The 984891-nt window shown below is 37.9% G+C and overlaps 35 protein-coding genes and 5 long non-coding RNA genes across 102 annotated transcripts; 21 read left to right on the top strand and 19 right to left on the bottom strand.

Moving 5' to 3' along the window:
• Positions 1-10146: 10146 nt before the first annotated feature.
• LOC100868187 (RNA-binding Fox protein 1) lies at positions 10147-315952 on the top strand. Of its 13 annotated transcripts, XM_012493722.3 has the most exons (15): positions 10147-10839; positions 68708-68752; positions 120855-120897; positions 215731-216018; positions 223241-223504; positions 224090-224143; positions 240248-240340; positions 257157-257211; positions 268010-268030; positions 293081-293234; positions 296849-296912; positions 298160-298186; positions 306621-306787; positions 307525-307588; positions 308140-315952. In XM_012493722.3, the coding sequence occupies exons 4-15, from the start codon at positions 215734-215736 to the stop codon at positions 308182-308184; spliced, it is 1293 nt and encodes a 430-aa protein (XP_012349176.3). In that variant the 5' UTR covers positions 10147-10839; positions 68708-68752; positions 120855-120897; positions 215731-215733; the 3' UTR covers positions 308185-315952. The 13 variants fall into 13 exon arrangements, with proteins under 13 accessions (XP_012349176.3, XP_086765656.1, XP_086765654.1 ...); XM_086909530.1 differs by lacking the exons at positions 10147-10839; positions 68708-68752; positions 120855-120897; positions 298160-298186 and adding exons at positions 140346-140952; positions 299612-299632; XM_086909528.1 differs by lacking the exons at positions 10147-10839; positions 68708-68752; positions 120855-120897 and adding an exon at positions 140346-140952.
• On the bottom strand, positions 38724-128315 carry LOC105736924 (uncharacterized). Its single transcript, XM_086909690.1, has 5 exons — positions 128288-128315; positions 127659-127687; positions 127047-127090; positions 43542-43649; positions 38724-39421 (listed from the first exon to the last, which is right to left on the bottom strand). Exons 1-5 carry the CDS (start codon positions 128313-128315, stop codon positions 39181-39183), a joined length of 450 nt encoding a protein of 149 aa, XP_086765816.1. The 3' UTR covers positions 38724-39180.
• On the bottom strand, positions 290007-295242 carry LOC147657453 (uncharacterized). Its single transcript, XR_015292404.1, has 3 exons — positions 294368-295242; positions 293012-294274; positions 290007-292532 (listed from the first exon to the last, which is right to left on the bottom strand). It is a non-coding gene; the product is annotated as an uncharacterized LOC147657453 (long non-coding RNA).
• A 1652-nt stretch (positions 315953-317604) lies between the features above and the next one.
• On the top strand, positions 317605-332779 carry Sur (Sulfonylurea receptor). The gene is given in 33 exon segments (XM_086909520.1): positions 317605-317736; positions 319055-319301; positions 320838-321087; positions 323661-323921; positions 324006-324108; positions 325235-325462; positions 325613-325798; positions 325883-326029; positions 326095-326295; positions 326361-326498; positions 326578-326740; positions 326829-327007; positions 327081-327212; positions 327272-327509; positions 327583-327688; positions 327824-328085; positions 328149-328286; positions 328358-328556; positions 328559-328596; positions 328681-328919; positions 328984-329049; positions 329122-329229; positions 329301-329395; positions 329498-329715; positions 329791-330012; positions 330089-330270; positions 330439-330610; positions 330687-330918; positions 331005-331195; positions 331197-331399; positions 331462-331565; positions 331908-332104; positions 332204-332779. Coding segments are annotated over 31 exon segments (5322 nt in total). The 5' UTR covers positions 317605-317736; positions 319055-319301; positions 320838-320872; the 3' UTR covers positions 332363-332779.
• Positions 321891-330179, bottom strand: LOC105736925 (uncharacterized). Of its 2 annotated transcripts, XR_015292402.1 has the most exons (8): positions 330069-330179; positions 327436-327706; positions 324766-324857; positions 323604-324702; positions 323345-323487; positions 322963-323229; positions 322477-322584; positions 321891-322394 (listed from the first exon to the last, which is right to left on the bottom strand). It is a non-coding gene; the product is annotated as an uncharacterized LOC105736925 (long non-coding RNA). The 2 variants fall into 2 exon arrangements; XR_015292403.1 differs by lacking the exon at positions 330069-330179 and having other exon boundaries at positions 323610-324702; positions 327436-327621.
• Positions 332780-333342: 563 nt separating the features above from the next.
• Positions 333343-344182, top strand: LOC105736922 (cGMP-dependent protein kinase, isozyme 1). 6 transcript variants are annotated; one of them, XM_086909525.1, is made up of 14 exons: positions 333343-333821; positions 340194-340330; positions 340442-340513; positions 340739-340968; positions 341040-341182; positions 341267-341404; positions 341482-341660; positions 341747-341994; positions 342089-342412; positions 342506-342737; positions 342853-342959; positions 343054-343293; positions 343395-343461; positions 343566-344182. In XM_086909525.1, exons 2-14 carry the CDS (start codon positions 340241-340243, stop codon positions 343659-343661), a joined length of 2166 nt encoding a protein of 721 aa, XP_086765651.1. In that variant the 5' UTR covers positions 333343-333821; positions 340194-340240; the 3' UTR covers positions 343662-344182. The 6 variants fall into 6 exon arrangements, with proteins under 6 accessions (XP_086765651.1, XP_086765647.1, XP_086765650.1 ...); XM_086909521.1 differs by having other exon boundaries at positions 340194-340336; XM_086909524.1 differs by lacking the exon at positions 333343-333821 and adding an exon at positions 334341-334358 and having other exon boundaries at positions 340194-340336.
• A 310-nt stretch (positions 344183-344492) lies between these two features.
• LOC100871166 (cGMP-dependent protein kinase, isozyme 1) lies at positions 344493-347524 on the top strand. The gene is made up of 11 exons (XM_086909505.1): positions 344493-344679; positions 344761-344903; positions 344966-345103; positions 345190-345359; positions 345428-345672; positions 345744-346055; positions 346226-346457; positions 346526-346632; positions 346743-346982; positions 347044-347110; positions 347187-347524. Exons 1-11 carry the CDS (start codon positions 344513-344515, stop codon positions 347280-347282), a joined length of 1917 nt encoding a protein of 638 aa, XP_086765631.1. The 5' UTR covers positions 344493-344512; the 3' UTR covers positions 347283-347524.
• A 534-nt stretch (positions 347525-348058) lies between these two features.
• LOC100871283 (uncharacterized) lies at positions 348059-351571 on the top strand. The gene has a single exon (XM_012493832.3). The coding sequence runs from the start codon at positions 348193-348195 to the stop codon at positions 350995-350997; it is 2805 nt and encodes a 934-aa protein (XP_012349286.1). The 5' UTR covers positions 348059-348192; the 3' UTR covers positions 350998-351571.
• Rpp25 (ribonuclease P protein subunit Rpp25) lies at positions 351502-367296 on the top strand. 3 transcript variants are annotated; one of them, XM_086909513.1, is made up of 5 exons: positions 351502-351817; positions 366265-366375; positions 366452-366630; positions 366699-366809; positions 366906-367296. In XM_086909513.1, the coding sequence occupies exons 2-5, from the start codon at positions 366265-366267 to the stop codon at positions 367123-367125; spliced, it is 621 nt and encodes a 206-aa protein (XP_086765639.1). In that variant the 5' UTR covers positions 351502-351817; the 3' UTR covers positions 367126-367296. The 3 variants fall into 3 exon arrangements, with proteins under 3 accessions (XP_086765639.1, XP_086765640.1, XP_031775946.2); XM_086909514.1 differs by lacking the exon at positions 351502-351817 and adding an exon at positions 365192-365330; XM_031920086.2 differs by lacking the exon at positions 351502-351817 and adding an exon at positions 366040-366184.
• Positions 351839-353010, top strand: LOC100869408 (peptidyl-prolyl cis-trans isomerase H). Its single transcript, XM_012493838.2, has one exon. It carries the CDS (start codon positions 352373-352375, stop codon positions 352925-352927), a length of 555 nt encoding a protein of 184 aa, XP_012349292.1. The 5' UTR covers positions 351839-352372; the 3' UTR covers positions 352928-353010.
• On the bottom strand, positions 354274-356548 carry LOC100868783 (tyrosine decarboxylase). 2 transcript variants are annotated; one of them, XM_031920085.2, is made up of 3 exons: positions 356206-356548; positions 354465-355921; positions 354274-354367 (listed from the first exon to the last, which is right to left on the bottom strand). In XM_031920085.2, the coding sequence occupies exons 1-3, from the start codon at positions 356404-356406 to the stop codon at positions 354361-354363; spliced, it is 1665 nt and encodes a 554-aa protein (XP_031775945.2). In that variant the 5' UTR covers positions 356407-356548; the 3' UTR covers positions 354274-354360. The 2 variants fall into 2 exon arrangements, with proteins under 2 accessions (XP_031775945.2, XP_086765634.1); XM_086909508.1 differs by having other exon boundaries at positions 354359-355921.
• LOC100868557 (aromatic-L-amino-acid decarboxylase) lies at positions 359170-363349 on the bottom strand. 5 transcript variants are annotated; one of them, XM_012493834.3, is made up of 14 exons: positions 363213-363349; positions 362601-362813; positions 362365-362478; positions 362125-362176; positions 361963-362033; positions 361639-361881; positions 361364-361489; positions 361036-361274; positions 360789-360963; positions 360535-360700; positions 360406-360458; positions 360113-360309; positions 359957-360034; positions 359170-359839 (listed from the first exon to the last, which is right to left on the bottom strand). In XM_012493834.3, the coding sequence occupies exons 2-14, from the start codon at positions 362799-362801 to the stop codon at positions 359701-359703; spliced, it is 1854 nt and encodes a 617-aa protein (XP_012349288.1). In that variant the 5' UTR covers positions 362802-362813; positions 363213-363349; the 3' UTR covers positions 359170-359700. The 5 variants fall into 5 exon arrangements, with proteins under 5 accessions (XP_012349288.1, XP_086765632.1, XP_086765633.1 ...); XM_086909506.1 differs by having other exon boundaries at positions 359568-359839; positions 359957-360049; XM_086909507.1 differs by having other exon boundaries at positions 359568-359839; positions 359957-360049; positions 362601-362918; positions 363213-363321.
• Mob4 (MOB kinase activator 4) lies at positions 367293-370523 on the bottom strand. Of its 2 annotated transcripts, none has more exons than XM_003698745.4 (4): positions 370383-370523; positions 369550-369923; positions 369328-369462; positions 367293-369213 (listed from the first exon to the last, which is right to left on the bottom strand). In XM_003698745.4, exons 1-4 carry the CDS (start codon positions 370440-370442, stop codon positions 369117-369119), a joined length of 666 nt encoding a protein of 221 aa, XP_003698793.1. In that variant the 5' UTR covers positions 370443-370523; the 3' UTR covers positions 367293-369116. The 2 variants fall into 2 exon arrangements, with proteins under 2 accessions (XP_003698793.1, XP_012349290.1); XM_012493836.3 differs by having other exon boundaries at positions 369550-369940; positions 370383-370509.
• Positions 370524-370684: 161 nt separating this feature from the next.
• Positions 370685-372636, bottom strand: ND-ACP (NADH dehydrogenase (ubiquinone) acyl carrier protein). 3 transcript variants are annotated; one of them, XM_003698749.4, is made up of 3 exons: positions 372000-372636; positions 371299-371415; positions 370685-370996 (listed from the first exon to the last, which is right to left on the bottom strand). In XM_003698749.4, the coding sequence occupies exons 1-3, from the start codon at positions 372156-372158 to the stop codon at positions 370817-370819; spliced, it is 456 nt and encodes a 151-aa protein (XP_003698797.1). In that variant the 5' UTR covers positions 372159-372636; the 3' UTR covers positions 370685-370816. The 3 variants fall into 3 exon arrangements, with proteins under 3 accessions (XP_003698797.1, XP_086765642.1, XP_086765643.1); XM_086909516.1 differs by lacking the exon at positions 371299-371415 and adding an exon at positions 371457-371564 and having other exon boundaries at positions 372000-372605; XM_086909517.1 differs by having other exon boundaries at positions 371299-371564; positions 372000-372404.
• On the top strand, positions 372407-378798 carry Tbc1d8-9 (TBC1 domain family member 8/9). 3 transcript variants are annotated; one of them, XM_086909503.1, is made up of 19 exons: positions 372407-372803; positions 373614-373780; positions 373901-374074; positions 374149-374245; positions 374323-374512; positions 374607-374683; positions 374784-374840; positions 374952-375120; positions 375197-375402; positions 375497-375786; positions 375857-376060; positions 376128-376459; positions 376616-376771; positions 376869-377054; positions 377128-377316; positions 377498-377660; positions 377727-378062; positions 378153-378274; positions 378347-378798. In XM_086909503.1, the coding sequence occupies exons 1-19, from the start codon at positions 372760-372762 to the stop codon at positions 378563-378565; spliced, it is 3378 nt and encodes a 1125-aa protein (XP_086765629.1). In that variant the 5' UTR covers positions 372407-372759; the 3' UTR covers positions 378566-378798. The 3 variants fall into 3 exon arrangements, with proteins under 3 accessions (XP_086765629.1, XP_003698790.1, XP_086765628.1); XM_003698742.4 differs by having other exon boundaries at positions 374916-375120; XM_086909502.1 differs by having other exon boundaries at positions 374916-375120; positions 378153-378798.
• A 1043-nt stretch (positions 378799-379841) lies between these two features.
• RpS21 (ribosomal protein S21) lies at positions 379842-382948 on the bottom strand. Of its 3 annotated transcripts, none has more exons than XM_086909518.1 (4): positions 382542-382948; positions 380287-380344; positions 380012-380147; positions 379842-379951 (listed from the first exon to the last, which is right to left on the bottom strand). In XM_086909518.1, exons 2-4 carry the CDS (start codon positions 380334-380336, stop codon positions 379886-379888), a joined length of 252 nt encoding a protein of 83 aa, XP_086765644.1. In that variant the 5' UTR covers positions 380337-380344; positions 382542-382948; the 3' UTR covers positions 379842-379885. The 3 variants fall into 3 exon arrangements, with proteins under 3 accessions (XP_086765644.1, XP_031775817.1, XP_012348957.2); XM_031919957.2 differs by lacking the exon at positions 382542-382948 and adding an exon at positions 380436-380562; XM_012493503.3 differs by lacking the exon at positions 382542-382948 and adding an exon at positions 380440-380527.
• Positions 381057-390553, top strand: LOC100868671 (uncharacterized). Its single transcript, XM_012493876.3, has 8 exons — positions 381057-381409; positions 382532-382642; positions 383467-383565; positions 388430-388528; positions 388607-388705; positions 388821-389018; positions 389105-389200; positions 389484-390553. Exons 1-8 carry the CDS (start codon positions 381398-381400, stop codon positions 389679-389681), a joined length of 912 nt encoding a protein of 303 aa, XP_012349330.1. The 5' UTR covers positions 381057-381397; the 3' UTR covers positions 389682-390553.
• A 478-nt stretch (positions 390554-391031) lies between these two features.
• LOC100871714 (syntaxin-1A) lies at positions 391032-397910 on the top strand. The gene is made up of 9 exons (XM_031919856.2): positions 391032-391378; positions 391602-391697; positions 391823-391916; positions 391976-392050; positions 396797-396994; positions 397064-397137; positions 397208-397345; positions 397432-397542; positions 397606-397910. Exons 1-9 carry the CDS (start codon positions 391346-391348, stop codon positions 397678-397680), a joined length of 894 nt encoding a protein of 297 aa, XP_031775716.1. The 5' UTR covers positions 391032-391345; the 3' UTR covers positions 397681-397910.
• On the bottom strand, positions 391982-396197 carry LOC100869609 (condensin-2 complex subunit D3). 3 transcript variants are annotated; one of them, XM_086909501.1, is made up of 3 exons: positions 395996-396150; positions 392641-395574; positions 391982-392577 (listed from the first exon to the last, which is right to left on the bottom strand). In XM_086909501.1, the coding sequence occupies exons 2-3, from the start codon at positions 395562-395564 to the stop codon at positions 392130-392132; spliced, it is 3372 nt and encodes a 1123-aa protein (XP_086765627.1). In that variant the 5' UTR covers positions 395565-395574; positions 395996-396150; the 3' UTR covers positions 391982-392129. The 3 variants fall into 3 exon arrangements, with proteins under 3 accessions (XP_086765627.1, XP_086765626.1, XP_003698800.3); XM_086909500.1 differs by having other exon boundaries at positions 392004-392577; positions 392641-395037; positions 395134-396197; XM_003698752.4 differs by having other exon boundaries at positions 392004-392577; positions 392641-396197.
• LOC100869725 (lymphokine-activated killer T-cell-originated protein kinase) lies at positions 396173-399540 on the bottom strand. 3 transcript variants are annotated; one of them, XM_086909510.1, is made up of 5 exons: positions 399097-399333; positions 398790-399026; positions 398412-398705; positions 398108-398332; positions 396173-396623 (listed from the first exon to the last, which is right to left on the bottom strand). In XM_086909510.1, the coding sequence occupies exons 1-5, from the start codon at positions 399218-399220 to the stop codon at positions 396601-396603; spliced, it is 903 nt and encodes a 300-aa protein (XP_086765636.1). In that variant the 5' UTR covers positions 399221-399333; the 3' UTR covers positions 396173-396600. The 3 variants fall into 3 exon arrangements, with proteins under 3 accessions (XP_086765636.1, XP_086765635.1, XP_086765637.1); XM_086909509.1 differs by lacking the exon at positions 396173-396623 and adding an exon at positions 397398-398031 and having other exon boundaries at positions 399097-399540; XM_086909511.1 differs by lacking the exon at positions 396173-396623 and adding an exon at positions 397398-398031 and having other exon boundaries at positions 398790-399010; positions 399097-399326.
• Positions 399541-403400: 3860 nt separating this feature from the next.
• Positions 403401-405549, top strand: LOC100871835 (putative G protein-coupled receptor B0563.6). The gene is made up of 6 exons (XM_003698558.4): positions 403401-403542; positions 403777-404036; positions 404121-404347; positions 404436-404737; positions 404887-405121; positions 405221-405549. Exons 1-6 carry the CDS (start codon positions 403520-403522, stop codon positions 405416-405418), a joined length of 1245 nt encoding a protein of 414 aa, XP_003698606.2. The 5' UTR covers positions 403401-403519; the 3' UTR covers positions 405419-405549.
• A 404-nt stretch (positions 405550-405953) lies between these two features.
• gry (trafficking protein particle complex subunit 11 gry) lies at positions 405954-411518 on the top strand. 2 transcript variants are annotated; one of them, XM_012493606.3, is made up of 21 exons: positions 405954-406258; positions 406389-406590; positions 406667-406836; positions 406920-407108; positions 407168-407353; positions 407417-407584; positions 407676-407880; positions 407955-408128; positions 408255-408333; positions 408403-408457; positions 408624-408831; positions 408924-409129; positions 409218-409523; positions 409599-409801; positions 409867-410003; positions 410081-410293; positions 410384-410544; positions 410637-410859; positions 410948-411056; positions 411139-411212; positions 411280-411518. In XM_012493606.3, exons 2-21 carry the CDS (start codon positions 406402-406404, stop codon positions 411304-411306), a joined length of 3282 nt encoding a protein of 1093 aa, XP_012349060.1. In that variant the 5' UTR covers positions 405954-406258; positions 406389-406401; the 3' UTR covers positions 411307-411518. The 2 variants fall into 2 exon arrangements, with proteins under 2 accessions (XP_012349060.1, XP_012349058.1); XM_012493604.3 differs by having other exon boundaries at positions 409596-409801.
• Positions 411362-412447, top strand: LOC147657452 (uncharacterized). The gene is made up of 2 exons (XM_086909498.1): positions 411362-411879; positions 412078-412447. Exons 1-2 carry the CDS (start codon positions 411754-411756, stop codon positions 412189-412191), a joined length of 240 nt encoding a protein of 79 aa, XP_086765624.1. The 5' UTR covers positions 411362-411753; the 3' UTR covers positions 412192-412447.
• Positions 412448-413319: 872 nt separating this feature from the next.
• Positions 413320-417211, bottom strand: LOC100872525 (putative serine hydrolase). Of its 3 annotated transcripts, none has more exons than XM_086909495.1 (7): positions 416889-417207; positions 416633-416779; positions 416507-416551; positions 416149-416384; positions 414751-415098; positions 414168-414452; positions 413320-413712 (listed from the first exon to the last, which is right to left on the bottom strand). In XM_086909495.1, exons 2-6 carry the CDS (start codon positions 416691-416693, stop codon positions 414201-414203), a joined length of 942 nt encoding a protein of 313 aa, XP_086765621.1. In that variant the 5' UTR covers positions 416694-416779; positions 416889-417207; the 3' UTR covers positions 413320-413712; positions 414168-414200. The 3 variants fall into 3 exon arrangements, with proteins under 3 accessions (XP_086765621.1, XP_086765623.1, XP_086765622.1); XM_086909497.1 differs by lacking the exon at positions 416149-416384 and adding an exon at positions 415404-415639; XM_086909496.1 differs by lacking the exon at positions 416149-416384 and adding an exon at positions 415404-415639 and having other exon boundaries at positions 413320-414452; positions 416889-417211.
• LOC116414225 (AH receptor-interacting protein-like) lies at positions 415506-419318 on the top strand. Of its 16 annotated transcripts, none has more exons than XM_086909482.1 (7): positions 415518-415645; positions 417608-417726; positions 417820-417999; positions 418072-418237; positions 418357-418543; positions 418635-418777; positions 418887-419318. In XM_086909482.1, exons 2-7 carry the CDS (start codon positions 417649-417651, stop codon positions 419087-419089), a joined length of 957 nt encoding a protein of 318 aa, XP_086765608.1. In that variant the 5' UTR covers positions 415518-415645; positions 417608-417648; the 3' UTR covers positions 419090-419318. The 16 variants fall into 16 exon arrangements, with proteins under 16 accessions (XP_086765620.1, XP_086765619.1, XP_086765608.1 ...); XM_086909479.1 differs by lacking the exon at positions 415518-415645 and adding an exon at positions 417239-417400; XM_086909481.1 differs by lacking the exon at positions 415518-415645 and adding an exon at positions 417261-417421.
• Positions 419319-419948: 630 nt separating this feature from the next.
• On the top strand, positions 419949-422553 carry pelo (pelota mRNA surveillance and ribosome rescue factor). The gene is made up of 10 exons (XM_012493610.3): positions 419949-420301; positions 420575-420643; positions 420717-420809; positions 420912-421062; positions 421154-421267; positions 421337-421477; positions 421582-421804; positions 421870-422062; positions 422134-422240; positions 422351-422553. Exons 2-10 carry the CDS (start codon positions 420603-420605, stop codon positions 422449-422451), a joined length of 1164 nt encoding a protein of 387 aa, XP_012349064.1. The 5' UTR covers positions 419949-420301; positions 420575-420602; the 3' UTR covers positions 422452-422553.
• Positions 422554-422875: 322 nt separating this feature from the next.
• Positions 422876-426120, top strand: LOC100870169 (pescadillo homolog). Of its 2 annotated transcripts, none has more exons than XM_012493607.3 (8): positions 422876-423279; positions 423451-423684; positions 423788-424295; positions 424390-424529; positions 424595-424854; positions 424944-425131; positions 425216-425391; positions 425465-426120. In XM_012493607.3, the coding sequence occupies exons 1-8, from the start codon at positions 423256-423258 to the stop codon at positions 425720-425722; spliced, it is 1788 nt and encodes a 595-aa protein (XP_012349061.2). In that variant the 5' UTR covers positions 422876-423255; the 3' UTR covers positions 425723-426120. The 2 variants fall into 2 exon arrangements, with proteins under 2 accessions (XP_012349061.2, XP_012349062.2); XM_012493608.3 differs by having other exon boundaries at positions 423100-423279; positions 425219-425391.
• A 6626-nt stretch (positions 426121-432746) lies between these two features.
• On the top strand, positions 432747-542250 carry dpy (fibrillin-like protein dumpy). Its single transcript, XM_086909689.1, has 175 exons — positions 432747-433035; positions 454967-455022; positions 455343-455538; positions 456095-456199; positions 456496-456612; positions 456690-456937; positions 457188-457437; positions 457881-458126; positions 458312-458431; positions 458703-458836; positions 458904-459141; positions 459223-459345; positions 459425-459559; positions 459637-459870; positions 459967-460482; positions 460650-460835; positions 460906-461157; positions 461285-461713; positions 461815-462108; positions 462195-462443; positions 462549-464309; positions 464386-464574; positions 464651-465032; positions 465137-465552; positions 465655-465805; positions 465888-466137; positions 466253-466517; positions 466625-467088; positions 467174-467429; positions 467681-467875; positions 467938-468120; positions 468429-469073; positions 469178-469379; positions 469459-469634; positions 469723-469991; positions 470080-470482; positions 470574-470816; positions 471068-471202; positions 472535-473436; positions 474154-478771; positions 479660-479803; positions 480078-480155; positions 480592-480774; positions 481071-481391; positions 481548-481928; positions 482077-482400; positions 482488-482793; positions 482875-483186; positions 483308-483622; positions 483709-484017; positions 484089-484421; positions 484522-485493; positions 485581-485913; positions 485993-486292; positions 486374-486700; positions 486802-487110; positions 487195-487509; positions 487623-487943; positions 488026-488655; positions 488740-489054; positions 489134-489445; positions 489519-489824; positions 490185-490502; positions 491670-491993; positions 492412-492720; positions 493128-493838; positions 494414-494719; positions 494792-495109; positions 495320-495640; positions 495809-496123; positions 496210-496539; positions 496604-496906; positions 496981-497286; positions 497371-497685; positions 497989-498318; positions 498564-498872; positions 499217-499540; positions 499677-499982; positions 500065-500373; positions 500450-500767; positions 500853-501176; positions 501273-501581; positions 501665-501982; positions 502132-502443; positions 502511-502810; positions 503153-503470; positions 503549-503878; positions 503968-504273; positions 504374-504700; positions 504774-505076; positions 505141-505446; positions 505523-505843; positions 505920-506234; positions 506515-506829; positions 506909-507232; positions 507314-507619; positions 507696-508001; positions 508089-508406; positions 508487-508807; positions 508871-509185; positions 509264-509599; positions 509881-510183; positions 510267-510572; positions 510646-510963; positions 511098-511418; positions 511672-511983; positions 512076-512408; positions 512485-512787; positions 512869-513174; positions 513247-513564; positions 513810-514133; positions 514205-514519; positions 514641-514970; positions 515068-515370; positions 515455-515760; positions 515849-516166; positions 516365-516688; positions 516764-517078; positions 517162-517485; positions 517562-517867; positions 517986-518288; positions 518529-518840; positions 518927-519238; positions 519451-519762; positions 519928-520257; positions 520344-520652; positions 520789-521094; positions 521204-521920; positions 522005-522319; positions 522396-522725; positions 522817-523116; positions 523205-523510; positions 523609-523923; positions 524003-524332; positions 524403-524708; positions 524816-525151; positions 525223-525528; positions 525625-525930; positions 526006-526323; positions 526394-526717; positions 526784-527095; positions 527181-527507; positions 527579-527881; positions 527974-528279; positions 528360-528677; positions 528766-529092; positions 529168-529479; positions 529571-529897; positions 529979-530284; positions 530374-530673; positions 530917-531240; positions 531717-532043; positions 532264-532584; positions 532704-532973; positions 533064-533252; positions 533378-533731; positions 533804-534016; positions 534106-534303; positions 534398-534592; positions 534724-535092; positions 535216-535428; positions 535506-535697; positions 535792-535998; positions 536087-536269; positions 536345-536929; positions 537098-538045; positions 538184-538552; positions 538645-538845; positions 538935-539183; positions 539258-539446; positions 540158-540396; positions 540507-540777; positions 540872-541110; positions 541186-541372; positions 541461-542250. The coding sequence occupies exons 1-175, from the start codon at positions 433026-433028 to the stop codon at positions 541697-541699; spliced, it is 59478 nt and encodes a 19825-aa protein (XP_086765815.1). The 5' UTR covers positions 432747-433025; the 3' UTR covers positions 541700-542250.
• A 324-nt stretch (positions 542251-542574) lies between these two features.
• RtcB (RtcB RNA ligase) lies at positions 542575-545136 on the bottom strand. Its single transcript, XM_003698757.4, has 8 exons — positions 544657-545136; positions 544225-544551; positions 544032-544158; positions 543838-543944; positions 543591-543750; positions 543219-543529; positions 542996-543160; positions 542575-542928 (listed from the first exon to the last, which is right to left on the bottom strand). The coding sequence occupies exons 1-8, from the start codon at positions 544750-544752 to the stop codon at positions 542701-542703; spliced, it is 1521 nt and encodes a 506-aa protein (XP_003698805.2). The 5' UTR covers positions 544753-545136; the 3' UTR covers positions 542575-542700.
• A 348-nt stretch (positions 545137-545484) lies between these two features.
• On the top strand, positions 545485-546742 carry ND-B14 (NADH dehydrogenase (ubiquinone) B14 subunit). Its single transcript, XM_003698758.3, has 3 exons — positions 545485-546016; positions 546312-546427; positions 546492-546742. The coding sequence occupies exons 1-3, from the start codon at positions 545893-545895 to the stop codon at positions 546618-546620; spliced, it is 369 nt and encodes a 122-aa protein (XP_003698806.1). The 5' UTR covers positions 545485-545892; the 3' UTR covers positions 546621-546742.
• LOC100872200 (receptor-type guanylate cyclase Gyc76C) lies at positions 546738-613980 on the bottom strand. Its single transcript, XM_086909475.1, has 20 exons — positions 613848-613980; positions 604600-604719; positions 585860-586265; positions 579815-580012; positions 553995-554301; positions 552887-553033; positions 552171-552364; positions 551937-552096; positions 551485-551639; positions 551015-551302; positions 550591-550851; positions 550435-550506; positions 550173-550341; positions 549928-550077; positions 549470-549809; positions 549269-549392; positions 549082-549180; positions 548867-549011; positions 548518-548774; positions 546738-548439 (listed from the first exon to the last, which is right to left on the bottom strand). Exons 3-20 carry the CDS (start codon positions 586220-586222, stop codon positions 547528-547530), a joined length of 4341 nt encoding a protein of 1446 aa, XP_086765601.1. The 5' UTR covers positions 586223-586265; positions 604600-604719; positions 613848-613980; the 3' UTR covers positions 546738-547527.
• On the top strand, positions 562215-566283 carry LOC147657451 (uncharacterized). Its single transcript, XR_015292475.1, has 3 exons — positions 562215-562537; positions 564881-565077; positions 565250-566283. It is a non-coding gene; the product is annotated as an uncharacterized LOC147657451 (long non-coding RNA).
• A 5946-nt stretch (positions 613981-619926) lies between the features above and the next one.
• LOC100872440 (guanylate cyclase 32E) lies at positions 619927-643524 on the bottom strand. 4 transcript variants are annotated; one of them, XM_086909697.1, is made up of 23 exons: positions 642806-643524; positions 635233-635436; positions 634761-634958; positions 631081-631203; positions 630387-630582; positions 629822-629899; positions 629280-629524; positions 628701-628846; positions 627364-627502; positions 627187-627277; positions 626059-626264; positions 625112-625294; positions 624925-625029; positions 624696-624767; positions 623959-624124; positions 623252-623459; positions 623012-623146; positions 622576-622688; positions 622342-622493; positions 622142-622240; positions 621823-621967; positions 621639-621737; positions 619927-621516 (listed from the first exon to the last, which is right to left on the bottom strand). In XM_086909697.1, exons 2-23 carry the CDS (start codon positions 635419-635421, stop codon positions 620744-620746), a joined length of 3861 nt encoding a protein of 1286 aa, XP_086765823.1. In that variant the 5' UTR covers positions 635422-635436; positions 642806-643524; the 3' UTR covers positions 619927-620743. The 4 variants fall into 4 exon arrangements, with proteins under 4 accessions (XP_086765823.1, XP_086765824.1, XP_086765825.1 ...); XM_086909698.1 differs by lacking the exon at positions 642806-643524 and adding an exon at positions 635685-636102; XM_086909699.1 differs by lacking the exon at positions 635233-635436.
• Positions 643525-673761: 30237 nt separating this feature from the next.
• LOC100872556 (somatostatin receptor type 2) lies at positions 673762-675223 on the bottom strand. Its single transcript, XM_003698562.3, has one exon. The coding sequence runs from the start codon at positions 675095-675097 to the stop codon at positions 673820-673822; it is 1278 nt and encodes a 425-aa protein (XP_003698610.1). The 5' UTR covers positions 675098-675223; the 3' UTR covers positions 673762-673819.
• A 20317-nt stretch (positions 675224-695540) lies between these two features.
• LOC147657450 (uncharacterized) lies at positions 695541-699436 on the top strand. 2 transcript variants are annotated; one of them, XR_015292400.1, is made up of 3 exons: positions 695541-696123; positions 696904-697099; positions 699310-699436. It is a non-coding gene; the product is annotated as an uncharacterized LOC147657450 (long non-coding RNA). The 2 variants fall into 2 exon arrangements; XR_015292401.1 differs by lacking the exon at positions 699310-699436 and having other exon boundaries at positions 695552-696123; positions 696904-697266.
• A 48241-nt stretch (positions 699437-747677) lies between these two features.
• On the bottom strand, positions 747678-749597 carry LOC100872673 (uncharacterized). Of its 3 annotated transcripts, none has more exons than XM_086909477.1 (5): positions 749508-749597; positions 748801-748985; positions 748246-748739; positions 748079-748184; positions 747678-747986 (listed from the first exon to the last, which is right to left on the bottom strand). In XM_086909477.1, the coding sequence occupies exons 1-5, from the start codon at positions 749519-749521 to the stop codon at positions 747733-747735; spliced, it is 1053 nt and encodes a 350-aa protein (XP_086765603.1). In that variant the 5' UTR covers positions 749522-749597; the 3' UTR covers positions 747678-747732. The 3 variants fall into 3 exon arrangements, with proteins under 3 accessions (XP_086765603.1, XP_012349401.1, XP_086765602.1); XM_012493947.3 differs by lacking the exon at positions 749508-749597 and adding an exon at positions 749051-749403; XM_086909476.1 differs by lacking the exon at positions 749508-749597 and adding an exon at positions 749051-749403 and having other exon boundaries at positions 748246-748736.
• A 748-nt stretch (positions 749598-750345) lies between these two features.
• LOC100870640 (ras-related protein Rap-1) lies at positions 750346-783588 on the bottom strand. The gene is made up of 4 exons (XM_003698760.4): positions 783233-783588; positions 755540-755650; positions 753908-754331; positions 750346-752917 (listed from the first exon to the last, which is right to left on the bottom strand). The coding sequence occupies exons 2-4, from the start codon at positions 755632-755634 to the stop codon at positions 752618-752620; spliced, it is 819 nt and encodes a 272-aa protein (XP_003698808.1). The 5' UTR covers positions 755635-755650; positions 783233-783588; the 3' UTR covers positions 750346-752617.
• Positions 783589-805860: 22272 nt separating this feature from the next.
• On the bottom strand, positions 805861-814947 carry LOC100870764 (uncharacterized). Of its 2 annotated transcripts, none has more exons than XM_012493971.3 (3): positions 814065-814947; positions 810994-811176; positions 805861-807517 (listed from the first exon to the last, which is right to left on the bottom strand). In XM_012493971.3, the coding sequence occupies exons 1-3, from the start codon at positions 814137-814139 to the stop codon at positions 807326-807328; spliced, it is 450 nt and encodes a 149-aa protein (XP_012349425.1). In that variant the 5' UTR covers positions 814140-814947; the 3' UTR covers positions 805861-807325. The 2 variants fall into 2 exon arrangements, with proteins under 2 accessions (XP_012349425.1, XP_003698809.2); XM_003698761.4 differs by having other exon boundaries at positions 807184-807517; positions 814612-814777.
• A 4752-nt stretch (positions 814948-819699) lies between these two features.
• On the bottom strand, positions 819700-820302 carry LOC147657449 (uncharacterized). The gene is made up of 2 exons (XR_015292470.1): positions 820125-820302; positions 819700-819831 (listed from the first exon to the last, which is right to left on the bottom strand). It is a non-coding gene; the product is annotated as an uncharacterized LOC147657449 (long non-coding RNA).
• A 19873-nt stretch (positions 820303-840175) lies between these two features.
• Positions 840176-984688, top strand: mthl1 (adhesion G-protein coupled receptor methuselah-like 1). The gene is made up of 7 exons (XM_003698762.4): positions 840176-841255; positions 843319-843591; positions 846338-846573; positions 899333-899411; positions 958618-958802; positions 976458-976596; positions 984040-984688. The coding sequence occupies exons 1-7, from the start codon at positions 840735-840737 to the stop codon at positions 984371-984373; spliced, it is 1767 nt and encodes a 588-aa protein (XP_003698810.2). The 5' UTR covers positions 840176-840734; the 3' UTR covers positions 984374-984688.
• Positions 984689-984891: the final 203 nt, after the last annotated feature.

The raw sequence follows: 984891 nt of genomic DNA, 5'->3' as shown, positions 1-984891 counted from the left end.
GATACGTATTATTTCTATCTCAAAGACGGTTCTCGTTACGACCTTTGTAACAGTGTCGTGCTTTAGAGTACGGCTTTTGAGTACGGAAGACGTTTCGGGATATTACTGTGAGATCCTTTATTACGTATGAAATGAATTCGTGTCTTGAATTAATCGTCGTTCATTATTATTATCGTAAAGTATTATTATTATTTTATACTGTCGATACCATTCCTGGCAAAAATTTTTTGGTTAAAATTATATGAAATTGATTAAAAGAAAATGATAATTTTTAAGATGTAATGTGTAATTATACAAATATCAAATGCATTGAAATATTTTTCTTCAGTAACAATTATTTTTTCTGGCCAAATAATTTTTTTTCAACTATCATTTTGTTTTTTTTTTACAAGACACTGTGTTCAAATTATTCTTCATATATTTCGTAATATAAACAACTAACATTTTACGTTTAAAAAATTACAATATTTTTAATGAATTTTTCTAACGTATTTTGACCGAAAATCTTTTTCCAGCGTTAATATTGTTTCACTGGAGTTTTATGCGTTTTTAATAGAGATGGGAAATCAGTTTGATCAGGGAAGAGAGAGAGAGAGAGAGATAAATGAGGTTGAATGCGGGAATTGAATAACTGGGTTCGTACTTGGAGGATTAGATAATTATAAACGGAACGTAACACGCGAGACGAGAGCTGTAATTTCCTCGAATCGCAATTATGTTTCGCGTTGCAGACTATTTCTGAGAGGAATTCCATGGACAATTATGTCGAGAGCCTTTCGTTCCTGTGTTAATCTTTCGTTTGAACCCGATTTTAAAATCGTCTCGAATATCAGCATGAATTTTTATACGGTTAAAATTTCTCGTAAATCATTCATAATTTTTAAAGTATTTAAAGTATTAAATATCGTATAAACGTAGAACGAGGAATTCTTACGTTAATAACGTTTACGAGTTAATTACGAGTTAATAATTCTCAATTTTTCACTTTTATTCATATTGACGGTAATAACCTAGGATTTAAATTTAATTAAATTTATCGAAGTAGTTTTAAATTCATCTTTTATATTTATAAATTTCTTTCTCGGAAAAATTTTGATTGATTGTGCGATTAATGATCGATAATTATAATGACGACTATCCATTTTTATTAATTAAGTCAATAATTTTAATCAGAATTCTTTTATTCAAAATATTTTCCATTAAAATTATTTGTTATTTGCGAACGTATAACATAAAATATCCAAATAATTCGTACTTCAATTGTATATATTTACATATTATCTGATTAAAATACTAAAATAAAAAATAACATAATTTTTCCTGAGATTGGTAAAATGATATTCTCCGATGCGAACGAATATTCCCAAAAATTTTTACTAAATTCCCAATTTCTTAAATTATCTCATCAAATGGAACATCACAATAGTCAAATAATATTGAAATATTACGATTACAATTAAGATTCTCCCGAATCGAAATCGAAATATCTTTCAACCCAGAACACTCGACAACAATGATTTCTTTCCAAATTCTCTTCGATAGAAAATTCGGAACAATTACAAGTAAAATATCGAACAACAAATTAATCGAAACAAAGATTCTCCCCAAGATATTCCTATCGAAACATTTTCCAATGTTCGGAAAGTTTCGTACAATTTCCAACTACAAACGAAGCGGAGGATTTTGGCTGGAAGGAAGGATGAGTCTTGCCCTCGCGGGCACACGACGGGAAATATCTGTTTTAGATGCGGGGGACGGGTGGCGTGTCGGGGCGCCGTTTGTCAAACGTTTGGCACGCTGCCGAATCCAGAATCCGTGTGCACCTGACCCCAAGTGCAACAAGTACAATTAGGGAAAGCAGAACTTACGTGAACTGACCTGCGCAACGTCGACTCCCTGTGAATCGATATAGGACGGACATGTCGGTGAAATTTGACCGACTATTCCGAAGGAAATCCTTCCTTTCTGCCTTCGATGGGCCCATAATTTTCCTCGATTTCATCGTTAAACGTAGGATTCAAGAGGTTATGATTAATTTCGTCGATCTGGATTCTAAGATAGGCGTGTGGTCTGAAGGTTTATTTCGTTTCTGAATTTGGAGATGATGGTAGGAATTTGATAATTAGAGATGATTTAGTTTACTCTTTATATATTATTCACTTCTTTATATAGTTCAGTCAGTCTTCTTTTATACATTTTTAAAAATATTAGATAATATTCTTATGAATATGCACATGCGAATTATCAACTCTGGAACATGTAATAATAATCGTAGCATAATACATAAAAGAGAATTAAGGAAATTTTGCTTTAAATAAAGACCTAGTTATTCGATAAAAATTAAAATTCCCATATTATTTACATTAATTATTTCAGAAAATGTTTCGTTATTCGTCGAAAAGATCTTCAACAGCCACGATTAAATTTTTATCGTTAAAATTAACATACTATAACATATTAATTAATTAATTAAACGATAAATATATTCATTTTCCACAAAACGGGCTTTTAATTTTCATACAGTAATATCCTCTTATATAAAAATAATATTTTTCCATCATTAAAAATTCGCAAAAAAAAAAAAAAAATGTTTTCCCCACGAATTGAAAAATATTATAAATAAATATAATCGAAATACGTACACGTGCCATCCTTCAAAATGAAACGCATCTCGCAATTATCATAAATTTTCAATCAATTTTCGCCTCTATCTTATTCCCTCGATCGGAAATCGATCATTTCCTCCTTTCACGTTCAAGAAATTTAAACTCCTCCGAGATCCCTCTCTCTCACGAACGAATATTTCGAATATTTTCGCGATTCTTTCCTCTTTTCCCTTGCGCTTTGTTTATTATTTTAATAGGACGATCTCGTAAACGCGCCGGTTTGCATAAATAACGGGGGACGTGGGAGGCCAGGAGGCGCAATTTCACACTGTCGCGATTCACGCGTGTCAGAATTTGTTCTCGGCCTCACCGTTTGCAAAAGTGTTAAATCACGTTCCCTTTTTCTCTTTTTTTTTCCCTCCTCGCGCGAATATTTCGTGGATTCGCGCGATGCCTCATTTCGCCCGCTTAAATCCCACGCTTAAATTCATTTCGCAGCAAATATTTTTCACGAATAAATCCCAGCCTGGCGAATCGAGTTAGAATGGGAGAAGAGAAGCAGTTCGCCTGTCGGATTATGTTTTTCGATTCGCGCGATGGGGATGATGATTAAATTTGGCGAACGAGCGAGTACGCGAAGCGCTACTTATCATTTTCATAACTTTCTTTCTTTGTTGTCATTTTCATTTATTACCTTTTCTTCCAAATTATTTTCATCCCCAAACTCTAATTATATCTTTATTTTATCAATAATTTTATTAATAATAAATGACTGATTTTTTTTCTGAAAGAAAAAGAGAGAAAGATGGATGGGGATAGAAGAGTGTGCGACAAATCAGTAAAGCTTATGGAACAGAATTTCGCGAACTTTTATGAACCGAGATCCACTTTCGAGAAGGATCATTTTTCACGATCCACTCCCATGCATGTTTTAAAAGGAGCGGAAGTTTAAAAAATATCGCTTTGTCATTTAAAATACTTCGCTCATATTTGATTATTATCGGATGTGTAACGATGTAGGTGCGATTTTTTTTCAATTTTTCCCAATTTTTTTAATATTTAACACGTCGACCAATAGAAGGGTTGATCATCATCTTCGATCATTCTTCTCGATTTACTCATGCACATTTTAAATAAGAAATATTCCCATTCACACGATAATTAAATGCATAAATTTGCCAATCATCACGGATCTTCTCAATTTTCGCCATCGAGGGGATAAAGAGAAGAGGAAGGGATCGATTTTCCATTCGCGTGCAACAAATAAATTTAACAAATAAATTTTTTTCCTCCCTCCTCCTCCATATTTCGTCGACAATCTTAACATTTGGACGGGATCGTCGATTGAAAATCTGTAAACTGACCAAAGGGAGGAGGAGCGTTTCCTCGCCGCATTTCCTCAGTTAGCGAATCTCATTACCGAGACGCATCAGGCGGCGGGTTGGCGAGCGTCATATAAATTTACAACACAATATCGCTTTATCATCGGGCCGACACTCGCTGAGTTATGGGGATGGGCGAGGGTAGAGGAGGAGGAGGAGGAGGGGGTCGTCACCGTTCAAAGTGATATTCCATGGGATCGGTTTCTGCGAGCGCCCAGCGGAATTGCGATTCGTCGCGCGTGTATACAACCAAACCGCCTGACATTTTGTTATTCTCCTCGGGGAGACGGTATTTTCTTGAATAAGCTCGGCCCGGGCGAAAGTGATGCACGACCAGTGTGACGGTTGAATATCAATCGCGCGAGATGGCTTAGAAGCGGAGTTAGAGGGAGGAGGAGGAGGCTCAGGTGGGTGTTTCAAGGTGGCTTGGAAAAGGAATTCTAAGATTTGGAATAATTTCTTTTCGTTCGATTCGAGGTGAGATTGAAATTAAGTCAAACCGAGCACATTGATCCTGGAATTATTGGGATGAAGAATAATTTTATAGCGAATCTTTGGACGAATTTCGATTTTTAATCTCTTAACTCATCGTTATTATTGTTTTAATTATAAATCTCAATTGTAAATATGATTAGATTTTTATGACGAGAATAAATGTCTTATAAAGAGATTGTACAATAGCAGGTAAAGGATATAAAGCTTTAATCCGGTTTTTCACTTTCTCCCGAGTTTTGAGTCGAGTTAGATTGGGTGTTGGCCCGAGTCGTCGAACAAGTCGATCTGTAAATAGCAGTTGGTTCGGTTTGGAACGGTCTACCTGGACGATGGAACTGGTTACGCCGCCGGTTTCACGAATCGAAGATGCAGATTCGAGTTTTTGTAGGTTCTTCTCGAAAGTGAGAATTTTATTGTCAATTTATTAGTATCAGCTTTTTCTTCAATGACTTTATATTCCCAATATAATCTTCTTACCTCCCAAGTAATTTCAAATTACATCATACCGTAAAGATTTTTTTTTTTTTTACATATTTTCCATCGATCAAGCGTCCACCATCCACGTTGTCTCTCAAAATTTCGATTCCTCAACTCCGAAATAAAATCGATTTCTCTGATAGAAAATTTCAAATTCACAAAGTATTCATCGAACGCCGTCTTACGAACGAGCAACGATTGAACGTCGCAGACGTTCGATATCGGTATCCGCGATCTGTTTGAAAGATCGGCTGCATAAGGAGCGTTGCGTTGCGAAGAAAGAAAAGGCGGTTGTAGAATGTGAAAGGGGTACAATGTGTATGATGTGGACGATGTAGAAGTTATAAAATACGTGACGGAAAATCGTGTCAGTCGTATAGACTCGCCACTGCTCAACTTTCTCGCACGGTTACAGCAGCTTTTTTTCCCAGAGTCCTTCGTCAGAGAGAGAGAAAAAGAGGGAGAGAGGGGGAGGGAGAGGGAGAGCCTTTCACCGGCCACGTTCGTTTCTATCGATCCGCCATACTGTTCTGTCGAGGAAGTTGGATGTCCTCCATCGAATCCTTCTTTCACCAAGTTTTTCGATTCTGGATACGATTTTGATCTGAGCGAACGTAAGATCATAAAAATCGGTGGAAGGAAATTTGTTTGATCTTATTTGTCGATCGATAGGATATTCAGAGATTAAGGTTAAATTTTCTCAGAAATTTGAAATTAATAAAAAGTAAGGAGATTTAAGTAAAATTGTTGCGAATAATTAGAGAATAATTGAGTATGATTGGTGCATGTATAATCTTTATCATCATTAATTAGGCTAATTCTAAAATTTTATTGGATAAATTGCATTGCTTTATTGTATTATATTGTTACATGACTTAGACTTTTAATTTTGCTATGCAAATTTGTAAACTTCGATGAAATTTACAGACGCATTAAGAATGTGATAAAAATTGGTGATTGTATACAAATGAAAATAATATAATTTCAATAATTATTGGTCATAAGACAATCTATAATGAGTATCATGCATGAACACGATAAAAAAATTAAGAAAATTGTGCAAAGAAAAATTTACAGAATATACTTGAATAATTATGAATCTAATAAGGTGTTCTTCAGTTGTAGTGAGTTTAATCTAAATGTTTCTTACAAATGTTCTCTCTCTTGTTCGAGGGTGGTACGAGCACTGTTACGTAGTGGCGAAATATTGGCCAAGTAGGCGCACCCAGAAAAGCTCTGTCGTTGTGTTTGAAATTTCAAGGCTTCTTAAAAAGAATACGCCATGCTTTTACTCCGTTCTTCAACTTCTCAGCCCCGAACAAATACATGGAAAAATTCAAAATCCGGTCTAATTTTAACAAGGAAATCTAAGAGAAAAGGATCTCAATTCTCTTATTTTCACGTTCTAATTTCTTGCCTTTAAATTTATCTATTTTTAAAATTTGTCGAAGATCCCTTTTAAGTTAAAAAAAAACGTAGAAATCTTATTTCCTCGAAAATTCTATTCAACTCCTCGTCTCTTGATAAATTTTTTCAATTCGCTAAATTTGTATAAAAATAACTTTCGTTCAACTCTAACAATTTCATTTACAGCCAATTTTTCCCACGATCTTGTTCCAATTTCTTTCAAACCTATACTGCTAAAAAACTATACACGTCGTTTCGACGGAATAATGGCTATAATTAAAAGAAAGAAAAAAAAAGGAGAAAAGGGAGGGGGGGAATCAAAAGAAACGGAGAAGAAAAAACGATAAACGCGAAAGCTGAGATTTTTTCTTCTCTCCCGCAATGGCTTTTGTTCGAAAAACTTTTTCCGTTCGACGATGGTTCGCATTGGAAATGAATCGTGTTTGTGCATGCATCGGAAATGAATAATCCAACTTTTCGAGCGAGCTCCTATTACAGAGTCGGTTTTCACTTTGAAACTTTTATCGGCGTGGATCTCTTCTCGCCTGTTGTTCCACGATTACGCGCCGTTAACCAGCAACAAAATTTATTTCGAGAATACGAAAATACGCGGTTGTTGATGGATGACGATGATTCGATGAAGAATTCAATATTGGATAAATTTTTCACTTTGGAAAATTATCCTCTTTTATTTCTTTCTTTTATTAAGCGATTAAATGAATTCAAATTGATTTGGAGGGAGCAATGCGAACCACTTATACGCTTCACTTAGTTCGAAACGTTGTTTCAAGCGTTAAGTAAAGTTGGAATCCTTTCAATTTTCTTGAAAGAAAAAAGTTGTAATCGTGTATAATTAATATCTTGAGATAGACATGCCGTGTAAAAGATTTTTCGACGATGTTTCGATAGGCATCTATACTGTTTTCAACTTGAGTTAATTCAAGTTGCTTGAATATTCTCGTACAGTGTATTCTTTTTTTTCTTTTTTTTTTACTCAAAATATCAAGAACATAAGCGAACATATTTTATAATTATATCTTGTTCCGCGTGATTTTCGGGCGAATTTATTTTAAATGTCGCGAAAAAAAGGAAGAGAGTGAAGAACGATGAAACGCAGGTAAATATGTAAATATCATCCAGCAAGGCGCATGGTTCTAGAAAATAAATTAAAAATAAAGCAATAAAGTAATCACTGGTTGAAATATCTTTCTCACTTCTTCAGTTATGTAACGTGCCTCGCGTTTATTACTTATCTCTCTTAATTTCTTTCTTGTTTTTCGAAAATTCCTATCTCTCACTCTTTCAAAAACGTAAAAAAAATCGAGGGTTCACGTTACAAAAAGAAAGAAAATAATATTCAATATTTTACTGGTCGAATATATCGATAATGCATCAAACAAATATAGAAATACACGTGCATTTTCTGTCTTCATGATTTTATCCCAGAATTTATTATCCGTCAGACATATTTTCTCTGTTGCTATTAATTTCCATGTAAAACGCAAATTTAAAAATACCTATTTTACGATTCAGAACGTTGCAATTTATACAGTTACTCGCAAAAATTATACATTTTAATTCATTGATCGAGATTATCATCAAAATCAATCCTGTTTTCTAATGAAACGTTGGAAATATATGAAACACAAAGGGTTGTATAAAAGAAATAATTTATTAATAATGGAAAATAAGTAAATGAAATCAACTCTCAATGTTTCAATCTCTTTCTTCATTCTCAAAATACAATTTTGCAATAACAATAAAAAAAAGCAAAACTTAACATACAACATATAATAACATATTCAGAGATTCAATACATTATTCTCTTTTAAAAAAATTTCCCAAACAAAATTGCATTCGATACATGTAAAACATCTGAATGATTCTCTTTCAATTATACAAACAAATTTTCATTGAAATCAGAATTTTCAGAATTTTCTTATACGAAGAATTTTGCGACCGATTGTATATCGAGCGAAAATTTTCACTTGAGGATAGAAGTTTAGGTATATATACGATATCAAGTATCGTGCCAGACACTCGCACAATACACCCACGACACGCGAAACTCCTTTCACGATGGCCAAGGGTGTTGATGAGGGTTGCTCGAGTCGATACTCGTTTATTATAGATTTTAACGTGAACGCTCGACCCGGCTAATTCCATTTGTACAGTCCTGGCGCGCATCTGTGTGTCGCTGACAATTATACATGTCGAGCTCTTATTACGGATGTCGTTGAAGACAATATCGGTCCCGTTGTAATCCAGTTTTCCTAACAATACGCGTAAACGAATGCAGCGCGGCCCAACTGAAACGACTGGCCAAGTGAATTTTCCACGATCGACACAGGACTGGTTCATTCTCATTCTCGTTCTCTCTCTCTCTCTCTCTCTCTCTCTCTCTTGTGCAAAATAACATGGAGGGATTCGAAAGTTTGATATTTTCTATTTTTTTTTTTCCTTCCTTTTTTTTTTAGGGGGAGGGAAAAAATTGAAGCGTCGATTTGAACGATTGGAATTCCGGATTTCGCGTTGTGAATTTTTATTTCGAATTTTATTTTTTACTTTCATAGACCTCGATTGTTATTTGGTGTTACGGGAAAATAGCAATATTTTTGATTTTGAGATTTGGTTGAACGATGATGAGAATATTTGAGGAATAACTTATAGATTTAAGTGTATGGAAGTTTATGATTTTTTTCGAAAGTTTTGAGTGAAATTTTCGTTTCTTTTTTTTTTTTTTTTTTTTTGACGCAGGTGAACTTCGAATCGCAGGAATTTTTTAATTTTCAAATTTTTAAAATTTTTTCCTTTTTTTTTTTTCCGTGACTTGAATATTCCCATTTTGTTTGGGAATGTTTTTTACAAAAAGTGATGAGGTACTAAAGCTTGAATATTCTATTTATTTCAAATTTCGCTTCATCATTACAAAGGTAAATTAAAAAAAAAAAAAAAATATGAAATTTTACGAATTGATTTTACCTTTTAAACGATAACATTCAAGAAGAATCATCTCGCATTACATCCTAGAAACTCTCCACTCGTTTTATCAACAATTTCGATAAAATAACTCGGAAGTAAAATATCAACGATATCTCCAACCATCAAACCCGCGACGACCATTCCCAAGATCACCCTTCTGTCCAAAAAAAAAAAAAGAAAACAAAATTCTCTCCCTAGAACAACCCGACCACCACTAAACACCACCAAAAACCTCCAAAAAAATCCTCTCCAAAAACCTGTAGCAACCCGGTTCGATTCGCAGCCACGTATCGACCCCCCCTCCCCCGTTCGAAACATCATCCCCGCAACACAACCTACCTCTCCATCCACCCTCCCCTCTCGTGCGCGTATCGAATCGGCAAAAACAAGCCCCAAAGCCTAGTAGAGAAAGAGAGAGCCTCTCTCTCTCTCTCTCCCCCCTGCCCACCGATCGGGGCGAAAAAAGCCCCGCGCTCCTGCCGCGATTCCACCCCTTCCCCCCTCTCTCCCCACTTCTTCTACCTTCAAAAGCGGCAAAAGCGCGGCATCAAAACAACCCTGGCGCTCCCTCCTCCGCGAGGGGGGAGGAGGAGGAGAGGGAAGGAAGGGGGCAGGCGAACGATTCCGGCGGAAAGGGCGGCGAGGGTGGAAAAGGCGAGGAAAAGCAGAATGTTTGGGCAGCGATAAGGGGGCACACGGTGTGTGCGGTGTTCGAGAGCGAGCGGGAGCGGCGTTTGCGCGCGTCGCGGCGCGGCGCTTGCGGCCGGCCTTTAAGGTCGGTGGAAGCGAGCGACGGCAGAATCGCGCGAGCCACAGTGCCATTCGGACACGCGGACAGTTTCTCGTCTCGTCGCGGCGGCCAAACGATCGGTCGCGCCGTGCACAACCGGGTACCCTCTTTCTCTCGTATATACGTCGTATATATATATATATCGTGTATATCTCCCCTCCCTTCCCTCCCCCCGTCCGTGTTAATAACGTTTCCACGATCGACCGTGTTTTATTTGCCTCTCTCTCTTTCTCCTTCGTCGTCGTCGTCGTCTCGTGTGTTTGTGCGTGGTGGTGCGTGGAGAAGGAAGGACATTGACGAATCGAACATCCTCGATTTCGGGGGGCAACACTGAAAATTCCGCCACGTTTCGACAACACATCGCCCGGCCTCCTGCCGCTCGTGGCCTTGTTTGTTGTTTGTTGTTCATCGTTTGTTGGTGGAGAAGAGTGTAGAGGAGGAGGACTGTTGCATTTATCGGTTGTTCGCGCCCATTGATTCGTTTTCTTCTGTCGCGTTTTTTGTTCTTTTTTTTTTTTTTTTTCCGTTGCTCGGTCCCCGAGCGAGTGAACCGAAGTGAGACGAACAAGGAGCAAAGGGAACGAGAAAGAAAGGAGGGAAGAAAGGTGTGATCTGTTGTGATCCGATCGAGGACGAACGAGGAGACGCTGGACTCGAGTGTCGGATCTTGGGGTGTCTTGTGCGGTGGGGAGCTTCTTCGGTGAGTAGATGTTATTTATTTTCGTGATGTATGTGCGTCGTTACGCGTGCGTTCGGTGGTGAATCGAAGAAGAAGAAAAGCGATGCGATGAGTTAATTTTTTGAAAACGTAAATTTCATTGAAGCAACACCGATATATTGTGCTGTATTATATCTATACAAGTAAAAATATCGCGTGAATTCAATCGTTGCTCCGAATCGTACTAATCTGAATTTCTGTTTTATTTTTCACACGAATCCTGCTACTTTTCACAAAAGTTTTTAAACGGGGGATCTTGTATTTCCTTTTGCTTATTTTTAAAAATACGAAATCGTAGAAACTACATACCGGATCAGATTCGCGGAAATCTTTCGTAAAAGTCAAACAAATCTTTCAACAAATCAATTTTTTCCTTTTTTTTTTCCTCACGATACAAGTTCACAATGCGGTTGCGTATTTTACACGCTCCTTTCCTACACACATACACACGTACGCTCTCTCGTACATTTTCAAAACAAAGACGTACTTTTCCCATCAATCCTCTCAATCGAATTCAATTACAGTAAACATCCGAAGAAACGTACTGTTCTCCACGAAAGAAAGAAAGACAAAAAGAAAGAGAAGAAAATAATAAAACAATTGCAAAAGCGTACGTGTCAAGGCAGCACGACCGACAATTGTTTTTAATAAGCCGCAATCGAGAAGACGATCCCTCTCTCTCTCTCTCTCTCTCTCTCTCTCTCTTTCTCTCTCCTTCTCGTATCATTCCCGATCTCGACCGAGATCATCTCGACGAAATCTCGGACGAAGCATCTCCTCGAAAAGGAACAAGACAAGATTTCGACACGAGGAATACTTCATTCGTATTCGAGCACAGTGTCGCGAGTGTGCGGATGCATGAATAAATGGTCGCCTCGATTTTTTTTTTTTTTTTTTTTTTTTCTCTCTCGAGGAAGACCTTGGCACGATGAGATGGTGGACCGATCGTTGGCCCCGTGACCTCCTCCTTTCCACAATCCTCTCCATCTTGGCGCGACACTTGCATAACGTTCCTGGAAACCTGTGGCGCCTCGTGGAACCAGATCGGCTTTAATAAACCGCATCGAAGAGCTTCGCCGGTCATCGACGTTCCTTTGTTCCTATAGAACAACGGCGTTCCTCGTTGCGTGTGTTTATTAAAAACTTGTCTCGGCCGAGAGGCAAGTTATTCAACAAACCTCGTGTTTCTTCCCCCCCTTCTCTCTTCCTTCGAATATCGGGGAAAAGTCGATCGAAGGGGAATCGCGTTACGCTTATTTCTTTTGGATAATTGCGATTTTCCCGGCAATCGATCCGATTGTCGATGATTCAATTAAGGAGGAGTAGTTTTACGAGATAATTTATCGAGATTGGAAAATACAAGAAAAGATGGTGAAATCGTATGAACGTGGTTGTGAGGTTGTTCCCCGTCACGCGAGGGGAAAAGAATGGAAGGGACGATTGCATGCGATCCATCGATATATTCTACTAGTTTTTGAAATAGCATCGTAAACGTTGAGCAAACTCATCTTGACATACGGTGGCTCGTAAAGTGCGGAGAACGCTCTCCGTGTAAATAAAGTAGTGAATAGTTGGGGTCGGTTTCTAACGAACTGTTTTGTCAAGTGGGAAAGTAACGACTTTGGTTAAATACTTTTTTTGTTTTTTAGATAATTTCTTTAATAGCTAATTTGTCAAAGAAATTGGTAAAAATATGAATTAAATTCGTGAAGTAAAGATTAACGACGAGAGATGGGTAACGAGAGATTAAACTTTTAAGGGAATTTTTAGAGATGTAATACTTTGTCCAACTACGAAGGAAAGGTTGGTGCAAGAAAAAGATTGGCGAGATAGTTCTCTTTATATATCTAATTTGCCAAAGGAATGAATAAAACGCAATTATTATTCAAACAAGAAGATCACGTTATAAAGTATCGTTTCTGGGTAAAATTAATGGGTAAAGCCATCAAATATTTATATCGACTTGTCGTAAACTTGTGTTTTTCAATAACATGAGATGATTGGGCAATATCGTAATTACTCGTGAGACACGATCATGTGTGCAAATACTTAGAAGGTAAAACAAACCCTTGAACTTTATTAACGTTTCTTTCATTTTTTTTTTTCTAAATATAACTTTGCAATCTCGTATAAAACAAAATAAACATATAAACACGTGAAATGTTCGAATTGATTGATTTCATATCTTTTGTTTTTTGCAACCTATTAAAAATACACGACTCTTGCTGGAAAAATCAATATTAATTTTCTTCTTTCGGATAGAAAGTTAGTAATTACGTATGTCCAATTATCCTAATAATATTTTATTTTCATTTGAATAAAAATACAATTTGTTGCATTAAGAAATATTTTCAAGCAAAATTCCATTCGAAACAAACGTTAAAGGATTAACTTTCCTCGATTAATATTTTCTTCACCGAAGAAATAATCCTCCTCCATATATAAAAATCCATTATATTCCGCGCGAACTTCCTATCGAAATAAAAATTTTCCTAATAAGATAATGTTCGAATACTTTCGTGAGTCACACCGGCAATACTCATTACAACCGATCACCGCGAATAATAAATACGAATCCGCGTGTTTTCTTGCATTGATTAGCGCCTATTATTATCTGTCGCGTTTTATCTCGAGATTAACGCGCGGCTGGCTTCATCGACACGAAAAAAAAAAAAAAAAAAGAAAAATACTGCGCATCGTCAGCGCGTAACATTGATAACCTAATATTAGGAGGGGAGGAGGAAATTAAATGGTTAATGAACGGTTAACGAAGAGAGAGAGAGAGAGAGGAAGATACTCGCGTAAAATGTAGTCGAAAAATTCCATTTGTCTGTCTGGAAAGAAGTATTTACAACTACGGTATTTTTTTGTAATGTAAACTATGGAATTAATAATAGATTAACATTTTTCGAGGGAATTTATGGAATATATATCGTATATTCTTTAGAAGAAATTAGAAAGAAATATGGATGGAGATTTTTTTTTTTTTTTACGCACTCCATGTGAGTAAGTTTCTAGGATTTTTTCATTTCGTATAGTGTATATTCGTGCTGAAGATTTGACAGTAAAGATATTGTAAATTCGAATAATTAAGTATAAAGTATATTAATCACACTGTCGAATAATTAAAAAGTCGAAACGAGTAACGAGAATACGTGTATTTGTAATTGAACAGGCATAATTTTGCATACAGTGCAGACGAAGATTTAATCATTATATAACAAATTATTATATTCGTGAAAATATATTTCAATTTATTTTCTCGAATCCAAGTTTTACGCGGATATCGTTACACATTTCACAAAATGTGTAAAATCGAAGTAAGAAAAATACGTATATTCCATATCTCCTTCTTCTATTTCTCAAAAATTAAAAATCTCCTTCCTCTGCATAATTTTAATTCGCAGAAAAGTAGAGAGACGAAATAATTCTCCTTTTCTCTCCGTTTCATTGACAAAATTCCATTCTCTCCATTTTCTCTGGAACAAAAAAAGAAAAAATCTTTCATTTTCCATCTTCGCACAATGATGAGTAACGAGTTAACGAATCCTGAACTTCTTTTTGAAACGAAAAGATTACAACGATACGTCAAAAACGTTTCAACGTCAAAGAATCCAGTGATTAACTGGAGAGAAGGGAGAGAGAGGGAGAGAGAGAGAGAGAAATTTCCGCCCATATTCTCAATTTCCAGCTCGCTCGCAACTTTCGTAATCAAAAGATACATTAACGCGTTCCCCATTAATAAACGACAGCCTCATTATCAGCTGTCGAACTCAAGCCGCTTCAAATCTAACAACATTTGCCGAACAACGAGCAAAAAGACTTGGAAGCACGAGTTAACTCTTAATAAATTAACTCTTCCTCGACTCAACTATGTAATGCAAAATGGCGACAACGCGGCTCGAAGATAACTCTCTTCGCCTCTTCGAGATGTCGCGAGCGGAAAAAATATCCTTTCTCTCTCTCTTTCTCTTTTCTTTTTCTCGACAAGAGAAGAGAACCGTTTCGGTGGTAAACGTGGAACCGGTATTCCCAGAAGATCTTTGAGTCGACAGTCTCGATCGTCGTCGACGATCAACAAGAAATCGAGCGACCGCTCCTCTTTTGTCCACGTTCCAGATCACGTCCGACCGGATTTCTGAAGGACTTGCAAGCTAAATTATCGAGGGCTTGGTCGTGATATCGATTATCTATGCATCGGTTTATCGATCGACTAGATTGCGATTGTATTTTGGTATCGGTCTTATCGTCGGGAGAAAAGATATTGTTTTGACGGAGGAGGAGGGGGTGTATTCGTAGGTTTCCGTGTCTATAGGTGTAGCACGATTCTCTGTAATGCCAGTGTCCGTGAAATTTGCGACGATACGCCCACGAGAGACGATTTGATATCTCTGAATTACGTAGCGGGCAGACGTTTGTTCGATATGATTGTTCGAGTTTAGTTGTTGAAGTAATTCAGTAGTTTCTACCATTTTTTGACGATTTTGTCGGTCGATTAAAAATTGAAGATGTCAACGCGTAATTTGATAGATCTTTGTATACTATGTTTTGGTTAAATTTGGTGAATTTTTGATCGATCAGTAATATGTAGTACGTAATTTTGAAGAGTAAGTTTAGTTTGAGACGAATTGAATTAAACGAAGATATTTTTTCCATCTTACAACTGTAGATATGACGTATGTACGTGTAACAAGATAAAATGAAATGAATGCGAACGTTTTAACGTGCTAGACTATTATTGATCTCTTAATTATATGTTATTAATCTGTTATGTACGTATATATAAAACAGATATATGTAATTAATTTCTCAGTAGGACTTTAAACTTCGTTACGGAATTTTTTTTATTATTTCTTTTTCCTCCCCCCAAGCCAAGAACGATTACGCGAAACGGCATAATTGAGATATGAAAATTCCATTCTATTTGCATTCTTTTAAATTTAAAATTTAAAATTACCACGTAATCTTATTTACACTTATAAATAATATACTCGATCGAACGATATCCAACTTCTTTATCTTCTCCAAAATTTAATCGATTCACATCGATTCGAACGAAAGCTGAAAAGCTCAAACTAAATTCGAAAAGGAAAAATATTTTCAACGTCGATTTTCGACTCGAAATCCAATCGTTCCGCGTCCTTGCCCGCGAAGGAGAGTCGTTGAACGGGGAAAGATCTCCATCATCAATTTGCCTCTCGTCCAAAGAGGGAAATAATAACAGTAATGCCGGTCACGGTGCGCAAGGAATCGCAATCAAAGTAACCTGCATTTTTCATGGGAAGCATCGAGAGCGTGCCTCTTCCCTCTCCTCTCCCACCCGTGGTTTCGAGTCTCTGTGTCAACCCAGTAATCAGGCCAGCCTCTGTCTCCCCGACGAAATGAAATTACCCGAAATTACGGCGCGCCTACGTACACACGCCATCGCGTAATCGTGAAACGCATCTCTTGTCTCTTTGCCGCGTCCAAAGGTGAAATAATAACGATGTTAAATAACAAGTGGAGTTGGGGACAGTGCGCATTGGCGGTTATCTATGCAAATAGCGACGCGGTTACGTTGTTTGATCACGTTCGCGGAATCTCAAAGGGGGAAAAATTGTGCCACAACGTTTGTTAATAACAATTTAATGAGAGGAATGGGACGATAATCCGGACTGTTTTATAAAATACTCGAATACTCTATTGCAATGAATTACAATAGAGCGATATTTTATCAAACTCATTTTCGAATTTCGCGACGATAATTAAATTTATCGACGATTAATTGAACAACAGTGTTTCTACCGAATGATTTTGGATCAAGACTCACCGCGTGATAATACGTTAAACAATACAAACAACACCAAACTCGATATCTCGAATCACACAGCTTCACACACACACGTGCAAAAACGTTCAAAACAAAGAATGACTAAACCCGAGCGTTTATTTACCTTCAAAAATGTTGCGCATCTCCTGATCTTCGTCGCGATGTGTTTATTCAAATTGGCGGTCGTATTTCGCGTGGTGTAAAGATTACGAGGCGAAGAACGCGAAATCTCAGGGATATCTCGTTTCCTCGATTCTTCTTCGCGATTTCAGGGCGAGCTCCCGCACTTTTTTCGCGCGAGAGGTCAGCGGGCAAGAGGGGGTCGACTGTGGAAAACTGGCGAAGAGGAATCCTTCCGCGTAAATCCATCTTTTTCGCGGAAACCTCGTTTCGAGAAGCTGGTTTAAGCGGCGCGAAGCTGCCAGCCTGGCGAGAAAGCACGTTCTTACACGCCTGCTCTCTTGGCTCCTCTTGGTTCTTCACTCGCGTGGAGGATATTGTGCTCGTTGTGAATGGTTTTTACGAGCGCGGTTTCTACTCGTTTCCAACGCGTGAGATCGCGAGATTGTGTGTGCATCGTTTCCTTTTAGCTTCGTGTTTGAGAAGGTTTTCTCTTCTTCTTTTTTCTTTCTTTCTTTTTTTTTTTTTTTTTTCGAAATCGATGAGATCCGAGGGATGGTCGAAGGCGCAGAGATGGGTTATAAAGGTGGATGGACAAGAAGGAGAATGATGGTTGGGAAGGAAAGGTCTTTGAGTGACCAGACTTGCTGCTCTGACTAATGGAGCTATCCGGGTCAATTAGCTGTCCATTTATCTTGTCCACCCCTTTAAATCTCCATTTAAAGGAAGTTACTTCATTTCAGCTACATCTTTTGCCAAACGTTCGAGCCTTTCATCCTGATCTCGTAACAAATCTCACAAATCCGTTCTTTCGCGTGTTGCATCACAGCGTTTGGGTCACAGTGTATAATAATTTATGTTCAGTGTTTCTTAAATTTTTTGAGCAAAGTTTTAGGGAACCTCTCTTAAAGATTTAGAAACGATAATCTGTTTATTCCAACAAGAAAGATATAAAGAAAGTAAATGAATGAAACTTCGATTCTTTCATATGATAGAATACATTATCATGTTATTCTAATATCGTTAACATTCTAAAATGAGATTAAAAGAGATGTAACGAAATTTCATATTTTCGAAACGTAATTACTCGTTGGAAAATAATTTCGAGTGTTATCGATCGGTCTAATAAGCGCGTTATAACGAGTCGCGGACGTGCAAGCTGTTGCATCCTGGTGCATCGAGCGTCGATGCAACTGGCTGGCGCGCTGATGGAATCGTGAAAGCTATAGCTCTCGCGAGACATACGAGTCAATGTCGGCTACGTAATCGGTTCATAATTCACGCCCGTTTCCCCGTGTGTCGAGATTAAAATTAGCGGTTTTCCAACTCGTTAAACTTCGCTCCGCGCAATCAGAAACCCGCTTCTTTTATCCTCATAAACGGACGATAAAAAAAACCTGGAGAAAATCGTTCGGCTCTGATGATCCCCCCTTTTTTTTATCGATCCTGTGTTGCTCCTCCGAACGAATTTTTTTGATCGTCCAATCTTTTAGGGGGAATTTAATTTTTGGAAGAAAGCTTTTCAGAAAAGAATTCTGCCACGTTGCAATCTCATCAAATGCAATCCCAGAGCGGAAATTTAATTTTTGGAGAGAAAGATTGTTTAGGAATATCGAAGGAATTTTATATGGTGTATGTGTTATCGATTATTCCACGATTCTCATCGAATGCGATCTTCGCAGATGAAAATTATTGGAAATAGTGGGAGAATAGTTTTGTAAAATATATATATATATTTTTTTAACTTTCTATTAAAATAGAACGAGAGACGACATCGTAGATAAAACATCGATGCGATTCCTTTTTCATTTATTTAACAGTTTATTCTACGCAGCTTCTCGTTTCAAAAGTACCCCACCTCATAAATATCTGACCCCCATTACGCCACGTCTTCACAGTCTTATTACTCTTGCCTTATCGTTAATGAATAAAGCAGCTGCCACGTCGATTACAAAACTTCATAGACCGTTCGTGTATATAATAATTGACAATAAATAGTACTCGTGGCCCTGATCCGCTCGATTGTCCACCGTTCCGCGCTTCGTTGCCTCGATACTTCGCAACTTCCCGCTTAACTTTCTATAGAATTTTTCGACTCGAGTTCGTCGAGCACAAGTTTTACTTTTCGTGAAAATTCTTCTCCTTATCTTTCGGTCGTTAAATGCATCGCGCACAAGATGCTATACCTTATATAAACATCTTGCAGAAGATGGTTGAAATATTATCTTCCGAATGAAACTCGTCGAACAACTGTTACACACTCGTCCAAGGAGTTAAAAGTTTCTTTCTCTTTCTCTCGAGAGAAGAAATTAAGGAAAGGGAAATCACATCGATGATTAATAATAACCTTTCCAATTTGATCGTTCGTAATAAAGATTTCCCGACGACCTACGAATTGTTACATCTATTAAATTCAATCAGTTAGAAAATACGTTCGAACTTTTCCATTTTCCACAAATTTCTTCTCTTTCTACACTTTCCTTTCCTTCTTCTTTCTTTTCTCCTTTAATCCTTTTCCTTTTTCTTCTTCTCTATACAACATGTCCCCCTTGTTTCCTTTTCCTCTGGAAAGCAGGTTCGTAAAATAGGAATTCTTTTTCTCTTTTCTGTGCACACACGTGCAGACAGCCCCAGTGTAGGCGGTTTAACAGGAGTTTCGAAACTCGATGGAACTTGTCAGCTGCGGAAATGGCAGACTCAGGTGACCGTGGCGATACTTGATTTTACGAGCAATTCGCATAACATTAACGATCGCGTTTACATGGCTGCTTTCGCCAAACCGGGCTTGATCTCTTCTTGCTCTCTCTCTCTCTCTCTCCTCCCTTCCTCTGTCTTCTTCTTCCGTTCGACGCGATATGCGCATTCGTGCATCGCAACGAGTATTTATGGGAGCTCACGCTTGCCCTCCTCGCTTCGATTATTAAGTTTAATTGCCAGCGAGCAATGACACCGTAATGGCGGCTCAGCTCTTTTAGCCATGAAACTCGGGCGGTGGAGGGAGGTTGGAAGGTTACCACGACGCACCAGGAATTTGTTAATGTCGATTTAGAAAATATTTAATATTTATAGTATTTGATCAAGATCGAAACTTTTCACTTATTTCGAAATTTAAAAGTTGGAAGGAATTGACGAGGATTAAGTTAAATAAGTGACGTTTAAATTTCAAATTTTTCTATTCTTTTCGTCCTATATTTGGATAGTACAATTAAATGTTCGAAAGGATTTTAATTAACTTGGAAAGGAGAATTTTCCAATAATTAAATGTCAATCTTACGTGAAATATTGAATTTCACACAAGTCTAATCGTCTCTTATCCCAATGTAACTAATAGCCGCGATTATATCTGTTATCCATTGATACAATGAAATATCCTTGGAATCTGCAATTGTACATATTTTGCACTTCGTCCCCAATTAATTCGCATCAAAACTTCCTATCCCTGAAAACGAGCTATTTCCTATTAAAAGAAACGAATAGTTTCTCTTTCAAGGACTTCATTCGTATAATCGTCATTATTCCTCTCATTGTAACAGATAAAGTGTTACAGAAAATCAGCAAACATTTTTCCAAATTCGATCGATCGATTGGAATTAATTCACGAGCAACAGTTCCTTTCTTTCTCAAGTACCATCGTCCAAATAAAATATTCCGACCGCCTTTTTTCACAAATCAATAATTAATCCAGTCGTTCCACGTTTCGTCCCTCTATTTTCCACGTCTTCATTTCCCATCAGAGGAGAGTAGAAAAGGTCAAAGAAGGTTTTTCTATTTCCTCGTTCGTTTCGAAAAGAGAGCATTAGAGATATATTTCGATGAAAAGGCTAATATCGGGCAGATTTTCAATTCGAGCCGGTTCTCTCTCTCTCTCTTTCCAATATAAAACCTATACCTCGTTCGACACGAGCATCGTGCATCAACACGTGGGTGCTTATCTTGGGAGATGAAGTCGCTGGTCTCATAAACGCCGGCCAAATGTAATTCCCGTTATTGCGCCGCATCTACAAGAAAGATTCTCGAGATTCCCACTGACCTGTGCCTCCACTTCCGCCGATTCTTATCGTTAACCGCCATCACCAGCTTTCTGAGTATTTCTTGAACGTTTTTGAATAGGTCTCTGAACGTTGATAAAGTTCAATGGCTTCTGACGTTACTTTGCACACATCCTCGATTGCTATGAAGAAGACGTATCGTATTTTTATTAAGTTGTTAAATTTCATCGTTTATTTTCTCGAAAGAATGTCCATTTCTGAATCTCCTTTTCCGAAGAGATTTTTGTAACAAGTATATTTTAAACGACAAATATATATTGTAGAACAGCTCTAATAAGTGTTCGAGAATTTATCGCGTATTTATTTACGTAACAGCGGCAATTTTTCTTCGAGTTTATTGTTCGATCGACTTCCTTTCACATCGACAAACGTCGCTCGATGGAAAATTTGATCAGGTTCTGAATGGATTTGTGAAATCGGCCATTTCATGCGCGCAACAACAATCTAACAGCCTCGTTATTTTCTTATTACATCGCGTACAGAGCGGAATGTAACGAGACGAATACGAGAGATCACAGAGAAACAGTTAATGGCGGAGGAAGCAAGGAAAGGAGGGCTCGAGAGAAACTCGATCTTTTGAACTTTTGCTACGCTCAAAGCTACAGAGCGCAGAGGGAGAAACTTTTACCCAGTCAACACAGTGTTGCGATCTCGGTGCATTATCGATTCGATTGAACTTCCACCACGGTGTAGTAAGTAAGGCAACATTCAATGGTATAGGATTTTCTTGAATGGGAGCCAGAGTGGATAAGGATGTCCTAGATTAACGCTGAATAATGTTCCACGTCAATTTTCAATCGACCCCGCTTTCTAAGCAAATTTCTGCTATTCAACTTGGCGGGACGTCTTTCGAATATTGGGAAAAGATTTCGCAAGAATCTTTCGGGGTCCAACCAAGATCACCGCAATAAGAAATAATCAATAATTTTGATAAAGAGAACGTTCGTTCAAATATCGAGATAACAAGAATGCTGATGAACATGAAGCAACATTTTCATCGATGTTATCGGTGAAACTTGATCGAACAATATTCGAACAATGAAAGTGTTATTTGCATAATGCAAACAATAGTTGTATAAATAGAGTAATATTTTAATTTTAAAAACTTTTTTCCGTGGCAAATAATAAATAAAATATTTGCTACAATTTTACAAATTATTCCTCGAGCTAAAAGAATAATAATCTTAACCAAAAAAAAAAAAGAAAAACTCCATTTTCGTGCTTCAGACTTATATCTTTCGATATACGTATATCTGGCAGAAATTCAGTCTCTTCCCTTTATTCCCCTTCGTACAATGGAAAAAAACACAATTTTCAATACACTCGAACAACAAATTCACCGTACCAGCTTCCTTCCCTTCTTTAAAAAAAAAATCTTCGTTTTAAATCGTCCATATATTTTCCATTCTTTTCCACCAATTATTCCGTTTTATCGCGGTTTAAATGGGAAACCGATAGTCTCGGTAAGAGGGGCGAGGAGAGAAGGAGAAAAAAAAAAAAGAAAAAGAGGGCGGGTACGTATCGAAACGGAGAGTGAAACGATGTACATTCAAGTTCTGTTCATTCTCGTTCGAAAAGACCGAGTACGGAAAAGAGAAATGTAGGACAAAGCGGTAAAATAAATCATCGCATCGAGCAAGAGGAAGAGACCGAGGAGATAAAACGGTCGAAACTGGGGTGGAAGATTGTCGATATATATTATCCCGCGATTTTTCTTCTTTTCATCCCATCCCACGCGTACATCCCTCTCTGGAAGATGGGTAAACTCAATGAAAAATCTATAAATCGAGGAGGATTATTTTAGAAGTGAAAGAGAGGAAGATAATTGCATAGGTTTCGTTGGCTGCTCCAGTTCCCTATGGTGTCAAGGTTATCGAGAGGGGAGGGGACCATACACCGAAAGAAGAGCGTACACTCTCTCTGTCTGTCGACTGATCGATACTCGTTTGCATCGCGAGAAAGGATGGACCGAAACCTTGTTTCAGAAATTTATTTATGGACGAGCAATATTCGAATAGAGAACAGAGATATACAAGTATATTGTATATTTTGTAAAATTTCTTCGAATTTTATTATTGTTGTTACGTCACGCATTACAACATCGAGAAAAATTCGAGTCTCTCCGAAGAATCTGTGGTGGGATGTTGCGAAAAATACGAGACTCTACTTGGCAATACACGTATGCCGCCGCTCTCTATCGATTACTCGCTCGTGTGCCCGGCAATAACGTAATTTGCGGTTCCTGAGAGTGCATCGTGCCACTTGACGTGAACACGGCCCTTCACTCTTGATGCACTTCCTTCGACGTTGCGCCGCGTACGTATATATACGTATATGGGACACGGATGGATCTTACTCCTTTGGTGACGTGCCCTATTAGAAAAGACGCGTAATGACTTTAAATAATCGAAATTGGTGGATGCATTAAGGTGTAAATATAATCGGAAGGTAATTTTGTTTTTGAAGGATATTTGAGGATTTTTTAATCGAACACAAAGCGATCATTATAAAAGCGGTGGATGTAAATTTTTAAAAATTATTTTGAAGGATGTGATATATTAGAAATAGACGCGTAATGTCTAGTTTGAATTACAATAATTGGTGGATGCATTAAGGTATAAATATAACGGAATTGGTAATTTTGTTGATGGAGGTTAATTTTAATCGACAAAACGAGTATTACGCAGTGGATATAAATTTTTAAGGATTATTTTATTTTTTAAGGGAGACGTGATTTGTTGGAAAAGATGCGTAACGACGTGTTTGAATAATCGTTGGATGCATTAGATATGAATTGATGGAGGATTTTATTAATTTTTAAGAATATTCTTGATTTTTTTTCTAATAATATTGTTTATTAGAGGGAATTGAACGTATATAGAAATTATCTTCTTCTCATTTAGGAATAACATGACTTCGATTAACTATTTTCGAATATGATACGCTGTATAGAACAAAAGTAATTATACCCGTTCTATATAATTTCAAAAGCTGAACTAATTAACATGTTTTAACATTTAAAATTTTGTGTAGTATAATTATAAGTTATATAACATTACAAAGGAATAATTTTAGAAAACGGTACAGAGAATTTCACTTGATAGAATATTTTTGAATTAAATCTTTTTGCGTATGTTTCACGCATAATTATTTAAATTATATATAAATTTTCAACAAAATATGAAAAGTTATCAAGTATCAAAGTATCGTAAGATTAATAATAATAATAAAAATAACGAAAAACAAGATTATTTTGAAATTATTGTTTGCATGAAGCGTGAAATATGTTCTTTATTTGCTGCAATAGTATAATAATAAACTTAAGAGAAAAATCTCTTGAATATTATTCATCATTCCAAACAACTTTATCCTCGAACCGATCTCGATAATTATATAAAAATAAACTCTGAAAATCACCAATCTGTAATAAGTATCTAATTATTTTACACACAAATGACTTTAATCACTAGAATGATTAAATCGAATTGACTACCATTCAAACCGATATTTTCATAACTTTGACATCAATCATACATTGTAATATTTCTAATAATTCTACCGTTACAAACACGATATCCTTGCTTCTATCAAAAACATTTTCACATCTTCTGCAAAAGAAAAAAAATTTTTTAAACCCTTACATTCTTCTTTCAACACCTCCAATCTTAATTTCTCGAGCCTCCACAAGAAAAAGAAGAAAAATATCAATCGCTATCCACGAGAAGGAGTCTGTGCATCGACGGGGGGAGAAGGCGAAGTCACGATCGTCCAGGAAGTCGAGATTCGCGCGCGCACAGTGCGTCTTATCAGCGTGATGCACACACGTGTCTACACGTGTGCCGGTCGGTTGATAAGCGCGGACAAAACGTCACTGTTCGAGCGTGAAGCGAGAGAGAAGCGAGGTCGGTTCGTCGTCTAAATCACACCGAGCGAGGAGTGTCTCTCCGCATCCTTCGTGCCGGCGTGTTCTTGACACCGAAGGTGCTCGTCTCTCGTGGATGTAACACGAGAGTTTACGCGATCAAGTCCGCCGTCCCGGCGTTGTTGATCGAGTAACACAGTGCGCGTGTGCCGTGTATGCGTGTACAAACCTGTTCTAGTAAGTGTCTAGCCACATATATCTGTGATAACGCGTGCAAGTGATAATTGATTCGAGTTTAAACGAGCGTACACCGAATATACGTTTATACAGTCGAATATTTTATTATAATAATATAAACAAGAGATATCGTGTCGAGTGATGCAAGAGTAATTACAACAATTTAAAAAATGGAGGATTTATCGATAATCTTGCCAATGTCTTAAACGATGTCTTCGTTAGAAAGAGGACAATAAAATCTTGGCATTACTTTTTTTTTTCTCAATCTAGAAATGATAATCAAGTGATACAATGGGGGATTTATCGATAATTTTGTCAATGTTTTATTAAAATCTTGGCATGTCTATAATCTGAGATTCCTATTCCATTCTTTTTTCTTTTTTTTTTCTTTATTTAGAGAATAATTTAGAGATTAAATATTCTTAAATTTTTTTGAAAAATTCCAAATTGACGGCAAAAGAAAGGGAGACGAGTACAAGGAGACGAGTCGTTTCCCTATTCCGGACAACAAATAACGATGAAATTTATATATATACTCGGTGGGTCTAGTAATCCTCGAAGCGTATTGGTATACACGGTCGACGACACTTGTGTCGTCTCTGCGGTTGGCCGAAGTTATTCGCGACTACGATTTTAATCCTCGTAAACGTAGAAGCTGGCGACAACGAGAAGTTGAGCAATTTCATTTCCATAAATTTCCATTAATTAATAGGAGCACAAGTGCAAACAGAGCACGCTGCGCGCCCGTTGCCACTGTTCGTCATTATATGTTTCATATACGTAATCGTGTGTGGGACAACGTCGTGTTATGCACATTCGTGATAAAACGAGGAAGACCACCATTTTCCTATTTGGATCGCGTATCGCCCATAAATACTGCGACACGATGTTGTCTAAATATTTATTCTGCCCGCGTAGAGGATTCAATTAACCTGACAAACTTGAATATGGAAAATTATATTATTAACTGTACGTATCGATTCTATTTGCATTGTAAAATTCTCTACTTGTGTTGCATTCTCGTTCACGAAGTGAAACGTAGAATCGTATTTCTCTCTCTTATCGATTCATTCCTTTTCGTTATTCCTCTCAGTATTTTTTTTTTTTTTTTTTTATTATCAAAGTTTTATCGATCCACGGAATTCGAATCTTCGAAAAGAAGCAACGAGGTATCAAAAACCTTTTCATTCGTTCGCGTCACAAATTTCTCAATACGCCAAAATAATACAAGCAAATCTGATTTCCCGAGAAGTAGTTTAAAAAAGACAATCGTTTCAAGAAAGAAAGCAAGGACGATGAAGCGAGCGAAATACGCATTATTCAAATCCACGGCATACGCGAAAATTCGTATGTCAAAGAAATCGAAGCTCGGGAAAAGCTGAGAAAAATACCTCCTCGAGGAAAAGCCAAGCATACGTAGATTCATCTGTCGAGCAGGAATCGTAGAGTCGCGTAGAGTTTGTTTTTATAGAAACAGCTCTCCCAACCCATGATCAAACAGGATACCGTGGCAACCGACTCACTTTCTCGATAACGGATGCTTTGCCTATCTATCGATCGTCCAACTCTTTCTCGAGAATTTCGCTTCAACGCCCAACTACACTCCTCTCCCCCTATCGATTCGCGACTAGACGGCTATTCTTCGAATCGAGTGGGCGCGGAGCAGAGAGGACACGAGAGAAATAGAGAGAGAGAGAGAGAGAGAGAGAGAGAGGAGTTATCGAGCAGCCACTAAAACTTTCATTTGCCGATCCGAATTTCGTGGTATCGATGCAAATACCACGAGAACTTTTCGCTCTCCCCATTATCGGGCGAAAGGAACGAGATATCGGCCGTCTTGGGCCGAACTTGAACGACGTGGAGATCGATGGATGCACCAAGTGGAAGATGTTTGCTCGATCGTGTTCGCTCCGCAGAGAAGGCAATTAATCACGACGTATGCGATCTATATATTTTAATTTCGTGGTTATTGAGTGGAGAGAATTTTTCCTTTTTTTCTCTTTTTCCGCGCCTCGTTTAGAAAGAAAAATATTTTTCTATTCAGTTTCGAGAGTTTAGAGATGTACTGAAAAAAAAAAAAAAAAAAGAAAGAAAGAGAAAGGATTACTTTGTTGAAACTATTCGTCTTGGAATTCATAGTTACGGAACTCGTAATTATGGACAAGGTATAGGAGGAGGCATGGAAAGGGAACGAGCAACAGGAAACGCTACCTACCCGGATTATAGAGAAATTAACTTGTACTCCCACGCAATCTACATTTCGCGAATAACAGGAACGTTTCGCGGATCAACTTTGCGTAGGCATCGATAATTCAACGCGGCAACATTCCTTTATGCCGATTAATTATTTCCATTGTTTCCTATTGTTATTTTGAAGTAATAATTAACAACGTAGACACGACCAATGATTAGTTTTATTTAAAAAAAATAAAGAAAGAAGGATAATTTTTCCAAATGTATTTCCAAACACATACGATCGTCGTAAATACGATCGAATCGATCATTGAGCGGATTCATGGGCAGGCGTGTTTTATCAGCAGAAAGGTATTCACCGTCCATTTACGCCTACAACAAAGTACTTGCACTACGTGAAATGAACGAGCGTGGCAAATCGTATATCTTGGATACACGTGGGTAAAGTGAAACCGAGAGGAATTAAAAGGATATTTTAAAAGGATCATCATCGACTCAATTTCAAAAAGATACAGATTCCTTTGAATACTGGATTTTAATAATAAATTTCGAAAGAAATTTTCGCGTGCATGGACGAACGAAGAACAAAAAATTCCAATTTCTTACCGATACAAACTCGACTCCAACTCGAATCCTCTTTCTTCAACCATCCATTATCGATCTTAATCGGAAGTGATCGCGTCCCAAGAGACCCTTCCCAAGAAATTCTTCCCTCCGTCGAATTTAAACACACATTCTGGAGCCACGCGTTATATCGCCAAGAGCGGGACAAGAGCGTTCGCCGCTTGTAATAAAACTTTCGTTCGGTTTTCGAAGAAGCGGCGAGCAAACGGAAACTTTCGACACGAGAGGACGGCCGCGAGAACTTTCGAGATCCCGTTACTCCTCCTGGATTTCACTCCTTCACTTACGCAATTTCTTCACTTCGCAATTTCCTCGCCTCGTCGTAATCCCGCAAATGGACAGGAATTTTAAGCAAATCGTTTGTCGATCGATCGATGGAGAAAAAAATCGACGCGGCTGACACATTCCACTTCCGCTTGCGAATCGCGAAACACGCTTCTCAAATGAATCATCGCGAGACTTGAAACTCTACGTGCAATCGTATACGTATATACAAGGATTTTAGAATTACAAATTTTACACGCGTATGACGATGGTCGACGCAAGGTCGAGATTAATTCGGCAAGTAGCATTAGTAGGCAGCCAAAAGATAAATGATGAATGATAAATTAAATTGAAATTGGGAACTGAGAATAATCTGTTGAATTATACGCCTATAATTCCTAGACTTAAATACACGGTTCACCCCGATATCGGTCAATTTTACAATCGTTGATTATAAGCTTAATATTATCAAAGGGGAAATTAAGTTTATACGTTAAAATGTATAAATAATTCGTAAAAGTGGAACGTCAGGTTGAAGATACAGAATTTCTTCAGATAACGAACGAAGTTCTGCAAGAATACAAAATTTTGTTATTCTATCATTCTATTATATTGATTACGTGTTCCACAATTTATTCGATAATTATTTTTCGAAAAAGTAATATAAAGATTTTGAATGTTAGTTTGTATAGCAGTGATTCTATCAATTTGTCAGACAATTTACACACAGAGGATCAGTCTGGAACTGGTAATATTTTCTTAATCGTTTCGATCATCATTCCAAGAGAAGTAACATCTATTATACACGGATCTCTATACAAAATCTCTGCATTTTATTAAAAATGTATCAAATCAAAACAAACAGAAACATAGGCTCAACTTTGAACAGGCTTAAATTCTTCCAATTTTAAAACACGAATTCCTACAATATTCCCTATATTTCGCTATAAAACAATCGAATCAAATCTTCGTTTCCCTCCGTTTAACTCGAGAGACCAATTCACCGACCACCAATTCACGCTCTATCAAACAACAAACCTACGCTCGCACCTTAATCCCCGACCCAAAACTTCATCAATTGCGTCGGTATCATCCAAGGGATATATCCGGTGGCTCGAGCCACCAGAATTAATTGAAATCAACCGAAATTTCGAAACTCTCTCGTTCGACAAATCCAGACCCACCTCTTCTTTCTCGCCCACTCGCTTTCGAAATCCGGTCGGTTCACCGATAACAAACGCTTCGACCACGAGAGAGTCGATTAAAAAAAAAAAAAACGTGGATCGAGAGATTCGATTCGATTCGAGGCGGAAAATGGCGGCGCGCTCGAAAACAGTCTTTTTCGCGGAGAGGTGGCGGATCGCGTGCGGATGATTTCATCCGTTTTACGTGAGTTTGCATACTCTCAAGGCCGGCAGGGATATCCGCGGGCTGGTGGACGTGTACTCGTGTGCAAACTTTTACGGTAATAATACGGTCTCTCTTGTGTTTTACGCTCCGTATTAAGCTCCGGGATAAGCGTGCACGTACGTGGTTTCGTTCGAAATTGCGTGTGCGAGGGAGGGATTGAAACGAGATTGAAGATTGTGTCGGGATGTTAAGGTCGCGGCGTGTTTGGCCAAGAAATTGTTCTGGACCAAGAGGTTTGATCCGACTCGACGTGGTGGAATTTGTATTCCGCACGGTATTTTTTCTTATTAGAATTCTGTATCTCTTAAATTGTCTCAGGATTATCTCCGATTTTAAATTGGATTTTCCTTCCTTTTTTTTTTAATTCGATTGAAAATTAAAATTTTCAGAAATCATCATTTTGAATTAAGGAACTGTTGGAATTGTTGTTTATTCCCTGATATAGGCCAATTCGTGTCGCGTGTAATTAGTAAAATATTCTTAAGGCAATAGGATGAAGATTCCAATTAAGGGATGTTTTACATTCCATCTGAGGTCAATTGGCTCGTCCCTTCTTAATTATCTATTGTTCCGTTGTTACAACGGAAGTTGCACGAGTAGCATAATGCGAGTCTCTCATTTGTTCATCACTTGGTCTGGTCGTGGTTTAAAACATTTTAAATTTATTAATTTTTGTACGATGAAAATTCCGTTTTTAAATCTGCTCATCTTAAAATTCCACTTTAATTCCAGAGACTGATTCTTTTCGACGAGAAAATTTTCAAAATATTTAGAAGAATCATCGAAATATTAGCTCGCTTTATCCCCTACACAATTCCTTCTCAAAGTTATTCGAAGATTTAGAATTCCATTCGACGTAAGTTTATCCATCCCGCCCGCACTAAACGTTGCACAGTCATACAAGGATTGCTCCAAATTCCTGGCAACCACGTACACAAATGCAAAGTCGATTAACAAGCACGGAACAGCGGTTCAGGTCCAAGAATGGGGCAAGAGTAGCGTGACGCAGAACGAACGATTTAATAAATTTCATCGAGGATTGCGAAACGCTCGTCTTCCCACGGTTAATTGCTCTCGATCGACTATTCGAAAGAATCGTTCGTTTTCATGCTAAATGAAAAATTTGACGAGTATACTTGGCGATTTGAACGACAGGCAACAACAGAAGGACTCGTTTTGCTCGATCGATACTTTTCCAACTCGAGCGTCAAAGAGGGCGCGAAACTCAAGGTCGAACGATCCTTGGACTTTTATTTCAGCGCGTCGTCCAAATGAATCCGATTCCGATTCGAAGTTAAAACGAATAATCCGGTTGGAACAATTTGTCGCTCCAATTTAGCGATATCACGAAGCGGGATTAATTTTCTCGTGGCGAGCAAGCGGGCTGAGAAAGAGACAAAATGGTGGACAATGTAATTTATGGGGTGGATAAATTGATAAGAGAATGGAAGTTGGTTAGATCCCTTGTTAAGGGATTTTGAAATGCCGGTATTTTTTATATTATATCTTTAATGCTCGTCGTTAATAAATTAAATTTTATGAAATACGTTAAAGAGATGGTTTCGACATTTTACGAGTAAATGAAGAATTTTGATTGCCGAGCGAAGTGAAGGAGTTAATAAAATGCGGATATATATATATATTTGCTGCAAACAGGTACAAATAAGGTAAAAATAAACTCTTTCAAACGACACGGAATTACATTAACGATAATCGAGGATACGCTTTAACGTGACGTAAAACTTAACGTTGGCCAATCTATTAATATATTAGTGCATCAATTTTATCGATCGTTAATGAAAAACCGTGACCAGTAAGGGCCGGTTGCAAAAGCGGCGATACGACGGCAATACGATATTTTTAATGGTTTGATGCACGCGAGCGTGCAAACCGGCTATTAGAAAATACAAAGTTGACGAACACCGTCACTGTTGTAGAATCGAATAACGATCAAGTCGCATCGTTCGCAATCATCAAGCATGGAATATTCGTTGTTGCAATGATGGACGTGTTTCTGCATGATCACACGATCGGAGCGGTGATCGTGGATTCGAAAATATAACCGTATATCCCGCGATATTAAAATGATAATCGTCTCTGGAAGCCGAGAAAGTGAATGTCCAAGGAAACTAGTCAACACCGGGTATCCTTGATGAGATAAATAAAGTGAGTGAGTTCATATAAAGATGGTCACAAGTGTGTGACGCGACGTAGTAAGATGTATCGCGATTAATTTATTCCCCTTTATTTTTTAACATCTTCACGAGATGTTTGTTACACAAGAAAAATTCAATTTTTAATTTTTAATCTTCAGTTAAATTTAAATCGAACAGTTGAGACAAATGAAACGGAAATAGGGATCCGATATATACATATTTTAATCAAACCTGATGATAATTGATCTCCATTTATCGTAAGACACGTTTCCTCGTCATAAACTTGGATTATGCGAGCAATTTATATACACAACGATTGGGGGAAAAGATTTCGTCGAATAATACATCGTTAATCGTATTATAAATGTATCGTATAAAATAATATATCCCTTCGTTCTGTTTCCCCTCGGTATAATACTCATTATTAACAATGAGAAATCCTTTGAAATGACAGAGGAGCAAGGATCATCCTCTCGTTATCACCATCATATTATATATATTTAATTTTATTTGTTTTACCGATAATCTAATCTTTTTACGATTATAATACCTTATAAGAAACGATTATATCAATTCTTTCCAGGAACGCTTAACACTTGATAACAATTCTAATATTTCAAAAGTGATCTTCGTTCCTAAATAATTTCAAAGCCCAAACATTATCGTATTATTCTCCCTCCTCAAATATTCTTCTCGATTTATATCGCCTATTTATAAAGCCTGGAAAAAATCACGAAAAATTACTTAATCTAAAATCGAACAAACTTTGTCATATTGCTTCGAAAATATTTGACGAAACATTGAAAACATTCGCTCGAATTAATACGCACGCATCAACTATGACAGACTGGCATGAACTAACGCCAGAGACTCTTCCATTATACCCCGGGTATCATCCCCGGGGAGCCAAAGCAGCCAAGCCCCGGAATCGACTGGCCGCGGCCGCGTTGAATATAAAACAGCGTGGCCGGTGTTCCGTGTAAACAAATTCGAAACAAATCTGCGAGTAATCGGCTTCATTTGCATTCTCCCGCCCGTTCAACGTCCGTTTTAATCGCCCATTCCGCTCACGTGCGCGCGTATAATCTCCTCCACCTCGATCTTCTCCCCCTTCTTTCTTTCTCTCTTCATAATTTCACCCACCACCGTTTTCCTTATTTACAATCTCCTCCCTCCCCTCGTTGTAAAACCACGAAACAGAGGGAAAATCGTCGTGGAAGCGTCGTGATCGTCGTCGAGTTGACCGCTTCCTTCCTTCCTTCCTTCCTGTCGTCGGTTGCAATCCATCATCGATTGGGTTAATAATAACGGTGTAAGCGCATGGGTGAGGAGGGTGGAAGGTCCATTAGCAAATTGAATCAGGACATCAAATTTTGTTTCTCAATTCTTTTTCTTCCCTTGATCGTTATTATATTTTTCGTTTCTCCAATTTAACGAACGCATTTTTGAATTTATTATCTCTGAAGAAAGTATCTCTGTTATTGCAGGATTGTTATTCTGTTTTCAGAGAGAGAGAGGGGGAGAGAGAACAAGGATAACGATACGATCTTCTTTCGTAGAACGAAATCATAGAATCATACGTGGAAGTATCATCGTATTGTTATTGTTAAACAAATCCTTCGTTAATTGGATTAAAATGATGGTACAATTATAATATGAAATTTTATATCGATTTTAGTAAATTACAAATAATTGAGATTTATATAGGGGATGTATTATTCGACAAAGACCGATATTAACTCCAATTCGATTATGGTTATATATACTTATTGGAATATCGAGTAACAGGGCCGTTAATACGTATCTCTCGTGTGTAATGCGTTAGTCAACCCTCATATGGTAATAGGGCGCAGTGGAGGCTTTAGTGTCCCTAAGCTTCGAAGCTTAGCTTGGACAGCGGTGGTTTAGATGGTCAAAGGAAAGGGATTATTGTACTACTTGTTGGCGTTAGTGGAGTTGAAAGGCGTTTCTAGTTTAACTCGAGTATGAATTGAAATCGCCACTTTGTTTGCCTATTGTATTCCCTTTGAGCAATTTGGCGAATTTTCATAATGAATTTCCATATTTGAATCACTTTTACCATCAAATGTAAAGTATTAATAAATACTTTACTGTTAATTCTATCCTACTTCTTAGCCAAAAAATATATAATTATCGATGATTTCTATTCGATCTGCTTATTACTTACCACAATCGATTTTAAATGTTGCCGTGATTAAAATTTCTATCTCTATCCTCTTCTATTCATTGATATTACAGTAGAATAATTATTATCGATATATAGAAGGATGATAATTTTCACACGAGAAAAGAAAATACAAAGTGAAAGAGTTTCATTTCTGTGAACACATAAATTTCCATAAAAATCCCCCGATCATTGAACAGAAGGAACAATAAATGCAAAGGATCATCATCATCGATCGATCGATCGATCGATCGATCATCACCAAGGCTGAAAGAGTAGCTAAGTCACACTCAACACCGATAACTCGTGGAATATTCATACGATCGATCCTGGTCGTATTCGAAAATATCCAGAAGTGGTTGTAAATTCGAGCGAAATTTGCATTTGTTTCATCCTCCTCCTCCTCGACCACTCCTCTCCCGATCGTGGCCCGTATTTTCCACCGAATTATTTAGACGTAAACGAGGAAACTCGAACGAGAAATTCGAACTAGCTTCCACGATTTCATCGATGGAAAGTGTAATATCAAATATTCGTTAAACAAGCTGGCCATTTTTCATTCCGTGGCGTCGATCCGCGATCGAGGCCAATGGCTGCTGCTCCTCCTTGGCGAGGGGATGGTGGTGGTGGAGATATCGAAACGGTGAAAATTCACGCCAACGGCCGGCCTGCATGCATTAATGCACCCGTTGACCGCATATGCAGTTTGGCGAATGCTATTCGACCCATTAGCCAACGACACACACACACACTGGCTGGAAATTCGTACGCCTCGCGGTGTTATCGTATCGATAACAAATTATTTCTGAACGAACGGGGAAGGAAAACGTGCGGTGTGTGCGGAGGACGGCGATATAATCGGGGATTTGATCCTCGTCGGGCAACTAATTTCGAAAAGATATATCATCGGGTTTTTAATTTGAGAGATTTTGACAAAATGTAGTAATTGTAAGATGATATATTTTTTTTATATACATAATCACTGGAATTAAGTTCTTCGACGAGATGCATTAAATTGTATCGATTGTACTCTATTAGTTTCTCTTACACAACTTATTCTTTAAAAATTTAGAGTTTCGTTTTTCTTTAGGGTAATTTTAATTTTGAAAACTTAACGTCCTGTGCTTCCTAAGTTTTTTTTTTATAGAAATCATAAGGATAAAAGCGTAGGAGAAACAGACTTTGGATTGTCTCAAAGTTCAAGGGGATGCCTGTTTTGTCATCCAGTTCGTGTTAGGATAATGGGTTGTGTGTTCTTCAATCACATTTTCTCGTCTCACGATTAATGAGATTTTTACCTGATTTGACTAAATACTAGCGTAAAAGTCGCAGCAAGAACGTATAACATAAAAGTCCCATCACTAATTACAAGATTAGTTATCGAAAACTCGATCGAAAACTCAGAAGAAATTCCAATTCCGATTATCAAATCATTCTCTCCCTTCCTCGAGAGCTTCTCATCATAATACATCCTTAATATAATTCTTTTCAAAAACATCGAAATCATCCCAACCGACAAGATAACAAACAAAGTACAATTAAATCTTCCAACCGCTTTCTCGTTTTCCCTTTTCTCAACTCTAAACCCTTAACGCGACAAATATCCAAATCGACTGAGAACCACTGAAAACTCGGGCCAACATTCAACAAAACCCTAACCAAATTTTCCATCCTCCCTCTTCTCCATTTCCTCCACTCGAAATCCCTCAAACTCCCCCACCCCTTACGATATCCTTTCTACAAGACCTTTGCACAATTCTCAAAATTGAAACGGACAGGGCGCCATCGTGCGGGAGGAAAAAGGAAGCAAAAGAAAAGAAAAAAAAAACGGCAAGTTTCGGTTGAATTTTGCAACGACGAGTGGCTGGCTGGCGAACTGCGTGTTAATGCACGGCACGAAAGGGGGATGGACACGCACACACAAAGGCAGAGAGAGAGAGAAAGAGGGGAGGCCGTATTACCCGCGGCATATTACCCACAATGCAGTTAGAATCTATACCGTGGACCGCGATGACCACAATGGGTCAGTGACGTCGTCTACGTGCCACGGCGCCCCGGGCCTGTGAACCCGGGGAAACGAGCAATTACCGCGTCCGCGGACAGGGTTGCGGAGAATTTATGGGCCGATCCCTTGAGCAACCCTTCGAAACCGTTATCCACCCTTGCTGGGAAATTACCTGGCGCAGGTAAACGCGCCGACGTCCTTCCTTATGATATATCGACACGGCTTGCCTTCAACCGCCTCCCTCTTCGTCTTTATTGGCTCATGCAAATTGCGCGCCTCGATAATTCTATCGCTCGAACGAGGAAGGGGTTTGGTTTAGCTGGTTCAGAGGAAAGAGGGGTGGTGGTTTTTGTTTTTTGACGGCTTATTGGCGGAGGAGGTGAATGTTTTGTTTTGCGAAAGTTATTAAGTTATTCGCGAGGGGAATTTTCGTTCGTTAAACGTCTCTCATTGATGAATATTATAATTGTAAATTGTTTGGGATGACGACGAATGTCGCCTGTAAATTTTAAGCAGGTATTACACAATTTTGTGTGTAACGAAATTGTTTAGTTGGATCACGTAAGATTCATTAGTGGATCTCTCTCTAATATTGGAATTATTATTTGTCGAGTAAATATTTCTTAAATAAATTGTGTGCTTTTTTTCGTTGGAAGAGATTCATTTCGTTTCAAACTTTTCAAAAACTTTCGGATCCAGCTGCTCAAATAAATTAGTCGCGGATTAAAGTTTGGATTTGGAATTGTTATGAACAAGAATAACTTGTTCATAATCTACTTCTAACCGTACTAGCCAAGCGGGTACTAATTGTGACGAGGATAACCTCTAATTGGTTTAGCCTTACTCCTTCAAATATATATATATACACACGTATAATAAGGTATGAATACACCATAAGTTCGAGTTTGGTTCAGTTTAGTCCGATTGTTAGTCGAGTTTAGAGGAGGATAACTGGAACTTGGAACAAAATAAATCATTTCCGCGGAATATATACGGAGTGTCGGAGGCCACGTCGAACGATAATAAGGTGATAAATTGTCGAAATATTTCCCGTTAAAGGCACGAGGAAGAAAAGCAACAGGATCGCATCGCCGCAGGGAAATGCGAGCAATTTCTGCTATTTCCACACACTTATCAAGATCGTCTTTATTATCGTATAACTACGCCAACACGCCACGGATTACAAAATTAGATTAATTTATTACGCGACACGTGTAAATGTATACATTTCGAGGTCCTGTAATTGATTTTGCCAAAACTATCCGCAATTTTCGCTTCTACGATTCGTAAGAATTAAAAAAAAGAAAAAAAGAAGAGACAAAATTATATACTTAGCCAAATCCAAACATTAAGAAATTGAGTAAATTTTTGTTTAACATCTAAATCAAACAAAAGCTCGTTTACCTAACTTCAATCAAAACACATTTTTTTTAATTAATTTTTTAACGACTACCAGAATTCACAGCTTCGACAGCGCATTAAATGATCAAGATCGAAGAATCTTTTTATATTATCTCTTTTTGATAAATAATTACCAAAAATTCTGCCCTAATTTTTACTCTTCCAGAGAACAAATTATCCACAAATTAGTGAAGTAAAATTTCGCGAGAATCGATCCCTCCTCTGAAACGGATTTTTCCTTTTCCCTCCTCTTTTTTTTTTTTTTTTACTTTTCATCCCTCGACGCGCATCGTTCGACGGCACGCATTGTGCCGGCCGCGCATGAAAACGGATACGGAAAAAGCGCATCGGTGGGCGGAGGCGCGGCGTTAACAGATATTTCGGATTGCCTTTGTTGCCCGCCAGTTTTGTTAAACAAGGCCCGCGCAAACATTGCCTGCGTGCAACTCGCGGCTCGCGTGTGCTTGGCAAATTGTGAATATAACGGGTGCCCTGCCGCGATTATGGCGCGAAAACACGCGTGCCGATCGATTTTCTTCTTCGCAGAGAGGAATTCATTCGCTCTTTTCGATGAGGGATACGGGAAAGTTGTCAGTTTTAAAAGAGAATGCACGAAAGTTGTTGAATATTTGAATAATACGCGTTGGAGGAAGAAATTTTAAGTGAGTTTCTTCGATGAGAATTTTTCTCGTAAAATTATAGCTTTATATACAAATAACTGTATTTGTTGAATTAACAACGATTCTCGTGCAATTTTTTCATCGATCGGTAATTACATCTGAATTACGACAATTCAGAAACTAAATAATTTACGAATAATTGATCAAGTTGAAATTAAACATCTTATATATATATATAAATATGGAGAGAGAAAGGTTGATGGGTTTTAAGAGTTATCGTCGTTTTATACTTGATCGCAGCAACGACAAAACGGAAATTACGAGCATCTGGAAAACACTGGAAATTCGTGAAAACGGAATAGGAATTTGGAATGCGAGCACATGGAGAGAGGGTTAATTTGTTGCCATTTCCCCCCCTCTCAATTAATGGGAGAGCGAATTGGGTCCTTTTGAATCGCCCCGTAGCGCTTTGAAATTAGCGCAGATTATGGGAAATTTGAATTGTAAATTTAGCAGGATATCTTCCGTGTGATCTTACCTCGAGTAACTCGCTTTGGGTTAATCTACTGTAATTTTTTATTTTTAGTAGTGGAACGATGACGTGCGATTGAATTAATTATTGTTACACACATTCTCGCAATTTTCTTCGACGAGATTCACAAATTCGTTTCAATTTTTCCCTCTAGAAAAATAATTTAATATATCTCTAACTTTCGTTCATCAGGCTAATTAAGCTCTATTATTAAACCGCCTTGCCTCGATACGAATTTCTCTGCTTTAAAAAATATGTCAAACGTAACTGGAAACACTATTGTAACATGAATTTTGTCGTCGTTCGTGCGTGTCTTCGCGCTCGTCACGCAGACTTCTCGAGAACTTCAAAAAACACACACGCAAAGAACTTTAATAAATCCAGTGAGTCAATCAATTCTTTACCTCTTGTATCAAACTTTACTTACGTAGATTCCAAATATAAAATTTTCTTTCGAAAGATTTTTCAAGATCATTCATTACATATTGAAAATTACAGTATCAGGCCTTCGTGTAAAATTAATTACTAACGTTATCAATGAATTTTTAAAATTACAAATAATAATAATTAACAGTGTTAACATTTGATTTACGATAAAACAAATGAAATTTTATTTTCGTTCTATTTAACCTTAAATTAAAAACCAAGAATTAATATCTTTTCAATTCACCTTCTTAAAGGTATCAAGATTTCGTGCTTCGACACAAATAGATCAAAAACACGTGTACTGAAAAAAAAAAAAAAGAAACACAACACAATCGTAACAATAAACGAGTTATTTAATCAGAGAATTAATTACTCACTGCCCTCCTTCACCATCGTTAAGAAAATAAATCGCGGGCAAATAACGAGGAGGTTATATTTCACGGGATTCGTGGGAATCCCGTATCGAAGCGCATCGATAATCGCATCGGCAAAAATGACGTTTCGCGAACCAGCCCCGGGCCCGGTAGTCGTTGATGAAAAGGAAGTGCCATTTATTAGACTTGCCGTGCTTTTCTCCTAATTGGCAGACCGGCTCGTTAGTCGTTTTGCTCCGCTCGTTATTACCCGCCTTCGTTTCGGAATATGATTTATCGACACCATCGGTCCTCCTCCTGAAAAAAGAAGAGAACTTCGTTACCCAGCTTTTAGCTCGCGCTACTCCTCTCCTCTAACCCAATATGTCGGCTCGATTGCCAGCCGATTCCATCTATAATCATACCGTATCCGAAAGTTTGGAGTAAACAATTGTTTTGGAAATATTATTAAATTCCACGATGTTGCTTTTACTGTCACGCGTGTAATCGATACGTTCACGGGATATAGAAAGTCTAGAGGCTTTATCTTCATCATCGAGTTTTTAAAATCGATTCTTCAAGGATGAATGTATTAACGTCCGATTTTTTTAAAAATTTAACAAGCGTCTCGTCGTTGTCTTAAATGAGGGTTAAGAGAATTATATTGAGAATAAAACGGTGAGAATGACGAGAAGATTTTTCCAACGTGAAAAGAAGAAAGTTTCTGAAAGATACTTTTACAGGATTGGTTATTTTTATGAATTTACTTTTGAAACGTTTCCACGTTTTGAAACGGTGCATTTTTACTTGGCTCGAGTTTCTCCTTTCCTGTTTAACCTTTCCACGTTCTAATCGCCATTTTCATCGTTCCACATTAGACGCTTTCGAACGTGGCGCGCTACAATTGAAACATCGAGTAATTACTCGATCGATAATCCCGCACGATTTTCTTCTTTCTTTCTCCAAGGGAAAAAATCGCGATTTCGGCATGTTTGTATGAAATACTATTATAAATACTATTATATTAGGTAATATTAGGTAAGACCGATTTGATTAAATTTGCATTTATATTCTACTTAATTATAAAAGAAGGAACGCGAAACAATGGATATACATAATTTCTCGAATCAAGAATTTCGGTAGAAAAATTTAAGAATAATAAACGTTTTATTAACTCAAAAGCAACTACCTACTTACTCGTTTCAATCAAAGGCGCAGACTTCCACGGTCGTAAAACAATTTATAGGTCTCGATTTCTGACTTATTTTTTTACTGTTAAAAACATGAAACGACGAACTGCAAATCTTCGAAAAAAAAAAAAAATAATAATATCGAGTGTATGTCGAAGCGACTTTATTACACGTAGGTATGCGATACAGCAAGATTCTGAAAATATCTTCACGAACCGGTTATACACTCATTCCTCGACGAGACACTCGCTATGTTTACGATGCCGACAATTCGTTCGGTTCAGCGCCGCGGAAGTTACGTCCCCCACTTTCGACGATGAATTTCGGTTTACGCGCGCGACACATATTTCACTTGGCCTACTGGCAAAAACACGCTAACCTGGGAGCGCGAGTTCATCTCGAGATACCTTTGTTCGTCGCGCGTTCAAATTGAAACGTGCGTCGAAGTTTGAAAATGAAATCGTGCGAGAGGATGAGAGTATGAATATAGTAACAAGTAGATATTAAAATCTACTGTACGAGAACGTAATTTGTGTACGTGGGTAGAAAAAAGTAGATCAAAGTAGGATCTGTAATTGGATTTTTTTCTTTTTTTTCTATAGAACTTTCTTATTAATTTTAACGTTGAAATTAATTTTTGCAACGAAAGAGGATTCCTCGATCGCAACTTTTAACGCATAAAATAAGAAAGATCATTTCGTGGCATTATTCTGAAACAAATTTGTTCCGCGTAGCAACGTATGCTTAAAATAAAGTAAACGAGGGTTTACTTTCCATTGCTATTTTTCATGACACTCGAAACGATTTTTCAGAGTTCGTGAGCGGTCGTTGCTTGGACCGTGTTTACGAGACGCTTTCTCCTCCTCTGATGTAAAAGCGTGTGTGAGCGCGAGAGTTGCTTGTGAGAGGAATAGATAGTAGAAATGATGGGTCAGAGGATAATGGAGAATGTGTGCCCTTTATCACTCGAATAATGCCACGCTGTTGGAAAGACTGAGGGACTGGTGAAGAAAATAGATTCTTACGGTATATGATATTACTAAATCGTTAGATTATTCGAGTAAATATTTACAAAAAAAAAAAAAAAAAGAAAAAAGTAATCATTTTTATATTATACGCGTAAATCAAGTTTCAAGATTCAAGAGATCAAGCTGATTTGAAGATTTGATAAAAAGGCGTAGAATCACATCGTCAATTGTAGATTTTGACACGTAGAATTGTGCCAGCTGCGACTAATTGACGGAGTCTGAATAAAACGTGAAAAGCAATTTACAGTTAATTTTAGAATCGCAAACGAAAAGAATTATTTATCCGCCGATAAATTTAATCAACCGTATCTTTATCCGTCCGTCGATCAAATATTTACAGAGAAACTTCGTGCAAACTCTTTCGAAATGGAGCAGAATTCCGTAAGAGAAGAATAATTGTCACGAGATGTTTATGGTAAAAACCGCATAGTCAGCACGGAGCAATTTGTCGAGGAGGCAGTCCCTCGAAGGAAGAATTCTATATCTCGAGCTGACCGAACGTCTTCGCTTCGATCAACCGCCAGGATCAATCGAATCGGCCATATTGGAGCGGCAACCAACTCTTGTCTCTCGTTTGACCCCGGCAACCCCGAGATTGGCTTCGTTAAGGAAAGGCATGGCACTTGTCGATGGTTGAACGCAAAAACCGCCAACGTTCGTGTACGTACACGATGTATTTAATTAAAGTGGTCGTTGAATTCGTGCGCGCGCGCCAAGAGTGCATTAATCCGAGAGTCTCTGGGCGAAACGAGAATACACTGCGTTGTCAACGTTGAGACAATTGAGAGAAACGAAACTCTAAGGGGGAATATAATCGAGAGATTTTTTTTTTTCACGAAGAAGAAACGAGAAAGTTGGAAATTAAAATAAATCGAAGCGCTGTTTTTTTTTTTTTTTAAACATCTTTTTGAAGAATCTTGAAGATTAAATCGTAAAAATAATTCTTTGGAATTTATAAGATGATAAATTATAGAGATGGAAGATGGTGTTATTGTTGGTGTCAAGCCGAAGCGGACGATTCGTAAGGCGACTGTGTTCTTGAATATGAATCTTTGAAATTTACGCACAACCTTCCCCTCCCCGCTCCACTTCCTGTTTGGAACTCCGGCCCAGATTTACGGCAAGCTATGCAATAATATAAAGTTTCTCCATGTGCCATCGTGCAGCGAGTCATAAATCTTGTTAAAACGCGTCGAATCGTAACAATATCGCTTCGCAAACTCGACTTAACTTGTTGTAAAAATACAACCGCCACTGCTTTTAAACTTTCAACCGTTGTATACAAAATTAACAATAGCAAGCGAAGAAGTAGACAGGAATAAAAAAAGAAAACCGATATCGAATGCAATATAAATACATTTAAAGTTTTTGATCGAAAGTTAGGTTAGAATTCCTCATAACCTCAAAAAGATCCCTTCTTTTTTCTTATCGATCGTAGGTAAATTAAAATTAGCGTCGATACAATAATTTTGCTCGACTCAAAAGTTAAAGAGAAAATTAGCCACGATCGGAGATGTAATTCCAAATTTTTGGCCGACAAATGTTGTTTACACGCTCGAACAAATTCTTTCTAACCGTAGAAAGAACACACACAGTAGATTAAACCTCGGTATCTCGAATTCGCATATGGTGGATTTTCGCCGAGAATTCCGGAATCATGGTCGCGCGTTCTGCATCAGGGAGCGGGTTGCAACAACATGGCGGCGGGATTTTGAAGAGAATTCCAAGCGCACAATAGCCGCGTACCGCGTCGAATATCTCGCAAGAGGCATACACTGGTAATTGTTATCGCTTTGAAACTGGTCCGGATTCTCTATTATTAACCCGTTCGTTCGTCTTTAGCCCAGTGATGTTTCCCATTTTACGTTTTGATATAAAGGAATACACGGCCGGACAGGAATCCATAAAGCTTCGCAAACCCTCGACTAGATCACGCTTCCAAAAACGTTCTGGCGGCCATCCAACGGTTTCCTAGATTTTTGCGACTCGCCTTGCAGATCGCCAAAAATGGCCGAGTGATATTAAAAAAAAAAAGAAAAAAAAAAAAATTGAAATTTCCATTCACGAAATTCATTGAATTCATCGTATAAGATATTTTGTTCGTTTTCCTTTCTAAATGTTGAACAAATTTTATTCCGAATTGCTGGGATACGACGAAACAGATAAATAATTTGAATAACTCGATTCGATGAAAATAACTTATCAACGAAAAATTCTTACCTATAAAATTTTTCAAAACATATATAATTAATTGCCCGTCCGTCTATTTTCAACCTTGTCCTTTTTTTTTCAATTTGACGAATCCAGGAATTCCGAAGACGCGCCAATCTAAAATATTAAAATTTACCCGTTAAAAACATTGGATCGCGGAGAGGATGTTGTCGAGATCAACTCGTCGGGCCGTAAAAACCGAGGTCACCGGTTCTCATGAATAAGTAATTTCTACTCGATTCTCATCAATTCGAGAGTACGTCTCGGGAGGCACACGTCGAGCCGCAATAAAAATTCCCTTGCAGAAAAAAGAGGAGAGGGAAGGGGGAGGGGAGGAGGAGGAGGAGGAGGGAAGACCATCGCCGTCCCTGAATGAAAATTGCCATCGACATAGGGCATCCCGTAATTGAAAAACCTAATAATTTTTTCAACGGACGCGCAATATTTCTGCAGGCTGGCAGAATACAGGCCGGGGTATTTCCTCGGCCGCCGGATCGAAGCCAATATCGCCGATATATCTCGAGCAATAGAAATATTGCCACGGCATTCTGCCCGATATCCCAGGAGCGCCGGATGGAAAAACTGTTCATATTCCACGTGGTACGAACGAAGGAACATCCTGAATACCCCCCTGACAACTTACATCCTTCCAACATCATTCGATATCAGTACCCTTTTTATCGGCGGCGATCGTTCGAAATTACGAGCAAATCGGATTATCCATTAACCGAACTCACGATTTTCTTTTTTTTTTTTTTTTTCCATTATTTCGTTCGTTAAATTGATGGAAGTCGGAGAAGAGGTTCGAAATGATCCTCGAGAAACGCGAATGAAAAAATTTTTAACGTAGAAAAATGAAATTATAGAAGTGGTATTGAAGTTAATAATTTAATCATACTAATGTTAATAATCGAAACGCATTCGATGTAACCAAAATATGCCTACCACAAAACTCTCAAAATTTTACATCATCCAGCGTTTAATCCTCCTTTACATCACGCTGGCCACTCAGATTACGAATAACCCAGTTATTCACTCCAACCGATCTTCCATTAATTAAATCGCTGTCTTGCAAAGGATGAACCTCGAGGAATCGCAATTTCGAATCAAAGCGCCAACTTCTCGCGATGCAATTAATTTCCTCCGAGTTTACACCGACTCGAAGATTCGCCAGTGTGTATGTGTGTTACTACATCGTTTCTCCTTTTATCCCCCCGCGTCGACATCCCAAACTTTTCTTCGATTCTCGAGAGAGAGAGAAAAGGACCCATCCCTCTTTCGATTTACTTCGCTTCACGATGATCGATACGAATCGCCAGATCTCTTATATAGAACGAGAAACTAGCTTCTCCAACGTCGAAGTTTTCGCAGCGGGAAAGAAGGAATCGTGTTACATCACGACGATTTTTATCCAACCTTTGAAATGGTTCCATCACCTCTCCACCCCTCCTCTTCACACCCCTTTTTCCATGTCCTTCGATTACGAACTTCGCCTCTGATCACTTTTGCCCACCCAAGATTCGCCCTCTTATATAACAAGTTCAAGCAACCCTCCTCTCATCGAAGAGGAGTTGCACCACTCTTTAGAGATCGCTTTAATTCACTACTCTGATACAAGATGATACTCGAGGATGTTTCTTATTCACGCGACGATATCAGATCCCTTCGAATCTGTTGCTCGATTTAATTGCACGACGATCGAGTGAAATTATATTTTTCGTTGATAAATAGTTCTGTTGTCATTTGTGTTGTTATTACGGGATGTTATTATGTTATTTGTGTAATTTGCGAGGATTGGGAAAAGACGACAGCGAGGCGCGCGAGTTTAAACAGAACTTTGCTTTTAGTACATATCTTCGGAATGTAGGATAAAGCGATGTATTATGGTTCATTTTCCAACCCCCTCCCCCTAAGTTTACGTGTATCATGTCACTCACGGGAGAAGTTTGCCTCGTTACTAAAATCTGAAATTCATAGAGAAGTTCTATGAATTTTGGAAGACTTGCTTGACACTTACGGCCAACGCGATTTCTTAATTTAAGTTCGTTAAGCTAAATTAATTTCTTCCGTAAATACAGGCTATTGTGATATGGAAAAATATACAAGTATCTTTTTTTTTTTCATTCGATTAAATTGAGAAAGAAAAAAAAAATTGTTCGAATAAAGATAATATTATATTTTAATAATCAATAAACATGCATTAAACAATTGGAAGTTTGATTATGAAATATTCTACAAAGCTCAAGCTCAAGATATTCAATATAATTCTCTATTTAAATTTTCGAAATCAATTTTTCTCTTTATTTCTCTTTGAAACGCGAGAAATTTACTTCTAGCTTAAAAATTTATCACAATCCAGACGCGCACGATGTCGCATCTTCGTTTCGTTTATTCCCCAGCACCGAATATTTTCTCAAGACTTTCATCGAGCGCCATCAATTTTTCTTCAACTCTCTTTGAGGCTGATCCTAAGTTGAAAACCTCGAGAGTTTTCTAAACTTTCTCTATCACGCAATGTGTTACGTGTATTACAACGGGAGAGCAGACAGAATTTTTCATACGGATTTTTCCAAATCCAACGCCATATCTAAGAATTTTCTTTTCGAGTTCGATCGATTTTTCCCTTTTCCAAAGAGAGTCTTGGAACTGTAATGCTGTAAGAGGATTGAGAGACTCGCGTATATATTCGTCTCTGTCTCTCTCTCTCTCTCTCTCTCTCTCTCTCTCCTTCACGAGCAAATTAATATTCCAACAGTTTCTCAAACCTTACCGGGACCTATTTACCCCGGCGTAATACAGTTTCCACTTTCTTGTGCTCGATTTTCCACTCGACAGATATCAGTTATCGTCTCTCTTCGTCCAGACGGTTAACCCCATATTGTTGTTCAGTGAGAAAAATAACGCATAATAATATTCCCCTTTGATAGAATTCATTTTGTCATTCTCGAGCAAGAAAATAGAAACTTGTAAAAGATTAAATAAATTTTAATCTTTATATATTTAAATCACAATGGTGGATCGTCGCGCAATGACACTTGAGATTTTTTTCACGTAAAATGCACGGGAAGAAAATAAAAATTTGGTCATCAAAACCGAGTCAGAAAATAGAGGGAAACATGCCGTTCAAGTTGCTTTTTGTTTTATCCTGATATCTCGATCGGTTGCCGAGTTATAAGGGTTCAAAGCGTCTATAATATTAAGAAGAGATTATGAATGGATCCGCGACCTAGTGACCTATATTTCTTCCTGGAAATGCGTACTACGTTTTTCCAAGAATCGCGTCTGTCGCTCGTCTGCAGTTTGGGATAGGTCAGCGAGACTAGGCGCGAGCGAGAGATCCGAGTAAGCGATAAGGATGGAGATATTAAACGATCAAAAAATTACCCTTTCCTTTACACGACGATATCTCGGGAACCGGAAGTCGTATCGAGATAAATAAAAATGCGTTTTAAAGGGGAAGATTCTGCGCTTCCAACGATCGTTCATTCGTCGATTAAAAATTATTATCTTCGAAGTTACAGCCGGTCAAAGTTTTCCTAATTTTAATAGGGTTTAAGGTAAACGATCTCATCGTCTTTTCTTTACACGATGATATCTCGGGAACCGGAAGTCGTATCGAGATGAACCAAAGAATATTTTAAAGGGTAAGATTACGCGTTTCTAATGATCCTTCGTCCTTTGAACAATCGGAGTTATCTTTAGAGTTATAGCGATTCAAAGTTTTCCTAATTTCAATACGGTTTAATCGGTGTTACACTTACTTATAGCTATTTTATTACGTTGAAGATTATACATTTTTCTTCGACGTAACCACCGCATGTTTCCAACCGTAGAAATGAAATATCTTCGATCGGTTGAAAGGGTTTTTAATCCCGTGTTATCGCGACCGATAAGATCTACGTTACAGGAAATGACTGATCGCCACATCGTCCTCGACGGCTCGTTTTCGGCCTAGTAATCTTTTGATTAATTTCAGCCTTAAACTTCTTATTGATCGTGCTTCCTCGACTCAAGAACTATTCGGCGCACGATTTTTTTTTTTTTTTTTTTTTAAGACAACCAAAATACATTTCTTCCATCTTGCCCGTTATTCATCTTCGGAATAATAAATTTTATAGGCAACGTCTTCGAATCGCGCAGCTCGCTTTTTTTTATCTATCGATCGTTTGTTTTATGTGGTGACAGTAGAGTTCAACCGATGTCCGCGAAGAAGCGATTTAATGATTATGGCTAGCCGTTAACGGACAGATCCGAGAGAGATTTTCGATTTTCACGCGCTGTAAATCTCTTTCCCCGCTGAATTTATGTCCCGAAAAGTGGGAAATTGCAGTCGTCGTAATAAAAACGTGCATGTCAAGGATTAATGCGGTTCTGTCGAATTTATACCCGTCTTATCTCGATTGAATTTACAAAAAAGAAAAAAGAAAAAAAGCTAATACCACGAGCTAAAGTAAAGTAAGTTCGTACCATAAATTACTTATTAGACGTGCATAAAAAGAATTTCAACAAAACCTTCCTCTTTTAGGATTATGATTAGAGGATGACGAAGATTCTCGAAAAAAGGGAGGGAAAAAAAAGTCCACCTCTCGAAGGTTCCTCTTCTTTTCGAGGAGACATCGACCCGATATTATTCCTTTTTAGAAAGGACACCTCCTTTCACAGCCGGCCCGAGAATATTCACCAACTCCTCAGCAAATTTTTCCTCCCAAGCTGTGTCATATAGTCGCCACAAGATACGCGGAATAAAGAGGCGGGGTGTGGGGGGAAGAGAGAAGTCGAAAGCGGCGCCCAGAGGTCGTATAGCCCGATTCATACGGTCCTGGCCAGTCTATACGCATCGCGTGCACCGAGCATAATGCAGCTTGACGATGTCTGAGAGCACAGAGCACGCCTCTATTCCCTCTCGACAGAAATAGCTTTGTGCACTCCCTTAACCACCCCCGCCGTCTTCCGTTTTCGCTCCATCTCTCTCTCTCTCTTTCTCTCTCCGTCGACCATCGTCTGAGCTGAAACTTGTGTCAGCGTCCGCCTCGCGCGCTGAAACAGCGCGGCCTGATTCGCCTGTTAATTCACTCGAGAGGTTAATATCGAGCCGGTGGCGAAACTGGCGAAGTGCGTTTCGGTGTACGCGGATCAGAACGGCCGCTGCTTTTTGCAACCCCTTTTCCTTTTCCGTTCCACGATTTTTTTCTTTTTTTTCGAGCAATTCTCAGCAACGTTGGGGAGCAACGAGGAGAGGGATTGGAAGAAGTGAAGGCTCGCGTCACGATGAGAAATTTTGTTTAAATCGTCAGGTTCTTCGATTGATAAAAATTGTGCATGTGAAAAAAATTACTTCTGAAAGTTGATGATAGAAATTAACTTTTGTATTGTTAAACATTATAAAGGACTTATCTCCATTCTTTTTTTTGAATCGAGAGTTTTGTTGTGATCTTGTCTTAAATCGATCTACGTAATTTCGTGTTGTTTTGAGAAATGATGGCTTCGTTTCGATATTTTATCCATCTATTTTTGAGCGTGCCCTGTATGTAAGCAGAAAATCGATCGGAATTGTCGGAATTATCGTTTCGAAATCAGACACGTTATTATATGACATACATTTTCGTGGACCAATTGATATTAAAGAGGATTAAACGATGATATATTATTCACGATCGATGAACCGACAAAAAGCTAAATTCCTCACAAATCCTCTTTTCGATAAATCTGTACATCATTTGAACTTTTAAAGTGCTTTTAACGTTGTTCGTGCTCTAAAAGATTTTTGATAAAAAAAAAAAAAAAATTATATTACACATTTTCAATAGCCCCATTTTTTTTTTTTTTTTTTTTTTTTTACTATTAATGGATAAAATTCCTTGTCAAATTTTCATTCCTTCACCCCGTAATAATAAGTTAAATCAACAACATGGGGGAAAAGAAAAGAATCACACAGATAAATATAAAGTACAGTATGCCTTGAAAGTGTCATCTAGTATCGCCAAATCCACTCAAATTCGAGATCTTTTCAATCAAATCAAAAAAAAGTGTGTAAATTCCCCTTTAGAAGAAGAAGATTGATACTAACATTAACCGAATATAAAATAGTTCAGAACACGTTTTACTTCAATCAATTCAAATGCTCAATAATACACATTTTACATTTACATTAATTCCTATTGATCTTATTATTATCGAAAACCAAGTTGCACGAGAATAATAATCCATTCTACTTTGGGAAGAAACACCTTGGTGCAGGACAAGGAGGAGCAGAAAAACGGATACAAAACTGTTACAACATTTCGGTCAGTCTAATTAATCTAACGGGAAAATTAGTGGCGGAGAGAAGAGAGAGGGAGGGGGGGAAAAAAAAAGCGAGAGAACGAAAACGAAAAGTCGAGAGGGGAAAAGTTTCGTTTACGTGTGCACGCGTGGGTGGGCATCTTTTCTGGTCGCGAGGGGTCGAGCGAGGGTGTGCAAAAACGAGACGTTAAAATGGGGAAAACTTTCGGGTTGCCGGAAAATCGTGATTATTTTTCGTTGCTTCCGACTCCCGCGGAAAGCAAATTTTCCCCTTTTCTCCATTACTGAAATCAACAACAATGCGCCGAATCACCGTACAAGATTAATTGTAATTAACGGTAGACCTCGTTTTCCCTCCCCTCCAAAAAAAATTCACGACAATGCGATTTTTATAAAATCGGGTATTAAGAGGAAACCCTGTTATCTCCCTTTCCTTTCGAGATTTATTAAAATTTAATACAATGGAATACAGAATTCAAGTTGGTTAAGTGGAAAAAAGTACTTTCCATCTTTCCATCTAATCTTGTCAGAAATTGAAAAAACTTACAATGAATCAGTATGCGAAAGTTCTGACTTTTACGTAAAAATTATTAACGCGAGACATTAATTAATAATCAAAATTGTAGGAAAAAATAAATGTTGAATACATTAAGTTTAATATAATAAATTAGTAACGGTTCTAACGTCAAAAAATTTCCAAATATCTCAAAATTACACGATTCAAAAGTTTCGATAAAATTTCTTCGATAAAACTCTTTCGATCTTCTCAAATTCCACACACGGATTCTCAATTCCTCGTTCCACAACAATTTCTACGCATTTTCAGAACGCGAGCGGATACACGCAGATTTCGCGTGATCGATATAATCGTATCAACGTCTAAGTAGTCCATTACAAGCGCCACAATTTGCGTCACCGGTGTCTCGGTGAAGATTTTACGTTCACTTCGAAACGATCCTGCTGACCCAATTAATCGAGCTGAAATGCCGTCACCGGTGAAATTTCACCGAACTGTCAAGTGGTGAACGCGTATACGCCCGTCCCTGATTCTCTCTACGTTTGTGACTGGCAGCAGCGTACGGGGATATACCTCGAAATTCGTGTACCGAGATTCTGGGTTTAATATTTTTTTCAACGAATCGAGCAACCTTAACCTTTTCACACCGCGATAAATATTTTACGTACCCGCCACGTAATGAAACTTTGAAACTGAAACGATCGTGTCGAGCTAAGATTAAGTTAAGACTAAGTCGAGTAAATGTTTTCGATCGAATTTGGAATCGTAGCATTGGTTTTCGATAAATATTTTGCACAGATACGCGGTGAAACTTTAACTTTTTGAAACTCGTGAAATTTAGATAAGGAATGATTTGTAACAATTTTGTGTCGATGATAATCATCAGATGTTTTATGAAAATTTGAACAGAAGAAAATTTATAAAACGCTACTCGTTTTCGAAGAGAATAGAATCTGAAAAATAGAATTTAACGAACAGAAAAGTTTCTCTCCCTCTTTCCTACCCTTTCTATCTCGATCCTTTGAAGTTTAATTTTTTTCAACTGCGCCGAAGCAAAAATTCCTTCCTTTTCTTCTTATCTCTTTTCGATGGAACTAGCTAGAACGAAATTTACACTCGATATCTACACGAGCCATTTCGAGAACACTTTGCCCGATATCAAACGTTCGTACGCCTCGAGTTACAATGGCGAACGAATTGATCCATTCGCGATTCGGTGTGTCGTGCGAAACTCGACGCAATCGTATTTAACGTCGTCGAGGTGCACGTGTTACGCCTTGTATATCCCTCCTCGGCTTTGAATATTTGATAGCTCGAAATGCACAGCTTTAAGGGGACATTGCTTTAGATTTTTTCCAGCCGCTATCGCAAAAAAGGTCTTCGTAAAATTGTAACCCGCTCCCGAGAATTTTAATCTTTCAACGGGTAGAGTTTCGTGATTTCGTTTTTTACATCCTCGCTCTCCTCGTTTCTCCGTGTTTGGAATTTCGTACGATTATCCTCTCTTTTTCGAAACTTCTTTTCGCGCCTCTCGTCGAAAGAATTGACGAGACTATTTAAATAATTAACTTGGAATTTCGTTTTTTTTTTTTTTTTTTTTTTTTTAGAAGTTTGACGCATTGTTTTCAAGGCATTGTGAAAATTATTAATGTTTCTCAATGTTCGTGATAATTAACGACGAAGAGAAAAGGAAAATGGAGAATTAAATTACAGAGAATGATTTAATTTTCTTTATCGATTTCTAAGTTCACTTATTTCTTCCAATTAATTAAATTAAAATCTTAAAGTGCAATAATAACGAGAAACTTTTTCTTCCCTCTTATTGTTACATACTTGGAATTATAGAAATGATTAATTTACCTATAACGAAATAACGTACACGCTCAAGCAAATATTTGGATTTCATCTTGATTTCAAAACAGCTTGTTGTTCCCAGCAACAAGTACACGGTCGAAGAAACATTTGCTTTTGTAACTTTTATTACGGGCTAAGAGAAACTGGAAAGAACTTGGAGAAACGTGTAGTAATAACTTACAAGTAACTTTTTCAAGAGAGACGCGAGACAACATCAAAAAAATCTTTCCTCGTCGAAGAGAATATATATAAGTTCAACGATCTAATTTCCTAATCAAAAATACAAAATCATTCGGATAACTAAATTCTTAATTAAGAAAATGTAGAAAAAAGTATAAAATATACTAAAGAAACTCTTATAATCTTTGCATTAACAGTATTCCACTAGCAGTAACAACTTATAAACAACTTTTTCAAGAAATATGAAACAACGTCGAAGAGAGTTTCGTTTACTTAACCAGCATCAAAAAGTACAAAATCTCGTCTTTCCTCTTCAAGACAATGACCACTGCACCAAGAAAATATTTATTCTTTCCATTACCAAAAAAATCTGAAGAGAAAAAGCAACGAGAAAATGCTTTATCTTCCATTAACCAGCATCGAAAATCCTCGTTTCTCTCGAGGACATTGACTGCGCCAAGAAGTGAATATTTTGGCCCAAAGAAATATTTATTCTTGTAATTTCTTCAGTAACTTTTTCGAGAAAAAGCTTCATTTCTCGCTAACCAGCATCGAAAATACAAAATCGTCCAAATTTAATCGATATATAATCTCCTCGTTCCTCTTTCGAAGGCATTGATTGCAGCAAGAAACGGATATCTTGCAACAAAGAAATATTTATTCTTGTAATTTCTCCAAAAAAAGCTTTATTCCTCATTAAGAAGTCATATCTCGTACCAAAAAGTAATATTTATTCTTGTAACTTCCATTACCAAATAATCTTAAAAGAACATGGAAAAGCAACGAGAAAAAGCTTCATCTACTGCTGCTAATCAGAATCGAAAATACAAAATTCTCCAGACTTAATCAATATAGAATTTCCTCGTTTCTCTTGAGGACACTGAATCAAGAATAAAGAAATGTTTATTTTTGTAACCTTTTTCCAGAAAAAGCTTCATTTCTCGCTAACCAGCATCGAAAATCCTCCAGACTTAATATAGAATCTTTTCTCGAGGACATTCACTTATTCTTGTAAGTTTCATCTCTTGCCAACAGCATCGAAAATACGAAAATCGTGCACACTTGAAAATACATGTGATCTCATTGTTCCTTTTCAGAATGTATCGATACCAATTCTTCTCTTCCAAACCGTTCGTTGCTTCGTCGCGTTTACAATCTGCGACGATCTTTCACGCTAATTCCCCTCGCTATCTTTTTATCAGATGCGCCATAAAGCTTCGTCCGGCTTCGTTGTAAATTAGCCAACGCGACATCTGCGAATTTTTATTTCGCGCCTCTTAATCGGATTTCCAAAGCGTTACGCGTGCTTCAACCACCTGATCCAGCGGAGAAAAAATTCCTCACGAGCCCCCTAACTAATTATCTTTGGATAATTAGAACGGATGGAACTCGACGCGATCGTGTCGACGTTTTCGTCACCGAGTTTCTTCGCCGAGCGAAACCTTGGCCGAGCTTGTTTCTTTCTTTCTTTTTTTTTTTTTTTGGAAAAAAAATGGATGTTTCATTCGCAGAGGGATTTAAAAGAGATCGATGAGCTCGTACTGTGGATTATATCGTATAATTAATACTCGTGGAGGCTAATTAGAGGAAAAGATTTACGTTTGATGTTCTTAAACAAGCTGTTTAATCCTCTTATCGGGGAGATTTGTTTTCTCCGTTTCGGATATAAGCTTGTCTTGCTGCCTGGATTCACAATTTATGCTGTTGATGTTTATGCGATTTATATAATTAATTTATAATTAATTTGTGCGATTTGTTCGCCTCGAGTGAGTAAATTTTTAAAACGACTTAATCGCGCCAAGTGAAAAAAAGAAATTATCGAAGAGCGTTACTTTTCCTTTCTGCTCCGTTTTATATATATCTATACAAGTTAATGAATAGGTTTTTCTTTTTTAAACGTTACGCGAGATCATGAAAGTATGAGATAATTATGGCTCATAAATCTCGCGTCCATTATAATTTATTCTCCTCGACGTTATTTTCTGTATTTTCCTTGTATCATTCACCGAATGCAATAACTCGTAGAGAGGACATTCAAGTATGTCCACAATCTCGAGCGGCTATGAATCCTTCGTCCACGCTATAATCTCGGTCCACGCGTGAGTGGCTATGCATCTTTCATATCTTTAATACACGTGGACCAAGGGACATTTATCTTTACTCCATCGGCGAAAACTTAATCTTTACTCTTTCAGGAAACGACTTATTTATTCCAACGCGGATAATGGAAAAGAAAGAAACATCAAAGATCAAACATCGTGATGATACATCCGTACGAAATATTCCCGATTTGCTGCGACAGATATTTTTAATATTAATCAGTTTCAGAAATATTCTCACCATTCCTGAAAATATTTTATTTGCTTAAAACTGCGTCTAATTTTTAGCGATTACAATTTAAATAATACAAAAAAATTTGATAAACTTATCCTGCCTTATATGTTATTGTAAAAGATGCTTTTATATAATTTTCACAATCAGATGTATAAAATCAACGAGGTTATTCTTCCAGTCGAACCCGATCGAATTTATTATTAGTTAAATGATCGATCGAGTCGTCGATTTGTAACAAATGCCAATTTTTTAACAAAATTTTGCAAATTAGAGATTTCACTGTGCGTGAATAACGGGCAAGTTTTCCAAAATCGGTAAGGATTTGTCATCGTTGTCGGCGATTAGAATCGGTCGAGTATTCGATTCCCAAAAGGGAAGGGAACGATTGGAATCTCGAGGTCGAAACTCGAGGATTAACGACGGCCCCCTTTTCTGCAAACGTTCCTCCTTCTTCCTCCACTTTTTCTTCTTCTTCCCGGAGATTCGATTTGGCCCGTGGCATTGTTCTCCTATCGGATCCCCAAGAACAAAAGGGGATGATGCGCGTTTGCTTTAAACGCTCGAAAACACGAACATCGATGCATCGATGCACCTTCGATTCGTCGAGGATAATTCGTTCCATGGAGAATTTTTATCAAAGAGGGGAAATGGATCGGGCCGAGGATTCCGAGAAGATAATCCGAGGAGATTTTTAGAGAAGGAAAGAAGCGGAAGTTGAAATATCGGCACACCGTTGATCGAGAAGTGGAAATCCTTGTAACGGAAAGATAAAACGGGAGACGAGAAATTTATCCTCCATCGTGATAAATTACCGCGTTTAAGCCAAAAATATAAGTACTCCTTTATCATTTCGGATTTATATTTCGTTCTAATAATTGGATCATACTCTTAACCCTCGAATCTCGAAGATTTAATTTCACTTATCATAATATTTTCATCGTTTCAAACACGTGGCTGTATAACATATTGACACAAATAACAGAAAAAGAAAGAACTCATAATTTAATTCCAATACAAATTTTTCTCAAAACCATGAAATAAATAAACTTAAACTTCCACGTAGCTGTACAACGAATTTATCACCTTTCGATTTATCACTTTTTAATTTTTCCCCGACTCTTAACTTCCGAATCTCGAAGATTTAATCTCACTTATCATAATATTTTCATCAAACACATAGCTGTACAACATATTGACAGAAAGAACAGAAAAAAAAAAAAATTATAATTTACTTCCAATAAAAATTTTTCTCAAAACCATGAAATAAATCCTTAAACTTCGAACGGATCAACAAATCCGGATCGCCTTCCCTCCACCACCAATCCCAACCCACTCTTCTGAAAATTTCCGTGGCAATCACCCCGAGAAAGAGAGAGAGAGAGAGAGAGAGAGACTCGTTAATTTCTCGTGGACCAAGTTTAAACATAATCACGGGCCTCGGATTTTCCGCGGAGGATCCACCCTCCCTTTGATCTTCGGGGGTAGGAGGCTTCTCGTACGAATCTCGCCCGAGGACGACGAGATCGTGGAAGGAAAAATCCGCGAAACCGTTACCAAAGACGTCCTCTCTGAAGGGGGGGCTCCATTAACCTTGTGCAAGGGCTAAACGGAGGGGGAGAATAAACAGACACGGAAGGGAGGGGAGAGGAAGAGGGTTGAAAAGGGCGGAACGATGCGAGAGGGCCGGTTGTCGAGCGAATGGCGCGTCTGGATATCGATCCTGGCTTCCGGAACGTTGCTGCACCATCGTGTACACCCAAGCTTTCTAACCCTTTGCCCGCACGCGGCTGGGCGTACGTGTGTCTGAAAGGTGCTCTCAGGTGAACGAGCAGGAGGAAGTACGTGTCGTGGCAGGTGCGTGCGTGCGATTTGAAACGTTTTCGACGACGCGTGGAAAAAGGTCGTGGATTTTTGAGTGAAGAGTATGGATGTGGAGGGTATGGAAAAAGGATTTGGAGAGAGAGAGAGAGAGAGAGAGAGAGAGAGAGAGAGAGAGAGAGAGAGAGAGAGAGAGAAAGAAGTCAAAGGATTTTGAGAATAATGGTTGCCGATGTTGTAAGATGTAAGCGTAGATTTTGGGAGGATAGAAAAAATAATTTTACGAGTGTATAATTTTATATTTTGTTGATAAGGGGTATGGATAATGTAGGCGCAAAAATATGAGAAAAGGTATTGCGGAGAAAATGTGGTAATTTCTGAACGATGATAAAACTTTACGAGAAGTCGCAAGTTTCGCGAGAGAATTCGTGGCAACAATTGAAGAGCGCGAATTCCTTTCGGCAGCAAAAACGAAAGTTAAATCTTCTGACGCGAAATATTCGTCCAAAGACTTCGCGTCGAAAAACTCTGACGAGGAGGGATTAAAAAAAAAAAGAAAAAAGAGAATAATCACAATTCTTTCCGCTTCTTTCAACCTGTAAAAAATGCACAAGTACTTGTGTCCCCTGAAATCCTAATCTTGATGCGGGACCATTTCAACAGGATCAAAGATCAGGTTGTAATTAACCGTGGTGGAGTGCAAAGGTGCAGTATTCTCACGCGAGAGGGTTGAATTTCAGGAGCGGAACGCGGAGAAGGGTTGCGTGGTACGCGTAATTAAACCTCGAGGAAACTCGATTCAACTTGGCAACTGTGAAAAACGAAAAACAAAAAACAACAAAAAAAAAAAAAAAAGAAAGAGAGAAAAAAGGAAAAACCGAAAACAGAAATAAATTTTAAATAGAATTTTCAGCCCAGTTCTGGAGTGGAAGCGAGTTGCGAACGCGTGTTCACCCACGAATATACACTGATTGCAAACTCGTCGTGTTTCACAGAAACAATATGCACGCGCGCAAAAACGCGACCAGTTGGGAATGCAGAATAAACAGAATCACGTAGGATTATCCTGGAAAGCGGCTGTGATAACAGGTGGAATTATTGCTTTGATTCGTTTCGCGTTTATTCTTTGAGAATATATATATATTTAAAATAGAATAAAAAAGTTCGAATATAGCTTGGAAAAATATTCCAAACATTTGCAAGAAGGAAATCTTCTATTAGATATACGTATTTCTTTCTAAAAGTCAATCGTCGACTGTATACACCGTATTATTAACGCAAACATGTTCTAAATTATTATTACTCCAATCTATGTCTAATTTCATTCCTTTCCTATCCACGCCCTTACCGTTTAAAAAACTATTTTTAATAAATGTTGACTAGATGTTATAAAAGTTTCGAAGCTGAAAACTTCATTCATTATTTTACGAGAAAAAAGGGGGAGAAGTTTCCAGTAGTCTCTTCTTCTTCCCCTCTCGGACTCGAAGAATAATGAAGTTTAGAAGAAAACTCGTCGACTGTCTCGATAAAGGGGATCAGGCCGGGATTAAAATTTATCAAAAAGTCAAACGATCCTTACTCTTGAAGAAAAAAATAAAAAGAAGAAAAAAAATTGAACACATCACTCACGACGCGATAAAGTTTCGAATTTAAACAGGCACGATTCGAATTTTCTTATTCGAAACACGATTTCGAAGTTAAGCCCCGTTCCTCTTCGGGATAGATAGAGAGCTTGGAAAATTCACGACGATGGCACGCCGCGAAAATCAACGCCCGCCATCTCACCAGTCGTCGACCGTGTCCTCCGAAAAAGAAATCGCGGCAGACGATTCCCCTTCGAGGTCTTCATCCGAGGGTTGGACCTTGGCCAAAAGGAATCCGCTTTAATATCGCGTGACACGTGATATTATATTACGTAGGCAACCGTGTTCTACTCGAGGAGAAATTCGACGGGGAGAAAAGGGGGTAAGTTTTCGTTTCGACAGGAAGGGGTTGAAATATTACGTAGCTTCCGTGTTGCAATCTGTCCTCGCTTATCTCTCCATCTTACGCTCGATAAACCTCTTCTTCGATCATATTCCACTATGATCGTGTTTTATGCGTGATCTTATATCCTCTCGGAGATGCATCAATGTATTGAAATTTGAAGCGCGTTTGCAGGGAAGCATCGTCCAAGGATTGATCGTTCTTCGCTTCTTAATCGATACGGATCGCAACAAGTGGCAACAAACCGGGAAGATGGAGATTAATTTCGAAAAAGTTGGCACACAACTTTTCTTTCCAACTTTTCTCTACATTCTGACACGCTACTATTAATAATTACGATTAAAGAGAGCATTTTTCATATATTTCATCGCGTGGCTGTTGCTTCTATCTACGCGTCAATCCGGTTTCGATGAAATTTCTCGAGAGAATCGAGTTTTGATCGAAAATTGTATTCGTTCATTTTTGTTTCGAACTTGAAATTCATCGATATAACGCGCACGCGTTCAAACACAAACGCCGTGACAAATGGACCATTGATAATGTTAATGGTATCAACGTATGTATATACATATGTATATATATAGGAGGGGAGAGAGAGAGAGAGAGAGAGAAAAAAGAAAGTTAATATCGTTATTTTTCGATGGTCAAAAGCGGTGGAACATCCGATGATTGTTTTTCGGTCGGCTAAATCTTATGCAATATGCATTCGACGCGCATAATATGGAAATATGCCTGCCTCTCTCCACCGTCAACTCGATTTAATGAAACGTTAACAAACGGTCAACGGGCTGTCGAAAACACCGGAATCCGTTTTAATTGTTTTTTTAACGCGGAACGCATTCGATAAAATCGGATCCCCTTTCCCCCCTGTATAGTAATGAGCCAACGTTCGTTTAATGTACCATGTTGTTTAATGTTATCGTTGAAAGAACGATTTTCACGAATCCATTTAAACGTTCCTATCTAAAAATCGAGATAAATATTTACAAATTCATCCATCGATTCTTTCTTCGTGCAAAAAAAAAAAAAAAAAAAAAAATAGCCTCCCGTATCTGCCTCATTCTCAAAATAATCGATGCCATTTATTTACCAATTAGATCGCACGCTCGATCACGATTCGCGATTTTCTTACCAACTTTTTACTCGGCCACTTCCTTCCGTGCAACTTTTCTAATGAAAGTCGACGCGGAGTGAAACTAGCCGAGTCTCGTCAAGTTTTTCTCTTCCTACATATATATATATATATATATATATATATATATATATATATATATATATATATATCCTCGTGTATTTATATTAGATAGATTTAATTGCATGCTAAGAGGCTCAACGATATTCGACAATATTTCTTTTCTCTTCTTTTCCCTGAGATAGAGAATCATCATACCTGTCAAGTATTTTGTAATTTTATTCGGCGAGTCGGACCGAAGTGGAGATCATAACGCGATCGCTTTCTAAATGAACGAGCATAAACTTTCTATGCTACACGCTTCAACGTGAACATTCGTCCGATATCGAAGTTTCTTCCTCCGTCTCGAACACCCTACGCTTTCCAAAACTGTTAAAAATCTGAACGAACACGATCCCCAACCATTCTTCCTACCCATTTCATCCCCTTGCTTCATCAACGAGCACAAGTAGACAAGTTGCCTTAACCCTCTTCTCCCCCCTCCCTCCCTTTCTCTCGAGAGAACAGCTCGCCTCGTTCGTTCTTGGCGAGGTTTCGGGACGTTGTTGGCGGGTTGTTCGCCGGAAGTGAGTCAATCGTCGCGAGGCGGAGGATCGAAAGGGCTCGAAATTAATTCCCTCGTTATCCCAATAACGTATGCGACTCGATCCCTGTTCGCAACAACATCGTATACACACAACCGATCCTTGTCGGTTGCTGGTTCATTATCGAGCCCTCCCCCTCCTTCTCCCCCCTCCCCCCGAATAATGCGCCGTTACCTGAAACTGGCTGCTGGCAATTAGGAGATTTACCTCCGCCCCGATGCCCGTCAATGCTCGGGTCGAACTTTGAGTTTGAACACGTTGAATCCTGTGCACCGGTGAATCCTGTTCCAACCGGGAGAGATAAGTCGAAGTTGTTCCTGGGAGAGGGGGAGGGGGGGGGGGGGGCTAAGGTTTGATCACGCCTCCATTGTAAAATTGTCTAAACGAAACGGGAATTTTGCAATTGAAATATTCAACGATGGATATATATTTAATGAACTTCGATCAATTTTGAATTTTTATTTGAATTTTTAGATTAAATTTTTAGGGAAAATTACGGAGTATAATATTTGCGAGTCAAGATTCTTTTGTATTCGAGATCTTTCGTTGGGAGATGAAATGGAAAATGCGTGTATTATTTTGAGAATCCTTTGCGTCCGTGTTTTGTGATAATACTTTTTTTTTATCTAATCTTATAATTGGTGTACGTTCTTTCTTTGTAGGTTCTTGATATGTATATATATAGATTCATTATTTTGAATATTTTCGATATTTATTTAGGTTTATCTCTTAAATCTTGAATTATTTTATCCCCAACTTCTCAAATGGAAAATGGAAATGGAAAATGCGTGTATTACTTTGAGAATCCTTTGTGATTTTTCCTTGAAGTATTTTTTATCTAATCTTATAATTGGTGTACGTTCTTGTAGGTTCTTGATATGTATATATAGGTTCATTTTCTTGAGTACTTTCGATATTTATTTCATCTCTTAAATCTTGAATTATTTTATCCCCAACTTCTCAAATGGAAAATGGAAATGGGAAATGCGTGTATTACTTTAAGAATCCTTTTCTGATTTTTCCTTGAAGCACTTTTTATCTAACCTTATAATTGGTATACATTCTTTCCTTATGGTTTCTTGATATGTATATATATATATAAGTTCATTTTCTTCAGTACTTTCTGTAGTCACTTCTCATAGAAATTTAGAGTAATCAGAAAGTATATGGAACAATAATCCAACAATGAATTATTCCAATTATTATTTATTTTGGTTGTGAGTAGAAATAGGCATCAATTTTTTATCTTATCCTTCTCACAGAAATTTGGACTCTAAGTAATCAGAAAGTGTATGGAACAATAATTATTATTTATTTCGGTTGTGGGTAGAAATAAACATGGAATGGCCAAGAGGCCTGTTATCAAGAAGTTTCTCAGCCGCTAATCCCGAATGCACTTGGGGGCCTCTCGATCGCTTTTCAATTTTCCTACCGCCGCAGCCTCGATACTCGAGCTGCCGCTTTCCCCTTCAGTCAACCGTGCCGATTAATCGAAAAGATCCAAATAAACCAAGTCTGGCGAGAAAACAGAGGCTGGCTCGTCTCCAAGAATCTTCCACGTCCATTCACAATTCCATCTACTACCTTCCATACTACGATCCTCAATGACTCTTTAATATCTCGAGAAGAGGCTGGAGGGGGAAAATGCTCGTTTCAGGCTTTGTTGTGTGTACACGAATTTCGTAACGGAGGATAGAATTATACGAAAACAGGAGCGTCTTTGAAAAGTTATAATTTCTGTCGCCTTGTTTTGCGTTCATGCAAAATTAACGATCGTTATATCGCCTCTGTGGACAATCGAATCGTTGAATTTATTTTTGCACTCCTCGAACAATGAATTTTTTTTTTTTTCAATACTTGGAATAATTGGAAGATAAGATTAACAAGTTTCTTGGGAATTTTTCATATTGCAATTTGTAGCATAATGAATTAATTTTTGGAATCTTTCGTTCAATTCTGCTTTGATATTGAAATGAATTCGATTCGAAAATTGTCTAATATTATTTTTGAAAATATTTAAAAAAAAAAAAAAAAAAGAAATCAATGGCGATATGTGGATGATTAAGGTTATTGTAGATGGTAGGAAGAATATTACAGTCGTGAATAAATAGCGATTAAATAATCGTAAGATTGAAAAGAAAATTACCGTTTTTATTTATCGATATTTATTTTACGAAAGAAAACACTTAGGAGAGCACTTGCTTGTCATCGAGAACGAGAGAATAATGAATCGTTTCATCGCGAAAACGATACATTTGACGAGAAATAGGACGCGACGAAATGATGAATTGATAGAATCTACATGGAGCTCTCATTCTCTTTCTTTCTTTCTTTTTTCCACAGAGAAAACAAGGATTCGAAACAAGGATGGGCTCGGTTGAATTATAGAGACAAGCTTCTATGCAACTCGAACCATTCATCACGCTAATTGCATCTCCTGTGGAGACCGCCAAGTGATTTCTAAGAAGCGAATTAATCTGTTGGAGTTGCAATTGGTTGGAAGTTTCATCATCGTTTTTTTTCTCCAGAATTTTTTAACATTTTTTATCTCATCGCTCGATGAGATCGAAATTAAGTTGATGATTTCCATTTCGTAGATCGAGAGACAGTTTCAAAAACGAATGAATTTAATACGTGAAATTAGCTTTGGATCGAAATTTGAAATGTTTATTCATGTTTGTCGATATTCGACTATAATTATCATGTCGTTTAATAAAAAAAAAAATATATATATATATATAAACGAAACATTTGCGCATGGATTTTTGAAGGCTCGAAGCGCAAACACGAGCATGAGAAATACGCAAACATGCTTGTGTGAATAACTCTCGTTACAGTGTATAGACAAAGATCGAGCTGGAAATTACACGAAATTGCTATCGACTCGTTCGGCTCGTTCATCATTTGACGGATATAATGACGGTAATTTAACGGCGAGACTGACAAACGCGAAAATTTGAAGAGTCAACGTTTTCATTCGATTCTCAACCGTGCCAAATGTATTATTTGTATTATTGGACGAGCTCTGTATTGCTCTGGATTTAGTTTATACCAATTGTTGCTTTCTGTATTACCAATCGTGTATATTAATATGAATTTCTTTAAATCGTACGTATGTATCCCTCGAAATGTCGAATTTCCCGTTGTATCGAAATTGGAAACAAGCGTAAAGCGAATGCATGATCGTGTGAAGACAGCAGAAATATCTGGAATTCTTGTGCGCGAGGAAACCATTTAAATTACCATTTAAATCGCACGATTTCAAATTCTGTGTTAAAATTCAATGATAAAGAGATATTAGATTTATATTTCGAGGGCAAGTCTCTAGATTTATTTATTTATTAAATCGCACAGACAAGACGATTTTGCACGAAAAATCACGAATGACAGTTCAATTTTTAAAGAAAAGAGAAGATAAAAATTTGGAAACCCATTGAAAGAATCGAGGATGCCATTGAACCCGGTTTCTCTTTTATCTCAATCGATTGCCGAGATTCAAACTATAAGACGGAGATTACGAGTTCTCCCAAAAATCTGACACTTGTCTGGACTTTGAGACAGGTCGGTGAAATAGATGAGAGACTTGAGTAAACGATAAGGATGAAACGATAAAATATTACCCTTTCTTTTACACGAGGATATCTCGAGAAATCGTATCGAGATGAATCGAGGAATATTTCAAAGAGGAAGATTCTGCGCTTCCAATGCGCTTTCATTCGTTGATTAAAAAATGATTATCTTAGTAGAGGCACGTTAAATTTTTTCTAATTTTAATATAGTTTGAGATAAGTGATTAATTATCTTTTCTCTATACGATTATATCTCAGGAACCGAAAGTCGTGTCGAGATAAATCAAGGAAATTATTTCAAAGGATAAGGTTTTGTGTTTCATTTATTGATCAGAAGTCAATTATCTTTCAAGTTATATAGATATATATATCTTAACCGAGTTCCAAGATAAAAAATAAATAATAGATGTATCTATTTCTGGGAAAATATTACTTGTAGCGATGTTTAATTAATGATACGCGATAATTGAAGATAATCTAAATTGATTTAAAATTTATATTTAGTCTTTGAAATGAGTTGGATTTTTATTCAATCAATCTCATGCGAGTTTAATATTAATTAATTGATTTTTACGTGTGTTTCTTCTTCTTCTTTTTTTATATGAAATAAATTACTGTCCATGTATCTTCGGTATAATAAAATTGAAAATGAACTGGTTAACATTTGCCGAAGTTATAAAATATTCATGATACGAAACAGGCTCGTAAAAGTATCAAAATGGCGTTAATTATACATACGTTATTCTACATTAATATTGGGTTATCCGGAAATTAATTACGGCAGTATAATATAATATGGAAATGAACTTAAAATAAACTCGCTCGATAAAACGAAAAAAGAAGAAAAAAAAAAAAAAAAAAAGAACCATCGTAACTTTTCAAAGATTTTTAAACTCGTCTTATTCTCTTAATAACCCAATTTCCAATGAATTTTAACGATTATACGATACACGAATGATTAATTCATAAAATTCGAAGCTTAAAAATTCACGATTACCGGATATATTCGCGTTTAATTCGACCCCCTTGTGCCACCACCAAGGTCTCTTCTCCAAGCCACGAGAATCAAGCCTTCGAGTCGAACACCCTCCTCGACCTTTGCCTCGACCGGAGGGTCGAAATTCTCGTGTCTTAATTTTTGCCACCCGATTTACCTCTCGCGAGCCGATCGCGGGGGTTCAATTTCACGGCGTGGCGAGCCGTGCAACACGGCGAAACGGCGCGTGACCCAGTTAACCCGTTCGTTTCCCGGCGCATCGACCCGAGCAAGCGTTTATTAAGGGTGGCAAAAGGGCGCGAGAGTCGCAGAGTGGATGGGAGGGGCCGGCCGTCGCAAGGGTAAACGTCCCTTAATTAAGTTGTCTAGCACGCCAGACCAATTCATCGAAGCTTCTTTATCCAGAGAGAGGGAGAGAGAGAGAGAGAAGGAAGGATCGGTTGCTGATGCGAAATCGATGTCACGATGCCTCGAGAGAGAGGACATCGCGTGTTTCCCTCTCTCTCCCTCCTCGTTTCTTGTTCTTACTTCTTTCTCTCTTTTTCCTTCCTTCCTTCCTCTATTTTTCCGTCTTCCCTTCTCGAGGGAGATGTTCAATAAAAATTCCTCGAGAGCCTCGACCGGCAGGAAATGTCGTCGGTGGTGCGCACGTCGAGTCCTCTCGCGGAATCGAAGCGGAATTCCGTTCGAAAACGAGGATTGGGGAGGGGGGGGTGACCAGACGACGACGGGACGCCTTTTTAAATTCCCCGCATAGCGGACATAGAGGGAGAAGGACGATCCCGGTTGTTCCGTTCGAGGGAGGGTTGGAACGAGTGGAGTGGAACACGGAAAAGTACGTTTGCCCGTGCAAATATCGTTTATCGAATGATAATTATGCGGCTAGTAAATAAGCAGAGGGTCGAGAGGGAGAATTTCGCGTCGAATTTGTTTGGCGATGCGTTGCGATGATTATATAAATTCCATTGGATTTGAATTACGAAGAATGTTTTTAAAAATCGTTTACACGGATGTTGAATTAATCTTGGGAAGTACTTGGTTGGAAATTAATGGCAATATGAATGTTATTCGTTGGGAAACAGACGAATTCTTGAGGATGAAATAAGATACTATATATAAAGAATCTTTCTAGCCTTTAATCTAGGGATCCCTAGAATTTCTAGGTTCGATAACCTGCAACCTGTTAAGTTTAAAATGTTTAGGATGGTGGGAAAAATGAGTAACTGTAAAGGATTTGAGAGGATGTATAGGAGGGTAGAGCCGACGCTGTAAATAACATCGTCGAAACGAGTCGGGACGATTTATCGCGTCAATTTTTCGCCGTAAGGAAAGGCATTCGGTTTATTTCGGTAATAATGGTGACTGGAGATTCCTTGGACAATAAAAGAAGACCTCCTATTTTCTAAGGGAAAATATATCGCGTTTATTTTGACCGAATTGATCGTATCAATTGTAACAATGCGAAAATAGAGAAATCTCTCTTACCGAGATCGTAACGTTACAATTCTTCCAATTCTTCTAATTTTCGAAAAATGACACGAACGACAATAAACATTTACGCGAGTATCAAGTACAATAATTAATATCCTCAAATAATCTCGAATAGAGTCAAAAATATCTCGAACTTAAATCAACATATGACACGATTTCGATCGAACACCAATAAAATTATTACACAACAAAATGAAAAAAGAATCCTACCACGCGAATTAATTTCGATCGATTCCTATTTAAATTCTCTATTTAAAATTTACACGCTTTGAAGCCCGAATGACGCGCTCGTTGAACTCGATCGACGCATACCTTGGCGTTGGACCGTGCGAGATCCTTGAACGCCGGCGTCCAAGGAATTTCCATCGAAGGCTCTTTGCCGAGGTGTCGCGAATTACTTCCATCGCGGAATTTTCATCTCGGCCCCCGCCGAGTCAGCTGCCAGTCCGCATAATTTCCATTCCTCCGTTTGTTTAATTACGCCTCGCCACCTCGAGAGCTCGCGTTATCGAGCAGGGCCAGGATGATCACCGCGGAAAGAACTCTTCTTCTCTCCCGGATGCGAGAAAGAGAGAGAGAGAGAGAGAGAGTAAAGTCCTCGTCAAAGGCGTCTTTGACAATTCCAAACCCGTTCCACCAAGATATTGCGGAGAGAAGTTGGGGCGGGGATCGGTAATGGAATTGGAACTAGCCCCCTCGAGGATCGATCGCAATTTCGCGAGGTTTTGAATCCGAGGACGATTCGGAAGCGCACGTTGAACTCGATCGAGTATTTTGTATAGTTGATTAATATACAAATCTCTGAGGAATCTTTGCTGATTACGATAATCACGATTATTAAGTTTGAACGACGATTAAGACACCGAATTTCGACCGAATGTTTTATTTGATCCAAGAATTAAGTAGAAGCGAAAAAAAGTACATACAGTTCGTTTAATTAATAATTCGTTTCCCTATTTATCTTTTCTAACAACTCGTAACAAAGATATGCCCGGTTAATTAGATAAAAGGGGGAGGAAATTCGCTTTAATTAAATTCCGAAATTTAAAATCTACGAGAGAAATCTGAAGTTAAACATTTAATAAATGTATATACGCGAAATGAATTTTAATGCACGATTTAGAATTTTTCAAATGAAATATTTTTCTACGAATTAAATTGTAGATTCGATATTATCAAGCGTATTAATAACTTTTTCAATAGAAAGAAAAGACTTCTCGTCTCTGTTTCATCGTACAAAAATTCACAAATATTCGGAAATAATATATAAATGATGAATGCACACGTATAACAAACACTAACTTTACGCAAATATCACAGCGAATCGAAATCATCGTACGAATTACACGCAAAAACGAAGACAAAGGGGGAGTTTCGTTTGGAGGGAAAAGATCACGAGGGGGGGACAGATCGTGGTTTAAGCCGGTTTTCATGACAGAGGACGCGCATTAGCGGGTGTTAATGTTACGCAACGGGAAGTGGAACTCGATGTATCGCCCGAGGGAGAGGCGAGGTTTAAAACTAAACGCAGTTAAATCGAGTGTGCGTGTTGCACACTGTCGCTATTAACGTATTGTTCCACGCTTCCCAACTCTAATCCTTTCGTTGTTCGAGAAGACAGATTATCTCTGGTGGAAAGGAATGAGACGATTGATGATGGACGATTCTTAACTTTAGAATCGAAACCAGAATCGATTCGATTTTCGTCCAAATCGTTGGACGAGATATTACGAAGTTCTGGCGAAAAGAAGAGACATCGCGAGAAATCTCATTCATCTCCAGCCAACATTGATTGATCTCGTTTCTGAGAAGGATGAAGAGAACCGTTGCGATCTACGTTGCTTTTTCGTTCGTGAAAAAATTATTCCGGTTTTTAATCGGTGCTTCTTCTGCTTTGATGCTTTGCAGTTCGACGATGAAAGAAATTTTTTAAATATTTTCAAATCACGATGTACGAATATTTAATTTTAAAAGTAGAAAATTAATATTGAGATTCGCGAATGAAATTTTTCTTTTTCCCCAAAAATTGTAAATATTTAGAAAGTTGATTTGTATCCCGCAAAATCGATAGAGATGTAATTTAAAGGAGGAATTCATTGCAATATTCCTGGAAAATTACTTATCCGACAAACTTCTTCGAATCACAAACATTTCCAATCTCTCTTTCATCTTCATGAAACGAACAATGCCCAAAGATCCTTTATCCTCCAACTTTCGGATGAATTTCGACTTGATTAAATTCACCTCCATATCTTTCCTCGAGATTTAGCCACGAATTTCAAGGCATGGATTTCTTGGAAAATTGAACAGAATCATTACTCGAAACCAACCGATTCATAACGTGACATAATTCCCTCTTGTGTTGTTACAGATTTCTGCCAACCTCGTCCCGTCCACCTCTACTTCCTGTAGCCAGGTGAGTGACGTTAATCACCGATGAAAACATATACATTGCACCTCGTAGAAAATTATCTTCCTCGTGTAAACAATTTTTAAAACGAGCTATAATCAAGTTAAAATATCTCTTTCGCAAACACGTGTCAAGATATGAACACTGTTGACACAATTGCAACGTTTCATTGTTGTCATCATTTACGTGTATTTAAGAAGAAAAATAATAAACAGAGGATAATAATTATTATCCTCGATCGAACGAAGATACATCTGCTGTTTCGAATGCGAAAGACGAAAGAAAAAAAAAAAATAAAATTGTACTTTCGCGAGAGAGAAATTGAACAGACGATAGTCGAAGGCAATTAGACAGCTGTCAAACACGAGCTAAAATTTCTACGCGAATGGAAAGCGGTCCAACTGCTGGGAACTGCGTAAACTCGGAATATTATTTACTCGACAAACTGCTTTCGGTAGCTTTCGCCCCTCGTGCAGTTCCGCGCAAACACGACTTCTTAATATTCCGTTTGTCTTCGTCCATCGGCCAACTTTGCAGGCTTCGTTTTTTATTCGATATTAGTTTCCAATGATAATATTAACCATTTTTACTCTCGATAAAAGATGAGAAGATTTTTCAAAGAATTTGAAACGAAAAGTTTCAAAAGAGAAATGCACAAAACAAAGTATTTCAATCCGTTCTTGAACAAAAGAAGTAAATAGGAGAACGACTTAATATTTTTCAAAGAATTTGAAATCAAAAGTTTCGAAAGAGAAATGCATGGAACGTCTAAACACATTATTTCAACCCCTTTCTTAAAAGTGTAACGAAAGAAGTATACATAGGAAAACGACGTGTAATATTTTTTATCGTGCAATTAATGCAAATGAAAATTTTTCTCTTACCTCGTCTATCATAATTATATGCATCCCGAAAAATTAAATAAAACAAAAGCGTAAATAACGCGTTGCACATCGATACATAAAAATTGAAATACGACGATTAGACAGAGAGTGGAAGTCCGCGATGATCTCGTACGAGAAATGGTGGGAAAACAACGTCAAAGGGTCGAGCAAGAGACAAGAGTTGCACAGGAGGAGGAAAATGCGCCAACGTATGTCACGTTTCGTCGAAAAGGATGACACGACACGTCTCGCGCCACGTATGAGGGGGAACGAGAAAGAACGAGCGAGATGATTGCGTCTGAAATTGGTAGGGAGTCGAGTCGGGGACAGTTGGAGAAATACCAGGGGAAAGCAATTTTTAACGATGCGTCTCCTCCCTTCTTCTCCTCCTCGAAACACGACCCTTGCCGCAATAACTCCACGCCTGATGCAAAAATTGCTATATCGAGCAAGAGACGTTTCCCTCCTTCGATCGTGGATTAAATTTGTCGCAAAGTCGTACATCGAAATACAGTTACTCTAATTATTATCACGAAGAAAGATTAAGAGATGTTGAATTTTAATTCTGCTTGCTTACAAGAAGAGCCACTGATCGATTCAAATTTAGAGTAAAAAGAAAGAAAAAGGAATCCAGTGGCCTAGTTCCTTCCTTTGGTTTCTACTTTCTTCAAAACTTTTTTCCATAGAGAGAAAATTCAAAAAATAATTCCTACGATGCACCACCCCTCGATTCAAAAGTATGGAATCGCGCATTGCATTCTCGCGGAAAAATTCACTTTGCCATTTGTCCCTCAACGAATCACTTTTCCCTCCTATTTTTCTTCCATCTCGCCCCAATCTCCTTTCAGCTTTCTTTCCAGCCTTCACATCCCATCTCTAGCATGGATGAAATAACACGGGAAATAAAACGGCGGTCGAAGGAACAACGGCCACGTGTCGCAATAAAAGTGGACGTGACGGTCGAACGATGCGACTTCCTCGAGGTAGCAGCGTTCGTTCGAACGAAAACGTTGAGGGCGTCGAGGGCTCGTTTCTTTCTATCGTTTAAAATGCGAGGTTAGAACGGTAAGCGATGCGAGAGAGAATGATTGGGATCAAAAGGTGTTTCATATAAAAGTGTATACAGAATCTTGGAAAATTGTCACAGAAAGAAATCCATCGAATTTCCATATTCGCCAATAATACTCCTCGAAAATCGTAAGATCGTGTCTTTTCTTTTTTAGAATTGATTTTCAACAAATTTTAAATTATTCGCCTCTAATTTTACCCCTCAACGCGAGGTTAAATTTAGAGAGAGAGAGAGAGAGAGAGAGAGAGAGAGAGAGAGAGAGAGACGCTCGAAGATCATTAATTAGAGGGATGCAACGGGAGAAATGGGTGGTGAAAAGGGAGGAAGTTGGGATAAACCAACTACTCCATTTCCGGTTCAAAAGGGACAGGGCGGTCTAAAGGAGCGCGTTAAAAACTCGGGCGGGAAGAAAAGGGTGAAGAGGGGAAAAGCGGCGGGGGGAATACGCGGAAAGGAAAGGCAGCGGCATCTCTAGAGAGTGGAACGAAGGAGGGAGGAGCAGGGTGGAGAAAAGCGAGTGAAAGAAAAGCGAGAGAGGGGGTGAGGGCACGCAAAAAGGGGCGGGGAGGGGATGAAAAGCGAGAGGAGAGTCTGCATCACCTTGCATTCCACTTGACGGCACTTCTGCGTCGTCGCCTGCTGCTTCTTTCCGCTCCTCTATTTTCCGTGTTGCAACGAGCGATCCGATCCGGGGGAAAGTTTCGAATCGAGTCTGGTTTAAGCAGCCGCATCGACGATCACGAAAAGATGATCTTGCGACGAGTTTTCTCGCGCTGTCGCCCTCCCAACGAGTCGGCCACGCGGTTCTTAATGCGTCTCCTTTCGTCAACCCGAGGCTTCGTCGTCAAATGATCATCCCGCTTTCTCTCGTGAAAATGTAATGAAATGCGACGATCGTAGATGTTAAGAAATGGTCGTTTGGAGAGTTATCCATTGAAATAGGATTGAAACAGGATTCGAATATTTTATCTTGAAGATTTGCTTTTTAATTCTTCATCTATTCGCGTAGTAAACTAATTAAAATGTTCATATACAAAAAAAACAAAAATCCATCAAATTAAATTAAATAATAAAATGTTATCGTGAAACCAAAAATTTTCATTTATTTTTATTCAATCAATTTTTATATTGATACATATACATGTATGTATTCAATCAAACAAAAAGAGAAACACTTGATATATTAAAAAAAATATCAAAAAAAAAAAAAAAAAAAAAAAAATACGTATCAAAAAGCAATCATTGAATTCGATAAATTACAAATTTCAAATTTATTATTAAAAATCGAAAAATCCCCTTTCATTTATACCTCGATGAAAGAAAAAAAAAATATCAATCTACCAAACTATTCATTATCTATTTATCTATTTTCCATTCGATTCGTTGAATGCAACGAAAATGATCGAGACAAGCACGATCCAATCTCTTCTCGTAAAAAGAAATCACGAAACGATTCTCTCCTCTCCACATCCAAGAATCATCGTGCTTACGAATTTTTTTATTCTTCATCCTTTAACTTCCCCCCCTTAAAAAAAAAAAAGAATGCCCTGCGAGTAATCGAGAAATCGAGCAACCGACGACGCAACCCGACCATTCACCGCTCTTTGTTTCACGCGAGAGGAAGCAGGGGGGGAGGGAGGAGGAACACGTCATCGAGCAGTCGGTCACGAGCAGCAGCTCGACGATCCCCGGGGGTGCGGTTGAACCGGCGTGCAACGAAAACAAACCCGTGCTCGCCCGGGTTTTAACGCTGGATCCCGTCTCTCTTCGATCCACGAAATTAAAGACGTTTCGTTATCAGCCGCGAGCTGAACGAGTTTATATCGTCGCCGGGGGTCCAGGAAATCCGCAATGCGGAGACATCCGAGCTGGACCCGCTTAAAAATTACGAGCCGCAGCCGGGCTCGAAACGACGAAACTTCCCACGTCCATTTCCGAAATGTAAATCTCGAACGTGAATGGAAACCGTGCTCGTCGAGCTTAAAGTTACACACGAACGTCGCGAAAGGAAGAAGAAAGGTTTTGGGAGTGGGAAAAAGATTTTGGGTAAGAAGGAGGAGGATTTATAATCGATGAAGATCGGTAGTTTTGATCAAGGAATTTGTATAAAATTGTTCGTACGTGGTATTGCAGTTTGGTCGGAAATTTTTTTCCATCTTTAGCTATTCTGAAATATCAAGTAAATATCGATGAGCCTGATATTTTTGCGGATGTATATAATATCGTATGTAATAATCACGGGGTGTAAAATTGGGGAGACAATTTATTGTAACAGTGATAGATAGGGTAGAAGATTTAAGACTGGATGGAAGAATGTAAGAATTTTGGAAAATATTTCAAAGCGTATGTGGGAATTGTTTACAATTAAAAAACACCCGAGTTATAACAAGGTTGAGATGAAAGATTTATAAAGGTCAGGGTGAAAGATCACTAAGCTCGGGAACATTGGATAGAAAAGTTGGTGTGGCGAAAAGTCAAGGTGATAAAACTCGTCGTGAGAAGATCGAGGGCGCGAGTTCGAGATTAAGAAACTTTGATCTCGGTAAACTTTAACTTGACAGGTCGCAAAATTCACGAGTTTAAAATTTCTGGTAAACGTGCTGCTTTTGAAATTTTTCAAGATAAAGGAAAAAAACCTTTAAACCTCTTTTTTTTTTTTTTCATATCGAAAACTATCTCTCCTTTGAAATCTTAGAATCTAAAAATCTTCGCCCTTGAGAAGCAAAGTCTTCGATCTTAGAAGCCGAAGAGAGACACTATCTCGTCTTAAAAAATTAAACCAGGAGGAAATTCCAACGACCTTGAGCCATGAAACCTCTGGAAAATATTTGCACTCGATAACACCCACGCTTTGAGAAAGAATAAAAAAGATATAATATTTATGGTGAGATAATTTGTTAGTTGTTTCCTTATTGTTAACAGTTCTGTTATTTTTCTACTGGCTCTCATCAAATTCAAATGTTTTGTTTTATTTATACAAATGATTCCTCGAAACTGATAAATGATTCACTCAAAAATTATAATATACTTAAGTTGCCAATTTTCGATCATCTTTCTTTTAAATTTTCAACTTTTCGATTTTCAGTCCGTAAATATATCGCTTTGTTTCTAACATAATCGAGATTCAACAATATTCCTGTGCTCTCCATTGTTCCTTTTTACGAGCAATCATGTGCACACGCCTGGAGAAATTTCACGCCGCGTCCTCATTGTGCGATTTGTATATCTCGAGACAAACAGTTTGCATAATAATTCGATGCACGAGTTGGGCGCGATCGAAGGGAACGAACGATGTCTTTAAGAAGCGTTCTTGAAGGATTGGCGCCAACAAGAAGAGAGGAAACTTTACGAGAGAATTTTTCATTTCAAAAAAGAGGAGATTTGGTGTTGGGATTTGCATGGAAATTACGTGTAAAACCGTCTCTCCATATTTGTGAAATTTCCAAGTAATTCTTTATAGAAAAATTATTCCAGAAATTGGATCACATCTATGGCTCGTTGTATTTTATTCGAAGCGGGATAAAAATATTTTGTTTTCTTTTTTTTTTTTTTTAATAATCATGGCATTTTATGTTGTTTCAAAGAGCTTTTTTAACAACATTGAACAATTTTCACCGTGTGTGCAAAAGAGCGTAATCGAATAAAGCTTTATTTGAATTTCAATAAAACAGAGAGACGGAGTTTATTTGCTTTGTTACTTTGCATTTCTGTGTTTCGTGCCTTCGGGGATACGTGTCTGCTTTAAATTTAATCTACTATTAATACGAACCTCTACACGTATAAAATATTAGATTACGTATTATAAGCTAGGTAAACATTTCCACATTCTATAGCTAACTCTCACTAAATAGTGGAAAATTAAATCGCTTATAACTTGGAGAGTAAAATCATCCAATCATTTTTCCTGCCTAACCTTACACCCAAGCCTACCTAACATTTTACCAAACCAACATGCAAAATAAGAAAGAAAATTTCTTATGGGTGAAATAAAAATTTGTATCTAAACAAATTCCTTTCTCACAAGAACAAGATCCCAATTTTATCCCAAAGTTTATCATATCTTCTTAATCTCGTCCAAACGTACATTCACTCGTCGTGTAGACAAATAATCAAAAGCATAGATTTCCAAAAAAAAAAAAAAAAATTCAAGAAAGTTAACAAACTCGTTACTCGACAAAAGCTTCAAGATTAATCGAACAAAGGAGAAATTTGTCGAGAGATATCGAGTTACCATCGCAAATGAAGCGACTTCTTCTGAAAGTACAAAATCGTGCTACTCTTTTTTTTTTTCCTCTCTTACCTCGACTTCCTCGTTCGGTCACGCATTAGCGTAATAAGATTCGCCGACGAGCTGCCGCCGCCGCATTCTTCCGGATGAAATTCCTTCCGTCCTTTGGAATCGTGGACACAAGTGCACAAGCCTCGTAACGATCCACCCCCTCGCTCGGCCGGTAACTCTTCGAGTTTTAAAAGTCGATAACAAGTTCGTTGCAACCGGGAGAGTGGCTCGGATCGTTCCACTCTCCCTCCTCCGCCCACCAAAGTTTCAAAGTTAATCGTCCTTTTCGGAATGCAACGAGAGGACTCGGAGCAAGATAATCTCGAAACGAATAATAGGAACGGATGATTAAGGGCGTAATAATTGGTAAATGTAAGAGTGTTGCAAATGTAGAAGATTTTCTGAAGAAAATTCTAAGGACAAAGTATCCAGAATTGAAAATTTTGGAACATTTCATTTTGAACGATGTACGAGTGAATTTTAGAGGAATCGCGAGGAATCTTTTAAGAGGACGTGTTCTAAATGTAGAAAGTTCGAGAATATTCTGTTTGCTCTGCTCGTTGTAAAGTAATAAAAATAACACGAATATAGAATGGAAGAAGAGAATGGAATTCATAAAAGAAACACAAAAAATATTCTGGACGTATCTCGATAAATAGATCCTTGACGAGATCAATTTTAAAAAGCAAAGCAAAATAAAAAAAAAATATTCCAAACTATAAGACGTTATAAAACTAGAATAAAAAAAAGATAGAATCCTTTGATATAAAAAGAAGATACAACCAATAAAATATTCGAGACGTGAAACAGCCAAAGTATATCCCGAATGTAAGGTATTCGAAGAAGTATTCTGTAGGATATTGTAAAACTGGAGCATTCAAAAGCGGTATCATCGAATATTCCAAGCGTATAGAATCGTCCAAGACACAAAATATTCCAGAGATGTATTCCCTCTAACACACGCACATGCTGAACCGCCATCTTAATCCGCATAATATCAATTCCACCTTTATAAACTGCATCAAAATGTCGAGCAACTATCATCGTAACGTTCATCCATAATAATTTTAAGCGGATCGCTCATTTCTCATTTATCATCCACGACATGTATCGTTACTCTTCCGAATTCAGGAACACGGTTGAGCAACGGTCATCGCAGCGAAAAATACTTGGAGGACATTCAATGGGATCGTGGGTCGAATACAGAATGGCGAGATCTGGCCATGTACGCCCATCGGGATTAAAATCGAAACGTCAGCATTTGTTATTAATTTCGGCCAATTCCAAACTGTTTCCGCGGGGCTTTAGGCCGATTATGCGACGGATTCGAATTAATTAGGGCGAAACTTTGTCCAGCTTCCGATACACCGAATAGGCCGCTTTCAAAGTCGAGTATAATTCGGTTTAAATCCTTGGAAATTGGTATTAGAATTGAAAGGAGATTCTCACTTATTTATTTCTGGCTAAATGTTCAATTATTTTATCTTGATTCACAGATACTTTTGTGGAAATTTTCATTAACAGGGCTATTCTTAATCAGAATAATATAAAGGGATAACAATCACAGTTTTGAAGGATCGATGTTAGATAAAACGTTAATCAAAAAATCTCTAGTTAGATTTACTTACCTAATTTTAATTCAAAACTTCTGTGGACAACCAGCCATTCGTCAACACCGAAACTTGAAACGCTCGATTAAAATACTTAATTCGAGCGACTCGAAATTTTTGTAACACGTCGACTTTCTTTATTTCATTATTCCTCGTTCCAAATTTCCAAAATCGTCCACCACCATCCATAGCAGCGCATAATTTTGCACAGGTCTCGCTGACAATTACACTGCGCTATCATATTAACGACCGTGTGTCGCCTGTAATCGCGGGGGAAGAGAGGGGGATGAACGCTTGTTTACTAAAACCGACCTCCCCAAACTGCCATCATAATTTCTCCTCTCGTGCGGAGATGTTAAAACGTTCCACGGATTAAACAACGCTCGTCGGCCATCATTACTCTCCCCTCCGCCCCGTTTCATCATCGAACAGAACGAACAGAAACTGGAACGAAGTCGATCGTGACTTCAACGGTAAATATTTCGCCGGATGGACAAATAACCAAAAGGATAGCCTCGACCTCGATGGAAGACCACCCTGCCCCCCTGTTTCCTGTGCTCCCTCTTCCGCGACAGGAAGAAGAAACGGGCGGTTTCGAGATAATGGAAAGGTGGCTCGAGGTAAACGAAAGGTTTACTTATTCTTGGAAGGATGCTTTTCGCTGGGATTCTCGTTGTAGACCTTGTAATATCGCGCCAGACCAGTTTGGAGAAATGATGGTGTGTGTGTGTGTAATCTGGGAATAGAGGGAGAGAGAGAGAGAGAGAGAGAATATTTTCATTCTCCGGGTTATTTAAAAATGAGAATGATTCAGGAGAGGAGGTTGTTTATTTTCTCTTTTTATTCTGTATTTTTATTTTTATATGAATTATTTTGTATATCGATGCACAATTGGAATTTGTGTGTGAAAATATGTATAAATATTCGTTCATTGGACGATGTGAAATACATTTCATGGTATATTCAAGAACGAGAATAATGTAATCGAAATTTGAGAATGGAATCAATTTATCAAAACTGCGTAGTTTTGAAAAAGGTATTACACACGACTTATTAAGAATTTATTTATGAGGATTTGTTTATCCTTTATGATTCCTGAGTGAAATGGATTTTTAGAATTTGTAAATTCTACAACGTCTCTTCAATTAACCAAGGAAGAAGAAAAAGAAAAGAAATAAAATAAGAAAGAGCAAAATCGAGGGCATCACAATATTTTCATCTGTTCACAAGAAATCCCCCGACGAGATCACCGCCGATCATCAATTTTCGAAATAAATAAAGTCGGGTTGTGAAACTCGAAGGATCGAGATTATTTGTCCGTAATCTCCCAATTCGAAACCGCGACCAACCTCTCGTTCGGCACAATGGTTTTATCGGCGATTATTAAGAGAAAACTGAGGGAGAAAGGGAATTCTCCGCGGTCTGGAAATTGTCCGGGCGCAATTATCCGGGGATACCGGTTAAAACCGTCGTTTTAACATCCACTGCTGATTATTTGTCCACCGTTTTATTTCGATCCACGTATTAAACGAATCCACACCAAAAGCGGCTCCTCCTCGATATCCAAATCGAGCAAGCGTTTAAATACCGATATTCATCCCGTAAACACATAGATCTTCCTCGAGTTTAGAATCAATTTTATCGGATCGTAGGATTAATCGATCCAATGCGAGTGTAACAAATATACATTTCGTGGAATTCGAAGATTATTTATCCACGATTCGATTAATTTCCGTTTTGAAAAAGAACATAGAATGAAATCGTTTCCAATGTAAAGTGAAGCGAATTTCATTTTATTCACCCATTTAATTCAAACTTAGAAACTAGCCAAATTTACTTGTGCTCGAGAAAAAGAAAAAGAACTAACAGAAAAATATTCTAACTCTTTCGTGAATATCCCCTGCTCGCGTGCGCCATCTATTCTCATTCCACATCGAGTAATCCGAGAATGAAGCGCTGGTTACATCAAGTTCTTTTCGAAAATTTGGTTGGCAGAGTTTGTCGACACGATCATCTTCGGATGAGAAATGACGCGCGTCGAACAGGGTAATGAGGGGGCAATAAGGACCGAGGGGGATAAGGGTGGAGTGTTTGAGGAAGAAGCTTGCGCAAGATCGAGATAGGCGGCAAGGTAGCAAAGCTTTCGTTTTTCATCCGAGGGGGGGGGAAGGGAAATCGTTTGTAGAGCGGGTGCTGTCCATATTTGTTCACTCGTACGTACTCCTACGCAATTTTACTCTACGCTTGTTTGTGTTTCGTTCTATCCTCGAACGTTCGAGACTCTCTCGAGCGAGTCACCCTCCTTCCTTCGTCGTCGTGTGGGGTAAACAACGGTAGAATCGAATTAAAAGGAAAAAAGTGGTTCACACGCCTCTCTTTTAACTTTGTTTACGCTCCCTACGGCGCACGAAATTACTTTTTACTATCTCGATTAGAGGGCCATGTCGATCGACAACAATAAACAACCCGTTTCGAGAGGATAAAAGATACCAAAAATGCTATTTCCATTTCTCAAGCTTCTCTCTCCTTCCTTAAATCCCTAATCGCACACCTTTATAAATTCCACTACAAGTGATGACAAACGTATTCCACCTCTCCCCCTCCTCTCTTCAATATTCGCGATAGCAATATATCTATTGGAACGATACCCGGGCTAAGAAGCTTTGTACACGGCGGCGCAAATAATCGTGGAGGGATCCACATCGAGATAGAGGGTGGAGAGGCGGAGAGCACAGGCGTTTCTACGCATACATACGCGGGGAGGAGGTGTGTGTGTGCATGCGTGCAGCTGCTTCCTTTGATCCTGGACCCAAGGCAAGGTTTCTGGAGGCAGGCGCGCGTCGTGTCCTCAACAATTGCGCGATTGCAAAGCCGCAGAAAGCAATTTCGGTTGTTAAGTTCTTCAATTAAGCCAAAACGCAACGGCCACGGGATTGAATCGGTTTTCTGCCAAGGAAATTGCCGACGCATACGCGGAAAGATCGCGTGCGATGTCTGTTTCCATCCTGTCAAAGGGATGGAAATTGGGAAGAGGGGGAGGGAGGGAGATTGCGGGATATCGATATTGCGATGTCGGTGATTGGTATATATTGACAGCGATTGTGGTGTATCGATTGCTTGCACGTCGATGATTCGGCTCAGTTTGGCAGAGGATAATCGCTTCGCTTCTTCGAGACGTTTGAAGGATCGGTGAACTCGAGGGGCGTTGAGCAGGCGTTGTTATATTTTCTGATATTGGTATGCACGTTTCGGGGATTTGTTACACTTAACTTTGAGGTTATAGTGGTTTTCTTCTCCTTTAATCGATGTTCGGAACGAGAATTTAGAATCTTAGGATTCAAGTTCGGTCGGAAGATGGATAAATTTGGAAGAAAAATCGTTGTTTATTTTGTTCCAAATTTTGTTCCATCTTTTGTTCCACGATGCGTCGAAATCTTTTACCGATTATATTGAGTCGATAAAGCTTTTTACTTCAAGTGGCGAAGCAACAATACGGCAAACCCGCATCACGGTTCCGATTTAGATCGTATCCTCGTAGAGTAGACGTAGACACGGCAGGCTTTGACTAAAGGCAGAAGGTGATTGAATTAGCGAACAGTGGCAAACCGTGTGTTCAGCAGGAACGCAGGCCTGCCATTAACTTAATCAAACATCCAACTACAAGCTAGGTTATAACGTGGACGAGAAATGAGATATTCTTCTCCCCGCTTCCAGCACACGCTGGAGCTACTCCGAATTTCGTGTTTGTTATTATCCTGTCTCGATCAAATTTTCGTTATTAACGTTATAAATGAAATTTTTCTTGAACGATGAATATTTTATTAACAAGGTGTACGTGTGCAAGAATAGTTATTAAATCTACGCGCGATCAAGTGTAATTCTCGTTCACGAAAATATCAGAGAATTTCTTTCTACTAGTCCTACGCTTTATAACTTTATAACAAGATGTAAAGAAGAAATTCTACCACCTTGTCATATGTAATTCTCAAGAATCGAAAGTTAGAGTGAAATTGAACAGGAAAAGAATAACCCGTTTAAAAGGGTTACAATTTCTTTCTGATCCTTCTCACCTACGAGAATAGTTATTAAATCGCACGAGCGAGTATCGAGCGAGTAATTTTCCAAAAAAATTTAAGAATCGAAAAGATAATCATCGTCAAAATACAGGCGTAGCGTCAATTAAGACGACGACCACGTATCCATCCACGTTCACTTCCACCTCCAACGCGCCCCGATTATCCTCGATTTAACGCGTCGTCGTTGCATCAATCGAAGCCTCGTATCACAGGTGCACGCGGTAATATACCCGGAAATTACCCAGTCAGCCTCTAAGACGCGAATCCTTGTGCCCGATAAGCGCGACTTAACTGAAAACGCGATCGAATTAGCGTGGCTAAAGCAACGGCTCGCTAATAACGTTACACGAAGACCGGTAATGCAATCAAAGACAGAGACGTAGCCGCGATATTGCCAACCAATTATGAGAGTCTCCGCCTCGCGAATTGCTTCTGCTGTGTCGCGCGAATCGATATCATCGATCCCATTTCGAATGGGGTATCACGATATCTCGGTCAAAGGAGGCTCGATGAAATTCTAGCACGCTCGCCATTAAGGATTTATCGACAAAGGAAATTCGATATCGATGAAATTTCTTTAATATGTTTATCGAGTTTGGTATTCGAAAAAGGGGGAGTTATTTCAGATTTTTTTCGCTTTAACGAATATTTTCAATTTTCCTTTGAATATATATTTAACACGTATTACGCTCGTGGTCGAATGATTTTTAAAAAGTTTGATTCTACAAAATTCTTTGTTATTGCTTAATTTTTACCGATTTTTCAGTTTTTTTTTTAATCGTTGGTTAATTTATATCTATCCAATAATCTATAAAATAGGTACGGTATTGTTAAAGTTTTAATTACTTTTTCAACCAAGACAACAAAAATTGTCGAGGATTGCTGTTCCGGCGAATCGATCGATAACAATTTCGATAAGGAAATAACAAAAAAAAAAAGAAAAGATATTTGAAATTCGATCAAAGTCCATCGTCGCGTTTTAAATGATACATCTATCACCATGATTCCGCTCGCTCGAAGCTTACGTCAGTCGTGAGTCACCTCGTGGCCATCTCCATCTGCGCAACTGCCAATTTACAGCCAATTCCAGCGATCAATGTTGCAACGATTAAACGCAAAAACGATTGCACAAGAGAACGCTGCTGCTGCCCCCCCCCCTCCTCCCTCTCTTCTTTTAGATCGTCGCGAGAAGTATCCTTCTCGCCTCCATTTTTTCCCCGCACGATTTTCGCAACGAAAATTGCCACCGTTTAACCGTGTAAAATTGGTCCCATGTTTTCGCGAAAGGGGATACGGAAATTCCGTGCAAGACGGTGAAAGAGAGCTACTAAAGTTTGCACGTGTACGTGGAGAAGTTAGATTGTGAAAAGGAGAATAAAATTTGTTTCGTTCGAGGCGAGGAATTCTTCGAATGAATCGAGCTCGCGAATTATGTGAAAATGAACGAAGAATAAAATTTCTTCGTTCGTTTACACTGCATGGATAAAGTGATTAAACATTTCGTTCGAAAGAGAGAAAACGAGTGTATAAATTCGAGTATATATATATATATTGAATTTGAAAATGATCGATAGGATATATTCAATTAATAACTTGGTTCGCATTAAGAGTAAATCAGATACGTTTATGTTGTGTTTGAAAAAATCTTTTCCTTTCTCTTTTTTCTTTTTCAGTTTGCAGAATCCGTTGAGACACCCTGTGTGCATTGTATGTACGTGCGCGCATCGAATGCAGGCCAAGGCGCCTCGAATCGAACTAAGCAAACGAGTTCCTTGAAATTTTCATGCTCGGTGCCTGAGGACCGCCGCATTACCCTTGCATCTCGAGGCGGCCACCGAGTTTGTGCACGCCTTGGAAATAATTTCCTTCGAGAATTGCCGCACCTGTACGAATTGTTCTTCCCTTTCGCGCAAACTCGCGACAGAATCGAGACGGTTGCTTCTTCGAAATCTTTGGAAAAGAATTTGACTCGACCAAAGCAGTGAAACGTACGATGGAGGATGAAGGAAAATTATAAATTCATCATATCTCGGAAACAAACGGTTATATATATATATATATATTTTTTCTTTTAAACGATATAAAAATAATCGAAAACTGATTCGTTCGATAATTTCCAAAAAATTATCGGCTGGAAAAAATCGAAGAAGCGAAGAATCAATCCGACAGATTAATTCCCACTCGAGATTGAATAAATTCATCCAGACGAAGAAACTGAATTCTCTAAGATTCTCAAGAAAACGTAGAACTAGAATTTGCCTCGACTCACCATCCCAGCTAAGATTGCGATCATGGCCGGTTAATGGAAGATCGTTATATTTCGGTGAAGCGTGGCGAAACAGGGTGGCCTTCCCGCTCTGTCCAGCCTTCAGCAACGCCATCGCTGAAGCATTTTCCGGGCAACTGTTGGGAAACAGGACAAGGGCCATTATATCGCTGCCTCGCTTCCATCTGTCGCTCCCCTGTCAGCTTTGTTCCTTCCTTTTTCGCCCGACCCCTCGGGCGCCGAGGATTCACGGTGTCACGTTGCCTCCGCTCGTGACGCCTCGCTCTCACTTCGAGAAGCAACATGTGAGATTTACTCGACTAACGACTCTTAATTAACCCCGATTATGAATTAAATTCACGCAACTGAGAAGAGAGAGAGAGAGAGAAATTAATCCATCGATTTTATTAATCAACTCGGTGAGCAGGGGGATAACGTTGAATGGAATGAAAGCAAATAATTCGAAGGTGTACGAAGTTTGAGGAAGAAAGTTTTTTAAAAAAAAAAAAATCGATCTTAAGCGTTTGAAATAATTTTAAAACGAGAACAGTGTAGCTTTGTGTAACAGAAATGCTTTTTTATTTCAAGGAGAGAGAGAGAGAGAGAGAAAAAAGGAGAGAGGAAAAGAAAGGATTTAAAATTAAACTGTAACTCGTGGAGGGTGTCGTACGACTTCGCTCGTCGTGTTATGGGAGGACGAGAAATTTTCTCTAAATATAGAAAAACATGCGCGAGTTAAAGCGAGCAATTATTATTGTGGAAAAGAAGCGACTTGCACGAGTGGTTGGTGTAATTTCTGGTACGTTTGTCGTCACCCCACCGTTATATTTCTCGGCTTCATTTGCTTCGATCGCCTAGAATAAACCCCGGATCCGCTCGATAGATGGTTTTTTTTATTTAAAGAGGAGGATGACGAAAAAGAAGGACTTTAAGTTGCTAGAAATTTATTATTTCGTTCACTTTAAATGAATCTTGTATTGTTAAATTAATCTGTATAAGAAAAGAATCTTATCAAATTTTCATTTTCAAACTAAATCCAGAGAATGAAGATTGCTATGAATTTCGAATTGCCAAGGTTTTTCAAGAAGAATCGAAATTTCATCGGGAAATATAATTTAATTCGTTGAAAATTCAAATTCGAACGAAATGTTTCCCTTTATTTTAAGAATAATTCTCATATCGAGGAATGTAATAACTCGTTGAAAATTCGAAAGAGGAAATTCAGTTTTCATTATCAAGCAAACAAATTTCTATTTATACCGATTCCTTCGATCGAGTCAAGGCGCAAGAGCAAGGTCTTTGTCTTTAAAGTTTTTGTCAGAATGCAAAATATTGCTCGGCGAGATTTCGTTTGTGATAAGAAAGGAATCGTTACTGTAACGCGAAGAGTTAGTGTTTCTTTGATAAAAATTATAGCTCTTTCCCCCTCGACATCCTGTACAAATCTCTTTAATGAACATTATCAACATTGTCCTCCACTTTTCCGTGCTTATCATCCTTCTCTCGATCTTGCTCTATTAACTTTCATTAATATTTCCAAGTTTAAGCAACTCCTACCTTTGCTTTGGATCAATATTTTAATAACAAAAGTTATAACACCTCTAGAATCGTGAAATAATACTCGAGAGGCGAAAAATTAATTTAGAACAATATAGCAAAATTTTCGAGATAATTTTTTAGATCGGATCGAAGTATTCGGAATTTCATAGGATTATGTTCAAAATAGTTTTTGTAATATCGATTAAAGCTAAAGAAAATAAGTAATCATAAATATCTTTTCAGTTTAAATTTTTCACTTAAAAAATTCCCTTCTCTTGAATCTGTTTGAAACTTTCCCTCCAACACTCTTCTTCGCCAAACTTCTTAAAAGTTCTGCAGTCTAAACATTCCTTAGAAATTCTCTTTCTTAACATGCATTACGCGAATACAACGTTCTGACACTCGCATTTATAAAATATGGAACAAACGTGGAAGAAATGAATTAGTTAAAATACAGCTCGTCCCTCGACCCATTTTATTTGAAACGATTGAAATCATCCAGAGAGAAATTAAAGTATGCAACCATTCGTGACGAATGAAATCCGATCACATTCGACTTGACGTCAATTCTTCGTCTTTCAGATTCGTCGTTTGATTCCACTTTTACCAAAAAATTTTACTATTCGAATTAAAATCATGCTTTATCTTCTCTCAGTCTCTATTTTCGTTGCACGAATTTGCAACGAAATCGCGATAAAACACAATATATCTTCTTCATCATTATGATAATCGGATATCGGATAATCACTCTCAATGATGGACCTAAAATCCTATTCCCCTCATTTCGTTATATTAAAAGCACTCGATAAATAGCTAAGTTTTGATCGCATAACTTGTTTTAATTAAATTTTGATTAAACCTGCGAGAAAATTCCGAAAGAAAAAAAAAAAAAAAAGTCACACTCGTTAATCTGTCTCACGGGCGAGAAAAGGAGGGAGAAACGTGAAGGAAGAGAGCTCGTTCGAGGGCGTCGTTAAAGATCGGCGCGAGCGCATCGAATTTACAGTAGGTGTCGCCAATTATCAAGGGTTCACGAGGTTCAAAATCCCTAGAATCCCTAACGACCGCGGCCGTTAATATCGCGAGTTCGTGCAAACTCGTGAACAACCACAGGGCTGCATTGTCACATCGACTAATTGGACGCGGAAGAGCGAGCGTCCACGGATGCGTCCGCAAATACTGAAAGTTGTCCAGTAATGACGAAAACGTACGTTTCCTCTCGTCACGTATGAATCATCGTTTTTGACGGCTGTTCTCATCCGTTCATGATTCTTAATCCTTACTGAACCGGTGAAAATTTGGCGATATTTTGAAATTGCTTTCGTCGAGAATTCGAGGATTTTGGAAACTTGGAGAAATTTAGCGGAAAGATACGAAGATATTTATTTGTTGAAGATGAGTGAAATTTTTTAAAGAATAAGATAAGAGATCGATCGATTTTGTGAAAATGTGTTGAAAATTTTGAAGGTAAAAGTACGTATGACGTATTAGTCGAAAGAAAACAGAATAAGGTTAGAATCTAGGGAAGAATTGGATCAATCCTTCGTAGATTGATAAAACGTCTTGAGCACATAGCATTAGAAAATTATGCCATGCGTTGGTATTTATTACCAAAATTATTGAATCCGTCTTAGATTAGGACACGACTTAAGAAACAAGTAAACAGGATAACATCGTATCATCGAATTCCGATAACCGATGAAACCGCTCTACTTTTATCCCCAAGCGCAAGAATACAATCTCACCCCTCGCTATCGATACCGCAAAAAGAGAAGCTTCGTTATTCCTCCAATCTCTCCCCCTCCTCCTCCTCCTTTTTTACGCCCAACAACAAATTAAAGCCAATTAACCATCCTCGCGATACCAAAATATCGAAATCTGCCCACGAAGAATAATACGAAGAAGAATTTTAATTGGTATTTATATCTAAGAAGTTTACCAATCAAATAACAAGAGTCCCTAGAACGTAATTATATTATATCTAATTTTATTTTTTTTTTGTATTCGTATTTATATTTAAAAAGGTTAAATTATATTATTTATATTACATTAATAAATATACGTATAATAATAAAATGTAATAGGCTGGCGACTATACGACGAAGAGAGAATTAAAGAGAAGGTTACCAATCAAGTAACAAAAATCCCTAGAATGTATAATTATATTATACATATATTTTTTAATCTGTCCACGAAGAATACGAAGAAGAATTTAAACCCTTTTCACTCGTATTTATATTTAAAAAGGTTACATTATATTATTTACACTACATTAATAAATATACGTATAATAATAAAATGTAATAGGCTGGCGACTATACGACGAAGAGGGAATTAAAGAGAAGGTTACCAATCAAGTAACAAGAATCCCTAGAATGTAATTATATATTATATCTAATTTTATTTTATTTTTTTTTTCTGCACTTGTATTTATATTTAAAAAATTACATTATATTATTTGCATTAATAAACGTAATAATAAAAATATAATAGGCTGGCGACTATACGACGAAGAGGGAATTAAAGAGAGGGTTACCAATCAAGTAACAAGAGTCCTTAGAATGTAATTATATTATATCTAATTTTATTTATTTATTTTTTTTTGCACTCTTATTTATATTCAAAAAGGTTGCATTATATTATTTACGTTACATTAACAAATATAATGATAAAATGTAATAGGATAGCGATTACACGACGAAGAGGGAATTAAAGAATTTGATCGAGGTTGAGGCAGATCGATAATCGATCCGATGGTGGTGGACGCGTCGCGTCAATCGCGATTCGGCGAAGGAGGGCGCGGTGAGAAATTCCATCGGGCAGAGATTTATGGGTAACGAAAATTGAAGGAAGCGGGCGCGTGTCGGTGACGCGGCCGCGTGATTTTTCAAGCGAAACCGCGAAATGAGACGGGGGGCCGATGCTTTACGACAGCTCGAAACCGCGATCGTGCGCGTGACGTGTTCGCGATTTAACGCCGCCCCCCCCCTCCCTCCTTAATGAGAATTGATAGCGTTTACGCGCGATTTAGGGGAACGCGATTTAACCGATAAACGCGTATGACTCGTTTAACTCGAACGCGCCGCGCTCATTTAGCCAGTTATCGCCCTTTGCGAGCAACGATCGATTTGTTTGTCCTGCTCCTTTTGTTTTATTCTATTATTATTATTATTATTATTATTATTTTAATTGGAGGGACGAGGCTGCTTGTTACGTTTCTACAAAGTCTCGAAAATTAAACGAAAGCTTGCCCAAGTAAATGGATGAAATTTCGGAACAAGCGAACAAGCAATACTCGCGGTAATTGCTAATTTATTCTGATTCTTGCTCTAATTTTTTTTTTTTTTTTCGTTCTAATTAATAGAGAAGAATTTTTTCCCAGGAACATTTTAATTTGAAACTCTGAAAACTTGTTCGAGTTAGAGTCGAAACGAACGAGTTAAAATAAAAATAATCGAACCGTGCTTCCTCCTCGCGATGGAATGATCGATCGACGAGTTGTTGAATGGACACGCTTTGAAACGTCCCCTCTGCCCAGCAGACATTTCCAACGGATCGAAATAATTAGAAAAACTCGTCAAGACACCGAATAAGAAATTCAATTGGAAACGAGTTCGATTTTCTCGAATCAGGTGGTGGAACCCGGTGGAAAAAGGAGTGGAGTGGAGTGGCGCGAAAGGTCGACCACGATGAAAAGATGCGGAGCAGAGATGGGGAGAGAAAATGAAAGGCGGGTTTCGAACGAGAACTTTTCGAGTCGATCCCTCCCCCCCCGTCTTGCCAATTGCTATCCAAGAAGCAAACGTGTATTTTCCTTTCCCCCACCCCCCCCCTCCCCCCTCGATTCGCCAAATAACTGGAGACCAACTTTGAGAAACGTTGACTGACACTCGGTTGCGGAGGGAAGAGGGGAAAAATGTGAAATTGTTGGGATAGAAGTTGCAGGTTTCCTGTCGAGGAAAAATAGGTTGCGCACGTTACGGGGCTTGAGAAGAATTTTTTTTTTCCTTTTTTTTTTTTTTGAGAATGAAACGCTCGCGAAGCTGGAAGGGAAACTTTTTAATTCAAGCATGCACGAGTTGGCCTTCGTTTGGTTGTTATGTCTTGGAATATTTTATAATGGAACGTTGATTACGCTGCTTAATGGATGCGAAACATTTATTATTCGAAACATCGTTTTGAATTATACTTGAATTATATTATGAATTAAAATTATTGAAATTTTGAAATGAATCGATTAAAGAAAGCAAAAACGTGTCGTTAAACAAATTGCGGTGTTCGATCGTTTAAAATTTAGTATTTTGTGTAATGCAAATGAATTGAAATTCATATTTATCGTATCGATAAATTTAAATCGGCACGACAGTAAATGTATTAAATCGATAAAAATTCAATAGATGTTCTACTGTTTCAATTTAACTTTTAATTTTAAACATATTAAAAATCTATAGCAAAATTCTTGTAAAAATTTTACGATCAATTTTAAGATGAGTTTCAATCACACACAAGCGATTAATCTTCAATCAAATACGAGATCAAATCTATGTTTAAATTCTTCCTAGAAAGTATGTTTACGTTTTCAGTCAATCGCTCGACTCGAACGATATACGATTCGTATCAAGTTCAAACCACGATACGACAAATTAATTGCCCTCGACAATCGAAAGGCGACACGCGAGCTAAGAGCATCGAGCCAAGGATTTGTTCTCCGCCATCCTGTTTCTTTTCCCTTCGTTAATTTTCCACCGTCTCGATGTCATCCCCGATCGATAATGGACGAACGAGGTGGCGTTCACGTTCGGCAAATATTGTTCGTAAAGTCTCGTCCTTACAGACAAGAGTTTCTCTCCCCGAGAGAGAGAATAAACCCGAATAAATCTCCTGTTTTCCTCCACTCGATACGAAAAATCGATGTATTGAGAATTACTTCTCTAAAAATATACAATAATATTATATTTTTCAAGCGAGAGAAAGAATCGATCGAGAAGTTAGCTAGTTCTTGGGAAAAATTTTAATACGTGCGTTAATAATAATGGAGAAAGGGACACGAGAAAATTACTTGAAAATTACCAACGATTAAAGGAAGAGGGATATTATATTGAATCCCTGCGAGTCTTTATCTATCTTTATATATAACGAAAAAAATTCCACACTCTTCAACTAAAAGACGAGCACCCTTTCCAAAGTTTTTTTCCAAGATGAAATTTAAAACACGAATCTTCCGCCAATTTGTGATAGAAACTTTTTTCGCTCGCTTAACCCTCTCGCTGAAAAAAAAAAAAAAAAGAAAAAGAAAAAAGAAAAACAAAAAATCTTTTATCATTTCGGTGATCTGAGAAGGGGGATCGAGAAAAACCGGCTGGGTAAATTTAATAAAACCGCTCACCGATGAGGGATGAAAAATTCAGACCCGCTTATTAACCCGCCACGTTTTTCCACGCGCCAACAGCGAGAGAATTTTCAGCTTCAGAGGAAAACTTCAAATTAAATCCCTTTTAATCCTGTTTCCCCGATTGCGACAATCTTCCCCCCGCAGGGAGGAAAGGGAAGGGAGGAGGAAGAAAGAGAGAAGAACACGAGAGAGAAGAGAGAAAAGAAAAAAGGGAGAAAAGGGAGTGGTCTATTTAAAGCCTGCCTGGCTTTAATACGTTTCAATAAACCTATCCGGTACAAGAATCCGCCGTTTACTCGATTTACCGGCACGAGTGGCCTCTTTCTGCTCTCTCTCTCTCTCTCTCTCTCTCGTCCTCGCCATCACGGTGTGATTGACGCGAAAATTTCTGTGAAAATAACCCAAGTGGGAGGAGAAATGATTAATGAAGTTAGCGATTTCCTCGATTCGCGCAGTGGTTATACTCGAGGTTTCAATAACTTCGTTATTCGTGTGAACGCTGTGGTGGTTGGGAACAATTATCGTGCGTCTATGTAAAATTGTTTCGTGCGGATTAATCGATTGGAAGGGAAAGAGAGAGAGAGGTTGGCAATTTGGGGAGAGACTGTTGCTCCGTGACTGTGAATATCGGGATTGTTTTCGGAATAAAACACTAGTTAAAATGTTAGTTCTACGTTCATCAAGCTCGAAGCGTTGCGAACGGTATTTTACAGAATACGAATATATCTTCGTTTCAGTGTTCGTTTCAATTTTTCACATTTGTTGTGACAAGAAATGTAATTATTATAAATTACACGGGATGGAGAATTTGGAGAAGGAAAAATGATGGAATGGAGGGAAGAGGAAATATTCTGCGCTTGATTACTTGTACGCAAAGGGAATGAGATCCGTGTTTAAATTCTAATTGATGAAAAATTCTATATCGATTTTAAAATCATTCCCTTTATATAATCCATACATTACAATAGGAGGATACTTTCAACCATCAATTGGCCAATTACAACACGAGACTTCAATCAGGTCAATAAGAGATATTATAGGAAAGCATTGTGTCATTGTGGAAACGAATCGATGGAAACAAAGGGAAATAACGAGAAAGAAAGAGTCTTTTTACTTTCGTTCTGTCAATTCGAACTCATTGGCGAAACCATTTAAGGCAGATTCATGCCCCAAAATGGAGGTCAGCGGAGAATAAATTTAGATGAAAAATAAAGTTTCTATAAATTTTAAATAATTGTCGTATTATCAGCTGAGGCCAAGAAGCTTCTCTTACTGTCCATGGAATAAAACTATCCCAATTTCTAGAACAGTTCTCCAAAATCGTCCTCCAGCTTCTAAAACCCATCTAATCTCCATAATTTCGAACAGATCGAAATTACGATACCATTCGAAAAGAGAAAGATCTTGCATCTCAATCAGGACAGTTCGAAAATCGTTCTCCAGCTACTAGAACCCATCCAATCTTCATAATTTCGAGCAGATCGATGAAAATACGATACTATTCGAAAAGAGAGAGATCATCTTGCATCTCAATCAAAAATACTACGCGAGGCCATAAAACAAAAAGCTTCCCTTACTTTGGATGGAACAAAACAATTCCAAAATCGTTCTCCAGCTTCTAGAACCCATCCAATCTCCATAATTTCGAGCAGATCGAAATACTATTCGAAAAGAGAGAGATCTCAATCAGAAATAATTTGTCAATTGTTACATGAAACAAGAGATTTCTCTTACTTTCGATGGAACAGAACAGTTCGTCTCATCTAATCTCCATAATTTCGAGCATAAAAACATAAGAGGAGGATAGAAAAAGCGAGAGAGATCATTCGATCCGTAGATTAATACAAGGATGAGCGTTTAATTAAGCGCGGGGTTGCGGTTCGCGCGATCCTCTCGCGAGGAAGGGGCGCAATTAGCGATGTATCTGGCGCGGCGCAAACAGAATTTTCGATTTCTTTGTTTGACTTTCCGGTAATCGGTCCGCGGCGTACAAACAGCGCCGCGGATTTTTCAATTAGCGGCCCTTAATAGACCGGTTGTTTGAACGTCCAACCCTCTCCCCTCCCCTCCGCCTGGGCGTAATTAACGAGCAATCGCGCGATTCGCATCTGGAAAATGCGCCGCCGCCGCCGCTCAAATTCGCCAACGATCGCGGAACGTACGTGTGTTTGAATATTAGCAGGATTGGTTTCGCGCTGTAACATAATATCCGGGAATAGAAAATGAACGTCGAATTCAATCGCGAGATGAATTCGGGATCCAATGGGATTCGCCTATATTAAATGGAGCGATATCGAAAGAGCGAACGTTCGATTAGAGGAATTTCTAAAATAAATATCAACGTCTGCTCGTTTTCAGAATCTTATAAATAAACTATAAATATTCAAAGAAGAATAGACATTCTGGTTGATGGTATACAGTAACGAGGATATAAATGTATATATTGAAACAGTGTTCAAAAAGATTTCAAAATGTATTTTGAAAAATCTAGAAGAAATCGTAGCCAATGATAAATAAATCTTGGACAAAAATATTCAAATTTTTAATTATCCATTCCTTTATCATCATCATCATCATCATCATCATTCAGAAATACGATCAAAAAAAAAAAGAGAGAACATTTACACGCAACAACAAGTGAACGACAAGCAGCAGCGATCAGAAGGCCATGACGGGAAACATTTCCACGCTATTGGCCACTTATGGCTGTCGCTACACCGCCGCCACTATCGACGGCAATCCATTTATCGGTCGGCCACTATTAATGGTCCATGCGTACACAGATTAACGTCCACGATCGTCGAGCACACCCACCACCATGGAATTGCGGAGTTTTTGGCCGTGGCCACGTAATATTCTCTCGGCCAGGCCACCGGTGGGTAAACTGGTTTCGGGATCGCGCCACCAGGCCGAACATCGCATTAAATCTGATGGATCACCACCGCCTCCTTCTGCGGTGCGACGCAGATTTTTCCAAATGTCGAGCCTTTTCTCTCCAAAAATTGCGTGTGTTGCGTTACGTCGATCGATATGCCATTTTGTAGCCGATATTGGCTTTCGATTTGTGTCAAAAAAGTCGCGATTCGAGTCGTGGAATCTGGAATATCGTTGTGATTGGTATCGGTTCATAAGGTTGGATGTCGATCACGATTCTCCGGTGTTCGATTCCGGCCATTTCTACCCCTTTGATTTATCGGGGCTTTTTGATGGGATCGGTGGTTGACAAAAGGATCCTGATGGTGAAATTTTACTCGATATTTAACGAGTTCTAACGAGAATGGAAGAATTCCCGCGAGTGTTCGCATGGAATATCAAGATTCTTTTCGTTCTTGGGGGATTCGTGCATGCATGGAGGAGACAAAAGGCGAAGCGGAATCATCTCGAGGGTGAGTTATTATTGAGAAGGAAGCCTGGCTGCCACCGCTTCGATTCCGTTAAATCGCCTTTGCTCTCGATATAGTCCCGAAATCCGCCTATTTCCGCCCACGCAAATACAGGCTGAGTTATATAACGTGGATCTTCTCTCGTTCATTGCCATTCGAGCGCCGAATTCGAGAATGATTTTCCCATAGAAAAAGAAAATAAAGATTTCGAAAAAATCGAAAGAATTTCACGGCGAATAAAAATTGCCATCTTTACGTGTCCATTACTCCCTAAAGCGATCTGGTAATCCTCGTCATCCCTCCGAAAATTCAACGGAAATACGATTACTCAAGGAAGAGGAGGGGGAAGAGAGATAGAGAAAAAAGCCGGGCAATTCACGACCGGCTAAATCGATCCTCAAGACTACGGACGAGCGTCAAGGGCGAGCAAGCAAGTGGTAACGTCAGGCTTATGTCAGCCGTGGTACACACCCAAAGCATTCTCGGGCCAAATATTTGTCGTCCCCTATCCATCTACCCCCCACCGACCGAATTAACCTTTTCACCCTCTTTCCTCCTCCATTTATTACACCATCTAAAAGGATCTGTTCTCTCGCCTCTCCCCCATCGAACCATCTCTCTCGAGATTCTTCCATCCGGAGAGAAGGTCAAAAAAAAAAAGAGATGGAGAGGAAGGAAAAAAGAAAAAAAAAAAAAAGAAGAGCTTTTGATTCACGAATGGAAATTAGGAGGAGAAAAAAGGAGGACAACGAGAAGATAAAACTTCGCTTTCCCGAAAGAGGAACAGAGACAAGAACAGAGGAGAGAGAGCAGAGGGAGCGAAAAGAGAAGAGGAAGAAGAAGGTCGAGCGAGAGAAAGGGACAAAGGGGGTGGCGAGGGAGGAGGCAAAGCTTTGTCCACAGGCGTACTGTTCATTTGCCTCCGACAGAACGGATTAAAGGGATTCGTTCGTTTCGTGGACTGAACGTCCCCCTCTTCCCCCCTTCCCCAACAGCCGCGCCCTTCCCCCTCCCCTCCCCTCCCCTCCCTCCTCTCCTCTATTTTCCAGGGGGGGGGGCGTGGATTTTGTTTGCGGGCATCGAAGATAGACACTCGCGTGACGAAACGCGGACACGTTGAAGAGCGCGGTCGGGTAAAATGGAACGAGCTTTTAAGCCACGATATGCTTCCCCCTCCATCCTCTCAACGACGATTTCGCTCGATTCATTTCCTTCCCCAATCGCCTCTGTAATCAAACGTCGTACGCGAGAATTAACCTCGTTAACGAAGCAGGAGGAGGAGGAGGAGGAGGAGGAGGATTTAACGTTCGAAGATGGTGGCGATCGAGGGTGGATAAGGTGATTAGGATATCGCGTTTTGCGGACGATTACGAAGGCTTCTTGCTTCCGTGTCTGTCTGCCAGATCCTCGATAAACTGTCGGCTAATCTTGGTGGAATACGTGCGCTCCAGGATTTATGGAAGATTTATGCGCAGACTGCGTCGGAAAGACGATTAGCCGCAGACTCTGTTTTCGCTTCATCCTTGTTCCCGTGCTAGCCAGCCACTCCTCCTACGAGCGATCGTCTTACGAGACTTGTTCGTCGTCGTCTTACGAGAACGTCTTACGGCGACGGACTTGTTTTTGTTCGCTGTTGCGGACATTCGGAATCGAGGGGATCGTTGCCGGATTCGTTCCAACGATGGAATTGCGGAGCGAAGAATCGTGATCGCGCTTAAAGGGGATGGGAAATTTATTGTTATGCGAATAGTAAGCCGATCTTGACATCTAAGATGTTTCTAAGACGAGGAAAATTATAAAGAATTCGTTGTATGGAAATTTTGTCAACATCGAGGCTTAAAATATTGTTATCGTTCAATTGGAAAGTATTTCAATAATTTGATCTAGGCGAAGAGACTGGTTAAACTGGGTTAAACTGATTAATCAGTCAAAATAACGATTATGTCTTTTGCGCGAGAGATTGATCGTTAAACGCTTCTATTTATAGAAATGTGAATCACTTCGTTCACAAGTTGCGCTATATCTCGTAGCATCGAAGTCAGCAACAAAGGATGTGCTTCACCGATAGTACGTCGAGCGGCTTAACTCGCTTCTCCCTTTGAAAATTTCACCATCGAACCCAACTTGAAAAAAAGCCTTCCTATTACTTTATCTCTTTCCGTCTATATCCACTTGCTCTGTTTCAAGAATACGCGAGATCACGAATCGTCTCGCTGCATCAGCTCAACTTTTCTTCAAACCTCCTTCAAACTTTCACGATCCAAAATATAAAAATTCTTTGCAATTCCCTCAAGCCTTTCAAAATCAAAAATCCATCATTTTCTATAATTCCACTCCATCTGGCGACGCAAAAGCTACAGAAAAATCATCTATTGTCTTCTATTCCAAAATTGTATACACCCAACAACTCTAATCCTCTTCGTTCCAAAAATCCTGGACCCAAAAAGGGAGGAGAGAAAAGGCGAAGAAAATTGAATCCTCCTCCTGTAACCACAGACGAGGATGAAGAACAAACTCATTTCCATCCAGCCGGTCGTTCAACCGTCGAACCGCAACGGGTCCTAAGTCCAACTCGACCAACTCGGTCAAGATAATTTCGCGTTACGAGGGAAAAGAAGCTAGTTAACGTTAGCCCGGATATTATCAAGACCGGCTCCTGACACTTCCATTTCCCGAACCAGTCCTCCACGCTCGTTCGTTCGCCCCTTGCCTAATCCTCTTCCGCCTTCGGGAACAAAAGGGAGAAGAGGGAATTGCCGATCGCGCAACTTGGAAAAAGAGCGAAAAGGGGGAGGGGATTGGGATTGGAGGATCCTGAGGATTTGGCCAACGTGCAGAACAAATGGACCGGCCACTGTCCAGAGATATATATATATATATATATCGGTCGGTTCGCGAAAGGCAATGGCCTTTTCCTTTAAACGGCACGTTTAATAGAAGTTGCTATCGTAAATCCGGTCGAATCTTTCGAATCCAATTCGAAGCTGCTTCCTCCGCCGGTGTTCCAGGCGAGGCTGCTGCCTTTCTAAAAGCCTTTAGGGTGGACGATATTAGGTAATTAGAGCAGTTGAAAAGAAGTTTTATTTTTAATCGGGTTAATTTTAAAGTGTTGCCACAAAAAGGAAAAATTATTGAAACAAGCTAGTAATAATTCAGATTATTTTTTGAAAGAATAACTATCGTTTTAATATCGTTTCGCTATCATCGTTTCGAATCGAGAATTAAATTTCAACAACAAGTTTTAAAATGGCCATATCGAGAAGTGGCCATTATCTGTTAAAGATTAAAGAAAGGGACGATATTCGACGACGAAAAGGCTATCGAAATTTCTATCGTCCTTTCGAGATTGTGTTCTAATTTCCATCGAGAGTTTTCCACGAGAAAAAAGAAGGGATTCGGGCAAAATATCTTTGTCCCCTCTGTTGCCTTTTCGAAGAGGGGCAAGATTGATATTGGAAAGCTGTTAGAAACTCGCAGCGCTGCGAGTTTCGTTTCGCTTGGAAAACGAATTTATCGGACACGGTTGCATAGTTTGCGTAAAGCCAGCAGCTCTCTCTTTCTCTCTCTCTCTCTCTCTCTTCGTTTTGGCGAGGCATCGCGACGCCAGAGGAACGTGGCTCGTTACGACGTGAACTTTGCAAAGTGCTCATCCGCTTCGGGGTTGCACAGGTTTCCGTGCAGAGATAGCTTCGATTAATTGCTTCCCAATTTCCTTATCTATTTGTTATTTCACGTAAGAACGTTGTAGATTACACCTTGATTGATAATCCCTCGAGATTCTAACATTTCTTTCGAAATTTTGAAACGCATTGTCAGGATACATTTAAGTTTCTCCACGCGGGAATTAAAAGTTTATAAAAAAAGAAAAAAAAAAAGAAGAAGAAAAGAAGCGTTAGGTGGGATAAAATTTTGTAATGGAAAAATATAAATTTAACAACTTGCGGTACGTATATGTTTATTTCATTGGACTTCATTTATCATTCGTTACTTCTGTATTAATTTTTGTTTAACGTGCCAATTCCTTTGTATAAAATCCATATTACACGAATGTAAATATAAATGCAAAGAGAGTTCTTTTTTCTACATTTTACAAGCACGCGATTGCAAACAACGCGATATTCAAATAATAATCCTTTCGCGTATGGAGAGGGAAATTCGCACAGATATAAATAAAATTCTAAATATCACCTCGAGCACAATTTCGCGCGAAGTAACATTTCATTTTATTTCAAACAGATCATTTTTCTCGTCCCGTTTCATTCCATGCTTGATTCAACGATTTCAATACCAAAGGGATCTTTTTTTTTTTTTTTTTTTTCGATCCTCCTTGCGATAAACGATAGAAACTAAACCCGGATAATCGATTCAACGATTCAGCCTCGAACAATAAGCGAGTAAAGGGGCGAAAACGAGCGTCTCGTTTTGAGAGAACGTCTCAAGTAGTTTTTCTCTCGTCGCTTTCCAACATGCGCGAGACATTTTTCTATCGAGGAACCTTCTTCTGTCGAACAAGGACGCAGGAGGAGGAAGAGGAAGAGGAAGAATCCGCGAACGAGGACAAAGGCGAAGACGAGGCGCACGAGAAACGAGGCGGAGGGATGATGAAAACACTACCATCCTCCCCCCTCTGATCCCTTCTCGACGGAGACGATTCGCGGGACAATGAGCCGAGCCTTCTACGTGTTCCACAGCTGTCTGGAAATAAAATGTCTTCGAAGACGCCGTTCATTCTTCGAGGATTCCTGTGGCGTCGTTTAATTAACGAGGCGTCCGCAATTAGCGGATGTTGAAGTTCTCTTGTCGAGAAGTTTCGTCGATTGGTCAGCCATGTTGCTCCTCACATTCATCGGACGAGTTTTCGTAGAAAACTTGAATCGTGATCCGAGCTTAGCTCCTTGGAGTCTTGCTTCGTACTCAGAATTGCTTTATAATCCGAGTTTTTGCTTGGAACGTTGATATTAATATTAGTCTGATGAAATTTAAATAACTGGCTTTTTTTTTTATAACAATGTAATAGATTTGTTTCTTTGTTGTTATCAATTTTTATTAGATAATTAAACGAAAGTTGGAAGTATTATAAAACAACGGAAGCATACGTATATATACAGAAATTATACCAGAGAAAGGAATAATACCGAGAAATCAAGGGGATACCTTTGTGAAGGGAATAAAGTCGGTTCCGGTCGGAGGTTTCTCATTTTTCCTCCTCCTTTACATTAATACAATGAAAAGTCGAGCGGGAAAGTGGTGGAGATAAATTTTTTCGAAAAATGAAACGAGCATAGGAAACGATAATATATCGCAAGATCCACCCCAATCTACCCACGAATTAAACCACGATTTATCAATTGAAAAAAAATCCTTACCGTCGAATATCTTTCACGAGCGCTAAAAATTACACGTGATACAATAACAATAAAAAAAAAAGGTGAAATACAATAATAACACCCACACATAAGCCACGAACGAATCCACATTAAAACTGCTTTCACGATTCCACCAAAAAAAAATCGCAACGCAACAACTGAAGGCCCATCTCCAACGTTCAGATAAGCATTGTCACGAAACACTATCAACTTGGTGCAATCACGATACTAACGATTATACGGAGACGCGTCGTTCCGTAATTTATTCGGATAGATTAGGACAAGTCGGTTAAGTAGAATCAGGCTGTTGCAGTCAACCAGTGGGCCGAGCCCGTTGGGAACGGGCCAATGTTGTTGGAACGCGCGATGTCGTGCACGATACGCCGCTCGAACAAGACCGCAGACATGGCCCTGTACACAACGCCTGTCGTCGCTATCCTACAATCATGGTTACAACGATTACGCACGCGTCTTGTTATCGAGGAGGACGAAAAAGCCTCCGAGCTTGCGTCCATCTGTCGCGTATCCGGAAATACGAGAGGGAGTTTTTTCTTTCTATTTCAGTTTTGTGTTATACGAGGATTTGGGAGAGGTTTGATTATTATGGGAGTGGAAAATAATGGAAATTAAGAGGCATGGATTCTTTTTGCATTCTGAACAAGGACGAACGTTTTTCTTTTTCTTTTTTTTTTTTTTTCCTTTCTTTATTTTTCTTAACTTCAGGGAAGAAGTATAAATTGGAAAACGTTGATTTCGATAAATGTAAACGATGATAATTTTGAAATATAAATTCTGTATACAAAGTCGACACGAGGAAATTAAAATTTAGCATCATAGAACGTTCTTTAATAGAACGCTCGTTCGAAACATCCTGTTCGTATTCCGTGACGATATTCGGTTTATGGTGGAGAAGGAAACGAATTGGTGTGGGTTAATGAAAAATCGATTCCACGAGAAACGTAAAACGTCGTAAAGTAGTTATAAGAAAGATTATTAAAAAAGGGGGGGAGGGGCTGTTTATGTCGTACGAATCGAAATGAATTTCTACGAGTGGATTTCACTCGTAACACGATCGATAAAACGTTCGGCAAGATTTCCAATTGGAAGAACGAAAAAAAATTGATCCATTTGCCAGACGAATATACACCGTAATGGTAACAGACGTATTTCCAATAATAACGCGCGCCGATTACCGTTACATTTCTCCTATACACCTCTATGACTGATGCCACCAATATCCATTCGACCAGCAAACTTTTTCCTCCATCTTCCCTTTTCCACCCTTATTCTCGCAAACCTTCCAACACTTCCTGGATCGCACCCACAAAGGAATTCAACTTTCTGGGAGCGCGAAACGAGACGGCGATTTTTCCATTCGTTCGTTTCAAAAGAAGAAAAAGAAGGAAGAAGGAAACGAAGAACAGTTCATCTTGAATTCCAAGAAGAGGGAAAGAAAAGAGGGAGGAAAGAAACAGCGATACCCGTCTTCGACCGGAAAGCTGATCGCGTGGCTCTCTCTCACTCTCTCTCTTTCTCTCTCTATCTGTTTTAACGAGCTGAACACGCGAGGAGGGCGCACAAATGACACAGGCATCGTGAGAAAAATTGGATCTTCCGGTTGGCCGGGTGCGTTACGGTTCGTACCGAAACTACGTCGGTATATTTGCACGGCTATGAATAATCAATAAACCAGCCGCACAGGAAAACGGTAAACAGATGTATCTCCGTTGACCTGGAGCGGGACAAAAGGGAGGAGGAGATGGAAAATGGGAAAAACAAAAAAAAAAAAAAAAGAAAAGGACGAGAGACGAGATCGACGACAAGCGGGAAACACACGCTCGGCCATTTCTAGATTAGATCGGTTCGATTTTTCTGCTCGTTCGTGGGTATGGTTCGCGACAAAGAGAAGAGTGTATGCGCTATCGGCTATCGATTCGACCACCGTTTCCGTCCAGATATATATATATGAAAGTCCGTGGAACTCGAACGAGCTCGCTCCTCTGTCACGTGAAATTTTTAGCGGAATCAATTTTTAAGTTTTGCATAAAATATAAAAGAAAATCCTATCTCGGTATTACATATATATATATAACACAAAATTTTGGAGAATAACAGAGTAACGAGACACGGAGGAAATAGAATCGTCTCGATAATTTTGAAAAAATTTTTTCATTTTCTTCTTCTCCGTTATTTCATCCTTCGTTCTTTGTTCGCAAGCGAAACCCTTTTTCGAACAACTCGGAGCAATTACTACGGTCGTTTCGCGTAGGAAAGAACGCAGTTACACCTCCATTCCTGTGAATGTAGGTCAGGAAGAAGGGGTGAACGGGGGGAGGTTGGAGCCATTACCACGTCGAACGTAAAACCGTTTATCACTCGCACCCCCTTTGCATGCCTAACGACGCTGCCTGCCTTCGATCTACCCTTTCTCCTTATCCCTTTCGACTATCGTATATTTTTTTTTCTTCGTTTTTATTTTATATATATATATAAGTTTCGTTACGAAATTCGTATCACATTTTTCTTATGTTTTCTTTTTATTTAATTAAATTCCTTTTATCTTATAATTTAAATATTTTTTCCGACTTCCTCGTTCTCTATTATTGAATTCGCCTATTTTTCTTTTTAGAAATTGAAGAGAAAATAAATGTCACGATCGTTGATAGTTTTATATGCGTTAACTCTTTGTCGGAAAATGATAAAATGTACACACAGACGTGTAGTGGAGGAGGATTTAATAGCGCTTGCTGACTATGGAAAAAAGGGGGAATTGAAATTTAAATAACTTCGGTTCAAGCTTCTTCGGATTGAGAAGGCGATCGATTCGGCGATTGCAACGCTAGATGTAGAAATGTCAGAGAGAGATTTATTGTCTGCGGAATCGAACCAAGGAACCTCGTAATTGTTGCAAGACACGCTATCGTCACTACCATCGAAACCTTTCATCTTCCTTACGATGCTATTTTTGTGTCTCTCTCTAATGTACAAATTTATTACCGATCCGTGTCATAATTCTGATTTATAGAGACCGATAAAATCCATCCCTCTTAAAGATTTTCTCAGGCGGCATTTTTAAAAATCTATTCCAGATCTATTGTGGAAAAGACAAGTCACACGACTATGAATCCAATATATTTAATACCGATGATATCTTAAATTTTCAACTTTAAAATTTATTTTCGAGATTCGTAAATATATCATTACATTTTTCTTTCTATTTACAATTTTTCAGATAAATCGATACGCCTTCAAAATTATTATTTTTACCCGATTCGCGCTCGCTCTCTTCTCTCTCACCCCCAAACCACTTTCTATCGATCAAAGTAAAACGAAACTTCGGAAGCTAGAAAGAATATTAGGTCACCGTATAATGAAGATTTAAAGTTTCGTAACCTAGATACGATTGAATGCATCAAACGAGAAAAAACACCGATGAAATTTTCAAAATATATTCACGGGAAGGGGTGGAAGAAAGGATTGGAAAACGAGCGTTTCTTCCCTCGTCTCATCGTTATCGAGATTCGCAATAAAATTGGATAATAAGCATTCTTTGGTTAGAACGCGTGCAGATCAAATTTCAAATTACGATTCCGCGATCGGAATTCTCGATTCGCCGAGGGCTTTATTCGATGGCTAGCCACAGGATCGATCTATCGATCTATCGAAGCTTTCTAGAAAATTGGTGACACGGAATGCGGGAACATCGAAGCGTTGGCAAAAACTTTTATGCTTTGCAGATGTTTGTCCTACAAACGGTACATTTTTATTTTTCGTTTTGTAGTTTCGAAAAGATAAGCTACGTATCTTTCACAAAACAAAACTTCTTTAATTCAAAAAAAATTTTCCTTCCCTCTGGTAACAGTAACTTTTCATAACTGTTATATTATTATTCAAATGTTATTGTATTAACTTTTCAAAAATGAATCATTAAATCCTTCTTCCAAGATAATTAATCATCACTCCTCGACAATTGGATTTTTACAAAACACACGAATTTAAATACATTTCTCGCTAAACTCCATTACCAAGACAAACCGTTCCACCTCTTCTCACAATACGCCAACAATTTTCCTCGCATTAAGCTCCCGACGAGGACGTCATTTTCACGTTCTCCGCGCGGCTTTTTTACGCGGCGACAGAAGTCGTCAAGCCTCGTCCACTTCCTCCTCCTCCTTCTCCTCCTTGTTTCCTCGTTAAATCCACGAAACGAAACGAAGCGGCTCGGGCTCCTCGTCGTTGAAATATATTTCTCAAACGTGCTCGATGAATTTCACGGGGATGGCTTCGATTCGTCGAGCCCTCGAAACTCGAATTATTCTTTAAATGGAATCCAAACCTTTGTCTTCGGGGTGGGCTGAGACTTCGTTCGTTGATTTTCTCCTCGCGTGTAAACCCTCTTTCTCTTTCCCTTTTCTTTTTCTTCCACCCCCAGAGGAACAGTTTCTTCTCGAAAGAGTTGGATGTTCCCTTTGTGCCTTTTCTCTCTGCTTCTTTTGTCGAGAATGTTTTATTCCTTATTCCTCCTTTTTTTTTTTTTTTTTGGAAATAGGAAACTTTGTCGTCGGTTCGAAAAAAAATACAACGAAACGAGTATATATAAAATAACGAGATGAGATTACCGCGAAATTCATTAACGTTGAGTTTAGACATAGAGAGAGATCTCGCATACACACGGATCTTTTAAAGGAGATGGATCGGTGAAACGTGATGCGTCAGTCTGGTTGGAAAGAGAGAGAACTTACTCACTCGTTCTCGTAAGTTATTCCGCCTCGAAGCCGCCGCCGCCGCTCGCCCGTTCTTCTTGCTCCTGACACAATTTCCGATTACTCGCCTCTATGAATTATAAATTGGCTCGAGGAGTCGAGGAGAGTCGAGTGTAGATATATGTTTTTTAAGCACGTATGGAAAAAAAAGTGGATACGTGTTCGCCGAGTGGGGGCCGAGGATGCGAGGAAGCGTGTCATCAATTATTAATGACCCTTGGACTTTTTCCCCTTGATCTTCTTTCTCCTCGCGAGATTCTACGGGGGAAGGAGAGATTTTTTTCTTTTTTTTTTTTTTACCCGGCCAGTTTCTAATTTCACGATTATCGTGGAAAATCGCTCGAAACTCGTTTCAATGGAAAATTAAAATTTCTCCTCGGATGCGCTTCTCAGACGCTTAACGGTCTCTCTCTCTCTCTCACTCTCTCTCGCCTCTCTCGCTTCTAATTATTATTATCATTATTACGTTTAAAAAATTCTTAGAAATTCTCGTGGCGTAAATAAAGTTAAACTCCCGGCGATGGAAAATACACTCTTAATAATTACTTTAAATCTCTCTCCCCCGTGAGAGGGGCGTCGCGAGATTATTACTCTCGGGCGTGGCCGAGTAAACAACAAGCGGGCAGGAATTCTTATCTGTCAACTTTCTAATTGCAATTATCTTCAGAAAATTCTTTAAAAAGAATTTCGTCAAAGTGAAATTAAACTTTGCAGAGTGGAAAACTTGCCCTCCCCATCCGTCCGTTCATTCATTCTTTCAACTTGTCAAATCGTATCGAATTTCCCCTGTTAGTAGATTATACGCGAAAACAAAATTTCTCGAAGGCTTTGTTCTTTCTCGTCGCTCGTGATCAATCTGCCCCGTCTCTGGTTTTCAATCTCATCTATTTAAAAAAAAAAAATGAACCTATATAACGAAACAATGGAGAGGAGAAGGGGACTGGCCTGCCACACCTAAACACTATTCGACTATTTCAAAATCAACATTCGACGGAATATCAATATACACGCTTTCGGCCGATCGAGCAAGAAAACAAAACACGTTCCCACACATCGGTGCCAGGCTTTAAATGGAACGTCGGACACACGAGAACGTACGCGAGTTTTCGAGCCCTCGAGGCGGGGAGTGGAACAGCAGGGCGGGATTTTAATGGAATGAAAAGCCACGATTTTCGACTGTGCAGGAGCGCGAGGAGAGATTGGAGAAAGCGATTACTTTTAATTAAGCGAAGCCTCGTTAATTGAGAACTGTCTGAAATTGCCACTGCTAATTACAATTACGAGCGTCACAACACTCGGCCAACGAGTTTCGAGTTTCGAATTCGATCTCGATATCCAAAACGATTGATTTCGCGTGAAACGCAAGGAGATCGTTCGATAGTTGTCGAATGCTATTGGAAACTGTCACAATTGATTGCGTGCAGATTCGCATTAGTTTGCTCTTCTCTTTTAAAGGGAAATGTTAATTACGTTAATTTTAATAAGGAGTGAATAAATACGGTTATAATCCGTTTGTAAAATACGGACACGAATCTCTGTTAAATACAAACAAATTTCGTGGAGATTAATAAATCACGAAGCGTCTTGAATTTTTGGCGAATTTTTAGAGTTTAATAATCCCTCGAAATGACTTCCAATGGTTAAGAGAACGAAATAAAACGATTGAAGAATGAATTGTAGTTTCATTCTAACTAAAATTTTTCAATTCGGTTACTGTAAAGTTAGGTTAAGCTATCAATCGTTTAACTGAGCTATAACGAATTAAATGGAAACATCGAAAATTTGCTTATTCCGATATGCGTTATTTTATATCAGGTTTCAAATCATTTATCACCGTGACGTTATTGCGTGCAGTATTATTTGGGATATTTTCATAATTCACGCGTAGGAAGAATTGGAAGATTACTTCGATCAATCAGGATCTATTTCCAAACACTTTTATTAATTCTTCCGTGACGATAAAACACGATAGATCGGAATAAACAAGTTTCTGATATTTCCATCATCTCCATAATTACAAGTCATTTGCAGTCAGTTGTTATCAAAACTCTTCGATACTTAACTTGACGATATATTAAAAAATTTTAACTTACAATAAAACCGAAATCGTTTCCACATCCCTTTAAACAAGACGTGTTAACACATTCGCCATATTATTAACAAAATATACAATTCACGAGACGAATCCTTTCACGAGCAATTGACAATTCGTAAACGACCCCGTTCAGTTTGGTTCCTCGGCCAATGGACCGTCATAGTTTGTATTTGTACGGCTTCTCCCTCATTATTGTCCAGCCAGAGGGGGTTGCAACGGGGATAAGCCAACAGAGAGAGGGAGGGGGGTAAAAACGACACGAAGCAATCGCACCCTGTGGCGTCGTTTTCCGTCGCAGCGTCCTTTATTGCCCCCGATAAATGTGTTTCCAACGGGCGTTTCGTGGCTGTCCTTTGTCCCCCCCCCCCCCCGCGTTTGCACACCCCCAAGCTGGAACGGATTCGGAAATCGCGGTGGAATCGAAACCGAAGTCCAGGGAGAGGGATGGGGGCGGGCATAGAGATAGCCGGGGACCTCTTATTTTCGGCGGATATCGGCGGGGGCTTCCTGAAACGGCGGATTTGAAGAAGAAGGGGGCGAGAACCGTGGCGGATGACGAGGCGTTGAAAGGATCGTTCTCGTTCCGAGACGATTTGTGGATTTAGATGGGAATCGAGAGGATCGAGAGGAGGGTATCGGCGGTATTGCGTGGAAATTGAATATCGTGACTCGTGATAATTTGAGAATCGATCATCTCTTCCTGGCGAAAATGTAACGATCGATGATCCGGTTTGGAAATAATCGCGATTCTAAGAAGGGTGGACGCTTTTGTTGTATTGGGATGCACGCAAATGTTGTATTAATCAAGTGTAATAGTTTCTCATCTATTAATGAGATTAATAGAATTGATAGAATTGATAAATTTAATTCGAAGATAGGGAAAATGAAGATTTCTGTATCGAGGAAATCATTTTCAACTGCTTAAATCTTCGATCAAGATTTATTTTCACAGATGAAAATCGAGAGAAAGATCGTAAAGGAGTCCACAAGATCAAAGGTGTCCAATCGAGTTTATTAAACTTCTGCGTGATATCATATAGAAAGGAAGCGATACGTGAAATGAACCACACGAATGCTCTTAAATATCGGACAATTGCAAGCTATCTCGATCTCGTCTCACTCAATTCTCAAAAACTTCGACACATCTGAGAAGCATCGAGCATCTCTAAAATTATTTCATTTTCCGCGGTATTAACACGGGGAGATCATAAAAGATCACGCGACGTGACAAATATTTAATTAAAGGGATTTCAAGGCTTTGAAATTTAGATGGAAATCCTCGAGCTCCGACGCGACTGACCCAGAAACATCGGATATTCTTTCAACCTCTCCTCCCCCCTGCCACCCCTCTTCTCTTTATCCACGTAGTCGCGCTGTTTCCCGACTGAAACGACGCCAAGTTCCATCGTCGAGCCTCTCCTCTGTGCAACTCATGCATTTATTCAGCCTAATTACAGACACCGATCAGAAATTCTTCATCCCTTCCCGCGACGAACGGAGCAATTTCTTATTCCCTCGTTTTCCAACCAAATGTAAGATGCAAGCCTATCAATTTGGACGAGGATGAAGGAAAACGCGACGCGGGGGGAAAGAGCAACTATTCATAGGTTCAAAGGATGTACAGAGTGGCTTACGTAATTCGTACGAATAGATTTAGAGAGATTGGCACGAGTGAAAATTAAAAATTTTATAATATGTATAATTTTTAATACAGGATATTAAGCAGAATTTGGTTGAATTTTCAATTGGACACGAATGAATATTGAAATTGAATATTGAGATATGAGAATATTTCATGAACACATCGTAAAAATCGTAAAAATTCTACATTTTTATCATACATGGAATAACTCTTCCTCGATCGTTCAATTATACTCTGACGCATTCTCGAGTCAAACGCGTACTCCTCGAAAATATTCTTGATTCCCGTCTTATTTCGAGCTATATAAATCTCTCTGACCTCGTTCGAATTACGAGACACCCTATACATCATTCGATCGGCGCCTCTCGTTTTTTGCCAATCGTCTTCGTTGTGAAAAGCGGTTTCGCGTTTCAAAAGTGAAAAAGTAGTTTGACATGGCGGGGTTAGGTTTGCCGGTAAAAGGGCAAATCTGAATTGTGATTCAGGCATTCTTCTCCGGAGGAAGGCTGTAACATTATAATTTAGCGACATCCGCATTTATCTCGTTGTGAAAGGATGCAGCGTGTTTCCGGCCTCTCTTTTCCTCCCAACCATCCATTTTTTCCCTTCTTTTCATTTATTTCCTTTCCTTCTCTCTCTCTCTCTCCGTTTCGTTCTTCTTTCTCTTTCTTTCTTTTTAACGCGGTAAACGTTAAAAAGATGACGTACAAACGACGTGGCTATATTACTGTCGTACTAACGCGAGATAAACCGACCCATATTGGGTCGTGCATGCATTGAGTCATGGGTTTACAACAACGGGATCGTTGAAAAATGGTCGTCGACTCGAGTTCACCCCTTTCATTAGCGCTACCTTCGTGACGATGGAAACGGGGGTTGAAATATGGATCCCGTGCCCGATAGTGATGTAACAATCAGCGAGTGTTTATGCAACTTTCCTTATGTGGAATTAAATATATGTGTGTGTGTATATACACGTGAATTACGTGATAATTATAGGGGAAAAGTAGCAGAGAGTGTAGATATGACACAGATAGGATCGAATCATTTCCACGATAATTGTACCGCTTCTGCTAGTTGAAGAAAGTATTTTTTAAACGAAAATCGATATTATAAAGAGAAGAGATTTTGATTTTTTTTTTTTTTCATTCTTAGAATAAATTGAAAATTCAAGAATAACTGTAATCCGTTAATTGATCGTTCGTGCATATCGTTTATCATTGAATTGCACATCGTAAACGATACAAAATACAATTATTTTGCTAATCAATATATAAGAATATGAAATTTTATTTTATCTTTGTTTTAACGTACAATATTATTTATTCATTATAAAATGGTACGAATAAGTTTGATAATGTTTTTCGTAAAGTATGTAGAATATACGTGAAGGATAAACAAACTTATCACAGAATTTATTTAACGAAAAGAGGAAACAAATACAGATGAAAGTGCTCATTACACACAATGGATACAGGTAGAAGCAATTTCACGTAAGATTCTACGCTGCGACAAATTACCGATAGTTATTATTAATTCCGCTTTTCTCTGAAACCTTTCCACCCTTTCACGCGGAAATATGTATTTCCACCCTCGTGTGCATCCTCGTTAACAATTTACAAATGGTAATCCATTAAGATGTTCCATAAAGGGAACGATTTCCATTCGACTAACTTTCGTAGAATAAAAATTTCTATCCGCTGAAATCTCGTCCCTCCATTTTCCACTCCTTCCCTCTTCCCTCGTCCATCTTTTTTCTTCCTTCTCTTTGGCAGAAAACTCTTCTTTTCTCGATAGCACTCCTCCAACGTCGAATAAATTCGTCGGATAAATGAAATTTTTTCTCGACTGTTTGCACTAATCTCCTCTCGAGAATCGTCTTCGTCGAAAACGGCCAAGAAAAGAAAATCTCTTCCTCCGATCGTGGATCAATTTTAACGCTATTTTAACGTTTAATTGTTTCCATTCTTCTCTGAAGAAAGTATTCGTAAACGACAATATCGTTGAAAATTCGAGGATAATAATATCGTCGTGGCGACTAATATCATTTTGATAGCAATTAGCATCAATAAATTTAATTATTTCCATGCTTCGTACAAAGAAGTATCGATTCGTAAAATAAGAAGCTTGGAAAGCGTTCAAACCCTGCTTCACCATTATATTCCAATATATGTTCGAACATGCGTATGTGACTGAATATTCGCAAACCCAATCGAGTTGGTTAATTAATATCAAAACTCGTTTTAAAATTTCGTTTGCAATATTCACACATCCATTTCGATCTTTCTCTCTTCGTATCCCGCTTCAAACTTTCATCTCGTCGAAGCAGTCGACGATACAAAGTAACGCCAAGTCGATAAATCGAATCAATAATCATTCCACCAACTTTTCCATTCGTCCGTCCATCCGTCCCAACTTGGAGCAGAAAGATCAACAACAGGCAGAAAAAAATGAGAAAATTCCCGCGAGAGGAATAAGTCTTTCTTGGCGGGAAAAATCTCGAGAGAATCGCGGCCAGTTTCCAGGTTGGTGATTATCGAAGGGAAAATTTCTCGCGTGGAAATTCGATTCGTTGAACCCGAGTAGAATTCTCTTGATCGAGGAAAAGAAAGTTGGAAACACGCGAAACTCGTCGTGCTAGAATATCGCTGATTGCGATACCAACAACTGGCTATCGTTCATCAGATACGAAATGGATCGGTACTCTTATTAGTACTCTGACTATCGCGTGCAGATAAATGAATTATTTACTGCCGTTAGACTGACAGCGTAAAAGTTGGCTTCTCATCATCAGCGTTTATGGTTTCTTTTTTTTTTTTTTTTTTAATATTAGGAACATTGCATTAACAAAGTTGTATCTTTGATAAATACTAATGGCGTTTTTCATACGCAGAAGGGAGAAGATTGTATCGAATTTTTCACCGTGGTCTAATGACAAGTTAAATTATATTCTGTTTCACGTGTTATACCAGTTTAATTCACGAACAAGTGTTAAATAATTTATAGGAGAGAGATTGTAAAATCGCTCGATCAAAATATGGTTCAAGTTTCCACCCTCGATTTCTTGTATCGCGGCCAAGTTTCCGTTAAAGTTTCATTCTCAAAAGTCCTAGCAAATGATTTATCCACGATTCTTTCCCGATTCGAGCTATATTATTTACGAGGGGGTGAATGGTGGAATCTTGCGAAAGTTTGGCAAAGTCTCCGAATTTGTCTTTCTTCCCTGTGAAATTTCCCTTTGAAATTCGATTCACCGCCGCCCAGAGTATCGAGAATAAACAAACTTCTAGTTTCCGATCGATATATCCTTTCCCCTCCTCCGTTATATCGCGCAACCTTACACACAACAACCCCTTTCACCCCATTATGAATTATTAAATCCTGCTGGATGCATCATTCAGAAGGGATTACGATAAATTCGACACGATATCACGATTTTGCTGCAATAATAAAACAAGATTTTATTATTTATAACCCCGTCTTCTCGGCGTAGATTTATTAAAATCCTCGACGGATTTACACCCGAAAAAAATACAATCCGCGATATTTCGAGCCGAGAATCCCCCGATATCGCGAAATACAATTATTTATCCCATCGAGGATGGGATCTCGAGCTAGGTATAAAATAAAAAGAGGAAAAATGTCGAAATATCGAGGGAAAGAGGAAGGAAGATCGATTATCGGTTGACAAAACTATCGGTTTCTTCGTCGAGGGTTGGGTCTTCAAATCGAAGTGGATGGGTCTCAAATTGAAGGCGGTTAAAATCGACCCAGATTCGTAAATAACCGGCGGCTGAATAACCTAGTTACGGGACAGGTTTCACGGTTCTTCGCGATCCTTCCTTCCACGGAACAACTTTCCACCGGACGATCGCGAAACCTGTTCACGTAGACGAAGGTGGATTATGAGGGGGGAAACAAGAAGCATCGATAAACCTGTTGGAATCGTTCGTGAAGACGATATGAGTGTTATGAGTGATATTCGACAATTTGGAAAGAAAGGGATCGAATGATATATGTTAATACGAGAGACATTCTATAAAGAGTACCTGTTATTGTAGGATGAAAATTATCTCAATTTTGGAGCTAAAATTTCTTGGGTTAAAAACTTGATGACAGGTGTGTACAAATTTGAGATCTTGTAAAATTATTTTTACAATCCATACACGCGTTTATATAATTTAAAAAATTCGATATTCATCAAAATAAAATCGCAATCTCGTAAGAAAAATAATCCTCGCAACAACAAGTTAAAATAAGGCAGTCGCGAAGGAAGAAAGATAATCGACTATTTCAACGAGATAGAAACGAACAGTCCCCCCCTTTAACTTAAACGGGTGATTTTCACGGTGGTGCAAGGTCGAGCGAGGCTACCCTAATTAGGGACAACACAGTAGATTCGACGGTGCGCAAAAGACACGCGAGCATTCTGCACGCGAGAAGAAAGCGTAATTGGCAGCTGTTGGATGCAACAACGGGCGGGTGCCGTTGGATACCACCCCTGGAATTTGCATGCTTCCTTCGAAACGGGAGAAGTGGAAAGGCCGATGACTATTACAGCGTATTATTATAGCGATCTCCCCGATTTTAATCCTTTCGCTATTATAGTCGTTCTGCACAAAATTCTACTGAGATACTACTATATATGATTATAGTCGCTCTGCGTAAGATGATACCATTGAGACGACTATAGTTGTTCTGCATAAAATGATATCAATGAGCTACTACGAGTGATTATAGTCGCTCTGCATAAGATATCACTGAGATATTACGGGTGACTATAGTTGCTCTGCATAAGATGATATCAGTGAAGTACTACGGGCGACTATAGTCGCTCTGCATAAAATGATGTCAGTGAGATACTACGAGCGATTATAGTTGCTCTGCATAAAATGATATCAATGAGATATTACGAGCGATTATAGTTGCTCTGCATAAAATGATATCAATGAGATACTACGAGCGATTATAGTTGCTCTGCATAAGATGATGTCAGTGAGATACTACAAGCGACTATAGTTGCTCTGCATAAAATGATATCAATGAGATACTACAGGCGATTATAGTCGCTCTTCACAAGATGCCACTGAGATACTACGGGAGAGTATAGTCGCTTTGTAACAAAATACCATTGAGATACTACAGACAACTATAATCGCTCTGCATAAGATGATGTCAGTGAGATACTACGAGCGATTATAGTTGCTCTGCATAAGATGATATCAGTGAGATACTACAAACGACTATAGTTGCTCTGCATAAAATGATATCAATGAGCTACTACGGGCGATTACAGTCGCTCTTCACAAGATGCTGCTGAGATACTACGGGAGAGTATAGTCGCTCTGCACAAGATGCTATTGAGATACTACGGGAGAGTATAGTCGCTCTGCATAAGATGATATCAGAGAGATACTACGGGCGACTATAGTCGTTTTGCACGAGATGTCATTGAAGTACTACGGGTAACTATAGTCGCTCTGCACAAGATGTTACATCATATATGACGAGCGATTGGAGTTATTGCGCATCGAGTATCTTTCTCTGTAGCGTCGATATTTTATTTTGATCATCAATTTTGTTTTTTCAATAAATATCGTGAAAGCAACTCGGATTTCTCGAACACATTTTTGGAGCCGCTCGTAACGAAAAGGTTAAACTCGACTCGACAATATATACGACGAGTCATCCTGTGCACGACTCGGAACGACTTTTGTCGCGGAAGAGAGGGAATGAATAGGGGAGGGGGTTTCAAATGAAGATTTAACGATAGAATGGATTACGTTGTTTGGTATTACGTTAAGCGTTAAGATATCGGCGAGTAAAACTTGTAACGTAGGGAAAATATTGAAAAAGTTTGGGGGAGGGAGGAAGAGGAGGAAGAGATAGAAGCTAGAGAAGTGGAAATAGCACGGGAAAGTTTTCTTGAGCGGTATTGAGGGGGGAATTTTTTATGTTGAGCGTTTTTATCGTCGAGAGTTAGTATAATACGAATTATTTGATTTTTTTTTTTTCTTTTTTCGTTCATTTTGTGTAAAGCGACTTATTAAGATTTTTGAATTTCTCCTAATCCGTACGAAGAAATGCGAAATGTTTATTATTCAGAAATATAACCAAGCTAAATAATAATTCCAAATTATCCTTGAGAAATTCAAGATAATTCTTATCAATTATTAAGTTTTGGAATTATATTCGATATAATTTTCTTGGATATTTCGTTTCGAAAAATAAATTGCGAAAGTATACGAAAGTAAAATTAGCGTGTGTCAGAGGAACGCGATTACAATTGTGATTCTTTAATCATCAAACGAGGTCGGTGAATTAAACAAGCAACGCGTTATCTCACACCTTGTTAGCTGGCTACTGTATTATTTATCGTCTCGTCTTCGTCACGTGAAATTAGATGCGTCTCCGTTTATTATTCCCTTTGGTGCGTACCAATCAGCGCGAAATTTCGCGCGACAGGAATTCCATTTCGAAATTCCGGTGAGGAGGCCGCATAGATGGCTGCCTCTCTGTGAATAACTGAACCACTTTGCGCATCGATATACTCGAATTCCGAAGTTGGGCGAATAATTTTCCACAAGTGTGTCGATGGAAAAAAATTTACGATAAATAACGTATGAAAGGAACGACATTTGATTAATATTGTTGCCATTGTTTTTTTACGATTCTATCGCGAGTATATTTAAGTCGAACAACGTGGTTGAACGAGAATAATACATCATTGCATACGGATACGGATACGGATAGGGTTTTTGAAAAGGGATCTGATCTGATTTTTATATAGATATAGATTTCTCTGGAAAATTGAATTTAGGGATTAGAGGGATTTTTAAAGATTCGAGGGCTTGGATTTTTATTCAGATTGGATGGTGATCGACTTTCCAGGGGAAAAGTATCGATTTCGAAGCAATAAAATTGAAAAGCGCCGTATTTCAAAAAAGCTAGATGGTGTTAATTCTTTAAACCACTATCGAAATGAAATAATTTCTAACTTCGATCAGATATTGACAACTAGAATTGAAAAATAATCAACTAAAAAAAAAGAAAAAAATAAAGAGTAAGTTAAATCGAAAGAATAAAGAGATATAGAAAAATCAAAATGAATCATTCAACGAATTCTTCGATTCTCGAATAATTTGTGTCACGGTTCAGAGCGCTCTTTAACGATTAATCGATGGCCACCACGCGACAACAAGGGTTATCACAAAGCACCTTCAAACCTTATCGTCGATACTTTCCACTTTATTCCAGCCTCGATCAGCGAAATATCGATAGGCTGTAATACGCGATCGAGCGGAAGTGATAACGATATGCACGCCCTGTTCACCCCCTAATCGTTCGAGAGGTTTCATTATTATTGCATCCGCCTCTCAACCTCAAAGATATCGAGATTAGCTTCGTCGTTTTGTCTCAACGATCTAGAAAAAAAAGAAAAAAAATAAAAGAAGAAAATCGAACACCAACGAGGATTCACTTCGTTTCAGACGAGATTCTTCGAAGGATCTACGAGAGAGAGATTATTCGGGACACAAGGATTTCCTCGAGATCACCATTTGCCGCGTTTCTGCACCGTTGGACTCTGATTGGCTTTCACGCCGCAATGAGAGATCGTAATTGCGACTTTGCATCGGTTAATCTCTATCGATTGCGAAATAAGTTAAATCCGATTGATTAATCCGTTGAACGATTCTTTGGAAATATCGTTTGGAGTGTCGAAGTATAATAAGATTATCAGAATATTTTGTTCTATTTAAACAACTTCAAAATAGATCTTCACAAAAGGATTCGTCACGATTCAAATTTCTCAATTCGAAATATTATTTACAATCAAATTAAATTCTAAACACATGGATTTCATAATTTCACGATTGAAATTTCCATCAAAGTTAATTTTTGAAATAATGAACGATCAGCCACAACTTTATTTAACCTCGATCGAAAACAATGTTGCGATCTACAATTTCAATTTCAAACTTCCCGCGAAAACTAACCTAAATTTCTGAAATTACTAACGCATTACGAGCAACTTTGCGAAATGAAAATTACAAGCACGTGATTATGAATAGTAGATGGAATTGCGTTATATCTCGAATTTCTTTTTTTCTTTCTTTTTTTTTTCTCTCTCTCTCTCTCTCATGATACGACACAATGACCAAATGGCCATTGCACGATAATCCGCGCCGCCATTAACCAGGACATTTACGGGACGCGTATCCATTAACCACGTACACGAACGTCTGCACGAACATAACAACGGACTTGGATCCCGTACCAATGAGTACAGAGTTAAACAGAATCGTTGGAAAGCCAATTTACGATGGAGTGATGTTCCTTTTTCTCTATCCCCACCCCCCCCCCTCTCTCTATCCCATATTTTTTTTTTTTTTTTGCAACGTGGCATCAAATTTTCGATATTTGATTCGAGTTCAAATATTTGATTCGTCAGCGGGAAACCGAAGCACATGGAATGATGGGAAATGGAACAATTCGGTTGATTGTTATACGCGATAGATACGCGAGATACAAATATAGACTGGTTTGCGAAAAAATGGTTCTAGTGTTTGGACAAATTAATGATTGATGGTATCGGTTGCAACGATATTGATTGCCTAACAAAACTGTAATTTCATACATGAAAATTCTGATTGTAACGAACGTGCACGACCACGTAACGTGCGTTAACTATTTCGATTCTATTTTCATTCTTTCTTTCTTTTCTAGATTCTCAGAAGAATCTTCACAACGTTAATTTCTTTTCGCGTTATCATTTCAATTACATTAATACATAATCGTTCAATTTAATTCATACCTAAATATAAAATATAAGGAACGATTATAATAGCGAAAATGATGAAAATGATGATCTATGATTTCGAACCATCCCTTAATCATTCGAATCTCATTCATGAAAAAAAAAAAAAAAAAAAATCTAAGAGTCCACGTGCTCCCTTTCAACGATACCTTCGAGAAACAAACTCCGCGGAAGGCTCTGTCCCGTGAAAGACTGTTCCGGAGGAGCACGATCTTCGTTGCACCCTCTGAAATGAAAACGTGAATGCCTCGGTCGTATAATAATCCGTCACGAGCGATGAATTATTATTCCCGCGCAACGTTTCCGATTCCGCGGATGAATTTTTCAGCGCGACGCGACCGCAGACTTTATCCGCCGCGTATCGCCACGTTCTCTCCAAGCCCCGTCGTACACGCGACGCCATTATCCGGGACAAGTATGTGGCCCGTGTACGTATCCATTACCGCATAAATACACGGCCGTCCCCACGGTTCACCACGATGTAATTACAGACGCAGCGGGTCGCATCTGTGAGAGAGAGAAATTTTTTATCCAGCATATTATTTTATCCATTCCAACTTCTCCAACGATTTCTTGCCGAAAGAATTTTCTAAACATCTTTAAAAACATCGTACGATCGAATTTGAAGTGTGTAATTGGAAAATTCTTTCTCTCTCTCTCTCTCTTCAATCGTAAGTATCGTGCGATTACTTGCTCGAGAAAAATCAGTTCTGATGATGTCTAATGGGTTTTTTTTTTTGTTTGTCTATTATTTTTAATTAAAGCAGGAAATGATCGGTGCAAAATTGTACGAGATCATCGATTCAAAGATGTTCATCAATATCTGCAAGTATCGAAGTAATTAGCGCAGAAGATTGAAGGAGATACGCGGGGGTAATAATGGAACCACGTTGAGCTTGTCGCGGCGTAATGGCGTCCGGTCGAAACTTCGCAAAACGACAACGCGGTTAACAACTTGAATGGAAGGAGAAATCGTAGTAAACTTACGATGGTGTCCCGTTCCAGTGAAAAATGTTAAACGGCTCGATTAACTAGTCTCGTGTTCGTTCTCGAGATATCAAACTATCGATCGAAACTTAAAGTTTCCTTCCTCCCAATAGTTTCAAAATTAAATTCCACGAGAGGATAAAGATATTTCCTAAACAATTCCAATTCTTTCTCGAATTGGATGCTGGACCTGATCCAACCCGCAGATATAATAATAAAAATAAATTCTCGAATTTCCTGCGCACGAGCAACACGTTTCACGTGTCCATTGTCACGTTGCACGACGTGATCGATACACTATCCCGAAGGAACGCAGCCCTGGCGGATATTAGTTCCGGATTTTATTATCGGTCGGAAGTAGCCGGCTCGAGCCGCGTCGGGAATTCGATAAGACGGAAGGCGGTTGGTAAGCGATACAGAAATACGAGGGGGACGTGAGACACCTCGTAGGTGAACGGGTATGCGCGACGACACAGGTCACGTAGTGGCCGCCAGCTAAGCAATCGATTACGAAACGGAGTTAAAAGTAATTGCTTTACGGTTCTTCAGAGCTCGGCCGGAAATCGCCCTTTTCATCCCCGAGCGGAATCGTTCGGTCTTCTTCTTGCGTCGATCTTACGAGATCTTGATCTTTTAGGGGGCGATGATGATTATTATTATTATATTATATTATATACATTCTGAATTAATCGTTCGAATTTTATTCTACGTATAATGTTTTTTATAATTTTTTCTAGCTATTTAAAATGATTTTAAGAAGAAGAATTGGATGATCTTCGGAAACTTTTTTGTATAAATGAGTGAGAATTAGAAGATTTTAAATTTTACAAGCGACCATTTGAACAAATTTTTATGTACAAATAATTTGGAATAATGAAATTAGAAAAATTGCAAGGGAATTTTTTCTAGCTGTTTAAAATGATTTTAAAAAGAAGAATTGGATGATCTTTGGAAACTTTTTCGTATAAATCGTGAAAATTAGAAGAATTTAAATTTTACAAGCGGCCATTTGTATGTATAAATAATTTGGGATAATGAAATTAGAAAAATTGCATAGAATTACGAGGAGGAAAATTGCAGGGGAAATTGAATTATTCAATTTGAATTCAAGGAGGAAATTGGTTGATTAGAAGTTCTAAGAGGATGATTACGGGAGGGGTGAGTTTTCTTCATTCTTTCACGGATCTTTCCTTCAAGAATTTTAATGAAAGTTAGTCTCACAACGATGGAAGATTATTCCCTTTTGATGTTCCACCATTGAATTTTATTCCCCTGATTAAAAATCTCCCGTTTTCCCAAGCCTGATGTAAAATGCAACGCTCTATGTTTCTCTCGTCATCGATCCATCATTCGATCCTCTCTCCCTTCCCTCCAAAGAAAGAGTTCCTTCCTTCCCGAGAAGAAACTCGATTAATAAAACTGAGAATGAAACAAGAGGAACGAGTATCCGCGACTTGTAAGCGATCAGATTCATCAACCGGTTTAGTAATTCGAACCATGTTTGCAGAAACGTGGATTTTTACACAACGCTTTCTTCCCAAAACGGGCGCACACTCCAACTCGAAAAAGGATACGTACGCGGACGATTCATTATTCGACTGTCCTCGATCTCCGCCATTTTTCACTATTCGTCTTTTTCTGCCCGGTATCGATCGACTTTTTTCTCGATTTTTCTTTCCTTCTCTCTTTTTCTCTTGAATTTTTCAGAGAGGACACATTCCTCCGTCGATTCGATTTAACGCCTGTTCAATCGAGCTCGTTAATCGTATTGCAAGTATAATATATGTATATGTAGCGTTAATAGAATGGATGTAATTTGTTTGAGCGCGATGGATCCGATTAACGTCGTAGTAACTCGATTTCCCAACCCCTTTTTTGCCGTTTGTTTAAGTTTTCACGATGTTACCTCGCCATCGGTGAAATTGAATTTCACGCCTGTTCTTTTCACCTTGTCTTTTGTGCAGACAAGCATGGAAATGTCATTTCCTTCTCTTGCTACGTGCTCTTTCAACAAGAAGAAGAAATTCCGGATTGTCCGATGAATTGGATAAGAGGAAGATGATTTGTAGGTAGACTATGTTATTTTTAAAAACATAATAATGGAAATCTTAAGAGGATTTCGTTATTATTAGTATCCTTGAAATTATTTTTTTCGTTTCTCGAACGATTCTTTCCAAAAAAATCTACATTTCGTCGTCCTCCAAATGTGCCACGTATATCCTCAACCCCTAACAAGATTTCTTCATAGAGAACGGTCTCAGAAAAGACCATGATACAATTTTTTATTTTCTCAAAGAAACCTAAGAATAATTCTAAAATCCTTTCGACCTCCTAAGTAAAAACTTCCTGAAGATAATTTTCTTTTGTCGAATCGGATTCAGTTGCAAAATGCATTCTTTTTCTTCGATTAATTTTTCTGCTCCCCCCCTCGTTCCAAAACATCTTCACAATTTCATTCGTATACACGAAAATTCGAATCTCTCTCATACAACCTCGTTCAAACACGCTCGAAACAAAAAGCCGATCGATCAAATCGACACTTTTCGAGACCTTCTTCCAAAAAGATCCAAATCACAATTAGAACGAAGCGAAGCTTTGAAAAAACACGAGAAATGGAGGCGCGAGAAATTCAAAGAGCGAGTCGAAAAAAGGCGAAACCAAATCCGCCAACGGTGGACAATCAATCGTGGTCCCTTGTTCGATAACCCCTTTAAATATCGATCAGCGTCGAAACAACGTTTTGCCCGCCGATTCTCGAAATTGCCTCGAAATCCTCTCCTCCCCCTCCTCGCCTCGTAATTTACGCCCGGGCATCGTTTATTTTCGCCGAGGCTCGCGCCCCGCCGATCTCCATTTCCATTTTAAATCGAAACCCGCCCTTCAAATTTCGAGAGCGAGACGACCCGCTCGCTCGTCCACTCACCCTGCAACATTTTCGAAACGCGCGACCAGAATGAAAATGGATCCCGTGAGAATCTTTTTCTTCTTCTTCTTCCTCCTTCTCCTTTTCCTTCGAGAGATCTTCGACCGTTTGGTTTTTGAATAGGATTATTATCGAGGGTGATGACACGTTTGAAATCGAATCTAGATAAAACGTGGCGATAGATCTTTGTCTTAAAATGCATACAGGTTAAAATGCATTATTGTGAAAGAATTATTCGAATAATTAAATTTCGAATTAGGTTTCGATTATGTGCCGTGATCGCAGATTGTATGGTGGAAGTTGTTTCTTTTTTGAACGAATAAAAATTGATGAACGATCGACTTCGTTCGAATTTTGGAATTGCAATCTGTGAGAAGAATCTTCGTTATTTGTTGGGACAATTATATTGCGTGTGCTTCTTTAAGAAGAGAAATAGGTGACACATTCAAAAGGTTGGTGCGTGAAGAAGTATGAAACGGTATTATATATTTCCCTTAAATATGAAAATATATTCGTATATACCGAGAAGAAGATTTCGAGAAGAGGAAAATATATAAGAAGGAGAACGTAACGAGGAGGTATGTTCCGTTTGAGTATACTTTCGAGGTATGGTAGCTTCAGGCTACACGGGTATTTACTTGCTCTTAAAGAGCGTGTTAAAAGATAGGGAGGTATCGTGGAACAAGCGAAAGACACAATTTCGTAACTTTTAACGAGTCCAAGAATATTCATAATTAACATCAAAGAACGATCCTTCAAACGAGCGAAGATGTACAAGATGATTAATTAAATGTAAACTTCGCCCCTTCTCCAAGGTGAAACTTATTCGCTGCTTGTCGGAAGAGAAACGGAATAACATCAATGACTGAAATAACGAATACCCCGGCTCTACCCCTTCTTAAGAAAACAATTCAGAAAAACGAATTATATATGAAAAAAAAAAATAAATAAATAAATAAACTAACCATCAACGAAAAATCTCCAACTAACGAAACACGTTCCGTTTCTCGTTTCAGGTTGACCTACCACGCCAACACGCCACACCGCATACCCCACATTGTGAGTACACAGGTTGAGAATCGTAACGTTTAATTAACTGAAACCAGCCTCCCGTTGCACGAGCGTAAAATAGTTCCCGGCGTGGAGAATTCGACGGAAGAAGTTTTCATCTTGCAACGGGTGTGCAACACTTTCCTAATTTTTAATCTCCATCCGTTTAATCCGCCTGGTCCCTCGAAACCTGCTCAAAGATTGCCTCCTCTCTCTCTCTCTCTCTCTCTCTCTCTCTCTCTCTCTCTCTCTCTCTCTCATATCGAGCTTCCACGATATTAATCTAATCCCTTTTGAGCAAGGTTGAACAAAAGGAGGCTCGTCTTTGACACGCGGAAACCGCGAGAAGCGTTTGCTTCCCAAGAATGATTAATATATCAAGATCGAAAGGAGAGAGGGAGGGGAGGAGAGAGGGGACTTTTAATTTCGAACCGTTCTTCGATCGTTTCCAAGTTACCCTTTCGGGATTAATCACGCGAAAAGTTTTCTAATTCGGTTCGAATGCGCAGGCGGTGGTGGATGGTAATAGCGAACTATGAGGACGGATGTAATTTTCCTTCCCGAGAAACTCTTTTCCGATACGCGGCTATTTGTTCCCTTGTTCCAATCGTCTCTCACCGCCAACAATAACGGAATTTGATTTACTTGGGAATTTTAGGTGCAATTTTACTTTGCGATTTGAGACGCACGCGGTATTTCGATTTGCTCCATTATTTTGTGCAACGTGTTTTAACATTAATTACGATGCTATTTGATACGATTAACTTTCTATCTAGTGATTGAAATGAATGAAATAAAAGAAAATAGTGCGGTGGTGTGAAATGTCGAATAAGGTTTACAATTAGTTCTCTATGTGTCCTCATTCTCTTACGAAATATTTGTTCGATTGGCTGGAAGATTTCTCATGTTCTACAAATTACAATTTTTATCCCATCACTCGAGTTTCCCTCCAAAATTAAATAATAAAATAGCCTCGTTTTAAACATCCTCGCAACCCTTCGTTCCGAAAAATGTTAAAAGAAACGAAGACCCTCTCTTCGATCGAGCAAAAAGCAAATAAAATTCGCTTTGACTAAAAATATTATATTCGGAAAGTAATTCGGGAGTAAATAAATCCTTCGTTAATTTCGTCGAGGATAATTCCCCGCGAAATGGCAGGGAGAGGAGCAAAAATGGCGAACAAGCAGCATCTGTGCAACGTGGCAAATCCTCCGGCAAGAAAACTGGCTTAATCCTCTTACGTCCACCGGTCTGTCGCGGAAAAATGGCTGACCTTAAACCCGACAGAAACACGAGGCGGTTCCTCAACGGAAGGAAATCACACTTGCCCGTGCTGAAAAAGTCTCTGTCTGGCTATCATCGTTAAGAGGATTTTTCTCGGGGAAACGGAATTGAAGTTCGTTCATTCGGCCACCGATCTCTCGATGAATTAAACGCTCGTGACGAACCGAAAGTGGAAGCCTTTATCGTTTTCCTTCCCTCTTTCGAACAGCAAATTATCGAAATTTCTGATTCGATTGCAAGATGAATTTGTTAGATAATCGAGGATCTTGTTGCTCGGTATGGGAATTTCGGTATGGAATTTTAGGAGACACGTTTCGATAATACGCAATCAGCGAATTATTTAACGAGTTGGTAAGCGACGATGGAATGTTAATTGGTCGACTAAATAATTAAGAAACATGGAGGAGAGATCTCTAGATTGGATTTAATTGACAGCCTGAGACATCGTTCACATTGTGATATCTTTCCATTATGCATGTTTATGAAGCCTCACAGAGAAGATAAAAAGAAAAAAAGATGTTGCTTAATTTCATTGAGAAATCCATTAGCAAAATACCTAATCTTCCTTTCTCTCTTTTTTTTCTTTTTCTTCCTCATTTTTCGCAATCCCATTTCGCACACAAAACTACAAAAAACTGCAGAAGGAAAAACCTAATTTGTTCAACTCCTAATTTGTCCACTCCACCAATTTGTAACATCATCGAATTTACCAAAAAACACGATCTCCGCTTCGATCTCGATGATCTAACTGCTATCGAGCAACCGCAAAAAATAACTCTTTTAATTAAAATGAAAGAAAAAAAAAAACGAAATCCAATCAGAAGCCAATTCCATACGGAATGTTTAAACCGAAAGACACCGTTCGAATTACTTGGATCTTACTTGGACGTGGCCAACGATCGTTCCTCGAGATTAAGATACGTGCGACGAAACTCAAACCTGCACCCTGCCATTTACGCGATCGTCCTTCCCCTCGATTCCAAGTCGCCACGAAACCGTCGAAATTCGTTCGACGATCTGGTTAACTGCCTCTACAGGACTCTTATAATTAAGGGATGGCTGATGGAAAAGGGGGACAGGTAAGAAAATAATTGCCATCAGCTCTCGCCGATCCTTCTAAGGAGCGTCTATTCAAGGGGAGAAGGGATTCTCCTGGCGGTGCTTCTTCCAGGGAGAAGGATCAACGTCACAAAGGCGGCCGATGGGATGCGTTCGACGAAGGGGGGGGGATAAAATTAGCACGAGACACCAACCCCCTGAAGAGCATCGCAGCACGGCATCGTTCCTCCTCCTCTGAGACGTAATTTCGACGTGACGCTCGTTAATTACACCGTCGACAAGCGCGAAATACGGACCTGCAATTTTCCGCCTTCCTCCGCCATCCTCGCGGCTACCGGCTTGCGCCTGCTCTGAATTTCTGCCACTTGCACTTCGTTACGCCCGCTTCTTGTTCGCTCCGTGTCGTATACGAGTCGAGAGGGGCTTGGGAGGAGAGACTCGGGGTCGCAATGTCGCCTTTGGACAATGAGAATTCTGAGGGTATTCTTTGGAATTGGAAACATTTTCTCGGTTGTACAATTCAGTCACGTGTATTTAGGGAGGAGGGGGGAGGAGGGAGCGTGTTTTGCTCGTGGTGTATAGTTTAATCCTATCCCAGGACGAATTTGTTCGTAAAACGAGGAATTTTTATGATGTTCTAACAGTAGAGTAATTACTCGAGTTGACGTTTAACGAGATATTGGTATATGCAAGCAGAAAGTAAGAGAATATTCGTCAAGTTGATTATTCTGCGTTGTAAAAATTAATCGAGCACGTTCGAGCTCGAATGACGTATAATCTTCGTTATTCTCACTTGGATAAATTTTTCACGAAAAATCGAACGGAGGAATTTTCTATATTTAAAATTTTTCTCGAAATAATAAGCTGGTTGAGAATCATATTCTGAGGCACGCTCATGAATACCGATCGCGTAGAAAATAAACATCCGCATTGTAACAACAAGATGAAATAACAAAAGGTTCACTTCGTTCCCTTGGAATAATCATCTGTTCCTTGCAAAATTATTGTACCACGAAGCTGATATCTTTTCACGCTTTCCCACACTTACGAAACTTCGTAAAAACGTCGAATCCACTTCCTTCCCGCCAAACTTTCCTCCCCTTGAACACATCCCCACCGAGAAGCGTTCCAATCACGAGCAGAATTTCATCCCCTTACTTTCATCCCCTCTCGAAACCCCACAATATTCCAGTAAAACTTCCACTTTACAACCCTCGACTTTCTCCTGACTCGGCGAACAATCCTTCCCTCCCCCATTCTGACCCGTGCTTCCTCTTTCACCCCCAAGAAAATATGAATATACGCATACACCCCGCGGAATTTCGCGAATCATTCGTCCCGAATAATCGTTTCAAAGCGTTTCTATGGAAAAAAAGATCGGACAAGGATTTATACGAGCCTCTACGGATTTTTTTCGCCTCCCCCGATGACATTGGAGGGTGAAAACTCGCGGGGGGATGGGATGGGAGAGTTCTCGAGGAGAATCGCGGTGATTGAATTAGAATCGAAAGCGCGGGGGAGGAGAGAAAGGGAGAGAAACCTGTGGGAAATGCGGGAAAAGTGCTCGTCGACGGGGGTCTCGAGTGACGGGGCGGATTAATAACGGAGAATGTTTTAATAATCTCGGCGGACGCCCGTATCGGGATGGGAGAACCGCAGGAGCAATCTAATCTGCGGATTGGATAAATTCCAGCGCACACGCCTGTTTAGTTAAAAAATTCAATCGGACGATTCGGATCCATCATTCGATGCACGATCGTCGTTTTACGTTTTGGTCGTAATTTTGTTTAATGAAGATAGAATTCATTTTCACATGATTTTTTCATTAGCTTGGTTAACTAACGTTACAAACGTTACAAATGTGAAAAATATATTTAATAGGGAAAAGGATGGAAAATAATTTAAAAGAAAATTTGGAATATGTTTTTTCCATAAACGGCAAAATTATTCATGGAAATAATTAATATTCTCCTTTAATTATTATACGACATGAAAAATGAATAAAAAAAAGAACGTAATTGAATTTTTGAAATTTTTCTCTTGTTTTCACATAAATGAAATAAATCAGAAATTAGAACGAAGATAATTAGACTCGAGGTTAATCCTGTTCCCATTTCGAAGACTTATCTTAACTATTCTACGATTAGCCTCCGATTTGATAAACCTAACATCGATATAACCGAATCTAGATTAGTTTTCGATTCCGATTTGAATATAGAACCATTTTATCCAATTTAATATAATTCGAAATCTCATAGTAACTTTAAATACAATGTAACACCAAGTAATTCCAATTAACGTTTAAACCTCTTAACGATAAATACAGAAATTATATTCAGAACCCGAATAACATTCAAACTATCGATATTCGTAACAGCCCGAAATGAACAAGCCCGAATCTCAATGAACTGTATCATATCCTATCATATCCCAATCCCAAAAACGGTCCGTGCGAATCGAGAGAAAGAGGAGCGTAACCGAAAAGGAAATGTAAAAGCAGACACGCATACAAACGGTGCAAATTAATCCTCGATTAAAAGGAGCCGCCTTTACGCGCCGGCTAATTAAATCCGGGAAATTAGCTCTGTCTTGAAGGGAGATGGAACGTCAACTGCAGGAAACGCATAATGGCACGGCTGTTTCCGCAACGTCACAGAGCAACAACAAACAGAGAGAGAGAAAGAGAAAGAGAGAATCAGACCATAAACGAGGAAGAGTGAGATTTAAATCTGTTCCGGTCCGAAGTCTGGTCCAGCAATTCTCTTCTTTCTCTCCTTTCCCTCTTCTCTACAGTGGATAATTTTCCATGGCGAAAAATAATTCGCAGGGAACGTTTTAATATGAATTTCACGGTTTTAAAACCGAAGAGACTCATTGGACGTGGAATCGTGAAGCACGAAGCGCTAATAATAGCGGCGGTTCCAAGTTCTCGAAATTATTTTTCGACTGTTTTCGCGCGACTTTCCAGACGTTTGAAGGGAATGGAGAGGGTATTGCATTGATAAAAAGGAATCAACAGAACCGCGACGAAAGCCTTTTACTCTATGGATTTCCATTATGCCGGTCCCGAAGGCATTCGGATTATGAATAATTCGGGAGTATTTGCTTTTCCGCCTCCGCTTTAGAATTAATAAGAAGTAATCCGAAAGCAGCGCGCCAGACGAGTGGACTTTATTACTGAGCAACGATTGCGAACGGATAGCTTATTTCTCGTGGAAGTACGAAATCTTTTCAAGATACCAATATGAATTTTATACCCTCAAAGATTGAATGGTAAAGTCTCTCTTTTTTAAATGAGAATCCGAGGACTGATCTTTGCAAAGATATTTGAATTCATTGAGTAGATAGGATTCATTCCTTGAACGAATTCTTTGAAAATTGAAGAATGAAGATAAAATGTTTAAGGAATTTTGGAAAAAGTAAAATCACATTCTTCACAATCATATATATTGATGATTTACATTCCAAACATCATAGAAATATCTGATAATTTTGTGCGAATATATTGAAGACATTTTTTTTAATATATTGTATTATAAATCAAGATATCTCAAAAAAGAAGTTAGTATTCAGATTGTATAATGTTCACACTTAAAAGAAAAGATTCATATATTGTCTAAGATAATATTTTGTGGAATTTAGTTTCTAATAAGTTAATATGATAAAAAATTCATAAAGAGATAAAATATAATATTGGTATCAAGATACAATATATACATTTATATGTACAATATCTATTTCATATCAATTCATAATATTGAAGAATAAGAAAAGTACAAACAATACAAAGAATAAAATGAATAGAAAAGAGTTACCTTATGATGATAGATGATTGTTTTATTTTCTTGATGCACTGACTCTAATATGTACCGAAAATGAATATTAAAAAAAATAAATAAATAAATAAAAAAACTATTGATATTACTGTTGAAATTATTATAGGCGAACAAACACTGATTCTAATTTCGCGAATGATTATTATAATTAAAATAAATAAGAAGTTTTATACACTGAAATATATTGAAAATACTATTGCGCAACAAACACTGACTCTATTGACCACATTGCGCTTGGTCGTAATAAAAAAAAATGTTCTGAAAATGAAGTTGCATTAATACAAGAAGAGAAAGATGATTAAAAAAAAAGAAACAATATTTGTTTTCATATTTATGTTCTATTACTTATCGCGTATTCATTATTTTTTGATAGTTATTAAATAATTATTATTTCACAAATAACAAATTAAATAAAAAGTGTGGTTAACCTTTTATCGTTGTCGAATATTTCGAAATTATTAAATTATATATAAATTACGTATTGAATTATGTATTATTGAATTGTATATTGAATATCGAATATTATTGAAAAAATATACGATTCAACCGCATATATACGTTTATATAATCTTAAAATAAATTATACATTACCAAATCTTCTTGAAAAATTAATACGTTGACTGTTTGACGTAATCAATATGGCGTATCATGGTGTTTTATATTCCCATATGCTGCATCCTGCAATCAACTAATAGTAATCTGGAAAAAAATTAACAGATTTAAAGAAATAGAACTTGCAATGTATAAAATTAAAAGAAAGTACATATATCAAACAATAATTGAATTTAAATTCAATTTTAAAGATTGATATAACAAACTATAATCCTAACAGATACAGATACGATCGGAGAAAAAATACATTCGAGAAATTAGTTAATTTTCTTATTAGAAATATTCAATGGATTGTTAAATAAAAGGAACTAACAATATTCTATAAAAATCAATTGAATAAAAATAAAAATACATACTGCGTAGTTAATATTATACAGGTTAATCCAGCAACACGTCACGTCACGAAGATTTTCGACAGAACAATGATGCTACGCATTATAGGATTGCCTAAGGACTTTCTAATTGGCTGAAACGACATTTCCCCTTCCACTAAAATTACGCGCCAAATCGAAGATATAATCTTTCCTGGAACGAAGTAAGAAATATTATGATTAGATAGTTATAAGAAATATTCAATGTTTTGTTTTGCAAAATATATACATAGGTACCAATAACATATTTCGTGGAAGTCAACATTTTCGGAAATATTTTCGTAAATATACAAATGTGTCGTTTATAATTCAATCGTATGACGAAGTAAAATTTTATATTGTAGATATAGTAATCATAGTGCAATTTTAATAGCAATCATAGTAATTTTATAGTGATTAATATCGTAAAAAAATTAAAAAACTCTCTAATTTCTATCATAAAAAAATCATTATTAAAATGCTTATTTCGGTATTTTCTTTATAATAGAATATAAAAGAATCTTAAATTTAATTTTTGAATTTATATGCAGTAGCGCTCTATGTTATCGACTCTTACTAGTCTAATACAGAAAATGGCCACAAGGTGGCGATAACGAACAAACTGAGAAGCGCGCGCAAATAATTTTCGAATAGTTTTGCAATATTGTTCGACGCCATGCGTGCACCAAAGAAACATGTTTCGTTTTCTGTGGAAAGAACAGTGCAAGATGTAATTAGAAACATTAGACTACGTAACATTAGGATGAGAATAATCCTGAACCAAGAGTGGGAGCAATTGGACTGGGAAATTTGGGTATGTCACTATAAAAATATTACTTTTTAAATTTATCACATACACAGTTATCTTTTCTAACAAGACATGTCTCTTGCCTATAATGTTATTCGAGCATGTCCAATACAATTATTTTATTTTGCGTTATTTTGTTTGCTCGTTTTTCATATTTTTCTTTTATAACTGATATAACTGAACTTAATTAACAAATATTTTGGCTAATTCATTAACAATTGCTATTGCATTAAAATTGCATATTTTCGTTCGATAATCAATTTCATTACGTACGAGAAAGTCGTTAATCATTTGCTTATTTAAAAGATTTAGAACGATATGAGGAAAATGTTAGTAGGTTATTATCTTATAGAAAACATTTTCTAAACGATCATTCTTTTTATCGTGATTTTTTCGAGATTTGAATCACAACCTGAAATCGATTAAAAGTTAAACACTAGATGGCGTCAGATAGCAAGACATGTGTCGCCACCACCTACAAACAAGATCCTGAAATAGTTCTTTACGAGGAGCGCTGCTATTGGTCCCTCATTGATAAAACAGTTTCCTAACTTCGCATCAATGACATTGTCCCGATTTTGAATAATAACTTTAAATACATATATACAATTAATATTATACATAATTTCAATTTAATAAAATAATTAAAAATTAATACTTATATCTCTAGTATTTTTTGTTGCGAAGAAAACAAAATCATATTTTTCAAATTAATAATTCAATATTTCAAATATTTTATACACATATTATTGATTGTCTATAATATTTATGCAAAATTAATAAGATTCTTGATTATATTTTCAAATAATTCCTTGGTGTTCATAGACACCATCCTTATCAACGATACGTAAACGCACTTGTGTCCTGTTTTTATTAATTAATTTTTTCTAATTGCACAATTACATAATATACGATAATAAAAGCAATATATAAAGCGTGTGTAATTTGTTTATCAAATTCATATAATTTTTATACGCACAATGTACGATATCGATGACCGCAATAAAGTAAACTGAGATATTTTTCATAATTTATGCGAGCCAACAAATTTTTATCGATCAGTATCATTATCTTGATGAGATTAATATCTTTATATAATACTTTTACATAACAACCTATTGATCGCATGATGCAATATCAATTATTAATTACAGATCGCAATGAAAACTAAACTTAGTTTATTATTATACCAAAGTATACACGAAATATTTTTAACTTATACTTCGCCTTTAACTTTCGTTTATCTCCACTTTTATCGCATTCTTCACCAAAAATTATTCCAAATGTCGAATCATATTTTTCTCCATTTTATCATATATTCTCGATTTTCAATGCCTCCTACTCCCCAATTGCTTTCAATCGAAATTCCACTGTGCTTTTGTAACACTTCAACATGAACGCTAATACAAGTCTGAAACAAGCAATTCGCCAAATATACATCGCCGGTATATTTAGCTGGAAAATTGAACCGGTGCCAGGATACGGCCCTGTAATTCGATCCAGCTGGTCAGGGGGATGTTTTCGGGTCCCGCAGGATCACCGTCCCGAAATAATCGTTCCGCAAGAATTCCATCTGGCCTCTGATCGCCATTTTAATCGCGGCCAACCCCTTCGAAAGAGAAGCAGGCTCGCGTGTCGCGAAAATATTCACGAGGAAATACGATACACGATAACAGAAAGGGGAGAAGATTATAGATTTCCTGCTCCACTTTACCGAGTTTCCTTTTTTTTTTCCATTATTCGAACGCGATGGATATTGCCATGCATCGCTTTCCGTTCGATTATTTAACATATTCTTGGAGTTTAGATCCTTCGGTATATATATTTTTAGAAATTACAATCTTCGAGAGTGTTGCTCGTTAATTCTTTATTCTGGCCTTGGCATCGTTTTATCCGCTTTAAATCTTTCTAAACTTTTTAAAATAGGATCTTAGAAATTAAGATACATTTGAGAAAGATTATTTTTATCTTCTTTACATTTTTATTTTATTTTATTCCAGTTTTAAGTTTTTAGATCGTTAAAAAGTTTCTTCAATAACAATCTAAATTTTTCTCGCGAATAAATATACGTTGAAACAGCGTACAGAAGATAAATAACATCTAATAAAAATAATCCTTCAGAATAAATCAATACAATTTTCTTCTATCAAAACTATCCAAAACTAGGGAGAAATTCCACTGCAGACATAAAATGAATCGGATCGTAACTCTCGTTAAACAAGAAACCATTCCAGACATTCCATTTTTAACACTCGAACATTTATCTCAAACTTCCCCAATAATCGCATCTCTCCCTTCACGCTCATTAAAAATATTATTCTAAAAGAATCTATCAACTTTTCCAATTTTCCTCGTCATCAAAACTATTTGTACAAACATGTTGCATATACCCAGCGTCAGTTTCTGAAACAATTTCAACGAAACCTTCACCTTTCTCTCCATTTGCTCGTCCATCCCCTCGAGCGTTTCATCGTAGAACTCGTATCTCAACCCTCGTTTCTTATTCCCAAAAGGGAGATGGTCGAAATGGTTCTCGGAATCATGGTGTCTGAGATCCCTTTCACGGTCCCTGATCCGTTTCAACCGTGTGTTTACACGGTCGCGGAAGGTTCGTCCAACGGCTACTGTGCCTCGTGGAAGAGAAACATACAGCCTCGTGTTTGTTAGTGACGGGAAGCAGAAACACGTGGCGTCACGTAATATTTCTGCACGAAGAAGAGCTGGAATCGATGGAATGGTTTAAAAAGAAAACTCCTCGGCGCATCGCGTGTCCGCCCAACTCGCGTCGTTGCGATCCGATCAAACGAGATATTTCTGGAAGGAAGGAGCATGCAGGCTATGACGCTGTATTGTGAAAATTCGGGCGAGGTTGTTGCGAATTTTCAGGATGGTAATAAAAGTTTCAGGGGAAGGATTAAAAATTCTGGTTAAATTTTAAACTTCGTAGTCAAGTTTTATTTTGATAATTTGAAACACGGGATTGTGCTCTATATATACATATATATTTCTGTTCACTCGTCATATTTTACGTGTAGGGAGGAATAAAAATAAACGTAGACAAGCTTAAGAATTTTGGAAAGAAGAGACGGGACGAAAGCGTGCGACACAGCCTTCTTTTAACGGCAAATAAAACTAGAGGCTCGGTTAAATATCACGAGGATCGAGTTCAAACGCGAAATATATCAGTTTAAGCTCTCGTTAAACTAGAATACTCCATTATTCCCATTATTTAACGTATAAATAGGGTATCACTTACTCGAAAACAATCCTCCATTCTCCATTCGCCAAAATTTCGGAAAACTTCTTTCTCTTCAATGTATGTGTGTGTGTATACAGAATGGTAATAGGAGAAAGGGAGAAAGCGCGGGCAGAATTTAGCGGCCGGTTAATTTTAGTCGAGGTTTCTTATTTTCGTATCGGTCCGCGGCTGCAGACCGCCGGGAATTCGCCGCGGCTCTTTTTATCTCCACTCTGCTAGATTTTATTTCGACGCAGGGCCGAAACGCCAGGCCCTGACCTTAGGGAGCCGATTCTCCGCGTTCATTCACTTTTCGAGTGAAGACAATCCCCCCCTCTCTAGATCCCTCCGTTTCCAGAACCGACGTCAACCCTTCTCCTCCTCGCAGTGTCTTCATTAATTCAACGCCGTCTACGCGACTTTTTCCTCCTCTCTCTCTCTCGTTTCGCCTCGGCTTTCAAGCGGAACCAACATTTCGCGACATTTCTGCACCGAGAGCGGGTTGTTCGACACTTTGGACGAGGTGGTTTTTAAAGAAATACGGATGTAATGGCAAATTTCCTTCGTTTCGTTAACGAGAATATTGTCGAATGAGTCGAGGATTTCGACGGAGGGTTTCTTTTCTTTTCAATGGATGTAATTGTAATTTTCCAAACGATGTTCGGGGATGTTTCAGTCGTTTGACATGTAACAACGGTACTTTAATTTTAGTCGTTAAACGATTTTTAAGAAAAATTAACATAAATATATATGGTTTTTCTATTCTATCATATTCTATGGTTATTCTCAAGCTTAATCTTTCTGTTCGAATTTCATCGAACAGAGAACAATTGAAGAGGAAATTGATTCTTGAAATAAGATTCAATATCGTTCAAATTCGTCCGGCCTTATTTGCCAGTAAGTTTCATAAAAATGTAGCAAGGTCGTAATGAAGAGAGGTTCTTTATCTAGAAGTTGTCCCCGAGGCGGGGATAAGATATTTGCCGCATTTATTGACAATTTCGGGGCTGGTTGGGGGGATTTGCGCCAACACAATCTTAAAATTGAAGCGATAAACTGTTTGCCAACCTAACCTAAAAACCTGGGGGGGAGGAGGGGATACACAGCGATCGTAATATCTGGCCGCATATTAAAGCGACGCTCATTAAGGCGGCCGCTGCATTTTCGACGAATTTGCTTAAGTGCACTTTGGGTCGAAGCTTGAAAATTTGCACTTACTATCGCCGGGGGGGGGATGGAATTATTTTTGGTCGTAAGTCAGAGACGCCATTAAGCCCGGGGTTGAACAACTTTCGCAACTTCTCCGGGATAGTTGGGAAATAAATAGGCGCGAGGGTGAAATTTCAGAATTTTAAATGGGACGTCGGTAGATACATTCGTTGATCGATATATCTTTTTTTTTGTAGGTGTCCAAATTTTATTACAAAAAAGGGCAAGTAATGACTTCTTCTTGAAAGATTACAAAAATGATTAAAAAAGATTAATGGTTGAAATAATTAACCAAGTTTTTTCATTTCTCATATAAAGTACATTTTATATCCCATTAGATATCATTTTCAAATTTTTCTCTCTTCCGCAATTAGAATATTAAAATTATTAAACGAAAAATCAATCGCGCAAAATTATCTTAAAAAAATGTGAAAAAAATCTGTGTTAATCTATGTCCTATAATTTCAAATATTACGAGAAAAGATAGACAGAGAGAGAGAGAGAGAGAGAGAGAGAGAGAGAGAGAGAGAGAGAGAGAGAGTAGGCGTCTATAATATTCTCCAAGTTCCGGGACAATATCAAGGGTGCAAAAATTTCGCGATTTGAATATTTCAGGGTCTTTATTGGACGCGCGTGTGCGTGAACATTTGGCGGAGAGGAGAGGCTCGGGTTGGGCCGAGCATCGGCACAATTCTCTCTCGTAGTCGTCATGGAAACCCCTCTTCGGTGTGCTCCCTTGTCGAGAGTAGGCAGTTTCCAGAGGTTTAGGGTGTAACCTCGAGGGCGAACAACGTCGATCAAGGCTAACCTATTCCAACGATGATAAATCTAAACACTTCATCTTGTCTTTTGCTTCCTATACTATCTATACACGCGCTAGTCCGGGGATAAAAAATTTATCCCCGATGAATAATTTCGACAATCCTTTCTTTCCCTTCCTTTCTTTTTCTCGTCCGAGAAAATGTAAATTTCACTCCCCCGTGTCAACCTTTTTCTTTTTCAACTCCGACCGAGATAAGTAGACAAGAAATTCGTGCAAATATGAAAAATTAAAGCTTCCTCCAAGTAGTTTTCCAAGTTTTATACTTTTTTTTTTTTTTCCTTAACTCCCACGTGACTTTTTCTCCTCGCGAAAGATCTCTTTCTTTCCTTTGAGGAAAAAATTTCGACGAATCGTCGTCGATCTGTTTAAATCTCATCTCAGTCACGACAAGCTGGCAGCGTCGAGTAAAATCCAAAGGATCGACCCGATTCTTCGACAGTCCCTCGTTTTATCAAAATTACCTCTGTATCCTGCTTTATCTCACCCTCCTGCCTAGATTCCAGCTTGTAGATTCGATCTGTTTGCGAGGGTATAAATTGTAAAAAGAAGAAAAAAAGAAGAAAAACACGTAGATTCGGAGGACGACCTATAAACCGAGATGTCATCGACGACCGGCCAGAGATTACCGCCCTCCTTTCCAGGGAAAATATTGCCGTAGATATCGAATGGCCGGTATTTATGCCGAAACTTCCTCGAAAATTAGATTAAAAGTAGGACTCAGAAGTTGGATCGGCGACTAAATGTAATTTGCCGATTTATTATAAAAGACGATTTAAGAAATTTTCATTCTTTCGTTCTTGAGAAAAATTTATTTTCTTCTTTTATCAAATTATCAAATTATTCTTATAAAAAGTGCTTTCTCTTTTCGTCGTCGTTTCTCTTTCTCACATTCATCTCTTACAATCCTCATTATAAACGGACGTTTTCTTAAGAAAAATTTCTTCTTTCCCTTGGTTAAATGCTTTTTGGCGGAGAAATAAATTCGCATCGATTCAAATTTAGAAAATAAATCAAGCAACGCAACATTTTGTTCTTCGTTACTCTCATTCATTCCTTAAATAAGAAAATCAACAGTAATAGTCACTTAATAACATCCATCCCCATTATCCTCCTAACGAATAACTCGCTTATTTATATATTCTCCGCTCGTCGCGGTCGAGATAAAAAAAAAGCTCATCTCCCATCGATTTGTTTTTGCCACAAACAAACTCTGGAATTTCACGGAGGCGGCTCCAGGGGTTGACGGTCCTGGGGTCCAATAAATTTGTCCCCTTCTTGTTACTTCTTATTCGTCCCACCGTGAGGTCAAACCCTTAAAACATTTATAGCGTGACGAGGATGTTACACGAGTCAAGTCGAAGCGGAGAAAAGATCTTGCGCTCTCCAGCTGCGTGTGCACACCAGCTTCTAAAAATACGCGGCCACCCCGAGTGCACTTGAAATCGCGTCGAGAGAGGGAGAGAGAGAGCTCGTCGATAAGCAATTTCACGGAGACACAAGGCGAGGCATCCCTTGCGCTCTTCTTAGGGATCTTGCGGCATCCACTTATAATTCGAAGCGTGTTTCGTTCGTTCTTGATGAGATTAGAGAGAGTTGTGCGTCTGTGGACTCGTTCGAAATCGAGGAATTTCTATCTGTTCCAAGGTCGCTGATATATCCTATCAAAACGAATTTGTGTCGGAATTCGAAGCGTGTTTCGTTTATTTTTCGTGCGATTGGAAATCGATTACGTCGAGGAATTTTTATCAGTTCTAATCTTAGAAGTAGAAAGATTATCAAAACGACGAATCTTTAATTTTTTATCTCGATAGAAAATGACGATGCATAGATCGTGCGTGATATTAGGAAATATTCAATATTCAATTAATCGGGGATAGCAATATCAGGGGATACGTATGCTTTGGATTATACTTTCCTCTTGCTTTTTTTTTTTTTTTTGATTAAAAATATAAAAGGTCTGGGGAAATGGTAAAAAAGTTTCAAACGATGGAGAGTGTGATTACACGTTGGGTCGATTGCGCTTCTGTAACTTTGTCGCTGTTTAAGCTTTTTTTATCTAGGGAAGGGAAAGAGATACGAGCTGTCCCAGTTGTACAATTCAACCGTTATTGTAACACCACATGGTTGATGGTTTAAAGTGGACACCGAACACTTACGCCTTATTTTCAAGATAGAAAATGGCCTTTGTACTCTATCCTATGTCTTGGACGGGAAAATAAAATCGCAAATATAAATACTTTCCACGTTGATTCGTTCAAAAATTCATTGCATATCGCCAACTTTCATCCGTTGAAAAAAAAAAAAAAAAAAGAATGACGTTCCGATCGAGAAATGAATACGGCCAAATGAAGGGAAATAGGTTGGCGAACAATTGGTTTGCGAACAAAGGACGATATATTCGAAATAGAGAATAGAGTTCTTGCCGAATTAATTTAAACCGCGCGACAATGGAAATCGTAGATTCGTGTCATGAATTTGTCTCGATTGTTACGAGAGCGCATCGTTACACCGTGTCTTGGTTTGTTACCGGTTGATAATACCGTGGAGGATCCATTTCCATCTAGAACGCGTCTGCCCGCGTTATTCTAAGCACCCGTGGCTTTTGCACCCTCTCCCCCACTTCCCTTCGTTTCTATGGTGACTCGAACAGGGGTGGGTATCCCCCTGCAGATCGAGCGAGCGTCGCAGGTTGATTGTAGGTACCCGTGTAGTCCTCTCGAGCAAACACAGGATCATCTATCGGATAGAGAGTTGCCTCTCTTTCTCTCTCTCTCTCTCTCTCAATCATTTCGCTAGTGATTATCGAAGTAACGCTGAAACATTTTCCTAAAGAGGATATTGAGATATGACGCTGTGCGAGGGGAGGGGAGTTTTAAGGGTGAGAATGAAGGGTTATCATTGTTTCAGAATATCACGTTTCATCACTGTATCGGACTCGCTGACGAGATAGATATTTATAAATTTCAAAGAAATTTAAAAAAACCTGTAAGATATCTTCTTCTTATTAATCGTAACATCCCATATCCACTTAATTTTAACATAATCGAAGCTAAAATTATTGATCCATAATATGGAGCTTCAACGTGAGCTTTTAATAATCAACCATGAAATATATATAATGGAATCTTAACCAAAAAAGATATTAATAAATAAATAAATAAATAACAATTCATATAATTCAAAATTAATAAATTCTATTATTAAAAATATTAAACTACATTCAATTCAATGCATATGATAAATAATATATAATATGGGTAAAGAAAAAAACTATAGTATAAAATATTAAATATTAAATGAATTACTTTTTTTTGAACGACGGATAGATATTGAAGATTGTTGTATAATTTTGGTTAATTTTAACCAAGCCAATAAAAATAGATCGTTGTGACCACGATTTTAATTCTAATGATCGGGACGATTTTATCTCAATCTCGGGTATCGTTTTATATATATATGACGAAGAAGATTATGGCACTCATTCCGATACGAAGGCGAAGAAAGCAAGGTTAACGCGAAGTGACTTGGAGTTTACCTACGTCTACTCGTCACTTCCTCCTCAACGTGTATTTACACGGCTTCTAAACGTCCGCTCCACTTGTTTAGTGAGATCACATTCGCGCTGTGAACCGAAAATACAGCTGCACCTTCTCTCGTTCACTTCGGCGAAGTGAGCACGTTTCTCGGAGCTACACGCAATTTCACGTTTTCTTTCTCTCCTGTGATGTGACTTTAATCGCTTTGGAACGTGTTTTATGCGCCCACGGGACAAACTTACGCATTAACATCTTCCCGCGCGTTTCCTCGAAACATCGCCGCGATGATTACATCTCGGAAAAAGAAAAAAAAAAAGGGAGAACCGATTTTCAAGAAATTGCGTTTCTTTACTCCCTATTTTTGAACACGCCCAATGTTCTTTGAACACCCGCCATGTTAAGTATCGGCGTTGATCAAAGAAACGGAAAATCACGCCTCGTTTGGTCATAAATTTATTTGTAGAACGATTTTTATAGCTTTCTTCTTCCGATTATCTTACACGTTTTCTTTCAAACGTGTTAATCTTATCGTAGTCCGCGATGTTCTCGTTTAACCGGCGCTAATCACGTAATATATAAAAATTATTCAAGTTCGAGATGCTTGTGCGACATAATTTGCCACGAGTGAATACATTTGTTATAAAATTATACTTAGATGGCTACTTTTGAAAGAAATGAATTTATCAAAGCGCAAGAATTTCAATAAATATCCATCATCATATCGCGATATCGATTTCTCTTATTAATATAATAAATACGAAATATCGTTTAAAATACGATCAATACCAATAACATTTCCCGATCCGCAATGAATCAACGTTCCTCTCGATCGAACGGAACGAGATCGCGATACAACAATTCAACCCTCCGATCTCCACAGACAGCGTAGACTCTCGCGGTCTCTCGTTTGACATTTTTCGTTGCACCCGATGCGGCGGACAGACGGATCCTGGCAGAATTCCAGGGGTATAAATTGTCGGGATCTCCTCGTGTCTCCGATACTTTGCTCCAGAACTTTTCTGCCCTCCCCCTCGGCCTGTTCACGGTGGTGGTTCAGCTCCACGCGAAATGGGATTTCGTAACGAAATCCATCTTCGATCGAAGCTGCGTATTCGATCGTACAGCACCGCGTCCGTGTTTTGCTTCCAGCCGGGATATTGCGCAACGATAGGGAAAGGAATACACAGAGGCGTAATGGAAGATGTGAAAGTTTGGTGCAACAACGGTTGCGTGTTTTGAAACGTGTTTCTCGATAATCAAAGGTTAGAGGTGGGAGGGATTTGTGATTCACGCGGTTGTGAACATCTGGATACGCACGTGCATCGTGAAAATATTTGTTGGAACGGCGGGTATTCGAGTGAAGATCGAGAAGATATCTTTCGTGTTGCGAGAGGGAATATAGGGATAATCGAATTTAGATTTTGAAGAATTTTTAAGCGGGGAGAAATTTGTGAGAATAATTTTACAGTATAAATAGATGTAGATGGTAATGTATTCGTTGTATTATTTCAAAATTTCAATAATGGAAAGAAGAGCGTAACGCTCGCCTCACGGACGAGATATTTTTGCAAAGGGTCAGCGGGTAATCTCGTGTAAACGCGAACTTTCCACCGGGATCGGAATCCGTTCTCTATTGTTCGATAATGGTTTCATTTCCTTGTATCTCTCCGCTGCATACTAATATATGCGTAATAACTGGGCGCCGTGGGCGCAATAACGAACTTTCGATATTATATGTACGTGGATATATGGCGAGGATTCGTTTTGGATTGGATAAGTCTTTGGTCAATTTTCGTAGCGAATTGTTGAAACTCCGTTAAATTACGAAAAGGAAGAAAGATGAATGTAAAATAGGGAACGTAAAGAAAGATACGATAATCGATTGTATAAAGAACCAATAATGAAAATCGTATGAGTACGTTTTAATTGAAGTTGTTCGACAAAGTAGAGCTTAGAGAAAAAGCAATTGGCATTATTTTCCATAATTGAGATGGATTTGTCATTTGTCAAAGAGAAATAGTGTATCTAGAGATGCTTGCGTTCTCAGACCAATTAAAGAGAGGAGTATAATTGATTTATTTATTTTATAAGTATAAAAGTCAAGCAACATCTGCAGTCTGCGAGATTCTAGATATTTCGCAAGCGTTAACGGAAAAGGCGACGAAATGGAGATAACGATGCTAAGGGTTAGATGACGAGAAGGTATAAAAATGGAAAATATTCCTAACAGATATTGTATCATTGTACAAAGATATACCGAGCGTTATGAAAAGCTTTATAAAAGCTTGATACCAAGATAACGAAGGAAAAGCTAGAAGATAATGAAAAAAGTTATAAATAATTACACATAAATTCGACTTAATTTCCATTTAATGATCGCATCTTTTACAAGAACCACTGTAATTGTGCGGGAATAAAATGGGGAAAAGTAAATCGGTGATATAAATCTTACGTCGCATCGTAAGAACCACGATGCAATGGCAACGTAGCATGGTAGTAAATGTAACGAACGTTTGCGGTAAATGAAACGTTTTATATTTCCATAAATTTCGCGTTCGATGTAGGGAGCTACCCGATCAAAGCGGAGGCATTTTGTGCGCCTCGATAGAGTTTGATCGCGTAGTGCGAAAGATGGCCGATGCGCGGCGCTGGATGCGCAATGACGCTGCGCGCCGATGGCGCCGGCTAGGAGCGGGACCGTCAGTCGCAGAGGGACCACGCACGGTGGCGGTCGTGAGTTGTCGTAATAGAAAGAGAACGTGCAATAGGACGAAAGGAGCTAAAGAAAGACAGAAAGATAGAGAAGTTTAGAGAAAAAAGAAGTAAGAGAGGAAACAAAAAAGTCAAACGTAGCGTTCGCGTACGTTCGTAGTCGTCTAGTTCGCGGGTCCCGCTCGATCGTGTGCGCGTGAAAGAGTTTTAACCTCCGTCGTTCGATTATCGTGCGTCGTCTCGGTTCGCTCTGGTGCGTGTGGGTCGGCGCGCGCGCGCCTGTGTCCGTGTGTGCGTGAAAAACACCGCACCGTCTTTCGTTACGTTCGTTTGTGTGTTACATCGGTAGTATATATACAAATATACGTGCGTCGGAAAGAGAGTAGCGCCGGGTCGCATACAGTGTGCACGAAAGTAAGAGAGAAAGAGATAGAGTGGGAAGGGACAACCGGAGCCGAGGAGGAGGAGAGGCGGGCGAGGAGGGGGAGGAGGTACGGAGTGTTGGATTTGTTTTCTCGCACAACGGTGGAGCAAAACGGCCTCAAACTGTGGGGCTCTGGGGCGTTTTTTCTTCCTCCGCAAGGGATGTACTACCCCGTAAGTGATTATTTCATTTTTTATAAATATCGTGCGTTCACCGGGAAGCTAGAACGATTAAGCAAAGAGAGGGAGGCGTCTCTCTGTCTCCCTCACTCTCTACCCTCTCTTTACTGGAAATGTTCGAAGGCGTCGGTTCGATATGAGGCATCAGGTTGTGGAATTGTGCTTTGTTTCTATTTTAGACTTCTGCGAATCATTCGATATTACATTCGACGCGATCAGAAATGCATATTTGATTCTTGTCGTACGGAAAATAGTAGAATACACGCGCACAGTGTTACGCTCCATAATGTATTGTTTTGTTTTTTCTCCTATAAGTCTAATCAATTTCTGTTCGTTCGTATAAATACGTTGCTCGCTGTAGTATCGCTGTAAATAGAACGAAATCATTTTCAATTGTCGTATCGTCATCGCGAATATTTCGTTCAATACGAATTGGAGGTTATGTTCGTCTCCGCCGGGAGGTTAAAAACGAGGACAGAAATTCGGAGTGAGAAAAGAGTGAATAAAACGATTGTTTTGATTATTTCTGGCAGAGAAAATTACCTTGACCGTCGTGCTTGACGTCGGCGGGCGTCGTATTTCTAGGAATTTGCTTATTTACTGCGTTACGATAGACTTCTGCGAAAGAGAGGTTAGAATACTCGGTGAGAAAGATACAGAAGGCACTCCGAAGTGAAAGTAAATATATTGCTGCTAGCTATTTTCACTCTATGTGCCATTAGTTTCTCAAATATTACAAAGCTCTCCATAATGAGTCAATTTTAAATAATCCCGATTAACGTACTGCTATAATCTAAACATAAGATCTTTATTTTTTAAACAAATATAATTATGTACATAATGTGCATAACTATTAATCAAAATTTTATTTTCTCATCCATATTATGTAGTAATAAATGTTATATTTCAATAAATAAAGAAAGAAAAAAGCTTTTTTCGCTTACATATTCGAAAACCGAGTTTCAAGTTTTTTTTTTTTTTTCGTATTTACTTAGCCAGGTAGACTGTAAAATGCAGAGATAGGGCTTTCCCGAATCGAATCGTATCCCAAAGTTCCTTTCTTCTCAGGTAGACACTGGCGGATTGAATTTCGCATACAATATACCTGACCTGTTTCTTTCATTTCCTTATATACCTTGGAGCACAACGCTCGCTTTTACACAACGAATCAAAATCGAGACTGCTTTCACATAATTTATATAGTATCCCTTATTGTTACAACTATCAGCTGTGCAATTCGAACGAGGGAACTATTCGAGGTTTCGATCGAGACATCGAATTACATTACACGAACTCAAATGTGACGTGTGTGCGTTTCATAGGCGACGCACGTGTGTCGCGGCGCGAAACGTTCTCGTCTTGGTCTTTTCTGGCACGACACGACTAATGTGAAGAGGACGTGCCATTTTTTGCGCGGGTTTGAAACATTCATGCTGCTACCCGATTCGTTGCGAATGCGTCGCGTAATTAATATTGATATGCGTATCGCGTTACTTGCCATTTGCGTTGCAATTTTTGTCTTTCGTTGATGAACGAAATTATGACATTATCTTCAATACGTTTCTTGTATCAGCATGAATGTTTGTATATTTTGAATATTCTATTTTTTCCATTTTAAATTTCTAAATTTAAAAATCGAAAAATAGAAACAATAATGATTATGAATGAGGAAAAATGATAAAATGATAACGAGATTTTTAATTCGTGAAAACCGTTGATGATTGAAACTTTATTAAACTCTCATAGAGAAATTTTTGTCTTTCTTCAAAGAAATTACAAAGATTTGGAGAATATTCAAATTAAAGATAATTAAATATTCTGCAAATTTTATAATGATGATATTTTATTAATTGATTCAATTTCAAAACTTCAAAATTATTATCAAGATCTTATATAATTGAACTGTTGAATTATAAATGAAATTAATTAAGTTTCAATTGTATAATAATGAAATTAGTAATAATTATAAATTCTATTGTGCGTGACGATACATCTTTGGTAATGAAATAGATAAATTTTTACTAATTGGCAAACTATTATATAAGCAAATTTATGTAGTTGGAGAAAAAGATCTCTAAATCATTTTCCAATATTCATAAGATTGTTTTAACCGTTCAAGTAAGAAAAAAAAATTATATAAAAACAATCTTGTATTAATCGTAATTTATAATTTATGCCGTGACTATTATTAGCAAACGTTCATATTTATAATTCTTCCTTGAAAAGAAAATTTCTCAGAGACAGAACTAGTTTGATTTTATACATATTTAAACGGTACAAAAATAAAGAAACGCGACTATCGATACACACATACACACATATATCGGCGAAAAAAACGAATGGAATGTAAACATAAAAATGATATAACGGTATTCCAATTCAAATTCAAAGTTCACCGCATAGATTCACGAGCAATAACTCAATTCACCGGCGATATAAAGCCGAGTATACGAACTCGAAGGAATTGCAACGTCATCGGTAAACTCCGCCATCGTAAACATGACATGCATTAACAAATAATCTGTTTCCGACTTCCTCGTTCTCCTCGCGAAAAAATAGTACTACACGATTTTCTGCTTACACGCTAGAAAATGAAAAAGAAAAAAGGGGAAGGGGGAAGAAGAAAAAAGAAAAAAAAGCAAATTACACATTAAGCGTGAGAGGGAAGGTCGATTTTCTTTTTTTCTTTTCTTACCGTTATCATCGTGTTGTTGTTCGGAACAACGTCGACCGGAATCGCGATCGATTTCGCCGCGATTTTTCACTCTTCTTCGTTTTTCACGTTCAAGATACCTTCGTGAAGGAGAATCGGTTAATTTTCGCGCCCGAATTTCTTCCGACGCGTTCCAACTTTTTCTTTCCCTTCCGTATATACGTAATTCGTTAGGAAAAAAGGGGGAGGGGCGAAGCTTGTTCACGGCGAGGTGGACGAAAAATTTCAAAGCAGATTACAGCGTCACGAGCTCGCGGCATTATCCGTCGACATTAATCCGCTGGCATTACCACTGCCAATTCGGCGGGAATAAATAAAAGAGAGGGAGAAGGAGGGAGGGTGAAGGATAGGGGTGGAAGGGAAGAGAGTGGAAGCTAGTGGGGGAAAAACGTCGGTACGGTCACGTTCCGTCGGCTTTTTAGGAAAAGAGTCGGTTTTTGGGTCAAGCGTCCGAGCAACCCCCCGCGTATCGGGCCACCCCTTTTTAATATTATTTCCCGAGGAAGCCTTCGACCAATGAGGCATGAACAGGCCGAAGTGGACGGGTGAACGTCATTCTCGAGATACTCGTGTTGATTCTGCTAATTTTCCCTCCTTTTTTTTTCCTCTCCTTCCCTCTCCCCCCCTTCTTCTTCCTTCTTCTTTTTCGCCATTCTCTTTCTCCGTGTGTTCCTCTCGCTTCTCCTCTCCTCGGCGAAGAGGTTCTTTCTCTCGCTCCATCGCAAAGTGTATTTTGAAATATAGGGCAGGGTGGGCTATTTCCAGCCCCCTGTGTGTATCGGTACTTTATTTCGAGGCGAGTAGATCGATCGTTATTCCCATCGGTTGGCCCTTAAGCCACTCCAAGCCGTCTTCTGCCCCCGATCCTAATTTCTTTTCTCTCTCGTTTGGATCGTTGTGGTTCTATGAATGTTCCCCCTTCCTTTTTTTTTTTTTTTTCGAAGGGATAAGGGACGGGGTCGTGGAATTTCGCGCACGATTTTTATTTCGCGCCACGAGGGATTTTCGAAGGAAACTCGTTTAGATAGAGCACGTGTTAAAATTGTCATTATTATGGAGGTAAATACGTTATGTTTATATTTCGATCGTAAAATTAAAGATTTGTTGCGACTTACGAAAGGGTTTATTGTCGTAGAAAATTTTTATGAATATGCCCGTTGTAAAGAAAAGTTGTTAAAAGAGTATAAAGTTTGAAAGGAATCCGATTGTGTGCGTGTCGTAAAATTTAGTTTTTTAGTTAGAAGTGTTTGAACTGATAGAAATTAGTGAAAGACTATATAATTGATTCTAACAACTAATTTCGATTCCCCAAATAAATTTCGCGAGTTTCGTTTTTCGCTTGTCGAGGGAAAATATTCGAGCATTTTCTTTTCATCGCTTTTCGAAATTACGAAATATTAGAAATTTGTGTACAAATCTTCTTCTTCTTCTTCCTTTTTTTTTTTTCTTTTTTTCCCAGAAAGAACGTTGTGAATATCAATCCGTTTTATGTATTCAGTCGTCGCCTGTAGAACGACGTAATTCATTAAGTAGTTGCATAAATTCTTGCCTTATTGCGCATAATTTACCTTCCGTCCGAGGGCCAGCATCTTGGCGGGGAAAATGGGGGGGGGGGGGGGCGGTGGGCAAAAAAATTGGAGCGCAAGAAAAGCACGGCGTGTAATATAAATTGCTCAGGGCGAAAAATGAAACGGTCCCTTCGAATTCGTGGAATTTACGCCTGTCCGCCCAAGCAACGTCCATTATTCCTTGTCTCATCCCATCTGATAATTGTTCCTCAAGCTCTCAAACCTCCGTTCCACGAGAAATTACTCGTTATCTGGGAGAGTGGAAGTTTCAGTACGGATTAATTTCTTTGGATTAATCTGTCCGCCCGACAAGTCGCAGTACCCTTGGTAAAGTGTCACCTTGACATCGATATTCTCGTCGCGTGTTCGATTAATCGGCGCATTTTTCTATGGCTAACCGCATCTTCGAACGTCTCGGCTTGTTGGATCCCTTCCTCTATTTTCCGACCCTCCTTGCGTTTCCTTTTGTAATCTTGAGTTTCATCGTAACAGAAAATCGCGATGTAACACTCTCTCTCTCTCTCTCTCTCTCTCTCTCTCTCTCTCTCTCTCTCTCTCTCTCTCTCGTGTGTATTTATTTATTTCTGATAGAACGCGATCCAAAGAATATATTTAAGTATAATTGATTCTGGAAAACGACGATCGAAATATTTTTATTTTCTATTTCGAGTGTAAATCTGTCAATGGCGTGCGAAGGAACTCGTTTGCAATTAGGTTTCGACGACAATTTTGTATTCGACGATAAAACGCATTAAGGGATTGACTTATACGATATCCACGATAATCCATCATTTAAACTAACAATTTAGAAACGGAACGAATCGTATCTTGTTCTTCACGATACGTGTTAAAGCGTGTTAAAAGATCCTTTCTAAGAGACAGAATACAATGTTATCATCGTGTAATAATTATTCGATCGAAAGGTTTATTTCAGACACAATTGGGATTATTCGAGAAACAAATACAAAACTTGTCCACAGGCAAAAACTCGAATTAATTTCTGAATGATTTACAGAGCAGGAATTGCTGTGTCCATTTTGCTCGAACATTGGCTATTTCTGCTCTCGATTCAAACACAGGGGCAAGGGTCATGCCCCGCGGAAGCACGCGAAATAGGCCATGCACGATCGCGTGTTAACACGAGCTTTAAAGATCACACGTTTTGACCAACCTCTTGGTTTCATGCCGTTTCCTTGCACGTGCAATTCGATCGTAAGTAACGGCGGATTCTTCGTTTCGATTTTATCGAATTTAGGGGATTAATTATGGAAATTTCTCGAGGGTATCGCAGTTTCGAAACGGGGGAAGGAAATGCTCTCCCTTTCTCTCTCTCTCTCTCTCTCTCTCCATGGCGCGATTTTTATACGCGTTTGTTGAGAATTTTGGAATGCAATTTGATCGAGTTGATTAAGTTAGAAACGGAGAGAAAGCGAGGAAATGTTTGTTTTAGCTAAAAGTGAAATGGAATGTATATTTACGAGTACGTTTATATACGGAGAAGGATAGGAGATTGTACAAATATTTATGGAAAAATTGAATAATTTTATTCAAAGTTTCATTTCTTCGTCGAGTAGACTTGTCGATAGCAAATCGAATTAAAAATTTACACAGCTTTTTGTAAAAAGTGTTTAATTAATAAAATATTTTCAAAATTATTTTATTTATGCACGAAACCAACAGAGTTGTTCAATTATTCGAGGAGTAAGACATTTGGATGAAATTTCGTACGTCCTTTTGAATTTTCCGCTGAGAAAAGGCGCGACAAGTTTCTTCTCGGATCCAGAATCCAGAAATTTTCCACAACGTGGAGCAGAAGCGGAAGCGAAAAATAAAAAAAATTGTGGATAAACGATTCTAAAATTAAACGCAGCCGATTTAAGTGCGGGAAGTAGGAGTGTCGCGGAAAGAGTAAAATTCTGTAAAGCGCGGACAAATTGCATCCACTTTCGTGATACTCGAGAAAGAAATATTTCGGGTATTTCGAGGTGGATGCGGCTCCGTGAATTAATTAGACGGGCCGTGTTCCGATGTATTAAGAAATATTTCACGTGTCGCGCGCAATTCGTACAAAAGAAGGAAGGAAGGATCACTTTAAGCTCGAACCGCCTTCACGAACGCGTGGTTAATTCACGTCGTGAATACGTGTCAAGGCTTTTTTTACTCTGTTCGCTCATTGTTTCCCACCTCTTTTTCCCGCGTTTGGAAATTATCACTTACGAACAGCGCGAACACTTGATGGAATCGCTTCGAAGTATTTCTTCTCCCCCCATATTTTCTTTCTGAAAGGAAATTCTTGTTCTTTCATAAATTTGACCTCAAGCCTTAAGAGGGGAGCCAATAATAGGGAGAACTTGTGATTTCTTTTGCGATGGAAATAACGCGAAGGGAACGAGAGGAGGATGTTGAAGAGTGTGGAATTATCGAGTCAAGAGTTGGAGAATTTTGGAGGCGCAATTAGGGAAATATGTCGGCTGGCTTCTCGTTGAAATCGATGGATACCAGCTGGCAAACTGTGCAAATGTTTGATTTCGACTAGGTTGCTTTATCGAGAAACTCGATCTCTCGAGAGTAGAGAATCTTGAACTGATCGAAACATTTCTCCTCGATTAAAAAAAAATCTCTGTCAACTCCTACCAAAAACTCTTTCCAATAACCCGAAATTAACGACAATCGAAAACTCGTGGCCGACTCGTGGAAAACGCCTGTCGACGCCTAAAATCGCAAACCTCGTCCACAATGGGCGAATTCCAAGCTGAATAATTGCCGGTGTTCCATTTCTCAAGAGATTCGACGAAATCGCCTCGACCCGTCCGGTGCCAGCCTCGTGTCCGCACGCTGATACGGGAATTAACTTCTAACGCTTGCACGCGGATTAAGATTGATGATTAAATAGCGCTGCGTCGGCCATTGTTACGCCTTGCGAAGTGGAGGCGACACGGGTCCCCCATTATTCACGATCAACGCTACTTCGAAGACGAGTAGTATCATCCCATCGCGTCGTTCGCGTCATACTTGCTCGACATTTGACACTTGCGACCGGTCGGTTAATTTTGGACGGGTCAACGCGTGGTTATTCGGGGACGGAAATGGACGGAAGGAGGATCGGTTCGATCGGTTCGCTCACTTTATTTAGAACCGTCGAATTGGGACGGTTGTCGGAGCCCGTTTTTTTTATTAACGCCGCCCTATTTGTCCGGTCGCAACATAATGGCGATTTATTTCGATCTTCTCGTGCGTTTATTTATTTATTTTTTTTTTTTCTTTGATTCGTTTCTTTCTCTCCCTCGTCGATTTTAGACGATGGATAAAGATGGAAGGGATCTTTGTTCGATGTGTATTGGTTTTGGAAGAATGGAGAAAGTTATATTGACTCGAAATTTTAACAGATGCTTTTATTAAAGCTTGTCCAATCGAATCTCTGAACAATAATCGAAAGTGATAGAATGGTGTTACGAAACGGGAGAGGCGATAATTTATTAGTGGAGATATTCGAGGATGTGTAAATATCCGAATTGAAACAGTATGTTGTATACGTTTTCTTCTAAATATGAAATATTAAAATTTCAGAGATAGATGAAGGCACGATAGATCGGAGTAGAATAAAATTCATACAGCAAATGCACTTTAAATCGTAAATAATTAATATCATAGATTTTTCACTGGACGTGCATACATTCATACAGCGCACGAGGAACGAACGTATAACTCATTTTTATTGCCACGCTATTCCAAGCGGTTTAATAAAGAAGATTAAAAACATCCTCAATAACGTGTACAGGGATCACGGTCTACGTTAGAGCAGCATAGTACAATAATAAAATCGAAATATTGAATCTTCCCTTTGACCGTTGCAAAAGTAGAATTTCCTCCTTAATCCATTACAATTTTTATTCTCTCTCTTTTGTAAGCTTCGGTTCAAAGAGTTTTTTTTTACACCCCCCCTTCGGGTTTTTCTTTTTTCATACGCACACATCTCGATTAGTTTCGTCGCCAACGACGACGAAAATCCGGTCAAAATTCTGTTATCCACAACGCAAAAAAAAAAAAAAAAAAGGAAAAAAAATTTGACCAATTTAATAACAAAGGTATATCCTTCACTGTAAACATTGTTAACCACGACTCAATTTGGACGAAACGTCAAGTACTCTGTAAACCGCAAGAGTTTAATTAACCGAACGTTTCAATTCAAACCTTCCTCCCAACCATCTCTATACTACGTGCTCTTCCACCGTCACGCGCAATGCATATTAATCCTCCCCCTGTATACTTACTTGCGCATATTGGAATAAGCAAAACCGTCGAATGGCGTCATTTCCTCGCCACGTTGAATCTCTTTGCATTCCCTTCCCATCCAAAAAAAAAGAAAAAATAAGTAAATAAATAAATAGTCACGAATCAAACCGCGATCTCGCCAGTTTTAATGGATTTAATCCCATCCGGCCACGGGATAATCGAGTTAACAAACCCGAGTGCACACCATTTGCGATCGTCGCTTGCTCCTCGTCCAAACAATCACACGTTTTTCACCTTCCCTCTCGTGAAAAACGAATTTCTTATCCCGTGCCGAGATGGATCTATTTATCACGCGATAGCATCCAACTCTTTGACACTGCTTTTTCATCCGCAGTATTAATTTGTGAGTGGAGGTGTGTCTTCCTCAAGCGCAAATTGCTTTGGATGTAACTCGTGTGTCAGGCTGACGTAATTGGAAAAATTCTGGAAGGATCGGTTTTTTTCTTTAAATTAAAGTAAGCGTAATTTAATTGATTGTTGGATTATAATTTTGATTCAATTGTTGCAAATTGGAGTAATATTGAAACTAATATGGTGGGCTTTTTTTATTTTGGAATTATTTTGAAATTTGATTCGAAGAGAAAGCGAAGATTTGATGTTGCAAGAAGCAACAATTTCCATTAACCCAAATATAATTCTAATCTTTAGAAAAGAGTGATTACAAGTTAAATTGTATTTCGAGGAAAGAAAAATTTTAAATTCCTTTCTTTTTTTTTTTTTTTTGTACGACGAAAATTCGATACGTAATTTCAGTAAGGATTGATATATAGTACATCTCTTCGCTTCATCATCTTGTTAACCGTTGTTATCTACGTTATCGTTTAACGGAACGGTTCATATGCATAACAAAAAAATTGCAACGTCAACGTTCGTTTTATCTCTTTATTATCCGAGACGGAATTCTTGGTATACGGCTCTTGCTCCCTTTTCTTCGCTAGCCAAATTCAATTCCAATTAGCAGCCCGTGTTTCTTCCTCTCGGCGTGTCACACACAATTCTGTACTTTTTATCGAAATACGACGCGAGCATTGTTCCATTTCGACTAATAAAAGGAAGGGGGAGGAGGGGAGGGGTGGGAGGAGAGAGCAATATATTACACATGTATGCTTTAGCATAACATATCATAGCTTCGATCCATAAATGTCAATGGGTATATATCTAACGAGTGTATTGGCTGTGAAATTGAACGTTTCGTCGTGGCCATATATATGTGTCGTGAACGTGACCGTTAAAGGGTTAAACATACTTTCTTACTTTCTCGGCCACCACGATATAAATCACGGTGGATAAACATAACGATATTTTTTTTCACGCCCGATGGAAAAATTCAGTCGTCCCTTCCAAAAAAAAAAAAAAAAAAAAAGAAAGAAAAAAGCTGGAGAAAAATTTTCGAAACTTTGAAAAATATTTGAACATCGTGTTTCAATCTTTCGATCAAATTTCTTCTTCGTAAGAAATTTTGGATCGTCAACGATCCAGTTTGCGGAGGGTTAAGGCATTCGAAACACTTGGAACTTTCTAATCTAATTAGCGGCAAGTTTAGTGGAATTAAAGAACATTATAGTTACATTAGCAATTGTGGTGCTGTAGTATAATAGTATGGTAAGTAAAAGTTGAGAATTGAATAGAATTCTGCACACAATTTATTGTTCGATTCGCAATCGATGTTGATTCGGAAAAAGATGGAATTATTTTTTTTTTTTCCCATAAAGTAGATTCAATTTTACAACGTGAGGATATATTTTTCGTGAAAAGGATTTGCTAAAATCGATAATATATCGTTGATGGAAAAACAATAATTATTTCGCGTTTTCATTTTCAATTCAATTGATACTTTTCTCTGATTTGATAAAAACTTGTGGAAAGCTTGTAAAAACGATTAAAATAATAATAATAAAAAAATAAAATTTCAAAAAAAAGCTCTTTAAACATATATCATACATCATTCCCTACTATTTTACCAAAAAGTCCAGTTTCCTCCATCTCAACCTCTGAACATTTTCATCGTGTATGGAGTTTTGAGACTATTTCATAATGACCAGTTCCAAGCTTGTACCGTTCTTCAACTCGTGAAATTGATACGTTTAAACTACATATAAATCATGCTTGATACCAATCAGTTCAACACAAACTAATTCTCTCTTCATCCTGTCATTCCTCAAACTTTTTCTTCCGAAACCCTCATCACCTCTTATTGTACGAATCGAAGAATATCTCTCTCTATTCACTTATCCAAACGTTGCACCCTTCGTCTTGCGAAGCTTAAACGAATAGCAGTTTCCCGAAAGCGAAGGTTCAAAAGCCTTTGACTCGTGGACAAAGGCCCGTAAACGAGACGTTAATAGCGATGAACGCGTCGATGAGAAGGTTGGAACGTCTGGGTGTTTGAAGTTGGCATTCGTCGCGATCCGTAATTCACATTCGAAAAGGCGGCGTCTGTGCGTCGTCGTGGCCGTTAGTCGTCGCGGTTTCGTGGCAGGGTCGAGGCTGCCCTCCCCCCGAGAAGGTTGCTGGCCTGCCCGGTTGCATTCGTTGCGGTTAATAATATTCACCCGTGGATTATCGTCGGTCAGAGCACCGGAGAATCGATCGTTCCTTCCTCCCCTCCTCCTTTGCCACCGTTCTCTCTTTCTCCCACCATTTATCACGTATTCGCGCGACAATTTCGAATGTTTAACTTCTTGCCCTCCCTCTCGAAGAGAAAAAGTTTCCAAGTTTTTTCTTTTTTCCTCGAGAAAGAACGACGTTGATAGCCGATCCGTGTCCAATTTTCGAGATAATGGAATTTTCTATTTTTTTTTTTTTTTTGACGGTGGTATGTTTGCACGCGATGCCTTTACGAGGAAAATTGTAATAATAGTAAAATTTATTCTGGCGCGTGTTCTTCTCTGTCTTTGTCAGTGGTGGCGGAAAAATTGTGACAATTTTTAACACTAAACCTATCGACATTTCACGTATACCTAATCCTACCATGACCGCTGTAAAAAAACATTTGTATCTTAATATAGAAAGAGATTTTAGCTGATTGGATTCGTAAAGATACAGAAAGTTGTGAATATTGAAAAATGGGTTGTATCTACATTATAGAAAAAGTGAATAAGTTATATGGCGATACAGTATAACTTTGTATAACAAGAAATTCTAAACGAAATTTCAAAAACGGTCATTTGACCGGGCGTGGTAGGTTTAGTGTTAAAAAATTTTGATTGTTGAAAGAATTAACTAAGAAAGGCGTGTTTGTTACATGCGTCTCTATCTTTGCTCTTGCGGGCATTTGTTATCCAGTCTCGGGTCTCGAGTCGGTGAACCTCGATCGACGAACGGTTCTCAGATAAATAAAATCACGTGGAAAATGCGAGATTACGTGTTTTGTATAATTTATCGAAGCGAGAGGCGAGCGTTATTATTGCACGTGGCGATAGATGAACGTCGTCCAACTTGTTTCGAAGAGAGGATGACTTGCCAACAACGATCGAGAAAATTCCTAGTATACGAAAGTATGCGTTGAGGAGGGGTTTGTTTGCTGGTGGAGTTGGTTTGCTATTTGATGTAAAGTGCGTATTCCGTTTGTGGGGAAATTGGAAACGTATATCGAGCGTGCGATGTATTTATCTCGGTTTTGCTTGCGTGGTGAGGTAACATTTGAAACGAGGATCGTGACACGGATAGATAGACACGGATAAGCTATGCTAAAAGTAAGTAAAGCAGAAAAGATCAATTGGATGATTTCGATTTTTGACAAGTGAAAAATGGAAAATTAAAAATGACGAAATTGTGAAGTGGGGGAAACAGTATAGTCGAGAAAATATTAATTGATCCAAGTATTTTCGTTCGAGGCGAATTGATTAAAAATTTATTGTATAAAAATAAGGTGATTTATATCAATCTAATTTCAATCTTCTCGCGATTATTAATCTACGAAAATAGATTTGATTTTCGCGTGAAAAATTATCGAAACGAGCAGAGGGATCCGTAATCGAGAAAAATTAAATCAATCCACACGGTCTCTTCGTGAAAATGAAATACGTTCGATTTCGATCGCATAAACAATTACGAAAAAAAAAAAAAAAAGAAACGAACGAAAATAACTTTTATTATAACGCTCGTTTTATCCCTCGATAAAAGCGAATAATAAAATGAGAATAGTGGCGAGTTTTATCGTATGAAAATTACAAAAGAACGAGCCCTAAAACTAATGAAAACTTTATCATTCCGCCTATTATATTTCATCTCTGTTTAACTCTCAAGTTATATCCCACGCCTCGTCTTTATTCACCCCCGTCCTCCCTTAATTCCCGAGTTAATAAATTAATTCAAGGGATGATAAACGTCTTTCTAAGAGCGTCGCCAAACCCTTTCAGACCTCAGGATCCTTAATCTTTCCCCCACCAAAGCATCGACTTATCCAACGAGATAGCCAGAACACGGTGGAAATACGGGTGCAATTGATCCCACGACCGGTCGATAAACTTCGAAAAATACCGATGCGGGTACCGGTATCGTTGGGCGAAACAACAAAGAGGCAAAAAAAAAAAAAAAAAAGGAAAGAAACAAAAATTGGAATTAAATTTTCCCGATGATTCGCGAAAAATTGTTCGGTTAAATACGGATAACGAAATTTTTTTATCAATCGGGCGCAGAGAGTCGTATTCCAAAATTCATGCGATAAAAAAGGTGAAATATTCGGTGATACAAAAATTGATGGGCGAGGGTGGGGAATTCTTGGAAAATTGTCATGGAATCGTGGAACGTCGCCTTTATCCTCGTTGGCGCGTGTTTTGCCGGGTAAAAGGATCCTGCGATTTTAGCGGTTCAGTTTGAACAGTGGAAGCTCGACGAGCCGTGGAATCAACCGGCTCTTTTTTATCCTCTTTGCTGCTTTATGAAATTTTTGTTTTCTTTTTCCTTTTTTTTTTTTTTTGAACACGTAGATTCAATCTCTGCTTCCTACTTTTTCGCTTCCTTTGCAATATCCCCGGATATTGTAACGATTCTCGGGGTTGAACTACGGTATAATTAAAATCTCGTGATATTTTGGCTCTGCAATCGGTTCATTTATTTTTTCTTAAGTGATTTCCTGCGTGAAATATTTTTACAATCGTTTTGAAAATTTCATTTCCATTCCTTTCGTTAGAGAAATTAATGTGAGATAAATTTTGTTAAATTAGGAAATAATTTAAAGATTCCAAAGATTCCATGCGATGCGATGTTTATTAAAAAAATGAATCTTTTAATTCTTTCTCTCAAATACACGAACGAGCGTAGCAGTCCCTTCCTCGCGAATTCTCTCTTCAGAATCGTCGCAGTAACCGTAAAAAAAAACGCGCGAAACACACGCCTCGAGTTTGAGCACAGAGAATCGGGAAATCCCCGACGATCCTCTGGATACTTAAAACGTGGTCGCGCTTTCCGTTTGGCTGCGTTCCAACGAAATTTCGCGTCGACTGCAGGCACAAAAGCGCTGCGCCTTTCGTCTCGCGCAAGAAAATTTATTTTTTCATTTATTTATTTTCGAAACGACCGCCTCGAAATATTTCTTCGCGTATCTCTTTACGAATCGGCGAGCATCTTCTAAGATGAGTCTGGTGCTTTTGTTGAAAGCAGAAAGAGGAGACGGGGTTTCTCGCAGACGTTGAATTATCACTCGTGAAAAGAAAATCGTATCGCCAGATCAATAATGAACGATTTATCGAAAATCTTGGACCAGGACTTCAATTATTGTTTCGTTTCGTGACGTGAACGGAGGCTACTAGATCGATAAACCGCGTGTTTTATTGTCCGTTGCGAAAGTAAGCGTATCGTGTTTGGCGCAAACTTTGCACCGATCGAGAATTTTGATCGCGACTTATCGCAGGTTTCGCGCGACACGGAATGGAGAATAATATTATTCTTTGATATTTTACGAAAAGCTCCGATCTCTCGCTTCGATTAACGAAATAAATCATCAATGAATTACGCGTTTTGTCGCTCGTTGTCGATTCTTCGTTTCGGGATAATCGCGCGTTTATTCATCGCAAACAAAATTTTCAAATTTGAAAAATTCGTCGAATTATCTATATACATTCTTATTATTTGAATTAACAATTTCATAAAAAGATCCTTTTATAGTAATTCCACGCGAAATTAGACAAAGATCCCTCCTCTCCCCAATCGGTGTGACGGTGGGGATTTTTCGCGCGGATTTTTCGTGTCGATGAAATATTTCCACGAGTGGCTCGTTAACGAGCTCGCGCCGTCCGCCGGGAATTTCGAGAACGCGAGATTTTCAGCCCCGCCCCGCCCCGCTCATTATATATAACACCGTTCGTCATCCGATGATTCACGTTTCGAATACCGGCCGACACCGTTTTTAGATCCGCGGTTGCTCCATCTGCGAAATCGAGAAAATTGGCCGTGAATCAGAGGAGGGAACAAAGGACAAGCGGGGTGGCTTTAAGGGATAATAATAATAATAATAATGGGGAGGATATGAGATGGGAGCAATGGTGGAGGGGGAGTATATGGTGGAGAGGGGGACCTCCTGTGAAAAATTTGAAGGAACGAAGGAAAGTAATACGAACGTTTGTTGCGGGATTGTTACCAAAATAATGTTTCCTCGAGTGGAAGCTTCAATGATTTGTCGAGAGGGAAGGAATAGAGCGGGGGAGGGTTATTATATAATTTTAAAGAAATCGAAAATAGAAAATGTCACCTCTGTGAATATTTTTTCGTTTTTATCGAATCGGTTTCTTTGAGACGAAGTGAAAAATAGCGGCAAGAGAGGAAAAGTTACTTGGAAGCGTCTCTCTCGAACAACGGTTCAAACGTTTAAAATACGATTCAACGTTTAAAATACGATATAAATAGATGGAGAACAAAATTACAAATGAAATATGGCGTCCTACGTGTCGTTGTTTCTCAATAAATAAAGCGTGAGGTGTAGCGCGTTATACATATAGGAACGGATATTTCTTTTCTGATCGATTGAGAATCGAAAAAGAGATGTTGATCGATATTGCAAATTAGACAACAAAATGCTCAACGTTCGATGATTAAACACGAGGATTATCGCGCTTATTCGCGATAATTAAAGCAACGATTAAACACACCGTGCCGTTCTCCTCCAATAATAATTCTAACCGTTTACGTCCCGCTGTAACTCGTTGCACAAAGGAATTATTTAAAAAGATTATTCTCCTTCCCCTCCTACCCATAACGTAATATCGTTTTAACGATAACTTTCGTATTTTCCACTCGTCGATAATCGCGATTACAAGCGCAGGCAGTGCTTTCCACCTGACCTTATCGTTCAGACCTTTCAATTGCGCCGATTAATTAATTTTAATTACTTTGCACGATGCCGCGCGTCAGTTGTGTGAAATAGAATTAATCGTGTTTTATCACGGTGGAGGCCGCGGTAATCGAACCTGATTCGCGAGCAATATTCAAATCGTGAGGGATTAATCAAGGTATTCCGATATTCGATCTTTCCTACCCAACCCGCTCGATATCCCCATTTTTGTGCAACGTCGGCATGGATATTGTTTGTATTCCCAATTCCCCCCCCCCCCCCTCTTTTCAACGTGGAAAGTTCGAGTTTGATTAAGCGGGGGCTGATTTTTCTTTTTTTTTTTTTTTTTTTTGGATCGATAATTTTATCGTTGTTTGTCTCAATTATCTTTGGAAATTTTGATTTCGATTCATGATGAATTCGTTTTTTTCTCAAGAGACGACATCTCGAAATAAAATTCGCATTTTTCCTCAAATGGGTCACGCGTTAAAAATATTTGTGAAAGTCGAATAATACATAAGAAGTATTCTCGAAAGTTTTCGACCCCGAAATATATTCCAACTTGATCTTATTCCATTTCTACTTGAACTTGTTCTTCAATTTCGATTAGAAAATTTCTAGTAACTTTTTTTAAAGAAAACGAGGAGGACGAATAAAAGAATAGTTACCGTCTAAATATATCCTGGATCGCAGTTGCTCTCCGCGCGATTTAGGTGGCGCCAGGGAAAAATGGTAAATCCCCGCAAGCCGTTTATTGATCATAAACGAACGTTGGTGTAACAATTTTATACGCCTCGCTCTATCAAAGACGTTATTAAAACTTGTTGAAAAATTCTCGATCGGTGGTGCTGACAATAAAAAAAAAAGGGAAAAGGCAGTCGTAGTTTTTCTTTTATACGACGTAGCATCGTATTAGAGCATCGATTAGAATCTCTCTTTCGTTCCTATCCATATCGTTGCATACGTTTGTTTACATTAATTTATCGTATTTTATATTCGATATTATAAAAATTGTTCAAACAGTAAAATTTTAAGAGAAAAACGTACGAATAATGCACTTCAAAATTCGTTTAATCTTTATCCACTTTATCTTCAATAAACGAGAAATATATATTGAGGTTATAAGGACAACGTAATAACAATTGGATCGATCGAGAAAATGGGGAAAGGCGGAGTGAAGCGCATCTCTCCCTAATCGAGCAACGAAAACAAGGCGCACGAAGCAAGAGTTCCTTGCCGCATTCGCGCCAGTTTAACTTTAGTTCGCCTTCGCCCACCAGCTGAGTTATAGCCGATGAACTCGGCTGAAATGTCTGCGAAAAACTTCTCTGACCGCTACTTTGCGCTTCGAGGTGACTTGGAAATTTCTCCTCCCGCCCACGAGAAAAATTTGTCGGCGGCGAGTTTCGGCAGAAAACTCGACTTCTCCTCCATTCACCAGCCATCTTTCACAATTTACGAGAGTTTCTGTGCATTCTTGGATTAAAAGGGTCGAATCGGATCATTTTAAGGAATAATTTTCTTTACGTGTCGTTATGTTACGTTGATTCCCAAAATTCCATTCAATTCTTTTTTTTTTTTTTTTGATAATAAAATTTTAAATACGAGATGCAATAACGAAAAAAGTCGATAAGTTTTAAACAAATTTAAAGAGTTATTATGGATATTTAGATGTTGGATTTTTATATTTTCTAGCGCAACAAACATTTGATGGAACGTTTAAAATTTTACACCAGATATCGTTTCCCCCCCCTCTTTTTTTCACCTTCCGTTTCGCGCGTAAAAAATTACGCCGCGTAAATTCGTCTATGGGAAAAAAAGAGGAGGAGGAGAGAGAGCGAGAGAGAGAAGTGCAAGCCAAAATATCAGTCATAATTAAACAGAGGGGAAAAAAAAAAAACATGCAGACCTTGCACTTTAAAAAAAATTCAACCCTTCTCTCTCGCTCCCCACGGATCGATGCTGCTCACGATATACTCCCACAGTCTCCATTAGACCGTCCCACGATGGGCGTGAAAAATTCACAAAATTTCTCTTGCGCTTACGTTCCCAGACAAGAAAGAAAAAAAAAAAAAAAAAAAAAAAGAAACAAGAAAGAAAAACAGAAAAAAATAAAAAATCCAAAAAAAAGATAAAGAAGCGGTCGACTTAATATCCCGAGAGTACAAGGAATTCTTTGTTGGCTCGAACTTAATCTCCGGACGCATACACCAAGGGAGAGGAGAGGGAACATACACGCACAGACGTGTATATAAACGAAAGAGAGAGAGAGAGAGAGAGAGAGAAAGGAAATAAAAGGTTCTCTATCGCCAGGACGAATCATACCTCGTGTTCCCACGGGACGACGTCGTTCGTATCGTTCCATGCTCGGTAAGAGGGATTCCAGACGGGAAAAGCTCGACGACGTGTCGTCGCGGTGGCAATGTCGGTGCGGAGATATCGATCGGTCCAGGGGCTAGTCGCAGCTTCTCTTTAAGTCATCCGGGGCCCAGCACCACCCACGCGTCCGCCCCTGACGCTCCACCGCCCTCCCTCTCTCGCCACCACCCGCACAACCCCCAGTTTCCATCGCACCCTCGTCGCCTCTCTCTCTATCCGTCTGCGCCTGTCTTTCTCCCTCGTGCAACCAACCCTCTTCTCTCGCTTCGTTTCGCGTCGTCTTCGCATTTTCGCTGTCGCTGCCTCTCCTCAAGGTTCCGTCGTATCGACGAGGATACCATCCTTTCGCGTATTTCCGTGCTTTCGATCTTTGCATCCTCGTGTCTCGAGAGAGAGAGAGAGAGAGAGAGATATTTCGGTCGATTTTTCTCTATTATCACGGGCGTGGGTGTGATTGATCGACGGTGTGAAATTAATGGGAAAAAACGTCGTAATTCGAATAATTTGCGAGTAATTTGTATGTACGTTTAAGAGTTAGAGCTGGGTTGAGAATGAAAATATTAAAAATTCGAAATGAATAGATATATATATATATCGTTTTTGTTATATTCGTTTGATAAAATCGGATCTACATCTGAAACTTTGAGATCCATCCCTTGCGACGGTCAGCAAGAAGCGTGTCACCTCGTAATTGGATTCATTGAATCCGTGTCTTCCGGATTTAGCATAACCCAATCAATCTCACTCTATTTCAGTTTCAGAATTCGAGAACACGATAATATAATCTCGTCCCATTGAATCTTGACGATCCATCGATCAATCGCGCACAAAAATGTGAAAATGATCGGGGAGGATAAAATTTCTCCGATTTTTCTTGAGAGAAAAAAAAAAAAAAGGGAGAAAGAAAATCCGATCAATGAACCTGTACCCGCGATTGTGCTCTTCGTTCCTTCGATCCTCGAATAAAATAGGGGCTCCCTATCGTCGGATCTCTTTGTTAATCTCTCAGGTCGACGTCTCGAGACGATCTGTTATTCATATCGACCCTCTCGCTCCGCCCACGCAGCCAGCCGGTCCTGTTTTCTCTTGGTTGAATCATCATCCCGGTCTTTCGAACCGCGGTTCCCACCTCTCTGGGAACTGTCCTCGCGCGCCTAGAACCCGCTTTGTCCCTTTCGAGCGGCAAGAAGTGCCACTTGTCGCGAGTATTTTCGATGTTCACCCGCCAACTTGACACCGTTTGCACGCGTCCTCGCGAATTTTCCTTGCCCGCCTCTCCGTCCGCTGCCTCTTCCAATTGCTTTATTCCTCGCCCGTCGTTGAAAATCGTTCGCTCGCCGGGACGAAGAAAGGGAAATTTTTCTCAAATCGTTCGAACATCGTTCCGTTTCATTCGTGATCTCGATCGCCAATTATTTGATTTCAATTGATGTCAGTTCGATAAAGTTACAGCGGTGATATAACGGATTAATGACATCCGGAACGATTCATCTTTGAATTACGATTAAACTTGATCAAACGAGGCTTAAAAACGTGACTGATGGAACAAGCTCTTGCTGAATTTCTATCCAATTATTTCGCCTTGGATTATCCATCGAAAGGAGCGTGACTTGTCCACGTAGCCCGTCCCTAAGCGGTCCAATTTCATCTCTTTGATTCCAAATATAAAATCGAATCGACCGTGATTGTTCTCTACACGATTCTCTCGCAACTTCTTTCTTCCGCCGCATACTCTTCGAGTCTACCTAACCCAGATTCGTACCCTCTTTTTCCTTTTCCTTTTCTTTTTTTATACGTATTCACGAGAAGGAACACTCGAGCAAATTTCAATATATCAATTCTTCATCCACGAGTGCATCGTACACAATTGCCATTATGCTCTTTATCCAAGTCCAATTTGCAAAGCGGAGTCTCAATATTAGAAATTCCGTTTTGGACAGAGTTTGTTTTTTAAATTGAAGAAGCACTCGTAAAGAAGTATCGGAGAAATAACAATGGGTAATTTGCAAGAAGGAAAATTGGAACGGGATAACTTGCGAACATTCACAATTTCGATATTATCTTGGACAATAATTCGACGATCATCACCCCAAATTTGCAACATCTGAAAAAATAAGAAAGGAAGAATCAAGCAGGGTCAGCCTTGCTCGGCACATTTCCACATTTCCACAGAAGCTTTTCCCACACGCCCGTGTTTCTCGCAGGAAGCCACGAGTATCGATCTCTCAGCCTCGTATACGAAATCTCCCTCTCCTCACCCGCTACACGTCTCGTTCATTATACTTGTTCCAAGGTGGTTGGATGGAGGAAAGGACGTGAGTGAGGAAGGTATGGAAGAGTTGGAGAAGTCCGTAAACGCGGTCGAAGATAACAGATCCGCTCGAATTTACCAAATCATCGCCTTTTTCCCGCGATGCTTCGAGAAAAGTTTATTATAAGATTGTGAACTCGGTCGAGTCTTAATTGATGGAACGAGTGGAGGAGGAATGGCGCGGATTGAGAATTTTTTTGAGAGCAAGAGGATAATCGTCCATCTTGTCGTATTTATATCTTGATTAATTGCTCTCGTGGAATTATTTTTCGAAATTTGATAACGTGAAAATGAAAGATTAATCACTGTGCACATCGTGATACGACGATTCAACAATTCGTCATTAACCGTTTCGAAATATTTCATATTTAATTCGAGTTTGAAGACAAGAAGAAGATAATGAATATTCACAGATAGTTAAAGTCCTTATATAAATACAAATATTAATCTTCAAACAAAGCAGATCAAGTTCTTCCGCTATATCTATCTATAATGTGAACGGCACGTATGATGACTGGTTCATTGATTCACGACGAAAAGATATTGCAAAAATTGGCAAATCAGCCGGGATACGGGTCCCACGGGATATCGTGCTTTTTTTTACATCCTCGTTCGATTTGTCGCCGATAAAAGGCCGGAACGGTCACGGACCATCTGCGAAGCCTCTCCCCAAGATCGATGGAATAATAACATATCCGAAGAGTGGTCGTAAATATCGAACGATAAAACGTCGCCGTTACTCAAAAACTTGCGGCGAATTAAGCCTCTTGAACCATAATGCAATCCCTTGATGCGGGGCATCTTATTGAAAAAAAAAAAAAAAAGATAATTCACCTTCTCTATGAATTCCTAGAATATTTATTTGCCAGGAGGAAGAAATGAGAGGAATTATGAAAGGGCAAGGTAATTTAACGCGTAACGTTTCTTCTTCGTGAAACTCGATCTCGTTCGAAAAGCGAAGTTTCGCGAAGACAAAAATCGTTTTTTATATAAGACTTGGTTTTCTCTTTCCGCCCACGCTCTGCCGTGAATAGACCCTTTCATGGCTGTATTGCCGTTCGAGGGAAAGAGTATTTATCATTAGAGTTATTAAAATTGATAAGGAAGCAGTACTTAGTTAGTTTCTCGCGCAATCAATAGATTGGAAAAGAAAAATGTTTGAAATGAATAAAATTTAGTATAACCAAACGCGTCAGAATTTGATTCGGATTTCATTTTTATCGGTAATTTTGAAAAAAAAAAAAAAAGAAGGTAAATTCATTCACACACAATTTCGTTCGTTTCGATTTCCATTCCATCGCTTTAAAATATACCCCGTGTCCATAAATAAGCTACAGTCTCGAGCTACACTAGTGTCTCGAAACGAAAGAATTTTAGAGATAGGCTAGCGTCTCGTTTTAATTTCCTTCGCGGAAATGACGGAAAAATTCATCGAGCCCTTTAAAACTCGGTCGATACGGTCCGATATTCGAAAGGGATGCAACCCCTTAACGTGGGCCGGCCGAGCTTTAGTAGAATTTATAGCTGTGCCGATATTAAAACGCAAATGTAATTTACGAGCGTGCAGCTGTTGTCGACGTGGAGGCGCGCGTGCGCCGTATCAATCGGTGAAAAAGGATGAAACGAAATGGCCGATTCCCACGTGGATGACCGAAACGAAAATCCCGCCGGCGGGTAACGAAGTTACCGTGCCTGTCCGTCGACGTGACGAGCTTTCGCTCGGTGAAACTCGACCGTGGATTTCTTTTTTTTTCCTTTTTTCTTTTTTTCCCTTTCGTTCCTGGCGAAATCGATACCATTTTCTTTTCTCCTCTTTCTCTTTGCTCTTCTCTCGCTTCCTTTTCCCTCTTTTGTAGACTTTTCCTTTTGTTTTTTTTTTTTTTTTTTTTTTTTGCTCTTCCCATTTCCTTTCTCTTCTCTTTTTCTTCGTTATTTTTGATTTGTTCTCCGTGTGGGCATTTTTTTTTTTTTAAATGGTGAATAACCATGAGATTTAAGAGATTTTTTTTTTTTTTTTTTTTTTCTTAATGCGTTTTGTGAGATAGTTTTTATAAGTATGTGGGTAAGATAGTTTTACAATTCGATGAATTTTAGCATTATGAATTTAGAACAATGTGTAAGTAATTGGCAAAGAAGTATGAGAGTTTAGAAGTTTAAACTTTGAAATTGAACATAATTATGATAGTAGGCGAGTAGATTTGGATAGATTGTCTCTTATAAAGTATAATTTTTTTTTTTAAACGAATTAGATTAAAAATTATTCACATATTAAATTACTAAATAATAAAGAATTATTTTTCCGAGAATATTGTTGCTCGAGTTTCAAGTACAAAAAATTGAACCATTCCGAAATTTTATCACAATTTTCCACCATTGTTTACGAGAATACGCGAGTTTATTTAGGTCAAAATCGAAATTAACTTCGAAATCACTATGAAATATAGTTCGAATCGAATATCATATTTTTCCATTAAAATCAAACAACTTTTTTCCCCTATTCCCGATAATTTGAAAAATGTTTCCCCGCGCTTGAAACTATGCGCATTTGAAATACACGTCATTTCAAAATATATTAAACTCCGTATCAATTACTATAATATAAAACCACGTATCCATTTCAATGCCATATCTGATCGACGCACCGATACAAATCACAATGTGATTAAATTAATTAAAGAAAAAGACGAGTCAAAGAATTCAATTATCGAAATTTCCAATGAATGCCGGCAAAATCTTGTTAAAAAAAACACACATATATATACACACACATACACACGAGAAGAATTAACGAACCCAACTATCGAGTACTTTTGTAGAAAAACATTTGAATGAATTTCGCTCGGGCAACTACCCTTCAAAGAACGATCGTCTCGATTTTCTCGATTAACTTGGTCGAGGCAAGGCGAAACGAACGAAGAACGAATTAAAGTTTTTATCGCGTGATATTGTCGCGTACCTCGACGATTTTATTTTTTATTTTCATTTTTTTTCTTTTTTTTTTTTTTTTTAATAACGACTCGATGAAGTTTTTATTAACGTTCGTTCGCTGTGGCTGGTGAAACTTTTTTAATGGAGGAGAGGGGGGAGGGGGGGGAGAGGAGGAGGAATAATCGCGGGACCGATGAAATTTATATTTCTCTGCAACGATATCGATACGCACAGTGTCAGTGTCGCCGCCGCCATTTACGATATCATCGAACGCGTGTTTCCACGTATGGAAACGCGCGAAAGTGTGTTGGAGTCCGCGGCGTGGAGGATCGACGCGTCCATTATTCATTTCTATTACGATATTCACAAACGTTAATATTTTATCATCCAGTTTAATTCCGATCGTTCGACGTGAATGGCTCGTTCAAATTTTTCCTCCAAAGTGTGGTTAACCTTCGCTACCTGATCGTGAATGCTTAGTTTACTTATTTCTTTAATTTATTTAATTCCGCTATTTTGTTGCTCGTATCCTCGGTTATCGTGGCGAATTTAGCGCGTTGAAATTATAAAAATTTACGATTACGATCTGTACACGTGAAGAACAATATCCTTTAAGTAAGTAAAGAATCATCTTTATTCTAATTGGTGTAAAGAAAGGAGAAAAGAAAAATTGAAAATTCCGATTTGTTAAAGATGATTCTTCTTGAGTTTACTTTCACATTTACCTCGAACGAATCCTCCTCCCTATCTGAACAAAATTATTTTCCCTACCCAAAAGTTTCAAACATTTCCAAAAATATGCATCTCTACTTTCACGGTATTCTTTTTTCTCAGTATCAATCGTAGGACCTCGTCGATCAATCTAAGAAATAAAAAAAAAAAAAAAGACCCTGCAATAAATACCTCTTAATCTCGCCTCTGATTATATCGATCGACATCGATCGAGCATCGGTGTGTCCAACATGATTCCACGAGGTCGAATCGCGTGATCGTGGCGCAATTTCGCGAGCACGTGTGTACATCGAGGCGAGAAAGAGAAGAAAAAGGTGGCAAAAAGGGCGAAATGAAAGAGAGAGATGGAGAGAGAGAGAGAGAAAGGGAGTATCGATATCGATTTTCTACGCGGGTGGAAAACCGGCCTCGCGTGCCTCCACGAATCTAATTTCCATGCGACGGATTTGACCGGTGTCTGTCCTATTATGTTTGCGAATTATCTGCCGCGAGATTAGGGCGAGATAATTTTCGAGTCGCCGTGGGAAGCGAATATATCGTGCCCAACCTAAACCACACAGTTATCTCTGTATTTGTCTCGAGCCTTAATTTATCTCTAATTCCGGTGCCCTTCTTTCCCTTCTGCCAATTAACTTGATCTCGACCCCCTTCTCTCCCCCCTCACACTCTCCATTACAGTTTGTCTCACGTTTTAACTAATCTCCTCTCCGTGTGTTTCAGGTAAGTGTCCAGTAAGAGTGTTTCTGATATTAAGTAAAGGGTAACGTGGCGGCCTATGTACGTGTACCGACCGTGAGTCACGCCACTCTTGTAAAATTTATCGAGGAGAATTTTTTCTTTTTTCTCCTTCTTCTTCTTCTTCTTTTTTTTTTTTTTTTTTTCGATTCCATATCTTCACACGGTGGTTACAATTTGTACGGGTTGTTTCGATAAAGGGAAGGGGATGTTCAATCTTTCTTTCGTTTGTAGATTCGCTAATGCTTTTTTTTTTTTTTTTTTCTTGCTTTAACAACTATGAAACGCCTTCGTTCGCGAGTATTATCGATAGTATTTGGTTTAATATCGATGTTATTAATAGGGAGAAAGATGTATATGTGATAATTTAACGATGATAATAGATACGATCGTGCACGGATAATTTATTAATTATAAACAGGAGAATTAATTACAAATTTCAATACGCATTAATGTTACGAGGTAAATTGCAAACGTCGAATATATCGTTTTATACGCGTTTTAGTTTAGTTTAGTTTTTTTTTTTTTTTTTAATCGAAAATAATTAACTAGGAGACAGATCGAGATAAAATAACGGATATCTGTCGCGAACCGCAAAGATTTAAGCGTGCTGTATCATTTGTCTTGTAGACAAGTCTGTCCAGAAATCGAATATACTCCGCAATCCAATGTGTCACGTTACGTCGTCTGGCCTTTGAGTCGCTCGCGAGTTTCTTCGCGGGTCAATGAGTTATCGGCGAATTTCACGATAAAATTTGGGTCAAAGTATCTTCGAGGATTCTAGAAATTAATTTTAATAAAAAAACACGAGCATTCTATGATTGTTGCTAATGAAGAAAAAAAATATATAACGTATATAACTCTTAATATCGAATAATTACACACACACTCGTACACGTTGTTAAAAATTCGACGATTCCATTGTTATTATTAGGAACGATGATCGTTGTATATAGATGAGAGCAACGCGCATAGATCCGCGTGCATCGTGAATTTCAAGGTGAACGAAAGCAAGAATATCGAGTGTCTAATATCAACCTTCGAGATCTTCTATCGCGAAAGTTCGTTAGACGAACCCCCCCCCCCCATTTTTCTTCCCCTCTTCTTTAATAAACTCGTTTAAAAGTTGATTCCTTGCCTCGATCGACTGGACTGTCCCGATCCTCGACTTGGGTCGATTCATTCTTTTCTTTTCCTCTCCAACGATTGATTTTCCAACGATTTTTTCTGTTTTTTTTTCTTGACGAAAAGTAAACTTGGCTCGAGGATTCGGGTTAGGGACGAAAGATTGAATAATTCAAAGGAGGGGGGGAGGGAAGATGGTTGAAAGGAAGTAACGAGGATGAACGAGTTTATCTATGATAACTTGTATAATGGTGAACTTTGTTGCCTCTTTAACTCGTCGCATTTTCTTCTTTGAGATAATTTGAAATTGAAATTCCCCCCTTCCCCCCCCCCTCAAAGGCGCACGGATGGACGTGCATATATATCTGGTGGGAAACGATAGAACGCTTAGAAACGATTAAAACTTTGAAAACTTTGGAATAATTGAATTTAAAATTTTAGAATTTTACCTAGGAACCGAGCGGAAAAGAGAAATCATAAATCTCTAATTTCAATTCGTTCTCTATCGTTTTAAAGATGCACGATCGCTCCGGATCCCGAGGGAAAAAATTTAAATTGACAAAATTAAAAATCGATATCCATAGTAGAATTTTTTTTTTTTAAATAATACATTTCTTGTATCTTGTTACTACAAATTGGCGCACATTTGTATATACTGATACAATATTTATCGATGTTTACGCATATAGATATAGAAGCGTAGATATAGAATCAGTGCAAAATAAAATACCAGTTAATCTTTCTATAATCCATCCTACGATCAGCAAACACATTATACTTGACCTAATAATTGAATACCGCGATTAATTACATTGTAAACAATAAAAAAAGAAACTATCCATCATATCTCATTTCCATAAATCAATATACATAACGTAAAGAGACAATATCTCTTATAATTTAGAAAGGAAATTCGGATCGTTTCCTCTTCAGGAATCGAGATCAAATAAATTAGGCCAACATTGGAAAAGAAAAAAAAAGTTGAGCAATAAAACGTTGCCCTGAATTACTCGCTAATCATCGAAATGAAATATATATATATAATATCGAGTATTTACAAATTACAATGTAATTAAGGGTGTGATTCTACTCGCCTTCTTTGACCCCCGCCGATTAATAATTACGGAAGGTGCATCGATATTAAATTGCGAACCGAATAGGATTTCAAAGACGAGCACTCGCTCTCGCAATATCAAATAGAAACACTTAGGGACGAGCACAAAGCTCTCTATCCTTCGTCGTTGCCACGCTCCACTAGGAATGTCAATTATTCTCGAATGGAATTCCCGCCCTCCACGGGTACCCCTTCCGTTGTTGATTGCTCGAATACTTGTACCGTGAAGGATCTGTTAAATTCGTTGCGCTTCGTATACACGTTGCCCTTTTGTCGCCCTCTTTCTTCGATCCCTTTTTTCGGGATCGTTCGTCTCCATCTTCGAGGTCCAATGGAGTTGGATTAAAAAAAAAAAAAAAATGTAAATGGATCGCGATTAGCTGTTTTCGTAGCTTTGTTTTACGATTTTCAGAAACCAAGCCGTTATTATTATTAGAGTAAAGAAACTCGGTTCTCCCCCAGAAGAAACTGGAGCGAAGCAAGTTGTGAAATTACTTCGCGTCTCTCGCTTAGTTTTAATAAAAATACTTAAAAACTGTGTCTTATTTCTTATTTGCTACGATAAGAGATTCCATTTGCGTAGTTAATGCAACACCGATTTCCGGATTTCGTGATATAATTCGCGAGTGAGAGAAACTTAAAATTTCCCCAGAGTCGCCTCGTGGAAAGCGTGGAAATTTTTGCCAAGCCGAGTTTCGATTAATAGGAAATAGTGGTCGATATTTACGCGATTTTCCTTATCATCGATAACAGCGTGCAATTTTAATTGACCCGATCATACACGTATCGCTCGCGAACAAAACGATCTCTCCCCATCGATTTTTAATTATTCCCTCGCAATTATCTCGAGGAAGAGAGCGATTCTTTGGCGAGGGGGAAAAGTGAAATGTTCGACGCGGAAATTAAAAATCCATTGTAATTGTTACGAGGCGATAAACAGGATAACGCGATATTTGTTGTTTCGGTGTTGAGCGAAATGAAAAGGAGGAAAAGATTGTTGGAGAGAGATTATTCAAGATTGTTCTTTCGATACTTATAATAATTCCACGTTGAGGAATAGGATATTTCGTGGTTTTCTTTTTCTTTTTTTTTTGTCGAGTGTAAAATTGTCAAATATTTATTATCTTATCATATCTTATTATTCGAAAAGAGATCGGTTTATTATCAAAATTTTCGAGCAGATTTCAAGCACGTCTTCCACCGTGATTCCATTAAACGTGTTCCACGTGTATATCTATAAAGGGTCATTTCGCAATTAAGGGGCAACGATTGAGGCCGATTCTCATTCAAGTGGTGACAATGAAACAATAACTCGGATGTAACTTCCCCGTCGTAATCGTTACGAGCATCCATCCATTGTCGTTATCGCGACGGTTCTGCCCGTGCCAGCCCGCGATCCCACGTGAGATTCATTATCCAATCTGGCGCGGCACAGTTCCTCCACAGTTTCTCGAGAGTCTCGGTGTGTTACGCGATGACGCTTCCGGTATTGTGGTCGTTGCCCGCTTTCCAGAAATTCTAATGGCTCGGATAATCTTAGGATTCGTACAATTTCTTTTGATTGTTAGAAAGGTATCTTATTTCGTTCGTTCAGAATAATAACGAGTATCGAATTGATCAGCTATTTTCCAGAATTAAGTACTTCGTTTCATCCAAACCTTGTTATTGTGTATCGTCGATAATATAAAATGTGTGTAACAAGTCAATCAACTTATATATACTTCAATCGTATATTTCGAATTATTCGAATATTTCAAACCGTTTTTCTATTTCTCCACGCCGTCGTCATTGTTGCCGTTCCTTTGTGTTTCCTTCTACTTCTCCGGCTACCTCTAGCAATATCTTTTCGGCAGGCGAAAACCTTTTGCTTGCCAATATGGCGGCTCGCTGCGAAATCTGACCTGAAGTTGCCTGACGTAGGATCCAGGTATCGTGACCCTGGAATTAAGCGGTTCCACGCTAAGAAACCCGTTCATCAGAGCGTCCCTTTGGGCTGGGTCTCTTTCTCTCTCTCTCTCTCTCTTTCTCTCTTTCTCTCTCTGAGAGAATCTGGTCGGTCGGCTCTGGAATAGAGAGCCTCGAAATTCTTCGACTGTGAAACCATTGCTCGTAAAAATCATGGATATTGTATTATCCTCCTTCAGAGAATCATTTTTCTTCTCCTCCCGGATTCTTGGAAAGGAAAATTGGGATCGGTGCGCGTGTGGAAAGAGGCAAGAGTTTGGAAATTGATATCAATTAAATTAATTAGCATCTGGTTGGAAATTGTATCGTGCGTTTTAAATAAATAGCAATATGGAGCAATAGATGATCGTTTTGTGGATGGAATAACGTGGGAAGATTCGTTTGTTGCCGATCGTGATTGTTCCGTAATAATTATTGGGATTGGAACAGCATCTCTGAATTGGAATTAAATTTATTAGCGGTGTAGAACGCGATTTTTCTTCCTCGTATACGAATTATTTTTACCCTCATTACGTTAATATCTCTCTCTGTTGCGAGTAAAAAATTTATTATTCTCTAAGGGAAAAGATTTTTATTTTATTTTACGTGCTCATTCATCATGCAAGGATTAAAAATAATCGATTTTGGAATAATAATAAAAAAGGATGTGTATAGGCAGATATCCAGGAAATTCGTCTCGATTCGGCTCGATCTCTTGTTCCGTTTGTATTATTTATTCGTTTCTCCTGCGAACGAGAAATAATTTATTTCGGCTAGCCTGGCATCCCCTCGCAAACGTTACTTTCCACGAGGCGACGTCGCTCGATGCGCGTTATTGTGCTCCTGTTTTAGCCTCGGTGCAGCTGCAGCTGCATCGACTGTCTCTCCCTTATCTCGCTTATATTGTTCCCGTTCCTCGGGATCTCTTGATGTTCGATTGCAGATAGCCCTTGTTATACACATTCGATGGTGAACTAGCACGAAACTCCTTCCTTCCTCTATTAAACGAATCTTTATTATTAATAATATGAAATTTCTTTATTATTAGAAATATTAAATAAAAAGAAAAAACTTTCGATCGTTCGTTCATGCTCGATAAATTGTATCGAATTAAATTAATTCGAAAGCGACAATAATTTATTGTTCAAAAGATTGGGAATGTTATGATAATATAATTCAATTTGGTAATAAATAACACCGAATTAATTGAACTTGAAAATATCATTGAATAAAATATACACAGAATATACGCGTATAAATAATAAATCTAATAAATTTCAGATTCGATTTAATCTTTAAAACTTTTTTCTTAAAAAAATCCATCTTCTTTCTTTCCTTTCTAGTAAAGCCGAAGATCGTTCGAATATCGATCTTCGGAGAAACAAGGATCTATGCCATATAGACTCCAGCGATATTTTTTTTTTTTTTTCGTTTCTCCTTAATTCGACCTACTATTATCCAGGCCCGAAAATAGCTAGACAGAGCCGGTAATAAATGGTATTCGTTCGAGAGCGAACCGCAAAACTTCGAGACGCGACTCGACGCGTCCGCTCCGCTCTGAAAATAATACACGTCTCGGCGTGTTCTCTGTGTGTCGTGTTCCGGCCTGTGGAAACGTTTGGACCGTTAGCCGTTACGGTGTCGAGCTAAATTGTTGGAGCAATCCGTTGCTTGTTTTCTGCGATTTCGCGGTAATTAATCACAGCTGGAAAAAGAAAGGAGGAAAAAACTTAACTCGCGATACAGAGCGGTGCGATTTTGAAGATTTTTTTTTTTCTTTTTTTTTCCTTTCTTTCTTTAGATTTAAATCGGTCGGATCTCTGGTGGCGCAACGCTCGTGAGATCCGCTCCGTTACAATATGTCCTCTCCGTGCGACACGGTGTCACCGTTGCGAAAATATTACGACGATATCGCGTCCGTGTTTTTTAATCTAAGTTTTTATGCTGAGCCAAGTTATTTTAACCTAGCTCGGGCTAAACAGTTGGACACAGTAGAGTGAATCGTAAATTTTGCTTCCCTTTTATATTCTTCGATATATTCTTTCTTTCTCGTTTCTTTAATCGAAACGTGGAAAATCTCTCGCGTTGTTGTTTTAATCCTTCGTTTTTCATTTTGACGATACGCATCCTTTTCGTTATTTCTTTTATTTATATTTGCATCGATTGTTCGTCGAAAAGAAATTGAAAAAAAAAAAAAAAAAAAAATAGAAGCTACATGGCCATGCACATTTTGCTTCCTCCCCTGCGGATCACATGTTACGAACCTCTAATCTCCACAAAAAAAAAAAAAAAAAACGTACACGTACGTTATCTGCAAATCACACCGCTAATCCATCAAAGTCGGTTCTAATGAAAAATGATCGACTTAAGAGAAACATTCCTCTCGATACGCAAGGTCCATTAGGTAGTTAAAAAAAAAAAAAAAAAAAATGCCTCGTTCTCTCGATAATCGATTTTCCCCTCGTACGAGGAGGGATCAATTCTTTCACCACCTCGCATCTGCCAGTCGGAACGTGTTTCTATATAAAAAAAAAAAAAAAAAATAAAGAAAGAGTAATTCTATGTCTTTCGAAAGAGGGATCCAGCTAGCTGCTATGGTTTGGAAGCTCCCTCTGTTGTCTCTACTTTCGAAATACGATACATATTTCTGTTCAGTTTCTGAACAAGTACAGTGTCGTCATTCGCGTTTTATAAACGCGTTTCCGATTGTTCGCCGTTTTAATGGAGCTGGCTGTAAAGTATATCTGGGTGCGTGTGCTTCTTTGGATCATTTCCAGCTGATGCTTTGTTTCAACCAAATTTTCTTACGTGATTTAAAAAGTGAAACTCGAGATTATTTCGCTGTGAAACGATACAATTGAGAGTGGTTGAAATTACTCTTATTTCGAGAAGAAATACGGAATTTCCATCGATCCTTCCAAATATTAAATAGCCCACCCGTTGTATAATTTATCTTATTTTGTCCACAATCAGGTGGACAAAACTCGTGTTGTTCATCGCGTACGAGGCAATTAGCTTTCGGGAAATGATTGAGATCCGTGTGCACGAGAAAATGTAAATTGAGAATGATTAATAATGAATCCAGATGCAGATTATTTATTGTGATCGTTCCGACGATTATTGTTGCGTAACAGCGAATTAAAGGCTCGGGTTCCCGTCCATAAAACAGGGGAGGGGAGGGGGAATTTTCGATTAGACAATTAAGCGACACACCGGGAAAGGAAGGTGCAATTTTATCGAGGAAAGAAATATCACGGCGATGAAAAAGGCAGAGGTTACTTTACCAACGTCGTTTAATTACGAACATTTCATTAGATGGTGTTTTACGAAACAAGAGAGAGAGAGAGAAAGAGACGAAGAGATTCGTAATTTGCGATAATTACTTGGCAATTTGAAGCAATTGGCTCTCACGGAAGATGGCGAATGTCGAGGTGAAAGATTCAATCAAATTGCGGAGAAAAAATACAAAAGGATTAATTTTATAAAATATTAGTTAATGAAGAAAAGGATATTTTAAAGAAATGTCGCGCGTCTTTTATCCCTTTCGTTTCTTTCTCCATTTCTTTCTTTCAAAACTCGAACTTTTCGCATTGCATTCTTTGCCCTCGTCGCTTTTAATTTTTATCAAGCATACTGAATATCGCTTAACAATATAACCAATCATTTCCAAACGAAACTTTCGATTCACATTCTTCCTCTCGCGCAAACATTTTTCCAAAAACGTATCCGCCTCGATCCAAATTTTTGGCAACATTTGCACGCGCAAATGATAACAAGCTTGTGAAAAATATACTAAAATTCGTGGCCACGTTTTCGAACGGTGGAATTTAGCCGAGATGGTGTCAAAGGTTCATTGATAAAAGTGTCGGTGTGTTTCGTCGTTTCCTCTTATCTCCTCTCGGTCGAGGAGAGGAGGAGAGAGAGGTGGAGGCGCGGTCACGGACGAGCGAGAACGTGGAATTGAAAATCGAGTCCTCTCCCCGATAAGGACGGCGATGGCTCCGCGCCAAAAACGTATCTCGCGGCGGAACACCTCGATCGAGGATGGTCCTTGCAAATGAATTTACCGATTCGATTCGAAATTTCTAGCTAGAACGATAATTATTTTTGGCCGAACAACTTTACAAATTGCGATACATTTGCACGTCGAGATTCCAAAGTGTAGAACAGCACGTTTCGTCCTTCACAGAATTCTTTATATTTCTCGGCCTTCTAACTCGAGCCTGTCCTTACGAGAATTCCGTACGTGCGATTCTAATTACTTTGTACACTTTCCAGACCGCGTACGTTCCAGAAAAATTCCGCATTTCTCGAATTCACCGTTTCTATCCGATTCCATCGCGTGAATTTTTTAAAATCTAATTTAATTTTTTTTAAATTTTCGAAGCGAAAAGTTTTGTTCCATCGTTGCTCACCATCGTTCGAGTCGAAACGATCCGTTTCTCATCCGTGTGTCTCGATTAAAAATAACATCCATTCGCACCACGGTGAATGGAATATTCTCTCGAATGAAAAATGAGGCGAATTTCGTGAAAAAAGGCGGACATTTCGTGAAATCCTATTATAAAAACGGTTGATCGTGCGTTAGAAATCCATCGGCGACTCGTAATTCAGATGGCCCTAATCCTAATCCCGGCAATCGGCTCGTCAAATTTAAGGTTTAAGTGTGTATATACGTATACGTGTATACATCTGCGGAAAATCCGATTTTAACCGGGAGAATTTTCGAATTAACCAGTTTTTTAACCCAAAGCTTTAACAAACGTGGCCATAAAAATTCAACCGCGTGCTTATGGGCGTTTTTCTCGGAGCGAACCGATACGTTATTTGGCCGGACGCCAACGTGAGAACTGAGCGTGGAACGCTATGGTGTGGACGTGCGGTTCGTGGTCGATCGTACATTTGCCGTGAAAATTCTCGATTTCAGCGGGGATATTGTGAAACGTTCGACGAGGTAAATTTAGAAATATGCTTCTTTAATACGAACATGATTTTGACGCTATTGAATTTTTAATATATCGCTGAATTATAATAAATTTTGTAATATAATCGGGAAATAATGCGATGATTGTATCGATATACTTGGGGAAATAGGGTAAAGATTTTTTCTTTTTCAATATTCTTTTAATTTTCACGTAGAACAAAGCTGTAACTCGAGTTGTAATAAAATTGTCTCGTGCATGTAAAATAGATATTCGAATTTTGGAATATTGAAATAAGAGAAAAAAGCTTGTATAATTCAATTATCATTTATTAATCATTTAATAATCACGTAGTTTAAGATAAGATGGAGGGTCATGGTTAAATGTTATTAGCTGAAAAGTTATTTCGGTTTGAACTTTCCTCCCAATAGTCGATTTTCCCCTCTTATCCATATCGCATTTCGAGCAAGAAGAAGCTTCAAGAATTTGAGTTTTCTCAGCAAACTCGGCCTATTCGTGTTGTATTTGCAACGAGAGGACAGGGAACGAAGACATTTCGAACGTCTTATTATTTTTGCCTCTAACTGTTTGAAGCAAGACGCGACAGAGGCGAACCTCGACATGATAGATTTTAATAAATCTGTTGATCCATTATTACCATCCTTTCTCCTTTCCATTCATCTTTAATCTTCTTTCCCTCGTCCCACGAACGATGAAACTCATATATAATGGAGATATATAATCAAACTTTCAAAGAATGAAACAACGGATCGATTACTTTTTTTCGTCGAATATTTTAAGAATCTTCTTACCCGGAGAAAATATAAAACGAAATTTCCATTAAAATAGCTCGAGGAGTTATCGCTGTGTTAATATTTGAAAATTTTCAAAAACTCTAATCGCAGAAGAAGAAGAGGAAGAAAATGAAAAAGAAGAGATAAAAATTTCGTTGCGATAAGGGATTCGATTTGGATGATAAACGCTCGTGTTTACGACACGAGAAAGTCGCCCCCCCATCGAGCGAGAAGCCGCAACATGTTGTCAAGGATGGAAGGAATTTCGGTTTCTTCGTACAGCTTAAATTTCAACACCATTTAACCCGTTCGTGTGTAACGAATAAAAACCCACGTTCCTACATTTGACGCGGGCTTAATTACAACCGATTATTAGCAACATCTGCCAATACTCATTACGCACCTATTATGCCACTATGCACACCTCACATTCCCGTCTCACTATTACACATTTTCATATATCTACCATGATTCATATTGGCCACCATCGCTTTCCATTTGTACCATCTGCCACAACCACCATCACGGCAAGAGCATAACTATATAATTCTATATATTTAATGCATATACTTGGCACACCTATTACACACGTTTACTTCTCTCTTTCATTTCTGTATGTACATCCGTATATCTCTTTTGTCCCCAACGAAATGTGCATACACAAACAAACACGAGGCTCTCAAACTCGCTCTCCAATCTCTTATCGATCGCTCCGATAAATCTCCTTCGTTGGACAGCCTACCTACCGGTTTATCGAGCACGCTTGTTTACCGGCCGACAAGGCAAGCAGAAGCGTGTTTTCGCCGCTTTTTGCCGTTTTCCTGCTCGATAACATTCCGCGTAAAACCGATCGGCCGCGGCGTAAACACGGGGAGGGGAAGAGAAATGTCACCCGCGAGAAGAGGCGGGTTTCGCGGGTCAAAAATAACCTCGGCTATTCCCGACAGAGAGGACTCGTTTCGCCTCCCGGAGGAGTCGTCGTTGGAATCGGGCCAAATTGAGTTTTCCAGCGGTCGAGGCGAGTACGTCTGAGTACATCTGCTCGTGTGTGTGTGTGTGGGGGCACCATGGGTCATTAAGATGGCGATAATTAAGGTTATCAGCCAAGACTCGGTTATTCACTCGACCGTCTGTCCTTTCGTTTCTTACATTCTGCGTGTGTATTCGCGTACACATATATTTCTTCGTCTTTTGAAGCGAGAAAGTTCTCTAGTGGGGATATGAGAAATAGAAGGAAGATTGTCTGGGGGGGAGGGGGCACGATCGTGGAGGAATTCGAACGTGTTTCGAAGATGGCCGGGGTATTATTTGGAGCAGTGTCTACGCTGAAAGGAGGGAGGAATACGCGAAGGTCTCGTGGAATCGATAGAATGGGAATGGGTTGAGCGGTCTGAATTACTGGGAGCATCCGGCCGGGAAGAAGCGAGAATACTTGGAAAAGAAGATAAAAATCGGCCGCTTCGATCTCTCGTGTTTCCTTCCTTGAAATATTTTTATAAACGAGTCTTTTGTATTTGTTTTCTCGATGGATATTATCCTGTACAAGTATTATAGTGTGGTCATAAGGGATAAAGTTCAAAAGGGTTGTAAATCTTGTTATTCATCGAGACGAGGAATTGTTATTTTCGATTATAAAAAAAAAAAAGGAGCGTATAAATTTTATTCGAATCGTTCGATGGAGAAAAAGAAAAGGTATCTATGAAAATAGTTTTGAAAACGTTACAGTGGATCAATCTTCACGGGAGGGTACGAAAACAATTGTCGGAACATGTGGCGGACAGTTCAAGTTTTCGGGCAGCTGTGCACGTCCGCCTCTTCGAGCTGTCCCACGAAGGGACGCGTTAACTTTTTATCTTCCCCTCCGCTCCATGCAGCTACGTAACATCTGGCTCAGACGTGTACCAATTTCGAAGTTTCCCGCCAGACCGGCGTCTTCTTTCACTTGAGATATTGTTTTCCAGTCGAGATATCCAAGCCTCTGGATTTTTATTCCCGAGCGAATCTCTCTATCTCTCTCTCTCTCTCTCTCTCTGTGCTCGTAAAAAATTTGCGAGTCCCAATTTTGCTTCAATCCCATACCTTTCCAATCGAATTTTGAAAGAGTTGTAATCGTTTAAAATAAGAAAAAGTAAAAAAAAAAAAAAAAAAAAGGAGAGAGAAAACGTTAAAGAATCGAGAATACTTCAAATATCACGTTTCCTGTAATAAATATAAAAATATAAAAAAGATGAGCTTTACGAAGAGAAGATATCTTTATGTCGAAAGGAGAGCATCGCAATTGCAAGTTGGCCAATATTCCGTCCAAAGGATATATCAAATCCGGGGATTGGATCGAGAGGGAAGGGAAGGAAGAATTTTGATCGCGGCGTAAACCGACAATTTGTACACTCGCCGCGCGATTATTTCCTCGCCGTCGACTACCACTAACGCACCACCCTCTTTTTGTCTCTCGTGCACGCTCGTTCCGTCACGCCACGTGCACGCCATAAGCGTACCTTATTAGCCCGACTGCCAGCACGCATGCGCGATGAGCTCCTCGGCTGTGGAGCGCAGCCAATCGGAAGCCTTCGTGTCCGTGGATGAATTATTCAAACTCGCGGCTGCTTCCCCGACGAACAAAACGGGCAGGAAAAACCGAGAAGCCACTGGATCATACGGAAATCGATATCCAGGATGATATGTTCTTGGCTATCTTTCCTTCTCTCTCTTTTTTTTTTTTTTTTTTGGTTTGGAGGATCGAAGAAGACAGTATTGTCGTTGAATCGAGGCTTAGCCTCTTTGCTTTTTTATTTATAGTTGTATTTTAACTTAATAAAAAGTGATCCTTTTTCTCTCTCTTTCTGAAACTAAAGATTAAAGAGTTGCACGCGATTCTGTGAAACTGCCGATAATAAAAGTACGTAAATAGAATATAGCGTGTCAAATGTCAACACATTTCTCTTTCGAGTGATACATGCAGACTATAATTAGCGGTTAATCTATCAGCAAAGAATAAACGTTCGATAGAAGTTTAAGATGATATTTGATAAATTTATAAAGTTTGTGTAGAGAGGAATGTATTGATGGCGCGAAGCGGAAAGTTGGTGGAAATGTGGGGCGGTTAACGTTCAAAATCTAGATTTCAGGGTGGAAGGAATTTCCAGCCGGGTTCTAGATTATAATTTCATAGGCGATTTTGTAGATCGTGACGGTGATTTGGTGGGTGAAAAAAAATGGGCGCGAGGAGGGTTCGTGAACGAAAAGCGAGGGCACACGCGAAGGCTTCCTTCTCTTCTCTTCCTCTTTTTTTTTTGTCCGATTTTTGCCAGAAACGAACATCTTGGACTTGATTCGTGCGTGGCTCGTCTCGTTTCGAACGAGATTGACCCGATACCGACCTCCTTCTCATTGAACTTGTCCACAGTTCGCTCCTCTCGAGAAAGCTATCTCTCAATTTTATATCGGTGTTTTAAAATTTAAACGCTTGTGCGAAACGAGTCCTTTGGATCGTTCGTATTGAAATTGTTGATATTTGTTCTTTGAATTATACTATGAGAAATATCTAAAAACACAATTCAACGTAATTCAAGTTTAATACGAATTATTTATCGCGTGGGAATGAAAAACAGTCTGAAGAAAATATAGAAAACGATAGATAAACGTTCTGTGTAGTAGCGATAGATTAGAATTAATTAGCGACTCGACTTATCAAAATTATATCGCAACGTTAGAAAATCATTTTGTGAAAATACGAATTCGATTAATTAACTTGGCACATCTTTTCGGAATCTAAGATTTTTCTTTTTAATTCGATGTTAATTCACGCAGGAAACATTAAAAGTCTTTCTTTGTTCTTGATCGATCCTTGAATTTTATTTTCCAACAATCAAGCTACTAATAATTCGCTACATTGTTCCCCCATCGAAAAATTTGTCCGTTTATCCTTAATCACGCATCCAACGAGTTAACAGATGATCACTGTAAACTATTTTACCGCTACTCTAATTAACACGGAATAAATGAAGATCGCAGGAAGATCTTGGACGCTCCTCTATCCTCGGCATAATGAACGAACGGCTTAATTACTTGTTCGTGCAGTTTCATGCTACCTTGACCAGTTCTGAGCAAGCCATCCTCGCAATTAACCTTGCCGAGTTAATTATTATTATTCGTGTATTCGATCGAATTTCCACGATTTCTCTTTTCGAAAAATATTCAACGGCGTCGAGGATGATCGCAGGTTTTTCCAACGGGCCTCGAACGGGCTTCGCTCGTGCGCTAGCCTCTCAAGGCCGTTAATGAAGCTAATTGGGTGTAACGACATTCCGTCGTAAGCTGTGATGGTCTACAGCCATCTTTGAATAAGCCACACACGAGTCTCTCCCACGCGAAATTTTTTTTCCTTTCCCCCCCATTTTTCCTTTCTTATTCGTCGCGCTCGAGCTCCATCTTTTCGCTTATGCGAAATATAATATCGAGAAAAGCGTAGAGTTATAATATTCTACAGTCCACGGGTCGTTTTAATAATCTTTTTTTTTTTTTTTTTTTAAGAAAATCCAGTTCCAGCAGGTAAAGGATTTATGTAAAACATTTGTATCGAACATTTTTTCGTGATGGAGTTGCTTGTTTCGTAGGGAATTTTTTTTTTTTTTTCGAGCAGATAACACGCCACTTTGATAAACAAACGACCATAATACATTAGCATAATTGCACGAGAGTTATCTGTTGTTGCAACGTTCGGCTGCGCACAGATAAAAATAGGTGGAACGAATCGACATTGTATATTTTTCCGATCCGATATCACTGAATTACAACTTGCTCCGTCTTTTAAATGGCAGGGTATATTTGAAAATGAGGAAAGAATCAATGTCGAGGCAGTGTTTCGGGAAAGAAGTGAGAAAGACTCGCAACTTGAGAGACGAAAGACACGCGATATCGAAAATAAATATCATCACACGAGTATTACTATTGTTATTACGAAATCAATTCGCATTTCCTTTTCCCAACATTTATTTATTTATTTACGAGTCGAAAATTTCCATAATTACGTAGCGTGATTCCGCGATTTCACCGATGAATTTCGAGCCGGCCGGCCTGTTATTAAATATCTTGGAAACTCCATTACCTCCCATTATTCGTTAAATTTAATTTAAAATTAATTCGAACACTCGACGCGATAAAGATTATCCATTTTGTCCATCGCGGGAAACAAGATTCGCCTGGAAAAATCGTTCCCAATCGCCTCGATATTTATTTATTTCCCATCGATCGATTGTTAAAACGTTCAATTATTGTTTCGGAGAATCGTTTTCAATTTCGCCTTTCGGTGCAATTTTAACACGATGTCCGAGATGCGCTCCATCCATCGGCCGGAAGTTGCCTCGTTACGCCCTGTTGCCCATTTCGGTAGTCTGAGCCTCATAATTTGCCCCCTATTTCGCCCCGGGGAAACGTGTGCACAACGTTTCTTCTCCTGGCAACAGCACGAAAATCCAACAGGATTTCCTAGGAAACGAACGAGCCTATATCCGTCCGTCTATCCAGATCGTCGCGTTTCCAATCCTGAATTGTCGAACTCGAACTTGGCGTTTCTTTACTTCTCAATCTGGAGATACAAATTGCTCACGTTGTATCGAATTTCTCGAACGTTAAATCCATTTCTCAAGGATTTAGAACGGCGAGCAATCATCAACCGCGATGTTTACGAGCTCTAATTACCGGATTTCGCGCAAACTCGGAACTAGAGGAGCGCAGATATGCTCGAGATTTATTTATCTCGCGAAAAATATCGTTGCTTGTTTGCATGTATTCATTAGGGATCGTAAAAAAATTCTCCTCTTAATTAAGATTTTTATTTTCTTCGACAATCGCGTGTTTTAATAACGTGCTCGAATCAACGGCCTGTTATTTCCACCCGAGTGCAGGGGTAGAAATGTATAATTTGTAGATTCGGTAACTATCGAATTTAATTTATTCGATTCGACGAAAATAAATAGTTGGGAAAATTTATGTAGAAAATAACGGCGGTAAGAAAATTAAAGATACGAGTTTCGAACGAACGCGCGCACATCCTTTCGGTGACGTGACAAAATACACTTTCAAATCTACTCACGCGCCGTCCGTTAGCGCACACAATCGCAACTGTCATCGTGGCAATCCTCCATGATTACGTTAAGAGGAGAAAGTTAGGTGGAGCACGCATTAGCCGCCTAACGTTCGTGCTCGCTCAATTTCTGATCCGTGAAGAGATCCATCCGTTTCCAGCCGATGACATAATCACGTTTCTCGGCTAATAATCGGGCCACATCCTCGATCGTGTCGAGAGAGAGAGAGAGAGGAGTCGAGCCTCTCGTTTCGCGTGTTTGTCGCAATTAAAGGGGACGGCCGTTTCGTGTGAACGTTGAAAACGTTGCTCGAGCGAGCGAGTCGACGTGGTAGATCGCGTTGATGGTTTTTGATTGGGCGGAAGTGACGTCACGGCCAGCCGCGTTAATCCTCGCCGCGTCTTCGCGGCGGGCATTGTGCGGCCTCACGTGCGTTTACTTTCATCGTCTCTACACTTGGAGAATCGTGGAGCCTCGCTTTTGATCGCGGCCAATTGCGTCTAATCTCGCGACTCGATGCGCCACGCAGCTTGGATCAAAGGTATTTTGCAACGCGTGCCACGCGGTGCTTGTTGGTACCCGGATGATAATCATTTCACGAGGTTGTTCAACCTTGCTTCACGCTTCGATTCAGACTCGTCGAAGATCTATCGTTGAAATTTGGATATTCGATCGAGTGACATTTTCTACTCTGATGTAACGTCATTGAAACTTGAGTTTTTAGGTTCGAGGCAAGTATCTTCTTTAACTTTTGAATATACGTAGATGGATTGATCGTTGAAAATGGGAGAAAAATGTAGGACGATCGATTTTGGAATTTTTTTACGAACAGATATGAATGATACCGGCTAACGTGATATCACGTAAACGTTGATACTTCGTTGTATCGCGTAGTGGTGTTATTATATCTCATGGCTCGAGACCGGGATCGTAATTGGCATTGCTGGCGTTGATACCATTATTAAAGCTTCGATAATACCGTGATGTTTTTAAACGAGAGGGATTTCATTTCGATTATTAACGGTTCCTTGTAAACTTAAAATCACGATATAAATAATCTGTAAACCACAGATTCGTATAATAAAAATCCATTCAAGTTTCCTTCACCAACTTGCAATTTTCCTTTAATACGAGTTCACGATCGTACAAATGGATTCTATTAGAAAGTTATCCTCACATAATAGAATGTTTCAAAAATTTATTTATTTTTCTTTCCTCGCAAAAATACCAGCCTAATCTATCGCAAATGAAAACCACTACTCACGTCGACATGATTTTTTCGAAACTAATTTCGTATGGATCCTCGTACCGCACACAAAATCATCTCAATCAATTTCTATTGGATATTATCCTCTCCTCTTCGCGAAAGAGAAAAAAAGCTAACCCGATCCATTTCCAAATATAACACGACACGATACGATCGTGTCGTCTCAAGATCGATCATCGTAAAATCATACCTAGAGTTTCTATAAAACAAAAACGGAGGCGACTGTGGGGGTCGTAAACGGGATTAAAAAAAAAAAAAAAGAAAAAAGGAGAAAGAAAAGCTCATACTTCAACCGGACGATGAGAGAAGAGAGAAGAACGTTTACGAGGTGCGAAATAATACGGTCCCCATCCACGAGCTAAGTAACGAGCGTTTCGTGCGAGTTACGGCGTAAAAAGCGCGGGCGGAAGGGACATAAAATCAGCGAAGAAACCCGCCCCTACGCTACGTTTCCTGTCATAATTTATAGACCACGTCCTTCGATTCCGTCCCCCCTCCACCACCTCCCCGTGCCATCGATTCCCCCGCTGATCACGAATTGGCGACATTTCTACCCTATCTAATCGATAGGGTGTATTACACGGGTTGGGCGGTGCACCGCCACGGATCGGCGTAATTTTAGGAAATATCTTTTCGTGATCCTCTCCATACCTCGTTTTGCGAAATTACAAGGACGATAACGTGGGGCAGGGAAACGAGGAGGTGTTGATGGCGAATTGTGTATGTATATCTGTCCAGCGTAGGTCAGGGATATTCGTTCCGATATTTCTGTTCTCCCTCTCTGTTGATTATATTTCTTTCGGTTCAAGAGATGAGTTCACGCTTTGTTCTTCGTATTTTTTTTTCTCGTGAAAGGCAAAAGTTTAATAATAATAAATGTTCGATTCTTGGTGGATCGGATTGGTAAAAGATTGATGTGTAGAAAATTGAAGGAGAATTCAGATCGTCAGAATGAATTTCTGTGTTAGTGGACACGCAGTAGTTTCCTTCTGTTTCAGGTAAAAAACATTTTCACGATCTTTCTGTTCCAACATTTGTCCAACCCCAGATTTTAATCCTGGTCTCGTACCAAGGGTCTCGTCCAGATCTGTCGCCTTTCTATCCACACAGTTGTACACAATGTTCCATCGTTGTAACGGCGGGTCTTTTTCGAAATTCCATCCGGAATACAAATACATTTCAGATTACAAGATTCTACGTCCGCTCTTTGTCTCACGGATTTAATCACGGTGTTATTTTTAGACGCAAAATATTTTCGGATCGTCGATAATCGCGCACTCATCAACTGTCTTGTAAACGAAAAATTGAAGCGACAAGATGATAATAAGATTGCTCGACTCCTTCTCTTCGATGCTTCTTCCCCTTGAATTTATTTCAAGAATTCACGAGTTATTTATAAAGATATTTTTCCTCAATTTTAATCGGGTCGTCTCTCGATCCTAAGAAGAACACGATTCTGAAAAACTAATATTCTCAATTCTTCGTCCTTTTTTAATTCCAACAATTCCAATAATTCGCTCATAGGCGAAGCGAAGAAGAGAGTTAATGCTTGGACGGATGAGATCGGTAGTCGATGATTCGAGATGGATCCTGTGTCAAAGGGCTGGCCGCGATTTCGATAGGAGGGTGATAGAGTAGGCGCAGAGGCCTCGTAAATCTATCTGTCCTTTGTCGGGAAGAGGCCTCCCTTTAATGATGCAGTCGAGTGCGACCCCGTAAATTGGCCGAGCAATCGCGCGATCCGATGTTAATTAAATTCCCAGGAACGTGGAACGCCTTTTTCCATGGCGCCGTGAAGTGGAGAATTTGTTGGGGAAGAAACTGGTTGTTGGCTTGCTCTTGGATCTTGCTTCGACTTCGCCTTCACTTGTAAGGAAATACACTCGATTTTCTCGAGAATGTAGAGAATGATTAAATTTTTCTTTCTTTTCTTTTTTTCTTTTTTTTTTTAGAAATTATTAGTTTGAAATGGAGTTTGGAGGAGGAATTGATTTATTATCGTTGCAAGAGTTTTCTTTCGAGATATAAATCTTTCGAGAGTAGAATGGGATTTTTAATAAAAAATGAAAATAAAAAATTGGAAGAGACATGCCAAATTTTGGAATTTTTGGCGATACTGAAGTTTCCTTGTAGAAATTATTGCGGTCGATCGTGGCGTATCGTATGTAAATCTTGATGGCATTTCGACACAGTGTTCGATATGTTTCTCGAAACAAATTTTACAACATTTCGATGACGTTCAAAGATATCTTTTGACGTAATGAAAGAGCGGAATATTGTCGTTAATCGTTACATTTTATGCATCCTCTCTCTGTATTTGAAATAATTTTCGAGATAATAATATAACGGAGATGGAACGCAGTTTAATCGCCTATTATATTAAACGTAATTCATTCTACGTTAGATATAGAAGGAACAATTCACGAGCATTAAATTTTAAAACTAAGTAGCCGGAAAATCTGTCGGATCTGTTTAGAACTTAACGAAAACTACATAACCACATTTAATGTGTGCACTCGTGCACTCAGTCGTGTTAAATCAGAAATAAATTGACGAGGCTGGCAAATGATCAGTGACACTATCGTGAAGTAAAATTTAATAACAATAATAATTTATTTTGACCGTGTTCCGAGAATATTTGAAGAGGAGATGCATGCACATTCAAATAATAATAACGAATTGTTACATTATCGAGAATTTTATCGACGATTCGAATGATAACAGCCTAGAAGAGATAGAATTGAATTCTAGAACAAACTTTCGTAACGTAACTTTTTCATGGTACGGAGATCCGCGTCAGAGATGATAAGCCGCCCGTATCATACACACACACACGCACACACGCACAAAAAGTCCAAAGCAGATACGAAAAGTTCACGGTCCAAAAATAAAATTTTCGAATTATTGAAACGATCTTATTCATACACATATCTCTCGTTAGTTAATTAACTTCCTACTGATTCATCCTATATTAATTTTCTATCGCAATTTTCTATCGTATCGTACAAAAAAATCGAATTCGTCAAAAATTTTCACAAGCATCGAACGTTTCCCCTTCCACAACTCGTTAAACCCTCTCCCTTCGCCCTACTGTCGACTGGCTGGAGAAGCACGGGCCAGGGTCGCATTTGAATCCGCAATCGCGAGGTTCGAAAATCGCATTGCCGTCGAAATCGAAAAATCGGGGCACGCACGCGCCAACCGCGTCCAAAAAGGTTGGTGCTCGTGCAACCTCGATGCCCGGACATTTTTCTCGGTTCTCTCTCTGTGAGGGGGAGGGGGGGGATATCCAGACCGATTTGGAGGTTAGGGTCGACCTATAAGGTTGGAGGGAGGCTGGGAAGCATCAAGGCAGGAGCGCCTGCCTTTGGAACCTCTCCGGAACACACACAGTAGCTCCACGCTCGAGAGAGCAGGCCTTTGTAGCGTGCATGGCACCGTGCCAAAATCTCTCCTCTCTCTCTCTCTCTCCCTCTTTCACTCTCTCGCCTCTGTCCACGCGTATCTTTCGCCTCCTCGCTCCTTCGTCTTCTTCCCCCTCCCCCTCGTAGAAACGGCGGATCCCTTCTACTAGCGGACCTGCGAAAACCAGCCCCGAGACCCACGTTCCATTTATTGTCCGCGTAGAAAACGTAGGACGCCAACCATCGCCGAAATAATCGAAGGACACGGTGCCATCGCGGAAAGGTCACGGATGCTCCTTCTTTTCCTCTCTCTACGAAGAAAACGAGGGGAGATGGCTCTCGAATGATGCTCGTCGAGGGGATATGATGGAAAGTTTAAAGAGGAAGGCGTGCGTTTGTACGTGTTTTTCGTGTTGAGATCGAATCGAATTCACGATCTAAGGGATTCTCTTGCTTGAGCCGAGTTTTCATTCCCGAATTTCGAATTTTTGAAAGGGAAGGGATAATTGAGATCGGTAATTGCGTGCATGCGTGCCGAGCGGAGAAAGTGGATTGGATGGAAATTTGGACGATGTTTAAACGATCTTTATTTAATCAATTTTGAATTAAAATTGAAGGGAATATTATCGTCGTATTTTTGATTCCCTCGTTGATATACAGGAATCATTAAAGTGACATTAACGTGATCAATTTGGCCTTGGAAGTGGGTCACCCCTTTCAAAGAGACGAATCTTTCCTTTCGCTTCCCCCGAAGCGAAGCTTAATGATCGCGCATATGGCAGGAAATTCTTGGACGCTCCTTGCAAAGAGAATTAACAGGGGAGCCTCTTTTTCTCTCTCTTTCTTCCTCTTCCTCTCTTTTCCACGGAATGCAATTGTTCGTTCCAGAAGAAGAAAAGAGAGGATATATGAATTTCGTGCGGTGAATTTCGTATGAGTGAAGGGGGAAATTCCTTTGTTATTTTTTGATTTCTAGCCGACTGTATATCGGGAATATTAACGGGATATTAATGCTTTCGTTGGGTCACGCTTTTCGGGCCGATAAACTCTCGCATTCCCCTCCTACTAGAATCGCGTTAACGAGTCTTAATTTCCTCGATTCCGCGATGAAAGACTATTAAACGATAATTAACGAAGCTATCCTCGAAAATTCTTTTTCCTTTAAGAGGTGTATCATTGCATTTATTGTTATCTTTTTAAATTGACGAAACGAAATATTATTGCTTTGAACTTTTAATCGGTTGTTTAATTCGTCCAATAATATATAATACGTACGAAGAGAAAGAAAGGACAAAGTTAAGATGTCGTTAATGAACAAGTTTTGCGTTTTATTTAAATATATTGTTCTTATCGTGTGAATTTTATCCAAATGTTCAACAAATACGTGTAAAATCGACATGAAACGAGATCGTTTCAACCGAATTTCCAAATTTCCTTTCCTCGCTCGTTCCTCAATCTCCTCCATTACACGGAAATCAACAATAAAATCGGATAGAATTCAAATGTGAGAACCGTTTGGTTAACCATCGTTAAATCAGATGGATTTGCAATGCTGAGGAGCGCGTCTGCCCTCTGAGCGAGGCCGATGTTCAACCTCTCTTTCGTATTACTTTGTAAACCTCGTCGTCGAAGGGACGAAGAGAGCGATGTGTTCCCCGACGAGATACGATATCGATACGAGTGGGACACTTGAAATATTTAAGAGAGAGAAAAAATGGAGGGAAAGGTCGTGGTCGCTTAAAAAGATCGGCCAATGATAGATTCGTAGAACAATGGAGCGCAGTTGTTTCCAACTCGCTCCCAACAATCAAACGTGACAAATGTGTAGAATCTTGCGATTCTGCCTGTACTTCGCCCTACGATTGCACGTTCTGTTAACACAGTGCTCTTAATAACTGTTAACGCTCGCAAGTCGTTACACTAACGGAACACTCACACACAGAGGGTTTTGAACACCTGCTGACACACATCTGGCCTTCTCTTTCTCGCCTCGTTTTTCTTTGTTCGGATTCTGTTTCGGGTCCGGGCTTGTTTCGAATCTCCTCTGGACGATCGAGGCAGATCTTTTTGTATGCAAAGTGACAGTAGCCAACATTGTCAGCTTTTGACAATTTATTATAATCGTTTTCCTTTCTTTTTCTTTCAGACTATTATTATCATTATCGCGCGAAAAATTTTCAAAATGCGAATAATTGTTTGTTATTTGTATATCATCGAGCTTTTTGCGATGCTCCATTACGATACAACATTTGCAGTAAGCTTGGCACCAACTAAAAACAGGTGAAAAATAAATTTTTTAACTCGAATTTTTTTTGTCAATCGTCAATCTCTAATTGGATCGCAAGATCCGGAAAGATCACTAATTACGACGATTCATCATAGTCGTTTCATTTCCAAAAGAATCTCGCAACTTAGCGACGCTTTGCGTCCAATCCAATTAACCAGATCGGGTCTCCGGCCAATTACCTCGGATTAAAGAAGTTCAGGGGACGCGTTCGCTCGCAATGATTTCGCGTCGCGTACTTCGAGCATTGATCATTGCGTTAAGCCGCTTGAACCTCGCGGATTTTCGTGTTAAACCGCTCTACGCTCGAATCTTTTACAATCGTGAAATGTTATTTCTTTCTTTTTTTTTTTTTTTTTTTTTTTCTTTTAAACGAGACATTTTGTCGTGATGATTTTCAATTAAAAATATATCTGCTATGTAAAATTTTAATCTAACAACGTTCCACTACGGGAAGAGTTAAATTAGATCGAGATAGAAACGAAGAAACGAGGAATTGAAATTATCTTTCCCTCGACACATCTGCTTTACCCTCGAGACGATATTTATTACGAATTATAAGTTTTTTTTTTTTTCTTTTTAAGATTAATTTGTAGAATCGTAATCGCTATTGTTTCCTCGATGTGAAATTCGTGGCGGAAGCATTTCGACAAGTTCAACCTTTCTCACCGAACAGCCATTCCATTGTTCTCTGTCTGTGAATGGAGATCGGATATCGCCTTCTTTCCCGACTCGATATGGATTTCGAACCCGTTCCACCAAATTCACTTTCGATAACAGTCGAAAACCTTCGCCCGCGGAAAACTCTGGTCGAACGTTTAACCACGTTTAACTTCTCGACTGTACGTTTGTCGACGATGAATCACGATGGTTTGTCGTGTTATTGCTCTTCGAAACGTTCGGTGCAAAGTTCGAATTCATGAAAAATTGGCCGATAAGTCGTCGTCTAATCGCTTCGAGACCGATTCAGGAATTCTTAGAATCGATCGAACAATATCGTGAATCGACTCGAGTTTGCACTCGTTTCTCAATGCTAACTTCGCTTTCTCCAAAATTACAATTCTAAATTGCGAGTAAATATCGCGAATTAATTATCAAGGAATTATTACTCCAATTAATTCGAAAGATCAAATGTTCGAAATTAACAAATTCATCATATGGATCATCATCATCATATAATTGCTACTATAAAATATAATTAGAAATACTATCGTGGATGGAATAATTCCCTCCAACATTCGAATCTAAACTAAACTCAAACTCCGTCCACCAGATGCAATGATTCAAAAATCGAAATTCCTCGAGAAAACCCCGCTCTTAATCGACTTAAAAATAATTTCTAAGAAAAGAAATTTTTCTTTCTCTCTCTCTCTCGCTCTCCCCCTCCTTTTTCCACTCGATAAATCGAATTCCCGCACGAGAACGGCGCGCGTCCGATCGACGAAATTAGATCAGGATCGTCGTCACCGAAATTCTTTTCGCAACCAATTTTTTTTCTTTTTATTCGAAAATTGCAAGTATAATAACCGATATTTCATCCGAGAGGGGAAACGAAAGAAGAGTAGCAACGGATGGTTGGCGGGATCTTGTTTGTTGTCTCGATTTATGAATTTTCAAGCAACGATAATTCCTCCCCGGAGGGGGGAGAGAACAACGACCTCCTTTTTTTTTTCTCCGCTTCTTACGAGAGAAGTAAGCGATTCGTGAGGAGAGGAGGCACAATTGAGAAGCTGAATCTGGAGAGGAGAGAGGATTTTAAGGATTTCCTTTGGTCTTCCTCTGTTTGAGAAGAGACCTTCCGATGAAAATTGAAACGTAGTAGCTGCGTAAAAATGCCCAGGAACATTTTGTTCCTTCCTTTTGTTTTCGTTGAAAAACTTGTGTCTTGGCGTTTTTTCCCTCCCCCCCCTCTCTCTTTCTCACTCTTCACGCCGATAAGAAGATGTAAATACCACGGCACGGAGATTACCGCTTATTGTTTCCCTTGTTCCCAGAGTGAAATGGAAAATATTTGTCTCGATATACCGAGAACACAGTTTTCTCTTCGCTAGTGTTAGTCTTGCTGTAGGTAAGAAGGTAGCGCGTTTAACGAAATCTAAACATATATCTTTGCAAAAAAAAATATTACATTACGATCTTTTTTTCTTTCAATTGCATAATTCGTGCGACCATTTTTCAAAATTTCTTTTATAAAATAAAAGAACGTAATCTTTTCAAATAAGAGGTATTGTTCAAAGTATTTTGTTGGAAATAAAATTGGGCAATTTTTAAATTCCACATAAATTAAAAGTTAATAGCTTGGAGAAAGAACAGCCAAATTAATAAGCAATACGTTGTACCTTGCAAAGTTTAACGGTATTGGCTGAATTGTGATTCTCGGGAGGATTCGAAGTCATCACTTTTTTTAAACGGATTAGAAAGAAACAGGGGAAGAAAGGTGAACTGGTTACACACGTGTTTTCTCTGGCGAATTTCTATTCGCGTGATCGTCTCACAGGGCAAATTGGAGAGTCGATAGCTCGTCACGTGGAACGATATAACGACAGGATTATGTTGTGGAGGGAGGCTCCCTCGAGTGTTTCTCCGCTTCGAGCGACAGAGATTTTCTGGTGGCGGCCTGAATTTCTGCCCGTTGTTCCAGTTTTCGATTTCACATTTCGAGAACGATCCGTCCGATGAATGGAACTCTCCTCGCATCCTGATGATTTGATACTGATTCGACAGAATCGGTCGGTTTTTAGAATGGGCCTTGCGATAACAAATGTGAACTGATTGCACGTGCATATTTTGTGAAAAATTTGAGAAATTTATTTTCGCATTCTATTTCTTATACAAGTACTTGAAAACGAGAAGAATAGAATTGGAAAAATTCTCGTATTACTCGCGCAAATCTAAAATTCTATCTATATTTTTCACGCAGAAAAAAAAGAAAATTGGAAAAATTTGAAAATCAGAAAATTGAAATATTTAAACAATATTTCGTCTCGTTTTAATCCTCGTTGGAATATGGACAATAAGCGACGCAGTAACATTTATTTACCGCTTTACTTTCGACGCAGTGAATCTTTGCCGTTGATGCAGCGTGGTCGAGCTGCATCCATATGCTACGCTCGACAAAACGGTACCCCACACTGGTACCCGGAGCAAGGGGAGGATTCGAGTAGGGTCCATTTTCAGGAGGGGAGGGGCAGGCAGGCGCCTTTACACGCGAACGATAATGTATTCAACCGTGCAGTGGTTGTCATTCTCCGTCTTCGAGTCGATTTCTTTTCGCCTCGTTAAACATTTATCGCGTAACGTAATCGAAAAGTCGAGATTAGATTAAAGAATCGCGAATACCTGACTTCGAGAAAATCAAATAATCAAAGTACTCGAGATCGCTTCTTTAACCAAACCTTAAAAAAAAAAATACATTTACAATTAATCCGGCGGTAATATATATTCCTTTTTACAAATTAATTTTCAAACTTCGATCGATATTTACCATTAACCGATAAACACATCCGTAAACAGTTTCCAATTCCCTCGACGCAGCCACTGCAATCGCGACACGAAAGTCAACGAGACCACCACCGAAAAGCCCTGGTAATTACATCCCCCCTTCCCAAAGTCGAACCACACTCGAGACAACAACCGCACCGATTCTCCTCCTCCTCCTCCTCCTCCTCGTGCTACAATTTTCCCCCGGATCGAATAATCGTACGGAAGAGACCGCTTCGAAGGCTTGCGTAAATCTTTTCGTTAATGGAATGCGACGACTCTTCATTGCGCGCGCGCACATATGAGAGGACAGAAAGAGAGGGGAGGGAGCAGAGAGAGAGAGAGAGAGAGAGAGAGGAGGAAGTTTAGAGGGCTCGAACCCTCGGCTCGTTAGCTAAGCCTCTTGTTATGGTAAAAGAGGGTCGTGAGCGTTCCCCGGGATGTCATGGGGATTGTATTGTCCCTTCTGCTCCGAGCTTTTTATTTTCCTCGCGGCTACCGAGTCGCGAGAACCTTCCATTCTCGCGTCGAATCGACTCCTCTGGTTTCTCGAACGTGAACAAAAAAAAAAGGAGAAAAAGAAAGGAAGAAAGAAAGAGGGAGGGAGGGAGAGAGAGAGGAAGGAAGGAAAAAGAAAGGGAAGGTAACGAGGTGGTTTGAAAATCGTTTGGAGGCGAGCAAGGAAAGGGGGAGGGGGTTGAACGACGCCTTAATTAAGAGTTTTCTCCTTTGACAGCCATTTCTTTCTCCCTGTGTGTGTCCGCTTTTTAAGTTTTGGAAGAATTACGCGAGAGAGAAAGAGAGATATTTTTGAGAAACGAGAAACTGTTGGAATTAATTATCGGTGGGAATGGCTCTTTTTTTGTTTCATCCTTCCAGTTTGCGAGGAGGAATGAATTGAGGTGGGGTGATTAAGAAAACTCGAGGGTGTAATTCGCGGAGGAGGGGGATAAATGGCGAGGATAAATTAGAGGTTTGAGCTGAGATGGCTCGATCATGGTTGAGAGGAGCCAGATTTTATTCGAGGTCGATGACGAGATGTTGATGAGAAACGGTGTTTCTTCTTCTGCGATTCGAAATAATCGTTTTATCTCTTTCACCTCGACTGTGGTGATTTTGGTCTCCTCGAGCGGAGCTTCGATGAAACGAGAAATCTCCTGGCAAGGGTTGTGTGAACGAGCCAACGGAATCGTTCTTGCGTTACGGTCATTGATATTTATAAATGATCTTTGCATTTCCATCCAAGATTATGACAAAGCGTTTCAACGTTATGAAATCTTCTTGTGGAATTAAAATGGAAAATAAGAAATGACCCGTAAACATCTTCATCTGGTAACGTGACGTCAAATCAATATATATATGTATATAATGTATACACGACTGATCGAATCATTCGAAATCTGTGGAATCGTTTCCATTTGTTTGTTGGATCTTTATAAATTTCCAAAATTATATAGATTCGATACGATAATATCTCGCAATGAAGATGCAAGCGAATAAAAAAATTGAAATATAATTATGATATATGAATAATAATGAAACACGGAAGCAACATCAAACGAATTAATGAACGTTGATGGTTAAGAAAGGAGAGGGGTTAATTGCGCGCGACGAAACAGTGGGCGTCATCTTTCGAGAAAAACGAAAGTTTCGAAGACGATGCCTATGAGAGATTGGGGGGGATGGCTCCACTGAAAAAGTTAATAATTGCAGATACGAGTCCTGGAGATTTTATTTTCCGTGACAAAAACGATTTCACGGGCTACTCGCTGTGCCAATTAACGCACACCGTTACTAACTCGTCACTCGATCGCTTTTGATAGCTTTCTCATTTCTCATTTTTCATTTTGTTCCAATGAAGTTTCGAGAATATCGAATAAAATGAAACTAATTCTTTTACATGTATAAGAATACAGATAGAAAAATTTCTGGTAAAAGTAAGAATGGTACAAAAATGAAATAGCAAACCTTTCATTTCGAAGAAGGAGGAGCACAAAAGTGACGGAAAAATAAAATAACGTAGGGAAATCAGTAAAACAAAGTAAAACTTGTATACTTTTTCATCGTTCTTTATCCTACACTTTTATTATCCAAAATCCACGAACGTACGAAACGTTTCCTCGTGATAAGATAAAAATACTCGTCGTCGAAACTTTTCACGATTTTATTGTTAAGATTAAGTAAAAAGTTAGGATAGGAGGAACGAAATTGAAATCGAAGAATTTTCCCGCGCAAAAGCAGCTTTTTTCTCGAGGCGATCCGCACGCATCGTTTCTTCCTGTTCTTCCAATCGCATGTTCCCCAGGAATTAACACGCGTACCAAGGGTTGCTGTATACCGGGTGTCGTGCGGCACGCGATGCATCGTTTAGCGATCCCAATCGAACCGAACGTTTCTCGCGAGATACAGGCGGCCATTTTCCTTGAATCATACTGTACCGTATGTTCTTTACTTTTTTCTTTTCTTTTTCTTTCCTTTTTTCCTTTTTTTTTTTTTTTTTTTCAAGTAAATTACACAGTTCGTAAATGTTAAAACCCATGCAGATATCTTGTTTCAAGATTTTTATTATAGAAATAACCGGGTATTATTGATTCTTTAATCACTGTAATTTTTATATTTAGTTTAGCAATATTTAGCTTTTTGTGCAACACAGTTATCCGAAACAAAACGGGAATATTACGTACTCGTTGTTCGAGGATCGTAATTTTATCTTTCCTATTTTTTTTTTTTTTTAACAATTTAATCAACGTAACCAAGCGTAGGAAACACCGATCGAGAAGACGATATGCCGCTGCTCATCTGAGAAATTGATAGTAGCAGGATAATTGGGTTGAAAATTGGCAAAATGAAAGAAATCTAGCGAGGCAATTATCGAGGCGCGCGCGCGTGTAGAACGAGACCTGCTTCCACTTCCATTAAGTCGCGAATAATAATAATTAATAATTAATAGGAATGTTAAAGAACATTGATCCTCTCGTTCGTGATACGATATAAAAATAAATATAGAAATCTCTAGAGGCCGATATATTACCTGGAATCAAATGCATAATTTTCCTCGACGAGATCGTGTCTCGAGATAAAATGTTTCATTCATACGCGAACGGAATCTAAAAATAGTATCGAAAATCGTCGGCTCGATCCGGTGGAAGCGTTCTTTATTATCATCACCACGGTGCCAGCTCCGTTGCACTTTCCCAAGCAATCAGGTTTCCACCTCCCCGTTATCGGTTATTCCTTTTTCCACGCTTCTATACGCGCACCAGACACGCGAATTAACATCGCCGGGTAACATGCGGGCCTATTAATCGAGGAGCAACATCGTGAGAAGGAGGGAAGCCATCGTGATCTCGTATTTCAAGAAATCGTTCCCCGCTCGGTTTAAACCAAACTGATTAAATCGCGAAATTGAAACGAAATATAAATTATCCATCCTTCATCGATCGCTCTGCCTGAAATTTATATATATATATATTGTGTGTATTGGGTGAATAAATACGAAGCAGATAATTCGTTTGAAGAAGCATGCATTTTATGCGCATATTATTGTAGAGAATTTTCTTGTTATACTTGGACTGTGTTATATAATTTCGAATGATTTTTTTTTTTTTTTTGTGACAATTTGATAATAAGCGAGGTTATCTGTAATAAATACATACTCGTTTAAGATACGTACTCGATAGTCCAGTGTGAAAATTGCTGTTCCAACGTCTTACTCTTTTCTTATTTTACTGAATACTGAAAGCTCGGCCAGCTGTGAACAAAATCATTAAAAGTTGAATTATTCAGCTGGAACATCTCAAACTATCTTCTCTCATTCGATTTCTTCGGGGATGTGTTTCGATTCGAAAGAGTGGTGGCAGATGTGAGGCTGATCCCGGATGAAACGGAGGAATTTACGAGGAGCTGACTTCATGGTTGCACCGCGGTAAAACTAATAATTCTTCGGGTTGCGTGGAAATTCGCCTAACTAGGAATCATTGTCGGTGATTTTCAAGTTTTACTCCAACCAAAGATTATCTTTCCTTTTGTGGAAATTTTGTCTTTTGGCCCATCCATTGAATTCCATGTTTTGGAAAAATTGCACCTAATTTTAATGATCTATTCACGGTGGTTTCGTCGTGGATCTCGAGAATAAGGAAAATAGAGGTTCTAAGAGAACGATCGTTAAATTTCAAATTCTAATTATTTACTTAGATTGTAGATTTCGGAAGTTGGTGATGAAACAGGTTTTCTGAAGCTAAATCGATCGATCCGTTCTATCGTTTTATCGTTAATTTTCAAAATAAATTCTCTGCAATAAATTGATTCGAATTCTAAATTCTCGTCGTTCGTTTGTAAATTAATTTCACAGAATCGTTAACCGTTTCGATTCATCGCTCTCTGCCCCATCGTTAAAAATTTTCCTTTTTAATTCAATTCGTCAATAACATCCACGGTTCTCGGAAATCTGCCGATCGCATTAGCCTGAAACGCGCTATTCAAAGCGCGCGATTCGAATCTCTCGAGGCGCGTTCGAATAATTTTTTTCATCCCCCTTTTTCGAGGGAGGTAGAGGAGAGAAATGAAAGTGTAAGAGGATCGATAATAATTCATTCGATGCACGTCGCTCCGCGTTTCTACCGTATCCTTCGAAATTTCATTTTTCAACCTTTTCCAACCCCGAGAAATCTTCGATCGATAACGTTTCAATTTTACGAACAGGCTCGTAAAAACTGTTTCAACGAGTTTGAAAAACTCGCATTAAAGTCTCGAAAATCCTGATTTTTTTTTTTTCTCTTATTATTATTTTACACACGTGAAATAACATCTCCTCGAACATTCTCAAAGTTTTCTTTCGCTTTCGTCGATTTCGCTGGTGAAAGAAATATTCCTTTTAACCGAGAAATTTAGAAACAATCCAATTCTTCTCGAAATGATCAAAATGCAATGCTCGTGTAGTAATAGTAGTTATTGCATTCAAAGCTTAACACTTGTAATTATTTATCACGAGGAATTTTATTTTCTTTCCACATTTTCATCAGCCAATGTTTTAAAAGTTTTCGAGAATGGCCGCGTGTTTATTGTACTCCGCTTCCGTTCAAGTTTTCTCATTAACCATTCCCCCGGAAGTGGAGGAAGATTCGGAAGTGGAGGGTGAAAAGTGAAAAGAACGGGGGCATGGATGAAAGAGCGGGGATGAAAATTGCACGACTTGGACTTGCTGGTTCGTTCGATCTGACGCGCATCGCCCGGATAACGTAAACAAGTAATTAAAAGTTTCGGGTGGACGTTTAATTCGGAGTGGAGGCGGTTGCCTCGCTGATCGAATCCGTTCTCCGATGAAAATCGAACAAGGATCTTTCTCTCGCTTTTGAATTTGTTTTTACCGCGTTTCTCTCTTTTTTTTTTTTTGCAGTCGCAGATATATTGGATCCGTGTTTCTTCTTCTCTCGTTATATGAATCGTTCGATATTTGGGATTACGAAGGATCGAAAATGTTTTTCGATTTCTGAAATTTTTTAAATAAAATGTCGAAGTGTTTGTATTTTTGATTTTTGATCGATGATATTTTAATTGGCATCAAGGAAAAGGAAATTTCTTTTAATTAATGATTGTTGCTATGCTTCCTTCCAACGAAAATAATGAAAAAACAATCGTATTTTAATGTGAGTTACGAAAGGAAATATGACTCTTGTCTGTCTCTTGCTCGGCTAACGATATAGAAAAGTTGCGACGATTCGATTCGATTCCTCTTCTTTTCGATGCGAAATTTCTATTTTTCGTCTCTTTGGCATCGGAAGAAGACGCAAACGGTTAAGAAATCTTCGCGATTGACTTTTGGAAAAATGGAAATTTCTCGAAAAATCAATCGCTGGAAACCACTCAGAGACGTCGTAGTAACTGCGAACATAAACTTGTTGAACGAGTTGCAAGACGTTCGAAACTTATCTCTGATTCATCGTAATTCTGATTCATTGACACAAGTTAAATTCTCCGAGCAAACAACCGAGGACGATATCCGATATAAAATAATTTGCGAATAAAAAAAATTATAATCCAAATCTTTATCTTAAAGAAATCTAGAAAGATTGTTTTTGTTTTTCTTCGATCTCTGACAAAGATTTACCGCAATAAAAGTTGAATAAAAGAATAAAAAGAAATTGGGATTATGATATGATAATCGTGTTCGTTCGTGTTGTTTACGAAAATTCTTATTCATTGCACGGATAAATCATCGGATGAAAAATATTGACAATCCGAGCGACGAGTTGATTTACTCCAATTAACAGATCAACGAATCGGTATCAACTAGACTGCGTGAAATTGAAATTGAATATTTTATATTTATCATATAAATCATTGCAAATTTGTTCGATACGATTTTCATTCGATGTATATATATATATATTTATCCACGTAATTCACCAATAATCGCTGCAATTCGAAATATATAACATTTGAATAACGATGACATCGTTATTTCCTTTCGTACAATTGTTCCAATATCCAGATATCGATTAATTTTTCAGATTCTCGAAAACACGAACAAAAAAAAAAAAAAAAAAAGAAAGAAAAACATCCCCATTCCTGAAAGCTAAATACAACGTCTCTCGATATTACATCATAGCACGTCACGAGAAGTACTCTGGTAAAAATGTCTTATTATATGTACGAGTCCATCCGGTTTCCAAGACTGTTCAAGTCGCTTTAATATAATTGAATGGGAGAGGCAGCATCATCGACCAACATAGCGCGTTAAACCGATCCAATTAAAGGAGCCAAGAGTCGAGCGACTGTTTCTGCGCGAAAACGCGGTCGAAATTTCTTTAATCTCGTTCCCGCTGCACGGAACAAACGTCATTTCCGCGATTTTCATTCGCGCGAATCGATATCGCGAGATGCGTTAACGATCGTGGGAACAGAGCCTCGAGAAAGGTTGGGAATCGGGGGAGAGGAAGATGGACGACGAAGAGGAAACGGTGGAAGGGAGAGGAGTTAATGAACGAAGTTGGAGTGGGACGCGTTGGGAAAGGAAGGAGAATGGAAGAAGGAGGGAAGAAGAAAAGAGGGTCAGTGGAAAGTACGTAGGAATTGTGAATTTCTATTTGGAATGGAATATTTTTCGAGTAGAGTACACGCATTTTTTAACTCTCGATGATGGCAGCTTTCTTTCTTTCTTCTAAGATGGCGAAAGTTATTCTCTCGAAATTTGAAGGAGAGCAACTTATTCTCGGATGAAATTCAATGCTCTGATTGATCTCTTGTTTATTTAAGATAATGATTAGAGAAAATTATGCCTCTTTCGTTATAGAATAAGGTACAATTATCCTATCCTCGCTTTTGTCATATTTAAAAAAGCTTGAATTAAAACTTCCGAGTCAATTTACGTCTTATAGATATTATGATATATGTACAAAGTGAGAAAATTGTTCGAGTTCTTGGTCTTTTATAATCTTCTCTCTTTAAGGAGAAGTGGGGGAGGGTATGGAAAATTGTGCAACTGATTCGCAAGAATGAGGGGAAACGTGGATTTCGATAGGGAAACAGTTGTTAGAAAATTTCTGCTTCTTGCTTATATATAAAAGGAAGGAGGCGAAATAATTTCAGCCCCAGGATTACGGCGACACTGTTTCATTCTCTTTCCCTTGTTTCGAGAACAAGAATAGATGGAAAATGTCACCGTTACAACCTTGATACAGGTGTCTGGGGGTGGATGTCTTGTTAGTGTAAAAGGAATGGCGACTGGTTGCGTCACAATGAATCGTCCTCGTTTTTAGACGTGAAAAATCTAACAAGCTCGGGCTATAATACTGGTAGAAAAATTCTCTTCTTTCTTTTTTTTTTTCTTTCGAATGGAGAAAGGAAGCGTAGAAAACAGTTTTGTATTTTGGAAGATGTATCGTTTACTTTTAGAAAAATATTTAATATATTTTCGTTTCGAAAATTGATGTATGTAAGGAAAAAATCTGATAGATGTAAATGTCTTTTCCATTTTTATTCTCAGTTTTCAGAAATAGTTTCCTGAACAAATTTTCCAATCGTTAACTTTTAAATGCGGTACAATTCCATTTACATAAAGCTGGCAATGAATAAGCAGATTATCATATATTTATTACTACACGTAATCGAGGTAATTTTAAACTCGTTACATAACTGATAAACTAAATTACCCAGATAAATTACTTTTAAGAAAAATAGTAGTTAAAAGTTATTGCATTTTAATTGCTAATAATAATAATAATACTTAATTAACTTTTAAAAGTTCTTCGTCTACTTAACAATTTGAAACAAGAAAGGGGAAAAAAATTGTTGTGCAAAAAATTCACGCTTTATCCACCTCTCCAACGTAACGTGCCTCTCTTCCGAAGAATAAACGAAATCTCGCTACACCCTCGGAAAAATCGCGTTAAGATCGATTCGTTTATTCAGATTTCCTCTTCCATTATGCTCAAGAAAGAGAGAGACTCGCTCTGCTCCATCTAATCTCCGGAGATTAGAATGATAGTTTCCCGAAGGATACGCAAATTGTCTTCTCGATCGAAAATTTTTTTCCCTTTTCGAAAAGAGAAGACATTCTACTTTCACACCTCGGCTGCCATCGCACCCTTCTAAGCACGTTTCTTCATAAATCCTTCCACCGATACTGCATTGTCCCTATTTTCGACGAAACTCGAATGCCTTTGGGCGCGAAAATAAGACGAGCCTCTTCTCCCCTTTCTCTCTCTCTCTCTCGCAAGGGAGGGCGTAAGACAAATACGAGGGTCCATGTCGTGGCCAGGAAGAAACCTCTCTCTCACCCTCCGTGAAACATGTAAGAATGATTAATGCGAGTTATTTCGAGCGCTGTCGCGAGGAAAACGAACGCGAGTCGGGGATGGATATGTGGCCTCATAAATATACGATACGCGTTTCATTGACGGATACGCGGCCTCCGAAGAAACCGTATCCCGTTGAAAATACTCTTTCGCCTGTGGTGTCCTCGCGGCGAAAAGGTGGACGAGAAGATGACGAATACGAAAAAGAATACTCGTCGAAGCTATAATTGAATATAATTTGTCCTTTGTAACTCGAAACTTGCAAGTTTCGCGAGCCGACTGATGATTCCACGAACGAAATCTCGAATCCTCTTTTCCATCTGGATTAAATCGAAATTCCCACAATCTTTTCGCAAGAAGGAACGATAAGTTAAAGTTCCTTCCGAAAACGCGAGTCGATAAGAAGAAGAAGAAGAAGAAGAGAAATAGAGGTCGGTCGAATCGGGATGACGATCACGACTCGCTGTGTGGGTTAGAGGAGGGGGAGGAGGAGGGCGGGCCTCCCCTCGCCAGAAATAAAGTCACGTTCCAGCGAGGAAAAACATATACGAGGCCGAATTCACTCGCTCATGCTGGATATGCCCACGCGTTATAGGCGAAGCCAGTGCGCGGCGTTCCAGTTCCGCGCGATGGCCGCGCGAGCAAATGGCGGAAAAGGGGCTAAATGGACGGAAGATTGCAAAATTGGCCGGCCAATTGCTCGCCGTTTCGCGAAACGTCCTTTCAATGAAACCGCTCCCGTCCTAAACGCTACGTTGGAACGCGCTTATACGAGAAAATTTAACACTAAACCTATCACGTCAAATGAAATTTGAAATTTTGAAATTTCGTTTAGAATTTCTTGTATACAAACTTACTGTATCGCCATATGACTTATTGACTTTTTCCATAATGTAGATACACTTTTCAATATTCACAATTTTCTGTATCGTATTTACTTCACGAATCCAATCAGCTAATATCTCTTTCTATTGTATTAGGATACAAATGTTTTTTTTGCAGCGGTCATGGTAGTATTAGGTATACATGAAATGGTTAGGGGTTAGGTTTAGTGTTAACGCTCGTCTCGAAATGGGAGGTTTCGTTACTTGCGGAGGAAAAGGATGGGCAAGATGATTCTTACGGGATGTTTGATTGGGACGCTTGATGGAAGCGTTTTAATTGGCTGTGTCCTGTGCTCGGAACGGTTTTAGAATACCGGCTGGTAATTTCGATTCGAGTTTAAACGAGGGGGCTGCATGGATTAATTAGAGGCCGGATCTAATGGCGACAGATGTTCTCCGGATCTCCAATTCCTTCCAATTTGATTTATCGTTATTGCGATGATCGCGACTGATAGAAGATCTTTTTCTCGTGCCAAAAATTGTCATCGCTCTCTTCCCACCAAGAAAATTTCTTAATAATTATTTTTCGACAACCGAGTCGACCACCATTCCTCGCCAATGAGTTGCCATTCATCGAAGGAAAAATTCTTCGAAAAGAAGGAGAAAAAAGAAAGGGAAATCAAAAGTTCGCCCAACCCATTCCGATGGATCCAATTGTCCGACGACCTCGAAATTGGAGTTCTCGGCGTTTGCGGTCACGGGTGTCCCCTTTCCATCCCCCCTCCCCCGTTTCATCCTGTTCCAGAATTATCGATCACGGGGATGGCTCTCCGCCGTTAAATACAATTTTCTGGAGTCCCTGGAGACGGTTGGTGAGGCGGAGGGAGGGGTTGAAACACGATTCCGGTTGGAAGGGCATTCGCGTTAAATCGAGGATATCTCCCCTATGAGAGCGGGGGAGGGGGAAGGCCCCCGATCCCAGGGACGGCCACGTCGATGGTTTAAAGTCTGTTCAATTGGTGTGAACGTACTCTGTGAACGTGCGTCCATTCTGGCCGGAGGCCCTCTCTGGGAAGAGAGAGAGAGCCCCCCTTTAGAACCGTTCCACTGGCAGCGCGCCATCCATTAATACGAATTAGAGTATTTAACTTGGCGAGGCGGGTGGAGGGAGGGTGAGGAGGAAACGAGGGATAAAGGGGTGGGGAGGACGGAGAATGGAAACGGTCGAATCGGTGCGCCCCGCGGAAACAAATTGGCCGAATTGCCCTGCTCTACGACCAGAGTAAATTCCTCCTCTTTTTTCTCTCTCCCTCCCTCGAAGGTGTTACTCCGTACTTTCAACGGATTTCGATTCGATATTGGATCGAATAAAGTTAAGTTTATATAAGTACGTGGTTTTTTTTTCTTCGAAGGGATCGCAGAATTTCTGTTCTGAATGTAAAATGTTTGGGATTGGAGATTAACGAGATGAACATTTCGTTCGTGTGATATTTTGAGTTTATTCTTTTGGAGAGAAGGGAAGTGAATATAATCGGATAAAGAGAGATGTTTGTGCGCTGTTTTCGAGACAATATATATATATATATCTCGATCGAAGAAACGTGGTGGTCGTTGTTGTTGGATATTCGGTTCGAAATTGTGTGTAAAATTTTTCTAATACAAGTGATGATGATATTAAACGCGTGGATGGAATGTGTGATGGAATTTTCGTTTCCGTTGTGAAGCCCACGTTTCTTCTGTTCTAGATCTTATTATAAATCTATTTTAACGAACGTTTAAAATTAGTAAGCGGGGTTAGTGGCGGGGATATATGGATGGGAGTGTTTGGTAGCTAGATTAATGTTTTACATCGTTGACAGAACGTTTTCAATTTCTATAATAAAACTGGATTCTCGTGTCTCCTTCTCCAAGAAACAGATTTTTATCGTTTAGAGGGGAGTTACGTTCTTCGAATATTCTTTTTTTTTTAACGAGACGACAACGAGAAGGATCATCAAATAGTGGTGGCATCCGGTATTCCTCTATACAAAGATACAATCCCCTTCTTCTCTCGTATCCAATAGCCAATCGATATTAAACCTTTGTTGTGAACGTGATCTCTTTTTTTTTTTTTTCCTTTTTCCTCTTCTTTTTTTAAACGAATCGACACGATCGATGAAAAAGAGAGTGGAAGTTTCTAATCCTGTCAAATTATTTTTAGAAACGATGTATATTCTTCTCCCTCTTTCTCTTCCCTCTTTATTTTTATTACAAGATCTTGAAATCTTCATTGACGCGAGATAAAATTTCAATGGTGAAACAATTCTCACCGATCGATCAACTTTTCCCAATCATCGAAATTTTCTCAACGCATGTGCATACATATAAATCCAATCCACTTTTCCTCTTATCGTGAAATATATTCTCATTGCGCGTAAACGACATCTTCGTCGTAAATTTTCAAGCTTTCGATCATAAAGATTTAACAGGCTATATATCGCGTATGAACGCCCATTCAACGAGACATTGCAACAACACAAAACTTCCACGAAACTTATACTTCCCTAGTATACACTTCTGTACGAGCGTCTCGTTAAATAACAATTCTCGGAGCGCGGGGGAGGGTCGATTCTCACAATGAAACGAGAGCGAGAAACGTCGAGGCAAATTCGAGAACGGTAAACGGCCGTTCCTATTGAGTAATATGACGGAATTGCAGCTCGTTGCAATCATTAAGCCGCCACGAATCGGCGGCAGTAATTTATTTCTCCGTTCCAATAAAAGCGGCGGGGAGGAATCCTCGATCGCGCGAGAAAGAATCGCGCGTATCCTTCCTTTTCTTCTCCCACGATATCGCGATCACCGATGTCCATCGATGGAGGACAACGCCTTGACGCAATGACTCTTTCCGTATGCAAATTATATTCAACATTTCGAACGTATTGCGAATATTTGGTTTTCTAACTTTCTAATCAATCTCGAGATCACGTGTCGGATAAATAATACAATTATTTCGTAACGTTTCGTAACATCGAAGGAGATGATAAAATTAACGTAATCGTAATTATCAAAACGAATGTAGAAAATATGTTAAAGAAATTACGAAATTAGATTATGAAAATCTATAATAATCCGTTTGAATCGAAAGAAATCGTAGACAGTGTCAGAAAAATCAACAACTCTTCATCTTATTTTACAGCTGGATATAAATGAGAGAGAAAGCTTAATAACATTACCTGTTTTACAAAATTTAATACTTTCTTAAACAATTTCCTTCTTAAAGAAATTACGAAATTAGATTATGAAAATCTATAATAATCCGTTTGAATCGAAAGAAATCGTAGACGGTATCAGAAAAATCAACAACTCTCCATCTTATTTCAGAAACTGAATATAAATGAGAGGAAAAGTTTAATAACGTTACCTGTTTTACAAAATTTAATATTTTCTTCAAAAAAAAAAAAAAAGAAAAAGAAAGAACAATTTCCATTGGAACTCCATTATTCCTAAAATCAACATTTACGACAACACTTGCGGGAGGATGGATGCAGAAATCCAAACTTAACCCGAATCCCTTCGTTCCGTCAAAGATTTCGAAAACGCCCCGGTACCAATATTCAGTCACTTCGATTCCAAACTGCTGCGAATACCAAAGCTGTTCCGTGATTGATACAGCATTCCGTATGTATACATGGATAGATAGATAGATAGATAGATAGTCAGGGACCTGGACCACCTATGTATCGCGATATGATACGAACGCTTACACGGTGTTCATCCATTAACTCGTAGCTCGTAGATCGAAATGGCATTTCGAACACGTACGCGCTCGTTACTTGGAATCTCCAAGGTGTTCGGAATATGGACGAATGCTCAGGTGTCCTTGGAATGTCCAGGTGTTTTGGATATCGTGGTCGAATTTAGAGTTCGAATCGAACAGGTAGCAATGAACATGGTGATGATCCAAATACAAAGGATTTCTTGGCCAACGGAGCACGCATTCGGACACCCCGCAATTTAGATTAGAAACCTAGCCTCGATGATAACTAACTAAGAAATCCTTGACTTTGGAGCCTCGTAAATCTCGGGAACAAGTTCCTCCGAGCGAGTATCTAATTGAAATTCTAAGATGGTATCATCGAGGTCCAATTATCCAGTCACGGAAACGTATGGACAAATAATTTCAATCACGGGTGACTGATCGTGGAATCGCATTAGGTGTGTCTAAAAAGAGACCGATTTAAAATAAAATAAAATTTCTACGATATCTTGTGTAGTGACAAACAATTTGACAAATTTGTGTAAATTTATACTCGATCAATTTAAACGTTTCGATCGATTATTTTTCATTAGAAATTAGAATTATAACTGTTTGTGCATACTTTCTCGAAAGAAAAAGAAAACGAAGGTATATTTTTCACGAGGGAAAATATTAGCAACGGCTTAACGGATTAAAACCTGTCGCGAAATTCGCTTGAACGTTTCGTAACTCGGTCTTCGAAAGACGTTCGAAGCTTTCACCGTACGACGAGGCACGGCCACTTGTCCCTTGCTTATCGTGCACTTTCTGTATCCCGTATTGCGCTTATAATCGCGCGCTCGTTTTCGTGCATGGATTAAGCGGCTCAGACAATAAGCGGTTTAGGTATCTCGCTGTGATGCGCGTTTCTATCCCTTCCTCGCGTCTCTTTCTGTCCCTTTTGCTCTTCCACCCCCTGTCGGCTCGTCCGCTATTGATTCCAGGTTTATTCTTGGCGTCCCGCTCGCTTTGCTGGCGTCAAAACATCGAAAGCAAGGGTACCGAGACGCTTAACGCCGTTGGATCGCTTCCTACTACTAGCGTTTAGGGGTTTAAGGGTTTAAGGGTGGTACTCCTAATTTTTCCTAATTTCGGTTTTAACTTGATCTTGAAGATCCGAGATCGAATCTCGGAGGGGTCGAGAGAAAGATATCGATCGATGATTGGTCGAAATCTCTAATTTTTTTTCGAACGAATCTATCTTGAATTTGAAATCGAGGAAGAAGAGGACGATGGCGCGTTTCAAATTTAAGTAAAAACCAGTCGTACAAAGTTGGCAACGAGCCAATGATCGGTAATCGATGAAGAGAAGAAAAATCAGAGAGGAAGGGATCGATCTTGCAATAATTATCGCGTGTTGCGTAAAATTTCATCGATGAAGAATTGTAGTGGAAGTGTTATCGAAGCACGATGTGAAACTCGAGCATCGATTTCGAGCGCACGATATACATTTCAACCGGAATCACGATCTTCGTGGACGAGTTATCGATGCTCGTGTTATTGGAAACGCAGGATCGCCGTTCCTCCTCGCCATCTTCTCGGGTCGCGCGCGAATCGGTGAATTTGCATGTTTGTTGGACGATAGCCGAAGGTCCCCGCTGAATAAATTTCCCTTTCCGCGTAAGCCGGCCGTACACCGAGCCGGCATTAATAAATTAGCATTACAAGCACGCTGAATTTCCATCTAACGAGCCGTTTAACGAGAGCCGGCCAACTTGTAAGTTACACTCTGTTTCAACAATTAAACAGCGGCCGTGATAAAAGCATTCGATGCCGTTCGAATTCATTCGAGATACGCGGTGACATTTGTTGCGTTTCTTTTAATGTGCCTGGAATGTGTATACTTCCCAAGTATACACACACACACTTGTTATGCCCGTGTAACGTGCACACGAGTTGTTCCAAAGTTTCTTTTTACATCGCGCGAAAGGTATTCGTGTTGGGATTTTAAACATTTTACACATTAATTTTCCGCATCGAATAAGATATAAGAACATAAAACGAGAGACACTTTATTAATGTTTGTCAAGGGGAGTGGAACGTATATATCGATATTTCATTCTACTTTTACGAAGTTGTACGAATTGGAAATATTGTACGAATTATATCGTGTTTGAACGAAACGGAGACGAATTTGTGTCTTGGAATCTCGATATATTCGTTATATTTTCGAAATTGTGCAAGTTAATTAATTGATTCTAAATCGAGCGAAAGAGGATAGGGTATGTGTGTGTGTGTGTGAATTATTACGCTTTTCCCTGGCCTTTCCTTCCTTTTCCAGAGTACGCGTCTCCTTTTTAATCCTAAGATAACGGATAATTTAATGCCTCTTGCCTCGAAGTTTTTAAATAGATCCCGATAATTGCAAATTAAAATGCCGATTACTCGTCTATTAGCGTTATCTATGTAGAACGATAAATTGAACTATACTCGCGAGGATATATGTATATCAATTCGAATGATACGTTAATAATAACCTGATACAAAAATTCATGCACGTAATTCAGGCTAAAAAGAAATACGCACGCAGACATATATATATATATTTTCAAATAAAATAATTTAATCGAAATGATTCGTACTAATATTCAAGCTTCGAGCATTCATCGAAATTTCAGAATTTTACGAAATTTAATAATGCCTTTAACGTATACATTTTTCTCAAGATAAAAGTATTCTTTTTTTTTTTTTTCCTTTTACAAATATCATTATTACATTCGTTTCCACATACACGTTTATGGCAATACTTAAGAAAATAATAAGTGAATCAAAAATAAAAGGAAAACCGTGATCATAATCAAACGAGATTTCCCGGATGGCGGCCAACCTTTCGAAAATTTCATTGAATTCGTTCGGGGATTGGCTACAATGGCCGCCTATTTTCCTCCCGGTTGTCCGACTCGTCCGTTATTCAATTCGTATCCCGTAAGTGTCCCGAGAGTGTCGAGGATACGACGAGATTGGAGCGCGTGAATGGCGGCTGCGGATGCGGAACCGTTTCATTATGAACGAGCGGTGGAGATGGTATAACGCATTGCCTCGCCATGTATACGTTCCTCGTGTGAAACTATGAAGAGGATACATAGAGACGATATTTGGAACTTGCGTTAGAGTTAATAGTTTTAGATAATATTGGGATGGGCTAAATGTTCAAGGCACGATTGTTTAAACTAAACGTGTTTAGGGATTTTGTACTTGGTCAACTGGTTATTATAGTGTGTTCAGATGAATGGATACTTAGAAATTCGCAAAATTTATCGATTTGAAAGTATCGAGAGTGATTCAATATATATATATATATATGTATCTAATCTTTATCTAGCCTTAATTAATTAGGACAGGAATAATTCTGATACAAGTGTTTAAAAATGGTTTGGAATGTTTTAAAGAGAGAGCGTTGAAAAAACTGAAAACGAATTATTTGAAAATCTGTATAGAAAATCGAGTATTTCGAATTCTTAAACGATCCTCGTTAACATTATGCATTATTCTGTGTACACACAGAAGAAAAACTTTGAGTCGCGTTTTAATGAAGCAGTTGAACATCTAGATTTTAGATATGCTTTGAGTGATTAGACGTAGAAAAAGAAAAGAGAGAGAAAAAAAAAACTAAACGACTTAACAGTGCAAAGCCTTTGATCGTTCGTGCTCGTTTGTGATTACTGTGTAGCAGGTACAAGTTCACGAGGAAACGAATACGGAAAAAAGGCGTGTCTCCACGCGAGCGGATAAATACCGCGACGGAACGTTTGCCTGTGTTTGCTTGTCAATGAAAAACGCGGCGTAAAAATGTTTCATTATCTGTTGTTGATGCAGTGCAATTAAAAGTAATCTTTCCAACTGCATAATATCACTACGATTGTCGAGCTGTTTATTCAGCCTTGACACAGAGGTTGCATATTTTTCACGGTTTTTCGCTCGAAACGACACAATGGAATGGAACGGAAATGCACTTGAGATATTCAAAACGACAATGTTACGTCATCGTGGCTTGGTATCGGGCTTGGGATATTGCGTCACAATGGCGTCAGCAATACGTCAATACCGTGCCCGTGTGTGCTTGTCCGTTTTCCATAGCGATGCAATTGCGAATCGCCTTAACGTTAACCACTCCCATCTGCATTCATCTCCTATACTCTGTTAAGCTCGGCCAGCCTCGATCGGTCAAAGCCTTTCCTACTTTATCCGCACCCCGACCGATAATTTCCCCTTTGCGCGATAAATCGATAACAAAAAAATCAATTTTTCCTTCTTTTCCTACGAATTATTACGAATATTCCATAAAAATCAATTTTACATTACATTGAAATTCGAAAGTTACAACAGGATTGAAAAGTCCTCGAGTCGAAGATCGAAGTCTAAGAAGGATTGCAGAAATTTAGAAATTTTCAGAGGATCGAAATTTTTCCACGTTTTGCAAACGCGTTGCCTCTACGATGTTAAATTTTTAATCCGTACAAATTGAATTTCGAAAGGATCACAAAGGATCGAAAGTTCTCGAGTTTGCACCGCGACAGTTTTCTCGCAGTTTCCAAAACTTTGAAAGTCCAAAACTCCTCGTAACCTTGCCTCGTAATTCTGACCTTCCAAAATTCTCGAACTCCGCAACGTTGAATTTCTAATCCTTCTCCTCCCTCCCATCTCATCCCACGATAAAGGTATTCCAAACACAGCCCTCTATTCGAGCGTCAAAGAGCTTCAAACAACGAAGTCACTTTCATCAAAGGGAACGTTACCACGCTAAATCCTTTCACAGAAGAACCACTTTCTCACCTGGCTTTTTACCTAATTACGCGAATCACGGCCGTCCACGGATTCCACGATTCTCCTCCTCCTCCTCTTTCGCGCGCGATAAACCGCAACACCGACTCGACACAGCCGCGGTCCACTGCCCCCGAAAGGGGACTCTGAATGGTCCCCCTTGTGCCATCACCAGTTTCGACCCAGCTTCTCGCAAAAAAAAAAAAAAAAAAAAAAAGAAAACGGAACAACGAGCAACGAAAGGGAACAATCGAAGGGTTTGTTCGAGAACATCGCGATTTTTCTGCCGAGGGGAAAGGTGGAGCACGTTGAATTCCCGCGAAACTGGCCACACAGGAGGGGAGGGATGATGAGTGGATCGACGAGCGCTCAACGGATCCTCTTCGAAGAAAAATCTGCGGTGATAAAAAAAAAAAAAAAAAGAATCGTTAAAGACGCAGGGACGATGATAAAAAGTTTGCTTGTTTTATCGTCGCTGCTGGATGGTGTAATTAAATTCTCAAGCGTTAAGTTGTGAAAATGGAACGGTTGAGGACGGCGTCCATTTATTCTCGAGCAAGATTCACGTGGGATTCGATCGGATGAAAGATGGAAAAAAAGAGTGAAGAAGAAATAGGAGTGGATAATTGTGCGAATTTTATTTTTTTTTTTTTTTATTTTGATCCGATCGCCTTTCTTTTTGTCGTCTCTTTGTAAACAACGAGTTTCAATATTTCGTTACAATTTCTTTTTTGTGGAAGAGTGGAATGTTGTTACGAAAGGGATAGATGGATAGATGGTTTATTAATGAGCGAGCATCGTGAATATTTCGATTTGAGAAACTCGTGTATGTAAGCGGTGCTAGCTTGATCGATTCCTTCCGTCGGGGCGCAGAATGAAAAATATATCCGTTTCTTTGAAGAGATAATATATTAGCATATTCGGCGGAGAAAGGGGAAGAAAGAGTAAAAAGGAGAACTGCTCCTTGCAAAGAGTTCAAAAGAGTTCGTATTAATGGATGTTTTTTTACATCCTAGTCGAATGATTATTCTCCTTGCGTAAATAGAAATCCGGAAATGGATTTATAACCTCACGATCCAATATACCTTAAAATATTTTACCAATTCTGATAATATACGAATTTTCTCAAGAGTTTTCTCGTGTTCATTCCCTCTTCGAAAATCGAACTTTCACAATTGCGATAAACAATTTCAAATGTTTAATAAAATAAATAATAAAGATCGCATTCATATTTTTTTAAAAATATAAAAACCATATAAAATATCTTTTATTATCAAATTTCATCGATTAAATTGCGTTCCCCCTTTTTCTTCCACGAGAAAGCCCGTAACGAAGCATACAATCGGAGAGAAATTAATTTCTAAACCGAAAGTTTCTTCGTGGAAATGGGAAATTCTGTTCTTCTTCTCTCCAGCTCCATCGCTATCCGCGGACTTTGATTGATTCTGCGAGGCTTTCCGACGTATCGACGGCTTGTTTATCGAAGCCAGAAGAAATAAATTGGCTGGCCAAGTTCGTACAGAACGTTTCACGGAAGGGAAGCTTGGCTTTGTATCATCACCAGGTTCGATTTAATCGGCTCGCACAGCTGCTCGCTCGACTTTTGAGGGAGCCGCCGCGCCCTGATTTCGCCAGCTTCGATTCGAAGCACGCGGCTCTGACTTTGGAATAATTTCTGGAATAGTCTTTGATTCGATTCGTTTTTTTTTTTATATTAATATCTTGATATCATCTTTTACTTAGCCAGAGAGTTAGTGAAACGTTTCAGAGAAATTAAAAAAAAAAAAAAAAAAGTAAAAAAGATGTGAAACGTTTTAATCCAATTTTTGTGGTTTAATGAGCTGTGTATTGAAATTTATACGATTATCATTTCGTATGCAATTTTCGAAACAGGGTTGTTAATTGAAGTTTATACGTGTTCGATTTTAATTAAACCTTGCAATTGATTTAACAAATATGCTAGAATGGTTGATTGTTAAGTGCAGTAGATTTTATTTGCAATAAATATAAATAAAAAACGAGGCAGGATTGGCGTAGATTTTATTTCGAAATGGAACGAATTATTTCAATCACCTTTTTTTATTTTTAAAAATAACTGCAGCAGCGATTTATATCGGATAATTATCGAAAGATAACGGATCATTAAGACGTTAATTTTGCTTCTCACTTCTGATATTAAACTTTTCGCGTCGATATCTCGCACTCTCCATCAACTCTCACGGAAACGGAGCATTCATCTCTGATTCCAATTCCAAAAAATTCCAAGAATATCATGGATAACCGATCTCTTTTTTCCAAATAACTCCTCCTGTGAAATTCAAGCAAAACTTTTATTACGAACCGACCCTCCCACCATCGACCCCTAAATAACAAATGACCATCACGAATAGCCTCGACCCCCTGGAATGGATCTTGGAGAAAAATGGATCTTGAAGGGCGAACAAATGGCGGCGTGGAACTTGGTTGGCCACGTGTTTCGAGAAATAATCTCGAAAGACGAGCACGCGAAACATCTGTAAACTGTCTCTTACGAGATATATATCGATATATATCGATTCCCATCGTAATCTTGCTTTAAGGATTGTACAATTTTTCTGTCAATATTTTTACTTTTTTGGACAGAGGGATCCATCTTACGATGACACACGTCTTGTATGGAAAATGGAGGATCGCGTAATTGCGAGGAAGCGTAAAGAAAGAGAAGTTGGAAACTGAAGTGGCAAAGAGATCGTTTTCCAATTGCAGGGAATTGCAGAACGAAGGATTCTCTTTATAAGATTGTTAAGAAAACTTATTTGGTTCGTTAATTATTAAAAGGTATATACAGGTATTTGAAAGAAACACGGGTTTTCGCGACATGTTTTAAAAATTAGGAAATATCCTCGTTCCTGACGATAGAATAATCCAAGAATATCCCCAGGTGGTTTAAAATTTTTCCGAATTTTCGAAAATTCTCCCTTACAAGGTCTCGTGACACTTAATTACAAAAATAATACTCGTCCACAACTGTGACATTTACATTTAACGTACATACGTACGTATTTAAATAGTCTGAGAATATCTAGGCCAAAGATAAGGATGAAAAGAAGGAAAGAAGGAAGGTGAAGAAAAATAAAACGATAAAACAACTCGAGCCGATATCGAAATTAATCGACAACCGATTTACTCGAATCCGCGGCAAATCTCTCTATAAACACGCATCTCAATTAATCTCAGACGATAATGCTCTCGATCGAGCGTCGCATCGTTTCACGCAGGATTCCATTTAGTCGATAATAATTAATTTCGCGGACCCGTATAACCCATCTGCATACCGCCGATACTACGAGCCGATGTTACAACAATAGACTCGTGAATGAGTATATCGGTGCAACCGATATACGAGCGCAAATATTGCCCCCCCCCCCTCTCTCTTTCCTTTCCTTTTCGCGAAATCCTGAGAGGCGAATGGAGGAAAAAACGAGGGATTACATTTATGTAGCATGTAGCTAATCGGCGCGCGTGCAACACGCGAAATGATTTGCGGCGTCTACTTTTAATAGCCGTTATCGAGTGTATTTATTGTCGTATACACGCTGAAAAATTCATAGCGCAAGGCACAAATCATCGCCTCGTTTCCCCCACTGCGTTTCAAATCCCGCGTTTTCATTTTCAATGATAAAATACGAGATTTCGAGGTTTCGAGCTTGCACTCGCGATCAAATTGAATTTCGATTAGTATGAAACTTGATTCGTATTCGTTTTACAAGTTAGCTTCCCAAGAATTTGTGGAATTACGTGTCTTTCGGGAGAATCGAATCGTAATCTTTTTTAATTATCGCGATGATCAAAAGAAAATATGCTCGACTCGAGTACGCTTACGAATATCCCACGCTCGCGAATCAATGTTGACACTTTTGTTGTACGAGCAATGTTTATTTCGACGAAACACCTCTTATCGTCGACACTGTTTTCTTTTTTTTCGAAACGCTCGAAGAGTGATTCTAGTTGGGAATCGACGGTGTTTATTCGTCAGTTACGATCGACGCGCGAAACCAGTTTGGAGCGGTAACACGATGGAGTACGCCTCGACGAGAGAAAGAAGGGAGGGAGGATCGTCCGAGAGGGAAGGTGTTCAGTGAACAGTTGTGCGGTGAACCGCGACACTATGGTGGAGTTGTGCCAGAATATTACGTTATTTATAACCGCGGTTGGATATCTAGTATTCTAAGAATCTTCATTAGTAGGGATTTCTGGAGGTATGCTGCGATATTTAGGAATTTCGCTTGTGTTGGAAGTTTTGTGCGGCGATGTGCAAATATTTCGATATGCCGGATAGAGAGGATAATATCTAACTATTCTGCAGGTTAAACGTTGCGTTAAACGGGCTGATTCCGAAGTGGTTTCGTATCTAAATGATAGCCTAAAGTATTTTGATGTTTGGTTTCGTAGTTTGGTATTTTAGAAATTTTTCATTCACTGAATAATAAACTGTAGAATGGTATTAGAATGGCGATAGATAGATTGCGCAACTAGAGATTCAGATGCAATTATTTATTTGGATAAATTTTAATTTAAATTTATTTTAATTTAAAAATTTGTGGATCAAGCTGATAAAATTCACGTTAGATTTACAAATTTCAAAGCAATAGAGAGATTCTATTTACGTAATCTATCCATCTTACTAATGTAATGTTAAAGGATGTTGCCAAAAAGTCAATAGGAGACTTTGAAACTGCGTGTCAAACGGAGGGAATGGAATACCCTTGTACTAGTCATCTTCTCACCTCTGTATGACAGGGTGAGATACGATAAGAGTTCACGATTCCTTTTAATATCTATCACAAAAGTGATAACGCTATCACTTCTCGCATTGTGACGAATTGAAAAACGAATTGAATCGAGATTCGAGTGTGTGCGTTATATCAATTTTTTAATTTAATTTAATCACTAAAAAACAAGTCGAGTAGTGATTTTAACAATTTGTTTTTTCGCCTGTCCATCGAATTTTCACTTATTTACACCGACAAGACGAATTTATCAACCTTATCCTCCAAAGGTATATATTTCTATTCCAAAAAATATATTAATCAACACCTTCTCCCTATCCTTCATTCAACCTCAAACATTATTTCCTCGAAATTCAACTCAACTAAACAAATTCTACGACATTTGTCTCTTTATCCAGAAGCGTAATTAAAGACAGGACTCGGACAATTAAATTAAATCTCTCGTCTATGATCTATTTGCTTTTAAAAAAGAATAACATATGATATTTCTTATTCGCAGCACATGGTGCAGACAGGAATGGCTGCGCCCTACGGTGGGGGTGTCTTCCCCCCGCCGGTGAACGGCGTAGCGGGCGTCGTGGGGGCGGCAGGGGCTGCCGGTGAGGTGAAACCACCACCCCCGGTGCCGGTGAAGGAGGACAACAGCGGCGCACCCCAACAGCCACCACCCAGCGGCCCTCAGGTTCCACCGCCGGCTGGTGCCCCACATCCAACCGCCCCCGGTGCCCCGACCGCGGCCAGCTTCAGCCCGCCCCCGCCTCCAAACGGCGTCGATCAACAGGCTATTGTGAGTATAGCGCTCGTATTTTTTTTTTTTTTTTTTATATACGCTTCCATTCGTCACTTTGCTTTTCGTTCATTCGAGATCGGTCGACAATTACAATTGTATCGTAATTGTAAAATTTTTGGAAAGGTTTGTCTTGTATAATTGACTCGTTAATTTGCACGCAGTGAGGAGGATAAATGAATTTTTCATTTTTCGCAGTAAAAGTTGGCGTTGATGATCTTTTTTTTTTTTTACGAGTGTGGATAACGCGTGTTAAGACCTACTTGTGATTGCTATAAACGTCTGGTTTCGAGCGATAAGTTATTTTGTTATCGTTATTTATTAATCGATTAAGATTTACCAGCCCAATGTACCAACAATCCATCCTCGCTTGGATATTAATTTATTAGAAATTAATTACGATCGATTTAATCGAAATTACTGGTGTTGCAATTAATTAATAATTCGGCACGATAGCTATAAAATAATGTGAATAGAATAGAAAATAGATTAATTATAATCAAATTATATTATAATCAAAAATATTTATGCATCCTTATATATTATACGTATAAAAAGGAAGATTTCTTTCTTCAAAAACCATATTAATTTTCTATTCTTCCCATGAAAAGCTAAATATAAACTAAAAAAAAAAAAAAAAAAAAAATTATCGTTATTATGAAGACGTATTGCTCTTCTCTTCATTTCCACGAAGAACGAAACAAACGTGCAAAAAAAAAAAAAAAAGAGAAAATATGGTAATATCCTACACGAAAAGCATCGTCCGATTTATCAAACCGTTTCGTGTTCTCCCGCTCGTTGACATTCCCGCTGCGTTTCGCACTGGAGGAGGGGAACACTCACTTCCGGCGGATACGGCCGGTAGAACGCCGAGGTCGCATCGATAGACCGCGCTTTTAACACCGGCCCAAGTAGCTCTTGGATCCAGATTCTCCTTGTTTCATCAGGACCTTTGCCGTTCACCGACAAAAGTTCACGTAATCGACGCCACGTCACGTCTACGATGAGCCTCGATGATTCAAGGCACGTACGAACGAGAGTAGAAGAGGAACAGGGGTTCCGTAGAAAGTTCCATAGAATCGAGGAGGGATATTCGCAGGGTATTTGCGAAAGTTTCGAAAATTTCGTGGAATTAAGGGAACGACGAAGGGATGGGATTTGATTTGATTAAATCTCTACTGAGAATTAGAAATTCTTAATATATTTTTCTTCGTAATTTATACCTCGTTGGAATTTTAAACTAGTGAAAATTCTTGCCAATTTTTTTTCAACTTTTAATAAATTTCAAATTTGAAATTCGCACGATATAATATACAGCCAGCAGTTTAACCAGCACGAGACGACACGTATGCAAGGGGTTGAAATTGCAAGATCCGTAGTTTCGAGAAAGAAGACGAAAATGAAGGATGAAGGCTGGGCTCGAGCCACCCCTCGATTTAAACCCTACTCGTCGAAGAAATTACCCAGAGAGGGCAGAACAACTGTTCCTTCCGCATGATTTTTATCGACACGATCAAACACGTGAATACCCCCCGCTCGCTCTTTCCATCCTTCTCGGCCCTCGAACGCCATTGTAAACGCGATCGAAATTTATTTGAGCGCGCGATAACAACTCGTCGTCGTCGTCGGGTGGCGTGCGCGCCTGGCAATTAACGCGACTCATAAAGCGGCCTAATTAGCCGCGCTAATTAAAGTAAATCCGTTCGTTAATTCGATTTACTAGACGGCTGACTGGATTCTGGCGACGGGAGGGAGGGGGTAATTCTTTGCCACCACGTTAGTTAGACACGGCCGACAACAGCTTTTAATTAAAAGGCCCGGTAAATCTTTGCCAATCTCGTCTGGTTCGGTTTGAATCGCAAGAGAGTTGTTTGAATCGGTGGAAAAAAAATGGAGGGATTAGAATGAAAGATTTCAGGGGAGGGATATTTCGCCTAATATCGAAATTGATTTCTCTTTTTTCTTCCCGAGAATACGATTATCCCTGACGATAGTAAAGCGCATAATTTAATTTCCTTTGTAAAAGGAAACAAAAAAATGGACGATCCTTCGATGAAAAATTGGAATTCTTTCCGTAAACCAAAACATTTAAACCAACCAACAATTTCCACGCGAATCGGGGACAAGTGTTTAATCAATTTTCCAATTGATCACATCGTCGAAACATAACACGATTGGCTATGTAAACGTTCGCAACGATCCTCCCCTCCTTCGATTGCCATTTCAATTCCGCGGTTTCCATTCAATCTCGAATTGCAAATTCCACCGCTCGATAATTTGCACGCATGCAGAGAGACGAGGGCTTTCCTATCCTTCCTTGACTTGAGCAGGGACTCACGAATTATCGGGACAAGAATCGGGACGTACGATTCGGAGGACAGTTTGTCGGACGGTCGTATCTAATTAACCCAGGCGCACGGCGGGCACGCGGACCATTTTGGACACGGTTGAGCCAAGCGTGAAGAGTTTCGAACAATGTCGTGGTTCCGGACGACGTGGCCGCTTTGTCCGTCCCTCAATTATCCGGCCCCGGTTAGTCACCGACTCGTAAAGCCGCGTTTCGTTCCTCTTCGACCATTTTGCGATCCCCTGGTTCAACGTTTTCAACAGAATCTTGTTGAATTGTTGAAGAGTTTGGGGAGGAACGAGAAGCTCTAATTTTCGTGTATACATTTTTGTTTTGTTTGAAGTTCGAACAAGGTTTGACTCGATTGATAAAAAGTTGGGAAAAGTTGAGAGGTAGGTTTTTCTTGTCGTTTAAAAAAAATAAATAAATAAAATTATTTGGCGTAAGAAAAGAAGGAGATGTTCGATAATTGTTGTGGTTTTGCAACGTGCAATTGAAAGGCTAATAGATAGATAGAAAGAGTTTTTGTTTCGTGAAAATTAGAAGTGGTAGAATTTTATGTTTCTAAAAATTTGTAATCTCTATCTTGGAAACGAGAAAGATGATGTTTTGAAAATAGCTTTAGAGATGCTTGATTCGATCGAAAGCACCTAAGGAGTAATCGTATCTCTAAGGGATTTTGATTTGGAAGATTGGAGACGTACTTTGAGAGCTGGTCCCACGAAATTCACTGCATCCAAAGATCTATTTAAGGATTAGGTGATTTTGGAGATGGACTTTTGAAGTCGAAGAACCTTGAACATCTGTCCATTGAAGGAAGAAGGCACTTGGGGATCTGGTTTTTCAAGGAGAGATATCTATCTATGGGATTTCAGTTGCTGTGGACGTGAAATTCAAGAAATATTTCAGGAATCTTTGTCCTTTTAAAAAAATTTCCTTTATTAAAAATCAAAAAGGAAAAAAAAAATCTACTCTCGATTCGGAAAAAATACAGAATCACTTCGTGCTATCACATTGAATTACATCCAATTTCGTTAACATATGTTTGCTTTTTGCTGCATTTCAAAGATACGTAATTTCATTCGTGTCTTGCTTAAGAGGAAATTAACGTGATGCAGCTTGAACGTTAAAATTAATTCCATATCTTGCATAATACTCAAATGCATTCGAAATGGTCTCTCTATGCACAATCGTTCTATAGAAAGCGTTTAATTCCGGGCTATTTATAGAACCAGAGTTCTACAATTTATCTACACCTCATACTGGACCTGGAACGGGACAAACAAATTATACACAGTTGATACACCGTGATAGAAATTCTCTGATTCTCTATAATTCGAATAATCGAGTCTGTGTGCGTATAGATACATTAATACGAATTCGTTTAGCAATTAATCGAATGGTGGCCAAAGTTTCGCTCCAATAAATCTATTATACAGTTCCAATCCAGATTATCGACCTCTTTCTTTCGTAACCAAACGGATTTTAATTCACAATTAGAATTTTGTCTAAACAGATGAGTTTTACGAAGTTTTCGAATAAAAGGAAAGAGCGATTCAAATGCAATTTCATTCGATAGTCCGTCTCTATATCTTAAAACTTATTCTAAAGATTCTTCTCTCTCTTCATTCTACGATATTCCTATAATTTTCTAACCTCTTCCATTAACCAACTGTGGTACATTCAATAAATTCGAAAAGACGAAACGAAACGAAAAAAAAAACCTGTGCCTCGCCTCGTTCAAGGAGAGCATTATCACACTGGGCGAGACACAGGAGCGCAGTTTTGCCTCACAATGCCAAAAGTCGAGCGCCCATTGAAATCGGTGGTTGGCGCAAATTAAAAGTTCCTTTTCAACGAGCACGGTGAATGGGCTCCCATGGACGTCGTTTCTCCTTTCACGCGAAGAGGAGCCCAGACGAATCCAGTTTTCATCCGAGCAAAGTTTTCGGATTGCCGATGTCTCGAAAATTTTTCGATTCGCAACCTTGTTCTCCGATACCGACGTCTCGAGGATAGTTCGAGTGTTTCGCGGATTTTCCATCGCGGAATTATCCACCCTCTCTTACCCCTTGGACGAAGGGTTCTCGCGAGAGTTTCGCGAGTGTTCTCGAGTTGAGACTGTTTCTGAAAGATGTAGGGAGAAGAGGAGAAGAAGGTTCGAAGGATTTTGGATTGGAATAATTTTGTTTCGAATTTAATTAGGGATTCGTGTTTACGATCTGTTTCCGTTTCGGTAATTTTCTAATAAGAAATTTAAATTAATATCGGGTGCATGAAATGTGCTAGGGATATTAATATTAATTAGGATTAATAAGTTTTGTGTCGAAATTTAGGAGGAAAGGAATTAACGAGGAGAATCTTTGGAGAAACTTTGAAGATATATCGTTACAGAGGCAAATAGAAAATTTCATCGTTAAATTGAATAGAATTTTAATTAAAATTATTATTAAGTTTAAAAGTCATATTATAAGTTTATTATTAGTTTGTTATGCACACAGATATGTGTACATTTCGTATATATTTTAATATAAGTCGATAAACTATAACGTTTGAGAAATTTTAACGAGATTACGTCTTCGTAAACAATAAAATGGTAACCCAAAAAGACACTTGCAGATACCTCGAGTGCAAGAGGAAAACACATAAATCTCTGTTTCGGGGAGGGGAAGGAAGGGAAAACTTTTTCGAATAAAAGATTGTTCAGATTGTTCCTCCTCCATCGCGAATTCATAAATTTAACACGAAATTGGTTGGTCTAACTGAGACTGGGAAGACTGATGACGTTTGTTCTTTGGTTCTAAGGTCTTGCCCCTTGTGTCGGATCCCAGTGTATTTTTGCGGCTACTCCTTTAAAAGGAATTGAGAAGGAAACAAATGACCCGCAGTTTTCGGGAACGATAAATTCCTGCCAGGGTGGAGAGAAATCCCTATTATTTATGTCAGCTGGAGGACCTTCGCCTGGAAAATCTACGAAACGTTTCTCCTCAGGGTTAATGGTACTCGATCGTGAAATCCCTTGCGGTCGAAAAATACACCTTTCCCACTTCCAGACTCTTCTTATATTTTCAAAGAGGGATCACTCTCGTTTCTCCTATTTATACTTTATAATTTGTATAAAAAGAATCCGGAAAATTCTAAATATATTTTAGATTTCGTCGAAATCTGTTTGGAAATATTTCATATTTCTTTGCTTTCTATTTATCTAAATAGAAAAGAAAAGCGTTAATATCTGTATTCAAGAAATAATTTTCAAGGGAAAAGAGTGCAGTATCGTGTGTAATTCGTCGAATTGAAACGTCACTCATAAAATTGTATGAATGGAAAGTATTAAGAAAACAAGCTGAAATGTTGTATATATCGTTCGATTAAACGTGGTTGCGGAGAATTCATCTATGATTCTTTTTATTATTATTATTTCGATATAAAATTTTTATCATTTCAAGAATCGAATCTTTAAACAAGAAAGAAAGTAAATATGCAATATTTACAGAAAATATTACAGAAAAAATCCTCAATGAAGAGAGATCCGATCGGACGAACATTGAAAGAATAAGTAACAAAATTTCCATTCCCAGATCTACAGAATTTTTTCTAGAAAGAGGTTGTAAAAGACAAAGTTCTTCTAATCCACCACGAAACAAGCTACCTGGGTCGCACAACACGTCTGCAAGCATATTGAAATCCTTCCTCTTCGTCTCCCTTAATCTCTGCTAGGATCGGTGGATAGTGGACAGTGTCGAAGCTCGATGAATAATTCGTGAGTTTCCCACGGTGAGAAAAGGAGGCAAGGCTCTCCCGCCCCATCTAAATTTCATCGAGCATCTATCACGTTCTTGGACGCTCAGATTAATTCCTTTCTCGATGAGACGTTTGAGCACCACTCCATTTGTTATTCCCGAGGAAATTAATTGCTCCCCTTAAAAGGAAAAAGTATTTTCGACTCATTCTAAAACAGCCGGAACGACTAAAACTAATCATCGATGTGTGTGCTGATTTCGACGAAAATTTGCAATCCAAGAGATCCTCAAATTGTTATTTATAATAGTGAAGATAAAATAATAATCGTATCCCATGGCTGCATCGTCCATGATTTTGAACGTGGTGAATGGTTGAAACTTGTCGTTCTAAGGCTAAGCGTTTATTAAGAGTCGGTCCCCGTGGTCGAAATCGCTTTAGTTCCAATGGATAGTTGGCAGTGTAGGGTAGCGACAGACGTGATAAAGTTGAAGGTGGTATTCAGTAGCGAGGGTAGAAATTCCACGCAGCGGCAGCTGCGTCTGACTATACGCGGCGTGCGTTCACTTAGCCTCGTTAGTGGCGCAAGCGAGATAAGGTCGGGCATGCGGCTGACCACTTACAGCCGTCTCTACTTGCGGCTTCTAGTATCAGGACATCTGGAATGCTAACGATCTCTCTTCCTTTCGTTCTCCCATCTCGTTCTTTTCCTTTTTTCTTCTTTTGCGAAAATTCGTCCAACCCAATCATTTGGAGAATTCAATTGCAACCTGAACGGCCAAGAAAAATATTCAAGTATTCATTATCAACTTTATAGATTGTACTAATTTTAGATATTTTTAGGATTACTAATTTAAATTAAAAGAAAAACAGCTTTGAACACATTCGATGCAGCGCGAAAAGATCGAAAAAGATCTTTAACGATTTCTCGACAAGTACGAAAACCAATTAATCCCCAAGAAAATGTTACTTTGAATTCCTTTTGAAAAGCATCGCGAGAATATTCGGGTTTCCAATAGACGTAGAATAAAGGAATAAAAATTCGATCGAGAAAGATCGAGTTTTTTTATCATCGACCAATCTCGAACACACGAGTTGCTTTTTAATGCTGACACGATGCTTGATCTTCGACGACAGTCGGAGGTGTTTCAGGCAGCAGTTGCGGCCGCGGCAGCAGCGGCTGCGGGCGGCGGTGGCCAGCAACCCGCCCCCACACCCGCCGGCAACGAGAGCAACCCCGAGGGCGCCGTCGAGGGCAGCGCCCTGGTACCTGTCACTTCAGGTGCAACCACACCTGCCACCGCAACACAGGGTACAGACTTGAAAGGTCAACCGAAACGCCTTCACGTCAGCAATATACCTTTCCGCTTCCGAGACCCTGATCTCAGGGCAATGTTTGGGGTAAGTGTTTCAATTTTCAATTATTTATCTTCACTTTGCAAAAAGTTTAACGAGTGATCGTGTTGTATTACCGTGGGAGGGAGTGAATTAATTATTCGTTCGTATAATGGTATGGAAGTGATAGTTTTGAAAGTTTTGATAATCGTATCCCTTATTATTCATTTTTATATTAACTCATTAAGGACCAATGTTACGTTAATATCTTTCGACGGATCCTACAATTCTATATAACTTTTGAAGAAATTAAATTGTTTAACGTGTTAACAATATATTATTGATTGTATTTCTTTCTTTTTCTTTTTTTTTTTTTTTTTTTTTTTTTCTAAACTATGGAAATTTATTCCTCTATCTTCGATTTGTGCAAAATATTTATAAAGTTTCTATAAAGTTTGTATCGAATGACAAAGTATCTTTCTTAAACTTTCGCTAACAAATATGTTTCGTTTTTTTTGTACATTGTTTTTTAAAAATATATAACGTCACATTCGAATAAGTTCATTAATCATTATTTCCCCTTGTTGGTCCTTAATGGGTTGAACACGAAGATGACACGTTCTCGAGACAACGTTGCTTTCTGTTTTCCAGCAATTCGGGCCGATCCTCGACGTGGAAATCATATTTAACGAAAGAGGAAGCAAGGTAAGCTCACGTCGCCCTTAGGCTGCGAGCCACCCCTGTCAACCCACCCCTGAGAATTACAGTTAGACTTAAGCCACACACACACGCACACGCACACGCACACACACGCATACACACACACACACACATACACAGCCGCGTCCCAGGGCCACGAAATCCTCGTCGCCAGGATGGATTCGCGCTCGAAATCTCTCACCGATCCTCTCCCCCCCGCCGTTAATCCAACCGCCACCATCCCCTCCCTGAAACCCCTCTCCCATCCCTCGATTCAACGCCACCACGAGTTTCTCGCTCGAACAATCCCCGAGAGTTCGTTCGAAGGCTACACGAGGAACACCAGAACTGATCCACCGGAGTTTCTCGTCGCTCGAACAACCTTTTTATCCGCCTAACTTTCGCAATCTTCTCACCTCCGTGCCCTCTTTCATTCCTTCGATTCCTCCCTTATTCCCTCCTGCAGCCGCAATCATCGCGCGGACGTGACCGGTCTCTCTCTCCATTTTCCAGTGGAAAAACTTTTTCGAAAAAAGAAAATAAAGAAAGAGAGAATGAAAGAAAGAAAACTCGGACGCGAGGACAAACCTGGTCACGAGGACGCTCACTGGGACCCGTAATCTTTCGTTCCAGGGGATGCAGCGTCACAATGGAGGAAGGGGAGGATTGTTCCATCTTCCTTCTGGAAACTTTTTCTTGTTCGAGGAGAAAGGAGGGGGAAGGAATGGTTCAGGTGTTTTTTTTTTTTTTTTTTTTTTCTTTTAGAAAAAAAAGAAAGAAAGGAAAGTGAAAACTGAGTCGTGACGCTGCGTCTCCTCGAAACGTGCGTTCTTTTGCAGCGCGATGGCGACGCTCACGCGTCGTCCAGCTTCGAGATATCGGTCCCAGAAGTGGTGTAAAACGACACGGTGCCATTGTCGACCCGTTCTTCCGTGCCAAGAATCTTCGATTGATCTCCGTGTAATCCCAAAACGAGAGAGAGAGAGAGAGAGATCTGCTCGAGACGGGCTTCTTCGAGGATTAAAGGGTGGAAGGCCTTGGTTTTGAAAATCGGGGGATGAAATATCAAGGGAATCTTGGGGAGATGAGACGTTGAGATTGCTTCTTCCCGCGTGGTTGGACGATTCTCGTTAGTCAAGATTGTCCAGAAAACGTTTCTCGAGGAGAGTTCGTGAGGAGGAGGGGTGGTAGTTAGAAGGCGATATTTCGATCTCAAAGATTATTTCTTCGACCCTGGTTCTTTCTTTCGTTTGCGTCGTTCGATTTTTCTCGTGGAAAAGATAGAGAGAGGGAAGGAAGCGTTCGAAATTCGAAATTTCACGATGTATTTGTCTTTCGTCTACGATGATGGATGGAATTTTTTTCCACGAGAAAATCAGAATTATCGATCGAATAATTCCGTTTAAAATTTTTTCGATTTTTTCGATTCAGTTTGTTGTGTAATACTTTTTCTTAAGAATTATTTTATATCTTCTGAAGTTTCAGTTCAGATTCGATGATTTTTCGCTCTCCAAATATCCGAACTTTCCAATGTTCTTCATAGATCTAGATCAAGGAATAACAAGCAAATCCTCCTAATTATTTAGATAATCTCGCGAGATGATCAAACAATTCTTTCTTGAATCATCGAGATAACCTTGCAAGATAATCGAACTCGAAGTTGTTGTTATATCGATATCCAACGATTCTAATTTAATCCCCCTCGAGCATCCTCGAGATCGCCCTTCCAAGAAATGAAATGAAATCAAAAGTTGCACGAAAGGTTGCAGGTTTAATCGTCGTTCGTTCGTTCGTGCATGAGAAAATCTAAATCTTGCAGAGGAGAAGGAAAGGAGGAAGGAAAAAATAAAATTTAAAACGAATGTAAGAAGGGAGAGGATTTGAAGTGCGCGAAGGAGAAGTTTGAAATGCAAATAGGTTTCAATATGGATGACAGTGGTCTGGATAAGATCCGCAGTAATACATCGTGCCGACAGCCGGCATCCGGCGAGCTTGCATATTCAGCGTCTTTGCGTCAAGTACACTCAAGTGCACTTCATCAAGCTCCCGCGGTACCACTAACCCAATAGCATCGGCTGCTGACGATGTCACGCACGCCTGTCTATTGTCCATCGAATGATCGGGCACCCATCTTCTTGCGAAAACAAATTTTGTTGCTTTCGATGACCATATTTGTCCATAACACCAACCAATCCAACTTTCGATAATATTGCCGTTTGTTATCCTCGATAATTCCACCTTTTTATACGATTTTTTGAATCGTAGAGAATTTTAATTTTTTATCTATCCGTCGATCTTTAAATCGTGTCGCCGTGTAAAAATTGTCGATTTAAAATCTTAACTCTGTCCGCGTGGATCGACTCGAACGAGACGATGTAGATATTTTTTTTTTTTTTTTTTTTTTTTTATTAAAAATTCCAACGTCTCTGTGATTTTTAAATTACAAACGATAACAACGGAAACTTTTACCTCCAATTTTTTAAATATTTTTCCACCCTATGAATTAACTATACGACGAATGAGAAATTTCCCTTTATACTGCAAATACTTTTACACTCGTTCGATATCGGATGCGACGTTACTCTCTGAAATTTTCTTTCCCCTCTTTCGAACAATATTATTCTCAACCCCCAGAGACTTCCACTCCATTTCGATTCTTTTTCATCCACCCCCTCCTCTGCTCGCTCGTTCAAACGTCGTAATTAACTCCAATCCACCGTGGAAACTTTGATATCGGTCGAGTATAGAAAAGGAAACGAAATCTCCGTTACTCGAAATTACCCCATTCACTGGAGCCACATTAATCAAAATATTCATCAACGGGGAAACAATGCGCAAGCTTCAAACGTTTCCAAGAAATATCAAAAGTGTGACATTCGAGTCGAACTCCGTCTCGAAACGGAGTTAATTGGAGTTGGGAAAGGATAAAATCTCGTCTTGTTCCCCGCCCCATAAAACTTGGACAAAACTTGGCCGAGATTATGAAATCGCGCGGAAAGTTTCTCGCGTAGCAATAACGAGAGGCGAAAGAAAGAGGATTCTCAACTCTCTGGCCGTCGTCCCTCCCTAAGTAATTAGATCAGAAATCCATTATTTTGAACGACCTCGAATAACGATTGCTCGAAGACGGGCTGCTCTACGGTTCCCTTGCTGAAGCTTCCGCCACTCGAGGATGGAGTTCTCGAGGCACGATGATCGTGGAAGTTGGCGCGATGGATAGAGCTTCTCCATATTCAAGCGGTTCTCGCCGAGTACTTCTCCTGAATTTCATTGTCACTACACTCGAATCAAATCAGAATCCCCCATCTCGATGTTTTCGTACCGATGTTTCGAGACGATCCTTTTGCTTTCGCGAAGATTGCTGGAGGAAGGAGATGGTATATATTTGGAAGATTTGATTTTGACGATTTTCTGCATTGATAGATTTTTTTTTTTTTTTTTTCTTAGATTCGGATAAAGTTAAAATTTCTCTAAGTTCTTCTCCACGATCGTGTTAAATCGTGCTACCAGTTTTTGCTCTCGTGCTTGTTTTATTTCTTAAACGAACGAATAGATGAAATTAGAACGAACTTTTATATTCTCGCACGAAAAATTAGATCCATACAGAGCCTTGAGAAAATTCCCTCTCAACCATTCATCTTTGTTACTGAATTTAAATGTTCGATCGAATTATTCTTATTTCACTGTTTAAAAATCAAATCCTTACGAGATTCGCAAAGTAATTAAAATCTTGGGAGCGTAAAACGTTGCCTCGATCAAAGATCCCTAAGACTCTCATCAAGCTAATAGCCACTCGAACGGACGAGCAATCAATCAGAGCCTCTAATTGAATGAAGGAGGGCGACAATCGGTAATGCTCGCCTATTAGGTCACGGTGGAGAGGTCTATTTCGATCAGGGAATCCTGACAGGAAGCGCGGCTCGCATCCGTCATTGGAACAACCGATCCCAGGAGGAATAATAAGCGTGTTCCAGTTACAGCGGAGAGGCTGAAAGAGGATTAATTAAACTCGTTCGCGGTGGTTATCCCCGCACGTGTCTTTTCTTTCTTTCTCTCTCTCTCTCTCTCTCTCTCACTCTTCTTTTCTTTCCTCTTCCGCCCTTAGGGTGGTCGTGATTGGTTTCACGGTATTCCGGATAAAGTGATAAAGGATCACGCTCCAGTTTGTACGCGAACTGGATCAATCGATGCAATTGTTGTTCTTCTTCGTGACAGAGAGAGAGAGAGAGAAGAATTTTTTCGACGTCGATCGCGTACGAGTTCGTCAGAGTTATTCGTCAGATTCGTATAAAAGTGTTGGAACGATGTCTCGAGGAATGTGATTTGATAAACTTGGAAATTTTAAGTATTGATTCTTATCTTTATTGGGAATTTTTTTTATTAGGATATTAAATTTTGAATATTTTCTTTTTTTAATTTAAAAATTTGCTTCGTTCTTGCAGTATAAATAAAGTTATACTTTGAAAAAAGGAAAAGAAGTTTGAACGTTGATTTCATTAAAAATTGTTCGTTAATATTCTATATGGAAATTAAAAGATAAAAGATACGCAAGTAATTTCTTGTAATTTATTTTGAAAGATTTTTTGCGATTTATTTAATTGAGATTTTCACGAGAATCCGATTCGTCTCTACATTCGTTCTTCTATATTTCTTTTATCCATAAAATTCTTCTCAACTTAATAAACGATCGATCTACATCGCAATTTACATATCAACGAAATTCCAAAAGAATTACACTTCGAATATTTAGAATATTCCAAACGAGATCAACGACGAAATCGAAGAAAATTTCCCAGAATACGTGGTGCATTCTGCAAAAACCTTGGAGAAAGCTTAAGGAAGGAGAAAGTCGTTCGATAGGGAACCGTGATAAATCGTGGAAAAGCGGCCCCCCTGCCGTATAATTCGAAGTACAAGTCGGCATTCATCACGCGTCAGAGATCCCAACAACTCGACAATGGCACCGAGGACGTCACCTTTTGCATTGCAAATTCAATGGAACCCGACCGCGGTGTTCCCCTTGGAAATATGCGCCAACACCCGCGTTGCCATCGCTTTTTAGCATTTAAGCGATCGCGAGGACGTGACGGGGTTCTCTCCGCGCCGTGGAATCCACACGCAATTACCAGGAGCGGAAAGAAAAAGAGGAAATGAAAGAGACTTGTTGTCGGAAGAGAGATGAAGTTATATTATTACAGGAGAATTGCGAATTCGAAAATTCGTGATTCGAAATCACGAAGAGATTTGCTTGTTTTGCGACCCCGTCACGAAGTTATCCGCGTATCCTGGAAAATCGTTCGACACGGTCACGGTGTTCGATTTCCTCGTGAAACGACGATCGTCGATCGTTGTTTCGAAATGGAAACGTGGACGGTGGCGCACGATTTTCGGCGACGCGACAATTTAGATTTAAGGCGAGAGATGTGTGGTGCGTTGTGGGTGTGCGAATCTGTGAGAGAGACCTTTTCTCGAAAGCTTCGTCAATGTAAATGGAATGTGGCATCCCTAATGAAGTGCAGCATTTTGGAGAAGAGATACTTTGAGACCGGTGCGGAGGAGGGCGCTTATCGACTTGTCACTTTTAATTAACTTTTCTGCAACTATGGATTCGTATTTTTTTGTTTCGTTTCTTTTTTCTTTTTTTTCTTTTTTTTTTTTTTTTCTTCTTCTTCTTAAATCTTGTTGTAGAATTCGACTCGAGAAAAGATAATTCAATCTCGTTGAATTTTGAAAAGAAGAGAGTCGATTCGTTGGAGGGGCAAGTCGGTGAGCGCACTTGTCTCGCGCTGAGTATGTGCCAGTGACACGTACATACATACCATAATATAACCAATGGTGTTAGTTCTCGTAGTTGTTAGACGAGCTATTGCATTTTTACTAGCTAGCATTCCGCATTTTATCATTATTTAGCTCCCATTGGTTATAAGGCAGCTCGGTGCACCTTGCGTAACTGTGTTCGCAGCTGCTTTTGACGAACTGTGGTACCTAAAGTAACTAAAAAAAGAAAAAAAAAAAAAAGATACCATCATCCCTTTTTATCACATCCTCCCCCCCTTTCGAGAAACACCTTCGAAATACCTTCTCCCAAGACGAACTACGATTTCTCTTTATATTATATCGATCCTTTTCATTCGATCTTCTCATCGCCTTTTTTACAGTTCAATCGAAACCGTAATATTTACAGAAGAAGAAGGGAAAAAAGAGAAACGAAAAACAAGAAACAAAAAATAATAATAATAATAATAATAATTCATGGCAGCTAAATACATAAAATGCTTCATAAAAGATCTTCCATCACGATTCTTTTGCGTCGTTTCGAATAATTATATATAATTTCTAAAAATATCGTCCATCTCTCAAAATAATCGTTCAATAATAATATAATAACATATATAATAGAATTTTAAAGTAAGATCGATAAAATTGATGAAAAAAAGAAAAGAAAGTAGTTGATAAAAATTAGATCGTTTCGAGACGGACGCAGCAGCGGACACACGGTGCACCCACGGTGGGCCGGCTGCCGCCACTTCCGGTCGCGGAGGAGACCCTCGGGAGATGCTGCCCATTTGATTTGATGAAACTTTGTCACACCTCGTTTTTTCCTAAAGCTACATCTAACCAATCTCCATTCTTATCCTTCTCTCTCTCTCTCTCTCTTCTCTATTTCTCTCTTTTTCTCACTCTCTCTCTCTCTCTCTCTCTCTCTCTCTCTCTCTTTCTCTCTCTCTTTCTCTCTTTGACAAGTTTCCCAAGGCGTTTCAAGGCCGGTATACATATACATATATATACACATGTCACACTTAATTACACGCAGAGAGAAAGAAACGTATACATCGGGAGGAAGAAGACACGTTAGCTTGTTCATAACACGATTAGAGACACGATTATAAAAAGAGGCGTAAGCAGGAGACGATTATAATAAAATAGTTGAGAGTCAACCAACGAATTGCTGCCTGTTCGAGTTGATCTTTCTCAAGAACACCGCGTTCGAAACTTTTCTCGAGAGAGAAAACACACCTTTTGTTAATTTATATCTGTATCTCGCTACACGCCCTTATTGTGGTTCCACAGACAACGCCGCGAGTATATTACTAATCCACCTGCAAGTGTTGGATTGCGACAAATCGAATGACGGATTTCTTCGTATGTTAAAAATTTTAAAAAAAGCAAGAAGAAAAGAAAAATAAAAATTTCTTTATTATCGATTCAAGAAAGAGTATATTGGATCATAATCAAAAATCAACATTTACATGTCACAATCCAACGCAAACAGCATGACGTCGTACATATATTTATTACCATTGCATCTTCCGAAGTTTCATAAGTATCTCTCTCTCTCTCTCTCTCTTATATATATATATATATATCTATATATATCTCAATCAATATATACGTACATATATGTATATTGACACACGAGCACAGAGAACACACACGTTACATACACACACATCTTTACATGTACGTACGTACCTCTATCTATGATTGTTATATCATTATTATATATGTAAATAGTAGTCGCACGCTTTTGTCTAGGCGAAGTCGAAGGTATTAATGAAACGGCCCATGCTTCTACCTCTTTTATTACTCACGTATGTGTTTTAGGATAGAGAAATGCTGCTTTCGATCTCACCAACAGTTTTTTGTCCGGCGTTCAAGTATCACGTGTCGTTTGGCTCTTCTCGTTGCGATTTACACTCTACTGTCCCTCTCTCGCTCTCTTTTTCGCTCTCTCTCATTCTTTCTCTCTCTCTCTCTCTCTCTCTCTCTCTCTCTCTCTTCCTCGTCGATCGATCCATTTCCTCTCCAAGAATTCCTAATTCTACTTATTCGAAATAATTTTTTTAGAATTATCGATATCGCCTTGAAAAATTTCTTTTTCTTTTCTTTTTTTTTTTTTTTTTTTTTTGTAATTCTATCTCTCTCTTCGAACTGCTCGAAATTGGATTATTCGTTTCGTTTCGATCGATTCGGAACTCGTGGAAAAAATTCGAAAATTTTACCGAGCCTTGAAACTCCTGCAATTTTTTCGAACGATAATCAATCAATGAACACAATTTATCTTCGCACAATCAATAAAGTCGGTGAATAAAAATCGAATAGCGAATATTTTTCCAATATTTTCCTATCCCAGAGAAAGAAAGACAAAGAGAGAAGCGAGGAAGAAGCGAGTCGTGAGCGAGCGAGTGGATTGAAACGAGAGAGAGAAACGTAGGGAGCAAACTTGTAGACAGACGAGGAAAAAGATCTCTCACTGCCATTTTTTTCGTCGAGAAAAAAGAAAAGAAAGAAAGACACACAAGAATCACACACTTTTATACGAAGAAAACACTTGAAGCCACACACTTATATACTCCTATTGTCTCTTAACTCCTCCCCCCTCTCTCTCTCTCTCTCTCTCTCTCTCTCTCTTTCTCTCTCTATTTATTAAACGTATTTATTAAATATATATACATATATGTATCTATATATATATATATATATATAATGTTGAATCTCGTATTGTTTTTTGTGCGCTTTTATATCGCTGTTTGCCAGCTTCGGTCACAAATTTCAATTTATTCTTCGAGTTCCTTTCTCTCTCTCTCTTTCTCTCTGTCTCTCTCTGTCTCTCTTTATCTCTTTCTCTTTTCTCGTCCAACCTTTCCCTCCACCATCCTCTAATTACCATTCGTGAACACACTTTGTACACGCACGTCTAGCCACACGAACACCATCGTCATCGTGCACACACCGATTATCCGCTTAATTATCGTGTTATCGGTTCACGCGTTATCGTTCAGAGGCGAATATGCACATTTTACCCTTTGATCATTTGCTGATTTGTTTCTGGTACACGAGCTGATAGGCTCACTCGAATCACCTCCTGCTCCTTTATTTTCTTTTTTTTTTTTTTTTTCTTTTCAATCTTGGTCTTTCTAATTTTTCACGTAGGAAAAATATTTAACCTGTGTTTCCGAACGATGTGAATGGAGCTTGATGTTGAATATATTTGCGAGAGCGGAAGATGGATCTGAAAGGAAGAGAGAATCCTTCGTGAAATTTTCGATGAATTCGTTGTGTGTTCGCGGATTGTGAAACTGTAAAAAAAAAAAAAAAAAAAAAACGATTCTTTCGATGATACACTCGGATCTTATATCTTTCAAATGCACGAGTTTCCAAAAAAAAAAAAAATGAGATTTCATATCCATCCTCCTTTTTCTCCATCAATCTTCGTTACAATTTACAATTTAAATATTCAGCCTCTGTATGTGCAATTACAACGGAAGATTTGAAAAAATTCCTGAACACTCGAAGCGGCAATCTGTACGAACGATCTAAAAAAAAAAAAAAAAAAAACTCATCAATCAGAAAAAATTCCTCGAGGATAATTCCTCGAGATAATGATCATCGTTGCAATTTTCTTAAGGAAAGAATAATTAATCAACACCGGCCTGTTTTCGTTGGCCTCTCTCGAAAAATATTGTTCAACTTTTCGCGTTTTACCTGTCGCATGATTAACATTCTTATCTGAGATAACCTTTGTATCTTCCAAAGCACGCGCTCACACCTGGAAATTAACGTTAATTTCGCTCTCGTGTCTGGCATCCACCTGTTAACTAATCTATAGTTTAGATACAGAGATCGTCTCGTTGTCGAACAAGATCGACAATGTTGGCGAGAAAGAAATCGAAGGATCGAAAGGCGCTCGAGGATTTTTTCGCCGGCAATTAATCACCCGCCACAGGCCAATCATCAGTCATCCGAAGATCGCATCTATTCCTGGCTGGATGGATACGTCTTATTTACGTTGCACGCTATCGATTCTAACTTGGATCCTGAACCTTAGAAGAGTTTAATTCGTCCCGTTTCTCGTAAATTTAGAGTTGCATTCGAGAGACGAGAGTGTGGAATGGAAATGTGTCGTCCAGATTTAATTTTCGATTCGTATTTTATAAGATCGGTTCGAAGTTTTGAGAAGTTCGCAAGAATAGAATCGTGATATTGGATGTCGAAAAGCACGAAATAATTCACCCCGTTCCATCATTTTTAATGGGAAGGAAATTAATGGTGTCTTCTAATCAACTTGAGATAAATTTGCATACAGGAAGCGGATCATCCGGTATTTCGTTCCAGTATTTTTGGAAAGAAAATTAATGGATACTATCTTCGTTTACAGAGAACGTAGATCAATATGGATTCTTTTAAATTTCCTCGGTGAAAAACTACGGATGATATCCTGACTTTTGAAATTTATTCAGAAAACACGTGTACAAAAAAACGCGTTGTGTTTCCTTCAAAAGGAAATTTAATCCAACCTTTGAGACTACTTTTAACTCGCTTCTTCTCGTTTACATTCATTACTTTCTTTCTTCATCCGCTACGATCATGAATTGAGACTTAAAGTTGAGAATTAACGAGAAAAGAATCGATGAATTTATCCTATTTTTATTAAATTTCAACCGAGCCACTATTTTATTTCCATCCGTCTTCGCATTTTCTCCTTTTTTGTTTCTCGATAGTTTGTAAATCGTTTTCGCGGTATAATACGCAGATGTAAGCTCGAAACAGTTCCGGTTCGTGTCAAAGGGAAGCTCGATTTTCAATTGCAGGCGGGAAGATAAATTGCCCGATAAGGTAGAGCATGATTTCGTTCGTGACAAAGAGCCTGTTTTATCGGGCGAGCATGCTGGTTGTTTTTCTAATATCTCCCTTCCTGTTCCGGGATCCAACGTGGAAGATCCGCGAGAGGAAGGGGACGATCGCGATAATCATTAATCGTGTAATTACGTTTTTTTTCAACGGCGTAATCGCCCTTAAAGGGTTGAAAAATAACAATGGAGATTTAAAATATGATTTCCGGCCTTGCTTAAATTCCAAGTTTCCGGTTTTCGACACTTGCTAAAAAGTTTTACGAAACTTTCCACTCTCTTCCATGGTAATATTAAATTTTCACCCGGAGGAGGAGGTCGTGTGCGATTTTTCATCGACTTTTTGAAATTAAGTAATTCCATGCTTCGATGAATTTTTTTTTTTTTTTTTTTTTTTGTTCTCTGAAATATCGACGTTGAAAATTTGCAATTATTATTCGGTTTAATAGAGGTATATAATTAGTTTTACATGTATATTGATGCATCTAGAAGTTTAAAAGAACGTGTAAAATAAAAAAATCGAATATCCTATTCGTTATCGTTCTCGAGCTTTATCCTCCCTTCAAAATCCCTAGAAGTTGATTGGACAAATGTGAAGAAAGTGTAGGGGATTTCACGGTGTTCGAACTTGATTCCTTGGAATATATCCAGAGATGGATTCCGGAGAGAGAAACGAAGGGGCGTGATCGTGATTTCGTTTTAACTGGATTAACGTGAAAGATTTCTCGCAAGAGTCTGAGCGTGGATTAATTTCCTGAGAGAGGAGAAAGCGGCAGGCGCGGTGATTCCGTGGCCGGTCGCGCATTGCACGCCAACCTTAATTTTCCGAAAGCCGATAAGGCTTTAAGGAGGTTTTCGCCAAGATCGCGATCTCGCTCTCTGTCACGAGAACTGCCTCGCTTCGGGACGAGAACGCCCCCCTTTTTCGTTATCCTGGAGAAAAATCGCTGGGCGAAAAATAAGATCGATTCGTTGCAGTTTAAATTTTTATTTCAATCATCATCTTTCCCGAAGGGAATTTCGAAAATTCGTTCAGTTTGTCGTTTCCAACGTGAATTTTTTTTTTAAAAATGATCGAATTGGTGTTGGTGTAATTTTAATTTTCCGAATATTATTGTAAGAAAAATCAATTGTGGAATAGGAAATATTCGATGAATATATACATCTCGTAATTCTTTCGGAAAAATCGCTGGGAGAAATATATTTAGTTCGAGCAATATTTTACATTTTGTAAGTTTTGAAAGTAAATTTAATATCTTGACGTCACGTTTTTCCTATTTTTTTTTTTTTTTTTTTTTTCTAAATTTCAATAACTCCAACAGCTCAAGATGTTAAATTTATGTCGTTTATGTCACGTTTAAAATTAAAAATTCGTAAAGAATCGTTTCACCAAAAATTTTTCACAAAATAACACAAGATTTTTCAAACGTGAAACGTTATTACCGCACAATATCCAATATATCGTGGATCAAAATAACCCCCTGCCTCGTACTTCCATGTTATTTTACAACTAGCTAAAAATACGCTTGAACTTATGAACTGACCTCATACCAAGGGATCAAAAATAGTGAATGGCGTCGAGCAACGCTCGTTCGATTTCCCTCCTTCCTGCAAAATTTATTTCTCTTTCCTCCTCCTCCTCCTCCCCCTCCCCCTCCCCACCCTTCCGGTTCGTGATATTTCACCACTCGAAGCCTTCAATTTCGAAACAATGACGACAGAGAAAGTTCCCGCAGAAAACCATGTGGCGAGATTCGAAATAGGGCGAGAGCCTGCCTCTATTCGCGATGCAAATCGATTTGTCGATTATTCGATTCCTCCCCCTCACCACCCGCGTTCTCGAGACCGAGGCATTGTCACTACGGCCCTGCCTTATCGACATTATGCTGATTTCCCAAGTGGATCGCGTCGAAGCGACTCGTCGTAAGAAATTCGATGAAAAATAAGGGACAAACGACGCTTTTCCACCCACCCCTGAAATCTCGCTTACGGACGATCGTTGTTCTTTCAACGCGTATATACGCTCTTCCTCCTTCGTTTTTTTTTTCTTTTTTTATTATCTCTTTACTATGGCTTCTCCAAGGGAAATTTAATTTTTTTTTTTTTTCCAAAACCAAATGAAGTAATGCGAGTAATCGTAAATACCAAGACGGTGATAATAGGATAAATTTGAAAGTTTGTCGGAAAATTACTCGAAAACTTTGTGAATGTGAGAAGAGTTAAAGAAAGGTATATTCTATATTTGGAAAAAATCTTACAACTTTATATCATGCATCGTGATTATGGATTATATAGTTTTGCTCGAAAAATTTTGATCGATTACATTTTGCATGCACGCATAGTTCATCTATTTTTAATGAATTTCTGTGTCGAGTCGATAAATTTTGCGATTTAACATCTGTTTTTTTCTTCAAATAATCCGTCATTTTGAAATGACGAATTGATTTCCGCCCGGTGAACGTGAATCGAGAGAGATTGGGAAGGGCTTTGCTCCTGTCGAACGAAACGAGTCATCTGGAGAATTATCCGCGCAGAAATATTGTTTAATAACGTTCAGCGATACGGTTTATTGTTTACCATGACGCGTATATCCAATTCTATCGGTCTATTTATTCTCGTCGAATTTTCTTTCCGCGTTGATTGCGCGAATATGGAGGAGGAGAGTAAAAGTATCGTTAAAGTAAAAGTAATTTTTATATCGCTTCGGGGTAAGGATTTTGTTTCAGATTTTTTAACGAGAAGAAGGAATGGAGAGAGAAGAAAAGGGTCGAAGAATAAAAATTTCAGGGGGAAAGTAGGAAGGAAGCGAGAGATTAAAATATTCAAAAGTTCAAAATGCAAGTTTCTAAAAATTCCATTGCATAATTTATAAAGTTCCAGGAAAACTTCTAGGACTCGAATATTCTGGTCGAATGACTTTCTTGTCCCAACAATTTCCCGCCAAACAAATTCCCATTTTTCCATCCAGATTTTTAATGTATAAAAATTTTTATACCAATTCTCATTAATACTCGAAAGTATTGAATATCTTTCGCGTAACTACTGGTTATCCAATATTCAATCAACTTCCCTTAATATTTTTACTATCATTAAACTTGAACTATCCCAAAATTTCCATCGTCGAGGATCCGAATTTGGAAATCTTTCGCAAATCTCACTCACCCCCTCCCCCCCCCAATTTTCGATTAACCAAACAACAACTCCTTCCCCTAACCACCTCTCGATTAATTAATGAGAAATGGTGGCTCTCGATTATTCGAGAGGAATTCTCCACAGGGCAATTCAATTTCCTTCCATCGATTCGATTATGGTGGAACGAGTTACGATGTTTCTTGAGAGAAAGAGAGGGATGAAGACAGAGGAAACAAGCTCCTCGGTCTACCCTCCCTTCCCCCCTGTATTACGCGGGGAACACGATAACTTTGCACTTTACTACCCCCTTTCGCGTTTCTTCGAGAGCAGAGGCCGTATTTGATTTGACTTTAATACGATTTCTCAGCGATGGCGACAGTCTGGATGCACGTAACCGCTCCTGGCAGAAACGAAAGGGGACCGAGATGAGAGGAAGTTGATTATCCATCCACGTCTCTCTCTCTCTCTCTCTCTCTCTGTCTCTCTCTTTCTCTCTCCTCTTCTCTTCTCTTCTCTCTCTGCCTGAAATTAATTTCCTCGAATGAGAAATATGAGTTTCGTTTTCGAATCGAAGCACAGATTCAATTTATTTGTTTTTCGAAAATTATTGAGATTTCGAATTCGAAAGAATTAAATATATATATAATTATAGTTGAAATTTAGTTTAGTCGAGTCTTGTAAAATTTGTGTTGGTTCATATGTAGGACAGGTTCTAAGTCTCTCTCGCTGTGAAAGGCTGTGAAATGAGTTATGGTTCAGGGAAATTAAAGGTTCAGGAATTAAGCATGTATCAAGATTCAAGGATATTGTATTTCACGAAGGTGTGAGCGTGTCGCATCATATATTTTACATTAATATCACGGGGGGACACAACAAGAGTAGGAATTCTCCCTCCAAGATTCATGGCACCTTTTGATGCTTTTCCAATTTTTTTTTTCGTCACCTTCTTCTTTTTTCCTCTTATCGAACGTATTCAAAACGATTGCACACGACGTATGGCAGCCACACACATACACACACACATCACACACACACACACACACCTCGACCTGATACCGTCTCGAATTCGTCCCTTCATCCAACATCCCAGTGTTTCTAACACTTTCCTTTAATTTTCTTTTTCTCGTACACGCACCTCTCGGTACAAAGCAAGAGTCTTTAATGATATGACGATGACCATGATGACATGACACGATATGATATGATATGATAATGAGATGATTAATGTGACCATGACCATGATTTCTTACCATGATTTTATATTTACTTATTTGTTGCACGTTGTTTGGTGCGTCTCCGTAAGCAGTATGACGCGCTCGCAGACTCTCTGGCAAACCGACATTTCGGCAAATATATCGTGCTTCTTTTATCCGTATCGATCCATATTTATTAAACGAGTGCTTCGCCGGTCCTTCGCCGCCCTTCTCTCCCTCTTCGTGATAACCATTTGCGAGTGTAACGTTTAAAATTTAGAATCTTAATCGGTTTGAAAATTTTTTTCAAAATTTAAATTTAGGAAAAAGGAAAGGTGATAATATTTTTCAAATATTGAGAAATTTTGCTCACCGAATGAAACTCATCCGGTTTCACACGAATTTCAACGGTCCGTGAAGAACGGTCGGGACGCGTTCTGGCGCCGCCATGATGGGACGAAAGAAATCCAGCAAAACTTTTCGTTTCGCCCCTCGAGGCGAGCGTCTCGAGAGAGGATCTCGAGAATTAATTAGCGGCAGACGGCCATTGTGCGTTGCATTCGAGAAATAAACGGAAGAATAGGTTTAGAAGAGTTAAAAAAGACGGCCTCGAGGATCGAAAGATGGAAGAGGGCGAGGGGGCCAGGCGAAAAGGAAGAATCTCTCTCTTCGTATCGTTTTGAATGAAAACGTTTCGGTCGAATCGGCACGAATTCGATTTACGATACGCGTGGAAAGCGCGCGAGTTGCACGCGCTGCACTCCCCCACGAAAAATGCACTCGTTGGCCTCTCGAAGGCCGTTTCAAAAAAATGGCGATCGCCTTTTCCTCTCACCTTTTCTCTCTTTCTTTCTTTCGACTTCTTATCCTCCTTAATACTATTATTATTATTATTATTATTATTTTCTATCTCTCGTTCTTTTAACACACTTCACTTTCACTTTTATTTCACTCTTTTTTTTCTCTTCCCCTTTGTCTCAATTATTTTTTTTTTTTTTATATTCGTATTAACAGACACGAATGAAAATTGTTATTACAAAAATGCGTTACGGAAAAAGCACGAAATGTCGGGCCTGCCAGTCGGCTGTTTGCCGAGCGCTGGCAGTCTGTAAGTTGAGTTTAATGCATGTTGTTTTGTCTGTCCTTGCATGCAGGGATTCGGTTTTGTAACATTCGCAAATAGTGCTGACGCGGACCGGGCACGTGAGAGGCTACACGGCACCGTGGTTGAGGGCAGAAAGATTGAGGTGTGCATGAACATTCTTATACTTATATATATATATACATACATATATATATGTATACATTCGCCATTAATTCATTTATATACACGTGTTGTACTTATTTTTGCAGGTGCACAGCGGGAAGCGCGGACGAGCGAGTCTCCGCTCCTCGTCCGCGCTACTCGCTCATACAATTACCGTTATTTCGAATTTAATTCAACGGGCGACCAGCGATCGCTTCTATCGATCTTCTTTATTTATTTATTTATTTATTTATTTATTTATTCATTCATTTATTTTTCTCCCCCCTTTCTTTCTCGTAGCTAACAATACTACTACAACGTCGAACGCTGCTTCTAATTGAATTTCTAAAAACGTTGGTCGCCTATTCGAGATATCTGTGAATCTTAGATTACTTAAGCATATCGCGGGGATCGTGCTCGTAAATGATATCCCTCTTTTTTCTAATTTAATTCCATCCGTCGTTTGGAAATTTTTGCAAAAAATGTGTATAAACGAGATTTTACACCAGGTCATTTACGCAGCACGAGCTACGCGACTTTAATTTTAAGCAAGAAAACAAAAGGCTCGCTTGCGCTTTCGAAACACTGCTCGAAACACGGCGAGTTTTCGAATTTTCACGGAGCCACGGAGTCCCTGTTTCCGAGTATTTTATCGGCTATTTTATCGCGGTGGTTAATCGAGGGATAATTGCGGGGACAGGGAAGGATAGGTGGATGGATAGATAGTTGGGGAGCGCATTCTGGGTCAATCCAGATCGAGCACTCGAGCACTCGAGTGCCATCGATCGATTGGTGCTTGGAGCGTGTCGAGAGATTCGCGATCCTGACTCCTGTCGAGTGACTCGGACACTCCATTTTTGGGGGCAGGAGTCTCTAAATGTACAGTGCGATCCATAGATCTTATCGAAAATAGGTATAGATCAAATCTTGTATCAATCTTACGTTTGAAATTTAAATTCCAATCCCTTTTTGACCATCGATCAGTGGAGAAATTTGAAATTCATTGCACCATATTTTCTTCCAAAAAAGAGAAAAAAAATTACAAATTCTTGTGGACGAGTGGCTTCGTGAAAAGTAAAAGTGGCGAGGATCCCGTTGGCAATGGCGCGATTCAAGGATCGCGTGATCAATTGAAACTCGAAGGGAAGGAACGAGTCGAAGTTCGATCGATCGACGATCCCCCCTCCCTCAGTTAATCGGTTCTGATCGAGCGTGATGTCTGGCACAATGTCGATATCCGGCAATAGCAACTTAATCTGATTGGATAATGCGATTAATCGAGCGAACGAAATGTTGCTTCGAACACGTTTGGCACACCGGCGTGGCCAGAATCACTGTTGCGTCACCGTTCCTTTACGAGCCAACTTATTTATAGACGAATCAACTTTTGTGTGTAAATCGATTTGTAGAAATTCGCGTACAGAAATTCGAATTATGACGGGCGATTCGTTGTTTCTTTTTACGATACGATACGATTTTTTGTATTTTTTTTTTTCCTTTTTTTGTTTCTAAACGAAACTATTCAAACAATTGGATTGGATTTTGTTTGATCCAGACCGTGATTGATCGGTTGAGTTAATGCGCGGTGCAATCAAGTCTTTTCAGAAAATTTTGCACGAGTCACGCAAGTTTAAAAAGGTTGAACTTCAATTAAAGTCGACTTTAATCGTCATCGATCGAAGTTTTACTTGTGCAAGATTTTCAATTTGTAATTTATAATTGCATATTAAAAAATCGATACACCGAAATTTTCTTAGAAATTCGTCAATAATCAATAATTCATTGATTTGTAACGACTCGTCTGGACCAACGAAAAATCTTTCCCATCAGATTCACGAATTTGTATTCTGTCTCGCCATTGCCACGACGTGGAACCGTCACGACGCAAGTTTCGAAGGTGCAAGCACGGAGACCGAAAAGCGTGGGCCGTGCCACGAACGCGGACGGACAGCCTCGATTTTATCAATCTCGTCGAACATCTCATAAAATGAATTCAAATTCAAACTCGATCGACACGCGTCCGCGTGGGTGGTACGGGCACATGCACAAGCGACGAAGTTGAAGGGGTGGACGCGCTCGGGACAACTCCGTAAAAATTACATTTCAACGAAAAAGAAAAAAGAAAGAAATTGTAACGAGGGACACGTAGTACGTGCGTACGCGCACGTTCGAGTGTGCGTGTAAATGTAAACAGAGACAGAAAGAGAGTAAAAGTTGGCCAGTGAATAGGAGGATATGTATATACACAAGTATACTCTCCGTCTGGCAACAACGAATTAAATACGAAAGAAATATAAATATCTGATGTCTCTTTGTTGTCCCCTATATAGAGTCGTTCTACGCGCGACACAGCGACAGACGAGAGTCGAGGCGCGTGCGGGAAACATATAGTAGAGATCGGATAGGACGGTGTAGAACCGGAAAAAAAAAATATATATATATATGGAAGGCTAGTAAAACGAGATGCCGATACGATGGTTAACGGACGGAATATTGAGAGAGCGAGCAAACGAGATACGAAAAAAAAAAAAAAAAAAAAAAGAAACGAGAAAGAAATGAGAAAGAGAGTATGAGAGAAAATTGTTGAAAGAAAATTTTGAGGGCAAATAACGGCGGGCGAGTGGGACACTGAAGATGCCGGTCGAAAAAACGATCCCAGAAGTGTCCGAAAAGGTAAGGAAACCAGAAACCATAACCATCGAGAAAAAGCGAAATAATAGTCGAAAAAACTGTTGACGAGAGCGACGAGAGATGTCGCCTCGCACTGCCCGCTCTCTCACCCCGATCAAATACACACGGGATTCGCACGAACGAATTTTTTTCATCGCACGCGTACAAATTATATCGGCGATTAACGTGGTAACCACGTTATGTCCGTTTATTGGCGGATGATATTCGCGTGGAATGGGGGTGGGAGGGGGATTTTTTTTTTTCTGCGGATTTCGTGCTCGAGCTTCTCGCGATTTTTGCGAACGATTATGCGCTATGGAGTGTTTATCGTAATGGCCGCCAGATGGCGGCCGATGGCCACTCACCTCGGATAATCTGATTAAAAATTTTTTGGGAAAAAAGTTAGTTAGCGGCGAATTGGCAACACGTTGCAGTAATAAAAAGTGGCAAAAAGCTTTTAGCTTCGTTAAAAGATCAAATCGTGTAATTGCATAAAAATCAATGGTGAAATCAATGGTAAACTGTATCCGAGGTAGCCATATTGGAACAAAACGTGGAATAGAAACGTGTAGAGCGGGTAATATGATCAAATTTAAAATTGAGAAGGGAAATGAAACGAAATTAAATTCTGTATCCTTCAACAAACGAGTTGTAAATTATCTAATATTATATTAACTGTCGATTCGTTGGTCGATTGTTGTTGAAGAGGGCACGATGGATTAAATTTCCAATTGTTCGTTTTTACTTCGACCGGATATCAGATTGTTACGAATGTTTCTCGATACGTTCTCTCGTTTTTTTTTTTTTTTTTTTTTTTTTTTTTTTAACGAATCACGTGGAAAATAGATCCGAGAAAATAAAAGGGATTACGTTCGAACGGAGAAATTCGTCATTAAATTTACCTGTCGGGAAGCAAGCCAGAATCTAGCGTAACGAAAAACTCGGAACGACTATTTAATCTCCATTTTCCTCTCTTTCATTCGATTCTGCTCTTTTCCTATCCTCTTTCTCTCAAAAAAAAAAAAAAAGAAAAAAAGAAAAAAGAAACGAATTTCCAACGAACCGTTCGAACGTCGTCTGATAAATCGTCCGACAGCCAAAAAATTTGGCAACGTTCGCAAAACTCTCGTAGCTCTGGCACGACAAACATTTGCACGAATTTTTTTTTTGCTGCGTATCCTCGTAACTACCCCTCCATGTTCCACGCTCGTACGATCAATTTTCGAAATATTCAAAGAAAAAAGAAAAGAAAAAAAAGAACACTACTTTTTCTTTTCTTTTTTGTTGCTGTTTTTTTTTTCGTTTTGTTTTTTTTTTTTTAATCAATTTACTTCCCATGCGACACTACGGATTTTTAATCTTTAAGCTAGACAAATTATGACGGACGTTCGCACGAGTACTTTCGAAGCTGGTGAAATTATTCGAAACGAAATATATATATATATATTTATATTCACGCGAATTTAAAGCGTGAATTTTAATCATTAATTTAACGATATTTAGATATTTAATTTCAGGAAATTTTCGCGATAGGAAACATGACGGATTCGTAAGTGGCACGAAATGAGAGAGGCAAAATTTTGACGCGCCGCCGCGACTAATGGTGTCGAAGAAAATGGCGGGGAGAAAATCAGTGGATGAAAATGTCGGAGCGGGATAGAGCGCGTCAAATTAAACTTAACAAGTTTTAATGCCCAATTACGGAGTTACACCTACCTGGCCGGCTCTTATTTCTGTTGGCGTAATAAGCCACGGTAATTGAAATTTACGGGCGTGTTTTACGCGAGCCGGTTCGTAAACAGGGAAAAAGCGGTGTCCAGCCAGCGTTTGAGACGCGCTAATTCGACGAAGTAAGACGAATGAATTTTAAATTTTCTCGTAACGCTCGTGGATATATTCTGCCACCTATGCATTTAACTTTTCTATTATTTTTCGATTTCGACAAATTCTTGATAACGAAAATTATTCACTTTAGATTCACTCTTTGTGATGCGAGTAAAATCAAACCAAAAATATTACATGCGTGTTTTTTTTTTTAAATATTTTAATTAAATAGTTAATCAAGTATTTTAATTAAGACGGGTGATAAATTTGTTTTAGCAATTTGATTCAATTCAATGGCAAAAAGGTACGTTTAGCATTTCGAGCCTGCTGTTTATATCGCATTTTATTTTCAGAAAAATTTAATTGATAGAAAAGTATTGACAACAAAATGTGAATTTTTCGTTCCCCCTTAGAACCGCTCGTTCAATTTTTTCCAATTGAAAATAATACGATTGAAAAAGATTTTGCTTTATTTTGCGTATCATCGTTAAAAGCATTAAACGATATCCTTCGACCAAACGGCAAAGAGATAAATAAATAATCGTGGGAGGGGAGGGAAAAAAATTCGAAACTCTGAAATTTCACCCGATTCCACGAAAAGGTACAACTTCATTTAAAAAAAAAAAAAAAAAAAAAGGAGAAAGACCTGCACGTATCCCCATCGAGCAAATATAAACCCAGTCGAGTAATTTCAACTTTTCCGGCAAATTAAAAACCTCCATTAACAAAATCACGAGATGTCCGCCGCCAAACGAGGGTCAAATTCCAACCCCTTGCGCATTACATTCGCTCCAGGGATCCGGCAAAGCTTCGACGTGGAGTCTAACGAGAAGTTAAAGACCGAAATGGCCGAGGGTTAAAGGGAGGCCGAGCTCGACTCGTCGCATTGAAAAGGCGAGAGTCCAACGATGATCCCTTTTTTTTTTTCCCCCTTCTTCGCCAGCGCGAGCTTTTTAATTACCGGAAGGATTAAGGGAGATTTCAAATTAGAACCGAGTTTTTTTTTGTCTTGCAAAAAAAAAAAAAGAAAAGAACAGAAGGAAAAAGAAGAAGAAGAAGAAGGAGGAGGAGGAAGAGGAGGAAGGGGTAGTAAAATGTTAATCCGCAAGCTCGAGAACCTCGCGATTCGTCGAAAGTTTATCATCCGTCCAACTCTTTCAAAAGAGAACACGTGTCCTCTCTGTAATTACGTCGCCGGAGAAAGAGAAAGATATATGGTGGGGGGTCTCTGTCAAACCTCCTCCTCCCCCAAAAAAAAAAGAGAAAAATCGTTGCAACGCATCGATATCGAGCGAATATCGCCCCCGTTTTATTGGCCTGCTGCTTGCCAACCGGAGATTATATCGGTTTCCGGAAAAAGAGGTTTTGTTTCGGGCTGTTCGATTGTGACTTCGATGATTAAAGTTGGAAACGGTGGACGATTATTCGGATGAAAGAATAATGGAGAAAATGGAATGGATGGAGTTTTATGGTTTTTAAAGAATTGAAAGAATTTGGAGAACTGTTTGGCAATATTGTTCGAGGCTTTTTTTTTTTTTTTTTTTTTTTAGAAAAATGTTGAAGTAATTTAAATAGATTGAAAGTGACAAGCTTCACCAGCTTAAATTACAGCACTTTTCGAATTAACGATTTTAAGATTGTTTCGAATTATTACGAGGATATATTTCTCTCGCGTCCAAATTTAAAATTTGGAACAGTGGGAAATAAATCAAAAGTTAGGAGAGATTAATGTCGAGGAGTCGTTTGTTTCCCCCAAAAAATTAATAACGATAAACCAAACGAAACAATCGTTTCGAGGAATCCAAGACGCGTCTCGAACACCCTCGAATCGCTTGCCACGATTAAAATAAACCGCGAGAGATTAAGCGAGCAATTTGCGACTTTCTAGTCGCAGCTCGTGATTCAATCATCGAATTACACCGCGAGCCGTCCCGGAGCCATACTTTTACATATTTTATCCTCCAACAACAACGTTTTCCAGCAGGGGAACATTTTAGGTCAAATATTTTGCCTGCTCCGCAAACATTATCTTTTCGTATTTACCCGTTGATCCCTCCGACCAGTCTTCCGCCCACAAGAGAGAGAGAGAGAGAGAGAGAGAGAGAGAGAGAGAGAGAGAGAGAGAGAATCAACCGACATGGGAGCGTAATAACGCCGCTTTAATTACCCTCGAACCAGGCCAAGAGGAATTTCCTGGGAGACCCGTGCTCCATGTTAAATCGTATATCTTCGATCCTAATCGAAGAAATTACACGTTACACGCCAAGGATTGGGGATATCGAATCAATTTCTAATGCAAACGTTTCCCAACTTGCTTCGTCCCAATCTCTAATTGCATCCAACTTGTCGGGATGGAAGGATCGATACGATTCGAAAGAATCCTCCGATGACGGATCTCCCCATCTTGGAAGTTTTCTCGCACGTGTTGAAGGAGAAGAATCAACCAAACGTTTATTATTTTTATTCGATTCGAAGGAGGAGTAAGTTGGACAGGATTCAAGAATTCTTTTTAAAACTATGTGGATTTGAAAGTGGGTGAGACCACGAACATTTGGAAAAGTTTTTTGGAATTTCTTTTGGAGAAGTATCAAACCGAAGCACGAATAGAAGAATTATCTTATCTTTTTCGATGATTGAAGCATCCTTCTTGGAAAGAGTCGATCTTGTTATTCAATAAATATATACTTGATAAACCGTGACAAAGTTCCACCTTTCTCCACGACGGAATCTACGATCTTTCTTCGAACGATGCTCGATAGATGCCAGAAGGTGACCAAGAACAGAACGAGAACCCTATCTTTTTTCACTCTCCTTACGACACACTTATACTCGCAAAAATCTTTTCTTCGAACTCGATAGATCCTTTCAAGAGAATCGGATCCTATCTTTTCACCGAAGAAATATCGCGAAAGAAAAAAAAAAGGGGGGAGGGATCTCTCCTTGAAACGACGCTCGATAAAAGTTTCGGGCAGAACTGGGAAGTTCGATCTTTGCTCACCTTGGTAACGAGTGAAAACACAATGCTCGATGACTACAAAGGCCGTTCGTTAAGATAATGGGCCAGTGAATGGAGGGGAGGGGAGGTGTCGCGAGGCCGCGCTCGCGTTTCAACCCCCTCCTCCTTCCACCACCTCATTCGTTCAAAGCTCCATTCATGGGGGGGAGGGGAGGAGGAGTTCAAACTGGTTTAAGCACCGGCAGTAGTTAGCGAGCGGCCCGATACTCTTCGATTATCGAAGGTCTTTCGGCCTCGTTAGCGGGCTTCAATTTTGCACGCTCCCGCTGCAAGCATTGTTGATCGCCCCTCTGCAACGAAAGGGTTTGTTTGGGGAGATCGAAGGGTCTCTCCCTTTTTCTTTTCTTTTCTTTTCTTCTTTCTTTTTTTTTTTTTTTTTCGATAAATTCTAGGATTTTTTCGTCGTCATTTCGAATCGAAGAAGGGGTTCTTTCTCGAGGGAAATGTCCATGTTTTTGGAAAGTTTTCGATATTTAGAAACGGTTCGTTCATTCTCGATGGACGTTCGAGAAATTGGGTTATTCGTGCGAAACTCTGGTGCGAACTTTTGGATATAATCTGCGATATTGATTTTCGGCAACTTTTGCGCCGAATTTCAAATTCAATGCTTTCGCAAGGATCAACATTTGTCTTTCGTTACTTTCGTACTTGCACTGTGAAATTTCCAATTGAAAATAATATTACCAGTGAAGATCGAAATCGATCTTCGAGTAATTTTGAAGGAAGCCGAGGACATTTCGTCGCAAAACATCCGAAATCGATTTCACGTTGCGAATAAACGATTTCGAGAATTAACGAGCAAGAAACCATGCGACGATTTCGGGTCATCGTCGATAAGAGTAACATCGAAAAGGTTGAAGAACGAGAGAAACGGATAATTATTTTATACGGACAAATTAATCCTCAAATAATCTTCAAGAAAGATCGATATATAAGATCCCCACTTCGTGGTTCATTAACACCACTGAAGAAAAATATGAATCAAAAAATATAAAGGGGATAGTAGAATCGTGGTAAAGAAGGAAAACAGCAATATTTTTATCCCTAAACTTTTAAAATCGGCATTTAAAATCGAAGAAGATATTGATTTATCGATGAATACAAAAAGTATTCGTGAAACGTTAAAGGATGTAACGAAATTCAAAAACTATTGTATATATATATATACAAATGGAAAGCTGGCTATCTGAAAACTCTTTTACGTTTCTTGATAGAAAATCCATAACGTTACTATCCATCCTATCCACAGGATGGAAAATCCTCATGACGCGTGCATTCACGTCACTCGCGTTGGGATACGTTAAATACGAATAAATGACAAATAACGTCACGTAGCAAAAAGAAGACGCATTTACACATCCCCTATAGAAGCGCCACATCCAACCGCAAACACCTGGTTCGTTATTCCAACGAGTTCTCCAAACGCTTCGATTCCACCCTTCAAACTTCGACACCCGAAAAGCCACCACCACCACCGTTGGTGGAAACTCGCCCATCCCCCCTCGAATCAATACCACCAGCCAGCCAAACCGTGGCAAGAAGACCAGGTGAAAAGGGTAGCAGGCCACGACGAGGGTCATATCACACACCACGAAGGTGAGCAAGAACGAAAACAAACTCTCTCGTTCCGCCGGAACCGTGGCATTCCGGAAAGCAGGAAGCACGACCTAGTGGTGTCGTCGTAGCTCATGCACGTTGGCATAACGACAGGTGGCTCGAATTTTCGGGCTTAGCAAGTCAAATTTATGCAGATACGGGGGAACAAGGTTGCCCGATATGTGCCCGAAGCTGTGTGACGTTCGTCCGGCCAACATCTTGTACCATCACGCGACCATCATCGATACCGATATTTACGGTAGTCAGAATTTTCGAGGATGACGGCCATCAATTCGTTCGAGCGCGAACGTGTCTCTTCTATCTGTTTCTTCTTTATGGCCTTCGATGATGAATCGAGACTTGGATTCCTCTCCTCTTTCGGCGATATTTCTTTTGCACGAAGTACAGAACGCTTGCGAGAAAGAAAGAGGTCGCGAGACATCTGGCGGTAATCGGTCCAACTACTCGAATATATTAGACCTGGGATTAAAGGTATTTGTCAAAGGTGTCTGTTCGATCTGCGAGATATTCTTAATACGGACGTTCCCTCACGTTCCGGCTCTTTTAAATCTGAGAAAGAGAAAGGTGTTTAAATTAAAATCGTCGGGTCGATCGAGTCTCGACCGAGGGAGAAAAAGTCGTGTTTCCAACAGGAGAATAACGTGAACAAGCGTTATAAATTACAGGCGAGGACAACAAGGCTTAGTTAATGAAAATGCCTATCGATCAACCGATCCGACCTATACCCTTTTACACGTTTTCGATTAAAATGTAGATGCCGTATCCAATATCGATCAGACCTCGAAATACCTCTTAAGTAAGCGTTTCATACCCTCTTACTCCAATATGCTCTCGAATCAAAATTTCTATTCAGCCCTCCCCTCGTCCCCATCGAGAAAAAGGAGGGGATGTGTGTCATTCGGTGGAAAGGGGAGGCGCGTAGATCGAAAAATCGATGGTCGAGGCTGCGTTCCAGGCCAAATCTTAACGAGCCACAATTTACAATGGGCCAAGATTTACTTACTTCCTGCATTTCAATTCAGATCGCGGTGATAGAGCGAGGCCCGGATCGGCCGGAAATCGTGGATCGTTCGTGTCAGCCAGCGTCACGAAACTTCGTGTGTGTACCGTCTATTATCCCCTCTCTCCCTCTTTCTCATTTACCAGACGTCGAGACGACACGTTATCTTTTTCCTTTCTTTCTCTTCTTTATTTCGCAATTATAATCGAGAGACGATCGTCCAGAGCCGACAGACCAGACGCTGGCTTCGATGTCAATCGAGGATCCCCGATTACAATGGTTCCCTTAATCGGATCGATATCGTCGCCCAACGACCGGCTCTGTCCACGAAATTGAATCGAGAATCTGCCCGAGTTAATAGCGGATAAAGGCTTGACTATCCGGGTTGATAGTTGGGTGGGATAGTCTTTGCGGAGGGTGTGGTGGGAGGGGGGTCGATGATCGAGGACGGCTCTTGGAGTCTAGGCTCTGACCCTGGTCGACGTCGTTTTATCTGTCGGCAAACGAGGCGCTGATGGATTTATTGGTGTTTGCACGCGCAAATAGAGGTAAGCCTGGCCCGACGATAGAGATAATATTGTAACAACCGCGGAACAGGTTCTGGATCTGATAGGGGAAAATCGGCGGCGATAGATGAATGGATGGCGCTTCGATCGGTAGATTTCTGTCGAGATTTCAACAGGCTCGTTGCCTGTAGGAATTCGATTACGCGTAAAGATCGTTTGAAAGGATTAAGGAGAGAGGGGAAAAAGAATTTCGATTTTTATCCCCCCTTTATGTAACGCGTTCCAAGGATTTTTCTTTCTTCGTTTCCTGTTAAAAGGATATCGAAAGGATATTGGTTAAAAATTAGAGGTTTTTCATCCCCTCCTCGGAAGTGAATGTGCGATTAAGCCGGTTCGAGTTGAGGATCGAAGCGTTGTTTATAAAAGGAAGGATATCTAAGGGATATGTAAATTTTATTGCCACGATTAGCTCTGTTCATTAGATCCCAGGTTGCAACAAGGAATTCGCAAGACTCTAATATTTTCACGTGTTTGACGAGATAAGTCTATGTTATAGGGAATTAAAGTAAGATCTAATAATAAACAAGGAAACTTGGATCACGTACACACGCGAGGAATAAAGTAAGATTGCACCTTCTTCCGTAGCAAATCTGGACCACGATAAATCACGTTACGTTAAGTCCGCTGCCAGGAGAGATCTAAGCTGCAGTATACCAGGCTCTGCTCTAACTTATGGCAGATCGGGTAACTTGGTTCCACGGAAAATTCGATTCACGGTAAATCGAATTAAACTGTCGATAAAAGTGAAATGGAAAAGAAATCGTGCCAGACAATTTTCGAATGCTCGACAATACATGCTAGAAACGATCATTTCTTAAATTTTGTTTCAACAATAACTTTTTGGAAAGGATTTTTTTTTAAATATTTCGTTCCTTGCGGCACGAAAAAAAAATATAATTTCTATACTTTGAAAAATTATATTTATTATCCTTTAATAAATTGTAATAAATAAAATGATATTACACGATATTCGAATAAATTGAAAAATATTATTCGGAAACGCGTCAAACTGTTTAAATTATTGGACGAAATGAATGGTGGTAATATCGAATATAAAAAAATATTTCCCTTTTGATAAAATACTTGAAACGTATAATATTAAAAATTTAACGTCCCTCCTTTTGTTTATTTTAATATTGTTTTCGAAACCGGTTATATTATAAAATGAATAAATCGTTATCGATTAAAAAAAAATATCTTTCCTTCGCGCGTACTATGCAATACATAAAATACAATACAAATTTACAGCATACCCTCTCTCTCTCTAAATATATATATATATATATATTAATACCAGTAATTACATACGCGATTGGATCGAAGAACAATGCCCAAATACACTTGTCCCAATTTCTAAACCGAAGTGGTTCTCCAAAATTGATCCACTGCCAGAAAATCGCGAGAATTCAAATGAACTCACTCGAGTTTTCAACATCAAAGTTCAAGGGCCCATTTCGATGGAAATTTTCGATAAGCTTGACGACGAGAAAATTCCACGCTCGCCTTCCCTCCCACCACCAATTTTAACCATCCAACGGCCGTCTCTTTTCTCCCTCCTCCCTCTCTCTCTCTCTCCTCTGTTTCTCTTAATTTCAATCTCGATCGTGGAGATAACGAGGGAACGATAATAAAATCAGTTGGAACAACAAGGAACAATCGGGAGCCGTACGCGTGGACGGTCTAATTTGCAAAACAATCGGATTTACAGAAGGTACGCAGGCCGGGTGTTGGACACGATACACGTATGGCAAACAAAGATTTCGAGGTTCATCCGTGCTCGCATTGTTTGTCGTCCAACAAGGCGGGCACGGCCATCGATTCTGACAACGTAGATGCCCGGTTTGTTTGCTCGTTTGTTGCGTATACCGCTCGTTCAATTTTACCTAACAATAAGATCCGACAGGTTAGTGTTTGCCTTTCATTTACTCGCGATGAATATTTGTCGGCGGGTGTGTGGCTCCTCGAGAGATTCGATTTATCCGATGAATTCTCCCGTTTATGGCCGCGATATTAAGGATCGTGGGGGTTGTCGATAATTTAACGATTGAGGACGGGTGCAAAAGTTTCGGCGGATTTCTGTAATCGCGACGGCGGTCGTTGCATTAATAGATCGTAGTTCGTGCGTGGAAAACTTTCACCCCAATATTTGAAACTTTAGTGGAAATTTTAAATTTGAATTTCGTAGACGAGGAACAGGACAATGGGGAAATTATTTATTGTGAAAAGGAGGAGGAATCTTCACAATTGGTCGATTTAAATATTCTGAATTAGCGATCTGTAAATATTTCATTTTATACGATTATTTTCGAGAAAGATGTACACTTGTTGCGCATTTTTTGCTTTTAAAGTAAAGAAAAAAATCTCCGTTAATTGGATTAAATTCCACGAGGTCGATGCTTTGTGAATAATAATTGTAGCGCTCTTCTCTTTTCTTTTTTTTTTTTTTTTTTGGAATCTAAAAAATAAAATTGAAATTGAAATTTTTAATCTTTGCGCAGGTTACAAAATTTTTTGCAGCCATTTCAATATTTAACGCGTACGAAATAATAACGTGGCGAAATTTTCGTCGCATAACGGTTGATGCTCACCGATATTTAATATTCACCGGTGAATAAAAGATTATGACACGAGCCGCGAAACTTTGTCGCAGAATATAAAGGATCTTGCCCCTGACGGGCAACATTTCATACTTGCTAAACGTTCCACGTCGATATTTAATATTCATGAGCGTATGAAACACGTATAACTCTAAAAACGTCGAAACTTCTCCGTGAAACGAGACGTTGATACCAACGATACCAAAATCGGATCGTTGATCAATATTCATAAGCAGCGAGCAAGCGATGCTTTCTAATATAAATTGCGAGAACCTAATATAAATTTTGTATAAAATTTCATGCCAAACATTGGAAATAACAGTAGTTGAATATAGATAAAAAGTTTTCTCCTTGATATAGTTCTAGACTTTCCCAAATTTTATTTCTACAAAAAAATTCAAGAAAAAAACTTCTCCAAAGAAGCGAGAGAATCGAATAATAAATATTTCGAAATCTCCAAAGAGAAGCTGCTTGTCGACCTACCCTCTAATTAACCAGTTTATCATGGGCATCCAGAGAGACGTAACTTCTGATTGGTTGAATTGAACACGATTGCTCGTTACGTGAAGGCGACGTTCGTTTAATCCGATCATAACTATATAACGCGGCGAACAAACCCCTCGATCGATTGGAACACGTTCGTAAAATGCAAATCGGTCGATAACGTAGATCGGGATTGGCCTGGCCGACCGTATCCTCTCGCGACAAACAAATACCGGGTGGCGTAGATAAACCGCGGATAGGATGCTGATTGTTGGATATCGAGAATGGCGAAAAATACGGGGATATCGTTTTATGTTTGAAAGATTTTGCTTTAGCTAACAATTTAAAAGTTGGACGAGAGTTATTGGAAATTGGTGAATCGGGGCGAATTGGATCGAAAACGGTAATCGAAGACAGTGGAAGTGTTTAGATATTTTTCGAAATTATTGAAATAAATGTGTGTAGGGTTGATATGAAGACGAATTCCTTTTCTGTTTTTAAGTTTTATGGATTCTGAAATTCTGAAAAAAAGAAGTTAGATTAAAATTGTGGATTGTGGAGCTGCGTAATTGAATTACAAAATTCGGTAACACGAAGATAATGGGGATATGGGTGATAAGCGTAAGCGTGGCAGAAATACAGAAATATTGAAAAATCAGAGAATAAAATATGCAAATAAAAGGTGAACGATGAATCGGCTACGGCCTGGATAAGAATCACGGCCGATTAAAATGGTAAATCGTTATCCATAAAGTTGGCCCGAATTGAACCAATAAATCGGAGATTATAAAATTACCATGTAAATTAATGTAGGAAATTAAAGATCGAGAACTCGAATGAATGAATGAATGAATGAATGAATGAATTTAAAATTTCGAGAGAGAGAGGAAAACAAGAAAAAAAAAAAGAAATCGCTCATCTCGATACGAGTCGATGCAAATCTAACCTAACTAAAATAGAAAAATAAAATAATATTACGTGCACAAGAGTCAACGAACGATGAACAAAATCTCCGTTTAATCGGGGATGGAGATCTCGTTTTCCGTGAGAACGAAATACGAGAGGAAAACGGAAGGAGGGGGGAGGGGGAAGAAAGACGGGGAGAGACGGAAGGCAAAGCAGCGGAAATGGGGGAAAAATCCGAGGAACGGTAAAAGCGCACGGTAAGAGGGATCCAGCTGATAAAGAGAAACGCCGAACCGACGAGAATTTAGCTTCTTCTAGTTACTACTTTTTTTTTCTCTTCTTTTTAATTTTACCCACCAGCGACGAAAGTACTTGTGCGAGAGATCGAGATAATCGGAAATCGACAGCGACGGTCTCTTGATTTCTTTTTATAACCATCTTTTTTTTTTTTTTTTTTTTTTTTCCGATCGTCCGGAAAAGTGGAGCGTTTAACGACCAAAAGAAGAAGGAGAAAAAGAAGAAAAGAAAAAAGAAAAAGAAAGAAAAATTGTTTCTTTTCGCGCCTCTCGCGATTGTTCGTCATCTTCTTTTCATTTTTTTTTTTTTTTTTTTTTTTTACGGGAGAAAGTTTCGAGATTGATTTTCTTTTTTTGCTTATTTACCTACACTTTGCCGGATTTTCGCATCGAAAATCGTGTCGATCGATCGCTTTTCACGTATGGATTAATGGTAAACTAAACGTTTTCTTTTTTTTTTTTTTTTAAGATTGTAAGCTTTAAACGTAAGAGTTTTTCTACTTTTCGTATCGATGCAATGTAAAAGAAAAAAGAAAAAATTTAGGAAAAAAGTGAATAGAGTGATTGAAAATCGTAGGCGTGGAAACGATCGATCAGATATTTTTCATTCTTGGCCTCGAAGATGGAAAATTCTTATTGTTAAAAAAGTATCGTTTCGTTCTTGTTTTTTTTCAATATATATATATATTCTTTTGAAATTGTGAACGTCATTTCTTCGAAATTTTATAAAATTTCCGATATTTAAATTTACGCGTCGTTATCATCGTGGCCAAGGATTCAATTTGGCGGGATTTTCAAAAGGTTTCAAAAAAAAGGAGAATTCTTTTGAAGAGCCCGCATCTTTTTTTTCTCGACAGACAACGTCCAACTCATTCCTTGAATTTAGATAAGATTTCAGAAGGGAAAGAGAATCGAATCAATTTCTAAATTTGGCGAACAATAGTTTGCCTTGAGATTGTGTAAAAATTTGCAAAATAATATTTTTAACGTTAGTTTCTCCATCGCCAAATTGACGAATTGAGGATTACTCGAGAAAGAAAACGGAATATAATTGCAAGTAGCTGTACATCGTTAAATTTATATAGATTTATTTCATATTCCAAGTTTCCATAGTTTTTTCGTGAAACGTTTATTCGAAACTTGAAGACAACTAAGAAAAAGAAAGAACAAAAAGGAAGAAAGGTAATAAATTAACGATGCACAGCTGCAGTAATTTTCTCATTTGGCCGTTGATCGATGCGCAGAACATCCTCTCTCCGGTTTATCGGGGTCCTTTTTGCGCCAAATTTCGTCGAAAATGAAAATTGAGAGGCTGATACCGCGAGAAATTGCATTTACCAGTCTGATTGCGCATCCATCAATGTCCTCGATCGCGAGATTCGTGCACGAGCCGCGAAATTGGCGTTGTTGGGTCTTTAACCCATTCGAGTCCATTTGTTTCCTTGCTCGTCAAAAGCAAAAAAAAAAAAAAAAAAAAAGAAAAATAAAATAAAATATTTTCCTTCGATTTAGAAATTTAAATCTCACATATCCTTGCGCATATCTTTCCTTCTAATCTTCTAATAAACATCTTCTCGAATAAATTTTCTTTCAACTCTCAAGTAAATTTTTTTCGTTCTAAATTTTTAAACGAGATTTACGATTTGAAATTTTTTCGAAACGACGAAGCAAAGTTTTCGTTTCTTCGAAACGAAACAAATGGACGAGATGGAATTTTTATATTTTTACTCGATACGAAAAGAGGCGGCAGCGCGAATCTCGCGATCGATCGAGAGGAATAAAATCGGCACGGTAGTGAGATGTAATCGAGAGATTGTTAATATTCCATTATTTATTTGACAGGTGAACAACGCGACAGCGAGGGTGCAGACGAAAAAACCACCGACGGTACCCAACGGTAGGTCTCCAATCATATTTCTTTTTTTTATTTATAAATCTTCCTCGACACAAACGATATTCAAATAGCTTGGATATTTATCTATATACGTATGCGTATCGATTTTCTCTCTCTTTCTCCTAAAGCTAAAGCTCTCCTCTCTATCCTCCATTTTCTTTTCTATTTTATTTATTTATTTTTTTTTTTTTGTTTTTCTTTTTTCCTTTTTTTTTTTTTTGCTCCCCTTTACACAAGAATCGATGTTGAACAAGGTTACGGCATTTTCGTTGCTCGCACGCTCTCTTTAGTTTCTCCTCTCCTCCTATTTTCCGGGGAAAGGTAAATATGCTGCGGGTGCTTCGCTTGGTTCAACGTTTATTCTAACTTAATTAATTAGCACGGGAATTCAACTCCTTCAAACGCGTGAAATTTTGATGTCGAACTACATTGGGGAAACACTCGAGGCATTTGTCCCGTTTTCTCCACGGAATTTCGTCCAGATCGAAAGAAAATACGTGTTCGGGATCAATTGTTTATCCCTCCGTTTCGATTCGGATCGAGTGCAATTTTTTATATCCTTTCTCGATATGTTTTTTTTTTTTTTTTTTTAATAGCTATTTTTCGTTCTAGTTTATTTCATTCTTAATCGTTAATATTTTTAGATCTTCGTTTTTGGCAAGATTTTAAATATTCAGCCAATTTGTTTAACCTTTCATATCATATTGCAATGTAAACGGTATCGAACTGTTCTCGTTTATAGAAATTATTGGTTCCCTACTTTTAGATTATTGAGAATTATAAAACGAATCGATATTTCTTTTTTTTTTTTCCAATCTGCATTAATAATAATTAAATCGAGGAGAGATGGAAAATTGACGAAAAGAGCGATTTGTCGAAGAGGAATAATGCAATATTCAGAGCTCGAAGCGATTGCCACCTAATCTAATCGCGATTCTATCGAGCCTATTCAAATCACGATTTAATCCGGATCAACGGAAACGAGCAGTTGTGCGAGCGAGGTCTGGTCTGGTCATATTTAGAGAAAATTAACGAGGTTCTTAGATTTCTTCGTCGAGCGTTAAATAGTCAAGTCGAATTGAAAAGTTAAAATGAAAACTTGGCGAAATTGGATCGATTATGATCAATAGGATTTATGGAACCGTGGCAACAAGCGTCAAATTAATTAACGAAACGGAAACATTCGGAAAACACGAATGGAAAGGTAATTATTTCGTATTCAAAGCTCGAAAGCTTTGCAAATTTGCGACGTGTCCTCCAGTTTCATCTTTGGAGAAACTCGTTAGAGTTTGATTATAAGACCATTATACGTAGGAAGTTTCGGCTTCAGAGAGGGTTAAATTAAAGTTTAAATTTGACAGATTTGAGATTTTATTTTTCTCGTACGATGAAACGCGTTACAACGTTCGTTAGGCAATATTATTGATCCATCGAGATATCGCTTCATAAGTTACAGTTATAAATAATTGACACTCGAAACAACAATAACCATCGTTCCGTTTGCCAACTATTTCTCAATGTGGAAACTAGATTCGAGCGACCAGATTCGAATAACAGATGACGAGAACGCCTCTAATTATAGTCAATCTCGTTAATCCGTAATGGGGAGGGGACGATTTTACTGTGCGTTCGAGATTCGTTCACGTCCACCTGCGCGTGAACATCACGTTTAGAAACCGTTGCTTCTTGCCTTCTTCCGAGAAAATTGCATTTGCGAAATTCGCTGTATGCGTGCGCGCATTTCTTGGAATCGTGCAATATCTATCGATTCACGCAGCACGTGTATTGTTTTCGCTGCATCAATCTTAGAAACGAGATTGTGATCGGGAGGGAAAAATAGAAAGGAAAATCGTAGAAAATCGTATACGTAGAAAGAGGAGAAGTTCGATAAAGGAAAAATAAGAAATATAAATTGGAGAAAATGTATCGAAATTAATGATCGATGGATGAAAAAGATCGCGGATGGAGTGATTAAAAGTAAGAATAGTTTAAAAAAAATAGACATAGAGAGATAGTGATTAAATGGAAAAGAATGTCAAATTCTTTTTCTTCGATCTTAACTTCCGTTTAAAAAGTATGAATACACTTTCGAGAATAAAATTGGTACATAATTGCTCTCAACGGGGAATGCGAAAAGATTTTACGACGCACCTGTCATTTTACTCGACGACGATCGCTCGAGCCAATTCCTTATCAAACCGCATCCTCGAACGAAATTCACTGCAGTCCATCGCGCAATTAGCCGCAAATCGAAGCCACGCTTGTCACCATATACTGCAACATTCAAGGTCAAAACACACACAGGCCGTGTTTCACGCATGTTTGGTATGCATCAACCTGACGCAGATGTGTCTCTTAACAACCGCCTCGACCGCCGTCCCCGCAAATTCGCGTTGCCGATATATACATAGATGCAAACCCTGTCCGAATTTCTCGGCCGATAAAGTCGATTCATTCCATTAACCCGTTTCTAAAGCTTATCGAACGATATTCGGGGCCTGGCGCCGATTAATAATCCGCTTGTCGACGAGCGCGGCCGCTCGCTGATAAAACCGAGCGGCGCCCGATGAAAGCGCGACGACGTTTTATCATTTCGACGTGACGTGGAAACCGGGGGTCGATCGAACCGCGAAATTGCGGAGAAATTTCGCGGGTCCACCGCGCTCTGCGCCATTTAACTTGGACAATTCTCGGCGCGCGTGAGGATCCAGGTGGTCATCGTTGCGTAATTTATTAACAGAAATTGTGCGGGGATTTTGGATTTCGAAACTCGCGGCGAAAGGATGAAAATGCAGGATGAATCATCGCGGCGAATTTACGTTTCATTAGGGATACATCATCGTGTTCATAAAGTTGGAGTAAAAATTATTTCCACGAAATTCGATATTGTATATACAGTTGTGTTTGATTGTGTCGAAATAAGTTAAGTTCGATTCTCTTCAGAGCTGTGAAATTGTCACGATATTTTGTTAGAGGAAAGCTGTTTGGTGTCGTCAAAATGTTGGCGCTGAAAATCAAGTGAAAAGTGAACTTTGATGAATCTTGTTTATTCCAATCTTTTAATCTTCCTGAAAAACATAGCCGTTTTATAATTATTTTTGCGAAATTTCTCCTCCCTGCACATCGACACGCTACTCTTTGACCGCAAGAACCTCGTTACGAGTATAATTTTTAAAGGAAAAATCCGCACAGAGATGAAAATCTCTCAACGATCTTACGTTACGAGGCGATTTTCCTATGGTATCTATGATTTTAATTTCAGAAAGAAACAGAAGAAACGGATGTAATTCTCCACGTTTGACGACTAATCCTTGTCGAAACGCGCAATTGTCCTTTCCTTCTGTCCACACCTTTTCCTTTGTTCATAGCGGAAACGCGTATTCAGTAAGCGGACAACAGAGAAGCGACAGAGTGAATATTGAAGCGGTCTCGTTCGACGTACGCACGTATCATCCAAGGGAAAGCCTTTCCGTGTCTTGAAAATTTCATTCTATTCTCGCCCTCTTCTCGTTTGTATTTCGCGCCATTTTCTCGCGCCATCGACATGGCTCTCGAGCGCGTAAAATCTCATTTCGAAAACGACGACGAGGAACTCGGTTGAAAGCACTCTTTCTCGGCTTACGTGTGTAAAATAGACAATGATTATGCGCGTTATGAAAAAGATTGGGCTTGAAGAAAGTAGAAAATTCATGGAAATTGATGGAGGATCTTGAAATTTTCATCGAGAAATAAAAAAAAAAAAAAAAAACGTAAATAAAGCGTAAATCCGTTGATATGGAAATTGCTGTTGCGAGATAATACCGATGAAATTGCGGCCGTGACGTTATCTGTTATTGCGGAGAAATTAGATGACGCCCAAATTAATTAAATTCTCTGTTCCCCGAGGGAGGGGGTAGGATTTATGTTTCGCGGTCTGCGAATTGTCGACTCGATAAGACTCGATTTAATATCGCATTTGTGGATTGATTGGTATTACGTTTCGTTTTTTTTTTTTTCCTTTACGTTTTCATCGCTAATTCTCTATTCTTAAACTCGAGTTATAAGCGAGTGAGTAATTTGATTTTTATTTCCTTTATATTTATGCTTGGTTCAAACATCATTTTTCTTTTTTTCACGTTATCAAAGTAATTTTACAAGTTTGATAATAAATAAAAATAATTATTATAAGAGACTGTAAAAACTGTAAAAACGATAGAAGAAAAGTTTATAAAAATCAATAATATAATCTGCAATTTTTTCTAATATTTCAGACAATATAATCCTACGGGCGTCAATTTCTTCCCCATCCTCGAATTTCTTCCTCGTCCTTGCAACGTCATCGATCCCAGGTATCGTGGCGTAACTACTTTTCCCTAGGCATCGGTGCTCGATAACTTTTAATTTTCCTCCGGCGATGGGTTACCAGAGTAACGGACCTCTCGACGTCACGTTTTTCCTCACGCTTTTTTATGGAGCACGTTTCCCTCGAGGGGCGCGTGGACTCCTTTGCCCTTCACAGTTGCCCACCAACGTTTCAAAGAGAATATTTCTGGCTGACAAGCGAATCATCATCCGCCAAAGACTCTTCCCGAAATCGAAAGGGCCGCCTATATCTCGAGGACACGTTCCGTTTTCACAATCTTCTTCGCCATAAGACAACCCTCTCTCTCTCTCTCTCTCTCTCTCTCTCTCTCTGATCAACTTTCGTTCATCGATATTTAAGCGAATAATTCGAATGGAAAGAATAATTTCCTTCCACGCTTCTGATGGATTTCGTTTCGATTTCATCGTCGAGGAAAATAGGACGCGAGACGAGCTAATCCTATTTATTGAAAATAGTGTTGCATAGATAGGAGTGAATGTTTACGTTTGGTATAGAAATATCGTCCTAGAAATCTAGTTCTCGTTTCCGCGTTCCTCTTACAAATCGTTCCACGACTCTGTATTTCGTGTACCATTTGCCGGCGAGGAAATTCGATTTCTTGGTCCACGAGTTCCTCGACTCGCGGATCCGAGTTGTTCCTCGATTCGTTTTATTTCGATATTCGAATCTTGAACTCGTGGATCACCGCTCCGAGTATGTTATTCGGTATGAAACGGGAGAGTTGACGGAAAACAATTTTGCAAATGGAGACGAGAAAGATCTCCCGACGGAAGTTGGCGCGCCAGTTGGAGGATCGGATGAATTCGGTGAAAGGTTTCGCGAGAAATTCGGCTCCTCGAATATTCCCTGGACAAGTTTCAGCTCATGAAGAAGAAGCATAGATTCTTCCGTGGCATCGATTTCGTCGAATGCACCTTTCAACTTTTATTCCTTCGTCGACGTGTTGTACGGTGTTATGTATGTCATAGTGTGCTCCTTCGCACTGACATTGTATCGAATACTCTCGCGTTTCGAATTTTTCTAATATTCTGAGTGCGTATACTCTCGCGTGTGTGTGTGTGTGTGTGTGTGTGTGATTCTAGATACATTTTTGAAATTTTGACAATAGATAGACAGGGAAATGTTATGAATAAAATTTGATGGCGAGCGAGTCAAACGATATTCAGTTCATTGTTTTTCATTGTTACTTTTTTTTGCAAATGCAAATAATACGAGGCTTCTCTTGGAGCCTTGAACAAGATTTACAATTTATAGGTATATTAAATTTTAAAATCTTCGGCAAATCGAACTTCGCTTAATGTCACGTTAAAGTTTATAGCTCATTATCGTTGTAATTTTATGTCATTTTATATTTCCAACGAGTTATATATTTTATGAATAGTAGAAACTTGTTTCTCGAGAGTGCTTGAACCCGGGGATAAAACTAAATTCTATTAAATTGTTAATTCTTTTTTTTTTTTTCATATTAAAAAAGTAATACAGTGCTCTCGCGCCTCTCGAAAACTATTATCCATATAATTGCATAATAAAATAATACTTCATAAAACCGGCTATATTCCAAATAATTTACACACAGTTTAAGAAATCTAATTTACCTCGAGAGACTCCAAACACGAGCCAAAAGAAAAAAAAAAAAGAAATCTCAACTTTCGCATCGTCGTGTCTCTCCAAAAAACGAAATTCAACAAAAAATTTAACAATTTGAAGCAATGTGAAAATTTTAATCGAAGCATTACTATTTGATCAACGCAGACAGAAGGTGCTTCGCATCGACGTGAAAAATTTACGCAGAGAGACCGCACGTTTTGTTGGGGGGAAAAAAAAAAAAAAAAACGGATCCTTTTCCTTTTTTTTCCTTCCCTCTTTTCTTTCTATACCCACCGCGCGCCGTTTTCCTCCAACGTTTTCGTCGACGGCCGCAACGTTTCCTGCCGGCCAAGAGAAATTTACGATGAAACGGAATCCTCTCGCGAAAACACACCACGTAACGCCACTTTCCCGTTCGTGTATGTACTACGTCGCCCGTTGTTTCCGTAATATGTTTGCACGGCCTCTGTTCCTCGTGTAATTTTAAAGGAAACGGGCTGTTCCGTGTCGCTTCAGAGGAAACGAGACTCTCTCACTCCCAGGATCGAGATCGAAATGGGCACGTGCGACGGAGGATACGTTATGTTGGGGTGAAATACACGTATAGGATAGGAATTAGAATTTCGAGCGAAATGGAAGTATTTCTATTTTATTATCGATGGCGGTATCTTTGAATATGAGTCGAATCGAGAGAGAAGAGAAATTTTGATATTTTTTCTTTTTGTTGGTTGCAAGTGGAGAAGTTTAACGTGGTTGAGTAAATATTTCGAATATGGCGCAGGAATAATGTATATATATATATATAGAATAGAATTGGAATTATGAGAGGAAACAGGGCGTATTGTCTTGCTCGAGTTAAAATATTCCTGATGTATTTAATTAATTAATTAGTCGTGGTGTTCAATTTGAACAACGATTTATTTGAAAATTTCGGATGAAACGAAACAAAAAGAGAAAGGATGCTATCAAGTAAATTTTTTTGAAAAGAGAAATGCCTGGTTGTTCTCAAAGCTTTCCGGTCGTTTTATTATTGCTATTATTATTATTTAGAAAATGGTTGGAAAGGAATCCTCTCAGGGAGGAGCGTGCATTCTGCTGATTATAGAGGAGCCGAAAAATATTGCTCGATTGAAAATATTCGTCTCAATAGGGGCGAGGTAGTATTTCGGCTATCCGCTTCCTTTTTCGAATCGAGCTTGCTTTAAAGAGAAACGTGGCTTTCTTAGAAGCGATGAAACGAAACGAATCGAGCGCGGAAACGGATCGTGCAAACTGTGCCAAGAGTATCGGTCTCGATCCGACTACTACTAGAGAGTTTAACATTGAATACTTATGGCCCTATTGCAGAATACAAAATAGGAACGAAGACACTTGGAATTTGTATTCCAAAGTCATTTGCATTTAGTCGAGTCGGATAAAAGAAAAAAAAAAGAAAAAAAAAAAAAAAGGAAATATAATCAAACTGTATTACCTTTTCAAATTATGCTCATCAGAGATTCTTCTTTCTATGTAATCTTATCGAGCGATTGTTCGACAAGGATAGAGTTAAATGGTATAACTCACTTTCTCCAATCTAATTTACATACGTCTAAGAAATTTTATACTTCCCTTTTTTATACCTCGAATAATAACCTTTTCTTTTACTACTTTTAAGCGAAATTTAAATAAAATTTGGATGGAAACTGTACTGAAAGAATGTACTTTCCTTTATAATTTTTAATTGTACCTAGTAGTCAAAAATTCCTTTAAAATGGAACCAGATAAGGCTAAAAATTGTGAAACGAATTGAAAAGTAATATGAAACCTTTTGAAAAATTTATTATTAAAAAAGGAAATAGAATGGATAAAATGAAAATTTTGATTCAATCTGCTAATAGCCAAAAGATAATTGAGATGGGTGTTACGTGATCCATCCAGTACGTCAAAGATGATGGCCTTCGGTGTCTATTAGTCGCGTGCGAAGCCACGTAACAGGTAGAACACGACACAACAGTTGTTTATCGAGCAGGAGAAGAATTGAGATTCAAATTAGACGAAGATATGCAGGTGATTCTTTGTGCTACTGTGATAGTTTGAATAGCGTGTCGGTTCGTAGGTCATCCGTGGTTGAAACCTAGCCCCTTTTCAGACACAGGTTAAGGACGAATAATTCGCCATCTTCCGTTTCGTTCCCTCTATCTAAAGATACAGCCGTCTTGCACGCGATTCCACGATTCATTCTTCCTGAGAGACAGTTAGCTCGTCAATGATGGTCATCTTGTGTTCGAAATCGCGACTTGTTAACTAACATTATCGTTGTTTAATAAGCTTATCGATAAGCTTTTCTCGTGTAATTTCGAGAGAGAACCGACTTTAGAATAGCGTTTGATAATTATTTTCCGAAGAATGGAGAGAGACGTTCGTGCATACAAAAATTATAATAATCCATGTTTTATTAATTTGATCTTTCCTTTTTCCATCGAATCAGTCGAGGATTCGTAAAAAAAAAAAAAAAAGAAAAAAGAAAAATTCGCTTGTGTGATTTCAATCGAGAGAGAACCGGTTGAATAGCGGTTTGTTTCGCGATGATTCGCTTTTCGAAAATTGAAAATTATTTTTTGAAAAGAATGGAAGGAGACGTTCGTGCGTACAAAAATTATAATAATCCATGTTTTATTGATTTAATCTTCTTCCATCGAAAATTCGTAAAAAAAAAAAAAAAAAAAAAAAAAGAAGAAGAAGAAAAATTCGCTCGTGTCAAATTGTCAAAATTTCGACCCTTTTTCCGCGCAAAATATTATTCCCCCCACGCGCGAATTAAAATCGGAAACAATTCTCCGCCAATTTTTGCGCCATTCGAATCCATATCGGGATTTTTGATGGATTTTTACTGGGTCGGATGAAAAATCCTCGAATAAACGTTATCCCTCCCTTCATGTAAGCAATGCGAAGGGAGGCCATTCGTTTTTATTTGAAATTCCATTATCGGCCTGTTGAAGGGCCGATGCAATCCGAATTACAAATGCCGATCGAAATTGGTACGGTGTTTCGCGTAATTTATCCCCCGGCCCTTCTGTTCCCAAAGCAACGATAAATCCATGCTCGTTCCAATTTTCGTGAAAAAAAAAAAAAAAAAAAAAAAACTAATGCGTACACACGGTGATATCTGTTTTGTAACTTTGAAGAAAGAAATAGTAGTTGCTACGTTAGAAAAATATGAAACGAATTTTTTCGTAATTTTAAAATTAATTGTTAATACCTTGCTTGAGAATATTTTGCTCGAAAAATAATAATAATAAAAAAGAAGGATTGGCAATTAAATGGTATTGTTCTTTAAAATTTTAGAAAGAACGTTTAAAAAATTTCCTGTGAATTCGACACGAATTTACGATCATATATTAATTTCACATTTGGATAATACCATCATCCACTTTCCATCTGGAAAAAGGCGACAATCAATTCGATTATTGTTTATTCGTGTACTATACGTATGATGTTTGCTGGACCGTGTTGTTTCGAATTATTATATTATTCGGAATTGATGTTTCCAGTTTTGGTGGTGAAATTAATTGGATCACCATTACTTGATCTCTCCGTCGATTTTTTCGTTTGTAATTTTGGAATTAGTTTGGAAATTTAGCTCGATTAATAAACTCGCTAAGCGCATACGTTTAATTAAATTAGCCGTATATTGCATCGATATATCAATCGTCGATTTTCTAAATAATCCTGCACGATCTTGGGGGCAAAGTGATCAGCCTTATCAAATGTTAATGTTACGATATCGCAGCATATTACTTGGAGTTATAAAAAAAAAAAAATAAAAATTTTTAAAAATAAAATAGAGACGTCTCGACTCGTTAAATTTTATCGAATCTTTCGAAGAGGGGGAGAAGCAATTCGATTTTTCTTTTCTCGAAAAAGAGAGAAGAAGAAGATAAGGATAACAACAAATTCTTTGATGGAGAAGACGAATGTGTCGACCAGCGGTGCAATTCATCGAAATACCTCGCGCTGATATCGACACTCGGATAATTTATAGCGTGGGACGATCCTTCTCCCCCCCTCAAACGATTCCCGAAGAAGGATTTACTTTCGTGAGAAAACGCACTTGCTCGCCGCTTACCGGCATCCTTTCCCAGTTTCGTTGAAATAGGAGGCAATCGATCAGAATCTCAACGGGAACGAACGTTCCTCTTTGTATCTTGTCCCGTTCTCGACGCGATCCAGCAGAGATTTTGCGCAAGAAGATTTCTCCGAACAAATTCAATTTCTCAGATATTTGACCCGTCAAACTTACGTGCCACTGAATTTAACAGTTTCGTTTCATTTCATCAATTCCATTTCTGATTCAATCACGATTTCTTAATCTAACTGATCTAAAAAAAGGGAACTGATAATTGCTATAATCAAGATTGATATAAATATATATATATATACCGATGATGATAGTTCCATTCAAATAATAATGATAGACAAGAAGAAAATGAGAGTTATAGAATTTAAACATTCTAACACTTTGATAGAAATTTTCAACTTTTTTTACTTAATTAATATTGCGATTGAAATAATTTTTAAATCTGCGAACAGTTTTTAAAATCAATCCTCTCTTGCTTACAATTCGATCCAATTTCGTTCCACATATTATTGCAACAGAGATTATCAATGCTTGCTTAATCGTGTGTAACGATATTGCATCGAAAAATATTCTAAAAGGGGTGTTTCTCCATATTCTTCGTAAAATTGAGAGCAAAATCGGGGGTATATATATATATCCCCTCCATCTCGAACGTTACGGGGAAAAAAAACAACCCGAGGCTGCGATGTATCCCGAAATTTAACCCGTGTGTGTGCGTGTGCTTTGTGTTTCAGTATGCGTACAATGGCCAGAGGGTAGGTGCTTCCACGACGTGCCGGAATCGGCACTGCTGAATCTCTACTTCGAGATCCGTGAGAATTGCCACGGGTTCTCCTGAAGGCGATGCCAAGAAAAAGGCGGCGACAGTGATGACGGCCGAGAGAATGAGAGAGACGATCAACGAAACTCATCGGCCGAGCCGGCGACCGTGTGCTCGGAGTAATCGCGACAGACAGTGAAAAACCAAAAAAGAAAAGAAAAGAAAAGAAAAGTTTCACATTTTCGTTTGTTTCTTCCCAACAGCCGCCAACACACCACGACCAAGCCAACATAAAAAAAAAAAAAAAAAAAAACCGAAAGAAAAGACAGCCACTAGGGAGAGACTCGGGGTCCTCCTCTCAAGGGAGGGACAATATCTGTATCTCCACGATTCACGACATTGCTCTTATACTGCTGCTACTGTATTTTTTTTTTTTCTTATTTTTTTTTTCTTTTTTTTTTTTTTTTTCGATCGCTATTTTTCTCCCATCAACTTCGCTGACTTCGCTAGCCAGCGAGCGTTGCCTCTTTAGAGAAAATGATTCTCTGCGTGTCGTAGTCAAGTCGAGTCTGTAGAATGGAAGAGAGGAAAGAGTTGGTGGAATGTTTCGCAGAGTTTCGAAAAGGAAATTTAAATGTTGCTCGACTCGACTCGAAGACACGATTTTCCACACATTTTTGTGATGAAAAAATGTTACTTGCTTTTGTCGTGTCGTTTTCACGGGTTACCACAGGTCTAGCACTGACCCTTAGATGGTCCTCGCGAAAAAGGCTCCGTTCTTGACCTCCCCCTCCCCCCACGCTCTGCCCGACCCTCTTTTTTTTTTTTTAGGGTTCTCGATGATTCCAGCAGAACCAAGGTGGGTGTACAGACTTTATTTACCTACAACTAATTGCTCGTCGTTCAACCAGCTCGCGAACCACTGTCTTATTCTACTTGTTGAAGTATTTATTCTCATATATATATTGTATTTTTTCTTCTTCTTTTTTTTTTTTTTTTTTTCTTTTTTTTTCTCTCAAACTCTTCTGCTCACTCGTCTTCCCTTGACCCCTTGTGTACGAGGGAGAGCTCGTGCTCACACACCAGACCCTGATCCCACGTCTTTCTCTCTTACACATACACATACATATGTATATGTATATATACACACAGGCAAGCACGAAAGTGTTTGCTGCATCGTGAAAAGGAGCAATTCGTGGTTTCTCGCCGAGATAGAGGCGGAAAAGAAGCGGCGGAAATCGTTGGAAAAAGAAAAAAAAATTCTGTTCTCCCGGTGAACATGATCGTCTCGAAATTTAAATTACTCTGTCGGAGATATTTTTTCTTTTTTTTTTTTTTTTTTTTTGAATGTTTTTTCGAAAATTTTCTTTTCATTGATGTTACTATTAGCTTGGTGCATATGAAATTAATTAGAATTAATCGTGTATCTATTATCAGAAGATATATTACGTTTGAATAAATATTTCGAAGAAAGTTTATATCAAAGAAGAAAATGTGCGACGACATTTTAAGATTAATGAAACTTAGAAGATAGATATCTAGATATCCATAGAGAATATAATTTATATATTCCGATATAACTCAGCCAATTTAAAAAAGAAAAAGAAAAATTTCCTATGCATCAATCGAATGAAATATTCGGTATACGAGATAAGACATGTTGAAAATCGTGAATTAAAATAACAGAAAAAAAAAAAAAAAAAAAAAAGAAAGAAAAAGGCCACGTGGGTAGCGTCTATCGGTCAGTGGTAGGTCGACCCGAGACAGAGCGAGCCTCTGCCCTTCCATAATCATTCCTCGTTCGCTGAAGAACGATTCTCCATCGCGAAAGAAACTTCAGCGTGGGCGAGATACAAGTTATTAAATGGTTCCGTTTAACCAACGATCGGTAAAGAAGACATCGAACGATCGATCTTGGAACGATCGAGGTTGAGAAACGACGTCCTTGGCGTCTCATTTTTGCTCTCGCTGACGTTTCCACGCGATCGCCTTCGCGAATTCGATTAGAATTGTAAGGTTAGCTTTAGTCACGGAACTTACAGGGTATTGGAAAGTATTTTTACGACATTCCACGTTTTCTCGTTTTAGCATTAACATTTGTACTTTGACGTATTTGTATTATTATATGTATTATTATTACGTTTTATATGGTTTTACTTAGAAATGAGTCGATGCAGGGTATTATTTCTAGTGATCGTAAGAGAGTTACCTTTTATAGTGTACATGGACATTTGACACGTGTCTTTTTTTTTTTTTTAAGGAGAACTCGCTTGTTTTAATTAATAATAAATGTTATACACGTTCCTTGAATCGGGTGTGATTATGACCGCCAACGTGCCGAGGTATGTACGCCGAGGAAGTTTGTATCGAGTTTAAGGGAAAAAGAATTCGTCGGCGATCTGGATGGCCTTAATGAGTTCCTAAGTGTTTTAACGAAGTATCGATTAATCTCTCCACGTTGTTATACGTTATAACAAGAGAAAATTATGGTGACGGTGTGCCAACGATAAAGGAAAAGAAAAAGAGTCGGAGTAAAGTTTTTTAATTTAAGCAAGATATAAGTTTTAAACTTTAAACGTATATACATGTATATACGTACACGAATATAAATCTTGTTTAACATCTATTTTTATTCAACTCGAGTATTCATCAATTTTATAGATATCCTGATCTTGACAATTTTGACAAAAAATTCAGGAATAAATCAGAAATTTAAATAATTATTACAGAATTTTTTAAGAAATAAAATTTGATCAAGAAGAATAGAAAACTTGAAACCAGAAACGAGAATCTTTGTTAAACGATTATTGGCAAAAACGAAGCAACACAAGCATCAATTGCGCTATGCGAAATACAATTCTCGAGTGTATAATCCACCAGATGAATCGACCAATTCTCTTTCATCATTCTGTGCACGTTGGCCCGCGTTCGTGACTCCTAGATGTCGCGTTCCCTAGAAGGAACGAGTACGAGAGTATTACTGTCGGGATGACAGATTTTCAAACAGCTTGAATCGAACGAGCGCGTAACACGTAAGAATGGAATGGCGAAGTGGTGCATCGTTTCCTCTTTTGACACTGTTCTCCTGTATCCTCGTTTTTCTCTGTCGAGAAGCGTGCACCGCTTCGCGTTTCCGAAATGTGTCGATTCGCGGGTTGAAATGTTAAAATCGGGGGAAGAATGGAAGCTCGAGAACGATCGAGAAAACGATGATACGAGCTATATAAGAGGGAAGAAGATGGCTGGAAATGGGTGGAAAGATGAGATAAGTGACAATGGAGAGAGCACGCAACGGAGAGAGAGAGGGAGAGAGAGAGGAAGATGGATGAAGAGAGAAGCGACACAATAAGAAAGAATGTTGTAAAAGGGGAAACAGGGAATTAAACGAATCGATCGAGTTTTTAACTTGAGTTGAATCGGTAGCCTTGGCAGAGCGGAAATTTGATCCGTGCGAGTTTCGAGTGTTTCGAAGAAGATGGAATTTAGTTTTGCGAGAAATTTTGGAAATTATTCCTTGACGATAAGAAGATTCACAAAGGATAAAAGTTGAATACAAATTTGGGATGTCTTCGAGTTTTTTTCAGAAATTCGAAATTTTCGAACGAATCTCTGTCTGTCTGGATGATTTTTTTTATCGTCAAGAAATTCGAGAAACAGTATTCGCGGGGTATTTGAAGAAAAGAACATGTTCATTTCGAAAGAATGCCAAGACGATTTAATATGTTTTCCAGCCAGGCAATAAAGAAGAACTTTTTCTACTTTATCAAAAGAACACGAAGAATTCTCACTGTCCATTTTTCGAGATACGATTACGTGGCATGCATCGCTCGTTCCTTCTCCTAAACTTTTTATCTTTCTTCTTTTATCCCCTTATCTTTCGTTTCTCTCGATCCAATCTCGTTATTGGAACTTTGTACTCTTTGTCCTTTCGTTTCATTTACCTTCTTAAGCAGAACACACCTCCGATTGAATAATTATTTTTACAAATTTTTCTTCCTGATTTCTTCTGCGTTATTCAAATCAAACCTTTATTTAAAAAATAGGAGAGAAAGATCATGATTTCTTAATCACGAACGCGAGAAATTATATTTAACACGTTTCCTTCCTTGTTTAAAGTTTCTTAAAATTCTTATTTATTTATTTATTTATTTATTTATGTATGTATGTATTTTTTTCCGAAGGATCAACCGATAAAAATCGATAAAAATTCCGAGTCGAGCATATATATGCGTATAATCCTCTATTCTCCGTTGTAGAAATTAATTTAATCAGGTCACGTGAAAGAGCATAGATTTCGAAGGAATGCATGCAGTAGGCTTTTTTTGGTCTTGATTTAGTGGCGTTTAGCTTTCAGTGAATAACACTGCGACAAAAAAGAAACCCGAACTCGATTGTGACCCGGTAGATATTTGGGATCTTGTCGAGCGATAAATCGTCAACAAAAGTTTCCGATTCTTTAAAAAAAAAAGTATTAAAAACGAAAATGGATATATTTGGAAGCAATGATAGTGGAATAACAACGTTGTATCGTTCGACGAGGGTCCCCCAAAGCTTGTTCGACACGCTCGACAATCGTATACCAGAAGCCCCGTTCACCGTTTGCATGCCACGTGTATACCACCTTTCTTCGCACACGTAACGCATTTTTAAAATCGTTGCAAAAAAGAAAAGACAGAAAAAAAAAAAAAAGAATCGCGTCTTTCTTCCGTGTTCTCACGTTCTCTCTGTATCGTTTCCTGCTCTCTATCGACTCTTACGATTCACTGCTGCTACAAGCCACGATCGTTGTTTGCTGTGCATCGTCGATGTGCACGTACCCATCCAGGAACACGTATAGACAACACCCGTGTGGAAGAAACGGGGAGGAGGGAGTCCTCCAGAAGCTGTCTCCCGTACGAGTGGTAGCTTCGTGCATTCGAGGAATCGCGAGATTTTACGTGTTGCTCGCAACCGTCGTTGAATACTGTTCGAAATTTTCGAGATATCGAGATGCCACGAGAATGTAAAAGTATTCGTATAGAACGCTCGTGGTGATCAAAAAAAGAAAAGAAAAGAAATAATAATAGCCTCGTTGCAATTTATCATGAACGAAGTCGTGAGTCTTCTTCCAAAATTCTGCGAAAATTTGTCGAGGTTTTTTCCTCGAGTTCTCTTGTGAAAAGGGGGGAGGATGAAACGCGATATCGAACGCACGAAGCTATTCTCGAGGGAAGGATGGCTCGTTCGCACGGCAAAAGGTCAAGAGCGGTGGAAAGTGGCTGAGAGGTTCGAAAGAAGAGCGCAAGGAGGACTCGTGGAAAATGGAAGATGGTTATCGAAGGGCGAAAATTGTCAAGAATCCGGAAGCTGGACGTCTTTCCTACATACCAGAAGCGGTATCGAGCGTGAAGGTACGATTCTCTAAAAAAAAAAAAAAAAAAAAAAAGCAAAATGACGAAAAAAAAAGACACGAGAAAGCAAGGATTGGAGGGAAGAATAATTTAAAGAAAGGGTTCAACGTTGACGACACGTAAAAAAAAAATGCCACAATATAACATTACCTACATTAGAAAATCGATAATAAGAGACGCAAGATAGTGAAACTCTGAAAGTGAAAGTAGAGAAGGAGGAGAAGGATAGGAAAAAAAAAAAAAAACGATAAGAAACTTCATAGCGACGATCGACGCAACTGTGATCGCGATCCTCTTTTTCTCCAAGGCCGCCATCTTGAGTATTCCCCTTTGGCAGGAAACGGGGGAACGGATACGAGTGGATAGTCGAAGGGCAGCGGACGCCATTACGCGGAGAAAAAGAAGGAGAAAGGTCGGGATTATTTCTTAGTGTCGAATGCAAAACAAATTTTTTAAACAGAAACAATTATATATATATTATACGAGTCTCGCCTGTGCTAGCTTTTAGTCTCTAGGGTTTCCTCTGTCCGGTGGTAAAAGCATGAGGTATTCTCGTACGTAATAATTCGTATGATTTGATTAATTTTTAGCGTAACGATTACTACATTAACCCATCGCTCTGTGCCTACCTTATATATCCTCGTATACTTTTTGTACCCATTGTCACATCGATCTCTCTTTTTTCTCTCTTTCTATCTCTCTCTCTCTCTCTCTCTCTTTCTCTTTCTCTTTTTCTCTCTCCATTCTCATTCCATCTCTCGTTCCAACCCTTGGCTGTCTAATTCCTAATTTTTTTTGTACTCGATTAATCGATTAATCCGGCCGAATCAGTGGCTCACAAATACTGCTCGCAAACACCACCAGTCTCTAAAAAAAAAAAGCACTCTGTCTCATTCTTTTCTTTTTTTTTTTTTATTTCACACGTGTCATACATGATCTTTTTTTTTTTCGTTTTTTTTCTTCTTTTTCTTTTTTTTTTTTCTTTTTTTTTTTTTTTTTAATGAATAATGCCAAGCAAGTTCTCGAGTTCATTCTCAGTGACACTTGCGACGACGCGTCTGGCGCATCAGTGCTGGTCTTTTGTGTGGAAACAGTGGATGATTTGGACACTCTGGTTTGTCGCCGTAGTGGATTGTGCCAAGTAGTCTCAGTGGGGATTTTTCAAGGGTGGAATTGTAAGGGGGAATGACAAGTTTTTAGCAATTAGAAAATTTTTGGGGATGATTAATGCACAGCATCCGAACATACGTTCTTGTTTTTTTTTCTAATCTACTTGTTGTTGTTGTTGTTATTGTTGTTGATAACGTACATTTTTTTTCAAAATGGTAGTGTATATATAGTATATATAGTTTGAACAATCTTAGTAGCTTTTTCTTTTATATTTAACGTGGCATGCGGATAAATTAACCCATCTCAGTGGAATATTCGAAAGTAGAAAGAAATTTAGGAGAGGCTAAAAAACTTTTAAACTTCGCTCTGTCACAGATAATAATTTCTAGATTAACTTTTTTTTTAACTTTTAATTCCAAATCATCGAGTGTCCAAAACACGTTCATCGAACGAAATAATGGCATTTTTTTTTTTTATCACGAAGAAAGAAATTAAAAATATCTCGTTAAATCGATCATCCATCAGCCAGCACCGATCCGTCATTACGGTTTTCAAGATCAAACTACTCGCGATTTTTAACAGAATTGCCACGAATTAATATCGACCATATTGTCAAACACAATAGTCGCATTAAACGATCACCCATTGACGGTGCTCGTCTCACTGACTCCTATTATACACGTAATAATCGTTTCTCCTTAATTGATCCTTTCTTTTCCATCTATTTCCTTTTCTTGCCCAAATCCATCCATCAGAAACCACATTGAATTAACCCATCTTTCGTATTTCATTCGTATATATATATATATATATATGTATATATATATATATATATATACATTACATATATATATATATAGATTTTTCAAATTGTTACTATATTACATATATATAATAATCACGGTAATGCGCCACATATTCACTGGTTGATGACTGTCTCGTTGACAAAGGCCCGTACCTTGCCTGTGGTTGTGCTTGGTTGTGGTTGGAAAGCGGTTTTGGGAGAGAATTTTTTACTTGCTTCTTTTTTTAATAATTATTACCTTTTTTAATTTGCACGTCTCATGTCGTGGCCTTGGCTTGCCTTCATATGAGATTCACCTGTGTGAATATATTATATATATATATTATTATATATATATACCGTACATATATCTATATTGAATATACGTAACGATAATTCGTATGTATTCGTATGCACGTCATTGTTAAAAATTCTTAAAGAAAAAAGGAATATCAATTTCTTCTTTTATTTAAATTGTTAATATTATTTTTCTTACGTAAAATTGTAATATCTATGATGCGTGTACCGATACATACGATATACTATACCTTATTATTATATTATAATTTCACGTGTTATGGTACGTCCGTCCTGGCAGTCGTACAGATTACTATTACATATTATATATTTTGCACCTACGTACACGTACGAGAGCTGAGTAGTATGGATTGCGGAAACGATCTTGCGTTTCCTAGTGTATCTTACACGTACGTTCTCTTTCTTTTTCTCTTTTTTTTTTTTTTTTTTTAATTCAATCATTTTCTTTTAATTTTCTTTTAATTCACTCTATCTTATTTAATATATATATATATATATATATATTTTTTTTTTCTTAAAAAAAGTTCCCCTTTAGTTTTTGGTCTTGTTTGTTCTCTTCGTTGTTCCTCGCCTTTCTCTCTTTCTACTTCAGCTTGTTATTCATCCGTCTTTCGTGTTCTAACAATGTCTCTCGTTCAACCGATCTTTCCCGTAGAACGGATAGAGATAAAAAAAAAAGAAAGAAAGAAAGAAAGAAAAGAAAAGAAAATAACGAAAGGAAAGGGATCGAGAGAAAGAGAGAGAGGCGGAATCGATAATGCAAGTTGTACTGGCTAATTGCTCGCGTTTTTTAAAGGCATCCGCGAGAAAGAATGTAACGAGGGGGAAGAGAGAAGCATGCCGTCTACCAGAGAACCGCTTCATTTTATTCGTTCCTGTTATTACTTTCGTTGATTTTATTCTCCCTCCAATTTTTTTTTCTTCTTCTTCTTCTTTTAATTTTATCCCTTATCTCTTATATATCAGAGAACACAAGGTTATCTTCTTTTCAATTAAGGTTCTCTCCCTCTCTGTGTTCTCGCTCTTTTCTCTTGTAACAGTAACGTTCTCTCGAATTCTGACGCTCGTTTTATTTTATTATTATTTTCTTTCCTTTTTATTCTTTTTTTTTTTTTCCTTTTTTTCATTTCGAGACAAGCTGCCATGGCGGCGCGATTTAATATCTTTCGTTCGTTTAATTTTTATTTCTTCTCCTTTCCCCCCCCCCTTTTTTTTTTCTTTCAAGTCTCTCCATTTTTATTTTTATTTTAATTACTTCTTTTCTCAAGTCATTCCTGTCGATTTAATATTCTATCTCGTTCACGATATATGTACTTCTGTCTCGCTATTTTTTCGTTCTTCCATATATTTTTCTTCAGATTTTTTTATTATTGATATTTTCACTTTTTCTTTTTCTTTTTTCCTTCTTCTTCTTTTTCCTTTTTTTTTTTTTTTTTTTTTTCTTTTGGAACTGTTGTCATTGATTAATGTTATTGGATCGTGGCACGGTGTGTTAGTTGGCGAGAGACATGACAGTAATTTTTTGGCCGGGCGAAGGTTGCTGCATGCTCGACAAGTGCCGCCTTTGATTTAGTGGTAACTAATTAATTCTCGTATATCGCATCGTTCGGACGCCGATCGCCTCGGTCACGTCGCTCGCTACTCGTTTTTCCTCTTTGACAAAGCTGAATTTTTCAAAATACCATCTATGAGAAAAAAAAAAAAAAAAGAAACGATTTCATCGATCTTTCGCAAAAATTACGACATTTTCAATAGCTTCCAAATTTTTCCAATACAAGATGCAAGATAAATTCAAATTAAAAATTTCGATATTGGATTCTTCCGTTTAAATATTGGAAAAAATTTAACTTTTTCTCATAATCAATATTTTAGAAGATCCAGCTCTCTCGTTCCTTATATTCCAAAATTTAAAAAAATACATCTATACAAATGTATATATATATATCTCGAAACTTTTTTCAAAACTTTTCGGAAGACCAAACGCGCGAGCTTCGTCGCCGTCCGCGGTGTCTTTTCTTCTTCTTTTTTTTTCTTTTTTTTTTTTTTTTTTTTTTTTGTTTCCAGCAGACACGAGATACATCTATACGTATACATATATATATATATATATAACGTTCACCTTACTTACTGGTTGTTTAGCCTGGCATTCACTAATTAGTCTCAGTGCGTAGCCTTAATTAGTTACCGCTGAGCGTGCAAGCACCGCCAGCAATTAGTAGTCATCCCCCTCGAAGGGGGTGCGCTTTTTTGAAAGCTCGACAGATAATCCTTTCTCTTTGGAAAACAGACAGAAAAGGGAAAAGAAACGACGTGTATTTTCTTCTTTCATAGCTGTCTTAATTTTTCTCTCTTTTTTTTTTCTTTTTTTGTTTCTCTCTCTCTCTCTCTCTCTCTCTCTCTCTCTCTCTCTCTCTCTCTCTCTCTCTTTTTTATTATTATTTAAACGTTACGATTACGTATGAATCAAGTCTTCGAGAAGAGGAAACACGTTGATTCCTTGTCGTTTTTTCCTTTTTTTTTTTTTTTTTTTTTTTTTGTTTCTATTTTCACGGTTTCGTTACGTTGAACGGAAGACATTCGGATAAACGGATCTTAAGGGGGGGAGGGGGGAGGGGACGGATTATTGCTCGCAAGGGTGATTCTCGAGGATGGTGTTTTTCTTTCTCGATCGATCGGGACGATTGTGTTTGGTCTGGGAACCGTGAGAACTCGCGAGCTATCGAACTCGGAATAAGTGGTGGGATATAAGTAAAATAATCGTGGAGTGGATAAAGTTATTCTTTGATTAAAGGGGAAGTAGGGAAAATGAAAAAGTGGGATCGATACTATTCGAGGAAAGAGAAATTTGAAATTTCGCGATAACACGATATTAAGTCCATGCTCGTTTATTACATTAGAATTTCATTATATTTATCTGTAAAGTTTATCAATAAGAATATTCACAGTGATGAAAATGTTTGATTACCAAAAGTTGTTTTTCCAAAAATTCTAAATTTATTATAAATTAATTAATATAATAAATGTTCTAAATCTTTCTTTAATAATTTCACATTTTAAAAAATTATTGAAATTATCAGAAATCAGAACTAGTGTAATCGTGATTGTAAATGGGGAAAAAGAAATAGGGAAACAATATTCTTATCGTCTTTATATAATCGTAAACGAGCAAGAATACACGTATATACACGAGGTCAAAACACAAATAGACATTTAATCGCGATCGATCGAATTAAACGCAAGAACGTATATGTTTTTTCTTTTTCTTTTTTTTTTTTTTTTTTTTTTTGTTGATCTCGATCTATGTTAATCTTTCAATCTTTCTAATTTCGTTTGTTTATTTCTTAATCGTTCTTTTCGAGGGACACATCATGTAGAAGCTCACAGTTTTTTAATACTAACTCTCTGCATCTATCTTTTCTTCTTCTTCTTTTTTTTTTTTTTTTTTACTTATATTCACGTTGCTAGGAGTATATCTTCTGTCTATCTTACGTTTCATTCTCCTTTTTTTTTTATTTCTTTTTCTATTTTCTTTTTCCTCTTTTGTTGAATGGTTTTCGTACGATCGTTATATTATTATTATTATCATCATCGTCATTATGATTATGATTGTTATTTCTGGAACGGATCGTTTCTTAGTGCATGGATTATGATCGATGAACAAGCTGTGACGAGGCCCAGTTCAGTTTTTTGGAAGTTGCGAGTTTTTCGATCTATCTGTGTAGCGAGAACGTTGTATACTAATTGTTATTATATCCAGCAGAGAATGCATTTTGTTACCGCTTCAGGAACACGTTGGTTGCTCGTCGACGGCAACGAACTTCCGGTTATCGCACCTTGGAATAATTAATAGAGTCATCCTTCTGTTAATTGAATTTGAAACTATCGTGTTTGAAAGACGTGACGAAAGATTCCGAGTTCTATTCTTCGTGAAACGACGAGTGTAATGACAAAAAAAAAAAAAAACAATCGATGAATTTTTCTGAATCAAGTTTTTTTATTAATAATAAATAAATTCGAAGAATCTTTTTTTCTTTTCATGACTTTGAAAAACTTCGATTTTGCGATTTCTAAATATATGGTTTGAAAAATTATTGTCATAGTGAAATTTTTAAGTTATTGGAATACTTGGCAAATTGTAGAATTTCAGAAATTGTTCGAATATTTGCTTAACAATATATTAATATTTTACGAGTCGAGGAGAATGAAAATACCCGACATTGTATATACGTATATATGAAAAAATAGCCGAAATTCCGTCGCTTTATTTCACATAGAAAAGAATTATTCAAACATTTATTCGCATACCGAATATTTTTGAAAATACCATAATTTTCTTTACGTATCAAAAATCGTGCAACAGATAATGGTTTCTCCAAAATTTTTCTCCAAAAAAAAAATAAATAAATAAATAAAAATTTAAATTCTTAATCGCTCGTTCGATCTTTCGACGGATACAAAAAATTCCTACAAATTATTAAAACCCATCTAGAGAATGGAGAAAAGAAGATACTCGGAATCTTTCGCATGAATCCAGCCAGCATCGATCCCTCTCGAACAACCCCGTACGTCCTTCGAATCCCTTCGAAGTTGAAGAGGATCGGCCCGAGTGTTTTCTCCTCGTCGAGGACGTGGAGTTGGTCGAGCCTTGCAACCCCCCCCCCCCCCTCGACGAGGGGATAGATCAAAATTACCAAACCGTCCGACGATTACCATTTAGCCTGTCCCGTTGAACGTTGATGTTACCACGCGTAATTGGCAAAGAGGAGTAGCGAGTAATCTACACACACCTAATCACTGTTGCTTTACTCGTGGCTCATGCGACTGTGGTTCTCTAGTGCATTTGACTTTTCGCCCCTCGGGCTGTGTTTCACGTCTGTCTCGATGTGTGTGCTCTGTTTTAGCTCTACTTCTCTTGCCACCAACCCCCCCCCCCTCTACCCAAACCCGCCTACCATCCCCTCCTATGCCACCCTCTGTAAATCGTTGCCACGAATAGCAGGTGAATTTTTTTTTTTTTTGGTTGGTAGCTAGATTTTTAGTTATTAAACGAAGAAAAGAAGAACAGGTTCGAGAATTAGAAATCAGTTGTGGGATTTATCTAGATGCGTGTATATAGGGGAAATTTGGAAATTTTTTTTGTTTCGTTGTATTAGGATCTGATGATGATGTCCGATTTTTTTTTTCTTGAGATTGTAAATAAGAATTACAATTTGTCAAGTAGAATTTACGAACGAAGTGTATTTATGTCTGGGACAGACGAGAGAGAATTTTTAGAAATATAGAGAATAAATATCAAATTAGGAGAGCGTGATAATTGATTCGATGGGACGAAACGAAATCAATGTGAAATTGTGAATGTAATAAATTTCATGTTTTATCATAGTCAGGCTGTAATGACAGGAACAATGAACATTTTGAAATGAGATATTAATATCTAGCGATTATATTGATTGCCAGTCTATATTCTCGTATTATAATAACTATTACCAATTTTGTGTATGTTATTACAGTATTTTCAAAATTTATTTGAAAAAAAAAAATGGAACATACATATATACATATTTATTAAATATTTGAACACGTAGTTTCATAAAATTTCGCAATAGTGAACGCGAAAAAGATGGATTTTTTTTACTTTTCAAATTGGACAAAGATACAACACTTCTACTGTTGTAAATCGATTTAACGATATTTAATTTTTCTTTTCCACTTCAACATTCCTGTCTTTTAAATTGATTTCTCGAAAGTGAATCAATAATATCATGGAATTTTTCCAGAATTTTCGGTAAAATTCTGTTCAATTTTTTGAAAAAAATCACTGGATTCCGTCTCACGTTTTAAAAAGCCTCCATCTCGCTGCACCAAGAATCCTTCACACGATTCCACGGCAAAAGGCGAATTGTTTCTTTTCACCGTGAGAATTTTTCGTGGATGGTTCACGGTGGCTTTCGAGAAGAAATTCGAGACGGGTTGAACCGCGTTGTATCGACTTATTGCCTTCCTCTGTGTGTGGAAACTCTCGAGGGATGTGTAAAGGGTTGATGGAAAGAATCGAAGGACAAAGAGGTGAATCACTCGCGGCGGCAAAGAAAAGCAGATGCTGGAAAGTAAACTGGAGGGTGGAGATAAAATAATATTTGGCTATATAGAGTGGAAGTATTAAGAGATTAAAGAATGTTAGCCGCAAGTTGAAAGAGAGAAATCAAGGAGGAGGAGAATTTATGAATGAAAATGAGGGAGTAGGATGGAAAAAATGACTTGAGAACGTCGTTGCGTAGAATTCAACAAAGACAAGAAAAAGGAATTAATTTCGTGTAGAATTACAAATCATATAATAAAATAGCGTGCTACAAAGCTCGAAGTGAAAATTCCCAAGGGCGGAACGAAAGAGAGGGAAAGTGTAGCCGGGAGCGGTATTCGAGACAACCTTGGGGGATCTCGAAAATCGAGAGGTTCCGGGAAGAATCGACAGGAAAAATCGAGAGTGAAATTCCTTGGATTCGAACCGATAAAGAAGGGAGGACAATCTTAAAGGAGGAGTCTGAGAAAGCGTTCAGAACGCGTGGAATCGATCGAGAGGAAAACCAGAGAAATCAAGTTCGACGAAGACAGAGGGAAAATAATCCCCTTGAGACTGTTCTGATAAAGAAAAGAAAAGAGGAGGAAAAAAAAACGATCGAAAAGGAAACGAATTGGTGGATTGAAACGAATTCCAGACAGAGAGAGAAAGAGAGAGAGAGAGACGACGAACTTTCTTGAGAGAAGGCACGTGTGAGGAAAAAAAGATCTCGAGAGGATAAGGGGAGGAAAGAAGAGGGTGGAATGAAAAAAGTAAAGAAAAAAGTACCGTGAGGAGAAAAGACAGAAAAATATATATAGAGAGAGAGAGAGAGAAAGAGAGGGAGAGGGAGAGGGAGAGGAAGAGAAAAGACGTGGATCCAGGGGTGGATGCTGGCAGCAGCGTTTATTGATCGCTCGCAGCAACCCTGCCAGCAGAGCCACCCCCTGCACCCTTCGCGACCCCATCGTCGGGCGGCCAGCCTCTCTCACCCTCCACACAGGCTTCTGCAACGCGCGCGAAAGCCTCAAAGCTGGTGCATCAGCCGGTAGAATAGAATTCAATCGTATTAATTACTCACAGCCTCGTGGATCGACGATGACTTTCGACGTACGCAAACTCTGGTGCATCAAGCCTGCTGACTCGCCAAGCTTGATGGATGGCTTTTCATCGACTCAAGGTTACGTCAGTCTCGCCTATATACTATGGGCGTGTTTAATGATTTTCCATCATAACGTTGTCAGATCCCCCCTTTTTTCGATGGGAAATTTCCTGAAAAAAGTTTCGCGATACCTGGTATCTCGACACAGGGGTTGTTGTGTCGAGGAACGAAAGAAGAATAAGAGTATAAATATATATATAACAGTTTTGTGCACCAAGAGTGGAATAATATTGGAAAAAGATGTTCGAATTGAAATTTCTTCTTGAAGCTACGAAGTTTGATCTTAAATTACCTTTTAATGGATCTGTGCCAGCTGCCCCTATTTGGAACATTTTTTAATTATTTCAATTTCTTGGAAGAGTTATGACCATAAGTCTAATTTCGATGATTTATGAGACGGATAATAATTCAGATCATTATTTTTGTTGCGCCTTTAGAACTTTAACTTATACTCCATCGGATTAATTATTAAATAAAGAACAATTTCACGACACGGTTATAATAGATCATTCGTGTCAAAAGTAATTGGAATTATTGTTCCAATTCAAAGATTCGTTCTTCATTCGTTCGAAGACGTGAGACGTGCACAATCTTTTATTTTCGAGCGTTGATTTTGGAATTTTGAATTTTCTTTGTAATTTATCGCGGATTTCCGTGCACGCGGGGGGGGGGGGGGGGGAATTCGTTGTCGCTTGCCTCGTTAATCGTCGTTGGTTTCGTCCAAACGAATCTAATAACAAATCGAACCAGGTATTTGCATAATTAATTACGATTCAATTTGGTTGGATGTTAATTATTTAACGTAATCGGGTAGGGCGCGCGTGGTTGCCAACCAACGAATAGAAATTTCATTGATTCCCGTCTGGCCGCGCTTCATTTGTCCGCTTAATAATTCAAAGAAAACGCTTCTGCGTCTCGTGTCGCGTTCGTGGTTTGGCAAAAAAAAAAAAAAAAAGAAAAAAAATACTAGAGAGAGAAGTTTAAAGGGGATACATCGACGAAAAACGTGACATTTTTCGAAATATAAAAATTTCAGATTTTTGAACGAACATCTACGATATTTATTTTTTGCAATAGAATAATTCATCGATCGTTGCGATTTATTGTATTTGGCGTGGAAAATTTTTTTTTTTAAACTTTTTGAAAAATTGATCGCTAATTAAAATTGAATTACATATATTCGTTAAATTTTAACCCGGTTCAAATTATTAATTCCATCGGGTTGGCCTCGAATTTTGAATATTCCCCTTAATTATATTAATCGAATCGGATATCCGATTCAATTTTTCGGACAAACATTATTTCTCAAAAATTTCTGGAAAATTCGAAACTGTGCGCGTATTAAAAGATTGTGCGTGAAAATAAATATAGTTTCGACTCGAGAGAGGAGAAAAAAGGAATCCGTGTTTCAACTTGTTGTATTGTGAAAGAATTACGCTACGAACTTGGCCGATTCACCCCGTCGAATCAACGATTCAATCACATTAATTACCGCATTGCCACTCGAGGCGTGGCTGCAGGAAGCCCACTTGACGAGCGCGTTACCCCCTCCCGCGGAATTTATAGAGACGAGCCGGAAACGAGAATTGGAAATTTCATTGAAGATTCTACGACGCGTATAAACCCCGTCACAATGGGGTGAAACAGCCTCGAGCTCCCTCATCGAATCTTACTTCTCGCTGAAGATCGACTCATTGATTAAACTTGGAACAATTTCAATTCGAATCTACAGACAACTCGATGATAAAAATTCTCATTTGTACAAATTTACGTGACAAAGGACGTGCATGCACATGTAAAATATTCCATTTATAGTCGTTTCGTCCGTTCGTGCCTATTTCGAAGGAATTTTAATTTGATTTCGCGAAAAAAAAGAAAAGAAAGGAAGAAACGAGAGGCGAAGGAATTTCCGGAATCACGGAGGACGTGTAATTACGTTGATAGATAGGAAACGTTGATCGAGAACTCTGGATGAAAAAGAAAAAAAGAAAAGAAAAGGAAAAACAACAATCGAACCGACTTTCATCACGAATCCGTGTCACTTGTGAGGATTGACGACGATTCGATAAATAAACGCGCTTCTAATTAGCAGTTGAGTCGTATTCGCGGGTAAATAGACGGAGTATTGTCGCGCGAATAAATCAACGTAGAGGAGGAGGCCGAGTTAATTAATAATACATTGTCTTGGTTCGTCGAACGATGATCGTTATGGGGGTGGCGGAATTTTAATTAAAAAACTCTGGCTCTCGTGCAACTTCGCCTCTCTCGAAAGAGAGAGAGAGAGAAAGAGGGAAAGGATGAAGAGGGGCAGCGATATAATTCGTATATAAAATTATCGAGGAGTCGCGTCTCGATATATTACTTGTGATCGATGGAGGAAACTTTGCGATTCGTTGAGAGTTCCAATCGGGGAAAATCGATGGAAATATGTAAATATAGGAAGTTTCGAGCGTGGTAAAATAAAAGTAGAGAGAGAATTTCTATATAAAAATTGAATAGCTCGTTCTTCTTTCTTACGATATTTCTTATAATAGATTCTGGTTTTTTTTTTTTTTTTTTTTACATCGTCCTTGTTTCAATAGAGGAAGAATATTCCGACAAACGTGAGATGGAATTATTAAAATATAATATAATCTATGAAATTATAATCTTGAAATTTTCCCAGTAATTATATTTCGGTTTATTAAAGAAGATTAATTTGATTTATTGCATTGGAAATTTCAAAACAAAAGTTTCGTTTGCCCAGTTATTCTTATCATATTTAAATATTCGTTCTTTACTTCGTTATTTCTTCCATTCCTTTCCACACTCGGATTAAAATCACTATCCAATACTAAAGGAATCATAGAACAAATAATATTTATCCTCGAATAAATTTGTTTATCATCTTACTCGGTATAATCGCTCGATATATATTTTCATTTCAAATAAAGATTGCTCGATCCTCGGGGAGGATTTCATTTATGAATCGAATCGAGGGAGAAGGATACACGGAGAAGGATGGCAATGCGATGAAGGGAAAATTCGTAATTAAACGGGAATACCGGAATTTAATAAATCCATATTCGTTGTTCCCTAACGAACCGGAACTTTCCCCCGTTGCGGAACGCGGACCATCGGCAGATCTGCATGAAATTTGAATATACGCGATTTCCACGATGGCGTTAATCTGTTTCGATATTCGGTTACTACGTTTCTCCCGTTACCCCATGCTGTTGTAATTCACCTGGTCGAATCTGTAGGGACCGGGTATTGAATTCCTTTTGTACGTGAAACCCCTTTCTCGCGGCCATTCCGCAATTCGGCGATAACGATATCGTATTTGGTCACTGTTCTGCGTGATTATTAGTTCCATTCAATCCTTACTGTCGGATATATCAACTTGTGTCAGCTATTTCTGTTCGAATATCAGGGAGGAACGATTCGTGTAGGTGTCGATAAACGTTTTTACTTTTAGAAATTTTGTATATTATTTTTTAGCAAATGATGGGGCGGAATAAAATTTTCCTTTTTCTCGAGTATCGAGAACAATAACAGTTTTACGCGAAAATTTCATTAAAGGGAAATTGCTTGAAGAGTATCTGTCAATTTTTTCGAATCGATGTAATTTTCTAGAATTATGATTGAATATTTTATTAGAAGAGGAGGATTCTAGGCACTCGATTGGTTTGAATAAGGATGCAAGAATAGGATTGGACAGGATCGATGATTGAATTATTTTTGTAAAGGAAGGGAGGAAACTAAGAGAGAACAAACTAGACCAAAAAATTATATCCATGAAAAGATAACTCGCTAACTGACACCGAAAATGCCATAATCAGCGAACTGCCATTACTATTCGATTAATAATTCACGATCCTTTCGTTTATTGTCCGTGGCTTCGATATAAACGTATATCGATCATCCGGCCAAAATCATTTGCAAAATGATATTTCCGTGTCACGGGCAATGAACACGTATCCTGAAACAGATACTTTAACGACAAACTGCCATTTTCAACCCCTAATCGTCACTGTGGATCAGCCAACTTTCTATTCACCCGTATCAAACGCAATAATAATAGTTTATCTAAAATATCAATCCGAATGATCAGAATATCATGAAAATCAGAAACTCTGGTACAATCGGCACGGATATAATTCGACCCGATAACTAATCAGACGTATTAAATTGTTCCGGGAAACCCTACCAATCAATATATACATATTATCTCCGACACCCAATTACTATATTTCCCCTTCTCCTTCGCAACAAATCACGCACGCATCCAATAATCCATTCGCAAGATTATCAAAATTCAATACCCAATTACTATAATTCCCTCTCTCCTCTTCCTTCGATAACAAAATACATATATATCGCAATAATCGAAATAATCAAAATTCAACATCTGATTGTTAAAACCCCCCCTCTTCTTCGTAATCCGTTCACAAAACTGTCAAAATTGGATTATTCGATGGGACGAATGGAAACGAAATGCGATGCGAACGATCCACAGCGTCGAATAGGGGTTGGCTCGGACGTGATGCGAGCGACAATAATAATCGTAAGAAGGATATATAGCACGTGCAATGGAACTAACAGTTTCTGACAAAAACAGGATACAGGTTGCCGGCCATGCCGTGGAGCTGGCTGGGGGCGGCGGCGCCATCGGCAGCTGCAGCTGCAGCGGTCGCCGCAGCCGCGGTCACCCCATCCCCTGCAGCTGCACCGCTCGTCCTTGCACCCAGGGCGGCGGCGAGACGAAGGTACAGAGAGAGACGCTTTCTAAATAATCCAGGCCGGAAGCGTGACGCGAGATCGAATCTCCATCACAGCACGTCTCCTTATTGACTCTCCCCCCTTCTTTTTTCTTCCTCTTCGCCCCTCTAACCTGGTTTCTTTTGGGCGACTTTTCACAAAGAGTCACGAGGCCGTCAAAGGTGAAAACGAGTGTCTCTTTTGTCGTCTGATCGATACCGTGTAATCGAAAGTTCGAGGGTTATTATTAGGTCGGCAAGATCCGGGTGGGTGGAAGCAAGATTGACGGATCTGGAACGTCGTGTAATTTTCGTGGAACTATTGTGAAAGGGACGGGACGATAGATTTAACTTGACAGTGGGACTCTTTCTTTTTGTATCTATTTTTGAATTTGATCAGATATAGGATTGATCAGAATTGAGACACTTTTTTTCGCGAAATTGCGAGTGAGAGATTGCTCTTTTTTTTTTTTTTTTTCTCTTCCAAAGAATCCCTCTTCAAAATTTATTAAGAAACAAGGATCTCGAGAATGGATCGCTTTCCATTTGAACAATTATTTAATTAGCAATGACGATCGACAAGAGATAATCAACAAGACAGTTGAAACGAATTAATTAAAAAGGATTATCTTTTTAATTATACCCTACTGCAAATAATTGATCTCTCTTGATTTCCACAAAATTTCCACTCTTGTCTTCTTTCTCATCGTTTATTTAAACGATTTGAATCTCACGATTCGAAAGAATATTTGACAGAAGTTATCGAATTAAGAGGCAATCTCTCTCGAAAAGATTCATCGTGATTCGTACATCCCCTCCACCTCCTGTTCATATTTCCCGTCCCAATCTTTCTCTTCCTTCGACGTGTCGCCCTCTCCCTCATTGTGCAACGCAGAAACAGACAATAACGAAGATGCGTTTTATCCGAAAGGGGGAAAAAAAAGAAAACGCGAGATACACGGCGTCGAGGGGATCTTCGAGTTCGAAACAACGAGACACGTCGAATATACCGGAAGCGGCGGTGCTGTTCCATCCTCGTCACGACTGCTCGTCGAGCACCACCGTTTCTTTCTTTCTTTCTTTCTTTCTTTCCTTCTCCTTTTCTTTTTTTTTTTTGTTCTCCTCTTGCTCTCTCTGGAGCACGCATCATATCGATGTTCCTTTCACGTAATTAGCGAATCGCCGTTTAGGGCGATTTTGCAAGCGCGACGATTATCGATCTGTGGTCGAGCGTGGATTTTTTCTTCCCTTTTTTATTTTCCTTTTTATACTTTCGTCCCCTTTTCACACACGTTTCGTCAAAAATCCCTTTGGAATTTTAATAAGGCAAATCTCAATAAGATATTCGATAAACGTGCACAATGAATCTTTTTTTTTCTTTTTCTTTTTTTGGGAGAGTTTTTTTTTTATTTTTATTTATATATTTGCGCGCAAAACGAGGGAATATAATTTTCGCGAAAATTGGATTCTTTCTTGAAATTTTTTTTTTCACGTTCCGTTATTGAATATCAAACTTGTCACGGCCCGTGTTCATCAGCACGAACCTCCGGCCAGCATCCGGTCGTTAGCCGATTAATTAATTATCGTTAATTGGAAACGTGCGCGTCACGGTGAAATCCGATGAAGATATAGGCCGGCGGATTTTGAATTTTCGCCCGAAATTCCTTCCCCGAAATTCTACCCGAGCAATATAATCTTGGAATGATGATTTCGACGAGATTAAAGAGAACGAAGAACGATTTAAGAAACAAGTTCCGAAGATGCGAAGCACATCCTAATGATGAAGATGAAATTGTTTAAGGTAAAAAGTATCATTGTGCACACGATTGCTTATTAACCAAATAGAAATCTTAATTGGTATCAACTGGTAGATAGAGTTTTCAGACCAGAATTTTCGAGTTTTTGAAAACCTGAATCCCTGTTGATCACAATTGTTGAAATGTTTCTCTGTTTTTCGATAATTTTCCTTTTTTTTTTTTTTCTGTGTCCATATTTTCTTTATTTCTAACCTTTCCAGAAAATATACGGATATTATTGGAAATACAAAAACAGGTTAATAAACGTGAACATCGACGACACTCTGACTACCAATTGAACACTAAGATCCGAAGATCCAATCTCTTTGATCGCTTAAGTTAATATAAATTCGAAAAATTCCAACAACAAGTAACCCGTTCGAGAAATTATCACTAAGAACATTAGTTTCGACCACAGATCGTGTCGTGTGTCACGCCGATTTTCGATTTTCTTGTTTAACTCCCACAAACTCCCAAACCAATGTGTTTTTGGAATGTGCCTGCTGTAAATGCATCACGCTCTAGTCTTGTTTTTCTTGACGCACCCAAGTTTGTAACCACAAAATAGCGCCGGATCCGGCTATAATTGTAACCATCCAATCTCGAAATCGGTCTCGGTTTTTTTATAACTTCCGTTTATTAAATCGCGCTAACCACACGTGCGACACTTGCACGGTAGTTGATTGTTTAATAATTATTCCGTTGTTGTTGTTGATTGTTATTGTTGTTTACTTGTTGCTCGTTGTATCAAGTTTATATTAGCCTGTAACCAGCTGCGCCACTTTTTCTCTCATTTTTTGTAACTAATCGCCACGGGGGACTCTGTCCCTTGAAGAGATTTGGAGCGTTCGAAAGTGTCGGGTGATGAATATTTAAATTTTGCAAAAAAAAAAAAAAAAAAAAATTAAATCGAATTAAAAATTCTACTATCATTGTTATTATTATTTTTTATTAGACTGCAGATGTTTATGCATATCGACGTTTCGATTGATTCGTTAATTTTTCCAATTTTAATTAATAAAAATGCAAATGCTTTTTAAAGCAAAATATCGAAAATTCTCTCTTAAAGGAATAACGTAATTACACGCGTTCTCTCCCTACGGTATCATAATCGTGTATCAAATTGTACAAAAAAAAAAAAATGTATAAAATACTGTATATAATCCACGAAGGATATTTTTGCATAAACACGGGTCTAATCGATATTAAAATCGAAAAAAAGAGAAGAGGGAGAGAAAAAGCTTTCTCGAAGAAGAAAATGAAAAAAAGGGGTCACACCGGTGACAACGAACTTAGATTACATTAACTAAAAAGCGCTAACCGAGAAACATTTCGCTTTGCAACTCGCTTCTACTCTCTCTCTCTCTTTCTCTCTCGTAAACGACACGATAAAGAAAGGGTCGTCGCATAAAAGGAACAATAGACGCGATTCACGCGAGCGCTCCTTGATCTCTTCGAGGCGGAAGTTGAACGTGGACCACGCGGAAGCGTTAAAGGCACGGAGTTAGAGTTGAGGGATACGCACACACGGTGACGGCGCGGACAAAAGGTAGGCAGAAACATCAGTTTTTATTGCTCCACTGTTTGGATCAAAGGGACGAGACAGAGAGAGAGAGAGTTTGTGTGGCGATCAATCGAGGGCCGGATACGCGGACGATGCAGCCATTTCCGGGCGCCGAAAGAGGCGTCGTCTTCGAAGTGGAAAAGTTCCATCAGCGGAACGAGCTCGCCGATTTCTTCCTAATTGTCGCTCGAACAATCGACCAAATTTCTCGTCCGTGGTCGTTAAACACTGAAAGCTACCTGTGCTTTAGGTATCTTTTCACCAAAAGATCGTCGGATTCGAGGGACTTTGTTCCACGATACCTGGCTGATCAGCCGGATTTTATTTCTTCTCATCCTCGAGGGTTCCATTTCTCGACGAGATTCGACGTATTTCTTTGAATTGTTTTGTCAAAGATTCGAATTCGATTCTTGTTTTTTTTTTTACTTTGGAGAATTAGAATCTTTATGTTGGGAATTTTATTTACCATCTCATAAGAAATCTTAGATTATTTTTGTTTTTTTCTGAGATCTTCCTAGAAATTGTGTAAATCGTTAAAAATTGTAAATCGAGAGAGACTTCAAGGCTCGTATAATCTTTTTATATATTTTCTCGATAATGATATTTGGTTACATTAAATTGCTGCTCCGCGTGTTTGCAAGTATCGTCAGATGTTATAAATAGCTTCATGGTAGAAGAAGTATGGTAACCATCTGTCTCAACGCTGGTCAAATACAATTTTACGGAAATATCCGTGCAAGCATCTCGTTCGAGGATATCATTTGTCTAGAAAACAGATTCTTGTCTGTTAATCCATTTCTTCGTATTCTTCAATTCCATTATCCTTATTTACATTGTTTTAATTCCATTTCGTTCGAAATATACTTTCATCTTCATTTATTATTGATTATTGATTTGTTTTGTTTCGCGTGCACCTTGAAGTAAATACTTCTGTATACGTTTTCTTGTCGAATAAGTTATGTTCAGATATGCGAACAAAATTATCACGGCACAAGGTAACAAGGTGCAAATTATAATATTTGTGATTAGGACGCACGTAGGTGATTTGTAAAGTTGTTTTATTTTGTCCCACCAATTTTCTATTCTTTCCATTTTCTTTTTTCTTTTTCTTTTTTTTTGTCTCGATTCCGTTAATTGAGATAATTCAAATTTAACTCATCTCGACTCGTTCTCTTTCCAATTTCATTTTTCAAGATCGATTTCGTGTACAGTTGTTTCTGATTTGATCGATTGTAAGTGAACGTTGTTGTTGGTTTCTCACTTTTCTCACGAATCTTCTAATCTCGACTTTTTCTCGACGGGCCAACCAATTTTCTAATACAAACCTCTTGTTATTTTTCGCAGAAAACATGAGGATCCCATGCTTTCATTCTTGTTCCGTTATTGTGTCCACTCGCAATCTTCTTTTCTTCGAATCCTTTCGAAACGCAGATAAGAGATTAAATAAAATCAGTGCAACAATTATCGTTGCGAGGGTGTAAAAGATGCAAACGTCTCCTCCAACGTGTTGAGAACTCTCCAACCCTTCCAAATCCAAGTCGTTGAAAGATCCTTCTTTTCGCGCCCGTTCGACATCCTGAAATTCAACGTCTCAACGTGAAAAACATTGTCTCAAAACGTAAAACTCCTCGGCAAAAGAGAAAAGAATAGGGATATTCTCGCCTTCTCTTTTTCGAAAATTCATCCTCTTTCGAGAAGAAATTACAGACGGAAGAAGGGAAACTTGTCTCTCGTCTTCTCTTCCTTTCGAAACCTCGACCCTTTCCGCGAAATAGAGAAGAAAAACGAATATATATACGAGTAAATACGAGAAAAAAAATTGGTCGAATTTCGTCCTCGGCGTCCTCTCTTCCCTTCAAAATTCGAAAACCCCGCGAAATGGGAAGAAAAGCCATAATTTCTTCGAGAAGGAGACCTCGTCTCGTCGTCGTCGTCGCCCCCTCTTCCTTTCTGGAAAGCCCCCCCTCCCCCACGAAATCTCGCGAAATAGAAAGGCGAGGAAGGAAGGAGAGCAGCGAAGCGGCGATGGCCGGCAAGGAGGAGGAGGAAACTCACCGACGGCGTGAGAACGGTGTTGAAAAGGTAGGCGAGCATTAGCATGTGCCTTTGTGCGTGTTGTTGCAGCCGCGGCGCTGAGAGGAGTCGCCATCCAAAGGGGACGAGTGGGCGCTGCGAGGGCGGCTTTCCCGACTAGTGCAGCGGCATTGGCCCTCGCGAGGAACCCGGGGCCACTCGCAGCTGCGGCTGCGGCTACGGCCCTGCATCCCTTCGCACCTGCGTAAGTAGACCTCGACCCGGTGCCGTATGCCTGCCACGCACCGTGCTCGATGGAAATTTCTCTTGATACTTCTTTTTTTCTCTCCCCTTTCTTTCACACGTCGCAACGAATCCCTTGATCTTTGATTTTCCCCTTTCGTTGCTCGATGTTGCGATCTGTCATGGCGGAATTTCGAGCTTTTCTTTCTCTATTTTTTAAATGAAAGGAGCGTCTTAAGGTAACCCTTTGTAACAGGATTATTTTTACGTTTGCGCGTATCGATATTCTCGTTCTTGAGTTAAGAGCGAGGAATAGCTTGTTTGTAAAATTCTGGTTATAGAGGGTTGAATTAGGACGGATTAGTATATCGAATGTCAATTTATTATTTTGGAGATTTAATTCATTCTTGTTTCGAAATTATTATTTTGAACAGGATCCAAAATGGTGGAATACTTCGTTCACGCGTATATCGCCTATTTCGTATTAGATTATTACCCGGATTCGTGAATAACGATTCTTAACTCTCTATTCCCCTTTCGTGAAACTTTCCATTGTTCCAACTTCTCCTCACGGTACAACCGCATTATACTCGTGTTAAATAGATGACCTAATATGTTTAGTCCCAGAAAATTATTGAATATAGATGATTCGCGTTAAAGAGGGAGGCAAAGTTCTGGGACACGAGCTCGCGGCTCTGTTGCAAAGTAGGAAAGTTGTGGCTCGGGTTCGAAGGAAGTCTGGCGAAAGGTTTAATTGGAGCCGGGAAAGTTTGGAAGTTGAAACAGTTGCGTGACAAAGTTTAAGAGATACACGGTGTAAGCCCGTGAACGAGAGGAGACTATATACTTCACCGAGTGTTCAGAGAATCAGAAGAAGTCGTTCAAGTGTTTGTCCAAGCACAAAGGATGGGAATAATAACGTTCGTAGCCAAGCTCGAGTTCTAGCAAATTGTAGCTCTAACTTCATTTCTCAGAATGTTGTTCTGAGAATATAGTTGCCGTGTATCGTCTTGTATCACTTCAACAATGTCAACATTCCGTTACAACGAATCTCTTATATCTCTGAAATGAATAGAAAGAAATGAAAAATCGAATCAAAAAAATATATATTCACATAAAAATCTTCAATTTAAATTTGAAAAATTTCTTACTTACATTTCGCTCACATTTTCTCTTCACATCCATAGAAAATGTACAAAAACGATTTACAACTTCTTCCTCCTTAAAGCTTCGATAAAATTCTTAACAAATATTCATACGAAACTAATAAAAACTACTTTGCAACAGATCTGTACGAGATATTATTATACACGAGATCAGATCCCTCTACCTTCTTGGCTAAAATATTTTTTAACAATGGGAGGTCCGATAATATCCAAATCACTGATCCGAATTCCTCTATATATATATATATACACATATATCACGTCCTACCGATTCTTTTCAACGCAGTATTCAACCACGCCGCGATTCCGCGTGGAAATTCACACTTCGTTCAACAGCTGATTCAGTTTTTTCGTTTGGCCGGGCCGATCGCCGAACCGCGAGAAATTCCGCCAATTTGTCCGCCGTGGATCATCGAGTGTCATCGAAAGCAAACACGCTTCCAGTTGCGAGCAGCATGCGCGTGCAAGCCTGCTTTTCACAAATCACCAGCATGAAACGATATAATAACCTTTCCCTCCCACGAGCCAACCACGAATTTATTTTTTCCAGGGATCCTTCGAATATTTGGTCTGTCTGTCGATCGATGATCTTCTTTTTTAAAGACGTGGCGTGATGATCGGTGGTCAATGAGAGAGGATTTACGAAAAATCTCGTTCGTAAAAGGGGAAAAGTCGTGAGAGAAGGTTATGGGAGGAACATGAAAACTGGATGGATCGTTGAAAATTGACGTGATGTTGTTCGAGCTTGATCGAGATTTTCGAATTTCTTTTTTTTCGAGATTCAGTTTGTTCTCGATCCTTTCGAGATTAATTTATTTAAGGAATTGATTTGTAATTATGAAATACAAATATACTACTTTTTTTTTGTGATAGAGACTTGATATGCTCCTCGAATGATTCAAGATTAAACTAAAGTGCCAAAGATACAGCTGTTATATATTAATCATATATCGTACAATCGTGTATAATAAATTATATCGTCGTACAAAATATCACACTTGAAATAATAATTCGTTCATAATTGTTCAGTAAGAGTTGAAAAAGAAATCGTTCGATAATACTCTTCAAACTCGTTGTCCCGACATTGTCTTGAAAGGATTAAGAATTAAATGATTTTTCAAGTATTTTATTTAAACCAGCCAATCATAACACCGATGGTTTCCAGATTTTTTTAGTTGACACCGGAATTCCCGCCACCAGTTTTTTCGTCCGTGCGGAAACTCGCTCGGTCGCGCATCGATAAATAGCTGTATACATGCATTGCCGTTAATTAAACAATTCGACAGGACCAGGCGCGCACCAGATGAAAACCGGCGATGGAAAATTGCGGGGACCGCGGATATTTCCGCGTCGCGGCCATATTTTCCCGTCGATCAATCGCCACCAACCAGTTTTATTACTCATAAATAAGGGTTTGAACGCGTTGAAATCGTTCGTTACATATCGGTTTCTTCCTTTCCTGATTCACCGATCATCGGGCGATACGTTTTCACGCGTGATTTATGAATTTTCGTCGAACGACGAAATGGCGAGAAGTAGTGATAACCGGCGACGAATAAACTCGACGGGCGGTGAGAATGATGGACGAGGGAACGATTTTATCTCGCGATTCTTTTTTTGTCGATCCACTTGCGAATATTCTCGTTCGATTTAAAAAAAAAAAAAGAAGAAAAGAAGAAGATGTATTTTCAAAACTTCAAAATGGAGGACGATCCTTGTCGCGTAGAGAGATTTGGAAAGATCGTTGAAAAGAGTGAAACATGGGGAAATATCGAATCGGGAATCTCGATACAATCGGTGGAACGAGATACAATCGATGAATAAATATGTCAGATATAAAAGATGGCCTCGACGGGTAGAAGCACGCGGTTTCGGTTTCGTTTCGAAATTTGATCGAAACGCGATACTTTGATCGGGTGGAAGTGGGTGGAAATTCATCGGGTCGCGGAAACTGTGGAACTATTTCTCCCTTCCTCAAATGATGAAACGAAAAAAGTCAAATCGATCCTTTCGGCGCTGTTATTCGTCGGTCATCGAACTCGAAGAATAATCTCGTATCTCGCGAGAACGATACTCACTTTCTTACTTTTTCGCGAATTGTTTTACTTGCAGATGAGAGCGACCAGTTTCTTTTTGGCGGAAGAACGAAGACGCGTCATTTTTGTCAAAGACAGCTCGGTATTAAATATTACCAATGTTACGATTATCGAAATCCTCTCGAGAAGAAGAGAGCAATGTTCGTTTTAGAAGAGATGAAAAATTTAAATTTTCTTGAATTGTCGAGTAATCGTGAGAAAAATAATTCCACCGCGATAATTAAAACGAGAACGAAGAGCAAAAATGTACGAACAAAGAAAACGTGTTGAAAGAAAAATACGAGCAGGAACTGTCGAAAAGATACTGGTTGGCGTAGAGGTGGAAGTGGAAAAAGTAACTGAGAACTAACATTCGTGATTTTTATTTTTTCCAGCGTTTATTACGACCCGTTCCTAGCAGCACACGCGGCGACACAGGATCCCAACTACAGGCTACAGGTGAGACACGAGATTTTCACTGATTTTCCGCCGGAAATTGTCGCCGGTGCTCTGTTTCCGGGGGGCTCGAAGCGGCGACGAATGAGTTTTTAATTAAATCGAGCAATGCCCTTCCCCCGCCCGGATTGAAACATCAGCGCGCTTAATCGATCACCTTTCAGACGTTGCCGGCAGATTATCGGGGATTAATTGATAAACGAACGAACGAACGAACGAACGAACGGTTGATCGTTGTTTGCGCGAATATTCTTCCACGATTCGAGCAGGCGAGGAGAAAATTGAAGAAATTTCAGGGTCGCGAGCGACGAGGTGAAAAATCGAAATTATCGATCATTTTCCACGCTTGGGATATTTTAACGTAGTTAATGTTCGGTTCGATCGAATTTTTGGAATAGTGATTTAACGTGTGACTGCCACGGATGGAAATCGATGACCTACATTTAACAGTGTCGCGCCGTTGCAAAATGGCCAGTGATGTTTTGAAATTTAATAAAGAATATTATGTTCTTTCTATGATACAATAATAATTTAAACTATTCGAAGATGCTAATTATATTTTTTCGATAAAATTATCCAATTATTATTTCCGTTAATGTTCTATGAGCAAAATTTTATTTCTTTTCTTTTTTTTTTTTTGTTTATTTGTTTATTAAGTTATTTATTTGTTTAGTATTTTTTATTTTCCTTGTTATTCTTTTTTTAATGTTTTTGCTACGTTTATAAAATTAATAGTCTACGTATTGACAATAATACAAAATTTTCAAATTTAAAATTATCGTCAAAGACAATGATCCCAGCATTCCACTATAAAAAGCATTCCACTATAGACTTTGTGCTCGGCGAAACGGTTTCAAACAGGAAAACGATGTTTCCACGTGATACAATGGAAAACCGTCGGACGTTCTTACCCCTCTAAGAGGGTTCATTGTTGCCTCTAAAAAAGCTGTCGTTCGATCGATTCCCACCCACTCGAAACGTCGTCCATCGCGTCCCGGAAACAGAGCACACGATAGATATCTTGGAAAAAAGAAAAAAGGGAAAAAAAAATAGAAAAGGTTGAAACAAACAGCATGAACAAAGTAAAACAAAACTAAACTAAACGCAATAATAATAATAATAATAATAATAATAATAACGATAAAAAGAAGGGGAAAAAAGATTTAGAAAAAAGAAAGAGAAGTAGAACAAAGAGAAAAGAAGGCAGAGAAATATTGACTAAAGTCTGCAACTGTTCCGGACCCGTTTAGCTGGAATGGCCTCAAGCAACAGCTGACGTTAGTTGACACGTTTTGCCAGGCTTGCACACACGTGAAACGCAGAGAGCCCGATAACAATTACGCCATCCCTATCTCGTTTCTACGTTCTTTCATCTGCTGTCACTCTCGTCCGTTCTTTTTTTTTCTTTCTTTCTTTCTTTTTTTTTTCTCTCGTCGCTCGCCTGTTCGTCCATTTCTCCTCCTCTTTCTCTCTTTTTCTCTCCCTCCTTTTCACCCTCTCTCGTTTCTCTTTCGAGCTTTCCTCCACCGTACCGCGAAAAATTCACGACGATTCCCGCGTTCGGACGAGACAAAGAGAAAAGAGGAGAAATTATGAAACAGAGGAGAGAGGAATTGCAAAAGAGCAGACGCAGGAAACGGGTAACGACAGATATCGCTTTCACCCCCTTCTCGACAATTCCCCGATTCGCCATCGAGCAAAATGAAAATTAATTTCGAACACCGCGCCAACTGTCATTTCTCCAACTGTCCTCTTATTTCGTTACAAAAATCCGAGCGCGGTAATATGTGGATATAGGAAATTCGAAACGAGAGAAGGTTCGTATTTTTTTCTCTCTCTTCTTTTTTTTTTTTTTTTTTTTTTTTGGAATTATTCGATACGTTCGATTTGAAAACAGGAAAGGATGGGGTGAGATCGTTGCTCTTTTGCGATTTTGGAAAACATTTTGTACCTCGAAAATTCGATGATACTTCGACACGTTCTGGCCAATTTCGCTTAAAAATTCGATGGTTTTAATATTTCGGATAGAAACGATCAAAATATGTGGTAAAGTTTGACTAATGTTTGAAATATCAGAGATTCGAATTTCGGTCGAACGTGTTATTATCTTCGATCACGAAAATGTGAAATTTATCTCTCTGAAAAAATTCTACTATCCCGTGATTGTTTTATCTTTACCGAGAATAGAAAGAAACGTAAAATGAAAAATTAATATTCGCGTATTATATATACTTTATACGCGAGAGAAAAAAATTTTTTTCGAAATATAAAAAAATATAACATTAAATTTATCTATTACTATTTCAAAATCAAACAGATTCGCGAGAAAATGTCTCTTCCTATCCGGCAATTGCATCTCATCGAGTCGTGCGGCATCTTGTTGCATTTTGTCGCCTCATTTCTCCACTACTCATCTTTCGCCTCTTTCTTTTTTTACATTCGCTCAATTTCATTTACCAGAAATAAACCGTGAACACGAAATCGATTTTGCCCCCACCGAGAAAAAGAAAGTTAAACACAAACGAACATGCGGATAGATTCGTTTCTAGGTAATGTAACACGAACAAATTAATTATAACAATGTAAAAATAATCAACCAACGATTCCAACGTTCCTCGTTTTTTCGCGACGTCATATAAAATCCCATTTCCTCCCCCCCATCTGGCCGGAATTTCTTTTCAGGTTTGCCGTTTGTGTTTCAGGCTAAAGCACCCGCCCTGGAGGTAGGAATTTTAAGGGTCCGCCCTGACTGAACTTTCTTCGCCCGTTGTTTGTCTATTTTTTTTTTCTTTTGTTTCTTTCTTCTTCCCCCCCCCTTTTTTTTTAATTATTTGTTATTATTATTTTTGAGTAACATTTGTCCCCTTTTCTATTTTCCTCTCCTGTCTTTTTCTTTTTTTTTTTTTTTTTTGGAGATTTTTCTCGTTTGGACCTGGTCGACCAGGAGTGCTCACCGATCGTCGTACCGCCATCTTGTGTATCCGTATATCACACTTTTACTTTCTGTTATTCTCTGTTAGAATGTCGAATTTCCCCTTCCCCCTTTTTCCTTTTATTCTTTCCACTCCTTTTCTTTATCTCTTAAGAGTAATTAAATCTATTCTTTACGCTTTCTCCTCTGTTCTGCGCATCACCCTCGAATGTTTAATATTTCCCTTTTTATCTCTTGTTTTGAATCAATGTAATGCATGCGATTGGTAGTTTTTGTTTCTAATTTTTTTCTTCTTATTATTATTATTATTATTATCATCGTTTCTCTCTTTTTTTTCTTTCCTCCTCTCCCTTTTATTCATTAGATTTTTTAATATTCTATCTTGGATTTGTTGATACGCTTTCACGTAGACATACGCGATTTATCGTACTATGAAAATATCTAGAGTACATAGGAAGTAATGTGTATATTATATATATATATATATTCATCGAAGAAAAAAAAAAGTTCCTCGCCGACGGCTGCAATTTTCCAGAATTCAAAAATCTCGAGTCGTTGTCAATCAATACTCGACGATATTTTACTTCCGAAAATGATGCAGAAACATCGAAAAGACGCACTATTTCCTTTTCATTCTCTTTATTCTTCTCCTTCCACGCTACTACACTATTACATCCATAAAATTAAAAAATTTTCCTTCTCAAATTGATCGAAGTGTTGAAATTCAAATTCGTAACAACAATATTAAAATTGCATTACGACACAAGCGTTAACACCTTGTTACACTTTAACCATTAATTTTAAAATTATCAAGAAAATTGTTGGAAAATTCGAAAAAGATCTCCCCTGTTTCTGCATCCTGCACCCCCCACTAACACGAAGATCCAACGCTGCAACGGCCGCTGCAATCGGTGAGCACTCCGCAGAGCCGGCGAGTATCTTAGAAAGAGTTGTTTAGCTAGTTTAGAATTGCTACCAAGTTCAACCCAACCGCCCCACATCACACCCCACGGCAGACAGATTCACCCTCCCTTGAAATTAGTTTCTCCACCGGCGACTTAATCGAGAACATGTTAGCCACCTCCCGAGTTTGCCTCTCGAAGGGGAGGGGGTGGTTCTCGAGCTTTTGACGAGAACCGGCGCGGATGTAGCGATTGTTGAAATTCCAGATGCTCGATGACATCTCGAGTGTCCCCTCGAATAAACTCTCATCCTCGTGGATTCGATTCTCGAAACGTCGAGCCGCTCAACCTTCGAGAAATTCCGTATACATTTAATCTTTAAAATTTCGTTGTCTCTGCAAGTTTTTCTTTCTTTTTTTTTTTTTTTTTTTTGGAATTTATTGGAAGTTAGTTTCGATCGGTTTTGCATAATCGATTCGTTAATAATTGTTTCGAGCATATCGATGACCACAGAGGGAAAGTTTTCCATGTTAGAAACATTCCACCACCCACTTAGTTCACCTCTCACGTGTATATACGTACACACACATACGTAGAATTTATAAAGTTTCGAAAGGATTATCAGATTCTTCTTAGTAATTTTAATTTTTGTTTTGTGTAGTGAACGTGTTTTTTTTTATTTTTTGTTACGTGTACATAGGAGGCATGCCTCTTTTCTTTATGAATAGATACGCGGTTATTGGAGAATTTTTAGTGAGCGTAGAATGTTATTGGATCTTTGAAATTAATAAGGAGAGAAATTTCAAGTATTCGGATATTATTTAGTTTTTTACCTTTAGTTTCTTAAAAATTAATGTTTTTATCATTATCGTAACACGTGCACGTGTTTAAACCTCAGTTATACTTATTCGAATTATATTTATTTACGTTAAACGATACGAACGATATGAAACGATATTATTGAAATTACGTTTCTCGTAACTCTCGAAGGAGAGCTCTGTATATATATAAATACACACAGAATATATATTTATACTATATCTTTGTTTCCTTTCGAAACATTCGTCGATCGAACGCCGGCACGTATAGGCGTCTCTCGAGGGGATCGAACTTAACCAATTCCGATTCAATTCTAAAAAAAAAACGCAAGTTAAAAAAAAAAACAAACACTGTCTACGATTAACGTCAACAGCTTGGACTAAACAAAAAAAATTCTCACATCAAACGAACTTGCTAGCGTGTTAAGAAGAACGCACACACACACACACACACACACACATGTACACGCAAAAAGAAAGAAATATAAAATTTGAAGATGACGCGTAGATGAAAAACGAGCAGGATGATGGTGGTTTTAGAAAAATCGTCGTAAATTTTCCAAAGGCCGCATAATTTCCCGTTGCTCGTTCCAACGATTTCGACTTCCCATTTCCGGCGGGGGACCAGAAGCTCGCCTTGGGCACGGATCCTGGCCGCAGGGAATCCTGGTTGTCGGCCAGGATTTACGAGCTCCACGGGAAGAGAGGCAGTGGTCCGCGTGGAAGCCTCGTTCTTCTCTCCATAAATCAACGTCGCGTCATTTCGCGCGTCCGACAACTTCATTCCGGGTATTTTGCCGGGCTTCCGTCTTCCGCGCCCTCGTTAAGCGCGATAATTATTATTAGGAGAAGGAGGGAGGGAGGGGGGGGTGAAAAGATGTTGGGAATTTAAAAGTCTGTTTGGTGGTGAATGAGGGATTTAGGTGGAATCATTGGACGGGTCGTATCAACGACAGGTTTTAAATCGGTATTAAACTGGTTTGCGTGTATTTTTAATGAAAGAATAATTTAGAGAAATGTAAAGTTTTTAGCACTTTTGGTTGATCGTCCTTTCTTAAAACGGACAAATTTAGACGATCTCTTGGAAAATTTGCATGAGCTTTGTAACTTTGATTTCGATTAAGAATATACAATGAATAGTGCACAAATAATTTTTCAATAATCATACTTTACTATCTCACAATAGAGGCACGCGCTAGTTTCCAATTATCACATAACGATCTGTAAATACAAATTTTCCCTCGAATAATAATCATTGGTGTAGCATAACCGCGAAAATGCTCGTGAAATCGCCATTCAAAATTCCGTGTCGTCGCACGAATTCTTCCAACCAATTACCAACGCCCATCGGCTTCCAATTTTCAAGCGGGTTCGTACGTGAAGTAAGCAGCGTCTCCGGTGGATGGCCGGGGAGAAGGAGAGCAATTATCAAGGCGCGTTCCTCGTGGCTAGCGGTGAAACGTTGCGCATCGGAGAAAAGGGGAGATCGTTAACGTAACATCTGACCCGTGAACCGACGTAAACCGTGAGATTTCTGTTGCGGTTTCGTAGTTTCGAAAAAAAAAAAGGATCGGCGGAAAAGTATGCGACGGACGCGTTGTAACGGGTGGCCTCCACCCCCTCGAAAATAACCGAGGGTTAATTGAGCGGGATGCACTTTTTCATCGCGTGGAAATTAAGTATCAACCCGCTGCGGCATCATCGAGAAAAATTTTAGAAAGCGTCTCGTTAAACATATTTTCCATTCCGCGTGAATGGAAACGTGAAAAAAGTTCGAAGCTTTATAAAGTTAATAAGCGCTCCCGGGTTCTGTAAATATTGAAACTTTATTACTTCGTTTAACTTTCTGGAGTGTCTATGATTTTCCATCGAGTGAAGTGGATAAATCTTACATTGGTCGGACAGATTGTCGGAGAGAGATGCGGATAGATTTTTGTATTGGTCAGATACATCCTGAATTCTATCGGACAAAGTGATAGAATAATATAATTGGAACAAATTAGTTTTAAATTCGTTCAAATCTGACCTAACCAACAAGACAAGAAGCTTTTATGCTTCAATTGTCGAGATTCTTACAAAGTTTTTTTGCCAACAAAAAGGATACAAAAAAGTAAGATCAAGTAAAAATGCAATATTTCCAAAGATCGGAAAAAGAAGCGAACAAATAACGCGAGAGAACCACTTTCAAAGAACCAGCCGGTACGATACTCGTGGCGAGATCGGCCACGGGCGCTACTGTACCCCAATAACGATATCAAACAAACCCCCGGGCTCCATAAAGCAACGTAACGAGGCTCGTTCCACGTCAGACCCGCCATTTTCCAATCTCAGCACAGGCATGTGGGAAGGCGGTCGAGTAATAAGTTGCAGGATTTCAAGGAACGTTAAATAATTTCGACGGCTAAACACCCGGTGGAGAACCAGGCTGGACCGACGAGTGTCACTTGACCCACATACCGCGAAATATCTCGGCCGAAAATCAAGCAACGTAGAACGTGTCTCGCGTTTGAAAATCAACCCAGTGTGACCCAGAAACTTTTCCCTCTCCCCCCACTTTATTTTTTTCCCCCATTTCCACGTCGTCGGCCATGGATACACGCCTCTTTTCGCGCCTACGAGATTCCGAGATTTCTTCTATCGAAACCGTATTTTTTCACTTTCATCGTTAATTCGTCGTTGAAAGAGAATATTGAGAATTGATAATTGATGTATCGAAAGATTGCAAGGAGAGAGTTTGGAGCGATTTTGATGATGAAATGATTTTATAAAATCGATTCATTGATTAATCAGAGAGTTTGATAATTTCGATTTGGTTCTTAATTCTAAAGAAATGATAGGTTGGTTGGAAGTGAATGTATCGTGATTGCGAATTTTGCGAAAGAATTTCTAAAATTCTCTTATTAAAAAATTTCGAAATATCTGTTCTCGTGCGTTTGAACGAGATGATTGATTCTTTTTTATTTTTTTCTCTAAAATAGTCGATGTATCAAGCACAATAATTGCGCGAAAGTTTATGATTTATGAGAAGTTTGCCGAATACACGCATCGCGAAAGAAAACAACTCAGTTGGGATGTAGTCATTAATCATCGCGACGTGAAAAACTTTCCCTCATTTCGGAAGTAAACGTTCTATCGCTGAAGGTGCACTCTCAACTTTTCCTTTATGCGACGGGAGCTCTTTGCGCGTCGATCCTGAAAGCATCGATTATTCGCAAAAGATTAAATTGCTTCTAATTGGAACGAGATTCTGCAAAATTTTCATCCAAAAAATTCATGCAAAAAATTTTTTCATTTAAAAAAAAAAAGAAAAGAAAGAAAGAAAAATCGAATCGCGCTTCTGAGAAGACTCGATTCCCTTCAGATCCCTGAAACTCGTGGATCAAAAGATTTCTAATCTGTCGACCTTCACGTTTCATCAGCGAGAGAACCAAGCGAATCGTCCAGCTTCCGGTCAATGCTAACGATTCCATTTCAGGAATAGTTGGATTTTCTTTGACGGATAATATGATTTCGGAATTAGAAACGGAGAAGAAGTTTAATAAAATGGGGCAGAACTGAGGGGCGGGATTTAATTTCAGTTGCACTTAAATCGCTCTTCGAAAGACGATGATGGAATAAGACCGGTTTCATTCCGTCGAATGGATAATTCCATGATAATCAAGAGGAATGGATATATATACACTTCAATATATACGATGCAAAGAAGTATTCGATCTTCTATCCATCTTCCTCTTAATAGCGATTAATTAAAATTCGATTTCTACTTACATTTCTTTTTTTTTATTGAAAAAAATGTGATTGGAAATTTTATACATTTTTATGTATAAAGAAAAAGAAAATGTTTAATCCAATTTATATGATGTCTTGAAAAAATTCGAGTGTCGATGACACAAAACAATAAAATAACGTTTTGAAATGTCGTGATAGAGGGATATTTTTAGAAGAGATACACTTGCACTTTAGATGCATGCATGTAGATTTCGCGTTTCCACGATAATAAATGGCACACTCGGAGGATATGTCTTAATCTCGAGGTGAATATCGATACTCGGAAGCCATGTTCGGAAGTTATCTGGGACGATGATTGTCTCGTTACCAAAAACAAATTTTTTCTCTCCATTTTACGCAAATTTTTGCGTATCATTCGCATTCTAAAATTTACTCGAAAACCCTTCAGCTAATGTTCAATATTATGACATTATTTATTGCAGAAATCGATTTCGACGAGTAAAAAAAAAAAAAAAAATACATACGATCATTCTCGCATCATTCTCTGTACATAAGTCACGCCTCCTTGAGCTTTTGATCGACAGAAAGCAGTAGCTTCGAGAACCACATTTAGCTGAGTGCTCGAAACTTTTTACTATCTGCACCGTGGTGTATGGATGAAACAGTTCTCGTTGTTCAAACAACGCTCCAAATAAAAGTTCCCGACTGTGTAAACAAGGGTAGCGAAAAAATATATCGCAGATGAAACGATGAACGACAATCCGGCTGTCTCATCCATACGTTTTATAAACGCATCCGTAAAAATCCTTGCACGCGATGAGCTAAAAAAGAGTGCGTTTTCCAAACGCTCTTGGAATTTCCTGAATGATACAAAGAATTGAAAATATCCTTCCGTTATGCCTCCCCCTCCAAGCTTTGTTACGAAAAAGTTTCCATTTCATTTTTCAAAGATCAAAAAATTGAAGGATTCGTAACGGACAATTTTTATCCTCTTCCAGGAAAATAAAAAATTCTCTCTAATATCTTTACAAAATAATACGCAATTAAAAAATTTGAAAAAACTTTTTTCCAAATGATTCATCAAAATTCAAATGCTTATCGATTTATTCGAAATTCGCTTCTTCCCTCAAAAACTGTAATCCTAATCTGAACGATGAAACGCTCTCCCGTGAAATTGTGGACGAATATCGGCGAAGCGTGCAAGGATGTTTACGTATAGCGAGAAAAAGGACGCGTTAGTACCGTTTCTCCGCTAGAAGGAAATTCCTGTCTGGTCTCTGTCTTGGAGCTTGCTTGAGCCTTGCATGGCGGGTCATGGTTCCTGTTTCAGGCCGCGGCAGCAGCAGCTGCAGCGTCACCATTGCTGAAGACGCCCCTCTCGACGGCGCAGCAGGCCACCTACGCAGCTGCAGCGACCTACACGGCAGTGGCTGCGCGCGCATACAGCGCAGCTGCAGCTGCGGCACAACCGGTCGCAGGATATGCCGCAGTCGCGGGGTAAGCACACCACTATACTCCCTTCATACGTACCTTCTCTGCCGTTATCCCTCGGGCTCTCACTCTTTCCCGTCTCTTCATCTCTCCTTTCTTTCCCTTACGGTCTTCCTTACGCTCTACGATTCTAGTTCTTTTTCTCCTCTTTCCTTTCGGGCGCAATTTTCAAAGCGCAACCGATCGATGGAGAGGTTAGGTTTCGAACGAGATTGATGATACACGCGGCATATAAAATATTTGAAGATCGTATCGATATTTGGGATTGTATTGTAACGTGAAATTTGAAATTTCTTCGTTCTTTCGGATATTTTTATCTTGGGTTATAAATAAATTCGAGGTAAACTTTTTCCCGTTGCAAAATAATTCATATTGGACCGTAAGGGATGAAGAATATAATTAATAAATGTGTAAATGTCCTATGATCATGTTGTTTGAATCCAACTTCAGACCGTCTGAAAAAGAAGTGTATGAGGAGTCCGTTCCTTCCGGTCGGACCCGTCGTCGTGGCCGAGCTCTTAGGAGTCGCAGACACCTCGAAAGTCATCGTCCCGATGATGAAACTCCTGTCAAAAAACCTGATAGTTCCACTGAAAATCCTTAGACAAATCCTAAGTTTGTATAATCCTTTTATTTGTTTAATTTTGTTTAACACCTTATCGACTTTGCATTATTCATAAACGTGAACACGTTGAATAAGTGATAAGGCGGATGTTTAACACGCTTCCGCATTAATGTTACAGTTATGGGCGTGAATACGCTGATCCCTATCTTGGACACGGTATTGGACCAGTAGCCGGATACGGGGTAAATGCAATTTTAATTTCTCAAAGGAAAACGATTCTACACACTTTACTTCTCTTCAACTTTTGAATTGATAAGTTACAAATAATCGGTTACAACTGTACTTTTCACACTCAGAATGTAAACTTAATGATCGACAATTTACAAGAAGAAGAACTTCGATATCAAAGTTCCACAACTCCCCTTAAATGATACGAAGTAGAAATTAATTCAATTGTTCCTTTCGAGTAGCTTTGTCAAATCAAAGTTGTAAACAATTGTCGAGATTTCGAAGTTCACTTTTCAAGAAATTCTTCAGTCCACGAGACGTTGCGTCAGACGCCTATGCTTCGATTCCATCCACGAAACAAGCATCGAAGACGTTTCATGCACGAGTGCCTTGATCTCACTTTGCCCATTGCACGAGACTGTATACATATATATACTTGAAGCGCGATTTTGGTGGCATACGCGTCTCTCCAACACGATGCTTCGTGGACATGCCGCGTTTTAAGTTAATAAATCGAATTTGAATTTCTAACTTCGGCTAATCGAGCAATCAACTTTTTTCACAGGCGACCGTGTACAGGGGCGGTTACAACAGGTTCACGCCATATTAAAGATGGTCAAATATCGAAGCGCGAGCCTTCCAAATACACCGTCGTTGTACTCAGTTGAATATGACCAGAACAAACAGAAATCGACACAATCATCATCGTCATCCGCCATCGATCACCCCACGAAGCGATGCCTGGATCCTCCGCGCATGCTGACGCTAGCCTTCTTCTTAGCACCGATACGAGATCGTCGACTTTCATCGACGAGAAGCAAAATTTTCCTAAAAGAAACATCCGGCCACCGTTGGACGAAGTTCCAACGAAGTCACCAAGTTACCAAGTCGACTATCGCGAAGATACCATTCAGAAACAATGAAAAATTGGAAGAAGGAAATGGACATAGGCCGCGCACGGTTCCAGGATCTTCGAGAGGAAGAGAAGAAATATTGGCGAATTATTGCGGATGAGAGTAATCGAATAGATAGACGACTGATAGAGAAAAAGGGCAAAGGTTAAAGATAAGAACGAAAGATGATGGAACGGTTTTGAATTTAGATGTAAAGTTACTCCTCGATTAGGGTTGCGAAACGGTCGACCAGACGACAAAGGTCCACCGCCGAAGCGTCGTCGAACTTTCGAACCCTGATCGATAATCGGCGTAGAGAAGAGAGGGATGGTAGAGACGGGGGAAATTGGTAAACTGAATTAGCAGACAAAGAGGAACCGGTTTAAATTGAGTTTCGCTCGAAACATGCTAAACATTGGAACAGGTTCGAATCGATCGTTTTAAAAAAAGAGGGGGGAAAAAAAAAAAAAAATGGTAAACGTGATGCTGGATCAGAGTTGTAAGAGTTTATAGTTACGAGGAACATTCTTTCGAAACATTCTAGAGTTGTTTAGTCGAAATTCACGTGAGGGAACCGTGTAAAGGCATCGCGTCGTTAAATTTATCCATTCGTATATACGAGTTCGGACCCGGCAGCCATTTCGACTTATACGATAGTTGAACGACGACAGAGGGGGGGAATGTGTCGAATATTGCCGGTGTACGTGTATATATATTTGTGTATATACATATATAAATATATATATATATATATATAAGTAGATAGATATATAGATAATTGATCTCTCTAGAAATCAATTGTAATTATGCAATTCGTTGCTCGTGCACGTTTCTATAATCGTTGGGGGAAGACTTTTAAAACGCGTTCCGGGCAAGGATTTTTATCACGAAATGAAAACGGGGGTAATTTTAATCGCATTACACGTTACTCATCATTATTGTACGATAATTTCACGCGAAATCCGAAAGAGAAGGAAGAAGGGAAATGTTGGACACGCATACACACACAAGGAATTTTGTACATAATTCATAATTGATTTCGTGGTTGGGGAAGCGGAATGCACGCGACGCGAGAGAATTCAATTCAACACAGAGAGAGAGAATTTTGAATCAAAGAAGCAAGAGCGATCGATCGATTTGCTTCTCTCATATTTTTCTTTTTTATTCCGTTTCTTTTTTTTTTTTCTCTCTCTCCTTTTCCCCTTTGTCTCTATATTACAGAGGAATCGTTTTTTCTTTCTTTTTTAATCAAATAAATTGGAATCGAAGCGAAGGATTCTCGCGGCGATCTTTTCTAATTAAGAAAATCGGGGAACACACCGATCGTGGAACACGCGATGATAAGACGAAAGGAGGGAAACTCGCGCTAATGGCTGCCGGAAAGGAACTCTTCGCTTCGTGTCGGCGAGGTGAACGCGACTTCCGGTGACAAACGTCAGTCGACATTGCTCGGTGATCAGCGAGGATACGCGAGACCCTTCTTAGGTAGTTAGCCGAGGGAAAGGTTAAGGAGGAGAGAGAGAGGGAGAGAGAGAGAGAGAGCGACGAAGCAGTTACGCGTGACCGGTAGGGTTTCTATGCCAAATATAATGTGTGTGTGTCTATGTTGCGCTTGTGGGCGCGCGTGTGTGTGCGTAGATTCGCGGCTATAGAGACTATAGAGAGTAGAATATAGTTAATATGGCGGAGGGGAGAGAGAATCCTTTGGACGAACTCTGAGAAAGCAAGATTCTGGGAAACAGGATCTAGTCAAATCAGTCTCTACCGGTTCCTAATCGAGATTACGTCAATGTAACGCAGCTTTTTTTTTTTTTTCTGAATACTCAAAGCTTCGTCGATGCTCCGATTCCGATGGGAAAGATGGAACGTGGCAGCATTTTCTTTTTTTTTTTTTTTTTTTTTAGATATTCTTTTGTTCTGTCTTTTTTTCTTATAATCATTATTATTATCTTACTTAAGGAATGGTAATTTTTTCGGAGGATAACGGAGCTTGTCGATCGAGGTTTCTACGCTCTCTTATTTTCTAGCTACTTTTTGGTGGAGGAATTGGAATAGAAGTTAATTTTTTCTTTGTAAGTTCTTTATCTATAGTTGTATAATTATAAATAACGATTTCGAATATTTTTCTACGTAATTTCATCCGTAATCTGGAATTATCATTCTACTCGCGAAATTGTTTTATCGATTAACATCGATTGATAGAGAGGGAGCGAAGTTCCAATTCCTCGAAGTGTCGTCTGCACGCGAGCAACATATTCTCGTCAAAGATGTGCGACAAAATGTTGGAAAACATTCAAAAATTAGATGCAAAGAAATTGTAACGAGGCTCGGGATAAGTCGAGTGATCGAGAACGTTGAAATTAATAGACTGATCCTTCGAAACAATCTTTAAAAGAGCCTCCCGCAGGATACTCTGAACTTGTGATATTTCAAATATTGTTTGTCACCTAATAATTAACACCTACTCCACCGAAGATATATATTTTACACTCGTATAAACTCACTTACACGCATATACATTATATTTTCATTATATTTGTCTTCAAGTTCCTCGAGTTTCCACCGCGTTCTCGATCACGTCTGAATCTGATAATATAATATAATTCGCTGTCTAATCCGCTTTTCGATCGATCCAAGAGAAATTAGCTGTATTTGTTTTGTTCTTTTTTTTTTTTTTTTTTTTTTTTCTTTAAACATAATCATGAAAACAAATGAGAGAAAGTGGAAGAGATGGAAACGAGAGAAAAAGTGAGAGAAAAGAGAGAGAGAGAGAGAGAGAGAGAGACTCACACACAAACACAGACACACATCAATCCAAAATACTCTAAGGCAGAGTATTTTGTAAAAAAAAAAAAAAAAAAAAAAAACGAAAAAAAAAATGAAACGCGAAAGGGAAATGGTACGCACATTGAGCCGAGTGAGTGATAATCCCTGTTAAAACAAAAAAAAGTTCTAGTTAAGTGGAGATTTATCGTAATAAATATATACATAAATAAATATATATATATATATAAATATAAATAAATATATAATAGGTAAGTCGTGTTGCGTGACTCAACGTGGAGTGTAAGTGAGGAGGAATGCGAGTGGCCACGAGTGAATGAAGTTGAGAATGAAAGGAAGAAATGGGAAAGGAACGCAGATGAGAAAAGGAAAAGAGAGACACAAAACGCGAGAAACAAACAAAAGTGAAAGACACACGCGACGGTTATACGAAAAGGGGGGAAAGGAAAAAAAAAAAAATAGAATATAACACAAAGGATCGTGTGAAATAGCCAAATATGACAAATATGTTCTTTTCTTTTTTTTCTTTTTTTTCTTTTTTTTTAAATTTTACTCCTTCTAATCTTCTTTAATATTCTTTATTATTATTATTATTTTTTTTTCTACGTAGATAGCGCGACAGGAATTAGTTACTGTCGCTGGATTACTACTTTTTACTACTCTAAATCTATCGTTAGGATAGGTCACTAGGCTAGGGAAAAAAAGAGGCAAACCGGCCATAGAATTAGTTTTCTATGGTTCACCAACCGGGAACCATGAATGGCCGCTATGCGACAAAATCGTATATCCTGATTTTTCAATTTTGCGTGTGCGTGCGCCAGTACATGTAAATAATATTATTATAACTATTATATATACGATTAGGGAATCGACTCTTGTAATCGATTTCGTCGAGCACAAAAAAAAAAAAAAAGAAAGGATTGGAAACGGGATCCCGTTCCCGTTTTTTTTTTTTTTTTTCCTTTTTCAATAATTTAAGGAGCTAAACCGAACAACTCAGAGCATACTCATTGATTCTTGTAACGTTATAAATTATAAAACGAGCGAGTAGATTTTAAAGGAGAAGCTGTAATACAAATAATAACGAGATAATGAAACGGCGGGGAGGGATAACAGAAGGACGATGAGGAGGGGAAAAAAAAAAAAAAAAAAAAAAGAAAAAACACAAGATATGCTAGTGAAGTACAGAAATGAAAATATTCGAAAATGATATCCCCGGGAAGAGCGAGTGAGAGAACGGAAGATCGAAAGGAGAAGAATTCTCGCGCGAGAAACGTTCCTCAACGTGACGAGGGGAGAATTCCATTTTTCTTTTTTTTCTCTTCGAACTTCTTGTCTTTGTTGCGCGACAAACGTTCCTCTTCGAACGAGTTCATTTTTCATACACACACACGCGCGTCCACAAACATACACAAGGCTCCCTGAGTGAGAACCTGATATTATTATGCGTGTGTCGAGAATGATACACGATTGATGATCGATATCGTTATTAGGAAAGATTAGTGATTCGTTCGCAGAGGAACGCCGCGCTCAGAGGAAACGGAAAGCGAGGAAGCAAGGATCTATTATCCGTGTATATTGTACACTGTAATTACAATTTATACTTACTCGTAATCGATTACCTTTATCGGTAGGCTATTACAACTAGTGGCTAGCGTAAGTCAAGCTCAAAAAATAGGCGAGACCCGCGCGTCTCCGCGTCTTATTCTTCGTCACGAGTGCACAACTCCTCTCCCGCCCCCGCCTCCCCCCCCCATATTTCCTCCTCTTGTTCCGAACTTTTGTTTGAAGCGTGTTCTCCGATTGCGTACGCAGGCCTATCGTACATATTTACGTATATTATCCTCGATGGATCCGCAAATAATCGTCGACATCGAGTTATTTTTCATTTTTATTCCCTCCACCCTCCCCCCCTCCTTTTTTTTATGCTTGAGAATATAAATTTCATCGACGAGATCATGGATAAAAAAAAAAAAAAGAAAGAAATATTCTTACAAATATTGGTAACGCGTACGAGTGATCGATGAATCGTGTAAATTGTAAAAGAAACTTGATTCGATAATCTTAGTTTTACGTTAATTTACGTTGCCCAAGGTCTGTTTGCAGATATTCCTTGATGAACGTGAACGTGTATGGATTGTTGAACGTGGGGATTCGAATTCAACGGGCGGAAGCGATTCGAAAAATTCGTGATACGATTTTTAGAGGAATATTGTACGCAACGAGAAACATATGTCGTAATTTAAATTATCGATTATTACGAGTTTCTTTGAGGAAACTCGAAAGTATGATGATGTAAATATAGTTATGACGATCTTTAAAGAAACGCTCGCTTTTATCGCTTCCGTTCATTGAGATTAAACTCTTTTTTGGATCTTCTAGTTCACGTGTCACGGAATATCTTGTGTATTTATCCGGAGGTTAAAGGGGATATAAGTAGATCGAAGAATATATAAATGAATTGCTGTACAAAAGAAAATAAGGAAATTAGAGGTAGCCAAGAATAGATTAGAAATAGTGTCTGTTTTCCAAAGTTTCTCTTAGAAAGAAAATCGAGAATTCGAATCTCGAAGATAGAAACACGGATACCAAAATACTCTTCTTCATACTTCATACTAGAGAGATGCTAATTTATTATAAATATATATATATTTATATATATATATTTATATATATTCGTGAAAAAAGAGGAAAGAAAAAAAAAAGGAAGTGCTTCGCGACTTTAGCAGAATCCTTTCTCCTTGCGAATTGTACAAAAAAAAGTAATCCACGTAATAATTATATAATCACGCGAAACACGCACGATTCGATCGTCGATCACTTTCCTACGTGTTTCTCCCGCGTAACAAAAATTCGATCGATAATCAAAATTCGTAACGAAGGCTAAAAAAGCGAAGCGAGATGGATGGAGAAATTCCAATTTAAATCGTCTAAATAATCAACGTCGTGTCCCCTTTTTTCGTTTATCACGTATTACTCCTATTATTTCTTTCTCAACCGCGTACGTTGTCGAGTAAAGGTAGCGGGTAATGTGGAAAATCGCATTGTAAAATAAATCCAATACGATCGATACGCACCGATTATACATAAAAATAATATAAATAATATTGATTCTACTCTTAATTAATTAATTAATTAAAAGAATGCAGTGAGAGAGAGAGAGAGAGACGGGATTTTTAAAGAGGTGAATCTAGATAACTAACAATGACTTTACGTAAACGACACATCTTTACGAGCAACATATCCTAGGCGTAACGTGGCCCCGTTCCGCTCCTAATCCTCTCGTATCTCAAATAGAGAAAATGTTGCGCCCGTGGCGAACGCACATTTTTCCCTCCCCTCTCTTTTACTTTACTCGGTGATGATTCCTCTCCTCTTTCTCCGAAAGGGAGGAGAGAAGGAATATTCTTGATTAATTTGAACGAGACAATTGGGCGCACCATTATTACCGAATAATACCACGCGGCAAGCGACCGAGGAGGATTTCGAGCGCGACACGCGGCCATCTTCTTTTTTTCGAATTATCGCGAGGCAAATAGAGAGAGAGAGAGAGTGAGAGAGTGAGAGAGAGAGAGAGAGAGAGAGAGAAAGAAAGATGGACAAGCGAGGAAAAGGAGAGAAAAGGGGATGAAGATTAACATATAAATAAGGGATGTTCCATGACATTAGGGCGTTATTAACGATAATAAGTCTATAATTTAGAGAGAGTGCGTGGGTGATATTAGCGGAGAGAACCGGTGTGTTGAATGAGCCGTGTGATGATGATTTTGATGAGCCCTCGTCGAATCGGCGCGAAGAATTAGAAATAAGTTTTTGGATCCATTGGACGTAAAGAAAAAAAGGGAAGAAAGTGAGAAATTGGGCGCGCGATTCGATGGTCGAAATGATAATACAAAAATTGGAGGGTGATTAGTAATAACGTTTCGATAAACGAGGGAAAAGAAGGAGGAGAAAATGTGAAGAATGGTACATGTAAAAACGGAAAAAAAGAAAAAAACGGAAATTAATTACGAGATAGAGAACATGGTAAGATAAAAAAAAAAAAAAAAAAAAAAAAAAAAACTGCTAAATGCCACCTGTTTTTCGCTTCTCTCGCAGTGTAAACGGATTCGCAACGGGGGACGCGTGCGAACAGCCATCGGTTCCTCGTTGCGGATCCAACGAGTCTGAGGAAAAGAATTAAAGAAGAAATAATATGCTAACGTAGGCGTAAGAGAGTTTTGCGCCGAGAAAACGCAGGAAAGTTGAGAATCACGAATATACTCAAACATCCGCGCAAAAAAACACAATTTACACGCGATGGAAAAAATTCGAGAAGTATATGCGATGAATCTGCAGGAAAAGAAAGCAAAAAAGTAAAAAAAAAAAATAAATAAATAAATAAATAAGTAAATAAATAAAAAGTAAATAAATAAGAATTAAATATAACGAAAAAAAAACGTCAGGTTAAAGAATACAAAAAGAAAAAAAAAAAAAAAAAGAATCGAGAGAACAAGGATACGATCAACTCGAAACTTTAGTTGCAAAATACTGATAGGAGTACACGGGGTGTCGTTCGGAACACCTTTATCATTGTCTGATTTGATGATATTTTGTAAGTCTGGACCAGTTGTTAGGTTCTTATTACTCCCATAGCGACTTCTTATGGCGTATTTTCTCTGTATATTGTCAATGTTTATTATTAAATATTTTTCAAATAAACGAGTGTCTTCCATCTCCATTATTTCCATCCTCGAATTGCTACATTTTTTAAAAATAAAAAAGAAAATTTAAATAATTATAAAAATATTAAGAAGAACAAATGCAAATTATTAAAGATCGTGATTTTGAATGAGTATCTATTTTTTTTTTTTTTTTTTCAATATTTAAAAATTAAGATATAGCAGCAATTTTAAAAGAGAAATGGAACGCACGTAAAAAAAGATAGAAATAGATTGAAAAGGTACTCTTAGCGCCATCTCTCGAATACATTTAGAAATATTTTTGGTATTTAGATAAGAGATGGCGCTGATCAATTCTTATTCTATCTCTATCCTTCTCTTAGTATATGTTCTCCTTATCTATTTAGTTTCATTTGCGGCACTCTTAAGATGGCGCTGAATCTCATATTTCTTAAAATTGACTGTTGGCGCCATCTCTTTAATACTTTAAGAAACATATTTTTCGTATTCGGATGAGAGATGGCGCTAGTCTTCAATTCTTATTCTACCTTATCCTATCTTTAATTAAAGTAATGTTTTTTGCATTCGACAGATGGCGCTAATGATCGATTCTTGTTCTATCTCTATCCTTTTCCAACTATTTTCTCTCCTTATCTATTTAGTTTCATTTGCGGCACTCTTAAGATGGCGCTGAATCTCATATTTCTTAAAATTGACTGTTGGCGCCATCTCTTTAATACTTTAAGAAACACATTTTTCGTATTCGGATGAGAGATGGCGCTAGTCTTCAATTCTTATTCTACCTTATCCTATCTTTAATTAAAGTAATGTTTTTTGCATTCGACAGATGGCGCTAATGATCGATTCTTGTTCTATCTCTATCCTTTTCCAACTATTTTCTCTCCTTATTTATTTAGTTTCATTTGCGGCACTCTGAAGATGGCGCTGATTCCCATATTTTTATCCTGTTTCTGTCCTTCTTCCACTATTTGCTCTCCTTGTCTATAGTAGTACAAGATTTACGAGTCGAAGAAATAGCTTCGATATCTAATAAATTAATTTTATCATTTCTAATAAATATCATTCTATCAAATGAAAATATATAAAATATATTAAAACATATAAAAATAATATGCGTGTATTAGAAATTAGATTTAATTAAAATTCAATTTTATTTATTATATATATATATATATATATATAAGTTTTTAAATATATATGAAACAGGAATCTATATATAGAATCTATATAGAAATTGCGATACTCGATCTTATCTTAATTCTTTTTGAAAAAAAAAAAAAAAAAAAGAATACATAAACTCACCTTATTTTAAATAAACGGAAAATATAAAACGAGTTACTATTTTCAAAAATGGATCACGTCTTTGCAACTTATATTCAATTGTCAACTTTGCTCTTCAACTTCTTCAACAGTTTCGCCGTAGTTAAATTCCACGCGACGTGTCACGAGATGGAAAAAGAGGCTGACAATGAGATGCCAAGACGGCAGTCCAAAGGAATCCGCTTTTCTAGGACGGGTGAGCTTGCGTTTCCGGTGAAAGAAGAGTTTGCTGCCAGCAGGGCCCAAATCTTTTTTTCACCAGTGACTCATCGTGTACATGGAATTACGATTCGCTCGTGTTCGACATTCGGCTCTCTGATCTGTCAGTAAGCCGCGAACCATCAACCGGAGAGCACGCATGTTTCTCTCTAAAAGCGATGGCCGCGCACGTGCGTGACCAAGAATACCGATTCGAAACCGACAAGTGGTTCCTGAACCCTTCAGAAGTCGAGTATCCGATGAATAATCGCGTTTCGAGTGAAGGTGTATCTTTTAATCCCTTTTGAAACACGCTTGAGATTTTTGCATTTATCTTCTTTCTTTACGCTTACACAGTTCTACAATTTGTACATATCAGATATTCGAAAGATTTGAAAGATTTTTCTTTTATCGTCATTTACGAATAATCGCGTTTCAAACGAAAATAACGCTTCTTTTTAAATCTTTTTTCTAATTCTTTTCTAAACCCGATTTTTTAGATTTCTTTTTCTTTTGTAGTGTTTAAATTTGCAAAGTATTTTTAGATATATTTGGAAAGTCTTTTCTTTTCTTCTTTGTTCTTTTCCTTCGTTATTCTCAGTTGTAAAATTTTTTAAGTCGATGATACTTCTTTAATTATTTAAGAGAACGGCCGTTTAAATGATATGGAATTTTTTTAGAGTTTAATATTTACAATAAATGACTAATTCTTTAATATTTAAACACGATCATTAAAATTCAAGCAAACACTTTTATTACAAATGTACTTTATGCAATAGCGTTTCTATTTTAGAAAATGAATACGAAACGATGTATACAAACTTAATCAAGGAGTAACATATTAAAATATAAATATAAAATATAAATATAATTTCATTCATTTTGAAAAAAAATTTATTGGAAGAATCTTGTTTCTAACGTGCATCAGAATTAAGATTTAATATTATTTAAATATCAATCAATTATTTTCCTTATTGATATTTCTGTTCTTGCATTAAATGTAATAATATGCATAGAAAATTATAAACTTCGATTCTATTTAATTTATTGCATAAATAATTTTTACGTAAAATTCATATTGGTTCTTTTGGGCAAAAAAATTATTATTTAATTCAATATTATTTCATATAATAACTTTGGGACGAACATTTTTTAATACTTTTCTCATAATCTACATTAACAAATGAAACGAAAAAATATCATTCTCTTATAAATCATCTATTCGTATCTGTAAACAAAAAAGATGTCAATTATTCAGTGGATAACATATTACTTATCATTATACTTTATACACTCTTAAGCCGAAGACGAGATAGTTTTTAATTAATCGAAATTATTTATTAATAACACATGTGTATTTATCATATATATATATATATATGTCTTTTTTACGTAGTATGGAAAAATTAAATATTAATAAATAATTGAGTTATATAATGTTATTTATTAATATTTAATTTTTCCATACTACATAAAAAAGAAAGCTACTATAAAGAAGTTTCTATCAGAAAATTTATCAACAACACTTACTTATCTTAGTCTTCAATTACTTCAATATAAAAGTCGATTCGACAAAAATTCAACCTCAAAATGAATCCCTCAGCGCTTCATTAAAAGCATCATCGACATAATACGAGTGTCTACAAGTTAAAACTGCAACATCGAGAATTTTAAAGAAACGAACTCGTGAATCGAGAGACGAAAAAAGTGAAGTTGCAAGTTCAGAAGCAAACTGTCTCACGAGGAAACGGCGAATAAATCATCTGTGACATAACAGAAACGCGATGGCAATAGAGCCACCGTATAAATTATGGTAACGAGCCGCGTCGAGGAATTCCAACTGGGAGCACGTAAGTGTTGTTACTTAAAAAGTTAGCGTATCGTTGACTGGCATCCGTGAATTTTAATTAATCGTTTATTCAACGAGCTAACCCGATAAGAGCATATTACCATGTTAACGCGAATCTATTTAATTTACGTAGCATATTTTTTTTCTTTTTCTTTTTTTTTTCCTTTCTTTACGCAAAAAGCAGACCGACGACATGTGCGTTCCACGATCATTGAATTAGAGGAACGATCGATATTTATATTTTTGTTTTGTCACGCGAATGATACCGATGGCTACGAGCCTTTCATCTATGTCGCCTTGAGATTAATGGACACTTTGCGCGGATTTGTCGTTGTACGAAACGCGCCACGGAAGCTCGAAGTATTAATTTAAACCGTTAAAGGGTGAGCCTTTTTCGTGAGGCCACTGTTAAACGCTATTCAATTCATCCTCTTTTTTCATTACGGCTGTGAAATTCTAATTTCTTTTCATTTCTAATCTCTCTTTGTTGAGATGGGATTCTGTTCAAATCTCCTTTGTGTCGGCGAATTTGTTTAACGAATATGATGAATAGAAAAAATTAGTTCAAATAAAATAAAAAAGTGGGTTGATTTGAAACTGAAAAGAAAAAGATGAATAAGTAAGTGTGCGATTATTTCGAGTGATAATGAAAAATAAAAAATATAACGTATATAATAGAGAAATTAGAAGAGATTAGATCAACAAATGCTGAAGAAACTGAAGAAAAGAGACAATAAATAAAATAAAAATTTTATTTGAATGATTATTTGAATTTTTTCCATGATATCCATTCATCCTTTTTTTTTTGTTTTTTTTTTTTATTTAAATCGTTTTACGATAAAAACAAAGTCCACAATTTTTGCCAATTCTTTCATTTGCCACAAAAGCACGTGTGAAAACATAAATTTAAGTCGATTTCACGTTCGATTCGAACATATTTTTATCAAACATATTCGAAAACTATTTGTGCATACGATATTTTTTTGTGTACGTAAAGCACACAGTCAAAATACTAGTATTTTTTGACCGAAAATTAGATCGTGCTTCCTGCAAAACAATTTATCGTTACGGATGAAAATAATGGAATACATTATTCTCGTCAATTGCAAAATATAATGCATCTTTCATTGAAGATAGAATTATTTATTTGCAAATATCCAAAAGAGAAATCAACAGACATAAAAGTTGTTACATAAAAGTTGTATTAACCTGTTTCTTAAAAAAGAATGTCAAATTAATAATCATACATCTGCCATCAAAGAAGATACGCGAACATGAATTGCACACTTATCGTTTATATATATATATAAAAACTAGTCATGCTTTCAATGTAACATGCACAATCATCATCAAATGCAAAAGGAGCATCTATCAGAAATTTTACAAAGATACATTGATTGATTGCATTAATCATAAATAATTTCTTATTAGTGTCTAAAAAAGACTAAGAAAGTAGACAGTCGAAAGAAAATTGATTTTCAAGATTATAAGATCCGTAGAAAATTGTCGAAAAGTTAAAGGAAATTGATATTTTTAGATAAATGATAAAAGATTCACAGAATTTTGTTGGAAATGGATTTCTGCACGAGATACAAATTTCTGCGGATTTTACCCACGAGACGTGTCGTGTGGTCCTGGAAAACGGAAAACGGTACGAGCATCCGGTTCACCGAGAAGGAGACCATCGAAGAATGCCTCGTGGAACTCGTCAACATCTGGATTTCGACGATCGCGATTCTTACTGCGTTGTTCATCGTTCTGAAGTATAAATACAGTAAAGAACAGAAGTAAGTTCAGAAGAGAAAAAATAAAAATTCAATCGAGATTTCAATTTCTACGATAGATCTTCGATAAATAGAGAGATTTATCACGATCGATATAATATAATTAGGAGTTGTGTACGTGATAAGATATGTTTTCGAAAGTAACTTTCTAAAATAATATCTGTTTTCTTGAATATTTGAATATATATTATATATTACGTCGTATTATATATACATACATACATATATATATATATAATGTAATATAATATAATCGTAATATATATATATATAGTTTTACAAAATAAATAAAATAATTAATTTATTAAAAATTTCGTGTTAAAATTAACATGAGAAACTTATATGAAGTTTTAATTTCAAGATGCAAGCTTGAAAGTGTGGAAATTTTTAGTGGAAAACGAGTAATTAATTAATTTTCAACATTACGTTTTCGAAAATGGTGGGTAGTATTAGGAGCCATATAACCAAAGTTAGTGGCACATCTTTTCTATCCTTCTCGCACAATGTTGCTCTCCTTATCTGTGACGTCACGAATACCTCCTTGCATATCCTGCTTTGCTAGTAAAGAGTCGAAGCTTCGAGAATCCAAACGCGAGATGGCTCTGATCCCCAAAATTTTTCGATTTATATTTTAAGTAATGGACAAGATATATTTTATCGACAGTTTATAAAAAAAACACACACGAACAATTCTTTGATGTTTAGAAATGTTGAGAAATATCGTAAAATATTTTATGTATATCAATATTTTAAATAAAAAAATTTATAAAAGTATTAGGATAGGTAGAAAAAGGCGAAAAACATCGTTGAATCAAGAAAAAGTAATCTTTTTATTTGACACAAATTTGATGAAAAATTTGTACATTATTTAACAATCTGATATTACTTGATAATAGTATATATATCGAAATATTGATACCATATTCTCGAAAATTAGTTTTAAAACGATAAGATTTGGCTATTCGTAATAATAATGATATTTGCTTTGCTTGTCACAATGCATACTGTTGATTTGAGGAAAACGTGCGATGAATGTTTAATTTGTATTTAAGAGGCTAGAACTTCGAGTTCAGCTAACACCAATTGAAGCAACCTTCAATTAAACGAAACGTTTCACATTTGGGATGTCCCATGATTCATATGGGACTACTATGTTCCATTCGAACAATTCGTTTCAATTAATGTGATAAAAATTTCTCAAGCCTGTTAATTTCTTCGCCTTCATTTGACCCTTTTTATGTGGAATTATATTACAATTTATTTCTTAAGTGATGATTGATTGTAATTAAAAATCTTCAATAAGAAGAGATCTGTAAAAAAAATTTAAAACGAATTAATTATTTAACCAGAAAATGAGTAATATTCTCTTTGGAAATTTTATTGATTATTTACCTATGTCAAACGTCTGTAACACTTTTCCATTCCTGGAAACAAGGCTGGATCTACAAAACTTTTATCTATTTTCTATACCAAACTCGTTTCTTTTGTTTCTTCCTCGTTCTACAAATAAAAAATATCATAGACATACAAAGATCTGGAAATATTTTTCATTTATTACTATACTTAAAGCATTATTAATGATTTACTTTCCAAACAAAAGATTTGAAGAATATCTTGACTCATTATTAAAGCTAAATAACTTAACAAAATCAAATATGAATTAAAATTTTGAGTCCTATTCTATGTACAGTCATAAATACTATCAAAAAAGCATATTAAAAAAAATAGAAAAAAAAATAGGAAAGCAAAATAAAAATTCAAGTCATAATCACAAATGAAAATATAAATATTGTTGTTAATCGCGTAGAGTAATAAGATGCATGAATTAAATATGCATGAATAAATATAATGCATAACTAAAAGGCTTGAATTAATTACCAGAATAATTTATAACATGTGTTCATGAAGGGTGATCATACACATATACACATTTTCCCGATTTGCGTCACGTTGCGCGTTCGAAGAATCTTAATAAAATTAAATCAGATGGCTGCTCGATTATTTTCTTTCTCCTTCGCTGGAAAGTCAATAAAGATTTCTCGTAATCCCCTTAAATTTGACCAGTTCTTCTTAAGAAATTGTTCAATCCGGAAAATATTTTCTTAAAATTCTAAGAAAACAAGCGAAAATTCGAAAGGGCGGAAGCTGAAAAACAAGTTTAAGAGAGTAATTTATTAGACGTGTTTATAAGTAAACCGATCAATTTCTAAAAGATTATGTAAAAATAATTGGACTGCCATTCGTCCAAGGTTATAATTACCTGATAATAGTTGGTTGATATTATATTGGCACTTGAGTTAATTTAGATCATTTTCATAAAGGATGTTGGATTTGTTTATTTCTTTGTTGTAACAAGGGATAATTTCCGTAATTGAAGGTTTGTCGAAGATCGATCGATTGGATCTAAATATATATATAAAAGATCGTAGATTAGTCGAGAGGATAATAACTATGAATTACATGTCTATTAAAAATAATCTCTCTTATTATCGTCACGTAAAAAGTGATGAAATTGAAACCTCCACTGATATTTTATAAAGAATCCATGTTTTTAATATTCTTCCTTTTTAACTTAGAGAATGCAGAAAACTTCTTCCATTTCACACAACTAGAACGTTGTTATGTATGACGGTGTTAGCGGTACTTTTCTTGGAATTATGCGAGTCTTTTCTAACATGGATTTCTTGCTCTTCGATCATTACGATAGTAGCTATCCTTTACTGCTGGATCCTGCATCGAAACACCGAAGTCAAGGATGGTCTTGGCGTTGCTTACACTACTGGAATTTTCGCCGCGATTGGTTTATCACGAGCATGGAAATTCACGTATCTTTATAGGTAGATTTCATGCTTGAAAAGTTTTTTTTCTATTATTGTTAATAACTTTCTAATAACATGAAACAAATTTCTGAAAATTTCCAGATATGGTCTATCCATTTTACACGTTCGATACACAACCACAGCGATCACTGCTATTTTCTGCGGTCTCTTTGCTATTTTGGATTCTTACACGTTGTATCTTATAGTAAGTTAATTAATGATTTAATTTTAAAGCTAATTCGAGGTAGTTATCTCCTGAAATGTTACATGTAATTAATACGTAAATACATTTTAATTTCAATTTAATTTGATTAGACTATCAGATACTTAATTTAAATCAACTACTTCTTATGGTAAGTATCGCGAATTAACAACATAACATTGCAACCTTATCGAGAAGAACCAGTTACTCCCGGCCGAATGCAAACATTTGTTTTACATTTACTCAGTTTGTTTGAACAATAATGTTTATTATCGTGACCTGGAGAGGCAGAAGAGCTTATCGAATGGTAACAAAGAACTTTTCTTCCTTGATACTGCAAACTAAATCGCAAATATAGCTCCGTTCCATCGATATTCTCTGGTTAGTTTCTAGGAAACCAAATAAATTCTTCGTAGAAAGTGTATTTTGATGCTTGATGCACATGTTTTATAACATCCAAGAATAGTCATCAGTTTAAAATTAATAACTGTTACAATGTCATAAAGACAAACGTCATCAGCGTTTCATGAAACGAATTCCCTCTCTAATAAAATATAGAATGACGAAATGAAGAATTACACTTCTTAAATTAATCTCCTGAAAAATAAAATGATGAAATAACAAAATGGAAAAGTTTCACTTGTTGCAGTATAAAATTACCTTCGAGTCACTTTAGCTCTGTTTTCTATAAAATTATCAGTCATCTCAATTCTATTTATGGTAATATAATCATCCATTATTTTATATTATATCTGCACAAAGAAACAAAGTATATAAATAAAATAAAAAAATGACAAAATTAAATAAATAAATATAAGTAAATTACACTCTCAGAAGAATAAAATTCTTCTAATCACTTCAATTTTTAATATTACAATTATCCATCATTAAATTTCCATCTTATATGCTATAATATATCAATCCTTTCCTCAATAAGATTGAAAATTATAGCTGTGTGAAGAGTATGTCCAATTAAGTAATCTTTCGATAATACGAACACTCTATCGTTATTCTAAATATATTTCATGTGTGCACATTGGCTCCTTGACCCAGTAAAAACAAGCAGGCTGGAGCATACAAATAGCCCACATTTTACTCGGTGAATAATCACGATTTTCACCCTGTCTAGACAAGAAGGAGAAGAAGATACTTGATCGAACGAGAGATACGAGGAAAAACCGTGTATAAACACACGAAGGCACCATTTTTCAATAAAATCACTTTTCAATGGATGATAGCTTTGCTGTCCAAAGGATACAATAGATATCTAGACATTCACGATCTTGGTCAACTTCCGGAGGAAGAGAGTACTAGGAAACAATTTGGAAAATTTCAAAAAGTATACGAGAAACATAGGGTAATTCTGGAAAATGAAAAATAAACTTTATTAATAAATTTTAATTTAAAAATGTATACTTTCAACTAATCATGACGATATAACATCAACGAATAAATAAGAATTTTTACTGAATTTAGACGATTTAGAGTGTTCTGGTATTCTTTGTAGGAAAGGAACAAAAAATTATGTCTTTGGAAATGTTTTTGGAAGAAGATATGGCATCCCTTTGCCATTGGAGGGTTGTTAAAGTTATTGGGAGATGCTGCAACCCTTGTGGGACCATTATCTATTTCTAAAATCCTGAACTATGTTTCTGCCTCTCAAAATACGACAATAACTTCTCAATACTCTATGGTATTTGTATCTAATACTACGCGATAATTTTTCTTTTTGTAAAATTAAATAAAAAAAAAAAAGAAATTTTATACTATATTTTAGGTTGTCATGACATTTCCAGAAATCTTAGAAAATGGCTATTTTTTGGGCTTATTGGTATTATTCTTTTCTTTATTACAAGGGACTCTGAGCCAAGCTTCCACTCATATTCTCTGCGTTGAAGGAATTCGCTTGAAAACTGCTCTTCAGGTACTCTCAAAAATCGAAAATAGAAACCATCGAAAATCATCACCATAGTCAAATTAAAATTGCAGGCGCTGTTATACGATAAAGCTCTGCGTTTGTGCTCTTGGAGCATCGACGAAGAAGATAACTTGCCAGATAAGGAGAAAGAGCAGAATAAACTCCAGCAATCAGCTGACATTGGAACTTTGACTAATCTGATATCAGAAGATGTCTACAATGTGATGAGTTTTTTATGGATTGGACATTATACATGGGCCATTCCATTAAAGGTGGAAAAATAAATACAATACATTTTTATTTTATATAATTTTCTACAGCTACATATTATTTTTAGATTACTGTTATTATTTTTCTTCTTTACACAAAATTGGGAATCAGTGCAATCATTGGAGCAGTTTGTTGCATATTAATAGTGACACCCTTACAATTGATACTTGGGAAAAAGATGTCGGAAAATTCTAAATTGATTGCTGTAGGTTGATATTTCCAATTTTTCTTTTTAATTTTTAATAATAATAATTGAAAAATCTTTGCAATATTTTTATCTTTAGAAAAACAGTGATATTAGATTACGTTTAATCAATGAAATCTTCCAAGGAATGAAATTAGTGAAACTTAGAGCTTGGGAAAATATTTTTGAAGAAAAAATAAGGAAAACGAGAGACGATGAGCTGAAGATGTTGGACAAAGACTCTTTCTACTGGACTCTTATTAGTAAACTTAATTTTTCGAACAGATAGATAAAATTGAAAAAAATATAATAATGTAATAAAATGTAATAAACATTATTCTTTCCTAATAGACTTTCTCATCCATGCTTCTTCGGTTCTGATGACACTTTTCACTTTTGCCGCTTACTTCTGGCTGGAAGATCAAACTCTTGATGCAGGAAAGGTTTTTGCAAGCTTAGCATTATTCTCACAGCTGACTGTTCCTCTTCTCATCTTTCCAGTGATGATCCCTATCATTATCAACGCTATGGTAAACAAAATTTCTAATAATAAAAGAAATTTCTATTGTATTTTTTCTTAATACTTATTCAAAGATTTTTCAGACTTCCACGAAAAGAATGGAGGAATTTCTTGAACTTCCAGAAATTGACAATGTCTTGCCCGATTTTGTTGATAGAAAGTCAGAAATTGCTGAGAGTATACCGTCACAAACTAATTCCGTCGACGAATCCATTGTAAATACTTTAAAATAAGAATGTAATTTCATTTAAATCAAATTTTATGGTTTCTTCAGGTGGAAACAATGAAGACGCTCAATACTCCTACATTTGGATCATTGGATAACATCAAAGAAGATGAGGAGAATAGGCAATCGTGTGGTTTGAAAGATTACGAATTGAACATAAATTCTTCTATAGATACAGTTTTTGAAAAAGATCCGGAAATGCCGGTACTTACAATGAAAGGCTGCAAATTTTCCTGGGGTACAGAGGAAAGTTTATTGTCCATCGATGATCTTAGCTTTCCATGTGGTAATTTTAGCTCAATTGCAATGATTAATAAATCATTTAAATTTGTACAAATGTTAACTTCTCTAATTTTCAGGTCAGTTAACTTTAATCGTTGGTAAAACGGGAAGTGGAAAAACTTCTTTGCTGCTAGGAATGTTGGGAGAAATCCAAAAGACAGCAGGATCCATTGAATGGGCTAAGTGAGTTAAAAATTCCTCCTAAAAAAATATTTAAATTCCTTTTTAATCATTGATATAAAATAAAAAATACTTACAAATATATTTTAACACTACAATTGTATCGTTATTAATTGAAAATGAAATATTATAAAACAGAGACTCCAAAGTCGCATATGTAGCACAGAAACCCTGGCTTCAAAACGCAACTTTGAGAGACAACATTCTTTTTGGATCGCCGTACAAAATGAAAAAATATAAAAACGTGTTGAAGGCTTGTGCTCTTCAACCGGACGTCGACATACTTCCTGGCCATGATTTCACGCGAATTGGTGAAAAAGGGATAAACTTAAGTGGAGGCCAAAAACAGAGAGTGACTATAGCCAGAGCGTTTTACAGCGATGCAGATATTATTATAATGGTTAGTTAATTAGATCAAAGGAACAAATTTGCTTCAAAATTAAAAAAATATATATATTTCTAGGATGATCCATTATCTGCACTAGATCATCAAGTTGGACAACAGATCTTCGATCAAGGAATTCGAAAACTATTACTCAGAAGCGGGCGCACTGTGATCATGGTTACTCATCGATTGGAATTGTTATCCATTGCTCATCAAGTATGTTAATCTCTGCAACACAATAAGTAGATCTTTGAAATAGATAGTAAATTATCATGGGCACGATTAAGGTTGTCGTCATGGATGGATGTCGGATCCGAACAATAGGAACGAAATCAGCGATCGAGGATTTTGATCCAGAATTAGCAATCGAGTGGAGGAAAACAGAAACGAAAGAAGAGGATGGATATCGTGTTCATAGAACTACAAAAGATAGATGGTCTTTAATTAAATTGATATCCAGAATCGGTAACAATGCGAAGAATAAATCTGGGAAAAATCATGGATCACTGATCAAGATGCTCACGTGGTACATACGATTAATAATCGTATTAATTAAAATTATTTGTAATTTTATTTTTCCAATTTATTTTCAATTTTTTGGATTTGTTAGAACTCAGGATTCGTACCACTAAGAATGCGAAGAACTACTCTTTCCGGATCGAGATACTTGGCTCATGATTTGACAGATCTTCCAGTATCTACAGAAGAATGGAGTGTCGAGAAAAAGCGATTCAAATCACACCGACATGCTGTTAGATCGACCAGTCTCCAACCTGAAAGACAGCCACCTCCTGTTCTACGACAAAACAGCACTCCGACAATTCTTGAGAGTCAATATATTGTACCCAGGTATGTAAAAAGAATTTTATTAATTTTGTTTTTAATCAATTTTTGAAAATAAATTCTTTCTCAGGAAAAGAAATAATACCTTTGACAATGGACAACGTAACAATGTTTTCAGGCAAATATTTTCTAGTGGGTAAGTTAGATACAAATCTTAATTAATTTGAAAAAAAAATGATTCTTTTATTGATATGTATTTAATTTATAGAATAATTAGTCCACATCCTAATGAAATAACATTGAACAGAGACAAAAGCGTTCTACGAAAATTGATACCATCTAATTCTAACAGACAAATGCAATATAATGTCAAAAAGTATGAAAAATTTGTTTTTTTTTATTATAAAATGTATAAATATATCTCCATTCATTTATTTTTTCACTTAGAACTTGTCATGATCAAGAAAATGAACATTTTCCTGTGAAACGATTGTTATCAATAGAATCAAAAGGAACTAAAGAATCTATTGACATTGAAGAAAGTTAGTATAATTTTAAAAGTATAAAAGAAATGTTGAAAAAAATAAAACACAACAATTCATTCCTTTTTATCTTTTTTTTTTTTTTTTTTTTTTTTGTTTTAGAAGACTATGATACAAAGCAATTAGAAGAACAGTTTCAGTGCCAGAAAGATAGCAGAACAATCACTAGAACAATCTTTTATGATTATATAAAGGCTGGAAGTTGGATACCAAGTCTAATTTACATAACAATAGCGATTTTCTGTCAGATTCTTCGTGTTTTCATCGACTTCTGGTTAAGCCAATGGACAGACGAAGATTTCACTCAAGAAAATCATGATGTAATTATATACATTTTAATGATTTAGAATTAATAAAAATTGCAATAGATAAAATATCTTTCATATTTATTTCAGGCAGTCTTCTATTTTAAAGTTTACATTATTCTTTCCATTATTTTTATATTATTTTCTATCATATGCAATGCAACTGGTCAATGGACAGGTGCAAGAGCAAGAAGAAAGTTGCACGAGGAAACCGTATCCAGACTTCTAAGAGTGCCAATGTCATTTTTCGATTCCAATCCCGTAGGAAAAATTTTAAACAGATTTAGCACCGATATAGGCGTCATTGATAAGGTTGATATTCAATAAAAAAATCAAATAATCAATGATCTACAAGACAGTAAATTTACCTTTCGATTTTTTATTAAAGAAAATATCCATGTCGATCCAACGACTGATGTTCTTCGTTCTTCTCTGCGGTTCAGCGATGATTGTAAATGTTATTATCTCACCATGGTTCCTTATTTTCGCTGTACCCGTGTGCACAGTTTACTATCTGGTTCAAAAATTTTACAGACGTAGTGCCAAACATTTACAAAGATTAGACGGCAGGTATGATTGTCTTTGATCAATCTTTTAATCAATTATTTCTTCAAATTTTTTAAAACATTTTTTATCAAATTTTCTATGAGATTTGTTACGAATCTTTCCAATGTTTCAATAATTATTTTTAATTAATTTAAATTCTCCCGATTTAAAACATCAATTACTCATTTCCAGTACCAGATGGCCGATCACTACTCACTTTTCCGAAACACTTTACGGATTAGCAACGATAAGAGCTTCGAAGCAAGAAAATCGCTTCATGGAGGAGGCTATAAAATGTCTAGATATCAATACAAACGCTTTTCTCCTTCTAAATTCCAGCAGTCGATGGTTAGGTATCGTTCTGGTAAGAGAATTTTTAAAACTTTTTACAAAAAGTTTTCCATTCTGCCCGATCTATCTTCACCATGAACACTTTTCAGGATTATCTAGGTGCTATAATAGTGAGCTCTGCGATATTTATAATGTTAATTTCCGCTAAATTATATCCACATATCACTCCTGCTCTGGTCGGACTGGCGATTAATTACACCCTACTGGTGCCAATTTATTTAAATTGGGTGGTGAAATTTATCGCGGAGACAGAGATATATTTTGGTAGCGTTGCTCGGATCTCCACTTACAGATATGCCCCTGTGGAAAATTATCAAGATGGTACTACCTTGTCTCTGAAATATAAATTTTAAGTTGAAAAACAAGATAAAAATGATAAATTATTTGATTTATATAATATTTTCCAGGCTTTCATATATCTAAAAATTGGCCGAACAAAGGTGAAATTATTTTTGAAAATGTTTCTCTGAGATACGCTTCTCAAAATCAATCGGTGATCTCGAATTTTTCTCTCAAGATTCCAGCCGGTCAAAAAGTAAGAATTCATAAAAAAAAAAAAAAAAAAAATAAGAAAATTCTATTCTATTTTGATACGTGTATATGTATACATACAGATTGGAATTTGCGGGAGAACCGGAAGCGGAAAATCCTCCACAGTGATGGCGCTGTTTCGATTGCTAGATATCACTCAAGGTCGTTTATTAATCGATGGAATAGACGTCCGACGAATTCCTTTGAAAATCCTTCGCTCGAGACTTTCAGTAATTCCTCAGGATGTAATCATGTTTAGTGGAACCATTAGGTAATCATTGTTTATGAAAAAAAATCGATTGAAAACAATGATAAAATTCCAATGATTTCCAGAGAAAATTTGGATCCTCTATCGGAATACGAAGATCGAGAACTATGGAACGTGTTGGAAGTAGCACAGATCAAAGATGTTGTAGCTTCACATCCTGAAGGTCTTAGTAAGTAATAATAAATTCAATTCTAATTGAATTCTTTCAATTCGATTAATTAATTTCATTATTTCTAGAAACATCTTTTTAAGTTTATACTCGTATGAAAAAATTATACGATTATTCATAACAATTCAAATTCTAATATTTTTATTATGCATTTTGTTGTTTATATCAAATTCTTTTATTTGTTTAACAGATAAATATTGATAATAAGACAAAATTTAATGGATGATTTTTATTAATCCATCAAACTTGTTACATTTTGTTCCAAATTTTTTTAATAAAATAAAAATCCTATATATAATTTCTTAATAGAATTTGTCCTTTTTTTAAAAAAAAAAAAAACAGATTTCGAGGTAAAAGAAGGAGGCGAGAATTTCTCTTCCGGTCAATTGCAGCTGCTCTGTATGGCGCGAGCGATACTCCGGAAGTCCTCGATCGTCGTCCTCGATGAAGCAACCAGTGCGCTCGACGCCTCCACGGAAAAGAGCCTCTTGAAAGCAATTTCAACCGATTTCGAGAACAAAACAGTGATCGTTATCGCGGTAAATTCGACACTCAAAAATTTCTTATCTCCGTGAAAGAAAGATGCGGGTATAATGACATCATTTTTCATTAATCATCTTTATCTATTTACTTTTCAGCATCGTGTGTCCGCGTTACTCGATTGCGATCGAGTAATCGTGCTCCACGATGGAAAGATCGTCGAAGATGGATCACCGATAGATCTGACACGACGACAAGATGGTTTCTTCGCGAATATGTTAAAATCCAACGAAGAGAATGAAACGAACGATTGTTGAGAGAAGACAGATGAATAAAAGAAAAAAAGATAATAAGATGGATTCGATTAAAAAGCTGCAACACAAGAGTGTATCTAATGTGCTCGATGATCACATAGTATTTATTTTTGATATGGACGATAAATTAGGAAATAGGAATTCCTGAAATGTATTTTTGTAAATACATTAAAGATGCATTAAAATGATCGTTGATCGATCTGACACACTTCGTTTATACGATGATCACGTTGCATAGACCATGAAATTACGTTGAATATTAAAACCTCTTATAGATAATACGAATTGAGAACTTTTCTCTTTTAATCCATGTGACAAGAAAATTATACGAATTTTGTACTTAAAAATCAGACTATAATCCAAGTCTATTCTTTTTTAAATAAAAAAATCATTCACTTTATAAATTAGAAAGAAGAAAAATTTAATGACAAGCGTTTCCAGAATCCCGGCTTACAAACTTTTATTTCATATTTAAACTGATCCAATTTTTTCGTAATTATTAAACAAATAATTCACAATATTTTGCACACTTCTTTTATGCGAGCGATGACCCATTCTTTTTCAAACAAATGAGACAAAAGAATTTTGATCACTTACTCTGATTATTATACTCTTAACTTGCTTTTAAAGTAATCCCCATTCTTTAAATATTCCTATCGCCAAAAAAAGTTCGTCATACGTACGTAATAAACGGATTTGTCAAAGATCAAAAAAAAGAACCTATCAAAGCCAAAGCCAACCAATCAAAAAAAACTCAAGCTACATACCATTCCTCTATCAAACATCTATCTTGTAATCAGATCGAACGAATCTAATGGAAATGTACCTTCCAAAAGAATTTTCATATCGATCTATTCCACGTGTAATCGAATACATAATCATCGATACTGGCGGCGTATATCATGGATAAGGTGCCAAACGATAATAATTATATACCATGCCCCCCACTGTTAGCCAACGATTGAAAACGAGCGCGTGTTTTTCAGCTGGTGGCATTGAGGCCAGTAGTCTGTCGATAACAACGTGAGTCCGCGAGCGAAAGTCCAAAGCGAATTCGCTCGACTCCTCTTCCTCGATCGCTCTCTCGATCTTTAACACGATCTTGTCACCCGAATCTCTTTAAGTCACCATGCCGAAAGAAATTCAAACGTACGAATATCTCGTTAAAAATCTTCAAATTCAATGACAATACACAGTTTTTTCCTCGATTTCGAGAATTTTCCTCGTGAAATTTATATCTTAGCAAAAATAGATTCACGTGAAAAATGAAGGCGCATGATCGTAAGTGAATTTTATTCCTGGAGAAGAAGAGGAAATCTAATTATCGTGAATAATCGATCCATGTGGTTGTAATAACGGACAATGAATCTCGAAAGTCTTTATGAAACTTGACTTCTATGCGAGTTTGTGAATTGAACGAGTTTGGAAGAAGTTGTGCCAAGAGGGGGATCAAATGTTTTGAGTGAGTATATCTTAATCACTTTCTTCTAGAAATGTATTAAAAAAAAAAAATTTAATTTGAAGTGAAAAAACGGCTACTGTCTCTGCTCTGAATTCAAATCTGAATTTGAAGAATTTTAAAAATTAAAATTTATTGATCACCTTAGTTCTTGATAAAGTAAGGACTCGTTATAAAAAAAAAAAAAAAAAGGAAAAAAGAGAGAAAACTATCTAAGTATCGTGAAACTAAGTATCGTGAGTTTCGAAAGTTTAAAAAAGATTAAATCCTTTCTATTTTCTTATGTGTTTATGTTCTCTCTGTTTATGCGTTCGTCGATTGTGCAACTCTTTTTTACCATCGATTTTAACAGAGATTAGATCGAAGATTCGAACCACGTTTTCCTTGTTCACATAAGGCGCGAAATTCGTACATGTAATCATGTTGAGTTGCACGATATACCGAGTGATATCGTTTTCGCATAATGTTTATTGTTTTATATCGAACTCGAAATAGAGCAATTGATTTACCTAGTCGATGATTCATCGTGGACAAGTTATCGTAAATTTTTTCGTTGATTTTACAAGCTTTGATAATTTATGACACGAAATGACTGAAAATCGTAAGTTCTTACGAGCGATGATAGTTTTTTGTTCGAAGTGAATACATTGCTACATTGAGAGCTGCTACAAGAGCAATTTTAATTTGAAAAAAAAAAAAGAGGAACAAAGGGGAAAAGAGGAGTGTTGAACGTGGATGAAAGATGATAAATGCATTCGGGACTATACGATACGAGGCTATAGTTTCGATGATAATAGATGTATAAAAAAATTGGTTCCTGTTTTCGGAATGAGGTCCTGCAAAATTGCATAAGAAACAATGATAATCAAGAAACAATATATTGAAGATATATCTTTGTAATAAGTAATTAACTTTTTCTGTTCATTAATGAATTCATATTACCGTGAAGAATTAAATATTCAAGGAATATTTAAAATTAATGAAACGAAATTGTACGAGGTCATCGTTTCGAGGTTAATTTTTTTGCGGAAACTGCGGGAAAACAAGAATGTATTAAATACGTGAAAATATCTAAAAAGTTTGTTCTTTTAATAGAATTTCAGATTAAAAAATTTTGACTTTTTCATAGCAATTCCAGGAAAATACGAAAACACTAATCGTACTAATCTATCAGAAATAACTTTCTTTCCTTCTTTCCTTTACGATCGCAACATATCAAGAAATGAAAGTAGATAAAAATTTTCATTAATATTTCAAAAAGTACAATAAATGGAAAGATACAATTTTTCATGTTCGCGACAGGTTCAAAAATTGACGCAAAGAAATATTAGAAAATGTTGCTATAACTTTAGAAAGAAGATCCTAAAAATTCTAATTACAAAACTGCAACTAGGAAATATTAATTTCCCTTTCCTCCCGCAAAAAGAAGAAGAAAACGGGCCGACCTTATTAATGAAAAGAGAATAGAATTCATTAGATAAGATTCATAGCTGTGTGTGTACCTGTTGACATTGTGTCTCTTTGTTATCGGCTAGATAAGATTTCTGCGTCTTTGTCGAACTTGAGACATCAGTTTTATGCGCGAATTCGCGGAGTGCACCTCATCGTTCCTCTGAGGAATTAGAGAATTATACATACAACACATAACCCATTCGTTCGATCCATATCAAAGTAATAATTAGATTTCTTTTCCCTCCCGTGGCAAATTCTTTTTCTTCGATCACGTCTTCCACGTTAAAAAATCTGAAAGGTGAGTCTGGGCGATCAAGAGTCCGAGTCCAGGAATACACGTACGTGTCTCGTACGAGAGGCGAATCGTGAAGAAACTATTTTCTCGAAAAGGATAAACCCCTCTATTCCGTCTTCTATTTCGATCTTATCCTTATCTTTATCTTACCATCTAATCGATCAGCGAAAAAAATGTAATTGAACGTTTGTCACGATATTGTCACGATTATGTCGCGATAATGTTTCACAGTTTAATTGTAATGAGAGCAACACATCGGCCCACAGATAAGATTTCCGCATTTCTGTCGCGCATAAGAAATCGCGAAGAAACAAATATTGCACGCGGTTAAGTAATTTCGTTGCGCAATCAAGCTTAATTATTAAACAGGTTCGGATTAATTAAACTGAAATAATCGCGATCCGTTAATAGCGGAAGAGCGGAAGGTTTCGTCTCGTGTTGTTGCGCTTGCGGTTTCCGTCGATTTTTTGATAAATAATAAAGCGATTAAGTGACGAGGGTAAACAGGGTGATTAAAGAAAAATCAAACACGATAACGGGACGAAAATATTGGCCGAGCGTAAAAATAACCGGCGAATGTTTAACGAGTGAGAGACGAAATCGAGAATCACGGTTTGAGAAAGGGGCACGTGTGTGATTTAATTATGCTCGTCGGTATAATTGACTAAAAATTTGATATAATATAAAATTGATGTCGTTTGAACGATGTTTCCGGTTTAAGTTTTCACGCGGATTTATTGTTCATGAAATATCGGTGAACGTGTGTTTAATAATTATTAATTCATGTGACTGATGCAAGAATAGTTTCTTTTCGACGAAAGAAGAAAAGATATAAGGTAGAAAAAAAGATATGTGTATATTATATTGACGTGTATGAAATTTAAGTTCCTTTTTTTGGGATTTTAATTTAATGGAAAGATCATTAAATTAAATTGTTAAATTTTTATTAAATTTGTTGAATTTGTTAAATTTTGTTAGTTATATTAAAAAAAAATTGTAATAAATATTGTAATAAATAGATATATTTAACAAAATATTAGAATAATCAGAATATATATCACATATCTTTCATATCGGTTCAGCTAGAAAAAATTATAAAAGAAAGTTACTTAAAAATATACATATATATATATATATATATATATATATATATATATATATATATTTATCACTTCAAAAGATTATATCTTTTAGATTATATCACTTAACATTTTAATCAAAAAATTATTTTAGAAAAAAATTTTAGAATTGCACTGTAAGATTTTTATTTAGAAAGACGATATTTTATATACTTATTAATTTAATATTTTCAATATATTTTTATGAAAACATGGTCTGAAATATTATTAATAGAATTATTTTTATTGATCTTGCCAAATGGAATGTTCAAAAAATCGTCCTGGTCAAAATATTTGTCATCTGTACACAAACCGAGAGAGACAATTTTGTGTTTCACAAGTGTTTTGTTCAGATTTCTGTCTGAATATTCAAAAGAGAAAAATATTCCATTCTCAAATTTATTCAAGAGAATTTTGTCTGCATCTCTTAGATGTCAGGATATTATTCTATCAATGGAAAAATCCTTCAGTATAATAAAAAAATAATATAATTAATTCAAAATGGAAAAAAATAAACAGGGATATTAAGAGGATATTAATACAAACGAATTTATAAGCCTTTTAAATATTTTGAATATTTCCAATGATATGAAATCTTTTATTGTTAACACTTCTCGTTCTACTATTATTTACTCATTTCTATCAATATTGGCATCAGCTATTCTGACACCGTCTGCTAATACGTACAGTCAAATAAATCATTTATCATTTATCATCCAATATAACATCAAACATGAGTAAATCTAAAAACTTCACATACCGATTAAGGAAAAATTACGAGGAAAAGGTCCAATTAAAGCTTTATTTTCAAAAATTTGCATCAAACGTGGAAAATCTTTATAGCGGATATTTTCCTTTTTGATTAAAATATTTTATCTTTTTCATTTTTCAAAATATTTCAAAATATATAATATTTCACATCTTCTTTTATAATTAATCCTCAAAAACTTCTATTCGTGCTTCAAATGAAAATTCACTTATAAGAATACTGAAACACCAAAATACGTTGTGAAACGTTTGAAGAAGGACAGACATTTTCCTTCCTAACGTTAAATAATAATAATAAAGTTAAAAGCTCTTACTCGAACAGGAATTTAATTTTAATTTTATAATACAGTCTTATTTACTTGTCTTGATAAGAACAAACGAAAATCATAAAACTTTAGGTTCCTCGAATGTTTTGAAATTCTAAGATACATTTTAGAAGAGAGAAAAAAATAAGAAATATCTTGAATCGTTTCACTTATCGTTAGATCGCGATCATCGATCGCATACTTCCCATTCCTCGTGTTTAACGAGGAATATTGTAACAAGAATTCGAACGTTGTGCAAGGAAAATTACGAAACGTAGGCGTACTTGCAGTGAAACGTCCTCGCGATTACGTAAAGAGGAAAAAGAAATACATAAAGAGGCAGAGAAGCGAGAAAAAAAAAAGCAAAAGGAGCAGCTTCGATCGTTCTTTATTAATAGCTTGATCTTTAACGAAACAGGAAACGATTAAGAAATATAGCGCAGTTACATAAAATTCGCGATGGAAACGATTTTTTAAATTTGATTTTTTCGCTATTTTGATAAAGCGCTTCGTTTCCAAGAATTACGTGCACTCGCGTGAACAATTTTCGATGATAATCTCTTTTGTTTCGCTTTGTTTCCTGTCTTCCTAAACCGATTTCTTCGAATTCTTCGTCAATCTCTTGAGATAATCTCGCGTTAATTTATGACACGAAAAATCAAATAGATGAATAGAAGAAATTAAAATCGTTCCGACAATCAATGCCGATATCTGAATTTCGAATAATGAATCAAATTTTGAATCGTTGATATCAATTAATTTTTATTTTTACTCCTTCTTAAGATTGATTTGGAGAATCAAATGCCATTGTTGGGCAATTTAGATGATTCAAGATGTGACAAATTCGTATGTAATCACATACTCGATAAACACGTTATAAATAATATTTGGGTAGATCTTCGTATGACTAATCAAACATTCTTATCGTATCTCTTAATAAAATATAAAGCCATACATAAAGCAAAAAATTGAAATTGCGAGATATTATTTCTTCAACGATCAATTTTATACCGTCATCGTTGATTAATTAATTGTCAGACGAAGATTTCAAATGTGGAAAGTTTAAGTTAATTTGCATCGAATCATCGAAAAATTCCCACGTGACAAAATTGAAGAACAATCGCTTTTTCCTATATTTACGAGAACCATTTTAAAAAATTAATCAAATTTAATTATATTTATTATTATATATTTACATTTCGCAGATGGATAACGTGTTATTGAGAGAAATTATTCTATAATACAAATTATTCTATAATACGTGAAATATATCAAAATATGAATAGTGAATCCATAATGAATATTGAAATATTATTATTATTTATTAAATTTATTTGTGTATAATTATTCAGTAGATATTATATCACAATCAGAAATTAATAGATAAGTAGAGTAATTCTTTTCTAACTATCAATATATTGATAATTTTATTATTCCTCATTGTTAGCTTTATTTTTCTTGCATCTATCTTATTATAGACAAATATAATCTAATGAATAGAATCCAATGAAAAGAAAAACTTATTTTCAAGATAAGAATTTAACTTTGCAATTGCATCTTGATGATACTTTAATATCAATAATTTAGAATCATTTATTATAACGTATATTCTTTTTCTTCTACAATCTGTACAAATTTGATATTGACTAAGCAATTGACAAACGATGAGTAAAGATAACTATGATAACATCGATTCATTGGAGTTCGATCTCTAATAGAGATCTAGACTACGGCGATTCATTCAAAAATAATCAAACTTGATTGATCAAAGAAATTTCCCAAACTATTGACACAAAAATTCAAAAATAAAACTCGATAAAACTCTCTTCGATCATCGTCTTCGCAATGACAATCAGATCGATGCGCAAGTTTTCCAGTAACGAGAAACTTCCGAAAGGATCGTGCCGTGAAACGAGAATATCCACACATTATGAGAACGTGCTAATTTATCATGACGTCAGCGCACAATCGCATCGAACATCATTAGCATAAGCATGTGACCAGCTGAGGCCACGTGCTCGAATTTGTCTCGTGCGTAAGAACTTTTTGTCTGACAGTAGTTAAGAAAGGCTTTTGCGACGATTTTGACAACAGATCGGTCGAATAAGAAATAACAAATCGTAACAGTGAGAAGTGGTTAAGATCGTAAGTTGGATATTGATCGATGATTTATTAAAAAAAAGTCAAAGATATCGTCGAATAATTATTTCTGTACGTTTCCAGGAATTTTTATAATTTTCATAATTTAGAACGCAATAAAGCGGATCTTCTTGATTTTCTCAAAGAAAAAAAAGAAAAAAAAAAAGATAAGTTACGTTATCAGCGTGGAATTCGAACCAGATAAAATAATTCATTCGATTAAAATGTCGATCGACAAGTTATTGATTTATACATGAATAAATTTACAATAATTATTAGGATTATTTTTCTGTCTCAGGAGTCAAGAGAGTGTGCTTTCGACATGCTTTGGATGAAGAAAGTATAATGAAATTCTCGTGCTTTCCAACGCCAAGTATCCTGGGACAGAGGGGTAGTATCAATCTAATTTCTCTGTCCAGGAATGACGAATCGAATGTGAGTGTAAGTGTAATAAGAAAAGTTTGTTTAAAGAATAAAGAATAAAGATATTGTAGCTTTATATGAAAGAAACAATTAATAGATCGTTATATATTTATTTATTCATAGAACGGAAATGTGAAGAGCCCAGTGGTAACGAGCTATAGGCAATCAGGTGAACCAGATCTGAGTCATGGTGTGGTGAGTAAAAATAATCAAAATATCTTCTAATATAATTAGAATTATATTATTATCAATAATATGTGATAAAATATATATATATATATAATAAAATCTTTAATAATATTTCTTTAAAATTTAAATAAAAATTTAAAGATTTGTCGATGTATTTCAAATCATAAACGTCAAAACGAGGAGATAACAAGTTGAACATAATTTTATAAAATATTTTTAACTTTGATTCAGATACGTTCCTTACCTGGTGTTACAATATTTAATGGAACTGGACCTCCTGTACATACCAAAGGCAAAGCGCCATCGCCACCACGACAGAATCATAGTCTCCTTTCCATAAAGCAAGAGCAGGAAAATGCCAGAATTTCGGATGTTCAACCTGCAAATCCCAGAGGCGGTATTATCGGCAGAACTCCGACACCACCCTCTGCACCGAGTCCTGTTTACGAAAAAGATGAAAAGTAATATTTTGAAAAAAAAGAACAAAATTAAATTAATTAATGAATTAATAAAAATATTTTTTGTCTTGTAGGAGTAGACAACAAATTACAAAAGCTATTTTGGAGAATGAATTTCTTGGTAATCTTGAAGAAAAGCAGGTGGAAGCGTTAGTTTCCGCAATGTATTCGAAACAGATACCACCAAATACTTTAGTGATTCAAGAAGGAGACATTGGTAAAGACTTTTTTATTATGTTATTATATTATTTTGATATTTAATTTTTATCTTTGTTTTTTATTTTTTTAATCAATATTTCAGGATCGCATCTTTACGTCTCGGCAGAAGGAGAATTTGATATCTATGAGGGCAACAAGTTTCAAAGAACTTTTGGACCTGGCGTCGCATTTGGGGAGATTGCCTTATTGTACAACACTATGAGACTTCGATCCATCAAGGGTAAATACTGATTATATTGTATAACAATTAACAAAACATAATAATTGGAAATGATAACATGTTCGTTTAATTTTCAGTAAAGAAGGGTGGAAAAGTATGGGTACTCGATCGATCCGTGTTCCTCACGGTAATGATGAAATCAGCCCAGGAGAGGCTGGAAGGAAATATTCGATTTCTTCAACGAGTTTCCGTTCTCCAAAAATTACCCGAGCCTAAAGATCACGTCCTGGCTAAAATTTCCGATCTCATTCGTGTGGTAAATATTTCTCATTTTTCTGTATCTATATAATCATCTCGATATTAAGTTTAATTTTGAAAGAAAATTATGTATCTTTTTGGTAGGAATTCTTCCCTTCTGATACAAAAATAGTTCGGCAAGGAGAGAAGGGTGAAAAGTTTTACATAATCAGCGGTGGAAACGTCAGAATAACAAAAGATATCGAAAATGGGGTAGAAAAAGAGTTGGTGGTCCTTGGAAAAGGTCAATACTTCGGAGAATTAGCTATTTACGATGATGCTGGTGAAAATCGACGACATGCCAATGCTATTGCACTGGCTCCTGGTGTCGAATGTTTAACATTGGACCGAAAGTGAGCTTTCATAGTTTGAAAATGATAAATATTTTCGCGCATACCCAGAAAATATTGTTCTTCTTCGATTGATTGAAATTGAATTAAATTTCAGTTCCTTTCTGAATTATTTGGGCGGTCTCGACGAAATACGCAATAAGGACTGGGTAGCAGAATATGAGAAACAGAAACGATCATTGACGTTTAAAAAATGGTCTCACGAATACTCAAACATCACTTTGGCTGATTTAGAAACTAAAGGTACCTTGGGAGTCGGTGGATTTGGTCGAGTCGATTTAGTCACCTTAAAATCCGATTCTGAAAAAAGTTTTGCGCTGAAGAAACTGAAGAAAAAAGTGATGGTCGAGCAACAACAGCAGGAACATGTTTTGAATGAGAAACATATTATGCAGGCCTGTGATTCTCCGTTCATATGCAAGTTAGTACCTAAAAAGAATTTTAATATTAATTTCTCGTGCGATAATTGAAAAAAAATTATTTTTATGTTTCTTCCGACTTATCTTTCATCCAGACTCTATCAAACATATAAGGATAGCAAATACGTATACTTCCTGATGGAAGTTTGTCTAGGTGGAGACGTATGGACAACTCTCCAAAGAAGACGATTCTTCGATGATGCGACTGCACAATTCATGGTAGGATGCGTGGTAGAAGCTCTTGATCATCTTCATTCGATGAACATTGTTTATCGAGATTTAAAACCGGAGAATCTTATGCTTGATATTCATGGATATTTGAAATTGGTAAGTTTAATATATCTTAATATATATATTAAGAATAACTTAAAGAAACTTGCTGTTTTTTTTTCTTTTTTTTTTTATAATATAAATAAAATGAAATCTTGTAAATTTTTTTCAGGTTGACTTTGGATTCAGTAAAAAAATTGGACCATCCAAAACATGGACATTTGCTGGTACACCTGAATATGTAGCGCCAGAGATTATTTTGAATAGAGGCCACGATAGGTGAATAATTAAAAAATAATAACTTAATCTAATAAAAAAAATATGAAGAAAGAAATTAAAGATGATAATAAAATAAATCACATTTATTTTGAAGAGCGGTGGATTATTGGGCTCTGGGAATTCTAATTCACGAATTATTGATCGGTAAGCCACCCTTCCGAGGCTCTGATCACATGACCATTTATAACAAAATTGTAAAAGGTATCGAAGTAGTCGGAATACCAAATACTATTAATAAAAATGCGAACAATTTAATTAAGAAACTCCTCCGTCTAAATCCTTCTGAACGTCTTGGATACCAAAGAAATGGTATCCAAGACATTCGAGATCACAAGTAAGTTTTTTTGCAATATACATAATATTATTTATAGAATAGATATTAAATTAAATTAAAATAAAATATAAATATTTTAAAAAAATAATTTGTTTCTTTAGATGGTTTCATGGATTTAATTGGAATGCCTTGCAAAAATTGTCTTTACCGGCGCCAATCGTTCCAACGGTATAAAAAATTTATTCTCAATACATTTCTGTTTTTTATGCAATTTTTTTTAAATTTTCAATCCTTCAATTAAACTTACGTTCTTCTGTTTTATAAAATTCTAGGTGCGAAATCGAATCGACACGAGAAATTTCGAAAGATATCCTCCAGATCGTAATATTCCACCAGATGAGTTCTCCGGATGGGACGAGAATTTCTAAAAGAAAAAGAATTCATGCAATAATCAGTTGAACACAATCTGTTAATTGAATGAATAATAAGAATAGCGAAATTGAAAAAAAAATATATGAAACTTACATTGAAATTTAAAAAATTATATCATTATATGTATCTGATCGATTTAGATACATCTCTAAATTAATAATTTCCTATTTATATCTATTAATCTATTCGAAATATACTATATATCTTCTAATTATTTTAATTTTTTAAAATGTAATTAATTACCATATAGTATGAATATTCAAAGCTTGTAAGAGTATTAGAAAATGAACAAAATAATACTCTGATTGACAATAATATAATCATAATAATTTTAATGTTATTAATTAATAATAAATTTATACATAAGTTGATAAGTTGTTATATCTATTAATTTTATATCTATTTTTACATCTATTCTCAATTTGTTTCTCAATTTTTTAAATTTCAGTATGTACAATATGTATGAATATTATCTTGAATTAATAAAAATGGAATAGTATACGATATTATCAAATAATCGAATGATTTTAAAAGATAAATACCCCTTGGAAAAAAGTATATATTGATTTGATAAATCTTCGATAACATTATATTTATGAAACATATCTGTTAAGGATATTACTGATGGATTAAGATTGCATTCATGAAAGATAAGATCAATCAATTTAATCATTTCTGCTATTTTCTCAATCAGTTATTTTACTGAATCAGTCTGTTATTTAGTCGATTTAGTCTTTATTCTCGAAAATTTAATATAAATATTTTCTTTAAAACTAAAGTCTATTTCAAAAGATATTTAGATTATATTAAAAAGTTTCATTGAACGTGAATTTAAAGAAATTTAACAATGCATTTTCTATGCTTAGGGTGTAGTAAACGCAATTTCATCGAAGTAAATCGACGCGATTCTAATGCATATTATCGACAATTGTCCTATGAAAGAAAACATGGTGTAATTGGTGAAGTGAACGTGTCCTCCGACATGCCGATCAAAGTTTTCGAGAAAGATGAAAAGTGATCTAAGAATTTTAAACTATTCAACAATCATTTCTGATTTCGCAAATATATTCACATTTGATATTTTATAACTTTTAGAACGAAGAACCTGATCAAAAACGCGATTTCAAGCAACGAATTCCTCAAAAACTTCAATGAATCGCGGATAGAAACATTGATTTCAGTAATGTATCCAAGAAAGGTGAAAGCTAATACACGAATTATTCACGAAGGTGAAACTGGTGAGTAATTATTTTTAGTAAATGCCGAAATATCAATCATTGCAAATTAATCAATGTAATAGGATCCCATTTGTACGTTTCGGAAGAGGGAACATTTGAAATTTACGTGAACGATACATATTACGGAAATTTTGGGTCTGGTGTCGCTTTCGGGGAATTGGCCTTATTATACAATACGAAAAGATTGTCTTCCATCGATGGTATTGGAATAATTCGAAATTTCTTATATTAAATTCACGAAAGTATCTATTATAATTGATAAAGATGCTTTCGTTTGTTCCTTCAGCACGTACGGATGGAAAACTTTGGGTGATGAATAGGCAAATATTTCAAACAATAATGTTAAAAAATAACGAAGAAACCATGGAGCATAATTTGAACATTGTTCGTCGGATTGAAATATTCAAGGATTTGTCAGACGAAGTTCTTCTGAAAATATGTGACTTGATAATGGTGGTGCGTGTAAAATTCAAATTACGATAACTTGAAATTATTAAAAACACTGTTTTGTTGTGTTGCTTAAGGAATTTTATCCTGCAAATTCATACATAATTCGAGAAGGAGATCAAGGGAATAAATTTTATATTATACAAGCTGGCCATGTAAAAATTACGAAAAATAAATCAAATGATAAGGAAGAGGAATTGATGATTCTCGAGAAGGGTGATTATTTCGGTGAAAAAGCGTTATATGACAATAGTAAATCTTTTCGACAAGCGAATGCTATTGCAATGTCTCCTGGAGTAGAGTGTTATACTATCGAGAAAGCGTAAATTTATTATGCGATTAATTTAAAAATTTGTACTTTTCTATTTATGTAAAGTTTACGTTTGATTTTAGAGCATTTCTAAATTACCTCGGCGGAATGGAATCAATCAAAAATAAGAAATGGCAAGCATATGAGAAATTGATTGTGCCAGATAAATGGAATAATGAATTTGCGAATTTAACTTTGTCCGATTTGGAATCTGAAGGAACAATTGGAGTTGGTGGCTACGGCAGAGTAGAATTGGTCGTTATAAAATCGATGCCTTATCTTAGCTTCGCTAGAAAAAAAGTGAAAAAACATATGATCACACAAGGTGGCTTTCAGACAATGATTTATAATGAAAAGAATAATTTGAAAATATGTGATTCACCATTTATCTGCAAGTAAATTAATGATTTTCCTTTAAAACAAATTTTTTTTCAAAATATATAAAATAGAAAATTTAGAACCAAAAAGGTCTAATGATTCTTTAATTTAATACAGAATTTAAAAAAATTTACCTTCAAATTATATATTATATATTAAATAAAATATAATACTAAATTCTTTGTAGACTATACAGGACCTTTAAAGACAATAAATATCTTTACTTCTTAATGGAAGTGGGCTTAGGCGGAGATTTAAGGACAGCTTTATACAGACATGGTCAATATAATAATTTAACGAGTCGATTTATTATCGCTTGCATTGTAGAAGGCCTTGATTATCTCCATTCATTGGGTATCGTTTATAGAGATTTAAAACCTGAAAATATTGTAATTAACAGTCTAGGTTATATTAAACTCGTACGTTCTTCTATTTTAATTTAATTTAATATTAATAAATTCATCCAATAATTCAATATCCTTTACAGATTGACTTTGGAGCTACTAAAAAAATAGGCTCTTATAAAACAAAGACTTTTATAGGTACATTAGAATATTTAGCTCCAGAAATCATTCAAAGTAAACATTATAATCAGTATGTATTCTTATAGTCAATTAAATTTTTATTATATATATCTGAATATATATATATATATATATATATAAATCTGGAATAAATTCAAATAATTTTTTTTAACGATAAAGAGCTATCGATTATTGGGCACTTGGAATTGTTACATATGAAATATTAGTGAATAAAACACCTTTTCAAGATATAAATGATTTGGAAATATGTAACAACATTCTTCGTGGTTTTGACGATAAATATTTTCCATCTATTATAAAAAATTCAGGAAAGAATTTTATTAAATCTTTATTGCAAAATAATCCACTTAACAGACTTGGTTGTCTGCAAAATGGTGTTGCCGATATTCGTAATCATAAGTATGTATTTATCAATTTGTATATATTTATTTTTATTCATTTATTGCATTTTTAATTGCAGATGGTTTTATTACTTTAATTGGCAAGATTTACAAAATCAAAAAATGCCTTCTCCTATTATACCAACGGTAAGAATTTATCAGAATTTTATGTATTTTTAAAATAGTCTCATTATCTTAACCTCATTATCTAATTCATTCATAGATAAAAAGTCATCTCGACACAAGAAATTTTGATAAATATCCTCTTGATCACACAGCAGTACTAAACGATTTTTCCGATTGGGATACGAATTTCTAAAAAATTTTATTATTAATTTATTTTATTATTATATTAAACAATTAATTGTAAATTACTATTCATTATAAGATACATATTATATATTATCGTTTACTTTTTATTTTATACTGATATTAAAAATATATTTCTATATTATTAATATTTTAAATCGAAAATGTAAACATATATATATCTTATAAAGATTTTTTTAATGTATAATATATTTTTATGAAATATAAAAAAGGTATCTTGTACATCCGAAACAGATTCTAAATCAATCAAATATAAACAATACAAGAAATATTATGTATAGATTAAATTTATCAAATAAAACTATACTTATTTTTATAAAGTTCGATTAATAATATAATCATCTCATAGGTAGTAAATAATATTCAAAATAAATACTTAAATCGTAAATACAGTTCATCGGTCTCTCAAATATAAAAATTTTAACTTGGTATTGCGCAAAGAACGCCGTCAACTTCAGGTGGCGCACGATTGGCTGCTGCACTCCTGTGCAAATAACCTTGTTACACCATCATTCGAATGGTGAATTTACAAATTTACATAATAAATAAATCAAGAGTGATAGAATATATTATTAGATATGCTGTTACACGAATAATTTACATACCATAAAATTACAATAAATATAATTTCATTTGTAATCAATAAATATAAGATTCGACAATACGTGGTACTGAATTAAAGTGCGAAAGAGAAAAACATACATTATATTTTTTTAATAATAATGTATGCAAATAATCAACAATGTAATGTGAATAATTGTTTGTAATGTATTTATATATGTTTATAAGTACCGCTTGGTTATTAATGGTGACAGGACCTAACTTAACATGAGGTGAAACTAGGTCCATAAAAATTTCATCTGATATTACTTATCAGTAATTTATAAAAATAATACATAATGGAAGCTCATGAGAATGAGCAATATGTTACATTTCCCCTTTCAGGGGTTCATGATGATATGCAAGATAATATTATATCTCATGAAGAAATATGCGAACCAGTTGACGAATGTGTTCTTCAAGAGGGACTCACTGAAGTATCTGTCACAGATGTTAATTCTGGTATTACAGAAGCACAAGTTGCAGTTGAGATTTTAGCAGAACATTCTGATGAGGAAGATGAAAATCGTGTAGTATATCCTATATATATTAAACAAGAAGAGCAACAACAATATACATCTGGAGATGATGAATCAATGGCTGTGGAAGCTCTTCGGCAACTTGGAGGCATGTATCCTTGTTTTGAAGACAAAAAAATATGTTGTGCAAATTGTGGAAATCTTTTTACACAAGATGAAATGACAAAACATCATACTACTTGTTCTGCTAATAAATTATCATGTATTACTTGTGGAGAAAGATTTGAAAGAAAAATAGATTTGAACAATCATATAGTTTGTCATCAAGTAGATCGTCCACATGCTTGTAGAACTTGTGGAAATTTGTTCCGTTCGAAAAACAGTTTAAGATGTCATATGTTACAAGTACATCAAGTAGAAAGACCTCACAAGTGCACTATATGTGGAGCAGATTTTCAGAGGCCTTCTAGTTTATCTAATCATATGAAAATTCATACATATGTTGCTGGCCGTGCTATTATGCAATCACAGGGTAATAATATGTCACAATCAGAAGAAACATTTAGGAAGTGGCCTGAAAATGTGACAGAATCCCAAAACAATCAAGTACCATCTTCATCTGTACAAACTATACAAAACTATGATACAGTTCAATGGTCAGTTCCATCTTATAATTTTCAAAATGATCAAACTGTTAATACAATATCTAATCCTGAAGAAAAAATAGATACTTTACATGAATTTACTGTACTGCCAAATGGAGAAGTCACACAATTTGAATATACACAACAAAATAATATAAATAATCAAGTTAATCAGCAATATAATATTTCAATAAATTCATTTAATAATTCTGATACAATGATAAAAGTTGAAACTTTATCATATAATAGTGAAAATAGAAAGAATTATATAGAAGTTGAAACAAATGGTACAAAACAGCATATTTGTAGACATTGTGGAATTAGTTTCTCTCGTGCAACAGCACTAGTATCTCATGAAAAAATTCATGCATCTAAAAATTGGAATATGCCAATTGAATGTGAATATTGTGATAAACAATTTCAAGATGGTAATCATTTAGCAACTCATCAAACAACTTGTGCAAAAAAATTGATGCAAAATAATATAGAACAAGGTACACATAATAATAAATGGGGTAAACATGCATGTTCTGAATGTGGCAAAAAATTTACTACTAAACAAAAAATGTTCAGACACCAGTGGATTCATAGAAAAAAAACACATTCTTGTGAAGTATGTGGATCTCAATTTGAAAAACAAAATGAGTTAGATGAACACAGATTATCAGCACATCCCGGTGACTCTCCATTTACTTGTACTGAATGTGGTAAAAGTTTTGTATCACGTCAAGGATTATGGGAACATGGTAGAACACATGCTGGGAGTCCTGCACATTTTCATTGTGATACATGTTCCAAAACATTTTCATCAAGGCAAGGATATTTGATACATCATAGAACTCATACTGGGGAAAGACCATATGGTTGTAAATTTTGTTGGAAAGCTTTTAGAGATGGTGGAACATTAAGAAAACATGAACGTATTCACACAGGAGAAAGACCTCATGTTTGTCCTTTATGTTCAAGAGCATTTAATCAAAAAGTTGTTTTGAGAGAACATGTTCGATGGGTTCATGCAGCAGGAAAAAATGAAACTGAAGTAACTGGACCTCCTTTCTCATGTCCTATATGTGGTGCAGTAAATCAAGATCGAGATGAATTATGTGCACATATTGTCAAACATTCTGATCAAATGATAGCAGAAGCAAAAGCTAAAACAAATAATAATGCTCCAAAAGTTAAGCCAGTTAAAAAAAAATCAAAAGTATCTGCTGGTACAAGTTTACAAAGAAAACAAGGATCTGGAAATTGTATAATTCCTAAGTCAGAAGAAAATGAAGCACTTTTGTCTATTACAAAGACAGATAAATCAGATGAACAAATTTTAAATAAAAAACAAAATAATGCTTTTCTCGTAGTTACTACAGAAAAACGCAATGAAAATTATATTGCAATATCTGAACTTAAATCTGAAAGTGTGCAATTATTAGTTGATGAAAAACAAGATGAAAATATACATATTTCACAATCTGATCATAGTCATAGAAAATCTTTAAATATAATTGCTATGGATAAGCAAAACAATACAACCCATATAGCTTCTACAGAGCAAAAAAGAAGTGCACTTCATCCTGCAAGCAGTCATGATGAGATAACTGCAATGCATTTAATACAAACTTCAAAGCAAACTAATACTTTACATTTAATCTCAAAACAAAATGAATCATTGCCTGTTCTAACATTAGCAAATCCTGAAAGTCATGAAAATTTTTCCAGTCAAATTGCACAAATAAGTAATAATGATTTACCTATGAATATGGTAACTCATCATTCAACTAGACAAAATCAAGATATCAAAAATCATAATGAAGTTGGGCAAGAATCATTAATACAAGAGGGAACATCTCAAACAGCGGTAATACAGGTTGTACAATATCATCAACAAGATAGTGACGATGGAGAGGAGTTAGTTTGTGGTATATGTGGAGAAGATTTTAATGATAAAAATGTGTTGATGGAACATGTAAAAATTCACATATAATAATTGTTACTTTATTATCCAAGTTTGTGATATTCTTATGCTATTAATGTGGCTATGTAGAAAATAACAAATTCAAACATTTCTTCTGTTCTTAAAAGAAAAGAAATGTTAAATATTATATAACTATTTAAATATTGTTTCCAATAGTAGTAGTAACGCACCAATTTTCTATGTGTCTTACAAATGCACTGTATGAAAAAAAAAAAACAGGGAATTTCAATGATATTTATATATTTTTAATTAATTTGTTTTTGTTTCACTGAAATGCTTTTACACATTTAGGTCATACATTATATATGTGGTGAAATAATGTACATCTTTTAAAATAAAATATAGATAAAGATTTATGTATTAAGTGAAGCACATTACTGATGAATTTTTTCTTAAAAATATAAAATTATAAAATTCTTTATAAAAAAATAATCTTAGAATTATATAAATCTGCTTTTAATAATTATTCAATCTTGAATTCATGTATCATTTTACAATACATAAATTTTAATTGGATAAAATGATATTTAAAATGTAGAATGTGAAGTGCAATGAGAAAATAAAGTATATTTTATTTTCTAAATTTATTTTATATTAAAATAATTTTCTTTAATATCAATTTTTTCCTTCATTTTTCATGTTTATGTTACTGCATGCTTTGTTAATATAGTTAAAGATTAAGTTTGTCACGTGTTGTTGCCGGAACGAAATACGAGTGCGCGTTACTTTATGAAATAAACAATCGTAATTTACAATTATATTTTGTATCATTATGTAATGTGTGTTATGTGATTTCAATAATTCTACATTAAATTTTAAAGACAAAAAAGTAAGTATTAATATGTTTAAAAAAACTAAGAAAAAATTTTATTATATGTTAAATTTTATTTTATATACATAATTTTATTTATTAGAAAATAAATAGTACTATTAATAGTACTATTTCTATAAAGATTTTTATTACATATCAATAAATCAAGTTTGAAACACATTAATAAAATTCATAATATTTTTTAAAACTTTCTTATTCGATATTAACCTATACTTCAGAATCTTTCTCCCGCGTTTATAATCGATTGAAGGAAACGTTTAGAAAATATTTATTACTAAAGTATTTTATATATAATATAAAAGAATATGTGATAAAAATATATTATAATTGTATAAAAATAAATTAATTTAAACATCTTTACATAAAATTAAAATAGAATTTATTTCAGAAACAAAATTTTTAACTCTAAATATTACAATATCGATATTTGTGAATCAAAGAGGTTATGTTGTTGCTGTATGTTGTATCATTTTTATAAACTAGATAGATATAAAGAATATTAGAATAAAATAAAAAAAAATTTTTTAAATTTCGTAATCAAAATATACAAATATGCCCACTTGGAATCAAATTCAAGCTCAACTTCGAAATCCAAATAATCCGGTAGTATTTTTCGATGTATCCGTGGGTACTACAGAAATCGGACGAATGATTTTTGAACTTTTCGAAGATGTTTGTCCAAAAACATCGGAAAATTTTCGACAATTTTGCACCGGAGAATATAGAAAGGACGGTGTACCTTTAGGTTTTAAAGGTGCCATATTTCATAGAGTCATTAAGGACTTCATGATCCAGGGTGGTGATTTTGTAAATGGTGACGGTACTGGAGTTATAAGCATCTATGGTGGTGGAACTTTTCCTGATGAAAATTTCACATTAAAACATGACTCACCTGGATTATTATCCATGGCCAATAGTGGTAAAGATACTAATGGTTGTCAATTTTTCATCACATGTGCCAAGTGTAATTTCTTGGATGGTAAGCATGTTGTTTTTGGAAGAGTTATCGATGGACTTCTAGTTATGAGGAAGGTAGAGAATGTTCCCACAGGGCCAAACAATAAACCAAAAATTCCTGTGACAATATCTCAATGTGGACAAATGTAATAGTTTAAATAATTGTAATTTATATTTTTTTATGTAAGTTAGAGATAAAATATGCTTATATAAACGTTTCATAATTCTTAAAAGTGAAACTATTATTTTCATCAAATACCTCTCTTTTTCCAATATTTTTTAATAAATTTTTTCAGTAGATTATAGTTATAGTTTAAATTAATAATCATATATTTTTTAATAAATTTTTTCAGTATATATATTAGTATTATAATTATAGTTTAAATTAATAATCATGACTGTAATTATTTACTTCAGGGCTATCTTAATTATCTTCAAGTATTTTATAATATCCTATTAATAGAGATTGGCTATTAAAACTTGCTTATTAATACTTAAAAGCTAAGCATCTTAATCAACAAATCAATAATTTTAATGAACTATTAGGTATGATCAAAAAATTCAGATAAAATAAATATGAAATAGAATTGAAAAATTGTTATTTTAGGACTTTTCATTCTTATTATGTTAAATTTACATACCAAATAAATAATTTACTATATAATCTACATTGTATTTTAATGGATAAAAATCTAAACACATCTGAAATATTAATGCAACTTACAACTCAAATTGCAAAACATTCAAAATAACATGTAATATGCGTGTATATGTGTGATATATGTGTATATGATCTAATATTATAATCATGCCAATTAATATAATTCCAACCGTAAATATTAGGTCTTTATTTCGTATCTAATTTATAGTAATCTAAGCAAAAACTATTTTTTATATTCGTATATAATTCGTTCATGAAATGATTTAATATTATAACTATTGATAATCTAAGAGATAATCGATGTACTTAACAATGAATCTTATTTTATAGCTTACATATTAATTTTTCTTTTTTTTTTCTCTCTCTTTTTAATATGAATTGTTACACAAGAATCGATAAATTATTTATATTACATACAATTATTTCTCTTCTATTTATGTGGCACTTATTATACCATTTCTCATTTGCAAAACTAATACTATGTATTTTTACGTACACATATACGAATAATTATTTTCGTCAGCACATAATTTTTTGCATTGATTCATTACAGAATACATATGAAAATAAATTGCAATAAATTGCATTTACATTGCATAAAATCGTATGTAAAAAGAAAAATCCTCAAACGATTTGTCAACTCTTATTAATTTTTAAAATCTATTATCGTTTTAAACGATAAGCCAATATAAATCTAATTTTATATCAAAAACATCTCCGAATATTCTTCATTCTCAATATTCGAAATTTATTTTATCGAATAAAATTTCCCTATCGACATAGCTCGAAAAAAAAACTTATTTTTGAATTGTTTTCTAAAAAGCAACGAAATATTCAGGTTGTGATTTCCAAACAGGAACGGCCGATTTTCAGAGGCATATCGCATAAATCATGAATCATCTGGATATCATCATCGGGATCGTCACGACCTGAAACACATTACACCGATCATCATCGTCAGCAGCTCACGGTAACGATAGCAGTTGGTCCCTCCTCTTGGGTACCGTGAGCTGAGGTGCGGTCTACCTGCTGTTGCAAAAAACATCTTCCTCAATGGTATCGACTTGCGAATTATCATCGACGACCATAATGGGTGTAGCACCATCGTGAAGACTCGACTTCGAGATGGATCTTTTGTAAACATCCCTCGTCACGCTCCTGGTGAAACTGAATTTTCGTACCAACTTTTTATCCAAAGCAGCAGGACTCTTTGGTCCTTTCGCTTTGAACTCGTCTTCCGTTCCTTCATAATGAGCGAGCATCACTTCTGTCGCATGTTGCTCGATCACATCCATAGCATAATCGATATCATCGTCAGTAGCATTCTCTTTGACTACGCAGAATCTCAAAATATATTTGCCCATCACTCTAGCCGGAATCATGTGAAGTCTGCCGGATGCATTGATATTTGCCAATAATTCCTGATTTATCTCGTCGCTTTCCTTCAATCTGAAGCAGACCAAACCTACTCTCACATCATTGGTTATCTCGAATCGCTTGTCCCTCTTCATTAGAGTCTCGAATCGTCTTGCCAGCCTAATATGATTTCTTATGTATTTTTGTAATCCTGTGATTCCATACGATCTCATCACAAACCATAATTTGAGCGCTCTGAATCGTCTGCTCAAAGGTATTCCCCAATGGCGGTAATCGATAGATTCACCGGATCTAGCGTGCTGAAGATACAATGGATTGACGACAAGTGCCGACGTGAGTTTCACTCGGTCACGCACCCAAAGGCAAGAGCAATCAAAATTGACTAGCAACCACTTGTTGGGATTAGTATTGAACGAGTCCGCATGCTCGATGCCGGACATAAATGCCCTCATTTCCGGACATATGAACGCATTACCAGCGTAAGCACCATCCACGTGGAGCCAAATATTAGGATAGAGTTTGCACACAGGTCCGATTTCGACTAAATTATCGAACGCACAGGATCCGGTAGTGCCAAGAGTGGTCGAGACGAAGAATGGCACTAAACCGCTTGCCACGTCTTCTCGAATTGCGGATTCCAGTCGCTTACCACGCAGAGAACCTTTCTCGTCCGGTTCCAAGACTCGTAGCTTCACCAAACTGATCATCGCCGCCTTCTCTACGCAAGAATGCGCCTCCGTTGAACAATAAGCGACCAATCGTGGCAGAAAGGCGGAATCTTCGGTGTTCGGATCTTGCTCCTTTAAAGTTCGAATAGCTTGCGTTCGTGCCGCAAGCATGGTGACCAGAATACACTCGGAAGCGGACCCTTGTATCACTCCACCGCCTTTCGAACTTTTGTGCTCGGCTAGAAATTCCGGTGGAAGGTCTAACGCTTTTGCGTACCAATCCAGAACAATAGTTTCCAGCTCCGTGCAGGCCGGGCTCGCGGCCCAAGAGAAACCTATGCACCCGATTGCGTCGGACAGCATGTCCCCGAGGATCGAGGGAAACGAATTGCCCGCCGGAAAGTAGGCGTGAAAACGTGGATGCTGCCAGTGCGTGATCTGTAAAGCATTGGCGTTCTCTCAATGTTCTGAAGTTTGATTATTCGGTATTGAATTCAGTTTTAAAAAAATTGTTGACGTTATACAGATTTTAATATTATCATAAAAGATATAATATAGGAGATAATATAAAATAATAATGGATAAAAATACGTGTATCCATTGTCACGATCATGGGTTTTTTTTCTTCTATTTTTTTCGTATTCGCGAATATTATTAACATCGAAAGAGGTCGGAATCAACAAAGGGGGATCGATAATCGAGTCCACATAGTCGACACTCACCCCGGGCATTATTTTCCTGTCGACGTCCCTTATTATAGCATCCCATGATTCCCCTTTCGCTGGTGCTTCTTTGGGAAGTAGGGGCCTTAAGTATCCTGGGTCCACGTTCGCCGTCACCCTCTTTCCTTCCAACGTGCGGAGATATTCGCAAATGTACTCGATCATCTCCTTGCCGCGTACTTGAAACTCATCGATGTTCATGATAATTGCTGACTGGAATGCAATTCGAAGGCGAGACTAGTACGTGCCAATGAAACTCATGTTTGATTAAGCACGTTCTCGGTTAAAACTTGATCGTGACATTTTTCAGCGCCATTTATCGATATTACAGATGAAATAAACGTCATTCGCAAGTAAAGAAATACATGGGACGAAATACCTTTTCTATCTTTTCGTTTATTTTCGTTTGTTTTTTTTTTTTTTTTTTTACTTTTCTATTTTTATTTTTCTTTCTTTTTTTATCTCTTTATTTTTCTTTATTTCTTTCCTTTTATTAAATAATACAGAGTTCTCTTTTCTTCACAATTATTTCACAACTCCAATTTGTTTTCTCATTTTTTTTTTTTTCAATTATCAAGGGAAAAATCAAATCTAGTTGAATGTTCGAATACACTTTTCTATGTATTTTCTATTAGGAAATTGTTGTTCAAACTTTTTCAAAACACTTCCACTTCGAAGGAAACGCGTAACAGGTTTGTCCCGCGTTTAAACTGAGACTGGTGGCACCTGCCATAGCGCCGTCAGTTTTATGCGCGTCTCCTCTTCGTACATCCCTGCCTCACGCAGATAAAATTAAGGCGGAGCTTCGGTGATCGTAAAAAATAATAATTTACCTGTTTCGTTATAGATTACGACACTATAATTTCGTATCGTACTGTTTGTTACGTAAACGCTTGTTCGAAAAAAAAATCACACCCCCTTCGAAACTTTTCACAAACCCTTGAAATTCGTCATACTTCCGATGAACTAACTAAATTTAGTAACACTTTTTTCCACCCCCTGTATGACGTGATAATTCATTCTTTTTCTTAATCACATACACACGCATATATTATATTTATATCTTTTTGATACAAAAATGATTCTTTAAAAAAAAAAAAAAAAAGCAATTTAAAAAATTCTTTAAAAAAAATTATTTAGTTACAAAATACAATTTCGTATATTTATATGAGAAAATTAGAAAAAAATTTGATATAGCGTTTTTTTCATTGGAATCTTCGTTTTCGAGAAAATTAATATAAAAAGTTACTTAATAACAGAAATAAATAAAATTACATACAATTTAATCATATTTATGTATTATATTTACCAAAACTGTGTTTATAGGTAGTAACAGTTAATCGAAAACATTTTTATAAATTTTTTAATTTTTGTTATCGATTGTTTCTATTTAAATAGATGTTTATATAATACTAATACGATTAAAACTACTGTAGTCATTTAAATCACTATAATCACTATAATTTTTTAAATTTTTTGCAAATTTTTTGCTTCAAAGATAGCGTATTTGAATTTTTAAGTCAATTTTTAGACGAAAAGATTACTATTAGTAATTTCTTCATTATTATTATACATTGTCTTAATATCATACTTTAATATCTCGTTAAATAAAAAAAGAATCTTTCATTTTCATCGATCACTCCAAGAAAAATTACTTCGAAAATGAAAATATGAATTCTCGTTCCGGCAAAGGATCATCGCGAGATCGATTCCGAAAATCTGAACGAAAATTCGCAAGAAGGGTGGTCGACATCAATGATGATATATCGAGGGGGTCGCTGCTTGAATAAGCCAGCGTGTTGTCGATGATGCACGGGGAGTAAACTCTCCCCCTCCCCCGTTTATAAATAGACGTTTACTCTTCACCTACATTTACAATATCCCGTAGAAGCGGTGACAGGTCACCGCTCAATCTTTGTAACACACACACACATGCAGACACATGGCGAACACCATTTTCTCTTTTGCCGCCACCTTCACGCATGGTCTGCTCACGTCCGACGTTTTCGAATTGGATTTCTCGATCGAGGGTGTCGGAAACGATTGCCATCCACTACGAATTAATTAATCCCACCAACGATCTCCTTTTCTCCGCCGAGCATTGCACATTTCCTCGTTGACTCACATAAACTTGGGACGAGTTATCGATACGAAAGACGTCGTGTACGAAACTATTAGAAACGATTATTTCTGGATAATTTCTGGCACGATCGAGTCAATAGAGGATGAAATTATTTCTTCGAAATTTTTCTTCTCGAAACTCTTAAAAATCGAAGTTTTTTCCTCTTTACCATTAAAAAAAGGAAATTTTGGAATTGTGATATTCATTAGTCACGCTTTATTTTCCAATATTCGATCAATATTCATCTTGGAAATCTCTCTATTAATTTGCAACATTGGATGTAAGGGATGAAATTTATCAAGTGTATTTTAATTACCAATATTCTGGCAATGATCGACATTATCGATTATTTCCCCTTCTCTTCTCACGCATTTCTACCTGACTTGGATTTTTTCTTCTTTTTTTTTTTTTTTTTTTTTTGAGAGAGAGGGAACGGCCGATCACGTATTCGATTAGAATCATATATTCAACGCTTCTGCTTCCGGAACGAGACATCGTCGTTTGCGCAAACGAGCTTTACCAAAACGGAATCGAAACGAAATTGAATAAATGTCATCGGATATTTAGCCGGAGGAAGAGAGAGGGAGAGAAAGGAAAAAACGATATTCAAGCAAACTGGGCGGTCCAGGTGCATCGCTCACCCTCGGTGACCCCAACCTTTTCGATCGAACAACGAACAGCTTTTTATGACTTTTTTTCGATATTCCCGAGGCACGAGCTTCCGTCTCATATTTTTTTATTCCAACTCCTTCCCCTACTCGGCCCAATTTACGGATTATATCTCCGTACGACAGAAAACGATTGCATTTCGAGATGATGGTGAATAATTGGGACGTTGATCATTTTATTTCTGAAATTTTTTTTTTCTTTTTTTTTTTTTTTTTTCTTTCTTTTACTATGTCGATGTATGCACGCTTTATATATCATATATAATGTAAGTACATTTTAGTAGAGTAATATGTTACACATGTAGCGTGTTCCGCATGGTGGTAACGCGTCTCTGTCGCGATCCAAAGAGAGCAGACTTATATAAACAGATCGATAAGCAAGTAAAGAAGATGTACTTATATTTATCGAGCGCTTCCTTCAGTCGAGAATCTTGCAACTGCTGCGCGCAAAATTCCGAAAAAAATGACTGAAACAAAACAGGTGGCGATGGGATTACAATCTAACCGGATCGATTTCGAGCGTGTCTTCGGTTCGTTTGCTGAGCAATTTTAAGAGAACTTTTAGATGAGTCGTCTACCATTCTTCGTTTCATTCATTTTTTAAATTCCTTTTTTGTCGGCGGTATCCGTTCATCGTTTTTTAATTCTCGTTTCTATCGATACACCTTTAGGGGAAACTTTAGAAAAAGACGATTGCGAGGTATTTTACGCCCTCCCGTTCGGCGATCTTCCGCGGGACGGCGAGGCGGATGGCGATGGATCCGGGCTGCACCCGTTGCTGCTACCGCGACGACTTCCGGTACCGCTTGCTTTCAAGCGGACCATAGTGTCCAGATGACGAAATCTGAAATTATTTTCCAATATATCGAATCATCAACGTCCTATCTCCTAATTGAGCAAAAGATTTTGTTAAACGTATAATCTCTTTTATCGAGAATATTTAAAAAAGGCAAGGCAATACCTAAGTGATAATTCACTGGTATCAGCAGCATCTTTCGCCTGCATCAAATACGCGAGGGGCCAGGATATCCACGAACGTCTGGCATCAAACATGCTAAATCAGTGATTTTGCAAGATTTCTGTAACCCATTGGTATGGATCTATATTCATTTCTTACGTTGTGGATTGAGGATTCGAGCCGATACCACCGATCGTCGCTTGGGTATCCAATTTCGCCCCTGTCCTGTTCGGTGTCTTCGTGAATCCTGGCTGAATCGCAGGATCAGACACCATTCGAACGAAGAACGATCTTCTTTGCTCCAAAGTGGCTTTCCTTTTCTTCTCGCGAATATCTGCCAATTCGTCCATAACATCCTACGATTCGACGAAAGAAAGATAAACGTATGAATAATACTTAAGAGCATAGTAGTTAATTGAAATAAAATTCCAATTGAGAAATTTTCGGATTACCTTGGACTCTAATAATTCGGCAAGATAATCCGTTATAATACTCCACGCCGTGTCTATAATATAAAAATAAAAAAATTGAGGAATGAAGACGTGCAAAAGGTACCATTATCAGTGGAGATATCGGCTCACCAACGTCAGAAGCAGTGGCATTCGGCGCGGCAAGCGCGAAACGAATCGTGAACCGTTGATTCACTCTTGCTGGAACCATGTGCAACTTTCCGGAATCATTGATGGTGCTCAGCAGTTTCTGATTCAGTTTGTCGGAACCTTTTGCACGGAAACAGACCAATCCTAACTGAAACGGTTTAATACAATTTAAAAACTTGCCAACTTCTCTGAGAGAGGTCTCCCTCTCTTATCTGTATCTGATTACTGACACTCACCACAACTTCGTTACAAAGTTCGAATCTCGTATCCTTCCTAACCAAAGCCTCGAATCTCTTAGCTAGTTGCACGTGATTCCGAATGTAGGTCTGTAAACCGGATATCCCGTAACTTCTCATCACGAACCACAGTTTCAAGGATCGAAATCGTCGGCTAAGAGGTATGCTCCAATGCCTGTAGAAACGAGCTGCGTGAATTCATCGCCTTTTCTTTGATTTCCTTGGTTTAAACATCGATGAATAATACCTGTAATCGATAGCCGTGTCCGCGTGAGTGTGCTGAAGATAAAGAGGATCGACGACCAGCGCGCTGGTCAATTTGAATCTATCCCGGACCCATAGACAGGAACAATCGAAGTTCGTCAATAGGAATTTATTCGTATTGGTGTTGAAAGAATCCGCATATTCGATACCAGCCATCAGGTACTTCAATTCCGGGCAGATGAAAGAATTGCCCGCGTAAGCTGCATCGACGTGCAACCACACCTGAAAAAAAAAAAAAAGAGCGATAACAGAAAAATTTTAACAGATAAAATCGAGGATATTGTTGGAGGAAAATTCGTCGATCAGCTTACGCCTGGATATTTTTTACAAACTGGACCGATTTCTTTGAGATTGTCAAAGGAGCAACAAGCGGTCGTGCCTAAAGTGGTGGAAACGAAGAAGGGGATGTATCCTTCGGCTGTGTCAGCCTCGATTGCCTGATAGAAAAGAAATCGATGATCGAGTATAAAATTGTTTTAATCGAAGTAAAAATAAGATATTAACGCGAAACGAATTAAAAAAAAAAAAAAACATTTTTTTCAACGAAATGAAATAATATGAGAAGAAGAAGAAAAAAAAGTTATACCTGACGCAAAGTTTCGCCACGTAAAACACTTTTATCGTCAGGTTCTAAAATTCTCAGTTTCACGAAACAAATCATTGCATCCTTTTCGACGGAGCTGTGACTTTCACGACTGCAGTAAGCCATCAATTTTCCAAGAAGGGCAGTTTCGTCCAAGTGTGAATGTGCAGCTGATTCTTTCAACCTAGCAATTGCTTGCGCCCTCGCTGCTAGCATACATACCAAAATACACTCCGAGGCTGATCCCTAAGATTCATTTATCGATGATTAAATTTATAGAAGATATTTATATTGAATAAAATTTTTAATCATAAATAGAAATATTACTTGTATCACGCCGCCTCCTTTGCTACCAGGGCTGAAATAAAGGAAGTCCGTCGGTAAACCAATAGCTTTCCCTGAAATTTATTTAGATAAACTCGTTGATAGCTCATCTTCTGATATTTAATATATATTGAAACAACATTTAATGAGTTAATATCGAATTACCGAACCAATCGCAGACTATCGTCTCGAGCTCAGTGCAGGCTGGACTGGCAGCCTAGAACAAATAAGATATCGAAAAATAATGAGATGATTGAACAAACACTTGATCAATCTGTCAAATCTGTAACCTCGTGTTTCTACTCTACTTCTTTGCAAGAAGATTGAATTTGATGAAAATAATTTCAATATCTTCTGAAAATTATTTTTTAATTTTTTTTAAAAAAAAGAAATTTTTGAACTTACCCATGAAAATCCAATACAACCTATTGCGTCCGATAACATGTCACCAAGAATCGATGGAAAGGAATTTCCGGCTGGGAAATACGCGTGAAATCTCGGATGTTGCCAATGGGTAATCTGTAAATATATATACATATATTTTTTTCTTTTTTATCCAATTTATTACATTTTATCCTCTTTTTTTTTTTATTATTTAATAGAATTAAAGGAGAAAGATGTAATTTTTCTTTTTCACTTACACCAGGCATAATCTTCGATTCGACATCCCTCATAATGTCCTCCCAAGGTTCAGGTTGTTGCGGTGCTTCCGGTGGTAGGAGGGGTCTCAAATATCCGGGACCAACGTCCGGTGTTACTCTCCGATTGTGAATATTGCTCATGAACTCGCAGATGTATTCCACCATCTCCTTACCACGTATACGAAACTCTTGAATATCCATGGTGATCCGTTTCTATTCTCGAAAAAACCTTCGGGTTAAACGCGATGATTTATCTTTCACAATTATCACAAGTCTCTTCTACTTTCTATCTCCCTCGAGATATCTTTCTTAATTAATCTAATAACATCAAATCACAAATTTCTATATTCTATTAATATTTCTCCGTTCGTATAACTATACTCGTCGTCGAACGCAAACACGATGAACAAAAATGATTAATTCATCGATAAAATCGGTAAATAAAGTTAATAAATCCATAATCGTATTCGATTTGTTTTTCGCTCGCACAGGCACTATGTTAGAAATTTAAAAATTACCCCAATTACCGTAGGAAAAGTCGTGTAAATTTCACTTTTTCTCACAACAACGGGGTGACTTTGACGAAATTTCGTGGTATCCCACGCGCCCTACCTGTTGCTACAACTATGGAAGAAATCGAAGAGTCCAACCGGTGCACGTTGAATGAGCCACGACCGAACAATCCCGAGTTTCGCTTACCACCTCGGATATATCGAGGATCCAGAGAGCGAGGATTCTTCGACTCCTGCGCAAACGCGCGTCTTTCCCTAAGATCTTCTTCGCGGATCCTCGAAAAAAAAAACGAACAAGAGAGATGGATGGATCTATATAAAATTCGAGACACAATTTCCGGAATAAGGAAACGATCGAAATAATTACGTCAGAATACCGAAATTGCTTCGTTCAAGTTGTAAACTCGTCTCTTTGCTGTTTGTTGCTTGATCGACTTTTTCGTTGATTGATTTTAACCAACGATGATAATTTTATGACTTTCTTTTTGAGTATTTTTTTATAAATTTTTCATCAATGGCGATTTCAACGCAACGTTTACAGTTGTTGTTAAATTAAGTATTCGAAATTCGAACGAAATAGAAGTAAGACAAAAAGAAATCAATGTCTAAAACCGGATATCCCCGTATGATGATAAACTTTTCAGAAATTGATGTTGCAGTGTAATGATACTTCATAATTTACTATCGCATCTATAATTTTCGAATGAATAGTTTATGTAATATGTATATTATCTATGTGAAAAACGATAAGTTCTAAGGTATAGACATTGTTGAAGAATGCATCGTTTGCAAGTTGGTCGAATTCGTAAAAGGTCAAACAATAAGAAAAGGGCGAAACTTTTCATGATGACAAACTTGATTCCAGGTCGATCGAATTGGAAATATTCATAAAATAGTCGGGGAAAACGGATGGAATAGAATTCTGTACGTCAGAAGGAGGAAAACTTCTCGAAACGTGGTTCGCCCCGTTCATTCCCTGTGAAAACGTCGAGCGTCTTTGCCATAGAAGGGTTGGCCACTCGAATAAATTGGAAGCCAGGCTCCTAGCACGTGATGGTTTATTACGATGGAAAAAGAGCGCGTAGGCATCGTTAAAAAGATGTCAGACGCAGAATATCGTCCCTCTGGAAATCGAGCTCCGATGGTGCACCAAAAGTGGTCCGAACTCCTTGACCTTTCCTTCGCCAAGCTTTTTGCAATATTCTCACGACACATTAAGAATCTCGATGATGAATCCTATCGGATCGAAATTAAATTCTTTTGTTGATCAAACAAAACGAATCAGATCGAATTGGAAACAGTATATATACATATATACTCCGAGAAGAAACAACATTCGAAACTGATCCACCAACATTGTAAATCGAACATTTGTTTCTATTTCCTTCTACTTCTATTTCTTTCTTTTACATTGTGTGACACGAACGTGAAATCGTAATTTAACGACTCAAATGCGACATCCGTGACTATCTGTCTGCGACTACCGACGTAAACGAGCGGTATAATAGGTAACACTAGTTCCATAACCGATATAGAGCAAATAACAATTTCTGACGTAGAGAATAGAGAACTAGAGATACTTTCAAGGAATCCAGTTAAATGTTTAATCAAAATCGATTAGGCGAAGTGTTACTATTTACTTAACAAATTCCAAACACGATTCATGCGTGTACAATTTTCATATAGAATGAACTAGGTACGCGTAAATGAAGGGGAGGATCATAGGGGAGGATGTTCGTATGAAATTGCGAAACGAATTGATTAGTAGCCAGTGATGGAAGCCACCGGTTTCGCTTGAAATAGGCAAAACGACGACCTTTTGGGGATAAAAACGTTCATAATGCTGGAATGCAGGGGGGAGAGAGTGACAGGGGTGCTTAATAATGCAATATGGCGTCGGGGCGTCGCGGCGCTATGCCGGCTATGCCGCATACCACCACCATATACGCCTACGCCTGCGACCCCCTTACACCCTCCGTGGCTGCCCCCGAGTACGAACAACCGAGAGAAGGGGGGGATAGGGATGGTACCGTGCAATCGAATGCTGATTGGAAAATATTGATGGGACTTTCCATACGGGGATCATCCCTTAGACCGCTGCTTTTTCCAAGTTTGCTTCGGAATTCCAGAAATTATATTCTCTTATAATCGAACGGGAACTTTCGATGAACGCCCCACTTTTATATCCGAAGAGAAATTGATATTAATCGACGATCTGGTATGGTCGATTAGTTTTGTTATAGAGTGACAATTGTTATAGAGTGAAAATTGTTAATTATGAATATGAATGTGCGATCTGTTGCAAATTATGTTGCAATATCTTTGATGAATAATTTTGATATCTTAAAATGTTGAAATGTTTTTTTATTCGTATTATATTGTACAGTGTTTTTTTTTTTTTTTTTTTAATGTAACTATGCAGCGAAGTTGTTTAAAGTTGTTTCTAACTTTAATCACTGAAATAATAAGAATATCAATTAATAAATATATTGATTAAAATTAAAATTTCTATTTTAAAACAAATGAGATACTTAAAATTATCATGAAAATGATCAATACTCAACTTGTTTGTTTCGTATCGTTATTATATTAAAGTTGAAATTAAAATTTAACAATATCAATAATGTATCGATAAGCTTAAAAATATTTCTTTGCAATAATGACATTCATTTTTTGTTTGAAATATAAATAATATTTTATAAAAGTTTTCGTTGAAAGAATAAAATTTAATTGTTCAATAATTAATCTCGCTTTGTATATATTTTATGAAGAATAAATATGCTTTTACAGAGATAATTTAGAGAGATTAATTATTATATATTAAATAATACACATATAGACATTTTATTTTTATATGACAGAAAGTAAAACTGAATGATGATAGTGGGTAAAGGTTTATGTACAAGACTGTACTTACTCATCCATTCCAAAGTTCCATGAATGGTTCCGAATGTGGCACACCAAAGAAGTGATGCCTCCGAACTCATGACCTACTGGCAGAGAGATATGATCTCCTTCTTTTTTTATGATTTAATTTTCGTAATAATTATCTTTAAAATCATAAAAATCATTGTAAAATTATAATTGCATTTTAGAAATTTTTTTAATTAAATATATCTATTCAATAATTAATAGAAAAATTTTTCTTCTAGATGGGTAAATCAAAATCGAAGAAGAAGAAATGGGTCAAAAATTTAGAATCTGAATCTACAGAATCAGAGATTCCTATACCAAATTTGCCAGAAAAAATCCTTTTAATGCGAGTAAATTTCAAAACGTTTACTAAGATTAACATTCATGTTATTTTTGTATATTCTTTATTCAATTAGAATTTTCCAGGTAAAAAGTGGTACAAAAATCAGAAATGTTCTTGGATATGCGTTAAAAGAATTCGCAAATTATAATTGTATTGTTTGGACCGCAACAGGTCATGGTATTGGAAAAGCTATTTCTTGTGCAGAACTTTTCAAAAAGAAGCAAGAAGGTCTTCATCAAATCACTAGATTACGCTATGTAGAGTAAGTTATAATAATATATAAAATGTATAATAGAATTCATTATTTCTTCATTAATTAAAATATTGAAGATCACAGAAATCAAAAGAGGAAAATAAAACTAATGTAAATGTAGAAACTCGTCATGCACCAGAAATACATATTTTTCTCGGAAAAGAAGTAAAAGATATATCCGTACCTGGGTAATAAACTTTCATTTTCAATTTTATTATATACGTTATTATATATGTTATTATATATTATATTATTTTTATTTTATTTCTTATATTGAAATCAAGTTATCAAGCACCTGGTGATAATGGACAATTCATAAATAATGAAGATATGAAAAATGGAGGAAAAGAGAAGAAAGAAGAAATTGGTAATAATTTGAGTTGTATTGATGCCGAAGAATTTGCAGCTATGGGTTTGAGAACTGGTCAAAAAAGATCAAAGAAAGAGCATCAAACAGAAGCACCACCAAAAAAAAATAAAAAGAGAGAAAATGATGATCGATAAAATTACATTTTATATAAAATTCGATCAGAAACAAATATAATCCAAATATAAGTATAAAAATTTATTTCGGTAAATTTTATTTCTTCAAATCTTTTTAAATTTTATAAGAATTATAATTTTTATTTTATCATATTTATTTAATATATAATAAAAAGATGATATAAATATTTATATTGAGTAAAAAGTTTATTCCTTGTCAGTACATGCATATTTGTATAGAAATAATCACGATATATTTCTGTTTTCTCGATTATTTTCTCAACTGATCGTATCTATTGAATTTTTTATTTACAAATTATATATACAATGTTACAATAGGCATACATGCACATTGCAGACTTATAACACATACTATGAAAATTACAGTGCCTTCTACAGAAATTCAGTTGTAAGATATTTTTTTGTTTTAGAAAAAACTGCAATAAACGATTGGCAAAAATCATATTTCACCAATAAATGAAATTTTAAAAAAGTTTATTTTGCATGATTATGTTTTATGTTTCATTATTAGTGAAAATAAAAGAGAAACAATTCTTTCTTTGCTCTTTTGTATAAGCAAAATATTTTCTTTACTTTTTGTAAAAACATATATTCTTGGTATCAAATTTATATAAGCTTACAAAAAATTTCTTTGAATAAATCATGATCGATATATTAATAAACTAAAAGGCAATAGATTCCAAAGTATGTTCAATTTTCTTTTCTTAAATTTTATATCAGTTACTAATATAAAGTACTTTTTGGAGTTTATGTACTCGGCAGTAATATGGATAATTCTCCGGCACTGATATTGCTTTTCTTATTAAGAAAACTAGAGAACATTTTCAACTTTTTCATTAATTAAATTATTAATTTTTAAAAAATGAATATAGATTAAAAAAAACAAATATAAAAAATAATGTTTACTTATATTCTCTAGTCTTATTTTTGAAGATTAAGTGCCATAATAATGTGAGAGTTATATATCATTTTTCTTATGTTTAATATTTTACAGAGAATAAAAATGTAACATTTTTAATCGGATCATATGACAGTTAAGTTATATCGATTAATGGAGAAGAAAGCTCAACATTTCAATCCCACATAAGATAAATATGATATAAATAAGAACACTACAACATTTATTATCATTACTAATAATGCATATAAGTGTTTGTTTAATTTGGTTATTTTACGATGATTATAATTACGTCATATTGATGACTTTTGTTACAGTATATTTTTTTATGATAAATTATTCAAATATAAAATAATTATTTTACTTAATTTTACATTCAAAATTATACTATAAAAGAACTTTTTAAAATTTTTATATGCAATTTCAATAAAATTAAATATTTGTATATAAATTTATAATACTAAGAAGGAAGAAATATAAAATATTATGTAATATAACGTTACGCAAAAAATTGAATGTTTTTACTCTAAACTTGAATTTCTTGTTACATTATTTAATGAAACAGTATTTAGAAATGAATTTCCAAAAAAAATTTTTTTATAATTTTGTTACTTTAAAAATAATACATAAATACATATAAAATTCAATAATATACAATCATTTTTATATAATAAATTGTAGAAGATATAAAACATTTATTTAAAAAGATTCATCTTTATAAAGGTTTAATAATGGCTAGTTCATTGTAATTATATCTTCTACATTTTATACATTTTATAATAATAAATAAATACTGCAAATATAGCTTATTAAGTATAACAAATTGTTTCATACAACGAATTTTTATAAAAAAAAAAAAAAAAAAAAAAAAAAAAAAAATTGTATCAAAAAATTTTTATCTTAATTCAATTAATAACAAGAAATTCTAGTAATAAATTTCTACACAAATTACCAAAAATTGTCAATCTCTTGTAACACTCTTGTTACTTTTGTAACACTTGGAACTACAAGAGATATTTCAATAATATATCATTACTTATGATTTCATATTACATTTAACGAATTTCAGGTAAATATGAATATTCAAGTTCTATTATGCTTCACTTTCTGTTGTTCCTTCTTCTTCCATAATTGGTACTATTAAACTTTCCTTTGACATTAAATTATATTTTGTTACAAATGCTGTAAATCTAAAACAAAAATCAATATAAAAGACAAAATAAATGAATTAATAATTTTATATATTATATTTTATAGTCATATAATTATAATATTATAATCATATTTTTAATTAATCATTTTACCTGCGACATAAAAAAGTCTCATTTTCAAATTCATCAAATATTGTTCTATGATGATAATATGCATGAGAGAAAATTCTATAAACTCTTCTACTAACAGATCCAAGTTTGGCTACTGAAGATTCTTTAATACTAACTCTGAAATTAAATATGAAAAAATAAAAAAAAAAAATATTGTATTTGTATATTTACTGTAATTATTTTTTGATATGATATTATGTATACCTGCTAGGAAAGTATTTGTTACTATTAAGCAAACAAGCTGCACCATCAAGTGTATGTCGTGTATAATCAATAGCTGGACATTCTTTAGGTGTCTTATGTGCAGCACATAGAAATATCCATTGTTCAGTAGCTGTCATTTGAGTACAAGTTTCTGGATGACATTCAGCCTGTAGTCTTACTGTTAAACCATTCAGTTCCATACAAAATTGTCTTAAATGTTCATACTTCCATACTGCTTCATCTTGCGCTTCTGGCATTTTTAATATTAAATCAACATTAGATGGATCTCTTCTAATCATTTGCTGAATATATTGTTGCACGGCCAGCGTGCTGTCCATTTCTTCAAACGGTTCATCAGGCCACCTACAGAAATTCTAACCAAAGAAGGTTCCTAAATTAAGAATTTTTAATAAGAAATGAGAAATTAGTATTATTTATATGACTCATTTATTACATGAACATTTTATCATTATAATTATTATACTATATTATTATTACTGAAAATATCTGTATCTTTATCGTAATAATGTAATGTAAAATATATTTATATAAATGAATAATTTAAAAAAGTATAACATTAACAAAATTAAATTAAAGATATAATTAATAAGAATAAATTAAAGATATATAAAAATAAAATGATATAAATATCATGAATCATTAATTTGTAAACAACAGTTTTTTGTAGCGCGTTAATTAATTTTAGAAAGATACGTTAAAGACGCTTTCAGATATCTCTGTAAGTACATCATATGTAACTGAACTATCATTGAACGGTAGTGTATAAGACATGAAAACAATAAATTCTTAAGAAAATTAAAAATTTTATTAACCTTTGCTGTAGTTCCAGGTCTATTTCTTCTAAAGAATACACATCCGTCCGCCATCTTCATTTTTTCAGTTGTTGCACTCGATTAGCATGCACGTTCGATTGAATCAAATAAAAAGATTTGAGATGTCGTAATGTCGGCCTGAGAAAGTAGCGACACCATATTATTGTTATATAGTGGATTTTATATTTTATTTAAAAATATCTTGATTTTTATATCGACATAAAGTAAAAGTAAATCACAAAAATATATTGTATTTTTTTTAATATTATAAATAAATACATATAGGAGAATGTAATTTACGATTTAATCTAACGATCCACTTTATTTTTACAATTTATATTATATACAGAAGAAATAAAATTTAATTTTTTTTTAAACAATGTTTTAAAAATAAAAAAGCTTGACTAATGAAATGATTTATATTGTATAAATATTTATTCGTAAACATCTTCTCTATCGGCAACGTAACGTACTATATCCGCAGGTCGTAGAAGCTTCTGTGCATCCATATCTGGTATTTCAAAACCAAATTCATCTTCTATAGCCATTATAATTTCTACATGATCCAAAGAATCCAAACCCAGATCTTGCATAAAATGAGAGTTCAAAGATAACTGCACAAGATATCAAATTTTTAATGATAATATATACAAAAAGTGAATAAATAATTAAATTTATAATATATTAATTTAGAGACATCACGATTCAAGCGAAGTGTTAATCAATCATACTTTTTCTGAGAAGCTATCTATCAAGTGTTTTATAAATATAAAATATCATTAATAAGCTTTAAAGATTTTTTTCATTGAAAATTATTAAAAATATTTGTGAAAATGTTTTTCAAATATGATTCTATGTATTTGCAAAACACATTCACAAGTATTCTTTAATGTTGTATTATCTTGTGAAAAGATACCTTCTGAACATCAACTTTATCATAGAGATTGAGTACTAAAAGTACACGCTGGCGAATAAGGTCAAGTGATAATGGTGCCTTATGGCCATACTGACGCACCTGCTTGACTCGTGTGCCCTGTAAAATAATAGTTTGTAAAAAATATATAACTTTATAACCTTCTCAGCAGTTATTTTATCATAAGCTTGGACCACATTTAAAACACGTTCTTCTAGTTCTTGAGTTTTAGGTTTTGAAGTGGATGTACGAATATTTTGTATATTTACCTATTTACAATATTATATATATTATTCATATAATTAAATAGAATATGTAATTAATATAATTATAATTTTTATATTAAAACATACAATTATAATTTAAAAAGAGTAATATTAATATTAAATTTACAATTATAATTAAAAAGTGTTAATTTCTTATATAAGCATGACAACAAATATAATTAAATATAATATCATTAATAAAATAAAATCTGAATGTTCTGTAAGAGAGGACTTTACTTACTAGTTTATGTATATTTAATTTAATTAAAACATGACATACTAAATCGATAGAATATTCTGAATCCTATATTTTACATTCTCTTTTATTAATTGTTTTACTTAAAACAGAATTATTTTGATTACATAATGAGTAATTTAAAATAGGATATATGAACTGTCGAAAAGAATTCATGAAAATCACAGAAAAGTAATGTTTACCTGAGGTATAACTGTGAAGATACTTTGTCTTTTACAGTGAAATAATCTTTCGTTTAATTGAAATTGCGTAATGGTACTTCGTAAACACGTTCGAGTGATCAAATTTCTAAAAGCACCGGTATTTCTTATTAAAATACGAACTCCCGCGAGAGACGCCATTTTCTCTGCAATGAAAAATCTCGCGAAAGGACGTAACCTAATCGTACACTAACTTTACTTGTGTATTGCAATTATCTCATACAGGAGTTTACATGAATTAGAAATTGTAGCGACATCTACTTTATAACAATATATTTACTATAAAATAAAAATTATAATTTATTATATTTTATCAAGTGCTTTTAAAAGTTTTATGTATATGTATATAATATAGTATCATTTTATAGTTCCAGAGAATATTATTTTGAGAATATTAAAATTTATTATTTTTAAACTTCATACATATTTCCGTATAACATACAATATAACATATTTATTTACAATTTTATTTAATTTATATTTTATTACAAAATATTTTTTAAAAAAATGAAACATTCCAAGGCAAGAATATTAAATTCTTAGTAACATTTTGAATCGGGAATATGGCGAAATTGCAAAAATTGACGCAGCTGACGTGATTTGTAGTAGAGTTCGTGTTAGTGTTTATCTTTGGCAAGTATTTTTTCTATTACTCAGGCAACGAATTTTGCTAGTGTCTTGGATAAAGTGTGTTTGAATTTGTATCGTTAGTACCATATGTGCTGGAACAATAGTGATCAATATGTGGGTGAAGCCACAAGAAGTTCTACTGGCAAATGCTTTTTGGTAAATTAATACGTGTATACAATGTTCTATGTTCTGTTATAATTACTGTTTACATCGTATGTCAAAGACAGCTGACAGACAAATACTTAGGAAATTTAATAATTTTCGAGCAATTAATATATTCAAAATACTATTAATTTATATATACAAATAATTATCATTTTAATTAATTTGTAAATTTTTTAAAATTATTTATACTTCATAACTATAATGATATTAAACTTAATATTCGTTAAAAGAATTTATTAATTATATTTTTAAATATCTTGAAATGTTTAAAGTTCTAATATGTCAAGAATTTTAAATTATTGCTATATTTTTCTATATATTATCATTTAGTATAAAAATATAAATTACAATATATTATACATACGAGATACGGTTTATTAACGATAAGAAATATTCGCGCTATTAAAATCATTTTGCTAATTATCTACGAGATTAATTTCCCCTTCAATAATATTTATGAATAAAGTATAAATGAAAAGTGAAAAATTCCATTGATATGAATATTTCTGTAATTATAATATTCTATAAGTATAATATTATATACGAAATTATTGTTTTGTAACATTATAATGCAGAAATAAAAATATAGTTTTTATTAACTGAAGTTTGTTTTTTATATCTTTATTATGTTTTTTTTATTTTTATTTTTTTTTATTTTATATTGAAAAATTTGATTATAAGTTTTATATAATAGAAATATAAGTAGTATATTATGTAATTATAATTATTGTGTTTTACAATAAGTGAATTTTATCTTTTCTCAAAGAAAAATGACTTTATTTTGTTATTTTTATTATATAGGATAACAGAACAAGCAACTGTATATTTTGTTTTACAACGTCGTAAAGGACATGGAAAAACAAAAGGTCTTACTTCTATATTGGTAGGAACATTAGATAGTGTTTTTGACACTAAACCTCCACCATTTAGAATATTACATCAAACACCATCATCAGAAGTTTATTGGGGTAAGATATCTCAACAAAGAAAATTTAGATAAATATTTATATTTTTTTATAATTTACTTATAAAATTATTTATAATTACTTATTTTACTTATAAATATATTGATTTATTTTTTAATATAGCAGTTGCATGCTCTTTGACACATGAAGAAATTTTACAAGATTGGGAATGGCTTCATTCTAATTTAATGGATACTTTAACATCATTTGATACTGAAGAAGAAATTACTGAATTTGTTTGTTGTAAAATACAATCTATTATTGCAAACAATGTACCAGATTGTCAATTTGCAGATGGTAAATTATTTATTATGAAATTGATTAAAAAATAAAATTTGTACATAATTATTAAAACTTACATTATTTCACAGAAGAAGATCCAGAATCATTTAAAACTGTATCTTTTAAATTTCATCAACTTTTTAATATACCAAAAGAAGATAAATTAGTCAATTATTATTCATGCAGGTATTTGTATAGTTAATCTAAAAATATATAAAACTTTAGCAAAACTTATAAATTTTATATATATTGTATTTTTTTAGTTACTGGAAATCTCGTTTACCTAGACAAGGATGGCTATATTTATCAATAAATCATATGTGTTTTTATGCCTATATTTTGGCAAGAGAAACAAAATTAATTATAAGATGGGCTGATATTACTGAATTAAGTAAAACTAATTCCATCTTGTTTCCTGATAGTATACGAGTTGTAACAAGAGAAAATAAAGAGGTAAATAAAATATTGTACTGTTTATTGTTTAAGATTTTATTTTTTTATTTTATAATTTTTTATGATAAATAATTTTTTTTTATTTTTCTCGTAGCATTATTTTTCAATGTTTCTTCATAAATCTGAAACATATTCATTAATGGAACAACTTACAAATATTGCTATGAAAAGGTAATATTATTTATATCAAATACATATACAATAATCAACTACATCAAAATAAAAATGAAAAAATATATTTAATAAATTAATGTTATTTTATTTTTATTAGACTTATAGATGAAAAAAGTGGTTTTAATGAAGATAGAGAATTATTAAGCAAATTAAGGTATTTCATGATTTGAAAATTTCAAATAAAATTTATATATATTAATATAATGGTAATTATACATGGTATTTACAGCAAAAATGTACCTAAAAAACCATCTTTCTTAAAAAGGGATCTTGATGCACGAGCACATTCTGAAGCTTATAGGTTACAATTCAGATTGCCAGGCATTGAAAAATTGGATGGTAGTATTGATGCAACATTATGGACACCATATAATAAGAGATATGTGTGGGGAAAAATATTTCTTTCCCAAAATTATCTTTGTTTTGAAAGCAGGGTAAATATAATTAAATATAAAAATTTAATTAAATTTATTATATAAAAATTTATATTTAATATTCTTATCAATTTAGGTAAGAGGATTAGTAAGTTTAGTTATACCATTAAGAGAAGTAAGACTTATAGAACCTGCTGAAAATCAATCATCCAGTACAGGAATAGATAAATCTATCCTAGTGACAACTGCTCGATCTTCATTTTTATTTGCTCAGATTCATGATCGTGATTTTGTTGTGCAAAAAATATCTGAATTATTAGCAAGATCTAAATTATCAAATTTGTAAGTTTTTATATAATATTATTAATTTTACATTTTTACATTACAATTTAATAATATATTTATATTTTAATTAATATATTTTATTTTGATATAGGAATATTGATCATGTTTTTTCTCAAAATATTATACAACATAATGATAGCAATTGCAAAGAAATTAAATCAGTTAATGATTGGAAACCACAACCACCATTAATGACTTTATTTAAAGCTCCATTAACTAATGAAGCAGCACTAAAACAAGAAGCTAAAGAAAAACAATGGGAACTTCATTTTGCAGAATATGGTAGAGGAATTACAATGTACAGAACGACAGAGACAGCAAAACTTATAATTCAGGGTGTACCACAGTCTCTCAGAGGAGAAGTTTGGCTTACTTTTTCTGGTAATATAATAAATGAAATCCTATTCTCACATAATTATATTAATGTATTTTAATTTCGATTTATTTGTAGGTGCTTTAAATGAAATGGTAATGAATCCAGGGCTATATAAATCACTAGTTGATCAATCTTTAGGTAAATCATGTCAAGCAAATGAGGAAATAGAACGAGATTTACATCGATCTTTACCTGAACATCCAGCATTTCAATCTGACACTGGTATCAGTGCTTTAAGAAGAGTTCTTTCTGCATATGCTTGGAAAAATCCACAAATTGGTAAAAATTTTGTTTGCAGTTATCATTATAAAAATTTCAAAAAATTATTTTAATTGTTTTGAAACAGGTTATTGTCAAGCCATGAATATAGTAGCTTCAGTACTATTAATTTATTGCTCAGAAGAATCTGCATTTTGGCAATTATGTAATGTATGTGAATCATTATTACCCGATTATTATGATAGAAGAGTAGTCGGTGCTCTTGTTGATCAAGGTCTTTTAGAAGAATTAGCAGCTGAACATTTACCAACTTTACATGCTAGATTACAAGAACTTGGTCTTATTAAAGTTATATCGCTTTCATGGTTCTTAACTATATTTTTAAGTGTTATGCCAACAAGTAGTGCAGTAAATATAATGGATTGTTTTTTCTATGATGGAGCAAAAGTAATTTTCCAGGTATAACACATTTTATGTATATTTTATTTATATTAGCTCCTTAATTATTTTTTATTAGTCAAAATATTGAATTTTATTGACATTCTTTCTAATAAATACAGAATAAATTACGTACAGAAGAAATTTGAAGTAAACAGGTCTTTCTTCCTGTGTCAGATAGCATTGACAGTACTGGAGTGGAACCAAGATAAATTATTAAATTGCCGTGACGATGGTGAAGCAATGCAGTTATTAACAGATTATCTTGGAGGTGTATACAATGATGAGGGACTTATACTTCCTAGACCAGTTGATAGTGCTACTCCTAATAGAGTAAGGATATTTTTATGCATGAATTTTTGTATATTTTGAGTATTTATAAGCATTAAAAATTCTATCTATTTACATTTATATATACTCATCAATTTAGAGTATATCTGTTCAAACTTTAATATATGAAGCATATTCAAGATATGGATCCTTGACAATTGGTGGAATAGAAAGACTTCGTTTAAAACATAGATTGAGAGTAGTTCAAAGTTTGGAAGATGGAATTGAAAAAAATGTAATTAGGAGTGTCATTGTTGATAAATATATGACAATGGAAGAATTGCAGGTATTATACATATTTAAAAATATATATATATAACTGTTTAAAAAATAATTTATAAAAAAATATTATTATTTAGGATCTGTTAAATTTAGTGAGAGAAGAATTAATGAGTCAACGAAAATCTGAACCTGATCGTTATGATCCAACACAACCCCCTTATGAAGCATATAAAATAGATTTTGAATTATTTAGAATATTATTTGGTGGTTTATCCCCATGGGGAAAATGTAGTCAAGCTGAATCTCTCGCTGCCCGATTATTCCGTGTAAGTTAATTAAGTTTAAAAAGTAATTTTTTTTTTTAAGTATAGTTACCTGTATCTGAAAAAAGAAAATTATAATAATTGATAAAAAATATTAGAGAATTAACACCTATGTATATCTTAATTCTATTGAATAAGATCAAGCAAATACAGAAAATGTTCATAAGTACTATTGTACTATCAGTTAATGGATCGTAATCGTGATGGTCTACTGAACTTTCGGGAATTAGTACAAGCAATTGGTATGACAGCAACTGCAGATTTAACACAAAGATTAAAACTTTTATACACTCTACACTTACCACCACTACTTACACCAGCTGATTTTGAATCACCAACACATTCTGGTAAATATTATTTTATATTTAGAAATATTGTAAAAAAAGAATATTTATTTGGATAATTAATATCAGATGGTGCTGAAGTAGCAGCTGAAGCTACAGATTTTTTTGATAGTATGGAACAAAGCGTTGCTTCTTTGGAAATGCCAGTTAGTTTAGCGGAAGAACCTAGTATTGGTACTTTATCTCGCTCAACAAGTTTGACCAGTCAACAAGGAGATCAATCATGGGAAGTTCAAAGCATGGGTAGTTTACGTTCTATGATAGCATCCAAAGATAGTCCACTGGATCTTAAAACTGTGCCAAAAATGTCACAAGGACATTTCATTGCATTATGGAAAACTCTTTATGACATGTTTCCTGCACAACCAGAAGAACAAGAAACTTATCATTGTATAGCTTCAATAGGTAAATTATATGTATTACAAGTATAAAAATATTATTATTATTTAAGGCCATATCATATAAATAATAAAAAAAAAAATATTCTTAATATAGGTACACTTTTACTTCAATTAGGCGATGTTGGCAAAAAGTTTTATGTTGGTCGAGATGAATCTGAAGATAGTTTACTTCTAGCCGCTATTGCTGTGCAACAAACATCTTCAATTATGGAACGGGTAACACATTATTTATATTACATAAGTCATCTCGTAGTATATTATAAATTATATATAAATAATAATTTTCAGTCACATGATCGTAATGGAAACCCATCAAACATAGTTGCATCTACTGGTCCAGATTGGACAATAAGTGTTGAACAGTTTTTGGCATCTGCCTTAACAGGTCAAGCAATAGTTGATTTTTTTAGTAAAAGAGCAGATCTTGCAGAAGCGATTGCAAGTCTAAAAAATCGTAGATTCAATCGCGTTCATTCCTTATCAGATACTCCTGTGTTAAATGTTTGATACACAGGCTTAACTGTGTATAAAAAATAGTGTAAGATATATATGAAATTTATAAAATCATAGATTGCCTTGAATAATTGACCAGTAATTTTATTTTCTAAGGAAATTTCTGCATTCATTGCAATTAGATGTATAAATTTTAGTTAAAAAAAATAGATTTGTAGTGCTCAAGACATTTTGTAACAAAATAGTAGTTACAAAAAAGATTAAAATATAATGTTTCATTAAACTAATCCAAGTAATATTTAAATTTTATATGATATTACTATTATATTTTTTATTGATTCCAAAAATATTGATAAGTACCAAAAAAATTTAATTCTTTATGCTTATATTCTTTTTTTAGTGATATCTAGTAATATATTATATTAGTTTTAAAATTTTGCATATGTGATTGAGAATTAATCTTTCAAAATATTAATCTGTATGTAATTTATTGGCCTAATCATGAATACAATAATCATACTGATCAAAAACAAAAACATAGCATCAATATGCTCAGGGTAATATTTTAAATCTAAAATATTAGTTCCAAGTCAGTTCCATCCTTTTTAATAATATTTATGCTTAAAAATCAAGTTCCCAGTAAATAATATTAATAGAAGTTTTTGGAACTAAAGTATATTGAATAATTACAAATTTCCATATTTTCCCAATCGTAATATATGCACAAGATTATGAAATATTTTTATTATCAATTAATAAATATTGCTTAGTTTTATAACTTAAATTTCAATATATTTAAAAACATGAAAAAAACTATAACTTTTGATTGCTACTGATTACAATAATAATTATGTCCAATAATTAAGAGACTATACTTATATTATATATATATATATATCCTTAAGAAATATGAGATAATTCTTCAAAATATTTAAAAATTTGTACTAATTCTTATTATTCAACATATTATATATATAATATAAAATTTAAAATGGATATATATTTTAACATGTTTATAAATTTTTGTTAAATGCAATTGAATCATATTTTTTTGACATATGCAACTATATTTTTTAAAATAATTTTTATTTTTATATAATTATTGCAAAAAAAATTTTGAAATAGAATTAACCAAAAAAATTGTTCCATCAAAAAAAATATTAAATATTAAAAAATTTATCTTTCTATATGTGTATATAATGATCCATTTCACATATAAAGCTCTGTGTACAAAAATCATATAATAAATTATATATATAAAAAAAGCCTTTGTAAGTTAATAAATATAATTTAAATCAATAGTAAATAGTTAATATAATAATACACATTATTTAAATTTTTATATTTTTATTGAAAGAATAAAAGAATTATATATTAAAAATTTTTTGGTAATATACCATCATTTTTTGCAAGTCTTACCAAACAATCATCAGATTCACCCTAAAAAATAAATAATTAATAACAAAAAATTAAAAATTAAATAAAATTTAAAAAACATACCATTCGGCGTATAGCTCCACAAATTGCATACATTTTTTGTGAATCACTCATGCGTCCAGTTTCAGGATCAACATCAGCAATACTTAATTGAATAGATGCATGATCTTTAGCATGTATAATACGATTACTTGATGAGCTATAAAATACGTGATTTATTATAATCTATTTAAATTTTTAATTCTTTTCAATTATATTTACAATTTTTATTTAAAAAAATATTTTTTATTATTTCTATATCATAAAAAATAGCAATCCACGTGTTATTTATTACTTACCACTTTCTTGGGATGTATAAGTCAACAAGTACTCCGTTATCGTTCTCCATTTTTATATCTACAATAAAATTTATAATATGAAATTACATTTTTATGCATAAAAATATAATACTAGGAAATTATAAATTAAAATATATTCTTATTTTTACCTACTAAAAGAGTACTGTAAAATGGCTTCGTATGAAAAAGAACTCTTACGATATAGTGTGAATATCATAAAACAAAATCAAGTTCACCAACATAGAACCAATAAATCTCTATATATTTAAATATATTATTAATAGATATTAATTTTATAACTTCGAATAAATTTTAATTTGAGATATTAAAACTTTTGAATTTTTTCATAGATTTTGAAATTAACTATCAAAATTCCTTTATTCAAAAATTTTATGCATATTAAATTATGTGTTTTTAGGGTTTTTACGAATTATGTGACGTAATATTGAATTTTTACCTAATCTGATTGGACAATAAAAGCACTAGCGCGCGCCAAATCAAATTTTTTTCTATAAAATTATTAATAACACATTATAATTATAAATTCAATAATAATCTATTTTTTTTATAATAAAGTTTATTTTTTATTATTACATATTGTTAATCATATTTTGAAATTTTCTTCATCATATATATATATAGAAATTTATGAGACTTTATAAATACATATATATATATATATATATATATATTGTGACGATATAGTGTCCGTTACAATTTTATGACAAGTAACACCACCAAGCGGATATTAAAAGAAACATTTCCTGCCTATATTACTGTCAAACAGTTCCATCGGACATTCGGTGACTTGAAGTCATCCGGTAAATCATGATGCTCTTATGATGTGCCTTTGTATTTCGTAAACATGAGAAGTGTGTTAATGTTCTCTTACGCGTTTAAATAAACTGTGATACGAAAGTGTGTCCAATGTTAAAACATGTTTTATTTATTACATGTATATTAGAAGTAAAATTAATATATAATATGTAATCGAAAGTATACTTGATGCATTACGATGCAATTACAATATTAATGTTAAGTGCACTTATTCGTTTTTTGTTAAAAACAGTAAAATATTAATCGCACGTTCCTGTTACACGTGCCCATCGACATGTCTATGAAGGTAAGTTTTTTTTTTTTTTTTTTCATTAAAATTCCATTATACAATATAACATATACATTTCAATTTGGATATGTTTTGAATGAAATATTGTATGCCACATTTTAAAATGTAAATAAAGAACGTTTTTAACGGACTTCAACTTAATTTTTAAAATATTATTTGATTTTGTTAATAACTTATATAATAAATTTTTGTTTTATTTCAAAAAATAAATAAATAAGATTAATTATAATTTAAACTTAATTTTAATTTAATATTGAATTTTAAAATTTATATTTATAAAATATTCTCAGAAAAACAATGTAAAAAATGTAAAAAAATATAATTTCTCTCTTTATAAGCATTCTTATGATTATTTATATATTCATTTATTATTAAAATATGCATACAATAATAGACAGAGAACAACTTTGATCATAGTCTTTTATATAATATGTATACATTTAGAAACATAAAACTAGATGAGATCAGAATAAATTTACGGAGAACTGATGTCATTTCTTGACAGTGCAATAAGTTACACTGTTTTGTTGATTATATGCATGATTACAGCTATTATCATCTTTATCTTTCAATTTATTTTAATATTATATATATATGAATAAGTAATTTTAAATATTTATGACTATAGTAATCGATTGAAATCGTAGAAAATGCATTGATATATTTAATGCGAAAAAACATAAATTATTTGAAGAAAACATAATATTGCATTTTGACAAGTTTTCATTCATACTAAATTACAATGTTATATTAAAAGTGTTGATTAAAACAATATTTGAAATATTTATATGTTATAAAAATATTAAAAAATTTCATGTGAAAAGCAGAGAAATTGTGAAAGACTGCAGTTTCGTATAATACGATTTCAGTTACAGTCGAATAAATTCATAGTTCATTTACCTCTCTTGGTTATGATTATTTAATCGATTGTATTACTGAAGATCGATATATATATAAGTATTGATATATATCGATATCATTATATTTTTGCAATCTGCAAAAATTATTAAGAAAAAAATATAAAATAAATAGATTATCAAAAAAATTAAGAAAACAAATGAATATTTCGTTGAAATTGAATTGTTTTAATTTTGAAATTTGAATTTCTCTATTATATAGAAAGAATCACCTTGGGATGTGGAATTACATCTGGCAGCAGCACGTGGAGATGCAAAGCGTCTTCGAGTTCTCCTAGATTCTGGTCGTGTTCATGTAGATTGTAAAGATAAGGTAAATTGAAAAAAATTATTCGTTTGGCGTATCGCACGATAGACTAGATCAAATAAGAAATCAGTTACTATTATCAGGCTATCTATTGTTGGGTCAATCGGTTCAAGAATGCAAATCACCACATGTCATTGAAAGAGTAAATAGTAACGTTATTTCATCTAATTTACTAGATCACGTATAGATATTCGTTCTACTTTGGCATACGATCAAATTTATCTTCACTATATAGAATTTGGAATGTAGTCAAAATAGATATAGTTCACATTAACCTTCTTTTAAATGTCATGGCAAGTCGTGCTATCGTTTTTTTTTTTTTTTTTTTTTTTTTTTTTACTAATTTGCAAACGATCACTTAAATTAAACATATCATTAAAGTCTGGACTATTTAATTGGTCGTTACATCAATTGAGAAACAACAATTGTCGTTATTGTAGTAAATTATCAATTAATGATACGTGATTCAATAATACAGGAATATAATAGAAAGTAGAAACAGTATCAAATGTCAAGCATAAGTGATTGAAATTACACGATAAATTTATGAATCTTAATTGTCTGTTTAATGATGTGTATCTGTTTATTGATTTGTATGAGTTTTATCGCAAGATCCGTTTAAATCAATTAGAAAATAATTCAGGGGAATTCTCATTATTGAGATCATATTGAAATAATGGCATGGTCGCGTGCCAATCAATTTATAATCAATTAAATAAAATTTGTTGAAACTTTTTAATAAAAAATTTGATAAAAATTGAAAAAAATATTTTTCATTGATTTTTTATCATCTTTACTAGCAAATCATTGATCATTTTATCCATTTTTAGGATGGTACGACGCCTTTAATATTAGCCGCCGCCGGAGGCCATATCGAAGCGGTCACCGAATTGCTACAACAAGGGGCGGATCCTAATGCTAGACGGCTGGTAAGTCCTGAGCACACGTAGCCGGCTCATGAATGAACTAAGAATGAATGAAATCCGTTGAATGTGCGCGTCCTAGCAACCCCGTTACCCATTGAAGGGGAATACTTTTTATAATAGCTAAAAATTAGTCTTTTGTTGTATATTTTTTTTAATATAATTATAATTTTCTTATGATTTTAAGGAAATATACATATTATTTTGTTGAAATATTCTGAAGGATGTTTTTACAAATATACCATTATATTTATCATATAAACAGTTCCACAATAATACTTGAATAAACTCAACAAAAGGTAAAGATATCATTCTTTGATAATATTTCTATTTTTAACTTGATGATCTATATCGCACTGATGATATTGTGCTCTATTTGCATCCAATAATGAATCTTTATATTCTTGTTGATTATGAACTTACGTTACGAAGAAAAAATGATACTTATAGTTCTTTTGCTAAGTTTTCCAAAATAGAAATAGAAAACATAATTTTTGATCTATTCTTAGGGTTCGAAAAGTCTGTGCGACATAAAAAGTTTGTTGCTTCTATACATGTAACATGAGGCACCAGGAAGCAGTCGAGTGGCTTTTTTTAAGTGGCTCGTAACGATTTATCGCTGAGTTCATGTATACTCTCAGGTACCATTAAGAATCTCTGTATTGTATGCAAATTCGATAAAATATGAGGCCATGTTGCGATTTTCGGTTATAAAATATCTGCTTAGCTTTCAATTAAAAAAAACTGATATGTTTAATTAATTGATTAATTAATTAAAGATAATTTTAGACAAGCGATCTTTATATGATATTTTTATTTATGATTTATGATTTTTATTTATAATTTTCTCTTTTAATATATTAATGTTTAAATTATATTCATTATTATTTTTTTTTAGGTGTAAAATATTGATGAATAAATAAAGATATAATAATATCAAAATAAAAAAAAATGAAAAAATTTGTTTCTGAATATTTGAAATTAAATAATGATATTGTAGAGAAAAAATTACGCAAATGCATATTAAGTCAGCTAAATACGCTAAATTGATACAATCATCAATCACAATTCGATTTTCAAAATTACTTTTATTAATAGCAATTTGAATTTTATTAATAATCATTTTTGAAACTATTATCGCTTTATTCACGATCTAAATGAATTTTTAATTAATTCTAATTATTGAAAGAAGAAAGAGAAATTAAAAAAAAGTAGAATATAAATGCAAGAAAAATGCAATTAATCATCAACTGTTTTGCTTATTTCTGCAATCGTAAGTAGTTCGATTATGTAGCCGATAGGCGAGTTTCTAATTCATATTAAGAGATTAGAAAACGTATCCTTCTTTCAAATTCAACATCGTGATTTTGTCTTCTATGTTAAAAAATAATATTATTTTTTAATTAAATGATTCGTGAAAAGTATTCTTTTTAATCGTGCTGATGCATTTTAAAATGAATAGTATACCAAAAATGCGATGATAAATGGATGACAATCATATGAAATACAATTTTCGAATAAATCGAATGATTTCTTCTCATAGTTTTTAATAAACAATTAACAATGCGAATCTAAGAAATAAAAATAATATAGTAAGAATCAGCAAAAGTAAATACTGGAATCGAAACAACGAGAAAATTTCTATTTGCATCGAAAGCCTAAACATGAATTCATTAACGTTGTCAATTAGATATACTTATTTTATAGTTTCTAAAAAGTGCGACCTGAATACGACGAGGTTGAATATTTTGTCTCTTAAATACTCTCATTGGCACATAAAATACCTGTATAAAATATGTGTTTATAACGTTTTAAATATGTATATTTGTCGGTAAGTATATCCAAGGTTGCTGAAGCGAAGCATGTTAGGTTGTATCGCAGTATACGCAGGTTCGCGTGTTTCTAATGCATTTTAACAGCGATATCTGCTATAATATGGAACCGACCACGTAGAACTCACGTGGAGCGCAAACCATCTAAACGCGGTTTCTGCACAAATTGCTGGTATCAGCTTGAAAATCGTGCGTGGGCGTTCGTGACACACTAATCCCTTAAATTTGGCCTCGTTTAAGAAACAGACTTTCGACCGATTGAAACAAATCTTTTCGTAATTATTAATACTGTCTTGTTATTCAAATATCGTTGATTCTTTATTAAATCTTCTGCATATTTTTATTTTTAAATAATAATTTAATTAGATTCATTAATTTCATTTGCAGTTTTTAAATATTTTTTTCTTAATTTAAGTTTCAGCTTAAGAACATTCTTCGAAAGTAAAATCTTGTATCTGACTTATCGAAATCTTATCTTATTTGTATTACTTTAAATGTCTATGTCATGCTTGAGTCATAAATAGTAACATTAAAATGGTATATTATGTTTTTATCGTTTAAGAAACTGGCAAATTTTTATAAAAAGAAAAAAAAATAGAAAATATTCAATTCCAGGTAATTATTTACATATATAGTTACGGTAAAAATAAAATATTAATAAGAGAACAATATGTTTTACTTTGCAAAAAAACAGTTTCAGGATTTCATAGTATTGACTTGATAGAAATTTTCCAAACTTTATTAGCATTTCATAAGAATTTCAAATAAACGATTTTCATAGCACGCGAAAGCGTGTTATATCGCATAAAACGTTAAAATAGCGTATGCTGGAAAGCAGATTACTCACAGGAAGTAACAAGTTCATTATAAATCGACGATGGTCGTCATCCATCCAAGCATCCTCTCCGTTTTGAACGGTAAGCATTAATTGATCATTTAATGGGGACCAGAGTGCAACAGCGCAGGTACTATGCACCATTTGTCTCTAATTATCACGTTGATCCAACAAATTAATTAAACTAAGAGAAGAGGGTTCAAACTGAAAATAACTTTAACCTTTTATGTCGTTCCACTTCATAACCGCGACATACATCACAGAATTTGTTTCATAAAATTACCGTCTCTGATTTTTGTCGTATTTCTTGCAAATCATTGATTCTTATCGAATTATATTTAAATATATATATTAAAAATTTTTTAAATTAATATATGATAATTAATTGCATTTAAAATTGTTTTTTTAGTTTTCTAAATATTTATCAATAGATTGTTATTATAAGAATTTTCGATTCAGCCATTATAAATTATTGAGAATTGAAAGAGTCTTTTATACCGTATGATTCTGAAGACGATATAAATTGGAAAAAAATGAAAAAAAAATGGAAAAAAATATATTCGATCACGATGGCAACTATTATTGTGACTAGATAGACAGGTTGATCGTCATTATAGAATTTCTGTGGTTTGTAATGGATAGGTATTGTATCTCCCAGCTTGATATGGTTGAAGAAACATCGGAACTCCACCAAACATATATGTACTAGAGAACACTCTAGTAATTTCTATCGATAATAAATAAACTATATATTTCATAAAAAAAGCACAGTTCGATTTAAATGAATTGGGATAATATTTTTTTTTTTAAACTGATCATCAATGGTTTGAAACAAATATCAGTGAAAGTACATACAGTTGATACTTGAACAGGTTTGACTTGCATTGGCCTGGACATACGTTGTTCCTTTGGATATTCGAAACACACACCAGTACTTTCTCTCCTTTACCGATGGATAGATATTCAATTCGAAATCGCTCTTTTTCAATTACTTGGAACCCGCTTCATTATTCAAAAAAATTTAACAAAAGACTAATATTGAATGTTATTTATACTTAAATCAATCAATTGTTTAGAATATATTGAACTTGTACAATTAGAATCATAACGTTAGAACTAATAATATCCTATCGATAATATTTTACATTTATAATTGATGTATTCATTTATACTTCACTCATTATAAACTATTACGGTATTGGAATTTTACATCACAATAATCGAAATATTCTATCATAATGAGGAAAGAGTTCAAATGATAATACATCAATTCTTTCTCAAGACATTAAGTAAACTACATATAAAGTATTGATTCTTCACAGACACAAAAAGATATCTCTGACATATTATAATAGGTACTATGTCGCGACAAAGGCGACAGGATGTCGTTCTTACTGTCAATTATCTGCAAGATGTTATAGAACAAATTTTCTTCGATAATTGCAATTCAATTTGAATTTTATACAGGTTGAAATATTTGACACTAGAATTATAAAATTTTAAATTCATAAAACATTCAAGTAATTGATTATACATAGAATTTAAGAAGAATGTGATATTTAAATAGATGAATTAATTATTCGACAATATTTAAATATTCGATATTTAAAATAATCATCTTAAATCTTTCTTTTTTATACGAATAAAATGATAGTTTAAATTTTTTAATATATTAATATTCATCTCAAATTTATATAATTCTACTATTTTCGAAACAAAACATTCGAATCGAACAAATTGTTTTATTATTTCTTTTATAATTTCAATCTTTTGCTTTCTCTTTGTTTTTCAATAATTAATATCTTTATATTTATCTATATATATTATTTATAATATTATTTATAATTTTTTGAGAAATTATCATTCTCTTTTTAATCGATATTTTAAACATTTATATTAAAATTATTATATTTTAAAAATTAAAAGCAATATTATTTCCTCTAGAGAAAGAAATTAAATTTATATTTTATATCTTCTTCTTTTATGATTTCTTAGCCAATTTTTTTATTTTTAATTATATATATAATTAAAATTATATATTTATGAAAATAATATAATAATTTCTTAGGAGATAATCATTCGTTTTTTTTTACACGTCGTAAAATCCAAAAAATTTTCTGGTACTTTCATAGTATTGACATTCATAGTATAATTTTTTTGTTCCATTAAAAATTTTTTACACTTTATTACTTTTTATTTCTAGACAGGTACTACGGCATTATTTTTCGCCGCTCAAGGTGGTTATATGGATATCGCCAGTCTTCTATTGGAACAAGGCGCTATCGTCGATTCTTGTAGCATAGTAAGTTGGAATAAAATAAAAAGTATCGTATAACCAGGTGAAATTGAAACGATCGACAATTTCTGGTTGCGATTGCAGGATGGCGGTACCCCACTTTTCGTCGCGTGCCAGTGCGGTCACCTAGATGTTGTAGAAGGTTTGATTGAAAGAGGCGCTAATCCGAATGCTTATATGAAGGTGAGATAATTCAAATTTTATACTGATAAATATTATACTCCCTTAATAATTTAGAAAAATTATTCTTAACATGTGATTAAAAAATATTAAATTAAAAGTAGTAAAAACTTTATAGGATGGTGCCACGGCGTTATTTATTGCTGCTCAAAATGGTCACGTGCGTATCTTAGAAGTTCTTCTGGAGCACGGAGCAAAAACGGATGCAGCGAGAACCGATGGTGCCACGCCTTTATGGATAGGAGCGCAAATGGGACACGATCATGTCGTGAGGAGGCTTTTGAAAGCTGGTGCGAAGGTCGATGCCACCAGACACGTAAGTCGAGAATAATCGTACAAAGAGAGGAAGTTAGGATCGACTTTTGAAAAGAATAGCTAGTCTGAGTGTTTTTTCTTTTATAGGATGGTGCGACTCCACTATTTAAGGCGGCTCATAAAGGCCATGCCGCTGTTGTAGGTGAGCTACTCAAGTACCGTCCGTCTCTTGGTATTCTTCCAGTAAGTAAAAGTATTTTTCTTAAATTAAAACTTTAAATTCTAAAGAAACATAAAAACAATTTAGTAACTAATGAGAATCATTATAAAATTATTATTAATAAGGAATATTATAATTAAGAAATTATTTAAATATTATTTCAACAGTTTACAAACAAGTATAAAAAATATATTTATAATAAATCAATTCTATATTAAATATGACGTATATGATAATATTTGAAATATTTTCTGTAATTTATTTTTTCATAATTTTCATTTAAAATAACACAAAAATTTTTTTCAGAATGGTGAAAGTGCATTGCATGCGGCAGCATTAACGGGACAAATGACAGTTACAAGACAACTGGTAGGTGCAGGAGCAGATCCTTTACTCGTAAATCAAGAAGGTATCGCACCTCTTCAATTAGCTATTAGACATTCACAAACACAAGTGGCCAATTATCTAAAAGATAAAATTAGAACACGCACAGGAACGTCTTAGCAAAATCCATGTTTATTATTTACTCTAATAAAAATTAAAATGAAAAAGTAAAAAGAAAATAATGTAGACCAGTGAAAGAGATCAGTATTTCTAAAAAAAAAAATAGATAAATAAATGTATATATATATAAAAAAATATATATATATTTATTAATTTGTATACTTTAGAAACAGTTTATATACGAAATAATCAAGTATAAATGAATAATGAATAAACGAATTTTTATCGTATATCGCGTAGCGATGAACAAGACTAAAAAGTAAATGAGATGTTGATTTATATTAAAATCACAGGATTGTGACTTAAAACTCCGTCATTTTTTTTAAAACTATTTGTTATTTTTAATGTATGTATATTTAGATATGTATAAAGCATATCCCATAGTATCTAAATTTAGATGAAATATATTTTAACGTATTCTTTTGTTGTGTAAATATATTACAATGTCGAAACTTTTAAAAACATCTTTTAATGTAAACGATATACATCTCAGAGATCAACAAAGTTGATTTTGCATTAGACATATTAGAAATATATATCTTGTTAATACTGAACTCGTTATATAAATGTAATATAAATGTACCTTCAAATTATATGATTATTTTGTTCTAATTAACAGTTAAGACTGATTGATTTGTTTTGAAAAAGAGTAAAATTTAATAATTTTTTAGTAATCTATTTTTTTTTGTTGATTTATTTATATATTATATTAATGTTAATGCGACACGCACAGGAAAAAGAAAGAAATATATTTTATGTTCTCTATGGTGATATTAAAATATTTTATTTATGAATAAATAATATAACGAAATATATTTATAATTGCTGTTTAATGTTACTTTATAATAAATACATTTATTGTTTTCCCAAAATGTTATATTTATTTATAAAAATTTATTGAAAAACTAAACACACAAAAATAATGTAATATGGAAATTGTAAATAACATACAAAATTTGCCACAATTACTAACTTTATTCTTATAACATACTAATATGATGTCATATGAATATTAAATTTTTTTTATTTATTTAGTATCACAGAATTTCAACTTCGTCTATATTTTACTTATTTTGTTATTACCAAATCATAATTAAATATAAAACATTTATTTGCAATATATTTTTAGGTAATAAATCTTATTAATCAATAATAACCGGTTATATTATTAAATGTTATTAAATGTTTGTTATATTATTAAATGAAATAATTTTTTTTAAATTTAAACAAAAATATTTTTTATATTGAAAAAGTTGGAAAAAAAATAAAATAGTTTAAAAAAATGAGATGTTATTAAAATTATTGTTATCATTGTTACAAATATAAAAAAAATGTATGAAAGAACAAGTCAAAGGTTTGCAATTCATTTCAAAGCTGTCCTTGTATCCAGATGTTAAGTGCTTATTTCCTATTTCATTTCAAATGCAAAATATCTTTCAAGTATTACAGTATAACTGTGAAGTGAGTCAAATCATTTAAAGAATAAGACAATATACAAATATTTTTAACTATTTTTATAAATTATACACAACTGATTATAAGTAATAATGCCAACGTTATAATGAATTTTATCTCTACTGATAAGATAGATAACAGAAAATAAATTTTATATATTGGATTCACGAAATTATCAGTTATACGCTGATTTTCAAGCAATAACTATCATGGTTCGCGATCGAATGCCGGAATTACGTGCTGTTAGTATTTAATCATTATTCATTATTCAATAAATTCAAATTATCACTTACATCATGTCATTACAGTAAATAAAATACACATGAAATATATCATGTATAAAACCTATTATAGTAAATATTTAAAAATAATTCTATTTCATATGAACTCAATTTGAATATTACTATTTTTCTGTTGAAAAAATTATATATAATGTAATGTTTTTTCCCTTTCTTATATTTTTAGTATCAAAATAGTAGCACTACATTTGGTAAAGGATTTTTACAAGATGTACATATCCAAATTTACCAAAATAAAAAATTGAAAGAAGTATTAGATAAAGTATGTATGTAAATATATATATATATATATATATATATATATATATATATATTGAATATTTAAATCATCATCTAAATATCACAGACTTTTATATTAGCAATAGATATAAAATAATATTAATGTAGGTTGAAGGAATTCGAGATTTAATTCAACTTATTGCTGAAAATACTGCTATTGTAAGGGATTTGCATAATAATGTTTTGTCATATACCAATAAAGGTAAGATCAAAATACCAAATGTTGTGCTTATCTGATGATTAATAATTTACATATTTTAGATATACAAAAAGAATTGGAAAATCGAATGTATACTATTTCACAAACATCATTTTGCATTCAACAAAAATTAAGAGGTAGGTATATTCTTTCTTATATTTCTATATCTGCAATATAAATAAAAATAAAAAACGAAAATAACTTGTTTTACGTATTCTAATCAGACTCACTATCATCTTGAATTTGAAAAATATTTCTTTTTTTCATTTTATGATCAATATTAGTTAATACATTTTCATTCTGAAAAAAACTAGAAAGTCTTCTAATTTTTGAGGCATGATTATCTGTATCAAAATCAGAATGTTTAAATGATTTGGGTGTGCTTGTACTAGGACCAGGTTGAGAAGGTGAATATAAAATTGGATTTGAACATATTGGAGAATTATAACCATTTGAAATACTAATTGGTGAAAAAGAATTTACCGATGTACTTCTAGAATTTAACAATTCAGAAAGTGAAAGACGTTGCAATACAACTTTAGGATATAAATTACTTCTTATTAAATTTAAATTCTTGTTAGACGCATTCTGATTATTTATTTCTGATGGAGAAATCTCTTCTTCAGTAAAATTGTCATCATCAAATCTAACATCTTCTACTTGTCTGAAATATATTTATTTAATGAATAATAATAATATATACATTATTAAACAAATTTGTACATACTTTTTAAATTGTTCCACTTCTTTTTCCAACTTAGGATATTCACTTAATATATTTGCTAGTTGTTCTTTGTTATATTCAGAATATGTTTTAATTAAAATCTTTTTTACATCATTTTCTAATGGTGATTTTAGAATAGACAATTTCAGTCTAAGCTTTATTAAGATAGGTAATAGAACTTCTAAGCCATGTTTTTTTATTCCTTCAATAATAATGCTAATTGCATTAGAAGTTGAAGTAATTGTTTGAACTGTATATTCTTCATTTTCACCTTGATCATCATCATTTTGTTTGTTAAATGATGATGGACGTAAATGATTGTTGCTAATTATATACAATGCATCTTTTAAAACACATGCTCCTTCTTCTTTTTTAATGTCAATTAAATCAACACAAGTTCCACCAAGTATTTGACTAGTTACTTTTACAAGTAATTTTATCTTTCCAGGAGGATCTAAATGATCCAACATAAAATCATAAATTGCTTTTCGTTTTTTTTCATTTTTTCTTCCAGGAAGTGTTAAAACTTTTTTTTCTTTTTCACAAAGTTTAAGATGATAAACTTTATGCTGAGATTGATAATTATTATAATGATATATACTTTGTAAAAATTGTTGTGATATTAAAGATTTATTTTTTGTTAAAAGACGTTCTTCTATAAGAAAAATGGTTAATTCACGTATCATTTCATCAGAATCTGATAACATTGTTAATATATGAAAAAAAAAAGGACCCTTAATTTTTATATAATCTTCCAAAAGTAATTGAATGAATATTACCATGATAGCTTCACGTACTTGTGGATTTGAATCCTTCATACTTACACACATATCTGGTAAATATGGTTCAACTAAAGCAGTGAATCTAATACAAATATCAGCTAAAGCTTTTGCAGCATTTATTCTCACAGGAATTTGGACAAGTGAATTTAAATTTGTTTCTTGTCTCATTAATTTACCAAATATTGGGACTACTTCCTTTGCAATTTCACGATCTCTCATTGATTGTTGCCCTAGAATAATAACTGCTGAAGCTTGCAATTGTTTTATTTTTTTTATTATTTCTGGTAATATATCCCATTCTAGTAATATTCCTTGCAAAATTCGTAATGTCAATGGTGAAATTTTGCAGCTACATAAAATTGCTGCATGTCCTAATGTAAACATAGCTTTTAAATAATTAGGTGCTGCCTCAATAGCTTGACTTTCACTTTCAAAAATTTTTGCAATTTCTATTTCTGAAAGTTTTATGAGATTCAGCATATTTGTTTTTAGCAAATTATTATTTTTGTCAGGATTTAAATAGTGAATTATATTATGTATAATGTCTAAACAAATGCTAATTAATCCAAAATTAATTTTAAATTGTTGTAAGCGTTCGTATAAATAAATGTGAAGATGTTTTAAAATTTCACAGTTTAATGATTTCCAAGAATATCTTAAAGCTTGTAGAACTAAACTTGTGCAAAAATTATTTTCTGCAAAAATTTCTTGATAATTTGAAAAATATTTGTTCATATTTGGTAAATTAGTATTTTCAGCCAATGCAACTAAGAAGACCCAAGCTTCTATGTTATTATTTGTTCCAATATGAGATTGTATATTGTTTATTATAGAATTGGTAACAACACCATTCTTAATCCATAGATTACAAGCTTTTGATAAATGTTTTCTCATTTTCATTTTAATTATAGTATTTAAAATTTTCCATGGCAAATTATTAACTATGTTATCAATACTTATAGAAGTATTTTGTATTTTATTTAATAATAGATTTTGTAAATATTCTAGCACTTTTTCTTGTACCTTAATTTCAATGTCAAATATCTGTGGCATAACAGTTCGTACCCATTCATTTAAAAGTTGAGAATTATCTGGAAATTCTTGTAAAAGTTGAGATAAAACTTGTACAGCAAATCGTCGTACTATTAACACTGGATCTCTACATCTAAGACTTATTACAGATAAAACTTCATGTATCAAAGATGGAAACATTAAAATTAAATTTCTCAGAATTTGCAATGAGCTTCGTCGTACCATTGCTCTTTCATCTTCTAATCTTTCTATGAACATAATTATTAAGATATTTGAACTTGGTAATAAATTAATATCCTTAAATAGAGAATCTTTTATGTCGTGAAATGAAAGTAATTGTTTATTTGTATTAGATTTTTTAAATATAGTTTGAAATATTTCTTTATCTATTTCATTATCAGATTCTGTAAATTCAGCAATTATTGCCATAGCTTTTGCTCTTACCATACATGAACAATCCATACATCTATTCAATATAATTGCAAAGAATATTTTTCTTATTTTGATTTTTAAGCTATCAATTATATTACAATTTATTGAAAAAGGTTCAAGTAACAATTTCCCAATTATTTCTTGTGCAAATAATCTAAAAGGTATTTTTGAATGATGTGATAATAGTATTAAATCCTTAAAAACTTCTAATGCAATATTCTGTTTACATATTCCAAAAAGTTTTACTAACACATTAGCTTGTCTTTGTCTAGCTTCAAGTCGATCTGGACATGTTAACATTACATGTTGTATTAATGTTAAAATTGCAGTTTTAGCTTCTTCTTCAAATTCGTGTAATAAATTTTTTAAAAAATTTATGGTATGTTCACGTACATTTGTAATAAATTTTATTTGTGCATCCATATGACTACATAATAAACGTGGTAATATATATTTTGCTATAAATGTTATAGTTATTTCAATAGGTCCATGTTTATTATTACATAATTCTTTTAATGCCATATAAGCATTTTGTGGCAATGAAACATTCAAAGTACCTACTTGTTTATCAAAACATTGGATGACTGTATAATCATCTTCTATCTTTGTAATTTCAACTAATCCATGAATAGTAATATCTAATGATTGCATATGATCTTTAAACCAAAATGATTTTATCATTACAATAAAGCTGCAAATAATAATATTTAAATTTTTTATAAGAATTTCTTTTTCATGAGGTGAAAGAATATTGATTTCATTTACTAATTCATCAGTAGCATTTAAATCATTTAGATATATTTTTTTATTACGTTTCTTAATAGAAGGTTGTAATTGTTCTGAACACATTTTAAGTGTCTCTATAGCTTGTTGATACAAATTAGAATGAAATATATTAAATGCACTACTACCAGGAATGGTTAGAAGCACAAAATATAAATTAGTTGCATATAGACATGATTGTCTTATTTCTTCATTGGTTTCTTTGTTTTGACCAGTTTTTATTATATAACCCAATACAGCTAATAAAGCATGCACTTTTATATTCATAGTAATTAATGTGTTCCACGATATTTCAGAACAATAATTTTCAGAATTATTCTGATTTTTACCTTCTTCTAGCCAAGTTTGTATTATAATACAAGATTCATGTAAAAGTAATCTCATGTCTTCACTCTCTAAAAACATGAGGTACTCATCAGGTGGTTCATTGTAAATCATAAATTCTCCATTCCACACAGATTGAATCCAGTCTTCATTTAAATCACTAAATTTAAAATTATCGAATATTTTTAAAGATTCCATGGTAACAATTGTATTAAGTTTAAATTATTTTAAACGAAACTACAATTATTATCACATTTCCTTAGCTTACAAATATAAACATAACCTTAACTTATCACTTGATAAAGAAAAATTACAGCCTCAGGTTATCATTTTTTGAATACGTATCGATAACGATTTTAATGTTTCATTACGATATAAACCAACAAAAAACTTTATTGACAGTTTATCATAAAACATCTCGTAAGAGCTGTAAAAAATTGTATAAGAGATTTTGGCGTCCATTCGAAAGCGGGAAACTGACTGACCAATTGCATTCATTGAGAAATGCAACGTAAAATATTACACTTCCAAACAAAAATATCAGACTCTAATGTTATAAGAATCTATTGATATTGATATTATATGCTTGAGAATATTGTCATGAATTTTTTCAAGCTATCTTTGGATTTTTTACTGAAAAAATCATCCTATATTAAGTTATGATATACAAAATGTAATTTATAAGAAATTAAAATAAATATAATATATAAAAATTAATTAATTATGATAAAAATTAAATAATAGTATATATTTAGTTCTATTTTATTTTGATTTTTATAAATTATTCAAATATTTTAATTTTATAGAAATGAGTAAAGAAGTTGTCCCCATTGATGATTTAACCATAACTAGTGCAAGAGAAGGACCAATACACATACGAGTTAAAGTATTACAATATACAACAATGTTAAAATTATTTTCTCAAATTATGGAAGAATATAACAATTCTATGTTGAGATATAATGAAAAATGTCGTTTACTTTTATATCAACAAAAATTGTTAAGTACGTTTTTTCTAAAAATTGAAAAATATATATTTAATTACTTTCATATTATTTTTACTCATTTTCTAGTCAGAAAACACATTACAAGTGAAGAGTTGGAAAAGTTACTTGATATTCAAGAAAATAATATATTTGTTGATAATGTAAGAATCAAAAATTTATCCCTTTATAATATTAATTTTTCTAAAATTAAAATAAATTTTATATAAATAGATTTTAGAAGATAGTAAAATTGCAAAGCAACAATTATCTGATATTCAAAATAGACATAATGAAATAATAAAAATAGAAAAATCTCTTGCAGAAGTTAGAGATATGTTTACAGAAATGGCATTTCTTATTGAAAAACAAGTAAGTGTAAATAATAAAAAAATATTATATAATTATAAAAACGAATCTTAAATATAGGTATATAATAATTTTTATTTTATTTATAGGGAGAACAAATAAACAGTGTGGAATATTTTGCTGGAAAAACAGCAGATAATATTGATTCTGGTCGTACTGATCTTAAAAAAGCAGAAAAAAAGAATCAAAGATATAGAAAGGTATATAGCAATATTTGTAGCAATAATACTGTATCATTTAATAAACAATTATCTTTTTTTTAGAGAAAAATTAAACTTGGTATAATAATTAGTATAATAATAATAATTATTTTCTTGATAATCATAATTTTTTTATAGAAAAAGAAACAAAACTTTAATTTTAAATTTTAAAAGAGAGACAATAAAAAATTTAACATTTAAAATATTTATTATCTAAATAATAAAAAATAAAAACTTAGATAAAAAAATTATTATATATAATTAATGTTTATCATGTCAAATTAAAAATTATAAAACTTCTTATATAAAAAGTATTAAAAATAGAAATGTATTACTTTTTACTGTTAAATACATAATTTTCAAAGTAATTAACAAGACCTTTTGCACTAGGCCTAACTTTATAATCTGTAGTAGTGCATGCAAAAAATACTTCAAGTACTTTTTCATATTCTTTTCCTAGATTAATAGCAGGTAATGAAGGACGAGTACCTGTGATTATTAAGGTATTATATCTAATATACTAATTTTTAAAAATTACTTCATTTATTATTATTCAAACACTTACCATATTTTGTATTGACTATTTTATTAAGAAAACTATTGCTGTCATCCATATTGGTATCACATTCATTTGTTATATTGTTTTTCATTTTCATTTCTAACATTGAATCATCTAGATAAGAATCTTCCATTTCTGAGGATTCTATATGAGGTGCTGATAAAGCTATCATCTCCCAAACTACAAGACCACATGCCCAAATGTCTGCTTTATTTGTAACAGGACCATCTTCTAAAATATCAAAGTTGCAATTAATTATATTATAAACTTTATATAATAATATTATGATAGATATAAGATATTAATCAACCAAATATTATTTCTGGAGCACTCCAACATTCGGTTCCTATATAGTTGAAATTTCCATTTGAAGTATCTACTTCTAAAGTTTCTGTGAGTGGTAAAGATACTCCAAAATCACATAGTTTAACTATTTTATAATCTGAAGAAATTAATATATTATAACTTTTTATATCACCATGTAAAATATGAGCAATATGATGTAAATATTCTAATCCTTTTGTAATTTCATACATTATTTTTAAAATATCATTAGCAGGAAATGGATCATCATCAATATCAAGTTTTTGTTCTATTCTGTCACCTGATAAAATTATATTAACATAAGAATTGATAAATTTTTTTATGCAATTTATTGTAATTATTTATTACTAGATATTTTTCTTACCTAAAGAAGCATCCAATTTTTCCATTGCCAAATATGGTTCACCATTTGGAAGTTTACTAAAAGCTCGAAAACCAATAATATTTGGATGATTTAATTTACGAAGTATTTTCGCTTCAAATTGAATACGTTCATTATATTTTTTATCTTCTACAATTTTGGAGTTACGTTTTTTTATCGCCCATGGTGAACGAATAAAACCAACTTTTGGTGATCGTTCCAAACTAAATACAGTAACTCCTATTAACATATATTAAAACAATATTAATACTCAATAATAATAATTTTAAATATTTATATGTTTCTTTACCACATCCATAACCTATTTGTTGTAAAAACGGTGAGGCTGGTATTTTAATAGGTGTTTGCAATTCTGGATTATCTTCTATTCTAGTCTTACATCTTTTTATTGTTGGTGTTTTAAATTCAGCCATATTATTAATGTTATATAAGAAAATTATTTAAGTTCAACAAAATTTGTTTTTTCTAATTTGTCCGTTGAGTTTTAAATTTTCTTGACACTGACGTTTAAATAATACCAACTTTATATACATTAAAATATTAAAATAGAAAGAAAAATAGTGATATACATCAAGTTATTTTTCATAATTGGATTCTATTTTTTAATATTTTTTATATTATTTTTGATATTTACGAATTATTTAAAAAAACAGTAATTCAAGATCATTTATAATATTTCATATTTATATATTAAATTATTGTCATTGGTAACCATGAAAGAAACATCTTAAACAAAGGTAACAAGTATTTATTTATTTTAAATATATAATTAGATATAATTACAAAAAAATAACAAAAAAAATACAAATAACATTTTAAGATATCATGAATAATAATAATCATATTATATATATTTTTTTATATATTAAAAAATAATATACTACATGTCAACCATGAGTATTATATATTTTATGAATTTGTATTCTATGAGAAATCACATATTATATTGATATAAAAAGTACATGTATATATAAAAATAACAAAATAGTTTAGATGTTATAAGCAGAATACTAATATTATAAATTATTATGTATTTTTCTAAAAAAGCAATAAATATTATGTAAAAATAACTAAATATTGAATTATATTTTTTTAGTGTTTATCTGTCTCCTTACGATTCAATGAAATTATTACGGAATATATATCCAACAAAAAAAAATAGAAAATTCATTATATAATTCATTATTTGTTTATGTCATTATTTACTGAAAATTATAGTGAGATAGTAAAATTAAATTCTGTCTTGTTTTGTCATGTACACGCATTATATATGTTTCGATAACAGTTGTTTAATACATGTGCCAAATATAAATCATATTTACAAGAATATAAAAATTTTATGCAGAAATATAATTATTTTGAAATAACTTTATAGACAACTTTATGGACGATATTTATTAGTAAACTATAGAAAGAAACACACAATTGTTAAATAAAATCGATAATGTATTAATTGATTTTAAATAATATAATTAATTTTATTAAATTACAAAGAAGAAAGCAGAAGTACAGAGTGTCATTCCAGCATTGGATTAATATTTAATTAAAGTTATTTCTATATGGAAAGAATAATAAATATAATATGCATGTTATTTCTTTTTAATAAATTTTATTTTTAATGCTTATATAAAATTAAAATTCTATAATAAATATAAAATACTCTTTTAACACAGTTATATCTAAATTTAGTAAATATATTATATGTTTATTAAAATGTATAAATAATACAATTTTTTTTTAGTCTTATATATTTTGGCATTCTTGTTACATTGTTTAAATTTTTTTCAATTTGCCATTATTAATAAAATTTAAAACTAAAAATTACAACTTATATAAGAAATACTACATTTTTGAATATGATAAAAAATTCAATGATAATAAACAAATTTTATAAATAATTCATTGTAATTCTTTTGCTCTGTTACAATAATTGTTATTAAATTTCTTTCAAGTCTCACTATTATTAAATCTGAATGTTTTTTTTAAAAACTGAAAAAATTAAAAATAATAAATTAAGAATAATATTTGCTATTAACAAATAATTAAAATCAAAAATGTAAACGACAAAGAATGTAAAATCACATGTATTTATAATTATAAAAATAGTTTATAAAAATATTGGTCAAAATATATTTATTAATAATTTCTTTTTTCTGTTGCAGTAATTGCTTCAAAATTTCTTTTAATAATAAATCATACTTTTCTTGTCAAGTATGATTTACAGCAATTCATTTGAATTTAATGTTATTGCGCCATGTTGTAAATATCAAATATCAGTAATGGCAATAACAACGCATGCGCATCAATTCAGTCGCATCTCATAGTAGCAAAAAAGTGAAAAGCATTTTATTCCATCGGATTTACAGATAAATCTTCGAGTATTAATAAAATTGAATAAAACAACAAAATTAGTAATTGAACAGAATTGATAACTGAAACTTATTTATGAAAAAAATTTAATTTTAAAAAAATTTGCATTTCAAATATATACACTGATTGAAATATTTTTAAGTGTTCTTAATGGAACGAAACAAAAAATTGAATTAAATCATATTTTTAGAATGAAGTTCAGTAATGTAACGTACTTTTTCTGTAATAAATATTCTCTTTAAAGTACTTTCAAAATTTTTCGAAATATATATATACATTCGAGAATAGAATAAAGTATCGAGAATAAAGAACTTCAATCTTAATAATATCAAGAATTTTTCGATACATATAAATATTTATATATGTATACATATGTAATTTTTCAATATATATGTATGTACATATCTTTTTATTTAATTTTTTGAAGTTAGTATTCTTAATTACTATATTATATTTAAAAATAAAGACTATAACTGAAAAAAATATATTTTTATCAAAAAATTTTCTATGAATAAATTGTTTTTGATACTTTAAAATATTAATAGCAAAATGATTTATAAGTTATAATGAGGAATTTTTTCTTTTATATAGTTATATAGGAATTTTTTCTTTTATTAATTTTTCTCAATCAATGAAATCAATTTATTTTGCATTTTAATTCTAGAAGTATTTTTATATAAATCCTATTTTTCTTTTCAATATCTTTCGAATATTTTGATTTTTAATTAAAAATATTTCTAAGTTTTAAAATTAAAAATATCTCTATTAAATTAACAATCTTTCTTCAATTTGATCTTATCTTATTCATAAATTTTTAGATATAAATTATAGAAAGAACTAAAAAATTTCTAATAACTTTTATTCATTATTAGATTTTGAAAATATATAATTTTAAACAATACATTTTATATTCTTAAGATATCTTCCGGGTATGATAAAAATTAGTATCCATATATAATACTTTATCAAGTTTAATTCCATGGTTTTGCATTTTCGTTAGTCGCACGAATAGATACTCTATCGACTGTAAGGAATGCTTCTAATGGTGCTTTCTGCTTGAAATAATTGCTCATTTTTTTAGAAATACTTTGAAATATCGATAAAAATTTAAAACTCATAATAAAATGATAATTTTTATCTAAGATTGTGTTTAAAAATATAAATTTTTCTTTTTTTATTATTTAATTATTGATTTTTATATGTCATTTTAAACTTTCATGTGTCACTTATATGAGATTTCTTATTTTATGTACTATATTAATTTTTCAATCGAATATATTTTTCAATTTGTTAAGGAATTCTTTTATGAAACAATACTTGAAAATCCATCATAGTATACAAATTTTATCAAAATTATTGAGTATATTATATTAAAAATTTATTTTTATAAGATAACATTCGAATTTGAATGCTTAAGAATTATTTAAATATTTGAAAAAAAAAACAGAAAAAAATTATCCGCTATCAGAATCTTCAGTATAATGATAGAAAATGTGTAATATGTTAAATAAAAATAATCGATTAATTTTGAGTTTTGCAGCTAAAAATAAATTTGTGTGATACTGAGTTTTATATATTATCAAAAATCTATATTGTATAAACTTCAAGCATGAGAACATTGTATGAAATTCATTCATAGTAAAATTTTGTTTGAAAATTAAAAGAAATAGAAGATAAATTTTATTTAAAATTTGTTTTCATTTAACATTAATATAAAACTTATTTAGTAAATTGATAGAATTCTATTTTAGCTAAGTATTTTTATTTTTAGAAAATAGAATAAAGTAAAGATAATATTAAAATATCTTTAAAATTTTAATTATTATTATATTATAATGTTATAATCTCTTGAATAATTTTTTAATTAATTATTTATATTATCGATATGATGTATTTTATTATTTTAATTTAATAGATTTATAATTAAAAATATATATATAATTTAATAAATTTAATAGAAATAAAATTATTGAATGAGAAGTATATTTTTATCGCATCTTTAATCAAATTAATTCATAGAAAGACACTGAAATATAATTATAATATACAAGTAAATATACTTTGATTACAATAATAAGTCAACCTTTGCAAGAGCATGCGCAATATTGACTTTTTATAGAAAATATAGTAGCAAATTTATTAGGGATGAATCTCGTAGAACTTGTGTATCCGTTGCGTTTTACTCAAGTGTTCATTAATAAAACTAATATAATTACATGTATGTATATAAGTGAGATAAAAAAGTCCTTAATATATAATAGATATTAGTAAATTTTAATTTACTATATACACAATATAATTTTTAAATTGTGCTTTTTACTAATTTTATTAAAATATCTATTATGTTAACGGGAATACTTAAAGGGTATGTTATAAAAGACAATAGACTTATTTTATAAATAAATATAATAATAATGATAAAATATTGAAAATTTTCATAAATTTAAAATATTTATCAATTTTTTAAAATTTATATTTTATTCAAATTCATATTTTCAATATAGTATATTATTTTGCTATATATTATAAATATACTATATTATTTTTTAAATACATTTATATATTATATTTTATTTATATATTATATTATATTTTATAGAACACTTTTATGTTGTGACAATGAAAATTTTACCTGGAATAATGTAATTAACATAAACAGACATGTTTTTAATGAGACTACGTCTTTATTATATGTCGTTTATAGAATAATAATCCCTGCAATTATAATTAGCGGCATTTTTGGTAACATTTTAATATTTCTGGTGTTATCCACTCCGATGTTTCGAGGAATTGCATACTTATATCTCCGAGGATTAACATCAGCACACATCGGCGTTCTTTTATCTTGGATACCTATATGTATGTATCATGATAGAAATATTAAAAAATATGTAAAATATAAAAAAATTCTAAATTAATTCCAATAAAAGTATATGATTTCAGTTATTAGATTAGGATTCGGAATGAAAAATAATTACCCATCTGCTTTTTATCATGCTCATTTGGAACTGGTTGCTGTAAACACCTTTGCTATAGCCAGCATTTTAATTATGACCAGCGTAATCGTCGATCGATATATCTTTATTTTTTTCCCGACTCGTATTCGTAGCAGGAATGCACGCAAGAATATTCATTCTTTCATTCTATGTTCTTTCATTCTTGGATTTGCGGTATTAAAATAATATTTTTTATTTTTTCTTGGAAAAAATAATCATTGTATATATCAAAAATCCAATTTTATTTAAAATCATTTTATAGGTAAGCGCTCCCTTAACAGGAATGAGAACAGTATATGAGCAACAAGAGGATATTGGGACAGTTTTTACATTACGTGAAAATATATCCATTACACGAAGTGTTTTGTGGAATGTATATATTTGGATGATGGAAATTATATTACGATTTTTTCCAACTATAATTCTTTTTTTGTTAAACAGTTTTGTAATCAAGAGATTTTTACAACTTAATGCTAAAAAAAGAGAATTTCAATCAGTTTCGGAAAAATTTCGCAATCCAAATATTCCTGAAACCTCTTTATTAACTCGCAATCGAGGATACAGGTAGTGTAAAAATTAGGACAAAAATAAAAAAAAAATGTAGAGATTTTCATAAAGACTATTTTGAAATATCATGCAAAATTTTTTTTTTATTTAAAAAAAAATTCTACTAAAATGTGTAATATTTATAGAATACTTATATTTTTTTTTAGAGAAGAACAACATTTAGCAACATTAATGGCAATAATGGCAATATGTTTTATAATAACAATGATTCCTTCAATATTGCTTGAATTTTTACATCATGATTACGAAAATATAAATGATGATTGCCTTTTATTTCGATCATTTGCTGCTGTTACAGAACTTTGTAATTTTGCTGTCCATATTATCATATATTTTTCATGTAGTAAAGAATTTCGAAAAGAATTTCTCAAAATTATTCAGGTAGATAAAAGTTTTAAAATGTATACTTATAATTAATACTTATAATTAAACGAAGATATTTTAAATCGAATTTTCTAATTCTAAAAATTTAAAATAAAGAATAGATGCAGAAAAAGTGTTATAGAAGAAGATTTTGATCGACCAATAGGGGAAATTGAAGATTATAGTCGGCATGGTACAACAGTTCGATTAACACCTGAACAAACAAAATTAAATTCTCCAGTTTCTATGAATAAATTGAATCCAATGGAAGAAGATAAAGAGTCAGAAATATTAAATGCCGCTGATGTCGTCTAAGAATTATATTATTATATTTTTATTTATTTTTATATATTTATATATATTTTATATATATACTACATAATGTATTCATTTATTTAAATTATAATATATATTATAATGAAAAATATATGATAAACATAATGAAATATTTTATTTTGCAAAAATCATTATATAATAAAAATTATATTTCATGAAAATATGGAAACTAATATTTATCTCAAAAATATTAATTAATTTTAATTATTAAAAATAAAGATTATATTTTTTTATTTCTTATTGGATAATAGTATCCTAGACAAAAAATATAGATCTATTTTTGTACTTTAAGTATTAGGGATTTTAGAGTTTCTCAAAGTTTAAAAAAAAATAAATTTTAATTAATTAAATATAATAAAAGTTAAATATAATTTCTATAATTATGTCTAATATAAATTGCAAAGAATATAAGAAACAATCTTATTTTATTTTTAAGATCAGTTTTTTCAAAATATTTTAGAATATATGAAATCATGAGAAATCATGAAATCATAAATGTCACGTCTATTCTGTATTTTATCTGTGCTTGTATACTATTTATATGTATAAGTACATAAATATTATGTCTATGGTATGATAGCGGTAAAATATTTGTGATGCAATTATTTAAATATATTTGTATCAAATTTACCAATCATTACGATAATGATACTAGATGGCACTAGTAATCACGAACATACAAATTATCAAAAAATAATACATAACCTAAACTGTCAAATTATACATAGATTACGTCGAATAATATTATAAGTATTTTTTACACAAAGTTTTAACTCAATAGTTTTTTTCTTCGATGTAGTTCATTGTGTAAATAGTTAGGTATGCTTAAACATGTATAAGCATTTATATCATAAAATATAATTTAATATAATTTATATTTTTTCATATAAAATTCTAATATTTATAAAATTGATTAAATAATTATTATATTTTTGTTTTTTTTTTACAGTTAGTCCTTAATTATGTGTGAATTACCACCAGAATTAATTATTAAACCATTAGCTCTTATTGGCTTAAGTGGTTTAGATATTGCCAATCCTATACATCGGTCAATTTGGGATGCATTCAGTAATAATCGAAGATTAGAAAGTTCTGCCATACAATTTAAATTACTTACTCCTACTCATGAATTTCCTACAGTAAAACCTAAGGTTTTTTATTGTAATCATAAAATATAACTTGTGTATATTATTATTGAATTATTAAATTATTATTGATATATTTTAGAGAAATTCATATGAATATTATAAACCCAAAGGAATATTAAAACGTAATTGGATGAATAAATATCTTAATGAAATTCCAGCTGTAGTTGTTGTATTTTATAATTTAGATTGGAATGATCCACAATGGAATGAGAAAAAAATGGAATGTGCTTCTAAAGTACAATCTCTTAGGTATTTCTTATATCATATATTATTATTATAAATATTATTTATTAAAAAATGTAACTAATGTTTTTAATTATTTATTCATTTAGAAATGCTTTGGATGGAAGAACTACAAAAATAGCTGTAGTACTTATACAGCAATGTACACAACCTCCACCAGGTTCTGAAAATGCTATTGCAACTGAACGTGCTACAGCTGTATGTGGAGCATGTGAACTATCTCCAAAGTTATTATATATTTTGCCACATGGAAATCATTTATTAGGATACATATCTAGGTATATTAATAAATTGTAAATTCTTGATTATATTATGATTATATTTATATATATTATAGATTGGAAAGTGCTTTATATGATCTAGCACAAAACTTTTATCATCATGAATATCGTATTGTCAAAGGACATAGAGATCAACTTAATAAAACTGTGCAAAAAAATACATATAAACATTTATTTGTACGCCATCAATTTAAAATGGCATTTTTAAATGAATTAAAACAAGATCAAAATTTAGCTCAGAAGTAAGTATAATAAAATTAAAAAAAATTTGAGCACAAATAAAATATATAAAATTTATTTTATAGGCATTATACTCAAGCATATAATCACTTATTAGAAATACAAATAACAGACACAAATGTAATGGAAATTACAACTATTGCTTCTTTTATAAATTACAAATTATGTAAAATAATGTTCAACTTAAATGTTCCTAAAGATGCTATATCACAATTTAGACTTCATACTGACAGGTCAGAAATATTCATAATAAGTTTATTAAAATAAGTATGTAATAATTATAATATTAAAATTATTTACAATAACATTAAATTGGTAGTGCAGATTCAAATTATGGACTGGTCCAAAGGAACTTATATTTGAACATCATGCTTGGATGTGTAGTCAATTTTCCACATTTGCAGAATTATTTGATGATGCTATTCGACAAGGACTTCCTGCTGTTCAAACTCAGCATCCTGGATATTATTTTCAATCAGCAGCTCATCATGCAGGTTTAAGACAAGCAGCTTGTAAAGAACTTTGTCAGGTATACATAGATTGGAATATTTAATAAATAATATTTTTATACAAAATTTTTATTATAAATGTATGTAATTTTAGAATGTAAATAGCTATCCAGAGCCTGATCCATTAGCAGGAGAAGAAAAACTTGAATTCTATGGACAGCGACCATGGCGTCCTGGAAAATTAAGTGCAGAACCTGCAGATTCTATGAAAGAAGTATTTGCTATACAGGCTTTACAGTATAAAGAAAAATATACAGTTAATCATTCAGTAAGGATAAGTTTACTTAAGATTTTTTTATTTAAAAATTTTCACTCATTTTTATCAATTTCATATAAAAAATTACTATAAAATTACTATATTTTCTGATATATAATTATTATACTATATTTTCAGAATATAATCATTGGTTTATTGGGCAATGCAATTTCACAATTTAAAGTATATAGATGTCCACGCATGAGAAGAGTATTAGGTAAAATATATTTAATTAAAAGAAATAATATAAATATTTATTTGATAATATACATAATAATTGTTTTAGTTGTACAAATGGCTGAAGAATATTATAATTGTAAGGATTATGGAAAAGTTCTAACGTAAGTCAAAAGAATATTAATATATATGTACACAAATTTATTGTAAAACAAAAATAATACAAAAAAATTTTGTACTATTCATTAGTCCAAAGTTTGACTCTAACATTATTTTTATCTAGACATATTTCATTACTTAACATCAAAATCATAAAATTTGATTGGCCAGATTATTGATGCACATGTTGTGGGAATATCACGGTGAACGGTGGCCTGTCTTAATCACAAATATCTTAAAAAATGCTTTGCGTGCGGCATATCTTTCCACGAATATTCAAGATTACATCACCTTGGCATTTGAAGCTTTGGGACCTTCTACTACATTTTCGGAGGATTATAAAATTGTTATCTATAATAATATCATTAATATTCTTCATGTGAGTTTTTATACAATTTTATACAATATCATCTTAATTTTATATAATTAAATATTTGTAATTAATTAATTATACAAAATATGAAATTATAGAAAAAACCACCAACTCCGGATTATGATTTACCCGATGATGTGAAATATCCCGCAATAGAAAAATGGGTAATCGAACTTAATCAATCAGAACCAATTGTTTTTACAATTGATGATAATAATATGAGTTCGTTTATAGAAGTTAAAGCAAGGTTTTTACAACCAAAATATGCAGTCAATTCTACGGTTAGTGTGGAAGTCATTATTAGGTAATTTTATAAGCTTACATTATTTTTATATATATATATATATATATAAAAAAAAGACAACTTCTAATAAAATTTATATTTTGTTTAGAAATTCATATATTAATACTATTGAATTTTCTAAAATATCAATAACAATTAATAATCCAGGATATAATGAAGAATTTATTATTAATGATACCAAACATAGCAATCTTATTTTTCATGGAAAAGAAATGAAAAAATTTCTTCATCAATTTCAAGCTCCACAAAAAAATGATAGTAATGAAATGCGCATTACTACAATTTCATTGTATATGGGTAATGATGAAAGTTGCTGTATTATTTTGAGATTTTCTGCTCTAGGGAGAGAAACAAATTTTTTAAGCCGATTATATCCTGAAATACAACAACTTCGGTATGTTTACAGTAAAATATTTTTATTGCATATTTTTATGCAAAAAACTTATTCATTTTATATTTATAATAGTAGAGGAGAATTCGAAACAATACAACCATTAATCAGTGCCGAAATAAAACAGGAAGAATCTAGTCTGAGTATAAGTGCAGAATCAAATAATCCGGCGCTTTTAGGAGAATGGCTCCCTATTAATATATCTGTTACTACTAATGAAGAAATATCATCAGCATTTTTAAATGTATTACTTGTATCTGATGGAACAAATGAACAATCAAGTATGTATGTAATTATTAAAAAAATATTTACCATGTTTGTTGATTATAATTTCATTAAATTATAGCGGAATTGAGCTTAACAATGAATAATAAACAATCGGTAATATCGGTATCTATTAATAATTTGGGAAAGAATTGCGTAACTCGTCAAACTGTATATTTAAGGGCTCACAAAGTTGGTGATCGAGATATACATATAAAGGTATATATTATTTTAATAAATCTCTTTAATTTTTATGTAATAAAGTAATGCATACATATATAATTTTATTGTAACAGGTAGAATATTCAAGATCTAAACAAATTAAAGGATTTAAAGAATTAATATATTCATTGTCAGTTACAAAACCATTTGAAATATCAACATTATTTTATACATCACTTTTTGAACCATTAACAAAAGGTTTTATTTATGAACCATTTATAATTATGCCCCATATTTCTTGTATCTCTCCATGGCCTATATATATTATAAATACTTCTATAGAATTGGTAAATAATATTTTTATTGATTTTTATTATTTTTTATTTTATATTATTTTTTATTCATGATATAATTATATAATTATTTATTATTTATAGGGAGATTCAATAGAAAGAGAAAGTGAAGATCAACCAATATCTGTTTTGGCTGGTATTACATTATCTGAAAATGAAACGGGTACAGATGCATATTATTTGATACCAAAAGTGAGTGGTGAACAACCTATTAGTACAGGTGTTTATACCATTAGATGGAAACGGTAAACAAAATTATATTATTTTTATTATTAAAATTATTAAAATGATTAAATATTAATATTCTAATATTTAATATTAATATTCTTTATTTTAGTGCAAATGATGATAATGCATTAGAAACTAGCAGTAGTGTTACTTTAGCTCCGTTAGGAATTGAAGATGCAGTAATTGGTTTAGAAGCTAAATTACCTGCTCATGGTTGGGTTCGTACACCGTTACTAATATCGTATTTCATAAAAAATCACTCCGACCATATGATTACGTTACGATTGACTATGGAAGCCAGTGATGCCTTTATGTTTGCTGGACAAAAACAAGTAAATATTTATCTTAAATTGTAAAAGTTTATAATATAATAATAAACTTCACTAATTTAATTTATATTTTTTAATTTTTCAATTTTAGATTGATATTTATATACTTCCAAAAAATGAAAGAAAAGTTGAATGGATTTTACGACCATTAGTGGCAGGTTTTGTACAACTCCCAACATTATCATTAACAATTCCTGATGGTAATAATTTTATTAATTAATGTATTTTTAATAATTACATGTTAATCAAGTTTAATTACATTCATACATAACATTCATATAGATGAATACAAATTAAGTAAAACGCGACTTTTGGAAGTGGTAGAGAGATCAATACCAAGTCATATATACATTCTTGTAAGTATTATAATTTTATTGAAATTTACATATACAAAGTTAAAATTTGCATATTTTTTTTTTATAGCCAACTTCACAAACTATAGAAGAATAAACAAAATATTAAATGTAGTAAGGAGATAGATAATAGAGAAAAAAGAAATTTTGTTTTTTTATCATAATACATTATTAAATTACAGATACATTCTCTATACATTCTTAAATATAAAAAAATTTTCGTATTTAAAATTATAAATACTAATTTGTTAAATATAATTTATTTAAGTTACTTTAAAGTGTAATAAACAAAAGTTCCTTATCCTTAAATATACATTTAATTTAATCAACATAGATATTTATTGATGCGGGCGGCGGATATCGATTATATTACCATACCTATATTTCTATAGAAACCACATTTATACAACCAAATGTGGACAGTGTGAAGTACATTTTTGATAATTCATAATAAATGAAAACATTTTAAAATTAAAAATTATAATAAATTTGAAGAAAATAATGAATTGTGAATATAAAGATTATAAATAATAACATATTGATAATGTCCGATAATAATCATGTTTCTTTGGAAAAATCACAAAATAAAAAGCATTTGCAAGAATTCTTAACACCTATTTTTCGTATAAATTCAGAGGAATCTTTGATTCGTAATAGAAAATTTTTAAAGGTACGCTATTATTGCTGAATTCATATATAATTTATATATAATTTATATATTAATTCATATATAATCTTAAACATTAAGTTTTTTTATAAATATTTTGCAAATTAAATGTTAAATAGATATTTTTATATTTTATTACATAATTAATATTTAGTATAATGAGAAATTATGTATGCAAAATTAAAAAAAATTTTAAATTAGGATCTAGAACTGGCAAAAGCACGTTTACGAACTTACGCTGCATATACACCAACTGATCGAGAATTACAACAACGTGCAATGGAATATCGCAAACATCTTCAGAAATATATATGAAATTTTGCTTCATAACAAGTTGATTTCATGTTGCAAATGAAGTACATCCATTCAGTTTGATAACTCGAGCCGAACGAACAAACTTTCAAGTGAAAAGTTTGTTGATCGTTAGGATCGATGCACCAAACTGATAATTCAACCGATTATATTAGACTAATAAAATAAAAAATATAAACTAAATTTTATTATAAAAATTTATAATACTATTATAAGAATTTAAAATAATATATTAGAATAAAATATTTTAACTTTATAATTATTTAATTTTACTTAAAAAAAAGAAAATATATACTTACATTGCAAGATGATCTATTACTATGAATTCTACAATATAGACAAATAGTTCTTATATAAAAAAATGTAAAAAGAGAACGTGCGGACAAGTACGAATACTATTCACCTGCAAAAATGAAATATTCACGTTCATTTTTTACGTGTGACGGTATTATCATCGCTCGTAATTACTGACACGTAGAACGTATATGTACGATAGGATAAGTTCGTTTCAGAAGTTACCTGATAACGACCTAAACCAATAATTCGACAAAAAGCTATATAATACTTCCACATTATATTTCATTTGTAAGTATTTTTACAAAAATATTAAAATATGTCATTATCATATATAAATTTTTTTCATAACTTAAAATAAAACATTTACAATGATTTCTTTGAAATACATCTTATTTAAAATCATAATTAATAAGATGTATTTCATGAAGATATATATATATCATAATATTAATAAGATGATTTTAAAGCATTAATATTTTAAATCTTACTTACCTGTTTATTGATAACACAAACATTTTTTATTATTCTATTTTTTAATCGTTCTATATCGAACAAAAATTTAACTAGAACTGATATAAAGCAGCTGTATCCAATAAAGTCTTAATATATAATTATATATTTCTACATGACTATATTATTTAACCATTTGAGTAAACAAATTGACATTGAAATTTTTTGATTTAAATATTGTAGATAGTCTAAACATCTGTATCAATAGCATTTTTATCTCTTATATAGCATCTTCCTTTTGTAATTTTATCTTCATGATAATGCAATTTTTAATAATTCGAAAAATATAATTAGGTTTGATTTAAAGAAAAATGAAATAGAAAGTTTTATGAGACATTTTTAATTGCAACTATTTATTACAATAAATAAACATACAAACATAAACAATTAGATTTTCTTTAAATAAATTATATTTGAATTTAATACCAATCGTTTTTTTAGTAAAACTATAAAAAGAAGTTAATACAAGTAGTACGAAATGATAGCATGTATCGCTTTGAAGTCATTTATCGCCGAGTTATGCATAAAATACACATTGATATAACTGTGTTGCATTAGTAAAACATTAATGCATTATCGTTGTTGGTTACCAAATGTAATATCCATTAAAATAATATGTACCATTAAATTTTATAAAAACATCGTTCATTGGCCTTGTAAGTAATATCATTTATTACTTTTAAGATATTTTTAAGTTATGACTCATTTTTAAACAAACTGAAAAAGGAAAAATCGTAATTTTATCTATAGTTAGTAGAATACTGTAGTGACACTATATCTTTGGAATGGTTTTTTTCAAAATTGTGATATGTAATCATTTCTTAATATTATTTTGTAAAAATATGAAAAAATTATAATATAAATATAAATGAAAAAATTTGATTAAATTAAAAAAATATATTATTTTTCAATTATTTTAAAAAAATAATGATTTTTAATAAATTATAGTTCATAATATAATTAATAAATTAAATTCAATAATTTGAAGCACAAGTATTGTGGAAGTACATAAGATAATGTAATATTGTAATACATTTTCATTGTTTGTACATAACACATACAGAATGTATAGATGTACTAAAATAATTATATGTTTAAATTAAATATTTTTATATACATTTAATGTGGCTTGCAAAAAACTAATTTTTCTAATTTAACACTTGCTATCTTACCCCTATCAGTTTACATCTAAACTTTGCTTATCATTAAGTACTTATAAAACTGTTAATTATAGGTGCAATTTTTTCAGGATAATTTAAATGTACATGATGAGTTCCCTCTACTTTATGATATTCAAATCTTTTAGCACCTATTTTTATTTGATCTAAAACTTTATCATAAGATTCAGGATAATCAAGTTTCAATCCAGGTATAGCACGAATATTAAGGTAAGCACACTTTATCCGAGTTGCATATACAAGTACCATATCTAAAGATATTGTACCCAGTGCAGAAACCTAAATTAAATTATATATGAAATATCTTATATTATTATAAAATATCAATATTAATTAATATTAATCTATAGTTGTTATTTTTAGATCACAATTTATGGAATTGTAGGTTATCAGTTGGGTCATATTCTAATTGCAGATTATTAGTGACCTAACGATACAAACTATAGATTAATATTATATAATATAATAAATTCATATGTATATAATTTATATATATATATATATATAAATATTATATATATATATATATATATTGTATATATATATAAATTATATATCATAACGAATAAAATGTTACCTTTAATCGCGGATCACGTGAAAAATAATATCGTTCGGATTCATTGGCAGGTCGCAAACCACGTTTCATTAATATTATGGCACTTTCTCTGGTTATGGAACCTTTATAAGCATCTTCAACAATGCTAAGCACTTCATCATAACTATAAGATGGAATACTGTCAGATTGTAGCAATTCATATTTTAAAAATTTGTCAATACTATCACTGAGTATAGCAACATTTTTTGCCACATCTTTTACACTAGGACTTGCAATATCTAAACTTATCATGAATTCCACTTCATCAGGATAAAATGCAGCATATAAAAATGATATTGCCCCTCCTAAGGAATGTCCAAGTAATTTGACCTATGATAATCATATTTAATTATATATTAAAATATGTAAAAATATGTAAAAAAATAGAAAATTATTATTTATGAATATTAATTCAAAATGAATAATTATGAATATAAAATAATGTATGGATATAAATTTATTTTATAAAATATACTTTTTATATCATGCAAAATTGGAACAAACACTTTCAAGGCTGACTGTTATATAACAATAATGATGAAACAATATTTTTCGTTTAATAGATTTTATGATTCATTGATATGATAGTTATTTAAACTACAAATTGAGTGGTAATAATTAATCCACTCGCTAACCTTCTTCCATTTGAAATATTTTACAATTCTACGAAGTAGAATAATACCATCCCAGTAAACATAATAGTATTGACTTTTTGGATAATGGGAAGATAAACCATGACCAGGCATATCCAAACAAAGTACTGAAATCTCATCACATAATAAAGGAATCAAAGTGTCAAAACTGCCAGCATTATCTTGACGTCCATGCAGAGCCACTATTGGTTGGATCCCTTTAGGACCCCACCATTTGCCTGCAGGTAAGTGATTATTGAAAAAATTTAAAATAATTTTTAGATTTAATTACTTTAAATATATAGAAATATATTAAAATTTATATTTCCTAAAAAAAAACATTTTTAGATAAAAATTTTAATATGAAACAAAGTTGTAGCTGAACAATAAAAATTTATTGTGATTTTGAAAATATATATATGACCTATAGTTATACAACGATAGTACATGACTTACAATGCATTGTATATATGAATACATATAATGATTAATTATGTAAAATTTTAATTAAGTTTATAACAGTCAACCTTGTTCCAAGTAAATTTTATATCAATTTAGTCACTATAGAGGTAATTATATATAATATATGTAATATAACAATTTTTCTATTATAAATAAGTCCAAAATGATATCAATATAAATATTTATGTATATTATCAAAAAATTAAGTATGAAAATAAAAAATTTTTATGTGAAAAAAATTAAAATTAATAAATGATCGTTGTATAACTTGTATTTGCTAGCTAACCTTGTTCCAGTTATAATATTTAACAAGTCTACGTAGTATAACAAGCCCATCCCAAAATACATAATAAAATTGTCCAGTAGGAAGATGGGAAGATAGACCATGACCTGGCAAATCTATAGCTAGAATGGCTACATTTGATGGTAATAATGGAATTAATTTATCAAATGTTCCAGCATTATCTTGCCAGCCATGTATTGCTACTATGGGCTGTTGATCCATTGGTCCCCACCATTTGCCTAAATTTATTATCATTATACTTTGATATTTTGTAAATATTATTAGAATATTATTAATAAAAGAAAATTTTTCATATATATATTTATAACTGCAATTAAAATGAATTACAATATTTACTGACCGCTTAAGTAACCCCATGGTACAGGTATTTGAATTTCTTCCACATCTGAAAATTATTAATATTTTACAATAATTAATTAAAAAACTGTAATATAAAAATATATCAGTAAATAAAATAGTAACTTACTATGTACTTTATGTCCATTTATACTTTCAGTAGAATCACTAGCTTTATCAACTGTATTCATTTGGCTGATAATAAAATACTAATAATGTTTAAAATTTATAAAGAATTATTTCTCTTATATATATATATATATATTTAACAATTTTCCTGAAAAAAGTTCATGAAATAAAAATATCAATTATTCTCTATATTAAAAATGAATTAAGTATGTGTATAGTTATTTTAAGTCATAACTTATATATAATATAATTATTACCTTTTTTGAAATTAAAAATGATACGTTATATATTTTTATTATATTTTTAATTTATTTATGTATTTTATGAGAAATTTGTTAATAATTTATTTTATTATCAAATAAACGTTTGAAAACTTATTTGAAGAAATCTTTAATATTATATAATTCTTACAAATATTATATTTCGAATTTTGATGAAATTATTTAAAACTTAATGTAATACTTTACTGTGCGTTTCCCAAATATATTAGGTATCAAAGGATTACACAGCACTTTTATCTAAGATAAGTCTACTTTTTTAACATATAACACATTGGAAGACATACTTACGTATTATATATATATATACATATATGATGTATGTATATATCTTATGTATATTATAGATATATATATAGTAGTATATATATAAATCTCTTTTATGTCGTCTTTCACTTATGATATGATGTGTTCATAATTTTATATTTTTACGTCAATTTATTGACTCAGCAAAAAGCAGAGAATTATAAAAAGAAATATATGAAATTAATGTAATAAATAATTTAATAATGGTTCGATTAAAACAAAATTTTGCAGTTAAAAAGTTTTAAATGTATAGTGAAAATAATATATAAAAATAGTTTATGGTTATTAAAATTTATATACTGATTTTATTGAAAAATCATATAACTTGTAACATTATTGCAATTATAATGCATTTTTTAATAATACTGAAGTTATAATGTAAATTATTTTAGGTTATTTCTTTTTTGTTTTGTTGTCAACTGTTACTGTTAAAATGGAAAATAAGGAATATATAGTGAAAACTATAATTCATGCAGGTACAAAAATAATTAATTTTGTACCTGGAACTAAAGTATGCATATATCTTAAATTAATTCTGTTTAAATTAAGTATAAATTTTAACTTATATTAAAAATTATAAATAGAATTATATTTTAATCTTTAGGTATTTTTTCATTTTAAAACAACAAAATGTGATCCACAGAGAACAATAATAGATGACAGTAAAGTAATGGGAAATCCAATGGAACTTGTTTTAGGAAAAAAATTTAAACTTGAAGTATGGGAAGTTATTGTACAAAAAATGGCATTAAATGAAGTGGCTTGTTTTAGAATTGACAAAAGTGTATGTTTATGATACTTTAAAAGAATATTATAGTATTTAAAATTAATGTTTTAATAGTATTTATTGTTTTAGCTAGTCACAGCATATCCATTTGTGTCTAAAACTTTGAGAGAAGTTGGAAAACCAGAATCAAAAAAACGTAGTCATTGTTGTGGTGTAACTTTGCAAAATGAAGGAATTGGATATGATGATTTAAACGAACTTATCAAATATCCTCAAGATTTAGAATTTACAATTGGTATAATTATCAATTCAATTAAATAAATAACTAATTTTTAATTTAATTTAATAAATTATAATTTTAAGTTGCTAATTTCTTATTTATTAAATATATAAAAATTATATTAATTTTTTTAGAGCTTATCAAAATCATTTTACCTGATGAATATGAAAAAGAAGTATGGCAAATGACAGAAGATGAGAAATTAAAAAGCATTCCAGATATAAAAGAAAAAGGAAATATATTATTTAAAGAAAAAAATTATAATGCTGCATGTGAAATGTATGCAAAAGGTATTGGCATATTAGAACAACTTATGCTTGGGTTAGTATATGATATATGCACATATTGTTATTATATTTATTGATTATTAATTTTTTCTTTTATATATATTTTATTTACATATAATTTATAGAGAAAAACCAAATGAAGAAGAATGGTTAGCTTTAAATCAATTGAAAACTCCATTACTTTTAAATTATGCACAATGTAAATTAATTCAAGAAGAATATTATGCAGTTATTGAACATTGTACAACAGTTCTTAAACATAATCCAGGTTTATTATTTTATATTTTTTTTATTTATTTATTTATTTTTTTTACATTATTTACATTGTATATATTATATATTATATTATAGACAATATATATATTTATCATTCTTAGATAATGTAAAAGCATTATACAAGAGAGGTAAAGCATACATAGGTGTTTGGAATGAAGAAGAAGCAATTAAAGATCTAACAAGAGTTGTTGAATTGGATTCCACATTACAACATATAATTGAAAAGGAATTACGAGCATTTTCTGCAGCAATCAAAGAAAAAAATCAATTAGAAAAAAAGAAATTATTAAAACTCTTTAAATAAATGTATAAATATTGTATAATTTATATAGATTTTATATATATAGCATGCAATATATTTATAAAATTATAAAATTTCTCTTCTCTCTTTTTCAGTAAAGCGACTTAGAAGATAAATATTTTTTTGTCACAATTATTATATAAGAGAGTTGTACAAATTGTTCATAGTATAATTTCAATATTGTAAAATCTTAATTTATCCGAAATTAAATATAAATATTTTTCAATATAAAGTTTTCATAATTTTTATTATTTAAAAAATATTTATAAAATTATATTATTATTAATCATATTATATTAATTATAAAATTATTTATAAAATACTTATCTTATAATATTACTATTTATTATTATTTATATTTAAAAATTCTACACATTTTAAGAATAATACATCATGAAATCACTTATAATTATTGAATTTTTTTTGAGTATTTTACCACATTGATAGTTATATATTAAGCTGAATTTGAAATTTTTAATTTTTACATTTTAAATAAAATAATTTTTAAATAAATAATATATAATTTTTGGTTTGATATCATTTAAGGAATATTTTTTGAAAATTGTATTGAATATTTAAATGAAAAATAAATTCGAATTTGTGAAATTCGTTATATATAATATAATAATATAATAATTGAGATATTTTTTTTTTGTATAAAATTATATTATTTCTCTTTTATTTTAAAATAAATTTAAAAATTTAAAAATTAATTATATTAAAATTGTTTGTAATTTAAAATAAAAATCTTACATTTTTATAATTTTACTAAAAGTTATCAAATATGTTATAATAATTTGCGAAATATATTATTTTTCATTATTTATGTAACTATTGAATAAAACATATTATTATATTATATTATATAATTTATAAATTATTTTTTATTCATGTTAGATTTTTATCGAAAATATATTTTAATTCTCACAAATAAATCAAATTAGTTAAATTAAACATCAGAAGTAATTTTCAACTAATAATATTTTTTATGTTATCTTTTAGAATTTTATTTTTATACTATTTATAAATTTTCTTTTAAATCTAGTTTTGAAACGAAATCTAAATTAGTTAATCAAGTCATGAGTGTGACTGTTGATCGACAGAAAAGTATCATGTTTAATTTATGGCATAATTTATTTTATGTTATTCTAATTAAGCTTAAAATATGGAATGTTTGATTTTCTTAAATATAAATCTGTATTAATTATTCTTAAGGTAATTACGTAAATTAGTTGCATATGAAACTGTTATGATATAATCTAACCTAAATAGCATTTTGATTTTAATATGTAAAATGATTTATAAAAATAATTTGTAAATAAAAATATTTTAGTATCTTGTATTCCTTTTTTTTGTTTTTAATTATATAACATTTTGTGTAAATCAATGTAAGAATTATATCAAATTTATTCAAAATGATTTTAATATTTATTTAAATAAGTTATTTAAAACTGATAGAATAAAATATTTAACATTAAAAATTTTTAGATTTAATAAATACGAAAATCTGTATAAAATGAAACTTGTGTCTAAAAATGTTGATAAAGATGGAGAAGGGTAAGTAATTTGTTATTTTGAATAAATTATAATGAAAAAAAATAGTAAAATTAAAAAAAATATATATTATTAGGAGTGTGTCTCTTGTCCCTGAAAATACAGAAGATATGTGGCATGCGTATAATCTTATTGGTGAAGGAGATTTTGTTACTTGTTCTACTATTAGGTAATTAATTTTAATATCAATTTTAATTATACATTAATATAATAAATTATAACATTTTACTTAATACTATTATAATTAATATTATCAATATTATTTTTTTAGAAAAGTGCAAATGGAATCTGCAACTGGTAGTTCTAACAGTTATAGAGTTAGAACTACTTTGACTATATGTGTAGAAGGTATTGACTTTGATACCCAAGCATGTGTTTTAAGACTGAAAGGTAGAAATGTAGAAGAGAATAAATATGTTAAGGTAATTTTTTAATTTAAATTGATTAAAAATATATCTTACTTAAATTATATTATAATATATAATATATTATAATAATAACAACTCTTCATAGACAGGAGCATATCATACACTGGATGTAGAACAAAATAGAAAATTTACAATTACAAAAACTAAATGGGATTCTATTTCTTTGGAAAGAGTTGACACTGCTTGTGATCCTACACAGGTAAAATTTAAAATAAAAATAATAACAATTAATTAATAAAATTTAATGAAATAGAATACTTTATTTTAGAATGCAGATGTTGCTGCTGTTGTAATGCAAGAAGGTATAGCACATATTTGCTTAATAACTTCCAATATGACAATAGTTCGAGCAAAAATAGATCAAGTTATTCCTAGAAAAAGAAAAGGAAATGTTTCACAGCATGAAAAGGTTGTTTTAAAAATTTATTAAATTATCTTAAATATTATAAATTATTATAAATTAATTTTAAATAATATTTTATATTTTAATTTCATATTTTAATAAATTTTTAGGGTTTAACAAGGTTTTATGATAACATAATGCAAGGAATTTTGAGACACATCAATTTTGATATTGTGAAATGTATTATTCTTGCAAGTCCTGGATTTGTTAAGGATCAATTTATGGATTATATGATTCAACAGGCCATTAAATTAGATAATAAAGTAATATTAGAAAATAAAGGAAAATTTTTACTTGTGCATTCTAGTTCAGGTTTCAAACACTCTTTGAAAGGTATATTATTTTTTCAAATTAAATAAATACAATATATTTTTTGTAATATATTTTTTTTACAACAGAGATTTTAGCTGAACCAACAGTAATATCGCGAATTTCGGAAACGAAAGCATCAGGTGAAGTAAAAGCACTAGAAACATTTTATACAATATTACAGACTGATTCTTCTAGAGCTTTTTATGGAAAGAAACACATTGAGAAAGCTAATGGATCTCAAGCTATTGAAACACTACTTATTTCAGATAAATTATTTAGGTAATAATAATATATTATTTTTATATGATAGATTAAAATCATATATTTATGATTATAATAATTGTATGCAGATGTCAAGATATTAATTTAAGAAAGGAATATGTTGAATTAGTTGAAAGTATAAAAGACTCTGGTGGAGATGTAAAAATATTTTCAAGTTTGCATGTCTCAGGTGAACGTAAGTTGAATCAATTATTCAAGTTTCAGATGTTGTAAGACATATCTATATTAATAATAATTTTCTAATAATAATTATTAATAATAATTTTCTAATAATATTGTATATAGAATTAGATCAACTTACTGGAATAGCAGCTATATTACGTTTTCCTATGCCAGAATTAGAGGACGAAAGTGATGACGAAAGCGATTCAGATGAAGAGGATTAAATAAGCTAAAATAATATGCTAATGTATAACTTTGTATCTGTTTGTGCTGTGCGCAATCAAAAATACAACAAAATAAAATATAAAATATATTAATAAAAAAAATTAATATTTTCCTCGTTTTTAAACATTTAATTATTTTTTATTTTTCAATATTTAATCATAAATTGAAAACTTCATAATCATACTTCGTAAATATTCTAGAATTACTTTATAATAAATACATAGTATTATAGATATGATATAAAATAGAATTAACATTTGATAAAATTAAATATAAAATTACAAATATGAAATTTATAATATAAAGTCAAGAAAATAATATATTTTTTATATTAAAAATTAAGTAGTAAGTTTTCAAAAATATAAATATATTCAATTGATATTCTCTATTTCTTGTATTTCATATTATGCGCCAAAAATAACTATAGATAAGAAAAACAAATAATGGGGAGGATGAGAATCAGTATATATATATTTTATATGTATATTACATTCTTATGTATCCATAAATATGAATAAATTTATATAATATTTTTAAGTTTTTTAAACTGAGATTAAAATTTATTTAAATATATTATTATTGTATTGTTTTGTGAGAAATAATATGCTTTTTAAATTCGATTTACGATTTATGAATTTGAAAATAAAGGTTAAGAATTCTTATCGAATTTGCTATGAGATGGCGCTATGTTTTTAATAAATAACTTGTTTTCTATTATTTTCTGCACGTGGATTTACATATTGTAATTTATTTTATACTTTATTGTAATTACTTTATATTTTATTGTAAAAACGTGATGTAAAATGGTTGTAATAGGAAAGAAAAAGGTATTTATTAAAATTACTTATACTATTTTAAAATCATTTATATTTATAGCTATAATTGAGGTTATTTTATGTAATAAAATAGAGATTTGAATTATATATATTATTTATATTTTATAATATATATGATGTCATTTTAAATACTATTGTAAAAATTTTTTTTTAATTTTCTAGTATCAGTCTGGGGAAGGAGCACAGTTTATGACAAGAAAAGCTGCTCTAAAAAAATTGCAGCTCACTTTAACTGATTTTCGTAAATTATGTATATTGAAAGGAATATATCCAAGAGAACCACGTAATCGTAAACGGGCGCAAAAAGGAGATCCTAGTATCAAAATATTATATCATAAAAAAGATATTCAATTTTTGATGCATGAACCAATAATATGGAAACTAAGAGAATTTAAGGTATATTAAATTAATTTTTAATATATAAATTTAAATTATTTTTAATATATAAATATTATGTACATTAAAAACTATAAATATTATAAAAATTATGTTTTTTCAGATATTTAATAAAAAAGTTGGAAGAGCAAGAGCTTTGAAAGAATTTTCAGATATGAAAAGATATTTAGATAATCATCCTACTTTAAAACTAGATCACATTGTTAAAGAACGTTATCCAACATTCATTGATGCACTTAGGGATCTAGATGATTGTTTGACTTTATGTTTCTTATTTAGTACATTTCCATCCCTTAATCATATACCAAGAGATCAGTCGTTGTTATGTAGAAGATTGACAGTTGAATTCTTACATGCTATAATTGCTGCTAAAGCTTTACGTAAAGTATTTGTATCTATTAAAGGATATTATTATCAAGCAGAAATTAAAGGACAAATAATAACTTGGATTGTACCTCATCACTTCAGTTTTGAGCCTCAAGCAAAGAATGATGTAGACTTCAAAATTATGTCTATATTTGTAGAATTCTATATAGTAATGTTAGGTTTTGTTAATTATAGGCTTTATCACAGTCTTAATTTATATTATCCTCCAAAACTTACTACTAATGGTAAGATAATTTTTCTCAAAAATAATAGGTATATAAATTTTTAATAATTTTATATTAATATAATAGAAATGTTTTATATTAATATAATATGTAGATAATAGTGAAAAAATACTTGTTGATGAAGAGGTATATGTATCAGAAAGAATAGCAGCATTAAATGTACCTTTAGTAAATCTGGATCCTACATTACAAAATATAGAAGATGAAGAATTGGAGATAGATAAATTTGCAAATGTACGAATTAATTAAATCAATCTTTTATTATTTTTGACATAAATATTAGTTTATATTCATTTTAGGAAGGTGATGCTACAAATATGGAAGAGATTAGAATAGAAGCAGAAAAAGTTAAAAAATTAAAAACACTTTTTAAAGGTTTAAAATTTTTCTTGAATAGAGAAGTACCAAGAGAACCTTTAGTTTTTATTTTACGTTGTTTTGGAGCTGAAGTATCTTGGGATAAATTACTCTTTGTTGGTGCAACATTTGATGAAAATGATGAAACAATAACACATCATATAGTGGACAGACCTAATATGACTAAACAATATATTTCTAGGTAATATTTTTTTTACAAAATATTTTTTCTTTATCTTATTACATTTTTATTGGTATTTAATTATTTGATATTTTTATATTTTTTTCTAGATATTATGTACAGCCACAGTGGATTTTTGATTCGGTAAATGCTAAAGAATTGTTACCTGTAGAAAAATATTTAATAGGTTGTATACTTCCACCACATCTTTCACCATTTTCAAATAGTCAGCATGATCAGACGTATATTCCACCAGAGGAGCGTGCTCTTATGGATCCTGAATTTAAACTTAATAATGGTGTGCAATCATAATTAAAGTATAATAATTATTAATGGATTAAAAAGAAATTAATTTTTGTTTTATTGTTTTTTTATTTATTAGAAGAAGATGAATCTGAAGAAGAAGTAGAAGAAAATAAAAAAGAAAATAATGAAAATGAAGTGCAGAAAAGAAATTTAACAAAAAATTCAGAGGAGAAACTTGAAGCGAAAGAATCTTCGGATGATTTGGAAACGACAATCGATGAGAAAGAACAGCAACGAAATCGATTAAAAAATGTTAATTATTTTTAAATATATATAATATTATAATTTTATAATTTTTCGATTATTTACATATTTTTAATTGCAGAAAATGAAAGTTAAAACTGGAGAAGTAATAAAGGAAGATCCATGGGAGAAGAAACGACAGGAAAGACAAGAGTATCGATTAAGAGAACGTATGATTAAAAAGAAACATCGAAATTTGTACAGGAGTATGATGGAAGGTCGTAAGGAAAGAGCCAAAGAAATATGGCTTCTTCGTAAGAAGAGGCGGCTACATGATACCGCTGAGAAGCAAAAACGCAAAGAAGAACGCAAACAGAAAAAAGTTAAAGTTACTGAATAAGAATAAATAAAAAAAAAAGCAACTAATACAAATTTAATATTTAATTTACTTTTATTCCACATACATCATTTTTGTAAATGAATTATATTAAGAATTATATCCAATCTCACTTTTCACATTAATCTTCTTATCTTTTATATATTAGTATCGAATATAAAGTCATGAAGATTTGACAGCAGAATATGATAACTTTCTCAATAATCATAAGTACAGTTACGCGAATAGAGAGATGCCTTTTTATCCAGTCCTCCCACTTACCGGAAGCCCACGCATGCGATGATTCTGGTTTCTACTTTTCCCCCGAAGGACTTTGAAGGCCAGACTACCTACATATATTAACCTACGCAATCGTGAGTGTTATTTATCTGTATATAATAAAAGTTATTCATTGCGATGGACTTTCGATTTGATTTTTTTGCACAAAAAATTTTGCATAATAAAAAACTACTCAAAAGATTGTGCATTGATCTCGAATAAAGAACAAATTCATTTCAATCATTCGATCTTTGACTACTTCCGTGACTTTCGCTAGACGAATTATCATTGAAGGACAAATTCATTTAGTGATGGATAAATTACCGTCGATACATCCGGTACTTGCGTATATTATGTTAGCAAGTTACCTTGAATCGATCATTGAAATCGGATTCGAAAATAAAATATCCATGGTCAAGCTATGTATTTGCAATTTTTATTATTTTGAAAATTTATGATTTTTGTGAATTTCTTTTTTAAAATGGAAGCAATAACAAGAAAAATTTGAAGGATCTATAGACGATATTTGAATTTTACTTAAAAATTCTTCTCTAATTAATAATCGCGATCATAAAAATAAAAATATGTAACATCTCAATGAAAATAAATACCCGCCGTGCTATCAGATTTCTACATCATCATGATTTTAAACTTAATTTTTATGTAAGATACGAATTGATTTGCTGCATGATCGAAACTAAGAAAAAGGAAAAAATGAAGAATTAAGCGGAAAGGAAATAAAACAATTTAACTATTTCAGCATAAATGAATTTAAGTAATTTTTAACTTATTTCCACTCCAAACGATCGTCATATCTTGTGTAAAAAAATGCTAAATAGATTTCTTGATAAAATCGACGATTGACTAACGTCTATTTGTGAAAATCTAGTATTAACATTTCTCATTTGTTTGACACAGGTTTTTCGCGAATATTCTCGGTTCTGGAACAGCTTCTCATCGATTTCTTTAGTTATTTGCAGTGGTGACTGAACCGATGTGTCGCGACACTGGCGTCGGTGAAGTCACCAATACCTAACCCGATTCAGGTGTGCGAGCTGTGTGCAGATTGGGTGCTTACGTCACCCTTGCTATTCCTGTTCCAGCCCATCTCCATTCCGAGTCTCCTTAAAACGAGCATCCCTAGAATCTGCAACGCTATATAACGTTCTAATCTCTTCGATTTGCATATGATCATGAATATTATTTCCTTATAACGTCAAATTTCACGATATATATATATATATATGTATATTTCAGCGTCAAAAATAATAATGATCGTTTCATGTTTAATTCAAGAAAAATCTTGAGAGATTTAATTAGTAAATGAAATTCGAGTGAAATTAATGTCAAATGTAATCACAATGGATTTAAATTATTATTTCATCAATGAAGATTTTTTTTTTTAGTACGAGTGGATTTTTAATCTTCATCTTTCTGAATATCCATTATCCTACATGTTCACATTTGTTTTATATTCTGCGAATTTTAATGTATTCTCTTTTAAACGCAGAAATTTATAAAGGAAGGAAATGAGATAGGATGATTTCATAGGATGGAATTTTCTTGCGAATAAAATTTTACGCCGGTGTCTTTTTTTCGATGCTCAATTTCGTGAACGAAACACGGAGGTGAATGCGTGGGATGCGCGTGCAAGAACATCGGGACAACCTACACAATTGATGGTAACGTATCTGATTGTGAAATATCAAGATTTTCGAAAATTTTTTTCCTTCGTTCGAGCTCGAAAAGAACTGTTCTTATGAAATTCAAACGTTATATCTGAAAATCGTCTTCATAGCGATTCGTTAATGAATAAGTCGCAATATTTCAAACGGTTGCATTGCATGTAATTGATCAAAGATGTAAAATATGAAACGCCAAGAGTGGATGAGTATACACGATTATTACTGATTATTTTATATTGACACGTAAGTCGATTCAAGAAGAAGAATGGCCTTGAATTTCATCAGTACCCCGTGTATAATTGCAGTGTATTGTTTCGCGAGGGATCATTAATGAAGAAGAGACGAGTTCCGTTTTCGCGAGGCGAGCACAGCGGATTGGTTGGAAGAAAAACTGTAATAAATGGCAAAAAGGATACGCCTCTCATACGAGGCGAATAATTATATAATCAAGGTTATTACAATATTAGATAATCGATGCATCACTGATATAAAGACGCCGTTGCATTTAATTGAAACACATCAAGGAACGACCTTCGAAAATTTCTCGTGGATCAGACTTAAGAAAGATAGTCATAAAAGCTTGCATTATGCGAGAGATGTTCGAGCTGAATGCACTTTCACGCGTTTAATTATTCCTTCAGTCGGTTGTTCGTTTCAGAGCGACGATTAACTTCGGTGATTTCAATGTCGGCAAAGGCGATGCGTTCGCTCGACTTTGGGCTCTACTTTTTCATCCACACTGATGTTACCGTAAAGAAATCTTCGATCACGTTTAATAAACTTGCAACGGATGAAAAAGTCTCTTTAATTATGTTTAAAATCGCGTGACGTGGCGCTCCAATTTTTAATGAAACGAATCTCTCTTGTCAGAGTCGAGAAAAAGTTTTGTTTATGGAAATTTATTTTTTTTTCCAAAATGAATGTAATTAAATGATTTAAATTTGGCATTCAATTTAATGAATTTGTCTTTTATATCTTGAGAAATAACTTGAAATGAATAAGGAAATTTTATGTTTATTTGAAAAAATACTTGGCTTACATTTCATTCAAAAGTGTTTAATATGGAATACGTATCGATTTTCTATAAACTACAAAATAAATATGTTCCAACAGATATGCTTAGATGCAAGGAAAATTATCATCGAGAAAATATTAATCGAATTTATGTTACACTATTGATATATTCTTGACATTTAAAGCAAATGTCTTAGACGCAGAACCAAGCAATATCACTGCCTCTATCATCATCATTATTTTCTAACGAGATTAACACGAGGGAAAGAATAATAATCGACGATTCACCAATCACTTCGTATTTCATTAATGAACGAATCAACTACGACACGAATGGCTACTTCATTTCAATCTCTGATCGCGGATTATAGCTCTATAAATCAGCCGCAACGGTTTTACGCGACGGCCGGTCGCGAAAACGGGAAACTCGTCGATTACTCGTCGATTACTCGTCGATCCTCGATGCCCGATCGAAGAATTTCTCCAATCGCGAATTATCGCGGAAAAACGTTATCGAGCTGTCGCTCGTCGAAGCGTGCGCGATTGCATTGTGACGTAACAACGGCCGATGATTCAATGGAACGGCGATCATTCACGTCGCATGTCGACGCGTGCCTGGCTCGTTTGCAAATTGGTCAATTACCATCCACCACCTGACTATATATATGTATATATATATATATATATATATATATATATATATATTTGGCCGGTATTTTAATCGAATACTCTCATCCGCCTGGCGTCTCTCTCACGCGCAACCTGAGCGGAGGGATGAATGCCGCGCAACCTGTAGGACAGGTATTCCGCGTTTTTCCATCAAATCGAAATATGCGGATAGATTTTTTCCTTTCTTGCGAATATGATTGGCCATTACTGTGCGTTAACGTCCGTTTCGCTGAAAGAACCAATAACAAAGCGTGAAATCGTGGCTAATCCACGCGATGGAAGGGAATGTTGATTGATCCACGTCGATACGACGAGATTGAGAAGAATAATTTATTTCGACGTGTTATTTTTATGAGCGAAAGAGGGAAGGAAGAGGAAGGTAAATCGCTGGTGGAGTCGTTTAACCAGAAGAAGAAGCGAAGAGGAGATGTTAAGGGGGACTTGAGGTATTTATTACGGGAAGAGGATAAAGTCTTGGAACGGTGTCACCGTTCATTCTCGTCATCCCGGGGTGCCGTGAGCGTGTCCGTAAAAATGTGCACGAGATATTCAAGGAGAGGGAGGGGGGACTAATTACAAGGTGGTTTGCTCGGTGGACGGTCGAAGCTTTTGAAATTTGATCGAGCAACCGATCAGTTCTCCGGCCCAAGTTATCCACAGTTGGCCAGGCGGATGATGGCATCGTCGAAAAGAATACGAAATGAACGCGTGCCCCCACGAACCCGTTACACTACGCCCCGATGAACTCGAGATCCCCCGATATCTACCATGCCCTCCGAGAACAATTTCCTAAATTTCCAAAAATTTATCCCCTTTTTTGTTCCAACAAAATTTTCCATCCGAATAATTTTAATTTGCAAAATAGATCTTCGGATCGTTCGATTAAAAAGAAGAAAGAAAAGGAGAATCGCGAGCTCTGCAACGGATCTTCGGTGTCCAGCAGGCAAATCGGGGTTTTAACGTAATCGCTTGACCTTGCGCAACGCTGTTTCGAGGCAAGCATGAACAATGCGAATTCCCTGCCAGGGGAAAGTAAATCCTTTTATCGTTTTTTTTAATCAGGGAAAGGATCGTTCGCCGATATCGTGCAAAGGATCGCGTAGGCTGGATTCACGGAAGCCGGAGATCTCCCTCGTGGTCGGATCTCATGGATCGTTGCCCGATGCTTTAAAAGATTGCATCGTGGCTCACGGATCGTTGCTCCGATCCGCGGAAGGAAAAATTCATGGGATCTTGCCGGGAAACGTTGTGCGTCTGCCAGGTTCGTGGAGCAACAGTTAATACAACCTGTATTATACGGATATAGGCGGCGTATCGCCGGAGGAGGCAGGAAGGATTAAAAAACCGGGGATTGAATCGCTTCAAGGATATCGACGAGGAGAAAAATCTCATCTGGCGATATTTCGTCGGATGGCGAACGGTTCGCTAATATTTGCCGAGTAATTATTGGTGGAGCGGACCGACCCGTGCTTCCAAGTTTATTTTACCTTCCCACTTTTCTGACTGCTCGATCCTTTTTTCTATCGAACGTCGACGCGTTTCGACGTGCTATGTGAAATTCACGTGTAATCACATCGGGGAACATTCTTCGAATTACAAAATTAATCTCCGTAATCGATCGAAGTTTCAATCCGATAATTATTTTTTCAATTGGAAAATACAAATCGAAAGAGAAGCAAAAGAAATAGATATATAAAAAGCCTTTTAAATACGCGCAGAAATGAAAATCTTACGTATCATTTCCTCATCGTTGCTGATCGATTAAAAATTCAAACGACGTTGAGAGAAGACGTCGTATATTTTTCTTCAAATATACATTAAATCACGTTTCCTCTTCTTCCAAGCATCATTCTCCTAGAGGATAAATTAAATCCGGTGTGTGCGTTTTTATCCTCGTTAAGAGAGACTTTTTCTCGCGTTTCCGTGCTGGCCGTTCGCGGCCCGTTCCGTGAAATCACGTGCAGTGTCGTCGAACGAGGCCGAGACGACGAAGCCTGGTTACACATCGCGTTTCGCGCCACGTCTAATGACATCGTGTACCCCGGCTAGAGAGCGTACACCGGTGTCGGTGAACCCCGCCGCCTCGAGGCATTTCGCACAGGCGGAGGCCACGGAGAAGAAGAAGAAGAAGAAGGAGGAAGAATCCACGGACGTGCGCCTCCTATACTTTGCACCATTACGCTTAATCTACGGCCTGCCGTGTCGATTCATAGAGGGATGCCGGCTTAGAAACGAGCGTCATTGGTACACGTCTCCTCGTAAGTGTCGTCGCCCCTCCCCTCCCTCCCCCCCTCCTCCCCTTGATTCGCGATTCCGCGACCGGAAGATGAACCGGTGGACGCGCGGGATCTCGTCCCCTTTCTCGGAAGAAGGAATACCTCGAATCTCGTGCAAATTCCGGGGAAAAATACGCGGCTCGCCCGCCGCGCCGCTTTCACGCCTTCTCCCGATGAATTATGCATCGGTGAAACGGTTCACTCGGGGCAGCTCAGCCCGAGGCGGCCATCGCGAATCGGCCAACGTCGTCAAGGTTGTTCGAACCGCGACTATTTTAAGGCGAAGGTGTTTGCTCCACGTTTTTCGAGATGCCACCTCGAGATTCCATGCGTATCGATTCTTCTGTTTCTGGATACGAAATGTACGCAGAGGATGTATACATATATCTATCGTGGGCGAACATCGTCGTAGATATCCATCGAGGATTATTATTTAATCACAGAGAAGATTCCGTCGCGTTATCGTTCATTCCTCCTTTCGTGTAGTACCTTTCCTCCATGCATCGCGATCAATCGTTGAAGGAACGTAACCGTCGTGTTCGTTTCCCCCCGCGAAATTTCTACGTGTTTCGGTGTTTTCCCTCCCTGATCGAGTTCAAGCTCAAAAGAGGATCATCATCATCATCATCATTATCATCATCATCCCGTTCAGATCAACCTCTCTCTCTCTCTCTCTCTCTCTCTCTCTCTATACACATTGTAGAGGGTTTCGAAGAGAGCGCGCTAGAGAGATCGGTCGGAGACGACGCGGAGCTCTTCGAGTTCGCGCGTCGACCAGAGCTAGCTCTACGTAAACTTCTATATTAGTTGTGTCGGCAGTCTTCTCGAGACTGTGTAAGTGGTTTGGAACAGGTAAGAACGATCGGGTTGATCCGGGTGAGGGACAGAGAGAAGAGGAAGGGCGCGCGGGTGAGGGGCGGGGGAGGGGGCAGGGGCGAGGTAGAACAAGGTGGAGGAGGGAGGGAGAGAGGAGTTCGTAGAAGGAAAAGGAGAGGAGGGAGGCTCGTGAAAAGAGAGAGGCCGGCCGAGCGAAGAGAAGGACCGTCGGCCAATGAGACACCAGCCCGGTGATGACGTCGTCGTTGTCTCACGTCGAAGTCTCACCAAAAGTCTTCGCCAGCCGCTAGTTCGTCCGCGGTCTCCCGGCTGGACGAGGAGTTCGTCCTTTTCGCGAAATTTGATCACCGACAGGTGGTTTCCTATTTATTTATTTTTTTATCGTCTGTTGTTATCTCATCGTTACTTTCCTTTTTTTTTTTTTTTAATCACTATTATCATCATTATCATCATCATCATTATTATTATTATTATCTCGTAATCGTGGATCGGCCAAGTGAAACAAGCCAACATTGGACATTCACGGATACGCGGAAGGATCGTGGCTGAAGGAGGCTGCTGTCAGCCATGGGGACGGGTAAGTTGTTGTTGCACGACGGTCCACGCGTCGGGGTAACCGTCCGCCTCGAGGATTCTCGTTCGGATCTCAACCTTCCTTTCGATCCTTCGTTCGAATTCAACGATTCCACCTGGATCACTCTGCCCGTTCTCGTTTCAACGCCGCCGTTACAACTCTCACGGATCGCGATCGCTTTTTCCTTCTCTTTTCGATCTTGGCGAACATAAGGAGATCGCCATCACATTGCCCTCGTTGGACATTATACCGATATCCGGCTACAGTTTCTCCTCTCCTCCCTTCACTCCCTCCCGATCCCTTTATTATCCCACCAAGGTTTTTTTCTTTCTTTTTTTCCTTTCCCGGGGAAATGGAAAGTAATTTTACAAGTTGATAAAGTAGGGAGCAATAGTTGCAACGCGTATCACCGGGATAAGATAGATCGTAGCTCTCCGGAGATCCTTTGTCCTCTTCTAAAGTCAAGGTTATCCTCGAGTGTGGAATATTCGCGAGTGTCTGTCCAGGCCAGTTCGACAGTGTCGGTGCGCTTTGTTCGAAAGACGGTTCGAAGAACGAAGATATAATTAACGTTCGAAGGTTCTCGCTGTTCTCCAAAATGGACGATCTTTTGCTGCGAGTTCGCTTCGATGCGAAACGATAGCGATATCCTTCACGGTTTCGAGATTCATCGATCCGTCGTTTCCCATCTTGATCTTGAGCTCGCCGACTTTCCACACCACGGCCTTGAATCAATTATCCGATCCTTGGGAGAAGGACGCTGAAAATGCTTCTCGATCTTCCGCGTAAAAGTGTAAACGCTGCATCGCTTTCATCTCGATTTCTTTCTCCTTCGATTTCAAGAATTCGATACATTTACATCGGTGAAATCGAGACACGATCTTCGGATCGATCTCTCGTTACACTTCGCTCGAACACTTGACACCTTTTACGAAATTTACGAAAATTATAATATTTGAGAGAGAGAGAGAGAGAGAGAGAGAGAGAGAGAGAGAGAGAGAGAGAGAGAGAGAGAGAGAGAGAGAGAGAGAGAAGAATAAAAAAAAATAATAAAAAAGAATGGAAAACCTTTTCTATTCGTTCTATCGGATGCAGTTATGTCAGAGCGCACGATAGTTTCGACCTTTAGCACATCCTTTAGGCAGATGGTGTCAAGGATGATGCGCGAGGTGTGCGCGCCAACCGATCAGAAATTATGCGATTACCTGGGCGTAACGCGTTGTTTCTTTTCTTTTTTTTTTTTTTTTACACGCATTGAAATAAATTCTAAATAAATTCTAACACTTTTTCGTTTGCTTCTCGGTTGGTCACGTCATCGTCAACACTTCGCCCATCGCACTTTCTTCGCCCACTCCACGTTCTGCGTACGTATTTGGCGATCGTTGGGCGCATCCTCGCCGATCGTTTTACTTTTCATATCACGGTTGAACCACGGCCACTTCCGGTTTCGCCATTGCACCGAGTTTCGAAAGTGCACGTGGGTAAAAGTCGACAACGACCGAACCAGGGTATCGTTGCACATTTTTCTTTTCCCTCGACTCGTTTCTCATTCGATTATTCGGCGTCGATTATCGATATATATCCTCTACTCGAAATCGATTTTGGGGATCGAATTGATGATCGAATCGAATCGTTCCTTACCTTATCGTCCAACCTGAGCTCCTCCTCTACTGACCTTGAATCTCTTCCGCCAATAATCGGTTGCAAACGAAGAAATCCCCGGATCCTCTTCTGCGTGTACAAGTTCTCCTTCGCCTCGAGAGGAAGACGGAAGAAATTATTTGGATTCGACGGGTATATCTATATAAACGTAAGGAAGGAGGAAATTATCGAGGGGCGGTAATTCGTGTTCCAAGATGGGTATAGATCGGTTATCGATCGCCCCTAGGCGAGTTGGAGCGTAATGGTCAAGCGTATATATACCCCAGGGTGCAGTGAATTCGAGCAAGACACTTTCTGTGACAAGTATATATAAGAGAAGTTACGTTGGATCCGGTTTTGCGTCGCGGAGTGCGTGCTTTCACCGCAACGACGACGAAGACGACGACAACGACGACCACGACATCGAGAATCGACGAGATGTGCAAAAAAGGATCCTAGGACGATGATGATGATTAAGCGGCGAAAACGGGTCGCGAGTGATGGCTGGGACGATGTGAGTGAGTGAGCAGTTTTGGAAAACGCGGTGGAGAGAGAGAATGAGAGAAAGAAAGAGAGAGAGAGAGAGAGAGAGAGAGAGAGAGAGAGAGAGAGAGGATAAAAGAAAGGATACAAGTTGTGGTTATCGGGGAGCGGATGGTGGTCCTTTGGTGGTGCCAACTCGTCGCCGTCATCGCCTCTCGAACGAGTAACGCAAGTATCTATTTTTATCAACGAATCGACCATTTGCTGACATCACATTGCGTAAATTCATTCTATCGGGATTACCTGTGAATATGGGCAATTGAAATTATTAATCGGCAAAATGTAACATCGTCACGGGTCTGGAAGAACGATCGAGCGATTCGCATTATTTTTATTTTTCTTTTCTTGGAACCGTTATATTTTTTTAAGATCGTTTTTTTTAAAGATGGATTATTAATGATTTTTCTTTGATAAATGTAACGAGACATTCGATCCTTCGTAAAGATTGCTTAAACGATTTTAAACAAAAAAATTTCCTACATCTTTTACGAAAAATGAAGAAATAAGATAAAAAAAAATAATAACTTCGACGTTTCATCGTATAAAATATCAGTTCATAAAAAAAAAAAAAAAAAAAAAAAAAAAGAAAAAAAGAAAAATCTCTTCTCAAAAGAGATAACTTGCATAGCATCGCAGAAAAGAAGATCCATGGACGGGAGAAAAAGAATAAACATATCACTTTTTCCCTCGATTCGGATCTCGATCATCGCAAAAAAAAGAAAAAAAAAAAAAATCACCGAAACAACTTTCCCTCCTCGTGGCTTCCCGACAAAATCGTCGATTCAAGCGTTACTCGGAACGTCACTCGGTACGAACAGAAGAAGGATGACGCGTAAACCGTGGATTCACCTGTCGGAGTGTCGATGATTGGACAAACCATTCGTTCCCTTCCACTGGAATGGAATTCACCCTCTTTTTCGAACGGCGCAAGAACCTTATTTTCATGGATGGCCGACCGATCTCGGTTGGCGTTCCAATTCCATCCAATTCCATCTCATCTTGCAAATCCGCCACGAATACATTACGCGATCGTCTCGCTTTTTGGCCCGTTTTGCTCGTTAAAAACTATGGCCGGTCAAAAAAAAAAAAAAAAAGAAAAAAGAAAATCGATTACCGCGTACATTTGCTGGAACTCATCACGCTTGGAGCGAATTGAGAATCGAGTTTCGCGAAAGATGCGCGATGAAGCCATATTCGCGGGATAAAACCGGTGTTTTACCGCTCTGAATGCCGATTCGCGAACGTGACCGTGCAAATGCGGACAACAACAACTGTTCTGCTCGTTCATCGTATTATCTCTCGTCTCAGGGGAAAAAAAGAAAAAGAAAGAGGCGAAAGAAAAGAGTTCGATAAAATTTTCGAAAGCGAGAGTACGAGATTCACCGATTTACGAGACACTGGTTCACGCTTATTGAGCTTGTTTCGAAGCTGTGACTGTGTTACGTGATTAACGTTCACCGTGAAATTCTGCGATAACGTGTTGCGTTAATGCTTGGATTTCCCCATTTGTCTTTGCGTATCTGTGTGAACCCCGGGGCCAGGGGTCCCACTCCCGAGTCCGGTCTTTCTTCTCGGTCATTTCATCGGCTAGGAACGGCTATTGAAAAACCGCGGTGATCGTACATTTTCAACTGTTGTAACATTTATAACAGCGAATCTTATTCTCGTTACTTGACGTCTTCGTTCTTCGAATTTTCGAAAAAAAGAAACGGAAGAGGTTTTCTTTTTTCTTTTTTTTTTTTTTTTTTAAGGAGGAAACAGAATTATTGCCATTAACTCGACGAGAAGAGAAGATTAGACTCGCACAGTCTGGTGACACTGTCATTTTTCAACGATGACGACCATCCATTTCCCTGCACATTTTATTACCTCAGAGACAATGGGCGGAGCGCAGTCAGGATTACTTTCCACTCGGTTTTCTTATGTCACCGATCGAACTGCCGCGCCACGTCCGATCGATGGCGAAAGGCATTGTCGAGGTCACGGTGCTCTGTCATTTTTCCCGGTCGAAACCCGGTAGAAATTGGAGCGAATGCGTGGGTATTTACGTGTGGGATCGATCGTTACTCAATCGCCTTGCGATCTACGCGTGTTCTAAATAAAACTGGAGCAAAAAAACACGACGGAGGAGTGCATCGATCTCCATCGATCCGATTATCCCAGATGCAACCTTCCCGGAGCGAGGTGATTTCAAACTCGATTAACCGAGTAATTGTATCGCTCGATCTCGAACGGATTGATCCATAGATCTTGGAAGATCGCAGCAGGGAAATAGATAATACTTTTAGGTGACGCGTTTCCATCCTGGAGATTCTTACATCCGATAAGATCGTAGGAAAGAATCTTGAAGGAACTCGAAGAGAATTTCGCATTTGAAATTATGATTTCCACGAGGTTTGTACAGACACATGTTCTCGATGATGAGAATGCCTGGAATCGTTGCGCGTGATCCACGTTCGAGGAATCTTCGTTAAGGAATCGTGCTCGAGATACGAAATGCCTGTAAACGAGGGATCTCTCTCCGAGTTGTATTTAATTCATTTTGAAGAGATTTTTTCTTTTCTTTTTTTTTTTTTTTTGTGAATCACAGTGAAATCACTCGTAAAAACTTTCCTTCGCGACTCGTGTTCAAATTATGGAAATCGAAACGAATCGTGAATCGTGCATGACAGGAAAGGAGAATAATACGCGTGGAATTTTTCGTGCATTAACTGTGACCCCGTTTGAACTCGTTGACAGCCGATTCTGTTGCGCAATCGGGAATGTGTAACGCACGCGAAGACGTCCTATTTCCAGCTGATGTATCTGCTGGAAATAATTAATAAGCGCGACGAGGAGCCATCCTTGGCAGCGTTTAATTATTCGTAAACTCGTTCACGTACGAATGTTTGAATCAAAATTCAAATATAAAAGCAAGTTCAAATCTCGTGATCCCATTTTGCAATAAGGAAATAATCTCTCTTCTTCCCAACTGTTACGTACAAAGATACGTTAAAAATATTTAGAGAAATTTTGTAAAAAAAAGAAAAAGAAAAATTGTATGAATTATTCGATTATGGAGGATCCAAGTTATTCCATTAATATAAAGGAGAGAGTTCGAAATAAATTAATACGTACGAATAGAGTGAATAGTTTAATCAGTATCGTAGTAAATCATTTTTAAGCCAAATCGTAAAAAAATCGAAACTATCGAATCAGATTTTAATACATACTTGACCCCATCGCAATCAGATAATCCTCGTGATATTCGAATATTGGCCTCGAGGAGTTGCATTATACGATACGAAAAAGGAAAAAGGAAACGGGTATAATTGATGTTGAATAAACGATACGCTTGATAAAACGGATATTCCTCATATCGAATCGCAATTATTTAAACGAGGACGTTTCTTCTCGCAATTCCACGAGCGAGAATAAATAAAAGGAGGGGGAAAAAGGATAAATTTATATACACGTGTAGATACTCGTTCGTGTGAAATTTCTCGATAATTAAGGAAGTGCAATTAAGCCCTCTTCTCTGTTCTCGGTTCACCTGCTAATTTTCTGTCGCATGACACCGAGCCGTTATTACATACCTACCCGGAATCGTTTTCAAACGTCTTTCCAACGTCTCTCTTCTCTTTTCTCATCCCCGTCTCTTTTACGTAACAAGAAATCCAAGCCAAACCACGAAAACCAAAGTGTTCAACTTTGGTTCCACCGATTGTTCCCGCGTTGTTTCGCTCGCATTCCACCGTGCACAAGTTAAGGTCGTTTCAGGTATATTAAATCGTTCGGTGCTTTTTTTCTTGTTTTTCCAACGAACGAGAGATTTAATTCAATCGTAGACGTTTCACGGAGGGGAGAAAAAGGAAAAAGGAAAAATGAAGCTCCCAGGCCGGGACGTAATGAGGTGAAACGGCGGAGATGCCTTTTTGCCATCGTGCGTTTCGAAGATGAGAAAAGTCATGAAAACGTTCGAGGCGAGGCACGGCCTCCTCTATAATCTCTCTGCGTATTTATGAGTTTCGCGAGTAATATTTAGCATGGGCTTCATTCAATTATGCACCCCGCCAGGCAGTTTCCTCGGCCCAATTGCATCTTTGCTACGCTTCTCTATTGCGAATGCGCGCGGCCATGCGTTCGAGATCGCCGGTTGCGGAGAACGATCGGCTGCGCCGTCTTCCGCAGCGAAATCAATTTTTCCCACCGCTAGAGAAAAATTAATGCACACATTTCTCATTCGTTTGAATACAAATTCGAAATTATATCAATTTCAATTTCGTTTCTGCGCTGGATGTTGGAAATCGAAATCATCCGAAGATCTAATATAATCGAAGATATAAATATTGGAAATATCGATCGTTTCACAAAGATTACATACTTATTAGAAACTGATATATAAAGAGCGTTCCAGAACTGGAATTTAAGCCATATCTAAATCACCATCTTCTGGAGGAAGGATATCTTGTGAGAAGTTAAAAAAAAGGAACAGAGAGATAAATTTCAAGTTTCTTTCTATTTTTGAAACAAAAAATTGCTGAAATGAAAAATCCAAATGAAATTACTCCATACGCACACACGCATATATATGATACCTCAAGTTCAATCATTGTACAAAGACGTTCACTTGGATTAATTAAATCACGGGGAGGGGCCGGGCTACACCGAATTAAATCGCCCGAAATCCGGCTACCGTATAATAAATATAGGAGGGGCATGCGAACACGATAGAACACCACCGGTTGAAACGACGATGATTAACCGGTCGATCGGTTAGACCGGTATCCACGTCAAGCAACGCGAAAGTGGCGAGGTGCGGTCGTCCATTGCCGATTATAGGCATCGTTCGTTTCTGAGACGCCACTCGTTCCTTCTCCCTTTTTCTTCATTCGAGCTTGTCTACGAGAGAGAAAGGAAAAGAGAGTGCGTGGTGTATCCGTTATGGCCAGTCCTGGGACGAACGTTACGAGCTCGTGGTTCGCCAGCGTGAATTCGTATTCGTGTATGCGTATGCGTGTTGTCGGATCGAGATTTTTTTCTCTCTTTCTCTCTCTCTCCTTCTCTTTATCATTTTTCTGACCACGAAATGAGCACATCTTCGAGACTTTCTGCCTCGAACGCCCGCAGGTATCGTTTCATGGGGGAGGAGAGAAAGAGAGAGAGAGAGAGAGAGAGAGAGAGAGACGTCGTACGTTAGATTGCATCCTCCGGATCGAATCGTTAATTCTCAAACGATTCACCTTGCAATTTATGGCACCTTCCTCGTGGACACCTCGCGAATATCCTCGTGAGAAATTTATAAATGGCCAATTTCCAAACGGATGAGAAATTAGGATTAGGGCTTGGCTCTTTCCAATTTTAATAATATGCAAATCTAAATCTGGTCTCCCTCTGCGTCTATAAATTTTGAAAGTGTATTCGTATCGGAACGAAAAGAAATCCTCTCGTTTTCTTCAATATTAATCTTTGAATAAGAATAAATTTTGCAGAAACAAACGAATCGTGGTGCACAATCGATGAGATCACGCCGAATCAACAATAATAATATCGAAATCGGTTTTAATACGAGGAAAACACGAAGCGCAGAAATATGTACAATTTCTCTACCGTTTAATTAACCGAGAAAAGCCGTGAGAGAAGAAGAGGAGAAACGTGGAAGCATGTCACACATATTTTTGGATTTTCTTCGCCGTTCTCATTTTCTCCTGCATCCACCTTTCTCCCTTTCTCTTTACATCTTTGCCGGTCTTGCTCTTTCCCTCCTGTTAGCTCGCGTATATCGCGTTCCTCGGAAGCAAAATATTCTCTTCGACCTTTCGCGGCCACCGAGTGTAGGCGCCATTACTCGGATCTCCCTTCTTCTTCCACCTACTTCTTCCTCCTCCTCCTCCTTCTTTTCCGTGCTCATCTTTCGTGCTCTTCTTCCCCCTTCTTCTTGCTCTTCTTCTACTTCTACAACTACTACTCTCTTCTCCCCCTTCTCCTTCTCCTCCTCTTCCTCCTTCTTCTTATCTCGTCGGTCTCTACGAGTCAAGGACCGTTCTCAAGGAGGTCGCTCCTTTTAACCGGGCGTGTAGTGTGTTTCCTTTGTCTCTCGGAATCGGCTTGGTATCGCGGCTATTACGTCGCTCGACATTTCCCTCCCTTTCTTCCTCCCTCGTTTGCTTTTTCGCTCCAGACCAACTTTTCCTCCGGATGCATATCCGCCGAAAAATGGATGAGAAATTTAGAAAGGGATTCTTTTTGTTTCCTTCTTTCTTTTTTTTTTTTCACTTTGGTAACTTTCGACTCGAAACGTTTCTTCTTTCTTGTTTGACCGTTTTGTTTTCTTGAATTTTTCCTTCCATTTCCAGAGATATTTTTCAGAGATACTTCCAGAGATATTCCACTTGCCACTGGGACCACTTTTTAGTATGCGCACAACGAGGGAAGACATTTAACGATCGCGCAATGTTCACTTCCCTCGAATAAATCTCTTTACTCGATCGCTCGTTATTTTGCTTGGTTATGCAAAGTGGTGAACGATAAATATACGGATTTAGCTGAATGGATATATTTTGGTTATACGTGAGTGCACGTGTCGGGCTATAGAGCAACAACTGAATTATAGATAAAATTTCAATGAACTTTATACCCTATAACAGTTCGTGATTCGCTTTATTCCCGGAAAATAAAAAGACAGAGGAGCGAAGTCAACTTTGAGGAGCGATTTTAATCGGCTCCAACCTACGATAATATTATTTTATCATTCTTTCGAACCCTCGGGGTCAGGATGTCACGGCCATTGGCTTTCACGAGATATCATCGCGTAGCTTCGAGCAAAGCGTACAACACCTGTAAGGGAACGATACACGGCCAAGTTAATGGACCGAGTAAATTTAATCATACCTCGAGTCCCTCTCCCTTCGTTATCACAGCCAGATACAACGATCGCGAGAGATGATTAAAAGCAAGTGTCACTTTTCCTTTTCTCAGCGGATCTGAAAAGTCTAGTTCGTCGCGTTTCTTACGAGCGGACACTCGCCGATCTGGATTATCGCGATCGTTATTATTCCTTATCCCTCGAGATCCTTCCTTTATCCTTCGCGCATTAGATTCAACTTACGCCTCTTCTCCGAAGAAATTATTGCGGACGTGATCGGCAATTTCGATTCAACTCGATATCTCGGCAATTTGCTCGCCGAGCAAACTTGAATGAATACAAGTTTACAAACGGTCTCGAAATACGGTTCTTTTAATTGCACTTGCTTACAAAAAAAGAAAAAAGAAAAAGAAGAAAAATGCAACGATCAGCTGTCGTTTAAACGTACGCGTCCAATTTGCATACAAATAATAGGTTTCTAGACGAGGGTAATCTCTAGCTGGATGTTTGCCTAACTGTAAAAAAACAGTGTCACGTCTGTTTACGAATTCGCGGCAGAGAGTTATTCGAAAGCTCGTCGACAGGACGATGCAAATGAGCGGTCGAGGAGAGAGGAGGGAAAGAGAGAAAAAAGAGTTACGGGATCGATCTCCCGCTCAAAGCGTGAATCGATTTGTATCGGTTGTAATGAAATTACGAACGAAGCGTGCAAAGAAAGAAACGCGTCTGGTGGAGGACGTGTTACGTAAATTATATTGATAGCGCAAACGCGGAGGTATCGCGAAACGGGGACACGGCTCGACGGAATCTTCCTTTTTTCTTTTTTCGACCGTCGTAACGGAGAGGTTCGATGCATGTCGGCAAATAGAAGCAATAAGACGCAGGCTTTAATTAAACCTTCAATTTCTGATTCTGTACGGCCGCTTCTTTCATCCTGGATAAATCTCAAGGATGTTTTATATCCTCTTGTCGGAAATATTTCTCCGGGACGCGACTCGTTATTCGATTTACATATCAAATTGTACCTCGATCATTTGTCAATCGAGATGTATTCGACGCGAAGTTTTTACGTATCCTTCTAATCGTCACTTTTAAAATTCTAATTTACCAATTTGAGACCAGGCATTCGAACGTCGAAATTGGCACGATCTCGAATATAACTTAACCTTAGCTCGAGGTTAAATTCGTACCCGAGAAAAATCAATTACACACGCGTAACCAACCTCGTACGTGTTCACCTCGATAAAAATAACGCGATGAATAATAAATACGAATTCAATTTCCTCCGTCGGCATCATCGCTCAACATCATCGCGGGAAAAAAAAGAGAAGAAGAAAGAGAATAACGAGATTTAATCCGTGGCCAATCCCTCTCTCTCGTATCTAATAAAATTCCTGGATCGATCGGTTGCCGGAAGCTTACGTTACCAGAAGTCTCAATCATTGTCACGGATTGTCTCGGCACCGTTCATCCTACGATCATCATCGTACCGCTTGTTTATCCCTCGATTGATTGTTTGGAATAAGCGGCAATACGATGAATGTCCAGAAGGGAGAGAGAGAGAGAGAGAGAGACTGCTCCGCCACAATTTCTTACTAATAATAATTCTGTGAACGTCGTCGTTCATGCAGAATCGACCTTCCACCCTTTAACGGTTACGATGCAATTATTCGAGCTTCGAGATGGCGATGTCAGAGGTCGCGGCGTAAATTACTTTTCATGCCTCTTGCATGGTTCCGTTACGCGAATACTTTGCACGCGCTCATTACGCGACGATGATTTTATTATTTCATCGAGCGACTCGAACGAGACTCCTTTCGTTTCGTCCATCGATCTCTTCTTCCACGTCTACGACCTTGCGGTTTCCTACCGCGTCTCGTTCCTTCACTCATCCGGATGGAATTCGAAGAGGGTAATTTTAAAATCGCGGGGAAGATGATATATATATATTATACGTATATATGAATATATGAAAAGGATAGATGTTTATGATTCTTAAGACGGTTGGAATGGTGCGTGGCCGATGAATATGGTAATGTTAGGGTGTGAGAAACGAGACTAACAGGGCAATAAAGATCTCGTGCGGTGTCTACAGGGTGTCTCGTGACAAGTGGGGATAGGTGATTTAGCACGGCAGGTAAAAAAAAAAAAAAGAGGTTCGCGCATTACGTGTATTATTTGAACTGGTTACGTTACGGGTAAGTGTAATGAGTTTTAACGATTTGTCATTTTGTTTTTCGAGGAAGATAATTTAAACGATTGCACTTTCAATGTAATTCGAACTGTGGTATGATATAAATAAATCTTGTTCATTCCGAACAACGAATGAAAGGAATCGTAAGGAATATTAATCGACGAAAGCGAAAAATTCAGAAAAATTGATTCATCGAATCTTGATTATATGAAAATTCGAAGAATCGAGGCTCGAATCAATCCTGGGAAACGCTTTGCATGCATTAAAACCTCGTTCATTCGATATTGAAGGAAACAAATGGATCGGAAGATGGGCAGCGGATAATTCTCATTTATCCGGTAATCTGTTTCCCGTTTCGACGAGGCGCAGTTTTACAGTGGAAAAAAATAGCCAGCGGCGCGAGAAACGTTAGAACGGTGAATTTTCGCAACGATCAATTTGTCCGGTTAACAATCGGCAACACGTGTTAGACGGCGATCAGGAAAATTGCAGTAATTTTACCGTTTTGCGGTAGTCATCCAGGCGTACGAGCATATACATATATATATATATATTGTAGTCGAAACCGATAATAATAACGCCACCACGCTGTTTCTCCTCGAATTTGTGCGCATCCTTAAACGACACGAGCTTATTATTCCACGATTCGCGTTTCGTTGAGGTTGTTGAGGGGGAGGGGAGCGTGTCCTCTTCTGCCAATATTAATTCGCGATCACGGTCGAACAGGGGACGTGTCCACAAAGGGAATAATGGATATATTCTTGGAATAACAATATTTGCGCGTTCAATATTTGCTCTTCAAAACCCTCCATCTTTGTTCTCGGAATCGATCGAGAAAGTTTCGCGGAAAATCAAGGAAAAACGTAGAGAATCAAATGAATCGCGGAGAATAAAATTAGCCGAGAATATTTCGTCATTCGTCGAAGGATGGAGTGATTCTCGCGTTATTGAAACTGTTGAACGTGTTAACAATCATTGACGCGTTTGCGTGCGCCTTAAGCGGGCGGAGAGTTCAATGCTTGCATCAGACGGCTCGATTACAACCGCCGCGCCGTGTCACCAGTCTTCCCATATTTAGGGAAAACATCCGTTAAGTTATTGCGTGATCGCCGCGATCCTGGAAATTTTATTCTCTCTCGAGTTTAACACGCGTTACGAAAATTCTCGTTAACGATCGACAGTTATAACGAGTCGAGAGTTATCGGATCGAAGCTTCGCGGTTGCTTTTTCTTCTTTTTTTTTCGCCAACTTTTTGCCAAGGATATATTCTCACGGATCGAACAAGCAGAACGTCTTACCGTTAAGCGGTAAGGCACGCTCTCGTGGGAAAAAAAATACCACGATTCACGCGAGAAAATCGTTAACACTGTATACGTGTTCTGGTGGCACGTTCGTGGATGTTGATTAAGGTAAAGGTAAGGTGAAGATTAGAGGGAGAATAATCGCTTTTACGATATAATCCGACGGTCACCCGTGACATCTCCATCCGTTGGACGGAAAATTTTTATCGCGGGGATAGTTAAAATTGCTTACGACTCCGATAATTGATATTTTACGCCGCTTCGGTAATTAACGTTCCACAACTAGTTATCGTTAAACGGCTTTTATACTTGATAAGCTTGAGGATTACGCGTCGGTGGATACGTTGGTCGGCCCCTCGCACGCACGCACGCACTCACCAAGTTTCGTTCGAACGCAGCTTCGTTCGGATAAAACGGGGAAGCGAGCGAATATTTTGTGCATTATTCGGTTGCATGGCGGCGAGTCGACTTTGCAATCGAGGAAATTACTGCTTATCTCTTATATCAGATACAGATCTTACTATGAGTGGAATCAGAGTGTGAAGCCTTCTCCCCTCCCTTCATGAATTAACATCGTTATGGGATGCGTTATTAGCTGCACCGTGAAATCTCGAAACCGTAGTATAATTATCACATTATCATTTGGAAACAAATTGTGATCCCTTAACGATCGTTTCATTCAATCCGATTATTATTACTCTCCTTATAATCCTCAGCAATCATTTCTTTTTCCAGGCAGTGAATAATCTGTTCATTGTCGTTCTTGGATTCTGAAAGAAATTACGAAATCTTGAAACCGTCGTCTAATTATCACAAATTGTGATCCCTTAACGATCTTTTTGTTCAATCGGATTACTATTCTTCGCGAGCAATCACTTTTTTTCCAGGCAGTGAACAATCTGTTCATTGTCGTTCTTGGATTCTGAAAAAAAATTACGAAATATTCTCTTCCCACGAATACCCTTCGATAAAATCCTTCGAATCGGTTACGAAGCAATTAAAGCATTTTTAGATAATAATTGGAAGACGATCGCCAAACCAGATGACTTCTTTCCCCGCCGATCGAATCGAGGCCACAGGCACGAAACCTTGGCTCCCATTCGCGCGTCTTCGCGCGACAGGTATCCACCATCTGGTTTTTCCCCCGCTTTTCTCACGTCCCACTCACGCGTTCCTCTCGATCGCCGCGCAACGAATTCATTCCATCGATCCCTCGTCATCGTCCCTGCCAAAAATGGTAACTCCTCCTCCTCCGCATTGTCGTCTCATTCACGTTTCACCTGACCCTCTGATGACGCGAGGTCCGTTAATTTATTTACGTCAGCACACGAATCATTCTTTGGCGGGTAATCCTTTGAAAGCGAGTTGAACGCACCGTGAAGAATTTCGAACCGTCCCGGGATATCGAACTCGAAAGATGCTCGAGTTACGACCAACTTTTACTGTTAGACACCAAGCTTTACGACGCTTGGTGTCTCTTACACCATGCCGGATCGTAATCCAGCGCGGATTCCGTGGAAAAACGTAACGGTATTGGAAACGCGCCGCGAATCTACGCTCCGCGAGCCAACCTTTATTTATATTCACCCGTTATTACCGAGCTGTGACGTGAGGATCGTTATTTCGATTCGAGATAAGCGGCGGTTACGTTGAAATTTTTCCCTCCAGTCGTTCTCTCGTTCCTCTTATTGGAGCAACAATTTTTCGCGAATTCCGTGATCCTTGTTTTCATCCCTCTTTTTATCGCGGGTATTTCTTCTGCGTTGTTACGGGTAACAAAACTCTTGTCGATTTTGCAAAGATTTTTCTCCGTTCGAAGCTTGTTTCTCTAAAGTTGTTTCCACGTCCTCGATGAAGTAATAAGAAGAATTTATTTATTCGTGTTGCAGGTATTTCTTAAAAAAATAATTTACTGGCAGTTGTAAAATTTCCACGCTAGGAAATGAAAATTATTATTTATCATCGGTCTTATCGTTAAAAATCGTATAAATATTAGAAGGAAAAACAGGCGTTAACGCGTAACAATGGAATAGTTTTCTTCATTATTGGCTTATAACGGATTACAATGCAAAATCCTCGAGGCTGACGAACGAAATATTTAAATATTCATTGCCTCGAGTACAAGATATTATTATTATTTTTTTTTCTTCTTTACAATTTTCGAATCGAGCAACAAAAAAGTTTCGAAAAAAAAAAAAAATCACACGATTTAAGTACAGATAATTGCACGATTTTCCACGCGTGGTGGCTCAAGGTTGCCGATGGCGATTTAATTTGTTGGAAACAACAAAGAGATAAACGTTTCATTAGCATTCCCCCGATGACGCAAGCCACGCGTTGAACAATGGCCGCGCGAGTTTCAGCCCGTTTTCCACGTTCCGGTGTCGGGGTTTCGCGGATGGCGAAAACGGACACTCGCGTTCCTCGTGCATTTACCTCTGCCTCTTCAGCTGTTGGACAGAATCGTTCGTTGCCTCTGCCACTTCCTGAGTCCTCGCTCGCATACGAATGAACGCGCGCCTCGTGGCGTGGAGTCGACGACAAAAAAAAGAAGAAGAAGAAGAAGAAGAAGAAGAATAACGATTGATCGGACGCTTCCTTTGTGCGAAGCTATAATTTGCGGCAAACAAAAGTGTTTGTGAAAATACGAGAAATTTAAGAAACCACGCACGGCTGAAATCGCGAATCGTGGCGGAGACGAAGATTTAGAAAGGAGAGAGAAAAAAATATTAAATTTATTACGATTCTCGAATTTCTTTTTTCCATCGATATTCTTTCGACGACTTTTAACAAGGATTTTTAAAGGGAAGAATCGATCGAGAAAGATTTATCATTTAAATTGAAACGATTCCTTGATTATTACAAATCGATGAATTGGTGAACTCATTATTTACACGGCTCGTTACGAAGGGGGCGTGGAGAGGTGAGAAAGGGTATCGGTAGCCAGGAGGTGGCCGAGTAAAAATATTTGGGAATAGGTTGTGTGAGAACGAGAGGGGCCCACGCGGTTTGTACTCGAAACGAGGAACTTTCACTTGGAATAATTCTGTCTCGCCTCGTCCGACCGCTCTCTCGTCCGCTGGCTACGACGAGGCGGGCGTAAGTTTTAGGATCGCTCGCCGACTTTTATACTTTGTTGATTCATGCCGGATGTTGCCACAGGCGAGCCACGATAGATGCCAGAATCGTGTTCGGAATAGGAATTTCCTAACGCGGCTGCAGCAACTCGCCCCGACGAGTTGGTTCGCGCGCGCATCGCCTCGCCGTTTCCTCCTCTCCTCTTAAAGATAGAAAATATCCTCTCGCCGATGATCGATGATTCGTCGTTTGCGAACAAAAAAATACGGCTGAATCAAACGTATGGGATAAAAATAGCGAAACGAGGAAACGAGTAAAGTAATGGAATGATTATTTTTTGATATATTCGAGAACGATTTCTAATAAAGAAAATTAAATGAAACGAAGAAGTGTTAAGGGAAATAATAACGTGATAAATTACGTAATCACGTAGAAACAGTTAGACAGAATGATATATTCCTCGGATATTTTAGTCTGATTCGAGAAATACGAAATGATGTCTCTATTTAAAATAATGAAGTTTATCTTCTAAGTAGAGTTTTTGCCCGATCGATCGAGCGAAAATTTCATTATGGAATAATAACGGGATCCAGAGTCTGGGGATTGAATTTTAGCAACGATATTTCAATAGGTGGTTAATCGATTCGAAGGAAGACTCGTTCGCGAAGAGGAAAAATGCTGTAATCGATCATCAGAGAGCAAGTTCGTCCAAAGGATATTGACCCGTAATGATTCCACTCTGTTCGAGAAAACGATGTTAATTGACGATACAAGGAATGGAAATAATATTCTGTGATGAGTTTATAATAGAAGTCTGGATTATTGTTTTAATTAATGTTAACGATTATTTATCGTTAAGAGAGTATTAAGAGAATTCGAGAAATTAAGGGAGAATTATCTACTTAGAAATTCTTTGATTTAATCTCACTGATCTGGGTGAAATTGAAATTATTACATTATCGCACGCATAATCGTATCTTGGCGGTCAATAATCTTTATTTCGTTAAAGATTATGCGGATTATTAATGGATCGTTTACGACGAGATATTAATTGATATAAAAAAAAAAAAAATATTTAGAATTCGTAATACTAATTAATCCAAGATATATACATTTCGTATTATTTAATAATACTTTTGATTATTGGAATTTGATTCGATGAAATTTTGATGAAAATTTTGATAAAAAGAATTTGAAGAATTCAATTAGAGAAAGGTGTGATAAATGTGCTCTCTCTCTCTCTCTCTCTCTCTCTTCCACGAAATGGAAAAATTTAATTCAAATTTATGAATTCATTTATCCGCTCAATTCGGCGAATTCTAGAATTCTAGACACGAAGATCTGTTTTCACGGTTCACCGTTACCTCGTTTCGAATCGGTGTCGGCCGACAAGATTTCGCTTGCATTTCTTCTTTCCACGCGCGGACCGATCGAATCGATTTTGCAACAAATACGCGTGACCAAGGCGAGAGAGAGCCGCTGTGTCACTTTTTCACCATTAAATGGCACACCGATCGATAAATATCCATTCTCGCTCACTATGCGCACTTGAATAAACAATAATAAATAAACAAATAATAACATAATATAATAAAGTTTTGATCCGAAGCTCAGAATCCGATTGAACGAATATTAAAGCATTTCTGTTCAAGCTTTACAAAAATACTATTTTTCAAAAATATTTACGCCTGCCTGAGAAAATCATGTTTTTTAAATACACGGGAAGCTAATTTATATTTTAATCTCCGTGAATTATTCATTATAGTCGAACGTTTATTAACTAAGCATATAACAATTTAACGCGTAATAAAAAACAAAAAAAAAAAAAAAAGAAAAAGAAAAAAAACATTCGTTAAAACGAAACACGTTCTTATAATGTCTGTATAAGAGATAAAAGAAATTCAAGAAGAAATTTCTCTTCAACGAGCGCTATTCGAGGCGTAGGTCGATCTCCATATCCAGGGGAAAAAAGATAAAAAGGAGAAAAAAATAGTACAAGCTGTCTGAGACTACACACACTGCACACGTATTGTGTCGTATCTAAAAACACTTTCACGACTCGGTTCGAGCGAAATGGGAACGAAACGTGGGCGATTCGTCTATGAAAAAAAAAAAAAAAAAGAATTCATCGCACGATCATCCGTACACAAACAGATTCGACGCACGATAATTAAATCAATTTATCAAATCATCGAGAAGGATCTATGCAGAGAATATTTTGAATCAATTTGCTTGGATCATCAGGATTATATATGCAAATGAAAAATGGATATCGTAATATAGAATTTCGAGGTTCTTTCAGGATCTCGTCGTTTGTTATTAAGGACGTTGGAAATTGGAAGTGGGTCGTTCGTGGAAAAAAAAAAAAAAAAAAAGAAGACTTGTTCGAATTCTGCATTAACTCGTTCTTTCTTCTTTGCCGGTGTCGCAACGCACGTGCGTGGGTATTATCGAGAGATGCAAAATACAATGCGCGAAAGCTTGTCGTCGCGTGTGTATGCGTGTCGCCGATTAATTGATAGGTTTTGTCATCGTTTCCTTCTGCCTACCGCGCGATATCATTGACACGCTAACACATTTCACCGCGATACCCTTACCAAGCGTCGCGACAAAGTTGCGCACGGTGGGTCTATTTGCATAAACGTGAACGCGTGTGAGAGTGATGCATGCCATTCGATTCGCCCGTGCCATTCAACCGAGAGAAGTTATTCTCTATCTTAACCGAAACGTCTTGATTTCACGACCCATACGCACGTACGTACATACTTCCTGCTTTGAAAGAAAGACGATTCGGTTCGAATTGTAATAATCGGAGTAATCCGTTGTCTTATTCGGATTAAATTAAAAATTCTAAATGGCGATTACGAATGCGATTTACAACGTAATGTATTCCCGCTTTATTACATCACGCTGTTTGAATTCGTCCGCTTCCGCGAACGAAACAAAATTGCGGAATCGACGCATCTACGATTCGTGGCGAGAAGGGTGGCCAATTTCCGTGACGAAAATTAAGCGTCGAGATAGTCGTCCAGTGAGCCAGGTGTGTTAAAGCGAGTCGGTCAGTTGGAGCTGAAAAGGCAAGACGGTATTATGGTAGGTGCAAGCAAAAGGGGCAGAAGAGTTACAGGTGCGCGTCGTGCGTCCCTTCCCTAGGCGTTTTCTTCTGTTTTCTATCTACGTTATTTATATACGTATTGATATATACCTAAATTCTTCTCTTTTATGAGATAACGAGGAATTTAAATCTAACGAAATAAAAGTTTTTAACTGTTATCGCAATAACTAATTTCAAGAAAATATATATATAAACGTCTTCATAATCCTCGATTGTAACCGAGCCTCGTGTTTATAAGTTCAGGTTTAAACATTTTTATTAAGCCTCATCAGAGGCTTGGAGCAAGGAGTAAATATACGTCCCTCCGTTTCGTCGTATTTATAGTTAAAAAAGGACTAAGTAGCAGGATTAAAGATAAGCATGATTCTTCGATTTTTGCATCTTTTTCACGAAATCTTTCTAGTTCGTGCGATTCATGGTGAATCATTACCAAGATCAAGACTAAATCGTTGGAGGAAAAAAAAAACTCGCAAGACGAGGAATCAAATGGCCATCTCCTCTCTCTCTTTTTCCTCTTCATCCTTCGCTCTTCGCTAGTTCCTTCGTTCTTGTCCACCTAGTGATCACCATCCTCTCTCTCTCTCTCTCTCTCTCTCTCTCTCTCTCTCTCTCTATCAACTCGTTCTTTCTCGTTTTCCCTCGCGATCTTCTTCCTTTTTCCCGCCACCCGGTTTCCTTCTGCTGCTCGTTTTTCCTGGCCATCATCCTTCTACGTTCCTCCTCCTTCTCGTTCCCTTAATTGTCCCTCTCTTTTTCGCTCGAGACGTTCCACGACGGCTCTCTCTCTCTTTCTCTCTCTCTCTTTCTCTCGACGGTTCCTCTCCCGCCTCCCCTCACCCCCTCGTGGTGAATCCTTCTCCTTGCACGTACAGTCGTTAACATTTCGCCGCGCGGTTGATCGCCAACCCTGACTTATTGTGCGACGTGGCGAGCAGTACGCTCGCGTACGATGCGTCCGCTCTGCGCGTTCGCCATAAGCCGAGCCGCACGTAAAGGACGTCTTCCGCGAATCGCGTGCACCGCCGTCCTCTGAAAACTTTGCGCTTCCGGTGAGGCCGCACCGCAATCAAATCTTTATTATCCGCTTCGACGATAGGAGATTTCTGAAACTTGAACTCTTTATTGATGTTTTGCGAACGATCGAGGAAGGTTTCAGAGATTTTTGAAATTTGAAATCTTTATTGACGTTATTTGGAAATGATCGAGGAAGGTTTCAGAGATTTTTGAAATTTGAAATCTTTATTGACGTTATTTGGAAACGATCGAGGAAGGTTTCAGAGATTTTTGAAATCTTTATTGATGTTTTGGAAATGATCGAGGAAGGTTTCAGAGATTTTTGAAATTTGAAATCTTTATTGACGTTATTTGGAAACGATTAAGAAAGGTTTTAGAGATTTTTGAAACTTTATCAATGTTTTGGAAACGATCGAGGAAGGTTTCAGAGATTTTTGAAATCTTTATCGATGTTTTGGAAATGATCGAGGAAGGTTTCAGAGATTTTTGAAATCTTTATTGATGTTATTTGGAAACGACCGAGGAAGGTTTCAGAGATTTTTGAAACTTTATCGATGTTTTGGAAACGATCGAGGAAGGTTTCAGAGATTTTTGAAACTTTATCGATGTTTTGGAAACGATCGAGGAAGGTTTCAGAGATTTTTGAAACTTTATCGATGTTTTGGAAACGATCGAGAAAGATTTCTTGAATCGTTTTTGAATGTACACTGAAAACTTCACTTTCAATGCATTTTAAATCTTTTGGCTCTTCGACAATGATCGAAGAAGATTTCTGAAATATTTATTAGCCTCTTTTGGAACGATCGAGGAATTTCAGAGATTTTTGAAAAGTAAAAATATTGCTTAAATTTGGAAATATTTCGAAGATTTCTTAATCGTTCTTAAATATTCAATTTTACCTGAAAAATTCGTTTCGTACAGTATTGTATCGCAATAAAATCTTTATTATCTTACACAAAACTATCTTAACTATCTTAAGTATCCAAGGATAATGATCCAAGGTTAATACTACGCTTTAAACTTGTATCTCTCTCATTTCTGAACATCGATGATGGGATATATATTCAAAGGTGTTTAATGGTTAAATTTCGTCCTTGGTAGCTTAAAGACGAGATGCGGATGCTCGAAGGGAGGTTAAATTTCCTTTGCATGTCTATAATCAGACACGCACCGAAACCTGACGATCTTTAGTCACGAAGAAAACCAATTAACCTAAAATTACTTACTCTATTACTCGCGTTCCATATTCTAAATATACATATATATATATATCTGCGCTAATCAATCACGTTAAACTTCTTTGCCATATTAGACAATTGATGCGATGTATTGTATAATCTCTTCGCGAGCATCGTGAGCGGAATTTAAAACGAACGATTCTCAATAATATAAAAGTAACGATAGAATCTTTCATTGTATCTCAGTTTGAATCGTTCGAAACCATACAATACATTTCAATTATCCTTATAAAAATATAAAGATTCTTCTCTTCCTTTTATGAAATATGAAAAAAAATATATATTCCGATTATTCCTTTCTTATTAATCCTCGCCCCTGGTGAAAGAAAAAAAGGAAAAACATTTTAGTCGTGTTTTACTTATTCCTTTATTCTTGTATTTCGTTGTCGCGTATTGCATAACGGGTTGCTCCGAGTTATCCTCGTGCTCGACAGCTCAGGAACGGCTTCTTAAATTTCAAAACACCACGTAACCAGGAAATTAGGTTGTCAGGGCTAACGTAAGTTGATACAGTTAGGTTCGGGTTTATTCGTGAGGGGGTCGCGAATGCCGACACACACGGCTGGAAACAGGTGTTCCATGTATCGGCTCCCTCGTGTTACCTGTGAGAACGATCGGGTAGTTTCTTCCCGTTCCATCTAAATTTTTCGATTTATCGTAAAAAAAAAAAAAAAAAAAAAAAAAGAAAAAATATATAAATTTTTCATCGTCTCGTTTCTCAAATCAAAATTTCGCGTCAAAAATTTTTAACTCATCCTCGCGCAGAAGATGATGTTCGTCGTGTGACGCTTGGATGATGTAATTGAATGAACGTAATCCAGGAAATCGTTGAAAAAGCATGCGGGTGTGTTTGACCTGATCGCGAACGACGATCGAATTCTATTGTGCCGTATTATTGCGCCAAGCAGAAAGCTACCGCGTTGACAGATGTCGATCGACTGATCTCCCGATCATTTTCTGTTCCAGCCAAGATGAAACACCTTTGGCCGTTTGTGGCGTGGACGCTTCTGTTCCTGTGTCCGGTAAGAATGGTTAAAACGAGTAGATATAATGTCGTTGAAAATATTTTTAATTAAAACCAACCTCGCTCTCCATGGAATTTTAATTGGTTTCTCGCTTTATTACTTTTTTAATAGTTTTTAAAATAGTGGCAAGCGTTCAATACGCGTTGCCTTGTTTTTTTAGTACGTGTGATCGACACAGCATTGCATCGAAACGAGTAATCGCCAATTCAAAGATGATTTTTCGAAGAAGCGTTGTCACAATAACGCCATGTCACGTGTCTTCGAGTAACTAAACTAAACTAAACTAAAAATAAAACAAAATAAATTACATTGGTCAGGTCGAATCTCTGAGAGGACTCGGCCACGGACCAAGAAGAGAAGTGTTCTTCCTGAACCTGGAGGACGGCTACTTCGGGTGCCAGGTGAACGAGTCGACGGAAGTGCTGCAGCTCCTCGAATTGTCCAAGCTGTGCGACGACCACGTCGACTGTTACCAAGGCACGGACGAGCAACGCGACAGATTAAAGTGTACAGGTAAACTCTCGTTCCTCTCTCACGAATGGAAATTCCCGTACGGGCGGAGAGAGAATAGAACTCGCGCGAGAAAACATTTCCCCTTCGAGGCGGGGGGAAAAGAATGGAAACTCTGACTTCTTCCCGCGTCCCTCGCCTTCCTCTCGACGCCGATCACGCCGATCCCCGCGTGAAACCGCAAGCGCGATCGCCTCGTCGCCTCGTCACGGCAATTACGAGGAGAACCGGCCAGCCTGTCGTCGCGTTTCTCCACCACGCTCTTCCGCCGCCGATTAATCGACATTGATTTTTATTATTATGCGAGCCGCGTTGGAGACCGCGCCGTTTCGCCTCAAGATGATGTTACGCGTTACGTAAGCCGAGAAGGGGGACCGATTACTCATCGTAATCGGCGATTTTTTTTTTTTTTTTTTACCACGATGTTCTTCAACCGCGACATTTCGTTCTCGCGAAGGAGATGACTAAGGAGACTTTCGATGTTGATCAAGTGTTGAATCGTTAATTGATTTTTTTCTATTCTCCTTTCTTCCCCCTCTTTATTCTCTTTCTCTCTCAGACGATTGCACGAAGGAGGACGGGACCAGGTGTCTGAACGGCGTGTGCCTTGGCTCCGTGTGCCACTGTAACGACGGTTTCGGTGGTTGTAATTGTCAGGTACCGGGTAAGTGAAACTCTCCAAACCTGTTCTTCTTTAATTTAACGTATTTATATAAATAGAGTATGAAAATATTAGAGAGATATGCAAATTTCTCGAGACACGAAGTAATTACGAGTAATTAGAAAAATGATAGATGAATTTTTTTTTCTTTTTTTTTTTTTTTTCGATTAAAAAGTAGATGCTTGGCAAGACTATAAGGTTATAAATAGCATTTCAGGATCGTCGATAGAACGATTTTCTTTTTTATCCGTCATTGATCCGATTTCTTTCTACAACTCATGGAAATGCAAACGTTTCAGACGAGAACGAGTGCAAATACCGGCCCTGCGATATATTCGCGCATTGCACGAACACTCTCGGCAGCTTCCAATGTTCCTGTTTCCCCGGCTACCAAGGCGACGGTTTCCATTGCGAAGGTACGTGCGTATCATTCCTCCCCCACGTTGTATCGGATGCTTTTATTCCTTTTTATTCTGTTCACACGTGTCCGCAGACATCAACGAGTGCGATAACCCGGCATTCGCCGCGAGATGCGTCGAGAACGCCGAGTGCTGCAACCTTCCCTCCAACTTCCTATGCAAATGCAAACCCGGCTACATCGGCGACGGCGAGGTGCATTGCGAGGATGTGAACGAGTGCGTGATACCTGGCGCGTGCGGCGACAACACCGTGTGCAACAATATCCCGGGGAATTACACCTGCGCCTGCCAACCTGGCTTCACGGGAGACCCGTACGAATCTGTGAGTAATTTTCGACATAAAGTATGTTTTTCCAGGGGGGTTGTGAAACGACGAACCGAATGGAACTGTTTTAAACAATTTTGATTGGTATAATGAAACGAAAAATACAGTATCTGTCTTTTCGTCGAGATCCAAATAAATTCTGGAAAGTTAGGACGCGTATACGATTCAATCGAGTTATTTTTTTATCAAAAGAAATTTCACTTTGCGTTCGAAGGCAGGAGGTTGTGAGTATATCGATTTTTCACAGTGTATCGATATCAACGAGTGCAATTACGTGGGTGCCTGCGGAAGGGGTGCGCTGTGCATCAACTTGGCGGGTGGGCACAAATGCGAGTGTCCCGAGGGTTATAACGGCAACCCCGAGGAGGAATGCGTGGACGTAGACGAGTGCCTGCGCACTCCTTGCGGCCGTTCGGCCCAGTGCACCAACCTGGACGGCGGTTTCCGCTGCGCTTGTCCGGAAGGAACGAGCGGCGATCCTTGGATAGGCTGTCACGGTGGGTAACTCGATTTCTTATTATCCGAAACGTTTTCTTGCCGCGTTTCGACCGGAGTTCGATGTATTCGACCGATTTCTTTGTACATACAATTTGAAGAATGGTAAATTAGAAAGATCAATCTTGACGCTTAAGGTTTCTAACGTCCAAGCGAGCTCTTGATCTCGATGATCCAAAAGTTCAAAATATTTTACGGTGAAAATCTAATTTCAAGTTGAAGAAGGAAAGCATCGTCCGTTATTATAATACGTTCGAACGTTTTATATCGTAAAAAAAAAAAAAAAAAAAAAAAAAAGAAGGAGATGAAAAAACGAAAGATTCGATCGTGGAGATCAAGCGCTTTGCACATTCGTTGGATATTCAAGCTTTTATTAGCGATGTTAACATAGAATCTTTTAACGTTAGAGAGCGGAAAGTAAAGATCGACTAACCATGACTAACAGATATAAACGAATGCGAGGAGGGCGCACCATGTGGCACGGATGCGGTGTGCGTGAACACGGAGGGTAGTTTCGAGTGCAGGTGTCGGGCAGGCTATCAGATGGACCCGACGCACGGTTGCATCGACGTGAACGAGTGTGGTCGAACGGATGCATGCGCGGAGAACGCGAGATGCATCAACGTGCCCGGATCGTACAAGTGTATCTGCCCCCAGGGTTTCATCGGTCAAGGACTAACACTGTGCGAAAGTCAGTCATCATCTAACTTGTTAAAAAAAAAAAAAAAGAGGAAGCAATCATTTTTAAAATCTTTATCACTTCATTATAATAATCCTGAAGTATATATAATGATTCTTTAATAGCCCATAATTTCAAGTAACAATTCGATAGGTTAGATTAATGGCCATTGCACGATTAACCGTGTTTATTAACAGACGTGAACGAATGTGAGACAAACCCTTGCGGCGAGAACGCTGAATGCAGCGACACGATTGGCAGCTTCGTGTGCAGTTGCAAGACGGACTACACTGGGGATCCTTTTAAGGGATGCAGCGGTTAGCACACCGATATTATACAATTTCTCTTTTCTTTTTCTTTCATACGTTCGTTCGGAAAAATGGGTTTAGAAGAATTGTATATAATTTACAGCCGATCCCTTGTCTTATATATTTTTTTTTTTATGGAAATGTATATAGAACGAAGTTTGATCGATTTTATTACCTTCATCTTTCTTCTGTAAGACAAAATACCGTGCTTGTATATTTTTCTTCATCGGTCAATTTTCATTAATTAATTGTCATTAATCAGAAATATATTGTTTCTCAGACATCGACGAGTGCACAGCGTTAGAGAGCCCTTGCGGGAGAAACGCGATTTGCAAGAACAAGGATCCTGGTTACAATTGCGTCTGTCCACCGGGATACAGTGCCAATCCGAATCCGACGATCGCTTGCGAACAGGTAATTGATTTATTCTTTAATCAATTTTATCGTCCTCTCCTCTTTTTAAATTTTATTACACCTTTAGACCGACGTGACCACGCTCTGCAAATCGAATTTCGATTGCGTGAACAACGCCGAGTGCATCGAAGAGCAATGCTTCTGCAAGAACGGATTCAAAGCTGTTGGAGCCGAGTGCGTGGACGTTGACGAGTGTCTTTCGAACCCGTGTGGACCTGCATCGATTTGCACCAACACGAGGGGTAGTTATCACTGCGAATGCGAGTCTGGTTTCGTTGGAACCCCGCCCCATACACCGTGTAAAGGTAAAATGGATAAATTTGATGAAAGGATATGACAATAGATCGAATAACGTAATTTCTTTTTTTTTTTTTTTTTTTCGTTAGCACCGTGCGACGAAGTAACTTGTGGCGATCACGCGTATTGCAAAGCGGACGGCCACGAAGCTTATTGCATCTGCGAAGACGGATGGACTTTCAATCCGAACGACATCGCGGCTGGATGCGTTGGTAAGTGTTTGGTTGTACGAACGAATCGATCTCACGAATGGATTGGACGAATGATATTTTTAATTTCCCTTCGAACCAGATATAAACGAATGCGACGCGATAAACGGCCCTTCGGGACGTTGTGGCAAAAATGCGATCTGTACGAATACTTTGGGCGGATTCAGTTGTCAGTGCAAGCCAGGATTCTCGGGGAATGCTTTCAAACAATGCATGGGTACGTTTCGAATTGAAGATACGCGAGTTTAAACAAATTGAAATCGAAGACGATGATTAACGATAAATTTGAGACAGATGTGGACGAATGTACGAGATCAGATACTTGCGGTCATGGGGCCACCTGCACGAATACCGAGGGTTCGTACTCGTGCACTTGTCCAGAGGGAACTATTCCGGATCCTGATCCTTACATCAAGTGTGTCGGCATAGTTACGTGCGACGTTGATGGCGATTGCCCTGGAAATGCCATTTGCGATCCGCAAAAGCGTTGCCTGTGTCCCGAGCCTAACGTTGGAAACGACTGCAGACGTGAGTATCTCTTCGTTCTTCGTAAAAATAAAATTTTCGAAAAAATTTTGTCGAGTAATTTTCTTTCTAATAAAAAAATACGTACGATTAAATTAGATCCGTGCGAGGATTTGACCTGCGGGCCGAATGCCCATTGCATGCTGTCCAACGACGTGGCCACATGTCTCTGCCGCAGTGGTTACACGGGCAAGCCTGGGGTGAAGGGCGGTTGCAGGGATATCGACGAGTGCGCCATCAATCCATGCCCACAAGGCGCCATCTGCAACAACGAGCCAGGATCGTTCTCTTGCCAGTGTCCGAGCGGTACCACGGGTGATCCGTACAGCGGTGGTTGTCAGGAATCGAAGGCCCCTCACGTTTGCGGACCGAGCACACCGTGCCCTGCCGGGGAACAGTGCATCAAGGATGAATTCATTGGAAGCAGCGTTTGCATCTGTCAGAGAGGATACACCAGGGATCACGAGAGTGGAAAGTGTAGGGATATTAACGAATGTATGGAGCTCAGAGATAAGCCCGCTTGCGGCGTTAACGCCATCTGTAAAAATTTACCCGGAAGTTACGAGTGCCAGTGTCCACCTGGATTTAACGGAAATCCTTTCTCGCTTTGTGAAGGTGATTTTGAATTTCTTTCTTTCTTTCTTTTCTTAAAATCCACTTTACTATCGTGACTCGTGGATAATTAAATTAATTACGATTCATTTTATGGATAATAATAATGGAATAGATATCGATGGTGCAGTAAATTGTTGACATTTAAATTCGAACGATAATAATCGCAGAGTGCAACAGTATCGAGTGCCAATGTCAGCCTCCGTACAAGATCGTCAATGGGAAATGCATGTTGGCTGGATGTTCCAAAGGCGAGAAGTGTCCAAGCGGCGCGGAATGTATCACAATCGCGGGTGGAGTGAGCTACTGCGCTTGTCCCAAAGGATATACGACCAAGAGTGACGGTTCTTGCGAGGGTATCGAAAATTTCTTCCTTTCCACGTCGAATTTCGTCCGTTTTTCTCTAAATCGAAATTACTTTCGTAGATATAAACGAGTGTATCGTCGGACATCAAGTATGCGGTTACGGGGCAGAGTGCATGAACCTTCCAGGATCGCATCAGTGCGTTTGCCCGCACGGTTACGGTGGCGATCCGTACAACGGTCTTTGTTCCCCAGCTCAGAAGAGGTGTACGAGCGACAACGAGTGCAAAGCCAACGAGAAATGCGTCCAGCCTGGCGAATGCGTTTGTCCGCCACCGTTTTACACCGATCCCCTCGACGGAAACCTTTGCAAAAGTAAGTTTCTTCGCGGAAAAAAAAAAAACACAGAATTGTTGCCAAAAAAACAAGATCGAATTTCAACGATATTCGAATCCAATTTTAACGAGTGATTATTTTAACATTATTTCAAATATTTTTTCAGATCCTTGCGACAGATTTCCATGCGGCATAAACGCGAAATGCACGCCAAGCGATCCACCGAGGTGCATGTGCGAGGCTGGTTACGAGGGGGATCCTCAACACGGTTGCGTGGATGTGAATGAGTGCGCGAATAATCCTTGCGGACACGGTGCCTATTGCATCAACACGAAAGGCGATCACATTTGCGAATGTCCGAAGGGGACAGTGGGCGATCCTTATGGAGGTGGTTGTACCGGAGCCGTGGCCAAGAACGAGTGTACCTCGAACGACGATTGCGACAATCTGTTCGCCTGCGTCAACGGCAGGTGCGCGAACCCTTGCGACAATATACCTTGCGGGCCAAACGCTTATTGCGAGCCGGACAAGCATGCCGCGTGGTGTCGATGCGTGATCGGATTCGTGGAGGGCAAGAACAACGAATGCGTTTCTCGTAAGTCGTATACAATCCTTAAATGCTCTTTTTTTTTTACTCCTTAAATATTTCATCGTTTAATCCCAAAATTGTCAAAATTATTATATACATATATATAGAATGCGATGGGTTCGTCTGTGGTTCCGGGGCACAGTGCATCGTGAGTTATAGCGGGCCAACGTGCAAGTGCATCGAAGGTTTCATGGGCAATCCGTTCCCTGGGGGCCAGTGCCAACCGGATATTTGCTCCCCGGAAGTCCCTTGCGTGGAGCCAAGCGTGTGCATAAGCGGAAGGTGCAAACGTCGATGTGAGGGCGTGGTCTGTGGTATCGGCGCCTCCTGCGACCCAGCTACCAGCAAATGCGTGTGCAATCCGTATTTCATTGGGAATCCGGATCTCCTTTGCATGCCGCGTAAGCGTCGCCCTGTTCAACAACCATTCGAACCAATAATTTCACTTCGTCGCGCACTTTGTCGAATCGAATTCTCTGTTCCTTAGCGATTCTACCACCCGCCTGCGATCCTGCTTGCGGCTCGAACGCCCATTGCGAGTACACGTTGCAAGAGTCGAAGTGTGTGTGCAATCCTGGCACGACTGGGAACCCGTATCACGGTTGTGGAGTGCAACAGAAATCCGATTGTTCCACCGCGCTGTGCGGAAAGGACGCCCATTGCAACGCTGGGCCAAACGCTGTCGAATGCTTGTGCCCTCCCGGTTACGCTGGAAATCCTTATATTCAGTGCCACGGTTCGTGTTCCAAAAATTATCTTCCATCATTTTCAAATGTAAACATATATATATCGTGTCGATAGATCACCTCTCCACCGAAAAATTTTGACAACTTCTTTTCAGATATCAACGAGTGCAATGCGAACGCTTGCGGGAACAACGCGGTGTGCATCAACACGATCGGTAGTTACGACTGTCGCTGCAAGGAGAACTTCTTCGGCAATCCTTTCATCGGTTGCCAGCAAGTCCAAGTCGGCCCCTGCACCGATCCCTCGACCTGTAGTTGCAGCGACTCGATCCCCTGTCCGCTCGACTACAGTTGCACGGGCGGCAAGTGCATAAATCGTTGCAGCGACGTGAAATGCGGACCCAGATCGGTCTGTCAGGAGGGGGCCTGCGTCTGCCCGCTCGGTTACACGGGCAACCCCAACGATCTTGCCAAAGGGTGTCGCCTTCACGGCCACTGCTCCAACGACCTCGATTGCGAGCCCCAACAGATCTGCTTCCAAGTCGGAAAAGGAGTTAGAAAATGCGTGGACGCGTGCAGCAAGTTGCAGTGCGGTCCAAACGCGTTGTGCGTCACCCAGAATCACGCGTCCTCGTGCTTGTGCGTCGACGGATACGTGGGGAATCCCAGCAACTTGGTGGAGGGTTGCCAACCGTCGAAATCGGTTATAACGCCCGGTTGCCGCAACGACGCCGACTGCGCCAAGGACTCGTTCTGCGTCCCGCTCGACGACGGCGTCCGCGAGTGCGTGAACCCGTGCAGCAAGGTGGTGTGCGGCGCCCACCAAAAGTGCGAGCCGGACATAATCCCCGGCCACGCGACTTGCAAGTGCCAGGACGGGTACGAGTGGAATCCTATATTGTCGTCTTGCGAGAAGCCATCGGTCCCCGATTGCATATCCGACGACGATTGCCACGCGACGGAGGGCTGCAGGCCCGATCCTCTCGGCGTGTTGAAGTGCGCCTCGGTGTGTGAAAGCTTCACATGCGCCCCCAACTCTCGATGCGTGGCGGAGAAGCATCGCGGCCGTTGCGAGTGTCTGCCCGGTTTCGTGGGGAATCCCAACGATCGTCACGGTTGCCAGACGCGTAGGAAGGATCGGTGCTCCACGGACACCGAGTGCCCCGAGGATGAGACGTGCAGGAGCGGGAAGGAGGGGCTTCTCGCGTGTCAGCCGGTGTGCAATTTCGTCTCGTGCGGGCCGAACGCGTTGTGCGTGGTTCACAATCACGTGGCAAACTGCGAGTGCCCGCCCGGCCTCTACGCTGGCGATCCCAACGACGCGGTCGAGGGATGCAAACCTGTCCCCTGCGTCTACAACCTCGACTGCCCGCCCACGCAGCTTTGCAACAGGCTGACCCACACTTGTTACGACGCCTGCGGCGAGGATGCTTGCGGGGTGAACGCCGTTTGCATAGCGGACGACCACAGAGCGATCTGCCAGTGTCCACCCGGGTTGAAACCGAATCCGGTCGCCGACGTCGAGTGCGTGGCGATCGAGGCCTGCCATCCGAATCCCTGCCACGAGACGGCCGTCTGCGTCCCGGGCCCATCCAACAATCCCGTGTGCCAGTGCCCGGCAAACTTCGTCGGGGATCCTTACGCGAAAGGCTGCCAACCGGAGGGTTACTGCGCCACAGCCAAGGATTGCCCCGTGCACTCGATCTGCCACAACCATCGTTGCGCCAACCCGTGCGAAAATGCTTGCGGACCGAATTCCATTTGCGACGTTATCAACGGGCGACCGAGTTGCAAGTGCATCCATAAATTCGTACCGTCTTCGAAGGAGCCGCAGGATGGTTGCGTCCGCGCAACCAATTACTGCAACGTCGATGCCGATTGCGAGGAGAGCGTGTGCCTCGAGGGACAGTGCATAGGTAAGCGGATAGGTTTCTTTTTGATTCACGGATTTAGATGCGTGTGGTTTCATCGAGAAAATTATCTTGGTTGTAGCTGTTTGCAGAACGGCTGCTGATTGCTCGGCGGGTGAAAAGTGCGCTAACAATAAGTGCGTGGTTCCCTGTGTCACCCATTCGCAGTGTCAGACCGATCAGACTTGCGTCAACGGAGCGTGCATCTTGGGATGTCGAAGCAACAAGAATTGCCCGTCGACGGAGTCTTGCATTAACAACAAGTGTCAAGGTATTATTAAGAAAGGAAAAAGAAGAAGAAGAAGAAGAAAATTGTTTGAAATCAACGTTCTGTTCTTCCGTTTCAGATCCGTGTAAAAAGAAAGATGTTTGCGGTCCGAATGCGATCTGTAGCATCACGAATCACGCGACCCTGTGTACCTGTCCTCTCGGCTTTCACGGGAATCCTACGCCCCAACAGGGCTGCGTCAGAGTGCCGAACATATGCGAGGGTCCCCAGGATTGCCCCAGCCAGCACGTGTGCGTGTCTGGATTCTGCCAATGCCAATGCAGCGAACCGAGCAACTGCGCCGAGGGTGAACGTTGCAAGAATGGTATATGCATGAAGGTGTGCTACAGTGACAGTAATTGTCTGCCGGGCGAATTGTGCATCGACGGAGTGTGCGAGGTAGGCTGCACCTCCGACGTTGGCTGCAACGACAACGAGGTGTGCATCAACAACAAGTGCAAGTACGTATTCGTATACTTAATTTCTCTCAAACAAGGCAAACAAGATTAATTGATTTAAATTCGGATTCACGGGTAGATAAATCTAAAATTCGTTTGCCATCCAGATGCAGCCACGGATTCATAGCTGGGCCGGAACACTGTTTGGACATCAACGAATGCGATGATCATCCCTGTCACTCGAGCGCGGATTGTGTCAATCTTCGTGGATCTTATCGCTGCGTCTGCCCGCAAGGGACGGCCGGTGATCCCGTGGGAACCGGTTGCGCGATTTCTCATCAATGCATATTGGACGCTGATTGTCCTGACTCGCAGGCTTGCATCCAACACAATTGCACCGATCCTTGCTCTCTGGTCGACTGCGGCCTCAACACAATTTGCTCCGTTTTCGACCACGCTGCCGCGTGCCAATGCCAGCCTGGTTACATAGGTGATTCCTCGGGATGTTTCAAAGTGGAGTGTCTCTCCAATAACGACTGCCCCACCGACAAGTATTGCAATCAGGACGCTAACAAATGCAGCAGTGAGTGATCAAAGCAAACGTTTCATTCATAATTTCGATTCAGAATCGTAGATTGATCGTGGATTTCGTTTAATCTTCTTCTAACGAAACGATTCACCCAAGGTCCTTGCAATCAAATGAATTGTGGATACGGGAACTGCGTGGCGTCCGACCACACTGGAATATGCCAATGTTATCCCGGTTTCGAGCTGGCAGGCGATATTTGCGAAGATGTGGACGAGTGTTTGGAAAATCCTTGTCACTCTTCCGCGGTGTACGTTTAATTACAATTTGTTTGCTTCTCACATAAAGTTAATGTTTATAATTTTAATGACGAGAATGCGTTTATTTTACAGTTGTCAAAACACGGAGGGCTCTTACACCTGCATTTGTCCTCACGGATTGGTCGGAGATCCGTTCAAGTCGGGTTGCAAACAGCCAGGCGACTGCTTCACCGATTTCGACTGCCCCAATTCTGCTTGCATCGACAACAGATGCACGAATCCTTGCGACGTGTCCGCCGTTTGCGGAAGAAACGCCGAGTGTTTCGTCCGTGACCACGTTCCATTTTGCAGATGTCCTGGCCAGACTACCGGCAATCCAGCGGTGAGCCTATCCTCGAACGATCTTCTTTCAATCAATTAAAATTAAAATCTAAAAATTAATTTTCCTTTCGATCGTTCGCTTGCTTGTTTCTTTATTTTTTAAACTCTTCCCCCAGTCGGAGTGCGTCCATTTGGAATGCAATTACCACAGCGACTGCGGTCCTTCCGACGCCTGTTTCAATCACAAATGCGTCGATCCTTGCTCTCTTTCCAACGTATGCGGCCAAGGAGCGGACTGCTCTTCTCTGAACCATAGCGCGGTGTGCACGTGTCAACCCGGTGGCACAGGTGACCCCAATCTGGGCTGCACACCTGTCCAATACTGCAAATCGGATTCCCAATGCGCCACAGGCTCGGCTTGCAAGGGAGGAATATGCACCGGTACAAATAAATAGAAACAGAAACTCGACGATTCGATTCAACCTTTGAATCAATCGTTCGATTTAAAAATTTTCTCACTTCATCTTCGATCTATATTCACGTTACAGCGTTGTGCGGTAGCACGAGGGATTGCATAGGCGACCAGCTCTGCATCAACGGCCTCTGTCAACCGACTTGCAAGACCAACTCCAGTTGCCCCGAATACCAATACTGTCACAACAACATTTGCGTGCAGGAACTGCGTTGCACGTCGAATGGCGATTGCTCCTACGACGAAAGATGCGTGAAGAACAACATTGGCCAGGCGGAGTGTCGCAAAGCGTGCGACTTGGTCCTCTGCGGGCGGAACGCGGAATGCAAGGCGGATAAACACGTCGCGGTTTGCTCCTGCAAATCTGGATTCTTTGGAAATCCCAAGGACGATAAGATCGGTTGCCAGCCTATCGAGTGCGAGGCGAACGAGGATTGCACCGGGGAGAAGATTTGCGACACCCACAAATGTAGAATCGCTTGTCTCGCCCATAATCCTTGCGGGGTTAACGCCATTTGCACGGCGGAGAAGCACGTTCAGGTTGATCGATCGAATTAATTATTATACGTCGAATCGTCGTGGAAAATTAGTAAAAAGGTGTAGTAAAGTATATCGTCTTTTCTAGATATGCACGTGCCAGCCAGGTTATACGGGAGAGCCTACCCACGGATGCCAATTGATCGATTATTGTCTGAACGAACCGTGCGCTCCTGGCGCTCTGTGCGAAAATTCCAGAGGCTCTTACAAATGTCATTGTCAACAGGGAATGGTTGGAGATCCGTACAACAGTGGTTGTCAACCACCGGTAGAGTGTCTACAGGACGAGGATTGCCCACTCACCGCCAAGTGTATTAACGTCAACAATGTGCCCAAATGTTTCGGTACGTAAAACATCGTTCGCGATTGATTTTTAAAACGGAATTTCGACATACACGGAGAATCACGTTCTCGAAATTTCATTTGGAAAAATTTATCGAGAATTTAAAGATTAATCAAAGAAAATTTTCAAATCGTAATAATTTTATCTTACTTATTATAATCTTCCTCCAGCAAATTGTGTTGTTCGTAGAGTTTTAACGACAAATCTTAGATTTCGTCTTGACTGACTTTGTCGATGATCCCGATATTCCAGATGTTTGCTCGCGCACGCAGTGCGGGCCGAACGCGGATTGCGCGGCCGCTAATCACGCGGGGGCCTGTCAGTGTCGGCCCGATTACGAGGGCGATCCGAACAATCTAAGTATAGGCTGTCGGCCTAAACCGGTTATTTGTTCGTCAGCCGCGGACTGCTCGCCCAACACCTACTGTTACGAAGGCATTTGTCGACGTGAGTATTGTCTAACAAGCTCTTCTCGATCGTGGATCGTGAACGATTTGAAATTCTTTCAGCGTCCTGCCAATCGGACGAGGAATGCAACTTGTCAGACCTGTGCTTGAACGGACAATGCCTGGATCCTTGCAACGTGAGAGCCGCGTGTGGAATAAATGCGGAATGCGACGTGAGGAGTCACATTAAACAGTGCAGCTGCCCACCTGGCTTCACCGGCAACTCGGAAGTGGAATGCGTGAGATGTGAGAATTTTATTTCGAAACTTTCACATTTTTCCCTCTCCCATTGGTTGAATTTTTCTAAAGCTTATAGAAGATAAAAATTTCTTATCTAAAAGTTTACCGTCCCACATTTTTGAATTACAACTATTTAAGGAAGAATTATTTTGTTATTAATTTCAAGAAAATTTTTATGAAACGTTTTTTCTCTCGACCTTTAACTTTATCAAAAAATTCTTAAGATTTAAATTCTCTGAATCAAAAGATTTTCGTATCTTGGTAAAATAGCTTGGTAAAATAAATAAATTTCGTTCCGCATTCGATTCTCTCAGTGCCAGTGTCCTGCAGAGACACGAACGACTGCAACGACGGGAATACCTGCCGCGACAACGTGTGCCTTCCAATCTGCTCCAGCGACAACGAGTGCGCGTTCAACGAGAAATGCGTTCGGGGAAACTGTTTGCTCACCTGCAGGTTGGACAACGACTGTTTTCTGGGCCACATATGCTTGCACAACATGTGCACGTTCGGTTGTCGGGCGGACGAGGACTGCAACGCCAACGAAGCGTGCATCACGAACAAATGCATCAATCCTTGCGAGGCGACCCCTTGCGGGCCGAACGCCAAGTGCACGGTGTTCAATCAACGCGCCACCTGTTCGTGCCCAGCCGGCTTCATACCGAATCCAACCGCGAAGGTTGCCTGCCTGAGATCGCCTGGGCCCGTCTGCCAGGCGAACAGGGACTGCGCCACGGGGACAGCTTGCATAGGAAACATTTGCACCCCCGTCTGCTCCACGGATTTGAATTGTCTGAGCAACGAGCGCTGCGATCCCTCGGGGATTTGTAAATCGTTGTGCAGAAGGGACGAGGATTGCAGAAGCGGAGAAATATGCGAGGGATTGGTGTGCGTGATCGGATGCCGCGCTGATGTCGAGTGTCAAGAGAATTTCGCTTGTCTGAATAACCAGTGTCGAGGTAAGAAGTTTCGACGGTAATTATCGATCGATGCAAAATGATATATAAAGTAATGTGATGCATAATTTGCTTTGGACTCGAAATTTTCGTTTCTCGTCTCGCAGATCCTTGCTCTCTTCCTGACGTGTGCGGAGCGAACGCCAAGTGCACGGTCGCGGCTCATCAGAAAGTGTGCTCGTGCCCGACACCGTTGGTAGGGGATCCTCTGATCGGCTGCAAACAGGCGTTCTTGCCTTGCAACGCGGAACAGGAATGCGCGACCGGTCAGACTTGTTACGGAAGATCTTGTTACGCAACGTGTAGAAGGCAAGGCTTATTAAGTTTATCGAAGATTGCTTCTCCTCGGGGAGAAGATTTAAGTAAGATGGTGTAAATTATTTTGCAGTGACGCTAATTGCTTGAGCGACGAACGATGCGACGGGGGGATATGCAAGGCTATATGCAACAGCGACGATCACTGCGTGGCTAATCAGATTTGTCAGAACAGATTATGCGATATTGGATGTCGCAGCGACAACACTTGCCCCAATGACGAGTCTTGCATAAATAACAAATGTAAAAGTAAGTGAGACGATGCTTATATAACACTATTGGAGAATAATTCTTTTCAATTTAATTTTACGTCCATTCTTTTTCTTTTTTTTTACAGATCCTTGCGAGGGTGGCAAGGCTTGCGGCGAGTGCGCGGGTTGCCGCGTGGCGAATCACGTGGCGCAATGCAGTTGTCCGGCCAATTATTATGGGAATGCATTAATCAGTTGCTCGAAATCCATGATCCCCTGCGACGGCGCTTGCGAATGCGACGAGATCGGTTTCTGCACGAAGAGTTGCCACAGCCAGGATCAATGCTCGTGCGGTGAAACGTGCCATTCGGGGAAATGTCGCATCAAGTGTGACGTTAACAACTATTGTCCAAAGGTTGTACCAAGTTCTTTTCAAGTTTACAAGAATTAAAAAAAAAACACAGAAAGAGTTGTCTTTTTTTAAAATATTATCGTATATACAGGGATACGTTTGTGACGAGGGGCTGTGTCTGATCGGATGCCGCACACATTCCGATTGTCCATCCGCCCTATCCTGCGTCAATGGCCAATGCGAGGATCCGTGTTCCGCAAATGGATCGCCCTGCGGAATCAATGCTCTGTGCCGCGTGTCGAATCACAGAGCGGTGTGTCTGTGCCCAGAAGGGTTCCAAGGGGAGCCCAGCCAAGAGTGCTATCAACTGGAGTGCCATCGAGACGAGGACTGCGAGGCCAACAAACGGTGCAGCGAGGACGGTGTGTGCACGAATCCCTGCCTCCAACACGGTGTGTGCGGCTTCAACGCGCAATGCAGGGTGGTTAATAGGAAGGCGCAGTGCTCTTGTCCTCCTGGACACTATGGAAATCCTCAGATCAACTGCAAGAAAGGTACCTGACTAAGAGTAGATGCGTAGATCTTATTTGAATTTTCTTAAAATTCTTAAAATTGAAAGTTATATTAATAATTTAAAACTCGAAGGCGGGGACGAGTGTTTGAGAAGACCTTGTGGCGTGAACGCGAAGTGTAGAGAAACATTGAACGGATTCGAGTGCACCTGCGACCCCGGATGCCACGGCGATCCTCACCAAGCCTGCATCTGCGACGGAGGGGAACCGTGCAAGGATATGCGTTGCGGCGTGAACGCTGCTTGCAGGATTTACAAGAATCAACCGCAATGCTACTGCCCATCCAATTTTCCTTCCGGGGATCCGATGCACGCTTGTGAGTATCCGTCGGTCGGACAATTATTTTTTAATACCAACGCTATTTAAAATTTAAAATTAAAACCAAAGTTATGTTCAAAGTTGTAAAAGAATGCATTTCTTTTTCTCTCGAATGATCATATACGATGGATGAGTTTTTTTCGTGATATTTGCAAAAAAAGAAAAAGAAAAGAAAGGAAAAAGGAAAAGACAGATTTCGATCGATTTTTACTTCGTTTCACCGATAAATTTTCTCGATCGCGAGCACAGGTAGCGCGGAAAAGAGCTTCGATTGTCGCACGAACGGATGCGGTAAGGGAGCCGAGTGCATACGGGACGGTGCGATATTCGTGTGCAGGTGTCCACCAGGTACCAGTGGATCGCCGGATGTCGAGTGCACGACAGGTAAGAGACGGCCTACTAACTGTTTAACCGGGCATATCGATTAATTTTATGTACAGCATTTGTGACTAGCGAGCAATTAATGACGAAACATGAGGAACATGGTCGTAGAATAACCATGTATTATCGTCTTTAGTAGGAATTGACAGTAATACCATTAGAATGTATTAATCCAGTGAATCGTTTAACAATCGAAGAGACAGATGTGATTGGACCAGTCTTTTAGACGATTCTTATACATATATATATATATATACATATTGTACAAAAAAAAAAACGATACAAAAATACGACACTGGATTTTACCCACAAATGGTCGCGTGAAAACATATATACCTGTACATATATATCTATCTACAGTTAGGCAATACTGTACATAATGTGTCCAGGAAATGAGGAACACGTTTCACACATGTCTCACACGTAATTTATTCATATGTAGAATGTTTATTTCAGTATCCAATCTGTCTTGTGGAAACAAAAATGATCTAAGACAAAAATGATCTAAACAGATAAAAAAAAAAAATATATGTATATATACGTGAAAAAAGAAAAGATAACGAAAAGATAAAAAAAAAATATATAATAAGTGAAAAAGTAGAGACAGAGAGAGACTGCATATATATTTCGATTGCAGCGACATAGAAAAAAAAAAAAAAAAGGTACACATTTTTTACAGTGAATGAAAGAGAAGACCGATGATCCATTCTTTTTTTTAGACCTAGGACTAATAATACAGATTGGGAACTGCGAAAGGGACATTCTCATATACCCATGCTTGTTATTTTTTTGCTGGATTTATCCACTTATTTATTTTACATTATTTTTTCCCTCTTATTTTCTTTTGAATTCTGTGGGGGCTTGTGTTGTAAATATCGCTGCTTGCCAATTTACGTATATACGTATATATATACACACTCTGTATGTATATATATGAATTCATCTCTCTGGACGACGAGGGAGCATCTCTACTTTCTCGTACGGTCCACGTAAAATGAGTGTAAAAGTTCGATTCTCTATTATTTATACTTCTTCATTCACGAAAGCTACCCTACTTATTTCCGTATTACGAATACAAAGCATGTGGTTTATGTTATTTGTGAGAAAGTTTCTTTTCACAGTTCTTATATATGCTTTTTTCTTTTTTTTTCCTCTCCCGTCACCACCACCACCACCACCACCACCACCACCACTACCACAACCACCATCACCTACCATCACCTCCACCGACTCTGCTACGAGTCTACACTGAAAAAAAAAAAAAAAACAACAACCAACAACAAAAAAAAAAACAAAATCAACCATTCGAAACGGATGGATGTTTCGGTGATCCAGAGCGCGAATGCACCAGCGATCTCGAGTGCCCGAACGAAAAGGCCTGCATAAATCTGCAATGCGTGGACCCGTGCGGTCTCCGTGGCGCCTGCGGGATCAACGCCCTGTGCCGTGTGGTTCTGCACAAACCGCGATGCTCCTGCCCCCAGTGTTATATCGGTATGCCTCACACGGCCTGCCATCCAGACCCGAAATGCGAAACGTTGAATCCGCGACCGACGCCGAACATCGGTTGCTCGTCGGACCGCGACTGCCCGGAGAGCTTGTCGTGCCACACTCGCACCGGCGAGTGCCGTGACCCGTGCCTCAGCTCCCGATACACCTGCGAGGTGAACAAGAGGTGCCAGGTGCGGAACCACAGGCCCATGTGCGTGTGCAAATACGGTTTCGTCGTGAACGAGGTCGGCGAGCTGACGTGCGCCCCGGACACGTTGACGTGCACCAGGGACTTCGACTGCCCGTCGAACGCCGCGTGCGTGAACGGGAAATGCCAGAACCCGTGTAACGTGAGAAAGAAAAAGCCGTGCCCGGCTGACAAAACCTGCGACGTCCTGGACCACCGTCCCGTCTGCATATGCACACAAAACTGCAATCCCTCCCTCTCCATTTGCCTGCGAGACAGTGGCTGCTCTCCAGACTTGGCGTGCCGCAACTATCGCTGCGTGGACCCATGCAGAAACTCCACCTGTCCGGCTGATGCCCCCTGTTACGTGGAGGAGCACAAGCCTATCTGCAAGTTCTGTCCCCCCGGCTTTGTGCCAGATATTAAATACGGATGCATGAAAGGTAAACACCATTTCTCACCACCTATCTCACTCTCTCTCTCTATTCTCTCGCTCTCACTCGCACTCTCGTTCTTCTACCATAGATCTGTCTCGCTCCACCTTTTTTTTTATGATTTTTTATATGTATATCTTATATGTATATACATATATATATACATATAGTTCTTTGACACTTACTTCTTTTTTTTTTTCTCTCTCTCTCCTAATGTTCACCAAATCTGGTTCACGATTCTTGTCTATACTGTGATTATACTATACTATACTATACTATACACCAAACATACCAATTGCTACTTTTCAGGTTTCTCAGAAACCGTTCAGACAGCGGGATATTATCGGATATATTGGAAAAAATAATTTTTGATCGATGTTGATTTTTTTTTTTCTTTTTTCTTCTTTCAAACGAAACTGCTCGTCATTTTATTCCGTTGTCTGAATGGAAAATATATATGAAAAACGTTTCAGGTTTCAAAAAGTTTCACAGATACAACTGTTCGTCATTCCGATTACCTATTACTCTCCTGTGTCCTCACTGTTCAACGATTATTTTTTTTTTTTCCCGTTACATCTGTCTCTGTAAAGACTTAATCGATTATATATATATATATTTCTGACCGATAGCTTGTCTATTTATTGCGCGAGCATGCTTAACTTAATCTTAACTTAATTCGTAGATTTTTTTTTTTTTTACTTGGAATAAACCAGTAAACGATGGATCGTAGTCATTAGCGTAATCGAGAGAGAATGAAAATGCTTGAAAACGTTTCAGCCGCCTCTGACTCGACTTCTCTTGGCCTTGAAGTTCACCTTGTTTATATTTTATTGTATCCGCAGCATTACTCCATCACACGATCAAACATTTCTACGAGCCCGATGACGAGTGCAGCAAAACAGAAGCCTGTGTCGAAGGATCTTGCACTGATCCTTGCGTCGATCGCTGTCCTTCAGACGGTTCGATGCCTAGTTAAAGCACACAGGCCTGTTTGTGGCTGCGACGAACACGATTACACTTGTACAGACACCACAACTATGCGAACAACCTCTGTTTTAGATCATACGACATCAGGAACCGTAACCGTAAATACTTCGACTGTTTCTTCAAGCGAAGAAAGTACAACAATTTCGTATTCGAGTAGCGAACCCACGACTCAAGTAGTCGCTGAAACTTCCGTTGTCGAAGAAAGTACTCCTACATTCGTGACAAGTGAATCCACTCTGCCCACGACAGTAGCATATGATCGTGGAATCATCACGACGACAAGTGTTGAAAGTATGGAGAGTACAACTAATAGTTTTTCAGAAATACCCACTGTTCAAGATATTTTTGAAACGACTACCACCGAAGTTGTTCCGACTGTAGGTGGTATCGAGATGGGTGATGAGACTACTTCTGTATCTTATACTTATGGTACGGAATACATTTCGACCAATGAAATGACGTCTACCACGGAATTGAGTAGATTACCGGAAACGACTATAAGCAGTAATGTAACTGAACCAAGTAAGGTTCATATAGTCACCCCCGTCACGTACGTTTATCCTTCGAAAAACGCCACTATAACAAAATCGGGAAAAGTCTTTACAGTTACTCCGATATACGTAAATGAATATACTACGGAATTTGCTAATATAACTAGTGAAAGTAGTTTTACTCAGAATGTTACGTTTGAAGAAGCTAGTACTGAGATGGTTACCGAGAATTTAGAGACGACAGAAAGCGTAACATTGATTACCGTGACGGCACAGTATCCTTTGAAACATAAAACAACGATTACGCAGTTCCCGGAGTTGCCTCAAATGACGGAACAATATACTACAAAATCATTCTCACCAATGGGACAATTCACTACAGAGAAAATGGGAACAACTATACAATATTCTATGGAACAACCCTCAGAAACTGAACGATCTACTGAAAAATCTGTAACAGAATTTTTGACGGAAAAATATTCAACAACGCAAGAATATTTTACTGAACAATCAACAACACAGCACTCAACAGAGAAAATTTCGACAACTATACAATATTCATCACAACAACCTTCAACAATTGTATATTCTACAGAAATGGTTCCAACAACTGAAATACATTTCACAGAACAGCCACAAACCACACAATATTTAACAGAAGTTCCTTCAACAACTATACAATATACGACGGAACAATATTTAATGACTAAATACACTACGGAATTACCTTCAACAACTGAGCAATATATTACAGAACAATCACCAACAACAGCACAACAGTCAACAGAAATGAGTTCAAGAACTACACAAAAATCCTCAACAACTGAATTTTCTACGTATCTTCCTCCAATAACTGAACAATATTCCACAGAACAACCACTAACAACACAATATACAACACAATATTCAACAGAAATGCCTGTAACAACTATACAACATACTACGCACCAATTTTTAATGCCTGAATACTCTACGGAACAACTTTTAACAACAGAATATTCTACAGAATTTCCTCCAACAAGTAAATACTTTACAAAATTGCCTCCAATTGAACTGAATTTTACTGAACTGCCTACAACAACTGAATATTCTACTGAATTGCCGTCAACAACTAAATATCCTACAATATTGTCTTCAACAACTGAATATGCTATAGAACTGCCTTCAACAATTAAATATTCTACAGAACTGACTCCAACAATTGAATATTCTACTGAAATTCCTTCAATATCTCAAGAATATTCCACAGAAGAACCTCGAACAACAACAGAATATCCAAAAGAAATACCTTTAACAACTACACAACATATTATTCAACAGCCCTCGACAACTGAACTTTCTATTCACATTTTTTCGACAACTGAGAAATATTCTACGGAACAACCACCGACCATAATACCATATTCAACGGAAAAATCAACAACCATACAGTATTCAACAAAGCAACTTCCAACGACTGAATACATTACCAAACAACCTACTACTGAACAATATTCCATAGAATATCCACAAACCACATTACAATATTCTACGGAACAATCTACAATTAGCAAGCATTTCACTGAACAACCACCGACAACAATACCATATTCAACGGAAAAATCAACAACCATACAGTATTCAACAGAACAACTTCCAACGACTGAATATATTACCGAACAACCTACAACTGAACAATATTCCATGCAATATCCACAAACCACATTACAATATTCTACGGAACAATCTACAATTAGCAAGCATTTCACTGAACAACCACCGACAGCAATACCATATTCAACAGAAAAATCAACAACCATACAGTATTCAACAGAACAACTTCCAACGACTGAATATATTACCGAACAACCTACAACTGAACAATATTCCATGCAATATCCACAAACCACATTACAATATTCTACGGAACAATCTACAATTAGCAAGCATTTCACTGAACAACCACCGACAGCAATACCATATTCAACAGAAAAATCAACAACCATACAGTATTCAACAGAACAACTTCCAACGACTGAATATATTACCGAACAACCTACAACTGAACAATATTCCATGCAATATCCACAAACCACATTACAATATTCTACGGAACAATCTACAATTAGCAAGCATTTCACTGAACAACCACCGACAACAATACCATATTCAACAGAAAAATCAACAACCATACAGTATTCAACAGAACAACTTCCAACGACTGAATATATTACCGAACAACCTACAACTGAACAATATTCCATGCAATATCCACAAACCACATTACAATATTCTACGGAACAATCTACAATTAGCAAGCATTTCACTGAACAACCACCGACAGCAATACCATATTCAACAGAAAAATCAACAACCATACAGTATTCAACAGAACAACTTCCAACGACTGAATATATTACCGAACAATCTACAACTGAACAATATTCCATGGAATATCCACAAACAACACTACAATATTCTACGGAACAATCTACGATTAGCGAGTACTTCACTGAACAACCACCGACAACAATACCATATTCAACAGAAAAATCAACAACCATACAATATTCAACAGAGCAACTTTCAACGACTGAATACATTACTAAACAGCCTACAACTGAACAATATTCCATGGAATATCCACAAACAACACTACAATATTCTACGGAACAATCTACAATTAGCAAGCATTTCACTGAACAACCACCGACAGCAATACCATATTCAACAGAAAAATCAACAACCATACAGTATTCAACAGAACAACTTCCAACGACTGAATATATTACCGAACAACCTACAACTGAACAATATTCCATGCAATATCCACAAACCACATTACAATATTCTACGGAACAATCTACAATTAGCAAGCATTTCACTGAACAACCACCGACAACAATACCATATTCAACAGAAAAATCAACAACCATACAGTATTCAACAGAACAACTTCCAACGACTGAATATATTACCGAACAACCTACAACTGAACAATATTCCATGCAATATCCACAAACCACATTACAATATTCTACGGAACAATCTACAATTAGCAAGCATTTCACTGAACAACCACCGACAGCAATACCATATTCAACAGAAAAATCAACAACCATACAGTATTCAACAGAACAACTTCCAACGACTGAATATATTACCGAACAATCTACAACTGAACAATATTCCATGGAATATCCACAAACAACACTACAATATTCTACGGAACAATCTACGATTAGCGAGTACTTCACTGAACAACCACCGACAACAATACCATATTCAACAGAAAAATCAACAACCATACAATATTCAACAGAGCAACTTTCAACGACTGAATACATTACTAAACAGCCTACAACTGAACAATATTCCATGGAATATCCACAAACAACACTACAATATTCTACGGAACAATCTACAATTAGCAAGCATTTCACTGAACAACCACCGACAGCAATACCATATTCAACAGAAAAATCAACAACCATACAGTATTCAACAGAACAATTTCCAACAACTGAATACATTACTGAACAATCTACAACTGAACAATATTCCTTGGAATATCCACAAACAACACTACAATATTCTACGAAACAATCTACGATTAGCGAGTACTTCACTGAACAACCACCGACAACAATACCATATTCAACAGAAAAATCAACAACGATACAGTATTCAACAGAGCAACTTTCAACGACTGAATATATTACTAAACCGCCTACAACTGAACAATATTCCACGGAATATCCACAAACAACACTACAATATTCCACGGAACAACTTTCAACAACAGAACTATACATTACAGAGTTAGAACCATTCACCACCGAATCATACACTACTCTAACAATACCTACAATAACTCCAGGACTTTGCAATCAAACTGTCGTCAACGGTTCCGAATGTAAAATCTGTTTGAACGGCACGTGTCACCGGCTCGTGTGCTTCAATCTAAGGAACCAGAGTACGCCTTATTGTTGCATACTCCCAGGTAAAAGATCTTTCTCGTCGGGAGACGTCATAGTAAATGTGTTGTTCTCGTGTTCTATATGTTTCGACAAACATTCTCCAATGTGATATCATCCAGGTGAAAGTATATATCCAGATAAAAATTGGGCACAACCAATTCTGGAGAATCTTTCTTCATTTTTGTGATCGATAGATCGTATGTAAATTTACGATCATGATATATACTCATTGAACAATTTTTCATAGGAACGTTAAATAAAACGTTTGTTAAATATATACGTAATACATATAAGTAATGATTACAATTCAATGCTGCGATCCAAACCAGACATGGACCTGCTGCATTTTGTAGCTCTTCTGCATGTTGTACATTATTGTGTATTTGCGCCTCTGCACGTTTTCTTCTTGCTTATCTATATATGTAGCAATTAATTGTAACTTTTTTTTGTAGAGTCCAAGGAATTTTAAAGGAAACTGTTGAGACAATTTTCTTTATGATTTACATTTATTTTAAAACGATATTTTTTTTTTTATTATAGAAATAATTTGTAAATGTTTAACAAAACGTTTCCTTTAAAAGTAGTAAAACTAACGACTATTTCTGGGCTTTACACATATAACACAAGAACCATTATATGTTTTAGAAATTAAAGGATATTATGTATACCTATGTATTTTTTTCCATGTTTATTATTGTGTATTAGTTTATATTGTTTTATTAGTTTTTTTGTTTAGATATATGTGTATAATTTTTTTTCCACGAGTCATTTAAAAATTTCATTCAGAGAAATCATCGAGTCATACGATCAATGAATAAATTTTAACAGTTTTTACTGAAAAGTTAAATTTGAAATGTATTACTCACGTGAACGAGTTATTTTGAGCTTCTAATATACATTCGTTTCATCAGATACCAAATGCAAAACGCATGACGACTGTCTCTCTCAATTGGCCTGCATAAACGATCAATGTCTGAATCCGTGCACTGTTCACAATCCATGTGATTTTGTGGAAGTCTGCCATGTTCAAGATCATAGACCTGTTTGCGTGAAAGGTAGAATATTCAAAATTAAATCAGATACACAAAATTTAAAGAAGAAAAAAAAATTGGATGCAATAGAGAATGTGCAAAGAAAACGATAGAAATCAATTCATAGAAATTACCGATCAATTTTTCAAAAATTTAATCTCTGTAGAATTAAATTTTTATTATGCTCATATGATGCTCATATCTGCAAAAATTTAATAAAAATCATTTGCATCCTCTTTTTATTATTTCAAAGATAATTTTTCACAAAATAAATCATTTTTTTTTTCAATTTTCTCAGAGATGACAAACGAAACAAACTGTCCTTATTGTCCACCAGGAATGGAGTGCGATCCAGCGACGTATACTTGCGTGAAAGGTTCGTACAAGATCGAGCATCTAATTTCGATCTTCCATTTTTTATCTATTTTTTACAGCGTTCATTTAACTCGTCCTGTAAATATGTATGTATTTGTACATATTGTATATTGCGCGTTTCACGACGTGCAATTTTAATTTCACTTCATTCTTCACACGAATATTTCCACGATTCTCAATTATATCTTTCATTCAATATCCAAATCTTTAATCTTTTCTAAACTTATATAAAAAACAATTCTTCAACACGATTCTTTGACATCGATATCGATCTTCGCACACCCGATACATAAAAGATAAAGTACACCGTGTTTCATAAAATGACTGATTCACTTGAGCAATTACACTCGACACAGGGAGCCACTTACCACCCTTATTTTTATACTAGTGCACTCTTTCTCGGGGCTATACGGGCTTTTTTCTCAATCTTTCCTTAGCGGGTTGCACTATCCACAAAGATTGCCCGCTGACAGAGGCGTGCATTGAGGGCACTTGTCAGGAACCGTGCCTCGTTTGGAATCCTTGCGCCCAAAACGCGATCTGCGTTAACACAAATCACCGTGCGGATTGCAGCTGCGAGGATGGTTATCATGGGAATGGATTCAATTACTGTGAACCAGGTAATTTTATGATAATACTGTTACTCCTTAATTTCGTTCTTTCATTTAGTTTTAATATACTTATGAATTTATGTTATAAATATTTGTTCATCAAATTAATAAATTAAATTGTACAGATTTTTTTTTTAAAAACGATAGAGCAAAGTGATCAACATTATTTGAGCGAAGATAGTATTAATGAAATATTTGCATTTTAATATTTAATAGTATAAATATAAAATCGTGAAAAGGAATAATAATTTCTGATTTTTAATAAATAATAATAATACCAAAGATAAAAATTTCATTCATTCCAGAGGAAGAAGGTAGAAACGTATGTCAGTATAATGAGGATTGTCCACCATATAAATATTGCGACCGTCTCAACCGGAAGTGCATCGACCCTTGCCTGAAGACGGATTGCGGTCTGAATGCGAGCTGTTATCCGGAGAATCATCAAGCACAATGCAAATGTTTGGTCGGATTTCAAGGAAAACCTTACGTTGGTTGCACGCCAGTGACCACGGATCCATGTGTTCCAAACCCTTGCGGTTTGGACGCGATGTGCGAGAACGATAATGGCAATCCAATATGCTTCTGTCCTAAGGGATTGACTGGAAATCCTTTCGAGCAATGCAGTAAGATTTTCGAATATATTTTTTTCTTTCTTAAAACGATTAATCGTTTCGTTCGAAACATGAATTATCTCATGCAAGCAAAAAATGATTGTATAAATTAAAATTGAAAATGATAATTCAAGTTTTTAATGGAAAATTTAAAAATTTCTTATACAGTACCAGAGGGCGATCAATGCCGAGAAAATCTGTGTGGTGTCAATTCTGGTTGTCGCGTGATATCAGGGGAAGTGAGATGCTTCTGTTTACCAGGATACGAAGGAAATCCTCCTGATTCTCCTTGCACACTCCCCAACAATCCTTGCGAACCATCTCCCTGTGGACCTAATACTCAGTGCACGATATTGAACAACGGTTTAGCGAAGTGCACTTGCCTGCCAGGATATATCGAGAGTCCAAATACAATCAGAGGATGTGTACCTAAATCTGATCAATGTAATCCTAATATTTGTGGTCTGGGTGCTGCGTGCAATTCGAGTAGAGTGCCTCCTTGTTATTGTCCGGAGCACACTGTTGGAAATCCTTACCAGAGCTGTGCAGGTGAGCATTTAAAATTAAAAAAAAAAAAATAACGTAAAAATTAAAATGAATTAACCAATTGGACTAGTTGTCTAACCATTAAGTTATTCAAAATAGAACGTTTATAATAAAGAAATTTCTTTAAAAAAAATTTATTATCCATTTCCAGTACCTCCAAGTGATGTATTCGAGCCTTGTTTATTGATGCCATGTGGAAAGAATGCTATTTGTGTCGAGGAACACGGTATTCCCAAATGCAAATGTGTTCCACCATTTATTGGGAATCCGTACATTGATGGTTGTGAAGCGGAATGCGTTGTGAATCAAGATTGCGACAATCATCTCGCCTGTTTCAATCAGCATTGCAGGGATCCTTGTCCAGGTGTCTGTGGTTCCAATGCAAAATGTGAAGTAATCGATCATGTGCCGGTTTGCTCTTGTTTGCCTGGCTATACTGGGGATCCATTTAATTCTTGTAAAGCCGAGAAAGCTGGTCAGTCCTAGTAATTATTATTGAATCAGATGAGTTTCAATTATTAGTAGAATTTATCTAAAATTAAAATTTAATCGAATTTTGCAGTACTTCCAGCTCAGAATCCTTGCATGCCGTCACCTTGCGGGCCACACAGCATTTGTCGCATGATGAACGATCGTGCAGTTTGTTCGTGCAGTCCAGGATACCATGGATCACCGCCATCTTGTCGTCCAGAATGTTTAGTCAGCTCAGAATGTGCTGCACATTTGGCGTGCATCGGCCAGAAATGTGGAGATCCTTGCCCTGGCCTTTGTGGACAGAACGCTTTGTGTCAAGTCGTGAATCATAATCCTATTTGCAGTTGTCCTCCAGAATATCTCGGTGATCCTTTTTCACATTGTGTTAAAGAAGGTAATTTTTTTTCTTTTATTTTAATCAGATTTCTTTGTTAAATTGTTCTGTGTAACAAAATGTATTCTTTTTCTCCGTTAGATATACCACTGCCAAGTCCAAAGAATCCTTGTCTGCCATCACCCTGTGGCCCGAACGCCGAATGTCGCGTGCAGGAAAATCACCCTGTTTGCACGTGTGTTAGCGGAATGTTTGGCGCACCACCGAATTGCAGACCCGAGTGTCTGATACATCAAGACTGTCCAAATTACCTCGCTTGTGTTCAGAAAAAATGCGTGGATCCTTGCATTGGTTCTTGTGGTTTCAATACGAATTGCACCGTGCATAATCATCGTCCCATGTGCCAATGTTATGAGAGTTACGAGGGGGATCCATTCTCTGGATGTAGAAAAGGTAAAAAAGTTTTTTAATTAATTTTTGGTTCTTACTGCTATGTTGTATTAATAATTAATATACAAAGAATTTTGAAATATAGAAATATACATGTATCGATTGATTATTTTTTGTTTTACAGTTACATTCCCAGTACCACTGCCATGCGATCCATCTCCCTGCGGCGCAAATGCAGTTTGCAAAGAACGAAACGGAGCTGGCTCGTGTACTTGTTTACCTGACTACACTGGAGATCCTTATGAAGGATGTAGACCAGAATGTGTTCAAAATTCAGATTGTGTTCACACGAAAGCCTGTATAAACAACAAATGCAAGGATCCATGCGTGGGTGCTTGTGGTATAAATGCTCAATGCCAAGTGATCAATCATCAACCCTCGTGCAGTTGTCTCTCTGGTTACACTGGAGATCCTTTGAAATCTTGCCACGTACCACCTGGTAAGTTGATATTAATCGTTAGAAATAAAATATGTACATTGTAATCCTTAGTATTTTTTCATAAACATTACTTTAATCAATTGCAGTAACACCACTGCCTGGTAACCCATGCCAACCATCTCCATGTGGTCCGTATAGCAATTGTCGCGTGATTGATAATCATGCAGTTTGTTCCTGTCAACCGAATTATGTTGGTAATCCTCCACAATGTAGACCAGAATGTGTTGTTAGCACAGATTGCACTCAGAACACGGCTTGCATCGATCAAAAATGTAGAGATCCATGCCCAGGCACTTGTGGCCAAAATGCTGACTGTCAGGTCATCAATCACAATCCGGTGTGCAGTTGCACATCTGGATACACTGGAGATCCGTTCTTTGGATGTGTTAAAGAACGTAAGATTTTTATTTTCGTGTTGTTTATCTTAAATGATATATTTTTTTTCTAATTAAAATATTTTTTAAAGCGGAAGGAAAGCAACCTGGACCGGAACCGAGTGGCAATCCATGCATTCCATCACCATGTGGACCGAATTCTCAGTGTCGCGTGATCGATGGTTTCCCAGCATGTTCTTGTCTACCGAATTATGTGGGCAGAGCACCGAATTGTCGACCGGAATGTGTTATCAACGAAGCATGTCCTGGAAATCTTGCCTGTCAGAACGAACAGTGTGTGGATCCTTGTCCAGGCTCTTGTGGAGTAAACACTTATTGTAACGTCGTGAAACATAATCCTGTTTGTATTTGCAACACCGGATACACTGGCAATCCATTTACCGAATGCGTACCTATAATAGAAGGTATGAAACTATTTTAAATGTGTTATAGCATCGTTTCATAATTAAGATTTATTCTATAAATTAAAAAAATTTTCAAATTTTGCAATTTTTAAATTTTCAGAACCCACTACAACCGAGCAACCTCGTACACCATGCAATCCATCCCCATGTGGAGCGAACGCGATCTGCAACGAGCGAAACGGTGTCGGATCTTGTACTTGTCTTCCAGAGTATATCGGCGACCCATACACAGGATGCAGGCCAGAATGTGTCATAAATACAGACTGCGATCGCAGCAAGGCTTGTTTGAACAACAAATGCGTGAATCCTTGCCCTGGCACTTGTGGACAAGGAGCAACATGTCGAGTGATCAATCATGCTCCTTCCTGCATCTGTTTACCTGGTTTCACTGGAGATCCTTTCAACGCTTGCACTGGAATAGAAGTGACACCTGAACCATTACCGCTCAATCCTTGTGAACCATCGCCTTGTGGACCGAATAGCAACTGTCGCGTGCACAATGGACATGCAGTGTGTCTTTGTCAACCAGGATTCGTCGGTGTCCCTCCTACATGTCGACCAGAATGTATAGTGAGCTCTGAGTGTCCTCAGAACAAGGCTTGCATCGAGAACAAGTGTGCGGATCCTTGTCCAGGTTCCTGTGGATTAAACACGAAATGTCTGACGGTGAATCATAATCCCATTTGCACTTGTACGAATGGATACACTGGAGATCCACTTGTTCAGTGTACTAAATCCAACGCGACACAACCACCGTTCAAGGATCTTGGAAATCCATGCTCACCTAATCCTTGCGGACCTAATTCTCAATGCAGAGTGATTGGTTCTCAGCCTGCGTGCTCCTGCCTGTTAAACTTCATCGGTCGTCCTCCGAATTGTAGACCAGAATGTGTTGATAACTCGGATTGCTTCCATTCGGCTGCTTGTATAAAACAGAGATGCAAAAATCCTTGTATTGGAGCTTGTGGAGAAATGGCCAGATGCTCGGTTCAGAATCATATTCCTATTTGTACTTGTCCTGAGGGATACGAGGGAGATGCTAGTGTTCGTTGTGTCTTGGCACCTCCACCAAGTAAGACTTCTTCTATTTGATATTAGATCACTTTTCATATTATAATATAGTTTGTTTAATCTTAAATCTTTACTGTATTGTATTTAGCAACGGATATAAGCGTAGCAAATCCATGTTCCCCGAATCCATGTGGTCCAAATGCTCAGTGTCGCGAAAGAAACGGTGCTGGAGCTTGTGCATGTCCACCAGATCTTATTGGAGATCCCTATGATAACGAAAAGGGATGTCACAGAGAGTGCGAATCGAACAACGACTGTGCACCGCAATTGGCTTGCGTTGGTTTCAAGTGTACCGATCCTTGTCCAAACACTTGTGGCACATTATCCATCTGTAACGTCCAGCAACACGTTCCAATATGCACTTGTCCTCCAGAATACACTGGAGATCCATACTTTGCATGCGAAATAAGAGAAACGACAAGTAAGTTCCATTATATATTTAATATTTATATTGGATATAATTTGAACAAAAGATTACTCATTTGATTATTCATTTTTAGGAATTCCATTAGATCCATGCTCACCATCACCATGTGGACCGAACAGTAAATGTCGCGAAGTGAATGGTCAGGCTGTTTGCACGTGTCTTCCGGAATACAGAGGAATTCCACCTAATTGCAGACCAGAATGTGTGGTAAACGCTGAATGTCCATTTCATTTGGCTTGTTTGAACAAGAAATGCACTGATCCATGCCCGAATACTTGTGGAGTGAGAGCACTTTGCACCACCAAGAATCACAATCCTATTTGTACCTGTCCTGTTGGATTTACTGGAGATCCATTTTTCCAGTGCTCGCCTAGTGAGAATAATTCTACTAGAATATTTTGAATTATTTTATTAAAAAGATAGAAGAATTTAATATAAAATATCCATTTTACAGTTCCAGATATTCCATCGACTGAACGACCACCATCTTGCAGTCCATCGCCATGTGGTCCGAATTCTCTCTGTCAAATCATATCCGGAAATCCAGCATGCTCTTGCTTACCAGATTACATCGGTGTTCCTCCAGAATGTAGACCAGAATGCATTTTGAGCTCTGAATGCAAGAGTCATCTTGCTTGTGTGAATCAGAAATGTAAAGATCCTTGTCCAGGTTCATGCGGTGTAAATGCACAATGTCATGTGGTTAATCATATACCTGTTTGCACGTGTATGGACGGTTTCACTGGTGATCCATTCGCACAATGCAGAGTGATTCCTCCAAGTAATGTTACATTTTTTATTCATATTAATTCTGTATTAAATCATGAAGAAGAAAGTTTATAGATCAATGTATCTAAATAAATAAATTAATTCTTCTTTTAGCAACTATGCCAACTGTCAGCGACCCATGTAACCCGTCACCATGTGGACCAAACGCAATTTGCAAAAATGGCGACTGCGAATGTCTACCAGAATACATTGGCAATCCATACGAAGCTTGTCGACCAGAATGCATCTTAAATTCAGAATGTCCACGCGACAAGACTTGTCTGAGAAACAAATGCAAAGATCCTTGTCCTGGAACTTGTGGACAAAACGCAATTTGCGATGTTGTAAATCATATTCCTGTATGCTCTTGCCTAGTTGGATACATTGGAGATCCATTCGTCAGTTGTCGTGAACAGCCACATGGTAATTATTTTAGAAAAAAAATTCAATTTTTATATAATGTATTCTGTGTCTATATTATGTAATATATGATAAAATTTATTTTAGTTCCAGAATCTTCAAAGGATCCATGCTTACCTGTTTCACCATGCGGGCCAAACAGCCAGTGTCGCAACATTGAGAATCATGCAGTATGTTCTTGTCTTCAAGGATATCTTGGATCTCCACCATCTTGCAGACCAGAGTGCGTGATCAGTTCAGAATGTCCACCCACTCGTGCTTGCGTGAATAACAAGTGCACAGATCCTTGCTTAGGTTCTTGTGGTTTGAACGCCAGGTGCGAAGTAATCAATCACTCGCCGATCTGCAGTTGTCTTCCTGGTCAAACTGGAGATCCATTCAAGAGTTGCTACGATATTCCACGTGAGAAACTTTGATGATTTGATTAGACATTCTGTCAATTCTATTTTCAATTTTAATTTTTAATCGATATTATTTAAAGAATTCTAAATTTCGTTATTTATATTTTTTTACAGTACCACCAGAGCCCAAAGACACAGGAGATCCTTGCAATCCTTCACCCTGTGGCCCAAATGCTCAGTGTCAAAATATAAATGGCTATCCATCCTGTTCTTGTCTCCCTACTTACATTGGAACTCCGCCATCTTGTCGCCCAGAGTGTTTGATAAATCCTGATTGTCCTTCAGACAAGGCTTGCATAAACTCAAAGTGCACAGACCCTTGTCCAGGATCTTGTGGAGAAAATGCTAGATGTCTGGTTGTCAATCACGCTGTCACTTGCTCATGCCAAGTTGATTATACAGGAAATCCTTTTGTCCAGTGCATCGAGTTGGAAAGTAAGTTCATATCACTATAAATAAATCATAAATCGATTGTCTTCATATTTTTACTCGACCTACTTCATATTGTAAATTACAGAAGAACCGATCAATCCATGCGAACCTTCACCTTGCGGTTCAAACGCAATTTGCCAACAACGTGACAACGTAGGTGCATGCATCTGCATCGACGATTATCATGGAAATCCTTATGAAGGCTGCCAACCAGAATGTATTCTCAGTTCAGACTGTCCAACCAACAAGGCCTGTGTTCGCAACAAGTGCGAAGATCCTTGTCCAGGAGTATGCGGTATCCAGGCTCAGTGTTCTGTCATTAATCATATTCCAACTTGCACTTGTCAACCTGGCTACGTGGGAGATCCCTTCAACATTTGCAGTTTACCAATCAGTCGAGAAACAGAGCCTACTGTCATCGATCCTTGCAATCCATCCCCTTGTGGACCTAACAGTTTGTGCAGAACAGTGAAGGATCAGGCTGTATGCACCTGTCAAGAGTCTTTCGTCGGTTTGCCACCTAATTGCAAGCCTGAGTGTGTCGTGAACTCGGAATGTCCTCAGAATAAAGCTTGTTACAAATACAAGTGTACCGATCCTTGTCCTGGAACATGTGGAGTGGGTGCTAATTGCCGAGTGATCAATCATAATCCGTTATGCAGTTGTCCACAAGGAACTACAGGAGATCCTTTCTCTAGATGTTATCTTCAGCCAAGTAATTATTTCAGATAATCTTTGTTATAAAATTATTTTTATTTTATGGAAAGAAAAAATATTAAAAATCGTGCAATTCTTTTAGTTGCGTCACCACCACCAGTGGATCCTTGCACCCCAAATCCGTGTGGTCTTTATGCAGAGTGCAGAGTAATTGGTGATCAAGCTGCTTGCTCTTGTTTGAAAAACTATATAGGTCTTCCACCAAATTGTCGTCCAGAGTGTGTCGTTAACACAGATTGCGCTTCGAATCAAGCTTGCATCTCAGAAAAATGCAGAGATCCTTGTATCGGATCATGTGGAGAAAATGCAAATTGTAGAGTGCAAAATCATATTCCTGTATGTCTGTGTCAACCAGGATTCACTGGTGATCCTTTCTCATTATGCTCTCCAATAATAGGTGATTATTGAATTCTTTTATTTTTATTTATCTATAAAAAAAAATTTAATTCATATATGAATTCAAATTTGCTTTGCAGAACAACCAAAACCATCCGAAGATCTGTGCAATCCATCGCCCTGTGGACCAAACGCAGAATGCAACGAGGGTATTTGCACGTGTCTTTCAAATTATTTCGGCGATCCATACTCATACTGTCGTCCAGAATGCACTATGAACTCGGATTGTTCTCGAGTGAAGGCATGTGTCAATCATTATTGCGTGGATCCATGCGAGGGCACCTGTGGAACCAGTGCAAAATGTGACGTGGTTAATCATATTCCCATGTGCAGCTGCCTTCCTGGTACCAGTGGAGATCCTTTCACACTCTGTCGACCACATGTAATCGAAGGTGAATCTTTTTATATTTATTTACGTCGACGAATACTTTTAACAATGATATTAATCGAATATTAATCCATCAGAGCCAAGGATACAACCATGCACACCGTCTCCTTGCGGTCCAAACAGCATCTGCAGAGTGGTGAACGATCATGCAGTTTGTTCTTGCCAAAATGGTTTCATGGGCAGTCCTCCAACCTGTAGACCAGAATGCGTAGTGAGTGCCGAGTGTCCATTGACACAGGCGTGTCTTGGTAATAAATGTCAAGATCCTTGTCCAGGCACTTGTGGCCAAAATACTAAGTGTCAAGTGGTCAATCACAATCCTATATGCAGCTGTTCAGAAGGACATACTGGTGATCCATTCTCCAGATGTTACCCGATGCCCAGTAAGTTTTTTTATACATTTACTTATTTAAATTATTAGTTTACATTATTATATTATCACATCACTTTTTCCCTTTTTACCTTTTATCTTCTACATAATATAGGAAGAAAATCACAATAAATTCAATTATTTTTTATTAAATTCATTATTTATTACGGATAATTCAATATTTAAATTTTTTATTTACTTACGAATTTTTTTTTTTATCACAGTTCTTTTTTTTTACCTTTTATCTTTTACATGATGTAAGAAGAAAATCACAATAAATTCAATTATTTTTTATTATATTCATTATTTATTACGGATAATCCAATATTTAAATTTTTTATTTACTTACGAATTCGTTTTTTTTTTATCACAGAGAAACCACCAGCGCCAACCAATCCATGTCAACCATCGCCATGTGGACCGAACGCGGAGTGTCAAGTGCGAGGTGACAGTCCAGCCTGTTCGTGTATAGCGAATTACATCGGTGTTCCGCCTAATTGTAGGCCCGAGTGTACGATAAATCCGGAGTGTCCGCCGCATTTAGCGTGTATGCAAAAGAAGTGTCGCGATCCGTGTATCGGTTTGTGCGGTTCAAATGCTCAGTGTTCGGTAGTGAATCATCATGCGGTGTGCGCTTGCGCGGAAGGTTACACTGGAAATCCGTTCAGCACTTGCGAGCCGGTCGTCAAGGGTGAGTACGCATACAAAGAGAAAGAATTTTTCGTTTCTTTTCTCTCTTTTTTCTTCTCGTTGCGAACATCGCCAGTTGCATGCGGGCGAAAAACAGGTAAGTGCTTTCTCGAATCTTTGTTAACATTATCGTTTCATATCCTAACAAATGTATCCATGTATTTTCTTCGATGAGAATAAAGAAAAAAAGAAAAAAGAAAATAAAAAAAGGAAAGGCCCTTAAACAACAAATTCAAAATGACAAAATCAGTGACAAAATCAGTCACGATGGTGGCGGGGCCTTGCGTATCATTATCAACATGCACGTTGAAAAGATAATTGATAATTGCATCCCTCTGCGATTAACGACCCTATATAAAGAAGAGCACGCCTTCGAAAACCCCACACTTATGAGAGAATAACCACGAACGAAATGTATGTGTTAGGATGGTGGCGGGGCCTATGGAGTATATATAGGCTCTAATTGCACTCATTTTAAATGATATTCGATAACTAATTCATCCTCGAATGGAAAGAATTTTGCACGCATTGATCATTCCCGATCCAATTATATAACGCTTTGAAATTGATACCTCAAAGACCGCCCTAGATGACAATATTCTTTATTTTGTCGCTTCCTTGAATATTTCTGCGATGGAAAAAACGTTAAAACCCTATGCGTTTCCTGTATGAAAAGCACCCTCGTTACCCTGGACACGGAAATATTAATCCCTAAAAAATGATAGCGAGCTTACATCCCTGACTAAGTGATTGAGACTGACCCTGGAGATACGCTTATTAAGAGGTATATATAAGAAAAAGTAATTAATTAATAAAATTAATACCCTTTAATAAAATCCAAACGCTAATAAATGTTTAGAAGACAATAGGCCACAGAAACACGCACCTCACGACCCAAAAAACACCCAATAACATCCAACGCTAAAGCGAAAATATCAATTTCAATCGACGATCGAAAACGTTGAAATCTTGCTATTGAACAATTACCCATTCGCAAGCGTTCGAATGCTTGCTGTTTATAAAAGCTTCTGCTTATCCTCGATCATTCATTCGCGAAAAGAAAGAGGTTAGATTCAACGAATATTCATGCCACTGCACAAGCTTTGACCAACCATCATTGCATGACCTATTTAAACATAAGTGAAAGTATTTCTCTTTCCCCTATCAGATACACCCCTAGACATTAGGAAACCATGCGAGCCTTCCCCATGTGGTACCAACGCGATTTGTCGCGAGAACAATGGCGTCGGTTCCTGTTCCTGTCTTCAAGACTACATTGGTGACCCATACGAAGGATGCAGACCCGAATGTACGCAAAATTCCGATTGCTCCAAGACGATGGCCTGCATGGGCCTCAAATGCAGAGATCCCTGCCCAGGAACTTGCGGATTGCAAGCCCATTGCGAAACGATCAATCACGTTCCAGCGTGTTCTTGCAACCCTGGATACACGGGCAATCCGTTCAACTATTGTACCCCGGTTTCTGTGTCCCGTAAGATTTCATTTTGCCTCATGTTTTGCAATGTGATCGTTTAGATTATTGATAGAAGATTGATAAATCTTTTTAGAATTGTCGCACAAGTAGCTTAACGAGCACCATGTTTAATACAGTAGTAATGTGTAATACAGATTTGAAAATTGGAGATGCGATGGTTTTGTGAAAATTAATTCTTTTTGTTAAACGTTTTACGTAGTATAAATCAAGGATATATCATGGCTTAAGATAGCCGTGTTTCTATAAATATAACATCGGCAAGAATGTTTGAAAAATTTTGCTTGATAAATCTCTTTATAGAGTTTTCAACTCTGAAGAATTAATTTTTACACAAATACATACATTCGCAATCTCGTATTACAGACACAATTTTACGCATATTTAGACATGTTTAATCTGACTTTCCCCCGAACAGCTACAAAAGAGTCAGATCCTTGTAATCCATCCCCATGCGGACCAAATAGTCAATGTCGAACCGTGAACGAGCACGCTGTGTGCACCTGCTTGGCAAATTTCATTGGAACCCCGCCAAACTGTCGACCTGAGTGCGTAGTGAATAGCGAGTGCTCAAGAGAACTTGCCTGCATCGATAAAAGATGCAAGTCCCCTTGTATGAACTCATGCGGTATCAACACACAGTGCAAGGTGATCAACCACAGCCCTATATGCATCTGCAATATTGGATATACCGGTGACCCGTTCGTCAAATGTTTCCCCGCTCCACGTAAGAATATTTCTGTTGATATTCGCTTCATCATCGACCATCAAATTCTTCAAACCTTTAATTGCGAGTTCTAATTCATTGGATTCAAACGAATCCATATGAATCATCATAAATTAGATTATAAACATTCATTGCTTCAATTATGAACACATTGGCTACATATCGTTTCATCAAGATTCATAATTCCAAAATGACAGTTATGACAGTTCCACTCATGAAAAATTGATCACTTCTCATCCTGCATACATTCAAGCTTTATCAAGAGTATTATTCAGCTTAATAAATTTACATGAATTGCTTCAATCATCATTTAGAATCGCCTAAGATTGATTATGTTCTAGCAAACCCATATAAATCGCCTCAATCATATCGCTTCATCATACAATAATGTTACCAATAAATTTTAGAATCGCCCAAGAATGACTTTGACTTGGCTCCCAAAGATCCGTGCATACCATCCCCGTGTGGTATGTACGCGGAATGCAAAAATATTGATGGCACACCTTCTTGTTCCTGTTTACCAAGATACATTGGATCTCCACCGATCTGTCGACCAGAATGTCGTGTCAACTCCGACTGTCCCATGAATCTTGCTTGCACGAAGGAGAAATGCAGAGATCCTTGTCAAGGATCTTGTAGCGTTACGTCCTTATGCACGGTTTACAATCACGTGCCAGTATGCACTTGTCCCGAACAATACACTGGTGATCCTTTCAGCAATTGTTATCCTGCTCCTAGTCCAAGTAAGAAATTTAAAAAAAAGTTGAAAACATGTAAGAGATTTGTGAAGAATCATACATTTATTCGTTTCACAGCTGAACCAACTGTCGTTGATCCTTGTGCATCATCACCTTGTGGTCCAAATACGCAGTGCAACGATGGTGTTTGTACATGTTTGGTGGAATATCAGGGTGATCCTTATGTAGGTTGTCGACCAGAGTGTGTATTGAACACAGATTGCCCCCAGAATCGAGCTTGCGTGAGAAACAAGTGTGTCAATCCTTGTCCTGGTATCTGTGGTCGAAATGCAGAGTGTTTGATGTATAATCATATACCTATGTGCACTTGTCCTAGTGGTATGATTGGAAATGCATTTGTTCAATGCATTGTTCTTCAAGGTATTATTTTTCACATAAAAAATATGAACAGAAACTAAAAATTTTCTTATCTATATTCATTCAAAAAATAGAGGAATATTGAAAACACTTTTTGTTTTATCCCGATATTTTAATCAGTTGTCAAAATATAAGGATTTGAAATGTGCAACTTAAGACGGTCTAGAAATTATGAATAAGCACATGATCTATATTTTTTCCTGGAAATACGTACATACATTTTTTCAGGAATCGTGCCTTTCACTTGTCTGGAGTTTAAGATAGTCAGATAAGATAAGATACCGAATAAGCAACAAAATAGTAAAAATTACCTTTCTCTTTTCACGTTGATATCTTAGAAATCGGAAGTGGTATCGAGATAAATCAAAAAGCATTTTAAAGAGCAAAATTCTGTGCTTCTAATGATTTTTTTTTTCATTGACAAAAGATCATTATTATCAAAGTTATAACAGTTCAAAGTTTTCCTAATTTTATATAATTTTTAATCGAATTTTAAAGTAAATTAACAGATATTTTTTATTTCTATATATGTTTAAAATACTTATACATTTCTCTGAACGTCTATCATATTGTGACAGATACCATACCAAGAAACCCTTGTTCACCTTCACCCTGTGGACCAAACAGTGTCTGTCGACTAATCAATCAACAACCAGTATGTTCCTGCGTAGCAGGATATCTCGGTGCACCACCTGCTTGTCGACCAGAGTGCACAGTTAGCTCTGACTGTTCTTTATCAGAAGCTTGTAGTAATCAGAAATGTGTAAATCCTTGTCCTGGTTCTTGCGGATTTAATACAATTTGCAACGTTATCAATCATAATCCCATATGCAGTTGTTTGCCCGGATTTACAGGAGATCCTTTCGTTCGATGTATTCTACAACGTAAGATCTGTTTCTTTAACTTTCCACAAAAATTTTCTTTAAGTAAAAATATAATTCATAATATACTTTTAGCACCAGAGCCTATAATACCACAAAATCCATGTGAACCCTCTCCATGCGGGCCCAATTCTCAATGTAGAGTCGTCAACAATTCACCCTCTTGTTCCTGTTCATCAGAATTCATAGGCATTCCTCCTAATTGTAGACCAGAATGTGTCAGTAATAGCGAATGCCCCAGTGATTTGGCCTGCATGAATCAGAAATGCAAAGATCCTTGTCTTGGATCTTGTGGAGTCAATGCTGAATGTCGTGTTGTCAGCCATACACCTATGTGTGTCTGCCCCAATGATTATACTGGCGATCCTTTCACTCAATGTATACTTAGACCATGTAAGACCATTCAAGATATATTTTTGTTTTTTTTTTCAATTTTTCTATTATAATTATCAAAGATTTTCGTTTCTCCTTATCGTTCAAATTTCGTTCAAATTTCGATTTAAAAAGTGATGTTGAGTAATTAAAATCTTTGATTATAGTTACAAGGCAGTTTAATAATTTTTTTCATTCAATAATTTTATTATTTGTTTTGCAACTTTCTAGCTATCTCTGAAAATCTTTCTCCATGTACCCCATCTCCATGCGGATTCAATGCGATATGCAAAGAACAAAATGGTGTAGGTTCATGCTCCTGTTTGCCCGATTATATTGGAAATCCCTACGAAGGCTGTCGACCTGAGTGTATCATTGATACGGATTGTCCATCCATATTGAGTTGCATTTGTTCCAAATGTCAAGATCCTTGTCTAGGCACTTGTGGCATGAATACAGAGTGTAAAGTTATCAATCATCGTCCTGCATGTACGTGCATTCAAGGTTACAGTGGAAATCCTTTCCACTATTGTATCTTGACTCGTGAAATAGGTACGAACAAAGATATTAATAAATATAGTGAAAAATTTTTTTGCATTTGAAATAAATTTTGATTAATTTAAAAAGTTAATTTTTCATGATATATTGTTTACAAAGAACTTAAAGATTAAAATTTCAAAAATTTCAACTTATTAATAAAAATAAAAATTACTCCTATAGAAGATGAAACGAAATTTAAAGATCCATGCAATCCATCACCCTGTGGACCAAATAGTCAATGTCGCGTGGTAAATGGCCAAGGTGTTTGCTCTTGTTTGCCAGAATACACAGGCACACCTCCTATGTGTCGTCCAGAGTGTGTTCTGAACTCAGAATGTTCTCAAGACCGCGCATGTGTCAATCAGAAATGTGTGAATCCTTGTCCTGCTTCTTGTGGCACATTTGCCACCTGTGTGATCAGGAATCACAGTCCAATCTGTGCTTGCAGAGAATCATACACAGGAGATCCATTCACCATGTGTTTCCCTATTCCACGTAAGATATTTCGACACATCTAAAAATTTTACGATTACCAATCGATTCAATTCTGAATCAAACAAATTCCTGATTTTACCTTTCAGAAGCCTTACCTGTATCAGTCGAAGTTACACAACCATGTCTGCCTTCTCCTTGTGGTCCAAACTCCGAATGTCGTGTAGTTAATAGTGGTCCATCCTGTCAATGTCTAGCTACTTACATTGGAAGTCCTCCAAACTGTAGACCAGAATGTATCATCAACTCTGACTGTCCTAGTAATAGGGCTTGCATCAGACAGAAATGTACAGATCCTTGTCTAGGATCTTGTGGAGTTGGCACTCAGTGTAGCGTGATTAATCACGTACCTATGTGTACCTGTCTTCAAGAATACACTGGAGATCCCTTTACAAATTGCTATCCAATGCCACCACAATGTAAGACTTCTTTTATTCAGAAATCGATTAATTGATGATTTCTATATTTAAAAAATTCTTGCAGTGCCACCCTCTGAATCAGACCCTTGCAATCCATCACCCTGTGGACCAAACGCTCAATGCAATGCAGGAATATGCACATGTTTACCGAATTATCAAGGTGATCCGTACACTAGCTGTCGTCCTGAATGTGTTCTCAACAATGACTGTCCTTTGAATAGAGCTTGTGTTCGAAACAAGTGTGTGGACCCGTGTCCAGGCACTTGTGGTAGGAACGCAATTTGCAATGTCCTGAATCATATACCCATGTGTTCTTGTCCAGCAGGAATGGCTGGTAATGCTTTCATTTCCTGTGAAAGAGTCGAAGGTATGATTAATAAAAAAAAGTTATTTTTACAGAAAAATTTGAGAATAAAAAAAATCACATTGCTCCTAATTTAGAACAAGTACAGGTAAATCCCTGTAATCCATCTCCTTGTGGACCTAACAGTAAGTGCAGAGCTATAAATAGTCAAGCAGTGTGTTCCTGTGTGTCAGGATTTCTTGGCAATCCGCCTAATTGCAGACCAGAATGTGTGATTAGTTCAGATTGTCCTAGGAATCAAGCTTGCAATAATCAGAAGTGCATCGATCCTTGCTCTGGTACTTGCGGGTGGAAGGCATTGTGCCAGGTTGTCAATCACAATCCTGTGTGCAGTTGTCCTTCCGGTTTCACTGGAGATCCTTTCTTTAGATGTGAATTTATCAGTAAGAACCATTATCTTTCCTTTTGTTTTCGAAAAAAATTAGTAACAAATTCCTAATATACATTACATTTATTTATTTCGATAGCTGTGAGACCATCACAGGAAGACACATGCGCTTCTTGTCAATGTGGTCCCAATTCCATATTCCAAACGATCAACGACAAATCGTCTTGTGCCTGTTTGCCCGATTTTATCGGTTCCCCGCCAAATTGTAGACCAGAGTGCGTGAGCAATAGCGAATGCTCGAGTAATTTGGCTTGCATCAATCGCAAGTGTAAAGATCCTTGTCCAGGCTCGTGTGGTTCCAACACGGAGTGTCGAGTAGTCAGTCATACACCGATGTGTGCCTGTTTAACTGGTTTTACAGGCGATCCCTTTGCGCAGTGCATACCGAAACGACGTAAGATTTATTATACTTTACAAAATCTTAAAAAATCCATGGTCAAAGCTTTTAAAATAGGCAGTCTATTTTCAAGGAAAAACAAAATAAATTGGACACAATATAGAAACACAAACAATAGAACAACAAAATACTCTGAACATGAAATTTTACAATCTCTAATGTTCTCCAATTGTTAACTTTACCTGAATTTAGTACATATGGTAGTTACTATAATTAACACCTGGGTAGCTACAAGTTGATGCTATAACCGTATTAACACCCAAATCAAACGTTAAACTCGTTCTGTGACTCGTTTTGTAGCCGAGATCGAGCTCACGCCACAATCCCCATGCATCCCATCGCCCTGTGGCCCGAACGCCATATGCAAAGAACAAAATGGAGCCGGCTCGTGCACTTGTGCTCCAGATTATATAGGCAACCCGTACGAAGGATGTCGACCCGAATGCACAGTAAATTCTGACTGTCCTTCGAACTTGGCATGTATTAGATCTAAATGTCAGAACCCCTGTCCCGGTACCTGTGGATCAAATGCTGATTGCACGGTGATCAATCACCTGCCCAGCTGCACTTGTCTGGCTGGATTCACGGGAGATCCTTTTGTGAACTGTTACGTTCAACCGGCAGTTCTCCGTAAGTTTGAATTAAAGTAAATTTGATTATTCATCATCGTCATTGATCACAAGCGACTTAGAAAGATTTAACGAAGATTTAACGTTAGAAATGCTTCCTCATCACTTTCATCTTAATACGCCAAATGGCGAATGCGAATGATTAATCCACTAATGTATGATTTAGGATTTAATATTTTGAAGAAAATTTCATAAAGATGTAATATAAAAAAGAAATAATCAATCTTGATTATACGTTACTTGCAGCTGATCTACAAAAAAATCCTTGTAACCCCTCGCCCTGTGGACCCAATAGTTTGTGCCGCGTGAATAATGACCAAGCTGTGTGCTCTTGCCTATCTGACTACGTAGGCAGTCCCCCTGGATGTCGACCGGAATGCGTAGTTAGCTCAGAATGTCCTTTGAACAAAGCTTGCGTCAATCAGAAATGTACAGACCCTTGTCCTAATCGCTGTGGTACTAATGCGGATTGCAGAATCGTGAACCACAGCCCTATTTGCGCTTGCAAACTGGATTTCACCGGAGATCCCTTCACCAGATGTTTCCCCACGCCAAGTAAGACGAATTTTCGTGATTAAGAAATTATTAGAGAGACTGCTTTTATTATTAACGTATGGATCGATAGACTGATTCAGATAACTAAAACTGTCTATCTTCATTAAATGAAAATGAAAGCAATATTAATTTTCATTTAAAGAAGAAATAGTTTCAGATTTCAGAATCTTTATTTTATCTGCTTAACTTATCTGATTAACCTCATCCATATCTTAAATGAAAGATATATAACCAGATTAAAACTACCCCAAATTAATTGCTCAAGTAGAAGATTCTCTAATACTTAACAGGGGATGAAAAAGTGATTACTAAACCAAAAGAAACATAAGAAAAATTCTTTTCAGAACCATCACCAACCTTAATTGAAAACCCTTGTGTACCATCCCCTTGTGGCCCGAATTCAGAGTGCCGTGATATCGGAGGTTCTCCTTCTTGTTCCTGTTTGCCAAATTACATGGGCAGTCCGCCGAATTGTAGACCAGAGTGCACCATAAATCCCGATTGTCCTAGCAATCGAGCATGCATGAACGAAAAATGCAGTGATCCATGTCTTGGCTCTTGCGGATTCGGCGCTATTTGCAACGTAATCCATCATACCCCTGCGTGCTCTTGTCCCGAAGATTTCACCGGTGATCCATTTAACAGCTGTCAACCATTACCACCTGAACGTAAGATTTTTCTTTCACAATTCAGAGAACGTATTTTCATATATTTTTTTCTATTTATTTTTTGATATTTTAATTTATCTGGAAATTGAATAATTTTTTCGAATTAATTCGATAGATTATTGCAATGATTTTACAGCGATAAAAGATGTTCCGTCAGATCTTTGCAATCCTTCACCTTGTGGCCCGAACGCAGAATGCAATAATGGTATCTGCACTTGCCTTCCCGAGTATCGTGGAAACCCGTACGAACTCTGTCGCCCTGAATGCGTGTTAAATAACGATTGTCCTCAGAATAGAGCTTGTGTTCGCAACAAATGTATCGATCCTTGTGTAGGCACTTGTGGACAAAATGCAATTTGCAATGTATACAACCATGTTCCTATGTGCAGTTGTCCTAGTGGAATGTCTGGAAATGCTTTCGTCCTATGTATCGTTTTGAAAGGTGCATATCCCAATACATTCTATTTTACTTAATTTCATTTTAATCCTTTTTTCGATTTATATAATTCGATACTTCTTCTTAGAACCACTTGGAGCAGTAGATCTTTGTAGACCATCTCCTTGCGGACCCAATAGTCAGTGTCGTGTTGTGAATCAACAAGCGATTTGTTCTTGCGTTCAGGGATATCTGGGAGCTCCGCCATCTTGCAGACCAGAGTGCGTGGTCAGTTCAGATTGTCCACGAAATCTGGCTTGTAATAATCAGAAATGTATCGACCCTTGTACTGGTACTTGTGGTTTGAGAACCCAATGTCAGGTGGTGAATCATAATCCTATTTGTAGCTGTCTTCCAAGGTACTCTGGAGATCCTTTTACCAGATGTGATCCTATAAGTAAGGAATATTCACGATGAATTAATCTTTTTGTTGAATATTAGTCTAGTCTTAAATTGAAAATTTTATTTATTAGTTGAAACACCTCCTGAGTCCGTCAACCCTTGTCAACCATCTCCTTGTGGACCAAACGCTCAATGTCGCGTGGTGAACGATTCACCTTCTTGCACGTGTTTGCCAGAATTTATTGGATCACCACCGAATTGTAAACCTGAATGTGTTAGTAACAGCGAGTGTGCTTCCCACCTTGCTTGCATGAAACAAAAATGTCGAGATCCATGTCCTGGTGCTTGTGGATCGAACACAGACTGTCGTGTTGTTAGCCACACTCCTATGTGTGTCTGCTTGAATGGATATACCGGAGATCCTTTCACTCAGTGTGTGATTCAAAAACGTAAGCATTTATTGTTCATCATATACGGTTAAAAATACTATTTAAATTATTAGAATCAATGTGAATGCAACGCATATTATCGTAGCCATTCTTATCGAAAACGAGTCACCCTGTACACCGTCACCCTGTGGAGCAAACGCGATATGCAAAGAGCAATCCGGAGCAGGTTCTTGTACATGTTTATCAGACTATATCGGAAATCCTTACGAAGGATGTCGTCCAGAGTGTACTGTCAACTCTGATTGTGTCTCGAATATGGCTTGCATACGTTCTAAATGCCAAGATCCTTGTCCAGGAACTTGTGGTCAAAATGCAATTTGTCAAGTGATCAATCATTCACCAGCATGTACTTGTATACCTGGATTCACTGGTGATCCTTTTAGATATTGCAATCCCATTGTTCAAACGGGTAATTACAAATTTTCATATCACATATCAATTCAAATATAAACATTCAAATTAAAAAAAAGAAATTAAATCTTGTCTTCGAATCTTTTGAAATTAGAACTAATTCTAAGAGAGCCTTGCAATCCATCCCCCTGTGGACCAAACAGTCAGTGTCGCGCCATGAACAATCAACCTGTCTGTACTTGTCTACCAGAATACATTGGAAGTCCTCCAGGATGTCGACCAGAATGTGTAATGAGTTCAGAATGTCCATTGAACAGAGCTTGCATGAACAATAAATGTATAAATCCTTGCCCTCAGCCTTGTGGATCGAATACTAATTGTATGGTACTCAATCATAGTCCCATATGTAGTTGCAAGCAAGGATTCACTGGAGATCCTTTCAGTAGATGTTTCCCTGTGCCACGTAAGACAAATGAATAACTCTATTTTTATTTTTTTATACGTGTGATAATTCGTGTTTTAGCTTTTAATATGAAATTCTTTTAGAACTTGCACCTGGTCCGGTTGTTCAAAATCCCTGTGTACCTTCACCCTGTGGACCATACGCAGAATGTCGCGATATTGGTGGTGCGCCATCCTGTTCTTGTCTTAAATCCTATATCGGTAGTCCACCAAATTGTAGACCCGAATGTACTATCAATTCTGAATGTGCTAGTAATCAGGCTTGCATAAACGAGAAATGTAGAGATCCTTGTCCAGGTTCCTGTGGATTATCAGCTATCTGTAACGTGATTAATCATACACCAGCTTGCACATGTCCGGAAGAATTCACGGGAGATCCTTTCAATAATTGTTATCTTAAACGTAAGAAATTTTCTGAAAAATTTAATTGACTTTTCAATTTTCTTTTTCATATTTATAATCAAGATTATACAATTTTCCTCCCTTTCTTTATATTATTAAATTCGTATTTGTCATTAGAATTTCTTTAAAAATATTTTTTAATAATTTAGCGATGGAAGAACCATCAAGACCTGTAGATCCTTGCAACCCCTCCCCTTGCGGTCCAAACGCGATATGCACAGATGGTAGCTGCACTTGTCTCTCAGACTACCAAGGAGATCCTTATATAGGTTGTCGACCAGAATGCATCCTTAACAACGATTGTCCTTTATCTCGAGCTTGCATTCGCAATAAATGCGTAGATCCATGTCCCGGAACTTGTGGTGAAAATGCACAGTGCAACGTATACAATCATATTCCTATGTGCAGCTGCTTGCCTGGAATGACAGGAAACGCTTTTCTTTCTTGTCGTCCAAGTAGAGGTATGTGTCGATTCGTTAATTATATTAGAATTCAAGGATTCTTTTTTTTCAATATCATCAATTTTAGGCCCCGAAGATCCCTGTAATCCTTCACCCTGTGGATCCAACAGTATCTGTCGCGTGATAAACGAGCAAGCAGTATGTTCTTGTGTGCCCAGTTTTATAGGAACACCTCCTTCCTGTAGACCAGAGTGCACCGTGAGTTCAGATTGTCCAAAAAATCAGGCGTGCAGCAATCAAAAATGTATAAATCCTTGCGCTGGTTCATGCGGTGTCATGGCTAAGTGTCAAGTGATTAATCATAATCCAATTTGTAATTGTCCAGCCGGTTTCACAGGCGATCCTTTTGTGAGATGCGAACCTAAAAGTGAGCATAATTTGATCATCGATAAGTTAACACATTCAATATAGTACTAAAAATCGAAGAAAATTTTTGGTGATAAATAGATTTTGATTTTTTCAAATGTACAAAAAATTGTATATATAAACAATCAGTAAACGAAATATTAAATATAATTAAAAAACTAGCAAATTGAATACATGCAAATTTTTTTGCACTTCTTACATTTCTTACAAACAAAAATCCATTATGTGAATGTCATGTCATCCATTATATGTAAATAGGAAAATATTCATGATATCAATCATATTGAATGTGTTAATTTTAATCATATAGGTTCTCGTAATGAAAAATTCGTCTTCGTTTCAGTTGAAAGGCCAGAATTACCTATTAATCCGTGTCAACCATCACCATGCGGACCCAATGCGATCTGTCAGACAATAAACGATTCACCTTCCTGCTCTTGTATGCCTGAATTTGTCGGATCACCACCTAATTGTAAACCAGAATGTATTAGTAACAATGAATGCGCTAGCAACTTAGCGTGTGTGAACAACAAATGTAAAGATCCTTGTGCTGAATCCTGTGGATCTAATACTGAGTGTCGCGTAGTAAGCCATACTGCCATGTGCGTGTGTTTGATCGGTTATGAAGGCGATCCATTTATTCAGTGTACTTTGAAAAAGAGTAAGACATTCTATAGATATTTTGAAGATAAATTGATTTTAGTTTTGAATAGTAAAATTTATTTCTTTCGAATTTTAGCTGACATACAATCGACTGTTTCTACTCCATGCACTCCATCACCCTGTGGTTCAAATGCTGTTTGCAAAGAACAAAGTGGAGTTGGTTCATGTTCTTGTTTACCCGATTATATAGGCAATCCTTATGAAGGTTGTCGACCAGAATGTATCATGAATTCTGATTGCGTATCTACTCGCGCTTGTATTCGTTCTAAGTGTCAGGATCCTTGTCCTGGTGCTTGTGACATGAATGCCGAGTGCCAGGTTGTCAATCATTTACCACAATGTAATTGTTTCCCCGGTTACACTGGTCAGCCTTATCAATTCTGTCAATTGATTACAACACAATTTGGTAAACAGATTCTTCGTTTAATTTTCTTTTGATTTATTTTTTTAATTTAATATTCAAAATTTTCATAAGTCCTATTCTTTTAATAATAGAAGATAAGAAAGATCCATGTTCTCCATCGCCCTGTGGACCGAATAGTAAATGCCAAGTAATTAATGATCAGGCAGTTTGTTCTTGTCTACCAGAATTTACTGGTTCACCTCCTGGATGTCGACCAGAATGTGTAGTCAGTGCAGAATGCCCATCGAATTTAGCCTGTATTAATCAGAAATGCATAAACCCTTGTCCTGGACCATGCGGCACCAACGCAGAATGCAATGTTATTCACCATAGTCCTATCTGTGCCTGTAGACAAAAATATACCGGTGACCCATTCAGTCGTTGTTTCCCTATGCCAGGTGAGAGAAATTTTTTTGAATATCTTAAAACTTTTAATCTTATTATTCATTTAAACAAAAGATTCTAATTTCTTTGGGATATTTTGTCTATTATTTTTAGAATCTCTACCAGTTCCGGTACCATTTAATCCATGCATTCCATCGCCTTGTGGTCCAAACGCAGAATGTCGCGATAGCAATGGCATATCTTCTTGTTCCTGTTTACCAAACTTTATAGGAAGCCCTCCAAATTGTCGTCCAGAATGTACAGTGAACTCTGATTGTTCTCTTAATCAAGCCTGTATGAGAGAGAAATGCAAAGATCCTTGTCCTGGTTCTTGTGGTACTTTTGCTCAGTGTACCGTAATGAATCATGTACCAGTTTGTAGTTGCATCGAAGGTTATACTGGAGATCCATTTACAAACTGTTATCCTAAACCACTACCACGTGAGGCATTAATCTTTCACATCCAATTTTATAAAATATTTCATATCAGTCATTTTATATTTCTAACTTTTAGAACCAACAATTTCTGAAGATCCTTGCAATCCATCACCCTGTGGACCAAATACAGAGTGTAACAATGGCATTTGTACTTGTTTAGCTGAATATAGAGGAGATCCCTATAGAGGATGTAGACCCGAGTGTGTTCTCAATACGGATTGTCCCACGAATCAAGCTTGTGTTCATAATAAATGCACTGATCCTTGTGTCAACACTTGTGGACAAAATGCCATATGCAATGTCTTCAATCATATTCCTATGTGCAGTTGTCCTTCAAGCATGAGTGGCAATGCTTTCATACTCTGTTCCCCAATTCAAGGTAGATAAAATCGAGTAAGGATCAAAATTCTATCAAAACAATATTTATTACCAATATTCTTTAGATGTAGCTCCAACAACGCCCTGTAATCCATCCCCATGTGGTCAGAATAGTCAATGTCGTTCGATAAATGGCCAAGCAGTCTGCTCTTGCGTATCTGGTTACATAGGAAGTCCTCCATCTTGTAGACCAGAATGCGTAGTTAGCTCAGATTGCTCCAGAAATGAAGCATGTAGTAATCTAAAATGTGTAAATCCATGTGTGGGAACCTGTGGCATCCAAGCACAGTGTCAGGTCATTAATCATAATCCCATATGCAGTTGTCCTGCAGGATTTTCCGGAGATCCGTTCCTCAGGTGCAATCCTATCAGTAAGGATTTTTTTTTAAATTTTCAAATAGAATCACCTCACATATTCATCAATCTAATCGAATTATAAAATTTTAGTGGAAACCAAACCAGAAATTATAAACGTATGCAAGCCATCACCATGTGGTCCTAACGCTCTGTGCCAAGTAATAAATGATTCGCCATCTTGCACCTGTTTACCAGGATTTATTAACTCTCCACCAAATTGTCGTCCGGAATGTGTCAGTAATAGCGAATGTTTGACACATCACGCTTGTATAAATCAAAAATGCAAAGATCCATGCCCTGGTTCCTGCGGAGAGAATGCAGACTGTCGTGTAGTCAGTCACACACCCATGTGTGTTTGTTCCATTGGATATACGGGTGACCCGTTCACGCAATGCGTTTCATTCCAAGAATGTAAGAGATCTAAACGCTTATTTAATTTTGATTCGTAGATTGATTTGTTTTACATCTATTTTATTTTATCGTGTAGCGATACCAACTTCCCCTTGCACACCATCGCCCTGCGGTTCGAACGCTATTTGCAAAGAACAAAATAGAGTGGGATCTTGTGCCTGTTTGCCTGAATATATTGGCAATCCATACGAAGGATGTCGACCAGAGTGCACTGTTAGTTCAGACTGTCCCTCGAATCTTGCCTGCATAAGAAACAAGTGTCAAAATCCTTGTCCTGGAACGTGTGGACAGGATGCTATTTGTCAAGTGATTAATCATTCGCCAACTTGCACTTGTGTACCTGGTTTCACGGGTGATCCGTTTAGATATTGTCAACTTATGAGAGAACCTGGTAATGTATATATAATACAAGTGAAGTAAATATTATATATTTTGATCCTTAGAAAGCAAACAGGGTCCATTATCCCGCCATGAAATTTTCTCAAATTCTATACCAAGATTAATATTGAACTTTATTAAATATTTTCTAACGTTAAAATAATTTAATTGAAGGAAATGTTTATCAAAATTATTAAACTTATGGAAGACCCAAGTTACCCAATTTGAAACACTAAGGATTAAAATTATTATATAATCGCAATATTTCAATTTAAATCATTCATATTTCTCAGACAAATCCGAAGATGAGACAAACCCGTGTATTCCATCGCCCTGCGGGCCGAATAGTCAATGCCGCGTGGTTTCCGGTAACGCGGTATGTTCTTGCCTACCAGAGTACACTGGAAATCCTCCCTCGTGCCGTCCAGAATGTGTCGTGAGCTCAGATTGCCCCTCGAATAGAGCCTGCATGAATCAGAAATGTGTGAATCCTTGTCCACGACCTTGTGGACAAAACACTAACTGTCTAGTCGTAAATCACAGTCCAATTTGTACCTGCAAAGAAGGAAACACTGGAAATCCGTTCACTAGATGTTTCTCTCTTCCAAGTGAGTCTCTCTCTCTCTCTTTTTTTCGATATTTCTTTTTCTCTAGAAAATATTCATTTAACAATTGTTAATTGCATAGCTCAACCAATGTTACCTGATCTACCTCAGAATCCCTGTGTACCATCCCCCTGCGGACCATATTCTGAATGTCGAGATATCGGTGGCGCCCCTTCTTGTTCCTGTTTAGCTAATTATTTCGGTAGTCCACCGAATTGTAGGCCAGAATGTACCGTAAACTCGGATTGTCCAAGTGATAGAGCGTGCATCAGACAGAAATGCACTGATCCTTGTCCTGGATCTTGTGGTTTATCCTCACAATGTACGGTTTTCAATCATGTTCCGGTTTGTACATGTCTGGAGGGATTCACTGGTGATCCTTTCAGCAACTGTTCTCCTGCTCCACGTAAGAATTGTTTTAATAAACATCATGATAAAAATATTCTCTTGATTAGATAGTTAATTAAATTTTAATGATAATTGTTAGCCGTTGAAACAGTTCCTGAAGATCCGTGCAATCCATCACCTTGTGGTCCAAATGCGCAGTGCAATAATGGTGTTTGTACGTGTTTGGCAAAATATCAGGGCGATCCTTATTTAGGTTGTCGACCAGAATGTGTTCTTAATACAGATTGTCCTTTGACTCAAACTTGTCTACGTAACAAATGTGTTGATCCTTGTATCGGTACTTGTGGCCAAAATGCAGTTTGCAACGTGTACAATCACGTACCAATGTGTAGTTGTCCTGCTGGAATGACAGGCAATGCATTTGTTTTCTGTAATCCATTCAGAGGTATAATAATCATAAGAAAATTAAAATCATAAAAAAATCTACAAGGATTAATCGATTCTTCTTTTCTATCAATCAGATCCTCTTGTGACGAATCCATGTAACCCATCACCTTGCGGACCGAATAGTCAGTGTAGAGAAGTGAACGAGCAAGCTGTGTGCACTTGCATTCCTGGTTTCGTTGGTATTCCACCGACTTGTAGACCAGAATGTGTAGTGAGCACAGATTGTGGACCCACAGAAGCTTGTATAAATCAAAAATGCAATAATCCGTGTATCGGATCATGTGGAATCAGAGCAATTTGTCAAGTAGTCAATCATAATCCGATTTGCAGTTGCTCTGTTACAATGACTGGTGATCCATTTGTCAAGTGTATTGAGAAACGTGAGAATATTTAAAAAATTGATTACTTACAGTCAAATATCAATGAATATCTTAAAAAGCATTATTAAAATTGAATTTTTATTTTAGCATTAGAAGTACCACCGCAACAGAATCCTTGTGAACCATCTCCTTGTGGTCCAAATGCGCAATGTCAAGTTATCAATAATTCTCCATCGTGTTCTTGTTTGCCAGAATTCACTGGTTCATCACCTAATTGTAGACCAGAATGCATAAGTAATAACGAGTGTCCAAGTAACTTAGCATGCATCAACCAGAAATGTAGGGACCCTTGTCCAGGTTCCTGTGGTGAAAATGCTATATGCAACACAGTATCTCACACACCAATGTGCACATGTTCCTCAGGATACACTGGAGATCCATTCACTCAGTGTGTCTTGCAACAACGTAAGAATTTCGTTCTCTTTTCCATATCTTTTTTTTCAAAACGATATTCAAATTAATAAATTAATTATCAAACTTTTTAGTTATTCCAATGTACATTCCTCAACCCTGTGTACCATCTCCTTGTGGAGCAAATGCAATCTGTAAGGAACGAAACGGAGCAGGATCATGCTCTTGTTTGCCAAGCTATATAGGTAATCCCTATGAAGGCTGTCGGCCGGAATGTGTGTTAAATTCAGATTGTGTACCAAGCAAGAATTGTGTTCAATTTAAATGCGAGGATCCTTGTCCCGGTACATGTGGTCAGAATGCAGTTTGTCAAGTGATTAATCATGTGGCTACTTGTAATTGCTTGCCTAGATTTACCGGAGATCCTTTCAGATTTTGTAGAGAAGAAGAGATAGGTACGTGAAGAAAAAATATCTCTTACAGACAAAGATTTTATGAAAACTTTTTGTTCAAAACAGTCACTTCACCGACTGTGAAAAATCCTTGTCAACCATCACCTTGTGGAGCAAACAGTGTCTGTAAAGAGAACAATGGACAGGCAGTGTGCTCGTGCTTGCCTGAATTCCGTGATTCTCCACCAGGATGTAGGCCAGAATGCGTGGCTAGCGCAGAATGTTCTTTTGATCGAGTTTGCGTAAATCAGAAGTGCATCGATCCTTGTCCTGATCCTTGTGGAAGAAACGCGGTTTGCAGAGTTATCAATCGTAATCCTATCTGTTCTTGCCAACAAGGATTTACCGGAGATGCTTTCACTATCTGTTTTCCTGTTCCACGTTCGTATTATCGTTTTGGATTTATTTTAAAAAAAAATTTTTATAACTTTATCTAATTATTTTTCTTGAATTCTGTAGGTCCACCACCAGAGTCTTTAATACCTGTGCAACAAGATCCTTGTCTTCCATCTCCTTGTGGTCCATACTCACAGTGTCGAAATATTGGAGGAAATCCCTCTTGTTCTTGTTCGCCATCTTATATCGGTGTTCCACCAAATTGCAGACCAGAGTGTACTATAAACGCAGAATGTTTGTCTGCACTCGCTTGTATTCGCGAAAAGTGCTCTGATCCTTGTCCAGGATCATGTGGTGTTGGTGCACAATGCACTGTTGTTAATCATGTCCCGATTTGTTCTTGTCTTGAAGGATATACTGGAGATCCATTTAGCAGCTGTATTCCGAAACCATTTATATGTAAGAATTCTTTTTTGAATTTGAAATTGGCTATTCATAGAATGATTTCAGAATAAAATTTAAATTTGAGTAATTTTACTTTACAATTTTTTAAAATAATCAAAAATTATTACATTCTGATTATATTCTTTCCATTTCTTATTCAAAAATTCAAAAATATCTGAAATCATCAAGAATATGCTTTTAAACTTTTATATAACTATTCTTATATAATATATATCTATCTTATATAATATATCTATCTTATATAACTATTATTAACAACTTCAACTTACACATAGCCGAAGAACCAGTGTTAGATCCTTGCAATCCTTCACCATGTGGAGCAAATGCGCTTTGTCGCGATGGTTCTTGCACGTGTCTTCCGGAATTCCAAGGTGATCCTTATAGTGGTTGTCGACCAGAATGTGTGATGAATACTGACTGTGCTCGTGACAGAGCATGTATAAGAAACAAATGCATAGATCCATGTATAGGAACTTGTGGACAGAACGCACAATGCCAGACGATTAATCACATTCCCATGTGTAACTGTCCTATTGGCATGTCCGGAAACGCTTTTGTTTCCTGTTCTCCAGTTCAGGGTACAATATGTTAAATCTTCCTTCATTAATTTCCATAAAATTTAAAATTGAAGATATTAAATTTACATTCTTCTTTTCATTAGAAGATACAATACAAAACCCTTGCACTCCATCACCTTGTGGACCGAATAGTCATTGTCAAGAAGTAAATGGAATCGCAGTTTGCAAATGTATAGAAGGTTTCATGGGCAATCCACCTACTTGTCGACCAGAATGTGTCGTTAGTTCAGATTGCGAGCTTTCCAAAGCTTGTGTCAATCAGAAATGCAGAGATCCTTGTCCCGGAAGTTGTGGTGTAAGAGCAGAATGCTCCGTGGTCAATCATAATCCCATTTGCAGGTGTCCTCAAGGTTTGAGTGGTGATCCTTTCGCTGCTTGTACTGTTATAGGTAAGATATTAGTCATTAAACAAAATATCGTTTAAAGTCTTTTTTTATTATTTTTACTGAATTCGTTTCACAGTCGAAACATCTCCAGAACCGATCAATCCGTGTTACCCATCACCTTGCGGTCCAAATGCTCAATGTCAAATTATGAATCAAGCACCCTCATGCTCGTGTTTGCCAGAATTCACGGGATCCCCGCCAAATTGTAGACCAGAATGTGTTAGCAATAGCGAGTGTTCAACTCGACAAGCTTGTATTAATCAGAAATGCAAAGATCCATGTCCTGATTTATGCGGAGCTAATGCTGAGTGCAGCGTGTTCAGTCATACTCCGATTTGCTCTTGTCGTACAGGATTCACTGGAGATCCTTTTGTTCAATGCAGTCCCCTTCAAAGTAAGTTTGTCCCATTCGATTTTATTTTTAATACTAGAAGTAGAATTTTTTATGATTTTTAATTCACAAGATCTTTAAGTTTTTGTTTTTATAAATTTTTTTTTTCAATTTTATTTGATTTTATACATTTATAGTTGTTGAAGAAAGACCTTCACCTTGTATACCAACACCATGTGGCGCGAACGCGATTTGTAAAGAATCAGGAAATGCAGGTGCTTGCTCTTGCTTGCCTGATTACATAGGAAACCCTTACGAGGGTTGCAGACCAGAATGCGTCGTGAATTCAGATTGTACAGCGAATCTTGCATGCATAAGATCCAAATGCCAGGATCCTTGTCCAGGCACTTGTGGTCCGAATGCCATGTGCAATGTTGTGAATCATTTGCCAGTATGCATTTGTATACAGGGATATACGGGAGACCCATTTAGATATTGCAATTTGAGTCCAATGAAACGTAAGGATTGATTATATTTATTTTTTTGAGAAATTCAAATGATGTAGATATTAAAGAAAAATCAAAGAATATTTTATTTGATTTCATTGAATATCATGTAAAATCTATTATTCTCTGAAATTTTTAAAAATGTATCTTCTATGTCATCTGAATATTCTATATATTTTTAAATACTTTAACTATCATACTCATTTAAAAATCTACATCACTTAATTTCATTTTCCAAATCTATCATTCTCCTATTATATTCTAGAAGAAGATGTGATAGTGAATCCTTGCAATCCTTCACCTTGTGGGCCAAATAGCGAATGTCGCGTAAACAATAATCAAGCAGTCTGTTCTTGTAAATCATCTTACCTTGGCAGTCCACCTAATTGCAGACCAGAATGTGTAGTTAGCACTGAATGCTCTCTGACACGAGCCTGCGTTAATCAGAAATGCATAGATCCATGTCCCAATTCGTGTGGCGTGAATGCCAATTGTAGGATTATTAATCATAGTCCTATTTGTTTCTGCAACAATGGATACACTGGAGATCCTTTCACTGCCTGTTTCCGTGCTCCTGGTACGAAATAAATATTTCTATATTATTAGAAAAAATTAGTATATTATTCTATAATAAGTATTTTTTAAATTCATTGGTTATATTTTTAAAAGTTCCTCCAGAAACTGCACTAACAGTGCAAAGAGACCCGTGTTTGCCATCACCATGTGGACCTAATGCAATTTGCCAGAATGTAGGTCAAACTCCAGCTTGCACTTGTTTGTTAAACTATCGTGGCAGTCCACCAAATTGCAGACCAGAATGTACGATCAATTCTGAGTGTCCTAGTAACCAAGCATGTATCCGAGAAAGATGTAAAGATCCCTGTCCAGGTTCATGTGGTTTTAATGCTCTGTGTACTGTATTCAATCACGTTCCTATGTGTTCATGTATCGAAGGGTACACTGGCGATCCTTTTAATCAATGTAGTCAACAAGTGAAACCTCGTAAGTATTCATTTTCTAAAAAAATTTCTTCAGTTGATATGGATCAATTAGATTGAAATTAAATTCTTTATATTAGCTGAACCAGTAGAGACAGATTTATGTAATCCATCTCCCTGTGGACCTAACACTCAATGCGACAATGGAATTTGTTCTTGTCTGCCCAATTATTACGAAGATTCGACTATTGGTTGTCGACCAGAATGTGTACTTAACAATGATTGCCCTAGAGACAAAGCTTGCATGAGAAATAAATGCGAGGATCCTTGCATTGGAACGTGTGCCAATGATGCAATTTGTAATGTAGTTAATCATGTACCAATGTGCAGCTGTCCACCTGGTTTCGAAGGAAATGCATTTGCATTCTGTCGTCCTGCTATAGGTATTTTATCATAATTTTCTGTTAAATTTGATGAAAAAAATTAATTGATCAAACTTTTCACAAATTGTTATATTTCGATAGCCAATGTTCCATCCAATCCGTGCAGTCCGTCACCTTGCGGACCTAACAGTCAATGTCGATCGAATAATGGCCAAGCAATTTGCAGTTGCGTGTCAGGTTATTTAGGAAATCCACCGAATTGTCGTCCAGAGTGTATAATTAGCTCTGAATGTCCACCAAATGAAATTTGCACAAATCAGAAGTGTAGAAATCCTTGCATCGGTTCGTGTGGTTTGGAAGCTCGTTGCACAGTTGCAAATCGTAATCCTATTTGTCATTGTCCTGAAGGATTCACGGGTGATCCATTCGTTAGATGTTTTTTACTTCGTAAGTTTTCTTTTAATTATCATACGAATACTCTAAAAAGATTCAGTTTCAATATTTTAATGAAATTTGTAGCATCAGTTCCACCAGAACCGATAAACGTTTGCCAACCTTCACCTTGTGGACCCAATGCTCAGTGTCAAATATCAGAAAATTCATCTTCCTGCATATGTTTACCTGATTTTATCGGTTCTCCACCGAATTGCAGACCTGAGTGTATCAGCAATAGCGAGTGTCCGAGTTATCAAGCTTGTGTGAACCAAAAATGTAAAGATCCTTGTATTGGTTCATGTGGAGAGAATGCACAATGTCGTACTGTCAGTCACACGCCTATGTGCTATTGCGAAACCGGTTATACCGGTGATCCATTCATGCAATGCTTTATTAAGCCCAGTAAGCTTTCCAAATTTACTTGAAATTTTTATTAATATTATTAGATTATTGCAAAAAAATATAAAATATATTTAAAATAAAGTCATCATCAATTAAATGTTATTATTTCAATCAAAATATAATATTTAAAAAATTTTAGAAAATTTTTTTGCAGCCATCTAATAATTTATTATCTAAAAATTTAAATTAACAGTTGGAAATTTCTATTAAAGAGAATTAATTGACAACATTCATTACAATTTTAGTCGAGGATACATCGATAAAAGTAAATCCATGCTTACCCTCTCCTTGCGGGCCTAATGCGAGATGCACCGAAAGAAACAACGTAGGCTCTTGCGCGTGTCTCTCGGGCTACATAGGAAATCCGTACGAAGGGTGCAGGCCAGAATGTATTCTAGACTCCGATTGTTCACCCACTCGTGCCTGTATTAATTCAAAATGTGTCGATCCGTGTCCAGGAACGTGTGGAACCAATGCAGAATGCCGCGTAATCAATCATCGAGGTTCTTGCACCTGTTTCTCTGGTTATACCGGTGATCCCTATCAATATTGTTCTATCCAACCTATTGGTAAGTCCAGGTTGCTCTTAACTTTCTATCAATCATCGCAGAAAAAAATTATTCAATGCGAAATTCTTCAGTTTCTGATGTCCCTGTAAGCGATCCCTGTGGAAGTAGCCAATGCGGTCCTAATAGTCAATGCAGGGTGATTAATCAAGTGGTTGTTTGCTCATGCATGCCGAATTATATTGGTACTCCTCCAGCTTGTAGACCGGAATGTGTTACCAGCTCGGAATGTACTATTGACAAAGCGTGTGTAAATCAAAAATGCGTAAATCCGTGCCCTACCTCTTGTGGAAAGAACTCCGATTGCAGAGTGATCAATCATGCGCCTTTGTGTAATTGCATGAGAGGATATACTGGTGATCCGTTCTCTATCTGTTTTCCTATTCCATGTAAGTAGAGAGTACCGTGTTTTCTATATTTTTCTTGAATCAATTGATAGTGAATTATTAAACAGTGATTGTCAAATATAATTACGATAGAATTAAATTTATTATACTTTTATATTTCTAGTGACACCACCTGTTCAATTTGATCTTGTACCGAAAGATCCTTGTATTCCATCTCCTTGTGGTGCTTATTCAGAATGTCGAAACATTGGTAATATACCATCCTGTTCCTGTTTGGCCACATATATCGGAAACCCACCGAATTGTCGACCAGAATGTACTATAAATTCAGATTGTCGTCCAAGTCAGGCTTGCATGCAACAAAAATGCAGGGATCCTTGTCCTGGATCTTGTGCTCCTTTAGCTCAATGTTCCGTTGTCAATCATATACCAACTTGTTCTTGTCTGCCTGGTTACACTGGAGATCCTTTCACCAATTGTTTTGTTCAACCAAGTAAGGAATTAGATGTAAATTTTAAATCGTTTGAAACTTCTGTAAGATTTTTTCCTTCATTACCATGATATTAAATTATTGTAAATTATTTCATTAGCACTACCTATTGAAACTGATCCATGTGCATCTTCACCTTGTGGGTCAAATGCACGCTGTGATAATGGCATTTGCTCTTGTTTGCCCGAATATTCTGGTGATCCATACGCAGGTTGCAGACCGGAATGTGTTCTAAGTAACGAATGTCCAATTAACAGAGCTTGCGTTAGAAATAAATGTATCGATCCTTGTGTTGGTATTTGTGGACAGAATGCATTGTGCAATGTGTTCAATCATGCACCTATGTGCAGTTGTCTTCCGGGAATGTCAGGAAACGCTTTCGTGCTCTGTTCACCTCTTCAAGGTATGTCACACACGTGAATAGAATTTTTTGACCTGTGTATTAGATGAAAGAATCGTTATAATATAATTTTTGAAATAATTTTAGCAACCGAAGTCAGTGATCCTTGCAATCCATCACCCTGTGGTCCTAACAGTCGATGCAGACAAAATAATATGCAAGCTACATGCTCTTGCATAAGTGGATATATAGGAGCACCTCCTACTTGTAGACCAGAATGTGTGATTAGTTCTGATTGCTCATTAAATGAAGCTTGTATTAATCAAAGATGTAGAAATCCTTGTGAAGGAGGCTGTGGATTAAATGCAATTTGTAATGTCGTGAACCACAATCCTATATGCTCATGTAGAGAAAAGATGACTGGTGATCCTTTCCTCAGATGTTATCCAATACGTAAGCATTACGAAAATCATAGTAAAATAGATCTGATTTTTTATTTTTTAATTGAGATTAATTGAGTTTTTTTTTATAAATATTAAAGCTGAAAGACTTCCAATTCCGATCAATCCTTGTCAACCATCTCCTTGTGGACCAAACGCGGAGTGTCAAGTGCTCAATGATCAACCATCCTGCTCGTGTCTTCTAGAATTTATAGGATCACCACCTAACTGTCGCCCAGAGTGTGTTAGCAATAGCGAATGTCCTAATCGATTAGCATGCATCAAACAAAAATGTCAAGACCCTTGTATAAATTCTTGTGGAGTGAATGCGATTTGTAACGTTGTTAGTCACACTCCAATGTGTGCTTGCATTGATGGTTATAGTGGAGATCCATTTACACAATGTATTCCACAGCAATGTAAGAATTGATGTTCATTTGATGTCTTCTATACAGAGTTTGGTACAGTCAAGCAGAAAGCTTTTCAAAATTAATGTAAATCATGTAAAATGATTGGATAGAAAAATTTTCTTTACATCTTCTGCCTGATTATGCCTCTTCTGCATAGGTATTTTTAAAGCCAAAATATGATCATGAAATTTTTCCCATTCTTTTTAGTCGACGATGAAACTAATAGACCAGATCCTTGCACTCCATCTCCATGTGGATCAAATGCAATCTGTCGAGTTCAACAAAATACAGCTTCCTGTTCCTGTCAAGATGATTATATTGGAAATCCTTACGAAGGATGTAGACCCGAATGTACCCTAAGTTCAGATTGTCCATCCAATCAAGCTTGCTTTAGATCTAAATGTAGAGATCCTTGTCCTGGAACTTGTGGTCCAAATGCTCAGTGTTATGTTATTAATCACGCAGCCGTTTGTAATTGTCTTGAACGATATACTGGTGATCCTTTCAATTATTGCAATCTTATCACAGAACGTAAGATAAATTTAAAAATTTAATTTGAGAGAAAAATATCTTGAAGATGAGAAATGACATTGTATCCTCTTGCAGAACCTAAACCTAATCTCGCTAATCCTTGCGAGCCAACACCTTGCGGACCTTATAGTCAATGCAGAGAAACTAATGGTCAAGCCACGTGTTCTTGTCTTCCAACTTATATAGGTGTACCTCCTAATTGTAAACCAGAATGTACAGTTAGTTCTGATTGCTCGTTAAATCTGGCTTGTAAAAATAACAAATGTATTGATCCATGTCCTGATTCTTGTGGTCAACAAAGCACTTGCAGAGTCGTGAACCATAGTCCTATTTGCAGTTGCAAACCAGGCTTCACTGGTGATCCTTTTACATATTGTTTCTTCAATCCACGTAAGCTTTAAATAATTTTTTTCAGAATATCGTTTCAATATTTATAATCAAAGAAATTTCATAATAATTATATGGAATTTTAGCTCCATCCGTTATTGAGACACCTATAGATCCATGTATCAATTCACCTTGCGGGCCCAATTCTGTGTGTCGCAATGTCAATGGTTCTCCTTCGTGCTCTTGCATGCTTAATTATATTGGTGCGCCACCAAATTGTCGTCCAGAATGTATCATCAACACGGATTGTCCCAGAAATCAGGCTTGTATTCGCGAAAAATGCCAAGATCCTTGTCCAGGATCTTGTGGAATTAACAGTATTTGTACCGTATATAATCATGTTCCTATTTGTACATGTTTGGAAGGATACATGGGAGATCCTTTCAATAGTTGTCAACTCAAACCAATAAGTAAGTTACATTAAACACCTAGAATTGATAAAATTTAAACATTGAGATAACCCATAAATATGTGATGTCGAAACAGAAGTAGAAGAACCTGTGATAGATCCATGCAACAAATCTCCTTGTGGTCCCAATGCTCAATGTGATAATGGTATTTGCACTTGCTTGCCAGAATACTTCGGCAATCCATATATCAGTTGTCGACCAGAATGCGTGTTAAGTACAGATTGTTCAAATGATAAAGCGTGTATAAAGAATAAATGTATGGATCCTTGTCCTGGAGCTTGTGGTCAGAATGCTCAATGCAATGTTATTAATCATGTACCCATGTGTAGTTGTCCCTCTAATACTGGAGGAAATGCTTTAATAGTATGTTCACCTGTGCAAGGTATATATTCATTCAGATAATTATTATTTATATACTATATAATTACTATTATCCAGTTAATTATTATTTATAACGAAAGATCAGATGATTTATAACAATATTAATTATTGAATCGTAGCTTCTACAAAAACAAAACCATGTAATCCATCCCCATGCGGACCAAACAGTATATGTAGAGAGGTGAACGATCAAGCTGTATGTACTTGTGCTCCAGAATATCTTGGAACTCCACCTTTATGCAGACCAGAATGCTTGATTAGTTCAGACTGTGCTCAGAATCAGGCTTGCTTGAATCAAAAATGTAGAGATCCATGTATTGGAACATGTGGTACTCAGGCAATCTGCTTAGTGGTGAATCATAATCCTGTTTGCTCTTGTCCAGAAAGATATACAGGAAATCCGTTCATCAGATGCGAGATCAGTAAGAAGATGAATAAAATCTTTAAAAATTCTACAGATCAATACAGTTGTACAAAAATTTGATTTTTTTATACAACTAAAGATTTATTAAGCAAACAAAGAATTCTTAAAAATATTAAATAATTCCTAAAGCGTTCTAAGGAATTTCATTTGTAAACAAAATTTGCTTAAAATTTTTAATCTAATAATCAGTAATAGGATTTTAAAATAAAATTACATAATAAAAATTCCCTATTTATAGAAAAAATAGTAGCGCCTACGAACCCTTGTCAACCGTCACCCTGCGGTCCATATTCCCAATGTCAGGTGATCAACGACACCCCATCCTGCAGCTGTCTGACTGAATATATAGGTGCTCCACCAAATTGCAAACCCGAGTGCATATCAAACTCCGAGTGCCCCAGCCACCAAACCTGTATTCGACAAAAGTGCGGAGATCCTTGTCCAAATCTCTGTGGAGAGAGTGCAGAATGCCACGTAACTTATCACGTACCAAACTGTGTTTGTCCTATTGGTTTTACCGGAGACCCTTATACACGTTGCACGATAATAAGTAAGAAATGAACTCCTTAATAAGGAAAGACGAAATTATCGAGTTATTACCTAGATGAAACTAATCCTGATTTTTAACTGTTCTAGCTCGCGAACCGGAACTTTCACCCTGCGCTGAAGGCACTTGTGGCACAAATGCTTTGTGCAGAGAACGAGACGGTGTCGGCATTTGTTATTGCCCCCCTGAATATGTTGGCAACCCATACGTAGGCTGTAGACCCGAATGCGTGATTAACCCTGATTGTCCATCCAACAAAATGTGCGTGCGAAACAAATGCCAAGACCCTTGCCCTGGAGCCTGCGGCTGGAAAGCCGAGTGCTCGGTGGTTAACCATCTGCCTTTCTGCAATTGCCCGCCAGGATTCACTGGCGACCCGCTTATCGCATGCAGTGTGGCTCGTAAGTGGAATCCAACCCTATTTCACAGATATTTTATTTATATTCTTTTAAATTTTTTTCTGCATGTTCCATTTATATCGGAAAAAAATTTTTCCTTTCGTCTAACTTATATTTTTATATTATATATGACCTATCATATATTTTGGAATTAAAAACTTCGATTGTGTTTTACATTGAAAAATATAACTGAATTCAACTTGTTTCCTCAATAGTAGTGTCGCAAGATGTGGATATGTGCAGCCCATCACCTTGCGGACCAAATAGTCAGTGCAAAGAGATATCCGGTCAGGCTGTGTGTTCATGCCTGCCAACTTATGTAGGCACCCCTCCTGGATGCAGACCAGAATGCGTAGCTAGTTCCGAATGTCCTACGCAGCTCGCGTGCAAGGACTACAAATGCACAAACCCGTGTCCGAGTCCTTGCGGCTTGAACACCAAATGCATAGTCGTGAACCATAGTCCCATCTGTAGTTGCATGCCCGGATACAGTGGAGATCCATTCACCACTTGCACACCGATTCCACGTAAGAGTAAAATCCATAACTATCTAAAAAAATTCACGAGCATAAAAAAAGTGAAAAATTTATCATCCTTTACTTTATTCTACTTCTTTTATTTCCTGTTTTTAAAATTTTATGATAGAGATTTTAAGATAATAAAATATATAAAATAATAATCCTCACTTTTAGCTGTCACAATCCCTGGCCCAATGGAGAAAGACCCCTGTGTACCATCCCCATGTGGTAGTTTCGCCCAATGCAGAAACATTCGCAATTCTGCAGCATGCAGTTGTTTAGAAGGTTATACCGGTCAGCCACCGAATTGCAGACCCGAATGCACGATCAATTCCGAATGTCAAAGCGACATGTCCTGTGTCAATATGAAGTGCAGAGATCCTTGTCCCGGTTCCTGTGGCCTTGCTGCTGTTTGTACAGTAGTTAACCACATTCCCATATGTAATTGTCCCGAAGGTTTCACTGGAAATCCATTCACTCTCTGTCAATTGCTACCAGCTACACGTAAGAAATCTATCCAACATTCATTTTAAAATCATTTGCATCCGAAGAATATCTTTAGCCTCATTTCAATTCGTTTCATCTTACAGCCATTGTATCTACACCAGTAGAGGATGAATGTTCTTTGTCACCCTGTGGACCTAATACAGAATGTTTAAAAGGTGTTTGCACATGCCTGTCAGAATTCCAAGGAAACCCATATTTAGGATGTCGACCCGAGTGCGTGTTAAACACCGACTGCCCTCGCGATAGAGCTTGTTTGCGCAACAAATGTATGGATCCTTGTCCCGGAACCTGTGGTCTGAACGCCATTTGCGCGGTTATCAATCACGTGCCTATGTGCAGCTGCCCTGGAAACATGACTGGCAATGCGTTTAGTCAATGTACTTCTTTGCAAGGTAGTCAACGATCGTAATATTGTTACGAAAGAGAAATTTTTGGCTTTGTAATCCGTGTAATTTTGAAAGATATAGTTCGAAGTGATTGAATAATATATATGGACCCCTAATCAAATTTTCTTTTTGCTTCTATCAGATGTGATACCCATCAATCTATGTAGCCCAACACCTTGTGGGCCGAATAGCGAATGCAGAATCGTAAACGGTCAAGCAGTTTGCTCGTGCATCAAAGGATTTTTAGGAAGCCCACCTACCTGTAGACCCGAGTGCATTGTAAGCACTGATTGCCCGCAAAACGAAGCCTGTAATAATCAGAGATGCACAAATCCATGTCCAGGAGCATGTGGAATCGGAGCCAAGTGCAACGTCATCAACCATAATCCCATATGCAGTTGCCCATTGCGTTTCACAGGCGATCCATTCGTACAGTGCATACCTTTCTGTAAGAATTCATTTTCTCCCTGATTATTCTAATTAATTCTCATTTTACTTGTTCATTATCAAGATTATTTATGACCTACATTTTTTTATATCTTGCATTTTTATTTTAGTGGAAGAACCTGCGATAGATCCATGTAAGCCATCTCCTTGCGGTCCAAATTCTCAATGTCAGGTGATCAACGATTCTCCCTCTTGTTCATGTTTGCCAGAATTCTCTGGTAGTCCACCCAATTGTCGTCCAGAGTGCATTAGCAACAGTGAATGCCCTAGTCAATTTGCTTGTATTAATCAGAAATGTAAAAATCCTTGTATTGGATCTTGTGGATCTGGTGCTGATTGCTATGTCGTCAGTCACACTCCCATGTGTACTTGTTTGAGCGGATACACAGGCGATCCGTTCTCACAGTGCATTTTTAAAGAATGTAAGAATTATTTCTCAAGAGAAAATTTGTCTATTTATAATTTTGAGCATATCATTAATGTCGTATCCAATTTTACAGCAATTATTCCATTGCCCATGCCCATTGATCTCTGTAACCCGTCTCCTTGTGGTTCAAATGCTATTTGTAAAGAATTAAATGGAGCTGGTTCGTGTACCTGTATTTCTAATTATATCGGAAATCCATACGAGGGATGTCGACCGGAATGTTTGTTAAATTCCGATTGCTCTGCTAATCAAGCTTGCATGAATAGCAAATGCCAAGATCCTTGTCCAGGAATCTGTGGTCGTAATGCAGAGTGTCATGTTATCAATCACTTACCAGTGTGCGAATGTTATCCTGGTCACACTGGTAATGCATTTGTCCTGTGTTCACTTATGCTGCCAGGTATATTCTATAAAACAATATTGTGGAAAAAGAATATTGTGAAAAAAGATTTTTAAAAAAAGATTATTAAATATTCCCTTACAGAAGTCGATCAAACGATTAGTCGACCTTGTAATCCATCTCCCTGTGGACCCAACAGCCAATGCAGATCAATCAATGGACAATCTGTATGTTCGTGTTTGCCCGACTTCATAGGAAGTCCACCATCCTGTAGACCAGAGTGCACGATTAGTACAGAATGTGCGCCAAATTTAGCCTGTATCAATAAAAAATGCGGTGATCCTTGTCCAGGATCGTGTGGTTCGAATACCAGATGTGAGACCATTAATCACAAAGCAATTTGTGCTTGTCAACCTAGTTTCACTGGTGACCCACTCGTTGCTTGTTTCGAAATGATGAGTAAGTTTCTCAAAATTCACAAATGCATTTATAAAAAATAACTATTCGATCGATTTCATTGCAATATTTATTTCAGTGGAAAGACCATCTCCCTTACCACCAATATATGAGAATCCTTGTGTACCATCCCCTTGTGGACCATATTCAGAATGTCGTAATATAAATGGTCAGGCTTCTTGCGCTTGTTTATCAGAATATATGGGTACACCGCCTAATTGTAGACCAGAATGTATAAGGAATTCAGAATGTCCTAGCAATCAGGCTTGCATTCAGAAAAAATGTCGTTATCCTTGTGAAGGAGTTTGTGGTGTAGGCGCCCAATGTACTGTAACTGATCACATACCCATTTGTACATGTCCCAAAGGATTATCTGGTGATCCTTTCGTCAAGTGTTCGTTTACTCCAGGTACAAATTATTTAATTATATCGAGATTTTTTATTAACATTATTATTTGATATTTAATTTGGTTTATTATTTAATAAATTTAAATGATTAGTGATACAGGAAAAACCTGCGGATTCTTGTGTCAATTGTGGTACAAATACGCAATGTATCAATAGAACTTGTATCTGTCTACCAGAATATCAGGGAGATCCATATTTAGGTTGTCGTCCAGAATGTGTTTTGAACTCAGATTGTCCCAGAGATAAAGCTTGTATTAAAAGCAAATGCAACGATCCATGTGCAGGCATTTGTGGTCAAAATGCATTATGTTCTGTCGTAAATCATATTCCAATTTGCACTTGTCCACCTGGAACTTCAGGAAATGCATTTGTAGTCTGTTCTATCATTCAAGGTTATTATTAATTAATTGATTCAATAATTATTCAATTTTTCCAGAATGATTGCATATTTTATTGAAATTATTTTTGATATTTAAATAGTGCAAACACCGAAAGATCCATGCAATCCATCACCCTGTGGACCCAACAGCCAATGTAGAAAGATAAATGATCAAGCAATTTGCTCTTGCATCCCTGGTTATCTAGATACGCCACCGAATTGTAGACCAGAATGTATTCTTAGTTCAGATTGTCCGTCCAATATGGCTTGTAATAATCAAAAATGCATTGATCCTTGTCCAGGAACTTGTGGAATAAGAGCTGAATGTGTGGTCGTGAATCATAATCCGATTTGTAGTTGCCCACCCGATTTGGTAGGCGATCCTTTCAGAATGTGTCTCAGGAAACGTGAGTATATTTTTTTAATCGCAAGAAACAATTGATTTTTTTTAGAATTTTTTAAACAAAAAAGATTATTTATTTATATTAAATATTTCCTTCGATAGCCGAAGAACCTCAAGTCTTGAATCTATGCGTTCCATCACCTTGCGGTCCAAACAGTCGATGTCAAGTCATAAACGAATCACCTTCGTGTTCTTGTTTGCCTGAATTCCTCGGTTCTCCACCAAATTGCAAGCCAGAATGCATTAGTAATAGCGAATGTTCCACCCATTTAGCTTGTATAAATCAAAAGTGTCGCGATCCTTGTCCTGGTTCCTGTGGTCCCAATTCTGAATGCAGAGTGATTAGTCACACACCCATGTGTGTATGCTCGTATGGTTTCGTTGGTGATCCTTTCATACAGTGTGTTCCAAAACCAGGTAAAAACTATCAAATTGCTATTAGTTATTGTAATCTTTTTAGCAAATGATACAAGAAAAATTATTTAAAATTTAATAGTTTTTGAAGATACCATAGAAAAACCTACCCCATGTGTACCGTCGCCCTGTGGCTCTAACGCAGTATGTAATGAGCTAAACGGTGCAGCATCCTGCAAATGTCTTTCTGATTACATTGGCAATCCCTACGAAGGCTGTCGACCAGAATGTATCATTAATTCCGATTGTACAGCTGATCTGGCTTGTGTTAAATCTAAATGTCAAAATCCTTGTCCAGGATTCTGTGGATATAACGCTATTTGTCAGGTTGTTAATCATGCACCTCTATGCACTTGCCAACCTGGATATACAGGAGATCCATTCGTTCAGTGTAATGTTATTCAAGAGCCACGTAAGTTTAATAATTTAGAAATAAATAGGAAATCAGAAATTTAAATTCTATGACGTAAATATTTTTATAGCAAAACCAGCTGATCCTTGTAGTCCATCTCCTTGCGGTTTAAACAGTCAATGTCGCGTATCTAATGAACAAGCTATTTGTTCTTGTTTGCCTACTTTCATGGGAATTCCACCAATGTGCAGACCAGAATGTACAATTAGTTCCGATTGTGCGACGAATCGTGCTTGCAAGAATCGCAAATGCATAGATCCTTGTCCAGGAATTTGTGGTATTAATGCTAGATGCGAGGCTATCAATCATAGTCCGATTTGCAGTTGTAACATGGGATATACTGGTGATGCTTTTGTCAGATGTTTCAAAGTTCCAAGTGAGTAAATTGCTCTCGATTTTAGCAATAACTTTTAAACAGTTTTTTAAATCTATAAGAATAATTTTTAATTGCAACAAGAACTTTGCTATTTTATTTTTTTTTAGCTATTCAAATTAGTAGTTCAGACAAACCAATCAATCCTTGCGTACCTTCGCCATGTGGTCCATTCTCTGTCTGTCATATTGTTGGAAATGCGGATTTACCAAGTTGTACTTGTATGGAGAATTATATAGGAACTCCACCGAATTGTCGACCAGAATGCACTATTGATTCAGAATGTGCCAGTAACAGGGCTTGTCTCAGACAAAAATGTACAGATCCTTGTCCAGGTTCCTGTGGTACAGGAGCTCAATGTTTGGTAGTGAATCATATGGCTGTGTGTACTTGTCCTAAGGGTTATACAGGAGATCCATTTGTCAATTGCTTCCTTCAACCTCCTCGTAAGCATTTTGCAAGATGAAATAGAAAAAAATTATTTTGAGACAAGATTTAATCATATTTTTTCTGATAGCTTCATCACCGGTTCTTCAAGATGCTTGTAATCCTTCACCATGCGGATCAAACGCAATGTGTCGCGATGGTGTATGCACCTGTTTACCAGAATATCATGGTGATCCATATTACGGATGTCGTCCAGAATGTGTTCAGAATCCAGATTGTCCTCTAGATAAGGCTTGCAATCGTAACAAATGTTTCGATCCTTGTACCGGCATTTGTGGTCAGAACGCCGAGTGTGTCGTGATAAATCACACTCCTATGTGCAGTTGTCCCGATGGCATGTCAGGAAATGCGTTTATGGCGTGTTATCCGGTGAAAGGTAAAATTCTCTAATTATTAAAGGAGCTACTAATTATATTAAATTTTTCGAAATAGTTCCTTTTGAATGGATTAAAAAATATCCTTTGTATTGCAGACCCAGTTATAGTACAACCTTGTAATCCATCACCCTGTGGTCCTAACAGTAGATGTCAAGATATTAATGGACAGGCAGTTTGTTTCTGTGCCCCTGGTTACATAGGAAACCCACCAGCTTGTCGACCAGAATGTATAGTTAATAGTGATTGTTCGTTAAATGAAGCTTGCGTGAATCTGAAGTGTAGAGATCCATGTCCTGGATCCTGTGGAGTATCAGCTCGATGTCAAGTGGTCAATCATAATCCCATTTGCAGTTGTCCTTCAGCATTTATTGGCGATCCCTTTATTCGTTGCTTACCTAGACGTAAGTGTTCTTTATGTTTGATTCAAGATATTCTTCTTAAACAATAAAAATTTGATTGTTATATTTCTTTAAAAGCCGAAGAACCTGTGTTGTCAACTAATCCATGTCAGTCATCACCATGCGGTCCAAACGCAATCTGTCAAGTCATAAATAATTCTCCATCCTGTTCGTGCAAACCAGAATTCATTGGTACTCCACCAAATTGCAAACCAGAGTGTATTAGTAATACCGAATGTGCTAGTCATATGGCGTGCATCAATCGCAAATGCAGAGATCCTTGCCCTGGTTCCTGTGGTCCTAATGCGGAATGTCACGTGGTGAATCACATTGCGTCATGCATATGTGCCAAGGATTACACTGGAGATCCATTCGTTCAGTGTGTTGCCAAGCAACGTAAGTGCTCGCTGTCAATTTATAATAGAGAACGAAAAATCGAGTTGAGTTAATTTCATTGTTTTTTTAGCGGATACAAGTATAGCACCTAGACCCTGTGAACCTTCCCCATGCGGAACTAATGCCATTTGCCGAGACCAGAATAGCCTTAGCTCTTGCACTTGTTTGCCCGAATATATCGGCAATCCTTACGAAGGATGCCGACCAGAATGCATTCGTTCGTCAGATTGTCCCTCTCATTTGGCTTGCATTAGATCTAAGTGTCAGAATCCTTGTCCCGGTTCTTGCGGAGCCAATACCAATTGTCAGGTGGTAAATAATTTACCTATATGTACTTGCATTCCGCAATATACTGGTGATCCATACGTGAACTGTGTATACAAGATTTCACCAAGTGAGTAAATTTAATAAGTTAAAATTGTTTATTTTCAAATGCACATTAAATATAAATATTTTGCAGCCGAAGAAGAAGAACGAGATGTTTGTCAACCATCTCCTTGCGGTCCGAATAGTCAATGTCAAAATATAAATGGTCAAGCAGTATGTTCCTGCTTACCTCAATATATAGGAACTCCACCAAACTGTAGACCAGAATGTATCGTAAATTCGGAATGTAATTCGAATCTCGCGTGTATCAATCAGAAATGCAAAGATCCTTGTCCTGGTACATGTGGGATGAATGCACAATGCAAAGTACTTCATCATAGTCCCATTTGTAGTTGTGGAAGTGATTTTACAGGAGATCCTTTTGTTCATTGCTTTCCTGTTCCATGTAAGCTAAGATTAAATTTTATTTATATATAACTTTTATAAAAAGATATTCGTTGCGTTCGATTGCAATGATATTTACTTCACAGTGCTAAAGCCGGAAGAATCATATCCGAAAGATCCATGTGTTCCATCACCTTGTGGTCGAAATGCGATGTGCAAAGCCATAGGAGAAACTCCAGTCTGTACTTGCATGAACAATTATATAGGAGTTCCACCGAATTGCCGACCAGAATGCTCGATCAATTCAGATTGCATAGCAGATAAAGCATGCATTCAAGAAAAATGTAGAGATCCTTGTCCAGGATCTTGTGGCTTGAATGCACGTTGCACAGTTATAAACCATACACCAGCTTGTACTTGTCCTGAAGGATATTCCGGCGATCCATTCATCAATTGTTCGCCAATTACATTTAGTAAGGATTGAAACAATCGATGGATTCTTTTAAAGTTCACGTTCAAAATTTATTATATATTGATTTTTCAGTTTCAGAACCTCCATCAAATCCATGCAATCCATCACCATGTGGACCAAATGCACAGTGCAATAATGGTGTTTGTACTTGTATACCTGGCTATCTAGGTGACCCATACACTATATGTCGACCTGAATGTGTAATCAACACAGATTGTTCCCGAAACGAAGCTTGTATATTACACAAATGCAGAAATCCTTGTGTAGGAACTTGTGGAGTAAATGCAGAGTGTAATGTAGTCAATCATTTACCGATATGCAACTGTCCTAGGAATATGACGGGCAATGCATTCGTTTCGTGTATTCCTCTTCAAGGTTGGTCCTTTAATCTGTTCCCATTATTTTATATTTTTGATGATTCTTATTGCCATGTTAAATTAATATTTAAAAATTTATGGTTATGGTAGAACCTACCATAATTGATCCATGTAGTCCATCTCCTTGCGGCCCGAACAGTCATTGTCGATCCTCCAATGGCCAAGCTATTTGTAGTTGTGTTACTGGATTTAAGGGATCCCCACCATCTTGTAGACCAGAGTGTATTGTTAGTACTGATTGTCCGCGTAACAGAGCTTGCAGTAATCAGAAATGCATTGATCCTTGTCTTGGTACTTGTGGATTATCTGCCCAATGTTCTGTGATCAATCATAATCCTGTATGCAGCTGTTTCGAGCAATATACCGGAAATCCATTCGTACAATGCATTCCGCAAAGTAAGATTTTTTTATTCTTCCAGAAAATTTTTTTAACGATATTGGTGAAAAATCCTTTTAATATTGGAATTTATTTTTAGCAAAACAACCGGATATTCCAGTGAATCCTTGTCAGCCATCACCTTGCGGTCCCAATGCTCGATGTCAGATGATTAATAATGCACCCTCGTGTTCTTGTCTCCCTGAATTTATAGGAACTCCACCAAACTGCAGACCTGAATGCGTGAGCAATTCAGAATGCCCAACGCAACAGGCTTGCATTAACCAAAAATGCAAAGATCCTTGTCCTGGTTCCTGTGGCACGAACACCGAGTGCAGAACTATTAGTCACACTCCTATGTGTACTTGTGCTAATAACTTCACCGGAAATCCGTTTATTCAATGTACACCTCAACCAAGTAAGATTTTCCCTTTAATTATTGATTTATAAGTTTAAATCAAAAGATCGGTCTCATTTTTTTTATTCTTTTATTTTTTTATTCGTAGTCGAAGACATAGCACAAAGAATCAATCCATGTCAACCATCCCCTTGTGGTCCAAATGCTGTTTGTCGCGAATCTTATGGTTCACCTCAATGCACTTGTTTGCCCGATTTCTATGGAAATCCGTATGAAAATTGTAGACCGGAATGTATTATCAATACCGATTGTCCATCCAATCGTGTCTGTATAAGAAACAAGTGTCAAGATCCTTGTCCAGGAACTTGTAGTTTTAATGCCGACTGCAATATAATCAATCATATTCCAATATGCAGTTGTAAACTGGGTTACACTGGTGATCCATTTAGATATTGCAGCGTATTCGAACAACCTCGTGAGTTTTTTCACAAATTATAACAAACACTAATCAATGCATTAGACACAATCTGATGATAATATAATTTATCAGCCACACTAAGTCCTATAAATCCATGCGATCCATCACCGTGCGGACCCAATAGTCGATGTCGCAATGTGAACGGTCAGTCTAGTTGCTCTTGTCTTCCCAATTTCAAGGGAATTCCTCCATTATGTAGACCAGAATGCGTAGTTAGCACGGAATGTGCTAGCAATAGAGCTTGCATAAACCAAAAATGTGTAAACCCATGTTCCGGAGTTTGTGGAATAAATGCGAAGTGCGAAGTCTTCCATCATAGTCCTATTTGTAGCTGCGACGCTTCTCAAACCGGAGATCCATTTGTAAAATGTTTTGATATGACCAGTAAGTGAATTATTTGAAAGAATCTCACTTCTAATCACTTGTTTGGAATCATTTTCACGAATATATTTTTCAATTTGCATACGTTTTTTAGCACCCGCACCACTTTTACCCATAAACCCTTGCGTTCCATCGCCTTGCGGCCCGTTTTCGCAATGTCAAGATATAGGAGGTATATCATCTTGTTCTTGTTTGCCCAATTATGTTGGTTCAGCTCCCAATTGTCGACCAGAATGTTCCATTAACTCGGATTGTACGAGTAATAAGGCTTGTGTAAGAGAAAAATGTAAAGATCCGTGTCCAGGATCTTGTGCAACGAATGCACTATGCAGTGTCATTAATCACACACCTGTTTGCACTTGTCCCAGAGATTATACAGGAGATCCTTTCACTAATTGCCAACCAATCTTCACACTCACACGTAAGAATATTTCCGATATAATTTATTAATTATTGAATTTTAATATCAATAATTGATTTGATTTGGCTATATAAATAACAGCTATCGTCCCAGTTCAATCAGACCCATGCCATCCATCACCTTGTGGTCCAAACGCCATCTGTCGAAACGCTGTGTGCAGTTGTATAAATGAGTATCATGGCGACCCTTATCTAGGTTGTCGACCAGAATGCGTACAGAATTCGGACTGTACTTATGATAAAGCTTGTTCCAACAATAAATGCGTGAATCCTTGTACCAAAGTCTGCGGTCAGAACGCAGAATGCACTGTGATCAATCATATCCCTACTTGCAGTTGCTTGGAAAATTATGAAGGAGATCCATTTAACCTCTGCAAACCTGTCCGAAGTAAGTGGAACTATCTATATTGATCCTAAAGAAAAATTATAAATTTCAAATATTCATTGATTGATGCTCTATGTATCACTTTACGATAGAACGTACGAAACCTTGCGAACCCTCACCCTGTGGACCCAACAGCATTTGTCGCGAGTTTAGTGAGCAAGCTTCTTGCACTTGCCTACCTGGATATTTCGGAATTCCACCCAGCTGTAGACCCGAATGCTTGGTAAACTCTGATTGTGAGCAGAATAAAGCTTGCGTGAATCAGAGATGCCAAAATCCGTGCGACAACGCTTGCGGACAAAGCGCGTTATGTATCGTACGAAACCACAATCCTATTTGCAGTTGTCCCGCACAGTATTCCGGTGACCCATTTGTTAGCTGTTTCCCTATGAGTAAGTAATGCATGCTTGGATCGGTGCTGTCTATGAATTTCTTTCTTTCTCGAACTTTGTGAACGTTCTTATTATAATAGAGAATATCTTTGAATTTTGATTGTTTTTTTTTAAATTTGACTATATTTGATTCCCACGAATAGCTCAATTCTTATGCTCAGACAGCGCTAATTTATATCTCGAAGTTTCTAACAAAAATAGATTACAATGTTTAACCTATAATAAACTTTTGTCAACGAGCAGCACCACAATACGAAGAGGCTAGTCAGAATCCGTGCAAACCCTCGCCATGTGGATCAAATTCTCAATGCACAGTAACACCAGACAATAAAGCCTCTTGTGCCTGTATGCCCGAGTTTATAGGCTCACCTCCCAACTGTAGACCTGAATGTCTCGTGAACAGCGAATGTCCTAGCAACGAGGCGTGCGTTAAACAGAAGTGTACCGATCCTTGTACCGGACTCTGCGGCTTTAATGCCCTGTGTCAAGTTACCCAGCATTACGTCCACTGTATGTGTTCCGAGGGATACACCGGGGACCCGTTTGCTATTTGTACCATGATCAAGAGTAAGAAATAATCCCATGAGAATAATCGAAAAAATATAATAAATAACTGAAAAAAAAAAAATATTAACGAGCAACCAAGAATAAGAGATGAACTTTCGCAATTTTTCATTTTTTTTTTTTTTAATGAAGATACTAATGAATTTTTAATTGAATTTTTTTAATAGATACAAATTTTAATTTTGTACATATTGTACATAGAGAATTGTATAATATATTATAGAAAAAAATTGCATGTTGATTATAAATAGTTGAAGCAACCTTCTTCATACACATTCGTCATTCTCTCGTATACTTTTCACGATTTCTTTATCAAATCATTTCTATTCGCGTTCTTGTACAATTCTTAATATTCTTTTATTTTTTTGTAAATTAATTCTTGCAACTTTTCACGATAACGCAATTTTTTTAACGTAAATCACTAAACGAATTTCATTTCTAGAATAAAATATTAATATTTTTGGATTTTTATTTTATAGCTCCAGAAAAACCATCTACGTCACTGAGACCTTGCAGTCCTTCACCGTGTGGAATCAACGCTTATTGCAGGGAAAGACAAAATACAGCGTATTGCGAATGTTTGCCAGATTTCCGTGGAAATCCTTATGAAGGCTGTCAACCTGAGTGTTTAACCAACACTGATTGTCTGAAATCGCAAGCTTGCGTTAGGACTAAATGTCAGGATCCTTGTCCTGGTACCTGTGGCGTTGGTGCGATCTGTACCGTCTCTAATCACATTCCTATTTGTTCTTGTCCTCTGCCTACTATCGGCGATGCGTTTACGATCTGTCAAGCCATTCCTGAAGGTATTTTAATTTTATATAAATATTAAATTTTATATGATTGCCTTTTTAAAGATTCCTTGAAAGCAAAATTAATATTATAATTATCATAAGTTACAATCATTTATCATAAATCATAAATTACAATCATAATCATTACACAATTAAGAAAATTTTTATAGAAAAATTAAAAAAATTTTCATTTTTCATTTTAATTATGATAAAAATATCGTATTTATACTAGCTCCAAAAGAGAGAGACCCTTGTTCTCCATCACTATGCGGTCCCAATACCATTTGTGAAAAAATCGGCGATACAGCTGTCTGCAAATGTTTACCTGGTCTCCAAGGAATTCCTTCTAGTATAACAGGTTGTCATCCAGAATGTGTGATTAGTTCAGATTGTCCGGGAGATAAAGCTTGCATCGGTAACAAATGCGTGAATCCTTGCACGCAAAATGTGTGCGGTATCAAGGCCACATGCAAAGCCATCAATCACAGTCCTCTATGCAGCTGTCCACCTCCTTTAATTGGCAATCCATTCGACGAATGTATCATTCAAATTGGTAATTACATGATATTCATATTCGTTATTTTGGTATTTAATTTCTTACGAATCTTTATGCTATCATTATTTCCTTGCAATCTAAATTTTTTTTATATTAATTTAGTTTATTTGTTTCAGAAACTGATCCTTGTAGTCCATCTCCATGCACTTATAATGGCGAATGTAAAGTTCGAAATGGCATCGCAATATGCATATATCCAGAATGTGTTATTAATTCTGATTGTCCACGAGATAAGGCTTGTTTCAACCAGAAATGTAAAGATCCTTGCATCGGTGCTTGTGGTATCAATTCATTATGTCAAACAGTAAATCACAAGCCTGTTTGTTCATGTCCAATTGGATTCACTGGAAATGCTCGCATACAGTGTACTATTCCAACGATCGAAGGTGATTTATTTGAGTCCAAAATTTTTAACAAAAAAAAAAAAAAAATGCTTTAATAAATTTAATTAAAATATCGAATTTGAACACATGCAGAACCAGTTCCAGAATGTATTCAAAATTCCGAATGTCCGAACGATAAGACTTGCTACAACCAGAAATGCATCGATCCTTGCACACTCGATTCTTGTGGTTTCAACAGCCGTTGTCACGTACAATTGCATCGAGTTGTATGCGTATGTAACGAAGGGTTCACTGGCAATCCTCAACAATATTGTGGTGAAAGTAAGTTTCTTTAAATTTCGCTTTTCAAATTCATATCATGAAAATAAGAATTTTGTCGAATGAATTGAAAATATCTAGTATTATATACTATATAATAGTATTAATATTTTAAATTTTCTTTATAGTTGGTTGTCGTGGTGATAGTGATTGTCCATTAACACAATCCTGTGTTAACAACGAATGTATAGATACTTGTTCTGTGACCCAATGCGGAATTAATGCATTTTGTAAATCGGATGGATATCATAAACCAAGATGTTACTGTCCTGATGGATATTTAGGAAATCCATATCAAGCATGCGAAAGATCAGAATGCGTAACTGATAATGATTGTCCATCTTCTTTATCATGTCGCGATTCAAAATGTATAAATCCTTGTGATTGTCCACCATCTGCACAATGCCACGTGATTAATCATCGACCAATCTGTCGTTGTCCTCCTGGTTATGTAGGCAATCCTTACACCTCGTGTCTGATCGGTGATTATAATTATTTTCTATGAATATAATTTAGATTACAATAAATTATAAATGATTAACTATTTGTTATAGAACCGATTGAACAACAGCCTCAATGTCAAGTAGATGGAGACTGTCCAAGTAAATTGGGCTGTTTCAGTGGTGTTTGCAAAGATCCATGTATTGAAAGTAAACCTTGCATCGCTGGAGCAAAATGTTCTGTTGTAAACACTTTGCCAATGAGGACTATGATTTGCGAGTGTTTACCAAACTTTGCTGGCGATGCAACTGTCGCTTGCATTCCTGGTAAATGTTGAAATTTTTTGTTTAATTTTAGTTTTTCATTTAATTTTATTTTCAAATAAAATAAAATTTTTATTTTTATTTTTTTTTAGTGGATAAACAAATCGAAGCTATCTGTAAAGCCAACTCTCAATGTGCTTCAAATATGTCGTGTCTGAACGAAAGATGTATCGATCCATGCATTATCAATCCATGTGCTTCGAATGCGGAATGTTTAGTCCAAAATCATTATCGTCAATGTCATTGTTCGCGTGGCACTGCCGGTGATCCATTTGTAAATTGTTACAGAGGTACTTGTTAAAAATATAACACTTGCAAAATGAAAAATGAATAATGAGCAAACAATATATGATTATGTTTTTTAACAAAATTTTCATGTTGCAGATACTGATTCATTTCCAGAATGTACATCGAATCTTGATTGCGCACCTAATGAAGCTTGTATTAATGAATTATGTCAAAATCCATGTGTCAGTACGCAATGTGGTTTGAACGCGGAGTGTCTCACTGTCAATCATTATCCAACCTGTCATTGTAAGCAAAACTTCGCGGGAGATCCACAAGTACAATGTTTTAGACGTAAGTTGAGACGAGCTATTTATATGAGAGGATGACAATATAATTCATAATGACAATTTTATTCAAAAAATATAATATTCAATATAATATTTTATTTTATTATTATGACTTATTAAAATATTTCTTTGTAGCCGAATGCAAATCAGATAGCGATTGTCCTTACGATAAAACTTGTCAAAACAATAATTGCATCACACCTTGCTTAATCGGAGATATTGCCTGTGGTCGTGGCGCAGAATGCATCGCTGTCTCCCACAGGGCGCAATGCGTATGTCCACGGGGCACTCAAGGTGATCCACGGATTGCGTGCATCTCCACGATATGTCATTACAATGAAGATTGTGCAGATCACGAAGCTTGTGACAGATTGAACAGAGTATGTCGACCTGTTTGCGAGGATGATATTTGCGCAGAAACTGCAAAATGTATTGCGAGAGACCATCAACCTAAATGCGTCTGCCCTCTTGGTACCACTGGAAATCCATATATTGATTGTACTGGTAATTAATTAATTAATTAATTTTGGGTTTGATATGGATTAATGAATTTTGATTCATTTTTTATTTTGATACAAATCAAATAAGAATAAGAACGAAGAATAATTTTTTCTTTTTTTCTCTAAGGTATTTCCATCGAACCAGAATGCAAATCAGATAGCGAATGTCCATCATACTTCGCATGTATCAACACTAAATGCCAAGATCCTTGTCTATCCTCCAATATGTGTTCTGCAGATCAAGAATGCAAAGTACTAAACACAGTTCCTCTTCGTACAATGATATGCAGTTGCCCACCAAATACCATCACTGATATAAATGGATCATGCAAAAAGATTGGTAAATATTATTTCTAATATTTTTTGTCAATCTTGTTTTTATAAAATGCATTATACACAATGAAAATTTTATTAAAGTGCAAGAGGATGTGCAATGTCATCAAGATCAAGATTGCATTGATTCTGATAAATGCGTGGAAGGAACTTGCATCGAAGCTTGTCTCACAACCGAATGTGGATTGAATGCACAATGCAAGGCGATATCACACACCGGAATTTGTTACTGTGCACCTGAATTCACTGGCAATGCTTATATCGAGTGCATCAGAGGTATATTTTAAACATTTTTAACACCAATTTAATTTTTATTATTTATTAAGAAATGATTTTAGAAATCATATATTCAAAATTAAAAATTTTCCAGTACCAATAATAATACCACCACGTCCAGAATGTTATTCTAACAACGATTGTTTCAATGACAAACAGTGCATAAATTCTTTCTGCGTGAATCCTTGCGTTGTTGGGAATCCATGTGGTAGAAATGCATTGTGTTATGCAAATAATCATAGTCCAGTTTGCAGATGTCCTGCCAATTACATCGGTGATTCAAAAATCAATTGTGAACCACGTAAGTTTTGAATAAAAAAATAAATATGTTATATTTTAATAATAAAATCGATATATTATTCTATTCAAAAATTTACAATTTTTTGCAGCGGAAATAGTAGCCGAGTGTATATCCAATAATGATTGCGCAGGCAACACTGCCTGTGTAAACAATTTATGCATTAATCCTTGCAATTGTGGTGCAAATGCCAAATGCAATGTCGTAGATCATTATCCATCTTGTATCTGTTCACCTGGATACTCTGGAAATCCTCAATTGGGTTGTTTTAAACGTAAGCCAGATTTCCTTCTTTAAAGAATAAAACATCAATTAAATTTCACAATTTTATAAAATTGTTCTATTCTAGTGGATTGTGAATCAGATAGCGAGTGCAACAATGCAGCTACATGTTATAATGGACAATGTGTAAATCCTTGTATTCTGGAGAATAAATGTGCAATAAATGCAGAATGTTATGGTCAGAATCATCGTGCCATTTGTCGTTGTGGTCCAGGCTACTTGGGCAATCCAGAAATACATTGCGAAAGAGTGGAATGTACATCTAACTACGATTGTCCTCGAAATCTAGCTTGTTACAGTGGACGTTGTGTTAGTCCTTGTATAGAAGATTTACCGTGTGCTCAAAATGCTATTTGCTATGTCCAAGATCACGTGGCCACTTGTCGCTGCCCAGAAAATATTCCTGCTGGAAATCCATATTCCTATTGTACGCATCCGAAAAAGAAACCTGATGAACCAGAATGCAGAATCGATATTGAGTGTGCTGACAAATTAGTGTGCATTAAGAATAAATGTATCGATCCGTGCCCGGTGATCAAACCATGCTTACAGAATGCTCGGTGCAATGTTTTGGATACTGTTCCAGTGAGGACCATGACGTGCACATGTCCTGAAGGTTGGACCACTGATATCGATGGCGTTTGTAGACCAAGTAAGTATTCTTGAGATTTTTGATATTAAAAAAATTCACAGAAAAAAGATTACTATAAAATATTTAATAATGGAATATCAAAATCAATCTATTTTTTCTTCATTTCAATTTTAGTAATATAATAATATAGATCAAGCATTCATTATATTAAAATACGTTTCTTTTCAGTTCAAATAACAATAATTGGCACTTGTACAACAAATAATGAATGCAGTGACGGAGAAGCCTGCATTAATAGACAATGCAGAAATCCATGCAATTGCGGTATAAATGCCGCTTGTTACGTGCGAAACCATAAACCGATCTGTTCTTGTGAGGAAGGATACCAGGGTAATCCAGATATCGCCTGTTATTCTGTAGAATGTACACGCGATAGTGAGTGTGCTCTGGATAAGAGTTGTGTGAACAACAATTGCGTGAATCCTTGTCTGGTCTCCGATAATTGTGGAGTAAACGCCGAATGTTATCCTAATAATCATAAAGCAGACTGTAGATGTCGTCAAGGATATCATGGAAACTCTCTAGATCGTTGCAGAGTGATCGGTTGTTATAGTAATGGAGACTGTCCTGGAGATCATTCTTGCATCAACATGCAGTGCATCAATCCTTGTGTGCACAGTAATCCTTGCTCGTCTCTAGCTGAGTGTAGAGTATTTAATCATCTACCTATTTGTCGTTGCCCAATTTATTACATTGGCAATCCTTATATTGCTTGCAAACCAGAAGAACGACCAGAATGTAAAGAGGATAGTGATTGTCCTAATTTGTTGGCCTGCTTTGATAATAAATGTCAGAATCCATGTTCTGTGGTGCAACCCTGCAGCGAGCCATCGGAGTGTAGAGTACTTCCAACATCTCCGGTTCGCACGATGGTTTGCGTATGTCCCAGTGGATATGTAAGTAGCGGCAGTGGAACTTGTCGACCTACCAAACCAATTTTGAAGATTGAATGTGCAAGGGATAGCGATTGTCCTTCGGATAAATCTTGCGTGAATGCGATATGCAAGAATCCTTGCGCTTGCGGTCCTAATGCAGATTGTAGCGTTGTTAATCACAAACCAATATGCTCCTGCATACTAGGGTATGATGGAAATCCTGACGTGGTGTGTACCAAAGGTGAGAATTGTTAAGAAAATTAGATTCAATCTATTCTTTTTTTTATTTCTTGTATTTTATTCGTTACCAAAAATCATTTCAGAAAAATTAAATGATTTATTGATCTTTTCCTTATTTAATTTGATATGTAATTTTTAGTTGCTGGATGTCGCACGAATAGTGAATGCAGCGGATCACATGCATGCGTGCAACATAATTGTGTTCCTGTTTGCTCACCATCATTAACCACTTGCGGAAAAAATGCCGAATGTCATGGTATCAATCACAAAGCCATCTGCGAATGTCCACCAGGATTCGGTGGCAATCCGAGAGTCTCTTGTATCCTTCTCGGTTGTAAGAGCAATTCTGATTGTCCTACTAACAAAGCTTGCATCAACAATCGCTGTGAGAATCCTTGCGCGAAAAATCCTTGTACCGGAAACATGGATTGTAACGTTTATAATCATGTAATCGAATGTGCTTGTCCTCCTGGCTACATTGGAGATACCAAAGCAGGATGTGTCAAATGTAAGAATCAATTAATCGATATTTTTAATAATCGATTTTATTTGACATCATTAAATAATTGGACTATTTCTCATTTATTCTTTATTCTTTAGTGACAGAAAAATGTAAAGCAGATAATGAATGTCCATCCCAAACTGCCTGTTTCAATGGTGAATGTATCAATCCTTGCGTGAAGATTGAACCTTGTGGAATAAACGCGGATTGTAAAGTACTCGATACATCTCCTGTGAGAACCATGATATGTGAATGCATTCCTGGATATAGAGGAAATGCGGTCGTCCGCTGTGATAAAAGTAATATCTCATTCTTAATCAAATAATTTGTAATCAATAATGATTCAAGATTATAGGAAAATTTTTAAATAATTTATTTCACTTTACAGCGAATGTATGTGCAGTAGAAAAAAGTGAGATTCTAGATGAATATGGTAATTGCGTCTGTCCACCTGGTTCAGCTAAGGATGAGAAAGAAGTGTGTATACCATGTCGTAAACAGTCTGGAATGATAATCAATGAAGAAGGATATTGTGTGTGCGCTCTGGAGAACGGCATGATCATCGACGAGTATGGTCGTTGCGTATGTCCAACTCATCATGGATATAGACTAGATACAAATGGATATTGCAAACCTGGTAAGTGAAAAATATTTTTTTATTTGGTTAATTTTTTGTTTGCATAAATTTTATTTATTTAATTAATTTTGTAGCCGACATAATCGAGTGCAAACACGATGATGATTGCGCCGATAACAGATTCTGCGATAAAACCAGTCAGACTTGCGAAGATCCTTGTTCGATTCAATTATGTGGTCTTTATGCACTTTGCAATGCTACTCGTCATCAAGCTATTTGCATATGCATCAATGGCTACATTGGAAATGCTTACACTCAATGCTGTAAGATATTTTTGTTATAGGAGACTCTACTGGTGTTCTTCTTGAATATTGTACTTCATTTGAATTTGTCAATTCTAGTTGTCTTACAATTATTGTCTGTAATTATTTTATCTGTAGTACTCTATCTGTTTCTATCATATCTTAGATTCGTATAATATTAACGCAGTATATCTATTATTATAATAATTATTATTATACGGCTTTAAACTTAGTGCTTTAAATTCTTAACTTTCTATTTATCTTTTAAACTTTTTTATGTAATTTTAATCTGTGTCTTAAAGATGTTTGATTCGACTTTAAACTTGACTATATAAAATCTTTATTATGAATTCTTTTTTGAGATCTTCTGTCTGCTTTGAAATTCTTATTATCTATTTTATCTATAGCGTTCTGAAATTTTTGCTGTCCGTTTTGAAAATCTTTCTGTCTGATTTGGAATTTTTGCTAGTTAATTTAGAACTTTTGCTGTTTAGTTTGAAACTGTTGTTGCTTTAAAATTCTGTTTTTTCCTGTTATTCAATATTCTTAATGACTTGTCCTTCATGATTTCTTTTCATTATATCTTTAAAATTCTCACTGAGAAAAATAGACATTCGTATAGTAAAAACTCTAAATATTATCTCTCAAAAATATTTTTCTTTCAATTATTTTTGATTGTATTTTATAAATCTTTCATAATCGTGAACTCTAACAAAATGATTTCTTTGATAGATGACAAGAATCGATGGCGCACTGATTTCCCCAGGCCAGAAATGGTTGTCAGTTGTTTATCTGATGGAGTGCAAGTCGAGATACATCTCCACGATCAGGAATTTGATGGCGTTCTATATGTCAAAGGTCACAGTAAGGACGAACAATGCAGAAGAGTTGTCTCCATTCCAGCAGAAACTATGCACAAAACTGAAATATTTAAAGTAGCGTTCGGAAATTGCGGACTTATTCACGTAAACGTAAGTTTTTTTTATAATATGGAAATCAAAATTTATTAGCTTTATCGAAATCTGCTCACATTCTTTCTATCTATTTCAATTATTATTAATAAAAATATTATTTTTAACAGGGACAAGCCAGTTTTGTATTGGTCATACAAAAGCATCCAAAATTAATGACATATAAAACTCAAGCTTATCATATCAAATGCATATATCAAACCGGAGAACAAAATGTTACTCTTGGCTTTAATGTTTCAATGTTAACTACTGCCGGTACAATTGCTAATACTGGTCCTCCACCAGTCTGCTTAATGAAGATTGTCACTCAAAATGGAAATGAAATAAATTCAGCCGAAATTGGAGACAATTTGATGTTGCAAGTCGAAGTTCAACCTTCCAGTGAGTATATTATTTATACTATAAGTTAATGAATTTTTTTCTTATATTAATTAATTGTAACTGATTTTAACATTTTAACATTTTAATGTTTTAGCTATTTACGGTGGATTTGCTCGAAATTGCGTGGCTAAAACGATGGAAGATAAATTGGAAAATGAATATATCGTAACAGACGAGAATGGTTGTGCAACAGATCCAACAATATTCGGAGAATGGGAGCAGAATCCTGAGACACAGACATTGATGGCCAGCTTTAATGCTTTTAAATTCCCAAGCAGTGATAACATTCGATTTCAGTGCAATATCCGTGTATGCTTTGGACGTTGTCAACCTGTAAGTATTGCTTTAATTTTGCAATACATAATGTGTATTTTAAAATATGAAAATATAATTATCATTTTCTCGCAGGTTAATTGTCGAGGATACAACGCGTTTGGTCGTCGTCGTCGAGACGTGAATTCTGAGATAAATGACACGTCTTTAAGTATTACAGATAGCTACGAAGGACAACTTCGAGAAGAAATAACAATCCAGTCGAATTTGATATTCACTTTGGAGAGGCGAGAAGAAAGATTGACAGCAGATCCAGCTGAAAGTAAGATTATATTTTCTTTAATATCAATGAGAAAATTTTTAAAATACTTAATTATTACAATTTTTTTTTTTTTTTTTTTTTGTTTCAGTTCCTGCAGCTCAAAGAGTGGAAGACATTTGCGTTTCTATGGTTGGCTTTGTAATAGCATTAGTAATTACAGCACTTTTGGCATTAGTCGCTGTAGCTATTGCTGTTTCGTGCTGGTTAATGGCGTATCGTCGCCAGCCAAAGACTGCTGGACCACTGCCACACCCACCAGAGTTCCCAAATCCATTGTTCACTACCGAATCTGTAGCTGAACCGTCTCCTGATTATCATCTATCTTAAGTGTTCTAGGATAATTATTATTTTTTAACGTAATTTTATAATTCTTATTGAAATGCAATACAGACCACAATTTTGTTTTTCTTCCTGGTCGGTCTTGTATTTCTATCAACGACTCTTCCAGTGACTAAATTTCTGTTACTTTCTTCTGGAGGGTTCACATACAACGTGTTGTACGTCGTTCATTGTTATATATGAGTACCCCAAATTAAGATATATATATAGATATACATATAAATGGATAAATAAAAATTGCGCGCGCGTATGTGTGTGTGAGAGAGAAAGAAAGAGAGAAAGAGAGAGAAATATTTGCTATTTATGGTGATGGTTTGCTTCCATTATCTACAACACAATAGAACTTGTCTTCCGATATACTATTTTCCACTTCTTCTTTTCATTTTCTTCTTCTTCAGTCATTGGAAGATTTGTTAAGCGTAACAGCGAATTTAATTCCCGTGTAAAGTCAAACGAATTAGTCTAATATAGCTTTCTTATGTCGTGCGTAGGTAACTGTACATTTTCTCTAATAAAATACTAATGTAATATTTTTAAAATTGTTTATTATATTATACTACCTTAATATTTATTTGTTTAAAAAAAAAAGATAAAATAAAAAGAAACATATTAAAACATGTAAGTATCAAGTCGAAAAAAATTATATTTTATTATAAATTATAAATTAATAATAAAATAAATAAATTAAATATTTACTTCTGTTCCATTTTTACATAAAAAACTGAGTACTCAATATTAGAATAGAATGAAAAAAGAATGCAATAAATGCACTCAAGATATCTGTTGAACATGACTGAATGTATTTTAGAAATATCTATATAACGCTAATTTGTAACGTTATAATAATGTGTATATTTGAAAAATATTTTCAATATATTTATTTATAATTTTATTTGCGTATAAAATTGTCTTGCAATTCCATCTTTTCTATTAGAATTGGAAATAGACAAAATTCCGACACAAATAATTCCTATACATAATATGATTAATTATCCTTTGATAACTGCAATCGGTCTTAATTTTATACATTTCCGCGAAATGCCTGCAGCATGACATGTATTTACAACATCCGTTACATTTTTATAAGATTCTGGCGCTTCTTCCATTACTAACTTAGGCGAAGCGACTCGAATCGATATACCTTGCCGTTCTAATTTTTCTAATACATCCGTATAATCCAAGTTTCTACGTGACTTTGCTCTAGATAAAGCTCGTCCCTGAATAAAATTTATATTCAAATTTATATATAATTTTATAAGAAACAAATTTCTCACAAATACTTACTGCTCCATGACAAGTAGATCCAAATGTTTCTTTCATAGCTTGATCAGTTCCTGTGAGAACATAACTACAAGTTCCCATAGTACCTCCAATTAAAACAGGTTGACCTGTTAATTGATAGTCTACAGGGATCAAAGGATGATGAGGTGGAAATGCTCTTGTTGATCCCTATCAAGAAATAATTATATATAATAATTGAATATAATAATTCATTATTTTTACTTACTTTTCTATGTACTAGAAGTGTTTTCTGTTTTCCATCAACTATGTGTTCTTCTATTTTTGCAATATTATGAGAGACATCATATATAACATGCATATCTAAATCATCAGGAGATAACCGAAATTGCTTGGCAAATGCTTGTCGACTAAGAAACGTCATAGAGCTTCTATTAACCCAAGCAAAATTGGCAGCTGCGGCCATTGATTTTAGATAATCTTGTCCTTCTTGAGATTTGATATGAGCACATGCTAATTGTCTATCATTAGTTTCAATATTGTCTCGTTTCATAGCTTTTTCCATTTGTACAAGAGCATCTATAATAATAAAAATTAATATATACTATTTTTTGAAAAAATTTTATCAGATATTCATTACCAGTTGCAACTTGATGTCCAAATCCTCTGCTACCAGAATGAATCATAACACAAATTTGACCTTTTTCTTCAATTCCCATTTTGCATGCAGCCCATTTGTCATAAATTTCATCTACAACTTGAATCTCAGCATAATGATTTCCTGCTCCTAATGTTCCTAACTATAAAAAAAATTTACTTGAGAATTTAAAATTTTTAATATATATGTATATAATATATATGCATGTAAAATTATATATTTTCAGTACCTGTGGAAGCCCACGTTTTTTTGCTCTCATTGATACCTTTGAAGAATCTGCATTAAGCATTCTACCATATTCTTCACAATGTTCTTTATCTTCTGCCCAAATATAACCTGTAAAAAGTTGAAAAATAAACTTATTATTAATAATAAAGATTAATTGATTATGCTGTCTAGAATATCTGGATACTGTAAAAATACCTTCTCTGAGAGACCAATCCATTCCCATTTCTAAAGCTTCTTCTAAATCACGTGCATTCATAGGAATAATTCCTTTTGAACCAACACCAACAGGAATGTGATCAAACATACTTTGGGCAAGTTGTTCCTAAAAATAATCACTGATTTATTTTTATTTCTGTGATATAATATTAATTACTAAAAAAGAAATTACCTTTACAGGTTGAACATCTTCTTCAAAAAGATTAGTTCTTAATAATCGTACTCCACAATTTATATCAAATCCTACTCCACCAGGTGATACTATAGATTTTGGATCATTCATATCAAATGCTGCCATATTACCAATAGCAAAACCATATCCAGAATGTACATCAGGCAATCCAACAGATCTCCAAACAATTCCAGGAAGGGCAGCAACATTAGCAATTTGTTTCATGCCTGGAAGAAAGCCACCTACTGCTCCTGGTCTACATGCATTTTTCAATTCATCAAACATTAAACGTTCCAATGTATTATTTACATAAAAAACACCTTCAACCTAAATCAAAAAAAATATTAGAATATGTCTAAATATGTGTAAGATAAAGTATCATTATAATCATTATAATTGATAAATAATTAATTAAAATTATAATTGATTTACCTTCATATTAGGTTGAAAACCCTTTTTTATTTTCCAGCATGTATCAGTTATTTTTTCTAAGAATTTTAATTCTTCTTGATATTGCCGAACTACCATTTTTTATAATAAATTCTCTCCTTCGTTTAAAGATATATTAACAGTTAAATCCAAAATATATTAACTAAATTCCAAACTACAGATTATATTTTAAAATCAAATGTAGTTTCTTATAAATTTTTAAATATAATCTTTTTTTTAATTATTATTATAAAAAATTAAACTACGAAATATTGTTTTTTTTATTTATTAACATAAAACATTAATTTTTTAATAGCAATGATATAGTCAACCTTTTTGATTGCACTTTGTATACACTTTATTCCATGTCGCAAATATTATATAGAGTAATTGTCAGGAAAAAGCAAGAACAAATATAGACAAGAATAAATAGAGGAAGAAGGACAGAGATAGAATAAAAATTCGAGAATCAGCGCCATCTCTAGAGTGCCGCAAATCAAACACATAAAGAAAGGACAGAAAACAATAAGACAAGGATAGAGATAAAATACGAATTGACTGACAGCGTCATCTTTTGACTTTCAAAGATATTTCTTTAATAAATTTTTCTAAAAGTTCTCAAGAGATGGCGTTAATCTTTAATTCTTAATCTACTTTATCCTATTTTTAAAAAAATACTTTTGGCAATCGAGAGATGGCGCTGACAGTCAGTTCTTACAATATCTCTATCCTTTTCTCATTATTTTCTATCCTTTCATTATGTGTTTCATTTGCGGCACTCTACAGATGGCGCTGATTTCAATATTTTCATTCTATTTCTATCCTTCTTCCACTATTTAGTATCTTTAATACTACATAGATGGCGGTAATAGTACGATTTTAGCGTATCTCTATTCTTCTTTTATTATTTATTCTGCAAAATTTATACGCTTAAGAAATGATTATTTAAATGAGAACGTATAATAGTATAAATAAAGAGAAAAAAAAATAAAAAAGATATATTTTCAAAGAAATAAATGTATCAAAAATAATTGATTATCATTACATTTCATTTTCTTTCGTACCTATAGCGTTCTTATCTTATTCCTTTCTAAATCAATAATGTAAAATGAGAATAGTAATTAGGATTAAGTAGTGTCCGAACTATGTAATGCTAAAATGCATTAGATCAAAAGTCTATCATATATTTAATTCATGATATAACTAAGCAATGCAGAGTATTATATATGAAGTGCAAAAATGGCTACTCCTGCAAAAGCAGCTGTGAAACATGTAAAACCAATTTTATCGTTGACTCCTATAGAAGCTCGAAGAAGAGTAATATCATTATATAAAACATGGTACCGACAAATTCCATTTATTTGTAAGTTTATTCGTTATATATCTCTCTCTTGATAATTAATGAAATATATTGTTATCTAACCTATTCGTGTTTAAAATAGTATATACTATAAATATTGATATAAAGATATCGTAAATTTATCTTCTTTGTATAAAATGATATAATTTCTCTTATAATTTTGGTAAAAATAATTAACAATTAATAATTAAATATTTTAAATTTTTGTAACAGTTTTCTATTGCTTCAGCTTGTCAGCTTGTTACTATTTTTATAGCAGAATCATGAAATATATATGTATGGACAATTTATTTTGTAGTGTCCAATTATGATATCCCAAGGACAAAGGAAGAATGTAGGCAAAAATTAAGGGAGGAATTTAAACGTAATGCTCATATAAATGACTTAAGAGTAATTGATTTGTTACTTATTAAGGTAAAGAAAATGCTTTTTATTTAATAGTGCAATATATATGATATTAATAATGATGTTGTATTAGGGACAAATGGAACTTCAAGAAATTTGTGCTCAATGGAAACCACCTGGAACATTGTTGAATTATTGGAAGGAAACACACGAACCAAAGCCAAAAGATTTTATGTCAAAGTTTTTATCAGGTCAAGATTAAATTTTATGATTGTATAATATATTTGTATAAGTTATGTAGTATAATTGAATATGTAAAATTTATAAATTATATTAAAAGAATATACAGTTGTCTGAAAAGTAAATATGGAAAAAAGAAGAAAATGTACTTTTTTTTATTAAAAAATCGAATTATACAACATTTGAAAAGATGAAATTTTAATCAGCTCTTACAGAAGATAATATTTCTTTTAATTTACATTTTATCTTTACATCTATATATTATTATTCAGTTATATACATTTGACAAGATGATATATTACTAAGCACCTTAGGTACAATCTAGTTCACTTTTCACAGCCATACGGATAATTTGCTTTCCTTCAGTGAACAAGTATCGAAATTATACATACATACATATATATACATACATACATACATATGTTTGAAACAAGTATATTCGAACTTGCATAAATGTACATTTGCACGTTTTTTCTTCTTTTTTTCTTTTTTTTTTTTTTTTATTTTTTTTTTATTACAATGGGAGTCGTTTGTGCTATCTTGTGATAGACTTTTTTTTACATGATTTCTGTACTTGTATATACTTTGGTTAGAATCATTTTTATAAAAGTCATTCTAGTTTTATTATATCCTCAAATTAAAAATTTTAACAGATAAATCTCGCACTATGTAAAAAAAAAAAAAATGTTCGCCGCCAATATAAAGCGCACTTTAATACAAACCATAAAAATATCTAGGTATTAAAAATATACACAATCGGTAACTTTTATACCCATACATTTCACATATCTATACGCTAAAAAATGGCAACAATACATCATACTTATGACTCATAAATGTAATAATGTTTTTGTGCATTCGTCTTTTACAAGAGATTTTGTGTTCGAATTCCCTTCACTTCTTTTCTTAACTATACAAATAATTTTGCATCAAACTATACTTTCACGTTCCGACTGCATATCGTAACCTGCTATTACACCCCTTCTTAACGAAACATCGCTATTGCGTAATCCATTGCCACTGAACAGATTTACCAGCCAACTTCTAATCGAATTTCTTGCGGAAGATTTTTTGTCAGGCACACTGTCTGTACTAGGAACGGATACCACTTGATCGAGGGAACGCCAACGTTTAACAGGCACAACTTCTCCCATACAACCACTCTCGTCTCCTAGCAATGGTGTCTCTACTTCATTCGGTGATTCATCGGTATGGGGTAATATTATCACATTACCATTCGGATAATTGTTATTCAACACTTTCTCAGAAATATTTGTCTTTGAGTTAGTCCGTGTACACTTTTCACAATTTTCTAAAGATCGAAAACTTTTCTTCGGTTCTTTCCAAGAGAAATTTGGCGACTCGAACCTTTTATTATAAAGCTCCAATGGGAATGGGTCTAAGGAACGAGATTCTCGTATTATCGTTTGGAACGGATAATCACTCGTAGAAGATGATGAAGCAATGGTCGATAGAACTCTTGCATTTTTTCTAAATTTTAGCCTTGTGTCGATAAAAAAATCATCAAGTGCCATTTTAATGTTAGCCGCCCGATTCTCAACTTCTTCTTGTAATGCGATATTATCTAACGTTGTTTTTGATACACTATCGGTCAAGTACAGAGGAGAATGTTCTACTTTTCGAGAGTTAAGAGATTTAGGCACTGGACTGGATCCTCCGCATTGAGATGATGAATCATCCGGTGTCGGTCTTGGAACATTCGACTGTCTGCGACTACCTGCTCCTAAACCACCTAACAACGAAGCTTGGCGAGAATCTGAATTTAATTTCGGACTTCTCCTCGGTCTACAAAAAAGTGGTGGAAGATCACCGACATCGACCTAGTAACATAAAAATAAATATTAAAAATAAATATTAAAGTATACGTAACATGTTATCATATTTCTTTTCGTACAAACCTCTCGTTTTTGAATAGCTTTTTCAGTGGCTCCAGTGAGCCAATAAGTTTTCACTTCTCCTTTTCCTTTCATATAAACCAATCCACGTTCTTCAATAATATAGCCGCCAACCTTATCCAAAGCATCTTTGCATTGCTCGCTTATGTGAATACGTAATGGTTCGCCATTTGATTCCATGCGCGAAGCTGTATTTACGGTATCTCCGAATAAACAATATCTAGGCATCGTTAAACCAACAACACCTGCTACCACAGGGCCTGTAATATTTGTTAATACAAATAAAAATTGTGAATAATTGTAATTTATATATTTTTTTTGTTTGATATTCTCCATACTCTAGACACAATACCTGTGTGAATTCCAATACGCAATTTAAGAGTGTCTTGAGGTCTGTGAGTTATGGTGTGATGTTTCACAGCGTTAAGCAATTCTAGGGACATTGACGCAATTTCTCCAGCGTGTCTATTTCCATTTTTTATCGGCAAACCAGAAACCTGATAAAAAACACGATTATAAAATTATGTAAAATAAGAAAATATATAATCTTGCAAAAAATTTACATACCACCATATAGGCATCACCGATTGTTTCTACCTTATATACGTCATATCCTTTGATTATACGGTCGAACAAAGTGTATAAATCATTTAAGAAGTTTACTACCTGAAAAATAAAAGAAGAAATATGTTGATTGTATCCGTAGGAAGTTGCATATTATGTTTCTTCGATGATTAGTTTGCGAAAAATATACTTGGAAAGGTGTGCTTTCCGCTGACATTGCAGTAAAACCAACGATATCGCTGAAATATATAGTAACTAAATCGAAAGCTTCAGGTTCCACACCGATTCCATTCGTCAAACAATTTGCAACGGGTCTGTAAAAAATAAATAATATTATTAAATAATATTCTATTATATATATAATAAAATTTTTTATATAAATACAACTTACTCAGGCAACATTCTATGAAGTAAATCTTCGGTTTTTTGCTTTTCCTCGAAAAGAAGGCGTGTACGTTCACTGACTAGATCTTCGAGGTTGTTCGCATATTTCTCCATCATGTCCATCATTTGGTCCATGATATTGCGATGCCTTCCCGCTTTCATTTTCTTTAATCTCGTCCTTATCATTTTGAAGTCAGGCCTAAGTTCTGGACTTTCCGCCCAACAGTCGGTAATCGTACTAACTATATACTCTGCACAATCCGCTTCAGACTCGGACAGTATGTCTATGTTAGGTCTAAACGGTGGTTCACCATCTTCTGGGAACCTTTTCACTCGGTCAATGATTTCTGTCAATTTGTTAACGTTCATATTTATATTTCTGCAGCTATACCTTTTGGCAAATGCCGATTAACGAATGACAATCGCTAACGCTTACACTATCTCTTATTTTACACGAACATTTACCTTTGGGTTCTAGATTCACGCCACCATATGGACCCTTCCGCCCGATTATCTCGAACAATATAATCGCAAACGAGTAAATATCTCCTTCCTGGGTCCCTCTGATCGGAGCATTGGGATTTCTTAATAATTCAGGTGCCTTCCAGAATAAGTCTGTATAGAATATTTAATTTTTCTTTTTCTTTTTTTTTTTTTTTTTTTCAAATCAATAATCGTAAAATAAATATTACAACATTCTCCTTTCTTACTTCGATAATACTGATGTTCACCAATGCTGTCGGATTCGGCGCAGTGTCGCATATCGTGCAGGCCAAAATCAGAGACTTGGAGTACCCATCGCGATGTCACCACGCAATTGGAAGACTTCAGATTACCATGACAGACTAGTACAGATGACTCGTGAATGTACAGCATACCCTAAATAAAAGAAAGGAAATATATATTTTTTACAACGATTTCACAATCAAAATTCTATCATTTCTTGAAAGTACATATGTAAAATATACTTGCTTTGATGAGATCGTGAACTAATGAAGCGATGAACATATCATCCAACTTGATATCTTCGTTCTCGATAATATCCTGAAACACGCACGCAATGTGATCATTCGTTGAAAACACGAGCAGACCAGATTACACGTTCATTCGTGTATTAAGGTGACGTACATAAAGACTTCCTTTGGCGCAATAGTCCGTAATTAACAATATCCTCATTGGCTCGACGCACGCTCCGATGAAAGAGTTCAGGTTACCGTGTCTGATCTCGCGAAGGATACGCATCTCCTTCATCACGTCCCTCGATATATCCTTCTTCTTCGAGAACTTTAACTCCTTTATCCTAACCACCACCCCGTGGTAATGCCCAGTTTGCGCGAACACCTGGCCCCCGCATCTTGACTCGTAGGACATTGCACTAACTAAGCTTAACTGTAAACAAAGGCCAATAATAAATAACAAATGCAAAAATTTTATCCGACATCAAGAAAACATTTACAATAAAAGCAAATCTCTTTCAATTTCTGAAAATCCCTTCTCTCTTGATTCATTCATTGCATACCTGAAGAGAAGATGAGAAATCGTGCGAGCTCACCTTACTAGGGGAGGACATCATGTTGTCAAGATGAGGATAGCCGTGTATCTCGTTCGGATCGATTTTCCACAGCAATCCCTCGATTTCCTGTTCTATCTTCCATCTTCGATATATGCTCATAGTGATTACCGCGGCGCAGAATAACAAAACGGCCAACACACCGGCAGCAACGATACTTCGCAAATGCGTGTCGTCTTTGGGACAGTGTTCGTTGAGGAAACCGCATCCCGGTTCCGCTTCCGGCTTATTCTTACCCGGCCAGTCCATCGCCTCCGACGGCCTGTACACCTGGACAACACACGATTATTACACGTATTATTATTTATCACTCGATATACATTTTAATCACGATCGAGTAAATTAGCATTCTTCTTGACCGGGGATACACGAATTTGTAGGAATTTGTTGTGCAAGGCCGTGAACATGGAAATGAAATGCTGCTGCAAGAATGCTGTAAACAACTCACTCACTAGAGTTTCACCCTGTTGAAATTGGCCTACAGGCTTCATTTGAAAGTCGCACGAGAAGTTGTTGAAACGGAACGGATCCTTCTTCAGGGCGAGCACCGAGAAATTCCCCTCCGAGTCGCCGAACTTGTCGAACTTGATGGTCGCTCCGCTGACACCTGTTCCCGGAGGAAACGCAATTTCGTTATTCTCACAGAGGAGGCATTCTGTCATCTTTCATAATCTTTCTTTCGCTATCTTTCGTAATCTAAAATGGCCTTATCGAATATCTACGATATTGTATACCCTATACGGGTAGCGCGTCTCCAACGTCTCGCGAAGGATATACGTGGATAAACGATACGTGTTCGTGAACACCTACTCGCTCGATTAAACCAGATCAAGCCTTATCGAGAGAAATCGAACGTCAGACACACTCGATCGAACAATATTCGAATTATATTTGCATTACTCACTCTGATACGTGTGATTTCTGATAATCGTCTCGATGATCTGGGTGCCATTGTTCGCGATCTCCTCGAGCGTGTGCTCCGGCTGATCCCTAAGCAGTTGATCCAGGGCTCTCGCGTACAATTTCACGGAATCGTAAAGATAGGCGGCGTGAATCGACACGTACTGGAACGAGAAAAATTAACAAATCTATCTGCACGTCTCAGAAGAGGTTCAACAGCTAGGAGATGATATTCTACCTTCTCGTATTTTCTCAGCAATTCAGGTATGACAAAGTTGAACGGCTCCTTGCTGCTGTACTCTCTGACCTTCTTGGTGAACTCCTCGTAATTCTGCGTAGGCGGGGTCGACACGACCACCATCAGGGACCGTGCCCTCTTGAGGAAGTCCTTCGGCTCCAGGCAATTCCTCAGATTGTCGAAGTGTTCCGGTTCTGAAAAAGAGTCGATCGCGCGCAAAGTCGAGGTCAGAGAGGTGTTTACCCTTTCTTTTTTTTTTTTTTTTTTTTTTTTTCTTTTCATAGAGGGAAACGGAAATATCTGATTCGAGAGGCAACAACACGGGGACGACGACTCTAGAGGAACGTCCATTAAAATCGGATCACGTGTTTGAAACCGGGTCACGAGCGAGCCATGCCTGACCCATGACGCTTCGGTTAATCTCGGATTAGATACGGGAATGATGAGGTAACGAGTTTTGTCAAGGAACAACCGGACGACCGTGAAGGAGACCGAAATCGAATGATATTTAAATATGTAACAGAGGACAAGTTTTTCAGTGATCAGCCTTAATTTTCTCGCGAAGAATAATTGTTACTATTAAATTCTTTCGACAATGATCCTTGAAATTGTAATCGCATAATCAAGATTTTAGACAAATTGACCGTCGAATTTTGAAACGCGTCGAGTTTTAGAGAGTTTCCCTTATGAAGAATACTTATTTCACGCATACTCACTCCATAAGTACTTTTGCGCCTCTCGCGGCGAGTACGTCATCATGTCCACGTGTATCACCATGTACTCCCCGTTATCGAGCAATCGTTGATTCTGCATAGAGTTCATCATGTCGATCAGCGACATCGCTGTTCCCAGGAATATGTAAACTGTCGACAGATTTACGCCTTCCGTTAGAAGCCCCCGGCCTCCGGGAATGGAACGCTCCATCGACGACGACCGACCGATTTCCAGAACGGAACTGACTTTCACGCTTCATTTTCCTATGCGGAGGGAAAAGCTGCTCCGCGATTATCGTGGTGAGATCACACAACTATGCAAGTACAATACCCCACCGTGTACCAATTCCCACGGAGGAAACATTTCTCGTGAAATTATCGACGATATTAGACGCGATGGAAATTCCTTTGTCGGTGAAATTTGAAGTTTCAGAGAGAGAGAGAGAGAGAGAGAGAGAGAGAGAGAGAGAGAGAGAGAGAGAGAGAGAGAGAGAGAGAGAGAATAGAGAAGAATTTTTTCTAAGTTTTATTTTCGATGTGTGGTTCTCGGGTTAACTAGGCTAGCTAGTTAACATTTCATTCGTGATTAAAGATCAATTTGTATTCTTTCGTTGACGATTCCAGTATTTTGGAATATCCGCTAAAAATTCAACTGTAACATAAAGCCGAACGGTCCCTCTAACAACGTGTTTACGTCAGAAATCAGGGTTATAATTCGCCGGAAACAAGACCGTAACACGTTTTTGAGAAACGAAAAATAAAAAAAAAGGCAGGAGTTTGTTTGAGCGATAAAGCTTCTCTCAACGAAAGAATTACAAATGTTTAAAAATCGTGATACGTTGTTTCCGAAAACGATATCACGTTTGAAATTCAAAAATAGAATCCCTTCTTCCCGACCCGAAGATCAAGATCCTCTAAAAATAGATTACAATCGGTCGAAACTTCTTTCGAATAGAAACGGAAAGTGGCGGTTTCTTGATTAACGGAGACCCCCCCCCCCCCTCCTTCGAGAGGCAATAAACAGATGGAAAATGGATGGATGAATCGTTACAGTCGTCCCGACGACGCGTCCCGCGAGATATATCGAGATATAAAGTAAACTTGGACTGACTCCTGGTCATATTTTTGGTCTCCTGTATAAGTTGGAACCATACGCTGACTTGACAGCACGGCAGCCTTTCCTCGCAGCACGTGTGTCGGTCCTCCACGGTCTTGTAGTGGTTCACGGTGAGGTTGTTCTTGGTGGCCTGCTCCTCCAGCGATTTGGCCACCGTCGACCACGCGCTCTCCGTGATGATGGTGAATTTGTTCCACCCGTAATGGAGCAGCAACGCGATCACCGACTTCGTCACCTGCGTGTCCGGCGGCTCGGTCCTGGCGAACGTGTTCACCTTCGACGCTTTGTAGTCCGAACATTTCTGCAATTCATATAATTAGAAATTTCCAAAAATTGCGTTTATCAGCAACAGTTGTGTCAAATGCACGATCGTTGGATAAATGAACTTTGTGACTTGAATTAGATGTGTTTTAAGGGAAGGAGTGAAGGGGTTGTATAATAATTAAGAGCACATTTTCTTGAAAAATCAAGTTTTGGTTTAATTGTAATTAAACCTATGTGAAGATCAATCAATCCCAATCATTTCATCATTCGATTAAAATTAGAAGAATTTTCCAAAATCGTTTGAATCGAATAATTCATAATAAAAGTTCTGTAAATTTCATCGACAATATCCCTTCAATTATCCAGTTACCTATCAAATTGGCCTTGACCAAAATCCTCGAAAAGGCATAATAACCGTGTAAACAACTAAAATTTAAACAAGTCCGAACAAAGTCCATCAAACAACTATCCAAAAAAAAAAAAAAAAAAAAAAAAAAAAAAGAAACAACCAAACGGATGAAAAACAGCAGCGAAAGGCGACTGCGAAAAATTGAAAGGATCAACGAAGAGCCCCCTAAAAGGAGCCAAAAAGAAAAAGGAAGGAAAAAGTTGAATAGAAATCAAAAGAGACTAAAGCAAGAAAAGAGAAGAAAAGGAAAGAGTAGGTGGGGCAAACAAGAAGAAGAAGAAGAAGAAGAAGAAGAAGAAGAATGGTAAGAGAGCAGAAGGCAAGGAGAGTAACGCGGCAAAGTGGGCTGCGCCTGGTGTCATGGTGTGTGGCGCGCGGTTAAATATAAACCTGTGGCAGGCTGTGCGAAGGAGGGCAGAAGGAGAGTGGAATGAACGGGGCAACTCTCTTCTCCCTGTGGTGTGGCACTCGCGAGAGGAGAAGTGCACGGGACGGTTGTGCTCCGTACCGTTGAAATGTGACATGCGCTCATTAACATATAAATTAAACGTGACAACTGGGGGTCAGTTCTACTTTAACCGTGGCGACCACCGCCAGGCCACGATCCACTTTCCGCCGTTTTTTCTCTCCACCGCCGTCCCCTCCCTCCTCCTTTGCTCCGGTTTCTTCTTTTTTTTTCCCCCTCCCTCCCCGCTCTTCCCTCCACTCTCTCTCTGCTTATGCCGGCCCGACTCTCTCCGATTCTCACTCGGAGATCGAATCGCGACGATCGGAGAGCGACCACGAAAATTCACGTATCGATCATCCATTCGTTCGCCGCTCTTTCCTTTTGTTGCATCCATTTGTTTATGGGGTTTTTTTTTTGTTGCGGGATTTGCGGTTTACGGAAAGCGTTGTCTCGTAAGCGCGTGTCATAAATTCACGCTGTGAGGGGGGGAGGGGGGGATCGGCGAAAAACGAGAAACGAGATTCGTTCTTGGCTCCTTTCTTTCTCAGGATGTTATCCCTTCGATGTTCGTAGTAGTATCAGGTGATAATTTATCGTTGAAAAAATGAACACGAAGGCACCAATAATAATATCTTATTGGATAATTCCAATAAAATGATCTCGTTGAAAAAAAGGAATTTCAAAAGGAAGGTAGTTTGTTCGATTAACGAGCATCCCGGCCACAATTTTTCGCGTGCGAAAATTGTGAACACTTTCTCTTTCCAGTGTTCTCCGCTCATCCTCCCACGATTCCAGGAAGTGGAGATCGTCAGAGGCAATTTACCCACCTGGCCGGAATCCTTCCTTTTTCTTTCTTATCCGAGTTGTGCGCGAGATCGTAAAGCCGGCCGCCGGCTTTTTGCGCGGAATTTCGACTGGAAATGCTAAATTGGAAGAAGGAAGGACGAAGAAAACACGAGACGAAAAGAAAGGAAATCATCCTCTCCTCTCCCAAAGATTCTTCTTCCCTTCCCCCTCTTCGAAGACCGGACGTCGAGCGTATGATACCCGTTTGTGAATTCGCCGAAAGGAAGTTGACTATGCGCCGCGTATGATAGCGGCATTTATCGTAATCATCGTGTAAGGATAAAAAAAGGAAAAAATAATAAAAGAAAGAGAAAAAAATATATATATAAAATTCCACGGCGGGAGGAAGTTGGCTGGGCCGCATCGGAATGACGAAATTACGATTGTTCATCTCGCTCGAGTCTCCCCGTTTCTTTAAAACAGCCTATCATCCGATTGTGACTGGTGTAAACTTTGTACAAGTGTGTGCGACCTTGTAAAAATTAATTCGATTAATTCAATCGCTAATCTTTTTTACCACGGATGTTTATGCACAGAATAAAATTTATAAATGAACGTGAGTAAGAGAATGGATTTGCCTTGAAGATTTGCTTTGTTCTTCGAACATGTGTAACTATACATTGAATATTTTGATCCTTTTTTTTTTTCTTGCATACCATGGCATTCCATAGATTTTCGTATATTTTGTTCATCTTTCTCTCGTATTTACGCGAATACGATCGCAATCTGACGATGTTGCACCGATGACGAAAAACTTCAACAACTTTTTAAGTTAGAGAAAAAAAAAAAAAAGAAAGAAAGAAAGAAAGAAAAAAGAAAAAAAGGAAGTATTCTCGGTTGCTTGATATACATGAATAGTTTTACATACATGAACGATCAACGTAGATAGCAATTAATTTATAAAGCATTTAACCTTTAGTAAGCCACTATAAATAATTCAACCTTTTAACCATTTCAATCAATCTCGCTATGATTCCTCAAAGCGATTCAAGTGAAAATAACATCATGGAATAAAGATCCAATTATCCAAACGAATTATCACAAATAAAATTACCAGGGAACAGAGATATCATCGTCCCAACGATATCGATACCGTAACCCCGATCGAAAAGATTTAAAGAAGCCAAAGTACCAAAGGCTACGTAAACGATAGTCCCCTGATTTTGCATAAAACCAGAGCCTCGGGTGATCGATGATCCGGTAGACGAAACTGGTCCGGATTCAGAGAAGAACCAGTCCCCGAATTCGAAGCAACAGCGGGGCCAACAAACAAAGAGGACGCTAACGTTTAAAAGAATCGTAGAAGAGTATTGTTTTAAAGGCAGGTCCTCCTCCTCCTCCTCCTCCTCCTCCTCCTCCTCCTCCTCCTCTTCCAAGAGGAGACCTAGGTCCGGAGGAACGAGTCTGGAGGGCCGGTAGACAAAACTGACCGACCTGGTTGGTCGGTTATCCCGCCGCTGCTGCCTCTGGCTCGGTTGTCGGTGAACGAGTTGGGCTTTGGTCATTGCCGGCTCGCGACGTGCTGTTATTCTGGGCTCCACTCGGCTATATTTAGACGAGACCACCTTGAGGGAGCTCGAGAGAGCTCGAGTGCTCTCCGTGGACTGCAACCGCAAGAGAGGCTTTCCTCTATTGGCCGAACGTATGCGTTAGTTGTGCAACGCAAGCGTTCACGATCCTTTGGAAACGCGACCGAGGAATTCCTGCCCACGCTCCTTCTCCTCCCCTTCCTCTTTTTCGTCGTCATCGCACGTTAGGAGAGTTAACGAGGTTCTCACAGTGGTTTTGGAAATTTTTCAAGTTGTACTTGCGATGAAGATTCGCTTTTCGTTCGAAACGGGGGAAATCGGTGATCGTTTGTCTTCGAAGAATGGACCTCATTGTCTCTTAGACTAGATTTTATAACACAACTAACGCAAAAATAAATATTTACGATGCCGATAAGCGATACAATAGCAAAAGTAAGACTCTTTAAAAGTAAGATTTCGTTACTTCCATTAACGAAATTAGACTGGATCGTAAATTTGGCGCGTCGTTATATAAAAAAAAAAAAAAAATAAAAAGTAATTTAGACCTGGTCGTCGAGTTTTCCATATATTTTTATACCTTCGAAGTTTATACCTTTCTCTTCCTTATGGTGTTCGTATAAAGTAGCCGAATGTTACAAAACGTTTCCCAGCACTAAATCACGAGCGACGGTCGCATCAACCGTCTCGATCGTGCCTCGACAATCGTCGCTATAAACTGGTAGCCTGCAACTTAGCGTGCATTTCGGATGTCCCCTGTCTCATCGCGAATTCTTCCCAGCACTTTTTTCAAATTTATACCCTACTGTTTTATAATTGTTCGCCGCATCCATAAAACATGAACCGCGGATATTTCATCTTTCCGCCAGGCCACGATCCACGTCGTTCCTCAAAATTATGCCTCTAAACTCGTGTTCGCGTCGCGATGGAACGCGCACTCCGTCTGCGCATCGCGGACGGCCGCCGCGCCCTCTGAATAACAATCGGCCGATCGCCGCATACAGATCTCGCACTGGATTAATCGCGCGAAACGCGATCCCTCGCGATATCCATCGTTCCCGATCGAGCAACGAACCGAAACTATCCCGTGCCCGTTTTCGCCCCTCGAATCCGCTCTTCCTGTTTGCGCGGGAAGACGGAAGTCACACCTGGAGGAGGAAAGGAAGTTAAGAACGTGTCGGAATATTAATTTCTGTTTAATTTCTGTCTAAGGACGCCGACACGTGTCGTTGCCGATGAGCGAACAATCAACGTCCATCGAAAGGATCGATCCAGAGCCGTGGCGCCATTTTTGCCCCGCAAACTTGCTCCCAATGAATCACGGTAAGTCGGGCTATCTCGAGTGTATCGAGATAAATATAGATGTATATAGCAAATACGATATTTTTCTTCCCCTTATCTCGCACGCTCCTTTTACGGTTAATAAACCGGGACAGTGATCGCGTTTTTCTTCTCTCTCTCTGGAAATTACCCACACGATTTTCAAGCCCGGCACAATAAGAGCGCTATCTTGTTGCGAGCCGAGGTTTATAAATAGAAAGATCGTTTCGAGAGATAGGTCGTACGAAGAAGTCATTACTAAAGAAGTGGTTACGGGTAATTCCACGAGGCCTGCAAAAACCTCACAAATTTCTCGACCACTTTCCCACTCGCGTTATAAATTACTCGGATGCCGATTCGTTTCCTCTCGTACAACCTCCCACCATTCGGGATTGAACAAATTTTGCGAAATTCGGGTCTCGTGGGTCCGAGAACACGATCGAGTTTTTTTCTTTCTCTTTCTTTTTCTTTTTTTTTTTTTTTTTTTTTCCTTTTCGATGTGAAAGCGATGAATCGCTGGCGAGGAAGGTGACAACGCAAGGTAAGGTAAGGTTGCGCCAGAAATAAGTGCCATTTCTTACCGATACGACACGAGGCTAGCGCGGGTTACAGAACGGAAAGATCGCTTCCCGGAATTCGCGAGCGTGCGAACGGATCACGTCCTGGCCCGTTAATGGTGGCTATTAGTGTTCTTGAGGGAGACCGTTTACGTGCACCAAGATCTTGCCAAACGACACGCTCCGTGTCGCAGATAAATTCGTTGCTCTCCGAGTTCACGGTTTCGTGAAACGTAGCGGGGCCTTCTTTATCTTGAATATCAATCGATAATCCGCTGGCTTGTTAATCCTTGTTTGCCTCTTTGCCTCTTCTTCACGCGCCTCTAGCTTGGCGGACGAGAGAGCCAACCACGATGAAAAGTACCATTTTCTTTCACCTAGACGCGGCCACGCGTGAAAACGCCATGTTAATAGCTAGTGATGGGATCAAGTTCCAAACGTGCGGCCACACGGATGGAAAAATTTGGAATCACTTTTACAGTTAAATAACTTCTTCTTTAATTTTGATCGAAGCTACCGATATCAATAGTAGATAACTTTACATTCCCGATATCCTTGAAATACGTTGTTAAAGTTATGAATAATTTATATAATTTATATTTCACGAAAGAAATCTTTTTTGAAACTCGAAATTTTAATACGTTATACCTTATTCATAAAAACATTGGAAGAAAAAAAGAAATATCTTTTTGCATCGATAAAATAGAAAAAAAAAAAAAAAAGAAAAAAAGAAGTCTTGAACAGGTTCTAATTCTAATGCAATCATAAATATTATTAATATCCATATCGTGCATAACTTACAAATACTACTTTCCTTATATCAAATATAGAGGAAGATTTATTTCCGTTGTAACGATAGATTTAAGCATTTTACAAATTGCCCGCTCAAACGTGGTTGATCCCATCGCTATCGGCGATACCTCAAACACGATCAAAAAGAGGCAAAGAGAAGGGAAAGAGGAGAAAGAGAATGAGCGAGCAAATTCTTTCCATGGAATTAGAAAGCAGCCGGTCTCGGTGAGAAGCTACGCCGCGGTCACCATTAGATAATTGAACTTGAAGCCGCGAGACGTTTCCTTAACGCCAATTAAACGTTTCTGCCCGCTTTCAGATTATCCTCTGTCTGCGTGGCGGAGAGATCCCCTTTGGACGCGTTCCCCGTCCTTTCATTGGCATAACTTCCTAAATTATCCCGTTAATGCGCGCTGCTATTCTGGATTCCACCGTGATGATCTCGGTCGAAGATCAATTTGTTCGATAAGGGTGCTCGTTGTATGGGGGTAACGATGGCTCTCGTTTCGCTCACCCTTCCCTTTCTTTTCCGTTTCTTGAGCGATCGTTGCCGAGTTTTATCATGCGACAGGAATTCGCGCGGTACCGCATTCACCGAAGTCTCCCGCCAATTAAACGGATCGCCAAAGAATAATTAAGGGACACTAGGTGGACAAGACGGCCGAAATAACGTGTCGTTTCCTCGCTCTTACGCAATCGTTATGGTTGGTAGCGGGATCGAAATTCAATTCAATTTATTCACGAAATCAAGACAAATTTAACACGAAAGATTCACTTCGTGGAAATTGATTCGTAAAAAAATATACATAGGTATTTTGACATTTGAAAGAATGGAATCTTGTAAAGATTCTTGTAAAAATAGTAAAGTGATTGAAACATGAAGGTGATTACGATTTCATTGGAATTAGTATTTCTTAATTGTTAAGATTGATAAAAGTGATTGTAAAATAACCGTAGAATTAATTAAACGAATTATTTGTTTTTATTTTTCATCGAGAAGATAATCGCACAATTGTGTAAAATAAATAATTTTCTTTATCTATTTTAGGAAATTTAATCTATTCGTAATATTATTTGATCGATTATGTTCGATATATTCGATCGTTAGTTATGTTTAAAAGGAGGATAAACATAATGAATAGCGAGAAGATAAAGATGTTAACGTTTCATCAGCTTCTTACAGCGCATTAACTTGTTATGAAATAGACCGCGGAATATGCAGTTGAGATATACTGCAACATAGTTGATACTTGTTTCTAGATTCTATCGGATTACGATCAATATGTAAACATCATAAATTCATAGAAATTCATATTCTTCAACGTATCGCTAAGACAAGTTTGTTTCTTCTTTAAACACAAGGTTTTATATTCGCGCAACGAATCAACTAGAAATTGGATTTCGCAGCGTTCGCTTATCGACTTACGAAATGATATCTCATATGAATGTTTGCTTCACATTCCATTGAAACGAGCGATCGAACGAATTTTATTAGTCAAGATCAAAGATGATATTTAGATCGAGAGTGTTTATATTTAGCCACGCGCGTACTACTGAGTTCCTATATAAACATAACAGAGCTTATTTACCAACTCATGCCTGATTATACATTCTAATTTGAGGAGTTGGAAACGGAATGTTGTAACTAGCGGTTTTATGGCAGGCCAGCAGGCAGACCAAGGGCATTCCTGTTTCCAGTCGTAATCCAGAGACGCGCAAATGGAAAATTTTCGATCCGAGTTCAGCGCTTTCGAAAATACAAACGCGTTGACACGTTGAAAAATATGTGAAATCAGTCGGATCGAAAGAATTATCAAAATACACAGATACGGTACTTTCGATTCACCGAAGAAGATTTATCATCCGAGAAAGGTGTTCAAATTGTGTCCAACAAACGGTACTCGATTCTAAAAATACATTTCTAAACCGAAGAATCATCGCGGCGGCCCTGTTCACGAGGAACGCGTGTAGCGGCCGCGTTAGCGGTAGGGATACACAATTCTTTACGCACGAGCGCATGCGTACGGGCGCGAATCATGCGGACGCAAGCGCAGACGCGGCGCGCGCCAAGGTGGGGATAACGCGCACACAGAAACAGGGCGGTGCTTTCATTTATTCATAAATCAACAGCGTCTATTTATAGCTTCGACGGACAAATAGCGATAGTTGTGTGTTCGCGCGGTCGCGCGAGCACGCGGGCGACGTTGTATCCTTGAATGGCGAACAATCGAATGGAAATTAATGCGGCTCGATGAAAAATCAAACGGATCTCGACACCCGTCTCACGCTTTACACCTCTTCCCTTCAGCATTGGATAACTTTTAGTACGACTACACATTTCCTTCGATCAGGGTCGTAGATTCATCGACTCCGCGGTAATTAACCTTAATTTTACATTAACGTATTTCTTTTTATGGAAAGTTTTTCTCCCTAATTATGCCGCTATTAATAGGCTTCGATGTCGCATCGATTTAGAAACGAATAAATATTTTTCCTGATATTACGTTTTACATTTCGTTGCTAAATAATGTTTTAATAACCTATCCAATCTTTCTTCAATACATACTTAACCTTTTAACACACGCGAGAACTATCAATGCTACTGCGGAAAAATATAAACTCCGTGCATAAAAACAACAGCATCTCGTCGGAATGGCGCAACGAAATTCGTTCGATTCACTCGCAGATCGGTTCTCTAGTTGGTGTCGATGGCCGACACGATGCAACTCCGACTCAAGAAGTCTCAAGAAGAGCGTGCATGAGGACCGGAGGTGTAGGCCTGTAGTATACGGGGCACGAGAGAGAGAAATACACACCGAGATGGGAAGTTGGCCGGACCGCTGATGGTGTCGGTCGGTTGTATAGCTGGTTCGTTCAGGCTGTCGCTTGGTAAAGCAATAGCCCGGTCTAAATATAGCCTGGCGATAAACATAGGCAGTTAGTGGAGCCATGGTGTATAGCGGAGTCGGTATCCTTGGTTATACTCGAATGACGCCGGATACACGAGTTTCTCTACGTAATGCCGTGGGATTTCGGCTCTACCTGACAAGCCATTCAAGAATTCCGATCTGGTCGGCTGCATAGCAGTGAACGGGCAGGCAAGCACGCGTTGCTGGTGGCGACTGGGAATCGAGCATGGTGGTGCGATCGAGGAAATTGGAAATCGATGGCATGTAATTAACGTTTTCGATCTGCTAGCAGTCTAGCATAGCCAAAGTTAACGCTCGTTTTATGGTAATGGTTAATTAATATTGCATGACGCGTGTCCAACCTGTTGAACTTTCCACGTGGAATTCATCGACGCGATTTCGTGTCTGTTCTGGTCTGGAATGTGATCCGGAACATTAATGTAAACTACGTACGTTCGTTTCCACAGCATAGTTTTCTTTTTCTTTTTTTTTTTTTTTCCTTTCTTTTTCTTTCTGGATCGATATGTACGGTATGTTAGAAGAACGAGCTCGATTAAAGAATCGTGCGATTTCACGATTTTCTCTGGATGATGACGAAAGTCAACGGGAATGAAGAGCATTCTCGCTCCTTCCTTGATTCGATTCGCGTTCCTCGACAAAGCAATAGCCGATTCTAAATATAGTCGACCCGATAAGCACAGACACTTGGACATATGCTCGACTGATAACGGATAGTCGTTGTAACACGATTGCTGTAATATCGTTCACACCGGCGTAATACTACATGATTTACGCTGTTTTCGCGCCGGGATTAGCGGTAAATATTGACAGACACTGATACGGATCCACGGCCGGTTCAAATCTTCGCGAATTTAAGGAGAGCCCATAAGCCAGCCGCATACTGAGAGAGATAACACGAAACATTCGTGCAAAGTGTACGTATATATATATATATATATATATATATTTTTTTTTTACCAACTGAGAGTCAGAGAGAAGGAAAGAGATAGATTTTTCAAGACTCGTCTCTTAGCAGATAACACGTTTCCTCGCTCGAAGCTGAATCGCGGCTCGGATCCAGAGCAATTATAAAACAGAAATAAAGCGAATTCCTGCACGATCACGTAAACGCGCGACACGCTCTCGGCTTAAAAATACAATATTTTTCCGACAATATAAATTGCATTGTGCCGCTCTTTTTCATCGAATTCCTGTCGATTACCTTCAAAATTGATATTAAAACAATAGATAGAAAAATATTACGCAAAGAGAAAAGAAGAAGCAAATGAAAAAATAAAGGGGAAATAATCGTTTTCGTTTTTTTTGGAACAGTTTCGAATAAAAAAAAAAAAAAAAAAAAAAACGCGGACTGTTTCGCAAATATTATCGGTTCTAAATTGGAAATTATACATTTGGTATCGCGGCATTTACGTTTAATGCGACGATAGCCGACGAGCTTAGCCGACGACAAATTAAGGCGATTGGGACGGAGCCGTCGCAGCTCGTTAAAATCGCACGCACTTCGCGTATCGCGGGCCCTAGCACTTGAAAGCGCCGCTTGTAATACAACCTCCATGCTCCGCGCAAGATTTCACCAGGATCTCATCCGTAATTCGAACGGTTACGCCTCGTCTCGGATATATAAAACCGTGGATACTACGATCTCTATCGTGTGCATTTCTCGCTGTCCAACTCCTGCACGATCGATCAAATACAACAAGAGGCCACCATACGTTCGAACATCGTTTGTTCTTCCTATAAAAAAAAAAAAAAAAAAAAAAAAGAAAAAAAAGAATAATTGGTTTCCAGTGTCCATCGTTTACGATCTTTTACTTCTACTCTTTCTTCGTGGATCGATGATGGTGGTGGATTGCGTGCTCCGTTTCGAAAAAGAACGGGAAGAAATGGACGAAAACGAAAAGTGACACGATTATTCGAGCAACACGCAAGGGAGCTAGGAAGAGGAAGCTCGACGATCTCGTTATCGCGGGAAAGATGATGTACAGGTAGTAAAACTTGACCTTAACTTTAATTCCTGCGCGCGGCATAAGTTAATTTAGAAGAGAAACGTTATTCCGATCACGTGTCCCGACAAATCGTATCTCGATCGACACTAACGTAACTCTGACTCGATGCAGTTTTTCTTTCTCAGTTTATCCTCCAGTTGTTGTTACCTAGGTTGGAGAAGGGTAGAGAGAAGAGAGCCTCGTAAAAAGAAAAAAGAAGAAGGAGAAAAGAAAAAAGAAGAAAAGCTGTACGGAAACGGAACACGTGTTCGGTTTGAGTTTACAACGAGTTAGATAAATAGAGCACGAGTCTCGAGGCGCGAACTTTCCACGCGACAAGATGGCCAAACGTGGCGATCACGTGCTCGAATCTCCACGGATAAGCTGGCGGCGAGACACGACGAAGAAATTCGTTTATCTGAGCGGCGGAGGCAGGGAACGACGTAGTCGTAAAACGAGGGAAGAAACAACGCCGGCCGACCATACATTCTTGTTGACCGAATGAATACGCGTCGGTACGCCGGGCCCATAATTGGTGCCGGCCAATTAAGGGTTAATTGAGTGTATTTTAGCCTGAAACCAGCCGCGTCGTCGTTACTTAAGGCGGCACCCACATTAAACTCCAACGCTTCGGTTTGTTGCCGCGCCACCACCGCCAGAGTCGAAATGCACGCTCCTTCTTCTATACGTGCACGAACGCTACTTTGTGTACTTCCATCCCCTTTGGCCGCCGTGGCGCGACCAACGCGATTATCCGGCCATCGATTTATTCGCTGTACGTTAACCTTTTTATGGGTGTCAACCGGGCTGTGCGTGTAATACGGAAAAAAGGTGGAGAATGTCGGCTTTTACAGCGCGCTGACACGTGCTTCCAGCGTGTCGTTAAACGATTCTTCCGTTCTTTTTTTTTCTTTTTTCCTTTTTTTCTTTTTTTGGTCAACGTTGTTGTCGCTCGCTATCGGGGAACGACGGTTGGTTACAGGCAAATCTTGTTGGGGGATGTGGGGATGTTCGCTGTAAATTTGTAAAAGTGAAAGAAAGTTTCTTTTTTTTTTTTTTTTTTTAGAGACGATACATAATAACACAATTGTGCGAAATTTATTCGGAAGATTTTATTCGCGTTGTTAGATAAAAAAGAAAAGCTTCTTATGTTTTTATTCAATATCGGTAATCAAACGAATCAAATAAAATTTCGTTTCAATAATATTGGATCGATTGGATATGCGAGAAGGGGTTGGTGAAAAAGCTCGGTTTTCGGATAATTTACTCGATCGATCTTAATTTTTCTTTTTAAACAGATATTTAATTAAACAATCGCAAACAATTGTCAAAACAGTTGTAAACGACAATTTATCTTGCTTACTTTATGCCGAGACCGAGCTAATATAAGCACGCTCAATTTAATCAAATCCACATTCTTCCAGGAAACTTCTCAACTCTGCATAATGTTACATCCACACATATACGATGTATACGGTACATGCATACCGTGGAGAACGAAAAACAATTCGCCCGGAGATTTAATTTTAAATTGGACTAGCGAATTGACGGGCGCTATTTTCCAGAGCTAATATTAGACCACGAATCGGTCCAAATCGGTTCTCGCGACACTCTGGTGGTGGCTAATTCGAACAGCCGCATCCTTGAACGCTGACAGCCAAGTTGGAGCCAAGGTTAAAAAACACGTTAGTCACGTTCGATCGGAGCGTGCACGCGTGAATCATACGCGATACACAATCGGGGAAAATCTAGAATCCCCTTAGGTGGGATTCGAGATCGCGTACCATCGCGATGGAAGGACATCCCAGGCCATAATCGACGTCGATTGTATTACACAGTTATCGCACGTTTCGCAGAATAATATTCGTTAGAAATTAAATACGAGACGGATGGATGAATGAATGAACTCGCTTCACGAATCGATAATTAAATTCCACACCTTGCCTCCCTCTCCCCCCCCCCCTCCTTCCCCCTCCTCCCTCGCTCTGCTCGATCGGGAATTCAAATTTCAAAACAGCGTCTCTCTATAAAAAGATTTCCGAGATCGAAATAGAGATTAGAAATCGAACCAGTTTCCGCCACGGTCCGTTGAGGAAACGGCGCAATTACGAGCGGCTCACAAGAGTATTCAAACAGCAGCGTTCAGCAGCAGCAAATTTAACTCGCGAAAAATCTTTTCATTTTAAAGTTTGTACGTATACAGAGCGTGATGGATATACGCAAAGCAATATTTTATTGCGGCAGAAAATCCGTTTTTTCCGAGGGATTGATGAAATCTATTAGTGGATCACCTTTTTTCGATTCTATATAATAGAAAAACATAGTATTAATCCGATCTAAACTACAAGCTTGTCGTTTATAACTTAATAAAGAAGCCGATTTTTCTTTCGTCTCTACGAACACTCTTACAATCTCGATCTCGATACGATAAAAACAGCAACAATTTGCTACGCCCGTGTCTTTATCCTTTCTCAACTTTGCTCGTAGGATATTCTCATTGTGCTCGAACAACAAATTTCGTGTTTATAGCGAGCGAATTGTTGTAGTTTCGCGAGCCACTTCTACGAAGGGATTTCTGCGTAAATATTTAATTAATCCTGTTGGCGCGATATTACGTTACTACAGCTCGCTCTTTCTTCCCGGCTGTTCGAGAGCGGACACGAGCCGCCAATGACGGAGCAAACGAGCGACTCGAGCCAGCCAGCCACCGGCGTGCCTGCGAAACCAGTATTCTCACACTCTATTCATTCTTTTATTCCCCGGCTGCTAAAAATAGAGCCTACTCCAGTAAAAACGTCCGCGTTGTGTGTTTCTCTTCTTCTCTGCCGTGATGAATGGATCGTTCTCCCCGATCGAGCCGTTTCCTCCCGCGCCCCTCGAAATTGCGTCTCTTTTTAATCCACGCATTATTCCTCGATCTCAACTCGATGGACTTTGGGCCTCCACCGCAGCGTGCGTTATGTAAAAACCAATTGACCCATTTATCGGAAAAACTGCGCTCGTCGGACGAGTTATTGGTCCGAGTACCCTTGCCAGACGTTACATCGACAATTAAGTCGATGTACAAGAAGTTAAACTCGTTGTTGTTGTTGTTGTTGTTGTTGTTGCTGGTCAACGAAGTTGATCCAAGTTTGAAAAAAGTTGGCACGATTAATCGTATTATAAAACTTTGATCGTATCGTTCTCAGAATTAATAATTGAGAAGCGTTTTGATAAAGCGAACAATTTTTGCGGAGCAATTGCGGACGGAACGGTTAAAATAAAATATCGCGAGACATATTTAAGTCCGGAGAGTTCTATCTTTTCGAGAGGGAATTTATCCATTAGTCTTTCTTAAAAGCTCGACAGGGTATCGTGAACTTGACACCGTAAATTAGAGGCTGTCTTCGCGAAGGGTGAGCTCTCGGTTTCGTTGCAAAAACCTCCTTCTGTCGTTTATTAAATTTTTTTAATATAAAAATTCGATGAAAAAAACGTATTCTCCACGAGTTGCCACGAATATCTAACATCCATCTCCGTATTCGTCATCGAGATGAACATCGTTCATTCTCCATTATCGACTGAAATCCCTCGATACTCTCCCCATAATAAATCCTCCTAATAACAGAGAAATAATCATAATCATCACAATAAATACCAATCTCAACCGGCGCGTTAAAAATAAGATACTCGTCAAACAGTTTCTTCCATCAACCGTATGTATATATATATATATCCGATTGACCGGCTGTCGCATCGTGCAACAGTTGGCGATAGATTAAACATTATCGATGAATTTCTCAACGTTATGTCATCCGTGTTAAGCGTGTTGCGTAACATGCAGTGACCGCGCGGGTGGCTAATACAGACGCGTGCACGTATATTTCCTCGATAAAATAAAATAAAAAAAAGAAAAAAATGTACAACCAGTACAAATATATACACACACACACACACACACACATACACGGTAGCATGCCACGGTGCGCCAACCACCAGGTTAATTTTACGTAATATCAAGAGAGCGAGTTTATATTCTCGCGGGCCGATCGGCTCTCGTTCGGCCAGTGGCGCGTCCGGTTGCCTCGTAAATTCCTCACGCTATCGCGATATATTTAACTCGGCGATAATGTAGCAAACAAATCGTATCGTTTCAACCGGAACCGGTATTCTCACGCTCTGCTCGTCCGCGTTTATTCCCCTGCTAAAGATAGCGCGTATTTAATCCGCCTTCTGCACGAGGAGGGAGAGAAGGGGGAATCGGACGCGATTCCAAGTGAAAATCAAGCGAGACACGATCGAGGGGTGGGGGTGGGGGGAGGGGAGGGGGAGGGCCGTTTGCCACCATTTTCGCTCCGTTTTATCCAAGCGATATTGCGGTATTTATCCGTTATAAGCTTGCAGCAGCTCGAGAGCGTGTTATATCTGCAAGGAGCGCGAAACTCGAGCCTTATTTCATTTTGCCAGCTACGACGATCGTGGGGAATGATAGCCGGCGAAAGACGAGGAGGAGGAGGGAGGAGGAGGAGGAGGAGGAGAAGAGTAGTTCGAGAGGAAATTTGCGGTAAAACTTGTTGGACACGCAATCCGGAATGATTTACGACGAAAAATGTTTATTAATTATTTCCATCCACATTATTGGATGGAAGTAAAAAAGATTCCCCCCCGTGTTGAAGTTACGTACGGTTAATTTAATTTAACGCTTTCGGCACATTTTCTCTCTTCCAACGAGCAACTTCTTTCCCCCCTTTTCTTTTTCTCTCTCTTACGGCCAACAAGATACAAAGGGAACTTCGATCAAAGCCATATCGGGATTAAATTTCGATTTCACTCTACTCCATAAATGACCGGGTTCCAGTCCCGATTTTCGAGTAGTGGTAGCGCCAGTAGCGGTATACACTGGTAGTAATACTTATCCAACCTTTCATACGAAACCGTGTACATTGTTTCGATCGTTAATATCACTCGCTTGACCTGGTCCCCCATTACCGAATTCCAGAACGCGTGTACACACAGAAGAAACGAGCGCGTGCACGTACAGTTAACGGAAAAAAAGAAAAAAAAAAAAAAAAAAGATATATTACATCGCCGACAATGACGTTGCTTTACACACACGGCCGAACAGAGAGAGAGAGAGAGAGAGAGAGAGAGAGAGAGAGAGAGAGAGAGAGAGAGAGAGAGAGGCCGGCGACAATCTCGCGACACGAGAAATCGTCGATCATCGTCGGTCGGATTGGCGCGTTGGCTAAAGATAGGCCGGCGATTACTTCATCGTGGAAATCACGTAACGTCACTTCGAAAGAGGAGAGATATCCATAATGTGGGTCGGTGTCGACGGTGGAATGGAGACGAGGAAATGGCGGTGTAATCGGCCTAACATAATCGTTCCTCGCGCGCCTCGATGGGACACGATTGGTGCACGCGTATCACCACGACGTTTCTATTAGCTTCTTATTTCCTACTTCTGCGTCCACTTTTCCTTCCTCCCCCTCGTCCCCCCCCCTCGTTCAGAGCAAGGAGGGAGGGGCGGCGGATCGATCAAGTTTTTACCGATGCGTGCGCGAGTGACTCGTGGCGCGATTCGATAAATAATGCATGCAACAACACCGGCAAAGAAGTGCATCGTTCGCTGTTACCGGCCCGATAGCTTACCGCAGAAGCGCTATTATTACGTCGTTATTGCACAAGATGAAAGTATCGCAATGCTATTTCACGCCCACGCGGGCAGGGGGGCTCGAGACGATTCTTTCGGATGGATTGTCAGACTGCATGGCCAAAATCGTGGGAGAGAATTTGCGCGTTTGGGAACGCGCGTATAAACTTTTGAAGGAGGAAAGTTTATGTATTCGTAAGTGGCGAGTCTACGGAGACTAAACTCGGATAAAAATTGGAACGATTTTGTTAAATTTGACGAAATCGTAAGATGAAGTATATATTTGAATATCGTCTTGGTCAATTTAACGAATGATATTAAAACGTTAGAGAAAAAAAATTTGATAAGTCAGATTTTCTGAATTCTTTTTTCTTTTCTTCCCAAGACAATGGTTCAAATTCATAATTGAATCACAATTATCTATAATTGAGATGGAAATTTTGAAATCAAAATTAAGTTTTTGCTCTTGTGACTTATTAAACTACTGTCTTTTAGCTATTAGACTAGAAAAAAAAAAAAGGAAAACAAAAAATTAACAAAAATTTATCAAATTCTTCTTCGATCAATAGTAAGTTTTCTATTAGATGAGATTTACGCAAGCAAAGGAAGGAATTTCGAAATGAAGTATAAATTGCAAATTTTTCACTCTATTAAAATTAAAATACAACTTGAAATCACCTCTCGTTTACGATGACAGATTCCTGGACCACTCTTCCAATTAATTTTACACGGGACTTGGGATGCATGGATCACTCGATAAGCTCATGTATTTAAGATCACAATATTATTTCGCGATTGGACCGGCGCCAAAGTTTTATATATCGTTGCTTTACATTGCTCGCCAATATTAATATTGCTTTTCTAACAAAGTATTCAATAAAGCTGACGTATACAGAAATATCTGTATATCCGTCAAACTTGAAAACAACATACCGAACGAAACTATTCAGAAAATCCATAATTTCGCCTTCTCAAAGTGTGTCACTCGATTTCTCAATATTATATGTACAGAGGCACGTATAAATAAATACAAGTGCAATTTAATAACATACGTTATTAATTCCCTACACGTTAAATCATCGCAATACACGTTCAAAGTTTAAAATTAAAACCATCATCGTCATAATCTGTTCAGAATTCTCTTGATGCAAAATTTTAAATTCCTCCATGGAAAACGAATACTTCGTTTCAACGAAGTTAGCAACGTACATCTTCCTACGCGATAAATCATATCCAAACTTTAAAATTAAAACCATCATCTTCATAATCTGTTCAGAATTCTCTTGATGCAAAATTTTAAATTCCTCCATGGAAAACGAATACTTCGTTTCAACGAACGACTTGCAAGTTAACAACATACGCGTTAAATCGTGGCAATTACACGTTCAAAATTAAAACCACCATCGTCACAATCTGTTCAGAATTCTGTTGATGCAAAAATTTTAAATTCCACTCCATGGAAAACAAAGAAAAATTCGTTTCAACGAACGACTTGGAGGATGGTGTAACAGGGGGATGCACGATACGACGTAGACCAAGTGTCGGTCGAAAAGCGATTACCAAGCCATTCAAAGTAGCCACCTTAGACTCGTGTCAGTCCGCGAAGGCAGGACACGAGAGAGAGAGAGAGAGCCGGACCAGGTAAGCGTTCGTTCGAGTGCGTGGGGCATCAACAGGCTCGGCTATAAATAGACCGCGAAGGTCAGGGGAATCGGCAGTTTTCATGCAAATGCGGCATCGATGGAATAATATTGCTCCTTTCGCGGCGTCACACCTATCACGCGAGTTACAACACCCGCAGCGGATCCCCATTTAATCCGTTTTTCAGATTCCCTCCATTAGCGTCGCGGATAGGACCCCCACGATACGCTTTTATTCGTGTTATTACATTTTACAGAGATGTAAAATAAGAATATAGGGTAGTTCTCTAGAATGGTTTGATTCATTCTTTACAGAGCAGAATCTTGTTTGTTGCATTGTTAAAACTGTGGAGAAACGTGGAAATGGGTCGTACGATTAGTTATCTTTTTCGTTCGCACGTATCTCGATTTTTATAGAAGTGTTTCGTGCAAGCGATGTTCCACTGTATTTGTACTGTAATTTCCGAAAGAAAAAAATAAATGGGAAACGTATTCGCGTGCTGTCGCATTCCTGACCGTATGTATTGATTTATTTCAGAGATAAGCAAAGTGTTAACAATTAAAATTAAAATTACATTTACTTCTAAAGTCCTCGTATAACCGTAGGGAATGAATTGTTAATCGAGCATTTTGAATAAAGTCATCGCTGTGAACTAACTTTACTCGAAATTTTAACCACGACACGAAAATTATACTCCTCTAATTTTTCTTTATCCTTTTTTCAGCCCTATCTCTGAATCGATCGATTATTTTCCAAGTGAAAAAAAAAAAAAAAAAGAAAAAGAAAATAATAATAATCGAAAGTCGACTCAATCGACGCGTGCCTGACCGAATGTAATCGTTACCTTTCTCGCGAATTCTTCTTCCTCACCTCACCTCACCTCGAGGAACGAGAAATGTTGGAATTTATATCTGTAATTCACGTTGTTTACCTGGTGGCTTCGCACGACACTTTATCATCACGGTGAACGCGCGATTTGAATTGGAGATTTCGCGTGGAGGTGAGTCGAAAGCGAGAGACGGAGGAGGATACGGAGGGATTGGTTAGAGACGAGATCGATGCGGTTTCACGCGCGGTAATGGACTTCACGGCGGTTTCTCGATCGCCTGTAGCAACATTGTCACCAGCCTCTACGGCCTCTCGGGTTTCACAGAGTTCTCTCTCTCTCTCTCTCTCTCCTCGACGCTGAGCGTACGCTCGCGAATCGAGTTACGCAAGGTCTCAAAGGGTAATTCGAAGTTTACGCGTATCCTCGAGGAATATCGAGGAAAATTGCGGCCAATCTTGGTCGCGGATTCCCCACCGGCCTCGCGATAACTTGATACGATTCTGGTTTACGTTTTGATTCGATGTATCTTTAACGCGTAACGATACTCCGCGTGTGTTCACCGCGCGCACGCATTAAACGAAATGAAAAAAAGAGCTCACGAAGATGATAAAATGATCTGTTCGAGAAGAGATGTATCGAAGAGAGAAATTTATTATTTAAAGAAAAGAAAAGGTCGAAAACATTCGATATTATTAATAGCGCGTTATATCATTAACATATATGCCATGAAATTTACCAATATAATTAATTCTGAAAATTAAAACGCGACGGTTTAGGAAAATCCTCGAAACGTAAATTTCAAAAAAAAAAAATCCAAATTACCAAGTTACTCCAATCCGATTACTTTTAATGATAACCTATTCGTGTTATTAAAAGTATAAAAAAAAAAAAAAAAAAAAAAAAAATGACGAAACAACAACCCACGTTGTTTTGTATCAAGGCGAACCCACATTGCGCCGGACAGTTTTCCGATCCGCGGAGACGTCATCGACTCGGCGGCCGGTGCAATCAACAGGTGGTTGCACCAACCGCGATGCAGTGACCCGCGTATATGTACATATATAGCACACACACATATATAGCGCATACGTGCGTGGAGTAACGCGTGGAGCGAAAGAAGGAAAGAGAGAGAGAGAGAGAGAGAGAGAGACTCGCTTATCGAAAGTTCTCACTGGATCGTGATACTCGCATATACACGCGGTGGTTACGAGAGAACGTTAGCATAGGCGGGTTGGTGCTCAGCCTCTCTGTGGTCCACCTACGGCTGTTCACCTAAACGGGTAGCTACGTAGTACCCACCAGCGTGGTCCACGCAACCGAGTCCACCTCTCCTTCTCCCATTCTCTCCCCTCGCCCTTCTCTCTCTCTCTCTCTCTCTCTCTCTCACTGTCTCGAGCTTTTCCTTTTCGACGAACAGACGTGAAGGAGTTTCAGCGATTCGTATTTTCTTCCATTGTGCGCAACGGTGCTGCTTTGTATGCAGGAATGCACGCTCGAGCAGAGTTCAAACTCTGAGGGGATTCTCGAATTAGCCGGCGTTAGATCGGTTTTCTTCTTCTGTTCTGGCGGGAAACCGAAACTGCGCGGTATGTGCGATCTTTAAAATTCATCCATGTTATGTGGCGACGGGGGAAACGATGATGGACGTCGAATAGACGAGCGTCGTTGGATAAGTCGGTCAATGTTCTCACGATACGAACACGTGGACGGTTCGGATCGGTTGATTCGGGAAAAGAAGGATAGATAATGGATCGATTAGTCGATTGCTCGTGTATATATTTAACGGAGGGAGGGGATGGGAGGAATGCCGATCTTCAATTACGGTGGAACCACGCTGATCCGGCTGAACGATCGTTAAATAAGAAACTTTCTATCGATAGCTCCTCCTTTTAAACGCGCTCATTCGCTTCGACAAATTTGTGAGTTTATACAAACGGATAAGATTTTTTTTTTTTTTTTTTTTTCAATGTTTACCAATCATTTCCTTTTCACATAAACACGGAATATCTGGAATAAGCGATCTAACTATCGTTTTTAAATATCGAGATACTACGTATATAAAAAAAAATTAGTTATTTATAGGCGAAAGAATGTTTTTGACGTCATCCGACTTGCCGATACCTAGAACTTAATTAACCGATAATCTCCTGTTTCTAATAAATCGCTCATAATATCAAATGCAAATTGTTGTTATTTGCGTTTTATTTGCGCAAGAAATTTTATCGAAATCGATCTTTCGAATTTTCTAATTATCGCGAGTTTGCAAAATAAATCTTACGAAATTGAACACCCCCTGTTACCATCCTCGAGGGGGATAAAAATAATTCGAAACCCCTCGATTGCTTTTCATCTTCCCTCTGATCCGCTCGGAAAAAAAAGCGGCGGCCTTTTTTTCAGCCCGCCGAAAAACCGAAATGCGCCCGCCGCCGCCGCCGCCGACGAGCTCGAATCGTGGCGTGGGAGCGGCGCGTTTTTCGCGTTGGTCGTCGTGGCCCGAAATAGCAGCGCGACGCGGCGGATACTTGGCCGACGGGCAGAAAATAAATCGGCGGAAGCGCAGCGCGCGCGAGCGCCGGTAAACATCCGGCGGAAGGAAAAAACGAAACGGTGAGATGGCGATGGTGGTTGCTCGAGAAAGAAAGAGAGAGAGAGGCGCTATTCGATCTCGCCATCGATTCGATTCGCCAACGAGTGAAACTAGGTGAAAGTAAAGGAGAGGCGCGATTCTTCTTCTTCTTGTACGTGTATCCCTGGGCAGGGATTTGGAGAGAAGGGCGAATCCGAGGAGGTTTCGCGAAAACGGGCACGAGGAGAATCGAGACTTCCTTCTCGATCCCTTTTCCCCGGCTCGCCTTCCTCGTTTCATTTTCTTACGACCTCCGATTAACATAAATTAGTCTGGAGGCCTTTTTATCTCTTCGTGCCACTTTCTCGTTACCACTCGAATCGGTGTGGAATCGAGACAGTCCTCGAACGTGTCCTTACGATTTCCATTCAAGAAACCTTGTCCTTTTTTTCCTCTCTTTCCTCTCTCTCTCTCTCTCCCTCTCCCTTCCTCCCCCCTCCTCCCCGTTCGTCCGCGTTCCATTTCTCTTTGACTCGATCGCGGTTATATTAACGGAATCGCGATTATCCGTGATGTCGATTGATTTTTCAACCACGCGTTACTTTTTCCCCCTTTTTTCAGCATTACGTAAAATAAATCTCTAAATTTAAATCCGTATATACGATTGCTTTTAACGGTGTCTTATAACTTTGTATTTAGCAAGAGAGTTCGTTTCAAGAGTTCGAAACGAAAACACTTGTTATCGTTCCAAACTTTGAAATCGTTAGAAAAATGATTATGAAATGTATCGTGAATACGAAATATATTCGTGAAATCGTTCGTCCAATGGATTATTCGAGTCAAATCGAAGAGGAGAGTTTCGCGAAAATTCGAGACAACTCATCCCAACTTTTGGATAAGAAGATAAAGAAAAAAAAAAAAAAAAAGATGTCATCGACGGAGAAGTTTCTTTTTGCTTTTGCAACGGTGAACGTGTTTCGATGGGGAATATTAGCCGAGGGAAGGTGGGACAGGCACGAAGAAACGAGCCGACACAGTCGTGCCACTTTCGAACCGGCGAATTCCACGGAAACGAGCGATGGTCCGAGGATGATTCGAGACGATTAACGAGGCGTACAAGCAGACGGGTTAAACGATCAACCGGTTAAAAATAGAAGCGGATCCGTGACATGTGTTTTTATATTAAATCGGTATACACGCAAGGAATCGTTTCCTCGTCGCATCTTTCATAAATAACGATCCTCGATCCTTCGAGGTTTTCGAAGTTTGGCCCGGAAATTGAGAAAGTGTCCATCCATCACGGATCGTGGCGCCACCGTGACGGCGATGAATCTCGATTTTCCTGTTTCCCCGTCGCTTTGAAATAATCGACTACTAAAAATATTTCATTCATAATCGAAGAATTTATAATGTAGCTTATTTGTAATTATAATTTGATTTTTATCCGCTTTAAAAAGGGGAATAAAAATGTGCAGAAATTATCTCTATTAATTTTTATCTCTTTTTAAAGAGGGATAAAATCTGTAATTTAATGTAATTATTTATCAGTGGAAGAATCATATTTATCTGATGAGAACTCGTGGAATTAAAAAAGATTACTTTTTTTGTGCGCGGCGAGTTATCTACGTATCTATATATTTGAATGTTTCCATTGCAAAAATAAATTACGAAACGAGCCGCTTTGTCCGTTTTGATATCCGATATCGTTCGAGTTCCGGCACAGAATATATTTCTGACAGAGATTTGTCCACGATTGCGCAAATCCTCGCCTAATCCTGTTGCGGATACTTCGATCAACTCGAATCGAAAGGGAGGAGGGGGGGAAAAACCGAAAGAAATACACGAATATCGGTATCATCCGATACAACTCTGCATAACATCGCGAACAGATACTCGCGTTGTCAACAATGTCGTTAATGCAGTTAGATTCGTGTCATCGAGATAAGTTAGATTCGTTCGTGGCGAATAAAGGAGCGCGACGAAAATAGAAAGAGTTAATCAAGAGTTTCATGAAACATGCATTTCGTGAAACGTAGTTTTAACCCTAAACGGACAACAATAGATATCTTGACATTCACCCATCGGAATATGTATGAACCTAATACTATTTTTAGATCAACGTGACGTAGTTTGCATTAAATTATACTGGAATTAAAACTTACGCGGCACATCTACTCATTTTCACGTACACGTTCTTTGGAAACGTGTTGCGTTGCTATTTTACTATCAGACAAAAAAAAAAAAAAAAAAGAAGAAGAAAAGTTTCGACCTTTGTCTTCTGCAATACGAGTACCACGTCTTCGTAATTGAATCTTTCATCTTCCAAACGGTTAACCCTTTGCACTTTGTATACGGCGACATACGAGTGCAAAGGGTTATTCTTATCGAAGTCTCGGCCACTCGTCGAGATTAAAGGTATATCCACATCTCTAGCTATATAGACGATTTAAGGAGGGTCGTCGAAAACCGTGAACGAGGCTATGATGAATTCGAAGATTAGAAGATCCTTCTGGTCCTCTGAGAATCGAACGCGTCCACCCTGATCGCGCGTATAACCGGTTCGATTCGGCTCGTGATCGATGCGTTTCTAGATCCTGTTCGAGGCTCGGACCTAGGTTAATCTACGATTTAAGATATCTCGGCCTCGTGATAAAAACGTTCGACCCAAGATAGCTCGATCACGGTTCAAGGCTTGACCCAACGAGCATTCTCAAGTCGCTCGGCCGACTTACGAAGGGCTGGTTCGTTCGAAACCCGAGAGTATAATATTCCTAACAGGCAGGCAAATTTAATACGATTTAATAATTGGACGGATCGATCTCGCTTCACCGTTCCTATCTCATTACATAAGTTCAATCTTTAATCTTCTTTATTTAATTTCCTATGAACCAACTCTTACTTTTGAATTAAACAACAGATTCGCACGAATTCCATTTCATCTCCGCTCATCCCTAAAAGCTTTCCTCCAAATATTTACAATTTTTTCTTTCCAGATTGAACAAGAAACAAGACGGGTCCTCCCTGCGAATTCAAGGATTCCTCAAATTACCACTTCGATTCGATTTAACTGGCGTCCAACGACGTCGTCCAATTTCCTTTCCACTTCTGATTCTTTTTTTTTAAACGAATCCGCCCGAGAGAACGAGAAACGGAAGAGAAATGGCGGAAGGTCGAAGAGGGTGGCGGCAGGATGCTAATTTTTCAACCGGCCGATCGAAGAAGCCCCGAAGCGCAGGTATCGCGTGTTCCCTTCACGGACGAAAGCCTCGCACACACACGTCCGCGCGGAAGCAGCCCGTAATTATATTGTCACGCCGCGGGTGTTCAATTTGTCGACCAACATCCGCCTCCCCCGCGTCCTCGTCGACCACCTCCACCTCCTCGACAACTTGGAAACTCGCTCGCTTCCCTCCCTCACGCCGTTCTCACGCCTTTCGGCCCAGCCTTGCGAATCGTGGCGCTGATCATCGGGGGAGGAAAAAATCGACACGAGGATGCGATTCCTCGAGACGAACGCGAGACGTTATTCTCGTTCGACGGTTATTTCGGTATCCCAGGGAATATTTTCATTCAGAAATGTAGGGGGATCGGTAATTCTAAAGACGAATGACGCTATTCTCGACACGGTTATTTTTGAAGAAATCTTTTTATAGAGTATATAGGGGAGGATTGATATTCGACGTTCATATTGAGTGAAATGAATTTTTGGATCTCGAGTCTTCCTTCTGTATCCAGGGATATACGCTCTGATAAATAGATTCGGAAAACATCGATATTGAAATTGGCTTGGATCGGTCAAATTTCATTATTATTTTTTTTTTTTTTACCACGAAAATTCTAAATATATATCGTGAATTGGTTACTAATTTGTTTATCAAAGTTGAGAAAAAAAGGTATTAGGTTAATTTCGCGTTTAAATATTCATTAAATATTCGTAAAAGCAGCCGAGCTGTTATCTGCGAGATCTATCCCAACAGCTATCGGATATCGGGCTAATAAATCATTGAATCCAGTTTCGTGAATACAGGCGGGGTAAGCAGGTGTCTCGAACAGTGTTAAAACTACTTACGTAACTAATCATGGGTATGTTGCGGGATTGAGCGACTATGGCTTCAACGTAGCACGAGCCTTCCGGTCCAAAGAAAGCTGCAACCCCCTCGCAGATCATATCGATCATTGCCTTGGTGGCTTCCACCGTTTCTCCCCTCGTGTCGCTCCATCGCATCACCAGCTTCACGTTCGGCAATATATTCGGGTCGCTGTTGATCTGAAACGGTCGAATTAATTAAAATTAAAAAACTTGTAAAAAGTTCCGTCTTATCATTTAAAAGAACTCACTCGGTCAAATTTTCATCTCGTTTCCCAATTTCCATCCCCATCCAGACAGAGACGCGCAAATTTATTTTATAAACCGTGCATTACGCAACTGTGACTCACATTATGAAACCTATATTTCGTCATACGATATTAAATTACAATAATTGAACGGTGCCACGAGACGCGGTTCTCGTTGAATCGTGAGTTAGCATACTTTATATCCGGCTTAATTGTTTCCAATAATGGCTCGATCGATTTAACGGGCCAATCCAATGGGTTACCATAATTCTCCTAATAATCGTGAATGTTCGCTCCCGTAATATGAATGGCCGCGATACATATCGAATCGAGCAACGAATCAACACAGATATGATGATCGTTCGACGATGATCATTTCACACATCTCGACACATCTCGCGCGTGTACACGTGTGCACCTAGTACAGAAGAGAGAGAAGGAGGAAAAGAGGTAGGCAATAAGTCATAATAATGGGTCGCGACGTTCCTTTTTCCAACTCGGCGTATATGAGTGCGCAAGGAGTGCACGAAATCGATTTTCCACGGTTTCTGTTCCATTCGAATAAATTTCTACCTCCTCTCCCCTCAGGAACGTCGATTAAAGTTCAATTCGTTAATGTTATCCCGATTCCTCTTCTCCTTGTATTCCTTCTCTGCGGCGTATGAATTCGAACGAGCAATACTTTTCCAACCAAGTCGTTGGAATCCTGATCGAGCTAACGCAGCAGAGAACGATCGAATTATTACTTTTTAGTGGAAATCGAGTGGAATTCTCTATGTTTGGTTTGGATTTTTGCGCCACCAAATAACTTTGATTCAAGATCGTTTCTTAAAAGTGGGATACTTCGAACGTGAGAGAGAGAGAGAGAGAGAGAGAGAGAGAGAAATATACCGATTAATCTGAAATTCTGAGAAAGCTTGATTATATCGCGCGAGGTATGGATTTAATATATATAAGCCGGTTCGAGTATAAAAACGTTACTCTTTTATGAATTTTATATACAGATATTCACGAGCTCGCGCGTTTCTCGATTCTTATTTCACCGTGTTTTAAGCGTAGCGTAAAATTAGCGTATCTCGCGGTTCATAAATTATTAATAGAATGATTGAAAACGTAATTTATGAAGACTACATAAATTCATTTAAATTCAATTACTATTACACGGTATAAATTTGCACAGACTCGCATTACTTAAATTAAATGTTTATTATATTGATCACTCTTTCTAGCCTCTAAATTTAAACTTTGAAGAATCTAAAAAAAAAAAAAAAAAGAAAAGAAAAAAAAAAAGATTCTGAGATATTTACCCAAGTCTCTAATTCAACGTGCAAACAATCGTCAAATGGAATGTTTAAAATTTTTTTAAAAGATAAAAACCCGTTTCCGAGAAAAACAAAGGAACTTCCTCTCTCAATCGCGAGAAAGACCAACAAGCAAGATCAAAAATATCGATCCTCGTAATTTTTCCACGTTTCGATTGTTACAAACACGGTAATTAAGTTTATTCCTGTTCCGTCGATTCTAATTTTAATCATGACCGAGGAAGAACCGACTTCCGTCGAGCGGACGAATAATTACTCGTTTCCACACCAGATCGGGACGTGACTCGTGCGGAGGAGAGTAGCACAAGTCGATGGCTCAATTATGGCGGGTATTGTTCTCGGAATGAGCAACAAACGATCAATTATAGGTGTACTCTCGTTACGTAAAACGACGTTGTACGCGATGAGATCGGAAATAATCGTCGAATTACGAGTTCTCGGGCCGGCGAAATTTTTTTCGTTAGGCTTCACTTGGAAGGAACCGTTAAAGCGGTTTCGAGGCGGCGCTATAAAAAATCATTGCTCTTCCCGTTGGATGGTTCGCATTCCTCGCTTTGCACCTGCCTTCGAACGACCGCCGAATTCGTACGATGGAATGCGTACAATAATGCTCGTCCACCTCTCTTCTCCTTCTTCTTTTCCTTCCACGGCTTTTTTAACGTCCGCGGGTGAAAGTTGAAGTCGCTCGCCCCTTCGACGATCAACGCGTCTCTTTTAACTTTAAGGAAAGAGAAAAAAATGTAAATGTGTTACGCGAGGAGGAGACATTTTTATCGCTCACCATCGAACAATGACGAAAATGAAACGAATTATTTCTACGGAAGAGAGAATTTTGGTGGAAGGCTCGAACGAAGAGTAGAATGGTCCAAGTTATGATTCGAATACTTGGACGTTTCGAATCGCTTGTATTTTCGTCCCGAAGAAAATATTTAATAATAAGAAAAAGAGAAAAACAACTCGTATTGCACAATCTATCTCACGAATTAAAAAGTTATCTTACGATGTTACGCAGGTTATATATACGTTTACGTGTATTAAATATCGTAAGTATATACGGTGTTTCATTCGTATAATTAAATTTCGAAACGGTATAAAACCTTCGATATTATACGATGTTATTCCGATGTTATTTCTCAAGATTCGAAAAGAAGAAGAAGAAGAAGAAGAAGAAGAAGAAGAAAATATCGGACAACAACTGTTCCAATTCCGTTGAGAAACATAAGCGAGAGATCCCTCGGAGAGAGAGTTGTCTGACACGAGCGTGAAACAATGTCCACAGACACCGTCCACTTACGATGTTGCCACTGGCAGGGTTTCGCCAATCAGCTTATTTTCGAGTAATTGAAGGGCGTCCGGTCGCTGGAAGGCTGTGCACGACCGAATGCCACAACAATCTTCAGGGTCGATGAGAACACGCGTTCGATTCGTTCATCCACGAGGAAAAACGAGAGCGAGGGGGGAGGGAGGGGGGGGAAGAAGAAAAATAAAGAAAATCGAGATCCCGCCTAACGACGACGATATTACGCCCAGTTGCAAATGTTGCCTGCCCCCGTATAATTCGAATATAACTCGTAAAAGTCGGCGAATTCGGCCAAACGAGGCCTCCTCGTTCTCGTCGTAAAAAAAAAAAAAAAAAAAAAAAGAAAAAAAAAGAAAAAAATATCCTCGCGCGCTTTTACGAAATCTCAATTCAAAATAAGCTTTAAACCACCGTTGGATCGGTGAAATCGTATCCGATGATTCATGATTGCGATGTGCAACAGCTGTCACGAGCGATCGCCTTAATCGCTCTTAAAAGCCTCGTGAATAATGATCGAGCACTAAGCAAATTTCGTATCCCGTTCCCTATTTGTACAGATATTGAAACTAGTTTATCGCATCGTGGGAGTGCGTCACACCGAATTCTACAACTTCTTTTTTTGTTTTTAGCAGACGATCGGGTAAAATGCACGAGCAGAGTCAAAGAGTTTGAGCGAAGAACGATTTTTCGATTCTTCGAGAGACGAAAACGTTAATGAAAAACGTTGGTTTATTAATCGATGGCCTCGATTCGAATCGCTTGCTTCGAATAGACAAAGCTAATGGAGTTTCGCCGCTGTTAAGTACAATAATTAATTCATCAAGGTTAAGGGAAGATGATGGTGACGATGGAAGTTTTATGCGAGAGACGATTAGGTGGTATTGACCTTTGCTCAGCCAGTGTCAAGGCTGGGTCATTTTGACCCGTATCAGGTTCTCTCTGCCACCGAGAAGTTAATCGTTAATTCCACGGAAAGTGAAGTTAATCAATTTGAACGGAGAGGCTTTCGACAAAATTTATGTTCATCGTTGCCGTTTAATTTAATTCCAACCATTTATAGTTACAAGTTGGAAGACACTGTAGATTACAAGCAGATAGATCTTAACCAACGAAACAACAAACCGATAATAAAATTCGAAATGATAAATCGCGAAATTCATTCATCATCCCCCGAAAGTCTTGAAATGAACTCTCTCATTACGAATTATTACGAGTCCAACGTAATTCTCCAATATTCTTTGGCAAGTTTTACCACACGATCGAAACGATATTAGAAACGAGCGTAATTACTTTGCATACCGACTATGCAAACGCCCAAACGAAGAAAAACTTTCACCGTGCCTCGGCTAAAAATAGATTTATTTCCTCGTTGCAAAGCGGTCTCGCTTGAAGCTACGAGAAGTAAAAATGTCCGACGAGGAGCGCACGAAAATAACCTAAAAATCCTCGCTCATCACCGTGGCTTTCTTTCTCTCTTTCTTTCTTTCTTTTTTTTTCTCTCTCTCTTTGATATAAAAATACGAATCTACTACGCAGCATCGACTTTCGACAACCTTTGGTCCCAAAGTTGCAACGAGCAAGGCCGACCATTTGCGATCGCCGTGCTTTTACTCCAGCGAGGCCCAAGTTAACGCACATAAAATCGCGAATCTCCTAGTTTCGTTCAATTTCAGGTATTGCCCCGATACTTTCTTTCTCATACGTCGAAAATGCCGGCAACTTGAACATACACGATCGAAAGTCGAACAAGGCCGTTTTGTCCATTATTGCTTGACAAATATAAAAATGGAGAAAATGAATTAATCAATCGAGAACATCCCCTGGAAAATCCTCTTTCGACGAGGAAGAAAAAGAAAAATCCTATCCGTAGGGACAGGAAATCCTCCCAGTGACGCATACGTAGAGAAAAAGTGGCGATGGGAGAAAGAGAGAAGAGAAACGAATGCCGATCGATGCGGTGAGATACCAGAAATATAGGCGAATAATTATCGGCGCAAGCCGCAATCCATCTTTGACGTAACTTGTTATTTCCAAGTAGAACCGGATACGCTGCTGGGTCCCCCGCGATACCATCGGCCGCCGGTCGGTTATTTCGACGATTCCCACAGGTTTCTCGGGGGCCCTTTCCTTACGCGCTCACCACGGTTGCAGGTTGCGAAAGAGCGCGTGTATACGCCGCGGCTGGTTTCGTGGTATAAAAAGGGAGAAGGAACGCGAACACGTTCGAGCGATGAGGAGCAGCGAGGAGCGATGAGGGGCGAAGAGCGAAAGATGAGAAGAGAGATGAGGAAGAGAGAGAGAGAGAGAGAGGGAGATAAAAAAGAAAGGGAGAAGGGGGTGATACACCGGTGGAAGGCGAGGGGAGACGGAGGGGTTTCTCGATCGCGAGCGAATTCTTCTCACGGTTGCGAGAGCGGAGAGTTTGGACGCGTGGGCGGACCGGCGAATAATGCCGGTCTTGTATTTTTAAACCCTCGCACGAATCGGCATCTCTCCGGGGAGAGAGATGGCGGGTCACTCGGCGCGTTGCACAGCTCCCGCTGCAGCCGCGCGCACCTTTCTCTTTTTCCTCTCTTTTATTCGGCCGAGGAGGCCTCCGAAAACGATCTCACGGTCCCTGGAGCGCGCGCGAGCGGGCGCCCCGCGACCGCGCACGCCGATCCTCTCCAATGAATTATCGACCCTTCCAGACCGTGGAACGCGAGCCTGCCGCTGACCGCCCGCAGGAAAAAACGGCCGAGACAGGGGCCCGCGATATTGGGGCCTTACTTTTCGGCCGGCCTACGTGGGAACTTTGGGGCTACCGTAATTAGGGGACTCCTCTCTCTCTCTCTCTCTCAACCGATTTCCACGTGACGGGAATTACGTGGAAACTAAGGACGACCCGTATTTCGATTGTAAATGGATTGGGACCTTCTTCTCTGTTGGGAAAGAAAGGAAGGGTCGATGCTCGATCCGTCGCGTGTTTCATTGACGGTGTGTAATAACTGGGATGAGCGGTGAATTAAGGCGAGGCGAGTTATATTTAGCTTGGAATGGAATGTAGGTTTAGATAAACGTTCGTGCTACCTCTGGGATGGGATTTTTGTAGCGGTCGAAACGCGTGGGATTTATTACAAAATAGAGAAAGAGAAAGAGGGGAGGAAAGAAAACTCACCTCGTCAAGGGCCATGGAGAAGGCGCCCGAGATGGCGAGGCCCTGACGATCTTTCAGGCCACCCTTGATGGCCGTGAGATATCCAATGGTAAGATTCTGTTGTTTCCTCGGTTGGATAGCCCTGGTTACGGTCGATTTGGGGTAAGCTTGCCTGGAGAGTGCCTGCTGCCACTCGGCCCCGGGCAACCCTGGCGGTTCGGCCAGGCCCAGGACCAGAGGGCTGCTGGCCAGCAGCAGCAACACCAGCAGGGCCCGTGACCGCAGCGGTTGATCCAGCCGGTGCCGTCGATTGCGTTCCTGAGGGACTTCCTGGCGACGGGGAGGCCTGCGGCGGCTCGGCTGTACTGGCGGGCCGGGGCGCATGGCCGCCGCCGCCACCGGTCAGCACCGCCTCCCTCCCGCTCACCTGCAATCCCAAATTTCACAAATCATCCATCTTTCCAATTCGGAACAGAACCACTCGATCGATTATCGTTAGATATCGGCGAGGAGAAGGAAGAAAGGAAGAAAGATTCTTCTGAATTTAATGGCCCGATTGAAACAACTGCGCGGCTCGGAAATGTTTTATTATGAGGATTATGAGAAATAATATCGAGAGATCTATATATCGTTCGTTACGATACGTTTCATTTATATTCTCGCAATAATCTCGTTCGATTGAACGCGTGTATCGAAAAATTGAAAAGATACCGCACTACTAGTCTAAATCCTATCTTCGTAATCTTCTAAATACACCGAGAACGGATAGATATGTCGAGACAATAATCGTACACCACTCGTGCGATACATATTTTTATCCACTTATCTTGCGAGCGGCACGAAAAATTCGACTGAACCACGCAATTAGATATAAGTGCCCGTACTTAGAAGTGTCATTTCGACGCTATCTTCCCCGCTACTTATCATTCGTCTCCACTTATTCCACTGAGTCATTGCGTGTGCCGTGAGCTAATAATAATAATAAAAATAATATTAACTAACTGATATCCCTTCCTTCAATTTTTCTTTACGCTAGTTTTATTACGCCTTCGTCCACTCCGTTCCTCACGCTAATTCTCCTTCTTAAGATAAAAATCTGAAGAATCGTGTACGTGTCATCCGACATTAATCATCCGCCCCTCCCTCCGTTTATATATTCCGCGACCTTGCTCCCAGATTCCAGGCTAAAAAAATGAGTCAGACATGGAACGAGCGACATGGAAGAATCCGATCGCGTTATCTTCCCGATCGGATATCAACGATCTCCAGGAAATCTTACGTCAGAAACGACACGTCGAAGGACTCGAAGGACGGTGAAACAGCGATCCATGAATGATTCCTGTTTATTATTATATCGCCACGAGCGTGTAATCACGTTCACGCGCGTTCTTCTAACAGAGAGAAGAAGCTCCGGGGCATGCGGAATCAAGCTGTGCCATTGTTTCATGGAAACGTTTCTCGGAAAAACGGTTTCGAGGAAGGCCGCTTTCCAAGACCGCTTTATTCCGTTCCGTTAACCAGAAAAATCTATACCGTCCCTCTCCCCTCCCCCCCCCCCCTAACTTTAGATACAAGTCGGCAAAGAAAATATCGTTCTAATGCGATTATCTTATTAATGCATCCAACGAATCGATTCGAGATAGGAAAAACAGTTAGTTACGCGTCGAGAGAGTAGACCGCTTTCACTATCGACGAGAGCAAAGGAGAGTTCACTTGTTCTCCAACGGTTCACAAATTGAAATCGAAGTTGCACGCGTGTACCGGCCAACGCGATTTGTCATCGTGACGCGCTACCTACTATTGTTCCCACCACGCGAGGCCGTTAACAGAGATCGAAACAACAACAACAACAACAACAAACCAAGAATTTCGATCGATTCGAGCAGAAGGTGAAAAAAAAGGGGAAAGAAAAAATACACGCAATCGTCCCAGCGGAACGAAGCGAGGGAACGGCCGTGGAAAACACGTGGCCGGGCATCGAGAGGGACACACCTGTTGCAATTACGTAACGCGACGAACGAGCGGCTCTCTCTCTCTCTCTCTTTCGTAGGCGAGAGAGCGTGCCGCCGTTGCTACACGCCAGCCCACTACTCTAGAAGCCCTCGCGCGCCACGACAATAAAGACGTCTTCTTCTTCTTCTTCTTCTTCTTCTTTTTCTTCTTCTTCTTCTTCTTCTTCTTCTTCTTCTTCCCTTGGTTGATGCATGGTGTCATTCACCAACCGAGCTGTGGGCCGCGGTGTATATAGGCTCTCGTTTCTAAGTCGGATTTAATTATGGCCGACCGGTGAAAGTGACCGGTTGCTGCAGCGCGGATTTATATTTAACGGGCGGGAAACGGGAAAAGGGACGGCCAAGTCACCTTGGCGAGCCACCGATTCACGAACACGATGCGCCATTAAGAGATCGTCCAAGATAGGATTCTGTCGATCGGCGTTGAATTCTATTCGCGTTATTACGTATATGGATTTCGTGTTCACTTTTAACACGACGGTGGTAATAAAATTGTTCTAACCCTTTGCAATCGTGTGTCGCCGTATAGTCGCCATCCTACTAATGTAAATATATGTATAATGTAATTACATTCTAGGGACTCTCTTGTTGTACTTGATTGATACAATCTTCTTAAATACCGGTGCAAAGGGTTAAAATTGTTTTCACAATACCCGTATTTGGCTTATTTGTCCGTGTATCTTTTTATATCCAATTATAGAAAGCATCATATTAGAATTAGAAATTTCTCGATTTTACTTTCTTCTGAATATTATGAAACGCGAATCGCTATCGTTGGCTACCGTCGGAGAAGTTGTTTTTCTTTTTTTAATTTTCACGAAAGAATTTTCCAAGGTAACAGAATTCTAGTTAAATAAATATCTTTCCTCGCGCTCTTTCGAATTTCACGGAACGCGTCATTATGCTTTTTTTTTTTCTTCTTCTTCTTCTTCTTTGCCTGCAACGAACGTTTGTATCAGCTTTCGTCGATGCATCATTCGCGAGACGTATCACGCGCTTTCTCCCCAAAGATTTTTATCGTGCGAGGACAGGATGGAAAAGCGTGGACAGGATCGTGACCCCGTCGAGGCTTTTTCAATTAACGAATACGCTGACGCACGTATAAAACGTGTAGCCGCGATGCTCGACCATGTACAAGCTGGATGTGGACAGTTTCCACGAGCGACGCGTCAGCGCGGTGCTATTTATTTTCAGGTGTTGTTGGAGGATCTGATTAGCTCGTTTAACACGCGTGGATGGGTTCGTAACGTGGCCCACCACGTTTCGTGAAATTTTCCAAATTTTCAACTCGCTAATTGGTGACGCTTCGGTCCTCGTTCAAATCGAACATTTTTAAAATTTGTGGTATTTCAATATTTTTTTTTACGTTTACGTTTGCTCGAATATTATGTTAATTTGTCGGATATCTTTTAACACGCGATTAGTAACAGGAGATTAAATATCTAGGAGAATAATTGAAATGGTATAATCGTCGTTGTACAAAATAGTCTTAGTATTTTTTAAATTGCGCGTGTCGGGGAGGGGGGGGGGAGGGGAAGAGATAGACGAGTTTTTAATAAATAAGTTTTGATGAAATATCGTCGAATACACAAGCAGATTGACAAGAATTTAAAGAAATTGATCCGTAAAAAGTAATTATCCGTTAGATCGATAGAAAGATCGATGGAAATATTGCGATAAAAAGTTTTCAAAGCACGAATTACAAAAGAAAGAAAGGCGTATTATCTTCACGAGTAAAAATTACCAAGTAATATAATTTTCTATTTCTATTCAAAAACTTTCGAATCAAATTTTCTTAACAGTTCGATCCTTTTTGCCGAAAATCGTCTTACCGATGCTTGGTTCGAACGAAATTGAAATTAATCGAGCGTCCTCGTAGGCAAAATTTTTTCTTTTTCTCGAACGCAGAAACGATTACGTACGTTTCTGTAAAAAAAAAAAAAAAAAGTGGATCGAAAAATCCTTGCCACGCGAGCAGCACACTCGTTCCAGTCGAATTTATTTTCGCCTCGAGACCGTTACACTCCCATGGGCCGAGAAAGCAAACAGGATCTTTTTAACACGGGCCTGATACGTAAAGTAAATTCGGCCCGATAAAGTTCTAAGAATAGCAAGCGTCCATGGAAGAGCATACGTTATTTGTCAATGACGTCGCTTATGGTTACCTGAGATAAGTAACTTCACCGATAACTCGATACGTATTCGAAACGTTCGGTGAAATTATCTTTTCTGTCCTCGTTTTATCGTACAATATTATTACCACTAGAGAATTTTAAATTTTTAACTTTTCCTTTAAATTCGTAAAATTGGAAATTGGATCGTTCCTTCCAAAATTTCTACTTTTCTTCTTACTCAATTTTTCATTCCTTCGTAAATACACGAATTTAACGATCTTCCAATCTTCCTTTGCTTCGCGATTTTGTTACCTTAAAAAAAATTTCCAAAGTTTCCAAGGAACAACGACGAAACATCGACGAAAAAGGATAAAAAAAGGGGGGGGAAGGGGGTCGATCAGCTGATCGATTTACACGCGATTCTTAGCGATAAAGTGGTCGCGAGAGATGAATAGCAAGCAAAGTGTATAGGGCACGAGCGCTCCAAACGAGAGTTATCACTGTTTATCTAAACGATATGCACCGCGAGTGTTGACCCTGCCATTGCGTAAACGCATGCCTCGCGCATACCAGCCGATTCGCTGCTTCCTGCACCCGATTCCGCCCGTTTCGCGAGCCGTAACCGGGTTCAACTTTGCGAAAAAGGTAGTGGAAACCGGGCTGGAAAAGAGGACCAGTCCGATTCCGAGATTCCATTAACGAGTCCGCGGGAACGAGATCACGACGGAAATAGAATGGATCCTTGTTGCCCGATGTCTCTCGAAGGATATCGGGGCTGAAACACGTCCAGTCTAGTTTTCTTCAATTGGATCGCGGATAATTGTTACCACGAGATATACGGTGACACGAAAAATCTGATCGAGTGTATACTTTGCCTACAAATCGATAGATAAATCGATCGAGATATATTTGTATGAATTATTTCTCGAATATTTTGAATTTGTTTATTCTTTTGCTTTTCTTTTTCTAATTCGATCTATTTCATCGAGTCGAAATAATATTTATAGATTGTATTGAAAATTTCCAACGGAACGGAATTGAAAGGTAATTTTTGGTGCGCGATTTTTAAATTGTAAATGTATTTATCGAGGATAAATTATACGATAATCAGATTAGATTGAATAAATGGGCGAGAAATGAATAAATTTTGAAAAAAAAAAAATAAATAAATAAAAATTCTGATTTCATAACGATCGTTAAAAAATATTTTCTTTAATTTAAATTACCTGTAAATTACGGTTCCCTTGAATTTTCTAGATATCGCCGCTGTCATTTTCAGTTAATGATCTTTACCACTTATTTACTTCAATATAATTACATTATCATATTCTACAAGGATATCTGAGTGACCCTCTTGTTAATTAACTCAAAAACAGTATCGTTAGTCACATTGCACGTTGTAACCACATTCGTTTTTTTTTTTTTTTTTTTTTCCATTTTCTTCGCTTCATACGCGTGCAAAGACGCGTAGCTAATTTGAATATTGCAAAGGGGGCTCGCAAAAAAAAAGAAAAAAAAAAAAAAAAGAAACTGGATAACACAAATCCAACTACATCACAGCACAGTGAAATTATGTCAACTTTTTAAATCTTCCTCCCTGTTTTATGCGTGTAACTAATTTGAATTAGGGAAGAGAAAAAAAAAGAAAAAGAAAAAGAAAAGAACAAATCGAAATTCGTTCGCAAATATCGAGCCAAATTTCAACCATCATCCCGGGATGGAAACTCGGATGGAAACGGAACACTGGAACATCTTCTCTTTACTTCACCTCGTCAAAAGAGAAGAGGCCTCTCTGCTCGATCGAGACACGCTCGCCGCCTGTATAACAGTTTGTTTTCTACACGTGATACGTGTAATACGGGTTCTAAAGCGCCTCGTCTGTACCTAGTGTATCGTGTTACAAGGGGTAATTGAAGAACGATATGCATATACGTTGTACGAGATGTGCACGCGTGGGCATTGTCATTATCGCAGCTACACAGTACATTAGAGTGTTTCGTGTCGATATAATATATCACATTACTACTGTAAACTGTTCAGGGGTGTGGCTCCAATGGTCACCACAGGATATGCACGCGAGAGTATATCGTTTACTACGATTCCCAATCTCTCTCCATATCCGTCACAATTGTCTATCGATGGACGATCGAACGGAGGTGTAGAACAGTTAATAGTCTTGGACTCGGTTTCGACCATCCACTCGCGCGACGAAACTTGGCCTAGCCTGGTATGATTCCATCTCGTGATGTTTTCTCGATCTTCTCCTTTGCCAAATAAATTTTTCCAACCAAAGTTCCCAAAAAAGAAAAAAGAAAAAAAAATGGGAAAATTCTAGTTTACTTTGCAACAACTAGTTTACTTTAAAATTTGAAATCGGTTAACGATCTCTATTCCCGGGTCAGCAATTGTCGATTGATCGATCGGCTCATTGCGCTCGCAACAAACTATCCTCGCAATAATTTCTGGGAAAGAAAACGCACGTACATTCCACTCTATGTTTAGAAAGGAAAAGAGAAAAGCTCGTCACTTGTTCGAAGGAATAGTGATAAATCGTTTCGAACAGCGTTCACACGTCTGGACACGTTACTTCAAACTGCAAGTATCGCGTATTCCCATTATCTTCGCTTCGGCACAGGTGTAAATTACTCGAATCTCGTAACTTTGCTCGGCCGCTTAGTCGGTTTAATTAGTGCTTCATTGCGGAATATTAAATAAAGCGGTGTTCAACATTTATCCGTGGCCGACACTAATTGACGAGTATTTCCGTTTCGTGTTAACGTTAATCTCGTTAAGCTCGACACATTCTTGCCGCGCGAGTCGCGATAAGCCGGGCGGCTGTCGTCGCCGCTCGTTGCAAATTCGACGGATACCGAAACGGAACGGCCTGCGAAACGAGAAGAGAAAACGATTATCGCGAGACCGAATCGACCGCGGTCTTCCCCATCCGTCTCCTCGTGCTGCAAAGCGCAGGATGGAGGTGTCTGCGCGGATTAAAACAAGGATATTAATGGTTGTTCGAACGAGGTTTGAAAAAGGAAAGAGGGAGAAGGGAGGGGAAATAAGAAGATCTCTAATTGCCGAGGCCTTCTCTTCTCGTCGCTCTGTTTAATTCGCTCGATTAATTATGCAATCGCGATGGAAAAACGGATGTAACGAATTACAACGAGAATCGCGAAATAAATTAATCGGCGGTGCATGTCGCCGCGATAAGCGTTGGCTAAATGTTGCAACGCTTGACGCTCGAAAAAAATTATTTTCAATTCTCAATCCCTTCCCCTTCAAATGTTAAATTTGTATTAAAAGTGAACTCTCGAAATGAGTCGATTGAATAAATTTACACGCGAAATATCGGATCGTTGGTCGATCAAAGATTGGAAGGGAGATTGGCGAGAAACAAAGGAATCGCGGATTTCTCACGCACGATAATCGCGATACGATACGAGCGCGTGCTCTTTGCATATATGAAACGCAAGCAAGAAGTATATTTGTATTGTTATTAATAGAACCTATTAATAGAAGCGATTGAAATAAAAAAAAAAAAAAGTTTCCTCGGGTGGGAAGAAAAAACGAATAGGATAACACAAAGGAGGAGGGGAAGGGAGAGAGAGAGAGAGAAGATTGATCGAATTACGATCGTTCCAAACGAGCGTGTTATCATTTTTCCAACCGGGATAAATATTATTACGCGCGTGGTTTTTTTATTTAACGGCCTGTGTAACCGCAAATAAATTGCCAGGAAAGTCCGACACCGAGCCCGACGATAACGAATGGAAGTAGTGTCACGTGAGCTTCAACGAATGCTAAAAATAGACGCCGTTATTTTTACGCACAACGTGATGCGCGACAAAAAAAGGAAAGAAATGTCGTTGCATCACACGATACGACACGCGTCGAATTAACGGGCGCGATTGATGCACCATTCGATCCGTTTCACGCTCGACGAATCGACGTGTCTTCTTCGCGGAAGAGGATTCCTTCGATAATCGAGATGGGAACGAGAGAGCGGATTACAGCGGGTTAACAACTTGGCAACCACGGAGCTGGAGGCGAGCAGGATGCGGGACGAGCGTGGCAGCGACGTGTAGAGAAGACAGAGTAGAAATTTTTGTTTCGCCGTTAGCATAAACGATCGGTTTAATAAACCGGCCTATCGCCCCACCTTGCACGCCCAGGGACGAGCAAATAGAAAATTTCAGCATCAAAAATTTATGCAACGTTTATGCTAACGGCCATTATACGAGCGTGTCCAAAAAGACACGGGTCTAAAAATCTGATCTGCAAAACAAATTGGACGATGCTCGTCCGGCTTATCGTTCAACGACCTCGCGGACTACTGGAATTGATTTATAATTTACCATGAAATTTATGCCTTCTATTGTGACAGCTATTAACGGGATCACGTTCATCGCGTGTAACGAACTCGCGGGTTCAAAAATTTGAATACGAAACTCGCCACTCTGAGGTTCGGAGGAGACGTGTGTGGAAAATCCGGCGCACAATTTATATTATGCGTTAGTAAAAGTTGTCGATGGGATCGCGTACGACGACGCGCAATTACTCGTCGCAATTCAAAAATTTGAGAACAAATCGTCCCTGTAAAAAATTAATTTCCGCGACATTCTCTCCGCGAAGAAATATAAAATTTAAAATATAAAACGTAGGAAACTTGAAAGTCGACTAAAAAGAAACCTGGTTTATGCGACCAGCAGCTATTAATAGAATCACGTTCAGCGTATAGTAATTATTTGCGATTCCAAAAATGTAACGTTTTTAGCTGGCCTGCGTCGAGGCGATCCGTTCGATCTCGTTCAGATATTAACAAAGTGGAGTTAAAATTCAGCAGAAAATTTATATCATCGGCTAAGAGCTATTGATAGGATCACGTTCAGTATGTAATTACTCATGAATCGAAAAGTCCGGCGCAAAAAGTCCGCCTCACCGGTCTATCGAGCTTGGCCAGCCACGACCGAGACGAAAAAAATCCACATGTGGCACAAAATTTATGCTACACTTACCAACAACTAGCGATGGGATCGAGTCCACTATGTAATTACTGACGAGTTCAATTAAAATCCAATGCAAAAAATTTACTTTATGGGATTCGATTACTACTCGTCCAGAGTTTCGTCCCGTGTTTCACTTTTTTCTTTCTGCATAGTATATAAAGTACAATCTGGTTTCGCGATTTTAAGAATAGAGTAGTTGTCAACCTGTTCGAGGATGTGGACAATTTTCGTCCTTTTAACATTGATATATATATATATATATACGATCCATTCCCTTTCAACAAATTAATCACGCAAGAAAACAGGAAACTAATCAAAATTTATCGACCTCTCCTCTCCTGTAATCTTCGCTTAAAGAGTATCGTTTTATTTAAAGTGTTTACTCGCGTTATCAAAGTATTTGTAAACAGTTCGAATCGGTCTCGTCCGGATTCGAGCCGTGCCTTAAAAATATTATCTCGCGTCTGAGTAGGAACATTTTTTTCTTTTTCTTTCTTCTATAATTTTTAAAGAAGCGTTTTTAAATCGCAATTTCATCCCATCGCTAGCTCGACCATCAACTTTTCCCCGAAAGGAATCAACGCGTTTGGAACCAAGCGTTGCCGCGATCCTGGACGATCTGGAAAATCGCGAGGTGTGAAAAATTGCGTGGAATATTTTCTTCTGTTCGACGAGTATAATCGTTAAAAATAGTCACAAATGACTTTCAGTGAGGATTAACGATTGGCTTTCGTCCGACACGTGAACTTTGCTCGATGGAAAGTACAGTCGCTGCAAAGATCGCGAATTGATCAGTATCAATTCTGTACAAAAATGGGAGGAGGGAGAGAAAAAAAAAAAAAAAAAAATGTTAAATCGATTCGTTTATGATATTTAATAGAATAATTCGATGAATGAATGAGCATATATGAATAACATATATGATCATGTTGAAGTTGTAATAAGTGCGAAGTCATAAAGATGCGAATTAATTTTCTCATCGTATAATAATATTGTTCCTTTCGGAATATAAAGCGTTCGTTATATTAATAGAAGTTGATTTATTCTTTCTATCATTCACATTTCTTATTTTTAAATAGTGTCACATGATTCTAATGTGAACATATCGTAAACGCTATTTCAATATGTTTACGATATTATCTCCAAGAAATTTTATGATTATTTGATTTATGTACGATCATTGTCTCGCTGGAAAACATCTATTTTGTAATCTTGCTGTTTATGCAGAACTAAACAGATTAGTTCTTAAATATTTTCAATACATTCAATGGCTATTTATAACGATAAACTGAACGTTTAACGATCGCCTTTCTAACTCGTCTCCTTTTAAAAATTCTTCTCAATTCTTTTCTCCAAAAATTTTATATTGAACCGATTATTCCTAAAAAAAAAAAAAAAAAAAAAAAAAAAAAAAAATTCCTGAAACATCTTTCGAGAAACTCGCGATCGATTTTTTCAAAAAAAAAAAAAAAAATGTTTCTCCCTATATATTTTCCCCCCCCCCCCCCCAACGCGAGATTAACGCTTATTCCTCGACTCGACTGTCGAGTTACAAGCATCGAATTGCACGTGGCGATCATGCGCCGATCAACGTGTTGTTCCCGATGCAGAAAGCGGATGGAGATCGTTTTAGAAATTCGGTCTCGTCCGAGCCTCTCGAATGAAATTCGGTTTGCACGATGCTCGTGTCACTTCCGAGACAAAGGAACGATTCGATTCGGGTATATACGCGTGGATCGGGAATGGTTTGGCTCCCCGCCAAAACAACCAACAATCGTGAGGGAGAACGGTGTTTCGATTCTCTCTGGCGTTATGCGTTAACGCCATTGTGCCGTGCATCCACCACGCGGGTATCAATTTATTTACAGCGGCTGGGGAGACATTGGACGGGGAGGGGGGACGATTGTCTTCGGTTCGAGAGTCAGACTAAACATTGAGCTTCTTCCGCGCTTCTTGAAGGAACGAACGAATAATCCATCGAGTAAGACCGGTAGGTGGACGGTTTATCGGTTTCGATGATTACGCGAATTGTCTTCGATGACTCAGTTTTTATAAAAAAAAATTATTGTTTGCAAGTTGGAAAAAAAATTACGTTCGGTTATGAAACGGACGATTTATTGTATCGTTAACCATTGAAAGTGAATGCTTGTAGTCGGCTAATGTTGAAGGTCGAAGTCGCAAAAAAGTCGCCGAGGAAAAACTATAAAAAATAGCTCGGTACGGATAGCAATTAATTTGTAATTTGATTGATCGAGTTTTTATTCCCTTTCTCAATGTAAAAGAAAAAAAAGAAAAAAAAAAAAGAAGCTCGATCGAGAAACCAAAAAGAATAGAAGTTCGAAAAGATTATGGGCGAAAGAAAATTTGAACAAAAACAATGCAATACGTTTTCTCCAAATATTCAGAACGCGTAACGAATATCGTAAGATAATGCAACCTCGTTTCCTTCAATAATACCGAAATATTAAAATAAAAAATACGATTATGATACACGCAATACACGCCACTATATATACGGATCTATTTACGATCTAATTTCTTCCAAAAAAAAAAAAAAAAAAACAAAAATCCTCGAACGATATTTCCACCAGATTTCTCTCTCTCTAAAAAAAGAAAAAAAAAAAAATAAATCATCCACCCTGAAGAGCGCGTAAACGACAAATTCATCCGTGTAACATATGCTCGGCCGAGCCAAATGGTATAAATTTATCATCCGATCCTCGCCGTTCGTCTCCCAATCCAATCTCCCCTCGCCAAACTTCGCCCAAACGTAAATATCATAACTTTCTTCGCCGCCGAATATCCATAACTCTCGCCGCCGATCGATCCGTTGAAACCGGATCGTGATCGTTTTTCGAATCGAGTCAAAGTAAAATTCGATTTCGCACGAATGGAAAATCGAATGTTGCGAGGTGATTTGGGCTGTGAACGGAAGCGGGCGTCGTACAACATTTCGCGCGAGATAGTTGGCCCGCGGCCATGCACGATCACCCCTCCTCCTTGTATTTTCTTTAATTTCACCCAGGATACATCGGCTGTAACGACCTACTTGCGCGGATGTTGCGCGGAATCGCTCGCACGCACGCACGCACGCGGACGTTTTCGTTTTTGGCCGCGCACCGCTTGGCTGGCGCGCATCCAAACTCGCACAGCTCCGTAAATTCCCCGCGATTCAACCGGCGACCCGGAATCGCTCGAGTCGAGGTTTTAGAGGATGGAGGCGTAATAATAATAATAAGAGGCGGCACGTCACGGAGAGACGAAAGTTGGCGAGGAGAACCTTTGTTCTATCTCTCGGTTGATTCCGTAAAGATTCGACGGGAGAGAATGAAACTGGTTGGAACCAATTTGATTGGGTTTGCTTCACTTCGTAGCGTAATAATATATATTTAAAGTGATTCATAGATATTGAATCGATGATGGAAGGAATGGATGGGTTGTAGGGAGATTGTTTATTGTTTGTTTTAAGAACATTTTCGAGTTGTTTATCGATATCTGTAAAAATCCGACCGAAATGCAACACAAGAATTAGTCTGTTTTGTAGAATTTCGTTTGAAATAAATATTTCATAATTCGTTGGATATAAATGATGCGGAGATTGTTCGCGAAAGGTGAAAGGAAAGACATTTTGTTTCGTATCGTAAATTTGAAAGAAAAAGAAAGGAAAAAAAAGTAATTAAACGAAATTGATTTTCTTCATCTCCTGAAAGATGGCTCTGTACGCGGTGTACTTACTTTTTTCAGGCCGGCAATATCGTGTTTCGCTATCAATGAAACTTCTGATAAACTTGAAATCCTTTTTTTTTTTTTTTTTTTTTTTTAATACAAAGTGTATAGACGAAGTTTCGTGTTCGTTAATCTCCGCAGACGAAATAACAACCGAAGATAATAAAAACTTTTTCTATCGGGAGTAAAAAGTATCGGGTCAAGCCGTAAATAATAATACTATTATAAAAGCTATTATTATTTTCATATTGAAACTGAACTTCTAAAACGACATTACGTACATATTTATGAGATGATGTAATATTTATAAGAGAATTGCGGATGCTTATGCAAAATCAATTCTTTTTTTTTTTCTTTTTCTTTTAAAAAGAGACTACTGATAAACATGAAAATCTTGAATAAAAATATTCTCGTCTTATCTACCAAATATGTTGTAACATGTATTTTACTTTCGATATTCGTTCTTATTTCTGCACAATTCTGTCCATCCTTGTCCACTTTTGCATATTTAAAACACTCGCTCAGTTTGCATTTCGACTTATCAACCAGCGCCTGGAGAACGAGGTATTAAATTAATCGAAACATCGTTGTTTCAAATAAAATTCTAATCATATCCGTGAAGTTTCTGTGAAACGCGATTCAACGTGCTTCTCCAATACGAAATATCTAACGACAATTTTCTTTATACCACTCTAGATTTATAAAAATTATATTTAATTATATTTAAAAAAAAAAAAAATCTTCCAATTCGATTTCTTCCACTTGGTATCCAAATTTCTTTTAGTTATAACTAGATCTACTAAATCTATATTTTCAAAAACTTTTATTATTAATATCACGATTTAATAACCTGGAGAGGAGACGAAATATCACACATTTCGATCCGTGTATACGTAAAAATAATAGGAAACGTTGGTAGAAAACAAGAAACGAAAATCATGGAATGCACAAACAATTCCGCGTAGCGAGGAAACTACGATCTAAATACGTCATTTTCTCAAACGGATCGGATAACAGCGGAAGCGAGTTAACAGTGTCTTGTAATTGGATTAAAACACGTGTAGGCAAGTAAGTGTGGGAGCCAGATTGACGAATAACGATTAAACACGGGCACGATGATTGTGAGCACGATGACGTGGCAATCGGGTCGAATACTTTTTTCCTGATTAATTACCAGCTGATTTCATCGAATGGAGAGGCCGACAGATAGATCGCGGGCTCTAACGTCGAATTGATCGACAGCACGAGAGATAACACGGTACCTACTCGGAATCGCGATAGATGGAAAAATCTATTAATAGAGCTTCGATAACCGCTCTCCTCTTCCTTCGAATCTCCAATCCGTCAGAGACGTACCTGCATCGTACAACTGTAAGATGCTAGAAGCTCCAACGAGAAGAGTAGAGAGGAAATTTGTTGGAGAATCATCCGTTTAATTTTTACTTAAGATTACGAACAATTTTTGAAGAGCAACGTAAGATGAGTTTTCAACTTTAGGCTAAGTTATTCTGTTCTGGAAAATTTCGAGTCGAGCATGTGTACTATCTAGCTCGTCGTATCATATCGATCGAAACAGGTGGAAATAGAATATGCCGTGAGCATGTATTCCATAGAAAACGAGAGAGAGTTCAAATTGACAGCAAGTTTTGCGAAGAGTGAAGAAATGTTATAGATTGAAATTAAAATTTCTACATTTATCTAAAAAAAGAAAAAATAAATACACGTATCTTTACCAAAGATATAAATCAAAGTGGAGAATCGCAAAAGGTCAGATAATTAAAAAACAGTTAAGAATTATTTCCGCCTGGGACCACGTATCCATAGGTTAAAGGATAAGAGAAAGTAGATATTTCGCGAAAACTGTTCACTCGAAGTGAAATTCGTGCTGAAGACGAGCACGAATGAATCGGTGAAGATTTCCATTCATCCGATTGTTCGCAATGGAATAGAAGACGTGAGACGCGTTCACGATTTCGTTTCGCGGTTATAATTTATAGCGATTTACAAGGATTTTCCAGCGCTAAGAATAAGCATCCGTGCATTCAGAAATACGATATAATCACCGCAAGCATCGGATCTCAATCTTATCGAGCCGCGAGCGGGATGAATTTCACTTAGAAATTAGAGAATCAAACTCTGAAAGCGAGAGAAGGAAAAAGAAAAAGAAAAGGAAAAAAAAAAAAATCACCTTGAAATCTCAAACACGAATGGAGAAATCCAATTCTTTTCCTCTACGCACACTACTCACTCCAACGTGTACGTGTATAATATTATAAAACTCGTGTACACGAAATGATCGATTGGTCGTTATCAATGGAATGTAAACGCAGGCTGAACAAGTTCTCGTGTATCGCTCCACGTGTTTAAAAATAGGCCATCGTATCAGAAATCCACGAGATCAAAGAACAAAGAGAGAGAGAGAGAGAGAGAGAAAAGAAGGAGAACGAATAAAAGAAGAAACGGAAAGGCACAAAGACGGAGATTTTACGAGATGAGGTGGTTGAACAGCGGTCGATAGAGAGAAACGATAGCGGGACTCGTAGATGCAATTTTATTTATCATCGAGCGTAGAACGGTGACGTAGAACGGTGGCGACCCAATGCCGTTTTCACCGCTGCCGCATTATTTTTTTCCTCGAGCCACCCCTCCCCACCTCTTAAGTAAGATCTCTAACTACTGTTCCTCGTACCGATGCAGTGTATCGCGTTACCGCGATCGGCCTGTGTAACTTTATAACACGGCGAGAGACTATTTCCCTCTTCCAGTCATAGACCGCAATGTTATTACTACCGAGCAAACACGTTATTTCGCAGTTTCCACGCCGGATTTACGGTGATGGGCGTACGTCGATAGGCAGATGTTTATTTCTTTTTTTTTTTTTTTTTCTTTTCAATTTAAATAATTCCATCGATCGAAGGTGCATCGAGGAAACAATTCTATTTCATCGTGTTAAAGAGTTTTAACCGGTGTGCAGTGTGGATGGATAGAGAGATTTTTTTAAAATTATTTTCCGTTGGAAATCGTAAATTATTTGCATCAGAATTTTAAACTTGTCCAGATACGTTGTTGCCATGAATGTTCGATCCAGGGACTACAATCTCGACTGTTTAGAATAATCATATTCATATCGAGCATTGGCAAGACTATTATCATTTTTTTGTTTTCCCTCCCTCTTTCAAGTTTTTCTTAATATCACCGGCGAAGCTCACGTGGCTGGGAACGTGATAAAAAAAAAGAAAAAAAAAAAGAGTCGAATGTTAGACTCGTTATGTCGTTACGACAATCGCGAAACGCATTCGTGACCACGCCAATTACGCCATGAAAGGTGAAAGATTAGGATCAAACGAAATCTAAGACGATCGAACTCTTTCGAATATTTCTGCGATCGATCGAAAATCCTATGAAACGCAATTACATTGTTGCGCGATTGTTACGACAGAAAAAGAGGATGATCCAACGGACGATCGAAATACGGACCTCGATTCCTGCAAACGTATACAAGCATAAAAAATAAAAGTAAAGTTAAATATAGATATGTTTTAACTACTGTAAAAATAAAAGAATGAGCTGCCATTGTAGTTAAACCACCAATAATACCACGTACTTGCACTGGATACACCTATCATTATCCAAGGAGTAACAAGAAAACCAAGCGTGCAAGTCCAATAGTGTATGAAAATATACATAAAACAGGTATCCAAGTAGCAATAAATCAAAGATTATTCGCAGTCCAATAGCTTTTCAACCGCATGCATCCATCCTAATCCTACCATAGAAAGTCCACAGCCGACAGACGAAGCCGTTGTGAGAGGTCTTCGTCCACTCTTTCTAAACGTATAAAACGATTAAACTAGAAGGTGATCCAAGGAACTCTTCCAATCGATCCAAATCTCGATTCCATCCAGCGGAAAAGCGCGAAATAAATGGGGAAACGCGCGTTCTCGCGAACGACTGCTCGTGCTCCGCGCGACGAGGGCGGCGAAGGGCCGGCGATAAAACCAGTCACGAGGAACATTGTGAACGCGGGGAAAACATACGACAGCTACTTCTGCAGAATTCTGTCGCGCGTGTGCGTGCATTACGCGGAAGCGTGGAACAATGCGGTGCCATTCATGGCAAAAGAAGAGAAGCGGTTGAATCACCCGCCGCCCGCTCCTATTCTACAGGTTTATTCAAACGAGAAGGTTTATTACACACGACGATATTATATCGGGGGGGGGATCGATTCGTTTTCTTTCCGGTTTATCTCCGCCGCGGGGCCGAGGCGCGATAAATTCTCTGTTTCGCCTGCTCGAACCGTCCCGCTCGAAGATTAGATAGTTCCGTTTCACGGATGCTACGAGCATGTTAGAAGATTAGTAGGTTTCCAGGCGCATAATTGCAGCCACGGAGAAGGCGTTAACCCTTGTGGAATCGTAACCGATACCGAATACGAATTTATAGGAACGTCAGCTTGTAATTACGCCTCGGTGAACGTGCGGCTCGGAGAGGGGTGAAGAGAGAAAGGGAGAAAGGAATTTTATCGAATTATAACGATTTATATCCGTGACACGAGCGCAAATATTACACGTTATTGCCAATAACGTATTTACACACCTGTATCCTTCCATATTCATATTCATAAAATTTATTCCATAGTTGATCTCGTACGTTTTCACCGACTTTTTCTAATCGAGTCGAGTTTTTTTTTCAATACGATATGTATATATACACCGATCGAGAGTAATTCTCGAGAATTTCATTCTCGAATGCATTCGCAGATCGTCATTATCGTACCACCTTTTCCTCCCAACCGATCAAATTCCCTCTTCGAGTCTCAAAATTTTACTTTCTCGCCATCCTACGATTCCAGGGAGAGAGAGAGAGAGAGAGAGAGAGAGAAAGGAAGAAGAAGAAGGAATGGTTTTAACTACAAGATAAACAAAATTCGCGGCGATTAACTGCAATAACATGCGGCTTCCGTCGCATGCCTCCACCCCTGTTCGCATCTGAATATCAGCCTCGCTCGTTCTCTGCGCCAGGGATCGTCTGTTGCACTCGCTTGTTGCACCAATACATATATATATATATATATATACATGTATGTACGATCCCGCGATTTACCGAGCGTTGAAGTGCGCTCGTCTCAAAGCGAGCACGCGGAGAGAGCGAACGGGCGTGTTTGCGGTTCCATGGCGGACGTGGACCGAGATAACACGTTAAAATAGTACGCCAACAAACGATAACACGCATTTAGAATATCTGCCGCAGTGTCGTTCCTCGCCGCGATATTGAATCGCGCGCCTCTCTATATAATTGCAACGATTCAAACGGCTAACACCATTCTTCGTCCTCATCCTCGTCGCTGTCGTCGACACGTTTTAGATACCGAGGGATACGAAAAGGGAGAGTAAAAAAAAAAAAGGAAAGGAAAAAAAAAAAAAAAAAAAAGACCGTACGTCTCTATCGCGTTGCCACGATAACGATGAACTACGAGTTCTCATTCTGTGTTTCGGTTTCCAGCTTGTGTTTACACAGATTGATTGGAAAACCCTTTTTTAACCCTTTGCATTACGTTCTATCGTATTCGACATTATCGATATACGAATGAAGATCGTGATAAAGAATTTTTTTTGATATATATATGTCATTCGGTAAAAATTTTTCACGAATAACGATGAATCGTGCGAGGAATTTTCAAGCGATGCATATTTTTCTCGTGATATTCACCGGTTTAAGGGTTAAGGCTTACAACACTTCCTGAAGCTCAACAAGATTACTTATTTGTATTCCAAGATATTTGCAAATATGAAGTTTTCACGAGTGTGTTTACATGTGGTTTAAACACGAGAAAAATCGCATGATATACCAGAAAAAAGTCGAGTATTTCGAAAGATGTTATAACGTTACATAATCGATCTTACCTAAGCAACATGGCAGAGTAACTTTAGGGAGAAGATCGTTGATGCTTGAACGCTATATTGCGAGCATGCTGCTGCCAATCGGTACTCTTCGCACTTTCAGCCTGAACTTCTGACAGCCACCTGGAAAAATATTAACGTGTTACATCACGTGATTCCTTACTCTTTTCGTGAGCTTTTCGTGAAACTGAAGAATGCGAAGAAAAGAATCGAGTGCGAACTTTGTGAAGTAAATTTTTCGATTTAAATTTAAATTCTTCCTTTTTATAAAATGAATAAACGATACATTTTTTTTTCTTCCTTTTTTTCTTTTTTTTTTTTTTTTTGAAGCGAACGACTCACACGAAGCTAAGTTACGAAAGAAATATATTTAACTATGTTACAAAACGAGGAAATTGAATAATTACGTTGCGTGTACTGAATAATCCACGGAAGGAGGATCGAGTGTACGATCAAGAAACTCGTCACAGACTGTCATAAGAACTGTGCTACTCAAGTAAGCGGAACACGCAACGAAGTTTACAGCCGATATGATAATTTCTTAATTATCGAATACCATTCTTAATTATCTCCACCATTCTCCAACGCCACGCAAACGTTACTCCTCGTTAAAAGTAGACGAATCCAATTCAGCTTCGTCCCTCCCTGTCTACGCACGATAAACAAATGGTTCTCTCGCATAGGTATCCAAGAAAAAGCGAATTCCGATCGAATTCCTGGTCACGTACTTATCTCTAATACAGCTATATAAGAAGCAATATCGTTCGAGTAAGAGCATTAGCTATTCATCCATAACTTCGACCTACAAATTCCTCTAACTATTCCACGAATTGTCGATCAACAAAGCGCAAAAAGCACGTAGCCACGATCCGGAACTCTGCCTCGAACGTGTGGAACGCGCAATTCTGCTCGCGCGTTCTAGATGGAAAACACACACCTGCCTGGCACGTGTCACGTTCATTTAAGAACGGTCATGTTGACGAGTTGCTCGTAAATGTAATCACGTCAATTAAAGCAACACTCACGGATTTCTAATCGGCCGATCCATGCGTGCCGGATTATGTCACCTGTTGGCACGCGGACGATTTTAATCGATTGATTCACGCAAACGCGGCCACCTCGCGTCTCAGTTTTTTCATTCCATTTTTATCCCTCCACCTCTCCCTTTTTTCCTTCTTCCCACCCCCTCTTTCTCCCGCACGAGATATTTATGTAACACCGCGAATGAGGATCGTGTATTAATTACAGCCGGCAGCGGCCATGAGAAAAAGTTGCATTCGAATGCATCTTCGATTTACACGTGGATCAAACGGAGTGTTGCCTCGGATTCACGGAATTCACGGGTATCGTGATAACGTACTTCGTTTTCTTTGAAAAATAGGAAGTGGAGGATTAGATTAAATAACAAATAGATACCATACAATTGATGTAAATATCTTCTAATTATAGCTAAGGCAAAAGGAAAAACCTTAGATGCGAGTCTAAAAGTTATTCAGAAAATGATAAATCAAGATTCGATAGAGAGTATTCTTTTGAATCTCTGCCTACGTGTACGAATAATACGAATTCAAGCGAATTCAAGCGTTTCTTAGTATCAGAATGCTATTCTGCACGTTCCCAATTCACGAAATACAAAAATTGGAACGCGTGCTTCAAAGAAGAGGTTCAAAGAAGCGGTCGAGGAGGGACTCTCCGAACCGAGCGCTTTGATCCCGAAAGAAATCGAATTTCAAGTCGCGACGAGGGGGAAACACCTACATGGGAAAGGATGTATAGAACGTAGATGATTTCGTTATTCTGGCACACGATGCGGTGCATCGAATAAGAAAGACGAGGCAGAGAGAGTCCAGATATAGACCTGCTGTAGGTAATAGTTCGGTAGGTGGTGGTGGTAGCGCGAGCAGTAGGACCGGTAGGTTTGGTTTACTTCAAGTTCGTTGCGGGCAGCCGGTTCGCCACTTTTCTTCTTCGTCTCTTTTTTCCCTCTCTTTCTTCGTTATATTTTTCTCTTCTTTTTTCCTCTCCTTCCTTTCTTCTGCCATTTCCTTCTCGTTCATGATCTCCTACCGACTTTATCGTCCGCCCTTTCCCTTTTCCTTTTGCTTTCCACCTGGCATTCCATTTTATTCCGCCTCTTTGTGAAGGTGTTTAAAATCAGTTCCTTGGATATCGTACACGCGATAATATCGACAAGCTGGCTTCCGTGAAATATTGGACGTGTTTCGCCGTTATTGGTAGCCTCTCTTTCTTCTTCGTTTCACGAACGCGGGATGGGACGAGGGAGGAAGAGACAGAGGGGTAGAGTCGCTCGTCAGGCGCAGAATGATGGGAACGGAAAGAAAATCTCGAAGAACCTCTTTGTAGATACCGACGACTTTGATAGAGGCGTGTCCACGTCGACAACCTACCATTAGGATGAATAAGCATATCTTTATGAGATCTGAACAAACCGCAAGTCCCTTCTCGTATTGATTACGTTCTTACCTCTTAAATAATCTATAAATGTTGTAAACTCTGTGTCCCGGGAAGAGATTAGAATTTGTCCGATTTACTGACAAGTGTCACCGACAATGTGACAAATAAAGTGCAAATCTGAATTTATAAGTTTTGTTGGCACATTCTTCTGATATTAAATAATACAAATTAAGTTAAGATTGCGTATGTTAATGCACTTTGAAGTGCATGAGACATTTCACCTTTGGAATGACAGACAATATTCAGGACTGTCAGGATGTCTCGACAGCTAGAATTAACTAGAAGCGTACGTTGCATAATGCGCAATAAAAATATACGCTATTATTACCTTAGTTAATTGCCGCATTATCGTACTACCTTGTAACATTAATTTCCATTTTTAGTACGCTCACTTTTGTTGCCCAATTATTACCAAACACCGTAATCATCAGCATTTCATTATCCCAGTAAAAAGTAAACTGGTTCCAAGGCATGTCTCAAAAATAGACGTGTGCGCATGCTCCTGCGCAAGTGCAGAAAAAGTGATCGCAGAAATCAAAGAATATGGAGACCGACACACGTTTCTGGTCGAGTATCAATTGTAACCGTGTTTCACCGAAGTAATAAGAAACTCTATCTGTTGGAATCTCCATTGCCGGGACAATATCCATTATTATATTACATCATTGCGTAATCGACGTTTACGGTTTTATGGGACTGGCCTCGCGCGCACACTGCCCGCGCGCGTCCAGCAAACTCGAGGAATCGGAATCGTTCGGTTAGTTCCGTGAACGTTCGGATTCCGCCGATCGCACTGGCAGACATGCTGGCAGCATCTGGATTTCCCGGTATTCGTGCAAGTTAAATGGTATATACGTGAAAGGGAAGAAAAGTATGTTTAACGCGCGTAGCCAATCATCACGGATTATCTCTGTCATGGTTATATTTTTATATTTCACTTTTTGTATCGTGATATTCGATGTACGGTAATTCAATTCTAAAAGTGACTTGATCTTTCTCTTTTTTAGGTTATATTTTATTTCAATGTATTCGATTACTTGCTATCTGAATTATTGTTACTAGATTTTAACGAAATTATTCGATGTTTTAATGGCCGTATTCATTTGTAAAAGTCGAAAAGATAGAAAAGATTCAAAATAACGAATTATCGAAATTTCTTTCGCAAGTTTCTTTCCAAGATTGATAGGAAAACCCCCGATGGGAAGGGAAGTATGGACACGGGGTTAAGCCCGTTTCGCATGGAACTGGTTCTAACGGAGTTTTATGTGGCTCGCGGTGGACCAGTTTTGCGGCCGTCAATGAAGTGCACTGTACACGAGTCGCGAGCGCACTTGAACGGTGAGGAGGGACGGTGCTGATGGTGCTGCTGCTGCTGCTGCTGCACGCAGTGCACATTGCCCAGTACTGAGAGAACCAGTCATTGGCCGATCGGCCAATCGCGTCACGGACCAAAAGAAGACGACCGCCGGTCGCTCGTTTCGAATGGTTCGCCATGAGTCGATTCGTGCGACGATCTATCTTCTCTCCTCTCTCACTCTCGTCATTCTTCCTCGTCTTTCCTTATCGTGTATGAACTCACACACACACACACACACACACATATCACATATACGTGTGCGATTCTCCGCTCTCTGTCTCCACTACTCCCTCTCCCCTTCTATCATTTCCCTCTTTCTTTCTCTTCTTTTTCTCCGATCATATGTCTCTGTTTCTTTCTCTCTCTCTCTCCTCTTCCTTCTCGTCGAGCTAACTTGCTTCTTTGTCTTTCTCAATCGTACATTGCATGATCGCTCTTCTCTTTCCATTGGTCTCTCCTCATTGCAAAGTGCCGTAATATTCTCCTGCCGGAGTTATTTTCGTCGCGCTCACCCAACCAGCTCTCCCGAGGCGGCATTGCACGGGTTGTTCTCTGCGCATTGTCTCGAGGCCCCTGCTGGAGTAACTGGATTTCCAGGCTAGCAAGGCGATCGCCGCCGATACCACCGATCTTTTCACTTTGCTTTTGTCTCTCTCCTCCGGTTCTTCCCCTCTAAGCTCAACATACACCTTCACGAGAAGTTTTCTTATCCAAATAATATCCCAATAATATCTTTCGTCCGTTACGATTATTCGAACGACAAATATTATCAAATTTGTAGAAAAATCGTAACGTTTAATTTTTTATAATCCAATTATTTCTATTTCAGTTTTAATTTCTGATTTTATCCCAAATAGACCACGAGCTGAGTAAACGATTAAAATTCACGATAAATCGGGAATCTCGTATTTTTATCAACGTTCCGAAAAACTAGGCTCGTTCGATCGGCGAAAAGAAACACTCGAGAGATCGAAGCAGTGGAGAGCAGGTCGGTAAACCACAGTACCGCTTTTAGACTCGTTAAATACATCTGCAGATCGTTAATCGGAGCCTGAATGAAAGGAACATCATGATCAACCGAGACAACCGTGCTCGTAATCTCTCGTGTACACACTCCGGCCCGTACACCGTTCTCGCCAGTGTGTGCCTGCCGCACGTGCACGTGTGAGTGGCACTCGTTACTTAATGCTTACTTATGTCGGCGCATTACTCGTTAGTCATTACTCAACCACCCTTGCCGTACACAGCAGCGCTTTTGATATTCCCCGGATCACGCAAGCCGCTGAACTGAAAATTAAAGAGACCGCGCGTCGTTATAACATTGAAAAGTAACCGTGCTCGCGAAGTAACCCAAGATATTTATTAACCACAGCAGCCCTCCATGAAATTTTAGCGTTACGTTTCCAACAATATCCAGGTATTATTTTGTCGGCTATTTTGCATGACGACTTAATTAGAGGGAGCACAAGCATCGAAGGAATTTTCACTCGGACAAAATTGCTAAACCGATGCAATTTTTCTTTCGTTTCTACGATAATCCTACGTATATACTTTGCATAAATCTCGTTGAAACAAATTTTTCTTCGGATATACAATTTTTCTTTTTCAATCCAGTTTGTACAAGGGAAACGACGCGTCGCGATCTCGAAATTACTCGTAGTGAATTTCGTTCGCGTACCTACGTTACGCACACAATCAGTATGAACGAAACATGCGAATATTAAGCGACTATACTGTTGCATAACTCTGTTACGAGTTCGGGTTTGATAACGATAAAATATTGTTATCACGAGGTGCATGGGACGATTTTTGTGATCGATACGTTTCGTGTCGTAAATGTGATAATTGGGCGATAGATAAATCGAGTAACCGATTCCACTTCGAAAGAACATGAATCTTATCCATCGGATCGGATAAGGGTTATGAGAAAAATGTTCGTATGCCCGCAATAAACTCGCTACTTCGAAAGATTCGCAAAAACCGTGCAATCATGATTGCTTAGGTCATCCTACGTTTTATTAATTTCCCCTGAACAGGCTGGCACAGGTCAATCGCGCAATTTCAGTGCTAGCGCGAAGCATGTAGGGCTAATTACGGCCATTAAGCACGGCGAATACTTAGCTTAACTGATTAATTAGAAAGCACGTTTTTTTCCACGCTCGAATCATGTCCGTGAGCGCGTGCGCGCGGGCTCGAGTCACGTAAAACAAGATTTCAGACGAACGAGAGATATAGGATTAATTCCTTTGCGTTTTCACCGAGATACGAATAATCTATCTTAATTTTCCGCATTAACCGATCTTGATTTTAAGAAAATTCCATCTCTTCTTATTTTACCGCGTGAAGTTTTCAATTAAAAATTTTTCAAATGTAAATCTGCGATGGAACACAATATAGATACAAGTTTATAAAATAATACCGATGAAATTACTATTCCATAAATAAATAATGGTATTAAATTGTTCGCATTAATTACAATTAGATATATTAGAGATCTGCAATCGTCTTACTATCTCGTCTATCTATCTATCTATCGAGAGAGAGAGAGAGAGAGAGAGAGAGAGTGGGAAGAAGAAAGAAAACGACAGAAGTGTAGCGGTTTCCAACGAGATTTATTGCCGGTGCGCGCAATTTACACGCGTGTATCCTGAACTGAAATTATGCAAAACAGTCGCGGTCTAACAAGTGGCACTTTTATCGGAAGACCCATTATAAAATATCGAGGAGATATGCAGAACGCACTATAACGCACATAGTGACGACTCGTATATACTCGCGTTACGAGCCAGATGTTATTCCACGTTTTCGCGTGTACTAAATCGTTCTTTCGTATTGTAGGATGGACATTGGCAAACAAAACAATCGAGAGGCTGAGCTGCTTTAATAAAGTTGTAAATAGTCTTTTTACAGGTGTCCCTCTGGCTTTAATCCTTCTTAAGCACAATTGTTTTTCTTCTGAATGTATTCCGGTCTCTGGTCTCCAATGATACAATGTCCTATTTTTCTTTCTATCCTCTAGTTTGTTCTTTTTTCAATTTTGTTTCAAGTATATGCAAATATATAGTATATGTATACATGCAAAGATAAAAAATAATTTGTGTAAAAATGGTTACACGTAAATGTAATAAATGTAAATTCGGGGATATTAATCAAGGTAACGGTATCGGGACACTTAATAAGGAAAATATCGATCTGTTTCAAGGTTCGGTTTCTTTTCTCTAACCGCATAATTACATTAAGAAAAAATCCAATTTGTTCGATGTGGAAATGCGTGTGTAGCAATGAGTTGACGTTGAACTGGCAGGGCCACCTGTTTGGAAGTACTAACAATGTTGCAGTTTAACAGTGGTATAGCGGTCAACAAAGAGGTTAAGCATCGACGTTCGGAATAATTAAGTTCATTAAACGTCTCTGCTAGTACGGTCGTTCCACCGAGTTGCTTTTGAACAGCGTACGATGAAAAGCTATTGTTTGACCGCCGACAACAGCGAGCATCTCTCCTGGACAATATTTATCGTGGCAACCTTTGCTCCGTAGCTCCGAAGCGAATTTTATTTTCTCGAATTACGAGCATCCACGATGCTGCTCGAACGCGAGAAAACACGACACCGCGTTCTCATTTTCGATTATCACGAATCGAACACGAATCTATTTGATTTTCTATACGTCGACTAACGTTCGTTTTTCTAACCACATCCATCTCCTAGTGAGAAAACGTTGAACTAATCGACAAAAAGTTGGCAACCAATCTATTTTATAATTTATATTTTATGGTATCAATAATGCACGTATTTGTAAAAATTTATCAAGACCAATACACTTCGAGACGCTTCTGATTTCGGATCGTATAACATACACATTTTTCTTAACTCTTCATAATCGTCTAAAAGCGAACACAAACAGTGATAATCAAACGAACAAAATTTTTTGACGCTCGAAAGTGTATCGACGATGACTCAGCTACTTAGTTCGTCGTAGCGACGCATACTGTCGCGCCACGTGTAAAATTAAAAAAAAAAAAAAAAAAAAATTTTCCTGGAATTCTCTTCAACGAGAAACAAACGATAAACAAATCAATGACACTTGCGGTATATAAAAACGAACGAACTACTTCGAATTCGAAAGTAGAAATATAAATATACGATATAAATATACGCGAAGAAACGAACGAGTTGAAACGAGGAAAGCCTCGATGGAAATTTTCCTTTACGTTCTGTCTTATCTACTCGTTAAGTAAACTGTTAACGGTTAGAATACAGTGGACCCTGGGATGCGATACATCAGACGTTGTCACTCTAATATAATTTCTCGGATTCCGTGGCCTCGTCACAGCCACAGTTTGACTTCGTTTGCTTTTATACGTCAGAGATTCGTGTATCAGAGCCAAGCGACGAAAATATGTTGCTTCGATACGCTGATTACAGAGAGCAAATATTACACCGGACTCTTCTCGCCTTCCATCGAGCACGCGTGTATATTGAAATATTTTTCCTCTTAAGTTTTTACCGCTACACAATTAATCACTGTTATATATATATATATATATATATATATATATATCCTAACATACGCGTCATCAACATACACGTATATGACGAAATAAAAATAATACTAATAATGTTTAACGTAGTCATAGAATGTTTGCTACCTCATTTCCTGAACGTATAAGACGTAGAATAAGACGTAGCATCAACACGAATGTATACACGTTCCGGAAATATTACATGGCGGGCCCGGCAGCACAAAGAAATTTGAGATTTCCATCACAAGGCGAGTGTCAACCGACACAAAAATTCGTTGTCGCGTTAAATGTCATGATGCACTTTATTCGCGTCGGGATCGTCAGATTCTTGCACTTTATCTACTATATGTTTATGAATAAGAGATTTAACACGCGCCCTTTTCATAAACAAAGAATCGACTAAAGTGAGAAATAGATACAAATAGATTATGTATATGTATATACATATAAATATATAAAATTTTAATTCAAACACCATGTCGCTGCACGCGTTAATACAGATGGAATGATACACGAAAATTTTTGTCAAAGAATTTCCTCCGAGCAGCTGGCGTTCATCCAATCGTTTACTCTAGCGAATGTTTGCTAGAAACCGTCCTATTCGCTCATGTGTATCTCACTACTATTCCCGCCGGTTCTCTCTCGCGGTAGAAAGAGAAAGAAAGAGAAAGCAACGTGTATACCGATCGACAACGACGCTTAGTACAAGAGAGAAAGGGAAAAAAGGGGAAAAAGAAAGAGAGAGAGAGAGAGAGAGAGAGAACACGAAGAAGGAGAAAAGAGAGAAAAGAGAAACGAGAGAGAGAGAGAAGAGAAGAAAGTAAAGAAAGAAGAGGAAAGGAGAAAGAAGAAGCAAGTGGGAAGTCTTCACACGGGGCGCACACGGTTCTCTGTTACCTGCGACTCGTGGCCGTGTCCAGCATGGTAATCTAATCCTTCGGATGGGGGGCTACCTCGTCATCCCTGCGGGTCTCTCGTTGACCGATTGAAAAGTAGAAGAACTTCACTTAACAGCTATTTTCGTTCTTCGTCGGGCACTGCTTGTTGGAAATAAAATCACTCCACTCGCACGATTGGCCACGGTTCGTGTATGTACGAGAGAACGCGGAAGGACGCCTTTACTGGCGCGAAGACGACGCACTTCTATCCGCCAAGTTTTTTCCGTCTTTCTCCCTTGTTTCCACGGAACGAATACACTGTCCACGAGAAATGAAACGTTGATCACCACACGTTATATTAATAATACGCGCGACGCACGATCGGAAACGAATCACGAATTCGTTTTACGAAGACGGAACGCGCCACCGAGATAACCAATCGTCATACTTTTACAAACGACCGTTCACAAGCAGAGGCCGCAATATACTGAACACATGATTCCAACGGGGGCTAGTGTCGCCGTATAGCGTGAAGGTGGCGCCACCGAAGCGGCGCTTCGATCGAGATCGGCCACACACGGAATCTTCGAAAAGGTCGAGACAATTTTCGCTCTTCTCGTGGAAATTACCGTGAAATCGGAGTGAATGTGAGTGCACAAATACACGATACGTGTCCCGGAATTTCGTAACCTTCGAACAGAAATCAATGATACTTCAACACCAGACTTCTGATGTCAAGTAACTATCAAGGCTGCCACATATCTTGATTGAATGCAGATTAACGTGAGTAGTTAGCTATTATAATTTATACAAATTTGGAAGTCGATTAACTGCAGTTTATAAATTAAACACAAATTCGAAGGATTCTAATGTGTTTTAAAATTTTATGTTAGATATAAATTTCATTATAACAGTATACTTTAGAATAATGAAATTTCTCTAGTTATGGCGGGAAAAAATGTTACTGCTTAAATAGATGTCTCTTACCCTAACGAAACATGAATTGTTATGCGCATGTAGGGGGCGCTGCAATTGCTATTGAATTTGTTTCGATTAATCGAAAGTAAAACGTAAAATTTGATATTTCACTTATTTTATATTATTTCTTTTACTAAAAAAATTTTGACATACATATTTACGATACGTTTCTGTAAAATTATATATATATATAATTATATATCATTAGAAAGTAAAATAAACTTTTTCCTCCATTAAAAATTATAAATACCGTGATTGATACCGCGCGTAAAAATCGAACGCCATGTTTCATCAACGATATTCAGTTCGTAAATAAAATACCGGGTCAAATAAATTATATCATAGGCTGCTTTGGATGACGACACGAAATATACAGAAAAATATTTCGTCACCAGTGTGCAGCGAGGACAAGTTAAAGATATTTATAGAAAGCCAAAAGTTTGCTCTTATCGCGACCACGCGGTTATCATATTCGTCTTGCTATTCTGCACTTTTATACATTTATACAAATCTTTCTTTTTCTTTTAGTCGTAAAATAAAATACGAATAAAATAAATGTGATAAATGAAAGATCACACAAGGGAAGGGTAGAATTTTACGACATACCGTTCTCGTTACAAAAATAATTCTTTTGTTCGAGCGGGACAATTTACGTTATCGGTAAATTAGCATTTTTTTAATTATGACTAATAATATTTCGTCAAAATTGCCAGCAATACAGCCGTGAAATTTCACTTTGTGGTATGCAACTGGTTGTGAGAAATACTCTTCGAAACATGTCGTTTACACTCTAATTGTTTGCAAATCTGTAGGCTGCTGAATGTAATCTTGTTTACAAAGTTAAGAGGCCTAGTAGTATTTACTTATTTCCACCGACACTTTGGTTTCTTGTTACATGCAGTAACAGCGATTGTTAGTGAAAGCCACGTGTTTTATCAACGCGAAATGCATACAATATATATCTCGTCCATACAATTATGTACGATATTTTCTTACGTGTGCAATCATTTATATACGTTCATACGAATTTTCCTTTCTCTCTCCTTTTTTTTCTTGCGTTTCTTCCCCTTCCCCTTCCCCTCCCCCCTGCTAAACAGACTAAAGAACGTCAATGTCTCTCGTTTTTATCGTTACATATCGGGGCACGCGAAATTTCATTTGAGCGAGTGCACACCGGCCAGTGTACAATTGTTCATGTAGTTAATGTAGGATGTAATAGCGTACGGCGTACGAATACACGAATGCGAATACCTTTGTTACGCGTGCGCGCTATTAATGCACGTGCTCTCCGATGCGCGCGGATAAATACGAATACGATAATAACAGGAGTTACGTTCGAGAGAAAGTGGCGGGCCGATAAACAGGGAAATTCAAGAATTTCAACGGATACCTTCTCATCTCCGATTTAATACGTAATCTCTCTCTCTCTCTCTCTCTCCACCTCTCTGAATAAATCGGATTCCTTCTCCCTCTGATTAAAAATTCTCAACTTCTCGAATGGGGATTAACGTCATTGTTAACTCGAATTTCTATCTTTTCTTCGTGAATTATATTCGCGGTAATTAAAAATTACCGGCTCGCGGAACATTGTGTTTATCTAATTAACGAGGGAAAATATTTCCGACTTACAACTCGAACGTGCAAGTCGCAGCACTCGGCAAAAGCAAAAGATTCTCGCGCGCGAAAGACACGGCCGTGCTCTTGCCTCTCGAACCAATACAGACTCCCCCCTATCTCGTTCAATTAATTTCTCGGCCGAGTTCGTTTGTACCTCTCTTCCTCCCGCTATCTTCCTATAAATTTTCCAATGTTGCACCGTCACTTTCCGCGATAAAATTCCTTCACCCCGCCTCGAGATAAGCGAGATTTCGGTAAGCTTAGGCGAGCCGAATCGCGATTTCCTCCTCTGCTGCCGGCCACCGATCCATCCTTCGTTTCCTGGGCTGACCACGGTTTCGGGTATTTTATCTTCGAGAGAAAGCAGACGAGCAGAGCAGAAATATCGATCGATCGTGTACACGAACGTGTGTACACAACTACAGTTAGCAACAGTGACGTAGACGGCGACGCGATTGGCTGGTAAAACAGTTACTATCTTATCTTTTTCCCCCGTGAGTGTCAACACTCGCCGTATTCTCGCGTATTACAATTTAAACGTGCACAACTTTTCCGGCCTCCGACTAAAAATTTTTCATTCTCCCATCTTCGAATCCTTCCTTCGAAATTTCACCTCCTCTCTTCTCTTTTCTTTCTCCCCCAGCATTCGATGACAAATTCGTTTCTCTCTCGCCTCGAGATCGTGCCGAAAAAAACCCTGAACGTTTTACCTTGTTCGGTAAGCTTATCGAAAATAGGCTGGTGATCGACGATGCGTATCAGCCGGTATGGAAACACGGCCGCTTAATTACGAGTACATTATCTGATGTAGGAATCTGCCCGCTACGTATTTGCACCGTATTCGTCGATTCGCTTTTATAACGCGATACTTTATTGGGGTTAATTCGACGTTGATTAAAAAAAATAAAACGAAAGAAAGAACGGACGAAATATCTTCTATGTGTAACATATTTTTCTCTTAATTATACACGTATGGCAACATCTCTTAGAATGTTGAACAACTCGAGTTATAACGAGCGCGTTCATTAAATAGATACACGATGTTGTGTAAGTATACCGTACGTGATGAACACTGTTACGATGTTTCCATCGTCGTCGTGGTCGATGAAACGGCGCGATTTCGTTTCAATCTCGACCAAAAGATCTCTCTCTCTCTCTCTCTCTCTACGAACGAATTGGCGATCATAGGGAAGAGATTTACCGCGAGAAAGGCACGCGAGGCATTTCGAGGCCCCCGCGAATCGTGCAGATGGAAATCAGGTTAAACGTTGAGAGTGTTGGACGTAGAGTCGAACGTGTCGAATCGCGACAAGTTTATTTTCAGCTCGGCCTAAGCTTGCGCATATCTTATGTAAAGTAACCGCGTGTGCGCGAACGACAACAACAGGTCGTTGGTGGCTCAGGTGCGAAGAAGATACGATTTCCGATTTCGACGAGAAGATAATCGAATTTTCACTCGCGAACATAATTTAATATTCTTCAGACATCGATTCGAAAGATTAAATTGGAATATTTAATGCGGGAGAAAAGTAATCTTTCATAGCAATCTTAATCCTTTCTTAACCGACTCTTAAAGACAATTGCATATCGCAAATCTCTCTCTCTCTCTCCCTTCCCCTCTCCTATACTTGGTCTATCCGTAACGACGATGATCTAATTGCCGGTAATCGAGCCGCTCCTTTTCATGTCCGACGACAACGATGAAGACAACGCGTAGATTAGCGATTCTCCTATCGAAATTTTTACCGCCCCGAACGTATTGTTCTACGGCGGATGAAGATAATTCCACGGGACTATAAATAGACACGTAGCGGCTGAGAGAACCTAATAAAAGTGTACGCTCTAGAGCAGAAGAGCGGCCGCGTTCGAGCGTGAAGTCGAAATAATATCGAGCAACGTGTCGCCCAACCGATTCGATATCGAGCCGATATATCGTCGAGCGGAATAATTGAAAATTATTCGTACACGCGTTCGAAGATTCGAGCGAAATGGAGAGGAGAGGATGGGGGCTCGAATCAATCTTTTCTCGTTTTTCGATCCAAGTTTGGCCGGTGAAAGAGTAATCGTACCCGTCACTCTCACTGGCCCGCTAATCACGGATCATTTTGCAACATTGCTCCGGCAAACAACATCTCGTTCTCAGGGAGGCAGATACAACCATTTGAAAATTACGGCGCCGCTTGCAACCTGTATAAACAATCGGCCATTACGCACCGTTATACGATATACGATAATCGTGCTTGACGTCAAATATTAAATGATTTCGCTGCGTGAATCAGGCTGTTTAAATTGTCCGGCTTGATTGAATGATGGCCGCTCCTCTAAGTTGGCCGACAACCACTTCACCGTAAATAAAGATGGTACCCCATTCCGTATATAAGAGTCGCCTCGTTATACAGGGTGTTCGATTCCAATCGCGCCCAATCGTTTCGCGAAAAAACGATCCCGTTGGAAAAATTTTATCGGCTTCGTTTATTCTCGATTCTCGATGCTCCTTGGAAGGATGCACGTTCGTCGCGTTAGTTGTAACACTCGAAGAGGCGAAAAAGAAAGAAAGAAAGAAAAAAAGAAGAATCGTTTCATTCGCTCTCGCATCCACCGAATGGTAAATTGCGCAATAAATTCAGAAGTCATTCTGATGTTTGCACGACCGTTTCGCACTTAAGCAGAGTCTGAACCGCGGCGCACCGTACCGATCACGTGTTACGAAGACGCACGTAACGAGACGTGCAAATTAAAGTAATGAAGAGTTTAGTTAGCCAGTCCAACCACTAACGGCTTTAGTTATAGTTTTCGTGATCGGGAGGCACGACGGATCGCGACCAGTTTGCTCGTATATATATATATATATATAAATAAACGTAACAGTACCATTAGATATTTAAAAAGGGAATGGAACGTCACCGGTATGCATATTCAAACTGCTGGCTCCCCCTTTCCCACCTGCTCGTACACGCCAATAACTTTCTAACGCCATTCTGTCAACTCGCTCGTTGCAAAACGCACGTACGTTCGTCGAAAACGATCGTTTCTCCATCCTGATGAATCTCTCCTCCGTGAACGTTTCCGTGGCAACTGCCCGGAACAGCTGCAACCGGACTTTCATCGGCGCGACTACGACTCTCGTGACGCGGCTACGAACCTTCTCCCTCGGTAAAACGGTCACCGATGCGATTGCATCGGTTGTTCACTTTTATCCGAGTACTGCTTGGTCGAATGCGAGTTTAGACTTCGATCGATCTTTCTCCACGATTTTTCGCACCACGAAGGCGTGCGGTCTCGTGGTTTAACAATTAATTTCTTCGATGCTAATAATTTTTTTAATGAATCTTGGCGCGTTATCGCCGCCATTCCGTCACGTATCGTGCACGCGCGACGTCGACTCTTGCTCGCAACAACGTGAAAACACCTCGCTAAATTATCTTGGATTATCTTCACGTTTTCCTCTTTCGCAGAAAGAAAATTCTTCAATAGTTTTTTTCGTCGAATCTGATCGAATCGTGTTTCCTTAATGATTTCTTTATTTAGAAGAGGGGGATAACAAAACTTATACACATGCGCTCACGCTTACGATATATCGATTCCTTAATTAGACACGTTATCGAAAAAAATTTCGATCCTTTTACGGTATCGTACGTATATATATATATATATTACTCTATAAATAATTGCCTTATAAGTACTACGTGCCGGCAGTAAAGAACAAGTCGGTTCAACGCAACTATTCGTTGGAATAGGACGAGAAATATTCGTTCCATCATTTCGAGAATATTTTATTCCCGAACGTCGCGTCGGAATACAAGATATAACGTAACGTAACGTTTAAAAAAATTAAAGTAAATTGACTAGAGACACTTACGCGGAATAAAAAGCACGAGCCTTCTTGATTGTCTAAGCTAATGCGTGGAATATACCGTTACATGGCGCGCTGATTTCCGTGCACGAGTTACGTATGTTATAAATAATGTATAAATACATGTGTTGGGTATCTCGTTTGTACGTACGGTGCGCTTTGGTACGTCGTGTACTGAGAGCGAGGGGAGAATCATATTCGATGCGCGCGCCAACGAGCGATCCGTTCTCTAATTGACTTAAAACTCCGATACAATCGGCTTTCGGTTGAATCATGATCGAATTTAATTACGTGATTAATGGAAAAAAAAAAAAAAAACGATCTCCAAGGGAAAGAAAACTCGACCTAAATTCCAATCGAATTCGTTCCCCAAATTATCTAAGTTCGTCGCGATATCAAAAAAAAAAAAAAAAAAAGAAGTTTTCGAATATCGCGTACATTCCGATCGATACGAAGATAAAAGATTGTCAATCGAATCGTCCTGCCGGATGATAAATCAACGGTGTGGTCGCATCCCATCCGTCTATCTCCTCGTTCGACTGGGCAGCCCGCCTCTGACAATTCAGGATCAGAGTGCTGTGCCTCGGGCTGCTGGGCGCGGATCTGCAGCTCGTCTGCGCGAAGCGCAAGTTCTTTGCCCCCCCACAAGAGAGGCAAGCCTCGTTCCCGATCGTCCACCAGTCGAGATGCCTGAAACCCGGCTGAAACACCCGCTCCTTTGGGTCCGCGTGGGACGATCGATGCCTGTCCAACTCTTTCCGCGTTTCCTGCTCCCCGAGCTTCTCCACGCAGGGGCACGAGTTGCTCGACGATCTCCAATTGTCCGCGACGCACGAATCGCGCGCCCCCGCGCCCCGAGACGTGTTCGGCTTGCGCGGGCTGTTGTCGATTATCGATTCCAATTGGCCGTTCGCGCATTTCTGATTCAACTGGTCCGAGCTAGCGAAACGCAGTCTCTTGGGCGACTCGCTGGAACACCTCATGAACGTCGATCGTACCAACGACTTGTTCTTGAGGGAGCTACGCGGTATCAGAGGATTCCTCCTCGCCTCGTGGCCGTTTCTTCGACTCTCCCGCTCCCTGCTCCTCTCCTCCCTAAGGATCGGGTCCTCGCCGATCAGCCAGTACGTGAGACGCTCGCCTTTGCCTTTCATGGAGACCAGGCCCCTTTCCACTATCTTGAAACCGCCCAGTCGATCCAGCAGCTCCTTCGTCTCCCCGCTGCAGTGTATCTTTAAAGCTGCGAAAAAAGAAGAAGAAACGAAAAAGTATCGGTATTTATTACGCATGGGATCGATGAATTTTTCTTTTCTTTTTGTTTGCCGTTTTGCTTTGCGGTGAAAGCGAGATATAATCACTCACGGGATCCGGTGGATTCCATGCGACTGGCCGTGTTCACGGTGTCGCCGAATAGGCAGTAACGCGGCATTTTTAGGCCTACCACACCGGCGCACACTGGGCCTAAGCGAGAAGTAAAAGTGTGTCAGCTGTCGCGGGCGGGAACACTGGCTAAAATCGTGTAGAGAGGGGTTCTCTCGTTGTATACCTGAATGTATACCGATCCGAAGTTGCAATTTATCCAGAGGCCTGTGTCGAATGGTGAATTGTTTAATGGCGTCTAGGAGGCACAAGGACATGCTGGCAATTTCTCCCGCGTGCTGAATACCGTTTCGAATCGGTAGGCCGCTTACCTGTCGAAAAAAAGGAATATTTCATTCATTCCGTACGCGCGAGAAGAATCGTTGAAGAGTCGAAGAGAATTCGAGTTTCTTTTCTTTCCAGTTGAATATTTTTACTTTTCGATTTTCGTATTATACAGATATTTTCGAGATCAAACTATTTTCATTTCGTAATACTTTGCTCACCACCATGTAAGCGTCCCCAATCGTCTCCACCTTGTACACGTCGTAATTTTCTATCGTCGAATCGAAGCAGGTGTACAAATCGTTCAGAAAGTCCACCACCTGTGAACGAAATTTGAAATTTGAAATTTGAAACGGCTGTCTCTAAAATTGTATTGCTTCGTGATACGTAGTCGTTTCTTTAGGAAAATTAGAGGAATCACCTGCAAAGGTGTGCTCTCGGCGGACATGGCGGTGAATCCTACGATGTCGCTGAAATAAATGGTGACGCTATCGAAGCTTTCCGCCTCCACTTTGTGCCCCCGTTTCAATTGCTCCGCCACGTAACGCGGCAACATTTCGTACAGCAGGGCGTCTGAAAGTTAAAAACGGTTAGTGAATATAATTCGAGAGTACATGATTCAAGACTCGAACGACTTCTTTAAGGTCCGAGCAACCTGTTTTCTTCTTCTCTTCCGTCAATTGATCCGTTCGCTCGTCGACGAGGGCTTCCAGATTGTTCGCGTATTTCTCCATCATGGCCATCATGTTGTCAAATATGTTTGGCTTCCTGGGGAAAAAATTCATCTCGTTTCATTTTATCCAGGATTTATATTTCGTTTCATCCTCTTGTCGATTTGGATCGTGTTACAAGCGGAATCTACTTTTCACGAATTCCATTTATTTTAAACGATTTTTATTCCGTTATTCGAACGAAATTCGTTTCGCAACAATAAACGTCTTTTTTTTTCTATACAGAATTAAAGCGTTAAAAAATTGAAAATAAAATAAGTAAGAAGGTGGAAAGAATCAAAAGTTGAATTATTATTAAGGTAAAATATCGTAGGATGGAAATATTCTCGAAAAGGAATTCTAATCAAATTTTAAACTTACATCCCCTTTCTCAGCGGTCTCAGCTTGTTCCTTATGATCTTGAAGTCTGGTCGGGCCTCGGGATCCTCGGCCCAGCACTCTATCAGACAATCGCGCACGAAATGGAAACAGTTCTCCAACTGGTTCAACGGTGGTCTGAGATAATTCAAGGAAAACAGAGTAGCTGACAGGGTGGAAACAAAAGCACATAAAATTTAAGTATCTTCTGCCGTCGACAGATCGCGACTTCAATCGTAATACCTGAACGGTTCCGCGTCCGTTTCCCGCCCGATCACTTTCTTCAATATCTCCGAATCGGATAATTCCGTGATCCCGAACGGGCCGTGCCTCCCTTGAAGCTCGTACAACACTATCGCGAAAGAGTAAACGTCCCCTCTTTGATAATCGCGCGCCATCGGCTCTTGACTCTTCGTCGATCGTAGCAATTCAGGCGCTCGATACAACAAACCTGTCGAATTGATTTTTTATTTTTCTTTTAGATCAGAGACTGGAAACTTTTCACGAATAAATGAAAATTAGATTAGATCTGGAAACTTTTCAAAATAAAATCGATCAATCGAGATTTCGAACATCAACGCGTGTTTCATCTTATAATTATTTATTCTTTCAAAATGATATATTTATATTTCTTCTTTATATAATTATATTTTCTTAAATTTTATATCGTCGAACGTAGCGATTCAGTGGCTCGATACAACAAACCTGTCGAATATATTTTTTATTTTTCTTTTAGATCAGAGACTGGAAACTTTTCACGAATAAATGAAAATTAGATTGAATCTAGAACAATCAAAATAAGATCGATAAATCAAGATCTCGATTATTATTAAAACGCGTGTTTTTATCTTATAATTATTTATTCTTTCAAAATGATATATTTCTTCTTAATTATATTTTCCATTATTTTTTGATCGTCCAATGTAAATTGGTATATTCTTCTCGCTTACCGTGATACTTCTTCATAACGTCGCACGGTTCGCACTCGGCGTTCTTTTTGAACTCGTGCAGCCCAAAGTCTGCCAGTTTTACGACCCATCGAGAATCCACCAAGCAGTTCGACGTACTTAGCGAGCCATGATATTTTATGACGGAATCGTGGAGATAGATCATGCCCTGAAAAGTGCGAAAGTAAAAAGAGAGAGAGATTCGAAGGTGTTTGATCAAGGGGGTTTCGATGATTCGGATCGATCGAAATGGAAAATTCCTCCGAGGGAGGGATGGAAATCCTCGAAAAAACTTGAAACGAGCGTCAAGTTTCGACAAGCTTTTCCACGGAGAAACGAGAAAAGTTCGGCTATTGAATAAATTTGTGAAAATTTTGTTTTCATCTCGACCGCCACTACTTTTCCATACGGGCCCCCGTATCATTTACTCCAAAAGTTTCCTCTAGGATCGTGCCTATTCCGCACCGTGCCACCCTATAAAAAGTTTTTTGGCCAAACGTATGTATATATAAACGAAATTCGTTCAAAGAAAACTTCTAAAATTTACTTTACTCGAACAGAGAAAAAAAGAAGAAAAAAAAGACTACTTCTTACTTCTCGTATCAATTTATCAAAAATTTAATTTTATTTACGTTTCGAAAAAAATCGCGATATTTTCACCAAATTTTTCGTACCTTCGTGAAAACTCCAAAAAAAAAAAGAAAAAAAAAAGAAACTGTCATATCCAGAACAATACGTACCCTGATTATATCTCCGACCAAGGACGCCATGAACATATTATCCAGCTTCATGTCCTCGTTCTCCAAGATATCCTGTTAGAGGAGAACGAAAAAAAAAAAAAAAGGAAAAAAAAAGGGGGAAAAAAAAGAACGAAAGAAAAAATGGGAAACAGAGAGAAAATTACAGCCGGGAATGTTCGTTTCGTCTACTTAATTACAAACTTGCTACCCTTGTACGGACGGAATTTACCTTGAGACTTCCACGGGCGCAATACTCGACCACGATGCATATGTTGGGCGGATCGGTGCACGCTCCGATGAAAGCGTTCAAATTATCGTGTCGCAAGTCACGCATCTAGAGAAACGATCCTCTCTTAGTTGGCGGACGATCTGGAAGGAATGGTCCTCCTCGGCTCGAGGACCGCCGTGCTACTCACCACTTTCAGCTCTTTCTTCATCTCCCGTGTAATCTCGATCGATTTCTTCCGAACCTTCTTCACGGCGAATATCCGCCCTTTGTACACGCCTATCTGCGTGTAAATCATCGAATAACGAAAATCGGCGTCGGGATTCGAGCTTAGGGATACTTGGCTGGTTCTTACTATGGGCTGGGTCGTCGTCTGTGCAGGAAAAATATTTTTCTCGGTACGACGGTATTGGAAAATGTTTAATAATGCTTGTGTGATAACGATACATAGGCTACAATATTTTTCTTGTCGCGAGTTTCAATATTTGGCTGTAACAGCGTCGTACAAGTCGCGAATCGAGTTTGGATCTCTGTCGTCGTTAAATTTTTTTTTAATAATCTAATTTTCTTCGTCGAGTAATTGCCACGATTGATATTAATAAAATAACGAAACAGTTTCGAAAAGGATTCTGTGCTCTGTAGTACCAAGTGTTTTTTTCTTTTTGAATTCTAGGATTTGATAATTTAGTGGAAAAATTGTGGGATGATAAAAGTTAATTCGGAAATAATAATAGTAATACTAGCAATTGAAAATTTTATTTCAGAAAATAACATTTCATAAGAACACCAATTTAATAAATGGCGCGCCGTTTTCTTGCACGGCAAATTCGGTGTAATTTTCGCACATTTAAACCACGAACGAGAAAAAATTCTGAAAAAAGAAATGTTTACTTTCAAAAAAGAAAATTGAATCAATTTCACCCTATATGAAACACCTCGTTTACAATCTTAAAATCGTTTCCATTGTATAATGGTAAGCACGAGAGTATCGTTCAGGATTTGATAGCGGAATATGTTGAGCTTCGAAAGTCCCGGGATCAATTGGGTCGAGGTAAATGACTGAAATAACAGGGAATTGGTATAAGAGTGGAGAGAAAAGTAGAAACGATATTCAGAACGAAGGCAACAGGCATTTACCTTAGAATTGCATTTGGTAGGCGCCTCGTTGATTCCCGACGAATCGTCTTTCTGCTCCTTGATCTGAATATCTTTGTAGTTCACCTTCCACAGTAGGGAATCCAGCTCCTGCTCGTACCTCCAATTCCTGTACAGCACTAGGGCCACAGCAGTCATGATCAACAGAAATCCACCGGCTATTCCACCCACGATCTCTCCCGTGTGAGCTAAATCATTGCAAATTTTTCTTTTATTTCTTCTCTCATCCTTGCGTTCGTCTTCCACGCATAACCTTCTTATTTCTCTTATTATCGAAATGTTTTCCAGCCTATTAATTTACCATCCCTTGGTAAAATTCTAATTTTTATAACGATAATATCCAGATATATATTTTTTACTTATGAAAATTCGAAGCTTCTCCTATTAAAAAAAATTTATTCAAATCTAACAGGATTTGCATAAATATAACATCGACTTTTACTCTCAAGTATTACGATTTTATCATTTAAAAATTTTCCAACATCAGAAATTGAAAAGTGAAAATTGAATATTGACTCAAACGTGCATTTCGATCGTTCTTTTTTTTTTTTTTTTTTAATTGTAATCCCGCTTTCAAACGTTTCGCGTTTAAATCGGTCACGACCGTGGCGGCTGCCGTTTGTTGCACAATACGTAATCGCGGTTACGTGGTCGAGACACGTGGTATTCGATCTCAATTAAAGGAAACGAAAAAGGTATTCGCGGGATAGGAAGGGCGTTCTCCTCGCCTCCAAAACATTTACGTACGTAAATTTTTTCTTAAACTCGCCCCAAATACTTTATGATGCATTTTCGAACGATTGGCTCGCCATCTAGAAAAATCATCTCAGCCGTCTTATAGGTGAAAGCTGACGAATGATAATTCGAGAGGAAGACCCTCTCCTCCACCCTCTTCACCGAATCGGATTCGATTATCGGGTGAATATTCTACGTTCTTGCTTTCACCTCTTGCTTCCTCTTGTAAAAGTAAAAAAAAAAAAAAAAAAAATGTCGCGGAATTGATTTATCATTATTGCAACAATAAATTATTTGAATGAATTAAAAGAAAGAGAGAGAGAGAGAGAGAGAGAGAGAGAGATGATAATAATAATAATAAAATTGTACACGTACACGTGCATTTTTCACCGTGGTAACCGCAATGAGGCTCGGCGATCGGGGGCCCGTCACCGATCCACGAAATGTCCCTCGTCAATCGAAGTAGCTGCAAAGTGAAACGTGGCGATAAACGAAAGCGACGAAAGGTGGGCCAGGTAAAAAGCGTCATTGAAAAATCAGTTAATGCCTTACCGGCAGATTCGTGCCGTTCTCTTTTCCCACAAAGTAAGCTATGGGGTATAAACCGTGTCCCTTTGTCGGCCGATTGTCCAGCGCAATCAGAGTGTAATTGCCTTCAGCGTCGCCGTTTTCGTCCATGTACACCATATATCTGTACAGATGATGTATCATGCGAGAGGCGGGTCGTCGTAACCTGCGCTTTACAACCGCTAAAAGTCCTCGTAAATTGCGCAAAGGAACCCGAGATGCGTTATTTTCCTTCCCAATTTTATATCATCATCTCCTTCTCCCCGCGCCTTTTTCTTTCTTTCTCTTTTTTATTAATTCTCGAATTTTTTCCCCCCTCCTCCTCCTCCTCCTCTTGTTTTTCTTCTTCTTCTTTCCGCCCGTTAAACAGTTTTAAGGAAATGGTTACGCAACTAATTTTGCGTGATCGTATCGAGACGCGAAGAGATATTATCCCGAGAATCGGGAGAGCGTGGATTAAACGGCGTGAAAGCCCCTTAATTATTTCGTAGGGTCAATTATCATTCTAGACGCTTGCGTCATCGTAATAATAATGGTCGCCTCTGCTTTATTGGCCTCGCGCAAACTTTAAACTGTCTCACGCGGAGAATAAATATTTCCACGGTGATTCAGGTGATCTCATATATATATATATATATATATATATGTATATATAACCGCTGTTCTCGAATTGCTCGATAAATACCATCTATTACGATCTCGGGGAGATTAAGTTTATTTAGTTGATCGTCGGGCCAATTTCGGTTGAGAGAGTTTCATTTTCGGGATCGAAATAAAATCATACCGATGAAAATACGCTACGTTATTAATCGAGCTTGCAAACATTCTGCTTGCCTACTCACGGCTAATTTAAAATTAATTAATACGAAATTAAAATACGAAAAATAACGTTTAGAAAATTCATTCTCGAAAAATACTCACATATAATATATACTTTAATATATATCTTTCAGATTTTCCAATTACGACAAATAACACATCTCGTTTCGATCGTTTCGTTAAATTCGAAAATCTAACCATTGGATCAAGATCTAATTTCACGGATTAAAATTCCAATTCTTTCTCTCTCGCCATTTAATAATCGAAGATACCCGTTTAATTCTCATACGTTTTGAAAATCGCGTCACGTCTCTTAATAACTCGTCTCTTAATCATCGAACCGCGAGATTTCCGCTCGAAGATAGGACGGATGACGGATCGCCTCCTCGCTTCCGTTCCTTAATAATCACTTCGTCGAAAAAAAATCAGACGAGCGAGGAGTGGCACGGCGTGCGAAATTGATTTGCATAAAGGGAGGGGGGCGATAAGCCGTATATACGTACCCCATGGCGCTGCGATAATGAACGCCGTAAAGAGTCGCGACCATTTCTCGGCCGTTTCGCGGGTCCCGGTCCTCGTCCAAAGCTTTTAGCAACGATCTCTCGTAGAGGTGCACCGCGTCGTACAGATACGCCGTCTCCGGCACGATCTGCCTTATAACACAAACGAAACGATTACGTTTGAGAGATGACAATTTTCTACGTTACTGTTTCGTTTTCTCTCTTTTTCGTTCGTTCATGCTTTTCAGAGAATGTTCGATTCTATATATTCGTGTTGCGGATGTTTATTATGCGAGTATCATAGAGAATGGAATTAGATTAGAATATTAAAGTAAGAATAGTAATACCTATCTCTCGTATATAGGTTTTAAATTACTTGAAATACCGATTGATTGTTCGTAAGAAAACTGTAATAATTTTGAATTTGGAAATATAGAAATAAGAAATGACTCTATAATATTACAACGAATTACTTTAAATCGTTTATCGATCATCTATACTTGATATTCCAAGAGACCATGGCAATCGTCGTTATATCGTCCATAATGAAAGACGAAATAAGTAAGCGATTATAATAGTCACCTGAATGATCCCGCCCATGTTGGCGAGGGGATTGGAGAAGTTGAAGGGCGGCTTCTGCCTGTACGAGTTGACCATGCGCGTGAAGTTGGTGGAATAAATTGGCGCGGATGCGACCACGCTGAAATAGCTACGATACGCCTTCAGGATCGAGGAGTTTGTCTTCCTCTGCCATAAACCACGGAAGTACTTGTCCGGCCGTTTCTCATCGTATTGCTCGATATCGACACCGACCACCCAGTACTCACCTGCGCCACGAATCACCGCGATATGCTTTCTCTCCAACGAGATGTAACGAGAAATTTATAGGATCGTTAGGAAATGTCTCGCGTGGAAATAATCGATGGTAATGAAAAGAAAAAAAAAAAAAAAGGCTCGTGCAAAATTGTTTTTATCACGTCTGTGTGATAACCTCTCCGAGACGAATCGAAAGCGGGAAGTATGTTTTAGTAAAGCTCGAATCCACGGCTGAATATTAGATTATCTAGTGACACTGCTCTCTGGTATATGTACCTGATCATGCTACAGGATCTTAGGATTTATACCTTTTTCCAAGAGCTTCTTCTCATCCAACGCCATTAACAGCCCCATGTGCTCGTAGTAATTGCCTAGAATCACGTAAACTGGAACAAAATTACGTTACGAATTATTCATCGAGCGGTGACGAGGAAAATAAAAATCTTTATTCTTTGTTCACTCTCTCGTATCGTTCACGAGGGATCAACAACACTTATATAACTTTTTTTTTTCTTTTCAACAAAATATCGAGTTATTTATATATAAAAATTCACAAATTCTAACTAATTATCGAAACTCTTCGATTTTTTTTTTTTCTTTTTTTCGTTTTTCAATCGACCCGAAACGGGTCAATCCTCGTTATTTTTAACAATCTCGAACAGAAAACGCGCGCACGATTAATAGACGAATTACGAGCAGTATCTATTCACCGTGCGAAATCTTTAACAATTGCTGCGGGTTGAACAAAGCCTTCTATGGAACGAATTAAAAATGCGGGTAGACTACTTTCGGATTACGTGCACACGATTTGGAAAAGGATCGTATATTCGAGTTTCTCAACGATTAAGTAAATCGCTCGATTTTGCTACTCACTTCGAGTCTCCCTGTAAGTCTCGGTGACGTATCTGTGAAACGGATTGGTCATGTGCGTGACGTGGTAAGGCTCTTCCCAGCAACGAATAAAGTTCACTGTCACACCTGCCGCCTCGAACGATGCCAGTATAGTCTCGGCGATCGTCGACATTTTGTTGAATTCGAACAGGGTCGAGTTCATGTACATGAACGTCACCTGAACAAATCACGAAAAAGAAGGATAAGAAAAAAGAAGAAAGGGGTGGACTCGTCGTGTTATTGCGCGTGAGATTTCGATGAAAGTGAAGATCAGTCACTTTTATCAAAGCTGTTTGATAAAAAAAGAATAGATACTTTCGAGAGTAAAATCTTGGAAAATTTTATACATTTGAATAAAATCAAAATAAAAAGAATCGATGAAATTGAATACGATTGTTTCTTTGCGTGGAAAAAGAGATATGATCGTCAATTTTTAATTAAAGGTATTCTTTCGTGAATCATCGATCGTTAAATTAACATTAACTTGTAAAGCTTGTAGAGAAGCAATTTAGCAAAAGAGATTGAGAAACGCCAATATCTCTTTCAGTATTTTTTATTTCTATTTTATCAAAGTTATAAATTCCTCGATTACCTTTAAATTCATCAATCGCTTGATGAAATACACGATACGAAGAATTGTGTTACGTTCTCAAGATATAAAGATTGTTCGACTTACTTTGGTCCAGTTGAAGGCCATCAACACGGAGACCACGGATTTAGAGATTTGGGTATCGGGCGGTCTCGTTCTGGCGAACGTAGGGAACTCCTTCTTGTTGGAGGACTCTCGATGGGTGCAAAACTGAAAAATTTTGCCAAAGCTAATGATACGTCGCTGATAGGTTTCGAGTGAAGAACGAGGAAGAGGGAGAAAGACGAACTCGTTTCACGTGTACCAAGCAAGTCTCGAATTTGCATTGGGTTTCTAGGTTGGTCTGTTACCAGGTTGGAAAGCGGGGGGACACGTGTAATGCGAGTGATTAGTGTGTCAACTGGACTCGTAAAACGTTCATAACGGTCCCGCTGGAAAATCGAACAAAAGAGGGAACGAAAACGAGCAATGAGGTGATTTGCGACTGTCTCGCTCGACACTAAACTTGGATCGATTAATCCACGCCGTTTGATTACGATATTATTTATTCAAAATGATTGGTTTCGAGGATTCAGAGGAGAATCCTCTGTTTGTCGAGTCGCATTTTCTAATTTTCATGGGGGAAGAGTTTAACGGAAAATTAAATTTGTTGTGTTTGAGTATAAATGTATGAGTAATGAAAAAAGGAGAAAAAATTTGATCTTGAAAATTTCTCTTCTTTTTTTTTTTTTTTTTTTTTTTTTTTCTTTTTTGAAAGCGTTTCTCATCAGGGGAAATTTAATAAATTTTCTGAATTTTGTGAATTGGAAATACAAAAAGCAGAGAAAAAGTATATCATTTATTGTAATTTCTGTTGTAATTAATTAATTAACTAGATTCAAGTATATTGCATTTCGTGTCATTTAATATTTTCGTATTATGTATACAAATTGGATATTGTGAAAATGAAATGTTAAACATGGCAAAGAAGAAAAAAAAAAAAAAGAAACATTCGTCGAAAAATACGTGCAAATACTTTTTTTTTTTTTTTTTGTAACCAATGTATTATGTAAAGGACAAGTATAGAAATCGAATGTGAAATCGATACGCATCGAAACGAAATTGAGTAGTTCCTTTCATCGAGACGAGTTATTGTACGTATCTTCGGCGACAAGTCGATTAATTTCAGCACGAGTCCATTCGAAATCGATAACTGACGAATCACGAAACAGCTTATATATCGACAAGGTGTATACAATCAATGGATAGATTCTTTTCTCTTTCTAATCTCTTTAAATCTGTCTCCAAGATTAAGTAAAACGGATTGAATCACGTATCACACAAAGATAATATTTCAATATATTTATTTTAAAAAAATTTCTCTTTTTCTATCCTCAATTTTTCATTTTTTTCTCCCTTCAACGATTCCCAATGTTCATCTTCTGCAAAGACAAGATTCTTCTCAAGATTCTTATCTTCCATCTTAAGCTTCTCATCTCGATCAAAAAAAAAAAAAAAAGAGAGAGAGAGAGAAAAAAGGGAAAAACTTCGATTATATTTCACGTATATAACTTTATTCTTTCGTTCACGTCCAACTTCACACTGATCACGCCTCTTAATGCCACGTATTAATTACACGGATAAAAATCTTGACAGGGTATTTCGTTCGAGTTTTATGAAGTCATCATTATCTTATCTTATTTTCTTCTCGTAACATTGTTCCTTAACCATTTTACTTAACGCGTAATCTTTAAAAATTGATGGGACTGATTTTCGATAAGTACAAATAATAATTGTGGAAACAAAAATTGTGAAATAAGCGTGCACGCCGAGCAGTGGAACTAACTCGTATCGAATTTACGAATTTACGCGCGAGAGAAAAGTCAGAAATGAAAACTCTCGTGCAACGTCTCTTTCACTGTTTCTTGGAAAAGTTCACGAAGCGAGTGTATACAATATGTCATCTGGCGTAGGACAGGAAATCTCCATGACGCGTAAGTGTCACTCTATCCTCCTTGAATATATTTATTATTAATATCAACAATCATTTTCTAGATTTTATTGAATATTTTTCAACGTCGAATTATTTGTTCGACCTACTTTATGTCACTATTAATTGTTATAAATATATATATATATAACAAAATTAAAATTAAAATTTTCCTTCGTCGTTAACGCTACATTTTTTTGTAAAACAAAAATCGGTTCTTGCCGAAGAAACATCACTATCGACCAACTTGCGTTAAAAATTGTTACAAATATATTGGACTTATCCAATTCTTACGTAACAAATAATCAACAAGTACGTATAAAAGTTACAAACACCGACAAAAATTTTTATCGAAAATTTTTAAAAACGAAGTTGCCCGATTTTCGCAAGATCCAACATCGATTCGATCGTTTCATCGATTCGAGCAAAATGTTTCCTCTTCGATCCCTGCAGAGTGGATTGAACGTCATAACAGATAGATAAAAGTGGTTGGTCCGACGATTCCGTGGCGGTGAATGGGTTAAACGTGTCGTAACCTCGGTTGTCGCGCATTCGTATTCATGGGTGGTGGGGCGAATAATTTATTTCCTCGGTGTTGTTGGCCTGCCAGCTGCCACTGTACCTCGAACCATTGCATTGCACCGCCAGATCACGTCGGTACAAGCGAAAAAACGATCGAACGGAACGCTTTCGGAGGAGGGGGACCGTTCGTCGCTAATGCATAGGTGCACGGCTCCTTGATTTAAATAGAACGCGGGTTGCACGGGGCCGAAACTCTACTTTTGTCGAGTGTCACGCTCGATCTTGGTCGCGTGCTACGCCATCAATCCTGACTTGAAAAGTGTACAGAGGATCGATTTGCAGGATAAAAGCTTTCGAGTTTTTCAAAGATGTTATTGGGTTTTCTTTTCAGATTTTTTAGAGGAATTGTAATGGAAAAATAGTTACGTCGAATTACGTGAAAAGATTTTAAATTTCTCGTTTTAATTATATATCTCTTAAGTTGCTGATTTCTCGAGGTAACGATTAATCTATAAAGATTTTTAATTCTTATATTTTTCGAGATTTTAATCAGCCTGTTTGCGATTCTCAAATCTGTATCCTAATTTTTAAAGAAAGAAAGAAATAAGATTGTTTTAATCGATCTCTAATCGATTTCGAGAACTTGTTGACCAAAGCAAAGTTAAAGTTAAGTACGCGTTCTTCCGAAAGAAGAAGAGGAACTTTATGTTTGGAAAAGATTTTTCCAATCGCAAACTCGATGCATTTACATAATCGAGAAACCTTTTTGTTCTTAAAGATCGAACAAGTATATTTTTCTTTACTTCGATTTATCCGCGTTTAGATCGAACAAGTTAAAAATAATTTCGACGGGATTACATGAAAAATTCAGAATCTTTGCAAAAGTTAGAGACCTATTAATTCCTATAAAGATAAAAATAAAGAATTGAAAACCAAAAACACGCGCAATCACTGCCTCTTGAAACCTCTTTTCCCCTCCTTTATCGTAGGAAAACGAGGAGAAGAAACCCGAGTTTCTCTCTCTCAAACGTAACGTAAAAAAAAAAAAAAAAAAAAAGAAAAAACCGCATTGCATTAACTTAAAGACACAATTGGGTCACATAGAGCGGAGGCGGAGATCTTTTGTATTAAACGCGGGAGAGTTCGTTAACGGAGAAATAGAATGGAAATATTCCAGTTGACTCACGTACGTTGGTACATTCGACCGAACGACCACACACGCGCACACGGATTCTTTGCCAAGGCTAAGAAAGAAGAGAGAAAATACGCGACTTACGTAAGATATCATTGGAAGGTTGAACGCGGCGGCCATCCTTCCCTCGTGGATGCAGGTTTCCTGGGGTCCTATGTAGGCGCTGATGTTCCTCGTCCAAAGATCGGCGGTCATCAGGATGCTGGTCTCCTCCTCGCCATAAGTCTCCGCGACCAGGAAGTCGAGCTTGTGCCCACGTCGACCGAGCTCACCTGCGTTCACCTACCGAGTCGAGCCATCTAACATCCTTCCGTTCAATCTCAACCACCCCTCCCCTTCCCCATTTCACCCTGTTCGAAGCAAATTCTATCTCTCTCACAATTTTCACTCGACTCGAACGGCGAGAATATCACTCAGTTGAGAATTTCTTATTTTTTATTTTGCTGAGAAGAAGGAAGGGATTCCAAAAATTTTTTATCGCTTTTGATTATCCGCTTCCGTGCTAATTGCGGTCGGCCCATGTATTTAAGCGGGGGAAAATAAGCGGTTCAATTACCTCCTCCACGGCGAGCGATATGGCGCCGGATATCCGGTAACCGGGACGCTGATACTCAAAGTCCCCTGGACGCCTTTTCGAGCCGGTGATGTAGCCGAGGGTGAACGTCTCGGCGTATGCGCCCTTATCGAGCAAAACGTGGATCGCCGTTAGTAACAGACAAGCCCTCTCCGCTCTTGCCAGTAGCATGCCCAGTCGCGGAACCTTTTGCACATTAATTCCATTTATTCTCTTCTAACTATTATCGAGTCCGATTTATCGTGCTTGCCTATCATCCTACTTTTTCTACTAAACTGAGTTCAAAGACTTATTCTTATTCCTCGAATACTTTTCCTCAACTCTTAATTACGAGAGATTAAAACAAAGTTCAATTTTAATCGATCGAATCTTATTTGAGATTCTACAACTGTTCCATTTCCCTCCCCTCTCTCCCTCCCTCTTCGAAAGCTCACCGTTTATCCCCGAACAAAAGTCAATCTCTCGAGCGGTACACGTAGCGGTTCGTTGCATCGTTGCTTTTATTTGCAAACACCGTCCAATAAAAGCTCGCGGGCGAAAGATGTAGGGAAGGTAATGGACGAATCCGGTAAGCTCAACAGGGGTTGCAATAAACACCATCGATCTCCTACGGCGCGCTTTCACTTCCTGCCATTCTGTTCACTGCTAACAACCGCTGCCAATATCCTTCCCCCACTCCTTCCTTCGAAATGTTATCGCGCGTCGAAGCGATCATCGACAGGTTGCAAACGAGCCACCGCTCTATCTTTCGCCATTTTGATCAATTTATCCATACGAATACGATTCTATCTTCTCTCCTTCTTTTTTGATTCGTCCATTTTCCCCTTAAAAAACGCTGAATCGACGTTGTTTCTAAAGTCTTTTCGGTCTTTCCTCTAAAAATTGACGGCAACCTTGTACGATTTCGATTGTGTAACCACGCTCGTCTGGCGAACACGTTCGAAGTCTTGTTTAACGACCTCGTCGTTTTTTGACGTGTTATCAGAAATAGAGCGCTCTATTAATAATGAGCGAGAATACAACCGGTGTTTCTACGATGGGCATTGAAAGAAACGGTTAAGAGAATTGGAATAAAATTAGAAACGCGATATGTGCGCGTCATCCGACACTCGGCCTCTATTAATCATAACAGATCGGTCGAGTTGAAAATTTGAACGCAATTTTGCGACGGAATGGACGAAAGTATAAAAGACGATGCACGAGTTGAACGAGAAAATTGGAATGATCAGAACATTCGAAATATCTACGAGTTCGCTTAAATTCGATAAAAGTGTCGTGGGTATAAATTAGAAAAAGATAATTTTTCGATCAGATTGTTCGAAACCGTTGAAATTTGATCAACGCGTACATTCGATCCCATCGCTACCGCTTTAGGGATCTTTCGGTTTCGTCACGAATGCGCGACTTTCGTTTCCCCCAGTGATAATTAACGAGGTGCACGGGTTTATTAAGTGTATACACGAAAGCGATGGCGCCTAAGAAATTAATTTTCCACGGTTACACCGCCTTCGATCGATAATTCGCTATATAAACCGGCCGGAATAAATCGGCGGCCGAAAGCCGCGTCCCCATTCGTCCAATTGAACGCGTCTCTTAATGCCACGCGTTAATTAAACGGATAAAAATCTTGACAGGATATTTCGTTCGAGCATCGGCTATAAAGACATCATTCCTTTATCGAGAAACTCATCTCGGTATTCATTGTTTCCGATTCTTTTCTTCTCTTTTCCCCCTCCCCACCGCCTTAAAAGCGATCGAGCCGCAAAATTTACGTCGATTTACTATCCTCTTCTATCCTCTTCCACTGAATATTCGTTTTCTCGTCGTCAGATTAATTTTCTTCAATATGCAATTTACGAGTTTCCTCGAATTATCGACGAATGAACGCTACATACATTTTGCGGATCATGTATAAAAATCAATAATGACGAAAGAACATTCTTTCTCTCTCGATGTTTTGTTTTTTTCAATTTAGAAAGTAGAAATGCCAATTCCCATTCTATTCCTGCGACGAGGAGAGACTTAAGAGAGCAACAAACCTTTCATCGCGTTACCTACTCTAATTAACTCCCGACCGATTTGTACAAATTTCCGTTTCACGCGTTGCGAGCCACGCGGCTCGATTAACCCGTATTTCATTACGTCTTATTACGAATATCTCGCGTTTACCGCTGCCCACGTTCAATTTATTCGCCTCGGTGTGTCCTTAATTAGTAAAGAATTATCGGCCGTGTTACGTGCTTCAACGAAATCAACGTATTGTGACGGATCGTGACATATCCCTCCTCCTCCCCTCGTTAAGTGTCCCTTTGCGGAATATCGAGTAACTGGCTAACTCCATTAAATTCTAGATGGAGGACAAATACGAGCGGAAGAGACGAGTTACGCCCGTGTCGTGAGAAGATCTCGTGAATCTTCGAGGCGCGGCGCAGCTGGGCCCAAGGCCCAGTGTTTTGTAACGTTCGACGGCTTTATTTTTCCCTCCCCTTCGTTTCGCTTCTCTTTTTCTTTCTCCCCTGTTCTTTCTCTTTTTCCCCTTCCTTCTGAAGCCGAGATGAAATCGTAAGATCGAGATCGTAAACAGAGAGTTCGATATTATAAAACGGGGCAGAAACAGATTTATGGCGTCGTGAACAATCGTCGTGGTACGGTTGTAGTGGTGGATCTTCGACATATTTTTAATGAATCCGGGCCTTTTTATTCCGCCGGCAACAGGTTAATCGTTGTGTTTTTAAACGAGCTGTTTCGAGAAGGCTCTGCTTCACCCTTTTCTCTCTCGTTTCTTTCCAAAGTTTGCTTTATATATAATGTATATCTTTCCATTTTCGGATAGACGTGAATTCGGTCAGTGGTGCAATATTTGATCGATTAATTTTAACACGAGGGAGCATTGAAAAAGACGTTACGATTATAAACTTTTGTAAGCATTACGATTTAATAAAAATATGCCAACGGGTATCAAAGATATTATCAATGAATTATAATGTAACGCTCGAAATTTTATTTATTACGCGTCATTAAATATGCATAGTCGATCCGAGAGGAGCGTTTCAATATTCATACGCGAAGTTTTTCGATTCTTCGTGGCTCAAGCGAGTGACTTGTAATTAAATTGATTCTTAAGATGCTCCCCCAATACCTTGATAATTATTGGCTTCTAGATCCATATATCTTAATTGCCTTTCGTTCCTTTCGAATCGCGGATAATTTTCTCGCGGATAAAAAGAAAAAGAAAGAAGAGAAGAAAAAGGACAGACCGACGAAAAAGCAACATTCGAAAATCTTCGTTATAAAATAATGAAGATAGAAGCACACGTTTGTATTAAAATTTCCGGACAGAGATCTTTTCGATTGAACCAAAAAAAAAGAAACCTTTTGATTTTCGATTAATCCGCTCGAAATAACAATCGAATTTGAAGAAAACTGTTTGTCGACTTCTTCGATGATTGAAAATTACTCGAATCGAGGCGCGTATTATTCGAATTATACGGAAACGTATTTCGTTCACGAAAGAATCTCGTTGCGCGATATTCACCGCGCGTATTTCCGCTTGTCCCGGATAAATTTCCCGCCCTTATCGCCGCTAAATAAATATTCCACCTAACGCGCGCTTTATCGCGGATAATCGTGGAGTACGTGTCGCGCGTGTACCGTCATAATTATATTCCTCCCGTTTCGTTTGCCCGTCTCTTCGGCTGGTGAAACAGGTGAATATTCCTCGAGGGAAAGAATCTTTCCTTCTACTCGCAGATAGACTCCATCCAAGCTAATCGTTTCGATCATTTCGCAAAATTTTCGACGAATGTGTTCCCGGAAAGATGACGAATCAACAATCTTCTCGTTTCGATTCATTGGAGAAATTTTTAACACTACCACGCGCGGTCGAATGACCGTTCATGAAATTTCCTTTAGAATTTCTTGTATACAAAGTTACTGTATCGCCACATGACTTTACAATAGCAGCAAAATTCGGTGTAGATATAACCGATCACACATTGTTGTAGCACCAGAAAAATATTTTGTTTAATATCCAATTAGCTAAAATCTCTTTCTATTCTAAGACACAAATGTTTTTTTGCAGCGGTCATGGAATAAGTATGACACGAAATGTCGATAGGTTTAGTGTTAAGAGATCGGAAAATTTAAGAAACGAGAGAAGAAAGTTCGTCCAACGAACGAGGAAGCTCGATTCTCTTGGATTCGTTTTTCGATTGGTATTCGATTCCCTCTCCCTCTTCCGGCGAGTGAAAATCCGGAGGAAAGGCCGTTTTCGAAACCCAACCGGCCGGCCAATTCGCAAGCCGGACGAAGGCCGCAAGAGAAAGTAAATGTTGCTGGTTTTGTAGCACGTTTTTATTACTATTTCCTTGGATATATATATATATATATATAACACGATGTATCGACCGCCTCGGGTATTCTTCGAGCGCGCTACCAATTCGCCACGGTCTCGCGCCAACGTCCCTTCTACGAGCCCGCACGCATGTGCTGTTCCTATTACATATGTGGAACACGTTTGTCCATACCGGTGACTATATTTAGAAGTTTCTCGAAAGCGAACGTTACCGAATCGTGCATAAGGAAAATCCTCCACGAAATCTCGATTAATCGCGTATCTCTGCAATTCGTCATTCGACGAATGGTTTTCTGGCTGGGCCATTTCAACGATCCAAAAATCGGCGCGTGTCGCAATTATTTGCTCCACCGGATCAGTTTTCATTTATTTGTCCGCCAATCGTATTTTGACTCGAGAGAAATGAATCGTTCGAGGAATAAAAAAAGGAAAGCACGGCCGAGGAAAATCAAGAATGCTTGAAACACACGCTGCAACCTGATGGGATCTGATAAGATCCCCGTCTCTTTTTCGTTCCTCTTTCCGTAATAATTTTTTATTACGAGAACGAACTCGGCAACTAGCCTCTGCCATTAGATTGCCACGGGTGTGTTATTCTTGAATATGAAATCGGGGATACGTGATTACGATCGACCGAGGGAATTTCCACCACGGGGGGAATCCTTGTCTTCTTTTTTCCAATTCTGAGAATATCTCAGAATTTTTATCGAAGAGATCGTCGAAGAAAACACGAGCGTTGAATCGAATTTATGGAATCGATCGTATTCCATACTCTCGAGAGATAAGAGTGGAATTATTTCCGGTCGAAATACGGGATATAGCTTTTCTTTCCTTTTCTTTCAACTCTAATTTGCAAACAACGCGTTTCTTTATTTTCTTTTTTTTTTTTTTTCAAGGCGACGATAGAAAGCCGAAAATATACGACTCGAATGGACGTCTACGATACGCGTAGATCGCGGCGAAGGTAAAAGTAATCGCGAGGATTCGCGAGGGGAGATTCTCGAGCAGAACAGAAAGTGACTCAACGCGATCATGGGGGCCGACTTTCGAAAAAGGTGATCTCGGTATCTGTGTCACATGGTGTTACATAGAGAATTTTAGGCACGCCTCGATCCGTATTGCGTCAATACCAGACGTATATACCACCGCACACCATCATCGAAACCTCGGCCTATGCTTTCAATTTCTATTTGTCATACATTTTCCAATTAGACGAGAGCCGATCGAATCGAAACGATCGATAATCGATAGCCGCATAATCGTTGAATAATCCCCAACGCTCGTTCCAAGAATAATTTATGAGCGGGTTTGAATTAATAATTATTACCGACTTATAGAACGAGTCTGTGCACGTCGATCAGAGAGAGAGAGAGAGAGAGAGAAAGGACGAGGCATCGGTTAAATCCAGCAACTAAGGATCGTCTAAGAGATCTAGAGCGAGCAGTGAAGGCGTTGCTCGATTGTGTGCAAATCGAAATAGCGGTCTCTCCGATACCACGCTCTAGTTTCGCGTTATTGAAGCTTACGTTTATTTTCGTAGAGAAGGAAGACGGTCGAGGATCAACAAAACAGAGTTTCTTTCCTTCGTTCGAAAATTTCTGCTCTACATTTTCGAGATTGTCGTAATACGTACTCGTCGTAAACTTCGAAAATTTCTGTTTTTTTTTCTCTTTTTATATATATATATCTTCGCGCTACTTGTCTTCCTCGACAAATAGTTACCGGCTAGTAGCAGTTGAACCTCTCGAGGAAGGTCTCTCTCCGTTTCGAAGCTCATCAGAGGCGGTACACCTCGTTTCTTCTTCGACCGGTAACCGGACTGAAACTTCTTCAGTTTCTATTTTATGTTTACGTCTCGGACGGGCACGATATTGCCGAGCACCCACGCAGCACACGCAGGCCGAGTTCAAAGATATCTGTCATGTATTTTCTCGTCCCGATCTCGTCCCAACACGATCCCGTCGCACGGATATAAATTACACTTCCTACACTACTGTTTCCTTTAAATTCGGATCGCCGAGAATTATCCACGATAAAAATAATAATTTTTCTTTTAATATCGGCAGCGTTGCGTTATACGTGCTCCTTTCCATTTACCTCCGACAACAGATAAAGATAAAACGGGTTGGTGAGGCGAGGTTCCATGAAATTTCCATTAAAATTTCGATATCGCTCGAGGGTATCGAAAAGAAAGAATGAAAGGAAGGAAGGAAGGAAAGAAGAAGAAAAAAAGGATTTCGGATTAATTAACGACCATTCGTTAAAAGTATCTCAATTAAGCTCCGATACGTCGCGGAAATATCAAAGAATCTGCTTCTGCATAAAAGTGCCGACTTCGTTAAATGCTCTCTCCGGCTTCTTTCGGTTTAATCGTCGATAAATAACTTGCGCGTCGAAGTCGAAATGGTTTTTAATACTTTCGAGGGCGAAATGGGGTGACGGCCGCCTTCCATCTTTTTTTTTTTTTTTCTCGTTCGCGACGAAGATCTCGCTCGATTCTCTAAATTTCGCCTCTCGACGATGGATCGCCGTTCAGATCCCTAGGCCGTGATTTATTGGGCCGAGTTTTCGTCGGCACGTGGCAACCATCGCCATTCACAACTTTGCTAGTCTCCTTTCCGCAAATTCGATTTCGATTTTCTTTTTTTTTCAGATACATCTCTCTCTTTCTTTCTCACTTTTATCTCTTTACGGTGGCTACGACGGCGTTTGTTTGTTACTTTTGGCCTACTTTAATAGGAGCAGTGTGGTTGAGTGGAATTTCAGCGAGTCACAGTGGGAGGGAACGTTAAAATTTATGGATTAAGAACAAACGTTACAATAGAGGGATTCGGCGAGGATGAGAATCTTTTCACTTTCTTCTCGATAACATTTTTCGGAAAGATTAAACGCTTGTCGCTGTTATTTATAACAGCTTTAATCTTGCGAAATCTCGCCAATAGAAAATATATCAATCGTTATTATACGCAAAAAGAGCTTTTGCGGAGAGATATATCAAAAAAGAGAGATGTTATTCGAGATTTTATAAACTCGCGTTAATATTAACAGGAAGCAAAGATACATATATATATATATCTTTCGCAATGAAAAGTTCTCGTTTCAACAATTTTTGAACAATTGAAAATGGCCTAACAACAATATCTACATAGCTACTTAAATTTATCTTACGATAATAAATTCGCTTCAAAATCTTCGCCTTACCTCTCGTCTCTCGTAATTTTCGTACTTTCCTCCCGAAAAAAAGATCCTAGATCCTCTCAGACACGGTGCGACACGGCGTCGAGATTACGCACGCCCGCGATATCATTCCCTCGTTAAACAGATATATCGCGCACCACGCTGGATCTCGACAAGAATCGGGCGGAATTAAAGCGTGGCGGAAAACTAGAATCTCGTTATTTAAATTCGCGTGGCCCGCGTGAGCGAGCGTGCAAGAATGCAACAAGAATGCCGGTAATCGTGGCGGCAAATCAAAGAGATGAGAAACACTATGGTGTTACTAAACTAACTCGCCGCACAAACTCATTCGCACCGAACGAGACCTCTCGTTTTAGGGGAGGAAAAGAAAAGAAAAAAAAAAAAAAAAAAAAAAGGGGGGAAACAAAAATTAAATAACAACGACAGAGGCGTGCCTATGCACCACGTCGCGGGTATGCACTTCTTTGCTTCTTTAAAACTCGTAAAGATTCGTTGAATCGAATTTTTGACAAATTTTTCAGCGAACGGAATACGAGACGATCCAATCTTTCTGCAATTTTATCATATCGCGCGCGAAATATAGGGAGAAGCAAGGATTTCGATGGTTTCGAAGAAATTGTTGGTTTGTAGGAACGAGAGATTCGAACGACCGTCCCGCCGGCGCGAGGAGAACGACGTGAGACCGGCGGTCGACAGTGATCGTAGGCGCGCGCGGCCAGACTGACTTCTCTCTGCTCGTCCTCTTTCCCTCGTACGTCGAGCGTCGTCGCCGTCGGCGTCGTCGTCCCATTCACAGTCCCCGACGCCAGCTTCGACGCGGTGACGCGTTGCGCATGAGCCGCCGCCGTATACCCGCGAAAACGATTCGAAAAAAAAAAAGGGGGAGCCGCGCGCGCCAAACTCGATCGACCGGCCACCTCTCTTCCTTTCGATCCCTCCTCCTTTTTTTGCAACAACTTTTTCCTTCCTTGCCAATACGCCATTTCGCCCCGTCAATTCGCTCTTACGGAGAGCGAAATGTTTGCTCGAAGAAATTTCAAATTGTTTGAAAATTTTGACGATTCTTTGCAATTCGTTTTTTTTTTTTAGAAAGTTATTGGCTCGGAATCGATTGAAATAATGATAAATTATGATGGCTAAGAAAGTAATCGAATCGACGCATCGAATAATTCGAAAAAAAATTCTCGTATAAAATTTCATCTTGCGACTTGATAGGATCGCCTCATTTTCCACTGTTTCTGTAAAAAAAAAAGGAGTCAAATTTTACAACCTTCCCCCCCCCCCCGTTCTTACCGATTTTCTGCAGAAATACGCCGGGGGTTGTAAATAAGCCGCAACCCGGGACGGGAATAAAAATTCATGTTCCGTCACAACGGAGAGCTGATTTCACCCCGAATTTCACCCTCCAACTCTCTCTCTCTCTCTCTCGTCTCCTCGAAGAGGCGAAGCAGCGGGATTCTGTCAGCTGCAAATAAAACCGTCCATTATCCGGTGGATAGGGGAGGAGGAAGTCAGCCACTGTTTTTGGCCGCTGTTCAACTGTTTCAAGGAAGATGGGAGCGGCGAAGACTCGAAGGATACGCATCCTTCGGCGACATCTAATCCTCCGCGACGATAATCCTCCCCCTCCGTCGAATTTTGCATCGTCGAACCGAAAGTTTGGTTCGTCTCTCTCGTTTCACGGTACGTCGACGAGTGGTCGTACGATCGATCCTTTGACCGCGATATATTTTCCAAGATAAGGGAACCGTGAAAAGGAACCTCGACGAAGAATGTGATTTTTCACGTTCCGTTTGCTTCCAACAATTTTCCATTTCGGAACAACGATTGTAAAAATGTTAGGGATGGTAATTAAGTTGCGAGGAAATTAGGAGAAAGATCGTTTGGAACGTTGATCCAATTGGAATTTGGAGATGAGATAAAAGAATTGTCTTTTTTCTTTTTTTTAGTCAATCACATATTAATCTCGTAAAAATTTATGATCGCGCGAATGACTCGCTTGTTCAAGTGGATTACAATACTGTTTTTAAATATTTATTCAACTTTAATTATCGAACGTGTATCGCGTTGAAAAATTACGAAAATAAGAATTCGGGACAGAGGTTCGACGTGGAATGATATCGATGTTTCCACGTCGAGCAAGAATTTACGCTTGGTGGGGATTTGTTTCTGTTATTATTCCGCGAAGCGTACGTTCTCCTCGCGAATGTGCGTATATATATAACACAAACGCCCGTATTTCCACTTATCTCTAATTCTCTACGTACGGAGAATTTCTCGTACATTATAAACAAACAAATCCTCGACGATACGAAATACTTTCCTCTCCCTTTTCCTCGCGAAAATTTCCTTAAGAAACTTTCTCAAGATAGATTTCTAAAACGTATAATTACGCGAATGAAAAAAAAAAAAAAAAAAAATTATGCCTTTTATGCACATTTTAAGAACTTACCTCCCTCGTTAAGTGTCGTCGATTTAAAAAAAGAAAGTTCGAATTTTTCTCTTTCTCTCTCTCTTGCTCGAAAGATACGTCGTGTTTTTCCCACGTGAGAGCGTTCCCTCCCTCCTTCCCCTTCACCCTTTAAAAGCCGGAGGCGATTGACAGATGGCCTCTTCTCCTTTTAATCGAACTCGTCCCAACTCCGAAAATAATGTCGAATCTCCACGCGTTCGCGCACGATAGAAAAGGAGTGAAGGGAGAGAGAGAGAGAGAGAGGGGGGAAGGAGGCGGCGGATAACCCTCTTTTTTTCGCGTCGTCCTCCGATTACGCGTTACGCAAGTGTGTAAGAACGCGCGGAACTCGTGCGTGACTCGGTTTGGAGAAAGGTGCTTCTGCGTAGCGACAAACTCCACCGCGGGACTTATCGCGAATCGGCTTCTTCGAATCGTCTCTCCCAATTCTATACGCGCCGCGTCTTCTACTCCGTGACCCGTTTAAACGAGAGGGGGCGAACGTTTCTCGAGAGAGATTTCGAGGAAATCTCGTGGCGATGTTTGCAATTAATAAGAGGTGTTCGAAACTCGCCACAATTTGTCCACTGTTCGAGAAAAGGTATCGAGAAATTTTTGTTGCAATCTTTCCCCTCGTATTTTCCCTCGCTGATGATTTGTCTATTAATTTGGAATATTAAAATTCATAAATTAAATTTGGAGCGGATTCGTGATAAAATTTTGGAAAAATTTGGAATATTAAAATTCATAAATAATTAGATTTAGAGCGGATTCGTGATAAAATTTTGGAAAAATTTGTCTAAATTTGGAATATTAACATTCATGAATAATTAGATTCGTGATAAAATTTTGTCCAAATTTGGAATATTAACATTCATGAATAATTAGATTTAGAGCGGATTCGTGATAAAATTTTGGAAAAATTTGTCCAAATTTGGAATATTAACATTCATGAATAATTAGATTTAGAGCGGATTTGTGATAAAATTTTGGAAAAATATTATTAGAATTAAAAAGTTTAGAATAAAAATTGATGCAAATTTTATACGTATGGATCGAATAAAAATGAACGAATAAAAGATTTCTCGATTATCCCATTACATAGGCTTAAACGTACGGTCTGAATCGTTACGAGTTTCACGAATTTTATTTAAATGTCTTTTTATTTAAATGTCCTTTATTTCCGACCTCTTTATTGGAATCGTCAGACGATAAACGCGAAACGAATTTAGTGGAAGGAAACGAGGCTCGTTCGTTTCGGCTCGAGAAAATGGCAATTCCACCGGCAATTAGCATAACAGACGGTTCCCGCCAGTATTTCGGTTGGCCGAGTATTCCGTTCCTAATTTTTCGCTCGTTACGCACGAATAAATAAAAAGAAAAAAAAAAAAGGAGATCTCGAAACGATCTCGAATTCAACGTTAACAGTCGGGTGATTGAAACGAAGGCAAAAAAAAAAAAAAAGAAAAAGAATCAATCATCCGGCGGGCATGAAAGTTCCTCCTTTCAGATTAGCCACACACGCTCCATTCGAGGTAAATCGCGTAGCAATCGGCACGGCAATCGCCTCGTCCACTCCAAAGATCCGCGATTTTTCACTACGAAGGAGCGGCCCTGGTTCATTGTCGCGCGACCCAGTTTTCCTCGCGGTTAATTAAATCCTTTTTTTTCTTCTTCCATGCACGCCTCGATCGAAATCGGGCGGGACCGATCGGGACCATTAAACGCTCGTTACGCCTTGTTTTCGTGCGACGAAAATGTAAAAAAGAGATAAGAAATAAAAAAAAAAAAAAAAAAAAAGAAAAAAAGAAAGAAAGAAAGACGAAATTCTCGGTAATTGGAATAATCCGTATCTTATAATCATCGATCTCGTTACACGCGCGACAACTTGACACGAGCACAATGATCTTTGGATCTCCTTGTGATTTATTCGTTCGTTTCCATACGATTGAATTGATCTTTCTTTCGATTGTTTTCGTTCAATCTCCCCTCCTCTTTCTTCCTCTTCTTCTTTTTTTTTTCTTCTTATTATATAAAACGTATAGAGAGTAGTGGACGAGGTCACGTTTGAGTGATAGTTTAGTTTCGACCAGGATAATTATAGTTTTTTTTTTTTACAAATAAATTTTTCATCAAACGATTCTCCGATACCTCGTCTCGATTCTTCGATTTACTTTGTAAAACGGAGATCGATGGAAAATTCTTATTATTTTCTACTCGATATATATATATATATATATATATATATATATATGTATCGATTGCCGTGTCGCACACTTTCAAATTAATTTGTCAATATTTCCTTTTTACTCCTGAAAACACACGGAACGCAATTAAAAAAAAGAAAAAAGAGGAAGAAGAAGGGAGAGAAGACGCGAAATAACCTAGTTACGCATAATTGCACGCCGAAAAGAAGCATGCCGGACAGGTGGTCCGAGATAAACCAGCGAGTTAAGTGTTGCAAATTAAAAAACAAGTAGGCCTTCGAACAAAATTCAACTTTTCGACAAGTATAATGGTACAAAGGCTCATCCATCAATACGTGATCGGATTATTAAAATCAAAGCTCGACATCTACTCTCTATCTACGTCCATCTCTCTCTTCTCTCTCTCTCTCTCTCTCTCTCGATCTCGCCCTCGAAGAATAAAGTTGTCGTCGATCGAAACGAGACGAGAGGAAGCGAAGAAACGAGCGAAGACAACCCGATCACTCCCTTTCTTCCAGAAGAAAGAAAGAGAGAAAGAGAGAGGGACGAGGAGGATCGTTCTCACGTGAAAAAAAGTACCGGGCGTTAATTTTCGTTGCACGCGTTAATACACGCAACCGTGTATCGGCTCTCTGTTTCGGATCGATCGTAATTACACCGATTATCCGTGGCGAGCGTGCATGTCCGGCCATTTTGAACATAAATTACGCTCGCGATCACCGCGATACGTCCCTGCATCTCGGCGGCCAGAAATAAAAGAAATCGCGGCGAGTACGTGACCATCGTAAGGTTCTGCCCTTTTTACCGATACTTTCTCGACGTTTGCAACTGTTCCTCCACCACTTGGCCAACGGCCAATCATCATTTTTATTATCGCGCACTCGGCTCGATATTTTCATTCTTCTCTTTTGGTTTTTCGATAAATCAATAAAGGGAGGAAACGTTTCGATGATATTAGTCGCGAAAATGGAGGGAATTCCTTCGTTGTACAGAGAAAAAGTAATTTAAAACCGGAGAAACACCGGTTTAATTCTGAAATAACGCAATAGTATCATTGTTTTCGCAGTATTAACGCGATAAGAAAATTCGCGAGACGTGCAATTCTTACTATCCTGCTTTTGTGACCGCGAAACGAGAGAATTATATTTGGAGAATTAAATTTTCGCATGCTTTATATTATAAATTCATCCATTCTTCGAGAAGTATAATGTACCTTTGCATTCTTTTTCTTCCGTCTCACAAATGTTACTGCGAAACAATCCTGAAACTTTAAAGAGAAATGCTCCATTATACAATCCGTTATACGCGAAATAATCATTTATTTCTTGGTTGTTCAAATCGATCCGTGAGAGAAATTCGTTTCTCCAAAAATTAGAATCAAGAAAGGCCTGTACAAGGAGTATCGAAAAGGCTGTCTCTCGACGAAACGGTGAAACGGCTTTGGAAACGAAATTATCGAAGCATCGAGAAGGCTGCACTTGAAGGTGTGACACCTGTTGCTCTCGAGTCTCGAGCAAAATTTCGTCGGTTTTCCATGGATCTCTCGATGTCGCGCTGTCAATATTTCACCCGGATAATTGTAACCTGCCCACGGTCTTCATAAACGCCGTCCCGTGTGAATTATGGACGTATATTGATAATAAGTTTGCGGCCCGGCTAGTAATAACCTGGCAATTTCGCGCTACCTCTCGCCTCCTCTTTCCTTCCACCTCACGTACGTAACGCCTTGCCTCGTCCTCGCCTGTCCTCCACGCGAATAAAAACGCCTCGAGCCTTTGTGCCGCGATTCTGTGTCCGGGCCTCGCTTAGTTTCAAAAGTTATTTAATAAGAAGGAGCGGCTGTGTAAGCGGCTAGACGACGGCTTTCGCCCGTATGTGGCAGAGTTTTTCTCCTTTTCAGAGTTTTTCTCTCCCTCCGCGATGGAAATGCTTCGCATGGAACGAAGGAAGATTAAAATTTCTTCGTCGTCTTCGATTTATTTATTTGTTTTTTATTATAAAATATGAAAGAGAAGGAGATATCGTAAGCGAGATGCTTTTTAGAAATATTTACACGTACGAAGGTAAACTTCTCTTTTTTTAGGCTTCTTTAATCGCGAAAGAAATAAAAGAAATATGAAAGAATGAATTTGCATAAAGAACTTTTTTTTGATCGAGCTTCGAGGAGAAGGATCTTTTTCTCTTTTACAAAAATTAGACGAAACTCGAAGTAGTATATAATTTCGTCAAAATTTTAGAAATTTTTCGTTAAACGATGGTGTAATTTATATAGCAAATATTCGCCGATTATTCTCAATGATTATTCCAATTTTAATTAACGTGATGAAAGAAGGATTCGATCTTTCGAATTTCGATGCAACTTGATGGCAATATTTAATCTCCTGTTCGTTGGAAACTCGAGGAACGATTATTTCAGGCTAACTGAACATTCTGCTGTTTCGGCCCAAGTCAAATGAACGGATCTCGACCACAAAGGATAGATCGAACGTGCTTCACGCTGTAATTTAGCGACAACCCTACCGACTACTGGTAATACTATTTGCAAACGATTTACAATTAGTGACAGGTAAGGATTAATTCGTGGAAACGAATATTTGACTGGTAAATCGTTCAAAAACTATGTTAATCAAAGAACGTTCTATTTAATCGACTTCTCGTCAGTATTTCGTTTCAAATCGTTCATTACGCGTGAGATCAATTCTTTTTGATCGATTATCACCGATTATTCGACCGTTAAAAACGAATAAAAATTGTAAATGTACAATAGAGAAATATTTGTGGAGTTTTTGGTATGATAATATTGGAAGTATTTTGAAATTTGTCATTAATCTGAATATTTTTAGAATTGATTATTCATTGTATTAGATATTGATGATATTAGATGGATATAGACAATGGTAATTACCTATAAAAAACTGATAAAATATCGATTCTTGGAAGAAAAAAAAAAAAAATAAAAAAGAAAAACATTGATGAAACAAATTTTGTTCGATAATAAATTTGATAATAGAAGAACGTTTAAGAGACGGATGAAAGATGGCGCCACTAGTTCAATGTCGAACGTTTCAACTCCGCTCGTAATCCGAATCTGATGTTGAAAAATAAAATGATAGAAAAAGATAACGTTAAATCGAATAAAATTTACAATAGATAAAAATAGAACCCATTGGAAAAATTAATTACAATGGCAACTTGTAATTATTTCTTTTTCACTTTTAATCTTGATCATTCTTCTAATCCTTCTGACTTTCTCAAATCGATCGAAACACTATTGAGACGCGATAAATAATATAATCGTATTCTTCTGTTAATATTTTATGAAAAATTTTGAAATATTTACTTTTCTTCGATTATATTAGTGTTATTTAATGAAATGATAAATAATGCTCGATCAGCATGTGAATGCGAATTTTCTGTCTTTTTTCTTATATCGATTCGATCGCTTATCATTCAATGCACGAACAGAATCGAAACAAATATAATCAGGAAAAAAGCAGAAACACTGGCTTCTACACACGACAAGCGTTCCTTTTCGCGAAACCAATCAAGTCAATTTAAAAAAAAAAATAACTTCCCTTCGTTTCACAATTCTAACTCCAACTCTAAAATATCATTTACGTGATTAACTCATTAAATCATTATAAAAGAATCTCCAACATCCAATTTAAATATAAAATCATAAAAAAAAATTTTAAATAAAGAAGAATTAAACCTAAAAGACATGGAATTAATTCGCGCGAAGAAGATAGAAAAGGAAGGGAATGCAAATGCGTTTGCACGATAAATAACCCTTTCAGAGGATTACAGAGACTGCCACTGCATCTCGTGGAATGAAAAATCATCATTGCCCCCTGTCCTACTTCCCTTCGACGCAACTTTCCTCCAACTTTCCTCTTTTTCTCTCTTTCGAACATCCGTTTGTTTCGTCTTTCGTAAACACTTTACAAGCCAGTAAACAAAAAAACAAGAACCACTCTCACCACTCTAACCATCCATACCTTTCAAAAAATTTCTCTCCAAAATTAGAAATTCCTCGATCGAAGCAAGAAGAGAACGATCCGTTTAAACGGATCTAAAGGAATGCAATCGAAACTTTTCTTTTTTCCACAACCAGAAGAAATTCTTATCACCAGGGCCAGGGTTGAACGGAACCCTGCGATTAAGAACGGGTCGTGGCAAATTAGCAGGGTCTAGGCGAGACACGTTAATTAATTATGCATACCTTCTTTCCCTTCTCGATCCTACCCCTCTCACCCGCCTCGTCTCCCTCCTGTGATGGAACAGAGCGGCGCGGCGGGTAATTGGAAATCAATACTCGTATCCAACCCTCGAAACATTCTTGGCTTGACGAAAAAGCGATCGTGACCCCTCTTCAGCCGCGAAGAAGCTGCCTCTTGCCAAGGAGGAGCCGAGCCTTACCTCCTCCCTACCTGCGACCCCTCGTTATCTCTTTTTGCCCTGTTTTGCGCCCCTCTCTTTCACGCCACCCTGCTTCGTGAAAAAGCAGAGGTCGGTTTTTCGAAACAAAGAAGGGGAACGAAAAAGGGGTTGGAATGAATTTTTTATTTTTATCGATTTGGGGGGAGGGGTCTGGGGATACAATTCGTTCGAGAGAGAGATGGAGATCATTGCCGAAAATAACGAAAATTGATCACGTATGAACTTTTCTATCTGCTTTTTCTTCGTCGTAACCAAGGTTTCATCCTCGATATTTTTTTTTCTTCGCTCGATTTTTTTTCTCGATCGAAAACGATCGAAATCGTTCGTTGTTCAAGACGTTGGCCGTCTTTTTCTCCGCTCGGGGGAGAAAGTTTAATCGAGGGAAACTTGACCCCTCGGCGTGTTTCGTTTCTTTACGATGCGCTCTTATTGTATATACCCGAAAGGAATTTGCGCCGTAAAAAATTAATATGAATAAGTTGCACAGATTTTTTTAAAAGCTCTCCCGCTTTTATGGCCCATTACTTTCTCGCTTTTACGAGCCGCTCGCCCCTCCCTCCCGCACGCGTGGGCCTGGTTTATCGTTTAAATTTAGCGGGCCTCGAGGACAACACACTCCCTGCGATTTCCCCTCCGCAAAATTTTGACGCGATTCTTTAATAAGATCCGCGGTAATAAAAGGTGAAAGATCGTTTTTCTTTTTTTTTTTCGTCAACCGACAAAAATGCAATACGACAATGCTGTCGATAATTTTATTTCCTTTCGTTCGTTCTCTTTACAGAGGCACCGATGTAGTAAAATTCCACGAAACGAAAAAAGGAATATGTATAAGAAAAATAATTGCGGGAGAAGATTTTTAAGATTTTCCAATATCCAGCTCCCAGTAGAGGCGCTTTTCCGCTATTGAACGTCGTTTCACCATCGTTGCACCACAAGTCGAGAATAAAGAGACGTTTCATCCTGTGTTTATTCGAAGGGGGAATTTGCGCCATAAAATATATCATCGCGTGCTGTTGTTAATTCAAATAAATATACGAATATCCTCTTTTAACTTTTTAAATGGGTGTCTCGTATAATACATCACGTCAAACTTATTACGCGTCTCGCGAACGCTTTAAATTTTCACGATTTCAGAACGCAAATGCTCGAATGATTGCGAATCAAATTGGAATATCGAAAGTTTAAACGCGTTATCGTTTAAATTTATTCTTAATTTTAAAAATACGTTCGATGGAGATAATTTACTTTTCCCATTTATCTGTTATATCCCAGAAAGGAATTCGTGCACAATTCATCAAGTTATAACGCGTTGTTTCTCTCAATCGATCAACTCGAGACTCGATCAATTCGAAACTATCGGCTACTACGTGAGTCGACGCATCGAATCGAGGAGAAATTGGACGTCGTTCGAATTCACTCCGCGTCACGGCGTCCTCGATGTCGAATGTCGAGGTGCTTCCCTGCTCTGGAATGAAAACCACGGCCCGAGAGAAGTGTCGTCACGTCGCGACGCCTAATGACGCCAGATTACGCGGCGATATGCCACGAAGATGCATGCATCGCCGCTAGAAACTGGTCAATGCGTTTACCGATACGTGAATCGCATTCGCACCGTTAACCATATTCGACGAGTATGTCAATTTGCGCCGTTGCATCGCGCGTTGCGCGAACAACGTGATCCTCGGTTGGGCCTTTAAAAGGCCTACGTTTCGACATTTCGATCTGGGCATCGCTTTGCTTTTAAACGATTTTTCACGCGTCCAGAATCAATTATTTGTAAATTAAAATATTGGCGAATGAACTGAAGAAATTCCATTTTTCTTTCTTCTCGTGAAAATGTATATATTCTAGAATATAAAATTCTATTTATTATCTTGGTCTATAAGTTAAAAAAATTCTATTTCTATTTATATTCTGGCTGTTTGTAGATCTTTTAATTCATTTACTATCACACTAAATGAACATATGCTCGCGTTGTATGTCGAATAACAAATAACGTAAGTGTTATATATTCATAAGATTATAAAGTTTAAAGAAAATTAGCAAGCGTTTTAACTTTCTCCAACAGCAACAACAACAACAACAGTTTTTTAAATAATTTGTTTTCAATACGCGATTTCAAATGATTGAAAAAACTTTTTTCATTATAAGATTCATGAATCGTGCAAAACTCGTATTCCACCGTTTTTAAGATAAAAAGACTCTATTCGCACACTTTCGATTAAATTATTAATTAAGCGGCAAGGAAATTGGTAAATCGATTATTCTCCACGATAATTCATTCAGCAGGGATCGAATGAATTTTCAAGGAAAGGTAACAACAGTTCGCGCGGTTCCATCTGTTTCAACACGGCTCCTCGATATTGTCTCATCATTATGCAAATAAGCAAACTTACCGATCTTTGCAACAAACTCGACACGCCATTGATTCGATGCACTCGAGGCAATCGCTCGATTCCCATTTATTTCACGACGAATTTGATTACGCGTCATTGTTCCCGAGTTTTCTTCCTTTTTTCCTTGCTCTAACGATGATTGGACGGATAACGGTGTTAAAAAGTTACTTAACGTTAATAAGATTTTTCCGTTCCGCGCCGTAAGAAGGAGACGGCATTAGCCGGTAATTAGAAAATTGCCTCGTTGTTCAAGTTGAGAAAAATTCTTGGGAGAAAGGGTAGGTAGATTGGATAGACATCGAGCCGAGATTGGAGGGCAGATTTCTCGTTGATCGAGATTGGAACTAAATTAAAATTGTTCGGATTCATTTGTTTGCAAATGAACATTGTACGGTATAAAGAATATTGCAATGAAGAATATTGGATGTTTTTTAGGGAAATTGTAAAGAAACAACTGTGAATGATAGGTATTTATAAATTATCAACATACTGATCTTTTTTTTTTTTTTTTACTTTCAAAAAATAAACTTTCATACGTGTAAAAATATTTTTAGATACTATTTAATATACATACAGATAAACTAGTTAAAAAAAAAAATAATAATAATTTTCAACGAAAATCTCTCTAAAATCTTCAAATATTCCTCGTCTAAAATAATTTCTCATCTAAACCCAATAATCTCGTTTCTCTTTAATCTTTCCACGTCTTTTCGAAATGGAAGCCAACGATTTAATAACACGAGCAGTGAACTTTCCTACCTACCTATGACGGTGACGAAATTTGGTAACTGCCAGTTTAGATGGCTTCGTAATTAAAGTTATTAAAGTCTGGGAAGCACAGGGTCCACTGAGGCGGGGTGGGAGGGTGAATGGATTTGGAGAAGCGTAACGATCCCTGTCGGTCGGCGACGAAATTAATTATCGCCAAGAAAATATTTTTCCATATTTCCTTTCTCTCGCGAAATTTTCCAAACAAAAAAGGGGATTAAAAATTGTTAGCGAGGTGAATACATTGCTTAATTACGTTTAAAAGGCTGTTTTATCCGTTTATACGCACCTTGTACTTACGTGCTTACGATAGCCTAGAATGTTACGAACGAAAGTCGAAAATCGTTCCGTTTTCTCATCTCCCGTCATTCTCAATTCCCATTTTCGTTTCTTTATCAGAATCGAGGATTTTGTGAAACCAATCTTTTTATACAACTAAAACTCGTCATCAACGTGAAAAAAATAAATATACTTTTAAATTCTTTCTTTTCAACGTTAAATCAAAACGATGGCTTTTGAAAGTTTCTCTTTTAGTTTCTAAATTTAGGATAAAAACCCGGTTGTTCCTCCAATACGTTTTCCATATTATATTTGTTATATTTCACGACATCTGTCAATAAAACTTCGCGGAGATAAACCGTATATAGAGAAACAAGAATCCCTGATTGTACTTTACGTACCTCTTTAACCCTTTGAAGCATGGCAGAGTAAAAAGTATCCCATCTTTTTGATATATTTTTCGTGGCACAGAGATCTTAAATTAGTCGTATCATTTCATCAACAGGAAAGGATGTGCTATATAAGAAATATTGCCACTCATGAACCCATAGTACCTTAATAACCCCATAAAAACCTTAATAATTATTAATGACTATTTTTATGTTTCTTTTTATTTAAAACAAACCAATTTTGTTAAACTTAAATAGAAAAAAATTTCTATTTGCAATATGGGCTTTTTTTCTTTTTCTAAAATTCATTTTCTAAAATGCCCCAAAGAGTTAAATCAACGCGAGAATCTCTCGAAAATCTTGTCCACAGGCCACACGGATATTCGGGAAGCGAGGCGTGGCGGATTTTCATCTTCGAGAGTAGAAGTTGTCCTCTTTTTCTCCCGACCGTTGTTCACGATCACGCACTGGAATTTTCTCGTTCGCCCTGTAAATGGGCCGGCAAAAAAGGCTTGAAAACGCAAGAACAGAGCAGGACAAAGGGACGAATTTCGATTTCCGAATTTCACCTCCGTATCGATGAACAATCGACTTTTATTTTGTTCGTTTCGTTTTCGCCGAGAATTATCGTCGTAATTCAATCAAACTGACGGATATTCGAGGAAATGGCCTCGCGTGGAATTCGTAGCCTATTCGTAATTGAGTTACGCTGCTGGTAATTCTACGAGAAACAAAAAAGGAGACGTTAATTCGACGAGGAAAAATTTCCTCTCGATCGTTGACTACGATGGACACGAAAGAGGACGGTTTGTTTCCTTATCCTGTCTTTTCTCCTCATCGATATCTTTCTTGTTTCATGTAGATCATTTCCTCTTCTTCGTTGTCCATTTGAATATCGACGGTGTACGACAATCGGTGTTCACCTTTTTTCCGAGGGAATTTTTCGCCAATCCTATTTCACGAGACCGGTGAACTGTATCATCTCTCGCATGAATATAAGTGGTTGGAGGGATTTCCAGGTTAGTTTTTATTGCGGAACAGGGAAAAGGAAGTGAGGAGAAGGGGGAGAAAAAAAAATGAAATTTTAATAAAGGTGATCGATATTTCGCATCGCTCCTAGGGGAAGTCACTTTTTGTGACCTGTTCGTTTATACTCGACTCGATTTTGCTTGCCGACACGTTCTTTTTTTCTTTTTTTATCTTTGTTTCAAATCTTTAATTTAAATAATAAATTTTGTATATATATATTTTTTTTTTCAACTTCGATAAAAGGGAAAATCGAATCCCATACTTTGTACGTACTTCTAATGATTTCTCGTTTACGACTCACCTTGTTCATATCTGTGGTATCTAATTTTCGATTTCTGTGATAATCAAGCATCCAATCCTCCGCTAAAATCCTCTTGTTTATCCAAAATTCAAGTCACGATGTTGCGCGTGACCCGTTCCCTCGTTTCTTGGAAATACGTAATAAAGAATTTTATTGCATTGCTTAATTTATTCGTGAATTTTGTATATTATATATCTTTTCCTTTAACAAAACAACTTGGAAGTATTCATTTTTACCGAGTTGGAAAAAAATATCAAAAATGTCTTATTTTTCTTCTCATCTTGCTGTTAAGCTGTAAAAATATATAAATGAAATACATCTGTTAATCTTTTTTGCTCGAGATCAAATTAATTCCAAAGCGATTACGTAAAACTGGATTTAACTAGAATCGAGAGGGAAATAATTAAAGCTGCCGTTATATGATTCTTCATTCATCGGAAAGTCAATGGATTTTTCCAAAGGAAACTTTTCCCTCCTTTTCTTCCTATTTCCTGAGTTATCTGAATAGTTATTCGATGCTTATTTAAATCCTCGCAATTCTCCTCGAGAGAATCGGTGTCGTCCCATTAAGGATTAAAATTTTTAGTCTTCCTGTTTCAAGTGTAGGCTTTTAATGAGATAAATATCGAGAAGTGAAAATTCTAATGTCTGAATCAGGAAATAAAACAAAGCATCGGTGGACCAAGGAGTCGTGAAGAAGGAAGATTCAGAACGTGTCGGGATAAACTTTATAATTTATACATGACAAGATGATAAGATTTCACACAGGGAACACGCATGCGTATCCAGATATATATTTACATTATCCTCGCTGCATTTGACGCTCGTTCGATCATTCGCTTTCTTTCCTTCCGATTCTCCTTCGTTCCGCAACGTCGAGTCTTACATTTGGAGTCTTCCATCGATACGATTAAATTTATTCGTGAAATCGCTGTACAAGATTAAAATTCTAAGTATCTAAATGCGCGATCTGTGTTTGGTTTTTAATAATTATTACGCTTATGCTACGTGGGTGGATCTATGATTTAATGTTCGATGATTCAACTCGATTCGCAAGATTCTCTTAATTCGGGAGATCGACGACACTTATAAATCGTTATCTAAATCGAGGATAATAACGTTTTTTGGTGTTTCGCACGATTTTTCAAATCGCATATGCATCAATCACACGTATTTCTCTGCATACGTTTTCACGTCGCTTGTAATATTCGTTCGTTGCGTTATGAATGTTAGACGATCGTCGATACAAATTGGTAGTCCCCCCTCCACCATTTTTTATAATTTATAGAAAAATTTATCGAAAAAACGAGGTCGTATAAAAGATTTAATTTTTTTTTTTTGTTTTTTGATCGATTAAAACAATAGATGCAAAGATTGAAAATACATACACACACATATATATATATATATATCTTATAAATATTTATGACGGAATATGTATTTCATTTGGTATAAAAATACGCGTACGAGTAAACCGTATCGTCATCATGAATTTTAATTTTCCGTCGCACCAGAATTTCTCGTATCGAGATATATTCATTAATCATTGTCACCGATCTATCTATTTCCCCCGTTTGTTAACAAACCGCATATTTAAGAAACGAAAAATTTTTTAAACACTTGCCTCGCCTATCTCTCTTTTTAAATTTATTTCCTACACACCAAAAACTATAATTCTTACCACAAACTTAAATATTCATTAATCACTATCCATCGATAATTTATCGTTCCCTACACGTACACGTAAATCATATTGAATTCTTATTGAACATTGTCGCTTCGATACTTGTTATATTAGAAGTAACAACGAAAAGATTTCAAAAATATTTATACTCATCACTTGCACAAACTTATACACCAAAAACGAAATTTCAAAATATCATAATCTTTCCATGATTTAAACTCTTTCTTCATACAATCAATTCCACAAAATAACTAATACTAGATCAAAAGAAATCTCGTACAATGCATCGAATCGAAACGATATCAGCAACGACACCGATCCTGATTAACGCCTTAAATTTAAGTAAATTTCAAAAGTACACTTTATATTCACCTAAACCATGAATTCATCAATCACTGTCACCACAGTGCCCCATACCTCCTCGTACACGCGCAAACCGCATCTCCAAACCAGATCTCCTTCTCTTCTGTCGTCTCGAAATCTCGAGTCTGCGGTTAACCGCGGCGAAAGCTCACAAGTGCGAACCTTTATGGAGGAATTTCGAGCATTTTGTGGCGCACTCGAATTCCTTCCATTAGAAAATTCCTGTATCGCGTGCAGAGACGCGGCCAGAATCCGCGTAGGCGCGAGCGAAAATACCATTGGCTTTGTTTCCGGTTTGGTTTCGACCGCGGCCGATCGTGCTATTCTACCCGACCGCGAATTAATTTAATACGCGCCCAATTGTTTAATTGCCAACCAAACGGCGCGGAAGAATCGTCGTTTCGTCCACGATTGTTCGATAATTAATTCGATAACTAATAGTTTCGAGTTAGGAGTTGTTATTGCTGCGCAGGGAAAAAGGGGCAGGAAGAGGGAGAGACGATTCAGAAACAATTCGACACGGTTATAATTATACACGGGTTGAAAAATTTGTCGAGGAAGAATTGAAGGATCTCGAGGAGGCGTTAATTAAGCGTCGAATAATTCGGTTATGTTTCCTTTCCAGTTTGAGAACAAGTTAGAACTTTCTCGTGGATTATTCGAATAGAAAACGTTGGAACGGTCGTAATGAGGATGATATTAATTATCGAAGCTCTTTATCCATGTTATTTATCAACTAACCTTATTACTCACGTCTTCGAAAATATTCCGTTTCCTCTAATTCTGTAACTTCAAGGGATGAGAAAGATTCCTTCCTCTCGTTCGGTTGATTTCGAAATATCTTCCTGAAATTTTCTTCCTTTCAGCTACGCTACGCAACTACCTTTCTCGTCGCGTATCTAACCGGTAATAAGCGTAACATAAACATTCGTCGATGTTTACTTTCCCACTGCTATCAGAGGTTGTACGTTCAATCTGTACACAATACGCTATATCGTCAACCACCAAATCTTCGCCATTCTCTGAATTTCTTAGTCTCTATAGAAGAAAAAAAGAAGAAAAAAAGAAGAACAAAATATCTATAGAAGAGAATTTATCCTTCGAGAGATCCTCGCCGATATTTACATCGTTTTTTGGCCACGAACATGGTAAAACTCCTCCTCGTATAGTCGTGGATATTATTCTCGCAACTATGAAGTTTATCCTTGTTCGAGGGATACTTTGTCATACAAAGTTCGCTAAAGTGACCTATAAAAAAATTGCTGGAAGGAAAGAGAGAGAGAGAGAGAGAGAAGGGGCCAGTGTCCGCTCTTGCTCGCGTAAATCCCTCGGATTTTTTTAATGTAAAGCTCGCGCTTTGAAAATTCAGGGGAAACTTGTCCACGCTCTTTTCGACCGTGTCGAAAAATTTGCATCTCGAGAGAGCGACCTCCACTCCTCCTCGGATATATAAATAATTCTGAACACGAGAGAACTAACGTGGCGGCGGAAGCGATTTATCTTATCGCTTAAGACACACTTTGGAATTGTTTCGCTTAATAATATATATCTGTTTGCGAACGTATCTCCCTATTTGGGTCAATTATTCCTGTAAAGAAAAAGAGAAAAAAAGGAAAAAACTAATTATCGTATTTCAATGTCCCTTTTGAGAGCAAGCGCCTCGAATAAAGGCAAATTGTCAGCGTTGTGTACAATCTTGTTTCCTCTTTTCTTGTCACGACGAGGTAATTAAATTGAAGGATTAATTGGAAGGGGAGAGCGAGGGAAGTAAGCATACTTGGATAAAATCAGGAGCTGTTAGTATTTTTGTGAATGGATCAAAATTTTTCTCCAAGTCGAGTTTATGTTTGTATTCTGATCCATTAACAAAACGTGTTCACCGAGGGAATAATATCTTCTTTGTTTCGTTATAATTTAATGATATATAAATTCTCACATCTGAATCTTTTATTTTGAAAACGAAACGGATTATTTATTTGACCAGATTTCACTCAGCGGTGTTTGTGAAATTATTTATTTTAAAATTTATTTAAAAATCACTGGCCAATTCAGATCAACTATATTCTCAAACATCGCTTCTTCTGCGCATTTTTCTTATTACAATTCTCTTTTTGGGAACGGACGTCTTTGTTTCGTTATCGTTCCATTTTGAAAACTTCCTTTTTCTCGTCGATGAGAAAGAAATTTAGAGGAAACTCGAATGTTCTTGGTCGGTGCATTGGAATGACGGAAGCAACGATCCATGAATAACTGTGTTCCTGCACACTGGAATTCGTTTCGTCCGCGTCACTTGATACAACGGCAAATCGTCGAGTAAAACTCATCAATTCATGACTATTTTAATGAATTACGAGCTACGAATCCTTGCTCGATCGATTTCCAATGAATCAAGATCCGTCAAGAACCGAGATGAAACTTCGAGGTTACATCGAGGAAACTGGATCCGATTGACGAAGAAAAGCGTGACAAGGTTGCTCGACATCGGAATGTTCCTTGTGGATAAAACCGGGGATAAAGTCGGGAACGTGGAAACAAAATCTCACGTAACTTTGAAAATAAGATTAGAAAAATTAGATCGAGATTTTTGTTGGGACAATCTTTTCATCGTAGAATCTTCTAGAGAGAGAAAAATGGAAGAATTAGAAGACGCTTAACACTTTTCATTTATTGAAAAGAATTTATAGAAAATTTTAATTTTCCATCCCTTGTACTTTTGAGAAATTTTTTATACAATTTTAAATAACAATTCCCCTCGCTACTTTTTACTCCATAAAAGGTAAACTATTTCTCTGGAAACTAATTAGATATTCTTTTAGAAATTGTTCACCGTTTGCGTTATGAGAACGCGACTCCACCCCTGTTGTGTAACACTTGACATTAATGGAACAAAACGTAAATGAAGAAAATTAAGAGTTAGAGTTAATCCAGGAAAATGAAAGACCAAAGTGAAAACAATTACAGTGGTAACAATTAATTATTTCCATCTTCACTTTTCTCTATTTGAAAATTCAAACACTGTTAAATAATATACGATAGAAGCATCGATCTCGAATATTCCACGATCACGTATATTCCCGATATCCTGATCGAGACAAATGAAGGGTAAAGATCGCTAGTAAACTAAGGAATTAGGGGCGTGCACCGCACAATGTTAGCAGAACGCAATCTCGTTACGCGTTACACTATCGAATCCATCATCGAATTTAACGGATCAACATCGGTGTAAATCATTGAATAATAAACCCGGTGATTCGATAATTATCACGTGCTCACCGCGATAATCATCGTGACCGTGCAACTCTCGATTAAATTTCCTCGAAATTCGAAACAATTCGTGACCGAACAATCGTCGTTATTCGTCATATTATTTCGTACGCCATTTTCTCGTTGCCTCGTCGAGCGATATTTGATCGGGGATGGATAAAGATCGATATCAACCTCGCGAAATTCGATTTTCAATTTTCCCTAATTTTCACACCCTGTTTGCGCGTCTACAAACGGCGAACAAAGCTGCCAATCAAATCTTCAATTTCATCGATCGTCGGCCGAGCGTGATCGCTGGATCGATCGGTTGGTTGTTGGAAAATTGTCGACTAATAATCGTGTGAAAATTCGCAGGAAAATTGAAGCGAATAAAGGTGGATGGTCGAACGAAGGGGGATAAGACGCTTAACGATCCATTAACTGGTTCTGAATGCAGTTAATCGGACAGGGAAACCGATGGTAACTGCGATCCATATGGCGGTGTTTGACACGATTCGAGTAAATGGATGGGGCGAATATTAGTAGAATATTATATAGTGGTTGGATCGTATTATTTTTTTTTTTTTTTGATTTAAAGATTTAAAGATTTAAAAGTCGAATTTATTAAAGTCGGATTTATTAAAATGAGATTGATTTGAAGAAGGTTACAGGGTGAAATTTTATCATCAAAGGGAAAATGATTTTTAATGAGAATTAAATCTTCATTCCACGTTATTTATATATTGGAGTATTTGTTTTTGCAAGCTCGAACAATTTTTTGCAACGTTTAAATTTCTGATTCTTTTCGAGATGTTCTTTTTTTCACGGTTTCAATTTATTTATTTTTTTTTTTATTTTATTTTTACACAAGTTACGTTTTAATCTCGACTTTCTTGAAAATTCTTTTCCATAAATTTAATTAACTTTTTTCGAAAATTCTTTTCTACGGATTCTATTAACTTTTTAGAAAGAAAAAAAAAAGGAAACAAAAACTAAAACTTTCAGTCGAGTTTTTTTGAAATATTCTTTTCTTTCACGCACCGTTAAATTTATAAAAAAGAATATCTCAATTACTGTTCCTTAAATGATATCTTTCTTCTTTTACGTAAAATGTAAAAACAGTACGAATCAGATAAAATTCTACGATTCGATACAAAATTCTCTCATCAATCATTAGTCTCATCTTCATCGATATTAATTTAAAAAAAAAAAAATTTGGAATCTTTCATGTAACATCCTACTCCTTACATTCGATTTTAAAAAAATTTGCGCTGCATTTTCGGATATCCCTTCAAGAATAAAGAATTTTCCAAGAGCAATCTTCGATGCCACGAGTACAATTTGAACGTAAGTCCCCGTTGAAAGGAGCCGCGTTTGTACTCGTGGAATGGAATCGATTCTTGCCTGAGGGCAGTGATGAAGGAACGTGAGCTCGATCGAGATAGATAGATGTTTAAACGATATTCATTTCGTCTTCGTCCTACGGTTTAACGTAATTTCCTGTAGGATGTGTAATAGCAAGCGACAAACAGCGCGTAACCGGAAGACAAATCTGATTTTTGCGCAATCGGTGTATACATCCGCTTTGTTGCTACAATCGAATTGTGAGGAGATCTGTTTAAATTTAATCAAAAAGAGAATCTTTTTCATCGTTGTTCTTGTCGGTTCTTGAATTTTTCTTCGAATTTTCATTTTGAATTAGCCGACGAGCCGATATTTCTTTGGAAACATTGGATTGAATTTTCTCCACTTGAAAAATTTCGGATAAATTGGATTCTTTGAACATCTCTTTAAATATCTCTTTGAATAGGAGAGCGCTTAACAATTCGGATTAATTGATATTAGAATTCGGAACATGAAGATAGGTTGATAAATTTCGCAACGACTCTTCTTCGTTTGTTCTTTGCCCCGTTCCACAATTCAGGAACAGAATAAACGGTTCGATTCGCAGTAAGTACATATTATATAGTCGGAGAAGTCGTGTTCGTGTTCGTGCAGTTTGCACAACACTCGAGGCCAAAGGGGTCACACGATCCGGTTGCATAACACAGGCGCGACTTTACGTCCTTCCGGTCCCGATGTGTAACAAGCACACATCCTGTGCTCCTTAGAATATCGTCGCTTGTTCCAGGAAAGTGAGGAAATTCTAACCAGATTGTTGCCCACCAATGTCAAGTCGGACCGCAAATTTAACGAATCGGATTTTTCTCGACAAAAATCTCTATCTTTCTCCTTTCTTCATGATTCGTAGCAAATTATAATATAAAGAAATAAGAAAAAAGAAATAGAAAAGATTCTTGATTTCGTTCTTGGGACAAAGCTCGAAGATTTTTGCTCGAAGCGTGAACATTTCTGTTCTCGATTCTCAATCTCTTTCGCCACGTATCTTTCACGAAAGCGTAGTCTCGCGCGACTAGTCTCAATGGAATGAATGGAGTCGAAGAGAGAAAGGATTTTATTATCACGCGTTTTATCGCGATAAGTCGTCGACGATGAGTACGATACCATCGAATCGATTCTTCTGGAAAACGAAACAAAATTGAATTTGCTTAACTCATTGGCGAGGCGAAATTGTTCTCCATCGATTTTCCATTAATCTCTCGAATATATAGAATATACTTTATTGCTTCTTGTACTTTTTAAACTACCTTTCGAGAGTGATAGAATACTTTTTGCATTCTAGCAAAGTGTTCGGATGAAACGAAGATTGTCTGAATTATTCTATTTTTTACTGGAGTTTATTGTGTTGAGAACGAACCCTTGGAGAAAGTTTTTATTTTCAAATTATTCGAATTGTGAAGAAATGGTTACGAAGCAAGGTTTATTTCTGGAAAATTTTTTTTGAGGGGGGAGAAGAAACGTTCTGACCGACTTTCTTTTCTTTGTTACTCGTTGTCTTTTGGAATTTCAGGTAATTACTGAAAACACGCGATGGACCGCATGTGAAAACAGGGTCGGTCGCGATTAATCGTCGGTGAACCGTATCTTTTCTTATTTTAGCATTCGTTGTTTCTTGAATCGTGCATATCGAGACACGTGTCTGGTGCAAGCGAACCATGAAGGGACGGCGAATCAGAATGAACCACTTTTCTCTTAATCATGCTCTCTTCGTATTAGAATATTCTTAGTCTCTTGCATAATCGAAGAATAATATTTTTAACGAAATCTTACGAATTACCAATATATTAAAAAATTTCTCTTGAATGTCTTGAAGCAATAAAAAAAAAATGAAATTTTACAATTCCATAAATTTTATAAATTATAAACCATCTGAATATTTTAAAAAAAATATTTTAAAAAATTGGATTCAATTGGATATAATTAAGATTGTAAGTTGATTTCTTCAAAACGACGTGAATGCAGGGTAAAAACAAATGTATCTCCAATAATTGAAAAATAGAAAATTTGCAAATTTACAAAAAAAGATAGATCTTCGCGTGGATTTCTTCGATCTGAGAATCTTTTCAGAAATTCTTAGTTGATCAAGTTCTCGTTCAACGAAAGATGATTCGACGATGATAGATTCCAGAAAAAATCACGATCGTGTATGCTCATTATATGCAAATTTTTATAACATAAATATTTCACACATCTTTTCACTTCGTATAATTTTCATCGGTTTTTCAACTTTTCCGGATGTTAGGAGGAAATTTTTAATATTTAAAATTTTAATATCGACGAGATATATCCAATCGCAAACATCTGAAATTCATAATTGAGCAATGCAAGAGCGATGAGTAAGCTATTTTCGCCTAGATCCGTGAGATTGCATGGAAATTACGTGAAATTTTTCTAGAACCGCCCCAAGTGTTTGCTTCCTGTCAGCCAATGTTATTAAAATTTATTAAAATTCTTCCCTCGAAAAATAACATTCTCGATATCTTGGTATTTTTATAAGAAATTTTCAGGATTTACGAGATTTACTCAAAAAGTTTGCTTACAGTTCTGTTTATTGGAAAAAGTAAATTTGATCAAGCTATTTAAAATATCTAAAATTTTAAGAACCATCGTATATTGATATCTTATAATCTTGTAATCCTCCATTATTTCTTTCATTAATTTCAAACGAATTGGCAAATTTTTATATCACGGAAAATTATCTTATCTAAACGTGATGATTATAATTGCAACAAGTATCGAGATAATTGAGATGGAAATTCAACTAATTAAAAAATTGCACAAATCTTTTTCGCCATTGTCATTTCTTCTACGCGTAGATTTTTATCCATCAGGATGTCAGAAACGAATGTTTGTCGGACACGAATATTCTTTTTATTGGCTTCGCCCCCAAGAAATTTTCCAGGTAAAAGCGTTACGTTGTAATCGTAACGCAGAGTTTCATCGATAATACCGTGGCGTTAAACTCGACGCGTAAAGCTGGAGGATTTTAATTATCGTGGAGAAGACGAGAATCATCAACGCCCACGCTCGCCTCCTATGCAGGATAACTCTTGTTTGAAATCGAACGAACGAATTCCAATCTCGTTATAATATGATCGAGAGATAAATAAATACTCTCTTCTATCTTCCTTCTTTGGGAAACTAATCATGGCTTAAACTCGATATGTATTTATGCCATCACAAATTCTTCTCTTTCCTTTTTTACTTTCCTTGTAAAACATATTGCCGTTTTCAGAATAATTAAATCTATGGAATCATTTATTCTTAAATATTCTTAAAAAAGATAATAAAATTGAAGCTCTATCGTACAAACGATTAGATCAGATATAAAACGAATCTCTCTATCAAATTCGACCACTCTCCACTCGCTCCACTTCACTCGAGAGACGCAAGAAATTTCCACTTGCAAAAGGATCCGACTTAATCCGACGTTCGAACTGAAACTTCCAGTCGAAACTTATTCTTTTGACCCGATGCAAACGAGGGACTCCTTTTTAATCATCGAGTGGATACCCATTCAATCCTCCCCATTCCCAAGCTACGTTCTTTTATAAAGGCATCGCGATAAAACGCCCTCGTAGTAACGCCCTGCTCCACGCCACCCATTAAAATTGAAATGTGATTGCAGTTTCGTTTAACGATGTTAAATAGGAATTCCGTGGACCGGCCGCCGCTTAACGACCGTAACGCCACCAAGGTTACGCCTCGTTTCGCCTCCTTGTTCCACGGATGGAACTGTAACCGAAGCGAAGAGGGCCAGGTCGCTAAGAGGCACGGTTGTAACGCAATTACGTGGCCGCGAAATATGTAGCTTCGATAGTTGCACACTTGATGCATACGCGTCATTCGTGAATGAAAATGGAGAAAATGTGTGCTCGAGACGGATACTTTGTGCATTATTTCACGTAATTAATTCTCGAGTCAGTGTCGCTTTACTTGATTTAATCAATGGATAACATTTCCTTTCACCGTGCTTCTTATAGAGAGTAATAAAGAAGTATAGGAAAAATGTAAAAAAAAAAAGAAAAGTGTGGATCCGTGATTTTTTTAATTCTCAATGAAAGTATTCCATCAATTTTTGCTTAAGACACTTCGATACGATGGAGTCATAGTAGTCATCGATCGTTTTTTTTTTTTAAATTCCTTATAAAAATAAGTATCGTATACAATTTTGCAATTTTCCTCTACTTTCTTCGGGTATTTATCGGGTAGAAGAAATTCATTCTCCTCGACGATGGTTTAAATTGCACGGTTTAAATTTCACAGTAGATTAAGCTCTATCAGATGTTGGCGCGATAAAGTTTCACAGGAAGTTTCTTTCTTTACGCGTTTCGTAGATATGAGAAGAGGCATTGCATTGGGGGTAAATAAATCCAAGCGTACAAGTACCTCGAAATATTGTCTGCGAACCAAACTCGTAGTGCTTATCGGATATTTCGAAAGGAAGAGTCGCCATTTTTCTCATAAATCTCGCCAGTTTATTGAAGTTTCGAAGTCGAGATGAAAATTTGAAAAATCCTTCATAAATAAACGATCGTGATAGATAATTTACAATGATTAAACATCGTTCGATCAAATCGTATTATTCGACATTTTTCAATATTTGCGTAACGCGTCGAATATGCAATCTTTCAAACTCGATGCAAATTGTTTACTGAATCCTCTTTGATTTCGCGATTCTCAACTCTTTCGATTATGATTATTGACTCTTTGCGAACACTTTGATTCGAATTACGATTGTTGACTCTAGCGAATGTTGGCTTAACCTCTTTGACAGGTTTATTTATTGAATCCCCAAAGCTTTCGATAGTTTTCATTTTTTCACTCTCGCTCTAAGAAGAGTGTTGAAGTGTATTTTACAGGATGTGAATTATGAACTTTCATATATAATTCGGAGTTTATTTCAAATAATCATGAAAAAAGTATGAGAAAGTAAAATACTATCTGAACAACTATTTCTTTTTAGTCATTGTTTGATATTCTCAGCAATGATGAGAATGATCTATATCATAAACCTATCCTGGCAAAATCAGACACTGGTTCCACTAAAAAAAGATGTATCTGATGTGAATTAGCAACACAATGCATGGTTGATGCAAAAGCAGCCAATTTTAGCTAGTCTTTCAACTCATGAAGAATCCATATTGCTACACTGGGCTACTTGTATTACAGCCATAAAACAAATGCGATAAAATAAATACTTCAAAAATCTTAACTAGCAATAATAGATCATAAAAGTTTCCAAAATAAATCTTTCAAAAATCTTAAACAACAATTATTGTAAAGTTCTGGACCTTTCGAATTTCCAACGTCTCTGTATTGTCAATCTCTGTATCGACATATTGTTCCATAATATACATTATCTAACGATATAATTACAATATTTATAAACGCGTTCCATTTCAAAATCGGTCGAAATACTCGATTATACTCTTCGAGGTGTAAAAGTTATATCAGAAAACGTGTTCCAATGGAAAATCATGTAACACATGTGACAGCTTGGACCGTTATTAGAAACATTATCGGGTTGATATATAGGTATTGTCCTTGGCGAGGAAGTTATGAGAGCGTGGGATACCTGGTGGTATTATCTCTATCTGGAAAGAAATCATGTCGAAGTCGGCCACTATAAATAAACAACCGTGAAAGAAATGGGGAAAGTATGAAGAAATGGGGATGTTCGATCCGAAGATTCTCCCTGAAGAATAGCGAAAAGAAGGCGAATTCGTGAAAGCGTTTCGTTGTCGTTTTCCCTTTTTTTCCCTTTTCTTTCTTTTTTTTTTTTTCTCATTTTACAACTCTGATGTTATTTTCCAAACAATCGCCTCGGTGGTTATTCGAAAATTGTTGAATCGTGAAAATATCACGCGATATTTTTCCGTTTCACAAGTGTGATAAATTGAAGCAGCGACGTTGAAATTGGAAAAAACTGAGGTAATTTCGTTGTGGTTTACTTGTTATTGGAAAATGGCGTGATTTATGGGGTATTTTTAAAGAAACAAAGAAATCCTGTGGAAATTTTAGCCCGGTAAAAGTAAAAAATTGTAAAATAAAGCAACAAAAGTTGGGGGGGAAAAAAAAATACGGAGATATAGATACGATGAGACTAAAATAAATATCTTGGTGTTATAACAACTTTTTCGTTCGTTCGATTGTTTATCGTAATCGTGTAACGTTAATTTGTTTAATTTTAAATAAATTCATCTCCAAGAATCTTATTACATATTCAAATTATATGTAAAATTATACATGAAATGATATATAATCTCGATTTAATTGGATTCTATATCATAATCTGTTTTTGATTTTAAGAATATTCCCAAAATACACAGGAAAAATATATTTCGCGAAATATATTTTTATATTTCTTCCTTCGGAGTTTAAGCATCAAACAAAATATTTATACTTTTATATTAATATACGTTGCTTCGATAGATGTTCGAATTTAACGTTTCAATAAAAATTCATACCGCGTTTCTCACGGTGTGATAGAACCACGAGAACGTGATAATAGATTTTTCGAACAATTTTTCAAAAATTTTTCCCCTCCTTTGTGCTTTTTATATTTAACTTGCATCCTTTATCCACGTTATCTATAATAATTCTCCAGCACAAATGGCGTTACAGATGGTATTATCAGTATCGTGTTAAATCTGCTCAAATTATCAAATAAAGATCGATCGAGATAACGATGCCAATGATGATCGAGAGGAATTATTCCCACTTCGGTTTCAAATTTTTCAAAAATATCCTCATCATTGTTCGTTTCATTTCTCATTGTATCGCTCAACCCTTTCGTATCGACGATCTAATAATCAATAGATAATTGAAAAAAAAAAAACAAGGAACATTTTCTCGTCTCTCATTCTCATTCTCAACACACAGTTACGAGAACAAGTCTCAAGATTCTTTCCCTCGTTCGCTCTGACAGTTCGAAATAATTATTTTCACAGCAATGTTTTTACTAGCTTTTTACGCCCTTTTTTTTTTTTTTTTTAAATCGTCCCCGTGGATAATTTCGCGAAGAAACACGCCACGTGATGCTTCGTTCCTTGCAGTGTGTCGACTGAAATTAGCGAGTCGAAACAAACTGTGCTCGCACGTGATACGTTGAAAGCTCGTTTTACGACTGATCCGCTCGTGTAAACAGCCTTAAGTTTTCTTTGATGTCCGCGTTTGTATAATAACCAGAGTTTCCAGAATGAAAGCTTAGGCTCAGTTGTTTAAGTTACCTCGTGGCTCGATCGTTGTTCTCCGCGTATTGGATTCTTCGTTCCAATAGGAATTGTTGCGCATTGTGTATTGTTCGACAAGCAACAATGTACTTTTGACAATTTGTTGGTCAATCTATAAAATAAAATTGGAAAATTTGAGATACATTAATGTTTATGGTTACATCGTTTTATCGATAATTTATTGTTGTGCGCTGAAAATTCGAACGAATTGGAATTTGAAAATTTTAAAACGGTGAAGTTTGTGAATTTATTTGGGAAATTTGATAAGAGTAAAAAAATTTCCGTTGGAATATGGAAATTAACGATAGCAATAAACATTCGATATTATATTAATTCGTTGAAAAATATCGATTCTTGTAATACCGTTTAAAGAACAATTATTTTTTTGAAGTTAATTTTCAGAGGAAATTTCTAACGTCAATGATGATTCTTAATTCCATTTTTTCGCGAGTTATGTATATTATTGTCTGTATTCAATTGTATATAATATTGAAATTAACGGAAAGAAGAAGCATGGAATGACGCTTGGTTACCATTGATTCTTCAAAGCATGGATCTTTCTTGCGATTCTTTTCTTTCGATTTTTCAACGTGTCACCTACGAATACAAATTCGTTCCTTCTCGAGACTTTACACATTTATGCGCTAATTAATTTATTTTACATTACACGACTTATGTAGGTACAGAAAGTTGATACGATTCTCTTTTTTTTTTTTCTTGTTCTTTTATAAGACAATTGACAGCCATAGAGTTGATCGAATTTTTCGCTCAATTCGCATGAAATGATTTATGGATTTATTAGGTTGTCCAGAAAGTAATTACATTACTTTAACAACTCGAAATAAACATCTTCAAAATTTATACAGCTTTCTTAATCTCAAGCTGTGTCGCTTGTACAAAATTTTTAAAAATATTTATTATTACCATTGTCTCCCTTGCAAAATAATTTTTTTGTAACGAATCAATTAAAAAAAGTTTTTACGTTCGATAACCACATCTCTTTATTTTTATTCTTATTTTCGGACAACCTAACAATATCATTAGCGTGATACACACGAATTTTCATCTTTTAAACTTCTATCAAGTCAAATAAGAATCACGATTCTCTATCTAATCTAAAACGACAACACCAACAAATCGAGTAAATAAACTTCACTTTTTTTCTTCTGGTGTTCACTTCGATGCAATAATAATACATTGATCCTCTGTCCCAGAGGAATTCGATTCGTGGCTTAATAATTCCTAACTTAGTACCGATAAATTCTTCGTAACGCGTCGTTGAATATTCGCCTTCATCCTTCGTCCCATGATTTACATACGAATTTCATCGTTCCGAATCTTCCACCGACCAAATCGATCCGAAACACACCGATAAAATAACCGAGACGCGGCCGCAAACCTCTCGAGATCGCTCGCGAGATATCTTGGATCGAGAGTCTCGGAAACAATTTGATCTCGATTTCCCCCCTTGAACAATGTGCGTGTTGTCACCAGGGTGGGGGGGGGGAGGGAGGAGGAGGAGGAGGAGGAGGTTCGAGCGAGTGGAAATAATGGAGGAGGGCAAGGAAAATAAGGAGGAGAAGGTTATGCGAGCCGCGTTTTGTCCCCGGAGAGAATTCGTTCCTCTCCTCGAGGATGTGTTGATCTTTTTGTTGACCCGTGGATCGAATAGAATTCTTCTCTGAAAAGGCGCTGATAAGACACACGTCTTCTCTTTCTCTCGATGGAGAAACGTGACTGCGTTTTTTTTTTTTTTTTTTTTTTGGCACCCGGAATCGTTCGCTTCCTCTTCGTTGAAACGATCGATATTGATCGATGACACGTTAATATAATTGTATAATATATACAAGGTATATTTTTTTGGAGGCCAAACGAACGAATGGAAGTCGATACACAAAAATATCAAGTGGCTTTAATATTTCTTGATCGTTGATCAGATCGAAATTTTTCTATTTCAAACTTCCTCTTCTTTTTTTTTTCTTTTTGCTTCTAGAATCGATTCTCCAAAACTGTTTCACGAATATATATATATATATATATCGATGCATATATTGATACGAATCATCCCCCGAACTATTGATTCCACTATGGAAATAAATAAAATATAAATAGGGAAGATAAATTTCGATTTGCCTAACGAAATTTCTCGATAAAAAAGCTTTCACGTTCTTACGATTTATACGGATATTGTGACAATATATATATATATATATTTTATTAGAATAACTTTCGTGTTAATGAAACAATGTAAGCAAATTGGGGGATGATCGTACTTTCTGATGCTCGATCCATGAACGATTGTTTCCTGCAAGAAAATTAGTCTCGCCTCTTCAGCTCCTTCGAAAAGAGGTTAATTCGTCCAATATCTGCGTTTATGGATATCGAGAACTTCGACGAAGTGTCTTGGCAAAGTTACACGAAGAAACAGCCATGTTGCTCTTGACCTATATCGAAGAATAACGGGGGGAGGTCGGATCAAGAAACGGTCCATTTCATTTCTCAACCGATTACCTTCTTGCCTTGTTCCCTTCTCCCGTTAACTGTTCGAAAATAAATACGGAAAAGTGGGCATTTAGAGTCGGTCAACGCTCGAAACTTTGGTACCACGTCGTAATGAAAATTCGATGATATCGTAATAAAAATCCTCCCGATCCCGTACGATCGATTGAAACTCCTCGACAAGCAATTCTTTCTCCCCGCGCGACGATGAATCCTGGGCTCATTGGTCCACCACGACGGGGAGGAGAAAAGAGGCCTCTTCCTTCGTTTATAGACCGTTGTTTCCGCTTCGTTGAGTCGTCATTCCCCTTCGTCCACCCATCGTCTCGTTCTAGACTTGAGTCAACAACGTCAGCTGCACCCCGTTCCTCAACGCGTCTTTCTCCCTCTGTGCCTGCTCCTTCGGCTCATTGCCTATGGTGATGTTGGATCGTGACGTCATGGTCACCGTGGTCGTCGAGGTTTTGCTGATCAACAGCCCCCTCTCCGCGTCCTCGTCCTCCAGCTCGAGCCTCGATTGGCCGGACGCGACCAACCGATTCGATTGAAGCCTGTCCGCGCTCGCCTTGTTCCTTCGGGGGAACACGCTGTTCTCGATGTGCAGCGTCGCGTTCACGTCCTTGCCGGCCGCGCAGGTGCACGCTTTCAAGAAACTTTTTTTAAAATTATCGCTGAGGAACGCGTAGAGGATCGGGTTCATCGCGCTGTTGCTGTAACTGAGGAAACCGGCCAGCAGGAAGCTGGTGATGGTGATCTTGCTCTGGCACTGTTTGGGCGGGGTGTAGATCAACGCCACCTGCATGAGCCAGTAGGGAAGCCAGCAGAGAACGTAGACCGTGATCACGGTCAGCACCAGCTTCGTCACTTTACGATGAGATCGTTTCTTCTCCTTCGACTTGTTCTTCGGCCCCACCGTTTGCAGCTTCCTGATCACGAGGAAGTAGAAGATCAGTATGAGGATGAGCGGGATGGCGAAGCCTAGGACGAAGGTGTACAAGGTGAAGGTGGTGTGGCCTCCGCGATCGTTGGGCCAGTAGATGTTGCAGTTGATCCCTTTCTCGGATTCCATCGCGTTCGCGTACAGAAATATGGGTATCATGAAGAGGGCGCTGGTTGCCCAGGCGGTCAACGAGACCACCTTCGAGATGAACGGTGTCCGAATTTTCGGCGAGGAGATCGGATGGCACACGGCTATGTAACGATCCGCGCTCATGATGAAGAGGAAGATGCTGCTGGTGAACTGGTTGATGCTGGTCGTCGTCATGTAAGCCTTGCACATCATCTTCCCGAATATCCAACTGCGTAGGCTCATCGTGGTCACCAGGAATGGTATACCTATTAGGAAACACTCGTCCGCTATCGCCAGGTTCACGATGTACATGTTCGTCACCGTTTGCATCTTCGAGAATCGTAACACCACGTAGATGACCAGCGTATTGCCGAGGAGGCCCACGATGCACACGATGGAGTAGAGAATCTGGTTGACCAACGAGATGATCGGCAGATCGGCCTCGCAGTTCTGGATCGTCGAGTCCTCTTGGCTCGTTATCTGAGAGTAATCGACGCACGTGGTGCTCATCATGGTCGTGCTCGTTATCGTGCTGTTCATCTTGTCGTCGTTTTATCGATACGTTCTTCCTCGAAAAAAATTTCTCCTCTTTATAAATTTTCTCGAGATCTTCGCTCGAATCTGAGAAATCTGTCCGCGACTAATCACTTAGGGAAGATCACGAAAGAATCCAAGGTTACCCAAGGTGTTCGAGATACGAAGGGTTGGGTCGGTTTTCACCGGTTAAATGCGCGTTCCGCGTATTCTGTCGGGAATCGAAGGAGGGACGGCTGCGTCAACCAAGGCGATGGGGCCGACTTCATTCCGATCGCACTTCCGCGATAACTGGAAAGTCAGTGGCGCACGTTTGATGCCGCTTTCCGGAACCGGACGAATCTGGAACAGAAGAAAAGGAGAAATTTTAGATTCGATTTATGGCTCCATGGAATCAATTTCTTTTTCTCTTCACTCGACGAAAAAGAATTTGTTGGAGAGGATTCATGGAATTGAACGCGCGAAGAAATTAATTTTCTTGCCTCTCTATCGAAAAACCTTGAGATCAAACGAATCGTCCGAGGTTTCGAATCGATTATCGACAACAATGGTATCAATTTGTGTGTAGCAGCTGTTCTTTTTTTTTTTTATATATAAGATCTATGGATGTATTATATCGGGAGCGATTGAAAAGTTTAAATCGCTTCAATTTCCAATCGTAGCTTTTATATTCTCTTAGACGTATTAATTTTCTGCAAATACGATTTGATCGGTGTTTGCCAACTCGTCAAAAAGTTTCATGTTACTTCGAAACTTTATTCTAGAATCGTACGTGTACGTGCAAATATCGAACAGTTGAACGTTCTACACGATTAATTAACTATTCATTTAAATAACCGAGATTAACGAGTAAACAGTTGTTTACGTTATTGTAAACAGTTTCCAATTTTTCCTGTCCGCGGATGAAATTTCGCGTATTATTATTATACAATTGACGCAGAACGTTGAATTAAACTTGCGTAAACAAATTAGAACATCCGAAATATATATACACATTAAACGAGCAACAATATTGAATGAAACCAATTTTAAGATTTTCCAAGTTCTATTATCCTGAAAGTAAATTGATAGCGATATTTACACGCAATCTTATGTACTTCACTTTCCCTGTTCGGTCGAATCAATCTTGTTTAATATCAACTTAATATTTTATAAATATAAAATTTTCAAAGAAAATAATGTACAATCATGGAGAAAAAGAAAAAAATATTCTTAAGTGAAGCAAAATATTAATTTTTCCTTGCGTGAGCATTTAACATAAATTCTCTTCCACCCTTTTGTCATCCTATTAATACACGCCTCTTATCTTATTCCATAAAACTCGCGCGTAAGATCATTTTCTTTTCAACAACAAGAACAATGCAACTGCATGAATATGGGACGAGAGGTATGTATTTTGATCGAGAAAGCTGTAAATCTCGTTGACGATTCGAGGAGAGGGGAGAGCAGCAGGAGAAGTGAACAAGCTATGCGTCGACTTGAGAGTTCGGCGTTTTGGAAAACCGCAAGCTCACCACCGCGTTCGTAAACTGAGCAAACACAGGTCGAGAAACTCGAGATCTCGTCAGGTGTTCCCTCTAACTCCCGAATGTTTACGGGAACGAATGAACCCCCAAACGGATGGAACGAAACTAAGCTGAACGTGGCCTGGATGGTTAAACGTTTCAATTTGGTGTAGCAGATTTGGACGGATTCGTTTCGATTTTCCGCTCAGTTATTCGTCGAGAGCGATCGAGCTCGCAAGAATCTTGTTGATGAGAGATCAGGTTCTGAGGTTTCGATGATTCTTAATTTTTCTTTCATTTTAATCGTCTACTGCTTCGAATGGAAGAGAAATTTTATTAAGCATGCATGAAGTAGTTTAAATAATAAGAGGGAGGCTGAGCGATGATTATACTAAGGGATCTTTGATGTAAGAGGATTAAGGTTTTAGTTGTTCAGCTTACAAAGTTCAACAAGTTATTGTTAAGGATCTTGATGTTACTCAGGAATAATCTATGGCGGTATCGCGGGTGATGAATGGAAGCGCGGATGAGAATATGCAAATGCTTAATACAATGGTTAATAATTTGAAGCCATATTATATAACTTCAAGTTTTGAGAATTTAATAGTGAATAAGGATTTGATGAAGGAGAGACGATGCAGATTAGGCGACGAGATAAAGAAAATGATTTTAAAAATATGAATTTGTTGTTAGGAAAATCGGGATAGAGAAATCAAGAATGATTTCTGAAAAGAGAATTTCTGAATCACACGAATGAGTATAAATATCCATTTTATTTTATTTTATTTCTTTTTGTCATTTGTAAATTTTCCATGTCGGTTTCCACGTCGTTTCCAATTTCCTTTATGGATTTTACACGGAAGATTTCCCATTACGTTCCATTAAAAAATGCAACTTTTTTCCCCCCCCGGCTCGAATCATTGGAAGAGGTTGATTTCCATGAAAGCAGCACGTTCTATGCTCGGTTCGCTACTTTGCATAAGCTCGTATCAACTACAACCATAGCGGACGGATGCAACGGAGAATCTCGATTCATATTCGTAAATACGATGCGCCGTTTCCGTGTCACGTTTTCGCGGCCCATTTTTCGAATTTCATCAACTTGTCTCCCTTTTTTCCCCCCTTTTTCTCTGAACACGTGCAAAATATCGCCCGAGAAAATTGGTAAATTGATTTGGCAAACTTGGCGCTCGTTTGTTCCGAAAAAAAAATAAGAATTTTTGCAGGAAAATCTTTATTTACTCGAATGAATAGCAAAAAGTACAAGTTTCTGTTAAAATTAGAGAGATATTTTTGGTGTCATTTAATCGTTCGAGAATTTATTTGTAATAATTAGATCGCGGATACAACTCGTTGCACTTATTGCAAAATTTGAAATTTGTTTACTTTCTGTAAAAACTTACTTAGAATATATGATAAAAAAAAATATGGCGACATTTAAGGAACGACATTAAGAAAATTTAGTTATATTTGTATAAATTTTGCACGAGAGTCTGCGAGAATGAAGGGACACGATGAAAATAAACAGATATATATATATAAATGTGCCTGGGCAAAAATTAATTTTTCTACCTATAATTTATAACTGAAATTTGAAACGAGCAATACCAACTTTTTATTTCGATCTTTCTCGCTTAAACTTCCTAATGATTGTCCAAGAATGATCGTTATCGTTTCGAGAAACGTATTCAGGAAAAAGTATCATTATCAGAAAATTCGCCTTATTCGCTATCTCGTTTTCGTTTATCACGCTTCGTGTATTCTCCAGTTTCATTAGACGGGGAATCATTATCGGTATCCAATGGAAAAGGTTATCCGCGGTTCTATCGATGCGCTGAAATATTATTCGTTGCCCTTTCAAGCGGAAAGTTCATCGAAATTTGCATTAATATACAAACTGAACTGAAGGTGATAGTCGAGAATCTGGTAGGAAATTGTTTGCCGTTTGTTAAGCTTCGAAAGAGAAAGAGAGAACGTAAGCCGAAATTTGAAAATAATGACGTATAAATTGCATCCTTATCGGTACTATTTTACAGGTTAGAGAGAGTTAATTTTTCAAGTTGTTACATAAAAATGAATTATTTCTGAATATTGTCAGAATCGATCAACGGGATAAGAATTGAATGAAACACATTTTTTGAACTATTTTCTTTATAAATTTGATGTGAAAATATTAATCATTGTAATCATGATGGAAAGTGAGAAGCCTTCGCGTGCAATTTTCTACTGTGAATTCTGAAATTAAAAATGGTAGCTTCAATTGCACAGAATTCGAAAATATTTTGCTATTAAATATCAAAGTCTTTATTAAAAAATCAGAGAATTTTATTTCGACATCTATCTTATTATTGAGCACAGATTAAAAAGAAATGACAATTGTCAAGATTCATTCGACTTGCACTTAGAAATTCTTATTAACGAGAAGGGGAAAAAACGAGATGGCAAAAACATTGCTGTGAGAAAATTCGCGCAATGTCGATTAATGAGGGTCGATCGACCGCCATTATTTTCTTTCCTTACCCGTGGAACAATCGTCTTAACGTTTCAACTATTTGCTTTACCACTCTCTTTTAACGCCCGTTAATTTATTTTCGCATTGTTTGAGAAACGAGTAAACGACAGTTAAATGTAAAAGTAAATATGGAACGAACGAATGCTTTGATCAAATATTTTGAAAATTATTTACAGAGCAATTAACTTCATTCATCGATTTCAATGATTGCCAAGATTATACGGTAAAAATTCAATCATCGCAAAAAAAAAAATATCATATTTCAAATAAATAAAAAACACCGTGTGTTGGAATGATTTTATTACTGGAAATGCGAATTCCTATTGTATTATATTATCTTCTCGACGTACAATTTATCAGAAATGATCATCTACAAAATTTCTTTTCGAATTATCGCGTTCGGGGATACGAAGACCGACAGGATATTATTAGTAGATATTTCTTTAAGGTTCCAGATAATCAGTGACACTTGTTTGGCTGAAAGCCAAATGTCTCGTGGATAGCAACACGTGGAATTTCGGTATTAAATTTAAACGTTCCACGATACAACCATATCTTATTACAAATTTCCCCTTTTTCCTCTAAATCCCTCATTACGTCTTACATCTTCGTTTCCTTATTATTATTATCTACGTAGCAGCTTGTGTTTTCTTGTAATATAAAAAAAAAAGAAAAAAAAAATAAATGAACGGAGCACAATATCCAAGGAAAAACTAATAATAACACTTCGCATTGTGCCCGTACTCCTTTGTCCCATTATTTATCAGTTCCCTTTATTCTCTTCTTCCCTTCAGGGGGGAAGAAAGTCATAATTCCATTCATGTCTACAATTAACGGCCGTGTATCACGAAGAAGAAAAATATCACGATAATATATTTTCTTTCGTACAATTTTCTTGCTATTTTTAATGAGATACGGATCAGAAACGAATCATCATCGCTTCGAGCAATAAACCCTTTCGATATTAATCCGATACGTGTATTCATACTCGAACGGAGGAAAAGATAATTAATCGCGATATTTATTTTCTTTAATAAATTTCTATTCCACTGTAATTTCAGTTAAAATTATTAAATCGACTGTGTGCGTGCGTGTGTTTATGATGATATGCTAATTTACATGGATACGTGTCTTGTCGCGATGAATTCATTGGTATATATCACTGAGAGCCCGATTTGTGAATGATCCGTATCACTGGATTTACCGTTGATCCGGTAAATTGATAGCTTGCGCATTACGAGATTAAATATTTATTGCACTAGGAAAAACTAAAACTAGAAATAGGATTGATGATGAGGATTTAAGGTCGGACTAATATTAATTTCAAGCTTTGAAAATATGCGCGACCTTGGTTTTATATTGAACACCGATGATTGAATAATTCATTCAGGCTATCGATGAAATCAATGTTTTCGATTTGGTATTGAAATTTCAAGGCTAGATATTTATCTATATTTCCTGAAAATAAAATAATTCTTTTTTCTTTCCTCTCTTTTTTTTTTTCAGTTTTCAAGATTGAATTTTTATTCAAAATTCAAAAACAAAAGGCGCACTTTCGCTTTGAGATACTAAACTTTTAAGGTCATAACGCATTTATGAGGAGAAATAAAGCTCTGACTTTGAAACATTCAATGTCAAATGTTCACTTAATCCAGATTTTTATGTTACTCATTAAATTTTTGAATACGAAATTGTGATTAAAGATGATTGTGAAAAAAAAAAATGAGTATATTACGCAACAGGCGTTCCAGATGGAAGAATTAATTATTTTCAACTCAGTATCGAATCTCCACCGTAAAATATAAAACTCCATTAAGCGAGGAAACATGGTGTCGCAGCCTCGGTATCGTCGAAATAGATTCTTTCCGCCATCGTGAATCCTCGAATAGGTTGCAAATTTACCATTGTGAATTCGAGTGGGCGAAGAATAGAATAAAAAAAGAAAAAAAACGACCGTTTGCATATCGATCTACGATCCCGTTTCGATACCTTTGTTCAATCGATCCTGGATCCAGTTAAGCGTACGTAAATGTGGAAATGTTGCCGGAAACGTTTAATTGGTCATCGAGAGTTGCAGTTGTGAAATCGATAGCGTGGAAATGAATTTATTCATACGGACGTTTATCACAGGATCAATCCGTATTTGGAAATTTTTTTTCATCGAAATGTTATTCGGCTTGAGTAGCTTGTTTTATTGTAATTTGTGTAATTTGGATTCCAGTTTTATCCATATTATAAAAAGAATTAATAAAATTTTCGTATTTAATCAAATCGCGTGAATTATCCATTTATTTCAATTTCAATTTTAGATTATACTATTGTATCGTACATTTCGCGTCATGGTTTTCATTACATTTCATTGGCTACGTTATTATCTATCAAAGGAGCGGATCTTAGATCATTGGAAAAAGAATAATTAATCATATTTCCAATCTATTTTTCTTCTTTCCCAATATTCAATAGAACAATATTATGAATAAATGGAATAAATAATAAATGTATACGTAATTTATAATTCATATAAAACTCGTATATAATTAGCCGGTAATTAACGGCAAAGAGAATAACTAAAACGTTCACAGTTGGATGGAAGATCCTCCGTTTGATTAAACAGAATTTATATTTTACGAATCCAACAGGATATTTCCACGATGTTACATTTCGACGAAAAATTGTTCCATTTCGCACGTCTATTCTAATACATTTCAATGATTGTCCAAAGTTCATCGTACATATTCGATGGCTCTTCTCGTATATCAATAACGCTAATATCGTAAAATTCGTCAGTTGCACTTTTTCGTCCAATTTCGTGATAGAAACAAAAAAAAAAAAAAAAAAAACGATCTCGTTGTATCGATATTGCGTTAATAAACTCGGTACATTTCGCCGGATGAGGCATCGATTAAGGGTTGAAAAAAAGATGGAATCGATCGCGAATCGATACGAATGAACGAAATACGAAGCGAAGATTACATTTACGAAGACTGTAAACTGGTTTTACGATCGAAGATTCCAGTTATCACAGGAAATAGGTTCACGCACCGATGTAACGGTATTAACCTGGAATTAAATTCAGAAAATGCTTCTTTCGAGAAATGTTTCCTGTTTTAAAGATAAATGAGGAGAAGTGAGATAGATAGATGTTGTAAGATAAATTTGATTCGTGTTGTTTTTCGAAAAAATTACAGCTCATTCTGTAATGCACTTCAATGCTCGAGAGTAAATTTAAAGATGCCTAGATCTTGATGAGAAAAATTAAATTTTATTTTTCCCGAGAATATTATTTAATCTTTGCTGATATTTTCATAAATATAATACGTGCAATTTTAGTATAATAGTGTACAATATCTACAAGGAAAAGTTAACTATCCAAAAATTTCCAGGGAAAATCAAAAATCATCGTCAGTCGTAATCGAGTCAAATGAGATTCAAATAAGATAATAATCCGCCAAGGATATTTTCCATAGATAACGATTCAAAATTATAATAACAACAGCTTCGTTCGCAAAATCTCCAGCAACGTTTATTCTTTCACGCACAATTTATCCTCTTTCCTCGAGAAACAACACTATATGATTATCGAAAATCATATAAATGCAACTTGAACCAACTATCTCGCTCTCCTCTTCATCCTGTGATTAATGCGCAGTCTTAATTCCTCGGATTCCGCTAATTCTATTGCGTGATATACAACCGTGACCCAGACAAAGACGTATTATTACTCCACCACATAATAGCAAGGTCACCGAGTGTTCAGTTGTTATTGCCGCCGTCTCCGAAGGGAACAATGCCTGTATTTCCGTGTTTCAGGCGAACGAAGAACCCGTGAATAACGTGGTGCCTCCGTAAACAAACCGGTTGCCGTTGAGACCGATCCTCTGCGTCGCCGGTTAAACCAAAAGTAACGACTCGATGCTGGATGTCTCGTACGCTTTGCAACCGAGAGTCGAGGAATCGAACGAGGATGAATATCGATTTGAAAGATCCAGCTTCTCCCGACACGGTTTCGAACCATTCGTCTCCCTTCAACTTTCCCCTTCTTTCTGGCCAGATTCTTCGTGTGTAAAATGAGCTGCGATGAATCTTGATTTTTTTTATTTTAGATTGGAAACAAATTTTAATCTTTCGTTTTATTCGTATCAAGGGAAAGAGTTTTCGTGATGAAATAAAATAATGGAATCGGAGCGTGAATTATTTTAAATATAATTGCGCGATAGAGAAGTTTTTTTGATTATGGAAAATATATTTAATACGAGAGGATCGATCAAAAGACGATTTGTTAAGAGAAAGAAATTCTTATTCGAAGGAGGAATTATTCGAATGAAAAATAATTATCGACAGATGAGAAGTAGATATAAACTGGAATGTACGTTGTTCGACTCGAAACAGGATCAAATTGATTGAATTCTATTATCATGGAACTAAAGTAAAGTATATATATCTATATCCGTGAAATATTGATCCTTTGAAGGATCAGTTCTGGATATCAAGATAAAGACAAAGTTGTTGTACAAGTCGAGACTCGTTTTTCAAGTTATAAGCAATTTAATTTTCCACAAGAAGCACCTGTGTGCAAAGCAACGTGAGGCAGTGAACTCGTTCGTAACATTCAATATTCCGTTACAATATTACTTTTAAACTCGTTCGACGAAAAATTTTCAGAAGCAAATGCACTCGGTATCAGATATTTGCAACGACACACGCGAAGAAATAGATATTAAATACGGACGAAAGAAACTGTTTCCACGACGTTTTGCACAAATTTATTACCTCGTTGTTAGCGTGAAAAGGAAAAGAAAAAAAGAATTGTAAAAAATCCTTAAAAAATGATGACGTTCCACGAAAATTCGTTCCGCACGTGTATTCGTAGAAAGCACACATTTGGATACACGCGAGCCAATACAATTCAACGCTCATTGGTCCATGTGGAGGCAAGCCAAGGGAGAGGGCTGTTGTGCATCGAATCGATAACTCGGCAAGATGGATGGACGTGTTAAATCGGACGGCTACAAAAGGAAGGAGGAAAACTGCAACGATGATCGTCGAGTAAACACGCAACAGCGAATTTCGTTTCTCTCGATAATCTGCTACGCAAATTAAATTTCACAATGAAAATATCATCAATGGGATTATTATATCCGTAACGACGGTCCACAGTGATTCTTCGCGCGGTGGATCGACGTTACAAATTAATTGGATCCTTCGAACGAAAAGACATCGATCGTTTACCGGACGATGAATGAAATATCTCGTTGTTGAATAAAATCGCAAGACGACTCGTCGACGGGTTTAATTAATTAATAATAAATAACGATCTGATTAATTTTTTAATTAACCAGGCGAGCGGAGAGTGAATTATTTTCTCCAACGACAAAATTGGCGAGGGAATATTTTCACTGTCGTCGAGAGGAGAATTTCAGAGTCGTATGTCTCTCCCGGTGACACGGATTCTCTTACGATCGAGCGAGTACGTCGACAATAATGTCGGATTCCCGATTATCTTCGCCAAACGTGTCCATTTTTAGTGGCAATTCTCCAAACCAGAAATGTTGTTTTCGTTTCTCTCATGCTCGTTCCGACATTTAGCCAACAATGAAATCTCACTTTGGATATCCGTTTCCCGTCTCCGTTAATAGTCTCCCGGTTCCAACCAGTTTGATATTTCGCCGGGAAGAGACGAGGCTCGAGAAAGGAGAACGACTGGAAAACAATTTTCGTTCGGCAAACAGCGGCTGGCGAGAATAACAAGGTCTTCCATGTTATGCCAATCGGATTATTCTGAATCGAAGTTTTTCTACAATTATGTAAACTGTTTATGTTTCATTTCTAGGAACCAGGTTGTGAAGCAAGTTATTAAATTTCTAGGATGCCATCGATGCTTGTTGTTTACCATTTGCATATGTATATCACGTGAAAGTGCACGTATAGAATCATGGGAGGAGAACTGATCGAGATGATTTAATTAATTTCATCGTAGAAGATCGGAAAAATGATTGTAATTTTAGTCTTTGCAGGATTTATGCTCTCGTCGAGAAAATGACGGAGAATATTTGAACATTCTTTGTCATAAGCTTGCTACGCTTGAGTCTGTTGAAAAGAAATTGGATTATTGATTTGAATTCATAAAAATTCCACGGAATCATTCATTTAAAATATATTTCTTCCCTGTTATTATGATATAATAAACGGATAAATTTTATACAATATAGTATTATGTAAAAGAGGCTAATTAAAGTATCGATAACAATGAATTCTTTCGATGATGAAATAATTTCTCGGAATATACAGACGGATAGACAACGAACTTTAACGTTGTATTTCTCGTTCGAAAAGCAATACTTCATCATATACATCATTGTACATTATTGCTTCATCATTGTCCAGGAAAATTATCATCTAAATGCAAAGATTGCAGAAGTTGCACAAGATCGTCTCTTTGACCGATTGATGGAAAAGTTTCTAGATGATTAATGGAACTCAGTTCAACACTACTTATAAAATCTTGCTAAAAAATTCACAACGAAATTCTTCTCGACACCTGTCCAAGTTTGATTAAATTTTTTTCAAGCGCGCTTCTCGTCCTAAAATAATATTTTAGAAATATGAAACTGGGCGAGGGTGGGCAGTCCGTGACATTCCGACTTGGTAATTTACTTTTTTTGTATGGGACGTTAAAGCTAGTTCTACCAGTTTTTCTAGGTCGGATACAAAGTTTTTTAAATCGTCCTCCCTTCGAATTTCCAACCAGTCTCGTAAAAAACAAGTTTCCTACATTTTAACTTGCTTCAACTTGCTTCAACGAGCCAGTTGTTGGAACATCCAACGACACTACCTTTATTTTTCGTTAAAGCACTTCGCGGGAAAGTTTGCGCGGTTATAAATTAAAATTGAAGTTTATGAGGCAGTGCAGAGGCAATTAAGGGATTTCGATATTTTAAATGTTTTCGCGTTCCTCCTTTCGATACAAAGTTTCGTGAAAAAGAGAGGAAAGAATTATATAAAATTTGAAACTTTGAACGTTTCGTTGTTTATTCAAAAAAAACGAGTAAAATTTACTTTTTCACGGGGAATCATCCTCGCGCATGATGTGGTTTAATTTTAATAAAAAGAAAAATATCGAATTATTATATCACTTTTCGAAACGTCTTACGTCTTTACACGATTTCTCTCACCTCAATTACACTTTCAAACATCGTAAGAATGTCAAACATTGAATTACTCGAGTGAATCGCCATTAGACAATTCGAAGGATTAAAGGAAAAGTGGACCGAGAGGACATCATCGTTCACGTGGAGATTGTTCCGTCAATAGCTCTCAATTTCGAGAATTGATCTGTCCCAAGGGTTGGCAGGGAACTTTTAAATCGGTTAGCCGTCTGTTATCGTATTATCATCGTTTGTTCGATCGTGTCGCTCGAGTTGTTCGATTTTGATTCGGTTTGCATGTGCAAACAGATGGAAGGAAATTATACCCATTCAAGATTCATCAACATTAAACTGTATATTAACATTATTTAAATTTTTGAAGAATTTTTAAACATCGTGGAATACCAGTTAATTTCTCATGTTGCCATAAGAATCAAAGATGATGATTCTACAGAGGATAAAGGTTTCAAAATGATCGATATCCTTGGAAAATTTCGTCGATTCGGATGAAATTCGTCAATAATGCATTCGTGGATATTGCAATCACGAGACAATAGCTGCTTTTTTTACGAGCACGCTCTAAATTCGATGCCCAATAATTTTCGAAACTTAGATCCAAGTTTTTTCCAAGCTCGCGGAAAAGAGGCGATTTCGAGTTTCGGTATCTTTACGAGCTAAATATTTCTTCGTGTCTATAAAAACGTCGAGAGCGTAGTTTCTTAAAGGGATACGTCGAGGTACGATTTGATGTACGAGGGACTGGAGAAAAATGTTGAACGCAGGATTTCTTTAAGATATACGTAGAGGAGCTGTCCATTTTTCTTTTACTTTCTTTTTTTATGTAATATCTTTGCGGTTGGATATAAATTCAACGTCCGAAACTCTGCTCGAAACTTTGTCGATTTTGTACTTTGGATTATACCCTCGTGTCGAGGAATCTCTTTTTGGAAGAAAACTCTGTTTGGAAGAAGTTGGAAGGTTCGATTCGCTGCATTCGAAAGATAAGCGTCAGATAAACGTACGTGCAGACATAGAAACGGTCTACTATTTTATAGATCTAAGATCTATTATATATACCTTCTCTTGATCACCTTTAGTTCACTTTTACACACGATTTGAACACGAGCAATTGTCGCATAATTTGTTTCAAATTAAAATTCGGCAAATCTTTGAACCGCTATAACTTCGAAAATGGTGAATTTTAATCAACGAACGAACGATCATTGGAAGCGCAGGACCTTACCCTTTAAGACATTTTTTGAATTATCTCGATACGACTTCCGGTTCTTGAGATATCATCATGCAAAGAAAATGGTAATTTTTAATCTATCTCCGTTCTTGTTGCTCACTCGGTGCCCCTCGCTCGCACCTTGTCTCACTGACCTGTCTCAAACTCTGAGACAAGCGACAAACGCGAAAAAACTAGTATTTCGAGGAAAAAATATAGGTCACCGAGTTGTTATTTATAATTTCAAAACCGTGCTAAATGCGCGTGTTATCCACACTTTGAATCTTTATACCTCGGCAACGGATTAAGATATCGAAATAAAAGAGATTCGATAATACGATTTCCTCTACTTTACGCATATGTTTTAATAACATTTTCTATGTTATTTGAGCCCTGCACAAAGAATTCGCATTTTCTTATTAAACATCGACATTAATGTACAATATTTTCGACATTGAATTATCTAATTTAATATTAATCCTTCCCAATTTTTAAACAAATATAACAACATATACTCCATCGTCCACACTGATAAAGCGGTACGCGCATACATCCATTTTCCCCCGACATAGCCTGCTGTTGCTCCCCCATAAACGTCTATCTTTTTCAAAGTCTATCGAGATTGATGCGCGGTTTTATCGTTCGGTCTCTTGCATCCGGAATCTCCTCGATCGAATCTCGTCGATGCGTCACACGAGGGGCGGTATACATCGGCAGCCGATCGATCCCAAAAATTTCTCCCAGCCCCAAGGTGAATCTTCTCTTCTCTTTCACGAATTTATGCGCGACAAATTTTTAAGGCGAATCTCGGTCGAGGGACGATTTGTCGAATTTGGTGTCGGGGTGGAACAACGCGACACGATTCTCGCTTTCAATGGTGGAGAGGGATGATGATGATGATGATGATAGGAAACATGGCGGAACGATTTACGAGGGAATTGTTCGGGGAAGAATGCGTGCATCGACATCGTGAAGACGAAGAATGTTAATTAGGAAAATCCATCAAGGCATTATTGTTCCTTAGGTTTAGGTTTTAATCGAAAATTGTAGTGAAAGTGTATACTGAGAATGATTGGAATTCGGGTTGGTATTCGTTAATTAACGAAGGCGAAAATAGTATTTAATTTAAAAGAGGTTTTGAAATTATTGGTCTTGTGTTTAAGTAAAAAAAAAAAAAAAAACGATAGATTGGAGGAAAGTGTAAAATCGATATGGCAAACCTTTGAAATTTTAATCGATTGTTAAAATTTCGAAATAATAAGATTGATAAAAATTGCGTTTTTCATTTTTTTCATTTTATAACTCGTTCAATCGTTACACATTTTTCCGTAAATCAAGTCATATCATACGTACTTGTCACTTCCTTCTTGTATAAAACTTGATATATTTTTATCGAGTTATGTCGTGTGAGAGAAATGAAAGAAGAAATTTTTCAAAAATCTTTCCTCGCACAAGCGTACTCTTTGCTTGGAACTATTCTCTCGAGAAGTTAGATTCTTTTGAATGGAAAAAGGGCTTGTCTCAAACGCGATGTTTAAAGACGTGCATCGCGTGCACGCAAGCATTCTCGTTCCAACTTTTGTATTGTTACGTCGAGCAAACACAAATTGGTGAAATTTTCATGAATCGTTGATGTATTTCAACGTTGTGACAATAACGAAACATGCATCGAAACAAGCGCTAAACTCTTCTTCCAGAAGAAAATCGAAATCTGTTTCCAGCACGATGAATCGCATCTTTGACGAAGATGCGCGATCTTTTGATGAGGAAATTTGAATCTCCTATTATTTCTTGATATAATGTAATGCTTGGAGAATGAAACATCGATTGTTTGAAACTGCACGTTATATTTGTGAAAGTTTCCAATAATAAAATTTCAAATACAATGGATGAAAAATCTAGCTTCACAATAATTTGAGAGTTTTATATAAAATATCGTGCCAAAAGCAAAAAAAAAAAAAAAAAATGAAATAGTTTCTCGAATAGGAATAAATTGAAAATATAGAATAACAAGTTTCAATTTAAATTTCTATTTTTATTTAAAAATTTTGAAATTGTTTAAGTATTATTTTTAATCAAATTAACTAAAATTAGACAAATAGATTTTCTTTTTATATTCAAATGAATGATCAACGTATCGATAAGTCAATCATTCGACAAATCTGCACACCAAATTGTCAATTCAAAGTTGAATAAAAAATGTGAATCAGTGCACGTTCAATTAAATTTGATTAAAACTTCACTGAATTAATAATTATAATAATCATAATTACTCAAAATTTTAATCAAATTCGAACTCTTGTTGAATTGAATTTCAAGGAACAATGCCAAGAATTATCTGTTCTATATATTCTTCGTTGAATCTTGTGTTCTATACTTTATCGCGTTCTCTACAATTAATTCTACATGTCGCGCAAAACGGAGCGTAGAAATAAAACGGGTTGAAAAGTATCGAACGACAAATCGCCTGTATTTGTTCTCCCCTGGAATGCGTCTGAAATAACAAGCGGCGTCTATCTGGACAACGAGACGCGAATACCGTTTTTGTTTAAACATTGAAATTGGAAATACGCGAACAGCAAGATAAACTCGCGTGTACGTTGAAAAACGTCTGCTCTCGAGGCGGATAACGATAATTCTAAACGAAACGGGGATCTGGATTGGCCGGCGAGCGAAAATACGAGGAATAAAACGAGAAAGGAGAACGATCATCGCCGTGGATGGAGATTTGTCGACGAAAAATTGGCAGTCAAACGATTCTCGTGATTGGTCGAGTGGATTCAGCTCGAATCGGTTTTGTCTCTCGGATTGATAACCTAACTGCATCCAACTATGTACCGTACACGTTTCGATGCAGTTTGTGTGATTTTGTAATCGAAGCCTCGATTTATGAAGTTTCGAATGAATAAAGAAGGATTATAAAGAAGTTCTATGATGACACGTTTAATATTGTGATTTGGCATGCTTATTGTGAATCATTTTCACGTGAGAAGTGTTTGAAAAGCGATGATTTTTGATATTGTGTAATGGAGAGATTTAAATTATTATAGTTTGAATGAGAAATATTTGAAAATTTTTATTATAGAAGAAACGGATATATAATTAATATGATATATTAATAAGAAACTAATATAATCCTAATATCGATAGGATTAATTTATTTGTCTTATAATGTTATATATTTGTTGAAGATTAGGTAATGAGCAATAAGAACTGGTGAAAATTAACATATTGATGATTCGAAAAATAAAGATTTTCATTGCAGTGAGAATGTTTGAATATAGAGAGAATTTTTAATTTTTCATCATCTGACGCAAATCTCTTAGGAATAACAGTCCCAAATGAGAAAAATGAAAAAAAAGAAAAAAAAAGAAATATGCACATGCAAGGATAAAAATTGCGAAGAATGCATGCATATAGAAGTTAAAACTTGATTGAGAGTTACTCGAGAGATGAGATTCACTCATGGGAAAAAGCGAGTTGAATGAGACATCTTTTAAAAGTACCATGTCGTTATCTATTATCTTATTTCTCGTCATACATAGTTTTATTTAAAAATCTATTCTCGAGTAAAATTTCCTGTCTGTAATCCAAGATAGCTGCAATACAAACAATGTTTCTTTAAATTTCTTTAAATAATTAAATTTGAAAGATGAAGATTGATAAAAAATAATAAAACAAAAAATTTCAAATAGTGATCGCAGATGTTTCGTTTAAGCTTCTCTTATTAATCAAACTTGATTGAAAATCATAAAATTAAAAAAAGTATTTTAAGCAATTTTCTTTGTTAAGAAAATTTTTAAATTATAAATATGTTTGATAATCCTTCGAGTTCTTCAAATTATTTCCAAACTTTTCCAAAATAACAGATTCTCTTTCAATAGATTGTTACAATAGATGATGTTTTAGATCCTTTGAAATCTCTTCTTTGCTCTCTTATTCTTGATATGCATTCTACAAAATCCATCTTGAATCATAAATACATTATTGTTATATTAAAAAAAATTTAACAGGAGATGGATCAGATTTTTTTAAATATTAAAAATATTTTAAATATTATTTTAAATATTATTTTCGTCAATTTATATATAATAAATAATCTTTTCTAAAATATATTATATGATGATCGTAATATAATATTTCAATGAAATATACCTGAAACTTTCCAATTCAATCTCCCGCGAAGAGTTTATTCTCTACGCTTCGATCGATCGACGAATGCTGATCAAACAATTCACGGATGAATAATTTGTGCGTAAACGTTTCTGATGGTGGCTGTTAACAAATTATGACATTATTTTTACTCGAATTTCATGAGAAATGGCCATTATTATTTAACCACTTGAAAAGACGCATATACATGTGCGCGCGCGCACGCACACATGCACGACACACGTCCAGATACGCACGATATACGCACATATATACGCACGATATATTTATGCATCACGCATGCACGCATACATCCTGGGAGGGGATTCCATCTCAAATGTGCGCTATATATTCGAGAATAAATAATACGATTAAATAAATTATCCAAATATAAAAGGATTTATATAAATGTCTTTATGCGGAATTATTTGTTTTTATAATATAAATTTTCCTGCTATTTTTGAACGATATGAATTTTCGTTATATTCGAGAATTTTATATATATTATTTATATTTTTTATATATTATATATATAATTTAATATATTTGCAAACCTACACTTTCGTTTATGAATATTGATATTAAAAATTTTGTTAAATGTTATTAAGGTCATTAAGAGCATTTTTTATTTAAATAAAAGTCATATATTAAATTTTGTAATTAAAATTCCAAAAATAAATAATTTCCTCATATCTATATTTTATTCATAATTTTATTCTCTGATTCAGAGAATTATTAATATTTTTCTCTGTCTATAATTTATAAATGGAGAACTGAAAATTACAGTGATATAATCTGATCGAAAGAAAATAGAATTTCATATTATTTGAAGTTACTTGATAAAAGTTATTTTAATATACTAATTAAAACCAAATTAAAATCAATTCAATATTGAAATTAGATAAAAAGATACGAAAAAAATCATACTTTTTTAAAATATGAATTTTCTTAAATAATTCACTTATATCATTATATTTCAGCTAATATTTAAATTAATATGTTAATTTGTGAAATAATTTAAAAAAAATCAAATTTAATTTTTTTATTTATCCAATTTATCTCAAATTTTTCCATCTAAATCAAAATAAATCAAAATGATTTAATTTTCTTAAATCTAATTTCTATAAATATTTATCCGAAAGTTCTAAATTTTTATCTTGTATAAATGTAAAATTTTGTTAGATTAATAGTTTTTTAAATAATTATACGAGACCAGTTAATATCTAAATATTTATAAATAGGGATATACATCGATAAAAGTTATAGTAGATAAAATTTTCTACAAGGTAACAGGGTATCAGATAATCTGCAAGTTAAACAAGACAAGAAATGGAAGTTGACAGGAGCAGATTGAAAACACGCTTTCGAGCCTTTTAATGTCCGTCAGCTAAGATAAAATGCACTGCTTTAGCGTTGTAATTAAGCAAGAAACTCATTCGACATATTAATTAAATTAAAAGGAAAAGCAAAAACGCAGATAAAATCATGCTAATTATACTCAGTTACCATGGAATAGAAACAGACCATGATAGAAATAAATCGTTAATCTATCAATACGTCATTAATGTTAGAATTATTCTTTAAAAGGAAATTTTCATTTGTTAATTTTAACTTTTAATTTGATAGTAAAACGTATTAATCATTTCTCAATGTACCTACCTCGATAATCTTGATTTAATGAAATTTCCATGAATGTTAAAAATAATTTATACAATGAAAATATCGTCTTTTACACTAAACTGACATTTTAAGAAAGGAAAAATATTTCCAATATTATTTTAACCTTTACAATATGCAGAATTTTTAATATTATTTCACTTTTGATTTTAGTAATCTTTTAACAATCAAATTTAAAATATTAATTCATAAATTATTCACGTTGATTTTCATTTAAACTTTTTAAAATTTCACAAAATAAATAATTAAAAATAAAACGAAATAAAATTTAAAATAATTTTAAATAAATTTTAAAATAATTTTTAACACTTTATTTTTATGCATTGTCAACTCAAAGATTAGAAGTTATTCTCTATCAATTTCTAATCGTTAAAACGTTAAATAAATTATATTTGCTTCAACCTACGTTTATTTATCGTATTTTAACATAAATCTTATTTTAATACTACAATATAATATAATATTTCAAATCTCACACGCACTTTTCGATTGTCTTCCTTGCATTTATGACATATTCCTTGCATTTATATCTTCTTCATTATACGTTCCTACAATCATGAACAGTCTTATTTCTTTTGTATAATAATAATTTCGAAATTTGATTGGTCGCATTATAAACACAATTAAACTAAATTCAGCCTATCATATTTCTCGATTCATCTACTTGTTCGTTATTTTATATACATCTTACTCATCATACGTTCCTACAATCATGAATAGTCTCCTTTCTTTTGTATAATAATAATTTCGAAATTTTATTGATTAATTATAAATAAAATTAAACTAAATTTAATCTATCATATTTTTCGATCTATCTACTCGTTCGTTATTCTATGTATATCTCACTCATCATACGTTCCTACAATCATGAACAGTCTCATTTCTTTTGTATAATAATAATTTCGAAATTTCATTGGTCGCATTATAAACACAATTAAACTAAATTCAGCCTATCATATTTCTCGATTCATCTACTTGTTCGTTATTTTATATACATCTTACTCATCATACGTTCCTACAATCATGAACAGTCTCCTTTCTTTTGTATAATAATAATTTCGAAATTTTATTGATTAATTATAAATAAAATTAAACTAAATTTAATCTATCATATTTTTCGATCTATCTACTCGTTCGTTATTCTATGTATATCTCACTCATCATACGTTCCTACAATCATGAACAGTCTCATTTCTTTTGTATAATAATAATTTCGAAATTTGATTGGTCGCATATAAACACAATTAAACTAAATTCAGCCTATCATATTTCTCGATTCATTTATTCGTTCGTTATTCTATGTATATCTCACTCATCATATGTTCCTACAATCATGAACAGTCTCCTTTCTTTTGTATAATAATAATTTCGAAATTTTATTGATTAATTATAAATAAAATTAAACTAAATTTAATCTATCATATTTTTCGATCTATCTACTCGTTCGTTATTCTATGTATATCTCACTCATCATACGTTCCTACAATCATGAACAGTCTCATTTCTTTTGTATAATAATAATTTCGAAATTTCATTGGTCGCATAAACACAATTAAACTAAATTCAGCCTATCATATTTCTCGATTCATTTATTCGTTCGTTATTCTATGTATATCTCACTCATCATATGTTCCTACAATCATGAACAGTCTCCTTTCTTTTGTATAATAATAATTTCGAAATTTTATTGATTAATTATAAATAAAATTAAACTAAATTTAATCTATCATATTTTTCGATCTATCTACTCGTTCGTTATTCTATATACATATCTCACTCATCATACGTTCCTACAATCATGAACAGTCTTATTTCTTTTGTATAATAATAATTTCGAAATTTGATTGGTCACATTATAAACACAATTAAACTAAATTCATCTTATCATATTTCTCGATTCATTTACTCGTTCATTATTTTATGTACATCTTACTCATCATACATTCTTACAATCATGAACAGTCTCATTTCTTTTGTATAATAATAATTTCGAAATTTTATTAATTAATTATAAATAAAATTAAATTAAATCTAATCTATCATATTTCTTGATCCTTCTACTCGTTTGTTATTCTATGTATATCTCACTCATCATACGTTCCTACAATCATGAACAGTTTTATTTCTTTTGTATTATAATAATTTCGAAATTTGATTGGTCAAATTCAAATAAAATTAAACTAAATTCAGCCTATCATATTTCTCGATTCATATAATTGTTCGTTTTTCCATGTATATCTCACTCATCATATGTTCCAATCATGGCAGTTTTATTCACTTTTTTGTTACAATAATAATTTCGAAATTTAATTGTATGCAGTGATAAATTAAGATAAATTTCATATATTTATATTTCAATATAAGTAATACAAGAAGTATATGTACATCATAATGTTTGTGTCCCGCTACATTTATACTGTTCTTTGATTACGTCACATGATTCGTATCGTTAAAAATGATCGGTCTATCGATGTTTATAATTTCGTTTTTAAATTAATTCGTTAACGAATTTGAAAGTGCAGATTTATTCCAAAGAGAATCTTTACTGTTATCTTCTTTTTGACTCGTGCCATGAATGAATCATCAAAATCATTGTCAAGTTTTGTATTGTGTTGCAACAATTCTGCTGCTTTGCAAAGGCATTGCACGTGTTGCTGTGTAACAAGCTCGTTTCTCGATAAATTTTCCAACGAGAATCTACAAACAACCCTTTGCACAACGTATTGCGTTACTCAGATTACATGTGGACCTGATAAATAAACCATACATTGCGCACCATCCTTGAAACCTTTTCATCTACAAATTTAGTAAAGGTAATTTCATTTTATTCTGTAGAAATTAATTTCTATAATGCAAGCAATGGCAAATATTTGAAAATATTCCTTATAGCTTTTTCTTCTAATCTTTTGATAAGATTGTGTTCAATAATATAAATTGAATTTTTCATAGTAATTTTTATAGTAATTCGTGAGTTTTTTCTTATGTTAAATTATTTTAATATTGAAAAGTTTTTAAATTATGAAAAGAATTACTTATTAAATTTTAGAAAAATACTCGCTAGAAATTTTACTTAAATTTTTAGAACATGGAAAAATTTACCATTATTAAAATATTTTCACATTTCGTATTTTTCAAGTTATAAAATTTAACTCTTAATAAAATCTTTTTTATTATACAATAGAGTGTTATAATTTTTAGAATATGAATTACTATTAAAGTGATAACCAAGTGTTGTAGCCAGTGTATGAATTTCATTTTCTTGTGTTCAGTTTCGAGCGAACAACTTTAACTATTCTCAAGTTGTTTACGAACAATTCTAATCAATGGCTATAGTATCATGTATCACAACCATAATTCACTGTTACTCGATTCGAGGAATTTCATTTCATCATTTAATATTTCTCTCTTTTCTTAAATCAATGAAATTCACATTCTCAGAAATCTTACCTTTTTACATTTACATTATAGTTCTCGCATATTACCAAAATTTTACGCGTGCTTTTGATTGATTATACAATAGTGTGTTTTTTCATTAACTTTACAACTAATTGAGTTTGGCAAAATTGCGATGTAATGAAATGATTAATCAACAGGGATGACTCGACTACTTTGATATCTCAAACAACGTGGAACATTGCAGACTAGGATTGACGTTAATACCATGATTTCCCATCAAAGCATCTCTCCGACTAAATCGTCTATCTGCAGCTTCGTGGTTGTTTGAATCCTTTATATTCTATATTGATTGACAATGATTGAACGTAAACCTACTATTAACTATTATTATGGGTAACTATAATTACCAATACTATACGTAAAATTCAAAAATATTAAACTCGTACTGGTAATGGTTTTTATCAAAAAACTATTCAATATTCAAATCTATAATAACAAAATGGATTTGTGTATGAAAAGACTTAATAGAAGTATTTCAGATAGAAAACATAGAAAACAAATTTTTGTTAATTAATCTTTTTCAATGATCACAATGTGTAATTTAATCACAATAATGACAATTGTTATTGAATTTTAATCAATTCGTTTGAATTGATTAACAATATTTTTGATTTTAATTTTTATTCAATGAATCATGGTTTCTCTCTGGTGTTGATTACTTAATAATAACAAATGAACTCGTGATTTGATTCGTAAATCTTATAAAATTAATGCATTTTCATTTAATAGCTATTTTCGAAATATTAAACTCTGCATTTAAATTTCAGACTAAATCTTTTTATAATATTTGAATTGTAAATAATATTCATGATTATTTTTTTTCTATTTTCGATCGTAATACATTCAAATTCTGTATTTTTATTATTAGTTTTTAAATTATTTGTAAAATTATTTTTGTCTCTTTTTATTTCAATCATAGTTTTAAATCCTAAGAATCTCAGATATAGAGCTTTTGAAAAATATATTATATTTGTACTTATAGGATTTTCCTTGCTTTCAACGAATTTTAAAAAATCTTTTATATTATGGATTCTAGATTTTTTTTTCTTTTTTTGCCTCGGAAATAAAATATTTTAATACCTAAAAAATCCCATATTTGGATTGAAAAGATTTATATTTTTTCTTTTTTTTTTTTTTTTTTTGATTTTAACATTTGTAGTTTTCTCGAAACATTATTAATTTCCGAAGCATTAAAAATATAAAGTTTTCAATATTTTTCAAATTTGAAAGTTTTTGATGAATTTCATTTTTAAATTTATACAATTCTCTTCTAATTTTTAAATTTTTAAAATAAAGCTTTCGGTAACCAAGAATATTCTCAGTTTTCGAATTTAAACTTTTCCTTATATTTCCTTCAATTTCAACAATTATATATTTAAATCTTAAGATCGTTAAGAAGTTTGTGCTTGCAAAATCTAATGAATTCTAAAATACTCCAAGCTTTTATACTTCATTCTATCCATGACATTGAATTCCAAGATCTTTATTAACTCAAATATATAATTATAAAAATATAGCATTCAAATTTAATAACTTTCATCGATCTAGTTCATCACGATATACCAATAAAACGCTTATTTCAAAAGTTCCATATCAAGCTTGTGATTAATAAAGCAGCATTAATGCGATTAAAAGGATAACAAAGTTCACAGCGACGAATGAAATTTTCGATTATAACACGATTATCTAGATCGTTCCAAGTTCAGTTCTCGCAACTGAACCGCGAAATTATTGATTCATTGATTTTTTTTTTTTACTATATTTTCTACATGAAAAAAAAAAACGATTCGATCCTCGAGAAGAAATTGCATAAACGACGTGCACGGAAAAAAGCATCTTCGTTTTCGATGTTACATCGATGACCCTCGATAATTTCGAAATAAAAATGGAAACATTTTGAAAAAAGAATTTTCTAACGTGTTTTATAAAACAGATCATTCGCAATCACAGTACGATCAAAATATTATTTTGATCATGGTTAATCTCATCGAATTCACAAGTGGATACGGATTGTTTCGTTAAAAGTGAAGAAAAGAAGCTTAATACATCTGTGAAATTCTCAACGGAAGTTGAAGAACGAAAATCGACGAAACTCTCGACATTTACACTTTACCCCACAGAGAAATTCACGAAGGGCTATAGCGATCCAAACTTTTCGTATCTCTTATCTCGTATTCGGGGCAGACTTTCGGATAGAAATTTCTCAGCAAGCGAACGGAAAGAGAAAAGAAGAGGGGACCTCGATCTTTAGAACTTCGAATCGTTTCTTCTCGAGAAGAAACGAGGCGAGAACTCGATAATCTCGAGGAAAAAAAGGATGTTGATTGCTATAATGATCGAATTCCGATTATTTTCAGCGGAACTGGTATTGTGGAACTCGGGATATCCGCTTTAAAGGGTCGCTCGTTTGACGATAAAAAGACGGAATCTCCAAGTTTCGTCGAAAGATCGGAGAACGATTCGTGGGATATATATCGGATATTATATATTATATCGGAGGATATTATATCGATTCTATAAATGATATGTATATTTTTCAACAGATTTACGATGCTCCATATTCCTCGTCTATTCAGACATAAATTTCGAATAATTAGTGTCGAAGAAGGGCAGAGTTATTGTGCTTGTGATCTGATATGCTTTTTGTAAGTTTTATTATATAAGAATTTCGTTTTTTTGAATTCAGTGAATATATAATAATATTTTTATTATTGAATATAGAGAAAGAAAGAAAAATCGGCAGAATTCAGCAGGTCAGTACGAGAAATATTAATTATATTATTATTATTACCTCGCATTTTTCATTCTATTTTTTTCTCTCTTCTCTAGAATAGAATTTCGTTGTGTTATTACGTTAGTTGGCACAACACTAAACAAGCGTTCCAAGGGAATTCTCGATGGAATGGAAAATGGATTATTCATTCGTGAAAATTTCGTATCGAAGCACGATCGAAGCAACCGATCGATAATCGACGAGAATTCAAGGAGGAAACAGGTGAATTTCCACATGGTAGGCCTTCTACTGTCACTTTGTCGAGTCGATCTTCGACCTCATTAAGGATCACATCCGACCGTATTATCGTCGGTGAGGCATAAATGAAGTGTACATTAAGGTGAACAAGAAGGTATCGAGCAAGTATTCGATCTTTGAATAAGAAATAAGAAAGATGTATCGATCGATTTACTTATGTTGTGCTCGAACAATACCGAAAACAAATAATTTTTTTTCTTTTCATTTGAGCTAATTATTTGGAGGATAATCGAATTAAAATAATTGATAAATCGATATACGGATGTTAATATATTCATTAGATAGAGGATTTAAACAAAAAAATTTCTTTCATTTTGATTCTATATTCTGTTATAATTTATCGCAAAGAAAATTATTTGTAATAAAATATTCTTTTTACAATCAATTTTAAATTTCAAATAAAAGTTGCTCGGATAGGGAAATGTTAGAAAAATCGAGATCCTAAATATTTATTCATATTCGCTATACGAGGTTGAATTTTTTATAGCTTTAAGCCACACTCACGAAGATAAAATAAGCGTACATCCCCCAAAGCAAGCGCGAAGTAAAACGTCAAAAGCGTATATATCTCAAGGGTAATTTGATTTTCTTCGTCTTTTGCTGTCTCTCTTGCTTATCTGCCCTCCTTCTCGAAAATGTATCTCACACGTGGTCACCTGCATGCGGTAATGCATTTTCTGATAAGAACCAGACCACAGGGAACATTTTAAATCTAATTGAAACGACAATGCTTTCATTTCAAAGTTCTGGAACTGAAAACTTTTAATTTTACCATATATTGCACTTTTAAATAGATACAATTTCCTCTGCAAAAATTCATGATCTCTGACAAAACGTCCAGCCTTAAAATGCTTTTTCGTGCATGGCTTTACAAGATATTATTTTAGCAAAAGCAATTCATTCGAGAATAAACAAGATTTACGATATTTTAACTTGTTCACGAAGGATTGTAGAAGGAAGAAATTTCTTCCGAGGAGTGCGCTTGACAGAAGTAGATTCCTCGTCGGTTCCTCCTCTGAGACAGAATAAAACGGTCATTGATCGTGGAAGAATATTCGCGATATAATAGTGTACTTTTCTTTATTTACTTTGGATAAAAACTTCATCATCGATTATTTTTTTTCACTTAATTTTCTTATTAGAATAACCAAAAAGCATGTTATTCTTTTTTCTAAAAATTATGAAGTATATAATAAAGATTTAATCTAATCTAGAATATCTTTTCTTACTTGAAGCTGATTTCATTATCTTAGATCATTTCAGTGATCTTAAACTATTGATTATTAATAATCTAAGAAAGATCATGTTTTCGCTCTATTTTTTTTTATTCTCTTCTTTACAGTAAGATTAATCTTATTTATTCAACAGAATTAGATTATCAAACAACCAACAATAGAAAGTTTTTCGTCATTAAAAGTAACAAATAGTGCTTTCTACGATTTTGCTCTGTGCATATATATAGCATTATGCATTAATAGGATGTTGGACCAATTACCATTAAGAGGAGGAAAAAAGAGGGTTGGAAGCAAAAAAAGAAGAGAAACGGTGTCACGACGATAACAATAAACTGATAAACGCAGTGAGGAGGATTTTGCATTCACTCGTGTATCAATAAGATCTTATCGGTGTGGAGCACTGCCTCCATGATTGTTTCGCAACAATGTATTGCAACTATTCAAATGGATCATTTCAGATTTTTTTTGCATTCTGAAGACGAAGTACATATAATATAATGGCTATTTAAATGAGAGCTATAGATAATGAAAAAGTAATTCGGATAGTGTAGATAATTTAAACAGAATTAAACAATTAAAATTAGAATAAGCGAGTTTAAAGAGTTTCAAATGAACTTTTTTTAAAGACGTTAAACTTCATCAAGTTTTAATAATCAAGTTTTAAACTTAAATAATTCGTATTTGAGTTTTCATCATTAATATCATAAAATTATTCCATAGATAAAATATTTTCTTTATTAATAATAAATAATATATCTGAAAATATTATAACCAAGAAGATAATGTATTAATGAGAAATTTCAGAAATTAGAAAAGAAATGGAATATTTGATTTTATTCAGAACAAATTTTCTGTTTAATACTGGGGAGGAAAAAAGGAATGCAAGGATATCAGAGATACAATGGAAAATTGAATGAAACGAATTCGAAGGAAACGTTTAAAACTCAAGGACTAAAGAGTTCAATTAAATATTAACGACACAACTTTTCCCACGGTTTCATATTCGCTCTGATGCACAATATATATTAAATCAACTACCGCAAAAGCGTTAACTATATTTCAACAAAGCAAAAACAGCCAATGAGTTTTTCATTTTCAAGATGACCTCGATCCAACATATCTCCGGACAATAAGGCAAAAATGTTTAATTCAATATCTGTATCTCGTCGAATATTTCCGTGTAATCTCATTTCGATATACACATATGTACGACATAAATCCTTCCTATTACTTCCTATACATGTATGTTTGAACATACGTTTATCCATCCTTCGTGATTGTTTGTCGTTTTCAAGATTGATCGCACGAGCGTCTCATAAGAGAGACAATATGAAAAACATCGTTTCGTTATTAATTGATTGTTAAATGGATATCTAATATCTGGATTGATCGTCGAGATTGATCAAATCGATTTTATATATATTTTATATAATAATCGTAGAATTTTTTTCGAAAAAATAACAATGCCGTATCTATTTATAAAATTTATGCATAGAAAGAAAATGAATATCTCTGGTATGGTTCTTCGATAAGTATAAATTTAAAAATCCTGATCGATCAGTCAAGTATTTTGATTTATCGAGAATTATACTTGTTTTAAGAGAAGATAAGAATGTAACAGCTATCTATAAGAAGAAGAAGAGAATATCCTTAATATTCTTCCTCGAAAACCAAACCAATAGAAGTTTCAGGAAAATTTCAATATTTACGACAGAAATACGTGCAATTTCATCTCGATGCTATTGCATAGTTTCCGAAGAGAGAAAATAATATTTCGTTTAAATGTTCCACGTGCAATGATCGAATATAATATCGAGAGAGATTTGTCTGTAATATAAAAATTAACCTCCATCGGATTGAATTTTCGCTGAAATTTCGAAATTCATCTGGTTTCTCGTTAATGAATACGATAAATACGGTACACTGGAGATATAATGATATACCGGGAAAATCCGAATAAAAATTCCGATTTAACGAACGTAATCGGAAATCGCGCATATTGCGATCGATGAGGAATATAATAAATGGATTTATATACCGAGGTCAATTCCTCGCTGGAAATAAATGCGTATGATTCCACTGTATGTTCGTCAACGCACATTCCGATTGTTTTGAGTATTTTTAATGAATTATGCGAATAATTGTAATAACCAGTATTTGGCTGGAACTCGTATTTAAGAATTAAATAAATAAATAAAAATTAAGAATATATCTCTTGCTCTATTTTTTAATTTTAGTTCGTTCTTTTTGGCTTAATTCTTGAACGTTAGTCACAATGCTAAATTCTGATATAATTCGATATAATTTCGGCTTATTTGCCTTCGATCATATTTTATTACGCTAATGCAATTTTGTAACATAATCGTGTTAAAAGCTATTTAAGTAAGTACAAGAATAACGCTCCACTTTTATTCTGAGTAAATTCATATCGAAATTAATTAAAAGGGGGGGTAGCTCTCTTTTGTCGCGTAAATTTAATTATATTTGAGTTTCTCAAAACGCAAGCCAAAGTACACAAACATTTTTGTGATCACAGATTGTGATTAAATTGACAGAAAAAATCTTTACACGAAAATTATTAAACAAATTTTATTTATAAATAATTTTCTTCGAATAATTATTTTCAAAGCCTAACGTAATCATCAAGGATTATTTTTCAAACGTTTTAACTTGTAACGCAAGGATTATTTTGATAGGAAATCAAAAATTCGAGTGTTTTACGCGCCACTTATTTTTTGAAATATTAATATTATTATATATCACACCAATTATTATAATATTATACACTCGAATTTTATTTATATAAAAATTCATGATTTATCTTCCAATCGAATTAAACGAATCATGATTAATGATATTAGCATACATATTTTGTCGCTAGACTGCGGACGTTCGTATATTTAAAAATTTAAATTTACAAAAATCTGTACGAATACATATAACGCGCAAAAACGTATAAAAAAATTACTGACCTCGTGCATTCCTTTGCATATCTTATAATGAAATCCAACCAAAATCGAAATCCAAACCAATTGGTAAAATAAAATTATTTATCATCCTCATCCTTCTCGCAAACCAACTTATTGAACCAATAAAATTCCCAATAAATCAGCATTCGATTCCTAATAAATTCGAGAAGTCCGCCCATCGATCTACCGTGTCGTCGCTTTTTCGCCGATGATAGAAATATTTTAGGAACGAAATATAACCGCGGTGTCGCTCTTCAAGTGGCCCGTTAAGAACTGTGGCAAAACACCGCACTTCTGTTTATCTATCGCGAACACTCGTTCCTGGAAGTGATAAATACTTCAAGGAATAACAATATTATTGTAATTATTTCGACAGATATCTACAAGCCGCGTGTTTACCTTTTTTCCTTGTTACACACGATTGTATATCGAAAGTTATTCGGGAAAACGAAATAAAAGATTGTTCGAGCGGAACTTTCGAAATTCGCTTTCGAAGAGAGAGAGAGAGAGAGAGAGAGAGAGAGAGAGAGAGAGAGAGAGAGAGAGAGAGAGAGAGAGAGAGAGAGAGAGAGAGAGAGAGAGAGAGAGAGAGAGATGAATCGAAGAGGGTGTACGCTTACTCTGGATATTTCTTTTATTTTGGAAATTCGTTCCGATTTCCGGGTCAGCGAGACCTTTCGAGACGAGAGTGGAAAGTTGATGTTGGTCTCTGAAAAACGAGAAAGATCTATAAAACGTTCGACGTTTAAAACGGGGTTCGGTATTTCTCAGAGATGAATTGAACTTAGGCTGCCCTGCAATCGTAAAAAGATTCCCGGAATTGGATTCGCCGAAATCTCGGATTCCCTCGAACCATTCGAATGCAGATTTGAAATGCATATCGCGAGTGAATCTCGGTGAATCCGATTAAGATCTTTCTAAGGATCGTCCTTAATTAACCACCTTTTAACGATCTCACTAATTACATCGCGAAAATGGAGAAAAAGAAAATTGGCGTGGATTTTGTTTTTGTATTGGAAATATTGTCCTGCGTTCAAAAAGAAGATAATTTTTTTATCAATATCAGATACGAAATGAACACAGAAGCTGGATTCTAATGTAATTACGCGTTAGTTATAAATTTTTACTATTAAATTAGAGATTTCATAAAAGTTCCTTCGTTTGGTTTTTCAATAATTTATTTCGTCTAATTTAATTTCTGCGTGTTCGATTATTACATGCGATTGAAGAGGTTCAATTTGAACCATAAAGAAATCAAACTGATCAATGATTTAGTTTTTGACTTGATTACTTTGACTGTAAAATTAGAAATTATTAAAAATGGTTAATCTGTTTTTGCTTTTAAGCAATTTCGCATATGGCAATGAATTTAGTACTTTGTACTTGCGCACTTGATTCTCGTATCGTATGTGTAATTTAATTTTCAAATTTCAGGTCCACACATTTTCCAGGTCGACGAAGGGATGTTATTTTAATAACAACACGTAATTTCACGTCGCGTGGAGATATTATTATTTATTATTTATGATCGTAATATTATTATTTACGAATTAGCCGGTTATATCAGCAGCGTTTTTATGGCGATACTATAAAAATGACACGGGCTGATTCTTAAAACAAGCCGACTTTCGTCTCGCCGATCCGGCTCTTCGAATAATTGGCAATAAACCCAGTTCTACAGAAACGGAGAAACTTATATCGATACACGTGGATCAGTTGATAAATTTCATGACCGGTCACGTGCTCCTTTCCCTCTTTTTATGATTTTTTTTTTTTTTCATTTAATTCGTTATGAGAGATTGATGTGTTTGATAAAATTCTATTTATCGTATTTGATATTCATCTGTTGTCATCCAGATATCCGGCAAAGGAAAGATAGACAATAATAATTTTACTATTCAATAACTAATCATAAATTACATTTTAAAAAAATCTAAGAATAAAAATACTAGAGAATAGCCAACGAAGTAAATTTTTTAACGAAATTTTCTTTGCGATCATTTGAAACTGATCTGTGTGCGAGAGAATAACGAAAAGATGGAAAAATAGAAAGAATAGAAAACTGAGGGAATCTTCCTTTAATAACATACGTTAAATTGATCGTTTTGTCTCTACACGACGCGACGTCAAATCACGTGTTACCTGTAAAAAGAAGTCTCGCTTTTTTTTCATCACAGACCTCTGTAACTTTCTTGAAATCTCGATAATCCATTATTCTCTGCGCGCTGTCTCTCCATTAGCGGCAAATACAATAACAAAAACGCGATTCTTTTTGACCTTCTTTTCTTGTTAGACTTTATAAATGAGATCTCTTTTTATCAAGTTCGAGAAACTTGACAAGTACTCTGTTCTCAGAAGAGCGATGGAGTTTCATAAAGATGGAAATTGTTATCTTCAAAGCACGAGTCTTTATGATATTTCTACCAGGTTGTGGAAAAACGTAACGGATGGTAGAGGCGAAATTAGCTGCCAACCTTAAAAATTCTTCTACATTCTTTTATCTTTGATCTACAATTGCTAATAAACGTAATTTGTATATTTTAAGAAATAGTTATTTTAAAATTAATTACACGTGAATATGATAATTTATTTATCAACCCATAAAGCAATATTAAATAGTTATATTATTATTATTTCATATTATTTTTTATCGTGTAACTCTGTGTTCCTTATGAATTATTACATTTAATGACGATGAAAAAGAATCAACTTGGAAACCAAGAAAGTAAGAAAGACCAAACTACTTTTAATTAGAGGCAAAGAATCAAATGATCAAAGACCGCGAATTCTACGTTTCCTTTCCTACATTTATTTCTCTGGCCATCTCAATTCCATCACAATGGAACTAATTAACACAAAGCACAACTCGCCAAGAAATATCCAACCAAGACGAAATAATTACCCAAGCGAATCAATCTTATTGTTAATGGAAAACTCGTAAATCATTCCTATCGCGACGTACCAACAGATCCGTGAGATTCTCGATTCGATTTATCACTGATCCATCGATAGTGGAACGTTTCCTCTTCGCCGTGTCTCGTCCGTTCGTGAAAAATTCCCTCTCTTTTTTTTTCCTCCGTTGGAAAAGTCTGCGAAAATTACAAAGATTACGTGAAATGAAGCGAAATCGTGACGGATGTAGGTATAATTATTCACAGCCTCGTACATCATCGATCCTTCCCCGACCGATCAACGCGTTCTTTCGACGCGATCGAGTTCTTTGCCGTGCCTCGATCGCTCCACCCGATATGCAAATGCGCGAAGGATTAATGGCGGTCGACCAGCATTTCTTCGCGATGTGTACGAGATAATGCTCGTTACTGATTTTCCGCCAGATAATCGGCGAATTTTATGCCGTTTAAATCCGTGAAACAAAAAAATTATATACATGCGAAAGCACACAGTAAACGGTATCGCGAAGTGTATTTTAAATTAGAGGAAGAAAATTGTTATAGATTGTAACAATATTAGAATCTCGATAATTTCGATCATCATGAACATGAAATCGTGATAATTACGAGGTTCTTCTGTCTATTATCTAGAGGAATCACTCTGCTATCGTGAATATTATCGATCGACAATTTATTATTCAATCATAATATTAATAAGTGTTAAAAGAAGTTATTAAAAAAAGCGTGTAGAATCAATCAAAATACGATTCTTTCGATCTTGCTCGTTTCCATTTCATTTCTTCATTTACTTGGAATATTCTCCATGATGAAAGTCTCCAATGAAGTCAAGAACCGTATCGCATAATTTTTTTCCTCCTCTTGCATATTCGGAATAAAAAATATTTCTCAAACTCTAATGAGGAAATCCGGAACTGGAGACGAAAAGTAAGCGATAAGTTGAGGTTCCATGAAGGGAAAATACGGATCGTTAAAAACTTCTCGGTTTCAACGAATCAGCCTGGCCAACTTTCAATCCTCGAATCTTCGAACTCGCCAGTAAAATTGAATGGAGAATTTAATAACTTCAATAAGACGTCTCTGTTCGCGCCGGGTATAACTTCGTATCCCATCGTTCACCACTGCCGAGATCCGTGATTTCTGGAATCCAACGCGGATGGCTTTATATTCTGTCAACGTAAAACGAGACTGATAGGATTTTTAATCCGTCATTCCTCGCTGTTTCGTGGTAACGAATGAAACACGCCGGTGTTTTATAGGGGACAACACCAGGAGAAATTCGACGAATTGAACGCGTGACAGAGAGAGAGAGAGAGAGAGAGATGTTTGATAAAATTGCTGTCACGCGAATTCTCATTTTTGTCGCCTGACTAATATTTCGAGCGAAATATTTGCGTATTTAGAAATATCATTAATGGTTGTATCGATTATATTTATTTGTTTATTCGACCATGGCATCTCGATGCTAATAATATGGAACAGGATTGTTATTTTATGATATTTGTTCAATCGCGTTTAAATCTGCAGTGAGTGATGATGAGAAAAATTGGACGAATTGTGATGGAATTCTTTTTGTTCTTCTTCATTACGAATTAATTGTCTCGGCGTGAGTATATCAATTTATTTGTTTGTTGTCCTTTGTTCGAGTAAAGTTAACGATTGTATATGATCGTTATAATTCGTTTTAAAACTCGGTAAATAAGATCAAGATAATATGGAACAACGTTGGAATATTTCAATTTGATGGGATTGCTGCTCGAAATGCAAACCACTTGAAAATTATTATTTTCAGTAATTCTTCATTTTCAACGGATAATATGTAACGATAATTTCGGAGAAAATTAAAATATCATTATTGCATGGTACAATCATAATAATTTAATACTCCCTTAATTTCGAAAACTTAAGAATTAATAATTTCTTCGCCTTTTTCTTTCTTTTTATAATATATCTCTACATTTATTTACCTACTTAACAATACTTTAACTATAATTGTCAACACCAAAGTATTTCAGAAAATAACAGCGACATATTTTCAATAGCTTTCCCCTTCGTCCATCATCATCCTTCTTTCCCGCCATTTATTTTTCTATATTTAACAAAAATACACAAATTCATCACTCGCTTGTCAATTATCGATCATCTCTCGATTATCGAAAATCTATGGAAAAGCTCTTGTTACGTTCTTTTTATCCCTCTCATAACGTAACGCACCATAGAGCCAAATGGCGGTCGCGTAATTGCTAGGCGCTAATACATGTTTCAAAAATGATGACGATGAACCCAATTAAAGTTGGCCCTAACACTCTGATGAACACGTATCGAATGGGGGATTAACGATACGACAAAAGCAGGAAAATCGAATAGAACCGGGTCCACTGGTAAGGCGATTAGAGCCACGATGAAATTTTCGATATAATATCTTATCGAGTTTCGACGCTCGTTAAAGCGTTTAATGCTTGTCAATTACACGAAGGCCTCGTTAAACGGTTACGCTTTTGTCATGGTCCAGTTAAAAGCTGATGCGTTTCGTAAAATTTCGAAAAACAGCTGCGAAATGGCCGACCCGGATACTCGAACGAGATAATGTTCGACGATACACGCTGTCAACATCGACTCGTGAAACTTCGATGTTTAGAAAATCGATTAAACCGATCTTTGAGTCGAGAAAATCGATATAGATTGATTCACGATCGAATCGAGTGGTAAAAAGAAGTGATTTTTGAAAAAATTTTTAAACTGATATTTGATAAAACGTTTGTTACTCGATCAATCTAAAATTTTTAAAATTATTTTTTCTATTTGAAAAGTTACTTGAACAAAAGTTAAGTTTATGAAAAGAAATTTTTGTAAAAATCCAATAAATACAATCTAACTCCGATAAAAGGGATGGTTTCTCCCTCCCTGAAATGGAATAAGCCAAAATTTTTATGTCAGTTCAATAAACAATTGTTCAGTTGATTTTATGAAAATCAACGTACACGAATCATCTTAATCTTAATAATTTTTTAGACATTGCAATTTTGTTCGTTGCAATATTGCAAATAAATTGCGACAATTTTGAATTTACATTAGACATCTGTTCCAAAATCTACAATCGTTTACAAGTGAATCATTCACGACAGACGTCATAGATAAATTCAAAGCGCAAATAGACAATCGATAACAAATATTTCTAGTGATAAGCAGGCGATGGCCATTACGATTTCCTCTCCCGAACAGATGTCGGTCGGAACGGGAGGATAGAGCCACCATGTTTCGCATTAATGCGTTATCGCGTAATAAGTGTAATAATTTAATGCACGCCAGCATGGCGTCCAATGTTTGTTGCTCCATTATTCATTGGGAAACGGATGAAAATCAACGATCGTTGTTGTTCAACGTTATCGTTTCCACGCGATCCATCCTTGCTTGCTTAATGTTAATGCAACTGTGGCACGTTTACACGATTAGCATTTAGACAATGTTATCCTCGCAGGGGATAATTACTTCTTTTCTCACATAAATTTTAAATAATAATTCTTATCGAATGCTTTCGTTATTCTATCTTTTTTGTCTCGTCGATTTGTTAACTCTCTGTGCCAATCTGATTTCAATTCTAGTATTATTACTTTTTACCCTCTGCGCCGTGTAACATGGACTCTGCGCAGTTCGAATTCCCTTCAACGTGTCGTTACCACGCCACACAATCGCAATAACGTTCCTATATATACGAACGCGAGAGAAAGTTTCACGATAGATCGTTTCTCTGAACTTCAAGCATTTCCACCCTCGCAAACGGTCACTCGACTTCGCAACCCCCGAATAAATCCCCGACAACTCGGGACACGCTTCAAATGCTGCTTAAAAAAAATTTGTTCGCATTCATGCGCGAGAAAATTATTGATAAATCTTGAATGAAAGATATTGTTAAACTAATTGATAGATGTATGATAAATATCTTTAGGATCTTATAGGATCTTTGTGACTAATTTTTTATAAACCTAACTTTAATTAGATAATTGAAGTATCATCGAGGAGAAATTTAAAAAAATTTCAAGAATATTTGAATCACAGATGTAAAATCGGCGTCGATTTCTGACAGGAGACAAGAAATTAAACATTAAAATCCCCCCTCCCCCTTAAAAAAGTCCACGAAAAGAACCTAAAAAGAAAAATTGAATAGAATTTAAAAAACTGGAACGTAAATAGAACGAAGGAAGATACACGCGATCGAAACAAGAAGATAAAAGGGAAAAGGGGATGAATTTTCCAGGGAGGAAGCTAAATTAGAATCTGTAAGATAAATCACCCGGCAAAAAGTACGGTCAGCGTGCAGATAAAGGTGAGAAAACAGGTGATGAAGTAAATATCTTTGTTCGTCTTTGAGGGCAAATATAATAGGGGTAGCGCAGTCATTGGACGGTTATCGATAATATGTATATGTATGGGTCTCTCTATTTGCCCAATATTTGGCGTCTTTGTGGCGGTGACAGATCGTGTGCTCACCACAGATTGAACCTTCTCGGCGTGACGCGAATTACAAAGGGTAGCCGCGCGGAAGAGGATGGCTGGAAAATGTCGACATTCTGAGTACTCTGTTCTGAATGCAAATATCAAACTCTTTCGTGCGTGTCACCATTCCAATCATCTTTTTTTTCTTTTTTTTTTTTTTGCTTCTGCAAGAAACATTTTCGCTTGTATTTCGTAATTAATTAACTGGATGCCCGATTAAATCGATGCGCTGGGAGATTGAACGCAATCAGGAAAAATGTCTGGTGATGGTTACGTTCTGTTTCCTCTGCTCTTTTTCCATTCGTCTTATGTTTCTTACGTTTGTACGTCAAAAATGTTGCAAAAGTGAAGTATAAATGGATATATTGTGAAGGATGAGAACGTACGAAACGAGAATAAACAGGATGGTTTAGTTTCAGGGTTCGTTTTGGGGATAAGCTGTACGAAATTACCTTAACTCCACGTAGAATTTCGTTGTAGTAAAACTAATAACATAGAAAAAAGAATCTGCTAGTGGTAGTGCGTCTCTTTTCTCGCGTTTTCACTCGTGATTATTCTCCTCCAACCCTCAAAGGTTCTAACGAAACTAATAAACGTAGGAGGAAAAGAAAAATAATTGACCGATGCTGTATTTTCATTCGTGACTTTCTCCTCCAACGAACATGAAACGTTGAAAATGAAATTAATACGAAGGAGAAGAAAAAGTAATCGACCAGTGACACTATAATTTCCTCGTGAATATTCTCTCGATAAGTCAAGTATATTAAAGTAAAGTTATACATTAAAGATTTGAATATATTATGAATAAAGAAAAATACACATCATTTCTTGAAAATTGTATCACTAGAAACTTAATACGTAATATTACTTAATTTTATTTAATTCGATGCCTATGTTATACTCCTTAAATAAAGTGTTAACTCTGAACCTATTAAGAAAGCGAGGGTAAATAAGCCCTCTGTTCAAGACGTAGAAACAGGTTGCACGTTTCCGTGGCGAGGCATCTCGTTGAATTTCCGCGTGGAATTTCGAATTTCGAGCGTTGTAACGAAACTAATGGACGAACACCTTTATACGTGGCAACTTCTCTGAAAACGGGTGTTGGGGGTGAAACGTGGCGTAAAGTCGGTCAGCGCCGCATCAAAGTGCGAACACGGTTGCCTTTATCGGCCATCCGACGGTTAATTCCACCTACGACTTTGGCCTTCGGCCTTGCGTTTCGATTGGCCACACCCACAGAAAGGACCTGTTGATGTCGATATGCCAGAACCCGCCCTATTTCCGCGACTGTCAACGCGAAAATCTTCCATTTGCGAACTTGATGAACGTGCGTAGAGGTGAAGGGGAACGATGGGTGTGTTACATAATGGATCGAACGTTTCTTCGAATTGTTTATTCTTATATCCTTTGTTGTATTTATTGCGATCGATGTGTAATAGATCGCAATAGATGTTTGCCGTAGTAGATCGTCAATTTTTTATAAAATATTTTTATTTTATTTTCTCGAAGCTTGCTGTGTTACGAATTCTTTCTTCTTTTCTTCTTTTTCTTTTGTACTTTGCTAGCTTGGAAAGATTAGAAGAAGAAGAAGAAGAAGAAGAAGAAGAGGATCAAAAATTTTATTATTCTATCACTTTTGTAAACGATTAATCCTATTAATCTAGATTTGTGGTTAAGGTATATTAATACCAACGATAAAAAAAGGTAAAAAATGTAATGGATGTTTCCATTACCTCAGCCACGCCTACGCGAAAGATAGCAACTAACTACGGGGAAGAAAAATGAAACAAAAAGCATCCCCATAATTTTCCAGAATATTTCCAATACATTTTTAAATCTACCGCCACTGGTTAATAATAAAATAATTAAATAAGTAATTCGATCATTCGTTCGAAAGTATGAATTAATTAACAATGTCCAACGATTAATTAATTAATTTTACTCTCATATTATCTATTTCATACATTCCACCACGTTTAAATTTAAATTTTTCTTAAGATCATATTTGTAAAAAATTCACATTTGTCAACGCGTAATCAAGGGCAAGTTCAATATGTTATACATGGGTATAACTTCTCCTCAATCAACGTGCGACATCAAAGTTCTGGTAATCAAACTTTCGACTACACACGAATAGTTTGCGCGAAATGGATATCGATGTTTGGTGACAGTTTCGGTCGAGATTAAATGGTTCTTGGCCACTTTTCGCATCGGTGGGTACGCGTGGAATAACGAAGGGGATGAGAACAGAATTCATTCGTATTCTGCGTTTGCCGATAGTTCTCAATTCGAGTCGCGTCACCGGGCTTAATTTTACCGGAGGATTAATTCGCGTTACCCTGTAATTACGTTACCCGAGCGAAAGAGATGCGAAAGCTTGCTAAGATAAAGAGCATGGATGGAAAGGTTCGTTTAATTGCGATTCCAGTTTCAAAGTCGTGAAACGTTCAATCATTCCTACAATCGTCCCCGTCGAGTTTCTATGACTCTTCTTATTTATATGCATACCCCCTTTTCGATCGTGGTGTTATCCCCTGTTTGACAAATGGCTCGTAAAAATTTTATTTGATGAATATATAAATGAGTTATTATACTAGATCTTATCTTTGAATTTGAGTTGGCATAAAATATCTCGAATTAAATGTCTGTAGAAGTTAAAATCGTGTAATAAATATATAAAACGCGCGAAATATTTCTTCAAATTCGAAATGTCAGTATAAGTGTGCAGTTGTAAAATAACAATTTCGATCATTTTGCTTATAAAATGAAGAAAATTGTGAACTCTGAACAATGATACAATTTTACAAAGATAATAAAAAATATCTTTATCAAAAAAAGTAATTCCAAAAATTAATAAAAATTTAGTACGAGTTATATCGCATTCGCAGTAGCAGAGGTCGTTGTTAACTCGGCCTAATTCCACTAGGACCATTCTGCGCCCCTGTTTAATAGCTTCCGCCGTGTCACTCCTTGCTCTTATTCTTTCACTATATTTGTCTTCCGACGGATATAAAGAAACGTCGTAGGGGTTGTAGGAAAGGGTCGGAATAGGAGACAGCGACGAGAAACTGAATATAAGTTGCGAACAACGTTTGAAAGAGAGAACTTGGTTTGAGTGTCCTCCTCAAAGTTGAGCTGCTCGTCCTTTTGCCTCATATTAATCTCGTGGTTTTACTTTTATCTCGAGAGTGATGTGCTTAATATTCGTTATTTTTCTTTGTGTCGAGATAAACTTTGACGGTGTAAAAATGCATTCTCTTCGCAAAGAAGAAAATCGTTTAAAACCGTCACCTTGTACTTTTCTGCATATTCGTTTCATCTTTTTAACAAGTAAGATAGTCATAAAAGTCTTCGCATTGTGCGAAAATTCGACTAACTAACATTCTACTACTATTTTCGTACGAAACTTTGTACGAATGTAGGGTTAATTAAAATTTTTTTAATTAACTGAACACCAAATTCGAAGGAGATCACTTTTAATTTTAATATTTTTCAAGTGGTACGAGATAGAGCAAAACTTCAAACGTATAAATTATATAGATTTTAGATATTCCAATTATATTCAAAACATAAAAAAAAAGAAAATAGTAATAATAATAATAATAATAATAAAAATTCCAAAGAGAAATTGTCTCGCGTATAACTATACGTATATCTTCTGCTTTACATAATACACGAGATCTTCAGATTGCACGCATAAATTTCTCTGTAAGACAATATACCATTAGATTTTACGACTGGCCATAAATATCCATTCTCAAAAACAAAAGAAAAAGAAAAAAGGAGAAAAGAAAAATCCCGTAGCCTCGCTTTTTCGCGCTAAAAATAAAAGAAAGAAGTGGAAAGATTTCGCGAGCCTCGATGTATAAATTTGAAAAAATGGGCAGGCATATTTAATCTTTCTAACCCTGTTCCACTCCACCCTCGCTCCTACTCGAAGCTACTCTCCATCCATATAATTTCCTCGGTAGATTCATAGCGGTAGATTCATAGATTCACGGGTCAACCGCTATTTCACTTCCCCGGTTTATTTTCGGTACGCGAACTTTCTTACAATGGCTACGTGACACCGTGGACAACGACGTTCTGGAAATCCTGTTATCTGAAAGTGGCAGTGTAGACCGGCGCACCGGTGACAATAAAGGCACCAATGCGCGCGTTTTCCACGGTGCAACGTGAGGGTACACGTGGTGGAAATGAAAAGAAAGGATCCCATTGCGAGATAATCGGCTATACCGTCGCCGAATTAACCAATTGAACCTCCGCGTGAATAACGAACAAATGGATTGAATCGTTGGTGAAAGGAATCTCGAAATGAGGAATGCCGGTTGAAACGCGAAAACGCTTTTTGTTTAACCTCTCTCTGCATGCTGGAATTTCGTTTATTGAATCTGTCGAACAATCGGCCGTGCTCGTATAACCAATTCGTCCAACTAATTTTCCTTGCAAATTATGATTAATCCATGGAAGATATTCTCATGTTTATGAGAAATATTTTCGAATCATCACTTACAATTTCCTTTTTGTTTCATCGTGAAAAGATGTTAGAATAGAAATTTTAAAGACAACGTAGCTGATCACGTTAACTGATCCATCCAGAGATGAAAATTTATTTATGGAAACTCGTTTATTCACTCAAATAAAGCGTACAATGCAAATTGAAATTCAGATATCACTAAAGTTTCTATTTATAAATAGACTTCATAACGTAGCTCTCTCTCTTTCTCTCTGTATTGAATTTCCAATACAAGTTGATTGGTGGTAGTCACTCAGTGTTGAAAGGAAGAAGGAGGAGAAATAACTACGTGTAAGAGAAACTTGGAGAAATTGTCGGACACGAGAGAGAGATACTTGATGAAGGTTATATATCATGTCTCGCCTGTGAGGTGAAGTGGAGACCAGGCCTAAGCGCCTTTCCTCTTCCTCGAATCCTACAAATTTAAGGCTTGTCCGAGATGGAGCGACAAAGAGCGGCGCGATAAGATGGATATCCCGAGGGCAAAGTGTTGCCGAGACAAAGTGACAGAAGACAGCGGTTTTTTTTTTTCTTTCTCGCGAGATCGAAGCGTCTGTTGGTGGGGGAAATTGCGAGGATAATTGAGTTGCCTTGGGCAATCCGTTTCGTAAATTCATTTTTAATCATATTTTTAATCAACGCGAAAATTGTTCGTAAATCACTTTTGATCCGTCGATCATCGAATGGATAAATACGAAAAATTCTATTACAGGCGAAATTTCAATTATATAAAATATGATGACATACAAACTTGAAATTGATTGACGTTGATAAACGTGATTTGAAATTCAATTCGCGATTTTTTATCGAATTGTGATCCATTGACTCGTTAATGGTTAATGTAAAGCTTAGCTCTATTCTATCTAAAATTGTTCAAAGTAGCTTGGAGTGAACTAAATTTCAATAAGGGAAAATAAACGACTCGATCTGGAAATTGACTAATGTAAACGAATACCTTCTATTCTGAGATTTCTTTAAGGATTACGGCACGCAGCCTCGTATATTAAAATAAACCGTTTGTGAAACGGTTACTTGAAATTTGCTTATCTCTATTATATTGCAAAAAGTGAAATGAAATCTTTTCTTCTTAATGGTTTTTACTTCACGTTAATGCTGCTTCAAAATTTGTTTAAATGGGACTCTTGAAAGTACTCGTGCAGGATGTTTAAAGATGTAATATCGTTTGCTTTGTATAATTTTGCTCTCTCTCACAGTGCTTTAATGCTTTGATAAATCTAGCTGGATATGATGTAAAAAAATCTTTCAGAAAACTTTTTTATTATAGCCATATCTATTTTATTTTTGATTTATTCGGTAGAATAATTTTTTGTCAATCATAATATCCAAAATTGGAATAAATTTTCAATTTTTATTTCCTCAAAACGAAAAAATTCTATTCTTTTTCTTGAATTTATCGAGGCAATTGTTTTCTTGCATTCTGAAAATAAAATATTCAAGATCATTTTCTTAGACCATCCGAGTTATATCTCATCTTTTTAAAATATTTTCTATTAGAATGAAATTAACTAAAAGATAGGCATCTAAAATGGAAACTTTAATGGATTTGATGATTTCCTTTCTAATAAAGAAACGTTGTAAGAAAGTGGACGTTGTCCATCGATCAAGAAAAATTTTGGGATGGGGCATAACGAACCACAGCCGCATCTCGTTCATCTTGTAATATCTCTTCCTTTATTTCCCTTCTTTCAATCGTATCAGTTGGCCCGATACTGTAGCAGGAATAATGCTGGATGCCGTTATTGCATCTGGAAATTCTTTAATAACTGTTCCGCGATACCGAGATTTTCATCAAGCTAGTTTGATTCTTTTCAATTGAACGAAACGATTCTTTTCTCCAGCGTTTTATTATTGAACTTTTATTTTATTGTATGCATAACCTTTACCTTTAATGATGTGAATAAATTACTATTTGAATGATTGAAAAACTGTACAAAGTGTTCCAAAAAAATATATATATATATAAAAGAATATCGATTTTCCTGAAATAAGCAAAATTTTCGTTAACAAGTTATTTGTTAAAAAACATTACCAAGCGTGTATGTACATAAATTTACATGTCAGTTCCTGATTATATTATCACTTTGCTGGAATAGTTTCTTTTTAATGTATGTAATATTCTATGTATCTTTGTAATTTCAAAAATAATCCCATCATCCAAACTTCTAAAGCTATTAACACTTTTCACAAGAATATCTTTTTGATTTTTGTACACACATACATGTAAATTTAAATTTTCAATAATTTATTTTCGTTTATTTCTGTAACTCATATGTATATTATAGAATTATAATATAATTATAATAAATCGTACATGTGAATTTTTTATGCAAAGATATGTTGTACGTTTTTTTACCATAAGAGCAAGGTTAACGCACAATGTAAAAAGGATTCTTGTGTTACATAGCGAGTGATGTGACTGAGTGGCAGTTATGAGTGAATAAATTTTCATACGCATAAAGTGGATCTTTTTAGTCAGGTGAACCAAGCTTAAATAGAAGCTAAAACACGAATAAGATTTTACAAAAATTTCAAAAAATATTTTTCTCTACAAGATGTTATTATATTCGAAAAATATTTTTAGAAGATCGAAGCTAAAACAGACAAAAAATCGGTATACATAAAATATGTTGTTTATTTATTAAATTATAAATGATTAAACATTGTCTTTATTTCTTCATTTAATACAAATTTTGTTTTGATTATTGTTTATAATTTAATAAAAATCTTAAATGGAACAAACTTAAACATCACCATTACATTATTTACCATATTCTTTTAACTCTTTACCTTTCATACAGCTGATATTTATTCAAAAAATATCGTTCCTAGACACGTTTCTATCGTATCCTGTTCTGTTATTAATAAATCATCGGAGTAAGCAAAGGATCGATTTCACTTCTGTATTCCTCTTCCTCGACAAACTGTCTCAAGCTTTGAAAATTAGCGATTTCATCCAGAAAAATCGTGATTTCTCGAACTGATTGTTGAGCAGTATTAAGATGGATCGAATGTCGGTCAAGAATAACACGGTTTATTATTCGAGAATGGAGATTCTGTGAATACGAAATGAATATCGAGATTTAAGCAAATTGTCGAAGAAAAATGCGAGATGAAATGATGTTGAGAAATTATTGACGATCTTGGAGGATTGATAGATTGGATTAATTTTGAAGGAAAGAATAAGCTGTTAAGTTCGTTATATTTTTCTTTAATAATAAAGAAACTTCAAGTTATTCTAAGACTATTAATTTATTTTTTTTACTGAAATAGTAATAAAAGAACGACGAAAAATCGTAAAACAACTTTTAAAAGATCGTAAAAAGGGGACTTCAAATCTCGAACTTTTGGTACAAAAATTCTGAGTCAGAAAGAAATTTCATAGAATCGTTCAATTAGGTATAAAATTTTTGAGGAAAATTTCAAAGAATCATCTTTATTTCCTCATGTAAATTAATTTGGCCAAATAAAATTGTTTTATTATCTTTTGTTCAAGAAAGTATTAACAATTCAGAGATAGAAATTTTTTTCTGTAAATAATTATTATTTTTAAAAAATATCATCCGATCTTTCTGATATGCCACGTTGTTAATTGCTCTCACGTGCATTAAGGACTGCATTCACAATAGAATAAAAGTCTTATCTATAGGAAAGAAATATCATTTACAATCCTCTTCAAAGACAAAAAAAGAAAACGATATTTCTTATAGGATGTTCTAATGTTTTTATCTTACACAGTCTTCTTCCTTTCGCCATTTCTTGTATCAAATTTCTATAGATATACTTTTTCATCAGATTATATACGCGACAAGTTGAACGAAAAAAGGAAGAAAAACACGAAACGACTTCTTCTGATTCTTATTCGAGTCAGCCAGAGTAAATACCCAAAATAAGATTGCCGTTAAAAGTAATCACCTAAATACACTGCCTACGTTTTTATGTTTTCACGTTAAGGATCTTCGAGAAGGTTCGTCGAAAAGGGAAGTCTTTTCATCTTCCAGAATTGTTGCTCCAAAACGAGGGGGCGGATTTATGATGGTGGAGAAGCGCGAGAAGACATAAAAGTAATCGTCCAAAATAAAATCTAGAAACGTATTCCAAGAGAACGTAACTACGAATGTAATTAAAGAAAATTTATCAAAGATCACGTCGTTTTGCATTCAAGTTGCATTTATCGATGAAAGAGGGAATGAATTCCATTTAAGAGTGAATCAACGGGGGTGGAATTGTGTAAACGCGCAACTTTTATCATTAATGTCGTTTCTGTGGCAAAAAAAACTTCGTCTGAAATAAGGTAATCTCATGCGTAATCAGTATGTAAAAGTTCAGTGGTTTAAAGTTGAAAAGTATTTAAATAAAGTAGCGGGTTTTCACGGTTCTCTTGAGTCGTTCACTCTTTCGTATCGTATTTGACTTTTTCATGAAGTTTGGAACGTTATTAAAAAATAAATGTTCCTTAAATTTTTAATTTTTAATTTTAATGATTTAAAATTTTACATAATTGTAGATTTTTTCACACAATTGTTTCGTCCTTGTGATGTAATTTGTAATTATTAAGGACAAGCTTTAATGGTAATGATTATAATTATATATTGAAAAAAAAAACGATACTTCATTTGCATCGATTTAATATTTATTCAAGATGCATACAAAAAATGCATACATTAATTATCAAATACTATCGATTTAATTTTAACAATTTTTCAAACTTTGAAGCTGATTGTTCTTGGGAAAAGATATATTAATTATCCAGGATATAACGAGTTTTTCTTCCACTCCGTTTTTTCAATTTTTAAACGATTTACACAGAAATCCAAGTTTTATCGCGAAATAAAGAAAAAAAAATGAATTGTATATCATAATCTCCCACAGAAAAATTTCGTTGAATGTTGAATATAAAATAAGCTCGTTTTTCAAGAAGTACGATGTTAAAATTTATTACGATGTAATGCTTGGAAAAAAAATTCGTATCACTTTCCTTGGACAATGTAATAAAATCAAACGATTATATTTATTTTTTTTTTTTGTCTATGCAACTCGATTCAAGAAATTCCATGGAATGGAAGCTGGAATTACGTTGATATTGGAATTCCGAGAAATATGTAGTTTTATTGATCTCTCGAGTGTACAAAGACACGAGTTAGCATGCATATCTGAGGTCAAATATTCCGTTGTAATGCGAGATATGTGTATCCATAAATAAAGCTCTTGCATAAACGAATGTTTCATTTATACGAAATATTTCAAAGTGAATTTTATAATTTTGCAATAACACTTTTAAATTGAAAAACGTAACACGAAAAATATCGAAAAAGAACAGATATTATGTCGATAGCTTTTTTTCTTTCTTTTTTTTTTTTTTACAAAAAAGTACAATAGTACATATGGTATTATTTTAAAATTCAATGTTCATTTTTGTCAGACGACGAAAAGCTGGCTGTGTAAATAAATAACAAATAGATAGGAAAATTTGAAAAATTCGATCATCTGGAAAAACAAACATAGAATGTGTGAATGAAAAATAAAAGATAGCTTTTGATCGAAAGTTCGCAGTTGCGACAAAGGACAACATTCATTTTACCAATTTTCACGTGAATTCTCCGTTGTCTAGTAGAGATAACAGATAGAGTGATTCATTGTTACTTTTATCAATCTCGATATTCATTCTTTACGCATTCCTTTTCATTAATAATCGATGCAACTTGCATATAATTGTTTTGAAAATTTATATAAATAATACATAAATATATTATTATGATTAAATGTATATAGATTTTCATAAAAATTTTTCTTGAAAATTTTTACGTTCAAGTTCAAAGTTAAACATAAGGTAATTTTGTTGCGAATCAACAAATTTATAATTTTCTGCAATGTGTAATAACATACAACAAATATTTTGTTGCACAAAAATTTGAATCTATTGTAAAGAGCTAAAGATATCAAAGTATTTTTTCCGAAGAAAAAAATCAGCACTTGATTTTGATCCAATCTTCTTCGAAGATTTTCCTAAGTAAGTTCTATAAAATAGAAAAGTTTTTTATGATGTTCTATTTCTGTCAATCGTGAATGATGACAATCAAAAATTAATATCGCAAGAATTTCATAAAAATAGCACAAACAACATTTTCCAACGCTTGAAAACACAGTAACGACGCATAATCATAGAAAAGAGTATCAAAGTATCCTGTTGCGAGTATCGATTGTTGCTCCATGGGACGCAAGTCAACACCCCGATCGTAACAAGGATATACTCCCTTTTTCTCTTGGTCTTCGCGTTCTAATCCATCGAATGCCGTCCTCCTACTACCATATTGTTTACAACAGCTGCTTTATTACACGATAATCTGGACAAGGCGTGCAAGCAACAAGGAAGGAACTTTTATAGAAACCGAGTAGCCATATAGTTACAAGCTTCGTAAAGAATATACATGGTTGAAACGATAACTTGATTGTTAAAACGACCATGAAAGAACTCGTCGTGCAAGAACTCTCTATACTTGTTCAATGCGAATCTTGTCCTTGTAAGTCGGCGACTATCTGCATAGATCCTCGATCATCTCGTGTTATTGCTGACCACGGATTCATTATTCATTGCATTCGAGCAACTTGATGAAGCTCTTTATGGGTCAACTGTTATCGCGTCACTGATTTTTCAAAGAACTTTTGGCACCTTGAAAGAGATATAAATATAAGTCGTACGCGCTTGATCCAATATTTTTCGCCTCGTTACCCCTCTGGATCTATGATCACAATTGCTTTGGTATTTCTTCGAACGTAATCGAGTTCAGCTTTGGTGGATCATCGAGTATCTCTGATATCCCGAGTGCTGGCTTTGAGTGGTGGCTATAATAGAGACAGAAGCCTCGGTATAGACTATTCTCCACTCGAAATCCAGGGATTCAAACGATGATGCAAGTGCATAGGAATCGTGCACAAGATATGGAGATGTCGTCTTACGTTGGGGAATTAGAGATGCCTTCACCTACGCGATTTACTCGAACGAGCTATTACACGATCGTGAAGAAAAGAGCGAATTCAATAGCGAATTGATGAAATTTGATAAAAGAACGAGGGTTTCTCATTGAATGAAATTTCGTCGAGGGATGTGAAGAATGTTCGAGCCGAGCGAGTGTAAAACTCGACTCCGTTTGAAGATGTTACTCTCAGATTCCTGGCAACTGTCCATTGCTTATCGAAGAATATCCTTGGAATTGAAGAATCCATTGTGAAAATTTTAGTACTTCCTCTTTAATCTTCTTTAATCGATAACAATCGATCGATTCATCCATTCTACCCGAATAAAATATAATTCGACGTAATTCATTTTATATCGATAAGGAAATATTTTCGAGCCGATTTTCTTTCACAAGTTATTGCTTAAACTTGCTCATACCCGACACTGATTTGTTCTACGCTCCAGTGTTTATAACAATTCGTTAACGAAAGATTTTGCAAAAGAAATTTCCAGTTCCAATCGATGTTCCCATATTTTTGTGTATACGCAGAATAATATATCTTTCTTACAGTACATTTCCTGCACGTCCATAAATTAAAGCAAGTTCCAAGTTTCATTAAATCTAGCAAAGTTTCGAATTTACGGTATCTGGCAAAGTTTTGCAAGACGTCTGACTACGAACGACATTATCTACTTCGCGCGACCATCTCTACTCCGCGTTTGAATTTACGCGCGCTATAAATTTGCTTCACGTTGAAGACATCCGAGAGGAGAGGTGAAATTTACCTATTCGAGCTCGTTCGAATCGGTCGGGTCCAACGTATGTAAGTAGTTGGCCGGGCAATATCCTGACCGTAACTACTTCGAACCGCATTGAATTCGCCCGATGAATTTGAACTCGTCCAAGCCTATCATTCAATCTTGTCAAGATTAAATTACCTCGTTATGATAGATAGACGTAATCACGACTAATACGCATCGAATTTGAACGCACACGTTTAGCAAACGACCACAGATGGCTCGAATTAAACGCGATTACGGGCCGCTCAATCATCGAGCGAAACTACTTTGTCTCGAATCTTGTTACAACTGTTCGGTCACTATTAATTTATCGAATTTCATCGTCGACCGAAGCCACTCCAGCTTAAACACGCCAAGCGTTCGAAACTTCTTCGCTTTAATTCGATTTTAATTGGAATTAATTTGAACGAGGCGTTTGAGAATAAGATCGGTCGAATAAATAACGTTTGTATTTGGCGATAGGAAAAAGTACATTAGGTTAAATTCGCTTGGTTTCAAAGAGGGAATTATCCGATATTAACAGTCTTTTTATATATGAGATGTGAGAAGAGTTATTGAGATCAATTTCCTTTTTCTTTTGAATCTTTTGTAATCGACTAAAATAATCGATTAATATATTTTGTTTTTCGTAATTGAAATAATTCTCAACTGTAATCCATTATTTTATAAAACGTTTTATTAGAATATTTGGAAAGACAAAGTTGATCTTTTTTCTTCTTTTTTATATTTCTCTATGTTAAAAAAGTTATTAACGTCAAAGGGAACAATTTGTTTAGTTTTATACTTCTTTTCTTCTATCCCCAAAAATATACAAGTCTACTTCGAATATCTCACTCTATAATTCACTTGGAATCACATTTGCAACAGTTGCATGCCGTTTATTTAAACGCAACTGTTATTTTCCATATTGTTTCTTCTTCTCTTGGAATGCATGTAAATGCGAAACAAAGAGAAGCAACTGTAAAGTCTTATATGCATTTCTCCTAGAACCTTTTCGTGGGAAATCCGTGTTCGAAATTCATAACGCGTGTGCAGCAAAGTTTGATCTCGAAGAATTTCTTCGTGAGACAGAGACGTTTCCAAGCTTCTATCAGAGATTTGCATGCATGGATGGAAAAGAATAAAGAAGAAATGAACTCGGCTGCTTTCGAAATGGTTGATTCTGATATTTATACAAATTCGAATCACGATTCGAATGGAAAAGAGGGCTCAAAGGGAAGAAAAATCGGGCGCAACTTTTAAATTGATTTCACGAATTTCAAAGAAATTCATCCGGCGTGTTAACTCAATCGACACAAATATCTCGAACTCCATCAAACTTTTTCAACGCACAACACAATCGTCAAACTATCGCATTTCAATAACTGACTACGTTGTTCTCGATGAACGAGATACACATTCTACTTTTTATGGTTCTGTTTCCTCCGCCAAGCGGAAAATTTGAAAAAACGCAACGAACCCGGTCATAATTCCTTTTTTCTTTTGTTTAGTTTTTCATTCTTGCATGAAGAAAAAAAGAAAGAAGAAAAAAAAATACTCACAGCTCTTCCTTTGTGTCCATTTTCTCGTACAGTATTTCTCTTCTTGTCGTGAACATTGATAGACATACGTCCACGCGATGAAAATAAACTATCAAAATCTATTGAGAGAAAAATCAATTTTTTCTTCAATAGATTTCTTTCTCCCTTGTTCAAAAAGAAAAAAGAAAACTGTACATTGTAACGTATAAAATGTTTCGATAACGTTCCTGATAAAGAGAAACTCATCGGTTTTTCTTTGCAAAAAAATAAATAGCAGCGCGAATAAAAACCACTGTTTTCCATCCGTAAAGACTATCATTGCAACCCTTCACATACCTTTATTTTCATACTCTATTTCCCTCCTTTTGAATTTTCTCATAAAGTCGTGCAATTGATGATCAGATTGTAATTTTTTTCACATTTTCCTTCCTTAAAAGCAACGCGAATCGAACTGAACCGTGAAGTTTATCCGGTCTTCTTCCATCTCGCCGCAACGAAGAAAATTTCGAAATTACTATTACAATCGACGACACGATTGTAATCCTTTTATCGCGCGTGTGGTTTCACCGTGAACACGGTGACTCGATAATTACGGGCGTGAAGATGAAAAAGGGAAGACGATCGAACAGTTCCGCGAAACGGTATCACCGTAATGGCAACCGTTTTCATTTAATTCCACGGCGGGTAACAATACGATTGGCCCTAAAAGTTGATTGCGAGAACTTCCGGTTTAATTATCCGGGGAAAGTATGTGTAGATATTAGTATCGTTTTATTTTTTTATAAAGGTGAATGCACTTTATAGTTTGATGATCGCTTGAATGTCGAAAAAAAAGAATTGTTTTAATTTTTTCGAGAAGAAAATGATAATTTTATTCATTCTCAAAATATTAATTTAAAAATTGAAGACAATAAAACATTGAAATAAAAGCTTTGAAATATTTATTTGTTCAATTTTTTTATTTAATCATAGGTTGAAAAATTGGTATTTTATTATTATGTTTGGCAATAAATTTGTAATAAAATATTAATGCTATTTTTTTAATGTTTTCTTTTTCTTTTTGCTTGTATTATATTGAAACGACGTGGAATTCAGAATTATGAGGCAATATTTTTTATTCAAGCAAATCGTGATAAATTACAAAAGAAGTATAAAATAATACATAAAAATCTATATATCTCGTGTAGAATTATTTTTCACGTTTTCATTAATCAAACTCGTGTATTTAAATTTTTTTTCTTTTTACATCCATAAATTAAAAAAATTATTCAAATATATCAAGTTTTTCAGGAGGAGAAATTAAAGAAGTAATAAAAGAGTGCAACGAAATACAATGTATAATAAAACTTCAGTAACAAAATGACTTTTACGAAAAATTATATATCAAAGCTCTTTTATGAAAGAAAGACATAACGAATTGCTATGAACGAAGAACAATTTTTAAAATGTGTTTCAAATTCAAATTTTTTTTTTTATTCGCCAGAAAAGTTCAAAGAAATGATAATAAAATTAATCTACATTTTTATTCATTAAACACATAATAATAACATATTCATAACATGTTCCTTGCGCGTTTCGAGAAAAATATCAAACGAAAAAGATAATTAAAATCCTTCTCGAAATCGATCTTATTTCTCTCGAAAAGGAGACCAACAATTACATCAATTACAAACTTAAATATATATCTTGTCGGACGACAAATGATATCGGAGAATTAATATTTTTACTTGCACGAGTTGATATCAATCGTTGTTAAACTCTCAACAGTTGGATTATCCAACTGACAAAGATGCGGATAATCGCTCGAAGTTTAGTCGACGACACGGTCTTTCATAATGGCTATGACAAGTAATTGCCATAATTAAGGCGAGGTGTGCGGGTTTAGGATTGGATGCTTGAGTGCTACTATCGTTCCTTGAAATTCGATGCTTGGACCATTTGGAAGAGAGAAGATTGTGTTGTATAGAAATAAAAATGGAAAAACATTCATTTTTTTGTTCAATGGAGTTACTATTATTGTATTGTATGCGAGTGACAGAATCATTATATCAAGTGGATGAAGAGTATTCGATAATAGAGAGGAAGAGGCGAAAATGATGAATATTTGGAGATCAGAAAATAGAGATAAAAACGGAAAAATATTTCACTTCCTTCTTTTTTTTTTTTTATAAAACTATTACTATCGTGTTGTATGTATTCGACAGATTTATCTCGAATTGTAGGAAGAGTATTGATTTATATAAATATGATAGAATAGTAAATGTTTAATATTATTAAATGAATCTAAAATTCACAAAAACTTTTTTAATATTCTTTAAGAATATCTGTACTATGACAATATATCAGAAATAAAATGGAGTAAATGAGTTTGAAGAATGCATGCATGAATTAATCGAGTTCAAAAAAAAGTTGGAAAGGAGTAAGAGCTGGAAAGGACTTGGAGAAGAATTAATGAGACTTTTTATTACATCGGCCCTAAATCTTTCGAATAAGAACTCATCTGCATTCCATAGTTCTCATACTATTATTAATTTCAATTTTCTCTCAGCTACACCTCTAACTCGATAACGAAACAAACATAAAGGGAACACTCGTTCCAAAATTGAGAAAAGCTTTGCAGATTTGAAAGCGCTCCTTTCGTTACGTTGATGCAAACGGAAAATAACCCAGTAATATTCCATCCATGTAACGCGGCCTTCGCGCTTTCCCTCTTTCCATCCTTCTCTCGCCCTCTCTTTATTCCTTTTTTTATGTTTGCTATTTTGTTTCCCACCCAAATAAGACGAAGATAAAAACGAACGAAATCCGGCATTCTATCTGAAAAAAGAAAGAGAAATACCACTCGAAAGGAGATAGCATCTGCCAACCAGACCACGCTTAACCCTTTTATCGATCAGCCTGCCAACGTCTGGTAACAATGTTTGCTTAACGCCAGTTCACGTGGCTCTTCAAGGAACTTTGGATCTTCTTTCATCCTCATAAGATCTTTCTTCCGGATACACCTGTCTACGTGTACACGTTCTATTTGAAGATAAAAACTACAAATGTATTTTATCGTTTGCCTTTCTAGGCAAAACGACTTTCTATTAGAACGTGCAAGTTCATTGCACAAGACATTGGAAATCTTGATTTGAATTTTTTGGAACTTGAATTCTTTTTAATCTAAAAGTTTTAAATTAGTTTTTGTATTAAAATTCTATTGTGTACTTATTGAATGGAAAAATATAATTATTAATTATTTGATTGTTATGAATATATTTATAAAGAATAAGTTAATTGGTATAATATTGGTAACATTTTGGTTATGAATATTTGTCAAGAGATTAGACTACACATGGTTATATCGATTGGGTACACTCGGCATTGTTGACTTTAAATCCACCATTGATAAAATTTTGTTTAGAATTCCATTTAGTAGTCAGTTATGCGAATGCCTTTTGCTGCTCTTTTTTGCAACCATTCCAGAAATTTCATTTTCCTTGTATGTTCCAGAATTTAATCGAATACACGATTGTTTGTCCAAAAATACAGTATAACGAATATTTTGAGAAATTCCTGCGAATGAACAATCGTTTTCGCATTTCTTTTTCCTTCTTTCTTTTTTTTTTTTTTAATATTAGTCCACAGTCCATCCGAGATATAACGCATTCGCTACAATATTGCATTAATTATTAATTTAATAAAATCTATATCTTTGAACACAAATTTCAAATTATTTACTATTATTATTACTATTATTATTATATTTACTATTATTATTATATATAATTTTTATAATCATGTCAAAAATATTTTTGTTCAGTGTTAAATCGTCGTAAAATAAGATAAGAAGTTCAACCCTATGGTATAAATTACGCGAATTAAACACAACCGCTTCTCCCCTTTTATTTTTCGTGACACTATTCAACTGGCTGCTTTTTATTGCTCGGGCAATTAACCTCGTTTAGGTAGCGACGAACATGAGGGTTTTCGCGAAAGCTTATAGGGGTAGTTATAGAATGTATTTCGTTCTAACGCCTTTTTTTATGAATTGTCGCATAGGGAATTGAGGCACTGATGAATTTCCGTTACGAGACATCTTGTGTTCGCCCATGCCTCTGGAAGAATTCACAGAAATTTAGAGAGACAGTTTTTGTACTGAGAAGTTTTTGTACTAAATTTCTATTCATTTTTAATCATTTAATCAACGAGACTAGTAAAGAGTGGGCAACGTTAATTGAAGATTAAATATAAAAAAAGCTGTAAACATTTCTTACTTTGCTTCTTAATCTTCTTTTTTTCCTAATTAATAATTTCGAGTTGTTAAAATGAAAATATCGAAGCGTGGAACGTTTAAAAAGTTTCTTCATATATATTTTTTTTTAATAAATGAGATTTTCTTAACCTTTTTTAATACCTCGTTATTTAATATCAAATTATCTTCATGCTGTAAATTATTCACATCCTGTGAAATAAATTAAAAACAAGACTGCATCTCTGGATTAAAACTCAAATTTTAATGAGCCAACTAAATCTAATCGAAGCTGAGAAATTTTAACTCATTACTCTGTATCGCGATAACTCTTCAATTATTTTTAATATCATACAATATACAATTAATCCTACTGTTAATCCTACAAACTTTAAGTTAAAAGCAAAACATGTTTAGTAGTACACGTATCCCTTTTCTCCAAATCACTTTTGCAACACGATCAATCCTCCTGTTCTAATCTCACAGAGATACGATTAAAAAGTAAATTGAATCAAACTGCAAATCCTCCTCTTCCCCCCTCTCCATTCCGGGATCGAATGTAGAAAATTGAAATTAATAACCTGTGTTGTTCGAATCTCCAGCGGTGTTCGACTTGTTAGTCGATTAAGTCGCCCGATGAATTCACCCGAGTTCCACCCGTATTTGTCGCGTAATATGTTCCACGCGAGAGAGTTACGCGATCCGAATTTCGCTGTAGGGGGTGGTGGCGCCAAGCGTGTTACTCGTGCCGTGGGGAGGGTGGGATTCGCGTGAGTGGCGGAAATTCGTGGCGTCCATCTTTGGTCTCTGGCGAAACGGGTGGCAATTTTGCGATCGTGAAAGGGGTCTCTAAACATCGGCCACGGTATTAAAGCAGTGCCGTTCAATTTAACCGGCCCCGTCGTGTTAATACCGCCGTGGGTTTGTAAATTTCTGGCGCAATCACGTTTATTAGTTCTCGTCGATGCCGTGGGACGTCTTGTTTCAAGCCGTGGCCACGAGGATTTGGATCGAGGAAGGGACGAGTGAAAAGTGGAAACGTATATTTGCAGTGAGAGGTAAATTACATTTTGGAATCGAATGAGAAGTTCACGTCCAAACCGGTTATACGATACGACTTTCCATGATGATACCGATAATTACAGTTCTTCAAAAGTAAATTTTTCGTTGTGGGTGTTTAATCAAATTTCACTATTTTCTTTCCTTATAACTGCTAATTGTAAGTATTGATTTTTTTTTTTTTTTAGTATAGAAATAAAAAAGAAAATAAAAATAAAAGATATTTTTATCAATAATTATTTGCTTGGATAAGAAGATAATATAAATTTGTATCAACGTAGATGATTGATTAAACTTTATAATTTTTCCAACGTAACTAAATTCTAGATTAAGCTTATCTTTTCTTTCTTTTTTTTTTTTTTTTTCAGTTTTTGTCGGGAAAAAGGACATTCTTCAACAGCTTCATCACAACCTATACTGCTAGACAATGTGAATCATTGCCAACTCGGACGAAAGGATGCGTTTGAAACTTGATGGCTTTTGTCGGAAATAAATTCCGAACGTAATATCGGTTTAAAGTGAGATAATTGTACACAGGACAGTTTGTAAAACTTTATGTCTGTACATCCTTCTCTTTTATCCATCTCTTCTCTCTTTTTTTTTTATTTGCACTTTCAATCCATCTATACGCTTCTCTTCGTACATTCATTTTTCTTCTTTTTCCTTTTCACTTCTCTCCACTTCTTTAGCATTCCTTTTTCCCTCTCTAATCCTTCCGCAATTTCCTCTCTTTCCGCACTGTATTTCTTTTTTGCTCTTACCTCTTATCCATTTTGTATACACGATTCCCTATTCCTTCGCAATTCCATAGAAAAATATTCGAAAAGAGACAAGATTTTGTTACGATTTAGCCGTAAATGACAAGGAGAATGGCGGAAACATGATCTAAATTCGATAAATCCGCACACATATGATCCGCATGTAAATGTAATTCTCTCGCCTATTTCGACAAGCGAAAAATCGATCCGACCGCGTTCGATTTACATCGCAAAAGGGTGTGCCTCCTCCCCTCCCCTCCTTTCCAGGAGATAAAGACTCGTGCGTGTCACGTCGCGTAATCCCTCGCCGCGAAATTTAATGGAAAAATGCGCCCCATGATCGCTATAAATATTCCTGGAATCCGAACTATTTTAATCCACGAAGTTTGATCGTTTGATCTATATTGAAAGAGACATACGGTTTCGAACGTGTGGCTCGTTTGAAAAATTTCAAATTGACAAATAAATTCTATAATTGAACGTTATAAAACTGAAAAAAGAAACAATTAAATTATATTCGAATTATCGATCTTTTAACTTGACTTAATACTCTGTATAAATACCAATAACTAAAAAAAATATAGCGACATAATCGCGACAAGAATCGTGAATAGAAATCGCAAGAGCGAGCATCGAGATCGATTCCTGATCAAAGCAACGTGCACATCGTGCAACCATTCGTGTCGGGAAAATTTAATATATCTGGTAGCCAGCATCGCATTGGCACTCGACCGACTTGTGCGTTTCATCAACAAATTCCAAGTGGATTTATCTGTGACTGGAGGAGAATGGAATGGAGTGTGGACAATGGATCCGACTGAATCCACGCGCTATCGTGATCGAGGTGTACGGCTAATAACATATATAATAAACCATAACAATACCGTATCCTTTATACTCATTTTTTTGCACTCCATTTTTCTGTTACAGAGAGAGAACCCAAAAAAGTATCGCCTGGCAATGTTACTTACTTCTTGAGAATATTTTGCGAGAGTAGCAACTCTACTGTTGCGAAGAGACTGTATAAAAGGGTACCTATAGACAAAGCATCGTAGAAAGGGATCTATCAATGAAGAAAGCTTTCTATCGGAAATAACTATGGGGGAAGATATCTATCTACTCCAAAAAGTCACCAATGAAAAAAGTGGTATCTGTGGAAATAGCCTTCTCTGAATACTTACGTATACTTACAGTATAGATGCATGTTTTTCACGTGTTCTTTCACACGTGTCCGTTCCTACGGATGGAACAAAAGGAGAGATAGAAATAGAGAACGAAAGAAAGTAGAGAGAGGGAGAGAGAATACGGAGAAGATACCCACCTATGGAAGCTACCTATATGCGGGTCATGGCGCATGTCAAACCTGAGAGGGTGCGGCAGAAAACGGTACCTCGAGGACTAAACCGCCACCAGGGTGGATCCGTCCTTTTCTACGCTCGTGCTCGTGTTTTCCCTTGTACTCGACTCCCGCAAATCCTCCGGACGCGGACGTTCCCTTTATCGGGGTCCACATTTCCACGTGTGTGTGTGTGTGTGTCGCGCGCGCCAGCTCGGCTAAATCTCGCTACGTGCTCGTTTTCGATGCTCGACACACTTTCTTTGTTACCGATCCCCGCCAATTCGGCCATTCCTACGATTTCTTCTCCTCTACTCGCCACTCTTTCTCTCCATCCCTTCATTCTCTCAAAGTGATCACTTCCTTCTCTCCCTTTCCTTTTTTTCTCAAATAATAAAAAGTTGGCCGAGCGTTTTTCTCTCTTCCCCGATTTTCTTCTCGATTCTTCCTCTGCTGTAGATAGAATTCCAAAGGAATTTTTCCTTCCCTCGATTTCTTTTCGCTTTTGAATCGGAAAGGAAATTTCACTATGCGATACGTTGACTCGAACTCTTTGCACCGATTTATCTCTCTTCTTGCACACCTGCTTCTTCGCAAGTCGTCCCCGATTCTCGTTGCTTTTTTCACCCCGATTAAAATTCGAATTCAGGTGAAAATCGAGAGAGAGAGAGAGAGAGAAAGACGTTTCTGAGTCTGTGTTTATTGGTCTTCTGCCAAAAATCCTGGTCGTGTCACAGCTCTCCCTATCGGATTATCCCTTTTCGTTAGCAATATGGACTTGTTTGGCAAACTAATATAGTGGGATCCGTGTTTCTTTTTTTTATTGTCTCCCTTAGTTTTGTTTCGTTTTTTCTTGAATTCTTCCTTCAAATCTAATTTTATCAAAGTACTCCCCCTATTTATTTAGTTCTTTTTTTTTTCCTTTCTACTTTGAATCTCTGTTTGTTTTAAGAATCAGAATCTCTTCTCCTGTTTCGGAGGAAAATTTTTTCGAATTTCGAGCTCTTCAATTAGTAGTGGGATTATTGCTTTCTTTGTTGAGAAAAAAAAAACAAAGAAATCCTAGTTTATCCACGGTTCGTTGCCGTAATCGTGCGATTAACTGACTCAACATCTCTAATCTTCAAATGCAAACAAGATTTCTATCTAACTTACGAAAGGAAAGTTTTAAAACTTTCCTTGTTTCGAGTGATTGGTTTCTCGTTCACCGGGCCAACTTCCAACGGTGAACTTATTGCCATTAACTTTATTGGAAGCTTTAAAAATTCCATCGTTCGATTAAATATTCATCGTCCCTTCATCATCGATGAAGATTGTTCGTTCCTCTTTAGATCGTTAAATAATTTAATTTTCTATATTTATTCAAGAGATATTCCCATCCGTTAGGATTAATGAAAACATCTTCCGTTGCCTTTCATCGTTATTTGCTGGAATAAATCGAATTTACAAGAGGTAACCGACTAGAAGGAAATGCAACGTCCCAATACACGCATCATCAACCGGAAAGTCGAGGAATGGCGTGCAATCGGAGACAGCTTTGTAACTTTCTCTAGTGTCGATGTGAATTAAAATTAAATGTAAATATGAATTCGTGAAAATCACGCGAACAATTAAAAAATAAACGGACAAGGAGTTTTTCAAGCAACTAAGTATCCATAAAATTGCATATTATATAGAGATGTCCAATTATTGATAAAAGTTCGATTATATCTGAAGCAATTATCTCTTCGATGTAAATCTACGCAAGTATGATAATCTTGATTGTATTAGAACGACGTCATTTTATAATAATTTGATAACTATCGTGGAAAAGATTGATCAAAAAAATTTAAATATTTCACTAGTATGCCACTTTCCAAAATGTTATTCGTAACATTTTGTACAATGGACGGAGATATTTTATTTGTATTAATTAAACATTAGTTGGAAAATTAGATAAAATGTTTAATTACAAATCGATTGAGAGTACTATTATAAATGTTATTATCGCGGCTCATCGACATTAAAACCTATCCAATTGAAGAAATGAGCATTGAATTCACAATTTATTCGTTTGAAATCTAACTTTCGTCTATCTCTATATCAAATTTGATATTTGAGTGATTCTTCTTGCTCCATTGAATATCGCGAGCACGATAGATGGCAAAAAATTTTTACCATTTCAATGGAAAAGTTTCTATGACGCATGTGAAACCGCAACATAACCGAAATAAAACTATTATTTTTCAACGATATAGACAATAGACGAAACTAACGAAAAATCCATTCGTGATATCAATTCGAGTGAAATGATTCGACAAAATATATCTACATGGCATTCTGAATTAATTAGAGTTTCAAAACTGTCTGGAATATTTAAATGACTATTAAAATCTTTCAAAATTGAAATCGTTCAATTATCAATTTTTTTTAAATCTTATTAGATAAAAATAATATCCAGAAATATCGAATTCATGAAATTCTCGAATTTATCTCTCTAAAGAAAAATGTTCATCCAAATCAATTAACCTAACAAAGAAACAATTTAAATATTTTAGAAGATGATTAAAAAAATTATGTTGTATGATGTTACTTGATGTAATTAAATTCTGATTACATTAGAAAAATTGTTTAAATTCAATTTATGAACTTAATTTCTTTTTAGTACTTTATACATGTATTTTTTCAAAGTTTAGAAAACATCTATAAGCCAATAAATTTAATGTTACACAATTTCCAACTTCACTTATTGCTATCAAAGGACTAAAAAAAAAAATATTTCGTTTGAATCATTAATATTTGTTAACAATTACGTAAATTTTAATTCCAAATTCTTAGTGGAGAATTAAACCGTGCTAAAGAATATTCGATGACTAGAATTTATATATCAGAAGATTTAAGAAAGAAAAACGGATCCATTTCTTAAGTTAAATTATTTTTCCAAGAGAACTTATTTACATAAAAAAATGCTGATAAAAATACATAAGAGAGGAAAATCCACCTCGTTACGAAAGTTTCTTTAATCATAGACGCGGCCAAACGAGCATGATTTAACCTTCTGAAACAATATTTATAGACATAATTGGTTACAACGCAGTAACACGATCGATCCATCAAATTTCGCAACACATAGGCCCACTTGCCACATGTTTATATTATTGCCACATATATATCTAGAAATCTAATCGAGTTCTTGGTCGAATCACAACTGTCACACTAATGAACACGAATCTTCTTTTATAGCTTTGCTTCATTTGACGTGTTATAAGAAAAAGAGATGAGAAATAAGAACCGTGGAGGATGGTAACTCGAAGATTCTTCGTGGCTGGTTGGAAGATATTTAGGGATCCTGATGATGACGTGGAGTTATTAAACATTGAGCGAGTTACGTAAAACTTACGTGACAGCATCGTGACGGTGGGTGTGTTTCTCGCGGGTTCAATGTATGGTGTACATAGAGGTAACTCGTGAAGTTTAGTGGAAACTGGCTTTGCTGATAAAACTTGTATATACCGCTTCTTCTGCTTCCATTGAGCCCCTGGATTATGCAAAATTTAACCCCCCTGCTTAGCAATTTTAGTATCAAATCGTTTTTAATTCTTTCGGAGCCGGTATTTGTAATTCGAAGCTTTAACAGGATCATGGATCACAATTTCCAAAAGTTTTTGGAATTAGAATGGAAAGTAATAAATATCGAAATTATTTTTTATCAAATCAATTACGATTATATTTGCACAATCTGTTTATATGATTTCTAATTATCTGCTATTTTGTTTTTTAAGAGATAAAATTTTAAAATAACATAAAATATTTTCATTTAAAAAGTATTAGGACAACTTCTAATTCTGAATGAAACTTTAACATTTGATATAAGAATTATATATTTTAACTGCATGCATTTTTAGTCAAATTGTAAGTTAAGTAATTTATATATATATTTTTTAAGTGAACACACATATTGAAGATAGCCAACGAAGAATCCTAGTTTGACTTTTTTTTTTTGCATTAGTAACAGTCCTTTAAATATCATCTATATATAATGTTTTTAATTTTCTCGTTTCCAATTAATTTAATCATTCATCTCGTTATTACTGAAGGATAGCATTCGATAGAGTGTTATGTAATTTATAGATACTTTTCCCGATCGATAGAAGTCTCGCACACATACGTATTACTCTTGATTAATTGGAAGTAACAACACATTGAATTTGATGGATATTTACTTAATCTAGATGAAAAGGACTTTTCCACTCATTCCTCGGCTTACTCGCTATAGTATATGCCAGAACGTAGAAAATTTTATAAATCGTATTATTGAAAAACACGAACGTGTATATCCATTTTGTATAAATCATCCATATAATTTCTACAGGCGAAACAACACGTTTTTTGCAGTCATTTTTGACAATGCTCTCATTACGTTTTTTGCTTTTCTTTTATTCTCCTCGAGGTCCATTGTTTCGGTTTACCACTCCAAGGCTCGAGCTGTTCGACTTGTGGAAACAATAGCAGAAACAAAAGATCTTTATCTGTACAATATTTTCGAAGTTAGAATTTCAAACTTATTTCTTCGAAATAAATAGCGCGAAATGATCGAATCGAAAGATTAATCCTCAAGCTTTTCAAAGTTTCTAATTTATTATCATTTTTTTGTAGAATTGAAAGATGCAACAGAACTCTAATAGTAAAGTTTATTAATAGTTATCTCCACACAGTGGAACTCCATTGTGATTGAACAAAACTTAAACAGCGATATTTTACTTTCATTTTAATTTACTTGAAAATAATAATGAGGCAATTTGAAAAATATTTGTATGTACCTATCTATATCATAAATATCCATTTGAATAATAAATTAATGAACGCGATGATTATAATCTTTTTACTTCATTTACTTATCAGAGTGCAAATTAAAATTCTATTACACTCTCAGTTCAATGTTTATTCTTCCTTCCTCGCTTGTCAAACATATGCATATGTCCTCCGGCCACGATAATCTCGGTAATAAAATCAAGCCAACAAGCTTATTTTTCTCAACTTCAGCGCAAACACATTCATCATAACGGAACCTGTTTGCACGATGAACACACGAACGCCGAATCGATGCATTTTATAGGCTATGATCTAACTCCATCGCACAGAATTCAGGATAGAAAATATTCTCTGTCAAACTCACGTATTCAAGATCATTCGTGTAACGACGTGGCAAATGCACGGCTTCGAGAAAATCGTGAGACTAATAGGGTGAAAAATAATGGGGTGGAACCCGGGTTGCATTGTACGCGAAGCCAGATAAAATAACAAACGACCCAGAAAAAGGGGAAAAGAAAGGTGAAACAGGACGACTGAGCATCGTGAATATTCCCTCGCATCCGTGATGAAAAGATGTATCGAAGCGTGGAACAAGGTCCTCCATTTTTTCGCACTTTCGCGCGTATTCGCGTTTCGAGTGTCACCTTTTTTTGACAATTTTCCATCCTCCACCGTGCGACCTCGATTATCACGAGTCAAATATGAAAGGAAATGCGTTGAATCTGTTCAATCTTGCGAACAATTTGTCGTCGTATGAGAAGAAACTATTTTTCTAAGCTTGAGTAAATCTTTTGCGTGAACGGTTAATCAAAATTTTCAATTTCTGATTTCAATAATTCTAATCTCTAATTCCAATTAGTACAATGGATACTCAAACTTTTATGTAAAATATAATATAACTTTTTGTGAAAAATATTGATATATGCAAAAAGTTATGAATTATCCTTTTTTTTATTATAGAATACTCGATTAAGAATGAGTTCAATTCGATTATAAAAACGTAAAAATATAATTTTCAAGAAAAGGAAGTTTCAGATACAGATTTTTAATAAAAATCGCATGTACAAGAGACTAAAATTACGAGCTTCGATCTACTATATCCAAAATACAATATGTTTCATTCTAAATCCCAAAAGCGTATCGCAAAAGCATTTCATCAAGTCACGCGAAAAGAAAGTATAGATGGAAGTTTTCGTTGTCCCGTTTTTCCATCTCGATGGGTATCCCGCCGAAATTCCAGTTTTCCATCGAAGAGTAAATAAAAGTGGGAAACGGCGACGTACACGTGGAGCCTCGGTCAATACACCCTTAAAAAGAAGGGGTGTGAGACGTTCTCTTTTCAACCTCTCCCGACGACGAGTTTTCAAAAAAATAGAATCGCCTTTAACATCTGATTCCCTTCTCTTTCCTTCCCTTTCGACGCGAAAAAGGATCGTTCGAGATCGCTTAAAATAAATAAATAAAATTTCGAAAGCGTTCAAGCGTCGACGTCCGCTCGTATCAACTAGCATGCAACATTTATGCCACGAATATGCCGTGAAAATGTTCGTTCATAAACACATGAATTATTCAACTCTATATTTCTTTCACGCCATCCGAGTATAATTTCCACGCGTCACGTAAATAAACATGTCGCGTCGTCCCGTTTGCTCCAGCGTATTATATTTTTAGAGAGAAGAAGAAAAAGAGAAAGAAAGAGAGAGAGAAAAAAGGAATCGATGTCATCACAACGATGTCGCGTGAAATCATCGTGCACGCCACGAATTTCGTACACGCGTTTTACGATTTCGTTCAACGACCTGTCTGTCAACGACCTGTTGAAACGTTAACAAGCTCGCGAAAAACGATCCAGTCCCACAGGAGTTCAATGATATATCGAGAGTTCAACCAGGATCTTCCTTGGAAACGTGACACTCTCGTGGCCCATCCCCGCGCTCGAAATTCGCCCGCTAAATTCAACTTTCTCCCATCTCCAATTTTACGACGTTCGCTTCATCGATCACCTCGAACTTCCGCGATTATTATATCCCCTCTTACCTTCTCAATCCCCTTGACTGCTGTGCGACGAGACGAGTCGACCTGTTGGCCACATCGTTTTCCGTCGAATCCCGTGAAGTGACGTTCACAGACGTTCGTGCACAGATAGGTAAAAACGGTACACGAGGATGATAGAATCTCGTAATCAGAGTCACGTGCACAAAGGGTTGAACGTTTCGATAGCGATCGAAATTCACTCGAGCACTCGAGGATGAAGATCCGTGTCGCCGCGACGTGTGGACGCGTACTGCTCGAAGAGACGCGGACGGCACGGTCACTGGGCGTCGCGACGACGACAACGAACACCACCACGACGTCGACGTCGGCGTGTGATACTAGAGCATGGTCGGTGGTGGTCCAGGAACGCATGGCGGCTGCGCAAGCACCTCGACTCCAACACTCTTCAACACTCAACGCCCGATTAAATTAAACCTCGACTTTCACCATTTCTTTTCTTCATCCTCGCCTCTTCTTTTCTTTTTCTTGTTTTTTATTCTTATTCTCTAGCCTCCTCCTCCTCCTCCTCTTAAGGATTTCTAAAGATTCGAAACTGTTTCTCTCCTCGTTGAGATTGCTCGTGGTTTCCGGTCATCCTGGAACAATAATCTCGAGGGGACAGTGAAATCTCGCGAAGATATTGCCTCGTACATCGCCTCTTTTCCCTCGATATAAAGATCTCTGGACTTTGTTGACCCGCGTTAATTACTTGTAATGCTCTTTTGGGGCTCGAAAGGAGTTCGAAGATTGCCGTGGAGCAAATAAATTAGGTGACAAGATGCAGAGGATGCAGAAAAGTATTGTCGTAGGATAATTTTTATTTTATTGGATATGAGCGCGCATTTTTCTATACAAAATTTATAGATACGCGTTTAAAGAAATGTAGCTGCAGATTTTTAAATTTTAAATAAGATTTTAAATTTTGCATAAATGCATAAATATCCATAGTTTAGTTACGAATTTTCATAAGTAACTTGAGAGATTATTCTCTTTTTGTTAGTTAATATTCATTGTACGAAGGGTTTCCATCTTTTCCGAAGAAGAAATAAAAATAAATTATATTATTGATTCTAAATCCCTATAAAGTATTCCTTTCTAACTTCTTCACTTAAAACTTGAAGATATATCGATATATCTTGAAAAGTTGAAAAAGAAATGCCGGATAGACCGAATTTTTAACTAAGAAAAGACGAGATACGTAAAGATTATATAAAAGTCTTTCTAACGACAATTAAAAATTTTCCAACTGTAGAATGCTACTCTACAGTCACTTGATTCAAGGAATCAAATTTCTACGGAAGAAGATACATATCCTTCCATAATCCTTATCTTCATAATGCCTATCTTCCTAAACGCGGCACGTAACAGAGATCCAACGGCAATATGCCGCTTTTCGTCCACCGTCTCAATCCGATTTCATCCGAGATCTTAGCAAAGAGACAAAGACTTTTACGACGGTACATCGGTTATTCTCGTCGTAAAATTTCGACTCGGTGAATTTTGATCTCTCTGGCCGAGAGTAAGAGCTTTATCCTTCACGATTTCGCCGACATCGTGTCGAACGACTTACGAATCCCTCGCGGCTGATGATCGAAGGGTAACTCGACGCGACGGGAAACTGATATCGTGCGATCACGTGGATAAAGGATATAATGGGATGCTGCGTTGCACAATTGCGCCGATTTGCATAAGATCTGGCGCGTTCGGAGCAACGTTAAGGGAGCACATTCGTGGATATTTTCGACGGGAGGTTGGCGAATAATACTTTCGTAACGGTTGTTGCGGGTGTAACACGCAGAAAAGACACTTTGCATTCGTGAAATTTTCAGTGTTTGGTCGAATTACGGAATGCACTTTGCCAAAGTGGCGCGGTTTATTATCGGTTCGAACGTGGCTCGCTTCAAGAATCTTACGTAATGCGGAACGTATGATGGAAATTTTCTAAGTGGTCACGTATGAAATGCGTTCAATTGCGATAAAATTCGTTCGACTAATGCTTGAGATAATTCGAAGATATTCGCAGATATTCAAAGTTGACGGCAAAAAAGGCTTTAGATCTTGTGGGCTTTCATTTATTTGAGAGAAGGCGCGACTTTATCGAACTATTGCCATTGGCGATAAATAAGCGAGAGAAATGATAGAAGATTCAAATCAAAGGAAGATATATGTATATATATGAATGAATAATTCCGCCCACCGAGGAAAAACAATATAATTTTGAGTTTCGCCAAATAAATTCCCATCCTCGCTCGATATTCCACCAATATTTATACAAATTCTGCACGTAAATGCACGTTATTATCTTGATTCATAAATATTTAAATCAGCACGGTTTCGATAAATTTTAAAATATCGGAAATGAGACATTTTATATTTCGTGCGATAAACGAGATATCCTTATTTATGTAATCGCAGAAATCTCGCTCGATATTAATTGATTTTAATATTGTGGATTAGAATCAGACTCAATGCTGAATTATAGATTCCAATCTCGTATCAATATCTGTGGGAGTGCAATAGCAATTACTCCAAAGGATCTACGAGGTCGTGTGTAGTTCATTATCATGATATATTCCATTAAAAGTAATTTACATTTCGGTTTCCTCCATATAATTGCTTGTGACTAGTTTATTCCCCCGTTCGAAATACATTTGAGAATCATATGGAAAAGAAAATCAGTTTGTTCGCAGTTTTTGTAATAAAATCGATTTAACACTCCGTTAAATTTATCTGTATATATTTAGCAACAATCATTGCGTTAAATAAAAGTTTTTTTTCTTCCAAATTTTGTTTGATTTAACTTATATTTTGATAGTTTTTTTTATCGTTAGAATAATGGAAAGACTATTGTAGAATAAAACAAAGAAGAAATTGAATTATAAATAAGGAAAAATTAAACGCTGCAAAATTGGAATTTAATTCTAAAGCTATGCAATATTTCTTATTTATATAGCCACTTCATCTTTTGTTTCGAAATTATTCATACCAAGATAAACGAGTAGAAAATAAAATAAAATACGAGGGAGAGCCACGATAAATTTATTTCTTCGAGTAATCTTAGAAGCTCTACCTCTTGTGCTGTTTTATTGATTATACCTGATATTTTTTTTTTTTTTTAATCCCCTCGCATTTCCTCTTAAAAGGAAGCGTTTCAACGATGTTCAAAACATTGACAGACGATTCTTTAATGGAAACTTTCGCCGCTCATCCTTTCAGAGCAAATATCTCTGCTATTTCGATCGAACTTTTTCAAAGATTATCACTAGTCCGTTTTATCGAGGAAATACTTTCAAGATCCTTCAAGTTCGTATAGATTTTCTTTAAAATATACGATCAATTAAAATGTCGGAATCAAGTTGTGGGATCATTAACCGACTATTTTCGAGAATGCATGTTGTAAACGTCAATTTCCAGTAAATATCCAAGAAATATTACTTAAATCGCCACCGATACGATGCCAGCCGTGTTTTCTTCCCCTACATTTTTGCTACCGCGCTAATGCAACTCGTCTCGTCCAATATCGAGATGTACTACTGACAAATCCTATACACTTTACAACATCTTTCTAATTATTTCGTTTATTATTCGTTAATTATTTCTAGTTATTTTATTCGTTTTCCGTTTCCATCGTAAATCATTTCAGGAGAATAGAAGAAATCGCTTTTTCTTCCTTTCAAAACTTACATCCTGTTAATGGACCACACCATTGCATTAATCCCGAGTTATACATACTTTTTTTTCTCATTTAATTAATTTCTTTCCAAAATAAGTACGAATCGTACATCTACCGTGCAACTAATTGAAATATATCTCTTCGATAAACACTCACGAATGAGAGAACCGTATAAATATCAGGTTGCGTAAACACATAGTTTCCGATCCCCTCCTGTCGATAAGAAACGATCCATTTGTTAATTACTTTTTTACCCGGCAACTATTTTTAACGATGACCCCGATTATTGATTTATTCGACCGAAATATTTTTGCGTCTCGAGGAATAAGGTCGTCTTCGTTGGAATAAGGTCATATCCTAAAAGAGACTTTTCCTAAACGGGGAAGGAGAGGAAAAGAAGGCGAAAAGAATCTGTCGATGCGCCGGACATTTTTAACTTCCTTCCTCTCCAAATAGCGTGTTTTTCCGGTTGTTTATCGGAACGGGGTCGCTGATAAATAATCATCGTCCATAAACGATACGATACGAGGTATCGATAACGTTTTACAGTAATATTCGTTTCAATTTACGACGCCGTCACTGGCGTCTTTATGCCGTACTTTATGCCGCGAGCACACGTTTTCCCTCGCATCGCTCACAAATTTATATCAATTTTTATGATCAATTTTTGTATCTACGATTGAATAGTAGTATATATAAAAGGCATGATCAAAATCTTGACAAATCTTGGAAGGGAAAGTTTTTCTTCAAAATCAATTTTTCTTCCTCGAAGAAAATCCTCTTTTCTTCTTCTTCTTCTTCTTCTTTTCTTATTCATAGAAGAATAATTTTCTCTTCGAGAGTTATTTTGAAAACTTGTGAATGAATTATCGGCTGTCACTGTAACGACGTACACCCGACATAAACCTGTATAATACAACCATGATGGTACGCACGAACGCGCCACGATAATGGGATGGAGTTTCCAGGAAAGGTTACCGGAACGACCTGGAAGCCTTCAATCTGGCCAACTTCCTGACTGCACGACGTGCACCAACTCATGGATATAGACGCAATCATCGCGCACACCACCCTCGAACAATCGGCCCTTTCGCCCGGATACTTGGCGAATTTACATGAGATTCGTATCACGTTGCAATCTGTAAAGAGATTGAATCGACTCTCGCCTCTTGTGGAAACCCGTTCGATCATAAAATCCGCGCCAGGATAATTGGGTTTAAAGGAATGCAATCTCGCGGTGTATCGAGGCTAATAATGAGTGTTTTTCGTGTATCTTGAGCAATTCTCAAATATTTGTTTGAAGATTGATGATAAATGGTGTGAAAAATATCGAAATTATTCAAATTGTACATTTCTCGTTTACAATAATTGTTAATAAAATATTTTAAATTGCTAGAAACCAATTTTATGTAATTGATACAATTTTAAGAAAAACTCTTCTGAATGTTTCCATAAGAATCCGTAAGATCGTATTAAAATTTCGAGTTGGAAGTTCAAGTCTTTATAAAAGTTTGTTCTTATAAAATTCCATTGGAAAAAGATTTTTTTTATTAAAAATTGATACTGTTTGATGAACATCACGACTCATTAATCCTCGACAAGGCAGAACAGTAAAAATTTTCAGGTTAGCGATAATAAGTTTGGCAAAAGTTTCTTTTCTCGAGAGCAGATTTTATTAACAGGAAAAAGATCGTTAAACGTGTTGGAATCGAGCGTGCTTTATGAGCAACCTTTTTCATGATAGAACTATCGGGATGTTGCTCTGTCCGTAAACTTAGTGGATATTATGGCTATTCGATTTTAGTATTCGTAATTTTCCTCCCGAAACTTTTGAAGAAATCGAACACTCGGTTACAGGTGACAAGAAAAATTTTCTTATAAAACGTTTCGCATTCCCGAAAATATTATAAACGAAATCTTGGATGACTTAATTAACTTTGAACACTATCAAAGTTATTCTTTTGTAATCATCCTTTAATTAAGGGAATAATGTTTTTGCGTCTTCATTTTAAAATTGGAAAATCGTTGAAGTATTCGTGAGATGAGCTCGAAAATTTTAATTCTAATTGAAATATTCGAAAGTTTTAATAAAGGTTACAGGTTAATAAGTTAATAAGTTTGCATATCTTTCAAGGATCTCGGCCAATTTGAAATTGATGGATACTGTTATGTTTCAATATTCGATAAAATCATTAGAAGGGATTGGAATCGATCGAATAAATATCGCGCGATGCATGAAATTACGTGTGAATCGAAAAAAAAAATAAAATGTTTCCAGAAATTATATAGAGACAAAACAAGACAAGATGAAATTACGCGAATTATCGGACTTCTTTGGTGAACGCAAATATTTGCACTGTTACGTTGTTAGTTCTGCAATGATTATCTCGGTTGGCTGGCTTTTTATCTTCCTACAGAGAATAAGGAGAAGAAGAAAATACGAAAATTGTGTCGTGGACGATGTTTAAATAAGAATTGTATTATAGGATCGTACGTTGAAAGGTTCGTAATTGAGGAACGGATTAAATTTCATCGATGGACGAGTGCACAGATATATGTGTGCATGTATCATCGTGTCAACACACGAGGAATCGTGTATCATTCGATATATGTACACGATTGCAATCCATATAATCGGAAATATTATTTATCTGTGAAATTATCGATGCCTCCTAATTTCGATACACAGGAAATGATGTCGAATATTGGGAACGATCAAGCGATGGAACGAACTTTATGAGACTCGTTTCCTTTTCCTCTCACGTGATACACGTTTTTTCGAAATCAATAGCAATAGATTATGGTTGCAAAAAAGAATGATATCAAAAATATCACGGAGAGCATTGTGGCGCCAGAATCTCGTGAATCGAGTTAATCTTCATCAGTTCTTATACAGTTACCCATGGCTAATGAAGTATTGAAACGAGACGTGACAGAAAGAAAAGATATAAGGAGCAGAGTAAAAATAGTTCTATAATCAGAGAGTTTGAGAAAATAAAGGAACAGAAAGAGAAAGAGAGGAAAGCAGAGAGAAACAAGATGAAGATTCTACGTTAATTATAAGTTTTAAGTTAATTATAGTAGGTCATTTTGCTTGGATCTTTAATTGATCGATTATGAGAGATAAAGGGCGCTAGATGAAGGAATATTAAGTCTAGACTTTCAAGAGAATATTGCCATTTTCTTTGAGCAAGTGTTATTAATCGTACAACCGGAACAGTTATGCGAATACAAGGCCACTCTCTAAAGCAAATTGCATATACACGCTGCTTTCTATTAATTCCTATTGCGTTCGTTGCTACTCTGAAATTAATCTCAAATATCTCGTGATTAGATTCGTTGCTAAAGGATAAATGGCTCGACGATGCAGGAAATATGAAAACAAATTTAACTGCATAATAAGATATCGTACGATAGTAAAATCAGTTAACCATCGATTAAATTCAAATTTCAATTTGTATTTTCGTTTTTGATTGATAATAAAATGTAGGTGCAAAATTATTTGATTTTATTGCGTAACATCATTTTTAATCAAACTCGTATAAATATAGAAAGAAAAATAAAATAAATAAAAATAAAAGATTAATCGATGCATCATCAATCAATTTTTTAATCTTTTTCATAATTGTTAAATATGGAAAATATAAATCATAAAATAAAATATGAAAAATCTTTATGATAAATATATATATATATATATATATATATATATATATATATATATATATATATATATATGTATATTTTTCAAAAGAGATTTTTTTCAAAATTTAATTTTCACGAGTTCCATAAATTTTAAAGAGAAAGTTTCGTTCCTTCGATAGCTCACATTATCTGTTATTATATCGAATTGTATTATATCGAATATCGATATCGATACATTATATCGATATATCGATTAAAAATTATCTATTAGATTAATGTAAAAAGAACTATTTAATTTATTAACAGAATAATGATAAGTTAAAAAAATTATTATATATTTGATTTTTATTAAGAAAAATATATTTATATTATATTTTTATAAAATTATATATTCCATGTCTCTAAGAATAAGCGAATTATGCGAAAGTTCAATTATCCCATATTTCAAACATTTGAATTTCATTGGTGGAATAAAATCAACCAATCAAAACGAGACTAAGAAAAAAGGTTCGATCAAGCTTGATTTGACGTCCATAGTTGTTACAATTTTTAAAATAAAGTAGAAGTGATTGTAAAATGTATAATTTCTATTCTAAAGTTAGTGATTTTGATCAAAATTAACGATAGTGTGCATATAAAGTTCGTTACGTGCATGTCGTTCGTTATAAAATTTATTTATGAATAATACGTCGTTCAGTTTATGTGAAGTTAAGTGTAATTTACTTCATTATTGTTGTAATGTACAATAAAATTTTATCGAAGTCTTTAATAATTCCAACTCAATCAATGATAATTGCTCATATCAAGAATTCTACACTTCAATATTACAAAAAATGTACGTATTACAAACAATTCTGTTATTTTCAATCATTATATATAAATTATGTATTAATATGATAATGAAACAATATATTCTACATATATTACATAAAAATATTTAATCTGTAACGTATAAAATATATTCATTTATTAATTAATACATAATCGATATTTAATTAATACAATTAATTGCTTTATCTGGAGTAATTGTTTTATCTATATCTGGAGTAATTGTTTTATCTGTATCTGGAATAATTGTTTTATCTTTATTTGGAGTAGTTTCTTTATCTGTATTGTGTATAAATATAGATCGAGGTTCCATTATTTGTGCATAATTTAATGTAATTGTATCATTCATTGTTTGTTCTATTGTATCTTCCATAATTGTAAATTTTCCTATTGGTACTTGCACTTCAGACAAACCTCCTATGAATACATATAATAAATCATTATAAATAATCAAAAATATATAATGATAATTTCTTTTTTGATATATATGTTAATATAAAATCACATACGTAATATTTTAAGAATATATACTGATGTTTCTGGACAATAAGATAAAATCTCTGCTATAACAAAGTCTGATATTTGTGGTGAATAATCTGATCCAATTTTGAGCATCTAAAAATTAATTTTTACATATATATTAGAACAAGTGTTTGTTAGTATTTTAAAAAATTACCTTGAATGCAATGATATCCTTGAGTTGTGGTTTTTCTATCATAATTGGATACGTTTGGAAATCTGTATTTAATAACTTTTCTAAATTAATATTATTAGTTGAAGCTATGCCGTTATTGATATTTTCACGAGATTGTACTTTTTGTGGGTCCTGTATTTCTTTTATTTTATTATTTGTAAAAGTAATAGGAGTAGAATTATTACTTAATGATAATAAATTAGCTAATTCATGAGAAGGTGATACATGAGTTGTATTAGTTCCATTCATTATTTGTTGACATTTAGGTTTTCTTTCCTCAACATTATTATCTTCTGAATCATCGAAACGAATATGTTTGCCAAAAGGAATAATATAAGAATTAATAATCTTAGGTTTATTTGATTCATTTTCTTTTTTTTGTATCATTGTTTCTTCAGCTGTTGTCTTCTTTTTTTTATGTCTTACACGTTTTCTTTTCGGACATGCGAAGAAATTTGTAGATACATCAAATTCTTCTATAAAATATATATCAATAGATTTTAATTTGACTATTAATTATTTCATATGTATTCTTACCATTTTGAGATTTATTCGTGACACTTGATATTTTCAATTCGCGTTGAAATGAATTTCTAGTTTCGTTTGGCCTTACAAAACTATTCTCTTGTATGTTTTTCTCATTTGGTGAAATAGCAAATGAGTCAAAATGATTATTTATGGATAAATCAAAGTGGCTATTTAATCCAGATCCAGGAGAAACCCTGCAACAGTTTCATATAAATAACGCAATAGATTTTTATATATTTTTTTTTTAAAAAATTCTCACAGAATTATTTCGTTTTCTTTCAAAATGCGTATATTCTCGCTAGGTGGTAAATATTCGTTTTCATTTAATAATAAATGGAACGGTTCTTTGATATTCAACAATTCTGTAATATGCTGTTTTACATGACTAATTTTAAACATATTTGTACTGTCGATAAAAATCCAAGAAAAACGACGCGCATCATTGTAGAATTTACACAAATCGAGTTTAACGCGGAAATTCGGCTGAAACATATTTCCTTTTAACGTTATGTTTTACTGATACGATGGACAATCCGTTTACCGAGCTTTGTCGAAACGTATCAAGACTCGTGCGAAAATAAACGCAATTTTCTAGGTTAATGTACATTCAGAAATTATTACTCTGCATTTCGAAAGAAAAGTAATATTTTATGCTAGATAATATCATGTTTATTAATAATTATATAATTAAATTTGAATGTATGAGAAAAAATTACATCCATTCATTCATAATTCATATTTTTTTTTTAATAATAATAAAACAAAGATAGAATAAAAATTCGCGAGCGCCATCTCCCGAATGTCGTAAAATATAAATATAGATAAAGAGAGTAAATAGCGAGAGAAAGACAGAGATAGGATAAAAATTCTGATATCAGCGCCATCTCTAGAGTGCCGCAAATGAAACAGAAATTTAAACAAAGAGAGTAAATAATAGAAGAAGGATAGAGATAAAATAGGCTGAAAACTGACGTTCAGCGCCATCTCTCGAGTAAAAAAGAAAAGTCGTTCTAAAAGCATCTAAGAGATGGCGCTGAATCTCAGTTCTGAATCTCTACCTTGCTTTGGAAGAAATGTCAAGAGATGGCGCTGACAGTTAATTCTTACTCTATTTTCATCCTTTTTCTATTATCTCTCTTTATCTACATTAGTTTCACTTTTATTCCAGAGATGGCGCCACCGTTAATATTTTTACGCTATTTCTGTTCTTTTCTATTACTTGCTCTCCTTGTCTACGCTTATTCCGCAAAATGTATATGTTCAAAAGACGGTTTCAACATTTGATTAATTTCATTATACTTTTTATCCAATTCTAAATCAAATCAAAGTTTATTTTTATTAAAAAATTATATATAATTTTACGCGTTTGCATGTTGTGCGCGAATTTATATATTTTAATTAGTTATTTTATTATCACACTATACAAGATATTATATTATATTTTATATCTTAATCATAATTTAATTCAATGATATCGAAAATTTTTTAATACTTTATCTTACATGAAAATTTCAAAGATTGGGAATATATTGAAAGAAACTTTTCAAGATGAAATTGAATATGACACTCATCTTTTATTTAATTTCTGGTAACGCAATGATATAAAGTCAAAGGCTTAGACTACTTAATAATTTGTCACCACATATTTCCTCCGGATCTATGCTAAAAATAATTGCAATCGTGTCAAATACACGACCTGCCTCCGAAACTCCGTATGACGTAGATCTATTGTTGTTCTTATCTTATGATATTAATAGATCTTCGTTACTTGTTGGATTGTTCGCTGCGGTTTTGAAACCGGTTCGTCTTATTACAACATTACAACTTTATTAATCTAAGTAACACGAAATAATTGAACAGGTCAGGTAAACGCACGATCTCAGCGAAAAGTTCGTCCAATAATTAGAGAATTTGGAACGATCGAAACGTATCGATTTGATTCTCGAGATTACGAGTTTTTTTTTCTTTTTTTTTTCCCTTTTTTTTTTTTTCTACACTGAAATAAACGTTAATCCCGTTATCGTGATGCGCGACATCTTCATAAATCGCTGTTAAACGCGTTAAATTACATGGCTGCTGCTTAATCGTGTATACGTATATGTAAGTAATTTATGTAAAATTATAACCCAATGTGGGCTTTCGATTCAACGAGATATCCACATCGCAAGGCTCTTTTATTTACATAGAATTTCTACCATTAAATGTACTAACGTGTATATTATAGATTTTTTTTTTTTTTATTTTTTTGTAATCTGAATAATACGTTCGAAAAAACGTGACATCTCTTCCCAATACGATAAATTATACGTATATATCATGCGATATATTTAAATCGATAAATTTTTCCATCTAATATTAAAAAAATCAATCAACGATCGTTGCACGATATTTTCTTTAAAATTTATAGACACAACGTATATATATAACTCTTCTCACGTTTACGCTCTAATCACGCGATGAAAACGCAAACTCGTCGACAAATTCTACGATCTCCGTTTTTTACGTTCATCGTGTCAATTACAACTACTACTTCAAAAAGCTATACGCGATCGAGTAGAATTTTTTTGTACATGTGCATTACGTTTCATTTTTCACCTGAACTTTTTCATCGTGCTCGCGGTTAAATCAGGTTTGGAGCAAAGGCGATCGGCGTTGCAACGATGCGCGAGTTGTCCACGCGCATCGTTTCGCCTTAATTGACTAAATAATTCGATATTTTTCGCGGTGGTAACAGGAGAATGACACTTTTGTCGCTCGTTTTTTTTTTTAGAGATGGACGACGGGATGTTGTGACACGTGGTCTTTTTCAATACAAATCGAACAAATCGAACCGATTACTTCGAAATAAATTATACACGTATATATATATATATATAATACGGGGGGGGTATAAAGAACAGCATAAAGAATTGCTCGATGTAAATTGAATCGAATGTAGCCAATAAAACTGCTTTATAAAACGTTCTTTGGCCGTTGTTAATGTTCGTAAATGGGTAATAAGATAGTGAGTGAGTGGGCAGTGGGAAACAACGCTGAAATAGGATACCTTTGTAAGATACTTTGATATATCTGGAATCGAATAATTCGGAATAATTATGCCCAACCAATATTTCGATCGACGTACGGCGTCGTTTGTTTCGATCTCTTCTCATCGATCCTCGATGAAATTCGATGAAATTCGGGTAACGTTTGGTGTGACGTTTTGCATCGAGAAAAGGGATCGTGGAACAAGGATGATCTCTTAATTAAAACGAATCGGGTCGTCCCGTCGAGGAATAATTATCTCCTATATTATCCTTATTAAAGTCGCGATAAAGCGTGTTTACCTCCGCTCGCGCGCTCGTGATTTCTTCCTTTCTATCTAGGAACAAGAAATTTTCAATTTTTCGACGAGAAAATTTTTTTACTTAACATCAAGTACGTAGATTCATTCACTCGCTATTCACATCGAATTTTCGAACGATAAACATCGAAATAATTGTTGTTTCTTATTTTTCTTTTTTTTCTTTTTCTTTCTTTTTTTTCAATCGGGAAAAATCAGCTGAACTCTCGAGTCGATAATGGTAAATTTCTTAAAAATCGAAAGTTCCCTCGCGAAAGAAATGTTCGATCGGCGTCACGGCGTTCCTTGCCGATCGAAGAAGAAGAAATTACCGCGTCCCCTCTCCTCCTATCTTTTCGACCGTCGTCGTCGTTTATTCGTGCGATCCGTTATTCGATCCGTTTTGACGGATCGATTTGAGAATCGGCTCGTGGCGATCGTCGATTCCATCATCCCTTCCTCCTCTCGAATCAGGTGAGAAACAGTCGGCCATTCGATTTTCGTTTACGACAGTATGCAGGAATTCCTCTTCGACTCGGAACGTTCACGGATCTGCTGCAGATGCTGCAGCTGAGCCGGGGACGGGACGTGTGCGCTGCTGCTGCGAGAATTCAAATGTTGGGGCGGTGGCAATGATTGCCTGCGGCGACGTCTCAATGCCGGGCTCAGATTGTACTTCAGCTTGGCCTGGATCAAAAGCTCCTTGAACACCTGTGAAATGTTCAAATTCTCCTTCGCTGACACCTCCACGAAACCGTTCTCCCATTTCATCGTTACCAACTCTCTCGTGCTGTCCGTGTCCACCTGGAAATATACGTTCGATTGTGGAGCTAGCATAAATTACACGTGGAATCAATCCTTTAAATGAAATTATATATTAAATATATATATCGATAATTGTAGCTAATTATTAATTAAAAGGGTTTTAAATTAATTATTAAAAAAAAGGGAGCTTTATATTTTTATACAATCAATTTTGAAACTCAAGATCTCGATAGACTTTCTAATGAATTTTTAATAGACACAGTTGATCATTTTTCTGTAAAGAAATGTTGAGCAATTTAGACAAGAAGTGAAAACACATTTTTAAATTCAAAATTAATACACTAATATATATCGATAGCTGTAGCTAATTATTAATTAAAAGGATAGATTTTTATATTTTTATACAATCAATTTTGAGTGTCAAGATCTCGATAGATTTTCTAATGAATTTTTAATAGACACAGTTGATCATTTTTCTGTAAAGAAATGTCGAGCAATTTAGACAAGAAGTGAAAACACATTTTTAAATTCAAAATTAATACACTAATATATATCGATAGCTGTAGCTAATTATTAATTAAAAGGGTAGATTTTTATATTTTTATACAATCAATTTTGAGTGTCAAGATCTCGATAGATTTTCTAATGAATTTTTAATAGACACAGTTGATCATTTTTCTGTAAAGAAATGTCGAGCAATTTAGACAAGATACGAAAGAATCTAGCTAATTATTAATTGAAAGGGTAGAGTTTTATATTTTTATACAATCAATTTTGAGACTCAAGATCAAGACTTTGTAATGAATGGGCAATTTTTAATAGACACGGCTGATCATTTTCTGTAATGTCGAGCAACTTAGACAAGATACGAAAGAGATGAAAACACATTTTTAAGTACAAGGCTAATACACTTTGATTTAAAAACGAAACTCTTCTCTCGAAACAAGTTGTTCGAAATAGCAATAACTTTTCTCGATTACATATGCGAGAACAGTTCGCGTTAACCCCTTCTTTTTGAAAGAAATTTACCTGTTTCTCGGTGTCGATCAAATCGACTTTATTGCCAACGACGACGATCGGCACCGCGCCCTTCGTGTTGAGGATTTGCGCCCTCAGCGTCTTCACCTCGAGGAACGTGTTGGCGTCGTGGACGTCGTACACGAGGATAAACGCGTCCGCCGACTTGATGGACAGATCTCTCATCGCGGGGAACTCGTACGAGCCCGATGTATCCAGGATGTCGAGGGTCAATTGTATACCGGAAACGTTGAAATCCCCGTGATGCATCTCCTCCACCGTCCTCTTGTACTTGGGGGTGAACGTGTTGTAGAGGAACTGATTGATTATCGCCGATTTCCCCACTTTCGCCGCCCCCATCACAACGATCTTGTGCCTTATCGAACTTTCCGCGTGCTTCCCGCCACCGCTGTCCGATTCCGACAGCCTCTCGTTTCTGAAAATTTGTTTCGATAAATTTGCGCCACTCCAGGAATAAAAAGAAATCGATGGTAAAAATATCCTTCGAAATCCAATCGAAACGATATTTGTTAAAAAGTGTTCGAGTAATTTAAATTAAAGGAGAAAGATTTATAAAAGATACCTTACTTTCGATTCGATTCAATCGTTCTTAAGAAAGTGAGCGCATCTAATAACGATCCAATCAACGATTAAACGGATGATCGAATCATGCTAGGCCGTGCAATAAGTTAAATAAAGTTGGTAACAAATCCCGGCCAGAGGCTTTTCTCTTCTTCGCCGCGCCATTTTTCTTTACGACGCGAAGCAAGGTAACGGTGTGACACCTGAGCAGGAGGGTGCTAATAAGACAGGAAACGGTCTCATATTTAAGGGGACAACGTCCCGGGATGGAGAATAGCGCTAATGAACGTTAAAGATCCCCTTTCATCGGGGAACACGCGTTATTGAATACGTTGTTTCGTGCACGGTGGTCTGAATTTCTGAGCCGCCATTTACTCCGCCCCAGAGTATATATACACTCCGCCGGTGGAAATTGTGGCGACGATGATGGGCGCGCTTTTGCATGCACCAGATAACAACTGTTCCCTAAGTATCTTCGTAATCATCCACGCTTATTACGTGGAGGAGGAGAGCGAGACGCGGTTATTACTTGGCCGTGCACAAAGGAGAGGAGAGCGCGAGCTTCCCTTTTTGCCAAGAACTGGCCGCAAAATTAAAGCTCTGGCCTAGGAGTGGAGTCAAGAGGGGAGGTCAGGGGATCGAAGAGGAGGGAGGGGTGGAGAGAAGAATGGAGAGAAAGGGTGGAGGGAGGGGAATATAGCGAAAGAATCTTGCGAGAACCGATTTCTCGAACGATGGAATACGAAAGGTTTACCTTAAGGAAATTCGTTTTCTTTTCTTATCCGCGTTTTCAATCCTTTTTTTTCTTTTTTTTTCTTTTTGTTATTTGTTTCGAACTGGCATTTCGGAAAGATTGAAATCAGTTTGCACTTTTGTGGAAGGAATCTCGTAGCTTTTTTTTTTTCTTTCTTTTCGAAACAAGAGAAAAAAGGGTAGGAGTAAAGTGTACCTCGGGGACGAAAGAAAGGAAGATTCTTTTTTTCTTATCGGAGGAGGTGAAGGATTTTCGAGCGCGAATAAGACAGATTTGGAGAAGGAGTTGGAAGGTATAAATCTTCTTACCTAACGTTTTTCGTCGTACCATCTTCCTGGCCCTCCTTCAGCGACGATGGTTGTAGACTGAAACGACGGCGAAATTGATGCCGACCTTTCATCATTTGTGCAGGGATTTTCCTGTAAAAAAAACAGACGTAGAAAAAGAAATTCTTAGGTTAGCGAAAACAAGAGATAACTCTATAGTTCAACCGTGTTCATTGTAGCGATCATAGGATCTTGTGCATGTACATTTTCATTTTAGCTAGTGGATACTTTTTAATCTTTCACGAGTATATCTTCAAGTATTTGCTCAAAGCTAAAGATGAATCTAAATCTTTTTTTTGAATGGTTTCGTGAAGAAACGATGAACTTGCACCATCGAATCTTGATTAAATAGATTTAATCTTTTCGCGAATATACGTATATATATATATATTTCGAATGGGTACTCGCTCAACAGGTACTTAAACAAATTGACCATCATATTTACGTAATAAAACGAATCTTTTACATTAAATTTAATTTGCTTCCGTGACCGCATCTCATTTACCGATATAAATATTTTCTTACGGCAAGAAGAAATTTCAAACAAAATATCGCGCGCTGGATCGATATTAAATCGACGTGATTCGGTCAAAGACGAGGACGAGATATCCATCTTCAAAAAAAATCACGAAATCTCGAAATCTTTTGTGAATCGAAAAACAATTACAAAGGAATAATCGATCATTTTTCTCATCTTTTTTCGCGTTAATTACGCTTTTATTTCGAAATGCTCCCCCCTTCGAGAAACTTACTTGAAACGTATTATTATGTATAACGCGAGCGTTAAATTTAATTCCCCCTTATCTTTCGTCCCGTGACTTTCGAAATTAGTTTGCGTAATTCACGGGCGTGGCCGGGGACAATTAACTTTAGAGGCGAGATTGGCACGTTTCGAGCGTGTGTACGCATATCGTTAAAAAGTTTGGAACGGTTGGGAACAGCGGTCGGCCAATGGAGCCGATTGATCCACCTACGTGGATAGGCGGATAGATAGTTCACGTTTCTGCTGATAAAGTGGAACGAGCCACACGTGTCAAATATCGTATCGATCGGTAGTTTAATCGCGCCACGACAATCGAGATTGTCGATACACAACGTGAATCTACGTTCGTTGAATACGTGCTTCTTTCGTTACCCGCGAATCTAATTTCAAGGGAAAATCCTGACTCGGGATTTTGTGAATTGGATCAATGGAGGTTGCCAGGGAGTATCGGTGATTTGATGAGAAACTTGCTTGGAGGAAATGGGATTTAAAGGAAATATTTATAGTTTTCGTGGATAAAGATTCGATTCAGATGTTTTACGTAAATTTTTTAATCGTTCGATTGTGTATGTAAAGTTTGTCTTCGATCATTTTTTTTAAGGAAGAAAATATTCGATCAATGCTGTTTTCGTTGGCAAAATTTTAATTTTAATTCTTGTAAATTTGATCTCACATTTTTTTTTATAATCACTATCCTCATGATAATATTTATTCATCTTATAATTAATATCTTATATGTTATATTCGTTCATTTCCCGATGAAAATTACTCGATCGAAAATTACTAATTCGGAATCTGTAAGATGGTCATCTTAATTTCCTGTTGCTTCTGAGAACATTTCCTCCGTTCCAATGTAACTTTAACAAGTTTCTCGCAGGCCTTTCTTTCCTTCTGTCCCGATTTTTTCTTGCATTAAATATCTACCCTCTGAGCAACGAAGTAATCAGCAATTTGAAATTGTTCGTGGAAGTTTCTTGTTTGAATTAGCGTTATTTTCATATTTTCAACTAATCACGAGAATTGATGTAAAAGAAATTGGGACGGATATCGTGGAGTTAATGGAAGATTCACTTGCAATTGTTCAAATTTTTTATCTTCCAATTATTTTCTGAAAGATATCAAATACGTTAATCCGATAATATTTTCATTTCTCTTTTTTTCGTAAACGAAGAGCGAGCCGCAAAGTTTATGAAAAAATGAATCACAATTATACAAAAGCGAGATTATTCTTATTTAAGTTTTGATAACTAATCTCGCTCAAAAGTCAAACCAAGCATAAGTCCGATTCCAGATTCAACGCTTTCCCACTTTTTCCTACATTAGAATTCCATTTGTACGAATCTTAATAAATCAGTATAACAAGAATCCGTTGTTATTTCCAACTTATCGTTCGAATAATCAATATTCAAATTTTTTTCGGATAATCGAGAAAAACCAAATTTATATCGATGATTAAAAATTCAACAATTTTTAAATATAACATAAGAGAAATACACAGCAAGTACATTAATCCATTTTCAAAATACCAACGTTTAAACGTTCCAGTTTAATAAATAATAACATACATTCTTCACAGACGATCATTTAATAATTTTCTATTTATATTTACAAATACAAAAACAGATCGATATAAACGACTTTTGTTTCTCGTCCCGTAACTGACGTTTTCTAATCTCGGTCCATCCGATTTTCCAATTCCCCATGGATAAACACGTGGAACTCACCCTTACGAACGTTCGTAGCTGCGTAACACAATTTCCCATCGAGATAAACGATATGCGTGTCCCACGACGTGCTCTTCGTATACGTATTCGCTAGGAAACAAGACCTGGTAAATCGATAGACGGCCACCGATAATTTCCAAGCAACCGTGTGAAAACTTGATATCGCTTGTTTTGATTGTATTTTTCGAGTTCGATGCAGCGTACCTGCCCTATATGCTATAACCTGCCCGTACTATTTACGTAAGATCGCGTATTAAAGGAGGAAAATTTAATTTTCACGAACAAAGAGGAGATACTTTTACTCGCGTAGTTTTCATTATGGGAGAAAGCATCTTCGTATAACATCGTATCGAGCAACAATAAAACGTTTACCGTTTCGTTGGAAAATTTGATGGACCGTTTTCATTGTCCAAAGAAAAAAAAAAAAACAGACACGATTTCGAGGAATTTTACGGTACGCTTTGGGATTAGCGCGCGCATTGTCTGCGTAGGAAGCTCGCCTCCAGCCATTAAATTACATCCAACACTAAGATGCTTGGAGTTAAGACAGTTTAAGTTAAAGTTCGTGTTAATATCTCCTTTCGCAATAACCAAGGAGTTTCCATTTCCTTTTTAACGATGAAATATACTTAATCGTGCAATCGAAACTTCTTGATAAAAATTTTGGATATTTTCGAGAATCAATGTCTTGGAAATATCGTTTTCACTTATCGAAGCCAATATTTTTTCTTGAGTTGAAAGATACGGGCATACGGGATGTAAGCTAAAAGACATAATTCAAACTTTTGACACGATAATTTTGGACAGTTGAGAATTAATTACCTGGAAACATCGATTTCTTTTCTATCTAAACTATTTATTAAAAAGTTCGAATCTATTCCGGTCCGCGACATTTGGAACGAAAAAACTGCTTTAATAACTTTCTCGAAATATAATTCACGACAGAATTCGAACTTGCTCGCAATATTTTTATATCGTCCATTTCGAAAGTAGTAAAATAAAATTGGCGAGGGGTCGATCCCGGACAGTGGCCGGGCCGCGTTTTAATCTTCGCCCCCTTATTGCGCCCATAAAGCTTCCAAGCATCGAGTTATCGACTCACGATATCGATCAACAATTCCTCCTCCCCTCCCCTCGATTCGATATTACGCTCGTAAACCATCGATCGGCCCGGACAACTTTTAATCCGGTTCCTCCTCGAGAATTTATCTCCACCGACGCGAAAACCTTTTTCGAATTATATTGCATAGCTCGATATCGATGCCGTCGATGCATCGCCGTCTCCGCCCCGGGGTTAATCAGCCCCGTCAAAATCTATTTGGTCGATTCCTCCTCCCTCCATTGTGATTCGTATTTCGATACGGTTGTCACGCGATATAAATTGCAGTAATTAGGGGACGTGGCACGAGCGTACTAATATATGCGTCCCGATTTGTAATTAACCAACAGGGAAGCGATATCCCTCTATCCCGGGAGACTTGGCAATTACGCTTCTTTCCGAGCATTCCCAATAACCGGGGAATCGGGTCTATTATTAGAATACGAAACATCGTGCATCGTGGGCTATTTCCAGCCTTCCCCGCCAAGACGTATCTCCGAGAAATTGAAAACGGACCAATTCCATACGGTTCGCTTTCGAAAACGTAGATCCCATCCACGAAACACCTTTCGAGCCAAGAGAATGGGGAAAAATATATCTCTTACGTACGCAGTATAATCGAGATCCCTAGAATTTCTAGGAATAATCCTCGGCTAAGTAGATTCTAAAGGGGATTCTCGTTATCCCTTCCGTTTTCTTTCACTTCACCTCCCTTAGAGGTGAAAGAGCGTGTGCAGAGTTGGTTTCCATACGATTAATCCATCTTATCCGGCCTCGTCATTGGATTGGAGATTGGAGAACGTGTGAATCGTGGTATCGTTCGAGAGGATGAAGATTATAGATCGGGTTAGATACATTTCGGATCGATAGTCAGATTATTCGGGAGGGGGAGGAAGAAAAAAAAAAGTGAAGCGGATAGGCGCGTTATTGAGACTTTATTGTGCCGCATTTCGCGATAAAGATTTATTGCCAATATGACCGCGCTCTCCCCTTTTATCTAAAGCTTCGAAGCTTTCGATTCTTTTTTCAACGATACAAATATATGTATATATTTGTCGAAAGTGGATGGATAAGCGCTGTGATGTGAATTGTGCCCCTCCACACGCATTTGTCGATAAATACATGGGTCGTGAAGGAAATTCGAATCGAGGAAAGGAGAGCGTACGGATGGGGGCAAAGAATGGAAAAATAGAATAGATGTAGTCTCGGTGGAAGGAAGGACGATTGACGTGCAACCCTTGAACCGTGCGTCGTGGCTCGACGCGTCCACGGTGTGACATTAATTAAATTCAATGACTGCGTTAATGCCAGCGTTAACGGCTCGCTGAAAAAGTCACTTGACTGTTTTCCGATAAAGGGTGTCGCGTCGGTTTAACGTTGAATCCAAGCTCTGGACACGGGTAACCGCTTGATCTACATGTGTATCGATGTAGGTAGGAAAGCTCGACCCTCGTTAGAGAATGAATTTTATTCCAAATTAATTCCTTTCCCCCTTTTTTCTTTTTTTTTTAACAACTCGAAACCCTAGTAGTTATAAAAATATTTCTGCATTCTTCAACATAACGATTCAATTAATTTCCAAGTTTTCTCGAAGTTTAAATAAAAAATTTAGTATTTAGGAATATGTGAAAGGAACAAATATATGTATCTCGTTGGATTACAGAAAATGTTACTTAGACAAATTAATTTTTGATTATTTTTTAAGAAATTCAATCGTTAAATGCTTCTCTCCATTTGACGTATAAAGGCTCGTTTAAATATTTTTCTTCGAATTTACAAAATAATATCAATCCGTAACAGATAGGTTGAAAAAGATTGTCGTTGGGCTGTAAAGGCTTTCGAGAAAAGTCGAATGTTGGGTTGTTTCAAAGGCGGCAGAATCTCAGAAGGGAGGTTGAAATCTTTCGCCTCGATTCTTCTCGAGGATTCTGTTCTACGTTTTTTCTTTTTTTTTTTCTTTTTTCTTCTTCTCTCCCTGCGTGTGATTTACGACGAGGGGTTCGTACCGGCGGGTCACGAGGGTGGTAAGGGCTTTCGGATGTTGAACCGTACAAGTAATTTCGATTCCGCTTCGGGGATCGTAAGAATCGTAAAGGTTAATTCCCCGGGCCGATTTATTTTTCATTTGGTACACGTTCGTGGCAAGTATTTCCCCGAGTGAACTAAACTTTCAGACCTTTTTAAACTTTTTCTTCTTTCGAAGAAAAGGTTAACTTCGATCGAACGGATAAGGATAATTAAAGGGGAGAGAAAAGGAGAAAAATAAAATTGTGGATAGAAATTGGATTTTGTAGAAATTTTCGCGATAATATATGTATTTTTTATTTTGTATTATCGTCGAATTAACTTTGCTCGAGTAACAAGGATAATTGTACATAGACGAAAGAGGGGAAAAAATATAAAATTCAACAATCCAATGATTTTTGTTTCGATATATCCTTGAGTTAGTTTGTTTCCTTTCTGTGCAATGAATGAATGAAGGTGTCGAAACCAGACTTTCTTCTTTTTTTTTTTTTTTTTCTTCTTCCCTAAACGATCACTCTAATTACGATCTCCTAACATTCTCGTAACGGAGGCAAAGGGTTTTAAGAAAATTTCTGATAATTTAAGATTTTAAGAAGAAAAGGCCAGTCTCATTATCTCAACTTTTCGTCAAGAAATGAAAACAGTGTTCATTATCCGACACTGCTTCTTCCTCCACCCTCGAGCGAGTGACTTTTCAATTAAGGAAATTGCACATGCATATTCATAGAGAATTCGATATAAGAGTAAGGATTCTCTTTAAAACTTTCTCGCGTAACAGTTATTTCCTCGAAATAAAACTTTTCCCCATTTATTGCCCGATTTAAAATCATTTTACCGTCGTGATATTTTATTATGCAACCGATGTTGAAAACGTTAATCGCAAATCGAACGTCGTTTCATCTCGGAACGATCGCGATACGAAGCATAAAGGGTAGACAGCCGCTCGTAGAATCCCTTGTTTAAGGTGTGCTCACGCTTCGATGGAAATTTTTATGCAATGTGAAAAGGCCTGGTCGCAATACCGTCTCAAAATCCCGAGCCATTTTTGCCGTCATAAAGGTGTTTACTAGTGGCAAACACACGTAAACACGGTATAAATGGCCGGAGCTTTAGCTAGAAAATATCTTTATGAACCTTGGCCTCGTGAATTTAGCATGTATAGCACAGTTCGAGGCAACAAGTTCGCGACAAGTTCTCTCTCGAGAATTTACACGAGATTTTTTTTTTTCTTTCCTGTTCGATCGATTGTTTTTTTTTTTTTTTTTTTTACGATTTCTCTAAACTTTTTCTCTACGCTCGTTCAAGGATTGTTGCGTTAAATATGCGAAATTTTATTGTACAAGATGTTCTCGAAATAATTTTTCGATAAATTGAATCTTTTCTATTTTATATAAAAAAAAAAAAACGAAAAAGGATTTTTTTTATAGGAGATAGAACGAATATAATAAACATTATTCTGGGAGAAGAAATGAATCAAATGTTGAAAGTTTGGATCATAAAAAATAATAAAAACAATATGAAATGTTTAATATGCATGAACACGATGAATCTTTAATATTTTATCAGTATTCGTTACGGACTTTGAGTCATTTCCATTTATTACTCACCCATGTAGTACACTGAAACTGAATAAATTCTGGAAATTTTCTATAAAAATAATTGCGATAATCCCGTCGAGTCTACAAATATCACCATAAACGTTTTTAATACTTTTATCAATCAATTCTATCTCTTTCAGCGTAGTATCCACTATATTAAGATAATATTCGATGAATTTTTACAAATTTTTCCAAATTTATTTTTCCAACGTACTTGTATTTTCAATTTACAACGTTATCTCATTTCAATTTTTCATCTCCAACTTATGCGAAAACTCGAATAACGTTTAGCGACTAGCAAAGGTATTTTCGAGACTTTCGAGACTTCGAAAATTCTAATTTATTGTATTCGAAACTTCTAGGGAACAATCCCATTGCTCCAAACTCGTAATTTAACACTAGTGAACCAAACTACTCTTGAACCTACCATTCAGAAAAGGACAGACCAGATATTAATTAAAACCTGTGTACCACTTTCAAATGTCATTTCAAATCTAATGAACAGCGCAAAGTCCATAAATTATTAACCAACAACAGATTCCACCTCTTAGAGAAATATTCCTAACGATGGACGCGCTAACAGACGAGAAGTTTAATTAATCATAGTGAAAACATAGAGAGAGAAAGGAGCAGGGACGGCGAAATTGCAAGTCGAACCACGAGGGGTCGTGGAATAACAAGATATCCGCATTTCCCTCGAACGATATTTTCCTCTCGCTGAGTTAGCCCGTTTATTTTCTGAAAGTAACGCGTGGAGAAACGATTCCTACTGCGACGTCTTCCTGTATCGGTAACGTGTCTTCGAGGGAAACGAGAGCAACGGGAGAGAAAGAGAGAGAAAAAAGATGGAGGAAGAAAGAGTAGGTGTGTGTATTTGGAATTTCTGACTCGACAGGACGCCAGAATCTAGGAGAAAAAAAAAAAAAACTGGAAGGGAGAAAGCATTCTCGCGCACCCTCTTGCTCGTCGCCGACGTCTGAACTGGATCGGTGCAATACGATGAAACCCGACAGCATGGAGCCGGCCAGTTCCGTCTGACTTCCTACGGTCGTTGCTCCACTTTGCCCGTGTATTCACGCATTCTACATCCACTCTATATATCCTCACACAGAGTCGCCTGATTATCGTCCAATACTATATATTCTAGCACACCCTCTTTCTTCTCTTTCCTCCTTGCATCGCGTCGTGGTATTTACATATATGCAACGACGAAGCGTTCGTGAAATTACGCGCCAACTTTCACCCAACTTTTCATAATCGTATCCACGCGATATTTTCGTCTGAAGAATGATGTATAAAGTGTGCAGAGAAAATAGGTAGAAAATTGAAGGACGAGAGTCTGGAGATTGAAATAAACAAGGGGAAGTTGGTGTGCGGAATATATTTTACAGGTAGTTAGAGGAAATAGAGTAATATTGTTCTATCTCAGCGTTCTATCCAGTGCGAAATTGAATTGCTTAATAATTTCGTCAAAATTTTCGGCTTTATATACAGTCAGAACTTTTGCTTCTATCCTAGTCTCCAAAAAAGTCATTTCTTAAATTTTCTAGCTATTCTTGCATTTCGAAACACTGTGTACATTGCGTACACAGGGTCGAAAACTTGAAGAGAGGAATTACGATCGAGCGTGAGTTACGAGTATTGGTTGCCAACGTGATAGTTGGCCGGCTTCCGAAAACCAGCGACACGCTGGCTTTCGTTGACCTTAATGTGGCGGACAACCGCGGGGCTATTAATGGGGGTGTTTCTTCTTTAAGAGAAATGGGGTTGTTGATTACGGGTCGGCGTATTTTGGTCATCGTCTTCCAGGATCCGTCGAGAAAAGTTTATCGTTTCTCGACTCGATGAGCAAGGGTTCGGGCTTTATTATAGACCCTTGGCAAAATGTCCTTTCCTGCGGGCTTACTCTCCGCGATCTGGAATTACGTACACGTGTACGTTTATACAGGATGTTCGAACGAAATATATAGAATGATTGAAACGATTCTGAAAAACAAATATTCTCAATATTATTATTATAGAATTAATTCGTATATATTAATATTTATTTAATATAAAATTAATAAGTTGTTATTTTCCTTTAAACAAATTTGCGAAATTTCAATTGTTCTTGTTGTTGCCCTATATTTCTTTCGTATTCAACAATTTTTGATCATCGATTAAAGCAAAGATTTGATCGATATTTTTGCATTTTTCCATTTGTTTCTAAGAATCACTCCTTGCACATTTTTACTCTTTTTTGCTCGAACACTAGGCATATAAATATCAAAGGGTATCACGTTTCTGAAAGCCACACCTTTATAAATGTACCGTCAATCCTTGCACAATTTTCCGCCGGGGGTTTCAATAGTGTTCATGTACGACCATGTACGACCAAATGTCAGTAGGGGTTGGTTACACGTATGTATACTTTACCCGATAATGGGAGCAGTGAAACACTTGCTCTGCTTTCCTCCTCCTCCTTCTCTCTCTCTCTCTCTCTCTCTCTCTCTCTCTCTCTCTCTCTGCCTCCTCTGTTGGAATCATAGCCACCCTTCGTTGGAATCTTGACACGCAAGAAATTTACTGTAATATTACCCTCGACCGAGACTCGATCCAACTGGGACGTTCAGGGCATTACTCCACTTTTGGTCATGTTTTGGTGACATCGTAGACATTCATTGTCCTCGTTGGTTCTCAACGATACGAGCCAGTAACTTCTTCTTCTTCTTCTTCTTTTTCTTTTTTTCTTGCCCTGGAAGGGGATGATCGTTCGATTGTGAGAACGATTCAGAGATGAGTTACGAGGCTTTTTCGGATGAAACATCGTTGGTTGCGTTTATTGGTAATCGTTGCGTTTTTACGACTAGACAGGCTGAAAATTTATAGCCCGATATTTTTGGGGCGAATCGCTCGAGGATGCTCTTTTTCTCGCGTATCCTGAAAGTATTCTAACTAACTGAGGTAGAAAGCCATCGCTCCAATTCCGTTGCCCTGTTTCGGGACGTTGCTGGAGCATCTTCGTTCGATGCTAATGACGTCGGTGATGCACCCTCGTTCTAAGAACGCTTTTTTTTTTTTGGACGAGTGGCACGAGCATTTGAGAGGATCGAGATTGATAAATGTGCTCGTTCTCCTGTCAAGTAGATGAATCGCTTTTCGTATTTGCCTCTGTTATTCCCTTATATATTAGACCCTCCCACAAGTTTAACGCCGTGAAGAAATCACTCTATCTTCTCGCAATTCCGCTTCACATCTTGCCAACAGTACAGGATACATCATATATGACATTATAAAACGTTATTTCAACGATGTTTCCTTTTTACCAGTAATCGCTTTTTTTTTTCGTTCATCTTTTACATCTTCTGAATATATTTATTTTTTCTTCGGATTCATCATCTATATTTTTTAACATCGATCCTTTTTTTTCATCGCGATACGATCTAATGGTGATTTCTGTTCTATATATTTCCACGAAAAAAAAAAAGAGGGGGGAATACGTCCATTTTCGTACGCCGTCAGGTTCAATCATTTATCGAAGCTTATCTTAACCACCCACGCTTTTATTTTTCCCTTCCCTATAGAGAATCGTATCTCCCGGAATCCTTCGATTTATAAACTCTAACTCGACAGACCGATCTAAACCTAAACTTCCCTTCCTGACATTGACAAATAGTGGGAAAACGGACATGTTTTCCAGTTTTCACGAGAAATGTAGATCCCGCGTTACGAGATCCGACGCGGTGGTAAATACCGTTTCCTCTCATCGAAGAGAAGCTTTCTCCTCAGTTCAGAGAAAATTCAATGTTTCCTTCCTTCGAGTAGTCGTGGTGAAAGGCGATGCGCAAGTCGACCGACAGTTTCGAAGAAACGAACGTATCGAAATTTAAAAAGACGACGGAAATTCTTCGTTTTCCAACCCTTGAAAGGAGAGTTTCTTACGAGCTTGTTGCACGGTTGCCTTGATTTATGATACGTATTGAAGTACACAGACTTATTGTTGGAAACTGGCGAAAATTGATGTTTCCTTTTGTCCTTTGTTGGCAAGAACGTTGTAACTAAAGAGGATATAAAACATGTAGACTTAAGAGGCAAGAAGTGTTTGTACGTTTGCACGAGGGATTAAACGATAGTCGAAAGAGAGAGTTGTTAGTTAGCTTGAATGATGGTTTAATTTAAACTAGAACTAAAAGCTAGGAAATGCATCAGATAAGAAGAGGATTTATATATATAACAGACACTTGGATATAAACTAATCTTTGAAAGTTTCAAAGAAGTAGCTCGATATTAAATACGCGCATTCTCTTAATACTGTCGCTCTATGTACGTATATTCTAGACGAGTGTTGCTTCAAACTTTTTTGTAAAATTTCTTTCTGCTGATTTTATCGAATCTTCCATTAGTATTTTTTGAGACTAAATCTCGCGAAACATTTGTAGATACAATCCTGTTGAAAATTAAAAATATTTCTATATATATATATATATATAAGGATAAGATTGAATTAAATTCAAAAGAGGTAAACACACATTCGCGTTATTTGAAACTCAATTTCATCCCTCGATCCAATCTTCCATCAAGAATCGAAACCCCGTGATTTCGAAGACACGATCCGCAAATACCATTGATTAAATCAGACGAAAAGAAAACCAGATAAATAGAATCCTCGCCATTTCTCCTCTCCTCTCCCTTCCTTCCCTGTCCCTTTCCGATTTTTTCCATTTCATTCCTCCAAAATCTTCGAATTGCGTGCCTGATTGCTGGCAAATTGTTTCACGGATGGCAAATTGTACGCGGCTAAAACAAATTGCGCCGAACAACATTGCGCATTCTGTATTCTACGTAGGACACATAGGGGAGAGAGCACGTGACACTTGTTAGTGCGTATTTAGGTTAAGCCGCGATAACGCAGGCGACGCGGTAAGTGGCGAGCAACTCGCAACGACGCATAAATTTCAGATATCATTGAGGGATCGGTCTCTTTTACACCAGAGGTTCTCAATCTTAGATACGTAAGTCAATACATGATCAAAATTCGATATATTACCATAAATTCTTAAAATCTGCTAGCTCGTTATTTAGGTATTGAAAATCTCGAGACGTAATTTTGATGGAGCAAATTTTGACGCGTGGAAGAAAATATAAAATATAAATATTTGTATTGGACTTGTATATAAATCTCGATGTTAGGAAAATTCCAAGTTTTGCGATCTTGCATTCATTTATCAAAGTTGAAGAGCAACAAAAATTGAAGGGATGAGTCTTTGATGAAGCATCATCGATATTTTATAGAGATCTTTATAGAGATAGTATTAAAGAATAGGAATAGCCTGTTGAAGTGAAAATTATGATCTTCCATATTTTATAGCCTAAGTTTCGGATTTTTCTTTCGGATACGGGAAGCTAAATAAAAGATTGAGAATCGTTTTTCTACGGGAAGAGATGTCGTGAAAAAAAATCATATCTCATCCAGTGGAGGGAAAAGTACGGCGCCAACCGCTCGTTAAGGGTGCCGACCTGTGAAACTTTGAAAATGATATTGCGATATGTCGCTTCGTGAGGCGCAATTACGATTGTCTGTTCGCGATTACGATGATTACGCGTAGCCGAGCGGAATTCACGATATTTTCCTGGACATTTGCGGTGCTATAGTATTTAGATGTCGTATTTTTACATTTATCTTAATATTATTATTCGTATTAGTCGTAAATTCATTCGTTTGCAAGTTTCATTACGCGGAACAACGGGCGAAATTATTTTCATTATCTTCGATTTTATTATTCCATTTGCAGAAGGTTTATTTAAAGTATTGCTTGCGATACGAAAATATGAATCATTTGTAATTGGTAATTGAGAAAGATTTGTCACCTGGAAAACATTATGAGATCTTTTAAGAATAATTTTCAATTACATTTTATTATTCCAAATATATTTTCAAAATTGAATAAAAATATTAATATCAATGCAACGATAACTCTTCTCACCATTAACGATACGAGAAAGAATATTTCCATTCATATAGGAATCATAAAAACGCCTTTCAATTTCATCTTTCTCGAAGCTACGATTAACGGCGAAGCTTTAATTGCTCCTTGGATCGCGTTAAATTTTCCGGGAGAGCATGAATCTTAATGTCCACTTTCCATAATTCATCTTTTCCAAGACGCCATTTCTCCTTCTTTCTCTTTCGCGGGGATCCTTTTCATCCCTTTGATTCGCACACGCGAATCCCTTTTCAACTTCAATTCCCACCCTGTCCACCCTCTTCGTTTCGTAAATCCGCGCTCACTTCTTCGTGTGCAAAGGGGTCGTTCTTTCGTCCAACGAGTAATCGGGGCCGAATGCGGATGGGATGCAAACAAACGAATCGTGAACATCCAGTTATCCGGAAACAGCGTGTCTTGGCATTCGACAAATGAAAATTTCTTCGCTCGCGAGAGCAAACAACGAGTGGATCGTGACTCGAATATCAAAATTCAAGGAGTAGTATCCCTCGAATCAAGCCAAAAAAAAAAGAGAGAGAAAATCTAGCACGAATATCGTTCACGTTCCGCATAACATCTCTTCTCCTCAGAGTTTAACGAGATCTATAGAAGATCTCCAGTATGGGGAGAGATTGCTCCTTTTTCCAGGAGCGACCACGGTATTGCTTCTGGCTTTCTCGAATATCAAGCTTTGGCGATATTGACTTGGGGGAGGGAGTCGGGGGTAAAGTAGCTTGGGTAACGGATTGTGCGGCGGGAAAGTGGAGAAAAATCGTCGAAATCGTCGTGGAAATTTCGCGGTGGAACAACACGGAGTCTGTGCCGCGAGGAGATAAACCACGATCAAGGGTGACTGCAAATACGGAAAGCGGGGGAGGGGGGAGGGAGGGAAAGAGAGTTATCTCGTCGGTGTTCAATGAAGATCGAGCGTGGTTGGTGGGATGCGTTGGCTAGCAATGGGGAAAGAAGCAGGAGACGAAGACAAACCGCGCAATTTTCCACGACACGCGAAATCCATTCCAGCGGAGAAATCGGGATTCCTCGCGTTGCTTTGTAAATTCTTTATCCCCTCCCCGTTGTCTCTACCTCTTGGCACGCGAGATTTATTCGGCGACGTTTGCCCTCGAGAACTCTTGACGAATAAGCGGAAAAATTTCGTTGAACGCGGGTTACATCGCGATAAACATCCCTCATCCATATTCAGGAACGTAGCCTGAAACGTGGCCGAGTTATCAACGCGAGATAAAATTGTAAAAATTGACCCAGTTGAGAATTCGTTAGAGAAAAAAAAAAAAAAAAGAAAAAAGTGAAATTTTATAGCAGAGATCATTTTTTGTTGTTGTTATTATATCGTTTAAGATTTCACGAACGATCGTTTCCTTAGCCATCCTTTGGAAATCCTTTAACCATTTCGAGAGATTAATTTTTTAATCAACAGAGGATTGAACGAAGCCCGATTTATTATTATTATTATTTTTAATTCATATCGAGAGAGATTGTCGGTCATCGAGATGATAGGGAAATCTGGTGGAAATACAATATTTGCGGACAAAGTGGATTAAAGATTTGAGTGGATTTGACGGAATCGTGCGCAAGTTTGTACATTTTAACTTGTCATCTTTAGCTGTGATATCCGATCGATTTGAAATTAAACGACGATGATGTCCCACCGTGTTATTCGTTTATGCAATTTATACCTAAAATTGTGTACCGGGGAAATAGAGTTTTGTCACGATAACAACGTGGATATTATTATGGATTTATCGGTTTTATAATGAATAACGATCGAACAATTGAAACGAGAAAAGAGTAAATGTTAGATAAACGATTGAGCAAATCACGATATAAATTATTTATTAATTATTACGTATTAATTCCATTTTCATCAAATGGAAGGAGGAGGCGAGCGCGACATCGACAAAGCATAAAATTTACATACACTCGGCCAATCAATTTGCAAATTACCAGGCAGTAAAAGGGGATAAGTAATTCAAACTTTGGGTTCAACGCGTAAGCCTTGAAATTTACTCAGATATATATATATATATATATATATATATATATATTGCAGGGTATCGTGTGTTAAATTTTCATATTAACAACCATCCGTTTAATCCGATTTTATCTCTTAATAAACAGAGAATCCATCCTATGCTCTCTGAACCTTCTCCTATCCCACCATGAGCTAGATCTCATCGGACGGATCTAACACGCGTAGAAAACTTTCCGTTCCATTATATCCCCGGCTTTGATATTGCACTATCTTGCTGCTGCTATTAATCGGCCAGATACAATCTTCGAGAGTTACACGAATTAATTATCCGTTAAAATGTACGATATACCGATTAGTTTCGCCTATATATTCGTGTCGGAAGTAATTTCAATAAATTCGAAAGTAATTACTTAATTACGCTTAATTAACCGGTCGTTTAAAATTCAACTAGTAACGATACATATTGTAGCATCCATTCAAATATTAGCGAGATAATGCCGCACGGAATATTGTGCATATTGCATTTTGCGCCAATGAATATAACGCAATGGAGGATAAATTAAATTGGTGTTGTAACGTTATTTATTACGGAGAGCGTATTACACTCCACGCAATTCGATTCTTATTATCACGTTCTATTATCACGAAATAATCTTTTCTCACTTATCGAAATAATCGAATTTTCGAACCGGTCGAATTTAATCCTGGCGAACGCGAATTGGTGGCACAAATCGGATATTCCTTACTTGGTTTAAGTCTCATCGTGTCATCCGTGAGATTTTAATCCTTGTTTTATCCATTGTTCGTAGACGTGGTTGGTTTATTTCGGATACAGCCATTCATACGTGGCGTGAAACAGTAAGCTTCGTGAAAAAGGGATGAATAACCCTTTCAAAACCCGCCCACCTGTGTGTACATGGCTGTTTCACGATGATATATTACACGGAAGATATTCAATCGTTAACGGTGGAAAAATATTTTCCGCGCTAACACGATTTTGTAATAGCGCTCGTTCGAACTCTCTTCGTTACTTTTTTATTATTATTCAATCTCCTGTTAAGTTGACGTTAGAGCTCTTATGTTACTTAGTTCGTTGCTTTGCTGCTGATGTGAAGAATATTATATTATTATTGTTTAGGGGCTGAGGATGTTTATGCATTTATGCATGAAATTTAAATGAATAAAAATCTATATAGAGTGCAAAAAAGTATGCAAAATGTTCGAAATATATAACTTATAATATATTAGTTTGAAGAATAAGTTGGATATTTATTTAAACTGCAATTATTTGAATATAAAATTTGTTTCTTCTTACAAACGAGGCATGTTGCAAATAATGTCATGCCTGAGTACAATTGGATTGGAAGATTCTTTGGTATGTAGATAGATGTACAATGTCTGACAATAATTTTTAATGTTAATTTCATTACTTCCCACGTGAGATAGTATCATATGGAAAAGTTAAAAATATCACGTTGGAAACGACACATGGTTTATTGAGATAACGGTATATTAATAATAAAAATTTCTAACCGAATCTATATTGTTTATTCAACTTTGAAACTTTCAAACAATCGTGTTGACGTTACGGAAAAAAGAAGAAAACAAAATTTCAATCTTTTGGACTGGTCAAAACAGTTTTAGAATTTAAAATTCTGTGGAAACTCCATAGGAAGTCTCTTCATAAAAATTCAAAGAAACTTTTCTTTCGTGGTATCTTTCTTTCAAGAATTTTCTTTACCACGGAGAGCTCAGCAACCTTTCAAAAGAAATCCGTAGAGGTAGCATGATTGATCCCAAGGTAGCGATGAAAATTCGAAAATTCTATGAAAATTCTATGTTTCTACCTACCAGTCCAAACTTGAATGAGAGAGAGAGAAAGTAATTGAAAAGTTACAAGTTACGAATCTCGAAGGAATCAGAAGCATTGCCACGACTTCATGAAAACTATTGTTCATTTATCGTTTCATTGATCGAATAACTCGCAGCGTTAAGGAAGAAAAAGAATGAGTGTGAACTCCTGTGTCGTAAATTCAAAAATCGGCAACGTACATTCGAACGAGAGAAGTTTCTACTTCGTACAATCGACGTAAGAGCTTCTTCACCGGGATATAAACTCCACTTGGACTAACTTCGTGAAACTTTTTGCTCGATCGTATTTCAACGATTGAAAAGATACGAGAGAACGGTTTTTTTTTTGGGTTAATTACTCGTGATCGGTCGATGTTTTCGTTTTTCATATTTTCCTCGGAAAATTGTGAAAATTCCACTGCGCATCTTTGAAATTCGATTTAAATGGGTGGTTCTTTAAACTTTTGAACAATCGTGGAGCATTGATTGTGAGAAAATTTTGCGACACCGAAATAACTGAGATCACAAAATCGATAAAACATAAATATATGCGAATCTTTTATTAAAAATTATATAAAATCAATGTTATGTTTAAAGTGGAATCACGAAATACCTTTAGTGACGTTAAAGCCAGCATTAGAAAATATTTAAACCTAAAAAAAAAAAGATCATACATGAAACGTACATTGCCCAGAGTGCAAAATTATCTTGGTCTGTATTTAATTTTAAGCTTCGTTACAATTTGAAGCTGCCCAGTGTAAATTGTGCCCAAAGGGAGAATTTCCCTGACGTTTCTCTGGCATTGCGACTAACTTTTTCATGAGCCAAAAAACACATTGAAATTGTTTGACCCTAAACCCTCCTTTCAACCTCTGAAGAAGTTAACTGCAATGCTGGCAAAACGTGGAAAAAATACTCTTTTTTTAGACCAAGACCACTATTTACACCAAGTAGCCTTATTACTGAAAAAAATCTAAATTACTGAAATAATCTAAACTGTTAAAAAAATTTTCTTTTTTAAATTTTAATTTTATAACATTTAACAAATTCATAGAATAATAATGTCCTGGACAATTATATTTAACGAATCAAGAAAATATTAGAGATATATAATTTTGTAAATAAATTATCACTAACATGTTGATGATGAACAAAGATATTTGATGTTACAAAGATATAATGTAATATGATACTGAATAACTGTCGTTGGTGCTATATCGACAATATTTCGACAGAGGACGTATTAAAGAGCAATATCGATATTTCTTTCTTCGAATAACGATTCGTCGATTCTTACTGATGAATGGGCACTATAGATGGATGGGCACACAGGACAACGCATGCTAATTGTAAATCGACAACGCTTCCACAGCAATCGTGTCGAAGAATGACATCGATATTTCTTTCACAGCTACGAATATACAGATGATTTATTGCATACTATTATTATCGATGTACAGCACCATTCACGAATCATCATACGTTAAATCGATCATACGTTAACTTGATGTAATAACGAACGTATTAAGAATCCAATCTTTTTTAAACGTCTTCATTTTTCTCTTATTGTTGTTACTTATTATCGAGAAAGATTAAACAGGGAAGAAAATGAAGAAGGGGGCGACGTTATTTTTCACCGACAAACTTTCAACAGCTGCAGCACGACAAATCGTTCTCCGTCGAGTTGATTTCGAAACGATTTCTCATTCGGCGAATTTCCGGCTACGAATATCGTCATATCATCTCGCGCGTTATGAAATGTCATTGAAAACGGACGGATATTTCACGCTGTATCCCTTCCCGCGGAAATAATATCTGTTGTTCCATTGTGGCGAACGATTTTGTCTTTTTTATCTTTTCTTTTTTTGACGAAGCTTCATGCACGAGTAATTATCACATTCTAAGTTAATCACGCGTACGTTCACTCGCGGTTAAACCGGTTAACCGCGATTAAACGGTTGAGTCGTCGTGGATTTTTTTTTTTTTCCTTTTTCGTATACACTTTGTTCGAAAATAGGATTATCCATATATTAATTCAAGTAGCGTTTACGCAGATTAAAATTCGACTCGATTATATTTCAATTGTCGTGTCGAAATTTTGTCAAAGATGATAGGATTTCATTTTTAAATAGATTTTTCATAATTATCCTCAATTTTTTTTTTTACACGTGTCTTTTTGTGTAAGATGAATTTAAGACAGTTTTAAAGCGAACAATTTTTTCATTTCAAGAAAATTATAGGTGAATAGAAATTAATCGTAAAACAAGTTAAAGATAATTTTGAAAATTTATTTGGAAAAAAGACTTTGTATTTGCTTTTGTATTTAACGATTTTGATTGAAAGGATACAAGAATTAGAAATCTTATAAAACCTATAGTTTTTAATTTCTGGCAATACTTATGAACGTCTAAGAACATAGATCGCATGTATGTATGTAAAAAGAACTTGGAAAATTATGTTGCAATTTTATCTCATATCGTAAATTGCAAGGGAAGATACAATCGATTTATAGTTTCTAACATAGTTGCATACTCTCGGGGTGAACAAGTTCGAGTTTTCGATGAAGAAAATTGTTTTTACCGATGAGAGTTTTCATTTATAAGTTGTTATCGAGTACGAGAAAGTGGATCACGAAGCTCATCTTAACAATAGACAATGCACGATGTGAGATTAATCTCGTGTCCGTTGCCGCTGTAATTAAAGAAGAAATGAAGGGTCTAGAAAAGGTGACCACGAGATTACGAAGTAATTATTATCGTGTCGCAAGAAATCTCCATCAGATGAGAGAGAGTTGTTTTTCAAAGAATATTCTCTATTTTTCTTTCTTTTCTTTTTTTTTTTGTGTCAAATCACTTTTTTTGGATAATGTCTATATCGACTATACTTTCGTTTATTTTCCTTATTTTTTTATTTTTATTTTCACTTGGCAAGCATTTTCGAGAAAAGATTGTTATCTCTCTATTTTCTATGATGTTTGCTTCTTATTATTGTTATTGTTATTTTTAACTCCTATTCATCTCTTGGAGAATGATAAAATATAAATAAATTTGATTAGTTCGTTTCTTTTGTCAGTAAACGACGCATATTGTATTTCCAATTTTCTCGCAAATATATATCTTACTTTACTTTCATTAAGCGTACCTCTACATCTATATAATACAAACAACGACAAATTATCCTTGGTCTGATATAATAACACGTTTGGTTATTTTAAAACATTTTTCTTGATTGATAAAAATTATACATATACACCTATGTGTTATTCGATATATTTCAATATATTTTGTACGAACAGTGACATTTTTAAAAAAAAGAAACTTTTGCATATCGATAAAAGAATTATAAATTCATACTTCGAATTATATACATCGAAAAATACATTGAAAAAAGTGGGAATACGCAAAAGAGATGTTACAAAGGCCCGATAACCAATGCAACTCCCCAATACAAACCCTATCCTCGGGCGAAACTTTTTACGAGAGACCCATTACATTTACATCGTTACAAAGTTAGTCTGAACGAGTTGAGGAGCGAGTGGATTCGTGCTTTAGCGGATGGAAGCGGGGCAAGAAGAAATCGTGGAAGAAATCGAGGCTGGTTAAGGAGAAATGGAAGGTGGATAACGCGTATTTGAATCGATCGCGGATAGATCCGTGTAAAATCCACTCAGGATCGAAGTCGCGAACGTTTTGTACGTGTACGCGTCCGCAATCTTGGAACAGAAATTTTCTATTCGAGCCACGTATATCACTCGCTCGAAACTGTGGGAGGCGAGGTGAAGGAATTCGAAGAAGACTGGCTCGGGACAGATCGATCTTTTCGAGGGATAGGAGCCAAGAACACGAAAAATGAAAGGTGCACGGGATGAATTTTTCCCGTGGTATCGCCTCTTCCCACGCAGTTTCAATTCCCGATCGTACGACGAGAAAATTATCGTTAACCACAATTTTCACTGGAAATTTATATTTCAATTCATTTCACCTCCTGTTAGGAAATTTTAACTTTATTTCTCTCTCGTGGAGAGAAAAAAAAAATGAGCGATTGTCGCATCGTGAAAATATTAATGATCAAAATTTGTATCCTGTTGTACAGTCGGTCGTAAAAGTTTCTATGTATTTTGTATAAGCTTAATGAACAAATTATGTTAATGAAAATCTGTGATAATTTTATTTTTAATGAAAATTTACGAGTATAGATTTTTTATTAGCGGAATATTATTTCGAACGATTGATTGTTTTTTCGTTTTTTAAAAATAAATAATTTTGTAATCGGATAGAATAAAACTTTTATACTATTGCATGCTCATATTTTAATGCTCTATCATTGCAAAACAAAAGGAAAAAAGAGAAAAGAGAAGATTTTCTTTTGGAAAAAAAAATTTATTACACCGTTACATATGAATTTTTATTAAAACAAAAATTTTCAATTATTTGAATTTCTTTATAAGAAGAAGACTCTGTATTTTTGTGATTGACTGTACATGTGCCTAGGTAAAATTTTAATTAATCGTGGATAAAATTAAATATAGTAATATAATTTATACAATGGGAACAGTATACATGATATTCTTTATGAAATCTCTTTTTGCGATAATATATATTTAATACTACATCGATTCTAACTAAATTTCCAAGAGTATTCGCGAGATAAAAATTTGATTTGCACGGAGAAAATTTGATTTCCTTGATCGAAATTCATTGATACGATCGAATGGCGGAATCCTACGTTTTCTTTCGTAAAATAGATAGGAATTGATTGATAAACTGATCCTAAGTAAATTTCCTCGGGCGCTTTCTAGAATAAATTCTCTATCTAAAGTAAAGTTTCATTTATTATTATATGCCTGAGAAAGAATTTAATTTCGAGCGATATAATCCCGTTTGTTTTTTAACTGATTTGACGTTCATCCCCTTTGCTCTCACGAGTATTAACTGTTAAAAATAATCTTGCACCTTAATCCTACTCTTCTGTTCCATTTGATCAAAGCAAGTTTCATTCTCGAAACTTAATTACACGTTTAATACAATACTTGTCAACATATATCGATCGACGCATCGAGATATTCAGAATATCCTTTGCACGAAAATCATTTAGAAGATTAATCCCATAATGTTCCTTTCATTTCTTTCAACATGGAATAAAAAATTACGAGTCACGTCTTTTAATTTTTCGAGAAACATCGAAGGAATATATAAAATTGATGATCATTACTTGTCACGAAAAGTAAATCTTCTTCTCTTTTTCTTTCTTCTTTTTTAATTTTTTTTTCTTTTACCACTTATAAAAATTCATAGTCAACAATCGTTGATCGCGTTCTTTGTATACCGATAATATCAAAACACAAGATGAATAAAGAAATTCAAGAATTCTGTCCGTCCCAAAAAATATTAAAATTCATTTCTCAAGGGCGGAAGATCAAAGGCAAATCGACCCAACCCCACTATCACCGACCAAGTCCTATCTTTTCGTGGTCGTGTTGCCCCGGCAATCGATAGGAGTGTCCGGACGCAGAGTGCACGAAGTCAAACATTATTATCGATAGTGGCCCCCCTCGTCCCTCGTTTCGTTGCGTCTAGCGTGCAACGTTAATTGGACATGCACGTACATCCTGCGGGTTTATGGCTGGAAAGGCGTCGTTCACCGACGAGTCGCTCTCACGATTGTTTCTCCACGACAGCGTCTCCAACCAGCTGTGTTTCATCGACTTTGCTATTCCACACTGACAATCGAGTCAATTAATACCATCCTAAATCTATCTATTCGAATTCGGGTTGGCATTGTGATTGTTAAAATTGTTCCTCGCGTGATACGAAGCTCGGATCACGACAGGTCTCATGGCAGGTTTCGAAAAGCAAAAAGTGCGTTGAGAGTTTTTGAGGATATTCGAGAGAGTATAGAGGATAGTAAAGAGTTTCTTTTTATATTTTTCTTCTTAGAGATTGAGGGTGAATCACCTGTTCATCTTATTTAAATCCTCTTTTCCCTGTAGTGTTATTTTAAGGAAACGCGAAATGAATAATTGATCAGACTCCCTAGTGGAAAAATGAACGTAGGATGATACGAATTTGTCCTTTGAGAAGATATAGCATATAGCCTTTTGCTAAATAAAGATTTCTCACCGGTGTATTAATAGAGATAGCGATCTTAATGATGGTATGGCATGCAAAGATATGGATCAATTGGAACGTTTGTATTTTAATACATAAAATCAAAACGTTTTATCTATTTGTTTGTTTTTCATTGTATATATATATAAAACGAAATATATGTTTTGAATTTTATGTATGTTTAAGTTAATAGGTAAAGTTAAATAGCTTTGTGTGATCTTTAAGAATCGAATCTATTTCCTTTTTTTTTTTTTTTACTACTTGAAAGTTAATATTTAAAATTTGTATAGAGATATATTAAAACATTTCGATTAAAATCAGAAACATTTACGTGGATTCCTCTCATTAGCTCTGCACGTTCAATACGAATTGACCAACGGTATGTAACATTTATCGTTTGTCGCCTCGGCTTGTTGCAAATGCAATTTGCCGAAACGATCATCGTGTAATATTGGCTGGGATGAGATATGTAATAGAATGACATTAACGGATCCCGACCTAAACCTCGTTACAATTTACCGCGATCGTTATAGAGCATCGTTATATTGCCTCGAATGCAACAGATGTCCCACGGAAAGCCGTGAATTTGTCATTGGATTCAATTAATGCGCTTATCCTAAAAGATTACGTATTACGATTGTTCGTATATTTACAATGGGAACAATTGAATATCGGGAATAGAAATGTTAAATCTCGTAATGTTGCTGCCTCGTATTATAGATTCAATCCGACAAATTCTGATTTGTAATTGTAAGGAATCGATTTATTTCTACCAACGAATTATTAAAATTATTATCATTTAAAATGAACGAACGAAGCAAGGATAAAGGAAATTTTATCTATTGTATCATTTTTGCGAAATTTTTTAAATTTTGAGTGTCACGTAAAATAACGAGTTTTTAATTAAAAATACTGCGGAGAATTATCGAGAAAAGGATTAAGAAAATTTCTTTGAGAAATATTCGATTTTTAACATCTTTCGCTTAAGAATCAATTAAAAAAGAACTCAGAAGATCTCTGAGTTTCTAAAAATTTTTACTCGTAATACTCATGGAATAAATTTATTTACCATTTTAAAACAAGTGTACGTCTCCAAGTTAAATTGCTCGATTCATCTCCATTCATCGTAACTTTCGAGTTATACAGTGGAAAAATGAAGACGACCGTCGGTACAACAATGGTAAATCGTAATCGCGATGAAAACATGTTCAACGCGTTCTCTCGCACCTCAAATGACACGAGATCTTCTCGCCCCCAGCTGGGCCTAGAGTTATTCAGTCCAGGCGTCGTGATAAAATCCACAATTGTGGAAACAAGCCGCGTTTTCCAGAGGAAAAGTTGACGAGTGGGAATATATGTGGCGTGGGCGAAGAAGGTTAAACCGAGGATCAATTAATTTGTGGCGAGGGAAAAATGAACAACAATGACGTATGTTGTGGTTTCGAGACGAACAGAATACAAAAGTAATGGAAGATTCTTTTTTTTTTATTGCTTAATTTCGAAACAAGTTTTAATTGCCAACGTCGTTAGAAAGCTTCGAAGCGTGATGGAATAAATATAATTAGAATAAGAAACCCGTGAAACGTGTTATCTCGTGTCTGGTTTATACGTCGTCCTCGAGAAACTTGTTTCGAGTTGTTCCGGCGATAGGCGGCACTGGAACGATGATCGTGGAACTTTTCCACGGGTCTATTTTTTTTTATACATGTATATAATTGATTTTGTGCGTTTTGTTGAATTGGATGGAAATTTAAAAATTTCCTCACACGAATCGATCGTTATTTAAATTTATAAAGGAATTATGCTACGAAAAGTATAATAGAAAATAGAATAATTTTAAAAAGTTAATTTTGATCAAAGTATTCGATCGGCTGTGAATAAATCTTGAATTGAATTATTAATTTTAGAATCATTCTCGTTCGTAGCGGTTCGAGATATCTTCTGCGAGTAATTCCCTTTTTGTACACGCGAATTCAAGATTATCCGGTAAATTTGCATTGATGCCGATCTTAAAGCGATCGTTTGCACTCCATCAAAGAACGACAACAGATCTTTATATTCCTTCGTCTTGCAATTTTGCATCCAAAGGAATTCTTCGTTTGGAAACAACAGATTGAAATTGACGAATATTTTTGGAATATAATTTTTAATTAAAATACTTTCGCTCCGAGTATTCGAGAGAAAAAAACTTGATAAAGCTTTTTTGGAGATTCGTGACGATAAGAAATAGTGAGTTAATCGAGCAGTTGCAGAAGATTAGTCGATCGCTTGAACTTGTTTCCATCGTACGTCGTGTTTTTTCCAAAGTTTTTTTTGCAACATAAGGTTCTCGTACGTTTTCACCCTTAATATCTCGTGATCGCCATTTCTTTCGTAAACGTGGCATCATCAACTAAAATGTAACTAAAATTTCGTGAAAAAAATTACGAAACTATGGACTCGCAAAGTTACCTAATTTTTTCCTACAATTATCCATCAAATATGGACGACAAACGAATTAAAATGAAAGGAAATTACTTTCGAAAAAATAACGTAGAAAGTGTAAATCTTTTCTGTCAGGATTTCGATTGACCGAAAATCCAGAGCTTGCTGTATAAAGTCCCCTGTTTCCTTGTTCCCGTATCTTCGTTCGAGAAAAGAAAGTAGGGATGAATCCCCTGCACGAAATCGAATCGACGATGGCCGAGATACGCAGCGTTGAAAGTAGCACGCGCAATCCATTCGCGAACACTTTACCGAGGACAATACACAGTATGAAAGGATTTTCGTAAATGACGCTGTAGATTGCGCCATTTACGACACCTGGCGGAATAGTCTGATAAAGTGAATAGTTTAGGTAGTGCTGGAGAGAAACGAGGAAATGTATCGAAAAACTGGCGCGTATATATTTTATCCTCGAAGGAATAGAAAATAATAGAGAAGATTGAAAAAAAGAAAGTATACTTTTAACACTTAATAACTAAACATTCAATTTTGATTCAAGGATTCCAAATTTTATCATCAAATCGTAACCAAGTCTAGTTGGTTATTAATTTATGTTCCAATATTGAAATCTATCGATTATTAATATTCCCCTGACCCCTTTTATTTGCCATACAATTAAAGATTTGTTATCATTCTCCTCGAGAAATTTCCCAGAGAGAACCAGAAACCGTAATAATGCGGAAAATTGTGGCTATTAACGTAACAACACGATATCAACGGCTCCTTTATTCGGAGCGGGGTATCGTGCAACGGGTTTAATTAAAGATGAAAATTCGCATCGCCTTGTGGGCGATAAACGGAAGTCGAATCATTCTTAAAATAATCACAGAGCATATAATGCCGCATTAGCATATCTCGTCCTACCCCACTAGGGAACTTGTAAACAGACTTTAAGGCGGAGCAGAAAGGTGTTTACCGACTGTCTCGCCGTACATTAATTTCGTCCCTCGTTACGTATAAAAGTCTTTTCTCCTTCGTCGTTCAATTGCGCTCTTTTCCCAGCCAGGAAAATAAAGGCGAGTAAAAAAAGGAATTCGAAACGAATCCCCTGCGAAGAAGAAATTGTTTCGAAAATTGTTCGAACCGCCGATGGAAATAACGGATCTTTACCTTTCTCATTTAAGAGAGACAAAACAAGGAAATCGTTAGAACGTAATTGAAATTCAGATGCATAGCCAATTTCACACTCGAATACAATTTGTGCTCGCCTGAAAGTCTGCGTGGGAAGATTAGGAGAAGTTACGTTCGAGGGCTGGTGCGGCGAGTAACGTGCAACCCGAGAAAACATCTCGGGTGCGATACCATTAATAATCCACATCAGGCATATACGCATATACCTCCATCAAGTATAAAACTAACGCTCCTCGTGCGAAAGTAATCGAATAACTAGGCACGGTATTATGGAAATTAATTATTTTAGAAACTAGAAACTATGTACCTCCTTTGCGGAGAAGTGATTCGAATAGGAGTCGTTTCCTTGAGATTTCATTGAAGTTTCCTGGGCAAGTAGACAATGGTTACCGGTTAATATTCCACAAAAGGAATATTGTTGTTTAAGCACGTTGCCCAGAGGAGTTTGAGAAAGTTTTCAGCGGTCACTATACGTTGTGTTCTCACTGACGCCCTATGCGGGTATATACTTTGGAACCACTTTCGGTCGAGCGATGAATTAAAGAACTAGGAGGGAATACTAAAAAGGGCCCGTACACTGTTGCCTCTGACATCGTGACGAGACTTGTGAACATTTGCCGACTTTTATATATCTTTTTCAAAACTTTCCTAACGTGACATTGTACGTACGATCGATAATCGATAAATCTTAAGAAAAAATATCGCGTTTAAAATTTACGAATTTTAACAAAAAGAAAAAAAAATACGAATTAAAAATAATGAAATATGTAGCAAGTAGAAAGTTCTCGTTTCACTTGCTCTCTTTCAAAAATCTTCGAATCTTTCATTACAGGCCGCGTGTCGTGGCAACCTAGCTTAACACGATCATACCGGAAGAAATCATAGGCGAAAGTTTTCCAAAAGTTTTTCACCGCCACCGTGGAACGACGAAACTTACCTGAACACCTCGAAGAGAGAAGAGGAGCGCGACGGCTCGGTTAACAGGTGAGAAGTGTGAATCGGGTTGGGAGCGCGGGAAAGCGGTCCCTCGTTGATCAGCCGGCAACCCGCGATTCCAAAAGTGGTTCGACTCGGCCGGTTGACGGGTCGCTCGCGACCAGGAACAACGATTGTTGCGTTTGCCGATGATCGCGCGCTCGGTTCGGTTCGGTTTGGGGGGCAAAGCAGGTGAACGTGGCTCGTGCGCCCTGGATAAAGACCGACCCGTTGCCAAGACGAACACAGCGTTACGGACGAGCTAGCTCTGTCCGGTACTCCGCTACGGTGCCGGGTACTATCCTCGATGCTTTTAGTCGGCGTCTGCGCTCTCGTAACCTTCCGACCTTCTCTTCCACCTGCACACCCCCACCTAATGGCCCAGCGTATTTTAGACTGCAGCCGCGCTAGCTGCGTCTCGTTCCGCCCTCCTCCGTAAGCTTGTCTCCGTCTCCGTTCCCCCCCTCTCCTCTCCTCCTGTCTGCGCACCTGACTGTCCCCACCACAACAGCACCTGATGCTGCACCTGAGCCAGTAGTAGGGGTCAACGCTTCTGCTCCCATCTTCTGCGAGGATACCAGCCAGAATATAAGCTGTGGACCATCGACTGAGGCGCTTTGTACCGCGTGTGAACGGTAATTACGAGTGTTTGCCGCGAAGGTTTGGGGGGATATTTAGGATTTTGCACATGCGTGCGGCTATGTGACCGGCAGGTGGTTACTTTGACGTGCGTTTTCCGTTTGACGATAAGAGGTAACAAATTGGAAATTGATATCGAGTCTTCGGGTAATTAGATTCGTTCCACGATTTTCCTCGATGGAGATCAAGAATAGGAATCACCGCAGACGCGGGAAATCTATTCTTTCGTCGAGTATCGCGATTGAGATAGGAGAGATATGATTATCGAGTATATTTGGGTAATTTCGTTCGATTTTCATTTTCTTAATCGTGCGGAGATCAAAGATTAAAGTTATCGCCATTGAAATTATCGCTTGCGTTAGTTCGACGGAGAAAGTGAATATATGGGCGATTGGAAGGGGAAATGTGATAGCGAAGTCTTTTGTTTTTTGGGAAGGGAGGGGGAAGGAAGAGAGAGAGAGAGGGTAATTAAATTTTATTTTGACTTTGCTCGCGAATTCTTGTTATACGTTTAATGAACTATGTTTATGAACTTCTTGGTTATTTCATTAACGTTTATTTAAGATCCATTATGTGAATTATTATTATTGGAGTTTTTAATCCTTCTCCACTCACGCAGCACCGCTGCTTTAACTAGAGATTGTATAATGTCGTGTTGGCATTAATATCGTTTTCCTGAAAAGATAAAAGTGTCTCGCTTTTTTCCATTCCACCTCCATTCCACCCTTTTACTACTCGTTTTGGTAATATACCTTACAACATTATCCGCTACTTTTTCTTTTTTTTTTTTTTTTCAACCAAATCTCTTTTTACAAAATTTTACCGCCGCAACAGATTTCCCCTATAAAAAATACACACTTCGATCCGCGAAATTACGTATCCAAAGGAATCCCGAAGAAGTATCGGGGATATATAGCGGTTGTTTACTCAGAATTTAGATGAGACTCCACATCTACTTCGTAGAAGGGGCCAGAGAAAATATTACCAACATTTTCATGCAAATAAACGTATCATTTATCGAAAAAGACCGATAAGGAAGAAGTATCGTCTTCTTCGCTTTCCTCGAAATATTTTGCAAACAACTCACCTAGTTTTTAAGATAGTATATTCAAATATACTATTTCTCTTTCTCTCTCTCTCTTATATATATACACTGCAATCAGTACACAGGATTTTTCGAATATAATCAGTATCGTGGAGACCACGAAGAGACTTCGATTCAGTGACTCGAATTCAGTTTCACATTTCGAATTTGTTGATCACTACTGTATTTATACGCTTACTACGACAAACTAATCAAACTTCAATCCGTTCGTGGGTGGAACGTGAAACGTTTCCTCCACGACCGCGACTCATTCATAAACTCGAGCTCGAGATTAATTTTATTTTTAAAGTTTCTATTTCGATAAATTCTTCCTCAACGGGAAAAGATTCGAGCTTAAAGCTGTTCAAGTGTCTGGATACTCACATCTCCTGGGTATGTCAGACACGGGGGTAGTTACCGCGATATCGATGCACCTGAGATACGAAGGGGTCAATGTTTGCACGCGCAACTTTGATGAGATTCAAGCTACTTTCCAGGCAGGAGGGTATTAGGTAGGATGGAACGGTAGGGTAGGATAGGTTGGTGCAAGCACGACGAGTCGAACGACGCCGCACGGTCATTCAATTCTGCCAGCTCGTCCAAAGTTTTCCAATTTTACGTTTGCCGTTGGACGGATCACCTCGGATCATCTCGTTTCCTGCTACTTTTTTACACGCAGAGTTTTACACGCCGCTCCCTTCTTCGCTCCCGTGTTTATTTTAAAAATTGATACAAAGAGAGAGAGAGAGAGAGAGAGAGAGAGAACGTATTTTTTCATTTATTCATTTTTCATTTTTTTTCTTTTTGTTTCGTCTCTTTGTTACGTTGTCTCTTTTAGATTTTTTTTTTGTCGTTTTCTTGTTAGAAGAGAATATTCTTTTTTTTAATCCGATGATGTTTAAAATCTTTAAGCAAATGAGAAAAAGTTTCATCAAAGGAGCGCATTCTTCGAAATATATATTCTTGCAAACAATTTTTTCTCTTTTCTTCAAAAGTTTGTATCCATTGTTAATGATTTCACGTTACGTGCAGTTCAAAAATCTTATTATCTCTGCTCCATTTCGCGTGTTTCCATCTTTCTCTCTTCCTTTTGCGTCTCGTTAATATCCCTTTTACCTTCTTACCTCCTCTTTTTCTCCATTTTATTTTTTCCCCCCAATAAGATCGACCTTTGAGATTTTAAACCCTGTAGCTACGCCAGGAGGGGAAGGGAGAAAAACGTGGAATGTCAGAGAAGAGTCGTCGATGACGAGGAACGAAATTTCTCCCCGTTCTGGAACAGAGGCAACGACCGAAATCGAGGCGACTTGTTTTCTTCGTGGAAAGGTGGATTTCGTCGACAAACATCGAACTATTCACTTTGCAGAAAAAGAGAGATCTCACTCCTCGACATGGCCGATCGCGTACGTGTATCTTCATCATTCGAAGACACGAGGCGATGATTTACGGTTTAGAGGAGGATTTTCTTCCGGTGGATGCGCGTTGATGAATGTTTCAAACTGATGGACGATAAATAAACGAGATTCGTTTGTATCGCGATATAATCAATTTCTCCGAGGGAGACGTCAGAAATTTTTTAACAAAATTTTCCGCTAAACGAATTGATTAATCGAGAGGGTGAGAAATCTCGTTTCGAACGCGTGATTGAACGCGAGATTTCTCTTTCAAACATCCTCTGATAAATAATTAGTTATAATGAAATTTCAATTAAATCGTATGCATGATTGGCTTCGTCGAGGTTGATTGCTATGATACAAGGATTAATTGCGAAATTTATGAATCTTTATTATTGTCGATTGCTTCTTTCAATGCTTATATTTCTGGAAATTAATAAAATAATTTCGATATTCTTTGCTATAAGTTACGCTTAGCGATTTTGATTGATTTCCATTTGTGATGGAACAATTGATCATTGCAACGAATATTTCTCGTTAGATTTAAGTCAAAGTTTCGAAAAGAGGAGTGCAGAATAATCTTGTCCCCTGTTCAAATGATCTTTTTCAAACGCATAAAAAATATTCGCATCCTGGAAAAAACAGGATGGTGCAGCTTATTGTAAAAAAAAGTTTGACAATAGAGAACGATCGTTTGGAATTGGGATGAAGTAAAATTTCGAACGCGCTCGCTTCTCATTCGATCGTCTCAGTTCGAGTAACTGTAACTGAAATACCAGCGGGACGAGAAATTCCACGATTTCTCTTCGTGCAGAATCGCATCGCCCTTAAAATAACTTAGAAACCTGTCTATTGGGTGCGATGAACCCAATAGGTGGCGTGAATAATTCATCCCTATTCGAGTTGTTTCCTCCGCTTTCCTTCGCTCCCCTTCCCTATTGAATTCGAATTCCCTTTGGATCGAGAATTCTCGCGAACCATGATTAATTTTTGGCAGAAGATAAAAAATAAGTTTCGTGTTCTGTATCCAAAACACGACCATACTGTGTGATAAATATAAATTCCTCGTATGATTGAATCGATTTGAACTCTCCAATCCAATTCTCTTTGACTCGAAAAAGGCGAACGTAGGAGAAGACTTTATCTCGTGCTAGGCTTAGAAGTTTCTGTGCCGGTAATTTCATCATGATCGGGTGGAAAGTGTCAAGGTCGAGGATGGAGGGTTAAGTGATAAGCGGCTAATTTTACGATCGAGGCTCAGCCGCTTCATTTTAGGATTATTAAACGCTTTGAGACGAAAGTCGTAGTTTGGCAAGTATTAACGTGTAATAAGTTACGGGACGTTTAATGAATCGTGAACTTTCAAAGTTGCCACTGGGGTTGCCTTAGCTTATGATTCTCATCTAGCAAGCTGAACAGGGTAGAATTAACGGTGGAACATGTTCGAGTGGTATCGGTGTACAAAAGTGAATGGTTGCAAGTTTTAAAAAGTATAAAAGTGGGCGTGAATGGTCGCTTTATTTTTTTTTTTTTTTTTTGAAAAATCGGAAAATATCGAGTTTTATTTCCGATCAAATGTTTTTTTTTTCCTCTCTTTTTGTTTTGCGATACGTGTGCGACAATTTCTAATGGATTCTTTATTCATGGTGAGAAAGATGATGGGCCTTGAATTTTTTTCATCAATTCCACACGCGTGAAATTTCATCGAAAGAAATATCGTCTTAATCACGCTTTCGAAAGTTATAAGACATTTGAATTTGTCCATAAACGAATTTATTAATCACTGTCGATATAATTTCGACCGTTTAATATTCCCCAAAATATATTTTCCGCCTCTTGATCAAGGGTGAAAATGTTATTGCGTTAATTTACTTGCTTCATCGGACCCACGATAATAATAAAGGAACGCGTCGCCGCTTATTCGTCAATGTGAAATGAAACTCGACGTTTGGCTGGTATGCCTTTCATCCGGCAGATACGCCGGTGAAACCGAAACGCGACAGAACGGAATTTCCAATTTCCTCTTATCTTCGGATGAAATCAAACCTCGAAAAGCTGCGCGGCGATGGTATGCGACCAACTTTCCAACCTTGTCAATGTTTGCGTGCATCAACGTGCGTCTGAACCGCAACTTCTCCCCCACTTTGCTAAATATTCGACCAGTTCAAGTCGAATAATCGACGTTCGATTGAGCGAAAAGTCGATCGATGTAGCGATTATTTGTCTTAATCCTTGTGCAAAGATTGATTGTAATTTTTTTATTTTTATGACACATGAAAGACAAAAGCTACGATATCTCCACCAAATGGATGTCTTAAATGCGTGTATCAGGGTAATGTAATTTCATAAGTTGAATTTAGAATTTTTGAGCTTTACGGTTTGCTAATTAATCGATGATTTATTTTTCAATTTGGAAAAATCACTTATATGCATTGTATACAAGCTCTAAAACCAACTGCTTTCGATATATAATTGCCAAAGTCTAATTCGCGCGGGAGTTAATTGTTTCGAGAAAACGGATTTTCCAGGCTGTAATCTCATTTGCATCTTTCTTCTTCGTACTTTCGAAGAGAAAAAAAGAAGGAACACGGGAATCGCAGAAAGGTAGAAATGTTGAAAACGTGAAATGAATTCAATGCAAGGCCAAGTTGGACATGGAAGAACGCGCTTTGATTTCATCTATCCAAACTGAATTCCCTGTGAAACGAGCCATGCGTATGCGATTGTCTCGCCTTATTGCCTGTTACAACGCCCCCATCCTTTCGCTGGAAACGTTATCTAGAAATAGGGATTCTCTTTGCGGAAATTGGTCCGCAACCTACTTAGAGTAAGGAGAAGATACGATGTTTATTATGTTTATCGTGAAAAATTAAGAGAAGAAATATATTTTCGCCCATTCCGTTCCTTATTCGACAAAACGAGTAGTTATGACAGAGTAGATCTAGAAAACGTGTGGAGTATTCCACCAAAAGAACTATTTGGGTATAAAGACAAATTGCATCTAATTTTTATTGGACAGTTTGGACATGGACACAGTCTTGTATATTTATCATTCGTTACGAATAAATTGTAGATTTTTATTTGTAGTTAAAATATATTCAAATATTCAATTGATAATATTGGAGAATATTAAAAACATGCTTTATAAATTATATAAACTTTGTATCATAATAACGGATCGTTGTAGTTTATAAATGAAAAGTTCGAGTTCTCGCGTAAAAAGTGTGAGAAGAAATTAGAAGGAAAATTGCGAAATCATGCCACTGAAGTATCTTTTTTGTTTTATCCCGATATCTCGATCGGTTCTCGAGATATAAGGATTCAAAGTGCTCGAGACGGTATGTAGGTTGAATGAATGAACGCACGACTCGCTGACCTACATTTTTTTCCTGGAAATGTGTACTATCTTTTTCTAGGAGTCGCGTCTGTTACTCGTCTGGAGTTTGGGATAGGTCAGTGAGACGAAGTGCGAGCGAGAGGTCCGAGTAAGAGACAAGGAAGGAGATAGTAAACGATTAAAAAATTACCTTTCTCTTCGCACGACGATATCTCACGAACGAGAAGTCGTATCGAAATGATTCAAAGAGCATTTTAAAGGGCAAGGTTCCGCGCTTCTAATCATCGTTCATTCGTCGACCGAAAGTTATTATCTTCAGAGTTATAGCGGTTCAAAGTTTTCCTAATTTTAATAGAGTTTGATCGTGTTTTAAGATAAATTGCGCGATAAATATATCTGTTTCTGAAAAAATATTGCTTATACAACACCATCTTACCGAGAGACTTAAGAAATAATTCGCAGTTAAATTAGATTTGGAAACTATTGGAATACATAGGGAACAAGTATACGAATGCGATCCTATTAAGTTTAGCTGCTGTTACTATTTTATTTTATTCCTCCGTTGTTGCACTTTCAGATTCATGATTTAAATAAAAATTTTCTCTGTTAAATTTATTCCGTATTCTCCATGCACATTTGATAGATCGAGATAAAAATATCATGGAAAACAAACGGGATGAAAATAGCGACGAAAGGGCCACTTGAACGTGTTTCCAGCGATCGGGACGCGTTGCATGCTCAATCGCGAGGTATGAATAAAGAAAGCGCTGCAGCTATGTGGGCGATTCAACAAAAAAAAAAAAAAAAAATCGAACGAAACGTGTCACGATTCAGAACTACCATTGAACCAAAAAATACTTGAAATTCGCGGAAAAGTTTTTCCCTGCAAAATATTAAGCTTCTTCTCTTCGAGATTAAAGGGAATACGACCATACGACGCGCGAGTGCATTCTTCTTTTGTCTCATCCGTTTTCTTTGCCTTTAAATTGACTCCCACGCGTATATCATCGATCGTAAAAAAATTTATCGACAATTCAGGATCCTGCAAGCCGTTGATATAGAAAAATATCATTTAACACTCGCGGCGGTAACGATAAAAATAATAATCGTTTTCTTATTTCGCGCGTTAACCATTAATTCTCCGTTAACGAAAGAAAAATGGTGTATCGTGACTTAGTTACTAACTAGATTTAATTCGAAGCCTCGTCTAATTAATCTTAAAACTATTAATCCAAAATTTAGTTAACGCGCGTCCTAACTTTTCCAATCAAATTTTTATCGTGCAAAAAAAAATTCCCTCGCTTTTCTCCGCTTTTCTCACTGTGATAATAATCATACTTTTTTTCGCAATTGTAACGCAAAGAAAAAAAAACCGCGTTCGATGTAGGACAATTTTTACGATTGTCTGAGGGATCGCTCGTAAATTCAGAAATAAGCGCAGTTGCGTGATACATAGTTGTTATCTTCCCTCCCCCCTAAAAAAAAAAAAAGAAAGAAAAGAAAAACGATGGTAAACCAGAAATGACAATGATGAGAAATGTATGGCAAATCCATCGTGAAGAATTACGTTTCATTGAATTTTCGAGTCGAGTCGGGGAGACACGTTTTCAATCGTTCTCTTTTAAACTCGTCCGGACTTGATGCACAGCCTCGTCGTACAATGGCGGCCAAGTACTTTGACCCGGGCTTATCAGCCTTAAGTCGGGGCTTTCGCTGGCTCCTTGTAATGGCGTAACGATCCCCGGATTTTCTTGCCAACTCGAGGGAAACGTGACTCTAGCGGGCATGTCTCTGAATAAAATTTAAGACATTAGTAAATCATCTTGGAGACGCGAGCGCAGACACGCGTTGCGTAAGGGGCTTCGTAACTTTCTTCCAGTGGAATTACACACGGTCATTCGTCACACGCGTGAATATCTAAACGGTGCTCTTTCTTTCTCTCGCGATAAACGAGAAAATATTTTTATTATTTTTTGTTTTTTTCAAACGAGACGACAATATTTTTAAATCTTGCAAAGAAAAGAAATTTTTGAAAAATTTTAATTCATTTTTAACGGTTAGGGTGACAATTTCCATAGTTTTCGAAATCGTTTTCAGATTTATCGTCCTTTACCGAATTGTCGATGAGGATGGTATTTTATTGCACCAAATATTCGCCACTTTATGAACTTCCTACTCGATCGCGGTACGGTTTATATATCGAGCAATGCAATGGTTTATGTTCTCCAATGAACGCGATATAAGCAGGTTTGAATATCACCGATTGTGTGCCATTTATCCATTGATAGTCGAGAAGGTATTAACGATTTTACTGCGATAATATTCCGTAACATCCCCGTTGGACAGAGGCATTGTTTAGAAACACGCTTAAAGATTTATTCTTTTTATTTCTATTATGACTAGCAAGCAAAGCTCGAAACTTTTTAAAATTAAATTTTAAACGGAGTTCAATTTAATCGATTCCACGATTTATTACGATCCATAAAGTAAAAATTGGATTCTGTAAAAATTCGATTCCTCTATGCGCATCGTGGTATGCACGTTCAATTTCAATCTTTCCTCTCCATTTTTGATTCAACGTTCATTCAAGAAACCTTGTGCTTGTTCCAAACCTTTAAATATTTTACGAGCTTGCGTTTTGTCGTCGCGTTTCTACGCGATCTTCTTTTTGCTGATTCCGTTGGAAACTTTGAAAGGAAAACATGTCGACAACCTGTTCGACAAAGGATGCCTCTGTCTGATGCAAAAAATAATTTCCGGGTGAAACAAGGTAGAAAATTGATAGAATAACGATGGAAAAGAAAAAAAGTTCTCTTTTATCGTTCTATTCACGATTCGCATAATGTCAATCAGTTTTTTGGATCTCGGTTTTTCGATAATCAAACCGCTTTGCTCAAATCACGATTATGCAATATAATTACTCGTTTGTATTACTCGCTTAACTAACTGCACAATTGTGCGCGACCTACACAGCCTACGTTCTCTGCTGCATCGAATATTGAAACCTGTTGCAACCGGGTGGAAGGATTTAATGTTCTCCGCTTCACCAATCGAATCCGTTTACCTTTTCTCTCTCTCTCTCTCTTTTTTTTTCTGTTTCACCGCCTTCGTCACACGACTGAGAATCAATTCTCGTCACGCTCGATCTACTTCTCCCCCCTTATGGCTCCTAATTGTCACATCGAATTGTATCTCTCTTTTCCATTTAATTTTATTGGATCGTGCCAGCGTTTCTCAATTAAATCAATTATTAATTTCGCGTCAATCAATATATATTTATATATAAATTTCTCACCACGTGATATCGCGTTAATATCTATCGAACTTCTCTGAACAAACGTTGTATTGTATCGAGTCGAAACTCGAGCAATTTTTGATCAACAAAAGTTCTCTCAGGATCGTCTCGTGACAGGAATGATCGTTCGAGAATGGAAAATTGAAAATGGACGAAAAAAAAGAAAAGAAAGAAAAAGAAAGAAAAGAAGAAGAATTTGCAAGGAGAAGGAAGGAAACAAGCGTCACCTCGATTTGATCGCATTGTCAGCTGTTGCAACTTGGCGAAGTCGAAGGAAATGCGGTCTGAGCAGAGATGGGAATGCAATTGACTCGGCAACTTACGGAAAACACCCTCGTTCCTCGCCGTGCTCCCCTTATTAGGGTCGCTCACCGTGCACAAAAGCTTCGTTGAAAAGTTTCCCCGCGAGAGAATCCGAGGAACGTCCGGCAAAGTTTCAAGCTGATTTTCCTTCGCAGTAACGATCTTAAGATAGTAATGCCATTTGTTCGTGGAACAAACCGTGGAAAATACAATTAAAGGATTATAATGGTTGTCGGCGGATTGACGAAACTTCTTCTCGTTTATCTTGCCATATAATTGGTATATCGTTCCAACAGTTTTCTACGAGTTGTATCATGAGTTTTATTTCGATGAAACTTTGTTTGATAGAAACATTTTGGAGGAGATTTGTTTCTTTTCTTTTCTTTCTTTCTTTTTCTTTGAAGATTATTTGAAACTTGTCATTGAAAAAATTAACGTATAAAAATTATTGAAGACGAAGAGAAGAATTTGAAGATTGATTGAAGATCGCTCGAAGATTTGAAAATCGCGTAAAAAATGTATCGAGAGAAAAAGGATATTTCAAGCACGCGCAGAAATAGAAAGTTAAGAAGAAAGGAGAAAACCTTTGAAGAAATCTACGAGAGAGGAGGAACGCTCGAGGAACGCTTTATAATGTTATATAAAAATACTTTGATACACGATTCTTGAATTTAAAATGTGTCTTTTTCGAAAAAAAAAAAAAGCGATTTTAAAATAAATGAGCGTCGCAATCGTATAACGGGGGCGATAACGAGTAATTAAATATGCAAAAGTCGAGGCGCCGATTCGCAACTCGTAATCAGAATTGTCAAACTGCGTATCCGATAATAGAATTGAACGGGACACGAGGACTTAAAATTGATCCTGATTGTTCGTGTCACAAATCCAATTGAATATCATGATGGCATATCCCCTTCGTACGTTGTCAACCAAAAGTCTATTCCATTGTCGGGTATCCGCGTGTCAATCTCGCTTTGTTTGCCTAATTGCCGGCCCATGATGATCGGACAAAGGTAAAAGTAATGAAGTTTGGATGTTAACGGTTCGTTAAACGCGCTCGATAAACTGCACTCCATTGTACTCACTGCCGCGTCCTCGGTAACAAACACTTAATATCACGCTTTGCTTCATCGAATTATAAACGTGCTTCATCACGAAGTGGTACAACGTGTGCATATATATATATAAGTCAACACTTAATTATTTCCAACCACGTAGTTTTCTTTTTTTTTTTTTTTTTATTTCACAACCGATTAAAATATTTTTACACTCTAATCGCGAAGTACGACCGCGAATAATCTTGGATTTGCATGCAACGATCCCACCCTTCCCCCCTCTCTCTCGACACAACACACAACACATTCTCATTAATATTCCCCACTACATTATTATGCTCGAGCCAAGCTGCCCTGTTTATATGCGCATGCATTTGCACGAAAACCGCGCTGCCCGCTTGCTTGTTTTTCGAACCCCGTTTCGAAATGAAATTTCCACTCGTGTTTCTCCTCCTATGAAATCTCATTAATTTTCACGTCACCGCGTGGGAGGGAGAAAAAGAAACTGTCCCTCCCGTGAACGCTAATGGCTCGAACCGGTGTAATCCGGAGTTAATATTCTTGCTCGCGTTCATCCACCCTTCCTAACGATATTATTGCGCGTGAATGTTCCTTCGCGCCGCGGGAGGATTCCACTTTGCGCGTTCCAAAAGTAACAATCAATCGAGCTAATTCGATTTTCCGTCAGATTTGATTGAGAGAGGGAAGAATTTTTCACGAGAGAATTTTTCTTCGACGCAGCATCGTCAAAATATGTTACAAGATAATTCGTTGCTTCGGATTCCTTTGCGTCGAGAATTGAATGATGCACTGCTCGAGGTTGTAATTATAACGAAACTAACCTTCGAGTTTGGTATTCAGATGATAATATTAGAAATGGATAGGGGATGGGAAATTTTCGAATGTTCTGCGATAAAGGTTTTCTCGTAATTAAGGAGGCGCGGAACACGTCACTCTTGGAAACGAGAGACACGTTCGAGTTTTCGTAATTAAACGGAGCAACGTTGCGCGTGACGCGTGTTTCGAATTTCTAAACAAATATTGATTTCGAATTTTTTTTTTTTTTTTTTCTAGCTCGGGGAGAGTTAAAATACGGCGGGACACGTGCGATTTACGTATTCGATATGCCTCGAACATATTCGATTCTGAAACTTTTTAATTTCCTTTTCGTCAGTCGAAGTTCAATTTGAATAGAAACGTGAAAGTTAATTAATATTTTTATTTAAATTATCGCAACACGTAAATGTTATTACGATAAAATGTTCATGTAAGCAATACGATGTTCGAACAATCGTTTTATAAAATGACAAAATTAAGTCGATTCGAATTAATATCATTCAACTACATATTTTTTTTCTATTATTTCAGATATCAATTTAAACTTTTTATTATTATTATCGATAAAATAGTTCCAAAGAGTTTAAAACATTCTAAAGTACAAGAAATGAAAAGGGTGCTTCTCCCCCGTTCAAACTTTGATCGAGTTTGAATATTTTTTTTTCAGAATGCAATTTCGCGGATAATTTTGCATAATAAATCCTTCATCGTTCGTATTTAATACGATTTCACGGGCGCTATATTTAATTCGATCCCGTGTGCCTACCGCTCGAAGTTGGGCGCAAAACACGTGTTGAAATTAATTGACACTCGGCGGGGCTCGAGTTTGCCCGGACACGATCCGCGCGGAAATAGGTCATCGTTAAGTCGAATTTGTTCGCGAGCCGAGCTAATGAAGCGTGTCGAAGCGTGTTCCTCGCGGAAATTCACCGGAAGGATACTTGGCATCGGTGAAAGTTTTCGGTTAATGCCGATGAAACCTTCCTTCCTTCCTTCCTTCCTTCCTTCTTTCCTTCCTGCTATCGTGCCGACCGAGTCGACCGACTTGCATCCAAATAAAAAGAGGAGGAACGATTCGATAAAAACCGGGAGAGGGGAGAAAGAACGCGAGAATTGGAGCATGGAAAAGCTCGAAAGTTTGGAATTTGTTCGGGGACAACGCCTTATTTCGATCGAAATAAAAAAATAAGCTTCATTTCCATATCCATATATATATATATATATACATATATATCACGTAATCCGAAAATCTTCTTAATATTTGCATACTGTGCGTTGCCTTAATTGAATCCAACAATGGATGGATTCGATCCAAATATTTCTCGGATAAAATATTATTTATACAATGTATACGTAACATAACGTCAATTTCGTTAAAAAAGATAATTCTTCCTCGAACTTCTTCGCCATGATGAAGGAAAAAATCTCGCAACTTCGTTGATTAGCCGTTTCAAGAAGGTTCGGAAGGTTGAAAAGATTGCGTGCGACGATCGATTATTACATAATAGAACGGTCATTAACTCATCTTTATCGATTGCATAACTCAATTGCGGTCGTAAACAGATCGTTCCATGTCGAAACTCAAGCACGTTGGGTGGGGCGCGCTAATTAAATTTAATTTTCCATAGATAGAGGGATTACGGATGTGACGCAAGTCCGTGTATTTCAACCGATTGCTTCGAACTCGCCTCGTATTCGAAATTTTCATCCCGATCCCTCTGGAAGAGAGTACCCTCCTGGGTGGGGGAGGAGGAAGGATCATTGCTTAGATTCAGACGCAGACAATCGTGGATTTGCGCGCCTGCTCGGAATTCTCGGCTTGTTTCCCGGCAAATTATCTCTCGATCAGAGGTTCGCCGGAGGATGCATCCATTGCCTCTTTATCTGGATATGTTGATAAACAACCAGTTATTCGACGAGCCGACCGTTAATTAATTGTGCATCGAATGAAAGTAATCGGTCAATTCCTTTGTTAACTGTTCGAAGAATCAATTAAAATGGTAACATTTTCATTTTCAGTATCAGACTTTACTATAATGTCTCAGAATTTTATAATGTCTCAGAACACTTTATTGTAAAATTGTTTTGAAACAATTTTATGATTCATTTATTCATTGGTTAATTCGACAATAATTTTTAATTTTTTAAGATATTTAGATTTTATTTTTTTTCAGCATTGATTCAGAATAATTCAATGCAATTCGATTGTAGTAGACATTTCGAAAATTAATTCTGTATTTCCAGCAAAGATCTCGGATTTCAAGATTTTCCTTCTCTTCCGTAATTCTGAATACATCTTTTCGTTCAAAATTCTCTTCCATGAAATGCAAAAGTAATAGAGAACTGGAAGTAATCGCAAAGACAATGTTCCGCCTTGTCACGGTTGCCGTTGTATGATCTTGTTAGAAATTCATAGCCTTGGTTACTCGAATGTACGTGTACATTCGATATCCAGTCTGCAAGCATAAATATGAATTTTTCATACGACAAATTGCGTGTGCACGTACATTTGTTTGAAAATACACTTTCGATAGTTTAATTTGAAGATTGATCCACAAATTTGTATACACACGAAAAGCGTTCGCGATTCAACACGTAAAATTTCCAGTTTTGTTTCATCCATGTTTTTTGGGATTGTAGATTTATCAGAATTTGTTTGCGGTATTTTTTAATCAATGGTCAAACGACACTTGTTAAATGGCCAATGTTAAATGGAGCCCGAAAAAATATTTATTTCAAATGCTGTGTCGCTAGTTGGCAACCAGTTTTTGTTCTCTATTTTCCTTTTCTTTTTCTCTCTCTCTCTCATTTTTTAAACAATGGCCCATATTATCTCCACGATACACTCTCGATTCTCGATTTCGAGCATTCGATGTCCCGTCGAATCTAATCTAATCTATTTTCAATATCCTTTTAACTCTGTCTTCTACGAATTTTTATATTCTAGGGATTCTTCTAATGTTTCGGGGAAAATGTAATTTAAAACGGGAGTTAATGGAAACTGAAAAAGATCATGTACGAAATCTATGAAATTTTTAACGACAAAAGAATATTATTAGAATCGTATATAAATTTGGATAATTATCTTCCAAATTGGTTTTATGCTAACAAAGAAAAAATATATATTGTCGATAAATTGTAAATGTAAACTCTGCCGAAATTTATAGCCCCATCGAACGAACATCGTCGAAAATTGATGAGACGATTAGTTTCCGAGTCGCACGTCAGTTTCAGAGGCGAGGTTTCGAGAAAAGCGCGTTCGAAGTTTTTAAATTAAGTTTCGAGACACACTTACGGCGAAGAAATCGATCTAAAAAAAATTAATTTCCTCTTCTGGGATTATAACGTAATTTCCTCTCTTTTAAAAATATTCTGCTGCGTGATTTTTTTTTTTTTTTCAATTTTTACTGTCCGTGCAAGATATTAAATATTTGCATTCAGCTTCTACCGTTTTTACGAATTGCATTTTAAAGTTTTACAAAATTTATTCTCATCATGTGAATCCGCTCTTAATTCATCCGTTCCAGGCATTAATCATCACCCTCAAAGACAGCAGCCTCATTAATTATATTAAAACCGTGAAATTTCTTCCATCTTATCAACTTTTTTTTTTTTTATTTTTAATTCTTTGATAATGTGAATTCTTTGAAAATAGCACAGATAAGCATTACATCTTTTCGGATCATTGCGCTATCGAGCATCGTTCGAAACTCGAAGAGAAAATTATTAAGCGAAATTTACGTGAATTAACAATAACGCGTTCGAATTCACGGACGAAGAAACTTTCGAGATTTTCTCAAAAGCGCGAATCCTCGAGAGAAACTTGGTTTCCTTCAACCTTCTGATCCCGGAAACTGCTTGCGAAATCGTTCAACGTCGAGCGGACGATCTCGAAGCTGTCGTATCGCATTTTCAGCCACGATTTCGGCGCCTGTTTGCCTTCAGACTTTTTCTCGTGAATATTTCTGCCCGCGTTAACTCGAAACATTTCACTTACATCTGTACCTTCGTATATTTCGTATTCACTTGAATTTCCATTTTATTTTCGTTTGAAATGCGGTTTCGACGATTATATTTCGACGATGTTTTTTTATTAAATTATGAAATTATCGAAATTTTCGAAATTATTGTATATCGCATATTTTTTTCCCCATGGAATTATAATTCTCCTCGTGCGCGATAGCTTTTTCTAATATTACGTATGATTTCACATGCGGAGGGAATACTGTTTGCAGAAGCAACATTCTTGTTAAACGTTCTTTTAATTCTTTCCATACTTTCCATCGTTTATTCCATAATTCATTCTAGTGTACTACGTATTAAAAATTTTATTAATTTTGCTATACTTTTTACTATATCTTTTTATCGTTAGAAAATTTCATTAAAAATTCTATAAAATACTATAACATTGTTTAAGTAATCAGATACATTAAATAGATTCGAGATGTTAAGATAATGATTAAATATGATCAGAGGCATGGGATTAAAACGAAACATAAATCGAGAATTAAACGTCTAATGGCGTATTCTGAATATAAATTATACTTACCCCTTCTTGGATGGAGTCCTTCATACCTTGAATAATCGCGCAATTTTTTACTAGATAGATGCTTGTCTTCTTAATAATAATATACACTCTGTATATTATTACACCATCCTTACAATTTTACACCCTCTTTTTTTGTAATTCTAAAGATTCTCTCTATTCCTATTATTTTGTCATTCAAAAAGTTTCGCAATTTTCCGCAACACCACCTTAATAACATTCAACTCCTCGAAGAGGATAGTAATCCCGGGGAACAGTATCTAAAGAATAAAGTGAGTGAAATAGAAGTCACACGCCCCGTGGAATTCCCGTTTTCAGACAGGAATACGAAACGAGGATTTCTTGCTTCTTGATTTTCATTCCTCGAAATTTGTTTTACTTCGAATTTCAACGGGCTACAAAATCATTACAGCTATTGTTCGAGACATTTAACACGAGAAATAAACGAGCAAAGTTTTAATATCTTTTAAATTGGTTTTTTTTTTTTTTCATAGAATGTAATTTCCTTCTACTTTTTAAAAAGCTGATCTTTGAATATTCCAAAATTGCATAAAAGTCAATCTCCTGTTTTTAATTACAAATATAATTAAAATAGGAGCGGAACGTGTTTAAATCTCGTGTTTTTCTCTCTCAATTTTTCCTTTTTTGAACATAATTTTTGAACTCTAAACCATATCAATTCTCCGCAACCCTTTATTTATTTTTTTTTTTTTTTGCACCATTATCCTCCTCCGTGTATATTTTTCTCGTTTAATGCAACTCTTCGCGAAACAAATTTACGCGTATCTATAATAAAGACTTGAATAATGAAGAAAAAAAAAGAAGAAAAGGAGGAAGAGAAGAATTAAAATTAAAAATGTTCCCGCTTCAATTCTTCCCGATATTTCGACGAACGCTTCGCTCGATAAAATTTTCATTTCATCCGCGATGTTCACGGCCCGGTGAAAATTATTATCACGGGTAGTGAAATTCGTAAATTTCGGACTTGGGAAACGATCGTAAACGGTCGTATTTCGTCGGATTTATGAATATTCCGATTGGATTCGTCGGACTTTTCGAAGATAACACGTGTCCCGGCCAGCCAGGTTGGCACGGTTAATAAATAATTAACGGATCGTGAGTTGGTGCGAGCCATTAGCGTGCATCCAGTAAACTGCACGGCAAAGTGACGAGCGTGCGTGGAGGTCCGTTGAATTAATAGATGCAGCGATACATGTCAGTCTGTTAATACGAACTACGCGTAAGGTCCGTGCTACATATGTACTCTCTTCAACGCGTGTCCGTGACAACGTGGTAAATTCCGTGTCTCGATCCCTCTCGTAAACCTTTGGTCGAGGAATCGCGTTAAATAAGATTAACCGAGTCGTTAGATTTATTTATTCTGAAATATTTGATGAATAAAATGAGTATTCGAAACTTATCTTGAACTTGCAAATAGATAATCGAATAATGACCAGTAAACGTTGATTAATAATAATTTAATAGTAGAGTTAGAAATCGATGATTCGGTATATTTGTCCTGGAATGCGCGATATTAAAATTTAGAAATATTTTGTACTTTTCTCTTTTTGTATCCAACAATGTTTCGAGATAAATCGATTTATATATGCATAGATAACAACGTGTTGTATAGAGAACGGATTAAAGATAATAAATCTGAAATACGTTCTTGATGTTCCTCCACAGCAAATTGCGTTGAAATTCCGAAAATAAATGTCACTCCTCTATTTATTTAATTACTTAGCGATTAAAATACTTACACCTCGTTTATTTTCCAGAGATACAATGAGAAATTTAATCTCTGCCTTGAGGATTAAACAGAGACCCTTTTAACAACGTTGCTCTACTATTCGATATTTATATAAAAATAACTATTTCCATTCATAAATTTCCACTCAGTCATGAATTATTTAACGCTTCGTGACGGCGAATTAGAGCCGTTAGACAAAAGCGGAGTCCCTTTTCGAAATCCTTCTTTAACTTCCAAATTTCCAAACAAATAAAATATACTTTCGAATCCTCCATAACGACAAGTTTCAAGAGAAGTTAAATGATTTTTCGAGCCTTTTATATTTCTTTCCCAACACTTTGGATCCCTCACGCGTTTCATACACGTCACCGAATTTTGCGTAAACTTTCGTTAAATGAGTAATCGAAGGCGAAATCTCGTTGCCAAACAAATGATTCCACGAACGTCTGGCGTTAACAAATATATTCTCGGAATCTCGCCGGAAGCAGTACGCAGTTCGGCATCATCACAATGGAAACAATGAATTTCTGCTTCGAACGTAAGCGTTGATCTCCTGTCGCGAGACGAGAAAGAATTTAAAAATCTTTTTTTCGGACAGAGCCGAGGCGTCGATTTCACTCGACGAAAGACGAAAACAAAACCACGTTTTTCGAGATCGATACGAAGCGATCTTTTTTTCGACTCGAACGATCTATAATTGTTTCCAAAACGAAACTCGTGGCGCACGAGGCGTCATCGAGTTGAAATTAATAATTCGGTTTAACGAGCGAAGGCCAATCGATACACGCGTGTGCATTAATTCGTGGAGAAAGAAGGAATATTGGATCGTGGTGCCTCGTTAAGTTGGAAGCCATGTAAATCAGAATTATTGCAAATCGGCGGCCGGCTCAATGCGTAATTAATCATCGGAGATATCAACAAAGGGAGTGCGAAATTTGTCGAGCGCACGGCACACCCCGGTGGCGGTGGCTACAATCAGCGCGATTCAGTCGCCTAGATTTATCGAATGTCGAGGCGGAAATTCGTTCGAAACGAGCGAAATTCGAATATCGACGGGATGGACACAATTTCGCAATGATCTTAAATTTCTAACTTTACGCGTGATTGTTTGCTTAGAAAACGACTCGATTTTAAGTAATTTCGAACATAAGAAGATAAACGAACGATTTGACGTTTTTTTTTTTCGTTATTATTGCCTTTGCAAACTATCTAAATCTTTAATTTACAATTACAGAGCATTGTTCTTTGATTCGTTCGTTGTTTAGATCGGATTCTCGATTCAAGTGTTTTCTCGATTGGATCAATTTATCGAATGGATAGAATATTAAATTTTGGAAATATTAAATTCTGATTGAAAAGTGGAAGAATTCGATTCCTGATCCGTTCTCTTTCCCCTACAAAATCTTATTGCGGTTTTAAATGAATATTACGAGCAAGTGGTGCGGCACAGTTATTCCATGGTTATTTGAAATTTCATTTTTATGCTAATGCTCGTGGTGCCAGGCTTGCATAGAATCTCAGAAATTCACATTGATTTTCATAGGTTCGAACGGCTCCACATATATCACACAAGATGAAACGGCGTTTTTCCTTCGAGTTTTCAATCATGCCAAAGAATCAATTTCAAAACATCGATAACCGTTTAATAATAATTTCTAACAATTTTCAAGATAGATGGATTTCGAAAGGAAATACGATGCCAATAAATTCTTCTCCAATCGTATATACCGCCATGAATTAGCTTGTTAAATCCGGAGTTCGTGGATGATGGCCTTCCCTTTGAATATATTCAAAGTTTTCGAGTCACTGTCCTGGTTTGAAAGAAACCCTTTTCAACCCTGTTTCTCCTTATCAGTCTGATTACCACAACAATGGAGAAAGTCCTTGTTTTGCCAGGAACAAACCAAGTTAACCACCACACCTACACCGCGCAACTTGGACACGATCGATCGCTCGGCGAGAAAACACTTACGAATCCCCTTGGTAATCGTATCACGATCCTGTTACAATGGCCAAAGAATCGTTTAATCGTCTCTATGGAGCGCACTTCGAATACTCTTCGTTTAAGAAAACGTTATCGGTTAATGGATCGTTTGGAATCGAGACAATTGTAATCGGGTCAACTTGTAGAGTTACGATCGGAACGATTGCCACGCGTGTTTTGATCGTGGTCGTTACGATGCACTTGACGAATCGTTTATTCGAATAAATAACTTAGCGGCCATCTTTTCTTGGATCTCTTTATGCGAGATTGCCGTTTCGAATTTGACGAATTTGATTGTTTTTCATACCGGTGTTAATTCTATTATATCGAATAAGAATCGTTTTTCGATCTATAACTTCTTTCTTATTCTTACTATAAATTCGTTAAGCGATCGTAATTTAATTCTTTAGAATTTTTAAAATTGCCGAATTTCCAAAAATTCATCAGATTATTCTAGATGAACGTGACGATAAGAAGAAACACGTTGGACACGTGACATCAAGATTTATTTCATATTTAAAAATTGTTTTTGAAAATTGTCCCGACCATGGTATTCCTGTTAGCATTGCGAAACACAGGATTTTTAATCGATGATATTCCATTTCTGCCGTTACGATTGTACACATTACTCTCACAATTCGCGAGAATAGGTAGGAATTTGGAAGGGAAACGGCATGATGGAGAGGGATAACGAAAGAGCGTTTAATCACTGTGCTCGTGTATCGAAATGGACGTGTTTCCTTCCGCGTCGAGACCGTGGAAAGATGGATGCTGCAATCATGCGCTCCGCGCCGGACGAATCAAATTATCGCGTCGAAATAGGATCGGCGGCTGAATTATGGGGCTATGTAAATTCGTGGAAATTGGTCTGGATTCGATCGAAACGCGGTTTCCTTAGCGGTCAGACGCGTCACGCTTTCTATTTAACTGCATTGCCCTGCACTCGCCAATTGTTCCGCTCTTGTATTCGATTCGAATAATTTTTTCTCTTTATCTTTAGCAATTGAAATATAACATATAACAAGACGATGCATTAACGCGAAACATTTCGTTCTATCGGTTTATAATTAATTTGTTATAAATTTGGGACAAAAATTGGGACAAAAATTAAAGCGTTTAACAATGAGATTTTGATTTATCGTTGCACAATTTTGTTATATCGCATATTTATATTTTGTTACCTGTTATACGTGTTACGTTCGAAAATAAATTTCTTGGATATTTCTGTACCACGTGTTGAAGTATACAAAGTGGTACACAACGCGTTTTGATTCAATTGAAAAATGAAATAAAATCTATTATCGAGAGTGTGGAATACTGGGTTTATTGTAGTATTGTTTCGGTATTCGAAAATCTCCGATTAACTGCAGTTTTAATACCTTTTGTATCACATAATAACCTTTCTCGTGTATTCTTTGTGTAACAATTTATTAAACTTTCGCGATGGTTTTCAAATAAAAAAAATATATATATTCGTTCTATTATTCAAAACCTGCGCAATTTGAGTGCAAAATGATAAACGTGAGCGAAGCGAAGAATTTTTATCTCTCTTCCTTTCAATTCTCCTTTCCTTTTCCTCGACCTCCCTCTCTACTTTCATCCCTTTTTCTCACCTTTATAGATCTACCACTCACGTTTATAGATCCTTTAATTAACCGCGTTGCAAATAATTGAGAGATAAGGAAGGAAGGAAGGAAGGAAACGTCGCACTCGAGAAAAATAAATCACGAGCATTGAAAGCTTCTTTAATGAATTGGAAAGTCACTTTATATATATATATATATTTTCCTTTCTTAATTAACACTCGTCATTTATCAAGCGTTGGAATTTATTAAACCGTTGATTCGTTTCGTTCCCTTTTTTTACTTTGTTCGTTCAAAATAATTCAACGCGAAACATGGTCCTCCAGGGTTATTACTCAGGTGTCGACGGGAAATTGAAACGCACAAACGATCCTGCCGGGGATCGTTCCAAACTCGCTGGTTATCGCCTCTCTTCACGACGGTTTCTGCACCGTGGTTTTTTTGAAGAGGGCTGAAATTCATTTTCCAGAGGCAAAATATGATTGTACATTCCTCGTTAATGGATAAAGAGAGGGGGAGAAGGATAGATAATTCTTCTGGTATCTGGCTGTTATATACACCCTCCCCGATGATGTCTGCATTACGTAGAGATGAGATCCCAGTTGCGCATTTCAGCTTCCTTTTGCCGCTTGCATTTATTTACCTTGCATTTGGCTTCGGTTAAATATTTACATGATCGTGGAAAGATGGGGAGAGATAAAGAGGAAGATTAATTGAAATTATACGCATACAGTAGAACTTCTACTGTAAATATTAACACTCAAGAGAAGAACGTTCTCCAACTTTTCAATATTTTTTCTTTTTTTTTTATTATTTTACGAATTACGAAAAGAACTTACAGTCTAAATATTTAAACTTTAACGTCGAAAAAAATAGATTATTTTTACGTATTTGTTAGATCCCCCCCATATTGTTCTCCATTCACAGATTGAGAGTTTATTCGCTTAATTAGTCATTTTTTCTTTTTTTTTTTTTTTTTTTTTTTCGTTTTATCAAAGATCAAGGAATCACATCACATCATCGAGAAAATTACGATCGATAATAGTTGACAGATGCGCGTTTCACCCTCCGATTTGCCCGAGAATAACGATAATCGAGAAGAATGAAAATGATGCAATAACGAGTCCCTCGTTACATAATATTAAACGAAGCCCGTATCTTTCAAGTAATATTTCGCGTAACTCTTTATAACCGCGATTTACGAGCCGCGCACAGGCTAATAAGTAACCGAGGAGGAGGTATGGTTCCACGCTTTCTATCTCTCCGCGTAATTCACCGTGGACCTTCCGACAAATGCACGCGTTACTCGTAAATAATATAGAAATAAAAAAGGAAGAAAGAGAAGGAGATACAAAAGCGATCTTCGATACGATAAATTTGGAATAAAATTTCGAAGAGGAGAGATCGGTGGTGGAAAAATCGGGCCCGCGATAAAGTTTCGGCCGCAAAATGGGAATTCGATTTGTCGTGGCAATCGTTCCAAATGAATTATCCGCGCGCGACATGCGTTTCTCGCGATTTATCTCCTCCGCTAAATAGATTTATTTGGGGGAAACAGGGGCAACGTGGATTCGCGTACGAGAACGTTGCATCACGCCGCGGAAACAAATAATTCCGGCCACGGGCTAAACAAATAATTCTATCGCGGGAAATCGGGCCGCCCCGAAAACGAAACCGAACCGAAGTATTTATTATGTTATTAGGTTGTGCACCAAGCTCGTTTCGCTCTCCGCCTCGGGCCAGAGCGATTAAAGTCGAGGGGAAGAATTGTAGTATGCTGACTCGATCGCGTTCCCAATCGTTTTAAACCTCTCAAGACAGTGAACTATTCTTAATATTTGTCTTGACTCGCTTTTGCCTTTCTCTTCGTTTATTAATTTTAAAATTTGTAGAGTCGAATCGTTGTTCTATGATTCACTCGAATGAAAATCGTTCGCACAACTCTAAACATGATAATAATTACAACACGATGCAAAAGAACTCCTTGTATGCACAGTCGTTTTGAATTTGCTTCTACGATACGTTTTAAATATTTTATAATCGAGTCCATTTTTCCAAGTGTCGTGTTGATTTTGGAAGAAAAGAAGAATAAAAAGAATAAAAAGGTAGCTTATATCGTACAATCTAAAATATTACTATTCTGGAACATAACAGATAAAAATTGGCAATCGCTCGAAGAAAAAATATTTCTCCGAGAAAGTTCATTCAAGTTTCACATCCGATGCGATAGAGTCGAACGAGTTTCCTCTCACGCAGCTTCGTCCTTGGAAGAGAAGGCAGGATTTTCGCGGGACGACGACTCTCGAACACCGTAGGCTGATTTCGAACCGTTTGATTTTCGTGTCTCGTCCTTGCTCGCCCCGTTTCTGCAGATCTCGTTGGGCCTGGGTGGCACGCTGATTACTTCTGTCAGCTGCATCGCCGTCGCGAATCTCAACGCCTGAAAACCAGAATGGAGAATCGTACGCAACTTGGCAAACTTGTTTACACATTTTCGTGTTCCGCTCCAATCGTGTCTGTCTTCCCTTGACGAGAGATCGAGGGCAAAGGTATCGGGAAACTGTGTGTTAGCCTAACAAAGAGAGGAGGGGCGCGCATGCATCGACTAGGGAGAGAAGGGTGTCGTCGATTGGAATAGTCGTCGAGTCGCGCTCGAGCACCGTTTGAAAAGGAGAAGGATATTTGTATTGCGTGAGTTGAGAGAGGGGGGGATTGAACCGAGGTTTGACGCATTTGAAGTGGTTGTTTCTCGAGTTGTTTAACCTTTTTTTTGCGAATGTTTGTAAATAATCATTCGAGAATTTCTTTGCACGCGAGATTTTAGATTTTGAATTATGGTGTAAGGTTTCTTGTTGTTTGAGTATCTTTAGAAAGATAAAATAAGAAGTCGATGCTTTTTAATAGTATTTCGTTTCGTTTGATTTTCTTGAGAAAGTGTAATAAAGATTGGTTTATCTTGTAACAAAGAAAGATATGTTCCATGATACAAATTATGATTACACGGTTTCGAATGGATAAAGTCATAAATTTATGTTAATGAAATCAAAAGTACTTCATAAAGATTCACATTAATTCGTCCTCGTTTAATAAATTCAAAATTTTAACTGTTGCAGAAAATCTTCCGTGTATATAAAATTTCGCTTTATAAATTATATTACGAAGCAAGCATTCAATTTTCTGAACATTTAATATGCATTACATTTCCTATTCGAAAAGGGTTAAATTTCTTTCTCAAAATTCGTTCTTAAAATTAGCGCAAACTGGCAAAGTCTTACGGTGAGGTAGAAACGAGGAAGAAAGTGGCACAGAAAAATGGTGACTAAAAGTTATTAGTAGGGCGGGAGAATTCAATAAGTTGGCGAAAGAGTTGAGGTAATCCTTTTGCGTCGCAGGAAAGAAAGTTACAATTTCCGTCGTCTTGCATAACGTGGATGTGATTCGATTAGTTAGCCCGTTGGAAACGATGTTCGAGGGAAGTTAATTAAAAAAAAATTGCAATTTTTCCAAAGGTGTACTTAACGAAAAGAAAATCCGCGGCTACTGGCGCCTTTCTCTTTACCCATCGTAAATCACGAATCCTGTTCACGAGAAGATAACCTCGTTTCGTATTATCAACTAACCTTGTTCCAGTTTAGACAAACTTCCCGTCTTCCCCTCACTTTCGTTGTTTATTGTTCATTTTTTTTTTATCTACCGATAATAGCCCCCTTTTTTTGTATTCGGCGACGTTACGTTAAATACCACGTGGCCCGACAGAGGGAAAAAGAGATGGAGAATTATTAAAAAAAGAAAAAGATCGCAAATTGAGTCGCGAAATTATTTTTTAACGGACAAACGGTCACACACGGGACATTTTAATTTCGTTGTGTTCAATCAACGCGAAAAATTGTTACCAATGAAACAATCTTGCGGAAAATTTGTTGAACGATTTGTTCCGATTCTGAATTCGATGATTATTCGATGTCGGCACGATCGACCATCACTGTACGAATAAAAACAAAAAATAACGCTTTATCGAATCAAAAGATTTCAAACAAATCGATTTTTTAATTTTTCGAACGAAATTGGAATTCAATTCTCCTGCGAGTGAAATTTACAGAGTTAGACAATCATATTAATTATTTTTGTTTTTCGAGAAGCTAAATTGTGTAAAGAACCATTTCAGAAGATCTTTGTTTTGTCGAATTCTCTAAAGGGAAAGAAAATTTGTTTCTATTAGACAAATAATTTAGATAATTCGTCCCGATACGAGCCACGCGGAAAACGTAGATCGACGATGAAAAATTACACCTCTATCGAGTCCAACGAATTTTCATTCCCAAATTAAAAAATCCAGTTTCTCGAAAACGAGGAAACGTGACGTAAAACTAAAGAAAAGGGGGAAGATTCCCAAGCGGAAATCTATATTCGTGATTCGACTGATAACACTGACGAGGCGAATACGATTTGTCGCAAATATATCGATCTGACCTCGCTCGATTGCGATTTCCACGAGACTTTTCGCCCGATTTTTCGAAAGCGATCTCCGAGGCCGATTCCGGTCGAATTCGATTATCAGTTTCCGCGCCATGGGGCATCCCACGTGGCTTATTTACAAGATTAAAAGTAGCCGGGAGGCGAAAAAAAAAAAAAAAAAAAAAAAAAGAAACTTCGTTCAATTCGAGGTTGTTACTCGCTCGTGCTGCTGTTGATTTGCCGCCTCCGGTTTTTGTGCATCCTCGAAAATGACATTTATTTCCGAACTTCGCTTCCCTCCTCCCCCTATTCAATTACGTATTTCATCGGAGGAAGGGAGGGAAGTTTCGGTCCATCGCCCGAAACTTTCCACGAAAATTGAACGGAAATTCGGCCGGGTGAACGTGGATTATGATTCGCTGGAACGGTCACATCGACGTTGTAAGAATGTTGGGAATGTTTATTGCATCGATGATGGCCAGTGTTACAAATGTGTGGACAAATGTTTGGAAGCAGGATATTCTGGAATGGAATAATCGAGAAAAAGTAGAGAAAAAGTAAATAATTAATTATCGTATAATTTTTTTTTGTCTTTCCAGTAAATTTGAATATCGAGGTTAAGAACGTACGTGTATTCGTTAATAAAATATATTACGTAGGTAGATAAATATTTGGATGTAAAGAAGATTGGATATTTTGAGAAGAAGAAGATTATAACAGAAATTAGATAGGTAAAAAGATTCGCAAGACTTTTAATAAATTTAAACGTCGACGTTAAGAACGTCGTATCTTATGTATTTATTGGTTAGATGAAGGGGAACGTTTTTCGAAGAGAGGAGGATATTTTGTTAATGGACTTAAGACAGATTCTCAAGAAGCAAGTAAAAATGATCAAAGAAAGAATTAACGGGAGATTAAGTAAGAATTCAAGGAAATTGAAGCATGGCGAAAGGGTGGGGAAGACGCTTTAGAAAATTACTTGGCTTGAATGACGGTCTAGCCTCTTTATGAGAGAGCGTCAAACTTTTCCTTTTTTTTTTTTTCCTTTCGAGAGACGAAAAGAATCACGAGAAAAAAGGAGCTCAAACAATTCCTCTCTTCTAATATCTTCGCTCGAAACATTTGCTCGAAAATTTATGCGCTTCGCTTTATGCGTTTAATTAAAAAAGTCTCGTGCGCACCCAGTTCACAGAACTATAATCAATTTCTACAAAAAAAAAAGATTTTCTTTCCCGAGATCGCCCGCCGCCATTCCGATTTTATCCCATCGAAAATGATCAATGAAATTCACGAAGTATTTTACTACAAAGACAAATTTTCGCCCGTTCGAAAAACTTATTCGAAGATATCGTTGCTGGAAACATTTAACGAATCCACTGGCACTGGTCCAGTTTCAAAAGAAGGAACGGCGAGTTGAGGTCAGGATGAGTAGTGGCCATTGTTCGATTTAAAACACGTTACCTTTCGTCTGTCCCGATGGGCGGAATACAAGATCCATATAATATAGGAGATCATTATTATGGCCGGTATGCAGACACCGGCTATGGTGGACGCGTCCCTGAGGAGCGCTTGATGCACGGCCAGAAGCATGATTGCCAGCACAGCACCACCTGCCACGTATCTTCCGGTCCGACGTCTTTCCTCCTGTCAACAAATGACAAATACACGGACGGTGAATTTCGATTCTCGCGAAATTCCAACTATACACATGTGAAATTGGACGGAGAGTTGAATTTCGAAGGAGGCGAATATCACTTTCGATTATTTTGTCCGTTGCGGTGATTCGGATTTCGGAGACACGTTGAGGTGGATGTAAAATGTGGGATGATGATAACATCGATAACGTAGGAAGATGTAGGAGAATGATGGCATGGTAGGAGAGAGTTGGGAATGGAAATTCTAAAGGAGAGATGCTAGCTTTGATGCTGACAGTGAATTTATGAACGCTCGTCGAGGGAAGAAGACGTGCTTGAAAAGAGAATAAATACGTCTTTATGGCTGGAGAGGGTAAAAAAAGGATAGTCGTTGTGTTAAAATTACAATTCGAAAGAATGTTTGGATTTACTTGTCAAGATTTGGTAAGATTAAATAGTAATTCATTGGAGAATAATTTAGAACGTAAATAGATAAGATGAGATTTTTTAAAGTGTTATTAAAATTAATATTAACAAAATATTCTATTATGAACGAAGAATCTTTTTCTTTACGATTGTATCGTTTTGTATTTCTACGAAATCGTTTTCTTCCGAATCATTCGAATACTTTAAGAAAGACTTTTTGTCCTTTCACTTATTTTATTATAATACTCGTTATAAAAATAAAAACCCGTACTTCTAATGCGATTTGTATTAATTAATATGATACAGATCGATATAAAATACATAGCCCGCAAATATAATGTTCACTAATGATGCAAGGATTAATATTTATCATTTAAGAATCAAAGATATAGTATAAAGAATTTCCAAAAATTCCTTTAAACTCCCTTAAAACTCCTTTAAAACTTATATTAATTCAACAAGAAAAATATAGGATATCAACGTTCCAACAAAACTTGCCTTATCTTTGAACGAAACAAGTTCAAACAAAAATCATTTAATATCAAAAAATTGCATGTTGCAGAATGCTTCGAATGCTTCGTACGAGAAAAGGGAGAAATCAAAATTCAGCGAGAGGATAACCAACAATTTCCAACAAAACTTTCCTCATCTTTGAACGAAACGAGTTTCCCAAAAATCATTCAGCAGCAAGCAAAAAAATTAGCAAAATGGTTGGAATTCGTGCGAAGGAAGGAAGGAAGGAAGGAAGAAAACTGGAATTGGGGTATTAAATTTTGAGTAACGATAGAGCGGCGGAAGTGACAGATCCATTTCCAGTGCCGCGACACCGCGATGCAATTCGCTTTGCATTCTGCGTGCACCCGCGGCCATCATCCCGACACGCGTTTTCCTATTATTATCGTATTCAAATCGGGGGTTGCGACGGATAGTCGGCCACGCCGATCTATTTCGTCGACGGGGCGAGCACGAAGTCGCGAAGGCGTGAGTCGCAAATCCGCACCGCACTGTGTGCAGATCGTTTCCGACATCTGCTTCGAGGATCGAATCACGACCGTGTGATTATTTTCCTCGACTTCGATTGGAATACGTGGCTCGATAGGAGATCACGCACTCTTCTCTCTCTCTCTCTCTCTCGTGTGATTTTCTTTTGCTTCGGGATTTATTGACGATTCGAGGTCGCTTGATCCGATTTCTGACTAGTTTTAGAACGATGCAGATGATTGGTATTTTTAGGTACGACGTTTGTCTCGAAACTGGTATTTTGTTGTTGTAATTGAAAATGGAATGGAACAATTAATATATGGGAAATGAAAATGGTAGATTTACGTAGATTTTCAAGATTTTCAAAATTAAAAGAGATCTCTCAAAATCTTTATAAAATCTACGTTAACGTTGTATTGAACGAAATTATATTTGGATATTTTCAAAATAAAGTATCGATTCAAGAAAAAGCGAGAAAAAGAAAGTAATTAATATTTTTTTTGTTCACGTAGAGGATCGAGCATTACGCACAATGCGTGAAATGTAGTTTACGATTTATAAATATCGTATCGATCCCGTTTGCCGAGAAAAAAATTGGCGCGTAACGTAAATTCTCAATTGTCAGAAATCCAGCCGACTATGTATCTTTAATTAAAACTAAAAATAATATTAATGTTGATAAACGTGCACCACGAAGCAGATGCAGAGAAACGCAGAGAGTTAACAATCCTCCAAATTGGATAGAAACCTACCGTGGTAGGTGTTCTCCGTTTCACTTCGCGCGAGCATATGACCCGTTTCCATATAATACGAAAACAAAGAATTAACGTTAATAACGCGACTTTGCTTCCGTATATTTCTCTATATTTTGATTTGTAAAATGTATATTGCGCGTTCTACGCGCAAAAGCTACCAAGCTTATAAAGTGACAAAAAAAGGCGCGATTAGCGGGATAAAAGAATTGCATTTCGAGATTTAAAAACTGTCGTTAAAAACTGTTATACTCGTTATGCGAATGTAAGCTTTCTAAAAAAAAAAAGGCAACGTTATTACTCGTTCCTTTATTGCAAAGCGCGAGAGAGAGCTGAATTTTTTATTTACTTCGAAAAAGGAAGAAAAGGGGAGAGGAGGGAGGGTACGACGATATTATTACAAAGAGTGCACGGACGGGAACCATCGATGCGAAAAACCGTTGTCCATCTGTCTTCGATGTTGCGGAGAAGTTTAACACGGATGGTTGGGAAAGTTCAAGGCGTCGAGTAAGGAAGCGTGGAACCGTAACAAAAGTGTGAAACGGGAACTGTGTTAAATTTCGTGTCGCGAATAAAATGGCCAACCCTCTTTTCACCACAGCTCTGCCCTTTTGAAAATTATTATTGTTATACGTGCACCGATAATTTCGCGTGGATATAAAGAGAATATATATCCTTTCGAAAACACGTTTAACACGGATAAACACGATTGTATGAAAATATCATGATGTTGACTAACCCTGGTCGTGACAATATTCAGGGTGTTCCTCGAGGAGGTCGAGTTCGATCTGAGAGGCACCGCGCCCCTGATCATGGTACGTAGGATCACCCACTTCTCACAGATTTAAATAATCTTCAACGATGGAAACACGTCTGTTTCGGTAATACGAGTTTCACGAGATCATCGAGGCGTCTTTTTTTCTTTCTCTCTTTTTATCCCGATTCAAAGCACGACGCGAATCATTGAAAATACAGCTCGCAACGAGGCGAATGCTCTCTTACGCGCATCCGCATTTTATCGTATCTCACTTCTCTCGTTTCCCTCCCTCCCCTTGAAAAATTTTTGAACAACGAAACTCTCTCGCTACTCGTCGAGAGAAAATTTATACCAACTGGAATGCCTTAATTGGAAAAAAAGTATAACGAAGGAAAGAAAATAAAAAAGAAGAAGAAGAAAAATACGAATCACTGTCCACGTGGAATCGTAGAAAAGAAAAAAAAAAATCACACTACGATCTTCGTTGAAGATGAAGATTTCGAGTTCATCCTTCGAAAGATGTAATCACCTTGGAACTTCTGGAGACCGAGTTTATGGGGACCATCTCTGTTGTGGATCCATTCTCGGACACGGTCATCTCGTGATCTCTCGGTGTTGCTTGATCGCACCAAGCAAGAAGCATTCGTTTTCTTTTCACGCGAATTCACATGAACCGGTGGAAAACACACGTTCGTCGAAATAACGATAATAAAGGCGTGGTGAGAATATGATCGATGAGAGTTAACCGAGCTCGCTGTCGACCAAAGCTATCTCGGGCATCTCGGGCGCACGATAATTTTTCGAGGCTGCATCCGCGCCGCGAAACTCGCGATTGGGGATCGAACGGTGCACCCACGCGGATTGTGAGTGGTTGAGAAAATGGGAGCGTAGAGGGAAGGAAAGTGTAACGGGCGGTGGATGGAAGAACAGAGCCAGCCGCGCATTTACAACGCTTGCCCGGCACAATATAAGCCAGGCAAACCAGCTAGCATAATAAACGAACAACACGACCGGCCAACACACCTACGTTTGATAAATCCTCGTCTCTGAAACGTTTCGTCGAGGTTTCGAAGGTAAGGCCTCTGTCTTTGCCAAAATTAGACGATCCCTTTCTTTTTTTTTTTTTTTTTCGCCTTACTTAAATCCGGAATACGCGGAAAACGATCGATTTTACGAAAGACGAGATGTTATTTCGTTTGAGACAATTTGTTTATTTCGTCGAATTGAAAGTCTGATATATCATTTGTGATGAAAGAAAAAATGTTTATCTGATGTACTTTTGAAAAATTAGAGGAAGGGTTCTACCTCTCAAATTATAAGCATTGATCCACGAACTTTTGGAACGAGCTAACACATATATTGGATTTTCTTTCCTGGCAATCCAGTTTCACGTTTTGTACACCCGATGATGTATGGTAACACGTCGAGGCACACGTATGCCGATGGTAAGCCGCGTTACGCCGAAATCGAATTAGCCTTGTTCCTGCGGTCCATCGAGAGGAGGTTTGGCGGAACGGAATGTTGACTCTCGAGAATCTGATTGGAGATCCTCGTGAAATTGAATGCTTCTCGCGCGAACCTATCGCGAATTCTGCTCCACGAATCTCCGTAGAAACTAGCGCGTCGATGATTAAAGAGAAGGGGAGATTTCGTAGATACGTATTTACATTTACGCGTGAGGAGAAGCTCGATTCTCGTTTCGAAATTTATGGAAATGGCTGGTTGCTCCCAATGTTGGCGTCCGCCAACGTTGCGATTTCAAACCGGTTGAACCGTGCATTTTGCCGCACGTACGTTCGTAATTCAATTTTCAAATGTCAAACCCGTTAATCCGAAATATTGATCGATTTAACTTCTTTACGGTTCAAGTAACATTTTGTTAAGGAAACGTTTGTAAACATAGATTGGCGAATGCAACGAGTTTCATTCAATAATTACGTTCCGCTTCGTGAATTGAAAATCAATGTTAAAAGCACTAACAGCGCACAGAGACGAATAATATTACCATGCAATACCGAATGTACCGTAATTACAACTGCCGCGTAACTTTGAAACTTAACTCTAACGAATCTACTTTAATTCCAAAGTGTGTTAACAGCGTGTTAATATCTCCATTTACTCCAGCTATTTATTCCATTTCTCGAGTCAATTTCGAGGTCGAAAGAAAAGAAAAATCGTCGAAACAAGACGAATCGAGCATCCTGCCCGGTGTAAGGGATCCGCAATCCTCTCTGAACCGTCGTCCTCTGAAATATCGGTCGTTACTGGCCGCTCGTCGTTTCCACGCCAATTCAAACGTTCTAATGAAGAGATAAAAGAGGGTCGATTCGAGACGGCCGCGACAATGCGATCGAATAAAGGGATTCGCCGTTTCATCGTGGCAATAAAACCAGAGAAGGATATTCGATCGGTTTCTTCCATTTATCAAAGGCTTCGCGATTATATTTCTGCGTATCCTTTGTTTTATCTTTCCCTCGGACGAGGGAGATCCTTTACGACATCCCACGAAGCGCGGACCAATTTTGCACGGATCCCTTGCGTGTAACAATTCCAGGATACATTCGGGCCACGTGTCGTCCACTTTCAATCCAAACGAGTCTGTTTATACGGGATCATCGTATATCAGGTAAGTAAATGTCAAGTATTCGATCGGTGGGTTTACATTTCAAAATCGAGCCGGTGCAAAATAGGATTTTATTACGCTAGATAATGGTTACAAGTGCGTAGAGAAGTCGAAAATATTCGATTGGGATCGGGCGAGAGATTTATTGGGATTGGAGTATTCTTGGAAATGTTACGATTGCAATTCAACAATGCTGCGATTCGTGAGATTCTGAGAATTTAAAAAGAAGGAAAAGCGTTTTGCAGAAGCGTTAATAAATTTATATTCGAATATTTTATACCTCTTTTTATCAATTCGAAATGCTGACAGAGTTAGATTTTGAAACGTGATTCTTGCAAATCCTTTTATTAAAATATAAAAATCCTCGAGATTCTATTCCTCGTCGAAAATCGCGGATCAGAATTATAATTCGGATTAAAATATCGAAGCCTATTTGCTCAGAATTCGATTATATAGAGATACAATTTCTTTTTTATTACAAATACTAAAAGATTTCATCGCATAGTTTTAAAGTATTCTGCGAGACAGATTCGAAAGTTATCCTATTTAATTGTAATACAATCTGAGAATGGCGGAGAAGAAACAGCAGCCAGATGACTTTTAATAGAAAACCAGGTTAAAAATCACCAAGGATCCTATCTTGTATTTCGATTCGAAAACTTTTCTTATCTTATCGTATTTCCCTCTTTTGTCAACCTCTTTTGCCTTCTTTTGCTTTCTCCCTTCTTCCTTCCTCCGTGACCTGGTTGGTTAAAATTCAAAATATCGTGGATACGATGGGAACGATGGTCGAATTTTCGATATTTCCATCAGTTCCATCGTCCATTTTCACGAGGTGTCTTTCGAAGAATTTCGAACGTAAACTAAGAAGGTGGAAAACACCCTCTGTGATTCTTATTCAAACGGCGTGGAACGTAGGCTTGCACAATGTTTCCTCTCCTTTCGAAAATGTTTCACAAATACCGGTATTTAGTATAATATAACGTAATATTTTCATCTTTAACGCGTCGAATCACGAGATGAATGAAGAAGCATTGTAGATGCTTCTTTGTAAAAAAATTTTAACGTGATTTTCGAGTGATAGATATTCGTTGTATTCGCGCAAAAAAAAAAAAAAAAAAAGAAAGAAAGAAAGAAACTCTCGTCGTCTGGAATTTTGCTAATATTCTCAACAAATCTCTTTGTTGCGCCGTCGTTTCCACAAAGTTCGAGGCAAGAAGCATCGAGGTGAAACCACGATGAAGGGTTCCGCGGAGAAACTTTTAATTGCCAACTACTCCTGAGAATTCACTGGCAAATAAGAATCTATCTATATGGAACTCGTATACCTCTGCTATTAAACACGAAAACGTTTCGACGAATCTAACCACCCTCTTGTTCGCGCAAGTTACGCGCAACAAAGTCAATTTTCGAAATCGACGATGTCACGTAATTCCTCTTCCTCCTTTCGAGAGATCCGCAAACTAACCGAACACGTGTTTAAATTTCGAAGGAACGATGGATTTGATCCAGTTCGACTGAGAAATCGATCATTCAAAGATCTTCAAAGATTTCGAAAATTTCATTCGAATTTCATCGTTTCGTCGTTAAATGTCGGATCATCTTCGTGTAACGAAAAATTTTTTTAATAGATTTGTTTGGAGTATTTAATGAAAAATTGTTTAAATTGTATATGGTTATTTGAAACGCAATCATCTGCTTTAAAAAAATTTTAAAATAATATTCTATCTGAATGGCAGAAGAGGAGGGGTAAAAGTAAATTTATATATAAAATTTGGAAAAGTTTTGAGAAGGGAAATTTTTTCTAATGTTTTTCTTATCGAAGAATACACGCGCGATCATTCGATTCATTTCCGTTTACATTTCGCAAGAATACATGAATATTAAGCGGTTTACCTCGACGATAATTGATCTCCACATAGTCAAGGTATCACATGTTCAAGAAAGGAAGTCGAGAGAGAGAGAGAGAGAGAGAGAGAGAAAGGGGCAGTGATAGGATAAGAAAAATCACCGAGATGGAAGCACGTAGACGATTTAAGATCCCTGGACGAGCGAGCATTTTGCTTGCGAGCCACCTGTGTCATCCATCACATGGCGTGATAATAATAAAATTTTAAAGCCCTAATCGAAATTTAATTTTTCGTTTTCAAGAAGAAGGATGGAAAATTCATTACAAAGAACAGCTTCTCTCTCTTTCTAGCTTCTTTGATAGCAATTCGCTTCCTTTCTTTTGAGATCGTTCTCGTTTGTAACAACGTTTACGAGAATAATGACTGGCCTGTGCCCTGTTTATCTTGGAACGGTAATTCGCGAGAAGGAAGCGGATACGCGCGTGTTTTTTGTCAGTCGTCGCCTCGTAAAACGTGGACGTGGTTGGTGAAATCGAAAACGATATAAGCCGGATATTCCGCGATGCGTCTTCATATTTTATGAGTCGGGCACGAGACATTTTTCAAGGATCAAGGAAAGAAATACGATTTTAAAAAGGCTCGTTGTTTCCCCGTATATAAAAATTTAATGTAACGATAGTTGCCAGGGAACGCATATTTGATTTTAGTACGGTTATGTATATTTTCATTTTAGAATCGATGGTCTCTTTTTACTGTATGTACATTAAAAATATTTGCTCAATGCACGTGTGTATTCGTTCGTTTCCACAGACTATTCCGCTTGTGAAACGAGTTGGCGGGTTTATTTCACTCGTGGGGGGGGAAATATGGAGTGCAGAATATAAAATTTATCAAAATTTAAAAACGATTCACAATATAAGATTTTATTATTTAAGTATACGTGGAACGATAGAACGGAATGTAAAAATTATATTATTATATTGTACGTATCGAAAAAATGAAATGAAAAATTCATCTCGATCCAGAATTCAATGTTTTCGACTAATGTGTCGCTTAATATTATAGTATTAAATAATATTTATTATTGTTATATATCGTATAATCTTTTTTTTTTCAAATATATAGATATACAAATTTAAAAAAATTTCACTACAACTACATTTATTACATTTTTAAGTCTACAAGTGGATAACAGTGTATATAAATCATTAAATATGATCAAACAATCTTCGTTTCGGTTATATTACATAACGTCTCGTAGATATAAGTCGATGTCCTGTGAAAAAAAAAAAATTTATTTTTCCTTTTTATTATCGAGTAATATCGAAAACGAAAATAAACTACAGTCCAGGACAAAATGATTTTTGGATTAAAATTTTTTATCTACATAAAATTTTATATACAAAGCAATTTCTCGTTTAATAATATATATATATATCGATCGCAGTTAACAATTTTTTTAACCAGTTTTTTTTTTTAAATAAGTGAAAAAGAATAGAATAAACTTACGAAAACATAAACGAGTATCGTTTCGTCCAAGATTGTATATTGTAATATTGCAATATTTACCTCATTTGCATCAGGAACAGATATAACCATAGAAATATAAATAAATACTAATGTGAGGGTAACCCTCCCGATGAATAATTTCACAGTATTCATGTTTCTTTTCGACACCTTCTTTCGATACGTTCTTTTATTAAATCTGAACTCATATGTACTTATATACTTGTGCGTGAACATTAAAACAATCAATTACATAAGCAATATTTGCTTATCGAGTGTAATTTATGATCATATTTAATGTCAAGATATAATTTTACTCGTATAAATGTCGTATGAAAATTTTATATCTGTTTGTTCAGTTTTAATATCAGAATCGTGACTGAAAATTAATTAAGTTTCATCGATAAAGATTACTTATGAAAATTGAAGTGATTAAAAAAAAATTTGTCTTCAATATTCAAACACTTTAATATTTAACGTTATTATTAAAATCTATATTCAGCCATAATTGTTGTGTACATAATATATTGTCAATAATTATTTTCTATTTCCGAGATAAAATTTTTATTTCGTACGGTTCGACCATTCTTGATCACTATCGATCAATGTAACTTGTGGCTATTTTAGAATTATTTTCCTCCTTTAAATAATTTTCTTTAACAAATAAATTATACATATATATATATCGATTGTTGTTACACAATCAAAAAGTTCCTTGAACAAGATAAAAATTTATAAATTTCGAATTAACAGTTGCGATATTTTCTATCATGTACAAAGATATTTCTGAAATTAGTAAATTTAGAAATGTAATTAGTAAACGATAAGTTATGGAATTAATAAATTATCGTGTTATAAATCGTTACATCATACCCATCGATAAATTACAAAATTAATAAGATATTAAAAATTATAACATTTAAAAAGTAATTTCATATCAATTAGTTTTAAAATATTTGTTTGAATTTTACAAATGTTATTGATATATATCCGTAACATTCGATTTTGCCAAGGTATGGTTATCGAACAGAGTAAAGTCACATCAATTTTATTTCGTTCTTTAAATATCAAAGCTGTTTTACGTATAATTTTACGTATAATTTAAAACTGCGTGCAAATTTTCTGTTTAAAATATACCTATTTTATTATGTTTATTTGTATCGTATAACAGTTTAAATGTCGACATACTTATCGATTATTGATAGTTGAGAAGTTATTATTGCGCCAGTGTATTAGTCTACGAACGGTAACTCACATACTTTTTGACACAATATAATCTTACATTTGGTCTATGTTCCGTTTTATATTGTTTGAATAAATTCTTCTGCTATTGGCATAATTTCTAGTCATGTGAATCAAGAATCGAAAAACAATTAAAAAGTATAAACAAGGAGCTGCGGATAAAAGAATAGTAGAGGAAAAAAGATAGCGTAAGCATCGAGAATTCCTCTTTTAGAACATGTGGCGCCATCTGTTGCTTTTAAAATTTACTTACTGTTTTTGGAATAGCGCCAAGAGATGGCGCTAGTAGTATCATTTGTACTCTATCTCTATCCTTCTCTATTATCTTCTATCCTTTGTTTCTATGTTTCATTTGCGGCACTCTGGAGATGGCGCTGATTTCAATATTTTTACTCTATCTCTGTCCTTCTTCCTCTATCTACTTTCCTTGTCTAACTTACTTTATACATTCGCGCGTAGAAAAGTACACGGTACGGATTTCTGATTAATTTTATTACATTATTGTACAACTTATGAATTAAAAATCTTAACAGAAACTATTCCATTGAAACTTTTACGTATCGTAAATACTTTTGAAAAGTAATTTCCTTTCAATGTATTTCATATTCAAGAAATGAATCGATTCTAAATTTTTATCTTTCCTTATCCTACCTTTAGAGAAATTTTACGTTATATTTATTTTATAAATTCTATTTAATAGTAGTAAAAATGCGATATGAAAATCTGATGAACATTTATATGATCAGATATCATATGATAAAAATCTTTAAATCTTACTTTTTAAATCTTCTCAAATTCTTTTTATTATTATTATTATTATTTATTAATTTATAACATCACATTAGTTTAATATATTTGTTTATACTAAAAGTACAATATATTTTTGGATATAGAATTTCTGTTGCAAAAACTTTATCTTCAATTTTTTTCTACATCAATATCAATATCTACATCCTCTGTTCTTAAACTTTTTTTCTAAAATTCTTTTAAAATTTAATAAATTCCAAGCATGATTTGCAATCAAGATATTCGCTCGAATGACGATTATTCCAGAAAAAAAAAGAGAGCATTCGACTCGACTTCTCGAAATCATACTTGCGTAAACCTTTAATTAACATGGTTGATCGAATATAATATACTCGAAAACCATCGTTCCGCATCGAAAACTTGATATCCTTGAAGTTGCGTATCGTTAGACGTATCGTTATCCTTACTGTTATAACGAGAATAATTATTTTCTTTGCCTGACTTCTGCCTCGCAGAGGAGAAACTGATCTGCGAGACAATTTAGATCAAAGATCATCGAGATCAAAGCTGCATAGGCGTCACTGTTCGTTGATATCGGCTTTCCACTCTCTGTTTCCCTCCCGAAACTCTTCCCTTGGTTAAGTAACTTTGCCATAACTAAGTTTCCATGGTGTATAATCAATTATTGTCAGATTTGGCGAACTGATATTTACAATTAATCCGAAAAAAAGCCTTACCAACGAATAATTCTTTTCTTCATTTTTATCGAAAGAATCATCCATCGAAAATTCCAAAATAAATAAATCATTCTTACCTATACCTCTATATTACATCATAAAATTTATCCCAAAAGATTCGTCCAATAAAAATTTCGATCAGAGTTATTGCCTAAAATTTCGTTTTAGAAATTTATTCCATGCTCTGGGCTTTCAAAAAAATATTCACAAATTTACTCGACACTACTCGACATTACTCGGTTACAAATTCACATCGAGCAATCTCGTTAACAAAATGCAACGAAGGAAAATTTCACCTTAGAGAGAATCTTCTTCGAGTTGAAAGAATCGAGGAGATATCGGTAATTAGAAGAAGGCTATCGTCGATACGAACGAATCCCCCGTGGGAATTGGCCATCACGGTTAATTCGATTCGAAGTTAATAACCCGCTCGAATCCAACGAAACAGAAAGCGACGCGTGTTACGAAGCGGCCTGGCCCAACGGCGATCATCAATCTCTCCTCGCCGTCTTCCCGTGAAATATTATGGGCAAGCCAGTGGCTCGACGCGAATTTGCACGCCTCCCCGTTTTACTCTCTCCCTTTTCCGCGTTCCTCCTTTTTCGACCCCACGCGTCCACGTGGAAATAGCCGCCTGAACGATGCGACCTGTCGTCTCCGCTCCTCGTTTCGCTCTTCTGTACACTCCTCCTCGTATACTCGACGCTGTCAACGAGTATCCATCCAGTGGCCGGTTAAGTCGTTCGTATAAAAAAAGAAAGAGAGAAAGAAAAACGAGATCCTCGACTCGGTGCGCTTTTGGATCGTGACCCACATTCGAAACTAAGCACTTGACCAAATCGAAACTTTGCAAATTCGAATTTGTAAGAGGAATATATTGGATTGTGTACATCAAGGAAAGATCGTAAGATGGTTTCTTGCATCAAATTTTTCTATTGAATAAAAATAATAAAGATAATATTAGTGAAGATATCGATGGAAAAAGGAGACTCTCGTGATCGAAACTTTGCAAATTCGAATTTGTAAGAGGAATATATTGGATTGTGTACATCAAGGAAAGATCGTAAGATGGTTTCTTGCATCAAATTTTTCTATTGAATAAAAATAATAAAGATAATATTAGTGAAGATATCGATGGAAAAAGGAGACTCTCGTGATCGAAACTTTGCAAATTCGAATTTGTAAGAGGAATATATTGGATTGTGTACATCAAGGAAAGATCGTAAGATGGTTTCTTGCATCAAATTTTTCTATTGAATAAAAATAATAGAGATAGTATTAGTGAAGATATCAATGGAAAAAGAAAAAGGAGACCCTCGTGATCGAAACTTTGCAAATTCGAATTTGTAAAAGGAATATATTAAATTATGTACATTACTATTGTATCTTGGAGACCAAAGTATGCAATATGGAAAGAGAAAGCATAGTGAAGGGAAAAGAAAAAATTGTAAGATGTTTTCCTACATCAAATTTTTCTATTGAATAAAAATAATAAAGATAATATTAGTGAAGATATCGATGGAAAAAGGAGACCCTCGTGATCGAAACTTTGCAAATTCGAATTTGTAAGAGGAATACATTGGATTGTGTACATCACGATACTATCGTATATTTTGGAGATCAAAGTATGTAACATCGGACATTTTTATCGAATACCGTTAATGGAGATATCTTCTTGGATGGCAATTCGGCAAGGGCTAAGATTCGAACTTCGTGCCCAATCGATCGTGTTCCCGCGAAAAATGCGATATTCATCAGGTTGTAAACGCAGGATGAAGAAATATCGACGGCGTGGTCACGTCGCAACGTCGTGCGTCACGCGATCTTAATTAACAATGTACACCAATTTGGTGGGTTCGTAGAGGCGAAAGGCAAGCGTCGAATCGGCCGGGTGGTGCAAATTTATAGCGCCCTGTCTGGGCGCAACTTCAAAAGCCGGCTCCTCGATATAAATCAGCGTGAGAGGGGAGGGATGATAGAGGTGGAAAGGAACCTGGACGAGGAGGAACGAAGATGTACGGCCGTCATTGTTTCGCCGTTTTGGCGCGGCGGTGAGTTGAATAGATCCTGCCGTAGACTCTGAATGAAGGTTAATCCGCATTCATGATCGGCCACGCAACGCGCGCGCACGCACCATCTTAAGGGAGACCCCGTTCACCCGTTAATTCTCTCTTTCTTCTGATGCCTGAATGCGACCGGAAGCCCTTTCACGCGTCCCGATTTCGTAGCCTGAATGAGAGAAGATCTCTCTCTCTCTCTCTCTATTTCTTCTTCTTGGCCTCTTCTTCGATCCAGCTGAAAAATAAAAAAAAAGAAGCGTGTATATATATTCGAGAGGAAAATCTCGATCTCGATACTTGGTTAAATCATGAAGCTGGGACAGTCTAGCCAGGTGGAACGAGAGAGAGATAAATGGAGATCGAGGGATTTCGAGGCACCCTAGGATTATTCGAAGAGGGGCGAGTGTGTCGATCGAACGTATTCCTGGTGTGTACGGTTTAACCGTTGCTTCTATTATTCCAACTTCTATTATCCGGATGTTGTCGCTGGTCTAACATTCTGTTATCCGTATTCTTCTGTTCTGCTTATTCCAGTGTTACGTTCGAGTGTTCGTGTTAAATCTGTTTGTTCGATCAATGTAATTTAACGTAAATCCGGTGTAATGCTTCGAATTTTTTAATCAGAATGAAGCTTCTATCGTACTTGAAACTGCATAAAGTGAAAATATCGTAATTGTTTTTTAAATCTAGAATACAGAATTTGATTAACTACCGAGTCGTGCTCGATCGTTCCCATCGAAAAAATTCTCTTCTCGAAATTCTAGAGATCCTAAAACACGCGATTCAGCACTCGATGAACGGTGAGAGGACGGAGACACTTCTCTAGGTTTACGTTTTCAGAACTAGCTGGACGAACGTTCGTTCGTTTCTTGGATCTCTGCACTCAGCAGCCGCGTAAACACCAGCTGCAGATCCTTTCCTCGTAATCGCATCTTATGCACACCTTTGTCCCCAACTTCAACGAAATGCGAGACGACGACCATACAGAAGGCGAAATTTCGTCCTTCTTCTAACGTATAAACGTTGAGTTTTATCCTGTTTGAGAATTTTTTTTTTTTTTAATGTTTGTAATTAAACTGTAAAAATTCGCGCATTTACGTATATTTAAATGTACAGAAATATACAAAGATACGCGTGACACGTGCAAAAAGGTATAAAATATTCGAAAATAAAATGCGTATCATGAAACAGATCTTTGTTTCAGCTTTATTTCTCTAATTTTGTTTGTAAAAATTTAAATTTCCAAATTATAACACGCGATATATCTTTTTTACGCTGAAGTCATCTTTCAATTATCCTGACGTGCATTCCACTTTTTTTCCACTTTAGATTCACATCTCGTTAATCAAAAAGACTGTTTGAATTATAAATACATTTAAAATTACCATTAATCTTAGCTAGTTCCAATTAATTTTCTCGCACAAATAAGTAAAAAGTAACAAGAAACGATTACAGCAAACGAGAGAAGAAAAGAGAAACACCGTTAAATAAAGTGTCCTCTTCAGGATTTCTAATCTAATCTTTACAAAATTCCCTCTTCACAACGAGTTCTCTCTCAATCTGGAATTCAGTCATCCTCGAATTAACCAATTCTAATTAATACCAGGAGGCAGGATCGATAGTCAATTTTAGACTCCCTTTAGGCAAACACGTTTGAAACGTTGCTCGATAGACAATCATCGCGCTACATGCCTCTCCGTCAGACTTTAAAATAGTAACTCGGACAAACGGTGTACACAAGAGACGTAACAATGCCGTGCATAACGTTTTCATTGTGTCGTAAAAGAAAAAAAAAAAAAGGAAAACACGTTCTCCAATGTAATCGAACGTCGCATGGCGTCTCCATCTCATTTAATTAGCAGGTAAACGCGCGATTTTTTTTCAGGCACGAGCGAGGCTGTCTTCGTTGAACGCTTGGCGACAAGAGTGGCCGAGTCGATGCGTTCGAGGATGTAAGAGGAAGGGGACGGGTGTATAACGGTGACTGTTCGTGATTCGCGTTCATGCGGATTAATCGAACCTGCAGGAGGTCGTGCGAAGTCGATATGCTTACTCGTTGCATCGCATGAATAATCGAGATATTAGAAGGAAACGTTTCGAATGTAATGACGATTTTTTTTTCTCGATTTTTATTTCTCAGGGTTTATTATATGCGAAATGAAACTCTCGACATAATGCATCTTGGATTTCTAAATAAATGAATAGCTTCTTAATAACACTACGAGGAAGTTAATACCACCAATCGAGATTTGAAGGTATTTTTATTCAAAGAAAAAATTCCTGATTTCTATCGGTAATTGTTTACTCCTTGTCCTATAAAATGTGTGAAGAGAGGATCATTAAATTATCCGATTGTTATTCTATGTAAGATGTAATTCGAAAATATTTATAGAAAATACTATTCTTTGCGATGAATATTTCATTATTTTTATAACGAATATTTCATAGGATTATATTTAAAAATAGAAAAACACTCGGTTACTTCAACATTATTACGAAGACACGAGTTATTTAGCTATCGTTGGGAGAAAATAATCCCGTATACTGAATATTTACACACTTTTATAAAACTAAAATTGAAAGTATTATGATTATATATCCTAATATCTATAAATACGATAAAAGGCTTCATAAAATATTATAATTTATAGAATATTAATATTGTTAAATAGTTTATCCCAAATAAATAAATAATTCTTCGCACAAAGATGAACAAACCGTATTCATCTGGACTGTCCGATGATTTTATCTTCCCTCGTGACTAGCAGTGTTAGAAACTATTCCGTACGAATGTTTGTCGATTAATTAAGAGGATTTTCACGAGGCGTGGTTATCGAGGTTGGCCAACCGCGGACAAATCTCTGTTGATCCGTCCGTGATACCGGATGGTATCGGTCACGATGCACGTGGTGTAAATAGATAATAAAAGCAGAGGGAAAAGTATCCGGGATAGGCGACTGACCGGCGTCGAATACGACTGCAATCCGTGCTGTTTATCTTCTGTCAACTGCCGATAGGAGAGCTTGCGTTCCGCTCCAAAGTCTCGTAACGCCAGCACGAAAACGACAGCGTTTGGTGCCGCTTTGACGTTTATCGAAGATCAGTTTTTTTTCTTCTTCTTCTTCTTCTTCTTCTTCCTTTCCCCTCTCTTTATCTTCTCGAGTTGAAATAGCGGTGAAGTTCCGTACCGAGGAATATAAAACAGAGCAAACGTGGAGATAGATGTGGATAAAGCGAATGATTTAGATATCGAATGGATTGGAATTTATGTATTTTGAAAAGCGTTTAGTAATCTGATTTCAATATTTGGAATATTAGATAACTTTTTTTTTCATAACTTTGATCGTTTTTAACACATGTCATTGTTTTGTAAACGATGAAATTCTGAGTAAAATACGGTTCGTAGAAAAAGATAACGCTCTTGCATTACGTTACTTAGTATATTAACAGTGATAGATAGTAGATACGAGGCGAGAGATAAATAATATAAATAATCGAAAAACACAGGTGGTTAAATCGTTTTATCTCTTCCTTCGAGACACGCTCGATCATTCAATGAATGTGTTAAATTCAAATTGCATCACTACGATAGAACAATCGTCGTCAATTGTGCAACATGATCGAAAAATCTATTATACCAAAAAAAAAAAAAAAAAAAAAAAGGAAAAAGATAAGAGAGACGAACTGTCGGGATGCTGGAGACGGCATCGTTTAAACCCTGAAGCCAATCATCGCTATCTCATCAAACGCTCATCACGATTATTTCCTCTTTCTCTTTCTCTCCCACGTAGCAATTAGTATCCATCCAAGATTTTCGTCATTTCTACTTTTTCTTTATTTCCTTTTTCCCCCTTCTTCTTCTTTTTCTTCTTCTTCTTCTTCTTGTTTTTTCTTTTTCTCACGAAACTCTCTATTTGGAGAAACGAACGACACGGAGTCATTGAACATTCACTGTAACTTTTAAAATGGTCGTTAAAAGGAATTATACACCGAGGAAGGTTGGAACGAGAAGCGTTACTTATCCCAAGCAATTAGATACTCGGAAATTACCTTATTTTCGAATCGTTCAGGAGGCCAGTTAATTGTTTGCCGATTAAACTTTGCGGGAAAAATGGCGGCGGTTTATCGTTACACGCACACGCGCGCACGATTGTGTCGCCTGGGCAAACATGAACCGAGGGTGTTAGTCATCGGTGGAAAAGCCACGGGATTTCGTGGAGCGAGTTGAAACTCGCAATAAACGAAACGCACCCCGCTGTTTTTCCACTGTTTGAACTGAACTCCCTCCAATATCGGATACATTCTTCGATATTACACAATTCCATAGCTCGTCGAAGATGTTGCTATGACTCGATATCCGTTGATCTTTGGTTAAACGAAGGATATATTTTGTTTAAAGAGGCAATGGCGATTAATCGATGGACGACGTTATTTCTCTTCAACTCCTCCTCCAAAGAGCTCCTCGTTCGATATTTGCGCTTCGAGGATGGTGCTTAATAGTTCATCTTAATCTCCTTCCGGTTTTTGGAGGAAGGATTTTTAACGGGAGGTCGCTCTATTATACGCGTGATAAGAAAGCCATTATGTAAATTATGTATAATGGGACGGGTTGGTTGAAAAACTGCATTAAGCGAGCCTTAAAAACGGGAGTGCGCATAAATAAAGGGCGCATCGATCGGTGATGGAAGAACCGCTATAAACAGTCACTTGCAGGATTAACTTCACTTGCGCTGGCGAATAAATTTACGATAATTACGATGAAATTATTAACAAAGCTTCATTACGTGCACATAATGTAAGGAAATTATGAAGAATTTATGAAGAATTTGAAGGTGTAAAGCACGCATAACTGCAAACATGCAAAAAATACATAAAATGTTCAGATTTTATTTCTTCGATAAATTAAAGATCTTTACATTTTTTTTTTTTCTTTAATACGGGATAAAGCATTGTCAATTATAAATAAATAGATTCGCAATAGAAGAGCGATATATTACGCGGGCAAAATACGATCTTGCAAATCATTTGCAAACAAGTAGTTCTCGTTATTCCAATTACATTAAAATTCAAATTTCATGGAAAATCGAGTAAAAATATTAATGCATAAATTGTCTTTATTATTCATCTTCTAAATTTCGCAACATCTTTTCAATCTTCTTCCATCTTCTTCGCTTCGCTTTATTTAAGCACCGCATCAAACAAGGAATCGATGTTTTTATCCCGGTCGTCTACGAAATTGCAAATTCTCGCGAGATATGAAACCTGTTCCATACCTGTTCGAGCATCTTCTTTGTTATTATTCTCTTCCGCGAAGGAAAAAGCGTGCACCGGACGAGGATCGTCAGGGAGGGAAGTAACACGTTGCCATCTGTTTCTCTGCGATCGACGCTTGGCCAACCGAGGGGTAAACAGTCCCACGAGGGATCCTCCGAGTAACCCCCTCCCTCCAACGCAACGCGTGCCCCCACAGAATCGTTCATCCCACGAAATTGCAAGAGTAATCCCCGCCTTTTCCCATTTACATAAAAATAATTAAACGGCTCGTTCGCCAACCCTCAGCCACGAGTTTCTCCCATTTTCCTAGCATCTCGTTCTAACTCTCCTCGCAAGGGTGGTTCCTCTCGATCGAATCGAGATGAGAGATCCGGATCGACTTTTATAAAAACGATTGTAATGCATGTAGATGTGCCAACTTCTTCCAACTTTCTTCCGCCATGAATTTTTCAACCGATCGTAACCGATTCCAGATATTGAAGAAATTGTACGTCTCGCTAATCTCTGTCTACTCGATATCGTCCCACGTTGTTCCCTATACTTTAATCGATGTCTTCTCGGATGAGAGAAGTTTCGTTCCATTAATAATTCATATTACACGGCCGATGCATCTCTGTCATCGGTATCGAGGATACGATCGATCCGAGCAGCGTCACAAAAGAGCCAGCCCCCGCATTCGGTGTTTTATTCGGTGTCTCATCCGGCCCGGCCGTCATTAACCCCCTCGAGGTTCCTATTACCAGCACGGTGGCCTCTCTAACCATCCCTCGAACGATGACATCGAGATGAAAGGGAGGAGAAGGAAGAAGAAGAAGAAAAAAATATATATGTATCAAAAGGACCCGTTTCGCCCGTGGGACGATGATATTGAAGCGTGCGACTCTTTATCGAGGAACAAGTGGAAGAGGGTGGAATCGTCATCTTCGTTTGGGGGAGGAGTGGAAAATTTCGAGGGTGGAAAGTTTCGATCGGGTAAAAGACGATCGAAGGAAAGAATTCGAAGGATGGCATCGTTGCACCCCGCGTGGACACGTGTTACGAGGCAGAGACGCGTGAAAGCATCCATCAAGACCAGCATGGTGCACCGCGAGCAAGCGTGGTACAGCTGGCAAGCTCCGTTCTACCGTGTCGAAGCTCCGTTTCGCTGGGTGGGCAGCCGCCGGTCGAATTGGGGAGTGGAGAAGTGTACGCGACTTGGGGGCAGGCTCCGCGAGGGGTTGCCCCCAAGACGAGGGACAAAAGAGGTGAGGAGGGTGAAGGAGCGGCGGTATTCCGGCGGATAACGTTGGATCGCGTTAGGTGAACTCGATTGGGGTGTCTACGCAGCCGGAACCGAACGGTGGATGGAAACCTCTTCGTCATCCCCGACAGGCACTTTTTTTCCTCCAACAACTTCCACCCCCTTATCGGACAATTTTGATCGATATCTTTAATTTTTGCCCGACGATTCGCGACGACTCGTCCCTCCTTTGATTTTTCTCGTTAGGAAGGACGTGGAGAAATAATGAGAGAGAAGGCGTGAAGAATCTTAATCTTGGACGTTCTTCGTTATCTCTAGGTGGGATACTTTTTTTCGTTGTTGTACGCGTGAAGTTTTGCAAATGAAGTTTTCCTTAAATTATAAAATAGATATAGCAATGAGTCGAGAAATTATGGGTGGAATAGAAGTGTAGAAACGTCGGATGGTTTGAAAGCGGTTCATCTTTTCGTAAATTAACGCGCGTTTACCTCCCCGTTTTACGATGTATCCCTCACTTTGAAGAAAATCACGGCCATAGATTCGCCCCGTGTTGTTCTCCGCTCCCCCGTAGCCCCGGCTCCTTTGTCGGTCGGTTAAACTTTCATATTTCTATGCATCTTGTAACGAGTCGAAACGGGCCAACTTCATTCTTCCTGACTGCGTACCTTCTTGCCGGCAGACATGCTAGAAAAACGATGCTATTAATATTAACGCGGCTCGAGCGGGATCCAATGTTCCGCAAGTTTCGAAGTTTACCCCCTCCGACAGCGAGGTGTATGAAATGTTTTGTTGCAAAGTTATGGCGAATTTTGCGCTTGATTTTTGAAATTAACGAATTAACAACTTCGTTCGCGAGTATCAAGTATCGAAATAAATATTATAGAAAGTACAACAAACTGATGGTATCGTTGAAACGACGTTAGTGAAAATTTTAACAGCCATTGTTTCATTTGAAATTCTCGATTAGAAAAAAAATACAAGATTCTAAAGCACTTTCTTATTAATCGAAACTAACTTTTCTCTTTATCGATTCGACAATTTTCTAAATCTTCGATTTTGATCCTTAAAAAAAAAAAAAAAGAAAAATTACGAAAAAGCTTTTTAACTAAAATATTACATTTTATCTCCACCGCGAGGCTAATTATATTGGCGAAAGATCGCCAGGTATTTTAACGATTGCCCACGCACAACAACATGGTCCGGATATCTGGGAAAATTTCAAGGGGTGTGGATCAGATAATTCGCAATCTAAGGATCGCGGAGCAAGGGTGCATTGTGCTCGACGTGCACGAGGGTGTATTAAGTGCCCGTCCCTGTATAGCTCATTCGACGGAATCACGATCGTAGATAAAGTCCCTGTCACGATCTCTCGCGACGGGGAGAAACTGTACGGTCGTTCGTTTTCCTCCTTCGTGTTCATTATACAAACGCGATGGTTTACATCCGGAACTCGCTTAACGTCTGTTCCGTCTTCGCCACGGACGATCAACAATCTGGTCGGCGGACGACGATGGAACGAGCTCGTCGTCGCTCCGATTCGTCGTGATTATCTGCGATTTATCTCGGGCAGGGTGAGACGCGTTCAACACGGGATAGATAATTCGTTCGACGTATTTAACGACGTCGAATGGAGCGTCGCGGAACGAACGAGCGTCCCATTAAGCCGGCTGATATTTCTTGGAATGTCGAATCAAAACGTAGCGACATTGATGTCGAGAAAAAAAAAACGATGATGAAATATTTATTTACGTCTTGTCTACATATTTGTATCTCTTTTGTATCTGTCGTCGGATCGGATTCGGTCGACGGCCTCATTCATTATCGATGCTTTTTAATATGGCACGCGTATAGTGATTCGACGAGGCGAGATTCCACGAAGCAAGCGGTGAAAGCATCGTCGCCTAATATTTTCGCCATTTTCACGGCGATTGCACGTGGCTCCATGCTCGAATATCGCCCAATGAAACATCCATTTCCGGGAACTTGTCGATTCAGGAAGGCCGGCAAATGTTCCAGAAATTGCATCCCTTTCATTCCATAAATTCGATCGTGATCAACTACCGGCTAAAATTGCTTTTACCGATTTATTTCGACACACGATTCGTACGTGCGTTCCGAAAAAAACCAGGTTCTGAATCTGTAATGAGGCTGAATGAGCAGGCGCCAGTTTCACGCGCGTGATAATACACGGAGTGACGTAGGACAATCGTACAAGGTTGTCGAAACAGGGACGATTCATCATGTAGCGCTCACTCGCTACACGAAGAATGGAAAGGGAACGGCGAAGTGGAGGAACGATGAGGAGGCGAGAAACGGAACCAGGAAGAAGGGAATCGTTCCCGAAAAGGACGGGGAAAAACACAGGGAGTTTGGGAATGAACGAAGGACGAGGAAGGGACGAACGAGGAAGGGACGAGATGAAGAGAGAAGTGGAAATAGGAAAAAGAGAGGAATGGGTGCAGGGTCTATACCCTTGCACGCACTCGACGCATCAATCTTCTTTGCCAACAATGTTCGCGTAAATTACCCTCATCGATATCAAAGTGACGAGGGTGGCAGCAGGCTGCGTCGGTGTTGGCACGGTGTGGCGGAAGAGAGACCAGCCCTTATCTCGCGCCAGTCAGAAAATTGAGTTTACAAAGATTCCATCGAGAAGCAGAAGGCTCTTACCGAGGCGCCCAGCAAACGTCACTCGCACGAACCGAGGCCTTTCCTGTTCCCCGTTCACTTTTTCCATTCTGAAATTCTACCCTGTTCCAATCCCTATTCCCGTATCTATATTCCTTCTAAAAGGTATACACTGTTAAATCACCAAGTCCGTTACAAAATCGAGAGGCATCGATGAAAAGGATCTGGCAGTTTTGGAAACAATGAGCAGAGATACGATGAACGCGATACGCGTTTCTCCGTGGCAAGAGTAGAAGGCCGTGTTTTACGATTCCAAGGGTCATCATATACCTGTATATAAGCTATAGTCTTGAGCTGTCGGTTCGAATCCCAACCAAATATACCTGCATCAATTATTACCTGTTTAGAAATTCTACGACCCTCTGGCCGGTATAACCGATCCGGTCAAACCATGGCAAACCCTTCATGAATCCGCAATTAACCGGCCCGATACTCCTTTTTCGAGTAACCTTTGACTCGAACTTTTTGTTCCTGCCATTGAACTTGCTTTGAGAACTTGTTTCCGTAGACACGTAGACATTGGCATTCGACGAGGCGTTTCACAACCGTTCAATCGCGTGCCTTCGTTCACTTTGAGTCCCAATTTAGCCACGGTACGCCTCGTACCGCCTCGCCACGTCTTATCTCCAACTTTATGATTTTCATATCGAAGGGTCGCGCGTTGTTTCAGGGGTAAAAATTACCCTCGATAAAGAAACCTTCGAAGTTTGGAGGAAAAAAAGAGAGAGAAAAAAAAAGAAAAGTTTAAAAATCGTTAAAAGCATGCGAGGAAATTCAACGGGGGGGGGAGAGGCGTTGAATCATGAGAAATACACACGAGCTGACCAACGTACTGAGCGCGTACAACAGACAGCGCAATCGGCCCATAAATTTTCAAGCGATAGCACGGTTCGGTGGTAGCGTAGCCCAAGTCGACCGTGCTTCCGATATGTACGCTCGTCCGAAACACGGCTTTAAATTTTCTTCAGACGCCTTCGAGCCGCGCTAAGCAAAAGGGAGAACGTGGACGAAGTTTTCGCGGGGAAAAGATTAGAGGCGCGCGAGAAAGTTTCGCGGGGCGTCGACGATACTCGGTTTAATGTAGCGTTATGATCTTTATGGAAGGGGGTGAGGGGGCGTTTATAGGCCATTACGATTGAATTTTCGCCCTGGAACGACGCACCCTCGAATATTTTTCCACCGCTCCTGTTGTTGATAACTCAATCTCACGGAAGAATTATGCTGTCGTGATTATCGGTAAGATTGGTCGTAGCAAATATAGCAATCGAAAGATTATGTTCTGCGAAAGAGATCGTTTTATTAGTATTTTTTTAAATGCCTGATCATTGGCCACGATCGATATTCGGATTGTTTCGCGCATAACCGTCGAACGTTTGGGATATATAAAAAAAAAGAGAAGTGAAAAGAAAGAAGAGCTCGTTAATCGTGGCTGCCCTCTTTCTAGCACCGTTCTTCATGTTTAATTGCGCCTGCGTATAATTTCCACTTTTGCCGGCTCTCTTCGGCTACTCTCTCTCTCTCTCTCTCTCTCTCTTTCTCTCCGCGCACTAATGAAAATCTCCGGTTAACAGGATCATCAGCGACGAATTAAGCGAATTTCCGGTAATCGCAAAGGCGGCCAAGATCTTTAATTAACGAAGCTTATTTTAATCATCCCCGATCAGGGCCGTGACTGATTCTCACTGCGTTAATAATCGCGTTTCCGTTGGAAAAACTTGTGTCTGAGTCGCCGTTGAGAGCCGGCCGTGTCGGTCGCGACACGATGATAAATTCTACGGCGTCGAGTGTATCGCGCGATCGCCACTGCGAACCAAATTAATTGGTCCAGGAGCCGGGCTTGTTTTTTCACAGATTTATCGGCGCCGGATATTAAGACGATATTATCTTTAATTTTCGTGAGAGCAACGTCATTTTATGGTGTATTACGTGTTGATCGTACGATGATAATGATAAGAGGGATAATTGCTGCTAGAAAATGTATGCATCGGCGTATAATTACGCGGTGAAACACGAGACGTACACAAGATGGACCACCTAACTTGGTGATTACTTGGATTATTCTTGTTATTACCTAGGATCGATTATATCTTTTCTTTTATTATAGATTATATAATACGATTTTTAAAGGATCATTAACTCTTTCGAACTTCTTTTTTCACAATATTAAAGTAGCATGAATCTACGTATCAATAAATTTTAATAATTCATTAATTCTTCTAAATTCAAACGAATTAACCGATTTAATGAAAAATAATGATTTCGTTACTTTATGAATATTTAGAAACACGTCATGAATGATTTTAGTTGCATACATTATCTAACAAAATTGTTATATCGAAGTTTTCTTTCTCTGGTATTAAACACTATTTATTATAACGTTCTAAAACTTACGAGCAATGGTGTGTAACGATGAAATTTCCCAGTTGTGCGCAAACTCTTGACGCCACGATTATCCCGGACGAGAGGTTCCTTCGACAAGAAGCGTGTTAATTTTCCCCGGTTGGCCGTTGTTTCGTGATCGCTATGATCGACGACGTTACTCCCACGAGTCCTCGTATTTATGGGGCTCGAGATTAGCTCGCGAGACCCCCGCTGTAACCTTTGAAACGGCGACGAGGAAGAGACTTTTACGACATTGCCACGTAATCGAACGACGTTATCATAAACCCTGCCGCATGAGTAACTTTATTGCCTCGCGTTTACCTCTTTTTTGGATGCGTTGTCCTACGTGTTTTGCATTCTTATATATACACATTTATCCACCATTTCTTAAGCCATTTCCATATATCGATACGTCGAAAGAAACGCGAAGATTCGTTCGATAAATCCTTAACTGAAAGCATTCTAGGAGAAACAAAAATTTCACGGATGTCATCGATACCGATTTCGCGTACACGAGTACTCTGCGTACAATTTGCGGAAAATTCGACGAGACGCAATCATTCACGACGGTTCGCGCGAGACTCCTAAATATTTCGTCCGGCGCCGTGCATCTTTCGTTCCATTTTCGCCACCCGTTCAATTAGCGCGTTGAAACAAAAACGAACGAAAACCCCGTTCGATCGGTTTTACAATTTATAAACGAGATAAAGGGAGGAGGGGGATAGAATACGCATTATCGTTTAGCCCCGAAGCGCATTATTTTCGCGATACGATCACCGGATACGCAATATCCTCGATTCCCTTAATGAGTAACGGTCGATCGAGCAATGATTCCGCCGGATTTCGAAATCGTCCGAGCAACAACGTTGGATCAAACCGACCGTCTGGCCCTTCTCCCTGCTAGTCGAGACACGGCCGAGCCATGGAGGGGGGAAGGGCAGATAAAATCTGTATTACGTTTAGGGGGATGTAGCGCGTGCGCCCCCGTGTGCAAACCTATTAACGTGCGTGCACGCGTTGCATCGGTGCGCGTACGTACGTACACGCGAGGGAATGGGAAAGAGATAGAGGCGACCCGAGCGAGATCGTTCCTCGATCCTCGTGATTTACGCGTGCCAGTGCTGCTTCGAATTCCAAAGCTGCCTATTAACCCTGCTGCAGCGGGATAACTGCCCTCTCTCTCTCTTTGTATATATATATTATATATAGTATGTATATGTATATATATATATATATAGTATATATATATATATATATCTCGTCGTGCGTTCGTACGAAATTTGAAAAACGATTTTATCGGCGAGAGCCGATTGCACAGGCTGGGCTCGAGCGGTGGCCGCGATATTTCAACCGTTCGGGGACAGCCGCGTAATTGCGGCATACATCTCCGACCTTAATTTAGCTATAAGCTTCGCATTAAGGCGAAAAAAAATTGCCGCTGGCCTAGCGACAAACAATTTGCCTTTCTTAAGCCTCGTTCGGATTAGAGTCACTTAATCTTTCCAAGTGAATGTTTGTGGCAAACGAATGTTCGTAACAAATTGGAATCGTTAGATGTAATAAGTTTGTAGTATTTATTAATATTATCGAAGATTTTTAAATGACTTTCTGGGAATCGAAATGGAAATCGACGAGAGTTTTTCCTTTTCTTTGATAAGAATTTTTCGACAATTGTTTAAAAGTTACGATTTTCGCGTAATGTTCCGTGATAATTTCAAGCAACTCTGAACTCGAGGCTTCGCGTTTTTGTTTTTCCCTCCTCGTTTTATCGTTCCTCGACTTTTTTCCACGACTCGTAACAACACTTGGCGATTACTTGGCGCTAAGGATACTTTAATTGACAAAATTTCGCAGACACACCGCCAGCACACCGCGGCGGTAGACATAAATTTCCAATTTTCGCCTCGCAGAAATGGCGAAGAAGTTTAATTGCCACCGTCCAAAAGTTTTAAAGCGTTTCCGCTTGTCGGCTCGGAACAGCGTCTTGTTTGTCCCTTCGACGGTGGTAAAAAGGCGCCGTCCAAGCGGTTTTTACCCCGAGAAAACTTCCCTTCCCCGCCGTGAGAATAATGGCCGTCGTTCGAAACAATTTTCGACCGTGTTATAATCGAACGGCCAAGAAACTTTCCATGTTTGCGCTCTGATCGACCTGATCGAGTACAAACTTCCGCGAGAATTTTTTTCTTTTTCACAACGCGTTTCTTCTCCCCTGTGGTACGGTCCGCCACTTTAATTACAGAATACCGGCGAGAATCTCGAGGAATCCCGTTCCCTCGAAGGGATTTTTCCTTGTATCGAGATTAAATTCGCGGAAAGGAAATGGGTGAAATAGCAGGATTCGAGGGATATAGGCGGTAACGAAGATCGAAAGACGGTTCACAGAACACCGTATGTCCGATCTGGCCTCGTTGAACGGGATCGTGCGGTACGCTGTTAATCTCGCGCCGCACATAACGCGACTATAAATTACTGGAACGAGCGGGTGAGCACTACGTGGAAAGTGTGTCTTGGGTAGGCAGCAGCCAACTTCGGTGGATGGTTTATGGACTCGGTCTTGCTTACTGTTACCTTGATTCTCGGTCATTATCATCGGCCGACCTGCACGCGATCGAAAACTCATCCCGTATCGGTGGATCGGGTCGCGACCAGGAAGTTTGCACGGTGAAAATAAATAGGCGGTGATGGTAATTTCGCGATATCGGCGCTTGTACGATCGCGACTATATTTATTTTGTTAATAATAATGAACGCAAGGGGCGGCGTATGTATATTTTCTCACAAATTCCGGCCGAGCATTGTATCATCCCGGAAGCGGAGTGTACAAGATTTCAGATCTTGGCGAGCGATTTTCTCTGGATTCCCGGCTCGTTTAACTTGCCTAACGTCGTGCGAAATTTCCAGATTCTCGTCGTTATTTTACGCTAGGTATTTTTAATCGAACGTGTTCTCGGTCACGTACGATTCCGCGCGTGTATCGTTGGAAACGATATTTCACCGAAAAATAATTTGAGCATTGATTACTTTGTAATACAGATGTTGACTTTGAGTTATACGAGTAGATCGAGATTATATTCAAATGGATATTCAAATTTCTCGAGAAGAAACGGATGAGTGAAACGGTGTAAAATTTCATCCCATCAAAATAAATTAAGTCAAGATCTATTCTAAATTTTCTCTAATAAATATCTTTATTTCGATTTTAATAAATGTAAATTGAAATAATAAACAGAATCGGAGAATTTTAGTTATTTTCGTCCGATACATCGATAAATTAATCAAATAAATCAATTAATTGATCTGTTTCAAATTTTTCATCGTAATTTTTCCGAAACAAAGAAAGAATAAAAGAATTTCGATTATTTTCCTATTTCGTTCGTAAATTAAAAAATTCTGCAAAAGTATAAAATATCTTCGTCTTAACTTTCACCGACGTCGTAAACAAAAGCACGGAAACGGCGAGAAGAATAGAAAAGAAGAACGGAAGACAAGTTTCCCAAGGAACAACGGAAGAGTTCCACGCAAGATACCGTTGCATTTCCGGCAAGGAAGCAAGATGGTGGGAGGAAGCACGTGGTTGCTCGAACTCACCCCACGAGAGACGAACATTATTGTGAGAAGATCCGACGTGAAGAAAGAAGAAGGTTAGGTGGTTGAATAAGGGCGGGAGAGGAGAAAGGCTGCGCGCGCAACTTCGAGCACGCTGCCGCCGGTGGCTCGAGAGTTGGCCGCGTGGTCGGCCTGCTTCAGTAACTTCGATACCTTCGAGCGAGTGAGTCACGTCCGATCTCGAACCCGTCCGCCTATCGAGACGCGCCAAAATATTTCTATCTACGATTATTTCGTGTTAATTTTCGTCGATATTCTATCGTGTCGTTAATAATGTCGCGATTCGTTTGTCCACGATGAGAAGAAGACAGATTGGCTTATTGCGTTTTACATAATGTAATAAACGTATAATGGAATGGTGTATAACCTGTTTGTAAACACGACAGACGCGCGACCCAAACGACTCAAAATTCTCGTATATTCTACGCCGAACATGAAATTGAATATTCGTCGCGTGAGAGTGAGTGAATTTTGACGCAATTATATACGATACGCAATTATTATATTTGCGAAATTTTGACGATAGTGGCGTCTGTGGCGTCTGTCTAAACATCGAACAATCGAACTTTCAAATCGATCGCTGATTGGCTATATCGAATGAGCGATATTTCCATGTAGTGTCGTTCGTCTGATTTTATTCTTCGATTACACTCGTTCGTTCCATTGTTTCCAAAGTTGTTCGTTCCGAAGCTTTCGCTATGAAGGTGATCTACTTCTTCACGATTCTCTGGACGCTAGCTGTTTCTACGTTCTGCGAGCCAGTGAACGAACCTCCGAAAACGAAACTGACGATTCTAAAATGTTGTCGACACATGGAGGAGTTGGAGAAAGAATTGGACAGTGACATGGACGCCAGGTCTCGTTGTGTACCGACTCAGTACGATTGGAAACCTGTCATCTATTCGCCTTCCAAACAAAAGATGTTGGATACTCCGCCAGAAGAATGGAATATCGTCGAAGGAAAGAAGCCAGATTGCAAAGACAATTCGGTGTTAACCTATGTGCCGTACAGACTCACGAATCCATTTGTGATCATGGACGATGGTCATGTGCTTCCCGACATACACGTGAACGACACATTCGAACCGAACGAATACTGCGCCGATTCTAATGCCTTGCTCGTGTGTATGAAAAAGAAAATAGGCAGTCATGCGGCTAATACGATGAGGCCACGAGTTAGACAATGCTGTGGAGAAAATGCGGCTTTCTACGAAGAAATGTGAGTATTCTGATATAATAGTCTCATGTTAGAGTATTTTCATAGGTTTTGTTTATATTTGTTTAGTTCGCGTGATAAGAAAATAAGTCTGATAATTGAGGTTATTGGTAAAAACGTTAAGGATTCATAGTTCGATAATATAGTAATTGTGTATTTGTATTTCGTTCTTGGAAAATATGAAACGTAATAATTTTTGCTTTGGCGATAATTAATATTTGTTTCACAATGTTCTAATATATATATATATATATACATATATATATATATATATATATATATGATGCAATCGAGAAATGTAGAGAAAAAATTTTTTTCATTTGAAATTTCGTTTTCAAAAAAATTCATATAATTCTTGACTGTATGCAGGATTATTTCGATTTTGCAAAAATAAATAAAAAATAATATTAATAATATAATAAATAGATAAATTCGAAATTATATTTTCGTTAAATACATTAATTGAACATATTCAAATTCGATTATTTGAAAGACAAGCACAAAAAATTAAAATACTATCAAATATCATTTTGCCAATTATTCACTTAGTCAAGAATTAACAAAATTTATATTTGCTTGTTAAATTTTCAAGCCTATTTTACCTCAAAACATGTTCGAATGCGAAAATTTCTATTCTATTCTACGTTTTCGATTTATTTTTCGAAGAAGAATCCCGAATACTGAGTCACACACGAAAAATATGCAGATATCTCATCGGCACAGTTCATAAGCACACAAAACGTGAAAACACGGAGGTAAATTAAATTCATATGGTTTAACGTCCAAACAGACTGCATAATTTGAATAAGTTATCGGGGTTCGATATTCCTTGCAGACAAATATTCACGGTGATTCGTATTCGGGGCCGGCTATCTTCGGGAATGTAACTGTAATCGTTTCGGTCGGTTACACGAAAATTTATCGGTTTACCCTGCGCCCGGTGTATTTTTATTGAGAGGCACCGGGTTGTCGTTTGACGCCAACCCTCCTGGAGGGGAAAAAAAATAAATTCGTTCGAAAGTTGCGCGGACATTTCCCTCGGAAAATAGCCCCTGTTTGCGATGCAAGCGTGACGCTTGAGTAAACAAAAAATGTCGGGCTTCGTTTTAATCGGGCACCCAATCGCTCAAGCTTGGGCGTTCCGTGGACTTTGTTGGCATTCTATGCAGCCAGCCACCGCGTTTCCTAGATAAATTCTTGCGATACGATATATGTGCGCACCTTCTTGTTCCTTTTTCCATTTGTGGCTCGCGGTAGCGGTTTGGGTGCTTGCTCTCTCTCGCTCGAGACCTGTTCGTTCACCATCGAACACCGTGTACATACGATATGCTTGGAAATTCCATGACGAAAAATGACTCGACGTTTTTTCTTAAATTATTGCGCTTCTTCGCCGATCTTTTGAATTTTTTAAAATATCATGATGTTGGACAAATTCGAGAGGACCGGATCAGATAAATATTTTTCTATCTATCAAATATTTTAATTCTGTTTTATTTAAAATTTATAGAATATTATTTGAATTTTACGAATTATATATATAAGTAAACAGGATTTTGAATATATTTCGATATTAATTTCAAAATATACGATAGATTTTTATTAAAAAAATTTTGCGAATCTTCCTAAAACTTTTTAAATTTATTTTTAAAAACGTAGCCCGTTCTTTCTTTATTTATACATCGAATTCACGTCTTCGGGTCCATTATCTTTTACGCAAGAAGCAATTTATATATTCAATAAAAACTTCATACTTCAAACAATAAGTTTACGATCTAATGTACCTTAAGCTTACCCAATTCATCTTGCTCAACCCGCCACTCAATAAAAGCCCATAAATTTCCAAAGCGCCTCTCATTAACACCTGACCTGTATACACTCGCTACCTAATCCTTTCACCTCAATTTCATCTTACTAGAAACTACGTTCCTGCATCATTAATCATACCTTCTACTAGAACCGGTGTTTCTTTCCCTTCATTTGTATTCCTCGCGTTAATCCATCTTAATCGATGATTTCGAAACAAAGCAGGAGTTTCATACTGGAAAAATTTTTGCCAATCGTTTCAGACATTCGTGCGCCCATCTGAAGGAAGCCGCGAACCCAACACCTTTATTGCCGAATGCGTCCACCTCGGTCGAGATAGTGCCCGGTTTCCCAACGTGTCCTCGTTCCGACAACTTTACGATTTTGGGAGATGCGAAGGATGCCGTGTTATTGCCGGATGGAGGTCTGAAAATCGACGGAGTCACTTTACCCAGTGGCAAGTTCTGCGTCGAGAGGATCAAGGAATTGAATCACGTGTCCAAGGTCTTCGCTTGCTCCGAGAACGCATCGCAAAAGTGAGTTGGGCATTTTATCATAGTCATTTCGTATAGTCGATTTTTCGGCATCGAAAGTACGGAAATTAAAATTCAATAGAAATTGAAATGTTGGATCATGAAAGGGTATAATATAGGGAAGTGAAGTTTTAAGGTTCGACAAAAATTGAAATGTTGTACAGAGAAATGAAATTTTAAGAAAATATTGGAAGGTTAAATTATATTTGAAAAGGTTATAGTATAAGGGAATGAAATTGTAACGTTTGATAGAGATTGAAAGATAGAACGGATCTGAAAGGAGAAGAGAGATATTGGAAAAGTGATTACATTAGAGGTGCAAATCAATTTATGGTTTAACTGTGTTTGAATTATGACAGTTTTGAAGATACATTTATCAAGTGTTTTTTAAGCCTGTAGGATATTGAATAATGGAGGTTATTTTGTGAAATTTTAATTTACTTTGGAATAAGGTCGTATTAATTTGCACGTCTAATGTTAAATAACTTAAAGTATTTCCTTCGTGAGCGAACTAGGTCGTTAACAACTCGAACGAAATTTCCATCTATTAATTTCCTTATACAAAATTTCTCATTCAAAATCTCTTTAACTTTATAGTCGTAACTAGAATTTTTTAGATTATTTAAAAATCTGATACAATTGAAAAAATTAATATATCAAATATATTAACGACTTGGTTTCTCTCGCGTATAAAAAAAAAAAAATGCAGAAAATTACTTAATAAAAAATGGAGAATATGTTCTTGAACGTATCCAACTCCTTAAATCCTGCTTACGTAATTGTATACGCATCGATCTTTCGCTATTTTTCCTCAAGTTTCCGGCCACGTTACAAGTCGATTTTCTCTCGTTATCGCGGCCTCTCCTTCTAGAGAACAAATTTTCTATTCAACCCACGTTTCTTCATTAAACGAAAAATTAAATTAACGGACGAAATATGCACTGCATAATGCACAAAGTACTCTTCTAAATTTTTCCCGTCCAAGAAAAATGAACAATGAACGAAGCATTGTCCGCAAAACAATCGTATAAAACAATCTGAATCTTACGATTCGCGATTCAACTATTCCGTTCTTCTTATTAAATTTATTTTTTAATCGATCGACAATCGTTCGATTCATCGTTCGTTTTTAAGAGGGCGTGCTGGATCCAAGTCTCTGTCCTACTTGGAGATTCGAGGCACGAATCGACTTTTTGCCCGATCTCGATATCGGCCGCCTCGATCTGGATTTATCGCACGGCTTAATTGCATGCTCGATGGGTGAGACGAGGTTCGTTTCTTCGAGAAAAAGTCGGTCCCTCACTTTCACTCCTCTCTCGAAGAATTTCTAGGTCATATCCGTGCGCTCTCGGCGCGCCGCGTCATCCGTTGAGGATGATATTATCGTATCGTATCGTGTATTATCGTATCGATTACGAAGAGAAATGTTGATCGAGCGTTTCGTTCCTGTCTATGATTTTAGAAAGGTGCTGTACTTTGATATGGATATTTTATTACGATAGAAATTAGATTGTGTGCGATATGTAGAGAGTGTCTCCTTGTCATCGTGATTATCCGTGATTAACTTCATCCGAATAATTTTTTAAAAATTAAAAAAAAAAAAAAATCAACGAATCGTCAATTTCTATCCAAAAGAAAAATAGATAGAGTCAAAGCGGAAATTTTTAAAGAAGAATTTTCATAAGCGTTAAGTAAAAGCATAAATCTTAAATTAATCTTCCATTTGAACTCGCGAGAAACGAAACAGAGCGGAAAGATAATTACCTCATCAAACAAACTGCAAAAGTGAGAATACACCCCGGAAGAGGAAACAGTCTGATCTTGCAGATCTTAATTATCACGGGACACATTCCGGAAAGGAGATTTCTTCGAGATTTTTTCTCATCCATGCGCCGCTCTGGAACGGATGGCCGTTAATAGAAATTGCACACGGAAACCGCAATTTGCAAAACAACGCTCGAAACTCGATTAACGCGATCGTTTACATGCGAAGAGCAAAGCTTTCGCAAGCAAAATTCAGTTCGCATTCCTATCTCGACGTTTCATTGAAAATATTCTTCTTGTGCAATAACTTGGATCATTGGTGGAAAATCGTACGAATGGATCGATGGAAAGAAAGCGAATACCATCGCGTAGAAAGCAGCGTTCGATATATCCTATATAACGCGTGCGAGCTCGGTGCATGCCTACACGCGCTGATTAACTAGGAAAAGTCTGGTGTTTCTTTTTTTTCTTTTAACTGGTGTTGGAGACACCAAGTCGACGATGTGAATGTGGGCCTGGATCGCTTCACGAAACTCGGAGAAACGATTTCTCTGAAACTTTCACTGGCGCGGTCGTAGTTTCTGGGGAATGGGTCATGGATTTAAGTCGAAATTTGAGACACGAATGCGCGTTTCACGGAACGAACGGATGTTACCGAAATAGAAAATGTCGATTCGGTGTTTGAATATAGCATACTGTACGGTTCAATGTCGTCGAATAATTTCTAATAATTTTTAATTTCTTGATATCCCCCTATATCGATATCCAAAATCGTTCTAATTAATTACAAGTCCTTAATTTTAGCGTAGATTAAATGACTTTTAATTCAGATGAAATTTATCAATCTCTTATTTTTCAAAATCCAGAGTACAATCGTCATTATCTACCATACTTGTTTTCAATTCAAATTTATAATCGATACTTTGAAAAAAAAAAATCAAACAAACGATTAAAAACAAATCGTTCTGCTTTGAAAATTTTTCAGACCTATAATGCAAGCGGCCGACATCAGGTTCACCTTGTACCCCGTGGGCTTCATCATTAGCGTGGTGTTCCTGGCAGCCACGTTGGCCGCCGGTTGGCTGCTGCCAGCCTCTCATCACGTTCTGCATTGGCGCTGCCAGACTCATCATGTCACCTGCCTGATGCTCGGTGATCTTCTCATGGCCATCATTCAACTCGCCGGAGACTCCCTTCACGGTGTAAACTGTAAAGCGCTCGGTGAGTCATTGTGCTTTATGATAAACTTTTATCGCTCTTTTATACCTAACCGCGCTGTGTCCCTCGACCTATCGTCGTTCGTTCCTTCATGATGATCGCGTTATCACGGAGATTAAATCTAAATGAACCACGGGATAGGATATTTCTAGAATCACGTAGCAGGGTATTACATTAGCCGCGATATCGAAGCGCATTTTTTTTACATGGAAGGGTAGTTGGAATGATAAAATTAGACGAAATTACGGTGCACATCGTTGCAACAGGATGTGCCATATTTTCTGCTCGATATCGTATTAGAGACACCGTGTAACGGTTGAGTATATACTCGTTGGAATTAGAGTAATTGCGACGTTTAATCATGTCTAATACAGCCCCTTGTCACTAAATTAGGATCACGTATGAAAATTTAACTATGTCATAAATGGGAAATTATTCTTGACTACTTAGAAACTACTTTCGTTGACAATTAATTTATTACTACCTGCTTTTAGGAAGTAATTATCTCAAATTATTAATTTCTGAGTTCTGTAAATATAACGATCTTTTAGTCGCCAAAATATCGCTCGTTCTTTTCAATTTTACTAAAAAGAACGGGAAAATGTTAAAAGTATCGAGTGATCCTAATTGAACAATTGAATAGCCTATATATTACTATAACAATAGTCAGAGAATTTCTCCAAAAAAAAAAAATTCCAACGATGCGTGATAATCTTGAACCCTTTCCCTCATAATTCGTATCATCTTCAAGACGCAAACGACACTAAATTTTCTCGTCTCCCGTCTCTCGATTAAATTCCAAGAGAATCGAAAAAAAGGATCGTGAAGTGCTCGTCAGGAATCAAGATTTCGAGCAATCGTTGCGTCGTTAATCATAATTAATTAATCACCGATCACGCACGATTTCTCACGAAATTAATCGAACAAACCACCGCCCCCATCGTCGAATTAACGTAACCCGGCTCGTTGTCCGTGATTCGATCTACCCCCTTCCAAAATTTTTACCCCCTTTTCGCGGGGAAACAATCGCACGTCGGGGCCGGTGTGCAACGCTTGCTATGCGAGCAAATATACACCGATGGAATTCGAATTCGGACGGAAGCTTTATTTGCCCTCCCCATCCTCCCTTCCAACTCCGGGCTAATTATTCGGATAATCGTGCTAATCCCTCGGCAAAGCTTCGCTTCTCCGCGCTCGTTTCGATCGCGAGAATCGATTACATTGTACACCTGCGAGCTTCCACCACCGGGATGGTCACCGTGAGTCCTCCCTCTCTCGTCTCTGTCCACGGGTAACAGCGACTCTCATTTGCATCTCCGCTCGTTTCCGCCATTATCGCTTTGTAGTCGGCCTTTTTCACGTCCCCCCGCCAGATTTAACCATTCCGCGAGGTAATTATGTTGCGACGGGGGAAACCGTCCGGAATTTGCATCGAGCGTATTTCTTTCCCTTGCGTGGCTCGCGCCCCGATCCTTTAGCGCGGAACCCAACGAGTCTCGCGGCTATTTCCGTTCCGTTTCCCGCTAAATTTCCACCAGAACTGTCTGTTCCGCTTGACAGAGCGGCCCGATCGCGATCCTTTCACCCGATGCTCCTCCTTGTTTCTTGATTCGATCGGTCAAACGTTTTCTTTTCTTCCTCCTCCTCTGGAATACTTTTCTGGAATAATAGCGGAGGGATGCGCAAGGTCGTTGGATTAATTTTAACCTTTTTCGTTATTTTGGAGAAGTTTGAAAATCCAAAATTGTATGGAAGCAGAAGAAAGTTTCTTCTTTGGAAATAGAATATGAACAAATCGGTTTCTCCAATTCTCCTATTTGGCGGTATATTTCATCTATATTTCAGATTGTAACACGAATATTGTAATTATCTTGGCTATATCGTCGACAATCCCCCGGCAGAAGGGATTTCGGTCTCGAAATCAAGAGAATGGCGTGTTTAGCCAATAAGATATTGTCTTCGTAATTTATCGATGAGAGAATCACCCTGTTTGTGAACTCTATGGTCGATAAATATTACAAATACACAAATCGTGTGTCCGCTTTTCCTCGTGTATACACCATTCCATACAAGAGAACAAGATTTCAACAAATTTTTCTCTTCATCCATAAATCAAGAAAATGGATTGTTTTAACTTAATGATATTGCCTTTTGTAATTTATCGATAAAGGAATCCTTGTATTACGTGTAACCGATTCCTCTCCATTCCTCCGATAAAGGAAGGAGAAAGTGGGACACGGAGTGACCCACAATCGGACTCTTCACGGGTTGCTTCTTTCCTCTTTTTCTTCCTTTTTCTTTTCTCCCTCTCTCTCTTCTTCGACCAAAGTTTTCCTTCCCCCAAGGTCTTATCGGTCCGTTCTGAAAACCTCTTACGGGGGCGAAGTTTATTGTATTGACACAGTTAGCTGATGAATTTGTTTGGTTAGAAGTAAATGGGAGTTGTACGATTGATTATTCGATACGAGGGAGGCTAATGGTCTGTGAGCGATTGTTCAAAGGATTGTAAGTGGCGTGACATCACCATAATTTTTAGATTTTTCTAGACTTCTTATTTCCATTTCTTCTCTCTGTGTGTACACGAGACGTTTCAACAGAGATAGGGGAATTTGTGTTCGTAGGTCTTCGCTTTTGTGAGAAATACTCGTTATGTTTTCTTCGTGAGGTTGCATAATCGTGTCACGTTATACTTCCAACGTGCTATATGCGTGGAGAGATAAAACGAGCAAACAGAAAACGCATATTCAAGGAGAATCAAACTCCTCGATGAGTAGCAGCGATTAAACCGCCTCTTTTATACGATTTTATACAACTCTGTCAATCTTTCGAATCTCGCGTATCACATTATTGTTGAAACGTATCTGGACATTTGCTTACTTACTCGACAAGATTTAATCTACTTTCAAAATTGTTAACAGGAAATTGTTCGATAAAATTCTAGAAATTAAATTTTTTTTAAAGAAACATTCTGAAAACGGGAAAAGGAAAACATCGAATCGTTTTAAATACAACGAATTAAATCGTGTAACGAAACTTGTTAATACGAATAATGTAATATCCTATAATTTAAAAAAAAATGGTTTAATTATTTGACATTTTAGTAGAACCCATTTATTTAAAAGTTGATCAAAATATCCAGATACGTATTCACGAACAGTAATATAAATTCGTGAGACACGGGCGGAATGCAAAGAAGAAAACAACATAACCTCGCGCGTAACGCATTCGAACGTGGAGATTGCACAATCGATCGATCGATCGATTCAGTCCGGTTGTTCGTCCGGATCGACACGGAATCGGTATTCGGCTGTACTCATTTCACCGTCCTGGCGGAAGTATTAAAATTCATGAGCGTTTTTAATTCGATTAGTTCGTTCGTCTTTCAGAAACCGGTTGTACGACGCCTGCAACAGTAAGGCCGATTAAAAATTCAACTCGATTATGCCTCGATGAAATCTAGTTTCCACGAATTGTTAACTTCCTCTCCCTCGAGCCACCACTGCTCGTGGACAGAATAATTCGAGATAGATTCGGAAAATTCGTTCGGTTCCTCGAGCCGAGTTGGTTGGACTTTTGTTCTGCTGCAAGGAATTTCATCGTGTTCGATTCGCGACGGAATAAACCGCGCTAAATTGTTCGAAAATCCACGGACGATATACGAGAAAGCAGCGACACGCGTGTCGACTCGATCTTCCAAGTTGGAATTTATTTTTCCATCGGCTCAAGTTCCCGGAAGCTCGTTTCCTCGTTTCTCGCTACCTGTTTGCTCGCTGAAATTCCACGCGCGACTTGAGATTTTGCTGCTCGTTTTACGCCATCGCCGCGTCGTCCATATTTACGTAACACGAGCCTTGAAAGATAGATCGAAGAGTAAGAATCGATTTCTTCTTGTTAGAGGTGTCCATCCTGGTTTGTGCGGTTTCCTCGCGTAAACCGCTTCGCGAGTTGTACGCGGATGCGAGCTCGAAGCGAAGATAATACGTTTGATATCGATATCCCGGTAGTCGAGTCGTTTAATTTTCATTTTTAAAAATCGATCGTTCTCTCAATTTGTGATCGAAACGACGATATTTTAATCTTTTGCGCCCAATAATCCGCCAACTCTATCATCAAAATTACAACGATTATATGCCATAAGTATATTTTTCGTAGCACTTAGGCAAGATTCCCAATTGCGATTCCCCTCCATTCCAATCTACGATCACAAAATTTATTCAACAATAATATCTACTCCGTATAGAATTCGTATCGTATCATTTCGCATACTTTATTATTTGTTTTTCATTCGCGGTTTAAGATCCGCGAGACGTAATAATTCAACGCTCATTCGACGCGAATTCGGTCCGACGACGGAAGGAATTTCATCGCGACAATAACGGTAACGCGAGCCTCCTCTCCTCCCCTCTCCTCTTTTCTTATTTCACCGAGCATCGTAGGAAAACGTGGACGCGGCAATTATTGTTGACAGAGGCGGATTGTTACGTATCGATGGCCTTGCCGCAGTGTAGCCTCGAATAACGGGTTAAACGCTGGTTGGCGCAATCGCGAGACTTTTTCAACCGTTTTAGTCGGGAGAGCCACTGCCGCTATGCGATCGAACCGTTTACACGCACGGGTTATACCGGTTTTTTTTCGTTTTTCTGTTTTTTTTTTTTTTTTTTTTTTTTTCCGTAGACATCGCGACACGATTTATGAGTACTCGTGTATTCGACGCACGCGAGCTGCGTGCGAGATAGGCTGCCCTCACCGGATCTTTGATACTGTTAGATGTGGAAATGGGAGGTGTGGAACAGGTTGATCGCCATGGGTGTCCGTTCGAGTTGGTGCTCGATTTGGAATCCGGCGATCCTGGAAATTGGACATCGTGGAATAACGATTTTAGAAATTTTTATGAGGATGTATCATAGTGTAATTGCGTCTCGTTGTTCAAGGATATTTCATCTCGTTTCTCGATGCGATATTAAAATGATAATTTTAAGAAATTATTTTGATGTGAACGTGGAGAATGTCGAATTTTATAATCGATGAGTAATTTATATCGACATATATATATATATATATCTCGTGGTTATAGAATATAATTCATTTCGTTTGATTTAAAATAGTTGAAATTTGAATTTTAGAGATAGTAAATTTTAGAAAAACTTTATTTTTCACGTAATAGTTGAACGGTCGATGATTCTGGGTGATTTATTTGTTTCAATATTTTTGCCACGTTCCCTGTAAATAAAAATAGTTTCGGTCGAGAGGCAATAAATCAAGTATATACCCCGTTACCTTCGCTTGCCCATCCAGGAAAAACGTTCATTTTTGATCTTATCGATCCATTCATAAGTGCTTATTTGCAACAGTGAGTGCACCGTTCCCAGTGCAAGATAGATTTTACCTCCTGATTTTACCAAAGTGGCAATTTTTTCCTTGACTCGTCCTATTGAAGGTACGGCCATTTCCACATTATCATTGCTAAAGTAAGCAATTAATTTGGCGTGAAGGGTAACAAAGGTAGAAGTCAGCTCGTTTTATTATCTCCCAATTTTCACGAAGTACGGACAAACAAGTCGTTCGCGCTCAAGTTGACGCATAAATTTCACCTCGAGAACGACTTAATATCGTTGAAACACCCGGTACATGAGGGAATGCCTTCATCTCGTAACGCTTTAATTGCGCTCGCCCGCAAGTATCCACGTTCTCGCGGCTCCACTCTCTCTCTCTCTTTCTCTCCTCGATTCACTTTTAATTACTTTCGACCTTGCGAGTATCTGTCGTCTCTGTGAGTCGGATGACTTCATGGAAACTCTCTTCTTCCGGGGCGTAGCTTCGAAAGGCGTGACTCGACCTTCGCCGAGAATCGTCTCCAACCCTTTCTAATCGATTACCGAGTCGATTTCGATATCCATGGAAATAATCGCACGTTGCGTGTCATCGTTGACGTTCCGCAACGCCCAAGAAAATTACTCGAGATCGCGTCATCGACGTCTATTCATCTGTTTAACACACCGAGAATCATCGAGATTGATCGTTTCTTCTGTTATAACGAGAAACGAGATTAATTTTTTACTTCTTACATACACTTTTTTCTTCGATGTATCATACCGAGAAGAGAAGATAGTACTCGTTGGTGGTATTTCTCCGGATGGCGTGTACCACCGAGTATTTTATAAGAAAACACTCGTGACCCGACATCGCCGTGACTTTGGCCGAGACTTCCACACGGTTGTGAACACCCTTTTATGGGGAATGGATAGTTTATTTCCAAGCGAGAAACCGAGGGAGATCGAGAGCAGCACCGGTTTCCATTCTTGCCTTTCGATTAGTTCCATATTTTGCCACGCCGGTTGTGCAACGTAGCGTATAGTGAATTGCTAACCTTATGGACGACCTGCTCGAACAGAGTTAGACAGGGTGGGATCGTTTCATTCGATATTAATGGAAAGGTTGGATAATAACTTTGATGTTAAAACGGTTGAAAAATTAATTATAAAGAAATATCTTCGAACAACAAGAATTGTTTAATTATAATTTTATACCGATGAGTTTTTATTTCGAATAAAAATATATATTCGAATAAATATATATATATAAATGTGAAATATCAAACATCGCACAATTAATTTCCGGATAACCTGATACTTTACTGGGAAAATTGCAAACACTTCAGTAACGGTTTCAGAAGCATACGTGTGCGGTAATATATACAGCAGAATTGATGATTTTGTAAAAAAAAAAATTTATCAGTAATTCAATATTCGTAATCCACGTCTTTATTAAAATAAATTAACTCGATTGAAGGAAAAATGAAATTATTAATTAATCTAGGTAAGATTAATCGTCGCAGTTATCGTTATATATTTATACGTGTAAATAGAATTTTTTTGTAATTGAAAATCATCATTTCTTCTATTCTTTTTCGAAAATCCTTTCATTCATCCTAACTGCGAAAGCTTCTTGGATGATTATATCTTAATGCAATCTCTCGTTTAAGAAAGAGTGGATCCACCCATAGAGCAAGCCATGAAAAAAACGTTAAAATTTTTTTCTTTTTCAACCGACTCGTCCACGTCTTCCCGACGTGGATCCATAATCTCTTTTCGTGCGAGAAAAGAAACTCACCCTTGCCGTGACGCCAGCGATATCCTCTGAATTAATGACTGTAAAAACGACACTCCCTCGACGAAAACTCGACCGATTTTTGTCCTGATGCCGGTATTTGTTCTGCGCCTCGTCGTCGCAAGGCTTTTCGATTTTTCACCGGGTATAACGAATATTTATACGTTCCAGATGACGAGCTCTTAAAAATACTTTTTATATACGTGTTTCCGTCTTTTCGTCCTTCTTGGAATCCGTGTACCCCTGTTTTGAGAGAAATTCATTCCATCGCCATTATCTTTCACGTTATTTAACCGGTTCTAAGAGTAAGAAGTAATAATGAATGTTAAGAAAGAATCGGAAAGAAGGGTGACTCTGAATAATGTTTCCTCGCTCTCCCCGTTTCGTAATTTCGATAAGTCAATCGCGTGGCAAGCTCTGTGCTCCTATTGTACCCTCCTCTCCATATACAACGAACCATTTTATAACTGTTATAACTTATTGCCTGACTGAACAAGAAACAAAACTGTAATCGTCCAAAGGGAAACGAACGGAAGAAACGATATCGCTTCCGAGAATCAATTTCAATCGTTCCAATCCGGGGATTAATGTTATTGGCCAAAAATTTCCTTTTTTTTTTTCTCCCCCTTCACTTGTCCGATCTATCCGCTAATTTTCTAAACTCGTAAAATTCTAATCTAATTCCAACTTTTTGATTAAATTTGCGAATTCTTGGAAACACGTTCACTGCTTAACTTCGGAACCAACTTCTCTATTAGTACACCAGTTTACTTTCTAGGAAGAACCATTTTCAAGAATTGAACTTTGCAATTATCATTTCGATCACAGAATCTTTGCGAGATTTAACTTTAAACTGTGTGTATAAATTTTTATAACATCTTACCGCGATACCAAATTTTCAACAAGCAGATATATACCTCCTCGAAAGGGGGAAAAGAATCTTTATCGCGTCCCAAACTAACTAATTTCACCCGTTGATCCCGCTTAATTAAAAAGATTAGATACACGGAGAGAGGGCGACACTTGACGAAACACGTTATCGTAGGTCGCTTTCTCTCGATGTCAAGTTCGTTTCCCTTCTCGGTTGATTAACGACTCGGCTAATTAGCCTAAAATAGCGGTGCACGAGCGAACGCGACGGATTCCGTGTTCCGTGACGACAATCCTCTTTTTTCATCGAAACGTGTGTCAGTCCGTGCGCGCACGCTTCTACGCTCCGCTTATCGTTCCCTCTCCGAACACGGGAGGGAAACCCTTTCCGTGTTCCCTTGTCTCGAACACTGGTTACGTTTCGAAGTCGGCGGGGAAAGATAATCGAAGTGTAATTGTTTCGCGGCAGATTTATAGGGCAAGATGCGTGAGGATCGAGGGAAAGGGGGAGAGGGGGGTAGATAATTATTAGCATAACGATATAACTGTCTGCGTTGGATAATTTGAACGAGTGATTCTTTTGAGAGGTTTCTTTCGTTACGAGATTTACAAGGGGAAAGTTATTTTTCATTTCTTTCGTATTTTGTGGAAAAGAGGAGTAATTTTGTTTCGAGTTGATTCTGTCAAGTATGATTTCGATCATTGAATCGATGTTCGAATTCTACGATTTTAAATCTTTGAATTGTTTCTTTTCATAGAAACCAATTTTTAAACCTTGAAGCCTCATAAAAGTGATTCTTCTGTGATTTCTTTGCGTACGAAGAATTCAACGATTTTTAAATTGCCCCGCATTCGAACTTTCGAAGATTTATCGCCAGGGAAATGGGCTATCCGTCTCTAGGCCGGAAATTACACAGTTCTTAACAAGTTGAGAAACTCGGTTGCCCGACAAACTTTCCCTGTTTCTTTTTCACCACGATATTGGAAAAACATGAACTTTCGATTCGTTGGGTTTAATACACTTTTCCTTCTCTTTTTTTCTTTTTTTTTTTTTTCTTACAAACCCGCGGAAAATTGTCACGGTTTTATTATCTATCGGATACACGATGCACGGTCCGTTTGCTACGGACAAAGAGTCGAAAACCGAGTGGAGGAAGCAAGATTTGAACGACGTGATGAAATTTACTCGTAAAATGGACGAATACTTTGTGATATTTATTTGCCATACGATGAGCGGACATTGCTAATTGAATGCAATTTTACGAAAATTGTCCAAATGTTGGGAAATTTTGCGTTATCGTTACGGCTTGCTGGAGTGTTGTAAAGGAAAAGATAGGAGATTTCGCAGTTTTTAAGAAAGAGGAATAAAGGAGAATGGTGCTTTGTGTGCCAAGAGGCCGATCGTATTTTGGTCGGAGCATGTAATATCGTTTAGATAAAAGTTTAAACGGTGGTGGTTTCTTTGAAAATATTTTCGTACGATTTTATCAATCTAAATCTGCTTGAAAATTTTGTAAAAAAAATTTAGAAGATCTTCAAAGATTTTCGTTTAATTTATCGATCGAAGAACAAGATCGAGTAAAATTAATTGTTCCCGAGAAAACGATATTGGAGAAATATGATATCGTTCAAAAATTTCTCTAACACTGTTTCCCACACCTGTAAAGAAGATGAAAAATTTTTTCCTTTCCATTCCATCGCGCGATTCCGTCGCTTTTAACTTCTACGAATCTTTCCGCTCATCCAATTATCCGTTCGCCGTGCAAAGTCACATATCCTGGACAAAATACAAAGCACAGCTTGAAAAATAGTTTCACGCGCGCAAAACCTGGCGGCCCCTTTCCATGCAAAGCTGACGACGGGCAAGGATTTTCTCTGAAGTCCGGATGGATTCGCGCGCGGCGTTTTATCCGGCGGCAAATCGTGGTGTGCCATTTTTATGTTTGCAGTCGGACGCGAGGGAGAAGAGAAGGGTGATTAAAGAGCGCCACGGCGCTCTCTCGCAAGAAACAAGCCCGCGAGCAAAAAAAAGAAACGAATCGTATGTCATATAACGTGGGCGGGGTGCGAGAATCGCGCAGAGGGTGGCGCAATTGGAAACACATGAGCGCGTTGCCGATTCCTTTTTTCCTTCCCTTTTTTACTCCCCCTTCCTTCCTCTCCTTCCCTATCTTCTACCCTTTAGGTGTTTGCAGGAACCCTGTTTTTCACGTAACCTCGAAGGGGTTTGGATTCTTATTTACCAAGGAAAATTCATTTTATCGCTCTTTCGCTTCTTTTTCTCCAAATTTTATTTTATTTCACTGCCGAGTTTCTCGAGTTTACAGTGATAAATCAATAAGTCATACGGTCGTTCGAAAATTAAAGGATGTTAAAGATTATTTGAAATTATTTTCAATAATCTTCCGATATCATTCGTTCTCGATCGGCTCGAGCGGAAGTAAGACGGAATATTTCTGGAAAATGGAGAAAGACACCTTTGCGATTGTCTGGCACGGATAGTCGCGGGTGGACTGCGAATATCGGCGGTCGGGACACGACGATTGTCGAATAATTGACCAATTTAAGGTTACGTGACTGGAACGTGTCTCGTCGAGGCGAGACGGAGTGACGAAGCAGGGGAAAAATTCGTGGGGGAGAGAGAGGACTTCGGTGGTGGTCCCATGGCGCCATCGTCTCTCTCGATCAATTCGCTCCCTTCTCTCCCCCCTTTTTCTTTTTTTTCTGCCTCCTCGCCTCGTCTGGCCGATCCTTGTCGACAAGCAGATTACGCTTCCTCACATCGTAAATATGATCGATAGCTTTCGTTTTCGCACCCCCGTGAAAGGGTGCGGAACAGAAAGATGGTCCGTTTTCGCTGCCCGAATTGGAATTGGAAATGCTCGTGGACGAGATGGAACGAAGAGAAATGAGCGAGTGTGATGAAAAGGATGAAGGGAGGTCCTTCATGCGAGATGAAGCTCGTTGATTATTTCTTGCTCGCGCGCGAAGGATTAGTTGTTGAAATAAAGGTTTCGTTACGGGATTTTGATTCGACCGTTCTGGAAATATATTTGGAGGGTTGGGGAAAGATTGTTTCGCGCGTTTAACATGTACTGTAATTTTTGCATAAAAGAGATGCTTTTTATCTCTACTTATCGCGGTATATAAAGATTCTATGATAAATATTTTGTACGAGGCGAGAGAAGTGGAACGAATAATTTCAAAGATAAATTTTTATAAATAGATATATGTGCATGAAAGAAAAATGAAAACTAGATTGAAACTTATGAAATAAAAACTTGGTTAAAAAAATGGCCCGCTCATTGTCAGTCTTCGGTAAATACCGCCGGCTCTTTGAACGCACGTATAAATCGAAATAAAAAAAAGAAAAAAAAAAAAAACGAAAGGAAAGAAAAACGCACGAATAGTACAGTTGAAAATCCCCGATAACACAGGGCACACGGTCGAATTAATATAACAGATGTATCTCGGAAACGGCGCGGAACGGGTTTTCAGACAGATCGTCTCTTTCTGCATCGGTTCGAGGGATGGGCCCTGCTGTAAATATGATAGACGAGGCTCGTTCATTTGCTCGTAAGGACTGAAAAATATGTTACGCGGCCTGGTTGTACACCAGTAGGGGAATCTCAATATGAAAAATTGGCCGTGCTTCCATCGGCATGGAAATTTCATCTGTGACGGAGCCACGATCATAAATCTGGGTAAACAGTGTGCAGAGACGAAGGAATATTTTTTTTTTTTTTTATTCTTCTCCCTCTCGTTTTCAACAATGTTCGAATGCACCACGAGAGGGTGCAAACTTCGAACCACGCGTGTCCACGTCGTCCAAAGAGCAAAATACGATCCCCTATTTTCCCCCCTTTTTTATTTTCTTCTTTCTCTGTCTCCCTTTTTCCCTTCCATCTTCCTCTTTCTTGTTCCCTCCAGCAGCAACAGCGGGCGGGTTTTCGTTCGTGCGCCAGAACCTTTGTTCCACGGCGCATAAAAGCTGGAAGGCCGGAACCGTGAGAAATCCGTGATAAATAAACCGTCCTCCTCTTGTATACGAGCGATAGATACGGTGGAACGATTTGCTTTTTTTTTTTTTCCGCAGTGGAGGAGCTCGAGTCTCCACCGCGAAAGTTGGAATCTGTGTGTGGCTTTCGGATGATGATCCCTCGAGACAATTCGCCAGGATTGCGGAGGAATCGTTCGGAGGGATGATAAGTCATTTACACCCGTACCGAGAGGGGATACGTTAAATATTTCTTTTTCAGATATGGGGATCTTGATTAAACTCGTCATACGTCGGGGGGAGGGAGATGATGGAGTAGTATGCGCGCTTAGATCCTTTGAAGTATGTTTTCGAAAGCAGGCAATTTTGTCCGGGATAATCAGGTTTCGGGGACTCTGGTGCAAAGGGCGGAAAATATTTTTCCTGGAAATGAGGTTTATTAGGAGGAATTCTGGCCCTTCAAGTGTGTATATACGTACGTCCTTTGGAGGGTGGCGCGTTCTTGAAAAAATATTTCGGGGAATATAATCGAGGAACGTTTGCATCGGGAACCAAAGAATTACGGTTGTATTGAAGAAATTTTAATGAAAAAGAAGAAGAAAAAAAATCTGAAATCCTTTCGACGTAATCCAGTTTCTCTTTATATGGGAACACTTTAAAGACACTTTTGCGATAGAAAACGAAGACGGGTTAAGATAGTTTCCTCTCCCTCGATCAGAGAGATGTTACCCAGAGTCCTTGGAGCGAGGCGAGAGAGAACTGTCAAGGGATAAAGAAATCGTTCCCTGATTACGTTCTCGCCCGTCCCATCACACACGCGCACCGTTGAAAATCCCTTCTTGAGAGCCTTCTTTCGTGTCCCGGAAGGTGTCTGCCGCGGGTGGATCTGAAAAGTCGATGGTTGCCCTCCAACTACCCTCTTTAATGCCGCCACTTTATCGCGGGGACGGCTCTCTCTTTTAAAGTTTCTCGAATTTACGGTGTTCACCTTCGCTACTCCTTTCAACTATATATATATATATAGTGCGCGCAATTCCACTTTTAGCGACGATAAACACAACTTCAACGGTCGATGATTTAGAGAAACGCATCAAGGAAAATATCGCGGCCGACGTGAGAGCTTTTCGCGGTACGCTTAGCGCGGACGAAAAATAAATAACGGCGTGATTTCGCGGGGCAATCAGTTTCTTGGAGAAAGAGGAGAAAGAGAGAATTCTCCGTTTGGAAAAGTAAGCACCGGCGAAAAATGGAGAGGGAGAGACGAGCCTGGGGCCTTGGTTGGCCCCGCGAGAAAGAATTATTTCCGCCGGCTTCTAACCTCGTTACTAGATGAAAAGGAGGCTTCCCTCGGCTCGCGACCACGATGCATACCGAAGGTCGCGTGGAAAACCGCGCGAACCCACCACCACTATCGAGAGTCTTTTTTTTCTTTCCCCTGCTGGCCCGCGAGCCGACGATATTCACCCCCTTTGAAAAGTACCGTTGGTTCCGGAGGGATGAAGGTCTCGGAGAAAACGCAGTTACACGCCCTATTCCACACGGTTTACCCCTAGACGCAGCCCCCTTGCGGCTCTATGCGTCGTTGCTCGATGACAATTATTTTATTTTCCGTGCAAGGGAAAAAGAAGATCTGGTTGGAGAATGGTTTTTATTTCGACGAATAATTTTTATCCCCTTCCCCCCTTTTTTTTACGATTTTACGTGTGCTTCATTGCTCTCGAAATACTTGAGATAGCTTTTAATATTTATATTTAAAGATAAATCTGATAATTTCAATCAGAATTCAAAATGTAATTGGTACATTGGTAATATTTGTAGAAACTTTTCTCTTGTACGTTATTCGTATTGAAGTAAACAATGCGTTTCTCCAAGATTGTTTGTTTCGTCGAGCAAAAATCTTGGAGAATGCAAGTATCGAAAGAGCAACGCTCCTTTCGAGATCATTCTTCGAGAAACGGGACGAGAAGAATGAAAAGAACAGAATTGGTGGCCAGGGTAGGTTAGGGGGTAAAAACACGGAGCGCAAATTGAAAGCAAAAGGACGGGCGGAACGAGTAGTAGCGAAAACGAGAATGGATGGTCCTGTTCCGATTGCTCTGAGCGACGCTGGCGTCGCGACGCCACTGCACTCTCGTTGTTTTACTATCGCCGCCTTCTGGAAAACTAGGCGGCGGCGAGACAGCTTCCTTCCGGAAAATGGACGCGTTCCAACCGGCCAAACTGCCGCCGTATACTCGATCGCCGTGTTTTCTGGACCCGCGACCGATTCCGCCATATTCGCAAGTTGAAAAGTCGGCAAAAAAGATGAGCTCGCTCTCTCCCTCGCTCGGTTTTCCGCTTGAATTCGGGGCGACATTGCTCGGTCCGTTGGCTCGAATCGGCGAAATTGTTCGAGCTGTCATAAAGCTTCCCCGTTTTCTCGAATGTTTTTCGCCGAATTTTATTATCGCAACGTTAATTTTCTCGATTGAACTGACCTTCATTTCGATTGTAAATTATTTCAATTTACAATCGAAATTTTAAATATCGGCCAACCTCTTATTTTTAACGATGATTTAAGTGTTTACGTTTCTTCTTCAGAAAAACATCAAATCGTTATTAAAGCCAGAAATAAAAAATTTGAAAGTGCATCGACAAATGTTTCTCGACAATTTTTCAAAAATGTATCGTGGTTAAAATATATAAATAGATAAATAGTGGAACTTGAATTTGTTAAAGCGTGTGTCGTAATGTCGTCAGGTACGCGTAAATGGCGGTTTGGGGATACCACGCTGCCCCCTGCTAATTCACTTAAGGGAGATAGAGAGAGTAGGCTGGATACCATAATCGACGACGAAGCTGTTATATTCGCTCTAATAATAATAAGCGATCGGTCCTCCGAGCGGTTGTCCACCAATTTATTATAGTCATAATCGTGAATATGGTCGACGCTGTCGCGGCCAACGACAATTTATTACCACTATCATTATTATCGCGACTCCACAGATATATATATATATGCATGCAGCACCGATGTGTTGGCCGTATTCCCATAATCATCGTTACGCTCGTCCTCGGCCGAGCAATCTTTAAAAAAAAAAAAAAAAATCTCCTTCTCTCTGTAGTTTTTAACGAATAATTTTGCTGTTCCAAGAATAACGTTTGAACGTTTCGTGGAAAAAACGAGGGGATAAGCTTCTCTCCTAACGTTTTCTAAACATGGATGATATCGATAACGAGAGCGAAGAAGAATTGGCAAAAATTTCCAAGAATCCTAAAGGAAACAGAAAGATTATTCGTTTCTGAGTACACTAAGGATAAACTTTTCTGCAACATTTTCCAAACATCGATGGATAACATGAAATGGATGAAAAATCGTAAAAATCGTATCTCTATCTGGAACGGTGAATGAATCCCGGAGTTGGTTGCGTCGAGAAGAATGTTTAAAAATTGACAAGACACGCGGAAATCTCGGCGTGGAGTTACATCCGGCTTTCCGCTACTCGTCAGCCTTTCACGTCCGTCAAAAAATAGGCAGATTCGGGATTTGAAGCAGTGGGTCGACGGACAAAGAAAGATACGCCTCGAGCTACGCTCGAATGAACGTAGGCCTGCCGAGCAGGAAAAACTGGAGGAAGAACGCCGACGAAGCAAAACGGAAAACCGTTCTGATGATGCTGCTCTCTCTTCCTCTCTCTCTCTCTCTCCCTCTCTCTTTTTCCGCATTGTCCCCGAGATCCTCCGTGATGAGGAATGCTTGATACAACGGGACAAACGTTTCGAATATCCCTCTTATAAAAAAATCGATTCTTTCAACAATGAATAGCGAAAGAATCGGTGGTATTAACCGTGCCAATTTCAAGAATCGCGACAAACAATCATTACAATTCTGAAGCGTATGTGAAACAGTATCCTATGCAATTTCCTACAAAAACACGTATATATATATCCACCCCAGTAACTCTCTAATATCACGACTTGTGCGAGTTCACTACTACACCCTGCTTACTTAATAAAAGATCGGGGCACGCCATTGCGGGATTAATAATCCAAGCGTTCATAATACTTACGAGCTTGGTAAAAAAGAAAAAGAGTCATAAGAATTGGTTCGCTCCCTTCCTCCATTCCCTTCCTCCTCCTCCCCCAAGGATTTTTACCCTCCGTTGTTATCCTCAATTCCCAGATGCATCGAGGCCACAATACAACTTATTTCCGCGGAGCAAGAAGACGCGTTGACGACATTAAAATTAGCAGAGGCGGTGGAGGCGGCGGTATTTTCCCCCTCCCCCCCCCTCGCCCCTATGAAATATTTTTCGGCGCGGCGCGCGCCCGATTAAATTTCGCGCGGCCGCGTCGCGCAATAATTCACGGGGTTCCACTCGGCTCCCTCCGTTTTTCCGCAACCTTTCTTCCCCCCCTCCACCCCTCGCTTTTTTGGCAACGTTTTCAAGGCTCCACGCGCGGCTAATAGGAAAAGATTGTGTCTCGCTAGGGTGACCGCGCGCCCCAGCCTCGCGCTCGATTTATCATCGTGACGTACGCTTCTCCCTATTTCTCCGTTTCGGGGTGGCTTTCTCTCGATCCTCTTATCCTCCACGGCTCACTTTTCTCCCCGGCAATCCCCAATCCCGTGAAATTAAGTCGAATCGCGGACTCCACGTATCTCGGCGACCATTCCCTCTCTCTCTCATGTTTACGCGATACTCTTCGATCCCTGGATAAATCCTTCGTAGCTAATAGCGGTGGTTGCGTTCGAGGGATCGAAACTATTTTTTTCTCCTTTTTGGTTTTCTTGTCTCTTGTGATCGATTTAGCTCGGTGTGTACGTGTAAAATTTGGAAAAGAATTTGAACTTCCTGTAAGGTGGTTTTATATGGAAATTCGTGAGTATCTAAATCGTGATAGGAATATATGTAGAACAGTTCTTTTAGCGGAATATCATTTTGACGGAGTGAAATCTATCTATAATGGAATAAAACTTTTTGAAATATCACAGGATTCTGGCATTCTATTACTTTGTTAGAAAATATAGAAAGGAAAGAGAGGAATTGATGGAACCAACTAATTCGATCAAAATTTAACACGAATTTTCCTACATTTTTTCCCGACCGAAAATGATCCAACGAACGAATCAAACGAAAAAAGATGAAATTCCTTCTGATCCACGAAAAAAAAGAATCGCATCGAAGGATCGAGAGGAGCAGAAGATGACATTCATCGGCGCGTGTTCTCTCACCGAAGTGGGCGGGAAATTCGAAATAAAAGGAGCGCGGACCTTCGGAAATTTATTCACCTCGGCCGGTCGAAGTTAACGGAGGAACAAGAACAGAGGTGGAGGGATAGAGAGAGGAGGGAATCGGCCGTGAAACGGTCGATGGTCTCGCCGCGCGTTACCCTATGCGAAACACAGGCCACCGTGATCCGACTGTATTCACCGTTTCAATAGTATTCGAGGGAAGGGCGAGAAACTGGCTCGAAGATCCTCGTCTCCTGCCCCCATTCCCCCGTGTCTTTCTTGTGTGCATCGGTCCCATTCGATTATTCCTCGTCGAATATCCAACGAAATGGGGACAGGTTTTGCGCAGAATTTGCGGAATCGATGGAGCCCTCCTGGAGGATGGTATATCCTCCACCCGTGGATAGAGGAAGTTATGAATAAGGAGGATCGGTTAACGGAACGCGATGTATAGGAAGAGAGGCTTTCGAAATATCTGTAATATCTTGGAGAGAGGAAACGTGGAAAACAATTGGACGATAAATCGAGCGGTGTTTGCCCGTATAGTGGCGCAAACTTGTGTCGTTATTGTTGCTGATAAATGCGAATTATCTCGAAAACTTTTGCGTTTCCTCGTACCCTTAGATTAACTATTAAATATCGCTCTCTTCGATTCGAAATTTTTCTTTCGAACATCATCGTGTATTCTTTCCATTTTTCTCGATAGTTGTTCAACTTTATTATCATTTGTACATGTTTACGATTATATACATATAAAAGGAAAGAGAAGAAATAGGAAATTTCACGCGCGCCAATCTAATATCAATCGCGATATCCAAAATATCGACAGAATTTTTTCGATGTGTGTATACATTCCCAAAGGCAAGACGTTCTATCATATCAAATAGGAGAGAAAATTGCGAGTAGCGTGGCACAATACGCCGAGTATTTCATCATCGAGCCCCGTCTCTCGTTACCTCGGAAGCGGTTCCTTTCAACGACGGCAGCGGCAACCTGATTTCATTGTAGCGACCGGTGGTGGAAAGGCGAGGGAGCCGGATAGAGAAAGTTTCTTCTATCCCTGTTCACCGAAAAATTTGCCGAAAGAGACGCCATTTCTCCGACCGACAACGTTCAAACTGTTCCCTCTTTCCCCGTCTCTCTCCCTCAAAAAAGAACCTTTATTCGACGCGAGGAAGTCGCGCGCGAACATTCGAGATGGTTTCTCGCCGGTGAAAAGCGCGTCGAGATTTTTCCCCAAGATCTCGCTCTTCGGCTCTTCTCTCCTTTTTCCAGTCCGGAACTCTCCAAGTTTTCCTTCTCTTCCTCCCTCTCTCCCCATCTTCTTCCTCGTCCTCCAGTGTTTCAGTCGTCCGCCATGAATCTCCCTTTCTCTCTCATCCCCTTCCTTCAGGCTTTATTTACGTGTTTTCGTCCGGGGTACAAGTGTCCCCGTGTTTCAGGATTGCAAGTTGTTTCGGCAACGAGGAATCATTGCCCTCTTGCCGTCCGATTCCGTGGTGGAGGGGGGATTGTCCAGCGTGTGGAGAGTAATGGGATCGGTTGGATTTTTCTCTCCACTTTCGTTTCTCGCGAAGAGGGAGGAAAAGGAAAGGGACGTTGGCTGGCGAGCCTCTCTTTAGACCTCGTGGATTCTTTCATTCGAGGAGAGCGGCGCTTTGAGGAGGGATAGCTTTTCCGCTCGTGGATTCCGGGAGGAGGAATGTTGGGTTATTCCTTTAGTTTAGACGAGGGGGTTTATATTTCCTCGTTGCGGAGTTTATGGACAACGGCTGGTTAGAGATTTAAACACTTGGCTAGACTTGTGTGAACGAAACATCCTAATTACGAGAAACGAGAAGCAGTGCTGCGCCTCTTTCTCTTCCAACAGCCGCATTCGAATTTTTCGAAAAAAAAAAAAAAAGAAAGACTCTCCATTTTTCTTCTTCTTCCTCTTCTTCTTCTTCTTCTTCTTCGAGAGAAAGAGAGACAACGATCGAAGTGGACGTTTTCTTTGTTTCGAATCGATGATAAAGGGAAACGGAGCGATCGTGAAGGAGTCGTTTTTAGCCCCGGCGGAGTTCAGTGAAGCGTGGTAATTAAAATTGATGCTGGACGGGGAGAGATGGAGAGAATGAAACATGGGGCAAATTTCGAGTGGAGACACGAGGTGGGGCAAAGGTGGAAATCGCGCGTCGGCCCCGAGGAAATTGAAACCCATAAAACATAATGGTGAGCGACATTCGGAGAGGATTTACGGGCATCGCCATTTCCCATGACCACCTCATTATTTCTCAGTCGTGTCATTTCGCATTCGTGGAACTGCGCTACGTGCCTGGAATGGACAACGTCGGACGTTGTCGCCGACACATGATCATCCGTGCCGGGCCAAGAACAGGATCCGCGCCAGGTGTTGCTGCTGCTTCCTACCCTGCCACATCCCCGTGCCTATGGGGATACCTATAGCGCCATATGGCCTCGCTGCCGTAAGAATTCTGGAAATTGTTAACACGTGTTCTCTTTTACTGCATGTACCGGGTGTTGGATCGATCCCGACTCGATGATTTACGATCAGAGATTCGAGACAAAGAGAATATTATTACGACACTCGTTACCCTTTTTTTTTCGTAGAATAAATATTAGATTTTGATATTCAAGACCGGCTCACCGAGGAAATTCGAGAAATTTCTTACTCCTCGATATAAGGAGTTGGCGCGACGCATATACAACGCGCCGATTTACGATCTTGCGATCGTAATCTTCGCGTCCCTCCTACACGAATCAAAAAAAAAAAAAAAACAATCTCGACAAAAGCAACCGATCCGCCTCCTCTCCAAATATGGACGGAATAACCATCAACATTCACGATCACGCTCGTGGAATCAGATCCGCGCGTGGAATCGCGATTCTTGCACCACCATGTCCATCGACGCATCGGGCTCATTTGCATCGAGCCTCGGCCATTGTTTTCCTCGATCGATCGATCAAGCGGATACGCTCGCTCGCTTCGAGACGACGAAGCGTATTTACGGCGATCTGTTAATGGCGCGCACCACTGTGGAAATCCGCGAAAACGTACTCCCGGCGAGCGAGAAGGTATGCACCGATGCGCACAGGGGAGGGGAATAAAGGTGCGACCTTCTACGCGCGGGAGGTTAATCGCCGTGGCGAAAGTACACGCCTGTGTGGTGTTCGAACGCGCGCGATCTACACGGTGGAGAGAGAGAGAGAGAGAGAGAGAGAGAGAGAGAGAGAGAGAGAGTCCACCTTGTGGTACACTCGAGACGCGTGTATGCTCGCCTCCGCTCGCCACTTACGCGCGCTGACCGACATACAAAGAAGCGGGGCTCAGCGGTGCTCAACCCGGCGAGTTTTTGAAACAGGATGCGAGGAATGCCGCGAATGGATGGGACGTGCGTGACTGAAAATTCGTCACGGTGACGGAGCCGCTGGATGCCACGTCGAAGGCATTGTCGGAGGCGCACAATCGGTGCCATTATACAATCCATCCATCTCGTGAAAACAGTGGGCCCCGTGTTTGACGGCGTGTGTTACGGTTCTGTGAATATTCATTCCTTCGAGCTATCTGTAATTTCCTCTTCGCGGCTCGTTTCTTCTCGAAGGAAGAAGGGATCTTCTTGCTCACCGATCGGCCTTGGTGATCGATCAGAGCGATTGAAATTTACTTCATTCTCTTCTCGATCGATATAGCGAAGCGAACGATTATTAGAAGGGTTTTATAGTGGGAGGGGGGGAAATTAAGCGGAAGGAAGATCGTTTCTTTTCGAAAATTCCTCTTCTCTTTCTCGATTCCTCTTATCGTGGTGAATATTTTATTAATCGAATTTGCTTATATATATATATAGGATACATTAGCCTCGGGCTAAGAAATATATTATATATCCCTCCTCTCGTGTCATTTTTCCACGCGCAACAAGTATTTGCGCACGTTTTGCATCACATTATTTGTATTCTCGTGAATAACTTTTGATAGATAGAAATATTTATTCCGCGTCATACGCACAACGAACACAAAAATATAATTCGTATCGATAAATTTTTATTTGAAAAAAAAGAAAAAAACGAGAGGAACTTGTTATTTCGAAGTCGTTTGTTGGAACGACCTGTTCGGTAGCTCCGTTCTGAGAACGATCGCTTCGAGGACCCTTCAAACGTAGTATCGCGTTCGAGTCTTTTCGCGCGGCTAGAGTTCGCGTAAAAAAAAAAGAGAGAGAGAGAGAAAGAGAGAGGAAATGACGAACCGCGCAGAATCATCCCCTCGTTCGCGTTACGGTTAACCGATAAATTGGTCCCGCTTCTGAAGCACTTTCGAGTGGCGCGTTCCCCGAATCGCTATATAAAAACGAGCGAAATTGCGTTTGCACGCTATTTTCGGTAGCCGATAATGCCGGAACGCGGTTCGATCGTGCAAAACGGACTGGACGGAAGATAGCCTCGTTTTCGACCTTGTGTGCGTGCGTGTTCCCCCCCCTTCTCTCTCTCTCTCTCTCTCTCGATCGAGCGTAATTCGTCGATTTTTTTTGCGCGTGCTACTGACGGCTCTTTCGAACAATACAGCAGCCCTGCCGCGAGCAAAAATGGCTAATATAACTCGCGCGAGAAAAACGCGGGCTTTTGCCTCCCTCCGTCGAATCGGTTGGACAAAGGGTGTGAAATGAGAGAGTCGTGAAGTGGAGGGACGATCGTTAGGGGATAAATCGTGGAAAACCGAAGAGGAGGATGAATTCCTGGTGAGAGGAAAGGAGTCGAGGAGGATCTCGCGTCGTTGATAACGAATTAAATGTTGCCGCCGTGAGCAACGGATTTTTTTAATAAATTCCACGGGATGATAAAATCGTCGTGTCCTCTCGTCTGCTCGCCTCTTGCTCCTCTCTCCTCCTCGAATTCCTGCGCATAATTCCACGACGGAGCGAGGTCGGCGGCTACTACTCGGATTGCGCGGATTCCTCGCGTAACTCGCTCCGATCGAACCCAAGAAGATATTTTAATAATCGTGCTCCAATTAAACGACGTCTTGACGATCGTTCCCGCGCGAGGGGGAGGAGGGTTCGTCGATTTCGAGTCCATCCTCGCTCTTCCGTGGTTTCGTTTCGGTAAGAAGAAGCTCGGCCTCGACACGATCTTTTTAAAAAGTCGAATCTTGGACAGCTTTGCGAAACTTGTTTGAGAGAGACATTTCGAGGATTTGATAGAAACACAATATGGATTCGGATTTTGGGTGGGTGGGCAAGAATTTAAAGATTTTTTTACGAAGCTTCTTTGAACGTTTCTTGTGTAAATATTCCGATAACAGGTTTTAGAGATATAATAGAGGTATATTTAACGAGGCTAGGGCATGTGGATACACGTCGTGGGAACGTCCTATCTTGGAGCGACGACGTGTCGTGGGTCCCAATTCGAAAAATATGGAAGTGAACGGAAGATCTTCCACGTGTCTGTGATAAGAATATTTTTATAAGCGTGTACAAATATTTTGGATTTCGATAACTTGTTGCTATTTTGTCGTTATCTTCTTTTCCGCTTCTCATAAATTATAGAAATATTTATTTTCCAAGATATTTAACAAGATAAATTATACCAATTACATAATTAAATTATACAAAATAGTCGGCCTATTGAAGTTTCTTGTAACAATGTAGATTATGCAATTCCGTGGAGTAATTGGTCTATTGAAGTCTGTCTAAAATTGTACAGCCTAGAATGCACTCGAAAAAGAGAAACTTGGAGATTCTCCCGTTTGACACTTGAAGAATATAACGTTGATTTATCCAGATGTCGATCTAAAACGCTGTTACTTCTCCGTTCCTTGTAATATGCTTTCATTCAATCCATTTCAAACTGCGACCTATTTCCTCGTGTCTAAGAATATCATAGTGACGCTGCAGTTCATCTTAGCAAATCGTAGAACATGAACGCGAAAGATCTTTATTGGCCAATATTGCATCTTTCAATTTTCATTAAAAGAAATTATTATTATTACGATCGTTGTAATAAAATTGCGTTACTATGCGTGTACTTGCGCACACTATCGTGTTATTTAATTTTGCCGAATACAACGTTGATCATTTCCACCGGTGTGTTCGCTGTTTCTGAAACGCACAAAGTTCCAAACCCCAAGAAACGCGTTATCGATCGATTCAAATCCTTTCAATTCTCAGTCCTAAGACCACTTTCCTCTCTGACTTCTCCCCTCCCCATCCAATTAGACCAAAAATCCCTCCAAAGATCGATTCATCCGTCTTCCACGATTCACGGCTCGTTAGAATCTCGCATTTCTTCGACAGAATTGCAATATTTTTCAAATCGGAATCAACGAGGACAAACAGAGAACGATGACATTCACGCATCCTCGCAATTCTCAAGAATTCTTTTCAAGAATCACGATAAAAAAGAAAATGCTCAGAATCTTCCCTCCTCATCGAAGACCACAATAAAAAAAAAAAAAACAATCACGGTGATACCAATCCATTCTCACCAGTGTCCATTAAGAAAAAGTATTCTCTGACGATTCTTAAAAAATTCTACTCTAAAATCGAAGACTACAACAGAAGAAGAAAAACATAACCACAATGAAAATTTGGCATCCGTTCTCAACACGATCCAACGAAAAATATTTCGTCCGAATATTGAAAAAAATTCTACCGTGAAATCGATCGAAACCCCAACAGAAGAAAAAAAAAGAAACATAACCACAGTGGAAACTTGGCATCCGTTCTCAACGCGATCCAACGAAAAATATTTCGTTCGAATATTGAAAAAAATTCCACCGTGAAATCGATCGACGATCTTGAACATATCCCGCTGGGAGAGAGGAGGAACGGGAGAATAGGAAGAAAAGCGTAACCGCGGTGACATTGCATTAGTCGGCCGATTACAAGAGCAACGCGCTCACCTCGGGAAGGTTAGCAATCTCGGTCGTTATTCAACGGGCACGGAACGATCGCGTTACACGATCGGCGGACTAATAGCGCGAACTGGAACGCGCAACAAAGGCCCGCGAGCAGGCAAGAGGGAACTCCGGTTCTCGATAAGTAGAGCATGAAGCATAAGTAAGTGAGCGGCCGGCTGCGCGCACGTTGGGCTCAAATAAATCGTTGGGCTCTCTGCACACGCACGCCACGAAAAAACAGCGATGCGATCGTGCGCTTCCACTTCCGGAAAACGCATCTGTCCGATCGTTCGTTTCGATCGAATTCGGCAAGTACCTTAGGAGAGAGAGAGAGAGAGAGAGAGAGGGAGGCTAGCGATCGGTTGGAATTTCTTGGCCGAGGAGGAATTTATGACGGTATTGTTTCTCGATGAAAGTGGACCAGCTGGAAAAGCGGGACTTTGCGGTTAGCTCGACTCGTGGTTTCGAAGAACGAGCTTCTTTGATGATGGGTGGCTGGCTTCCGGTATATACGGGAATGTCGAACAACTGGCGGGAATTTTTGGGATGAAAGGGTCTTGGAGTTGGAAATGGGTGGTATTCATCGGGATGATATTCGCGTTTCCGCTAATATTTCTGGTATTTTTATTTCTCTTCTGTCGAAAGATCATCTTGGTTATCGATGATTCGTCGGGATTCCGCAAACAATGGAATCGATATCGTATTTCTTTTTTAATACTAATTGTGAGTTTATTGGGAAGATTCCAAGGATCGTAGGAAAATTTCGAGGAGATCGCGAGAATTTCAAAACTTTCGGGACTTTGGAAATCTCGTGGATTGCAGAAAATTCAAAACTTTGAAAATTTCATCTTCGTCTTCTTGCATGCTTCATTTATAAATTAAAAATTCGGGAGTATAAAAAAATTTCTAGAGATTCACGTAATTTTTCTCGATACGTTATCTGAATGTGACGCGAGCGACAAGAACCAAGGACAAAGAATAAATTGACGATATTCTCGAGTATCGTTTATTGGAACGATTTAAAATCGACGACGATTGTCCATTTTTCGAGCGCAACAGGGAGCTAATCGTCGCCAGTCGTCTAACAGGGTCACGAACACGCTCTTCTACGCGCAATAAATCAGAGAAAATGGACGCTCGTCGTCCCGTGGACAATCGCTTCACCCTCATCGTTCTCGATCCAACCGGTCGGTTATCGGTTATTAAAAGGTTGAAATTGGAACGCGTGTTCGAGGAGATGTGCGAGGCGGAGGCGCGTTCGCGCGGATTAAAAGCCGCGGAATCGATAATGCGGCGTGCACGCGTCCTTTGACGCGATTGAACGTCATGCGAATGACTAGCGATGGGATCAAGTTCGACGTTCTAAATCCGAATCGATGGAAAACACTTCGATTCGCGATCAGAATTCGTCGAACAGAATTTCTTAATAACTTTATCGATAATCTTACCGCCAAGAATTACATTTTTTTATTTCTAATTTCTAAGTACTCGTCAACTTCTATACAACTTCTTTCCACTTTTTCCACTTCTGGACTTCTGGAAGAAAAAGATTGCTTCGAATCTGATCCAGTTTGAAGAATCTGATACGTTAAGAATCACATTTTTTTATTTCTAATTTCTAACTTCTTTCCACTTTTTCTGGACTTGGAAGAAAAAGATTGTTTCGATCCAATTTGAAGAACCACATTTTTTACTTCTAAGTACTCGACTTCCTTCTATACAACTTCTTTCCACTTTTTCCACTTTTGGACTTAAAAAAAAAGAAAAGATTGTTTCGAATCTGATACGCTAAGAGTCACATTTTTTAATTTTTCCAATTTTTAACTTCTTTTTCCTGGAAGAAGAAGATTGTTTCGAATGCATGCTCGATCCCATCGCTATCTTTTTAATACGGGGCGTCGCATGAATAAAACCTTGGTGGATGGTTACACGGGCGAGCGGGAATTAATGCCGGCGAAAAATCAAATGGACGGAGTGCATATTCGCTTTGACATCGGGCGCTCCGAAGCGCAGCTACTTTCTAGTTCACTAACCCGCCGGTTTGTTGGATTAATCCGACCGTCCAGCCGATGCGCCCTTTCAGCCTCCGATGTGTATCGATACCTTTGCGGAACGGTGAAAAATAGCGCAGAATTCCTCTTCTCGTTCGTCGCGTTCGCAGACGGACCGTTATCCTCGCTGCGAACCGGCTTTACGTAGCTCGATATCACCGGAATCCGGTCTTCTAGGCGTGGTTCTTCCTCGGGAGAACGAAGGATGGTGGCCTGATTTCCGGTGTCGCGGATGAAGTAACTGTTCGATTCGTTTCTTCTCGGAAGGATTGCGGAACAAGTGGAAAAATCAGAGAAATTTTGCAGCGGATAATCTTTAAATTAGAAAGCAAATGACGAATGAATCTTTCCATTTCCATATCTCGATAAGATTATTAAACAGCGTTGACGTGGAAAATATTAATTATTAACATGGAATAGCGAAATTTATATTCATTCATTTTGTAGCGCTCCAACTTGGAATTAAAATCGCGATATTACGAAAATTGTAGAGATATATTTTCACACGAAGAAACGCGAAGAGTGTATCGCATTGTATATCTGGCAATTAATTTTTAACATCAATTCCGTGCGAATCGGTACGGAGAGACGATCAACGGCTCGATCGAACGAGCGTGAAAAATCGGCGGTGAGAAAAGAGGCGATTATAAAAATTGGCCGCTTTGGCTTTTAGTTATCGGCGAAATGATCGGCGGGAGCGTGAACCGTGGCGGCTCGTCTGTGCGCTCGGCATGCGAGCAACGTCGGAAAGGGAAAGAGTGAATCAGAGATGGTCGGTCCGGTTTTTTGCCCGCCCGGTTCATTGGCATTCAGCGACGCTGTCGCTCTCGAAAATTAATATCGAGTCGCGCCGATCGATGGTTCTCTCCGTTACCTAGACACAGGTCAGAAGAACTTGGAAAGGTGCCTTCATCCGGCTTCTAATTGACTCGCGTCATCCGCGAAATTTCCGGTCAAACACTCGAACTCGTGCTTGCTCGGTTGAGCGACCGTTAAAAAAAACCGGCTGTCGGGAGGAAATTGAGTAGATGGGAGAGAACGTTTCAGAATGCATGTACTCTATTAGAGTCTATACTTTTCTTGGACACTTTTATTGTGTGTGTGTGTGTGTGTGTGTTTCCGTTATCGAAGGTTCGATAAAAAAAAAAAAGAAAAGATACGCGTCGAAACGTGGCAAAACAGATCACGGGGAAATTAAGCGCAGTTTCTTCGCGATATATCCAAGATTGAATTCATATAAGACGAGAATCTTATCGAGAAAGAAAAAGGAACAAGTATGCAGAAAGAAACGAAAGGATCTTGATTTAAAATATCTCAAGAAATGACTGTATAATTTCAAAAAGATAAAAGAATTTATTAAATTTCCCGAGATAAATCGAGATAAAACTTAAATTAAACGTGGAAAACAAATGCAATCTATGAGATGAAATTTGAATGAAAGATTGCTAGAAAAAAAAAAACAATTTATTTCCGGAGATCGAACGATATCACGAGAACGAAAAAAAGAAAAAAAGAAAAAAAAAAAAGAAAAATTTGTTCGAGATAAAGAAAAATAATTTCGAAGACAGCAGAGCTTCTCCCGCGATGTCCAGGCCGCATTAAAATAATAAGCAGTCGCATTAAAGTGATTACCGCGCGAAGCGACCGCAGGAGGCGGAAGTTGAAGTGTCTCCGTTAAAAGGATCCGCGGCGGTGTTGGTGGTCGAGGCTGTCGCTTTCGTCGCCATTGTTTTTCTTCCCGTTCTTTTAACGAGCTCAACGAGCCACCGAGCGAAAGAGTTAGAAAGTAGGAGAGAGAGAGAGAGAGAGAGAGAGAGAGAGAAAAGCAGAGAGACGGAAAGGCCGCATCGCCTCGGCCACGTCCCGATGAACCAGCACAATCCGTCGGTTCCTTCTCGTTGAAATTTCTCCATCCACCTTTTTCCATCCAACCGAGTCGTCACGTTTTCTCGTCTACCTGCGACCAACTCGCCGACATTCTTCTTCCTCCCCCTCTCTTCTCGCCTTTGTCTCCCTCCTTTTTCCACCAGAGCGTCGTGTCGAAGCGGCCGTCCTCGCCTCGACCCTACCTTTTGTGTTTTCCGCGGCTTAAGACGAGTTTAAGACCTGGCCTCAAGTTATACCCCAAACAGGCTACCTTCTCCAGGATAGTTGACGCTGCAAATCGCTAGTTTCTCCACTCTACCGACGAGTCGAAATTTCGTGAAAAGGGGATCCGTGGAGCAAGAATTTTCTTCCCTTTCCTTTCTCGCGAAATGCTGTAATCGGTTGTTTCTTAAATTAAGCGATAATTCCTGCACGAGTCTCGAAATTGTAAAGGAAATTCGTGGAGCATCTTTTTTCACGTAAAGATTCGTAAAGATTTCTCGCGCATTCTGTTAAAAAAAGTATTGACCAACGGAGAGAACTTTTCAGTTAGAATTAATCATGCGAATCGGTAATTTCTCTCGAACAAGGGAAAGAACAAAAGGAAATTTCTCAATCAAGTGATTTGTCATGGAAGAAAATATCGATTAACCAAAGTGGATAATCTCCAAAATTTCTTTTGCGCTTTCCAATTTCTCTTTAATAATAGTTGCAGTGTCTTTCGTGAAAAAAAAAAAAAAAAAAAAATAAGGCATCGATCAAATCGAAAAGAATCTTTTTCGAGAATAGTCGTCGCGGACAAGTTCCTCGATCGCGAATTTTTTCACTTCGATTCTCGAGTTTCGTGAAAGGGGGGGAAGGAGTCAAGGGCGAATTTCGCGCGGAGATGGCGGGTAAGACAGAATCGAAACACATGTCGAACACACCTTGGTAAAAACAGATGGTCCGCAGACTTTGGAAGCGAGAAGAGCCCCCCCCCCCCTCTCTCTCTCTCTCTCTCTCTCTCTCTGCGGAACGAAAACTGGAACGAGAGAAACGCCGTGGCACTGATTTGGCAGCTGTCGAACACGTTCACGGGCCTCGTCCAGCTGCCACGTTAATTTTACCCCGCCACCCTCGCGCTGCGGGGCTGCAATTACGTCCGCCTCGGTCCACGAGCAAACTAATCGGTATACAATCTGGGGAGGCGAATTTACAAGGACCACGCTCAACTTTGGAGGGCCCAGCCGGGATAATTGGAATGTCGGCTATCCTCGCCTCCTGGAGGATCGTTTGCTTTTAACGATACTTAATTTCCGTGTTTATCTGTTTGCACGGATGTGGCGGCCCGCCCGAGATTGCACGAATTCTCGTTTTCTTCGAAAGGGTAATACGTTTTAATGAAAAACTAGAATCGTTTGGTTCTTGAAACGTATAAAACGTCGGACGTAACGTGTTTGATGAACGATCAGGCGAAGGAGAGTTTTATTTAAAGGTCGTATCTCGTCTGTTTTTTTTTTTTTTTTTTTTTTGTTTGAATTTAAAATTTTCTTGGAGGAGATATCGTGGAAGTTTAAAGAAAATTTCCTTGGAAATGGCGACGTATTCTCAAGAAAATTTAAAGAAAAAAAATAATAGACGAGAAACAAGTTTAATCAAGTTAGAATGATAGCGAAAGCGAATATTTCATTTGATTTATTTTCTTCGAGCAAAGCCGACAAGATGCTTATTATAAATATCCTCGTCTCGCCCGTATATTCATTTTAAGTAATTTTTCTGTCCACGTTTATTTCGTTATAAAGGACATTAATTAATTTCGCCGGATTGATTTACGAGAGCAAGAAGTAGGGTATGCACGGGATTCTATACAAACATCGAAGAAGTATACACGCGGATGAAATGGACGGTTGCATTACGAGCGTGCTTCAATCTCGCGAGTCAGCCTCGAAGGCCGAGGTGCATTTTCCTTTCCGTGATACGCAACACAGGTTGGAACAGCCGCTTATTACCAGGATCGATGAAGTTTCGCCAAGAGGAATGGATTTTAAATGCCTCTTCGTGGATATCAAGCTAGCTCCGCGATTCGATACGGGAGAAAGTTGCAAAAGCGTGTAATCGGCCGGTGTGAACGCCTTCGGCTGCGCCCCAATGTAGAAATTGACCGTGTAATTTTCCTTACGTTTCCCTCGCCAAAGGTACCAATTTCCCTGGTCACGATAAATTGCTTTTCGATCACGGCCAGGGAAAATGCCTGCTCCTCGTCGATGGACCCTCGTGTAAAATTTCTCGAAAGATCTTGGACTTATTTCGAACGAGAGAAAGACCTTGAAATTAGATTAAAAGATAGATATGGATATGTCTAAAATTGTTAAAGGATTACTTTTCCACTCGCACTTCTCATATCATCGTTGGCGATAGACTCGTTCCATAGATTTGATTTCATCTGATTTTTTTAAAACAGTATCCGACTCTTCAGTATCGCACAGGATCATAATCCGAACGAGATTCCGCAAGATTCACTCGCTCGCCTTTAATGCACCGCATTAATTAACCCAGGAGCGCGGGGTCGGCTCAAAAGATCCCGCGAACCAACGAGTTATTATATCGTTTCGTGCAAACGGCGAGGATACACCTGTGCACACAGAAAGCAGCGGAATAATTTCGTTTCTTTGGCTCGAAAAGAAAGAGAAAGAGGGAGAGAAACGAAAGAAGCGCAGCGGAGCGGGGTGTAAACAAAGCTTAAACAACCGCCCTCGAGAAAGATTATCGCGAATCTTGGCGTGGATGAAAATTGCATTTCATCCCGATGGACACGCGAGCGTTATCGTGGATTCACAATAAAAGATTCGAGTCACGGCCGACAGTCCATGCGCGTTTCGGATAAGGCGGGCATGAGGTAAAGGGGTTGAACAGGGCCCAGCCGAGAGGAAGCGAAGGGTGGACTCGGCTCGTTCGCGAGCTGAATATCGAATAAACTCTCCGCGACGATAAACGCACGCCGACGGTGGAGCGAAGAAACTACTTTCGGCTCGGATTCTCGGCCGACCGAGTGCACGATCGAGTGGTCGTTCCGCGGAAATTTCGAGCAGACTCGAATGGATCCGGGTAAAGCATTTCGGCAAATTTGCGATCGTCCCGGAGAGAAGCATCCCTTCTCCCTCGACCGTGTATACCGAAGGCGCGAAGCTTCCTCTTCCCCCCTTCTTCCCGACGGGAGTGTGCAAAATGAATGGAAAGTAAGTATTTAACGATGGAATTGCAGAGAGATCTCGCTCGGAGGTGTTATATTTTTGCCACCGATGCAAAATATATAATTTTGTCGCGATGATGATGAAAATGCAGGCTGTTTAATTTCATTTTAATTCTCGATATCAGATATCATTTCGTGCAGGATATGTGTTTTACAATTTTATTTTCCTTTCTGAATCACGTGATAATAAGTAACGTTTGTTGATAATCTAATAAAAATGTACGGATTGTACGTTCAATAATCAGAATTCTTTTCGTTCAAATAATCAGAATTCTTGTAGCGTGTAAACGAATCGTACAATCATACTTCATTTTTAGAATTCGCGTCTTTCTATCTGTAGGCGATACGAATGAAAACGAAAGCTATTAAGATCGGGATGAATTAACGCGACGAGAATATCGAGAGAAGAGGGAATTTTTGTAAGAGTATTTTTAAGAGGTTATCATTGGCGAAATAACAGGGTGGTGGAGGAGGAACGGCGTGCAATTCCGGGAGGATGGGCAGCCATCCACGGTCGCACGAATTCGACCACGATCCTCCGTTGTGTACATCGCGCGGCTCTCACCTTGATTACTCACCTGGGGTTCAGGGCAGCAGGTATGCATACCCGCATGTTTGCTCGAATAATTGGGAGGCTATACATGTGCCCCGGAATAACCCCCCAGCGTGGCACGATCCGCTCGAAATTCAATCTACCTCACGGCCAACCGATCGGACCGATAAAGATCTACGCCGTCTATTTGTAGCTCGCGACCCCGAAATCGTTTTGCGATCGCGTGTCGGATTCTGTTAACGTTGCTCGATCCAATCGACGTCTCTTTTATATATATATAACACGTATATCTCTTTCCTCCAGATTTTTCATCTTTTTTTTCCCCAAGGCGAATAGAGATAAAAATTGGCGAGATAACGAAAAGGGACGCGATGTAACGATATTGGAATAATAATTTAATAATTATTTACTTTCCATTAATAATTTAGAAACGAGTTCTTTTTTTTAATGGGTTTAATTGATTTTATTATTTACGCACGTTGTTTAATATATTTTTTGGCTGTTGGTTGTTGTCGAGGTTAGAGAAGTAATTTATATATAGTTGTGTTTTTGAAACGTTGTGGTTACGTACAATTTTAAAATTATACATTTCAATTGGTGCCGATATGTTGTAGGTTATTTTATAATTGCAAAGTTTTTTCGTTCCATTGAATAAATACGGTAACTTTTAATGGAAGTAAACATGGCGATATTGATTATACAAGCGCAAATTCAATCAAGGGGGTTTATTTGAGGGAAAATGGACCGATTCTTTTTTTTTTTTTTTTTTTTTTTTTCGATTTAAAAAGCAAGTGGTTACAAACCTACCATAGTTTATTTTTGCTTCCATTTTAACATCGCGTATAGATTTTTGCATTTTAGTACGCAGCATCTGACCAATGTTCCCTCGGCAGAATCCTTATCTGTATAAAAAAGTGTGGAGGAATTAATTAAGAAAATATTTGGAATCATTTTGATAAAGAGAGAGAAAGAGAGAAAAAAATGTATATATTTAAGCCTCGTAGGATGATATCTATAAACGTGAATTTACGAGATTTTCGACAATAAAGATCCTGTTTCACGCACAAAGACATAAAGTATCCGTGACTTTAATGTGTTTTCGAACGAGGTAATAGCCCAACGAACGCAACCCCAGTCGCGTTAATCGATTAGCCTCGAATTCAATTTTCTTCATTGGAGATGTAATTTCAGGGCGAAAAGGTGTGGCGGAAGATATTTAGCGATAAAGGAAGATGCAATCTCAGCGTTGAATCGGGTACCAATTCCTTTATTAACAGTATTTGATTAATCCGGGACGCAAGAGAATTAAATATAACAGCTTTATTTTAATCCCATCTTCTTTCTCCTGATTAATAAATTATAAACGAAATATTCTCGTTAATGATTATGCGCTATCATTGGTAAAAACAACTAATTGAATCTTTTCGTCTCGTCTCAACACTATTCGCCGAATAATAACGTAGTGTAAATCATTTAAAAAAAAAAAGAAATCAAGGAGAAACTTTAAAAGCAATATTCAAACCAGCAACAAAGTAACGATGCAGTAAAAAAAAAAAAAAAAAATCGTCGCGTATAAAAATTGGACGTAGAAGAAAAAAGAAAAATAATGCAAAGATCAATACACCGCGCGAGAGCGATATCTCGGCGAGACACTCTCTTCCTCGACAACCGAATTCCACAAAAATATTTCCCCGGCACAATACCGGCGGGAGGGGCGTTCCGCGTATAAATCCTTTTTACGCGGGAACAATTATAATCCCAATCAAACGCGAAATTGAATCACGTCAAAGAGAGAGAGAGAGAGAGAGAGAGAGAGGCTGGCAGCCGGCCCGGCCCATTCATCCCGGAAAATCAGCAGCCCATCACGGCGAATTTTCGATCGGTAGTTGAAAATTCTCCTTCCACCCAACCAGACCCCGAATCAGACCCCGTCCGCGCGCGCACGATCTGCTGCCGTTAACGAGCCAAGTTTCGAATTAATATCGCTCGATGCCGCCGCGATAGTGGACGACGATGACGACGACGACGAGGGGGTGTGGGGTGTCGTCTGGACGACAAAGTGACGAACGATGATCGCGGCGTAATTAATGATCGTGTCGCGCGCTCGAACGCTAATTTCGATCGCTGTCATAATTAAATAGGCGCGCGCGTCCGCCTATATCCGCCGCGTTCGACGCGTAGGGGGCTGTGTTTCGAGTCGTCTCTGTAATTACCAGGGACTAATAATAATAATAATAATAATAATAATAATAATAATAAGTAATAATAATAATAATAATCGATTGGAGGCGTTCTCTCTCTGCGAAGCTTCGGAAAATATTTCGAACAACGGAGGGAAATTTCGATTAATTCCAGGGGGAGAGGAGGATTCGTTTCGTATCGGAAAGAAGAGGAGAACGCAACGAGCCGGTTGCGCGGGAAATCAACGACAAAGAGGGGGATAACGAATTTTCTCTCCTTTCCGGCGAACTCGTAAAAGAGTTTTAAAACTCGGGGCGAGGATCGGTTTTCGCGTAGCCTCCTCCTAAAGCCTCCTCCTCCTCCTCCTCCTCCTCCGCTCTTCCTTCTCGTAAGAGGAGCGCGTTCGCGATCCACTGCGGTCGTAAGAGGTCGAGGAGGAGGAGGAGAGGTATCCTTTTCTCGGTATTACGACCGCTTATTTTCTTCCGTTCGCGTCTCTCTTTCTTCTTCTTCGCTTCAAACTCTCTCTTTCTCTCCCTCTCTCGAGAAATTCCTTCGCGAAGGAAGAGCCGCTCGAACGGAGGAGGAACACGGTCCAGATGGAACGGTGGTAAATTAATTTCCGCCGATGAGGAGAGGAAGATTAAAATTTTCACGGCGAGTAGTGTGTTTTCTCTCGAAGTGGCCACTCGATAATCGTTACGGCGCAATTTCGCCGCGGGGTTAATCGAATCCTTGGTTGGATCGTCTTGGATCATCCGGAGGGGGGGATCGATTCACCGGGGGATGAAATTCGGGGATGAAACAGAGCGGGAAGGGGGACGGTGTGTACAGAAGAGGAAGGAAATGGCGTTTCTGTAAACGCCATTCGCGGGATATCGTGGGTAATTCGGGAGAAAGAGAGAGAAAGGGATGGAGAGAGAAAGGGAGCGTGGCCGACAATTTAGCGGCGATAATACGGAGGCGGGATCGGTTTCGGGGGTGGACGTTTTGGACTTTACGCGCGGATCGTGTAAACACGTGGACGTGACGCGTGCACGATCGTTTTCAATGTACACGCGCGTCGTATTGTGCGTGCGTCGGAAGCGGCTTTTCAGCCGTTTCCAAACCCGAACAATGCCAAAGAAACGGCGGCTGTGCACGTCGGTGCGTGCCGGTACCGAGTCTGCATACCGGGTGCTCCGAAAAGAATTCCCGCCAACATACGTGTTCGAACGTACGTGTACGTTCGAGATAAAGCAATCCTTTGCGAGTATAAGGTAAAAAAAAAAAAAAAAAAATGTGGAATATTTATTGAGCCATTACCAAGTTTTAGTGTTATTTACGATTTTTATAGAAATTTTATCCTTCAGGCATTCCTTGTCTGGTGGAAGCTTTGAAGAGAATAGTAATAATAATAGTAATAATAATAGGTATTAATGGCCTGGTAAACTGGTAGTAAAATAAAATTTGTATATTTTTCGCTTTATAATTGGGAATTATAGGAGAAATTTTATCCTTTGGACGCGGCGGCCGGAAATTCTCTAGGCAATAGCAATAAAAGTCGGGCTGTAAAATTCTCCGTTAAACTTACTCTCGCGAATGTGCACGAATGAAAGTATTGCATCGTCGATTCGTTCGATTTTTACGATAAATGACGATTGATCGCGTGAAACCGATTAATCCTCGCGAAATCTTTTTACCGATCGAGCGAGTAATTCGACTTGTGCCCACGTGACTAATGAAGCGGAATATTTGAATACAATCGAACCTGTTATTCCATCGACTCGCTCCTCGATTACGTTTCACTTCTAACGCATTGCCGACAGGTCACGATAGTCTATCCATCTTCCGCACCCACATCGTGCAATCCCGTCATGCGCCGACTCGCTCACGTCCAAAACTTTGCCCACCTTCTGGCAACTCATTCGATCAGCCCGAACTGACATTTTCTCTTCCTCTCCCTCTCTCTCTCTCTCTCTTTAAACAATTACCCTAACTATTACCCTCCACCTGCGTCATTCGTGCGTTTATTCTCTATAACGGCGTTAAGAAAGCCGATTATGAATTGAATTATATTTTGGAAATAACAAATCTCTACTTGCAAGAGCGTGTTTTAGTCGATTTTAAAAAGATGAGAAAGGATCGTGGATTCGATTTTATTCGTGGAAAAGTTTTTAGATAGAAATTTTTTTCGATAGAAATAGAAACGAAACGTTATTAAAAGCAAAGAGATAAGAGATCAGATCGTCGTGGACGTCAAATATTCATCCTTCGTCGATCGTATTTCAAAGTGTCAAGCATATATAAAAGAATTAAAAATAATTGTCCATCCGATCGATAACGAATCGGAAGGAATGTCGTCGCGGTAATACGACGTGCAATCGAGTGACAGAAGAATAATAAATGCGCCTATCGCGTATCTATTCGCTCGTGAATAAGACGCTGTGTATACCTTTAAAAGTGTGACTTGCTCAGCCTCGTCGGCTAAACTATTACTCATGCGTTTACACATTCCATCTACGTGTTTGAACGTACGTGTATATACACCGGCCGTAATCATTACTCTCTGACGAACACGCTTTAATAATCCCTCGAAAAGGGAAGAAAAATCAATCTAAATCCTTCTTCTCTCTAAAAAAGAAAAAAAAAAAAAAAAAGAAGAAACGTATATATAGAGGCGAAACGAAGGGATAAGAGCTTTGTACACGCAATTCAAAAAGAGAAAAAAGAAAAAAAAGAAGAACACCGTGAAATGATGGGTGATTTCCTTTGAAGAAGAAAAAAAGAGGGAAAAAAAGAATTTTTATATACGATCCGATCGATCTCGCATTTTTGCGGAGTCGCTTTGGTATGCGGCTATTGGTAGAATACACCGTTTGATTTTTCACGGTTTGCACAGTGACTCTCGTATACCAGACGTCGCACAGCACGGGAAAGAGAGGATATAGGCTCTCTCGAGTACGTATACGGAATCTCTCTGTACCGTTGCATTTTTGCTCCAACCACACTGGATGTTCGATAAACGGCGTATTTCCTACTCGTAATCGATTCTCTGTTTCCAAATGGTACGATGTAACAGCGTTTTTTCCCCCTTCCTTTTTTCTTTTTTTTTTTTTCGTATTTCGAATGATTCGATCTTGAACCGTGACTTGTATTCTAGAATTGTTGTAAATTGTCGATCTTTGCTCATTCGTCATTCCCGAATTCTTCTATTTCACGAGTCTTAATCGATATTTCACTAATTTTATCATGTACTACAATATTATGAAAGAAGCTTAATCGAGTAATCCAATCCAAAAGGAGATGATTACGTACACACTTTTCAATTTCGTGCGAATAGCGCGAAAAATTAGGGAAACAAATGGAGATACGTTGCGAGCACGCAGTGGATATTTTTCATTTTAATGCGTCCTCGTGTCGAGGGCGAAGAGGAGGTCAAAGGTCGAATTTTGACTAGGATCCGGGAAGTAAAACAAGCGAGAGTGCGGATCAAGCACGCGCGATCGATGCGCCAGCCGCTATTCGACGTCACTCTTGTTAATTATAGCGGCCAATTAACCGTGGTTTCGACCGTTCTCCTCCTCCTCCCCCCCCCCTTCAATCCCCCTCCGCGTCCATCAGGCCAGGCCAGTTTTCCCGGTTTGTCGCGCGGCTAAAGACGAGGCTCCGCGTGTTCTCGCCCCTTCGTTGCACGTACACACTTTTCAATACGGTGTCGATGTTAACGAAACCCGAAAACCGGGCGACGCGGTCTTTCAATTAATCCTGTGCCCCGTTTTTGTTTAACGACCGGCGACGAATTGAACGAATCGATGTGGAAACCGATCGATTAATTGTTTGTTTGTTTGTTTGTTCTTTTTCAAATTTCGTTACGCGAACAATGAGAAAATCGATCGACGAGAGAGAGGGAGGGAGGGAGGGAAATTTGTGAACGAGACGCGATTGGGAGGATGGGATCGTTGAATGTTAATAATGGAAGATGGAAAAAGAGGAAAAACTGGAAAGGGGAGGGATTAAACGTATAGCATATCGATACGTGACGCTCTAGAGGTGGGATTTCAATTGGAAAATTGAATTCTTCGCGTGTTAAATATTCAAAAATGGAATATGAATATTCGGAATGACGAAGCGTAACGATGAACTATAATATATTAATGGAAATATAGAATCTTTCGTGAATCTGGTATCTATATACCTCCCTCTCGAGATCTTTATTTCGATTCGTTCGCGTTGATAAATAAAACAAACGTTCAAGTATTCAGCTAATACGCGCAATTACATTATAACGTTATACTGCGTTTTATTAATATACCTTAATACACGCCAAATACGTGTATATATTTTGTATATGAAAGAAACCTAAAAGAGGAAACCATATATCATTCAAATCCAATGATTTGGATTTAATTGCATAATTAAATTGATATTAATCAAACTGGGTTCCGAATAACTTTTCGACACCTTTGCAGTTACACGATTTGAAAATGAAATTTTAATTTCTTTTTCCTCAAAATTCCGTCGAATCACGCATCAAAGTCATCAGAGTAAAAATGAATAATAAACGAAGCTCGAGTGATTACCGTTCGATCGATATATCTCGGCGTGTTAACGAGGTGGGAAACCAGGTTGATGATCGAAACATGAGGAGGAATAGCGGGGTCCTTAACCGAGGATGATTTCGGATGCTCTCGTGTCCATCAGGACGTGAAACGAACAGGGTCGGCAGGGTTGAGCAATTGGCTGGCGCCACGTTGTAACGGAGTTTCGAAGCGTGTGTCAAGGCGCATCCGCATGTCGGTCGCATCCTTTGGCACGCGTAAATGCACAACGCGATGCACGTGCAACGAACGCCACGCGTGACACGTCCCATCGACAGATAATCGATATCCCGCGCAAGCAACCCATCGATGATTCCTGTCATTACGCCTGATATAAAATTAATCTGCAACCGATTCGTCTCTCCTCTCTTTGTCCATATTTAACGGGTTTTTCCTCGTGTTTCTGCATCGCGAATAAAGTGGGTCTCGGTGTCGGTGAAAGACACTCGTGGAAAGTATGATTTCTCTGACCAATATAATAAGTTGTAGAAACTTCTTCTGCGTCTCTTGCTCCATTCGTTTACTCGTAAATTCTCGCTCAATTATATTCCAAGTTTCTAACGTGACAATTATGGAAGATATCGCGATAAACAGTATATCGGGTGTAAATGAGAAAAGAGAAAGGAAAATTGCTAGATAACATCGATCGCATCGAGTTCAGCGAGTAGTTAAACAGAAATCACAGAGAAGCGGATCCCCTTGTCGGAAACAAATCACCATAATCATCGTGGAATTCGATCCCATACATCAAGAAGCCCTTAACAAGCTGTCACAAACTAATTGCACCGTATTCCTCGATAGATTATCTATTCCCAATAGACGATCTATTCCCTAATTATTCCATCGAGAGAGAGTGAGAGAGAGAGAGAGAGAGAGAGAGAGAGAGAGAGAGAGAGAGAGAGAGAAAGGAAAAAAGAAACAGAGAGAAAACGAGAGAATATCTAGTATGCTGGCAAAAAACTGCATACCAGAAGTCTGGAACATCTGGTAGGAAATCGAACGATTTCGAAAATTGAATCAAACCAAAGCGGAAATTGCGTAATCGTGCGAGTTCCCGTGGGAGAGCAGAAGGGGGGGAACGGCATGGCGGGACGAGTTCTGCGGACGAATATACACACCAGGGGGCTCCGAACGAAAAGCTCCATCGGGAGCGTCCGGTATGTCCTCCCATCCCTCTCGTCACTCTTCTGGCTGCCAGAAGCAGAGCGAGAGAGAGAGAGAGAGAGAGAGAGAGAGAGAGAGAGAGAGAGCAGTCGCACGTCGGTTTGCATTCGAAGCGTGTCCACCGGCCGAAACGCGACTCGAATTCGCCGATAGGGTCCCGGGCATCGAAGCGCCGTCCGAGGAACGACGTGAAGTGTCGGTGTACTATTGAATCGTCGCGGTTATTAGAAATGGCTGGCCACTGGCTGGCATACTTGGACTTGTTTGCTTAGGACTTGGCTGACATCGTGGAAAGATAGATACTCTTGAGGGACGATGCGACAATTTTTTCCGATCGATCGATTTTAATTCTTGCAAAACGTATCTCTTGCTTTTTAAGCTTTGGCTTAAAGGAGGGACATCGAGACTCTTCGTAAAAATTCATTATCGATCTATCGATAATAATACGTATACGTCTATCTACCTACGACATCATTTTTCCGTTACGAGAATTTTATATTACATCGATGCTTGTAAAGAGGCTACCAGCTCGTTTACCAGCATCGATAGCAACACAATAACAAGTATTGTTCGAGTCGTAGGCCCTCCCCTTCGCGAAAAGGAAAGCAGCACGGCTTTCGCAAAACACCGGCAAAACGACATCTCTGTTTCCCTTTTCCCCGGTTCCGCGATTTTAACGAGTCGAATCAGCGTGCCGCGAGAGGGAGGGAAGGGAGTTTTTCACCAGTCCGTCGGTTTAATAGCCCCGGCTGTGTACTGCGTGCTCGAGCAACATTGGAAAGCGGCTTAACCCTGGAGGACCCTCCACCGATCGACCGGCGTTCGACGTGTGCGCGCTCGCGTGCCATCACGCGTGGATCAAGAATGTTACACGCGTGTGCAGCGGAAAACGAGAGAGATCCTGTCTTTTTCTTTCTCTTTTCCCTCCGACTGGCGGAATTGCTAGGCCGCGTTATTTTATATACCAACGAAAATTCGAACTTTGCCCCGGTTTCTGGCCACTCGCCAGAACGACGATCTTCCGAGGCCAACCCCCGTAAGCCGTTGTGCAATCGTGCGTGCTCCGCGATACATATTTTCCGTGCCAGCCTTTTGTCTCTCCTCGACCTCTTCCGCCCGTTTCGTCCATTCCCAAATCCCGTCCAAATCCCTCCTCCATTTATAATCGTTCTCCTTCTCTCGTCTCGCGATTTCCTTCGTCTTCTTCGCTCCCTCTTTTTTCTTGCCACGTAGGTAAGAACGGATCCTTGCCCCGATTCCCTCTCTCTCTCTCTCTCTCGTGTGTTGTGCGTTTGGGGTGGAGGGGGAGGGAAATTCGCTAATTCCGTACGAAGGCACGCACTACTCCCTTCGTTTATTTTCGTTTTACAACGGGCCGATCGTTCTTAATTTACGAGACAACGGTTGGGCCGGGGTTCGTCGCACCCTTTATTTCCCCGCCGAATAAAACGATCCGCCAAATTTCTCCTCGATTTATGCCACCGTTATACCTCCTCCTCCTCCTCCTTCTCCTCTGTTCGGAGGATATCGAGGTTTTCTCGAGCTTGCCTTTGACTCGATGCTCGCATGTTGCATCCGTTTCTTTGTTCTCGTGTATATTCGCTCCACTCGACTCGTTCCAGTCCCTCTTTTCGACGAGAAAGAGGGAAGAAGGGAGGAATGAATGAAAATGAGGCTTGTTTCGGTTGTAGGAAGCGAGCTTCTAACCGGAAACGATGTTTCCTCGCGCGAAAACAAGTATACACAAACAACAGCCAGAAGGCCCTTTCCTTACCACCCGCTCCTCGAGTCCTCGTATTTTTCGAATCTTCTCTCCTCCATTATTCAACACCGGTAGAAATCGCGGAGAAACGGGCCGTATAACCTTGGTATAACCTCTCCTTCTATCTTCTCTCGTCCGGAACGAAGGACGAAGCAACGAGGAAAGAAAGGACGAGAAACGAAGACGCGCTCCGCTGCTAATTGACGTCCCGCGAGAGGGCCACGTTGTTTCTCTTTGGCGTGGTTGCTGCTTCGTTAATTATCCGGACATAAAAAGAGGAGGGGGAGGGTGGTCGTAGTTTGAGAACGGAGGGGAGATAAAAAAAAAAGGGGAGAGCGTCGAAGTCGCGAGTGGGAAATTAATTAGGGGCGGGGGTGGTGGTGAAATTCGCAAGAAGAAGCGGCTTGTTCCCCGCCGTAGTAATTCGTCACGTTGAACGTTAAGGGGCTCGAACGAAGCGAGGAGGCCGCGTCGAGGGATGGTCGAGCAACTCCTCCAGGAGCCGCGACGACGTCATTCGACGGCAATTTCGGCAACACTCGAGACTCGAGCCGGGCCGGTTGTCCCGGCGTCGCACGCTTCTCTCTCTCTTTCTCGGTTAGCGACCATAAGTGGAGATCTCGAGTGGTGTATAGCGCCAAGTTTCCCCCTCATTTGTACTCTCTCTCTCTCTTGCCGCGTCTCCTTAGGCTTTTTCCACACGGGATATTAATTTATGAAACTTGTGAAACTCGGTACACACAGAATAGCATGTTTGGGATTAGCTCCGTGTACGAAATCGATTGTAAAACGAACGCAAAATGTCCAGTTGAGACTTAACTTGAGATATTTTCACGTACTCAATGCTTTTGCGTTTATTTTTGCATTGAATCAATTTTTCAAAAAAAATTCCAACTGTGCTTGAAGTGCATCATACGATCAATACCACCATCCATGCTTTTAATTATTTATACGAATGAGAAAAGAAGAAACAGCTTTTAAGTTGATAGGGAAAGAGATTGATCCACGATATCACCAGGTTTTCAACGACGGTTGCATTGTGAAAGAGGCCTTACCGATGCTGAATTCCTATTGCTCGTTCGATTGGCTCGTTACGTCTAAATATAACAGAATTTCGTCGGCGCGTTGATTGGGCCATCCTCGAGGAACGCGCGTCGATTAGAGCGGCGATGAGTGGCGTGACGAATGTTCCGTTCGGGGAAAAGTCGTGGCGATTTTCGAGGGGCTAATCGGAAGCAATCGAGACGCGCGACGCTTTTGCGACTCTCTCTCTCTCTCTCTCTCCCTCTCTCGTTGGACCGTGCATTCGGGGCTTTCGAGGCTTTCGAGGAGGAGGAGGAGGAACGTTGGAACGAGGAGGTGGACTCGTTTGCATATTGCTCGTCCGCTTATGGCAAGGGAACAATGGGAAAGTCGAAATTTATTAGCGGGAGTTCGCATTGTCCGGATTACCGGGGGTAGCTTTGAGATGGATGCTTAATCCTCTTTCTCTCTTTCTCTCCGCTTCCCCCCCGAATGTTTTGCGCGCGTTAATCTCGATTAGAAATTATTCCATTTTGCATCCGCTTTGGAGAATTCCGGTGGAGCTGCTTGCGACGAGAAAAATTACAACGTTACGTAACGTTCCGTTTTTAATTTTAAAAAACGAACAGGATTATCAGGATTATTCGAGGGAACGTACATGTTGTATAAATACGTGTTTCATGCTTTTTGTATTATTACTCGTTAAAAAGAAAAGAAAAGAAACTGAGATTTTTCGAATCGCTTTATTCGAGAAGGAAACGTGGATAGATTAGCGAATGGACAGTCGGTCAAAGACTGTGTGTTATATATTTTCAGCGAAGTACGCGTACAGTTGCAAAATATCGGTGTTGAACGAAACACGGTGTCAATTATATCACAGTCCATAACCCGTAACATTCGGCCCGATCGAACCGTCTGCGAGAGCGGAAAATAATCATGGCGCGCGTGTTTTCCTTGATAACACGAGAAACGTCGGCCCGGATAATTTACAGGAGCGTCAAATTTTCTTCTCAAATATTGAGAAACGCGGCATCTTGCGAAACATCTTTGTTTCCTTTGGCAACAAAGAAGCGCGGTGGAAAGTGGCCCACCCCCGCCGAGACGATGATTTGCAACTATTAAGCGACAATGTGGCGAAGACGTCTACGAGTACATTGTTGTTGCACGTTGTACTTGGCATTGTTCTCCTGCAGCTGGAAACTGTTCCACTTCCTCTCCTCCACTGTTTCTCCTCTGTCGACGTCGGGCAAAAATGAATAAATTATGGCCGGCGGATGCTCTCTTCGACGATTGTGTCTCGTTGGGCGGTCTCCGCTTGCACCGGTTCCGTGGCAAAGGGATAGTCCGTGTGTATTTATACACCCGCCACGCTGATTCACCAGCGCGTGTTTCATTAGACTTTCTCAGCCTCCATCTCGCGTAAACCTGCGCCGGACCAAAGCGATCCGAATATGGGCCATTCCCGCGGTTCTCAACCCGCTGCTCCGTCCAACTCGCCTCTTCCTCTCTGACCTCGATACGATTCTCTTTGCTCGTACGCACGCGATGTACGATTGAAGAAAGAAGACTCGATAGAATTTTTTCCTGAATCGAAATTTGCGTCATCATCGATTGATTTCAATGTTTTCTTTTTGTTTTAAAAATTCTAGATACTTTGTCGCGTACTCGTTCGTGGAACGGTATAAAATAAATTCCTAACGATGCAAATTTTTAAGAATTCGAAAAATTCTAGACCGAAAGTCGTGGAAAACGGACACCACTGGCCTGTAAATTGGGACAATTCGGGGTTGGTGCAAATGCAAGAACGATGTAACCGCGCATTCGTTTTCCTCGTACCCGTTATCGAAGGGGCGAAACTGTATACAACCGCGTAATGCATTCTTTCAGCGAGTTACATTACGCGTCGCCCCCATCTTCGTGGTCCAAACAACGTACGCGTCGCTTTTACCGAACGTCCTTTCCACCAATTTTAATCGTACACTCGTCTCGACCAACAACCTTCTACGAAACGAAACATCGAACAAAAGCTCGATAAATGGTTTTTTGGATAGAAATGGACTTTCTCTCTCTCTCTCTTTCTTCTCTTCATCTTTTATTTTTTTTTTTTTTTTCACGTTTCGCACTCCATAAGTTGGCACGAGCGTGTGTGCGTATTTCACGCGGGATTTATACTAGCAATCCATTTTCGGAATCTAATATTCGTCGCATCAGTTTTATCGCTGGCTTGATTAAATTGGTTTACAGGCATGCGCGCCCTTTACCACGGTTGTTTGTCGCCACGTTGGCCCGTTTGTCGAGTGAAAATTGCCCGTAAAAATTGGACGATGATTATTAATATTAGCGAAGGATCGTTTGATTTTCGTGGATAATGGAAATCGAGAACTGTGCCTCGTCTTTTTTTCGTTTCTCTCTTTTCTTTTATTCGTCTTCAGCGTGTAATTGAAATAAGACGATGTCTTTTTAACACGCTCGAATCAAATTTAAAATACGAATTTATTGATACAAGTGAATGATATAGATAAGATAGACACGATGTTAATTCGAATCCTTCGAGTTTCCTTAAAATTTTCGTACTCTTGAAAGTGTAAGGCTGTAATGAATCGATCGCGAAATTGGTATTTTTTTAGGAATAAAAGAATCCATCGCAACCGTCGTACGTACCGTTTCAACGAGTTTATCAATTTGAATGTCAGTTTCAATCAATAGTTTTTCACGCGATGTAAATAGAATTAAAAAAAAAAAAAAAAAAAAAAGTGTCTATATTCGAGATCGATTCTCGAGAATCGTCAATCCTCCATTTTTCCATTAGATAAATTTTCATCCCCTCGTTTATTTATTCGCGTTAATCGCTTACACGAGGGTTGCGGCGTGGCGTATCGTATCTTCTCGTCGCGAAATGATTTTCGGGGGGGGGGAAGGGAAGGGGAAGGTTGTAGCGGTGGCACCAATTAATTCCAGCCGGAATTATGGATGTAAAGTGCAGAGGCGAAAACGCCCCGATTCTCGAAATAACGTTGGCCGTAAAATCCGTGGACACGGCCGGCCGATAACTCGTAAAAATGCCGATCGTAATTTCATGGGGAGAGGCTCGCGACTTTTATTAATCCGGTCGAATTTATTAATCCGTTCGCTTCTAATTCTCGCCAAGACGACAGGATATTTTTGTTCCGCGTCAAGCACCGTTTCCTTGGCTCGGATGATCGAGTGGGTTTTATTTTTTTTCTTTTTTTTTTTCGTGTCCACGTTTCGATATCGGCTGGGACGAGACGCCAATCGACGAAGAAAAGTCGATATATCTCTTCTAGAGTGCGATAAAGTATCTCTACTTATTCTCTTTAATCATTTCGCTACTAGGGGCGATTATAGCTTTGCACAAGATGTATATGACGAGCGATTGGAGTTAAAAGCACATCGAGTATCTTTCTCTGGAAACGTAGCATAGATATAAACATAGATACTTTGTTTTTATCATCAATTTTTTTCCCAATAAACACCGTCAAAGCAACTGTGCCGCGACGGAAGAGTCGCCCGTAGCGAAAGGGTTAATAATCTTTTACATTTTTGTTCGATCACGTTGTCCAAGGAACGTGGATTCGAATCAGTTTCGCTGTGTTCATCGAATTCTCAAAATTTATGAAAGTTTGAAGCGCTAGTTAATAAGAATCGTACCTCCAGTTATTCGTCTTTTTGTCCAAACTTTAATCTCAAACGACAAGAGATAATAAGAAATGATACCGGGGGGAGGGGGGGAGGAGGAGGTCAAAATTCACAAGAGAAATTTACAAAATACAATCGAAAGGATTGTTAAAAATTTCAACAATTTTTTTCCCCTCTCTCCTCTTTTCAGACAAGAGTTATCCACAAACTGGTTTCCGGGAATCAAGTCGTCCCCCACGCGTCGTTCTTTTAATATTTCAACTGACCGATCGAGGGTCCCCGAGGGCCTGTCACTAACTTTCATAACTCATCATGCCGCGCAACAACCCTTTTCGGGGCGGGGGAGCAGCATAGAGGCGCGTTGAATCAAACTCTAATCCCATCTAAATCGGGAGCGGCGCAATAAATCCGGTATGATTTAATTACGAGTCGTCGCGGCGCTATTCCAAAGTATTTAACTTAATCACCGATGTTAATGCGCCTGCATTAATCTCTCGAGTTGTTGCCGGCCCGTTCAACCGTGCCAGACCTCTAACGAGTTTCTTCCGTTGAAGACGCTCCAAGTTCGGCCTGTTAGAAGCGAGTTAAATGGTGTCCGATATCGGCACCAACTTCTTTACAACGGGAGTCGATTAATTCCTTGTTTGGATTCGAAGGGAAGGCGACGAGGAAAGAGATTAGGGGATTGGATGGGTTTTCTCGGCGAAGGATAACGGTTTTCTTTGTACGGCGCAGTGAGATGTTTGGGAGGAATTAATATCGTAGAAACAGTTGGTTTATCGCCGTTCTGTGCGAGAGCACGATTTGAATTCACAAAGGAAATGGATCGCAGCACCGATCTTGAAGAAGGAGAGCAATCACGCTCGTTGCCATTCGCGATCGACGGACAAAATTTGCGATCATTAAAAAATGACGAAGCGACGCGTTAAGAGGAGAATCTCAAGGGAGACGTATAATCATCCTCCCCCCTTCATCCGGGCCGGGTGAATAACCAAGAGCAATCAACCACGAGGATGGAGATCATAAATCAAACAGCGATTCCGCGAGCGGCGCTCGGATAGTCTTAGGCTGCATTATTCATGTTGCGTGCGGAAACAAACTTCGGCTACCAAGTTTCGCTTGATCCGACAGATCAAACAGCATCGCGCCATCCCTTCACCCTTGCGCGCGAATCTCGCTAATGTCTCGAAACGAAAACGTTTTCGTTTCCCCTCCTCCCCTTGAGCGAAACCTCGAGATCGATGCTGTTTAGAGAGACGTTAAATTAAAGAAGGGTGGGGAGGGGGAGTGCATATAACGCACCATCCCCTCCCCCCCCCGCTCTGGCAATTAGAGGAATGAAGAAAAAGGATGAACGACGGCGGGCCAAGGTGGCGCAATCTAATTCCAACCCTTCCCCTCCCTCATGCAAATCGAGGCCCTTAACTAGCCGACGTTTCAACCCTTGACACTCACCCTAGCGATGGGGGTCGCCAGGCACCATCCGGTTACTTCGACTCTTCTCCTCTGGCTCTCGAATTAACCCTCCGCCGTTTTCCTCCTCTCTTTGTCCCTCCTCTTTGTCACCACCGTTTGGTTCCCGACCGGCCGGTGTGAAATTACTCGCGGCGATAATGAAAAAAAAACATTTCGCGAGGTTTCAATGTGCGATGTCAACTACGATTTACGCGAGTTTTATCCACTCTCCCTGTTTGCGTTTGATGGTTGATGACTGTTTAACTGTTCAACTCGCAAGTGTTGGTTCAAGTCTATTAAACGCGAAAACGCGTTTCTCGTAAAATTCTTTTTTCGATGAAGAACGTGCTCACTGAATCACTTGGTGGTTTATAACGCGCAACGTTATACACGTTTAACTGTAATTATTAAATATTTATATATTGTTTGCACAAAGTGGATATTATTCGAATACTCGTAAGGAAATCGATTAAATTAAAGAAATTGAAGAGTGTAAATTGTTTTTCGTTAGTCGTGAAGGATATTAAAAAATATTAATAACCGAATGATTCGATCTCCGTGAAAATATCATTCTCTTTTAACAACCTCGATTAATTATAACCAACTCGAGGAAAAGTGGTTGGAATTAAATAAATTTCACGGCTGACCTGGATACGACGCATCAAACGCTTAAGAAATTTCATTCAGTTTGGAAATCGTGTCGCGGCATTAATCAGAGCGTAGTCTCCGTCACGATGTTCGCAAACACGTTCAATCGGATCCCCCCACCCCACTTCTCCCTCGAGCACGCCCGTTCAACAATCCCGCTCGGGGAAATGGCAAGTTCCGAAGAAAGGAAAAGCTCGATCGTGTCGCGGCTCAAAATACCATTACCATATCAAAGGAGGCCGCGATATCGCGAAACTCTCGAAACTCTCTCTCTCTCTCTCTCTCTCTCTCTTTTTGTCACTTTCCACAATCCTCCTTCCAGCCCTAATTTTCGACAAAGAAACTTCTTCGTTCGTCTCGAAACGAGGAAAAGGGAAACAGGAAGCGTGACTCGATTATCGATATCGTGGTTAATACTATAATCGATGCTGTATCGAAGGTTAATCCTTTTTTTTTTTTTTTTTTTCATTCGAAAAGATAATCCAGATAAGACAATTTTATTTTGGAATATTTTTTAGAAATATTTCGATTCGAAAATTGTCTCACGTTTGTACGTATTTATTTATATACAAGTAACACGGATCGCAAATAATTAAGAATAATCGTTATAAGGAAATATACATACATTTTTGTGTATTTGAATTGTAAAAAATCTGTCGTATGTTTAAAGATACTTTAACGATGTAGAGAGATTTCGATAAAGAGGTATAAAATATCGAGTACAATTTATAACAAAATGCGTGAATGAAGTAAAAAGGAAAAGCAAAAAACTTGTAACGATACAATTTGAAAAAAAGTTTAGCATTACAAATTAATTAAACGTATTTTATCAGAATCGATCGTGTTCCGATTTTTAAACTCGTTCGATGTTTATCGGCAATTTTATCGGAGGGGAGTGGCGGCCAATCTCCTCGGTTCGTGTCCGAGCGGTAAATTTGGAAAGAAGGGTTGGAAGAGGGTGGAAGGCGGCGGGTGGAAACGATTTCGGTTTAAGCCGAAGCGCGAGGGTGTGTCGTGTACCCGTTCACGGATGATTGTCGCAGGAGTTGTAATTGCAACGAGGCGTAATTAGTTTTGGAAATTTAATTATTTCCGGGGCGCGCGATAAACGCCGCCGGCGGAAGCCTTTCGACGAAGAATTATCGGACGACTTTCCCGCCGTGGCGCCCGCTTAATCCCGCTTCGAGCAACCTCGAGCCAATGGAAAATCCTCGTGTTTCGTGAAATCCTCCTCTCTCTCTCTCTCTCTTTCCGTTCCATCCGACACCATCCGCGGAATAATCCGTCGACAAGCGTCGTCATTCGAGGCTGCTTTGTTAATCAACCTCGAACGCCTAAGGACAAGTCTAATTTTGTGGGTTCGAGGCTGGGTGGCGACCGAGGATCGGGTATGGATGATTTTATTATGAACGATTCGATTCGTGTTATTGTGTTCGATCAGGTTGTTCTTTCTTGAGTTAACTTTTTAGACAAAAGTTCTTATGGTTGGGTACCATAATATAGGATAGGAATCGAAGTAGAATTTACTTAAATGTTACGTGGGAAAGGAAAATTAGATTTTCGTTGAGTTTGGAAATTCTTGTTATTATTTCAAAAATAATAAAAAGAACATAGATCTCTTTTATTTTAAGACTTACACTGTGCGGCTAATATGAAAACATCGAGGATAATTTCTTGCATCATTTCTCGAGCCTCTATAAAACTATTCGGAAAATTTACAAATCCCTTCAATTCGATCGGGCGAATTGTTCGAGGCCAGGGCCTTTCGTAGTAGTTCGTTTTTTCTCACGTTTTTTTATGTTAATTGGAACGATCTTTCTCTAACACACGCTGATTAGTCGGTACGGCACGGTTGTCCATTTCATGTTAGTTGCATAATTGGAAAGGAGGGAGAGAAAAAAAATTACGATTATAAACATTCGCGATTGGCGGCGATACGTTAAACGAGAAGTGAATGCAAATCGCAAAGCGGTTACAAAACTTTCTCATGCGTCATCGGCGTTCCTTGAGCACACGTTGAACACGCTTTTGTCGATGTGACGTGTGGTAACGAGTTGCGAGATAGTCAAGATACGACGCGAACAAGTACACCGTTAGAACGGGATCACACTCTATAAGAAACTTCTTTTTTCAACAAATACCTTGTCGAGATATATTCATATATATAATTAAAAATACCGTATTCGGTATCGATATTGGAATTGAAGCTTTTAATATTTTTGAAATTGTATAGAACGGATTTGGATACTTTGTACTTTTAGCATTATTTAAAATTTTCAAGTAACGTGCTTTTTTTTTTTTTAAATTTAAAACAAAGTTTAAAAGTACAATTTATCTGGGACACAAAATAATAATTATATCCTTTAAAAAAATTGTTCGGTTCGAACGAGATAATTGTTGCAATGCAATATATTAATAGATAAAATTTTACGAAATAGTGTAGCGCATTTTACGAAAAAAAAAAAAAAAAACACGTATTGCTGTAATAGCCTTTTACAATATTTTCTGCCATTCTACACGCGTTCCGAATTGGCGAGTATTTATATCGTATTTGATGTCGTACGAGGGTGCTAGTGGCAGAAATTTGGATACATGGGAAATAACAAACGGGGGAAAAAAAGCTATTCGCGCGGAGATATATTCTATCGCAAAGGATGCTCTCTGTATCACCGCGATGCTTTCACGAATCGAGGCTGAAAGTAGGGGGTGGAAAATGAAACGAACGCGACGAGTTTTTCGACCTGACTGCCCTATTGGTCGACGACTGGTAACAAATTGCGATTTCAAAATGCGAATGCCATTTTGAGAGAAATTTAAAATTTGCCCGATTCATTCGAGATGCCGAATTTTTCGAGTAGGATGGAATTTCACAAAAGAACGCAACCCTTTATACGCGATATATTTTCATACATGTTTCATACATATTCGCGTATTCGATTGCTTTGCGCAACAACGCTCCACCACGGCCTCGTTACAACCTTCGTTTATTGGGAAACACCGTTGGCCCAATATTGATCCAATGAATAGAGGAAAACGGTCGGTTGTAACAATACCGGTGATACGATTAAATATGTACCTACGACAATTCAATTCTATTAATTTAGATGTCGAAATACTGCCCCGCCGTATTTATCGAACCCACTCCACCCCTATCAAACTTATCAAGCGGGGTGGCGCCATTTACGCCAGCCTTTTTGTTCCATCCGCCATTATGTAAACGCGTCGATATTGCGTTTTTATATATTCATTGCGCCCTTACGCAAACGGACGCAAGCATCGAGGATGCTTGGCAACCTCCCTCGGCAACTACCGACTACTACAAAGCTAAGTAGAAACCTTTCGGTTCCTTTGCTCGCCACAGGCCCATTCTTTTCTCGAACGCCACCCTTTCCCCCCTCCTTTTTCGCAAGGGTCCTCCTCCATCGAAACGACGTGTGTGTTTTCGCTCGTGTCCCGCGATTACGTTTTCAGAAATTAATGGCAAACCGAAAGAGGGGATTTGCCCCGTCAAAGGGCCGTTTTCCTCTCCTCCCTTGTCGTGTATGCATTTCTCCGCGTTCCATATTCCCCTTTGAAAAATTAATTTTGCAAAACGGAAATTTGCAAACTCGTCGAGAAGATCGAGAAGTGGTGTTTTTTTTTTTTTTTTTCTTTTTCGATCGACGCGTGTTTTCGATTAGGTTTTCAGAAATTAATACGGCCAAGTCTCGCGGCCGGATCTCTCGACGTTGTATCTCCACCCTCCCGCGAATTCTAAGAACGAGTGCGGACGACAGGGGTGAAAAATTTATCGAGTCCAGACCCCGGTGTTACCCTCCCCTCCTCCAAAAGCGTTCCCAGTCAACCGGTACGCGGCCGTCTTTTCAAACGGATCTTTACAAAAGCTGTCTCTCCCTCCGAGCTTTGTCTGGATGAGCCACAGTCCTGCTACCTCCCCTCCTCTTCATGAATCTTTGAAAGTTCATCGCGAAGCTGGGAATCGGCGTTGTCTCCTTTTGTTTCGACGGGTTCGGCGTGCCGTCAGCTGGAAGCACACGCGTTGGGGAGGTCGATGAAGCTCTTTTGTATCTACCCGGTTCGTTGATTAGGGGGATCTTGCTTCGGTAATTTTGGGTTGAAACAACGATTTGAAAATCGTCGCAAGAAATTCGTCGAAAGAAGAAAGAACTACTTCTGACAAGTGAACGATAACTTTGCTTTGTAATGTCTTCGTCTGTCTTCTTAACGGCCGTTTAATTATCGAACGAGTCGAGCAATTTATTTACATCCGTTTTATATCTCGATAATAAATTATCGAATCGGTGAATTACCTCGTCGTAATTTTTTTTTTTTCTTTTCAAGAAAGGAATCCTTCCTCGATTTCCTCCCGATTTCGTTATCGAAGCGTTTATTTCCACGTGCTCCGTGGGAAAAATAATTCTCCCAGGGACAAGAAAAGCGGCGGGATAGCCTTAAGCTCTTCTCGAGACCACGAAAAGAACGTACGTACTAACCAAGTCCATTTTTCTGTTTCAGCAATCATGGCTCACTTCTTCTTCCTTGCCGCGTTCTTCTGGCTGAACACGATGTGCTTCAACATCTGGTGGACGTTCAGGTGAGTGTGATATATATATATATACGTATTCCTCCCCTCCCCCTTTGTCTGATCATCTACAGAGTAACGGAGCACGTAGACGTTGCCTATCTGCGGCGGGAGATTTTGCCACGTGTGTACTCTTCCGTGCCGCTGGCCCCGAATCGAATCTACCAACGATTGTGCCCCGCTAAGATTTATTCGATCGTACCACCTTTCCCTCCGTATTTTCTCTTTTAATTTTCTCCGCCCGAAAGACTCGAGCGCGAACGTTCAAACGTTTCAACGCGTCCCCCGCTCGCGCCAACATTTTTTCGAAGAAGAAGAAGAAGAAGAAGAAAAGTAGGAAGAGAAGAAGGAGAAGGAAGAAGGGGAAGAAAAAATAGAACGGCGAATGTCGTGGCGTCGATTAAAGCATCCATTTGGCGGAGGACGAGGGCGAGCGAGGGAATAAAAAAATTATGAAAATTCGCGGAGCGATAATTGGCCGAGAATATGAGAGGCGAAACGAGGTTGGTAACGGGAATTCGTCGAGGCTGGCCCGAGTGGAGTAACCCCGGTGGCTCGTGTGTTAATTAACACAACCGGGCTGCAGGTTATCGACCTGGCCGAGTTTCGTGTCGCGTCTTCGATCGGAAGGCCACGGATTACGCAATTGCCGGGTGTTATGTTTACGCAACTCCTCAGCGCCATCTGGCAATCGTTCATAAATCGCGCGGGAAAATGCGACGCGATGGTTGGTCAAAAGTGTGAATAATAAACGCATGATAAACGTTCGCTTTGAAAACGTACTTTTTATCGAAGAAGCAGAATTCTTCCCCAAACGTTTCTAAGAAGAGAATCCAGTGTGTAGTCTCTAATCGATTTAAAGCTCGACAAACGAAAATCGAATTATCACGATTGATGCAACACGATTAACGATTTATTATCGCTTACACGCCACGGTTGACCTTTATTCACGGGGATCGTGTAGGGATCGAAGAAGCAAGTGCCAACACTTGAGATCGGTCGTGGCGGTGTGTTTCCGTCGAACACGTAGAGCGACGATCTCGGCTGCGATCGTTAGTGGCCGGATCACGTTCGAGTTTGAAGGATCGAAAGGGGAAGAAGCAGGGCGCCGTCGCGGTGAGAGATGGGATCAAGATCACTCGGTCGACCGGTTAATGCGATGCAATACGGTCGCCATAACGGACCCTTCCCTTCTTCCTCCGCTTCTATCGCCATTTTTCTTCTCTCTCTCTCTCTCTCTCTCCTTCCGTTCACTTATCCCTCATCCTTTCGCTTCTCTTTCGATCAGTTTTCTTATACCAGCTCTACTCGAACTTTTCTTTTTCCCCCTTTTTCTTCTCGAATCGAGCAACTCTCTCGAAGATCGCCGTCGAATCGTGAAAAATGTGAAATTCACAAGGTATTCGATGATTCAGTTGAAGATGGAAGGGAAGAATTCGGAGGAAAAAATACTTCGTAGGGTTAATCTCGGATTCCGCGGCGGAAACCAATCGGCAGTTGCAACGAGATGCGGTGCACCCGCTTCGATGACTTCGACTTTCCTCCCCCTCCTCGTTGCCCTTTTATCGGCTATTTTCTCGCAGCGTGCACACACGGGCGCGCAACGTGTGTCAGCGACACGTGCGCACGCGTTCCGTATCCACTTGTTGAGGTGTCACCGACACGTTGCGTTTACGCTAGCTGCTCTCCCGGCCTCGTGATTTTCCACCCGGAAAATTAGCTCGGTGTCATTTGCGGCTGTGCTCCCCGCCGATCCACCCCGCCGGTTAAACCGTTTCATCCGCGGTTTTTCCCCGCGCTATCTGCATTCTAGATGGCGCTCGTCGCAGCGTGCCTCCACCACTTTTGTTCGAAAGGAGGCACGGTGTCGCAACGGGCAATAAGTTATAGAATTTAATTAGCTGGGATTATGAGAGCCTTCATAATTGGACGGGTTGAGCAACAACAGCTCCATTGCTCGTAAAACAATTGCGTCACTTGCTGCCCGTTGCCGCCGCAATGATCTATCTCGGTTCTATCGATCGCATTTTCTTCGTTCCCGAAGTTGTGTCGACTCGTGCTATACATTTATACGAGTCACGATCCGGGGATAAATCGGTGCTGCGCGACACAAGTTGCGCCCGATTTCCATTGCTCGTGACTTTTCGCTGGAATGAAGCAAAGGGGTTGGTTCACGGTCGGATATAATCGGATCGATGGTTCGTTTTTCTCGAATTATGCGTAACGAGTCACGTCTTTGTTCTCATCCTCTCGTTTAATGGAAGCTCTTGTGGAAGCTTTATTATAAATTATTCATTCGAGGCATTCGCGAGGAAAATTTCGTTCCAATAAATGGATCTCTCTCTTGAGTGTACCGAGTGTAGCTACGAGAGTTATGAGATGAGAAAAATTTATTTGAAAATCATTCGACGGAAGCGTTCGTAGAAGAAACAAAAAAAAAATTCCGATTTCCACGAACTTTCCTTCGCTCCTCTCCTTCCTTTCCGAGAAACGCGTGTATTCAACGGTAGGAAAATTGCACGTGCAATTAAAGTATAAGCACGGTATCCGAGCCGTCAATCGATGGCATCGCGTCACGCTTAATTGCCGACGAAGAAGGCAGCTGGTCTCGAAGCGTCTGAAAGAGCAAGACTCTCGCTTCTTGCTCGCCAGAGGTAAACTCCTCGAACTTGCTCCTCGGTTGGACGTCCGCGCGTGCGCCCATTTTCTGAGAAATTCTTCAATTACCTAACATCTAAGACAGCTTCCCACGGTCAGCCAAGTCGTTGCACGCGCGCATACCGACCAAGACGTATCCACGACGAGGATTGACCTCGTCGTCGTCCTCGTCGCAATTCCTCGCCGCTGATTTTCCTGCCGCTACTTCTGCTCTCCACGATGCGTGCACTCAGCGAGAGAGCGTTTCTTCTTTAAACGAATTTGCATTCTAGAAGCCGGCTGGTAGAAACATCTCCTCTGCGAGAGAACTCGCTCGTGAGCGTGTCCTTTTATGCCTGCGAGCTTCTTGCTTCACGATTTTTCACGAGAAAAATTTCACGACGAAGGGAGAAGGGAATGGGATTGCCACGGGGTTGTTGATCGTTCGAATCTTTCACGGTTTCGCCTTTTAACGAAAATAGAAGAAGGGGAGGGATATAATAATTTGAAGGAATGAATTGAAAAATCGATCGTTCTTCGAACGAAACGAAACAACATTTTATGGAATATTTTTCGAATTAACGAGGAAGACGAGGAGGATGATAATTACGGATAGAGAATGCTTTTATCGAGGAGGAAGGGGAAATAAGAAGAAGAAGAAGAAACGAGATAAAAATCGAGGAGATTTTCTTTTTTTTTTTTTCCTCCTGTACGATTTAGATCAGTTTGATCAGAGAGAAAGTCTGGTCACGAAGGAGGATCGTTTCTCGAAGGGAGGTTAATGGAAATCGTTAGGGCGAAAAAGCACGGATTTCGTGTGTTAACTCGAGGTAAAGGCACGATCGATCATTGTCAACGAAGAAGAAACTCGTCTAATCTCGGCCGCGAAACAATGGCCGGACAGTGGGACAGAACGAAGAACAAAGGCGGAATGTATCGTTCGAGGATCGTGGTCAAGTGTATATTGGCCTTCCACCGTGTGCGTGTGTGCGCGCACGTGTACGTGTTGCTAGTTAGGGGACTTCACTGTTCTCGAAGAGTGGCTCATTAACTTCGTTTATCTCGTCCCCGATAGCTGCATCAGGGACTCGGCTTCTTTTGCCACTACACAAGATCGCACTACACCGCCAACGAGTTAATAGCATCGATCGGTACTAATATATCTGTCCTAGCGAAATTCCTAGCAAAAAGGTGATATTGCGCGCAAAACGCGTCTGAATGTATCCACTGAGCTCTGTCGCGTCGTTATTGCCTTCGACAATCCGTGTCACAAATTTTCAAATTTTTTACCCAAAATTTACAATATGAAAATGCACGAGTATTAGATATAATATACTAGAAATTTTTTTAGAATTTTTACACGGCGCTAAACAACGAAAAACGGATAATCAAAATTTCTTTTATTTCTATCACGTTATTATTGGTTTCGAAACTTCGACACGAGATCCATGTGATTTTCAAACATTCCAAGATTCACAGTATGAGAAAAATATGAATCCATAATGTAGCAGAAATGTTTTTAGAATTCTTACACGACGCTAAACAAAGAAAAACGAATAATCATGTCAAATGATTCGAGAATTTCTATCGTTATTATTGGCTTCGAAACTTCGACACGAGATCCATGTGATTTTCAAACATTCCAAAATTCACAATATGAGAAAATATGCTATCTAAACGTAGCAGAAATTTTAACGCTAAACGCAGATAAATCGAAATCTTGCAATTTCCATTTCCGCATTTATTAAATCCATCGCAATACGTAAACCCTGTTGCAAAGTCTCGTCACGAATCTTAACCTAATATCGTTTAAGGCAATCAGGAGCGGGACGAATCTCCGCGCTAGGTCAAAGATCGGACGTGTCGTCGGTGGCAGATGGCGAGTTGATAGAAACGGGCGGAATCCGCGATCGCTTCGTGTCCATCCCCCAACTCTTTGCCAAGATTCGTTTTCATAACTAGAAAGTTGGGCCATGATACCCAAGGCGATACCCAGGGCAAGTTGGCGGAGTTGGCAGGCGTGGTGAAAAAAAAAAAAAAAAAAAAAGAAAGGAAGGAAGGAAGGAAAGGGAGTTTCAGAGACGCTTCAGAGACGTGATCAAGAACACCGGCCGGTTTGTCGTGGCGCGCATCCCAACGAAGCTTGATTAAGGTCCCTTCTGTTCTCGAACACAGTAGCTCATTAATTCCGTTATCTCATTTTCTGCAGTCACCGGATCTCTTGACCAACGGATCGAACCAATTGCCCTCGCGTTAACGTTGAAAAAAAAAAAGAAAGAAAGAAAGAAAGAAAGAAAGAAAGAAAACGTGCCGGGGAAAATGTTCATATTGCGGAGCGAGAAATGGGCTCCACCGTTTTGCCGGTGGTGATAGAAAAGCGATCTCTAGTCGGGGGTCGGTTATAAATAGATTAATTCTCCGTCCATCGGCGATTCGTTGGGCCGGCGAGGCAAGAGGAGCGTGACCTACATCCCTGCACCCACCAATTCTCGTGTGTGTGTGTGTTTTTTCCCTTTTTTTTCTTAAATTCTGCATCTTCTTCGAATCGAAAATAAAATTCTACGAACGTGATCGCGAGTGTGAATTTATTGCTCGAACGAAATTCTCTTTCGCGAAGAAAATAGATTGATTTGTCATTTCGTCCATGATGATCTATGAAAATGAAGAGAAGAAGGAAAACGCAGGTGAGATCGTTTCTTTTATCTCGATGTACAACGTCTCGAAGAACTCGACGAGTAATTTTTCCAAAATTTTTCTACTTACGCGAGATCGATCGAAAATTCTCTGGCAACTCGACCGAACGTTTAGCTCAATTCTCCCGGACGTCCGGACTAATTAATCGAATTAAACAGTTCCCGCTGGGTCTCCCTTTGCCCTCCTCTTGCCGATCCTCGAAACCTTCTCTTCTTTTGTCGCGTAACATCCGTGAACACTACGGATTACCAGAGAGAGAGAGAGAGAGAGAGAGAGAGAGAGAGAGAGAGAGAGAGATAAAGAGAATCTTGAAGAGGAGATTTCCAGTTCGATAGATTTTCAAGGGGGCGAAGGGTGAATTGTCGGGTAAATTAGTTTAACCCGACGACGAGTAGGTCGGCAGACTTGCTGGCTCTGATCCTGAACGAGCATCTTGGAGGATTCCTCGAGACTGTGAACGCAACAAGATATCTCGCTGACCGTCACGTTTGCGGTTGCTTTCGATTTACCCTCGTCGTCCTCGCATCTGCCTACGTGGAGGAGGGGGGAAGGGAAAGAGAGCCGTGTTCCAAGGAGAAAGTCGGTTCTCGAGGCGAGTTTCGTATAATTCCGCCGGACCAGTCCGTTTCCTCGCCTCAGTTGACACATCTCGACCCGACTCTCGAGTCCAAATATTGCTCTCGACCGACCGTGTCCAAGACCCGTGGCCACGTGTTTGCCAACGAACGAGTATCGTTTCCTCGTCTTCGTTCACTATCCTCGAAGCGTTCGGCAATTGGTTTGACAAGATTTGCCAAGATCGAACGCGTTATGTTATTTTACTTACCCATTTACAACGGGTTCGCAACTCCTTGCATCCTTTCTCCTTGTAACTTCTTCTATTTGGTTGATGAAGAAGTGGGCGGGAAAATGATTCTCCGTGTTTCCTGTCCTCGTTTAATTTGTCTTGGTGACTAACGTTATTTATATCTACACACGGTGTACACAGAAGCTGCGCGTGTATCCAACGAACGAATTTGTTGAATCGCAGAGACGATGCGAATATTTGAAACAATGTGCACTTAATAGTACATCTAAATAAATAAATAGAGGAATATTGTAATTGTAATTCGGGAGAGAATGGAGAGAAAAATTGTTTTTGCGCGGGGATCGATCGAATAAGATTAAGAGCAGATAGGATAATCCAAGGATTTACGAGGAATCGTGCGGCGAAAGTGTTTATAATCCATCGGCGTAGCCGGGACCGCGCCTATTTCTGTTCGCCATGAGGAGCCTACACAACCGTACCGATCCCCGTGGAAAAATTTCTTGGCACAGGGCGGAGAATTAGTGCCACGAGGCTTGACGAAGTATGCGCGTAAATATATATTCAAATAGACGCACGAATTCGTCGAAGATCGCGAATAAGTGCCATTTAGAACAACTGTTCGCACTTGATGTGACAATAATAATTTTAAGAGCAGAAATTCAATTTTAAGATTCGAGTCATCGAAACGAGGAACCAATCTGAATGATAGAATCTGAATGTTTGATAGTTTTCGTTGATGATGGAATTAAGAAAAATCCGTCCAAGGATAAAAGAAAATGAAAAATTCGTCGAAGATCGTGAATAAGTGCCGTTTGAAACAACTTTGCGAACTTGATGTAATAGTATAATAATAATAATTCTAAAGGCAAAAATCGAAGCGTTTTGATGGAATTTTCGAAAGATAGAGATATCAATTTGAGAGAAGAATTGATAAAAAAAGTAGACAAAGGAGAATCTCGAGTCGAGTCATCGAAACCAATCGTGATAGATCGATTGCGCCCGAGTCTGAATGTTTAATAGTCTTAAGAGGAATTCGTCCAAGAATAGAAAAAAATGGAAAGTTCGTCGAAGATCGTGAATAAGTGCCATTCGGAACAACTTTGCGAACTTGATGTAACAGTAATAATAATAATTGTAATCGAATTTTAAGACCAAGTCTCGATTCGAGTCATCGAAACGAGGAAGCAATCGTGATAGATCGATCGCGCCCGAGTCTGAATATAATCCCCCGTTTGATAGTTTTCGTTGATGATTGAATTAGCGTTAAGGATAATCTGTCGAAGGGAAAGAAGAAAATGGGGAGATTCGCGGCAAATCGACGGTATAATCGAAACGTGGAAGGGCGTGACCGGACGTCCATCGGCTTTGACATCGCTTTGTCGTCTCTCCGGCCCGTTTCCATCACCATCCACGGCCCTCCTCCTCCTCTCCTTCCTCTCCCATTTTCCCTCTACAGACCAGGGATCAGCGAGCGAGCGAGCGCGAGGTTAACGACTTGGTCCGTTGCTTCTTCTTTTCCATCGTTCCACGGGACTGCTCGTTACCGCGTTAGATAATGCATGCAAATTGCATTAAGCCAACGTGACTACCGGTTCTCGGTTCAACATCCAACCTCTGTCTTTTTCTCCTCCTCTCTCCCCCCCCTCCCCCTCTCCCTCCCCTTGCCCATCGTGCGCTAGTCAACGACCTGTCCATGTAAAGATAGACGAATCGCCGGCGCAAGTTTACCGTTGCAGTTTCCAGGCCAATCTATTAAGCCGACTGTCAACCGGCCTCCCTCGTATTATGGATGTCCGTGACTCGACCAGTGAATCACTCTGCTCGAGACGTTTAGAAACGTTTCGTTTCGAAGACCGGCAGTCGAGCGAGCCCTCCTCCTCTTCCTCCCTTTGAACACCTCCTCCTCCTCCTCCTCGACTTGTTCGCGATAGGAAAGCCGCCTCCATATATATATATATATATATATATATATATATATATACACACACGTTCTCGGTTTCGTCGAATCTTCTGCCCTTTTCTTCGGTCGCGGAAAGAGCGGCTTCTTTGCTCGGTCGTATCGGTGTGTGGACCGCGTGGTCGTGAAAGAACCGGCGGCGAGCAATGGACTGTCGTCTCTCCACAGGGCTTAATTACTCCGCAGGCAGAGGGATCCGCTCGTTGGTCTCTTGGCCGGGGGAAGGGGGGGGAGGGGGTGGCTGTTCTTGGTCCGAGAGGGGAGTTCTCGTTTTAATGCACGGCAATTAGGGATGGCTCGAGCGCTGGCTAGATAAATTGCCAAGTATTAGCGGGCAAATTGCTACATTTTGTTATTGCCGCGTAATAATGATAATCGGCGATAATTGACGTTCAATCTTCGGTTGACGAAGTTTTGCGATCTCTCCTCGGTGATCGAGAGAGAATCGTCTCGTTTCTCTTTCTTTCTTTCTTTCTTTCTTTTGTTGTTGTTGTAATTGTAATTGGATTAGGCGTGCGTGAGATTGGAATGAAAAATTGGGGAGAAGAGGGAAGGGGAGGTGGGTGTATAGGTTAGAAAAAAATGTGTAGGATATGTTTTCGGAATTTTATGGAGTTAGATCGGTGAGAAATGAAAATTTTTATGGAGATAACTTTTCCATCAAAAGTATCGTGATGATGTGTAAAGCAATGAAAACGTTGTTGCTTGTACGATTTCATGAATATTCAAAAGAATACGAAAAAAAAATTCGCAATTGCAGAGAGAGAGAAAGAGAGAGAGAAATATATATATACATCATCCGTTTGTATATAAAACCGTCTCGTTATTCACAATCGTTCGGTTGCAATATTTTCCAGCTATATTGACTCACCATTTTATTAAAAAAAAAAAAAAAAAAAAAGAAAAAAAAAATTAATCTTCTCGAGAAGATCTTCCAAGAAAATCTGCATTCGCGGCCAATTGTATCCAAACTTTTGTTACGAGTCGATGTATCCGATCGATCCGTGATAGGAGCGCGAAATTTTTGTCATAAATTTCGAGGGAAATATTCAACGAAAGGGAAGTTTATCGGATGTTTAAAAGACCGGTTTACCCCGGTGTTGATACGCCTCGGTTGTTCTCATTTGCACACACGCGGTCGGTAAAGGCACTCGTTTTCTGGAGAAAACTCGATGGTCGATCCGCTGTCACGCACCACCATTAACCGGTGTGATCGGAATTATACTCGAGTGAATCACGCGGTGGATGGAAACCGGCTTCCTTCCTGGCCCAGGCGTTACGCCTGCCTCGGATTATTCTATCGATGGGATTTCAATTTCTGCCTCGCGTTAATACGCGCCCGATCCCCTCCTCCCTTCGGGTTATTTGCATTTTATACGGTCCACGAACCGTGGCGCGGGCTTATCGATCCTTAATAGCCGGCGCGGATGTTGATTGAAATTCTGAGACGATCCTAAAATCGGCCGTGACGTAATCGTGTGGGGCGCCACCGACGATCGACCGTCATTGAATCTTTAGCGTCTTTACTTTACGGATGGGAATCTTTTTTTGGAGAAGATCCCTCTTGGTTAATGGTGAATGGTGATTTTAAATTTCGGACGACTCGTTTATACACGAATGAAAAGTGGAAAATTTAAATTTTCGCGCAACTTTTTTTCACTCAAACAAACACTTCTGCAGTTCTGCAATAAAGGGAAGGGAATTCAATTTATGAACGAAGGATGAGAAACGCAAGAAATTCGTACGGTACGATAGGAAACAAGAGGCGAGCTTACACGCTAAATTTAATTACCAAACTTCCGCGCAGCCGTAACCCGTCATCCGTTAATTGACACATCGTCACGCGGCGCCTCTCCCCACGAGGATCTGGTAACCGTCCGCATCCCGTATCGCAGGAAGAAGAAACCATGGTAAAAACCTTTCCATCCCCCAAACCACCCCGTAGTTTAACCTAAACCAGACGCGCCTCGGGATCCAGATATCCTTCCCAAACAAGGATCATCCCCCGTTTGACCACGAGACTATGACGTAGAGATAAAGAGACATCGTCGAGACGAGGAAAGAAATCGTTTACGAGACGAGCGAGTTAATACCGTGGAAGTGGTAAATCATGAACGGTCGTTAGGATTTGGAGCATGATTCCCAGGGGAATGGGAATTGGAGTTTCTCTGGGGATCGGTGCCAAGCAGTTGCGCCCAAGTCGGTCTCCGTCTCTCTCTCTCTCTCTCTCTCTCTCTTTCCATCCAGGATGGAGAGCTCACGATGATACGTCTCCTCGTCCTCGTTCGAGGACTACGTAATGCGGTGGATGGTTCGTTCTCGAACGAGAAGGTTCGCTCCGTATTTTCGGTCGCCAAGATTTCTTGCGAGGGAAGGAACTCGTTGTTGGCGTTTTTTATTGGCTTTGAAGCAGCAGTCGAGTCTCGTTCCTCCAAGCACGGTTGTACGTGCGCGTAACTGTAAGCATTTCCAACGAAGTTGGAATCTCGTTGTTGAATTTTGTCATTGGCTCCAGATAGCGCATTTGTCTTGAAAATGCCTAGTTCGAGTCTGTCGACGCCTCGAGAACGTGATTCGCATGTTTTATCGTTACGAGAGATCCCTGTTGTACACGTGAGTGGACGTTTCGAATTCGGGTTTCACGAACGAACGATTATCTTTCCTTCTATCGTGTTCGTTTATAACGTTGTAAAATTCTCAAATTCGGAAGAAGTCTGTCTACGATACTGTCTTTGCCTCGAGGAGAATGCAAATACACAATTCAAATGCACAAGTTTGATCGTTACCTGTCTTCGAAACATATTTCGAGTCCCGCCCGATTTTCCCTGCTTTCCTCGGGACTAACTAAACTCGACGAGGACGAGACGCGTTCGTCGCTCCAGATTCTGTTGTCTTTGCGAGGATATTTCCAGTTTGATTACTGCAACGTAGGATACGACGAGTTTGTTACTCTGCCGTACGACTCTCGCGAATGTCATTCGTATAATCGAACTTCTACGTATCCGCGACCGCATTTAATCGAAGGATTAAATTTCCGTGTTAAACGCAGCCATCCTGTTAGCCAGCTTTCACCGCTCGTGGCCTTTACGTTTAATATACACACATACGTATGCACGGAGACAAAGCGGAGAGGAAAGGAGAGGATGACAGAGAATGGAAAGTGGCTTTCGACGTCGTTTTCCAACTTTCTTCCTTCGTCTTTCTATTATTATTCGAATATCCTCTTCCTCTTTTCTCTATTTTTATAATCTTATGGAACGACATTTACCAAATTTCATACACCTTTCGAGGGAAAGATATTCTCTCGATTTTAATCCTCGAAAACTTTTTTGCTCTCTCGCTTGCATCTTCGTTGCAACTTCCATCTTTCGACGAGAAGAAGGAGGAGAGAACGGGTAGGAATTCAACGAGTGTACATCGTCTATCAGCCCCCTGTTGAGACGGAGAGACACCGTTTCGAGTACTAGAAAAACGAGGAGCAAGAGAGTCTTCTTGGCCGGATTCTCGCGTTGGCTCGTTGCGCAAATCATGCGTGTAACGAGCGAGGAAGGCATGCACGAGCGGGCCAACCCCGGGTCGGGCGGGATAACGACGTGAACAGCGCGAAAGAGATAACGAGGAGAAATTTAGGACGAGAGCGTTCGGCCGGTTTCAATACCGAAACTGTGTAACCGTGAACAGTTAATTAGCCCACGTGCGCAAACGAAACGAAAGGGTGGAATTAACAGCGGACGACGAAGATCGCGATCAACACTTTGGAATTGCGACCATGCGTTTTACAATTTGAGAAGAGAATGATATTCGTGTAAAATGATAATTGAATCGATGCATCGATTTTAATCTCCCTTCGCGTCGTTATATTTTTCATTCTACAAATTTATACAGAGTTGTATTTGTCATTTAAAAAAAGAATTCCTCCTCGAATTTATTACCTCAATTTCGTAAATTCGAGGCTTCGATGTACAAACTTGACAATTTGTCGAAGAATCACACGATCGACACCCACCAAGTTTCATCCTGCTTAATCATCAATCTGCCATTCAATCTTCATATCCAGATAAAATTCGATACGGATCGATAGATAGAACGGATCGATCACGTTCAATCCTGTGCGGATAAATGGCGGGGAACAATCGAGCTAATTATTATTTCACGGTTGGATTGCAATTTCGAGCGCGTGAAATGCAATCCGGTTCGACGAAATCCACGACGAATTTCGACGAAAGATAAAGCGGGGGGAGGAGAGAATTAAGAGTGGCTTCTCTCCTCCTTCCCTCGGTGACACTTTCTCTCTCTCTCTCTCTTCCGAAGCGTGACATTGTCACGGATCGTGTTGCACGATACGCTCATCTTGATCGGCCAACGAGCCGAGGCTGAATTTTAACCTAGACAAATGCCTAGCTTTCTCCTGAGCGGTCGTTGCACACTTTTCACGGAACTTGATCGAGCCGTTCCGTTCGATGTCCGGATCAGGACGATGTTTCGTACCAGGTTGTCGAAATTTTACACGCTCGAAACTGCTTCGAAACGCCATTCATGGGAAATTCGATAGAAAGGATTATTTACGAATTTCGTTGAAGATGCGAAGAAAGAAAGAAAGAAAGAAGCATATAACAATCCTTGACTTAAATCTAATACAAAAGATACACGAATATATCTTCACACGCCACGATTAAGAAGAAAAGTAATTCACCTTCGGGAGGGGAGAGAGGGCGAGAAGAAAAAAAACGGTTAGGTTGGTTAAAAAGAACTTTGGAAGCGGGTCAAGCGCCGAAACTGGCTCTGGCAGGATCGCAAACTCGGTAACACGGTAACGCGAGGGCAGGAGGAGGAAGCGGAAAGTGGGATGGAAGAGGCGGTGCAAGAGAGAGGAGGATGTCGATGACCCCGGCCTAAGGCTGCACCTGCATCACCTGCGGCCAGAGGAGAGGCGGCGTGCGCCTCGTCGACGGAATGGATCGTCGCCGTTCGACCGTGCGGTGAACTTGATCTTGAAAAAAGTTGCCCGGCCATCTGTGCCGCCTCTCGAGAGGGAGGAGGAGGGAGGGGATGCCGAGCCCCGGCGACGATCCAAACGCGCGGAATCCGCGGATTTGTCGAGCGTTTCCTCGTTCGTGATCGGCAGATCTTGCCACGTTTCGACGTGGATCATTAACTCGCTGCCTCTGAGAATTCTCAGAATTATTTACCATATGGGAAGCGATCGTGGTGAGAGACGGCTGGTTAACTTGGATTACGATATAACGTTGTTGGAAATCGGTTGGTGGAGCCTCGTCTGTGGAGGAATGGAAATTTACAGATTTATCGGTATGCTTTGCGTTTGTTTCGTCTGAGGCATCTATAACAAACTTTGCAGGATCATCGAAAGTGAAAGCAGTCTCGTTTTGTTTCAAAGAACAATGTAAACGAATTGTCTTCGCGAGTTCTTTTCGATTTTGGATGTCGAGAAAGAATTATTGAAAACTTTTTTAAAATAATAATATAGATAATGCGTGATAAAGTTAAGCAAAGTTAGAGTCGAGTTATAAGAAGGATCGATCCAATTTTGATATATTCCAAACGCTAATACATCGTTCTGTATAGGGGAATTCTGTCGGGCGAAGAATTACTCGATTAACAGAGTTCTCGATTTCTCGAGCGAATGCCGTAGACGTACTCTCAAAGATGATTAATGCCATCAACGGTGGCCATTTAAAACACAGTATAGACAGTTTGTCGATATCCTTTAGTTAGACGAATAGTCCGGAGAAATAAATTACTCGGCCGAGATCCGGGTCAAATCTTCGTTTAAATTAAAATGCTAAAGTATCGAGGGAAACACCTGTGAAATATTTCTTCCCACTTTCCATCATTTCTCGATCACGACGATATTTTTCTTCGTTTCTTTGCAAATGTAGTATGGACGAAAAAAAGCGAACAACGTTATTTTCTTTTTTTTTTAAATCGCGATTATTAATTAATCTCACCGATCGTGTCAAAACAACCGTTCTTCTCTTCTTTTCGAAACTCGTCTCTTATCCGTCGTCGCAAGTGGAACACGACGGACGAATTTCTCACGATCGAATCATCTTTAAAGGCAAAAGGCAAAAGAAAAAAAAGAAAAGAACGGTGTCGAGAAATTGCCGCAATATTTCGTCCCAAGAACGAAACGAACGTCTCTCGAACCAAGTTTTGTGTTTACGTGTATAATATTACGAACGGATGAAACCGACGTCCTGTTTCTCCTCCCGTTGATATTGCGTCGTTGTTTCCTGTCTGAGTAACGGTAACCCCGGTGTACAATTCTCGTCGCGCAACCTGTGCCTAAGCGCGGAGATGTTATCGAGTCGCGCTTGTGCGCGGAACAGCCGCGCTCTCGACCGCGATATCTCGACCAGATTTTCATTGTTCCCTCGTAGAAAGTGCGCTCTCTCTCTCTCTCTCTCTCTCTCTCTCTCTCTCTCTCTCCGTACCGTTAATCCACGTGTTCTCGAGACTTTAATAAAGGTATTACAACGCGGCCATCGTTGTCTCCTTCCCCCTCGTTCGAACAAGAAGAAGAAGAAAAAGAGGAGGAAGAAGAAGCACGGTGGAAATGGTGGACTGGATTTTGAGCACACGGATGGAAAAGATCCCGTCGCGAATCGAACGCAATAGCTAAAAGCGGGTGAGGATTTATTTGTCGAAGTCGTTACGGTTGGGAAACGGTGTACGTTTGTTTGCCAAAGACACTGGCAAACGATATTTATTTGGTGTGGCTGAATTGAAAAATAGATGGATAGAGTGGCCGTGCGGCAACGCTTCTTCTTCTTCTTCTTCTTCCTCTTCCTCCTCCTCCTCTTCCTCTTCTTCTTCTCGCTTCGAGAATGACGAATCTCTCGTGATTTCTAAAATTGATACTGAGTGGTGGCCTTAATTTCGTGCTTGTTACTTGTTGGGCGAGAAGGAATGTGCAAGGAATGTGTATTTTGTTAAGACGACCCGTGTTGGATCGCGCAAGATCTATTATCGTGTTAGCAAGGTTAAACGTAAGAATGTGGAGCCTGGTTAATGATCAGCGTTCCGATCAGCGTTACAATATTAATTTTCCAGTGAGTAGGAAGTAAAAGTTCCTTGTACGTCGAATACATATTGCTCGATTGACAAATTCAAGAGAGCTTAATTTTATTATCGAAATCTTTGTTCCCTGAACAATTTCCGGTATCGTGAATTCAATTTGCGAAATTCAAAAAAAAAAAAAAAAAGAAAAGAAAAAAGTGCACGTTCGAAAGCGCTTAGTGTAATAATTTGACGCGAAGTTGTATAACTGGCGCAGAAATTACGTTCTGCCTAATTGTTGGTCCAGTAGTAGGAACTGTCTGGATCATTGCGATCTCACGTTAGTCGTTCTCTCATTTCCTAGCGGAAATGAGGAAGGGTAGTTCCACACCGGGCCACCACCATCGGTCGATCCTCTCGATTTGTTTACGCACTCTGTTAATTAACCTCGATAATTGGATACGTGCCAACCGTGTTGCCAACTCTAACCCCCCCCCCTCCTCCTTTTTCGATGTTCCGCGAAAGAGAAACTCGAACGGATGATAACTTTTCTCGTATATCGTTCCAAAAGTTCAATCCTTTTTTCCAAGACACCGAGTTGATTAATTTTTCAGACAAACTCGCAACACGGTCTCTCACGAACTCGAGTAGAGGTTTATTCAACTTTACAACTCGGCCAAGATTTATCGAAAACAAAAGAAAGAAGCCGTCGGTCTCCTACGGTATTCGATCTTTTCTTCTCAGTGAGCATCCTTTGAGCCTATCGTGGAATCCTCGTTTCATTTCCGCAAAGAGAACTGAATTCCCGTGGAATTTTACCGAAAACCCATCCACCACACGCGTATTCCGTACACGTAAATGCACTTCGTATGCAAGTATCGCGGAGCCGTCGTCGAGTCGAGTCTCTTTTATTTCGAAAAAATTCCGCATTCCTCGCCGCGGAATAATGGACGGGTTCGTCGTTCCAACGATTCATCCGCGAGCAATCTCTCGCGTCGCGACACGAGCCGATGAAACAACGCGAAGAATGCCTGTTCCGGCCAACGTTTTAATAAACTCCCTCCTTTCAAAGCTCCTTTGACCCTCTCCAACCTCTCCACCGTGGAGAAAGCCTTCGAGAGGAGGAGTTGTTCCCCTCTCAGGGCGGAGGGGAAATCCCCGTGAGAAATCGATCAAAGGATAAGATTGAACGTTAATTGGCGACGAGGAGACGTGAATCAGCCCGTGTCTGATTGCTGCAATCGTTGACCCGTTGTCGCTCTTTATTGAATCGAAGGGACGATATGTCGAACGAGACACGGCGTTTCTCAGATTTCGTTTCCTTCGAAAGGATCACAAGGTTACATATATCTTCCTGCTTTTAACTGTTTCAATTGCAACTACCATTTCCACGTTACTGATATTTATTCATATATTCATAGATCGCGTTTGCACGTGATAAAATTAATCTTGTTCTTTTTCTTCCACCAATCGTGTACCCGTGAACTTATAATATATACTTAATTATCGATCTGATGGTTGCTGCAAATCGATCAAAGGACGCTTGCGAAAAACGGTGCAAATTTAGCCGGACGGAATTCGAATTTCGAAGGAAGGATGCCGAAACCGATTCGAGTTCGAGAGGGATCAGCTGACGGAGCAGTATTTTCGGTACGGTATCTGATTCCTCTTTCTTTTTTCCCCCCCTCGTGGAAATCACGGTTTCTCGTTAACCGGGACACGGTTGCAGAGAGATGGCGGAGTACGCGGATCTCCCCGCGGATCACGGTTGCCAGCCAACCCTCCGCCGAAATAATTGAATAATTCAGGCGGAGTCGCGTGGTGCGCCGGTTTGCGGAGTGTCAGGGTGTCCCTGCTCTCGTTGCCCCACGTATTCCGCTTCGTATAACCGGCTGTTTCGGTGTCGCTTTTCGCGTCCGCTTGATACCGAAACCTTTCTTCCTGCCTTCGACCGAGGGAAAGAGAGAGTGGGGGGGGAAGGGGAGGGGAGGGAGGAACGAAAAGGGACAGGTTCTCGCGTTAAAAGGACACCCGATACGTGGAAGTTGGTTTAAAAGGACACTTAATACCCGTTCCAGATGGTGGCCGCAATTTTGAAGCTGTCCTTTTCAATTTTTTTTTTTTTTTTTTCCCCTCCCTCTTTCTTTAAACTTGTCTCGAACGAACTTGTTTGGAATTTTGTTTCGGAAATTTGTTTCCACGCGTGTCGACGATAAAACGTCGGAGATGGTGTAAAAATGATGTCGCGGTGCGAAAGTTTAGCGATTAATCTTTCTTTTTTCGCACGGTTTTGTAGAAATTTAATCCCGTCGAGAGTTTTTCCAACGAGAGTCGGCAATTGAACGAGGCAGGATGATCAATTTAGGTAATTGAATAAGTTCAAATTTAAATAATTACATTCTCTGGGTTTTTACGATAATATAAACGATTCTCCTGGTTTAATTTGACGGTATATGACGGTAAGAGATGACGTTTCACTTTCGTACTTGTCAGGTATCGTGGATTATCTTTCACGCGCAATTACTTTCTCGAGCATTCGTTATTTCAATGAATCAGTATCAAGTAGAACTTCCTTTCTTGGAGAGTAGGGGAAAGGAGACACGATTTTTATTAAACAATTCGATGAATGGAATTTCGTAACATTTTTACTTCCTAATTACACTCACGAACAATTATTCGTCACGATTACATCCATATTCTGAAACCTCGTTTAACAAATATCGTAATCCGCTCCGCCTTCGCATACGAAAATAGCACGCGCACTGCTAGGATCGCGACACGTAACCACCGCTTTCTTAAATAATCATCGAGAAACATTTATCGAGGAATCGATTCATCAAGCATCGCGAGACTAGGGACGACGGAATCGCGTCAGACTGCCAATTAAACGTTCGCGTATCCGATATAAACGTCTCGATGATAAAATTTGAATTGTCACGGCGCATCCAGCCGGCTCTTCTATCGCGTTATTAATCCACAGACCGAACCGGTCCGCTCAGAATCGGTTGGGACGATCCAACGCGTGGCTTTGGATCCGTGTGGCACTTATCAAAAGAGGGAGGTAGGAGGAGGGTGGTCCCTCCCCGAGGATGTGTCACTCGCGGCACCGCTCAAATCAGATTTTCTTCGCTTAACGCCCTGTCAGTTCTCGCTTTGCAAGCGCGTTGCTCGCTTCAGGAATCACGTCGGCGTCCGTCAGCCCGGTTTATTGCATTTCCACCGGGTTTCGTCTCGTTTTCACGGTTTGTTTCGCCCTTCATTTCGCCCCGCCATTTCTCTCCCTCTCTCCCTCTCTCTCTCTCTTGTAACGCCCCCCTCCACGACGACGAGGACGTCGACGACGTTTCGAAGACGCAGCTCTTGCAGCTTCTGACACTTTTCGTCGGGTCGCGTCACCCTTGTATCTTTCTTCGCGCGTGCACCGCTCCCTCCTCCCTCGCCCACTCTGTCCTCGAATCATCCCCATCCACAGGCTTTTCTTCTTCCTTCCTTCCTTCCTTCCTTCCTTCCTTCCTTCCTTCCTTCTTTCCTTCCGCCGCGTCAATCTCGATACAAAGAATTCGTCTCCTTTAACCCGTCAAACCCTCGGCCCCCCTTTTTCATATTCGCCCCGCAAAAGGGAATCGGATCAATCCGCGGCGGTGGAAAATTTATAAGCGCTCGAAGGAGGCGCGTATCGTTTCGTGGGAATCGGGATACAGGCGGGGAGGTGGTTTCTTTTGCTACGAATTGTCCGATATTGGTATTTGGTAGCGATGGAGGAGGTAAACCATATACCGTTAAATTACAGCAGGAGAAACATTTATATTATCGTAAAAACCGAGAGAATATAATTTGAACTTATTCAATGAAGTAAATCAATAATAACAGAATTAATAAAATTTCATTCGTCGATATTCTTCCAACTCAGTTTTAATTCTAAAACTCGGATGAAAATGATACGTTTCGCTCGGTTTCTCTTGCAATTAAATTGCGACGAAGGAAGCAAAGGGTGTGCTTCCTTTCCGACACTGGATCACCTAAAAGCACGAGACTCGATACTCGCGCATTTTTGCACCCCGATATTCCATTGCACCTCGAAATCCCATCTCGAGATTCGATACGATCTATCTCGAAATACCGGATATATATATATATATACTTTCACGGAAACTCGAACGTTTCTGGAAGACAAACGTGGCACCGGGATCCATCCACCACGACTCTTTCTCCGGTTTCTCCCTTCCATTCAGCGGCAAAGAATAGACCTCATCGAGCCGGGCTTGATCGAATCGAGGAGGAAAGAAAAGAGAATCGAGCGGGTCGTTAACGTCGAGAAAGACGTCGCCCGGTTATTTTTATTCCCTCGGTCCACATTTTTATTCGTCGAATTCGTCGTCGTCGTCGTCGTCTCTCATACGCGACCGCGTTAAAGGCGCATCCGTTTCGAGGAGTTCCTTCCTCTCTCTATCTCTCTCTCTTTCTCTCGCGTTCGAATCGAATCAACGTTCGAGGAGGTGGAGAAAAATCCGCGCGACGAGACGCGACGAGACGCAGCGTGACTCGCGCCGTATATACTGTGTATATCATCCATATGAAATTCTCGGCTGGCCGAGCTCAGAACGGGCGAAAAAGGAAGGAAGGAAGGAAGGAAGAAGGAACGGCGATGGAATGCGACGTTGGCACGCGTGGCTCGCCAACGACCAACTTTTATTTCCCTTCCTTCCTTCTCCTTCTTAATTGAATACGCTGCGTTGCGTTTCTTTCGCGAACGAGAAGAGAATTCGGATGGATCTTCTTCTTTTTTTTTTTTTTCTTTCATTCAATTCTTCTCTAATCAATCATTGAAGAGGAAGAACGAGGGTGTAAATATTTGGTCGCAATATCTATCTTTCTACGAGATACGAAATTTATCCATAAGATATTGATATCGTGAAAGATACATATAGATTCGTGTAGAATTGCAATTTCTCCTTCGATGTGAAACGCGAAGGAGAAATTAAAACTTTCGAATCATCTCTTACGGAACATTTTTTCCATCGGGATCGAATATTTCGAATGGAAGAGGTGAAGCAGAGGGGTGGGACGGGTTCTCGTTTATTTCGAATTAGGGAGGGGAAAGTCCCCGCGAGGTCCTTCCTCGCATACGAACGAAGGCTGAAAGGCGTTGTTCGAGGAGCTCGCGAGGGGTCCTGGATGGGGTCCCCTCCCCCCCCCCCCGTTTTCGGCGAGCAAACATGCGGGATTATTAAACCTACGTCTACGCGCGGCGGAGACGTTTCATCTTTGATTGGCTCTGACGTAATGGGAATTCCCGGTCGATCCCAAGTTTACGAAGGGTGATACCGCTCGCCTCGATTGTGTGCATACATATGTATACACGCACACCACACACTATACCGCCCCCATCTTTCTCCTCTCTTCGTCGCTTCACGCTCTATTTGTGATTCGATGTATCGGGCTTAATTGCGCAAGGCTGTGAATGTACACCGTCATCGTTCAAAAGAATACTCTCGAATACTTTCTTATTCCTTATAAAAAGGAAAGCAAAGGATCATTTTCCCCTTTCTCGACGTTACAATTCGCGTAAACTGCGTAATACGATTTCTTAAAGATCGAGAATCCTTCGCGGCGGAATCGCGATGCCAGCATCGACGTTATTACGTTTCGTAAGTATATTTTTGAAGGATCTGTGTACAAAGTAGGGGGAGTAATTAAAGCAGCCCCGGCGGGATAGGGTCCTCCACTCCCGGCAAAAAGCGACGCGCAACATAAACACGGTCGAAGCTTTTGATATTCATCCCCGCTTCGTATTCCCCGAAGTTGGCCGATGATTAGCCTTGATTAATTTTCTCTCCCTCCCGCTTCATCCCAGAAACAATCCATCCGCAACTATCCAACATCAACTTTTCCGAACCAACTTGCTCCAACTATCCGTGGAAAAAATAACCACCCCAACTTAGCCTCGCCACGATTAAAGCGACCGCAATTACTCGATCCCTGACGAAACAGAGAGAGAGAGAGAGAGAGAGCATGTATTTGCCTCTTCCACGAGCAAATTAACCGGTTGGAATTCGTAATTGACCCAGTGAACGGGCCGATAAATCGATAAGAGTAAACAGAGCGGGCGATCCGAGGCGCGTGCCTCGTCTCAACCCTTCTTAAACCGCGGTTTTTCCGCAAACCGAACGTGGCTCACACGAATGCTGGATACTCGGTTTCCTATTCAGAAACCCGCGTTTTGGAACCTGTTCCCAGCGGGTAACGCGTGTATATACGGAGAAGCGAAGAGGAATGTCGAGCGCCGCCGGGGGTCGACCGTTTTGCCAGCCAGATTTATGCGGCAAATATTTGCAAGGCGGAGGGAGGGGCCTCTCCTTCCCCGTTTAATGGATTGGTCGTTTCACGTGACTCCTTGTTTTTTTCGCGACCTTTCGTCTACACGTACTTCGCTCCAATTCCCTTGAAAACGGCCCTTCTTCTTCTTCTCATCTGGGCCTCGGGCCATTTGCGATGATTTACGAAGGCCCTTTTCCTGGATCTGGGGAGGAGGTTGGGATTTGATCTTGGACAGGTAGAGGTGGATCTTTGATCTTTCGGCGTGTTTAGTGGCGTGGATCGGTTATGTAAATTTCCATCGTCGTGATTGGGGATTGGTCGATGAGATTGGATCGAAGAAAATTGGATCGCTCGGATTTCGATTAGATTTGTCATTCTTGGTTAATCTTAGATTGTATTGGTATTATATAATATGGATAGCATGGAGAGAAACATGTTACCAATTGTTATCCTTTTTCATCCATAACGTTAACGGAAATTAACAATGTATATATATATATATACACAACACCGAACGCAATAATAATTTCCAGAAATTGATAACGCAAATGAAACGTGTGCGATAGACAAAGTACAAACTACTATTATCCTCTCCTTCATAACATCAGATTATCAAAACTCCACAATATTTAAATTCATTTCGTTCGATTCCGCCAAGATAATCCATTGATCAAACAGACGCCCTCCTCGTACGAACGATCGAGCAAATAATAGCCAGCTCGAGCTCGGAGGGTGGAAAAATGGTTGCCCCTTGCTGGTGTTGGCGAGAAACACGAGAAAAAGCTAACGAATCCTCGCGAAATCAATTAACGGGTTGTCAGGTATTGGATTACGGGCGGGGAGCAATTAAGTTGGAAATTAATTTAACCTCGTCGTAGCATCGGCGTGTCCCTGATTCGCGCGCAATTAGCCGGTGTTTTGTAGTTGTTAGCAACCGAGGGTATCGTTTAGGAAGGACTCGTGCCGGCGTGTATCGTGCAGACTCGAGGCTCGTTCGCCGGAAATTGAAGGTCGGCCCCAGACGGGGAGGGAAGCGAGAGAGAGAGAGGTGGAGAAAGGGTGGCGGTAGAGGAACGATTTTCTTCCATCCGTCTCTCTATTCCTCCCCCTCCTCGTTTTCTTTTCCGTTTCTCTTTCTCTTTCCCGTTTTTGTTAAGCCACGCACAATGGCCCAGTGTGAGTTGTTTGGCGTGTAAATTTGGCTCCGAAATTGCTTCCCGTTGAATCGAAATTCTCTACAATTTTACAAGTTCCTTTTGGAAGGAAGGAAAGAGATATTTCACGTTTGTTGCGGGATCTGTCGCTAGATATTGGCTCGTATGTAATATACGTATATATCGTCTTTAAAGATAATACGATACGTTTATACTTTCATTTTGTGTTCGATTCCCTTTCGAACAAATCGTCTCTCGTCGTCTCCCATCTTCGGTTTATAATGTTTCCCTTAAAAATTAAGAGAGCGTGGCGAAGAGAAAGAGAAAAGAAGGGGGAGGGCAACCTCGAGGGTAAAAATGAAAAAAGTTCTCTAGACGAAACTAAACGAGACTATACGAGAAGAAAAAGAAGAAGAAAGAACGAAAGAAAGAAAGAAAGAAAGAAAGAAAGACACGGGAGGAGAAGAAAAAAAAAACGAAACGAAAGACTTGGCGATAGGAAAGAGGAGGAGACGAAGGAAAAGAGAAGAGGGAGGAGGGGGGCCTCTTGCGCCTGGCAGTACATCGTGAAAGAGGGGTCGGGATAAATGAGTTAAGTTGGAAGGACGGAAAGGGAGCGACCTCTGCAAAGCGCCGTGTCCGTTCGAGATTGGCGTCCGGAAGAGGAAGACAAGGAAGAATCACGGAACAATAATGGTCGAGAGTTGAACCCGTGTTCCACGATTAAAGTATTTCCTACACCAGCGGGCTAAGTAATGCTTCCTTTTCCTCCTCGTAATTCGATTTTTATTTATTTATTTATTTTTTTTTTCTTTTTCCTCCTCGATGAAAAGAGTCGACACCGTCGCATTACGTCGAATCAAACTAAACGGGACGATATTTCGCTCGGCCTTTTCACCGATATCCATCCCGACTAAATCTTGTTTGTATCCTTTGAATAGGAAGAGGAACCCTCCTCCTTCCCCTCCCGTTGCACTATCTCTCGCTTTCTTTCTCTTCTCAGTTTTATTCCATAGCGCCTCGAAGAAATGAAATAATTCCCCCGGTTCGGATCAAAGAGGACGTTTAACCTTAAGACGTTCGCGATGAATGCGCCACTCGAGAAACTGACTGAATAATTCTTTCGACGAACGAAACTTTCCCGGACCCGTTTTCTTTGCGACGCCTTTCGAAACGTTTCGAAACGGGCGATTTCTTGCCCGTTTCTCGCGACGAGCTGTTTTTTTCCCTCGAAACAGGGGATATATATTTCGAAACAATGTTCGGGGAAGAGAGGCGCGTGTTTTTCTCCCTCCTTTTCCTCGTGTCAGTTACAAGGGAAAAAAGTTGTACACGGGACAAATGACAGCATCGCCGGCGCTCTCGGAAATTTGACTTTAAAATGAAGACGTTCTGCTCCGGAAATCGCGAACGAACGCGACATTTTTCTACTGGTTTGTCCTCTCCTCCTGTGAATAATGCGATTCAGAATCGCGGGGTTGAGCAGAAGACGTCTCACTTGACGCATATTGTTCTTTTTTTTTTTTTTTTTTTGACGTCGACCTTCTTTCGTTGTAAAACAGAAGGAAAGAAGCTCCTCCTCCTCCTCCTCTTCTCGATCCTCTTTGTCTCTGAAATCCTCCTCCTCGTCACCAACCAACCCGGTTTATTTTTCGACTTCTAATTCAATTTCAACGCGATGGAGGAACGTCTCTCTCTTTCTTTCTTTCTTTCTTTCTCTGGGCCAACCTCTCTTTTCTTCTCCATTCGCTTCAGACGCTTCCGTGGATTCCTCGCGTTCCTTTAAATTCGCATTCCTCGTCGCCATCCAGGCATTCCTCTTAGTCGACCAATTAATAGCGACACGAGGGAGAAAAAAAAAAAGGATAATATTCCACTTATCCTCGTTCTACTCGATAGAACGGATTAATGGATAGCGAGGATCGGTGTGTTCGTTTCGTTGAACTCGCGTTCAAACTCGATGAAATTATTTTTCCTCGGGTGACCTGGATTTTCGTGGCGAGGAGCGGAGAGTTTAGGAACTAAGCCAAGTGCAATCGAGCTTTAGTATCGCCTAAACTTAGTGCGAAGATGAGGTAATCTTTGTCCAGTACACGGCGTCTGGGGTAAACATAGATTTAGCCAAGAGTCGGTATTATTTCGGTGCTCCGCTTGACTAAAGACTTGCGCTGTCCAAGTTCAGCCGTGATCTAGGTCTAGAACAGTGGTGGTCGGTTAAATATCTGTTTAGACTTAGTGTACAATGGAGCGTGGCTCGATAAATCGAGGGTCCCGCGCGGGTCACGTTTAACATCATTCCGTTGAACCCAGCGGAATTTTGGTTTCGAGTTTCTCAAACTTATCTACGAACAGCGACTACTTAAGAGCTCGATAATTCCTCGTTTTCGCGTAATTCGAATTGAACTGCTCCCTTGAGATAGTTGAGATAAAAAATTCGAATCTTGAAACGCTTATCTTTGTTTTCTAATTGTTCTCGATTTTAACAAATTTTAAAATTCAAACTTTACGGGAAAAAAGGATATATCTTGTTGGTTGGTTATCCAGTGGTGTAAACAATAAATAAGAAATATACGGATTTAGCTGAACGGATATAATATTTCGGTTATACGTGTCGAGCTACAGAACAGCAACTGAACAATTGAAGATCGAAGATAAGCAAAAGGATGCCAACTACGGAATAGTAACACTGCTAGCTTCAATAATAAAATTATAGATAAAATTTCAGTGAACTTTATACCCTATAACATATCTTCATACATAACGTGTAACTCGACGTAACTCGATCAAATCGAGGAATATTCATAAAAATTTGATTGAAAAAACATCGACCAGCACGAATTATTATCAACCCTTCGTCGAAATTTTACTCGCATCGACGAAGAAGCGTCCCTTCTGATATATTCAACCTCCACCTGGAAGAAACTCTCCACCCATGTAATTAAACTCCTCTCCCCCCTGCAATCAAATCGACGATTAATATACGCACGGCAGCGCGGCTTTCCCCTTTCGAGACTCTCGAAAAGTAACCTTAGGTAGGAGGTAGCTGCTGCGTCCACCCCCTGTTCCGCCCTCTTGGATCGTGACTCATCGAGAAAAAGGGATATAATATACGTTGGCGCGTGTGCACGCACATTTTAATTCGATGTAGGGGGAGGAGGAGGCACCGGTTGTGTTATTATGCGTGCGAGTCGACACCTTGGGCGAAGGTGTACGCGCAAGATTGGAATCATCGCCACGCCGGTGAAAGGGTTGTAGGGATGGTGGACGTGACGATGGCTCGGTCTCACGCGAGAGAAAGAGGAGAGAAAGAGAGACTCGTGAAAAGTTGTCTAACGAACTCGTCCACGCAGGACGAAGTGGAAGCGCGTAGGCAGAACCGTTTCCTCGTAGCCAACGGTGGTTAATACACCGTGGTCCAGAAGTAGCGGGTAATTACGGAGGATAATTGCAAATAAAACTTGTTCCCCTCCCAACCGGATGAAAAGACCGGTTCCGCATATTGAATAGCGCGGTAATTATTCTGAAACTTTTTCGACGCCCCTCCTCCTCCTTGGAGGATGATACCTCCCCCGTTTTTGCTTCGGATGTACGTTTAGCCGTTTATCAAGTGGAAAAATGAGAGGTAATGGCGGTGGAGAGAAGATGAGGAGAGGAGAGGTTTTCTCGCCTTTAGATAGATATTTATCGAACGATTGAATAAACTTTGTTCTGTTTTCTCGAAAGGGATCGATCACGCGGTTGTTGGAAGATTCGAAGTTGCTTTCTCGATCGAGCGAAATCGTTCTGAATAATCCTCTTGTCGAGGATTCGAATGATTATTTGGTACAAAAATAACACAGCACGAGATTGTAGAAGGCTGAATAATAAAAAAGTCTCGAGATCTCTAAGATCGTGTTTATTGAATTAGAAATAGTCATCGTCGATTCGTTGGACGCTTCTTCCGGATTTATACCGTTTATTCTCTCGCGAGCAAATAGAACGCTGCTGTTTGAACGAGACTCGTCGCTTCGTATACAAGTTCCACGAACAATTCAAGTTGCCATATCGGCTTTTGATCTACCCGTGGTCAGGTAGAAACTCCCATTCGACCTATCCATTCGACAAAGCAAAAGAGACATCTCGGGGAAATCCGTGCGTGCAAGCATGGAGAATTCATCGAGAGTTACACGTGGCGACGATTCGGATTCGACCTCTCGCGATCAAGATTGCGAGATCCGCGTGGAATTCCGTGAAATCTCCCGTCTCGCGTAAATATTGATGTAAAGCTGTAATAGCGCGCGAGCTATCTCTATATTGCGATCGATCGATTGCGCAACGCTGGGCAAACACACATCGGTGTGCAAACACAGACTTTCAGCGCGTGTACAGACCGCGTATTAATCCTATAATGGAAAGACACGTAATTAATCCTACGCGACTGCGGTCATTCGTGCGCGTAGGAGAATAAGTCGAGGAACAAAAAAAAAAAAAAAAAAAGAATCGAAACGTTTTTGTTTTTTGCAAACAACGATAACGAATCGTCGAGATTTTTGCCGCGAAATCCAATTTAAACCCTGTTTACGCGTCGAAAAATGTCCAAACATACAACTCGAAAAAAACCACCGATTTGTAGTTTTCCTTTCCGTGAAAGTATCGATTAATCGCTGCGGTGTTCGTTTTCTTCTCTTCTTCTTCTTCTTCTTCTTCTTCTTCTGCTTTTCTTTAATAAAAGAATTATCGAACACCTTCGAAGGCGTTCGTGTTAAAAAGAATCATCATCGAACGACTCAACTTTGAATGGATCGACGTGGCGGGAAAATCGATACAGGACAAACGACATCTACGCGAACGATTATCTTCCATCATTGGACATCGATGAGCGAGAAGGCGCGAGGAGGAAAAGGAGCGGAGGCGTCGAGGTTCCATGATCGATCGCCTAATCTATCTCGAGAAGAGATACGTGTCTGCCGTTGATAACTCTCTCTCCTCGGAATTTTATATTGCTCCACGATCGTTTAATCCATCTGTCGGCCTTAAAGCGGAGAAACGAGACGGATCTCTTTCCGCGGATAATATTAAGCTTCCTTTGCCTCGAAAGAGAGAGAAGAATCTTGGCGACGCTCTTGAATCGGTTCTCGTCTCGATGTCGAATTATTGATTTTGAGTTGTAAAAATGCTCGAGATTTTTTCCCTCGATTTTCGCGAACGCGTTTATATTGAATTGTTGAACCGTTGCTGCGCGCGATAATTTTAACTTCGCCACATCGACATATTAAATATTAGTTTTGAATACTAACCCCGGAAGCTGCGAAAATATCCCAAAGTTTTTCGAGCAAACGGAAGTCGGTCGCGATCCATCCTCGGAAACGCGCAATCGTTCCACGTATCTCATTCGATTCTCGATATTAAATATTAGTTCTGAATTCTAAATCCGGAACTGCTGCGTTCTAGATCGTAGAACAAACGCGGGGGAGATCAATTGCCAGTTCTTTACCGCGACAAACGTAACCGCGCTTCCTTCCCGACGCGACACACAATTTAAACAAATTGAGCTTTCGATTTCTTCTAACTGTACGCGGGTTGACTTTTGGAAAATGGAACTCGTTGAAAATGGGTGGATTTCGATTCCTTCCGGCTCGTGCATCCACGCCTCCTCTCTTCAAAATTTCCGCCAAGATTAAAATTATATTTGCACGGAGGGGGGACGATGGAAAAAGACGATCGGCTTTTCCCTGTCCTTGTGTACACACGACGCTCGGTGACGAGTCGTCGACGTTATCTCGTGACGGGATCCGATGGGTTAGAAAACCCTGTTGGAGGAGAAGGAATCGTGGAAGGTGTATCGAGAAGGGGGAGGGAAGGCGTTGAAAGTGGCTGTGCCTCCCCTTCGTGGGAGAAGAGCCCCGTTTCGAATCTCCTTCTTCGAAGGGTCCATAAATCATGCGTTTCAGGGTTCCGAGGGTCCGGCAATTAGGACCCGCGTTATCCGCTCGACCCATCGCTCGATCCTTCAAATCCTCCGCCTTTAAACCTCGACTCGAAACTTTTCGATCTCTCTGTGGGATCTTTTGTTGGGAATTGGAAATCGATCGGCAGGCTCGTTTCGATCGATAGAAAGGTGTAGTTGTGCGTCGGACGGTGGAACAATCCTGGTGCAATCCATCAAGTTGAGTGCAATTCTTAGTTCCGTGCAGTTGGATATTTATCACAGTCCGTAGAGAAATGAATTCTCCAATCTGCGTCCAAATCTTATCCCTTCAAAAAAAAAAAAAAAAAAAAAAAAGAAAAGAAATCCAATGAAATTTCTTGGAAATACACGCATTTCCAAGATCTTCCTCCGTGTTCCATTTCACGATGGAACAAATTTTGCGTGTATATTTTATTATCATTTATCCCAGAAGCATATTTGCAAGTTCGTTGAGACGATAAAGATAATAGAAAAGTCTCGATTAAACGAAACGCGGGGAATGGAGAAATGGTCAAAATTCATTTCCACCCCGCAAAGTCGATTCGTGTTTGACCAAACGAGGACACCACAAACATCGAAACCCCCAAAAACCCCAAACGCAAACGTTATATCTATCATCATGCACGAAACGACGTGTGCTCTCTCCCCCTCTCCCTTGCAACGATGCATGCGTTCAGATTGGCCAGAGGCGTCTGGAAAGAAAAGCGGACCTCTGGAAAGCCGCAACCCTTGCCGCGACGGAAGCAGAGGGCGCTTGCCGCCAGAAAACGACGATTAAGCGGGATCCTTTTGATGTGGGATAAACAAACATCGATGGCGGCTCGATCGCGGCAACATATTGGGCCCGGGCTAATAAACAGAGACGGCCGCCTTCCTTTCGGCCCGGCCACGTACGGATTAATTAAACGTTATGGGGAACGATCGATCCGCACCCCGGAATTAATCGAATTCCGTGGGTGTACCACGGCCTTGGCACCAGGTGCCGCCTGCCCCGCCCCCTCCCCCTCTTGCGACTACGATTAGCTCCCTTGATGAGCTCCCTCGAAATATATTCCGAATTGGACACCGTTTCCATATTTTTCCCTTTACGCCAGAAGAAGATTCGAAGGGTTTTAAGATAGAAGGTTGCTCTCTGATTCTTCATTGTTTTGCGAATGAATGGATCCTCGAACGATATTATCAGCAGCAAACTTGGAAATTCATGAAACGAACTTATTTAATAATCCAGTTTTTTAATTGTATAAGTAAAAGTGAAAGATTCTAGCTAAAAAAAAAAAATAGAGAAAATCGACATCATCGATTATGAGTAAAGGAAGAATAATCGTTCAAAATAAAGTTATGATATATTTAAAATTCATTGATAAGGAGAAGGAGATAATCGACAGATAAATCGAAGAATGCTACTGTGCGCTAAAAATTCTCCATTGGAAGTCTCGTGTCCGAATAGAAGATCGTCTTGGAAATCAATGCGACAGATAGGGGACGCCTCGAGAAAAAGGCTGGATGAAAAGTGGACGAGTTTAAGCCAAGTGTATGAGTTGTAGCAGATGAGGATAATATCTCTGTATTACGAAGAGACTCTTTCATTTGTTGATTCGTGTGATTGTGTACGAGTTGAACGACTGAATGAGCACAGACTGTGTATCTTGTATACTGTAGAGAAGGAATCTTTTTATTTATCGAATTTGTTGGTATGCAGTAGCGAATATACACATAGAAGAAAATGGTTATTTTTGTAATTAATTGAAAGTCCAAGCAGCAGCTGTTTTACACCAATAAAGAGACTATATGTTTATTCGTTCAATGAAAAAAATTCGAATTTTTGAGAAATAAGAATAAGGAATATGAATTTTCAATCAACGTTTGGAACCGTCGAATTTTCTTCTGCATCAATTTAATTTTTCCTCGTCTTTTTAAAATATTATACGAAGAGAAAATAATCGAGAGTATTCAGTGATCCGGATCGCAAGGAGTATAAAAATTACAGAGCTAAAAATGTGAAGAGATATCGAGCGCTCGAGATATTCGAGTCGAGTAGCTTAATTAGGAGAACCAGCGACGCGAAAAACACATTTTCGGGATCGGTTCACCGACCCACGTGACCCCGTTCCACCTTTAGAATTTCCCCGGACAATTCGACATCTAACGTGGTTATCTTTGTTCCTTCGAATCGATTCCAGTGTCTTTTTTTTCCACCATCGAATCGAAAGAGCACTCGATCTCCCTCTTAAATATATCTCCTTAAAACTGAAACTTGACCAACGATAAAGTCGAACTCGGTAAAAACTTTCTTAAAAAATGTACGCATCCGTTGAAAAATTAATCGAATCCAAAATTATATGGAATATAATCGATCGAAAGAATCGCGGTTGTCGAAAAGTCTTTTCTAGCCGTGGGCTCGTTCGTTCGAGCCCCTCCACCGGCCATTAATTAAAAATTATCCGGGATCGCAATTAGCCCGTACCGGATCGATCGAGGAAATACGGTGAATTAATTAAAACGGCGCGCACGAGACAGGCCTGTACTCTCTGTACCAGCGTAAACGTATATAATATATGACCCGTGGCCCTGTTCCAACCGAAATTCGAAATTACCTTTTTCCCGGATTAAAGTCGACCGACCAACCCCTTTCGTCCCCTTTCTCTCCTCGGTTCTCGTCTCCTCTCCTCCGTCGCCTTTTTCCCCTCTTCATCCTGAATTTTCTTCACCTGCCTCGATGTACCGTAAAAACTCATGACTCACCGGTAGATTTTGCTCGATGGGACGTTATCGGCTCGATGGGACGACGGCGTCTTGGCGGATCGCGGGGGAGAGGAAGGGAGGGAGAAGAAGGGTGGAACGGTGTGGAAGGTGGTAGATGGCGATCGACCGTGGAAAAAATATAGGACGGGGTAGTAACGGGGGAGAGATTTATCGGCTTAAGAGAATGGAGACTTTGACGCGAAAGTTTTTTGTACTTGACAAAATTTACTTTGGATCTTTTCGGCTTTTTTTTCCTCTCTCTCGTTCGTGTCCTTTCGAGGAGAATTAATCGGTGGTATGAGGCTTGGATAGAAGTGAGGGGACAGGAGGAGGCAGCTGAGCCAAGGGAATGCTGACCAAGAGTCTTTTGGTTGTTGAACTGTTGTTCTAATTGAGCTATTCAGGCTGTCGTCAGGATTCCTCGCCCTAATATTGCCTCCGCCTACAATCTCTTGGCTCGAGTCTCTCGGCACTCTTAACTTTTCGACTCTAAATGTTGCGTCGAGCTTCCGTTTGAACTTAAGTAATAAAACCTATTACCTTAAAAAAAATAATAATAATAAAAATTTTCCTCGATTCTTCTCTCTTAAATGATTCACTCTTCGATAAACAAACAAAGCAATAATTAAACCATTTTTTTTTTTTTTTCTAACCCGTGTCGCGTATCGAGCCTGAAGAATTCAACCTGTGAACGAGTTACATCGAGGAGCCGGTCGGGTAACCAGATGTAAATATTCGAGAGAGAGAGATACAAAGCCGGCTCCGTCCCGTATTATAATTACGGCGTAATAAGTACCGTGACACGTAATGAGTCTTTTGACGAGGCGGTAATTAGAATCATCCGCGTGAACATCAAAAGGAGGGGAGGGAGGGGACAGCTTTTCGGGTTAACGTCCATGGACGTTACACTTGCCGCTACAATTTGACGCCAACTGTCCTGCCGGAAGTGGATTCGGAAACCGCGTCCGGGGAACAGTTAGCGTGAGTGTAGCGTGAACGACAACACGGTTCACGCAACTTCTCGAAAACGAGAAGAGTGGGTGGTGGTAGTCGTCGTCGACGACAATCGTCGCGCTCGAACGGCTCCTCGAAGTATCGAAATCGCGTTCAAATCGATCAGCGGAGGGTTAACGGTTGTTCACGAGGGGCGAAATCACGTTTAATCGATCTGTCGCGGCCACGAGAACGGTCCAATGATTCCTCGAAATTAGCCTCTATCGATCCCTGTCTCGTGGATTTATTGTCCCTCCGCCGCCATTTCGGTCGATTTTTTTTCTTTCCCTTTTCCAACCGAATGTATCAATTTTCTTCCTCTACGTCGGTCGAGGTTACTCAAGTAACAGAAATTTCCGTTCTTCTTCCGGAAGAAGTTTTTTTACCTGTCTCTAATGCTTTGAATCTCACTTCTATCTTTATTTTTGTTATCGATGTTCGTGGAACACAATTGAAAGTTACGCATTTCACGTAGCTGAAAAAGAAATTATTTATCCAATTTCTTACGTCAATTTCTGACTCAAGATAAGAAAAACCTCGAAGAACGTAAAAGAACAACCATGTTAGAACCGCCTAGTTCCCTCATTTACCCCTCATTTATGTTAAACACAATCCCAAATACGTATATCTCTGAAACGATCGAGCAACTTAAAAACTTGTCGAAACGTGACAAGAAGGAACACGAACGAGTGAGTATTTCGGTTGGAACGCAAATCCTGACAGACCACTTAGCCTAAGGTCGTTCGTTTCTTTACGATCGACGAGGGGAAGATCGATGTTGACCGGTGTCGGATTAACGAGGAAAATTGGCGATATGTCCACTCGGACGTTCGACAAACGTGGCGTCCCGATTCAGACGAATTTCGTCGCGACGTTTACATACGCGCTCGCTTCCGGGTGCATCGGTGAAATGGAAACCGCAGCCAATTGCTTAATTGCACCCATGACGTGCCGCGTAATCAGGATGCCGTCGTTTAATACATTTACCCGCGCACCTACGCGCCAATTCTCACTCACTCTCTCTCTCTCTCTCTCTTTCCTTTCGTTTTTTCGTCGAGGGATGAGAAAGAGGAGGAGAGGGGAGAAGAGGGAATGATCCTAAGCGAATCTCGGATATTTCTATCCGGATTTGTGATTTCTTGATTTATCATAGCGGTTAGGAGATTTGTGAAAATGTTGCAAGTATAGATATCGATTAAATCGGATGCAATTTTTCGATTTTGGATAATATCTGGCGGGATATTTATAGGGAGGATCGTTTCTAAAGAAAAAGAATTACAGGTTACGTAAAAAGTAATACGTAATTCATTCATAAATTGTACATCACGTAGAAAAATATTTAAATTTATTTATCGTGTTACATTTGTCTGACTTCGTCTCTATCTCGTCCAAATTCAAATTGCTTGCAACTTACTAAAAATAAGCTTCAACTTATCCAACAAATTCTTTACGAATTCTATCTTGTATAATATTTTTCTCCAAAAATAATTAACTTCCAGAATCGATCTTCGAAAGGATATTCCACGGATACGTTAAAGCTCGAGTTTACCGGATGAATGATGATCAAAATCTAGATACCTTAATTTACGTTCAATAATTAAGGCGGTATACCATAATTAATTAGGTATTATTAGGTAGGTATTAATAGATAGAGAATAGGGACACGTAGGAACGAGTGATTGGATTAGCGTTACAGTTCAGATGGATAGTCGAAGTAGCAACGGCGCGAACACGGTCCAAGAATACTCGTCACACGTCGATTCTTGGGACGACGGGCCATCCAGAAATAAATCCGCGGTTCGAGAAAAGATCGTAGACTCCCTACCGTCTGGCGATCCGGTTCCGAAGAATTCTCAACATTGTCGCCACTTTATGTATCCTTCTCTCGCCGTTCCCCTCGTTCAAAAGAGGCGGCCAAGAATCCGAACAAGAGTTCGATCCTCCGGGGAATCGTAAACTCGCGCGTTTTAAACGTTGCTGCGGTGGAGAACTTGTTGCGATGTTCCGCAATGTCGTCGCACGCGCGCTTCCATTCTTTCTCGGATCTCTCCACGTCGATGGAATGGAATGGCTTGAGAATTGCTTTGCATTTGATCTTCCTGTGAGAAAATTGAGCATCTCGTCACGACGTACGTTTCAGTTCGATAAAATCTTTTAGGAATTCTTTATCCTCCTCGTGAATATTAATTTTTGACAAGTGAGATGGTTGTTGCGAAAAATGCGCTGGATAGAAAATTGCGTGCAATTAAATATTTAAATCTGGAAAAGTACACTTTTTCATTTTTTTTTTTTTTTTTTTTTCAACAAAAGTTTCTTTTATCTTTTAAAATGGAAACACCGATGTACTTTTCGTATAGCTAGCTGGTTTCCTCGTGAACGCGAGAAGCGGAACACCGATAAGCGAGGCTACTTGCGGCGGAAATCGCATAATCACGGTTAGATAGGACTGGCTGGCTCGCGGAAGGATCAAAGGGAAAATGGGACGATGACGCTTGTACGTGTTACAGGCCGATTAGCAAACCTAGGTGGGATTAATCGATCGGCTATTTTGCCATTTCCGGCGACAACGCCGCCTGTCATCGGCAATTTGCCAAAATCAGAACGGCACGTCGAGCAATCGATGGGAGTGTTGCTAATGGATTTATGATTTCGATTCCTGCCGCATCTGGAACACGATCCGTTTGCTTCTCGTTCACCGAGATTCGTATGTTAGTTAGTTAGTTTCTTGCTAATTCTCTAGAAACCATAAATTTCTGGTTTTCATTCGTGAACAGGTTTCCACTACTCGTAAAACGTATATATATATATAACATATACTCGTAGGTATACGACTGATAGCTCGTTACAGGCAATTGAATTCTTCATATATCAACAGAATTCCATTTATAAATAATATCGTTAGCGGGATTCGAATTAATAGATTCGCTCGTTGAATTTCTGTATTGGTATATCGTAAATTAATATCCATCCTTTATTTCGCTTCAAAAATCATCTTATCCATACGACACGATTCTTTCACACGATTCCTCGCGATTCCCTCCACGATAATATCCTCCCTAGACGACACGATCCTCGATTTAATCGTCTATACGGCCTCGTCTCGTCGCGACCCTTCACCACATTTAAGAGATAACCTCGGAATAGGCATCCTCCTCGAAGGAGGATAGGTTACTTAGTTCGTTTGGCACGTGCCGCAAACTTTCTGTCGCGGTCAGCCAGACGATCGCAGAGACGAGGCAATAGCTTGCCAGTGACAGATGGGAGAACGAGTCAGAAGTCCGATTGGCTCGGCCAAATTTCTCTCTCTTCCCTTCTTCTTCTTCTTCCTGGAGAAAGACTTTCGACGACGCTACACAAAAGGAGGAGAAGCGGTTGGGTTTCTCCCTCTCTTCGTGGCATTTTTCTGCCGCGGAAAAACACGTGGAGGAAACGCGTTAACAATGCGTAATGGACGTTGTTGCGTGTTCCCGCGCAATAGAGCACAGGCCAGGTGTAAATGCGTCGCGTGTACCTTTTACTCCCTTTCTCCCTCTATCTCTCTCTCTCTCTCTTCTTTTTTTTTTTTTAATGCCCCGCAAAAGCGCGGCGTTGAACAGGTTCTCCGAAATTGAAGGGGGTTGGTAAATCGTTGGCGATGAATGGGCTTGTCGGGAAGCTTGTTGATGATATCGCGAATTTCAGGATTATTAACCTTGATTGCGGTAATTGGTCTATCTGTTTGTTTCATAAACTGGCCTCGTTAGTTGGTCGGTCGAAAGGTTTTGTTGTTGAAACGCGCGTGGAAAATACACGGATTTTTTCGGTAGAAATATTTTTGGTCGGTGAAAAATTATGTTACAATTTTTGCGAAGTATCGTCGTGTTCGAAGGACGTATCGATTTCAGCTCCGTTTTTTTAAATTATTTTATTTTGACAACGAAGCTAAGTAAGTTCAAACTAGTTGAAATTTTCATCGAAATGTCTGAAAAAATTCATCATCCTTATCTTTACGAATAAAGTAATGAGCAATAAGTATGATTCAATATTCCGTATCCGTGGCGAAAGTGAAACGAATAAAATAGAGGGAATCTGTGGTGAAATCTCTGTGAAGAAAGCTTAACGAGCAGCGATCGAATAGGAGACGCGAAGTTGGGCGATCCGCCCACGAGAGATCCTCGGCATCTGTTCGTTTATTTACAACGAAAGCCCGTCGCGAGGAGAGGGCGGATCGCTGGAATTATGCAAACGCGTACGAAATACGCGTACGCTTGGCGCGGTTTGCCTGCGAAAATTACGCAATTCGCATGCGGAAGCGAGGGAAAATAGGCGCATCTCCTTGGACGGGGCGATCGATCTCGAAGCAGGCTGATACGTTACAGTCACGAAACGTCTACGATCGTAGAAGATTGCTCTTGTTAATGTGTTGCTCGTGACGCTGGATCCGCCTTTGAATCGCTACACCGATTGACGAGACTTAATCCGCTTGCGATGCTACGTTTGGAAATAACGTTCGATTCGAATGTCTCAAAGTATTATTGATTTATTATTAATTGATAATAGCGTCGATTAAAATCCACGTTGCGACGTATCGAGATTAATTTAATAGAGTACAACGCCTTATACGAATCAGCAAAGTTATTAAACTACTTAAAACAGGCTAACAAGTGGTCGATAAGTGATCTCCATTGGCATGTTTAATAACGAACAGCAAGCATCTTTCACTTCTTCTTACGCAGTGGAGTGTATTGCGATGGTCGAACGTTATTTTGTGACGTTAGATTGTGAGAATAGAATGAACAATCTATAGATTGTGAGAGTGATCCTGCTTTGATTAAGAAAACATTTTTGATTGAGATGCCACCCACCATGATTTACCATTTCGACGCACGCGTCGAAATGCAACGTTGGAAATATATTTTTTACCTCTGCCACGTGGTTACAAGCAGAATGCAGAAGAAGAAGATCGAATAACGTTAAAATATTTCGTTCAGAGACTATAAGAAGAGTGTAACAGCAACAAGAACAGCAAGGCCAAGGTGCGAATCGTATCGATTTCCCTTCCCATCCATGTTTCCGCCGTTTAAAATTCGCCTTTGTATCGTTTTTCCATTCGCACACTGTTGCGTGTGCAAAAACGAGTCCAACTGGTAGAAAACTGTCACTGTTTCTATTGGAAACCGGGATTTATCGGGTTGCGGACAATCGGTTTACGATCGATACGTTGGCGAGAACCGATTGACAACAACGCGTAATACGGCGTTAATACGTGAATTGAAAAACAGAGAGGAAAAATGGAAGACTTTGGTGAGTTTGGCGTGGCATTTCGCTCGATCGAGAGAGTGCCAAGTGTCCACAGAGGCATTGCAAACTCGCTAATAACCGGCTTGCGACGCTCTGGACCGTAACGCGATACGTTTACGAAACCGTGAGCTGGAACGTCCGGCCTGTTGGACGCGGTGTTGTCTCGCCGTCCATCGCGTCGTGTTCGAAGACGCATCGTGTCGTCCCCCGCGATATTTTCGTCTCGTGTTCCATAAAACGATGATTGCGTGGAAACGCGGATCGATCTCGTCTTGGATGACGCGGTGTAGCTTGAATTACGCTCGCTGCACCGTCGTCGTTCAGACTCGTTTGTAAAGATAATCATTCATCGCCGCTGTGCGCGGTCGAAGGAAGATCGGATGGATGGAAACTGTCCTCTCGTCGTCCTTGGATCGAAGAAATTCGAGGGGATAATTTGCTTTATTACTTAAAACGGAACGAGCAATGGCAAATTGGAATCTCGTTAAGAAATAATAATTAAAAGGCAAGGAAAATAGATTCAACGAGATTCATTCTCCAACTAGAAATTTTCTATAGGCGAATACTAAGATAGATAAGATGATAGAATAGATACGTTAAAGTGAACGTGGACGTGATGGATCTATTCGATCTAAAGCGCGCCTTTATTGGTATTACGCGCATTGTATTCCTAATTAAGAACACGCTCGGCTTATTTCCTGTCAACCAACAAAGATAAGGATATTAACCCTTTGACGAGTTAACTATTATTGGTCAGCATTGTGAATAGGGCACGAATTCGTGCCTTTGAAACGGATACAAATCTTATTGATTGAAACAAATCCTAAAGTTAAATTATCGCAGAAAATTGCTCGCCCGAACAGAGATATTAAACCATATATTTTTCTCTCAAACGAACGCGCATATATATATATATATTAACATTTATCGAGAGACCAACGTTTCTCTCGAGACGAGAAAAAACGTGGTTTCGAAATAAGTAAAAGTCGGATAGAAAAAAGCAATTCGCAAAATCGCATAAAATCTAACCCGTCGTAACCCGTAATCATCGTTGACCGATCGTTCTTCGACCACACCCGGCATTATTAAGTAACTGCAAATTCGAGCTCGAGAAATTGGCATCGTGCGAGTAATCATCCCCCGCTCTGCCTCGATGATTACCGCACGATCGATCTTATCCCCGAGCCAGGGCCTTTTATCGGCGATCGCCGTGGACGTGGCCGTAAATATTGGCGAAATAAATGCTCCCCTTTGCCGCGGCCCAAGGCGTCTCGACCTTCTCTCGTCGGCCAGTTTCCTTATCTAATCAGGCGGCGAACAGTCGCGTCGTGAATCACGATCCCCCGATCGAGCGGAAAAACGCGTTCCCCGCTTCGACCGGTCCTTGTCCAAGCAACCCGACTTTCGCCATAACTGGCCTCGCACCTTCCACGTGCACGCTCCTCGCATTCCTCGACTCGTTCTCTCGCGTTTCTTTCTTTTTTCGAAATACTGCTTTTAGTAATAGTAGTATTTTATTCCAACAAAAGAGAGAGAGAGAGAGAGAGAGTTTTGAATTTTATTATATATAATAATCTTTGCGACTCCTCCGTGAGGAAAGAATTCGTGGAAATTGTGCGATGAATATTGATGGATGTCGTTTTTTTTTTTTTTTTTTTTAGGACAGAGTAGAATTTTGAAAGTGAAAAGAGGAATTATTAATTTCCATTTAAAGGATTGTTTTATCGTGACAATTTGTTTAGCAGATTTTACACAAATAGAAAGATTATCATTTTTCAATATTTCTTCTTAATATATTTAAATTGGAAGATTTCGAGAGTTTCCCTTGACGCTGTGATAAATAAGCGTGATCGAACATAATTGCTTCCCGCGAGAACGTATCGATCCCTTCATGGCGAGAAGGGGACGAAACCGCGTAAGGGGCGCCACCCGTGGACACCAGCGTGGATAGTCCATTTGATCAGATTACCAGGCTGGAAGACGGAAGATCCGGGATTCGAATCCCATCGCGCCAGAGCAATCCATCTCTTCCTTCCGCATATCAATTTCATCCCTTATCCATCGCTTGGATAAAAATCACGCGAAAAATTATCTTCCAAAACTCCGATCAATCATCCCCGGATCTATCCTATCGTGATCTCTCGTCATTTCTCAAAATCCAAAAATTGTCTCTCGATATTTCTTGTCGACCACTGTATCGATTCCTCGAAACTGTAAAAAAGAAACGATACCATCTTTCAATCGTTTAAATTAAAATTATCGATCATTCTTCGTTCGATCTTCACGAAGAAATGAAACGAACAACTTATCCCTGGACGACAGAAGGAAAGAGAAGAAGCAATCCTTGTCAATCGTTTTAAATCCATAGAACACGTCTTTCAGCGGCGAAGGTAAAATAGTTGGAATAATTGCGTGACGACGGTCGACGCATTCGGCGAAGAAATGATCGCCGGTCGTATTTCTTGTCGCGGAACGATGCGCACGGGGTCGTCGACACGTCGGCAGAAAACATTGCACCGCGATGGGTTGGCGTTGCAATTGGCAAGCGCGGGAGAGAGAGAGAGCCCTAAGGACAGCCTTCGCTTGATTATGGCCTTCGCGTGGGTCGTGCTTCTTTCGCGATGCCGCTTCCATCCGCCGAGAATAATGCCCGACACGAATGACGGCCGCAACGACCACGATGATTGCGACCATCACCAGGACCTTCGTATTCCAGTGTCTCGATTGTCGGTCAAACACAGCGTCTCTCCTCGTCTGTGGACGTGGGCGCCGTTTCCTGTCTTCCACTCCTTCTCCTCCCCGACACTTTTTCCTTTCTCCCCGATTTTCGTTCCGCAAATCGTAACGGAACTTCGCGTTTCTTCAAATTTGGGAATATTGTTTCTCTGGATGTTGATCGTAACTTGGATACTGAAGATTTTTATCGTTCAACAGGATTTATTGGAAATATTGGCGGGATGTGTTTGATATTTGTCCACTTTTTGATGGAGCAGAGGACGATTAAGTGGGATCTATTTTTGAGAGAATACGCTTACAGATGAAAAATTTAATTTCAACGCGTCGATCTAACGACAAAATAAACTAATTCCCATCCAATCCGTTATAAATTATAACCTATTTTAATCATTCGTTCAACAACGTTCGATCCGAGAAAAGGATTCCAGAAATAAAATTTACCGTTATCTTTTCGCGTGGATCTTTTCAACATTAACTCAACAACGAAAAATTCGATCTACGACGTTCGTTTTCAATTGTGACAAAGTCGAGAGAGAGAGAGACTGTCGTTGACAATTTTTCCTCCATTCGAAGGATCGACGATCGTGCGACGATTAACGCGTGGAAAGTGAGGGTGGGAAGAAAACGTTGTCCCTTGCTCTGTCTCTCTCTCGAGAGGGGAGGCGCCGGGAAAACACGCGACGCGTCTGGCGGCCACGCGGGGACACCTTTTTCTCGGAGGAGGAGGTCTGACCATCTGCCGCCAGTGCCTCTGGCGAGCGAGGAGGGGCGTGCAGAAATGCGGGTTACTGATTTGAATATCGGAAGAGAGAGGAGAGACGGAAGGAGAAGGGAGTGGTGGGTCGTCGAGGACGACCGCGGCTTTAATTAAAACCGTTGTTTCGCTCGAAGTGGCGCTACGTGTCGTGTCTAAATGAAAATCGAAATATCGCCGAGCGTGTCGTGGCCGTCGCGTCGTCGCGAAGCACGTCTCTCTTTTCCCTTTAAACTCGTCCGTTTTCTCTCGAGTACGACCCCGTGTCAAAATCGCAGATCGACCCCGATCGAGCCAACCGGGTTATTCGTCATTCGTGAAATTGGAAAGCTCTCTGCGACCGGATATTGGATCGGAGAGCAGCGAGACTGATTTTGGACGATCGTGCGAACGGGGGTGGTTATATTAGACGAGAGGACGATCCTTGGGGTTGTACGAGGAGGTGCATTTTGGTTCATCGTTCCTCTTCTGCTCGATCCTTTCCAGTTTGGATAAATTGGTTTGAAGATTAGTTTCGAGGAGAATTCTTTCAATTTTCATTATTTGAATGTAAAATCGTTGCGGATCGGACTTTTACTTTTCCATCTTGTTCCTCGTTTCGTGTTCAACGAACGAATACCGCTGCCATCGAAATTACAATTAGATGAAATCGAATTAAGTTGTAAGATCTTTAATTCACAATCGTCTCTTCTCGGGGATAAAAAAGATATCCTCGAGAATATTTATTACGTGGAATAGAGATAATTCAATTTTGTAACGAATAGAATTCCAGAAGAAGAAGAAAAAGAATCGATCAAACAATTACTCACAATAATTGTCAATCGCGAGAGAATTCAATTCGTTGGACGAATGGGGCGAAAATTAAAGGACGAATTCCGCAAGCGGATTATTCCGCTTCGAGGAGGATCAATCAGCGTTCGATCGAAATCCCAGAAACTATGCGGAATCTCGTGCGCGTTTCTCCCCGCCGGTTTACTCGGCAGTTGGGAGGGAAAAGAATTATACGAGTGGCCGGACTTCTTCTCGCCGTTAATATTCATAGAGGACTTAATTACGTCCGAGCGAGGAGGGGAACGCGTGGAGAGGGGAATAACAGGTAGCGAGGAGGAATAAGGGGACTAATCGGCCGCGAATTCGCGGAACGAAAGGCAGAACGAAATCGTGGAGAAATTTATCGGGCGTCGTTAATCGCGCGGGACACGAGCGGGGCGGGTCTGAAAAGTTGGAAGACATCGGTCGACCGTTATTAACCTCTTCGAGGAATCCTCGCGTGCGTCACGATTTCCTGGGATGGAAGGAACGATCCTTCCATCTCTTCCTCGTTCCTCTCTTCTTCTTCCACGTTTTTCGCTGGCCACGTCGATGCTTATTTCGCGTAAAGATAATGCGTTGTTGTACATCGATAGTGGGAATAAATAGCGTGTGAGTAGGTGAAACGCTGAGCTGGTGTCCGTTTGTTAAATCGATTTTCTTCCGTGATTTTATCTGCTCGAATAATCGAAGCAAACGACCGAAAGAATCTTAAATTAATCATTCGATCGATCCTTCGATTCGGAAAATATATTTTTATAAAAAAAGAAATTCATTCGGTCGATTGAAATTTTAATATTTGTCTCGTAAGATTTTTCGACGATATCGATCGATATTTCGCAAATTATATAAAATTGCGATCTGTTCGTAACTATAATCTCCATCTATCTTCCCCAAAGAACTCAACAACGTAACTTATCATCTTGCCCCTTCTTCTTTCTAACTCAAAGATAAATTACTTCGTTTTCTGTTTGTCACGAACTTGTATAGAAGCATCCGGCAAACTTGCTCCCGAAAAGAACTTTCCAACAATGACGTGATACCGACGCGATTCCGTGTTTACAGCTCCCGACGAAAATGGAAGTTGCTCGGCACCTCCATTCGGGAAAACGAGGCGGTGAAAAATATTTTCGAGAACGGCGGTAAGCAAACAATAATCCCGCGAGCATCGTCGTGCATCGTCGTGGCCGCCCACGCGATAGATTCATCATCCTAGTGGTTCGTTTCCAGCTCACGTGTCGGCCACATGTTCGCTCTTCTATTCCTTCCTTCCTGTTTCCTTTCTTGCCCGCGCCGTGTCCCAACACGACCAAAACCTGAGAGGGACTGATGAGACCTCCGATAAATGATCGCGCGCTTCTTCAGCGATTTTCATCCAACCGAGCTTCGCCTTTCCATCTCCCTTCGTCCCAAACAATTTCTTGACAAACGATCGCGCACCCATCCCATCCTTCTGACAACTAAATTAATGCTCGGCTAAGTTTATCGATCTTGTTTGCGCGATTGATTCACCTCGCATTTGCGCGAAAATATGCGCGGGACGTTGAAATGTCGCGTAAGTTGCTCGTTCGGGATTAGATACGTGTGGTATTAAATGGGCGTTGGTGGAAGGAGAGTTCGATAGTTGGAAACTCTCGAGGTCTCTTGCTCTTGGGGGGGAAGGGAAGCGAACCATTATTAGGGTTCCATTTGGATCTTGGAGAAGCCAGACCCGAAATGGACTGCGGAGTGGATTCGAAGTTGGTGCAGAGTTGGCTGCGATCCTGAAGGCCAAGGTTAATCTCACGAGGCCCGTGTTTTCACGCACTGGATCTAGAGGCTTTATCGGAGGCTGCCTCTGAAGAAGGTGCTCCACTTTGATTATCCTCTCTTTCTTGTCCTTATACGAGTAAGGCAAGAGAATCTTTTAGCCTTTCTCTTCAAGAAAATTTTTTACGACGAAAAACATCTTGCGTTTTTAGTTAGGTATCTGAATTTCTTACAAATTTTTACGTCTCTTCTCTAAATACACTCGAGCAGAGTCCGATATCTCAATTCTCTCTGCATCGTGTTCCCTCAATATTCCTTCGACGAGGATTAAAGACTAGCCAAGACTATTTAAAAATTGTTACATCTCTTCTCTCGCAATTAGTCGCATCGATCTAGCTCGATAAATGCTGCGTTCGACGGTCGGATTAAGGAATTGACGGATTTATCGAATGAGATATCCTCCTGCTTGAAAATTTTTGCTCTCTCAGACGCAATTAGTCATCGATCCGGGCCAATAAATCGGTTGCACGGTGTCGAAATTCTCCGTGCCTACTCGAAATATTCCGCGTTATCTTCGCGGAACGGAAATAGGGTGAGGCGTCCCGTTAAGAATAACCGAACGGGGAGAAAAAGCGAATGCAGACGAGGCAATCGGCCTGATCGGGGTGCAGCCGCGTAGGAAAGATTTTTCTGCCAAAGCCAGACTTCAGACTCAGCCACGAGTTCCATTCTTCCTCTTGTTTCGTCCGTTCCTTCCCCATCTCGCCTCTTTTCCCCCGGATTTTCGCGTGCCTATCCTCTCTCACGGGGAGAGAAGATTCCACCGGATTTGGGAAAAAGAAAACGCGCATACGATTTGGAAGCTGATCTCGAGGGAAAGGAAGAAGCAAATCTTCCGGGATGGGAATTGCTCGAGCGATTCGTAGGAAGTAGATATCTCCCGAATTAATTAGACGCTCGAAACGTACGGTAATCCTCGAATTGTAAATGTAATAAATCATTCCATCTCGCGACACTCCACCATCCAAGTGATATTTTCGAAGTGTGCACATTTGAAACGTATTTACTTTCGATTCGGAATCGAATATATCGAAAGCGCAACGAGAAATTAACGAGACATCCGTTGTCGAGGATATACCTGTGGAAAAAAGGAAGGAGTTTGGCACATCGAAAACGTTCCTCGTTCAAGTCACGGTCTCTCCCTATTATTTCACACAGACGACACGATAACGAGTCGCAAGTTTCGACCGAAAGCGGAGAAGAGGAGGATCGCGGAAAAAAGGTCGCGAATGGTCTCTTTGTTGTCGATCGTGGGTGACCGAACTTCCGCCAACGAAAGAAGAGGAGACTTTTCCTCCTCCTCCTTCTTCTTCTTCTTCTTCTTCCTCCTCCTCCTCCTTTCTTCAGCCCTCGCCGCCTTTCAGCGTGGCGCGATATGGATGATAATAGAGGGGTCGCATGAATGCGTAACGAGGCGGAGTTCTCGAGTTCGATTTCGCGTGGGATAATTCCGATAAATAATTTTTTCAACGCCGTCGGGGACACTCTCGTATTTTTCGAGCCAAGCTTGCCACCTAAGAGAAAGAGAAAGAGGTAGAGAATATTCAAAGAAAGGAAGTCGGGCGAAGAAGTCGTCGTCGCTTAAGCCGGATTCAGGCCTAATGGGCCGAGCAGTTATTCCACTAGGCGCGAACGGCCAGCTTGAACCTTTCATCCGGCCAGACGTTTCGCTAATGGCAGAACCTCGCGAGTCTTGCGAAACGCAGCTGGACGTTAATCTCGCTTCCCTTCGAACTACCCTCCTTCCTCGAGGACGATTAGCAAGGATCTGGATCGTTTCCTCTATTTTTAGCGCGAGACCACCGCGCTCGAGTTTCTTCGAGGAATCTCATCGCGGATCGTCCTTCGAAATCCTGTAGGCGAGGATTAAGTGTCGGTGGATTTGCATTCGTTTGAACGCGGTGTTACGCGGTGGATCGGATGGACAAGTTACTTTTATTAATGTCAATTGTAAGAATTAAAAATCCTTAATAATAATTTTTCGGATGGAGAAATCGAACTTGATGATCGTCGCATTCGTTCAGGATGCCAATACAATAAAAATTGGATTAATCGGAAACTGTTATTTAAATGGGAAAAAATTATTGCCGCGTATTAATTTTACGTGTAACATTGATATTTCATTAACATTTTATCTCGAGAGAGAGAAAGGTTCTGCTCCGTTTTTTCGTGCGGATCCTGCCTTTCCAGATGACAGCTGCTCATCAATTTTGAACATGGAACGCGCACGTTTAATCTAACAATAATATATATATATGCGTGGTTGAAAATGCGACGAGGAAGAGAAGAGTAGAAAGGGAGTTGGCAACGATTGGTGGCAAGAAACGAGTGATTCGCACGCGAGTTTTTTATCGATTATGACACATTTGTCAGCGCGGAGAGTTGCACCCTCGCGCGTGTCACGCGCTGTTAGCCAGGGTGAAACGATCGAAACGAGACAAGCTGTTGTGTATCGCGAGCTTATCGTTCGACGGTTTTCATTTATCTCGCGGGTAATGCGTTTCTTGCGGCCGAGATTCTCCCCGGGCCGTCTTTGTGCCGTGCACGTGTGGTTGGCGCACTCGCGATCAGAAGGTTGTTTGTAATCGGTTCAATGGCTCGCGCTGTTGCGCGTCTGGCCGCCGATGGATTAATTCCGACCGTTTTTCGCCCCTGCGTTTCGTTCTTCTTTCTGGCTACCCGCTTATTTTCTTATTTTCTTATTATTGGCCTGCGACTGGTCGATCCTCAATGCACTCCCTTTCAAGTCGATAGGGACTATAAATCTCTATACGGTGTCCAATTGGATAGGAGCGTCGAGTTTCTTCTGATTTTTTGATAAATTTTAGTAGAATCGACCGATTGATCGGTTCGAGGGTCGTTAATGTAAATTAAACTCTCGACACGTTTCGACGATTCACTCAATGACCTTTCATTAAAGCTTCTTCAAACAAGTTTCTTGCGCACAGGCATCATCCGTAGGACGCATGTGGTCGCACGTACTCCAATCGAGTCCACCGCACTCGATCGATTTCTACGAAACTCTCGAATTGCCAAGCGATGAATAATACTGTAACCACGCAATCCTACTTACTTAATTTATTCAAAGCGGAGAGATTACGAATGTTACAAATATCGCACGGAATAAAATATCATCGTGATCATTCGCGACGATCACACGCGCCATTTCTGGTCAAAGTTTGCGCCGTTACAAAAATCCACGAAACGCTGGAACAACGATAAGTAACATCGCCAAAATATATATATACACTTCGTTATTTATTATCTCCATCGAGAAAGCATAGAAGGACTAATGTAACAGAGTCGAAGAGCCGTGTATATCTCTCGCCACTTTATGATTCCATCGTCGTTTGCCAAGAGGTGGTAGGACAATCCAGTGCTCCAGTTGAAGGCGCCAAGCAACGAGAGAGTCGCAAAAAAGGCTCGAAAAGCCGCGAAGTGCACGGGCGCCTCGACCTCCGTGTCGGTTTTATCGCTCGTAAACCTAGAATTTCTCCAATAAACTCGCATCTCCTCGATGGCTCTTCTCCTCCGCCATTTCTCTCCTCCTTAGGATCTCTTTCTCTCTCTCTCTCTCTCTCTCTTTCTCTCGATTCTCTTCCTCTTTCGAGTGAGAGAAACGTTGACATTGGTCCCTTTCAAACTCGAGTTGGAACGAAAGACGCGAGAAAAAGGGAAGGATGTAAGTACTCTCCCGCTCGTGCTTGATACGGAAAACGTGCAATAAAAGAGATAAGGTAAACGGTGTGGAGGAAAGATTGTTGCGACGATAAAGGCTGTTAAACGTACAAGCTGTCGGAGAAGTTGTTAGGATTGGATTGCAACATTCGTGAAGAATGTGTTGAAGTGTATCGCAGTCCGGTTTTATTAGATTTTTATTTTCGTTCAAAGAGATCGTGTGCCGATCGAAACGAAGGGATGAAAATATCCAGAATCGTTAATATTTCCGTAGAATGCTGAAGATAAAATAAGTTTTAACTTTTAAAATTGTATTAAAAAGACGAGTAACGTAATTAATTAATAATTACAGATATCCGGCGCGATAATCGCGTGAAAATAAAATAGAATCTTTCGATTCTCGTGGAAAAGGGTGAGCACAGAGAGAGCCTGTGGGAATCGATTGTGGGTCGCGTGGAAGCTCTTCGCGTAGTCGTAAAGTGTGTGTTCGGATCGTTGAAAGAAATCCTTTGCCGAAGTAACCCGAACCTCTTATTTCCGTCGATTCGAGTGGCAGCGACGCCACCGGCAAAAACACGTCTCGCTGTTACAAGCTGAACGCGCATCAACAAGCGGCGCGTATTAATTAGACAAGGATCGTACGAGGCCGAAGAAGTCGGTGGACCTCTTGAAACTCGAGGTCTTTAAACGTGGCCTACTTTTTTTTCGCCATTTTTACAAGCGACGAGGCTCCGTACGACCGGTTGCTGGCACGCGCTCCAACGCATTTTATATGCGTTTGGAAACAGATTAAAGTGGCGATTAGCTGTCTTGACGAAAGAATTATTTTCTCTGCTACAAGAAATCCTCGATTCCTTCTTTTTAATCCCAATTCAAATTAATTCAAATTATCGTTTCCAAAGGTCACGAGGACTCCAACATAAGATTTCCAAGATTACATAAAAATTTCAACGATTTCGTTCGAATAATCGCAACAGATACATCGCTCCGTTACTATTTCGATTCGATCTTTTCAAATTCAACGAAGCATTACGATCGCAAATAGGAATCTCTTTCTCGAAGAAACGAAATTTCCTCTCTCTTTGTGCGCCGGGCAAAATCCAAATAGGGCATAACAGGCGGAAACGAGTAATTACATCCTCGATTAAGCCGTTCCAGAGCCGGCACGATTTTCCTCGCCGAAAACTTGGTGTTCGGGCTTAACTGTTCGGGTGAAAATCGGCTTCCGGTCTATCAATGGCACGCGTGCATTTCGGTTTTGTGGGTGAACATGGCGGACTAATGGCCATTTATCGACGCTATCGCCTCGGTAAATGGTGTCTAGGGAAGGGTTGAATGCCGCTTCCGTACACAGTTGGACGTCAAAGAGCTTCCTTCGCCTGATTCGGGCTACGCCGGTCTTGCGGATTTGCGGTTTCGACCCATCGTCGTCGCTTGCCCAGAATTCGATTGACAGTTTTCCAAGTATCGATCCGGTTGCATAGTTTCGGTTCACCGGGGAATTCACGCCGATCAATCGAAGAAAACTTGGAAATAATTTTGAAATCGAGATTTAAAAACAGCTCTTCTCTCAATAAATTAAATTCGACAAGGCAGATTAAATGTCTTTCACTTTCCAAGACACACTTTCCGTGATATCGTTAAATTTGTAAAATGGAAATGATTCGGGTACAAGATACAAGACGCGATGTATATAAGTTTTTGGCAAGGATGCTCGGCTTTTTCTATGAAAAAATCTTAAGGGTAGGGGAGGGATCGTTCTTCCTCGAGACCGCGTGAGAAATGTAGCGTGCGCGATATTCCGGATAAACGATCGTGAAAAATATGCGTAGTTTCGTGGATATTTATCTGGCAGGTATTCGTATCCAGATATCTGAGGGATTCCAAGTTTCGCGCATAACGATTCCACCAATCTTCGAGAAAAATCTTCCGTCTGCTCGAGATCGAACGATCACTCTTGAAACATTGAACAATATCCTTTCCTTCTCGATCTCGTTCGAATCTCTTCTTTCTCCTCTGTTTCTTTCTCTCTGTTCTTAATTCTTCCAGCATTCTTACGCTCGAACATCCATCCATAAACGAGGTTGTAAAATTTATATTTGTCGGTCGAGTAAAATTGCAAGAATCCTCGCGAATTTTTGGCCGAAAGGAGGAATACGATCGATCCAGTGATAGATTAGATTTCCAAACGGAACGTCCACTTGTCCACATCGTTTGACATCGTTCGAGAAAAGTGGAAAAATGGAGGTCCATTTCGATCGTTATCTCTTCTTCCCAGGCGGAAGACAGGCGCTCTAATGTCGTGGAAGGGATCAGTTAGAACAATAATTCCCCTCTGGTAATCGAATTATACGCGGACAAACAAGCCACCACGGCGACTGTCGGTTCGACACCACCGTCCCCCCACAATCATTCTTCCTTCTGACCCACGACACCAACTTTCCCTCTCTATCTCTCTCCCCTCCCCAGCTTTCTTCCAGAATAAACTTCGACATCCCCGCAATTTCTCCTGGCCATTCCTTACCACTCGATTCCTCTACTGTTCCGCATTTGTGGCCCTTCATTTGCAGATAACCACTCGTGGAACCACCAAACAATCTGCACGTTCCTCGAGTGCACCATCCTTCCACCACCATTCATTTCCTTCCTTTCTTCCTCCCTTACCCTCCTCCAACCGTCTCCTTTCACGCCGCGACAACGTTTAAACAGCCAACACCTGGAAAGGTTTTCGAAAAGGAGAATTACGAGGATAAGAGAGGGAGGAAGTGGATTGAAAGGGAAGAAAGGGAAGCGAGTCGAATGAAAAAAAAAAAAAAGAAATAAATAAAAAAGGGGTGTTTCAACCTTCCCTTCTCCAGAAAATTATATCGAGGCGCGTCAGAAGACTACCAACCGTTGTCCTTTTGCTCATGGATGCGGATGAAAGCCGATTTCCACTTTCCTTTTCGCTTCTTTCCCTATCCGAGGTGAACTCTTCATCCGCGCTTCAACGAGGATGAAAAGTGGGTATCAATTAATGGGAAGGGATTATCGAGCGCGCGAGCATTCATCGTTCAGGTTTGTTTGTTCGCCCATCCACGTAGAATATTCGAAAATATTAAGTTTCCGCGCGACATTACATTGTTCCTCCCCTTCTGTCTCTCGAGCGTTGTTCGCGCTCGAAAGGAAATTTGATTTATAATGACGCCGCTTTATCGAAAACTGTGGTGGACAGGGAGCTCGACACAATAAATATCGAGGACCCGTTGCGGGATTAATTAAATCCGCGGCTTGTTTATATGCGCCGCGAGAGAGATCTGTTAATGAATTAATTGAAATATCTGCCCGTGAACCGAGATAATCCGACAATTATCGGACACACCGATTTTCATTATCCAATAGCAAAAAAAAAAAAAAAAAAAGAAGAAATATCGTGTTCGAAAATTTCCCCCGCATCTTTCCACCAAGAAAAATGACGATCGAATCGATCCTCGTCCCCCTCTCTGGCCACGCCGTAAATTAAACAAAGGATGATGACATTTCGGTTTCTCGCCCCCGTGTCGACGTCGCCCGATACGAGTCGAGTCGAGTAGTCATCGCGACTGCTTCGTTCTCTCTTTTTCTGCTGCAGCCCCCTCTTCCACTCCACCACGTCGCCCTAAGCCCCGTCTGAACGAGTTTTTCTCTAAACCGTTAAGTGGATCAATATTGTCGCGGCGGTTGTGTTTTGAATATCAACCCCCCGGCCAGTTTTAGGCGAGGCGACGTTTCGTCATAGTCGATGGAGCGTGTCGGGTGGAGAAGAAGTCGCTGTTCGTTACAGCTCGAGGGGTAGAGTCGAGATCTTGGGTCTTGAAGCGACGAGTGTGCGCGCCTCCTCGATAGCTTGTTCTCCTCCACCTAACCCTCCTCCGCTGTTTGTTTTCCTTCTGGTCCCTTCTGTTTTTCCTCCATTAGCGACTTCGCCGCCCTATCTGCGCGTACGTGTGACCCCAAACTCAACTCTCCCACTCCGCCTTTTCTCGTCTGTTGTCGTTCGGTTATCCGCGTCAACAAACACCTGACATCTTCTCATCTCGCCGTCGAAAACGACTGCAAACGACGCGCGATCGTCTTCTTCTTCTTCTTCTTCTTCTTCTTCTTGAAATCGTTGGTAGTATAATTTCTTCTAACAACAACCACCACGCCACCTCTGTTTCAACGTGGCCGCGTTTTTCTTTTCGGCTCAAAGGCACGCTTCGTTCCCCTTGTTTTTCAGGCGTTGAACCACGTTTATTTAGTCTCAAGGCCGTTATTCCAGGCCTTGAGAGTTGTTCTAAAGAGGGAGAGAGGGAACCATGCACGTCGATCTTTCCACCTCCGGTGGTTTCTCCCCGATTATGCAACGGCGTTCCTCGAACCAGTTACGCCAAGGACGCGCATTCCTCTCGGATGCAGCACGCTTCGCTCGCTTCCCGGGACTCGATCGATCGTCGCTCCTTCGATCGATCGCGATTTTCAAAACGTCATCGAGTGTTTCAAATTTAACTGACGTAAGGTTGGATCTAGCGGTTTTTTTCTTCTTCGATCGATACAAATAGATAGAGAAAGTGTGATTTTCCTCTTTCTACTTTAATCTCGCTACTGACGACTTCTTCGTCGCGGCACCAAAAATGTGCAGCGGCTCGTGATTCGAGTTGCTTTGACGGTGTTTATTGAGAAAAAAAATTGACGATGAAAACGAAATATCGATGCTGTTTCCAGAGAAAGATCCAATCGCTCATCATATGGTGCACGTCGTGCAAGGTGAAGAATAAGAATAGTAAATGTGAGAACACGTTATTGGGATTAGATAAGATTTGTAACGATGTTCTATTGTGATATTTGCTCTGACAAACCGAGGATGCATCTTAGTAATTATTTTACTATTAAAATATCACACAACATTATAGATTTTTAATATTCAACAAATTTTCTTTCTTTATACGTAAAGATACATAAAATAAATACGTTAAAAGTTGTATACGTTAATTCGTGTGTGAAATCATTTTTTAAGTTAACTAAGAAATAAATCGTCTCGAGTTGTCGGTTCGTCCTGGAATGCAAAGGGTTAAAACGAGTCCAAATAAAACGTATCCGTATTTTCTCTTCTTCTTCTCCATCGAGACTCGTAAGATGCGATGAACGTCAACGATGGATCGAGTAAATTTCACCGATATTTGATCGATCTCTGCTCTATGTCCCGACGCGAAGTTTCTGTGAATTCCACCGCGGATTTCGTAGTCGTCGAACGTTCCTCTCGTTCGGTAATGAACGTTCTCGCGATGGATGTGTTCCGGCACGCCTCCCTCCTTGCGGCAATTGCGAGGAAGGGGCAATGTTTCTCCACCCGAGGGAAAAGTACAGTGGTTGGAGGCGCGGTTCGTGCGGCACGCGAGGCTTCGACGACACGTGAACTCTCGGCCCGTTTCACCCCTGTTATCGCGCGTACGTGAGTCAGAAGTTGACTTTATCGCGGCAATGAAAAGATTCTGACACTTTCAATTTCCAGGGTGTCTGTCGCTAACCTAGATCTAACCTAGACCTACCGTAACACTTTCTTCGCGAGAAGGAGCGTAACTCCAAGAAACAGGAGGAAACTTTTGGATAGTGAAATAAGAGTAAATAGGAGTTTTAGATTTTTCTAATGATCATCTCGATCTCGACGAGGAATTTGGAATTTATTCGGTGCACTTTCGTAAGATCCTTTCGTATCAGCTATTAAAAATTGGAAATAAGAATTTGATCCGTTATTAATTTCGGGGATGAAAAATCGGTAGAAGGCATTTTTGAAACTGTTTTTTATTCGCTTGCTATCTTCGTTGTTTACGCATCTCGTCTCACTGACCTATCCTAAACTCCAGACAGGCACAGTTCTCGGAAGAGCGTGGCACGCAAAAAAGCAAGATCACCGAGTTGCCCGTTCATAAAGCCAACGTTTCGTGGAGAACTAATTAGAATAAAGGGACTTTAACAGGGGACTTTAATAGTTTCCTTCATTTTCTTGATCGCGTGTTTTACATGGAAACTCGAAGCTCCATTACGATCTTATAACTCGAGTATAAAATTGATGGAGAGCGGATCGAAGCGCTCGTTCCAAAGAAAAAGTAATTTAAAAAAAAAAACTCGGAGCAAAGGATGCGATAGTTTTATCGTTTTCTGCTTGAAAAATATGAATTGGAAATAAAGGGAGGAGGAAGGGCTGCCTATAGTCGCTATTTGAAACAACGCGCAACAACAAGTTGGAGGAAAAAAACTTGATGAACACGTTACACGATTTCTACGATCGTCCTAGGTTCCATCGAGGCAACTTTCCAAGAATGCCGTGCGAGAGGGCCACGTGTGCCGCATAAATTATTCCTCCACCCTACTCCTCCGTCTCCACCGAGCCCCCCACAACCCTTTCGCTCTCTAATTGCCGTAATCGCTTCGGCGACGCAACGTCGCTATATTGAAAATTCTGCGCGAGCCAAGGCGTCATTGCCCTCCGCGCGTTTCCCGCGTTCGTCTCCAATTACTCGTCTCTGCGCCGAGTTCACCCCGCGAAACGGGTGAAAACGGAGTCGAGATAGTCGAAAACGAGACGTTATATTTCGTTATATATATAACCACGCGTCGAACGCATCTCCTCCTTATCTTCCGCCTGGCAATATCTAATTTCCGGCAGATTATCGGCAAGATATCGATTAGGTTATTCCACGGATGGACTTTGTATGGAAATTTATATATATATCCGTATATCGAGGAATGAATAATCGTTTCCTCGACGATGAGAGAGAGCTAGTCCTGTAATTGTCGCGATCCTCGGTTATTGCGGCTAATTACCGTCTGTTCGTTAAACTGCTCTCTTCTCGAGCCGCTCTTCGCCTCTCCTTTGCTTTAACGTCGTCCTTCTTGTCTTCGGTCTACTTGTTCCTCGAGCACGGCCCGAGCTGTCGTTTAAAGGGCTTGGAAACGCGAGATGATCGCGAGACGAGCGGATTCAAAGCTTTTTATACGTACATTTGCATACGAAAATGTGAAAATATACGATCGGTGAAAAAAATTCGAACTTTTAGAATCTTATAATCTCTTGATTCAAATAATCCAAATAATAATCCGATCCGCAATAATTGGAACGATCAATGAAACTCGAATCGATGAAATGATCGAATTCCCGCAGAACTGGATGATTGATCGATCGGATTGCAACGATGATGCATCGACAATGATATCTAATGGAATCTGTGTCCGTGGAGAAGAGTTAATCGGATTTTCGACGAGCAATCTCCAAACGGACGATGAATCATGAGACGCGAACGAATCGCGGATCAAGATCGAGGATCGATCTCTTGAACGGGCAAATAGAAGCGTCGTGGATAGATAAATTGGCGGGGTGAGGGTTGTGTGAGGGGGGGAGTGTTGGCCCCTGAGTTGGAAAGTGAGAAATTGTCGCGGGTCGATGACACCAACTTCCCTCCGCGCTTAACCGCGCCTCCGCCGAAACTTTTCAATAAAGCTGCCCTCGCTTTCCATACGTTTCCGCCAAACTTTCGAAGCCACTATCGTTCCTACGCGACATTTGCTGGATTTCCCTCGGATTATCATTCTTGATCTTCTTTCTCGGGCTTTCAAACTTTCTTCTCTTCGGAGGCTTCGGTTCCATCCAGTCGAAGAGGATCCCAAATGGAGTAAAATTGGTTTGTCCGCAACAAGCGGACATTGATAACCCGAGGAAACGAAACGATGCAATTACGTTTATTATAAATCTCGTTCTTCGACTTGCTTTTCCGATTTGTCAACTAGTTCGATTATTTATTCCGTGACGGAGCTATTTCGAGCGTTTCACTTTCAAGACGTTATGACGCGATATATAGATCAACGTCTCGAGACGAAGATTGCTTCGCGTCTTTACGATACAAGATGATTCGAAGCCAGACTCCAAAGAACCCGAAAAGGACGTGCGTCTGAATCGAAATGGCCAACTTAATCGCGGAAATTTTCCAAAGTATATAATCGTGAAGAGAAAGAGGCGCAAAGCAGATCGTCCAACTTTCCCGCAGCGAGCGTGACTTTTTTCCTTCGCATTCACGGGCGTACCGCAAGATAAATAATATCTTTCCCGGCCATCGTGAAATGGGGTCCGCGTAACGATCTCTTCCTCTCTCTCTCTCTCTCTCTCTCTCTCTCTCTCTCCCTGGTCCTCTCCACAAGGTATGGCGCGATACCGTCTGCCAAGCGGTCTCTCTGCCTCTCTAAAGCTGGCTACGCCGCTAATTGCCGTCCGTATAATTACCATATCGGACAGATAAATATAGGGCTGCCGCTGGTACACGTTCTGCCCTCGGAGACAGTCGGCCACGCTTACGTCTCGGCTGTGTGTTAAGGGCGTGCGCCACGGAGATATACGCAGAGAGAAAAGCACGGCGGAAGGAGCCGAGACGTTTGTAATTCTACGAATTTTTTTTCCCCTCTCCTCAACTTTTATACAAGAGATATACATACATATATATATATATATATATATGAAGTTGTCGAGGTGGCGGACAACTCAAAGGGAAGGGTTGAAACGTGAGGTTTCAATGGGCGTTAAAATGGCCAAACGAGACAGAGAGAGGTTTGTATTCGCGACACGCCTCTCTCGGTTACTTTTAACAAGTTTAATCCGTGGTTTAACCGCGAGAGGCAAGACGATTTGCAAAGGTTCAATGGGTCTTTTTACGTCCGATCTTTTCTTTCTTTTTCCCCGTTCGCAAATATACGGACGATAAATAGCCACATCGTGACAGGATACAATTAAAAGAAGCTATTCCGACGATGTCCTTTGTCAGGATTAAGCCTGGAAAACGATTCTCTCTTCGTTCCACATGCTCGCGATAATAGAACACGTCTCATCGAGACGAGGATCGAGAGAAGATCCGTCCGAATGAAAACCTTTCCCGGGCGAATCCATTATTAGAAAAATAACCTTTATCTCTTCCGCGCTCCGACAATGGATCGTACTCTCGAGGAGAGGTCCGTGTGTAATAATCCTCTCTTTGTCGTCGTCGGATTGTACCGTGGCCAGAGAGGCGATGCGACCGACATTTCCTTCCTTCCTTTCTCCCGCAAAAGGAAACGAAAGGGGAAAGAGAGACGTATAAAAATATTTGCCATACCATGTGGAGGGATCGAAGAGGAAGGAAGGCGAAGTTGTGACCGGGCATCACCCTAATTTTCCCTCGAGCGATGTTTAATGCGTCCTCCCTCCGTTTCGTTCCGGGAGGGGCAGCGACGGGAAAATTATCGTGGCGCCGACTGAATTTTCGTAGCGAAAACTCTCCTCCCTCTTTTCCCCTGAAACTTTCTCCGGCCGGACGGGTGGCGACTAATCGCGCGCTACGACCGCGGTGATGGCTAATTAACGTTCCCGGAAATGAGTCGTGCCACCGGGAATTAATATCCCCGGCTCTTCTCGCGCCCTCTTCTCGACTCGCCGCGACGAATTTCGAGCTTCGTGTTAACCGTTTGGATCCTGTGTTCTCGTTCGAATCTCGAGAAAAAGATTCCTCGAATTGAACGAGCGAATTTTTTTTTTTTTTTTCTCGTATACTCGAAATTGAATCGAAAGATGACGCGAATAAGACAAATTAAAAGTCGTGAAGGTTGATCGTTATAACGCGATAATTTTACTCGATTGTGAAAAGAGTAGTTGGAAATTACCAGGAAGGGAAGGGTGGAAGTGTTGAGATTGGAAACGGAGGCTCGGTTACCATTAAGGGTGTAATGGAATCATCGAAGGAACCGCTGAATAACAGAGTCAGTTGGAAATTAAGGGTCGGACTTATTAACGGGACACCGAAATAATTAAATTTCGACCCCGATATTACGAGCGATGACCGTCGAGGCAACGAGGCCTCGTCATTGTCTGGCTAGTTTAACGTCGCTATAACAGCAACATCCCTACCCTTGTAGACGGGGAAGGGAAGGGGTGGCGCGGCCCAACACAACGGAGCTTTAGAGCGGAGGGATTGTTACTCGTAAATCGCACCCTATCTGAGCCGACGTCACTGCGGATATGGCAAATGTCGGGCGTAACGACGCGGCTCTATTGTCAAAAAGTGAAAATTCAAATAAAACGGGACAAGCGAAACGCATCGGTGGCGCCAGTCGGGCTGCGAGCGAAACCATGGCCATTTTTGATTACGCTGCGCCCCTGCGCCCAGAGGAGAGGCGAGTTAATTGCTCGAGCTCGTTAATGTAACGTAATATCGGGTACAGGCTGTCCGTAAGGGGTCGCCGTAAGTTTGCCTCGCGATCACGTCCACCGAGATGGAATCGTGTTCTTTCGCTAATTACCTCCGCGATTATCCTCTTAATCGTCGCCTCGATTATAGCTGCATCGACCTCGTGCGTACAAGTGGATCCCTCGTAAACGCCTTCGAAACTTCGTATGCTTCCGCCAGATCTAGATTCCAATAACAAAACTTTTCGTATCTTCCCTCTTTCTTTTAACAATTCAATTTTTCTTTCTTCTCAATCCTCTCAAAGAAACTCTAATTTTCTTTCTTTTTTTTTTTTTTCTTTTTAACGAATATATAAAGAATAATTTTATACAATACAATAGAGCGATTTGAAAAGGAAAAAAGGAAAGGTCACGATTTTTCGAAGCGCAAACAATCGTCATCCTTTTTTATCGCGGTATTCCTCCGCGAGTTTCATTTTTCCCTGGACTCGTGCCAGAATCGTGCCCCCTCTTCTCCTTATTGCGTCTCACTCGGTAGACTTTCCGGCTCCGCTGCGGCTGCGGAGAAATTTCAGTTTATGCAAGCTTTCGACGGGAGTGCATTCGGTGGGGATCGGTCGCCGCTGCTTAGACGAGGAGATAGTTTCTGCGAGCGAAACGGGGCAACGGGACGATCTGTCGAAGTTGAAACACACAAGCTTCTTTGAATTGCATAATAACGGCGGGTCGCCGTCAGGGCTAATGCTAATGGCAGCGAAACTTTCCGAGCAAACTCGCGCTGAAACTATCGCACCCCTCCCCGTCTGCACCCCCTTTCACCGAGAAAAAGTCTCGGTATTCGATAGAATAAGGGCCGTGCATTAATTGCATCTAAGGCAATCGTTTCACCCCTGCTAGTTTTTCCATAGATCGCTCCGTTTACCACTCCACAAGGACTTGTTTGCGCTCGTTGAAACGCATGTAGATTACCTTCCGTCGAAGAAGCCTTTGTCGATGCCTGTCCTCCCCGACGATCGATCCGCTTCGTCGCGATAAAAGAAAGAAATGCATTCGAACCGATTTTTCGTACGTCGAGATCGAACCATATTTAATAAAACCGCGATCCTTTTCGAATTGTGATTATTTTTGATGATGTTGAAACGGGTTTCGATCTTTCTCCCTGTGTGTACAAATAAAATTGGAAAAATTAATTTGCATCATTACCTTTGAAAATTTCTGATTCTTTAAAGAAGAACGATCCTTCCGAAAATTCTATTATTTCTCGTAATTCTAATATCCAATAATTTGAAAATAATTTAGATATTGCATTTATATTTGCGCGAGGCAATATTTCTCCAACCACTCGATTTATCCACGATTCCAATTCTAAATATTCGATTTAGCTTTTATCGAATCGGAGCAATAATCCTCGAAACAATAGTCCCCCCCTGCCGCTGATTACGCAAAATGGCAGGCCATCGCTCACCCGAAAGAGCGGTTCCGCGAAACCTTTATTTCCGCCTAGCTCTCTAATGGAGCCTCGCTTCTTTTCTCCCTTCCACGTTGAAACTCTACCGCGAGATTGCCGGAGTGTTTTATTGTTCGCGTTCCGTTTAAGTGCACAGTGAACGATCTCGTGTTTCGTGGCTTCTGCGAGGGCCCCTCCCCCCACTGACCATTCTCCACTTTCTTTTCTTCTTCCAGGGATCTGAGACCGGCGAGCTTGGAGAAAGGCCAAGAGACCCTCCGACTACGAGTGTACGCCTGCTACGCGTGGGGTGGCCCCCTTCTGGTCGCCGGTTTGGCCGCCCTTCTCGATCATCTTCCGCCCCAACCTCAGTACACGTTCCTCAGGCCCCGTTTCGGCGTGAAACAGTGCTGGTTCTATGGTAAATTCGTCTTTCTTTGTTTGTTAATGATAATGATAATAATAATAATCGTTGAAAATTGGAGAGGAATTTTCTTCTTTGACGGAGAAGAAGATTTCTTATTTGTCAAATTGATTTTTAATCATTGAGAGAGAGAGAGAGAGAAAAGAAAAGAATAGCGGAGAGAATAATGGTTTCGAATTTCTTTCGGAAACGTCGTGAAAAAATGCAGGTTCTAAATAAAGGATCTGTAAAGAGAACTTTTTTTCCTCGTTAAAAAGAGATCTCGGTACTTTTTTCCGGGTCCATTTTCAGTTTGAAATAATACTGGTGAATTCGGTTTTCATATGAAAAAAATCGCGAACCCGTACAGAGAATCCTTCGAATTTTTATCTCGGCGAAAGGAGACGTTCGTGCTTCTTCGAGCAACGAGCAGGTCACTGAAATTTTCTTCTCTGTCAAAGGAGAGTACACGTTTTTTCAGGCCCCGCTTTTTCGGCGTGAACGAAGTGCTACGGTAAAAAGAAAAAAGAATCAACGAAGTCGTAGAGAGAATTCTTCGAATTTTCTTCTTCTGTCAAAGAAAACCTCGGTACATATTTCTCAGATTTCTATTTCGGCGCGAAACAGTGCCGGTTCTACATCGAGTTCGCTTTCATTCGTCTAAAAAAAAAAAAAAAAAAAAAAAAGAGAAAGCTTTGCAAAGTCGCGGGAGAGAACCCTTCGAATTCCTCTCGGTCACCGAAAACTTTCTACTTGTCAAAGGAGCCTTGACTTTAATCAAAGCTCCGCCGGGATCTCTCCCTTTCTGATTACCCAAAGAGGGCGGGAATTCGAGTGGGATGATCCGAAAAGCGTTGGACTCGAAGCCGGTGAACAAGAAAAAGGTATATATAATAACCAGAAAATTTCGCGATCGCCAATGTTATTTGCGCTCTTTCGCTTCTTCTGTTTTCGAGGAAAATCAACGCAGTGATTTTTCAAAGTAACGTCTGCTCGCGGTAGATCAAACAAACAAAGTTTTCGATATTTTATAAACCGAGAAATCTAAGAAAAGATTAACTGGCAGGGAACAGAGACAGAGGATCGACCATCTCGTCGAGGAGGCGAAGACGCATTGCAGATATCGCGTCGTGTCAAAAATTCTGAGTAAAAGTGGGGGACGTCTCGCGTAAGCTTGCCTCTTTCTTCGATCTCGAATGAGGTGGATGCTCGTAATATTCGATTCTTAGAATTACGCGCAGTTGAAACTTTCGAAGGATTATCGAAGTAGGAAAATTTGTTTCGCCTGTACAGGTAAAATCTACAATTCTGTCGTTCAATTTTTATAAAAGATACCTACCACCTTCGAACGTATTACCATCGGTCTTAGCTCAGGAAAGGATTAAAGTTAGCTAGGATTAACCAGAGCTCAAGCGGGATTAAAGTAAGTTTCAGGATTAAAGTAAAAATTTAGCACGTTCGAAGAGTATAAACTCTCTTTGCAATTTTATAACATGAAACACCGCCTCGCGAAACAGATATTACTTAATAAAAGAACATGAGAGGAATTTCGAAAAATTTCGAGACGAAGCTGGATCGCGCATATCCGGAGGGTGGCGCCAATGAGACGATGCTTCCAGTGATGATAATTAATCCGCTCTGTACGAACGCCGCAAATTAATTCGATCGCGTCACACACGACTTGATCAGTGAATTAATTTCCGTCGATGCATGAATGCGAAACCTCGTGGATCCCAACCTTTCTCTCTCTCTCTCTCTCTCTCGTTCTCCGGTTCTGTCCTGTTGTTCTCGAACGACAGGCGGACTTGCTGACATTAGTAACGGATCAGTAGCACAGACGGTAATGGAGCCTATTATCGAAAGTAATACAGGCCGGGAGGAGGACGGTTAACACGTAATTCCCTGTGATCCGATTATTCCGCTAATTAATAGGACTGGTCAGTCGTGTTCCGGGGCGCTGATTAAATCGGTTTCGTTAATCGATGGATCGATCGGCTAGCCGCGTATTAATTGCTAATCAAGCACCCGTTTGCGGCCTCGCTCCTCTGTCGTGTGCGCCCCACAGTGAAAAAGTCGGTTCGCTCCGAAATCTGCTCTTTTTTTCGATCGGTGGAAATTAATATCGTAATTTGTTATACGGATAACACGTGTGCACGTAATTACATATCTGCTTATTTTTATGACATCGCCTCGGTAAATAGCGCGTACCGATAATTCTAGTGTTTTTTAATTTATCGATTGTTCAGTAAAAAGAATATCACTGGAAGGAAATGGAGAAAATTGTAAAGGTACAAATTTTATCGATTGTCAAATACTTCACGAAAGAGAAATTTATAATACGGCGTCGATCTTTGCATATTCGAAATCGATGCGCAACACTTGGCGCGACTTCCAACTTTCATCGCTCCCCAGACGGATTGATCTATCGGTGCGATCGGATTATAACCGCAAGCAGCCGCCCTATGATCCCTCGTGGCGCCAACCTTCGAAACTTTCCACTCTGTACAAAGATTATTTCTACGAAAGATTATTTCGTGGAAAATTTCCTCGTCCATATCCATCCATCTAATTTTCCTATTGTTTCCATAAATCGTAATTGAACGATGTTAACGTCACGCCCTCTTTAAATCTCGATGATTAAGGGAAAAACGGGAAGGAGGAAAGTCAATGCGGTGGCTAATAGCGAACATTTCGCTAAGAGGATTACTCCACGGCCGAAATATCTCGTTATAACGCACGTTGTATGTACCCACATTTTCCATTTCCCTTGCTCCCCCTGAGCCCCATTACCCCCCCTGGCCCGGCACCATACGTACGTATGCGCAAGCATCGTAATCAGTTGAGATAAGAAACAATGGCACACGGTATCAGGGATCCGGCAGCAGGCGTACGAGTAGGAATACTTTGCTAAGAGGATTACACGGATTGTAGATGCGTTGCCGAAAGATTGTATTTAAGTAGGGCGCAGGGTAGCCGAATAAGAAGATCGATCGACCACCCCTCCCCCAAAGTACGTTTAATACCTCGAATCCCTAATAATAACCCCCCTCCTGTGCGATGGACCGGACCACCAGCTTTCTATTCCACGTGTACACGCGGCGAGATAGGGGATAATAAGGAGGTGAACGACGATGTCGCGTCTTTATTCGCGGTTTCAGCCTATTTAACGAGCATCCCCGTAATCCAACGAGCATACTCTCCACCTACATCTCTCTCTCTCTCTCTTTATCTTGCTCTCTGTACGAACCAATGCAACTCCCCACGCCACTCGTCCCCGTAAATACTCGTTTCGAACAGTGTGCTACTCTACGTCTGCGTATTAATTTCCCGTGGTCGCGATATTTATCGACGCCGGGTGGAGGGAGTTATACGCCCTCTCCACCCTCCTCCCCCGATGATTAATATTTAGCTTTTATATCCTTTGACAAATATAAACGTCGCGGGCCGGTTCCGTGTATTTTCGTTTCGGTTTCCGCGCGAATGATTTTCCGTGTAAAAGCGGCGTATTCCATCGATTGCGCGTAATTTTTTTTTTGGAGAGAAGGGGAACCTCGAATCCGAGTCGTCGATCGCGGGACGGAGGATTGTTGGAGCGACGCCATCGCGAGACCCTTGATCTCTCTCTCTCTCTCTCTCGTTCGTTTACTCGCCTTTTAGTCGATCTTCATTATTAGTCCCGAAACTGTTTCCAGCGGGAGAGAAATTGAAACTCGCCCGGTTGCCAAGTACAGATGATATCGAGGCGCCTTTTCAAGTAAGCCTGCCAGATCTTCTGGCTCTCCGAGCGCCAACCAAGATAATATTAGATTTATCGTCAAGAGCTCATTGAAACGGCAACAGTGGGAACGCGACGTGGCGACGCATTGTGCAACGGTGGTCGCGGAGCCACACCACGGAGCCACCATTGAGAAACACAATCAGTCATCAAGCATGCGGCCCATTCAAAACACACTCGACTCGTGGAACGCTTGTGCTCGATGTTATTGGTAAATATACGAAGCTTGTTGGAACCACTCTCGAGTTAAACATCGCCACGAGTATGCCGCCTCTTCGCGGCCAACCCACCGGCTACATTAATTGCACCGCGACGGAACATCCTTGTTTATATATCTCTCTGCCCCAGTAACTTTGTCTCGTTCTCAAATTTGCACGGCGCTCGGGAAGGGAAGCGAAAAATTGAAAAGATGATCCTTGAAAAAGGGATAATAAACGCGGATAAAAATTGCAAAAATGTTTAAATTCTCGTGATTCTTATTTCTTATTCAGTTCGAGGAGCAAGCAGACTTGTTTAATTCGTTTCCGGTGGGAAATAAATAATAGATAGATTCGAATCCCAGGTATCCAAGATTTGCTGGAAAATGAATTTGCTGCTCGCAACTCGATGAAATGAACCTCAAATTGCCGCGTATCGACAACATCGACCCTAGAATCGATCCTTAGTGCAACGCTTACCAACAGATTCGAATCGAGGATTGTTGTTAAGAGAGAGAGACGAATCGAGAGCAGAATGGCGCGTGGAAAGAAAGAGGAGACGTGGTGGTGGCGCGCTCAAACGTGTCAATTCGCTGGCCCGACCACGCTCTTTCTCCCTTTTCCGCGCAAATAAAGCTAAGCTGGACAAAGGAGAGGGCGTATAGCCGGGAAAACGCGTAGGAAATAGAGTCGTAGCCGCTGTGTGCCGCTAAATCAGGATAATGGTGCCCCATGGGAGGCTGCGTCGTACTATCGCGAGTTGTTACGTCCTGACACAATGCTTTTGCACCGGTGCCAGATGAAGGGTTCAGAGGGACAAGGCAGGGATACTGTTCTGCAACGGACGTTACCCTCTCTTCTCTTCCTCCCCGCGTTTCCAACCCTTCTCCTCCATCTCTTTCTCCCTCTCTTTCTCTCGCAATCGTACACGTTCGCTACGGTACTCCTCGTAGCAGAGGAGTCGCCATTGTGTTTTCTCGCCTCTCTTCTTTCGCGGCTTCTTGCGGTCTACCCGCTGCAATCGAATTCGACGTTTTTGCGCCGATCGATCGATCGATCGATCGCGCTATCTAAATTTCGTTGTTGCGTAGCTTTCGTGGTTTATGGTTAATGGGGGATGGTCACTGTTGCGGTAACGGGCGTGGATTACTTCTTGCGGATGGATTAGATTTAATACAATGCGGTTGGGAAAATAAGAGCAGGGAATCCTCGTTTAGACTGTTCGAATTGAAAATTTTTTAAAGTGGAAACGAGAACGTTTCAATAAAACGCGTAATAATACGAAATAGGATTGTTGTAGGTTAAAAAGGTAATGGAGCGATAAAATTTGAACGAAAAACCCACGAAATCAAATACAAATTTGTAAATAAATATCTTTCTTACGCGTTAGGAACGATTTCCATATATTTTTAATAAGATAAAAAAGAGATATTTATCGTGATAGACCACAACAAGCACATGTAATTTAACGTCTTAAAAGCCTCCCCTCCTCGATGTTCCTTCCCATTTGATCGCCTCCACGCTTCTTCGCACCTTCTTCACCCCCGCATTCTTTCCACTCTCTCGTCCCTACAACTCCTCCTCTGTTTCCTCCCCCTCCGTTCGCTCTCCCCGTTTCCACGCTGCCCTCGTACTTCATCCCCTCCTCCCATCCTGTCACTCGAGCACACAACCCATAACAACGTGGGCCGAGACGATGGGGTCGGGAGATAAACCTGGCGCCAGCCAGTCCAACCCCTTCGACCGCGTGGAAACACCGTTGGAACTTGCACGACCCCCTTTTCAACCCCTTAAGTGTATCGTTACCCTCCACCCGAGATCAAGTAACACCGGTGAACAAACGAGTGCACGCGTTTCAATTTCTGCGCCCCGTTTCCAATGCATAAACAGCGTGGAAACAATTTCCTTCTTGCCGCGACTTCCCCGTTCGCGGTCGGTAATTGTCTTTACAGCCTGTTCTCGCCTGTCGAAGAAACTTGAGAAAGAGATAAGAAAAATGCTTAGGCTCTTTCATCTATAAAGAAATTTCTCGATACGAGAACTCGAGAGGGTCGAGAGACGAGATTAAGTTTTTTGTCCATCGAAAAAAAAAAAAAAAGAAAAAAAATTAAAAACGTTCGAATCGACAATTTTAAGAAATATCATCGTTCAACGATAACTTTTCGATCAATTGAATCGACTACACGTGTAATAATAAAATATCGTTCGAATCGCATATATTGGATGCACGATCGCGGACAATTAAATTCTTAATTACTCGAGGGATCGGGGAGCCGTTTTTACCCCTCCCTGCAATTTTTCCACACAAAAGAGAGAGGACGCGGGACGAGTTGTAACGCGAAACGAGAGGAATAAACCGATGAATGAAAGGAGGCGGGGACGGAAGGAAAGACAGGGTTCCCACGAGGAAAGGTGGTGGCGGGTGAATAAACGCGGGGACGTAAGAAAACTCATTTACCGGCACATCGAACACAGAGGATCCCGTGCTCAAAGCCAGACTCTGGTATTCGAGTCGCCCCTCTCACCGGCATTCTGGCGTTCCGCCGCGCCCCATAACATCCTAGCCCCCGAAACGATGGGGTAGAGAGATAAATCTGGTGCCAGCCAGTTCCAACCCCAGCGTGCGAAACTCCTCTTCCCCCTTTCTCTAAGCCTACTACTAACTAGCGCGCCCACTGCACGGCCGAGCGTTTAAGCAGCTTCGAAACGAGCCACCCCGTACATTATTACCGCACCTGTACACCGTCGTCGATTCCTACCTTCTTCCCTTCTTTTTATCGTGGAAAAAACTTCGCTCCACCGTTGCACCCTTACGCTCGTTGAACGAAAAGGTAATTTTTCGAAAAGGAAATATTCGCGAAGTTGTGGAATTTTTTTTCCCGCGTAAAGAATCGTTGAGAATTTCGTGGACAAGAATTTTTTTCATGCTGTAATATATTAATTGATCGAATCAACGGATGCAATTATCGCGAATAGCGTTTGGAAATTTTCAGGGTAAAAGGATCTTTTATTCGCCACTTTGCATCGAGATTAACCGAGTCCTTTTTAAAGGGACTTAGCACGTTCTCGGTTTCCCTGAAAAAAAATAGTGAAAAAAGCATGGGAAGAGAGGAGGCTCGAGACACGTTTCGTTCGTGGCGGAATATTCAACTAACGTTCGCATACATTAGAATGGTAAATCTCCAGGCTATCCTCCGTATCTATGCAATCTCATGCCCCTGCAAGTTCGGCACGGGTTGGAATAGCGTACACCGAAACGATAGGATTAGAGAGATAACCTGTCCAACTCGACCGTGCGAAACGCCATCCCTAACCCTCCACCCCCACCAACACACACCCTCCAAATAACGCGCGCGCTTGTCGCGCGCCGTCCACCGATATTTATTATATATACGCTTCTGTCAGAACTCTTATTGAAAGACAGCTCCAGGACTTAAACACACGGGATTTGGCTTCGAACGAGATTTAATTAACGAGTTTAAATAAGAGAAGAGATGGTTATTTTTCTTTCTCTTTTTAAATTTCCTTACTTAGATAAGCGTTAATAAGATTTGAATTTTAGATAGAATCGTAGGATTATTCTGTACGATCGTGCTCTGTGAAACGAATCGAAAGATATATACTATAATTTATAAGGTATGGAAGAAATGGAAGACGAAGAAGAAAAAGAACATGTATAATCGCCTCGTAATCGTAATTTTATTCTTTTCATCGGATAAAAAATTTATAAAAGTATGAGCAAAATTTTCTTTGCAAATTACTTTATTAACGGTTAAAAGGATACGTGTTCTATCTGTTCTCGAACCGAAAAAAAAGGGGAATTAAAAAAGAAAAAAAAATATATTTCCAACGTTTCAAACACTTCCGGTTCAGCGTAATTGAAGAAAACCTTAAGATCCGCCATAGTTAACTACGAGAACGTTAAACGTCGTAGAGAACGGGGGACGATATAATACGTAGCTGTGAATGAAACGTATCGAGCGCGTGTAATGCGATTAATAGGCGTGATTGTGCGTCTATTAAACGAATCGGCGTGGCTCGTTTCCCCTGTAATAACAACAATGAATAATGAACGATTGAAAGAAAGAAAGAAAAAAGAAATATATATCCTCTGTATTTCTATTCGAAAGGATCGATAACGACTCGCCGATTAATAATCGAAACCGATCAGGATCGTTTCGACGACGATCCGATAGCATTTGGGAAATTGGCGAGTTAAAAATTGGCTTATTCGCTCGGATTGCCTTCGTTGTTACGCTTCTCGAATCGAGAAGATCAGAGAGATGGATCAAGGATCGAGGGATAAGAAATGCGAGCCGCGTGAAGATCGATATCGGTTAATCGAGGCAAATCGTTGATAACGGTTCGCGAAAGCGTAGCCCGAACGAAGCGGAATTCGAGGAGGAGGAAGGAAGGATCGATAAGAAGAGAGAGGGGAGGTTCGCGATTAGGAGCAATCACTGGTGAGGAAAAATGGAGCGGAGGAGAGGAGAAGAAAATTAAGGAATGGTAAAGAGCCGTTGGCAAGCGATGGTTCGAGCCCCTGCTTTATTTATCACGTACTCTCGTTTTATTGGGCTTGGAGGTCGCAATGAATATACTGGGGAGGAGGGTAGAAAGGAATTTTCTTATTGTCTTTCTTTCTTTCTTTTTCTTTTTTCGGGGGGGGGGATGTGTACACCGGGGTTGGAGGGTTGGAGGTGTTGCGAATCTATGATCGCTTCGAGAATTTTAATGAATCGTTTCGATAGGGAGAGAGTAATAAGCACCTTTGCGCTTGCTGCCTTTGTTAATTTATCACGGGGATCTTGAGGCGGAGATTCACTAGGGTTTAGTCACCCATGTTTTTTTTTTTTTTTTTTAAATAGCTCGTGCTGGATCTGTAACACGTGCGCTATCTTCGAGATGACTAAATATGTGTTTGGTCGGAAAAGTTTTGAAACTTCGTACAACTAACTGTGTCGTCATAGTTTTTCTCTTGACAATTGACTCATTCAAATTCAATATCGAGATAATAATTATCGTTGTTAACATTTTGAACTTTTGTATTGCTTCTTCGATTGTTCAATAGGCACGTAAGACGTTGTTGATACGTCAATTAACGATCAAAATCTTCTAAGAGGAGGGAAAAAAGAAAGAAAAAAAACAAATATCGAAAGTCGAATATCGAATAATCTCGGGAAAAAAAAAAAAAACGCATTTTCATAACATCGTCGACTACGCATTATTTCAAATGTCAGTTATCGTTGCATTTCAGGGCACGGTATTTGTTCCGCTGTTAAAATTTCCCCCCCTAAAAATCGAGCAAACGAAGCAACCGGGACAATGGCAGGACAGGAAAATTTTCTAGCGTAACGCGTATAAATAAAACACGGGTGAAAATCTCCCCGCGAGGCAGGGAGTAACGCGAATTCGTTTTCATTCGCGTCTGGAAAATTCGCGGAGCGATCGGTTTTTTACGGGGAGAGGAGGGGAGGATGAAGGGAAGGGGGCATCGGTGGAAATTTGTCGGGGGCGGAATCGTTGGCCGATACGCTGATACAAGCTCGCGCAATCACTTTCGATTATCTGAAAAACCGTGGGTGATTAAAATGACGCCGCCCGATAAATCCGATCCGATCGAGGAGGAGAAATAAAGAGATTCGAATCGTGTTCCACTTCGTGTAAAAATGCGGCCTAATTATATAATTCGACAAGGATTCGCGCGTTTTTTTCTTTCTTTCTTTTTTTTTTTTTCTCTCCTCTCCTCTGTTTCCGAATTCCTCCGCGCGTTGATTTACGCGCGACCGATTTCCGTCGCCCAGACGCGCGCATACCACGCGCAATTGATAAAGCGAGGAAAGCTTGTTGCCACGGCGTGGGAATGTCGCCCGTAAATCCTGTCTCCGATGATCCGGAAAAACAGCGCCGATTACAATGACGCCCGCCGATAAATCTTTGTCGACTCTTCGTCCTCGAAGAGGGATGATATCATTAGCGAGCCGCTCTGATGAAAGCACCGCGGCGCTCTCCTTTCTCGCGTATTCCCTCGCGTTGATTCCGCGAGGATGCTTTTGACCGATTTGATTTTTCAAGTCGCGATACCGTTGTCGTGAGACCAGTAATCAATATCGTATTAATACAGTGAAAATAATTTGGATAAAACTAAAATTTGGACATATATATTATATATATATAGAAGTACGTGTGAATTAATTTTCCAGCGTCTTAACAAAGAATAAAAGTATTCAAACAAATTCGAAAGAAGCAAGCGATAAATCCTCGAAGGGGCGGAAATTAATTTACAAATCAACCGTTCTCGTTTCACGCGTTTCACCTCCTTCGTTTTTCGATGATTCCGCGATATGAAACGCGATAAACATTTTTTTTTTTTTTTATCTACGAGCTACGAGAACCAGAACGCCACACAACGATAATCGTTGAACGTATTAAACCGGCGGTCCGCGCCCCACCGCCGCTGAATATTCATTAACGATTTGTTTCTCGTTACGCCGCTGATCTATCATAATCCCGATTTGCATAGCGTGAAAAATCTGTTTGTCGTGTTCCCGCATGCGATCAGCCGAAAAACCAGCCCGTATTAAAAGGATAAATCAACGACAACGAAGGGGGAATACGGGGCAGAGCAGTTGGAGGGATGATAGAAGGTGACACGCGGCGCATGCAATTGATCTCGCGAAGCGTTTTCCACGCCGGACTAATCGGGTTTGACCGCGCCGCCTCCTCCCGTAAAGTATCGAACGGCACGCGTCGACATAATTCACTTATGTTTGTTATGGGTTGCCATGGAGTGAGATATAACCTGGCCGAAACAGCTATTGTTGGCGACCCGCCAAAACCCAGCAAATATAGACGGCCGTTCGCTCCTCTCCTACCAACCCCGTAAAGATTCGTAACTCGTTCGTTACTCTCATCCTTTCTTCCTTCCTTTCTTTCTTTCTTTTGTTCCCCATCCTCCGACACACGGGTTTACTCGCCCCTCTCTTTCCCTCCATCCCTCCATCTCTAACAGATTCTGCCTTTCTGTTTACCGGACAGCGCTCGGCAAAAATAAAGTTGGCTACCTGGTCGCGCTCGGTAATTTAATTGGATTAAGCCGGCTTGATAATAGAAAATGTTTTTCTGGCAAGAGTTTTTTAACGTGAAATGGGGGAGACGTGTGTTGTTTTGACATTGCTCCTTGTTTTCTCTTTCTTTTTATTATTATTATTATTATTGTTGTTGTTGTTGTTATTATTATTATTATTATTATTATTATTATTGTCATCCGCATGACTCGCGTTGGATTAAGTCGAGGATTTGTTTGTTGGAATATAGAATTTTTTGAAGCAAGAGAAACGTTGTGCGAAGAAGTGGGAAGAAAAAAATCTTTTAATATTTTTTTTTTTTTCACGTATGATTATTCCGCGATAAATCCGCAAGTATATCGATAAAAGTGTCTATGAAGAAAAGTGTATTAATTCGAAGCGAAAGCTGTTATATCGCTGTTAGATCCCGGATATAAAGAAACTACGAAGAGAATTGAATATCTTCTTCTCCAAAGATCTACCTACCCGCATCATCCCAAACGAAATCCATTTAAATCCAACTCGTATTTCCGTCTTTTCCACCGCATCCTCCTCCTCCTCCTCCTCTTCCTCCTCGAAGAACGAATCGAAGAATCTGATTAAAAACACGCGGATCCATCGACTTACAGGAAAATATTATTTCCCCTCTCGGCGGGGCAAACAAAATCCATTTCGAGTTGCGGATGATAAAGGTTATCATCCCCACGATCCTCTCCTCCCCTTCTCTCGAAACGTTCCAGGTAATCTTGATAGAAAAAGTTTGGCCAAGGAGACCGGACGTTCCCTTCTCGGTGGAGGAGCGGCCGGACCTTTTTCCACGAAGGAGGGAAAAAAAAAGTTGTTGAATTTTGGCCTCGGCTCGCCGAAGGAAACGGGCGGTGAATTTTGAGTCGAGATGAAGAGAAAGAATAGGGGAAAGGAAGGGAGGAGGAGAGCTGTGGAGAGGCATAACGCGCCCGTTTTAATATTCCAGCTCGCGTCCGCGCCGGAATACTTGGTCGACGAGATTTTCCACGTTTCGAAACTTTCGTCACGAGTTCCCCCCTCTTTGAATTTCCGCGCCACTCGCGGATCGCGTTGCGCCGTCTGATCGCGATGCGACGATACGATTCGACTTCGTTAACTTGGCAACTGGAGAGTTTGGTTACATGAAAGGAGAAGGAACGTTGGAAGGATCGTTGAATGTGAAGGAAAGAAAAGCGAATAGAGGGAATTGACGAAGAATCGTAAAAGTCTCTTTGTTACCGCCTATATTAATGTTAGACTGTGAATTTGATATTGAAAGACAAGAACGGTATTATAAGTTAATTACACGCCGGGGAGGGGGGGGGGGGGGAGGATGAAAAGTGTCGTTTCGGAACTTCTGCTGGGAATAAATTTGAAAGGGTGTATTAATCGCGCGAGAGGGAGGTGATGAAATTTAAGGTTGTAACAAGATTCTGCCAAGTCTGGAAATAAATCATCGCCGCATAAATATCGTCCCCATTTTATAACCCCCTCGATGTTGGAAATTATGATTCTGAAGGTGTATTAAAAATATTGTTAATTTATAATAAAATCTGATATATATAAAAGTGAAATTTCAAAATTTCAGAAAATAAATATAAATAATATACAAACGCATCTTGTATCCTCTACACGATAAAAATTCGTTTATTAACCCTAGCAAAGATAGAAAGTCTTTTAATTAAAGAAAAGAACTCCAAATAAAAGCATCTACCGCAAAATATTAAACTCGAAATCTCTCTCATCGCCACTTGTATACACGCCAAAAATTCGAGATGCATAGGTGGGGAGGGGAATCACCGAAAATCACCGATCGATCCACGCGTGTTCATTCATCCCTCGCGTGTCGTGGCCAAATCCTCGAGGCGGTCTTTCGCACCACGCGAGTGGATTAAACGGCAACTGGGTCAGCAACTGCAGCCTCGATGTCAAACCTCCCTCCTCCTCCTCCTCCTCCTCGCGCCATCCATGAAAGTTGCGGCCTGTAAGGATTTTATTTATGAGTTTGTTTGCGGACGACCCTTCCCTCCGATAAGTATGGGGCCCTCGTGGAAGCGTGCTTCTGGCAGATTGCGCTTAGCGGAGAGGGAATTGGCCCGATAACGGGGTCCAAGCCCGGACCGTTCTTTATTTATCATAAAACTCGGCCTGCTGCGGAATGGATTTCGCGCGACCGCGGCTAAAATTTTATTATCGCTCGCATGACAAATCGTCCAATTACTAACCACCGATACCGTTAATAGAGCCATTTTTCTCGGTATAAAAAAAAAAAAAAAAAAAAAAAGGAAAAAAAGATGGAAAGGGATCGGTACACGTGAACCACGCGTGAAAAAAAAAGACGAGAGAGAGAGAGAGAGAGAGAAGCTGTATTCTTTATTCGTTCAGCGACGCACGGTTCACGGAGGGTGACCGCAAGGGGGTGGCGGAAGGGATGGCACACCAGGGACATTTTTGTCCGCGTCCGCCGGCGCGAGCTCGATAAAAGCGCAACGATCCTCGGCACAGAGGCGCGAATGAAAGAGCGTTTAGCGCAGCGGATCGGCCGCTCTACCGAAACGGGATTGATGATCGGTAAAATCGGAACTCGCCCTCTGTTTCCTCGAATCGGAAGGTTTTTTTCCCCTCCCTTCGTAGTAATATAACTCGACGCGCCATTTCTCTCCACACGAGCAAGCTGGGCCGGGTCAAAGAAAATACGAAAAAAGAAAAAACGAAAAACGAAAAAAGGAAGCGAAACTTTCTTTCCCCGTAGTTACAAGCGGGTTGCACGATAAGGGGTGCAATTACTTATCGACCGAGTAATTGTCCAGCTGGATTATAACTATCGAGAAAAAAGGCAACGGCCGTGTGAGGGTAGACGCGCATGAAAACATCGCGAAAGAATGGCGAACGCCAACGGTATCAATTTACCGGGAAACTAGTTATCCGCGCTTCCCTCCGCTTCGTACATATATATATATATGTATACTTAATGGATTGGCCGGAGGGAAGGCGGCGTTCACGAAAACTCGAACGATGCGTTGCTTCGAGAGATTCGTATTATTCATATTCATAGGTGTTCTTAGGAATTGCTGGGGGATCTCGCCGACACGGATCCAGACACGCACGCACGCATGCACGCCTTCCTCTCGCTTCCACGGGCTCACGTGATCTACCGTAATTTCGGGGGATCGTGCCGTGACTTTCGTTATTCGATCCGTTCGGCTTCTTGCAGATTTTCACCGTGTTGCGCTCCTCCTCCCTCTCCTGCCCCCCAAAGGTGGAAATGAGAACGATTAAATCGTTGGAAGGGAATGCTGGAGGAACGGAAGCCGGTTTCGTGACCCTTTTTCTGGATGGATGGTGGTCGGGCGCGCAAATTGAACGTGTTTTTGATTGCGATTATTCGGGGTGGTTAAAGATTAATAACCGGCAATTTTCGACACTTTTCTCTTAGGGGAAAATTGGCTTGACGAAGGTTATTTTGCTAAATTACTTGGGAGACGATCGCCGAGTGTGTAATTTCATTTTAAAAGATGATGATGGGTTGAGGTGATGGATCGAGGAAAGGGGTGGAAGAGGATGATTGCGATTCTTTAGTGTCAAATTTATTTAGTCGTAACATTCAATCACATTGTGAGAAAATTTTCAACGTTTTTATTTTAAACGTTTATCAATTATTTATATTGAAATCGGAAAAAAAGAGAGTCTTGCAATTCCGATTAATCCCGACGAACATAATTATCGATCGAAATCCCGCACTTGCTTTTTACCAATTTTTACCAATATGTTATTTAAACGAAGTTCCAAAACAAAAATCCATTATTCGATTCGTGAACGATCGTCGACTCGTAATAATCTCGTACGGTTAAAAACGCACGCACGTTGAAAAAAGGAAAGAAAGAAAGAAAGAAAGAAAAAATTAGGTCATCGAAAAGAGCGAACGTCGAAAGGACGGAGAAACGGCGAGCGGCAAATCAACGATAATCAAATCGTTTCGCGAGAGGAAACAGTTGGAACGTAGGAACAGATGTTGGAGGATAGTAACCTCGTTCGAGATCTCGTATCGACCAAGTCGATCCCCGGGATCGATCCGGATAACGAGGCGGAGCCGTAACGAAGCGGGGAGGATGGAAATTGCGGAGAATAATGACACAAGTGGGGGAGGCAGAGCGAAAGCGTAACCGCGAGAAATATCCGAAAACCCAGTACCCGTACTCGTAATCGGATCTTCAAAAAGGGAAACAAATGGATCCAATTAACGACCACGTCCATACGCGTAGAATATTGAAAATATCGGGCAAAGTAATTAAAATACACACGGCCCGATTCCCCGTTCGTTCGATCCTTTTAACAAATTGATCCCCAACGTTATCCTCGTCCTCGTGTGCGCGTACGCGTACGAAACTTTCGACGACGACGACGAAAATAATCGCGGGTGTAATAATATCGCGGGGATAGATGAAGGAGTAGCGGCATCGTGGCCACCATTTAGACGACAAGCAAATGGTGACGACGCGCGACCATCATTTTCCTTTGACCATCTTTTCGAACGTGGTGTGGAACTAGGATGGAAAAACAAACTGTCCCTGTCAGCGAGGGTACGACCCCACCGATTTATATCGCCCGCTATGAATTATCGATCTATTTGCGGCTCTCGCATTTTTGCCGTGTTTTCATCCCCTCCCCTCTCTTCTCCTCGTGCTCTACTCCTTCGAGGTTTTCTATTTTTTTTCTTTTTTTTTTTTTTTTTCCCCTCACTTCAGGAATAGTTGGATAATAATAGGTGGACGTTCTTGTCGTTCTATCGTTGTCTCTTTATTAATAGATCGATATGTTTAACGAGATGGAAATTGGAGCGTTTTGAACGTTTCGAATCGAGCGATGAGTTGCTTCGAGCCTGATTTTTTCCCACGAACCAATTGAACCAAAACTCGATACTTGATAGGCGAAGGGAATGAAATTTCGGCGACGTTGTCTCCTTGTTTTCGATTCACCCCGTTTAGAAACGCGAAAATAAGGCTGTCAGGTCGGAACAAAAATAGAGACTTGCGCAACAAAGCGGTTTAGAAATTGGTCGATCCGTGAGCAGCGGGCTACAGCGAATAGAAGGCCGAGAAATCGGAAGGAGTATCGTGGAATTCGTGAAATCGCGAGCACGATCGTCATGGGATTTATTTGGCCGTCATCGATTATCGGTATTCTGCCTCTAGCTCCGGAATCCGTTTCCTCGAATTCGTTTCCTATACACCGATGGATTCTCCGGATGAAATTTCTGTTTGGAAAGAATTTCTTCGTCTATTCGAGTTCCTATTTTTTTCGTCTTCTTCCTCTTCTTCTTCTCCTTCTTTTTTTTATTTTCGAAGGAATCCGTCCTTGGACTCTTGGACATCGAACCAACTACCTACGTGTTTTTACCGTTGCTTTACACGCTAATAACATCTGGTGGATATCTGTTCCGTGCAGTCGTATACAATTTTTCAATTTGGATCGATGCTCGAATAGAATTTGCGTTCTTGTTGAAATCTTGTTGCTGGATTCTGAGTTAATAAATCCTCCTCGACCTTAAAACTTGGCTGGGATAAACGAAAGAAATATGAACGAAGAAGAATTATTTTAAGAGAAAGAAAAAAAAGGGTAGGAGTGATTTAAAGGGAAAATACAAAATATAAAACGTTCGTACGAGCTTCCTAAACTCGTTAAAATTACAAAACAATTTCTGCCTATTTAATGCTTTACTTATTTTATCCTTTAACAAATTAAAATTTTCTCCTCGCGAACGAACGAATGATTATAATTTTTAAAAAATGAAAACAATTTCTCGTCTCGATGCATCTCAAGCATCGTCATTAAAAATAAAGCTGCGTGAATACTTGAACGCTTTTTAGATTTTTAAAAAGTTTAAAACGCGTTCCACGTACTCTGTGATAAGCCGATCGAAATAGAAGAAGAAAAGCAACAGCAAACCAGCCACTCTAACCGAGTCGTTCACCCGATACAAGCATTTCGCGTAATAGTTTAATCGTTAATGGTGGTCGGCCTTCCTTCGAGTTCCGGTTAAAGAGTAGCTCTCGCGCTCCCTCGTTCCCGAGGATGAGTATGAATCGAACCGCAACGCCGACCGTTGAATCGGAGGTCGTAAAGATAAACTGATTCGCCATTCAAGCGATCCAAACGTTTATTATTGAACACGTAGTCAGACTCGGGGCGAACATGCAGATATTTAGAGCGTTTCCAGGTCTGAGTTGTTCCTCGCCACTCCAGCTGTTCGCATCAATAATATCCGGCGAATTTTAGATAGATGAATGGAATTTATCGTTTTATTATATACCAAAGCGACCAGAATTTGTTTAAATCTGTAATAAAATAATATAATTCGAGTTCCATCTCCACGAATATTAATATTTCGATGAAAGGATTTTTATATCTTTGGTAGTAACCGATGAGACGAGAAGTTTAAATATATACGATTATAATATATATTTTTTTTTTTTTTCAATTCTTTGATTAAAGTTTTCTGGATACCAGTATAATTTGCATCCAATCCATTCTTTAATTAATATCATCGTGTTTATTTATTTTTAGCAACGGATATTAAAAATCATCGAAGGAGAAAAACTTTTAAACGAGGGAAAAATATATTTTCCAGATGACATGGCGATCTTGGCATACTTCTTCGGCCCCATCGGCTTCTTGCTCGCTGTCAATCTTCTGTTTTTCGCTGCAACCGCCCGTGAGCTAACGTGCGGTCTATGGAAAGGCGAATTCGTGAAAAGCACCACGGAACGGTAAGTGAATTGATCGATCGAGGACGTACGACCGTCTCCGTGAATCTTCACCACCTCTAAATTAAATTTCGATCCCGTGATTTACTCCGCTCCTCCTGGTTCCTCCAAAGTTCCGGCCGGTGTTGCTGTACACCGACGGATATGACTGTTCCCAACCGTATCCACAAGGGAAAAAGAAATATTTACTCGAAAGCTTTCCGGCCGAATTCGTAAACGTATTCTGTTTCTCGCGAACAGCCACGCGGTCTTCTTTTCGCGTATAAATATTTGGCGAATTTTTTTTTCCACGAATGTTTCCAAATTTTTATCTTTCCTTTTTTAAAAAAAAAAAAAAAAAAAAAAAGGGAAAAAAGAAGAAGAAGAAAAAGAATCAAGGATCTCACAGTTTTCGAAATCGAGAGCATCGTCGTGGAAAGTTTCCTTCCATATCATCGATGATAGGATCAATTCGTAAAACTTCGAGACAAAAATTGGTTCAGATTTGATTTAAGATTTATTCGCTGATTCGTGTTCGATCTGTGACTATCCAATCCAAGCATTTGCATTTTACTTCTTTCTTCATACGTCTATTTAACATTTTAGAATTTGTCAATCTTCTCGTCTTTTTAACTGACACGGCTTTGGATAAGATGGCATGTAGAGATCGACAGCAACGAAGTTGGCATCGTCAAAGTTATTGCAAGGAACGATTTTCCAATTAAATTCGGGCTTGCAACGAGCTCGAGCCCATCGCTACGCACGCGCAAGACCCGGATACGTCCAGGTTATTTTCAGTTCCTCCGAGTTTCTCGCCATTAGCCCGCGATGCGTTTACGGAAGATCTAGATCGCGTTTGATACCAAAACGCTAAAAGTTTCCTCGGTTGCTTTAAATTCGAGAGATAGCCAACCCTGAATTATATCTCTGATCTTCGAACAAATGCTGTCTCTTTTAGACGACGCGAGATCCTCGGTTAATAAATCGCCTCTGAAAAATTGAACAACGATTTTATTAGCGCGGTGCTAAACTTCGAGAAGTTTAAAAGCCTGGATGCGAGGTCAGAGAAGTTTGTTTGCACGGCGGACGGGGCGATACAGGGGAACGATTAAGCAGGAACAGGCGGTAGAGAAACAGGCTTTTTATTGGTCGTGGGATGGTTGCTTTATTTCGGCGCGAAGGACAGAGGTTCGACTCGATAAAGATCAAGGATAACTGGCTTCTTTGGAACCGCGATCAGCGAAATGCTCTCGACACGAGGTTTCAGATATTTCATGTTAAATTTTTCACGTTTGAAAAAGTGAAAAGTATGATGAGTTGCAAGTTGAATGAGATGTAGGAAGTTTTGGGAATACGATAGGGTTTGGAGTGGATACGCATAAGAAGTCGGTTAGGTGATAGAATAATAAGATGATAAATAGGATTCTTTCTCGAAATCTCGCAAAGATGTTTCATTTCGACGGAATGGATATTTACGAGCGCTTCCACTTTCGATTGGAATTCGAAGGAAATGAACGAGTTGTTTTATTGGGAATCGGCCAGTTTCCTTAGATGAAATCGTGTTCACTGATACAAAAGAAGGAAGACGTGAAGGAAGAATCGGAGTCAATTTCTTTTAAGCACGAATTTAAACATCGATATACAACTGTGCACAAACAAATATTATCGTTTTGATGCTGTATAACATAATCACGAAAACGGATGGGTGAGTTTCAGAGGAGAGTTTCGAAGAACGGATGGGAAACAGATAAACCTCTCGATTCTTCGAGGGAAATGGCCGACCGGACGTGAAAATATCACGTTTCCTGTCCTTGCCTTTTTGATACAGGCGACCAACCACGTTTGACGAACCACATTTTGTTTTTCTTTTTTTCGGATATTTATACCTGGCCAACCGATGACTCTTTTTCCACAGGGGGCTCAAAGGAGAATTTATTTTATCACACGGCCGCGCCGACAGATATCAGGCATCGAATCGTTATTTTCCATTCGTACGCCGGTCCCTTCGAACCACCTTTGCTCCCTCGTCCCGTCGAAATTGATATTGACGATCTCAATTTGCGATTCTCTTTCGGTCATGCCTCGCCCCCTCTCCCCCTTTTCGATCCCTGTCTGCGGAGGCAGACAGAGGGACACGCGCCGACCATAATGGCGGATAGAGATTCTCTCGCGTTCCATTTTCTTTATTTCATCTCTCTCTCTCTCTTTCTCTCTCTGTGTGTCCACACTCTATCCGTAATTTTCGAGAAGCGTGATGCTCTTTTTCGTCCGCCACCCATTACGCATAATTCGAAATATTCGAAACTCGCCTGTTCGATGTTGCGAGGGGTGAAAGAGCTATGGTTTATCCCTCCCATCCATCGTACGATTCCACGTTTGATCCAGAGAATTCTAGAGAATTTTTTAAGTGCGAAAAAGTTATCGATCGATGAAAGGTTACTTTTTGGTGGTGGAGGCGAATAAATTGAATAACAAGCTGATTTTTCTTTTTTGGAGGATTATTCGGTCGAAGTATGAATGGAAATATCGTTGAAAGGTATTTGTGGATTTTGTTGGTGCGATATTTCCGTGTAACGTTCGAGGGATTGTCGTTTCGAAAAATGTCTCGCTCGAGAAAATGAAACTCTAATTTTTACAGGGACGCGAGGCTCGTTTATGATGAACGATCTTTCGTTTTTTGATTCGAATAAAAGACGAATTTCGATGGATTCTCTCGGATGTACAGGATGCAATAGAAAACGAGCAAACGAAAACTTTTTTTAGAGTACGAAAATAAATATCGGACGTAAAAATAGAAACGCCTGTGATCTCTGTCAAGGTTAATGCACGGATCTATGCTGAAGCAAACTTTATAGCGGTGTATTTAAAAAATAGTATTCTTCGCGAGAAAATGAGAATAGAAACTCGAATAGAAATAGATACACAAATACCCATTTCATCTAAACTCTCTCTACGATCATTTTCTAACAATATGTTCCAATAAAATTGAACGATAAAATTTTTTTAAGAGCGCATAAAAATGAAAAGAAAAAGAAGAAGAAGAAAGCTCCGATTATTATCGCGTAAAATATTTCATTGAATATAAACAAAAAAGAACGTAATAAAGTAAAAAAACGAACTTATCTTCTGAAAAAGATAAAACGCAAAAATTCAGAAATATAGTATTGCATTGCAATATTAACACCGACTCTTGGAGTAATCTTCCAAACTGCAAGAAAAAAAAAAAAAACGAAAAAGATGATTGAAAAAAGAAAATTCGTTCATTCAAGAAACGTTCAGTGAATGGTCGGCGTCGCCTGTGGCCTATCTGTTCGCGATTTAAAACTGGGCGTCACTGCCAAAATAAACGCCTCGCAAATAAAGTTCGGCGGTGGTGCAGTATCGCGCCGCTCAAAGGGGGCGCAAGAAGAAGAAAAGAAGGAATCCCTTTTGAATTATGCTCGACCCAGCAGCGACGAGGTTACCGGTTGAATAAACGTGATAAAACACGCGCTATAACCGTCAGCCAGGACAGATGCGGTCGCCATGATTGCATTTTACGTTCCTCCTTCGTTCCCCTTCCTCTTTCATCTCTCATCGAATTATTTCTCTTTCTCGAATTCGTCTTCACATCGTAAGGGACGTGGGATCCCTAAAGCAGAGACTTACGTTTTTGTCAGCTTTTAGAGAAAGCGGAAGCCGTTCTCCGGTTCTTGGTATATTGCTTCACTTTTCACCACTAATTCCTTCCAGAATATAACATAAATGATTTTACTTTATGATTTTCCTCTTGTCCTACGATTTCTCTCCCTTCGAAGATAGCTGAGTCGCTTCTAAAAAGTCATATTTTTGCTTACCACTTCTACTTTTGTCCACGATGTGATTAATTCTTAACATTAAAACGTACGATTTTCGATTCTGATAGCACGACGATGACGATTTACGTGTGACAAATGTCCACATTGTTTTACATCGATCTAAGAATTCTTGAAACTCGTAGAAAACGAGTATTGGGAAGTATATATATATTATAATCGCGTTCGATCCGTTCGAATCCGTCAAAGCAGACTCAATTCCGATGTTTTCCACGCAACCAGAAAATTTTCTCGCAAATTGCAATCGCGGATTGAACGTGTTTCCTCTTTCTTCTTCATTATTCCGCGATAATTATAATAAAGAACATCGGTGATGATAATAAAACGTCGAGACGGAACGTTTCTCGTTAAACCTCGTTTGTAACGAGCGATCGAAGCATCGCTATTTTCCTTTCTTTCGTGTTCTTTCCCACTTTTTTTTCTTTTTTTGTTATTAATGCTGTCGATATTTTCAGCCTGAGACAGACAACGCTAACAATCCATATCCATCCCCTCTGTCTCGTTACGTCAATTAACACGTCGGTAGATCCTGCGATTCTGCCTCCTTTCGAAACGCGGCGAGTGGCATTAATTAATTTGAAGCGTCGAACAAAATTACGAACCGGGCCGTTCGAATAATACTTTGCCTCGCTCTTTCCTCGCCTCTTCTCCTCTCCTCCTTGTTCGCTGTCGTCGTGCGCGGATCCATCATCCTGGCGCTTTCGATCTTTTTTCTCGAAAAATTTTTTCTTCTCGATTCGCTCTCTCTCTGTCGTGAAATTTTCTTAGAAGTTTGCCAGGACCGATCGTTGCGATTTCTCTAAATATAACGAGCAGTAAGTTACAAGTGATGTATAAACTTTAAACTGTTTACTTTGTCCAACATCCAAATAGATAGTAAATCAGGAATATCGTAAACAGGAAGCGTTCGAGTCCCCATGAAAGAGAAATAAAAGAGAGAATTGTATTATAAAATCGTGTATTTGGGATTCTGGTTGTACGAATCGTTTGTGATACAAATAAAAATTATTTTTTTTTTTTCATTCGATGTTCGATGTTTCACAAAAAGCAAATGATATGATTTAATCCCTCTGATCGCTTCCTAGGCGAATCCTTTGTTAAAAATAAGACAAAGATTCGAAGTAAACAATTGCTTGCTGTTATTTATCCATTTGAACATATTTTATGATTCACAGGAACGAATAGGCATTTTTTACGAAATAGGCATTTATCGATATATAATTTTAAAGAAATTTTTAAATCGAGGACAAGTATACGCTTTTTCTACGCGATTTACATAACACGCAGTCATCTTTCACGATCTCGTACATGTTTCTTTTCTTTCCTGATTAAAATTCGGCCATTAACCGTCCAACGTCGTTGTTTCGCGTACAAAATCGATTTCACGCCGTTCGATCGAGCGAATATTTTTCTCTCTTTCGCCTTCCTCTTTCGAGCGTTGGTTGGCGATTCTAGCCGCAGCTGTTCTCATACAGGTGATCGACCGTTTGTTTGCATTCCTTGGTTGGACGGGTCTCATGCTTATCACGCGTTTCCTCGTCCCCTCCACGAAGCAACAAGAAAGGAGGAGGAGGAGGAGGAGGCCTCATCCTGCACGCGCGAGTTCACATTCTGCCTTCGTGATCGCGCGTCTAATTCGCTTTCCATGGATATGATTAACCGGCGGAATTCTCCACGCCCGTCGATGCGCGGAACAACACCCTCTTCTGGATTTTTCTGCTGTTTCGGATTCGGTGGCATCGATGCGCGGCCTGTTGAATTTTTTAACCGTACCAGAACCGATAAAATTTTCAAACCGAATAATATTCGACAGAGCTGCAGACCGGCGGCATAACGGTGGATCGATAATAAAAGCCTTGCATCATTGATGACGAAATCCCCGCGATATTTCCATTAGCCTCCCAGTACCGTTGTCAACTGTCCACCGTTGTATTTGTAATTTCGAAGATGAATAATTTTGCGCTTGTTGTAGGATTTGTGATCCAAAGTATTTTCTCTAAAATATTTTGCGTTTGCGTTTAATTTGTTTATTCTCGTGGCGCGGTTAAAATAGCGCGTTTCGTTGAGATTTTGATTCGATTGAAAGAAAAAAAAAAAGTAGTAGAAAGAAATTAAAAGCTACGAAAAGCTAATCGATTTCGAACAAGATGCTAGACGAATAATTTTTTAGAAACGAGTTCGTATTCGACGATATATCTAATTTATGAAGGATAAATTTAATTTATCGATAATAATCGAATTTATGAAGTTTATCCTCTAACTCGATTACTTACCCAAGTGCGAACAATCAATCAATTTCAAATAAGATTGGGAATGAATCATTTTGTCGCGAAGGATAAATTTAATTATAAAATCTATAAACGATGCTATTAGATTTATTCTCTCTTAAACCATTAAAAAAGCTAATCGATTTCAAGCAAGATGCCGCGTGTGTAATGTAATCATCTGTTGGATAATCAATGTTGCATAAAACGTTGTGCTTGTTTTTCCTTTTTCTTTTTTTTTTTTTTATTTTAACCGCGTACTAAACCGTAATTATCGCGATATACGCGTATACGCGCAACACGGCCGCGTGGTTTCCCCGTAATAGCTGGATACAGAGATCTTCTATTTTCGCTGCGTCGTCTAATTGTTACGAGCGGGTAACATGCGAACATGCGCGGCTTCCAACCGGTGGTGGGCCAAAAATAACGCGGCGACCAACCGCGACGTAAGAGCGGAGAGGTGAGCGAAGGAAAACTGGTGAGAAAGTTCCACTTGTCGCGTGAAAACCGATTTTGTTAATCGAGTCGATTGTAAAAAAAAAAGAAAAAAGAATCAATAACATTTCAGATTCCTTGCTTTAAAACTTCATTATTATTTCTTGGATCGAAATTTCTCCTATTCTCGGCACTGTACGAGAATATAAAAATTTGGTAAAAAAAAAAAAAGAAAGAGCATCCGCGTTCAAAACGAATCACGATCAAGGAAAAGAGGACTGGACGACCTTTGCACAATAATAACACTATAATTTCGCGACCCGACACTAATGTAACCCGCTGCGAATGCTCAGCCGGAACGAATTAATAATGCTTTGACTTTGGTCACAATGCGATGCATACATTACCGTGCAACGTGTGTCACGCCGAACAAACGGATACGTTTGCGGCCTGATTTATGCCCGTCGTAATTGAACACCGCGCTAATTGAATCGGGTCGCTTTTTGTCGCTGGAAATTCGTGGTGGTGGTGGTGGTACCTGTGGCGTTGGCATATCGAGAAACGTTCTTTGTAAAACGTGAAAAATAACATAAAGCTCCTTTCTCAAAAAATTGCGCGTGGAGAGATAAATAGAATTTTGTTAAAAGTGTCCCCCATCAGATCCCTCTGAATCCCGCTGCCTTCCTTTCAATTCGTGGCGACAATGACCTGGTATAAATCTCGAAAAAATTCCTTTCACTGTTGGATTTTGAAGCCTCGAGGCGAGCAACCCGTATCCTCTCGCAATTAACTTATCATCGACAGACCTGGTCAAAGCTTATAGATAGACCCTCCTCCTCGATAGATCACAATCCGTGGATACGATTCATCCTCTCGTCTTCGAATGACCAAGACCGTGATGTTTCTGTTTCCAGAGCCGCATTAGGCCGCGTGTGCATGAAGCTGGTGGTTGTGATGGGCGTCACCTGGGTGGCCGACGTGGTCTCGTGGGCGGTCGGTGGCCCTCAATACATCTGGTACTTCACCGACATGATAAACGCGTTCCAGGGCGTGCTAATCTTCGCGGTGGTTGGCTGCCAGCCCCAGGTCCGCGCCGCGTTGAAGAGGATCTGCAACAGGAACCCGAGGGCCAACGCTGGAAGGCAGGGAAACGGACTGAGCACGACCAGTCACGGGATGCCCAGCATGGGCGACAGCGTCATTCAGAATCCGAGCACGAAGACCGCTCCGCTGGAAACCATCTGCTAAGCGACTTCCTCGCTCGAGATCGCTCGCCCGATCCTGGCCACCGTCGATCAGCAACGCGTTTTCAACCCAGAAACGCGGAATTCGCGGTGGACAGGAAGCGAGTGGCGCCTGCCCGAAACGAGGGGAGAAGGTTGGCGATCCCTCGAAACACGTTAAACAGAACGCGGAAGTTGATCGAGCGGAAGAACATTGTATACGAAGCGTTGCGAAACGTCCCATTGATAGATCGCTACCAAGAAGCGGAATTCATCGAATAGATTCGGATGTATAAAGTCGTCGCGATATATAAAAAACGGAGGAGGATCGTTTAATTTACTCAAAAGAATTTTCCTTAAATTTTTCCGCTTCTTTTAAATAATAATTTTCAACAACGAACGAATGTTACAACGGATGTGTCGCGTTATTATTTAAAGAAGCGTTTAGAAATCATACCGTTAATCCATACCGGACGATTCCTCCTTAAGGTCAGTTTGATAGGGGACAGAAGTTGGTGGTTCGACGACCTCGAGACCTTGAAC

This window comes from Apis florea, unplaced genomic scaffold (genome assembly GCF_048593485.1).
Source record: "Apis florea isolate Af1SG1 unplaced genomic scaffold, ASM4859348v1 contig_3158_pilon, whole genome shotgun sequence".
NCBI classification, from domain to species: domain Eukaryota; kingdom Metazoa; phylum Arthropoda; class Insecta; order Hymenoptera; family Apidae; genus Apis; species Apis florea.
This window is presented reverse-complemented; position numbering and strand designations above follow the sequence as displayed.

Excerpts from the sequence above, each read along its gene's own strand:
- LOC105736924 (XM_086909690.1), bottom strand. The coding sequence starts at position 128,315 with ATGTTGACTTCCACGAAATATGTTATTG. Across the intron at positions 43,650-127,046 it reads CAATCATCTATCATCATAAG|ATTGGCGCGTCTTCGGAATT; the intron begins GTAACTCTTTTC and ends TTAATATTTTAG. Across the intron at positions 39,422-43,541 it reads TGTTTTGAAAAATTTTATAG|GAGGAGGACCGATGGTGTCG; the intron begins GTAAGAATTTTT and ends TTCTTTTTTCAG.
- LOC100868187 (XM_086909528.1), top strand. Across the intron at positions 224,144-240,247 it reads TTAACGAAAGAGGAAGCAAG|GGATTCGGTTTTGTAACATT; the intron begins GTAAGCTCACGT and ends CCTTGCATGCAG. Across the intron at positions 293,235-296,848 it reads CTGCATCCCTTCGCACCTGC|CGTTTATTACGACCCGTTCC; the intron begins GTAAGTAGACCT and ends TATTTTTTCCAG.
- LOC105736922 (XM_086909521.1), top strand. The coding sequence starts at position 340,241 with ATGAAATTCTCGTGCTTTCCAACGCCAAGTATCCTGGGACAGAGGGGT. Across the intron at positions 341,405-341,481 it reads GAGACTTCGATCCATCAAGG|TAAAGAAGGGTGGAAAAGTA; the intron begins GTAAATACTGAT and ends TTTAATTTTCAG. Across the intron at positions 343,462-343,565 it reads CGGCGCCAATCGTTCCAACG|GTGCGAAATCGAATCGACAC; the intron begins GTATAAAAAATT and ends ATAAAATTCTAG.
- LOC100871166 (XM_086909505.1), top strand. The coding sequence starts at position 344,513 with ATGCATTTTCTATGCTTAGGGTGTAGTAAACGCAATTTCATCGAAGTA. Across the intron at positions 344,680-344,760 it reads GTTTTCGAGAAAGATGAAAA|AACGAAGAACCTGATCAAAA; the intron begins GTGATCTAAGAA and ends TATAACTTTTAG. Across the intron at positions 346,633-346,742 it reads CAAAGTAAACATTATAATCA|AGCTATCGATTATTGGGCAC; the intron begins GTATGTATTCTT and ends TTAACGATAAAG.
- LOC100871283 (XM_012493832.3), top strand. The coding sequence starts at position 348,193 with ATGGAAGCTCATGAGAATGAGCAATATGTTACATTTCCCCTTTCAGGG.
- LOC100869408 (XM_012493838.2), top strand. The coding sequence starts at position 352,373 with ATGCCCACTTGGAATCAAATTCAAGCTCAACTTCGAAATCCAAATAAT.
- LOC100868783 (XM_031920085.2), bottom strand. The coding sequence starts at position 356,406 with ATGAACATCGATGAGTTTCAAGTACGCGGCAAGGAGATGATCGAGTAC. Across the intron at positions 355,922-356,205 it reads ACAGGAAAATAATGCCCGGG|ATCACGCACTGGCAGCATCC; the intron begins GTGAGTGTCGAC and ends AATGCTTTACAG.
- LOC100868557 (XM_086909506.1), bottom strand. The coding sequence starts at position 362,801 with ATGGATATTCAAGAGTTTCGTATACGTGGTAAGGAGATGGTGGAATAC. Across the intron at positions 360,964-361,035 it reads GACACGGCTATCGATTACAG|GCATTGGAGCATACCTCTTA; the intron begins GTATTATTCATC and ends TCGTTTCTACAG. Across the intron at positions 360,050-360,112 it reads TCGAATCCTCAATCCACAAC|CATGTTTGATGCCAGACGTT; the intron begins GTAAGAAATGAA and ends TCACTGATTTAG.
- Rpp25 (XM_031920086.2), top strand. The coding sequence starts at position 366,053 with ATGGTTCCGAATGTGGCACACCAAAGAAGTGATGCCTCCGAACTCATG. Across the intron at positions 366,631-366,698 it reads ACTAGATTACGCTATGTAGA|ATCACAGAAATCAAAAGAGG; the intron begins GTAAGTTATAAT and ends AAAATATTGAAG. Across the intron at positions 366,810-366,905 it reads AAAGATATATCCGTACCTGG|TTATCAAGCACCTGGTGATA; the intron begins GTAATAAACTTT and ends ATTGAAATCAAG.
- Mob4 (XM_003698745.4), bottom strand. The coding sequence starts at position 370,442 with ATGAAGATGGCGGACGGATGTGTATTCTTTAGAAGAAATAGACCTGGA. Across the intron at positions 369,924-370,382 it reads GACCTGGAACTACAGCAAAG|AATTTCTGTAGGTGGCCTGA; the intron begins GTTAATAAAATT and ends TTCTTTGGTTAG. Across the intron at positions 369,214-369,327 it reads GAGACTTTTTTATGTCGCAG|ATTTACAGCATTTGTAACAA; the intron begins GTAAAATGATTA and ends TTTTTGTTTTAG.
- ND-ACP (XM_003698749.4), bottom strand. The coding sequence starts at position 372,158 with ATGGCGTCTCTCGCGGGAGTTCGTATTTTAATAAGAAATACCGGTGCT. Across the intron at positions 371,416-371,999 it reads TCTTCACAGTTATACCTCAG|GGCACACGAGTCAAGCAGGT; the intron begins GTAAACATTACT and ends ATTATTTTACAG. Across the intron at positions 370,997-371,298 it reads ATAAAGTTGATGTTCAGAAG|TTATCTTTGAACTCTCATTT; the intron begins GTATCTTTTCAC and ends TATCTTGTGCAG.
- Tbc1d8-9 (XM_086909502.1), top strand. The coding sequence starts at position 372,760 with ATGTGGGTGAAGCCACAAGAAGTTCTACTGGCAAATGCTTTTTG. Across the intron at positions 374,684-374,783 it reads ACAAATATTGCTATGAAAAG|ACTTATAGATGAAAAAAGTG; the intron begins GTAATATTATTT and ends TATTTTTATTAG. Across the intron at positions 376,460-376,615 it reads GAGCAAAAGTAATTTTCCAG|ATAGCATTGACAGTACTGGA; the intron begins GTATAACACATT and ends TTCCTGTGTCAG.
- RpS21 (XM_012493503.3), bottom strand. The coding sequence starts at position 380,503 with ATGATATTCACACTATATCGTAAGAGTTCTTTTTCATACGAAGCCATT. Across the intron at positions 380,345-380,439 it reads CATTTTACAGTACTCTTTTA|ATATAAAAATGGAGAACGAT; the intron begins GTAGGTAAAAAT and ends ATTTTATTGTAG. Across the intron at positions 380,148-380,286 it reads TTATACATCCCAAGAAAGTG|CTCATCAAGTAATCGTATTA; the intron begins GTAAGTAATAAA and ends CGTATTTTATAG.
- LOC100868671 (XM_012493876.3), top strand. Across the intron at positions 388,529-388,606 it reads TCGTCGATTCTTGTAGCATA|GATGGCGGTACCCCACTTTT; the intron begins GTAAGTTGGAAT and ends TTGCGATTGCAG. Across the intron at positions 388,706-388,820 it reads ATCCGAATGCTTATATGAAG|GATGGTGCCACGGCGTTATT; the intron begins GTGAGATAATTC and ends AAAACTTTATAG.
- LOC100871714 (XM_031919856.2), top strand. The coding sequence starts at position 391,346 with ATGGTTCGCGATCGAATGCCGGAATTACGTGCT. Across the intron at positions 396,995-397,063 it reads ATATCAACAAAAATTGTTAA|TCAGAAAACACATTACAAGT; the intron begins GTACGTTTTTTC and ends CTCATTTTCTAG. Across the intron at positions 397,543-397,605 it reads AGAATCAAAGATATAGAAAG|AGAAAAATTAAACTTGGTAT; the intron begins GTATATAGCAAT and ends TCTTTTTTTTAG.
- LOC100869609 (XM_003698752.4), bottom strand. The coding sequence starts at position 396,188 with ATGGAATCTTTAAAAATATTCGATAATTTTAAATTTAGTGATTTAAAT. Across the intron at positions 392,578-392,640 it reads GAAGTGGAACAATTTAAAAA|ACAAGTAGAAGATGTTAGAT; the intron begins GTATGTACAAAT and ends AATATATTTCAG.
- LOC100869725 (XM_086909509.1), bottom strand. The coding sequence starts at position 399,220 with ATGGCTGAATTTAAAACACCAACAATAAAAAGATGTAAGACTAGAATA. Across the intron at positions 398,706-398,789 it reads AAAATTGGATGCTTCTTTAG|GTGACAGAATAGAACAAAAA; the intron begins GTAAGAAAAATA and ends TAATTTTATCAG. Across the intron at positions 398,032-398,107 it reads AATAGTCAATACAAAATATG|GTACTCGTCCTTCATTACCT; the intron begins GTAAGTGTTTGA and ends TAATAATCACAG.
- LOC100871835 (XM_003698558.4), top strand. The coding sequence starts at position 403,520 with ATGTTAACGGGAATACTTAAAGG. Across the intron at positions 404,037-404,120 it reads TTTATCTTGGATACCTATAT|TTATTAGATTAGGATTCGGA; the intron begins GTATGTATCATG and ends ATATGATTTCAG. Across the intron at positions 404,348-404,435 it reads CTTTCATTCTTGGATTTGCG|GTAAGCGCTCCCTTAACAGG; the intron begins GTATTAAAATAA and ends ATCATTTTATAG.
- gry (XM_012493604.3), top strand. The coding sequence starts at position 406,402 with ATGTGTGAATTACCACCAGAATTAATTATTAAACCATTAGCTCTTATT. Across the intron at positions 407,881-407,954 it reads CTTGTAAAGAACTTTGTCAG|AATGTAAATAGCTATCCAGA; the intron begins GTATACATAGAT and ends ATGTAATTTTAG. Across the intron at positions 409,524-409,595 it reads CCTGAAATACAACAACTTCG|TAGAGGAGAATTCGAAACAA; the intron begins GTATGTTTACAG and ends TATTTATAATAG.
- LOC147657452 (XM_086909498.1), top strand. The coding sequence starts at position 411,754 with ATGTCCGATAATAATCATGTTTCTTTGGAAAAATCACAAAATAAAAAG. Across the intron at positions 411,880-412,077 it reads GTAATAGAAAATTTTTAAAG|GATCTAGAACTGGCAAAAGC; the intron begins GTACGCTATTAT and ends ATTTTAAATTAG.
- LOC100872525 (XM_086909496.1), bottom strand. The coding sequence starts at position 416,693 with ATGAATACAGTTGATAAAGCTAGTGATTCTACTGAAAGTATAAATGGA. Across the intron at positions 415,099-415,403 it reads AATATTTCAAATGGAAGAAG|GTCAAATTACTTGGACATTC; the intron begins GTTAGCGAGTGG and ends TGATTATCATAG. Across the intron at positions 414,453-414,750 it reads CACGTGATCCGCGATTAAAG|GTTTCTGCACTGGGTACAAT; the intron begins GTAACATTTTAT and ends AATTTAATTTAG.
- LOC116414225 (XM_086909482.1), top strand. The coding sequence starts at position 417,649 with ATGGAAAATAAGGAATATATAGTGAAAACTATAATTCATGCAGGTACA. Across the intron at positions 418,238-418,356 it reads AGATTTAGAATTTACAATTG|AGCTTATCAAAATCATTTTA; the intron begins GTATAATTATCA and ends TAATTTTTTTAG. Across the intron at positions 418,544-418,634 it reads TTAGAACAACTTATGCTTGG|AGAAAAACCAAATGAAGAAG; the intron begins GTTAGTATATGA and ends TATAATTTATAG.
- pelo (XM_012493610.3), top strand. The coding sequence starts at position 420,603 with ATGAAACTTGTGTCTAAAAATGTTGATAAAGATGGAGAAGG. Across the intron at positions 421,268-421,336 it reads CTGCTTGTGATCCTACACAG|AATGCAGATGTTGCTGCTGT; the intron begins GTAAAATTTAAA and ends ACTTTATTTTAG. Across the intron at positions 422,241-422,350 it reads TTTGCATGTCTCAGGTGAAC|AATTAGATCAACTTACTGGA; the intron begins GTAAGTTGAATC and ends TATTGTATATAG.
- LOC100870169 (XM_012493607.3), top strand. The coding sequence starts at position 423,256 with ATGGTTGTAATAGGAAAGAAAAAG. Across the intron at positions 423,280-423,450 it reads TTGTAATAGGAAAGAAAAAG|TATCAGTCTGGGGAAGGAGC; the intron begins GTATTTATTAAA and ends TTAATTTTCTAG. Across the intron at positions 424,530-424,594 it reads AGATAGATAAATTTGCAAAT|GAAGGTGATGCTACAAATAT; the intron begins GTACGAATTAAT and ends TATTCATTTTAG.
- dpy (XM_086909689.1), top strand. Across the intron at positions 487,111-487,194 it reads TTGTCGTGAACAGCCACATG|TTCCAGAATCTTCAAAGGAT; the intron begins GTAATTATTTTA and ends AATTTATTTTAG. Across the intron at positions 500,374-500,449 it reads TACCAGATGTGATCCTATAA|TTGAAACACCTCCTGAGTCC; the intron begins GTAAGGAATATT and ends TTTATTTATTAG.
- RtcB (XM_003698757.4), bottom strand. The coding sequence starts at position 544,752 with ATGGTAGTTCGGCAATATCAAGAAGAATTAAAATTCTTAGAAAAAATA. Across the intron at positions 544,552-544,656 it reads GTTTTCAACCTAATATGAAG|GTTGAAGGTGTTTTTTATGT; the intron begins GTAAATCAATTA and ends TTTTTGATTTAG. Across the intron at positions 542,929-542,995 it reads GATCTACTTGTCATGGAGCA|GGACGAGCTTTATCTAGAGC; the intron begins GTAAGTATTTGT and ends AATTTTATTCAG.
- ND-B14 (XM_003698758.3), top strand. The coding sequence starts at position 545,893 with ATGGCTACTCCTGCAAAAGCAGCTGTGAAACATGTAAAACCAATTTTA. Across the intron at positions 546,017-546,311 it reads CCGACAAATTCCATTTATTT|TGTCCAATTATGATATCCCA; the intron begins GTAAGTTTATTC and ends TTTATTTTGTAG. Across the intron at positions 546,428-546,491 it reads TTGATTTGTTACTTATTAAG|GGACAAATGGAACTTCAAGA; the intron begins GTAAAGAAAATG and ends ATGTTGTATTAG.
- LOC100872200 (XM_086909475.1), bottom strand. The coding sequence starts at position 586,222 with ATGCGCCCCGGCCCGCCAGTACAGCCGAGCCGCCGCAGGCCTCCCCGT. Across the intron at positions 552,365-552,886 it reads GGCGCAAAAGTACTTATGGA|AACCGGAACACTTCGACAAT; the intron begins GTGAGTATGCGT and ends ACTCTTTTTCAG. Across the intron at positions 549,012-549,081 it reads TCGGTGATGCCTATATGGTG|GTTTCTGGTTTGCCGATAAA; the intron begins GTATGTAAATTT and ends GTTTTTTATCAG.
- LOC100872440 (XM_086909697.1), bottom strand. The coding sequence starts at position 635,421 with ATGCTACTGGCAAGAGCGGAGAGGGCTTGTCTGTTACTAACGGCGATC. Across the intron at positions 625,030-625,111 it reads TGAAGAAAGAGCTGAAAGTG|ATGCGTGACTTGCGACACGA; the intron begins GTGAGTAGCACG and ends TCGTTTCTCTAG. Across the intron at positions 622,494-622,575 it reads GGAAGAGAAGAAGAAAACAG|ACGCCCTGCTGTACGAAATG; the intron begins GTTGCTCGGACC and ends TTTAACTTTCAG.
- LOC100872556 (XM_003698562.3), bottom strand. The coding sequence starts at position 675,097 with ATGAACAGCACGATAACGAGCACGACCATGATGAGCACCACGTGCGTC.
- LOC100872673 (XM_012493947.3), bottom strand. The coding sequence starts at position 749,283 with ATGTTTCAGCCGAATTTCCGCGTTAAACTCGATTTGTGTAAATTCTAC. Across the intron at positions 748,986-749,050 it reads AAAGAAAACGAAATAATTCT|GGTTTCTCCTGGATCTGGAT; the intron begins GTGAGAATTTTT and ends AAACTGTTGCAG. Across the intron at positions 748,740-748,800 it reads CACGAATAAATCTCAAAATG|AAGAATTTGATGTATCTACA; the intron begins GTAAGAATACAT and ends TATATTTTATAG.
- LOC100870640 (XM_003698760.4), bottom strand. The coding sequence starts at position 755,634 with ATGATGAAAGGTCGGCATCAATTTCGCCGTCGTTTCAGTCTACAACCA. Across the intron at positions 754,332-755,539 it reads GGTACGACGAAAAACGTTAG|AAACGAGAGGCTGTCGGAAT; the intron begins GTAAGAAGATTT and ends ACAAATTTTCAG. Across the intron at positions 752,918-753,907 it reads TGATCGACACCGAGAAACAG|GTGGACACGGACAGCACGAG; the intron begins GTAAATTTCTTT and ends GTATATTTCCAG.
- LOC100870764 (XM_003698761.4), bottom strand. The coding sequence starts at position 814,725 with ATGCTTCTTGCTTGGTGCGATCAAGCAACACCGAGAGATCACGAGATG. Across the intron at positions 811,177-814,611 it reads CGGTCTCCAGAAGTTCCAAG|GAGGAAAGACGTCGGACCGG; the intron begins GTGATTACATCT and ends ATTTGTTGACAG. Across the intron at positions 807,518-810,993 it reads CCCATCGGGACAGACGAAAG|GCGTTGAGATTCGCGACGGC; the intron begins GTAACGTGTTTT and ends TCTGGTTTTCAG.
- mthl1 (XM_003698762.4), top strand. The coding sequence starts at position 840,735 with ATGAAGGTGATCTACTTCTTCACGATTCTCTGGACGCTAGCTGTTTCT. Across the intron at positions 899,412-958,617 it reads AACATCTGGTGGACGTTCAG|GGATCTGAGACCGGCGAGCT; the intron begins GTGAGTGTGATA and ends TTCTTCTTCCAG. Across the intron at positions 958,803-976,457 it reads GAAACAGTGCTGGTTCTATG|ATGACATGGCGATCTTGGCA; the intron begins GTAAATTCGTCT and ends TATATTTTCCAG.